The sequence below is a fragment of the Eucyclogobius newberryi genome, unplaced genomic scaffold, assembly GCF_026437365.1.
Source record: "Eucyclogobius newberryi isolate DKJ021-1_F unplaced genomic scaffold, fEucNew1.0.hap1 SCAF_1, whole genome shotgun sequence".
NCBI classification, from domain to species: domain Eukaryota; kingdom Metazoa; phylum Chordata; class Actinopteri; order Gobiiformes; family Gobiidae; genus Eucyclogobius; species Eucyclogobius newberryi.
In genome coordinates, this window is record NW_027315723.1 from 45,381,798 (window position 1) to 46,358,990 (window position 977,193).

Here is a 977,193-nt window from a genome sequence, read left to right on the forward strand (position 1 = left end):
TCCTGTGTCCTTCTTCCCCTCTGTGGTGGGGTCTGTGGACCGCCGCTTCATAGAGGGCGTTCTGAGGCACGACTTGTCCGAACACTTGACAGAATCATTCATTATTATCATTATGAGTACCACGCAATTCAGTAGTAGAAAAAGTATATGTTTTTTGTTGTTTTCTATTTCTACCATTTCAACTGCATTCCTCCACTGTCCAGAGCAGAAACAGAACTGTGAGCCTCTTCAGCCTCTCTGTATCCGAATGTATTCATCATGACTTTTGACCACTCGACAAAACAGCGGAATTATTTGAACTTTGGATATTATTGTTATAAGCAAATGGGCACATTGTTTTTGCTGGGTGTGACTCCATAACCGAAAGTTTTGTAAATCTCAAAATTAGGAAATTATAGCTCTAACTTTTTTCTTTAGTTCTAATTCATTTACATGTATATATTTAGATTTATTGCTTTTGATTGTGTAATGTGATGTTAGGCTTTAATTTTCCCATGATATTAAAGAATTTACTTAATGTTTTAGGTTAATAATATTCTGCGTGCCTGTCACGCCTGCACATGCTGCGGTCCGAGGAGGTAGGGCTGAGCGATATGGTAAAATATAAAATCTAGATTTACAATTACAAATATTGATTATTTTTTAATCCAAGTCACTGCCACTGCTGCTCTTTAGGGAAGCTCATGTTTTAATATGCCTGCTGTTTATAAAGTCTATAATGCCTATGGGCTTATAGCTTATTTTATTTTATTGTTAATTGGTTTAATACATCATAAGCTTTTTACATTGTCATCTTGGCTATTCAATTTAAAATTAGCTTGTTTAATTTTAGTTTTAAATCAGTAATCTTTCTGTAAATCTTTTAGCCTCACGCTTGTCTCAGACACACGGTGTCATAGATACTCAAACCCAGGGGAAAAGGGGTGGAGCTGGAGTGGGTTTACTGCTTTTAAACTCAGCTCATGCTTGATGTGTCCGCAAGGGTCCACGAGAAATTTCATAATTTTTACTGACATGATAGCTCAGATTTTTTAGCCGTAGTATGAATCGCGTGCAAGCTATAAATACTGCCATCGTATTCTCCGTACAATCTGACCTTTACTTTCCTCAAAGAAGACAAGACGCAAATAGTAACTTTAGCTGAGAAAATATAACTTCACAAAGCACATACTGGACTCTTCCCAAAAATATTCACAAGGCAGAGTAAAACAGAAAGCGGCTGCATTGTACTGCATACTGGATCCTCTGCGAAGGAACAATAAACTCGTATCTTGTACAGATTAAACTCAAAGCTGCAAGCCACGGCTCTAATTAAGCAATAAAGACACACTAAGTACAGTATGCCTTAGAAAAAGTCATGAGGTAGAAGTGTGAAAATCTTTGATGTCTGCTCCATGTGCAGGACTCGATTTAACGATTATGGCCATTATTCACACGCAGTCTAAGTGCCAAAGTCCATCCATTGGATCCGCAGCAGAATAAACACATATCTCTTACCTCTTTGGTCTTCTTCACGCGCCCCCCGATATTGGTGGAGGCACCGCTATCCTCCCTCATGCTGTCCACAGACTCGCCGTACACCAGCTTGATGGCCCGGACCAGGCGCGCACATGAGCGGCTGTGGTGCTGGTAGCAACGCGGGTGGCAGAAGTCTATGTGAGTACAGATGAAGCTCTGCTGGTTACACAGCAGGATCATAATCTGCAAAGAACGAGGGGAGAATAATGGAGAAGTCAGCTTGCACACAGGCAGAGGAGATAGAGAAGCCAGAAAATGTGCTCCAGTAAGAGTACCATTACTTCACAATAGTTTTACTCAAGTAGAAGTGCAAAGTAGAGGTCCAAAAATACTTACTAACAACTACTCAAGCAAGATTAATAGCAAGAGTTATATTGGCTTTACATTTGATTTATAATTAGAAGTTAATGTAAATGGCAGGACAAACATAAATAATAATTATACCAGTGGTTCTTAACCTGGGTTCGATCGAACCCCAGGGGTTCGGTGAGTCCACCTCAGAGGTTCGGCGGAGGTCAAAACACACATCAGACTCATGATTCGTGCTGCAGGGAATTTGGTGCGCCAAGTAGTCGACTTGTGACTTCTTAAAATTTTAGATTGAATCAAAGCCCACCTGTCTTGGTACCAGCTTGCACCTAAAAGGGCCAAAAGGACCAGGGAAATCCCCCAGAGTCTAACCTGTATCAAAACCCCTTTTGGGATAAGACCTGTCACCAGGCCAGAGTCTCAAGAGTCTAGCCTGTATGAAAGCCCTCCTTTCTGGGCTAAGTTTTGGCACAAGCCTGGCCCCACAAGGGCCAAAAGGAATAGGGAACAGGCCCCAGAGTTTACCCTAAATCAAAGCCCTCCTTTTAGGGTTAAGTCTTGGCATCAGCCTGGTCCCAAAAGGACCAAAAGGTCAGCCTCTGGGGCCATTTCCCTTGTCCTTTTCTATAACTACTATACTATCATATAGTATATTTGTGAGCAATCCTTTGAGGATGCTGGACATAAAAATTAAGAAAAGGAACACTTTTTGTGAAAATGACACGAGAGTGGCACATTTCTAAACTGGTTTGTGAAAGAGAACAGCAGAAGTCACACTCATGCAGTAAATATTCATTATGTTTTTGTGTGAAAATCATGTTTTGATGATTTTATTCTTTTATCCAACACAGTGATGTTGATGCACGGTTCATTTTGTGCACCAGTGAAATATATACTGATGTTTTGAATTCTGTGGCCCCGCGCCCATGCATGAACCCCACAACTGTGATATAACTATGATAACAGACCTTATCATATTATCTTTCTTTAAAATCAGTTTTTCTTGGATTAATTGTTTTGTGGGTTGTCAGGTTTGTGCATGGGGCCACAGAATTTGAAAAAAAATAATCTAACATTTTTCCAATTAAGAAGGGTTCGGTGATTGCGCATATGAAACTGGTGGGGTTCAGTACTTCCAAAAAGGTTAAGAACCACTGAATTATACGTAGGTGTCTTAGAAGTCTGTTTCTATCATACCTTGGCAGTTTGGGCTGCACTCTGCTGCCTTCCTCAGAAGTGTCACGTGATGTTACTGTGCAACTTACTATATTTTGTTCATGCATGACTTCATACGGTAAACCGTTGTCTACTTTTTTCGTACAGACTTACATGCAGCCAGGACATGTTCCGATGATAGTTATCCTCTGCTCCCCCAGAACTTTGACCTTCTGGCTCAATGCTGGGTTCACTGGCGCTAAAAGGACTCCCTGCAAAAACAACAGTAACGTTTAGAATACAATTTTTAAACAATCCTATTTGGTATTTCGCTTGTGGGTGGCTGCAGTGTACCTATGTCAGTGACCGTGTCCCTGCTCTGCGTTTGGGACAGTAGCCCCTCCTCATTCTCCGACTCCGAGTCCTGACGGGACATTTTGGTGCTCTTCAGACTCCCGGCTCTGCGGATGGAAGATAACGATCCTCCTTTCTTCACGCGGAAACTACGGGCTCCTTTGATCTGGAGCAAGCGAGAACCTCCGATGCGGATTTTACGAATGGGTGCTGGAAAACGGAAAAGGTACAAAATAAAATTGTATTGCAAATCTTTTAAAACAATATTCTAGTCATGCATTTATTTATCATATTCGTAATAGTGTAAAAAGTAAGTAGCGAAAGATTCCGAATTCTATGGTAGAATTTACAGATCGTGTTCAATACCCCTGTTATTCACTAACATTTTCATTGAGAAAATGGCCCTCCACATTCATCTGAGGGGCAGTGTCAGAACTTTGAGCAGCACAACTGACAAAATGTGCCTTTGACTGTGCAGAGATTAGTTACAGTAACTTGTTTGCCACTTGCACTTCAACTGAAGCACAACAATTCAATTCCTCAACACAAGGACAAAGAAACACACTACAACTGTGTGTGATCCCAGAGTCTGTGATAACTGTGAGCCGTGCTACAGTGTTCTGTTTATCTGCTTTTCTGAAACTGCTTACTTTTTTAGATGTCATGTACAAACTAAATACCAAGCATATTTAGTAGACTTTTACATTTAGTCTGAAGCAGCTCTTACACAGATAATTATGTAGGGTTAGCATTAGCCTTAGCATTGCCTCACCTTGGACTTCCTGGACCTTCTTGTCTTCACAGGCGGTTTCGGACTTGAGGGTGTGACTGCTGCTGTTGAGAGAATCGTGTCCGTCCTCATCATCCAGGATCCCTGCAAAGCTGATCTTCCTCTCGTAACGATGGCGCCCGAGTTCTGGGTCCAAGCGCAAACGACAGCTGTCCAAATCCTTCATAAAAATATAAACCAGTAAACATTTATTTTTGTTCAGTCTGAATTTTGTTGTTGTTTCAAAAGAACTGACCACAAGAGGTTCAGTGCGTGGACGTGGTAAACACGGAAAAGTCTCTCTCAAAAAGGTAGTGATTTCCAATAAGAGCTGACAGGCGGCCATTTTGAGTGCGAAGGGGCATCCGCATTTCGTCGGGTTCACTGTGTCTGTGAGAGAAACACATATTCTCAGTATTAGGCGTGGCTAAAGATGGGCAGTTATGACTGCATTTACTTGAGTAACATTTAGAAAAAAATAGGCCACATTTATGAATGTTTTCTAAAAAATAGGGCTGAATTAATTAATTTAGTACACAACAAGTCAGCAATCCATTTTAATTTTATTTTTTTCAGTGCAGCGTGACATGGAGATAAAATTTGGGAAAGACCTGCAGTAAATTGTCAACAACTGTTTTTGGAAGCCGGAATAGTAAGCCCTTTTCCCAAAACCAACGGGCTAGTTCTGGTTGCCTTAAAAATATGGAGCTCCACTTCCTGCTCCATTCACTCCTTATAGAGAAATAGCAGCGTCTCGCTCGAATAAATCAATAATGCATTAACACAAAGCTGAGAGTGAGTTACAGATACTCAAAAGTAGCATGTTAAGACCTTTGCGCACCATGTAAATACTTCACCTGGGAAAATGTGTATGTTAAGTAAGTGGTTTTGTCTCTAAGCTAATGCTAACATAGTAGTACTAGTAGTAGTAGTAGTAGTAGTAGTAGTAGTAGTAGTAGTAGTAGTAGTAGTAGTAGTAGAAGAAGAAGTAGTGGTAGTAGTTGAAGTTTATTCAGTCATTACACAGCTTAACGAGGGTGTAAACAACGATCATACCAGAGACATGACCGAAAGGGTAAAGGCTGTAAAAAAAAATACTTAAATTGAATCAATAAAATAACACCAAAATGAACTAACATGTTTACAAAACACTCAACTTTGCATTCTACGTAATTTTGTCCAGTTAATGTATGTTAGCATTTAGCTTTGGGACAAAACACTTTTATACAATTGTAGGTTTCCTCAGGTGATGTTTTTACATGGTACGTAAAAGTCTTAACAGTTATTATCATCTGTGACTCACTCTCTGCTGTGATATCTTTTCTAGTTTGATTTATTTGAGCAAGACTCAAATTGAATGGAACGAAAAGTGAAGATCTGAACTTTTACGGCCGCTACGGATAGCTGCGCTATCGAGAAAAAAGCGAAAAGTCAAACTATTATCTAATGGTTGCAATATGGTGACTTAATGCTTAGAGAAAGAAGATAATTACAAATTTGTGTTTTATTGATGACAATCAGAAATAGTTTATTCAGTTTTTGTTATGTATTTCAGAGTCTGTAAATTCAAGATAACAATTATGAATATCGAAATGTGACTTGATTAATCGTTGCAGTCCTACTCATAACCAGTTTACAAATGTTTTTCTTCAATATAATTTTTATCTTAGGGTTTGCTTTCACAGAAAAAAAAGAAAGAATAACAGATATGTATGAACAAAGGCCGGGGTTGTATCTGATTTCTCTCCATGCAGTTGAGCAAAACTGGAAGTAACAGTACTCACTGTCATCTAAATAATCCTCCTCTTCATCTTCCTTCCTCATCCTCCTCTTGGTCTCCTCGTCATAAATATATCCCAGAATATTAGCAGGACTCTCACTGTCCGAATGGCACAGCTCGCTAAGCCTGGTACCAATCGCCTGGATACACAAATGCAATGCAATATACATTTTCAATTTGGTTTTCATTTTTCATATGAGTGACTCACGTCTCCCCACTGGCAAAAGTGCTTAGCTGCGTTCCACTGGATTTTCTGGTTTCTCTTGTTGCCAACTATGGGAGAACGCCCCCTGGAGAGACCTTTTTTGGTGATGTTGACATGGTGCCCTTTCATCCACTCAGGCCAGTTGCCACGGTTACAACGGTGAACAAATCTGGCACATTCAAGAAAGAGAGACGCACGGGCCACGATCGGAGCTTCCTGTAGAACACAATTTCACAATATTTTTTTTTTTTTTCAAGGTTTTGGATGAAATGGGAAGGAAAAAATATTGTCACTAAATGTTTGAAAATATTTTTGATTCTACTCTCTTCTACTGTCATTTTATATGATAACTTAAGCTTTGACTATCCTGTCCCGCATGTAAATTATGCTGAAATGAGACGTGCTCAGGGCAGTAGAGAAGACAATGGCAGCATTTATAGTCACATGGGTTTCATGTGGTGTCGACAGTAGAAATCTGAGCTAGCTGCTGAAATATTTTCCCTGATGCCAACGTGGAAAATCAGGTCCGAAAAATGACTACATTTTGCTGCATCAAGCATACACCTACCTTTAGTCAATGAGAGTACCAACTAGTCATATTCTCACACCAAATTCTGTTTTATAATTATTGTTTCTTTTCTTTCATTCTTCATTTTTCGCTTTTTATTCCTTAATTGACACTGTACTTTTTTACAGTTTTTTTACAGAATTATGAGACCAATAAAACGTTTGGATTCCAATTATTACATCTTTGGAAAGTATTTTTTTTTCCTGCCGGAGACAGGACATGGTCTGATCCAAATGTTTTGTCCAATTGTTTTTGAATTAACAGCCACTGCACAAAAGGCTGTATCAACATGGAAGACACAGAAATTCAGGATTGCAGAGCTCTCTACAGGGACTTCAATGTGTTTCTATGGTCTAAGACTACCTGTAAGTCAGTAAGATTACTGATTTTTGTGTTTTTTGGCCGTAAAAGTCTTTACATCTCTACTTATGCTATGAGACAGAAAATATGTAAAATATTTTTGTGAATAATTGTAAAATCCATATGTTTCTTCTCACAATTATCGCAAGATTAAAATGTGATATTGCAACATCCTTACTAAAACCTGGCATTAATATAAGATAATAGTGTTGTACCAAGTCAAGAGCAGCAGCTAGTATAGAGGCATCAGGAATAGTCCCGGGTTCACAGCAGTTGAGGAGGAACTGGAACCGTTTCATGCCCTGTCGGATTGCACCCAGATTGACCACGTTTTTGTTCTTCATGGCCTCCTGACTGGCAGCGAGTCGCTCCTGGAATCCATGTGGTCCTGAAGAGCAAGAAGGCAGAAAACAGAAGAAAGGCCACAAGGAAACATATTCATGAATACATTATTAGAGATAATGGTCGTTTATAATCTGTCCAAAATGTTTAGATTAGAGATTACATATAGAGTTACAACAGTGTAAAGCCACTGACAAATGAGGCAAACATGAACACAACTCTACTAGCAATGAATACACTCACATTTCAAAAATCTAAAAGGATCATTTACAGAACTGGGCACTTCATTTATTACTATATTTCATTTTATATGCATATAAATACATATACATATACTATATACATATCTTCTCAAGATCCACAATCTCCATGAGGATGTTATTATTTTACAATTTATTATTCATAATTTAAAAATGTTAACAAAGGACCCAAGGACACCTACTGGCACACAGAGGCTGCTAGCACTGAAGTTGGTTAGCGCTATAATAAAATTATTAGAATGCACCTTGTGATGGTGTTAAGACTTTAAAAAACATGGAGGAACACTTCTGACTTTCAAAAGACTAAATAAGCACAATTAACATGTGAAAAGTTAGTTTCAGAAAATATTGATGCTTTTAGGTTGGAATAGTGCCTTGACAGAGATGACTCATTTTTGTACTGTAACTTTCCACCCAGTATTGCATATCCTTCTGTTAAGAGTAATCAGGACCACACAGAAGAAAGCTGAATTACAGTACGTCTGGTCCTTTGAACACCAGGGGATGGCTGGAGGTCACCTGTCAGCACAAAGACAATAACTGCGTTTCCACCCGTACAAAATTAAATTCACATAGGTGAAGCGCAAAGCACACCATCTGAATGCGTAACTGGCTGTTGGTTGACCTGGTTACGAGAGCTTCTCATCTGCTCTATGTCGTGACACTGCTAATCCTGTAGAGGGTGCACTGTGCACAGCCTGTTTGGTTTGGCTTTGCTAGATACATTCTGTTAAGCTGCATGCTTATTCCTCATGCCCAAACTTTAGAAGATTGTTTCAACTTTAATAATGCCATAGATATGTTTAACCAACAATAAAAGGCTGCTTCCTCTAGCTTTACCAAAACTATACTGATGTTGAGAAGAATGATTACTGAACACCAGTCACAACTCTGGCAAGCATAAACTGCCCCTTTTCTAATAAAGACTTGACAGCTCGTTAGTTATATGTACCTGGGCAAATAATAAGACTTTTAAGCATTGTGCAACCAACCTGATGGGATTCATGTGGCTTTGTTCATCAACTGTGTCCACCCTGATGCTGATAGGCTGTAGTCCAACAATCATGTGAGTTTTATATTTGTTTCATGAGTTTATGCGGCTAAATGCGTTTCCATCTTTCAAAATTAGCTTAAAAATGTCCACCTGAAGCACGTGTATACACTTTTCAGAGAATTAAAGATTCAAATTGAAATATTTGTTGTTTTCAGGATATAGGATTAGATACATTAATTTGGCAGGCCAACTTTTCCAATTTTACCCATATCATCTGTTTCGTGACCCACTGAGAACCACTGGCTTATGTAATACTTGCACATTCAAAATAAGGTGATGAAACGCAGTTAGCGAGGCATGCTGCACACACACAGTAGTACATTACAACCAGCACCAAAACGCTTCACAGCAGAAAGATGGTCTACAGATGGACTGGGAACGTGCACGATTCTAAAGAACAGTGAGAAAAGAGAGGATTTTCAACTCATCGCATTATCCCATTTGAGGAAAGTAGCAAGGCTATGTTGGCAAAATAAGACACTAAACTCTGAAATACTGGTACTATAAATAGGATCGTTGCTGAATAGTTGCAGAATGGTCTCATCAGAGAGTCAGAACTATTATTAATTCTGGGACCTTAGAATAGAAATAAGAAAAATGTCAACAGAAATATTGCTGCTTAAAATAACACAGATGGTTGAGAAACATTTAGGGAAGGGAATGTCTTAAGCATTTGAGAGGTGGCTATAAATAAATGTCTGTGATTCAACACCCAACTTCCAGGCAAAAATAATATGCAGCAGGGATTCAGAACCTCTAGCAGTGGTGAAATGAAGTACAAAAGCAAAACTACTGTACTACTATGTAATATTTTATACATCTGCTATTTTTATTTTTACTTCACTATATTTGAAAGAGGTCAATTCTGGGTCCTATTCCCTATTCATTGTATTTGCCGCCCTTGGATTCAATTCTGATACATGGCGTCTCATTTCAGGGGTCTCATTATGCTGATGATTGCAAGGTTTTTATCCTGCTTAATAAAAGACATGGCTCGGCCAAAAAATCACTACAATTGTGTCTGATCGACTTATGGTTGGGTCTAAACTTTCTACATTGTAACGAGTCAAAACAGAGATCATGGTGTTCGAACCCAGTTGTACTGTAGTCATGCCTGTGGATTTGGGAAACTTCAATAACTTTGGTTTTAAAATTTATCCAAAACTTAAAACTCAACAGTCAAATTTGTTCTGTTGTAAGGTCTTGCTTTTTCCACCATAGGCAGGTGGGGAAAATTAAATATTCATACATTTTGTCACAACAGCCATTTTGAATGGATTTATTTTGGGGTGAGTCAGTTCTCTATTGATTGACTGCAGCGCGTCAAAATGCTGCCTCATGTCTTTTGACTGGCCCTTGAAAATTTAAGCACATCACATTCCCTTGACCGCTTGAGATATGGCTAATTTAAGAAGATTTAATTTGATTTTGAATTTGTTTTTCTACATATGTTTTATGGTTTTGATGTTACTCTTTTCAAACTTTGGTCCACTTTGCTGTTTTAATAAAGTTGCAGTTATCAAAATATGTGTGAAATATTTTACTCTTGAAGTACATTTTTAAACATGTATGTCAAAGATTGTACATTGTAGATTTGTATGTGCTAATTTTACTTATTTGTTTTTTGCTCTTGTACTTTTACTTAAGTAACAAAATGGATTCGTTCCACCACTGCCCTTCTACATTTCAAAAGAGTGTAGGAATGTGGCTGGCTAAATATTGCATAAAATCAGTATAGTAATATGGAGATAATAAAAGAGACTAGTTTACAATGGGACTACATCAAAGTGCATTTTGACTGAAGTACTGTTTAAAAACATTGAGTATAATGTGTTTTCCTCGGTATTTAATAATTTGTTTAAGACATGGATGTGTTGAAAATGAGTAAGACTAGACAGAGAGGAGGAGCAAAGTGGAGCTGGGGCCACAGGAGCAGGGCGGAGCAGGGGCTACAGGAGCAGAGTGGAGCTGGGGCCACAGGAGCAGGGCGGAGCTGGGGCCACAGGAGCAGAGTGGAGCTGGTGCTACAGGAGCAGGACGGAGCTGGGGCCACAGGAGCAGAGTGGAGCTGGGGCCACAGGAGCAGGGCGGAGCTGGGGCTACAGGAGCAGAGTGGAGCTGGTGCTACAGGAGCAGAGTGGAGCTGGTGCTAAAGGAGCAGAGGGGAGCTGGTGCTACAGGAGCAGAGGGGAGCTGGTGCTACAGGAGCAAAGTGGAGCTGGGGCCACAGGAGCAGGGCGGAGCAGGGGCCACAGGAGCAGAGTGGAGCTGGGGCCACAGGAGCAGGGCGGAGCTGGGGCTACAGGAGCAGAGGGGAGCTGGTGCTACAGGAGCAGAGTGGAGCTGGTGCTACAGGAGCAGAGTGGAGCTGGTGCTACAGGAGCAGAGTGGAGCTGGTGCTAAAGGAGCAGAGGGGAGCTGGTGCTACAGGAGCAAAGTGGAGCTGGTGCTACAGGAGCAGAGGGGAGCTGGTGCTACAGGAGCAGAGTGGAGCTGGTGCTACAGGAGCAGGGCGGAGCTGGTGCTACAGGAGCAGAGTGGAGCTGGTGCTACAGGAGCAGAGTGGAGCTGGTGCTAAAGGAGCAGAGGGGAGCTGGTGCTACAGGAGCAGAGGGGAGCTGGTGCTACAGGAGCAAAGTGGAGCTGGGGCCACAGGAGCAGGGCGGAGCAGGGGCCACAGGAGCAGAGTGGAGCTGGGGCCACAGGAGCAGGGCGGAGCTGGGGCTACAGGAGCAGAGGGGAGCTGGTGCTACAGGAGCAGAGTGGAGCTGGTGCTACAGGAGCAGAGTGGAGCTGGTGCTACAGGAGCAGAGTGGAGCTGGTGCTAAAGGAGCAGAGGGGAGCTGGTGCTACAGGAGCAAAGTGGAGCTGGGGCCACAGGAGCAGGGCGGAGCAGGGGCCACAGGAGCAGAGTGGAGCTGGGGCCACAGGAGCAGGGCGGAGCTGGGGCTACAGGAGCAGAGGGGAGCTGGTGCTACAGGAGCAGAGGGGAGCTGGTGCTACAGGAGCAGAGGGGAGCTGGTGCTACAGGAGCAGAGTGGAGCTGGTGCTAAAGGAGCAGAGTGGAGCTGGTGCTACAGGAGCAGAGTGGAGCTGGTGCTAAAGGAGCAGAGGGGAGCTGGTGCTACAGGAGCAGAGGGGAGCTGGTGCTACAGGAGCAAAGTGGAGCTGGGGCCACAGGAGCAGAGGGGAGCTGGTGCTACAGGAGCAGAGTGGAGCTGGTGCTAAAGGAGCAGAGTGGAGCTGGTGCTACAGGAGCAGAGTGGAGCTGGTGCTAAAGGAGCAGAGTGGAGCTGGTGCTACAGGAGCAGAGTGGAGCTGGTGCTAAAGGAGCAGAGTGGAGCTGGTGCTACAGGAGCAGAGGGGAGCTGGTGCTACAGGAGCAGAGGGGAGCTGGTGCTACAGGAGCAGAGGGGAGCTGGTGCTACAGGAGCAAAGTGGAGCTGGGGCCACAGGAGCAGGGCGGAGCAGGGGCTACAGGAGCAGAGTGGAGCTGGTGCTACAGGAGCAGGACGGAGCTGGGGCTAAAGGAGCAGAGTGGAGCTGGTGCTACAGGGGCAGAGTGGAGCTGGTGCTACAGGAGCAGAGTGGAGCTGGTGCTACAGGAGCAGGGCGGAGCTGGTGCTACAGGAGCAGGACGGAGCTGGGGCTAAAGGAGCAGAGGGGAGCTGGTGCTACAGGAGCAGAGTGGAGCTGGTGCTACAGGAGCAGGGCGGAGCTGGGGCTACAGGAGCAGAGTGGAGCTGGTGCTACAGGAGCAGAGTGGAGCTGGTGCTAAAGGAGCAGAGTGGAGCTGGTGCTACAGGAGCAGAGGGGAGCTGGTGCTACAGGAGCAGAGGGGAGCTGGTGCTACAGGAGCAAAGTGGAGCTGGGGCCACAGGAGCAGGGCGGAGCAGGGGCTACAGGGGCAGAGTGGAGCTGGTGCTACAGGAGCAGAGTGGAGCTGGTGCTACAGGAGCAGAGTGGAGCTGGTGCTAAAGGAGCAGAGTGGAGCTGGTGCTACAGGAGCAGAGTGGAGCTGGTGCTACAGGAGCAGAGTGGAGCTGGTGCTACAGGAGCAGGGCGGAGCTGGTGCTACAGGAGCAGGACGGAGCTGGGGCTAAAGGAGCAGAGGGGAGCTGGTGCTACAGGAGCAGAGTGGAGCTGGTGCTACAGGAGCAGGGCGGAGCTGGGGCTACAGGAGCAGAGTGGAGCTGGTGCTACAGGAGCAGAGTGGAGCTGGTGCTACAGGAGCAGAGTGGAGCTGGTGCTACAGGAGCAGGGCGGAGCTGGGGCTACAGGAGCAGAGTGGAGCTGGTGCTACAGGAGCAGAGTGGAGCTGGTGCTACAGGAGCAGGACGGAGCTGGGGCTAAAGGAGCAGAGTGGAGCTGGTGCTACAGGGGCAGAGGGGAGCTGGTGCTACAGGAGCAGAGTGGAGCTGGTGCTACAGGAGCAGGGCGGAGCTGGTGCTACAGGAGCAGAGTGGAGCTGGTGCTACAGGAGCAGGGCGGAGCTGGTGCTAGAGGAGCAGAGGGGAGCTGGTGCTAGAGGAGCAGAGGGGAGCTGGGATCACAAGAGCCTTTGTAGGTACAATATCTACTTGGCCTGCAAAATCTGCTTGGGTTCGCCTTTGGATGTTCATGTTCTGGGATTTCATTGGACGGGAATAGGAGCGAATAAGACAATTGGTCGTTCCTCTTGCTAAAGCTGAAGTTTAAACCTGAGCTAATCTGACCTCCGATCATATATGTTGTTGTAGAAATGTAATAACTGACAGTTAAGGTTTTATCAATAATGGAGTGACAGGAGCAGAGAGAGAGACCATATTTTACTACTGGTATATTACTATATTTTATAAGTACCCTTTGTAACAATCATAGAAGTTTAGTTACCTCTTAACTTAGTAAGTATAATCAGCAAATGTGAATTTATCAGCCATATTCAGCACTGCCTCTCAATTTTAAAGGTCCCATATCATGCTATTTTTCCCGTTTCGTAGTCTAGCCTAAGGGTTTATCTGATAATAATAAGTGTTGTGCAACATCCATAACATAATAGTTATAAAATATCACTCTTATCTTGGACCCCGCTCACAAACCCGGAAATGCAGACAGCTTAGTCTGAGAATTGCCCCCACCCTCGCAAAGAGCGACCCGCCCAATCCGTGATGTAGACTCAGCATGAGCGTGCATCCCCAGCCCACCCCGTGACGTAGCCTAGCGTGGAGACGGTGGGGTGTAAACAGAGGCCGAAGCCGACACAGCTGATAGAGACTGTTCTCTAGCTAAAGACTGCAGGAATCAATAAAAAAAAACACTTTGGGCACATATATGAGGTACCATTAGCTCTGAAAAGTTGATTTTGCATGATATGGGCCCTTTAAAATGTTTAAAATACTGATCAATGATCACAAAAACACCGCAGCCTTATAATAAAAAATAAACACTGATCATATCTTTAGCTATGTCATCAAAATGCAACATTTTGCGCACCCAAGCCGATACTGTAGGCCGAGTAGATGTACCTACAATGTACCTACACCGTGCACAGACAGCTGGACACACGGGGAACACATGGGGAACACACTGGGGACACATGGGGGGAAGATGGGTGGGAGGGAGGTCCGGGTCTACCATCTTTCTCTTCTGTGTGGTGAAGCTTGGATGGATTCCTCCTGCCAGAGCGCCATTTACCCAGGCGCTTGAAGAAATTCTCCTCCTCCTCCCGGCCGTAGTCTGGGCCTACAGCGCCCCCTTCTGTCAGCTTCACCGCACTGGTGAACTTCACCTATGCCGGACAAAGGCACACACATGCAGATACAAATAATGTGTATGTATATATATATCCATATGTATATATATATGTGTGTATACACACACACAGACACAGACACAGACACAGACACAGACAGACAGACACAGACACAGACACAGACACAGACACAGACACAGACACAGACACAGACACAGACAGACAGACACAGACACAGACACAGACACAGACACAGACACAGACACAGACAGACACAGACACAGACAGACAGACACACACACACACACACACACACACACACACCAAAAAAAAAATCACTACTTGGATTCAACTAAGCAAATACAGTAGGTAAAAGCCTTCTACTGAATACTAACATAGGTGATTGTCTTACAGCTGCAACACAGTATTTAAACCCAACTATGTGGAAAGACAAATCCCGTGGTAATGAAAAAGATGTCAGTATGTTTGAGAAGTGCCAAAACATTGGCATCAAGCAATACAGGATCAATTGGTGAAATTGTTTTTTTCCCCGGACAGGCAGAGTATAAATAGGCTGGTTTCTTAGATTTAGTTAGATTTTCTGACTTTCTGCTGGTGAAATCAACAATTTTGGAAAGCCCTGCAAAGCAACTGTTTTTGTGATTTTGTAAATAGAACTGAAGCTATATTATATGATTGAAGGGTTAATTATACTTTTTATCCTGCATGTACTGTGTAATGTTTAGTTGTTATCTGACCTTGGAGCTCTGGCGTATGAAGGAGAGGCGATCCACAGAGCTGATGTCCAACAGGTCCTCCACCCCATCCGTCAACCCCGAGAGGGACGAGCGCTTCAACCAGTTACCTGAGGGAATATCAGCTGTTGAACATGTTCAAATACACTATAGCCATGTTTCCACTGGTTCACTTTAGAGCAGATCGGTTAATTTAAGACCGCGGAGACTGTCTCAAACCAGTCTATACAAGCAATACAAAGGGGGCCGTGAGAGGTCTATTTCCACTGTCTTTCAAACATGCAGGCAGTAAACCACTTTTGAAAATCTTGATCCTGACCTGTTGGCATAGACCTACTTAAAATCTTCCCCTTGTCTCCAAAATCCTTGAAAGGGTTCAAGTTAAGCCATCTACAGGACAAGTTTTCCAGTCAGGGTTCAGAGCCGACCACAGCACTGTAACGGCACTAGTTAAAGTCACAACAGTAATTATGTGTTGCTAGCTGCTGCTGGACTGTCTCAATCCTGGTTATGTTGGACCTCAGTGGAACATTTGACACCATTGACCACAACATTTTATTGCAGTGGTTAGAATGTAGGTGTCGGAGGGACCGCCCTCAACTGGTTTAAGTCCTATTTATCGGATAGGTGCCAGTTTGTAAACCAGAGCTCCTCATCTTGTTCTAAAGAAACCACCGGTGTGCCGCAGGTAACATTATCAAAGAGCATGGCATTAACTTCCACAGCTATGCAGATGACACACAGTTGCATTTATTTACTGATCAAGTAGACTGACTTGTGTGAAGGATATAAAAACCTGGATAACACTTATGATCTGCTTCTTACCCTGAAAAACATGAGGTTATTGTACTATGCCCTAAACACCTACGAGACTCTTTATCCAACCAGATAGTCACAGTGGACAATCTCAGTGTAGCCTCCAATTCTACTGTAAGAAACCTTATGAAACCTCTTATTTGACCAAGACCCTGTTCAAAACGCATACAAATAAAGCATGTAAAACATCAAACTTTCAACTGTGTAATATAGTTAAAATCAGCTAAATCTTGCCTAAAAGCTGAAAAACATATCCATGCATTGTAACGTCTAGATTAGACTACTGTAACTCCCTGCTCGCAGCGTGTCCTAAAAGCTCCATAAAAAGCTTTCAACTGGTTAAAAATGCAGCAGCAAGATTACTAACAAGAACTGGCTCCCTGTCGAGTTTATAATCAAATTTAAAATCTTCCTCCTGACTTACAAAGCCATAAATGACATGGCCCCATCCAACCGTAACCTCAAACATGCTCTAGTAACATATCATCCAAGCAGAGCACTTCAATCTAAAAATGCTGGAATTCTGGTGGTCCCACCAGAAAAAGCACAGTAGTAGGTAGAGTGTTTAGCTACCAAGCTCCTGTGTTATGGAATCAGCTCCCTGACCATGTTAAAGAGGCAGACACAGTCTCTTCATTTAAGACCAGGCTTAAAACATCTCGCTTTGAAATCGCTTATGGTCAGGCCAGTTAGGATAGAAATAAAAACGTACGTATGGCAACGTTTGTATGGCAGCTTGAGAACTATCTGCTGTTTCCTCCTACTCTTCCTATCAACAATAATATAGTGTGTGCATTGCTGTTCACATGTTTCTCCTTCGTCCACAGTGGTACTGTTTCAGACACTGCTGACACTGACCTGTAGCCCCGGATACTCCTCTACTGCCTGGAGGAATTCTCTCTACTCTAGATTAACGGATCTTGCTAGATGAGCCACCCTCTCTCCTTCTTATTGGTTCTGGCTTTACAGTCTATCTACATAAAAGTGCGTCAGCCTGCCATAGGCCGCACTGTGGTTCTCCCAAACTTTCTGACTTCTCCCAAAGAGTTTTGCAGTTTTTCCTCACCGGGAAGGAGGGTCAAAGGACAGGGGATGTTGGTACATTTTTTAATTTCCTATGAACAATGTTTAAACTGTTTTTCACTGTAGCTCTTCGAGGCAACTGCTGTTGGGATTTTTGGCATTACAAAAATAAATAGATTTGAATGATTAAAAAGAGTAATTCTGATAGATTCAGAGCCAGGACCTGAACATGAAGACTCCGCCATTAACAGAACTGTTCCAAAACACTCTAAAGCAAACCAGTCAGGCGGCCATGGCAAGTAGAAACGTGGCTTATATCCAGGGTACACATGCGAACTGAAAGCATCTCAGTGGGATATTAGTTCACACAGGACATACGATATGAACGAACAACAATTTTTATAAATGCAAATTATATGCAAGATGGTTAAAAAGCAGTAGAGGAAATGCCAAACAAAATAGTGGACAAACATGACACATAGAAGACACATATCTGATTATGGTCCATACGTATGACAGAGAATGTGAGTGGGAGTTGGGTGGTTCCACGGTACGCTGGAGGAGGGACAGAACACACCAAAATGTTTGAAACCAAAGTTGAATTTCATTTAAAAATGACAATGGTAATGTATGTTCTAAAAGTCTAAAAATTTTAGAACGTACATTACCATTGTCATTTGAAATTAGAAAATAAACTGATGAGGTGCACCCTGAAATCAGTGTATCAGTGTTATTTGCTTAAGGTATAGAGACATTTAAATTTGTATTTATTTATTTTCATTCAAAACAAAATAGCCCCAGACTTTAAATAACATTTGAACTTCTCATCACTTCTTCCACTAATCTCATTATCATTAATAACTTTTGTATATTGTCAGTAAAAAATATTAAAGCTAAATAATAAGTCTCAATTACTTTACAATATAACTTCCCAATGTACTACAATTTTCTACTGTTGTTATTTTAATCTCTCTGTTTTGCTGTGCAAATATTGTAAAATTGTGTGTGCAGCAAGTCAAATATGTAAGTACGCAGGTGAGAAAATAAGTAGGAAATACGGTAAGTAGGAACGTATGTGTGTGAGTATGTAATAAGTAAGAAATGAAATACAATGTTGTTGGAAATGTGAATGTTGAATGAGAATGTTAAAACTGTATATATTTTGTGCTAATAAGGAAGAAATTAAATAAATACATAAGTAAATAAGCAGTAAATAAAACCAAAAGGTAAATAAAATAAATGTTTGTTAGTGTGTTCTTACCGATGGGTAGTTTGAGTTTCTTGCGCAGAGAGATGCGTCTTGAGCGTGACCTGGACCTGCGCTCTGTCGTGTTCCCGGAGTGTGCGGTGGTGCACTCCGACGTGTCCTGCTCTGATTGGCTGCTTGTGTCGCTGGCTGCGCTCTGCGACTTGAACATCTTCCTCCAAAAATCCTTTCTACCCAGGAGAGCACCAGGTATCTGCTCCTCGCTACAGGAAAAGAAACACATTTTGCTAAATACAATTAGAGAGTTGTGTTTTGTTTCATTCACACATCGTACGAGTAATCCTGCAAATCTATTCAAGACTTCAGATGTTGGACTGAGATGCAGGGCAACTAAATTACAATTATATATATATATATATATATATATATGTATGTATGTATGTATGTATGTATGTATGTATGTATATATATCATGTATATGGTATATAGTATAAACACAAACAGGACAGGTAGAACAAAACCAGAAAACCAACAGCATATTCAAAGAGAAAAAAGAGCAGCTCATGAAATGTCCAGAATATAAGACAGCAGTCCGGCATAAGTCCCTCTATGTAAATTGACACTTTTAATATGCATATATTTTACTCAACCATCACATTTAGAATCTGAACAACTATTTGACCATTACAGCGTTAGTAGGCAGGCCCCATTACCTACATTAGCTCCAATGCATGCTCTGATCCAAGATGGCGCCTGTGTTCGGCCGCGCCACTGCTCGACTCCTGTTATGCCGCTTATTTGTGATGATCGTTACATCGTATGCAGTTTTATCAGCCCAGACATTAGTCTGTTGTGTGTCTGCTGTGCGGGTTTATGACCTTTTCCGCATCAAAGCGACGATGGAGTCGCTTTTCGACACATGGGACAGGTACAAACAAGCTTTTCCGCCACCCCTTGTTTGTCCACCCAACTCACCTGACGTTTTGCTGCTGTCCCGAGGCCCAGGGAAAAGGAGGAAGCAGAGGAGACGAGGCACAAGGTCTGGTGTGCAAGTCAAGCGCAGACGAGCCTTGTGTTCGGAGCACACGAGCCTGGACTTTGGGAGACGTGCTCGGTGCTTGCGCCTGGTCCCGCTCCTCGATGTTTGCGACTGTTTGCCGTCGCCGTCTTCGCCGCCTGCCCGTGTCATCGTGGCTGCTTTCCCGCTGCCTGCCCGTGTCATCGCGGCTGCTTTCCCGCTGCCTGCACGGGTCATCGCGGCTGTTTTCCCGGAGCCTGCCCGTGTCATCGCGGCTGCTTTCCCGCTGCCTGCACGGGCCATCGGGGCCGCACCGGTCCTGGTCCTGGCTTGTTGAATGCCCGTTCAATTGCCAACAAAGCGTTTTCCTTGAATGAACTTTTTACAAGACAAAACCTTGATTTCATGTGTCTTACGGAGACATGGCAGAGAGAGGGTGAGTTTATTCATCTAGATGAACTCTGCCCACCTGGCTGCTCCGTTTCTGCGATGCCTCGCCCTGGTCGACGTGGAGGAGGTCTGGCAGTTGTGTCCCAGGACCGTCACATGTGTAAAGTCATCGACTCACACACTTTCACTTTCTTTGAATCACAGATGATTAAGGTTGGTTCTTCAAGTCCTTTTTACTGTGTTTTAGTCTACCGGCCCCCTGGTACTGCTGCTGTCTTTTTAAAGGACTTTAGTGACTATTTATCTTCTATTATAAAGCTGGAAAATGTTTTAATTCTTGGGGATTTTAACATTTGGGTCGATGGCTCAACATGCCCTGCTATCTTTTAACCTTGACGGAAACATTTAACTTTGAGCAGCATGTCTCAGGTCCCATTCACCAAAAGGGACAAACTTTAGACCTGGTGTTTTCACTTGGCCTGAGTGTTGCTAACCTCTGTGTGGAGGATGTCCATATGAGCGATCATAGCTGTGTTTTATTTGAATTGAACTTTTCTCCTGAGCCTGTGCCCTCAAACATCAGGTCTCAGAGGCGCATTATCACTGCAAATACAGCCGTCCAATTTTCTGCTGTATTTGATCCTCATTTGTTTATGAATTGTCTTGATGTGGACAGCTTAGTTTATTCCTTTAACAGCCAATGTTTATCCATTTTAGATCAGGTGGCACCTGTAAAATCCACTGTGTCATCACAGAAAAAAGCTTGTCCTTGGATAAATGAAGATATCCTAAACCTAAAGAGACTATGTCGGAAAACTGAGCGTCTGTGGAAAACCTCTAGTCTTCAGGTCCATAGGTCACACCTCAGAGATCTTGTGTCATCTTACAATGAAATGATGGAAAGTTCCAGATCTGATTACTTCCGCCAGCTAATAACATCCAACAAGAAAAAACCCAAAGTGTTGTTTGACACTATAAATTATATTGTTTGTCCTTCAGCTGCAGTGACTCCTGTTACCTGCAAAGCCGACAGCAATGAATTCCTCAGGTTCTTTATCGATAAGATCAAGTTGATCAAAGACCAAATCCCACTCCCATTGTCTGATAAACCTGTTTCTGTGGAGCCTGTTTCCCAAATCTGGTCTTCTTTTAAGCCTGTCACTCTAGAAGACATCTCAGCTCTGGTGACCAAGATGAAACCCTCCTCTTGTACATCAGATGCCCTTCCCTGCAGGCTCTTCCTCAAAGTGTTTGATGTTATTGGCCCCTGGGTTACCAAAATGGTAAATCTCTCTCTTTCTACCGGTGTGTTTCCTGGTCCATTTAAACATGCCATGGTTGAGCCTTTACTGAAAAAAACAAACTTGGACCCGACAGACCCAAAAAGTTTCAGACCTATTTCAAAGCTCCCGTTCATGTCCAAGATCCTTGAGAAGGTGGTCTCTGAACAATTGTCAGATTTCCTTGATCAGTCAAACATTCACGACTCTTTTCAATCTGGTTTCCGCAAACATCATTCTACGGAAACCGCATTGTTGAAAGTGTCCAGTGACATTATGATGTCTGCTGATTCTGGGAAATGCACGGTTCTAGTTCTGTTGGATCTGTCTGCTGCCTTTGACACTGTCGACCATCATATCCTGTTGAACAGACTGAGGGACCTGATTGGACTATCGGGGTCAGTTCTTCATTGGTTTTCCTCATATTTATCCGGTCGGAGCTTTAGTGTTGCTGCAAACCAAATAATGTCTGATTCAGCTGATCTGTTGTGTGGAGTTCCACAGGGCTCCATCTTGGGTCCCGTCCTATTTCTGCTTTATATAATCCCCCTGGGAATGATCATTAAAGAGTTTAGTGATGTGTCCTATCACCTGTTCGCTGACGATATTCAGCTATATTGCTCTTTTAAACCTTCTGAGATCCAGAAGCTGAACTCCTTGGTCAGTTGTTTAGTGCAAATAAAACAATGGCTGAGTCAAAACTCCTTGCAGATAAATGCTGACAAAACAGAAAGTCTGATTATTGCCCCTGATGATGCCATTCCAGGGATAAACCAGTACTTGGGTGTTTTAGGCCAGACTGCTAAACCAAGTCTTAGAAACTTGGGTGTTGTCTCTGACAAAGACATGTCTTTAGAGCACCACTCCAAGCTGTTGATGAGAAACTGTTTCTTTCAGTTGAGGAAAATCTCTAAGCTCAGGAAAATGGTGTCTCAAACTGACCTGGAAGTTATAATTCATGCATTTGTGTCTTCACGTTTGGACTATTGTAACAGTTTGTTTTCCTGTCTTAACAAGAAGGAACTCTCTCGTCTGCAGCTGGTCCAGAACTCTGCAGCGAGTATCTTAACCCGCACAAATAGAAGGGCCCACATTTCACCCATTCTCAAAGCCCTTCACTGGCTGCCGGTCTCCTACCGGATACAGTTTAAAATTCTTGTTTTAACTTTTAGAGCTTTAAATGGTCAGGTCCCTCTGCGCATCAGCGATCTGATTAAACTGTACACTCAATTTTTATTTTTTGTAAGGCCCAAAATCACAACAACAGTTGCCTCTGAGGGCCACAGGGAGAAATGAATCAACAATGTCTGTGGTGGCGATGGAGTCAGACAATGTCTGTGGTGGCGAGGGACGATGTCCCAGGGTCCTCTGTCCTTAGACTCTCCTTCTCGGCCAGGAAAAACTACAAAAAAAAACTCTTTGGGAAAAAAGCGTAGAAACCTGGAGGAGTTCCAGTGAAGGAGAGATCCGACTCTCACAGACGGACAGACGGACACGAGGAGACTGGAGCTGGACCCACTCTTCAGGCAGAAGAGGGACCGACTGAGGCGAACTGGACCCACTCTTCAGGCAGAAGAGGGACCGACTGAGGCGAACTGGACCCACTCTTCAGGCAGATGAGGGACCGTCGGAGTCGAGCAGGACCCACTCTTCAGGCAAAAGAACTTCAGATCAACAAAGTGTCTAAAGCAGGCCTGGCCAACCCGCGCATGCGGCTCTTTTACGTTCAGATCAACATTTGTGTTGATATGACACAAGCGCGGAGGCGCTCACTAAGGTCCTTGGACCAGAAACTGTTGTTGGTTCCTCGCACCCGTTTTCGGACCAGAGGAGACAGATCCTTCCAGGCTGTTGCCCCCAAACTCTGGAACGATCTTCCGTTCTCCTTACGGTCACTGGACTCAGTTACTGCTTTAAAGGGTCAGCTTAAAACCTTTTTATTTAGTCAAGCCTTTTAAATGCACTTGTTTTACGGACTGATTTTACTGTATATTGTTGTATATGTATTGTTCACTGTAAGTTTTTTGTGTTTTTATTGTTTTATTCTGTGTTTTGTGAAGCACTTTGTGACCTCTGTCTGTGAAAGGTGCTATATAAATAAAATTTACTTACTTACTTACTTTTCAATGGGAGAGTTCAAACATCACATACTTTTACAAACAAGGGCTGATTAAACGACTGACAACCACTCTGCCACACGTGAGTAACAGCAGAGCAGAACTTTGAAAACATAACACTAGCACTGTAGACATTACCAATAATTACATTTTTATGCAAAATCAACTTCAACTGATGACATTTTAACTTTATTACAACGGGCAACAAGGTCAAACTTCTGACCTTTAGTGAATGGGCAAACACTAACCACTGAGCCACAGTCATTACACACATATGTCACACATATTGTGTCATTAGGCAAGCAACTCCAGCCACATTGCCAAATAGAGTGCTTTGAGTGCCTTGAAAGTGGAAAAGCGTTTTAAAAATATACTGTGATAATAATAAAAAATATCATATACAAAGGAGACATATTCTGAATTTTTTTTCCTCCTCATAGTTTACTCATAGTTGAATTGTGATCCTGCATATTTATGTAATCTTGGATTGTCCTGCAACTGAGGCTCGAGTGCACAGTACAGCCCTGTTTTCACCTACCCCTTATCCCCACAAATCTCCATCAACTTGTGATTAATTGAAAAATTAGGACTGCAAGTGATAGGTTGTTCTAAAATGGCACATAGCAACATTTCAAAAATAAACAGGTGTAGGATATGCAGATGTCCTCCCCCTGTTGCCATGGTGACAGGAATGCGGTAAAGTTGTTATCAGCTGTCCGTGTGGAGTTTTACGGCCCTCAGAAGAAAGAGGACGTGATAGCGACAACAGAGACGCTCTGAACTTTGAAAATAACTTTTCATCAAATGACTTCTTTTGGATTACAGAGAGTAACGATCTCTCCAAGACAAACGCTAAAACGCTGAAAGACTATGCGGTTTTAGTGGTTTTAATTGACAATCATCAAATTGCAAAAATTTGTCCACCAGATGACTTTACATGTACATATTGTGATATCGTGTTTAACATGTCATTTTAACTGTTTCATAACTTGTTTTGTGGACAATTTTACCTTTTTGTGTAACTCTTGTGGCCTAAAGCCAGATCTCATCTCCTTATCAGCTCTGACCCCAGCGTGCATGCTGATTGGCTGAAGCCACGGCGCCAAAACCCCCCGTGGGGAAAGACAAAAGGAAAGAGCAGGGAGTTACAGACCCAGTTCCATCTGAGCTCCAGAGAGAGTTCCATCCGAGTTTCCTTCGAAGCTCGACCCTCCAGGGTCCCACCAGCAAGGTCCATGAGGCCTTGGGAGCAGGCCTCGGGCCTAGATAGCGTGAGCGATGCTACGCTAAGGGACAAAGACTTTTCCAAGAGAAGCTAATGTTCCCTCCTGGAACTAAGAAACCTGTGCCCGTTTTAAAAACGTGATTGATGCTGCATCACGCAAAATCAAGCAAGGACCTTTTGCAACTTTTTCAAGTCCACAGCCTTTTAGACCAGCCACATCGGTGGAGCAGCACGACCTTTTCATTCGGGAACGCCTCAGAGCCAAGGAGAATGCCTCAGAGCCAAGGAGAACGCCTCAGAGCCAAGGAGAATGCCTCAGAGCCAAGGAGAACGCCTCAGAGCCAAGGAGAACGCAGATCGCAGAACCTGACCCAGTCTTTCTTTGGCCAGACAACGTCAGAGCCGAGCTCCAGAGCAGCCCTGCCAGCGTGTGGACTGAGCTGCAGCGTGACCCCTGAGTGAAGCCTGGAGGAGACACGAACCCCACGCAGGCCCGTCTCCTCAGGATCACAGCTTCTGGTTCCGTTCGTATGAATGCACTTCACAGGCTGGCTGAATTTCATCTTAGAATTAACTCTAACACACACCTAGATAGAACCATCATGTCTAGTGTATTCCATCTGTTATCGACTCATTTGCATATTCCTAATTCATATTTATCTGTTTAATTCTTTGGTGATTAAATCTTCATAACCCACATTTGGTTAATTGTTCCTTCATTTCCAGAAAAGGGGTCAATGTCACGGTTACGTTCTCAAACCTTTAGATCAACGAGCACATTAATTTCTAATTAATGAATTAATTTAGATATCTGATTATAGAGTTGTTAAAATTGCCGACTACCCGGCTGGTGCCCCATTCTTCTCTTAAAATATGATTCAAACTTACCCACACTTAGGCAGTGTGTCATGTTTGAATTCTTGAACAATTCTTTAATTAATATCAACCTTGAATGCCCCCCCCCCCCATCACAAGTAGGTGGACATTCATAACCTTACAGTACTTGTACTAGTATGTTACGCTACACATGTAAATGAAAATCTGCTGCTGAATTTGATGATAATTCTTTCAAATGGCGGGCAGGAGTTTAACTCTTCATACGATCTAAGAAGAGTCCATGCTCATGATCCACAAATGCACCTTATCCCCATTTGTTTGGGATTGTCTCCACATGCATGTCATATTAATCTCAAGTCCTTTCAACTGACAGCAATCATGTCTTTTGAGTTGAATAATAACTTTTGTTTAATCATGCTGTCAGCAAAGATGTTGAAATTGTTGCCAGAGTTTGTTTCTTGTGGTTAAACCCAGGTAAGAACCACTGCAATCTGACAGTTAAACAGCAGATTTTATCGCATAATTCAGACCTGTCCTAAACTCCAGGGATTCTAGAATGTTGTGACATTGTAGCAGAGCAGTACCTCTTGGGGCCTGAGCACTTGTTGTCGTCTTTCTCGTCCGACTTCTTGGTGGTGGTGACCTTCTCTGCGCTGTCCAGAAGCGCGCTGAGAGCCACTCTGCGAAACACGTTCCCATGAGCCTCCTTTATGAACTGCACTAGCTGACGAATGTCACAGTACAGGCCCTGGAAAGGGACGAGGATGGAGAGAGAGCGAATGGGATGCAGAGAAGAGAAGAGAAAAGGAAGGGAAGAGAAGAGCGTGAGTAATCCCCTGCTCCAGCTTGTGTGTGGGTGGCCTCGGATTTGGTGCCAAACTTAAGCCAGTCCTCGGCTGTGTCTCATCTTTGGCCAGTGTTTTGTTTATAAACCCCTCAGGGTGTCCACTGTATTTCATAACCAGGTTTCGATATGGAAGATAATGTGTTTCATCAGATTTTGAATTTCAAATGCAGGTGAATTCACAATACACATTTTCAATATGTTTTTTTCTTAGATCAAAACTTCAAAAGGAAAAAAAAAACTCTGAATAATAATTTGTGAAAAATTTGCAACAAAGATCCAAGATGCCAAGACTTTAGCAGATGAATTTGTGTAACTGAGGAGGAAAATGTCTGTTTCCTATTGGCATTTCTCTTATGTAGAAAGGGTTTACCAAGGGTGGACTGGCATATGGGGCTACAGGGGAATTCCCTGGCGGGCCGATGGGTAAGTGGGCCAGTGTGGGCCGAGCTGCTGTTTCGCTACAAGGAAGGCGTTGCAAGGCGCCATCTGCCTCGACCATCTCAACCTTGACTAGAGATATGTGGTTGCCGGGATTTCCCACAGGTCAAATACTCCGGGATCGGGATGAATTTGAGCGAGAGTGCCCCTGTCCCTTTGTAATTGTAACCGGACAAAGCTTTGACCGTGTGAGTAGAACAATGCAACGCTGGTGGAACTTTATGAATGAGGCTGAGTGCGATGTGAATGCAGAAGCCATAAACCTCAAATTCTAGACCTATTTGAAGCTGTACTCTGCTATAGTGTGTGTTAAAGTTTGTTTAAATCAGTGGTTCTCAGGGTGAGCGTCCATAAATGGGCCACAGAGACTTGGCTATTGTATTGACCTTATTCCACCCCACCCACTTTTCCCTCTTTTCCTACGTGATCAGCACTGCCATCGTAACCTCACTTCTGGTCCAACGAAAACGCCATTGGTTTAAATGGAAAAGTCTCGTAGCTAAATATGCTATAAAGTAGACTGATTTGTGTAAACTGTCCGATGTTCATATGCACCAACAAATCAACAATGCACCTATTCCCTGGGCGGCCCGAAAATGTAAAGTAATAATAATAATGATAATAATAATAATAATAATAATATGTAATTGCTTATGTATGTAGAGAAACAAAGACCTAGAGAGATTTAATGTGACACAGAGGCCAACATTTCCATCTGTTAAGCAAAGCAAATGCATTACCTACAATGAAAACAGAGGGAGGTTAAGAGGCTTTTTGAAAAATGCAAACATGTAATCAACTTAATAGGTTGTGTTCACATTCTACAATTTGATGATAAACTGAGGGCCAAACACTCTATGGGAGATTCGCCGTTTTTGAAAGAAATCTCCATAAACATTGAAACTTCTCATTATTTGTTTGGGATTGGTTCCACAAACTTGTCGTATTAATCTCATGACATAAGTCTCTTTCTGCTTTTTAATTTCATCATGAAATGGTGAGAAAAATCATCCGACCAGTTGATGATGGAAATATTTACAGGATATTTTGAGGTCCGTAATCTATTTTTTACTACCCCAAAAAAATACCCTATTGGTTAAAATATATTTGGTTTAAAAATGAAAACTTTTTTTACATGAGATGCTGTATTCAATCAGTGTTACATTAATTTAAAGGTGGAATGGACGATTTTTTTCAGCAATTTTTTTTATCATATTTCCTCGTGGCGTGGATAAATAATTTGTCCTGCCACGTATCGATCATAAAACGCACCTATCTCTCACCTGCAGCCGCGTCAGGCTCGTCCCCACGTTTCCGTGTGCCTAAGCGCATGGATCTATCATAATATAGTTCCCTCAGTGTACGGGGCAAAATGAAGACGGAGAAAGACAGTTCGAGCTGACTCAGAAGTGGACAGAAATCTACGGGAGACGAGAGATGCGATGCGCTCCGTTGCGCTAATAAACAAACGCACGTGTGTGTTGTATCAGTCCACACGGGGGAGTGCACATGCGCACTTCCGCCTGCGTTCTCAAATCGCCGAAAAATCGTCCATTGCGCCTTTAAGGAAAACACAAAGGTTAAGGTTTTGGGGTTGAATAATGGCACAATTTACTTCAACTATTCTGAAAAAAAAATAAATATTTAAACTTTAAATAATTAAAACTTTGGTTAATTTATGCTGGCTGAGAAGTGGCATCTTATGTTTCATGTGGATAGGCCCAGTAATTACAGATATATTAACCATAATGGGTGCACGGTGGCAAAGGCGGTTAGCGCTCTTGCCTCTCAAGAAGGAGATCATGGGTTCGCTTCCAAGACCAGACCAACATCACATGATCTCTCTGGGTGGAGTCTGCATGTCCCCCCACGTTACCATGGGTTCTCTCCGGGTTCTCCGCATTAAAATATGGGCTGATGGAATGTTGGAATGTCACGTGAATGCAACCTATTGTTTGTCGTTTCCAACTGTATCTATATCAGCAATAAGTGTGCGTGTAGCCTTCAGTGTTTCTGTTCTGTATCTGGTTTTCTACTATTTCTTTTTTCTCTTTTTATGTACAATCTAAATATTTGTAGACTTTTGTTATTAGACTGTAGCAGCTACATCACCGAGCTCTTACAGGAGAAAATCCTCATTGACATTTTGCCCCTCAATGCTAATATTCCGAATGTAATGTGATCTCCTCTGCATAACCTCTGCACCGCCCCCTCTTTGCTCACCAGGTTCTCCGGACTGTGCAGCTCGTGCGTGGTGGAGGCGCAGCGAGTGATCAGCGACTTGAACATGCAGCCCACCACCACTGCCTCCATGTTCTGGGCCACCGATTTGTTGTCCCCCGTGGCGAAGTTATTCCCGAAGCCCGCCTTGTCTGGGTGAGGGACAGGGAAGGAGGAGCGCCAATCAGGGAAGAGAATATCTCACGGTCGACAATGACAGACCAGCTTGAAAATAGTCAAATTAAACATATAACAGGGTAAGGGAATAGGCGGGGGAAACAGGAATAGGATTCAAAAAGCAAATGGGGTAGAGCGAACTGAAAGGGATTTTTGTCAGGAAATAAATATACATGCAAGTGGCTCAGGCCTGCTTCAACACATTTGTCGTATTTTGTAGTAATTATTTATGCACCAATTGTGGCTAAATTTGCAGGCTATTTTGGTCATGTTTCGGGCAAAGTGAGGGGCTGCAGAAATGAAAGCAGTGCCTAGGAAAGGGTCGGATAAGCTGTAAGGTAAGCGTATATTCGTTTAACTTGCTACAGCTGGTAGACATTGAGGGTTATTCAAGTGTATCTACCGATGTTTCTTTTTTTCGCCCTCCGGGACCTCTCACCTGCACTGCCGTAGTCTGCAAGAGAAAAGAGGCGGGGCACAAGTTGATTGACAGTCAGGCAGGCCAAGCACAGACATGTACGTGGCGTGTCGGAAAGGGCGTGGCACCCCACCTCAACCAGGAGGTGAATTTTAGAAGAAGAAAGAACAAAGATTGCGCGGGATGAGGAGTAAAAGGGCGTAAGGGGTACTTCAGTTTTTTTTTTTTATCATTATTTCTATTTCTTCTAAAAGGTCACAGACAATTATTGTACCTAATTGGTCTTTTTATTAGTTTATCAGTTGGACACATATTCTCCATTATTTGTATTGTCCTTTAAACATGCTCTGTTGGCGTTTCATTTAGAGCTTTAAAAAAATCTTCTCCAAAGCATTCATGACTTCATATCAGTCAGGCATTTCTCACTGCAGGCATGGAATTAAACCTCCATCTACTGACTGCAGAAGGTTCTCTTTCATAGCATTCGTTCGATGTCTCACTATGGGATACGCCCCCTCGCGCATATTCACAGAAGCACAATACCAATACGCCAGCCCTGAGAGGCTGGCATTTGCAGCGTCATGACGTCAGCACTCCCTATAAATGCCACGTACATGATGCCGTCATTCAAAAACCTCTTCTCGCTTCACTGGCCAAGTTACCGCACATCGTGTCTTAGACCCGCTAGCTGAACTGCTCACAGGTAAGAGCTAACACCTCTGCTGCCGAGCGTTAGGGGTTTTGACACGACCTCCTGTCTCCACACAGGACGGACATTTTGCACTGACTATTCAGTGATTCCTGTTCTTACCACTCCAGGTAACAACCATGACAGCTGCAAAGCTAACGGTCTCTCCCACCACGGAGATGGACCCAGACGGCGCAAGGCTCTGCACCTGCGGGAATAAAATCTCGAGCAAAGACACACACCAGGTCTGCTCGACGTGCCTTGGGCTGGAACATGCCCGCGTTGCACTTGACAATCCCGGCTCGTGCCCTCACTGCTCCCGGTACACGGTGAAAAGTCTCCGCCGCAGACTAGCACGCCAAGCTAGCCTGTCGGAGAAGGACCCGGTCATGACTGAACCCGCTACCGCAGCACACCAGCTCGGAGCCGCGGTTCAGTCTGATTTGGCACCGCTGGACCGGAGCCGGAGCTGGGGCTCTGCGTTGGAACTTTATACCCCGCTCGAAGATGAGCCACTTCTCCTCCACTACGAGGAGGATGACGGCTCCTTTGGGCAGTGTTGGGAAAGTTCACTTTCTACATGAACTAGTTCAGTTCATAGTTCATACATTTTAAAATGAACTAGTTCAGTTCATAGTTCATACTTAAAAATTTTGAACTAAGTTCACAGCTCCAAAAATGAACTAGTTCAGTTATTTTTTTCAATATTATGCAATAATTGTTCTAAATTATTCCACAGCCCATATGCAACCACAGGCAGCAATTATTGTATTAGTTTAATGCTGAAAATATGTGTCAGATTTCATCTTCATATCCAATTTTGAATCCTTACCAAGGATTTACATTCACATTGAAGGGACAGACTGTCCATTCAGTCCACACTAGCAGCAGTTGCAGCTTTCAGCCCCACAGTATATTCTCAAAAACATGAGGGAAAACTTGCTGGGCAAAGTTTGCACAGAAATGTTAGATTGTTCCCATCCTCACCGACCTTATCATAAAACTCACATAACTGGTTGTAGCAGGGCGACTCCTGCTGCTCTGTCGCTGTCGCGTCCATGCTGCTTTTTGTTTTGATGCGCATGCGCAGTGCGGTGCGACACGCGAAATCTCTGTCTCCGCGATCTATCGCCTCTACAACTTCGGAGCTCTCACACTTGCCAGACAGACGCTCTTTTTGGGCAACTTAACGGTGTGTTTTTTGCCTGGAAGTCTCTCGAAATCTGACATCTTATTGAACGAAAATAAAAAGAACGAACACTCCGTTCACAGACACCAGAAAGAACGCGTTCAACAGTTTCGTTCTTCAGCAGTAATACTGTTCGTTCAGTTCACGTTCACCAAAATTATGAACGTGTTCATGAACTTTCATTCAATGAACACATTCAGGGACAACACTGCCTTTGGGGACGGGTGTTTGGTCTCAGAGGATGATGAGGACTCTTCCTCCTTCGTTCCCTCTGCCCAAGGCTCTCCGCTCACAGCCCAGGTCAGAGAGGATAGAGGGGCTGCACTGCCGCCGCTAAGTTCAGACCTCCACGACGTGTGTAAACGCGCCGCGGAGAAACTGGAAATCCCCTGGCCGCCTGTCGCCGCGGAGGCGCCCCGCTCTCGTTACGAGGGGAAGAAATTACCCCAAGCAAAGCGAGCAGCGGCAACTTCTCCCGGTCTTCCCGGAGCTCCTCGAGGAGGTGTCAGTCTCCTGGAAGGACCAACCTTTCTCCAGCAAGAACCCCATATTGGGGGCTTCTTCCCTGGATTTTGCTAATATGGATAAGCTCGGCATGGCGCGCATGCCACGCACCGAGCCCATGGTGGCGGCCCATCTTCATCCGAAGCTCTCGGCCACGTCCACCAGACCACCTGCCCACCCCTCCAAGGCTGACCGCTTTCAGTCCGCCATGACTGAAAGAGCCTACAGAGCAGCCGCTTTGGCTGTGAGGGCTCCTAATGTCACCTCTATGTTGACCGTGTACCAAGCGGAGCTTTTCACGGACATGGCCCACGTCCCAGACCCACGCCTGTGGGAGGACGTTACCACAGTTACAGACATATGCCTGCGCGTCCAGCGCTGTGCTGTGCAAGCTTTGGGTAAAAATATGGCTATGTTGGTGATACAGGAGAGGGTGCGGTGGTTAAACTTGACCAATCTGTCAGACAAGGAAAAGGAGGACATTTTGGACATGCCGGTGGTTCCGGAGGGAATATTTGGCTCTGCACTTGCTTCTATGCAGCTAAGGTGCGAGGCCAAGAAGCGAGATGATGAAGCGCTCCAGCTCTGTCTTCCGCGCAAGACGGCCGTTGCTCAGACGGGCCTGAGGTTTAATACACCTTGTTCGAGTCCCAGGCCTGACTCTAATGTTCCCTTCCGCATCCCACAACGGCCAGCGCCACAGGCCCCTGCCACAGCACCGACTGGTCCCCAGGAGATCAGACGTACCCTCTAACCTAACCCTCTACTCTACTGCTTTTGGACAAGGACGGCACCGTTCTGAGTTCGCCTGTCCCTGTCGTTACCAGTGTGCCACAGGTGGTTCCCCCTGTTTTGTGTCCCCCTCGGCCCAGCCTGGAAATGAAAATAAAATGTTCACCGACGCATCCAGGCACAAGGCCGAGGGCGCAGTACATTTCAGTGAAAAAATATATCAATGGCCCCCATTTTGCGAGGCACACGGCGGTCCCATCCCTGGCCAGCAGGGGGAGCCGCCATTTTCCCCTGGGGCCCCGGCACACTGTCCCGGCGGCGAATATTTTTTTCGTACTTAGGTTGGGAACAGGGCAGATTTCTCAGCCAATCAGAAGGCGAGCAGCTTCTAGGTGGCCGTTGACCTAAAATCTGGTCTACTCCCATTGGCGGCCCAGATCACATGTGAGGTAATTTATCGTCTCGCGTTGTCAAATTTCAGCTTTGTTGGCCCAGTGGTTAAAGACGTGGTCTAGGACCTTGGAGATCCTGAGTTCGACTCCCGCTCCCATCTGCAATTTATAGTTTGATTTAGTTAAATTTTTTCCCCCCTTCATCTCCTAACTACTACAAAAAATTAGGGTTAGGGGATAGGTTTAGGGGTTAGGTTTAGGGTTAGGGGTTAGGGTTAGGGGTTAGGTTTAGGGGTTAGATTTAGGGGTTAGGTGGGTTAGGGTTAGAGGTTAGGTTTAGGGGTTAGGGTTATTTATTTTATGGTCAAACACTGGCTTGCATGTCCATTGTCATTCTCTATTTAGTTCATTCACGTGTTCAGGTTCTGTGGCGCTGCGATCTCCTGGGAGGAGACCAGATTTTAAGTCAACTCCCACCCAGAAGCTGCTCGCCTTCTGATTGGCTGAGTGCCCCAACCTAAATAAGAAAAAAATATTCGCGCCATCAAGTCGCGCATGCAGTCCTTCCTGGTCGTGCCAGCAATCCTCCGCCACTAGAGGGCGGCAGAGCATTACGAATGACGGCAACAACAGGAGCCACGCATTCTGTGCTCTCTGAGACAGAGCAGCTGGAGAAAATGCACAAAATCAAAGTGGATTCTAAGAACGTTAGACCAAGGCTACAGGCTTCAGTTCGCCACTGCGCCTTCCACGTTCAATGGCCTGATTCCTTGTCAAGCTCAAGGGAATTCTGCCGTGATTCTAGCAGAAGAGATTTCCTCTCTGCTGGACGAAAATGCGATACAGATGGTACCATCGGATCAGAAGCGAAGCGGCTTCTATTCCAGGTATTTTCTTGTTCCAAAAAAGGGGGGGAGAGGGCTCCGCCCTATTCTGGATCTGAGAGCATTCTGAACTTGTATCTTCTGAGATATGAATTCTCACGCACTCACCCCGAGCGGCTCGCGCTGAAGGCTTGGCCCCTGAGTGGTTAAATCTAACAGCGGCTGGCTTGCCTAAGAATGTGGTTAATACCATTCAGAGCGCCAGGGCTGCATCCACGAGGTCTCTCTATGACCATAAGTAAGATAAGATAAGATATTCCTTTATTGTCCCACATGGGGAAATTTCATTGATGCAACGCCGGTAGATACAGAGGTAGATACAGAAGAAAAGAACAGATAACTTATAGGAAGTTTGAAAAACACTCTCAGTAGAAGATCTCTTATAAATAAAAACTCCTATAGACGAAACCTCCCATTTCCCAAAAAGGGATGGAGGGGAAAAATAAAAAAAATAATAAAGATAAAAAGAAAGAAAGAAAGAAATAAATAAATACCATTGCATGTGATCGCGACAGTAATTGCACATGAATATGTGTCACGACAGTGATTGCACATGAATTGCACAGTGTTACGGTGGAGAGTTTTTGAGGAATGGTGCCTTAAGGCGGGAGTGATCCCTTTTGATTGTCCGCTGAATGTCATCCTGTCATTCTTGAAGGACCTTATTGATAAAAAGAAGGCGTTCTCCCCTATCAAGGTTTATCTGGCTGCGCTTTCCGCATGCCATGTTGGCTTTGAGGGAAAGACTGTGGGCAAGCATTCGCTGGTTTGTCGATTCATGAAGGATGCTAGGAGATTGTTGCCAGGAGATGGGTTTGTGTCCAAACCCATGTCACCATCATGGGATCTGGCGGTTGTGCGGCAAGCTCTCGCTGCTCATCCTTTTGAACCATTGGAGGACATTGACCTGAACTTGTTGTCACTCAAAACCGTTCTACTCGTGGCCTTGGCCACGGCAAAACGTGTCAGTGCATCCCGCTTGTATGCGGTTCAGTCCTGATAGTCTCAGGGTGACCTGGCGGCCTAATCCAGCCTTTGTCCAAAAGGTGGTTGGTGCATGTACCCAGGTGTATGTGGATGCTTTTCTGCCCCCACCCACACTACTGCTGAGCAGCAGCGATTGCATTAGTTATGTCCGGTCCGGGCTCTGAGCACCTATATTGAAAGGACTAGATCATTTCGACAGGTGGATCAGCTGTTTGTGTCATGGGCTAAACCCCACAAGGGTAAACCTGTTTCTAACAGAGGCTATCCCATTGGATTGTGGAGGCCATCTCATTGGCTTACTCCACTGCAGGCCTTCAGGTCCCGGCTGGTCTTAAGGCCCACTCTACCAGCGAGAAGAATAAGAGGTTTGCTTATTGAATGACGGGCAGCGTCATGTACGTGGCATTTATAGGGAGTGCTGACGTCATGACGCTGCAAATGCCAGCCTCCCAGGGCTGGCGTATTGGTATTGTGCTTCTGTGAATACGCGCGAGGGGGCGTATCCCATAGTGAGACATCTCACTCATGCTACTCAGAGAACCGGGGTTACGAAAGTAACCTAAATATTTACATTGGGGAGATAAACAAACCTAGCTTTCCCCGACATGCTAGTGTAAGCAAACAGTTGACACTCAGAATGAGTCTGGTGATGACTTTCGGACTTAAAAACAGCACAGAACGTGCCACTTGGGTGGATAGCACATATACCTCCCGTGAGAAGCGGGCCGCAGCGCCGTGAGTTTAAAGGTCCCATAACATGCAAAATCGACTTTTCAGAGCTTTTAACCTTCTTACATTGCTATTTGTGCTTCATATATGTATCCAGAGTGTTTTTTTGATTGATTCCCGCAGTGTTTAGCTATATTACAGACTATCTCCTTTCCTCGAATCTCCAAACTGACGGGGGGTGTCTACAAGACCGTGTCATACCCACAGGCACGCGTCATCACCCGGGTTGGTGAGGGGGTCCAAGGTCTGGGTGATATTTCTTAACTATTATGTTAAGGGTGTTGCACAACCCTTATTATTATCAATTATACACTTAGGATAGACTACACAACGTGAAAAAAGCATGTTATGGCACCTTTAAGTCCGGCTCTTGATAATTTGCTGCATGTCAGTCCCTTGTCTCATTTCCATTTCACGCAACACGCTCACGCTCAAGAAAGCCACCTCCACGGAGACAAGCAGGTGGTGGACACTCCACTCGAAAATTTACATAGAGCACCTTTAATATCATATATAATAATAATTTAGAAAGTCAATTGAGTCCTTAATGTATATAATTACATGGCATTTACCTATATGCCATTATTACAAATGTACACATAGTGATAGAAATATTGAAAATAATCAATAGTCATTCCAGTATTTTTTTGTTTTTTTAGATAAATAATTCCAAGGACTAAGAAAATCAAGAACATCCTAATACATAGGACTTTTAAATATTTGTGAATATTCGTGTAATATTTTGTAATATTAAATTTGACCCAAAATGTCACTTACACTCTTTCTGTTCTCATCCCATATAGCCACACACACATTTAAAAAACAGATCAATTTGACAAGGTGCTCTGTGCGCTTTCTGAAATTGAAATAAAAAACACACTCATCACTTCAGTAGCTTGCCAATTGATTAACATAATATATATTTTGGAGAGGCAAAACTGAATTGTCATGTACAATATGTCTCACTGCTCAGCAATAGAAGCCAGCAGGGCAAATGAGCAATGGCAAAAGCTCCAGATTGGCAAGTACAGAATGGATGAGCGAATCAGGAGGGCAGGGTTCAGCTGGAGGTTGGGTGAACGAAAAGAAAGAAGGAAGGATGGAAGCAGGAGGACAAGGAGCGGGGGACAGAGGACACAAGTGGACAAACAAGTGGACACATTGGACATATATATATAACAGACACAGTGGACATATATATATAACAGACACATAGATAGGCGCTGGGATGCCAAGTGTAAGGTGTGAGACAGCTGTATTGCAATTCAGCTTTGTCAACCACACATGGACTAGCATTGCTGCTCATATATTGGGAAAAATAATAGTAATGTGTACTACTCACATGTGGGTGCGGGTAAGGTACAAGTAAATAAAACTGCTGGTTACACGCTCACAGTGTGTATCTCCAGGACGACAGAGTTGTTCTCAAACAAAGGTGCACGTGCCTCTGAAACAAAGGTGCACGTACCTCTGGTGGTACCTGAGGGGGTCCTGGTTTAGATGTTTGGATTTGAGTTAATCCTTGTTCAGAAAGGGTTAGTTCATGTTTAGCCCTGGGTTGGACCCTGTTCAATGATTTTAGTACTGGTTAAGACATGGTTTAAAACTGTTTATCACTGGTTTAGTCCTGGTTTTATTCTTTTACACTCTTGTCATGGTTTGGACCAGATTTTGCGAATCCTGTTTACCTGCAGAAGTAGTGGTGTAGTTTATGTGATGCAGCTATACGTCATATCACCACTGCATTTCCATACAAAGTGATCAATGATGCATAACAAATAAATAAATATATTTTAATTTGTACTGCACAATTCATTCCTCTTTTTTCTTCTGCTTATCTTGAGCCAGATCGCAGAGGCCGCAGAGAAGGCCCGACTTTTCACTTACTCCAGCTCTTCCGGGGGATTCTGAGGTGTTGCAGTAGTCTAACCCAGTGGTTACCAACCTCTTTCTCCCAGTGACCCCTATTTTTCTTCTTCTTATAAGAAACAAATATATATTATTTTCATATTAAAAAGTGTATTGAACTGTAATAATAAGCAAATAACATGACTTCACTACATTCAAATTTACACAAAATAGGTTGGCCCTCTTTTCTAAGAAGCTCTGGGGAGTGGGGACTGCTTGAGAATATTGGGGATCCCAATTTGAGTGCCAACCCCCAGGTTGGGAATGACTGGTCTAACCTACTAGAGAAAAATATATGGATAAGACTTGTTTTCCTAAGCAGGCCACACGTGTTTTGTGGACTTGGAGAAGGTTTTCAACCATGTCCCTTGTGGTGTCTTGTGGGGGGTGCCCCAGGAGTATGAGGGGGCTTTTTCTCAGGGCTCCCCAGATTGGGGATCACAGGATCTATTCTCTGCTGTTTGCAGATGATGTTTTCTTGATGCTTAATCAAATCAGGACCTGCAACATGCACTTGGACAGTGTGCAGCTAAGTGTACATAGCGGCTGAGATGAAAATTAGCACCTCCAAATTCAACCAGAAAAGGTGGTCTTTCCCAGATGAAAAAGCTGGCTTGTCTCCAGGTGTAAAAGGTATCTTAGCCTCTCCTGAGGGTGGGGATTCCTTTCACCAAGTGCAATATCTCGGGGTCTTGATCAGGACTGAGGGGAAGATGGAGCATTGACAGACGGATCGGTGTAGTGTCTGGATGATGGACACGGCTCCGCATAAGTAGATGGATGGAGTCTCTCCAAGTCCGGTTTAGACACTATATCTCTATTTCAGTTTAAAGTTTCATTGATATAGGTAAAAAGCTGCAGATATTATTGACTTGATCTGTTTTGTTCAGCATTGTGATGCAACTGTTGTGATTTTACAAAATAAATTTAATTTCATCCGGAATTCAAAGACTAAGTCCATTATTACCCATAAATTTCCAAACTGATTTGTAGGTTGAAGAAAGAGAGCCTGAAGATGACTACTGACACTTTCTCTTTGTTTCTGTGGGCCAAAGACCAGTCTTGTCTGAGTTTAGCTGGGGAAGGTTGTTTTGCATCCACACACTGACACACTGATGCAGAGACAGAGCGAAGCTACTGGCTCGTAGTTATTGAGACATAGAACTGAGTGTCATCTGCATAGACGCATAATTATTGCGTATTAATTGACCTAACGGCAACATGTAGAGACTGAACAGAAGGAGTCTGATGATTGATCCTTGGGGCACCCCATAGATATCTGATGTTGTGGTTGTTTTCCTTTCACTGTGCTAAATATCTACTGTTGTTATACACCTATTGCAGACTCGGGTCCAAAGATTTTTTCTATAAAACATGGACAACAGCATACCCATGTTTTGTTCTGGTTTTTTTGGCGTCGTCACATTCACAATATATCAAAGATGTTACTCAAACTAAGTTTGAGAACCACTGCAACAAACCAAATAAACCAAAACAAATAAAAAATAATCCTATTAAACTGTGAATATTTCAAGTCGATCTTTATCAATACCAATATGAAATATGTAAGATTACCATTACCGTTGCCTTGCAGTACTGCATACTTACTGTCAGTGATGGGCTCCATACAGAAGCCCAACAGAGCATGCAGGAAGTCCACAATGTTGTTGAGGGAATCCTTGTTCACATATTCTCTCATTGTTTGACGGAACTGCAGTTTGTCCAGTTTGTACAGGCTGGTAAGGCAGTTCTGCGCCTATAAGGAAGAGAAAAATAAGTCTGCTTTTAGGTAGTAATTCCAGATGGAGGGCAAGGGCCTTCATAGCTTCATGTGAGTTTCACTGTCTTTGGAAATATCCTTGAACCCAACAAATGTGCAATTGTAATTGAAGATTAAAAAATCAATTAAGGCATAACTTTTGAATTCTTTTATTTATCTTATTCTGATCCAACGACTTTTACTTCTGACTGTTGCTGATTGGCACTACAGTGTTGGCATTTCTGGTTGAGCGGAAATTCTGATAATTTATAGGATGGCCTGGGCATCAAATCTGCAGCCTTCATGCTGTGAGGCAAGAGTGCCAACCACTCTTCCACCATGCCACCAAAGTAGGTTGATGTGTGTATGTATTCATGCGCACCAACCAGTCAACAATGCACCATTTCTTATTGCTGTCGAGATCGGTGGAAAGAGGGGCACGGTTAACGGCGCCGCATTTGGAAAATAAATACAGGATAAGGCGAATACAGTGGTGACAAAAATTTACTTGGATTTTTGCTAATATAGAAGACGTTGAACTTGTTAGCCAGATATTGTTTCATGTTGAAAGGCCTTGTTATTACATATACCAATATGTATTTTTAACAGTAAGACAGCATAAAACATCTGCATTTTGACAGACAAATTCTACCATACAATTCTGACTTGTCCTCTGAACTATGGGCACTTACTGACAAGAAATATTTTGTAACACAAGTTATTATATCTGAAAATAGACAAAGAAGAATGAATTGATGCATTTTGAGTGAGAATGCGTCATCGGGTCTACAGTTAAAAATAGCATTATTATTGATTAGCCATAAAAGTAATGTATTGCTGCCCAGTGTTACTGAGACTAGAGACTCATCCCAGGGGCTTTGTAAGTTTAATTTAGCTTCTATGAAATATTAAATACAAAGAATGAATTATAGTGCAAATATGGATTTTGTTTTAGAGATTATATTACTTTGAGGTGGCTACCCATGCTTTTACAGACCGGGTGGATCATTTATTTATGTAGTTATACAATTCAAAGGCCCCTATTAGGTGGATTGTGCAATGTGAGGACTGTGGAGTGAGTGGACTGTTGGCCCTTATGTGACCCTAGTTCTTGGGACAATGGACGGAAATAAGGCTTCAGCTACAATCCGGTGTGTTTACATTCATGTTGTATCATGTCAACATGCACAGTTCCAATGAAATGAATAAATAAATAAATGAGTTAAATAAATGAATAAAAGTGTCTGGAGACACAGATAGGTCATGTTTATGAAATTTGAAGTCCTATTTACCCTGCCTCTAAGTTTTGTGGTGTGTGTACCTGCATCCGGAGGCGATCCCCCGACAGCCCACGGTGGCCCTCCCCACAGCCGTACGCACAGCCCAGGGACTTGACAATCTTTATGAGCATGGTGAGGGCCAGGCGGTGTGTACTCAGGCCAGCAGTCTCGTCCTGTTCACAACATAAAACTATTTTCAACAAATCCTTGCCTGGTCCGTCAAGACTACACGGTTTTGCAAGATTATGGACTCTTGGAGCGGGAGCTCTCTCCCGGAGTTTAGATGGGTGTGACTGACAGGCGGATTATAGCCAATCAGAAAAAAAGTTTGTTCTATTTACACCAATGCAATCATGGCAATTTAGGAATAAAAAATAGCAAGCGCCATGATTCGTACTCCACACCTTAAGAATTAAGCCCTATGTCTGTATAATCTTGTGACTTTGGGATATACTTGATTCTCGTCACAAAACAATGACACATTGGAAGTGCTGGCACACTTCCTCGCCATGGCAACGTGACGTTGATCAAAACTGCATCAGCAAACTATCACACATGACTCCCATTGTCTTTTTTGAAATTCTCTATAAAATGTGCGGCTTTGAAGAATGTACACTGTAAGACTTATACAAATAATTGGGGTAACTTTAAATTTTGTTTTGGAGTCAAGTCAATCAATCAATCAATCAATCAAATCAAGTCATTATTTATACTGGTTTAATCCTGGTTTAATCCAGCTCCTCCTTTGCGCTCTGTAACAGCCTATACCTGACATTCACAGAGGTATTCAGCATTAATTGTCTCTTTTTGCTTGTTTGTAAATTAAAACATTGCTGTCGTGATATATCCACGGAGCCCTTTGCCGCTAGTCACGCTGGATCTGATCCAGCGGGGTCCATGTGCGTTACTTCATCAATCATTTTTGGTTTGGCGTTTTTAGCGGCTGAGTATTAAATAAAAATCTTTTTTGCAAAACACAAGCTTTGGATGAAGTGTTCTTAGAACAAGTCCACACTGGGACTGAGAAAAGTCGCCAGGTTTGTGACCCTACATTAGAACTTCAATAACAGGAGATCAAAATAAAGTAAATGAATGCTGGATTGTACCTTTTTATCATTGTCCTTGTTATTCTTGATGTCGTCCTTGCTGCCCTGCCCGCTGCCTCCCCCGCTGCCACCCCCTCCTCCCCCATCTCCACCACCTCCCCCCGGACATGCCCCGCTGCTGCCCTGCGAGGTGCCGCTCAGGCTCTGAGTCACTGAGTCTTTGGGCCGGGCCTCCTGGTTCTCCTTGTCCTGTTTGGAGAGCCTCTTCCCCATGTCGGGCACCAGTCCCAGCTGCAGCAGGCAGTCAATAATGTTCAGCGCCACGTCGCAGATTCTAGAGCTGATGTCATGGCTGAGGACGGCGTACAGCGCTCTCAAGACAGCCTGTGGAAGACAACATTTGAATTTCAAGTAGTAGAGTATTCTATATCAAGTATATTGTATGAAGAGAATTAGATACTATGATTGATTTAGTCTCATTCAGAGTGCAGAGACGGGTAGGACTACATTTACTCAAGAATACCGTATTTGCTTTTCATAATTGAGTTTTCTTTTTTAGTTTTCTTAATTGAGTAAACGTTTCGGTTCTTCTTCCCACTGTGAGAAAGTCTACAAGTGACAAAAGCTTTATGTTGACAATATGGAAGGATTTGAGCATTTGTGTTTCTTGCACTGCTCTTTCAGACAAGGCTGCAACAATGAATCAACTAACTGTGACTAGTCAACAATAAAACATAATTGTAGTCATATTTTAAAAAATGGTAAATGTTATTTATATAGACTCTGAAACATATCATACATATGATGCATTCTTTTTGTTTTATGTGGCTTTTGAACCTCACTTTGTCAGGAGGACTGCGCCATTAGCATGCCATTGTTTATTAGCTTAGTTAGTTTGTTAGCTAAGGCTCAGAAACTCATGAAAAGTGCTTTGCAGTAAATATTTAGGATGCTGGGCATGCATTAGGCAAGTGAGTAATATAATGAATTACTCACTTGCCTAATGCGTTCACTGTGGACAGCAGTAAAATGAACTAAATCTTTTTTTCCCGTTTCATAACAGTAAAAATCAGGTTTAGTACATTTAAAATAACATCCACATTTGGAATCTACACCTGGTGTCAGCAGTGGGAATGAACAATGAAAAAATAAATCCATGCGATGGTTTATGGACTTAAAAACTGCAGAGTGATTTGTGAACTTTTGATGAAAGGACAACAATATAATAAAAAGCTCAGGAGTATTATTTTTTTCCTAATGACTTCTTCTATGTTCTCCTCGCCACACTCACTGTGAGGTCCAGCATGCCGTTTTTGAGCACAAAGTGGCTGGTGCCCTCCATGCTGTCGCCCTCCTCCAGGCAGGTGTAGTTGATACAGGAGTCGGTGAAGCTGCGGGGCAGGTTGGCACAGGCCAGGGGCTCGCAGGGCATCTCGGGCACGGCGGGGGTGCACAGCTTCTTCATGTGCTCCGTGAAGAAGTCCGCATAGCCCACGTTAAAGGAGGCCACCGTGGTGTTAAACGCTGCCATGGTGATGGTGGAGATCTGAGAGCGAACTGGAAGGAAAGAGAGGATGTAATTTACATGTAAAATTGTTCTAAAAGAAGACATAGCACAGGCTTTTCCAGTCTCAAGTCATTGGAGTCCAGTAGTGAAGTCCCAATTGAAAGATAGGCAGGTCCAAGACAAGTTCTCTACTTTGAGTTTCACATCTTATATAAAATTTGAGAATTCACCTTGTATTTTTGTAATTTTTTTGATTTTTGTTGGTTCTTCTAAAAAAAAAAAGTCCAAAATAGTAGTAGTCCAATAGTAGGAAAAATGTTGTATACACAAATACGTTTACTGTAAATATAGTAATTAACCTCCTTGTACTCTTTAATTGTAGTAATAACACGTTTGCATCTAAATGATATCAAATTGCTTCTAATTCTTCGTAGGGGTGAATAATATGGAATACAGAAACATATGTTCTGTAAATTCTAAATTGTATTAAAAGAAAAGAAAATAATTTGATTTGTCAATTCATATGTGTTTATTTATCTTTTAGTCATTCATGTGCACTTTTGATTTAGCTGGTTAAATTGACCAATCACTCCCTCAGAACATGACAGAGGCTGACCAGTGAGAGAAGTGGGTGTGTGTTTGAGCATAGAAACAGAAGCATCGACTGACAGACGGTCACAGGGTCAGACCACCTATCTCCCACTTGCTGCTGCATGTGTGTATGCTCAGTACCTGCAGGGTTGCCTTCTCGGACCGTGTTGTCACTGTGGCTGTTGGGGTGGTCGGGCGTCTCTCTGAGGAGGGAGTGGTGGGAGTGGGAGTGTTTGGCGCTGAGGCTGTCTGCATCAGCTGCCGTGTCCGTGCTCCCCCGACGAGTGAACTTACCTACACACAACATACAGCAATATGGAATATATACCACTCTAGTAACATTGGCACCTTTATCAAAAAAATTATAAAGGAGTGAAGTTCAAAAAGCCTGAAAATAACTAAATACATAAATTAATGAAAGAAAGATTATTGAAGAATTATTTTAAAATGCATTGTAGTTTGTATTCTAAATGTAACAGTGCTTTTGGGACTGTGTGGCGATGGGTGGAGTTTGGTGCTTGTTACGTGCATACACTCTCTCAGCACGTGGCTCACAAGCTACCAGGAGACACCAACCCTTTGTTTTCTTTTCATTCTTTTTCATTCTTCCCTAAACTCCACTGTCAAACTCATGTCAAACTCATTTGGGCCGCGGGCCTAATTTCGACGCTCAGGCTGGGTCGTGGGCCGAACATAACGTAAAACATAAAACAATAAAAAATATAAGAAATAAATAGCTTTATATATCCTACGCTGTTTTTAAAGCAATTACTGGATCGATTAAAATAAATTACAAACACGTTTGTTCTCATAAACTGAAATGTATTAAGAAAAACAAGTGTCATTTCACCAACACTGTGCTTCAGTTTATGTGCATTACAACTTCAGAGTTGATCTACAGAGATAAAAATTTAATCTATTGTTGAATATTGTTAAATAGGTATTTGGAACTGAAAAATATTGTATTTGAATTTATGACAAAATAAACTTCTCAAGATCTAAAAAACCTTTTAAATGCATTAACTAACATTTCCACGTCTGTGTAGTTATAAGATAAGATAAGATATTCCTTTATTGTCCCACATGGGGAAATTTCATTGATGCAACGCAGGTAGATACAGAGGTAGATACAGAAGAAAAGAACAGATCACTTATAGGAAGTTTGAAAAACACTCTCAGTAGAAGATCTCCTATAAACAAAAACTCCCATAAACAAAACCTCCCATTACCCAACAAGGGATGGAGGGGAATGAAGATAAAAATAAATAATAAATAAATAAATACATAAATACCATTGCATGTGGTCATGACAGTTATTGCGACGCACATGGATTGCACATGAACACCTTATCTGTACACCTGTATACAAAATACAAAAGCACGTGGAGCGTTTAAGGAGGTTAAGTTACGCCTCTTGCCTTGAAAATATAGAATAAGTGCATGAACCACAGTGTTCCATCAAACCAAACTCTTTTGTCAAATCGTGGGCCAAATATTATATACAAAATAAAACAATAAAAAATATAATAAATAAATCGCTTTTTTACAGCCTAGTAATAGTTGTGAGACTTTTGCACAAATCTGCAGCAGGTGAAAGACTGAGTCCATATTCATGCAGCAGCAGGAACAGGAACATGGACTTTTCATGTGATTTCTAATATGAAATGTTCATATCACAGACATGTTTCTACTCAAACTCAATATGAGCTCGCTATTTTCATAGTTGGCTCTAACATTGATGAATGTCACACATGGGGGCATAGACGCGATCAGCTCGGCCCGAACTCCAATAAAATGGAGGTTGCGAGAACGCCCGTCGCAACAGTGCCGACTAGTTAAAAAAAAAAAAAACATGAAACGCTTAATCTTTGGCCTAGGCACATGAGACTTGGGACAGTGATAGAGCTACCTTTGAGGAGTAAAACACACCTGGCAGCATCGCTCTATGATAAACAGGAAGTCAGCCATGTCGAATCAAAGAGGCACCGCCACGCTTGACTTTTTTTTTTCAAAATCGTACTTGTCCTAGGTTTTTTGTCCGATCGAGCTCAAAACAACACCTTTTGCATCTAAAGACATTGGAATTTAATAAATATCCAAATGTGATATTCTTTATGGTCTCTGCGTAACACGCCCTCAAAAAAGGCTCAATTTTCAGTATTTTCAAGGACAAGTCACGCCTATTGGAATTGATCTGCAGAGCTTATATTTCACTCACTAATGCATTTTTATGATCTGATTGTACCCATGTAACAAATTTACTCTATAGCGCCCCCTACCCATTGTGTGAAAACCTCAACATTGTCTGATTTGTTTGAAACTCATACATGAGAAAAAAGTGCATTGCAGATATTGTGTATTTTCACAATTGGCCAGCAGAGGCGCAATGAATGCCTTCACTTCCTCTTCCGCTTTTATTTTGATGGGACATTTCCTCTCGTGCCGCATTAGAATTATTATTCTTTAGACTTTATTCTTTAGGCTTTATTCTTTAGACTTTATTCTTTCTGCCACAACTCGAGAGGGCGAGAGGGAGAGAGGGAGATAGAGAGAGAGATCGTAGGATTTTTGACACGTTTCCACTCTGTAGCCCGGGTCATTTTGTAGTTTCACTCCATTTTTGTAGTTCCTCCTCTTTATTTTCCTGCCGCTGGACAGGCGGGAAGGTGGTCGCGCGGGAAGGCGGTCGCGGGGGAAGGCGCGCACACATGGCAGTGAAGAGCCGCGCGGGAAGGGGCGGCCACCAGCGGCATTGTGGGACGTGTAGTTTTAGCGATAAAAACGGTTACGGATGTAACTAAGGTTCTATGAACGAAAAAAAACAACAACATATTTTTTTTTAAATAAAATATGAATTCGAAATGTTCGGTGGGCCGGATTAAAACGTTTGGCGGGCCGGATGTTTGACACCCCTGCCATAAACGATCTGCTTCATCGGATCCTGGATCCATCTGTGAAACTGGTTCGTTTTCTGTTCGTTCTGTCTTCTTATTGTCACAGCCCAGAGCCGAGTTTTGACAAATAGTTACTCTAAAGTTGTCTAAGGTCCCATAGAGGCTCTCCGTCCAAAGAGTAATAAGCAACCAAGAACAGCCACTGTTCTTCATGGAATACGGTAAAAAGGCAACATTTATCAGAGAAAAAAATCACGGACACATTGGGCATTTCATTCAAATGATGCTGGTTTTCAGTCGCGAATCAACTCTACATGAATATTTACACCACAATGTTGAATAAATGAGGGCCACTGTCACTAATTAAGTAGATGCAAAGAGGTTTTGATGCAATGTCTGGGCTGCTCTCTGAGCGGGAGCGGGATTACCCACACTTTGGAGCGAGGCGAGTGTGGTGTGAAAGCGGCTGACCTTGAGCAAAAGCACTTGGAATGGGCTCTATGCACGACAGCGGTCGGCAAGCTCAGTGTCATGGAAATACATTTTTAAATCAGCTGATGTGTGTCATTGTGCGGCATTTAGAGATAATTAGGAGTGATTGCAATAGAACAGGACTAACTCAAATGTGAAGTAAATAGAACTAAATATAGTGCACAAAACACCCCAAAAACTGACACATGTCACCACGTGTTTTTGAAGCGCAGATAAATCTGATCTGCTTATTCTAGTAACGTATTTACCAGGAAGTAAATGTATCCTGGGTCAATCAGGAGGATAGTTCCAGCAGCCCAAATCTCCAGAAAGCTTTAGTTGAAACCTGATGTTTTGGAGGAGGGCACAGTATCTATATGTCATCATATCTTTCATCTTTTACGCTTTATTCTTTCTGAAGACTCGAGCTCACCCATGATGGTAGCTTGCCACCCTCCACGTTCCAGCGTCCTTCTGTCATCACCCAGCCCAGAGAAGCTACCAAAGGAGAAGGTGCTGCGGGTGGGGGAGACGTCCAAGTGGTCATCGTGCATGAGAAAGGGGACGCCCATCCTCCTCTGACGCTTCTTCCCTGTGTGATGGAACGGGATGGAGCCTTTCCTCTCTCTGTCCTCCCTGCGGTTCTTAAGCTGTAAACCATAACATCGGTTTGAGATCCAAATTAAACATCATAACAAACTGAGCTGGCAAAATTCAATTGTAGAACTTATTGTACTATGGTAGAAGCTTCTGTTTACAGTTATTATTTAGATTTTTATGGTGCTTAACTCTCAGAATACAGATTTGTTGACCTGGATTATTATTCATATCTCTATATGTAGTAATTGCTGGGCCAATCCACATGAAAGAAAAACTGGCACAAAGTTCAACAGCTTCTCTATCAGCATTATACTCAAAGGTAGAATTATGTTTTCACAATAGATTCAGAAGGTGGGGCCATTATTCAAACACAAAGATGTGATTATTGTCATTTGAAACCCCTGCCCTCCATCTGAAATGATTAATCTAATCCTAGAACATGAAAAAAATAAAAATAAACAAAACATTCTAAAAAATCTAAAGGTCACTTATAAACAGGACATGATAACCAAGAAATGGCCTCTGACCTCCAACAAAAATGATGACAAAACATAAAAGATAGAGAATAAAAAACTGTGTTTTGACCTTTTTGAATATGCTCATGCCCAGGTCGGAGGAAAGGTCGGGTACAGCCTGGCGCCGCAGGTTGGTCAGAGACACTCTGGCAAAGGTTTCTGAGCTCAAAGATTTGCCTTCTTCATTGCATTTCAAACTCATGTCCTATAAAACACAAAACATGTAAAATGTGATGTTTGATAACCAAGGAGGATTCCTTTAAATTCACGTACATATTTCAATTATGTCTACAGTCAAAGTCAGAAACACGTTGGACGTGTAATACTACGTACCATCAGTTGGACTGATTTAAAAAAGGATTTAAAAAGGAGTTGGACTCCGAAAACACATTACCCTTTGTGGCTAGGTGTTTTTAATTCATGAATTAATTACATTATTTTATTATTTTATTTAGTTAATTTTATTGTATTTCTGTTTCTGTAATTTCTTTGTGATTTTAATGCATTTTTTCCTGCTGTGTGAAGCACTTTGTATGAAATGTGCTCTACAAACAAACTTGCCTTGCCTTGCCTTGTCTTACAGTCAAATTAAATTAAAGGACAGGACACATTTTTATTTATTTATTGGTTGTTTATTCAACCATGTTATTGGTTAAAAGATTGCTTCTTAATCCAAAATACCTGGAGTAGTATTTAGCTTAATTTTTCTCCTGTTTCATTAATCATGTTTACGAGGCCGCAGAAATCACAACATTTTCAAATTTTATGACATTTTTTCACTAGTTTATGATTAAAATCAAATCGTAGGTCCTGAATTGTGCATCGAACCAAGTCGTGAGATTTCTGACTCCTGGTTAAAGCCCTATATTTAAACATCTCCAAGGAGACAAGTAAAGCCTGCAAGTTACGGGTCTGTGGAGAGGAAAACTCACAATGTTCGTGTGTAGACTGAGCGTGGCGCAAGATTGCACATACCTGAGTCTTGTGCGTGTTGACCAGTGAGGGCGTGGCCGCCACCATGGAGCTGCTGCGTGGGCGGGGCAGGGGCGTGACCAGGGGCTCGGGGGGGCGCTCGGGCCGCTCCTCCAGGATGTGCCGGAGCCTCTGCAGGTAGTACATGAGGGCCCAGTGCACGCCCTCCTCCGTCCAGTGCGGCTGGAGCAGGCAGCGCAGCACAGCCACGTCAAAGTAGGTGGCATAGCGCGCCCGCTGGGACAAGGAGATGGGCAAGCCGCCGGGAGCTGACGTCCTGGAGGGAAAACAACAACAACTGTAGCTGCTTTACGGAATGAATTCTTATTTTGTTTTTAATTATCTGTTACAGTTCATGTAAAACAGTACACAGTGTTAGAGCCTTGTTTCTTCTCTGCACATGTGAGTTACAAGCAAAATGTCAAACTAATTTCAAAACTAATTAAAAGTAGAGTCAAGCTTTGTTTAATTGATTAATCAAAAGAATAATCACTAGATTGATTGAGTAGCAAAATTATTATTGTAGCCCTGTAAAATTATATACATTTTCAAAAGTGGTTTACATGTTTTTAGTAAACCACGTTTTTTATTGGTTGACTATTTTCTTAGGATTTATGTGGACCACAGCGGAAAGTAGAAAGCTTGACTTTTGGGAGTGACTTAATAGGAAGATGCTGTTTACTATAACTTTTCTGTTACATAGACACTAAACCGGCAGAGTGGCTAGCACTTGCCTCACAGCAAGACGGCAAATTTGCATGTTTTACCCCTTGTCTGGGTGGGTTTGTTTCGGACATTCCGGTTTCTCTCATCAACGCAAAACATAGGCAATAGGCAAAGGTAGGCCTGGCCAAGCCGAACTCAAGATCTTGAGATGCCCCAGCAGCATTGAAGGTTGGGGTCACATGCAGCGGACAATACAGGCTAATCTAATCTAATCCACCACAAGCATCAGACCACAGCACACCAGAGCACAACACCACAGCGCCACCACCAGCACCACAGCACCAAACCACAGTACCAAACCCTAGCACCACAAAGCAGTACCACTCCACAGCACCACAGCGCCACACCACTGTCCCAAAGCACCACGACCAGCACCACGACCAGCGCCACGACCAGCGCCACACCACTGTCTCACAGCGCCACGACCAGCGCCACGACCAGCGCCACACCACAGCGCCACACCACTGTCCCACAGCGCCACGACCAGCGCCACACCACAGCGCCACACCACTGTCCCACAGCGCCACGACCAGCGCCACACCACAGCGCCACACCACAGCGCCACACCACAGCGCCACACCACTGTCCCACAGCGCCACGACCAGCGCCACACCACAGCGCCACACCACAGCGCCACACCACAGCGCCACACCACTGTCCCACAGCGCCACGACCAGCGCCACACCACAGCGCCACACCACTGTCCCACAGCGCCACGACCAGCGCCACACCACAGCGCCACACCACAGCGCCACACCACTGTCCCACAGCGCCACGACCAGCGCCACACCACAGCGCCACACCACTGTCCCACAGCGCCACGACCAGCGCCACACCACAGCGCCACACCACTGTCCCACAGCGCCACGACCAGCGCCACACCACAGCGCCACCACCAGCACCACAGCACCAAACCACAGTACCAAACCCTAGCACCACAAAGCAGTACCACTCCACAGTGCCACACCACTGTCCCACAGCACCACGACCAGCGCCACACCACAGCGCCACACCACAGCGCCACACCACAGCGCCACACCACAGCGCCACACCACAGCGCCACACCACAGCACCAGCACCACCCCACAACCCTACAGAACACTACAGCACCACAACACAGTATCACAGCACAGTATCACAACACAGTACCACAGCACAGTATCACAACACAGTACCACAGCACAGTATCACAACACAGTACCACAGCACAGTATCACAACACAGTACCACACCAGAGCACCAAACCACAGCGCCACAGCAAACCAAAATACACCACAGCGCCACAGCAAACCAAAATACACCACAGCGCCACATCACAGTCCCAAAACACCACAACACAGTCCCAAAACACCACAGTCCCAAAACACCACAGTCCCAAAGCACCACACCACAGCGCCACGACCGGCGCCACACCACAGCACCATACCACAGCACCACACCACAGCGACACGACCAGCGCCACACCACAGCACCATACCACATGACAGCACTACACCACAGCGCCACAGAACACTACAGCACCACAACACAGTACCACAGCACAGTATCACAACACAGTACCACAGCACAGTATCACAACACAGTACCACAGCACAGTATCACAACACAGTACCACAGCACAGTATCACAACACAGTACCACAGCACAGTATCACAACACAGTACCACAGCACAGTATCACAACACAGTACCACACCACAGTATCACAACACAGTACCACAGCACAGTATCACAACACAGTACCACAGCACAGTATCACAACACAGTACCACACCACAGTATCACAAACCACAATACAACACAGCACCACAGCACAACGTCACACCACAACGCCACACACCACAGCACCACAGTAAACTATATATCACAATGATATGATATATTATACATTTAGAAAGGTTTATACTTTAAGGCTGAATCAGCTGAGTAGAACGTTGACTTATGCATAGCTCTTTAATTGTGTTCTGACATTAAGGCATTGTGAATGTGAAATCATTCAGGTAAAATTTTAACACGGGTTAAAAGGGACACAATCATGTATAAGGACATGATCTCAAGCTCTGATACTTATCGCACACTATATCGAGATATGTATTGTATTGTGGGGTACTGTATGGTAATAAGCAATACCCAGGCTGGCCCTATCGGCTTGTGCTGGAGCCAAATATCGGCAAAGCGATATATCTGCCAAGGAATATATGGGTCTCTCTCCCTCTCCCTGACCTTCATCCAGCCCATCAACAGTGCACTCACGTAGGCCAGGATGCTCTGTCTTCCTCCTGTGCTGCTCCTGGTGCTGCAGGGGGATGTGCCCTTACTTACCACACTTCTGTCATCCATTATTAATGAAGCAACATGCGAGGTGTCAGTGATGACTGTGTGGTGTTTGAATCTTCTCTGTCTGAGTGGGTTTCCATCAGGTAGTCATCTTTCACATCAACATGACTAACATGCAAATTAGGCTAATACCTCAGTGAGGCGGTCCTGACCAAGCTCCGAGCTCAACATCTGGAGCTGGCTCACTCCGCCTGACAGGTTTAACCCAGCGCACTGGAGGATGAGGCAAATGCAGAGGACACACTGTAGCTTAACCTTAATATTACCATGAAACATTTTAGTTAAATCATCCAGCTACAAGATGCATTTGAGATGGATCTCAAATGCATCTTGTAGCTGAGGGGCAATTTATTTAAACAGGGTTAGGTTAGACAAGTAGGGCTGAAACTAAAATATGCAGCAGTTATTTAACCTTTAAGTTCATTGAACAATTTTGTTTTGCTATTTGAAATTTTAAACAATTATGTGACACCAGGCCATAAAAGACCAAATGAAAATGTCATGTATTCCAATGGCCCTCATAAAAATCACCCAATTAATTAATTAATTTAAATAAAATAATAGTAATTCTCCATCATTTAGACTTCTGGAACTGTTTTAGTTCAGCAATAGGCTTGATTTGGACCTGGTTTGGACTTGTTTCAGTCAGGACACTATAAAGACAAGACTTGCAGCATCAACCTAAAATAGTTGAATAGGTTTCAATGTCATTTCACAGTTTGGGGTCTGATTGAAGTAAAACTCACTATTAAAATATTGGTATATTCATTGGAAAATAATGGTGTCAACAGGTCCCGTTGTAAGGTTGTTGCTAAAAATTACATATATTATGTAAAGAAATGTTCTTCTGTATGAATTGTAAAATGATTCCCCTTAAGCTTCCCTACATCGTCATCCTCTGGTGTTCCATATCACTGCACACTCAATTGCTGCTGTTGTGTCAGGTCACCATGGAGACGGGATGACGACAGCCGCCCCTTACAGCTACCATGTGGTAGGAGCCATGCAGCAGCCGGCGGGTTACCATGGTAACTGCTCCCAGCATTATAAGGAGCGGGGGAGTATGAGAGGAAGTGAGGCTGGAAATAAATCCTACAGGGTTTTGATTGTTTAGATTATTTAATATAAGGCTAATTGCAAATACATCAGAGCTGTAATGTGACTGTTCACATTAAGCAGACCTACGGTAAATGTCCCTGTCGTCTTCTTCTGTGTAAAAGCTTGAATCCTGTAGGAAGACCTTTACAAACATGTTCTGAAATACATGGGACTCTGCTATTAGTTCAGCTGTTCAGATTTCAGTCTTCTCTCAGATGTTAATGCACCTGGACAAGTTTCCAACGTGCACAGTGGAGTGAACTTGTTGCTGGGGGCATTATTATGTAACGTTAGCTCTATTTGCTTTTTTTGTTTTTCCCCTTTGTGTCCTCTAGCCATGTCAAGTTCAATGAAAGAAAATTATTTTGACAAAACAAATTGATATTGCCATGTTATCCTTTATGAAGAGATGAAGAGAAACTCATCTTGAGAAATTGAAGATTTGTTTTTCTTTATATGAAATCCAATCAAACTACGGTAATAAAGATATGTTATGGATTCCTACATTCTAAAGCAGGGGTCCCCAACCACCGGGCCGGGGACCGGTACCGGTCCGCAACGCGTTTGCTACCGGGCCGCACAAAACTGGAAATAATCTCTCAGTGACAGCATCTTCTCTGACGTAACTTTGGCCTGTCCCTCTTGACACTAATAAGCTCGTCTGTGGATATGCAATGAAAAGCCTTATAGGAAATTGCCAATGAAATCCATTAAATATAATGGCAAGTATATTATATCTCTGCTCTTGTCCTGCGTGAGAACAACTGATACATGCATTATACGAGGATACGAGACGAGGAGCCAGCGGGGATCTTGGAGGACACGTCTCCTAGGCCAGAATTCTGCAACTGCTACGCGATCACCTGTTTTTACTTTTCCAAGAGTTTGAGCGCTACTTCCCGCGCCGTGATGGCAACAAGACAAAACTACGGAGCAGACTGGACTTAAACACACTGCGGGTGTCATTGTCTCCCATCACTCATAGATGGGACCATCTCATTGCACAGAAACACACGCAGGGCCCCCACTGATTCAGCGTGTGGTGAGTTGTAATTTCTATGCAGTTATTTTTGCCATATTTATCTGATGAGCTTCCACCAGTCAGAAGAACAGTGAGAACACATGGAACTGTAGGTTATGTTACTCCAATTTGGATCTTTTGGTATGGCACACTTATTAATGTACAAACGCGTCTTTTCTGAGCTGAATCGAATGGAAGCCTAAGCCAATCCCACTTCCGAGCAAGTTGACCTGACCGTGACATAAACTGGCACACCGGTCCGTGAAAATAAAACCTACATTATTCCGGTCCGTGGTGCAAAAAGGTTGGGGACCCCTGTTCTAAAGGTTAGTATTGTTCCATAAGTTAGCACCAGTGCAGTTTCAATGGGAAAGTTAGCATTAGTCTCCAACCATCACAAACTATGAAAAAGTGCTTTTCAAAAACATTGTTTGCATAATTGACTGTTGAATAAAATCACAAACCAATAATTATCAGACAAAAGTAAATTAGCCATCATGACATGAGCAAAATGTTAGGCTTGTTTCCAGTCATTCTTCTGTTCCGTAAAGACGTTTTCTACAAATTTAGGTGCAGGAGCTCTATTGATACGTCCCATCATGCTTTGAATGAGTGACAACCTTTTTATTTCATTACATTTTCAAATGAATGCTATCTTTTAGTTATTATAACCAAATCTCGAGGAAAAATTGAGGATCTCGGAGTAATTGTGGAAGAAGGTTGAACACGCAAAACAAAAAATGCAAATGTAGGTTATTCAATTGTGGTCAGATTAGGCGGGGGCGATACTGATAAAAACTATCATAAAATCAAGTGAGATGTGTTTGGGCAACACAATTTTGGAAAAATAAATAAATTGTAAAACATTTTTTGCAAAATATTGCAAAAAATATATTAAACATTATGTTTAATATAGGAGGTATCATTCATTTTTCTCCCACCTCCAGGTCAAATGATTCTTTTCTTCTTCTCCAAGCCTCCGCGCTCACCCGGCTGTTGCTACACAAACATGCTGTCGAAATGTAATTACAATTTGCACCATCAATGTATAAAACTTCAGTAATCTGTCTGTGTTGAGACAATAGACACACTCTGACATGTGACTGCTCCAAAGCCTCTGGTGCTCTGTGGACGCAGCCGGCCGGGGGAGGGGTGTTTGGGGCGAGTTTCCCTGACAGTTGCTAGCTGTCAAATGGATCACGTGTGTTGACCTGATACGATGGCTTGTCAAAACTAGTGAGGGTGGAGATTGTATGGAGAAAAACAAACAAAGTTAAAGTCCAGGTCTGCTCCTCTGATTCGGCGCAATAACAGAGCAGAGCATCTTACAAACTGTACACTAATGTGGGAGATGTTAGTAGGACGTTACATTCATTGTATTTTGGATTGCAAAAAAAGAGGAACACTCCATGTCAGAGCAATGTTTTGAATTCAAAATCTTGATTTTGCAAGTCCAAAATGATATATCTCTGCAGGTAAAGTGGTGGGGCAAAATATATCATATTTTTTTATTTGAATTGTACTATTGCTATAATAATGGTGCCTGAAACCTGTGCCTGAAACCTGTGCCTGAAACCTGTGAATGGAAAATCCAAAACTAATCAACGATAAAACTAGTATCAAAGTAGACTGTAATTTCAAGTTTACATTTTAAGTATCCATACTAAAAAAAAAATACAAACAGTACAAAACTTGACCTTTCCTTAAAAGTTTTTAAGCTTTATTACGACTAGTACAAGACCATGCAGTACCATAAAGAAAGCACTTGAATGTTTGAAATTGAAAGTTTTAATTAAAGTGTCATGCACTCAGTGTCATGCGCAGCCCACATGTGCTTATATGACATTATATGCACTATTATTTTTGAAAACGAGTATCAAGCCTATTCTTTAAAGGTTGAATGGACGATTTTCTTGGCCCAAATCTGAGTCTTATTTCCTCGTGGCGTGGACTGCCGATTAGTCCTGCCACGTATTGTAATGGCAGAAAATGGGTCATGTCATGTCATTCTAATGTTGTTTTAGGCCATGACATGTCACGGAATTAATATCTTTGTTGTTCTCCTGTGTGCAGATGGGATAAGAATATGAGGTCCTGATTATACTGAATATCTACTGTCCGGCGCCTCTTAATCATCAATTAATGCGTCAGGACCGGATTCAGTGTGGAAATGGTCTTTGATTAAACCTCTGAAGAGATGGCTGGAACAGTCACAGACGTGATAGTCTGGTCTATCTCTTTTTGAGCTGATTTGGGTTGTGATTATGTTATGTTTGTTACCACCTATAAAAGGTGTACTTTGTAAATTGTAAAGTTAGGTAGGGACAGAACGAACTTGTCTTAGGGAGAGAGAGGGTGTTTATCCACTGTGCACGTGAATAAACTTACACCTTTTGAGAGAGACCGAGAGACTGTTTCTGCTTCAAGTTATTGCCTGGTTACTCTTTACTTGATCATTGTTTACAGGAAACTGCCGTAACAATTTGGCGTCACGAACAGGATTTTGTCCATCAATGTTTTATAGCGGCGGACTGGGATAGTGTTCCAAACTCTAATGTGACATTTTCACGGTCTTCGGGCGCATGGCGGGTGTGTTTACAGTCGTCTCTGCATTCCTTTCGCTGTGTTTCCACTGATAAGAGATACGCTGCTCCGGGAGCGGATTGTTTTTTATCTCAGGCTGGGGCAGAGGCGATACCGGAACTAAGAGAGGTGGGGGTTGACCTGTGGGCTAAGAGTCCAACCGATGTCGGCCTGATTCGAGGTTGTCAGCCCGTGGTGATCACCCCGAAATCTGACGCTCGCCCCTGTAGACCACAATATCCTCTGCGCCCAGAGGCGGTTGAAGGTATTACTCCGGTGTTTGAAGCCCTGAGGGAGGCGGGAGTAATAGTTCCTTGTAAATCTGGGGGGGTACGGAGCCCCATATTTCCGGTTAAAAAACAAAGCGAACCTGGGGTACCAGAGAAATGGAGGTTTACAAACGATTTGAAAGCAGTGAACGAAGCTGTTCAACCTGTCGTTGCTGTGGTGCCAAACCCATACACTATCTTATCTCAGATTCCTCCAGAGGCAAAATATTTCACAGTTGTGGATCTAGCTAATGCTTTTTTCTCTGTCCCCGTTCACCAGGATTCGCAGTTTTGGTTTGCTTTTGAGTTTCAGAATCGACTCTGGACTCTGACAAGGCTGTGTCAGGGGTTCGTGCATTCTCCAACATGGTACAATGCAGCGCTGCGAGATTCATTGGCTCCCTTGCGACTGGCACCAGGTAGCTGCCTGCTACAATATGTGGATGACATATTGTTGTGCTCGCAAACCGAGGACCAATGTAAACAAGATACGGTGACCTTACTCAAACATTTGCATGCAGAAGGCCACAAGGCCAGTCTCTCAAAATTGCAATATGTTAAAGAGGAAGTAATATTTCTGGGTCATGTGATATCTAAAAATGGCAAAAGCATTACGACGAAGCGCGTTTCAGCCATTCAGAATATTCCGAAACCAATAACTAAGAAACAATTGATGTCATTTCTAGGAATGTGTTCATATTGTCGACAGTTCATTCCAAATTATTCTGTAATGGAGTCTCCTTTAGGTGCACTAATCCATGGAAAAGGCCTTAGGACTAATGACAAACTGACATGGACAGAGGAAGCAGACAAAGCTTTCTGTGAGTTGAAAATGGCTTTACAGAAGCCTCCAACTCTGGGGTTACCTGACCCAACAAGACCTTTCACACAGACTGTTGACGAACGCAACGGCTGCATGACTTCTGTCCTCTTACAGGCGCACGGGGGCTCCCTGCGACCTGTGGCTTTTTTCTCTGCTAAGCTGGACCCCGTTGCAGCCGGCATGCCACGATGTCTACGAGCGGTGGCGGCTGCTGAAAAAGCAGTCTTGGCCTCGCGTGATCTGGTGGGCTATGCTGAGCTAACACTGCTTGTGCCACATGCTGTCTCTCTGATCCTGCTGGAACAGAAAACTTCGCATCTTTCTGCTTCTCGATGGCTCAGGTACAACACAGTTTTGCTTGAATTACCTAACGTCACAGTAAAACGATGCACACAGCTTAACCCTGCCACCCTCTTGCCCACCCCTGAAGAGGGCGAAGCTCACTGTTGCATTTCTACAATCGAACCGGTGTGCACCCCGAGACCGGATCTGAAAGAGGAGCCACTTGTTAACTCTGACTTGGTTTTTTATGTAGATGGATCAGCATCTCGAGACACCAACACGGGACAGAACCGTGTTGGCTTTGCAGTATGCTCTGAGTGGGATGTGGCGGCCTCAGGCCCACTGCCCTCTCATTTCTCTGCACAGACTGCAGAATTGGTGGCTCTGACAGTCGCATGCACATTGGCGAAGGGTCAGTCTGTCACAATTTTCACAGACTCTCGCTATGCGTTTGGTGTATGCCACGACTGGGCGGGGTTGTGGCGACACAGGAGCACGTTTTGAAATCGGATGGTAAGCCTATTCTGAACTGCACGCAAGTTGGGGAACTCCTGACGGCGATCTTGCTCCCATCTGATATTGCTATATGCAAATGTCAAGCTCATACTAACAGAACTGACCCAATTTCACAGGGAAACAGCAGAGCGGACAAGGCAGCCAAGGCCGCATCTTATCTCTGCAGACAAGAGCAAAATGAATGTTTTGTGTCTAATAACACTTCTCTTCCAGAGTCCTTATCAGCCATGCAGGAATTCTCCACGTCAGAGGAAATCTCTGTGTGGAAGAAGGCGGGGGCTGAGAAGTGTGATGGCATTTGGGTTGGGCCTAACAAAAAATCCGTTTACCTAAACATTTTTTCAGGCAGATGGCGCTGATCTCACATGGACGCGACGACTCAATGCTAGCTTACTGTATAGAATTGGAAGACCGGTTGTCCTCAATTTCTGCACAGGTGAAAGCCGCTCTCCCAAAGGCAGCAGAAGCTGTCCTCCACAACTTCAAACCAGGTGACTGGATCTTGATCCGAGAGCCGAGGAGGAAAAGGTGGTGTTCCAAAAGGTGGATTGGCCCGGTCCAGGTCCTCCTCATCACTCACACCGCAGTGAAAGTCGCAGAACGGGGCACCTGGGTTCACGCATCTCACTGCCGAGCCATCTTCAGCACACCTGCGGAGATCAACGACAACGCGGGTGTCGGTCCACTCGTGGGTCGGACACAAGGGGCAACCACTGAGGACGTCGTGGGACCTTTTTGCAACGATCTCAAGTTCGAGAAAGTCGGGGTCCGAGCAGGTCGTAAACCTCGAAAGGCACCAGAGCCCACTGATCGAGTGCTCCGAGCACGGGGCAAGTTGCCAAGACCCGGCGCGGTTTAAAGCTCCACGTTCTTCTGCATCGTCTGGTAATATCTACACAAATACTGTCTTCATCGTCTTCATGATTCCTGAGGCTCACCCGGCTCCTCCTGGGGGGAGGAGTCCCCCGGAGCGTCAGAGCTCTAAATGGTATCTGACCGACAGAAAGGTCGAGCTCAACATCAGGTTGCTGAACTATAGAATAATGATTTATGCACTGGGTCTGTCAATAGTTCTGGCGTTGGGAATAATATGGTTTATCACTCTGCCTAGCTGGATGTGGCACCACAGAGAAAACAGGGTAGACCGTAACACTCGTACACTGCACTATGACGACACATCCAAGATCGAGTCTCTCACAGACACTTATAACCATTCCACCGTCTATACACTAAACTATTGGTATCGATATGCTAAATATGTAGCCGACAGTCACAAGCGGAGAGATTGTTATGTATGTACACACATGCCCATGGCAACCAACTCTCCACACGTGCTCCCTCTCCCTGTGCCTAATTTATCCAACATGTTACCTGACACTCTAATTTCTAGAGATAATGTTAAACTTCTGAGTAGGATAGTTTGGTCTGCGTGGAGAGCGGTGATTCCTCTTCTCCCACGCAAGATTAAGTTCCGACCTCAGATTCACATCAGACCTCCTAAAAATGTAAAACTAGACGCGGGTGCACTTTACTAAAAGGGAGCTGCTGTACCTACATATCTGCTAATGATGAGGATGGGGGTGCGATCCAACAGGGACTCGCAAACTTGACCAAACTCCGTAATCTCATGGAATCTGAAACTGTCACTGCCACTCACCCTTTTTCTGTGTTAGGATGGGCTCTTACTTCCTGGCGTGACGTGCTCATAAATTTTGGCATTATTGTAGGGGTAATCTTGATTCTGTTTTCTTGTGTTCTCCCATGTTTGTTCAAAGCGATTGGTAAAATGGTTTCTGCTCAATATGTGTCTGTTCAGGTTCCAGGGCCAGATAGAGACGCGTCTAAGCAAGACACAGGCTACATTAGCGATTCAGATGATGATTCAATCATCAAGGGAATGAGACCTTAAGCCAGTAACGGTATAAACAAGAGCGGAGGCAAATAAAACTTTAACAGTTTTATTAATTTCTTTTAAACTGTTTTTAAAATCACTGAGTCAAAGGGAAATTGTAATGACTTAAATTAAGACAAGAGATAGACTGAAATCTTTATTTTGATGAAATTAATCGAGCATTTTTTTTTTTTTTTTTTTTTTTTTTTTCCTTCCAGAAGTCAGCATCAGACTGTCCGTCCTGAGCCCCATTCACAGGGGAATTCCTCCAGGTTTCTACTTTTATCCCAAAGTGGTTTTGTAGTTTTCTCCTACTCAGGTTTTCTACTTTTATCCCAAAGAGGTTTGGTAGTTTTTTCCTGGCCGGTGGAGGGGGTCTCGGGACGGGGGAGCTGGGGTTAACTTTATTAATATTTTTTATGAGTAATTTTATCTATTTTATTATTATTATTATGAATTATCTACTGTCCGGCGCCTCTTAATCATCAATTAATGCGTCAGGACCGGATTCAGAGTGGAAATGGTCTTTGATTAAACCTCTGAAGAGATGGCTGGAACAGTCACAGACGTGATAGTCTGGTCTATCTCTTTTTGAGCTGATTTGGGTTGTGATTATGTTATGTTTGTTACCACCTATAAAAGGTGTACTTTGTAAATTGTAAAGTTAGGTAGGGACAGAACGAACTTGTCTTAGGGAGAGAGAGGGTGTTTATCCACTGTGCACGTGAATAAACTTCCACCTTTTGAGAGAGACCGAGAGACTGTTTCTGCTTCAAGTTATTGCCTGGTTACTCTTTACTTGATCATTGTTTACAGGAAACTGCCGTAACAGTATCAATCATAAAACGCACCTACCGCTCACCTGCAGCCGCGTGTGGCTCGTCCCCACGTTTCTGCGTGTCTAAGCGCATTGATCTATCATAATATAGTTCCCTCAGTGTACGGGGCAAAATGAAGACGGAGAAAGACAGTTCGAGCTGGCTCAGAAGTAGGCGGAAATCTACTGGAGGCGAGAGATGCGATGCGATCCATCGCGCTAATAAACAAACTCACTTGTGTGTTGTATTAGTCCGCACGGGGGAGTGCACATGCGCAATTCCGCGATTCTCAAATCGCCGAAAAATCGTCCATTGCGCCTTTAATATTGAAATTGAATTAGAAGTTTTAGTATGTTGTACACTGATACAAGTCAATTCATTTATTTGGTACCACTTTATAATAACTAGCCTTTAATTAGCTATAATACAGCATGAAGAAAGGCTTGATTCATGATGAAAAATGAATCAACCTTAGTAACTACTTAATTAAGGGGTTTTGGTTTTAAAGAAGCAATTACTAAGCCTGAATAATTTATAAACCATTAATTATGACTTCTTTGTTCATACTTTATTCAGGTTATTATAATGTAAACATTATAAAGTGTTACCATTTATTTTCATTTGTTAGAAGTGCCATTAAACAAATTAAATAATGTAAGTCTATTACACCTAGTGCTATTTCTGTAGTCACATCATCACACAGATGGAAAAACAAAATGCGAGTCAGGCCCAATCTGAGAAATGTGATTCATATTCCCTGTGAAAAGATAAAGCCCAGTCCCACTGAAACAAGTCTGAAACTTGCTATGCTAAATGTCAGATCCTTATGTAACAAATCACTCTTAATTAATAATTTTATTTCTTCTTATAATCTTGATTTTATGTTTTTAACTGAAACTCATGGCTTGACAAAAACACAGGAAATGTAGTTCTGATAGAATCTGCTCCACCCAACTTTAAGTTTGAATCTGAAACACGAGAAAACAAAAAAGGGGGTGGAGTCTGTGCTGTCTTTAGAGATGAAATAATTACCCGCTGGTTGTCTTTTGGGGTGTTTTCATCATTTGAGTATGTATCCTTTAAAATGGAGCTAAAACGGTCTCCATCCATTCTCTTCATTGTTTTATACAAGCCTCCCCAGCACTGCCAAAGTTTTATTGATGATTTTACTGAGATGCTTTCAGTCGTGTGCACAGACTTTGATGGTTTGGTCATTACAGGTGATTTCAATGTGCATGTTGATAATATTTGTGACAGAAACGCTAAAGAGCTTGATGCTGTCCTTGAAACCTTCAGTCTTACTCAGTATGTGAGTGGCCCCACCCACAGCAGAGGGCACACTCTAGATCTCATAATTACAAAGGGGGTAAATATTTCAAATGTTAATGTGATCGATGTTGCTCTGTCTGATCATTTCTGTGTCTTCTTTGACCTGTCTGTTTCTCCCAAACCACCGGTTGGTCCTGCAGTTGTTCAGAGGAGACACATAAGTGATGGCACAGGTGCACTGTTTATGGAAATGATAAACTTTGAAAATGTCTCATGTTCTAATGTAAATGATTTGTTGAACTCTGTTACATCTAGTGTTTTGAATGTTCTGGACACCATCGCTATAAAGGCTAAAATGGTTAAAAATAAGCAGAAGGCGCCGTGGAGAAATGATGATTCGGTCAGGGCACAGAAAAGGGAGTGCCGCAGGGCCGAACGGAAATGGCGCAAGTCAAAGGTTCAAAAAGAGATTTACAAAGAGAAGCTGAACATGTACAACCTAATCTTCTGTAGAACTAGGGAAAGATATTTTTCTGAAATTATTGGAAGCTGCAGTAACAACTCACGTGTCCTGTTTGCCACAGTAAACAGATTAACAAACCCTCCAGCTCAGCTGCCATTAGAACTCATTTCCACATCCAAGTGTAATGAGTTTGCATTATTCTTTAATGACAAAGTTCAGGGCATTAAAAATGCTATAAATCCCACAATGCAAAAAATTACCCTAAAACCACCAAGACACTAAGAGCTAACTCACTTTGCACCAGTAACTGACAAAACTGTCCATGAGATCATCACAAGTCTGAGTTCATCTACATGCTGCCTCGATGTGTTACCCACCAGATTTCTAAAGTCTGTGCTGAACAATTTGTTAGCACCATTCACTCACATAGTTAACATGTCGCTTCAATCTGGAACATTCCCAATGTCTTTGAAAACTGCGGTCATAAAGCCTCTCCTCAAGAAGAGCAGTCTTGATGCCGCAGTACTGAGTAATTGCCGGCCCATCTCTAATCTGCCATTTTGGGGCAAAGTCCTTGAAAAGGTTGTTTACCAACAGCTCACAGATTTTCTTTTAATAAACAACTCATTTGATGTTTTTCAGTCAGGTTTTAGACCTCATCACAGCACTGAGACTGCTCTTGTCAAGGTGACAAATGACATCCGCCTGAACACTGACACGGGCAAAGCCTCAGTCTTAATTCTGTTAGATCTGAGTGCTGCTTTTGACACTGTCGATCATGGGATCCTCTTACAGAGACTAGAGGACTGGGTGGGCATCACTGGCACTGCCCTAAACTGGTTAAGGTCCTATCTGGAAGACAGGAAGTACTTTGTTGAAATTGGTAGCTGTGTCTCAGACCACATGACCCTGACCTGTGGAGTGCCCCAAGGGTCAGTCCTGGGTCCCCTTCTGTTCAACCTCTACATGCTGCCGTTAGGTCAGTTGATACGCAGTGAAAATGTGTCCTATCACAATTATGCAGACGACACTCAGATCTATGTTTCACTGTCGGCAGGTGACTATGGACCAGTAGATTCACTCTGTCACTGCATCCAACAGATCAGTTTGTGGATGCAAAACAACTTTCTCCAGCTGAACTCAGACAAGACTGAAATAATCGTTTTTGGCCCACAGAAACAAAGAGAAAGTGTTAGCGGTCACCTCCAGAGTCTCGCTCTAAAACCTACAAACCAAATTAGAAATCTGGGGGTAATAATGGACTCAGACTTGAACTTTAATAGCCACATCAAATCAATAACATCAGCAGCTTTTTACCATCTAAAAAACATTGCCAAAATCAAAAATATAGTGTCAAAACCAGATTTAGAGAGACTTATCCATGCGTTTGTCTCCAGTAGATTAGACTCCTGTAACGGCCTGTTCACTGGCCTCTCCAAACGAGCTGTAAAACAGCTGCAGTTCATCCAGAACGCTGCTGCTCGGGTCCTGACTAGAACCAGGAAGTACCATCACATTAGTCCTGTTTTCAGGTCTCTGCACTGGCCCCTGTGGCTCAGAGAATAGACTTTAAAGCAGCTCTGCTTGTGTACAAGTCTCTCCATGGCCTAGCACCAAAGTACATCTCGGATATGTTAGAGCCATATGAACCATCTCGGACTCTGAGGACCTCAGGGACCGGCCTCCTGCTGGTGCCCAGAGTCAGGACAAAACATGGGGAATCTGCGTTTCAGTTTTATGCAGCTAAAATTTGGAACAGTCTTCCTGAAGATGTGAGACAGGCCTCTACTCTGACAATAAGATATTCCTTTATTGTCCCACATGGGGAAATTTCATTGGTGCAACGCAGGTAGATACAGAGGTAGATAGAGAAGAACAGATCACTTATAGGAAATAAGTTCAAATCTAAGCTAAAAACAGTTTTGTTTAGCTGCGCATATGACTGAAAGGATTTTTTCTTTGCACTCTTCTCTTTTGTTTGTGATTTTATTAGTTTAGACAATCAGTTGGATTGATAATTTTTAATTTAGTTAATTTTATTGTATTTCTGTTTCTGTAATTTCTTTGTGATTTGAATGCATTTTTCCTGCTGTGTGAAGCACTTTGAATTGCCTTGTGTATGAAATGTGCTCTACAAATAAACTTGCCTTGCCTTGCCTTGCCTAAGTCATATAATGAATGAAACCCTTTTATTTGTACTAGTGGGGAACTGTACTAAAATAGGATTTGCAATGGTCAAATAATCAATTTCTATGACTCATTATAGATACTAACTAAACACTTTATCAGTGGCAAACATTTTTCAATATTATCCTTTATCACGATTCTTGCACTTAACATGTTTTAGCTCGACAGGCCTGGGTATAGGGCAATATATAAAACTTTAGTTAATTTTACATTCACTTGATACTTGACATAAAACAATACATTTACAGGCATGTTTTAGCACATTTCTGAAGGACTGCAAAATGGTCCAATAATCTATTTCCATGTTGCCATTTTATTCATTTAAATAGCTATTCACACTACGGGTGTGCCAAAATATTGAAATATAAATATATCGTGATACTAAATTTGGTGATACAGTCATTTTTAGTATAATTTCTGTAATTATTTTGTGATTGTACTACAATTTTGTTGCTTGTTTAAAGAAAGGAAAGTTGTTTTGACCTTTTGACATTTTGACTGTATTGATTAATAAAAAGGATGCATTTAATTTTGAGTTTGTGCAGGTTGTGGTTTAACAAAGACAAATGTATTGGGTTCTTTAAAAAATACTGATGGATATCGTAGAATATCATGAGCAATATATATATATATATATATATATATATATATATCGATTATCGCATATATCACAAAATCGTGATATTATCGTATCGTGAGCCGTGTATCATGTATTGCATCGAATCGTGAGGGACCCTGGGATTCCCAGCCCTAATTCACACTAGAGTATCATCCCGTTCCATCCACACAGGGACTTCTCCTCTGCCCTTCAATGCAACTCGACCACATAATACCGCAGTACAAATACTTAGCCTCCAAGCGCCGTGTGTCAAATCCATGCAGTTTAGCCCGTTAGCGCGTTAGCTTGAGTACACAAATAGCTCCGTACTCCCCTGTGTAATGTGTTGCTCTCAGCGTTACTGTCGCTCCCGTTCACACCAGCGCCTGTTGAAGCACGTCGTGCCCGGGCTTCCACTGTGCCGCCTGACATTTGCCCACATAAGCAGGCTAATTATGCAGAAGTAATGTGCTACATGTCTAAGGCTGGCACGGACGGAGCCTGGCGTGGTGTGGACTGGTTTGGTTGCGCCTACAGCCCAGAGCAAAAGTGGCACCGTGATGAGGTGTTGGCGTATTGAGAAGGGTGACTGGGTTGACTGATTAATTATTGAATCACAAATTCCGTTTGACAAAATACATGCAGCAGCATGTTAAAGAAGCGTATGTTCTGATATCAAAATTGAGCGTTCTGATCATTGTGAGAAGAAATATTACGATATATGACAATTATTTATGATTGACACAAAAATGAAATAACAAAATACAAGATTTTCTCTTATTCAGGATGAGCAAATAAATAATAATAATACAAGTTTAGATAAAAAGGCAGAAAAAAAGGTTAATTTAGAGGTGAATAAATTGAACAAAAACAATTTTGTTTATACAAATTATTATTATTATTATGATTATTATGAATTTTTTTGTATTTTTTTTAGGATTGCATTGTGATATGAATTATCTCAATTATTAAATAACCAAATGATCTTGACATCCTTAAGAACTACACTGCGCTTCTTCTGGGATTATTAAATGCATGTTCATAGCTGCTTTTAAACTCCTTGCAGTGGTTCATGTATTGTTCACTTAACTAATGCAATTATTTACCAAGATGAGTTAATAAGCACATTTCACAACTTACAGAGTGAGCGTACTGGTGCACAACATTTGTAACTTTATTACTGTATCAACCAGTGCCTAGTGGAAGCTTTAGGCAAACCAACTCCTGATCTTGAGACAGACTCTTGGTCAGGAGCACAAGTACAAAGCTGGAGGTTCAGCCTAATGTGCATGTTTAGGTTGGGGGGAACCAGAGGAAAATCATCCCATGAATTCACTTGTATGTTAAAGGCGGTATGGACGATTTTTCGGCGATTTGAGAACGCAGGTGGAAGTGCGCATGCGCACTCCCCCGTGTGGACTGATTATACACACACGTGCGTTTGTTTATTAGCGCAACGGAGCGCATCGCATCTCTCGTCTCCCGTAGATTTCTGTCCACTTCTGCGTCAGCTCGAACTGTCTTTCTCCGTCTTCATTTTGCCCCATACACTGAGGGAACTATATTATGATAGATCCATGCGCTTAGGCACGCGGAAACGTGGGGACGAACCTGACGCGGCTGCAGGTGAGCGGTAGGTGCGTTTTCTGATTGATACGTGGCAGGACAAATGATTTATCCACGCCACGAGGAAATATGATAACAAATTTGCTGAAAAAAATCGTCCATACCACCTTTAACAACATGGCTATTTGTAGGCAAAAAAAGGTTAAATTAATGTCTCAAACATGTTAAATAACAGAATATTGCAGAATATAACCTTTAATAAATGTTTGCATCATTTATGTGGTGGTTAAATACCAGATCCACTTTAAGTAGTCATTATCTTGGTTGGAATACATCACAGTTTATCTCGTATGAGAAGTGCGACTCCCTCGACCATCTCCCAATTCACGAGAAGCAATTATCAGTCTGAGTGGTGTTCCAGGGCATTCGGATGTGGGAAAAATCCCACTTTCCAGTTGCCTAGAAGGCACCATAAACCAGTCTAAACCTACACCACATAAAACCAGGACCCAGTTAGGAAAGTATGAAAGCAACCTTAGTGTCCAGAATGCACTGCTGCCATTTCCTTCCTCTGCATTAATCTATTTTATCCAAGCATCTTCAACAAAAGCCTCAATGACACAAATCTTCAGAATTATCAAAATCAATGCGTCTGGCTAAAAGTCAACAATAAATTATCTTGATGAAAGGAATCACTTAATGATACTCACTTCTTCTTGGAGGGTCCCTTGATGGGTGGGGGTGGCTGGGAGGGGCCACCCTTTTCAACAGAGTTACCGCGGCGACAGCTCTGCTCTCCGGAGGCAGGAGAGGACGAGTCAGATTGGACGGCCTCACAAACCACCTGAAAGCCCTGAGCAGGAGAGCGATCAATGGAAAAGATATAAGCAACGAAGAACGCAGCAGAACTGGGGCTGAACAAATGAGGAAACAACAAAACAAATGTTGAATTCTAATTTGTTTTTAAAGGGGACATATTTTATGCTTTTTGTCAGGTACTAACTATTGAAGTATAACATAAGTAGATCATAATTTAACATTTTGTTAATTTCAAACCACAATATTGATTTTAAACGGCTTTAGTAATACTGTTGAAACAGGTCTGAATAAAACTGTGGAACTAATAAGTGACTAAATACAGGGATGTGGGGGATAGGGGGTTGGTGGAAACAGGACTTTTCGTAGCATGCGTTTAGTCAGTATTTCAATGTTTAATGTTATCAAAGAAACTCATGCATTTACAGCAAAATGCAACTACAGTGTTAGCACATGTTATACAGAATATGACCTAATGAATATATTTGCTTTGTCTTTTGTGGAAGTCATTACGTGACTTAAATCATTGCGTTTTGCTCAATTTGACCATTAAAACTCCTTGCTGCCCTACACACTTACTGAACATCCTGATAATTAAAGACTGAGAGGCGAGAGGGAGCGCTTCTTTCGTGACCCTAGCTAACCACGCTAATGCTCCCGGATGGTTAGCGCTAATGAACATAACCAGCCAGGAGCTCGGGGGGATATCATCAAGGGGGAGGCGGAGACACATCTGACACAGTCCTGCCTGGGCGCGTTTAACCATCAAGGGAGAAGTCGCAGACGAGAAGAAGAGAGGGCTTAAAGGATGCGCCTACCAGGGGACCGGGGTTTGCAGATCCGTAAGGGCTGCACTGGTTGTTGGCCGGGGAGTTCCTCTTGGCTGCAATAGAAACAGAACAGATTATGACATGTTTCCATTTATTATGTAGGCGTTAGGGCGAGGTTATAGAGGTTATCCACTGACAAAATGATGATTCGCAAACTGCCCCTCAAAATTCTTCTGAGTGGCCGTGAGTCGCGGAGTTATGGGCAGCATTACTGACAAAATGTGTTTCTTTGCTTTTTTCTGCCTAATTTTCATCCATTCAGCTTTTGTTTTTCACAAACTGCCAGGAGCACAGGCCGAGGTGGTGGTGTGGCAGTGATCTCCCACTCAAGCCTACTCATGAGCCCTAAAACTAACAATGCATTTCACTCATTTGAAAGCCTTATGCTGTCAATCACATGTCCAAATATGAAAAACCAAAAAGGAGTTTTGTTCATAGTTATCTACCGACCTCCTGGTCCCTACTCAGAGTTTTTAACAGAGTTTTCTGACTTTATATCAAACTTAGTGTTAGCCTGGGATAAAATAGTTATAGTTGGAGACTTTAATATCCACGTGAACATGAGTGATGACTCTCTCAGTAATGCCTTCAGCGCCTTGTTAGACAGCATTGGTTTCACTCAGAATGTAAATAAACCGACTCACACTCACAAGAACACTCTGGATCTTGTCCTAACGTATGGAACAGAGATTAGTGACCTCAGTGTCCTCCCTCAAAACCCTATATTGTCAGATCATTTCCTAATTACCTTTCAGTTTATTCTTAAAGATCATCCAGCCCCACAGAATAAAGTTATAATGAAAAGGACAATATCTGAAAAATCTATCTCAAAATTCAAAGAAATAATAGAGCCAATATTCAGTGACATGTCATGTGATCCTGCTGAGAACAGCTTTAGTCCCAGTTTAAGTGATCAATGTGTCGACTTGACCATGAATTCTCTGAAGTCTGCTCTTGACGTTGTCGCGCCGTTAAAACAGAAGGTCATTAGGCCAAAGCGCGCCTCCCCATGGTACAACCAAGAACTGCGTTCACATAAACAAAGAGTTAGAAAGTTAGAGGGATTATTTCGTCGCTCTCACACCGAAGAATCTCTAAAAGCATGGAAAAGTTGCCTGCTGTCCTATAAGCAGGCTCTGCGTAAGGCCCAAACCAGATATTATTCAAATCTAATAGAAGTCAACAAAAGTAACACTAAATTCCTTTTCAGCACTGTAGCTAGGCTAACAAACTGTCACAGTGCAGTAGAGCCCTCAATCCCAGCTACACTTAGCTCTGATGATTTCCTCCTATTTTTTAATAATAAAATAAAAACAATCAGAGATAAATTAGATGAAATTACCCCCGCTATTAGCCCTGAACTAGCCCAAGCTGTAAATCTAACGTCCCATATAAATCCACCTGTAAACCTAGAAAGGTTCACAGCTGTTGATCAAGCAGAGATAACTTCAGCCATTATGTCCTCTAAAAGCTCAACTTGTGTCCTAGACCCCATTCCAAGCAGACTCCTCAAAGATATTCTTCCCCTAATTATAGACTCTATTCTTAATATAATAAATACTTCACTCGAAAGTAGCTATGTTCCACAGTCCTTCAAACATGCAGTCATTAAACCTCTTCTGAAAAAGCCTAATCTAGATCCCGACCTATTGGTAAACTACAGACCTATTTCAAATCTTCCCTTCGTCTCTAAAATCCTTGAAAAAGTTGTAGTAAAACAGCTTTGTCGCCACCTGCAGGACAATAACTTATTTGAAGTTTTCCAGTCAGGGTTCAGAGCCCACCACAGCACTGAAACTGCACTAGTTAAAGTCACAAATGATTTGTTATTAGCCGCTGACGATGGACTGGTCTCAATCCTGGTTCTGTTGGACCTCAGCGCAGCGTTTGACACCATCGACCACAACATTCTACTGCAGAGGTTAGAATGTGATGTAGGTGTTGGAGGAACAGCCCTCAGCTGGTTTAAATCCTATCTATCTGATAGGTTCCAATTTGTTAATGTAAACCAGAGCTCCTCACCAAGCTCTAAAGTAATTTACGGTGTGCCACAGGGTTCGGTACTCGGTCCAATTCTGTTTACTCTTTATATGCTGCCATTAGGCAACATTATCAGAAAGCATGGCATTAACTTCCACTGCTATGCAGACGACACTCAGCTGTATTTATCAATGAAACCTGATCAGAGCGATCAAGTAGACAGACTTAGTACTTGTGTGAAGGAGATAAAAACCTGGATGACACTAAACTACCTGCTTCTTAACCCTGAAAAAACCGAGGTCATTGTGCTTGGCCCTAAGCATCTACGAGACTCTCTATCTGAGCAGATAGTCACACTGGACAATGTCAGTGTAGCCTCCAGTTCTACTGTAAGAAACCTTGGAGTCTTATTTGACCAGGAGCTCTCATTTAAAGCTCATATAAATCAAGCTTGTAAAACAGCCTATTTCCATTTGCGCAACATAGCCAAAATCAGAAGAATCCTGCCTAAAAGTGATGCCGAAAAACTTATCCATGCATTTGTAACGACTAGATTAGACTACTGTAACTCCCTGCTTGCAGCGTGTCCTAAAAGCTCCATAAAAAGCTTTCAACTGGTTCAAAATGCAGCAGCAAGATTACTAACAGGAACAAAAAGAAGAGAGCACATTACGCCAGTGCTGAAGTCTCTTCACTGGCTCCCCGTCGAGTCCAGAATCAAATTCAAAATTCTACTCTTGACCTACAAAGCCATAAATGACATGGCCCCATCCTACCTCAAAGATGCTATAGAACCATATCATCCAAACAGAGCTCTTCGCTCTCAGAATGCCGGCCTTCTGGTGGTGCCAAGAGTCTCTAAAAGTACTGTAGGAGGTAGAGCGTTTAGCTACCAAGCTCCTGTGTTATGGAATCAGCTCCCGACCCATGTTAAATATGCTGACACAGTCTCTTCATTTAAGTCCAGGCTTAAAACGTTCCTCTTCGAAATCGCTTATGGTCAGAGTAGTTAGGAACAGAAAGATAAACCCACAGCTTCAGCTACGCTGCCCTAGGAGTAACTGTGCTGGGGGAAGTATGACAGCTTGAGCACTATCCTCTTCTTCTTCTGACTACTTATGCTATCAAACAATATTTATTTTTTGATTCCACTTGCAAACTGTTCACCGCCTTCTTTTCTTTCTCTCACTCCTGAGGACCTGTGGACCCAGATGCCCCTCCCCTGGTGAAGTGGTCCCTGCCCTGTGTGGACGGTCCCTCATCTGCCTGAAGAGTGGCTCCAGCTCGCCTCCGACGGTCCCTCATCTGCCTGAAGAGTGGGTCCAGCTCGACTCAGACGGTCCCTCTTCTGCCTGAAGAGTGGGTCCAGCTCGACTCAGACGATCCCTCTTCTGCCTGAAGAGTGGGTCCAGCTCGACTCAGACGGTCCCTCATCTGCCTGAAGAGTGGGTCCAGCTCGACTCAGACGGTCCCTCTTCTGCCTGAAGAGTGGGTCCAGCTCCAGTCTCCTCATGTCCGTCTGTCCGTCTGTGAGAGTCGGATCTCTCCTTCACTGGAACTCCTCCAGGTTTCTACGCTTTTTTCCCAAAGAGGTTTTTTTGTAGTTTTTCCTGGCCGAGAAGGAGAGTCTAAGGACAGAGGACCCTGGGACATCGTCCCTCGCCACCACAGACATTGTCTGACTCCATCGCCACCACAGACATTGTTGATTCATTTCTCCCTGTGGCCCTCAGAGGCAACTGTTGTTGTGATTTTGGGCCTTACAAAAATAAATTGATTTGATGATTTGATTTGATGATTTGACAAATTAACTTTATAAGGCAAATTGGAAACGGAAAGTAGTTTCTTCGTTGTTGCCCTGACCTTTGAACATTTAAAGGTCAGGGCTTGTTTGCTTGTTTGCTAATGGTAGGGGGAGATAAAGGATGCTTTAACTCACCTAACAACAATTTATTATTAGACTGTAGGAGCTCTTTCACACATTTAGAACATTAATTTACTCACTATTGATACTCAAACAGTTTTGCCACTCACTGCAACAATGGTATGATGTCATCTGCATAACCTATCTATGTCTATAACGTTCAAAGAAGAGCAAGGTAAGGTTCTATGATGATGATGTTCCAAAAGATTGCATAGACTCCATTTTCAATACCTGTAACTATATTTCGAAGCGGTTTGATGAGTGTAGTGAATGCGGGTATGTCCGGCTGTCTGTGCTCCCACATGGGCTGCCAAATCACCAAACCACTGGCCAATCTGAAGGTCAGGTCCGATTCCTGTAAAACAAACAAACAAACAAATGTCATTAACTATTCATCAAGTATCAGAATTCAGCATGCTCTAAAACAACAGTATGTTTAAAAAGAAAGTGCAACAGTGATGAAGTATCTGTTTATGATTGGCACGTAGTCCCTTGAGTTTTGTAACCGGACTACAGTCTTGTACACACAGATCAATATGCCCCAGAAAGCAGTGTTCAGGTCTGAAACTTGAGCGCTTGAGTGTCTGAGTCATTTGTAAAGTAGTCTGTTTGGGTTCATGTTGTGAGAGGAGTCAAATCATACTTAATAGTTTTAGTATAGATTTAGTTGACAGAATTTAATGTATCTGTTCAATTATAATTGATTGCATGAGACATACAAAGATGTTACTTGTGGGTGAGTATGTTTATGACCTACGACCTATTATAATGTACTTAATTTTTAAGAAAACAATGTTAATATTGTGACTGTAGTTGGGTCATATGACTGTTATAAAAGTTACAGGTAATGTAATTGTATTGTAAGTAATACAATACCATAGCTATAAAATACAAACATAACAGGTAAAGAAATATTGCACAATATTCAAGCATTCAGTGTTTTTTATTACTACCTTTTTTTTCTTCTTTTACAACAAATAAATACATATGGTATCGCACTGCCATTGCCCAAGCATGCGTTGGGCAATGGCAGTGCGTTAGATGCAAATACCTATGCAGAATGACCAGCTTTTTTTCTGGCGAGCTGAGAAAGGCTTCTAACCCAAAGAACTAAGGAGAACCTCAACTCAGGAGAACCTCAACTCAGGAGAACCTCAACTCAGGAGAACCTCAAGTCAGGAGAACCTCCTCAACTCAAGAGAACCTCAACTCAGGAGAACCTCAACTCAGGAGAACCTCAACTCAGGAGAACCTCAAGTCAGGAGAACCTCCTCAACTCAAGAGAACCTCAACTCAGGAGAACCTCAACTCAGGAGAACCTCAACTCAGGGGAACCTCAACTCAGGAGAACCTCAACTCAGGAGAACCTCAACTCAGGGGAACCTCAACTCAGGAGAACCTCAACTCAAGAGAACCTCAACTCGTGATTCCTACGAGGAACCTGATCCATTGATAAAACTACTCACTTTCACTCTCATTATCCCTCTGGTTGCTTTGAAATTTTAAATATATTTATTTTGGGATATTTTAACTTGATTTTTAGAACATTGTAGAACATCTACATGACTGAATGGGCATTCATCCACTTAAACATATTGTTTGTCTTGTCTATTTTTGGTACCAAATAAATGGCATGGTACCAAACAAAAGCCATTACCTCATCTCTGAAGCACTAGTCTATTAATTATTACTGCAGTTATTACATTGCTATTTCATAGTATACCGCTGGTTCCGTTGACCCTACCAAGTGACTCTTTACCATTTTGAAAGATATGAACTGTTATGCACTGTTATGTGTTGTGCGTTGCTGGTGACATGTCAGACTTTTACCAAATCCAACAAAGCCTTTGTTTTTGCTAGAGATGGTTATGTTGGAAAGCATGTCTTCTCTAGTTTACAGTAAAAAAACAGCACTTTATGTTGAGGTTCCAAAAATATGCACCGTTAAAGTGCACAAACAATTGTAAGCTCATGCAACAGGTGCGCCTCTAGAGGGTGACACAGAAAGTGCAGGAATAATCTTACACCCATGAAAGATAAACTTGCTGATTTTTGACATGACATTTGGATGTTTTTCCAAAACAGTGTCCAGATGACTACAACTACACCTGTTTCTACAATAGTAATAAATTGATATTAAATGTAAATCATATTTTCCCTTTTTTCTCTTTCCTAGGTGATAGATTTTCAGGTCCCATACCTTGATGCGGTGGATGAGAGGAGCGAACAGGAACACAAAAAGCTCCACAGTGGCCATGCTCTTCTGAAACAACTTGGTCCGTGTTTGCTCATCGTCCTCCAGGTGTGAGCTGCCATGCTGAGCACCCGACCCCCCCAAAGGGGACCCTGACCCTGACCCAGGGGGCACAGCCTGGTTCCCCATAGGTTGGAGGAACCCGCTGCTGCTGCCGCCCCCTACAGGCTGGAGGAAGGCACCACCGTGACCCAGACCGGGCTCCTGTGCACACTCCTGTGGCGCGTCCAGTAACATCCAGTGTAAGGTGTGCAGCAGCTTGGTCTCGGCCACACCCAGCTTGTCCTGGTGACCTGGGACAGTAAACTTGTGTTAGCATGAGACTGTAGAAGATTTTACTCCTAATTTCAGTCAACCAGATGAAATGTTGACTTTAAATAAATGTATTATGCCAAAAATATTCAAATGGAGGGGTGAAAAAATCACATGCTTGTCTCTGTAGAATCAGATGTTTGCATGGAATGTTCCACAGTGTGGCATTAAACTGGTCAATCTCCCATGAACGTTATTCCAACAGTTACAGATCAGATGATACTACGCACAGCAAGAATTTGAGCAACAATTGAATAAATGCAAGAAAGATCAATTTAATACTATAAAGTGGAACATTCCAAGGGAAAGTAACACCATCTCCAGGGTGGTGGCCACACCCCCAGAAAGGTTACATATGTAGTGCACCTTTAAAGACCATATTTTTTGTGCATAAACACTAATTTGGACAAGAATAATATAAAATATGTTATAATTATTAAATTGACTACTAAATTATGAATCTTTGCTCAAACGCAATTTAAATCTCAAGTAAAATGAGTAAAGACTAGCAAAAACATTGGCCAGATACAATACACGCCTTTTTTGGGAGGTACTTTAAGGACGTTGTTAAAAAGGGATTCCAGAAACCCATGGAATGACCCCAAAGTTGTCCCTGAGCGCCGGGACTGTGTCAAGACACATCTTACCTAGCTTGTTCCTGTTGGAGAGCAGGATGGAGGTGCAGTGGAGCACATGTGGCAGTGCCGCCTGCACTAGCTCCCAGCGCGAGATGCTCTGGATGGCCTCAGACAGCGCCGGGGACAGGCCGTGGAGCTTATGTTCCACCAGCACCCGCTCAAAGGACTGGAGAGGAAGGAGAGAGATGTCAGACACACAGCCAACAAGAACTAAAGCGCCTTTCTTTGAGTGTGTGTGTCCCACATGGCCCCAAGCGTGGCCAGGGGGAGACGCTGTGACAGCTGGGAAATTCCAGGAAGCATCTTCTTATGGAGATATTTTATGTTTTTTTATTGGTATTATATAGTATATACTATATCATATATAACATTGAACTATAATGAAAGTAAATCATTATTTTAAATTTCATTAATTGTACACCTAAATCTAAAATGGCTTTGAAATAGAAACAGGGTCATTGACTTCATTTTCATTTTTTGAAAACATTAGAACTGATAAGCCTCAAAGTAATATTTCAATGTAACAAGCAGCGTATTCCTGTATATTTTAGTTGCTTTTATATTCTAGTTGTTGTTTTGACTTGTGACTATAGCGACATTTTAGAACTCTACATGTATCACTCAGAATCTTAATTTTTTTAATAATTGCATATACATTTACAAATACAGGGATGTGGGCAGGGATAGGGGGTAGGTGAAAACAGGCATTGTCTGAGCAATCAAGCTTCAGGTGCAGGACAATATAGGATTACTCAAACATGCAGGAACCAATCAAAATACAACGTTGAGTAAACTGAAACACTGCTGTAACAAGGTTAAAAGCTCAATTTGATTTTATATAATATTTCCCCTTTAAAGAGTGTTTTTAAAGAAATTGTACTTCTGTGAGTTCTCTTTTCTAGTTCTCTTCTCTACCATATTACTTCTACTTATTTTTATACTTTTGAGTAAATGTTTTGGTTCCACTTTCAACTGACAAAAGCATTAGTTTTACAATATTAAATAAAAACTGGACTGCTCCTTCAGATATGTTTTTATCACATCAACTTTAAATTATAAGATGATGTTACGTCCAGACAGTTACTTGAGTAGTAGTTTTCCCAAATACTTTCTTAATCTTCAGAAAGTTCTTGGCCCACTCCATTATAGATATGAGCATGTAAAGGGTTTGGCACGCAGATAATACGCTCATTTATTCTAACTTTCCTGGTTAAATAGAGGTCAATCAATAAATAGATGCATTGATAATATGAAGAAGAGTAGTTTGGGTGCATTAAGGTAAACAGATTACAAAGAGGGAGTGCTTGGGGACAGTTTATTATAAAGATTATGAAAATGACTTACCACACAGGAAGCTTCATACTGTTTGCCCAACTTTGGCCGCAGAAACGCACTATGGAAACAGGACATAATATGCAAATGAGTGGCGAAGGAAGTGGAACGACCTCTGACAATGTTAAACCTCAAAAAGCAGCTTTCTTTAAACAAATAAACATTTAAATTTTCTATACTATACACAAATATAACTATAACTCTAAATGATTTTGTTAGTCGACAAGTCAAACGATATTGTCTATTGTACTATGAGACATAAATACATTATCAACCAAAAAACGTTTAAATATGTTGACCAAAGGCGTCTAGATAGAATTTAAGAATAGTGTTTTATGAAAAAAAATGTTTTTAACATTATTACTCAATAATGCTGCAGTTTTTGTGATAACACATCTGTTTGCATATGTTTTTGAGCCTGTAAAGTCCAGTCCAGATTATGATAAAACAGTTATAATTACGTTGTACAGTCAGCAATGATCATTTTGATTGGTTGATTTGTCAAACAATTATTTCTATGGTACCATGAGACTTTTAGATACATATGAAGGTTGAAATGTGGTGACTGAAGGCTTCAAGATAATTACATAAAGTGCATTATTGTTTTCTTGTTTTTTTTTTATATCTGAAACTGAAGACTTTATTGCCACAGTCGTTATAATAAACGTATTCTTGCATTAATGTCTACAAGGTTCAAATGATCAATACAATCAAATGATGACTATTTTAATAGTAGACATGTCACGATAATTCCGATAAATCATTACAGACTCGAAATATCACTGACAAAGATCATTTCATTTGTTGTCACTTGAATTGTGCGTGCCACATCAATCCAGAGGCGACGTCAACTGTCAACACCTCATTTATTCCCATCAGCAGCCGCAGTCAGACCAAACACCTGCTCACACGCACACGCACACGCACACGCACACGCACACGCACACGCACCGCTTCTACCTCCGTGCCCTCTGCACACCTGTTATCCACACACACGCACACGCACACGCACTAACCTGGTCTGCCTCCACAAGAACGTCTGGATGGGGAACGGGACTCCTTTACCGCATTCGGGCTCGTTTTCGTCCAAGCTTTTCCTCTTCACCATTTTGACCTCGCGGCGCGTCTCCGTCCTTCCGCCGTTCCGTCCGCCGCCGCCGCCGCCGCCGCCGCTGCCCAGGTGTAGGACCCGCCGCTCCGTCACCGCATCCTCCGCTTTCCCGACGCGTAAAATGGCTGCAAGTGTCAGTGGAAGGAGCGGAGCGAGCGCCGTGGCGGTGGGGGTGCCGCGTGCGTGTGTGTGTGTGTGTGTGTGTGTGTATGCGCGTGTGCGTGTGCGTGTGCGTGGAGGGGGGACGGTGGCTCTGATTTCCGCACCTCCCTCCCTCTGCTGCCCGGACACGCGACTGTGTTTGATCGGCGTTTATCGAGACGCAATGCGCAGCTGCACCAGATGTTGGCGCGCGCGGACTGACGGACAGACCCCCCCGAACTGTGTTCTAAAGCTGTTCGGTTTGAAATCAACATTTTGCCTTCCCCCTTGTGTTTGCCCCTTTATTACTTTTGTTGAGGTTCAATGTCATTCAAATGTGTCTCTTGTAAATATATAATGTCTATTCTTTCTTTTCTTATTTTGGTAAAACATGTTGATTCATTAATTGGGTTCAATATGCTGTTAACCTTAAAGGATGCCACTTGTAAAACTTCCAATGCCATTAAGAAAAGTGGAGGGAAGTCCATTCCTAATGAAGGGCCCCCAAAAGCTTGTGGCTCCAATCCTCACAAAGAACTGGATACACCACCTCCCCAAACCATCGCATCACTACCATCAGTCTCTTTACCATGTGACCAGGTGGCTCCAGCTCTCATCGCTGTTCATTTTTCTGTGTTTTGCATCTTCCTGAGAAGCACCTCTGCCTCTCCTGGTGTGAACACATGTTTTTTATCTTCTTAAATCACCAGAGAGTCACCGAGAAAGAAAACCCATATCTCAATGTTCTCCTCCTGAGCTCCTCACAGATGTGGTGGAACTTTGTTCGTTGTTGATGAACCTCGTATTGGAATATCTGGAGCAAAGGCGTGCTTGCCTTTGTACAGGAGGTCTGCTTTAACCTTTGCAGCCTTCAAGACACAGCCTCATTATCAGGCCTCATGGTTTATCAGTTGCTGGTCTTGGTTTGCCCAGGCAATGTGCTTTTTCTATTGTGATGGGGGGACATCAACTCCAGAGCCTACAAGGAGCCCTGGGATGATCTTCTCCAAGAAACTTTCAGTATCTTCTCCTTCCTCTCATTCTGGGAGCCCCACAAGTCTCTGGTTAGGTCTACGGGACCTGGACTCCAAATTTAGGATCTTACTTGTAACATACTTGTTTTCCGTCTGCAGCTCATCTGTATTGTCTGAAATACGCTGTTCAGCTTCATCGATGCTCGATCTTCCCCCCTCTTTCAGCTCCCTTATGTCGCTTTTGAACTGGTCAAGTCCGGTTACTCCAAACATTTCTCTCATTTCCGTTCTGAGCGACGCCATATCACGCTGTATTACACATTCACCCATCATGAGCGCTAATTGGTTCAGCGTCACCTCTTCTCCTTCCTACGGCACAGGCAGAACCTTGTCCCTCCGGGTGAAGAGTTGCGAGGCGGCCCGTTTTTAATGGGGCCGTGGGTTGACAGCTTTGTTTGTCTTGGTCCCGTAATTTTACCAGGCCAGCGTTTTCCTTGTCCACTCTTATCTTGGTCGTCTTTTCTGGGATTATGTGGGTCAAATGATATTTTGAAAGTTAGTTTCTTCTGCAGCGGAGCAAGCGCGTCCACACAGCCTGTCACCAAAACCGTAAATCCACATCAGAATGTTTCTATGCGTTCAAAGTGTAATGAAAATAGTAAAGGTTTTTCAGGTGCTGCCCGGTGGTCGAGTAGATATGACACAGAGTATGTGTGTCGGGCTGGCATGGTGGTGGAGCTGGCTGCAGTGTCGAGAGTTTGAATGCCGACACCGACAATGTACCGCATGGCATGTCCTCCCTTCTCCCATTTCACACTGTCGTTGCCTGTCTAATGAAGCCTTCGGGCCCAAAAAATATTTAAAAAAAAAAAAGGTTTTCAGACCCCACTTCACTAGCAGTATGAAAGAATATTTAATGGATAATAACGACGATGGAGCTCGACGATGGAGCTTGGCGGTGGAGCTCGACTGTGTAGCGACGGTGTAGTGACAATCGAGCTACGATGTAGCGACGATCGAGCAATGAGAGTTGGCTGGGTAGAGACTCAGGATGGGGGCTCTGTCTCGGGTAATCAGCCCAGCCGATTCAGAACCAACCTCCGTAGAGGGTGATGTGCTAAGGTGAAGATGATAGAGACATGGGGTGGGAGGGTGGGGTCGAGAGAGCAGAGATGACAAGATATGCCGTGAATAGGCCTTATAAATAGGGCTTCTGGGTAATTAGAGGTGTGGTTAGAGAGTGGAGTAGAGGTTGAGGTGTGGTCCCGCTGCTGAACACCAGTTGGCGATTAACATCTCCAACTTCCACTTATGAAAAACAACAGAAAAACTGCTGTAGAGTATGTTAAGGGGTCAACAGTTGATGTAAATTCATTTGTCTTTGGTGTAAGCATCAGTGCATTTTTATAGCTTTGTATTGGCCTGGTGGTGTTATCAGCTTATCTCCATTTGAATAAGTTTAACAATATAATGTGAAATATTCCAGGCGAGGCGATAGCATCTGCATCCATGTTGACGAGCAGATGGCGGATTCGCTACGGGAAAAGTTGTACAGTGCAGCTTTAAGACGTTTATCCAAACGTCTTCATTTTGTTCATATCCTTTCCATTACTTTGGATAGTATGGCTTTAGTTTTAAGTTAATAAAACAGTATAAGACACAGTAAGCGCAGATTTAAAGTTGCTCACTTTAATTTTTCTGGTTTGGCAACTTGTTTCCATGGAGATGTTATTGCTTTGCATAGAATGTTCTAGTATTTCCTCCCTGTTTTATGCAACATTGGACTTTTGCCCATAGACTTATAATTTCCCATTTTATTTTTGTCAAGTTTAGTTTAGTTTAAGCACATTTAAAACAACCACAATGGCTCAAAGTGCTGTACAAAGGCAAAATAAATTTAAATAAGATAAAACATACAAGCATGCAAGCAAGCTAAAATACAACACAATTGTTCGGCTCAGCTTGTGTTAAAAGCCTGTGCAAACAACAAATAACAGCAAAAGCCCGGCTCCCTCTAGTTTTTACCCATGACCTCGGAACATCTAAGAACATCAGATTAGCTAACATAGACTGTCACTGACAGCAGCTCTGAGAGATAGAGAGGAGCCTGCTCATTCAACATTAAAAAAACATCAACAAAATCTTAGTTAGCTAGCTGGCTGGAGAAGGCTAAATGTTCTTATATTTCCTGGTGCCTGTGAGCAAATGAGCAGGAGCATTCTATGACTGCAGGTGGTGGATGGAGGCCTGGATGGACACTGAGAACAAGGTGTGAAGTCTAAGCTGCAGGTAAAGGCACGAATGACGCGCTCCAGGTCAGTACAGCGCATGTATGATTTCACCTTATTGAGGTTGCCCTAGAGAAGGAGAGGGTCATTTTGTTCTGACTGATGAAGAATGGGAAAATATATGGGGAACTGCAAAATCACAAGTGTGGTGGGAATTCTTTTTTTTTTAAATATTTTTTGGCCCGTAGGCTTTATTAGTGTGTGAAAGTGTGAAATGGGGGATGAGAGAGAAGGGAGGACCTACAGTAAATTGTCTGAGACACAGTTCAAACTCACGACACTGCGGCCGACTGCACTAGGAGCCTTGCATATGTGTGCTGTACCTTAAAACCTCTCAACCACCGGACAGCACATGTGACAGCAATTCTATTGGAAAAGTGTGACACGATTTTACATAACACCATGTCAATACGCCCATTATTCATGAGGAAACGCAGACTGATGGAAACTGTAGCATCTAGCAGCCAGGAGGCAAACTATTTCCATTGTTATGGGACTGTCCTGTTGCTCAGAAATATTGGACTGAAATCAACAAAGATTTACAGACCATTTTTGCCATAGCCTTTAGTAAGTAAGTAAAGCCATTACAAAAAAAATGATGACTCAAACTGCACCGACAATTATCGCAAGGACTTGACCTACATCATAACTAACATATGGAATATGGAGGAAATTACATTTGGACTTAAATTGAAATTGGACAAAATGTGACATCCAATAAGTTCCCAAATACCACAATTTCAGTTTTTGATTCGTTTAACTTTAAAAAGAGTTAAACGAATCTTGAAGCTTAAGCAGTGTTCTGAAACCCATGGGTATCATTAGCAGACACCACCAGTTACAGATCAGAACTGTGGAGAGGCGAGTCCGCTCATAATAAGAATGCATGCTTTTCAACTTAACCTTTAGCGATGAAAAAATGCTCTTAAAAATAAATAAAGCAAATAAGATTAATGGAATGACTGCAGAAATATACTAATAATTACAATCATAGAAATACATATATTTAGACTAAACAATGAAAGAAGAGTCAGACAGAGGATCAATTTTTATTTTCTTTATTGATTTTGTTGTCATCCTGTAGGAGCATTTGTCGTCTGTTTGTCTCCAACGTGAGAAAGTGTGCACACATCTACATGGTCCTTTAAATACACATACACAGGCAGAAAATGAGAAAGAGGAGAGGGAGAGGAGGAAGAGAAAAAGGAAAAGAAGCAGAAGAAAGAAGTGAGGAAAGAGAAGGAAGAAGAGATGAGCAAAGAGACAGGAGAGAAAGCCATGAGAAAGCGTGAAGAGATATGAGAGAGGAAGAGAGGAGGTGGAAGACAGCCGAAAGAAAGTAAAAGAGACAGAAGAGTGAGAGAGAAAGAGGAAGAAGAGAGATGAGCGGCGGATTAACTGAGGAGATAAACGTGAGAAGAGAAAAAGAGAGTAACGTAACAAGGAGAGAAACGAGAGAAGACGAGGAAGACGAGAGGAAGAGGAAGTAGAGGACAAGATTAGAACGTATACATAAAAACACTTGGGTATCTTCTGAGAGCAGGTCAAAGGTGAAAAGGTTGACAGATGAGTACCACAATGGCAGAGCAGAGATTTTGTAGATTTTATCACCACGGGTTAGCTACAGTTGTAGTTTTTTATCCCCTTTTCTTCGCGCCCCATCCACACATAGAAATAAAGCTTCGTAATCTTCATTTTTACCAACATTTTACCAAACAGTACCAGCATTTGGAACCACAACCACAACTTGACACACACTAAAATGCACGGCGGTGGCCATTTTGTATGCCATGCCAGCGATGCGGCATAGTCCAAGCCTAGAGGAAAGCTATGTGAAAACGAGTAGCCATTTTGTATTTTTTTTTTGTATTTTTTGCCAGAAATTAAAGTTATACACTACCCAAAGCTAAAGCAACAAGTGAAGTCTGCGACGCTGTAGAGCTAAGAATCCAGTGCAGTAACAAACAAATCATTTTCTACGACAATATTGAAAAGAGAGAAAAAATGTATATTGTTCAAGAGTACATTATGAACAAATGGAAATGTTTTGACTTGAAAATTGTCAAACATGCGCAAGAAAATCAGCCATTCTTCTTTTATTCCATATAGTTAAAGATCCCATATTATGCCTTATTCAAGTTTTATTGAAAGTTTTATTATTAAAGTACTTTTGCACTGAGTGAAGCCGTTTAAAGCAAGCAAAATATTAACAGCTAGCAGTCAAAATTGGTTAGCTGAGTTGTGAACCCGGAAATAGGAAGTTGGGAGAAGGTGTAGGAAGAAAAAATCCTGGATTAACACTTTTTGATATTACAAGGTGGATTCAAGTATTTTGAGTTGGCAAAAGAAAACCATGTGCGGACGAAACAAGTCCAGGTATGGCATTAAAATATGGTTAAAAGCTAAAAAAGAACACGTTAGATAAGCAGAATATAGGACCTTTAAGATAAATTCTGTACCACAGCTTTTTTTCTTCTCAATTTAAAATAATAGTACAATCATAAAACCTTAACAAAGAACCTTCTAGAAAAACAATGTCCAACAAATTCCCTTTTAGTGCTTTTTTTCCAAGTCTAGGCGCGACAGCAGATCAGCTCAGGTAAAGTGTACACTGGAATTGCTATGAGGAAAAGACTGCACTGCACAAAGAAATATCTGCATGAACTAAATGAACTTGAATCCTAAATGTATATTCTCAGTAGTTTTGACTTGTTGAAATAAATTTATTAGGTAGATTATTTGACTCCAAGTCCAATTCAAAACAAATTCAAAATACTCCATCAAAATATTTTATGTTGAGCCAGGTGTCCACTGCACGATTTTGAATCAAAAGATTTCTGATTTTGGGCAAAATTGTGAGTTGTGGCTCAAAATCGTGGGTTGTAGGACTCACAGTCGTGCGATCAAAGACGAGCTACAATTTGTATCAAACCTGATTGATATTTAAGTATCTTGGTCTCAGAGTGAGCCTTCCTGTTGCTGTGTCTACAACCGTCTGTCAAAGTGCAGCAGAGAAACTCCACTGAGAAAGGGAATTTATCTTCTTATTTTGCTTTCATTTAGTTACTTTTATAAATGCAAAAACGTGGCTAGCATGTAACGCTAGCCTCAGCTAACCGATACAACTCTGGTGACACCAAACAGAGCCTAGCGCCTTCATTCTGACAAACTTTTGTCGTAGGCATGACACAATGTGACTGTTTTGTCTTACAACCTACTCTAAATTCCCTCGTTTTGTAGAGTGACATCCATAAATCTTATAAGATGAAAAAAAAATGGTGTAGTGGACTCCCAGCTTTAGTCGTATACACACAGTATACAAGTAGAACAATAACTCAAGTTCCAAATAATTAGTTTGGATCAACATAAAATGTTCAAATGGAACAAAAATAGGATATAATAATGTATTTCCAGTAAACATTTAATTTCCGGTAAAAGTAAATATGTTCTTTAGTGTTAAATCTAAATAATTTGCCAACAGACAAAGTTGAACTTTAAAGAAAGCACAATCTTTCATAAAAAAATGCTTTGAAATCAGAACAAAATATATATTAGCCAAATTAGCCAAAACTCAAATCTGAACTAATATTTTAAATCTATGGATAACTGATGCAGAATTGAATTGTTTTGCAGTGGAACATAATATTCCGTAGTGTGGCCTTCATAAGCCTTGTTTGGCCAGTGCTGCGGTCACGTCCTGGGCTAGTGTGGACAGTTGAGGAGACTCCAAAATGTTGCTCCCTTCGGTGGAGAGCCTTGGCGAGGTGCCACCCGTATCCAGGCTGATGATCTCTGCTCCATGGTCCACGCGCGCTTTGGCCGTTTCCCGGAACATCAGCTTGTGGTTCTCGATCTGCAGAACAACAGGGGAAAGGTCGACACGTTTAAAGGTTTTAGTTCTCACAATACCAAAAAAATGAATAGTAAAAGACCATATAAAGAATTAAAATAGGAGAAAACCATACATCATTATGTGTATAAACAGTATTACATTTATATCTTCACTGTACAAGTGTCTTGGAGAACTGTGCCTCTTCACCGTGTTTACAAAGTAGACATGTTTGCGAATTCAAAATATGTTGTAAACAACTCCAAAGAGTCTAACAGAGCACATTTGTGACAGAACATGCACTGCTGAGCGAAGCGCACACTGAAGCAGAGGAGGACATTTTAATATTATATAAAGAGTTAAATATCTATCACAGCTGAGGACTGCACTGTCTGGATATGTGGCTTTGCTGTTGCACTAACCAAACAGGGTAGATGAAATGTGATCGGACAAAGCTCGAGTCAAATTATTTTTGAAAATTGTCAAAATGAGCCGAATTGTCATTAAATGAGCAATATTTAACTTCAGGTACTTTGAATTGAACTATAGCATAAGTAGATCAGCATTCTACATTTTGTTCATTGTAAATCACAATAATGATCCAAGGTCACGGTGACATTTCACTCTAAAAAGGAAAAGATTGTCATTTACATGTTTTTATTTTTGAAAAGTGGGTACACAATATTTTAGAACCCCACGTGTCACTCTGAGTCTTAATGTTTCAAATAATCTAAACACGTACAGAGATGTGGGGGGAGATAGAGGGTAGGGGAAATTTAAAAAAAAAATCTGGATTCTTGGGTGATTTTTTACTTGTATTTTTTATAGAGTAGTATATATTTGTATAGTTATAGTATGTCCTCACTTAACAGTCAGCCCACTTGACAACGAGTCGAAGTATGCAGTGTCCCAATTCTTGTAATGTTTTGATCGACTTTCCGCACTTTCAGCAAGTGTGGAGCGACATTACCCACAATGCATTTCATTGTTATGTTTTCAACCTGTGCAGCGCTTCTGCCTCAGCAACTTAGCAGCGAGAGCTAACAGGAAACAATGGAAAGGTTAAACTGATGATATTTTAAATCAATCTGTGCCTGTCCAGCAACAACACTGTAAAAACATTAAACCTGTTCTTTGTTTGTGGCCAATTCAGCAAATGATCCAAACTAAACTGAGTTGTGGTTTTGTGATTCATTCATCTCTGGTTTAGCACCACTGACAGTTGTTTTATGCCTCTGTTTTTCTTTACAGCATTAACAACGCTCTGAAGTGCGGATTGTCTCACTTCTCATGTTTACCTCCCCTGCGCCCTTGTGCACTTACACACTTCAGAAAATGAAAACTTCAGTGTAATGCGAGTATTGGGACAGGGCTGTAGTAGTAGTCGTAGTAGGTTTGACGTCACCACTCATAATTCGTAGTAGCTAGTTACCATGACGTTGCCTCCTCCAGGGGTGTGGCTAGCGTTGTCCAGAGATCCCACTTTTGGCAGAGCCTTGTCTTTAAAGTCCAGCTTCACATTGTCGATCTTGACTTGTCCTCCGCCTGAGAACCAGCAGCACACGGCACAAAGAAGAGGCACAAAGAAGAGTCCAGAGGTTTAGAGCTGAGGGAGCAGTGGCCTACAGGGGGATGCTGGACATATCTCAATTGGGATAATGCTAAATCTAGACTTTTAATAATCAAAATTGGAATAAGTAAATGGTAATGTAATTGTTTATGTTTAATTTTAGCACATACATTGTAAACATTTTCAGATTTTCAAATTTCATAGGGATCGAGATTAAAGTGCGTATGATTTTCTCATTTTGACATTATTTGGTGGCATAACACCAATTTTAAACTTAAATTAAAGGGTTAGTTTGTGAAGAAAAGTGTAAAAAATCATATGGGTGACATCACACTGCGACTATGAATTTGTCCAAAGGTTTGGCACTATTTACAACACACACATTTTTCTGGCACTTTAAACATTAATTCAACAAAATAAAACTGAAAACCAAATGTATATGTTTGGAATAAGACACAAATCAAATCAAATGCCGTGAAAAAAGTGTGACATTTTTATTTCCAAGCCCTAATCATGGTGTTTATGTCATACTTTTTATGCCTTTCCTGAATCTCTAATAACTAAATGGTTGTTCAGACACTGGGAGGGCATCTGGCGTACATGAATACATCCAATGAAATGATCTCGATGGTTGGAGATGAATTCATATTGTGTATTTATAAGAATAAGTGAGCTGAATACCTGGTCTATGGTGAATATTCGACATGGATCCACATTTGGCAGTCACGTGACTAAGGTCAATCTTCTTAGTCTGGATTTGAATCTGAAGGAAAAAAAATAAAAATCAATACAAAAGAGAAAGAGAGAGAGGGAGAGAGCGAGAGAGGGACAAATGACTGATGTGTAATTTGAATTATGAAAATGAAAACATGACAGAGATACAGACTGTAAACAGACGCTTCAACATGCTGGAGGAGACAGCAGGACATTTAATTAAACTTTATTGTCCATGAGCGAAACGATGTGTACTCTGTGAGGAAATGAGCCAATGAGCTGTTTTATACTGCAGCCCGTAAAATCATATCACGGTGCAGTGCATACAACGTACAATTGCATCAGATTATTGTAGGCGTATTCAAATGATTCAAGTAGCCCTGGTTTTGAGTACGGTCACTATACACTCAAAAACAAATAATTTAAATCTGGCTCTATCCACTTTTGAGATTCAGATGTCTCAACTATGTGTAATTATGGTCATTTACACACAAAAATATTACATGATGATTTTTTTAATGTGCTTTCTAACATTATGTCAGTAAAATACAGAAGAAGTTTCAAATTGATACTTCTAAATATAAGGTTTTGTTCCTATTCACCTGCTTCAGATGGGTCAGTAATGTTTTGTTTGTTCAGGCCGACTGCCCGACTAAAGTACAGTAAATAAATAATGTTTGTTTTAGCACTTATAACAAGAGAGCGCTGCACTGAATGTTGTGTACTGCAAAAATCCCACATTGATCATATTCAACACTGCACTCAAAAAGAGTTCATGTAGTGTGCAGTTAATGTAATGTGAAAGATAAAGATAAAAACAGCTGATGCTAACATGCGCTAGCTTTGCATTGCAAGTCTCAGCAGATATAAATTAGCATAAGTGGAAATACGATGGTTTATCACAAGATGGAGTGAGCCTTTGAGCCGTCCTGTTTTCAGCGAGCCAGAACCCAGACCTAAGCTAGACCTCTCATGGCCCACTTTGGATCGCTTAAATGGGCCGGTCAAGTTCACTTAAGACAGTGGGGACACTTTTGGACCGTCCCAAACTGCTCCTGAGTGACCCAGTGGACATTCCACTTTACACAAGAAGTTAGAGAGTAAAAATAGTAAATTCAGTATAAAGTGCTTACGTTGCCTCCTCCTGCAAGGTGGTGCACTTTGTCCAGGGAGCCACACTTGGCCTGGATGTGGCTGAAGTCCAGTTTGACGCTGGGGATCATCACCTGGACAACAACATGTTACAAACTACTGTTATTACATCTAGCACATCTTTATGATACTGCTCCTTCCTTTGTGACCCAGATGATCCTGTCAAAGAAGTCAATGTTAAATACATCCTTATTTCAAATATGAATACACATAGAGCTCTGGAGTAGGTGGGCACAAACAACATTTATTTTAAATATTTATTTCTGAAACAGTTATAAACACATTTTGTGGTATTTGTTAAATAAAACAATCGTTTATTAAATAAAATGTTATAATCATGATTTTATGGCCATTACTTTTAACTAAAATGTCTACACTACAGGCTACTTATTTGAATGTATTTTTTGAGTAGTTCTGGCAATTAAAAAAATATTAAAATATTTAATATAACAGTTCAGGTTCATTATGGCATTAAACGTATCTTGCATTTATTTAATTACAAATACCTGGATGCATCGTGCAGGGTAGCCCCTTCACGGATCTGACCTGTAACTGTGTGGCGAAAAAAATAAGAAACAATATACTGAAAGGAGTTGACGTACCTCTGGCCACTAAATCTATATTTGTCCAAACTACTCCACTACGAAACCAACATTCTGAAGCCATTATTATCATTTTTTGCTGTGTAAGATAAAAATTGTAGTTGTTGTTGTATCACATGTTGTTGTAACACTTTTCTGCCCAAGACAACTTGAGACAAACAGACACACAAACATGTATAAGCAGCGTAGAATGACACACTTTGACTGGACATGACTGAAGCTTCTAACTTATAACGTGCACCTACAACAAAACCGCACACCAAAAGAACAAAGCAACAAAATCTATATGTGCTATGTGTCTCAAATGCATTTAACATTCACAATAATAATGCCATGAGGCTGTATGGCAGTGCCACGGTTCCTGAAACTGCTGGGCCATTTGACCGCGCCGCGGCTCTGCAGCCACGGCCATAAGTATTCTCCAATATTAATAAAACATTGTGTTAAAGAGCCCATAATATGCTAAACGTTTTATATTTGTATAGCTTTTAATATTATGATGTATTCTCATTAAAATGTTCCTGTTGTTTTGTTTTGTTTTATTCTTGTTTGAATCACCCTGTCTATACACCTTCACCTGACTGTGAAGTTTCATTTGTTCACACTTTCATGTTCCTTTCTTTTTCTTAAAAAATGAAATACAATCCTGGTCCTCAGGCAGTATTTGACCAGACGGCTGTAGTATGAAAGGGGGGGGAGAAAGGGTAGTGACATTTGTCAAAGGGTCAAGGCCACAAGACAAGTATACATAATAATATGACCGGTGATAGTGTGCAGAAGGATATTTTTGTAGGATGTCAATATAAAACTAAAATATGCTGTTTGTTGAGGAGTGAAATCTCGAGGGGAACCTGACAACAAGCGTGTAGCTTTTACAGTGACCTACATTCTGACAACGTCCTTCCACCTGCACATGCTCCCGCGCTATTTTCGTCTCATCCCTCCATTTCATCCCACTTTTTAGATTTATAGGATCATTAGGATTATTCATCCAGCAGCTTATTGTGGCAAATAATTTCAGGATACTTTTGTATAGTGCGTTAAATATACTTTTTGTAATCCAGTACTATGTTTTTCACCTCAGTAACAACCTTCAATGTGGTTTTGATTTTAGTTAGAAAAAAAAATAATAATAATAATATTAGGATTTTTGGAGTATAGCAAATACTAGACATGTAATAATAGACCTCCAAGTCTCTGCAAAAGTAGTGCACATCTTGGCCTATTTTATCAAAAGATATAATCTTCTATATTGACTCGGTTTCCATAGTAACGGTCTGCTAGCTTCTCCATGTTGTCTTCATCCCACATTTCTGCCTCGTTTTTCCCCACAGAGAAAAAGGAAGTCAGACTCATAAATCACAAAGGTTGTAATGTGGTCTTAATCATCTCCATTTTATTATCAGAACCACATATGGCAAGGTGGCAATAGTGTGTTTAAAGTGAGTGTTTAAAAATGTAATTCCTTTGGCTGGAAATTATTTATAAGGAGAATCCTACGCAGCCATGATGGAAGGAGGAGCCCCGGGCGCTTGTGGAGGACAAACACATTTAGAAGGGTTGAAGCAGGTGAAGGGAAAGTAAGGGCAAAGACGAGGTATAAATGGATAGGGAAAGCAGATGTAACGCATTAAAAAGCACATTGAAATATTACACAAATGGTAGATGTATATGCACACAAACAAGAATAAATATACATTTGCCTAATTGTAGTGCAGTTATAAGGAGAATATTTCACTAACCATAACGCTAGAGTAAAGCCAGTGATTAAACCTAAATACTTATTCCATCCATTTTCTACCGCTTGTTCCCTTTCGGGGTCGCGGGTGACTGGAGCCTATCCCAATGACTTTGGGCCTTATTAAATACTTATTCATTATGTCAAAATGTAGCTTTTATGGATCCAAATAACTAACATGACAAGGGTATGCTTGAAGGTTAAAGTGGAAGAGTTATTGTGATGCACTATGTAAGTGGATGGTGCCCTCTTGTGGCCATATATAGGCAGTACACTCGTAATAGTTCAACACAATGGTACAGCAGACTTGTCTGCATATGTTCAGTATTTTCAGAGTAGGACAGAAGAAATTAAAAAATAATTATATATACAGATATTATATTTTATGGGGTGCACCTCCCAAGAAGGAGATCATGGGTTCGATTCGATTCGTTTTAAATTTCTTGTTTGTAGGAGTCTTGTTTGAGGCCTTTTTTGACCTTTAACATATATTATATTTTATTTTGAATTGTTAAATGCTTTGGCAATGGTGCTAGATTTCCATCACTCTAAAACCCATGAATATTGAACACATGTTTTCAGTGCATTTTACAACATTAAATTTAAAATAACTGTATACTTAAAACGTGTAGTTAAAGCGATTTAGTTTTATTTATTTAAAAATAAATATACTGTTTGTATAAGAAAACAGCGGTATATTGTAGATTATCACTTGTGATATATTTATTGCCAAAATATTCCCAAATTGTGATCGTCATATGTTGTATATTGCATATAGTTTTACAATTAAAATAATAATAATATAGGCCAATACTATTTTCGTAATACAAAATTGTGAATATTATTAAAAAGCAGATTTGTGATACAATATTCCGTTTATAGGTTTGGAGTCAAGTCACTATTTGAAATAAATAAAGTCAAAATTTGTGAATTTATCTTTTGGATATATCTTATAATTGTCTGTAATGTCTATGTCTCTGTGTTGGCCCTGTGACGAGTTGGCCACTGTCCAGGATGTACCCCGCCTAAGGCCCGTAGTCACTGGGATAGGCTCCAGTCACCCGCGACCCCGAAAGGGAACAAGCGGTAGAAAATGGATGGATGGATATATCTTATGAAAGTGCAATGTTATTGATAGGATAAACTGGCTCTTTCCCCCCCATTGTGGGATTATGAACTCTTCCCATTCCAGAATCTGAAACAAAAAACTGTTCTCTCCCTTTCATATATATATATTTTTTTTTTTTTTTTTTTTTTTACAGTAGAGCGTAAAACACATACTTTGAAGATGTACAACTACAGTAGGTGGTGGTAAATGCACTTTTTCAGTTGGCTGCCAATGGCCACTACAGTTTTTCTTGATTGCTTTACTAGAACCCACTTGGTCTTCATGACTACTTTCTTTGCACAGCAGAAGTCATCTCTTGCGAATGTGTTCATACATTTTCATTGGGTTCACACATTTCTCACACCCTTTTGCAAAACAGTTAAGACAGATGTCATTCAAAAACCCCAAAACTCTGTTGGTTTTCCCGCGCTAAACAAAATGAAAACATCTTTTCACAGGTGGTATAGATTCTCAATCACCGATTCACCTGTGTGAAACTCCTTTGCACAATTCTTCAATTAGCAATCACTCACTCTCCACCTATAGGTGCCCAGGAAATAGGTGCTGAAAAATGTCAGGGCTGGATAGGCCATGCAAGGACATTTTTCCCTCGATGCATTGCCAGAGAAAATATAGAATGCGATGTGGATGAACCTGTGGCCCTTTCATTGTGAACAAATAGACAATGACTAATTTGAATACAGTTGTTAGTGTATATTCCAATATTTTTTCTATTTTTCTCTGTATTTCAGTTTTCAGCCAAAGTTTTGAGAATAATGCCATGGAATTGTTTCTGATTTGGAGTATTTCTGTGTCAAGTATAACTATGTAAAGCAAGACAATGCCACTAGCATGTCAACAGGACATGTAAGGCTGCACTGGTTCATATTGATGGCCATATTTTTTATTTTGTTGTTCAGTGTGAAATGATTGATTAAAGAGTGCTTTTGAATTGGCAACAAGTTGTAGTGTTTGAAGGCAAGATTTGATTTTGCTGCATGTTTGGAGAGAGTAACAGCCTTTTTCAAGCAAAATGTGTCATTTTGTCCAGAGTGCTTTTGTTCAGACACGAGTGTTAACTTTTTTGAGGATGTGATGTCAGAGGTGACACAGGTATCAAAACCATCGAGAAAAACTGTAAAAGTAAAACAACAACAACAACAACAACAACACCACGTTGCGTTCATATTCTAGAATTAAATGATGACATAACCTCAGATGTCTGAATAATGGCACCACTTTTGTGAAAACATAATTTCACTTTTGTCATTTATACTGACTGAGAAGATGTTGAACTTTGTCAGTTTTTGTTTCATGTGGATAGGCTCAGCTATTAGAGATGAACCATAAACCAGGTCAACAACAGTTAAGCAGCAAACTCTACCTGAGAATTCTGACCGGTCTCAGCTCAGTTTAAACTATAGATTCTTTAGAGAAGTTGTGCTGTCACATGAACCCGACTTATACCTTGTGACTGCCAGCTCCAGAGTAAAAAGATCTCATCTGTTCCTTGGGATTGGACCTGAAACCTTCATGCTGTGAGGCAGTAGTCCTAACCACTATCCCTGCTATGTCATCGGATGGTTCAAAATTCCGGAATAGAGGCAATTGAAGTAAAAATTGAAGTAGACCATGTCATATTTTCAATGATTAAAGGCGGTATGGACGATTTTTCGGCGATTTGAGAACGCAGGCGGAAGTGCGCATGCGCACTCCCCCGTGCGGACTGATTCAACACACACGTGCGTTTGTTTATTAGCGCAACGGAGCGCATCACATCGCTCGTCTCCCGTAGATTTCTGTCCACTTCTGCGTCAGCTCGAACTGTCTTTCTCCGTCTTCATTTTGGCCCGTACACTGAGGGAACTATATTATGATAGATCCATGCGCTTAGGCACGCGGAAACGTGGGGGCGAACCGCACGCGGCTGCAGGTGAGCGATAGGTGCGTTTTATGATTGATACGTGGCAGGACTAATGATTTATCCACGCCACGAGGAAATATGATGAAAAATTTGCTGAAAAAAATCGGCCATACCACCTTTAAGTGATTATATCATGGTTGGAATGGTTTTAAGTCCTTATAGTGTAGCAATTTAGTTTTAAAATATAGAAAATATTAAAAGTATAATTTGTCCGTAATATAAAATGAAAATGTATTGTGCATGTGCATTTTACAGTAAAACCTAAAAATCAGTATTTAAAAAACATGCATGTATCGGAGTGGTTTTACTTTTGTACTTTCATATTTTGTGATATTTCGATGTTTATCCCAGTTCCTCCATCGAAATCACATTATTTTCCACTTCACTTTTGCCTTCATTACTGAATTTAGAATGTTTTATTTCCAAACTTTTAAAGGGTCCATCGCCACCCAACACACCGAGCCTTTCGTCCGTGTCCGTCCGCTTACCTGTCCTCCTTTGGGCTGGTGCTTGAGATTGGCCGTGGAGCCAATCTTGGACTTGACGTTCTTGACATCGGGCAGGGGCTGGTTGATCACTTTGAGCTGTCTCTGGATCGAGGAAGGCGACTTGGGCGGGGTCCGGATCACGGCCACCTTCTTCTCCTGGAGCACGCTGAAAGACTTGGGAGTGTGGCTGCCCGGGGTGCGAGAGCCTGGTGTGCGGCAGGAGTAGTTGGGGGGAGTACCCGGAGTGACAGCTGTGGGCGTGGAGGTGCCGCTGCGGGCTGACCGGGACCTGCTGCTGGAGTCTGTGCCTAACACGGAGGTAAAGGAGAGGTGAGGATAACACAGAGATGTAATAACGTCACAAATACTTTGATAACGTAGCTAATTGGGTGAAAATCAAACCACGGTGTGCTGTATGCTTCTAACTGATACAGTCGACATCCAAGGGAACGCCCAATAACAGACCTCTGTGGGGGAAGCAATCTATTCATTTTATTGGAGAAGAGCTGCTCTGTCATCCACTGTTCAACAACTACAAGAGCAAACATAGACTTTAGGAGTTATAATGCACCAAATACAGACATGAAGACATGGAGGAAAACTGCCCAAATGTGTATAGTTATCCAAGAATGAGAACAGTAGCTACGGGCTAAATGCTACCGCAATTCTAGTAATTCCTGCTGTAATTTTACATCTACAGAACAATCTCTTTACGTTTCCTGGGGTAACACGATGTCAACAACTTTCAATAAGACTCAGTTGTGACTCGACTTTAATCAGTTGTGCTTAAAATACACATTGCCAGAATATGTATTAGAAGAGGGGAAAAGGTGCATTTCCTATTGAATGTAGAGTTTACCCCACGGCAGACCATGCCCCCTAAACATGATGCATTGTTAAATGGATTGATTAAAGAGCATTTTATTCTCTGTGAAGCAGAAAGTGCACTGTTAGCATGCTAGCACTCAGTTTTCCCCACTCTGAAAGTTGGGAAAACTGCAATTAAGTGAGCAATACATGTGGACCACTGCAAAGAGTAAAACATGAACTAGTTCTGTTCATCACGTTTAAAGTGGTGAACATCTGATACAGAAGCTTTTACATGTAAAATTGTAATAATTCTGAAAGTGTTCATTTGCTCGTGCCCTTTCAGCATTGACTTTTTGAGCCACATTTAAAGGTGCACTATGACACTTTGTGGCTGCTTGTCTCCATGGAAATGTTATTTCTTTGCCTGGAATATTCCATAGATTGGTATGGCATTAAACTTGTCCATCGTCATGAAGACAAGCTGGTGATGCCACTAGATTACAGCTCAGATCTGTGGAGAGGCCAGCCCGGACACAAGAATGATTCAATTATTTTCAGGGTATTTTTTTAGCTTTCAAAACATCTGTAATGATTGAATAAATGCATTATCGATACATTTAATGCTATACCGTGGAACAGTATTATTCCTGCAGCAAATTCATCTTTCTTAAATGATGATCAGAGAACGAAGATTCTCTATTTGTACGTGTTTTATTTGTAGTTTGTTGTTAACAAAAACAAAAGTTAAGATAATTGTATTTCAAATGTATATTGTATAACAATATCCTAGGTTGGCATTTTACTTTCTGATTATAAAGTATGACATCACTAGGAAATTCCATAACTGTTACCTAGCGACCATGTTGTGCTCTGGGCCAAAATCTCCTCTAATGTCACAGAAATTATGATTTGACAAATTAAAAATAAAACAGATTATTTTGTTGAATTAATGTTTGATGTGTGAGAAAGAATGTGTTTGTTGTAAATGATCTTTTTCTCCCTAATGTGATGTCATCAAAATGTTTTTGACCTCTTTTAGAACTCTACTTTAAAACTCTATTTTATGCTTATTTTTACAGTTTCACAAACTGCAACTTGATTGGTGTAAAACTATCATTTATATTTACAACAACTATCATCCCACCAAATCAAATAGTCAAAATTATAAAATCAGAAAAGCTTGAAGATGAAATACCAATAAGCAACATTTCTCAGAAATGTATTCCTAGTAAATGTATCCAATCCCCCTTACCATATTGAACTATTTTATAACCAGACTCATTAATTTTAATGTTTTTTAACTGAATCTAATGTAATTAATAACGCCTAACTTGCTCCTTTTGATCTAATGTTGTCATGGCAACGCAGCCCTAACTATGGGAAAAAGTAGTATACAGTAACAATAAAAAGGCCATATGTGCATGTTATATTTAGCATGATGTTGACAGCAGAGCAGACATAAAGGTCATAGGTCAAATGGAGAACAAACGAGCCCGTGGCTAATCTTATTGGCCATTAGCCGCTTGTTGCCTGGATACTGGGAGCAGAGCGGAAACCTGTGGAAGGAGATTTAATTTAGATCTATTGTGATGAAGTGAAGGGAGGAGTACATGAGACTACTGCTACTACTATGTGCACTACAGTAATCAGTGTTGGGCGATTTTTGTAGCAGACAAGTAGAATTTTTTGTGAAAGTGAAATGACTTTAACTACAGTTTTTGTGTACTTTTACATGGACATAATTATTTACAGTTTTTGAGTACTTTTACATAGACATAGTTACTTACAATTACAGGCGGGCAATATATATAAAAAAATGATAATATTGTGAATGTTGTTTTGAAGAAACAAAGCTACACAAAGAGCTTTTGTCATTCATTTTACAGACATTTCACAGTCAAATAATTAAAGCTGAACTAATAAATTAAAGACATGTTTTAACACGTTTCTGTTGAATAACGTTATCGGGATAATAACGTTATCGGGATAATAACGTTATCGGGATAATAACGTTATCGGGATAATAACGTTATCGGGATAATGTGAAAAAATTGCGATATTCATCTTTTTCAATACTGTCCACCTCTGTTTACAATGAATGATAATGCATTATCTTATCTTGAACAGCACTTTCCAGACACTCAAAAACTCGCCTTTTTTGTGTATTATTCATTCACTCTGGTGGTGGCATAAGGTACTACTATAGCCACTGCGGTCTTGGCATAGACTGATTGAAAGTTCTCCGATATCTAAACACAACTTTCATCATACTTGGCAAGGAGCTGATATCTTTAAGTTGACGTAAAGAATAGCATTTGAAATAGGCTAAAATAGTCATATAAGCTTAATAATTGAGTAAATTAATAAGTCAAAACTACTCAAATCAAGTTGGGAGATATTTAGAAAAAATAATAGTATCACAGTTCAGGAGGTATACAAAATAAAGTATATAATTTATAATTAAAAAAACTATTAAGTCTAGTGTAATCTCCAACACAAGGGTAATATTTAATATTTCTGCACTTTTGTTGGCCCATTCATGTTTGCGCCCACATATTAGCACATTCTGATGCTTTGATGATGCAAAACAATAATTACATATACATTTTTGTCGATATCGCCCACACCTAAATGAATATTTGAGTGTAAATCATTTTAACTAAAACAGATTATCCACACTTTTATGAAACAACCCAACACTGATTTTCATATGGAGTAAAAGGCAGGATGGTGAATGTGGCAGTGCAATGGTTCTACCAGGATCTACTGTAGGTCTACCTGGAGGTCTACTTGGAGGTCTACCTGTGACACTAGGCCCTCTGCCGGACCTGTTGCCCCCTCTGGAGTCTGTGCGGAGGGCTTCATACGGCAGAAAAGGGAAGGACAAGGGCAAGGAGTTGATTTGATTGAAACAAAATAAAAAAATGTTCATTGAATTAATTGCATACTACATACATACATACATACAAACATACAAAAACTTTAAAATATATCAAATTAATTGAATGTATACATTTTAAGTAGACTGAAATCCAAACAGGACTCACACAGGACTGAACCAGGTCAAAAAAGAGCCACAGGAGGAGAAACTGTTGGAAAGGTTAAATCTACACATTTAATTGAGGGCTATATTTGTCTCATATTTGCTTTGCACCTTTTCTTGTACTTTGACAATATACTCATGAGTGCAAGATTTAATACAAAATTATCTGATTTCCTGATATATATATTTTTTTAAATACATACACATATAAAATATTTCCTCATTCACACTTTCTATTTACGAGGCTGTCTTCTCTGAGCTGCACAAATCCTGTTTACCTTTGAAATGGATAGTTATTTAACAGAACAATTGCTATTTTCATCCCAATAAACTATCACTGGACTCAAATTGTGTTCACATCAAATGCATGGCTCGTCAAGCATAGCAGCTACACTGCCTATGGGCTTCATAAAAAAAAAAAAAAAAAAAAAAAAAAAAAATCAATTCAATGTTAGTTCCAACATGCTGACAGCAGAGGGCACTCCATTGCCTAAATACCCAGTGTGTCAACCTTTTTTGAGAGTATATATTTTACTATTATGAATAAAATAATCCTCCTTGTTACAGGATATTTCTTGCTGGTTTTAAGTTGAACTTGAAAAACCGTTCTTCTTACCTTATTGACAAATAACATCCAAATAGTCCAAAATATTAAAATACATAACGATCAAAATCAAGATTAATTTTCAGATTACAAATCATTTTAAGCTATGTAGATATGTGTAGATGTAATCTTACAGGTTGGCCTGGTGGGGGTGCTGTCATCCTGTTCTGCAGCCGGGATGTGGCGCGTCAGAGACTTGGCTGGCCTGGGGAGGGATGACTTCTTCTCTGGACTCCGATACGTTCTCTCCTGGAAACATTCATACATAAATGTGACAACACAATATAAAAGTAAACATGAAATATCCACATTCATATATCATGACTTTTGCATAATCTTTTGCAATTTAAATGTTAAAAGCCAATAATATGTACTTATTTAAGCTTTAAACCATGTTATTGGTTTATTGGTGTGCCTAACCGTTTATTAAGGAAGACCAAAATAAATGGTTAGTTGTGACGTCTGTAAGAGATAAAATACCAACCATTCATGCACCCACAGATGATCTTAAGCTTTTTTCTGGGCTCTTTCAACTTCGGACTCCTGTTTTTACTGTTAATAATCTGTTTTGTCTGTAATGCCTCAGATTTGTGGACATACTATGTGTCTGCTGTCTGTTAGGTTTGAGGTTAAATGTCATGTGATGCCAAAACGTCTGAAACGGGATGAAATTTAGCTTTTGTATAAACTCTGGCACATTTATGTTGAATGTTGCTGACACAGTGATTAATATGCACTGTCCAAATTCAAATAAATACAATGTGGTGAAAAATACCAGTACTTGTTATTTATTTGTAACTAACCCCCAATAGAGCAAATTAAGCCAGAACAAGATATTAATTGACCCATAGGCCTTTGTCCTCACCTCATAATCAACTTAAAAGCCATGCAGTCTGCTTTTAAAATACTATTATATAATTATTGAATATTATTTGTACAGTAGCAGGCCTATAAAGCATATTGGATAGTGAATAGTTTAGTTTAACAAGTTTAGTTTGCCCAAGGGTAAAGCTCAGTTTTGCGAAGTATTAGGTTTAATGTAGAAAAGTCGTAGACATCTGGAAACTGTTTTTAGAAAAACACGACGTTTTGACTCTCATCCAAGAGTCATTCTCAATCTGTGGATCAAGTTTGAGACAACTGAAACTTTTTTCAACAATGGAACACTCCTGAACAAATGAGGGCTTACACCGATTTATTAAGTTTAATGTCGATTTCATAATTTCTTATACGGTGCAAATCTTCTCATTCATATTGTGATAAAAAATGTAGTCCATATCGCCCTATCGCTATTCCTCATTCCAAACCAGGTGTTGTGTTTGTTTCATTCATGCATGCCAAAACTCCTGCCTCTGAATGCTTTTGTCACACGAGTTGTCCATTGTCTTTTCATAGTCTAGAGCTAGCCAGCTTTGTTTTCGGCTTGTCTTGATTGTTTCCTCGTAAAACATGGCATCACATGGTTCATAGTAAAGGCAATTTACAGTAGAAATTATAGTATGAGAGCAGTATGTTTGTGTAGTGAGACACATGACAATGTTGGGGCACAAAATAACAATATGGGTTAATATCTCACTATAGACAACTATATCTACTTTCCCTACAATTCTCTGTTCTGTTACCTTCTCTTCCCATTGGTTAGTATGAGTGAGGGGTGGGCGGGAACATGCAGAGGAGGGGCGGGCCTCATTTAGCCCAGCCGCCTTCGGGCTGCGTTTGTGGGCGCACGCGGAACCCGGTCTGAGGGCCTGCTCCTGCGCCCGCCTCTGCACTGCCATCTTCAGCAGGACAGCACGGGTGGGGCTCTGTATGGAGGTCCCCACCAGGCAGGGGTGCATGCAGGGGAGGGGCAGGGGCGGCGGTGGGTGCACAGGACATGGAAGAGTGAACAATGAGATGCAACAGAAGTGAGACGTGTGATGGGTGGCTAGTCTTGTCTATAAATTAAAAAAACAATCTATCTAATTCAGTAAAGGCACAGATGTGACTTTTTAGCAATCACATTGAATAAAACCAAAGGATGTTTTTATGCCATACTGTGGAATATTTTAGCTATAATATTCCACAGTATAGCCTAAAACATGATTTTATTTTCCGATGCAACATTAAATAATAGAAATGTACATAATGTAGCTTTTTGCTTTAAAGCTAATTTGAAGCACTAATTGCCACTAGGGGAGGGCAATATGGCAAAACTATTTATATTACATTGTTCTTATCACAATCCTTACACTTTTTTCTTTAAGAGGTAAATAAAGTAATCTACTCCTTCAGAAAGTTCACATTTCACAGTGATAGGTTAAATCCTGCTGTTAATCTCACTCAGATGCTGGCCAATAGGAGAAGTGCAACAATTGTGAATCACGGTATCACAATATGACCAAACTAGGCGATCACCACAGGGATTTTTATCACCATATAGCCCAGCCGTTGTAGACCCACTCTGTAATATAGTAATTAACGATGTTTACGTTATCGATTTCTCAAACACTGGAAGGGTCTATGACAGTGACAAAACAAAGTGCTAGGATTAGGGTGTTAGAATAGGAGATGAAACACAAAAGGTGTGGTAGAGGCAGTGTTCTCGCTGAGGGGTTTTGGCATGGCGGGCCGCCAAGCTTCGGCTGGTCTTTTCACTTTTGGCTGTAGTACTTTTCGCTCGCATAGTACTTTTTTAAGTACTTTTCGCGAGCGCCCACATGGTTTGTCCCACCGCCATCCTTCAACCTCAGCCAAACAAGAACACTGAGAGGCAAGTTACACATTTTAACAGGATTGGAATGATGGAGGTTCTTTTTTCTGCTTTTGTTTGCGGTATATTATAAATAAATGAATATGGACATAAAACATTGATCTTTTTGCAATGCGGTAAATTCCAAAAGACTATGACTCATATCTTAGGGATAGTCCAAGCGTGGCACGGAAAGAGGTTCATGCCATGAAAGTAGAATATATCCGTGTACAGTGCCACAGGTCTTTCTGCCACTGGACAGTGCACAAGAAGGAGAGGTGTCTGCTGCGCTGTGGCCCATCTGATATTTGAATCATAACCCCAGTCACTGGCCTACAGCCTATTTTGCTGTCTGTTAGCATGTATTGCTATTGGACAATCAACACAACAGTGAAGGCTGCAGCTCGTTGTGAGTACTTATGAATGTGCTGTTACGGCATGCTTTGCCTGTCACAAAGAAACTCTGTAAGTAGGGATTTGTTTTGTTTGCAGATCGTATGAACTAAACATCTTTCTGTGTCATGGTACAACTTCTACTATTTGTAGCATAGCGTCCTGTATGATTTTTGACAAAATATTGTGATTGATTGATTTTGACACATGTTTTTAATATACTTACTGGTTTTCTCTGAGACTGTAAAAATAAATGTAAGCATGCAAGAAAGACAGACATGCACAATGAAAAAAAAGAGAGAAAGATATAGTGACATGCAGAATTTAAAAGGAAAAAAATAATCAGTTCTATGAACACAACCCACGGGATTTTAACCAGGAGTTTCCATGTAGATACTTACCGTTGTCCTCTCCCTTGACTGATGTGCCACACTGAGAGGCTGATGGCTCTCCATACCTGAGAAGGTAAGACATTTATGGTCATGACCAGTAGAGGGAGACATGCCCATGGAATTCAGAATGAGCTTTGCAAAGATTGGAACACAAAGCAAGAGCAATCCTCAAAAGAATAAAGGTGACCAGAAATAAAGCGACAATTATGAAGCTCCAAGTTTGACGCAAAAGTATAGACAACATGACAAAGCAGCAAATGACGTTGCCAGCTACATTGCATCAAATACCCAGAGCCATCAATAGAGAAAGCCCATTCAAATGCAACATATTTTCATGGTACAAACTCTGAATTAAAATACAAGGACTCTCTCTATCCACAGCTTTGGTTCCTGCGGAAAATGATTCACCTGGGGCCTTGCGTCTAGCAGAGGGCCTCGGATGTCGGGTTCCCGCTTTGCCTACGTTCTTTCGAGATGGTGAGCAACAGCGGAGGACTGACAATTTATTCTGTTCAGCCTTCCTTAGTCCAACTATTAGAAAAAAGAAAATCAACAACCCAATGCATTCAACTCTTCATAACATTTCAGAATATATCATTCAAATATAACAAATTGAGAACCTTTTTTCTTCTTAATGTCTTCTTTGGTAATGTGACTGGCAGCTTTGCGATTGGCTCGGCTCTCAGAGTGGCAAGGTGGGCCCCGTACTTTGACAGAAGTTCGCTTGCCAGGTTTTTCCACCATGTGAGCACTGCTAGTACTTTCAACTTTTGAAAGTTCTTCAATTCGTTCCGAGATAATGCTTTTGTCTTCATCTGCAGTGGGAAAAGTGACACCAGAAACACTAAGCTCTCCATCGCAGGACTTTGGACAAGAAAAACCTATTTTTTTTTTTTTAATTATAAGGAATAGGTACCTTGAGTGTCCAACCATCCACTGTCCGTGTCCAGTATGGAGGCATCTACTGCAGTTTCATCTTGAGTTGGTTGTTCAAAGATGTCTTCCATGTTCTCAGCTACTTTGATGTCTTGGGGGACTGCAGATGTCTCTTCTTTAGCTACATGAACAAGATCTTTATCTTGGCCTTCATTTGTGAATTGTGGTTCCTCGAGAACTTCAGCTTTTTCTTCTTCTCCAACCTTGCTACCTTCTTCCAGTTGTTGCAGCACATCAGGATCAGAACAAGGAGATAGATGTGAGCTGTCTGTAGCTTGTTCCCCATCATCACTATTGATTCCACTGTGACTCCATTCTTCTGCTCCAGACCTGGGATCGTCTTCTATCTCCTGACCTCCAACTAGCAGCAAAACTGACTCCGTCTTTTGCCCTTCTGTACCTTCGTCTTTCTTCTCTTCAATATTTGGCTCTGAAGATGCTACATTTTCTGTATCCTCAATTATCTCTGGAGGTTCTTCAGCTATTTCAACGTCGTCTTCATCTGTCACCTTTACTTGAGATGCTTGAGGTATAATAATAACAGGGGATGGGCTTCGGACATAGGAAGTTTCATGAAGGACAATCACTGACTTCTTGTCTTGTGGACAATCTTCTATTTCTTTGCATTCTTGAGACGACGTGCATTGCATAACAGGAGTTTCAGTCTTGGTTGATTCTTCTGCCATCTTGCTATGTTCCTCATACTTTTGATCCTCTGTCTTAAGATGAGTCATTTCGGTTTTCTGGGGGGCTAAATTTGGTGACTTTGGTGTGGTTGGAGTATGAGGAGACATGCATCCCGTTTCGGCAGAACTAAAAGTAAACGAGTGGTCAGGTGGAATGGGCGATGCTTCTCTTGAAGGATCTTTCTCAATGTCTACCTCTGGGATTGGTTGAATTGTTATGTCTCCAGGAGGACCACCATCGAGACGGAAGTCCTTGGAAGAAGACGCGGGAATTTTGAGCCGATCTGGTTTTAATCCACTTGGAACTGCTTTCTCAAGGATTAGAGACATCTTCCCTGGCGAATCCTTCCTCTCCAATGTTGGTCGCTTTAGTATTTTAGATGACACCACTTTTGGATCTGGTTGGACGATCTTTTGAATTTCAGTAACTCCACGCTCCTCACCACCCTCGCTCTCAACTGATGGGAATCTTAGATATGACGATTCACCAGGACTTGGCAAATCTGCTGGAGAAGGCATTGGACCAGAGTATTCGCTGAATATACAATATCCCAAGGCTTCTAAAGGACTTTCTCCGCCAACAGTCTGCTGATCACCTGTTGCAAGCTCATCAAAAGATTTTCCTTCTAGTGATGGTATTGCAGCAACTGACTTCCTCCTCACATGCTCTTCTCTCTTCTCTAGAGACAATCTAGGCATTGCCCCAGCAAGATCCAACATCTCAGACAGGCTATCAGACTGTTGAAGCATTGAACTACGCTTCTCAGACAAGGACCTTTCAGCTACTTCTTCTGGAGTTTCAGGTAAAGTTGGGGTTACAGACACAGACGGAGGAAATGATGGTGGCAGACTTGTTACAAATGGTGTTGGTGGGTGAATGTTTTCCAGTTTGGAAAGACACAAACCTTTTGAGAACATCGTTGACATCTGTTCTGGTTCTGTGGCGGACCCAACGGCAATGCTGAGATGTGAAATCTTAGTGAGAGCTTCTGTAGTGAACTCGTAATAGCTTGAAGAATCTTCCTTGAAGGTTGTTTCAAAGTAGCTTTTTGGATGTGCGTCTTGCTCTTTAACTTCTGTTACTGGTTCCGGACTAGATGTTTCTGGTCTTTCATCATCACAATATTTGTTTTTCTGAGTAATTGCACTTTCTTCAACATTTGAGATCTCTTCAGCTCCTTCTGATGCTTCCTTGTTTGAAAATTCAACAGCCTTCATGGATATTTGTCCAACTTCCAATTCCAGGTTTTCATCCTTGGTTGTGGTCACCTCTTCTTGTCTTGAATGTCCAGCAATAGATGCATCTGCATCTTTTGGCACTTCCTTGTCCTTCCTTTGTGGTGGCTTCTTCTGGTCTTCATCTTCTTCTACGGGTTCATTGATTGTCTTTTGGAGAACCTCTTCAGATTGGGCTGTGGGGTGAAGAGTACTTGAAGAACTTGTGTTCACTTAAATTTGCTCAAAGCGGTGCAGCATCCACATAAGCCAGCCAATACATTCAAGCCATGGCCGTCCACACACAGATAATCCCCATAAGCACAACACAGGGAGGAGCCATAGCATCTGGAACCACGTGCAGAACTGCAATGAGGGAATGAAGAGCTTGATGTTGGATGATACACACAATGATTTCCTATTGTGGAAAAAGTGTTTTCAACCCTGATGGCATTTTATGTAGTATTTTTTTAATATATTTAGAAGAAAACAAAAATCCTATCAACCCAGTGATGACATTTTATTTTACATTATCTTGTGATGAATTTGAGTATTCAAAATTTAAAATAATTGAAGGTGAAGGTCAATATTCAATTTTGAAACAGCAGAAAGTTGTTGTTCAAAAAAAGGATAATTTGGTTTTCAATAAATTAACTTAAGCTCATTTAGTTTAATCTTTGCACCCAAGTATATTAATAACAATAGGAAAATATAGCCGCAAGCGGCAATGATCGGCCCTCGCCACGCCGCCGCCACGCCGCAAGAGGAGGGGGCGCTAACGCGCCCCAATTGTCCTTTTATTACGCCTACTGCTGAATCTGTGACGCTGTCACATCTTCTCCCCTTTGTTTTACCATCAAAAAGCTATTTTATTTTGAATTCTTGGCAAAATGTGCAGCTTTGCCGCACAGACACCGTGACTCTTTGAATGAAAATGTGGATAACTTTTGATGGTCCTGAAGATGAGTCTCACCAAATTTCAGGTTAATAGGGCTGACGCCCTGGGAGGAGTTTGTGAAAGTCTAAAGTGTAAACATGTTCTGGCGATTTCCCCATTGGAATAACATGAAAGGTTTCGGTCATCGTTACGGCAACGCCATAACAATTATGACATGGGTCTCATTGACTTTTTTGATGGGGATGCTAAAATTGAGTTGTGTGTCAAATTTCATATAATTTCGCAAAACTAAACATTTAACCTCCATATAAAATTTGTAGGGGGCGCTGTGGCGCCAAATGAATTTATTTCACTTCAAGTAGGTTTAGGGCAAAGAGTTTAACAACTGATTCTAATTTGACGCAATTCGGACTTTATCTGCGCAAACGGCAGAAATTTTAAATATGGGAGATTTCTGAAATTCTAGCTACAGTTTGCGGCTTCGCCGCACCGAGACCGTGAGAGGTATCAATGTAATTTGGATAACTTTTGATGTCCCACTCCTCAGTAGCATTTTCACCAAATTTCAGCTTTTTAGGGCCAACGCCCTGGGAGGAGTTCGTAAAAGTACGACGTTTGGAAAAACTCCGAAGTCATGTTTAGCCATTTTTGAAGCAATATGGCCGACATTTGGTTGGGCGGACGGCGTTGCCGTAATAATATTTTTTACTTCTCTTGTCACCATCTACCTCAGCGCCAAATTTCATGATTCTACGATCAGATTTTTTTTGGGTCATTTCCCATCTCTCAATGCATTTTTGGTACATTTGGGGGCGCTGACGCGCCAATTTTTTTTATTTTAGAAAAGGGAAATAGCCAGAATGTAGAGAGGCACGATTTTTAGAGGTGTGAACATTTTTGTGACTTTTCGTCAATGTTCACTGGGTGAAAAATAGGGGGGTTGGTCCCGAGAAGAAGAAGAAGAAGAAGAAGAAGAAGAAGAAGAAGAATATTCCGATGCGAAAACAATGTTTCCCATTTTTCAAATATCATAAACTATACATTTTCGGAAAGCGCTCGCGCTTTCCTACCTCATGGTGTGGGTCCCTGGTCACTGACGGGTACTTTCGTTAATTTTGAGTGGGCTCCGCCCACTTTGTGTTTTTGGCCCTCTATACAGTAATAATGTTAAATTTTTGCATTACATGCTTATATGCACGGAACATGCAAGAGATGGGGAACGTATTCGTGAGCTACTTAGGGCAAATGAGTGCTTTATATTGGGATGACGACCGCGAATGTAAAGTGCTCGTTTAGTGCGTACTTTTGCACGGGCTTCGCCCGTTTACAACGGTAATGTTCCATTTTCCTACTATTAATTAGTATGCACGGGGCGTGCGTGAGTGAAGGAGTGCGTTAGTGAGTGTTTGGAAGTGGGCGAGCGCTTCGCGCTCGATTTCGTGCGCACTACGTGCGCACTTTTGCAGCCGTGCGAGCCTTACGAGATTAATAGGCCTCTCGCCAGCTTGTGGCGCTCGGGCCTAATTAAAACAATAAGAATGAAACATGACAGACAATTCATAAAGCACCCATGCAGGTGGGTGTACTATAAAATAATATTTTCACATAATACTTCAACAGAAATATACATAGAAAAGTTTAACAAAATTACTTCTAGCAAGACACAAAGCTTGACAGTTCCAACACTTAAACTTGCAATGTAGCTGGCAAAACATCAACAGCAGCAGATCAACAGCAGTAAAGTTGATCTAGTATCCTGGCTGTGTGTTACAATGGAAAGCAAATGGGTATGTTTCAAATGACAAAGCCCAAAATTGGAGCGCTGCACACTTTCTCGCACAAAAGCAGAAGCTGGAGAAAAGCTGCAGGAGGATCAGAGCAGAGCCATCGAGCCATACAATTCAGATATCACAGGTGGTCCTCAGAGACCATGCAAAATTATAATGTTTGCACTGTGAAAAAGAATACATACAAAGAAGTAAAAATGCTTGCATTTTGGCTATTGGTATGATTTAATTTTGTTTACATTATTTTATTAGATAGTGCTTATAAATATGTTTCACTTATTTTAACATGTTTAAAATGATAAAAGACTGTAATTCAAGATAAATGAATAAGAAGATTTGAGTAAGAATACTGAATAATGATTTATAAGTTCAGTTGACTTGTTGAGCATTTAACACAAAGAGAAAATGTATGTTTGACTTTCTTCCCAGAATCCCAGATGTGTTGTTAACTGAATGTCTTTAAGTAAATCAACTTATAATGTACTATCAACATAATAAATTAGATGGGAAAGGTTGATACAACCCCACACACACACCTGTCTGTGATGGAGTATGGGGACCTTGATGGCTCCCTCCATTTAGCACCCGGGGGTACTCTGCCTGTGTGGGCCCCCCTGGCTCTGAATGATCACAGGGGCCTTCTTCATGGGCAGAGTGGGTGTCTACATGAGCTATGTCCTGAGAGAAACTAACCCCAGCTTTTTCTGCTATGGGACGGAAGGGGGGGGGGGTCACAGATGGAGATGAGAGACAACATGACAACATTATGACAATGCCATGGGATGCAATCTGTCTTAAAACCAAACTAGATAATCCAGTTGAAAAAGAGTTCTTAACTACCGTAAATAACATCTCCATAGAAACAAGCAGGTGGCATACGTAACAAAATGTTACATAGAGCACCTCCAAGTTAATTGAATTTTGGCATTAAATATTAAGATTAATACTAGTGCACTAGTCTACTAATCGCACATTTCTCAACCACAATACATTATTTATGCAAACATATTGCTATTACTTCATTGAATGTGCAATTTGATGAAAAAAATATCTTGTTTTCCTAGCGCAAGCAGATGAGAACTAGAGACTGTTTAGAGTGCTGAAAGCTATTGTGTTGTCCACTACAAATCATTGCGGAAATGATAAGCGGAAGGAGGAGGTGAAGTGATGGGAGAACAGAGGGGAAGAGGGGTGGACTAATGAGAGGAGCACTCCAGTGGCCCTTCTGTATTTTAGCCTCAAGCAGGAAGTAAATTTAAGCTAATGTAGCACGCTACACTATTTTCAAACTTTTAACCAAGTTAGAGATGTACTTTCTCATCAAACAGATGCTAGAGTTTGTGTTTTATTTTGTTCACGCCAAAAAAAATATTTAATTGAATCCAACACACATTAAACTTTATATTCTTGTACTGGACAAGATTTTGACCAATTGTAAAGACAGATTTGTTAATGTCAATGCTAATATAAAAAAAATAAAAGCAAGAATTTCAAACCTGGCTGTCAATTTTTCAGATTTATATGTACAAAATGTGTGCCATTTTGGTAATTTTTAAAAAAAAAAAAGTCTTATTTATACATGAAAACATTACATGAGGGGGGGGAAAAAGCAATAGCAGATGTTTCAAAATGATATCTCGAAATCTAATTAATTTCCAATATCTTGCTTTAATTAACATACAGGAATAAAAAAATTAAAAAAGCAAAAACATTCAAAAAAATTGCCCTGTGAAGTTTGAAATGACAACTCTTGGCACCATTCACTCGCCACGGCCCCATCCCAAGGCGGACAGGCGTGCAGGCCGAGGAGAGGTGATGGAGGTGGGCCGTACCTTGTGCAGCGGCCCCGCTCTGCTCGGCCGATGGGGAGGGGGGAGGGGAGGGAGGCAAATTGGCTGATTCGTCCACTGCGGAGCAAGAGAGAGAGGAAGGGAGGGGTTGAGGGAGGGAGAGGGGGTGGAAGGCGCAGCGGGGGGAGGGAGACAGGACATGGATGAAAGGGTGGAAGAACAGATCGTTTTCCAAGTTACTGACAACTCTGCAAAAAAAGAATGACTGAAAGTTAAAGTGGCTTGAATTCAGGCTTTGGATCTTGTTTTAGTAGCTTTTTTATTTGTTTGACATGTTTGTTTGTTTGTTTTGTTTGTTTATTTATCTTTTGTAAATGTAAAAAACTGAATTTTGGTAACATTTTATAATTACAACTTAATTAGCCTTAAAAAGTGAATGAAAAAAGAAGTTCATAATAAATGAATAGTTCATTAAGCATGATTTACGTTTAGTAACGACTTAACTAAGTAGTTCCAATTAAGGTATTACTTAAGTAGTTTTATTTTATATATACTTAAACCAGTAAACAATTTAAGTCTAAAATGATTCACACCTACAAACTAAAACTAAATCAAGATTCATTTAAGAAAAATATATTTTGAAGCCAAGAGATTTTAATTCCATAAATTCATTTTTTTGCAGAGTGATTTTGAGTTAGAAGTTTGAGTGGTGTTTGCATGGACACTTCTCAATCTCCTAACTGAATGGGATTTACTTTTTTGCATATTAATTATGCATAAAGATTCATAATGCAAAATGAACTGACGTACCAACATGTATGGGTGAAACAAAACACACATGGTTAACTATAATACAAATTTTACAAAACCTAGAATACAACAGGACTGCTACATCAAGAAGGGGGCCCCCCAAAATAGCTTTGAGTGAGCACTTTGTAATTAGAGATAGCTGAAAACGGCAATTTATACACTGTAACAACAGACAATGAATGCTTAGAAGTTAATAGACCACTAAAGGTCATCTTCAAATAGTCTTTAGTTGCCTTTGTTACAGCTCAATTTGAGTCATTTAATTATTTTACATTGCTCCAAAGCAAATAATATAGTTGTTAAACGACACGTGTGTAGTATAGTAGTTATTGTCCTTTCAACATACTAAACAGACCTCTGCTTTGGCATCTCAAGTGAACAAAAAGCACACATGAATTCATATCAGTCAGTCATTTCTGATGACAGGAATTGAATTTGAGTTACATCTACAGGCTGCTGTGGGGATTACATAGGGGAGATAAACAAACCTAGCTTACCCGGACATGCTAATGTAAGCAGTTGTAATGAAAATAATTTGATGACAACAAATGATCAGAACGAGTCTAGTGAAAATTAATAGACAGACGATGTCAGGGCTACCATTGACGTCATAAAACTAGAACATTTGGAACTTGGAATCTTGAGGCTCAGAGGGAGAGGACTTATAAAACAGGATTCATCAAACAAGCGTGAATGAAGCTAAATACAAGTCGAGGTATGTTTTTGATGATGGAACAATGTTAGACTTTGAGCCAGCTTGTTCTCCAGGATGTGGGGTGGTCCTACCTGTGGGTGCTCCCATGGCCCCCGCAGCATGGTACCCGTTCTCGGCACTGTAGGAGGAGTAACCATTCTCTCCATTCTCTTGGCCATTGGAGGCCCAGTGCTCCTGACCGTCTGCCATGCCTGGGGATGGGGAGGCTCACCTGGAAAAATACATGAAAAGATACACAGATACATAAAGCTATCATTAATGAGTCATATAAAGGCATACAGAAATTCCATGACACGACAGGTGCGTGTTTTGACAAAGTGAACAACCTGGAGAACCGCGAATTCAGATGTAATTTGCGGATTGTCTGTATTAAAGAGGACACTGAGGGCAAGGATGTGGTCAAGTATATGCAGACCTGGATCCCTGAACATCTCAAACTTCCAACAAAAGATGGGAAAATAAAGATAGATCATGCGCATCACTCTCTGGCCCCCAAGCCAACCCCTGAACCAGTGTCCAAGCCCTATTATACTGAAGTTCCACAACTTCAGTGACAAACACAGTGTCAAGGCTGCATCCAGACGTCTTGTTGCGGGCCAATCCGGTTCAACCAAGCCCCAAGTTTTTTTTCTTCTAGGACTACTCAGCACAAATGGTCAATAAACGCAAAGCTTTTGATCCGGTGAAATCTCGCCTGAGAGAGAAAAATGTGGAATACGCTCAACGGAAAAATGTAATTTTTACTTCAGCAGAAGAGACGTTAGCATTTGCCAGTTCAATGCAGAATTTGGTCAGACATTTTCTCCCTTTATATTCTTTATTTCAATGGGGGACCTGGACTGGAGACATGTGAGTATTTGCCAATTGTGGGCCAGTGTGTTCCAATTTTGGTTTGTAAATGCTCAGGTGAAAAAGTAACCTAGAAAATGGTTTTCCCTCCAGCCTCTTGACATCTTTTTGGATCAGTTTGTGAGCTCTTTGTACTTTTTTGGCATGAGCTTGGTTGTGTTCGTTGTTGTCGTTCCTGTGTTTGTGTGCATAAATGGTCTCTTTTTAGAAGTCCTGTATTTTTCTGTGATTTTAAACTTTTTATTTTCATTTTTTTTCACAAACTGCAACCTGACAAAACTATGACAAATTAATACAGATTTATGCCACCAAAAAAGTCATAATTCGACAAACATAAAATAAACATGCCATATGCCCTTTAACCAGCCATGCCTGGTTGAATTTTGTGGTCAGAGATGGTGTTCTCGTAGAACAAAAGCAGCATCTTTGTAAATAGCCATACTATACTTTTATAATTCTTTTTAGTCCTATATTTTTTGTCTTCCTCTAGACCTGATTCGTGGCAGCTTTAACCTCAACATCCTTCTAACAGTATATTTTCTCCTCTGCGCAATCCTCATCACTGCCATTGAAAAAAAGCCCGCCACCACTAGATGGTGCATGCAGTCAGTCTATCCACTTCCCAGTTCAGCCTTTGTCTTTGCATCCACGTGTCGTTGGGGAGACATCATTTTGACACCTTAAATCGAATTATTACTGAAAATGATCTATTATGATTTTGTTTACAATAAATGCTATTACATTTTTGAATGTAGCAAATATTATGTCCGTCAACTATTTTGTATTTGTCTGTATTTGTCTTGAGGGCCTGTTTTTCCCAAAAAGGCTGACTAAGCAGATTTCAGATTTATTTCATTCAATTGAAGCTGTTCTTGAACCCTTTCTAGTACAAAGAATTGGCTTGACCCTCTGAAGTTTTGGCCTCTGATGTCTGATTTATTCTAATAAGTGAATAAGCTCTGCACAGAGATTATTAAATTTTGTCTAGATTTTCTTTGGTAAATATAAAAAAGCAATATAGCTGGTGTCTGGAGGGATTTGTTGGGTTTTGACCATAGCTTTTTCAAATCTGAAGTTAATTAATAATCCCTAGTTTAAGGAATGAGTACTAGGGAAGTACTAGAAAATGTAAGGGTAATTTCAAGTTAAAATATTAGATATTTAGTACATAATTTTACATAAAAGGTGATGTTTCAACATGCTCTATTTTGTATGTGAGGCTTTTGGACACACCCTTTGTTTTCCAATTGAAGCTGATAAGGAGCCTGTTACCATAGCAACCAAAACAGGTTGTCTGACCAGTGTCCAGTGCAGATCTGGCAGGGCTCTTTTGAGACATCCAAACACAAAAGTGACAAAACGTGTGGGGCCTAAGCATTGAGTTACGAGTAACAGTTTACAATGCAATATAGTTTAATACTGTTATTCCTGGAAGCCACAATGCATAATTCGCACTGACTAATTTCATCATTAACATCATCATCTTGTTTATTGCTTCCTCCTCTCTACAATAATTTCCCTAATAGCCGAGCTCAAATCAGTTATGAAATGTTCTTTTTGCAATTCAAAATACTGTTCAACTAACCACAAAAAGACATGAGGGTCTAAGGATGCTCTGGGTTAGTTATCCATTAGCTTAATTCCTGTGTGCGAACGTGTGAACAAATGACTGTTTCATTGTTGGATTTTCTAACTTTCTGCTGGTAAAATTAACAATTTTGGAAAGCCCTGCTGTTGTGATTTTTGACTGAACAAAATTAAATGGAATTGAATTGAATTTTTTTATTTATTTAAATGACATATAGGGAAGTATCCATGTTGGGATTTTGTCCAAATGCGCAGTGACATTTGGGACATTGCTCTCCAGGCATGCCCTGTCATCCTAATGTGCTAAACCTGATCTGACACCTACGTCCTCCCTGTTTTTTGAACAAAAAATGCCAGCCCAGTGTCCAAATTAAAAATTCTAATAAATGAATAGCTATTGTATGTAAGTTGTATACCTCAAAGTAATTAATTTTCCAATGTTAGATGTGGAAATATAGTAATCAGAACAAATTATAAAAATTGAACAATTGCAAAATATGTAGCACTCACAAAGTACTGAATCTATTGTGTAGCCTTCAATAGGGTATGTTCACACAATCAAGATTTTACTAGTTACATGCTGTGTTCAAAAGGTCCCTTAAATTCAATTTATTTTTGTAATGCCCTAAATCAGAGCAGTGTCATTAGACCCTCCTTTTCAACAGGGAAAAACTACCAAACCTAGAAAAAACTACCAAACTTGTTTTAGCCAATCACAGCAAAGGCTCAATAAAACGTAGCCAAATGACAACACAGGTGAAAACACCTTATTTTCTGCTAAATAATTTCTGCAGCACCTTGCACTATGTGGTAAACAGTGATGAAAGTGTCAGCATTGCCTTTACTGTTTTTAAGGTCTATCTTTATTCATTGTAATACAGTGTCTACACAAAATTGGCTAAATGTAAGCTACACAAGTTTAATGACAAAGCCAAAACATCTCAATGAAGAAAAGCCCAAAGCGGACCCCAAATTCTAAGAACAGCCATAAAGTCTGCTTTTTAATTATTATCACTGCAATAATCAATTGTTATTGCTATTACTTTTACAGATTCACAGAGCTTGTTTCACCACCACCACCACCACCACACTGCCACTATCACCACACTGCCATCACACTGTCACACCCTCCTTGCCTTAATCCACCCCCAGCGGCACTGTCTGATCTGGGTCACTCGTCTGCAGCACTCTGCCAAAGCTCCACTGACACAGAGACGTCAGCATCACAGACCAACCTGCCCCTAATCCTGAAGAACACAACCTGCCGGAAATACGATAGAGGATTTGGAGTGTGAAGTTTTGTACAGACATTTTACATCTCAACTTCTACTTGAAACTGTTGTTACTGTTTGACTCTTTTACACTCAAACAGACTAAATAAATACATAAACATGACTTTCATGAACAAATAGTTCCATTAAGAATGAGAAGAATTTAGGCTTAGTAAGGTCCTTTAAAAAAATAAAAATAAAAATTACTACAAAAAAAAAAGGATTTACAAAATTTTTATTTAGATTTAAATTTGTGACCCTTTTTTCCACATTGGAAATTGTATTTTTGGAAATACAAAATACAATAGTTACAAGATTACACCCAAACTGTTTCTATGTGCTAGATATATTTTTGCCAAATACTTTAAAAAAAAAAAAAAACACATTTTAAGTAATAATTAATGTGAAGTAATAATTAATAACAAATAGAAGATTTTTCGCCGATTTGAGAACTCAAGCGACTGTTAGTCCCTATTTTAAGCTAGGTAGCTCTAAAGCTCAGCAGCCACGTGAGGAAGTTCACACCAGTGAATGAGAAGGTTGCGTCCCTAAAAGCGTCAGGTCTTTTTCTTTTGTGTCGGCCTACGGGCCGAACAGCAGTGCAGAGTACCCGGCCTGGGAGGGGTACTGGACATTGTACTAACCGGGCACTCCATTGTTCTACTAGTGGACTTCAACACTCACGTGGGCAACGCCAGTGACACGTGGAGAGGGGTGATATTCAAGAGTGGCCCACCCGATCTGAACCCGAGCAGTGTTCTGTTATTGACGTCTGTGCACGTGGCACCAGGATATCCTAGATGATCAACTTTGTCGTCATGTTATTTGACCTTTGACCGTGTGTCTTGGACACTTGGGTGAATAGAGGGGCTGTCAACTGATCACCAGCTGGTGGTGAGTTGGAACCGCTGTCAGAGAAGGAAGCCCAAGCCCAAGCTCATCGTGAGGGTCTGTAGGGAACATCTTGCGGAGCCCTCTTTCAGAAGGTTTAACTCACACCTCCGGGAGAGGTTCTCCCAGGTCCCGGAGGAGACTGCGGACGTTGAGTCCGAGTGGACCATGTTTTCATCCTCCATTGTCAATGCGGCTGCTCGTAGGTGTGGTCGCAAGGTCTCTTTTGCTTGTCGTGGCACCAATATCCAAACCTGGGGGCACGAGGCATTTGACAGGTATTGGCAGAACAAGCATACGTGCTGTAGCAAACACTTTGGGACTGGGAGGAGTTCGAGGAGGTGTACTATCGGGGAGGTGTACTATTGGTCGGCCTCAAAGAAATTCTGGCAAACCGTCTGATGCCTCAGGAGGGGGAGGCAGTTCTACACCAACACATTTTACAGTGCAGGTGGGGAGCTGTTGACCTTGAATGAGGATGTCGTTAGACGGTGGAAGGAATACTTTGAGGATCTCCTCAATCCACACCTTAAGGGGAGGATGCAGGCAGATATGTCCAAAGTGAGGTCACAGAGGTTGTTGGCAGGTTCCTTGGTGGCAATGCTCCATGGATTGTTGAGAGCCGTCCTGAGTATCGAAAATCTCTCGATGCTGTGGGACTGTCTTGGCTGATATGTCTCTGCAACATCGTGTGGTGGTGTTGGACCGTGCCTCTGGATTGGCAGACTGGGATGGTGGCCCCTCTGTTTTAAGAAGGGGGACCAGAGGGTGTTTTCCAATTAAAGAGGGATCACACTCCTTAGCCTCCCTTGTAAGGTCTACTCCAGGGTATTGGAGAGGTGAATCCGACCGATAGTCAAACCTCAGATTCAGGAGGAGCAGTGTGGTTTTCATCCTATTCGTGGAACACTGGCCCAGCTCTTTACTCTCCATCGGATGCTCGAGGGTTTATGGGAGTAAACACACAACTTGCCCATCGTGGAGGAGTTCAAGTATCTCTGGGACTTGCTCACGAGTAAATGGAAAGTAGGAGCGTGAGATTGACAAGCGGATCAGTGCAGCGTCTGCAGTGATGTGGTCACTGTATTGTTGTTTTGGTAAAGAAGAAGCTGAAACAAAAGGCAAAGCTCTCGATTTACCGGCCAATCTACGTTATTACCCTCATCTAAGCTCATGAGCTTTGGGTAATGACCAAAAGGACAAGATCATGGATACAAGCGGTCAAAATGAGTTTTCTCCGCTGGGTGGCTGGGCACCCCCTTAGCCATAGGTTGAGCGGCTCAGTCACATGGGAAGAGCTCTGAGTAGAGCCACTGCTCCTCCACAACGAGAGGAGCCAGATAAGGTGGCTCGGGCATCTTTTTAGATGCCATCTGGACGCTGGAAGACCCAGGACACGCTGAAGGGACTATGTATATGTGTCAGAGCAGCGTAATTTCCGGTACATGTCGGCCTCGGTGAAACTGAGATAAACAGTCTTTTACTTTTTTCCCCCCAAATTTGTGATTTGCGTTTTTTTGCATTATGTGAAAGTTGAAGTTATAAAGGAGCCCCTCCGTGCTTCAGATAACAGTATTCATTACCTTAAAAGTACACATTAAGCTGTTAAAAATGGGTAGTTTTCGTGTGCCGCGCGGGGGGCGTTACCCTTTTTTCAGCACGTACTGTTGACATTTTTCCACCAATCAGCTGCGAACCACATGGCTACAGCTGTCCTCCGTACTGCTCATGCTCCTCATGCAGTTGGGGGAGGGACCGTGCTTTCTCCTCTCAGAGACATTATTCATACTCCAGTCTTTCTCCAGAGATGATTCCCTGGACTACATTGCAACGGAACTGAGGTACTTTTACTCTAAAGTATTGCTTGCTGTGTTGTGTTGTGTTGCTTTAGCATCGAGACAGAGCAATGCTAAGCTAACATGCTGCTTCAGTGCACTCTACCTTATAAATACGGGCTTGAATTTAATGTGACCACTCTCTGAATAATTAACATCACGTAGTCTCTTGAAACTAGCTGTTTTGGGATGGTATAATGTCTGTATCTTCGTGTTTTTTACTGCAGCCCGCGTTAGCCGCTTTAGCTTGCTACATTCCAAGCTAGCACCGGGCCTGTTCTTTGTTCCTGGCTTCAGCATAACAAATACGGGCTTGAATTTAATGTGACCACTTTCTGAATAATTAACATCACGTAGTCTCTTGAAACTAGCTGTTTTGGGATGGTATAATGTCTGTATCTTCATGTTTTTTTACTGTTTTTTTTACTGTAGCCCGCATTAGCTTGTTTCAAACTTCTTTACAGCTTCGACTTTGCACAGCAGGTACTATTTATTACACATCATTTACTTAACTTCACTTTATTAAATGTACAATAAACTGCAAATGCAGAATAGCAATTATACAGTGTTTATTCAATTTGTGTGCAATTTAACAGAGTTCTTCTATTTTTTAAACTCTCCCTCTGTCTTCTACAGATACACTATACGCGCATGCTCTGAGCGAGGAGGCGAAGCGCGTGCTCTGGGCTCAGCTACTACGCAATTCAGTTGTTCTGCCTCCGGTTGTCTCCATGTCCTGGTCCCACCTGGACTGAACATTGACAGGCAGACCCATCCTATTGCACTACATAACTTTATACCTTTATATTTTATTATGTATATTACATGCCGTATAGTGCTCAGTGTTCAACGTTTTGTTGTTTGTGTTGCACTGAATCACCTGTGAATTCTGTTTATCGACAAATGGCAATAAACCCTATTCTGATTCTGATTCTTTGATGCTATTCAGGGCCTTTTGTAGTCCAAGTATTTCCATTTTAATATAGTAACTTCTAATTCTGATTAGAGTCCAGTTCACATCAATAACTCTCCTCTTGAGTCTTTAGTGACAGCTGTAGGGGGAGATGCTGTCAGTGTGACAGGGGGGAGGGCTTATCCCAATGAGATGCAAATGAGCCCCCCTGTGACTCTGGGCTCACTCAGGTGAGAATCTTTAGAGGCCGTTTTCTCAGTAAGAGGAATTCAGAGTTGTATACATTCAAATGACCACAACTTACTCAAATATTATCATAATCTGTGAATAACTCAAATTGTCTCCGGGGTGACTTGTAACTGCTTTTTCCACGGTCAGTCACATATGTCTATGGCCTTAGAACCCCTTGTGATCCACCAGAGGAGCTAGAAGCGGTGTGTGTGGAATGGGAAGTCTGGGCCTCCATGCTCAGACTGCTGCCTTCACAACTGATAAAGTGGAAGAAAATGGATGGATGAATAAATTACATTTCCCACAGTTTCCCACGGGGCTAACTGTGTTTTGGCTCCATCTTCTGGTTGCAGGCTCATATACAACAACTGGAAAGTTGTGTCGAAGATGTAAGGAATCTACATAGTTGTACTGAATGTGATTAGACGGGAGATATTGACAGAATGAGTCAGAGCTACATCACAGATAAAAAAGGGGAATCAAAACGGTGTGTTTTTGACAGTCGGAGGGAAGAGGACTTTCAAACCAGGATTCATTCATTCAGTATAACTGCTGAGTATAACTGCTGAGTATAACAGCTCAGCATAACTGCTAAGTATAACTGCTCAGATGGCTGCATAAAGCATGTTATAAGCAGAGAAATAGGTCACTGGCTGCTGAAGGCGAGGCCCTTCACTGCACTGGCCCTAGTGAGAGTTTGTGGGGCCATTTAGAGCCATTGATAGGATGCTCTACATCATTTTGTCCACTTAGAGCTCTGCTTTTCTCTGCATTCAGCTCATTTCATTACAACTGTATTGTGTTCTGTCATCTACTGTCAACTCGACTGTGATCCATTTCTGTCATGTGTCCTGATTCTGCTCGACTATGGTTTTAAAGTTCATACACCTTCAACAAACTTGTTCTGATCATGGTAACAATCAGATTTTGAAGTTGTAGAGTTTGTAGTGGCTCACAATGCAATTGTCGGACACTACACAGTGCAGTGCAATTATTGATTGTTTTGTTGCACTTTCCATTAGGTCTAAGGGCTGTGAATGGAAAACCATGCTTCCAAAACTAAAGTGCTGTAGGCTGAAAAACAAATGCAATTATGTAACACAATTAACACACATGGAGGGAAATCACTATACTACGATAGAGAAATATGTTTACATAAGTTTATATAATAAGTTTAAAATTTTAACTGTTGATATTCCAAGTAAAAATGTAATATCATGTACATAATGATGTATCGGTTTTATGAAATGTATTTATATTGATTTTGTTATTTTATAATGATGAAAAAACTAATCAAAGTAAGTACACTTTCTAAATTTGTATGCCAAAATAATAATGTGGATAATTTCAAGATAAGATAATAGAACCTTCATCTGTATCCGTAATTTGTATAAGTATAAGATATACACAAAAACTATAAAAAATATTCAAGCTGATTAAAGATTCATATAGACCAAAAATAATCCCTAAAATAATCGAATAAACTTTGAATTAAAAGTAATAAGAATAAAATGAAATTCTATATAAATAATATGCAGAATGAGAACAATACACACTGGTATACTGCATACTGTTTTTATCACTTTATACACTTAGATTCTAGTTTTTCAAGCCCAAACGCACTTACTCCTTCAGTATGTAACCACAAACCCGTAAACAAGCGCACCCTTTAACCTGGCTCAACACATTGTTAACACGTGCTCACTGTAGCCACATGCACGCCATGGAACCATGAAAATGACTATCTGAGACAATAACACATCTGCATTTAGCCTCTGCCCTGTCATTTGAATATAAAAGGAAAATCTGTGTAAACTGCTAGCACAAACAAGATAACCCAAGTATGTGACAGGAGCCAAAATTGTACTTGATTTTCACACCGCATAGAAGTATGTGTTTTTCAGACAGCGAAGTAAAACTGGGGTGGACTGAAAAGCACAGTTTTGGCTCTTATTCAGCACATGGCTTGGGTTGGTTTGTGCAGGTGTGAGTGAGGACCACAGTGAGGACCTCACAGCTCAAAAAGTCTAGTGCAGGGCTATCCAAACTTTTGTTTTGGCAATATCAGAGAAAAATATAATTTGCATAATAATTTGGAACACAGTATAATCCAACGAACCATTACCCAAATCGAAATATGATTAAAACTTTTTTAAAGTCACAATTAGTCAAATCTTTATTGCAGTTCTAGTGGAGAATTAAAAAGACGAAAAAAAAGTACTCCTAGTGGTAATCTGGTTGCCTGACCAGCCAAGACTAAATACTTTGAAAATACTTTATAAAGACATCTTGGTCTGGAATCTTATGCAGCCGCTATTTCCAAATAGCGTGATTGACACGTGGATTAACCAATCGGAGAAACGCATGGTCCGTTCGTGTATTCACAAACATGGCGGCTTACAAGGAAAAATAAAATTAAAATAACAGACTGAGAAATGGCGCTGACTTCTGCAGAGTCAACAAGCGACACCCTAAACTCTAGGTAAAATAAGTTATATATTTTATTCTGAATGTTTGGACAATAATTGAGAGGAGACATCTTCCACATTTGAGAGACAAGTGACACAAATTAGCGGCGGAGGTTGGACCCGTCCATGCTTGGCGAGTTTTTTGACACGCCCTTATGGTCCAATTCCAGGCCCTTCTGCATTTGAATGTAGGAGGGACTGGCTGGTCAGGCAAGAAATCTGGGCCATTTTATCTGGAAGTCGAAGGGCCAGCAAAAAATGGTCCAAGAGAATGCGTCCTTTGTTGGTAAGATTTACTGGCATGGACTTCAAACTAGATATTAATTTCAAACTGTGGTTGTGTACCTGAGCAAGACACTTCACCCAACTTGCCAATGTATGAATGTGGTGTTATTGAGTGTCCAAATGTGAGACTGCAGTTTTCTATTATTATTAATAGCTGTTATTATTAAAAGCTGTAAAAAAAAATTACCTGTCTTTAAGAGCGATCTTCACGGATGAACCAGACAGACTCAGATCAGCTCAAACCTGACACACAAAGTACAAAAGTCAAGTTAACACCAACATATTGTCAATAATTGAGACTGAGATTCAATGTAGGGTAGTGTAGTATTCAGTGTATATGTAAAGGTAATTTCCCCCAACTTTTATGTTGATCCAAAAGAAAACAAAAAAACGGGGGCATAGAGACATTGTGGGAAATGGGACATAAAAAAGATTTTTCCTCATATTGATTTTGTCTAATTAAAAACTATCTGCACCTAAATATGTTTTATTCTTCCTCTGAATCAACTTCATCCTTAGTGTTGTATGCGATTTTACAACTTCAAAGGCCATTTTCTCCAAATGCATAAAGAGACAAGATTGAGCCCTTAAAGTAGCACCCACACACACCAAACTGTACAGTCTTTTACTTAACAAGATTTTGATGGATCATACTCACTTTTTCCCCCATTCACCTGAAGTCTCTGGCCTTAACTGCATAAGCTTTATTATCTTTGTATTATTTATTTGTTTGGTCTCTAGAATACATATGTTGAATCCGGTTTTGCTAAATTCAAAATCCAAACAGACGTATGCTTCACACAGCTGTCCACACACAAGTCTGCCAATTTAAACTGAAGCCTTCTGTCTGTTTCCCAGCTACAGCACACAAAACTATCTGCAGGCTCATTATTATTCCTCTATATACACACAATCATCTTTCAAATCATATTTCACATGCATGTCTCTAATTATCTAATACCATTCTCAAAGTGTTTAGCGCAAAAAAATGATTAGGCACAGAACAAAGCAGATAAACAAGTGTTGCCAGGGTGGTTACCACGGCAACCAAGGATGATAATAATCCGCTATGAAAAGGATATTTGCGTGATGACATAAAAACACGCCAACTGAACAGATAGTTAGGGTTAAACGGTGAAGCTTGCAGTTCTGTTGGATATGTTAAATGTAGTTCATATTTTACAACTTAAAACGTTATAGAAATCGGGTAAAAGTCTGTGCTTGTGGCCAATAGACAATTGGCAAAGACAGAAAAGTTTAAATGAGGCTGAAAGTAACGGCTGTTGTCACACATGATCATAATTTTCACTTAGCCTGATGCTAGACCAATGGAGATTCTAAGATGCTAAATACTAAATGTAGAATTAATTTAAAAGTATTCTGTGACACATAGTGTGATAAATGTATTTATCAGCCATAATACTAACATTTCAAACCTGCTGATTTCAATAAGCAAGTGCATACTCTAAGAGGCCACTAGAGGCAAACTCCTGATTTATAAACTGTGCACTCACCACCACGCAAATTGCGCTTTTTAAATCAGTGGGATCTGCGCTCGCGACCCCACGTCATGTCATGTCCTCTTCACACCTCCAAAACGCAGAGGGCCATGCAAGCTGACTTATGCATGAACTTCAACTAAACATGAGCCGATAATCAGTTGGTTTGACTGAGCCACGCGGGACGGAAAGAGAGGAGCAGACGCTGCACGCAGCCGCAGTCACATCAAGGCTTTATGACTAATACAAATAAAAGTCATCCCTCATCCCTCTCAAATTAATATTTCAAATGACAGAATCATTTGTGTTTTAGTCGCACAAACGGTACTATTTAGGCAGTAGGCGATTTTGCAGATATTGTTTTCATTGTGCTTCAGACTTTTATGGCAATATTTTAAGATGCCATAAGATGCCATAAGTTTGCAAAAAAAAAAGGGGGCTGTGCCAACAGAGCAAAAGTAGCGGAAGAGATGGATTGATTAGCAGCAGAGGGACTTTTGCTGCAGGAGAGCAAGTGCAGGAAGAACAATAAAACAAAAACAAAGCATGTGACACATGAATCTCTATCAGACACTCTATTCTGTCTATAAAACTGCTTGTGGAACGTACAAATTTGATTACTTCTTTGAGTGCACACGCCGTGGTCTGGCACAGACATTATTTGATTTATTTTAACAGGGTGACCCTGAAGAGCAAGCTGTCTGTTACAAAATAATGAAGGGAATTCTGAGATCATTTGGGACAATTTAAGTCGATCCAAACTCAAATGAATCATCATGTATGGATTACACATAAGTTGAACTCGTTACCTTTCTCTCCTTAAATAAGATGTTTTGAGTCTGTTTGAGGAGGAAATGAATTGTTATGCAGCAGCTGAAGTGTCTGAAATCTCCAACTGTCATTAGCCAACAAGCTAGTAAAGTTCTTCACAGTTGCAGCAACAACGGAGAAACGCCTTTGCCTTTACATTTTGCCTTGCTAAGTTAATCTGAGAGAAACAAAAGCTCCACAGACAAAAATTAGGCTGGAAAAAAGCAAAGGAACACCTATAATTCTACCACTCGTGTAGGTCCATAACCTCTAGTGTGACTCGCCTTGGAATTAGTTACAATATAAATACAAATCGCCGGGAAACGTCTTAAAAGTGGCAAAAAGTTGTGCTTCCCATTGAATAAACAGATTTTTCACCACACATCCCACCATGACACATTACCAACTAACAGTTACATCTATGAAAAAAGCCTGTAGTTGTACCTGTAGTTCAACAAATGCAAGATACAAATGAACATTCTAGGCAAAGAAACAATATCGAGACGAACAGGTGACGGACCCCCCACCAGAAGTTACATAATGCACATTTAAAAACACATGGGAGTCCTTCGTGGAGAAGGAGGGCACCATCTCATTACATCATAATAAAAAGAAAACAGACTAAATATTACTCTGAAACAAAACACAACCCCAGGTATGATTTGGATGAGGAAACTAGAAGAGGGTTAAAAGCTCAGAAATTTGATTTAGCAGAAAATAGGCCCTTTAAAAGCTGTCAGGGGAAAAGCAGAGCTGATAAAAGGAAGCAAAGAGGTTGTCCAAACAGGAAATGGGGAGATTTATGGGACAGAGGAGGCGGTCGAAGGATCCCTGCTGAGGAGGGATAACTAGTTACATATTCATTTTTAAATTTTTTAATTTATTTGACAGGGACAATGCAATCATACATAGTTACAAAACAAAGCTTGCAGCCGATGTGATGCATACAACATTTATAGACAGAGCTAATTTTCAACTCCTGTCCCCTGTACATGTCACTCGTACACGCCACTCGTACAGGTCACTCGTACACGTCTACACGCCACTCGTACAGGTCACTCGTACACGCCACTCGTACAGGTCACTCGTACACGCCACTCGTACAGGTCACTCGTACAGGTCACTCCTACACGTCACTCGTACACGCCACTCGTACAGGTCACTCGTACAGGTCACTCCTACACGTCACTCCTACACGTCACTCGTACAGGTCACTCGTACATGTCACTCGTACACGCCACTCGTACAGGTCACTCGTACACGTCTACACGTCACTACTACACGTCACTCGTACACGCCACTCGTACAGGTCACTCGTACACGTCACTCGTACAGGTCACTCCTACACGTCACTCCTACACGTCACTCGTACAGGTCACTCGTACATGTCACTCGTACACGCCACTCGTACAGGTCACTCGTACACGTCTACACGTCACTACTACACGTCACTCGTACACGCCACTCGTACAGGTCACTCGTACACGTCACTCGTACAGGTCACTCCTACACGTCACTCCTACACGTCACTCGTACACGTCACTCGTATAGGTCACTCGTACACGTCACTCCTACACGTCACTCGTACACGTCACTCGTATAGGTCACTCGTACAGGTCACTCCTACACGTCACTCCTACACGTCACTCGTACACGTCACTCGTATAGGTCACTCGTACACGCCACTCATACACATCACTCATACACGTTCATAACACTTACAGGTGGGTACAGTTTTGATTTTCTTTCAGCCAGCCCTTCAGTCTGGAGGTGAACATATTTACTTCTGAGATGCACTTTATTTCAGGGGATAATGAATTCCAGAGTTTACTGCTCTTAAAGAAGGATGATTGTCCAAATGATGTCCTGCACTGTGGGATTTGACAGTTTTGGTTTGAGGAGCCTCTTGTAACTCTGCTGCTGTTTAAGTCATTAATACATTTGAAACATAATTTAAGAAAACACAGGTTACTGAAGCTTTCAAAACTTAGTAATTCTTGAGAATGTGGCAGCGATGAAATCGGACAGGTTTTCTATCCATAATTGTTATTGTCTTACAGACAAATTTTAGACTATTGAATTTCAAGAGCAGTTTAAATGAGGCTTTCCTGTCCAAACAAACAACTTGATAGACAAGTTTAAGACTAGGTAATTAATCAAATTTGAATCGTCAATGATAAGCATAGATTTAATCTACAGCCAAACCTCAGTCAGTAAAAGCATGTGGTTTGTTTTTTGTGTTAAATGAAATGAAAAAACTTTCTTTTTTTAGTAACTATGACTTGAGTGCTCAGAAAAGTCCAGTATTCACCTACCCCCTTTCCCTGCCTGCATCCAGTTTTTATTTGAAAAAAATAAGATATTGAGTCACACATGCAGAGTTCTAAAACTCACATCCAGGGCGTCCAACATTTTTCTCTTGTTTTGAAACTCAAAACACAGGCGCTGGGGTTGAACAACCAATCAGATATTCCGCAGTATTCAGCAAAGTTATCCGGAAGAAGGATCAAAAGAAACCCCACACCAGCAAAAACGAATGATCAATTAATTGAGGCCATGTGTAAAGCGTATACAATAAAGCCGCTCTCTCCACCTGGTCTGCCATCGCACCAAGAGACCAACCACAGCGGAAAACGCAACAAAAACCCGTTGGACGCGTGTCTGCTGGTCAGTATATTTTTCAGATCTATGCATCTTGAAGATAGATGCTTCAGACGAGTGTCCTGGATGCCCTGGACGTGCGTGTGAAACATCTGTCTTCAAGATGCATAGGTGTCCAACTGGAGACGTAAGACGAATCTGACGCAGTGGTGTGAATGCACCTATACAGTGAAAGTGAAATGTCACTTATAACTTCTGTATTAGCTTATCAGTTCTGCAGTGAACAGGAAGTCAATGAACCTGGTTCTACAACTCAGACATTTTAGATCTAACAATTACAATTTACAAAAAAATTAGCTTCTAATATTGCATTTTAACACTATGTACACTAAGTAAAAAGGCTGTGGCTGCAGAGATAACAACTGTAATATATTTGCCATATTTGGTTTTTATTATAACCTTGACTAGATCCTTCAAGTACATTCTCGGTTCAGCAAAACAGTAGAATGCTGGACAAATGGGAGAAGATGACTGCATTTGTAATAGGACTACTGTTGTAAGACAGCGATGAGGCCAAATAGGTCACATTCTAGGAAGTAGGAGACAAGTGAAGGAGGGAGGAGTAGAACAAAGGAGGTCACAAACGCTTTAATCCAAGGATCATCAGAAGACTGCAGTTCTAATCTGAGATGCAGCACTAGAGAAATTTGATAACAAAAATGAACAAAATGAAAAGATAACAAAATAAATAATAATTATCAGTTTGACTTCATGGAGCGTCCCACTAACAGTAACAATGCATTTAAAACGGATTTATTAGCAATACATTTTGATAAAAACAAAATTGTACTTTCATTCTCAAACTGTTGTGGCCTGGAATATTTTTGGTGCATTATTCTCAAGCATAATTTTAGTTTCATAGGACACATATTCTGCTATTTATGTACTGTTATTGTCCATTAAACATGCTCTTGTACCTCTGCGTCGGCATTTCAGGTTTTACAACTAAAAAAGTGACACATGACTTCACATCAGTCATGCGTTTCCTACGTCAGGAAATTGTTAAGAGCGCCAACAATACATGGTTATAGTATATATATATAGTATAACAAACCTAGCTTGAACTGACATGCCAATGCAGCCACAGTCATAATGGAAGCAATTTGAAGCACAAATTCCGAGAACGAGTCTGGGGAAGGATTTATACGTTCTACCTATGATAAAAAAAAAAAAAAACTGGAACTTTGAGAAAAAAAGAATGTAGTGTTTTCTGAGGCTCAGAGGGAGAGGACTTACTAAACAGACAGGATTGATCATAACAAGAGTGAATGAGGCTAAATACAACTCATGGCATATTTCTGACGAGGGAACAATGTTATAGTATGTTTAAAAGCTTAAGAAACTACATTTTGCATATGTCTCCTTTCAGAAATGCTTATTACATAGTTGTTGGCATGTATACTATTAATCGTTAACATGAATCTGCTCTGTGACTGATAGAAGGAACACTGTAAACCTGGAGGAGAGCCACGAGAACTGCAGCGGAGGCAAAGAAAGCACCTGCTTCTCTCCCGCTTTTCTCGAAAACTCATCTCTCGCTAAACTCACTATAACCTGCTCAATCGCACTCCGGTGTGCGTTGGACCAAACTCTCCCATTGAAATTGTATTAGAGCCGACGTGTTGAACTGTACCAGCCTTTAGAATGCAGGTGTTCTGGTTACAAACACCAAAAGGGTCTGTTCGACTTAGTGTTACATACATGAATTGTGCCTTTATTGGTCTATGTAAAGCTCAAACCAGGGATAAATTCTTCCTGCCCCTCCTCCATTTCCTCATCTATAATTCACACCGACAGACCCCCTCCCTTCCCCGCCGTGCTCGCGCTCTGTCCCTGAGGCCAGCACACGCCTCCCCATGTCCACCCTCAAACACACACGCATGTTTAATAGATCAAAGTCATGACGAGTGCCACTGCTCAAGGTGAAGAAGACAAGGAGGAATTCTGACAAAAGCACAATCTAAAATGTTTGTTATTCTTTAAGGTTATTCAGAAATCTACAAAGATGGTTGCATCTACATACCACCTTTATAGAGGGCAAAATGACATCATTACAAATAATTTTTGACTCAAGTGGAATTGGCCTTGACAAAACTTAAACGATCCCATCCATCCATCCATCCCATGTAATGCTATTTTCTTTTATTTGTTTTATGTTTAACTTTCAGATATGTGTTATTATACCTGGAACTGTGTTATGTTTTTTATTCGTTCTTATTTGAATAATCCTGCATATATTCCTTTCTATAACTACTTTAAGGTCAAAGGATGTTAAGTTAAATTTATTGTCCCACATAGGAACATCTTGGGCACATAACAACATCCTAAAAACAATACAATACAGAAGAAATTTAGTGCCAATACCAAGGCAAAGGTGTAAAAATATTATTTAAAGGTCCACTACTTTACTAGTTACTTTTATGGCATTACACTTATATATTGTGAATTATTAATTTACAGATTTTACTACTCATAAATAACATGAAAACAAAGTTCTTTGGGGTCGCACTCTTGTTTCCATGGAGGTAGATAAGGTAAAAGCTATACCTTGTAGGGCTGCAATGATTTATAGGAAAAATCATGACTGGTAGAATAATCAAAATTGTATTTTGATCATGGTTATCTGAACTATATAGACTCTAAAACACATGCATAAAGTGGAAGTACTTTATGCATGTACTGTATTTGTAAGTATTCTAGAAGCCTTTATTTGGATAAAATGTCCTTAATGTCAATAAATAATATTAATTCATTGATAAGATGATCACTGGCAACAATTAAAATAATTGTAAGTTGCAGTCCTTAAACATTCCAGAAAAAACAATCATATATTCATGAAAAAAGAACCCTCCACCAGGAAGGTCACATGATGCACCTTTAAATGCACCATCCATCCAACACATTACATAATCTCCATGCAGTTCTGCTCCACCTACACAAGCCCGTCCCAGAGTCCAGGTGCAGGCAGGTCCCCGGGGCGACAGGTGCATCTACAGTACGTGTGAATAATGGACTTAACACATCGAATGTCGCAGTTACACATCGACATGTCATGACACAACAGCCTGCTAGATCTACTGGAGAAATGTAGTATTAGTAGTAGCAGCAGTGACAGTAGTAGCAGGGTCATGTCATTCCACAAAATCAGTGCCTTTTCAATTTTGAAAAAAAAATAAATATACAAAATTACTTTTATATATATTTTTTTCATAATTTCAAATAAGCACATGTCAAAATAAACAAAAGCTGTTGATTCCCATATCAAATGCATTTCTTTATTTTGTTTTTTGTATGGGATTGTCAGCTTGGTAACTGGAATGACAATAACAGGGTGACATTTTTAAACTATTTTGACAATTGCTAGTACATAGTGCATTTAGTACGTCTGTTTGTTTTGATGTTCTAATGAAAAATAAAAAGTATTTTTTTAAAATCATTACTTGTAAGTAAATGAATATGGTACAAAACATTTTGACCTATGAATTAAAACTCTTAGGAATGACGCAGCAGCAGTAGCAGAAGCAGCAGCAGCAGCGGGAATGCAAATGTAAATGTTGCATTGTAAAACTGTTAACCACCTAACCACTGTTAATGTGCAGCAGACCAATAAACATGTGTCATCAGATTTAATATCACACTTAATCAGTTTTTATTGCAGTAGTTGTAGTCAAATATGCCTATGGGAGTACAGTATAAGTAAGAATTTTCAGTTGCATTAGACATTTCTTACCCATTTCTATAATGTGCTATATGGCAAGTATTTGCACTCTAGCCATCAAAAATACTACTAGTTTTATGCTCTTGAATGTACATCAGTTGTGCTACAATACATCTTGAACCTTCTTTATGTCTGTTTGGGTTATTTTATACTCAATACAAAGGGCATTGTACATCCTACTATATTTTGCCATTTGAAAATGAGTGTGATGAAATGATCAGAATGAGCATGGACTTTAAAAACATCGAGAAGCACATCTTCCCTCCCAAGTTACGTTTTGACTTCTTGAGAAAGAGACAGCCACAATAGTACTCATACAATGAAACAAAACATAACTCTTGGTATGTTTTTGGTGAGAAAATCTCAAATTAACATGGTTAAAAGTAAAAAAAATAATGGTTGTACCTCATGTAAAATAATAAATTAAATAAAATGAGAGAGACAGGCGTGACCCCATGAAAAGAGGACATCCAAAGTTAGAGGCCCCGGGATGTGACAGCTCTCTCCCCAGCCACAATGCTTACTGGAGGGGACAGAGAAGGCAGGGTGGGTGGGGGTCAGTCTGGAGGTGACAGGACACAAACACGAGAATAGAAGTAGCCTTAAGAAAAATGATTGCAGTATGGTGACGTTGTGGTATGAATTGTCCTCTTGATACATGGAGTTGATCTTAAATTTGGTCACATTTAAATAGAAAACAGATGCTTAGTGATATAGTAGATTTCTGAGCTAGATTTTCAGACTAAAGAAACTCTTGGTCAACTTAACACATGCCCTGTGCATCGATTTACTGACTAACACGCCGGACTGCAAGCAATTGGCAAAAACTCAAGGGTGACAAAATTGTGATTATCAAAAAGTAAGACAACTGATTTGTAGGGAAAAAATGGGTTTTATCTTGTGTTTATGATGTGAAGGACACTTGAGATGGAGGAGATAGAGAGACTGTTCCTGTGTTTCCGTCATCCTAATGCGTTGGGTTCACAACGCCAAAATATTCTTTATTTTATTTTCTTTAAGTTTATTTTATTGGAAAGCACTTTAAATAAATATGGATTGCAATGTGTAATCATGTTATATTTGAGCCAAATATGAGGTCTGTTCAGTTGACTTTTGTTTTTTAGAACATAAAACAACAAAAACAAAGAACAGGACTAGAGAGAACACAAGATAAGTAAAGAAGAAAATGTGAAAATAACAGGTTAGCGTCCAAAGAAAAGAAAAGGTAGAGCATATTAAATCCAAAATAAAACTCCCATTTTGACAATTTTTTTTATTTTATTTGTCCATATGTATATGTTGAGTCCAGATTTGTTTCAATTGTGAGATGTTGGATATGATGTCAGTCCAGTCCTCAATCATCAAAGCTTTGTCATATTTTTTTTTTTATAATGGCCTTCTTTCCAGCTGCCAGGAATATCTTCCAAAGATATACGTCTTGTATGTCCATGGCGGAGTTCTGAGGCCCAAATACATTGATCCAAAATTGAGGGGGAGGGGGGTATAAAAAATAATCTGCATTGCCTTGATAATTTCTGTCCACAGTCCCAAAACACATGGTAATGGTCCGTCTCCTGGCAACCACAGTTCCTCCAGAATTCAGGCCACCTTGTGAATAATTAGTACTTTGACATTGTGGGACTTTGTGGTCCTCCGTTGCAAAGCACTGGAAATGCACAACCAGCTTCAATCAATTTGTGGTAGTTTAACTTCCAGTGGTCATACTTTGTGGCTTTGTACCTTTGTTACCACCAGCTCACGCTTAGTCATCATCAAACAAAACAAACTTCTAAACACTCCCACACACCACATTGCTAACTGCTAAATGCTAACCGCCAACAACCACATGCCAAATCTTTGAGTGTATTAGCGCGATTACCCCCCGCACAATGAACATAACGTGTCATACTTTGTTGTTGTGACACTGTGGGTGAACTCGGCAGCCCATAGGCAGGATAATAATAAAGTCTAGACAGAACAAGTCGCAAAGAGCAAAGGGTCAGAGAGAGAACAGCCCAGGGCTCATCACAACATTAGCTAGTTCACAGAATGTCAGTAAACACGTATTACTGTGGGTGAGACGTTGTTGTGTGGGCTGAAGGAACATGTTGGATTTTGCATATTAAAGGGGAAACAAATTATTCACTAATTGTTGGCTTTTTATCTTGTTTTATCATGTAGGCCTACTCGTGCCTCTCCTCCTGAGAGCTAAAAACCCTCTGGTTCTATTTTCCCAAAAATATTTAATTAATAGGTGGAGTCCGAAAGTTTTGGAAATTCATCAGTAGCATGTCTGACATCAAAATATTTCCACTACAACTGCGTATGTATATTAGCACGGCGATCACTTGGCTACACGCTTGCTTTTGGTGTATTCATGGGTCCACAGTGATGTCAAACACTAATACTAACCTTGAGGACAAAAGCCACATTTGCACAGTGGACTGTTTCAACAAAAAGTCTCAAAACCATCTCTAAGAAATCACTCCAGACAGATCGATGAGCTGTTCGTTTCAGGTAGTTGGCAGCTGGCTTATGTTTACATATTATTCTGTGGCTACATTCTAATAAACGTTAGTCTACTTGCAGACAGTTTTAACAAACCTAATTTCCAACTGTTCAGGTGTTATATTTTAGGATCAGACAGTCACTCACCCGCACACAACGTTTTTTCTCTTGAAAGCTTTGAGAGCTTGACCGGTCGCAGAGGGTGAGTGGAAGTAGAAGCTTCAATGTAAATTGCCACAAACGTTTTGTTGTGGCAAGTTGTTGCTGCTTATAAATGTTGTCATTTTAAATTTGATGCACTGTTTTTCATGACTATCTAGCAGCGGTCATCTTGTAATCACAAGTACAGAGCAGTGGGTAGAGATAGGGGGTTGGCGAAAACACAAACGGTTTACTAAAACATGCACGACTCAATCAAAAAACAACTCTGGGCAAGTTAATGATGAGAGAACACCTTTACAACATATATGCTCCAATAAACAACCAACAAAAGAAACAAAACACAACACCAGGTATATTTTTGACAAGAAAATAACGTTCTTACAACACTATGACACAATACCTTTAAAGTTAAGGGTAGAGGTGGGCAATATATCGAAATATAGATAATATTGTGAATGTTGTTCTGAAGAATGTTGAAGATGTGTCGTTTATAATTTTAAAATTGCTACAAAAAATTATGAATTATATTTCAAATGAAAAAAGGTATGTGTGGGTATTTTTTCATTTTAATTTAAACCTCAACTAATTTGTTTAAAGACATGTTTTAACACATTTATTTTTGATCGACATAATATCGTCTGACTATCATTGCAGATATACCAGCATTTTATGTCAATATCACCCACCCCTAGTTAAAGGAAAGGAAACAAATTGTCTGCATCATTGCTTCATGTCTGCCTCTTCAAGGTACAATAAACCGCGCTTACCTGGACAAACACTGCTAATCCAGCTTCTCTTCTGCAAGACGATAAACTTTCTGTGGATGTCAACAGGAACAAGGCCTAGAGAAAGAATAAAAAAAGAAAGAGCTACATTAGCATCCTCGCTTCATCCACAACAAGAAGCGACGCCGGCATCTACCCGTGGCATTGCAGCACCCCAGCCCCTCCCCTCCCCAGCCTGCAAAGGGGGGGTTCTTCTTGCATCAAAATTGAAATGGATATGCGGCCTGTGTTCCATGGGGAATTGCGATAAAATTCTATCTTTTCAAGAAATGTCATTCGTCTGAACCTACTTATCTCATCCGTAAAAATCAGGATTATGCAAGCTTTGATGTTAACAGTGGTAAGCGACGGCGGGTGTGCGCTTGGATTGTCCCGAATGCTGAATAATTGCAGTGTGGTGGAGCTCATTTCCAGGCACAGGCGACTGCGGCGCAGACAAAAGAGGTGGGGGTGGGTGGGGGTTAGAAGGAGGAGTGTGTGTGTGAGCAGGGGGGGTCTAGGGGTTTCCAGACACACAGGCAAGAGAGCACTGCTGCAGTGTTGAGAGACAGAAGCTATGACGTTGCTAGTTCTAGCACAAGATTGTCATAGAATGTGATTTTAGGTTGGTCCCAGACTTTGATATTAGCGATAAACTGAGCAATAAATTGAGTGATAAGCCATTTAACAATATAATTCACTCCTCTTATTGGTCAGCCTCTGTCATGCTCCGAGTGAGTGACAGGTGGATTTCACCGATCACAGTGAATAGTGGACACTCAGAAGAAGCATAGCTGTAGTTGCAGCTGCTGTTACAAGCTTAAACAAAAAATTGTGATAAAATTGAAATAGGCTTTAAGAAAATTAGGAAAATGTGTTTTAGATTGTAATAACAGTCATAAGCAAAACTACAATGACAATCAATCCAAACTTGCTGGTATGACATTTTGGTTGCCAACTAACAATACCTATGTTACTTATTAGTTTATGTCAACGGACATCACAAAATATGAAATTATTATTGTGAGAAGAAACATCGCAATTTGACAATTACACGATTATTGGCACCATGACCAAAGAGTGAAATCCTTCATTCACATTCATCAGCTCTATGATATCAAACTTTCTAAATGAAAAAGTAATAAGATTGTCACACGAAGGAGATTTTTAAAAATGCACTTTAAGTACACTTTTACTATTTTGTTAAAAGTATATTTTAAAAATAAATGACTCATTGTAGCTTTTTCACAATTATATATATTTAGTTAAAACAATTATATTTTGTCCTGAATAATCATAATTATCAATAAACTGAATAATCTTGACATTCCTATTGTTTTTACAGGAAGTGGCAAGTTTACTCTTTCTACTTTGCCTTTTTATACACGACACATCAGATCAAATACAGTATGAGCTGTGATTGGCTATACCTTAGTTACTGTTGCCATAGGTTTGTAACACTGCAACGATTGGCTAGCTTTTTCACAAATAGCTTTCACCTTGCAGGATGTTGCAGCCTGTCTAAATAATAAACGTGGAAATGGAATCAATCAATAGCAATCAAAAGATGCAGGAATACTATGTTTGATAATCCTTTAAGATATTAAATAAAATTGAGTATTTCAAATTTGTAGTTCTTTAGGTCAGCCATCTTCCCTTGAGTTGCCAAAGGATTGGACAGCGGTCCGTAGCCAAGTGCTTAGTTCAGGGTCAGTTGGAACTACCTCTTTAATAAAAAATAAATGAAGTCACTCGGAAAACCCTGTACAGACCACTGTGGTGTACATGAAGCTATATCAAAAAGTACACGGGTAAAAGTTATACAAAATTAAAGGAACAAGCTATTCATCTTTTACTCTTTCCTACTTTGGCCTAGTCATTATTCCCCCAAAGAGGATCACAAAGAACTATCATTAACTTGTCAGCAGGCAAATAAATTAAACATACATCATTTCTTTTAGATTTAAAGTGTTGTGTTTTTAATGGGGCAAACGAGTCCTGGTTTGAGCCTGGTCTTTTCCTGGTCCTGGTTTGGATGTATTCTAGTTCAGGTTTAGTTCAACTGTAGTTATAGTTGATGTGGCAAATGTGCTGCCTGTTTTTCTCTTGCTTTTGCATTCAAAATTAGCAATTTCAAAATGTTGCTATTAATCTTCCATCCCTAATTTGAATGAAAACTTTGTGGACTTTACCGTTGTCATCAGCCCTGATTGGAAGTCCATGGAGTGCAGCCACTAATATGTAATCTCTATGCAGGTCTGGGTGCCAGAAGCAGATGTGGGCTGGAGCTAGCACCCATCTGCCAGACAGCACACAGGCACCGCTAAGTTTGTTTAGTAAAAATACAAAATAAGAAACTTACCTTTTAAATATTCAATACTGGGATTATCAAGCCTTCTAAATTGTATGTATTATATGTATGTGTGTATATGTGCAATTACTGTTGTGATTCATGTGCAATTACTGTGAAATTCATGTGCAATCTATGTGCCGTCGTGACACATATTCATGTGCAATTACTGTCGTGATCACATGCAATGGTATTTATGTATTTATTTATTTATTTGTCTATGGGAGTTTTTGTTTATAGGAGATCTTCTACTGAAAGTGTTTTTCAAACTTCCTATAAGTGGTCTGTTCTTTTCTTCTGTATCTACCTCTGTATCTACCTGCGTTGCACCAATGAAATTTCCCCATGTGGGACAATAAAGGAATATCTTATCTTATCTTATCTTATCTTATTGAGTGTAAAATTCACAGAGAAAAAGTTTACAGCAAAGATTCAAGATGCCAAGATTCTATCACTTGGTTAAGGTATACTTTGTTGTCCCCGTAGGTACATTTTTCCTCTGCATTTGACCCATGCTTGAGCGCAGTACCTGGGGACCCATCTCCACATTTTTGTGCTAACATTGGACAGGAGTAGCTTTAGCTGGAGGATTGGATGCATGTTGATAATGCATTGCTATGCTAAATTCACTGTGAATTTTACTGCCCAATTTAGCAAATTCAATTCAAACTTTTCAGGGTTAAAAAATTCTGAGAAATTTGCCAGCGTTTAAAATTCTAAATCTGATTAAACAAATTGTCTTCTTAACTAAAACATCAATGTCACAATCAATATGTTAAATATGTTTTGACAAGGGCTGGAAATCACTATTGAATCTGTGCAAAACCCAACTTACTGAAAAAGAAAAAAACAGATCCAAAAAGCAATATATTTATTTATGTCACAAATACCTCAACAAGCCTTTCCAAGCAACAGAAGAATATTGCTGTCAGCATTTAGTTTAGTTTAGTTAAGAAGATAATGTTCAAAACTTCATAATGTGTGGGTGTTATAAGTAAATAAGAATAAATATTTAATTTTCTTTGATGGCCAATATAATTCAAATATTTCACCATTTTAATTGACCAAATATTACAGAAGTATGACGTACAGGTGGCAGAATTTCACCTTATTTGAATTGAAAGGCACTTTCACCTCCCATCCAGAAAAGGGTATACTTATTACAGAAAGACATAACTTGCTTTATGACTATATAATTACGACTAAGCTTTATATATACTCTTTATAATAAAGACTAAGCAAATGTAACGTAACCTTCATTTTAAAATTATTCATTATAAAATTGATTTTAAAAATGCAAACGTTGATACTATGTGTATACTTTGTCACTTTAATTTATTAATGTTGATCTGAAGCAACTTATATTTAAGAGGGTAAATTTAAAAATGTATGTATTAATTTAACATACTTAAAAGGAAAAGGTTATACATGTTTTAAAAGTCACTCATATAGTGTTAAAGGACACAAATTAGTCTCACAACAAAAAATATTTAATTTGGATGAGCATTCTGATTCTGATTCTGAGAAAGTAATGTAATGGTAAAAAGTGATATCAAACGTAGTTACGGTCAACATTCTGTACAATGAGTGTTATGTTTGGTTACCTTCTCCTAGACGGAGACGATATAATAGGATTGGACATAGGATTAGCCCCATGCATCTACACATCCCTGTGCAACCTGCTTGGTCCATTCAGTCAGTACAGTCTTTACAACAACCAAGGAATATATAAAACCTCTGTGTTCCATCACTAAAATCTGACGAAAATCTCACCAGCTCTGCTACAAAAACTGCAGGCAAATACACCGCTGCTGCTGGACTATGCATAATATGAGTCATAAACATACAGGTACATAATATAGTCTTTTCATATAAATTATTTTTATGGGCATGAATGCAATCAATGTGTTTTGTCATTTAATTAAACGTTCTATGCATGAGCAATAAAAATGGACCATGTTTTTTTTGCTCAATGTTTCTTTTTGCAGCTGTTAACTTAAACATGCTTCCCAAGACTAGAAAGATTTACTAAAATATGGTTCAAATACTCAGTTCAAATATACCCTAACAGAGAAGATGGAGTAATTAGTAATAATCATCAAACATCTGGCAAATCTAGCAAGCTTATAACCAATGCTAACATACTATAATAACTTCTTCTTTTTTAAAAGGTGGAAACTCTATTACACTGTTTCACTACAAAGATCATAATTCCATGCTTGGGTAACCTTATTGTCTAAATCATGCTAATATTGTTGTTGTTGATTTTACATAAGATGCTCTTAAGGACCTGGAGGTCAGAGGTCAGCGGAGGCGAGCTAATCCTCTCAACTCAGAGACGTGGAGAGAAGTGCACTGTCAGGACAACATGTACGAGCGCTAGGCTAAATATGTCATAGCTAACAACCGCAGAGCGTGTTAGCTGTGGCTAGTCTGATGTTACACAACTAAGGTAAAAGGTGAGTACTGAATGATAAGTAAAATCTACCGGCCCATATTAAACTTTCAAACAAATATTTACAATATTACACTAACAGCAGGTGATACAACAGAATACTGTAATCTTACAAGGGAAACGCTATGACATTATTAAGAAGTACAGTCTGTTTTTTCTGTTGAAAAAATGAGTAGGCTACATTATTGTAGTTTAGTTTCCACTAATTAACGATAGTTTTGCAAATTTACACCTTTAAGATCATCTCAAATACTAATAATTGATGAGTATTTTTTGCATAGTTCACTGTAATGAAAAACAAGAAACACGGAAAGTTTGGTTAGTTGAGGAGCTCTTATTTCACTTGGAGTTTTCCATTTGTATGTATACATTAGGGCACAGATTCAAACAAGGTGGATGGTGGCATTTTGAAATAAATCATGGATAAGTGAGAATTTCATTTCATGAGCAAAATTTTATTTAAAAAAAAAAATCCTTGTGATTAGGAAATCTATCTTTGTAATTGTTAGGAAACAACTGACTTTGTGAGACTCTACTGATGGCACTTAGTAGAGTCTCAGTGACCGGAGAGACTTCAAAACAACTCTGAGGGCTATGAAAACGAACAAGTCACAGCTGCAAAGAGCAACCACACACTTAAGGTTTCCAGTAAAAAAGGTCAGATGGGAATGGGAAATCTGGTATGGCTCATTCCCATATCATGAGTAAGTGTCATCTGAAGCAAAGGATTAAATAGTCCATCATTTAGTATTTTGACCACTGTTATGCACAAAAAGAATCATAAAGTAAAGCAACATAGTACAAAAGTAGAATAACTGTATGTGTGTATCTTTTTTTTAGAGTGTTTTTACTTTCACTACACTATATTTGAGAACAGGAATCTGTACAGTTTTGATCAAAATTAAGACAGTACTCAAAATCTGTGTGAAATCATTCTATTTAAGTTGATTTTGATGTGCTCCTACTAACACTTTAACGTTTTTGTTTTGCTCTTGTATTGAGTACTTCTTCCGCCACTGACAAAATATTAATTTAGTAACAACTGTATAATATTGAAATAAACATGAATTATATAAGTAGGTAACCACAATTAGCTGACTGAACAATTATAATATACTTCGTTTTGCCAGTTAAGAAATTACCACCCAACATGCTGACCTCCAACTGACCCAGGTCCTCTCATAAAACACCCCCACATAAAGACCCTCTGTCTGTCATTCTACTTGTAAAATCTGAAAACAAGAAATCACGCTAATATAAAATACGCTTGTCTGCTGCTCCAACTTTAGACCAGGAGGAATGTGACTTTATAGTATAGTGGTATGGTCTGTTTTTATGGACTCCAATGAAAGTGCCAGCCTAACGTGCGCATATGAAGCTAATTTTAGCTAGCGTGTGCCAGGCTAACCACAGGGTGTAGCCGCTAGCTTTGAAGCGTAAACATAGACTACTGTATACACCGTATTACAACATGGAAAAGAAAAACTTACTCACTAATTCAGATGACAATGTTCTAGTGAGTAACTTTTTTCTGCTGTTCCGCTATTCAGACTGAATATAGCAGAAAAAAATAAGATCTAATTTGATGTCTGGAATGGAATGGAAAATCATAAATGTCATTCTAGGTTTGTAAGAAATATGACAAAACATCACTGCAAATGTAAAGGTTATACAAGATGGAAGTAGCAGAGAAATGCCACAATGTATTTAAAGTTTAAAGGTTGCACAAGGAGAAAGTTGGATAAACAAGCAGAAAGTAAGACATCAGTCAAGCAGTGTATTCAAATAGCTTTTCACAGTACATTAAATAATATGGATATATGACCATAGAATATGAGGAATACTTGGAATTCAATGGTGTTCTCTCATCATTAATTCACTCAAGAGTAGTATTTAGATTCATTTGCATACAGTTTGAGAAATCCTGTCAAGGTTCAAAGTTTCTTTGTTTGTCTCCCTTATAGTTTGGACCAGTTGAACCACTGCACACAGACCGCGCCAGATAGTCACAACACAAAAAAGGCACACAAAAAAGGTTATAATTCTAATACATTCGCTGAAATACGGTACTCTTTTATTTGATGCTGTTCAGAATACAGTCACTTTTTTTAAATTAAAGAAATACACTGTGCTACTTCATCATTCACACAGTGTGAAAAATAGAAAAAGCACACGCTCCTATGAAGAGTGTGTCTGCAGTTTTTCCTATTTCAGACAGTCAGTGAAAAATAAATGCATAACAAATGTTGAACAAACTAAACAAAGCTGTTTTAAATAATGCTGAATTAATCGATGTATGGTGATTTGGTAATCCTCCTATTGTAAATGGGTAAAACATGCATGTTTTTGATTTAAATCTCTATAGACTCTTCTCGCACTGCTGCAGATGTGGTTGGACCGTTAGCCTTTTAGCTGCTCTCCAGATGTTAGCTGTGTGAGAAGCGGACGTACGAACAGTTATGGTGAGAACACAAAGGCCACTGAGACACGGAGCAGCGGAAGTCTCTGGAAGTCATCACGACGGAGTGTCGCCATGTGCAGCGTAAATACAGTATACAAGAGTGAGTCCGGAATGGACGTTTCTGAAAGACTGAAATTTAGCCCAGAATTATATCTGGTTTAGTTAGTTTTGTCCAAGATTCACCTATTTTTTATAAATCCCAAACTTAAAGCGGAAAATCACGTATGTTACTTTTGGACCCAATTTTGTACATGCGCATCCTATATAAATGAGACCCCTGACCTGTAACTTGGTCTGGTGGTGTCACGTGCCTCTCTATATGGCAATAGATATGTTAAATGCCATATTGTCCAACATTAGACCTACTTTTGTCAAGATCTTGTTTGTTTGGTGGTCTTAATTAAGATCTGGTTTTAATCTTATTTTGGATCTACTTTAGAACAAGCATTTATTAATTCACTTTAGACCTTTAGTCCTTGATTAGTACTGATATAGGCCAGGTATTAGGGCTGTGTTCAAAAAATCGATACACCAATAATATTGTTGCAGATACTGAGTCATAGTATCAATATTTTTTTAAAGATTTCAAACTTTGCCCGTAGGCATTAAACGAGGTGGAATAGTACTTTTGATCTGCTGTTTGTGCTGCTCTCCTCTCGGCCGAGGTGATCAGAAGCTGATCTGTGCAGAAGATGCTGCTGCAGCATGTTCAGACCATCCCAATTGTTTGGCAAGAAACATGCAATACTTTACTAGAATGTGTTCCTTATATTTCTATTTGGATCAGTTGGTTGGATGTATGAAGTTATTAGAGCATAATGGATTTATAAATAAGTGCTTTGTGGACAAACAGGAAATTTTATACATTTTCTTATCCAGAGTAGAAAAATGATCTATTTGGTAAATTTTTAGGACCCTATTTTCAAAATTGTATCGGGATACGTATCGTAAAGAGGGAATTGTATCGGAATATACAAGTATCGGGATACGTATCGTATTGTGACCCCTGTATCGGGATACGTATTGTATCGCGAGGGTCTTGGCAATACCCAGCCCTAACAGGTAAAGACCATTTTTAATCCTAATTTAGTTTTTTTTTTTTAACTGTTTAAGACAGGATTTGTTGATTCACACCAAGGCTTCATCCTCCTTCAGACCCTGGCTTAGTCCTGGTTTGGATCTTACAATGACAGTAAACCTCTATGATGCATACGATCATGATCATTATACAGAATGCACGTGTACAACAGTAAACCAATATAGTCTCTAAAGTAAAAAATAGCCTCCTGTAAGCAAGGCAGACATGAGCAAACAAGCATGCAGAGTTCTCGTCTACATCTGTCAAGTGTCTGAGGCCGGGTTTATCACTGAGGCGAGTCAGAGAGAAACCGCCCTGTCAGTCAAGCATCCAGAACAGGCAACAAACCAGCGTTCCTCTCTTTCTATTCTCTTCCTCCTCCTACGACACAAATAAAATGAAATGAGTCATGGATAGAGATGAACTTTTGGCAGTGGAGAAACAACACCCTAAAAACGGTTAAGATGTAATGTTTTAGTTGTTTTTGAAGCAGCTTTAATGTGCATGTGCTCAAAATGTAGTTTAATTTTAGTAGAGAAATACTCTAAAAATACTTAGACCAGATGGTTAAAAGATATAAATTATATTCTAACCAACAGGAAATTACTGCAGAGATATAATTTAGACTAGAGTAGACCACCTTTCTCAAAGTCATGATAAAAGTTAATAATGGTTCATATTAACAGTGTTTGAATTGTTTTGACTCAATTATTGAATCAAATATTAATATTCCTTTCTCATATTGTATATGGTAAAGTAACAAAGTAATTACTGAAGTTGACAATGGGGATAATTTACCTGGTTCTCAGGCGAAGGGAAAAACACCACTGTTCAAGTGTTTTGAGGACTCAACAGATAATTAACTTCCTGTTGTCACTGGTCGTGGAACAGTAATTAGAACCTTCACTCCGACACAGGCTTTGGAAAACAACACCTCCTAGCATGTAAGGTTGAACAGTAGTTTATATGTCAGCAAATACCCACAATGTTAACAAGTGAACACAGATGCAATGTTTGTTACACTAAGTCAGTGGTTTTACAACTTATTTGGTAACCCTCTTTTTCTAGTTGGTCACCTCTCATGACCCAGTCTATTTTTTAAAGATATTTTTAAACCTGGACTATAAGCAGGTAAAATGATAAATTATACTATGATAATATATGAAAAAGAAATAGGCTTTTTATCTGTACATTTAAGCCACTGTTATGCTAGAGACAGGCCCTCGTGTCATCTTCCACTTACTTCTGCACAGCTCTCTCCTTTCGTATGGGCTTCATGTGAAAACCACCCACAGTTATAGTGGTAATTTATCCTTGGGACAAACTGACAAAACTCATAAACATCCTTCATTTTTAACCATTGCACAGACGCTGCACTGATGGGTGCAGAGGGAGGGAGGGAGGGAGGGAAAAAGAGCAGGTGTGCGTGGATGGAGCTGTGACTCGTCTCATCACTCAAAAAATACTTTCAGCATTAACAGTTTTGAGAATAAGTAGGTATATGAGTATGTGGCAGAACGGGACTGTTTTCGGCATCAGACAGTCACCACCTGTGATGCACTGGAGAGCAGCGTCCTAATGCTCATTCACATCTAAGAGACCCCAAGTTTAAGAACAAATGCAATAAGTTACAGTTAAACAAATGGGATAGATAGAATGTAACATATGTAGGCTGTGTGTACATGCTACACATCACTCCTGAGGGTGTCTATTACTATTCATTGTTTTAGGCTGCTCCCGTCGTCAAAACAAGTTACTAGTTTATTAGTTTTGTTAATAGACAATAATTCTGGTTATGTTACGCTATGTCATGCTACTTGATGTTTTGGTACGCTGTGTCTTGTTACAACAGTGTCATGTTATATGGTTATAATGTGCTAGGCTTTCTTATGCAATGTTTGTTATTGATTTTGTTTTGTGAATTGAGCAAAAAGAGCAGGTGGTCACTCATGTTAATCCTGAAACTGATTCCACTTGATTTTAAAGTTTGCTCTTATTCACTAAATGGCAGCTATATTTTTAAGTACTTGGTCATATAAAACATGCTGAAATGTGCATTTTTCAAAGTGGTATTCATACTGAGACAGCGCCATTAATGCTTTTAGTCATTGCCACTTACCTACCACAATTGTGCCCTTTTTAACAAAACAATATGTTATATAATATACCGTGGATGAAAAGATCAGCCCATTCAAGATGCCTAAGAGGTGTTTGAATCCTGGTGATGACTAATAATGTACTCGATCCACAACATTCACAATTACTTGACTAAAGCCATTCAAAGAGGCTAATATGAAAGGCGTTTAACAGGTGGGGCATTTTAGAGGCAGGAAGCAGCAGTTTGCCAACGCTTTCACCTTGAGTAGCTCTAATCAGCGGCCATTAGTGAAAGTGATCCAGCAATATTGTGGTTGGAAGCTGCATAGAAAGTGCCTCAGAGGAGAGCAGAGTATTGTACTAGAAATGTCACGTCACTTTCCATTAACAACTGAGAGGAGAGGCAAGATGGTGGCCGGAGTAGAGAAGGAAGAGGAAGAGGAATAAAGTACAATATAGTTCAGTGTAGTATGGACAAATGTAGGCTGCAGATATTATGTTGTATGTATCACCAATCATCAAAATGAATGACAAAATCATGTGGGTTGTAACCAATAACAAATGTTAATATTTGTATTTGGTGTTAAGTTAAAAGCCCAGTACCCAATTGATCCTGTTTTCAAACAGTCACAGAGGGGGGGAGTTATTTTAAATTGTTTTGCTGCTTCAAATCTTTCTCCACATTCAGATACTTGGACACGAACTACGAACCGAGCGTCGCAAAAACGCCAACAAATCCCAGCGCAACTTCAGCGTCACATTTTCCCATTTTACTATTTATTTCTTTTGAAACATCAATCAAGAACAAACAGAAAACAAAAAACATATACTAAGAAAAAACAACCATGGTTAATCATGGTATCATAGACAACACCAACAAATACCAGTGCTTTCTTCCAGGTTTGCTAGCAATGAAATTTCATGGGTTACTTTTACTTACTTATTTTTGCCAATTGCCATTGTTACAAATGCTCTTTATAGTTGTCTTATGGGCAAATTGCACCATTTTATAACTAGTTTACTAATTACGTTCTGTTTTTAAGTGAGGCAAGAAAGTTAGATAGCGATGTCTACTTTCACAGCCAACTCAGCAGGTACATGAAAAAATCAAAAACGACTCAAAGAACTAAAGATGCTGCTTTATTGCTAGCAAAACGAAAACAGTTTGTTGCCATGTCACCGATATAAAATGACTCATCAGGGTTGGCACTCCCAGACAAGAACAAGAGGACTAGTCTCAAAGGTTTTGAGAGGCTTACACAAGTACTTTTATTCTCAAATGTTCAAAAATTGGTCGGAACCATCAACTTTTCAATACATGGACGGAAAACAGCTTGTCTAAACAAAAGCTAATCCATAAATTCCTTATTCTGTTATACCATATTATGCTATTTAATGTTAAATTATGCCATTAAATTATGTTATATTATTCCATGTTAGGCTATACTAAGTTATGCCAAGCAAGGTATGCCATGTTATTCTTGGTCATCTTCCTCGTGGCGTGGACTGCCGATTAGTCCTGCCACGTATCTAAAACGCACCTACCGCTCACCTGCAGCCGCGTGTGGCTCGTCCCACATTTCCGCGTGTCTAAGCGCATTGATCTTGATCTCGTAATATAGCTCCCTCCGTGTACGGGGCAAAATGAAGACGGAGCATGCGCACTTCCTCCTGCGTTCTCAAATCGCCGAAAAATCGTCCATTGCGCCTTTAAAATAATCAAATTCTAAAGCAGGACTAGAGAAAGAGGTCTGGTTTGGATTAAAGTATATTTTTCTTTAATAAAAATGTAATTAAAAACATTCCAACACTAGTCTACAAGATACACATAACAGTAGAGTTTAGATTGTATAGGTGGCAGTAGATAAAACAGTTTTGCTGAGTCACAATACAGAAAGTGCAGACTCAGCCTTAAAGTGCGACAGAGGTTAGTCTGAGGTGTCAGAGGAGGAGCATCAGAACACAGGCCGACAGAACAGACAGATCCACAAACTATCCCAGACTGACCGCCACATGCACTTTGTGAAGGACACAAGCTGACAACAGTGAGGTGGGTTACCATTTTAGATAGCAAAAATGGCATGGATTTCAGTTATTATGTTGCAGGCACTATTTTTTAAGTCAATACACACACACACACACACACACACAAATTGTTGATGTCTTGTTTGGCGGTCATAGAATGTGTCAAAATATAAACAACAACTGCTGATACAAAAATACTAAACTGTGCAGAGGGGGCGCTTGATACAGTATGATACAAAAAGCAGTGTAACATCTTTGCTACAAAGGCTTGGATGGAAAACTCTTGAGGAACGTCCAAAACACCAACGACTGTTTGTTGCAGTGCCACCCACCCATCTCATTCCAGCGGACCATCGGACGAGATCTACACATTCATACAAGTATTGGAACTAAAAATAAAACTTGTGCTTTTTTGTACTCTGGGCAGCACTTTGGAGACGTTGTGTTGGTAAAATGTGCTATACAAATAAAGCTGGATTGGAACCAATTCAATGCAACTCATTATGGAAAGACCAACTACCACCCGAAGCAGATTTAAGCCAGACATTTGCCACTTTTAAAGTATGGATAGGACACAGAGGATGATAATTGCGCAAAAATGATAGTAATGTTACATGTCAAACACATGGAAATCCCACAAATAAGGGTTTTCCCAAAGTAAATAAAGTCATAGTTGTGTCTCAGCATGATTTTCTCTCATTCATAAAAACCCATCACGCTCTAATAAATGACAAAATGACTCTATTTGCTTCTAAATAAACGTGGAACTAAACTTGTGGTCGTGTGGTTCGTCGGGCTGCTTTCCAGTGTTACACCTTTTAAGTCAGCTCTGATGCTGATAAGACACTTCTCCTCACTGTTCACTCTGTTTCAGACAGCACTCAAAGTAGCAGCTCCTTCACGGTAACGCACAAAATGAGGATTAGGTAGGAAAAGAGAGGAGGAAGCGGCTTTGGAAAGGGCCTATGGACAACATTCACTACATGAGCGCAGGCAGCTCCAGAAAGAACTGAAGTTCCATGCCTTCCAACTTTACAGAAGAGCCTATATTGGAAGTATTGTCCAAGATCTCATTAAAAAATATCAAATCGCTACAGCCACAATCAACTCAGTTTGCAACCCCAGCGCAGATTGAGCAGGGGCAGATTGGAATTTACAGGGGCTGGGGCTTTATAGTGGCTTTAAACACTCACTGAAAAATTGTCAGATTTTCCATCAAATTAAATCGATTTGACAACAGTCATCCCCTAGGTTGTGTAGACATGTTTAAAAGGCTTTGCAATTGTTCTTGCTTGGAAAGGCCCCCCACGCTCCTCCTAATACACCGCCAGTCAAAAAGTGTGTGGCTTGTCATTTCTGAAGCAACCATGTGGAAAGACAAATCCCTTGGTCATGGAAAATAAATCAGTATGTTTAAGAAGGGTCAACTCAATGGCATCAAGCAGAACCTAATCTACTACAGATCTTACTTGTGACTTGCACATAGAGGACTTTCTACCACCTCTGCCAAGCAGGATATTTAATTTCCAGAGTTAGCAAGTAACACTTACAGATACAGAAAACTATCATGATGCAACATTCTTAAAACTCCAGTTCACTTCCGTTGATAGCTCACACAGGAAATAGCCTGATTCAGAACATGCTAGCTACCCAGGATAAACAGAACATGTCCAGATAATACTTCACGCCATTTACCCTTCTAATCTACTACATTTTCATCCCACTTCCTCTGGAAAAAAAACATGGGAGCCGAGTATGCTATAGGAACTGGACACATTAGCATTTAACCCTGTTTTTATGGCACATTACAAAGTGTTGTTTGAAAAATAATAATACAACTACTTTTGTAAGCCTTATTTTATGTGTACATTTTCCATGTGACATACATTAACAACTTACATTATGCAAAATCACATTTTAAGACCTTTTAAGCATGTTACAATATTTGTTAAACATGGTACTATCTCTTTTCTTTCATAATAAAGGATGTTTTTGATATTATGGTTTAAAATGAAAAATAATAATAATATGCATGTGTAACTGTCATGGCAGCGTTTACTTTTTTTTCTATCAAGTAGTAAAACGGTCTACATAAACCATTAAAAATAATACCATGCTTTTTACTCTCCATCTCCATAGCAGTGATTTACACAACCAAGTTATTTTACCCATGCCTTCCTGTAACAATTTCCATTTCACAGTCCAAAACATGTCATATTCTACAGTCGATTGTTTCTAAATACAGGCTACACACATAAGGAGGTATTTCAAACCTAATCTTCCAAAATATACCTTGTTATGTCACAAATCCCACATACTTTGAAGAGCGGCCGTCCTACTCAAACAAGTGGGCGCTATGCTAACAATTCCCAAGTTCCCGCTAAATCTCGTCTGCTCCATTTGCTCCGAGAGAAAAGTCTGGAGTCCTGGAACAAAGCGAGTCCGGGACAACGTTGTAATTAACTGAGTCTTTGACGTGGCTCGGCGGCAGAAAGAGGGCATTGTTCGAGGTCTACAAAAGGTTTGAATGAGGCTTTTGAGTGGGACAGATAGCGGATGAAAAGGTGGTGGGGGTCTAAAGTGGACCAGATCAGTGGTGCCCCGGAGAAATCCTGGTTTAGGCCTGGAATAGTTTGTACCTGCTTTAGTTCTGGTTTAGACCCATGTAGTCTGGGTGTAGTCCTGACGTGATGCCGGTTCATGAAGAGTGTAAAAGCACTGACATGTTCTCTACACGTTAAACTGCAAAATGAGTTTTATTACAATTTCACTCAGGTAAATTTTAAAACGCGGCCCTCAGTGAAAAAAGGTTTGGACACCCCTGGGTAAAACAAATACTTTATCTGTCAATATTAATGTTTTTAGCTGCACAACGCCTCCTCTATGAGCATTTCAGTTTGTGTTTCAACTGCATCCACAATAGCATTATCAGCGTCAGTTTGGATGAATCTAGACTGCCAACAAAACAAAAGAAAGTCCGATGCACCGCAATGTTGTTGCTTGAATTGCATCGATGTATCACTTTTCTACCAATGCACTTGCATCGCACATCCACACGCCGGTGTATCAATGCAAGTCGGTTCATTCCCATCACTACTGCCCAATGAGGAACTAAATTTAGACACGATTAAATGCAAAGGCAATACGGCAGATAGCATTTTATACCCTGCCCGCAATCAAATCATAATTTCTTAGCCCACCTGTGTCCTTTAGGTTTATGCAGTCTATGTTCAAGAACCAGGAAAACAAGCCAGTTACAGCAGCACCTTGACTATGTCTTGTTGTATTGTCAGTCCTTTTATGATTCACCGACAGAGAGATGCCAATCAGACCAAACCCTGCAGGGATATGATCAGGGACATACCAATTTGCTCTCCGTCATGTGTACATCGGTAAACACCCTCTTCTCGACAGCAACATTATTTTTCAAAGCACACCTCTGCTATTTAAAATGGACTTTATGGTCAAATCATAAAGTCCATGATAATTGTATCATGATTTCTTTACAATAATATGAGTATGCTTTTGATAAGGGCAGCAAAATAAAAGGTAAGCGACAGTGAACAAACAGTAAGAAAATGGGAATTACAAGTTATACAAAGTGTGTTTGTGTGTTGCTGTCATTGTTCTTTGCAAGTAAAAACAAATGAAAAACAGTTTATAAGGTAAAGATTTGTATCAAAGAAGCTTGTTGAAACAGCTGTCATAAAGAATTATTTTTATTATTCAAGTTAAATTGAATCATTTGTTTTGCACATACTTTTTACCTAGATTTTATATTTAAACAGATAATGGAGCAGGTAGTTGCCATTCTCTTAAAGGGCTAGTGCGCCGTTTATGTTTCTTATCTACTGCATCTTATCATGTAACAGCAAGCCAGACAAAATAACAGCAAAAAGAATTAAAGCCGCAGCAGCGGCGATGATGGCTCTCGCCTCCCGCGCGACCGCCTTCCCGCCTGTCCAGAGGCAGGAAAATAAAGAGGAGGAACTACAAAAATGGAGTGAGACTACAAAATGACCCGGGCTACAGAGTGGAAACGTGTCAAAAATCCTACAATCTCTCTCCATCTCCCTCTCTCCCTCTCCCTCTCGAGTTGTGGTAGAAAGAATAAAGTCTAAAGAATAAAGTCAAAAGAATTAAGTATAAAGAATAAAGCCTAAAGAATAAAGTCTAAAGAATACTAATTCTAATGCGGCACGGGAGGAAATGTCCCATCAAAATAAAAGCGGAAGAGGAAGTGAAGGCATTCATTGCGCCTCTGCTGGCCAATTGTGAAAATACACAATATCTGCAATGCACTTTTTTCTCATGTATGAGTTTCAAACAAATCAGACAATGTTGAGGTTTTCACACAATGGGTAGGGGGCGCTATAGAGTAAATTTGTTACATGGGTATTTATTTCCAATCAGATCATAAAAATGCATTAGTGAGTGAAATATAAGCTCTGCAGATCAATTCCAATAGGCGTGATTTGTCCTTGAAAACACTGAAAATTAAGCCTTTTTTGAGGGCGTGTTACGCAGAGACCATAAAGAATATCACATTTGGATATTTATTAAATTCCAATGTCTTTAGATGCAAAAGGTGTTGTTTTGAGCTCGATCGGACAAAAGACCTTGGACAAGTACGATTTTGAAAAAAATCATACTCAGCCAATGTCGAATCAAAGGGCTGACTTCCTGTTTATCATAGAGCAATGCTGCCAGGTGTGTTTTACTCCTCAAAGGTAGCTCTATCACTGTCCCAAGTCTCATGTGCCTAGGCCAAAGATTAAGCGTTCCATGTTTTTTTTTTTTTAACTAGTCGGCACTGTTGCGACGGGCGTTCTCGCAACCTCCATTTTATTGGAGTTCGGGCCGAGCCGATCGCGTCTATGCCCCCATGTGTGACATATTGGAGTTTTTTATTTATTTATAGGAGATCTTCTACTGAAAGTGTTTTTCAGACTTCCTATAAGTGATCTGTTCTTCTGTATCTACCTCTGTATCTACCTGCGTTGCACCAATGAAATTTCCCCATGTGGGACAATAAACGAATATCTTATCTTATCTTATCTTATTCATCAATGTTAGAGGGGCAAAAATGCCCGAGTTGTGGCAAAATTTTACCACGAAAACTATAATAAGAAACCATGGTAAGAACAATGTCTCGTCGCATTCCATGTTCCATGGAAGGCTCGAGCCAATAAGAAACCATGGCAAGAACAATGTCTCGTCGCATACCATGTTCCATGGAAGGCTCGAGCCAATAATAATAAGAAGAAACCATGGCAAGAACAACATCTCGGCCATTCAATTCTGGAAGGCTCGAGCCAATTACATACATACTCTTCAAAGTTCAAAATGCGCTGTTTCACTTTATTATGTTAAAGGGGGTTATTCAGGAAGTACTTTTTTTTTTTCATTACACACTTTGAACACGTACAACAACAGTAGGTGTCGGTAAATGCACCTTTCCAGTTGGCTGCCAACTGCCATTAAAAGCAACACCACAACAACAACAACAACAAAAAGTATATTACCTAATACTCAAACTAAGATGTATTTATAAATCCCATATTCTTGAAATAGCCAAGCTCTTTCAAGATAACAATACCACAAGATTGTGCACACATGATCTCATGAGATATATTTACACTTGGCTTGAACAAATAAAGGGTTAAGCACTGATGAATTAAACGTCTTGAGATGCTGTAGTTCCTAAATGCAGTACTATAATGACAGCAATATTATTACAGACAACAAATTAAATATGTGGTATTAAATCTGTCAACTGGATTTGAGTTTTTAATATACTGTATACCGCTATCAACTAACGTGTTTTCTTTAGTTTTAATGCTATATATATTATCTTTAAAATACTTAAGCAACCTAAGCATCAGTTAGAGGCAACAAATTTCCCTGTTACCACTCCATGCTGAAAATTGCTAACAACACATGGCAACCCAACTAGCCTTTGAGCTCACCGCCTCCAGTTTTATTACCAGCTTTGTTTCAAACCAGATAACATAAATCTTTGCGTTGAACCTGTTGGCAACTTTTAGAGCCCATTCGTGAACATCTGTTAAACTACGGCAACAATTTATTGCCAAATTTGAACCACTCATTTGTAAACAATAAAAAAGAAGGCGTGTCTCGAGCGTGGAAAACCAATCAAAGAAAAGCACTAGTTGGTGTACTATGGGTCATTCCTTTGAGGGGGCAGTTGCCATGGCGAGAGTTGCCGTGGTGAGGGGGTCCCATAAGGGGCAGTGGGCACCGAGAGGGCTCTTCAAAACAACACAATATGCATAAGAGATGGGGTTTTGAGGAAGCTATGTTTGGGGGGAAAAGCAGAATGTGAAAGTAAATAGTGTCGATAAAAATATGACTGGCAATACTAGCCGTAGGTAGTATTTCCAGTCTATTTTTACTTTTACTACACGTTTATGGGTGGAGGTGGAGGATTATGGCAGATTTGGATAGCATTTTTGTTTTGGCTGAACTTTACACGGAAATTGTTCATTCAGAAAGTCAATTTCATCAAGCAGGTCATATTGAGGAGCGGTAATGTGTTAAGAAAATTTTGGATTTTATTGTTGTTTTGGTCATGATGTTAGTAATCGTTAAATCGTGACGTTTATTCTCACAATAATTGTTACATTCAAATTTGAAATCGTAATATCCCAAATATTGAGATATTCATTTTTGTCAATATCGTCTACCCATTCTACTAGCTTAAAGTCAATGAAGAATCTGTAACTGAAAGAAAAAAATGCGACCAAACATAGCAAAATTAAATATGAACGAAATTAACATTTAGACTGTAGAAGGGAAAAAACATTAAAACATTATTTAACAGATACATTATTGAAGCCAGCTTAAGGACCACATGCTATTCCTTCCAAAGACCAGTCCAAAGTATTTTAACTTGAGGTCTACACAGAACTTCCATTGATCTTTATTTTGGCGAACAATACACAAACTAGGAATTTGCTTCGACGCCAAGGTGCAACATAACACAAAATAATCATAATAACAATAATAATAAAGCATATAAAACAATATGAATGTTGTTTTTTTGTCAACTGTTTTTATAACTTTGCGGCCTCATCAAATCTCTTTTTGGAGACAGTCCAATTGACGCACACATCAACATGTATCTTCCTATAAGAACTCCATGTACCATTTACACATTTATGCTGCCCATCTGTTCCTATGTTTCACACTAGTTTTACACAGCGTTCCAGAGAATTACGCCTTTCCATTGACCGAGAGCGGACGAGCAGCAGATGCGCACAAAAGCAAACAGAGGAGTAATTGACGAAAAAGTCTTAAAAGAGTGGTGAAATTTGATCCAAGATGGAGTCCCAACAATAAGGCTCATTCATTGTGAGTTTGAGAATTAGCAGTAGCAGGGGTGGCTAGTGATAAAAGTCTCACATAGCTCCAAACCCGCACAACAGTGTTTGAAAAAAAGTCTAAAAATCATGTAATATGTTTCACTCACTGCCTAATTCTACGGGAAAACAACAGACCTGGCAACACCGGGGCTAACAACAAGTCCAAGCAAAGGAAATTAGCTAAGGACAATTAATTAGTTCCCACCACTGGCAAAAGTGAAAGGGCAACATGCCGGAAGAACATGTGTTTGAAGGCAAGTGGCTGAATATTAGGAATACAAAGAAAATGGCGACTGTCATTGGCAAAAAGTAAAAGAAAATATGTTTTATATTTGAGTTTGTATAGACTTTATATTCTACAGAAGCTACTATAGGGGCCACCTGAACTTGAACAGCAAGATGTATAATATTATCGTACCACTGTGATGCCTTTGGGTGGGAAAAAAAGTTTGCTGAGACTAGCTAAAAAAAGGAAACATCTCACTAAGACCTGAGTCACACTGCAGTACTTATAGACTAATATTAATCATACATAGCTCATTTCACTTGGAACTTATGCTAGTGAAGAAAACAGACTGGATTATTCAGCTCTTTGTCTAAAATGGGAAACTATTGATCTTTTACCAAGTGACTTTATATCACAACAGTTTATTTAAGAAGGCTTTATTCATAATCAGGGTTAGGAACAGCACAAGCCTCTACCGTATTTTCCGAACTATAAGTCGCACCTTTTTTCATAGTTTTGGCCGGGGTGCGACTTATACTTATATTTATAATTATATACTTATACTCCAGTGCAACTTATATATGTTCTTTTTCTTCTCTATTATGCATTTTTTGACTGGTGCGACTTATACTTATAGTCAGGAAATTGCAGTAACTCATTAATGATAAAGCTTACAGACAATTAGTAAATAAAATTACACTTCAGATAGTGAGGGGCCTAGCTTCCGCTTCCAAGTGCCAGAAACTTCCACACGTTGAAGAGATTGGATCAGACAGGTTGAGAATGCGCGGGGGCTTTTCCTCGGGTTATCTCGCTCCTTTTAATTCAGTTGTGTTGTGCACAGTTCAAAGACCTGTCGTTTTCCCGCTGCTCTGCGTTTAATCTATAATGACCAATTCAGAAAGCAACGAAATCAACAAAAAAAGCTAAAATATAATGTTTCAAAGGTCACCAAAAAGAGGAAGGAAGGTTGTAGCTTAGACCACAACCCTTCTTTGAACTGGAAATTCCTATTTAAAAAGGGTTTCCTTTCTTAACAAAAATTGCCCCCTTCACTCCTCTTTCTAAACATCTATTCTCTCGCCATAATTTTTTTTATCTCACTGTTGTCAAATGTGTGATTTATGGCTTTTAGATGAAGATGGACGGCCGATTGTAAACCAGAATTTGATAGTCTTCTATGTTGAGACAGGCTTTGGTTTTGCCAATGTAATTTTCATTGGAACTTTTCTAGTAGAATAAATGACATTCTGTGGGAATCTTGTCCTGACTGCTAAATGCGAGCTGCTCAAACCATTTCCATCAGATTGGAAATGAGTTTGGAACATTTTCTACCCCTAAAGGACAAAGATTATAACAACTTTCAAATAAACAACAAAACAGGAGCAACATCACTTTCTACCAGGGGTCTCCAACATTTTCACCCCAGAGAGCTGCTCTAACAAAAGAGCTACATGGTCAGTTGATATAACATTGACAAATAATCGTGATGGGTATATTTAGATGCATATAAAACATAGCCTTTATCCATTTATTAGTGCACAAAGCTAATCTAAAGTGAACATTTAGTTCCATGATAATAGGTATGTGATGAACCAAATTATTGTGCATAATATGTATAATTAGTTCTACCATTGTTTTGTACTATTTTTACTTTTTGACAGTTTTTTTCTGTATTCACCACTCGATATTCAAACTTTATCTTGGAGACTATTTATTGCTCATATCTCACAGAAAAAATATATTTAAAAAAAACCTGTCAATGAACATGAAACCAGCTATGCACCACAGCTGGCAGCACATGGTCCCTTACATCCCTTACATCCCATAATATTCCCCGGCAGAATCTGTCACCAGTCCTTTTGCCTGCATTCTTCTGCTCATGTCGGAGGCTTGAACTGGACTATGTCATAACCCCGAGAGAGCGAGCAGACGTGGAAACTTCCTGTGCATTAGAAGGGCTTTTGGGTGGAATGTAGTGGTGGGAACGGCTCCAGAACAGCCACATAAAGAGCGCTTGTATTTTAGGAGGAGGTCTGAGGAGTAGGATGGACCATTCCACCTGCGCAGAACTAGCAGAGGTGGGCCCCAAGACTGGTTCAGTGACGCACAATAAGCAAAATATTGTAAGATTCAAACACAATTTACAATATTTTGGGATGGTCCGATATGGATTTTCTTCACCTGATACTTGTTCTGTTGCTGTGATAACAATAATAATATTGGTCAAAATATATAGTGAGGCCAACCAATTGTTGACACTAAGTTCACAAATTCATGATTTAAAGGTTGAATGGACGATTTTTTGGGCCCAAATCTGAGTCTTATTTCCTCGTGGCGTGGACTGCCGATTAGTCCTGCCGCGTATCAATCATAAAACGCACCTACTGCTCACCTGCAGCCTCGTGCGGCTCGTCCCCACGTTTCCACGTGTCTAAGCGCATTGATCTATCATAATACAGTTCCCTCAGTGTACGGGACAAAATGAAGACGGAGAAAGACAGTTCGAGCTGACTCAGAAGAAGACGGAAATCTACGGGAGACGAGAGATGCGATGCGATCTGTCGCGCTAATAAACGCACATGTGTTGTATCAGTCCGCACGGGGGAGTGCGCATGCGCACTTCTGCCCGAGTTCTCAAATCGACGAAAAATTGTCCATTACGCTTTTAAGTAAGTAATTGTCAAATGTATTTGTCATGTATATAAAAATCTTTAATTGCATGATTGTGTAAACATACAGCCACATTTTAAGGCAATTTCTTATGCTTCCATTTCTACTCGAACATATATTTGACGTGTAGAGAAAATATAGGTGCAGGCAAAATTTTCAGTTTTGGACCGGCTATCCTGATATATTCTTATTTGTATTATTATTATTATTGTTATAATGATTAATCATCATCATCATCATCATCATCATACTGAATTTGATTCATATATTTTTACTCTCTGCACTAAGCACTGACCAGCACAACCAAGCAAATGCCATGAGAGCACCAGATCCATGTCCATTCTGCATCGGCTGCTAAGCGTGTCGCCCTCGATGGGACAGGCCCTGGGACAGAATGCAGTGACACTGGATGTCATGCAACACTGATTTTATTCATATGACACAACATGTCACATCAAATCTAAACAACATCTCTCACAAGATATCCCAAACTATTCCAGAACCTGTGGTCTGATGCTGGTTTAGTCCTGGGTTTAGACCTACCAGTAGTTTTACACTAGAATTAAATCGCTTGAATAAAACTAAGCACACATGTAATCCAGTGCAGGTCAGTGGGACACTGGCTCCTCTGAGTCTTAACGGAGCTCCACACTCTTCTGCCAACTCCTATTAGACACCTGTGGAGTTCAAGAAGAACCAAGTCTGGAGCAGCAGGGGACCAGGAAGTCACTTCTGACCTTTCACCTCCAATGACCCCCTCCTCATACCATTACGGAAATATCCCAGCGTTTCTTTAAAAGGGGCCATATTATGCAAACAATCATCTTTTCTGAGCTTTTAACAGTTTTCCATCATCAACTGCTTACTCAGAGTTTGACTCCCTGGTTGAGTCTGGTTGGTGCTTCGCCAACTTAAAACATGCTCAATAAAAGCTAATCCTCCAGCTAGAAACTCCTGACACGCCGGCTCAAGAGGTACAGAACACATGTCTCATCTGGGACAATAATAGCAGAGGGTTAAAAGGAATAAAAGGTAACACTTTTAATAAACTTAATTAAGTATGAACAAAGACTTAATTCATAATTACCAAATAGTTCACCATTTAATATTAGTAAGTGATATTAAGAATGTTCCAGGTTTAGTAACTACTTAATTAATAACCTAACACCTAACTCTAACCTGTTAATTAAGTAGATACTACGTTCAATTGAATAATGAATTAAGCTTTTTGTTAGTTCATTCTTTGTTAAGCAGTTGCTCCTGTAAAGAATAAAACAATAGCCGCTATGTACAGGCTACATATTCCTAAATAAAACTGCTTTTACTACAGACCTTTAACACAAAAATGTTCAGAAAAAAGTAAACATTGTTAAGGACTTTGAGAGGTTGTAGCTACAGTAGTGGTATTAAGGTCAATGTAATCAGGAGATCTGGGCGAACTAGAGGAGCAGAAGTGTAACGACTAATTGAGAATGGCAATTTTGGCACAACACAATATGGCTGCTTTTTTTTTTACAGCAACAGTCTTGTGTTATTAAGGCTAATTAAGGTGTAGTGTATTATAAAGTGGAACCATAACGGTTTCTCCACACGTGGGTTATAAACGAGTCATAAAGACAAAATGATTTGTTGTCAGTGTTAAATAATTAACAAAATATAATATTGGCTAATGTGGCTACACAATGCAAAAGTATTGATACCGCAATAACACCAAGGTCCTGGTTAAGTTTTTATTTTAACACAGTCTGACTAGTAAATGAATAACATAGGCTAGTTAGGAAAGTCAAGATTATTTGGTTTATCAATAATCATGATAATTCATATTACAATATCTTGTAAGAACCAAAAATAATAATTATGACAACTTTCGAAGCAAAATTAAGTTGTTTGTTTAATATATAGCACATAAAATAGACTTAAATGTAAAAAACTGTATTTTATCTGGCTATTTTTGTCACATTTGTCTTTCAAGAGAGTTAAATTTCAACTATAATGATAAAAAAAAGAAAGGAAAATCCAATGAAAATTATATTTAAAAAAATGAATAGAAAGAAAGTTTGATTTCATAAAGCAGATCATACAATTGAGAAACAGTAAGATTTTAGCCCACGGGAATGAAAGAAAATTAAAGATTTCACTGTTTCACCGTTAAATTGTGAAGTTGTGAACACTAACATTTGACATTGTGACATCCCTAACTATGATATATTATAATATCACAATATTACCGTTATTGCCATAAAGATCAGCCAGCAGCCCTGATAGGCTTCTAGCTAATACAGACTTGTCGATCATCTAATTTGTCAAAGCCGGTCTCTTTTCTGCCACAAGTGCACCATTTTGGACGTGCACCAAATCCACAAAGATCTACTTTTAACCTGCAACATCATTTGAATAATGGAAGTCTGGACATTTTCTCGATGACTATCCACAGGTGAATGCTTAAAAATGACATCATGAGCAATTTGGGGCCCAACTATATAAAGCCACCAGACATCACCGGGTTATACAATTGAAACATAAAAAAAGAAATGTACGTTTTTACGCACAAATCGATGTCGTAAATGTGTTTAAAGCGCCTGCAAGTGCAAGTCATGTCACTGCAGGGGGGGCCAGGGCGTGAGGATGGTGGTGCCAGCTAGAAAAGGGACACTCCCATCTAAAAAATAATAATTAAATAATATCTTCTAAACAAATTACAAAAGAATAGCACGCGCCACGTATTTCCTTGATGGGGTCCGACTTGGCATCGCGCTCGTCACAGGTGAAGCCCATTGCGGCGGTGAAGCGTGGACGTGTCTGGAGCTCAGCAGCAGCAGCATCATCTCCCAGGCGTGGACCCAGAACAAAAGGCTGCGGCGGAGATGCGCGCACGCAACACCAGAGTCGCGTTAAAGACTGGTTTCCCGTGAATATCAACATACAAAAAACCAAGCAGAACGGCACCAATCTCATTCCAACACATGTAAAATAGCAGAACATCGCGTTACAAGGAAAGAGATTAGCGGGTTTTAACGCAACAGACTTCATTGATGAACTTTGAAACGCGGGAAAAGGTGATAGTGCGTAAGATGTTTGGAGTTGTTGTGGTTAGAAAGCGGTTAGAATGTGCGCAAAGTGATGGAGAGCGTGCTTTACCTGGCGCCGGGGGGAGCAGAGCGGTGTTGGATTCCAGGGGACGGTGTGTGTGGAGTGTGCTGCCGGAGCGGGAACGAGCGAGTGAGCGCGCGCGCGCGCGGCGGGAGACAGGGAGCCCGCCCAAATACCGTAAGTGCGGAAGTTGAAGAGACAAGGCGCAAGGGAGTTCCGCGGAAGATCCATCCATGGACGCATGCGACTGACAAGTCACGTGGTTTGGGGTAAAGTTAGTCTTGCGCACTTTGTTACTTGGATGTAATTTATATGTATTGAAAGATTTGAATAAAAGCCCTAGTTATGTTTAACCAAAACATTGTATAGAATTATTCTGAAAAGAAATAAAAATATATATTTTATTCTAGTAGAATAAACGATTTGTATTCATTTGTTTTCATTTGGGATATTTTGCTGCATTAAACTGGAGTGTGGGCTTAATCTTCACAAACCTGACTTGTACTTGGGCCTCCTGCTTGTTTACAAGGGAATGTTAAGATATAAATTCGAAACTGTCATTTACCTAAAAGTAAGAAAAACATTTGTTGCATATTTTTTATTATGTGATGTTTTCATATAAAAATGGGGAGTTTTATGTATTAATTTGCCCACATTTGGGACAAACAAATCTGAAAAATCAACAAAGATTTAAATGTATTGGTTCGGTTTGTTGACATAATTTTATATAAAACATTTTTACAGATGGTAATTTGGATATCTAATTTAGTGTGACTAAACTAGTTGCTAATTTTGCCTACTGGTTTAAGTTTGAACTTTAATAAATCAGGCTTGGTATTAGATGAACGCATCTCACATTAAATTATTAGGTGGAAGTAGCATCACTTTTATTTGTGTCTTCTTAATAACAAAAATAGAATTTAAGTATGACGTTAAGATTGCGATCACAAGATTACAATAAAATAAAACTGGTGATAATCAGTATTTTGCTGTAGGCTATGTGAAATTTGTATAGTATGTCTATAATGTTAGCAGTAATAAAATAATGATGCAGTTAGACCACTTCTATTTACTGAGTATATGAGCCTCAACAAAAATAAGTAGTTGAATGGTGGTCTTAAACATTCCATCAATACTTAGAAAAAAATGTTCAGGTTCATTATCAAAACACTAAATGCCAATATAAAATTACAATAATAATCAGTGGTCTTTTGTGATATTGAACCATCTCAAACGGTAACAGACTTGGACTGAGGATTGAGAAGAGAGGAAGTGTGCTCCACTCTGCAGTAACAGTGCAGAACTGTGGGGTGTGGCTGTTGCTGAGCAAAAGATGAAGGGCGAGAGAGAGAGAGGGGGGGAGGACAAGAGGGGATGAAGAGAGACGAGAGAGGGAGAGAGCAGAGAAAGAGAGAGAGTTCCCCTATGACAGTGACAATCAAGTCCTGGGGGAACAATTACAAATTATGAAATGTCTACAATAAATTATTAGAGGCATATTTAGGAAATAAATTTAAAAAATGTGGTGTTGGGATGCCACAAAATACTAGAACAAAAATATTCTTAATGTTTAAATTTAATCTCTCATTCTTATTTCTGTTTTGTCCAAGATATTAGGGCTGTAATTGTTAAGCCATTTTTCTCACCTGTTTAAGTCTTAAAATAACTGAATTGTGTATTATTTTCAAATCTATGGCTATAATTATATGTTCATTGTATTCATTAACACAGAGGAGGCTTTAATAAGCTACCAGTCAAAAAAAAAGTAATTCTAATATTTCATTGGACCTGCTTCTCGATGTTTTGTCCGCTTGATGCCAGTGTTTTACCCTTCTCAAGCATGACATTTGTTTTCCATAACCACAGATTCGTCTTTCCACATGGTGGTTCCAGAAATGAGAAGCCTCTCACTGCATCCTCTTTTTGTTGTTGCAAGATATATATAAATAAATTATCTGATCAGAAATGCATCCACAAGACTGTCTCATGTTCACTGTGTTAAACTGCCATGAAGCTACTGCCACCTACTGACCAAAACACCACAGTACAACCAATAATGCTGGTGATTTATTTCAATAAGGTTAAGTGAATACAAAAATAAAATTCATTCATCAACATATTGCAAACAATTCCGACTTTTTAAAAAATCGGACTTGTTAAAGTTACTATAATACATTACCTTACACGTTTATTATCACTTCATCACAAATGCTTAAAATGGGGAGGATCTTTTTAAGTTATAAAATCTACAGATGAAGCAGAATATTCTTATTTAGGATTGACAATGCTACGAGCGATGAGTTCTTTCATGATTTCGTTGGTTCCTCCGTAAATGGGTTGTACTCTCGCATCTACAAAAGCCCTAGAGAACAAACAAGCAATAAATAAATAAATATAAGAAAATCAAAAGTTAGGCACTTTGGAAAACATTTGGTGGTAGATTTTGTGAGGGATTCTGATTGTACGTACTTTGTACGTACTTTGCTATTGGGTATTCCCACATGTAGCCCCAGCCTCCGTGCAGCTGAACACACTGGGTAGCCACTTGGTTCTGCAGGTCAGAGGCCCTAAAAAAGAATTATTCAAATAATCAAATTTAAGTTTTGATTTGCCAAATGTGATATCAAAAAACAAGATACAAGACAGAACCAATATTATCTGAGTAAGGTGTAGTTCTAGAAGAAAGTATTCATATTCATGGGTCATGCCTTATTCTAAGGCAGATGTATTGTAAAAGCAGCTTAGGGGGTCCAAATTAGACCACTGTGTTCTGTCTGCATCTAATATAGAGCATTTTATAGCTGAGAAGCAGATGTGCACTGTTAGCATGCTAGTTGTTGTTAGCCTTTACCCTGGCTCATGCCAAATTGATCTGTGACTCTCTCTGAATTGAGTCCCTCACATCTGGGAAGGCCCTCACCAAAAGCCATAGGGACATTAAAAAAACACTTCATGCTAATTAGTAGAAACAGCGGAAGAAGCAGAAAAATCTTAACTGTGTTAAATCCAGTGTTCAGAAAAGCATAGTCCTCTTTTTCATCCACAAATGTACAGTTGTGCGTATGTTTTTGAAAAACAAAATGGTCCAAATTTCTCCTAAAATAGGCTGAAGTACAGCCGTCGGCACCAGGAGGACATTGAAAGCACTGATCATCTTTTTTTCTATTGTGCTACGGTCCATTCTTTCTGGATGGAAATGCAGAATTGGATCAATTATGTATTTCCATCATAATTTGAATTAACTAGGGATGAATATAATATTTTGTATGTTAATTAAATCCAAAAAAGAGGAACTCTGTATAAATTTAATTTTGTGTCTCGCTAAATTCTTAATCCATCCATTTTCTACCGCTTGTTCCCTTTCGGGGTCACTTAATCCACAAATGTAAAATCCTAAAGTGTGCCCCCAACTTTATTTTCTTTAAAAATGAGTTAAAATGATATGTTAAATCCTTGAAATGTATGAATGGACCTAAAGCCCAAACAATGTACTCCCATATGTGTGAAATCCCCTTGGACTCTCTGGACTCGAGCTGAATTTGAATTCCCTTAATCTCTTTGTACTTTACCTTTTATGCACTTTGCACTTTGTTTTATATGCACTTCTTTATGACGCCATGTTTGTTATATTGTTTCATATGATGTAAAATAAAACAACAACAACAACAAAATAAATGGGGAAAAAAAAAAAAAGCCGTCGGCACCGCCATGTTTGTTTTGGTTCGGTTTGTTTTGACTTCCGCCCAAACCATAATGCTGCTCTGTGATTGGTTCCAGTTCCGCCTGCTGCGTAATTGGCTCGTTAAACCACTGGTTCGGGCTGCTAACGAATCAATGGAAGCCTAACAAGACAAATTCTCGACTGTTTGTGAAAAATTGCGAGAATTCATCTTGATGGCAAGATTAGTTTTACTATGAATGCAAGACTCCGCTCTGACCTCTGACTGCTGTGAAAAGCGGTTAAAAACTCATACGTTATTAACTGTGCTGAATAATTTGGGTGCTCTAGGAAAGTGTGGAATGAGTTTGGACCACTGCCAAACATTTTAAAATGAACTTGATCCATTTTCACAGTGAACCTCAGGTACAGGTAAGCTCAATTAAGCTTTTATGACTGAGTAGATGTTGTTTTTCCTCTCTCCCATCCTATTGGCAGGCATGTCAAACACTCCCTACGCCCTGCCTGATAAAAGTGCCAGTTCCTCACCAGTATTTGGCCATAGAAGCCATGGCAGCGTCCAGGCGCCGCTCTGCGTGCAGCTGCAGACAGCTGTCTACGAAGGCTCGGCCCACACAGATGTCTGTCTTCAGCTCGGCCAGCTTGTGCTGCACCGTCTGAGGCCGACACAAGAAACATGTGAGAACACAGAGAATACAACAGCAAACGATTCATGAATACAGGAAAACAAAACGATAGTGAATTAACACAATTTCATTTAAGTGTTTACTTAAACAATGGATCTATCATTTTCAAGACTATAGTTTTACAGTAAATATTTTGTTAGGCCGACAATACAAATGTTAATGTAAAAATATTGCACCTGTAAATGAGCGATGGTTTTACCAAAAGCTTTCCTCTGCATCACATAGTTCCGGGTCTCCTCAAACATGAACTCGGCGCTGGCTAAAGCCATTCCTGCGATCACCAGACGCTCCTGCACCAGCCACAAAACACAGGCCTTAGGACACCTTATAATGGCTTTTCATTTCATGTTACTTTGAGCACTATGAAATTACTTGTTTCTTGTGAGCACTTTGACTAAGCCTTTGTGCGGCCTCTGCTGGTAACAGGGGTCATAAGCCATGTTTGACAAAAAAAACTACCCATTAATCTGAATTGGCATGTTGATAGGGCTGTCCCAAAAAAACAACAGGCACTCATAAATACCAAAACTAGAATCAATACTACAATGCTATAATCAAAGTTGATTTCTTAAATAGATTAAATAGTTTTGATCCACATCATAAAGTAGTAAAAAGACCACACAGTAGAAAATAGCAATCTAATAAGTATGACGTTTTAATATTATCTCTGCAGTACTGAGTATTTTCATTGATATATTGACATAATCAAATACAAATGTTAGCTTTGTGACCACTAGGGATGTACATCACCCGTATCCCCATTAGCTCCAATACTGATTTGATTCTCCAGTTAGCCATTATGAGACCCATTTTCAAACCAGTCAATGTTTAATTTGAAACCTACTTTATGTTTTGCCGTTGTAATGTTACTGTAATTTTTACATGTAATCATAATAGCATATCATTATGATATTAACAACTCTTTAAGAAAGTTTTGATAACATGTTGAAGTGGTTTTAAGGAAGTAGTCTGGTATCAGTTGATATCGGCACAAACCCAAGTATAAATATAATCATTGGAACTGAAAAGGCTGTGTATCCTTAACAACACTAGATGTTAATAGATATGCCATCATAGTGAACGCAAATTGAATACAGTATTGGTGTAAGTCAACTTTAAAATGTGGTGGAGACTTTCAGATGTAGAGTATTACATTATAAATGTCCTATAAGGGAACACAAGTATTTCCTCTTGACCTGTGGAAGCTCGTTCATCAGGTAGAAGAATCCTTTATTGACTTGTCCGAGGAGAGCGTCCGCCGGAAGACGCACATCCTCAAAAAACAATTCCGCTGTGTCCTAAAACAAGGATAGAGATTATGTTTCACATCCAACATTTTACCAGCATAAAGGGGACTGTGAGCTGCACCTGGGCCTTTAGACCGATCTTCTCCAGTTTGCGGCCCTTCTGGAAGCCCTTGGTGCCGTCCTCCACCAGGAAGAGGCTGATGCCGTGAGCTGGAGACTTTGCCTCAGGGTTGGTCACTGCCACCACCACCACCAGGTCTGCCATCCAGCCGTTTGTGATGAACACCTGAAAATGTAGTCAGTCACGAGGGACAATAATGCAGCTGAAGTTATTCACGGTTATTACTAGTTGGAAAATATAACAACCATACAACAATCACGTGTCTGTGCTGTCTACAAACGTCAATTTTCATCTTTTTATTTTGGTGCCTCGTTAAAATGAATGGGATGGAACAGTAACAGACACAACTGTTCTAAACACATAAATCCTAGAAGTCTAACCCTTGTTACAAATAAAGTCAATTATAACCAAGCATATTACATTTTTCACATTTCGTAGCAAAATTATTGAGGTCATTGACCACACAACTATTATAAAAGGCAAATGAGCATGTGTCTATGTGAGGAGGAATGGATATGATCATTGCAATTAAATACTTTCCGCAATTCATTTTTTCAATTGAAAACTATAATTTAGGGCTGCAACAAACGATGTTGTTGCTATAAATTGATTAAGTGTCACAAATATGCTTTCAATACGTTTTTTTTCCCCCCTCTCTCTTAGCATATGTTTTGAAGTCTTAGTATTCTAATTGTTATCTGATTAAACACAATTAGATGATGATTATTCCAATAATTGATTAGTTGCCATAGATGAATGAACTTGTTTCAACCCTTCAATAAGCTGATGTGGACGTTAACATGCCTTGTTGCCATTAAGGATCCAGTCAGTGCCATCTCGCCTCGCATTGGTCCGGACCCCCTGTAGATCACTAAAACCAAAGATATATATTGAAATGTGCCCGTCGTTTGCGTTCTTCAGCAGCATCCTCCTCATCACAGACCTGCCCGCGCCCGGCTCCGTCATGCCGATCGCGGAGATGCACCTCCCGGCCGTCATGTCGGGGATGAAGCGCTGGATCTGCTCCCTGGAGCCGTATTTGGAGATGTACGGCATGACGATGTCTGAGTGCAAACTGAAGCCTGGGCCTGAGCAGTTTGAGTACATCCTAGCAACCAAACGAGGGAAAGGAATATATGAAGTTGATATTATCATTATGATTGTTTTTTGTATGATTATTGATTTTTTAATGAGGAATGCTTCACAAATTTCTATGTCATTCTTGAACAAGTATCATGCTAGTCTTCTCTGTATTGTTTAAACGTATTTCAGTATATGTTGTAATACCAAGCATGTAATAGTTTGGAGTGGTGTATTTTAATGCATTCATATCAATGCAATTAGTGGATTAATATTAAAGGTTCTGTTATGAAAGCATGGTTGTAATGGTGAATTTATCATGTCAAGCTGCAGTACCTGGCCACTAGGAGCGCGGCCTAATGCGCAGACAGAACTTTCTTTGTGTTTTATTCTTGATCTGTGCCCATAGATCTATTATGTCTGTGCCTCAGAGATGGTGCTAGCTCGTCCCTTTAGCTTTAGCCCCCGTTTTTGTGTGTTATTAGTTAGTGTGCGTCCATGAGACAGTTGGGTGTTTTGCTGTGCTTTATTGTGGGGTTAGAGATGAAAATCAGAATGCTTGGTGTTGTTACTGATGTTTGACCTGCATATTACCTGTACTAGCTTCCAGCTAAGAGCTAAGCGCTAATACTAATGCTAAGCTAATCTCTGTCATTCCGTGTTCTTTAGCTATTATCTTACTGATATTATTTGGGTCTCTGTATTAATAAGTCAGCCTTATACGCATGTCCGTTAGAATATGTTTCCTTGGGTGCCATTAAGGTAGTTTGATTATTTTTTGTAAAGAGATAGATAAATAGCAGTAGAGGCTTTGAGGCCTACCTTTTTCATGAGGCTGCAGTGTTTGTTTATGTCCAGTTGGAAACTATATATGTATATGATTGTTTATATATAGTCATTTAAGTTATCACCGCTTATTAGTATTATTATTAATATCAGAGCACTGCTTGTATTATTGCTACTGGATTACTTTACATGGAAATTGTTCTATTATGTTACACACCCCACACCCCCACACACCCACACACACACACACACACACACACACACACACACACACACACACACACACACACACACACACACACACACACACACACACACACACACACACACACACACACACACACACACACACACACACACACACACACACACACACACACACACACACACACACACACACACACACACACACACACACACACACACACACACACACACACACACACACACACACACACACACACACACACACACACACACACACACACACACACACACACACACACACACACACACACACACACACACACACACACACACACACACACACACACACACACACACACACACACACACACACACACACACACACACACACACACAGCCTGATTTTCCCCATGCAGAGGTTATTGCTTTGCCTAAAATGTTACACAGTATGGCTTTAATCTACAGAAATGATTGTATTACTGTGAGTGTCGCCTGTCCACAGATCTGACCTGTAGCCTGGCCTGGTTACACCAGCTGTGTTTAATATTATAACTGTGGAACATTGAGGGCAAAGTAAGGCGGGACTTGCACAGACAAAAACATACATGTTCAACATTTAACTGAAACCATCCATTTTCTACCGCTTGTTCCCTTTCGGGGTCGCGGGTGACTGGAGCCTATCCCAGTGACCTCGGGCCTTACTCGTCGCAGGGCCAACACAGAGACATAGACATTACAGACAACCATTCATTCACTAGGGCCAATTTAGAGTAGCCAATTTTACCTAACACATGTCTTTGGACAGTGGGAGGAGCCGGAGAACCCGGAGAGAACCCACGGTAACACGGGGAGAACATGCATTTAACTGAAACCAAATAAAAATAACATATAATTGATAGAAAACAGAAAAATAATTTGGCCACAATTACGGTGCAAAAAATGTGTTTTAGAGAGTGGCTTTTATAAGGTGAAAAACAATGGAGCTCAACACTTCAAAGTTTGGTGTGATTCCAGAAGAAAAGTTTTAACATCAAGAGTTTGAAGACATGGCAAAGACCAAGCGGCCATGTGGTAACTAACATCCATAATGCAGTTGTTTTCAGTCCAAAATAACTTGTAATAGCTTTTATTAATAAAAAAAGATTTTGAATTAAAACAAATTAAATATATAGGTCTTTTGCTCATTACTTACAACATAGCTGAAAAGCCCAAAGAAAGCTTTGGAAACATATTCTGAATTTGTCAGGTGAAGACAATAACATATTCTCCCCTTTCACGAGTCTCTGCTTCTTGCTTCTAGGTGCCATTTTGAGCACTTTTCATAATTAAAAAGCTATTTTAGAATAACATTTAGAATTAGTTTAGCAGATCAGATTTCAGTCCTTCTCGGATGTTAGAGTTTAAAATGTGGTCTGTGAACAGTTTTGTTTGTATGACTTACTGCTCTTCCCACATGATATCGGCGTAATACACGTCCCCTCCGATGCCACCATGTTCCTCGGGTATCAGCAATCCCAGCAGGCCTTGCTCTCCAGCTTTCTGCCACACTTCTCTGCTCACTTGGCCGTCCTTCTCCCACCTCAAACAGAAAATAGAAAGATTCAATTATTACCTTTCAATCATGAAGAAGATGGAAAGGACAATGTATAGGTGCTAATCTCAACATTGTGTCACTTCCAGTTTGTCCTCTGAGCATCAGATGGCGCTCTCCAAAAGGTGCACTACGTATTGCCTGGGATGTTCCGCAGACACATTATATGTGCAAAGTCAACTTGTATGTGCCGTTTAGCCTTGCTACAACAGTTCCTCATCATTAGTTTAGATAAGAGTTGTATTGTGATTGACCCCTGCTTGTTTGAGTAATCCTGAATAGTTTCCAGTGCTCAGAAAGGTCTTGTGGGGAGTTCCGGCTGCTTTTAAAACTGTGAGCGACTGGACGGCAGTTGATAAGAATCAAAACCCAAAATGTCGGCCTTCCTGTATCACCACTTTTCATTTTCACTGAGATGTGCTATTTCATGCTATAAAATCATAACGAACAGTGAAGAGAGGCTTCAACATTCGGTGTCATCCTCAAAACGTGTCACATGACTGAAAGCCATGAATTGTCTGACTAGTCCACAGTAACAGACGAGTGAGCATGCGTACTTGCTGTGATGTGGGATCACCTCCTCTGTGAAAAAGCGTCGCGCACTTTGTCTGAAAAGGTCGTGGTCCTCGTTGAAGATCCGGCGCGTGCCGATGTCCAGGAGCGTCTTGGCAGAAGCGTTCTCTAAGCGCGAGGAGGGGGGCAACTCCTCAGGCTGACTGTGCTGAAACCTGCAGGGAAATACAAGACACAAGAAACATTCAGGTCATTTTACATTTATTTTCGACCAAAGCCGACCCAAACTCTGTGGAAAAAGGTGCATAAAATAATTATGTGCAATATGATACTATTTGACTTTTGTTTTCTCCTTGCTCTATTTTCATACCGACAAGGTTTGAGAACCCCTGTCTTAGCAGATACAAATTCATGTTTTATGTAAACACCATGTAAATGAGTGACAATGTGTTCATAGCTAGATGTTGGTGAATTTGGCTCTAATTTAAGAAGAACTTTGGCTGCTCTCAGCATGAACTTCTTAAAGTGAACATGGCAAACATCCCGAATTTTATCATAACTGAGCACCAAGAAAATACAAACAGCTTCGTTTAAGCCCTTTTGCTGCTTTTGGCAAGATACATTTACAATAATCTATATTTAGGTTTTTTCTTTTTTTCTTTAACACCTGACAGAGTATTAATTTAGCTTTAACATTGAAAATCTGAAGTACTTTAAATTCCAAAAGATTGCCATGATTAACACGCATGTGTAATGTATTTCTATGTTCATAATATCCAACTCCATTTATCAGGTGTATGGCTCGTTTCTGTAAGAAAACTAAAGCCCATCATTGAGGTCTTACAGACTGATTGGAAAGGAATTTCCCCCATAGAAATTACGTAGGGCCACATGATTTTGATAAATACTGAGGGCAAGTGTATTCATGGTTTACCTTGTGGAGGCTGCAGGGAATAATAACCTGCTTTGGACAGAAACATTCCTGAACCCGGAGAAACACGTTTTGCCAAATCTGTGAGCGAGCATCTTCTGAAAAGTCAGAAAAGATCAGTGACAGTGGCTGAAATACTAACATAACTCATGAATAACAATATCTCTGTAACATTTTGTTAAAATCTGCACGCAAAAATAGTTTTTAGAGCAAAGGTTATGGAGGCGTATTCTTGTGTAATTTCTGATCACTGATTGGCTGACAGCTGTGTTACTCGTTCTGCTGATTGGTCAGTTAGCTTCAACGCAACTATTTTCGCGTCACTTTAGCTTCCGCAGTAAAGTATGTGCAGTTAAATATACGCTTAAATGCAAAATTACCCGACTAAAATGAATCAGCCGAAAGCCAATGGCTAAAACTTACCTTCAGTGCAGTACAAAACTCGTTAAATAATTTCAAGTTAATGATAAAGACGTAAAAGAAGGAGAAAGTCAGGGGAGGAGAAACGGATCCGGTAGTTGTCAAAGTGCACTTTGTTTTGTAAAGGAAGGGACGGCTCAGTGTCGCCCTCTTACGACCAAGTGTTATGCTGTGTTTTATTCTTACTCAAATGCACGAATGTTTTATTTATCTATGAAGCCCAGATAGTTATCAGACACGAGCTTTGTAAGGATAATGGGAACAAATAGTGTGAATATAATGTGGGACACTGTTTCTAAATGCAATATATTTTAAATCAGAGAAAAAAGATCACAAATATTACACACAGAAGTTTGCTTTCCTTCTCAAACACATGTTGGTCTCAAGTCAGATTTTTGGACACTGCTCTTTATATTCATCTTTTTGTTGTGAAAAGGCTACAAAATATAAAAGCAGCAACTGTCTTTTCTATTTGGTTAAAGAGTCTACAGATTAAATGTATCATTGTAACCAAAAAGTGGTGCAGAGCCGTAGTTGGCCTGTGTGTATGTGATGGTGAAAAAGCTCTGTTACTGGGCTTGCTTGAACTGATAACTTTCACACAACAATGCCAGAAAATTATTTAATAGCCACAAACCCTTTTATTTCAATTCTGCACAGTTCAATGATTAGTATAAGAATTAATTGTAAGTTATATAAGTCCATGGGTCTTAAACAAACTTAACTCAAAGTTCCAAAGTTCCTAGGTTTGACTTTTTTCCCCAGTCCTCCCCATAACTGAAACCCTGGTCCTACATACAGATCATTATTTTGCCATGGGTTTCAAAGGGACATGCAGTACAGTATATATAAACATATAAATATACACATACTGTTAGAACAATTGTTATATTCATATAACAATATTCATATTTATGATAATCTTAAGAAAAACAACTGAAGACATTAGGCACATTCGGGATAAGGAAGATTTGCACAGATCCAATCAGTATCGATCGACGTTAGAGTTTCCAGTTTAACTCTGTTGGTCTGTTCAAGGCTGGTGGGCCTTTTTTCTGTGCCCTCATTTGACACTTTCATCGATCACCCAGACGAGGCACAGCTAAACACGAACATGCCAACTCATATCAACTCTAAACTTTCCCTCGCCTTTTGCAGTGTAAAAACCACAGAGGCCATTGGATCTCTGAATGTCATGCACAACTGTCTACTTTGATCATTTTTATTTAAAGCATAATTTCTTCAATCACAAATGGGTATATATACAAACATCTATATGCACTTTTACGCTACATGTACAAATATACATATACACACACCCATACTCATATAAACATATATACAAACATATTTACAAATAAATGTATATAAACATCTATACAGTAAATACATATACACATATATACATATACACGTGTGTATACAAACATACTGTATAAGCGTATAAAGTCTACACACAAAATATTAGGTTCAAGTGCATTTCTTTATATAGCATTTGTTCTGATAAAAGTGTGTGGTAATAAGTTGGTCTGAGAAAAGAGGCTAAACAGGACAAGTAAAGGAAAGACTGGTGCTTAGCCCAACAGATCTCCAAACATGCGTATGTAGGAGGGTTTAGGGTCCTTATTTGGGCCCACTGTGGGAGGTTCATTCTTCTGCTTGTTTCCATGGAAATGTTGTTCCAAGATGCTTGGCTTATGACCAAATTTTTTCCCCAACCCAAACAGCACAGATCTGAGATCTTGTTCCACAAGATTTCTATGTTGACCATTTTGTGTAGTAGCTCTTTTGTTGGATGTCTTTTGTTTTCCCCTGTGCCCTTTGCGCCCACTCTCTGTCGTGTTCTGTCTTATTTATTTTTTTGAGTATATACATTAAAAAAAAAAAAAAAAAAAAAATTAAAAAACGGAAAGGAAAAGGAAATTTCAGAACATCATGTGGAAAACACACATAACTTTGTGGACAAAATGAAACATCTCCAACTGGACCCAGATGACCTCATGGTTTCATATGATGTTGTGTCCCTTTTCACCTGCATTCTGACCTCTGATGCAGTAGCAGCAGTGAGGATCAGACTGCAGGAAGACACCACCCTACAGGAAAGGACCAAACTGACACCTGAACACATATGTAAACTGTTGTACATCTGTCTGAACACCACTTACTTTTAATTCCGGGGACAATTTTACAGACAGATTCATGGCTGTGTCATGGACTCTCCCGTCTCTCCCATAGTGGCCAACCTGTACATGGAGCACTTTGAGAAGAAGGCACTGGCCTCATTCTCAGGCATTGCCCCAAAGCTTTGGTTTCGCTACGTTGATGATACATTTGTAACAATCAAGAAACAAGAGCTGGAAACCTTCTCAGAGCACATCACTGCTGTGGACCCGCATATCAGGTTTACAAGAGAAGACGCTAAGGAGAATCGCTTGGCCTTTCTTGATTGTTCCATGATCAGAGGAGAGGACGGAAAGCTCCAAATAGAAGTATATAGGAAACCTACACACACGGATCAATACCTGCTCTTTGGTTCCAACCACCCACTACAGCATAAGCTGGGTGTGATCAGAACCTTACAACACAGAGCTCAAGCTGTGCCCACCAGCTCAGAGGGCAAGAGGAAAGAGGAAAAACATGTCCGAAATGCCCTCTCAGCCTGTGGTTACCCCGCTTGGGCTCTCAACAGAGTGAAGAGAACCAAGAAGCAGGACAAAAGGGAAACTGAACAGAGAAGGAAGGGTGTTTCTATCCCTTATGTCTCTGGCCTGTCGGAAAAACTGCAGAGAATCTTTAGACAACGTGAAGTACCTGTTTATTTTAAACCAGGAAACACTTTAAGACAAAAACTGGTTCATCCTAAGGACAAGATGCCGACTCAAAAACAGAGCAATGTAGTTTATTCTATCCAATGCAGTGAAGAAAGCTGTAAAGAACGCTACATAGAAGAGACTAAACAGCCTCTACACAAGAGGCTTTATCAGCACAGAAGAAATACAAGTTCAGGACCACAGAGCGCCGTGCATCTTCATCTTGAAGCCTCTAATCACTCGCTTGAAGATGGTGAGGTGAAGATTATAAGCAGGTTATATGTTGGGAGAATTGGTGACTCTAAATTGGCCCTAGTGAATGAATGTGAGAGTGAAGTGAACCTGAATGGTTATCTGTGTGTCTATGTCTATGTCTGTCAGCCCTGCGACGAGTTGGCCACTGTCCAGGGTGCACCCCGCCTAAGGCCCAAAGTCACTGGGATAGGCTCCAGTCACCCGTGACCCCGAAAGGGAACAAGCGGTAGAAAATGGATGGATGAGTCCAGATGACTACAACTGAATATGAACTGAGTATGGTTTTAACTTGAATTTCAATTTAATGATGCAGGTGACTCTCCTCCAGAGAGTTACATACTGTTGCTTTGAATAGAATTTTGTATGTGACTTTTTTTTTTTTTTTCTGTGTCTGTATCATAGACTGGATATATACAATAAGATCAAGCAATAGGTGCTATGGTCTGTACTTTTACTTAAAGCTGGGGTACCCAACTTGTCTGATAAATAATACATTCTGTTTCCACCCCAGAATTATTTATTATTATTTATGTATTACTTTATGGGGGGGAAATCACACCTACACGTGCTGTCTTATTCTAATAGTTAAACATTTTATCTTGAGTCATAGGCACGTTCGTATTTAACTGCGCCTCGTCTGGATGATTGATGAAAGTTGTGTCCAGACGTGTCCAATGAGAACATAGAAAAAAAGTCCCAGTAACCTCGTACTGAACGGAACAGAAACTACTTTCTTATTTCAATGTTGAGAGAATTAGGTACCCCAGCTTTAAGTAACAAAATTGAGTACTTCTTAAACTAGGCATGTCCAAACTACGGCCCAGGGGTCAAATGTGGCCCTCAGACGAATTTTTGTTGGCCCTCTGGCTTCCTGCTAAGTTGGTCCAAACAACAAAAAGTAGGACTAAACTTTTAACAATGTAAGCATTTTATGTTATACGAACCTAATATTAATTTTCCAAGTCTTATTTAAGGTGTGGAGGCATCGAAACAATGTCAAATGCAAAATGTTGAACCAATTCAACATTGTCGGGTTGTCTGTAGCCCTCTGCTCCATATAAGTTTCAAAATGCTAAAGTTTGGACACCCCTGTCTTAAACATTGCTTCCAATGTCACCCTTGAAAAACAGGTCTTGATCTAAATGAGTTCTTACCTGGTTAAATAAAGGTTAACAAACTAATAAATTGATTAATGGTGCTTGGGCAATCCATGAGGAGCAGCACCCGGGGACAGATCCAGATCTTGGTCTAGTCTTGGTCAGGACATCTGTATATCGTGCATGTTTTGGGTTGATGGGAGAAACCAGAGCCCGAAGGAAACTCACCCAGACATGGGGAGAAACATACAAATTCCACACAGAAAGACCCGGTCTGGCCCATGAGTTGAACCTGTGACCTTCTTGCTGTGAGGCGAGTGCTAGCCATGCTTCACCGCGTCATGGATGTGTATAGTTGCCAGTAGTAGTGCTAAGATCTTACTCCAGTCATGATGCGTGCTTGGAGCTAAAGGGCATTTCATTTATATTTGTATGTGCTTGTGTGTAGAAAACAAGTTAGAGAAGGGCAAAATAACTAAAAGCCTTGATTTAAACAACAAATAAAACATTTGTGGACCCTGGCGTTACTATGTGTTTTGGCCCTCAAGGGCATTTCCTTTGAAACCTCTGGGCTAGAGTTTGTAAGCACACAACCTAAATGTACAGCATACCAGAGACAAAAGAGTGTTGCATTTCTTCAGGAATGTATGTTATTTTATTCTGGTGCTGTTTCAGTTCAAATTTCAGTTCTTTGGGTTTGTCAGTCAACATGCTCTCCTGTTTTAGCTGTTCAATCAGAGAGCTATCACTCTCTACAAACCTATATGGACCTTAAAAACACCATCCCACTCAATTTCACAACTGTGTATTTTGGCCTCAAAAGCCCTTCCATGGAAAACATAAATGGATTAGTTTGGAACATACTACTGGCAGCCAGGAGAAAGGCAGGATGACACAAACTGCACTGACGACTGAGGGCTGGACCGACACCAAAACTGATGTGTAAAATGGAGAAAAAGGAGACTAATCAATATTTTAGACATTATGTGCCTTAACTTCTCTTTTCTTAGAATGCCTTATTTTTCTTAAAACTTATTACGGCCCTGTTTAAAAAACAGTTCTGTGTTTGATGGTTTTAAAACAAAAATGAAAACACCTTAGCTTGTTTTCCATTTTTAATTATATCTTTTTTTGTACATTTGGTAAAAAGGAAGAATACAAAAACAAAACCTTTCCTTAAACATTTTGGATCAAAGTGTAAATAGAATGAGAGATGAAGAACCAATCCAAGTGGGATGTGTTGGAAAAGTTTATTCTGAACTGAACAGAATGAATATAAATAAAACTTTGATGTTGGCGTTTGTGGTGGGCGCTCTTTTCCACGGCCATCCCCAGCACCTTGGGCTCTGCTGGGCCAGTGGTGAGCGACTGGATGGGGTGGTGGTGGGAGGGAGGGATCTACCCTCACTTGATGAGTGGTTCCCCCTTCTCCCCCTTTCCTCACCCCATGAGGAGTGGAGACGCGCCCCTGCCAGGGGGAGAGGCGGGGGGTACAGTCGAGAGAGAGAGAGCGGTGCGACCAGAGAGGGGAAACAATATACAAACAAAGGGTTTAGCTTCAGCATCTCGCGCACATAGTCCTTGTCTTTCCGTGTTGGTCTTTAGACAGTGTGGATGTCCTCACACCAGGGAGCGCCGCAGCACACCAGCTGTGGCCTCTTACACAGACAGGATGTGCTTGACGAAAGCTGTGGAAAAAAGAGAAGACAAAAGTTGATTTTTTAAACTAAATTGGAGTAACTGGCCTTGTATATTTAAGACACAGTGTGTAACTCTCTGGAGGTGGCACATCACCTGCATGATTCCATGGAAATAGAAAATTAAAAGCATATTACGGAAGATTCTCCATGGAGATAACTATGTTTAATGGTATACTGGCAAATATTGTAACTAAAGGAACAACATTTCCATGGAAACAAGCAGGAGGAGACTCCTCCAGGCCAAGTATGAGTCAAGTTTGTGGAGATGCTACAATGCTACAATGTTACATATTGGAGCTTTAATGGCTAAGGTTACATTTAAAAAGAAAACTTAATAACAGGGGACATATAACAATCCACTTTAATGAGCTTTTATCCCCGTTACTACAGTGTTAGTTTGCTCAGAGTTGTATTTAGATTGATTCCTGTATGTTTGAGTAATCTTATATTGTCCTGAGGCTTGAGTGCTCTCAAAACTCCTGTTTTCCCTGTGCTTAATTGTCAAACACATGGTATTAAAAATGTTCAGTGGTCATTCTTCAAAAATAAAAATATAAATGACGCTGCTTGTTACAGTGAAATGTCACTATGAATATGGCTTATCCGTTTTACAGATTTGAACAGGAAATGAATGGACCAACTTGTATCACTAAGCTATTTTAAATCAATATTGCATTTGACTGACTGATGATTATCTACTTGTTATAGTTTAATATACATTTGTCCCCTTTAAAAGAGTTACTCCTGAGAATGTGGTAAATTAAGAGTATATTAAGAAATAGTTGAAATAGTTTGTATTGGCAATCTGTATGTAACAGCATTGTATAAATTACTTAAGGAATTGTTTAAAAATATAATAATTTGGAAAATTATTTATAACTTAACTCAAATAATAATAATAATAATAATAATAACAATAAATGCATGAATCAAGGAATGAAAATAAAAAACAAACATAAATACATTTTAAAAGGGCCTCACCCTCATAGTGGATACTGCCGTTCTCGTCCTCCTGACCCGTCATGAGGGAATCGATCTCTGGCTCAGTCATCTTCTCTCCTGTAGGGGCAGAACAGCACGCTGTCAGCTCCTCTTTTCAATACTCACCCACACATGTCTGAAGCACCCTAACACTGACTTACCCAGGGTGGACAGCACGATACGCAGCTCAGCGCCCATGACGGTGCCATTGCCCTCCTTGTCAAAGACACGCAGACCCTCAACGTAGTCATCCACGGTTCCCTTGGGCATGGCTTCCACCTTCGCCAGCATGGGCAGGAAGCCCTCGAAGTTCAGCCTCTTGTTGGCCAAGTCTGACCAAAAAACAAAAAACTTAATTATGGTCATGGCGTTTTAATACATATCTATTTACATATGAAAGATTACAGATGCAACTAAAAGCAAAATGCCAAGATTGTACATTAAAAAAAAAACATATCTTTGCATAAAAAAGTTAATCAAACTGGTACCTGGTGGATTCTAAGATGGCACAATAGAAAGTTACTAGGAGTCAAATGTGGAATTTATGATGGTCATTTTTCAGTTTTATGAAATTTTTTTAAAGGGGCTGTACCAATTTTCTTTTTTGTCATGTAAAGAAATAAAATGTATTTTTCCTGCAGTACCGATATGTGTTTTATTCTCTTTGAATCAGGAAGTGTGTTGTTAGCATGCTAGTTGTTGTTAACTCTCTTTTGGCTCAGAAACTCATCGCTGGGATTAATTAGCATGCTCAGATAACATTAGGTAAGTGAGCAATACATGTGGAGTACTGCAAAAAAATCCGATCTATGAACATCTCCAAAGCCAGTTTTTACACCCATAAGTTGGCGCGGAACGTACCGTCGGCGGAGGGGTTGCCCAGGATCTCATTGACGGCTTTGTTGGTGGGGTTCTGTCCCAGAGCGCGCATGATGTCGGCCACCTGGTTGAAGCCTACTTGACTGTCACCGATTCTGTCGAAGAGACCAAAAGCCTCCTTGAAGTCTGCAGACAAAATGCACCACATTAGATTCACGTAGAATAATTGACTGTTTTTGTGGATTTTATCGATTGCCGTAACCATATGCCATCTAAAATATACTCAGGTGGAACTTGAAAGTACTAACAAAGTAAAATTGATGCAGTAAACTACTCAGATTTTCATGTACATTTTGAAAACAAAAATTAAGTCAATTCAATCCCAGTGTAGTATTTTACAGTTTTAAATCAAATGTGATACATTTTTGAAAATCTCTAGATGTCTATGTTACATCAGGAAAAACTGGAATATTATACACAAAAGTTGGTATTCCTTCTCAAACACATGTCGGTCTCAAGACACATTTTTTTGTTGTTTATTTTTTGTTGAGAAAATACAAAAAAATATTAAAGCAACAACTGTATTTACTTTTTTTTTTTTTTTAAGTTGAACAGTGTTTGTAATTTGGATTGCAGAATGAGCTTGTGCTTTGTGTTGCAGAAATTGTAGAAGTAGCTGCAGTAGTAACACTATTGTTAAAGATTTTGAGAACTGTCATATTATAGTGGTTTTAATAAGGAATTGTGCTGATTCTGGTTCAACAGGAGCAATTGAAAGTTATTTTTCTTTATCTTTTTTCAAGAGTTGAAACAAATATGTGAATGTCTCAATGTATTAGTCAAAGATTGTAAACACAAATTTCAGAGACAAAAACATGAAAGAAATTATTTAGCCAGAATAAGGAAAATCATGAACAAAATAAAAGCTTTTTTAGTTGCTGTCAGATCGAGAACATTGGTGTTATTGCAATATATTTAGTTTGTTGTGATTTTGATTATTGCCAATGTTGTGATATCAATACTGTTGCAATTTTTTTTTTTTTTTTTTTTAAATCTTTTGAGTATGTTTACTTGAGTACAATTTTACTTCCACACTATACTTCCAACATGTATGACGTTGAAGACTTGACAGATGAATGGTGTGGTGACCCCCCCTCTCCCTCCAGTACATTGGGGGCCACATGTTGAACCTGATCCACCCGTCACGCTGCCCTCATGCCATATACAGCAACAGTGCTTAAGTTAAACCAAGAATGCTGAGCGCGGAGTAACACAAACCTCCTTCAGCTCCTAACTTTTTTTTAGATCTGAAGTTAGAGGGGAATAGCAGAAAATATTGAAATTGTGAAAATGTATTGTTGTACACACGCATCAAATGCAAGTCTAAAATGTAAAAATACATTTCCAATCCATTTAGAGTTATTGATTTTTAAAAGAAAGTTCAGTAAACTTTTCTAATGAACTCTTTATAAGATATTAATAAGCTCTAGTTATTAGTTTATAAGCACTTATAAGGCCTTTACACATTTATTACTTAGTTATTGAAAATAATTTAATAGGCAGCTTATTAATGATCTTATTAAGATCAATCGACAAATGATGTATTTTAAGTGCTTACAAACAAACAACTTTATGTGTTTATTAATGCCTAAAACAGTTTATTTAAAGTGCTACCAAAGTCCCTTAACATAGAATGTATCTAATGAGTATCAAATTGTACTCCAAAATGGCTTGAATTTTTTGAAACGGGCACAACTGACTTTATTTACAAATGTATTTGTATGGGGAAAAAGTTCTGTATTTTAGCAATTAACTCAAATAATTAATAATATGTAAATTTGTATTTATAGCACACTATATGGAAACCGTTACTATTACAGGGTATTTTACCACGTTTACATATGTTCACAATTGAAAATGTCCAAGCTCTCTTCCCACAAACAATATTGGGGAGCTTTTTGTAACAGGATAGGGCTCCGTCTCAGACCTTGGGCTCCAGGATTAGCACCTGCTGCGTGTAAGGGTCACTGTGAGGCGGAGGAGGGCTGGGCCGAAGCGAGCTTAGAATAGACATTTCTCAAATCCTTCCTCGACAACTGGACATGGCGAAATGACATAACCAGTACACAACGTCCTCTATGTAGAAATATGGGATGTCATGTTGTTTAACGCAAAGATTGTTAAGGTTTCATTATGATGATGGAGGGAATATAAGGCATAAATGGGAAAAGCTCAGTGTTAGATTAGGTAATAGTTTGTTTCCATTGTTATTTTTGCTCACCCTCAAGCTGGTCTGCGGAGAATGCAGATTCGACAACGGGAGCGGGTGCAGCTTCTTCGGCCTAAAACAAGCATAAAGACTGAATTCAATTTTTCAAAATAAAAATAGAGCATCAATTTCACGAACGCTACACATGTCTTTAAATAAGTAAAAATTAATAAATACAAAATTATAGTAGTCATATTAATAGGAGACAGCTACATGCAAGTTTATATTTTTAGCAAAATAAAATAGGTATTACTTATACTGAAATACAATAAATAAATAAATTGGAATCAAATGTTTTTCAAGCCACTAACAGTGATCGTAATTTTTAACTACATTTAAATGTTTTTAAATGCTTTTTTTCCAAACACAATTTGATATTTAAACAACGATTTTTACACAAAAACATATCCACTGGCACAAGGCAAATTCTTCAGTTTGAGAAAAAAAAGTAATATTCCAAATGGACAGAATTCCGACATGGATTACACACCATTGTGGACGGTTGCTGGACGAGCGGAAAGAAGAAAGACCAAGAAGCCGGAGTCCCAAGACAGAATGGTCCTGATCCATGCTTTGGGGGCCCCTCTTATTTGACCAGCACCTGTGACGTGGCGCGCAGAGCGGGGCCAGATCTGGTGACACACTCCCACATCTTTAACTTTCTTAGGGCAAATGGAAAGAGGAGCCCGAACTGGAGGAGCTTCAAGCCTAAAATAGATTAAGTGTCAAGACGCCAGCTAGTTCATATGATAAAACCGTCATGTCAACATAATTTGCATCTTCGTTTTTTTCTGATGTAGAATTAGGCGTGGAAAAATGGAGAATACAAATGGTGTGAGCAGAAACGTGCCGCTCTGTAGAAAGACTCCTCTTTAACCATAGAGGTCATTTACAAGCTGGTATTTTTAACCACAGAGACGCTGTTCCTCTTATGGTGAAATGGCTGCACAAAAAGGCAATAAAGGACCAGTTTAATTCTTAAATCATATTTTAAGTCATATTAAAATGCCTGATCAAAAATACACCTGTAATGTTTAGTGTTATGCATGACATTTTTAAACAAAATGCATGCCAACACACAAAACACAGAACGTGATGCAGGAATGGAGCAAAAAAATAAGAACGATACAAGATGACATATTCACAACAAAAAAGTCTCAGTGTTAATTTTCAAATCAAGTCAAAATGTAATTTTGTCGGTTACAATTTGGGTCCATTTCATTGTTGGTTCGCTTTGTGTCATCCATTTTTCTGTTATGGCCTGCTTCTTCCCTGCTGCCAAAAGTATCCTCCAAAGGTGTCTATTTATTGTGTCCATGGCAGGAGTTTTGAGACCAAAATACATAGTTCTGAAGGTAAACGAGATGCCGTGCATGTTGAAGATGATATGATACATCTTCACATGATAATTTCAGCCCTCAAATTCCCTTTAAAGAGGCTACTGCTGATATTTTAGTGTGATGTGAGAGTGTCCTTGGCAGGAGACTTCACCCATATTGCCTAGTATGAATCTGGTGTGTGTGTGTGAGTAAGTGAGTGAGTGGGCGAGTGGTGGTTCAAGGGGCATATGGCGCAGATTGGCAGCTTCTCTTCCGTCCATCTGCCCCAGGGCACAGGTCTATGGGGATGCCTCCTCATTTGCATCTCTTTGGCCACGTTTCACCGTGCCAGGGGGAGGAGTAACTCGGGCACGTTGGTTGAGGCTGGATAGCAAGTGAGCCCTGGTGTAGCAATGGACGTAGGCTGAATTTACGCTAGCTTCATTAGAAGGACGAGCACTAAAATTGGTGGGGGCACAACCACGGGTATGATTTCCATAAGCATACACTATGAAAGCATGGTTAAAATATATATAGAAGTCATGTTTGCATATTAAAGATTAAAACGACTGTAGATTATATTTTTCCATACATCTTTTTGATCCCTGATAAAACCTCTAATACAAACAATAAAAAGCTTATGCCCCTCCAGAGATATTGAGGCAGTAAAGAGTCGTATGAGGTGAACTGAATCCTTTAGGACTCTATAAAGACTAAATGAGAGCTCTCCAATATGCTGAGAGCTGTGATCAATTGATGTTTTTTTTTATTGCTGAAATGAACTATAATGTGATTTATGATCATGGAGGAGTTTAATGTGACCATAACATTATAGCTTTAGGCAGATGCTGAATAATGGGCCCAGTAAGACGTTTTAATGGCACTCAAGTTAAAGTTTATGATGTAATAATTTGACTAGATTCTGCTTGAATGTAAATTTATAAAGAGACCCTTTAAAATGCTTAGTCAGAAAGGATTTTGACGTACCACATTTTCAAAGATGAACTGAGATCAGATCTACAGTAAATGCTAATGTTGTTAAGTCTTTAAAAAGCAACAATTTGCAGGGGTAAGAATATCAGCTTTTCTATTACAAAAGTAAAAAAATACGGAATACAATAAGTATAATTTGTGTTAAAGTATTTTAAAATAAAACATACATGAATGTCATGTTTTTGTCAAGTAAAAAATGTAATAGAAAATGTGTTTAAAGGGTTTTATGTTAGCTAAACCACCTGGATTTTAGGGTTAATCAGTTTCTCCATTGAAATCACGATATGTTACCATTCTGGAATATAGAATGTTTTTGTGTACAAACCTTTAAAGGATCTATAGTACTTGATCAAAGGGTTTCTTAGCTGACAGCGCATGCTCATACAAAAAGGGTGATTCAGGGAGAAGGAGATATACTTTTGTCCCATGCCTGTGAGAGTCAATTATTGTTGAGATTTTCAGGATTAAATTCACACACTCGTGTTGTGTTCATGTGAAATCACAGCAACAGAATTCTATGATGTAATTTGCTGTTTAACTGTCAGATTACAAATGTTTTGTCCTGGTTTATGGTTCATATCTCTGTAATTATTGGGCCTATCCACATGAACCAAACACAGGCACAAAGTTTAACATCTTCTTCTTCGTCAGTATAAATAAACATTAGTAAAATAATTAATTTACACTATAACTTTATTATTTATTCTGATTCTGACAATATCTTCAAAAGGTGGCGCCACCAAAAACATTACTTTAATCCATAAAATGAATATTTTAATAATATATTTTAAAAGTTTGAGGAGCCAATCTCTGAGAAATAATTATGTTCAACCTTTGTGGATTTAGAGTCAACTCTAAATATTGATATCAGCTCTGAATATGGATAAATATAAAATTGTTGGAAAAACAGTCTATAACAGCCCGAATTGATATACGGTATTGCATATCCTTAATATGAATCCAAGCCATTTTTCTGGTATTGTGGGAGCTCACTCAACAATGTGGTTGTAGATAAAGCAGTATGTAACTCTCGAGAGGTGGCATATCACATGCATAATTCCATGGAAACAGAAAGTTAAAATAATGCTTCTGATCCTCTCCATGGAGATACATTCATGCACAGACAAATAAGTAGATGTGGCATTCCTTGCTCATGCTATCAATCACTTAGCAACTCGGCTAGTCCGGTAAAATGAGAGGGATTTTCCCTACAGCTGTTCGCATTAGCCAGAAAATTAAGGTTAATGCAAAGCCTTGTTAAGAATCATTGTTGAGTCTGTAAACGATTTGGTGTTTTAATACAGATAATACTTAACATGAAAAACAGGCATCAAGCTAAAGGTTAACTAACTTGAGTTGAGATTTCTAAACTTGTGAGGATCTCGGTTAAGAATCTCGTAACCACAAAACATCCTCTTTTAAGAATACTGTTGAGGAGAGCAGAAAAATGACATAAATATAATGAACATTTTATATACTTTAATATTAGGATGAGTGTGTGTGTGTTTGATCAGACTGGGCACCTTTGCAGTGCATTGCTGCCTTTCTTGGTAAGGAGGAAGCATCACAGTTGTATATATTTCTTTACTAGAAATAAAAGTCCTCCAACAGAATCTCACTCACCCTTCCCTTATTACAAGAGCAAGGTCATACGTCGAATACTAACGACTTTCAGGACTCTTTTCAGCATCTCGGACCAATTCAACTCCCCGTATGTAGAGTTTACGCTGCAGATCAGTGACGTGCGGTGAGGTTCAAGGCTAGTGAGGCCAAATGAACCCAAAAGAGCACCTTAAACAAAATGATATTGACAACAGACAATGAGTTATACTATATATATCATTGCAGCATTCTTTACTCAAACACATGACACATATTTTATAGAAGGTCAAAATGTATTCCAATTGAGCCTATTTTAAGGCAAAATAAGTAAAAGTTTCTGGTCTCACGCTTACATTTTGATAAGCCGGATTGTAAATAAGAAATAAACGAGTTCAAGAACAAAGACAATTCAACCGTTCACGGGCTCAGGCGCGCCCTCTGCCATGAGGTAGCCCTGCGTTTGCCAAAAATACATTTCATACATTATCCAGAGTATGTAAGTAAAGAGCATATCGTGAGAAACATAGAATGTTTTGTTTGTTATATATGTATCTGACCAGGAGTTACGGGACATGCGAAAATTCGGATTAATTGAAAATCATTGTTCCATATTGGATTATAGAATGGTATAAAATACATACCAGATGACAAACATTAACACGTATTATATTTTGTTAGAATGTTTTTTTTCCTCCCAAGACTGGCAGGTGAGGCTCTTCCTCTCTTGCCTCCCCTGAATGCAAGTCACTGCAACTGATTATATTATCAATGAATGCAAGAACATTCTTAATTGTTCATAGAAATACATGTGCCCATCTTCTGGTGAAATTAATCATCCTTCTTCTCAGTTCTTCGAACAGCCTCAGCGTAGGCCATTTTCTCATTCATCCTCAGTTTACTGACACTTACGTTTCTTGGGCAATTTATTGCCCCAGGCCGTGGTCTTCTTCACAGTCTATCATACTAACGTGTTTCTGAACAAGTGAACATACTGAGGCTACATGGCCATATTCCTGGCAAGAATAACATCAGACCCATTTCATATGGTGGAACATGATAACACACATGGTCCAGGTAAATCCCGTCTGGCAAATTCCCTCGAAAGGTTGTGCTTTGCCTTCCCAAAATTTCCAAAAATGTAATTCTTCTGACACCAGAAACCCTGACGATACTCGCACTATTATTACAAGGTCACTCCTGATCACTTTGATTGATCTTACATTCCCGACTGTCAGGTGGATGAAACGTCCCAGCTCATGTCGATCTCTAAACAACCGCCAACATTCCCACGAGTAAGGCAAGGCAAGTTTATTAGTAGAGCACAATTTGTACGCAAGGCAATTAAAACTGCTGTGAAAAATCCTTCAGAATATCTTCAGAGTAGAAGCCTGTCTCACATTTTCAGGAAGACTGTTCCAGATTTTAGTGGCATAAAACTAAAACCATATTTGGTCCTGACTTTAGGCACAAGCAGGACCCTGAGGTCCTCAGAGTCCGAGATGGTTCAGACGGCACTAACATCCGAGATGTACTTTGGTCCAAGGCCATGGAGAGACTTGTACACAAGCAAAGCTGCTTTAAAGTCTATTCTCTGAGCCACAGGGGGCAGTGCAGAGACCTGAGAACAGGACTAATGTGATGGTACTTCCTGGTTCTAGTCAGGACCCGAGCAGCAGCGTTCTGGATGTACTGCAGCTGTTTTACAACTCGTTTGGAGAGGCCAGTGAGCAGGCCGTTACAGGAGTCTAAGGTTCTGGAGTCAAATGCATGGACGAGTCCCTCCAAGTCTGTTTTAGACAATATACTTTTGATTTTAGCAATGTTTTTAGATGGTAAAAAGCTGCTGATGTTATTGATTTGATGTGGCTGTTGAAATTCAAGTCTGAGTCCATTATTACCTCCAGATTTCTAACTTGGTTTGTAGGTTTTAGACCCAGGCTCTGGAGGTGACCGCTAACACTTTCTCTTTGTTTCTGTGGGCCAAAAACGATTATTTCAGTCTTGTCTGAGTTCAGCTGGAGAAAGTTGTTCTGCATCCACAAACTGATCTGTTGGATGCAGTGACAGAGTGAATCCACTGGTCCATATTCACCTGGGTGTCGTCTGCATAATTGTGATAGGACACATTTTCGCTGCTTATCAACTGACCAAACGGCAGCATGTAGAGGTTGAACAGAAGGGGTCCAAGGATTGACCCTTGGGTCATCCCACAAGTCAGGGGCATGTGGTCTGAGACAAAGTTACCAATTTCAACAAAGTACTTCCTGTCTCCAAGATAGGACATAATCCAATTCAAGGCAGTGCCAGTGATGCCTACCCAGTCCTCTAGTCTATGTAAGAGGATCCCATGATCTACAGTGTCAAAAGTTGTGCCTCACTTCTTAGAGGTTCACCCAACTCACTAGAAGTATTTTTTCCTTTTCTTTTTATGTTCATTAAGGAATATCAATTTTGCTTGCAGACTCAGATTCAAACTAAGATTTGTGCTCGGACAGCATCTCAGCTTCATCATTCTCTGCATCGCCCATCAAAAAGGCAGGCAGAAAAAAAACTTAATATAAAACTTATATGTGAATTTTCATTAATTTTGTTTGTTAAGGATATTCGATTTGACATAACTCTGTATACAGAGCCAAATTAGCAGAGTTTGAGTAACGGACAGAGATAGAGAATTACAAATAAACCGGCACCCAAATACAAAATGTTCAACTATGTGACTTTTATAGCAATAAGATAAAACGTTATAAAAACACAACTCTTGCTCATTATTATGCAGAGATTGCTTATTCTAGTGTATTTTATCCATAAAATGGCAACATTCGCCATTGTGTTCAATTAGTTTGTGTCATATATATCAGACTGATATGGCAGAGCCACTAATTTTGCATCAATGAATGTCCATGGTTTATGCCAAACTGTGGAATAACATAGCCAAAGGAACAACCTTTCCTTGGAAACAGGCATAAGGAGGCTCCTCCTCCAGCCTAAGTATGAGTCAGGTTTGTGGAGATGCAGCTTGCTCACAGGAAGGACACTGTTTTTTCAGTGCATAAAATGCAGTATGTCAGGGGGAATTGCTAGGTTACTAGTTCATGTGCCAAAAAAATTAAAAGGTAAAAATCTAATCTAATCTCATTCACTTTTAATGGGGTAATGTTTCTTGTGTGCGCTATTCTCTCGCCAAAACAGTAGCTTTGCTTAAAACCATAGATAATATATTTATAACTGAAGTTAACCAAATTAATTTGGTTGGAGTACATTTCCGAGTGTGAAACCTCCAACTCACCAGTGGTCTATGTAGAGTTTGCGTGTTTCTCCGTGTCTGGGTGGGGTTTCTCTGGGTATTCTGGTTTCCTCCATCAACCCAAAACATGATCTTCCAAACGAAGGCAGTCCTGACCAAGCCAAGCTCAAGCCCTGGAGATGGGTCCCCGGGCGCTGTTCCTGAGAAGATGCCCTAGCAGCATTGAAGAATGGGTCGAATGCAGAGGAAAAATTCCCCTATAGGGACAATAAATGCTAATTTAATCAAATCTAATGACAGTTCAATGAATCACTGACGGCTATTTTTATAAGATCAGCTACACATGTTATTAACGTGAAACAATAGACCAAACTCTAATAGAAATGTGAGTAAACCTGACTTTGAATAGCTGGAGATTAAAGGCTGTGGTCAAAGCTATGACAACTACTACATTTAGCCTCAAGCAAGTGGCTTATAAATATATTTGTCAAGCAGCTAGTGTGTTTATGATCTGGTCCAACCTCAGTGGCTTCAATTATCTTGAATTTTAAAACTGAACTGAGGTAAATTTCATGCTGAAACATGAAAATCCTAACGTTCCTGGATGTCTAATTTAGGGCTGTACCATCCAGACTAAGTGTAGTGAGCCCGTCTTGTCATCACGGCAGTAAAAGAACTGGCATAGGGTCTTAACATAACATAAATAATATGAAATTCAATAATAAAACATGCTAGTTTTAGTAGTGGTAAACAAACAGTATTAACACCTTGATCTTTTTCCTATTTTGTCCACCAAGCGACAAATAATATCTACCAAGCTTCTGGAAATGTAAAACATTAAAATAAAGCTGTAACTCACTTCTTTTCAGTCAAATCAAACATTATTCAAACACACAAATAAAAAATTGCCTTAAAATTAGGGATGGGTAGTTAATTGAAAGATCGACTGATCGAGAGTGAGTCAAGTGAAATTGTCAATTATTTGGGAGGTAGTCTTTGAATTGAGAGGTCTACAGTTGATCCTCTGTCAGTAAAACTTGTATTTCTTCTGGAAATACAAGTTCAGGACCAGAGAGCGCCGTGCATCTCCATCTTGAAGCCTCTAATCACTTGTTTGAAGATGAAGAAGGTGAAGATTTTAAGCAGGGAGAAAAGATGGTTTGAAAGAGGAGTTAAGGAAACTATTTTTGTTAAAAAAGAAAGACCTTCTTTAAACAGGAATGGAGGGCTAAGATTCAATCTTCCTGGTATCTATAATGGTATATTGAACCCCTGGAAAGGTAGAGGACCAGGACCAGGACATTTAGATGCTAATCAGGTACTCAGGGTGGTTGAGCCAGGGTCTCACAAAGACAAAGAGGATTCTAATAGCCCATTAAAATTCTGAATAGGCTAGCTCGGTAGATACAAGGGGGGAGTTTCTGTTGAAACAAACAACTCTTTCTACTTCAGGAAGGCTCCTCCCAATGGGCGGGTCTTACCACAGAACAGTATTAATATCGGAGTTCTTGATCTAAATTCTTTTATTGACAATGACTCTTGGATGAGAGTCGAAACGTCTAATTTTTTTTTCTAACTGAGTCCAGATGACTACAACTGAAGCTTTTTCTACTATGGAACACGCCTGGACGAATGAGGGATTACACCGACATTTCTAAAAGCCATTATTTTTTACTTCCGATCAAAAATGTTGAAAAAACTGATTAAAATGTTTTTCCATATCACCCAGCCCTGCCTAAAATAGGATAAAAACATGTAATTGGTTGTTGATTGATGTCATACAGCCCCATGGGGGGCAAGAGACAGATTTTCCTATTGGATACATTGTAATTTGTCATTAAATAACTAAAGATGATTTCACAAATGTTGAACCTGATCATTTCTATTAGTGGCTAGACCCTAGAACTCACTAAATTACAGCATAAGAAAAAAATGCATTTTAACTCAATACATTTTAATGTTGTGATGTCATCTGAAACCCAGCGATAGGACTTTTATGTGGATTCCTTCTAGTCCCTAAAATTCATTTTAGGATCAATTAGCTTCCGCTTTGAGATAGGAATGATCAAAACCCAACAAATGCTCGAACTGGCTGTCAGTCCATACCTCCAATAGCAGCTTTACTCCATATATTTACCCCAAAAAATATCTAGGTGTTATTTGAAATCAGATTTTCCTCTGGACAGAGCTTGTTCCCATAGACTAAATCAGACAACAAAGGCAAACACTACTCTCTTATGTCACAAGGAGTCAAGCCAATTATTTGTACTCTAAAGGGTTCAGGAAAAGCTTCAGTTTGAATGAGGGCTCATTTTAGTCAGGCGCTTTATGGAAAATAGGATGGAATGATAAATAAAGTAGAGTATTATAAAGGCAAATATGGCTGTGAATAGCCATATTTACCCACAGCAGGACTAAACCAAGACTAAACCTCGACCAAAGCAGGAAAAGGGACTAAAACAGGACATTATTAACCAGGTCTTCACCTGGATTAAGATAGGATAAGATCAAGAACACCTAAACCAGGACTTGAGTGCAGGAATAAGGCGGAACTAAACTAGGACAAAACTAAAACTGGGTGTGTTCACATTTGCACCGCATCAAAATTAGGCTTGAATCCAAAACTAAACCTGGACTTGACCGGGACTAAATAATAACTATAACAGGACTAAACCAAGTCAACGCACTAATCAGGACTAAACCAAGCCTAAATGAGGACTAGGTGTAAACTAGGGCTCAAATGAGAATGGCTTTCACACTTCTGTAACAGAGGTTCCTAACCCAAACCTGACATAACCAATCTAACATAAATGTATCATTTTACAAGAATTACACATCTGACAACATCCTCACCGCATTAAACCACCACTGCTCGGCTCATACACCTAGACATTTGCCCCTTGGACACTCAATGGTCTTTCAGTGCCGGATACCGTGCCCCTTTTGCACAGATGAGGACTATTTTTACCAGTCTCTCTGCTACTGGACGGTGTTGTGTTTCCCTGGCTGAGGTGGGGGTCCTGGTTGTGCTACTGTATCCATATTAGCCTAACCCCTCCCCACCCTTGGGACCCCCCCGAAAAGCTCCACGTTGTAAAGAAATATGGGCAGCAGGCTTAAAAAGGAGCTGTGGCATTGTGTCCTTTGAAGCTCTTTGGGGGAGTTGCGTAAGCCTTATTTGGGAGGAGCGAGATGTGTGTCTAAAGATGGAAAAATAAGTGCTTTTCTACATGTTTTATCTGAGATGAAAATACATTTATGGTGACAGACATTCTATATAAACACAGAGGTGTAAAAAAATAAAAAATAATAATAATACTAATACTAATAGCCCGAGTGGATTATGTTGACTTGAGAAGATTTGCAAATGTAAAATGATCAACCAACATTTTAAGATATTTTTTTCTTAATTTGCACAACATACAATTTGTTTTATTTTATTTGTTAGTATTTTTAAAGAAATTTTACTTAACAAGTCAAATTCATTATTTGAAATGTATATTTATATGTATAATGGTTGTACCCAAAGTCTCTGGGATAGGCTCCTGTCACGCGCAACCCCAAACGGGAACAAGTGGTAGAAAATGAATGAATGAATGAATATGTATATCACTGAGAACCTTTCAAACCTCTCCCAGCCTAGAAGCAGGTTTGAAAGAGGAGTTAAGGAGGCCATTTTTGTTCAAAAGAGCACCCCCTGTTTCATAGTCTACCCTAAGGGCATAGTTTGTTGTGCAACACCCATAACATAATAGTTATAAAATATCAACCATATCTTGGAGCCGTTTGAGATTTGCGCCCACCCTTGTGACGTAGCCTCAGCGTGAAAGCGTTCCCCTTCCACCCTGTGATGTAGCCTAGAGTGGAGATGGTGGGGGTGTAAACAGAGGAGTGCGCCGGTAGGGGGAAGGATGGAGACTGTTCTCTAGCTAAAGACTGCAGGAATCAATAAAATGAAAAGAAAACACTTACTTACGGCACATATACGAGGTACCAATAACACTGTAAGAAGGTTAAAAGCTGTGAAAAGTCTATTTTGCATAGTATAGGCCCTTTAAAGTATAATAGTGTTTTAAAGCCATGGGGTGGGAGAAACCGTGGCCATTCTGATGCTAATCAGGTTCTCAGTGATGAGTGAACAAAAGTTATTTTTTGGATTTTGATAAACCATTACAGGGCTGTTAGGATACAAAGAAGAGTATTCTCAAATGAAACTGTAAACACCCTTCATCAGGAGGTCCCACCTGATGGGCAGGGCCTACTCAGACTATATCTGAGTTCAATATCTGAGTTCCCAGAGTCAATCCGCAGATTGAGAATGACTCTTGGATGAGAATCGAAACGTGTCCAGATGACTACAACTGAATGAAGGATTACATCGACTTGATTCTACAGCAACAGTTTTAAACCTCTGAATTCAGTTTATCATTCAGCATTAAGGTTCATTACAGGAGTAATTAATCTAAAGTATGATGCAAAAAGAGAACAGCACTACTTTTTGTTTATTTGTAAGGCTCTTGTTGAAATTTTGCCTGATTATTTATCATATTTGCTGAAATTCACTGCTTGATATCTCAGGGCAATTTAATTTTACAATCGCACAATATTGAGTCAATACTGAGTCAGGAAACAGGGCCTTCAGGAACTTTGCTTCCAGTCGGTGGACCAAAACACAGACTATTCAAATTAAATAATTGTATGCCTTTTAATATATATATATATATATATTTTTATTATTATTGACTGTTTAATTGGATATTTAATTGTCTGCACTACATAAAGAGAGGTTAAAATGTGATGTAGCGGCAGAGAAGTGAAATAAATGCAGAAAAAACAGAGGATTAAGCAGAGGTACTGTTCCTCCGGACAAATCCATTTGAAATGCCTAAATGTATTTCTTTGAATCGCTCAGATCCTCATGATTAAAAAGTTGAATTCAAATACAATTTAGATTTTATTCATTAAGAAAAGATGTGTAATAAATAGTATGAAGCCAATATCTATTGAGAGCAGCTGTGTGTGTTGTTGTTCCAGGAGTCAGGAAACATAAGGTCCAGCCAAGTTCAAGATGGCCACAGAGAAGTAGACCTACGGCCCACTGTTTGTCAGCTAAGAAAAATCAAATATCACAGAGGAGCAATAAATCAATTTAAATCAATCAATTTAAAATATATTTCATGAGATCTAGTTCATCCATTTGTAATTTTGATAGGACTGATTACTATCGTCACTAGGAGGCTGATAGCCCATTAAAGGGCTGATAGTAAACAAAGAGATTAGTTTGATTAGTTTCTAGTGAAACCAAAAACACCCTTTATCGGGAGGTCCCGCCAGGTGGGCAGGTGGCTAGTGTCGCAGGTATCCGAGTTCCCGGTCTTGATTCGCAGATTGAGGATGACTCAGAGGAGTGTCGAAACGTTTTGTTTTTCCTAAAAACTGAGTCCAGATGACTACAACTGAATCTTTTTCTACATTGGAATAGTCCTGGACGAATGAGGGATTACACAGATACATGGTAACCTACTTGTACAAATGCTGTTTATTCTCTAAAAATCCCACTAACCACTAATATGCACTTATGTCCAATCCTATTGAATTAATAGATATATTTTTGATGTTACTGCTACTGTATGTAAATTAAAGAAAACAAGCTATATACCCCTTACTGTTGTAGTGCGTACGTATTTACCTTAAGTCAAAAATGTCATTAATGTTCAAAATGCACTCCAAATCAGAGCCGCTGCCTGACCCGGAGACCTACGCCCATTTGCTCCTCTGCTCCATTGAATTGCATTACATTGCGCTCACATTCACATTCCACATTTTGTTCAATTACTGGTCACTAATGGCACTCCTGATTGTAGACTGGCTGCTTGAAGGTAGCAGATGCGTAGTACGTCTTACTCAAGAGTATTAAAAGCACGCTGAATTGTGCACCTTAGTGTGAGAAGGCATAGTATGCGATTGACGTTTGTAACTAAAACGACTGCATTTCAGGCAGGGAGTGTACTGTAACTAGAATTCCTGTGCTTGATGGTTTCCGGTGGTTGTGTCCTTCTTCAGTGGAACCGTGGCAATGACAACTCTGCTGCTTTGCCTGGCTTTATTTAAAAAAAAATCTGTTTGTATGCGCACTTCGAAGTGCTTGTAGTTTATATAGAATTTCTTAACCAGACTAAAACAGCAGATTATCAGTTTTACAAATCAACTTTATTACTTAGACAGTGCAAAAAACACAATAACTTTGCTATACGTTTAACTTGGCAATGCATTTAAACATTATTTTTTTTCATCAACATAAAACATGCCGAAACTAGAATTTAATCTATTTACAAGATTTATCAAGTATACACACATACATACACTTCTGAAGTACATTTTAAAAAGTCCTTTTCTTTGTAGTAGTAGTAGTAATAGAAGTAGTAGAAGTAGAGTAGTAGTAGTAGTAGTAGTAGTAGTAGTAGTAGTAGTAGTAGTAGAAGTAGTAGTAGAAGTAGAAGTAGAAGTAGAAGTAGAAGTAGAAGTAGAAGTAGTAGTAGAAGTAGAAGTAGAAGTAGAAGTAGAAGTCGTAGTAGTAGTAGTAGTAGTAGTAGTAGTAGTAGTAGTAGTAGTAGTAGTAGTAGTAATACCGATTTGAGAAGTACGAGCAGGTACATGGCAGGTACATGGCACAGACTATGAAGCAGCAGCAAAAAACTAAAGTATTTCAGTTGAATATTTTTCCCAAAAACTCATAGTAATAATTAAGTGCAGGATTGTTTAGTCCATACGGTCAGTTGAGTGGGTCTACGGCTTACACCTCGAACGCAGGGAATTTCGCTCTCATTGGTTGCAGAAGATCGGCCAGGAAGTAGATGGTACCGGCCATACCTAGAAATAAAAGATAAGAAGATAGAGGAAGATGATTAGAAAGATGATGGAACATTGTAAGTATCAGAGATTTTTAGCATATTTAAAGAAATGCCACAACCTTTTATGAACAAATTACATTTACTGGTAGCTATGATGATAATATATATATAACAATAAATAATTAATTGGAAGCAAGAACCACTTATGTCTACCAAAGCCTTATGGCCCGTTCAGACCGCGGAGAAAATGGCTTTGGTGCATTAACTTTACAAAGTTCAAAAACGAAGGTGAATATACCGCATATACTTCAGAGGTGAGCAGAGTTTAGACAATATCATTATTTAATCCAAGAGCTGCGTCTTGAGGATTTTTTTTTATCATTGCGTGGTTTGTTTGGGGTTTTCTTCCGGGTCGTGCGTAGCACGTCACTGGAGCGTAATCTCTGATTGGCTGTCTGCCACAGAAAATTTTAGCTTTGTTCAACTTTTCTACGCTTTGGACGCTTTGGACACTCTGGACGCGTGTCCAAAGCGTCCGACACTCAAACGCCCCCCAACGCGCCGTGTCTGACGCTCAAAACACAGGCCGCAAAAACGCTGGACGCCCAAGACGAGCATCCATAATGTAAACTGGACTGGGGTGTGAACGCCCTATTATGGGGAATTCCTGTCTGAATTATAAACGGTCAGTGGTAAACTGCTCCACCTTGTGTTGGGCTGTAGCATGTGCAAAAAAAAAACCCACACAAAACCTGAACCTGAATATGACTGAACATATTGTACTAGTCTAATGCAGTTTGTGAATATGTTTCAATCTTGGGTTAGTCCTCTTCTAGTTCAGGTTTAGTTCTTGTGCAAGTCATTACTAAGAGAGATTATGCATGCACTATATAAAAAAACATTAGCGGTCCTAACCAAATAAAATCTGTACCCATGTGTTATGAGTGAGTGGTGACTGTCTATGAGTAAGAATGGCCTGAAATGAAGAGCCTGTGTCCAAACAAAATTGTCAAACTGGGAGAAAACTACTCATAGTTTTTGGTATTAAATAAAACCTGAAAGGATTGTGTGACAGGGGGACATGTTGGAAGTGTGTTACCTTCAAACAGAGAGAACGGACTGTCAGGAGTGCGACAGCCGTGCCGGCCGTAGTTCATGCACCAGTCTGCAAACTGTGGAGAAAGAGAGAGAGACAGATGGTAAGAGGTGAGAGGAAGGGAAAGAGACAAAATGTGGAGAAAAGAGACAGACAGGCGGGCATAGGTAGATTAAGTGACAGTGTGTGGAAGTTCAGAGGGAGAAAGAAAGAGAAAAAGAGACAAATTTAGAGAGGGGGTCAAGGGGAAATAGGGAAGAGAGTGAGAGAAAGGACAGTTGAGAGAGGATGGAAGCAGGTGAAAGAGAGGCCGACGGACACCCAGAAAGAGAAGATGGAAAGACACAGAGAGAGAGAGAGAAATTGTCATTCTGTGAACACTGTAGAATTTTTTTTTAATTACTAGTTGTTTTCTTAATTCAAGTGCCCATTTGATGCACATTCAGGTGGAATCCATATGAAAGTCCTTTTTTTTGGTGATATTTTATTGCTTTGTTGGTTTGGAAAACAAAGTCAGTGTTGTACCTATAGTTTTGATACCAAAGGGTTCTTGATTTGACAGGAAAGAACATGCTCTTGAGCATAAGCTCAAAAAGTCCCCAAACTGTTGCTCCAGCCCCTACACTGTGTCACTGTGTCCCTAAACATGAGTCAAAAGGGGACTAGAATTGAAATGTTCCCACAGTGTGAAAACCCCTTTACTTTCAAATATCAATAATAAAACATACTATTACTTTAGTTTTTACTAATTACTACATAAAGCAGAGGTGGGTCGTACTCAGTTAGATTTACTCAAGAGAACATGAGAATTCAATGCAATTCATTTTTGGAAAACTATTTAATCAAAAAAGATTAAACAATTTTAATACATTTTAGGCTCTTTTTTCATTTTAATACTCCTACTATTTATAAAACCTAATGCTTTGAGTGCTTTGAAGGTGGAGAAGCGCTATATAAATACACTGTAATAATAACAAATAAATCATAATAATAATAATGCCTATGGGCTTATAGTCTATTGTAGTTTGTTGTAAATTTGTTTAATAGGTTAAAAGCTTTTTACATTGTCATCGTGGCTATTCAATTTAACATTTACATTTTATATTCATCTTAATTCAATAATTTTTCTGTAAATCCTTGGGCCTCACACTTGTCTCAATCCAGTTCATGCTGAATTCACTGACCTGTTTACTGTACTCTGCAAGATATTACTGTCAGGAGTAAACTCGTCTCACACTGTTTTCAGTTAAAGTTGCTGCTCCAGACAGATTTTTCTTCTCGTTTCTCTCCAGCATGCTGACACACTGCTCCTACAGAGTGCACTGTATCTCAGTCAGTTCAGTTTGTTTGACAGAACTCTAATGTGAACATAATCAAAATTAATTATATAATGAGCTCTGGTGCAGATTTTCTCCTAAAGTCCTCAGACAAAAAGTATGAACATGCCCTATATCTACAAGTGACAAAAGCTTTATGTTGACAATATTAAATTATTTTAACATTTACAGTATGTTTCTTTTATCATTATTTCGTAAGTTTATATGACCAGGAATATAAATATTTAATTTTGAATTTGAATTCCTCAAAAGTAACATGCAACAAAAACTAGTAAAAACGCATTTGAAAATTTGGTTCAAGTATGTAAAGAGTTGCTGTTGTGTGGCTGAAATCCTTTAATTTTGCAGTTGAAATCTTGCCACCATGAGTGCGCTCTCACCATGCAGGCCCGGTACAGGTGCTTGGGGTCCCCTGTGTGCCGGTACAGAGCCAAGAAAGTGTAGGCGTTCCCTGCGCTTCCATGGCACAGGCCGTAACCCTTTTTCAGCAGGCCGTACCTCCACACCACCTCTCCACACTGAAGAGCATCCTCCAGGTAAACGGGACTCCCAAAAACCTGCAGGAAACGCAAATGTAAAAAAAAGTAAGAACAATTTCGGATCTGGGTTCATTTAGACTACCGGTTATAATGATCTATTAATTTTGAAAAAACGAAACGTTTCGACTCTCATCCAAGAGTCATTCTCCATCTGCAAAACAAGGCCGGGAACTCAGATATTTATCCTACTCTGGGTAGGCCCTGCCGACTGGGTGGGACCTCCTGATAAAAGGTGTAACTAAACCTCTTTGTTATCCATCAAACTAGCCTCTTTGTTTACCATCAGTCCTTTAATGGGTTATAAGCCTCCTATTGTACCTGGCTCACTCTCTCCCTCCCTGTGGAACTGATTAGCATCCGAATGCCCTGGGCGTCTACCTCTCCAGGGATTAAAAATTCCATTATAAACAACTGGAAGGTTGAATCTAAACCCCCCGTGTCTATTTAAAGATAGTTTTTCTTTTTTAACAAAGTTTGCCTCTTTAACTCCTTTTTCAAACCATCTTTTTTCCCCCTGCTTAGAATCTTCACCTCACTGTCCTCAATAGAGTGGTTAGAGCAGGAGTGTCAAACATCCGGCCCGCCAAACGTTTTAAACCTGGCCCGCCGAACTTTTCGAATTCATAGTTTATTAAAATATATACATATATATTTTTTCGCTAAAACTACACGTCCCACAATGCCGCTGGTGGCCGCCCCTCCCCCGCGCGGCTCTTCACTGCCATGTGTGCTGCCGAGGGAGAAGTGCTGAGGGAAGTAAGACGCGCGTTTGCGCACTTTACAGCACTTACGCACCTCAGAGCAGAGGTCTGAGAGAGGACAGAGACGTGTGGCTTTATGAAACACGTGGAAGAAAGAAAGGAGACGGTTTTGTGGATGTTAGAGTTGTGCTAAAAGTGGAGCTAATGTGGAGCTAACGACAAGAAAACTAACTTCTGTGATGATGCTCTGTGAGGAAAACATCCAAACCTCTAGAAACCTGGACAGATCAGGAGCCACAGGTAAAAACACAGGTCAGAGTGTAATAAAGTATGAACATGACTGTGTCCACACTAATGTGACTGTGAACACAAACACAATGCACTCATTTGAGTCACTACATTAATAATTTGTCACTAAGATCAACTTAAACTATGAAAATAGCGAGCTCATATTGAGTTTGAGCTGAAACATGTCTGTGATATGAACATTTCGCATCAGAAATCACATGAAAAGTCCATGTTCCTGTTCCTCCTGCTGCATGAATATGGACTCAGTCTTTCACCTGCTGCAGATTTCTGCAACAGTCTCCACCATTATTACTAGGCTGTAAAAAGCTATTTATTTCTTATATTTTTTATTGTTTTATTTTGTACATAATATTTGGCCCATGATTTGACAAAAGAGTTTGGTTTGATGGAACACTGGCTCATGCACTTATTCTATATTTTCAAGGCCAGAGGGGTAACTTAACCTCCTTAAACGCTCCACGTGTTTTTGTATTTAGTGGTGTCTCAGTTCAGGTGTACAGATAACTACACACGTGGAAATGTTAGTTAGTACATTTAAAAGGTTTTTTAGATCTTGAGAAGTTTATTTTGTTATAAAGTCAAATACAATATATTTCAGTTCCAAATACCTGACTAAATGTTTTGCTCTGTAGATCAACTGTGATCTGAAGTTGTAAAGCACATAAACTGAAGCACAGTATTGGGGAAATTACACTTGTTTTTCTTACATTTCAGTTTATGAGAACAAACGTGTTTGTAATTTCTTTTAATCGATCCAGTAATTGCATTAAAAACAACGTAGGCTATATAAAGCTATTTATTTCTTATATTTTACGTTATGTTCGGCCCACGACCTAGCCTGAGCCTCGAAATTCGGCCTGCGGCCCAAAATGAGTTTGACACCCCTGGGTTAGAGGCTTTAAGATGAAGATGCACGGCGCTCTGTGGTCCTGAACTCGAGTGTCTTCTGTGCTGATAAAGCCTCTTGTGCAAAGGCTGTGTAGTCTCTCTTATGTACAACTCTTTACAATTTTTTTCACTGCATTGGATAGAATACTCTAAATTGCTCACTTTTTGTGTCAGCAGCTTGTTCTTAGGGTGTATCAGTTTTTGTCTTAAAGTGTTGCCTGATTTCATGTTGTCTAAAGATTCTTTGCAGTTTTTCAGACAGTCCAGAGACATAAGGGAAAGAAACACCCTTCCTTCTCTGTTCCGTTTCCCTTTTGTCCCTTTTGTCCTGCTTTTTGGTTCCCTTCACTCTGTTGAGAGCCCAAGTTGGGTATCCACAGGCTGAGACAGCATTCCGGACATGTTTAGGCAGGGCCTACCCAGAGTAGGATAAATATCTGAGTTCCCGGCCTTGATTCGCAGATTGAGAATGACTTTTGGTCGATACGTTTCGTTTAAAAAAAAAAAAAACAGAGTCCAGATGACCACAACTGAACTCCTGGATGAATGAGGGATTACACCGACATTGATCTATTAAGCAACAATTTCAAATTGTCAGTCAGGAGTGTTTTGTTTTCCTGCTTTAGAAAAGTAAGCGGAACCACCATGCAGGCCATGTTACAGGTCAACTCTGTGGAGAGGCCAGCCTGCTCACAGTAAGACATGTTTTTCAAGTTATTTTTGAGCAGTAAAAAATACTTGTCATTTGATATTTAAGATAGATAGGCCTAATGCCATACTAAGGAACATTCCAGGCAGGGTAATAACATTGCCATGGAAACCGCACCAGACCCCTTCAGCAAAGGTTGACTTAACTACTGTAATTTTCAGGCTATTTAACTGTAAATGAGCCCACATTGTAAAATGAGATATTTACACATAAAGATGGTAGACGGTTGTGACGTGCCGGTTCATTTGAATCGCAGGTCTCGCCGGGTCTCACGGGCCTGCAGCGAGCCACGGTCGAATTAGACTAATTTCTCAGTGAATGTGAGTTGGATTGTAATGAAACACATCATATTGAAGCTTAACATACAGAGAACATGTCTAAAGACGTGTCCCCTGAACACTACGTCTACTGATGTCTTCTTCTACAGTGTGTTAAGCGCTTGTGCTTCATGCTAGAGTGCGTCGTTAGCCAGTAAAAATCTAGAAATTAGCCGCCCCGTTGTATGGGCCACAGGGTTCAAAGTGTGGGCAAAAAATAGCTGTGTTTTTAAGTGACACACTTGTTGATGATGACATATTGAAGACAGAAGTAGCTATGCCATCTTCTGTTGTGGGCTTTACCAAAAACAAGTCTCAGAAGAAAGGAGAATTCTTCTATGAACATCCCCAAAGACCCTGTTTGTGACTAGAAATGGATAGAACCAGTGGAGTCCAAGATATCGGAAACGGTTTACGCCATTTTATGCCTGGAGGAGGAGGCGAGTCAGGTTTGTAGAGACGCAAACCCGCTCACAGTTTTTCTACATTTTTAACTGCAATAAAAACTAAAAGAAAAAACAAACATGCTTTTGCAAACATGTTTTAACTGGGACTTTAACAAGATTGTGTATGTTTGTATATTGTATTTTGCATAGTATTACCTTATAAGCCTGCAGCAGCATGTAAACGACCCCTGGAGAGCCATGGCACCAGTGCACCAGCAGGTCCCGCTCATCACCCACACAGGGAGGGAAGTTTCCTGTTGGGAACTTCAGGCTGCACACATAGTCCACACTGGGCTTAACCAGTCTGTGCAACTGCTCCACTGAAGACACCAGCCCGGGCTGACACAAAGAATGCAGTGTCCAGTTACAAATGAATACTCGTAGGTACAGTGAGGAAAAATAAGTATTTGAATACCCTTCAAATTTGCAAGTTCTCCCACTTAGGAATTATGGAGGGGTCTGAATGTTTAATTGTAGGTACATTTCCACTGTGAGAGACAGAATATATATACACCGTATATATTTTTTCTAATCCGGAAATCACTTTAAATGATTTTTAAATAATTGATTTGTATTTTCTTTCAAATAAATATTTGAACACCTGCAAATCAGTAAGAATTCTGACCGCCTTTAAAAAGTCCACCTCAGATCCATTTATTAATCTAAATTAGTAGCACCTTTTGGAACGTTAGCAGAATAAAGAGACCGGTCCACCCCACAATGGACATCTCTACGATTTTCTCTGGTGTCTTTTGAGAGATATTTGGTCTGGGATATTGTCCGAATTATTTATTTTTTTAAATCCTGTCTCTCACCGTGGAAATACACCTACGATGAAATTTTCAAAAGTGGTAGAGCTTGAAAAATACTTATTTTCCCCATTGTAACTGCAAAAAGTCGTAGGGTCAGAAAGTGTATAAAATGACAAGGCAATATTAATAACATCATACAATTTAAAAAAACATAATTGTGTGAGTTGTTGAGTGAAATACATCAAATTGGTGATGTAGGTAACTTTGTGTAGTAAGCACCAAAAACTTAATGGAACCCAAAAAAAACAAAAACTTAATGGAATCATGGAAATGATAAATAAACATAAAGACAGTCATTTAAATGTATTACCAGTGAGCACTGTATCATAATACACAATTCTATTCACAATTTTGGTATGTAATGAAAATTGGTACAGTTTTAGCTAATGGGTGAAGGCAGTATTATACCGTAATGCTGAAATAATTCAATAATCAACTCTTCTTGGCCTTTTCATTAATTGGACACAGGCAGCCTCATAGTCAGGATCATAGAAGATTATAGTCAGATACTTTAGGGGTGAGCAGAGTTTAGTGAATATCTTTTCTTGAGGATTTTTTTCTTTGAGAATTTTTTTTATTGTTGCAGGGAGGGTCAAATCATTGGCATCAATGGCCAAAGGAGAAGTAGAAACTAATCTACTACAGTGGTCACTCTCCCCCATTATCGATTCAAGATCAATTGGTTAAAAATAATGCAACCGGATGGAAATAAATATTTTAATATTGTAGAAGCCTATTGAAACTATGCCAGAGTGAGTGTGTGCTGTAATTAAAGCTAAAGGTCGTCCAAGCAAATATAAGCGTGTGCCCCTTTTTTTTGGACAGGCAGTGTATTTTCATTTCTGTATTGAAATGCGTTTTCAATTGGGGAGTAAACTTGGGACAGTATAACATTTCCACAGTAGAACAGTGACCAAACATGCCATGGTTTTGTAGTTTTTCCTGGCCGAGAAGGAAGGTCTAAGGACACAGGATGCTGGGACATTGCCAAGTCCCTATGAACATTGTTTAAATGAAATTAAAATGTTGGAGGATATTTTGGCACCAAATCTGAGTCTCATTTCCTCGTGTTGTGGACAGTCGATTAGTCCTTCCACATATCAATCATCGTTTTCATCCTACTACACAGCTGCAGCCTCATTTTAGCTTGTTCCCAGCATAGCAGCACGTTTCCCTGGCTGTGCATGCCTGGTTGATATGCCGGTGTGTTTAGCGAGGTCCTTCAGTGTCCAGACTGAAGGACGGCAGAGGAAGACTGTGTTCGAGCTGGCTCAGAAGAGATGTAAATCTGCGGAGACGAGAGATGTGATGCGATTCGTCACGCTAATAAACAAAAGCAGCAGGGCTGTTGCGTGCTTACACACGGGGGTGAGTGCACACATGCGCACTTTTCAAAAAGGGATTAACAGTCGCTTGAGTTCTCAAATCGGCCAAAAATCATCTATTATTCCTTTAATCTGTTTTTCACTGTCGTCCCCCGAGACAACTACTGTTGTGATTTTGGGAGTTACAAAATTTGTTTTCATTTAATTGAATGGTATGATGTGTACAGTGAGGTGGTGTATTTTATAAAGCTCAATAAAAACAAAGGACTGTTATTTATCTCTAATATATTTGCTATTCGGTTATATTTTACTTTGCTGGGCAGATATTTTGTGAAACACAGAGCAATTATCAGGGCAAAACAAGTAGCCATGGTCTATGTACTGAGATAGGCTTACATGGTCTGCTATAGACTTACATACCTGATACCGACTTTAAACTATTCTAGTCTAATCTATTCATAAACTCAAGGAGTCATTAAGGGCGATCAGCCAATTATGTCAAATGGTATTCAACAAATGTTCTGTCAAAAAACAATATAATTTGTTTCGAATTATGTTATTAATTTAAATGTGTAAAATAATCAAATGTATCTGTATCTATATCTATTTTTTTATATATTGGATACTTTGTCTGCAAACTGCGTCTCTTTTTAACGTACGTCATGGGGCTGTGTGAAAATTGCCCATGAGCCTGGTAGATAAGCAATTGGAATCTTTAGCCAATCAAATTCTGAGAAAAATAACTGGGAAAAGCCATAGTAAAACTTTCTCAAATGGGCGATTTCTCTTGATGTAATAATTGCTACTATTCACTATAAGGTACAGTACCACTGAGATTTTTGTATTGCTCTTTGCAATCTCAAATTTGTTTACTTTATTAATTCAGTTGTAAATGTGTATTAATAGTCAATGAAAAATATTCACTTTGGACATATAAAAAAACAAAAACACGGTAATGACAAATAGCCCCCCCTATATTTTGCATCACCAGCCGCCACTGAACTCGAGAAGTGCTGCTTTTTCTGCACACCCAGTGAAATACATGAGCTCTTTCAATACCAATAGAGAGCCCATCTTCCCGATAATGAGACCATGACATTTTAACAGCATGGTTTTACAATTATTATCATTCTCATCCTTATTTTAAAGCAAATACATACTATAGAACCAAAAATGTCTTGATATTTGTGTGTGTACCTGCATGAGAAAGTAGTAGATTCCCGACAGCCCATGAGCCGCACCAATATACTGCTCCTGGTACCACTCGAACGTCAATGGAGTCTGGTTTTGAACCCGGAACCTTCTGCTCTGATGGTCTCCAGATACTATAACTGCCTCACTAATCTAACAACAGAGAAAACAACATATCAAACATGATATTATTCTGTGAATAATATAAAGCTGCTAACCCATTTAAGACAGGTTTGAAATTTGTTGTGAGTTCCAGGGATCGACTGCTGCTGAAGAGGGCGAACAGCAGAGCGTATATGGTAAAACAGACAGCTGCAGGCAGTTGTGAACGGACTTCTGAGGGGCTGGAGGGAAAACGGAGGTGAACTAGGACAAATGCCTCTGACACGTCTTCTGAGCAAAACACTGCACACACAAAACCCAGAAAAGTTTGTGATAAAGGCTCTGACTTTAAACAAAGCAGTGCTTACTGGTATGTTTTGGGAGTTTAAACATACTGTATGAGATATGATAATGCGATCACAAGCATGTCTTCATATCCCTTGTACACTGTGAGTTTGGGAATAGTTTGGAACATCTTAAAATCTCAGTGTAAGCCCAGTTCAATGTTAACCCTCCTGAATGGGTTTAAAACATGGCTGTTTCAAGCTAGTGGCTAAATGGTTAACCTAGCTGTGTTCAACCTGTTGGATGTAGTCCAAGGGGATCTTGTCCTGTCCAAACTGCTGGTTGATAAAGAGGAGGGAGTAGAGGAAGCCCATGCGTCCGTAGAGGAGCTCGTCTGGGAGACTTCCACAGCCCTTCACCACAATCTCATGGTACTGCATTAATCTATGCAAAGAACCAAAAAACAAAATATTACATGTCAAAACTAAAGTGTTTTCTTATTTTATCAACGGTAAATTAGATGCAAACCAAAACATTCTGCAGCTATCAGATAATCAGAAATGAGTAGTATGTTTTTTTCTGATTGTTCACACCTGAGCAGGAGCAAGGAAAAGTACAGTAGGCAAAAAATTATTAACTGACATGTGTCTCCAGGTGATCATTAGATTGCTCTTGTGCTGTGAACATACACCAAAAATCACCATTATTGGATTATCTCATTATTCTACTTTTTTCCTGGTCATGTAAATGTCGAATCAAGAGTGAAGCGTTTCCCTGGACACCTTGGAACTACATTATGTCCGCAAACTTACATTTTGCTGTGAAAGAGCAACACAAAGTGGCACACAATTGTCCAGTGGAAGGGAAATTATACATGATTTACAAAAGTGCAGCGTGCAAAAGTATTGAGCCTCTTTTCTAGTGCAACCAAATGTTGTCAGAAGTCAGCACGGACAGAGAAGATGCTCGGGCTCAGGCGACTTGAGGCCGGGGTGGAAGTTCACCATCAGCAGGACAACGATCCTAAACATAAAGCCAAAGCTACAATGGAATGAATTTAAAACAAAACATATTCATGTGTTAGAAGTCCAGACCTAAATTAAATCAATAATCTATATTCATTTGGGGAGGCTTAATACTTTTGCACACTGCACTTTAAAAAAATGTTTTATCTGTAAATCATGTACAGTATAATATTCCTTCTGCTTCACAATTGTGTGCCACTTTATGTTGCTCTTTCTCATAAAATGTTTTTGGTTGTGACAAAATTTCTTGGGATAAGCGTGGTTTTTCAAGCCACTGTATATACTGTGTTTGTGTAAGTGTAACTAAACTAAACTTAAGTCTATGCACATCTCTTTATTTCCCCCTCAAATATACATGATGATATTATGATAATTGTCAGGTATTTTCCCCATTGATGAATCCTATAATGGTTATTTATCCCAAAAAACATAACAATATTATGTTTATCAAGAAAGAGCCTGAACCTTCTCGTCCGAAATCTGTTACCACCAAGTATTGGCATCCGTCTCCCTACTACACACTGACCTGTTGATGCAGTCATCAGCTTCCTGGGGCCTTTGGAGCCTCTGGTAGACGACAGAGGCCACAGCCAGGGGTCCCGCGTCCCCGCACAGGAAGGTGACGTCATGGCGGCGAGTCAGACTCTTAAGGGCCTGGCTCACATATTCTAGAGCTTTGTGAAGGAAGGATGACTCGCAGAAGATTTTGTGCAGGTGTAGGTAGAGTAGGGCAATTCCTGACACACAGAAACAAAATAGTGTATTGTATTTGTAGGGTATATGACTTTAACTTCTTTTCTTTTTTTCTTTTTAACATTTGTGGTCCGTAGGCTTTATTAGACAGGAGAGAACAGGGTGAAATGGGGAATGAGAGAGAGGGGAGGACATGCAGTAAATCGTCGGAGTCAGGCATATGTGTGCAGTGCCTTAACCACTCGACCACCAGGCAGCACAGGACCAGGTTTTATACCCACTGGGGCAAATGGACAAATACCAAACTTCCAGTGTGGGTCCTTAGGCTTGAGTCTTCACTCTACTTCCTACCTCATACTTCCTCACTCTCATGAGTGAAGATGAAACATAAACTGCTCAGACGTGTGTCAGGTGCTGGGAAACCAGAGCATCTTGATGTGGCTACTGGAAGACGCAAGTGGGCGAGATGCAAGGCACCATTGGAATGCTACTACTCCAGTCAACTGTTGACAAACCAGAGTATGCTAATAGGAGTACAATCATTGGTTCGGTAAGTGGGGGCCGGGAAACTTGGGATGGTTGCAATGCAAGCTGTGGGTTGCGAGATGACTTGCAAGGTGTGGATTTTATAATTATGACAATGTATTTAAGCTATTTTTCATTGAAAACATGAAATGTATGGAGTTGAAAGGTTTTGGAAGTTGAAATTATCACAAACGATCACGGACGTCCTGGCCGGAAGATTTTTGGAATCCCTGAGTAAGATGACTATTAGGAACATGAACAACATCTGCTAATTATGACTCAGGTGACAGTTCACACCTTAGAGTAGTCAAATAGACTAACAACAGAGACTCATTGACTGTAAACAACTAGCTTACGTTAGTTTGAGTGTGGTTAGCTCCTCCCTTCAGTATAAGGCAATATATAAGGCAGTGACTCATCAGCTCTTTAGTCAAAAGAACTGAACAAACAACTTGGATAAGATAAGATAATCCTTTAATATCCACACAAGGGGAAATTTCGTTGTTACATGAGAGGTGAAACATCTTCAGTCTTAAAATCTTTGTCCAGTTTACACAATTAAATTTTCTTTTGCCATGTTTATGACCTGTACTACTGGTCCTCAAAGTAAGGGCCGTAGACAACAAAGAACACAATACAACATTTAAATAAACAGCATTCAACCTGATTTTACATGTTTTGCAGTGTATTACCAAAGTCAATTTAATTTCACTGTGGAGTTTCAGAGTTGATTGCATCGTTATTTTGAAAAAAAACATCTAAATAGTTGATGTTGTATATCTTGCATGCAGACGCACCTGTCCAGCCTGTGTAAGTGGTGCAGTCACGAGGATCCGCAGACCTGAGGCCGTTCTCCATCACAGACAACAGCTCGTTCACTTTACTGCTTAGCCTCTGGGAGAACTCCGGGGTGAGCTAAACACACACCGCAATCATTACAATTGCATATACTTTATTACATTTCCATCACATCTTACCCGGCCCTGGCAGTCAAAAAGGGCTTGTGTAAAGGCAGGATTCCCGTCATAGTCTGAATATGGGTTTCTCAAGGCTCGTGTATCCATTTTTTCTGTGGAAACATGAATTTGTTTTGAAGGGAACATATTAAGCATTTGAAAAGATAAGACTCACGTAATGACCAAGCAGGACATAAAAGAGTGTTATAGAGCTTATAGACTTGTAAAACCTTATGCCTACAAAAATGTCAAATTTCCAGAATGGAGGAAAAATGAAATGGACCACAAACAATGATAACGGAAATTAGATCTAAATGCTGAAGATTTTAAAGTATTTAAAACAAATGATATGCAACAATTTAGAATTTCCAGAAATGTCTGTTATTTTGCTTTTCTATTACAAAGGATGGAAAATATACTATTTTCTAACCTTAAAATTGTATTGAGCTTCACAAAAAGTAGTAGAGCAACTAACAATCATTACAGTAGTCGACTAGTGAGCGAGACAGATTGATTACATTGAACTTTGCCATAAAATATCCAAAAGGTAAATTCACAAATGTTGAAACTGATCATTTCTATCAGTGACAAGAGTCTGAAACTTAAATATTAATACACAACAAAATCATAATAATTTTAGTTGGCCCTCCAACTGTATTGTATGTTATTGATCGAGAATGTTGTGATGTCATCTGAAACCCAGCAATTGCAACAGAAATTACAACAGAAATTGTTAATAATCATTTTAATTTAGTAATGCAACTGTTATTTTATGTTTTAGAGTCTGTATAATCCAGATAATTATATTCAAATACAATTCATATATTATTTTTATAGTCGACTTGACTCAATTAGTTGATTCATTGTTGCAGCCCAACCAAAAAGTATAATTTGTGGTAACGTATGTCATCTGCAGATAAAATGAAAACGAATGCGGGTTCAACATTTCTGTATGAATCCAGTAAAACTCAAGATTTTTCCTAGCCTTTGTTACTCAAATCCCCGCTATTAAATACACAAATAATGTAGAATAAATTAGTAAATGTGATCTAAGCCAGGCTTATCGCTCTCATGAATCTGAATACATTTCATTTGACAAAAACCGCCTAGATCTTTCATAATTTGTTACATTCTGAGATGAATTAGAGTTCCTCCATTGAAATCACATAATGTTCCACTTCACGATTGCCTACATTCGAGGATTTAGACTACATTTGATTCCACATTAGTGCTATATAAAGCCGCATAACCACGAGCGGAATACTGCAGGGAGCGCAAGCGCACGCCCACCAAACCAAAACAAACCCGAGCTAGCTAGCTAGCACTCTGCAGCAGGTTAGCTTAGCCCAGCCACGCAGCTAAACGTCCGTACAAAAGGCTAACGTACTAATGAAACGTTTAATGCACTTGTTAAAATGTAGTTATGCTAAATGATAGGTTGAAATGTATTACAATGGGCTTCTGAGCCGTAAATGTACCTGAATGTGCAGAGACGTGGCGCACCCGTGAAGTAAAGCGTGAGGCGATGTTATGTTTGACGCGCTACTGCCATCTGCTGGCTGCCTGCACTGCCAGGACTGGACCTCTTCTCTCATGTCGCGAGAACATCGACAGATCACACTCACAGTAATGTTTTTTGATCCTAAAACGTTTGGTATAACTTATTATTACTACATTTTGAATTACAGGTATAGATATAAAATATATTTTCAGAGCATGACTTACAAAAGTCTGTGGATCGGTGTTCTGACAACATCTGACTGGAGCTCCTTTAATAAAAACAAAAGAAATGTCTTTCATGTAGACTAGAGCATATTGAATTTGAGTTAAGCAAGATTACACTACGGTTTAGTTCTCCATATCCGTCCTAAAAGTGCTCACACACAATTATTCCTCTAAAGTCAGAATACCTTGGCACTGTGTTAAGTCATACTCTAATGTCAGAATCAGGGCTCCCTCTGGTGATGGTTCACTGCAATGTGTGATGATACCATGGACAGCTCCCCAGAGACACGCCTCTGTGGAAATTATTCATATTTTTTTTTTTTTTTTAATTAAAAATAAAAGTTTTATGAATGTCCAAAGACATGCATGTGTTAGGTAAAATTGGTGACTCTAAATTGGCCCTAGTGAATGAATGTGAGCGTGAAATGTCTGTAATGTCTATGTCTCTGTGCTGGCCCTGCGACAAGTTGGCCACTGTCCAGGGTGTACCCCGCCTAAGGCCCGAAGTCACTGGGATAGGCTCCAGTCACCCGCGACCCCGAAAGGGACCAAGCGGTAGAAAATGGATGGATGGATGGAAGTTTTATGAATGAATTAAGAACTTCTTCAAAATGACTCACTAGGAGATTATAGATCCATGCCGACTCCAGCCTCAGGGACATTTCTGGACACTTATATGATGCGATGTATTTCATGATAAGACCGGTTCAATAATAACTGTGTTGTTGAAATGAAGTGTCCCTGGGCCTGTCTCTGTCCTCTGTCTTCAGCTCAAATGCAGGGATATGTCTTGCCTTTCACTGAGGAATCTAAGCTTCCACAGCTGCTTTCCATCCAATTGCCCTCCCTCCTATTAAAGCCCTTTTTATGGTACAGGGAGGATGGCATTACGTGCACATTCAACTTCCTTCTATGGGACAGAAGGGCAAAGAAGACATGTTTTGATTGGAGCGGATCGGGGCGGTCTGTGCTGTTTCCACTGTGTGAAAGTGAACCGTACTGCCCCGTTAGAGGGGTCCGAAGGGGTCCGTGAGAGGTACTAGCTCCCAGAGGTGCTGGCTCTCTTTGGACCAGTTGAATGTGAAATTATTGGACACGAGAGAACAGAAGAGAATTAAACTGATTCATCACTGGCAGCAGTCTTTGTGACATCATATTTAAGGGGCATTGAGCAAACAAAAATATATACATAAAAACTACATTTATTCATCATAATTTGTGTATGTATTGCTGTTCAATTTAACAAAATTGGCCACCACTGGTACATAAATAAATATAGTCTATGGTAAATACAAATTAATATTATTAGTCATATTGTCAAAAGATAGAGCATTTATTTGTCAAAAAACGTTCCCTTCACACCCTCGAGCTTCTGGTGAAATGTGCTTATCAGCCAGACAACATAATTATACCACCAATTTGACCTACTCATCACTGTCAATACTCTGCATTTTTAAACACCATACATTCCTTGCGTGTGCATTATTATTCTTCCTCATCTTTCCCATCATTTGCATCTGAAAGGTGGGGAGCAATCTGCCTTGAGTTGAGGGACATTGGTTTGCCGTGGTGAGAGAATTTGTCCTTCAGTTTGATTACTAGTTTTATTTTGAAATATGTTTTATTGAGCAAGAACCATTGGGGGAAAAAACTGCAAATATTGATTGGAATAAATATGGGTTTTCAATTGTTTGAAGCATGCAACATTCTTCAAGGTGAATCTTGCCCCAGCGTAGCAAGAAAAAGAGAGCTTCTCAGCACTTTCTCCAACTAAATGGCAACAAGACATACATTTTAGAGAGAATGCCATATTGGTAAGGGAGGGTTCTTTGTCTTTACAGCTTTGTTTCTGTCATTACATGAAGCCATAAAAACAATACATCTTAAAAACTAATGAGACTAAACATTAGTGACCCTTACCTAGCACGACTGTTCTAGGTAAAATATATTGTGTAGACTGCATTCAAAATCTGCAATATCTGGACATCTGCTTAATTTTCCGCCTTGTAATATAATCAGAAATGTCCCTGAAATATTCTTTATTATAAAGCCCTGTACTTATAATGTTTACTGATACTGACAGTTAAAATTATGAGAAACACTAAAAACATGCTGTGAAGCTGTTGTACATCAATGTAGGAAAACGCACAAAACTCACTGCTTAGTTTGTGATTTTATAAAGTGAAGCTAAACCTACAGCTTACTAGATTTTTATCACTATCAGAGACTGAAGCAAACAAACAAAGAGAAAACGGGAGCCATGCGTGGGCAAAAGGCAGCAGAGAGAGAATCTGTGTCATATGGGAAGATCCTACCAGATAAGAAGTGGTGGTGGTGTGAAGCATGCATACAAACATGTTGCTTTCCCAGCGCCACAGTCTCTGAGATTACGTTATTCCTTCCTTATATTTTGTCTACACATTGAGGAGTTAAACAGCTGATTACGCATGTAGGTGCAGTGGATATCCGAAAGGAACAGGTTTTGAAAATGGACTTCTTTAAAGATAAACAAGTTTAGTCAGCTGCCTCAATTGAACGTGTGGCTTTCCAAAGAATGTGTTCCTAAAGGATTGCACTACATTGAGAGATTCTATCTCTTTTGGAAACAAGAGCTTGTTTAAGAGAAATGGTCAACACCTATGCAGAGGTGGAGGGAGGGTGCAGACAAAGAACCTCCTTCAGGCTTTGAAGCATCAGAATGGTAACTACAGTAGGTTGCGGTAATGTAACACAAGAAGAAGAAGAAGAAGAAGAAAAAGAAGAAGAAGAAGAAGAAGAAGAAGAAGAAGAAGAAGAAGAAGAAGAAGAAGAAGAAGAAGAAGAAGAAGAAGAAGAAGAAGAGGTATGAGCCAGAGACCGTGCCAACACGCCAATGTTTCAGCATCAGAGTGCTCCCAGATGAAGAGTGGGAGCACTCTTCATCTGTCAAAACAAGAATACCTCCTCTTTCCCATTTGGTTTTTAATATATTTAGTTGAGTAGTTGTCCAGATTAGTAATGCATTGATATAAATTAGATGTTATTCCCCTTGAACGTTATTTATCTATTTCCGGGACAGAACATATTAATAAACATTTCTGTAAATATGCCAGAATTTTTCATGTGTAGTCCCATGACTGTTGTTACAGCCTAAAACTGAAAAAAAAAAAAAAAAAAAAAAAAACAAGCAAGCATTTTACATAGAAATTAGAAATATATACACTTTTTACATTATAACACACAGACACATCAATCATCCAGGTACAGAGCAACAGACACATAGACGAGCAGATACACACCCTATAGAAAACAAACAGACACACGTACCGGTACATGGCATGTGGCCTGCAGGAGGCAGCAAAAAGGGTAGGTTTAGTTAGTGTTGACAGATCTGATTTGCAATGAGTCATTGTTTTAACTAAAATTGAAGGTGTGATACGCGTTTGCATTTCTGATAGTTGTGAGTGTGAGGTTACAGTCAGAGGCAGCATGGACAGAAAAAGCTGTTTTACAGAAGGTACTTTTCCTGGAGGGGATAATGCAGTCCCCTCTCGCTGCTCCTCTGGTTCTGCTGTGGCTGGCTGACTGAGTTGTGGACATGACCGTCCATGAATGACTTTGTACAATTGACAGAGATTTGAGTATTCGACCATGCTGAGTAGATGGTTTTTGTGTAGTATTGGGCAATGGTGAGTGTCATTTGTTTTTTGTCCAGGATTTTGACAGTTCATTTGTGAAGTGATTGCAGAGGTGTTCAGTGTTGTCACATTAGCCAGTGACCAGGTGGGCAGACAGTATGTGATGTGGAATAGAATCATTGCGTGCATGAACATTTTTAGCGGCTTGTGTGGACATTTGGTGGCGGATGTGTTTGAAATTGCAGATGAACTTTTATTTTGTCACAGATTTTATTGACATGTGATTTGGATGACAATTTTGAATCTATTGTAATGCCAAGATATTTGTATTCTTGAACAATCTGCAGTCGTTCTCCTGATACAAATGTGCCTGGGTCAGTATGGGGAGTGTTGGATTTGGTGAAAACCATGGCAACTGTTTTTGCAGTATTTAATTTGAGGCAGGGGTATTCTAACAAGGATGAGACTTGAGTCATGGATTTTGTGAGTGTTTTTGAGACCTTAGATATGTTATTATATGCCTTGATAAAAGTTCAGTCAGAGAGTTATAAAGACCATTATTATAGCTTAGAATAGGACTTTTTAGAATAATTCCTAAAAAGTCCTGTTTCTACAAGCCAAATGATTCTTACAACATATCAAAGCTTCTCATGTGATTATCTTTTACAATCTGGTGAAAAACCTTTATAGCTTTTGTAATCCCGACCCTCTCAGGTCAGTTCTATTTGTTACAAAACCTTGGTCATAAGCCAACCCGTCAATCAATCAAACATCTTTGATTAGTTAGTATGTTTTGATTAGCTCCTTCCATGTTGTATGAACAGATTTTATCCAGGGATTCTTTTTTTTTATGTTTTTTTTTTTTTTCAGGATTCAACATAGCATTTCTAGCCTTGTCCTTGTTTTTTTTTCTTTTTTTGTATTTTGTAAAACAATTTTTAATGGCTCAACCGTTTGTCATCTCCCAGTAAGGCCTGTGCAGGAACCCCCGGCACAACATAACTCAATATTTTTCCATTGTGCTTCATAATCTGGATCACATCAGTACAACAACGCTCTGATTTGAGCTGAAGTAAAGCAATTTTTCAGACATGGTAAACCCCAACTTGTGTTTTATATCGGATTCGAGGTTTTTTGCCTTACCATACAAATCTTGATATTGTTTTAATCTGGAACAGATAGAGAAATCTTGGCAAAATATTCATTTTTATAGTTACAATCCTTTGTAGCCTGGTGCAACGCTCTGCTCTTTTCTCACACTTTTTTCACGCTTATTGTGCTTTATCTATTGTATTTTTGTAAATATTTTTTCTACTTTACTTGTACGATCGGGACACGCGCTGGAATCGCTTTAATTCAACTTGTTTCGACTTTGTTCGGCTGGATTATTGAGTGTTTTTGTCGTGTCGTCGTGATGTGCGCTGGCTCTTTCCAAACAACAAGCCGTGGATTAACCGCGACCTGAAGGCTCTGCTGAAGGAGAAGAAGAGGGCCTTCAGGTCAGGGAACAAGGAGGAGCTGAGGAGTGTGCAGAAGGAGCTGAGGAGGAAGATCAGGCAGGCGGAAGCCGGCTACAAGAGGAGGATGGAGGAGCAGCTGCAGCAGAAGAACATTCAGGGAGTGTGGAGGAGCCTGAAAACTATCTCGGGCTTCAAAAGTGGATTAAAGTGAGGAAGGCAGCAGGACCTGACGGCATCAGCCAAAGCAAAGGAGTAAGTGCGTCTTTTAGAGCTTTGTACCACTCTTCATTCCCTGTGGATATATTGTTTTGTAGTCTTTTGATTTCACTTTGAATTTCAGTAGTTAATATTTCGGCACCTATTTTTTGTTTTGCTCTTCGATCATGCCAGGTAAATTGAGTGTCCAAAAAAGATTGTATTTCTTCTTCCTTGGGACCTTATATATTTTGTAATAGAATTCAAAAGCTGATTGTATTTGGTCTTGTTTGATTTTGATTTCTGCCCATCTCGTATTTTAAAAAGAGTTATTTTTTCCGTGGTTTTCTTAGCTTCCAAGCTAATAATCTTATGAATTTTGAACCGCTTTCATAATATCTTTGTTTAGTGAAGAGCATTTTTAAAATTATTTCCTGTGAGGTCCATTTATCTCAGCATCCAACAGCTTTAATTTGGTCTGTAAATTGTTTCTTTTGGGCTGTGGAGATAGCAATTACCCTGCTCCTCTAAACTGTCTTTGCTGCATACCAGAGAATGGGTTGCCTGACCCACCAGCCCCGCCCAGATTCTGTTCGAATGCGTAAGGGTCTGGAATCAAAGTCAGAGCCAATGAAGTCGTCGGTCATCCATTTACCAATCCCAGTCAGAGGTTTTAATGTGTCACACTGAGATACGGAAGTAGCTTCCCACCCCCGTTGCAAAACATTCAAGATGGCGGACCCGGCTCGTGACCGAGTGTTTACTTCTGCTCTCGCTTCGGTTTGAACAATCAGGAAAGTCCGCTCTACTTGCCATGGTGAACGTGCGTTAGATGGAGTTATACGAAGGGTGTCACCGCGATTCAGGAGACATTTTCTGCGTTCGGGGACTGATAACGCGGAACACGCCTTGTTGACATGGGCTATGTAATATCCGGTTAAGCGTGTCACGTTTTTTGCGTCACTTCTGGGTTTATGTGATTGGTTCTGTCTCTGCTCTAAACTCCGCCCTAGAAATTGAAACGCAGCGGTCGAGCCCCAGACCCATACACAATTTTGATAAGTAGTTTGCCAAAACGTGTTGGGAATGGCTGGTCAGGCAAGAGAATGGGTGGAGAAACCAATTTTCATTTCCCTCTAAATACGTCTCTATGTCCTTGTCATAATTTTTACAAATTTTGGGTCATTGACTAGGCTAGCATTAAATCTCCAAAATGTGTTTTTTTGTTTCTGTTCTCGATCTACAGTGATGTAAATAAGAGCATGATCACTTAGAACTATTTTTACCTATGTCTGCCTTTGTAATATTGTACCTATCTTTGCTGAAAATAAAAAAAGTAGTATTCTAGTATAGATCTTATGTGGATTTGAAAAATATGTATATTGGCAGACACTAGGATTCATCTCTCCAGATATCGATCTACCCTACATTATGTATACATTTTATAAATGTATTATTTATAGATTTACCAGTACTTTGTGAGCTTGAGACATTCAATGTTGGCTGAACATGTAAGTTCCAGTCGCCGCCAGAGACAAGGGTTCCCTCAGAGTGGTTTGCAATCAGATCCACAACTTCAGTATAGAAAGTGAGGTCACTTCCTGAAGGAGCATACACAATTATCAAAGTAAATACTCTTCCATCAATAGTTCCTTTGACCAGTACAAATCTGCCATCTTTATCTTTGTGTTCAAAACTGTTCAACGGCTATTCAAGTTGAGATCAATATGGCCACACCCCTTTTATGTTTGCCCCTGTATGAAGAATAGTACAGCCTGGCATAACCAAATGTAGTACATTTTTGAAGTTACAAGTAATTTAAATTAGTTTCTTGTAAGTATATAATATGTATTTTTTCTTTTCTCATCTTTGTCAATATCTTTGACCGTTTAATTGGACTCAGCATGCCATCAACCGATGCCATGTTGGAATCATTTTTGTAATTCTACTTTTGCTACACGGTTCTCTGGTCGAACACAGCACACAAACACAGAACACAATAGAACAAACAAACTGCTCAAAATATGATCCAAAAAGAGATAAGAGGATGGCGGGAAAACCATTTCCTAGGTAAATAAAAGGCCCTGGGGTACGGTTTAATTTAAAATATAAAAAAACACTATATGAATTTGGTATGTTTCTGCGACAAGTTGGCCACTGTCCAGGGTGTACCCCGCCTAAGGCCCGAAGTCACTGGGATAGGCTCCAGTCACCCGCGACCCCGAAAGGGAACAAGCGGTAGAAAATGGATGGATGGATGGATGTTTCAAGAAGGAGCAGTTCTATTGAGGTAATTTTTGGAGTAGAAAAAAATATGAATCTATTGTGATTTTATGGCTTTTTTTTAAATGCAAAAAGTCTTCAAAGCAAAAAAGTGTGAGTTTGTATTCAAATTGCCTAGTACAGAAAAATACAAAATTGTAAAAGGTAATTTCACTGCCAGTCAGTGAGGGTAAAATTAAGCGTGAAGGTATTGGTGGTGCCCGTAGTGATGGGAGCACATGGGGCAGTGACCCCCAAACTGGAGGAGTGGCTTAAGCAGATCCCAGGAAAAACATCAGACATCTCGGTCCAGAATAGTACAGTGCAGGAACAGCAAAGATACTGCCCAGAACCCTCAAGCTGCCGGGCCTCTGGTAGAGGACCCGAGCTTGAAGGGGGATACATAAATAAATAAAGCAGCTATGGCCAAATACCTACAACGAGTGAGGCAAGTCCTTAGAAGCCAGCTCAATGGTAAGAACAAGACCCGGGCAATAAACAGCTACGCCCTGCCAGTGATAAGATACCCTGCAAGAATAATCAGTTGGCCAAAGGAGGAGATACAGACCACAGATGTTAAGACATGAAAGCTCCTGACCATTCATGGAGGGTTCCATCCCACTAGCCGTAAGGAAGGAGGCCGGGGACTAGTGAGTGTGAGAGCCACTATCCAGGACGAAACGTCCAAGATCCATAAGTACATCAAGGACAAGGCTCCTACAGATGACGTGATCAGTGAATGTCTCAGACAATGGGGAATAGAGGATGCTGAGGTGCTGGAGGGACCATCATGGGAGGACAAGCCCCTACATGGGATGTTCCACCGGAACATAACTGAAGTGGCTGGTATCACAAAATACTACCAATGGTTAGAAAGAGTCGGTCTGAAGGACAGCACAGAGGCCCTGATCATGGCAGCACAGGAGCAGGCCCTGAACACCAGATCAATAGAGGCCCAGATCTACCACCAGTGGAATGTAATGTGATTTGTGTGATTTGAATAGGGAATTGGAGATTAACCTCTAAAAGTTATTGCAATTTAAAGATGCCCTATATAACTTTTGTGAAGGGGATTCTACCACACGCTTGTGTCAGTTATTACAAATAACTAAATAAATAATATGTTATTGTCTAATGTTAAATGCTCCATAAGAGCATTAAACCTACCTTCAGTTACGTCAATTAAAAACAAACTTCTTACTTTGCATTCTTACTTTGTTTTCTTATGTTTAATGCTATACTTTGGAGCATACATGTATCAGGCAAAGCAATAAAGTCTCTGGAAATAAAAACAAGCAGGTGGCGAACCCTCCTCAAAAAGTTACATACTGCACCTTTCAGAGGATCAAAGACAGCTCTATAACAATATTATATTATGAAAATTCTACATTATACTTTTTCTCAGGAAAATCAAAGATATTTGTGTGTGGAGAATCGTTTACAATTACCGGTATAATTTTTTTGATATCTGCAGTACTAGTAAAATTCAGCAGGGGGAGCCCTTGTGATAGAGAATGCAACCGCTGCAGACATCACAAATACAAATACAAAAAATAATTCAAGATTCAGTGTGTTTCAAAGTCAACAAGACCTTATGGTACTGAGCTTAACGTTGGCTCTGCTGCTACTTTTCAGATCCGAAAACCAATTCAATTCAAGTGTTTCACAATGACAACACAAGCCAAGTAAAAATAAAATACAGTTTTAAAGTGAATGATGTATACAAATTATTTTCCCTTCTATGTCCGAACACTGGAGTGTTTTAAATCTCTTTTAATTTGAATGTGACCAGATGAGATGAAATAATAGCCTCAGACAAAAAACTCTGTCAAGCACAAGAGTTTCATTAAGCTATTTATTCTTGTTATGATTTTGTTGATTGAAACAAAAAAGTGCTGGAGTACTTTTGTCCTGGTCCAAATTATGCTCCTTCGTAAAGTGCCCATCTCGAAAATTGAGAAAGCAATTAACACCAAGAACCAATTTGGTTCTACATCAAATTGAGGCTAACCCTCATAACCTGAGAATGGAAATGTTTAAAGTTAGCGTGAGCAAAACGACATTTAATATATTGTTACATTTTTAATGTAACACCTAACAGACAATACACAGTTGTGTGTCCCAACACTGTCAGTTGCTCCAACCTCTTCTAGCTCACGTTGGTACCAGAAAGAAAATACATTAGAGCCAATCCAAATAATTAAATGGTAAAATGTACCAAATTTAGCTTGACACTTGAGCTTTTCTGGATAGAAGGATCATGTCCAAAATAAGTAAAACACTGCATTTTCTTTCCTGCCTTAGTCAATGCACTAACCCTGGTTCTTTGAGTGTCTTTCTCTCGCACATCCGTACTAGAGTCTGTTTAGCTTGTCTAATTAGAGCGCAGAATGCTAAACACTGTCTGGCCTCCCTGAGTGGACTTCTAAACAGTTTGCTCATTAAGAACAAGCTCCATGGGAGAACCCCACACCACCCCTAAACCACCTCACCAACCTAACAGCAGCACCCATTCCACCACATCCAGCCCATATCTGGCCCACATCCTGTTCTCAGCTGAGCCAGAGACCACATAGGAAAAGGATGCTGACAATTGTAATTACAGAGAAGAGAGTTTAGAGATGCTAATGGACACACAATGAATATAAAGCTAAAGTAAAGGTTCCTTTTAGTTTTAGTCAAATATTTTTAAATGGGAGACACTACAGAAAAACTTTTTGGTTAGCTACATAAGAGCTTTCACTTGGAAACAAAATTATGTCAACTGAACCTAATGAAACAAGTCGGTGTAATTCCTTTCAGGAGTGATCCATCATAGAAAAGGTTTCAAAGGTATCTGGAGATCTAAAGCTGTTTGATTATTACATGTATTCAATCCATTTGCCCGCAAAAGTATTCAAACCCTTGGAACGTTTATCACGTCACAACCACAAACTTAAAAAAACTGTATTGAAATTTTTGTGAAAGAGCAACAAAAAGCAGCACACAATTGTTCAGTGGAAAAAAAAATGATAGATGATTTCTAGATTATTATTATTATTTTAATTCCAGCATGCAGCATCACACAGAATATGGAGGGTCTGAAATTTTCATTGAACGTGCATTCAACTATGAGAGACAGAATCTTAAAACGGAAATCACATTATAAGATGTTTGAATACTTTATTTGTATGTTATTGCTGCAAATAAGTATTTGAACAAATTACATCCCTGAATCAATGATAATATTTGGTACAGAAGCCTTTTTTTTTACAATTACAGAGGTCAAACATTTCCTGTAGTTCTTGACCAGCTTTGCATACACTGCAACAGGGATTTTGGCCCAACATCGTCTCTAGACCTGTCAGATTTTTGGAAAACAAGGGTCCAAGGCTAATATGGCTAACGGGTCCAGAGTAGGAGCTAGCAGTCTGCTTTTGGTCGAAAAGCAAAGTTTGGACGCTGAGAAAGCTTTTTATTCTGTAAGCTGGCCATATTTATTTAAAGTGCTAAACACATTTCAAATCGATTATTTAATTATTATAAATATTGGGGCTCTTTACAATGGTCCAACATCAAGAATTAAAATCAATGGTCATCTGACAAATCCGCTGACTCTTGAAAGGGGGGTGAGGGCAGGGCTGTGTCTGGTCTCCCCTCCTGTATGCTTTGTATTTGGAACCATTGGCCCAATTTATTAGACAATCAAAAAAGAAATTACTTTGTTATAATTGATGGGAGGGAACATAAAATTGCCTGCTATGCCGATGATGTTCTATTGTATTTTACCAAACCAGAAATTTCCATATCCAATGTGATGAATTTTCTTCAAGAAGTTGGTCCAATGTCTGGATACAAATGAAATGTACAGAAAACTGAAATTCTTTCTTACTTGCAACACCCTCTGATCTTTAAAAAGATTTACCAATTTAAATGGCTAACAGAACCTATTCAACTAGTCTGGAGAAAAATTATACCCGATTATACTACTATAAAAATAGATCTTGAAAAATGGAACCTTATCTTCTACCTAAGTCTCTGACAAAAGATTGAAACTATAGTCTTGAACAGATTTCTCTATGTGTTCAAGACTCTTCTGATTTCTATCCCCAGCTAATTTTGTTGTTGATGTTTGATGAGTGGAATAAAACAAGATTTGCATGGCAAGGCAAGAAACCTTGAATCCGATTCAAACCTGTACAATTATCAAAAGAAACATGACTTTATTTCAGCTCAAATCAAAGCGTTGCTGTACTGGTGTGATACAGAAAATGAAACTCAATGGAAAAATATTGAGATTAATCTTATGCCGGGGGGTGCTGTACAGGCCTTACTGGCAGATGACATTTGGGGGGGATGGAGAACCCTTGGGTGAGGTCTGTTCATGCAACATGGATGGAGCTAATCAAAAAACACAAACTAAACAAAGATGGTAACATTTTAAACTGGTTGGCTTACGATCACAGACTCAAGATTTAAAGTCGGGACAAAAAGTCTTTTACCAGATTGTGAATAATAATTTGAAAAGCTTTGATGATTTGAAAGAATACTTTGACTTGGAGAAACAGGACTTTTATAGGTATTTGCAATTAAGGAGTTATTATAACCAATAAATAAAAAAAGATGACCATTATAGCCTTTTGACTGTAACATTCATTAAAGCTTATACATCTGAACGTTTGAGGGGACTAATATCTAAATTTTACAAAAGTATAAACAGTCTGGACAGCCACTCTACTGTTTACATTAAGGAAAATAGGGAAAGAGAGGGCAATTTTGTTCTTAATGATGAAGAGTGGGAAAGTATATGTACATCTCACTGGAGAACCACAGGATCACATATTTGGAGGGAATTCTGTTGGAAAAGTGTGTCTCGTTTCTTCATAACACCATGTCAAAGTTCCCGTTAATCACAGGGAAATAGTGACTGTTGGATGTTGCAGCCAGGAGGCAATTCACTATCATGGGTTTTGGGACTGTCCAGCTGTTCGGGGTTATTGGACTGAAATTAATAATGCACTGCAGACTGTCTTTGACATGGACTCACTTTGGACTAAATGGGACCTTTGTTTTAATTTAAACATGCCGTGATTCAGTTGGTATTTATGCTTAGATGATGTTTACTTATTTTCTTTTTTTTTTTTACTTTGTGTTCTGTTCTTTTTGAAAAATTGAAAAAAACAAAATAAATTAAAGCCGCAAGCGGCATCCAACGGCCCTCGCGGGCCGCCGGCCTTCCGACTCTGCGCTTTCGACTCTGCACTTTCGACTTGATAAAGATGGCGCCCTTATTGTTTGTTGAATTAAAAAAGAACTTGACAGACGGCGACACATTGGACATGGCCAATCCAGTGCAAATCAACACAAGTGTCAGTCAAATTTGCTGCTCCGCCGCACAGAGACCGTAGCACTTAGAATCAAAATATGGATAACTTTTGATGCCCCACTTGTGTAGATGATTTCCCCCAAATATGAGTTTGATCGGACAATCGCCCTGGGAGGAGTTCGTTAAAGTGTGAAGCGTAAAAATGTGGTGATTTGAGCGATTCTGCGATTTTCCCATAAGGATAACATGGGATGTTTCTGTCATTGCTACGGTTACGCCGTACAAAATATGACTTTGGCTCTCATACTTTTATGATCAGGATTGCAAATTAGAATTTTGTTCAAAATGTCATGTCATTTGGAAAAACTCTATTGTTTATAGGTCACTCTTAAGGCCAAATAGTCAGAATTCTGGGAAACATTTGCGGCTTCGTCGCACAGAGACCGTAAAAGCTATCCTTAAAATTTGGATAACTTTAGATGCACCACTTGTCTAGAGGACGTACACCGATTTTGAGGTTGGTGGGCAAAACGCACTAGGAGGAGTTTGTTAAGGCAAGGCAAGTTTATTTGTAGAGCACATTTCATACACAAGGCAATTCCGAGCAGCAGCGTTCTGGATGAACTGCAGCTGTTTTACAACTCGTTTGGAGAGGCCAGTGAGCAGGCCGTTACAGTAGTCTAATCTACTGGAGACAAACGCATGGATAAGTCTCTCTAAATCTGGTTTTGACACTATATTTTTGATTTGGGCAATATTTTTTAGATGGTAAAAAGCTGCTGATGTTATTGATTTGACGTGGCTATTAAAGTTCAAGTCTGAGTCCATTATTACCCCCAGATTTCTAATTTGGTTTGTAGGTTTTAGAGCGAGACTCTGGAGGTGACCGCTAACACTTTCTCTTTGTTTCTGTGGGCCAAAAACGATTATTTCAGTCTTGTCTGAGTTCAGCTGGAGAAAGTTGTTTTGCATCCACACACTGATCTGTTGGATGCAGTGACAGAGTGAATCTACTGTTAAAGTGTAAAACATAAAAATGTGGATATTTGAGAGATTTTGTGGTTTTCCCATTGGGATAACATGGGAGGTTTCTGTCAATGCTACGACTATGCCGTAAAAATTTAGGCATTTTTGTGATTGGCTTTTGTGATCGGGACGGCGATGGGACGGTGATTGGCGTTTTCCCATTTGTGACAGTATATTTGCAGCTCCACGGCACAGAGACCGTAGCACTTAAAATCAAAATATGGATAGCTTTTGATGCCCCGCTTGTGTAGATAATTTCCCCCAAATATGAGCTTGATCGGGCAATCGCCCTGGGAGGAGTTCGTTAAAGTGTGAAGCGTAAAAATGTGGTCATTTTAGAGACTTCGCTGTTTTCCCATTTCTGACATATATTTGCGGGTCCGCCACACAGAGACCGTAGCACTTAGAATCAAAATATGGACAAGTTTTGATGCCCCACTTGTGTAGATGATATTTCCCAAATATGAACTTGATCGGACAATCGCCCTAGGAGGAGTTTGTTAAAGTGTGAAGTGTAAAAATGTGGTGATTTGAGCGATTCTGCGATTTTCCCATAAGGATAACATGGGATGTTTCTGTCATCGCTACGGTTACGCCGTACAAAATATGACTTTGGCTCTCATACTTTTATGATCAGGATGGCAAATTAGAATTTTGTTCAAAATATCATGTCATTTGGAAAAACTCTATTGTTTCTAGGCCACTCTGAAGGCCAAATAGTCAGAATTCTGGGAAACGTTTGCGGCTCCGTCGCACAGAAACCGTAAATGTTATCCTTAAAATTTGGATAACTTTAGATACCCCACTTGTCTAGAGGACGTACACCGATTTTGAGGTTGGTGGGCAAAACGCACTAGGAGGAGTTTGTTAAAGTGTGAAGCGTAAAAATGTGGTCATTTTAGAGATTTCGCAATTTTTCCATTTCTGACATATATTTGCGGGTCCGCCACACAGAGACCGTAGCACATAAAATCAAAATATGGATAAGTTTTGATGCCCCGCTTGTGTAGATGATTTTCCCCAAATATGAGTTTGATCGGACAATCGCCCTAGGAGGAGTTCGTTAAAGTGTGAAGCGTAAAAATGTGGTGATTTGAGCGATTCTACGATTTTCTCATAAGGATAACGTGGGATGTTTCTGTCATCGCTACGGTTACGCCGTACAAAATATGACTTTGGCTCTCATACTTGTATGATCAGGATGGCAAATTAGAATTTTGTGCAAAATATCATGTCATTTGGAAAAACTCTATTGTTTATAGGCTACTCTGAAGGCCAAATAGTCAGAATTCTGGGAAACGTTTGCGGCTCCGTCGCACAGAGACCGTAAAAGTTATCCTTAAAATTTGGATAACTTTAGATGCCCCACTTGTCTAGAGGACGTACACCGATTTTGAGGTTGGTGGGCAAAACGCACTAGGAGGAGTTCGTTAAAGTGTGAAACATAAAAATGTGGTAATTTGAGAGATTTTGTGGTTTTCCCATAGGGATAACATGGGATGTTTCTGTCATCGCTACGACTACGCCGTAAAAAATAAGGCATTTGTCTGATTGGCTTTTTTGATCGGGACGCCAAAATAGAATTTTGGGTAAAGTTTAGAATATTTTGGTAAAACTAATTTTTGACCTTCAATGTTAATTTAAAGGTCACTCTGTAGGGGGCGCTATCGCGCCCATTTAAATTTTGTCATCATAAACTGGTCCAAACTAGAAAGTTGAACAACTGATTCAAATTTGGTCATAATCGGACTGGTTTTGATCAAATGGGAGCAATTTTTAGACCTGCAATATTCCAAAATAAGTTGTCCAACTTTGCGGCTGCGCCGCACACAGACCGTAAAAGGTATCTCCAAAAATTGGATAACTTTAGATGCCCCACTTGTCCAGAGGACGTACGCCAATTTTGAAGTTGGTGGGCAAAACGCCCTAGGAGGAGTTTGTCAAAGTTTGACGTGAACAAAATGGCTAACACAGCGTGTTTTCATTTTCAAAGGAAGATGGCGGCCATAGGGTAAGTCTGGGGGTGTGGTCACAATGATTATTTTTTTTTGTCCTCACGAGAGGAATGCGTGTCCCGAATTTCGTAGCTTTACGACAAAGTTGACCTCGGGGCGTCTCCCATAGGCGCAATGTATTTTGACTTTTGTCGGTGGCGCTGTCGCGCCATTTTTTGACGAAAAAAAAAATGGCCCAGAAAAAACAAAATTTTTCGCCGATTCTGAATTTTGGGCAAAGTTTGGTGAGTTTTTGAGCATGTTCAGGGGGTCAAATTAGAGATCAAAGCGCTGAAGAAGAACAAGAAAAATTAAAGCCGCAAGCGGCATCCAACGGCCCTCGCGGGCCGCCGGCCTTCTGACTCTGCGCTTTTGACTTGATAAAGATGGCGCCCTTATTGTGTCTTGAATAAAAAAAGAACTTGACAGACGGCGACACATTGGACATGGCCAATCCAGTGCAAATGAACACAAGTGTCAGTCAAATTTGCTGCGCCGCCGCACAGAGACCGTAGCACTTGGAATAAAAATATGGATACCTTTTGATGCCCCGCTTGTGTAGATGATTTTTCCCAAAGTAAAGCTTGATCGAGCTATTGCCCACGGAGGAGTTTGTTAAAGTGTGAAGCGTAAATGTGAACATTTCAAGGATTTGGCGTTTTTCCCATTTGTGACAGTATATTTGCAGCTCCACGGCACAGAGACCGTACCACTTAAAATCAAAATATGGATAACTTTTGATGCCCCGTTTGTGTAGATGATTTTCCCCAAATATGAGCTTGATCGGGCAATCGGCCTAGGAGGAGTTCGTTAAAGTGTGAAGCGTAAAAATGTGGTGATTTTAGAGATTTCGCTGTTTTCCCATTTCTGACATATATTTGCGGGTCCGCCACACAGAGACCGTAGCACTTAGAATCAAAATATGGGTAAGTTTTGATGCCCCGCTTGTGTAGATGATATTCTCCAAATATGAACTTGATCGGACAATCGCCCTAGGAGGAGTTCATTAAAGTGTGAAGCGTAAAAATGTGGTGATTTGAGCGATTCTACGATTTTCCCATAAGGATAACATGGGATGTTTCTGTCAACGCTACGGTTACGCCATACAAAATATGACTTTGGCTCTCATACTTTTATGATCAGGATGGCAAATTAGAATTTTGTTCAAAATATCATGTCATTTGGAAAAACTCTATTGTTTATAGGCCACTCTGAAGGCCAAATAGTCAGAATTCTGGGAAACGTTTGCGGCTCCGTCGCACAAAGACCGTAAAAGTTATCCTTAAAATTTGGATAACTTTAGATACACCACTTGTCTAGAGGACGTACACCGATTTTGAGGTTGGTGGGCAAAACGCACTAGGAGGACTTCGTTAAAGTGTAAAACATAAAAATGTGGTAATTTGAGAGATTTTGTGGTTTTCCCATAGGGATAACATGGGAGGTTTCTGTCATCGCTACGACTACGGCGTAAAAATTTAGGCATTTTTGTGATTGGCTTTTGTGATCGGGACGGCAAAATAGAATTTTGGGTAAAGTTTAGACAATTTTGGTAAAACTAATTTTTGACCTTCAATGTTAATTTAAAGGTCACTCTGTAGGGGGCGCTATCACTGCCATTTCAATTTTGTCAGCCTAAACTGGTCCAAACTAGAAAGTTTAACAACTGATTCAAATTTGGTCCTAATCGGACTGGTTTTGATCAAATGGGAGCAATTTTTAGACCTGCAATATTCCAAAATAAGTTGTCCAACTTTGCGGCTGCGCCGCACACAGACCGTAAAAGGTATCTCAAAAAATTGAATAACTTTAGATGCCCCACTTGTCCAGAGGACGTACGCCGATTGTGAAGTCGGTGGGCAAAACGCCCTAGGAGGAGTTCGTCAAAGTTTGACGTAAACAAAATGGCTAACTCAGCTTGTTTTCATTTTCAAAGGAAGATGGCGGCCATAGGGTAAGTTTGGGGGCGTGGCCACAATGTTTTTTTTTGTTTGTCCTCACGAGAGGAATGCGTGTCCCGAATTTCGTAGCTTTACGCCAAAGTTGACCTCGGGGCGTCTCCCATAGGCGCAATGTATTTTGACTTTTGTCGGTGGCGCTGTCGCGCCATTTTTTAACGAAAAAAAAAATGGCCCAGAAAAAATAAAATTTTTCACCGATTCTGAATTTTGGGCAAAGTTTGGTGAGTTTTTGAGCATGTTCAGGGGGTCAAATTAGAGATCAAAGCGCTGAAGAAGAACAAGAAAAATAATAATAATAATAATAATAATATTTTTAGCAAAAACAATATAGCCGTTTTTACTATAACAACAAATGATACATCGTTTGAAAGCTCTAAGCCTTCCCGATGCCGCCATGGGGTGGAATCATCATTACGAGCGCTTACGCGCTCGTCACTCCCTATTCCGTCGGGATGCCCCGCCCACTCCCCATAGACTTCCATTGATTTGAGCAGATACAAGCATGGCCCATGCCTGCGGCATGGATTCTCGCGTACGGGACGATGCCAGGAGGGTTTTTGGAGGAATGCAGCGCTTCGCGCTGCTGTTGTCAACAATTAGTGAATGGGCTACGCCCATTCACTAATTGTTGACTATTTCTGTCATAGCAGGAGTAAGTATGCATGATCCATGCCTTCGGCATGGGCTAGTTCACTGTACTTGCCAGGGGCGACGGGGTACCAAACATGCGGGCTGTGCCCGCATGTTTGGTCAGACAGTTGCAACGCTGCCTTCGGCAGCGTTGCGGGAGCAATAGGCCCTCCCCCTGCTGGGGCTCGGGCCTAAAAATAATAATATTTTTAGCAAAAACAATATAGCCGTTTCCACTATAACAACAGATTTTTTTTGGGTCATTTCCCATCTCTCAATGCATTTTTGGTACATTTGGGGGCGCTGACGCGCCAATTTTTTTTATTTTAGAAAAGGGAAATAGCCAGAATGTAGAGAGGCACGATTTTTAGAGGTGTGCAAATTTTTGTGACTTTTCGTCAATGTTCACTGGGTGAAAAATAGGGGGGTTGGTCCCGAGAAGAAGAAGAAGAAGAAAGAATAATATTCCGATGCGAAAACAATGTTTCCCATTTTTCAAATATCATAAACTATACATTTTCGGAAAGCGCTCGCGCTTTCCTACCTCATGGTGTGGGTCCCTGGTCACTGACGGGTACTTTTGTTAATTTTGAGTGGGCTCCGCCCACTTTGTGTTTTTGGCCCTCTATACAGTAATAATGTTCAATTTTTGCATTACATGCTTATATGCACGGAACATGCAAGAGATGGGGAACGTATTCGTGAGCTACTTAGCGCAAATGAGTGCTTTAAATGGGGTAAAGTGCTCGTTTAGTGCGCACTTTTGCACGGGCTTCGCCCGTTTACAACGGTAATGTTCCATTTTCCTACTACTAATTAGTATGCACGGGGCGTGCATGAGTGAAGGAGTGCGTTAGTGAGTGTTTGGAAGTGGGCGAGCGCTTCGCGCTCGATTTCGTGCGCACTACGTGCGCACTTTCGCAGCCGTGCTTCTTGCCTTACGAGATTAATAGGCCTCTCGCCAGCTTGTGGCGCTCGGGCCTAATAATATTTTTAGCAAAAACAATATAGCCGTTTCCACTATAACAACAAATGATACATCGTTTGAAAGCTCTAAGCCTTCCCGATGCCGCCATGGGGTGGAATCATCATTACGAGCGCTTACGCGCTCGTCACTCCCTATTCCGTCGGGATGCCCCGCCCACTCCCCATAGACTTCCATTGATTTGAGCAGATACAAGCATGGCCCATGCCTGCGGCATGGATTCTCGCGTACAGGACGATGCCAGGAGGGTTTTTGGAGGAATGCAGCGCTTCGCCCATTCACACATTGTTGACTTTTTCTGTCAGGCAGGAGTAAGTATGGCAGGAGTAAGTATGCATGATCTATGCCTTCGGCATGGGCTAGTTCACTGTACTTGCCAGGGGCGACGGGGTACCAAAGACAGTTGCAACGCTGCCTTCGGCAGCGTTGCGGGAGCAATAGGCCCTCCGCCCTGCTGGGGCTCGGGCCTAATTAAAAAAATAAATTTTATATATATAAGAAAAATAACAGACAGAAATTACATATATATATATATATATATATATATATATATATATATATATATATATATATATATATAATATGTGTTATATGTCATATGTTATATGTAATTTCTGTCTGTTATTTTTCTTTCTGGTTAGGTTCTGTTTTGTTATGTATATTTTAATAAAAAAATAAAAAAAAAAACATTATAAAAAGAAAATAAACAAAACAGAAAAGAAGATAGGTGGTCTAAAATATTCCCTTCTGGGGCATCGTGTCCAGTAACGTATAAGTTAAGTTAACGGGAAGTCGAGTGATACAGACTAGATATAGTGGGCCTCACCTCCAGACAGTTTGGGCTCTGGAACCTATCTCCTTGAGAGGGGCTGGATGCTGCCCGCGGGGAGAAGCGGTGGGCTATAGCCCAATAGCTCAGCTACTATGTGTTGGAGTCCACCCCAGTGAACGAGGGGGTTGCGTCTCTACGCCTTCGGGTTGGGGACATGTCTATCGCTGTTGTGTTTGCCTACAGGCCAAATAGTACCCGGGCTTGTTGGAGTCCGCCAACGAGAAGTTGAAATCCCCCAACGACAATGACACCAGGAGAGGGGTGATCGGGAAGAACGGCCCACCTGATCTTAACCTGAGGATAAAGACTGAGGACTCGGAGGCTGAAGCGTCCATCACATAAGCTGAAGTCACTGAGGTTGTTGGCAAACTCTTCTGTGGCAGGACTCCAGTACCTTAATTCTCTGGGCGTTGTAGGACCGTTTTAGTTGACACGTCTCTGCAACATTGCATTGCGGTCGAGGACAGTGCCTCTGGATTTGCAAACTGGAGGGGTGGTCCCTCTGTTCAAGAAGGGGGGCTGGAGGGTGTGTTCCAACTACAGAGGGATCACACTCCTCAGCCTCCCCGGTAAGGTCAAGGATCAAGGGAGAGGACAATCCAACCGATTGTCAAACCTCGGATTCAGGAGGAGCAGAGTGGTTTTCGTCCAGGTTGTGGAACACTGGACCAGCTCTATACTCTCCATTGGGTGCTCGAGGGTTCATGGGAGTTTGCTTTGTGGATCTGGAGAAGGCTTTCGACCGTGTCCCTCGAGGTGTCCTTTGGTGGGTGCTCCGGGAGTACGGGGTCCTGAGGCCCTTTGCTCAGGGCTGTCCGGTCCCTGTATGACCGGAGCTGTGTTGGCATTGCCGGCAGTAAGTCAGACCTGTTCCCAGTGCATGTTGGACTCCGCCAGGGCTGCCCTTTGTCACCGGTTCTGTTCAGTTTTTATGGACAGAATTGCTAGGCGCAGTCAGGGGTCGGAGGGTGTCCGGTTTGAGGACCACAGGATCTCATCTCTGCTGTTTGCAGACAATGTTGTCCTGATGGCTCCATCAAACCCGGACCTGCAATATGCACTAGGACGGTTTGCAGGCGAGTGTTAAGCGGCTGGGATGAGAATCAGCACCTCCAAATCCGAGGTCATGGTTCTCAACCGGAAAAAGGTGGCTTGCACTCTCCGGGTGGGTGGGGAGTCCTTGCCCCAAGTGGAGGAGTTCAAGTATCTCGGGGTCTTGTTCACGAGTGAGGGAAGGATGGAACGTGAGATTGACAGGCGGCTCGGTGCAGCGGCTGCAGTGAAGCAGTCGCTGCATCGGACTGTTGTGGTGAAGAAGGAGCTGAGTCAAAAGGCAAAGCTCTCAATTTACCGGTCAATCTACGTTCCTACCCTCACTTATGGTCATGAGCTAATTTCGGTATCCGCTATCTTGTGCTTTTGGTCATCAAAAGCACAAGATCGCGGATACAAGCGGCCGAAATTAGTTTCCTCCGCCGGTTGGCTTGCTCCCTTAGAGATAGGGTGAGGAGCTCGGTCACACGGGGGAGCTCGGAGTAGAGCCGCTGCTCCTCCACGTTGAGAGGAGCCAGCTGAGGTGGCTCGGGCATCTGTTCCGGATGCCTCCTGGGCGCCTCCCTGGGGAAGTGTTTCAGGCATGTCCCACCGGGAAGAGGCCCAGAGGAAGACACAGGACACGTTGGAGGGACTATGTCTCTCGGCTGACCTGGGAACGCCTCGGGATCCCCCCGGAGGAGTTGGAGGAATTGTCTGGGGAGAAAGATGTCTGAGAGTCCCTGCTTAGACTGCTGCCCCCGCAACCCAGCCCCGGATAAGCGGGAAGAAGATGGATGGATGGATGGAGATGTTTATACGAGCATGATTTATATGCTTTAATAAAGATTTCAGTCAAAGTGTTGGTTATAATTGTTGTTGCTTTGTTTTATTTCTTGATTATAATAACTACTTATTTGTAAGTACCCATAAAAGTCCTTTTTCTCCAAGCCAAATTATTCTTTCAACATATCAAATCTTTTCATTTGATTGTCTCTTAAAAAACTCTTATGCCTTTTATTATCCAAATCTTAAATTTAAGGTCTTAGATTTTGGTCATAAGCCAACCAGTTTAAGATTTCAATATTTCAATTAGCTTTTTCCATGTCATAAGCGCAGATTTTACCCATGGGTTCTCAACTTTCTTCAAGTTACTCAGCCAGCAACACAGGTATTCAGCAGGAGTGTCGCAGATGCTCTAGAATTTTGCAACAACTACCTGCACTTGCCACAGTTCTGAGGCTGTGAGGAGAATGTAGACTTCCTGAGAACTTTTGATGCTGCTTTTGTTGTATTTAATAGCAGAAATATAAATGGAAAAGGGTACAAGGCATCCATGAGAGCGTCAAACAAAGAACAAACTGCAGCAATCTTTCAAAAAGCAGAGTCAACTCTTCTTTCTCTCAGAGAAAACAATGAGAATCCTGTGCACTCTGGAAGAACATTTGTCAATTGTCAATTGTAAATGGTAGATATATTTACGTTTATATATGACGTAAGATCTTGCCCATTGCACCAGATTTTATTTTAATTATTGGTAATTAATAAAAACAAGTTTATTTTCACATTCATTCTCTTGTTTTCCTGGGTCGGCGTAAAATTGTAACCCCCCCCCAAAAAACCCAATCCATAAAAACAATTTGCGTATTGTAATATTTTTTACAAAGAAACAAATGGTTGATTTGTAGAAGGCATGCTATTCGCTGTAAAATCATGGACTAGCATTCAAAAGTAATATTTTTGTATGAAGGTTTGCTTGTGTTTACTGTGTTGTTGTTCCTTTTACACTTCATATTAAATCATTTGGGAAACCTCAGAAATGACATCAAATACAACATACTTGTATCACTATTCTAGTGGTGTCCACTTGCTTCTGCTTCTATTCATTTTGCTTTTGTCCGACATGCTAGTTCACGATGTGGGTAGTGCTTGTAAACCATTTATTTTTTAATACTTATAAGAATTTAGCACTATTTGCCATTTCACAGGCCAATCGTTTTGAACGAAAGTCCCCTTTTTAGGCCAAGAATCTGCTTTACCACAGAGCGGCCACTAACTGGCTCATGGAGTTGCGCCTTTTCATGGTAATTTAATAGATCCATGAGGCAAAGTTGTGGAATGTGCATTTAAAATCATTGCTGTGAATAATTATTATGCTAGGAAAGTGGTAGGAAAGTGAGGAAGCACTACAAACAATTTAATAATAATAAAAATAATCATTTTTTTGTGTGATATAGGCCTGTAAACATAACATACCCTTTCAATAACAACATGAGAAAATCTAAAATCCCTTTCATCATATTAATTGCATTGCTTGGTGAAATTATATTTACAATCTTCCCTTACATCTACCAAAAATACTGAAAGGGATACGAGCAGACAGGAGAAATATGTTGTGTTGAATGGAAGCTTTACACTGCTTCTTCGCAAAAATGACATTCATTTTTAAACGCATGGATTTTCTCAGTACAACTCTGACAAAAAGTAAAAATTGAAAATTATTTTTTGATTGACAGCCATTCAAAACAAGCCTGTGTCTTTTTTGGACAATCCTGACCCTTTCTCTTGACTAGGGACATATTTAGGACACAGACTTCAAATTCACTTTGTTCAAAATGTCTAGCAATGAGTCAATGTTTTGAAGCTGGAGTATGACGTTTTGTTGAAAAATTATTACATTATCGGTATAGATTTTATGAAGGCTTGTCTTGACACAGAAGTTTTTGCTTTGCCTGGAATGTTCCACTGTATAGCATTTAACTTCCATCTCACATGTGTTTAATTATGGATGTTTGATTGCCTGAAAATACCTTGATAAACATATATTCATACTGTGAGGGGACTCACCTCTCCAGAGATCTGACCTGTAGCTTGTAACCTGTAACCATCAACCCGATGCTTTGTGGCTCGATTCCAGCTCTGACTTCTGTAATTTTCAGGCTATACCGCGCACCTGAATAAAAGCCGCACCAATGAAATCTACAGAGAAAAAATAAATTGTACATATACAGGCCAATAAGCTACAGTTGCCCACGTTGTAACACGAGATATTTACACATAAAATTTATAGTACACAGTAGAGATGTGTCGGTTGTCTTTTGGTACCGTCTCGGAGCAGACCGCACTGTGCATATAAGTTGGGTTGTGATAAAACACACAGCATTTTGAAGCTTAACAAACAGACTACACATTTGAGCAGTCCCTACAGTGCCCTCTGTCCTTGATTACTCTATGTGAGCTGGTTTACCTGTGTCTTCACATCTGGTTCGGTCTGCTCCTGTGTTTGTACTTAGCGAGTGATGTTATGTTGTAACATGAGAAATGTACACAGAAATCTGTACCACGGTAGTGATGCACGGATTGTCTGCAGGTCAGGTCGGACCAAGAAAGTCTTAATTTCAATGCTCCAGGTTCTAAACTGCAGACCGCTGTATATTTTATGTTTGCACTCCTTGTGTATCTTTGCATTTCTCCTCATTTAGATTAACTTCCTTATTAGAGTATGAGTCTGATTGTAAAAAAACACAGCATTTTGAAGCTTAAAATTCAGCGAACACGTTGTTTCCTCTGTCCACTGACGTCTTCTTCTACAGTGTGTCAAACGCTTGAGCTTCCTGCTAAAGTGCCCCCTGGTGTCCGTTAGCTAGTAAAAATCTACAAATTAGTCGCACCATTGTATGGGCCGCAGGGTTCAAAGCGTGGGGAAAACGCAGCCGCTTAAAGTCAGAAAAATATGGTAAGTGCATACTTTAGTTGTGTTCTTAGAGACTTCTCAACCCTTCGCAAGACACTTCACAACACTTGTCTTTGTATCAATGTTGTGAGTGAGTGAGTGAGTGAGTGGTGGTCAGATATGAGAACGGTGCCGCATGCTTGCATCAAACATGTCTTCCCCAAGTGAACATGGAATCTGTGCTGCACACTATGGGTCTGAGTGGAACATCCTTTTTGTGTATTTCTCAGACCCATAGTGTGCAGCACAGATTCCATCACTTACAATGTGGCCAAGCATTTAACAACTATATTGGCTCCGCTTGTGGGGAATTCGGAACATCATGTGGAAAACACGCACAACTTTGTGGATAAAGTGAAACATCTCCAACTGGACCCAGATGACCTCATGGTTTCATATGATGTTGTGTCCCTGTTCACCTGCATCCCGACCTCTGATGCAGTAGCAGCAGTGAGGATCAGACTGCAGGAAGACACCACCCTACAGGAAAGGACCAAACTGACACCTGAACACATATGTAAACTGTTGGACATCTGTCTGAACACCACTTACTTTCAATTCCGGGGACAATTTTACAGACAGATTCATGGCTTTGCCATGGGCTCGCCCGTCTCTCCCATAGTGGCCAACCTGTACATGGAGCACTTTGAGAAGAAGGCACTGGCCTCATTCTCAGGCATAACCCCAAAACTGTGGCTTCGCTATGTTGATGATACTTTTGTAACAATCAAGAAACAAGAGCTGGAAACCTTCTCTGATCACATCAATGCTGTGGACCCACATATCAGGTTTACAAGAGAAGACGCTAAGGAGAATCGCTTGACCTTTCTTGATTGTTCCACGATCAGAGGAGAGGACGGGAAACTCCAAATAGAAGTATATAGGAAACCTACACACACGGACCAGTATCTGCTCTTTGGTTCCAACCACCCACTACAGCACAAGCTGGGTGTGATCAGAACCTTACAACACAGAGCTCAAGGTGTGCCCACCAGCTCAGAGGGCAAGAAGAAAGAGGAAAAACATGTCCGAAATGCCCTCTCAGCCTGTGGTTACCCCGCTTGGGCTCTCAACAGAGTGAAGAGAACCAAGAAGCAGGACAAAAGGGAAACTGAACAGAGAAGGAAGGGTGTTTCTATCCCTTATGTGTCTGGCCTGTCGGAAAAACTGCAGAGAATTTTTAGACAACATGAAGTCCCTGTTTATTTTAAACCAGGAAACACTTTAAGACAAAAACTGGTTCACCCTAAGGACAAGATGCCGACTCAAAAACAGAGCAATGTAGTTTATTCGATCCAATGCAGTGAAGAAAGCTGTAAAGAACGTTACATAGGTGAGACTAAACAGCCTCTACACAAGAGGCTTTATCAGCACAGAAGAAATACAAGTTCAGGACCTCAGAGTGCCATGCATCTCCATCTTGAAGCCTCTAATCACTCGTTTGAAGACGGTGAGGTGAAGGTTTTAAGCAGGGAGAAAAGATGGTTTGAAAGAGGAGTTAAGGAAGCTATTTTTGTTAAAAAAGAAAGACCTTCTTTAAACAGAAATGGAGGGTTAAGATTCAATCTCCCTGGTATCTATAATGGTATACTGAACCCCTGGAAAGGTAGAGGACCAGGACCAGGACATTTAAATGCTAATCAGGTACTCAGGGTGGTTGAGCCAGGGTCTCACAAAGACAAAGAGGATTCTAATAGCCCATTAAAATTCTGAATAGGCTAGCTCGGTAGATACAAGGGGGGAGTTTCTGTTGAAACAAACAACTCTTTCTACTTCAGGAAGGCTCCGCCCAATGGGCGGGTCTTACCACAGAACAGTATTAATATCGGAGTTCTCGATCTAAATTCTTTTATTGACAATGACTCTTGGATGAGAGTCGAAACGTCTATTTTTTTTTTTTCTAACTGAGTCCAGATGACTACAACTGAAGCTTTTTCTACTATGGAACACGCCTGGACGAATGAGGGATTACACCGACACTGGAAATACAGTTTATCACAAGATCAGCATTCCGGGAGCCAAAAGTGGGCCAGGTGGCTTTGGAAGCAAAACCATATTCTGATGCCCAAAGAAGGTATTACTCTGTTATTCTTCATGTGTGAATTTTAAACTGTTGGTATATTCCAATGAGTTGAGGTGTTCAGTGTGTTTTTGTGTGTGTCCTGTTTTTTAATTTCCAAGTCCATGTTGTATACACTTCACGAGGAGAGGCCGAAGTGCGTTGGTGCTGTGTTAAAGGTCCACTCTTCTAGATTTTCCATGAAGAAGCCACTCATTATCGCAGATAATAAGATCCGTAAACACACCACCAGACTGTAAATTGGGACAACGGGGTGTACCAGCTCTTGCATCCCTGGGATACAGTTCTAAAAAGATTTGACTGCAGAGGGTGCTGTTTTCCTACTGCTCTTTGGAAGACAGCGCTTTTTAAATCAGTTGAGCTGATACGTTACTGCAACATCATCCTTGACACTTGTTAGGAAGGCAGCAGGGTGCAGCACAAACCATCAAGGTACAGGACTGACTAAGAATCCTAAACTTCTTAAAATGTGAAGACCTAATGAACCAAACAATTACAATACAACAGGTGCAATAAGACCTAAATTTGCTCACATTTACTTTACTTTAGCCGTCCGATGTTTCCACAACTTTGAACATTTTCTTTTACATACCGACACTCTACTCTTCCAGGCCTGTCATTTGGAGCTGAATTCAGATGATTGGCCGTGACCCTTGCCCCCATGGAACAATCCCTCCATCTCCTCTCTCTAGCCACCCCCCAAGCTCGCTTTGTGCCGTGTGTGGGCAAATCCTGTCTGTAATTTACTCCTCGCTCTCATTGTGCTGAGAAGATGGCGCTCAAAGGGATCTAAATTGGACTTGTAATTGTAGGTTAGCTGCTATTGATAACAAAGCCAAGCATTGTGCAGGAGCAGGCAATGCAATCAGTTACATACACATTTGAAAAAAACAACAACCTCAAGATACTACTTCTTTCTTTTTAAGGTGTGTGTTTGGCTATGGTGATCATTTTGAGAGATAAGTAATTGGAGATTAAGAGCTAATTGCAAGTGGTTTAAGCATCATTATGTATTTGTGCTGTGCTTCCTCTCTGCTCCCTCCAGCTGATTTCTTTGAGGATTGTTCGCTCTATTTCAAACAACAAAGAGCGAGAATCCAATGAACATAGTCTATGCTTTTAAATGTTGTCCTGGGATTAAGGTATATTATGTCCAATATCAATGTCTCATTTGGTCCAGAGTCCCTCTCCAAATTAAGAATATGTTCCTTTCCATTTTTCAAATTTCAGTCACAATGTCAGTCCAGTCCTTGATTGTGAGTGCATTTTGTGTCATCCTTTTTCGTGATGGCCTATAAATGTATCCATTTAAAGTCTCCATTGCAGGGGTTTTAAGCCCAAACACATAGTTCTGAATGCAAGGGTAGTCTACAATGTAGTCTACAATGTAGTCTACAATGTGTGACAAGTCAAGGTGGTGGCACTTTTAAGTTGCTCTGGGGGCGGCGTGAACGTGCATACACACCCACCTCGGTCTCAAGTGGGCTTTGCATTCGCAGTGTGGTCTGCCACAGCCAGAGCAGATTTGGGCCAAGCTTCTCACAACTTGGGTGTACATCCATTGTTTTAAAAAGGGCTTTACCGCTTCGTCCCTCTTCTGCCGGTAGGCATGAAGCACTCGGCGTGCAGCCGCTCTTCAGGCTGCCACCTCCTGTGAGGGGAACCATTGTTTTGTCCCTTATTATTGTACATCCGCATCTTGCTGTTGACAAACCTTTATGTCACATGTGTCAAACTCAAGGCCCGTGGGCTGAATCTGGCCCCCAGACGTTTTAATCTGACCCGCCCAACATTTCTAATTTATATTTAATAATTTCCGATAGATATATAGAAGTCTTATTGCTAGAACTAAACGTCCCACAATCCTTTGCAGCGGCTGCCCCTCCCCCGCGCTGATCTGCGCTGCTTTGTGTGCTGCAAGTGCCGAAGTGCGTGACGCACTTTACAGACTTGAGCAGAGGGTTGAGCGAGGAAAGAGACTTGTGGTTTTGGGAAACATGAGGAAGAAAGAAAGGAGATGGTTTTGTGGACGTTAGAGATGTGCTAATAGTGGCGCTAATTTGGAGCAAAAAACAACAAAACAATCTTCTGTGACGATGCTCTGTGATATATACATCATATTTAATAAATCCACATCTTTTTATTGTCAAGACCTAGCGCAGCATTATTTTAGTTCAATTGTACCTGGCGTGGGTGGCGTTGTTAGTTCTATTTCAAGTCTTTGATCCATCGCTCATGTCACAATCGCATACTGAGCACTTGACATGGCGACATGAAATTTAGTGTGACATTTTTGTGTTTTTTTGTGACAAAATAATTCTTTCCAAATATGTACTTTTGTGTTACTCCATGTATATAAGTGTTCTTCCTCTGTCTGAATAAAATTACCTTCTCGTTCCCATTTACATCTAATACATCTAGTAGAATGGCTGTCCAAATTACAATGGATTTATTAGTTTAGATATTATTACCTTTGAAAGTTCTGATTTATATGCCTTGATAAAAAAATTCTGTCAGAGGGTTACCATGGGCATGGCTTTGTATAATTTCTTGGTTATAATAATCTCTTATTTGCAAAAACATATAAAAGTCCTGTTTCTGCCAGTAAGGCCTACATAGGAACCGCTGGCACTACATTACACCAGAGCTTTGTACTCTGGGCAAAACATAATTTTTTTATAGTTTCAATCTTTTGACTAAGGTAGACTTAAGTATGGAATAAGATTATTTTTTAAAGGTTTCATTATGGTGGAAAAAAGATGGATAAACGGTACTTTTCGGACTTTAAGCTGCTACTTTTTTCCCACGCTTTGAACCCTGCGGTCATTATAACAATGAGTCTAGTTTATAGATTTTTACTGGCAAACGGCCACCAGTGGGCAATCTAGCAGGAAGTGCAAGTGTTTGACATACTGTAGAAGACGTCAGTCAAGACGAGGACATGCAATATACGGGTATGCAGTTTGGAACCTCCCGCATTGAAATGAAAGTTTCTTGGCCAGACTTGACTCACGGGTCAAAAGACAACCTGTGGATCACTACCATTGACTATATTTCTGTGTAAATATCTTATGTTACAACGTAACACTCACTCGATAAGCACAAGCTCAGGAGCAGATGAACCAGATGTGAAGACACAGGCACAGGTAAATCAGCTCACACTGAGTAATCAAGGACAGAGGGGACAGTAGTGACAACTCAGATGTGTTTGTTAAGCTTCAAAATGATGTGTGCTTAATTATAATCCAACTCCTATTCACTTAGAAATTATTCTAACTAGTAACGCAGCGCAGTTGTGTGCCATGAGACCCCGGTTCAAAAGACGCATCACTACCGCTTTTATTTATGTGTAAATATCTCATGTTACAACCTGGGCACATGTGGTTTATTGTCAGGTGCGGCCTGTATATATACAAGTTCTATTTTCTTTGTAAATATGTGTGCATGGTTTTTAATCCAGGAGCGCTGTATAGCCCGAAAAGTACAGTGGTTTTGACTAGAATTGTTTACAAATGTTTATGAAGGACTACAGCCAAGTATTAAGGCCATGAAGAAAAAATTGTGTGTTTCCGGTAAGCCGACCGACCTGGATTTCAAAATAAAGAAAACCTGACCTTAAACATTTTATAGCATATTTACTGGCCTTACGTTTCGAGAATGTCAAATTGTGAGAGCGAATCCAAAAGCTGCGGGAAAAAAATCATCTGTGGGGATCGTAAAATATGAAAATCGCAGCACTTTTGATAGGTTTCATTTTATCTACGGGCGCATCCATGTTTGCGCGAGAAATCTGATGCTCTATTTGGGCAGCGTGAAGACTGGCTGCCATGGCGGGGGCGATATGCACGCGGTAATTACAAAAAAAGTTATTTTCCTGTGGACTAGTATAGATGTAGAGAACTATTTTAGTCAAATCTTCATACCAATAAGGCCACTTCAATGTGAAGCGCTCACTTCTGAGAAAAGAAAACTGTCTGCAAAACCTGTGCGAGGATTTTAAAATATATTTAAAAAAGAAAAAAAATCCGACCTACCTACCTGGATTTTTTTTTCAATGTTACCGGAAATATAAATAGTATTTTTTAAAAGACAAGGGGGTTGCCAGATAGAAAGAACTGTGTTCTGTATATTCAGTTTGTATCCACTGGACACTGGACCAATATTATTAAGGAAATGCACCGCATTAGGTATTTTTGACTTGGTCAAAAATAACGTTTCCGTGTAGCAGTAATATTTATGTTTCATCCCATCAATTGTTGCACCACGATTTGGCTGCCCGAATCATCATTACATTGATATAATTTTATATTCCCCTTGACCGCTCCAATTTATAAGATTTAACAAACAATTCAATGGTCGTTGCTTTGTTTTATTTCTTGGTTATAATAACTCCATATTTGTATATATTTGCAAAGAATTCAAACAACCTTCTTTCAAGTTGTCATTATTGTTTGTGAAATTTGGAGGCAAATTTGGAATAAGGCTGTAACATAATAAAATACATGATGTACAAAACACATGACTACATTCTAGATGCACTGTAAGTTTCAATGCCATTTGACATTTTTTCATTAACAAATCATCAAGCAGATTCACATTAAACCTCCACAGTGTGTTTTTCCCCCTCTCCAAATCGACAGGAATGTAAATAGGGGCCTGATCAGCTAGATCTATTGTGCATATATCCACCTCAGTCATTTTTGTCCTATCTTTCACTAGATACAAGATGTACAGTAGAAGTTGTCTATTCTAGTATAACTTACATGTGAACGAGAGAAATTGGGGTATTGGCGAGTATTTGGGTTTATTTTCCTCCAAATTGCTTTATTAAGATCCCCAAATATCTATTAGCCCTTTTTTAATGGAATTTATTATTTATTGCTTTTCCAGTGCTTTTTGTTATGTCCAATGCGGTGGTCTGAACATGAAGGTAATAATCCTGCCACAAATTAGGGTTCCCTCAGAGTGGTTTGCAATCAGGTCTATAAAATTAGTAGAGACAGTTATATCGCTCTCTGGTGGAGAATACGCATTTAGTAGAGACTTTTCCATTAATAGCTTCTTTAACCATTACAAACCTCCCATCTTTATCTTTATGTTCAAAAGCTATTCGATTTGAAACCAATATTGGCGACTCCCCTTTTATGTTTGCGTGTATATGATAAATAGTAGAATTAGTTTGTTTTTTATGTTCCAGGTCAGGGCTATTCAAGATGCCCCAGGGGCAAAATGAGGCCCTCAAATCGATTTAATTTGTCCCACAACCCATCTTCAAAAATGTATATATTTCCATTGTTTACTGGTTTAATTCTGGGTTAGCATTAGATAAGGCCTGGTTTGGTCTATGTTTAGTTCTTGTTTAATTCTGCTTCAGACCTGTTTTGATTCTGGTCAAGTTCAGGCTCAGACAAGTCTTCCTAGTTTAATTTTTGTTCAGTACTGGATGGACAATTTTGTCAAGAAATGTTGGTAAAGCATTTTGAATGTTGTTTCCCACAAAATTCAAATCTATCAGTCGTCATTGTATTATATGAACTCAATTTATTGAAACTGTGCTTCCCAGAGTCCTTGGCCCTCCGACAAATCTGACCCTAGGGAAAAGATAAACTGAAGAAAAAAATCTGAAAAATTGGAGGGGAGTCCATTCCTTAAGAAGGGCCCTCCGGGCCAAGAACTGGATACACAACCTTCACAACCCACTACGTTCTTCTGCCATAGATTGTTATTCATCCAATTTCCCACACACCCAATCTTCCACGATTAGCATGTCGCAGAGTGCATGCAACCAGACAAAGAGCAAATGTACATTACCATAATCACAATACCAAACCTGGGGTTCACAGCTATGCCCACATGTAAAATCAATAACTCAAATGTATAGATAGAGCATGTCTGTCCATGTAATTACCATCCTCTGTTCAGTAATGTAGCGACCTGCAGATGACCTCTGAGCTTTGCCATGGTGACAGGAAATGCCTTTCGTCGCTAAGCAGTTCACCACCCCCTTTTTGGAGGTCAGGGATTTATGACATCTCTGGCCCAAGGAGAGGCTTCATGCTTTGAAAGTTGTAAAAAACATTTTCCTAAAATCACTGCTTTCATTTTTTTGGGCCATTTCCCCTCTCACAATGCATTTTTTGTATCATATCTGACCTTTTGTTTATGTTCTGTGATAAAATGTGAATATATGAGTATATTTCTGTGATGTATTTTATCTGCACAATAGTGATATTTTATCTGCATCATTAGTCTAAGAGAAGAACGGGTGTGTGACAAACTGCAGTGAAGGTATCATAAAGATGGGCCAAAGAATGTTGCCCCGGGGGGGGGAGTTGCACCCCCCCTTGCTGGCTTTATCTCTACGGAAAAATACCAAGTGCCTTGATGTGAGGCTGACCAATGAGAAATGTGACCCGCCTATTCCAGAATATCTAATAAAACCAACCAGCATGGGAAAAAACGGGGTGAGACGCAAGAGGATCACGCAGGCTGCTTACCACAGCTTGTGTGATCAGTCCCCGCGTTTTCTCCCAAGCTTGCCATACAAATGTCTGATATTTCTGTGTCGTTTCATATTCTAAGTTGAATTGTGTTCTCAATGTGTTACGGAATTGCATCGGTGTATGTCTCCTCCCAAGGACATTTTCTGATTCCATGACATTTTCACTGGCCAAAAAATTGAAGGGTTGGTCCTGAGAAGAGCGAAAGAAGAAGAAAGAGGAAAGAATAATAACATTCTGATGCGAAAAAAACAATGTTTCCCATTTTAAAAATATCGTAATCTATACATTTCCTATGTCATTGTGTGGGTCCCTGGTCACTGACGGTTACGATGCCCACTGCGTGTTATTGGCCCTCAATACAGTAATAATGTTAAAATTATATAAATCTACATGCACGCAACATTCATGAGTTGGGGAACACTATAGTGGGGTAGACGAGTGCGTTACTCATTTGAGGGGATGGTCATCCCCATGTAAAGAGCTTGTTTAGTACGCACTGCAAGGGACTTGCATAAGTGGGCGAGTGCGTTAGTGAGTGTTTGGAAGCTTTCACAGCCACACTGCTTTGCCTCACAGAAATGATAGGCCTCTTGCCAGCTTGTGGTGCCTAATAATCATCACCATGATTACCAAACATTGTTCTGGCAATACAATAATGCTTCATAAGGTGTAATAAAAATCAGTTGCCCATAAGAAATAGGCAACCTGAGTTACTTCTAAAATATTACAAAAATAATGGAGGTGGATCTAACTCCTGATGCTGTTCAGTTCTCTGTGTTCTGCATTTTGCTAAGAAGCATTTCTGCCTCTGCTGGTGTTTTGACCATGTTTTTTACCTTTGTAACCAAACCATGTTGCAGCCATCTCTGCCCGAATTGCTCTCAAAACTGTGAAAATGTGCAAGTTGTTGACGAATTCTGACTGCTAGATCCTTAGTCAAGTACACGCTTTTGACATTGTATTGGTTATCTCCTTTGAACTTTGCAGTACAAAGAACTTTTTCCTTGTCATGGTGATTTAGGAATATCATTATCAGGCCACGTGAAGGGGGGATCAGCATCTCTACCTCAGCCACATGTCTGTACACTCCACTTAGGTCAAAATATTCAGTTTTTTGTATGATTTTTTCAGGATTACCCATCTTTAGAAGTTTTGGAATTTTTGCAGGTATAATGGAGATTTTATAGCAAAATCGGCAGTGATGAAACTTGATCACACCATACCGGAACCACAACTCCAGCTTGAATCTTTTTCAATGTTTTTATTTTAATGCAAATGTGTAGACGTTTGTATAATGTGTGCTACAGCTTCCCTTAACCAAGTTTGTCCTTGAAAAAGAGATTTTGAGCACAATATATATATTTTTTTTACCTGGCTAAACAAAGGATAATAAAGCATTGTTTTGTCATGCACATTTGCGGTAAGACTATTAAGGCTATTAAAAGCTTAATTATTATAAGGCATAAACAGACTTAATTCATAATCATCAAAGAGTGTATTATAAGAGTGATTCAGAATAACTACTTCATCAATTAACACCGTTTTAAGTAGTTAATAATTGTCGTTGCTATTTGTTCAGTTTGAATTAAGTCTTTTTTCATACTTTATCAAGGCTAATTAAAGGCGAAATGGACGATTTTTCGGCGATTTGAGAACGTAGGCGGAAGTACGCATGCGCACTCCCCCGTGTGGACTGATACAACACACACGTGTGTTTGTTTATTAGCGCAACGGAGCGCATCGCATCGCTCGTCTCCCGTAGATTTCTGTCCACTTTTGCGTCAGCTCGAACTGTCTTTCTCCGTCTTCATTTTGCCCCGTACACTGAGGGAACTATATTATGATAGATCCATGCGCTTAGGCACGCGGAAACGTGGGGACGAACCGCACGCGGCTGCAGGTGAGCGGTAGGTGCGTTTTATGATCGATACGTGGCAGGACAAATGATTTATCCACGCCACGAGGAAATATGATTAAAAAAAAATCTGAAAAAAATCGTCCATTCCACCTTTAAGGTGTAGTTGTTATAAAGTGGTACCAAAATGCACACTGTAGAAAATTTCTTGAGAAGAATAAACCACATGCATGTCTAATTTGAGCATTTAACCATGTCGTAACATTGTTCTCACACCTGGAGTTGTGTTTAGCCTCATTCACGCTTGTTTGATGAATCTTTCGTAGTCCTCTCTCTCTGAGCCTCACAAAATACTCCATATTCTTTCTGTCTAAGGGCATATTCATATTTTTTCCGATTCAGCTTTGTTGTTAATACAGTTTTTCACTCCCCACCCACAGCAAAGGACACACTCTAGATCTCATAATTACAAAGGGGGTAAATATTTCAAATGTTAATGTGATCGATGTTGCTCTGTCTGATCATTTCTGTGTCTTCTTTGACCTGTCTGTTTCTCCCAAACCACCGGTTGGTCCTGCAGTTGTTCAGAGGAGACACATAAGTGATGGCACAGGTGCACTGTTTATGGAAATGATAAACTTTGAAAATGTCTCATGTTCTAATGTAAATGATTTGTTGAACTCTGTTACATCTAGTGTTTTGAATGTTCTGGACACCATCGCTCCTATGAAGGCTAAAATGGTCAAAAATAAGCAGAAGGCGCTATGGAGAAATGATGATTTGGTCAGGGCACAGAAAAGGGAGTGCCGCAGGGCCGAAGGGAAATGGCGCAAGTGAAAGCTCCAGGTTCAAAGAGAAGCTGAACATGTACAACCTAATCTTATGTAGAACTAGGGAAAGATATTTCTCTGAAATTATTGCAAGCTGCAGTAACAACTCGCGTGTCCTGTTTGCCACAGTAAACAGATTAACAAACCCTCCAGCTCAGCTGTCGTTAGAACTCATTTCCTCATCCAAGTGTAATGAGTTTGCATTACTCTTTAATGACAAAGTTCAGGGCATTAAAAATGCTATAAATCCCACAATGCAAAAAAATACCCTAAAACCACCAAGACACTTAGAGCTAACTCACTTTGCACCAGTAACTGACAAAACTGTCCATGAGATCATAACCAGTCTGAGTTCATCTACATGCTGCCTCAATGTGTTACCCACCAGATTTCTAAAGTCTGTGCTGAACAGTTTAGCACCACTCACTCACATAGTTAACATGTCGCTTCAATCTGGAACATTCCCAATGTCTTTGAAAACTGCGGTCATAAAGCCTCTCCTAAAGAAGAGCAGTCTTTGATGCCGCAGTACTGAGTAATTACCGGCCCATCTCTAATCTGCCATTTTGGGGCAAAGTCCTTGAAAAGGTTCTTAACCAACAGCTCACAGATTTCCTCTTAATAAACAACTCATTTGATGTTTTTCAGTCAGGTTTTAGACCTCATCACAGCACTGAGACTGCTCTTGTCAAGGTGACAAATGACATCCGCCTGAACACTGACGCGGGCAAAGCCTCAGTCTTAATTCTGTTAGATCTGAGTGCTGCTTTTGACACTGTCGATCATGGGATCCTTTTACAGAGACTAGAGGACTGGGTGGGCATCACTGGCACTGCCCTAAACTGGTTAAGGTCCTTTCTGGAAGACAGAAAGTACTTTGTTGAAATTGGTAGCTGTGTCTCAGACCACATGACCCTGACCTGTGGAGTGCCCCAAGGGTCAGTCCTGGGTCCCCTTCTGTTCAACCTCTACATGCTGCCGTTAGGTCAGTTGATACGCAGTGAAAATGTGTCCTATCACAATTATGCAGACGACACTCAGATCTATGTTTCACTGTCGGCAGGTGACTATGGACCAGTGGATTCACTCTGTCACTGCATCCAACAGATCAGTTTGTGAATCCAGCTGAACTCAGACAAGACTGAAATATTTTTTTAGCCCACAGAAACAAAAAGAAAGTGTTAGCGGTCACCTCCAGAGTCTCGCTCTAAAACCTACAAACCAAGTTAGAAATCTGGGGGTAATAATGGACTCAGACTTGAACTTTAACAGCCACATCAAATCAATAACATCAGCAGCTTTTTACGGTCTAAAAAACATTGCCAAAATCAAAAATATAGTGTCAAAACCAGATTTAGAGAGACTTATCCATGCGTTTGTCTCCAGTAGATTAGACTACTGTAACGGCCTGCTCACGGGTCTCTCCAAACGAGCTGTAAAACAGCTGCAGTACATCCAGAACGCTGCTGCTCGGGTCCTGACTAGAACCAGGAAGTACGATCAAATTAGTCCTGTTCTCAGGTCTCTGCACTGGCTCCCTGTGGCTCAGAGAATAGACTTTAAAGCAGCTCTGCTTGTGTACAAGTCTCTCCATGGCCTAGCACCAAAGTACATCTTGGATATGTTAGTGGCATATGAACCATCTCGGACTCTGAGGACCTCAGGGACCGGCCTCCTGCTGGTGCCCAGAGTCAGGACTAAACATGGGGAATCTGCATTTCAGTTTTATGCAGCTAAAATCTGGAACAGTCTTCCTGAAGATGTGAGACAGACTTCTACTCTGACAATGTTCAAATCTAAGCTAAAAACAGTTTTGTTTAGCTGCGCATATGACTGAAAGGATTGTTTCTTTGCACTCTTCTCTTTTGTTTGTGATTTTATTAGTTTAGACAATCAGTTGGATTGATAATTTTTAATTCAGTTAATTTTATTGTATTTCTGTTTCTGTAATTTCTTTGTGATTTTAATGCATTTTTCCTGCTGTGTGAAGCACTTTGAATTGCCTTGTGTGTGAAATGTGCTCTACAAATAAACTTGCCTTGCCTTGGCTATGTGGTTAAAATTAGCCAGAATGCATGACATTTCTTGTGTTTGGTTCTGATTAGTTTTTCCTGTCGAACTGTATTCCGACTCAGAATAAAGTCTGGCGGTAATGCAACACTTGGATGCCAACCGCCATAAAACAATAACAACATTTTCCAGTTTTGTGACGTCAAAGATCTGTGCTGTTTTTAAGTCCATAAATCAACACCAGACTCATTCTGATCATTTCTGCCTAAAATCACGTCCATTACAACCTTGTGCTTAGATTAGCATGTTGGGGAAATCTAAGTTTGTATATCTCCCTTAAGGAATTCTTGTAAAGTCAATAGATGGAGCTCTATCTAAATTCCTGATGTTGAAAACACTTGATTTCTATATTACTTCTCTTTTAATTCTTAAACAGTTTTGCAATTTCTGTAATTTCTTTGTGATTTGAATGCATTTTTTCCCGTTGTGTCAAAGCACTTTGAATTGCCTTGTGTATGAAATGTGCTCTACAAATAAACTTGCCTTGCCTTGCCTTAAACATTTTAAGTTCTAAAACATGTGATGCCAAAGCATGCCAAAGTTAAAATAACATATTTAAATGACAATATCAATACAAATAATGCATAATATTTAATCCTTAACCTTTTTGATTGCCTTTTCTATGTTTAATTTTTCAACCCCCATTGCCAATTTATCCACCTCCTTCCTCTTTGACACACAAACTCCTCTCAAATGTCAAACTCTTGTCCTGAATAACATTTTTAGTCCACACAGCTACTTCCCTGTGATTTTCTTTCTCTCCAAAATCATGCCTGGCCCTGTACCTCTCCTCCTCTGTCCCCCTCGCACCGCTGCGTCCTCTGCTCGTCTCCCTCCCTGCTCTCCCGTTCTCCGTGATTGCACTCCATATCGTCTGGTTAGCGACGTTAGCGTACTAGCGGTGGCCCTCTGATTACCCCTCCCACATGCTGCGACGCTGGAGCTCCAAAGACCCTGCCCCTGGACCCGATCCCAGGCTTCTGATTGGCTCACGCTGTCCTGAAAGCGGAGTGCAGGGAGAGTTCCAGAAGAGGTTGTGCATTCTGAGCTTTCCAGGTGATTACGGCAGATGCGTCCTCCGCGTAGGGTGGCTGGTATTGCGGTAAGAAAAAAATGGAGGATGGAGAAAGAGAGGACAATCAGAAAAGGTGAAAGAACCCCTGAGTGGACACTGCAAGGGGCGTCTCTGTGGCGGCCAATCAAAGAGAGACACTCGAGGTTTGCAATTTGAACAGCCCAGAAGTTCTTTTTGTTATGCCACGAGTGCAAGCTTGGAACAACAAGTCAGTTCTACAAAATATTTCAACAAACTTAACTAGGAACAGGTATGGACACTTCAAGCGGTATGAACAGGTATGGACACTTCCAACCTTCAGAAACATGGTAGACAGGTTAGACCACACAGTGCAAAATCGCAGCTCAGGACCAACCATCTCATTTGAGCTATGTAAATTTGCTGTACAACTTGCATGTATAATGACAAATGTAAAATCCTGGTTTAGTTGTTTTAACTTTCTTAGGCCTGAGCTCCAATTTGTTTAATCAGCCCTGGTTTATTCCTAGTTTATTTTTTGTCTTGATTTGGTCCGGTGTTTTTCCCTTTCCTGATTTCAACATACTACATAACAACAATTACAATCCTCAATATTTCAGTAACAATGATTATCCAAACAGATTGTCCCTGTGTTGGTGATAGAATTCCAGGCAGCAGTTTTGTCAGAACCCTGGACAGCTCTGGCACCGCTCCATTGGTTCATAATGGGACTGTTACCTTCAGTGTGCCACAAGATAGAGGGAGATGAATGGGCAGAGAAAAAAGAAGCATACATAAGTGCAGCTTTCTGTGGAATTAAAGAGACTAGATCAGGGGTGTCAAACTCCTTTTGGGCCGTGGGCCGAATTTCGACGTTTGTTCTCATAAACTGAAATGTATTAAGAAAAACAAGTGTAATTTCACCAATACCGTGCTTCAGTTTATGTGCTTTACAACTTCAGATCACAGTTGATCTACAGAGCAAAACATTTAGTCATAGGTATTTGGAACTGAATTTGATAAACTTCTCAAGATCTAAAAAACCTTTTTCATTTCACGTCTGTGTAGTTATCTGTACACCTGAACTGACACACCACAAAATACAAACAAACGTGGGAGCGTTTAAGTAAGGAGGAGGTTAGGTTACCCCTCTTGCCTTGAAAATATAGAAGTGCATGAGCATGTTCCATCAAACCAAACTCTTTTGTCGAATCGTGGGCCGAACATTATGTACAAAATAAAACAATAAAAAATATAAGAAACAAATAGCTTTTTTACAGCCTAGTAATAGTTGTGGAGACTGTTGCACAAATCTGCAGCAGGGCAAAGACTGAGTCCATATTCATGCAGCAGCAGGAACAGGAACATGGACTTTTGATGTGATTTCTGATATGAAATGTTCATATCACATGTTTCTGCTCAAGCTCGCTATTTTCATAGTTTAAGCTGATCTTAGTGACAAATGATTCATGTAGTGACTCAAATGAGTACATTGTGTTTGTGTTCACAGTCACATTAGTGTGTACACAGTCATGTTCATACTTTATTACACTCTGACCTGTGTTTTTACCTGTGGCTTCTGATCTGTCCAGGTTTGTAGAGGTTTGGATCTTTTCCTCACAGAGCATCATCACAGAAGTTTGTTTTCTTGTTAGCTCCACTTTTAGCACAGCTCTAACGTCCACAAAACCATCTCCTTTCTTTCTTCCACATGTTTCCCAAAACCACACGTTTCTTTCCTCGCTCAGACCTCTGCTCTGAGGTGCGTAAGATAAGATAAGATAAAATATGCCTTTATTGTCCACACATGGGGAAATGTTGGTGTTACAACGCAAGTAGATACAGAGGGAAAGGACAGATAACTTATAGGAAGTTTAAAAACACTCTTAATAGAAGAACTCTTATGAACAAAAACAAAAACTCTTATTAACAAAACTCCTGTAAACAGGACCTCTCATATCTTAATCGGGAATGGAGGGAAGAAAATAAAAAAAATAATAAAAATAGCTGGCATAAGACAAATAATACTAATAATATTGGTAAAGTAAACACTCTTATTTACATCAGTTATATGCACATGAATATGACATTAATTGCGTGTGAGTACAACCGTAATTGCACATGAATATGACGGTATTGCACATGATTAAGTCAGTCAGTATTGCAAATGTTCAGGGCTAGCAGTGTTTGTTATAAAGTCTGACAGCAGCAGGAAGGAAAGACCTGCAAAACCTCTCCTTCACACAGCGAGGGTGGATCAGTCTCTCACTGAAGCTGCTCTCCAGTGTGGACACAGAGTGTCCTGCAGGGGGTGAGACTCATGGTCCAGCATAGATGTGAATTTAGCCAGGACCCTTCTCTCCGCCACCTCCTGCACCGAGTCCAGAGCGCAGCCCAGGACGGAGCTGGACTTCTTAATGACTTTGTCCAGCTTCTTCCTCTCCCTCTCTGTGATGCTGCTGCTCCAGCAGACCACACCGTACAGGAGGGCCGATGCCACCACAGAGTCGTAGAAGGTCTTCAGGAGTGGCCCTGTCACTCCAAAGGACCTAAGCCTCCTCAGGAGGTAGAGCCGACTCTGGCTCTTCCTGTACAGTGCTTCTGTGTTATGAGTCCAGTCCAGTTTGTGGTTCAGATGAACACCCAGGTACTTGTATGAGTCCACTCTCTCAATGTCCCGTCCCTGGATGTTCACTGGTGAGGGGGCAGCAGAGTGGCGTCTGCGGAAGTCCACCACCATCTCCTTGGTCTTCCCTGCGTTGATGAGGAGGTGGTTCCGCTGACACCAGTCCACAAAGTCCTGCGCCAGTCCTCTGTACTCCGCATCATCGTTGTCCGTGATGAGTCCGATGATGGCAGAGTCGTCAGAGAACTTCTGCAGGACACAGCTGTCCATGTCGTGTCTCAGGTCTGCAGTGTAGAGGGTGAAGAGAAAGGGCGCGAGGACGGTGCCCTGCGGCGCCCCCACACTGAAGGTCCGAGTGTCATACACACAGTCCTGGGCTCTCACAAACTGGGGTCGGTTTGTAAGGTAGTCCAGGATCCACTCTGCCAGGTCGTACTCCACACCAGCCGTCTCCAGCTTGTCCCTCAGGAGCAGCAGCTGGATGGTGTTGAAGGCGCTGGAGAGATCAAAGAACAGGATCCTCACAGAGCTGCTAGGTTTCTCCAGGTGAGAGAGAGAGCGGTGCAGCAGGGAGATGACGGCGTCCTCCACTCCAATGCCAGGCCGGTATGCAAACTGCAGCGGGTCCATGGCTGGGCTCACGGTGGAGCGGAGGTGGTCCAGGACCAGCTGATCCAGTGTCTTCATCAGATGGGAGGTGAGAGCCACCGGCCTGAAGCTGTTGAGGTCTTTGGCACGCGGTGTCTTGGGCACAGGTACCAGACAGGAGGTCTTTCAGACCTGTGGTACCACCCTCAGCTTCAGGCTCATGTTGAAGACATGCTCCATAACTCAACATAGTTTGTCTGCGCAGGACTTAAGGAGCCTGGGGCTGATGCCGTCAGGTCCTGCTGCCTTCCTCACATTAATCCTCTTCAGCTCTCTCCTCACTGGGGTGGGTGATCAAATCTCAGGAAGTGAGAATTCAGTTCATTCACCCACTGTAGGTCCCCCTCCGTCTGGACATGGGGGACTTTGAAGCCTGAGATGGTTTTCAGGCTCCTCCACACTCCCTGACTGTTCTTCTGCTGCAGCTGGTCCTCTATCCTCCTCCTGTAGCTGGCTTCTGCCCGCTGGATCTCCCTCCTCAGCTTCTTCTGCACCATCCTCAGCTCCTCCTCGTTCCCTGACCTGAAGGGTCTCTTCTTCTCCTTCAGCAGAGCCTTCAGTTCACTGTTAATCCACAGCTTGTAGTTTGGAAAACACTGCACCGTCCGGGTGGGTACAGTGTTCTTGAAGCAGAAGTTAATATAGTCCGTGATGCACTCTGTGATGGTGTTTATGTCCCCCCCATATTGGTCATAAAGCTCAGTCCAGACAGTGGTGCTGAAGCAGTCCCTCAGAGCCTCCTCGCTCTCAGCAGACCACCTCCTCACCACACGTCGCACCACAGGCTGCCTGCGCACGATAGGTTCATACACAGGCCGCAGGTGTACAAGGTTGTGGTCCGAGCCGCCCAGGGGAGGGAGGGGGAAGAAGAATAAATCCAGTGTTTTATTGTCTATGTCTTGTCTGTGTATGTTGGCAGAACAGAAGAGGGAGAAGCGTGGTTAAAGTCACCAGAGATGAGGAAGAGGGCCTGCGGTTCTTTGGTGGTGAAAATGGTCCAAAGTGACAATATGGTCCGGCATTTCTGGGGTTAGCCAGGTCCCTGTGAGCAAAATGATCTCTGAGTCTCTGTATTCCCGTTCGTACCTTGTAAGACTAGCCAGCTCCGCTGTCTTATTGTGGAACGACCTCACGTTTCCCATGACGATCTTTGGGAGCGCAGGTCTGAAACGGCGCTTCTTTTCCCGGAGCTTGGCACCAGCTCGCCGGCCCCTCCGTGTCTTTCTTAAGATCTCCCCCGTTATGGAGTGCTTTTCTCCGGGAGAAACCGCGCCAGCTTCGGCGACGCGCAGGTAAATCAGTTGTTCCTTTGCGTATACCCGCCGGGGGAGGGGCGCGAGTCCAGCGCACATCGCCGCGACAGAAAAAAAACACAATAACCCAGCCGAATAAAGTTCGAATCAATGCGTGTCCAGCGCGTGTCGGTATGTACACATCCGGCAAGTGGATGTATGTAAAAATATGTACAAAAATACAATAAATAGGGCATTCAAAGCTTTTGGGAAAAGTAAGAGCACGTTGTAACCAGCAGCCAGCCTCACCGGCGCCGGAAGTATAATGCTGTTAAGTGCGCAAACGCGCATCGTTACTTCTCAGCACTTCTCCCTCGGCAGTACACACAGCAGTGAAGAGCCGCGCGGGGGAGGGGTGGCCACCAGCGGCATTGTGGGATGTGTGGTTTTAGCGATAAAAACGAAAGTTACGGATGTAACTATGGTTCTATGAATCAATAAAAAAAAAATTCTAATATAAATTAGAAATGTTCAGCGGGCCGGATTAAAACTTTTGGCGGGCCGAATGCGGCCCACGGGCTGTATGTTTGACACCCCTGGACTAGATCAAAACATGGAAAGAAAGAAAAAAACTTTTGGGGCAAAGTTGTGGGTGTCAGATTGACAAAGGTGATTAATTGGTTTTAAAATAAGAAAATCATCTTTACATCGACAAGAATATAGTTGGTCCTGATTTTTAGCTATAGAAAAAAAGTGCAATTGTTAAAGCTAACAATAGCACAGCATTTGGGAAATATATAATTCCCTTTAACACACATGTATTTTGACTGGTGAATTAAATTCACTCTTTCAATCAACTCATAAATATGCCTTAAAATTCTCCAAGCATGAACCAGTCCAACCACAGCTGCTAATTTGTGTCACGTGTCTCTCAAATGCAGAAGACATCTCTCAAATATTTTCAGAACATTCAGAACCAAATATTAGGTTAATTTACCTCAGATTTACAGTTTGTTGACTCAGCAGATGTTGGCAACGTTTCTCAATATGTTTGTCTGATTGGTTAATCCGGCTGTCAATCACTCCCTTTGGACATTGGAGCAACTGGGTTTGATTCTTTGTAAATTATTTTCAAAGCGTGTGGTCTTGGCTGGTCAGGCAAGGTTCAGGAGGTAGTTGATACACTGGGGACTAATAATACAACTAGAAAAAAAAAAACTCAAGTTGGCTATTTCCATAATATAGGCAGTTTGAGCAGTGAAATGCTCAGCACAATTTGTGAGAAAGTCTATGGACTTTAAAAATGAAGAGGAGCATTTCCTGGAGATATGGATTACAAATGCATGAATGATACAAACAAAATACTTCAATATCTTATAACTATCAACCCCTGTTGATCTGCACATCATAGTCAAATTATGTAATTTTTTTTGATACTACTCAAAGGATTTTTTGGAAAAAATTTGTTGAAGCTGTGTTTAAAATGTAATTGAATCAGTCCAGGGAATCCTAACACTGTATTGAGTCGCTTCTGTCTATCTATCGGTGAGGGGCAGCGTATTCATCTCGACTGATTTCTGTTCAGCACACCAATAATGACTTTTACTTAACTGTGAACGCCGGGATAAGAGGGAAATGATCTAAAATCGATGTCCGGGATTAGACACCGACTGCACCCACCTGCATGTTCAGAGCTCACAGGAGAGAGCATGGTGCTCTCTCTCTCTCTCTCTATATATATATATATATATATATATATATATATATCCGAATGTTTGTGCCACTCGGTGGTCGAGTGGATAGCACATGTGTGTTTCATGTGAGTGGACTGGAGCTTTACAGCATTTTCTGAACATATTCATGATCAAGTTTTGGGTTTGGTGCATGTTTTCAGCATGAAACCTTTTGTTTTGTATTTTATTTTTTAATCTGTTTTCTTTTTCTGTAGTTCGTATTTTGTATTTTTAATTTGTATGTTTTTTCATCATACAGAGGCAAACACAATAGGCAGTTGCAATATTTATTTCAAACCGAATAGCTCTTGAACAAAGTTTTGAATGTAAAGACAAATAAGGTATCTACTGGTCAAAGGAATTATTAATGGACAGATTTTTACTCTATTGAATGTGTTCCATCAGGGAGTGATAGTAGACCTAATTGCAAACCACTCTGAGGGAACCCTAATCTGTGGCGGGGATTGGAATTTTCGCATTCAACCTACATTAGATATGTAAAACTCAAGAGGAACAATACATAAGAAGTTTTAGAAATTAAGAATGTAGGGCTGATTGATCCCTGGAGGGAGATGAACCCTAGTACACATTTTTTTCTAATCCACATACAATCTATTCCAGAATAGACTAATTCTTTATCTTCAGTAAAGACCGATTTAAAGTCACTGAGGCAGATATAGCCACAATAGACAAGTGACCATGCTCCTATCTACATTACCCTGGACTTGGAGAAAAAATGAAAAAACACACTTTGGAGGTTCAATGCAAGGCTACTTAATGACCCTTTGTTTACGTTGGTGCTGGGTGCATGGTGGCAGAGCAGTTAGTGCCTCACAAAAAGTAGACCATGGGTTTGATGTCCTTGCCGTGGGTTCTCTCTAGGTTCTCTGGCTTCCTCCCACCGGCCAAAGACATGCATGTGTTAGGTAGGGATGTCCCCGTCCAATCACGTGATCAGAAATCGGGCCCGATCACGTCGTTTCAGACTCGATCGAAATCGGATGTTGATTCCCGACCAGTGATCGGATATACATTCTACTCTTATTAGTTTGATCAGCGCTATACATTTCAAGCTTCTTATTAGACATGAATACCCCAGTAGAAGTCTCTCACCTCCGTATAATGCATGAATGGATCACGACATTTTATTTACATTTAAGCCCACACTTTATGGCAGTAAACTTTAGTTTTGTTTTACACCGTGCGATCCTGCATGCCCAGGGAATTTCGCGGATCCCACACAGCAGAAAAAAATGCGACAAGCAACGGGTCGATGTAATTTTGTGCGACAACGCTGCTAATATGAAGAAAGCCATGGGTGAGATGGGGGTAGATAGACACTGTGGCTACCGCGAGGAAGATTCTAGGTCACTTCAAACACTCGTCCCTGGCTTACTCATTCAGACAGTCAGACGGATTTCATCAAGAAAAACATACATTTTATTATCTAAGCCAGAAGACAATTAAGATTGCAGTTCTGAAAAGCACATTACTGGCCTTACTTTATGATACTTTTGCTCTTTCATTTAATACGCACTTTGCTTATTTGTTTACATGCCTGCTGGGTATTTTGAGTTGAGCTGCTATTTGTATTTAATTCTTATTCAAGCTACCCCAAGTGTTAAAAAATAAAATAAAAACTAGGGACAACCTGTTTATGTTGCATTTGTGCATTTTTTTAATGTGTTACGAAAGTATCGGTGTGGGACACGATATCAGCAGATACTCATAATCAGATGACTCGGAATCGGATCAGGGCTAAAAAAAAACCTGATCGGACATCCCTTGTGGTAGGTATGGCAACTGTAGATTGCCCCTAGTGAATGAATGTGAACGTGAATGGTTGTCAGTGTGTCTCTATCTCTGTGTCGAGCTGGCCCCTGTGCAGGATGTACCTCGCCTTAAGCCCAAAATCACTGGGCTAGGCCCCAGTCACCCGCGACTCCTAACAGGAACAAGCTGTAGAAAATGAATGAGTGACATCAACAAACTTATCTGGAGGAAATTATACTGTGGAAACTTACCTGCCTATCCTATGGCATGCTTCTTTTTATTAGGATTATAACCATAGCCTCTGCAAAAATAGAAACAAAGGGAAAAAAGCTAAATTATCTGCCAGAAAAACTAAAATTGCTTGAGGATATTAAAAAGATATGAGGAGAAATTAATTACCTGACCTCACAGGAAATAGTTATGAAAATGCTCTTTACCAAACAAAAAAATGCTCAGAATTATTATCCTGGAAACTTAGAAAACAACAAGCTGAAAGAACAATTTTTAAAATACGGGACAGGCAAAATTATGTAATTTTAACCAAACAATACCAAATTCAATCAGCATTTGAATCCTTCTATACAAAACCTCTCTCTAAAATTCAAGGAGATAAAGATGATGATTCCTATTCCTATCTGGCCATCCTAAATTTGCCTGTCATGTCCAATAAAAAATTGGGAGCTGAAATAACAGGGTTGGAAATACAAGGTGTAATTAAAAGATCTCTGGGGAGGGATGGGTTCACCACATAGTGGTATAAAGCTCTAAAAGAAACACTTATCCCTTTGCTTTCAACAATGTTTAACTGGGCAGTTAAAAAACTCAGAACCCTCCTAGCTGGAAAGAAGCCATCATAATGATAGAAAAAGATTCAGTTTGTCATCTGGACAGTGTTTTTAGAAAAACAAAACATTACAATTCTCTTGGCCCATGTGTTGAGAGGCTACTTTCCGACCTTCTCAACACATTCAGTGCATCCGTAAAGTATTCACACTTTCTCACTTTTTCCACATTTTGTTATGTTACAGCCTTATTCCAAAATGTATTAAATTCATTATTTGCCTCAAAATTATACAAACAATACCCCATAATGACAATTTGAAAGAAGGTTGTTTGAATTCTTTGAAATTGTATTAAACAATGCATTAGACATAAGTATTCACATACTAAATGCACTGTAAAACAAAATAACTAACTGATACAAACCAGTTAATGTCTAGAGATGAAAGAAAGCAGGTACACTACAACAGTAAGATGTGCGAGTAAAAGTGTGAGTGCCAGTGTTTTAAGGGCCCTATATACAACCATATGAGCAATGTCTATTACCACATGTTACTCTCAATCTAAGTGACTACCTGTAATAGCTGCTTGTCCTTGATAGACACTTGTTAGCTCCTCTCCATTAGAAGTGCTATCATTCCCACAACACTCCACACTCCTCAAAGCCTGCTCACAACCATTCATCTCAGACACGCTTTGTGAGTCCTTATCAGCACACCCCATTTGTTCTGGACACTTGTCTCTTAGCAGTGGCAGTAGAATATAGTGTGATGAGGGCAAAGTGGGGGAGGGTGGAGCCATAAGAAGAGCCTGCAGTACGGTGTGGTGTAGATTAGAAATGCAAGAGAGCAGGGTAAACGTGGAGAGTATACACAGTGATTCTGCAAAAGAAGGGAGAGTGTGAGGACAAGAGAAAAATTATATCTAACAAGATGCTTTGATTTGAATGGTTCTCTTTGGAGTGGATTGGTACGGTTTGAAAGTGTTTCCATTGTTTTAAATTTTTGGCGACCAATCAGTCTCATTTCCTCGTGGTCTGGACAGCTGATTAGCATACCTGTAGGCTCGTTCCCAGGATAGCAGCACGTTCCCCTGGCTGCGCATGCATGGTTGATATGCCGGTGTGTGTTTAGCAAAGCTAGCAGCGAGTTCCTTCAGTGTAGCTCCACGCTTCAGACTGTGAAGTACAAAAAAGGTTGAGGGACGACTGTTTTTGAGCTGGCTCAGAAGAGACGGAACTCTGCGGAGACAAGAGATGTGATGCAATCCGGTTGCGCTAATAAACAAACACAGGTGTAGCAGCCGAGCTGTAGTGTGCTCGTGCACAAGGTTTGATGGTAGGCGGCCTCTCGGAAAGAACAGGAGGGTGGGGGTGAGTGTGCGCATGCAATGTTTTTTTTTTTAAACAGTTGCTGATTTCTCAAAACGGCAAAAATTCCTCCATTCAACCTTTAAGTGAACCATACTTCAGTTTAAATAATTCAAAGTGGTGCCCTAAGACAGGGGTCCCCAACCACCGGGCCGGGGACCGGTACTGGTCCGCAACGCGTTTGCTACCAGGCCGCACACAATCTGGAGTGACAGTGACAACATCTTCTCCGACGTAACTTTCGCCTGTCCCTCATGACGCGCTAATAAGCTTGTCCGTAGATATATAATGAAAAGCCTTATAGGAAATTGCCAATGAAATCCATTAAATATAATGGCAAGTATATTATATCTCTGCTTTTGTCCTGCGTGATAACGGAACTGATACGTGCATTATATGTGATACGTTGCCCTAAAGTAGAACCACAAGCCAGCGAAAATGAGTGAAAAACAAAAGCCTTTGGAGAGCGTTTTTGCAAAGGAGAAAAGGCCAAGTGAGAAGCAGACGAGGAGCTCACGACCTCCAAGAAAAAGAAAGCTAAATTTAATAGACAATACCAGGAGTCCTACTTCAAATAAAGGTGACACTCACGCACTGAGTCAGCTCTGCATAATATGTGGGGTAAAGCTAGCTAACAAGATAATGAAGCCTTCAAAACTGCGGCGGCGAGTGGATTGATTGATATGACATGTTCCAAACATTAGCGGGGATTTTGGAGGACACGTCTTCTGGGCCAGCATTCTCCAGCTGCTACGCGATCACCTGCTTTTACTTTTGCAAGAGTTTGAGCGCTACTTCCCTGCGCGTGAATGGATCCGCGACCCATTAAACCAAGCGAATCGAGCATGTCTGTGCAACAAGAGGATCAGCTGTTGGAAATAGCAAATGACGGTGGGGTGGTCTAAACGTATATTTGAAGCAACAACTCTGCTGACATTCTGGATGAAAATCAAGCCAGAATATCCTGACATCGCCACAAGAGGACTAAAAACCTTACTACCATTTCCAACATGCTCTGTGTGAAGCGGGCTTTTCTGCGGAGCGAACTGGACTTAAACACACTGCGGGTGTCATTGTCTCCCATCACTCCTAGATGGGACCATCTCATTGCACAGAAACACGCGCAGGGCCCCCACTGATTCAGCGGTGTGGTCCATTTTTATGCACTTATTTTTGACTTATTTATCTGATGAGCTTCCACCAGTCAGAAGAACAATGAGGACACGTGTAACTGTACGTTATGTTACGCCAATTAGGATCTTTTGGTATCGTACACTTAATAATGTACAAATGCGTCTTTTGAGAACATTCCGTGGTCCGTGAAAATAAAACCTACATTATTCCAGTCCGTAGTGCAAAAAAGGTTGGGGACCCCTGCCCTAAGAGGTCTAGCGTTCAAAACGGTCTGGTTCACAGTTGGCTCCCAAAATGATTTTGAGCAAGAGGATTGCAAAAGAAAGATCACAGACTCAGGTGACAAATGAGGCAAAAAATTACAGTCAACCCGAAAAAAATAATTTCTCACCAAACACTGACCTGATCCTGTAATAAACTGCTGTATTTCAAGTGATGAAAACTTATACAAATGTTGAAATGCTGTGTAGAGGCTTTGCAGGGAAGTGAAATCAAGTTGTTTGCTGTGTTATGTGTTATGTTACGGTGAAGTCTAAATAAAAACCAGTCTGGGGTCAGGGCCATTTGAAACATGGCTTTAAATTTGACATGGCTCCTATTTTTGAAAAGTAGTCCAAATGTCCAAATTTACCTCGTCCATGCAACAGACATGAGTTCTCTGTTGGCTATTCTCGATGTGGAGAAGCAGCGGATCAACTTCTAGGATTTTAAGGATTTCTTTGGCCCTTAGGCTTTATTCGACAGGACAGTGTAGTGTGAAACGGGAATGACACTGAGATACACAGAATAAAGTGTATTATCGATGAAATAAGAAATAGCTTATTCCATTTTGACATTTTGACTAAACAAGGTCTTTGATGAGAGAAGAATCCGACCGATTGTCGAACCTTTCAGGAGGAGCAGCGTGGTTCTCGTCCTGGTCGTGGAACACTGGACCAGCTCCATACTCTCCATTGGGTGCTCGAGGGTTCATGGGAGTTTGCCCAACCAGTCCACATGTGCTTTGTGGATCTGGAGAAGGCTTTCAACTGTGTCCCTTGAGGTGTCCTTTGGGAGGTGCTCCGTGAATATGGGGTCCAGGACTCTTTGCTCAGGGCTGTCCGGTCCCTGTATAATCGGAGCAGAAGCTGTGTTAGTAGTAAGTCAGACCTGTACCCAGTGCATGTTGGACTCCCTTTGTCACCGGTTCTGTCAGGGGAAGGATGGAATGTGAGATTGACAGGCGGATCTGCAGTGATGCGGTCGCTGCATCGAACTGTTTTGGTGAAGAAGCAGCTGAGTCGAAAGACAAAGCTCTCGATTTACCGTTCAATCTATATTCCTACCCTGACCTATGGTCATGAGCTTTGGGTAATGACCGAAAGGACAAGATACAAGCGGTCGAAATGAGTTTCCTCCGCCGGGTGGCTGGGCACTAGTGCTGGATATTGCAAAGACCCTCGCGATACAATACGTATCCTGATACAGGGGTCACGATACGATACGTATCCCGATACCTGTATATTCTGACAATTCCCTCATTACGATACGTATCCCGAGACATTTTAGAAAAAAGGGTCTTAAAAATGTACCAAATGGGTAATGTTTTTACTCTGGATAAGAAAATGTATGAAATTCCATGTTTATCCACAAAACACTTATTTATAAATCCATTATGCTCTAATAAATTCATACATCTAACCAACTGATCCAAATTAAAATATATGGAACACATTCTAGTAAAGTATTGCATGTTTCTTGCCAAACAATTGGCCTCGTCTGAACATGCTGCAGCAGCAACTTCTGCACAGATCAGCTTCTGATCAGGTCCACAGCTCCTTCTCACCTCGGCCGAGAGGAGCGCGGCACAAACAGCATATTAAAAGTACTATTCCACCTCGTTTAAAGCCTACGGGCCTTTTTTAAATAAAAAATTGTATCGATAAACTATCGATATTTTGAACACTACTACTGGGCACTCCCTTAGAGACAGGCAAGAGGAGCTCGGAGTAGAGCATCTGTTCCGGATGCCTCCTGGGCGCCTCCCTGGGGAGGTGTTTCGGGAATGTCCCACCGGGAAGAGGCCCCCGGGGAAGGCCCAGGACACGCTGGAGGGACTATGTCTCTTGGCTACCCTGGGAATGCCTCGGGATCCCCCGGAGGAGTTGGAGGAAGTGTCTGGGGAGTGGGAAATCTAAGGACTGCTGCCCCCACGACCCGGCCCTGGATAAGCGGAAGAAGATGAATGGAAGAAACGTCTTTGTTATGTTGTTGAGTCTACTCCAGATAATGACTATGAATATCAAAATACGACTATGTTTATTTTTTGCAGTTCAACTATCTACATTTAGTCTAATTTTAGCAACTCTTCTTAAAATGTTTAATATTTAATTTCCAAATAATAGCATTTTTACTTCAGACATAAAAAACAATTAAATAAGAAATTCATAACTACACTATCTATATCCATTTCATGTTGACAAGTTGAAATACATAGATTTAAAAGTCTTTCATAATACAGAAAATTATTCCATCCTACACAAGAAACAGATGATCTTCTGGATGAGTATGTTCAATTTGGCCTGAAAGTTCGGAAAATCCACTGGGCGCTCTCGCCTTTGCCCATCCGCTTGATGCTAAGTTCCATTACTAATAAGACGTAGCCTAGTCTAGCTGCATGTCTGTTAGCATGCGGCTCGCGTCTGGGCTGTGATGGATGGGACGCTGCTGTCTCTAATGGTGATGTCGGCTTGTGTCTGCACACGCCTGCTGACGGGTTTGGCACAGAGTGGGGAGGGGTCTTCGTGGGTTGGGGGGGTTCTAGAGGGCGGAGACAATGTGAAGGTGGTGGTGGGTTTTTCTGCCTGGCAGTCCAGGCAGAAAAAGTCTGACTTCTTGTGGACAGTTGGACAAGCTCAAGAAAACGGGAAAGGAGTAAATTGATTAAACTAAAACTAACAAAATGCTAACCCTACATTTATAACAACTACACTATTAGAATTAATCAGGGGCTTCCAAGCCAGGCCATTTTTGACCCTCAAGCCTTCTGCTGAATTGGGACAAAATGATCATCAGCAGTAACCTGGCTCTGCCAGTTTGATATTTGTATCACTCTGAATTGAGTTTTACACAATTTCAATATTGTCAGGCTCTTGGCAAAAGCTGTCGAGAAAAGGCAGAACGTCATGGAAAATATTTGAATTTTATTGGTCAAAGCGTCACAACAGTTACAAGCCCTCTCAAGCGCTTCTCTTTGCAAGTAAAAAAACAAAAAAAGGCTGTAAATCTGCTCAAATAGTCAAAAGTATGTCTGTCAGCATTGCCATGTTTGTTTACGTTTGTCCTTTTGGCTTCGGCGTCCAAGGTCAAAACAAACAGTGAGCCAGCCCAGATATTCTTAAGAGTTTGGGAAACAGAAATTGCCAGAATAGACCCTGTGCACGACCGGAAGTAGAGGATGAAGGTGAAATAAACGTTTCCGGCTAAGACCGCGGACTGAGGAAGAAGAATAAAGTCTAAAGTCTAAGGTATATAACTACAGTTAGGGGCGGTAATATAACACTTCGATACCAACTGCCATAAAACACCAAAGAAGAAGAAGTCAATTGTGTTTATTTTGTTTTTTAGCTGTGTATCAACCTACTTTACACTTCCTTTGGAATTAAATGGGTCAAAAATTGACAAGGACAAAAGTTTGGAGGTGATTTGTGCTGTGATTGTATTAAATGGAAGGTGCTGTGTTATGATTTTATCCATGTGATTTTTGTACTCTGTTCATACGATGGTTTAGCAGTTAAAAGTGAATCAGATTAATGAATGAATTCATAGTTGTTGTTGTGTGTGAAGATATTGAAGGAGGCCACTTGCCACTCTGCAGATTATGCTGTGGCATGTATTATGCTTAAATAATCATGTTATACTATTGAATTTACTTAATAAACCTGCAAATTAATTTACTACTACAGTTGTAAATATTACAAAACAGACAAGATGAATGTCACTTTTTGAAAATGAATTTAACAGCCAGCATTGTCACTAGTTGTAAACAAGTAGATGTATAGAACACAGTATGCAAAGAAGATACATATTGGTTCTATGACTACGACTGAAGTCAAGTTGAAATAATCCAGAGAATTTTTTCAAGAGGAAGTTTTGTTACTTTAACAACATGTAAGTGCCAGGAGCGCAACAAGAACGTAAATAAAACAACTCTTTAGCTAAATAAATAAAAAACTTAAAAAAAAAAAAAAGTAACCTAACCATATATTATGCCATCATTATCACAATACACATTGTAGTTATAACAAAGACTTAAAACTCGTGATCGAAGAGTTCCTGTATCAGGGTGAGGACTCAAGGGTTTGCGTTGAGATGGTGCTTTGAGTTTTGTTTATCAAGAAAAAGGAACTGAATAGTAACATTTTACACCAGTAAAGAACACAAGAAAAACAAACAAACAGCAATTTTTTTATTTTTTATTTTTTTAATCTGTCTCTCCAGAGCTGAGCCTGTCTGATATTCAGTCTGACAAAGAACTGAACTATGACCAGACCCAAGGGCCCGAAAAGTTGGCTCTTTAGTCTGAGTCCAAGTTCCAGCCTTGGTCCCGGTCTGTTTCCAGGTTTGAGAGTCGTGTCTAGACTGAGACCAGAACTCAGGCCAGGAGACAGTGTCCAGCACTTGGTCTGGCATTCCGGCCTAACCTAGACCAGAATTGGGAGCCAGACTCAGGAGAAATTAGTGTGAGAAATTAGTGTGAGCCATGTTTACTACTCACCTTTGAAGAAACTCAAGAGTTGAAGCCAGCTTGGATAGTGGATGTTGAAGCAGTTGTAGCTTAATGAAGAAATGAAAGAGGAGATGTTTGTGTTGACAGGGTTCCAGTATAGCATGTACCTTGCTGAGGACTAGCAGGAGGGTGAACACATTATTAAACAGGTGTATTAACACTCACTCACAACTTTTGTAAACAGTGCAACTAAAAACTAGAAACCGGGCGATGGCAAGAAGTGTGTAATGCATAGTCATATCCTGTACAGTTGCCATTATCATCCATCCATCCATTTTCTACCGCTTGGTGCCTTTCGGGGTCGCGGGTGACTGGAGCCTATCCCAGTGACTTCGGGCCTTAGGCCGGGGTACATCCTGGACAGTGGCCAACTTGTCGCAGGGCTGACACAGAGACATAGACATTATAGACAGTTCACTCTCACATTCATTCACTAGGGCCAATTTAGAGTCACCAATTTTACCTAACACATACATGTCTTTGGACGGTGGGAGGAAGCCGGAGAACCCGGAGAGAACCCACGGTAACACGGGGAGGACATGCAGACTCCACCCAGAGAGATCATGTGATGTTGGTCTGGTCCGGAAATCGAACCCATGATCTCCTTCTTGGGAGGCAAGAGCGCTATCCGCCTTTGCCACCGTGCACCCATTATCCATTATCATTGAATGACATAAACACTGCATACACTACAAAAAATATAAAAAGCAACAGCTTTTGATTGTTCGTTTTGTAGATAAATATTTACAAAACAAACTTCATCATTGTGACCAGAGAGCAATATGGTTGTTCTATGTTTTCTGTTGTGTATTTCATAAATTATTTTTGAAAATGAATTTAAGCACACAGGTGACACACACAGGTAAATCAGCTCACACAGAGTAATCAAGGACAGAGGGGACAGTAGGGACAGCTGTGACGTGTTTGTTAAGCTTCAAACTGTGTTTCATTACAATTCAACTCCTATTCACCTCGGGTGCGCCGTGAGACCCCCGGTTCAAAAGAAGTATCACAACCTCATTTATTTATGTGTAAATATCTCATGACAACGTGGGCATCTGTGGTTTATTCAGGTGGAGCTCGTATATGGACAAGTTTTATCTTCTTCGTAAATATCGTGTGCGGGGCTTTTATTCAGGTGCGCTGTACAGCCTGAAAAGTATGGTAGATACCCACCTGGATCTACCTGAATATCTACAACATTAAAACCTTAAAAGACCTGAAAACACTCAATAAACTACTTGGAGATATTACCTTATTTAACAAATAAAGAATAATTACCATTACTTCTGAATTCTATTGTTGTTGTTGTTGTGGTGGTGGTGTTACTTTTAATGACAGTTGGCAGCCAACTGAAAAGGTGCATCTACCGTCACCTGCTGTAATTCTTCTTCTTCTTCTTCTTCTTCTTCTTCTTCTTCTTCTTCTTCTTCTTCTTCTTCTTCTTCTTCTTCTTCTTCTTCTTCTTCTTCTTCTTCTATGGTGTTTTATGGCGGTTGTTATCAATAGTGTTACATTACCGCCACCCACTGTGGTTGTGATTCTTGGAGTTACTTCCATTTTTGTCGCTGCTTTCAATGGCAGCCGGCAGCCATGCATCTACTGGACTGAAGACCAGCAACGCTCCTAACTCGATCTCTTTACTCTGATTTGATTCTCCAAATGGGGAATTTCTTTACTCTGAATCTCATTTAGCGCCTTTAGCGCGTTTTCTATTTCTGCCCATTCAAGCTCTTTTGCTCCAAGGACTCTTCCTACAGCTTTAGCAACGATCTTTCAGTTCTCTTTTGAGTTTGAGCAGCACAGTTAATAGCATTCACCATAAAGAGTGCAACATCCTTCCTGTCCACAACCAAGGTATTCTCAGTAATTCTGGAACCTCCACACTTGGAACCTTCACACATGGGAGCAACGCAATGCTGATCTCTCTTCTAATGGGGTCTCAACTGTGTGGGCAGAGTATCACTTTTTCTTTTTCTCGTTTTGGGTGTTGGTTCAATTCTGTTTTACAACTGATTGACAAGGGAATGGTAGTCCGTTTCAACAATACATCATGCAGAGTATTGGGATATTTTGACACAATTATCTTTGCAGCGTCAGTTTAATGCTTTTTCACCTACATGAGGTCTTTTTCACTTACGTGAGGGCTTCTTCACCTACAATCCAGACCATCTGTCCTTTTGATCTTCTCCAAACAATGTATCAAATCATCAGAAAATGTAGTCCATGGAATTTCAAAGTCCCATTGTCTGTCAAGTCCTGAGCTGCTGGACGAGACTGATGAACTTTGGTGTGAAACATAGAGTAATGAGCAGGTTAAGGCACATGAAGCTTCCACAGATGATAGAAAGCTTTTCTCTGGAGTCTGGTCTTTAAAAAATGAAACACTTTGATTCACACTATACAAGCAATTATGTGTCAAAAGGTGTTCACTGATTGGCTGTTGCCTTGATATCACTCTGAATTTACATAAAGTTGACTTCAGTTCAACTCTGCAATGCGCCGGTCGCCTGGATCGCAAGTCACTCACATCGCTGCTGGTGTAAGTTTGGTTTATGCTTCAAATCTACGCAGACTTCCTCAACACACACGCCGGTCAACCAAAAAGCTTGCGGCAGGGGGAGGTCTGTGTCAATTTGACAGAGAAGCAGGGGACTTACGGTATGTTGGAGGACTGAGCAGAAGCACTTGTACCGCTGCTGCAGAAACAAGCTTTAAAATCATCGTGTGACCCACCTAATCCTAAAAAGAGATTGAATAAACAAGGAAGACATAGGTCAGGTTATGCTACGGGCCCAAGACAAACAAACCTGCAGACCCACGGCTCCATTGGAAAATAGCCTGCTTCACATGCTAATTAGATTAATATGGCCATCCCATAAGAAGGTAGAGCAGAGATGACGATTCATCAGTTTGCTCTCATGAAGTGTGAAACAAAATGCAAAATGCAGCAAGACATGGTGTCTCCGAGAGCGCAAGTGATAGCATCGGCATGGAGCTGAAAGCGGGGGGAGGAAGCAGACCACGCATGGATGAAGCTGAGCAGTGTATTTCAGACAATATCTGACAAGATCTGCAGACAATGAGACAATGAGATGGAGGCTCTGCGGGCCAAGGTGATGACACTGCAGATGGAGAACAATAATGTGAAAAATAAGATGCTGGATTTGGAGTCCAGATCACGTAGGGCCAACTTCAAACTTGTGGGGCTACCAGAGGGAGAAGAAGGATATGATACTGAGTTGTCTGAAGAAAATAATCCCAGAGCTCCTTGTAGGCTCTGGAGACGAGTTTCTCTCTCTCTCCTTTTTTTTGTGCCATATAGCGTGACGTACTGTAGTTGTACGTACAACTACAGTAGTTGTAGTATGTACAACTACAGTAGGTGGCGGAAGCAACTGATAAACCACGAGCCCTGATAATGAGATTTCTTAACGTTCGTGTGAAGGAACGTGTCATGAAGGCTGCAAATGTTAAAGGAGACCTCCAGTACAAAAGCAAATATTTCCTTTCAGGTTAGTCAGCAACAACAAAAGTTCCAACACATCTGTGGAGCTCAGGAGAGAAAACTGAGACTAGGGTTCTTTTTCCCAGCGACTCTACTGGTGACTTTCAAAGGTAAAAAGCATGTACTCAGAAAATTGGGAGAGGCAGAAGTGCACCTCAGGAAGATGCAAAACACAGAGAACTGAATAGCAACGAGAGATGGAGCCACCAGAGTGGGTTGTGGTCACATGGTGATACATTTCTGTTGATTTGAAGAAACTGATGCTAGTGACGTGATTTGTTTGCTTTTGACATCAGACTTTATGCTCCGTGATGGCTGTCTGCTTTAGCACATAAACTCTGTACCTAATTGCATCCACTCATCCACATGGGAGATTGGATTTGTGGGAAAATGGAAAATGCATGTAGCAGCAGGGGGTCTCCTACAGTTGGTAATTTTTTTAATAAAATATCGTCGCCACATCTAAATAGGCTAATTAATAGAAGTTTAAGCTTATACACAACTCACCTGAAGCTCTTCAGCTTGAGACTCTGATGAAATCAACTTTCCTTTTTGCAATGAACTGCTTTGAGAAGGATAAAAACTGCATGAATACGCTACGGCACTACCTGTCTCCTTCTCTTCTTATCTCTCTTTCCTCCCTCCTTTGAATGCTTGAGTTCTGCAGCTCTGCTGTGGACTCGCGTTGTGGGCTTGTAGGCCTGTGCCGTGGGTTTACGTTGAATAGCCAGTGTGCGCTCTAGCACACAGCAGAATGGTCCTGTTTCCGTACATGCGCTGGTTGTTTCACTTGTGCTAGTGTGCACCTCTGTGTATAAAACACTGGTTGTTCAGTACATTTATCCATGATCGCCTGTACACCAGACAATAAACTTCATACAAACAAAATTAGGTTTAGGATCGACCCCCACTGCCTCTTAGATCGACCGGTCGATCGTGATTGACAGGCTAGTAACCCCTGTCTAGAAGGTTCAGATGACATCACAGCATTCTATAGGCCAATCATATTTGATACAGACGAGGGCACCTAAAATCAGTATTGTTAAAATGTAGTTTTTTGCTATAACACAAATATATATAATATATTCAATCAATCAATCAATCAATCAATTAATTAATCTTTATTTATAAAGCTCTTTACAACACTCAAAGTGACCAAAGTGCTTCACAATAAAAAGAAAGGCAATACAAAACATAAAAACTAAGTATAAACAAACTGTACAAATTAAAGTGTCACTACGTTACCAAAGTCTGTCTGAATAAATATATTTTAAGCCTAGATTTAAAAGGATTTAAGTCTGGAATGGTGCTCATGTGGAGGGGCAGTTTGTTCCAGAGTCTGGGACCAGTGACAGAGAAGGCTCGATCACCCTAGTGTTTGAGTCTGGTTCTGGGGACGTCCAGCAGAAGCAGATTTTTTTAGAATCTTAGAGCCCTGCTTTGGTTACGAGCAGACAGAAGCTCTGCCAGATGAGGAGGTGCCAGGCCATTTAGAGCTTTAAATACAAAAACTAAAAGTTTTAAATTAATTCTAAACGAAACGGGACGCCAATGGAGAGGAAAAAGAACTTGGGTGATGTGTTGACGTCTGGGTCAGACTGGGAGACACCAACATAAAGGGTATTGCAATAGTCTTTTCTGGAGCTGATGAAAGCATGCATAGTCCTTTCAAGGTTGGTGCGATTTAAAAAAGGCTTTACTTTATTTAAAATACATAATTGATAAAAACTTGCTCTAACCACACAGTCAATTTGTTTGTCAAATTTAAAATTGTTGTCAAAAACAACCCCAAGATTCTTTACGGTCGGTTTTATCATAGATGACAATTCATAAAAATTAGACTGCACAGAACCACCAAATAAAATGTACTCCGTCTTTTTATCATTCAAATAAAGACAATTTTGCCCTAACCACATCTTTATGTCTGCAATACAATCAGTCAGAGATTGTAGAGCATCACTTTTGTCTGGGAACACAGGTAAGTAAATCTGCCGATCGTCTGCATAGCAGTGAAAAGCTGTGGCAACATATACAGAGAAAACAACATGGGGCCCAAAATAGAGCCCTGGGGCACTCCACAGACCAGTGAGGCAGCAGAGGAGGACAGGTCCCCAATCATGACAGAAAAACCTCTGTTGGTCAAATAAGACTCAAACCATGCAAGTGCAGTGCCATGGATACCAACAAAGTTTTTAAGGCGAGACAATCAAATTCACCGCATAATATTAGTTGCCCGCTATCTATAGTGAATATCATTTCCCTGTAGAGTTTAGTGACGTCATCTGGAACCCAGAATACTTTATTAATCCCTCATGAGGGAAATTAATTCTATGCGTTTGACCCATCATTCAATGCTGTTGGGGCAACCTGTCAGGACAGGAGCTTTTGGTTAGTACTGCACACTTAGTTGGTTAGTACTGTTACTTTGAATCATCGTTTTGATGATCAACAAAAGTTGAAGTGACTAATGAGAGCGGTCGGATTAAAATATAACTGAGAAATCAAGATAGGATGTGGTTGTGTAGAAAATAATTTATTTTCCCTAACAATTACAAAACTAACAAATTAAAGCATGCATGTTCCCCTGTCCCTCACAAGTTGCACCAGACGGTCTGCCCAAGCGCTCTGGGGCTGTCTCACACACAAAGGACAAAGAATATGAATAAAAAGGTGGATCTTATGGGGCCAGCCTCCCCGTACCTTCCACGGAAATGCTCGTTCCTAATATGGTCATGAGATAAAACACTGGGCCTTGGGTCTTTGAGAAAAGCAGACAGAGAAGCAGACAGAGCAAGAATGTATTTGCAGTGTGTGTGTCCAGTATGCATAACAATGAAAGATTTATTAATGCATTACAATATTAAATGTTTATTAATTACAACAGAGCGTAAAAAAGCCAAGAGCAGCTTTGTGCAGACCGATAGGGTTAAACCGGAAATTGCAATGTTGATTGACACCGATCGGATATGCATAGATTTTGCGCCTTCTTTCTCCATCTTGAGTTTCACTAGCATTTGCTAATGTGCACATGGGTCTATTCATCTGACGTGAGTCAGGTTACATCACCAGTAGTTCTACAGATGGGTAGATGTGACCCGCAGTGGGAGGTTATGCAGCTTTTTCCTGCTGGGATGGCCTCAGGCTTGTCGGGGGAGTGGTTGGAGGAGCCATGTAAGGCGCAGGACAGGCTGGACAAGTGTCAGAGAGGATGAGGTCTCTGGGGACGAAATGGGGCCAAACGAGGTACTTCTTGCAGCGGAGAGTAAGAGTGGGCAAAGAATTGTCAATGCTTATACATTTATGGCCAGTAAAAACAGATGGCTAGAATGATCAGATAATCCAATAATATCTGTGTGACGTGGGAATCAAACTTCAAAAAAGGGAGATTTTGTTTTATTATTAGACATATTATACTTGTTTCCAAGTAGATAATTTTGTTTATTGTAAACCACAATAGTCATCTAAAATAGGTTAGTACTTCTAGTTACTTACATATCCATCTAAAATGTACCATCAAAATTCACCCTACCCTTTTGTTCCATTTAAATGTTATTACATTACATATAGTTATTTAATATCTTTATATATGTGGTAATAGATTATACTGTATTGTACTGTAATTGGAGTAAAAAGATTAGCCAAATTAGCCATTATTAGGTGTGATTTTTAATGAGTGTTTACTGCACAAGAGAAATGCGATAATCCAAATCACCTGATGTCAGTGATAAGATAAGATAAGATATGCCTTTATTTGTCCACACATGGGGAAGAGAGGAGAGTAATTGCATTTAAAAGACAACATACAATTATTTTTTTTTAAATTACTTTCAATCTCTATAATTAAATAAGTTGATTCAAATACAATTGGATTTACTTTGTTTTGAACCGCCAACAGTTTTGCTCCCAACCAGGAAACATCTTCAGTCTTCAATCTTTAACATTTTCTCTTTTGTTTTTTTCTTTGTCTCATTAGTTTGTGTTTGTTTGCGTCATTTTCCTTTTGTGAACAATCAGAAAGAAATCAGATTACTCACATCAGATTTAACGGTTCACGTGACATTTCTAATAATTTGAAAACTCCAGAAATCAGACAATGATCAGATTTGTGGTCTGCATGGAAACAGCGAAATACAATGGGATAAAATTCTAGAAGTGTTAAAAGTGCACTATGCAACTCATTTTGGTGGAGGGTCCTCCCACTGCTTGTCTCTATGGAGCTGTTCTAGCTTTGCCTGGAATGTTCCGTAAAGGGACATTAAATTATCATAAATGTAATGAATTACAGTTGTTGAGTGGACTCTACAGGTCTGACCTTAATCATATGGTGTCACCTGCTTGTCTCCATGGAGATAAAGAATTTAATGCCATACTGTGAAACAACAAAAGCAATAGCATCTTGAAATATCTAAACTATATACTAACTAAAATGATTATGAATATGTATGTATAATATGATTATGTTTAATGTACATAGAATATACTGCCACGCTGCAAGGTATGGCCATGGTATTGAATGTAAATGTACATTAAATGTTTTGTCAGAATATTGTATCCTATTATAGATTACAAACTTAAAAGGGTTTGGTCATTTTAGATCTTTCCACTGTGCTACCTGGATATTATTAATACTTTTTGAAAGGTATGATATAGACTGAACGTACTGAAATGCCAAATTAAATCCCGCAGTTCCTTTCATCTCCAGACAGTGGAGCTGTTGTACTTAATCTCAGCACGCACTGGTTTCAAACTTTCTATAATCCACATCTGTTTCAGCAGATGCATGAAAATCAATATTTACTTATGTTTCAGAGTGTGGAACAGAACCATCAAGTATCAGAACATTTTCTATGAAATATCCCTTCAATAACAACCCGTTAACACCCCTTTTTGAGTGTATAATTTAACAACACATTTTGGGAATGCTTTAAAATGAAATTCCTTAATAAACTGTTTATAAGGCCTTAATAAGTACTAGTTATTGGTTTATAAACACTTATAAGATATTTATACACGTTTGTAAATTACCATAAATGTTAATAAGCCAATAACAAATGTGTGTATTCATAAACATGTACAAAATGAGAACATAAGTGAGGTGCTTATCAACATTTTTAAATTGTCATAGTAAATGCTTAATAATTGTTAAAAAAAAATGAATTGTGTTTATTAATGTCTTATAAATACTTTATCATTTACCTCATTTCAAAGCCAACATTTTAACAGTCCAATTTAAAAAAAAAAAAAAAAAATGTATCTATTTATTTTAACTGATTTCAATTTTAGTCTGCAAAGTTATACAAATTGAGTTGACAAAATCTATAATGTATTCAGTAAATTCAGTCTTTCATAAAAATTATATTCAAAAGGTTTGGGGCATTGTGGCTGAAAATGAATACAAAAACATGTGTTAATTTGGAGAGTTAAAGGGAATCGTAGTAAAGTGTTTACATGATACTTATTTACTGCTCTTAATTGTTTGACAACATTTTTCCATGTCTTGCTTTTCCACCGTGGTTGAAGGAAGAAAAAAAAATAAAGTCCCAAAATAGTGGTGCAGCTTGCAGAGTTTGCGAAAACATACTTGACTTGTTCAGGGAGAATCTTTAATGAGGACCTCAACTCTGGACATCTCACTTTTTCCCAGGAACTAAGTCATTGGAGACACACTGATGTACACAGAGTAAGTGAAAGCGTTTCTGGTCTGGCACACATATGCCCAACGTGGCATTCATACGCCCTTACCTGGAATTTTCCTCTCTAACATGAACTTATTTTCCAACAAACTGGATGAACTGGCGCTGCTGATGAGATGAAATAGAGACTTTTCTTCATCTCCTGTTTTGTTCCCCATGGAGATGTGGCTCAGCGAGTCGGTCCCGGACTGTGCCGCACAGCAGGAGGGCTTCCAGCTGCTAACAGACAGAGGGATCTCTCTGGGGGGAAAACGAGAGGCGGAGGAGTCTGTTTTTACATTGACAACGCCTGGTCTTCACCTGTGACTGTGGTCTCCAAATACTGCTCTCCTTCTTTGGAATATATTTTCACTAACTGCAAACCGCAAACGCGTGTGCTTACGGACCAAGTTTTGAGTGAGGAGCGGACCTTCCCGGACTCCTTGTTTATTATTCTAGGTGATTTTGTGAGAACATGGTGGATCAACCCTCAGCAATACATTTCACGTCTTGGCTCGAGATCTTCAGATCACGCCATGGTTCACCTGATCCCCATATACAGACAGAGGCTGAAGCTCTCCATACTTGTAGGGAGGGCCTCCAAGAAGTGGACAAATGAGTCAGTGGAGAAGCAACGTGTGTGTTTGGACATTACAGACTGGGATGTTTTCAGAGCTGCCACAGATAGGTTGGATGAGTACACGGGCACTGTGACGTCATACATTCGATTCTGTGAGGACAGAAGTATACCAACACACTAACCAAAGTAACCAATAATGACACACCCTAGTTCAGACTAGCACTGAGGCAGTTAAGGCAGCAGAAGGAGGCAGCGCACAGGGCCGGTGACAGAGAATGCTACAAAGATGCCAAGTATGGATTTAGCAGGGAGGTGTCGAGAGCTAGATCACAGTACAATATGCGTCAGAAGCAGCAGTTCTCTGACAACACCCCGCCTCTGTGTGGAGAGAGCTCCAACTACTCACCAACTGCAAGCCTAAAGCCCCCAATGCTGCAGATGACCAAAACCTACCAGAGGAGCCTAATACCTTCTATTCTAGGTTTGAGAATATGCTATTATTATTATAATTTGTTTATGCATTGTTTTATGTTGCACCTAGGGATGCATACCTAAACCCGTGTTCAGGTTCAAGTCCGGATTCGAATCCAGAGGTTTAGGTTCAGGTCCGGACTCATTAGGTCCGGACCTAAACCATGCCATATTTGCATAATATTACAACAGCGTAACACAAGCTACTTCGCTAAATTAAGTTGAAAACACTTGAACAAGGATGACTATCAAACACAAGGCTTAACTGCAGATTTAAATAAACTCAACTTGTCTGCTTTATTCACTGTTTTTTAACAGAAGTTACAACTTACAAATCACAAGTTACTAGCTAAGACTCAACTCAACAACAAGAGCATGTTGAGTATTGTTGACAAGAGTCAGTCTGGGTCAAGGGTCAAAGCAGCTGTTTCATCTGATACAATATTTTGCCTTTAGACACATTTCCACTCTTTAATGTTACAGATCCATTGGCATCAAAAGTCAGGGGAAAACCTTCAAACAGACAATACAGCAGTGTAAATAATTAAGTCACAGTGTAAAATAACAGAATTACAAAGACTAGCATAAAAGTCAACTTGAATCACTATAAAGCTCAAACTCAAAACTAGATCATTTGCAACGGCTGAAGCCATTGGTTGTGTCTGCGTCTCTCCCTCCCTCTCCCTCCCTCTCTCCCTCCCTCCCTCCCTCTCTCCCTCCCTCTCTCTCTCTCTCTCTCTCTCTCGCTCGACTGGCTCCGTCACAAAATTCTAAAGAATAAAGCCTAAAGAATTACACAGACACTCAATGCCCAAATTCATTTAAATGGGGAAAAAGTACTAATACTTTTGAAAGTTCTGCAAAAAGTACAAGTTTTTCAAATGTCAAAAGTAATAGCACACGTACTACTGTGAAAGCGATCACAATGAGGTATAACATGTTGAAATCGGTTTGATGTGTTAAGGAGTTGAAACTGGCTAAATGGAAAATCATGGAAAATATAATAATTGAGTCACTCAATAATACATCATATTAGCAGCATTAAACACCAGACCATATTTAACAACTGTAGAATACAAATACAAAATACTATTACAAAATATAAACTCCAGTTAAGGAATGCAGCAATTAAGCAATATTACTTTGACTTTACTTTGTATTTACTTAATGCCAAATACATCACACCACAACATAACACTTAAGTTATTTCATTCATATTTACACCCAGATCAAAGACCCGGACAAGAAACCACGCTGACCCCGCCCCTTTAACACGCAGCACGTTAACCATCACAACATCGCACGCGGCGGCCACAGCTTAAAACAGTTCAAATAAAGCCAGCGATCTTACCGGCTGCCGCTTCAATGTTCACATGTGGATACACGGTTCACTTCAGTGTTCACATGTGGATACACGGTTCACTTCAGTGTTCACATGTAGATACACGGTTCACTTCAGTGTTCACATGTGGATACACGGTTCACTTCAATGTTCACGTGTGGATACACGGTTCACTTCAGTGTTCACGTGTGGATACACGGTTCACTTCAATGTTCACGTCTGGATACACGGTTCACTTCAGTGTTCACGTGTGGATACACGGTTCACTTCAATGTTCACGTGTGGATACAAGGTTCACTTCAGTGTTCACGTGTGGATACACGGTTCACTTCAGTGTTCACATGTGGATACACGGTTCACTTCAGTGTTCACATGTGGATACACGGTTCACTTCAGTGTTCACATGTAGATACACGGTTCACTTCAGTGTTCACGTGTGGATACACGGTTCACTTCAGTGTTCACGTGTGGATACACGGTTCACTTCAATGTTCACGTGTGGATACACGGTTCACTTCAATGTTCACGTGTGGATACACGGTTCACTTCAATGTTCACGTGTGGATACACGGTTCACTTCAATGTTCACATGTGGATACACGGTTCACTTCAGTGTTCACGTGTGGATACACGGTTCACTTCAGTGTTCACATGTGGATACACGGTTCACTTCAATGTTCACGTGTGGATACACGGTTCACTTCAGTGTTCACGTGTGGATACACGGTTCACTTCAGTGTTCACATGTGGACACACGGTTCACTTCAGTGTTCACGTGTGGATACACGGTTCACTTCAGTGTTCACGTGTGGATACACGGTTCACTTCAGTGTTCACGTGTGGATACACGGTTCACTTCAGTGTTCACGTGTGGATACACGGTTCACTTCAGTGTTCACGTGTGGATACACGGTTCACTTCAGTGTTCACGTGTGGATACACGGTTCACTTCAGTGTTCACGTGTGGATACACGGTTCACTTCAGTGTTCACGTGTGGACACACGGTTCACTTCAGTGTTCACATGTGGATACACGGTTCACTTCAGTGTTCACGTGTGGATACACGGTTCACTTCAGCGTTCACGTGTGGACACACGGTTCACTTCAGCGTTCACGTGTGGACACACGGTTCACTTCAGTGTTCACGTGTGGGCACACGGTTCACTTCAGTGTTCACGTGTGGATACACGGTTCACTTCAATGTTCCCGTGTGGATACACGGTTCACTTCAATGTTCACATGTGGATACAAGGTTCACTTCAGTGTTCACGTGTGGATACACGGTTCACTTCAGTGTTCACATGTGGACACACGGTTCACTTCAGTGTTCACATGTGGATACACGGTTCACTTCAGTGTTCACATGTGGATACACGGTTCACTTCAATGTTCACATGTGGATACACGGTTCTGCGCAGCTCGACACGTACGAGGCACTCCCGTCTCTCGCATCTTTAAACTTATTTCGCCGGCTTCAACTTATGCCCAGAAGACGCGTGCGTTGCTAATTAGGGTCCGTGTGCGCTATTGAGGCGGCGCATGGCAGTGTTTACGTCTTTTCCAGCGCGAATTTCGCGATCAATGGAAGGTTTAAGATGGTTTATATTCTAGAACAAAAAGGATATAGTATTTGAGTGCTATATTTTATATGAGTCCAGAACCGAATCACCGGGGTTTCGTTTTTTTTGGACCTGAACCGAAACGTTTTTACAAGTCCAGATCCGGTCCGTCGTAGCGGTACACATCCCTAGTTGCACCTAATGCTGAGAAAAGTTTATACGTTTGTGAACTATGTTCAATGACAATTGCAATAAACCGTTCCTGATTCTGGTTCTGGTCCAGCAAAGGTATTTACATAGCAAGAAATCTTAAACTTGATTTTAGAGTAGTTGTCTTATCTTAATTTACTGTAACAAATAAAAAAGTAAAGCAATCTTATGGGTTGATAACCCTAAAAGTAAATCTACATATTTACACCATTTCTTCATTCCGCTGGTGTAAATTCTAATGGATGCTGCAGCAGTAGCTATATACTAACTATATACTGTATATGCACACTGGAAAACTGTAGGTATTTAAAAATCAAAAATTAAAAGTCACTGCTCTGTAGAAACTAATATCCAAAATGTGTTTTTTTTGTCTAAAACTTATTTTTATATAACTTAATGGTTTGTAAAGTTTCAGAAACAGATAATGAATATTTATAGGTCTTGTGCTCATTATTACCTTATAGCTGATTAGCCCTCAGCAAGCTTTCAAACATTTATTAATTAAAATAAATAAATCCTGATGGGTGTCCCATCAGGATTTATTTATATATTTATATTATATATTTGTAAATTTGTATCACGATGGAACCTTTCATGTCCTTGTTTGAAAAAGCGTTGGACGTCCAAACTTTTTTTTTTGCTGTTGGATTTCAGTTTTGATTATATCTTACGGGGACAAATAGCATAACAGCGCCTGTTATGCTATTTGTCCCAGAGACACTGGCCTATATCTGTTATTAACAGGTATTGGCCAGATGCCAATTCTGACCACAACCGTTGATTAGTTAAAATATGCTTTTTCATCCAAGCGCTTGTCTAATTGTGATTTAAAAAAACATCTATGTGTCTGGTAATTAATATTTATATACATTGTAAATTGGAATGTGTGAAATGGTAAAACAGCAGTATGAGTTGGTGTAAATGAGGTATTAATCTAAGTTATTGAAACATTTTATCCCTTTCCATGGAAGATTTGTCTGTTCCACTGATCTATAATAGGGTTAGTACTCAGCAGAAGATTGTGTGAAGAGTCCAGTCGTGTGGTTCAAGGTTATTGCGCTGTGAACTGCTCCTCGGTCCATTTTTTCCCACTGCTCCGAGAGAGCTCCGAGGGCCCAATCCTTCCCAATGGATTTATTTGGAGCGCGGCGACAAAAGAAGGTTTACATGCACACGCTCTGGCTCAAGATACTTCCATTTCCTGAATCAATGAGTCGTCGGCCAGATTCTCCACCGCCGGGCAAGCCCAAGTGATGATCGCTCACAACACACCAGAGAGAGAGAGAGAATGGGGATGAGAGATTTCTTCTGAGGTGAAGATGTGAATTTAATAAAAGAGCACACAAACGGTCACAGTATATCAAGATAGACATGACATGTTAGCTGGCATAATGTGCAATATAATCGATTGATTCTTGTGTTTAAATGCTATTTCATTCTTTTTAACATTTGTATAGACAAACACAAAACAAAGAACAAGACCAAAGAGCAAGAGCAAATAATAATAACAATAATCATAATCCTTAATAAATAATTAACATTAACAAACAGCACAGTGATAAAACAGTTCATTTAGTCAAAATCCTTTATTAAAATTAAGTCTGAACGTATTTTTTTCCATTTGTCTGATATCCGTAACCTTGTCAGTCCAGTCTTGATTGTTGGTGAGGCTTGTGTCAGCCATTTCTTTGTGATGGTCCTTTTTACTGCTGCCAAAAGTACGCTCCAAAGGTACACATTGATTATGTCCATGGCAGGAGTTTTGATGCCGAAGTACATAGTTCGAAATTGTTAATTTCAGTCAAATTTTTTTTGTGCAACAGGACGAAGCCTGAAATACTTGATAGTGTTTTGCCTCCTGGCTCCCACAATTTCTGCAGCATTTCTTTGTAAATAATGGGCACTTTGACAAGTTGTTGTGAAAAAATGTAACGCACTTTGTGATGTGTGGTTACCTTTTTTTCAAATTTGTTTTTAGTAGATTAGCTGCTGTCCAGATTAGCAATGCATTGGTATAATTTAGATATATTTCACTCAGGGATTCTAAACTTCATCAATTCGTTTGTCATCTGCCAGTATGGCCTGCACAGGAACCGCCGGCACAATATTACACTCATCATAATTTTGTGTCTTGTACTCCGGGTCAAACTAGTACAGAAGTGCAATAATTTGAGCTTAAGTAATGTAATTTTTTTTAAATTAGGCCCCAACCACATTATTAATTTGGTAATTGTAGGGTTTTACAAATTGTCAGCTGTCTTTTCCGCATTAGTCATCTCTCAAAGCTTCTTGCTCCTTGTTTTTTTTGTTTTTTGAAGATGAAATAGAGATTTTTAAGGTAAAGTTGGCAGAGAGAGGAAGGGGTTGTTCCCAATCCATCAAAATCTTGAGTCCACGATTGTAAAGTTTGGTGTGTGTGTGTAGGGGTTACTTTAAGGCAGTGGTCCCCAAACTTTTTGACTCGAGGGCCACATTGGGTTCTAAAATTTGGCCGAGGGCCCGGGCCAGGAAAATATGGTGTGTTTGTGTGAACTAATGAATTACTATAAATTACACGCAAGATTTGACCTGTAACTTGTAACAAAGCAACAAATGCAAGGCGCAATGTACAAATTGTTTTCCAAATGCATTAAATAATGACTAATTATCTATTGTCTTCTACTGTCCACTAGAGTCTTCTTCAGTGTGTCAAACACTTGCGCTTCCTGCTTGATTGGCCGTTTGTGGTGAATTTTCTTTTCTGCGCGCCATAGATTTTTCTTGCACAAGCAGTGCGAGTAGTGCACTATGTGGGAGCAGTAAACTAAGTGCGAGGAGTGCGCAGCTGGGCAGGCGCAGCTTAGAGGGAACAGTGCCATCTCTTGGGGAAATGTGGGCATTACAGGCGAAAGGTAAAATGACAGTATCGCGAGTTTGACTCCCGACTCTGACATTGGCTGCATGTCCTCCTTTCTCATCATTCCCCTTCCTTTCTTTCTCATTCCATCTACTGTCTAATAAAGCCTACGGCAAAAAAAAAGGAAAAAAAATGGGCGGGCCGGATTGAAAGGCCCAGCGGGCTGGATGTGGCCCGCGGGCCGTAGTTTGGGGACCACTGCTTTAAGGGCATTTGGAGAAAAAAACATTTGAAGTAACAATGTCCCATATAAATCTATGGATGAAGTATATTTAATAAAATTGTACAAAAGAAGAAGAAGAAATTTTACACCATCCATCCATCCATCCATTTTCTACCACTTGTTCCCTTTCAGGGTCGCGGGTGACTGGAGCCTATCCCAGTGACTTCGGGCCTTAGGCAGGGTACACCCTGGACAGTGGCCAACTCGTCACAGGGCCAACACATAGACATAGACATTAGAGAGAGAACCCGGAAAGAACCCACAGTAACACGGGGAGGACATGCCGACTCCACCCAGAGAGATCATGTGATGTTGGTCTGGTCCGGAAATCGAACCCATGATCTCCTTCTTGTCTTCGCTTAGACACGCGGAAACGTGCTGTTTATGGGGACTAGCCGCACGCGGCTGCAGGTGAGCAGTTTTATGGTTGATACGGCAGGACTAATCGGCAGTCCTCGCCACGAGGAAATAAGACTCAGATTTGGGCCAAAAAAATCATCCATTCAACCTTTAATTTGAAAAACAATTCAGTTCCTTGTTCTGAGGTTCTGTATAGTCCCGCCCATAGCGTGACAGCGGGGCGCACTGTGCAGTCACAATGAAATCATCTGATACCTGACCATCAAGTTTGTTGAAAACATTGAAAAATGTCTCACAGACTTCTACGTTCACTCTTTTTCTTATTGTCACTGGATGATGTGAGCACTTTGACAGTCACGCCAAATATCTTCATCGCTGAAACACCGGGCGTGCATATCGCCCTCGCCATGGCAGCCAGTCTTCACGCTGCCCAAATAGAGCATCAGATTTCTCACGCAAACATGTATGGGCCCGTAGGTAAGACGAAACCTATCAAAAGTGAGGCGATTTTCATATCTTACAATTCCCATGGACGATTTTTTCCCACAGCTTTTGGATTTGCTCTCACAATTTGACATTCTCGAAACGTACGGCCAGTAAATATGCGATAAAATGTTTAAGGACGGGTTTTCTTTATTTTGAAAACCAGGTCGGTCGGGTTACCGGAAACATATTTTTTTTCTTCTTGGCCTCATTGTCTCCACCTATCTGAATATCCATCTGGGCCTTAAGTGGCGCTCTGGCCAGCTCTCCCGAGCAATGACAGCTACAAACCTCAACCAGCAACTTACAGTCCACACAGTCCTGCGTTTTCTCTCCAACCATTAATGGTCCTTTGAGCCAGATGTAAGCTGTTTCTGCCCTTAGAAGATGGATATTCAGAACATTCACCCTCGGAGCCATGTACTTCGACCTCATGGGTGTGATGTATCCTTGTGAACACTCTTCATAAAGGTTGGGACGATGAGGGTAATGGTCCGCTATGAAGATGCCCAGACGTGATGTGGACTACCATGTGTTAAGAGAGGCAATGGGTGCCTACCATTACCCTCATCGTCCCAACCTTTATGAAGAGTGTTCACAAGGATACATCACACCCATGAGGTCGGATCGAAAATAAATAGTTGCAGCAGTCCCCAGGATCATGTGAGAGCAAGATTGGCTGATTGTGATGCCATTCATTCAAGAATGCAGCAACTGCTGAAGCGCACGAAGAATCTGCAGCTCACCCCAACACGACAGGTCGATGCAGTTCCTCTCCTGCCAGATCCTGCTGAAGAGGAAGATAACTGGCCTTCACCCCCTCCTGGGCTAGCTGGGATCAAGGAGGAACCGGACTCCAACTAATGTTCAGTTCTAGACCATCTTGAGTCAATACAGAATATGTTGTAGAAGATGGAGAGGGAGATTGTGGCTGCACAGAGTCACACAAATCCCTAGTATGAATCCAAGCGTGTGTTTCCCAATCCTCCGCCAAAGACAACTTATCCTTCAGTGCCAGCTCCTAGAGCACATCCTCAGTCAGTGGACCAGTTCCAACCTTCTCCACCCCCTCCTGAGCCATCATGGAGGACACCACCGGCCTAGTATCAAATCTTGTTGGATCATTTACAGCTAGAGGCAAAGTTGATAGCTGATGCATCCCATCATTCTTCCACACCCTTCAGCGACACCATGAATGCTGGGCTGGGCAAGCTGGGCTAGCCCCACCAGCTTGCCCTGAGAATGATCGCAGCTGTGATGGATTCACCTGACATTCACCAAGGGGATGTAGCAGCATTTGTGCAATTTGCCCTACAAATCCAGTCAGTCGTAGGCACGTTAAAGACCCTAGGCCCGGACGGCATGGTTGAACTCAAGTCCGGCTTCCATTTGGCTCGACTCCTGAGCAAGCTTCCATCGGACCAGAGACCAGAGTTACACCGGTGCATGTACATCCGCACTGGTCAGACTTCCACACTTGAAGACCTGGCCGTATGGTTGGAGTAGGAGTCATGGTGTCAGGATTTTGATGAACTGCCCACTTCAAGGAGCACTAAAAAGAAGCCTGATGCCAGATCAAGCACGCAAACGTTCAATTACCATTCTTCATGGTGCAGAAGGTCCATCTAAGCCACCAGATAACAACCCCAATAAAGCTATGTTAGCTAAGCTACTGTGCCTATTGCGATAACCACATGACCGTCACCTGAGTCAGTGTCTATACATCTCCAAGCTTAGCCAAGAACAGCTGACTAACTAGATAAAGACCAACAGGTCCTTTACCAGGATATCTCCAAGACCGCAAAGGCACCTGCTCCAGCTACTGTCACTGCCCGCGAAGATGAGCTACCTACCAAAGTCCTGTCCTTGATCGTCCGACAAAGAGCTGCCGTGTCCTGTTGAAGGTTGTTCCAGTCATTCTCCATCACGATGGTTGAGACCTTGAGAACTCATGGGTCGGAAAGGACCATGCTGCTACCCAATAATGCAGAAAAGCTCAACCTCCGAGGAGTCCCAGAATCACTTTCCTTGCGCACTACAAGACAAAAATGTGCAGACTGTACATGACTACATGACCCTGGTGGTAAAACCTAAGCTGAAGAACAAGGTCAACAATGCCTTCACAGCCACCCGTATTGACCTAGTAGAGAATAATTACCCAGTAGAGTTTCTCCAGTGGAAGTATAAACATCTCAGAGGCCTGCCACTACAGTCCTTCAAGAAAGTAAAACCCCTACTTCTAATGGGCAGTGACCACCCACAGCTCACTACTCCAACAGGAGCTATAGGTAATGGTCCCCCAGGTGGCCCCGCTGCAATGCACACCAGGTTAGGGCCCTTCCAGCCTCATATGCTGATCCTCCGTGCCACAACAGTGTCTCTTCATCACTACCCTTGCCCCTCAGGTGTGTGAACTACTATGTGTAGAGAAGTTATGGCAGGCCTACATTATTCCAGTGAAGGAAGGTAAGGTAGTTAAGGTAGTACATACTCAAGCGAAGATAACTATAGCTATTAATCTACTTGGGTTAAAGACAGTTCATGTGTAAGTAGAAGGCATATATCGCTATGCCGCCCCTCTCTTCCATCGCAAAGGCATGCCACGCCTTAAGGCTACCCCTAACACTGTTTTGCCCAGGTTGAGAGGAATAGAGAAAAGGCTCCAGCAAGATCCAGACCTCAGATCTACCAGTGCAGAACTTTGGCTTGCTCAAGATGAAGCAGACTCCTCTGAACCAACTCTTGGCCTTAGGTGGCACTTCCCCACTGACACTTAAGGCTACAAACACAGCCCAATCAATGCGTAACAATTATAACTTTCTTGCGAGCTAGTTTGACCCTCTGGTGTTATCCTACCCTACACCATTTTGGCCAAAATACCGGTGAGGCACCTCTGGGCACCTCAGCAACCACCAGAACCACTGCAGCAGTAGAAAACCCTGGGAAGAAGAGTTGCAGTTACTCCCACTAATCCTGCTTTTTCGCCCTTACCTGCCGAAGCACATCTCGCCTGTTACGGATACAATATCGCCTGTTACACATATTTTGTGATGGCTTGCTCTCATGTTGCACCTAAACGTGTGCTCTTCATACCTAGACTTGATGTGTGTGGTGCCCACTCCGGAGCTTGTCTCTCCAGCCTCTCACCTGGCTGACGTCCGAGTCATGCCGCATATCTGAGATCCAAGAGCTGACCCTTCACACCTGGTGCTATGTCGACTCAGCTCAGAACCCTGCTGATGACATAACTCTGGGAAAGTCACTTCTGGAGCTGATAAGACCCAACAGATGGAGCCAAGGCCCTCCTTTCCTGCTCTTAAACCAGTGGCCCAAGTTGTACCCTGAATGCGCCTCCAGACCCTTCTGAGATTCATAAAGAGGCCTTCTGCGTAGTTTCTACCAGAGCGGACTCGGCTACCCTGTGCATAAGTGAGTATGACACCTGCAGATGCACGGGATGGCTACTGGAGGCAGAACCACATCCGCAAAGAAAGCAATCTATGTGTGTACTTGTTAGGTTCAATAAAGCTTCTGTACCTGTCACCGTGACTCCTCATTGTCTCCACCTATCTGAATATCCATCCAGGCCTTAAGTGGTGCTCTAGCCATCACTCCAGACCAGTGACAGCTACAAACCTGAACCAGCATCTTACAGTCCACACAGTCCAGAATTATCGCTCCAGCAAAAATAATAAAGCATTCAGATCTGACAATGGTATTGTTTCCAGGTGAAAGTTTATACATTGACAAACTGACAAATAAAACAAAAACAAACCTGTACTATCTGCTTCAACAGATTAATTTAGCACACAATACTATCTATAGTCATGTTAAGAGCCTCTCTTCATATAAATCCATGGATTTGATAAATTTATCTCCACATCCACAGCAGGCTGTTGTCTGTTGGTGGCCCCTGGGGAGAACCAGCCTAATTGTCCTCTCTTTACTCCAAACATGCTCCAGAAAATCAATTACAACAAAAATATATGCATTATTATATATATAAATATGACAGCACATTTCAACTGTCATTCCTGCCACATGCCATCAACCAATCAATACCTAAGACGTTTGGCCATTTGGGAATGATTTCACTGAAGTCAGCCTGTTTGGATTTTAGATTTGAACCCCTGTGTGTGCATGGTGGTGACTACAGAACAAACCTCCTATTTGTGTATGCTGTCTGAGAAAAGGTCCTCCTAGAAACAAGCAACATTCATCTGGAGCTGTCAGGGCACCGCCACGCACCCCGACATGTGAAATCTTTATTTGCCACTAAACAAATTCATTAGAGAGGAGAAACACTGGCCCTGTGTTTGTAAACTGCTCTGTGTTTATGCTATTATCACGAGTTAAAGGTTACCGTGTGAGAAGTCGTTCATTATCTGGTGTCAGGGCTAGAAAGTGTACGGCGACTCGCTTATTGTGTTCGTCTGCGAATGAAGGGATTGTTTGAATATTCTTCAGCACGCAAAAGTAAGAAAGTGCTCACAGTGCTCAATATTTACTTTAAGGGGACGTACTATACAAGTGTTACTTTTCCGAGCTTTTTTTAACGTTGTTCCCTGATCAAAAACATACCTGGAGTTGTATTTAGCTTCAGTCATGTTCAGTCATTGTGATTACAAAGGATGTATTTTTTGTTTGGAAACCATGATGTCTCTTGCTCAAGAAGCCCATTAAACCATCATCTGAGCATTTATGTAAAAGTTTATTTGTAGTGCATAATTTGTTCAGAAAGTAATCTCAAGGGTTTTACATTACATTTATGTTATGTATTAAAGACGTACTAATAGAGACATATTATGATATTTTATATTTTGTTCATTATACACCGCTATATCGGTCTACAACGACTTAGAAACAGGTCCATTGATTTTTCCTTGAAAAAGAATAACTGATACATTTTACATTTAATCTTCTACAATTCTACAATTTCATACATGTGTCACTCTGAGTCTTTTTTTCTTCTTCAAATAATCATAACTAAGTACAGGAATGTAGTACCGGTAGTTGAAAACTGAAATAAATTTTTCTGAGCACTCGAGCCTCAGTTGTAGAATGTTGCAGGAGGATTAACTAAACATGCAGGAATCAATCAAAATAAAACTAAACTAATAATGGGGAAACAATGTCAAAAGTTCATTCAAGTTGATTTTGCATAGTATGTCCTCTTTAAAGTCCATCCATCCATCCATCTTCTGCCGCTTTATCCGGGGCCGGGTCGCAGGGGCAGCAGTCTGAGCAGGGACTTCCAGACTTCCTTCTCCCCAGACACTTCCTCTAACTCCTCCGGGGGGATCCCGAGGCGTTCCCAGGCCAGCCTAGAGACATAGTCTCTCCAGCGTGTCCTGGGTCTTCCCCGGGGCCTCTTCCCGGTGGGACATGCCTGAAACACCTCCCGAGGGAGGCGCCCAGGAGGCATCCGGAACAGCCGGTCTGCCAGTCCAGAGGCACGGTCCCCGAACGTCACGCGATGTTGCAGAGACGTGTCAACCAAGACAGTCCTACAACATCCAGATACTTTAGGTACTCAGGGCGGATCTCATCCACCCCCGGAGCCTTGCCACCGAGGAGTTTGCGAACAACCTCAGTGACTTCAGCTTGGGTGATGGATGAGCCAGCCTCCGAGTCCCCGGTCTCTACTTCCTCTTCAGAAGACGTGACTGAGGGATTAAGGAGATCTTCAAAGTATTCCTTCCACCGTCCGACGACATCCCCAGTCGAGGTCAGCAGGCCTCCACCCGCACTGTAAACGGTGTTGGTGAGACACTGCTTCTCCCTCCTGAGGCGCCGGACGGTTTGCCAGAATTTCTTTGGTGCCGACCGATAGTCCTCCTCCATGGCCTCCCCGAACTCCTCCCAGGCCTCCCAGGAGGTTTTTGCCTCTGCGACAGCACGAGCCGCTTGGCCTGCCGATACCCGTCGATGACCTCCGGAGACCTACAAGCCAGAGTGGCCTGATAGGCCACCTTCTTCAGTCTGACGGCATCCCTTACTTTCGGTGTTGCCGCCACGACAGGCACCGGAGACCTTGCGACCATAACTCCGAGCAGCCGCATCAACAATGGAGGCGGAGAACATGGTCCACTCGGACTCAATGTCCCCAACCTCCCCCGGGACATGGGAGAAGCTCTCCCAGAGGTGCGAGTTGAATAACCTACTGACAGAGGGCTCCACTAGACGTTCCCAACAGACCCTCACAATGCGCTTGGGTCTGCCAAGTCTGTCCGGCTTCCTCCTCCGCCAGCGGATCCAACTCACCACCAGGTGATGATCGGTTGACACCTCTGCCCCTCTCTTCACCCGAGTGTCCAAGACACGCGGCCGGAGGTCAGATGACACGACAACAAAGTCGATCATTGACCTTCGGCCTAGGGTGTCCTGGTGCCATGTGCACTGATGGACACCCTTGTGCTTGAACATGGTGTTCGTTATGGACAATCCGTGGCTAGCACAGAAGTCCAATAACTGAAAAAAACGCTCGGGTTCAGATCGGGGAAGCCGTTCTTCCCGATCACCCCTCTCCAGGTGTCACTGTCATTGTCCACGTGGGCGCTGAAGTCCCCCAGTAGAACAATGGAGTCCCCGGTCGGTGCACTGTCCAGTACCCCTCCCAAGGACTCCAAGAAGGCCGGGTACTCTGCACTGCTGTTCGGCCCGTAGGCCACCACAACAGTGAGAGACCTGTCCCCCACCCGAAGGCAGAGGGACGCGACCCTCTCGTTCACTGGGGTAAACTCCAACACGTGGTGGCTGAGCTGAGGGGCTATAAGCAAGCCCACACCAGCCCGCCGCCTCTCCCCGCGGGCAACACCAGAGAAGTGGAGCGTCTAGCCCCTCTCGAGGAGATGGGTTCCAGAGCCCAAACTGTGCGTGGAGGTGAGGCCGACTATATCTAGTCGGTATCGCTCAACCTCCCGCACAAGCTCAGGCTCTTTCTCCCCCAGCGAGGTGACATTCCATGTCCCCAGAGTTAGTCTCTGTGTCTGGAGATCTGGTCGCCGAGGCCCCTGCCGTCGACTGCCGCCCAGATCTCTCTGCACCGGCCCCTTATGGATCCTCCTGCGGGTGGTGGGCCCATGGGAGGGCGGCCCCACGTCGCTCTTTCGGGCTGTGCCCGGCCGGGCCCCGTGGGGTAAGACCCGGCCACCAGGCGCTCGCCATGGAGCACCCATCCCAGGCCTGGCTCCAGGATGGGGCCCCGGTGACGCCGATCCGGGCGACGTAAACTGCCTTGTTTGTGTTGTCATCATAGGGGGCTTCTGAACCGATCTTTGTCTGACCCGTCACCTAGGACCTGTTTGCCTTGGGAGACCCTACCAGGGGCATGAAGCCCCCGACAACATAGCTCCCGGGATCATTCGGGCACTCAAACCCCTCCACCATGTTAAGGTGTCGGTTCAAGGAGTGGCTCTTTAAAGTCACAATACAAAAAAAGTGTTTTCTCCAACTCTTGATTTCGACACTATCTTTTATTTTGGCTGTTTTTTAGATTGTAAAATGCTGTTGATGTTAGTGATTTGATGTGGATGTAGATGTTAAAGTTCAAGTCTGAATTTATGTAGTAGCTCTTGTTCATGCATTTAGTATTTGTTAATAACAACACAAAACACCCAACGATACTTCTTTAATTTTGCCTTTATAGGATCCCAATGGAAGCGGAAGCATTTAGAATCTCCTCGCAGCGCAGAAAAAGCACAGCGCCTGAGGACACAGAGCACATAATTGGACTTATCCGTTATCATTACGACCTAATAGTGTTGTTATTAAGAGCTATCCTCCTCTAAGCGCTGAATTATGGTTTTGCACAAGTCTAAACAAACTCCACCAGAGCACTAACAAATTCATCCAGCTACAAACTACCGGTACTGCAACTACAGATCTTACCATTTCTATGAATACAATTAGGCCGTTAACCATAAAGCATCAATAAACACATATAAATCATGACCTTATTATGAAGAAATACTAAACAAACCATGAATAGATGTTAGCGATCACAGAGTTTATGATAGATATACTCAGGTTTTCAGGGTGTCAGGGTTCCAGATATGTTATATTTAATCCCAAGGTAAGGCAAGGCAGGTTTATTTGCACATCAAAACCTTGTGCGGAAGCACGCAACAGCCCCGCTGCTACAGTTGCAGTTGCATGCAGGGAATGATTGACATGTGGGAGAACTACTCGGCTGTCCACGCCACGAGGAAATGATACTCAGATTGCTCGCCATAAATCCTCTATTATTCCTTTAAATAGTTACTAAGCCTGAATTATTGTAAATAAACTATTTATTCATAAATAAATAATAAAATTAAGGATAAAAATGCAAGCTGCTCCTCCTTCAGGTCCGTGGAGATGTAAGCCCACTCACGATAAGGACACGTTTTTCTTTTTTTTCATCCACAATTAAAACGACCATAACAACAGCATCAACACTTTAACACCTTACATACTGGCAGTTGTAGAAAGTGACAAAAAAAAATGTTTTCACTATGCTATCTGTTCTTTATTTAAGTCCTTTATATAGTGTGTACATTTTGCTTTTACTTCAAAACATTTGGGAGTAGGTATCTGTCAAATTGCTTAACTGGATTGAAAAGTAAACCCCTAAAACCGGTTATTTTTAACACGTTCATGTTTACATCCTGCCGAAAGCTTTTGAGTTCAAGTCCCAGTTTTTAGCAAACAAAAATATATGCAAAAACAAAGCATTTAATTCTATATCACTTTCTAAAAACGTGTACAAAATACTTTTACTTTTTACTCTTAAAGTAAAATTTGAAATGAGTACTTCAAAACTTTTACTTAAGTTGTTTTTTGTATGTGCTTGTTACGCCCGGATAGCAACCTCAGCGGCAATGACGAGGACAGAGCAGAGACGATTTCAGATGATGCAGACCCACAGTTTATTTACAGTGATTTACAAAACAAAAGAGGTTTAAAATACATCAACATGTTCACACAGCACCAACACATGAGCAACTGCCACCAGGCACCTTTTATAGGCCACTGGGTTGAATGGACCCTCCTACTCAGAGGACCAGGTAAGTCACAATCTTTCTAAAACAGCACACATAAAAGCTAAGTGTAAAAAAACAGTGTCAATATACATACTTCAATTTAATACAAAAATATATTCTTTATTTAATTTACTGTGCACAAATTCAGCGCGCGGCCGAAACTGCCATGTTATTTTTGTGCCGGCCTCGCGTCGCGGCTCCTGAAACTGTGCCGCTATTTGACCGTGTTTTAGCGCCATTTTAGACCGTGCCGGGTTAAGGTTAGGGTTAGGGTTAAAGGTGGTATGGAAGATTTTTTTCAGCAAATGTTTTATCATATTTCCTCGTGGCGTGGATAAATCATTTGTCCTACCACGTATCAATCATAAAACGCACCTACCGCTCACCTGCAGCCGCGTCAGGCTCGTCCCCACGTTTCTGCGTGCCTAAGCGCATGGATCTATCATAATATAGTTCCCTCAGTGTACGGGGCAAAATGAAGACGGAGAAAGACAGTTCGAGCTGACGCAGAAGTGGACAGAGATCTACGGGAGACGAGCGATGCGATGCGCTCCGTTGCGCTAATAAACAAACGCACGTGTGTGTTGAATCAGTCCGCACGGGGGAGTGCGCATGCGCACTTCCGCCTGCGTTCTCAAATCGCCGAAAAATCATCCATACCTCCTTTAAGGTTAGGGTTAAGGTTAGGGTTAAGGTTAGGGTTAGGGTTAAGGTTAGGGTTAGAGTTAGCCATGACGCTATAAGAGAAGTCCCGCGGTTCCTGAAACTGCGCGGCCATTTGACCGCGGGCCGCGGCTCTGCAGCCACGGCCTTTTAAAATAGTCAATTCCCTAAAACACCCCTCCTATTTTCCCACAACGTTCTGCCCCGGAACTTTCTTAAGGTGCTCCGGCTCCCTGGTGACTCTTTTGGCCGGCGCACCTAAAATGGCTGACACAAGCATGGATTTATTATAAAATCTGGATAGGGTATGGCTAGCCGCAGCATGTTGCAGACTCCCCCAGTGGCCACTTCGTTGGTACTGCAGCCAAAGAAATCGTGCATCCAGAAAGCTTTTTTCCCCTAGAGCGCAATGTAACGAAAAACTGCTCGTGTTCGGCTGAAAGGGCGCCTAGAGCTTTCAGAAAAGTCGGATATAGCGGCAATTCTTACTTATTTATGAGTCATGGACTTTTTCTAATTTTAAGATTCTTCAGTTGTCTTTAAAACGCATTTTAAGCTGTTAGCTTTGGCTACACTCTGGCGCGCCGCTCTAGCCCAGCTTGTGACCGTCTAGACCAATCAGAGCGCGTGTAGGTGACGTGAACGAGCCGAGATGCCTTGAAATAGCCCAAATGCCACGACTGAGCTACAGGCGTAAAAATATGATCCATGAGTTTAATAACTGAACAAATCACAGATCTAATGACCACCACGGACCTGAGGGCTGTGGATCTACGACTCAGAAGCGATGTCTTGAAATGTTTCTGCCTGAAAAACTAAATCACGTAATAAATGCTATGGAAATGGAATGTTTTGCCAGGTATAAACTAATGGATGTTAGGTTTCATGTCCATCAGTGTGTTATCTGTATTACACTGACAAGAAACCTAAATACGGACTTAATCATGACTTTACAATGTTTTGCATGTTGATAAACATGTCATCTGAATACATTTGACATGTAGAATGATATGATTAAAAATCAGTGATTTAAGAAATCAATGTTAGATCAAACATTCCATGTACTTATTAAGAACCAGAATTATTTCCATTGTCAGTGAAAAAGTTTAAAACCAGTTGTTTAATATTTGGCTTTATCTCACACTGTGCTCTGCGCTGCTCTAGTAACTCTCTCTGATTGGTCAGTACGATCACATGGTACGCAAACCGGACACAGACCTACGTCACTTCTGGGCTGCAGTGTCCGAAGAGCTAAAGGCTAACTGGCGACATGCGCTACTGAGCAGCTCTCATTGACTTGAATGGGCGGCCATCTTGGCTGCTGGGGGCTTAGACACAAGAGGTAAGGTAACATATCATTTTGTTAAACTGAACAGTTACATATATTCCCTCTTCTGTTGCAGGTCAACTCACACAACAACCCTCTCAACAAATCCTTTAAAACACCCACTTGTTTCCTTTTATTCTCTTCCTAAGCCTATGTAATGGTTAGCTACATTAGTGCTACTTTTAATTATTGTACTTACTGTATTTTTTTGCTTCCTGTATGTATACTGGGGCATTAAATATGTCCTAATCTTGAAAAATAAAAGCTGTACAAACATGGTGGACGTTGTTTACTACAATGGCAAAGTAAATACCCTCAACTATCTAAATCTAGCTAGGGTTTAATAATGACTAGTTCTTTATTAGTTCATTGTTACCGTGTGTTTCTAAATGCTTGACAGGTATGGCTTATATAAGTGTTATCTGCTGTTCGTAGTGAAGCATAGGCCTTTGATTCCACCTGTCTGAGCAAAGGAGTAAAAGCTGAATGTGTCCAATGGGGCAGTTATGAGCGCTGTGTTACCAGGTTGCCATGAGAGAATCGATGAAAACAATGTACACGTTTAGACATGTGAGGATTTGTGTGGACAATTTCATCAGACGGCAGGGACACTCAAACATGAGGGAACAGTAAAAGTTTAACAAAAGACAAGTTGTAGTAATCAGAGCGTGTTGTACAGAAGTAGAAAAAAAAATCAGCAAAGTTGCAACTGTTATTCAATAAACTAAGATGATAAAATAAGACATGGATTTTGAGAGCACAGATACACAACTAGAAACTGTGTTGGAGCAGCGGCTGTGAGCCAAGCTCCCTTCTATAGCTTGGATTATTCTTTCCGTATGTACATTTCACATAGAAATGTACTGAAGCAGAGGAAGTCACACGATTTTACATGACACTGACACAGAAAACGGTAATTCTGGAGGTAACGAGTATCAAAGGAACATAGTATCAAAAACATACCAATAGTTGTAATTTGCTCCATTCACACTTGTTTTATCAATGAATTAGAAGCTTGTCTTCTCTGTTCCTTCAATGAGCTTTCATATTTCCCAAATTTGTGATGTAAAAAGTAGAGATCCGAAGGGCTTCTGTGTTGTTTTTAAGACCATAAATAATCCCCAGCATAATCATTAGCAAAAATATAGTGTTTATTTATTTCCATGGTAATTCTCTTTGCTACCAGGAGATGGAGTACTAACACAAACCTTGACTTAAAAAAAATAATGTGTGATTTTCAGTACATCATATTTATTATAAATAAGTTTTAAAAGATGAGAATGCCAAAGCAAAACAAAGCAGATACAAGAGTATATTTAATAACACTAACTGACTATAACACTACAAATAATGCAGAATAAATGTCCAAACTATTCATAATGTAGATGTCTATATTTGTTTTGAGACATAATCTTCTTTCCATTTTTATGTTGTTTGAATGTATATTTCCCTGCACAGTACATGTTAAGCGCCCACCACAGTGCAATTACGGCTGTCTCCTGATGAGTGTCTGGATGTGTCTCTGCTGCAGGTGGATTAAAGGTCAAGTCCTCAATCTGAAAAGTTTAGACGCTTTGACATTTGGTTTAGAAAATGTTCACATCAGTCATCTCTGCCTTAAAAAATATGTTTTAAAATCCATTTATTTTTACAGGACTTTTTTTTTTTAGGTATTTATAAATAAGGAGTTATTATATTCAAGAAATAAAAAAGAATGATGACCATCATAGCCCTTTGATTGAAATATTTATTACGGCTTATTAATCTGAACTTTCAAGGGTATTCATGTATTAATATCTACATTATACAATTATAAAACAATTTGAGCAGCCACTTGGCAGACTACTGATTAAGGTACATTAAGAGTAAGAGAGAGAAGAGAGAGGGTCGCTTTGTTCTGGCAGATGAAGAGTGGGAAAGTATATGTACATCTCAGTGGAAAACCACAAAAACACATGAATGGAGGGAATTCTTTTGGAAAAATGTGTCTCCCTTCTTTATAACCCCATGTTAAAGAGCCCATTACTCACATGTAAGACTGTTGGAGAGGATGTGGCAGCCAGGAGGCAAATCACTATCATGTGTTTTGGGATTGTCCTGTTGTTCACAAGCTTTGGACTGAGATCAACAATGCCTTACTGTTTCGTAAGTACTCTCCACCTGAGCCTCAAAAATTCTCCTTGCTGAATTTTAGTACAGATTTGTAGTATTCGTACATCTTGAACTTTTCAAAATGTTTTCACATCATGACCATAAACTTAAATAAATTGTATTGGCTTTTTTTTTTTTTTAAGAGCAACAAAAGCGGCACACAATTGTAAAGTGGAAGGAAAATTATACAATAGTGCAGCGTGCAAAAGTGTTCATCCTCCCTTCAGTCTTTTTGGGAATGTACCAGGTCTTACACACCTACAGATTTTTTGCCCATTCTTCTTTGCAAAACAGCTCAAGATCAGTCGGATATGAACAACATTTTTCAGATCTTGTCACAGATTCTCGATTGGATTGAAGACTTTGACTGGGCCATTCTAACATGTGAATCTACCAATATTTGTAGATCTGGCGTTATGTTTGTAGTGTAGGTTTGCAGTTGTAGTTGAGCCATACCCCTTGAACAGTGCTCTGTGAGATGTTGTTCAAAACTTGGGAAATCTTTTCTATAACTTGACCCTGTGTCAAACTTCTCCACAACTTTCTACCTGACCCTTTTTGGTGTGTTCCTTGGACTTCGTGATGCTGTTTGCTCCCCAACATTATCATAAACTTCTGCGGCCCTCACAGAACAGCTGCATTAATACTAAGATTATATTACACACAGGAGAACTATTTAATTATTAGGCCAGCACTCAATCTTTCAACAATAATCAGGCAACTTCTGGCAGCAACTGGTTACACTCAGGGAAAAGAGGCTGAATACTTTTGCACGCTGCACTTCAGTTTACTTTAATGCAACAACCATTGTAATTGTAATAAATCATGAGCAGCAATACAAAATTTAAACTTGATCTGTAATAGGTTACTAAAGTGGCTCAATCTCACCTCCATTGATTGTACATTTCCCAGCCAGGCTCTTCTACCTGTGCCTCCTATCTCCCACCACTGCGTTTACCCCTGCTAATTAGGTAATTCATCAAGCTAATGGAAGCTAACTGTAGTGCTATCCTAGGGCCGCCGCCTGGAGGTGCACACTTCCTTGTCCAGAGTCCAGGGAGAGGATGGAGAGCAAGGCACCCATCTGTCAGTGTGGTCCAATAACCTATCTACTTACATGAACAGACCAGGCATGTTATATAATTCTCTTTTTCACTTATATAGGTTGTTTTATCATTGTTCATTGTTTTATGTTGCACCGAATCACCAAGGCAAGTTCCTATGTTTGTGAATTCTGTTTTGACTAAACCTTTTCTGATTCTGTGAGGTTTTTGCAGTAATTGTATGAACTTTTATGAACTAGGGTTGCCAATTCCGTTCCCCACTGAGCACTTACTGTGTGTCCCTGAGCAAGCAAATCTGAACATATAGATCTGCAGAACATTTGGAATTATTCTATTCTACTATGTAGGAGGTGAAGTAAGTAATGTAGTAGTTGTAGTTGTTAAGTAAGTTTACGACAGGGTTGGACTGGGAGGAAAGAAATTGAACTTTTTTGACCCACACTCTCCATGAGCTGGCAATTTATCACCAAGAAAAGCAAAACATTTTTTTTTAAAGAAGGACTATTTAGCTTTTTTCATTTCAGACACATACAATTTATGTATACAATTTCAGCCAATTTTTATTGACCATTCTGATTACCAGCAGCAGCCTTGAGTCCACGCTGCCAAATAGGACTGGGGCTGGCACTCCTGCGCCAGGTCTGGGCCAGGAACCACATGTCTGCGGGGCTGCGTTTAAGTCAAAATAGGCCATGGGAAGAGAAAGCTCATTGAGAGTGGGCCGTTGAAGCGTGGCATCAGTGTCACAAATAGGTCTGGCAGTGATGGGCCCAAAAGTGCACCGGCCCACAGGGAAAACTCCTGGTTCTCCAGATGGCCAGTCCAGCCCTGGTTTACGAATGACAGTGGGGTATGGCCTCCTATCTTCCCAAGGTTGTATCCAAGAGGCATCTGAAAACAACCAGTAAACCCCTTTCTAAGGGGGCATTGGCTCTAAGGAAATCTAAAATTAGAAAGCCACATCCAAATACAAGAAAGATTTTTAAATATGTAAAAGAAAGAAAATCTGGTATTGACAGAAGATAAGCTCGTTTCACACTTCTGACCTTCACTAAAGGTCGGTAATGATTCTTGGTAAAATGACAAACCACTGTAGGTCAGGAGAAAATGTTACAAATGTCAACATTTTGACATATCTAAAAAAACTGAAAAACATTTTCAGGGCTGGTGTCCTGACACAGACCTGAAATGTTCGCCCTTCCGTGTTGTTTTTCATCAGTCAGATGATTGCACCTAACGTGTTTTCAAGCTAATGTCCTTCTGCAGTTCTCAAAGTAACTATGGAAAAACAAAGTACAGCGTTCATTTATAAATCACATGTTGCTGGAAATTAAACGGCTGAGATCCATACAAGGTAAACACTTTACAAGAAGGCTCACAAAAAGTGAGCATAGGTGCTAAGAAATCCCAAAATACAGCGCAACACAATGTATTTTTTTTGTCAGAAGTCCTTTTATGCATGTTTTGCTCATTCATTCTGACTCATGTCACTGCAACACCTGCTAATGAAGATGATCGGCATACTGACAGGAATCCTGTCTAAAACCCGTCCTGTCACAGTTAGACTGTCACTACTTTCACATGTGCAGAGAAGTCAACAAACAACCAAATCTAAATAGTGTTTGTCCCAAATCCTGTCGGACCACTCTTGTCCCTGTATACAGTATGTCAGAAAATATGTAAGGTGCGACTAGGGACTGAGGAACATTCAGTGGCGTCTTGTAATTTAGCATTAGCTCCAAAACTTTGCAGCTAATTGTTAGTAAAAAAAACATTTAACATATATACAACCAGACTTTTGGCAAACAGAAGCGACGCCTATTACTTGGAACATTTAATTTTCTGTAGTTATTTGCTCTCTGCAGCACAAGCTGTTTCTTACCAGGTGCAGTTGAATGCCTATCTTAGTCTGCTCCTAGGGTGATTAGACTGCACTGCAACTACACATGCTCTTTTCCAAAATAACATTTTGGGCTCGGGATCTTTGAGATTAGAATAAGAAAATTCCTAAATTGTAGTTCCGGGTTTACATGCATTTTGAAAAAATGGCTTTAGCTCATACTAGGCCAATTATCCGGTTTTCCTGGTGTTCATGTAAACGTAGTGAGTGCTGTGATACCTTACTCGCTTGTGGCACATCACACAGTGATTTGACTCCATTAGGTGTTCTAACCTCCTCTCTCTAGTTTCCTGCCCACAAACTCTCCTCCACACTCACTCACTCCCTTTCTTCCCTCCTATTCTCTCTTCCCTATTTTCTCCTCCTCCTTTACACACCACACTGTAATTGCTTGTCAGAGTTGTTTACATGCTTGTCTCTGTTTTTTCTTTCTCTCTATCTCTCTCTTCTCACTGTACCTGACAAGAAACACATATTTACGTGCAAAAATCAAATTACAAGCAAATATTTAAGCAGACTATGCAATTGAGCCACCATGAACATCCCCTGCCTCTGGCTGCACCTTGGAGATCGGATTCCCAACAATTCATTTCACAGCATTCTGTTATGTTAAAATGTTATGATATGGTGGTACAACAGCCTCAAGCAGAATAGCGGCAAAATTTAGTGCGTTCTAACCCACTGCCACAGCCGTCAGGCCCAAAGTGGACCCTTACAGTGGGTGCTTAGGAAGACAAGGCGATCTTAAGGGAGTCATTTAGTGGGAATAATGATCAGCCAATCTAAGACAAGACCGCGTTAGAATGAAGTTAAAAACAGATTCAACAAGCTGGAATAGAGAGATAAACTTGAAAATGTGCAAGGTTAAAAAAGTGAAAAAATATTTATGAATCGATTTGCATATTCTCTCTATTGTAAGGATTCTCAGCATCCAGATGATCTTTTTCTACAATCTAGTTTTCAAAGCAGTCTGGCTTGCTTTTGGCTTCTGGAATGCAGCAGCAGCTGGTCCATATATATACATAATATATATACATATTAGGGCTGGGCAACGATTCATTTTTTTTATTGCGATTAATCGCATTATTTCCCTGATTAATCACAATTAATCGCATTTTTACATGCAAAATTCAAAATTAATTCAAAAGAAGTGTAAAGTGCATCAGCATTTTTATTCAGTAGCAGTTAAATAAAGTATTCAGTTGCCACAAAATCCTGAGCCACAATCATTAAAGATGAACAGGCCACTTCGGAGGTAACGTCAGAAACATTGTTATCTCATTAAACATTAGACACATTTTAGGAGCAGCAGAACCAGTCTAGTACCAAATGTCCCTAAACCAGAAAACACTTCAGTACAGTTTGTACATTCTTAGAACTTGACACTAAAGCGCCATAACAACAAACACTTAAAACCAGTTAAATACAAATAAATACATTGTTTACATTTTAACTTAAACAATGTATACTGCCAGGGCATTGGAAAGAACTAGACAAGTTGTAGATTCCTAAAACTGGGTGTTTTTTTACTCCTCTGCACTGAGCCAGTTGCTAAGGCACCAGATTATTCACGGATCTCCCCAGCTACGGCCCCCGGCGGGACCTGCTCACGCGGGCCCCCGGCGGGTTGCCTCGGCTGGCGCCTATAGCCGCTGACTTTGTAAAGTTAATAAACCAAAGCCATGGTCCCACATTAAACTCCATTTACGACGAGAAAAGCGACACAGCACAACTCCTCCACTGCGCATGTGCGCAGGACGACTCGGACGCACGTCTGCTCTGAGTGTATTCTACGGACATGAGTCCGGCGCGTCGAGAACGCGCGTCTGGTGCGTTTGTCTTTCTAATGTACACGCACTCAAATTCTGCGTCGGGCGCAATTCGGCCGCAGCGGTTTGTACGAGGCTTTAGAACTGGTGCGGACCAGGGGAATCCAACCTGCGTTAATGCGCGTTAAAATAATTGAATAATTGAAACGAGATAATAACGCGTTAACTTGCCCAGCCCTAATACATATATATATATATATATATATATATATATATATATATATAATATATAAACTTCATCCAATGTGGTGCTTGCAACTGTGCATAGATCTACGGTGGCCTGTTGGAAGCGTTCAAATTTCCGGACGATAGTGACAGTGCTTGACGAAATCGGGAAGGGCATTTGATATGATTTTTTATTTATTCATTTTCTGCGTGAGAAAAGGTCTCCAGCGTGTGAGAACGTGAGGCAGGTCATAAATGCGTGAGACTCACGCCAAATGCATGAGACTTGACAGGACTGCATACGCGAAAGTGATACATGCCTTGTTTTCCGTGTTTACTTCTTAAAACTGCATCTACAGACATCTGTGTACATAAGATACGTCCAAAACTATTCAGAATGAGCTCCTCGACTGTTTGCTGGCTGTGAATAAAAACTATATATTCGTGTTGAAGTGAAAGCGGCTGATTTTGTATCAATCCGAGCCAATGAGACTTGAGTCTGATGTGTCAAACTCCGTGCTCCGTTACCATGACTGCAAACACACCAAAGGAGTTAAGTATCTCTTAACTTCTGTTCATAAAAATCTGTTTTGGTTATTAGTAAACCCATGAAAGAATGGTATGAATGACATGTCTTTAAGAACAACTTTCCATATACCGTAGCAATAATGTCTGTGATGATTAAATATAAAAATGTGAAATTTTACACATGTAGTTCAGGTTCACTAATGCTACTTAGAAGCTGTTTTATGAAAGAGGCACCAACATTTTTTTATGCTTTTATTTCCTCTTAATGTAGTAATTGCTACTATGCACTATAAGTTACAGTATCACTGAGATGTTTTGTTTTGCTCTTTACAATCTGATATTTTATAAAGTGTAAAATGTAATTTTATGTCAAATGTATTTTCTCACAAATGGTATCTGCCTCTAAGTCATTGTATTATCATTAAAAGTGCACTGCTGGAATGCAATATTGGATGGATTGGATATTGAGTATTATTAGTGTTGATGACGAGATGAGGACAAAGCTAGCATACGTTAGGATCAGCTGTCCTTTTAATTGACACACAGCACTGAGCACTCGCATCAAGATATATATATATATATATATATATATATATATATATATATATATATATATATATATATATACATATCCATCCATCCATCCTTCCTCCTCCCCAGACACTTCCTCCAACTCCTCTGGGGAGATCCCGAGGCGTTCCCAGGCCAGCCGGAGACATAGTCTCACTGGCGTGTCCTGGGTCTTCCCCGGGGCCTCTTCCCGGTGGGACATGCCTGAAACACCTCCCGAGGGAGGCGCCCAGGAGGCATCCGGAACAGATGCCCGAGCCACCTCAGCTGGCTCCTCTCGACGTGGAGGAGCAGCGGCTCTACTCCGAGCTCCCCCAGTGTGGCCGAGCTCCTCACCTTATCTCTAAGGGAGCGCCCAGCCACACGGCGGAGGAAACTCATTTCGACCGCTTGTATCCGCGATCTTGTTCTTTCGGTCACTACCCAAAGCTCATGACCATAGGTGAGGGTAGAACGTAGACCGACCGGTAAATCGAGAGCTTTGTCTTTTGACTCAGTTCCTTCTTCACCACAACAGTCCGATGCAGCGACTGCATCACTGCAGCCGCTGCACCGATCCACCTGTCGATCTCACGCTCCATCCTTCCCTCACTCGTGAACAAGACCCCAAGATACTTGAACTCCTCCACTTGGGGCAAGGACTCCCCACCCACCTGAAGAGGGCAAGCCACCTTTTTCCGGTCGAGAACCATGGCCTTGGAGGTGCTGATTATCATCCCAGCCGCTTCGGAACTCGGCTGCAAACCGTCCCAGTGCATGTTGCAGGTCCGGGTTTGATGGAGCCATCAGGACAACATTGTCTACAAATAGCAGAGATGAGATCCTGTGGTCCCCAAACCGGACACCCTCCGACCCCTGACTGCGCCTAGAAATTCTGTCCATTAAAACTGAACAGAACCGGTGACAAAGGGCAGCCCTGGCGGAGTCCAACATGCACTGGGAACAGGTCTGACTTACAGCCGGCAATGCGAACACAGCTCCTGCTCCGGTCATACAGGGACCGGACAGCCCTGAGCAAAGGGCCCCGGACCCCGTACTCCCGGAGCACCTCCCAAAGGATACCCCGAGGGACACGGTCGAAAGCCTTCTCCAGATCCAGAAAGCACATGTGGACTGGTTGGGTGAACCCACCCTCAAGAACCCTCGAGCACCCGATGGAGAGTACAGAGCTGGTCCAGTGTTCCACGACCGGGACGAAAACCACTCTGCTCCTCCTGAATCCGAGGTTCGACTATCGGTCGGATTCTCCTTTCCAGTACCTTGGAATAGACCTTACCGGAGAGGCTGAGGAGAGTGATCCCTCTGTAGTTGGAACAAACCCTCCGGTCCCCCTTCTTGAATAGAGGGACCACCACCCCGGTCTGCCAGTCCAGAGGCACGGTCCCCGAACGCCACGCGATGTTGCAGAGACGTGTCAACCAAGACAGTCCTACAACATCCAGAGACTTTAGGTACTCAGGGCGGATCTCATCCACCCCCGGAGCGCTGCCACCGAGGAGTTTGTGAACAACCTCAATGACTTCAGCTTGGGTGATGGATGAGCCAGAGGGAGGAGATCCTCAAAGTATTCCTTCCACCGTCCGACGACATCCCCAGTCGAGGTTAGTAGGCCTCCACCCGCACCGTAAACGGTGTTGGTGTACATACATGCATACATACATACATACATACATACAAACAATACGTTTTTTTAATGAACTCTTTGTCTTGTGAGTGCAGATACAAAGAGATACTTAATCGTTTTTGAGAACTTCTTAGTCCACTAACCGATTACTAGGGCATGTCTTTAGTTGACCTAATGTCTTCAGTTGACTACAGCCTTATAAATTGGTGCAATGCATAACTTTTCTGGTGAGTTCACGTTAAAATACATTATTAATCTCTCTTGAGGGAAATTTATTCTCTGCATTTGACCCATTCTACCATGCCGCTGGGCCACCTGTCAGGCAGACTACTATCATAGCTGCAACCAAAGTTATAAATGATATTGCTATTGCAATGGACAATCATGTAGAATGTGTGGCTGTTTTTGTTGATTTGTCAAAGGCCTTTGCTTCTTGTATGTAGAGAGCCATTAAACTCAAAAATCGAACTCATTCCCTGTCTTCTCCTTTTTGCTGTTGTCCCCCATAAATCCTTCTTATTTAAATAAATTAATAATTAATTAATTTATTGACCTATATCAATTTTGGTCTACTAAGATACCATTGATTAATTGACTAAACGATGCAAGCTACAAATTACATGTCACTTGAACCCATCCTACTGAAATAAATTTTAATTGCTATTGCTAACGGACTTGATATCTTATGTAAAACTGTTATAAAATGGCTAGAAAATACAGAAGAAGTCAAATACAGTCCTGCCTATTCTCCTCTAATTACCCATTTGAACAAACAGCTCATACGACTAAAATATTCCCCTTTAGATCATGGTAAAACATAGACTCTACCTCGCTTCCTAATCTGATCCTTTGATTGTTAAATGATTCCGTTCAAAGTGTATGTGGAGAATTAAAGAATCCTCGCTATTATCCTGAGGTCAGCCAGCCACAAATTGTTGAAGCTAATTACGGTATGGTCGGTAACATTTGACTTATTACAGAACAATATGAAGGAAATCTATTTCAATGGGCTATTACACCCCTTGGCTGTATTAGGAGGAATCAAAAGAAAGATTTAACTTGAGAAATATCATAAAAGTGTTTGTAAGAATGTATCAATTGATGAAAGTAGTTGAGTAATGAACTACAAACATGGCTTGCATTATCAGTAATAGTCTCTAGATGGAGCGGACTTTAAACTTCATCCAACCATCAGTTTAGAACAGAACTCTCCTTATCTTGACATTTGAAACTCAACAAAAAGAGCATCAGGCAAGGCAAGGGCAAGTAGTTTATTTATAGAGAACAATGCGTACACAGAGTAATTCAAAGTGCTTCACATAACAGAAAGAATGTATTAAAATTACAACAAAAATGTACATAATCATTATAAAATATACTTTAAAAGAGAAGAGTGTTGATAAAATCCTTTCAGTCATATGCACAGCTAAACAGAACTGTTTTTGTCTAGATTTGAACATTGTCAGAGTAGAGGCCTGCCTCACATCTTCGGGAAGACTGTTCGATACAAATACATCTAAATTGCTTTAAACTAATCAGATACTATATCCCAAACCAAGCAGTTCTATAGTCTCTATAAAAGGATTCCATGATCGACAGATCAAAAGCCGCACTCAGATCTAACAGAATTAAGACTGAGGCTTTGCCCACATCAGTGTTCAGTGTTGATGTCATTTGTTACTTTGTTAAGAGTCTCAGTGCTATGATGAGGTCTAAAACCTGACTGAAAAATACAAATGATTGATAACGACCACAGATTTGAAGGCCCTTGCGAATGTTCCAAAACAACATATTGACAATTTTAGTGAGTAGTGCTAACAGATTATCGAAATCTGGTGGGTAGCACATCAAGGCAGCATGTAGATGAACTGGTGATGATCTCTTTGACAACTTTGTCAGTTACACATGGTTAATATTTGCATTGTGGAACTCATGGCATTTTTAATCCCTTGATGCATTTAATTTAATAATACTGCAAACTCATTGCATTTAGCATCTGAGCAGGTTTTTTTTTTTTATCTGTTTATTCAAGTACTCATTGTTTATCTTTTAATTACAAGTCTCACGATGAACCTGGAGAACCATTTCTGCTGGGCCCAGCGGCACCCCTTTTTCTTTGCCCTGCCCGAGTCATAATTATACTGCTTATTTGAAATCATTTTAGCCATCATAGGGACAATGGTGTCCAGAAATTGTAGAAAACTGCAAAACTTATGCTCCATTCTAGAGGACAGAGGGAAAAATCATTGTTGTATTCAAAGGGATGCAGGACCCTGTCCAGGCCCATCCTGCTGCCTCAGAGCATGGAGGAAGTTTTCCATCAGCACTCCACCTCTGCGCAGGTGTGGGCATTTTCCCTTGAACAGATCCTCTTGTTTCCAGAACAGATAAAAGTTCTTTATAGAGTCCAATATAGAGTGCAATCCTCTGGGCGCATACTCTTTGGACAGCGGTGTATTCAGCTGAAGTTAGGAGAGGATTCATGTTACCAGCCATTATGGAAACATTTCACATCCAACAATACCAAATTTATACATACAAATTATTCATTATTCACCAATATTAATAAATTTATTCATGTATGAGTCACTTGTAATCCATAGCAGAAACTGTTGTGTAATGCCACTGTATGTACATTTGTGATCCCTGATGCTGCTAACACAATAACAGCATTAGAATTAGCATGTACACCAACTCGACTTGTTTGCACATTTCTTTCTGGATAATTAGCTTCCCTTCTCTTCCAGCTCGGAGATCCTACAATATTGTCGTTAGCTGCCAATGCACTTGTGTAATGATATTCCAGTGGTGTGTGAATTCAAGACCATACCGGTGTTCAGACCGCTGCTTTACAATTGGCTATGATTGACAGCTAACCCGATGCAGGCGGCTATACATACGAATAACAATAGAGCTCCAATTCTCATCATTATTATTTATACAGTGGAAGACCTCAATGAGAGAAGCTTTTTTTCCACAAAACACACAAGAAACAAGTAGCAGAATATCAAGATAAAATGTCAATAAAATCATCAATAAAACATTCAGTGTTTTCACATATTCAGATGCAATATGTAATAAAATCATGCAAAGCAAGAGCACTGTCTTTGCAGGTAATCTTTACCAAGTGCCTTAAATTCATAGAATGGGACAATATTACCCAATTTAAATAATGTTTATGTTTTGTTCCTTTTTTTTTTCCAATTCTGTGTCGATGCGGCGTGACTGTAAAATAAACATATCCTGAGATTTCAATCGCCGAATACCTGATCTGATATTTAGCATAGATGATATAAATAAATAAATAAATATATATATATATATATATATATATATATATATATATGTGTGTGTGTGTGTGTGTATATATTGTGTGTATATATTTTTATATATATATGATTTAAGCAGTCTTCAGGAACCCACTGCTGCACATTTAGCCTGTGACCTTTCATTGTCCCTACATCTGTCTAGACCTTGTCATTATGAGACCTATCTACGCCAATGTCGCGGATTCCCAGCCACCTCTACTTTCGTTCCGATCTTATCCATTTTTCATCCCACATCTGCGAACATTATTAACAAAGCTTTATTATCTGACAACCTCATCATTATATCCCCGCAAGTGAGGGAAGTGACTGTATGACAACTTTTTGTAAGCCTCATTAAATAAATGTAAAAAAAAATATTTTATGTATTTTTTTTAAGCATTCATATTGCATTGTTGTAAAAACATACCTGAAGTTGTGTTTTGTGTTGCTCACACTTTTTTGTTATTCTAGTACCGGCTATTTTGTTTGTATCCCCATTCAGAGCTCAGTGCCTCTATAATATCAGATCATTAGGTGGCAAACCAAGAAGATATCCTCCCTATTTTTTTTAAAAATGCTGCGTCCATGTGGTCCTGCAAAAATGCAAACTAACGCTCATTACTTCCAGACATCAACCAGTTTTCATTATGCCTGACACTTTTCCCAGAAACAAGAAGATTTTTTGTTTGTTCTTTAGACAAAATGTATCAATAAACCAGGGAAAATATGAAACAAAATTCAAATTAAATTAAAAACAACGACAAATTATGCACCCATAATTGGAGGTTGAAATGTGTTCCAGTCACATGTGCTTCTTGGGTTAGTATTTGAGAACCAGGAAAGCGTACGGCGTGTGGAGGTTGGCGATGAGCAGGACATGATTGATATTCTCTATTAATAACGCTTTGGCGAGGGGAGGACAGAGCGTTTGTAATGAATTGTGACACATTAATAGGCTTATACAGGCAGACAATACCCCAGCCGTTTAACCTTTGGTACCAGCAAAGAAAGATTAGATGCAAATAAGAAACCATGTGTCGTTTGGAAGGAAGATGAGTTGGAAGTTAGATGGTAACTACTTTGGAATATGGCATAAATGTATGCTACGAATGTATGCTAAAAAAACTAGCCTCTCCACAGATCTGACCTGTAACTTGGCCTTGTGGTATCACTTCATGCCCCTAGATGATACTACCAGAAATTCTAATTGTTCAGTGGCGTAAAAAAGGGGAATCTTATACAAACAACAAAAATTAATACATTAATAATTTAATTACGCGTGGGAGCATGAAAGCTCCTTCCTCTCTGTTCATTGTCTTTGTGCCTCATTCCCTGATATCTGTTGCTTCAGGAACTTATGTTCTTCTGTTTCAATTAATACATGACATGATTCTCTCATTTGCAGTGGTCTGATATTGCAGATTTTAGGTTTGAATGTTGTGCCCTGTCTTTTTCTGCCATTGTTAGTCTTGTCTAGTCAGTGCATCGATAACGAAAGCAAGTCACCTCCCTCTCAGAGGTCGTCGAACAACTGGAAAAAAATGCCTTATTTCCACTGAATGGGCTGAGATGATGGATAATTCCTTCAGTGGCATCACTAAGGAATCCTCACCAGAATGAAGAAAGGAAACAAGTCAAAGGCGTCAGAGGAATTGCAAACTCCACAGTTTTATTTTGCAAAAAGCCTTTTCCTGTGTCAATGTTTTGACTTGGCTTAACCACATCCAGCACCATTAGGAACTGGTACTGTGAAGTGTCATTTGATCAAGGCTTCATAAAGGCTTCTTTCATCGCTCTATAAGCCCATGTACAGAAAAGACAGAAGGTAGGTAAGGAGACCATTTGTGCCTTGAAGCTTGATGAAATGGATATTCGAAAGCATATAAAGAGGAAAGTGGTACAAGGCACTAATGAGAGCATCAAATAAAGAACTAACTGCAGTGATCCTTGAAAAAGCAAAAATGACTCTTCTTTCTCTCAGAGACAACATTGGGAATCTTGTGCACTCTGGAAGAAGAAGAACATGTATTATTGGCTTCATAGCCAGTGTCAGAAGTGTACAGAACATCTTTCATATAATGCTTTTCTAGATGCAGTGTTGTTGTGTCTTGCCTAAGGATACAACGGCATTTCCTCTAGTTGTCCCACTGTGGCACTTGGTGTTCTAGCGGTCTCCCATTCAAGTGCTAACTAGACCCTGCCCTGCTTAGCTGCCAAGATCTGATGATTGGACATTGGTAAGCAAGTATGATCATTTGACCTTGTTGAAAAGGATGATACCCAATTTCATTAACTACTAACCTATTAGCTCAGTCAAGATCACCTAGAGCTATGTGGTAGATTCAACAACAATCCCACAACCAAACAATTGTTTTCCACCTCTGTTCAAGACAACCATGTGCATCTTCTGGTAAAAACGGCAACTTCAATATATTTTACCATACGGCTCCATCATTTGGCGAAGAGAGAAACAGAGAAATTGACAAAACAAATGGTTAGATATAAATTCACGGTCAGATATAAATTCACAAAGTTGATCCACTTTCTCCACCAGAAATGGACATCTGTTAGACATGTGATTCATTATCTTTGTATTAGTACAAGTTATATAGAATACCTTTGTCACTGTAGCCACTAGAAAACCTGCTTTACAGAGCACATGTTACATGCAATGGTTTCTTTATACAACTATTATTATTTCAAGTTTGTTTTTTTAACTTCATACCAAGTCATAGGTGGAAAACAGCTAATACATCTCAACAACACACACTGGCATATTTAGTATTATGTGGCTAATTTACTTTGTAATTTGGAGCTTGCATCAACGGAGCACAAGTTTGGAGGTGACAGCATCAACACACACTCAGAACACAGCACTGAAACTGTAAATGTTATATATTGGCATGCCCAATATAGCAAGATGTATTATTTAAGAGTTGTATCAACACTTATCAACTCTTCCCCGCAGAAGCCGACTACACCAACAAAAGCCCAACCCCCCATCCCCCCTCGCCTTTCACCTGGTATCTCCCAGAACAACTGTTCCTGCAGTTGTTCGGAGGAGACACATAAATGGCAGCACAGGTTAGTTTATGGAAATGATAAACTTTGAAAATGTCTCTGGTTCTAATGTAAATGATTTGTTGAACTATGTTACGTCTAGTGTTTTGAATGTTCTGGACGCCATTGCCCCTTTGAAGGCTAAAATGGATAAAAATAAGCAGAAGGCGGTCAGGGCACAGAAAAGGGAGTGCCGCAGGGCCGAACGGAAATGGCAGAAGTCAAAGCTCCAGATTTAAAAAGAGATTTTACAGAGAGAAGTTGAACATGTACAACCTCATTTTATTTAACTAGGAAAAGATATTTTTTTCTGAAATAATTGGAAGCTGCAGTAACAACTCGCCTCCCCTGTTTGCTACAGTAAACAGATTAACAAACCCTCCAGCTCAGCTGCCGTTAGAACTAATTTCCACATCCAAGTGTAATGAGTTTGCATTATTATTTAATGACAAAGTTCAGGGCATTAAAAATGCTATAAATACTACAATAAAAAACTACCCTAAAACCACCTTGATACTTAAGAGCTAACTCATTTTGCACCTGTAACTGACGAAACTGTCCAGGAGATCATCACCAGTCTGAGTTCATGTACATGCTGCCTCGATGTGTTACCCACCAGATTTCTAAAGTCTGTGCTGAACAGTTTGTTAGCACCACTCACTCACATGTTGATTCAATCTGGAACATTCCCAATGTCTTTAAAGACAGCTGTCATAAAGCCTCTCCTAAAGAAGAGCAGTCTTGATGCCGTAGTACTGAGTAATTACCGGCCCATCTCTAATCTGCCATTTTGGGGCAAAGTCCTTGAAACCTCATCACAGCACTGAGACTGCTCTTGTCAAGTGACAAATGACATCCGCCTGAACACTGACACGGAAAAGCAAGGTGACTACACTCTAACTGTTTTGTTTTTTCTTGTATTCTTAATACATATGTTATGTATGTATGATGTAGATCCACACTTTTTTTTGTGTGTTAAAGGGTCCCATCAGATTTTGTCGCATCCTTGTCCTCATCCTGTGTTCTCACTTGTATCCTGAAAACAAGAGTCTGCTTTGCCAAAAAGGGGGTTTATTGCAGTTGTCAATAAACAGGATTAAAAAACTAGGAACTTTTTTTGACCTTCAGGCGCAACACACAACAATGAATAATAATAATAATAGCAAAATATATCAAACAAGCTATGCATTAAATTTAGAATTCACAAATAAAATAAAATAGACTAGGTCTGCATATATACACTATTTACAGTTGATTAGAATAGTGCAAAAAAAAAAGCAGTACAATGAATTGTAATTGGTTTGAATAATTGTTAAAGTGGCAGGTATTACGTGTTCATGAGTACAACAGCAGAGGGAAAGAAACTGTTCTTGTGGAAAGAGGTTATTGTACGGATGGACCGTAGCCTTCTGCTCGAGGGGAGTGGCTCTAATAGTCCATGTCCAGGGTGAGAGGGATTGGTTGAGATTCGACCTGCTCGGCCCAGAGTCCTGAAGACGTACAGAGATGGAAGTCTGCAGCCAATCACCTTCTCAGCAGAGCACACAATTCGCTGTAGTCTCTGTTTGTCCCTGGCTGTGGCTCCAGCATACCACACGGTCTGCGCGGGCAGCTTGGCTTTCCTCAGCTGCCGCAGGAAGTACATCCTCTGCTGGGTCTTCTTGATAAGGGAGCTGATGGTGGCACTGTTCCCTCTAAGCTGCGCCTGTGCAATTGCGCACTGCTTGCACATAGTGCGCGCGGGTGCGCCGCACGCCCCGGTTTAAAAGACGTATCACTACCGCGTTTATTTATGGGTAGATATCACGTTACATATCTCATGTGACAACATAGCATTGATAGTGCATAAGTGCCCTGCTCAGACGCACCTTGCAGGTTCGCTAGCTAACAATAATGCGGCAGAGTTAAAAGACGTTTGCAACCCCTTATGGCAAAATGAACGGGCAGCGCCTGGGACACATCCACTCACCAACCCAAAGTAAAAAAGAAATGCGGTTCTTTTAGAATGGAATGGCTTGTGCCACTGGACCACAGCCAGGCCAAAGCAGGACTCTCACATATAACTACTATACATCTCATGAACAACAGGATTTTTGTATTTTTAATTTTAAGTGGGCCTAATTCCTTGTAATTAAAGTAAACTAATAAATATTTCTGCTGTAATTTTATTATTTTAATGTGACTTGCTATGATGCAAGGTTTTGAACAGGCGTGCCGCGTGGCCACAGCGTGCACATCTGATGTTGCTCACTGTGGTCTTCAGTGTGCCCAGGGGGCTAGTGTGTTTGCCCAGACACATAAAAAAATAGAGGGAACATTGGATGGTGGGCTCCCACTTGAGGTCTTGATTGATGGTGGTGCAGAGAAAGTGGAAGAAGTCCATAGTGGTGATGGGGGAGTCTGTTAGGGCGAGGGGGGGCCGGGAGTCTGATTTTCCTGAAGTCCATAAGTCCACATCTCAGGCGTTGAGCTCCAGGTTGTTTCCACTGTACCAGGACACCAGCTGGTCCACCTTTGATCCAGCTCCTGTGGATAAATTCATCCTTGTCCTAGATGAGCCAATTGAGGATGGTGTCATCCGCAAACTTGATCAGTTTTACAGAATCTTGGCTGTAGGTGCAGTAGTTTGTGTACAGGGAGAAGAGCAGAGGAGAAAATACACAGCCCTGTGGAGTTCCTGAGCTGAGTCAGAGTTTCTGTGACATACTTCCCCTGCGTCTGGTCTGTCAGGAAGTAGGTGACCTGCAGGCTGAGTCAGGCACATTGAGACGGGAGAGCTTGCCCTGGAGTTTTTACAGTCGACTGCAGCATTTTTGCAGTCGACTGCAGCGTGGGGGGCTCTGGGCTTGTAGTTTGTGAGAACCCGGAACCCTCTCCACACAGAAGTGGCATTGTTGTTAGAGAATTGTGGCCCCAGACGCATACTGTACTTACATCTAGCTCTCTGACACCGATCCTGTGCGCTGCCTCCTTTTGTTGCTTTAACTATCTCAGTTTTGGTGTAATTCAGGGTTTGCCACTATTAAAGATTACTTTAATGTGTGCTGGTATAATGCTGTCCTCACAGAATCGAATGTATGACGTCACAGTGTCCGCATACTTATCCAAACTATCTGTGGCAGCTCTGAAAATCTCCCAGTAATTTCCAAACATGTGCATTGCTCCTCCACCACCTCACTGGTCCACTTCTTAGAAGTCCTAACTACAGATTTGGAAATCTTCTGCCTCTGTCTGTGTGTGAGGATCATGTGAACCATGGCATGGTCTGAATAGCCCAAAGTAGCACGGGCCATGGTGCGAAAGGCGCTTCTGGGAGTTGTGTAACAGTGATCCAGCATGTTCTGCTCTCTGGTCAGAACTTTGATAAACGGTTTGTACTTTGGTAGTTCTTGGTGGAATAGCGGCCAGAATGAATTAGGCAAACTCATGAAGAGTACAATTGATAGTTAATGAAGAGATATTCCAGAGCAGCAGAGCAGTGTTTGGAGATCACAGTCACAGGTTTTGACAGGAAAGAGTCTGAGGCTGGTCTGAGAGCAGAGGCGATGACAGGGGTGCTGCAGGGCCCGTCACAGATGGGTCCAAGACCTGGGATTAGAAACCTGTGGGACAAGGAACTGATGTTGGGCCTGAATCATCTGCCAGCAGCGGTGAAGGTGATTGTGTAACAGCTATAGCTGAATCCTTCCCTGGGGGTGGAGGAGCGACTGCTGATGAATCCTTTGCTAGTGACTGTGGTTGGGGTTCTGCTGATGCTATAACATCGGTTCTGCCTCTGGCTGATGGAATAGGAATTCTTCTCTCATTCCTCTCTTCTCTAGCTATCTGCTCAAGACATTGTTCAGGCCCATTCTGATGCCTCAGAGCATGAAACAATGTGTCTCTCAACACCCTCACTCCACCTCTGCATAAATGTAGACAATTTCTCTTAAACGGGTCCTCTCGTTTCCAGAAGAGATTGAAAGTTCTCAATGTAAAGCAATCTAGGTGCAAACTCTTGTGTTCAATTGAAGCAACCGGGTAAACTTGTTTATCTTCCAATATTTGTAAGAGGTCCACTTATGAATGCCTTGATTTCCACTTCATCAAGCACCTTGAATAACTTCAAGAAGTCTATTTTCAGCTGTTTTAATGCCTCAATGTGTGGCCAGAATATAAGGAAGGAGTGACGTGATCTCAGAGACTGTGGTGGGACCTTCACATTTGACACTCTCTCTTTCTGCTGCCTTTCTGCTGATGATTTACTTCAGTCTCTAAAAGTGGTAAAAATCTGGTTGTAAGATGTATTTTTTGGGGCTTTACTGAAAGTAGCAGTTATTTTTTGTAAAAACAGTGGATTTCTTACCACTGGATGACACTGGAAATGTATCATGGAGTTGGTTTTCAGATTCTAAAGTGAATATCCGTGCTTGTAACTCATGAATTTCTTGTTGATATTTCCAACTGGGTTACATGAGTTTGTTTCCCTTCTTCTCCCGGACATGTTGCTTGTTTGTCAGTTTTTTAAAACTCCCAAAATTACCCTCAAATCATTGGCTTACCTAAAAAAGTCATATTTTAAGATTTACTGAAGACAGAAACTGATTAAAAAGCAAAATAAATAAGGAAGTAGCTGTAGCAAGCTTGAGCAAGCAAAGAAAGTGCTGGAGGGCAGGAAAGGGCTGCACTCTTAATAACAGGAAGCAATAACTCATTACAGTCTTTTCAAATTCTTTCTCTTGATTTCCTTATTTTTAGAAGACAAGAGGCGAAAATCATTATTGTTATGAATGTATCTTTTTGAGTAAATGTTAGCTTTTGATTACCATGTAATCGTTCAGTCTTGGATTTTGAATCGAGCATTTCAGGCAAGGCCGCATCCATCTTTGCATCTACTGCCTTGTAATGTTGTCAGATATCTCCCGCAGAGCGTCAAAAATCCATTGGTCTATCCTGCTCCTGGTCTCCTCTGGAGCGCCGTCTAATTGCGGGCGGTTGTGTGGTCAGGGTAGCCGCGGCGGGGCTATTTAGCTTAGCTGTAGCATTGCTAGCCTGGCTCTTGGTAGTGGTGGTGGTGTTCTTGTTAGATTTCTTACGGTTTTCAAGAAATAAGTGTCAAAGCCGATCATATACGGCTTCTGCTCCCGTGAAGAATTGTCAAATCTCCCCAGGTGAACTCGTTATATATATCGATAAATCCAACAGATTCAACCGCAGCCCAACCAACTTGACTGAGCTAGGAAGGGGAGTCCCATTTCAATTTTCACATCCATAAATCAATCCTCTAAGTGCATTATATGATCAAAACTGTCCTAGTACTCTTGGACTTATAGTAAGGACATGTTTTTGTAGATGCCTTTCCCCCGTCTCCTCGCCCATCAGTGTGGGGCTCATAAGAATCCGCAGGGAGGTCAGGACTGTCCAGTCTTCTAAATAAAGATGGCCTCTCTCTCCTTCCTGTGTGTGTGCTGTGGAGAAGGGTTTACTCTGACACATGAGAGATTGGGTTTGTATGACATTTGACAAGTGTGGGGCCGTCAAATCAATAAATAAATACTCTAGACGCATGAGACAGGAGTGCTTACAGAGCTGACATATGAGAAGATGGCATTCCTACAACAGTGAATACTCTTTCTTTACAGAGAGATAGATAGATAGGTAGATAGATGAATAAATCTATTGATATATTGATAGATAGCACCGTTGTGAACTTGACAGTAATAACTTGGACTGAAGTCAGACTTGAGTCACTATTTTAATGACTTGATAATTTGATAAAATAAAAAAACACTGGGAGTGGATGGCTTGGACTTGAGACAACTTGAGGCTTTTCCTCAAAAACACTCTGCTCGCCACAGTTGCTTGTTAGGTGTACTTTCAGTGTTTTTAGGGACAAACTTGTGTTGGCTTTGTGGATATTGATCAAATTATGTAGAGATGTCATGTAGAGTCCTATTTATCATGAGTCAAGACGATCTTGCTGCATATGGGTCACAATGAACTATTCGGTGTATTTTAACTATTCTGTGTATTTTCTGATTATCTGTGGACTAGTCTAAACAATCTTAAAGCGGACGTCATAGCGAAGGTCAGGCCATTTTTATCAGACCCAAGCAACAGCAATATAAAACACAGCTAAATCTTGTGAAGAGTCGAATCTCGGCTGCAAGACGAACAACACGCTACTGTTTTTCCTGTTTTTCCATGTTTTCATCAAATAAAGAACTTGAGAACGATCTTCGCCTCTCGCAGTCTGTATTGACTAAACTTAGACAGCTTCTGCAAAATACTGCCTTCTTGACTCACACAAAATGAATCAATGTACTGTCTACAAAAATTCACAGTCCGTGGTGCATTTCCCTTATTTTACTTTGAACAATTGTGAGGTAGATCAGCTCTCAAAAAATTAGATCCATATACCTGTACCCATTTGAAGCGATTATTTGAGCTACATTTTCCCTCTTAAAGCCGCTCACTTTCAATACATACCAAAGCATGTGAGGACATAAATATTACATAAATAACTTAAAGCTTAGACTGAGAGATACGTAGATAGTAATCATGGAATTAGGAATTAATATTAATCGTTTTATAACTTCTTTTTAAGCATAAATAAATCATCAAATGACTGTAGATAGAAATATTACTTCAAAATCTATTCAAATTGTGGCTCCTGATTTTTTAAGGTAGGAAAATGTGCTAAATCTGATACATTGCAACTGACCTAAAGACTTGAAAGGACTTGAAACTCAAAGCAGAGGACTTGGGACTTCACTTGGACTTGAGGCCAAAGACTTGGTCTCACCTCTAATAATTCGATAGAGAATTGTGATAGTATTATATGCAATGCGTAATAATGACTTTCGGTTTGATGGTGCATGACTATAATCATATTTTGCTTTGTCCTCACATGTGTGTGTAAAATTGCCAATGGCATAATGTATCTAGACAGGGGTTTGGTGAGGGCCATTTTTGCTCCCATCTAAAGATTTGGGCAAAATGTTGAGTTGTAATACACTTTTTTATGTAGGTTGTGTTCATTTAATTTCTCAATATATTAGAGTGCCTATTGTTTGAACTAGTTTTACCCCCCCTTCCCTCCTTCTGAAATTATTACCAGTAATTTATTGAACCAATTCCAATGTCAGCATTCAAAAGCAGACAGTATACTTTATTTTCAGATATATTTTCCCCTGTGTCTGATTCGCCTGTCATAAACTTCTCATAGATTTATCACATCAGCCTGTGAACTCAAATGGGCCTGGGCAGTAGGCTAATGCATGTCACACCGGTCAATGAGACAAGTCAAGAGCGCCTAATAATGCCAGGACTCAACTATGGCTTGTTTTGTCAGTGAGTAAAATGCTTTCACAGTAACATGGTGAAAAGCTGGGCCTTTGTAGGTTTTCAGAGGGTTACTCCCAAACATGGAATATTTACTTATAACAGTTGTAATCCTTGCTGTCTACATTGTGAGGTTTTTTTTCTCATTGTATTTATTTATTTGACATAACACAGGGACTTTGTGTAAATGCGCAGGATTAGAATGAATCTAATCTATATCCCGATGGTCACTCTGACAGATACCTTCCAGAAGAGCACTCTACAATCAGGCCTGTGTGGTAGAGTGGCCAGACAAATGCCACTCCTCAATAAAATGCACATTTCAGTCTGCCTGGAGTTTGCAAAAAGGCACCTGAAGGACTCTCAGACCATGAGACCACCACTCATCACCTGGCCAGGACCATCCATGAAGCATGGTGGTGGCAGCATCATGCTGTGGGGATGTATTCCAGCAGCAGGAACTGGGAAACTTGTCAGGATAAACTAAAAGATGAATGCAGCAGTGTACAGAGACTTTCTTGGTAAAAACCTGCGACCTAAGCACACAGCCTAACTCTATGAATTTCCTTTAGTGGTCATGTCACTTGAACCCAATTGAACATCAGAGATCTTAAAATGTCTGTGAAGCAACTCTCACATTCCAACTTGATGGAGCTTGACAGGGAGAATCTGTCCAAAAATAGGTGTGCCAAGCTTGTAGCATTATACTCAAAAAGACTTAAGGGCTATGGTGCTTTAACCAAGTATTGAGCAAAGGCTGTGAATACTTATGTATGAATGCTTATTATTTTCAATTTTTAATACATTTGCAAAGAAGTCACACAATCTTCGTATACATTGTCATTCTGGGATAATGTTTGTTTTTGAGGCAAATATATTTATAAAAAAAACAATTAATAAATATATATATATATAAATAAATATATATAAATATACATGTGTGTGTGGTCATTACTGTTTAAATTCTTGATTATAATAATTGTGGAGGACCACACCTATCTAGGTGATTCCGTTTGCCGTCTTTTTAATGGTCGAAGATGTTTGTTCATTTCATTTTTATCCAGACATTGGATACATCTTTTGAAGAAAATGCATCACATCTGGTATGGAAATTTCTGCCCTGTCTCACACCTCTTTCCAGAATCAGCACTTTAAATAAATAAGGCCAGCTAAAAGATTTCTCAGCGTCCATGTATAAGGATCGTCTTATGTTACGTGTTTCTCGTCTATTTGGGAGTATTTGTTCAATTCTTTCGGACATAAGTGAGGTGCATATAAGATCCACATTCAGAATTCAATTAAATTTATTTTTGTAAGGCCCAAAATCACAACAACAGTCGCCTCTGAGGGCCGAATAAACAATGTCTGTGGTGGCGATGGAGTCAGACAATGACTGTGGGATGGAGTCAGACAATGTCTGTGGTGGCGAGGGACGATGTCCCAGGGTCCTCTGTCCTTAGACTCTCCTTCTCGGCCAGGAAAAACTACAAAAAAACCTCCTTGGGAAAAAGCGTAGAAACCTGGAGGAGTTCCAGTGAAGGAGAGATCCGACTCTCACAGACGGACAGACGGACACAAGGAGACTGGAGCTGGACCCACTCTTCAGGCAGATGAGGGACCATCAGAGTCGAGCTGGACCCACTCTTCAGGCAGATGAGGGACCGTCTGAGTCGAGCTGGACCCACTCTTCAGGCAGATGAGGGACCGTCGAAGTCGAGCTGGACCCACTCTTCAGGCAGATGAGGGACCGTCTGAGTCGAGCTGGACCCACTCTTCAGGCAGATGAGGGACCGTCTGAGTCGAGCTGGACCCACTCTTCAGGCAGATGAGGGACCGTCCACACGGGGCAGGGACCACTTCACCAGGAGAGGGGCATCTGGGTCCACAGGGCCTCAGGAGTGAGAGAAAGAAAAAGAAGGCGGTGAACAGTTTGCAAGTGGAATTAAAAAATAAATATTGTTTGATAGAATAAGTAGTCAGAAGAAGAGGATAGTGCTCAAGCTGTCATACTTCCCCCAGCATAGTTACTCCTAGGGCAGCATAGCTAAAGCTGTGGGTTTATGTTTCTGTTCCTAACTGGCCTGACCATAAGCAATTTCAAAGAGGAACGTTTTAAGCCTGGACTTAAATGAAGAGACTGTGCTCCCGACCCATGTTAAATTTTAACATGGGTCGGGAGCTGATTCCATAGCGCTTGGTAGCTAAACGCTCTACCTCCTACAGTACTTTTAGTCTGGTCTTGGGACCACCAGAAGCCCAGCATTCTGAGAGCGAAGAGCTCTGTTTGGATGATATGGTACTATAGCATCTTTGAGGTAGGATGGGGCCATGTCATTTATGGCTTTGTAGGTCAAGAGTAGAATTTTGAATTTGATTCTGGACTCGACGGGGAGCCAGTGAAGAGACTTCAGCACTGGCGTAATGTGCTCTCTTCTTTCTGTTCCTGTTAGTAATCTTGCTGCTGCATTTTGAACCAGTTGAAAGCTTTTTATGGAGCTTTTAGGACACGCTGCGAGCAGGGAGTTACAGTAGTCTAATCTAGTCGTTAGAAATGCATGGATACGTTTTTCGGCATCACTTTTAGGCAGGATTCTTCTGATTTTGGCTATATTGTGCAAATGGAAATAGGCTGTTTTACAAGCTTGATTTATATGAGCTTTAACTGAGAGCTCCTGGTCAAATAAAACTCCAAGGTTTCTTACAGTAGAACTGGAGGCTACACTGACATTGTCCAGTGTGACTATCTGCTCAGATAGAGCGTCTCGTAGATGCTTAGGGCCAAGCACAATGACCTGAGTTTTTTCAGGGTTAAGAAGCAGGTAGTTAAGTGTCATCCAGGTTTTTATCTCCTTCACACAAGCACTACTGTCTACTTGATCGCTCAGATCAGGTTTCATTGATAAATACAGCTGAGTGTCATCTGCATAGCAGTGGAAGTTAATGCCATGCTTTCTGATAATGTTGCCTAATGGCAGCATATAAAGAGTAAACAGAATTGGACCGAGTACCGAACCCCGTGGCACACCGTAAATTACCTTAGAGCATGGTGAGGAATTCTGGTTTACATTAACAAATTGGTACCTATCAGATAAATAGGATTTAAACCAGCTGAGGGCTGTTCCTCCGACACCTACATCACATTCTAACCTCTGCAGTAGAATGTTGTGGTCACTGGTGTCAAACGCTGCGCTGAGGTCCAACAGAACCAGGATTGAGACCAGTCCATCGTCAGCGGCTAATAACAAATCATTTGTGCTGTGGTGGGCTCTGAACCCTGACTGGAAAACTTCAAATAAGTTATTGTCCTGCAGGTGGCAACAAAGCTGTTTTACTACAATTTTTTCAAGGATTTTAGAGACGAAGGGAAGATTTGAAATAGTTCTGTAGTTTACCAATAGGTCGGGATCTAGATTAGGCTTTTTCAGAAGAGGTTTAATGACTGCATGTTTGAAGGACTGTGGAACATAGCCACTTTCGAGTGAAGTATTTATTATATTAAGAATAGGGTCTATAATTAGGGGGAGAATGTCTTTGAGGAGTCTGCTTGGAATGGGGTCTAGGACACAAGTTGAGCTTTTAGAGGACATAATGGCTGAAGTTATCTCTGCTTGATCAACAGCTGTGAACCTTTCTAAATTTACAGGAGGATTTATATGGGACGTTAAATTTACAGCTTGGGCAAGTTCAGGGCTAATAGCGGGGGTAATTTCATCTAATTTATCTCTGATTGTTTTTATTTTATTGTTAAAAAATAGAAGGAAATCATCAGAGCTAAGTGTAGCTGGGATTGAGGGCTCTACTGCACTGTGACAGTTTGTTAGCCTGGCTACAGTGCTGAAAAGGAATTTAGTGTTAGTTTTGTTGACTTCTATTAGATTTGAATAATATCTGGTTTGGGCCTTACGCAGAGCCTGCTTATAGGACAGCAGGCAACTTTTCCATGCTTATAGGGGTTCTTCTGTGTGAGAGCGACGAAATAATCCCTCTAACTTTCTAACTCTTTGTTTATGTGAACGCAGTTCTTCGTTGTACCATGGGGAGGCGCGCTTTGGCCTAATGACCTTCTGTTTTAACGGCGCTACAACGTCAAGAGAAGACTTCAAAGAATTCATGGTCAAGTCGACACATTGATCACTTAAACTGGGACTAAAACTGTTCTCAGCAGGATCACATGACATGTCACTGAGTATTGGCTCTATTATTTCTTTGAATTTTGAGATAGATTTTTCAGATATTGTCCTTTTCATTATAACTTTATTCTGTGGGACTGGGTGATCTTTAAGAATAAACTGAAAGGTAATTAGGAAATGATCTGACAATATAGGGTTTTGAGGGAAGACAATGTCACTAATCTCTATTCCATACGTTAGGACAAGATCCAGAGTGTGCTCATGAGTTTATTTACATTTTGAAACCAATGCTGTCTAACAAGGCACTGAAGGCATTACTGAGAGCGTCATCACTCACGTTCACGTGGAAATTAAAGTCTCCAGCTATAACTATTTTATCCCAGGCTAGCACTAAGTTTGATATAAAGTCAGAAAACTCTGTTAAACACTCTGAATAGGGACCAGGAGGTCGGTGAACTATGAACAAAACTCCTTTTTGGTTTTTCATATTTGGACATGTGATTGACAGCATCAGGCTTTCAAATGAGTGAAATGCATTGTTAGTTTTAGGGCTCATAAGTAGGCTTGAGTGTGAGATCACTGCCACACCACCACCTCGGCCTGTGCTCCTGGCGGTCTGAAAGTTAGCATGGGTGGGTGGGGTGGACTCATTTAGTCTGACGTAGTCGTCTTGTTGAAGCCACGTTTCAGTTAGAGCTAGAAGATCTATGTTATAGTCACTAATTAATTCATTAACTAAAAGCGATTTGGAGAAAATTGACCTAATGTTTAGTAGTCCACATTTTATAGGCTTACTTATTTGTTTATTTGTATAATTTGTGAGTGTTATTTTTCTTAAGTTATTTGGTCTGACACCTGAAATAGTTTTTCTCAGATTTGACTTTTTTGCATTATTTGCTCGAGGGACACACACAGTCTCTATCTGCCTTGAATCAGAACACTTCATTTGTGACCGAGCGGGCGAGAGTTCAGCGACAGAGGAGCGTCTTACACTGCTGCTCTGCGCTCATCCCTATAAATTGAATTGAATTGAATCCCTGGGTGGTCACTTTAGACGACTAGACAGAATATGTCCTCACAGTTCCACTGTCACAAGTTAAAGCCTGTTGTTGTTTTGCTTACAAGAATAATTTCCGTGGTTCTGGCAATAGATAAGCTTCATTTGGAGCTGTGTTTAACATTGCCGTCATAAGTGGCTTGTTTATCTGCTAATTTTAAGTTTTTAAAGTTTTTTTTGTCTTCCTAGCTTTGATGGCACAGTTCCAGAAATAAAGTGTATGTGACATGCTCTATCAAAACAAAATAAACAGAAATTTTGGCCATAATATGTAAGATGACATCAGAAAACAGACCTCGCTCTTGCCTGCTGCACTCGCTTGTATGACCTATATAGTTTGCCGACAATCCCTTTGTGTTGCTGACCACAGAAACATAAAATATCAAAAACAAGCAAAGTAAAACAAAATTAGCTTATTTTAGCACAAAATAGTGGTTATAATGAAGGCCAAGGAGTTTTTCAGAACAAGCATCTGAAGTGTATTTCTCTTCGACATGAGGAAAAGAATCCTAGTCACTGGTTGTGCAACCAGATTGCGGTGAAGAGATGAGACCTAACCATAACTAACGCGTTACTGATTTGAAAAAGTAGCTTGGGGAGTACTAGATTACATGGGTGCACAAAACTAGCGCATTACGTTCCACTTAACTGTAAAAAAGTAATTTGAGTACTCTAACGCATTACCAGCTAACACGTAACCCCCAACTCTTTCTCAGGGTGGTTAAAAAACTTTTTTTTCATGCCTCATGGTTTATCAGCCTCTGGTCTTCTCTGGCCCAGGTGATATGCTTTTCTATAGTAATAGTATAGTAGGACCGCAACTCCAGTCCCAGATATACTTACTGTGCCTTGCTACTCTCTTTGTGGGCAAAAAGGATATTTTAAAGGAAAATATTGGCAGCAGGGCAGAGCAGAGTGACTAGTTATTCTGTGCCATACCCGGAACTCCCAAATAACTAATTTAAATAATTTGGGAATAAGGCAGTAACATAACTGTGCAATTGGCTCTCTTGTCCCTCCCACCGTGGCCAACCTGTATATGGAGCAGTTTAAGAAGGAATTTACCTCCTTTTCAGGCACTCCTTCAGGTCTTTGGTACCGCTACTTGGATGACGCATTTTTGACGATCAAGAAACAAGAGCTGGAAGCATTCTCAGAGCATATTAATGCGGTGGACCCGAACATTCACGAGAGAAGGTGCTAAGGAAAACCACTTGCCCTGTTGTACTTGTTCTTTGACTTGAACCATCCACAAGCACAAGTTCCCTGTCTATTTTGGACTGGGCAACACTTTGAAACAGAAACGGGTTCATTCGAAGGACAAGATAAACACACAAAACAAAGCAATGGAGTGTATTTAATTCGATGCAGTGAGGAAAGTTGCAAAGAGCAGTACATAGGTGAGACTAAACAGCCACTGCAATAAAGGCTGTAGCAACACAGAAGGCGCGCGCATTTGGGATTACAGAGTGCAGTGCATCTTCATCTGAAAGCCAAAAACAGTAAGGTGAAAATTCTGAGCAGTGAGAAGGGTTGGTTTGAAAGATGAATAAAGGAGGCTATTTATTTTTAATCAAAAAAGAAAATCCCTCTTTGAACATAAATGAAAGATGGATGGATATTATGGATGGATGGATATAAAAATTTAAGGCCAAATTTTGTTCTCATCAGACCAGAGCACCTTCTTTCACATGTTTGTTGTGTCCCGCACACTCTTCCAGACAGGCCAGATTTGTGTAATGCACGAATAATAGTTGTAAGTAAGTAAGTAAATATATTTGTATAGCACCTTTCACAGACAGAAGTCACAAAGTGCTTCACAAAACACAGAATAAAACAGTTACCCCCCACGAGTCCGAAGGTTCGCTAGTCCGAAGGTTCACAAGTCAGAAGGTTTTAAAGGTTTACTAGTCCGAAGGTTTGCTAGTCCGAAGGCTCGCTAGTCCGAAGGCTCGCTAGTCCGAAAGTTCCTCATAGGGCTAAAGTGAAGGTGCAGACGGCATCAGGATGTAGTCCGTCTGTAAAATGCGCACAAAGCATGAAGACACGCACTGAGGCTCGTCACGTTTAATGTACCAGCTGCTCACAGGAGGCACCGCACGTTGTACTGTGAATGTGAAAATAACAAGGAAACATATCGAATCCTCCGCTTTATGCCCTCATTTGATCATAAGAAAAATGCGTGATCAGAATCCTCCACTCTATGCCTTCATTTGATTATAAGTATAGAAATACGCGTGATCCGATCACCGTAGGATTGGTAGTCAAAAAGGAAATTCAGCTCGCCAAGACGGGAGTGTCCACAGAGCCGCGGCGCGCGGCCGAAACTGCTGGGCTATTTAAGTTAATTCTTTCATTAATAATACGATAAGGAGCTCAGGCTATGTAAAGAAACAAGTCGGTTATGGAAAATATGTGAGTTTAATCATAAAAAGTGCATCAACACTAGAAAAGTCTTAAAAGCCAGTGTGTAGGGCAAAGGGATGCGAGGAGAGCCCGCTGCACGGACTCACACCTTCGGACCAGCGAACCTTCGGACCAGTGAACCTTCCGACTTGTGAACCTTAAAATTTCGGGGAAATTTCGGACCCGTGAACCTTCGGACTAGTGAACCTTCGGACTAGTGAACCTTTGGACCAGTGAACCTTCAGACTCGTGGCCAGCCACCGAATAAAAAAATAAAAACACAAAAAAAATTACAGTGAGCAATACATATACAACAATATACAGTAAAATCAGTCCGTAAAACAAAAGCAATTAAAAGGCTTGACTAAATAAAAAGGTTTTAAGCTAAGCTGACCCTTAAAAGCAATAACTGAGTCCAGTGACCGTAGGGAGAACGGAAGATCGTTCCAGAGTCTGGGGGCAACAGCCTGGAAGGATCTGTCTCCTGGTCTCCTGTCTCCTAACCCAAAAACGGGTGCGAGGAACCAACAACAGTTTCTGATCCAAGGACCTTAGTGAGCGAGAGGGAGTGTACGGTTTAATCAGATCGCTGATGTACAGAGGGACCTGACCATTTAAAGCTCTAAAAGTCAGAACAAGAATTTTAAACTGTATCCGGTAGGAGACCGGCATCCAGTGAAGGGCTTTTAGAATGGGTGAAATGTGGGCCCTTCTATTGGTGTGAGTTAAGATCCTCGCTGCAGAGTTCTGGACCAGCTGCAGACGAGAGAGTTCCTTCTTGTTAAAGGTTGAATGGACGATTTTTTGGGCCCAAATCTGAGTCTTATTTCCTCGTGGCGTGGACTGCCGATTAGTCCTGCAACGTATCAATCATACAACGCATCTACCGCTCACCTGCAGCCGCGTGTGGCTCGTCCCCCGAGAGCAGCACGGTTCTGCGTGTCTAAGCGCATTGATCTATCACAATATAGTTCCCTCAGTGTAGGGGACAAAATTAGGACGGAGAAAGACTGTTCGAGCTGACTCATAAGAGACGGACATCTACGGGAGATGAGAGATGCGATGCGATCCGTCGCGCTAAGAAACAAACGCACGTGTGTGTTGTATCAGTCCGCACGGGGGAGTGCCGCCTGCGTTCTCAAATCGCCGAAAAATTATCCATTGCGCCTTTAAGACAGGAAAACAAGCTATTACAGTAGTCTAAACGTGACACAAAAAGACACAAAAGCATGAATTATAAGTTACAGATCATTTTGAGACACCATTTTCCTGAGCTTAGAGATTTTCCTCAACTGAAAGAAACAGTTCCTCGTCAACAGCTTGGAGTGGTGCTCTAAAGACATGTCTTTGTCAAAGATAACACCCAAATTTCTAAGACTTGGCTTTGCAGTCTGGCCTAAAACACCCAAGTACTGGTTTATCCCTGGAATGGCATCATCAGGGGCAATAATCAATGTTTCTGTTTTGTCAGCATTTAGCTGCAAGGAGTTTTTACTCCATTGTTATGCCATTGTTTTATTTGCACTAAACAACTGACCAAGGAGTTCAGCTTCTGGATCTCAGAAGGTTTAAAAGAGCAATATAGCTGAATATCGTCAGCGAACAGGTGATAGGACACATCACTAAACTCTTTAATGATCATTCCCAGGGGCATTATATAAAGCAGAAATAGGACGGGACCCAAGATGGAGCCCTGTGGAACTCCACACAACAGATCAGCTGAATCAGACATTATTTGGTTTGCAGCAACACTAAAGCTCCGACCGGATAAATATGAGGAAAACCAATGAAGAACTGACCCCGATAGTCCAATCAGGTCCCTCAGTCTGTTCAACAGGATATGATGGTCGACAGTGTCAAAGGCAGCAGACAGATCCAACAGAACTAGAACCGTGCATTTTCCAGAATCAGCAGACATCATAATGTCACTGGACACTTTTAGCAATGCGATTTCTGTAGAATGATGTTTGCGGAAACCAGATTGAAAAGAGTCGAGAATGTTAGACTGATCAAGGAAAACTGACAATTGTTCAGAGCCCACCTTCTCTAGGATCTTGGACATGAACGGGAGCTTTGAAATAGGTCTGAAACTTTTTGGGTCTGTCGGGTCCAAGTTTGTCTTTTTCAGTAAAGGCTCAACTATGGCATGTTTAAATGGACCAGGAAACACACCAGTAGAAAGAGAGAGATTTACCATTTTGGTAACCCAGGGGCCAATAATATCAAACACTTTGAGGAAGAGCCTGCAGGGAAGGGCATCTGATGTACTGTACAAGAGGAGGATTTCATCTTGGTCACCAGAGCTGAGATGTCCTCTAGAGTGACAGGCTTAAAAGAAGACCAATTTTGGCAAACAGGCTCCACAGAAACAGAGTTATCACATAAAAGGAGTGGGATTTGGTCTTTGATCATCTTGATCTTATCGATAAAGAACCTGAGGAATTCATTAAGATAAGATAAGATAATCCTTTATTGTCCCACATGGGGAAATTTCATTGGTGCAACGCAGGAAGATACAGAGGTAGATACAGAAGAAAAGAACAGATCACTTATAAGAAGTTTGAAAAACACTTTCAGTAGAAGATCTCCTATAAACAAAAACTCCCATAGACAAATAAATAAATACATAAATACCATTGCATGTGATCACGAAAGTAATTGCACATGAATATGTGTCACGACGGCACATAGATTGCACATGAATTTCACAGTAATTGCACATGAATCACAACAGTAATTGCACATATGACGGAATTGCACATCAGTATTAGGTTAGGTCAGTATTGCGAGTGTTCAGGACTAACAGTGTTTGTTATAAAGTCTGACAGCAGCAGGAAGGAAAGACCTGCGAAACCTCTCCTTCACACAGCGAGGGGGTGGATCAGTCTCTCACTGAAGCTGCTCTCCAGAGCGGACAGAGTGTCCTGCAAGGGATGAGACTCATGGTCAAGCATAGATGTGAATCTAGCCAGGACCCTTCTGTCCCCCACCTCCTGCACCGAGTCCAGAGCGCAGCCCAGGACCGAGCTGGACTTCTTGATGACTTTGTCCAGCCTCTTCCTCTTCCTCTCTGTGATGCTGCTGCTCCAGCAGGCCACACCGTACAGGAGGGATGATGCCACCACAGAGTCGTGCTTGCTGTCGGCTTTGCAGGAAACAGGAGTAACTGCAGCTGTAGGACATACAATAGAATTTATAGTGTCAAACAACACTTTGGGTTTTTTCTTGTTAGATGTTATTAGCTGGCGGAAGAAATCAGATCTGGAACTTTCCATCATTTCATTGTAAGATGATACAAGATCTCTGGGGTGTAACTTATGGACCTCAAGACTGGAGGTTTTCCACAGACGCTCAGTTTTCCGACATTGTCTCTGTAGGTTTAGGATACCTTCATTAATCCAAGGACAAGCTTTTTTCTGTGATGACAAAGTGGATTTTACAGGTGCCACCTGATCTAAAATGGATAAACAGTGGCTGCTAAAGGAATTAATTAAACTGTCCACATCAAGACAATTCAGAAACAAATGAGGATCAAACATAGCAGAAAATTGGACGGCTGTATTTGCTGTGATAATGCGCCTCTGAGACCTTATGAACAGCCGCAAACATCGAGGAGCGGGATCAGGCGTAAGCACCGAGCACGTCTCCCAATGTCCAGGCTCGTGTACTCTGAACACCTGGCTCTGCACTTCACCTTCTACTCTGCTTCCTCCTTTTTCCCGGGCCTCAGGACAGCCGCAAAACCTCAGTTGGGCGGACAAACAAGAGGTGGCGGAAAGGCTTGTTTGTACCTGTCCCATGTGTCGAAAAGCGACTCCATCGACGCTTTGATGCGGAAAAGTACGCCACGGTCGTAAACCCTTGCAGCAGAAACACAACAGACTAATGTATGGACTGATAAAACTGCAAGTTGTAACGATCGTTACTAATGAGCGGCATAACAAGAGTCGAGCAGTGGCGTGGCCGAACACAGGCGCCATCTGTGGACAGATTCCCCAACCTGAGCTGTGAATCTCTGCAGCTCTTCCAGAGTTACCATGGGTCTCTTGGCTGCATCTCTGATCAGTGCTTTCCTTGTTTGTCCAGTAAGTTTTGGCGGACGGCCCTGTCTTGGTTTTTAGTTGGGCCATATGCTTTCTATTTCCGGATAATGGATTGAACAGTGCGCTGTGAGATTTTAAAAGTTTGAGAAATTTTTGTGTAAAATAATCCCGCTTTAAACTTCTCCACAACTTTATCCCTGACGTGTCTGGTGTTTTCCTTGGACTTGATGATGTTATTTACCTCACATGTTAGGTGATCTTCACAGAACAGCTGCATGTATACTGAGATTAGTGCTGTGGAAAACAGCAGAGAAACATATGTTAATTTTTTTTTTTATAAAAAAAATAAAACATTTCTAACATATGAGATGCCTCTAACTAAAGTTACTAAAAGGCAAGTTTAAAGGCAAATAACAATATAAATAATGCATAATATTCATCCTTCAAATGTTGTTGTTGGGCATGTTGTTCCTAGTTTTAGAAATTAAACAGTATTATTTTAAAGTAGATTGAAAGCTCAGCAAATTGTATTTCTTTACAAGAAGACACTGATGAAATATAGTTTATATATATCTTTATATATGTTTTTTTAGCCGTCATCTTAACAGACCTCTTATACAGTTGCTCCAGGGGCTTCAGAGTAGTGGCAAAAGACCACATTACTCAACAGTCCTCAATATGAAACATTATGTCTATGAAGTAGAAGTATTAATTGGAAATATAGGGTCTGATTAGCCAGAGTTTTGCGAATTTAATTTTATAGTAACAACTTTTGAGAAACTAGTTCCAGCTCTATTTAATGTTTTGAGAAGAACATGCAGACAGTTTTTTACGTGTTAGGTATCAGGCAGTTGTTTTGTAGCCAGTTATATATCTTATTTAGAACATTTGTGAGTTTAAAAGCATTATCTGTTGCGTTTAAACCATGAGTGAATACAACAACATAATTTGCATTTACGGGCTTCAGGGCAGAATTAAACCAATAGATATTTTTTACGTGAATAATAACTTATTACTGCATAAAAACATGGATGACAAACTTGCAATTTTCTTCCAATATTTCTATAAGTTATCAAAAAGCTTCAAAAGCCTAAATGGCCTTAATGTAATTGCATTCTTGCCCTCCCTTCCTCATGAGGGGGGCTGCTCTGTCCTATGCACCGTGATTGACTCTACACATCAAACGCAAGGCTTTGTGCGCACACAAGACATGGACCTAATTGGGAGAAAAAGGCAGGTAAGGAAGGAAGTGCGGCAGCAGGACATTGGTGATGCCTTTCCTGACCACCGGGGGGTTTTGTGAGGGTTTGTTGTTTAAGGAGCTACAGTTTGCATGGTGCAGGTGTAATTAGGGAGCGCAGAGGGAAAATGATCAGCTGTCAGAATCTGAGGTGGTCCAGTGGAGAATGTCAGCGCGGTTTGGGACATCCCGGCTCAGTTAGGGGGCCCGCAATTAGACATGCACAGGCACAGGAGGGAGTTGTAACACAATGGCAACCAAGGATGTGGCACAAAATGGTATGTCAAGAATAACCCTTCCCTAAAACTGTTGACTGAAATGAGCCGCAATGAAAACTGAAGCCGTTTCTGAGCCTTTGTTGTGTAAAATAATGACTGGACTCTATGTGAAGCTGACCTTGTATGTCTGATTTAATTACAAGCTATGAACAGAAGAACATCAGATAATTGATTTCAAAGCATTTGTGGGCTGTTGACACGTCCCTTTTAAAAGCTGAAGAATGTATGTCTTAAAATGAGATTATATGTGTGTGTATGTGTGTGTGTGTGTGTGTGTACGTGTGTGTGAGTGTCTGTGTGTATGTGTATAAGATAAGATAAGATATTCCTTTATTGTCCCACATGGGGAAATTTCATTGGTTCAACGCAGGAAGATACAGAGGTAGAACAGATCACTTATAGGACGTTTGAAAAACACTTTCAGTAGAAGATCTCCTATAAACAAAAACTCCCATAGACAAATAAATAAATACTTAAATACATAAATACCATTGCATGTGATCACGACAGTAATTGCACATGAATATGTGTCACGACGGCACATGGATTGCACATGAATTTCACAGTAATTGCACATGAATCACGACAGTAATTGCACATATAACGGAATTGCACATCAGTATTAGGTTAGGTCAGTATTGCGAGTGTTCAGGACTATCGGTGTTTGTTATATAGTCTGACAGCAGCAGGAAGGAAAGACCTGCAAAACCTTTCCTTTACACAGCGAGGGTGGATCAGTCTCTCACTGAAGCTGCTCTCCAGAGTGGATGTATGTATGTACGTGTGTGTACATGTGTGTATGTGTGTGAGTGTGTATGTATGTGTGTGTGTGTGTGAGAGTGTGTGTGTGTACGTGTGTGTGTGTATGTGTGTGAGTGTGTACGTGTGTGCGTGTGTGCATGTGTGTGTGTGTGTACGTATGTGTACCTGTGTGTGTGTATGTGTATGTGTGAGAGAGAGTGTGTGTGTGTGTGTGTGTATGTGTGTGTGTGTACGTGTGTGCATGTGTGTGTGTGTGTGTACGTGTGTGTGTGTGTACCTGTGTGTATGTATGTGTATGTGTGAGAGAGAGTGTGTGTGTGTATGTGTGAGTGTGTGTGTGTGTGTGTACGTGTAGTTTGCCGGTTGCTGACCGTTTATTTTCAAAACAAACTTTTAAAATGCTCATACACATTTCGCATTGGGGCCCCCTAGGGTTTTGTGGGCCCCTGTATATCTCCATAGTATTCCCTTGACTAGACACGTCTCTGGTTCTTACTGTTGAGTTACCGAAGGGCATGACCAGGGATGAACCCATTAAAATAGCCCAGACAGCATTGTGGAAAATTGTTTTTCTATAGGAGACAGTTTAGCCACGGGCAAAGCTAGCGCGCACCATTTCTACCAAGGCAGCACTTATCTCCTCTTCCACCACACTCAATATTAGAGCAGCCTTTTTGTCAGTCTGTGGGAAAAAAAGTTGTTTAACTAAATGTTTCCATGGTGACTGGGATCTGGCTAGCTGCAAGCCAAAAAGTAGAGATTTGCAATTACAAGAGAATAAAATAGAGCTTTTGTGAAAAGCTGTGTTATACTTTTTAGTCGTCCTATAAACTGACTTTTCAATGTTAAAAATAGATGTCATCAAAAATACACTTGGACTTGTGTTTTGTTTCATTTCCACATGCCTGAATAATCATGTTAGTCTTTCAAAAACACTCCATACGGAGTGCTTTACCTTACTCCACCGTGCCCCTTTTTGCCCCTGGAACGGCACTTCTGCTGTAATTGCACTCTCAGTCGAGCGAAAACTCAGTTCACTTAACTGGAGAATGAGGGAAAAGTCTTGTCGCTAAAAAATGCTATAAAGTTGATTGATTTGTGTAAAATGATGTTGTATGGTGGCACCCAGGTGGACTTCTGGAATAAGGTGAATACAGCAACTGCTATGCTTTCAGCTCCACTTTTTATCTTTTGTATTCAAAATCAAGAATGGCTTACACTACATATAGAAGTTTTAGTTGCAAATACAATTAGTAACATGTACATCCATGTTATCAATTGAAAAGGCAAAACCTCTTGACCAAATCAAAATTAATAAAGGAAGTGTAAGTCAATATTATTATATCGTTAGGTGGGAAGAGTAAAAATAAGTACTTCAAATTAATACTCATAAAGAAGTACACCGTTGTGGTTCAACAGATTAAAAATACTTCTAAAGTGAAGTTTAAAGTTACTGTGATAATGCTAATGAGTGTAACTGATTTATAATTAGAAATTAATTTAATTAGAAGGACAGAACATAAAATAATGCACAAAACCCGGTAATTTATATTTTAGCAAACACAAAAATTAGAAAAACTCATAAATTCTATCTCTGAAAACGGTGCAAGAAAGACTTGAAAAGAATGATTTAATTCCTAATTCAACCAAGGGGGTTCATGGTAGATAAGGTTTCAAAGTATGTCATCTGGACTTGCCAAATGGTCTGAGATACAGTTTACAACAGCCTCATAAGTCCAGAAATCAAATCAGTCAAATCCTAATAAGGTACTTGACAGCTCTGAGGACGAGATTATGAGGGGTCAAAGTAACAAAAATTCAATTGAACGTTGTGTGGTGTAAAACCTCAATCATTGAAAGTAAATGTGTTAATAATGTTGTTGTGAATCGTTTGACTTGGTTAATTCTATTACACAGTAATTTCTGTCGTGTTTACAGTCTTTGTAGACATTCATTATCATTAACTTTCACAATCACGTTATAGAAATACCATGATATGACCACACAGGCCTGTTAATCGATACATCAATGAGGAACTGTATTTCATACAAAAGATTCACGTTCACTTTTTCAACTGCTGTTAGCATTAGCCACTAGCTCAAAGCCTACACACAACATTTACTTAGAATTACTGGAATGCGAAGACAAATAATAAAATACTGAGAATAGTTCGGGCACTTACCAGAGCTGCTTCAAAGTGTTCCTTAAAGTTGCGTTGACAGAAGCGCATTGCACAGAAACGCTGCCGTGAAGACCATCGGTTTAAACTTTAAAGATCTTGTTTTGGACTACAGCGGTAATTGTCGTAAATCTGCCCCTGCCGTATTCCGAGCAACCGGAAGTAACAAAAATTCACAGATGTAGACGCGAATGGTCTGGACTGTTGAATGGTGCTGACGCGAATGGTCTGGACACATGAATGGTGCAGACGCGAATGGTCTGGACACATGAATGGTGCAGACGCGAATGCTCCTGACTGTTGAATGGTGTAGATGCGAATATTGAATGATAAAAACAATTACATTTGATTGCAATTACATGATGAGTACATCAAAATTAACCAAGTCAAACGATTCACAACATTATTAACACATTTACTTTCAATGATTGAGGTTTTACACCACACAACGTTCAATTGAATTTTTGTTACTTTGACCCCTCATACGAGATGGCCAGACCTCAACAGGCCTGAACATCCCAAGCTGTAACTCCTCCCCTACAGAGAGTAGTGTTACTGTAAACTATTACTCCTTATATTGTTTTCCTGTGCTTCATTGTTTTGACATGTACTGCCCTCAACAAGTTGCCTGAACCTGCACCTTGTCTATTCTGCTTTCCAGCCCGGTCCTGCCTGTTAGCCACCTGCTTGGCCACTGTTATGAGAAGATTGCACTATAATATCTCAATTTTGAACACGGCGTGACAAGTTTGACAGATATCTGCGCCGAACATAACTGATTTCGCAGCATGTCGCAGTAATGGCGGGCACAACAGGAGGTAGGGGCCCCGTAGTGGGCAATAAGTATGATTTATGAATATGATTTGTACCCAGCAGTATTGCCGTACACATTCAGAAAGTAATTGTACACGACAGGACCCGCGCGTTACACGGCACCAGGGGCGTGTGTGTTATTGCGAGGTAAATAAACGGGAAATAAAAAGTGAATTGTTGGGAGTAATATTGTCGGATTAGTGTTGGAGTGATGTACGGTGAGCTGAGAGGGACAATCTTCTAGAGGTAGTGACGAGTTTGGGTGAATGGAGGATTAAATATGTATGACGCAATCAAATGGCAATATAAAGTCATACAAAGCATACCTGGAATGGAGTTTTGTTTCATCCACACATGTTCGATAATCTGGATTTTGCTACCGTTTCTTAATACAATTTTTCACTGGTGTGAACCTCAGGCCATTAGGAGTTCAGGTCTTTTGTTTCAACTTGGCCCCATCTCACCCAAACCCCTTCCTGAGTGGTACTATAGTCACATACAGTGTCACACAGTATGACACTGCTTGAGATTTGGGACAAAGAATACTGACATGATGAGGAAAACAGCAATATAACATTACAGGGGTTTATGCATATCAGTTTCCAATTAAGAGACACAGTTCACCCGCTGCAGCAGAATTAATAATTATATAGAACTTATAGAAATTTTCATTTTAAATAGATAACATTATATAAAACAAGTGCATCGGCACTGTGGATAGTTCCTGACCAGTGCTTTAAAATCATTATAAGTCATGAAATGGTCCACAGGCAAAGTTAATGGAGGCCTTTTTTCCATGATGGGATTGTAAGAATATCCTGAGACCTGGTGCAACAAACTTGATAAATAATCAGGCAAAATGCCAACTAGAGCCTTATAAACAAACAAAATACAGGGCTGTTCTCTTCTTGCAGCCAATGAATGCCATCTTATTTTATATATTTTTTACACAAAATATAAAATAAAGATCCACGGGTGTGTAATATGTATGATATATGATCTATGTAATATCTATAAGCATGGCCCCTTATGATTGTTTTAGCTCTCAAATGTATTTAGTTAATGTAATACAATGTAAATGTGCAATATAATCATCAAAAGTAGCTTAGTTTTAAAGGTGGAATGGACGATTTTTTTCAGCAAATTTTTTATCATATTTCCTCGTGGCGTGAATAAATCATTTGTCCTGCCACGTATCAATCATAAAACGCACCTACCGCTCACCTGCAGCCGTGTCAGGCTCGTCCCCACGTTTCCGCGTGCCTAAGCGCATGGATCTATCATAATATAGTTCCCTCAGTGTACGGGGCAAAATGAAGACGGAGAAAGACAGTTCGAGCTGACGCAGAAGTGGACAGAAATCTACGGGAGACGAGAGATGCGATGCGATCCGTTGCGCTAATAAACAAACACACGTGTGTGTTGTATCAGTCCGCACGGGGGAGTGCGCATGCGCACTTCCGCCTGCGTTCTCAAATCGCCGAAAAATCGTCCATTGCGCCTTTATAGGTATATGAATAAGATGTTTGAAAAAGTAAACTGGATAAACTCATTCATTTGATATACAGTATTCAGATAGTTAGCCTTGGGTTACGTTACACGTTATGAATGAAATATTGTGAAAATCTACAAATATGGCTAAACTATGAAATTGACTACTAGTCCGACAGAGAAGGTTGAGTTTCTGCTCCATGTAAAATGACAACATAATTACAGAGGTGATAACCACAAACCAGCACAATCAATAGGTTGTTCAATTTATTATGTTGAAATTTCTTTCTTTTTTTTAACGATTTTGAAAGGCTTAGGCTTTAGTGCATAGGACAGCTCAGCGTGAAAGGAGGATGAAAGAGAAGGGAGGACATGCAGTAAATGATTAGAGCCGGGATTCAAACTCACAACACTGCGCCCGGCTGGACGTGGCACCTGGCATGTGTGCTGCCACCTTAACCACTCGACCACCGGGCAGCACAACCCATATGTTTACATTTCTAATGGAGGGATTTTGTAAAACGGAGTGTCTACAGAGCAGCGGCGCGCGGCCGAAACTGCCATGTTATTTTTGTGCTGGCCGCGCGCCGCGGCTCCTGAAACTGCTGTGCTATTTGACCGCGTTTTAGACCGCGCCGGGTTAAGGTTAGGGTTAAGGTTAGGGTTAGCCATGAGGCAATAAGGCAAGTGCCGCGGTTCCTGAAACTGCGCAGCCATTTGACCGCAGCCACGGCCTTTGTAAAAAGTACGTACCACAAACTTTGGCATGAGCATTATCATTATTTGTTTGTTTGGCTCCACAAGCTTGTCATAATAAGTGAGTAACAAGTGAGACTGACTAAGAGTCCCACTGATTATACCAAGTCCAACTGACTCTTCTTCAACTGAGGATGTTATAAAATGTACACCGTAAATCCTTTCGTCTGACAGTGTTGAATATTGAGAAGCTATTAATTAATTAATGCAGAACACACAAACAGAAATTACAAATGAGCATGGATTTAAAATAATAACCCGCCTGAAAAAATGTCCATAAACATATTCCCTATAGGATAAATGCTGTTTTTTAAAGACCTACATGCTATGGAAGCTAATTTTTACTCTTAGTCCCCCTTTCTGCAGTGGTGCAAGCCGGGATTCTGTGTAAACTGGTCACCTCAAGGTGACAAGGCCCAATTAAAGTGTGCTCTGTGGATGTAATCAGAGTCAAGGTAGCAGTCCAAGTGTAATGGCTAAAGGCCTCAGGGAGCACTCTAAAGCCCCTTCTCCGTGCTGCGCTAGCAGGCTAAACCCCAGCATGGATATATGAAGACTAATGAACACTGACCGCCACCACTGACCAGAAGGATGCGCCATCATCTTCAACACAGGTATGGAGAGACTGAAATAATATCAAAGTTTGTATACTACAATTATTTTCAAGTCTGTGTTTAAAGTGCCAGACCCTCTTCTTTCCAAGAGGTTTTCTCCAGTGTTTTCAAAGGCCATACACACTGTTTAACCTGGCTCTGCCAGATATGTGTAGCATGCTGAATTGAGTCAGGAACAGGCATAACATCATGACAAATATTTGAATCTGATAAGTCAAAAACAATAGTATGTTTTATTCTGCTAAAATAGACCAAAGTCTGTTGCATCGCCACGTGGGTTTAGGTTCTTTTGACTTTGGGCCAAACTAGAAAGCGCTGTGTTGGGTCCATCACACAGTGGCCAGACCAAATCTACCCAAATGTATTCTCAAAAGTTTGTGAAACAGATAGTATCACAAGGATTCATCTGCCGTGAGCCAGGTTGTCTTGACCTGATCATTTACACATTGAAATTGCATGTTGCTTTAAAGGACACATAGTATATATTGACTATTTGTATTGACTTTTAAACTTTGCTTTGGCACGTCATTTTCTTTTCAGATTTCCGGGATGATGGCGGCGTAGTGTAAACGTGCCTTGTCTGGTCGGCAGTCCTATCCGTGGATTATTACGGTTCACCTGGGGTGACCCGATATTTACACAGGAAGCGGACATATGAAGAGACTGGACACTTGTTTTGTGGACATGGACAAAATCAAAAAGAAAAATGCCACGAGAATCAGACTAGCAATTGCAAGAAAAGGCAGTTTTCATAGTGTTACCAGACTTGTGTCTTCCTTGTTTACGCATCCCTTGATCTTCCTTTTTGGGATTAGGTGGGTCAAACAATGGTTTTAAAGCCAAGTTTTGCAGCAGAGGTGTGGGTGCATCAGTTCAAAGCGCTGCCATAACCCGGAAGTCGGAGCTCCGGATTTCTACCATACGTATCTGAGAAATCCCTCTTTTTGTGTGGCTCAAAAGGAGAAGACCTTGTCAACCCCAGTAATGACATGAGCATGAATAACATTAAATACATCTCCAGGAATGCGTTTCTTTTATGAGACAACAGCAATATAACAAGTTTGAAGCTAGAAAATTTGTATGCTGACTGCAGAATTGAATATGAATTGAATATAGCTGACTGAATCAATTATACCATATTTTCCGGACTATAAGTCACACCTTTTTTCAATTTTGGCCGGGGTGTGACTTATACTCCAGAGCGACTTATATGTGATATTGTTTGTTATTTTCACACTGGTAGGCCATCGGCTAGCTTCTGTATCTTGTCGTTCCATCCCAGGGTCCTGGGAAATACTTTTTGTTATGGTTTCTATGAAGTAAAATAGTTAAACTTCTTCCACCAAAAGTTCCTCAAGCGGGAACTTTGCAGTTAGTGGGTAAATCGTCCGTTGAAGTTAGGAAATGTACGAAAATATGCAAATATTAGCCTCTCATAGCATTTTTCACTCAATTTATCTCAGAAAGTGAAAGGGTCATACTCTTCATTTTTGGCACATAGACAGACAATACAATGAATATTTGATATGTGAAATATCAGGTCGATGGGAGTGGTAGTCTTGAATTAGTCATATGTTAAAAAAGCCATAATTTCAAAATGATCTTATATTGAAACAAGCTCACCATTAGGGTTGTGTTCAAAATATCGATATGGCGATATGTCGTCACGGACTCCATATCAGTACTGAGTCACAGCATCGATATTTTTTATTTAAAAAAAAAAAAGAAAAATTATTAATTTTTAGTTTTTTGGAAGTTTTGTGGTCCGTAGGCTTCAAATGAGGTGGAATAGTTATTTTAATATGGTGTTTGCCTCCAGGCAAGGAGGTTAAAAAGTTCTTGAGGCACATATTGGTGACATTAAACTCCTCAGAAGTTGGAGGCCACGCCCACTGAACACCTGGATTTGTTTAACAGCAGAGTACAGTGTGTGGAGGAGGTCTCTCCTTGTCTTGTCCTAAAGTCACATGCTCTGGGCTTAAAGTGACGTCTGTTCCTGAAGATCCTAAGTCACTTTCTGATGCAGAGTCCTTGCCTGGATAGTGGGTGCATCAGAAGATCCTACTTTGGGGCGAATAACAAGAAGTGTCAGGCCAGAATGAACTCAAGCTTCTGTCCATATGCCAAGATATAGTCTATCTTGCTTCTGATGTTTAAAGGTGCCATAACATTTTTTTTTCACGTTTCGTAGTCTATCCTAAGTGTATAATTGATAATAATAAGGGTTGTGCAACACCCTTAACATAACAGTTAAGAAATATCACCCAGACCTTGGACCCCCTCACCAACCCGGAAATGCAGACGGCTTGGTTTGATATTCGCCCCCACCCTTGCAAAGAGCGATCTGGCTCCCCCGCCCAACCCGTGACGTAGTCTCAGAGTGCGTGTGTGCCCCGCCCACCCGTAGTGGGCGGGGCACACACGTAGACGTAGTGTGTGCCCCACAGCTATCTGCGCCGCTCCGCGCGAGTGTGTGAGAAACGATAGAACTTCAGATCAACACTACTTTGAGACTAAATAAATCTGGTGTTTATTCTACAGCGTGCGCAGAACAGATACATCTATAGATCTATATATATATATATATATATATATATATATATATATATATATATAATATATAAAAGTCTTATGTCCATCGCGCTCTTATTTCCTGTTTTTTCGGTATCGGATAGAACTTCTCTCTGTTTATTGTCCCGGTTGCTGCATCAACCTTCACCATTGTGATAATAGTAAAGAGTGCGATATCATTAATGAAGTTTTGGGCCTCTTTGAGCCGTGTGTCGTCGTAAATCGAAGCAGAAAAACTCTGGGGCTTGTAGGGAGACACAGACTGCAGCAGCGCGGAGCCGGGGGGAGGGGGGCGGGAGGCGGCAGGCGGGTGGAGAGGGTGAGGGGGATGATGACGCGTGCCTGTGATTATGACGCGGTCTTGTAGACACCCCCCGTCAGTTTGGAGATTCGAGGAAAGGAGATAGTCTGTAATATAGCTAAACACTGCGGGAATCAATCAAAAAAACACTCTGGGTACATATATGAAGCACAAATAGCAATGTAAGAAGGTTAAAAGCTCTGAAAAGTCGATTTTGCATGTTATGGGACCTTTAAAAACAAACACCAAAATCACTGGCCTTTGGACTAACAGTTGGACATCTCACAGGTTCATCTCATGTACTGAAGATACTGAATAATCTTGGTCACATTGCATCATTAGACAGTATCATGAACCTTGAAAGTGTCTGGCCCAACTGCAGGTACAACATGAAAATGTCATTCCTAAGGGCTTCAGTCCTGAAGTTCCCACTGTGTTCATCTCGATAACATCGATTTTGCCGAGGAAACCATCTCCTTGATCACAATTTGTCCAGATACAGTTTTTATTTGATAGTATGATGGTCATGCATAATTAAACTATTTTCTACTTGTAGCCTATTGTGGAGCTTGTGATATTAACTGTTTGATTATTGAATTTGTGTACATTGGGATATTTTTTATTATTAAAGAATTTGGAACTTATTATAAAGAATTTGGAACTTATTTTAACATTTTGTTATTAGTATCAGTTAAGGGGCCTAATGAAGTCGAATCTGAAATGTAGTATGTGAAAAATTGGTGAGTCAAAAAACCCATGGTGAGTAGGGCTGGGTATTGCCAAGACCCTTGCGATACGATACGTATCCCGATACAGATACAATATGTATCCCGATACTTGTATATTCTGATACAGTTCCCTCATTACAATATGTATCTTGATACATTTTAGAAAAAAGGGTCTTAAAAATGTACCAAATTTGTAATGGTTTTACTCTGGATTCAAAAATGTATGAAATTTCATGTTTATCCACAAAGCACTTATTTATAAATCCATTCTGCTCTAATAACTTCATACATCCAACCAACTGATCCAAATAGAAATATAAGGAACACATTCTAATAAAGTATTGCATGTTTCTTGCCAAACAATTATCATGGTCTGAACATGCTGCAGCAGCATCTTCTGCACAGATCAGCTTCTGATCAGGTCCACAGCTCCTTCTCACCTCGCCCGAGAGGAGCACAGCACAAACAGCATATTAAAAGAACTATTCCACCTCATTTGAAGCCTACGGGCCACAAAACTTAAAAAAAAAAAATATAGTAATAATTTGTATTTTTTTTTAATAAAAAAAAATATCTATACTGTGACTCAGTATTGATATGGAGTCCGTTACGACATATCGCCGTATCGATATTTTGAACACAACCCTAATGGTGAGCTTGTGAATATGAGACAATTTTGAAATTATGGCTTTTTTAACATATGACTAATTCAAGACTACCACTCCCATCGACCTGATATTTCACATATCAAATATTCATTGTATTGTCTGTCTATGTGCCAAAAATGAAGAGTGTGACCCTTTTACTTTCTGAGATAAATTGAGTGAAAAATGCTATGAGAGGCTAATATTTGCATATTTTCGTACATTTCCTAACTTCAACGGACGATTTACCCACTAACTGCAAAGTTCCCGCTTGAGGAACTTTTGGTGGAAGAAGTTTTACTTAATTAATTAATTAATTTTACTTCATAGAAACCATAACAAAAAGTATTTCCCAGGACCCTGGGACGGAAGTCATTTTCTAGGCCTTTTCTGAGAGCTAGCCTATGGCCTATGGCAACTGCATGTCCCAAGTTGATTATTTTCACACTGACCATCTGGGCCAGCGGTGCCCATTGCATTGATCACAATCTACCAGTCAATCTCGGAGGCAGTGGCAGTCGATCTCAAAGCAAAGTTTATTGTCTTGCTCTAAGAGACAGTAGATGCACACGCTGAGCGACCGCACATGAAGGTCCCCAACAGTCCGAGTGAACCATGAGTAACAATCAGCGCGAGGAGCCTACAGTTGTTGTTTTGTCTGCTTTCTGTGCTCTTGCCGAAACTCACTGGAGCGCGAGCCGACAACACAAGACAACATCGGAGCTGCAGAACGCTCACATGAGGGAGGAGAGAGAGGAGAGGGAGTCAGGCCGAGGAGCCGGAGGAGACGGGTAGGGTTTGAGCGTAATCCTACCTCATCACGCTGTTTCTGTCCTTCACAGAGCAGTTTGTAATTGACGCGACCCAAAGGAAGCTTACTTTTTCTACATCTCAAGCCCCATCTCCCAGCGTTACCATGGAGCTTGTCTTATTATAATAACTAATATTATACTTAAAAAAAGCTTCAAGTGAGGTTCAAGTTCAACCTTCTATTATTTAGTCTAGCTATTATTTTGTTTTCAAAATAGCCATCTGTATTAATGGGTCTCGTCAAGTCAAGCAACAGATTTTCTCTTCCCTGCTTTATATTGCACATCTAACATAAAAAAATATTATTAGGCACAATATAGGCCTATATTGTTTCTATAGCTGTTTATAAAAATAAAAAGTAATATAAATCCATAAGTAGATCCTCGGGCTTTGCCGTATCTAAAAGTAGCTTGCACGCTAAAAAAGAGAGGGCATCCCTGATCTAGGCTCTAAGCGACACAGAAGAAGAATCTGCACTTCCTCTTCCCCGAAGTTTGGGGAGTTGTTTAGAAGTGACTGTGTCAGAGCCAGTCCATCTTTAACTGGTGTCAGCGCTCATTCATTCCCCGCTCCCCGCGTCTCCCTCTGTTTCATTCATTCGCACCAGACGCTCCACACGCATCTTTTCCCCGCACTCCTCCGTCACTAATCCGCCAAGGGTGCACACTTGCGCGCGTTAGGTTAATTCTAATCATACACGCCAGTTTTTACCTGTTTTGTCGCAAAGCCTCGCTCCGCCGATGCGTCGCGTTGGGTCGAAACCGAGCCAGTGCTTCCTGGAAGCTTAAATGGGCGCTGTTCGCGCCGTGGTGCTGACCATGTGACACCGGGTATTTTATGTATTTCTATTGCTTTATTGTTTATTCTGAACATGTGCATGTAATTAATGATGTCTTACGTTGTAGGAAGAATATGTATTTTGGATTTTTGGACATTTTTCCTCACTGTAAATATTTTTGCACTGTTTCACTTTTTTTGCACTTCGGTTTTGGCACAATAAATCCATCTGACTTCGCCATTGTTATATATATATATATATATATATATATATATATATATATATATATATATATATATATATATATATATATATATATATATATATATATATATATATATACCTTAGCATGTAATATTTATTTTATTTATTTAGGTATACGATTACTCAATAAGGAATTAAACATCTATTTTGAATGTATTACATTTTTTTTCGTTGAAAAACAAGTATTTATACTGTGAGTGGTCACCTCTTCACAGATCTGACTTGTTATTAAGTTTGGTGGTGTAAGCATTGAGTGGGGGATTGTCTCCATGGTGAAAGATACTTAAATGTCACACTGTGGAACATTCCAGCCAAAGTAATAACATCACAGTGATTTTGCAGAAACAGTTGAAATGTTAGTCCTTTTTTCTGCTGTGCAATTAGCTATGGTGGAATACTATGGGATTACTTAATGTAGTCCTGCTGCAGTGTGGAGTTTATTTCGAGAGGATCAGTAGAAACTGGGGCTTTTCCCCAGAAATGTGTTTACTTAAAGCTCCCCATTGCCTTATTAGTATTAATCACAGCTACTTCAGAAAGCCCATATTCCGCCATTGGACAGTTCTTTATTATTTATGATGAGTTTGAAAAGCCTGGATTTGTGATGCGGTGGTGTGGAGAGGGAAAAACCATGCATAGCTAAAGATGTTGCCTTTCTCCACTTTACTTGAGCTATACTTGAGTAAACATTGGATTTGAAAACAGGAGCAAAATGCTGTATCCTGATGCTGGCCAATCAGAGAGAGATGTTGGCTGCACTGTGGAACATTTTGGATGTGGACCACGAATCATTTGCGAGTCCTTTTGAGGTTCAAAGTCTGAGTTGTTGAGCTGCAGATCCTTGCCTCCAGTCCGCAGTGTTCAAAGGCTGCAAGGGTTAGAAAGAGGAGAAAGCAACAGATGCAATTATAAAGCCACCAGTTACATTTGAATGTAGTACTTACAGGAGTAGTAATGTGCAGTAGTTTACTTCTAATGAGTGGAATAGTGAGCTCAAAACATGTGTAGGCCATTGTAGATGTTCAAACGAAATACCAGCTATTTGAGGTACAAATGGAATTTAAACTTATGTCCAGAGGTGGTCAGTAACTGATTAAATTTACCAGTGGTGTGCAGTCAGGGCAATCAAGGCAAGCCGTGATTGACCAATAAAATCTAAAACTACAGTGTGTCACAACTACATTTAAATTCTTCTGAAGTAGTAAGTCATAGTGTTTTTAGTGGCCTTTACAGGCCTCCACAGGCCTCTGCACAATACTGCATGGAAAGTTTGGTTCCTTTTCTCCCGCCCCTTTTCATTTTGTGACCGTGTTCAAAGGCCTGTTCAGGCTTCCCTCTCTAACCAGAGCGGACATCAGCTTCTTTTATAAGTCTGTGCATGTGAACTTCATAGATCTGTGAATGTGGCACAGCCTCAAACCACGCTAAATAAACCTGTGTGGGAATCTTGAGCGTTGCAGGTTTTACTTGCAACCATCCTGTGGAGAGAGGATGCGAAGCAACAGCAGCGCCAAGTTTCAACAGTTACCCCCCAAGAGTCCAAAGGTTCGCTAGTAAGAAGGTTCGCTAGTCCGAATTTTCGCTTGCATGGTGCGGGGAGCTGCGCGCTGAAGTGCCGCTTGGTGCGCCAGTTAGGGACCGTCTCTAAATTACGTTTGCACAAGTGTTTGTTTAGATTAGATTAGATTAGATTAGATTCAACTTTATTGTCATTGCACAGAGTACAGGTACTAAGACAACGAAATGCAGTTAGCATCAACCAGAAGTGCAAAACAGCAGTTAAAAGTGCAGAGTATGTAAAGTGAATCAGTGAATAAATACAGAATGTACAGTAGGGGGCAGTATGGGGTGTGAGCAGTTGTCCACAATCACTGTGTGTGTGTGTGGCAGTCTACAGTCTCTGTATGTGCATGTCTGTGTGTGTGTGTGTGTGGGGGGGGGGGACATTGAGGTAGAGAGTTCAGCAGGATGACCGCTGCAGGGAGGAAGCTTTTCCTGAACCTGCTGGTCCGGGAACGGAGCACCCTGTAGCGCATCCCGGAGGGGAGGAGGGCAAACAGTTGGTGGCTGGGGTGAGAGCTGTCTCTGACGATGCTGCGCGCCCTCCGCAGGCACCTCTTGCTCTGGACAGTCTCAATGGAGGGGAGTGAGGAACCTGTGATGCGTTGGGCAGTTTTCACCACCCTCTGGAGTGACTTCCGGTCCGCAGCAGAGCAGCTGCCATACCAAACTGAGACACAGTTGGTAAGGATGCTCTCGATGGTGCAGCGGTAAAAGTTCACCAAGATCAGAGGAGACAGGTGGGCCTTCTTCAACCTCCTCAGGAAGAAGAGACGCTGGTGTGCCTTCTTGACCAGGGTTGAGGTGTTGAGAGACCAAGAGAGATCCTCGGAGATGTGGACACCCAGGAACTTGAAGCTGGTGACACGCTCGACCTCCGTCCCGTCGATAAGGATGGGGGTGTGTGTGCCACTCTTCTTCCTGAAGTCCACGATGAGCTCTTTGGTCTTCTTGGTATTGAGAGCCAGGTTGTTGGCGGCGCACCACATTGCCAGATGCTGAACCTCTTCTCTATACGCCGTCTCATCGTTGTTGCTGATGAGGCCAACCACCGTTGTGTCGTCTGCAAACTTGACAATGGTGTTAGAACCATGTACAGGTGTGCAGTCGTGGGTGAAGAGGGAGTAGAGGAGAGGACTCAGCACACAGCCCTGTGGGACACCGGTGTTCAGGATGAGTGTAGAGGAGGTGTGGTTTTCCAGTTTAACAAACTGGGGTCTGTTGGTTAGGAAGTCCAGAACCCAGTTGCAGAGGGAAGCATCGATACCCAGGTCACTGAGTTTGGTCATCAGTTTGGAGGGGATGATGGTGTTGAATGCTGAGCTAAAGTCAATGAACAGCATTCTCACATGTGTTATCACAATGTGTTATCTTAAAAAATATCAAACATATTTATATTAAAAAAAAAAAAAAAACATGAATTGAGCATGAATCCAAGTAGCTAATTCTAGGTGCCATAGTCCTTTTGGGTTTAAAATGTTTACCCTTTTTAGATTTTCAAAGAATATTATTCTTAAAAAATCAAGGATTCTTATCAATAGCTCCCAAGCCAGCCAACCTAGATAGTCAACGCTAAGTTAGAATAGTAGTTTAAGTCTCTAGGTATCACCTTTTACTTTTTTTTTTTTTTTTTTTTAATATGTTTGATATTTTTCAAGATGACACATTTTTAAACAAAACACTTTGCGTACTTTAGAGACGATCCCTAACTGGCCCACGAGCCGTGAGGAGAGACTGGCGAACCTTCGGACTAGTGAACCTTCAGACTTCAACAAACTGACATTGTTTGTAGCTAAGGCCGCAGTTATTTTATTACTTGGTTTTTAAATGAAATATATTGAACAGGCAGACGAAATCTAAATATCATTTCCATTTCAAAAGATTTTTTCTTCCGGGTTTGCCCAAAACGTACCACGGGAGGAGAGGGGGGGAGGGAGAGACGCGGCGCGCAGGTGAGTGTAACAGTAGATTTAGCATGTTTTGCATTGGTAGAATTGACGCTTCTAAGTGACCCTTGGTCATGGCAAAATGTGCTGGAAAAAATGTGGTAAACGGGTTTAAAATGTGTATTTGCGATATAAAGGCGCGCAGCAGACAAGAAAGAGAGGGACGCGCTCTCACCGGGACCGCGCACAGGGACGGAGTGGCTCTGTCACAGACTCCCACAGGATTTTGAGAGCGTCTTTGACTTAATACCGCTTTTTATATTGCATTTAATGTTATTTTGAGTTGTCTGCAGTACTTTATATAAAAAAAAAATGATAATAAGTTTATTTTATTTATATTGTCGAAATCAATAATCTAAGTACGGCAGATCCGTAAACCAAGTAATAAAATAACCACGGCCTAAGGCTCTGTTCATGTTTCTTGTGATTCGATGTTGTTTAGAAGTACAGGCAGTCATTTAACAACATAGAACGCTACATTGTGTAATGGATTGAGTGAAGTGAGCACATTAAATCCAAACAGCATATTTTACAGGTATTGGAGTTCAGCTCAGTTGGATAGGCATTCGACCTTCATGTTGGACTGGGGAATGCCTTTTTTCACTTTTGTGTTGTCCACTTAATAATATAGATAGGGCCACGCTGTAGCACTGGGGTTAGAGCTCTCACTTCACAGCAAGGTGAAGGTGCAGGTGCAGGGTCTTTCTGTGTGGAGTTTGCATGTTCTCCCCATGTCTGTGAAGGTTTCCTCCGGTTGTTCCGGTTTCCCCTAACTCTAAAAACATATACAATAGTATGCTGGCGTATGAATGAGAGTGTTCTGAGAGTGAATTTTGAACAGCGGATGAAAATTAGCCCATGGCTACAATCCGGTAACCAAATAAATACATTTTAAATCAAACACCCCCCATCCATAAAAGTCACCATACGCTACTGAAATTTTCTTATGTACAGTACCTATTATTTTAACTCAACTACATTTGAAAGATAAATATGATACTTTGCAAACCACTGCATTTCTAAAAAAGGCTCCAAGTACAAAGCACTTTGGCATTCCCTTTAAAGTCTCATGATGCTCAGCGACTTGATGTGGACAGATGTGCTATTACAGATTCACAGCAGAGATTTTGGGTGCAATGTCACTGATTAGACATAAGGGGTAACAATATCAACAGTTGCCACTGTTTTTCCCCCCACATATTTCCCTGTTATGTAAAGCACTTTGAATTACTTTGTGTACAACTTGTGCTCTACAAATAAACTTGCTTTGCCTTTTGTTTTGGAAATATTAAAAATACAAAATGTAGGCTACCGGTAATTGACCGGTCATTTTTCCAATGTAGCCATTATAACCAAATATGTCTTTATAATCAAATTGTTTACATATTTTATACAACGTTTCCATGCTGGACTGAACAGGATCAGACTAACATACAAGTTGCTTTGCATCTTATAACCTAATTATTTGACTGAGCTACTGGAATTTGAGTAATATTTGACCATGTTTAGCTTTAATTTTACTCAAGTCATTAAAAGTAGACAACCTCTGCTTGAGTCACAAGTCTAACCTTTTTACCCTTTTATTGCATAATAAGTATATTCCCCTAAAATATTTATGGTGTTCAAATTCTATTAAGCATGAAATATCTATAGGCCAACGCACGTAGTTGAAGTAGTTATGCATTTTCTTTTTCTAAATTACAACCAATACATTTCAATACATTCACCTTTTTTCATTTTTTTTTTGCTCTTTACAAAAAATAAAATACAAATACAAACAATGTACTTCAAAAAATAAACTATAGCTTTCATTTTCCCTTTTTGTCAGACTTATAAAACTATTTCCATCTTAAACCATCCATTTGATCAACATAATTGAATTGTACTTGCACGTCTAATGACAAATAAAGTTAATTAATATTGGTCATTCAAAGCCATTCAAATTCCAACAAGAAAAAACAGACAGTATTTTGTTATTAAATTCATTAATGTATTATATTACCTTATAATATGATAATGGAATCTTAAACATGGATGTAGTGGGCTGCCATGGTTAGGGCATATATTTTGTATAGCAGGTGAAGGCAACTCTCAACACCTCATCGTGTAAATGCATAAGAATATTAGACTATTATTTTTACATTAGCAGTAAACAGTGTGTCATATGTACTCTCAAGGGAGTCATGGCGTCCCTGTGTGACCTTTTGAATATTTTATGCATGAAGCTCATTACCATAGACTTGGAGCAATGTTTTGACTAATAAAATCATTCTGTCTGATATTTGTGTACACTGCTGGATTCCTCTTGGTCCCATTTTGTTTACATATGTTTCCTTCCTTTAATCGCTGCAAGATGCTCACCCCACTCGCAGCAAATTCAGCAATAAAAAAAAACACAAAAACAATACACCGCCATATTTTATTGAATCTTTATTTATATTAAATTAAAAATATACTTTCGACAAATTCATGTAACAAACATGAGGAACAGTATTCTATGATATAAAGCTTTGGGTATGGTTTTCAAAGAGCAGTGATAACGGGGGTAAGCTAATGGCTATGCTAACAAGGCTACCATTTTTGTTTTGTTGAGGTCAAATGCATGCAAAATAAATATGAAAATGTGAGCTATTAGGAAGGCTGTGGTAAAACTTGGCTCAGTTATATTTTTCGGAGAAAATTCCACATTAATTGGCAGCACTTTGGGAAATTTACAGAGAGGCTAAGATTAGTTTGATAGGTCACAAATGTTTAGCAAAGTTGCTATATCTCAAAATACTGATTTTACACATTTGCGGAAAAGGTCCACTGAACAAGATTTCCACAAGTTAAAACAGAATCAACAAGCACTTGGGGGAAAATTAGTCAAAGATACAATTACATAAAGCAAATATGTACGGCTTGTTATTTTGGAGATAGAAATCCAAACCCTTCGTTATTTACAAATTCACCACATTTTGGCCAGTCTTTTATAAAAATACTATTCACATTTTTGTTGTTGTAGTGTGATAAGAACCCCAAAAAGATTCTGTACAGATTTATAATTTAAACATCATAAATGGCAGCCAAAAAGCGACAATTTGTGCAAGAAAGATTCAACCAAAACAAATGCAGCAATGTTGACAACACCATGTGAAATAAAAATAAAAACACCAACAAAACAATATAGAGTTTACACACAAATAAATGTAAAGAGTCCCATTTTGTGCTACTAATTTCAGTAAAAATAGCAGGGATTCTTGTTTCCACTCTGAATAGTGGTAGGATATATCTATATAAAGGTAGTAAAACACTCATTACCATGCAGGGTGATATTGTTCTGTACAGCCTATACGCATGTCGTCTCAGTACATGGTGGCTACATGCCTCTGCACCGTGGCTTGGAGAGAAACACAAAAAAAAGTGGTAGCAGCAGTAAAAAATGTCGATGTTTTTTATGTAGCCTATTGAGTGATGATAATGATGTTTGCACATTCAAACCCAGTTGTCTGTCTTGTATATTTCAATATACTGGTTTTGCTTGTAACTTAATCTTTATAAAGGCCAAAGTAGTTTTAAAAGGCAGACATTTTGATTTCTGAATACATGCATTAGCTATCTGAAAATGTAGAAAAAGATCGAGTTGTAGTCATCTGGACACTTTAAAAAAAAATAACTTTTAGACTCTCATCTGAGTCATTCTCAATCTGCGGATCTAGTTTGAGAACTCAGATATTTATCCTACTCTGAAAAAAAGCTTCCTTAACTCCTTTTTCAAACCAGTAGGGAAAAGAGATGGTTTGAAAGAGGCTTGATTTGATTAAAAAAAAAGATAATCCCTCTATAAACAGAATTGGAGGTTAAATTTACTGGTAATTTACATCTTTTTTAAATCCATGGAGTGGTATCAGCACTGGGCATTCAGATGCTGATCAGGTACTCATCAGTGATGAGGAGCTGCAGCCAGCTAACAATATGATATATATGAACCATTACTTACTAGGGCTGTTATAGGAACAAAGGAGATTGGTTTCAGGGGAAACTTGAAACTATGCAAATTAATAGATAAACAGGGCTATCATCAGTAGGTTCCGCCTGGTGGGCAGGGCTTGTGCAGCTCAGAGTAGTATAAATATCAGTTCTCAGACTATATCCGCAAATTTGGCGGTAATGCAACACTTGGATGCCAACCGCCATAAAACAACAACAACGACAACAACATATCCGCAAATTGAAAATGACTCTTGGATGAGAGATGAAACGTCTTGTTAAAAAATGGGATTACACCGACTTCTATCTGAAAGTATTACAGTGATATCATCAAATGTGCCAGGAATCTAAAACTATAACCTAGGCTCGTGACCAAAATGAAAATAAATCATGTCCACAAATATGAATTTCATGTTTGGATGAATGTACCAAAAAGAAAAAGAAGGGAAATTAACTTTAGGTACAACTTTGTCATAGCTTGTGATGCTAAACAAGTTAAATATTGTACTGTTTAACTCATGGAAAATAGCTGGAGGGATGTTTGACCGTCAAAGTAGTATTCAAGGAATGGCCAAATCCTATTCAATTATTTAACAAATCTCATTTGGTTTTAAAAACATTTTCCAGATGACTACCTCTGAAACACATTCTACTATGACGAATGAGGGATTAGCCTACGCCGAAACAAATCTCACTGTCCATTCTACTGATTAAAACAATAGATATCAGGACGGCGCTAAATGTACTAGAGAAAAATCCCGCACACTGTCTTACTTGCAAGTGAAATGTATTTACAGGGGGAGGCAACATTTGCCGAAACGTTGCAAGTAAAACAGTGTGCGGGATTTTTCTCTAGTACTGATTAAAACAATAAAGTACATTTTTTGACCACTCAAACACCAGTCTCTGTAAGAAAGGGTAAAACAAGCCTTAGAAAAGGATTTAGTACTTTCAAAATAAACCTGGTAAGATCTGTGTACCATTATGGAGAAAAGACTATTTTGTCACTGATCTGTGACAGAAGTGTGCCATCCTATTTATTGCTAAAATGTCCTGCTTTTTATGTCTTGTATCAATTTAACTTGTTCACATTCTATTGACCTGCAATTTAGCACTTCCCAAAGTTCCTCTGCAAGCCAAAGCTTGTGAAGGGCAGTCAGGAACAAGTCAGGTCTAGTGTCTCATCTGAATTCCAATCTCCAACACACACTTTCCCAGGGTTATTCGCATAATTCAGAGCAAACGAAAGCGCGATTTACTGAAACCCCTTTTTTTTTTGGGCTTTCCATCACTGCGTATAAACAAGCTCTCTATAAATATTTTATAACCATATTAAATGCTGTCTCCGTTTCATTACGGCTGCAAAAGGGACTACAAAATACCGCTCCATCCAATAATTATGAGATCATCAAAGCGGCGTTAGCAATACTGTCGGAAGCTAACAAAATTCATTGATTACAAGGTCAAACTCCAAGCCTGGTGGTTGACTAATACGTCAACATTTAGCCATGTACTTTCCATTGACTTTTAAAATAATTTAATAAAAAAGTGCTAGACAGGAAAGGCAAAAACACTCCACACAACAAAATACTTCAAACAAATACACGCAACCGCAAACAGACTACAAGATGACATAATTAATGCAAAAATAATGATGGTTTTGTAATGTATTTCTTGCAAGTGTTAAGTATGGCTTGGCAGGAGGAGTAATGGCTGTAACACCAGTGCTTTTAGCAGCAACGACTGGCACTTTGCCTACGTAGAACTTCCTCGGGACCCAAAGTGTTGCTCGAATACAAATACACTTTATTACAAGTGGGTAGAAGTCTGAATACATCAAAAACACACTAAATCACAGTCCATAAATATAGGCGTTTCCGTTGAAGATCAGAATGGAAAAACTGGTCAAATTAACTTTGATGGATTACTTGTGAGAAGAGGGATTTTGAGTTCAGAATATGAAGTTATTAAAATATCTACATGTACAGAAGTTGGCCTATAATGATACAAAATATACAGGCTCATTCAATTTGACTGTAACATTTATCCACAGCACAGTGGTTCTCAACTGACGAATGCTAGACCCAGTTTGATTCATTTTATTGCACATTTATTCACACTTAAAAACTATTATTCACTCTCTCTTTCACATTGTTTATTTAAAACCATATAATAATATTATTATTTAGGACTTAAATAGAAAAAGAAAATTCTACTTACATTTTACTTTTTGCAACCCATATTGGGTCTTGTTCAACAGTTGAAAATCGCTGGCTCATACCTGATTTTATTTTTGACAAACAATAATAATGCAAAAGCAGTTGTATATTTTCCAATATTTTAACAAAATTATGAATAAATATGAATATTAATTCATACATACGACACTTGGGAGAAATATTAACACAGGTTTTAAATAACAAAATGTATAATGGCTGAGAGCTATTGAAAATAAATACTTTCTGTCCTGTTAGGTCCAACTAATATTAGTTAGCAGCAATTGGATTGGTTTAAACCTGTCACAAACACCTCTAGCGATATAACAAATTTGAATGTATAATTTTTTTATAAGTTAAATAGCCATGTACATGAATATAAGTAACTGTGCTGTTGCTGTGTGACATGTTTCTTCAAATTTCAAACTTCCTTGTATTAGTAGCTTTTAACTATTTTTCCAAACATGGCAACCAGTGTTGATACAGAAGCTTACAGTGTGTGGAAAGGCTACTTTTACTTTAATCAGCCATTCCATCATCGACAATACAGCAGTTCACCCGGCATATTTCCAGGCCTTTCTCAAAATAAAAAAGAACAAAAAATGCACAAGTAACAAAGAAAAAGCTGTCATTTTGGCCATCACAGTATCACAGTTATAGTAGAAAGGTAATATCACATATTAGATGGGAAAATGAACAACATATATTTATATTAGTATATGCGAAAATATTGGATATGATTGCGTTGAGTGCTCTATTGAGTCATGTACAAACCGCGATATTCCCATCGAAGAACAGTCGATCTGCTTTATTACCAGCAGACATATTGTAAATAGATAAAACTCCTTCGCAATGGCTGGCAGTGAGTCCGAGTCCTTCAAGATATGTCCAAGTTATGTCCCATACCATTCTAGAAGCGCAAAGTCTATCTACAACCAAAATGGAATTGAGATGGTAAAGGTGCTTGCGTTTTTGTGACCTCTCCTTGGAACGTCGCTACACTCTACAGCGGATGGCACATTATTGGGAGATGCGGGTTAAGCTAGCAATGTTTGGCTAGCCCCATTTAGATGAGACAGTGGAGTGAAGAAGAGAGATGTTCGGTTAGGCAAAAGTCTCAAGGTGGCAGAGTCTAGACAACAGTGTTCCTTTGCCGGTAAGGTGGAGGCGGCAGAACTGTTCCCGGTTTGAGGGAGAATTCAGACATATATTCAGGATTCTCTGCCACCACAGGTCGTATGTGTCCGTTTTGCTTGTAGAATAGCTTAGGGTTGGTAGAACCGCCTTGCACGCCATCAGCTCCAAGCTGGACAGAGGATTTCTGAGGCAAACTGTGCTGCCAGTATTCCGGATTGTCAAATGTAACCTTGAGCTTTTTACCACTACCTTTCCCCGTTGTGTGGCCTCCATGTTTGAGCAGGCTAGCTGGGTGCATGGTAGCTCCTTGACTCTGGTAAGCCGGAAGGGTGCCAATGCCCATGGGTGCTGCGCTGGATGATTGACCTGTCTGGACTTGGGTAGAGGTTCCGCTGATCTGGCCGATGCTGGTTGGGTTGCCGAGTTGACCGGCTTTCAAAGTGTGGTGGAGGAGGTGCACAGGGGGCAGGTGATGGCAAGCCAAGCCAGCTGGAGAAGGCTGTGCAGAGGGTAAGGGGTAGTGAGGCAAGCTGGTCTGGATGGTCAACGGAAGATGGGATCCTGAGGTGGTGGTGGAGATGGAAGAAGGAGGCTGGGAGGGCAAAGGTAGACCGTTCCTCCTGAGAACTTCTAAGCCAAGGTCCGCTGGGTTGTGGAAGGTGTTGAGGTAGAGGGGCTCGTTGATATACTCATCTTCCCCTTTGCCTGGCTGGCTGTTGGGTGTGCTGTGGTAGCCCGGGTTGTCCAAGGCGTGGATTTCACCGTTTTTGCGACGGGAGACGAATGGGTTCTCCTCGATGGGATTCAGGTACTCTAAAGCGGAGAGTGGGGAAAAACAGTGGGGAGGGAAAGAGAAAAAAAGAGCAAGGTAAGAAAATCACAGAAGAAGTATTGGATATTACAAACCCAATTGAAAATCAAAACAAAAAATAGTTCTATTTGACATTTGTTAGTTCTATTTGACATTTGTTAGATATATTTGACATTTGTTATCAATTGAGCTAATATGCTACAATGCGTTCAGAGCCACAAGAATCAAGTGTTGTCTTTTTGGCTAATGCCAGCTCAGGAAAAAGGGAAGGACCTCAGAAATAAAATATACAGTGAATAGAAATGCATAATTACACAAGACTATAGGAGACAGTAGGTAAAGTAGAAGAAAAAAACTTGACGTTTGAGTGTTTTTGCTCAATTTTAAATTAGCTTTATGTTTCCATGAATTGGTTGCATATTGCTGTAAATATAATTGAATAAACAGATTAAGAATGTTTTATCTACATTTCACCAAATTTTAATTGAGTTTGTAAATTGAAAAAAAAAGAAAATAGACAATTGTGTAATGAGCAGAGAAGATAGCGGTGGAGATGATAGTGGGAATAATAGCATCCTCTCCAGACCAGACGGTCACCACGCCTGCACTTTCTTGGCACTGCACACTCCATCAGCCTGGGGGTGAAACTACCAGCAAATAACCCCTCTTCACCAGCTTCCAAGCGCTATAATAGTGGAGTGCCAAAAACTATTGATTTTGCCCACTCCTGTTGCTCCTTGACATTGCATCAGAGCCGAGTTATATTTGGAATTGCGCGAGGAATATCAAAGCGGCTGACGGACTGAATTATGATCAAAAATGAAACGTGACTCAGTAGAAAGGCTAACATAAACTAGACAAGTCAATTGGGGATTATAATCAATGGACCAAAGTGAAATGAACAGGTAAAACGTTGTACAAAAAGTGTGTTTATTGTGAATGTGAGTGGAGATGAGGTAGAGGGAGCCCTATATAAACATCTGAAGCAGGGTTAACTTTGATGGAGATGAAAGACAGGACAAAGTGGGATCCATTGGGTTTGGTTAAAAACATACAAACTCATGTTAAGGGCTATTACACTTGCTAGGTAATGATATGGCTGGGAACTCAAACTCAATCTGAAACTTGAAGGTGTATTCAATGGACCTGTTCCTCTTTAAAATATGAAAAAAATCTTTTCAGTAAAGCAGAGCCTGTGTACGTATCATTGACATTGGAGGTTTGTACAAAATACAATGTTATTATTTGTAACATTTCAACCAGGAACACACCAAATATGATTCTAATCCATTAACATAAAAAATATGTGAAAATTCCACCTCAAAAAGAGTACTAAAGATTTTCCTAAATGTATGTAATGTATGCTTTTATAATGAATATCACTATGGCAATTGTTTTGTTTATTTTTTGTTAATAAAATGATATGATCAAATATTATACATGTATCAAACTGTATTTGTTTTTGATAAAGTTTAATTCTATAATCCAAAATGTGTCCTGTGGTGTGACATAAAAGATCACACATTTAAAACCAGAAGGAGCTCATCTGTTATTTATGCTCCAAGACAAGCTCTGGGATTCAGCGTTCAAGCTAAAAGGCAAAAGAACATGGGCCAGTTTCATGCCCTGCTGTGTGACAGCTTTATTTCACAAAATAGCATAATTGTAATTGATCCTTTATTATGGGACACAAAACATGTTAAATTATAAAAAGTTAAAAGAGTTACTAACAAAATTATGTTTTTTCTACATTTTTGTATTTTGCTAGTCACTGGTCACACTACAAGACAAAAAAAGGTGCACTCAAACATCAAGAACTCATTTACATCTTTCTTTATCATGTGTATGATTTACCTGAGGAGCTCTTGTCCTTCATTGGTGTCATGTATCCATGCTCATCCGTGTCTCCCCTGGATGTCCTTTCACCCAGGAAGATAGTGGGGTCTGCGCTGTACCGATGTCCCCCGCTGTCCTCACCCGTCCCTTGGCTGTACCTGTGGCCTGCGCTGTCCTCTCCCGTCCCCTGGCTCTTCTGGTTCTTTTTGTGGAGGCCCCCGTTACAGCGTTGGTCATCCAGAGCTGAACCTCCAGAGGCCTCCTGGGTCGCACCGGCCTGGGCCCCAGACGAAGAGCCTTCTGGCGGGTTTGGGCCACCATCTCGATAGCCAAACTGGTTCTGTGGAAAGAACAGAGAGGACCCTTCAGGGACTTCTAGGAATAGAAAGGACGACAGAGCACAGAATGAACGAACTCTGTGAATAAACCTCTAATCTGGTGAAGAAGTAGCTTTGAGTGAGATTCAAATGTAATAACAGTGAAATGTGTGTTCATATTATAGATCCAATACTGTCTGTGTGCAGTAGCAACTAAGTTTAGCCTAATGAGAAATACTATAAGTGTAAGTGTATAAGTGTGTTTGCGGCACATTAGCGCTGGGTAGAATTTAGATTCTTGGCCCAAGCCTGGCATGGCTGTCATTCATTAATTGTGTCAATGCACAGCAACAGAGCCAGATGCGGAGGAAAGCAGGCACAGGTAAGATAATGGACAGAGGGGACACTCAAAAGTGTCTTCTTCTCGGGACCAACCACTCTACTTTTCACACGGTGAACATTGACAAAAAGTCAGGAAAATTTGCACACCTCTGAAACTTGTGCTTGTCTACATTCTGAATATCTTTTTCTAAAATTTCAAAATGTTATTGTAGAATCTTGAAATTTGGCACAGAGGTAGATAGGGACAAGAGAAGTAAAACATTAATACGGCAACACCGTCCGCCCAATCCAATTTGGCCAATCGGGCCGATTAAAAAAGTGAAGGACATCCATGTCATATTTCTTACGGCGTAGCCATGACAATGATAGAAACCTCCCATGTAAAATCGCCAAATCTCTGACATTTGAATACATCCAAAAGTATGGCCAAACGGTATACATTTACTACTGTGTCTATGGTAAGATTTTTGAGGCCCAAGTACATAATTCCAAAAATGAGTGGGGTGGCATTGTCAAAAACAGTCTGCTGTGAATTGTGAGTAACAGGACAGTCCAAAAATATGCAATCGTGGTTTGCCTGCCACAGTTTCTCCAGCAAGGAGCATTTCCCTGTGAATAAATGGGCACTTTGGTGATATGAAAAAACACGACACATTTTCCCAGCAAAATGCCTTCCAGACATGTGATTTTGTGGTCCTTCACTGGGATGTAAACACATTTCCCACTCTTGGACTGTCAAAACAAGGTTACCTTCTCTTTCCCATTTGTTTTTAATATATTAAGAAGAATAGCAGTCCAGATTAGCAATGCATTGATATAATTTCGATGTTTGCTTTTCATATTTCACATATCCACTCAGAGTTTAACCAGCCCCAAAACACGTTCACAATGTCTGAGATATGCTGCTCCGCCTCATTGACGTGTGCGCAGCCTCCTGCTCCTGCTTTCAGCTCCAGTATTTCTGCTCAGGCCAAGTTCTGACTTCAACTCTCAATGACGCCATGTCATGTTGCATTTCACGCAACATAGGGGCCATCTGTTGTAAAGTTATGTCCACTCTCCCGTCCGTCCCATGCAGGCTCAGGAGACGGAGCTCGGCTGTGTGGTGGCATGCGGCCCCTCGGGATCCTTAGCTTGGGGAAGTCGATTTTCTGCAGAGGTTGTAGTCCTTTAGTTTAGATTTTCTTTTAGGTGGAACAAAGCATTTTACCTCAGTAGAATTATACAAACAGTATTTTTAAAAAACTCAAAAACACAAAACCACAGAAATGCCTGACAATTGAATGAAATTACTGTGATGTTCATTTGTATAAAGTAACCAAAGACTGCACTTAATATTATCAAAGTAGAATTGATCTTACGTAACGCTTCGAGATCAAAAGTTCAGCAAACATTTCTGGTGCTGCTGCCAAAAACTCAACCTAGAAGCAATTTTTTGCACCAGTTGTTTTATCACCTGGAGCTAAGGCATTGCTACTCTTAACCCGCGCAGCTGTCTGTGAGAGGTAAATGTGTGGAAAATCTTCTGGGACCATTGGCAGATCAGACCCCTCAACCTCCACAAAGAACAGAAAGCCCCGCAAGAAAACACAAAACATGACACAGCGAGCTAAAGGCCGAACTTGCGGTCCTGTGCTAGTCTGCCGCAGGCGATCTCACCTTGGCTGTACTCAACTGCTCACTATAGCGGCAATTACAGGGAACACAGCAGAATGGAGAGAACGGAGGAAAATGTCTGGAGAGATGTCTATCCACCTACTCCTGATGCTTCTCTGATCCATCCTGCTCCCGAACTCTTCAAAGTGAGCCATTATCAGCGGTTCTTTTCAAGTGTGGGGAGCAAATCGGATTAGATGGCAGAATGCTGGTGGAATGACTGAATAACTTTGTAGAGCAAAGTCAAACACTTTATTTTGAACAATGGCTGGTTGATCACATAATGCTACACTTCAAAAAGACTATGGGGTTTTTAGTAAACAATCATCTGATTGTCCACAAGATGAATTACTGTACATACTGTTATTGTGTTCTGCATGTTCATTTTACTGTTTTATAACTCGTCTTGTGACTCATTTTACCTTTGTAACTATGAGTAAGTAAGACTGGGGAAAAAAAAAGTATTAATGCTCAGTGAATGTTGGTGGACAGCAAGTTTAAGGTCTCTCCAGAGATGCTCAATTGGGTTTAGCTCAGGGCTCTGTCCAGTCAAGAATGGTCACAGAGTTCTTTCGAAGCCACTCCTTTGTTATTTTAGCTGTGTGTTTAGGTCATTGTCTTGTTGGAAGGTGAAACTTCGGCCTGAGAGCCTGAGCACTCTGGAAGTGGTTTTCTTCCAGAATATCTCTGTACTTGGTCGCATTTATCTTTCCGTCTATTGCAACCAGTCGGCCTGTCCCTGCAGCTGAAAAACATCCCCATAACGTATTATGCTGCCACCACAATGTTTCACTGTTGGGATTGTATTAGGCAGGTGATGAGCAGTGCCTGGTTTTCTCCACACATACCGCTTAGAATTAACGCCAAAAAATTAAATCTTGGTCTCATTCATTTTCTATGAATGAGACCAAGATTGACATTTTTTGGCGACCAAATCTTATTTCTCATAGTCTGGGAATCCTTCATGTGTTTATTGGCAAATACTATGCAGGCTTTCATCTGTCTTGCACTGAGGAGAGGCTTCCGTCGGGCCACTCTGCCATAAAGCCCCGGCTGGTGGAGGGCTGCAGTGATTATTGACTTCCTCCCATCTCCCTACTGCATCTCTGGAGCTCAGCCAGAGTGATCTTTGGATTCTTCTTTACCTCTCTCACCAAGGCTCTTCTCCCATGATTGCTCAGTTTGGCTGGACATCCAAGTCTAGGAAGATTTCTGGTCGTCCCAAACCTCTTCCATTTAAGGATTATGGAGCCAGATCTGTGCCTTACCACAATTCTGTCTCTGAGCTTCTTGGGCAGTTCCTTCAACCTCATGATTCTCATTTGCTCAGACATGCACTGTGAGCTGTGAGGTCTTTATAGGTGTGTGCCTTTCCTAATCAAGCCCAATCAGTTTACTGCAATTGAGCACAGTTGGACTCCAATGATGTAGTAGAATCATCTCAAGAAGGATCAGAAGACATTTACAGCATGTGAGTTAAATGAGTGTCACAGCAGTGTCTGAATTCTTAAGACCATGTCATATTTCAGTTTTTATTTTTTAATAAATGCGCAAAAAAAAAATCTGTTTTGTTCTGTCAAGATGGGGTGCTGAGTGTGCGTTCATGAGAAATAAAATGTACTTTTTAGATTTTAGAAAATGGCTGCAATGATTTTTTTTTTTTAAAGGGGTCTGAATATTTTCCATACCCACTGTATATACAGTAGAATGGCTGTCCAGATTATTAATGAATCAATATAATTTAGATATGATTCTCCTTGAAAGTTCTCATTTGCATGTCTTTAGCTAGGAGTAAGAGATAATTAAACACATAAAACACAAGAAAGATACTACTCCGGGAACTGACAGACCAAGGCCTCACAAGCTAATAAGGCTAACATGGTCCAGCGCGGCTGCCAACAGCCCTCCTTCCGCAACTAAAGTAAGCTCTGTCCCCGCAACTTTGCAACAGGTGGCCCTTATGTTACCAATTTCAACAACGTACCATACTTCTCATGTTATACAGTCTCTCATGTTATACAGTCTTGTCAAGACTCCAAATCATTCAAATTGTGTTGCTATTATTTAAGTTAAATTATGTAAAAATCATAATTACAGTGTTTAGTAAAATAAATTAATACCCCAATTAATTTATTAACAAAATAATAATTTGTTGCCATCCTAGTTGAGTTTGGGGGAAAAGTTATGCTAACCACTTTTTTGTTGCGTAATGAAAGTTTTTGATTTGATGGAGTTGCTGTCCTTGAGTATGTAACAGGCATCCATTAGGGAATATGGAGCTAGCATTAAGAATAGGTCACTGCATTTAGAAGTGTGTGTTAGCACTGTATAGCTGCAATGCAAACACCCCATCCCATTGTCTATTAGCTAACTGGCAGCTATTAAACGAGAGACTGCGCTGTTTGCTTATGCAGTCCTGAGTAATGAAAGTTGGGGCCGGGGGAGTTGCAACTTGAAGATCCTAGTATTAGCCACACACGCGCGGAGGTGCATATGATGGAGGGGCCCATTAGAGGTAAATCAGCAGAGTATTGGAAGACCTTGGCCACCTTGAGCTCCTCCAAAGGACAATTGGAGAGGATGGTGTTTAACTGAAAATTATAGACAGTGAAGGAGAGGTGAGTAAAGACATAACAGTATATAGGAGGTGATTTTGAGATCGGCATATTTTCTCTTACACAACCAGGCCTGCTAGATTCATTAATTCATTCTCTTACGCTTTTTCCGGTCTCGGGTGACTGGCGCCTATACAAGTGACTTTGGGCCTTAGTTGGGAGCGTGCTAGATTTGTTTTTCTTTAGATACAATTCCAGGGTCATCCAGTGGTAAGAAGTCCACTTTTTTTTTTTTTTTTTTTTTTTTTTTACAAAAAAAACCTCCACTTTCAGCTTAAAGCGGAGTGACTCTGTGTCATTCCCAAAATTGTCTAAAGACCGGAAAGACCAGGCTGTATCTTGGAACAAACTCGGAGCAAAACCTAAACGATACAAATATAATGTAAAGTCACCTAAAATACAGTTTACAAATAGATTTTTACCACTTTCAGAGACTGAATTAAATGAAAAAAAACATGACGTCGCCAAAAGGCAGTAGACAAAGGGAGAATCTGTGTCAAAAGTCAAGGTCACTGACAGGGCTGTCCTGATTGGAGATGATACAATACATCATGTGACGCACCTAAATATCAACACACATTCTTTTCCCAGCGCCACTGTTTCTGAGATAACGTCACTCCTTCCTAATGTTTTTGCTGAACATCAAGGATGATAATATGTGACAGAAACGCTAAAGAGCTTGATGCTGTCCTTGAAACCTACAGTCTTACTCAGTATGTGAGTGGCCCCACCAACTGCAGAGGGCACACTCTAGATCTCCTAATTACAAAGAGGGTAATGTTAGGGTCAAATGTCAGTGTGGTCGAAGCTGTGCTGTCTGATCATTTCTGTGTCTTCTTTGACATGTCTGTTTTTACCAAACCACCGGCTAGTCCTGCAGTTGTTCAGAGGAGACACATAAATGATGGCATAGGTGCAGTTTATGTAAATGATAAACTTGTCTCATGCTCTAATGTAAATCTTGTGTTTTGAATATTCTGGACGTCATTGTCCATATGAAGGCTAACATTTTTAAAAATAAGCAGAAGGCGCCATGGAGAACTTATGATTCGGTCAGGACACAGAAAAGGGAGTGCCGCCGGGGCGAACAGAAATGGCGCAAGTCAAAGCTCCAGGTTCAAAAAGAGATTTACAGAGAGAAGTTGTACATTTTCAACCTGATTTTATGTAGAACTAGGGAATTATATTTTGCTGAAATAATTGGAAGCTGCAGTAACTACTCACTTGTCCTGTTTCCCACAGTAAACAGATTAACAAACCCTCCAGCTCAGCTGCCGTTAGAACTAATTTCCACATCCAAGTGTAATGAGTTTGCAGTATTCTTTAGTGACAAAGTTCAGGGCATTACAAATGCTATAAATCCCACAATGCAAAAAATAACCCTAAAACCACCTAGACACTAACTTTGCACCTGTAACTGACAAGTCCAGGAGATCTTCACCAGTCTGAGTTCATGTACATGCTGCCTTGAAGTGTTACCCTTCAGATTTCTAAACTCTGTGATGAACAGTTTGTTAGCACCACTCACTCATATGGTTAACATGTCGCTTCAATATGGAACGTTCTCAATGTCCCAATGTTCCCAATGCAAAATTGCGGTCATAAAGCCTCTCCTAAAGAAGAGCAGTCTTGATGCCGCAGTACTGAGTAATTATCGGCCCATCTCTAATCTGCCATTTTGGGGCAAAGTCCTTGAAAAAATCTTTTACCAACAGGTCACAGCTTTCCTCTTTATAAATAACTCATTTGATGTTTTTCAGTCAGGTTTTAGACCTCATCACAGCACTGAGACTGCTCTTGTCGAGGTGACAAATGACACAGGTTAGGCTTAATTCTGGCTTAATTCTGTTAGATCTGAGTGCTGCTTTTGACACTGTTTATCATGGGATCCTCTTACAGAGACTAGACCCCTTCCTTTCAACATGCTGTCGTTAGGTCAGCTGATACGTACCGAAAATGTGTCCTATCACAATTATGTACTCAGATCTATGTTTCACTGATGGCAGGTGAATATGGACCAATGGATTCACTCTGTCACTGCATCCAACAGATCAGTGTGTGGATGCAAAACAACTTTCTCCAGCTGAACTCAGACAAGACTGAAATAATTGTCTTTGGCCCACAGAAGCAAAGAGAAAGTGTTAGCAGTCACCTCCTAGAGTCTTGCTCTAAAATCTACAAATCAAGTTAGAAATATGGGGGTAATAATGAACTCAATCAAAAGTATAGTGTCTAAACCAGACTCGGAGAGACTTCCATGTGTTTGTCTCCAGTAGATTAGACAACTGTAACGGCCGCTCACTGGCCTCTCCAAACAAGCTGTAAAACAGCGGCAGTACATCCAGAATGCTGCTGCTCAGGTCCTGACTAGAACCAGGAAGTACGATCACATTAGTCCTGTTCTCGGGTCTCTGTACTGGCTCTCTGTGGTCAGAGAATAGACTTTAAAGCAGCTCTGCTTGTGTACAAGTCTCTCCATGTTAGTGCCATATTAAACACCTTGGACTCTGAGGACTTCAGGGGCCTCCTGATGGTGCCCAGAGTCAGGACTAAACATGGGGAATCTGCATTTCAGTTTGATGCAGCTAAAATCTGGAACAGTTGACTGAAATTATTTTCTTTGCACTCTTCTCTTTTATGTCTTAAACTGTTTTCTGATTTCTGTCAGATCTTTGTGATTTTAATGCATTCTTCCTGTTGTGAAAAGCACTTTGAATTGTCTTGTGTACGAATTGAAGTTGCCTTTTCTTGCCGCGAGTGCTTATTTGATGTAAAGCGCTCTGACTCCCTTGAAGGTAGAAAAGTACTATATAAATTTGACCATTTACAATTTACAATTTTTTGCTCTCATACGCACTTTAATTGCACCTCTTGACATCACTAAGAGATCCACACACCTTGACAACTTCTAACAATTTCAGCGCTCACATGTCCTTCACTGTGCCCCCACAGATGCAAGCAGATATTATTTTCAGCTTGATTTACTCTAGACCAATCCTCATTTACCCCCTTTTCAGTGTGTAAAATCAGAATAGAGTAGTCTTTAATTGTATTCCATTCCCAAGGTTTCAAACATTGTTTAATTGGCCTTGAAATGCATAATAATAGCATCCAACTTGAACGGAGTCATTGTATAAGTCGGTCTCACCCTGTTCGAGTCGACCCTGGGCCGTGTAGAGTAGGACCCCAGGGGAGGCATGTTGAAGCCCTTCGGCACCAGATATTCTTCTGCATCCATCAGTTCATCCAAGTCCTCTTCGTCTAACAAGCTCTGGAAAAACTTGCTGTCATTCGGGCTAGGCAGCTTCATGTGGTCATCCCCCTGCGACCAGAAAGAAAGAAAAAAATAGTCTACCTAAACTTATGGTATAAAAATTTTGATTGAAGAAATGCACCTACTTGAATGACCAGGTATCGCTGAGGGTCACGCGCCATTCGGCAAAACTCTGCCGCCAGCTCCTTAAATTTGGGCCTGCTATCTGCGTCAATCATCCAGCCTGGGGACAGAAGGGGGAGAGAGAGAGGGACAGAGTGACAGAGAGAGAGAGAGAGAAAGAGAGAGAGACAAAGAGATAAAGAGTGTAAGAAAAATAATTTATTGAAAATGTAATGTCTAAAGTTTTGTGTGAAAATGAGAAAATGTAACTATAACCTGTTATTTGTGTCCATTGTAAAAGAACACAATAGTGTTCTAATTATTATCATTATGACACCGAAGAATACATGTTACGCTTTAACAGATAAGTTATGAAGGAAAACTATTAAGCAACTTTGGAAAATGTTTTGCAAAATTATTCTGCAAGTATTGCTCTGAATCTTATTAAAAAAGACTTCAGACTTCAACTCATACATGTAATGTAATGAAACAGTTTGGTATGTAATAGGTCAGGTTCACAACGTTCTTGAATCCCTTTAGTTTAAACTGGGTTGAGACAGGTCAGAACTCTATGAAAGATTTGTTTACATAGTTTATGATACATATCTTTGTAATTACTGGGCCGATCCACATGACACAAATACTGGCGCACAGTTCAACATCTTCTCGGTCAATAATACAGAAAAACAAATAAATTAAAAGCCATGAGATGTTAGGTTTGTGGAGCCAATCCCAAACAGATAATGATACAATTCAACATTTGTGGATATTTATTTTGGATATCTCTTTAAAAAGCTGTACATTTTCCACAGAGTTATGTAAGCCCTTGTTGAGTTGAGGTTCTAGAATTCGATGATGTCATACCTCAGACAGTGAGCAGGGCTTGGGTAACTGTGGGAGATTCACTTTAAAGTGTTGAATCCAAAAATGTTGAAGCTTCATAATTTTTTGGGATTGTCTCCACAAAATTGTCATATTAATCTTATGGTTTAAAGTTATTATTTTAAAGAATAAACATAAAAAAGACCAGAGAGTGAAAGAAACACAATCATGGCACATTTAAATTAAAATAAAAGTCCAAACTTATCCAAAGTCCATCAAATTTGTCCAGATTAAGTCTGAATGTCATTTTGTCCATTTGTCTGATGTTTGTTTACTGTCAGTTTAGCCTTTGATCCTTGTTGAGGTTTGTGTCATCCAATTCTTTGTGATGGCCTTTTTTCCATCCCAAAAGTGAGCTCCAATGGTATCTATTTATTGTGTCCATGGCAGAAGTTTTTAGGACCAAATATATAGTTCTAAAGTTGGGTGGGATGGCAATGTCAAAAACAGTATGTAGTGCATTGTTAATTTCAGTCCCAATAGGTCCCAAAACATGAGATAGCTGTTTGCCTCCTGGCTGCCACAGTTTATGAAACAGTTAGCGTTTCCCTTTGAAAAATGGGCACTTAACACGGTGTTATGAAAAAACGTCACAGATTTTTCCATGTGGTCCTCCACTCTGAAGTACATATTTCCACTCTTTGTCTGCCACAACAAAGCTACCTTCTCTTTCCCATTAGTTTTTAATATATTTAGTAGAGTAGCAATACATTGATATAATTTAGATATTATTCCACTCAAACATTCTGATTCAAAACCCTTTCAGTCAGATGGTTGTAATGGTCATTACTTAGTTTAATTCCTTGGTTATAATAACTCCTTATTTGTAAGTACCTAAAATGTCCTGCTTCTCCAAGCCAAAGGAGTCTTTCGAGATATCAAAGCTTTACATGTCATTATCTTATACAACTTGAAATACTTTTATACTTTTTGTAATTCTTGAATCTCAGGCCAGTACTATTTGGTAAAAATAGGGTTCGCCATAACCCTCATAAGCCAACCAGTTTAAGATGTTAATGATTTTAATGATGTTTTGATGAGCTCCTTCCATGTTGTAAGCACAGATTTTACCCAGGGATTCTTGACTTCCTCTTCCCTGTACAGGAACCTCTGGCATCACATTACACTCAATATTTCCCATTGAGCTTTATATTCTGGTTCAGTACAGCCACGCTCTGGTTCTTTTGATAACTGGGCAGGGTCTGGGCAAAACATTATTCTTTATCGTTTCTTTCAATCCTTTGACTTAGCCTTAAGTATGGGATAAGAGTACATTTTTCAATATCTTTCTTTATAGTGGAGGAAAGAGAAGTATAGTTTTTCTCTAAGATTGTTGATAGTTCTTTATGGAGGACAACACCTAAATGTTTAAGAGATTCTGTTTGGATAAGTCTTCATAAAGGACAGAGGGGGGTTTCCTGTTGTGTTAGGCACTTTGAAACGCTCTACAAATAAACTTGCCTTGCCTTTCCTTAACTGACAAGAATCACACCTTTGGATTTCCTTAATGGCACCACTTTATGAAGCTAATGTTTATTTATGCTGACAGAGAAGAAGTTGAACTTTTTTTTACCTACTGTAGTTGTACGCCTATATTTTTTAATTTTTAATTTTAGACTTCCAGTCTAAGCTAAACTATAGAGATTTGAGAAAGTTGTGATGTCACGTGGACCCAACCTATTGTCCTATTTCTATTACTAAGCCATTTTAGATCAATATTGTGGATTATAATGAACAAAATATAAAATTACAATTTATGTACATGTATGTATTAGCAGCACTAAGCACCTCAAAAAAGAGAGTAAAAAGTCTTTCGATATTTTAAATCTGTTCATGCTAGCTCTTAGTGTGGACACTGCACAATTAGTACACTAATCACAACCCTCTTTCTCTTCAATGATGGCATTAGGACTTTACAGCGCAACCATTTTGCTGGTCCCTAACACCAGCGACAGTAGCAATTATTTCAAAATGATTCCAAATACACATTTTTGAGTTTGATAGTTTAGTAGTTCATATTAAACTGGCTAATGTGGTCTAGAGAGAACAAGGAATATGGTTACTAATAAATAGCCTTATGCATTTTCTGATTTTTAAATATTAGCCCCTGGACAGCGCCAAAAATGTACTTCTATGCTTGAGGCAAAGTAATTCATTTACAACAAAGATGGCTGCAGGGCTTTCACATATCCCTGTCAAGAGCAATTGGCATAACATTATATATATATATATATATATACATATATACATATGTATATATATATATATATATATATATATATATATATATACATATATACATATGTATATATATATATATATATATATATACATATATATATATATATATATATATATATATATATATATATATATATATATATATATATATATATATAGAGAGAGAGAGAGAGAGAGATAGATATAGATATAATATATATAGGGTTATTTTTTTTTACACAGTAACTATTACATTTCATGCGATTATTTTGGATTAATATGCATTTTTGAGCTGGAACACATCATTCTCTCTAATTTGTTAATGAAAAAGAGAACATTTTCAGGAAAAGATAATTAAAAAAGTGCACATTTGGCTAGGAAACTGGTGTGAGAGTTTGTAGCCGGTATAAAAGTCACTCTACGCTTCTTTATTTTGTATTGTGAGGCGGCCAATAGCTGGAAGTGTGATTGCTTGGAATTCCTCAAATGGCAGTTTTTTTTTCTTCTTTTTTCTTCTAAAAGTTAATAAATAAATCATTACAATAGCTATAAAAATATTCAACATATGGCATGAGAAATGACAAGCAGAGGCAGGAGCACATCACAACAGTTAGTAAGAGATTGTTGCCCTATTCTTGTTGTTTATGTGGGATTCTAGCTCCTGAACAATATATATATCCGGGTTTATCAAATTCTACAGTGCCTTTCTATTTTTTGTCATTGTAACTAGCTATGTATGTTTCTGGGAAATAAAACAGTTTCAATTTAGAAAATTTAAATTTAAGTAAAGGATAAATATGCATTATTTGTATGGTTATTGTTCTTTAAACATGCTCTTGTTTCTCTGCTTTAGCATATCATATTTTAGAAATTTAAAAAGCACAAATGACTTCTTATCAGTCAGGCATTTCCCATATCAGGAATCAAGTTAGAGCTCCATCTATTAGCTGCAGATATAATTACATGGGGGAGATAAACAAACCTTGCTTGCTCTAACATACTAATGTAACCATGCAGTTGTTATGAATGCGATTTGAGGTTTGGTGATGATTTATGCATTTGGAGTTCTACCTATGACATTACTACTAATGTTTTGTGAGGCTCAGAGGAAAGGATTCAAGTTCAGTCATCTGGACACAGTTTTGAAAATAAAAACATTTCGACTTTCGCTATTGGCTCAGAGGCTTGTCTGGGTCCACCAGATACTTCAGAGATGATCTGCGTTTGGCGAATATCATCATTTGCATAGGTGAAATGCATAGGTACGTAACTTGGAATGGTTGTCGCGCCACGTTGGCCGCCAAAGATTCAGCTTTGGTCAACTTCTGCATCGGCCTAGACGCGTGTCTTAAGCTATGTTCACACATCTGCGTCCATATTTGTGCCCGACGCCAGAGTTGGACGCCTGTACATTTGAAGGCAGACACCCTGGACGCGTGTCCTGGACGCCCCGGACAACTCACCAGCAGACACGCGTCCAAGGCGCAGTGGAGGACTTGTTGTGTTTCCCTGTGTAGCTGTGCAATGGCAGAACAGGTGGAGAAAGTGGCTTTGGTGTATTTAATTTACAAAGTCCAAAAACTGAGGCGATTGGCGCGGGGCTTGTCTGGGTCCTGCAGATTCTTCAGAGGTGAGCAGAGTTTAGTGAATATAGTTATTTGCTCCAAGAGCGACATCTTTTTAAAAAATCATTGCAGAGTTTGTTTTGGGTCTTCTTCCGGGTAGTGCGTAGGCATGTCACTGGAGCGTAATCTCTGATTGGTTAGTTGAGCTTTGTTCAACTTTTGTCTTTTCTCAAACGCCCCTGACGCCGCATCCGACGTTCAAAACGCAGGATTTGCGCCGCAAAAACGCTTGACGCCCAAGACGCACATCCACATAGACTTTAAATGTAAACTGGACGCTTTGACGCGGTGATATGAATGCCACTCCAGGCGTCAGAAACTTAAAGATGGGCTGCAACGTCGGTTAATAAATGGAATACAGCTTTCATTTTTTCACAACGAAGTCTGGACGGTTCATTCCGCCAAACCCAAGAATGTGCCATAGCAACCGCCTTGATAACCGAATGCTTCAACCGCGGTCGCAAATCAGTGACGACACACCGGGAGCTTGCTGTAGCCGGACCTTCATTGTTCTCGTCGTACATGTGCTAAACCGAGCAGAATTTTACGTTTTATACGACGAATCTTGCTGTTATCTGCAATGACACAGAGATGTGTAGCAATGCACTGCTCTCAAGAGGGAAGCGGGCTCTTTGAGTGGCCCAAACGGAAGAGTAGAGGACATCTTTTGACACGATTTGTCCGTACCAAGAGAATGTTTTGGAATCCCAAATCGGCAATGTGTGGCAAGTCTGGTCCAATGCTATGCAACCAACATTTTATGGAAGACAGTTTCCTAAACCTCGTGAAATATCGACTTGGATATTCGAAAAAGTATGCTGAAAGATATTTTCACATCAAGGCAGTTGCTCACTTTATGCTGGCTGTAATAATTATACCAGGAAGTTGAATGTATTTGACATTAAATTGAATCGAGCCACCGGCACGTTCTCGACTCCCGTTTTCAGGTCAGTTTGACTGGCGGCTGCCCACAAGTCCCAAAGTTCACAAGTCTGAAGGCTCTGGATCTCTCCTCCAGCGCAGCGGACTCACACCGGGCTCTCACGTCCTCTCCCCGCCTCCCGCCGAGCTTTCCCCGGGCTCACCCTGCCGCCTGGAATACTTTGCTTTTCGTCCACGACTTTGGGATTTACCTCGCGCCTCACCGACACTCCCGCGGTGTCTGTGGATTCCGTGATAGGAAACGCTGATTCCAGTGTTCGCTGCGCTGTGGATATTGTGGAGCAACACCACCGCGAGCGTGGACTCCATCATCCACATCGGTGAGCAGCAGCACGCACAGGCACTTTAGAGAATGCGACTATCGGACTAGTGAACCTTCGGACTTGTGAACCTTCGGACTAGTGAACCTTCGGACTTGTGAACCTTCGGACTAGTGAACCTTCGGACTAGTGAACCTTCGGACTTGTGGGGTGGAACCATTTGACTAGTAATTTGCAGTTTTGAACTAATACAGTAAAGAACCTCGTTATCATTGTATTTCACATAATTTCGTGGGATATATTCTAGTTTAACACGCACCATTCAGAAAGTATGTCCGTCTAGTCGCCATCTCATTCTCATTTCCTCATCATTCTCATCCGGTCCATTTTCATCGTCCGACGAGGCGTCAGGCTCAAATATATGAGGCAGCAGTTGCTGGACCTGTTCTTCAACAGGATGCTGTTCGAAATCCTCTCACTTGACGAGGATTCATTTAGTCGCTATCCCTGTCCTCCGTGTTGGCTAGACAATGTCCCGGAGTGACGTCACATTTCCGGGTTAGGTGAAGTCAAAAAGACGGCAGCAGCAAAAGAGCGAAATTATTTTCAAAAATAGTTTATTTTTTATATAAGACTTGGACTATATTAAGACTTGGATACTAACGGCCGACGACGACGACTTGAAAGCACGATTACTATTAACTTTGCAGCCCATCTATAAACGCCTAAAACATACAGCGTCAAACGATAAAAAAGCGGGATTTGCGCCGCTCAGACATTCTGGAGGAGCGTCCACTATAGATTTTACATGTAAACTGGACGCTTTGGACACCGTGGTGTGACTATAAGCCCAAAAAGTGACGACCAGCTCAGAGGGTAAGAAGACGAAGAACGTTGGGCCTTTAACAAAGTTAAAAGAGCCAAAAAACTGGACTAAAGGGAAACAAAACCAAGATAAATGGTGACTCTAACCCTTATATGTCTGGACTGTGTTGAAAAACTAACACTTTAAAACAAAAACTTGTACATCCTAAGGATAAGATGCCCACAAAAAACAGAGCAATATAATGTATTCAATCCAACACAGTCAGAAAAGTTGCAAAGGTACATAGGTGAGACAAAACAGCCGTTGCACAAAAGGCTGTATCAACACAGAAGGCATGTCAATTTGGGATTGCAGAGTGTCATGGATTTTCATCTGAAAGCCAGAAACCATCAATTTGAAGACAGTAAGGTTAAGATTCTGAGCAAGAAGAGGAATTGATTTTAAAGAGGAATCAACAGGGCAAGAGAATTCCTCTTCAAACAGAAATGGTGGCTCAATTTACCTGATGTTTACGACTGCGTTTTGAGGCCCTGGTCAGCAAAATGTACAGGTAAGTCGTATGCCATATCAGGTACGCATCAGTGACGTGGGAGCTGAAATCAGCAAACAACAGCTATTTCTATGGCCCATTACAGGGCTGTAAACGTAATAAATACGATTTTTTTTAGGTGAAACTTGTGTAAACAAATAGATTTACAAGACTATTATAAGGAAACTCCTCCCAGATGGCAGGGCTTACGCAGCCAGAGTAGTATAAATATCTGAGGTTTCAGACCAGGTCTACAGGATAAAAATGACTTTCGGATGAAAGTTGAAAGGTCAGATGACTACACTTGAATAATTGTCTATGATGGAACACTCCTGGATGAATGAGGCATTACACCGACCTCAGAGTAGAGGACTTACTAAATTTAAGACTTACTAAACAACAAAACTCCAAGTATTTTATTTTTTAAAGAGAGAACAATGTTATGATGCAGTTAAAAGATTAAAAAAGTCAATTGTGCATAACATGCTAAATCCTGAATTAAGAAGCTTTAATATTGAATTTATCAAGCATCTAAAAACATCCTCTTTCCACTTTGTGATTGGTCCAGTAAGATTGCACATGCGGAAACTAGCCGATGACGCGGATTGACTGAATCCGTCAGCCTGCCTCTAACTGAATGTAAACCACTTCAGGGCAATACTAGAGGGCAAGCTGCAGGTTATAACATCACAACATTTGCAACTTGGAGGTCCACGTAGTCAAGACAAGGAGTAAAATTAATAAAATGTTTTGGCCAAACGTAACATTGGAGATTTTTTTGAGACATTTTGCACTTTAACTTTCCCACTCCAACCTGAGCCTTGCAATCTCCAATAATGCTTTAGCAGATGAATATTAAATGAACAGTACTTGATTAAACTGCAGTGAATACGCATCATCTCAGGCTCACTTGCGGAGGTGTACAAACAAGGTTCAGACACAATAAAAGAGATTGTGCTTGGATCAAAAGCTGAGTGAACTGTGCCAGGGAATCTTCTCAGTGCTCCTTCATCACACACACACACACACGCGCGCGCGCACACACACACACACTGACGAATTTGAATAAAAATATGTTTGTGAATCCGATGGGGATTGTGGTTTTCTTGCAAATTATTTGAAAATAAATTAACTGTACTGGAAATTCCTCTGGCCAATTAGATAGCAGCCTATTTTGTATTAAATCTCAAGCTCCTTGTTCATAACTTTTCCTATTTTTTGTTTTTGTTGTTTTACATTTGAACATGCTGATTTGAAACTACCGGTATTACCAGTACTAATGCAAATGCAAATGCAAATCGTAAATGTACGATTTTTTAAAAATCGTACATTTAAAGGTGCTGTACCTGGTTTTCACATGTCTTAAAACATGAACAACAGAACTAGTTAATTTTAAACTCTTTGCAGAGGTCCACATTGCTTACTTACCCAATCCATTCAGAGCATCCTAATTATTTACCGCAATTACCTTTTAAGCACTTTTCACAACGTTCAGAGCGCAGAGCAAATAACAACAAGCATCTAACAGCGCACTTCCTGCTTGGTGGAAAATAAAACACATGCAGCACACATTTGTCTCATTTTCACCCTGACCCTAAACAGATTTTACTTTATAATATAAAGCAAATCAGGGACAGCCCCTAAATCCGCCCATCGCTCTGTAATTATAATGGGCTTTAAAAATTTCACTTTTTGACTTTTTGAGGAGTCAAACCAGAGAATTGAGCAGGCTTCAAAGGACACGTACTGTATAACGCTAAATGGACTAAATGTCATAACATTGTCCAATGTTCAAATGCAGAGGAAAAAAATCCCTACAGGGACAATAAAAATATACCGTATCATTCCACTTTCTAACATGAGCTTGTCTTCTTTGACCTTGACAAAAAAAACACTTTAAATTTCCCAGATCTACTAGCCCTGCTGCCATTAGATTGAGTGCTAATACAAAATCCTGACTGAAATAATGTGTACTTTTCAATGTATACATTATTTTAAGTTCTAAAACATGCAATGCCAAAGTAAAAGTACTCAAGAGCAGATAGACCACAATAACAAAACTGGGGTTTACAATGAAAAAAATCTAAAGAAATTATTTAGTAAAAAACAGATTTTAATAAATAACTGGTCTATTGTAATACTGTCTAGTGTATTACTTACATTTGACCATGACCATGTAGACGTCTATGGTGCAGATTGGCGGCTGAGGCAGTCTCTCTCCCTTCTCCAGAATGTCCGGGATCTCTCTGGTGGGGATGCCATCGTAAGGTTTACCCCCGAAAGTCATCAGCTCCCAGATGGTCACTCCTGTATTACAAAGCAAGCGGAAAAGTCAAGAAAAAACACAAACATTTATTAGGAATCTGTAAATATGATCAGTATATGGGCATAAACAATGAAAACAGGCCCTCACCGTAACTCCACACATCGCTCTGGTGGGTGAACTTCCGGTAGTGGATGCATTCAAGAGCCATCCATTTAACTGGCATCTGTTAATAAGAAGAGCGAGAGAGAGATTGGTAAATGAGTAGGCCAAGGCTATTCAACATAAGGCCCGGGGGCCAAATCAGATCCTCCAAGCGATTGAAACTGGTTTAATTCTGGGTTAGCACTAGTTTAGACCTGGTTTGGTCTCGTTTTAGTCCTTGTTTAATTCTGCTTTAGACCTTTTGATTCAGGGTCAGTCCTGGTTCAGACCTGGTTGGTCCTAGTCTAGTCCTAGTTAAATTCTGGTTCAGTACTGGATGGGCAATTTTGCAAAGGAACGTCGCTAAAGCACACAAATTGTATTAACTCAATTTATTGATACAGTGTGTTGAGGATGAGATATTTTGTGTGACCCAAAATGTTGTTACAGTAGTTTCGTGTGGTGCACCTCTGGCCCAGAGGCCTTGGCTCTCAGAAAAATCTGCCCCTCGGGAAAATATGTTGAATACCCCTGGAGACATAATACATAATACCATTTGGTCAAATACCATACCTTTGGCAAGAAATTAAACCTTTTTAGTGTTCCGTACTTTCCGCACTATAAGGCACACTTAAAAGCCTTTAATTTCCTCAAAATTCATCAGTGCGCTTTAAAATCCGGTGCGTTTAATAAATGGATTATTTAGATAGTTGTGCGTACTGATCTCAAAGTGATTTTGTGTGGTACACAGTGTATAAAAAAGACTAGGGACACGAGAGACTTGCGTCTAGAAGCACGTTACGGTACTCATTAACTACATTATTACTACAACATTACATCAGGAACAACGCAGACGGCTAAATAAGAGACCCCGAATTAAGGACCCCAAGATGGCTCCTGCCAAGAGACCATGGATCCATTATATTGTATTATATGGGCTAAAGTATCAGTCCCAACTGTGGTCAGAGCTTTCACGCTCATCACTGAACTGCCGCGACAGTGACTCGGAGATGGATCCGGGGATGCGGATTTATGGCATCCAGCCCAACTGTTAAACTCGGACATTGAAGATGGAGAATTTGAGGGATTTGTGGACGAGGAATGAACTGAAAGAGTGTATTGTGTTGTATTTTACGTGTTATAAGTGAGCAATTCCAACGTTTCTTTTAGCGATATCAAACTGTTTCTTTACGTGTTGCAGCTGAACAAGTCGGAGTTGTTGTGAATAGGCTAACGTGTCTTTAGCGGTAGCAGAGTGTGTTTTTTTACGTACTGCAGCTGAACAAGTCAGAGTTGTTGTTGTCAAAACCTCATTGATGTTCGAACAATGTTGATGTTGAACAATGTTGATCTAAATGAGTTGAAAGCGTTTAATAAAGCCCAACTGACATTATGCGCTTTATAGTCCGGTGCGCTTTATATATGAACAATTATCCAAAATAGACCATTTATCGGTTGCGCCTTTTCGTGCGGGAAATACGGTATTCCATTGTATGTAACCAAATGTTACACATTTGCCTACAGCTTTGCTCCAACCTGTTTCCACACTTCATATTACTGTCTTGTAGTTGTAAACCCATCATCAATATTTACAGCTCAGGCATCTTGATGATTACTAATAATAATAATAATAATAATAATAATAACTTTTATTTATATAGCGCTTTTCAGTGACCCAAAGACGCTGAACATAATAAAAAAGGGGGGGGTATTTACAGACAGGGGGGACAACACGTACAGAACACATTAATATACAGATAAAATGAACAAGACAGAAGAAGTAGAGAGAAAAAGATGGGGATGTAACAGGGGGTAGAAGTGTAGGCAATGGGGTAGAGGAGGCTAGGGGTAGGGGAGGTCATAGGCTTGGGTGAAGAGGTATGTTTTTAGGCGGGATTTGAATGTTGTGAGTGAGGGAGAGTGGCGGACAGGTTGGGGGAGGGAGTTCCAGAGTCGGGGTGCTGTTCGGGAGAATGCTCTGTCGCCAAAAGTTTTGAGTCGGGATGTTGGTGCAGTCAGGGTGAGAGAGGAGGAGGATCGGAGAGCTCGGGTGGGGCGGTGGGGGATGAGGAGGTCAGACAGGTAGGGGGGGGCAAGGTGGTGAAGAGCTTTGAAGGTGAGGAGGAGTATTTTAAAGTTTATGCGCTGCTTGATGGGGAGCCAGTGGAGAGAGCGGAGAACGGGAGTGATGTGATCACGGGACCGGGTGTGGGTGAGGAGGCGGGCAGCGGAGTTTTGGACCATTTGGAGTCTATGGAGGGAATGGGAGGAGATGCCAGTGAGGAGGGAGTTGCAGTAGTCAAGGCGGGAGGAGATGAAGGCATGGATGAGGGATTCAGCAGCGGGGAGGGTGAGGCAGTGTCGGATTTTGGCGATGCGGCGGAGGTGGAAGTATGAGGTCTTGACAATGTGGCTGACATGGGGAGTGAAGGAGAGGGTGGGGTCCATGATGACACCGAGATTGCGTACCAGGGTAGAGGGGGTGATGGTCGAGGTGTCGATGCTGAGTGAAAAGGGACCAGTTTTATTGAGAGTGGATTTGGTGCCAATGAGGAGGAGCACTGTTTTGTCACTGTTCAGTTTGAGGAAGTTGAGAGTGAGCCATGATTTTATTGTAGAGATGCAGGTTTCAATGTGGCTGAGGGGAGGGTTTTGGGTGGATTTGGTGGTGAGGTATATCTGGGTGTCGTCAGCGTAGCAGTGAAAGTCCAGGTTGAGTTGGCGGAGGATGTGACCAAGGGGGAAGATGTAGCAGATGAAGAGGAGGGGGCCGAGGACTGAGCCCTGGGGGACCCCCTGCGTTACTGGGGAGAGGGTGGATGAGTGACCGGAGAGGGAAATGAACTCTTGCCTGTTGGTGAGGTAGGATGTGAGCCAGTCAAGTGCAGAGCCCTCAACACCCAGTTGGCGCAGCCTTTGTAGGAGGATGGAATGGTTTATAGTGTCAAAGGCTGCGCTGAGGTCTAGTAGTAACAGGATGTTGAGGGCCCCGGAGTCTGCAGAGGTGAGGAGATCGTTGAGTACTTTGACCAGGGCTGTTTCAGTGCTGTGAAGTGGGCGGAAGCCAGATTGGAGGGGTTCATAGAGGTTGTTTGACTGGAGGTGGGTGTGAAGTTGGGCGGCGACGATGCGTTCCAGCGTTTTTGAGAGGAACGGCAGGTTGGAGATGGGGCGGTAGTTGGAGAGGTTGGCGGAGCCTAGGGTGGGTTTTTTGAGGATGGGGGTGATGGAGGCCAGTTTGTAGATGGAAGGAACATGGCCGAGGGATAAAGACTGGTTGAAGAGGGTGGTGAGATGGGGGATGAGAGCAGGGAGGCAGGCCTTGGTTAGAGTCGTTGGGAGGGGGTCGAGAGAGCAGGTGGTGGTTTTGGAAGCGGTGATGAGGTCTATGATATGAGAGGAGTTAACAGAGGAGAAGGTGGTGAGGGGAGGGAAGGGTGGGTGGTCAGGGAGAGGAGGGGGGGCAGGGGTGGGGGTGGTGATGGAGTTAATGGAGACGGCAGTCATGGAGCTGTTGATTTTGGAAATTTTGTCATTGAAGGCAAGGAGGAAAGAGTTGCAGAGGTCAGGGGAGGAGGGTGGAGTGATGTCCGGTGGCTGGAGCAGCTTGTTGACGGTGGAGAACAGGGTGCGAGGGCTCCGGTGGGAGCTGTTGATGAGGGTGGAGAGGTGGGCAGATTTGGCGGCTTGGAGAGCGTCACGGTAGGAGGAGATGTGTAATTTGAAAGCTTCGGCGTGGACGGTGAGGCGGGTTCTTTTGAGGAGTCGTTCGAGTTGGCGGCCAGTCTGCTTCATGGTGCGGAGTTCAGGGGTGTACCAGGGGGCGGGGTTGATGTATGAGACGGAGGAGGTTTTCCAGGGGGCTAGGGAGTCAAGGGAGTCGGAGAGGGTGGTGTTGAGCATGACAGCATAGTCGTCGGGGGAAGAGGGGGGGGAGTCAGGGGGGAAAGCAGAGGATATGAGCTGGGAGAGCGTGAGGGGGTTGACTGACTTGATATTGCGGTAGGTGATGGTGCGTTTTTTGGGGTTGTGGGGCGAGGGTAGGGGGGCGGAGAAAAGGATGCAGAGATGATCAGAGAGTGGGAAGGGGAGGGGGTGGGGGTTAGATATGGGTAGGAGAGAGGAACAGACTAAGTCCAGAGTGTGGCCTTTGGTATGGGTGGGGAAGTCAATATGTTGGGTGAGATGGAAGCAGTCCAGGAGAGAGAGGAAGTCGGATGTCAGTGGGGCGTTGGGGCAGTCAATGTGGATGTTGAAGTCACCAGTGAGTAGGAGGCGGGCAGAGAGAGAGGATGCGATGGTGAGGAGTTCAGACAATTCAGTGAGGAAAGAGGGGTGGGGCTTTGGGGGACGATAGATCAGGATAGCGGTGATAGAGTTGGGGAGGGAGAAGGCGAGGTATTCAAATGATGAGATGGATGGAAGGTTGAGGTTCAGTTCAGTGATGGATGTAGATTACTGCATTTATCTATGCTTCACTTGTTGACAATCGACAAGTTTTTAATCTGGCTATAGTGAAATATTGGAAAATTGACATTGCCCAATCCTCACACTTGGCCGATATGAATCAAGTAGCGCCATTGATTAGTTTAATTAGTTCAATAGAGAGCATGCTTTTAAGGAGGCTAAATGTGATTGTAATGGTACTATGTCTCAATAGATGTTAGTCTGTAGAACAGGGGTGGGCAAACTACGGCCCGCGGGCCACATCCGCCCCGTCGGGCCTTTCAATCCGGCCCGCCAAACTTGTCCAAGTAACATATATTTTTTTGACCTCAGGCATCTTTCTGCACTTGGATCCTTAATAAATATGAGGTGAAATGACTTAAAGAATAGATTCAATAGCCTATATTTGACAGAAAAGTTATATTTTATTTAATATTTAATTTTTGGTATTTTTTTCTTTCACACCAATGATCGCGGGCCGGCCCTCTGCTACTTGCCTGGATTCGAATATGGCCCTCGGAGGAAAATAATTGCCCACCCCTGCTGTAGAACATGGCAAGGGAATCGCTTCTTTTGACAAGGATAGATTGAGGACCCTAGACTACTTTGATGATGTTATGGATAATGTAATTGTTTAAAACAGAATTTATTAAGTTTAGTGATAGCGTTCTCCCTGCAGCTCCTGAATTTACACTTTCCGTTAACAGTAACAGATCCAAAAGCTTTTATATATATATATATATATATATATATATATATATATATATATATATATATATATATATTTTTTTTTTTTTTAAATTGTTTTAGTCAACTAAAACTAAATTTGTACTTTTGACAAGTTAACTGCACCCTAGATTAAGGGCCATATTATTTCCATATCACTGCAGTGGCCAGTTTAGGAGCCAGTGAACACAGACAATTACCTGGCTGTTTAAATGTAGCAGCGCGGTGGGTCCTTGACACACATGCATGCCTGCTTTTCTGGGAAATCCAAGACAGAGAGAAGTGTCGCTGCTTCAATTTCATTTGTATTGATTTATCTCCTGTGGCCCTGCTATTTTGTTTTATTTTTTTTATAGGCATAGGTTCTGATATGCTGGCGACACTGATGGAAACACAGTAAATCTGCAGTGCCAGGGTTGTTTGTACCGGAAAGAGAACAGACACACGGCTATAAATACCAGGCCATTAGCATTAACATAATCAAATAAGGTCGTTAGGAAGTCAGCAAAGGTCTATTATGAATATTATGACTTTTAAGATGGCATTTACTTGTAGAGGTAGGAGAAATATATTAAAAAAGGGAAATCTAGCAGTTGTTGTTTTGGAGACATACAGTACACTATTAGAATATTGAGTATATTAGCATGAAAAAAGGGTGAGAAAAACAGCTGGTAACAAATTTGTGGCGTAAGCAAAACCTCACTATGACAAAGGCCCGTTCCAATGATGTCGAACAACAGTTAAGTACTGCTTCATTATTTACATAAATGGAGCATACAACTGGACCAAAAATTAAACCCTGAGGAACCCCCTTACTTGCCTTTACCACAGCACAAATCTGCTTGTCAAATCTTGTCAAAGAGTTAAGGTTCCTCACGGTAGGAGCAAACTGAGTTGTTATGGGGCCCAAGCTCAACGTGCTGTGGGGCAATTCAGGGCTTTAAAAGGAGAACGTTTTGAGAAAAACACTTTTTGATCCTTGGTCCTTGAGGCAGCAGTAGAGACGATCCATTGCTCTAGATGGAGCAATGGGTCTGGGTACCTGGGCTCACCTCCTTTTGTCTGAGATCCAACCAGTCAAGATTGTAGTGATTGAAGCACAGTCTTGCACATCTGCACTGTGTGAGTACAGTGTCAAAGTTTCACCTTTGAGCGCAAGCGTACACGTAATCCTGATACATTTCCAAACTTTGCACATACAACCAGCGAGTTACCACTCTCTGGTTATAGTGACCAGGGTTTTGCTTGAAGTTTGATAAAAATTTAAAATGAGGATGTGGCGTTTTCATTTACACTCAGTCCTGGTGATTAAAGTCTGATACTTTCACTGTGTGTATCCACAATTTAACTTAGACTACAGTGAACCCTCGCTAAAACGCGGTTAAACACTTTTCACGGTCTCGCTGCTTCACGGATTTGCATCATGCGTTGTGTTCTGCATTCTGATTGGCTAAAAAGTGTCTCCGCGTCTTCTCTACCTGTGTGTCAATAACTTTATGGATTAATATGTACACGTACGTAAAACCGCTTGCCAAATTGAAGTTTGTGAGGCCGGTGAGAGCGGCGCGCGTGAGCTTCAATGTTTTATGGAGTATTTCATTGTATAATAACTGTAAAAAAATAAAGGTTTCTACTTCACGGATTTCGCCTATCGCGGGTTCTTTTTGGAACGTAACCCCCGCGATAAACGAGGGTTCACTGTATACTGCTTTCCCCTATCTGCACCTTTTTATAAAAAGCACCTGTTAAAAAGCACAGCCGTTCCTTATTGTGAACAGGAGACTGAGAGACCCACTGTTTGAGCAGCTAAGAGGGGAGAAAAGGGCAGATCATATTTTATAATTTTAACACATTTAAGTCCAAACATTTGAAATCATTAATATTTCCTCAATATATATTGACGTAGAGCTCGGGAATGGATAAGCACATGATTTGTGAGAGATAAAACGTTTGCTTACCCCAACATAAAAGTCAAACTCCACATTTACTGGAAGATATGGCACTTTTGGCAGCATGTGTCTGATTGATCTGGAGCATGTCTTTGGCAATCAAAGGACACAGCTATATATCGCTGGACCCATTCAGGAGAAGTTACAGCATGTGTAATTGACGGCAGACATCTTTGGAGCGCCCTGATTAATCATGAGTTTTCATTCAGAAACGTTTGAACTCACAAGCTGACGCGAAACTCGTAGGGTCGTGACAGTGCAGGTAGATGCATAAACAATTAATAATTAAAAGTTTCTCCAAAAAAAACTGTCTGGGAAAAAAAAAATCTGAAAATTCAAAAGTGAAATAGATCATTCAATTCACATCAATGGAAAAACTGAGCCAGTCTCTGTTGGGACATACTATCTTGGAGAGCCCACTTTGGATCACTAAACCCTTTCAGACCGTAGCAATCCGCTCAAAAGTGGGAAAAGTGGAAACATAACAAACCAGTTTAAACACATTTAAAAAAAACATTACTAATGTATTTAACAGAACTCAGTGTACAAGTCAATGTAAATAGCTGCTTCATTCAGTCGTTGCTTATGCTTTGTTTTGTAAACTCCTCCACAGCTTCGGGAGTGAGGCCTCGAGCTGAACATGGCGTTTTAATAAAAGGGCGATGAGGTCGATTTGCATGGAGAGTCTCAGGAAATGAACAACCCCAGCTGATGAATGTAGACCCGCTCCTCAAACACAACAGACTGATTGGAACTGTGGCTGCTCTATTTGTTTTGGATGAAGTCGTCAGGTAATTGTCTTCAAGCTAAATGAATGTTAAACTACAACCGTTATATATCCATGTCACAACGCATCACATTGACGGGTTAGAGAGTTGACCCAGCTTCAGAAATGATATCTTGTGTAACTTAAAAACATTTTTGGAACTATTTATGATGTCATGTTGAAAAATTAGCATGTGCTCGTAGTAGCATCACCAAGCTAATTGTAGGATATGCAGATGACCTCCCCTGTTGCCATGGTGACAGGAATGCGGGCTAAAGGTGTTATCAGCAAAAACCCCCGTGTGAAGTTTTATGGCAGGAGCCGAGAACGTGAGCGAACGAACAGAGACGCTTTGAACGTTGAAAACAACGTTTCCATCGAATGACTTCTTTTGGATTACAGAGAGAAATTTTCTCTCCAAGACAAAAGCTAAAACGCAAAAAGACGCGGTTTTAGTAGACAATCATCAGATTGCAGAATTTGTCCACCAGATGACTTTACATGTACATATTGTGTTATTGTGTTCTAAAATATATAATAAAATACATATACATATTTTTCACACCACTTATATAATAAATATGAATAACTACATGAAAAATGGCTTAATTCATAATACAAATAGTTTGTTAATGATTCAGAATTAGTGACTACTTAATTAAGGGGTTAGGAGAATTAATTAAAAGTTACTAAGCCTGAACCATTCTTAATAAACTATATGTGTGTGTGTGTGTGTGTGTGTGTGTGTGTGTGTGTGTGTGCGTATATACACAGAAGGTTTTCAGGGATCATATTATATGAGTAGCTCAGATAAAACCCCAAAATTCTAAGGGGATGAATCTAGAATGGACAGCACTTTAGATTCATGATATGGACACACAACACAAAACATGCATGTGGTCACTTACACCAACCTTTCCGCTGTCCGCATTGTACTCCTTCTCATCTCCGTCCAGTAAGCGCGCCAGGCCAAAATCCGTGATCTTGATGTGATTGGCCGATTTGACCAGAACGTTCCGGGCGGCGAGATCTCTGTGGACCAGCCTCCTCTCCTCTAGGTACATCATGCCCTGCAAGAACCCACATCATTTCATTAGATCCTAATTTATTCAACCAATTATAAATGCAGGAAAAGTGTCAGCGCCAGCATTAAATCGATGTCATAACTGTCACACTGGTCGACATTTAAATGTACAGTAATTTTTCAATGTTATCCCTTTAGACATTATGAGAGCGAGAGAGAGACAGAGTGAGAGAGAGACAGAGCGAGAGAGAGACAGAGCGAGAGAGAGACAGAGAGACAGAGAGTGAGAGAGAAAGAGCTTTTACAGTGTTAGGCATTTGGACTTTTGATGAGATGGAAAAACAGAAGAGGTCTTGATTCAGTGGCTCAGCTTTGAAAGCGCAGAGGGGAATGCGATGTACTGTAGATTTACATAGCTGCGAGGCAATATAGTTTGTGCAAACAGAGAAGCAGAATGCCATTGTAATGACTGCTGTGTAGGTCTCGCTAAACTAAAAACAACAACTTTTGGTAACATTTTACTATTAATTAGCCTTAAATGACAAATGTTATATCTTAGTATTGTTATGCTCTTAAGTAACTTTACTTTGGCAAGTCAGTTTTAGAACAATAGAAAAGGTTTACAAAACACCAAAATGACTTCATGTTACTCTGGCATTTCCCAAAATAATTGACTTTTAACTCCATCTTCTGGTTGCAGAGGTAATTACAAGGGGGAGATAAACAAATGCTAGCTTTCCTCAGACATGCTAATGTAGGCAGTAATTGTAATGAACATAATTTGTGGAAGACATGCTCAGAACTGAATAGAAAAAGCCAAGACCAGGTAGCAGATTACATCAAGGGAATTGAGATTTGAAATAGTATGATCCACCGATTGCAAAGACTTCAGCAAAGAAACCACACACTTTACAATGAAACATGCTAAAAGCAGTGAGCTAATAAATCTAGCGTAAGTATTCAAAAGAATAAAAACATTGCACATTTTTTTAACAGAAAGCTGCGATAGACTAGTGTGATGTTTACTGTAGTTAACATGCAGCAGCTTCACTGATACATGCAGGGTGAATATGGAAACATAGACACACACCTTTTTCTCACTTTTTCATTTGTTAAACAACGCTTCAAACTGGACTGATAGCAATGTATTGTGGACTGGGTGCAATTTGTGGAGTAAAACACAATTAGGCAAAAGGACATGGATGACAATGCAACAGTTTAACTCCACCCATCCATCTTCTTCCACTTATCCGGGCCGGGTCATGGGATCAGCAGCCTAAGCAGCCTAAGTCTTCTCAGACTTCCCTTCAACTCCTCTGGGGCCATCCTGAGGCGTTCCCAGGCCAGCCTAGTCATAGATCCTCCAGCATGTCCTGGGTCTTCCCCGGATCCTCTTCCCGGTTTGACATAACCGAAAAACCTCCCCAGCAGGTGCCGAAGAGGCATCCGGGACGGATGCCACCACAGCTGGCTCCTCTCGACGTGGAGGAGCAGCTGCTCTACTCCGAGCCCCTCCCATGTGACGGAGTTCCTCAGCCTATCTCTAAGGGAGTGTCCAGCCATCCTGCGGAGAAAACTTATTTCGAGTGCTTGTATCTGCGATTTTGTCCTTTCGGTCATTACCCAAAGCTCATGACTAAAGGTGAGGGCAGGAACATAGATTGAGTCGTCTTATGCAGCGACAGCATCACTGCAGATGCTGTACCAATCTGCCAGTCAATTTTGTGAACAAGACCCCAAGATACTTGGATTCCTCCACTTGGGCCACCCAACCAGCCACCTTTTTGCTGTTGAGAACCATGGCCTTGGCGGCTGCAAGCCATCCCAATGCATGATGCAGATCCGGGGTTGATGGAGCCATCAGGACAACATTGTGTACAAACAGCAGAGATGAGATCCTGTGGTCCCCAAACCAGACACCCTCCAACCCTTGACTGCGCCTAGAAATTATGTCCATAAACATAATGAACAGAACATGTTCTGTGCAGGTGTAGCCCTGGTGGAGTCCTACCTACACTGGGTATAGGTCTGACTTACTGCCGGCAATGTGAACACAGCTCCTGCTCCGGTCATACAAGGACTGGAAAGCCTCTAGAAAAAAGCCCCGGACCCCATACTCATGGAGCACCCCCCCAAAGGACACCCCGAGGGAAACAGTTGAAAGCCTTCTCCAGATCCACAAAGCACATGTGGACTGGTTGGGCAAACTCCCATGAATCCGCGAGCACCCAATGGAGAATATAGAGCCTGTCCAGTGTTCCACGACCAGGACAAAAAACACTCTGCTCCTCCTGAATCCGAGGTTCGACTATCGGTCGGATTCTTCTCTCCAGTACCTTGGAATAGACCTTACCGGGGAGGCTGAGGAGTGTGATCCCTCTGTAGCTGGAACACACCCTTCGGTCCCCCTTCTTGAACAGAGGGACCACCACCTCCGTCTGCCATTCCAGTGGCACTGGCCCCGGCCCCGACCGCCATGCAATGTTGCAGCGACTTGTCAGCCTTCACAGTTCTACAACATCCAGGCACTCAGGGCAGCTCTCATCCACCCCTGGAGCCCTGCCTCCAAGGAGTGTGCCAACAACCTCAGCGAGGATGATGGAAGAGTTAGCCCAAGAGTCCTTAGTCTCTGCCTCCGCTTCGGAAGACGTGACAGGGGGATTAAGTAGGTCTTCAAAGTATTCCTTCCACCGTCTGACGACATCCCCAGTCCAGGTCAGCAGATCTCCACCGGCATCATAAACGATGTTGGTGAAGCACTGCTTCCCCCTCTTGAGAGGCCGGATGGCTTGCCAGAATTTCTTTGGGGCCGACTGATAGTCCCCCTCCATGGCCTCCCCAAACTCTTCCCAGCCCCGTTTTTTTGCCTCTGCGACAGGACAAGCAAGTCTGCCTGGCCCGCCGATACTTGTCAACGGCCTCAGGAGTCCTACAAGCCAAAGAGGCCTGATGGGGTCCCTTACTTCCGGTGTCCACCAATGGGTTTGGGGTTTGCGGTTGCTGCGGCGACAGGCAGCTGAGACCTTGTTCTAGCTCCGAGCAGCCGCATTGACAATGGAGGTTGAGAACATGGTCCACTCGGACTCAATGTTCCCAGCCTTCTCTGGTCTGGAAAAAGCTCTCTCGGAGGTGTGTGTTGAGGACCCTGCTGAGAGAGGGCTCCGCAAGACGTACCCAACGGACCCTCACAATGCGTTTGGGCTTAGGTGGGTTTGGGTTGGGTTTGGGTGGTGATCAGTTGACAGCTCTGCCCTCTCTTCACCCAAAGAGAGGTGAAGAGAGATCAGATGACACAACGACAAAGTCCATCCATGATCTCCGGCCCACGGTGTCCTGGTGCCAAGTGCACTGATGGACACCCTTGTGCTTGAACATGGTGTTCGTTATGGACAATCCACGGCTTGCACAGAAGTCTGATAACTGAACTACAGTTTAATTTAATAACTTTAAGGAGAGGTGAGTAATTATTGTCTATTTCTTCTCTTTCCCATGCTTGCATCTTACATCTCTCACTCACTCGCTCGCTCTTCCTCTGATGCTCTGCTTTATCGGCTGTTGCAGTAGCGTTAATGTTTTATGATTACTATATATCAGATATCATGCTGACACCACACACATGAGGAGCGAAGCTTGTGGGGAACCAAAGTCGGCTCACGCCTTCCTGAATTTAAGGAGAAGAAAATCGGAAGAAAAAAACGATCCTGCAATGCGCACACGTACTAGATACATAAGAAAAGATAAGATATGCCTTTATTTGTCCACACAATAGGGAAATGTCGGTGTTGCAACGCAAGTAGATACAGAAGAAAAGAACAGATAACTTAATAGAAAAACTTAAACAAAACTCCTATAGACAGAACCTCTCTTATTGTTCAATAAGGAATAGAGAGAAAAAATAAATAAAAATAAGATAACAAAAGACAAAATAATAATAATAATAATAATAATAATAATAATAATAGTGGTAAAGTAAACACTCTTATTTCCAGCAGTTATATGCACATGAATATGACAGTATTACACATGATTAAGTCAGTGTTGCACGTGTCTGACAATATTTTCAATATTCCAAGACTGGTAATTGGGTTGAAGATGGAAAGTTAACAAAAACACACACAAAAAAGCAGTGATAACAAACGTGTATAAAACAAATTCAATGAAATGGTCAGAAATACACAGATTTGATCAATTAAAATAATTATATTTTCTCCATATGAGACACATCTGAAATCTATATACAAACTATGTGTTTTGACCATAGATATCAAAGTGATTGATGTGCAATATTTTATGGCATTATAGATACTCTTGTGAAGGCTTTCAAAGTAATGATTTATTTTGTATTTTTACCATAATTCTTCCAGTATATTTTTCTATACTATACTGAATAATGACATTGCCAAAACACAGCAAACACCAGCCAGTCAAAAATACGCCTTTCCAACTTCATGATCAATCTTATTCATAAAATAACAATGACAAAGACCTTGGACCTTGAGTACTGCATACACATTTCTGCTATTCTGCATTTTCTGAAGATGAAGCTAATTAGTGCACTAACATTAGCATGAATGCTTACTCAACGAAACATTGCACAGGTTACGTGGGCATGTGTCAAACTATAATTAAAACGTCAATCAACTCCTTCTCAGCATTAGGAAAACATACAAAAATAAAGTAAGGATATTTGAATTCCAAGGACATTTTAGTTCTCGGGGAAGCTACGTCTTGTGAGACTCCTGCAATCTCATTCTGTCATAAGTGATATCATGTCTGCCGTAATTGAAGTCATTTTGAAGACGGTCACGCGGCAATAACAATAGACGTCTGTCCAATTTGTTAGTGCTGATTATGTACACCTGATGAGTAAGGTAGGACAAGGCAAAATAACAAAGCGGCAAGCAAAGAGAGTGGCACCTCTGTAATTTGTTGCTCAATGGACTGGACAAAGATTTGACACTGCACACAAACACAAAAAGACAGGCCTGAGTTCGCAATTAGCATCATTGCACAGAATGTAACTGACGTGTGGCACAGTGTTGGCTTGAGTATGTGTTATATTATGTGTTATAATAGTGCTTACTATTATTTTCATTTGATAACTACTCCAATTTGCTAATTAAGGCACAGTTCTTATGAACACGAACACATCAGAAATGCTCCGAATGAGATTGGTGACAATTTATGAATTTAAAAACAGTGCAGAAAATCTTGGAGCTCAACCTATGATGTTACAAAACTGGAACATTTGGAACAAAGTGTTCTCTGAGGCTCAGAGGGAAAGGACTTACTAAACAGGATTTATCAAACAAGTGTGAATGAAGCTAAATACAACTCCAAGTACTATGTTTTGATGATGGAACAGTGATGTCAAATTTGGAAAATAAGTGTCACACATAGCTACGCAGGATGTAAATAGAAGCCTATAATTATAAACTACAAGCTGTTTCAACAAAGCAATTTAAATTACACAATTTAAATTAATCAATTTACTTCTTAAATTCAAGGCCATCTATCTCAATGAAGCTAAATATATTAATAGGAATTACATATGATCTCAACAGAATTTGCATTGTTACATACATAACAAAGTACATAACATTAGGTAACTTTTCTGGTGGAGACTGTCTGGCAAAATTCCAAGAAAGAAAATCCCCATGAAGGCAAGCAGCAAAGCACCTAGATAAAAAGTTACAAAGTTCCCCTTTAAACACATTCCAATAAATATAAATGATGGTTAATTTGTGTTTTGTGCTTGTAAGAGACTACGTTTGACCACACAATAGGTTCATCACAACATTCTACAATCTCTATAGTTTAAAATAGTTCACGTTATAGAATTTGATGTCATAACCACAGATGATGGGCAGGGCCACTTGTAAATATTTTCAGTTGTTTTATTTACATTTATACTAGATTTAAACATATTTATACAGATTAAAGTATATTTTTAAATATGTTTTTATGATTCCACTTTTTCTAATCTGTGTTGCAACACCAGAATTTCCCCATTATGAGACAAATAAAGGTTCTCTTATTTTAACTTATCTTATCACTTTTGCCAGTTGATTGCATTGGACTTTACCATGACATATCTCAAAGTAAATTCACAACCTGAACCTGATGAGTTCTCTTAGTGACTTGGATTGGATTACAAAATAAATCCGCATTTGAAAGATTTTAAAGATCAATTTAGCTGCCCACCAGCCGTATTAAATATTATTGGCTGATGGAATGTTGTGATGTCACATATATCTATTGAGCTGGTGGGCAAGTCAGAATTGTATGTTGGACTTGCTTTTTAACGGTCAGATTGCAGATTTGTTTACATACAACAACTTTAGCACAAAGTTCAACGTCTTCTATATTGGTAGGAGTAAACAAATGTGAAAAGTATTTTTCTCCCAATAGTAATATTAATGAGGAGGTTCAAGGCTTTCTAGTTTTTTCAAAAAAACTGTAAATCCCCCATTCACACACGCATCCTTGCCAGGGAATTTACCTGATGAATGAAGCCAGTACTGAATTGCCTGCATTTTTGAACTGGCAATTTCTTTGGTAAATTGCCAGGACTAATGCAGGGCCAGTACTACAGCGCGTTTAAGTTTGTAATCAATTTAAATGATGCAGAACATTGCTATAGTGATAGAATACAGAGAGACAGCAAACCTGGCAATGTTCCAGGACTGCTGCATGTGAGAGCTGAGTGTTCTGGCAATCTGGACATTGCAATTTACTAGGAATTACAGGGTGCAAATGTGTGAATGGGTCTTTATATAGGCTCGTGCCCACCATCTGAAGTTAAGACATCATCAAATTGTAGAACGTGATCGCAACCCATTGGAAAAGCCACTAAGATGTAAGAACTTTTGAACATAGTTTTCAACATGTAATTAGAATCATAACCTCCTGCTAGTTTTGACATGCAATTCTTCCACCACATTGACATTTCTTCATGGCCCCGTGCACACAATCACCTCAGCACCTTTCCGTCTTGTTGGGTGCTCATCACTACACAAAGAGCCTATGATGAGCAGACCAAGCTTGGCCAATTCAAGCGTATTAGAGTGACTGTTAAACAAGCCACTTTGCAGAGGGATCAATAAAAATAGCGAGGAGGCAGACGTTCAATGTGCTCGGTAGACAATGAAAAATACCTACCAAGGACTAATGTTTGCAGCAGTGCAAAAGGTAGGTAGTGTTCACATATATTTACAAATGTACATTTAGTCACATAAATAGAGTTTTCAGACACAACACTTTTAGTTCTACTACAGTAATAGTACGCCTGAAGTAATAGTACTTTTACTTGACTGAAAGTTTTGTTTTCTCCTCCCACTGTGAGTAAGAGTACAAGTGACAAAAGCTTTATGTTGACAACATTGATTTGAACCTTTGCGCTTCTTTCAGCCGATTCTACTACATGCAGCTCTACTTTGACCCTGCAGTAATTACACTGCCATTGTAGTAAATGAGAGCGGTTCCACAATCTGTGTGAGGGCATTGTTTGTGTGTGTGAGTCAAAGAGCAAACAAGCTTTTTATAAGGAATGTGAGGTTATCTCCTCAAAAGGTCTCTATGGACATCTAATCGACCATCTATGGAGCGCAACATTCCTGTCCATTTTGAAGTTTGCTGTGGTTCCAAAAGTAAATTATACATATTAGGCGAAGCAGCTCTGTCTATTGCCTATAATGTAGTTGTTTTCAAGCCAAAGAAACACAGGTGAAACTTAAAATTTAGCTAAATGTTTAATAACTTAACTTAGTTTATAAAGTTTCAGAAACAGATTTTAAATGCAATTACAGGTATTATGCTCATTACTTACCATTAACTGATTAGACCAGAGCAGTTTTCAAACGTTTTTATGGGAAAACATATGGAAAATGTACTTGTCTGTATCTGTATTAAACCTTCTTGACAAGAACGTGGCCCTCATTATCTCTTCAATACAGCAACTACAAATCCGTAATATCACCATGTATGCACTGAGCATTTCTGTGCTGCTCTTTGACTAAATTACAGGAAGGATTACAGGATGAATTTTGCATTATATCTATGTTGCACATTATGTACATTTTGCATCCCAATCAAAATTAAAGTCTGCCGAACTAATTTTGATCACTTTATATTTGGTTTTTGAGTAATGTGAAAGACATTCATTGCTCCCAGCAAACAATATATAGAACTTTAGCGAAGTTTAATGGCTGCAGCGATGCGAAACAGTCCATGAAACAGTTCAGGTGTGCGTGCACGCCAGGAGGTGGACTGAGTTAAGAGTGTGCGTGGAGGCTGACGTGAGCCCCGCGCCGCCTGCTCTCAGACAAAATGTGAGGGGAAATCGATAGCGCTAGAAGGACTCCTCATCCATCATCCCTCGGACATTTACAGATACACATGTGTGCACAAGGCTGACAGGGACCAACTGGAGACCACCCGTGTTGCACGCTGCATGCACTATTATATTTGTCAGCTTACATTGTGTCCATTCTTATTCTGCATTGTTTGAAGCTATAATACAATTCCATGTTGTATTTAGCTTTAACATGGCTACAGATCTTTTATGTCCTATTTTAGATATAGTTTATCCATGTTTGGCTTTGAATTAGTCCTGATTTATACCTATTTTAGTCCCGGTTCAGTTGTTGTCAAAGCTGCGTTGCACAGTGCTGTCCTGTTTCAGTCCTGTTTATGGTTTGGCCCCGATACAAATTTGATTCACTCCTGGTAAGGTTACTCTAGTTCCGTGTTTATTCTCAACATTGATGCACACTCAGTCCTGGATTACAGTCCTGATTTAAACTTGGTTTCAACAGTTCTGGTCTAGATCTGGTTCATAGAATAGAATATAACTTTATTTGTCTGATAAAACAGAAATCCCACTTGTGCGCACACTATTGCACATTCAAAATTCGGACTAAAGACACAAGGCACAAACTGTCCCATTAAGCGCAAGTGTATTTAAAATAGATGACTTCTGCAGGGTTCAGCCGGCCGATCGATAACACGGCTGATTACAATAAGCCCAAAGAGGAGCGTGCCACGAAATATTTATCCCCGGTGTCGAAGTCCTGAGGAATTAGTAATCAATGATCCACTGAGTCCATTAATACACTTCGGCTTAAGGTGACAGGGCCGTGGTAGGACTGTGACAGGGCAAAGGAGCTGACTCATTTTCAGCTGTTGGAGGAGGTACACACTTCACTTGACAAAATGTAAATGTTTTGACTTGTGTTAATTAAAAAATTAAAATTAAACTGAGGGGAATATTAGGGGATGCAATACTGTATCATACGCTGAGCTCCTGCAGTTCTTGTTCACAGAACACTTGTATCTATTGAACTACTCTAAAGACATGTATCTCCCCTTTTCCCAGTAGAGGAGCTGCATGTAAAATCAGACTAAGAAAACAGCAAGGAAGGGACTCCTCAATCTGATCTGTCACATGTAAACAAACATGGAGCCTCTTCCTGATCTGTCACATGTAAACAAACATGGAGCTTCTGCCTGATTTGCCACATGTAAACAAACATGGAGCCTTTTCCTGATCCGTCACATGTAAACAACATGGAGCTTCTGCCTGATTTGCCACAAGTAAACAAACATGGAGCCTCTTTCTGATCCGTCACATGTAAACAACATGGAGCTTCTGCCTGATTTGCCACATGTAAACAAACATGGAGCTTCTGCCTGATTTGCCACATGTAAAAAAAACACTGCCTAATCCGTCACATGCAAGAAAATATGGAGTGGGACTGCAACAGTGTTTGGCCTTATTTTTTGCTTTTTGGACCTGCCCTACAACCTGCCCCATGTGATCTGGCTAAGTGTGAGCAGCAGCCGAAGTATCAAAGCTTGGAAAATGTGCCTTCATGTCAGGAGTAGAGATGAGTTCGAGCCCAGAGTAAATAAGAAAGCTTGCTAAAAATCTCCTCTGTTTGAGCTCTGCAGGCTCTGAAAGGTGTGGCATTATCGCATATAGCTGTACCGCTTAATACCGGAAGAATACAGGCTACTTTTTTACATTAAAGGTTGAATGGACGATTTTTTTGGCCTAAATCTGAGTCTTATTTCCTTGTGGCGTGGACTGCCGATTAGTCCTGCCACGTATCAATCATAAAACGCACCTACCGCTCACCTGCAGCCGCGTGCGGCTCGTTCCCACGTTTCCGTGTGTCTAAGCGCATTGATCTATCATAATTTAGTTCCCTCAGTGTACGGGACAAAATGAAGAGGGAGAAAGACAGTTCGAGCTGTCTCATAAGAGATGGAAATCTACGGGAGACGAGAGATGCGATGCGATCCGTCGCGCTAATAAACAAACGCACATGTGTGTTGTGTCAGTCCGCACGGGGGAGTCCGCACGCGCACTTCCGCCTAAGTTCTCAAATTGCCAAAAAATCGTCCATTACGCCTTTAAAGTAAGCTAAAGCATAGCATTGATATTTTTGTAAGTAATCACTGGGAACTCTGATATCCTTTTGCAGGGTCATAATTAGTTATAATTCAATCAGACTTTGACCTGCTTCTGCTACTTTCACTTTATTTGTCCATTATCGATCTCTGCAAGAGTTTTTTGTGATTCTGAGCCTCAGGTGCGTCCCAGCGTGGCTTTGTTCCACTTCCCGGTCCATTTGAGTTTACAAATCAAACAAACCATGCCAGAGTCCTCTTCAATCAAACTGAGACATTTTCACAATCATCCAAACAAACCGGACTATCCAGGCAAATGGATCCTGATTAGAATCTATATTGTGAATGCACCCATATTTGTGTATTTTTGTACTCTCAAAAGGTAGCAGCGCAGTTGAAAGGACTTGAATATTCAGTTCAATTAAATTTATTTTTGTAATACCCAAACAACAGCAGTTGCCTTGAAGGGTGATAGTGAAAATCAAATAAAAAAATGTTCATAGGAAATTAGCGAATGGATAATGTTCCAGGATCCCCTGTCCTTAGACCCTCCTACTCGCCAAGGAAAACTACAATTCCCTTTGGGAAAGAGTTGATGTTAACCCTCCCGTCCCTTCAGAAACAGAAAGAAAACAGCAGCTGGACAGAGGCTTTCTGCAGTTATATTCTAATAGAACAGACCGTAAACTGAAAAGGTTACAGACTTTTAAAATCTCTAGAAAAGTTTCAGGCGAAACTTATCACTAAATATAAGCATGACCCACGGTTAATGCAATGTTTTTTTCAGACACAATTTTTTAGTTTTCCTCATAAACGATCAGTTTAGACATTTTTACTCCAAATAATAAGATGAGATAAGATAAGATAAGATATTCCTTTATTGTCCCACATGGGGAAATTTCATTGGTGCAACGCAGGTAGATACAAAGGTAGATACAGAAGAACAGATCACTTATAGGAAGTCTGAAAAACACTTTCAGTAGAAGATCTCCTATAAATAAATAAAAACTCCCATAGACAAATAAATAAATAAATACCATTGCATGTGATCCCGACAGTAATTGCACATGAATATGTGTCACGACAGCACATAGATTGCACATGAATTTCACAGTAATTGCACATGAATTCCAACAGCAATTGCACATATGACAGAATTGCACATCAGTATTAGGTTAGGTCAGTATTGCGAGTGTTCAGTACTAACAGTTGTTGTTATAAAGTCTGACAGCAGCAGGAAGGAAAGACCTACGGAACCTTTCCTTCACACATCGAGGGTGGATCAGTCTCTCACTGAAGCTGCTCTCCAGAGCGGAGAGAGTGTCCTGCAGGGGGTGACACTCATGGTCCAGCATAGATGTGAATCTAGCCAGGACCCTTCTGTCCCCCACCTCCTGCACCGAGTCCAGAGCACAGCCCAGGACGGAGCTGGACTTCTTGATGACTCTGTCTAGCCTCTTCCTCTCCCTCTCTGTGATGCTGCTGCTCCAGCAGGCCACACCATACAGGAGGGCCGATGCCACCACAGAGTCGTAGAAGGTCTTCAGGAGTGGCCCTGTCACTCCAAAAGACCTGAGTCTCCTCAGGAGGTAGAGCCGACTCTGGCTCTTCCTGTACAGTGCGTCTGTGTTATGAGTCCAGTCCAGTTTGTGGTTCAGATGAACACCCAGGTACTTGTATGAGTCCACTCTCTCAATGTCCCGTCCCTGGATGTTCACTGGTGAGGGGGCAGTGGGGTGGCGTCTGCGGAAATCCACCACCATCTCCTTGGTCTTCCCCGTGTTGATGAGGAGGTGGTTCCGCTGACACCAGTCCACAAAGTCCTGCGCCAGTCCTCTGTACTCCGCGTCATCGTCGTCCGTGATGAGTCCGATGATGGCAGAGTCGTCAGAGAACTTCTGCAGGACACAGCTGTCCGTGTCATGTCTGAAGTCTGCAGTGTAAAGGGTGAAGAGAAAGGGCGCGAGGACAGTGCCCTGGGGCGCCCCCACACTGCAGGTCCGAGTGTCAGACACACAGTTCCGGGCTCTCACAAACTGGGGTCGGTCTGTGAGGTAGTCCAGGATCCACTCTGCCAGGTCATACTCCACACCAGCCGTCTCCAGCTTGTCCCTCAGGAGCAGCGGCTGGATGGTGTTGAAGGCGCTGGAAAGATCGAAGAACAGAATCCTCACAGAGCTGCCAGGCTTTTCCAGGTGAGAGAGAGAGCGGTGCAGCAGGGAGATGACGGCGTCCTCCACTCCGATGCCAGACCGATATGCAAACTGCAGCGGGTCCATGGCTGAGCTCACGGTGGAGCGGAGGTGGTCCAGGACTAGCCGCTTCAGTGTCTTCATCAGGTGGGACGTGAGAGCCACTGGCCTGAAGCTGTTGAGGTCTTTGGGGCGCGGTGTCTTAGGCACAGGTACCAGACAGGAGGTCTTCCAGACCTGTGGTACCACCCTCAGCTTCAGGCTCATGTTGAAGACATGCTCCACAACTCCACACAGTTCATCTGCGCAGAACTTAAGGAGCCTGGGGCTGATGCCATCAGGTCCTGCTGCCTTCCTCACTTTAATCCTCTTCAGCTCACTCCTCACCTGTGCTGCTGTGACAGTCAGTGGTTGGCAGGGGGACCGTGTGCTGGGGGGATGGGTGAGTCCAGGCGAAGTGGGGAGCAGATGGTCCGGGGCAGATAAGCGAAGAGGAACAGACGCAGGGCATTGTCCAGCTGTGGAAGAGGGAGCATGCAGCTGTGCAGGGGGAGGGGCGGGTGACTGATCAAACCTCAAGAAGTGAGCATTAAAATCATTTACCCACTGTAGATCTCCCTCTGTCTGGGCAGGGGGGATTTTGAAGCCCGAGATGGTTTTCAGGCTCCTCCACACTCCCTGAATGTTCTTTTGCTGCAGCTGCTCCTCCATCCAATAGTTCAATATCCTTGTTACATAGCTGCTCCTTCACTGTGCAGTGTTCGGGTTTGGACCAGCTCGTGTTCACATACACCGCCAGACCTCCACCTCTTTTCTTCCCGGATTCTCTAGTTCTGTCCGCCCGCAGCAGATGAAAATTGTCCAAACCTACAATAGAGTCTGGCATTTCTGCTGTTAACCAGGTCTCTGTGAAAATCAAGACGCTGCTGTCCCTATACATCCTCTGGGACCGCATGAGGCTCGCTATTTCCGTCATTTTATTTTGAAGGGACCTCACGTTACCCATGACTACGGCGGGAACCAACTTCCTGTTTGTCCCTCTCTTCTCTCGGAGTTTACGTCCAGCCCGTCTGCCTCGTTGCGTTTTCCTTAGGATGTCCGCCGGGATAACGTGGCGATCTCCGGGTAAGATGACTGTTCTCCGCAGTTTCATTAGTTCTTCCTTTGTGTAAACGCAGAGCCGGGGGACTCAGAGCCAGGACACATCGCAACGACACGACGAAAACACTCAATCCAGCCGAATAAAGTCAAAACAAGTTAATTTAAAGCGATTCCAGTGCGTGTCCCGATCGTTCGTGAAGTTCCTCTTTCATATAAACGTGTACATAAACGTGTACCGACGACACGCCGTACTTTAGCGCGGCCGGAGGGCGCGGGGGGGGCTGGTGGGCAACACAAAAAAGGAGAAGACACAGAGTCTGAAGAGGAGAGACTGTCGCTGCTGCTGTTACAGCAGGAGGCGGAGCAACACAAGGATGTCACACGCACTTTTGTCTGATAAATAATTCAAATAACATAGGAAATTCATAGAATGGAAAAGTGTGTAGCTAACCTGTCTTAAAAAAAATATAATAATAATCATATGTTAGGCTACCTACAGTATATCTAAGCATAGTGCTACATATGCCATATCAAACATTTACCATTTTCCCCCACAAAGAAGGGTATTGAGTGTTCTAACTGGTTTTACACATTTTAAAATAGGTTATTTTAGAATACAAAATTGTTTATAACTAGTATAATTATTTGATAAAAATGTGTGTCTCTAAAATAACCATAACAACATTTAGAAAATATCGGCCTAATATCGTTCATTGACAAAGATTTTCCCATAACATCATCAGTTCCCATACTCACCAGTATGATGGTGAACCACTGTTTTACATCACTAAATATACCGGCAGTTATATAAGCTATCAGCACCTTCAACTTCCTTACATACATCAGCCTTGTATCCAAAACTTTATCAGTCAGGCCCTAATATATATTGCATGTATATTCTTACAGTGTACCCAACTCTCCACAGATCAGACTTGGAACCTCACCTGGTGGGGTTAATGCGTGTCTGCATAAGTTGTGATACATAAGTTTATTACCATACTGTGGAACATTCCAGGCAAAGCAAAAACATAAGACCTAAGCACCTTCAGATGATAAATTGATTATAGTAGACTAGGAGTCATGTATTTATGTAATAACCTTTATTTAACCAGGAAAGATCGAGAACTCTTTTTCAAGGGTGACCCGGGGCAAAGTAAATTTATAACAGCACACACATTTTAAAACATTACACATTAAAATACATTTAAGATATTTAAGCGACAGTGTTGTTTCCGAACAACATAAGGCCTTTACAGAGAAGTATAACTACCCTTTCGACTGGCCAAAAGGCAAAACATCTTAGTCTTTTAACCATCATTTTTCTGTGTTGAAAGCAGAAAGCACTCCTCAGAGGAAGAGCTCCACACTTCTTTAAACTTCTTCAGAGACAGTGCACTCCCAGTTCAAAGTCTATATTTACTGCTGACCTTTCAAAGCAACATGAAGAGCACGCTGATGCTGCTGCAAAAGTGGAGGGGAAATGCAATCCAACTTCGGCCCAGCAAGAAACTCAAAAGGCTCACAAATGATTGCACTTACATGTAATAGTAGAAAAAGCTTCAGTTGTAGTCATCTGGACTCAGTTAGAAAAAATAGACGTTTCGACTCTCATCCAAGAGTCATTGTCAATAAAAGAATTTAGGTCGAGAACTCCGATATTTATACTATTCTGTGGTAGATATAACTCCGACACTCCGATATAAATATCAGAGTTCTCGACCTAAATTCTTTTATTGACAATGACTCTTGGATGAGAGTCGAAACGTCTATTTTTTCTTACTGAGTCCAGATGACTACAACTGAAGCTTTTTCTACTATGGAACACGCCTGGACGAATGAGGGATTACACCGACATACTTACATGTAATCTAAGACATGAAAAAAAAAAGTAATTTTGTAAAATTACCCAAAAAAGACTGTTCTGTATGGAACATGTATGGCTGTTATGAAAAATATAGTTATTTTAATATCATATTATGTGTTATTCAAGATTATAGGATACATGTTAAATTGACTATATACTATATTAAGAGCTTTTAACCATGTTATAAGTGTTTAATTGTCCCACAATCAAGGACTGAGTGCTCGGGAAATGTGACAAGTGTAGACTGAGAGGTGAGGGGAGAGCCCAAGCTTGTGCGGGAGGTTGAGCATTACTGACTAGATATAGTCGGCCTCACCTCCGCACAGTTTCACCCATCCCCTCGAGAGGGGCTGGACGCTCCACTTCTCCAGTGTTGCCTGTGGGCAGAGGCGGCGGGCAGGTGTGGGCTTGGTTATAGCCCCACAGCTCAGCCGCCATGTGTTGGCATTCACCCCAGTGGAGGGTCGCGTCCTTACACCTTCGTCCTGGTTGTGGAACACTGGACAGACTCTATACTCCCCATCAGGTGCTCAAAGGTTCATGGGAGTTTGTCCAAGCAGTCAACATGTGCTTTGTGGATCTGGTAAAGGCTTTTGACCATGTCCCTTGGGGTGTCCTTTGGGGAGTGCTCCGGGAGTATTAGGTTCGGGGCCCTTTACTCAGGGCTGTCCGGTCCCTGTATGACCAGAGCAAGAGCAGGAGCAGGACTGTTCCCTATACCAGGGCTGCCCTTTGTTACTGGTTCTGTTTTTATGGACAGAATTTCTAGGCGCAGTCAGTGTGTCCGGTTTGGGGACCACAGGATCTCATCTCCTCTGTTTGCAGACAATGTTGTCCTGATGGCTCCATCAAACCTGGGCTTGCCTGTTCAATATATTTCATTTAAAAATCCATGAACCAAGTAATAAAATAACTGCGGCCTTAGCGGCGAGACTTTTCCCTCGTTCTACATTCAAACAAACGCGATTTAAATGCTATTACGTGGGAAAAAGATGAAAAAGTTGTCAGTAAGACCTTGTGTTTCCTAACATTAACAATAATTAAAAAAATAAGCCAAAAAGGGAAATGTAAAAAATACAAAAGAAACATTTGATACAATTGATGAGACACAGAGATTGAACAGCCTCATGCCTTTCATGTTCCCCTCATACATGGTGACATTTTCTCACTAATTGTGGAGCAGAATTTGAATGCCATCAAGTGACACAAGGTCACTAGTGGATGAGATGCCAGTGTCAACAATCCGTAAAGAGGTTTATGATGGCCCCCGACTACTGCACACATGCTCCAACCAAGTGTGCAAGTGCTATACACTGTCCCATACGCACGCATGCACACGCGCACACTGTGCGGAGGGCTTTGAAAGGCTACACAGACCAAAAACGGTTAAGTACGCTAAATGATTCCATGTTAACCTTTAAAACAAACTTAATTTTCACCTTGGACTTTATTGGTTATTTATGTAATAGTTACTTGTACATTTGTAAAAAAGAAAAAGAAAAACATGTTAATTGTTGTATATCTCTTTATTAATCAGGTTGTCATTTGGAAACCTAAGCATTTGTACAGTATTTTTTGTGCTACTACTTGGAAGTTATTCTGTGCAGTAAATTAATCATAATAATTGTCGCAAAGAGAGTGTGAACAAAGTTAAGAACAATAGTTTTCTGACATCTTATGAGGCAAGAATTGTAGTGGAAATTAACAGGTGAAGGTGTAGAACACCATATTAACTTTGAATATTACATTTATTTGGTCAATTTAAAAATGTTCTTTCTTTCAATTTTTTTTTTTTTTAATTCACTGCAATTTATTTCAGAATCTTACACCAGGGGTGTCAAACTCATTTGGGCCGCGGGCCAAATTTCGACGCTCAGGCTGGGTCGCGGGCCGAACATAAGGTAAAACATAAAACTATTGAAAATATAAGAAATAAATTGCTTTATATAGCCTACACTGTTTTGAAGCAATTACTGGATCGATAAAAAACACTTTACAAAACGTTTGTTCTCATAAACTGAAATGTATTTAGAAAAACAAGTTTCACCAATACTGTGCTTCAGTTTATGTGCATTACAACTTCAGAGTTGATCTACAGTTCAACACAGAGATAAACATTTGACTTTATAACAAAATAAACTTCTCAAGATCTAAAAAAACTTTTAAATGTACTAACTAACATTTCCACGTCTGTGTAGTTATCTGTACACCTGAACTGAGACACCACTAAACTTCTGCTCAAAACTGCTTAAAGTGCACTTCTCCCTCGGCAGCTCACAGAGCAGTGCAGCAGAGCCCTGTGGGGGAGGGACAGCATTGTGGGACGCGCAGTTTTAGCAATAAAAACGGTTACGGATGTAACTACGGTTCTATGAATCGATTTTTAAAAAAAATATATCCATCCATCCATCCATTTTCTGCCGCTTTATCCGGCGCCGGGTCGCGGGGGCAGCAGTCTGAGCAGGGACTCCCAGACTTCCCACACTTCCTCCAAGTCCTCCGGGGGGATCCCGAGGCGTTCCCAGGCCAGCCGAGAGACATAGTCTCTCCAGCGTGTCCTGGGTCTTCCCTGGGGCCTCTTCCCGGTGGGACATGCCTGAAACACCTCCCGAGGGAGGCGCCCAGGAGGCATCCGGAACAGATGTCCGAGCCACCTCAGCTGGCTCCTCTCGACGTGGAGGAGCAGTGGCTCTACTCCGAGCTCCCCCCGCCCCCCGGCGGAGGAAACTCATTTTGACCGCTTGTATCCGCAATCTTGTTCTTTCGGTCACTACCCAAAGCTCATGACCATAGGTGAGGGTAGAACGTAGACCGACCGGTAAATAGAGAGCTTTGCCTTTCGGCTCAGCTCCCTCTTTACCACAACGGTCCGATGCAGCGACTGCATCACTGCAGCCGCTGCACCGATCCGCCTGTCGATCTCACGCTCCATCCTTCCCTCACTCGTGAACAAGACCCCGAGATACTTGAACTCCTCCACTTGGGGCAAGGACTCCCCACCCACCTGAAGAGGGCAAGCCACCTTTTTCCGGTCGAGAACCATGGCCTCGGATTTGGAGGTGCTGATTCTCATCCCAGCCGCTTCACACTCGGCTGCGATGGAGGGTATAGAGCTGGTTCAGTGTTCCACGACCGGGACGAAAACCACTCTGCTCCTCCTGAATCCGAGGTTCGACTATCGGTCGGATTCTCCTCTCCAGTACCTTGGAATAGACCTTACCCGGGAGGCTGAGGGGTGTGATCCCTCTGTAGTTGGAACACACCCTCCGGTCCCCCTTCTTGAACAGAGGGACCACCACCCCGGTCTGCCAGTCCAGAGGCACGGTCCCCGACCGCCACGCGATGTTGCAGAGACGTGTCAACCAAGACAGTCCTACAACATCCAGATACTTTAGGTACTCAGGGCGGATCTCATCCACCCCCGGAGCGCTGCCACCGAGGAGTTTGCGAACAACCTCAGTGACTTCAGCTTGGGTGATGGATGAGCCAGCCTCTGAGTCCCCGGTCTCTACTTCCTCTTTGGAAGACGTGAGTGAGGGATTAAGGAGATCCTCAAAGTATTCCTTCCACCGTCCGACGACATCCCCAGTCGAGGTCAGCAGGCCTCCACCCGCACCGTAAACGGTGTTGGTGAGGCACTGCTTCCCCCTCCTGAGGCGTCGGACGGTTTGCCAGAATTTCTTTGGTGCCGACCGATAGTCCTCCTCCATGGCCTCCCCAAACTCCTCCCAGGCCCTGGTTTTTGCCTCTGCGACAGCACGAGCCGCGGCTCGCTTGGCCTGCCGATACCTGTCGATGACCTCCGGAGACCCACAAGCCAGAGTGGCCTGATAGGCCTCCTTCTTCAGTCTGACGGCATCCCTTACTTCCGGTGTCCACCACCGGGTTCGGGGGTTGCCGCCACGACAGGCACCGGAGACCTTGCGACCACAGCTCCGAGCAGCCGCATCAACAATGGAGGCGAAGAACATGGTCCACTCGGACTCAATGTCCCCAACCTCCCCCGGGACATGGGAGAAGCTCTCCCGGAGGTGCGAGTTGAATAACCTACTGACAGAGGGCTCCACAAGACGTTCCCAACAGACCCTAACAATGCGCTTGGGTCTGCCAAGTCTGTCCGGCTTCCTCCTCCGCCAGCGGATCCAACTCACCACCAGGTGGTGATCGGTTGACAACTCTGCCCCTCTCTTCACCAGAGTGTCCAAGACACGCGGCCGGAGGTCAGATGACACGACAACAAAGTCGATCATTGACCTCCGGCCTAGGGTGTCCTGGTGCCATGTGCACTGATGGACACCCTTGTGCTTGAACATGGTGTTCGTTATGGACAATCCGTGGCTAGCACAGAAGTCCAATAACTGAACACCGCTCAGGTTCAGATCGGGGAAGCCGTTCTTCCCGATCACCCCTCCCCAGGTGTCACTGTCATTGCCCACATGGGCGTTGAAGTCCCCCAGTAGAACAACAGAGTCCCCGGTCGGTGCACTGTCCAGTACTCCTCCCAAGGACTCCAAGAAGGCCGGGTACTCTGCACTGCTGTTTGGCCCGTAGGCCGCCACAACAGTGAGAGACCTGTCCCCTACCCGAAGGCGGAGGGACGCGACCCTCTCGTTCACTGGGGTGAACTCCAACACTGAGCTGAGCTGAGGGGCTATAAGCAAGCCCACACCAGCCCGCCGCCTCTCCCCGTGGGCAACACCAGAGAAGTGGAGCGTCCAGCCCCTCTCGAGGAGATGGGTTCCAGAGCCCAAACTGTGCGTGGAGGTGAGGCCGACTATATCTAGTCGGTATCGCTCAACCTCCCGCACAAGCTCAGGCTCTTTCCCCCCCAGCGAGGTGACATTCCATGTCCCCAGAGTTAGTCTCTGTGTCTGGAGATCTGGTCGCCGAGGCCCCTGCCGTTGACTGGCGCCCAGCTCTCTCTGCACCGGCCCCTTATGGATCCTCCTGCGGGTGGTGGGCCCATGTGAGGGCGGCCCCACGTCGCTCTTTCGGGCTGTGCCCGGCCGGGCCCCGTGGGGTAAGACCCGGCCACCAGGCGCTCGCCATTGAGCACCCATCCCAGGCCTCCAGGATGGGGCCCCGGTGACGCCGATCCGGGCGACGTAAACGGCCTTGTTTTTGTTGTCATCATAAGAGGCTTCTGAACCGATCTTTGTCTGACCCGTCACCTAGGACCAGTTTGCCTTGGCTACCAGGGGCTTGAAGCCCCCGAAAACATAGCTCCCGGGATCATTCGGGCGCTCAAACCCCTCCACCACGTTAAGGTGTCGGTGTATATATAAATTTGAAATGTTCGGCGGGCCAGATTAAAACGTCTGGCCAAATTTGGCCAGAATTTGACACCTATGTCTTACACTATGTAACTTTCTTTCATGGAGGAACGCTCAAGCTGCTATCTGCTCATTTTGCCTGGGGGGAACATTCCAGAGAAGATAAATTAAATCTGCACTAATTCAGGTTTGTTTTTCATATTCAAGATTACATTTATTGTTTCAGGTAAAATTGACATAAAACACATTATATAGTATATTGTTGGTCTAAGTCTACAAGATCTATCAATAAACACTACTTAAATCAAGATACATTTTTTCAAGTATTTTAGATATTATCTCTTTAACAAAGATTGCATTGGTACATTTCCACCCAAAGATAAACTGCCTTCCTACTTCAGTAAGTAGTTTATACAATGCACAACAATGCAGCACACGTTCAGAATAGCTTAATGATACATTTCTTGGCCCACGTGCTTTTGGTTCTCCTTTTACCCTCCCATAGTCTCTTGGTCAAATCACCAAGTGAGGACCTCTTTCCAAGTGGGCCGATAACTGCTCCACATGCGGCCCATCCCTCCTCCTACCACCCGATCCAACAACAAAAACAACCACAAATGACCTGCCCGCCGAGTTCTGGAGCGCAGGAGATAAGGTTGAGGACAATGGCTCTCTTCGGGTGAGGTGTGGAGGGAGAGGGAGGGTGGCGGCAGTGGAAAATGAAAGCAGGCGGTGTCAAGCTGGCACGGTTCTGCTAGAATGAGTGGAGCCGGGTTTTGAAAGGAACAGGTGTGTGGTATTGTAACCACGTGACAAATTTGATTTCAAGCAAAGGTGAAGCAATAAGACGGTTAGCACTGAGCAACAGCGATGCTTGGGGATTGAGAGGGAACGGCGGCGTCTATAGGGGATTAATAGAAGGAGTGAATGAGCGTCTGGGTAATTTATGAAGTCATTGTCCACTCATAACAGGTGGCTCGATTTGAATCAGTAAAAGAGTAAATCATTGTGATATGGTTATTTAGTAACGATTAAATGTGCACTCATTTATTATTTTTTTAATATATAATTATATCATAATTATAATAATATTATATTATTATAATAATAAACTATAATGCGTTCAAAAGCATTTATACCTTGGTAAGTGAGCAATTGTTTAACAAGCAGTTTATTTATGCCATTATTTTAAAAGGAATGTGTGTTTATTAACACACGCTCTTTTTACAATGGTTAATAAACATTTATAAGAAATTAAAAGCCAATCTACAAATGATTGCTTAAATGCCTTATAAGTGCTAATAAACAAATGACTAGTGCTTATTACGGTTTTATAAAGGAACTTAAATTTTAAAGCATTACTTATTTTTTTATTTATTTTTTTACATGAACAATACATCACATCTAGTGAGTGTGGATTTTTCTATTATTAGGCCCGAGAGCCACAAGTTGGAGAGAGGCCTATTAGTTCCATAAAGCCGGCTGCGAAAGTGTCCGTCAGTGACCAGGGACCCACACCATGACACAGGAAAGCGCTAGCAGTATGTTTAGTTCATAATATTTGAAAAATGGGAAACAGTGTTTTTGAATCGGAATATTCATCTTCTTCTTTCTTCTTCTTGGGACCAATCCCCCTTCTTTTCACCCAGAGAACATTGACGAAATGACACCTCCAAAACATCGTGCCTCTCTAAATTCTGGCAATCTCCTTTTTCTAAAATGAATTTATTTGCCAATGTACAAAAAATGCATTGCGAGATAGGAAATGGCAAACAAAACCAACGTGATTGTAGAATAAAATTTGGCACGGGTAGATAGTGACAAGACCAGTAAAACATATTATTACAGCAGCGCCGTCCGCCCAATAAAATGTCGGCCATATCAAAATTTGCTAAGAATGACCCAAAGAGTTTATAAAAATAAAAATAAAGAAATAAAAAACATGTATCAAACCCCTTGCCTTAAACCTGCTTGAAGTTAAACTATTTAATTTGGCGCGATAGCTCCTGCTACAGAGTGATGGGGAGCAAAAAATAAATATTTTTCGAAATGTTATGAAATTTGGCAAAAAATTCCATTTTGGCATCCCGATCAAAAAAGTAAATCAGACCCGTGTCATATTTGTTACGGTGTAAAAAAATACATTAATTAATACAGTATAAAATAAAGACATAAATTATATTCACAAATTCAAAACAGTGACATATTATTTCAAATCTATTTTACTGAGCTTTTAACCTTGTTACAACAGAAACAGAAACTTAATTCATATTGAACAAATATTTATTAAACAAGATTCAGGCTTAGTAACTAATTCATAGAGGGGTACTTTGTTCATAAAGCTATTAAAGGTGTTACTGAGTAAACCTGTGTTGTCCTGCATTTGAGGCTTGAGCACTCAGAAAATTCCTTTAGTCACCTACACCCAGTGTACTTAAAACACGTCAATGAAAATCCGCTGCTTATTACATGGATGGCCACAATGACAGTTTGAGGCTAATCAGCTCTGCAGTTTTGAACAGAAAGACAATGCATCTGTATACTAAGCCGTTTGGGATGAATTCCGTGGCTAACAATGAAGGAAATGTAAATAAAAATTAATAAACGCATCTAAAATTTTATCACCAGCATTGTAATATGAATTCCAAACACTTCTTTATGAACAGGCTGAGTGGATGTGACATATAAGGGCTCAGTGTATATAAATGTACATAATGGCAGCACATGGAAGAGGTTTTGGACAATTTAACCTGCTGTTAGTTTAAGCAGTAGTGTTGCAGAGGAAAACCCAGGCAATCCATCAATAACTGAGATTCTAGTGAGAGAGTGGGACATGGGTATTTGCAAGAAGAAGTGAAGAGAAGAGGACAGACAATCATAATCATATTTTCAAAACAATAACATATTTGTGGTAAAATATTGGCCTACATTAGGAAATATTTAAAGAGCAACCCTAATTTGAGTTTATCTATGCATCTATACAAATTCACATTGGAATGGTAAAAAATATAAAACACAAACAAATAATATTTGTTTGCAATAAAAGAAAGTAGCCTAAATAATCAGTTTTTGTTTAGTTTTGTGCACTTTGGGGGTACTTGGTTTGAGTGTACTTAGTACTTGGTTGCAGAAGTTTTTGGGCAGAAGAACATTCTTGAACTTTTAAAAAATAAATGACATTTCAAAAGATGTACTTTGCTGCTGGAAGCTGTGCTTAACTTACATGCCACGTTTTTTTAACACAATTTTGCCAGACAAAATACTTTTTGGAGAGACGAGCCACGAGTAGTGATGCGCGGGTCATCTTTTGCGGGTTTTAGCGGGTTCTTCAGACTGACTCAAACCGTAGTAGCTACAATTAATTTCAATATGCAACCATAGACCTACACGTGAGGTGAGCTGAAAAATAGATTTTGTCGTGCGGGGGCGTGTCATGCAAATAATAAAATTAACATGTGTTTTTAATGCTGAAAGGGAAAGTCCCTGCATCTTGGCCTAATAGACCGATGAAAATGTTGGTCGGCCAAGACAGTGCCAACTAATTAGTCGGCAAAGCTTTCAGCCCTAGTGGTGGCGCCATCTACTGGCTGCAGACGGATCACATTAAGTCCAGGAGACCAGCTTGAGGCAGACATAGTGCACCTTTAAAAGAAGCAAAATTTCACCGTTCCAAAAATCTTAGGTAGAGAGTTCATCATGTTCACAATCGTCACTCATCTTCAATGTAAAAGTGTCTGAACCTCCCCAAAAGCCACAGCGCACATTTTTTAAAATCACTGCTGATCAATTTATTTATTAATTCATACACAGTATATTTTAAAGCAGAATTAGATAAATAAATGTCTTCCATTGTTGAAAAACCTGTATTTTATGCAAAGGGAGCTATTATCAGACAATTAGATGTGTTTTTATGTGTTTTGTAAAGTTTAGCTAGCTTAGGGCCCTGCGGAGGCGAGCATGAGGAGAATAGAATGTACTTTTTACAGGACAAGCTTGTAGCACCACACCACAGTATTTAACCATCAAAGTAATAGCTGTAATTTTGCCATGACACTGAGAAGTAATAATTTCTAATAGTAAGGTGTAATTATCTTGGTTTGAAGCTGTCTTTTTCTTCCGCTCGACCTGCCCACCGGGCACCTCTGATATTCAAGAGGCCGCCATGTTACTTTGATGTTAGCTTTGTCTGCAGGAGTACACAATAATGCCTGTTGGTAAGGGCTGAGTAGTATCTCTTGCAGATTATCTGCAAGTGTTTAAACAATGGTTGATAGTAGAAAAAGCTTCAGTTGTAGTCATCTGGACTCAGTTTGAAAAAATAGACGTTTCGACTCTCATCCAAGAGTCATTGTCAATAAAAGAATTTAGATCGAGAACTCCGATATTAATACTGTTCTGTGGACTCCGATGGTTGATAATAAATGATTGGGAAGAGTAATGCAAGTGTTAAAGATATAGTTAATAATGAAGGTAAACATCTACAAATGTATATGTACATGTATATAGCGTACAGTAAGTACTATGGTGGCCCTGAAGTGCAAAACATTTAAATGAAAAATCTGAACATATTAACAAAAATGGTCAAAATATGTTTGTTATTTTATTTTTTGTTCATTAGTTTATTTATCCGGGACAATGCATGTGCAAGTCACTAAACAGATATTTAGGTATTTGGTCAGGACAGTGCATGTGAATGAACATACATGATTAGCCAGAGGCTAATTTTAATCTGTCCCGTATTCACGTGGTGAAGGTGTTTTACATGTCTGTGACCAGCTTGTTAGACCATATCAAGACAATCATGACATTTATTTATGTATTTGAGGTCAACATGTTCATCAAGTTGAACTTCATTGTGTTGCCTAGTTTTTAAATATGATTTTTAAAATATAATTTAGAGTCAATTATTAGACAGAATTGTTTCAATTAATTTACATTCCTGGGGCCTCATTTATAAAAGAGTGTGTCAAATTGTACTTGAAAGAGCGCGTACCGGAAATGAGTCTTTAAACAGAAACAGATCAGCTGCTCTAATGCTCATCCGAGGGTGCGCTGCAGCCTGTATCAGTGTATTAAAAAAAAAAAAAAAACTCGGGACCAAAACGTAATTTGATGGTCAATTGAAACAAGACTTGTCCATTCTATCAGTAATCTGTCATAATATGGGCCTGAATGTGCCGAATGTGCACGGATCAGATAGTAGTCTAAGCTGCCCTGCGTAATAATCCCCTGTGCACGAAGTGATCTATCTAAACTTAAAACAAATTTTAATAATTAAAATAATGTAGCAGTAAAACACAAGGACACTAAATGAAATTCTGCAGACATGAGACGTCAGATGAGGAGCACAGACCTCGAGAGCCCCGTGCGTCAGGTAATTGTGCAGGGAGGATCATCAGTGACACTGAGGGAGGGCATCGGAACAGAGGAGCAATGATGGAAAACTTTAAAATATGTGACTGGTCTGCATTCAGGAAGCGAGTGCCTGATAGAGCAAGTGCATGCTTCTGCATAAGAAGGCTCTGTCACCCATTTGATTGTACATACCCTGCACATTTTTGGCTTAGTCTTGTGCGTACCGGGTTGCTTGGAAGGGTTTACGTTTGTTTAAAAAGAACATCAGACTTTTATTGATGTTTAAATTAAGACAAGAATTCTGAAGCCAATTTGCAACGTTTTCCATTTCCCTTGTCAATTTTTCAATAACTTCCAATTCATTTTTTCCCTAAGGTGAATAGCACCGTGTCATCGTCATACATTATTACATCAACATCAGTGCATCAGTTTCAACAAAAGTGGAAAGAAAAAACCTTATATGCTTTTTGTTCAAATGTATTCAGCTTTTGTTCAAATGTTTCCTTCTTTTGTTCAAATGTTTCCTGCTTTTCTTAAAATAACTCAGCTTTTCTTAAAATGTTTTTTTACGTTCAATACATTGTTAACATGTTTTTTTACTTTCAGTAGTAGTAGTAGTAGTAGTAGTAGTAGTAGTAGTAGTAGCAGCAGTAGTAGTAGTGCATCTTCTGACCCAATAGACAGTCATTTGCTGTCATGGTATATCTTATCGTATACATTTCGCTCTCTACTCATTAGCATACAAAAGTCACATTGCTAACACCAGAGCTAAAGTTGAATGTTTGGCCGATTCACAGTGAAGCGCTGCATATGGCCCTGTATAATGAGGCCTAGCTCGCGGCGCTATAACTAACGTGTGTGTGCGCAGAGAGGTGACCGTTCCAATCAAGGCTCTGTGTCCCTCCTAAATCCCGCTCCCGTGCATCCCTGAGCACCGCTGATCCGCGCAGATAATTACCAAGACCCGCGGCTCTACGCCTCTGAGAGCGACGGGTGGCCATTTTGGTTCTGTAGCATCAGCAGGGACACAGGAAAGAGTTCTCTTGGGGTAGAAGTAGAAGAAGTATTGCCAATATTTGACTGATTGCACTACTAAATTCAAAAATAGGAAATACATTATTAAATACTATTGGCAAGTGCAAAGACTTAAATTAATAGAAGTATATCTAGTAGTAAAAGGTAGCCATTTTGGGTGAAAGCTCTTGGCTATATGTAAAAGAAGTAGTGTTGTCAATCAAAACGAACCAAACTCACACTGGCATGCTACTCCAAACCCTTGCAAGCCACCGTACACCACTCCATGCGAGCGTCACTGCTCAGACCCACACTAACACTGTTTTGATCCGTGCTAGCCATGATTGCTCCAATTCATGCCATCCACGATTGCTCCAGTTCAAGCTAGCCACGCTGCATCAAGTGTCATTTTCTGAGGCGCAGACATTAGCCACGCACTTAAGCTACACTCTTATTAGTCTTCTCTACTTTACCATTGTATCATCCTAAAGCTTTCTGATTTAGTTAGTTTATCCTGTTGTTGTTCCTGTCTTTTGGGGGGTTTGAGTAGTCTTAACAAATGCAAATGCTCTTTCTAGACGACAACTCAGCAGTCAAAATCATCAGAAAGTTCAGAAGCTTGGCTCCAAACTCCAATGTGCACTCCACCATTTTTGGCCAGTCTTCCACAGATCCAGGCTCTAGATAGATAATGTGGGTACTAATTTTAGCTTCGCAGCAGCTTCTTTGTTTTGCTCCTTGTTTGCTCCCACATAATCTCCAGCTCCCTATTACTTCATTCAGTTACCATTTTGCATTTTGCGTTTTGCTAACTTCACTCTCTCCTTCTGAAACATTCGCACTACCTTCATCCAAGCTTACTCGATGGAATCGACTTCTTCTTTAAACCAGCAACAGGTGCCACCAGCCTTCATCAATTCAAACACACACAATCGTTATTACAGAAAGGTCGCTCAGGCTATGTCTCTCCTATGCTCAACCCAACATGCATGTTCTTACTTGCCTTCTTCGGGTTTTTCCAGTATTTGAGCTAATTCGACCGATCCATTCATCCCACGTTATTGGCAAGGGCAAGGCAAGGCAAGTTTATTTGTAGAGCACATTTCATACACAAGGCAATTCAAAGTGCTTCACACAGCAGGAAAAATGCATTCAAATCACAAAGAAATTACAGAAATACAATAAAATTAACTAAATTAAAAATTATCAATCCAACTGATTTTCTAAACTAATAAAATCACAAACAAAAGAGAAGAGTGCAAAGATAAAAATTAACTACAATAAAATTAACTAAATTAAAAATTATCAATCCAACTGATTTTCTAAACTAATAAAATCACAAACAAAAGAAAATAAAAAATAAAAAATCCTTTCAGTCATATGCGCAGCTAAACAAAACTGTTTTTAGCTTAGATTTGAACATTGTCAGAGTAGAAGCCTGTCTCACATCTTCAGGAAGACTGTTCCAGATTTTAGCTGCATAAAACTGAAACGCAGATTCCCCATGTTTTGTCCTGACTCTGGGCACCAGCAGGAGGCCGGTCCCTGAGGTCCTCAGAGTCCGAGATGGTTCATATGGCACTAATATATCCAAGATGTACTTTGGTGCTAGGCCATGGAGAGACTTGTACACAAGCAGAGCTGCTTTAAAGTCTATTCTCTGAGCCACAGGGAGCCAGTGCAGAGACCTGAGAACAGGACTAATGTGCTCATACTTCCTGGTTCTGGTCAGGACCCGAGCAGCAGCGTTCTGGATGTACTGCAGCTGTTTTACAGCTCGTTTGGAGAGACCAGTGAGCAGGCCGTTACAGTAGTCTAATCTACTGGAGACAAACGCGTGGATAAGTCTCTCTAAATCTGGTTTTGACACTATATTTTTGATTTTGGCAATGTTTTTTAGATGGTAAAAAGCTGCTGATGTTATTGATTTGACGTGGCTATTAAAGTTCAAGTCTGAGTCCATTATTACCCCCAGATTTCTAATTTGGTTTGTAGGTTTTAGAGCGAGACTCTGGAGGTGACCGCTAACACTTTCTCTTTGTTTCTGTGGGCCAAAAACGATTATTTCAGTCTTGTCTGAGTTCAGCTGGAGAAAGTTGTTTTGCATCCACAAACTGATCTGTTGGATGCAGTGACAGAGTGAATCTACTGGTCCATAGTCACCTGCCGACAGTGAAACATAGATCTGAGTGTCGTCTGCATAATTGTGATAGGACACATTTTCACTGCGTATCAACTGACCCAACGGCAGCATGTAGAGGTTGAACAGAAGGGGACCCAGGACTGACCCTTGGGGCACTCCACAGGTCAGGGTCATGTGGTCTGAGACACAGCTACCAATTTCAACAAAGTACTTCCTGTCTTCCAGATAGGACCTTAACCAGTTCAGGGCAGTGCCAGTGATGCCCACCCAGTCCTCTAGTCTCTGTAAGAGGATCCCATGATCGACAGTGTCAAAAGCAGCACTCAGATCTAACAGAATTAAGACTGAGGCTTTGCCCGTGTCAGTGTTCAGGCGGATGTCATTTGTCACCTTGACAAGAGCAGTCTCAGTGCTGTGATGAGGTCTAAAACCTGACTGAAAAACATCAAATGAGTTGTTTATTAAGAGGAAATCTGTGAGCTGTTGGTAAACAACCTTTTCAAGGACTTTGCCCCAAAATGGTAGATTAGAGATGGGCCGGTAATGACTCAGTACTGCGGCATCAAGACTGCTCTTCTTTAGGAGAGGCTTTATGACCGCAGTTTTCAAAGACATTGGAAATGTTCCAGATTGAAGCGACATGTTAACTATGTGAGTGAGTGGTGCTAACAAACTGTTCAGCACAGACTTTAGAAATTTGGTGGGTAACACATCAAGGCAGCATGTAGATGAACTCAGACTGGTGATGATCTCATGGACAGTTTTGTCAGTTACTGGTGCAAAGTGAGTTAGCTCTAAGTGTCTTGGTGGTTTTAGGGTAATTTTTTGCATTGTGGGATTTATAGCATTTTTAATGCCCTGAACTTTGTCATTAAAGAATAATGCAAACTCATTACACTTGGATGTGGAAATGAGTTCTAACGGCAGCTGAGCTGGAGGGTTTGTTAATCTGTTTACTGTGGCAAACAGGACACGTGAGTTGTTACTGCAGCTTCCAATTATTTCAGAAAAATATCTTTCCCTAGTTCTACATAAGATTAGGTTGTACATGTTCAGCTTTTCTTTGTAAATCTCTTTTTGAACCTGGAGCTTTGACTTGCGCCATTTCCGTTCGGCCCTGCGGCACTCCCTTTTCTGTGCCCTGACCGAATCATCATTTCTCCACGGCGCCTTCTGCTTATTTTTAACCATTTTAGCCTTTATAGGGGCGATGGTGTCCAGAACATTCAAAACACTAGATGTAACAGAGTTCAACAAATCATTTACATTAGAACATGAGACATTTTCAAAGTTTATCATTTCCATAAACAGTGCACCTGTGCCATCACTTATGTGTCTCCTCTGAACAACTGCAGGACCAACCGGAGGTTTGGGAGAAACAGACAGGTCAAAGAAGACACAGAAATGATCAGACAGAGCAACATCGATCACATTAACATTTGAAATATTTACCCCCTTTGTAATTATGAGATCTAGAGTGTGTCCTTTGCTGTGGGTGGGGCCTCTCACATGCTGAGTAAGACTGAAGGTTTCAAGGACAGCATCAAGCTCTTTAGCGTTTCTGTCACAAATATTATCAACATGCACATTGAAATCACCTGTAATGACCAAACCATCAAAGTCTGTGCATATGACTGAAATCATCTCAGTAAAATCATCAATAAAACTTTGGCAGTGCTGGGGAGGCTTGTATAAAACAATGAAGAGAATGGATGGAGACCGTTTTAGCTCCATTTTAAAGGATACATACTCAAATGATGAAAACACCCCAAAAGACAACCTGCGGGTAATTATTTAATCTCTAAAGACAGCACAGACTCCACCCCCTTTTTTGTTTTCTCGTGTTTCAGATTCAAACTTAAAGTTGGGTGGAGCAGATTCTATCAGAACTACATTTCCTGTGTTTTTGTCAAGCCATGTTTCAGTTAAAAACATAAAATCAAGATTATAAGAAGAAATAAAATTATTAATTAAGAGAGATTTGTTACATAAGGATCTGACATTTAGCACAGCAAGTTTCAGACTAGTTTCAGTGAGACTGGGCTTTATCTTTTCACAGGGAATATGAATCACATTTCTCAGATTGGGCCTGACTCGCATTTTGTTTTTCCATCTCTGTGATGATGTGACTACAGAAATAGCACTAGGGGGGGCTCTTTTTACATAGGGCCCCGGGTTGGTTTGATTTTTAATGTGACAATAAGTCCCGGCAACGCTGAGACCCAGTGCATCCTAGCTATGGGAGATACCAGGTGAAAGGCGAGGTTGGATGGGTGGTGGGGCTTTTGTAGCCAAGGAGAGTTTGGGACCAGGTGAGAGGCGAGGGGGGATGGGTGGTGGGGCTTTTGTTGGTGTAGTCGGCTTGTGCAGGGAAGACATAGCCCTTGCTATATTGGGCGTGAGTGGAGCCATCTTAATGCCTGATTTGATCAGACTTTCAAAATGGCTGGGAAGGCCCATGGGTGAGAGTGGAGATGAGAAGGAGAATGATGAATCTTTAGTGGGAGTAGATGTTGCAGGGGGAACCCAGGGCTGGTGTGAAGGCAGGGGCGATGACAGGGATGTTGTTGGGCTTGTCACAGATGGGTCCAAGGCCTTTGAAGATTGTTCCTTTGCTGGAGGCGGTGGAGGTGAATGCGGAGCAGCTGGAGCTGAATCAAATCAAATCAAATCAATTTATTTTTGTGAATCCTTTGCTGGTGGTGGTGGATTGGACCTTGTTCCTCAGACTCACTAATACTCACACTGTGGAGAAGCAATTGATCCTTGCAGCCATTTTATATAGTCCACTATACTTTTTTCTCAGCCCTTTGAGCCTTACCAAATGTATCACCTTATGCCGGGCCTTCAGTTCAATGCCAACGATTCAATCTTCCTTACTGAAATGGCCAATAGCGTCCTGAGTTGTTTAAAGTATACTTTCAGGAGACCCTTCTCTGGCATATCATCAGGACCCTTGTCGATTCACTCTTTTGCATCAGTGCCGCTTCCCCCGAAGCCAAGAAGGGAATTCCCTACAGCCCTTTGTTGCTGTTCCTATTAGACTACTTACTACGTAACTCTTCCTTTCTTTACTCATTCCTTTGGAGGTCCCAAAGCAGCTGGGAATATTGCAGAGACGGAGCCCACACCCTGAGTCTCTCGTCCCAGCCATCAGTCTGGATCACCAGCGTCCATTTCACATCAATCAATCAATTAATTTATTTGCATATCTTTGTGGATGCATGGTCCTTGCTAATGAATATTATAACCACTACATACAACAACTAATTTAGTGGAGCTTTAGATTTGGAGGGGAATTTTGCTGAAAATACAAAAAAAAGAAAACAATTTCTTATTGGCCTTGACTCTTAGTCTAAAAACAGAATCACAACTATTTTAGAAAAAAACTACACCCTCTTTTATCCACTATGAAGAATGACCTTGGAAAAACGTGTCTTTTTCAGACATGGCAATATTTATTTGTTCAAAGTATTAAAAAGTATTTAAAATACAAGTGATAATGCAAAATACAAACAACATATAGAAAATAATAGAATAGAAATAATAGAAAATGGCCCTAGTGAATGAATGTGAGCGTGAACCGTCTGTAATGTCTATGTCTCTGTGTTAGCCCTGCGACAAGTTGGCCACTGTCCAGGGTGTACCCCGCCTAAGGCCCGAAGTCACTGGGATAGGCTCCAGTCACCCGCGACCCCGAAAGGGAACAAGCGGTAGAAAATGGATGGATGGATGGATGGAAAATGTCCATATAGGTGCACCACTAGGTCTGTCCTTTTCTGCAATACAGAGGAAAATTCCAGGCAAAGCAATCACATCTCCATGGAGACAAGCATCTGATCCACCCGAAAATGAACATAGTACATCATACTAACATTATAAATTATTTTGTACCTTTTAATTAAATCAAAGCACTTATAAAAGACTATCCACAGTTCCAGATTTTATGTTTGTAATGATTTTCTTTCAACATTGTGTGTTTTTTAAATTTGTTTTATCAGAATCAGAAAAGGTTTATTGCCATTGTCAATGAACAAAATTCAAAAACATAGGAACTTGTCTTGGTGATCAAAACAATAAAACAATGAACAATGAATAAGTCATAACAACAAACTATCAGATAGAAAAAATATAGAATAAAAATACAAATAAGAAATAGGCTTAATATGTACACACATTCACAGTTGTACAGATATACAGATGTAGTGCAGAAAGTGAACAGTGTAGTGAGTGATTACTGTAGGAGGTAGAGCGTTTAGCTACCAAGCTCCTGTGTTATGGAATCAGCTCCTGTCCATGTTGAAGAGGGCGACACAGTCCCATCATTTAAATACAGGCTTAAAACATTCCTCTTTGAAATCGCTTATGGTCAGGCCAGTTAGGAACAGAAATAAAAACCTAGTTTCTCAGCTAGAGCAACTATTCTGGGGGAAGTATGGCAGCTTGAGCACTATCCTCTACTTCTGACTACTTATTCTATCAAACAATATTTAATATTTAATTTCACTTGCAATTTGTTTTCTCGCTACTCGCGGGGGGAGTGGGGCAGGCCCATTGATGGCCTGTGGACCCAGATTCTCCCAGAGTCCCTGGAAAAGCGGTCTCTACTCCATATGAACGGTTCTTCATCTGCCTGGAAGAACTGGTTCTACATCTGCCTGGAAGAACTGGTTCTACTCCTGAAGAACTGGTTCTCCTCCTGAAGAAATGGTTCTCCTCCTGAAGAACTGGTTCTCCTCCTGAGTGGGTCCAGCTCCACTGTCTATCTCGCGTCCGCCTGTCTGTCTGAGGGAGTCGGGTCTCTCCTTCACTCAGTGCTATAACATTCGGTTTTGAGGTCTTGGACAAGCTCTGTCCTTGTCCAAGTATACATGCAGACGAGGCAGACGAGAAAGTCAAATTTCTGACAAGAACGTGTCGTCCTCCTAACACTAGGTGGCAATATGCGTCGTTTCAGCGGACTAATACAACCCCCCATTCCAGTTGACCTTTTGCGCAACTATCATGCGCATTTTCAAACAACAGCAAGATGGATAGTTTTGTTCATCTCGTATGTCCGCGTTAGTTATTGTGCAGATAAAGTGCACGCTAACCCTTGTGAGTGAATGCGGTTGTGTTCTTCCTTGTAAGCGACCGGCTTCCTTGTATGGTTTTGTTTCCGGGGTCATACATCAGCGTGGGTCGTGGAGCATGCGCACAAGCCTTGTCTAGTTTCAGTGCGATTACGCAACCTATAATATATATAATCTGGGTGTCTCAATCGGAGATTTGGAACGCCGATTTCTATCGGAGTAAGGTGTTTACATCCACATGAAGATGTCTGATTGTATCGGATTAAAGCAACTATTCGTTTTTTTCGTTTGCATGTAAACCCACTGACTGTGGAACTCCTCCAGGTTTCACTGCCCTCTAAGATAACTGCTGTTGTGATTTTGGGTGTTACACAAATACATTGAATTGAATTGAATTGAATTGATTGTTTTATTGCCATTTTATCTAGATATTCTGTTCTGTTTGTTTTGTGTGTTTTTATGTGTTAAACATGGCACACATGAATAAGAGAGATTTTCTCATTGAGTTCTACCCTGTATAATTAAAATTCATAAAATAATGAATTAATACTCTTTGTACTTTGTACTAGATTCTTCTTGATTCTCTCTTTATCATGTTTGACAGTAATGCTGCTTGTTGGTAATCACTGTGCTCACTGACAAGCCTGCCGCCTCGGATGCTGCAAAGGATTGTGAGATTGCATTATTAATAAGGCCCTGGGGGAATGGCAATGTGGATATGGCTCATAACCAGGCAACATATTTCAATTCAATAGAACTTTATGAATACAAACTTAAAAGTAACACAATTGTCATTTGCAGTGTCATTGGTGTCAGTAGCCAAAAAGTACGCCTTCTTTGAATGGGATTAGTATTTTGAAGTTGCAGTTGACTTTTGATAGCATTTATCACATTTTTAGATACATCTCTTCAAAAATATCTAAAAGAGGATGTGTAGTTTAACATAATCACATTTTCTTTAATGGTTGAAATGGTGGAGATATGGAGGAGATCTGTGGATGTGAATGCCAGCTGGAACCTTTCAGATGTGTTTTCATGTGTAATGCGATAGGAGAATAGAAGATAAGGAAAAAGGGGAGAGGTTTACTTTGGAAAACAAGCCTATAGATTTGGACTTAGTGAGTGACTGGTTGAAGACATGGAAGTGCTCATGGCAAAACATTTAAGACAGAGCTTCTTAAAGTGTGGAGCGAGCCTGTTTGGGGGGGAGCCGTGCCAAGGGGACGTGCACACGTTATGCGGGACAGACGTGTTTTGAGCAACAGAAAATAGCCCAAAGTCAACACAGGATTAACCTCTAAATTTGAGAGCAGAGGAGGAGTGGGTCAGCCTGCCTCTGTGTCCCTCACACCTTTGCAGCAGGATTAGAACAAGTCGTGGCTTTGGCCTCTTGCGCATCATGCGCTCTGTCACTCTTCGGTCCCGGCGCACCTCTGTCCCTCCTCTGTCCCGCCGCGTGCGCTTCTGTCCTGTCTTGATTTACTTATTTTTAAGGGAGTGTCTGCAGAGCCGCGGCGCACGGCCGAAACTGCCATGTTATTTTTGTGCCGGAAACTGCGCCGCTATTTGACAGCGTTTTAGCGCCGTTTTAGCGCCGTTTTAGACCGCGCCGGGTTAAGGTTAGGGTTAGGGTTAGGGTTAGGGTTAAGGTTAAGGTTAAGGTTAAGGTTACGGTTAAGGTTAGGGTTAGGGCTAAGGTTAAGGTTAAGGTTAGGGTTAGGGTTAAGGTTACGGTTAGGGTTAGGGCTAAGGTTAAGGTTAAGGTTAAGGTTAGGGTTAGGGTTAGCCATGAGGCTATAACGGGCTATAAGGGAAATGCCGCGGTCTCTGAAACTGCACAGCCATTTGACTGCGCCGCGGCTCTCCAGCCACGGCCTATTTTTAAAGTATGAATAACATATCTATTGTTGACCTAACAAGACACACACAACATTTGGTTTGATTGGCTGGCATTTTGTGCAAACAGCAACCATTTTTGACACCATACTGACATGGTAGGTGAAGTGTCTTGTCCATATGAACTTGGTAGAGATGGATCCAACTTTCTGTGTCTACGTAGGTTTCCTCCGGGTGTTCCAGTTTTTCCTACCACTAAAAACTTGTAAAAAAGGCCCCTTTCCTCTGGAGCAAGGACTCCCCTGAAAAATGGGTTTTCCTGGTTAAAGAACGTTCAATAAATAAATAAACCACTAACTTGCCAGCTATATTGGATGGCTGCTTTACCATCAACGACTGATTTCCTAATGTTTTACTTATTTACTATATTAGTTTTTTTTATAAAGAGGGCAATTAAAAGACCATGTTTTAGTTGAACTTTTAGCCCCTTCTGTCACACTTCTGGCTCCACTCTACTCTTCTCTGCTCTGTGCTCTTGGCTCCACTCAGTCCATTACAACTGGTGCTCAGTGGTGCTGTGGAAAATAAAAGGGTGTGGAAACAGTGCAAATTATTTGCGACTCAAAAGGATGTCTGCTTTATAGACAGATACCAAAACACATGACAACTGCTGCACAAACACATACAGGACAAATAAACAAGCTGAAGTTAAACTGCAGAGTTCTCATCCATGTTCTTATTGTATTTTCATCTGAAATTTAATGATTCCCAGTATACAAAACATCCTGCTTTAAGGGTCCTTTACAAATATGAAATATTAAGTTTATGTAAATGTTCAGTTTATGAATCCACTCTGGAAGAGTCAGTGTCAGTGAAGCTGCTGCAGATTATTGCAGTGAACTCTTTTGCAATTTATTGTCAACCGTCGGTGCATTAAAAGTTTATCAGCACTATTGCACCACATTTCAAAAATCTTAATATCAAAGTATAGACATGCATCTAAACTAGATGTGCTCTAATTGTTTTGTAGAGTTGAGCCAAGTAGGTGCTGGAAAACTTCTGTTCCATTTAACAAAACTGGACTTAATTTAAAGGTTCTAATCCTATAAAATAAAAGTGTTTTCTTTAGTTATGCTAGTGATTTTGGTATTTATCCAATAAGTAATAATATATAGCAGGTAACATCTTATCAGTTTGACATTGATGAAAATTAATTTTGTGTTAAAATATATCAAAATTCCTCTAATATAAATAATTTTAGCTTGGTTTATAGAATTATTATTTTCCATAGATTGAATTGATAAAAAAGAAAAAGAAAATATGAGCTGATAAACTGAAAACATAAAAAAATCAGCTCATTTTTAGACAAATATTATTATTTTTTAGCTTTAAACATCTGGCTCTTCATTGAATTTTTTTTTTCAATGTATGTATATTTATATTTAAAAACCCAGTATGATGACGCATTTTGTCCAATGAGTGAGAATGAGAGGACAGACTAAAGATACAGGATTAAATTAAAATCCAAGCTTAAGGTGGGATTGCAGTTTTCATCTAAATAACATTTTGTATTTGAACAAAAAACAGACCACTCCTTGATGAAAATATATATTTTTAATGTAAAAAATAAGCTTCTCTGTTTTCAAGCTGAATCTCAAGAGAATTTCTGTTAAAATAAAAAAATGAAACACATAATAAAAAGATCACCTGCTAAACCTAAATATTCAACTTATTTTATAATACATTTTGCAACTTCCGTTTTTCAGGAAACGTACTAAACTAAAACCTAAAACCTAAAAAAAAAAAAAAAAAACAGAACCAAAATATAGTTCAATATATAAGACTCAAATATAATCCTCCCTATACGAGTATTTATGAAAACAAAATGATGATGTTGCTGCGTGTTATAAACAATGTGTCAGGTCATGTCCATTGTATCGACGCTTCGCTCTATGAGCCTTAATTGCTTCTCATTTGCACATCAGCACACTTTCAATGCCATCAAGCCACGCTCCATCATCACACTCATCATATTCATACATAATATCCATATATAATAACAGGCCTGACTGCATGCTTTATAACCACACAGCTAATGAGTCCTACTGCACTAGGTATTCTTCACAGCCCTGGCCCTATGACACCTGGCAAAAAGATAAGCCATATTTGACTCTTTGAATATATCTTCAAGGGCAAAAGAGCATATTAGACTGATTATTGTGCACAAGTAGTGTGGGAGCTTTAATGGCTGATATGCGGGTAAGTGTTAAGTAAGTTGTTCCATTAGCTGAAATGCTATTGCCATGACAGCAGGGATGAGGTAAACCCAGGTGATGCGTTTTGTTCTAAATCTAGTTATGCCAATATACGTAGCTATGTTTTGGTTGGTTCACTTTGGAGTGGATTGGTATAGTCCAAAAGTGTCTCCACTGTCTTAAGTGGACCGTACTGGTCCATTTAAGCAATCAAAAGTTGGTGGGGAGAGATCTATCTTCCAAAGAGAAAATAATAATTCATCATCAAATGCTGGCTTGATCTTGTGATAAACCGCTGTATTTACAGTGATCCTAACGTATATGTTGATCCCACATGATTAGCAAAACAGAGCTAGCACACTTTGGTATCAGCTGTTGCCTGTTTATTGATGGTCCTCTCATCAAGACCCAAAATATTTCCATTTCACCCTGACATCCAAACCCAATGCATTGCATAAAGAGAGGTTAAAACGCAGCTTTGAGACTTTGCAGGGGACTGAAATAAATGCAAAAAAAAATAATTAGTTTCCCTTTTACTCTAGCTCAGAAACTCACTCAAAGTGGGTGGCACGCCGACATTTGGGAAAATGTGCACACATAATGCGTGACATGTGTTTTGAGCAACAGAAAAACGCCTAGTGCCAACGTAGGATTAATCTCTAAATATGAGAGAGCAGCTGAGGAATGGGTCAGCCTGCCATTGTGCACAATCTGCACTCTGTCCTTTCGCGCACTTCTGTCCCTTCACACTTGTCTCCTTCCTCCTCTTTTTGAGTCTAACTTTTAAACTTGTCCGCTATAGACCCCTAATTTGGCAATATAAAGCATCTATGTATGCAAAGACATGCGTGTGCATTGGCTTGCTTTTTCCTTTGATCCCAAGCACTTCTCATGTCAAATGTGAAACATAAGCACAGCAGTATGAGTCAGAACCACAAAGAAAATCTGTGGCCGGTTGATGACTGCATTGCGGTCATGGACCGGCGATGGTAAAAGTGATCGACAGTGATAAAGAAGTAACCAAATGCATGTTCTCCTTGAAATGCCTCATTCGCAGTGAAGTGCCAATTCTGCACTGTGCCACTGCAGACAGGTGACTGACCAGGTGCAGCCGAGGAAAAGAGCCAGAGGGAGGAGATGCTCATATGTGACTGACCGTGGCCAATCCAGTTACATGTCTACCCGGAGACATTTTGAGTTATTCACAGTGTGAATTCAAAGCTTTCCAATGATGTCTCACTCATGTAGATCTGATAATATTTGAGTAAGTTGTGGTCATTTGAATGTAAACAACTCTCAAACCCATTCACTGAGAAAACGGCTTCCAAAGTTTCTCACCGGAGTGAGCCCAGAGTCACAGGGGGGCTCATTTGCATCTCATTGAGATAAGCCCTCCCCCCTGTCACACTGACACCACCTTCCCCCTACAGCTGTCACTCAAGACTCAAGAGGAGTGTTGTTATTGATGTGAACTGGACTTGAATCAGAATTAGAAGTTACTATATTAAAATGGAAATACTTGGATTACAAAAGGCCCTGAATAGAATCAAAGAATCAGAATGAGAATAGGGTTCATTGCATTTGTCAATAAACATAATTCACAGGTGATTCAGTGCACCAACAATGGTGCACTGAATGATTCAACACAAACAACAAAAGATAAGATAAGATAAGATAGCCTTTAATGTTACAAAGCAGTAGATACAGGGGGAAAGGACAGTAACTTATAGGAAGTTTAAAAAACACTCTTAATAGAAGAACTCTTATAAACAGATGCCAGGGCCAGGTATACGAACTGCAACGGGTCCATGGCTTTGAATATATGAGATATGAGATAATAGATATGATATGTACACCACCAGAGTCCAATTACATCAGAGATCACATCCTCATCCTCTTCTTCGTCTGTGCACTCTTCAGTGCTGTGACTCTCGGCTCTTGGCATCAAAGCTGTAAACAAATAACAGGACATTTAAGAAATGGCTAACTATTTCACATAAAACACTCATTAACTATTTATTTTTTTTAACACAATGTGAGAGTTTCAATATAAATACCTGAAGTGCTGATAACTCTTGATCTTTGGAAGCCGTCTGAAGAAGGGACTCAGATGCTTCTGCCAGTCCAAGTTCTTGACAAACACTTTGCCATCCGCCGTTCCAACAAGCTGTGGGATATTGAGGTGAGACTCAGGAGAGCTGTTTTCCACTACCTGATGACAAGGGCGACAATGTAAAAAAATGAGAACAGAAGAAACATATCTTAAGCAGAGAGCAGCACTGAAGTTTTGCCAGGCTAATGTTTACACATTACAGTAGTCAAATAATATAAACTAACCTCAGCGATGTCTTCCAAAGTGTCAACCCTGGTCTTCATGTATGCTCGCTTGATAATCTGATGATCTGTGCGTGGCCTGCAGCTTCTGATGTGTGGGAGAAGCTGTTTCCACAGTGATCTGAAGCTTGATGTACAAACTGCAGGCTCACCTGAAAAACAGATGTTGCTTATGGTTAATTATACTCTAATCATTAAAACACGAAAATCACCAAAATAATGTTTTACACTTACCACGCTCCTTAGCAGACTTCACGTAGAGACAGGTCATGTCAGTCAGGGTGTCTTTGCCAATTCTGAAAAGGGGGATAAAAGGATTAGGGTTAACAGTAATATGGGAATAACACGCTTCACAGATAACAGTTCACATTGTGACGTTAACGGTGTATTTAAGATGCAAAACGCGGAGATATTGGGACATCTGCCATCGGCTAGCGATGCTAGCTAGCTCACTTGAGATAACACGGCTCGTAAAAGCAAAACAAGCCAGTTTAGCACCATAAAACACACACAAAGCACGACCCACACAACCCACGGGCCAACCCACGCCGAAAAATAACCCGATAACATAGCAAAGTTTAGCTTACAACTTAGCTCCGAATAGCTGCGTTTAGCTCCGGGCCTAACAGCCGGTTTAGCACCATAAAACAGACACAAAGCACGACCCACGGATCAAGAAATACTACATAAGTATATAATTTGTACAGACAAAACGCCGAAAAATAACCCGATAACATAGCAAAGTTTAGCTTACAACTTAGCTCCGAATAGCTGCGTTTAGCTCCGGGCTGTGGGGCCGGTTTAGCACCATAAAACAGACACAAAGCACGACCCACACAACCCACGGGCCAACCCACGGGCCAACCCACGCCGAAAAATAACCCGATAACATGGTGATAACAGCAAGTAGTCACATTAAGCCCGTATTGCAGAGTGCACTGAAGCAACATGTTAGCTTAGCATTAGCTCCACCGGAGCAGACAAGTAAGATTCTAAAGTGATCACGAGACCGCCTTAAAACACAGCGTTAAAGCAATAATTTAGTAGTAAAGTAAAAGTGTACCTGAGTAAACAGTTCCGTTGCAATGTAGTCCAGGAAATGTAAGCTCTGAAGACTGTGCTCTGCAGACGGTCTGGAGTAATGAGAGGAAAACACGGAGCACGCAGCTGTAGCCATGCGGATCACAGCTGATTGGTGGAAAATGTAAACAATACGTTAGCTAGAAAAAGGTGACGCCCCCCAGGAGAGCAGGAAAAAGACCCGAAAACTCCACATTTTTAACAGCTTAATGTATACGTTTAAGACAACCAATAGTGTTATCTGAAGCACACAGGGGCTTATTCATAACTTCAACTAGCACATTCTGCAAAAAAATGAAAATCACAAATTTGGGGAAAAAAAAGTAAAATGCTGTTTTTCTCAGTTTCACCGAGGCCGACATGGTCCGACAATTGCCGTGGCGAGTCACATATATTTGTAAAGCAATGAGATGTTGTGCCATTTCTTCATGGCCGTGGCAGCAGAGCCGCGGCCTGCGGTCAAATGGCCGCGCAGTTTCAGGAACCGCGGGACTTCTCTTATAGCGTCATGGCTAACCTTAACCTTAACCTTAACCTTAACCCTAACCCTAACCTTAACCCTAACCTTAACCCTAACCTTAACCTTAACCCTAACCCTAACCTTAACCCTAACCCTAACCCTAACCCTAACCCTAACCTTAACCTTAACCTTAACCTTAACCCTAACCCTAACCTTAACCCGGCGCGGTCTAAAACGGTGCTAAAACGCGGTCAAATAGCGGCGCATTTTCAGGAGCCGCGGCGCGCGGCCGGCACAAAAATAACGCCGCGGCTCTGCAGACACTCCCTTTCTTCATAGCTTCATGCACAAACCAAAGAAAGACAGTCACAGTCTTTGAATTACACAAAAAAATAAAAGTGATTTATCCTATTTAAACTGTAGTTAGTACGGTTATTTCAGGCTGATGTGAGTGTGTTTAGCTTACACTGTGCGATTTTGTAGTGTCCGAGTTCTGCTGAAGCCAAATGAAAGCAGCGTAGTAAATACAGTAAAATAGAGCTGCAGTGCTCTGAGGGGCTGGAGCGGAGCCAGAGACACGGAAGTGAAACCCGGGGCACAGCAAACGCCTCTGAACCACTTCTGAACAAATCCATGCACACGACAGCCAGAAAAGGTTCGTGGCAAAAGCTGTTGATTTGAGGTTTGGGGAGTTAAAACGAACTGTATGAGAAGATGATGGGACCACAAATGGGTCCTCAGCGCTGTACACACGCCTCCGCTCTCTCGAGTCCCTCATACAGTATGAGCAGGCAAGCATATGCGTTCACTGCTCTGTACAGTGCGCACATTCCTATTGTGAGGTTGTGACATCAGTTGCACACAAAGCAGAGCTCCGTCTCAGGATGCAGAGCTAGGACCAGAACATGGAGACACACTGGGTTACATGTTCCAAAGCACTCGAAAGCAAACGGAGCCAGTCAAAACGTGGCTCATGGTGGCCAGGTTCTTTTATTATTTGTTATAAGGAATCATTCTATGAAAGCTAATCTTTCATTGCTCACTTTGCGGGGCCAAATTTCCACCATTCCTCTTCTAAATGGTTCTACCCGTTTTTGGCGGTGCCAGGAACATTTTAGTATCAGTTCGATAGAGGTGCTAAACAGGCGAAGTAATGGAAACAGAATTAAAGCTTAAACTGAGGAGAGTAGGCCCGAGTACAGCTAGAGGAAATGGAAAGTGATTTTCTTTGTATTCAATAATGTGATACAATACGGAGCGTTTCATTTACAGTTTATTCAGAGTATTCACACCTTATTCAGAGTAGTTGGGAGTCCTCATCAAGTATGCACTGCCAGGAGTAGGGATCAAACGGTCATATTATATGTTATTGTTTTAAGGTACCAACAGAGCAAATGTTTTAGGAGATGTGCTTCCTTTTGTAGAATGGTTGGTTCACAAAATCTCATTAATGCAACTGTTCTTGATTTAAATTTGTTCTGCTTTATTATGCAGTGTTTTATAGATGCAGAAAATTGAGGGGGGGAGAGACTTATCCTAAGCATTTCTCTTATTATTTTGTTGGGAATACACTACTAGATAAGTTACTGAAGGACAGATGTTATCCAATCAGCCACATTCATGGGAAGATTCATGGGAAAACATCTGCACTGTTTCTTTTTAAAAAGTAAGACATTTATGTTCAAGCATGCGTTTTTTGTGTCATGGTGCAATACAGAGTGTACAGTTCGAACTAAAACATGTTCCAGGACCCTAGTCTGCGAGTAAAATGGTCATATATGTGATGATTTGATGTGAGCGTGCTACCAAAAATATCAATCGGTCGTGTCTGTGTTGCAGGAAGGATGGTTGACAAGGGGCACATGTGAAAAACCTACATGTCAGAGTTTGGGATGTCATGATATCAAATTTTATTGTGACGATTATTGTGAGGGGACATATTGTAATTTAACGATAATTACGATTATTGGCAAAAAGAAAGAAAAAGTTGAGTGAAATTGTCTTAATTATAACAATTAACTTGCTTATCATTTAATACAGCCGATTGTTTTGAAAATAAAATATAATGGCCACAAATAGATGAAATAATATAAATGCAAGCTTATTAGCACCTCATTGTAGCTCTTTTAAGTATCATATCAGTTATTAGTGAGATGAACTCCATGTACACTCTTGATTCTCCTCTTCTCCTCTCCTTTTTCTCTCCCTCGCATTGCCCTGCGTTAACTCTGCACAAGCTAAGCTTAGGCTGAGTGTAGCTTGTGCAGTTGACTCACACTAATGTGGACCTCCTTGTGTTATGGACCATTCGTTCAGCGCGTTTATTCACAGTCACGTGTGCCACAGACAATCATCATAAACAGATCAGGCTTATAGACACACTGGACTTCGATACATACGTGCGGCTCGTGACTCGCATTGTGCCTGGAGACATTTCTGTGGTATACCGTAGGCTCCCAAAACCCCATGAATAACCTATAGTAGCCTTAAATATTGCCATAAATTAAAAACCTGGTTCATTTTGACATCCATAGTCAAGAGTATTTCCTACCCCAACAGTACGTCCCTGTGCCACAACTGCAATGGTGAATCTCACAGAAAGCACAGCAGCACCAAAATGGAGACACAACTTGTACTTTATCCGGTTAGAGTGTTACTTACTATTTTCTTATTTTCTTTTTTACTTGTATTAAGAATATACAAGAGTTTTCTTTTTTCTTTTGTAGGAGCTCCTCTAAAAAAAAGTCTTCTATAAGTTATCTGTTCTCTCACTTTTGTACCTACTTGTGCGTTGTAACACTGACAATACTTTTCAGTTGCGCTTCCACCCAGTTTGCAGTGCTCTCAGAACATATCTGACCACTCGCAAGACTAGTGTTGTCCCACAAGGTCCTGAACCTCTGCCCTCCTTGCGCTTACAATGCAGCCCAAAGCTGCCGCATCAAACTGCAGGCTGTGTCCCCCATGTGGGAGTGGGTTTGCCTGCCCAAAATTTTTATTTTTTATTACAAAATAACAACACAGCGTTGGCGACAGAAAAGGCAGACTGACATAGTTACGTTAAATGTGTACGAGCAAGGAAGAGAGCGAGGGTTAGAGCATAGAAGAGCGAGCGAGGCCAGAAGCACTGAGATGGTGCGAAGACTGATCCACCGCTCAGACTTGTTGTGACTGGGCAGCTCTGCTACTTGGGTTTTAACTGGTTACTGGTTACATTATTTGTCTGTGCAAATAATATGTGTGAGTCAGTATGACAATATTTAAAAATAGGTCACACCAGTACCACTAGTGAAAAGGTTTAGTGCAGAGCCCAGTGTTCCCAGCTCACTGTTCAATCCCTCAAAAGTCACCAGAGGCAGTGAATACTGTTGTTGTGTCCTTTGGCAGGACACTCCACCATATGAATGAATTAAGTACTTTGCCACCAACAAGTGATGGGAATAAAAGTGGTAGCAATCAGTGTATAACACATATGCCAAGCTCTGTGCGGTCAGTCGCAACGTTGTGAGTTTAATTCCAACTGTGACAATTTGCTGATTGCCCTTCCCTCCCTTATCAATAGTGAAGGTAAATTCTTTGATAACACAGCCAATAGTAATTCAAATCTAACACTAACCTAACCATTTCAGTGTAATCCCTCATTCGTCCAGGAGCGTTCCATAGTAGAAAAAGTTCCCGGTCTGGATTCACAGGTTTCGTGTTTGCAACACACTACACACTAACCATTGTCACAAAAAGATTTCTTAAAATGATAAAAATCATATCCTGTCAATATCAACTGCATTAACCAACAGCATAAATATGTTCTGTGTCTTACAGAAATAGTAACTGGGCAAATAAAAAAAAATGCTAGCAAATTAGTCTGCAAGAGCCACAAAATGAATCGAATGAGCACGTGACTAAGCTCCAACAGCACACAACATAACTGGGTCTCTACTGGAAGACCATGGACTGGTTCTGTATGTGTGCTTAAAAAAACATTTTTTTATTCATTCATTTTTTTATTATTTTTTAACGTGTGTCTTTTATTGTTTTGTATGAACCTGGAGACTGAAATAAAGATTGATCGATTGATCAATTCAAAATGTTGTCTTCCGTGTAAAACCATGCTAATAATTAAGATAAGATAAGATAAGATAATCCTTTATTGTCCACACATGGGGAAATTTCATTGATACAACGCAGTAGATAGAGGAAAAGGACAGATCACAGAATATAATTGCATAAATAAATAAAAAATCACTGTCTATTTGTCATTCTTTTGAGATGTATAAGTACACACATAAGAGGTGGGTGGAGCATGATGCTGTCTCCAGTCACGCTTCCAATTGAGATGCAATGACATGACAGACCACGGGGGATTCAGATGTCTAAAGGATGAAGGGTATGTGAAGGAGTTCAGTGTGGGGAGGGGATATTGCAGGGGGGACGGGTCAGTTGTGAAGCCAAACTAATGAGTCCTGCAGAGATTGTTAGCTCAGCACCCAGAGGAATCAGTGACACTCGGGGCTAAGCAGAGATATCCAGATGAAATTTGGATTGTCGTCATTGGGTTCCAACCCAGGAGTTAGATGCAGATACCATAGGTTGGTAGGAAAGCGTGCATGCTTGGAAAACAGGGGTAGAGAAGTTGAAAGGTTATATTTGAGATGTGTGGTGGATTTTTCTGACAAAGCAGTGATGGAACGTTTGCCATGTTTGGAGGAGTCAGTAGTAAAATCTCCATTCGACACCAAATTAAAGGACATATATTTCGCATCATGTGTACTGTTATTGTCCTTTCATTTAGAACACATTATACAAATTGTTCTGCAAAAAGCACACATAACTTAATATCAATCAGGCATTTCCAAAGTCAATAATTTAGTTAAATTAGGTGTGTATGTGTATATGTGACGGAGCACCGTAAAAGCCGTTGTCGTCGGCCATAAGTCGGCCCGAACCAAACGGAGAAACACAGGGTTTTAGCTTTTTTCCCCCAAATTTGTGATTTTGTTTTTTTGCATTATGTGGAAGTTGAAGGAGCCCGTCCGTGCTTCAGATAACAGTAGTCATTACCTTAAAAGTACACATTAAGCCGTTAAAAATGGGTAGTTTTCGTTCTCCGCGCGGGGGGCGTTACCTTTTTTCTGCAGCGCATTGTTGATCTTTTTCCACCAATCAGCTGCGAACCACACGGCTACTTATTCAGCAGCAGCTACCGTTCTCCTCAGAGACATTATTTGTTTCTCCAGACTTTCTCCAGAGCTTATGATTCCCTGGACTGCGTTGTGTTGGTGGTTTCGTGATGTCACAGAGACGGAGCAATGCTAAGCTAACATGCTGCTTCAGTGCACTCTACATTATAAATACGGGCTTGAATTTAATGTGACCACTTTCAGAATAATTTACATCACGTAGTCTCTTGAAACTAGCTGTTTTGGGATGGTATAATGTCTGTATCTTCGTGTTTTTTACTGTTAGCCGCGTTAGCTCGCTACATTCCAAGCTAGCACCAGCCGTGTGGGACTAAGCCAGGACTAAACCAGGACTAAACCAGGACAAAACCCGGTCTACACCAGGACTAAACCAGGACATCAAGTCTACACCAGGACTAAGCCAGGACTAAACCCGGTCTACACCAGGACTAAACCAGGACTAAACCTGGTCTACACTAGGACTAAACCAGGACTAAACCCGGTCTACACCAGGACTAAACCAGGACTAAGCCAGGACTAAACCAGGACTAAACCCGGTCTACACCAGAACTAAACCAGGACTAAACCAGGACTAAACCCGGTCTACACCAGGACTAAACCAGGACACCAGGTCTACACCAGGACTAAGCCAGGACTAAACCAGGACTAAACCCGGTCTACACCAGGACTAAACCAGGACTAAACCTGGTCTACACTAGGACTAAACCAGGACTAAACCCGGTCTACACTAGGACTAAACCAGGACTAAACCCGGTCTACACCAGGACTAAACCAGGACTAAACCCGGTCTACACCAGGACTAAACCCGGTCTACACCAGGACTAAACCCGGTCTACACCAGAGCTAAACCAGGACTAAACCCGGTCTACACCAGGACTAAACCAGGACTAAACCAGGACTAAACCCGGTCTACACCAGAGCTAAACCAGGACTAAACCCGGTCTACACCAGGACTAAACCAGGACTAAACCAGGACTAAACCCGGTCTACACCAGGACTAAACCAGGACTAAACCCGGTCTACACCAGGACTAAACCAGGACTAAACCCGGTCTACACCAGAGCTAAACCAGGACTAAACCCGGTCTACACCAGAACTAAACCAGGACTAAACCAGGACACCAGGTCTACACCAGGACAAAACCAGGACTAAACCAGGACTAAACCCGGTCTACACCAGAACTAAACCAGGACTAAACCCGGTCTACACCAGAACTAAACCAGGACTAAACCCGGTCTACACCAGGACTAAACCAGGACACCAGGACAAAACCAGGACAAAACCAGGACATCAGGTCTACACCAGGACTAAGCCAGGACTAAACACGGTCTACACTAGGACTAAACCAGGACTAAACCAAGACACCAGGACAAACCAGGACCAAACCAGGACATCAGGTCTACACCAGGACTAAACCCAGTCTACACCAGGACTAAACCCGGTCTACACCAGGACTAAACCAGGACTAAACCAAGACACCAGGACTAAACCAGGACCAAACCAGGACATCAGGTCTACACCAGGACTAAACCCAGTCTACACCAGGACTAAACCCGGTCTACACCAGGACTAAACCAGGACTAAACCCGGTCTACACCAGGACTAAACCAGGACTAAACCCGGTCTACACCAGAACTAAACCAGGACTAAACCCGGGCTACACCAGGACTAAACCAGGACTAAACCAGGACACCAGGTCTACACCAGGACAAAACCAGGACTAAACCCGGTCTACACCAGGACTAAACCAGGACTAAACCCGGTCTACACCAGAACTAAACCAGGACTAAACCCGGTCTACACCAGGACTAAACCAGGACTAAACCAGGACACCAGGTCTACACCAGAACTAAACCAGGACTAAACCCGGTCTACACCAGGACTAAACCAGGACTAAACCAGGACATCAGGTCTACACCAGGACTAAACCCAGTCTACGCCAGGACTAAACCAGGACTAAACCCGGTCTACACTAGGACTAAACCAGGACTAAACCCGGTCTACACCAGGACTAAACCAGGACTAAACCCGGTCTACACCAGGACTAAACCAGGACTAAACCCGGTCTACACCAGAACTAAACCAGGACTAAACCCGGTCTACACCAGAACTAAACCAGGACTAAACCAGGACACCAGGTCTACACCAGGACAAAACCAGGACTAAACCAGGACTAAACCCGGTCTACACTAGAACTAAACCAGGACTAAACCCGGTCTACACCAGGACTAAACCAGGACTAAACCCGGTCTACACCAGAGCTAAACCAGGACTAAACCCGGTCTACACCAGAACTAAACCAGGACTAAACCAGGACACCAGGTCTACACCAGGACAAAACCAGGACTAAACCAGGACTAAACCCGGTCTACACCAGAACTAAACCAGGACTAAACCCGGTCTACACCAGAACTAAACCAGGACTAAACCCGGTCTACACCAGGACTAAACCAGGACACCAGGACAAAACCAGGACAAAACCAGGACATCAGGTCTACACCAGGACTAAGCCAGGACTAAACACGGTCTACACTAGGACTAAACCAGGACTAAACCAAGACACCAGGACAAACCAGGACCAAACCAGGACATCAGGTCTACACCAGGACTAAACCCAGTCTACACCAGGACTAAACCCGGTCTACACCAGGACTAAACCAGGACTAAACCAAGACACCAGGACTAAACCAGGACCAAACCAGGACATCAGGTCTACACCAGGACTAAACCCAGTCTACACCAGGACTAAACCCGGTCTACACCAGGACTAAACCAGGACTAAACCCGGTCTACACCAGGACTAAACCAGGACTAAACCCGGTCTACACCAGAACTAAACCAGGACTAAACCCGGGCTACACCAGGACTAAACCAGGACTAAACCAGGACACCAGGTCTACACCAGGACAAAACCAGGACTAAACCCGGTCTACACCAGGACTAAACCAGGACTAAACCCGGTCTACACCAGAACTAAACCAGGACTAAACCCGGTCTACACCAGGACTAAACCAGGACTAAACCAGGACACCAGGTCTACACCAGAACTAAACCAGGACTAAACCCGGTCTACACCAGGACTAAACCAGGACTAAACCAGGACATCAGGTCTACACCAGGACTAAACCCAGTCTACGCCAGGACTAAACCAGGACTAAACCCGGTCTACACTAGGACTAAACCAGGACTAAACCCGGTCTACACCAGGACTAAACCAGGACTAAACCCGGTCTACACCAGGACTAAACCAGGACTAAACCCGGTCTACACCAGAACTAAACCAGGACTAAACCCGGTCTACACCAGAACTAAACCAGGACTAAACCAGGACACCAGGTCTACACCAGGACAAAACCAGGACTAAACCAGGACTAAACCCGGTCTACACTAGAACTAAACCAGGACTAAACCCGGTCTACACCAGGACTAAACCAGGACTAAACCAGGACATCAGGTCTACACCAGGACTAAGCCAGGACTAAGCCTAAACCAGGACTAAACCCGGTCTACACCAGGACTAAACCGGGACTAAGTTAGTTAATTATGTTTTTTATAGTAGAGAACTTACTGTTTTATATATATATATATATATATATATATATATATATATATATATATATATATATATACTATATATACTATATATACTATATATATATATATATATATATATATATACTATATATACTATATATACTATATATACTATACTACTCTCACCCTCCGCGGGTGGTCCCCCTTCAAGCTCCTCAGAGGCCCCTGGGAGCTTGAAGGTTCTGTGCAGTATCTTTGCTGTTTCTATCACTGCACTTTTCTGGACCGAGATCTCCGACGTCTTTCCTGGGATCTGCTCAAGCCATTCCTCCAGTTTGGGGGTCACTGCCCCAAGTGCTCCGATCACTACAGGCACCACCGATACCTTCACACTACAGGCCTTCTCCAGCTCCTCTCTGAGGCCTTGGTATTTCTCTAGTTTCTCATGTTCCTTATTCAGGATGTTACCATCCCATGGCACTGCAATGTCCACCACCACGGCTTTCCTCTGCACCTTGTCAACCACCACTATGTCCGGTTGGTTCGCCATTACCATTCGGTCTGTTTGTATCTGGATGTCCCAGAAGACCTTGGCTCGGTTGTTCTCCACCACCTTTGGAGGTGTTTCCCACTTTGTCCTTGGGGTCTCCAGCCCGTACTCTGCCACTCTGGCGCTCCATGTATGCTGTCCCTGCCAGCATCTTGCACCCTGCAGTTATGAGCGGGATTGTCTCAGGAGCCTCTTTGCACAGCCTACACCTTGGGTCTTGTCTGGTGTGGTAGATCTGGGCCTCTATTGATCTAGTGTTCAGGGCCTGCTCCTATGCTGCCATGATCATGGCCTCTGTGCTGTCCTTCAGACTGGCTCTTTCTAACCATTGGTAGGATTTTGTGATACCAGCCACTTCAGTTATGTTCCGGTGGTAAATCCCATGTAGGGGCTTATCCTCCCATGATGGTCCCTCCAGCACGTCATCATCCTCTATTTCCCATTTTCTGAGACATTCACAGAGCACGTCATCTGTAGGAGCCTTGTCTTTGATGTACTTCATATTAATATAAATAATCCATGCCACCTGACAGGTGTGGAATATCAAGATGCTGATGAGACGGCATGAATATTGCAATGGTGTGCCACATTTTGGAATGTGTTTTAGCCTATTGCATGTGTACGTCATAACTATCAGCAGAAACACGAACTGGCTAGAGAGACAAGCATTCGCTCTGACAATGTTCTTACTCCAAAACAAGTCAGCGCTAACGCCTGTTACTGCCACAGGATAGGCTCGCAAGCCTGTCAAATAAAAATGTGTTAGCCTTATCATCTAGATCGAATAAAGTTGAGATTGCAATCTATCGATCTTTAGATTTTTGGTACAGCCCTACTTCAACTTAATCACATAGTTTTCTGTGTATAATTATTTTGTAGAAATCGTTCACCTCCTCCATATAATACTGTGCTTTTATGAAGGCATGCCAAGACTGAGCCAGTCTTTTCCGTATTCCGACTCCCTTGGCCTGAACAGCAGCTCTAACCCCATATTTAATTCAGTGATTGATTTGTTCATTAAAATACATCCCAAACCTAATTATTCCGTTAATAATCCAAAAGCAGATGAAAAAAGAAAAATCTAGTAAAGGACAAGGCAGGCCTGTGATAAAGCATGGATTTCAGAAATCGGGAAATAGAGTGAGTTGTACGTAAATTTGAGCTTTGAATACTCGCAGATGTAGGCCACGCTCTGCCCTGTGTTAACATGCTGGTTACGAAATACAGTGAAGAGACTCAAAAGAGAGCTGTTAGGTGGAGGAATCCAAAGCAGAATACTCCTGAAGAATTCAGCATTTACGATGAGAAATGTGTACATACAAGCCCCGTTAATTTATAGATTTATAGACAAAAATTAGTTTGATCCTATTTAAATATTTTGTCACTCTTTTCTATATAATTATTTTATGGCAAAGGCAAAGCATTTCACCATATTTGACAGAAACAAGTTTTATTACCGTTCATTTCGGACTACAAGCCGCTACTTTTTTCCCACTCTTTGAAACCTGCGTCATTACAATGGTGCATCTAATTTATAGATGTTTACTGGTAAACGGCCACCAGGGGGCCATGTAGCAGGAAGCACAAGTGTTTGACATACTGTAGAAGAAGACGTCAGTGGAAGTACTGTCCAAGGGACACATTGTGCTTTCTAAAAGTCTGTATGTTTTATTACAATCAGACCCATATTCCCGGAGACAATACTTTCATAGGAAATGAAACTAAACGCGGCAGAATACAAAGACACACACGGAGTGCGGACATGCGATATACAGGTCTGCAGTACAGAACCTGCCACATTGAAATTAAGACTTTCTTGGCCAGACCTGACTCATGGGTCAAAAGACAACCTGTGCATCACTACCATGGACCATATTTCTATGTAAATATCTCATGTTACAACGTAACACTCACTCGATAAGTACGAGCTCAGGAGCAGATGAACCAGATATGAAGACACAGACACAGTAGGGACAGCTGTGATGTGTTCTTTGTTTGTTAAAACACTGTGTGTTTAATTACAATCCAACTCATATTTACTGAGATATTATTATCATTATTAGTCTAATTAATCCTGTGGCGCAGTGGAAATTTGGTGCACCATGAGACCCCCAGATAAAAAGACGCATCACTATCGTGTTTATCTATGTGTAAATATTTAATGAAACAACCTGGGCACTTGCGGTTTATTGAGAGGTGCGGCCCATATATGGCCCATTTTTTCTTCGTAAATATTGTGTGCGCAGCTTTTATTCAGGAGCGCTGTATAGCCCGAAAAGTACAGTACATGGGTTATTTGATGCTCAGACCCCGGCAGAAGTCATTGTGATCATGGGCATGACAGATTAGATGTATATTAGGCAATGTCTTCCAACCGGGGCCTGGAGACTGGTGGTGGTAAGATATGGCGAAGAGGATAGAGGGGTGAATGTATGGGATGCTGCTGATTCGATGCAGAGGAGCTGGACAAGGCAGCAGGGAGGAGTAACTCGTGCGTTGATGGAAGCTGGAGAGCAGGTGAGCTCTGGTGAAGCAGTGGACATAGATGGACTGGATTTTAAAGGAAGGCTATGTAACCTGTACTCTTACGGGCTGATTCTACATCATACAGGTCCGTCTATGCCACTGAAGTGAATGAAGGCAGTTCTGCATCTCGTGAATTGTTGCTTTGATAGTTTGACTCTGTTAGCTTTTACTGTATGCCAAATAAACACTGACCTGAGAAAACTTTGAATGGACTCGTTCACATAACAGTAATAAGTAATTACCCGCATGGTGGAGAAAAAATATGTGTAAACTGTTGCGATCCCAGGAAACGTATGAGTTATCTGCACTTTAGAATAAATGGCCATTTTGATTTTAATAAATAACTTATTTTTTCACAAACTCAGCTCTCCGTTCATGCGCTTCTTGCTGGAGCCCTGTGGAGACAGTCCACGGCTCATATTCAGATCCTAATCCAGAATTCCAGGCTCACTGAGCTGCGAAGGTTGCACTAGCACTGATTCATGATTTGGGCAGGTGCTGGGCTTTAGTAGTGACTATTTAGATCAGACAGAAGACAAAACAAAGCTTTAAGCACACTGGATTTCAGAGAAAAACGGTGTAATTTGGATAATTTACAAGAGGTGTGAGCCACATAAGAGGAGAAAAGAGAAAGGGTGAACCACATGAGTGTTTGTTTATCACTTTAGCTCTGGTTTTAAGTAGTGTCCCCTCTCAGTATTATTAATCTGATGTTTAGGCAGGAATATTAAGCATATGTCTAGCTGTTGTCATTGTTCGTGCATTGTTCTTTTGGATATGACAAAAATAGAGCTTAGCTCAGATGCAGTTTCTAGGGCCTCCTCTGCTGCATTCCATTGGCTCCATATTTGCGGAAGTGTCAGTAACCATCCCACTGCACCGGAGCGCGGCCAAAATCTGGCTTGCAAATCAAACATGTTTAAATGACTGGAGTCTAGTCACGTCTTTTTGCGGTCCACACTTTGGGATTTCAAAGTGAATCCAGTGGTAACTGGTCCACACTACGAGACTAAAGCAACTAAGACTGACTTCAACTAGAGATGACTAAGACTAAGCACAACTGTAGAGTGTCCTCATCTTAACTCAAACTAGACTGAAAGGACAGAGTGACCACACAATTTTCTTTTTAAACACAAAACACAAATCAGGTGTGGTCGGCCTAACGTACCTGGCTACTGATGAAGAGCTAGCCGTTGACAAGGAGCCCATTGTCGGCGGGAGAGGATGGGTCGATGGTGGTTGGCCTGAGAGCTTGGGCACTTTGCAAACTAAAAACAAGGCCATGGACGACAAACTTATTGGCCTGGATTGCAGGTTCCGTTGGAACCACTTGAGACTTATGGATGTGATTTTTCCGGTCACTCTTTTGGTGACACACGGAGGTAAAACACCCAATATAGCCCAAATAACAAATACATTTTGAAAAATTATTGTTATCCTGCTGATACTTAAACAAAAGGGTAATGCTACGAAGCCAGGTTGTTTTGTATATTTTATTTTGCTTGTCACTACATGCACTAAATCCCTGGAGTTCAAATAATTAAAACTGGTAATAGACATCATGTACCTAGCTCATTTTCATCTGTAGTGAAGATTGCACGTGCCTCATTGCACGTGCCCCACGAAAGTGAACATTTGTTGAAGAATACCTTTACTCCACATTGTAAAACATTACATATTGGAGGACTCGGGAATGCCCAGCTCAGTAGGTAAGTAGGTCAGCTTTTCACCTGAGTGGAGCACATTGTCATTTCTAATTGCCTAATTTGAATAGGCAATTGGTGTGACCACTTTAAATGGGTTTTGTAGCAGTAACTCAGGACAGATTTTGGTGCATTTATTAACTCAAAGAAACTCAGTCAAAGCTAATTATGGATTATTTTAATTTTTAAAACATTTTTGTTGACATTTTTTTCAAGACACACAGATGAAGAAAAACATTTATTTACTATATTTGAAATTAATACATTAGCTATGTCACCTATAATTTAGTACGATGATCACACTTAAGTTTTCATGAACTATCTAGGGCAAGGGTGCCTAATACGTCGATCCCGCCAAAACGCAGAAAAGCGCCAAAGAGCTCCGAAAAGCGCCGAAGAGAGCTGAAGAGAGCCGAAGAGAGCCGAAGAGAGCCGAAGAGAGCCGAAGAGAGCCGAAGAGAGCCGAAGAGCGCCGAAAAGCACAGAAAAGCGCCGAAGCGCCAAGGAGTGAGAGCTGTGTAACGCAAAAGAAGGAGGAGAGAGAGTCAAGGCAAGAAGCAGGAGGAGGAGAGAGGAAGTTCTGGTTAAGTGCAACTTTCTATCATTTAGCATAGTTGTGGCCAGTATATTTTATTTTCAAAATACTCAGCTGTATTAAAATGTGGTCTAGTTAAATAGCAGATTATCTCTTTTTATCTAGCATATTTGTATATGATAAACAATATTAGGCTATAATAAAAGCCAATATTGTGTTTCTATAGCCTAATTATGGTTAAACAAAAATAAAAACCTGCTTAATACTGACAATAAAAATAATACAAAATTGTACAATAATTTATATCTATAGGTAGATTTTCGGGCTTTGTTGAATATAAAAGTAGCTTGTGAGCCGAAAATGTGTGGGCACCCCTGATCTAAGGTTTTCTCACCTTCTCCAAGGCATTCAAATAGTTCCTGCTTTTCGGCACTAGAGATCCTTTTTCTTTCCCATACTGCTTGGAAATTGTGGTCTGCTTAATAACGTGGAACATCCTTCTTAGTAGTTGTAGTTTTTTCCTTTAATTTGTCTTACCTGGCAAACTAATTGGCACAGGTGTCTGAGATTGATTTCACTGACCCAAAGAGCCCTGAGACACAATACACAATATACAATACTGAGTTTCACTGAATAAAACAAAAACCTTGTGACACAAACACAATTTGCATAATAATTTGGAACGTGGTGTATAGAATGGAACAGACTAGGAGAGGCATTCAACCTCACCTAGTAAGAGAGAAAATATTAGTTTGGATGTGGACTCACTCGTTTAAGGACAGTAAATATGACAAACTAAGCTCTGTCCACCGCGCACTAGCACCTGCGGTCGGCTGCATTAAAGTGAAAGTAAAAACTACCAGAGCTTCAATGTTTTTATTTGTGCTGAGGTGAGCGACGCGGTTCTTCATGTCTGAATGCTCAAAATACTAAATGAGATCTCGCTCATCTAAAGCCAAGTACATATGTATGATTGCCAATTATAGCTGCAAGTTTTAGGTCTGATGCTTAATTACTACACACACCTGAACATCCCTCAGCCCTGGCTCGCACCTAATGGGTTCTTTGACCTACCGTAGACAGAGACAAGAATGTTCTAACAAACACAAGGTTTTGGGTCAAGGATGAATTGAGTTTGGTCGTTTAGCGCACTCCAACTTCTCTGTGCATGTAAATGTAGGAGTGTTACACGCAGAAGATTCACGACTACACACACAGATTCAAACCAAGACATCTCAATCGTATTTTCTGGGTTTACATGCATTTTTAAAAAAAAATGTTTAAGCCACTTATCCAGTTTTCCTGGCTTGTTCCTAAACCTGGCCATGTAAAAACATTGTGTGACTTGCTTGGTTTTTGCAATAATCTGGAGAAGATATAGGTTTAGTAGGCATTGACAAAGGGCAATATGGCAAAACACTGACAAAAAGAACAAACTACTGACAGGTAAAAGAAAACATTATGTGTAAATATTGTGCACTGTGCCTATCCATGTGTAGAAATGTGTGTGCGTATGTAGGAGAGAGAGAGACAGTCTGGGGGCCACAGGACTCACTGGGGCTGCAGCAGATTAATGGCCCCTATTATCTCAATGCCCAAAACACTCAGTGATGAAGAGTCACTGCCGCCACTCGGCCTCGGACAATCTATTCACAGAACCATGGTTACCTGCCCTGGTCGCTGCCCATATAAGGTGGTTGTTTGTTTGGGGTGTTTGTTTGGGCTGTTGTCATGGCGATGGTGAGACATAAAATTGTAGCCCTTGGCTGCCTCTGAATGTCCACATTGTTACCTATATAAGTCATTTAACAGTCGTGCCATTTTTAGTGAGGTCAGAATGTAGTTTGGCTTAGCCTTTATTCTTCCCATGGGAAAATGCATCCTCTGCACCCAACCTTCAGTGCTGCTGTGGCAGCCTGTCAGGAGCAGTGGTCGCTGCAGCTCAACGCCCGAGAACCAAATTCAAACGTTGAGCTTGTCTTGGTAAGGACCATATCTGGAATACATCTGATCTATGGTGCATGTTTTGGGCCAATAGGGGAACCATGTAAACACCACACTAGGGGTCAGTATAGACCACAAAGCACTGCAAGAGTCAGAAACAACAGTGGATAGTGACAGGTCTATAACTCAACATAACTGAATGAAAGAAGACAGAATAGAACAAAAGCACTGTCATCCTACGATTATGAACGGACCACTCTTAGAGGCGTAATGGGCGATTTTTTGGCGCCAAATCTGAGTCTCATTTCCTCGTATAATATCCGCTTAAGAGTATATGGTTATGTAGCGATGACGGGTTGAGGACAAGGGAGAACATTCGGACGCAGTCTAGTAGACAGAGCAACAAAATCGGAAGGCAATAAACGGTAAAGTTAGCAATGTGAGATAAAAAAAAAAGGTTATTATTATATTTTGGTACATTTTAAAGATGACAAAAAAAAGAAGTCAGTACATTCATATCTCAATGTAGCGACGGCTGCCTTAGTGCTAACTGACATGACTTCCAATCAAACACTCTAATCCTCATATCGCACACTGCAATTGCAAATTGTTTAAAACCAAAACCTGTTTTGCCCCAGCTATATTTCATAAGCAGCTATTCGGGTGAAAATGAGCCCTGTGTGTGCTGTCTGCATCTACTTACAGTTTTATTCTGCCCAAAGCAAGAAGTGTACTGTTAACATGCTAGTTGTTGTACTGTGATGACAAAAATAGTTCTGTTTTTAAAAGTTGTGAAAAGTGGTGAATAAACAGGATGCTTAGAATGGATTAGGTAACTGTTGACAATTTTACTACACCCAACAATCCACACCCATCTGGGTCTGTAACAGTAAAGCTAAAAAATGATCAATAATAGTTTGTGGTGTAGTAAATATCCAGTGAGTGGTGCATGTCCACGCGAACATGCAGCCAATCAAGTCAATTTAAAGTTTGTCATGACCCTCCTCCTTCACCCAAGTAAACTGTAGTAACAGCTACGTATGCTGAGTATGAGACGATTGTCACAAAAGCACATGCTGTACTGCCTTTGATAAAAAACAAGAGTGAAACTTAATATCCCTAGAATTCTAGTTCTCTCCGTGCATCCCTTCCCAAGACTCTTGTAATAACGGCTTCTGCAATCCAATCCCACTCCTCGCTCCTCCACCACAACAAAAGCTTTTTCAGAGTCATGCAGCGGCAAAATTATTCCCCACCTTTGCAGGAAAATTGCACACTTTGGGAAGGATACTCTTTGCGTCGGAAGACAGGGTCCCCATTATTATCTGGAGAGTGGCAGAAAAGAGGCACGGGGACTTATTTATACAACGCACAAGTACAAATACATAGCAGCAAGGTGAGTGGGTGGGTGGACTATACGCAGATGCATGCGTAAAGTGGGAGAAACCTCAGGTGCAAGAAAGTGGTCATGAGGAATATCTTGGTTACGATTGCGTTTTGAGGAAATTGAGATATGGTTTTGAACAAAACAGAACAAAAACATGGTTTGGTTGCCTTTGAGTAAGTCAAAGCTGATTGGACTATTTGAATTTTGTTCCATGTTATAATGTATTCATGTATCAATTTATTATTTAAGAATTATTTACAAAGTCTGAGCAAGTTCTTGACTGCTCTAGGCTAGTGTTTCTCAAATTGTGGTACACGTGTTTCTTCCGGGGATACAGTTTATAAGAAATTCCAGAAAAAATGTCTCTCAGTATTTTTATACAGATCGATAACAGTCTGGTCACTGCGTTTATCTCCCAAAGTTAAGATCCTCATGATTGACAGGTAGATTAGCCAAGACTAGGTTTAGATCTGGTGGTACTCGGTCGGAAGGATACTTAGATTCCTTTGTGAATTCTGTTACTTGACAATGACAATAAACCTTTTCTGATTCTGATCTGAAAATGTTTGAGAACCAGTGCTCTATGCGAAAATGGGCTTTGGTTGTGTTTTTTTTTTCTTGATGGTTGATAAAAATCCATTACTAAAACCAATTCATTCTCTAATTTTCTTTCTCTGATTCATTCTCTTCCCACTCTGCACAAGACAAATCCATAGTCTTGTTCACTTCAAATGACATATGCAAAGCTACAGAATCTGCCGGGATCATTGTGGGATTCCCCTGTCACTGTCTTATTAAAGCAGTTGCAGGAGTAATAACGGGAATGGCACCTCTTCCTTTGAATAATTTGAACACACTAAGCCCTATTGACTCTTAGGCATTGATTTTCCAATTCACTCCATCATTCAGAATAGATGTCTCTTTCACTGTTGATGTCCAAAAAAAAAATAAAAAATTTAGACAAGGTTTGGGTTGAAGGTGAGAAGAATGCTGGTATGCAGGAAGAATATGGTTTAATTTCATTATCTGTGCTAAAACTGTCGACGTCATGGCGCACAAACTTTTTTCAGTTATACATAAAAGAACATGTCTGCATTTTTTTTACTATACCTATGTGTTGGGAGCTCTAATAGAATGCACAGTGAATGTAGGGGGGGGAAAAAAATTACAAAAAAAAAATAAAAAAAAAATATTTTTATTTTCCCGAAAGTCTTGAAAAATGACCAAGGCTATGACACTATGACTAACATGGGACACACAATAACTAAAGGACTGGAACTTCTGTTTGACACTTTTGAAGAGACTAGAGTCAGTTACTTCAAAATTGCATGTTTGTTGGTACGAGAAGCCTCATTGTTGTCTTGAATCCCAGCAGCAGTAGTGCAGTGAATACAAATAGTTGCAACGGTGCAAATCGATTACATAGTGCGGATGAAGCGGCATCTTGATAACTAAATCAGGCTTGTGTTGTCCCGTCTCTTAGCCCAGCGGGCCATTCCTGCAAACGTCTGGTGCTCCAAGGTAAGAGCAGGAAAGTTCATCACAGGTCCAACAACGGAGCTCAACCCTGTAGTTAGCTTTGACAGAACAAGATGTATTATGTAATTACAAAATTTTAAGGAGAACTGTTCGTTTATGTAACTCTAAACCAGGGGTCACCAACTTGGTGCCTGTGTGTACCTGTTCTAAATATAGAACATCTCATCCAAAGCTTTGAGTTTTGCCTTTTTATTTGAGAGCTGGGAATGTAGATATGGCAACAGATGACATAACCAGCTCCATGTGGCTGTTTTTTTCTAAACAGACCTATAAATCACGTAGTTATGAGTTGCCAAACTGAAAGTGACGCATCATTAAGTAACGAGCACGTGTCGTGCTAGGTCTGCGGCAAGGCCATGGCAAGGGGCACCATATTTAGATTGCGTCAGAATTGTTTAAATTTCAAGCCAGCAAAAAAAGAGACAAATACTGCTCATTACCTTTGTGAGTGTCAGGAATAGGGCTGGGTATCATTAAACTATTTCAAGGAGGGAACTGACCAAAAAGGTCCAGAAAAAAGGTTTTCGGTTTAAATATCTGCGTAAATGAGCGAACACAGTACAAAAAAACTAGGGATGTCCCGATCCGATCACGTGATCGGAAATCAGGCCAGATCACGTCGTTTCAGGCTCGATAGAAATCGGATGTTGCGTCCCGATCAGTGATCGGATATATATTTTACTCTTATTAGTTTGATCAGCGCTATACATTTCAAGCTTATTATTAGACATGAATACCCCAGTAGAAGTATTTCACCGCCGTATAACGCATGAATGGATTGCAACATTTTACTGCCGACTTTAGTTTGTTTTACGCCGTGCGACCCTGCATGTCCAGGGAATTTCGCGTATCCCACACAGTAAGGCGCGTCAAACAGATTAAGGAAAAAGGCACAATAACTGGGGCATCGACAAGCAACGGGTCGATGTAATTTTGCACGACAACGCTGCTGATATGAAGAAAGCCATGGGTGAGATGGGGGTGCAGAGTGTGGGCTGAGTCGCACATTCTTCCCAACTTTGCGTACATGAGGACTTGTTTTCCCAACATGGAATACTTTGGCTGCTGCAAGGAAGAACACTCGCCCCTGGCTTACTCTCGACTCGAAGACATTCAGACGGATTTCATGAAGAAAAACATACATTTTATTATTTAAGCCAGAAAAGTATTAAGAGTGCAGTTCTGAAAAGCACATTATTGGCCTTACTTTATGACACTGTTGCACGTTCATTTAATATGCACTTTGCTTATTTGTTCACATGCCTGCTGGGTATTTTAAGTCGAGCTGCTGTTTTTATTTAATTCAATTTTTGCACTATTATTTCTTATTCAAGCTACCCCAAAGAAAGGTGCACTGTTAAAGTGTTAAAAAATTAAATCTGGGGACAACCTGTTTATGTTGCATTTGTGCATTTTTTAATGTGTTACGAAAGTATTGGATTGGGACTCGGTATCGGCAGATACTCAAAATCAGATGTCTCGGAATCGGATCGGGGCCAAAAAAAAAAACTGATCGGGACATCCCTAAAACAAACCCCGCAGACCAGGACAATTCATATTTAAGGAAATTCAAGAGTTTTCCTACTATTCTTTTCAACTGCTTGCTCTTATAACTCACTGGTTTAAAATGGAAAAAAATATATTTTTGAATTTAAAAAACACATGATAAATAGGGGTAGTATTGGTATCGGCCGATATTCACGTCATTGAGTAATATCGGTTTCAGTCCAAAACCATCAATATCAGTCCTCTGCCGTCCCTTCAGAAACAGGAAGAAAACAACAAAGAAGCCTCAGAGCAGCATGTAAACTTGAATTCAGTCTTTATTCTGAGTCAAATTAACTAGAAATGACAAAATTAAAGACTTTTAAAAGGTTTAGACGAAACTTATCATTAAATTTAAGCCCAACAAATTCACTCGAGACCCGCGATAAACGCAATCATGTTTTTTTTAGAAATTATTTTACTAGTTTCCCCTTTGAAATCGCTGGTCAGACTAGTAAGGAACAGAAATAAAAAACTACAGTTTCCCAGCTACTCTGCCCAAGGAGCTATACTGGGGGCAAAGTATGGCAGCTTGAACACTATCCTCTGCTTCCTCCTACTCTTCCTATAAACAATATTTAATATTTATTAATTTCACTTGCAATCGTTTCATTGCTTTTCCTTCTACCTGACAGTTCTTCTTCTGCCTCGAAGAACTGGTTCTCCTCCTGAGTGGGTCCAGCTCCACTGTCTATCTGCGCGATTCTATGTACAACTATATTTTCATTCATTCTTTGTGTAACTTTAAGTCAATGATAATGTATTTTCTTTGTTATGAATGAAATAAATAAACCAAACTTTGCATGTTTATTATTGTATGCAGGGTGGATGGGCGCTTCCTTAGAGATGAGGAGCTCAGTCACATGGGAGAAGCTTGGAATAGAGCCGCTGCTCCTCTACATTGAGAGGAGCAAGCTGAGGTGGCTCGGGGATCTGTTCTGGATGCCTGGACTTCTCCCTGGGGAGGTGCTCCAGTCATGTCCCACCGTTAAAGCTGGAAGAACTGTGTGTGGAAAGTCCTGCTTCCTGCTAAAGTTTTTGCATCAGAGTTGTTGTGTTTATTGTAGCTAATCTGCAGCAGCTTCACTGATCGACACAGCCTTTCATTTGACCCAATACTAGGAGTGTTCATGATTAAATGTTTAACTGAGTGAAAAAATGTTGCCCGGTTAACTGGCATGTTTCATTTACCTTGTCTGAAAGGGAAACTTGTACGTGCAAGTGCCCTCACAATACTGTAAAAAGTTAGCTGTTCAATAATAATGGATCTCATTAAGACTGAGTCACACTGCTGTACTTAAAGGCTAATCGTAATCAACGGCTAACGGTAGTGACGTTACATTGTGGCTTTATTTGAGAAGGCTTTATTCATAACTAAATACTAAAAATGACTTAACAGACTGTCGAAAGAGTATATATATCTGCTTTCATTTAGTCGTGTTGTGCGTGTTGTCCCCCCCCCAATTTTTTTTTTTGCCAAGCAAAAACAAATATATGACAATTTTATTAATTTTTTTCCCGAGGGGGGCGCTGTTGGCATTCGATATTCTAGCCTGTTCTGTCTATCCAGAGGTGATACCCCTGACATGCTAGGATACGTAACACACAATTTTTTCCTTTCGTTAGATTTTTTATCAATTCCAAAATAGTGTATGGATACATTCAAAAAACTCCGCCAACCAAAAAAAAAAAAAGATTAAAAGGCATCCGCCTATCCGGCCTAGTGGAAGGGCCGGCCGTGGCTGTCCCGCTGCTCTATGTTTAATCTAAAAAAAACTAAAAAATAAAACACTGCTTTAACCAACTATTTACCACAAAGGGCCCAAACTAACAGTGACAATTTTTTCTTTTAAATGTGCATCCCTTCTTGGCTTAAAATCTGTCCATATTTACCACCAATCCACAGTCTTCTCATAGACTTCAACAGAATGGACCTAATTATTATTAGTTCATTTGTTTTTGTGCCAGTCTTTTGATGGCTGCACGCTGGGTCGGAATGTGCCAAATAAAGAGACTAGTGCAGAGAACTGAACAATGAGCTTTTAAAAGAGAAGCAGTAGTGGTAGAAGTAGTAGTAAACAATAGTGGACGTAATAGTAATAGTAATAGCAGTAGCAGTAAAGTTGGTTGCTTACCTTGGCGATCTGCACACACCAGTTGAGCAGGAGCTGTGAGCCGATGTGGTCCTTGTGCTCATGAACGTAGTCCAGCAGACAGCCGTGGGGCATGAGCTGTGTCACAAGCTGGATGGTAGGACTCAAACACACCCCCAGGAGGCGCACCAGGTGAGGGTGGTCCACGCTCGCCATGATCAGGGCCTCCTGGGCAAACGGGAAGGCAACTTAGAAACAGGGGGAGTCATAACAACTAATAACTTTATTCTTGTCATGTTGCATTATGAAGCATGAAACATTCTAAATGGACTGTAACTTAGAATGAAATGCACACACATGTAAAATAGGGCTGTGACAAATGATTATTTGACCAATCATTTCAATTTCAATTGGTTGTTTAGACTCTGAAAGTGAATATGAATTTTTGAATACATTTGACCCAGAATAAGCTAAATGGTGCTTGGACAAATTTGAAAGACTTTTAGACTAATATGGACCATTTTTAAATTGAAATACGCCATGATTTTGCTTCTTTGAATGTTATTTGATGTTTATTTGTATTCTATTTTTCCGCTCTCTGGTCAAGTTCTGTTGTGTTGTGTTCTATTGCGTCTGCATTGTGTGGTTTCTTTGTTTTTTAATTAAGGAAAGAAAATCATAAAAAGAAAATGTGCACTTTCCTGCTTGTCTGCATAGAGAAAACCAATCATACTCTGTCAGGTTTAGGGGACAGAACTTCATTAGAAATTGGAGGATTTTTTTGTTCAAAAGTTTGTTTTTGTATTTTTTGGGACTAATATAATCTCATTTTCTCATTGTCAAGATGGTCCTGAACTAGACTGATATTTGTTTCATCGCTGACCATAACAATCGTTCATGCTTGTTGTGTGTGTAAGTGTACGTAAAAGGCTGTTTGGCACAGTATATCATTATTAGTTTTGTTTTTTGTCCTTCAAACGTAATCATCCGCCACAACGTAATTTTCCACTTTTGTTGCAATGTTTATATTAATGTTTTTTCAGTGTAAAAATACAACAACAAAAATACAGTTTGAAAAAATAAAAATTAATAAACAATCACACTCTTCCTACTGGCCAAGTTGGATTTGCTAACTTGCGTTTCTGTGCGCCACATTTGCATTATCTGCGACAGTTGGCTGGACTTAATGTTGGCTGGTTGTTGATGAAGTGTGGCGGTGAGCGTGACTATGCATTCACACTGAAAACACACTTGAAAAACCTGTCCACTCCTCTGCCTCTTGTACACTCTCTCTATCTCTCTCTCTTCCATACAGACACTCAGAGACACTCAGAAACACAGCACCAAGGACAGCACCCAAAATCAAATAGCATGTGAAGGAGATGTACATTCATTCAAAAAGGTTGGATAAGAAAAGGTCTTAAACCAGGAGGCGGGCAGGCAAATGAGCAATAAGAATTATAATATTTTTTTTTGATAGAAGCAAGAAGTACTTGTGTGTGTGTATTTTAAATATAAATACATGTATAAATATTTATATTTATATTAAGAAAAAAATGTGTTTTTTTAGGCAGAAAATTTGTTATTTGTTTATCACAATAAACTATAACGTTTATTTAAAAAACTGTTTAATATGCTTTTAAATGGTTTACGGATTGTACAAACAAATAAACCGATTCATCGATTAATTGAAGAAAAAATCGATAGATTAATCGATTACTAAAATAATCGTTGTAGTCGTAGTCATAGTCGTAGTAGTAGTAGTCTAATAGCGATAATTTATATAGTATAGATAATTCAAACCTGAGGAGTTTCAGTACATTTTAGTAACTCGCCCTCCGTGACAACCGCTGTTGTGGTTTTGGGCCTTACAAAAATAAGTACATTTTAGTACAAAGGTCTTTGGTATCGGTATCAAAGCTAAATGCCAAAGTAAAGGTAGTCAAGATCATGTCAAGACCAATATCAATCAAAATAATGCAGAATAAGTCTCCTTTAAACTAATAAACTACACTGCACCAATTGCACATTCCCCATTTCTCTCTCATTCCGCCAAGCACGTACACTAAAACCCCATACTATTATCCCTTTTGACTGCTACGGTTCAAACAACAGTGTTAAACTCCTATTTACCGGCAGCAGTGGTAGCGCATGTCCCCTCCCTTGCCACTAGGGGGTCGGTAGCAGAAAAATAAGCATTTGGTGTGTTTGGTTATGTGATGGTGGGGTCCGCACTCCAGTGGCTAGTTTCCCAGCGGCGGAGCGTGAGGCTGCCTTTAGATTGCTGTTTAACAAGGCAGCAGACGGAGCAGATTGGCTCAGGCTGGACATGGAGCCCCGCTGAGAGAGGGAGTAGTGAGAAGAGAGGAGGGAGAGGGGAGAGAATGAAAGAGGGAAAGAGGAGGGTGAGAGGAAAGATAGGGAGAAAGAAGGGAAAGAGTGGAAAAAGGGGGAAGAGGAGAGAAAGAAGAGAGGGAGGGAAAGAGGGAACAGAGGATAAGAGGAAAGGGAGGGAGTGGAGAGAGGAGGAAGGAAAGGAAGAGAGAGAGAGGGAAGGGAGGGAAGGAAAGAAGAAAAGTGAGAGTAGAGGCAGAAGGGAAAGGAGGAAGCGAGTGAAGGGAGGGAACGAGGATGCAGAGAGAAGGATGGGGTCGGGTGGGACGGAATGAAGAGGAGAGGTAACACTTTATAAAAAGGCATATCTACAGCACATTTATAAATGTTTATTTTTCTATTTATTTATTTGACATGGACATAATTACATAGATGAACCAGAATAATTGCCTCAATGCCTTCAATACACTAAAATGCAATGAGCACATGTAAGTCACCAATATTAATACCAACAACCTGGATTTTACTCAAACTTATCACATTCAGCCACGGCTTCAGACGTCTCTCATAGATGTTCATCAACTAATTATCAACAAAAATAAACTAGTCATTAACAAATGGTTTATAATAATCTGCTAATCATGAACAAGCCAACCCATGAAAATGAACTAATCATTAAATGTAAGACATATCTACAAAGTATTTATAAATGTTAATTTATCGTTAACTAATCATCGGCAAAAAGTACATTAACTTACCAACTCTAACCTTAGTAAATGATAATTTGATCATGAATGATCATGAAACATTTATGAATGCTTTTTTAAATGGGGAGAAGAGAGAGAGAATGGGAGAGAAAATAGAGAAGGATAAAAGACAAAGGAAGATGAAGAAATAGGGAGGGGGGAGGGAGACGAGAGGAAGGAAGAAAGACAGAGAAATGAGAGATGGAGATATAAGAGAGAAGGAATAGAGGTAATAGGAGAGGGATCCTAGGCAGGCAGGGAGGGAGAGACGAATAGTGAAGAGAGAGGGGTAGGGTAAGAGTGAGAGGGGAAAAGGAGGGGAGGAAGGAGAGAAATGTGCGTCTCCATCTCTATCAGGGATAAACAGAGAGGGAATAGAGGGATCTAAGGGAAGGATGTCAAACAAGTCCAAAACAAGATGTTCTACTTTGAAAAACCAGCAGTCGACAAAATCAAATGTCTTTTCGTAACTTCTAAAATGTTGAGATTTTGAAGTAAAACACAGTGCCCGAGCAATTTCGGTCAAAAATGCTACCAGTTTAACAAAAAAAATAAAATCCCCTCTTACTAACTCTGCTAGGACTCAACTAAAATATCAGCTGATGATGTTTTAGTTGACTAAATGTTTATTAAGTGACTAACAATTTGGTCAAGAGTTTAAGAAAATAATGGTAATATCTGCTAACAGCAGATGTTTCTCCAATGGTTAATTATTCATTTATACAGGTTAGCCTCTTGAGCCTTAGGGCCATTTGTTGCCCTCGGACATAACGTTTTCCATGGGGCGATCCAGAGTGATTTTGCTACTTTCCCGACCTTTACGCTGGCGTAAAGAGGCTGTACTTGGCCAATGGAGGCTGGAGTAAGATGGTGCCAGTCCATTATGATAGCGTTTGATCCAATGACTGTTAACTGTGGCATTCAAAAGCACCACCTATGTGGATGATGTTTGCAGTCATGGCCTCATATCCAGGGAAAAGATAGAAATGAGCAATAAAATAGTTTGATTTTTCATTTTTTGTTGTTCCCAAAACTGAAAAAACTAACAAAAAACAATTACAAATAAAAATAGAAAATTGAAAAACAGCCTTGGGGCCTTTTTTCTTTATTTAATTCACCTTTATTTGTTTTGCAGCACATTTCTGGATATAAACTCGACTTGTGATCCATGAAAGAGGGCAGGCAGCAGCAGAGCCACAGGAGCAGATGATCCCAAAGCACTTACCCCCACAGTGCCTCCGCTCCCATTATGCACATAACGCCCAGTGCGTAGGGCTCTGAAGAGCACCAACCTGATCAATCAGTTTGGACTGAATGACATAGGCTATCTGTGCTGCAGCTGCACTATTCTTTTACAGTTAAACAGGGAGCCTTCTGTTGGCCAAGACTGTTTTTAGTTTTTATTCATTCAGACTAGGACTCAAGTGGCGCCTCGCTCTCTGTATAAAGTTTGAAATGTTTAGGAGCAGCTACACAAGATCAGAGGCACGGATTGGAACTTTGCATACATATTCTACGTAACACAAATATTCAATTAGAAACCGTGAAAAAGAGAGAATGAAACAAGACATGAGATGCATCAGCCAGTGCAGTGAACCGCGGAGCTGACATACACAAAGCAAACGTTCAACTTCTTACAAATGTCTAAATTATGTTTTCATAAATGCAACAGAAAGTGTTAATAGTGTGCAGCCTTGAGTGTTTTCTAGATCTGTTCTGCAGAAAAGCAGGAGAAGGGCTTCGGATGATGCTGCAGCAGGGGTGGAGCAAGGAAATGTAGGGACTGGGGGGGGCTCTCATAATAAACTTAATGAGTTGCTAATAATATTATATCTAAAATGCACAAGAATACAGAAGATTAAATTATTTTGTTTGAAAACTTCTTAGTTGAGGGACCCCAGATCGCAATTTATGCAATATTTACATAACAAAATATATACATATAATAATACCGCTGAGCATTTCTGCCAAATGGCTAGCCATGCACCCCCAGACTGCTGTGATGACTCGCATTAGTCCCGGTGCCAGACCTCTGAGCCCTCAGTGATGTTCTTACCCAGCGTTATGCACAGCTGAACACCTGAGTGCTCGGTGGGAGGCTGCGTGGTCCTGAGGGCGAGAGGGCGAGAGGGCGAGAGGACAGAGCCCACTGTGGTCAGCTCTGGAGCAGAGTTACCAAAGTCTGATCTTACGTGCAGATCTCGTGTTGTGCTGACAGTTTGACTGGGACGAGAATTCTGGGTGAATGTGATGGTCACCATAAATCCCCACCATGAATCCTCTCCCATGGTGATGAATCATTTATCTAGTTTCCCAAATAGACATTCCTCTCTAAGCTGAGCACATGCAAATCTGCACGGTCCAGTCGGACCAGAACACGCTCAGTACAGGTGTCCAACGCTGGAGGTGGAGGTGTCCAGCAAAGAGCTTTACGTGAGTGTAACGACGCTGCGCAGTTTACATGAGTGCTAGAAAAAGTCAAATTGGACTGTATTCCTTTATGCCCATGAATATTGTTTTTACAATGATTATAAGATAAGATAAGATAAGATATGCCTTTATTTGTCCACACAAAGGGGAAATTGTGTCGGTGTTGCAACGCAAGTAGATACAGAAGAATAGAACAGATAACTTAAAGGAAGTTTTAAAAAACATTCTTAATAGAAAAAACTCTTATAAAACAACACAACTCCTATAGACAGAACCTCTCATATTCTTAATACGGAGTAGAGGGAAAATGTTTTAAAAATAAATAGATGAAATAAAAATAAGATAACATGAGACAAAATAATAATACTATCTTGTCCATATGGAAACTTATGAAGTTTATTAGTTACGGTTCTGGCCTTTCACAGGTTGCACCACACCACGCCCTCAATTTGCTTCCCTCTACCTCATATTTTGGCATGATCACACCTCTTGTTTAGAATTCCACACCTTGCGCTGTCAACAATTGCCCCGACGCAAGATGTCAGCAAATTAACTCAACTCAACACCCAAGTTAACGTTAAGACCGGGGCAAAATATGTACATAAAAAGTCAGATTTTCGTCATAAATTAAGTTATTTGCTTACATGATAATATAACAATGATGGGCGTTTGCTGTTTAGTGGTAAATTCAGGGAGAGGCTATTTATGTTGGAAAATAGCATACCTAAGTTGCTAACGCTGTCAAAGGAAGACTGCATTAGGTCAATTGTTTTAGCATGACATTAGATCACAAAATCATTAGCATAGAAGAGTCTTGTGGAACCATTTAGTTTGAAAACTTCACATCTGTATCTCTTCCGTGTGCAGGAATTAAAGATTAGAAAGCAAGGAATGCAGGCTGTGAGTAGATAAGGCTAACCACTCTGCCACCTGTCCTTTTAATGCAAGGATAGCTTCAGCTTTTGTGCTTGGTTTGAAGAAGAAGTATTGCATTCAAATTAATTTTACAATGGTTACGATATGATTTGAATACTGCATCAAAAGTTCACTATGTTATACTATATTTCCAGAGCATAATGCATCAAACATCATCCAAACCCAATGCATTACATACAGACAGGTTAAAACGCAGTGAAGAGGTTTTTACAGAGAAGTGAACTTAATGCAGAAACTGTCCAATGGTAAGAAGGAAGCTAGTCATTAAAAACCAGCCTTTCTGAGAAGCATTTTCATCAAATAGCACAAAGACAATTTGACAGACATTCTCCTCTGAGTCTTTACAACATTCACTCCAGCATCGTAATTGCACACTAACTCATAAATGACCCTGGCCCTAAACCATGTCTGTCTCTGCTGGCGTTACTGCACACACAAACTCAAGCACACAAATGTATAACTTTAGACTGCAAAGGGTATCACAAAATGATGAAGTGAATTAAATGGTTTTGGGGAAAAAATATGCTTGAAATACTCACGTCCATAAACTCCACATTGGCTTTGGGACCAGTAGCTTCATTGAGAATTTTTATGGCAACTGGGATCTTAACGGTCTCGCCCTCCGGAACCCAAATGCCCTGTGAAAACAAGATGGATAAATACAAAAACGGAATGACATGATCCGTACTGCAGGGTTTGTGAGAAGAAAGATGCTTATACTTGTTACACTTGTTTTATTTTTGTCCTTGAGTGGCAAATTCAGGATTTCTGTGCAATCTTGGTTACCGTTAATAGTTTATTTTTTATTAAATACTATGTTGTATTTCAAAGGGAATTTCGCGGCCTTTTTTAACATGATTATTTGGCTGAAGAAAAAAAAAATGTATACATTTTATAAACACAGCTCAATATCAATATAATAGTTTTGAAAAATAATAATAATAATAATCTGGGCACAAGAAGAATATTTGTTAGAATAGAATTTGAGGGATATTTTTGTTCCTGTTTAGTTTTAAATATTGTTCAAGCCCTTTGTGTTCTTATTTATTTATTCATTTTCATTAAGATGTTGTATAGATGTGAACTAATAGGTTGTAAAGCTGGAATGGATGTGATGTGAGGATTTGAAAAAACAAAATAAAAACCTCCTTTGGTTTGTCTATACAAAAATAAAATATATAAAAACACGATTAAATAATGATTAAAATCAATCAGTACAAAATACATAAAGTTAAAGTGCATAAAAAAGCAGCTTTTACTGATTAATTAAAAGCAAATTAGTGGAAAAAAATGATTGAACGCTTTCAAAACACAAATTGGTCAACAACAACAAAACATGCATACATAAAGACAGACAGGCAGTGCTGGATACAATATTTTGAAAGTAGAGAAAGTATTTATTCAAAACTGGAATGTGGACTTAAGTGGTGTCCGCTGCAGTAAAAAGCTCTTTGTCCTTGGATTGCCCTTGGACTGTGTTTACAGACTGTTTTGAGTTCGACTGGGCAGTTTGGTCATAGGAGGAGAGTCTCTAGATCAGGCTGAGGTATACGTGGAGGAGTCGTACCCCTGGCCTGGATCTTTAGCTGTCATGATTACAAATTTCTGAATATTGTGTTGGCATTTTTGTGAAAGAGTGGCACACAATTGTGAAGTGAAAGGAAAATTATACATGACTTCCAGATTTAAAAAAAAATATTAAAGAAAACAAAAAGTGCAGCATGCAAAGGTATTCAGGCCCCTGACTCAATACTTTATTGAACTGTCTTTCTTTGCAATTGCATCTGAAAGTCGTTTGGGGGTATGTCTCTACCAGCTTTTCTCACATACATACTGAAATATTTAAGCATTCATATTTGCAAAACAGCTCAAGCCCTGTAAAATTTGATGGAGAGCGTTTGTGAACAGCAGTTTTCAGATCTTGCCACAGATTCTCAATTGGATTTATGTCTGGACTTTGAATGGGCCATTCTAACACATTGATGTGTTTCATTTCAAACCATTCCATTGTAGCTCTGGCTTTATGTTTAGGGTCATTATCCTGCTCTCATGTCTTTTGCAGCAACAAGATTGCCCTGTATTTGGCTCCATCTATCTTCCCATCAACTCTGAGCAGCTTCCCTGTCATTGCTGAAGAAAAGCAGCCCCACAGCCTGATGCTGCACCAACATGTTTGTCAGTGAGGATGGTGTGTTCAGAGTCATGAGCCTATGTCCAGAAAATATGAATTAGAAATATCATTTTGCGGGTAGTTTATGCCGTTTATGTGCCGTCCACATAGAAAGCAAGTGAGAGGCTAAAAAGGAAAAGCTTAAGGAATAATGAATTGTTTTATTAAATTGCAATTTAAAGATGAAAGATAAAGGCAATTTTTAAACGCGTATTTAGTAAACATATTAACAGTTGAATTAAGTAATCTATTTAAAAAAATGTTTTTTAATCCAACGGTTAAATTTATGTATTCAATACAATTCTAATAGCTGAATTAATTAATATATTTTTAAAATTTTGTTTTAAACGCACAAATTAATTATAGTTATGTTCACAATTTATAATTAAAATTTGAATGTAATAGACTAGTAAACCACACATTAATATTACATTTGAAACATCATTTAAATGTTTTTTTAATAAATTATTATTTACGTAGTGCAAAAAATCTTGCATACAGTCACCTATATTTTGTATACAGTACAGGACCTTTAATTTGATCATTATGATAATAATTTATTTTAGCACACGGCCTACCTTATAGACTGTCCCAAATGCTCCAGACCCCAGTATCTTGACTCTTTTCAGCTCGGTCTCCTTCAGAATCCTCAGCTGGGCCTGGTTAGGCGCAGTTCCACTGGGGGTGAGAGGTTCCACCAACTGAAAACACACACACAATAAAAACAACAAGACAAAAACATATTATTATCGCAACATTTTTTTTTTTCTTTTCATACTCCCCTTTGCAGTCCTGTCAATTTTTGTATTTTTTTTCATAAACCAACATACAACCTGGACAAAAACAATTAAATATATTTTCTTTTGCACTTGAAATCTACAACCATTTTTATTTCACCTTAATAGAAAAGATTACTTTCACACAGCAAATAAACACACCAATGTCTGTCCGTTCCTGATATGAACGCATTTTATGAACAAAAAACATAATACTGCCCAGCACAAATGGTGGGCTGACCGGCGTTCTGTCCTATCACGCTCCACAGAGTCCCCCAGCTGTTCACATACAAAAGCAGTCCAATATGAGGATAGGACAAAAACACCTCCGCTGTTTTGGAGAGGGTTGAGTTAGGAGCAGCTGTACAGACGGACATCACACAGACTGGAAATATCATCAACAAAGGAATCTGAAAATAAAGCGGTGGACTTGTAAACACGCCAAAATGAAAGCGTGTCAGAAGCTAAAGCTATTAGACTGATTTTGGAATAGATTTAACATCAGCCTTTGAAATGCTTGGTTTTATTTCTATTTTAACGTTGGCCCAATAACCCAATGGTTTGTGGTCAAATCTTCGCTTCGACTAGTTTCTATTGCTGTTGTGTCATTGGGCAAGACACATGGCTTTTGTGTGATTGGTCATTGATATGTGATTTGCGGATTCCTTTTTTAATTTTTTTCATATTGCTCATATTCTGTCCCACTTTATAATCACTACACTTAAAGGAATGATGGAGGTTTTTTTGGCGCCAAATCTGAGTCTCATTTCCTCGTGGCGTGGACTGCGGAGTAGTTCATTCACATGTCAATCATAGGACACACCTACTGCTCACCTGCAGCCTCGTTCTGGCTCGTCCCCAGCATAGCAGCATGTTTCTATGGCTGTGCATGCGTGGTTGATATGCTGGTGTGTGTTAAGCGAGATCCTTCAGTGTACAGTTCAAAAATGAGACAGAGAAAGACTGTGTTCAAGCTGGCTCAAAAGAGACGGAAAAAGGGACTAACAGTCGCTTGAGTTCTCAAAGCGGCAAAAAATCGTATTTCTTTAATAGAGCATGGAACAACGACTTAATGATGAACAAATAGTTTATTAAGAATGATTCAGGCTCGGTAACTACTTAATCACTAGCTTAATTTGAAAACTCGTAATTAAGTAATTGCTAAGCTTGAATCATTCTTAATTAACCATTCATTATGAATTAAGTCTTTGTTTTTGCTTAATAGGTTGTGTTCGTGTGCAAGTCTTTGGGCTCAATTCTGAGTCAAATTCCAAGTTTGAGTTTGAAGAAGCAAGAGATTTATACCTGGCTCAATACATTTTTCAGATTTATATTTAAAGATATGAGGCATTTGGTAATTTTTACACATAAAGTCCCTTATTTTTATATAAAAATATGACAAGATTAAAAACTTTTTTTACAAATTCATGTGTCCGAATTTGGTATTTTTCCCGTATTCACCTGCAGTGTCTCCCATTTAAATTTTGGAGATGAGCAATTTAACAGAAACTTAATGTAGCAAAGTCAGGAAAATTACTGAGAATTTTAACATTAGCATGAATTTCACAATATCAGAAGTTGCACATTGCTTCAGGCTCAAATCCAACATGAAAATTCCAAAGACACTGATAAATATGGCTCCTGACTATATTAACAAGAAAACAATTAAGCAAATGAATTGTTGCCAACACATGAGTTATGAATAAGTCATTTGGAATCATAGAGAGATTGTTTTATGAGAGTTGTGTTTGCAGGGCGGAGGCAGACTAAGAGCAACGCGTGGGATCCCTGCAATAACATTAACATTTTTTAATATCTACTTGGTATTTCAGTCTGCGATGAGAATCAAACCAGCAGAGTATGGCAAATAAAACTTCCAAAAATACACCTAGAAAAGAACTTCAAACTTCAGAAATAGATCGCTAATCATGGTGGAGGTAAAGGCAGGATATTTACCTTTTATCAAATAAAACAAAAACAAAAAAGGACTATTGTGGCATCAACATGTCTGTAAATTTGTCCAGTAAAACCTAAAAGCCAAGATTTTGTCTCCATCAAAAATGCTATGATTATCCCCTATTAATTAAACAACATATGACAGTAAATGTGTTTAAACCAGGCTCTGTTATAACTTACACTTATCTGCTGAGTGTTTTTACTTCGACAAAACTACCTGGATTGTTTAAATTATGTGATATTCTGAGGTTAATCCCAGTTTCTCAAATTGAAAACAAATGTTGAAAGGGTCTACACAGCATTGTTATCTAACAGACAACCATCTGGTTACAGGTCAACCACGCCACCATGTAAGCCTTTGTCACCTCTACTACTCTGTCTGTTTAAGCCCATATTATCATCCCTGGCACTACATACATACGTTCACCAATCAATATCCCGCGATCAATCTGTATCGTAATGAGCCTATCAGCCAGTAGGGGGCCAGAACCAATGCGCTTCATCAGCCGCAATCACCAGCTCTTTTCAGGCCATCAAACAATCTAACGAGCGCATACATCAGCAACGCACACTCACACAGCCTGATAGAAAACCTCTTCACTACGACGGGGCCTGTGCGAATACAAAGGATGACATTGCAGTCGGAGCTCAGTGATGACAAGTGCTGTAATGGGGGGTTGTTAGGCTGCGCAAAGGAGATGGAAGAAGGCCGACTAGAATATGGTGGAAGAATTGTGCATAAAGAAGAAGATGGAGGAAGGGTAAAGAGGTTGAAGAAGGGAGCGCTAAGAACAGTCGAGTTACTGGGCTCAAATTGGTTTTGAAAATTGTTTAACTGCATTTAAAGTACCACATTATAATAACTATACCTTAATAAGTATTAATAAAGTATGAACAAAGCTGTAACACATAATTAATTGATTGAGTTTATGAATGATTCAGGGTTGGTACCTACTTCATTTAAGCGTGAGGAGTTACGTTTAAGGTATCAATTAAGTAATTACTAAGCTTGAATCATTGAAAACAAACAATTTCTTAATTATTAATTATTTTTTTGTTTATGCTTGATTAAGATTATTAAGGTGTAATTATTATAATCTGTTGGGCAATCGGTTCCAGTATTAAATTGTTCCACTGATATTGGTATCAACTGTACCACTTTATAATAACTACACTTTTAATAATCTTTATAAAGCATGAACTAGAAGAAGACTTACTTCATAATGAACAATTTATTAATAAATATTCAGGAAATACTCGGTTCTTACTCGTGACATGATGAGGCCATTCACTTGGATGCATTTTTAACCTTGCAGCTAATATTTCAATTGAACTGAAATTGAAGTTTGCCACTGATTGCAGCAATTCAACATTATGTGCACAAAATTACTTAAATTTATTTTTGCTGGCCTAGCAAAAATAGATAATAAGATAAACATGGGCTGTAACCTAAGTTATAAAAATATAAAAAGATTCCCAACTACCCAATCTACCGAAATCACAAAGAAAAAAAGAGAGATCAAAGGCACATCAGGTCTTTGCTATATTGTGAGTTTATTACAAAAATGTATGCAATACAATTACAACATAGAAAAGACCAGGCATGCTTTGGATCGCTCTTTTTTCTTTGTGATTTGCTTGCCCACTATCATGAAGATCTGTAACCATAATCTTCAAGATCCAGTGGGTACTCCCAGCCTCCTTTTTCTCAAAAACTACTCAAATTGAAAGGCGCCTTTAGATGCTAATCCAGTCGTTTCTACCCCAAAACTCCTTATATACTATCTCTTTTCCACAAGTCTGTCATTTGTGCACGGACAGCTTAACGCATCCCATCTCCAAATTACCAGAAAATGATTGATTCGGGAGAACTAGAGAAACCCGACCACATAACAACACACAGAGGTGGTCAGTAATAGCAGCAGATGTTGACCGGCTTGTGTTCGTATTGTCTCATTAGCAGCATTGTGAAATGGGGACATAAAAACAGACAAAACAGGCTTAGGTCCACTTTTCCACTAAACTTGCCAATCCACTTTAGTTAGACGCTAATAGCATACCGCGCTGTGCCAAATGAGCTCCGGCAGTGGAGGGTTGGAGAGGACCGGGCCGCTTCACTGGGCAAATAAGTGGTGTGCCGGAGCCCGGAGCTAGCATACATTCACGGAATTACTGACTATTGAATAAGTAAACAGCGGCTAGCAGCGTCAACAGGAGCCCCGGACCTGCAGGTGGTCTATTTATCTGTTTACATTGATAGAATACAAGACATTTAGTCTATTAAAAGGTGAGAAAAATAAAGAATGAGATGGTGTATTAATGGCTGTTGTGTAATACTGATATCGCTGTTGCAAAAACTGTATAATTTAGAACTGTAGAAGTGAGTACAAGCATTGTGTAAAAACATCTTTGGACAGTGGGAGGCAGCCGGAGAACCCGGAGAGAACCCACAGTAACACAGGACGCACGTGCAGCCACCGTGCACCCAAATCTTATTTACATTGATCAATTTAATTTAAGATAAGAAATGGGAAAATTCCAAAGTCGTAACACAGGTTAGGCACAGAAGTATAATAATAAAAACAGATAACTAAATAACTCTTATAATTGTAATAATAATAATAACACTCTTATTTACAGCTGTTATATGGACAGAAAATATTGCACCAGGGATGACTGACATTATGTCACAGTATTGCACATGAGTATAACATTATTGCACATGATTATTTCAGTATTTTACATGATTTAGGAAGCTGAATGACACATGTTCAAGACTAACAGTGTTTGTCCAGAGCGGACAGAGTGTCCTGCAGGGGGCGACACTCATGGTCCAGCATAGACGAGAGTTTAGTCAGGACCCTTCTGTCCCTCCAGAGTCCAGAGCACAGCCCAGGACGGAGCTGGACTTCTTGATGACTCTGTCCAGCCTCTTCCTCTCCCTCTCTGTGATGCTGCTGCTCCAGCAGGCCACACCATACAGGAGGGCTGATGCCACCACAGAGTCGTAGAAGGTCTTCAGGAGTGGCCCTGTCACTCCAAAAGACCTGAGTCTCCTCAGGTACTTGTATGAGTCCACTCCTTCAATGTCCCTTCCCTAGATGTTCACTGGTGAGGGGGCAGAAGAGTGACCTCTGCGGAAGTCCACCACCATCTCCTATTACTACCATTGAGTATATCATACATTTCAAGATATCAAAAACATACTTTATGCAGTGGCAGTTTAATGTAAGCAGCACTTTCAAGTTCATTCCAGGTAACACTGATATTTAGGTCTACATAACTACTTCTATATCACATTTCCCCTGATCCTACCATAAAATCCTCAAATTCCTTTAAAACATTTTAGTTTTTATTTGCACACTGCAGCTCATCCGATTTCTTAGTTAAACCTTGAAACATTGGAACCTTGGCATTGGTACTAGGCCAAAGCATCGAGCACAAAGGGGAAATTATGCAAAGGCCGTTTCACACATCGATTTGGCCTTGAATGGAGAAGCTTCCGACAGCCGGCCCCTGGTTAGCATTGACAGCTGGACGTTGGCCTTAGCGTTTGCAGAGGCTGGATTTATGGACTTATGTGGTATGGTCGACACCTATGAAGACGGAAGGCCTCTTTGGCATTGTACATTATATTTGGGGAATGATTTAACTTTGTCTCGTACTGATTCAATAACTATATTGAGGTTGTATATTGCATTCTTGAATGCGGGCTAGCGCCTCCGATCGTGTGATGACAGAGACATGCACCATGTGATCAGCCCAGACAAATCAGCGCAATGCTGACTAGAGTAGGCTGTCACTTCATGCTATGCTAACTCTTAGGTAGAAGACAGTCAATGTTATGGACCGCTGTCACCTCTCCTAACCACCTGGGTCCATCTCAACCCGCCTACTGACTAACGTGTGGGGAAATTACTAAATACCTGTACTGAAATTACATGTTTTGAAGAATGGTAATTGTGAGTAACTATACATCCAAATGAAAGAGTAACTTTACTGGAATATTCAGAATACAGTTACTTTCCTCCAATCAAAGCAGTGCTAATTTTGCAATTCAGGCTGTAAAGGGCTCTAGAAAGTTAAATACAATAAATAAAATAAATAAAATACAATACATACAATAAAAGAAAGAAAAGAAAAGAAACAAAATAAAATAATTGAAATAAATAAAACATATTTTCTCAACTTTTGGTAGAAAAAGACAACATTTAAATAATGATTTTTCTATTTTTTAAAGTTAAAACTATTCACAAACAAGTCAAATAAACAAATAAAATAAACTTGCTTTAAATACAAGTCATGGTAAATTTAATGGATGGAGGATTTGTTTGTGTTTAAACATGTTTTCAATTATTTTAATAGCACATAGTCAGTCATCAGAAAATGTAAGTAAGCTATTATGAAAAGCAGTGAAGCAAAAGGTGAACTGTTAATATTTCAACAAAAACACCCTTTATCTAGTACATATATATATATATATATATATATATATATATATATATATGGCCCCTTCTAATATCAGTATGGAATCATATTTAGCTAAAATATACTAACAAAATATGTATTGAATTGGTAGGAGTTGAAGAATAGCCAGACTTGTTTGTATCTCTAAATCAGACTGTGCTACTGTGAGGAACGAAAGTGTCAAAACCCCACACTACTTTGGACCAAAATATTGACTTGACCCTCTGTTTCCTACTCAGAAAATGTGAAATTCCATTAACCTTTCTTTGAGTCACTTTGGGTTTTCTGCTAAGTTCTTACCCTTATCGAACTAAAAAAATATTACTTTATATCATTTATAGACAGAGGAAACACATTTACTAGCTCTTTTCACATGTTAGGTTAAAAGTTGATGCTCCTAACAACCCACACTTTAGAAATCCTCACATGTCTGGTGCTGGTTGCTTGGAAACTGGTCGAGACATAAACAACATTGTGAATAAATATTGAACCGCGGTGACCACAGCAATTTTGAACTAATGATAGGGTTATGGAGTTGTCTCATAAACTTGCATTTTTACTGTGAACGGTTTCGCCTCTCCATAGATCTGACCTGTAACTTGGCCTGGTGGTGTCACCTGCCTGTCTCAGTGCAGATGGAGACATTTTAATAGCATACCATGGAAAAATCCAAGAAAGGTATAGACAAGACAAGCAGGAAGTGCTCTCCGTGAGAAAAAGTTACATAAGGCACGTTTGGACCGGCTCTTGTCCCAGATCGGTTCATCTTGGAGCTCTTGGGTTTGATTAGATCAAGATGGAATGCGTCTTCCTGCTCAGGCGATGCATTCCCGAGTACCCGAATTATATTTCTAATCAGTTGGTCAATCTTAGCAGTTCACAAAAAATTTTTGGTAATTCAAAGTTTATGGTGCGGAAGCTAGAGTAAATAGAAAACTACTTATGGTTTATCCTCAACTTTTTCTGCTTTGATTTCACTCTGCAAAGCCTCTACACAGCGTTTTAACATCGCTTCATGTAATGCTTTCGGACCATCACTGATGCTGTGTAAACAAGACTTGATTGAACCTTTAAATAACTAAATTAATCAATAAATGTAACGTTTAAAGCTTTTGTGATTTGAGGAATCAAGCATTTACCCTTGAACTGTAAGGTTCTTGGTTCAAGACATTGTTCACTACATATAAATGGCAATTTTCGGTACCACAGATTCATAATGAACATATACTTTATTAACAGGCTTAGTAACTACTTAATTAAGGTATTAGTTCAGTAATTACTTGAATCATGAGTCTGAATCATTCTTAATGAACTATATGTTCACTATGAATTAAGTTTTTGATCATGCTTTACTAAGGCAGAAATAAGTGTAGTAATTATAAACTGTTACCCAACTTTCTTATACTTTATATAACTTTGACTCACATAATTCTATTTCCTTGTCCGCTATCATAAGTTAATAAAAATACAAGTAATTTACTCACATTCTACCGCGCATAGACACTTTCTTGTGTTGAGCACACTCATACATCCAAAAGTGCACTGTTTGCCATCTGGCTTCTCTCTCAATTTTCGGATAAAACGTTGCTATAGGTTGCATGTGTGGAGTTTGTATTCAAAAGCATTATAGCACTGGAAGATCAAGCTTGTCAGGTAGAAGGATTCAAGGGACCATTCTATACCCTCTTTAGAATTCCTCTTTCACAAATCGCTAACCTGGTGTGCAAAAAAGCCAGAAAATGCCACTTGTGTGCCGTCAAAATGTATCCCTGCTTCTATTTCCATATCAAGGACTGCTGGGATGTGTCTGCTAACTCACAAAAGCAGTTTTATTGATTCTTGGCTTCGTTTGACTAAAGGGCCGTTTAGCGTCTGTAAACAAATGACAAAAATGTTGGCATTGAGAGAGCTCAATATTATTTCTAGGAGGAGTTAGTGGAATTAGCAAATAATGAAAATCAAACTTAGTTTGGGTGACTGATAAGTAATAAGTTATATTCGTTAACCAGAGTCAAGATTTGGTACCACTTTACAATAACTACACCTTCATTTGCCTTAACAAAGCATGGACCAAATAATTTATTAAGAATGATTCAGACTTAGTAGCTTCTTCAATAAGGAGTTGGATGTTATTAGAATTAATTAAATAGTAACTGAGCCTCCTTAATGAACAATTTGTTCATTGTCAATGAATATATTAATTTGTTGTTAATGCTTTAATAAGGCTTGTAAAAGCAGTGATTTTAATGTTATCAATAAAGTCTTACCAAATGTGTCATGTTTGTGCAGAATGGGAAAAGAATGGGATGAGACCTTCAGCAAATGTTTGCCAAGAATATATGCTCCGACTTAACCCATATGCCATTTTGCATCATTTTAATAGTAATTGTTTGTTCTTACAGTCTTGACGTCACCATAAGTTGTTGGTAATAAAATATATATAATGTATAATTTATTATTTGGATAGTTTGCTCATGAAGTCTATTTCTCCACCTCTGTAATTTTCCGCTGCTTTTATCTCGAGCCTAAACTGATGAAAAAACGGTGTACCCACAGTCTCCCATTGCTTCCTTTTGACCCCGAAAACAAATTGCTTTTTCGCAGCGAGGGGCACCACAGCGGGGTCGGACTCAGTATCCTAACCCCCCTTGCCTTAAACTTTGACCCTGGCCAATGAAGCAGGACTAACACTCGTTGTGGCTGTGGTTACCGGGTTCTCTGTGACACGCTTTGACCTGATCTCTTTTCTCTCGGTAGGAGTGAGGAGAGCTGGGTCAGAGGGACGCACCACTATAGACCACACCAGTACAAGCCATATAGGATCCATGCACAAGTGTATTGTATGCATTCAAATGGCATTACATATAGTATATACACGCACAATTGTTTATGATTTCATAACGGCGAGACATCGAGTTTAGTTGTCACTGTAAAGCTAACAACAACTAGAATGCTAACAACGCTCTATATTTAGATGCAGACAAACAGTGGTCTCATTTTCACATAAAGAGCTGCTTTTACAATATATCTGAAGTGTGGAAATACTGATTATACTTTATTACATGAACAAAAATAAATTAGTCCGTTTTAAGAAGACCCCACGCCAATCTTTCCAATCCTTATTAATACGATTTGGATCATAATTGAGATCATGATTATAGAAACTATTTATTTAGCTAAAACGTTGCATTGTGCGGCATTGACAAAGTTAAAAAAGAAAAAAAGAAAGGTGACAGTATATTGTTTTTTTGTACTTTTTCCCCCACAAGTATGATGTCCAAAATAATCAGATATTATTTTTCATTTCATTAAAATCACCCACACCTAAAAATAACAACCACGACTTTAGCTTTACCAAAATGTACTTTGTTTTTTTAAAAATGTCATGACTCTCATTGCATAAACCTCCTTGTTATGCCATCTCTCTTTTTTTTTTTTTTAAACATTCACTCTAAACTTGACAGCTTTGCATTGGAAGTTGAGTCCTTAGCACTCGATCCATCCACACTTCAAAGAATTATCTTTCAATGCCACTTTCAAACCACGTCATGTTGCTACAAGCTAAAAGATGGTGACATAAGAAACACGCAGCCTTTGTATGCTGACAGCCTTGATCTCTCGAGAGACACTCGTCCATATCAAATCTACAAACGCCAGAAAATGAAATGATCATTTGGCAACGCTGGCAAAATGCAGCAGGCGGCTCTAAACTTCCATAAGGGAGCGATCGCAAACAAAATGTGAAATGGTCTCGTAAACCTGTCAATCTGAAGAAAGTTTCCATATTGTAAATGTGTGCGATGTTTGTAGGATGTGTTGATAATTGTTGGTAATGTGAATGACTCTTTACAGATTTATAACGACTTTATAATAACCTTAATTTTATTTTAGTCTATAAAAACAAAGCAACAATACTTTGTACTTTTTTTTCATGACCACAACCACTAATTTCCTTTTACCGAAATGTATGTTTGTTTTTATATAGACATAACTATATAACTATAAAAAGCTTGTCCCTGTGTGGTCCCATACCTCGGTCTCCAGGAAGCGTCGCAGCGCTCGCTTCTTCTTGATGCTCTTGCGGCGCACATACACGGCCACGCTGAGGGCTAGGATGACCAGTAGGAATAGGCCTCCGATGATACCCGCCGCGATGAGGGGCGTCCTGGGGAGAGACCAGACACCCAATACCAGTCACAAACTAAGAGATGCTTTACACACATGAATGCGTAGAATTTCACTATGAACTGATGAAAGTGTGAAAATACAGTATGACAATTTTTGGTGGTACGTGTTGTACATGATCTATAAACTTAGAACTGGGCATATCATATTGTTTATGATAAATCGTAGGAAATAATGAACGCTAATGCCTAATTAGGCCCGAGCGCCACAAGCTGGCGAGAGGCCTATTAATCTCGTAAGGCCGTGCGAAGCACGGCTGCGAAAGTGCGCACGTAGTGCGCACGAAATCGAGCGCGAAGCGCTCGCCCACTTCCAAACACTCACTAACGCACTCCTTCACTCATGCACGCCCCGTGCATACTAATTAGTAGTAGGAAAATGGAACATTACCGTTGTAAACGGGCGAAGCCCGTGCAAAAGTGCGCACTAAACGAGCACTTTACATTGAGATGACGACCGCGAAGCGGTCGTCATCCCCATATAAAGCACTCATTTGCGCTAAGTACCTCACGAATACGTTCCCCATCTCTTGCATGTTCCATATAAGCATGTAATGCAAAAAATGAACATTATTACTGTATAGAGGGCCAAAAACACAAAGTGGGCGGAGCCCACTCAAAATTAACGAAAGTACCCGTCAGTGACCAGGGACCCACACCATGAGGTAGGAAAGCGCGAGCGCTTTCCGAAAATGTATAGTTTATGATATTTGAAAAATGGGAAGCATTGTTTTCGCATCGGAATATTATTCTTTCTTCTTCTTCTTCTTCTTCTCGGGACCAACCCCCCTATTTTTCACCCAGTGAACATTGACGAAAAGTCACAAAAATTTGCACACCTCTAAAAATCGTGCCTCTCTACATTCTGGCTATTTCCCTTTTCTAAAATAAAAAAATTGGCGCGTCAGCGCCCCCAAATGTACCAAAAATGCATTGAGAGATGGGAAATGACCCAAAAAAAAACTGATCGTAGAATCATGAAATTTGGCGCAGAGGTAGATGGTGACAAGAGAAGTAAAAAATATTATTACGGCAACGCCGTCCGCCCAACCAAATGTCGGCCATATTGCTTCAAAAATGGCTAAACATGACTTCGGAGTTTTTCCAAACGTCGTACTTTTACGAACTCCTCCCAGGGCGTTGGCCCTAAAAAGCTGAAATTTGGTGAAAATGCTACTGAGGAGTGGGACATCAAAAGTTATCCAAATTACATTGATACCTGTCACGGTCTCTGTGCGGCAAAGCCGCAAACTGTAGCAAGAATTTCAGAAATCTCCCAAATTTAACATTTCTGCCGTTTGCGCAGATAAAATCCGAATTGCGTCAAATTAGAATCAGTTGTTAAACTCTTTGCCCTAAACCTACTTGAAGTGAAATAAATTAATTTGGAGCCACAGCGCCCCCTACAGATTTTATATGGAGGTTAAATATTTAGTTTTGCGAAATTATATGAAATTTGACACACAACTCAATTTTGGCATCCCCATCAGAAAAGTCAATGAGACCCATGTCATAATTGTTATGGCTTTGCCGTAACGATGACCGAAACCTTCCATGTTATTCCAATGGGGAAATCGCCAGAACATGTTTACACTTTAGACTTTCACAAACTCCTCTTAGGGCGTTAGACATATTAACCTGAAATTTGGTGAGACTCATCTTCAGGGGTGGACCATCAAAAGTTATCCACATTTTTATTCAAAGAGTCACGGTGTCTGTGCGGCAAAGCCGCACATTTTGCCAAGAATTCAAAATAAAATTGCTTTTTGATGGTAAAACAAAGGGGAGAAGATGTGACAGCGTCACAGATTCAGCAGTAGGCGTAATAAAAGGACAATTGCGGCGCGTTAGCGCCCCCTCCTCTTGCAGCGTGGCGGCGGCGTAGCGAGGGCCGATCATTGCCGCTTGCGGCTATATTTCACTTTATTATTGTAACAGATCCTGCTTAACTCATGAAACATCTGGTATCTGCTCCTTTTCATCTTTGTTGCTGATGTTCTTCAATACAACAGCAAAATGCCTTCAATCTTTAAAAGCGTAATGGACGATTTTTCGGCGATTTGAGAACGCAGGCGGAAGTGCGCATGCGCACTCCCCCGTGCGGACTGATACAACACACACGTGCGTTTATTTATTAGCGCAACGGAGCGCATCGCATCTCTCGTCTCCCGTAGAATTCTGTCCACTTCTGCATCAGCTCGAACTGTCTTTCTCCGTCTTCATTTTGCCCCGTACACTGAGGGAACTATATTATGATAGATCCATGCGCTTAGGCACGCGGAAACGTAGGGACGAGCCTGACGCAGCTGCAGGTGAGCGATAGGTGCGTTTTATGATTGATACGTGGCAGACAAATGATTTGTCCACGCCACGAGGAAATATGAGAAAAAATTTGCTGAAAAAAATCGTCCATACCACCTTTAAATACTGTTTATTACTGTACATTTAGTGGGTGGTGTACTTCTTCACAGTGAACTGTCCGAGGCCTGAAAGGCTCTCAGTTTGCAGGGTTGCTCATTGTCTCTTTCTGCTAGATGTTTGGCCAAACGGTGCCAAAAAAGATAGGAACAAAAACTTAAAGTGAGCAAATGCAGCTCCACTCCTGATCTATGCCAGAGCCATAGCAATACTTCTTTTTAAAAAGATGTTGTTGCCCGAAGGCTTTATTAGACAGGAGAGGACAGGGCTAAATGGGGAAAGAGAGGGAGGGGAAGACATGCAGCAAATCGTCATGGGTCAGGATTCGAACGCACAACACTGCTGGCTGCACTTGGAGCCTGGCATACGTGTGCTGTGACTTAACCACACAACCACTGGGCAGCCCCCGCAGCAATTATTATTGTAAGCAAACCTACAACAGGCTAAAACATGTGGACTGTGGAACTGTGCGGACAAGGCCTGTCTTAAAGCAGTCAGACTTGGACATAACCTCCTAGTTTTATGTGAAGTGGAGCAGAGCCTGCTGCCACCGCCATTAGACGAGAGACAGAGCTTCTTTAGTGAATTTCAGACTTGTATTATGGCTGATTTCCACTGTATAATGCTGTTGTTTGTAAATTTTAATGTTCAGTTTTGGGGCATTGTTGATTATTCAGTCCGAAGAGGCTAATGTGAGGCTGTGCTGTGGGGTCTCTTATTCCACTGACATTGAAGTGAATTTGAGTGTTAAAACCTCCATGAACCGTTCTAAATCTTGTACCCAAGCCCTTGATGTCTTTGCCCACATCTGCAATCGAGAAAGCTTCTGAAAGTGGGGGTGTACCGTTTAGGGGGGCGCAGAGATGTGCCAAGGCGGGGGCACGAGAAATGTGGCTAAATATGTGCACTTTACACGTAAAGGATGTGCTTTCAGAAACAAGAACAAATGCTCAGCGCCAACACAGGGTTTATCTCGACATACGAGAAAGCAGGAGCGGGACATCCTGTCTCTATGTGCCCTGAGCACACTCACATCTGCTTCGGGTTTAGCTCCAGCCTCTGCCTGTACCATGCACGCTTTCCCGCACCACAACCTTTTCACCCTCCCCGCATCTCTGCACTTCTGTCCTCCTCCACTCTCGTCTCCCTCCTCCCCTTTCAGAGTCTAAACTCTGCAAAATGGCCGCTCGTTGAGCTATTTAAAAGTGCAATAATATGTCTCGGGTTCGTATCCCTTTGATCCCAAACGCTCGGCAGGGGAAATGTCAATCATGCAGTGTTGTGCCTGAACGAGTTCATTGAACGAAAGTTCATGAACGCATTCATAATTTTGGTGAACGTGAACTGAACGCACTGTATTACTGCCGACGAGCGATAATATGAACGTGTTCTTTCTGGTGTCTGTGAACGGCACGTTCGTTCTTTTTAACTTCGTTCAATAAGGTGTCAGATTTCTAGAGACTTCCAGGGGAAAAACACACCGTTATGTTGCCCGACCAGAACCTATGTCTGGCAAGTGTGAGAGCTCTGAAGTTGTAGAGGCCAATAGCGCAGACAGAGATTTTGCGTGTCGCACCGCACTGCGCATGTGCATCAAAACAAAAAGCAGCGACAGCAACAGAGCAGCAGGAGTCGCCCTATGACCAGTTATGTGAGTTTTATGATAAGGTCGGTGAGAATGGGAACAATCTGCATTTCTATGCAAACTTTGCCTCTGGGGAAGACTGTCCCTTCAATGTGAATGTAAATCCTGGTTGGGTAAGGATTCAAAATTGGATATGAAGATTAAATTTGACACATAGTTTCAGCATTCCATCCATCCATTTTCTACCGCTTGTTCCCTTTCGGGGTCGCGGGTGACTGGAGCCTATCCCAGAGACTTTGGGCCTTAGGCGGGGTACACCTTGTCGCCGAGCCAACACAGAGACATAGACATTATAGACAGTTCACTCTCACATTCATTCACTAGGGCCAATATAGATTCACCAATTTTGCCTAACACATGCATGTTTTTGGACGGTGGGAGGAAGCCGGAGAACCCGGAGAGAACCCACAGTAACACGAGGAGGACATGCAGACTCCACCCAGAGAGATCATGTGATGTTGGTCTGGTCCGGGAATCGAACCCATGATCTCCTTCTTGGGAGGCAAGAGCGCTAACCGCCTTTGCCACCGTGCTAATAAAATAAAATAATTGCTGCCTGTGGTTGTATATGGGCTGTGGAAATAATTTAGAAACATTATAGCATAATATTGAAAAAAAGAACTGAACTAGTTCATTTTTTGGAGCTGTGAACTTTTGAATTATGAACTATGAACTGAACTAGTTCATTTTAAAATGTGTGAACTATGAACTGAAATAGTTCATGTAGAAAGTGAACTTTCCCAACACTGCATCCAACGATAGAGTCAATCTGTGACGCGGACCAACAGTGGTAGAAGTGATCCACAGAAATAAAGTGTCCTGTCCAGGAAATGCTTCATTCACCGCAGGGTTAAAGCACCAGTTCTCCGCTCTCCCACTGCAGAGAGGCAACACTGACCCTCCCACTGTCTATGCAGCAGAGAGGAGCAGAGGGGGCTGAGAGGAGAGCACTATACTTGCAGAGCCATAAGTTTGTGTAGTGTCAGTTCATGGCTTCATACATAAACCATGAAACCAATGAAAAACAGGCAGATTCTGAGAAAGCCTATTTTAATAATACTGGAACTAAAAAAACGTTGTGTGTATTTATCGGTTTGGGATAGTGGATGTTAATGAATATGATACACATGCTGTGAACATGCCAGATTGTAACCATGGGCTAATTTCCATCTGCAGTCCATTCTCATTCACTCTCATTCATAAACCAGTATATATGGACACTGGAGACAAGGTGAATGAAGTGTCTTGCCCAAGGACAAAACAGAAGTATGCACTACCGCATCACTGTTCCAAGTAGTCAGGCCCATTCCTTATTAGCTTCTGAGATCTGACGAGATCGGGCATTGACAAGTTGCTATGGCATTATAGTATAAAACTCATTGTGACTGTTATTTCAGGTTTATCCCAGAATCAGAATCAAAAGGGGTTTATTGCCATTGTCAATTAACATAATTCAAAAACATAGGAGCTTGTCTTGGCGATTTGGTGAAACATAAAACAATGAATAAGTCAAAAGACAAACAATTTAAATCTTCTATGGCATAAACATAACAATATGGTATAATAAGAATAAAAATAAAAAATAGGCTTACTATTTACACAAATTTACAGTTGCGTTTACATATATAGTGCAGAAAGTGAACAGAGCAGTGAGTGATTAAATTATGGTTAAAGTGACTATGTTTAGGAAGTGTTCATTAGTACAACGGCAGAGGGAAACAAACTGTTCTTATGGCGGGAGGTTCTGGTCCGGATGGACCGTAGCCTCCTGCCTGAGGGGAGTGGCTCAATTTGTCCATGTCTAGGGTGAGAAGGGTCGGCTGTGATCCGACCTGCACGTCCCAGAGCCCTGGAGTGGTACAGGTCCTGCAGAGATGGAAGTCTGCAGCCAATCACCTTCTCAGCAGAGCTCACAATGGACTGTAGATCAGTTTTACAGAGTCATGACTGGAGGAGAGCAGAGGAGAAAGTACACAGCCCTGTGGAAATCCTGTGCTGATAGTCCGTGTGTCTGAGACATTCTTCCCCAGCCGCACGCACTGCCTCCGATCCACCAGGAAGTCAGTGATCCACCTGCAGGTGGAGTCTGGCACATTGAGCTGGGAGAGCTTGTCCTGGAGCAGAGCAGGGAGGATGGTGTTGAATGCCGAGCTGAAGTCACAAACAGGATCCTGGCATTGGTTCCCGGGGAGTCCAGATGTTGCAAGATGAAGTGGAGTGCCAAGTTTACGGTGGCGTCCACAGACCTGTTGGCTCTTTAGGCGAACTGCAGGGGGTCCAGGAGGGGGAGGTGAAAGACTTGAGGTGGGGGAGGAACAGGCGCTCAAATTACTTCATTAGGTTTTTGTATTGTAAAAATGCAATCTGTATTCTTTTATTTTTTCAGTCATAATTTCTCAAGGGCAGGGGGGCATTGATAGCATTGTTTTTTATCCCATAAGGGCAGAAGCCCCAGAAAAAGTGTTTGAGAAGCACAGCGTTTGAAGGTAACCTCAACTCTGGTGGTTTATTAGCATTGTGCTGCTTGTGGTGTTGTGTTTAAAATGTGGCCCATGTTTCCATGGAAACCCGGTGTGAATGAAGGACAGATCTGAGCACACTTATATATCCTATATTGCACCGCACGCGCTAATCAGTTGTTTTGAAACAGACAGAGTAAAATAGCTAGTCCCGACAGTGGAGAAAAACATGTAAGTACAAGCTTTAAACCAAGAGTGTTTATTAAGAGTGTTGTCATAAAATAAGGGCATAAAGCTCCCAAAACTGTACAGTTTGGTGTTAGCTGCGTAAGCCGCGGTGATTTGAGCTTAAAGTTTGGCGAGTAAACTGCAGCTAATGCAATGAAATGTTCACGCAAACTTTCGTATTTGGACGGATTGTCAACAAACACTAATTATGTTTTTACTTTTAGGAGAAAAGAAGCCCCAGAATTGTTTTCACAGCCATGGAGACTAAACATTTGGCTAGTGTAGCTTGCAGATAAGCATAGTTTTGTATGGTGTAATTGTACTTGTGCATCACATAATTCAAGACTCCAAAGAATGCTTTTAATTATTCTGGGAATGATGGAAGGGAATCTTTTGGTCCTTTGTAATTCCCTCTATGTTTAAGATTGAGGAATAAATGATACTGATAAGACAAAATAGTTTTGGATGATTTAAGATGGACAGTTATTTAACTAATTTGTGCTGAAATGAATCTGCTATTGATACGCCTATTCCCCTTATTGCAGAAGTCGGCCTGATCGCCACCATACGATGTAATCCTTCTTCCGGTTGTATTAGTGAACACAAGGGTCAAGAGAAAATAAGTTCTACACAGACTAAAAATCTGTTTTCGGGCCGCCCAGGGAATCGGTGCATAGTTGACTTGTTGGTCACATGAACATTGGACATTTTACACAAATCAATCTATTTTATAACATGTTTTAGAAGCAAGAGTTTTTCTCTGTTCTCCATTTAAACCAACAGAGCTCCCGCTGGACCGGAATCGCAATTACAGTGGCAGCGCTGATCCGTGGTAAAAAGAGGATTAAGTGGGCGGTGTGGAATAAGGTCAATAGATAAGATAATAACAATACTTTTTCAAAATGTTTTATATTACTTTTGATTATTTTTTTTATCTGCAGCTTGAGGCATGAACTGGGTCAAATAAACAATAAACAGAACAATAAACAGAGTATTGTGACTAATAAGGTCTGGGACATGTCGCATTGCCTATTGAAACACCTCATTCCTCATCAAATTTAAGTCACATTTTAAATTGTACAAACATGTTGATCTCAAATGCATAGGATTCTTATATTAATTTAGCTGTTGATAATTTTCTTCTACGTGCCAATGCACCTGGATGTATTTAAGATGGAAGATTTGAGATGTGCTCTGTGGACGATAATTGGTTGGCCTGAAAATTGTATATTTCATTCCAGGTTTTGATTTTGCTGGCAGTTTTTTCAACCGACAAGACAAAAGGCCCATTATCCCATTGTTCAAGAGCGTCTTTTTTCAGTGTGAATCTTCTCAGTCTGGACTTGGTTATGGCTTGATCCTCGTCTTTTGGTTGACAAGCAACAAACCGAGTGGGCCAAGTGCGTTGGGTCATGTCTCCACTGTCCACCACATTGTCCCAAGTCCCTGAAGATGTGGTGATCGATCTCCTCCAGCTGACAGAAGCTCTGTGGGGCTATCTTGTCTGCATCGAGCACACACTTTGCAATCTTGGAGTAGATGAGGTGCAGCAGCAATATCTCTAAACTGGCTTAACTTCTAATTTACTACATAAATAAATTCAATGTCCTCTGCAGCTCTCTCAATGTTTTTTTTTTTATTTATTTTATTGTTATCTCAAGTGATGACCATCTAAACGACTTTATCAGAATCAGAAGAAAAAATAAAAGTCATTGTCATTGAATGAGTTCTAGGAATTTACTTTGATGAGGTTCCACATAAAACAATGAATAGTATTAGTAAAATATAAATTCTGATAAATCATTGAGTGGGTGCACCATAATCATTTTACAGTTAGATAATACATTTGAGCTTCTACCATTTCCAGGTGCGCGAGGGGAAACTATTTCTCAAGTAAGGTTCAATACACTCACTTTGCCATTCCAAAAGTGTTTGGCTAAGCTTTCAGCCAATAAATCAAAATGTAACAATTAGAATAGTAATGATAATGTATGTAAAATAACAACAAAAAACATACATGGCAGAAAAATATTGTTACTGTTGATTTTAGTCTTGAATTGGCATATATTAAAGAAGCAACTTTACATTTCTTTATAGTATTTTGAATTGAGTATTTGATTGTAATTTGCAATAAGCTATGGTTCATATCAGGCACAACTTGTGAAGGCTAATTATTTCAGTTCCACTTTTAGCTTTGAATGACAATACTTCACCATGGCAAATAGAAATAGCTGTTACTTTTACAGAATATATTAGATATGGACAAAATGTTCATTAAGCAAATATATCCCCGGGGTGCTGCCAGCCAACACGCACCACCTCGCTCATAACTATTTTATTTTTATTTTTCAGCGAACTTCTCTCTTAAATTATGAGCACTGCACTAGCTTCCAAATCTTCCATCACGACATACCCGAACATTCAAGCCCCAAATATGACAATTTCCCAGCTTTTCCAGATGATTCTACAGGAATTCAACCTTTTGTACTGTAGCCCTTCTATTGCATATAGTGGCAAAGTAGTTGGCTAAAACTTATTATAGCTAAAAGCATTCTTACTGGGCTTTATGAAAAGGTTAGGTGCATTCGCAAGCTCTAATAACACTGCTAATGCATTCGCCATTTACATACAGTACATTGCATTGAGTCCCTATATGACTTTTTTCAACAAGCCTGAAATAACCATCTCTTTCTAGCTTATGTTAAAACCCTATTAGTTGTGGCAGCTATTAGCCACTAATGGAAGAATAGTCATGCAGCTTGCGTAGCTTGGGCGACGTTTCACTTTGCTGCCCGGATCGATTGCGCCTAGCAACGCTTTGAGTTTGAAATTTACAAAAGAGGAATAATAAGATAAACAGACTAGCGTGGAATAGTAATAGCGCAGTTTGCTAGCCGGAAAAGGTCGACTAAGGTGAAAGGAGGGAGGACAACAAGTGAGGGGAAGTAAACAAGCGAACAAGGGACCTGGAATACAAAAGGGGATTGTAGCAACGGAGCCAGGAGAGACGAGGCAAGGATTTATTTAATTAGGAAGCAGGTTTTTGTCTGAAAGGGTCAAAATAGGAGGCAAAGGGGATAACAGCATTGTAACAGCGGATAGAAAGACTCCAGAAGCGCAGGAGAAAGGAAAAGGCTATGTTTGGGTGGTTAAAAAGCCCTTTTATAGACATAGCATTCGGTTAAAGCAGTAATGAGTTGGCTTAATTGTAAAGATCGCAGCGTTTATGGGTGTTGTAATGGTTCCGAGTCCGCAGGCTGTTTGAGAAGCGGAGCACATTGTGGAGTCGGCATAAAAGTCACCATTTGTGCTGAACGCCAGACTGAGAAGAATCGTGCTGACTAATAGCCTACAGTAGTATATAAAGAATTGTGGGAGATACAGGGTCGACTGGAATGTTGAACGTTGTCGCACCGTAGCTTTCAAACTATGGCTGGATGTGTGGTTTGTTTCTGATCAAGGTTATCTTAATTTAGTCCTTTTTAGTGCATATGAGTTAAGTTAAGAGCAAATGACAAAGTTGGCTATACATTTCATTAAACATAGTGAACATGATTATATTAACTAAAGTTACTTCAGTTAAAAAATAAAGAAATCCTATTTTACTCTAGTTTGAAAATTGTAATGAAGTTTATAAGGTTACTTCTAATTGGACATGAGCAGAAGTGACATAGGTAGAGGTAAATTAATAACTGTTACCTAGCAACCAAGTTGTAAACAGGTACAAATGGACAAGAAATTAGACAATAGTAATGATTTGACAAATAATATGTGATAAAAATCTCATTTATCCAAATTATTCTTTAAACTGTCAGAAATATGTGCCAATATGATGGAATGTTCCTTTTTTATATTCTGTTTAAGAACTCAGCAGTACTTTCTGTAATTTTAAACAAATGTTTCACTTTTTCTTCACAAATTGCTACATGACTGATGTAAAACTATGATAAACATTTGCCGCAGGGACAATCCCACCAAACTAGGTTTTTTAATAAAATGAATTTTTGTAACACCCAAAATCATAACTGTAGCTTCCTCGATGGGCATAATAATTAATAAGTAATATTTCACAAAAAAACACAAGAACCCACTTTAAAGGTTCCAATGCATTTCTGCTGCTTTGTATACTACTTTGCACACTGCTTGCCTTGGAATTATTTATAGACCTCCAGCCAGCAGAAAATACTAGACCTACATCTACTGCGACTAAATAAATTGTGACACGATAAAAACAAAAAACAAACAAAAAAGCAGTTCATTTTAAAGCTATATAACAATATTAAGGTATAGGTACAATATCTTCTCGGCCTGCAAAATCTACAAAATCTACTCGGGTGCCCAAAATAATACTTAAACATGGAGCACAATGTTATATTTAGGGATTGATAAACATGTCTAAACATCATTATATAATTTCACCAAATACATGATTGTTGTACTTGAGTAGCCATACAAATGATAAGTTTGTGAAGCCAAACTAATAATGAGAAGGTTCAACATTATGGATCATAAATTGGAGATTAATTTTTTCATTTCCTACTGCTTTTTCTTGTTAGGGCTCGTGGGTGACTGGAGCCTATCCCACTGATTTTGGGCCTCAAAAACATGAACACATATCATAAACTCCAAGGTTTTTTGTCTAAGTTGGTAATGGTTTCACTAAAGAACAAGAGGGAATTCATGCAATTTTGAGACTTGTCAAGTGGGTTCATTGCAAACAGGTGAAGGTCACAAGTCCTTTATACACTGTAAGCACGCTGACATTTTTGGAAATTACTGCACTTGTTTTGTTTGGTGTTAGACAGGCCATCAATACTGGCGGAGTAATATTGGTATGAAGCCAGGAGTCAGGAGACCGCTGCCTCAAATGGAAGAATTAGTTCAGGCCGTCTGTGAGTTTGTTACCTGCAAAACAATATCACTGTGTGGGCAATATCTGTGGTGAAAATTATAACTGTAAAGTGAAAAAGAAGGGCGGCATGTTACATTCAAATTATACTGTGATTAAGTTGATGCTTAGGTCTTTAGTCAGAAGTCGACATGTAATGTCCACATACATGTGAACTATGCACATTATATATATACATTTATAACATAGACAAGTGGCAATATCTGCGTACGTAAAGGTCCACATTATTTATGATGTTAGAAGAACAAAAAAGTCTTACCTGTCCATCATCCCCACACAGTCCTGCAGCCTTGGCCCCACACATCTGTGGACACAAAACACAGTCAATGAACTTTGAAGTCCTGTGCATCCTTCAGGTTTTTTAAAGGAGGCATATTAGGTTTTTTTGGGGGGTACTTGGTATTGAACTATAACATAAGTAGATCATCTTTTTACATTTTGTTGATCATAAACTGCAATATTGGTTTAAAATTACTCGAATCAGGTGCAAAACTGAAGAAATGAAATGCCCTTCAAGTAGCAGGTTGTCATTTAAATGTTTTGATTTTGAAAAGTGGCTACATGACATTTGAGAACTCTAAATGTTTCATTAGTCTTAATTTTTAAAACACTCACAATTAAGTAAAAGGATAGAAAACAGGAATTGACTGAACACTCAGGCCTCAGTTGCAGGACAATACAGGAATACTCAAATATGCAGGGATCAATCAAATTATAACTTTGAGTACACTAATGATGAGGAAACACTGTTGTAACAAGCTTTGTTACAGGGCTATGTGCAATTTAAATATAGGTTAAAACAACTTATGAAAGACAGAGGATCACCACGTCATGACATCAGCAGGTGAAACAGTGCATAATGAGCTCTTGAGAAGGGCTATACATATATACATTCAAGAGTATGCAACATGTGTGAATGAATTCAAGCAACACTCCAGATATGCAACAAATTATTCCATTTAAAAGTTTTGAAAAGTCAATTTGGGACAATACGGGCCTTTCAAATCATTACATTAGCCTGAGTTAGTTTTTCATTCTGTTCTGCGCTGACAGGAAATGATAAAAATGCAAGTACGGCACATTTATTATCTGGCATGTTTTATTGCTACATCCTCTGAATTTTAATGCCAATGTCTGCGTCAGTTTGAAATCACTTTTGACAAGTTTGCAGCCTGTTTTTTTTTTCTTTGTCAAGCTACAAATTGTGGCATTTTAAAACTTCTGGACCCAACTTATCTGCCATGTTTAGAGGCTATTGCTAGTTGTTACATCAGTGTATGCCTGGACCAGTTTTTTTTTTCTGCAGTTACTTCCACCACTGCTGGCCCCAAATACTGTGCAATGGACCAAAGTGCTATCCGAGGCCAAGCAGAGGTGATCTGTGCTTTGCTATGTCATGCTATGTTTTGTCTTTTACAGTGTAGCATACTGTGCTGGAGGCTATTTACGAGCACACAAGAATTGGGGGTTAAAGGACAGGACTATAACAAGCCTGGAGGTAGACGTCTTGACATGGAAAATCCAATTAAAGTAGATGCTTCTTAAATAAAACATTTTACAGTGGCTGATGCAAGAAGTTGAGGTTTCCAATACTGGAGTTGTACATACATTGACATCAATATTTTATATAGGGTACGTACTACTATATATATATATATATATATATATATATATATATATATATATATATATATATATATATATATATATATATATATATATATATAATATTTGTTTTATATTGCTTTAAGGAAGACTGAATAGTAATAGTGATAAATGTTTGATGGTCTTGCTTCCTTTCCATTGGCAGCAGCAGCAGCAGCAGCAGTAGTAGTAGTAGTAGTAATAGTAGTAGAAGTCAGGGGCTCTGCTTGGTTTTGAGGGCCCCCCAAAAACTAATTTCTCTGGACCTTCCCCCTCACACCACCATCACCTCCCTCGCACACCCAAAGCTGCAGAGGTGCGCTGGAGGCAGAGCACGGAGCAGAGGCATGTGTAACACACTCACAATGTTTTTAACGCATGTTTAACTAACTATACACGACTATCTGCTCTGATCATGTTTGTGCTGCTCTGACACCGGGAAGTGATGGACTTCACTGGCCAAGTGCCACAGGCTTTAGGCTTGTCTACGAACACTCGAACAACATCAGAGTAACAGCAGTGGCCCCGCTGTATGTTGTGAGTTTTATTACAATCCAACTCAAATTCACTGAGAAATTAATTAGTCTAATTAGTCCCGCGGTGCAGCAGACCGCAGGTGCACTGTGAGAACCCCAGTTCAAAAGACAACTGGCGCATCACTACTGTGTACTATATTCATGTGTAAATATATCATATTACAACATGGGCACCTGCGGTTTATTAACAGGTGCGTATATGTACAATTTCTATTTTCTTCATAATTTTCGTGTGTGCTGCTTTTATTCAGGAGCGCTGTACAGCCCAAAAAGTACGGTACATAGATGCACATAGATCGTAATAACGCAGTAAACGCACATCACAATTATTACACTGCAGTCTCACTCACTAGTCACAACTGACGCTCCTTCACAGTCAGGGAGGCAATCATGTATTGTGTGTAATCCAAATGTCCATCCATCCTGTTCTCCATGAGTTCCGACAAGTATCAGAAAGTCTTTGACATTAGAGTTAGCCCAATTCTTGAAAGGGCCAAAGCATAAATGGATCCATCTTGTCTTTGTTTTAGGGGCGCAGGTGGCAAAGGCGGGTACGATTCCCGGACTAGACCAACATCACATGATCTCTCTGGGTGGAGTCTGCTGTGTTAGGTAAAATTGGCAACTCTAAATTGGTTATAGCATATTCTGCTATAACACTTAAAACATTGCATCTGGTTCGTCCAATGCTATGTCCATAATAAAAAAATAAATAAAGGTTTGTTCTGCCAAAAATGTATCACAGATGAAGCTACCCCATCAAAACACATTTAATGCAAAGAAAATGAACCACCATCTGGTGGCGCCTCCAGTCATTACACTTGAGTAAACGCTTCTGAACATGTAACTCCCAAAACAACACAAAATCTGAATTCGACACTTTTTTTCCCCCCTGTACACTGAACAATACTCTTATTAGCCAATGAAATGTTTGCCAGAAATATAGCCTTACAAATACTGTAGTTTTTTTGTTTTTATTTTATTTAATTGAATAATATATAACATCTGAACCTCTGTTTTATGTTACTTTGATAGTTTGAGCTTTATTCTGGTGTCGACTTATGCTGGTGCCAGAGTCAGGACTAAACATGGTGAATCAGCATTTCAGTTTTTTTGCAGCTAAAATCTGGAAAAGTCTCCCTGAAGATGTGAGACATGCCTCTACTCTGACAGTGTTCAAATCCAAGCTAAAAACAATTTTGTTTAGCTGTGAATATGACTGATTTTACCTAGTTACATTACTTTTCTTGCATATAAACTCTGCCTTGAAGCCTTTTTCACAAATCTTTGGCTAATCATTGTGTGCTAGCAGAATGAGATCTGAATGTTTGCTAATTAGTTCCTTGCTGCATTGACAATGAAGCCTCAGATTTAATTCCAAAGCTACCTGTTGCCCCTCATTTGCCAGGTAATTTGTTGTGTCTTGTGCCGCGCGCTAACAAACGCGGCAAAGCAATCAAAAAGTGTCCTCTGGAGTCTGTCCCGCTGTCCCTCACTCAGGAGACTGAATTAATGAACAGCCCCGTGATAATCACTGCCGGTTAGGCAAGGTAGTAAAAAGAGCTAAAATCTCATCCGCCTATACTGTATGTCAAACTAGAAAGGATTTAAGTTATGAATAGAGGCAATACTGCTAGATGTTTTCAGCTTTCACTTTGTTTATTTTTTTCTCTTTTTAATTTGTCCTTGCAAATCATTTGCAGAGACTTGGCCAGTGATATAGGCACTTATTCACAGAACTACAATCACAATCAGATGATGAACTAAAATGTCCAACATATTTATCTCCATATATCTGTTGATTTTTTTTTTTAGAAACAACATAAAGCATGAGATAACAGTTTCAAGGTTTAGTACTTTTTTGACCACACAGTACAGACTTTACTACTCCTCATACAAGGGCCAACATAATAGGGATGTGGCCATATTGATCTAAAAAAGAATAGCCTTTGAACAGAGTTTTGAATGGAAATATTGATGGAAGTGTGTTTACTTTGATGGGTGTATAAGCTCCTCCAGGAAGCGACCTCTATACTGAAGTTGTGGATTGAATTGTAAACCACTCTGAGGGAACCCTTCTCTGTGGCGGGGACTGGAATTTGCATGTTCAGCCGAAATTGGATGTCTCAAGCTCCCAAAGTACTATACATAATACATTTCGTAGAATAATACATAATATAGGGTTGATCGATATCTGGAGGGAGATGAATCCTGAAGTCCGCCAATATAATTTTTTTCCCCCATACGATCTATACTATGTGGGAAAAAATAGTATAGATCTAGAATAGACTTTTTTTTTGTTGTTGACAGAAACGAAAAAACACTTTGGAGATGTAGAACTAGTTTACTCAACAACCCACAATTTGTTGTTTCTCCAGCCATTCTCTAGAATGCAGCAAATGCCGTTTTAAGGGGAAGGGTAATTGCTCAGCCAAAAAAACAAACAAATGCAGAAACAATTAAATGATTTGCAGAACAAACTAAAGCTGCTGGAGGCTACACATGCCAAAAACAAGGAGTGAACTTAATGACCTGACCTCACAAAGAAAAAAGCCAAACAAAGATATTATGAGAGTGGATCAACATTTTCTAAATTACTAGCCTGGAAAATTAGAAAACAACAAGCCCAAAGAGCAATTTTCAAAATACAAGACAAGCAGAATAATTTCATTTTAAGATACAGAAGATGAAATAAATTATTTTCTGGACACCCTCAATTTGTATTTCATGACAAAAAAGCAAAATAAAAACTCAGGAGCTAAAATGACTTCACTTTTTTTTTTTCAAACTAAATTGTCTAAATACAGGGTGCAATCAACTAAGGAACAATAAATATCTGGGGAGTGATGGGTTTACCTCAGAGTGGTATAACTTTCTGAAAGGAACACTTACACCTCTGCTATAAACAACTTTTATCATCATATCTATTAATATCTAAAGAAGGGAAGGGCTGATTTGACTGTGCCTCATATAGACCCATTTCTATTCTGAAAGTGGATCATTGTATTTACACCTAAATTAGAGAAAACTAAGAATGGAACAAATACTCCCAAATTTAATCCCATTATATTTCTGTATGCTCAAGCTACCTGCACCTCCTCTGTAGTCATTTGCCCTTTGCCTACATACCTCTGAATCATTGATCCAGAGCCCTCTCTAAAGCACTACTTGGGACTTTTATCTCCTCATAGTTCATCTATCTTGCTCCCTTCACTATTTTCAAGATCAACTGCTCCTGGACCTGACAAGCACATCCACCTCCCCAGATGCCTCCTACTTCATCTTCTTTACTTCAGTATAGGCGATTATTCATAGAGCATTAAAGACATTTGTAACATAGATGGGTGATAAGAAATTTCCCATGCATGACACTTTTTCTTTTTTTTTAGAACGAATAATCTTACAAAGAATTACATATTGGTGAATTCTAGTTATATGCTTTATGTTGACAATTGATGCCGCTCTACTGCGCTACTGCCGCACTACAGCCGCTCTACTGCCGCTCTACTGCCGCACTACAGCCGCTCTACTGCCGCTCTACTGCCGCTCTACTGCCGCTCTACTGCCGCTCTACTGCCGCTCTACTGCCGCACTACAGCCGCTCTACAGCCGCTCTACTGCCGCACTACTGCCGCACTACTGCCGCTCTACTACTGCTCACCACTGAATGTAAGTGAGAACTAGCCCCTTCTGTTGTGAACATTTATGTTAAAAAACAATGTTGGTACCGCAGTGTACCGACTCACCCTTGGGTGCAGTTGGCGTGGCATGGGTGACACTCGTTGTTGGCCTTAGCGTATTTGAAGATGATTCCGTGGGCGCCCTGTACCCCGTCGGGACACTTTTCCACACAGTTGGGTCCATCTTTGTAGTGCAGGCATTTGACACACTGGTCAGGGCCCTGAGGAGAAGAGAAGGACAAGTGTTGCCATCAATGTGCACTGATTCACATAGTGAACAAACACATAATAATATTAAAGTGCATAGGACAGGTTCTTAATATGTAGTAACGTGCATCTTTTAGACAAAATTAAATCATTGTGTTTAACAGAAGCATGAGACATAGTATAAGAAATAAAATTAAAAAGAAAATACATGTTGTATTAAACAATCCTACATTACGCATAATTTAGTCTAATGGTTCAAAAACCTTTCATTACAAGTATCATGAAAAGATTTGTCTTTGAAACTATTCTAGGTCTAACCTAGGGATAAACCAAGTCTAAAGTAGGAATACACAGTACCACAATGGTTCAAAGAAATCCCCAAACTGGGACATTGTAGATTAAAGTTTGTAGGTTAAATTAACTCTTAGTTCCTAGACAAGCATGAACAACATATTATTCAAAAACAACATTTTTGGTTTGCTCAAGTTTCTTTTAATGGCAAAATATAAAAATATAAACTGAAAGTATTTTCTCTGTTGTTGCTGTGACTGTGCAGAGCTTAACTAGCTTGTCAGCAGGTGGGAGATAAAGAACACTTCAACTAGCCCAACAACAATTCATTTTTTAACACACTGATTAAGAAACATCTTTCTTAAGAAGAGAAAGGCAATCAGTTCAACTGTGTGTGATCTCAAAACCTGTATCAACAATAAATTTGAGCATAGCTCCAGTAATCCTGTTGTTCGACTTGTTTTATACAAATTTTCTAATTATTTTCCAGAAACTAGTTAATCCCAAATACACGATGACCACACAAAATAGAGCAATTTAGTGTATTCAAAGAGAAGAGGGCTTCAATAAGTGGAACAGCCACAGCACATTAGACAATCGACACAGAAAACACACAATAAATCTTCACCTTAAAGCCACAAACGACTTGTTTGAAGACAATGAGGTGCAGATTTCAAGCAGAGAGAAGAGATGTGGTTTGAAGGAAGCCACTTTATTTTTTGCAAAAAAAGAGAATCCCTCTTCGAACGGAAATGGCAAATTAAGGTATAATTTGCCAGATGTTTACGGCAGAGCGCACCTTGGTTAAGTGAGAAAACAAGGTGTTTAACAGTGGTGAAGAAAAGGTAGTCAGATTACAACAGGATTGGAACATCTCCAAACAAGATTAACAGATTGACAAAGGCAGAGTAATATCAGGTTTAGTCTTTTGGATGGAATTCAAAACATCTTAGTCTTAAAATATTATCCAGATCTTGATTATAACTATAAATTAGAGTTGTTTATAATTTTTATATCTGAAGCCGCTCTTTCACATTTTAGATGTGAAAAATGCATTACTCATCACTGACACTCAAAACATTTTGCCACTCACTGCTAAAATTCCAAATGTTTATGATCATCTGCATAATCTCTATTAATAATGATTATAACGTGAACTAACATCAATACAGTTAAAAGAAAATTACCATGAAGTTGACCAAAAAAGGCAAAGGTGAAAAATACATCCTGTTTAAAGCACATTCAGTCTCAGTGGGAGAGTGGAGCGGTGAAAACTTGGTGGGGGTTTGAGAATTGTCCAGATTAGATTCAAACCTGGTGATTCTGTCAATTTGTCCACGTCCTACTGCGCCTAATGTGACCGACAGGACCCGCATGAATCCATTCAAACGTTTATTATGCGTCCGCACAAATTGCCCAGAGTGTATTCCACGGCGGCGTGTCGAAAATTGGCGAAATGCATATGGAATCAGGTTGTGTCAAAGAACGGCGTGGGGAATGTGATGAGATGACAAGCGGTTTGGTGATGTTGTGAGTAAAATGCAGAGGGGCAAACATGTATGTCTGTTGGAGAAGGGTTAGGAGTGGTCAAACAATGGGCATGAAGTGAATTTCATATAAAAAATAAGTACATGTTGTTTGGAACATGTAAAATGTGATATTAAATACAAAATTACTGAGGGTATTTTGGATATCTTATTCAACATTTGTGTAAACACATTCAATTTCAAAAGGCTAAATCAGGCTTTGAATTACAGTAGATATCAACAAATCCCATACTTGGCAAAATCTTGTTAGATCCAATTTTGTACAGTTTGGTTTGTGTGGGTGTTGAAATGGCTTCAATGAGCTAATAAAACCTATTTAGGTGCAGATTAGACAACACTGTTGTTGCCAGATGAAAGCTTTTATGTCAAGAGGGCAAACTGAAGAAACAAACAAAAGTTTTGCCTGTAGTGTGCACTGTGTAACTGTGTAACTGTGTAACCACTTTATTTATATAGCACGATTTATACAACAAGAGGGTTCCAAAGTGCTTCACAGCAAGATAAAAGACTACAGAGGCAAAAATAGGATAAAAGTAATAAAATAAGATATAAAAACAAAATCAAATAGAAAATTAAATCAAACAAAACACACTAAAATCAATGGAATAAAAATAAACAAAATAAAATAAATAAAAAGGTGCTGCCCTCCCAACACATATAAAACATACAATCAACACACTACATGGAGTTAAAAGCCAGAGAAAACAGATGGGTTTTAAGAAGTGATTTGAAAAGAGGCAGTGAGGAGGCTTTTCTTATGGGGAGTGGCAGTTTGTTCCACAGTTTTGGAGCTGCCACTGCAAAGGCTTGTTCACCTCTGACCTTTAGCCTAGCCTGTGGCACTGCCAGGAGTAGCTGGTCAGCTGACCTGAGGGAACGGCTGGGAGTGTAGGGGTGTAGCAGCTCGGAGAGGTAAGGAGGGGCAAGACCATTTAAGGCTTTAAAAGTAAATAAAAGAGTTTTAAAATGAATCCTAAAATGAACGGGCAGCCAGTGGAGTGAAGCTAAAATAGGCGAAATGTGCTCATATTTTCTTGTTCCAGTTAAAAGACGGGCAGCAGCATTTTGGACCAGTTGGAGACGAGCAATTGAGGACCCACTAACCCCCATATAGAGAGCATTGCAGTAATCCAGCCGAGTGGTGACAAAGACGTGGATTACGGTTTCAAAATGCTGTCTCTGAAGGACTGGTTTTATTTTTGCCAGCTGCCTCAACTGGAAGAAGCTTGACTTCACGACAGCTTTTATCTGGCTGTCCAGTTTAAGGTCTGGGTCCACTTTCACCCCCAGATTGCTCATGATGTTTTTTGATACTGGACTAGAGGACCCAGGACCCAGGTCAACCATGGGGGTAACAGAAGTCCCACCAAAGACCATGACTTCAGTCTTTTTTTCATTAAAATTTAAAAAGTTCAGAGACATCCAGGCTTTAATGTCTTTTAGGCACTCTAGCAATGGCATAACACTATAGGAGTCAGATTTGTTAAGGGGGACATAGATCTGACTGTCATCTGCATAGCAATGAAAAGAGATGCCATGTTTCCTGAGGATTGAGCCAAGTAGGAGTAGATAGAGAGAAAATAAAAGAGGGCCAAGCACAGAGCCCTGCGGGGCCCATAGGAGAGGGGAGCCGTGGAGGACACAGAGTCAGCCAGGCTGACACAGAATGTTCAATGTGACAGGTAGGACCTGAACCATTCTAATGCAGTGCCACTGATGCCCACCCACTGCTCCAAGCGAGCAATCAGGATTTCGTGGTCCACTGTATCAAATGCTGCAGTCAAATCTAAAAGTACAAGGACAACACAGTGACCAGAGTCAGTAGCTAAAAAGATGTCATTAAAAACTCTTAAAAGTGCAGATTCGGTACTGTGCAACGTTTTAAAACCAGATTGGAAAATCTCAAGAATATTTTGTTCATTTAAAAAATCCATGAGCTGGGAATAGACAATTTTTTCCAAGATTTTAGAAAGGAAGGGCAGTTTAGAAATAGGCCTGAAATTTTCCACCGTGTAACTGTATAACTGTGTAACCTTATGTGCACTGTGTAACTTTCTGGCTCTGTCGCCATTGATATGCCATTGCTTTGACATTGGCATTAAAACATCTCCATGGAAACAAGCAGACAACACTATTGTTGCAGGTCGGATCTGTGGAGAGACGAGCCCACTCACTTGCTTTATTTTTTTTTGTAAATAGTTGTTAATATACTTCAATATTTTTATAAACATATATATATATATATCCATCCATCCATCTTCTGCCGCTTTATCCGGGGCCGGGTCGCGGGGGCAGCAGTCTGAGCAGGGACTCCCAGACCTCCTTCTCCCCAGACACTTCCTCTAACTCCTCCGGGGGGATCCTGAGGCGTTCCCAGGCCAGCCGAGAGACATAGTCTCTCCAGCGTGTCCTGGGTCTTCCCCGGGGCCTCTTCCCGGTGGGACATGCCTGAAACACCTCCCGAGGGAGGCGCCCAGGAGGCATCCGGAACAGATGCCCGAGCCACCTCAGCTGTCTCCTCTCGACGTGGAGGAGCAGCGGCTCTACTCCGAGCTCCCCCCGTGTGGCCGAGCTCCTCACCTTATCTCTAAGGGAGCGCCCAGCCACACGGCGGAGGAAACTCATTTCGACCGCTTGTATCCGCGATCTTGCTCTTTCGGTCACTACCCAAAGCTCATGAACATAGGTGAGGGTAGGAACATAGACCGACCGGTAAATAGAGAGCTTTGCCTTTCGGCTCAGCTCCCTCTTCACCACAACGGTCCGATGCAGCGACTGCATCACTGCAGCCGCTGCACCGATCCGCCTGTCGATCTCACGCTCCATCCTTCCCTCACTCGTGAACAAGACCCCGAGATACTTGAACTCCTCCACTTGGGGCAAGGACACCCCACCCACCTGGAGAGGGCAAGCCACCTTTTTCCGGTCGAGAACCATGGCCTCGGATTTGGAGGTGCTGATTCTCATCCCAGCCACTTCACACTCGGCTGCAAACCGTCCCAGTGCATGTTGCAGGTCCGGGTTTGATGGAGCCATCAGGACAACATCGTCTGCAAACAGCAGAGATAAGATCCTGTGGTCCCCAAACCGGACACCCTCTGACCCCTGACTGCGCCTAGAAATTCTGTCCATAAAAATTATGAACAGAACCGGTGACAAAGGGCAGCCCTGGCGGAGTCCAACATGCACTGGGAACAGGTCTGACTTACTGCCAGCAATGCGAACACAGCTCCTGCTCCGGTCATACAGGGACCGGACAGCCCTGAGCAAAGGGCCCCGGACCCCGTACTCCCGGAGCACCCCCCAAAGGATACCCCGAGGGACACGGTCGAAAGCCTTCTCCAGATCCACAAAGCACATGTGGACTGGTTGGGCAAACTCCCATGAACCCTCGAGCACCCGATGGAGGGTATAGAGCTGGTCCAGTGTTCCACGACCGGGACGAAAACCACTCTGCTCCTCCTGAATCCGAGGTTCGACTATCGGTCGGATTCTCCTCTCCAGTACCTTGGAATAGACCTTACCGGGAGGCTGAGGAGTGTGATACCTCTGTAGTTGGAACACACCCTCCGGTCCCCCTTCTTGAACAGAGGGACCACCACCCCGGTCTGCCAGTCCAGAGGCACGGTCCCCGAACGCCACGCGATGTTGCAGAGACGTGTCAACCAAGACAGTCCTACAACATCCAGATACTTTAGGTACTCAGGGCGGATCTCATCCACCCCCGGAGCCCTGCCACCGAGGAGTTTGCGAACAACCTCAGTGACTTCAGCTTGGGTGATGGATGAGCCAGCCTCCGAGTCCCCGGTCTCTACTTCCTCTTCGGAAGACGTGACTGAGGGATTAAGGAGATCCTCGAAGTATTCCTTCCACCGTCCAACGACATCCCCAGTCGAGGTCAACAGGCCTCCACCCGCACCGTAAACGGTGTTGGTGAGACACTGCTTCCCCCTCCTGAGGCGCCGGACGGTTTGCCAGAATTTCTTTGGTGCCGACCGATAGTCCTCCTCCATGGCCTCTCCGAACTCCTCCCAGGCCCGGGTTTTTGCCTCTGCGACAGCACGAGCCGCGGCTCGCTTGGCTTGCCGATACCCGTCGATGACCTCCGGAGACCTACAAGCCAGAGTGGCCTGATAGGCCTCCTTCTTCAGTCTGACGGCATCCCTTACTTCCGGTGTCCACCACCGGGTTCGGGGGTTGCCGCCACAACAGGCACCGGAGACCTTGCGACCACAGCTCCGAGCAGCCGCATCAACAATGGAGGCGGAGAACATGGTCCACTCGGACTCAATGTCCCCAGCCTCCCCCGGGACATGGGAGAAGCTCTCCCGGAGGTGCGAGTTGAATACCCTACTGACAGAGGGCTCCACTAGACGTTCCCAACAGACCCTCACAATGCGCTTGGGTCTGCCAAGTCTGTCCGGCTTCCTCCTCCGCCAGCGGATCCAACTCACCACCAGGTGGTGATCGGTTGACAACTCTGCCCCTCTCTTCACCCGAGTGTCCAAGACACGCGGCCGGAGGTCTGATGACACGACAACAAAGTCGATCATTGACCTCCGGCCTAGGGTGTCCTGGTGCCATGTGCACTGATGGACACCCTTGTGCTTGAACATGGTGTTCGTTATGGACAATCCGTGGCTAGCACAGAAGTCCAATAACTGAACACCGCTCGGGTTCAGATCGGGGAAGCCGTTCTTCCCGATCACCCCTCTCCAGGTGTCACTGTCATTGCCCACGTGGGCGTTGAAGTCCATTAAGGTGTCTCCTTGAACCGACACCTTAACATGGTGGAGGGGTTTGAGTGCCCGAATGATCCCGGGAGCTATGTTGTCGGGGGCTTCATGCCCCTGGTAGGGTCTCCCAAGGCAAACAGGTCCTAGGTGACGGGTCAGACAAAGATCGGTTCAGAAGCCCCCTATGATGACAACACAAACAAGGCAGTTTACGTTGCCCGGATCGGCGTCACCGGGGCCCCATCCTGGAGCCAGGCCTGGGATGGGTGCTCCATGGCGAGCGCCTGGTGGCCGGGTCTTACCCCATGGGGCCCGGCCGGGCACAGCCCGAAAGAGCGACGTGGGGCCGCCCTCCCGTGGGCCCACCACCCGCAGGAGGATCCATAAGGGGCCGGTGCAGAGAGATCTGGGCGGCAGTCGACGGCAGGGGCCTCGGCGACCAGATCTCCAGACACAGAGACTAACTCTGGGGACATGGAATGTCACCTCGCTGGGGGGAAAGAGCCTGAGCTTGTGCGGGAGGTTGAGCGATACCGACTAGATATAGTTGGCCTCACCTCCACGCACAGTTTGGGCTCTGGAACCCATCTCCTCGAGAGGGGCTGGACGCTCCACTTCTCTGGTGTTGCCCGCAGGGAGAGGCGGCGGGCTGGTGTGGGCTTGCTGATAGGCCCTCAGCTCAGCCGCCACGTGTATATATATATATATATATATATATATATGTATATAAATAAATCTCACGAGAAGTGAGATTTAATGGTCAAAGATTCTCTCCCTCTCTCTCTCTTTTTCCCTCTCGATCACTCTCTTTCCCTCCATCCATAAACCTGCGGGATTGTGCATGTGTCATAATGGAGTATGTGTGAAGTTGCTCTCTGAATGTGTAAATGCAGGCTGATTGACTCCAATGTTATTTACTGTTAAGCTGTGACTGCTCACTCTTAGCATACTAACAGCCCTCACTCAAACCCCGGGGCAGCAAAACGGCACTCAATTCCAGTCAATGGTCTGAGCTCATTGGCGCCTGTCACCCGTTTAGCCTTTAGCGGCTAGCTATATCCGGTGAAGCCCACCAACCATGCACAGCAGTTTTCCTTCTCTATTTCATTGTCGCCCATCGAGGCAACTGCTGATGTGATTTTGGGGATTGCAAAAATAAATTGAATTGAATTAAAAGTAATGAAGAACCACAGGCTTGTATACCACGTGAAGCTCTGACCATTCAGCGCGAGAGTTGCAAGAGCGGAGCAGAGCGAGATTAAAAGCTGTTTTTTTAAGAAAACTGGATCATTTTGATTTCAAAAAGAGTTCATAATGTGAAAAAAGGCAAAAATCTTCACAATTTCTGACCTTGGTGAAAGTTGTAGGTGCCCTCGCAGCCAAACATTCGCAGTTTGTTTTTACATTATGCTCTACGGGGGAATTTTTGCAGTACCAATGGACTGGCCACTAGTGACAGATTGAAACTAGCGAGACCCGATTATCCAGTTATTTGAATAGATCCATGGCCTCCCTCTTAGCATGCTAACAGCCCTCATTCATGCTGGAACAAGGGAGTGATACAAAAATTGAGGCTATATGGCAGAATAAGTTAGTAATTAGAGTGTTGTTTTTTTTGTTCACACTATTCATCTGAAAATCTGTTTTCCTCTACCCTACAGACACAACCACAGTTCTGTACTTCATTCCAAAATCTAGCCCTTGCACTCTAACAAACTTACCCCAGGGTTCTTATCCGATGACTCTAACATCAACATCATGAGGACATATATGGAATCAAAAGTAGTTGAAATCAGGGTCAGGGTCAGCGTGTGTTCATGACAAGCTTTTGCAAACGTCATGGGATCTGGATGAACTTAATGGTCCTTTTTGTATCTTGATCACCTGGACATAATGATATGTGAATTAGACTTAAACTATCTTTCAAAATCACTCTCCATAGCCCCTTGCGTGGTATTAGTGGCAATTTTTATTTATATGTAGCACCAGGGTTGATATGCTAATTTCAATTTCAATTTCAATTTTAATTTTATTTTTAATTTAATTCAAATATATTTTACAACTCAATGCAACTGGGGGGGAGTATTGGTTTAATACTAAAAATTGAAGAAAAAAGCACATTATACCTTTTCTTTGTTTGCCTGTACATTTCACTCTGACTCGGACTTTCCTAGCACCAGTGACCACTGTTATGATGTAAATCCATATCTGATAACCTGCCTGATGGGGCTGTGCTTGGCTGGCATTGCAATATGTTTACCATGATGCCTCCTGTCTCTCTCTCCTCGCCGGAGTCATCATGCACATCCACATTTTTAAGGGAAATTCCAACATTTGTGATCACACCTGAATCTCCAAATGACTTGGATGACTTAATGGAAGGTCAAAAACTAATCTAGATGCGCCGTTTAGGGTGTGTGTGCCAAAAATTGCACCTCACGACCCAGCAACAGTAGTTTATCATTCCCCCATTAACCTAGCATTCACCTTTGCAAACATGGAGAATATGTCTTCAGGAGAAAAGGTAAGAAATCTTTTTACTTTTGGGTGTTCCATCTGACTCTCTCCCCTGCATCCGCTGCTTTATCTAACCCTTTTCTTTGTGCGTCCTCTTCACCTCTTTTCAGCACTGTTCATAAAACAGTTGGAGAAGCTCTTGAGCATGTAGACATAAAATGGCACAGTGGTTTTAATTTGAGACAAGAGTTGTTGAAGAAAAAGAAGAGGATAGGATGTTTGTGAGCAATAGCTATTTTCCATACACATTTAGCATTCATTTTGAGGTACCCTTTATTGTCTGACATTTTTCTCTGCATTTGCTGCTGCGGTAACGTGTCAGGAGCAGTCAGCTTTTTGATGTTGGACCATATCTGAAACCGGGTGACTGCATGATTTTCTATTGTCTTATAAGCTTTAGGATGTGACAGTAAGATATGATGAATTAAAAGTTGTCAGATAGAACACAGTCACATTGTGCGATGGTTCATACAAGCAACAAGAAGGCTACTCTGTGAGGAAACTCTATATATCAGGGTTCAGATTAAGGATTTTCACTTGTATAGCGGCGCTGCTAAACACTCAAATTTGTATAGCAATTTGATAATTGCATAGCAAAACACGAAAATGACTAACAATCAATATTTTCCATTGATGTAACAAGATTATTTATTTCAAATGTATTTGTAAACATTCTATTTAAAAAAATAAAACACTTTTTAAACATGTTTTTTTTTTTTAAAACCCAGAAAACTTGCAAATAAAATTAGTTGTTGAACAAATTAATTAACACCAAGTTAGATTAACTTATTTACAACTTTCTTCCATATTATCATCAATCAGATGACTATTTGCAGGAGTCTCATTTACATATTAATTGTCTTTACACTCACAAAAAATATGTGTTAAGCTTCTGATGGAAAAATAAATGTTGCTGTGGTGTTTTTCAAATTGTACCGCTCTATTTGACGTTCCATTCCGGCTATAAAACTTTTCCATTTTTCGTTTTGCTATTTGATGACGGTCCCTAAGCACTCGGCTCTGGCTGCACATTCGGATCAGTGTAATTCGCTGCGCCCAAAATGCGCATCTGATTCTTAAAACAAGGTTGCAGTCACTTGGCAGTGTAAATATGAGTATTTTGGCAGTGAATGATCTGTAAAGACTTTTGCCTTTAGGAGTTATTGACCTCGGAAGTCTGAATCTGTGACGCTAACTTTACCGCACGTGGCTCCTCCCACTTTCAGACTCGATCTGAGACAGCAGCGGGACTCGTCATGTCCACACAGCGTCCTACATGTGTCATGTCCACACAGCTTCCTACATGTGTCATGTCCACACAGCTTCCTACATGTGTCAGGCCGTTATTGACGATCGATTGAGGAGTGATCAGTATTTTTAGGCGCTTTGGTTATACAATTGAACACGCATTTTTGTATCGCAAAAGCTGCGATACAAAAGCGCTTTTTTCTGACGAACGCATCGCATTTGAGAGAAATTGCGTCGCATTTTGCAATGCGATACCGCTTATTCTGAACCCTGTATATATATATATATATATATATATATATATATATATATATATATATATATATATATATATATATATATATATATACACACATTACATTATATCACATTACATTTTGCTACCTGGGAGGGCATCTGATTGGGTGTAATAAACAAAAACATAAAAACTACTTCTTGCATTAAAAATGTTGTATATTCTCTCGTCTCTTGGCTGTACCTTTGAAATCCTCCACGGCCAAAGATAGAAGAGAATTACACATGGGTCTTACTGTGTTACGGTTACCTGTCCAAGGCACGTCATGGTGTTGCCGTCCATCTTGTCGCACTGGCTGTCACACTCCAGACACACCGAGCCATTGGCGAACTCCCGCACTTCCCTGATAGAAACAGATAGAAACATGTATTATAGATTGGAAACTGTGCTTGCGTTGAAATATTGATTCTCTTCCACACCTGCCCAGGAATTCTGTACACAAGCTTGGATCAAGGCTGTCCACCCAGCTACATTAACTCTATTTGAGATACAGCGCACGGAAGTGAAATTTTAAGGTTTATTTGGTGAGAGGTTGCAACGGGGTGAATAGGATTGTTTGATCAACTTAAGGGGTAGCGTGGTGCGTGAGCTAGCTAGCATGAATTATGGACGGGTTTTTAAATGATGGGTGAAGGTATAGCGATGGAGAAAGGAGTAAGGTAAAATTTCAGTTTGCAGAAAGAAAAGTCCACAAGGAGGATGTGTGAGAATGTGGAGAAGGGGGAAATGAACTGATCGGATTGCACACATAGACAGTATATCTCGAGATATAGTATATAGTATATAGTATAGTAGATCCCTAAATATATAATGTTTTTGTTTTTTAAGGTTGCATGTTGTCGACATAATTAAAGATAAAAGTAAAAAAAAAATATGGCAAATATTTATAACAAGGCGAAGCTAAAATACATATGTAAACAAGAAAAGACATAACAGATATCCATTTAAAGAATTGTGTTGTGATCCTGCATGTTTTAGTAATTCTGTATTGTCCTGCAACTGAGGTTTGAGTGCTCAGAAAAGTCCTGTTTTCACAGACCACAATCCCTGCCCACATCCCTGTATCCCTGTACTTGGTTGTAGTTATTTGAAAGATTCACAGTCAGAGTGACGCATTAGTTCTAAAATGTCACTTTTGAAAAATAAAAACATACAAATGACAATCTGCTGCTTGTCGGTGAAAGGTCACTATGAAGAGGCGAGGCTTATCAGTTCTGCAGTATTGAAGGGAGTCAATGATCCTGTCTCTATAACCTAGCTGTTTTAGATCAATATTGTGGTTTGGTAATTAAAAAATACAAAATAATTAACGTATGTTATAGTTAAGGACTATGTACGTGAAAAGAGCACAATATGTCTCCTTTAAATACATTGCAGTGTTCTTGCTGTTTTTTTTTTTGGCTGCCATGCTGCGGCGGGCCCCCGCCATGCTCAAAATATGCCGCCATGCTCTGGCAGGCCCCCGCCATGCTGAAAAGATACCGCCAGGTATTAGGATAACCGTGAAAGCACCACTGCACCGTCCATGCGAGCGCCGTAGTGATTTTTGCTCGCGCCGGTCACGCCGCTCGATATGGAAAGCCAATATGATCTCACTCGGCCACTTTGGAGCGGCGTATGGCGTAAATTAAGAGAACGCCGAGCACCGTCTGGTGTAAATTCCGGCACACGTTTACGGCGCACGGCGTAACATCAGACAGCGCACAGTGTTAAAAGTGTTGCTTTATTTTGTAAAAGCGTCGGAAAATACGCCGGGATACGCCACTCCTAAGCGGCAGAGTGTGATCATATTTTTTCGAGCGCCGCCTAGGGCCCGCCATCCTCCAACCTCAGCCCAGCGAGAACACTGCATTGGTACCCCTACTACTACTCAGAACATCAATTCAAGGTAACACTTTACTACTACATATTTAATAGCCTACTAAAGTATAGACAAAACATGGCTTGGTTCATAATGAATCAAAATTAGGCTGGGTAATTAAGTTACTAAGCCTGAATGGCTTGCAAATTAAGTCTTTCATGCTTTGTTCATGCTATTCGACTAATGAAATTACAGTTATTATAAAGTGCTACTATATATATATATATATATATATATATATATTTCCTCTAAGCTTTTATATATTCATCCCATTACTTATAGTTAAAAAAAAATGTATATTGGTATTTAGGTTCTAGTAAAACCAACAAACTTGCTTGGCTACTTGCATGCAACACTTTTTATTCTTAGATAGATGGATGGATAGATAGATGGATGGATGAAATAAGTGAACCAACGAGTATACTAATAATTACATTGGTACACCATTATTGCAGAAATTGACTTGCAGCCTCTCTTTAGCCTGTCTGAATAATTTGTTTCTTTTCCCCTCTGTGAAGAACTGAGGTAAACAACGCAAACTTCAATATTGGCTTTAAACTCTGCAATTACAGCTTTTGCGCCCTGGGCTCCTCTTGCTCTCTGTGGCTCCCTCCTACTCACAGATCCATACATTTTCTCCCTGTTTATGTCCAAATTCTGCATTATCGTTGGGGCTTTTGGAGCTGTAGCGTCTCTGGTGGTTGTCAATAGCGAGCGCTGTTCAATCAAAAATAGTTTTTCGCATCAGAGGGAGTGAAGGAGGAGAGAGAAGAGAGAGAGAAAAGAGGAGAAATGGTGGATGTGTACATGATTGTAATTATAAATAATACAGTAAATAATACATAGTAAATAATGATAAATAATGAGGAATGGCGTTTACAGCACAGTGTTTGAAATTCACTGCACTCACTCACATTATGTTAACAATATTGTGTATATTGTTTTAGAGCTGATTAAAAAGAAAAATGAAAAGTTATGTTGCAAACTTTCAAATAAGGGTATAAGATGATATTTCTTGACTTTTGAGAGAGAGAGAGAGAGAGAGAGAGAGAGTGAGAGGGAGAGAGAGAGAGAGAGAGAGAGAGACGCAGACACTTCAGCCATTGCAAATTATCTACTTTGTTTATTTATTCAAAGTAAAATGATCTAATCATCACCAGACATGAGGCTTCTTTTCAGGGTTTTTATGTTGGAGGTCACGAATGCCAGCATATGTTATTTTGGGGGTTGCGACTGATCTGGATACTATATCCCCGAGCCAACTCAATAACTAATATTTAGAGTTTAAAATTGGAACAAAACAGGGCCCACAAATCTATCTTAAGTTGAAGTAAAGATCACACATTTAAGTATTATGTATTTATCTGGGATATCAAATAAGTTGTGTTGTATGACAAAGACATATTTTTAGTCAAATTAGAGGCCATTTTGTCATTAAAAAGTAACTAAGCGCACGTTTAAACATCTGTTGGCCCAGTTTGTGTTGAGTGATGGCTTCCAGCAAGACAATAATATACCCAAAATAAATATAATTAAAGAAAAAAAGAAAAAAACAATAAATAAATAATCCTGCAAGAAATTGTTTAGCCCTACATTTGACGTCACACAACTGGGACATTAGGAACAGTGTTTTCTGAGGCTCAGAGGGAGAGGAATTGCAGGAAATAACAGGATTCTTGTTGTTGAACAAGTGTGACTGAAGCTAAATGCAACTCCAGCTATATTTTTGATGACAACAATGTTAGAACATGGTTACAAGCTCAAGAAAGTCGAATTTGCATATCATGGGTTCTTTAATGAAATGTCATTCTAATTTTGTTTCGCTTTGATCAAACAGCAACATTGTCATTTTTGAACTACTGTATGTATTAACAGAAAACTAACAAAAAAGGTGACACTCCAAGAATTACTATTGTTGCTTATTAGTGAATGCTCTGGTCAGGACTTAACAGCAGCAAAAACAAAATACTTGTTTACATTATGAGCATTCTCTCCATTCCTAAAAGAAGAGATAGTACTTCTAAAAAGGAAACTCCTTCATTTCCACCTTTTTACAAAATAAATTGTCTGTTAGAGGAATCCTTTTTAGAGCGGCTTGCAAGAGCTGCGGCATCTCCTTTTGTTGGCGGAGAAGGAAAATACAGGGAGGAGAATTGGTTCTGTGAGACAAAGACTTAAGCAGCAGTGGGTCTCTTGGGTCATTGCTATTCCGTTCCTCCTGGTTGGCCTCCTTCACGGCTGGGGTGTGCCCGTGGGGAGAGCCCTGATGGGGGATTAGCCCTGTTTTAGCCGGATTTTAAGCAGCACGGCGACCACCACTCACTCACACCCGGACCTCCAACTTTTTTAATTAACGTCCTCCTAATCCTGCAATCTCTGCGGACAGCGAGCAGTTGCTTTGCTCCCTGCTAGCTTTGGCTGCTCCCTCCTGCATGCACGCCTTTTGTTTTATTCAGGAGAAACTGAGGGGAATTAGCACCGTTGCTAATTAAGGACACAGACATATAATGAAGCTGAGTGGGAGAATGGAGAGGTTTGGAAACAACAACCTGGAAAAGTTTTGTACGGGTTGGTCGAACAAAAGATGGTTTATTTGCAAAAGAATAAACGTGGGGGAAAAAAAGTGCCATTTGAGAAAAACAAAAACAAGGCTTACAATTTACTCTTTGTCCAGCCATGTTTTCAAAAGCAGATTTTAGAGCAAACAAAAGATTATTCTATCCCTTCTTGAGAAAATCCCATCAACTCAGAATGTCATCAGAATGTTCCAAAGACAATTTTGATTATATAAAAATATAGCTATCATATTTTCCATTACATTACAACCCCAAAGGGCATAACCCATATGGTCATGTTAAACAAGGGGTCTTCAACCTTTGGAATTTTGATTAGCTTGAAAAGGGATTTCCAAAACTACTAGTAAATTTGCCACTTTCTAAATGCATTAGAAACATTCACCTTATCAAATCCATTGTTGACCCGCCCTTTTCTTGTAAAAAACATATTATTTGTCTATTAGCCATCAATCAGTGGCCTATAGCCTTTAGTTATGAGAATCTTAGAACTCTGTCAGATCAGATCAGATTAATTTAAGATGCATTTCTTACAACCAATGTGAGATTTGAACTAAACCCAAATCACGATGTATCACGGCTCTCACAACATTGTTTTTTTGGCTCTCGATAAAAAAAAATTAAATTGTTTTTTATCTCCGATGCAGATCAGAGACGTATTGTAATACATAAAATCTCTTATTTTTGATATTCTTTATTAACACAGTTTAGTCTGATGCTGAGCTTTTGTAAACAAATGGGCATTGCTCCTCAATTTGTAGTAGATTATTTCCAGTATCAAATAAGCCTACTTAAAATGGCACAATTATTTGTTATGTTTGTACAATATTACTCCTCCCCAGTACAGAGTATCACTCTCAATAACAGACACGTTAGGTGATGTTTTAACCCTGTGTTTATAAAGAGGGCTAATGTTTGAGGCTTGTAAAAAGGCGAGAAGCCTGAGAGCACATGGCTTAATATGCATGAGAAACAAAACCATCAGCCCTGCTCCGCTGCCGATTTGACCAAAATTTGGATTTCACTTTTAAGACTCAGTGAAGATATATATATATATATATATATATATATATATATATATATATATATATATATATATATATATATATATATATATTAAAAGTTAAAAGTTTGTTTCTCATGCATAGAGTTTTAGACTCTAGTAGAGATGCAAGAGTTATTGTCAAGGACAATGACTCTTGGATGAGAGTCGAAACGTCAAATTTTTCTAACCGAGTCCAGATGACTACAACTGAAGCTTTTTATACATACATATACATATATACATATATCAGCGTGTGTTTCAACTGCTTTGGGTGTTAGCAATAGCATTAGCAGCGTCAATTTTCGATTAATCTATATTAACCGAGACCACAATAGAAAATCTGATGCACGGTAATTTTGTTACTTGAATTGCATCAATACATCACTTTTCTCCCAACGCACTCGTATTGCACATGCCCAAGCCAGTGCATCAATACAAATCGGTTAATCTCCCTATCATTAGCAGCCACTCATGCATGCAGCAAGCACAGCAATACAGTGTTGCAGTCTATGATTTTTGTATTGATCATTGATGTTTAACTGTTATTACCCTTGCAGCACTTTAGTGCTTTCTCTCCGTGTAGCCCTGCACAAAGTTTACTCTCCTCTTTCCACGCAGTCAATTTGTCTGGGTGTCAACTCTCCTTTTTTCTGTTTTCTCTTTACTATGGGGGCACAGGCAGCGAACAGTGGGCTTGGTTAGGTTTAGAATCAGATTCGGGGGGAAAAAATATTTCGGGCAGATCAGGGCCACTGGGGAAACTGACAGCCACATAGCCTTGTTCTGCTGGTGTCAAGCTACAAAAAGTGTGAATGAATGGAAGTGCAAACTAAAGTGCATTCTTGCAAAAGACCTACAAAATAAAACATAAGTTTAGCAGTCCTGAGAAAAAATGTTTGCAGCCTTAATGTTACCTAGAGCCTCTTAGTCCACAGGGAAGGAGAGAAAAGAGGTGAAGATGTGAAGGGGCAGGGGCTGTGCAGCGTTACTAAGTGAATGGGCAGTGACCTGCTAAAATAGTACACCTACAATTCATCAGAATACAGAAAATCACTTGTGAACCCCCGGACCCCCCAAATCCACCTGTTGTGCCTCTGCCTTGAACTATATATGTTGAACTATATCCTATTGATCAGTTTGTATTATATATTGAGATAAATGTAAAAAAACAACATTTTGAAGACCTGTGTGTTAAACTAATCTTTACTCTACAACGTAACTAAAATGGTTTGGCTGTATGTTATTGCTGGTGCTGATGACCCGCTCTAGTTGCATCATGTGGCCTTTATAACATGCAACATCTGCACCACTGCAGTTTTATCCCATACACTTCTCATGAATTATTTGCCATTGCTTTTACTGAGTAGGGCTTCATTAAAATGGCAATACATTACAACACTTTTTTTGAACATTCAGTTTCTCCATTCCATTATGGACATAATCGAGCATAATTAGCTCATTTAAGATGTTAAGATTCATAAAGACATTATTTTAAGTTCAAAAACATGAGATGCCAAAGCAGCAGGACAATAACAATACAAATAATACATAACATTTTTTCTTTAAAATAATAGTAAAGTATGCAAAATAAATTAGGAAAAACATAATTATGTAAGTAACTCAGAAGACATTTCTTCATGTCTTTCTTCCCAGACATCGTATGGCTTTGATAGTCTGAATTCCTCTCTGTATGCCAGGTTATCCAAGGTTCCTATGTCAAAGGCCTTTCTTTATCCAGCCTTACATATCTTCACGGGCAGGTGGTTACACGCAAGTGCTGCTAACGCCCGGGGTTTATGGACATTTGGATTTCTCTGTGTGACAAAAGCCCTGCGTATTTACAGTAGATGCCTGGGGGGGGGAAAAGAGTGTGGAGAGAGAGTGGACACCCCTGCCACGCGCCTCTCCTCTCCCCCAGCCTTCAAAGCCCTACGCTGGGAGCTGCAACTTCAAAAGCATTCCCCCCTCCCACCAACTCCGGCAGGCAACAAGTCAACATGACCGCTGTGCACTCTCGCAACTTCTCCAGGGAGGCCAGGCAAAAATGCAAGCTGAAATGAAACACGCTATTTATCTATATGTAACTGCTTTAGTGTATCTTTCAAGCTTTTTATCTGTTCTCATAATGCTGTGATCTATAGGGTATACGCAGTCTACTTCACACAGTAATGAATGATCAAATACAAAGGATATTGATCTTTTTCACTTTTTCACAATTTTTTAAAAATGCCTTACCAGCAGTAAACCAGATGCCCTTAAAAAAGGTGTTGGTCAAATTAAACCAGATTAAAAGTACTTCACAAGATTCACAATGTTACATTTCTGCTGGAGGCTCTGTAATCTGCTTGTCTCCATGGAGATACTATTAACTTGGAATAGTGAACCTTAAGACCAGGCGCAATGCTTTTTTTTAGCATAGGTTTTAAATAATACATGTGTGTTTTTGTACGTTTTATTTGCATTAATTTGATGTACTTATTCTATTACTTAATTTTATTCAGATTGAAAATGAATTTATGGATGAAAGTCGAAACATCTTTTTTCACAACAGTGTCCAGATGACGACACTTGAATCCATTACTGTATGTTATATCTACTACATACAGTGTGTGTGTGTGTGTGTGTGTGTGCGTGCGTGCGTGCGTGCGTGCGTGCGTGCGCGCGTGCGCGTGGCATTAAACCATTTTGTCTTTATTGTGATGATGTTCAACAATCATTTACTATTCATGCACAAAAATCATTAACATTAATTTAGCCTACTCCTAGAAATGAACACGTGTTAATAAGTAGTTTATTTTTTGTAAAGAAACATATGCTTCGTAAATAAGACTTTTAAAAATGGTTACCAACATATATTGTTTGGTTAGTTCCTTTGCGGTTTAAGTTTGCATACCAGTTGTGGATAATGGCAAGGCAAGTTTATTTGTAGAGCACAATCCGTACACAAGGCAATTCAAAGTGCCTCACAAAACAGAAAAAAAATGCATTAAAATCACAAAGACATGACAGAAATCACAAAACCTTAATTTTCATTCATTCAATTTAACAGTTTAATGAATAGGAGGATTTTTTCTCACGCAATTTAATCTAAGTAATTGACATCCCACATTTTAATTGGGTTCTGACACTAATTTTCAAAATGAAAAAAGCTGCTGATGTTGTGAATTGTTGATGTAATTTGATATTTTATGTTGTTATATAATTGATTTAGGGCATTGTAGACACTCCAGCTGCTCATATTAAAATTTCCAGTGGACAACTTAATTCTATCGGTTAATGTCATTACATTTATGCCAATCAGAAATGAGAACCTTCTCTTGTCTCCTGTATGCGGACCACATTTATTTCAATTCCCAATCTTACCAGTTACGTGCAATTTACACACATTTGGAGAGCCATAATTGTGTGGCATGTGGGGAATTGTTCTTATAAAGCCTGGTTTTGGGGTATATTGGAGATGCTGAAGTGAAGTCAAATGACTGCGACTTAAAAAATGCACCAGAGTAATTCCCAGAGAAGGAGATTACCAAGAGAGCGTTTGGGGCAGTTGAGAAGGAGACAAAAATAATATGCAAAACAACTCCAGGAATTAGACAAACACAAAATCCAGAAATGTTTTTGATGATAAAAGAAACACAACAGTAAAAACGAAAAGGCAGTTTAGTAAAAACATGGGACTTTTAACTCCACCATCCCCTCAGAAAGACTGTAATTTAAATATGCAACAAGGCTTTTGATACCTCAAAGTCAGCTTCTTATTATGGCCACAATGACAAAAACAAGGCCAAATTTGTGTTTAATTATAGATATACATAAATGTATTGAAGATGTCAACAAAATAAACCAGCAAATTTACCTGGCTTCATATTTTTTTCAGATATGCAAATTTGTTTATTGTTTTTTTAAATCAACACTACAAGCAAAACCTACCCTATATTATCAATATAAAAGCTTACAACAACAACAAAAACACTGTTCAGCGTGGATGATAGAAGGTTTTTTATATTCATTCAATTTATATGGTCATTTTTTCCAAATGCATTTTTCTCCCATAAGATCAGCCCTTAAAGTATACACAGACCAAACGTTACAGTCTTGGACTGAACAGGATTTTGACAGATCATACTAAAGGATTTTTAATCTAATCTAATTCCAAGACGGATTTTTTAAAATTAAGACAAAAAAAAATATCAGTCAGAGCTAGTTTACGCAAATACTAGATACGTTTTCAAAAATCCTCCTGCTTATTAATGTAATATTTCAACAAAATAAAGTGCCGTATTTTCCGCACTATAAGGCGCACTGGATTATAAGGCGCACTGTCGTTGCAGGGACTATGTCTCTCTGCTGGCCTGGGTATCTCCCTGGAGGAGCTGGAGGACATGTCTGGGGTGAGGGAAGTCTTGGAGTCCCTGCTTAGACTGCTGCCCCCGCGACCAAGCCCCAGATAAGCGGAAGAAGATGGATGGATGGAAATATAAGTAGTAAAAAAAACTTGTAAGATTTGTTCTTACATTTATGGGAGTAAACAACAGAAGAAGTTTCAAATTGATATCTCTGAATGTATTTACTTTTCATATTCCCCTGAAGTGTCTTGCCTTATATGAAAACACAAACACCTGCTGTGTCTCACTTAAAATGAACACCATGATGTAAGTAGTTGGACCAGATGTTCTTACCCGTCGAACAGGTTGCAGGCCTCCACACAGGTGCGTCCTCGGCGGAAGAAGCGACAGGAGAGACACTGGTCCGGCCCCGGGCCCCAGCAGCCTTCATCCGAGCACATGCTATCACACACCATCCTTTGCTCCACTGTGAAGAAATAGCAAAAAACAACTCTATGTGTTGTGTGTATCAACCACATCAATATGACACGTGACCAACTTCATATAAACACATGAGATGATATTGAGTGATGATATTTTTTGAGTTGATTTTTGAGCATGTACTACTAATTAAGTACTACAAATTAAGTATACCTCTAGCCTTGTATTTGTAATCCTTACATTTACACTCTTTACACTGATAACACACTTTTGACAAGAGCTCAGAGAACTCAGTTAGTTCCAAACAGTTTAACTTTTGTATGGAAGATTGCTCTAAGATCATATATAATTTATTATTTTGATATACTGTATTGTGAAATGAATTCAACCACTGGATTTTGAATAGTCTACGCTTTCAGATGAGGTGTGATATTGACCAGATTTGCTGCATTTTATCAATAGGCAATATTTTTTGGCATATTGAGCTGACCAATCCTTAACCTGAACTCTATACAAGCCAGTCTGATCAGAAAATTTGTTAATCAGCAGTTGCGCCTGTGGTCCTGTTTGTAACAGCTCTCTTTGCTTTGAATAAGCATTGGTATTCCCCACACTCTTTCTATTAGCCTGCAGCACCTTCTTTCCTTCTCACAGACCCCACAAATCGATGAGCCTGAGGAGGCAGAGTGACATCTAGTCCTCAGGTGTGTGTGCAGTCCTCAGTCGGGGTCTAACCCACAGTCAATGCTAGACAAAGGGGCCAGGTCTAATGAAGAAGTGGGTGTAAGGGCCGATCAATGCGCCGGTAACACAGCACCGCTCATTACGGGGCTAATGGCATCAGCAGCAGTCCGGCAGCGAGAGGGAAACCACTGGAGCCGTCTCAATAAACGCCTGGAACCGATTACTTAAGCTTTGATATATAGAATGCAGTGATGGAAAGTAACAAAGTGCTAAAGTAAAAAGTAGATATCTGTACTTTACTTGACTTATACTTCATTTCATTTTAAAGCAGGTCTGTACTTTCTACTGCAGTACATGTTTTTGTTGGACTGTTAAGTCAAGTACTTTTCTGAAGATTTGAGACGTACTCAAATGGACTCGTTTTGTTTGTTTGTTTGTTTCAAAATAAACTACAAGACATTATCACTTCGGAAGCAATTCATTTAAACATGGGTGACCCATTTCAAAATAGATATTGGTATATTTTTACCTTTACTAAAGTCATTGTTTTGTTCCAGTATCCATACTTTTGCTTAAAGAACCAGTACATGGATTTCAAACATGAAATTGTTGAATTTTGAATGTTTGTCTTGCACTAAAGATGTATAAAACCTGTGTCCTTACTGTGAGCATTTCCACATAATATTCCACAGTATGGAATAAAATGTATCTACCTCCAGTAAAGTTACACACTGTTGGTTTAAGTCACACAATTGCGTACTTCTTCCACCACTGATAGAATGTCAAATGTTACAAATGTTAACCTCACGCAGTTTGGCTGAGTGAAGCTGTTTGATGCATGTGCAATGTTTATTTGGGATATTTTGATCGGTCTTGAATATAACACTGACCAAATGTTTAATTGTTCTGTATTAAGATGTGTAGAGCGGCCAAAAACTGTACTCAAGTAGTAGTAACTAGTAATTTTAGTTACTAATATATTTTAACTCATGTAGAAGTACAAAGTAAAAGTAAAATGTATTTGGGGAAACTACTATTGACATTAATACATACTGTAAGTAAGAGTACTTGAGTAGGTAATTAAGTAAGAGTACTTACAACTAAATATGACATAGGTAGGAGTAAAAGTGCAATTTATGTAAAAGTTACCAGCCCTCAAGTAAATGTTACAGATTACTTGTAACGGAGTTCTACCCACCTCTGGTATTGGCATATATTTGATTATTGTATAAATACAGTAAATGAAACCATGTAATTATTTGAATTGAATTTGAAAATAATACAATAATATTCAAACCGTAATGTTCTTAAAAATCTCAAACATGTACAATAAAATTCCCATAGTATTCATTTACTTGATTCTTTTGAAATGGTAATTTATTATTTCAAAAATTCATCTCTGTAAAGATAAAGCTACATTACCTAAAGTCTATATGCGACAGACATTTTTTGTATGATCAAATAAAAAAATAAAAAAATGTTTACCAAAGCTTTAAATTGGCCATTGCATCTGTTATTTGCCGTTATTAAATATCACAGTTTAAAAAAATCTTCAAACATAAATCAGTAACTTCAACACAAATGCATAAATGTATGTAAGTCATAAAGTGATTGATATTTTGCTTTTGGCTAAACTGAAAAGGTAAACAGCTGTTGAAATCCATCTGAAGACACAAAATGGAATCGTTTTCATTTTAGCATATGGCAGAGGTGTGGTGGGGATATAGACTTTTTTTTGTTTGTTAATTCTTTGGGACACTTTGGCATTTCATTTAAAATCAAACTTCATGTATGTGTTTAAATGAGTCCAAGAGAATTGCAACAATTTCTGTTAGCCAAAAATATCATTTATTAACATGAAATTATTTGGTGTGAAGCCATGAAATAAGCCCAGAGAAGGACTTCCTGGAAAAATAAAGCCCTGCCTGGTTTGCTTGTTAAGTCCAGAATGATTCTCTCTGTATTTTATATTCAGAAGGTCACCACCAATCAAACTCACACAGAAATGTGCAATCAGGGGCCAGTACTACCAAGCTGGTTGAACTAATCCTGTTTAGCTTTCTCTTAATTGGACACTCACTGCACTCCTTGGGCTCCCTGTTGTTGCGGATGAGGACCTTCTGGCTGGACGTCCGGAACAAGGAGGTCCAGTTGACTGTGTTGTAGAAACACAGGCGGCTGTTGTTGAAGATGTAGACGTTTCCGGCGCTGATCTCGGACAGTGACTGGAACTGCAGAGAGGAGATCCAGCGCTGCTTCAGGATCAGCAAGGAGATCCCACTGCCACTGGAACACAGCACAGGACAGGTCATTCCAATGCCTTGAACTAATCAAAGCATCAGAGACCAGGTTATGCAGATGCAGATTCTCTACAACTAAAATGTGAAAAGCTGCTACAGTCTAATAAAACCTAAAAGTCTTCAACGCTGCTTAATATTTAGTTTGGTAAAAGACATCTAAAAAAAAAAATCAAGTAAACAGTAAAAAACTGTTAAACAACAGGAAGACCGCAGCTACAGCTTACATTTTTCGCTGATACAGATTTTAGGATCACATACAGTTAAGCTGATTACCTTTCCCTTCTTAAATAACATGTTACCAAGTGTGTTTGTTTTTTAAAAACACTGTTGTTTTCGCCCCTAGCCGTTGCTAACAAGCTAGCTAAACTCGGCAAGGACGCTGCAACTATTGCCACTCAGTTTCTCCAGACACAGATCTAACCGACACCGAGGAGTGAGGTGACGTCATTTCCGGTGAGTGTGTCGCGTTTTCAGAGCTGTTCGTTCTTAGAGCCTTTTACCGATTAATCCACGAATTATACACACTATTTACGCATCATATACACGAAAGTGAACGTTTGATTTCTCCGCAAACAATCCGGAGCCTCAAGCCGCTCGCTTTTCAGTATTTCGTGGATTAAAAAGCCCTCCTCACTCTCTAGCTCCAGTCTGAACTAGCCTAGCGTAGCCTAGCCGCTAGCGTCATGGCTGGATCTACCTTTACCTGTTTGAGCTGTCATATGTCGAGTCAGAACCCTGGCTCCTTCTCTGATGATAGGTGCGTGAAGTGCAGTGTAGTGGTAGTTTTGGAGGCCAGGATTACGGAGTTAGAAGCGCGGATCCGCTGTTTAGAGGAGCTTAAGTCCAGTTATAGTTCGGTTTTAGCGCGAGGGCTACCGGACCGCGCTGCAGGGCGTAGCATTAGCATTAGCAGTAGCAGTAAGGCCGAGCTCAGCCCCTCAGCGTCTCCCGTGCAGCCGGGACTAGACCAGGAACAGAATAGGGACCAATTTGTGACAGTTCGGAGGGGACAAGGCGCTAAACGCCGAACCTCAGAGCGCCGTGAGCTTCACGTCTAAAATAGGTTTTCTCCCCTCAGCGATCACACGCCCGCTGAACACACGAGAGAAACTCTTGTAATCTGGAGTTCTATTGTTAGAGACGTGAAGCTGCCAGCTGCTAGCGTTAGGTGTTACCCGGGGGCCAGAATGGGTGACATCGAAGGAAACCTTAGGATCTTAAAGCGGAGCAGGACCCGTTTCCGGCGAGTCGTGATTCACGCAGGCGGTAACGACGCCCGGCGGAGTCAATCAGAGGTGCTCAAAGTTCAAGTAGCCGCGGTGTGTGACCTAGCGAAGTCGATGTCAGACACTGGAATATTTTCTGGTCCCCTGCCCAATCGGATAAATGCTGAATTGTACAGCCGTCTCTCAGCATTCAACAACTGGTTATCCAGATGGTGCCCTCAAAACAACGTTGTCTTTATTGATAACTGGAGTGCGTTTTGGGGAAAGCCCGGGCTCATACGCAGGGATGGCATCCATCCGACTTCGGAGGGTACATCCCTATTAGTTCGGAATTTGACCGATAGTCTTAGTCGTGTTAAGTGACCATCTAGGGATGAGCCCCAGGTGCAGAGCAGCAGTTCAAGACGCTCCTCTGTCGCTGAACTCTCGCCCGTTCTCTTACATGTGAAGTGTTCAGATTCAAGACAGATAGAGACTGTGTGTGTCCCTCGTGTCCCTCGTACAAATAATGCCAAAAAGTCACATCTCAGAAAAAATATTTCAGGCGTCAGACCAAATAACTTAAGGAAAATAACAATCACAAATGACACAAATACACAAATGAATAAACACGTAAAATGTGTACTGCTAAACATTAGAGCAATTTCTTCCAAATCGCTCTTAGTTAATGAATTAATTAGTGACTATAACATAGATCTTCTAGCTCTAACTGAAACGTGGCTTCAACAAGACGACTACGTCAGACTAAATGAGTCCACCCCACCCACCCATGTTAACTTTCAGACTGCCAGGAGCACAGGCCGAGGTGGTGGTGTGGCAGTGATCTCACACTCAAGCCTACTCATGAGCCCTAAAACTAACAATGCATTTCACTCATTTGAAAGCCTTATGCTGTCGATCACATGTCCAAATATGAAAAACCAAAAAGGAGTTTTGTTCATAGTTATCTACCGACCCCCTGGTCCCTACTCAGAGTTTTTAACAGAGTTTTCTGACTTTATATCAAACTTTGTGTTAGCCTGGGATAAAATAGTTATAGTTGGAGACTTTAATATCCACGTGAACATGAGTGATGACGCTCTCAGTAATGCCTTCAGCGCCTTGTTAGACAGCATTGGTTTCACTCAGAATGTAAATAAACCGACTCACACTCACAAGAACACTCTGGATCTTGTCCTAACGTATGGAACAGAGATTAGTGACCTCATTGTCCTCCCTCAAAACCCTATATTGTCAGATCATTTCCTAATTACCTTTCAGTTTATTCTTAAAGATCATCCAGTCCCACAAAATAAAGTTATAATGAAAAGGACAATATCTGAAAAATCTATCTCAAAATTCAAAGAAATAATAGAGCCAATATTCAGTGACATGTCATGTGATCCTGCTGAGAACAGCTTTAGTCCCAGTTTAAGTGATCAATGTGTCGACTTGACCATGAATTCTCTGAAGTCTGCTCTTGACGTTGTCGCGCCGTTAAAACAGAAGGTCATTAGGCCAAAGCGCGCCTCCCCATGGTACAACCAAGAACTGCGTTCACATAAACAAAGAGTTAGAAAGTTAGAGGGATTATTTCGTCGCTCTCACACCGAAGAATCCCTAAAAGCATGGAAAAGTTGTCTGCTGTCCTATAAGCAGGCTCTGCGTAAGGCCCAAACCAGATATTATTCAAATCTAATAGAAGTCAACAAAAGTAACACTAAATTCCTTTTCAGCACTGTAGCTAGGCTAACAAACTGTCACAGTGCAGTAGAGCCCTCAATCCCAGCTACACTTAGCTCTGATGATTTCCTCCTATTTTTTAACAATAAAATAAAAACAATCAGAGATAAATTAGATGAAATTACCCCCGCTATTAGCCCTGAACTAGCCCAAGCTGTAAATCTAACGTCTCATATAAATCCACCTGTAAACTTAGAAAGGTTCACAGCTGTTGATCAAGCAGAGATAACTTCAGCCATTATGTCCTCTAAAAGCTCAACTTGTGTCCTAGACCCCATTCCAAGCAGACTCCTCAAAGACATTCTCCCCCTAATTATAGACTCTATTCTTAATATAATAAATACTTCACTCCAAAGTGGCTATGTTCCACAGTCCTTCAAACATGCAGTCATTAAACCTCTTCTGAAAAAGCCTAATCTAGATCCCGACCTATTGGTAAACTACAGACCTATTTCAAATCTTCCCTTTGTCTCTAAAATCCTTGAAAAAGTTGTAGTAAAACAGCTTTGTCGCCACCTGCAGGACAATAACTTATTTGAAGTTTTCCAGTCAGGGTTCAGAGCCCACCACAGCACTGAAACTGCACTAGTTAAAGTCACAAATGATTTGTTATTAGCCGCTGACGATGGACTGGTCTCAATCCTGGTTCTGTTGGACCTGAGCGCAGCGTTTGACACCATTGACCACAACATTCTACTGCAGAGGTTAGAATGTGATGTAGGTGTTGGAGGAACAGCCCTCAGCTGGTTTAAATCCTATCTATCTGATAGGTTCCAATTTGTTAATGTAAACCAGAGCTCCTCACCATGCTCTAAAGTAATTTACGGTGTGCCACAGGGTTCGGTACTCGGTCCAATTCTGTTTACTCTTTATATGCTGCCATTAGGCAACATTATCAGAAAGCATGACATTAACTTCCACTGCTATGCAGACGACACTCAGCTGTATTTATCCATGAAACCTGATCAGAGCGATCAAGTAGACAGACTTAGTACTTGTGTGAAGGAGATAAAAACCTGGATGACACTAAACTACCTGCATCTTAACCCTGAAAAAACCGAGGTCATTGTGCTTGGCCCTAAGCATCTACGAGACTCTCTATCTGAGCAGATAGTCACACTGGACAATGTCAGTGTAGCCTCCAGTTCTACTGTAAGAAACCTTGGAGTCTTATTTGACCAGGAGCTCTCATTTAAAGCTCATATAAATCAAGCTTGTAAAACAGCCTATTTACATTTGCGCAACATAGCCAAAATCAGAAGAATCCTGCCTAAAAGTGATGCCGAAAAAATTATCCATGCATTTGTAACGACTAGATTAGACTACTGTAACTCCCTGCTTGCAGCGTGTCCTAAAAGCTCCATAAAAAGCTTTCAACTGGTTCAAAATGCAGCAGCAAGATTACTAACAGGAACAAAAAGAAGAGAGCACATTACGCCGGTGCTGAAGTCTCTTCACTGGCTCCCCGTCGAGTCTAGAATCAAATTTAAACTCCTCCTCCTGACCTACAAAGCCATAAATGACATGGCCCCATCCTACCTCAAAGATGCTATAGAACCATATCATCCAAACAGAGCTCTTCGCTCTCAGAATGCCGGCCTTCTGGTGGTCCCAAGAGTCTCTAAAAGTACAGTAGGAGGTAGAGCGTTTAGCTACCAAGCTCCTGTGTTATGGAATCAGCTCCCGACCCATGTTAAATATGCTGACACAGTCTCTTCATTTAAGTCCAGGCTTAAAACGTTCCTCTTCGAAATCGCTTATGGTCAGACTAGTTAGGAACAGAAACATAAACCCACAGCTTTAGCTATGCTGCCCTAGGAGTAACTATGCTGGGGGAAGTATGGCAGCTTGAGCACTATCCTCTTCTTCTTCTGACTACTTATGCTATCAAACAATATTTATTTTTTGATTCCACTTGCAAACTGTTCACCGCCTTCTTTTCTTTCTCTCACTCCTGAGGACCTGTGGACCCAGATGCCCCTCCCCTGGTGAAGTGGTCCCTGCCCTGTGTGGACGGTCCCTCATCTGCCTGAGGAGTGGGTCCAGCTCGCCCCCGACGGTCCCTCATCTGCCTGAAGAGTGGGTCCAGCTCGACTCCGACGGTCCCTCATCTGCCTGAAGAGTGGGCCCAGCTCGCCTCCAACGGTCCCTCATCTGCCTGAAGAGTGGGTCCAGTTCGCCTCAGACGGTCCCTCATCTGCCGGAAGAGTGGGTCCAGCTCGCCTCCGACGGTCCCTCATCTGCCTGAAGAGTGGGTCCAGCTCGACTCAGACGGTCCCTCATCTGCCTGAAGAGTGGGTCCAGCTCGCCTCAGACGGTCCCTCTTCTGCCTGAAGAGTGGGTCCAGTTCGCCTCAGTCGGTCCCTCATCTGAAGAGTGGGTCCAGTTCGCCTCAGTCGGTCCCTCATCTGCCTGAAGAGTGGGTCCAGTTCGCCTCAGTCGGTCCCTCATCTGCCTGAAGAGTGGGTCCAGCTCCAGTCTCCCTCGTGTCCGTCTGTCCGTCTGTGAGAGTCGGATCTCTCCTTCACTGGAACTCCTCCAGGTTTCTACGCTTTTTTCCCAAAGAGGTTTTTTTTGTAGTTTTTCCTGGCCGAGAAGGAGAGTCTAAGGACAGAGGACCCTGGGACATCGTCCCTCGCCACCACAGACATTGTCTGACTCCATCGCAACCACAGACATTGTTGATTCATTTCTCCCTGTGGCCCTCAGAGGCAACTGTTGTTGTGATTTTGGGCCTTACAAAAATAAATTGATTTGATTTGATTTAGTGATTTGGGGTAAAACTGATGCTTTGGTAAACTTGTTAGCATGTTCTTTACGCTATAGTTATCTGAATAACTGTTAATATGTTACGTTAACATACCAGACACTTATGACAGTTCGTTGTTTGTGCGTCATGTAGCTGAAGGTGTTACGTTAGCATACGCACACCTATTCACCATTTTCTCTAATCTGTTATTATTTTAAATTGTATTTCAAAATTAAATGTCTGTTCTTGGTCTTGGATTTTATCAAATCAATTTCCCTTAAAAATGTTGGGGGAGCCCTGGCGCGTATGTTCAGTAAAACGCCCTGTAGAGGCTGTAACATGGGCAACACAAAGACCCTGCCTCTGTTGTCATGTCGTTTACTCTGAGCATGCTGCGTTACACAATATAGTACACAGCTACAGCAGATCGGAGCTGTATTTCCAAATCAATCTCAGACCAAAGTAACATTTTACAGTTTAGAAAGCTATGGAACATATATTTGATATTTTAAATGATATTGGCTCAAAGTTTGGGAAAGATGAGCCAGTGTTTCCTGGATGTCGAGATGTCCCCATAGTTGCCAGGTCCGCAGTATCAACTCACAATTTTGTTTTTTTGAAAAATAAGTCACGAGGGGAAATCAGGCTCAGCGGGTTGCGGTTTTCTTGAGCTGGTTTTAATATGTCTGAGGTAAGTAGTAACAGATTGTATCACTAAAATTCTCCAGACAATAACGTGCCAAATTCTGTCCACTGCAGCCTTTCATAGTAGAACAAGGTGAGTGCCTGGAGTGAACGCAGAGGTGCCAAATAGACACTGACAGCGGAGCTTACGCCACTCACTCAACTCCACACTTGGGTGTGTAGATCAATCATCCTCAAACAAACTCCATTTTTGTTCGTGTTTCCAAACACTGCAACTGTGCATCTTTTTCTTCTCCTCTCACCTCGCATTGCCCTCATCTGTAATGTCTGAATGAAAGGGCAACCTTGTAAGTTAGTCCCAACAAAAACTAGTTCAAATGAACTCCACATTATATCCTGTGGAGGACAGACAGATCTGGACCAGTATTTGATCAGAAAAGCATTTAGCTGTAGTCTGAAAAGAGCTGATTGTGGCTGTAAATGAACTCAGTGCGCACTGGTCCTTGGTCTGGGAGTGTGTTGTATGTAGCCTCGGCATAATAATCATTCCTAATCAGAGTGAAGATGGTAAAAAGAAGGAAAAAAGTTTTTATTTCTGAATTCAGTTTCAGTGGTTCAGGGACACACAGCTAAATGAATGAAAAAGGAACTCCACAACATGCAGATAAACCAATGTGGGGATAAAAGGACTTTTATAGATATATTATATTATATACTAGGTTTACTAGTGGCATTGCGTTAATTATTATTTTTGTTTATGTCCAAGATATCCCAAAAAAGATGCAAAATTGACGAGAAAGATGATAATATATATATATATATATATTTATATAATATCATCTTTCTCGTCAATTTTGCGTCTTTTTTGGGATATCTTGGACATAAACAAGTAAACCTATTTATTTGCCTGAAACTTGCATTAAAGGTGGTATGGACAATTTTTTTCAGCAAATTTTTTATCATATTTCCTCGTGGCGTGGATAAATCATTTGTCCTGCCACGTATCAATCATAAAACGCACCTATCGCTCACCTGCAGCCGCGTCAGGCTCGTCCCCACGTTTCCGCGTGCCTAAGCGCATGGATCTATCATAATATAGTTCCCTCAGTGTACGGGGCAAAATGAAGACGGAGAAAGACAGTTTTGAGCTGACGCAGAAGTGGACAGAAATCTACGGGAGACGAGAGATGCGATGCACTCCGTTGCACTAATAAACAAACGCACGTGTGTGTTGTATCAGTCCGCACGGGAGAGTGCGCATGCGCACTTCCGCCTGCGTTCTCGAATCGCCGAAAAATCGTCCATACCGCCTAGTGTGATACAGCTTAGGGGTACTCGAGACAAAAAGGTTGTTACAAGATGTAGCAAAAACAAATTTAGACCTATAATAACCTATTAATTTTAAAGAATGAACTTGGTGAAATTATTGGACAAGTTTTCATATTTGTTGTGGTTTTTGAGAGCACATCGGGCCTGTTTTATTTCATGGACCTGGCAACCTGGCATTTTCATTCTTCATGCATATACCGCTGCATATAATCTGTAGACCATGTAGACCTCATATTATAATCCTAAAGACTTCATTTCATTGAAGTTGCACATACAGTATTTATTCATCAAAATTTTGTACAAAGCAAAACAAAACTGAACAAGGCAGTAATGTAATGAGGCAGTAAAGATCAATGAAATTTAGCAAAGCTCTATGTAGTAGAAAAAGCTTCAGTTGTAGTCATCTGGACTCAGTTTGAAAAAATAGACGTTTCGACTCTCATCCAAGAGTCATTGTCAATAAAAGAATTTAGATCGAGAACTCCGATATTAATACTGTTCTGTGGTAAGACCCACCCATTGGGAGGAGCCTTCCTGAAGTAGAAAGAGTTGTTTGTTTCAACAGAAACTCCCCCCTTGTATCTACCGAGCTAGCCTATTCAGAATCTTAATGGGCTATTAGAATCCTCTTTGTCTTTGTGAGACCCTGGCTCAACCACCCTGAGTACCTGATTAGCATCTAAATGTCCTTGTCCTGGTCCTCTACCTTTCCAGGGGTTCAGTAACCCATTATAAATAAAAGGAAGATTAAACCTTAGCCCTCCATTTCTGTTTAAAGAAGGTCTTTCTTTTTTAACAAAAATAGCTTCCTTGACTCCTCTTTCAAACCATCTTTTCTCCCTGCTTAAAACCTTCACCTCACCGTCTTCAAACGAGTGATTAGAGGCTTCAAGATGGAGATGCACGGCACTCTGTGGTCCTGAACTTGTATTTCTTCTGTGCTGATAAAGCCTCTTGTGTAGAGGCTGTTTTGTCTCACCTATGTACCGTTCTTTACAGCTTTCTTCACTGCATTGGATCGAATAAACTACATTGCTCTGTTTTTGAGTCGGCAACTTGTCCTTAGGGTGAACCAGTTTTTGTCTTAAAGTGTTTCCTGGTTTAAAATAAACAGGGACTTTGTGTTGTCTAAAAATTCTCTGCAGTTTTTTCCGACAGGCCAGACACATAAGGGATAGAAACACCCTTCCTTCTCTGTTCAGTTTCCCTTTTGTCCTGCTTCTTGGTTCTCTTCACTCTGTTGAGGGCCCAAGCGGGGTAACCACAGGCTGAGAGGGCATTTCGGACATGTTTTTCCTCTTTCTTCTTGCCCTCTGAGCTGGTGGGCACACCTTGAGCTCTGTGTTGTAAGGTTCTGATCACACCCAGCTTGTGCTGTAGTGGGTGGTTGGAACCAAAGAGCAGATACTGGTCCGTGTGTGTAGGTTTCCTAAATACTTCTATTTGGAGTTTCCCGTCCTCTCCTCTGATCGTGGAACAATCAAGAAAGGCCAAGCGATTCTCCTTAGCGTCTTCTCTTGTAAACATGATATGTGGGTCCACAGCATTGATGTGATCAGAGAAGGTTTCCAGCTCTTGTTTCTTAATTGTTACAAAAGTATCATCGACATAGCGGAGCCACAGTTTTGGGGCTATGCCTGAGAATGAGGACAGTGCCTTCTTCTCAAAGTGCTCCATGTACAGGTTGGCCACTATGGGCGAGCCCATGGCACAGCCATGAATCTGTCTGTAACATCGTCCCCGGAATTGAAAGTAAGTGGTGTTCAGACAGATGTCCAACAGTTTACATATGTGTTCAGGTGTCAGTTTGGTCCTTTCCTGTAGGGTGGTGTCTTCCTGCAGTCTGATCCTCACTGCTGCTACTGCATCAGAGGTCGGGATGCAGGTGAACAGGGACACAACATCATATGAAACCATGAGGTCATCTGGGTCCAGTTGGAGATGTTTCACTTTATCCACAAAGTTGTGCGTGTTTTCCACATGATGAATTCCCCACAAGCGGAGCCAATATAGTTGTTAAATGCTTGGCCACATTGTAAGTGATGGAATCTGTGCTGCACACTATGGGTTTGAGTGGAACCTCCTTTTTGTGTATTTTTGGAAGGCCATAAATGCAAGGCATGGCTTCACCAGGATACAGTCTGTAATACAGAGGCCGGTCTATCACTTCCTCTTTTTCCAGCCTTTGTAAACAGTCTATCACTTTCTTCTTGTAGCCACTGGTCGGATCTCTTTTCAAGCGCTCGTATGTGGTCGTGTCCTCGAGGAGGGTGTGGACTTTGGCTTCGTAATCAGCTGCGTTGAGAATCACAGTGCAACGTCCCTTGTCTGCTGGGAGGATGTTGATGCTATGATCTTTTTCCAGTGCTGAAAGTGCTTTTCTCTCTTCAGATGTGATATTTTTATCACATGGCACGCACCGCCACGAGCCGCACGCGGCGCCGCTTCTCCTCCGCTTCTCCTCCGCTGCACCGGCGTTTCCGTGTCCGATCACCGGCTTCACCACGAGCGGCACGCACCACCACGAGCCGCACGCACCACGAGCGAGCGGCGCCGCTTCTCCTCCGCTGCACCGGCGTTTCCACGTCCGATCACCGGCTCCACCACGAGCGGCACGCACCGCCACGAGCCGCACGCGGCTCCGCTTCTCCTCCACTGCACCGTCCATCACTCATCTCCTCCCTCACTCCTGGACTATCTACTGCCCTAGCCGCCAGCTAACAGCTGGCTTAACACCTGCTGAGGTCCGTCATGGTATCGCGGGGCCTCCCTGCCATGCAGACAAGGTCTGGGGCAACCAACGCCACTCACTCCACCAGCTTCAACACCCGGTCCACTGCTGCTTTTTCACAACTCTCTGCCCACCAGCTTCTAGTTAACCAGCCTCTAGCCACCGCCAACATACTAACTGGATTACTCTCATCTGCTGCTACGTTCCATCTCCTCCTCGGACTATCACTCCCGCGCCTCCAGGCCACCGCTCCACCAACTTCTCGCCTACTCACCTACACCGCTGCTGACCTTCACCTCCTCAACCATAACCACCGTCTCCCAGCTGCTGTTGCCTCTGCAGCTAGCTCAGCTGGGATCCTTCGCCGGCCCCGCTACATCCACAGGGGCTCTGGTCTCTCCCATAACCAACACTCCAACGACGGCTCACCTATCCCCTCACTCTGGACTAGTTTTCGCCCCCCGTCACCCCCACCTGCCGCACTGCCAACCTCAGCAACCTCCGCCCCCCCACCCCTGCGCCCCCATCCATCTCCGCGCCCCCATCCATCTCCCTTGCACTGCTGAACTGCCGCTCCCTCTCCAACAAATCACCTGTTATATCTGAACTGCTACTGGACAATAACATTGATCTGCTTCTCCTCTGTGAAACATGGCAACAGCCCCTTGACTTCTATGCTCTCAACCAAGCCACTCCCTCCAACTACACTTACACTGCCAAACCCCGCCTCTCCGGGCGTGGGGGAGGTCTTGCTGTTATTCATAAAAAATCTACATCCATCACTGAACTGAACCTCAACCTTCCATCCATCTCATCATTTGAATACCTCGCCTTCTCCCTCCCCAACTCTATCACCGCTATCCTGATCTATCGTCCCCCAAAGCCCCACCCCTCTTTCCTCACTGAATTGTCTGAACTCCTCACCATCGCATCCTCTCTCTCTGCCCGCCTCCTACTCACTGGTGACTTCAACATCCACATTGACTGCCCCAACGCCCCACTGACATCCGACTTCCTCTCTCTCCTGGACTGCTTCCGTCTCACCCAACATATTGACTTCCCCACCCATACCAAAGGCCACACTCTGGACTTAGTCTGTTCCTCTCTCCTACCCATATCTGAGCCCCACCCCCTCCCCTTCCCACTCTCTGATCATCTCTGCATCCTTTTCTCCGCCCCCCTACCCTCGCCCCACAACCCCAAAAAACGCACCATCACCTACCGCAATATCAAGTCAGTCAACCCCCTCACGCTCTCCCAGCTCATATCCTCTGCTTTCCCCCCTGACTCCCCCCCTCTTCCCCCGACGACTATGCTGTCATGCTCAACACCACCCTCTCCGACTCCCTTGACTCCCTAGCCCCCTGGAAAACCTCCTCCGTCTCATACATCAACCCCGCCCCCTGGTACACCCCTGAACTCCGCACCATGAAGCAGACGGCCGCCAACTCGAACGACTCCTCAAAAGAACCCGCCTCACCGTCCACGCCGAAGCTTTCAAATTACACATCTCCTCCTACCGTGACGCTCTCCAAGCCGCCAAATCTGCCCACCTCTCCACCCTCATCAACAGCTCCCACCGGAGCCCTCGCACCCTGTTCTCCACCGTCAACAAGCTGCTCCAGCCACCGGACATCACTCCACCCTCCTCCCCTGACCTCTGCAACTCTTTCCTCCTTGCCTTCAATGACAAAATTTCCAAAATCAACAGCTCCATGACTGCCGTCTCCATTAACTCCATCACCACCCCCACCCCTGCCCCCCCTCCTCTCCCTGACCACCCACCCTTCCCTCCCCTCACCACCTTCTCCTCTGTTAACTCCTCTCATATCATAGACCTCATCACCGCTTCCAAAACCACCACCTGCTCTCTCGACCCCCTCCCAACGACTCTAACCAAGGCCTGCCTCCCTGCTCTCATCCCCATCTCACCACCCTCTTCAACCAGTCTTTATCCCTCGGCCATGTTCCTTCCATCTACAAACTGGCCTCCATCACCCCCATCCTCAAAAAACCCACCCTAGACTCCGCCAACCTCTCCAACTACCGCCCCATCTCCAACCTGCCGTTCCTCTCAAAAACGCTGGAACGCATCGTCGCCGCCCAACTTCACACCCACCTCCAGTCAAACAACCTCTATGAACCCCTCCAATCTGGCTTCCGCCCACTTCACAGCACTGAAACAGCCCTGGTCAAAGTACTCAACGATCTCCTCACCTCTGCAGACTCCGGGGCCCTCAACATCCTGTTACTACTAGACCTCAGCGCAGCCTTTGACACTATAAACCATTCCATCCTCCTACAAAGGCTGCGCCAACTGGGTGTTGAGGGCTCTGCACTTGACTGGCTCACATCCTACCTCACCAACAGGCAAGAGTTCATTTCCCTCTCCGGTCACTCATCCACCCTCTCCCCAGTAACGCAGGGGGTCCCCCAGGGCTCAGTCCTCGGCCCCCTCCTCTTCATCTGCTACATCTTCCCCCTTGGTCACATCCTCCGCCAACTCAACCTGGACTTTCACTGCTACGCTGACGACACCCAGATATACCTCACCACCAAATCCATCCAAAACCCTCCCCTCAGCCACATCGAAACCTGCATCTCTCCAATAAAATCATGGCTCACTCTCAACTTCCTCAAACTGAACAGTGACAAAACAGAGCTCCTCCTCATTGGCACCAAATCCACTCTCAATAAAACTGGTCCCTTTTCACTCAGCATCGACACCTCGACCATCACCCCCTCTACCCTGGTACGCAATCTCGGTGTCATCATGGACCCCACCCTCTCCTTCACTCCCCATGTCAGCCACATCGTCAAGACCTCATACTTCCACCTCCGCCGCATCGCCAAAATCCGACACTGCCTCACCCTCCCCGCTGCTGAATCCCTCATCCATGCCTTCATCTCCTCCCGCCTCGACTACTGCAACTCCCTCCTCACTGGCATCTCCTCCCATTCCTTCCACAGACTCCAAATGGTCCAAAACTCCGCTGCCCGCCTCCTCACCCACACCCGGTTCCGTGATCACATCACTTCCGTTCTCCGCTCTCTCCACTGGCTCCCCATCAAGCAGCGCATAAACTTTAAAATACTCCTCCTCACCTTCAAAGCTCTTCACCACCTTGCCCCCCCCCTACCTGTCTGACCTCCTCATCCCCCACCGCCCCTCCCGAGCTCTCCGATCCTCCTCCTCTCTCACCCTGACTGCACCAACATCCCGACTCAAAACTTTTGGCGACAGAGCATTCTCCCGAACAGCACCCTGACTCTGGAACTCCCTCCCCCAACCTGTCCGCCACTCTCCCTCACTCACAACATTCAAATCCCGCCTAAAAACATACCTCTTCACCCAAGCCTATGACCTCCCCTACCCCTAGCCTCCTCTACCCCATTGCCTACTCTTCTACCCCCTGTTACATCCCCATCTTTTTCTCTCTACTTCTTCTGTCTTGTTCATTTTATCTGTATATTGTACGTGTTGTCCCCCCCTGTCTGTAAATACCCCCCCTTTTTTTTGTTTTATTATGTTCAGCGTCTTTGGGTCACTGAAAAGCGCTATATAAATAAAAGTTATTATTATTATTATTATTATTATTATTATTATTATTATTATTATTATATTTGAAGGCGGTGGTTTGGCACTCTTCAGGGTCGCTGTGACACGTAGCCTCAGGTCTGCAGCCTCCGATTCAGTCATTTTGTTGTTTTTACAGACAGATTCATGGCTGTGCCATGGGCTCGCCCGTCTCTCCCATAGTGGCCAACCTGTACATGGAGCACTTTGAGAAGAAGGCACTGTCCTCATTCTCAGGCATAGCCCCAAAACTGTGGCTCCGCTATGTCGATGATACTTTTGTAACAATTAAGAAACAAGAGCTGGAAACCTTCTCTGATCACATCAATGCTGTGGACCCACATATCATGTTTACAAGAGAAGACGCTAAGGAGAATCGCTTGGCCTTTCTTGATTGTTCCACGATCAGAGGAGAGGACGGGAAACTCCAAATAGAAGTATTTAGGAAACCTACACACACGGACCAGTATCTGCTCTTTGGTTCCAACCACCCACTACAGCACAAGCTGGGTGTGATCAGAACCTTACAACACAGAGCTCAATGTGTGCCCACCAGCTCAGAGGGCAAGAAGAAAGAGGAAAAACATGTCCGAAATGCCCTCTCAGCCTGTGGTTACCCCGCTTGGGCCCTCAACAGAGTGAAGAGAACCAAGAAGCAGGACAAAAGGGAAACTGAACAGAGAAGGAAGGGTGTTTCTATCCCTTATGTGTCTGGCCTGTCGGAAAAACTGCAGAGAATTTTTAGACAACACGAAGTCCCTGTTTATTTTAAACCAGGAAACACTTTAAGACAAAAACTGGTTCACCCTAAGGACAAGTTGCCGACTCAAAAACAGAGCAATGTAGTTTATTCGATCCAATGCAGTGAAGAAAGCTGTAAAGAACGGTACATAGGTGAGACAAAACAGCCTCTACACAAGAGGCTTTATCAGCACAGAAGAAATACAAGTTCAGGACCACAGAGTGCCGTGCATCTCCATCTTGAAGCCTCTAATCACTCGTTTGAAGACGGTGAGGTGAAGGTTTTAAGCAGGGAGAAAAGATGGTTTGAAAGAGGAGTCAAGGAAGCTATTTTTGTTAAAAAAGAAAGACCTTCTTTAAACAGAAATGGAGGGCTAAGGTTTAATCTTCCTTTTATTTATAATGGGTTACTGAACCCCTGGAAAGGTAGAGGACCAGGACAAGGACATTTAGATGCTAATCAGGTACTCAGGGTGGTTGAGCCAGGGTCTCACAAAGACAAAGAGGATTCTAATAGCCCATTAAGATTCTGAATAGGCTAGCTCGGTAGATACAAGGGGGGAGTTTCTGTTGAAACAAACAACTCTTTCTACTTCAGGAAGGCTCCTCCCAATGGGTGGGTCTTACCACAGAACAGTATTAATATCGGAGTTCTCGATCTAAATTCTTTTATTGACAATGACTCTTGGATGAGAGTCGAAACGTCTATTTTTTCAAACTGAGTCCAGATGACTACAACTGAAGCTTTTTCTACTATGGAACACGCCTGGACGAATGAGGGATTACACCGACAAAGCTCTATGTAGTTTGCCTAGGACATGACAGTTTCAGATTCATTGATTAATTGATGTGTCTTGGTGGCGGTACCTGGTGTTAAAAGTCTGTTAGGAAAAAGAACTCTTTCCTTTTTTATTGACTTTTCCTTAACCTGTATAGATTGACCTGCAATTTAATTCTGAGGAGAGTCCATTGTACATGTTTTAGTAATTGGCTAAAAAGACTAAATTAAAAGTACATTCCACATATAGGACTGCATATGGCTGAATCCGTTTATACGTACCAGCACTCAACAATGCTTCTCAAACGTGTCTCACTTTCTTTCTTTCTGACAGACCTTTGTTGATGGGATTATGAACTGCCCTAGATTATGATTTCCTATGGTGAATATTATTAGGGCAAACAAGTTGGTCAAATTAATGATGCTCTATGGCAGGAAATATAACAATTTCCTGCATGTCCAGTGTCCCGCATTCATGTACGTATCTCTTTATTTTACCAAAGAGATTCTTCACCCTTTATCCTTCCATGCATCCTTCAAAGCGTACCAAAATATCCACCAACACATAGGCAGGGGGCGTACTGCTACAAGATAAAAAACAAATTGCAGACATTACGTAAGTTCTAATGAGATCAGAGAATTGAAGCCAAGGACGCCGGGCTTTTGAATGGGAAGATTGCTGATCTCCAATGTCTCGCTACAAAAGGCTAGCTTACAAAAAAATGCTATCAAACCATGCAGGGCCTAATCAAAGCTCCAGCATATAGCATCAAAAGTTCATGGGAAATCCTGCAACAACACTGCACCGGCTCATTAGCCCACAACTGTGAGCGTCTGAAGCTAGCCGGAGAACTCTGCTAGCTAGCAAAGCGCCGCTCACACCGACGTCAATGCAAAATGTACCTTGCTTCGCATTTGAAAACAGGAAAACATGATTCAAGGAGTGATTCACGACTTTGTAGTGCGAGGAAGAAATGTGCTTGTAAAGGCTGAAAGGAGCTGAGACTGACTGGGTGATTTGAGGGAGAATTATTTTCCATAAAGAGTTTGAGCGATACATTTGGTCACTTTCAAGTTCTAATACTGTACAAGTTTTTTTTTGCAAATTTGACATAATTTGAAAATATAAAAGGTTTTAACTCTTTAGGTTTGTGGCTATGTCTTCTTTGTTGTTGTTGTTGTTGTTGTTGTTGTTGTTGTTGTTCTATGAACTCTATGAACAATATGAAATCTCATGAACAATAATAATAATACTATATATTAATTTATACAATAGCTGCAATTAAGCTGCACACACAATGGAACTATTTGTTTCAGCAAAAGTAGCAGTAGTAGTAGACTATTTAGACATAGACATATAATTCACATTTAGTTAGTATGTAACATTTGTCTCCAGCCTGGCCCATTCACCACTGCTGTTTTGTTCCCTTTGAAAATACCAGCATTGTTTGACCAAAAAAACAAACTACACCGAAGCCTGGTTGCCATACCTGTACAGCGACCTCCCCCCAATGGTTGCCAGGTTGGAAAACACTCCCAAATCCGTCATGTTTTCTGGCCATGACTGGATGTTGAGGTAACCTGTGAACAAATGATAGAACATGATCAAATCCAGGGACATAATTAAGTCTTTTTGTGCACAGAGCGATGTAAAAGTTAAGTATATTCCTTTTTTCAGTGATCTTCAAGACTTTTTTTTGCGTGATGACAATATAACGCTAATTAAAAGAATGGAGCTTAATCCGCGGCGTAATTTGTCCGCTCGCACTTGCCTTTAAAGACGGATTGTATCTTGTGAGCATCTGTGGAAAGCATTAAAGGGGACGGCGGCACGGATTTGGCGGGGGCTAGAACGGTCATTGCTCTTCCTTATTGCTTGGGTTTTCATTATGAGAATGCAGTTTCAGTCCATTAGCTTGTTTGGCTGTGCAGCGAGTTGCACTTTAAGATGACAAAAAGCTCAGAGCCTCGTCTGTCGGGGGCTTTAATAGATAATGAATAAATAGACACGTGGAGGTGAGAAGCGATAGCGGAATATGCAACAGAGCACATTTGCCAGATTATGATTTTTTATATATTTTATTTCCATTTTACACATTTACACTCCTACAGAAAATCATATCAAACAAAAAAAGTATCTCACGGTTCAGCATATTAGGACTAAGTTTTGTTTTCAGTGCAGAGATTAAGTCATTAGATAAGTTCTACATGGTATGGTTATAAGTAAATTGTATCTTAAGATATTTATGGTAGGGATCATAAGAATGTCATGGAAAGCTTGATATAATAAATTGTGTTCACATGACATCACAACCTTCTTAATTGACCATGGTTTGTTTTATAGTTTCAAATTTGTCTTCTTGTCAAAATGCAGATGTTTTGTCCTGCTTTGTGGATAATGTATCTGTAATTACTGACTCTAACCGCAATAAAGGAAAAACTGGCTCAAAGTTTAATGTCTTCTTTTGTCAAATGATATGAGGTGAAAGTACATACCGGTAAGCACATCATTCCTCTCAGTTGAAAGTATTTTGAGCCGTAAGTAAGTTTGTGGAAACTAATCTCAAACAAAGAAGCGTGTATTTTCAGTAAGGAGTTACATGGATTCAGTGGAAATCCAAGGAAACGGACAAATGGACCTCTGTAGGGGAAGCAATCAATTCATTTCAATGTAGAAGAGCTGCGCTGTCACCCACAATGCAGACTTTAGGAGTTATTTTGTACCAAATGCAGACACAAAGTCAGAAGTGGTCAAACTACACAAATTAGTATAAATATCCCTAAATGTTTACCATTTACTGCATTTTGACATCTATAGAACAATCTGTTTACTTTTCTGGGATAACGTCACATCAACACCCTGCAAGACTAAGAAGTTGTGACTCAGCTTGAATTAGTTGTGCTTGAAATATAAATCATTTGTCAGGAAATGTCCTAAATGTTTTGTTTCCCATTGATTCAAAAAGGGTTTTTACTCGACAACCCTCACTCTATCGTGTCGCCAACTATGGACTGAAAGCATTAGATCCTTAAATTTCAATAATGTGAACGCAACCATCTATAGCAATTCACAAGAAGACTGAAAGAATATCAAAATTGTAATATTTGCAAGACACTGATTATTAAACTGTCTATCTGGTTATATATTTAATTGGAATCTTGGTGGAATCCCAATGGTTTTCAGTCTGGGACCCCCAAAATAACCATGCAACCGATTCGAGACCCCACTGCAAAATGAAATTGTCGTCTGTGATAATTTCAAGGTGCACAACATTTAAAGTCAAATGTAATTGCGTATTTGAATGACTTATTAAATACTAAAATATATAGTTTTTAATTAAGAATACGTTAAATACAGTGTCTTTATTATAAAATCGACATCTTCCAAGTCATCTCGAGACCCCAAGCTCATACCTCACAACCCCCACTTTGGGAATCACTGATTTATTAGACAGTTTTACATACATACATAATTATAATGGGTGAAACTATGGAGAGATATGCATAAAGATAAACGTCAAAATATAAAATGTATTGATACATTTATTTAACTGATTATTCATTTATACAGTTAGTTATTTATATAGTGTATTCATTTATACAGTTATTTATTTATACAGTGTTTAAGTTTTTACATGTGTCACTATTTTCTATTATTTTGCATATCAATGAATCTGTTGTTTACAGAAAAGCAAGCTGTGTTAATATGAGAGTTTATATTTTTCAATTATTAAAATTACACAATTTGACCAAAGGTAGAGTTAAAGTATTATTCAAATTACACAATTTGACCAAAGGTAGAGTTAAAGTAATGACAAATTGTATTTTCAAACAAAGATTTTTCATAAAAAACACCAAATTCTTCTTACGGTATTATTCTTATTATTTTGTTTTACAGTTTTTACTTTCTGCTTTTTTTTTCAACAGAAAAAAAAGCTTTTATTTTGGCACAACATGTTAGTTGTATAACCAACTATCAACTATTTATTATGAATTATTAAAAATAGTCATGATGCTATTCATTGTTTCATCCCTTTGTGAAGTGTCAGTTCCTTGTTAAGTGCTCACTTGAATCCATATAGCCCATAATATTCAATGTATTCCTCCCCAAGGTGACTTCCACAAAGCCCCCTCCTCACCAGTGATCTCCTTGACAGTGCGAAACACGTTCAGTCGCTCGGGGTCCATGGGTCCGATGCCATGATACATGTCCCTGTCGACACACAAAAGTATATAAATAAAAAATATCCAGTCATGTTTTTTATACCTTGATCATATCTACAAACAACCCAACCACCCCTGCGTGATCTTCAACTAGTCATGAAAATGATACGCCCTTCATAGCAATCTGTGTGTCCTTTTATGGTATTTTTTTCATTAGTGTAACCTCTGAAACATGACAATTCTATTGTGTGTGTTTTTTATAGGAATAGTATTTTGCGCTGACCTTTTTGAATCACAATGAGGTTTTTATGGCCCTTGATGTCATTACAATGGAGCAAAAGTATGGTCAGTGCAATCTGCAAATGCTTGAGTTGAATTGCATGAATACATGTGGGAACTGATCAATGGCAGGTTCAAATTCAGTGTACAGTGTAGAGATTTCAGCTCAATATTAATTAGTCATAAGGTGTTGAATAAAATAATAGACGCTGAAGAAAGAAAGATGAGCCATGGTAACAGCTTGAATGGGAAATAACAATACATTCCGGTGGAGTGACAAAAAAATAATGTGACATTTATTCAACGAAACAGGCGGTAACTGGGTCTCAATTAGTTTAACAGATTAGAACATTACAAATTTTGTATTTTGAATATTAAAAAAAAAAAAAGTACAATGTCATGCCAATAGAGAACGCAAATGTTTTTTGGATGTTGAGTTATTTTATATACATATTTAAATGTTATGTTTCAATAAATGGTGATCCAACACAAATAAATGTTTGATCGTTTTGAACAATATATAGAAAATCTCATGAAAATAGCTTTACAACATTTGCTCTTGCCATATGAGGTGCAAAAATGTATGTTGATGATAGTGAGGTCTAATTCTGTGTAAAATGATGGACTAGTACTCTAGATTTGTTTTTTTAAATTAACATATGTAAATTTTTATATGTACATTCAAATGAATAACATATTTTGGTTAACAGTACAACTTAACAATAGCCCTTTAGGAAGTTTTGGAGGGAATACCATATCAAATAGATTTGTTACATGCATAATCCTACTACAGTGTCCAGGTAATTTGACTATTTTCTTCAACTATGCACTACATTGGGTTACAATCTGCCAGCAATGCCACATTGACACAACCAAGGATATGTTTTTTCTTGAATTCCTTTGTTGAGTTCCTTAAATCTTGGGACTTTTGTCTGTCACTTACCCTTTAATACCTGTGATGAGAAAAATGAGGTTCCCATTGATTTTAGTGCAGTTGACGAACTTGTCAATATTGCTGGCGTCTACGGTTTGAGCTGTCTGCAGGCTGCCTGTGCCTATACCATCACACACTGTAAAAAAACAAAACACAAATTAGTTCAACTTTTACTCTCTCTCCCTCCTTCTCTCAATTGTTTCATTGCGCTTAGTCATCCACACTTCACATTCAAGTCCACCACACGGGATCCTTTTGATGAAAGCCTAGACCAATTCTCAGCCAATTCCTCCACATAACAAATCTATTACATCTGCATTAATTACAGCGGCAGTCTAGTGTGTGCCAATTCGTTCAGACACAGGGCCCAGAAAATGATGAATAAGCTCGGCATTAAGTGGTGTAACCAGTTTCTGATAGTGATTTATACCGTCCAATTCCATAGCTGAAATGTTAATTTGTTATCATTTCCCACAGTTCCTTGGGCTATCCCTCATTAACCCCGCCCTCCCCCGCGGTGTGACGATGTAATCAGGGGGGATTAGCCAATCGATGAGAGACCTGCAGGAGAAAGGGAAAAGGGGGCATGCATGCTAACAATAAGATCTATATTGCCTGGAAGTAAAAGCATTTCATTTTATAGCCCCAGACAAATGGATTCTATTATAATCTTGCAGAATTTGCAGTTTTAATACATATAATTTATTATCATGTGAGATGTTAGATCATAATGATTCAGGATATATGAGATTAAACACATATTTCAGTGAAGAAGGGATTGCAAATGTGTTTTTCAAAGCTTCCACAGTGATATGCATATGCTAATGCCAATCTACTATCATGGCTGTTAGCATAATGCCATTAGATTAAAAGGGTTTAGCGACAAAGCCAGTGTACATACAGAAGATAGAGAGCCAAAGTGGTCCAAGAAGGAAGGCAGGAAGCCGTCACTACTGCTCATTTGCTTCCAGTTTATGAAATAGAATTGTGATGGAAATGCAAACAGCTGGATTGTCAAACTGCTGGATTTGGCTATGAAGCTACTGATGTTTCTAAAGAAATGTAACTTCACTTTACGAATCTCCAGACTGCTCATTTCTTATTGATCTTTCCCTATGATTATGTCTTGGAAGGCACCATAATGTTTGTGACTCATGTTTTCAATTATTTTAATTAACCTAGAGGGGGTGTATTATGCTCAATTTACTTTTATGATGTTATAATGGTGTTCCAAAATCATCCGGTTTATTCAGAGTTGTATTTTGATTGAGTCCTGCATGTTTGAATAATCCTGTATTCTCCTGCAACTGATGTTTGTGTGCTCAGAAAAAAAATCTTTTCACCTACCCCCTATCCCCACCCACACCGGTACTGTACTTGATTCCATATGATGTCACATTGATTTTTTAATCTATTTTTAAACACGTATAATAATTTGCTGTGCGCTACAATGACATGCCACTCTTTATTTATTACTTTATTTTGGATTGCCCCTTGAGATTTCTCATCTCTTTTTCAAATGGATCCTTAATCAAGTTTACAGTTGGACATGGACCCATTTCTATTTCTAAACCGTTTAGCTCATTTTAAAGTTTGCAATGAACACATTTTCAAATAATGATATACTGTATGTTATAGTATAATAGAAAATACTCTTTTGTAAATACAAAAAGCCATTGTCTTCTTTATAATATATTGTTGTCCAAATCATCTGCATTAAAAACTTGATTTTATTAATCATTTTCTTAATTGAAATGTTTAAACATATAAGTATAATTGGAAAATCGGTAAATGGTTAATGGATACTAGTTTTATACAATACTACAGCTACTAATAACAACACAAAATACACTGAATAAACAGCAACAAAGCAAACATCAAGTTTAGATGTTCAAAAAGTGTGCAACCTAACAACATTGAAATGGGAATTAAACTGAGACTAAACCCAGACCTAAACCTGGACTGGATCATTACTAAACCAGGACTAGAACAAGACCAAACCAAGTCTACATTGGAACTAAACTGGGCCCTTACCAGGACCAAACAAGCAACACCAGTGTCACAGTCAGCCTCAGTCTAAAATACGGGGGAAAAACCCAATACAATTTATTTTAATTGAAATCACTCAAAAATAAACAATATAGTTTTAGTTGCTTACCTTTGGGGCAGATATCTGTACATGGTATACACATCTTGATTCGGTTTTCCTCCACCTCCATCTTGTTGCTGGGGCATGCTCGCACACACGAACTATGGTCCACCACAAAGTTATCTGCATGACATAATCGGAATTTACCTTTTTTTAAAACAAGTTACATTTTTAAGTCTTCACTATCCCTACTCATTATCAGTATTTAAAGTTTTCAGTCAATCAGTCAAATATTCACACACAAAAACCCCTTACATATTTTAATCGGTCAATCTAATTTAAACTAAGCTAACTAAGCTAATTGCAGGTGCTCTCTGTTTGCATATAATAGTTATATAAAACTAGGGGTTTGGAGCTTCCTATTGGCAAAGTTTTGGTAGATACATTAATACATTTCAATCAAATAAACAATATTAACATTACAATGACAAAAAAATAATGATGTTATTTCTGTAGTTAAAAGTAAAAAGGGGTACTGACACTAATCTTCTTCTAAGTGGTTAATTTAATTGAGAGAAATTAATTGTTTTTTAACCATGATTGTATAATAATTCTAACTAATGGCATAGGCTATTATCACTCTGGAGTCGTAATGAGTCCAATTAGTATGTTGTGAGCAGCGACAATGTGTGACTCGTGTTTGCTCATTTGAGAATCAGTGGGACCTGGACGTGCAATCTGTTGATCTAACTTGGCTTTCAATATGTCTGTGCTAAATTAGCATTGTAAAGAAAACAGCATTAACAGAAGCTGAAACACATGGCTATAGAGGGAATTTTTGAGGGATTATGTATTTGTATAACGTTGTTGAGGTTTATTCAATTAGACTAAAAATTTCAATGCAGCTAGTGGAGCTAAGCCGTAAAAATGTATGAACTATCAAAGTCTTGCTAGAGCTGTAACAAAACACTCTTTAAAGATTTAAATCATGTTTGATTAACATAAGAGATCAAACCAAAACAAACTGATAGTATGAAGTAGTGAATTGCAGAAAGTACAAAATATCAAACTGCTACTTGAAGTATATTACAAAATATTACTGTATCTAAAAATAAGTAACATGAGAACTAAAAAGGGGTGATAAAATAAACGAAAAATAATTACTCTACTCAGATCTACAAGTGCAGTAAAAAAGTAGATGTACAACTTTATAATAACTACACCTTAATTACCCTTAATAAAGCATGAACAAATGCCAAATAATGTATTGAGGGATTAGACGATAGGGTATTAATTAAGTAAACCTGAATCTTTCTAAGTAAAAAATGTGTTGATAATAAATTAAGGCTTGATTAAAGCTAATAAGTGTAGTGATTAGAAACCAGGAAACCAGGAAAGTCCCAATAAGGTATAGCATTTTCTTTTAAGGGAGGCCTGGCCCCAGAGGGAAGGAGCCTATTGTACATGTTTTTAGTGATAGGGGAAACCGGAGCACCTGGAGGAAACCTCCAAGGCCCCACGCAACCCAGGAGTCTTATTTTTGAATTTTACATGAAATCATGGTACTATTTAAAGCCCCAGTATGTAACCAGACCAAAAACTAGACTAGATTAGACTAGATTTATTTATTGCACTGAAAAAAGCAGCTTGCAGCTCTACAAAAGCTGATTCAAGCCTGTATCTGGAGTATCTTTTTCCATGGAGAATGTTCAGAAAAATGGTTTTAATTTTCTATTTCCATGGGATCGTGCAGGTAATTTCCAGAAAATAGCAGATTATTCCTTTTTAAATTTGACATCAACTTTTTTTGAGTGAATGCATATTCAATGCTTTGATGTGTAATCTTCCAACAAAATCAAATAATATGAATTCCGTCTAATCCAAATCTTCAGAAGATACCAAAGTGCCAATGCATCTTAATCAACAATTCTAGTAGTTCTATTATGAATAGTGCTATAACAGACTCAACAACATCTTTAACTGTAATTCAGTATTCATAACTAATGTGTCCAAATATTTGTTTGAAAATGATGACAAGAACTTACGAGGACACTTCTTGACGCAGAAAGCCCCATAGGTGTACTTGGCTTTGGGGTTGTGCTCCAGCTGGAAGGACGTCGGGTTGTAGACAAACGGCTGAGGGCACTGGGTCACGCACGCACCGCTGTCGTTGAAGTTTGTGCACGCCTGAGGAAACAAGTGAGGAATGAATTAATGAATAAATAAATATATCCATCTATGCATCTATATATTTTATATTTGATTCCTTTTCCTATTTTTTATTTTTTTTTCATCGGCTGACCATGTAAATTCAAGCGAACTGGTGTTGGAAAACCGGTGTTGTTTTTGGGAATTTTGGAACCGGATATTCCATAAATAAATAACAGAAAACAAGAAAGATCAATGTCAAAGCAAGTGAGTGAGTGAGATTTACACCTTTTCACTTTTCCAGCATGCATCCCTTCAACAAAAGGAAGATCCAGGTAAACAGTTACATGTTTCCCCATAAACCTTCCGTGTTTAGTGACAGTCCTCATAAATGGCACTAATTGAATTGAATGAGGCTTTCAATGAGTTACAACTAAAATATCTGTTGTCAGGTGAGCGTGTGTGAAAAAAACTGTGGTGCCAGAGGTGATAAAGGGGGATTAATTGGAACAGTGAATCTCCAATGTGTTGGTTTGAAGAGCCAGGAGACGTTTACGAGCCTGTAAAAATGAGTATTCATCAGGTGGTAAATACGGTGGATCATATTAGTGTGGCAGTGTGACAAACTGAAGAAAGAAAAAACACCTCTCTACCTCCATGATTTTTTTTCTTTTTCCCAGTACCAGTTACAAAGGAAAATGCTTAATGCTCGTAGACTATGATACCAAAATGATGTAAATTGTAGTTGTTTGCATAAAATTACCACCTGGTTGTAGTTCTGTTATAGACACTTCTAAGAATATTCAGGAAAGGACAGCATTTTTCCATCGTATGTTTTTAGATTGGATTTATTTGTTTAATTTGATGAAATAGCAAATAGCAAATAGCAATGACAAATTAGCAAATTAATCTGACAGGATGGAAACTATTACTTACTATTACTCTACATAAATCCGCACCACCACCTCTAAACTGCATAACTTATCTGCACTTGAGACGCTTTACTAATACGAGCATGTGACTCACAAAGCAGTCGGTGTCCTTGGGCCCCGAGCATCCCCCAGCACACTCTCGGTGGCAGCAGTCACTGACGTATGGGCCGAAGCAGCGGCCATCACACTGCTCTGCACACACCGTTTTTGTCACTGCACAGAAACCAGAAAGACAAAGAACAGTTTAGCAGGTTTTCAACAGCCACTTTATCCTTCAGAAGATGTCAAGGCACAGACAAAGGTCCACAAATGTCAACCTGTATTCACCTTGTTTGTGGATAGAAATGCACGAGAAAAGTCTGCGTGGCCTTGGACTTTGGACAAGGTTTTGAAAAGTAACTAAATGGTTGGAAATGTGTGTGTGTGTGTGCGTGTGTGCGTGTGTGCGTGCGTGTGCGTGTGTGCGTGCGTGCGTGTGTGTGTGTGTGTGCGCGTGTGCGTGTGCGCAGTGCAAATCTATAATTGTGTGCTTGTAAGATTACAGATTGTTTGGAGTGTAACCACTATTCAAGTATTAAACCCGGATTTGAAAGGATAAAAAAAACATTTATTAAAGCCTTGCCATTTAATGTTTTTTGTATCTATCTCAATAGAGAATGTTCAGAAGTCTGGTTTTAACTTTCTATAAGAATCAACCTCCAGAAAGTGACATACTCTTGCTTTAACAAGAAAGGATGATACAAAACAATGATATATTAAAAGATCATGCAACGATATTAATACCTACAAAAGCAGCAAGAAATTGCTGTTTAAAAAAAAAAAAGGGGAGTTTCAACACATTTGAATATAAATGTAGTAGTATCAGTATTGCATCGCAATTCTTGCAATAATATTACTAGACCAGATCGAAACAAAAATCACAGGTATTCTATCATTTTAAATGTTAGATAATCAAAGAAGAGGACCATTTCATAATCTTTACAATGGACCACATTTTGACCGTTGACCCAATTGGAAAGACCATTTCATTGTAAATGAAATTCTTTGGCAACAAGGGATTGGACAACCATTTCCATGCAAAGTGAATAAGCATGTCATTGACCCTGGTGATGTTGGAATATATGGAGGGTATATGTCTGAGCATTGCATGACCTGTCAGGCCCTGCACACGAACACATGCACAATGAATACTCCACAATAATCTATCAATAACCAGGTCACCTTCAGGGTCAAAGGTTAAGTGTAGCAACATCGGGGCTTGAGAAAGCTCTGAAAGAGGCTGGTACATGTCATACTCACTACGTCTAGTCAAGTACAAAGCAGCAGTGTGACAAATGTGACTTTACATTATGTTCAAATATGAAAGGGAAACAAAATGTATGATTTTAAGTAATTTGAACATTACTAAATTAATCTTCACTACCATCTAAATATTCTAGGCATTCATAATTATCACACCTTGAAATGCATATCGTATAATAATATTGTAGATTTGGATAATTAAATAATTGAGATCTGAGTTAAAACTTAAATATGTCAAACTTTTAATCAGATATCAACAAATCAGCAATGTTTTCAAAGAAATTAAAACGTTTTAACTTTTTACTTCCCTTTTGAGAGCAGTCTCTGTACTTTTCATTGCACTACCATTTTTTTAACTGAAAAGTTAAACATACTTGTTGGAACAGTGAATGACATGGTTTGAGGAGTCATTTTTAGCTCTTTCATGATGACATCTTGCGTAAAGGTTTTGACAGTGTATTCAAAAGCTGTTACCATTAAAGTACAATTTTTAAACAGATATTTCAAAAGTTGTACTGTTATTTCCTCCTGTATCTGTACTTTGCCAAAAAAAGTAGTGCATCTTCTGCCACTTTTCACTTCTACCCGAGTGATAATATTAGAAACCGGTAAGACAACATAAACCTTTTTTTTAAATACTTACATGTCTGACACTGGTCCTCCTGATGTCCCCAGCACCTCCCGTTACAAGAGCGGTGACAGCGCCTGCCTGTGAAACAAAAACACAAACTTAGAACTTTTGACAAGCCCTAACTCTCCACTCAAACTTCTCATGCCAAACTTCTTCTCCACCGTCAACAAGGCCTGCCTCCGCCCGCCACGCTCGTCCCCACAATAGACGCGCAGACACAGGATTGACTCGTGGCCCCTTGGAAACGTAAGTGTGAACGACAATCTAAAATCGGAGCTGACAGTGCAGAGCCGTCATCAGCTGCTAATTGACTATGGGTTAATTATATAGGGAAGTTGAGTGGTGACGCCGGACACGCCTGCCTTGTGTACACTTGTTAAATGCTAAGTACAGCTTGGCACCAGGGACCTCAGATTTGGCAACCTCATCGCCAACGCACAGCTCATTTTGTTATGTACTTTTTATTTTTTGGATGGCCTTGCTTTGTTCCCATGTGCCTTCTTCCTCCGCCTTCGCTTATTAGTCAACAAAATGCTGTCAAAAAAAACTCTATTTGGGAAAGTAGTAAGAGATTGATAGAAAAAAAAAATGTTTTAGTTAAAAATAATGATAAACAAAAGTATTGTTATATATTAATTCATTGTATTTATTCATACTTGAAACACGGGTCCATTGTGTTGATTGTTATTTACCGGTAGTTAGTCTATTAGTAAAAGTTGTCTACATGTTTGCACCATTTCACAAGGGAATTTCACAGAAAAGACATACACACACATCAAACATCACTACATTAACATGACACACGGACATACAGATGGCATAGTTCAAGTGCATAATCAAACAGAAATCGGAGGTTTGCAGTTTGTTCAGAATGTAAATGGCTGTAGGGATGAGACCGTTTTAAAAATCTTGCTCTGTTGCATCTGAGAATCCTGTTCCGGCGTCCAAAGAGCAGCAGTGACATAACAGTGCAGTGAGTCCTGTGTTATTGTCCATGCATGTTATGGCATTAAAGTTTAGCTCCGAGAGATTGGAAGTAGGTAGGATATGTACAGAAGATGTGGTGAAATATGAAGACCTTTTAACTTAACGGGTACAGATAGTCTTTGATTGCATCTTTTTTGAATTTTCTGGGTGTATGTCAAAGTTGAGTTTATTGTCTATTGTAAGTCCAAGATATTTGAAGTGCCAAGTCAGCAATGTCAGTTTCAATATTGTGGATGATGGTGGGGTCAAATACTGTGATTCCGAAAGTAATTTCCAAGGTTTTCTTGGGATTGAGTTGAAGATGGTTCTCTTCACACCGACGGAAAGAAATTTGTCAATCCATAGTTAATAATAATATTGGCTTACAATTGTAATGCGCTTTACAGGATTTTGAGGCTTCTCAACGCGCTATAGACGTCTTAGTCATGAAGTGTTCAAACACACAAACACACATATTTGTAATTAAGGCCTTCTTACAAAGGTTTTTGCAATTTGCAATTTTTTTTCTTGACTGAAAATGTTCTTCTGGAAGAACAAATCCTACGAATAGTCAGAAACACTCTTACGCACATACATTCTACTGTTTTAGAAGATTGTCACTCCTATATTGCAACGTATGCTGATTGTTAGTTTTATATATTTACTGATTATTTTAATAGTGGAGACTAAAAGTATGATCAAGCCTGATACAGAGCATAAGCAAACATAGACTTATCAGCACTGTCAGCCTATCAGACTAAAATATGCTTCCACTGAGTGTGCTGATGTCTGTTTGGACATTTTGAATCGCTGCTGAAGTTGTAAAACAGTGATAGTCCGTAGAAGTGCGACTTCGTCCTCCTCGCTCCATCTCAGTGTCACATGTCCGGTTGAGTCCAGATTTTGAAGGTTCGGGGGCATTTCTTAGCACATACATATTCATTTATATGTAAATAAACATGTAAATGAATGACATGGCGTCCATTGCCGCAAGTTCTTGAATTTGGCACAACTCTCATTTAAACCATCAGGACAAAACAAGGAACAGGGCCAGATCAGGACTAAAATAATGACATTTATTAATGCAAATATTAATACTACTTAACTTCTGATGCTTTTCTGATCATTCCATGTTGGACTGTACTGTTACAGTGTAAAGAGCGGAGAGTTTGTTCACAAATAACATGAATTACATCCAAATACGACTTTACTTTGTGCCACTGCGTGTGTTCCACTCTGTGCGTCATCCAGCCCCATCTCCGCCTCAAACAAAAAGTCGACATTAGTTCCCGCCTCATCAGAAACATGTCCTGCCTGAGTCTCGCTGCAGCTGTCCCTATTGTTCTCAATTATAGTGGGGTCTTTTACAAACACAAACACCCGCAGAGATTGTGCTTCAAATGAGCAAAGAATTGGCGCAAGAAGATTTGAGTCTCTTTTTTTAAAATATTTTATTAATTACTTTAGAATTACGATTAACTTCAAGGTATTTATTTTTAACTTGATTATTTATAACAAAACGACAACAACCAAAAATATATATATTCTATCTTTCTTATATGATACCCCCATTTAAAAAAAATGTCATTTTTTTTTTCAATTTTCATTACTATCTTAGAAATATATTTAATGACAATAATGTCAAGTGGTAATAGAAAAAATAATGTTTTAAGTAATAATCATACCAGAAAGGGTCTGTAAATTCTAAAAGTAGTAGTTTAATTTCTCAATCAAAACTGTTCAGAGATACAATAGTTGCTGTGGTCATTTACACAGCAAAAGGGGAGGGAACGTTGATCTATTTAGGCCAAGTTGATGTTGATATGACTGAATGTCTTCAAGTCAGGACGAGTTTTTTTTTCAGAAATTATGCGCATGACATCTTCTAATATTATTTTTATTGTAGATGTATTTACATGAATATATAATATTTTATAAAGTGGGATTGAATTATATTTTCATTACAGTAAAATACATTTAGCCTTTGAAATCATCGCTGTAGTAAGAGTAATGCAAGGACATGATATTTATCTGTTTTTGCAAATTAACTCTTTATTGTTTATTTTTAAAATTTACTCAAAAACTATCAGTACATTTCAGAAAATAATCTACTAAAATTGTTTTAAATTTAAGAGATGATTGCACTCTGTGGAGAGTTGAAGTTTGGAAAAAATGACACAAATCAAGATTCATACAACTTGTACCCAAGTAGATGTAGAAAGTGAAAGCTTTATGTTTCAAACAGTAGAGAACTCAAGGGAAGGAGTGAAAAAGAGTGAAGGGATTGGGAGTATTGTCAAGTGCCCAAAACTGGCTGTCAGATTGGATTTGAGGCAGGAGAGCAGAGGCTCCACAGGCAGCGCTGGTGGACAGGCAGAGTGCTAGCGTTCCATAGCAAACAGACGCCCTGATCTAACACTATGTGATGGTGAACCAAATGACCACAAGGCAAGCACAAGGGATTAAGGGCCACAGGCTTAGACTGGTGAAAGGGACAAATGTGGAATGTCTAATAAATATATTACCAACAACTAGAACTGAAGTGTAAATGAAGAAACCATTGGTGGATCAGGCCCAATTGCAACAGCCAGAGCCTGAAAAGGATTCTCAAGAGTTTGTGAGAATCTATGTTTGGCACGGTTAGGTGGAACTATATAAGATAAGATAAGATAAGATAAGATATTCCTTTATTGTCCCACATGGGGAAATTTCATTGGTGCAACGCAGGTAGATACAAAGGTAGATACAGAACAGATCACTTATAGGAAGTCTGAAAAACACTTTCAGTAGAAGATCTCCTATAAATAAAAACTCCCATAGACAAATAAATAAATAAAGAAAACAAATACCATTGCATGTGATCACGACAGTAATTGCACATGAATATGTGTCACGACAGCACATATATTATATTAAAGCCAAATTTACTGAAGAGAAATACCGTTATGAGAAAATCAAGGCAAGGCACGTTAATTAGTAGAACACAATTTGTACACAAGGCAATTCAAAGTGCTTCACACAACAGGTAAAAAATGCATTAAATCACAAAACAGTTAAATATATAAAAGATATACAATAAAAAAATCCTTTCAGTCAAATGCACAACTAGGCCTGGGTAACAGGAAGAATTAACAGAAAAGCCAACACGAAAAACGAATCAATCAATCAATCAATCAATCAATAATAAATCATAATAATATATCTACTATTTACAAATAAAACTGAAAGATTATAAAAAAAATCTATAATGTCCTAACTGGTGTCTCTGATCATAACGCAATCTTTTGTACATAGCCAAAGCATCAAAGGTTCTGTACATCTGATCAGAGTCCATTATGTTTTTATGATGTAGGGCCAAAAGGTCAAATCCAAAAACAAAAGCCTTGAAGGAAATGGATTGGAATGAAATTGTCTTGTGATGACAAAAGGTTTTCTCTCCAAAGTCTATATGACAATAGCTTCACACACAAAGAGGATAAAGTAAAATAAATCAAGTCTAAGTGATCTACCTTCCCTTAAAGAAGAATGCAGAAATCGAATGAAGACTTAGCGAGTTAGCTTAAAAAGTCACTTAAACCTGAACTTAACTCTGATGCGCAGCTTTTCACTTCAGCATGAAACAAGGTACAGTAGTTCAAGTAATTCGCAAAGCTAAGGCCGGTCAGTCACAAATGTTTTTTCACAGTGTGATATTTTTGAACATTGAATATTGCCTTATACATTTGTCAATATTCATATCACCATTGCCTAATACTTCAGAAATATAAATGTTGACAATTTTGAACATTCTATTTAAATTAGCTTGTTCAATTTACAAAAGTTTACATTGTCTTTCCACGCCATCCCTGCAAGATTATTAAATTCATATCTCGATCAGGTGACAGAGTAACCAGAGCTTCTACTCGAGGTGACTGTGCAGTTCCTTTGAGATGCACAGCCTTCAGTCAACAAGTGCTGTTAGAGATTTGGAACAGGATTCCAGCTGCTCTCAGAGACAGCCTGACATTAAGCACATTTAGGACAAATCTCAAATGTTGGCTCAAGAGGAACCAGGACTGTAATCATTGATCCTGAAGTGTTGTTTAACTCTTATGATATAATTTGTAGATAGTCTGTAATATAGCTAAACACTGCGGGAATCAATCAAAAAAACACTCTGGGTACATATATGAAGCACAAATAGCAATGTAAGAAGTGGGACCTTTAAATAAATACATCCAAATATTAATTATTTTGGTACTAACCATTTTATACCATTATATAGCCATCTATCAAATGTACAATCCATCCTTGTATTTAGACCAAGCTAAAACAAAACTGTTTAGGTGCTACTTAATATCTTGTAAACCGTCCCGGCCTGTCTGTACTCACATCCCAGGTTGCTGTTGTTGGACGGCACAACCAGCAGCTCGGCCTGTGGGTTTTTGATGATGTCCCTCCAGTGGATGGTATCAGCATGGCACAGGAACTTATTCTGGTCCACGTAGACGCCGCCATTCAGGATCTCTGCAAAAATAAATAATAATAATGTATTCAAAATCTCCAATGAGCTCATAGGCTTGTGTATATATGGCCTACACTCTGACAGAAAATCAATATCTCAAGGTTGAAATGCTCGAGCGCATCTAGGCATGAAGAAAAACGCTATTGACAAATGCCCAGCGTAATTTAATGCCACGTCCAAAGACAATGATATTTCATATAAAGACCAGTCTATATTAGGATAATACAGGGACATTAGCTGCAGATGCAAAGATGAGGTTGAATGATAAGAGAGACAAGAAAATCCAAATCGTACATATGTTATACATAAGAGTGATTTTACATCATTCTTATAGTGAAATGATTACAAGGCTCTGTTCTTCAGACGTTGTGTACTTTTTCTTTTCTTTTTTTTTCTGGCCCAAAGGCTTTTTTGGACATGACTATTCTAGTGTGGATTGGGGAGAGATGGTAGAGACATTGAACAAATGGCTGGGAGACAAACAGATTTGAGTTAATGGATTAACACAGGGATTTATTGAATACCGTAATTTACAATTTTAGAACGTCTTGAACATACTTCTGTACCAAAAAAAGAAAGAAAAGTACCATGAGCAGGGGTCTCGCTACGTACATGGTGGCCCCACCATCCCTATCATGATAAATCAAAATGGCCATCTGTTTTGACATGCGGGGAAAATAACCATCCCTAAAACCCAGCGCACGAGCCATGATTCCATTCAGTTTTGGGTAGCCAATATTCAAATTTCTTGATGGTGGATAGGCTTATACATCATGGAATAGTATGTTTTGGGTGCATGTACCTTTGGAAAACTAGTGGCTACAAGAAGAAAGTGATAGACTGTTTACAAAAGCTTGAGAAAGAGGAAGTGAGAGACAGGCAGTCTATCTATTCTGTATTACAGACTGTATCCTGGGGAAGCGATTCCATGCATTTATGGCCTCCCTAAAATCCACAAAAGAGATGTTCCACTCAGACCCATTGTGTGCAGCACAGAGTCCATCACATACAACTATCTTGGCACCATTGGTGGGGAACTCAGAGCATCATGTAGAAAACACATCATTTTGTGGACAAAGTGAAGCATCTCCAATTGGACCCTGATGACCTCATGGTTTCATATGATGTCGTGTCCCTTTTCACCTGCATCCCGACCTCTGAGGCAGTAGCGGTGGTGAGGACCAGACTGCAGGAAGACACCACCTTACAGGAAAGGACCAGACTGACACCTGAACTGTTTGACATCTGTCTTAAGCCCACTTACTTTCAATTCCGGGGACAATTTAACCGACAAATTCATGCCTGTGTCATGGGCTCTCCCGTCTCTCCCATAGTGGCCAACCTGTACATGGAGCACTTTGAGAAGAAGGCACTGGCCTCCTTTTCAGGCATTGCTCCAAAGCTTTGGTTTCGCTACGTTGATGATACATTTGTTGCAATCAAGAAACAAGAGCTGGAAGCCTTCTCAGAGCACATCACTGCTGTGGACCCGCATGTCAGGTTTACAAGAGAAGACGCTAAGGAGAACCGCTTGGCCTTTCTTGATTGTACCACTATCAGAGGAGAGGACGGAAAGCTCCAAATAGAAGTATATAGGAAATCTACACACATCAGTATCTGCTCTTTGGCTCTAACCACCCACTACAGCATAAGCTGGGAGTGATCAACACTTTACAACACAGAGCCAAAGAGGTGCCCACCAGCTCAGAGGGCAAGAGGAAAGAGGAAAAACGTCCGTAATGCTCTCAGCCTGTGGAGACCCAGCTTGGGCTCTCAACAGAGTGAAGGGAACCAAAAAGCAGGACAAAAGGAACAAAAGGGAAACAGAACAGAGAAGGAAGGGTGTTTCTATCCCTTATGTCTCGGGACTGTTTGAAAAATTGCATGAAGTCCCTGTTTATTTTAAACAAGGTGACACTTTTAGACAAAAACTGGTTCACCCTAAGGACAAGATGCCGAGCAATGTAGTTTATTCTAGCCAATGCAGTGAAGAAAATTGTGAAGAGCGATACAGAGGAGAGACTAAAAAGCCTTTGCACATGAGGCTTTATCAGCACAGAAGAAATGCAAGTTCAGGACCACAGAGCGCCTTGCATTTTCATCTTAAAGCCTCTAATTGCTCTATTGAAGACAGTGAGGTGAAGATTCTAAGCAGGGAAAAAAGATGGTTTGAAAGAGGAGTTAAAGAGGCAATTTTTGTCAGAAAAGAAAGACCATGATTGAATAGGAATGGGGGTTTAAGATTCAACCTTCCTGTTGTTTATAATGTAATCTTGAATCTCTGGAGAGGTAGACGCTGTTGTGGAAAAATAAGAAGAAGAATCTTGCCCTTTGCCTGGTTTCAATTTCGATTCAATTCTAATTCAATTCAATTTATTTTTGTGAGGCCCAAAGTCACAGCCTGACATCTACATGTCTGGACACCCTCACACCAGAGCAAACAGCTGCTTTTGTTCTTCAGAGCCGGTAAACTTCCTGCCTTCCCATTCGAATAAAAGGAACCACGGGTGTCCAGGACGAGCCTGTTGTCTCTAAGGTGTTAAGGTTAAAATGTAAATGTAAACCCTGTATCTCTGGTTCCCCTTTTGCCTGTGCCATTTGCATCTCTGCCCTCTTGTAAATGTGGAATTGGTCATGTGACCATCTGTGATTTAGGGAAGGGGACAGACGTGGGACGGGAGGACTTGGGAGACACACATTCTGGGGAGCAGGCAAGAGACAGACGCGTGGAATTGGCCTTCTACGAGTTTCTTTCTGATTCAACCACAAGATTAAACAGTTTACTTTTGAAACGAGACAACTTGCTTCTTTGTCTTATCGAGAGATTTTTGCCACCACAACGCCCAGTTACACAGGGAGGAGAGAGAGTGAGCCAGGGACAATAGGGAGACTAATAGCCCATTAAAGGACTGATAGTAAACAAAGAGGCTAGTTTGATAGCAAACAAAGAGGTGTAGTTTCGGTTGAAACCAACAACCTTTTTCATCAGGAGGGCCCGCCCGGTGGGCAGGGCTTACCACAGACTAGGATAAATATCTGAGTTCCCGATCTAAATTTGCAGATTGTGAATGACTCTTGGATGAGTGTCGAAACGTTTAGTTTTTTCTAAAACAAAGTCCAGATGACTACAACTGAATATTTTTATACAATGGAACACTCCTGGACGAATGAGGGATTACACCGACACGTTTACCATCCTTTTAAAAAATTATTGTGAGAGTACTGATTAGTTGATCTAGTTTAGAAAATTTGCTGAATGTCCTTCCTCCTCATGCTACGCTGTCCTGTACAAAAAAAATCCTGTGATTGCCGCTATCCTGACCTCCCTCGGTCATGAATCCATGCTTTAGCTTAATCTCTGAAATATGTTCCTGTTCGAGGGCAGCTGGTCTTAACAGATGCCCAGGCACACATATTAATCCCTAATCCCCAATTCAGTCATATAGAAAGCTTTCAGAGACATGAGAATGTGATGACGCCACACTAATCCTGCTCGACAAACTCATCAGTAGCGTTGAGGCTGTGGATTTAGATACAATCACAACAAAACCACTTCCCCTTGATTCAGGGGCAAATTTTCCACAAATGCACTTGTTCTACTTAATGAAATTTGAATCCAAAAGCAGAAGTGACTTAGTACCGGCGATTAGGCTGGGGTTAGCCAATGGAAATGTACCTCGAGTAGGTTATTTGTATACAGGGTTTGCGATAGAGATGGATTTTTGTATGACTTTATACAAGAAAATAATGAATGCTTTTACATTTTTAGATATTTTTAGAGTAAGAGCAAGAGATGAATAAATAAGGAAGGCTAGTAACACTTCGGGACCTAAACAATCAAAGCTGATGGCCCACGGCCCCATTGGAAAACAGCCTCACAAACTAACTTGTAGCCCCAACATCAGACTTGGTGGTGCTCCCAGAAGGCGATGATGGAGAAGACACTGAAAGTTTTCAGGAGAAGATTATACCTGAGATCATCCCAGACTCTGGAGTTGAGATCCCCCCATCACAATAGAAAGAGTACATCTCCCGGGCAAGCCAAGCCCAGCAGCTGATAAACCACGAGCTCTGATAATGAGGTTTTTTAACGATCGATTAGAATTACTTTGGAAATACATGGTGAATTCAAAAGAGAAATAAATATCCGGGGAATGATGGGTTCACATAAGAGTGGTATAAAGCTTTAAAAGACACACCCTTTCCTTTTGGCAACTTTTAACAGGGCACAAAAGAAAACTCAGAAAACTCCTAGTTGGAAAGAAGCCATCATATCATTGATACCTAAAAAAGGAAGGATCGACTTGATTGTGCCCATTTCTATTCTGAATGTGGACTATCGTATCCATACCTCAATTATGTCCCAAAGAATAGAAGAACACATAATGAGTCAAATACAAAAACAACAAAACAAAGCCCTAATAATAAGTTTGGACGCTGAGAAGGCTTTTGATTCTGTTAGCTGGCCATATTTATTTAAAGCACTAACAAATTTAAAATCTTTACGATGGTCCAACATCAATAATTACATTTTAATGGTCATCTGACAGAGCCACTGGCTCTGGAAAAGGGGGTTAGGCTTGATTTCCCTTCCTATTGGCTTTGTATTTGTATTTGGAACCATTGGTGTTACAATTGCTAGGATGAAACATACAATTGCCTGCTATGCAGATGATGTTCTATTGTACCAAACTAGAAATTCCCATACCCAATATGATGCTTTTTTTTTTGAAAAATTGGTCCAATGTCTGGATACAAAATGAATATACAAAAAACTGAAATCATCTCCTTCTGGCATCCCCTTCTGACCTTTAGAATTACCTACCCATTTAAATAGCGAACGGAATCTCTTATGAACATTTCTGGAGAAAAATGATACCCCTCTTTTTACTACTATGAAACAAGATCTTGAAAAATTTAACCTTATGCCCTACTTAAGTTTAAATCAAAGGATTGAAACTATTAAAAAAATGTCTAGACTCTTCCCATTTCGATAACCGGCAGTTTGATGAGTGGAATAAAGCAATCTCAAGATTTATATGGCAAGGGAAAAAAAAAAACGGTTTCATCCGATTCAAAACTTTACAATCATCAAAATACAAAAGGAGGTTGGGGTTTACCTTGTTTGAAAAATGACTCTATTTCGGATCAGATCAGAGTCTTGCTGTACTGGTGTGATCCAGAATATGAAAATCAACGGAAAAATATTGAGATTAATGTTGTGCCTGGGGTTCCTATACAGGCCTTACTGGCAGATGATAAAATGCTAAATTGGTAAAATCAAGGACTGGACAAACATTATATTGGACATTCGTAAAATGGACTTAACTTGAAAATGTATACATTTGTATAAGACAAACTTGGGACTAAATGGGGGGAGTTTTCGAGGCCATGATTTTATTTTTCATTTCTTGGATGTCTGCTGTTTTTAATTTGTGTTTCTCTTACACTGCTTGATTTTATGTGTTCATAGATTTAAAAAAAATAAAATAAACATATTTGAATATAAAAAAATTATTAAAGATATTTTTAATGTCATATTGTGGAGCATTCCAAGGAAAACAAATGCCATCACCATAGAGTCAAGCAGCTGGCGTACCCTCCCTCAATTTGAAAAATTATAAAGAGCCCCTTATGTTTTTCAAGTGTTCCAATTGAGGTTTTTAGTTGACAGACACAGCAACATGGACAGTACCCAGTCGCTAATAAATGTGTGTAGAAGGCACATTGCACATCTGCAATCTGTAAGGTAAAAGGCCACATAGCGGTGAAGATTCTTTTTGTTAGCCCATGCTAAAACAGTGTATGATCTCTGTGGGCATTTTATCAGTGTAGTCTATTCTTTAGTGCATGAGTAAGCTAAGAGGAAGCTAATCATTCTGACCCGCCAGCGTGATTAAAGGAGTGGGCCTTGGTGGAGACGGGGACATTTATTCCAGACCCCCTTAAAGGTGACATAATACTGGTGGTGCCCGCGAAATGGCCTACAGCCGAGCCTTCATGTAATCATGTTCCAGTCGCAATGGGCAATTTATCAACGGTTGATACACTTTTGGAGGAGACGAAAGAGAGGAGAAGATGAAAGAGAGGAGGAGAGATACACTGCTCTTTAGTCAAATAACAGGCAGGCAAGAAACGAGTAACAGTAAGGATGTATTAAAGGTGCACTATATAACTTTTCTGGTTCTGCACCCAGTTGTCTCAATGGAGATGTTATGACTTTGGCTAGAATGTTTTACAGTATGGCATTAAACGTCATGTTTTACTACTGCTATTAGTCATCATGTGAAAACTGCATATTTTTTTTATTGGAAATTTGAGTAATCCATTGTTATTTTTCTAAATGCAATAAAATGATTTGATCAAGTCAGTTAAAGGAAACTTTAAAATTGTAATGAGCCTTTTAACCTTGGAACAGTGTTTCCTCATCATAAGTTTAATCGAAGATGTACTTTGATTGATTCTAGCACGTTTGAGTAATCCTGTATTCTCCTGCAACAGAGGCTTGAGTTCTCCGAAAATTTCAATATTCACCTATGTCCTATGCATGTAGAGTCCGAAAATGTCACATAGCCACAATATACTGCTTACAGTGAATAAAAAGGCTATGAAAAGGCTTATCAGTTCTGCAGTTTTTAACAAGAAATCAACGAACATGTTAATATTATCAATATTGTGGTTTATATTGAATAAAATGTATATAAATTATGATTTATTCATGCTATAGTTCAATATTAAGATACTTGCTCAATAGATGAAAAGCAAATGCAAAGATTGCTTGGATAGGCTCTGTAAGGCTGCGACTGAATCTATTACTGTAGATCACCTGGGGGGATTTGACATGGGAGCAGATACAAAAGGAGCTTTAAAATGTCAAACAAATAACTGAACAGGTACACTATCACCGAGAACCAGGCTAGCGATGCTATAGCTAAGCTAACAGGCACCGCCGCAGCTCCTGCCCCTGTTTCCTTGTCCTTCCTGCAAACGGGGCTTCAGGTCAAGCTCTGATCTGGGCGCCACTCCCAAAGAGACCAGGAATGGAATAGACCCAACAATTTTGACAGCCCTGCGGAAGATAACTGATAACATCACAAAAGCAGTTCACTATAAAATTGACGCTGCGCTCGTTGGTATGCGCAAACTAACTAGACTAATAAACTAGAAAAACAGAGTCAGAGCAGCCAAAAAGGAAACCTCCAACTTGAAAGACAGTGTAGTTAATGTAGTTAATGATTGTTAATCATTGTCTGAGATTCAAGAGGTGGACCACGCCTCAACCTCCTACTCCTCTTCCCGCAACCACTCCACCACTCTCTCACCACACCTCAAATTACCCAGCATCTCTTGCTCCTACCCCATGTCTCTCTCCTAGCCCATGTCTCTCTCCTAGCCCATGTCTCTCTCCTACCCCATGTCTCTCTCCTAGCCCATGTCTCTCTCCTACCCCATGTCTCTCTCCTACCCCATGTCTCTCTCCTACCCCATGTCTCTCCTACCCCATGTCTCTCCTACCCCATGTCTCTCTCCTACCCCATGTCTCTCCTACCCCATGTCTCTCCTACCCCATGTCTCTCCTACCCCATGTCTCTATCATCTTCACCTTAACACATCACCATCTAAAGAAGCCGGGGTTCTGAATCAGCTGGGCTGATTTCTTGAGACTGAGCCCCCATACTTCTCTACACAGCCAACTCTAAAACGATCTATGATTGATCCATCATCGATCCATGATTGATCCATCATCGAGCCATGATTGATCCATCATCAATCCATCATCGATCCATCATCACTATTATCAATAAACATTCTCTCATATTTCAACGAGAAATAAAAATTGCAAAGAAGGAAAAGATGCTATGAATCTGTGGAATGAAGCTGAAGATTTTCCAAACCTGACCACAGAGATGGCGAAAAAACGTGCCAGGTTTCGGGAGATCAGGGCCACATTGTATGACGCTGATGTGAGACATGAGATCATTCATCCAGTCACGCTGATTATAACATTAAAAGCTGAGACTAAATATTCACAGATCACAGTGAGGCTGACAAGTATGTCAAAACTGTAATCTAGCCAGAGAAAACTTAACTCTGGATAAGCGTGACATGAACTAAGTACAAGATAGAAGGACACATATTAAAATAAATGAGACAATTAGGCCTATAGGCCCATTGGTAATCCCCATTGGGAATAAACACAGAAGAAGGCACTTGGCCTGTTTGTTTTTGGTTACATGACAAGGTTACATGATGAGGTAATCAAACTTTTGTTTTTGGAAGAACTCAGAGTTTTTAGCAGACGTATCTCAGTTAATATTGTGTATTATTTCATTACATGGGGAAGATATTTGTGAGTGTGTGTGGGGTTGAATGTTGTTTTCAGTGTTTGTATGTTATGAAAGCCCAATGTACAATTAAAAGTAAAATGTTGGTAAAAACCTTTGATCAAATGCATGTTGGATAAAAGAGGGTTTAAAATAGCTCATTTAAATGCGTGCAGATTAAAGAATAAAGCTAATTATGTTCTGAATCTAATACAGGATTATAAATTACAGGTAGTAGAATTATCACAAACACATTTAGATTCAACAATAAATGCAACGTAGTAGGTATAGATGGATCTAATATTAACAAATAAGACAGAAATCTTTATTTATATTTAATTACAGCACCTGTAATTTGTTACAACTAGTCATTAAATACACCGGGGTAAACGTGTGTCTCTAATTCATTTAATTTTTACGAATGTGCCAAAGTTAAGCTTGGTGGCTATTTCTGTTCCAGTTGGTTGTAGTGACAACGACTTAATTGCAGTTAGTCCAATAATTGGAACAAAAATGTAAATGTTGAAGATGTACAGGACATAGACTGGTTGGAAGTAACACAAGAACAAGATCCTTGTAGTGCTGTGGTGGTTTTTAATACTTTGATGACACAGTTTATGGATAAACATGCCCCTAGAAGGAAGCAAGCTGTAAGAAAGATCTCTGCTTCATGGCTTGATCAAAAACTCAAAGAATATATGAAACAAAGGGACAAGGGCAAAATGGGAGCAATTAATACAAATAATGTGGATCTCTGAAACAATGATCGCAAATTAAAAAATCATGTGACCAAATTGAACAGAAGTTAAATATGTTCATATTATAAAAGCAGAACTAAATATGCAAAATTTGATAATGCAAAAGTAGAGTACAGAACATGCAGTAGGCACAATAGCTCTGAGTGCACCTATTTACATAACTTTAGATTTGGAACTTTAAGAAAAAAAAATCTACTAGCTAATCTACTCAATGACCCTCAAAAAACAATGAACAATTGAGACTTAAGTAGAGAAAAGCAATAATGGTGAAATGTCTCCACCCATCCTCTGGGATGCAGCTAAGGCAGTTTTGAGGGGGAAAGTAATTGCTGGTGCCTCAGCCAAAAAGAAACAAAGGTAGGAAAACTAAATCATTTACAGAATTAATTACAGCTTTTGGAAGCTAAACATCCCAAAATCAAGAATCCTCAAATTCTACAGGAAATTAAACATTTATGAGGTGAAATTAATTACCTGACCTAAGAAATATTTTTTAAAATGTTCTTTACCAAACAAAGAAGCAAATTTCAAATAGAGGATGAAATAATACAACATATTGGGGCCCTTCACAACAGTCCAACATCAAGAATTATAATAAATGGTCATGGGGCAGACTGAAAAGAGGGGTGATGCAGGACTGTGCTTGGTTCCCCCTCTTGTTTGCTTTATACTTGGAACCACTGGGCCCATTTATTAGACAGTCAGAAACAATCTGTGGTGTTACCATTCATGGAATGGAACATAAAAGTTGTATTGATCCATTGTTCCAGTCTAATGTCTGGATACAAACATAATATATATATACATATGTAAATATATATAAATATATATATATATATATATATATATATATTTAAAAAAATCTATCTTCCTGGTGATCCCCTTGGCGTTTAGTATGTCCTTCCCATTTAAATGGTTCTCCATAAGGATTTGTCAAGACTTTTAGAGAAAATGTATACCCGATATTTTCCTCTATAAAGAAAGACCTTGAATAATGGAATCTTTAATAAAAATATGTTTATATATAATGTGTTTTGCCAAGATTTCTCTATCGATTCCAGACTTTCCCAATTCCTATCCCCAACCGGCTATTCGACAAATTAAATAGAATAATCAAAATGTATATGACAAGAAAACCCCTGCAACTGATTAAACACTCTCAAAAGAAAAAGGTAGTTGGGGCTTACCTTAAAAAAATTACTTTATTTCAGCTCAAATCAGAGCATTGCTGTGAGTGACCCGGAGTATGAAGCACAATGGAAAAATATGTAATGATATGCCAGCGGTCCTGTACAGGCCTTACTGGCAAAATTATAATAGTTTGAGTCATATGGAGGAAGTACCTGGATAAAATGTGTGAAAATCTTAAACTGAGGGCTTATTCTCAAGGTTTTGTACCTAATAACACAGACCTGACATTTAAGGTCTGAAAAACAAAAGCTATACAGTATTTTGACCAGATTGTAAAAGAAAAGCAAATGAAAAGCTTTGATATGCTGAAACAATACTTTGTCTTTTTTACAAATAAGGATTTGTCATAACCAACAAATTAAACAAAGCAACAAACCCCCTGACTGAAATTTTTAATAAGGCATCCAAAAGCATCCCAGGTCTTTCCTTTCTGCTGCTGTCAGACTTTATAACAAACACTGCTAGCCCTGAACACGTGCAATACTGACTTAACCATGTGAAACACCGACCTAATGTGCAATACCGTCATATTCATGTCCAATTACTGTCGTACTCACACACAATAATGTCACATTCATGAGCATATAACTGATGTAAATAGAGTGCTTATTTTACCATTATAATTAGTATTATTTGGTCTTATGTTTTTATTTATTTTTATTTTATCTTTATTTTTTTTTCCCCTCCATTCCTTATTAAGAAATGAGAGGTTCTGTCTGTAGGAGTTTTTGTTTATAAGAGTTCTTCTATTAAGAGTGTTTTTTAAACTTCCTATAAGTTGTCTGTCCTTTTCCTCTGTAGCTACCTGCGTTGCAACAACGAAATTTTGGACAATAATGGAATATCTTATTTTATCTTATCTTATCTTAAATCAGAATTTCCAAGGGAATAAAATCTAAATTATATAAATACATTAATAATCTGGACTACGGTCATTTTATTTTGACTGATGAGGAATAGGAAATACGTACATACATAGAAATGGAGGACCACAAGGTCACATGTTAGGAAATAATTCTGTTGGAAGAATGTACCCCATTTTTTCATAATACCATGTCAAAATGCTCACTACTCACTGCTAAATGTTGGAGGAATAATAATTTTAATTGTTCGAAAATATTGGACTGAAATTAACAAGGCATTATGTTACGGAAAAACACATACGGATACATACGGAAAATGAAAAAAATAAAAATGAATCACAATTAGACTTAATCTGAAAATGGACATTTAATATGACACATTTTGGATTAAATGGGACGCTTATTTTGGACTTTGTGTGCCTTAGTTTTCTCTGGGTGTCTTTATTTCCTTTTGTATATAATTTATCTTTATCTCCTGTGTTAGCAAGGTAGTCAACGATCTTAGCACCTAGTTTACACTTCTTTTCAAACTTGAATATCAGTAAACTCTTAGTCTTTTCCAAACTCCACTTCCCCTCCTCGCATAGCATGCCGTCAGGAGCAGCTGGTTGGTGCGAGTTCCGCTCAGGGTGTCGTTGTTGGAAGTCTTGCCCCGTGCTGCTGCTCATGTGCTCATGGGCTACGCTAACATATGTCTGGGTCAGGAGCGGGTCAACGCTGGACATCTCCTCTGACAGAGAAACACAGCGCCCGACTGAGAGAGCTGGGTTAAAATGGCACTGGAATGTCAGGTTGAATCAGGACAGAGATTTGAGGTTCTACAGTGGGCAAGAAAGTGGGAGATGTAGCAGCAAAAGCGATTTGGATTAGGTTGAGTTCTCGTGACATCACAAACATTAAAAAATACTTTGCAATTGACAGCTGCTTTTAATCTGATGTGAGAAATGTTTATGTTTTATCCTAAATGATAGATAATGATCTTTTGTTTCACATGCGTCACTCAAATAAAAAAAAAAAATGGAATTGCACAGTTTGAGGCGATAAGAAACAATTGTGACCAGACTTACTCTTCGTACAGTATTGGAGAAGTGTATATTCTGGATCCCAGGCAATAAATCAGTAGGTCTCCTGCGCTGTTTTCTACAAATGATCTGCCATCATACCAGGATCATTACAACGGTGTGCCTACATTTAGCTTTTGTTTTGTTTGGTTTATTTTTCCCCAGTGTAATTCTCGCTGCTGCCAGTAGAGGGCATCAAATCAATAATAAATCAATAACAAAGCTTATTTAACATAGGACAAGTAAATCCGAAACAAAAAATTATGAAGGTTCAAAATTTTTGGATCAGAACTTTGTAGATTATGTGCAAATATCACATAAATGTAATGGAATCATTGGGAGCAAAATAATAATAGTAATAAATATAGCCGCAAGCGGCAATGATCGGCCCTCGCCACGCCGCAAGAGGAGGGGGCGCTAATGCGCCCCAATTGTCCTTTTATTACGCCTACTGCTGAATCTGTGACGCTGTCACATCTTCTCCCCTTTGTTTTACCATCAAAAAGCTATTTTATTTTGAATTCTTGGCAAAATGTGTGGATAACTTTTGATGGTCCACCCCTGAAGATGAGTCTCACCAAATTTCAGGTTAATAGGTCTAACGCCCTGGGAGGAGTTCGTGAAAGTCTAAAGTGTAAACATGTTCTGGCGATTTCCCCATTGGAATAACATGGGAGGTTTCGGTCATCGTTACGGCAAAGCCATAACAATTATGACATGGGTCTCATTGACTTTTTTGATGGGGATGCAAAAATTGAGTTTTGTGTCAAATTTCATATAATTTCGCAAAACTGAACATTTAACCTCCATATAAAATCTGTAGGGGGCGCTGTGGCTCCAAATTAATTTATTTCACTTCAAGTAGGTTTAGGGCAAAGAGTTTAACAACTGATTCTAATTTGACGCAATTCGGACTTTATCGGCGCAAACGGCAGAAATGTTAAATTTGGGAGATTTCTGAAATTCTAGCTACAGTTTGCGGCTTCGCGGCACAGAGACCGTGACAGGTATCAATGTAATTTGAATAACTTTTGATGTCCCACTCTTCAGTAGCATTTTCACCAAATATCAGCTTTTTAGGGCCATTGCCCTGGGAGGAGTTTGTAAAAGTACGACGTTTGGAAAAACTCCCGAGTCATGCTTGAAGCAATATGGCCGACATTTGGTTGGGCGGACAGCGTTGCCGTAGTAATATTTTTTACTTCTCTTGTCACCATCTACCACTGCGCCAAATTTCATGATTCTACGATCAGATTTTTTTTGGGTCATTTTCTATCTCTCAATGCATTTTTGGTACATTTGGGGGCGCTGATGCGCCAATTTTTATGTTTTTATTTTAGAAAAGGGAAATAGCCAGAATGTAGAGAGGCACGATTTTTAGAGGTGTGCAAATTTTTGTGACTTTTCGTCAATGTTCACTGGGTGAAAAATAGGGGGGTTGGTCCCAAGAAGAAGAAGAAGAAGAAAGAAGAATAATATTCCGATGCGAAAACAATGTTTCCCATTTTTCAAATATCATAAACTATACATTTCCGCGCTTTCCTACCTCATGGTGTGGGTCCCTGGTCACTGACGGGTACTTTCGTTAATTTTGAGTGGGCTCCGCCCACTTTGTGTTTTTGGCACTCTATACAGTAATAATGTTCAATTTTTGCATTACATGCTTATATGCACGGAACATGCAAGAGATGGGGAACGTATTCGTGAGCTACTTAGCGCAAATTAGTGTTTTATATGGGGATGACGACCGAAGTGCTCGTTTAGTGAGCACTTTTGCACGGGCTTCGCCCGTTTACAACGGTAATGTTCCATTTTCCTACTACTAATTAGTATGCACGGGGCATGCATGAGTGAAGGAGTGCGTTAGTGAGTGTTTGGAAGTGGGCGAGCGCTTCGCGCTCGATTTCGTGCGCACTATGTGCGCACTTTCGCAGCCGTGCTTTGCACGGCCTTACGGGACTAATAGGCCTCTCGCCAGCTTGTGGCGCTCGGGCCTAATAATAATAGTATAAATCTTTTAATTACATATTTTCATAAAACATCCTAAAACATTGCTTTGGGGGTTTTCACTTTACAAATTAAATTCGAACGTGATGGACATTACTCATTCAGAAAGTGATTGACATTGCTCTTCCTCGCCAAAGAATTATTGCACCTTCAGTTGATGCTTTTAATTCTTGCTTAAAGAGGCACATTTATTCACTGGCATTTATCCCGGAATGAGAATTATGTGGTTCTGTGTCTTATTATTTGATATAATATAAGATGCATATTATATATTTAATATAGTTTAGATTGTTTGAGACTTTATGTTGGGAAGATATGCTGTACAAATAAAGTTGGATTAGATATTACATAGTTTTAAACATAAAACATGTGTGAATGCCAACTTCATTAGCCCTCACTGATCCACATTGAGGTGAGAATGGCATATATTTGGCTGTATATTTGTCCATATTCAGAGGGAGCGTGGTATTTATAAAAGTGTGTGCACAGCTCTGATCCTGATGTACACACGAGCCAATGTCATTTGAATGACACACCCCAAAATAAATGTTCTTTTTTTAATTTTTAACTTTTCTTAATTAACACAAACACACACACGAGAGAAAACATGAAACACGACCAGCGAGTAAGACAATAAAATAAATAAATAAATGATAATACTAGAAAGTTTGAAAAATAATAACGGCACAATATGATAAAACATAAATATAATTACGGCACAACTTTATCTACATACATATAAGTATGAATGTAGAATGTAAGAATGTAATTTTTTCCATTTGTCTGATATAATGTCAGTCCAGTCCTTGACCATTGGTGAGGTCTGTGTCATCCATTTCCTAGTGATGGCCTTTTTTCCAGCTGCCAAAAGTACATTCCAAAGGTATCTGTTTATTGTGTCCATGGCAGTGGTTTTGAGGTCCAAATATGTAGTTCTAAATTTGAGTTGGATGGCAATGTCAAAAACAGTCTGCAGAGTATAATTAATTTCAGTCCAATATTTCTGAGCAACAGGACAGTCCCAAAACACATGAGAATGGTTTGCCTCCCGGCTGCCACATTTTATCCAACAGTTAGCATTTCCTTGTGAATAAGGGGCACTTTGACAATTTTTTCCAACAATCCTTGAACGTCAAAATAAGATTACCTTCTCTTTCTAATTTATTTTTTCATATATTTATGAGGATAGCTGTCCAGATTAGCAATGCATTGATATCATTTTGGTATTATTACCCTTGAAAGTTACGATTTATAAGCCTTGTATAATCTAGTGAAAAACTTTTGTAACTTTTGTAATCCAGACACTGAATTTCAGGACAGTACTATTTGGCAAAAAAAAAGTGGTCAACCAGTTTAAAGATTTTAACATCTTTGATTAGTTTGCATGTTTTGATTAGTTCCTTCCATGTTGTAAGCACATATTTTACCCCGGGATTCTTAATTTGCTCCAAATGACTCAACCGTTTGTCATCTGCCGGTAAAGCCTGTACAGGAATCCTCGGCACAACATTAATCTCAACCTTTTCCGATAAGCTCCATATTCTGGACCACATCAGTACAGCAACGCTCTGATGTGAGCTGAAATAAAGTAAATTTTTCAGAGAAGGTAAATCCCAGCCTCCTTTTTCTTTTGATAATTGTAGGGTTTTGAATTGGATCCAAGGTTTCTTGCCTTGCCATAAAAATCTTTAAGATTGTTTTATTCCACTCTGAAAATATATATTCATGTTTCAAGAGACCTCGTGAAGAATGAATATGTTTTGGATCATGGCAGGAAAATCATAACCCTAAATCAAATTGTTATTCAATAATGAAAAAGAAACAATATCATTATGTATTAGGACTAGCTTGGCAAAAGAACTGATAATGGAATGCTCGAGTTGAAATAGATCCAATCCCACACACGTGTGAACCAAGTTATTATTTTATGTATTTATGCATGTATTTATGCATTGCTTGTTGTACGCTACAACCGCAACAAAATTACAGTTTGTTTCAGTGAGAACGGTTGTTGTGCCAGGCTTCTTTTGTGTGCCAATTAGCTCTATTAGAGAGGCTGTAGCCGAGCATGGAAGGAAGGTCCCTATTTTCAAGTAGTTTGGAGGCTTGCGATGGCCCCAGCTCCAATCAGTGGTCATGGCTCCACGGGGAGTCTGCTGATTAGCTTCATCAGTGCTGCTAGCCACTCGTCCCGTTCTCTTTCCATGCCTAATTATACTGAAGAATATGGTCACAAAAGGGGATCCTCCTCAACTTACCAGGGATTGTGTTGACTACTTTTGGTGAAAAATTTTTGTGTAAATTTGATGCATTGATTAATTTAAGAAATACTATTTTCTCCCTTGTAAGTCAATCACTGCAAGACACCTGCAGTGTCTTGCTTTAATACAAAACCTTTCCTCTGAAACAATGACCAAAAGGATTTGCGCTGAATTGAAAGACTAATGTAATTAATGCCTAGCCCCATTAACGCTAAATGATAAACCGTAAACAAGCAGGATAAAAACAACAAAATCAATGTTAGGAGCTCAGTATAAACTGCTCTTTCGGGTTTACAGAAGTGAAGTGATTTTCCAATCAACGTTTCAAGACAATAAATGCCCATAACATAACATTTGTGCAGTTTTTTTGTTTTTAATACCTTTGTTGATGTAGTTAATTTGACTGTGTCATCTAGACTACTCCAGAGATCTGCTCCTGTAACTGAGATACAGCTGCCTTTCCTCTCATATACCGAGTCTCTCTGGGCTTGAGCCCATCCTGAACACACTAAGGGAACTTATGGCGATCACTGCAGCTGTGTGACGATCAAGTAAATCATGTCATTTTAATGGATGTAATTGAATGAACAATGGAGTTGTTGGTGCAGAGTAATCAATGATGACAGTTAACAATTTTAATGACTTTCTTCTGCTGTACGAAGATGGGGTGAATATTAGATTTGGAATTGTTCCCATATATTTCCTCACAACCATTTAGGCCATAAAATAAATAGTGTGTTTCTGGTAGCATTGACAAAAAATGGCAGAATTCAGGTAGGTAGGTCTGATTTTTCTTCTTATATTTTAAAATCCTCGCACACGTTTTGCAGACAGTTTTCTTTTCTCAGAAGTGAGCGCTTCGCATTGAAGTGGCCTTATTGGTATGAAGATATTGAATAAAATATTTCTCTACATCTATACTATTCCAACCACAGGAAAAGAGCCATTAGCAGACAACAACTCTGTTGTTGTCCGCGCTGTTGTCTTACGCGCGTGTTCGATGAGCTGTAGATCAACTCGTCCCAAAAAGTTTCCCAAAGCACCATTGCTTGTAAGTGCCCAGCCGTACTTTGGAGTCTTGTTGGCCAAATGGATCACTTGCTAATAGGCATTTCCAGCAGTAGTTGGAACTTTGAAAGTGGCTAACGAATCCGTGGGGGTTGGCAGCTAGTCTGCACGCTGACCAAATATGAGCATCTGCGCAGGTTTTTCGCGCAAACATGGATGCGAAACGAAACCTTGCAGCGATTTTCATATCTTACACAGATGTTGATCCACAGATAATTTTTTCCCGCAGCTTTTGTATTCTCTCTCACAATTTGACATTCTCGAAACGTACGGCCAGTAAATATGCAATAAAATGTTTAAGGTCTGTTTTTTTAATTTGAAATTCAGGTCGGTCGGGTTACCGGAAACACACAATTTTTGTTTTTTGGCCTTAGGTATGGAAGAATATATATATTCATAGATCATTTCTATGTAATTTCCATTTGACCTTTTCTGTGTGAATGACTTCCTTCAAAATGTATCCATTCAACAAATTCTCCATTGTTCTCTTCTCTCCTTGTTGAAATATTAGGATCATTCTACATGGCTGACCGGGACACCCACAAAACCAGGAGAAATATGCTGCCTCACTCGGAGACTTGCTGAGCACAGAAAAGCACAAAATGAAAATGATCAGTCTTCCTCGTCACAGCTGGGTGCAATCGGATTTTGATAGAAATTCATACAAAAGCTGAGGATTCACAAAAGGCTCACACAGACTGTCCCCGGTGGTAAATGCGAACAAATTATGATGAATGCATTGAGTTCAACAGCAAAATAGACAGATAATGTTTTTAGTGGCTAGGCAAAATGTTAAGCTAAGACTTTATCTAATTGTCTTCTTGAAATAAAGAAAAATTACAGTTTAGCATACAGATTTGACTAATAGAAACGCTACCATAGTTCCCCTCTTATTCAGAAATTGGTGGTCCAATTACGACGTCACACAATGTTATGTTCGTAGGCAGTCACATTAGTTAAGTGTTAGTATATTTGGCCTTGTAGAGATTTGGTAAAGGTTTTATGTTGGATGTCGTTCTAGATGGTCACCAACCCGTTTAATAGTCTACTGGTCGTCTCAGAGGCAGTGGGGGTCGATCGTGAAGCCCTGTTTGCTTATATGAAGTTTATTGTCTTTCAAGTGACTGTGGATAAATACACTGAACTGAGCTACAATCAGTGTGAGGATACATTTTTGACAGCTACATCATGAGTTAAGATGCAACAGAAGGCTCTCAGAACTCAAGCATCCGAAGGAGGGAAGAAAGAAAGAGAGAGGAGAAAGAGAGGTGGAAACAGGTAGAACCAAAGCGTAGTTTAATCCTACCTCTTCACACTGTGTTTGTCTTTCTCAAAGCAGTTTATTGTTTTTGTGAGATTAAAGGAACATTTTTGGATTGTCTCAAAGTCTCAAGCCCTTCTCCTGAGTGTTACCATGGTTATCATCAATAACTGATATAAAAGTAAGAAGAGCTAAGTGAGGTGATAATAAGATTAAACTTCTATAAGCCTATTTAGTTTTGGCCACTATATTTTATTTTCAAAATAACCAACATTAGGCTACCCCAAAATAAATTGTCTGTTTGCTGTAACCCGAGTCAACATTTTTCAAGTGGGTCGGACAATTCTTATTTTTTTTACTTTGAAGGCAAAAAAAAAGATCAAAATTTTGTAATTTTTTGAGTCGGAGTGACCACCAGGGGTCAGGCTTCAACAGTCAATGACGGAAAACGTCTCTATCAACCCGAGAGGGAGACTAAATCTCAAGATTTTAAGATATTTCAATCGACCTTTTTTACGCCGCTATCCTTTATTTTGGTAGCTAAGGCGAGCGGGGGGAACATGCGGGGGACACGGGCGCCGCCATGTTTGTTGTGATGACGCTGCTGGGGGTGTTTCAATCCCAGACTGCATTTGCGTAAGTCAAATTTCACACCCTGACAGAGGGTGACATTACTACGGACATGTCAGTGGCTGTGACAAATCCTATGCGCGCTCTGTTTTGTTACAGACGCATGTGGAGGACTGAATGCGAGGTCGCACATGTGCTGCGCAGTGCGTTATCAGTCCTATGGGATGAAAGATAGATTTACCAGCGTGATAAAAAATAAAAATATTCGACACGGTGGTTCAGGAAAGACCAGTCGGTGAGTCGGCGAAATAATTGAAAAATAAAAGATTTTGACGTTTTTTCAACAAAATGCAGATTTTTTTTTCAGTCGGCTAGTTTCATAGAGGGTCGGTCGGGTTACGGCAAACAGACATATTATTTTGCCTAGCCTCATGCTATAACACATTTTCCTATCCCAGTTTTATATTGGAGGTTTATTCATTTTAATGCAATTGTATTATTAGGCTATTACATTTTTATAGCCTAAAATTCCAGTTAAAAAGTCCCTCATGATAATGACTAATAATAAATTACAATATACATGTAAAGCTCAATCTTAAAAGCTGCTTGCGAGCCGAAAAAGATCGGAAACCACTGGTTTTGATTGTAAACTATTCACACAATCTCCTGAAAATAACATAGAATATGTATTGTAAAAATTGCAAAGTGCTTTGAGCATCTTAAAAGGTGGAAAATGTGGCTATTTACCATTTGGTGATTACCTGAATTCAAGCCAACAGAATTCACCTAAAGTCAGGTCTACAATTTTGTCCATCTTGGATTTTCTGATCATGCAGAAATTCTGGTGGTTCAAAAACATTATCCGAAGCGCTCAACGTGAGTCAAGAAAAAATACTAAATCAAACCTTATTTGCTTTAACACATGGCTAAAACAAGAGTTAACAAGACACAACTTCAGGTTTATTGCCATTGCCATGCATTTATTTCACTTCTCTGAAATCGCTCAGGCAAATTTTGAGAGTGGCCAAGATGTGCTCTTTTTAAATTACTCATGATTGTAGAGTGAGATCAATGAATAAAAAGAATCATGCAACTGCATTACGTTCTCAATTATCAAATCTAAACTAAAGATCGATACATACATTTATCAATCTTCATTATATCGTCAGATCTTCATATAACCAAAGCAAAGCAACATATAACAACAATTGTGGAAACTGCAACCTTCAAACTTTTTGTTAGGTTCTTTATCACAAGTGCCTGAAAGTTTAGTCTATTGTCCTTGTTAGACACAGAGGGAACATGCAAAATTTACATCAAAAGATCCCAAATCATCCAGGAATTGCATTTTTGTTAAATTACTTCCCTCAAACATTTTATGTTATAAGGCCTCAAGCATGTATGTGTACGTGTCTATCTAATTTGTGATATAATTCAATCTTCAAATACCTTGAATATCTTTCAGTGTTTAAAATAGAACCTTCCATTCCATTTTTTGCATTTGAAGCAACACTAATTCCTCACTCCACTCCAACAATCTTCTTCTCCAGCACATTACTTGCAGATTGCCGTTGTTGTTGCTGTGTGCTTTCCCTCTCCATGGATCTGAGGCTGAGGTGGAGCTCTTAACAGTTATTCCAAAGCATCAGTTCTCTCGGCTTGTGGCACCAAAGTAGACAGCTGGTGTGACAGAAGGTGCCCGACTGGAGAATCAAACAAATTAGCTTAATTTTCATAGAGTGGGGCCTCTTTGGTGAGGTGGAGGAGAGGAAGGAGAGGAGCAACAAATCTGAAGAGCTGGCAATAAGCACTCAGTTGGGAGCCAATGGAGCAAGGTGGGGAAAGAAATAGAGCATTGAGTAACTACAGGTCAAGAATGGTGTAGGGTGAGCAAGTTGGCAATACCTCAATAGCAAGGAATACTACGACAAATATCGCAATATCGATTCGATACCAATACCAATGAGTTTTGCACTAAAATGCAATAACACAATTTTACATTAGCCATCATTATTTTCTTTCAAACTCAGCTTGAACTAATATGAATAGTAAATATATGTGCAGAAAACCTCAAATATGAGCAATGAATTACAAAAATAATAAACAAAATTTATGATTTAAAAAAAGTAGAGAAATTTAAGGTGGGGTTTTCTCTCCTACAAACAGACACACACAAATACAACAAAACATACCTGGAGTTGTTCAATAATGCTTCTTTAATTAATCTTATTTACATGGTTGTCTTTTCTGTTCTTTCTTTGAGCCTCACAAAAACATGTTTCAAATTTCCCAGATTCATGACGCGTAATAGATTATTTTATGTTGTAAAACAAGAGATGCCAAAGCAAATGTACAAGAACATGTTTGAAGGACAGTAACAATACAATTATTCAGAATATGTGTAATTTAAGTTTGTACAACAGGTCAAATCCTCCTTATTAAGCCTATTTACCTAATTCCGGAAGTTGCCCTGAGCGCCACCGTCCGACAGAATAATCCTACCACTTATTATTTAACATAGGGCTGCCGACCTCGAAAATAAGTTCTACATAGACTATAAAGTAATTTAAAGGAATCAGTGAAGTGAATCAGTGAAGTGTTGATGGGTTGATGCAAATGAACTCTGGACATTTTACACAAATGTTTAGCATATTTTGGCAGCAAGACTTTTCCCTCTTAAATAAACTCGACCGGAAGTGCCAACACAATGGAAGTGCCATGGCAAAAAGAGGCAAAAGTGGGCGGAATAAGGCGATTAGCTTAATATCTGAAGATAAAGTCCATTGCTCTCACAGGTTTCAGAATGAAAGCAGAATGAGCTCCTTATTTTGGGTTGCCAGATCCTATATGACTAAAACCAGTTCGAAGTAAACTCTGATAAAATGGTGCTAAAATTGTCCAATTACCAATTTACAATAACTACATCTTAATTATCCCTATTAAAGCATAAACAAAGACCAAATTCAAATTAACAAATAGTTTGTTAAGAATGTTTCAGGTAACACATTTGTATTTACTCAGCCTGAATCATTCTTAATAAACTATTTGTTCATTATGAATTAAGTCCTTGTTCACGCTTAGGTGTTTTACAGTGTGTTGTGTTGGCAGTGGGAACGCATTTTACAGCCATTAAATTTTTTTGTCCACTCAAGCAAAGCTAATGGATCAGTTCTAAACCGCTTGATGCACTACAAATCTTTTAAAGTATGCTCTTAATTGAAAATACTACAAGCAAGTGTAGTTTCTTTGGCTAATACTAACACAGAAGTCGCACTTTTTTTATCACCCGACTGTTTTTAGGTTGCAATAGATTCAGATTTTTACACAGCAAAGAAAACAAAGACCTAACTAACTACTGTAGTTTCACTGTATTATGTCTTTGCAAGTTCTCAGCCAATTTATCTTAAAAAAGTGCAGGGACAAGCAGGCATCCCCAAGGAGAGTTTATGTGTACTTGTAAGTCACCCCACTGTACCTTGCCTCCCAGCATATTTACACAAGCAGAACTCGGCTGACAAAGGAGCTGCTTAAGTGGACTGGACTCACCAAATCCATTGAATAAGAACAGCAAACGAAGCTAGCATGGGAGGATAAATAGTAAGAAATAATGGAGATAATAAAGAACACTTGAAATGAAACTAGTGCAGATTCAGGGAGCTTAAAGTCGTGTTTGTGAAAAACAAAAACAAAAAAAATTGTAGTATACTGAACATGATCAAGCCCTTTCCTTCAGTGTTGTGTATTTTGCTCGAATCTGCTTATAATTTATTAACGGTAGCCCTTGCTCAAATAGGTTTTCCATCATAAAAAACTGACAAACTATGATTTTAGTTTTTCTTTATATTCTTTCATCTTAATATAAATATAATCGAGTGGATTCGATCAATGAAGGATGGATATATTTTACAAATTTGCATCGCCCTAAGATAAACGTGGCTTTTGAAAACACGGATTTGTAAATACTATCAATAAATGCAAAACTCCCAACATTTATTTTAGATGACTCTTATATTTTACTTGCAAATGAACACTTCAAACATATTTTGTTTTGAATCTTTGAACTAAAAGGGCACCTTATAGGAAATCGCTGCAAAATCTAATTTAGCACATGCTTACTGGATTAGCTGGATAGAATTGTCAGCATCACAGTCAGGTCCCAGGGTGGACTCCTGTGCACTTCAGGCCTTTCTGTGTGGAGTTAGTATGTTCTACACTGGGTGGGTTTTTCCACACATTTTGATTTCCACTATCAACCCAAAACATGCAAAACAGGTTAAATCCTCAAGCAGATCTGGAAATGTGTTCCCGGGTTCTGTAGGGTGGATGTATCAACATACAACCACAGAGACACTATCACACACTCTAAGTCTAAAGGCAGGGGAATCTCAGGGTAAAACTCCTTCTTGAGGGTGGGGCCAATTCAGCTCAGAGCAGTATAAAGTCGATGTTCTCAGAACAGGTCCTTCAGATTGAAAATGGCTTTTGGATGGAAAGTCTTTTAAAACACTTTCAAGATTACTACATTTTAAACATACTACCACACACTCTACAATTCAAAATCACTGACTACAAGTGTAGCCTTAAGCCAAGCCATCTAGTGTTCAGGCATGTGTTCACTGATGTTGTTAAGGCTACCAATACACGGGAATGCAGGGTCATTGTTTATATGAAAGTAGCCTCGATGGACATGGTCTTTATATTTGGACAGCACTGTGCAGTGGTAAACCCAGGTCAAGGGTCAAGTGTTTTGCCACAACCATCCATTTAATACATTTTCTTGTTCTTTTTTCATATTTACTCATTCAAATATGCATCGCATTTGAGTGGTATAGGAAAACAACAAATTAAATATTTTTTTACACAGAATGGGATAAAACAAAGCTGTAGAACAGAGCGCAAATCCCGGCAGCGATTCAGGCACACTCGGACCCAAACAGCCTCGTCTCCCAGTTTTCAGAGGGGCTTTGAACTTCACACGAGCGCAGGGAGAAGGGAAGGAACAGTGTACTGGGACCTACTGCAGCAGCTGAAGAAGCATGGGTGCAGAGAACATTCTCACAACAGTGTATAAACGCCTTTCATCTGTGCACTAGAATTGTCTCATTCAATGAAGATTGGAATCAGAATCACATTTATTGCCTATGTCAGTAAACATTTCACAAACTTGGAACTTGCTTTAGCATTGCATTAAATGTTTTCTATCATCAGGTCAACAGATCAGATCTGTGGAGAAGGGAGGTTAAGTGTGCATGTTTTTATGTGTATTTTTTGAGTAAGAACACCTGTAAGGTAAGGGCAAGCCAATTTAAAGAGCATAGGTTTTACACAAAGCAATTCAAAGTGCTTCACATAACCACAAAATTGCATTAAAATCACAATACAAACAGATTAAAAAAATTAAACTCAATTATTATTATAAAAATTAACTTTAAACATAAGAGTGCAGAAAAAAAATCTTTCAGTCATATGAACAGCTAAACAGAACTGTTTTAGTCTAAATGTGAACATTGAAGCCTGTCTCACATCGGTAAGACAGCATAAAACTGAAACGCTGATTCCCCATGTTTAGTACTGACTCTGGGCAGGAGCAGGTGTGGCACTAACTGGGCACTATCATGTCTGATAAGTACTTTGGTGCTAGGCCATGGAGAGACTTGTACACAAGCAAAGCTGCTTTAAAAGTCTATTCTCTGAGCCACAGGGGCCAGTGCAGAGACCTGAACACAGGACTAATGTAATTGTAGTTTCTGGTTCTAGTTAAGACCCGAGCAGCAGCGTTCTGGATGTACTGCAGCTGTTTTACAGCTCGTTTGCGGAGGACAGTGAGCAGACCGTTACAGTAGTCAATCTGTATTATTGAGTTGACTTTTTACAAATAACTTGATTTGTAGGTTTTAGAGAAATAAACTGACACTTTCTCTCTGTGGGCCACAGACAATGATTTCAGTCTTGTCTGAGTTTCATTCACACACTTTATTTATTTATTTAAGGACATAGCATTTACATTGGACAAACCAGATGCAATGTTTTAATGTTTTATATAGCAGAATATGCTAATTTTCAACACCTGTCCTTAGGGCCAATTTAGAGTTGCCAATTCTACCTAACACATGCATGTCTTTGGACGGTGGGAGGAAGCCGGAGAACCCGGAGAGAACCCACGGTAACACGGGGAGGACATGCAGACTCCACCCAGAGAGATTATGTGATGGTCATGAATGATCATTGGTCCATATTCATCTGCCATCATTAGATCTGAGTGTTTTTGCTGCAGATTAACTGACCTAACATTTAGATGTTGAACAGAAGAGATCCCAGGGTTGACCCTTGGGGCACACCACAGACCAAGTTCAACAAGGTACTTTCTGTCTTCTATCTAGGACTTAAACAAATTTAGGGTAGTGCCAGTGATTCCCACCTAAGCCTTTAGTCACTGTAAAAGGATCCCATGATCAACAGTGTCAAAAGAAGCACTGAAATATAACAGCGTAAAGTTATTGAATAAATGTTAAATAGATACATTTAATCTTTGAAACATTCCAGGCACCAAAATAAAATGTGGAGAAAAGTAATAGATACATACACTGAGCAAAGCCATTTGAATGGGGCTAATACAAATAACAGTTTAGGAAAACATGCTTTGCTGTGAAGGGTAATGAAGGCTCACGTAGAAAAGGAGAGCATAACCTCATAACCTCATCAGCAGGTGGGCCAAAGCATTCTGAGCTCTTGAGGAAAAAGACAAGCATGAATGGCAGAAAATGAATAAAGCATCATTATTTATTTATTTAATGATCAATTCAGGCAGCATTAATAAAGTAAAATAATTAATAAAGGCATGAATGAATACTTACCATACTTTTTCGCACTTTAAGACAACTTTTGTTCTCATGCTTTGAACCCTGCAGCCCATAAAACGGTGTGGTACATTTATTGTTTTTTTACTGTCTAACGGCACTCTAGCAGCAAGCGCAAGCATTTGACACACATTTGACGTCAGTGGACACTTTATTTTAAGATTCAAAATGCAAAAGTGTATTTTATTACAATCAGACTCATATTCACTGAGAAATTAGTCTAATGAGGAAGTGAATCTAGATGCAGATGTAAAAATGCACATGCACATGTGGAGCGAAGCCATGTGATATACGGTACAGTATAGAATCTGCCGCATCGAAATCGCACTTTATTGTCCAGACCTGACGTCTTTCTGTGTAAATATCTTATCACAAATGTTACAACGTAACACTCAGTCGTTAAGCACAAGCTCAGGGGAAGATTAACCAGATGTGAAGACACAGACACAGGTAAATCAGCTCACACAGAGTCATCAAGGACAGACGGGAAAATAGGGACAGCTGTGATATGTTGTGTGTTAAACTTCAAAATGCTGTGTTTATTACAATCCAACTCATATTCACTGAGAAATTAGTCTAAATAGACGCTGTATAGCTCGAAAAGTATGGTAACTAATAATTAACAAATTGTTTATTAAGAATGATTCCGGACTCATAACTATATATTAAGCCTGAACATGCACAATAGGCATGCTTTTCAGCTACAATGGTCTAGACTAAGCTAAGCTGAATATCTGGAGATGGTTAGTTCACCATGGCTCCTGACAGGCTGCCCCAGCGGCTTTGAAGGATGGGTCAAATAGGGAGGATGAATTTCATTCACATGGGATTAAAATCCCTTATTTTTTTAAGCAGAGTATTTTTTCATAAACTATTTGTTCATTATGAATTATGTCTATTATAATTCTGATTAACGAGATGCGCATGCTGTGCAGCAAAAAATGCACCTCCAATAATTTTCTTTGAGCGTGCACACACCGGGTGTATCTGAAAACACATGTTTTTTGCATTTTTTGGCAAAGTACAGACAGATCTCTGCTCTGTGACTGACTGAAGCACTGCTAAAAACTTTGAGGAGGATGTTTTTTCCACTAAAATACATTCAGTCAGTAAACAGTTTATAGTTAGACATACTTTCAGTGTTTCAGAAACAAACTGGAACAGGTCCCAAATCACTTGTCCATTTTGTTACAAGGACATTTTTAAGAAGGAATCAAAATCACGAGGTGTATTATTTGTTTATTTTACACGACTTGAAAGTAGATAACTAGTTTAACGGTCTGGACTTGCTTGTCTTTTACTTAGGACTTGACTTGAACTTGAGACCACAGACTTGAGACTTACTTGAAGCAAAACAATAACATGGCTCACTTCTGCTCCTTGTACACTCTCCATCCCACGTATGTTTTTGTTGGCAATTAAAAAACTGTTGAAGAATGGCAGGCACAACCAGGGAAGTTACAGCAATTTAGGATTTGAATCCACATATCTTGTGGATTCAAACTACATATTGTGACATTTTCACACCAGTTTTAATTTCTAGTTCCGTAGATCATTTTGTCATTCTTCACACGCCCCTAACCTGCACATATATTATGTTTAGTAGCCCTTAAACTCTACCAAACGCTTACTCCGTTTCAAAAACACTGCTAGTTTCCACCAGACGACTCCTCCTATCTGCTGCTCTGCTCCGACTCTTCACAACACCCAGGACTTATCTGATCTCGGTGGCAAAGGCGGAGGTGTCTCTCGTGGGTCCCTCCTTCCCCGTTATTAGCTCTGCCAGCCAAAGAGATATTGTGCGCAGTGACAAATGGTGCTCACAGTCGACATTTGCGTGGGTGTTCTGCTCCTTCTCGCTCCCCCTCTTCTTGCCGGTGCCGCCGATGTGTCTTCCCCGATAACCGTAATTGCGTTCTAAAAGCCCTGATTAAATTCCACAAGTCTCGAATGATATTGTTTTGTATTGAATCCTTATGAAAAATACGTTGGGTTAAAAGGCGTAGGCAGTTTTTTCTTTACTTTTTCTATGCATGAAAGAAAAATACACTGAAATAACAAATTCTGCCAATACTACAAATTTGATTTAAGGAAGGAGGTTTTCAGGTTTTAAGTCTCATATGTGGTCAATTTCATGTACTGAAATTTCATGGGAGATATAGCTATATATTTTTTGATCAGCTTATCAAATTGTACATTTCAGTTCACTTTCATTTATCTTTATAACGCCCAAAATCACAACAGCAATAGCCTCGCTGGGCATTCCAGAATTGTTGTTAGAGAATCAAACTATGAAACAATCAAAAAGATGTTAAACAATTTTCACAAGAATTTAGCAAATGGAAAACTGACCCAGAGCATCCCCTGTCTTTAGACTCTCCTTTTCGGCAAAGAAAAACTACACAACACCCTGTGAGAAAAAACAGAAACCTCGGGGAGAACCACAGTGAAGGAGAGACCCTACTCCCACCACAGCCACAGGTTACAGGTCCAGGAATGACGCACATCCATTTGCAGATGGACTGTGGAGTCAGAACTTAGGAGGAGAGAGGGTGGCTAGTCTAGTTTATTTAATAGTATACTCCAGTATAGTACAATAATATTTTTACATTTAATTGCTCATCTAGACGGTCTATTTTACCTCAAACAAAAAGGCTAAAGTTAGACCCATTTCAAACTGAAGCTGTTTCTAAATCTTTGAGTACAAACAACACTTTGAGAAGCTGAGACGAACTGAGAAAAATCAAATTTCAAATCCGCCTCGAGTAAAGTAGTATTAGTAGTAAAGTATATATATATATATATATATATATATATATATATATATATATATATATATATATTTTTTTTTAAGCCCAATTAAATCATCCATCCATCCATTTTCTACCGCTTGTTCCCTTTCGGGGTCGCGGGTGACTGGAGCCTATCCCAGTGACTTCGGGCCTTAGGCGGGGTACACCCTGGACAGTGGCCAACTCGTCGCAGTAATTAAATCAAATTAAATTTAAATTGTGTGAATTTTAGGCTTTTTATTTTTATTTGTGGGTTTGGGGTTTAAACTGATTCTGACTCATCCAGAATGGTCAGGCCCTCTGCATAGTCAAGATCAACAAAGGCACACAACACAAGAATTTTAACTTCTCAAAGGTGTCTTTGACTTTAAAGATACATATAATAAAAAATTTTTTTTGTTAAAAAATGGCTAGGAGTACTTATCTTGTGTACGTTTTAACTATTTTAACTATTGGACAAGTAACATAGCTTGCAAACAGCTAACCAGTACATATCATATGACTGCAATGGTGGGACATTTAAAATACTGTTGAGTACAGTGCTCTTCGATGAAACAGTATAGTTCTACACCTTAAGTAGCCTTTGATTTGACCTCAAGGTAAAAAAAAAACTACAATCTACGAGGTCCCTAATCCAATCTTATAACATGACATTTTTTATGACTAAATTGTAATTTGACTTCAAGATCCACTTTCTTAACTACAAGCGGAATATTTTGTGGCTGAGAAACTGCATTGTCATAAAAACAAATATAGTTGATGTGTAGACACTGACTGTTTGTGGTTGACAGTAATTAAATTCAAAGAGCTTGCTCGTTTGTCTGGCCCAGAGGCACAAGCTCCACTCTGACACCAAAATGTATTTGTATGTTTGGGCTCCTGGGCAAAATGAATGTGCATGTCTCTCCAAGCTTTGTGTAACCTGTTTGACTCTTTGAGAAAGTTTCTGCCATTGATATCCCAAAGAACTCGAGTACGCCATAGATAAAATGTCCAGCCATTAGCTAAAGAATGGACTAGACTATCTGCTTGTTTTGGAGTAAACTATATCATTTAGGATATAGTTTTAAGGGAGTGTCTGCAGTGCCGCGGCGCGCGGCTGAAAAAGCCATGTTATTTTTGTGCCGGGCACGCGCCGCGGCTCCTGAAACTGCGCCGCTATTTGACCGCGTTTTAGCGCCGTTTTAGACCGCGCCGCGCTAAGGTTAGGGGTAAGGTTAGGGTTAAGGTTAGGGTTAGGGTTAATGTTAGGGTTAAGGTTAGGGTTGAGGTTAGGGTTAGCCATGAGGCTATAACGGGCTATAAGGGAAATGCCGGGGTCCCTCAAACTGCGCGGCAATTTGACCGCGCCGCGGCTCTCCAGCCACGGCCTAGTTTTAAAGTGTTTTTTGGAGATTTGTCATATAACATGTGAACGGTTTGCATCAACTAAAGACCTTGAGAACGATCCTCGCCTCTTGCGGTCTTTCATTGACTAAACCTCGACACAAAACTGTTTTCATCACTGAGATAGTAATATTAGTATATTCTACGTTCTAATTTACATAGAATATTTACATTAAGGCAAGACACTATGAAGGAAAACATCTTAAATTTATAGATATCAATTTGAAACTTCTCCTGTAATTTACATAAATGCAAGATACAAATATATTTCTTATGATCAGATACAGAAAAAATAAATTTTGGACAATTAAATCTGAAAAATTGTTCATTTTGTACACTTATTAGTTACAAAACTAATAACTGGAATTATAAACCAACAAATCCTTCAATATGTTCCGTCAAAATCTAGATTGTCAGTCCAAGACTGTAATGTGCGCACGGGCGACTTTGATGGTAATCTTTATGATCCTAAGGGATAAAAAATTAAATAATAAAATATCTTTAGAAGCAGATTGGGCAATGTTGTTGTGTCCACATGAAAGCATATGTGATGAGAGAGCAAACTGACCACAGAACAAAAAATTAGTAATACTTTTGTTGATGTTGTTGTTGCTTGTGTCTCGCCTTAATATAGATTGGTACTTTATGCCAGATGTCCTTCCAAGACTTTTATTGTCATATGCAAAATCAGGTGGTGTGTATTACATTAAATGATTTATACATAGTCACTATACATTTTAAAAGGCACAGTAATGCACTTACTTGGAAATGTAAACAAATAAAAAGAGACTGTCCGTCCCTTGTGTTGCGAGCTTGTATGTTGACCACTCGGGGCTGTAATGAACACAGCACAACAGTGGAAGGTAGAACAAGCTACAAAATAAATAAATACTTCTCTCACCTTGTTTTCCTGATTATTTAACGACAAATGTGATCTAAAGACTGCCATAGGTGCCTCCATGTTTGTTTGTTTGTTTTTCTGTTTCACAGACTTTCCTTGGCAAAATTTTATTTTCACATTATCAAATCACATCTCTACTATCCAGAAGTCGGAGTTGAATTTAAAAATACAATTTTATTCTAAATAAATGTCTTAGATTCTTAGAATATAGGCCCTACTACCACCTCTCTACATGATCTACATAATTATAGTTATCAATGGAAGAAATTGAAAATAACCCTTATTATACTGAGCGGTGTACAATAATGCCTCCAAAAAAGATGGCTCCAGCAAAATTTCAATGATGTAAGATAATAGATGCACCACTGGTGTGCAGCCTGTTCACAATTTTTGGCCAACATTTTTGATTAAACAATAAAGTAGACTACAAAAAGTGATTGCCTTAACACTAAGCCTGGTGTATGAATTAACTTCACCTTTAATGTGGAGTACTATGATGGCCTGTATTCATGTTTAACACACTTACATCCATTGTAATTTTTTTTTAAAGTAAACATTCCTTCTATAGGTTTCAGAGATGAACCGCTGCCGTTGCAACGTCATAAACTAACTGTTTAATGGAAGGTGGAACTCACAGTGATCAGACAGAAAGTAGTCCCAGACGGACAGCTTCTCAGAAAATGAATCATCCCGTGACCTAACAAGTCTGTTTGATAAACTTTATTGAGTCTGGACAGGAACACAAAGTGCGCAATGAATAAAAATGTCTTGAGCTAGCTTAAATTTGGCCACAGTGATTTAGTCCAACTCTGTGGCGTAGGAATCTTTCACACGCTCGAGTCGTGGACACGCAGCTCGGATCAACTCAGGACAAGTATCGACCGTACAATGCCTTCAGATAAGATGAGAACGCGTGACTCCACAGACGAGCTGGACATGTTGACATGAGTAAGACTTGTGCTTCTTAAATGGGAACGACAAAATGATTCTGATATAATCGGTTAAGACGTGTACCCTTAATTTCCTCGTTCGAACACGACGAGTTCAATGAGTGGGAGCACGAGCCAAAGTCACGCCCACCCCGCATCCTTTAAGTTAATCTACCAGTCAATCTAGCGTTGCGAAAGTTTTAAAGCTCTCTGACGTTCTGACAGTGATCCAACTCTGTGTCAGAGTTGCTGGTGCAGAATACATTTTTATTTTTATTGAGGTTTTGGACAACACAACTGCGGAAAATCAGCGAAAACAGAAAAAAAAAATTAAAAAAATTTGGGGGATCTCCATTTTTTGACGTTGGCAAAATAAAATTATTAAAAAAGTCTTGCCTTATGTTCTTTTACCTCCGTTTTGGTCAATGGTCGAACTGACTTTAGGTAAACAAGCCTTGACATTAGAAATCATACAGACATTCATAGACAGAAAATGCTCCATCTCTGCCCATTGCTCAGACTCGATCAATAGGCTGTTTCACTTGGCGTTACGTCAAATCCCAGATCTTAGTTTTACACAGAAATTATTATCAAAAATGAAATATAGGGAAAATGTGAGGAACTAACTCCAGACTCTTCCCAGTCTAGCCGAATTGCTAAGGGATCGATAGCATGAGCAACAACCGACGCGTCTAATACTTATACTATCTCAGGCCTGGCCAACCTGCGGCTCTTTGTCTGGTTTCATGCGGCTCTTTTACGTTCATATCAACATTTGTGATACCCAACATAAACTCTTAATCTTGCATTTTTTTCCCTCGTCTCCTAACTTCATGGTAAAAGAGGACTAGAGAGGAATGCTGCCAAAACCCCTGAACTAATTTGTTATTGAAATAAATGGGGAAATTATTTGTTGTTTTTATTTGTGTTTCACTTTTCACATTTAATCTAGGTCTGTATTCAACAAAGCCTAAAGATCTACCAATAGATCTAAATAATAGTATAATTTAGTATTATTTTAATTGTCAGTATTAAACAGGTTTTTATTTTTGTTTAACCATAAATAGGCAATAGAAACACAATGTGTGACGTCCAATGTGTAGCTCAGGACCCGTATTCTTGTTCTGCTTGCCTTTGTGAATAATAAAAACTGGTCAATGTTGAGGAAATTATTCAATTTTGTCTGATAATTATCAATACATGCATATGCCATCAGTAGATGGCATCTCCTACTATATGTAGTAAAAGGGAGACGAGGTAAAAACAACAAATAAATGTAAACAAACTAGTTCAGGGGTTGTGGCAGCATTCCTCTCTAGTCCTCTTTTACTATGTAGTTAGGAGACGAAGGAAGATTTCGAGTTCATGTCGGGTGTCGATCGAGGGAACCTCTGCACGCAAAGCTGTGTCGCTAACCGCTGGGCCAACGGCCGGAAGTATAGTTGCTGAACCGGGGTGACGAGTCTCGCCACAACCGCACGGAAGTGGAGTTTTGGCATTCTCCGGACCACGGCTCGGCAGCCAATCAGAGCCAAGCACACAAACTTTGTCGATCAATCAGCGCGCAGCATGCACATTTTCACTTTTAAACAGTAAACTGTCATGGCGCGGGCCGAGGCGGACTTTAATCAAATGCTTCCCGGCCCGATTTAATGATATTCCCTTTTTTCTGAGATTTATTAATAAAAATGACCCCGTCCTTGCACTCGAAAATGCCCATCCACATTTCAAAATACCCGGTCCAAAATACGGGGAGACGGCCCTCATCTAAAAGAAAACCACCAATATTGAACTTCAATATGGTATGTAAATGATTTTTGATTTTGGACTTTGTTGAACTGAGAGTTGAGTGTGAAACAGTACACACAATATTCGTTGTTGAAAATGACTGGCTTGTGGTCTTAGTACTGTAGGAGTTCATTTCTGTCATTATCATGGTTGTGTGTGACATGATATTGTTAATAATAATAATAATTTGGCTGAGCAGAGGTGTGTGTGTAAGAGGAAGGGATGGGGTGATGTTCATGTGTGCCCATGTGTATGATGTGGCTCTTTGGAGATCTTCTACTGAGAGTGTTTTTCAGACTTCCTATAAGTGATCCGTTCTTCTGTATCTACCTCTGTATCTACCTGCGTTGCATCAATGAAATTTCCCCATGTGGGACAATAAAGGAATATCTTATCTTATCTCTTATCTTATCTTATCTTTGCGGTAACACAGTAAAAAATTGGGCTCTTAGTCTCTGACTGGTTGGCCACCCCTGTACTATGTCTATGTTAAAAATGGTTGGAAGTATAAATGCAGTGACAATGACTCTGTTAAAATATGAACAATGGAGCAAAACTGACCCTGGAATCTTCAAAAGATCTAAACTTAAAGCTATTAGTGATGGGGTAGAAGACATCGTTAGCTAATTGTCACATAGTCAGGAGTTCTTAGCTCAAGGATTAGTGAAAACTAGAGAACCGTGAGGAAAGCCACTCCAGACATTCTTTAACCATTTATTATACTTCTTTATTAGTTTATCGGTTCAAAAACAAGCTAAACAAAAACAACCTTTCTGTCAACATCTCAAATGTACTTTTCCTGCTGTGGCTGTCATTTGTTGGCCGATTTCACCACTGAGCTAATAGGTCTCGCTGACTCCAAGGTCAAGGAACTCACTCATCAAATAAATTGCCAGGTACAGTGGAGTGAATCTAAACTACACCGGTGCTCCTGTCCCAAGCTATTTTCCCACAGTGCGCCGTCTGTTTGTTATTGTGCTGGAAAATAGTGCTTCTGTACAATTGCCCCAGTTACCGTAAGAACATCAAGGTAGAATTTACTGAGTGCTCCGACTGGGCCTAAGGGAGCAATCCAGATATAATTTTAACTGGAATATAATACAAAAAAAAAAAAAGTTTAATACATATACCTGGAGTAATGTTTTGTTTCTTTCACATTTATAATTACTGCATCTGCTCCTACCTCTCTAAGCTCTCTTAGCTTTTAAGCTAATTTTGCTTGCCAATGCCTTATCTCGTCAGCTCTCGGAAGCTAAACAGGACAGCGCCTGATTAGTACTTGGATGGGAGACCGCTGGAACATCAGGTGCCACAAATGTCGTGTCCTTAGGCAAGACACTTCATCCACAGTGCCAAATAAAGTGCATTGAGTGCCTTGAAAGTGTGAAAGTGCCATGCAAACAACATCGCTCAAATCAGATTATTTTGTGGAGTATTATGACCCAGAGTTTAGACCTGGTTTAGACCTGGTTTAGCCCTGGTTTAGACCTGGTTTAGCCCTGGTTTAGTACTGGTTTAGACCTGGTTTGGACCTGCTTTAGACCTGGTCACATGGGACGAAGCCTGTGCAAAACCGGGACAAATTACTGGGAGAAATGCACTTCTTCCCGAATGTCAGACTATGGGCTGTGTTTTACCGGGACCAAGTCTTGGATCACTCAGCGGACGGAGTGGACAGGTAAGCGAACCCGGGCACGCAGGCTGTCACGCACCGCGGCCTGCGCTGGAGCTCCGAATAGATCACGTTTATCGTGTTACGCACACGCTGTATGCCATGTCATAATGTTAAAAAAATCTGAATTGTTGTAAACCAAGGAGAGAGAGAAGAGTCTAGATGAAGACGCTGAAAAGCCCGGACGTACCTTTCTACAAGTTAAGCCTTCTTTCCGCTAATACGATGTCCTCTGCACCGTAAACATCGTTTCAACTAATACAGAATGGTCCTCTACTTTATGCGGTTTCAGCTTCGCTCCTGGGATGTCATCTTCCGTCAATTTGATCAAGATTAGCTGTCGTAGTCGCTGTTGTTCTGCCATTTTCCCATGTAATATGCCTGACGGCCTGAGAGTGCTTGACTGACATACGGGACATTTGTAGTGCTCATTAATATTCTGACGTCACGCACAAAACTTAAAGGTTGAATGGACGATTTTTTTGGCCCAAATCTGAGTCTTATTTCCTCGTGGCGTGGACTGCCGATTAGTCCTGCCACGTATCAATCATAAAACGCACCTATCGCTCACCTACAGCTGCGTGTGGCTCGTCCCCACGTTTCCGCGTGTCTAAGCGCATTGATCTATCATAATATAGTTCCCTCAGTGTACGGGACAAAATGAAGACAGACTGTTCGAGCTGACTCAGAAGAAGACGGAAATCTACGAAAGACAAGAGATGCGATGCAATCCGTCGCGCTAATAAACAAACGCATGTGTGTGTTGTATCAGTCCGCACGGGGGAGTGCGCATGCGCACTTCCGCCTGCGTTCTCAAATCGCCGAAAAATTGTCCATTGCGCCTTTAACTTTATTAGTTAAAACATGTGAACTATTAAAAGGGCAGATACAATGCATTACCGTATTTGTATTGTTATTAGCCGTTAAACATGCTCTTGAGTGCATTTAGTTTGGCATCTCATGTTTTAGAACAAAAAAAAAATGCTTATAACAAACAAAATCTCTGTTATTACCCCACCATACTGGCTTTGCCACAATCTACTGGCTGTATTTTGAATAATGTGTAATTGAACAAACAAGAATGTGTATGCCCATTTTAACATGTTGAAGAATAGTACTAAAAGTACAATTTTAAGTAATATATTATTTCAAATGTTGTTAAATGTGCCATGTCATTCTATATAATTATTGTCAGCACCCCCTGTTTAAGAAAGCAATTTTATAATCCATTTTTTTTTTCAAATATCTGAGAGGGACAAAGGAAGCGCAGAAAATACAGCTAACCTAGAGGCATTAAAATTGACACCCACAAAAGAGCTAAATGGGCAATTTGTCATCTGTCGGCACACTCACGGCTTTCCCTGGCTTAATGTGAAAGGCGACATAGCAGAGCGCACACACTCGCCCAAGCAAATCAACTATGGCCGCTAAATTGTCGCCATCTGGTCCTAGAGTATATTTAAGCCTGGTACACTTTATTTTGCAGAATTCACCTTTTGCCCAACAGATGCCCGACCCAAATAGTCATGAGTGATAATGATAGCTCATGAAGTTTGACAGAGTAAACAGTAAATAGAGTGGAACGAGTTGGAGGGGAGTGAGGCAGAAAGTTGGGGGTCAAGCTAATGACTTCGGAAAATACTTTGCCAAATGGCATCTAAGAGCAACATTTATTTTTAATTATTTGTATCTTGATGGTGTTTCTTTATCAAAAAGTACCAGAAGTTGTCTTTTGTCTTTTCAAACTGAAACATGATATATCAAGACTAAGGTGTCCATGGTAATCAAAAACACCCAATTTATATTTAAAATCAAACTTTTAAGATGGAAGCAACTAACTGTGGCATTTCATTATAACAAGCAGTGTTGCAGACCAAAGTTGCCACATTGTTGCTTTCTCTGAGCTTGTATGGTTCACGATCACAATACACTTATATCAATCTTACCAATTGTCCAGAAAGACCCCTTTACCCCTCACCTGTGGAGGCGCTGTGTATCAGCCAAAGGAATTGGAAAAGGCGGAGCTCTACCTGATCTGTATCAAATAAACACACTTGGAGCGAGACTATAGCTCTGTTTGGATTCATTCTTTGGCTTTTATGAATTTACCATACAACCTGCCCCAAATGAGTACAACCTACCCCACGTGTGCACAACCAGCCCCACGTGTGCAAAACCTACTCCTCGTGAGCACAACCTACTCCACATGTGCACAACCTGCTCCACATGTGCACAACCTGCTCCACATGTGCACAACCTGCTCCACATGTGCACAACCTGCTCCACATGTGCAGCTCAGTGTGAGTTGGAGGAAATGTGATTATTTCAGAGCTTATTACTGGCCACTTTTCATAGCCAGCCTAAGCATTATTAAAACATTTGGGTCCCATTTAGCTTTCAAACATTGTTATAAGTATAAAAAGGTGATTTTTTTTTTTGTGTGATCATCAGTAATTCTAATTAAACCAGACTTTGACCTGTTCCTTTCACATCTTTCTGCGTGTCATTTCTCCCGTTATTGATCTCACACAGGAGTTTGCCTCTCGTGTGTCTCAGCGTGGCTCACTTCATGGTCACGTCCTGGTTTGTTTGAGTTCACAATTCAGACAAACTATGATTTTCTAATTTTGGACTTAATTTGGTGGGAGAACACATGTTGTAAATGTCGCAAGTTGTAAGAAAAGGTTAAAATGATGTTGAAAATTATAGGAAATAGAGCAGATACTATGTTGATGATCATATTCACAGTGTTCTTGCTGAGGGGTTTTAGCATGGCGGGCCGCCACTCGCCACCACCATGCCAAAAAAGACTTGTGTGGTTGACTCCCCACATCAAAACGCAGAGGATAGGCTCAATCTCACTGAATAGTTTGACTTTCTGTCCTATAAAATGCTTCTTTTTCGTCTTAGTTTTGCTGGCGCTGGTGCTGGTGCCGTTGTGGATTCAGCTCTGCGTCGCAATTGCAGTCGGTCAAAGCCTTTTACAAAACAAAGGCGCGTGAATCAAGAGTCCGTGCATAAAAGGTAAGGAGCGTTGTCTGTCAGCGGTGGAGCATTTTGCGCCGTCACCACCCTTCCTCCTCCGTGGAACAGAGCAATTCAATTGACCAAGCTCCTACAGGTAATGTTCAGGTATGAAAAAAGAGATCTCAATAGGATATATATATGGATTAAATCAGGATTTAATGAGGTAAATAACACTGGAAACTGCATTGCATGACACTGTTTAAAAAAGCACTTAAAACATTTTCGCTCGCGCCTACGCCGCTCGCACGGTTTGTCCCACCACCATCCTTCAACCTCAGCCCAGCGAGAACACTGCATTCATACAATTTACAGCAAACACTTTTTATTGACCCTTAAACAAACATTAATTAAGAAAAAAAAAAAAAGTGTTCTCGTAATTTTTTTTGTTAAGTAATAATGTCTGTTACTGAAGACTTTTGGCCCAGTGTACAACATAACATAACAGTTATGGAATTTCCAAGTGTGATGTCAATCAGGGGCCTGTCCCAATTGCTGCACAAATGTGCGTTGACGACGAGCAGAGTGTCTTCACCACAAGCTTCTCTCCGCACTTCCAGCAAGTGTGGAGCGACGCGGCCTTCAGACAAGTACATTACCCACAATGCAATTCATTGTAATTTTTTTAACAGCAGCACTTCTGCCTCAGCAACTTAGCAGAGAGAGAAACAATGGAAAGGAATGACTTAACAGTTAAATTAATGATATTTTAAATCAATCTGTGCCTGTCCTGCAACAACACTGTAAAAAAAATGTGAATGTTCTCATTTTTTTGTTGCCAATTCAGCAAATGATCCAAACTAAACTGAGTTGTGGCTTTGTTATTCATTGATCTCTGGTTTAACACCACTGACAGATGTTTTACGCCTCGTTTTTTTTTACCGCATTCACAACGCTATGAAGTGCGAATTGTCTCACTTCTCATATCTACCTCCCCTGCACCCTTGTGCACTTACACACTTAGTGTGCACTTTCAGAAAATGCACACTTCAGTCAAGTGTGTATTGCGAGTATTGGGACAGGGTCAGATTATCGAAATATAAACCTAAATTGAGATTTAGTACAATTGTGAGTCCAACCTGTCATAGGCACTTTAAATAACTTCACTCTGCTCTGTGGCTTTTCACATTAACAAGCATTATATTTTTTTGCGTCACTTTTGAACATTTTTATACGAATCAGTGTTCAAACAACATTTGAGGTAAATACAGAGTCTTGGGGTGACAAAAGTACTGACCTCTCAATTAAAATGTATTGAAAAAATAACAAAAAGATACTCGATTGCTTGAATAAAAGCGCAGACGTACACTGTTGTAAATGTACAGTATAAAGTAAAAATATACAATTGATGGGACGGTTGTTAAAAAAATAATCAATTGAATTATGGGCTTTATAATGATTTAATTGAATGATTCAGGCTAACGAACTATTTAAATACTCTAACCCTAATTCCCAACCTTAAACTTAATCAAGTAAGGCTGAGTCATGTTTAATTTTAATAAAGGGTGTTTTCATTAAGAATGAAGTCTTTGTTGAAATTTAATTAAGGCAAATTACGGTGTAGTTATTATCGAATGGTACCAGGACTTTTTTAATTTTAACTTGTGAACACGTTATGAAGATTAAATAAAAAGAAAGCCTATGTGACAACTGCACTAGAAGTCTGAAGATGATCAGGCCCCAAAGCTTTTATTCGGACGAGCCTAAAGCTGCTCTAGTCATTCTCATGTCCCCATCTTTTGGCACAGCGGTGATGTCACACATGAGCTCAGCAACACCGACAAAATATTATTCAGTGTTTATGCATCTATCTGCTGCATGGCCACGCGTCTCCTCTCTCACCTCCGTGCCTCATCCATCCAGCCTCTCTCTTTTCCTTCTCTCCTTTTTCTTCTTGTGTTCGCGCCAGTTTTTGGTTCTCTTTGCCTCTATTTCTTCCCCTGGGCCGAGAATGAGCCCGCTGTTATAATCTAAGGAGTAGAAAGTGGTCTTCTTTGACCAGTCCGATGGCGTTTGGATGGCTCTTTTGTTTGCCCGCGCTGATTGGAGGACTGCTGCTTCATTTAGATGCAGGGAAGCGGTGACAGAAGAGGCTTATTACGGCGGCGAGCCCATCCCGCCTTAAGTGCAGTCTCTAGCTCCATTTTCATTTGCCGCCATTATTAAATTTGCCAGCTTCTCATTCGGCCTGATTGCATTTTGTGTCACCTCTAAGGAAAATGGGGTTTGTAGAGGTACTGCGACACTCAAAACAGACGTGGAATATGATTGTAAAGTCAAGAGACAAGAAGAAGTTTGGAGACACTGGAGAGACTTGTTTGTCCTCTTATGCAATGTTGAGAAAAGTATGGAAAGTGATAGCATAGTTATGGTCAACTTGGTGTGGTTGTCTGCAAAGTAAGCAATAGTTTATTCATTATGGGGAAGTTTCCTCCCACTTTTTTAACTATTAAACATTAACAATATTTTTGTTTCAGAATACATTTCAGAAACAACTAAATTAGCACTAATCTTTATGTCCACCAAGTCTGAGTTAATTTCACAATCATTATCATATTATGTGTGAAATACATATGACTTTCGCTTAGGGCATCCCACAAGTGCAAACAAATAAAGCTGTAACCCTCTTATATCCAATCAAATCAATCATTCTGTTTGCATTCCAAACCCACAACTAAAAAGTTTTACACTAAAATACAATTTTAAATTAATAGGATTTTTAGGTGGATTCCACCTGGACATTTCTGCTTTATTAGAAGTCCCTAAAACCCATTTTTGGTTCATTTACCTTCAGCTTTTAAAAGAGAATTGTCAAAACGCAACAAATACTTATTTTACTGTCAATCAGCCGATCCCTCCAGAAACAAGCTTTACTCATATATATTTAACAAAGAAAATCAAGGCGGAATTTAAAATCTGAATTCCTTGGTGCAGAGCTTGTTTCTACTTATGATTAGAATAAAACAGACTTCAGAGTCCAAAACTACAGAGTCTCAGCTTCACAAAGGCTCCAGCTGATAGTTTGTACTCCTGTTTTTACTACTGTAAAGTTCAGGAACAGTGGGGGGTCATTTTCAGGTGTTTTTGAGATAAATAGGTCCTAAGCTTAAAGTACTTTTTGGAAAAGTGGGTTTGTTATATTAATTTAGTTGTATTTATTTATTTCATTTTCGACCTTTCTTCCAACTCATTCACCATGGTTCATTACATCAAGTATAAAAACTGAATGACCCTTGAACATTAAATATTTTTATAGTATATGATTATATTTTGCACTTATTTTGAGAACTGTTCAAGTCTTACATTAATTTTTCATAGAGAATTTGGTCAACAGAAACAACTTGAGTCAGGACTGGACATCTGGAGCACAGGGAGTTCTTCTGGCCGGTCACTATCAGGCAACACAACGCATAGTCCTGATGCCACACTTCAATGGCCCAGTCTCAATCCACTCTCTCTCCCTCTGTTCTCTCGGAGTTCACCGCGGCCCCACGGACATGCAGTCCCTTGCCCAGCCCAGACATTCTCATTGCCACCCGGGCATGGCCATGGAAAAGCCGACAGGTTAGTGCTGGAGGCAGGAGCGCCAGCTTCTGTGCACTCTCGTCTGCTGCTGCAGTAATGAGCCTGGTCAATAAAAGGCTGTAACACTAGGGATGGGACCATAAAGGCAATCTACAGTGTCCAATCTTCACACCAGTTTCGATAGAGCTCATATTTGTGTTGTTTGGTTATTTTTGGCTTATTGGATGAAAAAAAATGGTTAATTCTCATCAAGCGCAAATAAAGCGTTTACCATGAACACGCAACCCATATTTCTGACATTATCTCAGCAAATAAGAAAAGGCTACTATAATTTAAAGTTACGCAAACGGTTGATACAAATGTGAGAAGCCTGTGATGTTTAGGGCCCATGTTAGACCACACTGCTGTGACCCTCTATGGGCATTTTTAACAAGAAAACTCTGGGTGCACCAACAGGGGACCTGAACTTATTATATTTGATGTAGCCTAGAATTCCAACTGAAATCATTTTAATTTGCAGTCATCTTAATTAAAATCAATAGTAAAAATGTTCTAGCCTATTCTTGATTTAAAGCTGTAATAATATTGGCTCATAAGAATAATTAAAATGCATAACTCTTTTGACACATTGTGTAACAATAAACTGTGCAACATTTCACTGCAACAGGCCATAGATAATACCAAGTCCAATTTTGGTTACATTTGAATTAAATATACAAAAATAATATGTTTAGCTTAGCTCACTGATAATATGAAACATCTACATCTACGGAATTGCAAGATGGTTGCGATCGCCGTTGCATTGGGGGCTGGTCCAGATCAAAACGTCCAGGGCCTTTTTTCCTCTCAGTCCAGGTCTGAATGTGTGATGTATACACTTTTGTTTGCTCAAAAATGGGGCTTGAACTCAAAAGCTTTAGGCAGAATGCCACCATGAATGTGCAAAAGAAATACATTTTACTTTCCAGTCCAGTAAGTACAGATACCTGCTCTCAAATGTAAAGTAAAAGTAAAATGTATCCACTGTCACAAAATGTTGCATTAAGTACAATGACTTTACTATTGTACTTTTTTACTTTCCACCACTGGCCAGGAAGATGGAAGATTGTTGAATTACAATAATTGTTTTATTGAAATGTCACATGATTGCAATAATTGCTTTGAACACTCTTCTACAATGTCTCCAGTGAACCCGTATCACTTGATAGATCCCTCTATATACCATTCTGCTTCCTCAGAAAATGACATTTTGAGATTCGGGGAGAGTGCTGACACAGCCGGGGGGAGGTTTGTGTTTGGTTGGCCCCTGTGAGTGACCCCGGGTCTCTGGAGACTTACATCAAAGCTGGGGGAGCTGATAGTCTCCGTAGGGACTATTAGTTTTCCATTAGAGATCATTTGGCTCCTCGCTACAATGTGACCAAGCGTCTGACAGGGACAGACTGGACTCCTGTGGATCAGCTCATCAGTGTATTCAAACTGCAGAAAATATCCAAACAACTACCATATTCAAATGCATATATATATATATATATATATATATATATATATATATATATATATATATATATATATATATATATATATATATATATATATATATATATATATATATATATATATATATTAGAATTGATCAAAAGTATTCTTTAAAAATCCAGATACCAAGTTCCAATGCCAGTATACCACATGCTCTTCGTTTCACTTTAGACTTAGCTCTTTTACTATATTTTTTACTTTTCATTTAACTATCTGCCGAGACTGATGGAGATATTATTGCTTTACTTGAAATGTCACACAGAAGGGCAGTAAGTCTAGCATTTGTTATTGCTCAGAAATCCCTTGAAACTGGCATTCTTACTGTGTGCGTTCTTCGCTTTTCTAAGGATCGAAGCTGAAATTGGTCTAGCAGCATCACTTGCTCGTCTTCAGGGACAGAGATACGTTTAATGCTATAACATGAAACACTCCTGGCAAAGCAATGGCAACTCCATGGAGACAAGCATGTGGCTTAATTATGTAGTGCACCTTTATTACAAAATTTGCATTTCACCCTGGAGAGACTCAGACACAAAAGCAGAAAAGATGTTTTAGCGAACTTTATTGCAAAGTTTATTTGGCGCTCAGACCCCGGTGGAAGGCGTCGCAATCATGGGCACTCCATGATTTGATTGAATTAGATACCTTCCCCCCGGAGCCTGGAGACTGGTGGTGGTAGATGTGGAGAGAATAATAGATGCAGAGGAGGAGGAGGGGAGGTGGTGGGTCGCAGATACGGTTTGAAGCGACTGAGCCATCAGCCTGAGCGCTTAAATGCCGCCGCCTGTGCGTTGATTGGAGCGGGGAGGAGTGACTGAGAGCGTTGATTGGGGATGAGGAGCAGGTGTAGGGGCCATGACACAGACGTCCCCCGTCCTTTTACCAATCCTTCTTGGCCGGGAAAAACTGCATAACCTCTTTGGGATAAGCGCAGAAACCTGGAAGAGTCCATGGTGAAGTGAGGGATCTGACTCTCACAGACGGACAGGCGGACGCCCGCTTGAGTGCGATGATGGCGCTGGGGAGAGGGGTCCTTCCATGGAGGCCGACGCAGATTTAGGTTAGGTCTTCCAGGTGAACTTACGCAGGCTTCATTTCTCCTCACAACATTCAGAATTTGTGTCAATGGTGACTACTAACCAGAGGCGGAGCCAGACATTCTAAACATTCGGGGCTTAGCCCAAAAGGATGATGAGCATTGCTCATTCAAGCCGGTATGATGTGGTTTTAGTGCCCCCTAATACTGTATTTCCTGTACATACAGTAACCCACCAAAAATAGAGGCCTTTTTGCCTTGTGAAAACAGAACAGGAGAGGTGGTAGTATTTAGGTACATTTACTTGAGTAACTTTTTCATGAAATTTTACATCTTGGAGTAACTCTCTGTCACAACACTTTAGAAGTAACAGTCTCTTACTTTATGATTGATAAATGATTTGAACATTTGTGTTTCTTGCACTGCTCCTTCTGATATGATTTAGTTTGTATAATCTTTGTAGAAAGTAAAAGTCAGTCTTACCTTTAGCAGACACTTGCCTCAATGAGCCCGTTTGTTCTGTGGTTGCTCTGCTTTAGCTTTGTAGATGAATAAACCCTCTGAGCCAATGCTGCACTGACAACCACAATGAAATCATCGTTTGAACTATCATGTTGCTTTCATGTCTTTGTCTATTATAGTTAAGAGTAACTTTACTTACTTTGAATTCCAGCACATGTTCTAAATGCCTCTTTTTCCAGTCCATCTGCTTTTTATTTATGCCCTACACTTCTTCCCAAACGTTGGTTAAATGATGTAGAAAAGGCTTTTAGGTCAGATCGCATGGTGTGCTCTTTAGTGCATCGTCTGCTGTAAACTTGCGCACTTGCTACAATCCCGCCCACTTTGTATATGCAGCCAATCATACACCAGTTCAACAAAACTAACCAATGAAACAACGGGTAAATAGAGCCACGATGCATCGAACGTGACGGACAGCCAGAGCAGCCAATCAGTGCTCAGAGCAGGGAACGGCAAATTCCTCTTTTCCTAAGAGCTCAAAGCGCAACTAAAATGTTAAAGAAATTGTACAACAAATAAAAGTCTACAAATCTGCTAAATATTGAATTTGTACATTGGCATTGAAAGTAAACAATAGTGGAAAAGAAGATAAACAACAGGATCACATTTGCTTCCCTCACATTTGTCATTAATACATTGAATTGATACAGACACAGTTGAACAAATGCCTTTTTAAAAAAAAAAAAAAATAAAGGAACAAAGAACAAAGGGTTATTAGGTAGACTAGCAAAAGTGTTTTTTCCCCTTCCAAATCTACAGCAGTAAGGGAACTTTTAGGTTTTCTCAGACCTAAACATTTCAGCATTAAATATAATATTACAATAATGATACAATTATTTATATATATATATATATATATATATATATATATATATATATATATATATATATATAAAACACAGCATTAAAGGTGCTGTACCTGATTTTCACCGTTTTGAAGTGCAAAAAGCAGAAGTAGTTAATTTCCCCAAGAACTAGGGGAAGTGCCCTGTTTACAGTGTTAGGTCGCGTTATTTTTAAAAGTAACTCATTACATCACCTTGTTACTGCCCTGGAAAACTGACGCATTACGTTACTGCGCTACTGTGTAATAAAAGTAACGTGTTTGAGTACTCTTGCATTACCAATATATAACATTATTGTATAACCTGTATCGTTTGCCAACAATCTCTTTGCACAACACAGTAACATAATAATTAAAATATAAAATAAACAATCAAAGTAAACGCGTTTGACTGAGCTTTATTTATCTTTTATGCTGACAGATTACCATAATACAATGCCATACAATAAGAACGTGTAGGCCTGTCCTCAAGCAATGAAAAATATCACTAAAACAAATTAGTGAATTATCAAGGCACCGACGAACGTACCTGTTTTAGAAGACTGTAGTTTATTTAAATCAAACTCACCACATCCCTACCCTACAATAACTCCTCAGCTATAAAATAGTGATATACAAAAGGAGAAGGAGTTTTTCAAAGCGTGCATCTGAAAGTTTATTTCTCTTTAAGTGAGAGTTTTTTAATAAGTTGTTTCACGGACTTTCCTTGGCAGGAATAAAAGGACGGAATAAAACATTTTAAAAATATTTTTTTATCAAATCACATCTCTACCATCCAGAAGTCGGAGTTGAATTTAAAAATACTATTTTATTATAAATACATTTATTGGATTCTTAGAATATAGGCCCTACTACCATATATCTACATTATCTACATAATTATAGTTATCAATGCAAGAAATTGAAAATAATAAACAATATTCTGAAGTAATGATTATTCTTTATTTTTAGAACTTTTCATTTAACAGGTTTATTTCAACAAAAACTGGTCATATTAGACAGAGCAACATGCTCTCTTTGTTTTTATTTACTTTTGTTCACTTTTATTTTTTAATTTGCCCACCCTTTTCTTTTAAATTTACTTTGATTCAGAACTCAACCCCTGAAGCAAACTCAGCCTAGCTAGAGGCAATAGCTGACAAAAGTGACAGTAAAATCACGAAAACTAACACCAAACCACCATAAAACACACCCCACACGACCCACACAACCCACGGGTCAAGAAATACAGAACAACACGAAAAATAAGCCGCAGAGAGGCCGAGAACAACAAACAAGGCGCTAGCCTAGCCTAGCTCCCAACTTAGCTCGCTTTATTAAAACTTACTTTATTCATTTTTGACAACTTGCCTCATATTTCCGTTATAAGCTGCATAAACTGTTATGAATGAATGCCCCGCACGCAAACGCCCCTTCTAGTGTCCTGATTTCTGTCATGTTTTGATTTCTGACATGTCTTTGTGCATTAATGCATTTTCCTGTTGTGTGAAGCCCTTTGAATTGCCTTGCGTACAAATTGTGCTCTAAAAAAACTTGCCTTGCCTTCTTTGACAGAGCAAAGCAAAGCAGCAGAGGGTTGGAGCTCCAGATCACCAGTGGTCATCTGTATGTGTAAAATACAGATCAGTTTAAGTATTGAAAGTAGTGTTGTGCCGGGAGTTCCTGTACAGGCCTTACTGGCAGATGACAGGCGGCTTGAGCCATTTGGAGAAAGTTAAGAATCCCTGGGTAAAAATCTGTGCTTACAACATTGAAGGAACTCATTAAAACATATAAACTAAACAAAATCTGTTAAAATCTTAAACTGGTTGCCTATCTTATCTTATGACCAAGGTTTTACACCTAGCAGCACAAATCAGAGATTTTAAGTCTGAAAAACAAAAGGTACAGATCTTTTCACTCTAACCTGTCGCACAAGCTTGTTTTATGAATTTAATCACCAGAGATTTTCAGTATAGTTTGAATTCAGGGCAAAAGGTGTTGATGTGGACAACAGTGGGTGTGGATTGTTGAATGTGTATTGAAAACAGTGTGTCACATGTATCTGCAGCGCTTCAGTGTACCTCCGCTGGCGAGACCAGGGACAAGAGGCTGTTTAGGTTCGCTTTGGCATTTTGCTCATAAGAGTGTTTGCCACGGTTTGCCACTGGTCCACAGTAATGTAAATAGGGGCATGGTCACTAAATGTATTGTGCACATCATTGGTTTTTTGATCAGTGCAGACTTATAAACAAAAAAATGCAAAAGCTTTTCCTCAGATTTAGGAACATTTGCGTATGACTATTCCAAGTAGTTGTTTCTCATGGTTCAACATATGAATGAGAGAACAGAATAGGTGAATTGTGCTAACAGTTAATTCATGGTAGGTATAGACACTTCAACACAATTCTACAGTTTAGTTTGGTGTAATCCTGGAAGCTGCAAAAAGTAAAAGAATACTTATTTTCCTAATTCATCAAAGCTCAAAATCATATTGGCATATTGAAGCAATCAATATCAAATATTACATCTGAAATTGGAAAATGGGAGTTTTCTTATTCAACATTATTTCCGACATCCAAATCTTCGAAATAAGCCCTTCTATGTTGTTTGATTTTTCAACCAACATCTTGTCTTGGTTTTTCCTAGGCATTGTGTAACACAGATTTTCAAAAAGCAAAACAGCCCTTTGGCGTTTCGACATTTTCATAAAAAATATACAAAATCTAAAAGATGAAACGAAAAACAGCAAAACTTTATTTTACAGGCAAACTGACAGAGAAGGGCTTTTTTGGCTTGAGTGGATCCACAACTGCAGCATTTTTCTGGGCTAGCACTGCGCTGTTTGAAGCTTGCAGATATGTTTTAATCATTTGCCGCCTTAATGATGACACTCCATTTATTATTAATAGGCCCGATCCCTCTTCTTTCGCTCAGTCCGCTGTTCCAGTGCCTATATTAGCTGCTTTGCGCCCTATTTGATCTAGCCGTAATTACACCGCTTTTTGGTCGTTTTGATCACACTACAAGCTTTGTGTTAAGTAAAGGCTTGGTTGAAAGTTTTTTTTTCTTTGTTCCTTCTTCTCTTTTCTTTCCTATTCCACTGAGGTTAAACTGCCAGAGCCACGTAGAGCAAACTTTGTGTCGTGTTCAGGAGATAAAAAAGTGGGATATTAAATGTTTACCTTTGCGTTAGAATATACAGTGTTAAAGAAAAAAAATAGGAATATTTTATCTTTGTATTCCCAGGTTGAAGAGATTTATTGTAAAGAAGCGATTTATCCTGTATGGTGCGGCTGTTTAGCACTTCTGAGACTACATAAGAAACAACTAGCAAGATGAAGCAAATAGTTTGCTTAGATTTGGCTTTTAGTATAGTCATTTTGCAAAGGTCATCACATTGAAAAGGGAAGTACATTTGTCACAGTGCCACAGTAGTAGTTTGGTTTAACCCTAAAGTAAGGTTGTAAAAAAACACAAAAACAAGAACAACAATACCCACAATAATGACATTAGACGTTAATTAAAAATCGTAAAAAATTATAGGCTATTGTTATTTTTATTTTTTTTACAATAAAACACCTGCAATTGAAAACAAATCTGGTGCCATGCTTTGGAACAATCAAAGTTAAGCAGAGCAACTCTAGATCAGATTAAATAGTTGTATCCATAAAATCATAATTGTATGCATTAACTGGACTCTAACCTCAATATTCTCACCATTAGTTCAACATTCCATCTTGATTACTATTGAGCTAACACGTTACTTATTCAGACCGACAAGACTTCCTATTGATTACCCAGGTCTATAGATTCAAGATGACCTTTCTTCTTATCATAAACAACATGAATAAATTATGTTTTGTATCCAATGAAAACTAAACTTGGAAGAGGTGATTGAATCCTAGGCCGTTTGCTGATTTTGAGAAAGTGAAAAATGATAAACTGCTCAGGGAACCTTTGCGGGCCAACAGATCAATAGCCGTGCTCGGAAAATGAAGACGTTCTGCTGGGTTAATTAGAATAAAGTATGTTAATCAATTCAGGCGAAGTGGCAACAGCGGCTGGTAACGCGGCCTAAACGAGTCTGAAATAGTCCCATAAACGGAGCAATTAGAGCGAACGACAGCGAGAGAGGGTCGTTAGCTTTAAGTAAGAAGAGATTTGGGTTTGTGCCAGCGTGAGGATCTATGGTGGTGTCATGTCCGTCCCACTGTGCCCCTCTGGGGCACAGTGGGACGGCAGGTGAGGTAAGAGAGAGGGATGAAGGGGTGATTTTAAGACTTTTTTTAACCGTGAAATATCCAGATTCTCATATTAGCTTTTCTTTCATGTGGAAACAACAAAATGCTCCCATCTGCACCTAAATAATTATGTTTTAATGTTTCACAGAATCCTCTTAATTTATAGAATCACATGAGACATTGTAACTTCAAAGGTGGAGACATAAGTAGCACCAACACACACCAAACTTACAATCTTGGTCTTGATACGATTTTGACAGGTCGTACTAAAGGATTTGTTAATATCTTATTATAAGTCTGATTTATTAGTGTTGTAACTCCAAAAAATTAGGGACATTTAGAGTTATTACACTAACTTTCAATATTCATTGTATAAGTTCACACAGAATAATCAATCCAACTCAAACTCACTGACAAATTGTTTAATTGTTTTATGGACTGCCATAGTGAAGCATTTAACAATAAATTTAACAAATAAAATATATATATAAAATTATAAATAATAATAAAATGATAATGAAAATTAAATGCAAGTATTTTTCCATATTCCAACGGAAAATCAATTAAACGTTTTAAACCTGTCCTATTTCTTCCACAAACAAAACATTTTACATGTGAAATCCAATACAAAACATTTACATTTGTAATTTCTTAAATTCTTTCTACTTTTTTAAATGTGTAAATTAATCTTGGTATTTGTTTGGATACCTTGGATTTCTTACCAATGCAAATTATAAACCCGGCCCATTCATACCATAGATATTTAACAAAACATTTACTAAAGAATCCATCTTTGTTTTAGATGTCCTGTGTCACAGCTCGGGGAGCAGAGGGGCGCTGCTGCTGCCAGATGGGGAATTACAGCTCCGCACTCTCTTAGGGGCACAATTTGGCTTTCATCCAAATGGCTAATTTAGCTAAAAACGCAAATATATTTGGAGAAAACCTCACAAACAAAAGCAAACATTAACGAAACCATTTCACTCATCTGCATCTCATTGAGCTCATTATCACTACTTAGCTACATGGGGTCATTAGCCTAGCCAAGCGTGAGTTGGTGCCACGGAGGTTGGTGCACGTACCAAAGCCCTAGCATAGCAGGGTATATCAGAACAAGCATGTATCAGAGGGCTAAGATTATTTTATATCCCCCTACTAGAAAGAGCATCGCCGCTGTTAGCATACACACCAAGGAAGTCAAATGTAAATCTATGCCGGGCCCCCTTACTGTGCGCTGAATCCACAGGAGTAAGGAGCTGTCGTTTAATGTATTGTGTGAAGAAAGAAATGAGAATTACATCCTCAATCCATCCTGGTTTGTGTCTGAAAGGGTGGACGCCGCAGGATCTACTAATTAAATGTAATACATTATACATTAAAACAGAGTTTGTTTTAATAACACCACAAACACTAAATGTGGAAATGACCAGGGAAACAATAGAGCGGAAGTTCTCTTGTCTTGAGGCTGTTACTCTCCTGCTGAAACTACATGTAACAGGTCCTGTTAAGCTGCACTGAAACCTGTAAGGTACACTTTATTTTCTCCATAGGAAAATTCGTTCTCTGCATTTGATCTTCAAAGCTGGGGTCTTCCTGTCAAGAGCAGTGGTCACTACAGTGCAGTCCCAGCTCCAGCTCCAGCTCCAGCTCCAGCTCCAGCTCCAGCTCCAGCTCTTGCTCTAGTCTTGGTCAGGACAATCACTTGAGGATTTTACCTTAGGTGCTTGTTTTGGGTTGATCGGGTAAACCAGAGCAAACTCACCCAGACACAGAGAGAAACATGCAAACTCCCAGGAGTAACACCCACGACCTTCTTGCTGTGAAGTGGGGAGTGCTAGCCACTCTGTTGAGTTGTTTTGATTGATTGATTGATTGATTGATTGATTGATTGATTGATTGAAAGGAAGGAAGGAAGGAAGGAAGGAAGGAAGAAGGAAGGTGTGAATGTTTAATTGAAGAATTTGTTCTTATTCAATTTAAATTACATTTCTATATATTAGTCTGCTGAAAAAAAAAACGCGAGAGGTCCTAGTGTGCTACCCCGAGGTACTGTCTTTTAAAACACAAAGAATGACCAATAGTTAGATTTGGATAGATATATACTGTATTGCAGCTTACAAAAATATAATTATGTTTTATACCATCAAGGATCAATTAATGAATATTGATAAATGCTTCAAACTACAGCACATTACAAACTTCCCTAATCCCATGCTACACACTGTAGAATTAAAGATACATAACAACAACTTGATTATAATAGGTCAAGTTTTTTAACAAAAATTAACAAAAAAGCACATTAAAATGTATTGCTAAAAAGAGTTAAGTTTCCGCTCCCAGTGCACTAACTGGGTGTACCCGATTTTAAAAATATACAAATAATAGCAATAAATCAATTAATGCAATTTCCTAATAAATGCACATGTTCTAATACAACTAATTGTGCATGGCTGGAGATTAGGAGTTCTATTCCCACCTCTTATGAATTATGAATGAATGTCTTGTCATTGTTAAGGAAAACCGGTCTAATTGTGAGCTTATTCAAAAGATATGTATCCCACGGCAGAGGCGAGCAGGGATTCAACCGCAACATGGCTGATCTATATTCAAAGCTGAAACTGGCTAATTGAAGCTAAGGGGCTTGGCTGGATCAGAATGGACCAAGCAGTCAGCAATTTGAGGTGTCCATCTTGTGAAAATGAGCAAAAAGATTGAACATATCACTAGAAATTCACTATGAACCAGAAGCATTTTCAAGCTCAAAGGATCAACTATAATTTTGAGAAAATATAGTATTCCAAAATGGAGATTATGCATTTAGGATGAATAAATAATGCAAGTACTGTACTCTTCAGACTATACAGCACTCCTGAATAAGAGCCACTCACATGAAATCTACAAAGAAAATAGAAATTGTACATATATGGACCGCACCTGAGGCTGAGCAAAATAATATATATGTTTGCCGTAACCCGACCGACCCGGTATGAAACTAGCCGACTGAAGAAAAAAAAATTCAGCATTTTGTTGAAAATACGTCAAAATCATTTATTTTTCAATTTTTTCGCCGACTCACCGACCAGTCTTTACAAAACTACTGTGTCGAATATTTTTTTATCACGTTGTTAACCATGTCTTTCATCTCAAAGAACTGATGCCGCACTGCGCAACACATGTGTGTTTTCTTAGCAGTCCTTCACATGCGTCTGTGACGAAACAGAATGCGCACCATGTTAATATATTGCTTTATACTAGTTAATTTGCCTCTGACGGCACCACTGAAGTGTCCATAGGACATGTGTTTCTCTATCAGGGTGTGAAATTTGACTTACGCAATGCATTCTGGGATTGAAACACCCCCAGTAGCGTCATCACAACAAAGATGGCGGCGCCCGTGTCCCCCGCATGTTCCCCCCGCTCGCCTTCGCTAAATAAAAGATAGCGGCGTACAAAAGGTCGATTGAAATATCTTAAAATCATGTCTCCCGATCGGGTTGATAGAGACGTTTTCCGTCATGGACTGTTGAAGCCTGACCCCTGGTGGTCACTCCGAGTCAAAAAATGGCAAAATTTGGATCTTTTTTGTTGCCTTCAAAGTAAAAAAAATAAGAATTTGCCTACCGTCCGACCCACTTGAAAAATGTTGACTCGGATTACAGCAAACAGACAATTTATTTGGGGTAGCCTGACAATAAACCGCATGTGCCCACATTGTAACATGAGATATTTACACATATAATAGAGATGCTTCTTTTGAACCGGGGCAGCAGTCCACTGCGCCATGGGTCTAATTAGACTAATTTATCAGTGAATATGTGTTGGATTGTAATAAAACACACATCATTTTGAATTTTAATATACAGAGAACACATCACGGCAATCCCTACTGTCCCCTCTGTCCTTGATGACTCTGTGTGAGCTGATTTATGAGTCTGTGTCTTCACATCTGGTTTTAAATCTGCTCCAGAGCTTGTGCTTAGCTAGTGAGTGTTGCGGTGTAACATGATATTTACACAGAAATATTTTCAGCGTTAGTGAAGCACAGATGAGATATCTCATGTCCGGCTCCATGTGTCTTTGGGATCTGCCAGGCTAGATTCACTTCCTCATTAAATTTCTCCGTGAATATGAGTCTGATTATAATAAAAATACAGCATTTTGAAGCTTAAAATATAGGGAACACGATGTGTCCTCTGGACAGTGATGTCTTTTTCTGCAGTGTGTCAAACGCTTGCGCTTCCAGCTAGATTGCCCCCCGGTGGCCGCTAGCCAGGAAAATCTATAAATTAGACGCATCATTGTAATGACCGCAGGGTTCAAAGCATGGAAAAAAGTAGTGGCTTAAAGTATGGTACGGTAGCAAAGCTAGATATTTATCCAAAAATATTATTTTTACATAACATTTTTGGATTTAGTGACAATTTCATGAAATATTATCAATTTATGGTTGGCTCGGATGCATGTAAGAGTGCAGTTTATTTTTGAAGTTAATTTTAGGAAAGTGGAACAGAATGAAAGATTTGGGAGAATTTTGGGAGCGCCATTAAAAATAAATTGTTACAAATTGTCTCGTTTTAACAAGTGACCTGAATACATGCACCAGACGCCTTCTGAGGTCAGCCTGAGAAAACTACCTCCATGTTTAATTCTGTTTTCTGTGAGTGGATAGAATTGCAAAGTTGTACTCAATAAAAAGTTGAAATACAAAAAAACTGTTTTAGCTTCAGAATTGAGGCTAACTGGTGAAATGTAACAGTTATTTTTGAAATGATATATAACATGCGTTTTCAAACTTTCACAAATATGCAACAGTTGAATGGACAAGTGGTTCTTAATATCATGTTTTGGTACAACTTCATGTTAACTAAACCTTAATTAGCTATAATAAATCATGAACAAATACCTTATAATGAACAAATAGGTATTGATATGGAGAACCCCGAGTGCAGCATTAAATTGGATCCGGCTTTAACTCAAAGATTTTTTTAAATACTACTTAATGAATAGATAAACCAATCAAAGAGCTCTTTACTAGTTCACTTTTATTTGCTTTAAATTAGCCAGAAGGACCAGGATAGCGGAAAAACTAAACTGATATGCTAATTGGGGAAGCTAATAAGAGATGCTAATACAGGTTGCAAAAGGTTTTCCTAAAAGAAATTGTTTTACAAAATCTACTTTCAAAAAATGTTTTTCTAAAAGTATTTGTTAAATTATGTATTAAATGTTCTTTTAAAACGTTTTACCATTCTGATTTTAAGTCTCTACTCTTTTCCCACACTTGCGGCCAACAGTGTGGCTAATTTATAGATTCTTACTGGCTAAAGCCTTTGAGGCAACCACTGCTTTGATTTTGGGCTTTACAAACATGAATAATATGATGATAATTTAATTTAATTCAAAAGGCCACTGGGGGGCCCTCTAGCAGGAAGTGCAAGCATTTGACACACTGTAGAATGTATGCTAAGCTTCAAAACTCTGTGTGTCAGACTCATATTCACAGAGAAATTAGTCCACTGAGGAAGTGAATATAGACGCACCTAAACGCAAAGCTACATGTGGTGCCCGGACATGCGATATGCTGCGGTCAGTTTTATAACCTGCTGCATTGAAATGAGACCTGCTGACCTGACCTGACTCGCACAATAAACGCAAAGCTACAATGTGGAGCCCGGACGTGCGATACGCTGCGGTCAGTTTTATAACCTGCTGCATTGAAATGAGACCTGCTGACCTGACCTGACTCGCGGGTCAAACAACCATCTGTGCATCACTGCCGTTTACCATCTTCCTGTGTAAATATCGCATGTTACAACATAACTCACTCACTTGCTAAGACACAGACACAGGTATATCAGTTTACACAGAATAATCAATCCAACTCAAACTCACTGAGAAATTAGTCTAATAAGAAACTGAATTTAAATGCGTGGACACATCATACAGCTGTCTTAATTTTATAGCCTGCCACACAATGAATATCTTCAAACCCGAACCGCTGGTAACCTGCAGGACCCGGCTTATATTCAGGAGCACTTGATAGTCCGAAAATTACAGTAATAAAATATTTTGTTAAAAGATTTACCAAATCAAATTAGAAACGTTGCTTTAATAAGAAAACAAAAGGGTTTGTAAATAATTGTTTAAATAACCCTTTAATTAAATTAATTGTTTTATTTATAATTTATTTATACAGGGAAAACCCAATGAGAATTTGTATTTAATTTTTTTTGGCTAACCTATTAAAAACAAAATACAGGGTGGTGGTGGTTGAGGTGGTGTGATGATCTGGGGCTGTTTTGCTGCTTCAGGACCTGGAAAACTTGCTGTGATAAAGAGAACCATAAATTCTGCTGTCCACCAAAAAATCCTAAAGGAGAATGTCTGCCCATCAGTTTGTGACCTCAAGCTGAAGCAAACTTGGGTTCTGCAGCATTACAATGATCCAAAACCAGTAAATCTACCTCTGAATGACTGAAGAAAAATTCTAAATTAAATTGAATTTACTTATCTCTGGAGAATGAGCGCAGCACCCTGGCACCATTGCGTGACGTGTACGCCAACTGTGCGCTGGTGGTGGCAGCATGGGTCCCACCTCTGATAATATCCAGCTCACGGTCGTATATATTTCAGATATCATGCTCGGATACTTTTCGACTCTAGCTTGATGTTGTCGGTCCGTGTAATTTCTAATTTAAAATGTTAAAATCCAGACATCCTTAAAAGCATAAAAGCATACATTAAAAAAAGCATACATAAAAGCAGTTAATCCAGGTAAAATCCTAACAAAACTCCTTTATAGTTTGTATTTACTATAAAACGTATCCTTAAGAAGTATAAGAATTTAGCTCAGTCTCTTAAGAAACCGAGATTCCTGCGCATGAACTAAATTAAAGCTTTACAACCTTTAACATGACACACAGGGCACTCCATAGATTCAGTCTAGAACCCCTTAATTAAGTAGTCACTAATTCTGAATCATTCTTAATAAACATTTTGTTCTTATGAATTAAGACAAAATGCTCTATTAAGGCTAATTAAGGTGTAGTCTTTTTTTTTTTTTTACCGGTTTAAATTAATGCCACATATTTTATCCAAATAAATTGTATATGTTATTAATATTAGTAGTAGTGGTAGTATATTGTTGGAGTCCAAGATAGTAGTAGTTGTCTATTGTTGCAGTCCAAGTTATTAGAAGTAGTAGTGTATTGTTGGAGTCCAAGTTATTAGTAGTAGTAGTGTATTGTTGGAGTCCAAGTTATTAGTAGTAGTCCAAGTTATAAGTATTTGTATTAGTATATTGTTTGAGTCAAAGATGTAAGTTGTAGTAGTAGTATATTGCTGGACATTAATAATGTTTTAAAGTCTTGAAATATATTAAAGTATGCACCTATAGATAAATGCTGTCCTCTGTATTTGACCCATTGTTTACTACTTGGTCAATAGTACATTGCTAAAAAGGGCCAATGGTGCATGTTTTAGCTCTATAGATTCACCTGTGCTTCAAATACTCACTGTTTATTGGTACTTGTTCATACATACTAAATCCAATAACAGTTTACAAGTCAAACCCTGGATTGAATGGGCAAAGAAAGCGATGACTCATGATGAAAGTTAAGTGCACGGCGCGGGTACATAAGTCAGCCAGGGATAAGGCCTGGCTGCGTGATGGTGGTCAGACTGGATGGACCTCATACTTTATCGGCTAAGGATGTCAACATGCCCTTATAACTCCCCCACAGCACTTTATCACTGTGCTCAGACTCTATAAAACGCACCTTATTACACTAAATCTGTCCGTGGCTTTAATATGGATCACTATTTGATGTCTCGCCATCCATCAAACACCACACTACACCAAAGTCAATGGCGGCAGGATGGATCTCCGCTGTCCGACTTTTGCTATTCTCAACAGTGACGGCTAACATTTCACCATAGCGCAGCTTGACATTTGCAGTAAGCGATCCAGTCAGGTCAACATTCAGGCTTGTGCAGAGAATTTTCTTGCTTTTTGAGGTCAAAACAGATATTAAAGATAAAGTATAATTTTAAGGAAACCACTTTTAGACACATATGTTTTGGTTATATGACGTTTTAGACCTGAAAAATAAAACAAAATGAAAAATACTATTCAGAAGAAAAGCGGTTAAAATGAGGCCAAAATCAACAGCTGCTTGTTTTAACCTTGAGATACAAATTTATATATTCAAAATACAGGTGTCCAACTGTGGCCTAGGAGCCAAATGTGGACCTCAGACCAATTATCATTAATATTATTTCGGGCGTGTATTTTTTCTCAACCAAATTTGAAAGGTTTATTAGTCTACCAAGATGGATACCATCTATTAACCAGATATTACATTTTCCTTGATATCCTTGGGAAACAAAATTTCTTTCCCAATATTCTCATGCATGCCAATCGAAACTGCTATCCAACCCGTCCTAATGTCCTGTACAGTACAGCCAAAGCACAAATCAAAAATCCACCCAAAATCCACCCAGCCATTCTTGACAACATACCAAGCTATCAGAAGTAATTTTGGCCTGCAATTTTGTCAGCCCCAAATGTTAGGTTACGATAGAGAAAAGATGAAACACTGTTGAAAAATATAAGAGATATTGGTCGGATTCTATGGTGGGCTAATAATCAGGATCTGTGGCCAAAACCTCCAGCACTAGCACTGGTCTGTGTCCCTTTGTTGTATCCTGCCTTGGGCTCTTTCCTTGGCATCGATCCCCGCTTTGCACGTCTCTCCTGTGGGTATTGAAATTCCCCCCTCATCTCTCTCTGGCCCCCACTTTAGCGCCGTGCTTCTGTCAAACACCACACAGCGGAAACAAATTAGATTTAGTGTCCAACAGGAGATGGGGACCACCCTTTTGTTCACTTTGGTAAACATGAGCAGGCGTGCTTAATGGACTGTGTTAAGGGCCATTTGGAGTTAAATGACAAAATGCAGATGATTTGTGCAGTTCGAAATATACTGCTTGTGTAGATATGCAAAACATGGCCTTCATTTATTATTCATAAGAAACCTGCCTATGTCCTGATTTTTGTTCATTTTCAGCTTGCTTCGTGATTACTGGCATTGTGTGTTTATTGGCTTGAAAAAACATACTTACTACTGTGAGAAGGGTTCCCTTTCCACAGATCTGACCTGTAACTTGCACTAGTTGAACTTGTTTTCATAATTTTCATTATTCAGACCTAAAACCAGGGTGCCTGATTTTCTAACCACAACCAAATAACCACAAAAAGATAAACTAGACATACAAATCTGTCGAACTAGCTCTGCTTTAGGACAGCTTTTTCAGAGGGAAAAGTGAAGCAGGTTTGACAACCCTTGCACAGCCAATCAGCTGTCATTCTAAAGTGTCATATAGTGACTCACATGGCTCCTACTTGTACGTTAGCAATAGATAAAAATGCTCTATAATTAGATGAACTCACCGCTAGTGGTCTGATTTGTGTCACAAAGTCCTGCTTTTACAAAACACTTCATATATAATAATTATTTATTTATTTACCTTTTTTCAATGTAGTTTGTTTTACTGATTTTAGTTGTATTCTTAGTTAATTCTCATCAATTACTCAAGAAACTACCAAGTGCATATTAGGGCCTTACCAGCAGAGTGTTCGCCCCTTGGTGTGGAGGCTGGCGGTTCAATTCCAGCCAAAACATAATGATGAGAATGATTGCACCAGAGCATCTCATACCTATAATAACCATCAATACTTAGCTTTCACTTGTAAGTAAAAAAAAATGAAAACACGTTAGCATTGTAGGAATTATGAGCCCCGTAGACCCCTGAGATTAGCTGGTACTGATCTCTTGGTGGTGCCTATTGTGCCTCTTTTTCTTTTTATGCCTCCAAGATGTGGGAACTCTAAAATATTACTGCAAATGTGTACATTTTATGAATTTTAAATTCTATGTAAAGCACTTTGAGTTGTCCGTATGCAAGAAAAGTGCTATACAAATAAAATTGACTTGACTTGACTTGACTTGACCAGGAAGTCGCAGCAAAGGTGGTATGAGGACATCCTTCAGACACATACTGGAAATACAAGCCGGAACACATTTAGAAAAGTATCAAAGTTCTATTAGAGTTCTGATCATTGGAATATTTCAAAGTGTTGCCGCCGCTGGCCTGAGGCGCTCATTCTTAGTTTAACATTAACGCTTATGATTGAAACATGAGTGATGATGGTTGTAGAGAAAGGCCCCAGGGCGGAGGTGTCTTCCACATCTAATGAAAGAGAAATGCATAAAAGCCTAGACTGTGTGACACCTCTTCCATACCGCCCATCCCTCCCATTTCTGAGGAGATATAGACAATTATAAGTACTTGGAAACAATTTTAAAAAGAGTATTATAGTCGCACCATTGTAATTATCTTATATTATTATTATTATTATTATTATTATTATATTATTTGATAGCAGTGACGTACGGTGAGGTTCACTAGCCCTGAACCTTACTGCTATCACTACAAATCAGTCAGATTTACAAATGCGAATGAACCCAAAAGAGCACCTTAAACATAATTTAATTGACAGCAGACAATGAGTTATGCTATTTATCTCATTGCAGCATTCTTTACACAAACACGTGACACAATTTACAGAAGGTCAAAATTAATTCCATTTGAGCCTATTTCAAGCCAAAATAAGTAAAAGTATCTGTTGTGAATAGGAAATAAACGAGTTCAAGAACGAAGACGATTCAACAGTCCACGGGCTCAGGAGCGCCCTCTGCCATGAGGTAGGCGCACTGTTTGCCTCACCGTGTGAACATTTACTGCGGTTATATAATTCATCTGCGAGCCTAAAACACGTTTCTGAACTACATTTCATACATTATCCAGAATATGGAAGCACAGAGCATATTGTCAGATTGTTTTATTTTGTATATACAGAGGGACATTAGGACACATTATTTGCATCGCACCTGCTTAGTTTGTGAGGCATTATAGTGTGCTCCAAGAGGCAGGGCGAGGTGCTGCCTCGTCGCCCCGCCTCCCCCGTTCCTCCCTGTATCTGAACTGAATTTTATTGTTGCATATTGGATTGAAGGGAAAGGGGGTTTAAAACACATACCAGATGACAAATATTAACACTCATTGTTTTATAAGAACAGGTGAGGCACTGCCTCCCCTGAATGCATGTCACTGTTTGATAGCCATCAAAATTACCTTATTTTTTGTATAATGTGTAATGATGTCCCACAGGGGTCGGCACTGAGGCCATTTATTCTGATTTTCTTTTTTTCCCCAATTAATCTTTTTAAAAAACATAATGACATTAAAATAATTGTATTATTGACCTCATGTATGCAATTTAGTTTGTATGTATGCAAATTAGCTCACTTGGCGTTAAGAGGGATATAACCTGTTATCTATGGTCAAACATGTATTTTTGTACAGTTAAAGACATTTGGAAATATTACCAAATATTACCATTTGGTGAAAGAAACATCAACATTCAGTATGCAATGTTTCTCACCAGTTCTCAAGTCATCCTTTCTGACAGCTAACATTCAAGTGATTGGACTGTCTCTTCTCATTTTAAGAGTTAGAGATCCACTGCTGACCTTTATCTTATACCACAGCTTTCCATTATGAACTGTCGAGCAGCCTCTTCAAATCACAAGTTAGGAAACAGAGCAAATACCATAGACCATTTTCTACTTTTGACCACTAAAATTACACACACAATTATGAAGTGGAGCTGGTTGACCATAAAGGGAAACATTTATCTCTAATCTCTTACTTATCTCTAACTTTGATCTAACAACTGTCGAAAAAATGTCTCTTCACTTCTAATGAATTATGAACTCCTACTACTACTGGTAAATTGCAACCTGCCTTCATTCTAGCCAACTGAAGTATTATTAATGGTCATTCCTTAACAATCCAACTTGAAAGTGGTTATTTTTCAAAAAGCGTGTAAACAAAAACTCAATTACCAGAAAAATTTACGTTTTCACAGATATGATCTTTATGTACAGCCAGGCAGAAGATTGGTTTATAGACTTCAAAAGTTAAGTTTAAATTTGGAGCCCTAATTAAAAAGTCAATTAAACGTGCGAAAACAAGTGAAAAATGTACATTATGGGAATGGGCCAAAGCCAAAAAAGAACAGTTTTGAAGATATGGGCTGTGTTAATATTTTCCTGGTTTAGTACTGGTTTAGTCCTGATGTTGATTTAATTTGGTACTGTTCTAGTCCTGATTTAATTAGTGGGTTTTACATGTTCATGATTTTTTTTAAACTTTAACCTTAATTTATTAAATGATTTGAACATTTGTGTTTCTTGTACTCCTCGTTTGGATATGATTAATATATGTCCTTGCTTTTCAAATGATAAATCAGATGTTAGGTCTAGAAAGGTACTTTTTCAGTTGATCTGAGTACAGTAGTAATTATAATGTCTTTGACTACGACTTTGTACTTCATCTGGAGTAATATTATTTTGAAGTTACTTTTGAGTAAAATTGTTGTCTATTCTACCCAGTTCTGGTCTAGTCCAAGTTCATTTCCAGGTTTAGTTCCAACTCTAATGTGCTGTGTGCACATATGTTAACATCCATGAAGTTCACTTACCAGTGAGGTTGCGCAGTCCAAGTTGCCTCAATCCATAGTAGCCATCACGTCTGTAGTTGAGGAAAATGGCAAGAGAGTAACGACCTTCATAGAGTTTGGTGCCTCGGATGATTCTCAGATTCTCCAGGGGAAGGTAGTCGAACTGGTTTAGCGCCACCAAAACGTAGCCTGTCACTTCTCGAATGGACTGTGGGGACAAAAGTGAATAAGAATAAGTGTGTGTACAGTATTTTAACAGTTCAAGACTGACATTGTGACAATTTCATTATTTTACATTGATGCAGGATAACCATTTCTATCTGATGTGTTCTATTTGGCCAATTAACATGACATTTAAATATAATACATTAGATAATAATGTATGAAATTTGAACACTGTCAAAACAAAATAATAAAAAAAATGGCTGCATACTAAAAATATGTATATGTTACAGTGCTTACTGTTACATCTTACTGTTACTACTAAGATATGTATTTTATGCTTAGAGAAAAAAAAAGTTAAAACATTAGATCTAGCATAAACTATTAAAACTTAATCTTAAAACAAAAATTTTAAAAATCCCTAAAAAATTCTCCACCAACTATTTTTAAGTGTCATGACCAAAGAAGAATAATGTCGTCATTCAAAAACGAGCCTTGTCTTCTCCGCTTTCTATTTTGACACAAAGCTGAATTTTAAAACACCAGGACTGCCTCGCTGAATACACTTAAACCACTAATGGATTCCTCTCATTTTCTCTGTGCCGAGCGTGCTATTTGCATTTCCAAATGTCAAGCTCATGAAAAATTTGGACATACGGTCTGGAATGATTAAAATGTCAGCTCGATTGCAGAGTGATTACACTTGTCTGATTAGAAGCCCTCAGTCGGCATGTCTAAGGACTACCAACACACTTTTAAAAGCACTATATTGCATCAATTTCACGGATTGAACTTGATTCTTGGTGCAATAATGAGAGGAAACAGATATCCTTAAGTGGGCTGATTTGGTCCCAAGTGGTTTGCTGTAGAGCACCATTGTCGACCATAGCTTTTATGCAACAAATGACCTTCTTTCAAAGTCAGGAAAAGTTACATGATTAGATGAGGCAAATTATACAACTTCAGAGACAAGAAAACCAACATAGATATTGTCTAAGGGTAGAATATGCAGTTTGATGTACATCCTGCCAGTAAAAGTAGGAGCTTAAAGAGACTATTTGCTATTATTTTTCAATGCACTATGGAGTCAGGATTAAAAACAGCTATATTCATGATTATGTTAATAGCCATTAGATTGAAATTGGTTGTTAAATGGTGATTAAATAGGCAGTAACATTGACTTGGGATTGACCGGGAACGAAGATATAATGGGCTTACTAGTGAACAAAGAGGCTAGTTTGATAGTAAACAAAGAGGCTAGTTTGTGTTTTTGGTGAAACCAAAAACACTCTTTATCAGGAGGTCCTGCCCGGTGGGCAGGTTCTACTCAGACTAGGATAAATATTTGAGTTCCCGGTCTTGATTCGCAGATTGAGAATGACTCTCCGATGAGTGTTGAAACGTTTCCTGATGACTACAACTTTTATAGTCGAGGAGAGAGCGGTGCAGATGAGGGGAAACATCCCTCTGTCTTGCCTGATACAGGACACGCACACATCCCCCAGCGCTGTGGACAGTAGTGATGTGCGGTTGTGTTTTGATGCACAGGTTGGGTTGGACCGGGACAAGAAACTCTCATTTCATTGCGAGGCAGGTTTGGACAGGTTATAAAATACTGACCGCGTCTTGTACATCCGCGCTCCACTTGTATCATTGCGTTTTGCTTCGTCTAAATTCACTTCCTTGTTTGGCTCGTTTCTCCGTTAATATGTGACTTATTGTAATAAAACACTATAGCTTACTACACTACTCTCTCCAAAATCTCTCAACTGAGTGTTGAGAGATTATGATAATAATGTGATAAATATAGCCGCAAGCGGCAATGATCGGCCCTCGCCACGCCGCCGCCACGCCGCCGCCACGCCGCAAGAGGAGGGGGCGCTAACGCGCCCCAATTGTCCTTTTAGTACGCCTACTGCTGAATCTGTGACGCTGTCACATCTTCTCCCCTTTGTTTTACCATCAAAAAGCAATTATATTTTGAATTCTTGGCAAAATGTGCGGCTTTGCCGCACAGACACCGTGACTCTTTGAATAAAAATGTGGATAACTTTTGATGGTCCACTCCTGAAGATGAGTCTCACCAAATTTCAGGTTAATAGGGCTGACGCCCTAAGAGGAGTTTGTGAAAGTCTAAAGTGTAAACATGTTCTGGCGATTTCCCCATTGGAATAACATGGAAGGTTTCGGTCATCGTTACGGCAAAGCCATAACAATTATGACATGGGTCTCATTTACTTTTTTGATGGGTATGCCAAAATTGAGTTGTGTGTCAAATTTCATATAATTTCGCAAAACTAAATATTTAACCTCCATATAAAATCTGTAGGGGGCGCTGTGGCTCCAAATTAATTTATTTCACTTCAAGTAGGTTTAGGGCAAAGAGTTTAACAACTGATTCTAATTTGACGCAATTCGGACTTTATCTGCGCAAACGGCAGAAATGTTAAATTTGGGAGATTTCTGAAATTCTAGCTACAGTTTGCGGCTTCGCTGCACAGAGACCGTGACAGGTATCAATGTAATTTGGATAACTTTTGATGTCCCACTGCTCAGTAGCATTTTCACCAAATTTCAGCTTTTTAGGGCCAACGCCCTGGGAGGAGTTCGTAAAAGTACGACGTTTGGAAAAACTCCGAAGTCATGTTTAGCCATTTTTGAAGCAATATGGCCGACATTTGGTTGGGCGGACGGCGTTCCCGTAATAATATTTTTTACTTCTCTTGTCACCATCTACCTCTGCGGCAAATTTCATGATTCTACGATCAGATTTTTTTTGGGTCATTTCCCATCTCTCAATGCATTTTTGGTACATTTGGGGGCGCTGACGCGCCAATTTTTTATTTTAGAAAAGGGAAATAGCCAGAATGTAGAGAGGCACGATTTTTAGAGGTGTGCAAATTTTTGTGACTTTTCGTCAATGTTCACAGGGTGAAAAATAGGGGGGTTGGTCCCGAGAAGAAAGAAAGAAAGAAAGAAAGAAGAAGAAAGAATTAAAGCCGCAAGCGGCATCCAACGGCCCTCGCGGGCCGCCGGCCTTCCGACTCTGCGCTTTCGACTTGATAAAGATGGCGCCCTTATTGTGTTGAATTAAAAAAGAACTTGACAGACGGCGACACATTGGACATGGCCAATCCAGTGCAAATGAACACAAATGTCGGTCAAATGTGCGGGTCCGCCGCACAGAGACCGTGACACTTGGAATAAAAATATGGATAACTTTTGATGCCCCGCTTGTGTAGATGATTTTCCCCAAATATGAGCTTGATCAAGCTATTGCCCTTAGAGGAGTTTGTTAAAGTGTGAAGCGTAAATGTGAACATTTCAGAGATTTCGCTGTTTTCCCATTTCTGATATATATTTGCGGGTCCGCCACACAGAGACCGTAGCACTTAGAATCAAAATATGGATAAGTTTTGATGCCCCACTTGTGTAGATGATATTTTCCAAATATGAACTTGATCGGACAATCGCCCTAGGAGGAGTTTGTTAAAGTGTGAAGCGTAAAAATGTGGTGATTTGAGCGATTCTACGATTTTCCCATAAGGATAACATGGGATGTTTCTGTCATCGCTACGGTTACGCCGTACAAAATATGACTTTGGCTCTCATACTTTATGATCAGGATGGCAAATTAGAATTTTGTGCAAAATATAATGTCATTTGGAAAAACTCTACTGTTTATAGGCCACTCTGAAGGCCAAATAGTCAGAATTCTGGGAAACGTTTGCGGCTCCGTCGCACAGAGACCGTAAAAGCTATCCTTAAAATTTGGATAACTTTAGATGCCCCACTTGTCTAGAGGACGTACACCGATTTTGAGGTTGGTGGGCAAAACGCACTAGGAGGAGTTCGTTAAAGTGTAAAACATAAAAATGTGGTAATTTGAGAGATTTTGCGGTTTTCCCATAGGGATAACATGGGAGGTTTCTGTCATCGCTACGACTACGCCGTAAAAATTTAGGCATTTTTGTGTTTGGCTTTTGTGATTGGGACGGCAAAATAAAATTTTGGGTAAAGTTTAGACAATTTTGGTAAAACTAATTTTTGACCTTCAATGTTAATTTAAAGGTCACTCTGTAGGGGGCGCTATCGCGCCCATTTCAATTTTGTCAGCCTAAACTGGTCCAAACTAGAAAGTTTAACAACTGATTCAAATTTGGTCCTAATCGGACTGGTTTTGATCAAAAGGGAGCAATTTTTAGATCTGCAATATTCCAAAATAAGTTGTCCAACTTTGCGGCCGCGCCGCACACAGACCGTAAAAGGTAACTCAAAAAATTGAATAACTTTAGATGCCCCACTTGTCCAGAGGACGTCCGCCGATTTTGAAGTCGGTGGGCAAAACGCCCTAGGAGGAGTTCGTCAAAGTTTGACGTGAACAAAATGGCTAACACAGCTTGTTTTCATTTTCAAAGGAAGATGGCGGGCATAGGGTAAGTCTGGAGGCGTGGCCACAGTAATATTTTTTTTTTGTCCTCACGAGAGGAATGCGTGTCCCAAATTTCGTAGCTCTACGACAAAGTTGACCTCGGGGCGTCTCCCATAGGCGCAATGTATTTTGACTTTTGTCGGTGGCGCTGTCGCGCCATTTTTTAACGAAAAAAAAAATGGCCCAGAAAAAATCAAATTTTTCGCCGATTCTGAATTTTGGGCAAAGTTTGGTGAGTTTTTGAGCATGTTCAGGGGGTCAAATTAGAGCTCAAAAAGCAGAAGAACAAGAAAAATAAAAATAATAATATTTTTAGCAAAAACAATATAGCCGTTTCCACTATAACAACAAATTATACATCGTTTGAAAGCTCTAAGCCTTCCCCATGCCGCCATGGGGTGGAATCATCATTACGAGCGCTTACGCGCTCGTCACTCCCTATTCCGTCGGGATGCCCCGCCCACTCCCCATAGACTTCCATTGATTTGAGCAGATACAAGCATGGCCCATGCCTGCGGCATGGATTCTCGCGTACGGGACGATGCCAGGAGGGTTTTTGGAGGAATGCAGCGCTTCGCGCTGCTGTTGTCAACAATTAGTGAATGGGCTACGCCCATTCACTAATTGTTGACTATTTCTGTCATAGCAGGAGTAAGTATGCATGATCCATGCCTTCGGCATGGGCTAGTTCACTGTACTTCCCAGGGGCGACGGGGTACCAAACATGCGGGCTGCGCCCGCATGTTTGGTCAGACAGTTGCAACGCTGCCTTCGGCAGCGTTGCGGGAGCAATAGGCCCTCCGCCCTGCTGGGGCTCGGGCCTAATAATAATATTTTTAGCAAAAACAATATAGCCGTTTCCACTATAACAACAAATTATACATCGTTTGAAAGCTCTAAGCCTTCCCGATGCCGTCATGGGGTGGAATCATCATTACGAGCGCTTACGCGCTCGTCACTCCCTATTCTGTCGGGATGCCCCGCCCACTCCCCATAGACTTCCATTGATTTGAGCAGATACAAGCATGGCCCATGCCTGCGGCATGGACTCTCGCGTACGGGACGATGCCAGGAGGGTTTTTGGAGGAATGTAGCGCTTCGCGCTGCTGTTGTCAACAATTAGTGAATGGGCTACGCCCATTCACTAATTGTTGACTATTTCTGTCATAGCAGGAGTAAGTATGCATGATCCATGCCTTCGGCATGGGCTAGTTCACTGTACTTGCCAGGGGCGACGGGGCACCAAACATGCGGGCTGCGCCCGCATGTTTGGTCAGACAGTTGCAACGCTGCCTTCGGCAGCGTTGCGGGAGCAATAGGCCCTCCGCCCTGCTGGGGCTCGGGCCTAATAATATTCCGATGCGAAAACAATGTTTCCCATTTTTCAAATATCATAAACTATACATTTTCGGAAAGCGCTCGCGCTTTCCTACCTCATGGTGTGGGTCCCTGGTCACTGACGGGTACTTTCGTTAATTTTGAGTGGGCTCCGCCCACTTTGTGTTTTTGGCCCTCTAAACAGTAATAATGTTCAATTTTTGCATTACATGCTTATATGCACGGAACATGCAAGAGATGGGGAACGTATTCGTGAGGTACTTAGCGCAAATGAGTGCTTTATATGGGGATGACGACCGCTTCGCGGTCGTCATCTCAATGTAAAGTGCTCGTTTAGTGCGCACTTTTGCACGGGCTTCGCCCGTTTACAACGGTAATGTTCCATTTTCCTACTACTAATTAGTATGCACGGGGCGTGCATGAGTGGAGGAGTGCGTTAGTGAGTGTTTGGAAGTGGGCGAGCGCTTCGCGCTCGATTTCGTGCGCACTACGTGCGCACTTTCGCAGCCGTTCTTTGCACGGCCTTACGAGATTAATAGGCCTCTCGCCAGCTTGTGGCGCTCGGGCCTAATAACGTCCATAGCAACAGCATGGAATCAGTTGTTTGGGTTCATGGGGGGCGGGGCCTAGAGGAGTTTGGCTGCGGCGCTTCTTGTGAAGTATGAATGCCAGAGCCAAAACAAACTTTGTTCTTGTTCTGGCAGCCCTAGAGGTAAATGAACAAACGTCTTGCTTCTTATGAAGTATGAATTGGCTTTTAAAGCTCTTTGCGCTACATTGGACACCTGTTACTGCATGGTCTGGGCCAGACTGGACCATACAGACTCATGTGCTCAGCTCAGAGAGGAAGGTCTATTTGGAAAATCACTGTCACATCACATTCACCCCAAATCCTTTGAAAAAACTGGCAGCGACTGACAGCCCAACACGATATCCACACATACTGTCAGACTGAGCTGACCACATTGTGTGTTCCGTTCTCGCACCCTCGGAACCACACAGCATCCCATCGAGCACTCAGGTCCTGTTAAATTGGCACAAGCCCATCTTGAGGACATGCAAAACAAATAAAGATTAATTAAATAAAGAAACAATGCAACAAACACACAAGGACACGACTTAAAAGTAAAAGAAAAAGCTTCATTTAAGTATTTTTTTTTTTTGGTTATTTTATTTAAAACATATTGGGAACTCATTGAAAAAAAGGGAAATCAAACCGTTCTTTCATTGCCTGTGTGAGGCATGACCGCAAACATCACCCAATGCTTTTGAATGCCACAGTTATCGCTCATCTCTCTCTCTCTCTCTCCCTCTTTCTCTCTCTCTCTCTTTCTCTCTCTCTCTCCCCCCTCTCTCTCTCTCTCTCTCTCTCTCCCTCTCTCTCCCTCTCTCTCCCCCTCTCTCTCTCTCTCTCTCTCTCTCTCTCTCTCTCTCTCTCTCTCTATATATATATATATATATATATATATATATATATATATATAACTCAATCCAATATCTGATTTTAGTACAAGTAGAGAACCCTCAACATTAGCTATTATGATGGCCTAAATGACCTTCTTAAAACGTCAGGAAAATGACCACGATTTGACAAGGCAAATTATGCAACCACAAAGTCAAGAAGACCAACACAGATATTAACTATGATAGAAAAGGTATAGTGACAGCCTAATGTTCCAGAGTTGGTTTTCACGCAGATTGCACGTGTGCCGCAGTTCTCTCCCCTCACCAGCCCATGCAATATTCATCTAAAGTCTTCGCTACACACAGACCCACATACTACAGTGGTTTAATACCACAATAACAATACCCCTCCACCACTGACAAGCCTAATTAGAACACTGTGTTTAATATTGAATGGGAAAAAGATCTGTCTGCTCTGATCTGTCAGCCAGCCAGGCGCTTTAGCGGTTAAAAGCTGGAACAATTTGCAATAAAAAATATAATCACTTAAACAAGCTAGTAAACTAAACTGTGGTACCTACATTTCCTTGACAAACTCTAGGTAATAACAACTTCAACATGTAGATATCATTAAGCCAATTAATCTAGACTCCTGCTACAATGTACAACAATCTGTACAACAAGTACAGATAAAATAAATATGGTGAAGGGAAACGGGGTCTGTGCCAATATATAAACAGATAGGGATAGCACTATGGTAGTTCATAGTTACCATTGCCCTTTAGCAGGTAAGCATGTAAATAACATGCTTTGAAGTACAACTATTTACAATAGAGTTTGCTAGTCCTATTATTTATGCCGTAATCTACCGTCCACCTAAATACAACAAGGGCTTTATCCAGGAGTTTTCTGAGTTTTAAGCTGAGATGTTCCCAAGGTTTGAACAACTGCTGATTTGTGGGGACCTGAATGTGCCTGTCCGTTGCCCATCTTATCAGCTCGCTATTCACTTTAAATGTCTTTTGGCTTTCTTTGATCTAATTCAGTCAGTTGAATCACCAACAAACAATGCAGGGCAATTTTTAGACTTGATTATTTCACATGGGCTCACTGTGTCACATGTTGAAATATCTGCTACATCCACCTCAGATCATTTGCCCATTATTTTTAAGTAATGTCCCCATCACCAGTCAGCAAGCCACCTGTTCCAGCCTCTTGTCGCCGTATAATTCAAAACTTCAGCAACAGCTATGCACTTTGCTGTTGCTTTTATGGACACAGAGTTTTCTGTCCTTGATGGGAATTTTCTTCCCGAGTGCCCGGATACTTTTCTGTCTGCCTTTACCTGTTCTGGGATCCTTGACGCTATTGCTCCTTTTAGGCCCAGGTCCTACAAGCCTAGGCCCGATCCCTGGATAAATTACTCTACCCGGGCCCTCAGACAGCGCTTTAGGCAGGCGGAGCGGTGGTGGAAAAAGGACAAATTACACGTGTCTCTGGGCATACTGAGGGACAGCTTTGCTCTCTACCAAAGGGCTATGAACGAGGCAAAATGCAAATATCTCTCTGATATTATTTGTCGTAACGGACACTGCCCCGATGTGTTGTTCAATACCATAAATTCTGTTGTGAATCCACACATATTGATTGATGCTTCTGTTTCCACTTGTGAGGCCTTTTGCACTTTTTTGTTGACAAAGTGCTGTCTGTGAGATAACTGAGCAGTTTCAGCATTTGTCTAGTCTTGCTTGTTACTGTTGTTCATTATGCAATGTTTAACCAATTTGAACCTCTCACTCTCCTCCCTCACACAAATAGTTTCACAAATGAGAGCTACAAACGGTCCTTTAGACATTTTTCGCTTAAGGAATTGTTCACCACAGTAGGTCCCTCAATAATGGTTTTTATTAACACTTGTCTCAGCTCAGGATTCTCTTAAACATGCTGTAGTGAGACCACTTCTTAAGAAACCACTGTATACTAATATTATGTTCAATTTTAGACCTCTTTCTAACTTGTCTTTTAATTCTAAAGTTCTTGAGAAAGTGTTTTTTATGCAACTGCAACTGTTTTTAGAAAACAACATTATTGTCAAAAAATTCCAGTCTGGGTTCAGATCGCGACACAGCACAGAATCTGCATTGCTTAAAGTGCATAATGATATTGCCCGGTCTGTGCATGCCAAGCGCCCCGTTGTTAGATTTAACGCCCGCTTTTGATAGAGTCGATCATTCAATTCTATTAAAACTATGTTGGTATCTGTGGCACTGCACTGGTTTGAGTCTTATCTGACCAACAGAAGTTTTTCTGTCATGATTGGGGACCTGTCCTCCTCTGCTGCCTCACTGGTCTGTGGAGTGCCCCAGGGCTCTATTTTGGGCCCCATGTTGTTTTCTCTGTATATTTTGCCACTGGGGCCAAATATAGCCAGGCACAGTTTAGCTTTTCACTGCTATACAGACGATCTGCAGATTTACTTACCTGTGTTTCCAGACAAAAGTGATGCTCTTCAATCTCTGACTGATTGCATTACAGACATAAAGATGTGGTTAGGGCAAATGTATAACTATTGCAAATGTACCCCACTGAAGTAGACAAGGCAAGAGTCAGTGGAAACAGTTAAATTCATAACTGTTCATTAACATTTCCACAAAAGGTAATCATTTACAATATGCAATTATCAACATCCTATGCCATAATTTTGCCTAAGCATCTTTATTTGTATGTTTTGTTAATTTCTCGGTCATTACTTACTATTTAACCACCATCCCACAAACAACAATCACAATGGTGTAACAATGTCCAGTGGCTTTTGACATCCCATGCTGTTCCAAACTGAAGGTAAATTATAATAAACATATTATTATTTTTTTGGCCTACACTGCTGAATAATATAGCAATAAGTAAGGCAATTAACAATGTAATCTTTTGACTGACCATTGACCCCATAGTGGATAGACCATTTGTCTTGGAGCGTCTGTGCTTTCAAGACAGTAGCAGGTGTTCCAGAGTTATGCTTCTACTTTTGGTGTTGTCGGCAGGACACAGCATTGTGCAGCTAACACAATGGGAAGGAAATGGACATGAGAAGTGCTTATTACAGATTACAAGGTGCCAATCACATAGAGAGGCATAAACAGCAAATAAAAGAGTAGTAGAATTGGTTTCAGCACACACTTTGATTAGCATACTTACGACAGGGAGATTCTTTTGTCAAAGAATGGTTTTCTGGCACGTATGTTTTGAATATGCTTTGTGTTTTAAGAGTTGGTAGTAGTCCATTAGCGAGTTGGACACAAAAGAGAATGGTAATTTAGCTGCAGTGACAATTACAGTATTTTAACACAAAACCAAATGGCCAAACGGCTAACCACTATCACACCCAAGTGTTGTCTGAAAATTCAAATTATGTCTAAAACACCCCTATATTTTATTAAACCCAGCCACACCCCATGTAGCATTGTTTGACGAGCCACTCTAACCACAAAAAAGGCATAACCAGCTATTATCTAGAGTCACATAGCAACCTTAATTCCCTAATCCTGTTTTGAGCGGACAAAGTATCCAGCACCTCGCCCCCCCTGACCCATTGTAACCCCAGAGGCCCTGCAGCGGTGCTGGTTGGGGGCAGTAGGCTTGGCACCCTCCACACTGCATCCTCTGTGCCCCTTCTCCACGGCCAGCCTCCGGACCCTGCTGGCAAATGCAAACTGTTTCGCTGTTACCTAGCAACCATAGAAAATATTAAAAAAAAAGCACAAAATAAAAAAAAATAAATCCCAACAGCGAGAGAACAGGCCAAAAAAAAAGCAACTTAGAAAGGATTTTGTATTAAAATTTACCTAATTAAATTAAAGGATTACGCTGCCCTTTGCAGTAATTTCCTTTGCTTCCTTCGCTGAATTGTTGCTTTGCGAATCAATATTTATCCGCACGCTTGTAGAAGGGAGGGAGCAGGCAGGAGGAGGGAGGTCCGGGGGGAAGTAAACACAAGCACCTGTGTTTCCACTTCTGCCACATCAAGCAGGCTGAGGCAACAACAACCAGCTAAAAGAGTATTGCAGACTACTGGGTCACCTATTGTAATCAAAACTTTGTTGTACAGGGAATCACTGTATACATCTAATAGTATGGTGCAGTAGTTTGCACAGCAAGAAGGTCCCTGGTTTGACTTATAGATTATTACTGAGCAGAGTTTACATGTTGTCTCCGTGTCTGGGTAGGTTGACTTCACATACTACCCCATCAACCTAAAACACCTTTTCCCGACTGCTTTCAGTGAGAACCTGTCCTGATTGATTTTGTGTAGAACTCAATTCAAAGTGATGCACATATCAATCTGGCGTGAGCCTGGTTATGTCAACACCGTGGCATGAAAATGGTAAGAACCAGGAGAGAGGGACAAGAGAGATGCAGAGGCAAGCAAGTTATGGTGGTGAGAGAGGAGGAGCGCGCTCGTGGTGACAGTGCATGTAGATACAGAAACACTGACTGAATAACGATTTTGTGGTGTTTGACCGCAGTGTTGCTGACCACCACCTTTGTGAGATCACCACTGGGTCCATAAACAGGAGAATGGATAGCGCTTTAGGCTTCTCCTGAACTCTTTCAGGCAGGATCACATCAGTCAGAATACTAGTGCAGTTGTCACACAGGATTTACTTTTATTTAATCTTCATCACCAGGCATCACCAACAAGCTAAAATGAAAAAAAAATATAATTGAATAAGTTCCTCTTCTCCTACAAATATTTTTTGTATGTACTTGATTATAGTGAAATGAATAGTAGCCTAATTAATTAATCATAAGACGCAGAATTTAGGATCCAATCAACTACATTTTTACTTTTTACTCTTGTACGCTTGTACTCTTTACGCTTGTATTTACGATGGTGTATTTTTGTACTTTTATTCAAGTAAAGGAGCTGTAAACTGTCACTTACTAGAGTATTTTTTTAGACAACTAATTGTACTTTTCCTTGAGCACCTTTGTTAGTTTCAGCCATGTCATAGAAATTTTACCTAAACTTCCCTCAAATACATTTTTCCACCATTCAGATTTTTGGTCAGGCAAGTAATGTGGGATTCAAAAGAGATGGTGTAGTACAGTAAGTATTATACCATCTGCCGATGTAAGAAAAAAATACAATTTGTTCTTATTAATTTATATAAAATACATTATCAGTGAAATACCCATAATGCTTTGCAGGTTGTTTCATCTTCCAGTACTTTTTTTCCCAACCATCAATGGGAGGCAATTATTGGCGTAGCGTGTAGTGTTCTATCCAAACGGAAAACAGGAGTCCCAAAAGATTTGCTTGTATCGTATTAGCTTGAGGCAAAAAACGGATTGTGCGGGTAGCTAAATTGCGCTTTGTGTCTTCCGGATATGTTGCATCGGAAGCCAAGGGAGGTGAGAGTGCACTGTTTACTGTTCACAATATAATCAAGATGGAAGGTGTCTACATTTGTTGTTGGCTAAAAGGCAAAAGATTTAAGGCTTTTGCTTCCAGGTGTGAGGAAATTGTTTTATTTTCACACTCTATAGAAGGAGATATTAACGTTAATGCTCTTCGTTGACCTTATATTGGCTTTTCTCATTGCTTGTTGATTGAACAATTGGTAGGGCAAACACATTATTAATCTTTGCTAGGCGACATGGTTGAGGCTATAAGGCAGAGGGTGATGAAAAGTAGGATGGGACCAAATCAGTCAAATCTAGTTTGGTTAAATACTAAATAAGATACCTAAATTAATTATAATAAATCATATAAATCCTGTACTTTTATATGAAAACATGTTTGCCTGAACAATGTATCACAGTATTTTACAACACCATGTCAATTCTAGTTGCTGGAGAAACTGTCAAAACATCTGCCTTGGTCATAATAAATGGATGTATGGAGCTTCTGGCAGCAGGGAAGAGGGCCATCATCAAAAAATGGATTACACAAACTGAAACAATGATCAATGACTGGATTGATACATTAGAAAAAAATAAATAAAATACATTCAAATTGAATTTGAAAATTTACAAATTTGACAAATTAAAACTAAGTGGGACGTTTTTTTGACAATGTGTGCATTAACTTAATTGGATGCATTGTATTGCCTTTGTATCTTGCTGTCTCTGTGTATCATGTTCTATCATCTCTTTTATACATTTAAAAACTGAAAATGTAACATTTATAAAACATGAAATGTATTTTTTCTTACATGTATGCCAGTAAACTACTGAATAATTTTCACATAGATTTTTCATTTTTTTTTTTTTTTTAAGTTTCAAGAAACAGAATAGAGAAAAGAAAGAAAAGAAACATACTAATATTAAAATGCAGTTAGAGCAATGCAAAAACATCAACCAAGGATATGCACGCACGTTCATCCTCCAACTAGAACCCCCTGGCTGAGATCTGGAATAATGTGGGGAAAAACTCTACCGGTCCTTCACCTAAGATTCATTAATTTTCTACTGCTTGTTACTGTTAGGGGTCACGGGTGACTGGAGCCTATCCCAGTGACTTTGGGCCTTAGGGCCAATTTTACAGTTGCCGATTTTACCTATCCCATGCATGTCTTTGGACGGTGAGAGGAAGCCGGAGAGCCCGGAGAGAACCTACGGCAACACGGGAAGGACATGTAGACTCCATCCAGAGAGATTGTGTGATGTTGGTCTGGCCTGGGAATCAAACCAATGATCCAATATTATATGAATCAATGACGAAAAAAAAATATCTATTCAAAAAATCAAATGCAGAGTGGTACGTTTTTAACAATGCATTTCAGCAAATATTATCTTGCTTTTCTGAAATGTCTTTGCAATTGCACTACACCGCACTAAATATTTAAGTTATGTATATATACAGCCAAAGGGACTAGAGCGTAGAAGGTGCACTGCAGATGTAACGCTGCAAGTGGAAAAATGCCTGTTATTACTTACCCTGTACTCCATTTGTCTTTACAATCCTAAACAGCCATTAAACTAATGAAAAAAACACAACCCATATATGAATACGCCAGAAAAACTCCAAAGTCGGAAATGACTGTACCTCAAATATGCCGCTATTAACTTACAAGATAATTAAAAGAGCTAATCTAGCAAAAAGAGCATGATGTTTTAAGCTAATGGTCTATATAATTTATTCAACCGACTTTTGCAGATGCAAGCAACCCAGCCACTTCCCAGAACGCCTTTGGGCCTTCGCTAAAAACACAGCATTACAACATTTAAAGGGAGTTTGAAAAGTAAGCAGCCCCAAAGTTAGTAAGCTTAATATCGAGAGGAGGTGCAGTTTGTTCTTGTAATGGAAGAATAATTTGGCTTGTGTTTGATAAATGTTCACCTTCTCTATAGCACCACTGCATTGCTGAGTTTACACAGCTGTCTTCAGTTTCCAGGTAACGTTTTATAACCTTTTCTTTAAATTCACAGATTGATCAACTCAACTTCAACAAAGCTTTATTACCATTGTCTGTGAACAAACTCCTCAAACTATAAATATTTCTAACTAGCAAAACCCACTACAGTATTTTTTTCAAAACCATCCCATCTCCAAAGAAATGACATAAACTAGATTTTAGATTGTTCCATTTGTGAAGTATTAAATTAAACAAATGTGCTTATTTGCGATGGTGGCTGAGGGCTTTTTGAAAACTCTCTGAATATTGCTAGGTTTAAGCTTGCTTTGCGTTGTCCCCTCCCTCTGATAGAACCTCTTTCAAACTGCTGAGCGGATTTGTAAAGACAGCTGGATTCCCCCCGAAAAGCACAGATGTTTTATCTCAAAATAATGAGATATTTAAATCAGGTGATCCGGCCCGATACCTGGAGATATCAAAATTAATCCGGCATTATCTCTGCATAACAAACAGGTACATCCCCAATTTGATTATGAGAGTTAATACCATTCATATTCGAACTGTGGGGAGCCTTCAGATAACAAGGAAACTGCCTCGATGAAACAGGAACAAATGAGTTTTCTCAGCTTTTAACAAATGTGAAGAATAAAGACGGTTATAGGATTATACAATTGGGGCACATGGACCCCTCCAGGAGTGACGTGTTCACTTTAATAGGACAGAAAATTAAAAGCATAGTTTTTACGTTTGCATTGCAGCACTGGTTTTTCATAGTTTTTGAGGCTTGGCCTTTCTGTTTCTTCTTCTTCTTCTTTTGTGTTTTATGGCGGTTGGTATCCAAGTGTTACATCACAGCCAGACTTTATTCTTCAGACTATATTTGTTTCCATTCTTCATTCATTAGATTTCATTCTTTAGACACATGGAAGGGCCTATAATAGGTTGCATTTGCATTCTAGAATTTGATGATGTCATAATCAGATGATGGTGGGGCCAAAGTAAGATTTATTGTTGTTTTTGGAAGAAAAAGCAACAAATGTGACATAGTAATCTCACGGTTAAAGTCCTTTCAACTGACCACAGTCATGCCTTTGGAGTTTTCTGAGGCTTTTATGAACATTTAAAAAAAAAAAGTTGATTATTTATGCTCAGAGAGAAGAAATTGAACTTTGTCCCAGTTTTTATTTCATGTGAATAGATTATGACTGATGCTACGTGGACTTAGGTGGATTTATGTCAAATTGATGTTATGTTTTAAGCTATAGGCATCAATATTTTTAACTATAGGCTGTAAAGTCTAGAATGTTGTTATGATATGTGAACACATTTTTGTTTCTTTTATGTTATTGCGTCAGCAAGCAGGGAATTCATAACCTTGCTAGCGAGGTGAATTATTACTTGATAATCCATCTTTTTAAGATCCCGCTGATTCGTTTGCAATCACATGGCAGTTAGGGCCCGCAGGCAAGACTGGAACCCATCACAGAGCAGTAGTAAGGTTTGGGCGGAAGTTAAAACAACCCGAACCAAAACCAACATAAGATAAGATAAGATAAGATATTCCTTTATTGTCCCACATGGGGAAATTTCATTGGTGCAACGCAGGTAGATACAGAGGTAGATACAGAAGCACAGATCACTTATAGGAAGTCTGAAAAACACTTTCAGTAGAAGATCTCCTATAAATAAATAAAAACTCCCATAGACAAATAAATAAATAATACCATTGCATGTGATCCCGACAGTAATTGCACATGAATATGTGTCACGACAGCACATAGATTGCACATGAATTTCACAGTAATTGCACATGAATTGCACATGAATTCCAACAGCAATTGCACATACGACAGAATTGCACATCAGTATTAGGTTAGGTCAGTATTGCGCCGGGATAACGTGACGATCTCCGGGTGAGACGACAGTTCTCCGCAGTTTCATGAGTTCCTCCTTTGTGGAAACGCGGTACGGCGCCGGCCGGGGGGCGGGGCCGGAGCCGGGGGACTCAGAGCCAAGACACATCGCCACGACACGACGAAAACACTCAATCCAGCCGAACAAAGTCAAAACAAGTTAATTTAAAGCGATTCCAGTGCGTGTCCCGATCGTTCGTGAAGTTCCTCTTTCATATAAACGTGTATATAAACGTGTACCGACGACACGCCGTACTTTAGCGCGGCCGGAGGGCGCGGGGGGGGGGGGCTGGTGGGCTCGCTCGGAGCTAGCTCACGTCACAACAACACAACGAACGCAACGAAAAACGCTCAAATCCAGCCGAAAAAAGTCAAAAACAGTTGAATTAAAAAACTATTCCAGCGCGTGTCCCTATCAGCGGTGCCGTGGAGAAATGCGGACTATTTTGTTTTTCAATACATTTGTGGAAGAGCTTTTCTGAACACTGGATTTGGCGGAATTTAGACTGTTATGACGCTTCGACCAATCAACATGAAGTATTTTTTTCCTGACGACTTTCAGCGACAGCCTTCCCATCTTGATTCATGTCAAGAACTCAATTCAGAGTGAGACACAGATCAATCTAACGTGAGCCAGGTTAGGGAATTCATATGATTTTTTCTTTTTTTTTGTCCGTTAAAATTGTATTGACTTTCTATGGAATAATATCTTGTGTATGGCATATTTTCTACTCATTAACCATTTTTCCAAAACACATTAGTACAAAGGTTTAAAAAAAAATCCCTAGTGTGTATAGACAAGGGGGAGTTGATTTATTTGAGCAAACTTGTGTCTTTGTCTCACTGACCACCAAAACTTCCGCTTCACTTTCACCTGGCTCGTATAATTTCAGGATTGATAAATTATGTACAGTAATATGGTGCGACAGACATTACTTGCGCTCTGAATCCAGCAGAAGTGAACTGAGCAGGGCTGAAAAAACATTTTAAAGAATAATTAATAGGACACCTGTTTGTGGCATCTGCATGAAGGAGTGCAAATGAGGCAGTGCTGACAAGGATTAGTCTCTCACTCTATGATTTAGGGACAAGGGCGGAACTGCAAAGTGGAAGACTACGAGAAAAAAGGCATCAAGGGGCCAAAAAGCGCAGTACTGTTGTAAAATACAAGACGGGACACCGATATAACGGCTATTATAGCTCATTCCATAGAGTCAAGGAGAGTGCAGCCGCGCATGGCATAAGCAACTCCGCCGCTCCTCAACCAAGTGGGGAGCAACTCTTACTCCTCCACACATCAGGCAAAGTCAATGGCTGTGTGGGGACCTGTTTATCAATGCGCTCCAACAGATCCTCTCGATAAGTATGTCCTCTTTCATCTCATGTCGACAGCTTAACTATGCAAAGAGTACTTTGGTGAAACATTCGAGATTTTTCTAAATGTGGTTAAAAAGGCATTGGAAAAATGAGGCTTTGGCATAGATTTGCGACATATGGGTAAGTGTAGATACATCATAGGGGCCAACCAAGAACCCTGTGGTACTCAAAATGTCCACAGTCATTTCAAACACTCCTGTACCTGTAATGTTTGTGTTGGGTTTAGAAATATGTTTTTGGAGCTATGCATTTTCATTTGTCTCTGAACACATGAACAAGCTTAAAGTTTTTACTCATTAGCAATCGATTATTCTTTAGAGTCGGAAAACAGAAGGTTTTGAAAAGGGCTTCTACATTTCTAAGAGTTATGTTGAGCAAGGACTGAGCCGCAAAGAAGAGTGTTTCTAAAAAATGAATTAAAAATAACATTTATTGTCAGTGCTGTCGGACAAAAACAAACAATTTCATATATTTTAAAATGTTAGGTTGTAACTTATGCTATAATAAGGGTTAATTGTAATTTACACTTAAAATATCTAAATTTCAAAATCATTCATTCTTCTTCCGCTTATCCAGGGTCAGGTCGCGGGGGCAACAGCCTAAACCAGGACTCAGATACTTCTCTCACCCCAGACACTTCCCCCCAGCTCCTCCGGGGGGATCCCGAGGCGTTCCTAGGCCAGCTGAAAGACATAGTCCCTCCAGCATGTCCTGGTTCTTTCCCGGGTTCTCGTCCTGGTGTGACTTGTTGAACTGCTCCATACTGAACAAATATGTTTTAAATCAAATTATAATAGATGCTGCATGTTTTGATGTGAATCATTCCATAATAGATGCTGCATGTTCTGATGTGGATCATTCTAGGCAAAGCAACAACATCTCATGGAGAATAGAAAGTCCACAAGAACATTAACACACTTTTTACTGTCAGCAGAACCACGGAGATGGTGGTGGACTCCCGCAGACGCCACCCCACTGCCCCCTTACCAGTGAACATCCAGGGACGGGACATTGAAAGAGTGGACTCATACAAGTACCTGGGTGTTCATCTGAACCACAAACTGGACTGGACTCATAACCATGGGCGGAGCCAGGTCCTGGCTTTGGGGCTTGAGCCCCGGATCTTTGTCCAAAAGCCCTGGATGTTTTGTTGTTTTAAAAATGCATCATGTTGTCACTAAGTGGCTTTAGTGCAACAGGTAGAGCGTTGGGTTGGGACGCAGGGGACCAGGGTTCGAGGGTTCAACAATGACTTTACTTTAATCAGATCGTTCTTTTCAGATTTTAAATGTTTTAAAAGTGAAACGTGTCATTTGTGCAGAGCGGAGGGTCACTCTCCTCCATCTCTGAGTGGGTGATTGTTCTCTTTACCCGTTTCATTGGTTATTTTTGTTGAACTGATGCATGATTGGCTGCATGCAGAAAGTGGGCGGGAGGAAAATAAAGGATTATCTTATCAATGGCTTCAACGCTTTCTTGTGTAATATTTCATTATGTATTTATTGCATCTGTTTGGCACAAGTCAATTAATCACTCAGTCTTTTTAAAAAACAAGGCCGAATGCTTAGAATACTTAAAAGACATGTTATGCCAAATGTACTTTATTCTCTTTTTTCACCATGTTACAACATTAGTCCTTCAACACAAACTTACCCAGAGTTGTATCTAGCTTCATTCATGCTGGTTTGATGTAGCCTGTTTAGTAAGTCCTCTCCCTCTGAGACTCAAAAACCATCCATCCATCCATTTTCTACCGCTTGTTCCCTTTCGGGGTCACGGGTGACTGGAGCCTATCCCAGTGACTTCGGGCCTTAGGTGGGGTACACCCTGGACAGTGGCCAACTCGTCACAGGGCCAGACTCAAAAACACTCTTCAGAATTCCCCTTCCTCTTCCTCTTTTTAAATCCTTACGTTATCACCAGGCTCCAAATCATATTCAATTTGCTCATGTAATTTTCTCTGCAGTTAGTAGTAGTAGTAGCAGCAGCAACTAAATTCCTGACGTGGGAAACACCTGACTGATATGATACTGATATAGTCCTAAAACATGAGATGCCAAAGCAGAGATACTCTAGCAATGCAGACTATGTATATGTAATATAAACACCTATTCAGACGAAGACACTTGATTTTAGTCTGTGGTATAAACTGAATACATGCATGTAAATTAAAAAAAAATGTGCCCAGGTGGAGATGGTTGTATAATGCCTCCACATATTATGTCTCACAATGACTCTTAGTGGCTGCCCTTTAAGGCACTTCACTTCTCAACTGCCGCATTAAGGAGACTCCATTTAGCGCTGGAGTTTATCAAAAGACTCTAATTGGACAAGGTTTGGAGTAAAAGGAAAATGTGCGCTCAGGCAGGGTGAATATGATCTAAAAGCAACAAGCGTCAGATGGAATAAAGGGGCGACGTTTGGTGAAAAGAACTCATCAAAGCATGCGCAAATTACACTCAACATTCTTTTTTTTTTTTTTTAAATGTGCCGTTTGATAATTTGCCTGCAGAATAAAACCGTGAAGAGGTGCGCAATGAGGAGCTTTTATGGAATTTGGTCTAATTTGCGAGCCTTGTTTTGAAATAGGATCAAAGAATTTAGCTAATTATATTTATCCTTCTGTTAGGTTAGAAAAAAGGGAGACTGTTATTTTCAACCTGTGGTGGAACAGACTGGAAATGTGAAGTGGACCAATACTGGCATTCAGAAATAATACCTGTCCAAAAAAATACAAATATAGAATTACGAAGATAGAACTTTGTTGATGTGTTATGCTTAAAGTGTTTTTTTTTAATGATTTTTTTTTTATTTAGATTTTATTTGGTGTATTTAATCCTGTCGTAAATATTGGATAGTGAGTACATGAAGCCACAAATACTATAGTGCCAAATGCAGTAAAGTTACTTGTTTACATTTTCTGCTGATGTTATTTTATGATTTTTGCCTGAAAGAAGAAAAAAGCCTTTCTCAGTACTGTTCTAAAGTCTTAAACGATTTTGTACCTGCACAATAATGACAAATGGCCTTAATCTGTTTTTCCTATTATCTATAGGTTTTGCTATCATTGTTTGTGATCTATATTTCTTTTCACTTTGAATTTAAAGGGCACCGACCAAAATAGTTCGCCGAGTCAATTCAGTTCAAGATATGGTGTTGGGGGACAACCTGAGTGTGGTTTACGGTCACTTTATTTGACTGTACTTATTGTCTAATTACATATAATTACATGCTGATAGGTGTAGGTTTAGAGAGTCGCAAAGAAGAGAGGTTGGATTACATGTCATTACATTCATTACATTGTCCTGAAGTTTGTGCTTTGTATTAAGGTTAGACCTTAAAGTCATTTTTTAAGTATCTAGTCACTATTATGACTGTGGATATTTCCATAGAACAATCAAAATAATTATATACTTATAATGATAACAGCCAATAATCAGTCAATCCTGGGACTCCTTTAATCCTGCATGCATTTGCTCAGCCGCTCTAGTGTGCGTCTTAGCATAAGACTGCTCGTGTGTCAGAATATCCAGAGGTGAGCCTCGGGCAGCCGCTGTTCTCCTGGCTTTTGGCGCTGATCCTTATTGTTCTGGACAGCCCAACAATCTCATCTGAACCAGTCTCCAAACGGCATCTGCATTGTCAAGACCCATTTACACCAAATAAAAAAGCCTCACAATAATGTTAAGCAACACCAAAGAGGTGAGAAGTTGTCATTAGCAGAAAGAGGTGGTTACAGAACTTTAGCTGCAAAACTGAAAATCGACACGAGATCAATTCAGAATAATAATCCTGATTTGAGTAGTTTGCACACATTTAGATTTATTTAGTGTGTAGAACTAAATGACTTTTCTTAAAATAAAAATTGAAAAAGGTACCACTTTATACTAATTTGCCTTAATATACCATAAACATTTAATTCATAATGAACAAATAGTTTATTAAGCATGATTCAGGCTTAGTAACTACCTAATTAAGGTCAAGGTTAGAGCTAGGGTCAAGAGTATTAGTTGAATAGTTACTAAGCCCGTAGATCAATGTTTATATTTTAAATCATTTCACCAACTTGTTTTGAAGAATTTTGGGCAAAAAAACCTTGGATTTGATTCGGGATTGAAACGGAACACTCCTGGGCGAATGAGGGACACACCTATTTAAATAAAGCCTTTTAAAACCTGAATGATTTACTTTGCATCAACATAAAACTTAATGTAAAAAGGGTTGTTTGATATAAGATGGGTAAAAAAAAACTTTTTGTGCACAAACTTAACTAATGTAAAAATAGAAAAAACTACACAAATCAAGGATTCAACAGTGGATTTGTAGAGTGTCCATTTTTGCAGTGTCGTAAGCTAACTCAGTAACATCACATTATGCCATAGCCTTGGGGGAGTGTCCATAATGCAGAGAAGTGACACCGCCAATGCGCATCAGCCATAGGGCCATGCACCCAGCAGTCTGTGGAGCTGGTGACATGTACTGACTACAGCAGGACACATGTAAATGCAGAGGTGAACTGTTCTTATCACGGTCTACAGTCTATGTGCACCTTATTCATACTGTGCATTTTTATCAGTGTTTCTGCAGCTGTACAACAACCCATCTACTCATGAAATAAAACCATGGTGTATTAAACAATTTTGGGCCAACATATATACATACATTATAACGGTTTCATCGTCTGCCTATTTTGATTTCGAAATAAAAAATGAGACAGAACTTGACTTTTTTGTCAGGATGAAATATAAAGTTAATTTTTTTTACCAGAGATGCAACGAAAGTACATTCTGAGATGCCAAGGCAGAGTATGAACTTGAGACCCTCTGATTGCTAAACCAATATTTATGCCCCTGCACCACTGCTCCCTCCCAAATGACAACACTTTACTTTTTTTTTCTTTGAAACATTTTTCAGAAATGTTTACTGACAGAAACACTTGACTTTAATTGACTACAACTGAGAGCCAGTGTCTGTACTTTTGACTGAACTGAAACAATATAGGTACTTTTGATATGGTTTGAGGAGTTATTTTTAGCACGTTCATGGTGATATTCTGTCTAAAGGTTTTGAGAAAGAACAAATTGGTTGGATTTGTTGGAATCAGTAACAATTCTGTATCAAAATCACCACATTAAAGAATGAGATGCTGGGAGTGCTCACCCGGCTCACAGCTAAGTGACGTTGGAAAGAAAGCAAGGTAATCAGCAAATAACGTAGTAAAAAAAAAAGGTTTTAGGCACTCTGTCTTTTTAAATGCTTTAAGAGACGCAGCGTGAAGTCATTTTAAAGAAATGTCCATCTCAGGAGAAACAAGTAGCTCTTAATTTAAAGGTTTCACGGTGTAGAGTCTTCTTCCGTTTGGTCCGCTGATATGCGCTCAATAACCATAGCAGTTTATTTGGGCTGCCATGTCCGGCTTATTTGTAATGTTTGCCCATTGGACAGTCCAAAGTTTGTGTTTGAATTGCATACTAGTTGTTGTGCTGCCAGGCTTGTCTTTTACTCCACGCTTAGTTCTGCCCTCATAGAAGCAGCCACTGAACCGCCTGGAATGCGGTATAGTACGTACAGCATGTGATGTTGCAATTGGCGAAGGAGTAGGATTTATGAGTGAAGACATCAACAAAAGTGTCAGTGCATCGGACGTTGGTACAATGGTTACAAGTACCACATTTCTAAGTGCCCTTCTGTTGGGAGAGCCAGGTAATGTGTTTAGGAGCAGGTTAATATTGGGACCTTAATGTTAGGACTCTGTGGAAGGCAAAGAGTGGTGGGTCTTTAAAAAGTGTTCAGACTGGGGTAACTCAGAAGAATGCTCCAATTCCTTTGGATTATGTTTTTTATTTTGTAAGAGAGGCTCCTGTGTTGTGTGAAGAAAAACGGGTTTTGAGGTTTTTGTTTTTTCGAAAGGTCCTTTTCTGTTGTTTTAGCCCCTGTCTTTGAGCCTTGGATATATAACCTTTGCTTGAATCTGAAAATCATCGCCCCATCACAGATCCCCATATTAAAACGTTCACATTTATCAAAACCTGTGTGAAATACTTTTTATATGTTTTAACCTTGTACTTCAAAACTGTTATGTAACTCTTTGGCTGCCATCAATGTTTTACATTATGAATTCCAACCGTAGCCTGCCACAAAAGGAAATCTCCGTCTTAAGGACTTAATTATATCACGTGATGCGGGACACCTTGACGCATACCGTAACCATTTAACAAGCTTTGGAGAAGTTATTTGACATATATTTGAATGAAAAGGATGATATCGGATCTGAGTTTAGGGAAAAGGAGCGGGACATTGACACAAGGACAACATTAGCATAATGAGAGTGGACCGAGTTCTCCTGTGGTGGTGACAAAAGTGCGTTTTCAAATGTTTGCCTCAAAATGCTTGATTCTGAGGAAAAAGGGGGTTTCAAATGCTTATAAAAAAGGAACATATCAATGTATGGTAATTTTGATTTAGTTTTTTCAGTGGGGATTTAAAAACTTTCACAGAATAGTGGCAGAGGGGCCAGCACCTTCGCCTCACAGCAAGAAGGTTGCAGGTTTAGGGCCTTTCTGTGTAGAGTTTGCATGTGTCTACCTGTGTCTGGGTTAGGGGCAACGTTATTTAAGAGCCTTCGAAAAAAAGCACACGCAGTCTCCACCCCCAAGTCCAACTGTCAGTGCAGTCCTGAGGAGTGGAAGAGGTGCTTAGCGGCCCTTCGCAGTGATTGATGAGTGGGTCTGCAGCAGAGGGACCAGACTGGAGGGACAAAGCTGGCGAATCAATTCCCGTCAGCTTGAGAAGAAGAAACTCAGGTGTGTAGTTTGTGGACCCTTGAATGCAAAACCTGGGAGAATTCTCTCTATTTTAGGAGTGCTGATTGTGTAAAGAGTGTCTCCAGGGGGCATAAGTAATAATGTTCACTGATTATTTTCCAGGTAAGAAACATAATAAAGATGACATTGTGGTAGCAGGTTGATGCTTGATTTGCCGTTTGGAGGAAAGACTTGGAGGCAATTTGAAACATTGAAGTAACTATTTTGTGCTTTGTTCAAAATTCAACATTACATTACATTTGTATTTTAATTTTAACATCTAGAGGAAATTTGTGACATTGGCACTTTGACTTGGCTTTGATAACCTTTGTACTGATTTTCAAATTGCAGAATTGCCGACAAGGGTATGACCACCCTAAAACAACCAAATCCTCCCTCAAACCTTGAACACAAGCCCAGCCACAATACGTGAGCTGGCAACACTCATCTGAACAACTCAAGTCATGGCTATAAGACAACCAAAACTGTCCACACAACTTAACATAAACTGATTTTAGCACGGATAATGTGCCTGCGCTTCTGTACAAGTACTGTTGAGCCGGGGCAACAATAGTCAATGTATATAGATCTGTAAATAGATTTGTAAGGTTGTGAGTGTATGTGTTGTCTGTGCAGTATGAATTTGATCTGTACATTTGTAATCTTAACAAGGTAAATGAGTATGCTTGTGATTTACACCCTATGAGTTGGAGATGTCAGTATGTGCTGGTTGATTTTTGCACAGTAACTTGTCCGTTTGTCATGTTTTTATGAATGAACATGTGGCTTTTTGTGGCCTTGGTTCATTTTCTGGTTTTAATATGCATTTTTCCTTTATCAAATGCACATACAAAACAACACTGCATAGAATACAAATAAATAGTACCCTTTGAAACTTTTGTGTGTAACTATTCTTATACATAGCAGACTAAAGAAGTACAATTGGAAACTCTTTATTCATGAAAAAACGGTTTAGAACCAGAAGCGATAGAACAAGGTCGCCCCCCCCCCCCCCCCCCCCCCCTTCTCTCCTCTTTAGTCCGGCAGCTGTGACTCTGATTACAACCATGTCAGCTTTGATCTGTCTAGTCTCTTTATAAAGTGTACTTAGTTAGTTTGGAGGGCATTTGTCAGACTTTTGGGCTTCATGACAGGGCCGTTACTAACTGCAAGCAGAGTAATGGAATGCAAAGGGCCCCATATGACACTAAGGGACCCCCAAGTAAGTCTGTGAAAGTTTAGATAGAACAAGTGTTGATTTAATTGTAATTACCCTGGCCCTGAGTCCAGCGGTAGATCTCTGCTATGATTGCAAGTGACATCACCCAAATAGAACTAATGTTTTCTTAACTTTTTAATCACAAGGCCAATCTCAGAAATTCACAAAAAGACATTTAGTAAGTCAAAATTTGTGTTGCTGTAAGACGTGGCTAAAGCTGGGGTATTGAAGACACTACTTCTGGTTTATCCTACGCTTTTTCTGCATGTTATGTGTTGGCTTTGCATAATGTTAGATCAATTATGCACTGGAAATATAATATTTTGGGTCTTGACGCGAGTGCTGTTCATCAAAAAACAGGAAACAGCTGCTGCTAATGTGCTTTGCTAGCTTTGTTTTGCTAAGTCGGCTCATCATGTAAGTTAGCATCCGTGGAAAGACAACGGTTTATCACAAAAACAAGTCAGCGTTTGACTGAAATGATTATTTTCAGTTTATATCTGCTTTGACTCAGTCTGCGTTCTCTCTCTTGTCCAATTATCTTGCTCAAAAGTGTTCCAGGAGCCAAAAGCGAGACAAAGTAAAGTAAAAATAAATGAGTCAGCTTTTCTTCATAAACTGCCTCTTGACTGTTAAAACTAAGATAACTATTTACAAAAGGTACTATCCTGCCTAACAAAAAACATGGTAGAAACACCTGTCACTTATGGCTAGTAACGGCGCTGCTTCACGGACGAACATTATCATCCTCCTTCTTAGCCTCCTAACTAGGATTCCACATTTCAGTGCTAAACAACTTCATTAGTCTGAAATTAAATTGGCCTAATCGAAGATGGATGTGCTGATTTGCGGGGGTGCATTCCAGGCGATACACCTACTCGCCGTGTGCCCCAGCGCAGGGGAGATGGGCCAGCCGTATAAATCAAATTGTTCCCCTAATGAGATTTGAAGGAAAGCTTAAACGACAAATTGTGCTTCCAAGACAAAACATCTCAATTGGATCAAGTCGCCATCTGCAGCATTGAGATTATGTTACCTTAAAAAATAGTTGTTATTAATTAATCTGTTGCTTTGTTTATTTTATAGCTTGCTAAGTTGTGTATTTTTTGTGGTTGAAGGTTTTGAAGCAGATCAAAGTACCTGTGTTTAAAGAGGTCACAGTTTTCATATCATTTCAAGGGGTTCTAAAGAGATCAAATGAAAAAAAAGTTATACTATATAATGCATTTCAGTAAATGTTGTCTTTGACGTTGAAGACATGTTAAAGTGTAAATTGAGTGAGAGTTTAACACTGTTCATAATAGTCTTATTGTGATAAAATGTGAATATATGATTATATTTCTGTGATGTGTTTTATCTGCATAATAGTGATATTTTATCTGCATCATTAGTCTAAGAGAAGAACGGGTGTGTGACAAACTGCATTTGTTTGTGAAGGTATCATAAAGATGGGCCAAAGAATGTTGCCCCAGGGGGGGAGTTGCACCCCCCCTTGCAGGCTTTATCTCTACGGAAAAATACCAAGTGCCTTGATGTGAGGCTGACCAATGAGAAATGTGACCCGCCTATTCCAGAATATCTAATAAAATCAACCAGCATGGGAAAAGACGGGGTGAGACGCAGGAGGGTCAGCCAGGCTCCTTACAACGGCCTGGCTGATACAGCCCCGCGTTTTCTCCCAAGCTTGCCATACAAATGTCTGATATTTCTGTGTCGTTTCAGATTCTAAGTTGAATTGTGTTCTCGATGTGTTACGGAATAGCATTGGTGTATTGTCTGATTCCATGACACTTATGAATAAATTGAATTAGGCTGGATATACAATGTTATACAATAGCCTACTTGATTTATTCAGTAGGGTTTTTAATTTGGCCTGCACATATAATGTAGAAATAAACAAGTCATATTCAAACATAAACCTACAACACAAGCAGGTGCTGCAAGTGCTTGAGTTCAAGTCACAGATATAATAATGCTAAACTACTAAACTAAACTAAATGGGGATACATTTAATATGTTAACCATATCCCACAAAACCAAAAGAAACATTTTAATGGATTTGAACTTCACAGTTGACCCTATAGTTTTTGTCATAACCCTTGCAGCCTCTTTAATGAACACTTTCATTCTTTTTCTTTGATGAACTTTGCTAGATATTGCACAAAGCTTTACTCTTCTATCTCACATCTAGTTAAATATTCATGCAAACTTCAAACTTGTGTTTTCCTCTTTTTTCTTTGTCTTAAGAGCCATATCTCAAAGGTTAAAGTTGCTGGTGTCTCCCTCCTCTGGCGACTCTCACATCTTGCACTGTATGAGAACTATAAAGGCCTCAGGCTGATCCGAGCTCCCCACAGAGAAAATGAAATCATTTTGGAAGCTGCTGATTGGCTGAGCTAGAGTTCTATTCCAGCCCAGCTGGAGATCTGGGTTATGAGAAGGCAGCAAAGCAATCAAAGTTATAACATTACGTCCACTGTTTTACTAAGACGTTGTAAAGCACGTCTCAGCCATGAATTTGACACTCTAAAACGTTGTAATGAAAACAACATTAAAAGTATTGAGGGTACTACATATTTTAAACATTGCATAGTTATGGTTCAACAAGGGTGGTACAACGCTATCATAAATGCACCTTAATTAGCCGTAATAACGCTTGAATAGAGAGCAAATTGTTTATTAAGAATGATTCAGGCTTTGTAACAAACATGTGACCAGCATTGAATGTGAACATGTGACCAAACAATAAGCACTATCTTAGCAAGATAATAAGAATACATGTAAAAATCATGACAATTATCATAATTTGATTTACTTCTTATCTTGCTCTGTAATGTCTATATGTTTTTCTTATAAATGTATCATTAGTAAGTGTTAAAAAAGCCAAAGTAGCAATGGCCCATGAATGTTTAGTCTGAACGTATAGAAAATATCAGTAATAATACAGTGGTCTCATAAATGCATTTGATCAGCCCTGAAGCAGTTACCTTCAGTAGCAAAACTAATTATAACAAATTCACACAAATCCACACAGACTAATTAGACCAATCAACGGGTAGTATTGTGCTTTGGGCGGAAATTTATGCAGAAATATAGGCAATTTATTTTTGGAAAAAAGAAGGAAGTGTGGCACATTGGCTGGAAATATGTGCTTTTCTTTCAAATTCAGCCAAACATTTGATTTATGGGCTCTGCTTTTAGAACTCTTCAGATTAAAATAGTTGCACGTTCAGTCCATCAAATTTTTTTGGCCTGTAGGTTTATTGGACAGGACAGTGTAGTGTGAAATGGGGGATGAGAGATAAGGACATTCAGCAAATTATCGCAGCTTGCCTCAAACTCATAATGCTTGGCTGGACATGGAGTCTGGCAGTGGTGACTTGAATGAATGAACAATCAATGTAAAGCTACTTTGGATGCCTTGAAAGGCGCTGTAAAAATCCAATGCATCAGAAGCACTATTATAAAACCATCGTCACTCAGACCGCTCTACCAGCAAATCTACTGTAAACCTTTGTGTCGAATCAGACTTTGTACACTTGATTTTGTCTACCAGTGTCATTGTTTTCTTCACTGTGTCATCCGGAGTGAAAAACACACACAATTCTGATGCACTCTTTTGATCCTTAATATTCACTGGTGAAATTGCGCAAGGAAACTCTCAGCAGCTGCAGCGCACACACATGCTAACACCAGCTAAAATGTCACCACAGCACAATCTGCTGCCACTACCATCCATGTTTAGTTTCATTTAGTATTAAGTAGTATTAATTTAGAGCATGTCAGATCAGGTGAATAACTTCTCTTTGAAAAGAACTCAGCGTCAGAGTTAATACTAAGTACCGTATTTTCCGGACTATAAGTCGCACCTTTTTTCATAGTTTTGGCTGGGGTGCAACTTATACTTATATTTATACTTAAATACTTATACTTATACTCTGGAGCAACTTATATGTGATATTATTTGTTATTTTCACACTTGCAACCGCATTTCATACTCCAGTGCAACTTATATATGTTTTTTTCTTCTCTATTTTTTTCTCATTTTTTGACTAATACTCCAGTGCGATTTATAGTCCGGAAAATACAGTGTCGTAATTTTGTCGTTTGAGTCACACTGATGTGAAAGGAGAAAGTGCTGGGGCCAACATGAGAATATTTTAGCTTTTAGCCACCACGTGTATCAAATTTCCCTACTTTCAAAACTTTTTTAAAAATGTATTTTTGTAAAACCATAGCAGTTTTGTATAAAAGTTTCCATCACTGCTGTAATTACTAGGTCTATGTACATGAAAGAAAAACTGCCACAAAGTTCAAGATCTTCTCTGTTAGCACAAACAAACAAAAGTGATTTTTTTTGTTTTGTTTTGTGGTGACATCATTCAACTCCAAAGACATGATTGTTGTCATCTGAAAGGATTTTAAGCCAGGAAGTCAATGAGTGGAGCCAATCCCAAAGAAATAATGAGACGGTCGAACATTTGAGGATCATCATGTCTTGCAGTCTTTTCAAACCTCTGCTAAATGCATATATTTGAATGAGCTTCAGTGCTGAGCAACAGTCTCTCTCAGGCTCTCTGTATGTTTTAATCCGTGGCCCACGATGAAAAACGTTTATATACCTCTGGTCTCTATAATGTTTAAATTTGTTTCCATAAACTGCAGTGTAAAAGCAGAACATGACAAAAATGATATCGCTACACATGATTTTCATCTAATCGTGAAACATTTTATCTCTTGCAAACTTGTAAGAGCAATGAAAGTCACTGAATGACTTTTGGAATGAGAACTGGTTGGTTGCACTTTTGTGATTTGCCCTGCTCCAATTTACAGTCTAATAAAGCGTTTCTAAAGCTGTGCTTGTAGACAACTTCATTCATGTACGTGAATAGTTTACGTAATTTATTGAATGAGAGAGTGCACAATACATGAACATTAACAGGAGAGAAGTAGTATGCAGGGTTTACCACAATTTCCATTTGTTGTCCCAAGGCAGGCTGAGGTTGAATTTTATACATCAAATATTCAAAGAAAACTGGTTCCACAATGACCAGCCGATCATAAAAGTTCTGTAACATCATCCATATCCACTACTCTCTGCAACATAAAATCATCTTCAGATACACCACAACATTCAATCTTTTCTAGAAAATCACACAGTCCCTCTCCAGAGCTCATACACACTACACACAAAAAAACAACAACAATATTATAGATTATTTTAAACAGCATTGGTATACACGATCAGGTTTTCAAAACAAGAGGGGCAATAACGAAACAGATGGATTCACATATTTTGAGAGAACTTTTAAGAGACTTAAAAGAACTAATAAACTGATTCAATTTGCAATGTGCCAAAGGGTTTGTGAGAGCTGGGAAGAAGAACAGTAGATTTATACAAACCATTATGGTTTGAAAATCAGTTACCATCATTATAGAAAATGTGCATTACATTTTAGACGAATTCACTAACTAAAACAGCGGTTTTGAGGAGAGCCACAATGACCTACACACTCTTTCCGTAATAAAAACACACATGTTTACCTCCAGAGCAACCTTGTGAAGAAAAAATAAGAATTTGTCTGTCCTTTTTTCTTAGGCAGTTTTATGGTGCTCGTCTTGTAGTCCTTAATAGTACTTTCCCATTTTGGCTTAGAATCCCTGCCGCTTACATGCTCGTCCCATGGCTTATCGCTCACCTGCATATTCAGGTGGACATTCTTTAGGTGTTTCATTCTACACTTTTTCCCCGAATTGATGCCGCTATTTGGCTAGCACGCTATCTTAAGTTGAAGCGCTGGATGAGCCCCAGTCAACAAGTGTTCCACTGTTCGAAACAATGCCGTAATGTTTTGCATTAGTGCGTCTCCTCCTCTCAAAATAACGTTTCCATTCAAATACGGCACTTTAATCAATGTTGCACCCTTCGAGTCGATGAGAACAAAAATCACCCAATTCTATCAATTTCTGACATTATTAACTGTGCTATGTAAAGTTATTAAAATTCTAAACACATTCATAATAAATGCAGCGGCTACGATGTGTTGCCTTTAAAGACCCATGTGATCTTTAGACAAGCCCAAAACTACAGTCTTGTAAAGTTAAGAAATCTGTTCTGGTAATGCATTTATTTTTTAACAGAACAAGTTCAAAGGATTTTATTCCAATGATGCTGAATCGGATGAGACAAGACTAGGACAAGAGCAGTTGTAATATTTATTTGGGGTTTGCTGAGTAAAACATTGGCCTAGCAATACTGGGATGGTTAGACAGTTCATGGACAACTTTTTCAGTGTCAAAAATGGTTCCAATTTGGTTCCAAGACATTTCGACACAAGCAAAAGTTTCAAATCGAGAGTTGAAACTTGAAAATTGTTAAGGTGTGAACTGAAGCTAACCTTGCTCTGTCCGTCTGCAGCCAGTAGAGGGGAGCCTGTGGGGACGTCTGTGAGCCAGAAGAACCTCACCTATAGAAGCTGGAGATGATTGAGTGGCCATAGAAGTCCAAGGAGTTTGTTTGTGAATCAAAATTCCACAATGAGCGAGAAAAAGTCCAAAATGGTTTGCCTCAATGCATAACTGTTACTTTTCAAGGTTTTTGTAATGGTATTGTCCTGTTTCAGTTGGAAAAAGTATATACATATGTCTATATACATACAGACAAATTGTGTAAGATAAAACATGACGCAGGCAGTTTTAGACTTGAGTTGTATTGTTTCTCATCAAAGACAAAACTTCTGTAAAGCTCGTGCTCCTGACCCCGACAGTTTACTGCATGTCCTCCCTTCTCTCTCATCCCCGTTTCGCACTGTCCTTTCCTGTCTAATTAAGCCTACACACAAAAAAATCTTTAAGAAAAACAAATAAATACATGCATTTCTGTACAGCTCAGATAGTGAAATAAAACTATTTATTTATTTATAAATTACTAACATTTAATTTTTAGTCTCACTAGTGAAGAGTTGTTGCTGACTATAATATACCATATATAATCACTGAGCATGTAAACTAGTTATATCCCAAACTAAAATATATATATATATATATATATATATATATATATATATATATATATATATATATATATATATATATATATATATGTGTTTATTCATCCCGCCCTATTTATAAAACTGACTTTTGAGTTTGGGATATAACTAGTTTTTTTTTGGGTTGTCAAGTTGGAAACACTATCATCACGACTCAAAACCAGTAATAAAAGTAAAGAAAGTCCTCAACTCATTTAAGTTAATTTATTAACTTTATTAATAGCTGAATAGCTGATCTCTGAGGACAACTGGACCTGACTGATTTATAACTCATACTGTGTATCTTTTGTTGACACTGTCTAACAGGTTACTGAACCTGTGTTACGAGACAATTCATATTTTTTTTTGTTGCCTAAATCAAGAAAATGATTTAGGATTGTGTTTTTTGAGGCCAACAATATATTATTACAGACATCTTGAAAAGATTTTATGCCACTGACATAATAACTCGAAAGCAGGATAATCCTGGTAAAAAGTTCTCTAAATGATTAAAAAAAACATGACCTTTTTGATGAATAAATAGCAGAGTGAAAAATGTTACTTAGTGTCTATAATGAGTCATTGAAGTTAATAATTCAATTAAATAAAACAGCTGAAATTGCGCCACATACCTTGTAGTTAGTGGCTGGACACCATTATCCTTATGTTCAAATAGGAAATTGCACAGGTTTATGTTTAAAGTTACCAACATCGCTCAACATAACATTGTTGTTTATATTCAAATGTATCAAGGTATAATACAGGAAGAAGATAAATGTAGCTCTACGTACATGAATAAAGCATGCGTGGTAATGTAATTGTCAGAGTCATCTATCACACTTAGATCTCAAAGAGCAGCTATACGTTCTAATTTGTGTCACACGACCGCTAAAACTTGGAAGACATCTGCCACGTTAGATTAAAATCTACACATCATGTTAAGACAGAGGAGCGTTTAAAGAGCGCAGTGAGAATCACACTTTTTAATGGACATTTCATACCTCATGATGTTGTAAGAGAGACACAGTTTTGTGTGGAAGTGTAAATGCAAAAATGTAAATGTAAATTACAGAAACTACAGTTAGAATGCACAGATTACACTGTTTAAAAAGCAAAATTAAAAGACTGAGCTCACAGATTTTATAAGATCAGTCTGTTTTGGACTGTTTCTATTTCTTTTCAAAATTGTCTTGTTGCAATCTGATATTGAAAGTGATTCCCCTTATCTTAAATATACTGTGATACAGACAGATACAGACTTTTAAAACACTAGAACAGGTATTTGCTCACTCAGCCTCGTTCGCTCCACATGCAAGCGCCATAATTTTTGATAATGTGGACATTCCCAGCAGTGCCACTCTGTGCCGGGCCGCTCCAAATTGATTAAGTGCTTTAATTAGGGCCATGTTACGCCTGTGTCATGGATAATATTTTACAATTTGATAAGCAAAAGATGCGCAGAGGGACTGTCTTGACAAATGGTGACAAGTGGTACCTTTCAATTTATGGCAAATCGCCCCCCTCCTCTTCCTCCCCCCATCCTCCTCTTCCTCCTCTTCCTCCTCTTCCCCCTCCACTTCCTCCCCTCCCTCACCCATAGCTGGGCTGTGCGTCCAACCTCCGGGACCCTAGTTCTGCCATGTGTCCTCTTTGATCAGCGTGGCGGAGTAGAAGCTAACAGGCTAAAATGGGGAATACTCAGAGAAAAGTGTACTTTAAAGGAAACATTTTATTTTTATGTTCCCTCATCAAAAAACAGTCTTGATGTTGTATTTAGCGTGTTTGATGAATCATGTTTGGGAAATACTCTCCCTCTGAGCCTCAGAAAACACTTAAAATGTTGTTTTATTATTGTGACGTCATTTTGAGCTCTGAGATCTTCTATGCTGTTTTTAAGTCCATGAGTCAACACCAAATTTGTTCTTAGCATTTCTGCCTCAAATCAAAAATGATTACGACTGCATGCCTGCATTGGTTTGTTGGGAGAGAGATAGGTTTGTTTATCTCCCACTGTAATTCCTTCTGTATTCAGTAGATGGGAAGCTCTAACCCAGTTCTTGACATGGGAAACACCTAACTGATATGAAGTAAAGTGTGCTTTATATAAACTGAATGTTTTAAGTTCTTAAACCTGAAAGTACTCAAAAGCATGTTTAAAGGACAATAACTACCAGAAATGCAGAGTGTGTATCTTTTAAATTGACCCCATGTTGTGTAAAATGTGTGCTTTTAAATACATAATGTCCATTGTATATACTTAATTACACTATATATTAGACTCTTCTATACTTGCAACAAATGGATTAAGAGGGTGTACAGGGCTAAAGTTTTACTTACGAGGCAAACAGAACAGTGCCATGTGTGTCATTCCTTCCTTCATTCAGCAGCTATAAACTGCTCAGGTCTCGTGGCACTATGATGTAGCGGGGTGCTAATTTTCCTAGCGCTAACTGCTGTAATTATGGCCAAGCTGGAGTGCGCCCACTAACTGCTAATAGCCTTCCAGAGCAGACGACATACCCCAGTCTTTTATCAACTCTAGCGGTAATAATCAAGCTAATTCTGTTCATTAAAAAAAAAAAAAAAGGGTTTCAAAGTTTATTAAAAAAAAGTATCACAAAATGCCTCTCAAAGCAGGATTATTAGCTTGGAGAAGGTTAGTGACAGCTATTGTGCCAAACAACAATGGTTTTAAATGTCTATGGAGGATTGAAGGAGGTACTTGACCTCCACTGTGGCCTTGTCCTCCGTTTCTATGTAAATATCATATCGGAGTAGAAGTGCGTATTCAAAATGGCTTCAACAGGCTAATCCGCGACACACTGAAGTTATCAGCACTGGCTAATTAGAAAAAGGGATTGTTACAAAATGAGAGGCTGCCAGAGACGGTGACAGGCAACACGACAGAGGAGGAAGGGTGTGAGGCCGGAAGGCATGGAAGCAAACCGAGGAAAGAAAAGAAGAAAAAATAGACAAACAAAATGAACCAGCGGTGGGTACTACACAGATAAATGTACGTATATTTACTTGAATCACTTTTTAATTAAACGGAGGGTCCAACTGAACTGGTATTATACAAAGGGCACTATTTAGGGCTCATAACATTTCAAGTGCTATCCAAATGTCCACCAAGAGAAAAAGGAGTGCACTCAAAATTTCCCACAATGCATCTTGAAAAGTAGTGTGCAGCTCTGGTCACTCGACTGGTCAAAATAGACCACAATGCATTGCAAGAGTCGGAAAAACAACAGTGACAGGTTTTTACCTAGACACAACACAACTGAATAGAAGCAGAAATGCTGTTTTAACGCACTGTTGACCCTAGAATATGAATAAACTATTCCTAAATAAACCAATAGGCTGCAAATATTAGCTACTTACCTTAGCTTGAGATGTAAAAAGATTAATAATCCAGTCCCTTTGTTGTTTAATGTGAGCTCGATGTTAAATAAAACTTGTATGGTGTTTAATAGTCCATAAAAAGGTGTCTCAGGCATATGTGACCAATATTTATTAATGAGTGCACTATACAGTATGATATTGTGCTATAGTTGCCTTGTGTATGAAATGTGCTCTACAAATAAACTTGCCTTGCCTTGCCTAGTGCAGGACTATGTAGTGAATGAAGTATTAGGGACTGTGGAGCACATCCTTTTGCTTAAAATGCTAACTATGCTTGCACCATATTTAGCACAATGATAATTCGTCATTGTATGGATTACATTATAAACCGAGGAGCTTTAAATCAGAAGACGAGCACTCGGCCACTGAGTTACTGCCGCTAAAATATAAAGATAAACAAAACTAAATAGTCAATTTATGAATTTAGATTCAACAATTCTATTTAAACATAAATTATTAAAGAAAACGGTTCGTATTTCTACCAAAGAGGGACCCACACACGGATTCAGACTGTATAGTAGATCTTGAAATTAATCTTTTCTTTCACATATTGAACATTGCAAGTTTCCTCAAGTTCCTCCCAGCACGGCTAGGTTTGAACACACCTGTGTTTGAGAGAGTCAGAAGAATGAAAGCAGGCTTCTCCACACAATTGTATCAGAATGAATGGAACATGTGTTCTCTGTAGAGAGGCTATAGAGTCATATTATATTAGAGAAGAGGGTCAGATTGGGACGTGTAAAACTTTTCAGTGTTGGCATTATTTGTGGTACAATAAAATGGCTGCAAATGTACAACGCTCTTTCTAAGAATAAGGTTATTTGAACTGGCTTGGTGCACATCTCCAATACATTCTTTTCGTTTGTATTTATTCAATTACAAGTGTTTTTATTGCACGGTTGACTCTCCACAAGTCTGACTTGTAACTGGCATCACCTACTTGTCTCCATGCAGAAAGTTTAATGCCATACCTTCCAGGCAAAGCAATATTGAAACATGGAATATTCAACTGTATGGCATGAGACAAGTGTCAGGTTGCCATACACAGTAAGAATGCATGTTTTTAAAGCTATTTTAACATGGCAGAATCAGAATGCTTTGTATTTCCATTGCCAAGGAACAAACTAGGAACTTGCTTCAGCATCAAGGTGCAACATAAAGCAGTGTATCATAATAATAATAATACTAGTAAAAACATAAAGACTATGCTAAAATATGTTAAAATAAAATAATGGCATGCAAAATAAATTGTGTAGAATAAGAGTGATTTAAATATAATATAACCAGCCTAATATAATTGGGTGCACGGTGGCAAAGGCGGTTAGCGCTCTTGCCTTCCAAGAAAGGAGATCACGTTCGATTCCCGGACCAACATCACATGATCTCTCTGGGTGGAGTCTGCGTGTTCTCCCCGTGTTACTGTGGGTTCTCTCCGGGTTCTCCCGCTTCCTCCCACCGTCCAAACACATGCATGTGTCAGGCAAAATTGGCAACTCTAAATTGGCCCTAGTGAATGAATGTGAGAGTGAATGGTTGTCTGTAATGTCTATGTCTATGTGTTGGCCCTGTGACGAGTTGGCCACTGTCCAGGGTGTACCCCGCCTAAGGCCCAAAGTCACTGAATGAATGAATGAATAACCAGCCTCTCGTGGACCCACCACCTGCGGGAGGATACATAAGGGGCTGGGGCAGAGAGATCTGGGGCAGAGAGATCTGGGCAGCAATCGACGGCGGATCTCCTGACACAGAACCTGGTCCTGGGCACTTGGAACGTCACCTCGCAGAGAGGGAAGGAGCCTGAGCATGTTTAGGAGGTCAAGACTAGATGTAGTCGGCCTCACCTCCACGCACGGTTTGGGCTCTGTAACCCATCTCCTTGAGTGGGGCTGGACTTGCCACTTTTCTGGCGTTGCTCGCAGGGAGAAGCAGCGGGCTGTTGTGGGTTTGCTTATATCATTATATCACCACAAGCCTATGCTGTCCAGCCCCTGTATGACTGGAGCAGGAGCTGTGTTTGCATTGCCGGCAGTAAGTCAGACCTGTTCCCAGTGCCTGTTGGGCTCCACCAGGACTACCCTATGTCACCGGTTCTGTTTATTGTTTTATAGACAGAATTTCAAGGTGCAGTCAGGGGTTGGAGAGTGTCTGGTTTGGGGATCATCTCTGCTGTTTGCAGATGATAATGTCCTGATGTTTCTATCAAACCTGGACCTGCATCATGCACTGGGGCGCTATTCAACTGAGTGTGTAGCAGTTGGGAGGAAGATCAGCACTTCCAAATCCAAGGCCAAGGAAAAGGTTGCGTGGCCCCTCCAGGTGGGAGGGAGTCCTTGCCCCAAGTGGATGAGTTCAAGTATTTCAGGCTCTTGTTCACGAGTGAGGGAAGGATAGAGCGTGAGAGTGACAGGTGGATCGGTGCAGCGTCTGCAGTATTGTCGTGAAGAAGGAGCTGAGTCAAAAGGCGAAGCTCTCAATTTACGGAGATTTCCTAACCTTACCTCATGACCTTTGGGCAATGACCAAAAGGACAAGAGAGGATCTGGGCTCTCCCTTGGAGATAGGGTGAGGAACTCAGTCACACGGAAGGAGCGAGGAGTAGAGCTGCTGCTCCTTCACATCAAGAGGCGGCAGCTAAAGTGGCTTTGGCATCTGTTCCGGATGCCTCCTGGACACCTCCTTGGGGAGGTTTTCCAGGCATGTCCCAACCGGATAGAGGCCCAAGGGAAGACCCAGGACACACTGGAGGGAAGTGTCTGGGGTGAAGGACGTCTGGGAGTCCCTGCTTAGGCTGTTGTCCCTGCCAACCGGCCCCGGATAAGTGGAAGAAGATGGTTGAATGGATGGATGGATATGTACAACAACAGGATCAGAATGATGCAAATTGGCAGGGCAAAGGTCCAACAGCAGAAGGAAAGAAACTGTTCTTGTGGCGGGAGTTTCTGGTCCGGCTGGACCATAGCCTTCTGCCTAAGGGGTGTGGTACAAATAGTCCAGGGTGAAAAGGGTCAGCTCCGACCTGCTCACATCCCTGACTCCAGGCTTCAGCCTACCATACGGTGATGGAGGAGGTGAGTAGTGACTCAATGATAGCCGTGTAAAACTGCACCATCATGTGTGCTGGCAGCTTGGCTTTCCTCAGCTGCCAAAGGAAGTACATCCTCAGCTGGACCTTCTTAATGAGGGAGCAGATAGTGGACTCCCACTTGAGGTCCCAGTGATGGAGAGGCCGAGGAAGCGGAAAGATTCCACGGTGGTGATGGGTGATTCTGTCAGAGTGAGGGGGGGCTAGGAGCCTGTGACTTTTCTGAGGTCCACGATAATCTCCACTGTCTTCTGGACGTTGAGCTCCAGGTTGTTGCCACCGCACCAGAACACCACCTGGTCCACCTCTTCCAAGCTGAGCCCAATGAGGGTGGGTTTGTCCGCAAACTTGATCAGTTTTTGGAGTTGGGGCTGCAGGTGCAGCATTTTGTGTACAGGGAGAAGAGCAGCAGAGAAAGTACACAGCCCTTCGAAGTCCTGTGTCTGAGACTTTCGCACCCATCCTCTATCCATCAGGAAGTTAGTGATCAGGTGGAGTCAAGCACATTGAGCTGGGAGAGCTTGTCCTGGAGCAGAGCAGGGAGGATGGTGTTGAATGCAGAAGTCCACAAACTGTATCCTTACGTTGGTCCCCGGGGAGGCCAGATGCTGCACGATGAAGTGGAGTGCCAGGTTCATGGCGTCACCTACAGACCTGTTGGCTCTGTAAACTGGCAACTAGGCAAACTGGAGGGTATTTAGCAGAGAGGGGGTGAATTGAGTTATGACAAGATCCGCCTCTCGGATGACTTCATGACTACAGCGTCAGTGCCATAGGTCTGTAGTCATTATGACCAGTGATCTGGGGCTTCTTGGGGACAGGGGCGATGATGGACGACTTGAAGTAGGCTGGGACATGGTAGGACTCCAGGGAGGTGTTAAACATGTCTGTAAAGACAGGAGTCAGGATTTCTGAAATAGCCTGTTCACATCCTGTCTCTCAATTGAGAAGTTGGTGGGACCGTTAATGTTAGATTAGCAGAGGTGTCCATGCATATGATGTTACGGTGTCCTTGTATTCATCCAAACTGTCAGTGGCAGCTCTGAATACCTCCCTGTCTATAATGTTCAAACATGTGCGAAGCTCCTCCACTGCCACACTGGCCCACTTCTTAATACCGCGGCGTCCAATTCGCGCCCGACGCAGGAGTTGGACGCCTGTACATTTTAAGGCAGACGCTCTGCGTACAGCGCACATGGGCAGTGGAGGAGTTGTTGTGTTTCCCCGTGTAGCTGTGCGATGGTAGAACAGGTGAAGAAAGTGGCTTTGCAAAAATGCTCAAAATGCACCGCAGGACACCCAAGACACACATCCACATAGACTTTTAATGTAAACTGGATGCTTTGGGGTGTGAACGGCCCTTTAGAAGTCCTCACAACAGGTCTGGAGATCTTCAGCCTCTGTCTGGGGATCAAGTTTTCTATGGCGAGATCTGAAAAGCCCAGGGCAGCAAGATCCACAGCACAAAAGGCTTTACTGAGTTGTATAACGGTGATCTAGCGTGTTCTGCTCTGCTCTCTGGTCGGGACTTTAATAATCTCTTTGTACTTTGGTCATTTGTGGCACAGATCTCCCCAGAAATTCTCAAGGGTAATGAAACAAGGAGTAACAACCCAGGTCCACTCCACGCTCAGAATCTGATCCGCAAGCACATGCTGTGCATCCTCCACATTTGTGCTTGATGGAATGTAATTAGTTGCCAGAATGAAACTCACATGGAGAGAGAACTCTTTGGAGACAATAAACTGTAATCCAGCCCTGTCCCACTATCCACACTATGCACTACACACTTGTTCACAATACAACCATTTCAACTAGACGTCGATACTAAGAAACATTCCGATACCAAAATTATAAAAAAATACTTTTTAGACAAAACTTTTATATTATGTTTTTTCTTAATAATAAAATAATCGGCAAATATAAAAAAAATCCTTGGCTAGTATGCATTTTATAGCCAGTGGGACTTTCCTTAGCGTACAATAAATATATCCTCTAAATTTGATCCTCTACAATATATCTCTAATCCTCTTCTGATACAGTGACCTGTTTCCAAAGATTTATTCATGATTAAATATGTCCATGTCTGCTCACTCCATTACATCCCCAATTTTAAACCTCTGTCTCCAGTGGGAAAGAAGACAAAAAAAGTGATGAATGCTAACATAATAACTAGTGCTTGTTAACGCCTTATAAAGATTTAACAAGGGAAAGTTAATCAAAATCATCAATATTTTATAAATAAATAATATTTTCGACCTCCCATTCTGCTGAATAAAAATAATAAAACACCTGGTAGGACAATGTGGGTTGTGGGCTGTCCGGCGTGAACTGCAAACGCCATCTCATCCATCTCCCTGTCAGCTCCTCACCGGGGCAAAATCACCAAGTCCCTGCCCTCACTGAGCCCAGAGATACACATACATGCACAAGCGCACACCCACACACACCAACATACACCCACACACACGCATTCACACGCACACAAACACACACATACACGCACAAGCACACACCAATACACACGCTTGCACAGACACAAACACACACACACACACACACATGTTCACATATACATGCACAGACGAGCCCTGCCAGCCAAAGATGCAGAGTAAATTTAGCACTGCATCTGATCCCAAAGTTCCCCTTTTGTTTTGGCCATTCTTTATGCTGTCCTTTATATGTCCACTGGAAGGGCTAAGCTTTTGTACACTCTCCAACACCACTTTCAGTATAACTATATTTCACTTAATATTGATCGATGTACTATTTTAAACAGGACATATACAACTTTAACTTTCCTCATCCTTAGTATACGCAGAGTTGTATTTTGTTTGATTCTTGTATGTTTGAGTACTCTGTAGGACTCTATGGTCCTGCCACTATGGCTAAAGGTTCAGAAAATTCCTGTTTTCACCTACCCCCTAACCCACTCACATATGTACTTAGTTCTGATAATTTGAAGAATGCAAACTCAGAGAGACGCATGGAGAATTCTAAAATGTCAAGTCATGTAATGACAAGCTGCTGCTTGTTACAGAGAAACAACTCCTGGACAACTGAGGAGTACACAGATGTATGGTGAAACCACTGTGAAGAGGCAGAGTTTTTCACTATGACAGTTCTGCAGTTTTGATCAGGAGGTCAATGGACCTGTTTCTATTACTAAGCCGTTTTAGATTAATATTGTGGTTACTATAAACAAAATGTAACATAGTGATATATGTACTATATGTTTACTCATGAACCTGAAAAAAGTATAAAGATCAAATGAGAATTTTCTTAAATAATTCAGTCCAAAGATGTGGAAATAATAAAAAAAAAAACAGGAGACACAAAAAGACCAGATGCCAAATGGTTGAAAGTGGTACTTTCACCTTCACCTTCCACAGCTTCTCCAGCTCTTTTTTGAGCCCTTGATATCCCTCCAGTTTCCCGTGTTCCTTTCGCCTGATGTTGCCGTGACTTGGTGTTGCCACAATAACCACAGTGGCTTTCTTCTGCTGTTTATCCACCACCACAATGTCTGTTTATACACTATGCCAGCCACTTGGTTATGACGCTCCATGTGTGCTTTCCCTTCCAGCATCTTACACCTTGCAGTTATGTTTGTTTATGTATGTATTTATTTATTTGGCAAGGACAATACAGTCATACATAGTTACAAAACAAAGCTTGTAGCAGATGCAATGAGGAGGTTTATAGCAAGTGCTAATTTTCAACTCCCATCCCTGGTTGGGCTTTTCTACACATTCAAATGCATAGACATTAAAACATATTTCAAATTCATCAGTGCAAATTTACACATACGGTCATCCTTTTGCCCTCACTCATATACTTTCATATTACTCACACCTGGGAACAGTTTTGATTTTCAGCCAACACTTAAGTCTAAAGGTGATTTTTTTCAGAAATCAGAAATGCACTTGACTTCAGTGGGTGGTGAGTTCCACACTTTACAGCTCTTATAGGAAGGTTGATTTTGATGAAGACATTTTGCACCGTGGGATTTTACAGTTTTGGTTTGAGGAGCCTCTTTCACTCTGCTGCTGTTTAATCTGTAAAATCTCTAAAATGTAAGAGTGGTTCAGGGGCCAAGTTAGTTATTCATTTGAAACATGTGGTGGATTGTCTCTGGGGCCTCTTTGCACAGCCTACACGTTGGGTCTTGTCGGGTGGGGTGGACTTGGGCCTCTATTGCTCTGGTGCTCAGGGCCTGTTCCTGTGCGGCCATGATGTGTGCCTCTGTGCTGTCCTTCAGTTTGGCTCGCTCTCGCCATTGGTAGGCTTTCAGTTATGCATGACATATATATATATGTATGAACAGTTATGTTCCGGTGGTACCTTCCATGTAGGGGCTTGTCCCGCAATGATGTCCCTCCTCTAGCACCTGATCCTCTGTTCCCCATTGCCTGAGACATTCACTGGGCACATTACTTGTTGGGGTGTTAACCTTGATGTTGATGTTCCATCCTGGATAGCGGCTCTCATGCTCACTATTTCTAATCCTTCTTTCTTTTTAAATAATTTGCCTTACTATTTATCTGTTGTTTCTTTTGATTTCTTGGAAGAGTCAAAAGGAAGGTGATGCAGTAGCAGAAAAATGAAATCATAATTCATGATTAAAAACAACAACGAAAAAACAAAAACAAGTTTACAGACTTGACCTGAAGTAAGTCCAGAGAAGTCTAAACAAGTGTACATAAGTAACTACATTTTACTAAACAACTGTCAACTTTATGAAATAACATTAGACTTTTCTTTCATTCCACCTCACCCTAACCCATGAGTCAACCTTTGTGGCATTTCCTCTGCGACCCCCTCCGCGCCTTTCACTTAACGCTCCCCCAGATGCCTAATCGTCTCTCTAACGACGCCGGGGCTAATGGAACTGTTTATGACGTTCATTTTAAGAGAGCGGGGCCCAGTAATTAGCCTGCACCTCACTTCATTACCCAGCAGGCGGGGTAATGTCTGGCTGGGTAGGGCGGCAGAGGTGGCTATGAGCGTTAATATAGTTACAGTGAAATTCTTCAGATGTGAAAGCACTTTTTACTTTTGTCTCATTATCTCCTATTGTAATTTAATTCAGTGTCTCTAACCTCTACACGAGCAAAAAAATATTCTGCTAAGTTCTCGAAAATACTTAATTTAAACTTTGCACAATTCACATTGAAAGATAAACCGCTCACATTATCACTGCTGAAAAAAGATAAGCTCCAAAGTAGACTAGTGTGTGGTCTGCTACGCATTTAAATTACACATTGTGGGAATTCTTGGACAAAAGATAGCTACTAAACCAGTGATGTGATGAAGAAAAATGTGGCGTTTTGTGAAGAAAAAAAAAAGGGCAATTGTTCAAAGAGACACTTGCTGGCGCTGCAACTTAGAAGAAAAAGTCACAAAAACAATGGGAATTTGAACTTAGCTATTTTTCCCTGTTGTCTCTGTCCATGGTGCTGAATCAAGAGCGCTATCAGTAAACAAAGCAGGAATGAGCTTTGGTGCTGTCTGTGGTGCTGGAATTTGAACAGCCTTCCCAAGGCAAAGAAAGGCTGGGCTCTGTCTCTGTCCATGGTGCTGAAATATCAAATGCTGTACATCACATCAAACTACATTTACATTTCAAAGAGCTAATCCTGAAGCTGTACACACACACACACACACACACACACAATGCATTTATAATGCATATCATGAACTAAATATCTACATGAATTCAAAATATGAAAATCTGACTAAACAATTTTAAGAGTTATTTGGATAATGTATTTGAAAAGTATTTAAATAGAAAAAACAAACAAAAACATATATACAACATACATGCTAACTATTGTTGTATAAAGGCATCTCTAATAAGCATCTCATTTGTTTTTGAATTAACTATTATCATTGTCTATTCAATTTGCTATAAATTTTCTTTTGGGAATCGTATATACAGTGTTTGATTATTATTATTTTGGTTAATTTTTTGGTTAGTTTTCTCTTTCAAAATTAGCTTTCACGTGGAAACAACATTGTTGAACCTGCACCTTTGTTTTTTTCCAAACTTTTTTTTTAATGTATATTTTTAGAATCCTATATTATTTATCATATTATTATATATTATATTATATATTTATCTATATTATTATGTTTGATCATATACGTAATAAATGAGATATGCTCTAGCCTTTTCAGCTTTATAGTCTATTTTTTGTGTGCAATTTTTACACATTAAAAATCTAATTGATATCTCCCTAATTCAAGTTCCTTCCTGTTCAATTACAGTGTCTTCCCTTACATATCACATATTCGTAAATCTCAAGTCTAAGTTAAAATTTTAATATTGAAGTTTGTGTTTTCTCCTCTTTCTCTAATAAGCATGTGTGTCAAGTGACAAATTAAGCAACTAAACTTGAGAAAGGCGCCCGAAAGTTAAGACAAAAAATGCAGAGAACTGCGAAATCACAATTATTGGTCCTAATGCCCAAAAAACAGTGGAGATGATCATGGACTTCAGGTAAGTCACAGCCCCCCAACCCCCCCTCACCATCTCGGGCTCCCCCATCTGCACTGTGGACTCCCTCCGCTTTCTCGGTATCACCATCACCCGGGACCTCAGGTGGGGGCTCACCATCAACTCCCTCACCGGGAAGGCCCAGCAGAGGATGTACTTCCTGCGGCAGCTGAGGAAAGCCAAGCTGACAGTGGAGATGATGGTGCAGTTCTACACGGCCATCATTGAGTCCATCCTCACCTCCTCCATCACCGTGTGGTACGCTGGAGCCACAGCCAGAGACAAGCAGAGACTACAGCACATTGTGCGCTCTGCTGAGAAGGTGATCGGCCGCGAACTTCCATCTCTGCAAGATCTGTACATCGAATCACAGCCGACCCTTCTCACCCGGCACACGGACTATTTAAACCACTCCGCTCTGTCAGGAGGCTACGGTCTATCCGGACAAGAACCTCTAGGCATAAGAACAGTTTTTTTCCCTCTGCCGTTGTACTCGTGAACACTTCCTAAGCACTTTGAACTCACTGTTCACTTTATTTTATGTACATATCATGTCTATTTTTACCTCTACTTACCTATTTTTAATACCCGGTAGTATTTATTGTCCGTTGTTTTGTATTATTTGTTCAGTGTTTGATGTTTGTGTTGCACCGAACCGCCAGTAGGAGTTCCTATGTCCGTGAATCCTGTTCATTGACAAATGGCAATACACTTTCTGATTCTGATTCTATCCTACACTTTGTTTGACTCTAATTCACAACCAAAAATCCTTCTGTCTTTTATAATCTTTTCCCTTATTCCCCTTCTTTCCCATTCCATTTGGTGTGAGCCTCCTATCCTCTGTGCTGCTAAAACATTCAGTCCTGCCATCTTCAGTATTTTGATTTCTCATTACAGAACTAACAGCTTTGAAAGCGTCTTTGGGCTCTGGGATGTGGAAGTGCAGAGGGGGAAGGAGACATGTGAGAGGGGCAGTACCTTGAGGAAGGACAAGTTGCGGTTGCGATCGATACTGGTGATCTCCAGGTTGCCCATGACAACTTCACAGTTCTCGTAGACCTTTTTCAGTGTGCGGTACTGCTGCTCCAAGTCCGATAACGTGCTCAGCTTGTTCTCTGTGCCGGGACACACTGCAAACAGGAAACAAAGAAGGTATTATGGTCTACTCTTTTAAGCAATGTAATATTTAGCGATAATGGTCAGAGGCCCGTTTCTGTTTTTGTTTGGGGCCCATGTGTGCTGTTTTAAGGCCCTAATAATAACATTAAAATAAACTATTGCAATCATTGTGATACTGGTGGATGTTTGAACTAAACACATAAATTCCTCCCACAGCTGAATAGGAAGGTGATTTACTTGCATACATGTAAGAATAACTTTGTTTTATGATGAACAGTTTTTATATTTAACTGCGTAAAAATAGCTAAAATAGCACAAAATGGTTGGAGCCAAGTTGCATTTTAATAAAATGTCTCCTCTAAAAACACTACATTTATATGAAATTTCCTCTTGAGCATCTGCCAAGGCTGTTTGCTAGAGAAAAAAAGAAAAGAAAAAGAACATCCATATTTGCACAAATAGCAATGTTTAAATGTCTAAAAGTTTTTTTTTTCTATGTATTTATGAAATACATTATATTAGTTTATACACACACACACACACACACACACACACATTTTGCTCTTCTTTTGCTCCTCCGTGAAACCTTGGAAGTCTTGGCACTGGCCTCTTCTGTCAGAGAAAAGGTCAACTTCTGCTATTTGAATGTTTGATAAAACTGTGCACCATCCCACTGCTGCTGATAAAAATTAAACCTCTTCCTGTCCACTCCTCTGCCATGAATCCAGCTGGAATAGAATGTCCATTGTCTCGCCATGCAACGCAGAAGACCTTTCTCTATTTTACATTCATTATCAGGGTTTAAGAAATACAGGAGCAGCAGCTGTTCAAATGAGCAGGCAGGAGGTTCTGAAAGACCTCATCAGGGTAAAGTATTCAATTTCAGTTTACAAGGTCACTTTATTCAACTGGGGAAAAAACCAACAACAATGTGGTATAACTACAACTACTAGCACTAACTAACTACTTATAATAATAACTTTTAATATATAATAATAATAACACATTAATTGTCACTTTGTAAAAAAGGGAATATAGGATATTACATGCAATAATAAAGGATTCCTGACTAACATAGCTCAAAAATCTAATCTAAAAATGACACTATAACATTTTTGGGGAAAATAAACGATCTGAAGTTTGATAAGGGCAAGCAGTGGAACTAGGCCATATACATTATTTTGTTTAATGATGTCTTTTTATTCTGATTAATCATCCAAAAGTATAGATACTTCTGGTGCATCATTTGAAAATATGTATTTTTATTTCAATATACTCCATACCCCTAAGGTCACATGTAATATTTAGCATAGATATGAAATAAACATGCCATAGTCTCTAATGCCATCGCAGTGACACTTGTGGGTGTGCATTTAATATGACACATGATAGAAATGTATAATGTATATGTTTATCAAGTTAAGTAAACGCCGGTCATCGCTTCAAGGAGTTTAAATCAGACACAGCAGTTCAAGTGTTCAGACGAGTTCTACACTAACAGGAGAGAGAGTGCCTTGGCCAAAAAGGCTTGTCACGCGATGCACTGGTTTGCAGGCGAGAGTTGTATCTGTGCTCAGGTACGTTTGGTCTAAATTGAAATTGCTCAAATCCATGTCAAATTGCCCATTACTCACAGGGAAATGCAGACTGTTGGAGATGATGTGGCAGCCAGGAGGCAAACCACTATCAAGTGTTTTGGGATTTTCCTGTTGCTCGGAAGTATCGGACTGAGATCAATAAAACCTTACAGACAATTTATGACATCACTATCCCACTGGATTTCAGGACGATGTATTTGGGCCTCAGGACTGCTGCCATGGACACAATCACTATCTCTGGAGCATCCTCCTGGCAGCAACCAAAAAGGCCCTCACAAAAAATGGATGACACAAAATGCACTGACAATCAAGGACTGAACCAATGTAAAATTTTGACTAAATTTGAAAGTGGAACAGACTCTGGACTAAATGGGTAAATTTCTTTGGGATTTGTGTGCCATGCGACGGCAACCGATTTTGATGTATATCTTTTCTCTCTCTGGTCTTGTTTTCTTTCACTGTGTTAGTTTGTTGTGTTATAAATTTAAAAAAATATATAATAATTAATATATTACATTAATACATAAGTAAAATCATGGGGTTGGCTAGTGCTACATGCTTTCTGCACTAGAAATACATACTTTTACTCTAAATCATTTACAAATATTGATAAACAGTTCATACCTAATATTGAAAAAAAACATTGTTGCATTGTGGGTTAGTTAGTTAATAGAGTTACTATTGTGAAAATGATTTTACAAATATTCACACCGGCATTATGGTCAAACAACGATCTAATCTTTACATTTCTTCACCATCTATTCAAATTGTCTAAAAGATCACCATTTCTCCAATATCCAGTTTTCGGGAATATACATTTTTCGGAATGTTAAAGTAACGTTCATGAGATTTTACAAAAAAAAAGTACAGATTGAATAAGAAGACAAAACAAAAAAATAATAGATGGTTTTTCATTTTTGTGTGATTTATAGGGCATTTTGTTTCTTTAACATAAGCGGACTTTTCGCAGAAATAATCCAAAAGCGTGGAGCTGTAACAACCTCTGTTAAGCTCCGAAGCGATAGCAGAAGGATCCATTTTTCAACTGATTTTACACAGCGTGTGTTGCGTGTCCCTGTGTTGCTGCTTATCAAGTAGCCATGCGGCTGGCGGCTCAGCCCATTGGCTGACTACAATAGCGCAGCTGTTCATATGGAAATGCGGTCACACCCCTCTGCACGTCCAGAGAGCGCCCGAAAACACCACATTTTAAACGGCTTTATTTATGCTTTTAATGCTGCAAATACTGTTATCTGATACATCGAATGGCTGGTCCATATCTTCAACTAGCACATTCTGCAAAAAAACGAAAATCACAAATTTGGGGAAAAAAAAGTAAAATGCTGTTTTTCTCAGTTTCACCGAGGCCGACATGGTCCGACAATTCCGGTGGCGAGGCACATATTTTCCCACATCCTGTCTTTGCTCTGTTCTACAAAGACACTATTGTCGTACATAGTTGAACTTGGCCTGGTCCACCTCGGCGCCTCCTGTATTGCTTTATGGATTGTCGACGGAGCAAAGATCGTCCATTACATTCCTGGACGAGCGAAACACAAAAGTAGAACTGAGGCTAGACAAATGAGACCCGCCGACCCCACAGAAGAGTTAGAAGATAGAGTGGTTTAAAAAGGTTAAAAAGGAGAAAGGAGCTGAAAGAGGAGGGGAAAACAAGTGCTTCTCAGATTTGAATTTTTTTTATGAAAGTTAACTGGCGTCACTAATATTGTGTTATTGAAACACGCTTTTATGGGTCCGGAGGTGGGAGGTGAGGATGAAGGAGAGTGAAAGCCACTATCAGCTCAAGTGCACTCAAAAGAACAGACTAGCAAGAGTTATTGTGGATGAAAGAGATCGAGAAAGAAATGTAACAGACATGAAGAAAACAAAAAAAAAAAAAGGACCATCAACAATGTGTTAACATTTGTACATACTTGACTCCACACAGACTTCACATGATGGATTTAAAACCAAATGCAAATTGTATCTTATGTACTACAAATGTAATTAGCACATTTTACCGTTTGGTCTGGAAGGTTGTTTCCAACAGGGTAAATGTTCTCCTGAATATCAGTGTTCCACCAACATTGGTTATTGATTTTTTAAGTATCTCACATACCCGAAACTTTCCACAGCTTCCATTAATGATAAAAAAGAAAGATACATCACACGATGGGATCAAACAATATGTAAGATTAAGTATTTGATAATTTATTTTAACTCTCTGCTGTTACCTGAGGATTCTGTATTTAGCTAATGTTTTTTTTTTCTTACTTTGTTTGCAATAGTAATAGTGGTAATAGTAATGTTGTAGTAATGGTAGTAGTAACAGTAAGTAGTACTCGTATTAGTAGTAGTAATAGTAAGTAGTACTAGTAGTAGTAGTAGTAGGTAGGAGTAGTATTAACAATAGTAGTAGTAGTAGAAGTAGTTGTGGTAGTAGTAGTAGTAGTAATAGTTGTAGTAGTGTGATATAAATCATTGCAGTAGGAACAATTGTCGCTGTAGTAGTTGTTGTACTGGTAAAAGTTGTGATTAAAACAATAGTAGTAGTAGTAGTAGTAATAGTAGTAGTAGTAGTAGTAGTAGAGCATAAGAGCATATTACAGACTCGGTGTGAATAGAGAAAGGAAACGAAAGAATGAAAGTTGTAAATAGGCAGTGGTTTACAGAATGTGTGGAGAGAAAAGCACGTTTACAGTGAAGGGCCCGGTCGGTCTGCTCCACTCGCCTGAATAAAAGATGGCGTCTCTCTCACTGCCTCCAACTTCAATTCAATTCTTCTCACTTTAACAACTTTACCTGCTCCAGCTCTCCACGGCTGGACCACCGCACACACAAGGTGGAGAGCAGCTGAGAGAGCGGACCCCGTGGAAGGAAATGTATCGTTTTGCTCACTATCAAGTGATTTTTTTGAAGATGTGTGTATCTTTTGTATACAACAATGAGTCCAAAAATCAGCTTTATGTTAAAACAAAACTACAACTACGACAATGTATAATATTACTACAATTAGTGCAACAACATCTACAAATACAAAGAAGCCACTTTACTACAACTAACACTAAGTCACATAAAAGCCATGCACGTTTAGCTTGTCTGTTTAAAGCAAAAAATATATATACACAACTGTAACATTTAATAAAGCATGAACAAATGGTTTATTAAGACGATTCAGGCTTAAGCCCTGAGGAAAACTGTTCTGTTTAGGTGTGCATATGACTGAATAAATTTAACTTGCATGCTTCTCTTTTATGTCTTTATCTGTTTTGAGTTTTGAAGGCATTTTTCTCCATGTTGGGTAAAGTACTTTGAATTGCCTGGTGTACAAATTGAGCTCTACAAATTGACTTTGCCTTGCCTTAAGGTGACTTATTATAAAATGATACCAATATTCCAAGTTAAAAATTAAAGAAAATGTGCAGTGTAACATGTTGATGCAGAAGATACAGATTAGCATAGCATTAGCATTGAAATACAGAAGCTATGACCAAGAACACCATTCCAAAACCACATACATGCAACAATCTTCATCAGGTCGATTATAGCAACGTCAGTGTTTCGGAGTTTCACGGAGTGATCCGTTCTGCCCCGTTTGAGTGGTCCGTGAGTGGTACTACTTCCCAGAAGGTGCCGGCTCGATTTCAGCTCTCGGAAAATCTTTGTTGCAAGGGGTTTGGACATGAGTTAAGGTACAAACAAGGTCAATTTTATTTATTAAAGGTTGAATGGACGATTTTTTTGGCCCTAAATCTGTCTCATTTCCTCGTGGCGTGAACTGCCGATTAGTCCTGCCACGTATCAATCATAAAATGCACCTACCGCTCACCTGCAGCCGCGTGTGGCTTGTCCCCTTGAGAGCAGCAGTTTCCGCGTGTCTAAGTGCGATCTATCATAATATAGTTCCCTCAGTGTATGGGACAAAATGAAGATGGAGAAAGACAGTTCGAGCTGACTCAGAAGAAGACGGAAATCTACGGGAGACGAGAGATGCGATGCGATCTGTCGCGCTAATAAACAAACGCACGTGTGTGTTGTATCAGTCCGCACGGGGGAGTGGCATGCACACTTCCGCCTGAGTTCTCAAATCGCCGATTATCGTCCATTGCCGATTATCGTCCATTACGCCTTTAAGAAAACATTAGTTGTGTTGGGTGATCTCATTCGCTCCTGTAGCAGAGCCCTGTGAGCCAGGGCCTCTGCATGGAAATGCAGGGTTCAGATTAAGGATTTTCACTTGTATAGCGGCGCTGCTAAACAATCCGTTCATTTTTTCAAATTTGCATAGCAATTTGATAATTGCATAGCAAAACACGAAAGTGACTAACAATCAATATTTTCCATTGATGTAACAAGATTCTTTCTTTCAAATGTATTTGTAAACATTCTATTTAAAAAAAAAAAAAAAACTTCTAACAAATTAACTTTTAAACACTTTTTAAACTTTTTTTTTTTTAAACCTTTGTTGTTGAACAAATTAATTTATTAACACCAAGTTAGATTAACTTATTTCCAACTTTCTTCCATACCATCATCAATCAGATGACTATTTGCAGGAGTCTCATTTACATATTAATAGTCTTTACACTCACAAAAAATATGTGTTAAGCTTCTGATGGAAAAATAAATGTTGCTGTGGTGTTTTTCAAATTGTACCGCTCTATTTGACGTTCCATTCCGGCTATAAAACTTTTCCAGTTTTCGTTTTGCTATTTGATGACGGTCCCTAAGCACTCGTCTCGGCTCTGGCTGCACATTCGGATCAGTGTAATTCGCTGCGCCCAAAATACGCATCTGATTGTTAAAACGAGGTTGTGTCACTTGGCAGTGTAAATATGAGTATTTTGGCAGTGAATGATCTGCAAAGACTTTTGCCTTTAGGAGTTATTGACCTCGGAAGTCTGAATCTGTGACGCTAACTTTACCGCACGTGGCTCCTCCCACTTTCAGACTCGATCTGAGACAGCAGCGGGACTCGTCATGTCCACACAGCGTCCTACATGTGTCATGTCCACACATCGTCCTACATGTGTCAGGCCGTTCTTGACGAACGATTGACGAGTGATCAGTACTTTTAGGCGCTTTGGTTATACAATTGAACACGCATTTTTGTATCGCAAAAGCTGCGATACAAAAGCGCTTTTTTTCTGACCGCTGACGAGCGCATCGCATTTGAGAGAAATTGCGTCGCATTTTGCGATACCGCTTATTCTGAACCCTGAAATGCATAACGTCCTTGACGGGAGCGACACAAAGTGAACAGGTCTGGGGGACCAGGGCCAGTTACAAAACGCAGCTTTGAAAATTGACAACCCTCAATAATAGCCTACATGCACAGCAATATTTTATATTTAAATTTAGGCTCGATAATTAACTGTCTGCTCGACCCAACTCCTGTAATCATGAACTGCTGGTGTCCTCATAACTCTCTCTCTCTCCTTCTGACATCCTCCCTTTTATCGGTATTCCTCCTTTTCTTCGCGCCCTCCTTTTCTCCTCCTTGATCAACCATTCTTGTCTTTTTAATCTCCCCGTCCATGTTCTCCTCGCCATTACCATCTGGCCATCATTAAAACTGACAATGTAGACTGTTCAGCTTTAAATATGACCAAATAGCTCCACAACTTTTAATCTAAGGGACTGAAAGTTTCAAGATTTGCGATGACCCAAAGTGAACCAAAATAGTGTTAATGTTTCTTGAGTGTGTACATTTTGTAATTGGCTATCGATGACTAGCGCATTAGCTAAAATAGTCATTTCCGTAATAGCTGAAACCAAAATACAGTAAGTGCATAGCAAGCGTTCTCTTATAGGAATAAACAAGAGGTTGGTCAATGTTAATGTATCGTTTACATGCAGCGCAATGAGATGGAAAATTAGCCTATAACAGAAACGTTTATAGTTCAATATTGTTGCTAGAGGTTTTGTAATCCCTCAAACTAATACATGCATTTATACTTAATTATATAAACACACTTGACAAAAACCTGAAAATATTTGTAGAAAATGTAAGGTAACAATGGCATAATTGTAGAGAAACATTGAACACCATACAGATAAAAGGATTGACAACATGACACAAGAGAAACTAGCACAAGGTCAAAAAGTAGTGTCTATACTTCAGCATCGTGAGGTAAGCCAAGAATAAAACGCAATGTTCCCAAGTCGATATTTAATGGATGATTTCTGAAAAAAAGGAAAGTATTCAACAAAACAAGCTAGATGATTGGAATTTCGGAACTATCAATTTACCAGCACAAAACAAACATTCAAGCGAGGCTCATCTCCAAACTCATGTCCATGTCCTACTTCTTAAAATAATCAATAAATATCTTGCAGCATTTTCTTGTAGTTGTTTCATACATTTTAGTATACCTAATAGATGTGTTCATTTCTTACTGAACATTTGATTGTTATAGCTGTGTTACTAAATAGCCACGCTTTATTTTTTTACAAATTCTTATTTGCGTCACTGCCCACTGTCGCCAAGAGAGTCAGAAATCTTACATTTTCAGTAGATGACAGTTGCACCGACAATCATTTTTAACATCTTTTTTTTAAGTCTTTCTCAGTCTTACTTGAACTTAATTCTTTTGTGCTATTAATCAAATTCGAAGTGTTTAGAAAAGTCAAACCTACCCTACTCAGCAGCTGTTATATACATAAATTGGTCCTTTATGATTTGTATTTTACATAAATTTGGTTTTGGCAACACTTTTTTTACACTGGGTTAAAATACTATATTATACTGATTATAGTAAACAAATAGCATCAATTAAAACCAATAATCAGCTCTCTTAAGACTAGTTCAACAGCAGAATTACCAGTACGTATAATTTACTGTGACCAGTAAATTCTACACTCATCCATGTAGATTCATCCCTTCATAACCTCATCAAAGTCATTGCACAATATGGCCCTCTATCAGGGTATAAAGTTAATTGGGAAAATACTGCAAGAAAATACAGATTCAAAAAGCAAAACTACAGATTACACCAAATCTCCAAAGGCTATAAATCTTATAAATCAAAAGATCAAGATAGAAACCAAGTTGAAAGGTTGATCACATCTTCAAATATCCCTCTGATGTCGTGTGAACATTGTGAAAATGATGGTCAATTACATACTAAAATTACAATTAAAAAATCTTGATTTAATGAGGTGCACATAATAATTTTGCATTTCAAATAGAAAGGGGAAAAGTTCGATGTTCTTATACTCGGCTGTCCAATTCCCAGTTGCATTTGGCTGTGAACCAGCTAGACAGTTATTTCATCCATCAGAAGATAAAGTCTGGACAAAATATATAGAGTGTAAACAGTGTACCAATAAATAGTTTACAGTTTATATTACAGTAAAATTTACCACAAAGTAATTTCCTGAACGTCATAATTTTAGCATTCCATTTAAATGTTTTATGGACTTCTACATGATCAGAACACTAAGGATGAAAACAGTATGTGCACTTTGAAATGGTGTTGAGTATAAAATGTACCACAAAATAATATATCATCAAACTACATGCTAAGAAACCCTTTAGATATGTAGAAAGCAAGCTGTGCCAATTTAAAATATTAAATATACTATACTGCTGTACTATTTGCCCTCTGACTTGTTTAAAATGAGCGTTGAACTAAATTATGTTCAACGTGTCAGTTCAGTTCAGCTGAGGGAACTCGAATGCACATGTGGTAATGTCAGAACATTCAAGATTGATGGCTTATATACATTCCAATAACACCACTGACATACATTAACTCAGTAAATTACAGTAAATTTCAGTAAAGAATACAAACATATTGTATTACTCTGCATCATAACCAAAACTATAACACTAAAAAAAGTGGATCGACATGGACAATCCAACGCATTATAAGCACTAGAAATGATATTGTCAAAAAAAACAACAACTGCAGATTACCTGGACACACGAGAACCATAAAGTAAATTCCTACTTAATAAATGTATTAAATATGTGTTAAGTACTTGCAAATACACTTGTCTATAAACGTTTTAGTATCTGCATGCTTGGTTAAGTAAAAGAGTGGAGTAGAAAGGGAACTAATGGAAAAAGGTTTATATGTTACAGTACCTGTGATATAATTATATGAAATGATATGTAGTGAAGGGGTTCAAACTGTCGTGCACAATGTGAGCAGAAACAAGAATATATGAAAAACATCTACAAATTATCATGTTGTGTTGCCTTCTCTGACTTATAACACTTGTGTTATAAGTGAATGTACAAAATGAGCCACAGACTTTTGATGCCATTGAAGTAAAATCGATCATACTTTAGGCTTAAATCTGAGGTGGTGGTCCAGCATGGCTAACCCAGGGGCAGTACCAACGCCTCGCTCCCATTCTCCACAGACTCAGCCTCCACCGCCATCACTACCACCCTCTGATCAATAAGTTCAAAATAAAGAGCTTCTCTCAGGGTTGAAAACCAATAAATGCAATTCTAAAGCAGAATATAAAAAAATAAATAGTGTGACCTGAGAAAATGGCCCTGTTATGATTTCTAAGGTTGGGCTAAAACTGGACTGTATCGACCAGGCCGCGCTGCAAAGGAGACATAACAAAGTCTAAGAGAATGATTAGATCAAGCACACAGGCCAATAAAGAGGAGAGAAATAGAAGGAGATACGGACAAATGTGGAACAGTGTGCTTATCGCTTATCCAGCCCAAGATCTGGGGATGCTGATAGGTATGAGATGAAAGAACTTGGCATTTGGGATTTCAATAGAACTTAAGATAATTTTTTTTATTGAGATTCATCATTAATCATTCAATTCATGTGAAGGTTTTATTGGACAGAGCAGTTGTAGCGTGAAATGGAGGAAAAGAGGGTGGAGAAATTCAAGAATGTACTATTTTAAGAACCGGTAAGTATTGTGATTGTGATTAAATTTACGATTTTGTTTCAAAAGTATGCTCATGGACTAAAGACTTAAATGAACGGATAAAGAACCACAATAATCACATACATTTCAGTCTAAACTATAAGTACTCAGCACGACAAAATATTTTGTTTTTTGCAGATCGTCGTGCAATTTGATAATCGTGCCAACTCATATTGATATATGATGATAATTGATATATGGCACAGCCCTTCAGCGAGCGCTCATACAAAAGGTTCTGTACATAAAAAAATGCAATTGTTCCCTGAAATGTTTTTATCCCAGCTGAAAAAATTTACCTTTTGAATAAAATCCTCATTAAGTTTACGTATGCTCGCTCATTTGTCGTTGCTGAATATAACACAGTACAGTAAGCTTTAACATTTCAACTATACAAGCACCAAGTATGATTTTGTTCAGTTTTAAACATAATTTGGGTAAAAATTTGACTTTTTCTAACTTTTAAAACATAATAAGTAAATATATATATATAAATAAATACATCTAAATCTGTGGTGGTAAAATGTCTGGTTGACAGTATTACATTTTATTTTGATACGATAAAAAAGCTCAATGTTTAAATTTGTTTCGGTTTATCTCTCAGGTGGCATTCACTGTTTCAATGATGATGTCAGATCGTAGAGTTGTTGTCCTGGTTTCTGTAATCACTGGGCCTATCCTCATGAAACAAAATGATTATGATATGATTACAATATAATTTTATGTCATTTGACCATTTTATGACATGCCCATAATTAAAACATCAAGAAAATCTCAAACATCAGTTTCCTCTCATGTCAAAATCTCACTTACATTTTCAATTTGAGCAGAACCTTTATAGGCTTAAACTGCACGTTCACCGGAGCAAAAATACCCAGTTTTTCTAATCTATTAAATGCTTTAGAAAGGGAAGTAGCTACATAAACTCCTCCGCCACCCTATTACCCGAGGTCGTGTGTCTGACCTCTTAAAAGAAGTATTCAGAGGATTCCATTTGTGCTATCACGGCTCGCCTTCCTCTCCTCCTGATGCGTGTTGTGAGGTCGTTTGAGCTGCTAATCCGTGCTCCTGCTTTGTCAGCACTGTCTCCAAACATTTCCCTTCACTGAGCTCCCAGAACCGTGACGTGGAGCCGCAAAGGTTTTATTCTGGGTAATATTGTCTGACATCAGGGTGGGTTAAATGGTATTTTTGGAATTTCAGTGGTTCTCAACCTGGGTGTTGATTGGTTGTTCTCTTTAACGAGACAATGCCAGTGTTAAAAAGTTATTTCTATTGGAATATTGATTTATAGATTATTTGTGACATTTCTTTATGTATTGAACTAAGATGAATTGACCTGTTTGAAATTATGTTTTGGCAGTTTTATTTTATTTCTTCAGGCAAATTTATCTTTAAATCTAAGGATGAGCAATATTGACACAAATTAATATCTACAGCATGTATTTTATGGAGTGTCCCAATAACTCGACAGACAATATTATTGTATGACAAAAGTATGTTAAAACATGTCCTTAAATGTGCTTGTTGAGGTTTAATTATCAGACAAATGTGAAACGCCTTTAAACTAACACAGGAATGTGACATTATACCCTTATTTGGAAGTTTCCCAGATACATTTTTCATTTTTTTATGCAGCATTTACAATATACTCAATAATCTTCAAAACCACATCTACGATATGATCAATAATCCAATAATCTGCCAATCAGTACTTTAAAACAGTGACAAGTTAGATAATAGGACTTTTTTTTTAATATCAAGGCTTTTCAGCAAGAAAAATAAATACAAAAATATTAATTAACTAATATGACATGTTGTGTTATAGTCTTTTGTCTTGCTGTTACTTACTTAAGACCTTCTTGTAATAAATGTATATTCCATACAAACTTCCACAGCACGAAAATGAATATGGTGGGCCAACATGTGCCGATCTATGATTCACCTAGTTAAAAAGTGTCTGCAGATGCCTGGGATGTGCCGGACATTTGTGGCCTTTCTGCTCAGACCTCTGCCTGACTTTTCCACCCGCTTACATCACAAAGTGTCCCTGGCAGTGCCGGAGCGACTGATCCAGGACAGCGGGGGCTCACCTCCATCAATCACCTCCCAGCTGGGGTCTGCCTCTGCTCCCATACGTCCTAACCCCCCACCCCATCCCCCGCATTTACACTGCAACCCGGGCCTCTCCAATCACATGTCTGCGGTTTCACCTGTCACTCAAAGCTCACCACTGTTTTAATAATACATCTTATTTTTCTTTCAGTTTGTTTTATACTGGAATGGCTTTTATTTGTTTTTGTTTTGCTAGAATAAAAGCATAAACAATTCTAATTATAGATAAAGTAAAATGTGAGAAAAATAACTTTAATTTGAAAATATCAACCATAGTTCACTCACATAAATGTAAGAAAAACCTGTAAAAATGTTTCATAATTAATGCTTTCATATAAAAATCTGGTATTGTATGTGTAAAAATTGCAGATATTTGGGTGGAATTTGGTTATTTTAATCACTTTTTGAAGAAACTAGATCAGGGGTCGGCAACCTGCGGCTCCGGAGCCGCATGCGGCTCGTTAGCGCCCTCCTAGTGGCTCCCTGGAACATTTCAAAAATGTATGAACATGGAACTCGATGGGGGGATATAGTTGTTGTTTTAATATGGTTTCTGTAGGAGGACAAACGTGACGCAAACATTCTTAACATTTTCCAATGCTGTAAAGATGTTTATAATAAATATTACATTTCAACATTTCTATCAACAAAGATTTGCGTCATAGCCTGCGACACACGTGGCGCAGAGCACATGGGCGGAGCAGTGCCGGGCAGGTGGCTGTAGTAAATAAACCGTAACGGAAGAAATGATGAAAACAGAGGATTCAAGGAAGGACCAAATGATTTGCTTGCATTGCCAATATGGAAGGATTGTCTGCATGTTTGCTTTGTCATGTCACATAACACAAGTTGTCACATAACAAAAAGAGTCATTTGGAAAGACATTTCCAGGATGACATGAAGGATTCGCCGCAAAGACAGTGAAGGAAAGGGACATTAAAATGGCAGACAACATCACCAATCGGCAAATCAGCTCCAGCATACTCAAGTGCCTGTGATGAGTCGTGTGACCTGATCGATATCGACCAGGCAGCGCTGTTATGCAGGTATGTGAACTTTGACGGGCCGACTTTGAAGAAATGATCAAATATATAATTGCAGGCTGTGTTCAATTCCACTGTTGCCGAGATACGGGGGAGGATTGTATTGTTATTAAGGTTTGAAGAGGACTGCGTTTTTGTTTTTTTCTAATACTCAAAATAAAAATGACACCAAAAATCTGATTTCTTAATTGTATTTCTATATTTTCATCAATGCAACAAAAAATGATACATTAACATTGTAATGGAAGTTAAACTTAAAGCACCAATCGTATAGCAGAGTAGTCACGCACCGTCTCTCTCTCCAGGGGGCGCTGCAGGGAAAATAAACATTTAATCTGGAATGCTCATCATGTATTTGTAGTCCAGTCATTTTAATAGTAGGCTAATATAGCTAATATATACTTGCAGCCTTTGTGCGGCTCCAGACAGATTTGTGTTTTGTTTTTTTGGTCCGATTTGGCTCTTTGAACATCAAAGTTTACTGACCCCTGAACTAGATGGATGAAGTGGATTGATGAAATAAAATAAGATAATCCTTTATTGTCCACACATGGGGAAATTTCGGTGTTACAACGCAGTAGATACAGGGGTAAGGACAGATAATTTATAGGAAGTTTCAAAAAAACACTCTTAATAGAAGAACTCTTATAAACAAAACAGAACAACTCTTACTAAATAAACTCCTCTCATTCATATCTCAAAAATAATAAATAGAATAAAATAAAAAAAGATAAAGATAAAAATAAAAATTAAACAAAATAATAATAAAATAAAGTAAATTATAAGATAAGATTAGATAATCCTTTATTGTCCAACATGGGGAAATTTCATTGATGCAACGCAGGTAGATACAGAGGTAGATACAGAAGAAAAGAACAGACCACTTATAGGAAGTTTGAAAAACACTTTCAGTAGAAGATCTCCTATAAACAAAAACTCCCATTACCCAACAAGGGATGGAGGGGAAAAATAATAAAGATAAAAATAATAAATAAATAAATACATAAATACCATTGCATGTGATCATGACAGTAATTGCACATGAATATGTGTCACGACGGCACATGAATTGCACATGAATTTCACAGTAATTGCACATGAATCACGACAGTAATTGCACATATGACGGAATTGCACATGGTTAGGTCAGTGTTGCGAGTGTTCAGGACTAACAGTGTTTGTTATAAAGTCTGACAGCAGCAGGAAGGAAAGACCTACGAAACCTCTCCTTCACACAGCGAGGGTGGATCAGTCTCTCACTGAAGCTGCTCTCCAGAGCGGACAGAGTGTCCTGCAGGGGGTGACACTCATGGTCAAGCATAGATGTGAATCTAGCCAGGACCCTCCTGTCCCACCTCCTGCACCGAGTCCAGAGCACAGCCCAGGACGGAGCTGGACTTCTTGATGACTTTGTCCAGCTTCTTCCTCTCCCTCTCTGTGATGCTGCTGCTCCAGCAGCTCACACCGTACAGGAGGGCTGATGCCACCACAGAGTCGTAGAAGGTCTTCAGGAGTGGCCCTGTCACTCCAAAAGACCTGAGTCTCCTCAGGAGGTAGAGCCGACTCTGGCTCTTCCTGTACAGTGCTTCTGTGTTATGAGTCCAGTCCAGTTTGTGGTTCAGATGAACACCCAGGTACTTGTATGAGTCACTCTCTCAATGTCCCGTCCCTGGATGTTCACTGGTGAGGGGGCAGTGGGGTGGCGTCTGCGGTAATCCACCACCATCTCCTTGGTCTTCCCCGTGTTGATGAGGAGGTGGTTCCGCTGACACCAGTCCACAAAGTCCTGCTCCAGTCCTCTGTACTCCGCATCATCGTCGTCCGTGATGTGTCCGATGATGGCAGAGTCGTCGGAGAACTTCTGCAGGACACAGCTGTCCGTGTCGTGTCTGAAGTCTGCAGTGTAAAGGGTGAAGAGAAAGGGCGCAAGGACAGTGCCCTGGGGCGCCCCCACATTGCAGGTCCGAGTGTCAGACACACAGTCCTGGGCTCTCACAAACTGGGGTCGGTCTGTGAGGTAGTCCAGGATCCACTCTGCCAGGTCATACTCCACACCAGCAGTCTCCAGCTTGTCCCTCAGGAGCAGCGGCTGGATGGTGTTGAAGGCGCTGGAAAGATCGAAGAACAGGATCCTTACAGAGCTGCCAGGCTTTTCCAGTTGAGAGAGAGAGCGGTGCAGCAGGGAGATGACGGCGTCCTCCACTTCGATGCCAGACCGGTATGCAAACTGCAGCGGGTCCATAGCTGAGCTCACGGTGGAGCGGAGGTGGTCCAGGACCAGCCGCTCCAGTGTCTTCATCAGGTGGGACGTGAGAGCCACCGGCCTGAAGCTGTTGAGGTCTTTGGCGCGCGGTGTCTTGGGCACAGGTACCAGACAGGAGGTCTTCCAGACCTGTGGTACCATCCTCAGCATCAGGCTCATGTTGAAGACATGCTCCATAACTCCACACAGTTCATCTGCGCAGGACTTAAGGAGCCTGGGGCTGATGCCGTCAGGTCCTGCTGCCTTCCTCTTCAGCTCACTCCTCACCTGTGCTGCTGTGACAGTCAGTGGTTGGCAGGGGGACTGTGTGCTGGGGGGATGGATGAGTCCAGGCAAAGTGGGGAGCTGATGGTCCGGGGCGGAGAAATGAAGAGGAACGGATGCAGGGCATTGTCCGGCTGTGGAAGAGGGAGCATGCAGCTGTGCAGGGGGAGGGGCGGGTGACCGATCAAATCTCAAGAAGTGAGCATTAAAATCATTTACCCACTGTAGATCCCCCTCTGTCTGGGCAGGGGGGATTTTGAAGCTAAGCTAGCTTAAAATAAATTAATAATAAAACAAAGTAAAGTAAAAATAGCTAGCATACGACTAAATAATACTAATACTAATGGTAAGACTCTAACACTCTTATTTAAATCAGTTATATGCACATGGATATGGCCTTAATTGCTAGTGAGTATGACAGTAATTGCACATGAATATGACGGTATTGCTCATGGTTAAGTCAGTATTGCACATGAATATGATGGTATTGCACATGATTAAGCACAAATAATAAAACATCTTAAGGTTGAAGTTGAACAGTTTTGTTCTTTCCACGTGAAAGCTTTTCTGTTGAGAGCATACTGGCAAAAAATGTTAAATACTTCCTTTGTCATATAAGGATGTGCAACAACAGTTTTGGGGATTTATTTCTATATCTTTTGCAAACAAATCATTTGTTTGTTCCAGGTTTTGATATATTCCCCTACAATTTATTCCTTTGGATTTTCGATAGCTTTCAATATCTTATTTTTATTGCCTCTTTTTATTTCTGGTATATTCCATAGATAACTGCTGAAGAACAACACAATTATTTGGCTTTCAAAGACTATTCCACAAAGCTTCCTCCATCAGCACATATTCATCAATAATTTGATTCTATTACTTTCTAACAAACCAAATGGTAAAGACACAGAAGTGGTTGTAAAGGTGGAGTATCTGCAGTGTACAGGTTTAATGACGCAACCAGGCCAATGCCTTTCTTCTTTTTCAGGGAAATTAGCTTTTTTGCACAGTTAATGTTGCACAGACTGCCAGTGATCATGTGTGTTCCACTGGGTTGGCTCAGAGTGCAATATTGGCCCGTACCATATGGAAGGAGACGTTTTCAGCAAAAGTTGGTAAATATTTGGTCATGAAACGACATAATTGTTACAACCGAAAAGGGTAGAATATGTCTTTTTTATTAGGGTGCATTAAAGTGAGCCAAGCTGGATACTTAAATGTGAGCTTCCTTCATGTGTGCAATGTGCTTGAACAGTGGAAAGAAGAAAGAAAGATACAACCGACATTTACAAACAATGTGCCAGTTCCAAGCCCAGCAATCTAAAGCCTCCTGCTAGAAAAAATATATTAAAGAAGGCTTTAATTCATAATACAATGTTTGAGCCTCCACAATATGGATTAAATCAACAAGGGTGTCCAAACCTTGGCCCGGGGCCAAATGTGGCCCTCAGACCCATTTTTGTTGGTCTTCAGGCTTCCTGAAATAATCAAAAGTAGGAGTTTGCTTGTACACTTCAATCTGCTATCATGACCTAAATAACAAACCTTTTAATGTTCTACAGACCCAAAATGAATGCTGCAAGCCTTAATAAAAGTGCTGTGTCTCATCAAAACTATGTTAAACTCAAACGTTTGTATTATTGACTTCATTGTCATGCAGTCTGTGTATATGTTTCAAAATGCAGCCTATGGGCTTGTCTCTCCAACGATCTGATCCATAACAAGCACTATGAGACAAAGCTATGCTATCTCAAGAGAGAGACACTCCACCAGAAAAGCTACGTTAAATGTATTATTTGCAAGCGCCAATATTGGGTCCTACACATATGGCCGTTTATGGCATCCCGGAGTTAGCATTGTTTGAAATAGGATTGCACTTTTAAACCAGTAAGAGACAAACCTATAAGGGCCTTAGGCAGTATGCATTTTGGGCAGTAGCTCCACTGGGAAGTGTCGCTCATTTGAAACCCATTTGACAATAATGTACCACATAAAACTAAGAAAAAGAAATCCAAGTCCACGGTGAATCTCCCAACAAAGTAATTCCACCGGACACTTGGTCAATAGCTGGTTCAATGGAATGTTCTGTTACACCAAAGCATGTGACCCAAGTAGCAAAGCAGTATTGATTTGTATTTAGCAGAACATTATGGTGTGTATGGATGCAGTAAGAGTAGACATATCCAGAGGTCACCGAGCCATTATACGCATGTCTTCTCCAATAAGATAAACACTAAAAGTCATTGTTTGTTCCATTGACCTCTGGTGGATCTATTTTCTGTCTTAAAGGCAAGATGCTATCCACGGGCCACAGAATGATGAGAAATTGGGACCATTGTCGTATCTTCATTGAGACGAGCAAGTGATGATTTCAGTCCTGATTAAAATGGATTCAAAACGAATCATCGAATATGTGCAACACCAATCCAAGTGTCTATTCATTAAAAATCTTGAATTGTAACTCTAGTCTAAATAACAGCCCTTCCTTAAAACCCATATTCAAGTGGCTAAACATGTGCATGAGAGCCTGAACCACCGCGGGGGCCCCCGGGATCCCGCAGGAGGAAATAAGTTTGTGCTGGCCGTAATGAGCAAGTGAAAGGCAAATGAGGCCTTGGGTGTGCCGGGCTCTATCTGAAGCGCGACAGGCTGCGTCGGGGGACACGCTTTATTGCTGAGAGAATCCAAAATGTCACTCATCTTGCGCCGGCCTTGCTTCCTTGTCTCTTCTCCTCGTCTCCTTGTCTCCTCCTTCCCCCCGCTGTCATCCCTGCCTCCTTTTCCTTCGCTCTGATTTGCAGTTTTCTCAAGGATTCAGCTGACAATAACCTCATGTTACCTCCACGCTTTGACCTTCTGTTTTATTGACAGCACAAATGTCTATATATTACAAGTAGTGAGCGACTGGCAGATAGGAGAAATTCAAGCACATTCAAGGGCTGGTTTTTAAGGTTTTTAACACTTGACACTCAATCAGAAAGACAAAGGAAACATGTAAAACAGCTGTTTTTGAGTATAAATCTTTCTTGTCTGTAAATACACTGGAAAACTGCAAATTCCATCTCTTTAGCTTAACAACTAATAGATTAACCAAAAGCTACGTCTCTAGATAAATTGAGCAAAAATAATAATTTGTCGCAGCATTTAGGCTCCCGTAGATTTTAGGATGTGCTAAAAAATCCAAAATGGAACACCCCAGGGGTTATTTGGATTAGTGATGAATCAGGATAGAATAAAAACCCTAATGTAATGTTATGATTCAGGGGGAAAACCTCCCAGTGGGTGAGGGTATCTAACTCACAGCTGTATAGTCAAGTATCAGTCCAGCTACTTCCTTTTAAAAAGAAGTATAATGACACTGTTTGTGTCATTGAATGTTACACCTATGATTCTGTGCGTTCTTGACATAAGCAGCATTTGAATCATCTTATTTGGAAGTTGTTAGTTCTTAACATAAAACATTTTGAGTGGCATATTAACATAAAGTATAGCAGACAAAATGGGAACACTGCTTGGCTTGCACTCAAACACTGTTTGCGGGTGCCAAGATTTATCAAGAAATCTTCAAATATGAGAAGAGCCTCAAGAAAGCGAGGCATGAATTAAACTCAATGTAATCAAAGTACTACAAAGATTATTATAATATTAAATGCATGCATGAATACTGTACTGCCCTCGCCATACGTGCGATATATAACTAGACAGCCAGCTAAACTCCTTCTTGACATCAAGACTCTGAAGACAGTAGCTCTTTGTCCACAGATTTAATGGTTCAAGATATGGTGAAACTGGAACATATACAAATATCAATAAGACACATTCATTTCAAACACATGAAATAAAATAATCATATACACATAAAGATCTTTAACTAACACATCCATACGTACCCACGATGCTAACAAAGGCATAAGATGCATGCAGATGTTGGTGGATAACTTAGATGAACAACAATGTGCTTCATTGCCTCACTTCCTGACGAAACTTCCTGATAGTGTCACATGACCTAACTACCGCTCGCTTTCTTAAAAGGGACAGAACACAGTAAGCGCCCAAGACATTAACTTACACAACAACAGCACCCTCTAGTGTACTGAAACAAAACAAAAACAGAACACTCCCCGCCTGGCATGATTAAATGCCACCATAAACCAATAAGCATTAACAGTCCGGTGGGAGCAGGAGAACAACCTCTGTTATTGGTCTGAGGAAGAGTGTAGTCCCTCCTGGTTTGGCAATCTTCACCTCAACTTGACGCACTTTATCATCGTTACTGAGGAAGGTTTGAGTGATTAGTCCGAGAGGCCATTGATTTCTCTTTACTTGACAGTCCTTCATGCGAACAATAGATCCAACTTTGATGTTTGGACGAGTGGACTGCCACTTTCTTCTTGCCTGTAGTGTTGGAAGAAACTGTTTGCGCCATCTATCCTAAAAAATATTGGAAAGATGCTGGACTTGCCTCCATTGACATTTGAATAAGTCTGAAGCATCAAAGTTACCTTGGGGAGCAGGTACACATTTCACTTTTTGTGTGAGAAGAGCAGCTGGGGTGAGTATGAACGAATCCATCGGGTCCGTTGTGACAGGAACAAGCGGTCTGGCATTAATTATAGCTCCAACTTCTGCCATAAAGGTTACTAGAACTTCATGCGTGAGTTTGTCTTTCAGCTGAAGAAACATTGAGTCGAGAATCCTTCTTGCAATACCAATCATACGCTCCCATGATCCTCCAAAATGAGAGGCGTGTGGAGGGTTGAAGGTCCAACAGCATTCTTGGATTGTCAGGAAAGTCGTTAACGTTGTGCCATCAATGTTTGAGGGAATCTTCAACTCCTTACTTGCACCAACAAAATTAGTGCCGCGGTCTGAACGAATGTGTTTGACAGGGCCACAAACAGCGATAAACCGACGTAGTGCATTGATAAAGGATGAAGTATCCAGAGACTCAATAACTTCAATATGAACCGCTCGTACGCTCATGCACGTAAAGATTACAGCCCATCTTTTGCTCTGTGAAAAGCCTCCTCTAGTTCGCCGTGAGGACACGCTCCAGGGGCCGAAGACATCAAGTCCAACATTGGTAAAAGGTGGGTCCATAGAAAGACGATCTGCAGGAAGATTGGCCATTTTCTGGACACCGACAGGAGCTCTGAGATGCCTGCAGGTTATGCATTGGTGAATGATACTGCTCACCTTTTTCTTTCCACCTACTATCCAAAATCCAGCAGCGCGTATTGCTCCTTCGGTGATAAGACGGCCTTGATGGTGGACCTGTTCGTGGTACTCTCTGATAAGTAGAACGGCTATGTGATGTTTTCCAGGAATAATAAGTGGATGCTTTTCATTCTGCTCTAAGTGTGAATGGTGTAGACGACCTCCCACTCTTAGCATGCCTTGAGAGCCAATGAAAGGATCCAAACGTTTGAGAGGACTGTTTGCAGGAATTTCCTTGTCTTTGTGAATGCATTCTATTTCCTGAGCATAGACTTCTTTCTGCACTGTTTGTATGATGACTCTTGAAGCTGCTGCTTTTTCTTCAACAGTGATCATTGCTTTACAGTAATGCCAGCCTCGACAGATGCTTGTCCTTGGCACGGTTGAACTAAAGCAGTTGCAGATGTGAATAAGGCGACTGATTGCACGAATCACAGTCTTCCAAGTCAAAAACTTGGCAAATCTTTGGGAACCAAACAGATTGATAGACGTTGTAGTGCTTAATGTAGACACTGGAGGTCTGATGTCAGGGTCTGAATTGGGCTCAACCAGAGTGTAGGAGTCGTTTCTGTGTTGAGTTTCGGAAGACAACAAAAACCTTGGTCCCGTGAGCCAGTTTGTGTGTTCCAGATGGCTTGCAGAGACAGATCGTGTACCATGGTCTGCAGGATTCTGATCTGTGGGCACATAAAACCATTGGTTCGGATGGGACGACTTGCGAATACGCTGAACACGGTTGCTGACATATACGTAAAAACGTCTAGATTCGTTACAAATGTAACCCAGGACTACTTTGCTGTCTGAGTAGAAGCTCACTGCGTCAAATGTGAGGTTCAGTTCAGCTGAAACTAAGTCTGCCAACTCAACAGCAAGAACTGCTGCACACAGCTCCAGTCGTGGCACAGTATGCTCTGGACGAGGGGATAACTTGGCTTTACCCATTACAAATCCCACATGGTTGTTACCAGCAATATCTGTGACTTTTAGGTATGAAACAGCAGCAATGGCTTTCGTGGAAGCGTCACAGAAGACACAAAGTTCTCGTCTGGCTGCTGCGGATGGTGAAATTTCAGTGTAAGGTCTCGAGATTGACAGATTGGACAACTCTGTTAAAGATGCTCTCCACGATGCCCAGGCATCCTTCATCTCTTCAGGCAAAGGAGCGTCCCAGTCCCCGCTATTGATGGTAAGTTCTCTTAGGATGTGTTTGCCTTGGATGGAGACTGGAGATACAAACCCAAGAGGGGCGTAAAGGCTGTTGATGGTGGACAAGACACCTCGTCGAGTGTAAGGTTTTACTTCGTCCAAAACGCTGAAGGAGAATGAGTCTGTTTGGAGGTTCCAGTTAAGTCCAAGACTACGCTGCATTGGAACTATGTCTGCATCTAGATCAAGATCTTTGAGATCACTTGCATGGTCTTTCGATGGAAAGGCATCCAGAACTTGTTTGTTGTTCGATGCAATCTTGTGCAACCTCAAGTTTGACTTGGATAGAGTGCCTTGCGTCCTTTTTAGGAGGTCAACTGCAGCCTCAACTGTTGGCATGGACTTCAGTCCGTCATCGACATAGAAATCATGCATCACAAAGTCTTTGACATCGGGGTCGGCCTGGATCTCAATGCTCAGAACAGACTGGTGTAAGCCATAAATAGCTACAGCTGGTGATGGGCTGTTACCAAATACGTGGACACGCATCCGACATTCCACAACATCTTCTGAGGGGTTGTTGTCTTTAAACCACAAGAACCGTAGAAAGTTCCTATCTTCTTCTCTGACAAAGAAACAGTAGAACATTTGTTCTATATCTGCAGTGAAGGCGACTGCTTCTTTGCGAAAACGTATGAGCACACCGAGCAAGGTGTTGTTCATGTCCGGTCCAGACAACAGAACGTCATTGAGTGCAACACCTTCATATTGGGCGCTAGAATCAAACACCACCCTGATCTTTTTAGGTTTTTTTGGGTGGTACACACCAAATGTTGGTAAATACCATGCTTCTTCTTGCTCAGCCAGAGGTGGGGCTAACTCTGCATGACCATTTTTAAACATCTGATCCATGAACTTGAGAAAATGGTCTTTCATATCTGGGTTTCTTTCAAAATTGCGTTTGAGAGACATCAGGCGCTTTAACGCTTGAGGGCGGTTATTGGGGAGGCGTCGGCGTGGATATTTAAATGGCAGAGGTGCAACCCAACCGTTGTTGGAGTCCTTTTTTAACTCTTGTTCCATTACTTTCATGAATTGTGTATCCTGAATCGATTGAGCCACTTGATTATCATCTTTAGTACGATTGAATACTGTGCATGCGAGATGGTCTGGCTCACAGGTGTTTTCAATCCGAGACTGAGGAGATCCACTTATAATCTGGGCATCACTGTATCTTTCTTTTACTTGAAACACGTTAGGACAGGGTTGAAAGAGAGTGGGTCGACCTTGCACTGTAGTGTTTGTGTAAAAGGTGTTGACTGAGTGGTTTGTGAACGTCTCCAAGGCACACATTGCCAACGATGACCCATCCAAGGTCTAACTTCTGTGCATATGGTGCGTTATTTGGACCATTTACTCGTTTGCGGACTTTATGCACTCTGATTACATCTCGCCCTAGTAAGAGCATGATCTCAGCTTCAGGGTCGATGTCTGGTATTTGAGGAGCCAGTGACTTTAAGTGTGGATGGTTAAGAGCTGCGTCTGGAGTTGGAATCTCGTCTCTGTTGTTAGGAATCTCATTACACTCAATAAGACTTGGTAATGAAATGTTGAAAGTTCCGTCAAGAGATTCCACCTCGTATCCATTAGCTCTCCTTCCTTTTGATTCCTTAATTCCAGCACATGTTTTCAATGTATAAGGAGCACTTGAGCTTTGGTCACCGAAGAGATCAAAGAATCGTGAACGAACCAATGACCGGTTGCTCTGTTCATCTAGGATGACATACATTTTTACCGCTTTTTTTGAGCGGTCTGATTGGCCTCTACCACACACATCTGTGCAGTTGTTGGTGACATGTGGCTGAGATTCATTTGTGTCTTGCAGATGAGCTTCGGTTTCCTTCTCCTCCCCGCCATGCTCAGGAGGGGGCTCAGTCTTTCCAATGCTAGGTGCAGGTCCAGGATGCATTGCAGTAGTGTGTCTTTCACTGTTGCATTCACTGCATTGAACTTTGGCCTTACAACTTTTTGCTATGTGAAATGATGAAGAACAACATTGAAAGCACACATAATTTTCCTTTAGAAACTGTCTGCGATCTTCTATAGACTTTTCTCTGAATGCACGACACTTGCGCAATGGGTGTGGTTTTCTGTGAATAGGGCATATTTTGTCACAGTCATCAGCTTTTGTTGGAGGTTGGCCAGTGTTTGTGGCTCCCCCTAGAGACACCTCTGTTTTGTGCACGGCAACTTCCCGCCGTCTGTTTGTCCAGATTGTTTTCTCCAATCTGGGGACTGTGTCAGCGTGAGAGATGAAGTTAAAACTTGGATCACTGATAATACTGGCTCTTGTCTGACAAAGTCCACAAAACAGGAAAACGGAGGATAAGACACTTGATTTTTTCGCTTGTAGGCAGCGCCAACTACTGTCCACTTTTCCTGCAGACGAAAAGGGAGTTTTTGTACAATCGGATTAACTCCTCTTGACGTGTCGAGGAAAGAAAGGCCGGGCAAGTCCCCTTCATCCTTAGCAGACTGCAGCTCCATCAACATATCACTCAGTTTTGAATAATCTTTGTTTGTCATCTTTGGGAAGGTGTCAAGTCTTTTGAACAGAGCTTCTTCTATAACTTCAACTGAACCACAGATCTTCTCAAGTCTTTGCCAAGTCATTTCCAAGCCTGCTTCAGGGCGATTGATATGTATTGCTCTTATCCGTTCAACGTGTTCTGAAGACTCCTTGCCAAGCCACTTCAGCAAAAGATCCATCTCTTCACTTGCCGAGAGGTTCAAACCATCAGTTGCAGTTAGGAATGAACGTTTCCAAGCTCTGTAGTTCTCAGGCTTATCATTGAATTGGAGCAAGCCTGTAGCCACAAGCTCACGACGGGCCAGGAATCTAACAAAGTCATTCACATTTTGGCTATCACAGCTTAGCTTTGGTGAATTAGCATGCACATGTGTAGCATTGTCGTTTTGAAACCTGACTTCACGTGGCCTGGAGAAATACTCATCATTGTATGAGCGGGATGTATGCGGGGTAATATGGAGTGATGGCAAATCAGTGCTTGCTTGTAGTGGAATAAAAGGTTTGGCCTCAGGTTTTAAAGTTACATCCAATTTGCTGTGAGTGGGGTCTTGTTCCACTTTTACAGGTGTTTCATCATCCCACATTTGTGTTCTTGCCTCCACAGCTTTGGCTTGCTCAACAACATATTTTTCGGTGCGTTCTGCCGCTTCAAGAGAAGGCATTGAGTCCAACTTTAGCTCAAGACTGTGCTTTTCACTTTCCAAATCACATGCAGCTTCAAGCATTTCAGCTTCTGCTATAGCTGCAGCAGTCTCTTTTTCACAGTTGAGCATTTCCATGGATGCTTCCACTTTAGCCTTTTCTAACTTCAGTTTCATTTCTTTTTCAGCATATGCAAAGCGTGCTTTTGCTGCTTCTGCCTTTGCTCTGGCCTTTGCCGCAGCCGATCCATTTGACACACTTGATCTTATTGAAGCACATGATCGTGTTTTGTATGAGGCTGATTTCTCATCCATTGTGTGATGATAATGTTCCTCTTTACTCTGATGATGTTCCACTTACTGCGTGGGACAGTGTTGTCTTCGTTTTCCAGCCTGGACTGCGTTATCCTGCCCGCTTGAGAGACGTGGTTTCACTGTACTGCCCTCGCCATACGTGCGATATATAACTAGACAGCCAGCTAAACTCCTTCTTGACATCAAGACTCTGAAGACAGTAGCTCTTTGTCCACAGGTTTAATGGTTCAAGATATGGTGAAACTGGAACATATACAAATATCAATCAGACACATTCATTTCAAACACATGAAATAAAATAATCATATACATATAAAGATCTTTAACTAACACATCCATACGTACCCACGATGCTAACAAAGGCATAAGATGCATGCAGATGTTGGTGGATAACTTAGATGAACAACAATGTGCTTCATTGCCTCACTTCCTGACGAAACTTCCTGATAGTGTCACATGACCTAATTACCGCTCGCTTTCTTAAAGGGACAGAACACAGTAAGCGCCCAAGACATTAACTTACACAACAACAGCACCCTCTAGTGTACTGAAACAAAACAAAAACAGAACAAATACTAAGAAGATGTTTTATTAATGTATCATATTTATATTGACAAAGAATGATCAAAACCAATCAGCAAAAAACTTAAAATCAAATTTGATTTATTGGGTCAAATAATAATGCAGTGGTAGAAAACTGGCTTGGAATCATATATCTTAAACTTATAACCCTACGAACAAATCCAAAAACATGAAAATGTTGATTCATTTATGGTATTGTGTAAAAAGACAATTTAGAATCTAAACACAATTTCGAATCCTGTTAAATTCCTTTCTGATTCTGATTAGTCTCTTCTGATCATTCTCCATCTTCTGTCATTGCAGTTTTACAATTTCCGCTGCCTCCTGTTCCTTTTGTCTTTTGGATTTTAATTCCTCGTGGCCACTTCCATTCATCTCTGGTCAATCGATAACCATTTGGCAGTGCAAGGAGGCAGAGGGATGTAAATAGCAGAAAACTGACATTCACAGCGCATAAAACAACAGCCTTTCAATATAATCAACAACGACACCCGGACCATTCCTCACACAATCCATAGCCTTATTAAAAAGAGGACAATAATTTAGGCCCGTTGGACGCTATATGACAATAGTGTCTGATGATTCAGTGCTAAGGTCCGCCACATATGGAGGGAGGGTTTGGGGGTGCAAGGATTACGGGCTATTATGGTTAAAGGTGCTAATGCAAAGGTCATCAAGAGCGCACTGTTTTCGGAAAGGGTTTCGTCAAGCTTGTTCTTCTTCTCACTTGAATTTTACAAATACAAATCATTCTAGACCCAAGATCAGCAGTGAAGTTTCTCTTTGCTCCTGACAGGCTGCACCAGTGGTATTGAAGGATCGAATGTCGAGAAGGAATTATTACAAACTAAAATAGTAATCAAATAAATTATTGAAGGAAAGAAATCGAGGTCTTTGGCACTTGAAATTGAATTAATGTTTAGTGCAGCACTTGTATCATACTCAGGGAAAGTTTCAGGAACTTACAGGTCATGTTTTAGTTGTATTCTTAAGACGCCATTATGTTGTCTGCATTTGTGATTAGCCTGTCTGCTAATCACAAATGCGAGCAATTGATTGATTGATTTTTTTACATAATTTGCAGTTGCCAAATTGATGTTTTAAAAAGCAGCTTTACAGCAATGTACAGTACTTTTCGGACTTTAAGCGATTACTTTTTTCCCACGCTTTGAACCCTCATAACGATCCGTCTAATTTATAGATTTTTACTGGCAAGCGGCCACCAGGGGGCAATCTGTGATGTGACTAATTTCTCCGTGAATATGGGTCTGATTGTGATGAAGCTGTGATGTGTTTTCTCTTTGTTGAACTTCAAAATACTGTGTTTTATAATAATGCAACTCATATTCACTTAGAAATTAGTCCAATTAGTAATGCAGCGCAGTGGACCACGTGTGGGCGGCAAGACCCCCGCTTCAAAAGACGCATCACTACCACGTTTATTTATGTGTAAATATCTCATGTTACAACGTGGGCACCTGTGGTTCATTGTGCGGCGTGGCCCAAATATGGACAAGTTCTATTTTCTTTGTAAATATCGGGTGCGCGGCTTTAATCAGAAGCGCTGCATAGCCTGAAAAGTACAGTAAGTTGTCAGCACCACAACTCAGTAAAGATGTTGTTCTGATATCTGAGCAGTTTATGCAGTTTCCATTTGTTACCATTTACATTTAAATCTAAAATCATGTCACTGGCATGAATTGCTAGGAAAGGTCTCACACGTGCTGTAAAAACACTGAAGACAACCCAACTTTTATAAATGTAAAATTGTGAAAGCTGGAGCTGGAGTATTGCAAAGTCCATCTTCACGCATTCCAAAGACACTTTTTCCCCCTCCACAAGGCACTAAGCGTTATATTATTGTCATGGAAATACCAACAACTTCTAGCCTCTTAACTTCCTTTGTGATCGATGAAATTGCTTAAGAAAAAAAGAAAAGAAAATGCTGATGAAAGAAAAGCACGGATACACAGATAAACACAACATTTCATACAGTAAATCAGTCTAACAGGATATTTGAGCTATGTTTGAAAGCAAATTAAACCTCACTTTTATTGGTAAAGTATTTTCTCAATTTCCCTTTTCGTTTCCTGTTTCTTCTTTTGCTTTCAAATTCCTCTACTCCTGCATTTCCTGGGCTTCCTTCTCTGCTTGTTTTTTTCTTCCTCCCTGTAAAACATTTGTTGGCATCAAACCTACTTTTGTTGTTCCTGTGTGTTTGGCCGTAAGAACCCGTCTTTCACAGATACCGCAACCGACAAAATGATCATGTTCTGATTTGTCTTTGAAAGCAATCATTACGCCGTCTTCCTTTTTCGACAGCCTGGAGAAGCCAATCGGACAGGCGGAAGTGAAAGAGAGACAAGAAAGAATGCTGACAAAAGAAGAGGAGATGTGAAGCAGGCTGGATAGTACGACTTGTAAAGCGTGTCGTAGAAGATGCTCATGCACACTCAAGTCTGCAGTCGGGTTCTAGCTTAGCGAAAAAATGACAATATGAAAAAGAAACATGCATTTGTCTGTCTATATCTTAACTAGCCTACTTGTTAAGTCATATCTAATTTTTAGCATTTTTGCAGTGGTGAGAGTAGTTGACACTGGTAAAAGTAGTGATTCAAACAGTTAAGTCAATGTAATAAATACAAATAGTAGAATAGACCATGACAAAATAAAACAATTAATTATGTTTGATGCCTTTTTTACAAATGGAAATAGAACAAAAACAAAACTGTATTATCTACTATATTTGAAGAGAATAGCATTTGTGGGGAAAAACTAAATGAAAAACTAAATTCATGACCTTTTGGCATGCCCGTCAAAAGCAATTGATTTTTACACAATTAGCTGTTATTGCACAGATACTCATTGCTCGCTGAGCTAGTAATAAAGGTCTATTAAACCATAAGCCTCTAGGTCCAAAATCATTTATATACATTATACCCTGAACCTGTACTTCATGGTACAGGACGTCTCTCCATTCAGATGTGTTCAAATTCAACTTTAAAATCTCCTTAATCTTCACAGGATGGGCATATACAGCGACCTTATTTAGCCATTAATCAATCAAAATGTAATAAAATGTTCACAACATAATGTTATAAAAACACACTTCGTAATAATTTGCCACAGTATGTAATAATGCAGTTATTACATAATTTGATAAACATGATATACAATGATGATGGGATTGTAGTATTATATGACTTCACCAAAGTGAACAGTAACAGCATAATTTATAGCCTGAATTGTATTTATTTATCTTTATTTCAGACTCAAGGTGGTCCACAATTAAGTACAAAGAACACAGCAGAAGTGTATCTGCATTCGCTCATTTGAGGATTGGTCAACGCTGTGTACCGGTGCACGCCTCGGCCTCTGTTTACACCCACACTATCTCCATGTAAGGCTACATCACAGGGTGGGCGGGGGACACACACTGACGCTGAGACTACGTCACTAGTTGGGCGGGGGAGGTTCTTCTCAAGGGTGGGGGCGAAACTCAAACTAAGCCGTCTGCATTTCTGGGTTTGTGAGCGGGGTCCAAGATATGGGTGATATTTTAAAACTATTATGTTATGGGTGTTGCACATATTATTATGCCCTTAGGGTCTAGTCCACAGGCTTTGTTTTCCTAAAGGTTTAAAATTGCATCGAGGATCTCACAAACATGAACCACCATCCTGTCAGTCATATCAACATGATCAAAAACAACAATATCAATCTTTATTGAGTTAAACAAGTCAAAATAATATTTTAACCATAGGTTGGCAATGTTTCAGCGCAACTGACACCTTCAACGTTAGATGGCGATGGAGTTTTAGAATTATTTATAACCTTGTCTTCCTTCCAAAATGATTATCATTGGACTGGAGTCCCTTGGCAAGAGAGTCTGCTCTGATCACATTTTCTTTTCTTTTAATATAACACAGAGAATATATATATATTTTTTTTTTCATTGTGGTTTGGTCAAAAACAAAACAAAAGGTGCTCAACATTCAAGCACAAAACTAAATTCGAGATACATTAATGTTTTTTGACCAGGTGTAGGCAGAAGCCAAGGCTTATTGTGCCTACCCTTCTCTCAAACGCTCAACATTGGTGGACATTTTATAGTTCACAAGCAACAGTTCATCAACAAAAACAACACTACATAATACTGGACAGTCTGCTCACAGTATCCTCCACAAGCATTCAAGGTATTATAACAAAGCTGCATTTTCATTCTGCTAAATATTTTTCTATGATTGTTTCCTTAAAGATCCTTTTAAACAGAAATAAAGAAATGGCATTTTTTAATTCATCGCAACAATTGTTCCATAATTTAACTCCTTTACTTGACAAACAATGTTCCCTCAGCGTTGTTCTCACATAAGGTCTGTCAAATATACACGTTCCCCTTAAATTATATTTACTTTCCCTCTGGGTAAACTTTATCCTCAATGATGTAGGGACTTGATTACATTTAACTAAATACATAAATTTAGCAGTATACAGGTCTACCAAATCATAAAATTTTAAAAGCTTAGATTGAATGAACAAAGGGTGACTCGGCGAGTTATAAGATGCATGATTGATCAGTCTAATGGCCTTTTTTTGTAGAATGAAAATTGGTTTGGTTCTAGTTTTGTATGTGTTTCCCCAGATCTCAATACCATATGTTAAATATGGAGTAATGAGAGAACAGTAAAGTAAATATAAGGCATTTTTGTTCAAAATATACTGCAATTTGTATAAAATTGCAATACTTTTTGACACTTTTTTCAGTACATTTTGTATATGTGTTTTCCATGAATTTTTGCAATCTATGATCACTCCAAGAAACTTAATATAATTGACTCTTTCAATTTCATAACTATTTATTTTGATTTTGATATCATTATCTACATGTTTGTTACTGAATACCATAAATTTTGTTTTATTTAAGTTCAATGATAATTTATTATATTTAAATCCAGAAAAGTATCTATAATGTAGTCACTTTTTTGACTCAAACAATGGCCCCTGTTGAGGCTTCCCTGCTTCATGCCAGAGTCTAAATGCTTCCCTTGCAGCAACATGATGTTTAGTCACAAAATCATTCCACCCAGGCTTTTATGTTTATGTTCTCATATAGTTCACACCGCTCACTGCAATGCTCGACGTTCTCACAACTTGGATCAATACATGTCATTGCACCTTTAGGTTGTTTCACAGTCTGCAGCAGTATGTATATTTGCTTTACATAATTATTAATATCTTCTTTCATTACTTTAGACCAGTGAAGTCTGACGGCATAAACACCAGTTGCTTTTACTGCAAGCGCTGGTCCACATTTAAGGAGATGACAAGAGGTATATGATCTGAAGTAGCAAGACTAGTAATAGATAATGTCTATATTACTCAAAGATGCATGGGCATCTGCAGAACAGATACAATGATCGAGCCATGAGGTGGAGTGCCGGGCGTCACTGACATAAGTGAAGCTGGTATCTGGCAAAAGTATTTTGCTTGATAAAATTAAGTTATTGTAATTGCAAAAGTGCCATAGATGATTCCCAGATTAATTATCTGAAAAGTCAGCATTGAAATATCCAATAACAACTACACACATGTTGTACTGTTATCTTCAATAAATTATTCTATGAATGCCAATTTATTTAAAAACTCATCTTACAGTTGAAAATTTTACAAAATTGAAAGTTTACATGCCTTATATGTCACGTAAACATTCAATTTTGTAATTTTTTTTTTTTTTTTATCATTTAAATGAATTTCCAAGCCAATGAGCCAATCAACATTAAATCTTAAAAACTAGTGTTCCAGAGGATGGCAACACCACCAGGTATACGTCAATGGACAATCATACTGAGATCTGTGGTGGATTCACCAGATCCATGAAAATCCCTATGCCAGGAGTTCTTGAAGTTTCTTGAAGACACAATATGTCACAGTCTTTTAACAGTGCATCGACTACAAGAAGACTTGCTTTGTCCGAACTTCCATGATGTATCATGTAATTTGGATGTTTGCAATACAATGTTTATATTATTTATAATCATACTAGCCGGCTCTAAGTAATTACCATGTAATAACACGTTTTAGTAACCACGTTGTATCCATCCTATTCCCATGACATCACTGTGTAAAGCTAGTGTAAAGCCATTTGCACATTTGTACGTCAGTGGAACAAAATTTTTTACAAAAATGTCTTCATTGTTTGGGTTCAAACTCTGGGTTAGTAGGCACATGCTCTACCACCGAGTCACTGCTCATAAATAACATTTTGGTCAGTTTTTACAGATTATAAAACATTTTTAATAAACTGGCTCTCTTGGATTTTTATTACATAATGCCTCAGGGCAGCTGTGGCTCCAGACGGAGCCTTCATCGACTGGGACTGAAAAAGGAATTAATATTGCGTGAAATTGTCAGGCAGCTTTCAAGTACAAATCCATTATTAAATGACGAAGCAGGACAAAGGGTCATTGTCTGATGGGATCTGCTTCCTGCTTGTCTACATGGAAATGCTTTACTGGAATGTTCCACAGTAAGGCATTCAATTGATCTATATTACATTTGTCACAGTTTCACTGTCACTGTTTTTTTTGCTACATGCTAACATGAATTCTTACTGTGAATGAGTCACCTCTCCACAGATCTTTCCTGTATCTTGGCTTGGTGCCATCACCTGCTTGTTCCATGGTCTCAATGCCAGTTAGATGCAGCTTTAACATGGTGGTGCTGAGATGATTCTATCTACTCAACACGAGCCAAAACAGGTTTTGTACAGAAGGCAATTTAAATGCTGACAAAGAGAGTAAAACTAGTGAACGTGAATACATTTGGTCAACTTCTGCTTACAAAAGCTTGAGATACAACAGTCGATTTTAGAAGAAGATGACCTCTTTCAAGGGTATTACTTGCTTGAACCAAAGATCATCACTCGTAAGCGTAATCTGATAACAAGATCATTATCCCAATTATTCAAAGCACACATACAAATACTTTTCACTGACCGTATACTAACCCACACATTCCGCAAAAAGCAGAACCAGGACTATTCCCATTTGAGCACTACTTCCTAAACTGATAAAAGGCAGTGAGAATTGGTGCAAACACAATGATAAAACTGATTTGTAACCCCTTAATAACACACTGGCTTTGACCTTAACACTTCTCCTCCTCCTGCTCCTCCTTCGCTTCAAAAACCAGACCTTCCATGTAGCGTCTTGATTGTTTCTAACGCTCTACTTGGCAAGAAAGCGATCCTCTCTCCAGGCAAATGGCAGTGTAAAACCAACCAACGTGAAAGAAGAAGTAGAATAAACGAAAGCTAAGTCAGCACAATCTGACGAGAGATGTTCTGGAGTGTAGATTTGTAGATGGCCAAAGGGAGTTTAATTATTATATATTGTCTTTTGCAACATGGGATTAAAATATATATATATATATATATATATATATATATATATATATATATATATATTTTTTTTTTTTTTTTAATTGAACCTAATTTAACTGTGTTGCATATAGCTAAAGGTGGGGCTGGATGAAGCTTTTCAGATCAATGATTATTAGCCTAGGAGGTAGAGAATTAAAATAACTTAACATATTGAATTGCATTTTTAAGAAAGTGGTCATGAGCACCCTTATGTCGTCAGCATATGGCAAAAGTTGTAGGTGTACCAGAGTGCTCCCTAGGGGGTAGATAGTGACTAAAATATTTGCTACTTTCAATACCTTCAATTTTCAAATGTCAGTGTCCATTAGAGAGGCTTCGTTGAGCCTGTAAAGCGCATTACAACTGCGTTTGCTCTGTTTTTGTTTCTCCATACCTCAGTGACCTGGCTTCAATTGTTTTCTTCAAATGTTGGTAATATTGGCTTTTACAACAAGTGTATGTCTAAATAGCTAAGACTATTTCTTTACTCACCAATAGTCTGCCTAACCTTCTGTAACTTGCCAGCACCAGGCCGTCTAGCTCCGGGTCTACCTGCAGCTCCAGCACCATCAGGGCTGACAGCATTGACAGATGACAGGGACAAGTGTGTGCATTTAGGCTGGAGTGTCTATCCACTGTTCAGATCGGAAAAGATAGCACCGGTGAGAGCTTAAAGCGCCTGAAGGGACCAGTGGAATGGGAAGGAAAGATTGTAGGTGCAGGGAGGTTTGTGTGGTGGGGGAATAGTGATGGGAAAGCTAGGTTAATCTGAGTTAAAAAAAAAACAAAAAAAACGATTAACTGTATGTTACAAGGTGAAAAATCATCCCTTTAAATAATGAGTACTCAAGAAGTACAAAGTAGCAGTCCAAGAAATGACTTGAGTAAAAGTAAAAAAGTAAGTGGAGAAAGTAAAACTCAAGTAAAAGTGTCTGAGTTTGATGTTAGTGTAATTGTAAAATCACAACATAAAAAATCTGGTACTGTATTTCCAAAAATGAGAAAAACAAAATAGAATCTGACGGAAATACAATGCAGGAAATACAAATCTTCACAGAGTACTGTGAGGACTTTTATATATGCAAATACTAACTAAATGCATATACTTGCAGTATACTGAACTAACAAAGATTCAAATTCAAAGTTTACAATTTGATATTTCAAATGATGCCACTTCTAAAATGAGTTAGTTTAAATAGCTAAAGGAGCAATCTCCATAGTGGCCTGTCTCCTAAAGGACTATGAAATGTGACAACAAACTCAGGGAAACATGTTAGCAGGATAGAGGGTTTGGCTTGGAGAAGACACAAACTGAAGGCCTGCCAGAATTCTTTGAGGAAAAAATGTCTGCATGCAAAGTGTTCTGCATTTCAGAGCTGTATAACAGTATTGTGTGTTTTGTACTATAAGAATAATTTGTCAATTAGCTACCATAAAAGGCATTGCATCTTTCAGCCTATTTAAATCCATGAGTAAAATATAAATGGAAATTAAATACATCAAGTTTAATGAGATTTTAGTTTTTCTTTCAAAATTGACGATGGGGTGCCGCTGGAGTCATTAACAGAAGACAGCTGGGATACGGCACATTTCCCTGTAGTCTCAGAAAAAACAGTCCGAGCCTTGCTCCTCCAACTTAATTATATCTCTATATCATTACAACCACCTTGGACAAACCACAGCCAAATCCTGCCCACAGAAAAAGTATGTACAATATATACACCCACAGCACACACAAATACGTATTGATAACTATAGTTTTTCTTTCTTTTTAAATTTAACATGTATCCTTTGAGTAAAAAAAATTGAAAAATGCCCTAAAGCAAATCACATTCAAGGTGGGTGAAGTGCCCAAGTACACAGTAGATGCACTGCACAGACATGGCACTTCCCCCACTGTTAATTCAATCTTAAGTGACTCTTTTTACCATCTAAACTTGACTTCAGGCACATCATTTACGACCTCCTTTCTACCACTAAACTTACCTCCTTTCTACCACTAAACTTTTTTATTTCTCCTTCAACATCTTTACCTTAAGTGACAAAGCCCGAGTCTAGCCTTCGCCATTTTGTTGTTCAGGTGCAGTCAGCAGAAAGAGTAATTGTGCTGGGCGTTCTCTGCTCCCTGGGCCGACCTGTCATAGCGGGACAGCAGAGGCGTACGCAGTCCCGGAAGACTTTTGACTGTTTTCTTTAGCAACATGTCTCGCACCGTATAGCATATAGCAAAATCTCTATTTTATATGTCACGCAAAGCTTTTCCATTTCAGAAAATACACAGAAAATACATTCTCCGGAGGTGTTTTTTTGGTTTCGGTAGGGTTGACAGTGGACTCCTTGGGACCTGTCACTGCCGCACTGTCACACATGCCCTCCAGGCCGATGGAAGCTTGGATGGTTGAGTAATATTGTCGCAATAAGCTGCTAAGTTTACTTGAGCCCGCAAGGGACAAGTCAATATGCTCAAGGCGCCACACGGTCATCGAGAATGGGCCAAATAACAACTCATTTGAATATTCCCAAAGCAATATGGTAAAAGCTTTAATTAAACAGTCATTTGCAATTCAAAATATGTAGACATGTCAAAAATGGCGTTATGGTTTTTGCAGTAAGTTGCTGGATGTTTTTGTGCAAGAAAACATGACATTGATATGATGTTTTTGAATGTGATTTGGTCTGAAATTTAGATTTGATCACATATTTTGTTTACCGTCAGTCGTGTCCCTTGTTTCTCGATGAGTCATAACTTCCAAATACCACTGCCAGCAAAAGTTTCATGGACTGGGGTAGGACCACTGCCAAAAATGTGTGACTCTCGCACAATCATGAAAATGCACAAAAAGTCTGTTTTGATGGAGTATGAAAGGAGATTTTGAGTACTGTTCAAAATAATATTAATAAGTACAATTACAAAGTAGTGGTCTGTAATTTGGGAGAGTAACTGTCTGGACATAATTATGAAGTTATTAAGTTGAAGTTAGTATAATGTGAAGGACAAAACAACAATAATAGCACAAAAGCTCTTTGATTTCAAAACTGAGACAAACTAAATCAAAGCGGTGCAAGAAAAACAGATGTTCAAATAATTTCATATTGTCAAGATAAAGCTTTTGTCACTGTAGATTTACTCACAGTGGGAAGACGAACCAAAACTTTTTAGATTCAAGATTCAAGAAATGTAGTTTCCATTTGTGCGAACACAGTCCATACACAGGGGTTTGTGTGAAAACAGGGATAAATGTGCCTTTAGCAGTAGATATAACAAAATTGAACAAAAGTGCTTTACTTTGGCCATAAGTCTCACTGTGGCAGGGTAGAAACTGTGTTGTTGGTCCTGATGAAGTCTGCTCGTCTGTGTCACAGACTGTAAGTGATGTGTTTGTGTTTGTGAGCTGAAGGGCTCCAATCCTTCATGATGCTTCCTGCTCTTGTTCAGGTAAAAACACATTTACACCTGTCAAATGTCAAATATATTATTTTAGTAAGAGGAAAAGTGTACCCATTTCAAGTCATCTCTAAAACTGAAGGTGTATTCTTACAACCTCACACATTTGAAATTAGCAATCTTACCCAAAAACAAAGCAAAAAATTATTTTTCTGCAGCAGAATCTACAATCTGCTGTCAAAAATCATTCAATTCAACTGAGCATTTTTAGGAAATTAATTTAAACTTGTTCAGATCTTGAGAGGGACCTCTTTAGTTAAACTTCTACTTTACATTTGCATATCATTTTGTACCTCCACCTATCAGCCGTTCTTGGCACTAGGCCCATTTCTACATTTGGCAGGTGCAGCCCATCTGTTCATCATTTTAACTTATAATAACTTCCTCAAAGTTCACCTCAGCCAGAGTATGAGTTATTCTTATTGGGAGAAAGCATTATATTAATATTTCCGCATGGTGTCATTTTGAGGGTCAATTCTTTCACAGAAGAAACTCTTTACCTGTCCCAGCAGTATGATCACCATTTTAGAATGTGTCTATAAAGCCATTTTCAATCAGAGGCGTCCAACATTTTGTCAAGTTAAAGAGGAGAAAAGTGAAAAGAAGTGAAAAAGGCATTTTAAGATGTTTTAGCCCAAAGTGTATAGTCTGGGGAATGAACTGTGTATATTTTGTAATTTTTTATTCCAATCATTTTACGTACAATCATTGGATAGGACAGGTTAGACAATACATTTCACTTAAACGTAGTGAACATGATTATACTTAAGATAAAAAAGACCCCAAAAAATCCCCAGTTTATCAATAGTGGTGATGTTTATAATGTTACTTCCTGGTTGGATATAAGCAGCAGAGCTGCAAATGCCACAAAGTTGCGTAGCAATCATTACACAATATTTAAGATAATTCCTGATAACACATTAATTTTGTTGAACAAATGTTTAAATGTCTGAAAATCGTGTCAGCTGTGTGTACATTGTCTCTATTTTAGATGGACGGATGTTTACTGATGACATGGACAAAGGCATTCTGTTTTAGAACTCAGATCTCCTTCCTAGAATGTTTTATTTGTTTTAAAATGTTCAACTGCCACTTCACGGATTTAAAACTATGATACATATTTACCATGTTCTATTTACCACGCGTTATATCCCACCAAACTAAAATATAAACCAAAAGTACTATTTAGAAAAACAGGAAAACCAGTTGTTTGCACTTTAAGGCCTTTGGCTTCTTTTTCTTTGGTTTATGGCGGTTGGTATCTAAGTGTTACATTACCACCACCTACTGTAGTTGTACGTCTTAGGCTTTAAGGAACATTGTGAATCAGTGCAGAATGTTCTCAGTGTCTTTCTAAAGTGGAAATTCCAAAGATTTTGAAAACTTTCATGAATGAAGCCAACTGTCGCAATCGGCAATCTAGACCAGTAAATCTGAATATATTTGTATTACAGAATTATTCTAGTTTCTAATAGAGTTCAAGTAATTTAGCAAATTACATCATGCTCGAAGGCAATTAAAAAACAAAATAAATATAATTAACAAAGACAATTTACATAAAAATACCTATCGAAAAATACCTATCTATAGAGGTTTGTTTCTTGACTTAGTTACAGGGGTTCCTTTAACATTAGGGCCTTCACATGGTAAAAGTCTCCCTATAATAGCCATTATCATATTATGCAGTGAATAGTCATAGCAAACAGAGTAAGGAAGAGCAGTCAAGAATTCATCATGAAAGCACACTCTAACCCAATCTCATGTATTGTGTGACAAAAACAGAATGAGAACACTACAATACTAAAAGTGAATTTGAGAATGTCTGACACTATTTTATTTCACTTTTGAAAATGACATAGGGCAAAGTGACCTAGTCTGCCAACACTAAAATCTTTTGAAAGGAAATAGTGATTGAGAGCAGAATCTTACTTTAAAGCACAGGAATAGCCTGGTCACTAAACAAACAAAAAAACAGCAACAAATTTTCACTAATCAAGTCGAAAATCTGTGTAAAAAGACTGGAAGTAGAGCAGAGTTCGAGATAGTGATGACATCACACTGGAACTACTGAGAATTACGGTATATCCAAAAGTTATACTACTATTTTCGGACCCATTAAACATTAATTAAATTAAAACGTATTTTGTTTATTGTCAAACAATAATTTGTATGAGATCAGAAATATTTTTGGCCCAACAGTAATGTAATTTCAAAGTATGATATCACAAATATTTTTTTGCTAAACTACTAAACAAATTTTAGTTTAGTTTATTTTTTTCCAAAATCAAAAACATAACAATCTTAACTGTACTTTAACTGTCTTAACATACTTTAACGTTAAAAATGCAAAAAGACATTCCACAATGACACGGCTGCTGCCCTCGCTGTCCTCAATACAAACTCTCAACTCCAGAACAACATTGAATAACAAATAAGTTGCGGTGACGAGGAGGTGTTTGCCCCGGTTGTGCGTTCACATCTTTGTTTAGAAGAACAGTCAGGAACAATCAAGTCCCCCGCGGCTCCCCTTGCCACCTGTCCCAGATGTGAGCCTCAGCACAGATGTGGCGGCTTAATTAGCTTCGCCAAAGGTGCCGCCGAGCCATTACCCCCACTCCGCCTCCAGAGAACTGCTGTCACTGAGGGTAGCTATATGTTTGCGGACGTTGACAGTCGGTAGAAGAGGCTAGAATGAATACTAGTTTCCCCTTATGTCGTGTTCCCCTTGTGAGCAAAAAAAGACAACAATGCAAGATTACTTTCCAAGGAGGTGATAATGGCGTGAAGTGGAGTTTGATTAGGTATGTTTGCAAATGTTGTTGCGTATGTGCGCGAGACATCGAGAGCAATTCCGTCTGCCGGGCGAACCTCGATGACCTACTTGAGAGTGAAATGTCCCATAAAGAAGCGTTGATGGACCACGGGCAACAGCGCTAATGATGGTGGTGCGGCTAGCCAAACAGCGCACACGTCAGAGCAGTAGTTGGATGGGCCAATTTCACACCTGGAGTCTGAACTAATGTGCGCGCTGGATGGTGATGGTGCTGCATTTCTCTAGTCGCGATGCGTTTATGATGATGGGGAGATGAATACAATATTATCATATTGACAAATTATATGTTTTTTTCTCCCTTTCCATCTTTTCAAAAAGCACATAAAGCTGTAAAAGGTGATAAAGCAAAATACTGACCATATATATGTATATATATACATGTATATATATATATATATATATATATATATATATATATATATATATATATATATATATATATACATATATATATATATATATATATATATATATAATCTTTTCTTACTTCTAACGGGTATTTTGAGGGGATCATTCCAAAAACCTCATGTTGAAAATGTATTTATTGCACATAATGATTTGTATTTCACTGTAAATTCTTTATTTTTTTCATTTCAGTGTTTGTTATTTTAAACATATGATTAATTATGTTATAGTTGGGTTTTATCTGAAAAGCTAATGCAAATTTTAAAAAACGATTGAAGTAAATGGAATACCACAAGGGTCTGTACTGGGACCACTCCTAAACCATCTTTTCTATTTCTCCCATTTTCATAATTTGTTCCAACAAATCAGACAAATTACTGTAATTATGCCTGCCTCTCTATTTGGTCACTTTATAAGTAACTTTCACAAACTTGCTCCAGAAGTGAGTTCAGCGCAGGAGAAATACACAACTGAATAAACCCCTGCCTTTTGAGCCAAAGCACAGGATTTGCCAGTTTCCCCGCTGACATTTTGAATCTGATCCAACCGGAAAGCCCGGACCAATACACCTCTACAAGGAAAACATCTCAAAAAGTATTTCTTACAATCTTACACTTGTGCTGTCTATTGAAGTTCAATGACGTATACCACATATCAACCAGGGGCTAAAAAAGTTCACAAAAATGTCAGCTTTTGCAGATTTGGATTGCGAATGCCAAGTGGACTCAAATATCCAGGCCAATCAGAAGCTAGCGTCTAGACTTCAAGACATGTGGGTTAGGCTTGTTATCACCAAATCTCTTTGAGAGGCAGACCGAATCGCACAGAGTTAATCCCAAAAAGATGACACAAGCAAAACTGCATGCAAACTATGTCGAACAAACACTTCAACACAACAATTGTCAGGTTGTGTGATAGTAACCTGAAACTACCACTACCAATGGTGGAAAGTAACAAAGGCAAGGTAAAAGTACTGTGGTTAATTAAAATGTTTAGGTATATTTTCAAGTGTTTAGTATGTCATCATAATAAAAGGAGATCTAATAATCAGTTTACATTTTGTTCACTTTAAACCAAAATGTTCATCTAAAAATAATTGCACAACTGATAAGCTCTGCTTCTTCATGTGACTTCATTCAATTTTTCAAATAACCACAACTATGTAAGTACAAGGATGTGGATCAAAATACAACTTTGAGGAAGCTGTTGTGACTGGGTTAATCAATCCATCAAATGCATTTATAGAGCACAATTTGTACAAAGCGCAATTCAAAGTGCTTGGGGAGGGAAGGTTAAAAGCTCATTACAGTTGATTTAGCATAATATGTCCCTTTAAGTACATTTTACAATGGATACTTGTTACTTTTACTTCACTACATTTGAAAGCACACCAGTTAAAATATGCGATCCATCGTATATTTTAACTGGTGTGCCTTTGAGACCATCTGAAATGACCATGGTGGCATCCTTTGAGTTAAAGACCCAATTGACAAAAATACATCAATGAAAATAACTAGATGAATAAAGTTATGGGTTCAGTCACCTTCTTAATGCTTACTGTCTAAACTTGTAACTACCTCTGCCAGGATGCCCTGGGTCATGGACCCCGTGGGCCCCTCCCCCACAAAGGAGAGGGCTCCATTGTCTCCAAAACTCTGCTTTCAGCAATGGCTGAAGCAGAAATCTTCATCAAAGAATGCACAAGTCAACGGACTTTGGACTCATCAAACTTTTCGATCGCTAAACCTGTACAAGGATCAGCGCCACAGACAGTTCTACAGACCCAAAGAGCTCTACGGACCCAAAGAGCTCTGAGGGGGCCTTGATCCACATCTGAGCCTTCCTTGGACACGTAAGACCTGAGAGTGGCTGATATTTGCAGAGTGGCATTAAAGTCAGGTTCCTTTGAATTATTCTCCAAAATCAATCAAAACTTAATTCTTAATACCATTTTGTTTAACTAAGTTGAACCCAGGCACAGCCTGTGTAACCAAATGTGTAATTAATTGCTTTTGTATTTGTGTTTATTAAACCACACAAAATCCTTCTGGTTTATAGAGCCTTTGTATTGATATTTTTTCTAGAATTATAATTGTCAGTCAATGAATTGTGTACTCCCTTTCAGGGAATGAGACTGAGTAGGTATTAATATTTTGCTGAACAAGCTTCAGATGGTGCCCCTTTTAAATATAAATATGAACATTAATTACCTAAAACCCTACACATGTTGTCCACAATGTAATGGCAAGTCCCAGAGAATATACATTACATCTTGGTATAAATGTGTGAGCAAGAAACGAGTAAGAATACCCTACACTGTAGTTTTATTTAAGTAACTAAACTGGGTACACTGTCCACCACAACCAAGTACATTACAAAGTGCTGTCTCACAAAAATAGACACAAGTTCTACTAACAGCAATACTTATATTAGTACTTTTATAATGCTGTCAATTCTTCCCCCAATATTATTGTGCAACAAATAAAATATGACCAAATCCATTATTGCTACTTTATATACTATTTATTATTATGCGTATACCCAATGTTACAGCAACTACTACTGCAATGCCTAATACTAGTACTGCTACCACTATTCCTACTGATACTGAGTTACTACTAAGTTTCCATACCTGCTAGTTCTAACATCACTACTACTCTAAAATGATTCTTACTTAACTTTGGCGCCGATGACACAAACGGCCAGCAAGCTATGTCAAACGAGCACCGCAACACACCGTTTGTCCCATCTTGTGATCGTAATCTGAAATTAATACGGAATATGATTTAATTAGAATTTCCCTGGAGAGGCGAGTGAGCAACGAGTCTCTCATGCTAATGTGAAAATTAACCTGGGAATACAAGAAGGAATTATAGGCTCCGGCGCTAACCAGTGATAATTTACAATACAATAAAAAGAAGAGCTGCTAGTTTAAATGCAGGATGAGTGAACGGACCCAGGAGCCTTGTTCATAAAAGCACACTATAAAGAAATGGCTTGACAAAATGGCTGGCAATCAATCCTCACAGAAGGAAGGAAGTGTTAAAATATCATCTTCAGAGGAATGTGAGAAAGCAGGTATGAGCAGTTCAAAGAGTCTATAATAGTCTCAACAATGTTTCGAAAAGGACTAATGTTACTACTACTGGTGCTGCTGCTCCTACCACTACTACTGCAATCATTTCAATACATTTTAATTCCGTGTGATCTGTAAGACTTGTCAGAAATACAGCGTGTGAAAATGCTTGATGACTGTGATGGTATAATACTTAAGATGAATGATATCATGCAAGTTTGTTTTTCTCCAACCTCTTTGTGTTGTTGCATGTTGTACACTTCTTTGGTTAAAAGTGTGCTGCAGCGCACCATGCACTTAAACATCAATTGACCTCAATTACAGATAAAAATGTAAATAATAATGTTACTATTCCTACATATCCATTTATGGCCTATAAGTTTGCTCAGGACACAAAGAAAACAACACAGTACAGGAGCTCAATCTAACATAAACACAAGGCTGTGGAGGATGTTTGATAGCTCTGTACAATAAAAGGATTTCAACTCTGATGAAATGGACCCACAAAGAAATCAAAACAGCTTTACAAATGGCGTGAGTGCGCACAATTGCACCCTGAAGGTAAACTATCGTTCTTCTCAGTAGCTGGAGTTTCTAGAGTTAGTGGTATCATTAAGGTGAAATAATACATTTGATCGTTTTACTGTATGTGTTTTCTATTATGAATTCCCAAACATATACTAAAGCATGGCACCATAACTCTGCTCATAAATATACAATTTCAAAATTACAGCACTCACACTAAAATAATCATGTACCAGGAGATTATGAAAAGAGCTGCCGTTTACTATTGTATCCTACTACCTATATAAGTACTATAACTATTACTACTACCATCTATCACAAATACTACTGCAATGTAATCACAAAAAAGTCAATTAATTCATTAACTTAATAGAGCTATAATAGCAGACTCACCCAACAGAAGAGTTACGTAATGCATATTTAATCGTTATTTTGAATTTCTCATTCCATATGCTCTCAAGTTTTCTGCGAGCTAACGTTATGCTAGTTGTAGTTTATCTCCCAGTGGAGAATGTGGCTGTGTATAAATCACTCACACGTCAGAGTGAATCCTTTGGGCTTGTGCCACTGCCGTCTGTAGATTAAATTAAAAGTGATCTCATAATGGCGGGATTGGATTTGCACACCGCCCCCGCCGTGCGACACGCCGGCAGCTTGTATTGGGAACATTGTTTATCATAATCTGAAAATTACAATCGTCAATATGATTTTAATATGTTTTCAATTGAGGATGCAGTAATGAAAACATGAGCGGAATGAAATCGCGGCGTATCACTGACACATTAAAACATTTAGGAGGAATATCTGTGACAGGAGGCTATGCTAATGATGCCCTTGAAGTGAATTAATGTTTAATACAGACAGCAATTTGAACAGGCGTGTCATTCAATAATTTCATGTGGAATTATTGTGTTGTATTAAAGGCTGGAGGTAAGGAGGCAAGGAGATACTGTTGAATACTGACATGCAGATTTGAAATGGTGAACGCAGCTAGAATAAATCTGTTCTTGATCAAATGCACATACAAAATGGCAAAAAAATCCAGAAAGTGAAAAGGAACTAGTTGCTTTCTAACATGTATCTTTGTAATTTTGAGGAAAGTTCTGATTTCTATATAAAATAAAAATAAAAAATAAAACATGCCCAGAATTGTGTTGGATTTCTCAGGTGAGTATTTAGTTAAAAAGTAGTTCCAGTAGTAAATAAATCGAGTGTGAGTGTCCGAGTAAGTAGGAGGGGTCATAGACAGACCGGACACTTTTCCGTCAGTGTGCCCCGGGCAGTTGTGACTTCTCACCAATGTGCAATGAAGGTACATGAGCATCTGTCAGTATGTTACCACTAGACAAAATTGCAAGTGTCTTTTTTTTTTGCTTCATTCAACTCCAGACGTATTTATTAATTTATTTATTTATCCATCTACAAAAGTTAAATATTCAAAATGATGTGTTATCCACAGCTATCCACAGAGTCTAAACTTTGGTAACACTTAAATTTAGGAACCTCATGGTAATTACTAACTAAGTGGTAATGCAGAATAAAATGATAGTTAAAGGCGCAATGGACGATATTTCGGCGATTTGAGAACGCAGGCGGAAGTGCGCATGCCACTCCCCCGTGCGGACTGATACAACACACACGTGTGTTTGTTTATTAGTGCAACGGAGCGCATCGCATCTCTCGTCTCCCGTAGATTTCTGTCCACTTCTGCGTCAGCTCGAACTGTCTTTCTCCGTCTTCATTTTGCCCCGTACACTGAGGGAACTATATTATGATAGATCCATGCGCTTCCACGCGGAAACGTGGGGACGAGCCTGACGCGGCTGCAGGTGAGCGATAGGTGCATTTTATGATTGATACGTAGCAGGACTAATGGGCAGTCCACGCCACGAGGAAATAAGACTTAGATTTTGTGCCAAAAAAATCGTCCATTCAACCTTTAATATAACAACCATGCGAGGCAAAAAAGGAACAAAGAACATCGACCGGAAAAACGATAATGACAAAATATTTGTATTAACTACAAACTACGAACTTGTACCTTATTTTGAACCATGAGTCAGGAACATGTTTTAGTTTGAACTGTCCTTGTTGTGTTCCGATTATTTCCAAATAGTTGTCAAATTTCTGCCTTCCTGAGCAGCCAGTCCCTCTTACATCCTGTTTGAGTGCCGAAGGGTCTGGAAAAACTCTCCTAACTTGGGACTGTCCAACCATAACAGCTAATTTGTACCACGTTCTCAAATCTCATAATATTCTCATTCAGAACAAAATCTATAACTTCTTTTACATGGGATTATAGTGTAGTGCTTTGCTTGTTGATTTGAAAGTAATTCACTCTTTCTAAGTCTCAGTGTTATTTTTGACCCGTTTTTCCTTTTTAGCAGATTTGTACGGACCATGCATTTTTCTGATTGGTTAATCCTCCTGTCAATCACGCCCGTCTGAAATTGATAATAGAGGATATGATTCAAGTTGCTGGGATAATGTCGGACAAAGAGCTAATGGCGAACAATGTTTAGCTTCTGTTTTAGTTAATACCTAACAACATATTTGAGCATGGAATATTTAATAATAGACATCTTTGTTTGTTTTGTTTTTTGTTATTATATCTGCTTTTATTGTACGATGCATGATGTAAAGAGCATGTATTCTTGACTAGAATAAATTAAAACCAGGTACAGGCCCTTAAACAAAAGGGTTAACATTTTGCAAGTTAATGGTAAAAAGGGGAACTATGCTTTAGAATTCAGATTGCGAATAAATGCAATCCCCTTGAACATAGTGAAGATTCAGACCGAAAGACTGTCTGAAAACCAAACCCCCACATAACTCGAAGTATTACATCCGTATATCCACCACCATAAAGCTGACCAAATCCCTGCCCCTGCCCTCCCATCCCAGTTACTGCGAACCAGGGAATAAAAGAAAAGTTAACTCAAACTTTTCTCTCCACTTCAGTGTCACTCACCGGAGGGTCCAATTTTCACTTTTTGTCTTTGGTCAAGAGCCCGTCTCTGCTTCTCTCTCCTCTTTTTACCCCTGCTCCTTATATCCACCTCTCCACCTAGGCGATTTACTACTTTGAGGTCGACATTCATTTAGGGCCCTGATCTTCTTGTCATAAAGCATGTGTGAAAGCGGGGAGGGGACTTTTGGCAACCGAGATGCCAATTTATGATTCGCCACTGTGGACAAAGCACTTTTACTACTGCGATTTACGCCTCGGCCTAGCTCTCCGTTACTTCGAATTACAAAAAGTTGAGTTGATCGACCTTCGCTGTCCATTCTTCGAGGTAATTTGTTTTCGTCTGAGCCTTAGGGAGCAGAACCGGAGATCTTGTATCATTTTCGAAAACATGTTCAGCTTGTTGTATGCCATTTAAAAAGGTGAGCAAAATATGGCAAGCTCGGCTAAGGAGGAGGTCAACTTAATTTGAATTCAACAGAAGGAAAGATTAGGTTTTCAAGGAGAGGCTAAGAGTCGTTTTAATTTTATGTTTCACTGATCCAATGTGCAGGACATGACCTAAAGGAAAGGAATAGAGGGTTTCCGTGGCGAGGGAGCGCTTAAGAGGTGCGGGAAAATCTTTCTTCAACATTGTACAAAAAAACATATTAAAAGAGCAATGTGGAATGTAGTGCTTAATGGGTGCGGAGTTGAGAGGCTATTGTTAACCTTGAGAGCTCAGTAACAAAGAGCTGCACTGATGAGGCACAAGGTTGGAGTTAGAAAAAGGCTGAGAAAATCATTCTTATGTAATATTTTGAAGTTCTGATGGTTGAAAGAGGTTGCATGCAGTTTTACAAAGCGAACGATTTAAATTCTTTGAAATCCCTCCAATTTAACCAAAACTAGAACGAACGACAAAGTTGTTTCTACAACCACTTTGTCGTTCGTTCTAGTTTTGGTTCTAGATTGGTTAAAGGGAACCTTAAATTACACTTCTTTTTGGATCTTTTAACCATGTTCTAACATTGTTCTGCAATCAAAAACATTCCTCATTCTGAGCATTTCTGCCTCAATCCTCTTCATTACAACTGTGTGCCTGCATCACCAAGCTAGGGTTGGGCTTGTACATTTGAAATTATCAAAATGTACAGGTACATTTTCAGTTGGATCCTCCTTTAGCCACCTTTAGACTGGTTTACCTTGGAGTGGATTGGTATGGTACTGGTCTATTTAAGTGATCCAAGGTGGGCCATGAGATGTCTAGCTTCCATTGTGGTCTGGCTCTCTTTCTCCCGAAATGCAAAAGAGTCCAAACGTCAAAAAGCAGATACAGTATAAACAGAATAAACCGAATGCCGACTTCAGCTTGTGATAAACCGCTGTATTTGCAGTGATGAAAAGTAACACTAACACTTTTTTTGTAGTTTTTCCTGGCCGAGAAGGAGAGTCTAAGGACAGAGGACCCTGGGACATCGTCCCTCGCCACCACAGACATTGTCTGACTCCCTTGCCACCACAGACATTGTTGATTCATTTCTCCCTGTGGCCCTCAGAGGCAACTGTTGTTGTGATTTTGGGCCTTACAAAAATTGATTTGATTTGATTTGAACTTACAGTATGTGTTTAGCCTACAGATAAAGACACAAAGCACATCAAAAACTATTTCCAATGCATACGGTAATTCTTCTAAAGTTATCTAATCCAAATGCATTACATAAAGAGACGTTAGAATGCAGCATAAATACAAATAAAAATTGTTTCCTTCTTTAGACATGTCTCATAGCGACACAAACTTGAAATTTACTGAATGTCTTTCAGAGATCGGCATTATGATTCAAAAAGAAAACAGTTATGTTTGTACAGTATGTGATGTCATTTGCACACATAACAGAGCTCTGCCTCTGGACCCAGACCCAGGCCCTCCAGGCACTCTACCATGAAAACAAATGCTCAAAAGCGGACTGGGGGATCAGGGCCAGGCTTTTATTTAATTTTTTTCCCAAGATGGAGGTACGTATTGGACCACCCCCCATAAATATGACATAGTACACCTTTAAATATCTTGATAATCAGGCTGAATGTAGTTAAACAAACCACTCATACTCTCAACTTCCCTGCCTCTCCACCTGCAACTCATAGGGCATGTAATAATAACACAACTTCTCACTTCTTCTCGCTGACGGCACCTGTAGCCTGCCTTCTGCCGACCGCACTTCGCTCAGCACCTGCGACCTCAGCCACGCACTACTCTTTCCTTCCCACCTAATCTTAAAAAAAAAAAAAAAAAAAAAGAAAAAAAAAAACGCTTTTGTATCACACTCGCCGCAAAGGTAGCTAGCGAGACACAGGTCAGCGGAGGGCAAATCAATCCACGCTTTTTCAAAACATCGAAAGTGGCTTAGCGGTTCAACCCCCAGTGGGATACACAAATCTATTCCGTTGCATTCAGACCGGCTTTTATTCCGGAGTTTTTTTTCCCAACTCCTGTCCCTGTCTGTGAACCTGACGCCCTTTTCCGCCGACACATCTAAGAAAAACGATGCACTTGGGAGCGTTTGAAAGCGCTGTAGATAGAAGGTTGAGAGGAAGAGTGGTTTGTTTCCGATGCTTTGCCTTGCAGTCTATCTAGGGGTGTGTGTACTAGTGTCTTTGACTGCGGAAGGAGAGGAAACGATGGTCAGCAAAGAAAAAAATCCCCAAACATCAAATAAAAACAAGCAAAACATTTTTTTTTACGGCTAAAGGATATTTCAATTGATAAAAACAAAAAGGGTTTCAAAATGGGTTCAAGTTGTAGAATGGAAAAGTCAATAGTTTATATAGTTTAAGTACATTAATTAATACATTTTGTACAAACTCTGGATGTTAAGTATATTATATTTCAAAGCAGGGATGCCATAATGTATACAATACTTACTCTTAGTTGAGCTGAAGTGTTGGTTCCTATTCCCAATGTGAGTAAATCTACAAGTGACGAAAGCTTTATATTGATAAAATGAAATAATTTGAACCGCTCCTTGAGATATGAATTATTTATTTCTCACTCTTGTGTCTATCAGATTTTGTTTGTCCTTCAAATTACATTCCATTAGAATTGTGAATCAGATGTTACGTCCAGACAGTTCTTATTTGAATAGTAATAGTTTGGCTTCAATCCACTTATGCTAAGTACTCATGACCAGGTCTCAAGATAAGGAGGCAGTATTAAGATATTATCAAATGCAAAGAGATACTTTCCATACAGTTTTTTTATTTAAAATTTAAAAATGTAAAATTTTGTATCTCAAAATTCAGGAACAATTGCTTGCACTGTAACTTTTCCTGGTCAATAGAAACTCACAAGGTTAGCAGCAACATAATATTGTGTATTGATAAATTGCATTGGATTAAATTTACCAAATACGTTTTCACCAGAATTGTATTTTTCTGGCAAGCAAAGTGTATACGATTATTCATGGTAACATTCTGTATTCAGATTATTATATTTTCTTTACACCAGATGCAGGGGTTATACACTGGTCAAAATTGTAAAAACATTATCAACATACACTATTTATTTGATTTCTTTGCAATGTGTTTATGAATGCATAACTTTGCTTTCCTGTTCATGTGTTGCCGCACCCGTCCTCCAAGATGCAAGAGCTGGTGCCAGGTGATAATGGAGGCCACATAGTTAGGATGTGAGATTGACAGTTGTGTTAATTCAGATTGAAAAGCACTTAAAATGTGTATGACGCACCGAGATAGCAGCTAATTGCACAATGAGAAGGCTGGAGAGGGAATAAGGGGAATCTGAGTAGCAAAATGTTACTCCTGCGACAAGCTGGCCCTACCTAAGGCCTAAATGTACCCCGCCTAAGGTTGTGTGAGGTTATGAATCAAATCTTGAAAAAATCTTAAATTTAGAGATAGTAGTTTGAAACTTCTTCTGTAGTTTACCAACCTTTTTTGTTTCATCATCACATTTTTTTGTATGTAAATAAGGCCGTTTATACATAAAAATGCCCAAAACTTCTTATTACTGACATGAATAGAAAATTTGATGGAACAAGGTTCAAACATCTTGCTTCATTAGCAGACATACTACCGGTAGATTAAAATGATAAGATTTAAATAATATATTATTTAGTATTTGAGGAACATACATTTGACTGAAATTATGTATAAAAGAAAATCACGGTTTGCCAATATATATATTTTTTTTAATCAATAAGAATAAACCTTAAAAGGCTTACAATTAGATATCAATAAATCCTTGGTTACAATCTGTCAAAAATCTTGTTAAATCCAGAATAGTAATGTTATTGGTGCCACTTTAAGGGCTGATCATTATGTCTCTATGAGAGAAAATGCATTAGGGGGAAATGTCCCATATCAAAGTATGGATGAAGTGGATTCAATGAAACAGTAAAACATATTTAGGTGCATAGTGGACAATGTTGTTGTTTCCACATTTCTTTGTATAACTACCACTTTAAGATGACCTTTAAAAATATATTTGTATCAGATTCTACATTACAGTTACCTTCAAATCAAAGCCCCCAGTAACACACGGTAGTCCAAACCAAACCAAATTAAAACGTTAGACATTTTCCCCGTTGGCTTGGACCTCTATGACACTTGAATCTTTGCTTTTGTCTGTTTTCCCCCTAAAACTCCAGACAGAGTAGTCTTAAAGGGGCCTGGGGACTCTCTCAAAACACCAGAGGATAAAAAAAACCTTATTTTTGATGACTGCTTCAAAGACTACTACTGCCTCCTTTGAAAAGTTACCATGGCTGGAAGTTCTTTGGAGAGGTTGCGGAAGGCAAAATGTCGTCAGTTTAGCCCCTTATTTTTGCCTCAACTAGAAGTAGCAGTGGTGGTGAAAGTAGTAGTTACAGTAACAGTGCATTTTTAGGTTGCCCTACTAGAAAATATTTGGTTCCATTACTGTAAAGACTTACCGGTAAAGTACATACCAATATTTCAATTAAATCTGCATTGGAAATTGACAATAATATGAATTATAATTTTCAAATAAATACACTTAAATGACTAATAATTTGATCAGGTTGGTTCAACAAAACACTTAATTAATCAGTACAGTAGTAGTGGTAGGAGTAAAATAAGTAGTCTAGCTAGTAGTAGTGATGGCAATATAAAGTATGAAGTATTGCAAGTAGTAATATTAAGTAGTAGTAGTTGTTGTAAACTTTTGAGGTTGCATTACTGGGAAATATAAGGTTGCATTGGTGTAAAGAATTACTACTAATATTTCAATTAGATATTTATTGAAAATTGACAATACAATGAATTGTAATTTTGATTCGAATAAACATTTAATAAATTGTATGTTACAAGGGGAACATTTAGGTTGGTTCAGCAAAGCACTTTTACATCACATTAGTTGTCGTTGTGTAAGATAAGATATTCCTTTATTGTCCCACATGGGGAAATTTCATTGATGCAACGCAGGTAGATACAGAGGTAGATACAGAAGAAAAGAACAGATAACTTATAGGAAGTTTGAAAAACACTCTCAGTAGAAATAAAAACTAAAACCTCCCATTTCCCAACAAGGGATGGAGGGGAAAAATAATAAAGATATAAATAAATAAATACCATTGCATGTGATCACGACGAGTAATTGCACATGAATATGTGTCACTACAGTAATTGCACAGTAGGACTAAAAGTGTTTGTTATATAGTCTGACAGCAGCAGGAAGGAAAGACCTGCAAAACCTCTTCTTCACACAGCGAGGGTGGATCAGTCTCTCACTGAAGCTGAGTGTCCTGCAGGGGGTGACACTCATGGTCAAGCATAGATGTGAATCTAGCCAGGACCCTCCTGTCCCACCTCCTGCACCGAGTCCAGAGCACAGCCCAGGACGGAGCTGGACTTCTTGATGACTCTGTCCAGCCGCTTCCTCTCCCTCTCTGTGATGCTGCTGCTCCAGCAGGCCACACCATACAGGAGGGCCGATGCCACCACAGAGTCGTAGAAGGTCTTCAGGAGTGGCCCTGTCACTCCAAAAGACCTGAGTCTCCTCAGGAGGTAGAGCCGACTCTGGCTCTTCCTGTACAGTGTGTCTGTGTTATGAGTCCAGTCCAGTTTGTGGTTCAGATGAACACCCAGGTACTTGTATGAGTCCACTCTCTCAATGTCCCTTCCCTGGATGTTGACTGGTGAGGGGGCAGTGGGGTGGCGTCTGCGGTAATCCACCACCATCTCCTTGGTCTTCCCCGCGTTGATGAGGAGGTGGTTCCGCTGACACCAGTCCACAAAGTCCTGCGCCAGTCCTCTGTACTCCGCATCATCGTCGTTGTCCGTGATGAGTCCGATGATGGCAGAGTATCAGAGAACTTCTGCAGGACACAGCTGTCCGTGTCATGTCTGAAGTCTCTCACAAACTGGGGTCGGTCTGTGAGGTAGTCCAGGATCCACTCTGCCAGGTCATACTCCACACCAGTGTGTGTGAAGTACTGTAAATAGTAGTGATAGTAGTAGTAGTATAACAAGAACAAGTGGTAGAAAATGAATTAATGAATGTTAGGAATAGTAGTAGTATTGGTAGTAGTAGTAAAAATAGTATTGGCATTGTAATGGGTCTTTCAAATATAAGTTTATGGCATTTTAAAAGTGACCATGTTCTGGACAGAGCAGTGCTGAGGTTGTGGAGAGGCTGAGCATTCCTCTCCAAACTGAGTCCGATTTCCCTCTTTTATTTCCCTTCCCTTCCCATATTCCTTGTATAGAATGCTAAATAAATAAGATCAAGGCAGTGCAGCAGTAACAGTTAAGCTCTCCGACACAGAGGGTTTTTTGTACGAAGCGCTATCACAGTTTGGGTTTCTCAAAGCACAAAGCTGGCATATAGGGACAATTTTTTTTTGGATGAAAGAAGTGACAAGGTACATGGACTTCACAGCAGAGTAGACTATCTTTTTCAAACACAAATCCTGATTAAACAAAGGGTTAATTTAGTAACTGCTATAAAATGGGGACAGTTTGTTAGGAATTAATGGAAAGGTTTTTGACGAGCTAAATGTTCTAAGCATTATGTAATATTTCAGCAGCTTCAGGAGCAGCGGTTCTCAAACTTTTCAGCTCTGGGGCACCCTTAAAAGTACTTTTCCTAAGCCCCCTATGTTTTATGTTCAATTTATCTTCATAGTCTCCACTTTTGAGGTTTACCTTGTGAGATAAAATACATATTTTAAAGCAAGCATGAAGGTTTTTTCTAGTTTGGCCTACTAGATATAGTCATCAAATAATAATCTAATAAATAAATGGGCCCAGTTCATGTTGCATGTATTTAATTGGCAAATGGTAATACCAAACTAAATTGAAACTTTGATAACTTTAAAACATTATCTGTATTGAAAAATGTTGATAAAACTGTAAAGTAGAAAGACTAGTCTGCCCCCAACAGGAGTGTCTCTCCTGCTCCCTGCGCCTCTCTTCTTTTATCTTCTTCACTCTTCTCCTCTATTTTCGTCTACCGCTTGCGTTGCTGATGATCGATCGTGATTTTCCGCACAGTGCGCACGTATTAATTAAGACAATCTCTGGTATTAAGAATACAGTGGGTTGTATTTCCGTGGTTCCTGTGTTGTTTTACATGAAATAAAAAGTGTCAAAACCTGTATTTTAACTAACTATTTTGTACTCTCCAATGCCCCTTACAAAGTTAAAAGTTTGTCGTAAACAAATACAATTGATACACACACTTTTTATGCGATTCTGAACAAAAAAAAGCTAACGTAGACCATGCCTTATCGTCACTCAAATTTACATAGCCATCCCTCAAAAATGGGAAATAAAAAAAGGGTTTGTCATAATCCAGTGAAATTTGGTACATATTGTGTATGTGAACAGTCATGTGGGTCACAGGGACCACACCCTATCTTTAACATGAAGGCGGCCATTTTTAATCAAAATATGCAGATTTTGAAAATGAAGCCCTTGTACTTTGATAAACTTGTCATAGGGTTTTGACCAATGTCGCTAAACTGAGGCAGCATCATTGGAACTGTGACGTTACGTCCTAACCGCCTTGTAATTTCTCCACTCGGCGTGTCTTCCCAAATCTTTTGACTGAGCCATCATTTTTCACAAAAGCTAAAACGAACCTGTGACATGGATCAAAAGTTGTTCAAATAATTTGCATAAGTGTAGTCATAATGAACTTTTAACAAAGCAGCGCAGAAATCCTTGTAAATTTGGCAAACATTGTCATTGAAAGACATATTCTATTTTGATGACCTGGAAATAGCCATGTCGGAATTACAGTTCTATATCTCCAGTGCACCTTGCAAAGTTATAATGGAATGGAAACAATTACCTTCAATGTGACACCTGCCATTTAAAAAAAAAAAACATTTAAAGTCTGTGTTGGTCAGCCTCCCACACTGAAGTGCACCTTTTGCGGTTGCAAGGATTGCGAGGGTCCTTTATCATTCCTTGCAGTTTTAATTTATTTTAAATCATGATTTTTACCCAGTAAAATAAAGTATTTTAAACTTTAAATATACAAATAATATATTTCCTGTACAAACACAAGCAAGGAGTTAGTGCTGTTAGCCTCATTTGAACTGGTTGAACCCTAAACTCTGATAAATATTTTGTTGTTAACATGTTGTTCACTACTTTTCCTTTCACAATTTGCCTGGTGAGGCTTTTAACGCATCCAGGTAGGTGGGTATCACCACTAAACCATATATTTATTTATAATAAATGTAAGGCAAATATTACAATACAAACAATAACATATCCTTAAGACAAGCATTAGGCACTTCAAAAGTTGTGACATAGATAAAACCAAGTCATTTCCAATGTGATTTATATACCAGTGATTGCGTGCACTTCTAAACATGCTATTATGGTTATTGTCGGTGTAGTCCCTCATTCGTCAAGGAGAGTTCCATTGTAGAAAAGGTTCAGTTGTAGTCATCTGGATTAAGTTTTAGAAAAAGACCGGGAACTCAGATATTTATCCTTTTCCTTGTGGTAAGCCCTGCGGCGGGCCCTCCTGATGAAAAAGGTTGTTGGTTTCACCCGAAACTACACAGCTTTGTTTTCTTTCAGGCTAGCCTCTTGTTTACTATCAGTCCTTTAATGGGCTATTTGTCTCCCTTTTGTCCCTGGCTCACTCACCCTGAGTACCTGATTAGCATCCGAATGCCCTGGACGCAAACCACAGAAGAAATACAAGTTCAGGACCACAGAACGCCGTGTATCTTCATCTTGAAGCCTCTAATCACTCTATTGACAGTGAGGTGAAGATTCTAAGCAGGGAGAAAATTTGAAAGTTTGAAAGAGGAGTTAAAGAGGCAATTTTTGTTAAAAAAGAAAGGCCTTCTTTAAATAGGAAGGGAGGGTTAAGGTCTTCCTGTGGTTTCTAAGGGAATTTTGAATCCCTGGAGAGGTAGACGTCCAGGGCATTCAGATGCTAATCAGGTACTCGAGCCAGGGACACAAAAACAAAAGGGAGACTAATAGCCCATTAAAGGACTGATAAGAGGCTAACCTGATAGAAAACAAAGAGGGGTAAGAGGACTTACCACAGAATAGAATAAATATCTGAGTTCCCGGTCTAAATTCGCAAATTGACAATGACTCTTGGATGAGAATCGAAACGTCTTGTTTTTTCTAAAACTGAGTCAAGATGACTACAACTGAACCTTTTTCTATTATGGTTATCCTAAAATAGTCATGATTAGCATCAAGATTGATCATTTATAACATCCTAATTGCTCACAAACATTTTCTGTCCACAGCAAAGGTTAGCTCTAGTCCCCTTCTCGAGCAAGTCCTGCCGTGGTTCAAACCTATTATAGCCGTGAAAGTACTGGAGCTGGGGGGTCTTAGTCCTTACTTGACTGACCCACCTGTTAGCTCTGTCAGCTGGTACAGGATTATTGGACATAAATCCAATGACTGGGCTCAGCCCATTCTCCGAGCCCCATTCAAAAGTATGGGTCCAGGTTTTCACCCTTTGAACTTTTATATGTACCTGGGGTGAGAGGCCCATTGACTGTTGAAGGAGGCATGGGAGGATCATCAGTGGATCATGTTGTCTCATGTCAAACAGATGTGTGAAAAGCTACAACAAACAAGTGAGCTAGAAACAAGGTTTTAGTCATGGGACCGACCACTGATAGCAAACTCCCGGCCAAGTGGCAAGGGCCCTTGAAATCACAAGAAACCTACCACCTTCGAGATGAGATCTCCATGCCTGGCTACCAACATTCAAAGAGAATATTCCATGTTAACCCTCTCAAAGAATGGGTTCCTCAAGAGGAGAAAGTAGGAGGTGATACTCATCGAAAGAGTTGAGGAAGAGGAGGAGGTTGATGATCAATACTTACCTTTGACTGCAGCCCACAATCTGAATATAGGCACTCAATAATGTAACGCTATTTTCTGAATACCCTGGCCATACAAATATGGTGGAACATACCATACCACATACTGTGTTGATACCTGAAGTACCAATCAAGCTTACGAGTTACAGGATACCTGAGTGTCATTCATGGAAATCATTCAGTCGCCCAAGAATGTACAGTGTAACCCGTGGTGTTTGTTCCTAAAAAGGAAGGGACTACCAGGTTTTACATTAAATTCAGGTACCTGAACTCAATTTGAAAATCTGACTCTTATCCTTCACCACAAGTCAACGACCTGATCAAGCAGATAGGGAGGTACTTGACCAGCATTGACCTCTGCAAAGGCAATTGGCAGGTACCACTCTCTCAGCAGTCAGTTATTCATGTATTAATTGCCCATTGTTACTGTAAGCCTTGTCACCACCTTTTCATTTAAGCTGATCAGCTGATTATGGGCCCACATTATTGTCAATTTACAACTTTTTTGGGATAGATAAAAGCCTTTGAATGTGTCGTTTTTTTTTCCAATGGTAACAAATTTACTGTAATGAAAAGTACTAGAATAGCAGGACAATAAAAAAAAATATGAATCACATTTAAAGATAAATAACAAGACTTAAATTTAACTCTTGATATACTACAGTTGAGAAATAAAAAGGAGTAAAATATAATAAGATACAACACTGTGCAGGGTTCAGAATAAGCGGTATCGCATCGCAAAATGCGCCGCCATTTCTCTCAAATGCGATGCATTCGTCAGAAAAAAGCGCTTTTGTATCGCAGCTTTTGTGATACAAAAATGCGTGTTCAATTGTATAACCAAAGCACCTAAAAGTACTGATCACTCGTCAATCGATCGTCAATCGATCGTCAACAACGGCATGACACACGTAGGACGCTATGTGGACATGACGAGTCCCGCTGCTGCCTCAGAGCGTGAGTCTGAAAGTGGGAGGAGCCACGTGCGGTAAAGTTAGCGTCACAGATTCGGACTTCCGAGGTCAATAGCTCCTAAACGCAAAAGTCTTTGCAGATCATACACTGCCAAAATACTCATATTTACACTGCCAAGTGACACAACCTCGTTTTTAAAAATCAGATGCGTATTTTGGGCGCAACGAATTACACTAACCCGAATGTGCAGCCGGATCCGAGACGAGTGCTTAGGGACCGTCCTCAAATGTGCAGCCGGAGCCGAGACGAGACGTGTACTTAGGAACCGTCATCAAATAGCAAAACGAAAAATGGAATGTCAAATAGAGCGGTACAATTTGAATAACACAATAAATACACCATGATGGAAACACCACAGCAACCTTTATTTTCCATCAGAAGCTTAATACATATTTTTTGTGAGTGTAAAGAAAATTAATATGTAAATGAGACTCCTGCAAATAGTCATCTGATTGATGATGATATGGAAGAAAGTTGTAAATAAGGACTGACTTTGTGTTAATAAATTTTTTCAACAACTAATTTTATTAGCAAGTTTTGTTTTATTTTAAAAATTAAATGTTTGAATAGTGTTTCAAAGTTGATTTGTTAAGAGTTTTTTTTTTAATAGAATGTTTACAAATACATTTGAAATAAATAATCGTGTTATATCAATGGAAAATATTGATTGTTAGTCACTTTCGTGTTTTGCAATGTAATTATCAAATTGCAATACAAATTAAAAAAAAAAATGGATTGTTTAGCAGCACCGCTATACAAGTGAAAATCCTTAATCTGAGCACTGCTGTGCAAGTAGTGTAAAAACATTAGTCTACAACAGGGGTGGGCAATTATTTTCCTCCAAGGGCCATATTCGAATCCAGGCAAGTAGCGGAGGGCCGGCCCGCCATCATTGATGTGGAAAAAAAATATCCCAAAAATTGAATATCAAATAAAATATTTCTTTTCTATCAAATATAGGCTATTGAATCTATTATTTACTCTATTAATTTCACGTCATATGTATTAAGGATACAAGTGCAGACAGATTCCTGAGAGCAAAAAAGTACAAGCTTGGCGGGCCGGATTGAAAGGCCCTGTGGGCCGGATCCGGCCCGCGGGTCATAGTTTGCCCACCCCTGGTCTACAACATTACTATGTATAATAATATGTGGCTCCAAATGTGCTTTTGTAAAGCGCAACATAAGGACAGAACAAATAAGTATACAATACAGAGTAATAATGTTAAGTAATTATAACTACAACTTGCTAAAATTAATAGTGGTTACATCTACATTCTGGGTAGTTCTCTATATGCATGGAGAACTGAGATGACTGAGTGAGAGATTATGTGAGTGACTTCTAAAATTGTCAGTTATAACAACTTATATTGCAAAAGGAAATTAAAAAACAAATATAAATAAAAACAATCCAAAGTATAAAGGTTGTGCAGATGACCTCACAAAATTTTACTTTATCCGGGAATAAGGCTCTGCATAACAGATTGATACCCACACTAAACATACTAGCTGAAGAAAAAAAAAAACAGCAAACCAAATATTTTCCCTCTCACCTGAGCACACCCTTGGAACAACCACATTACTGCATCAGTGCCCAACTGTTTGTTCCATCCACTGCATAAAGCTGCCAATTCTTCTCTGCTCTGATCAAGACAAATTTTGGATGGTGGTTCTGAGTGGAAATATTAACTGGACGAAAAATCTACTCGTGTTCGTCCAATGTACCGAAGCACAAGCTGGAACACAACGCTGAACAAATTGCCTTCATAACAACAAGACAATGGAGGTTATTTGTAGGGACTAGAGGAAAGTAGTATTTTCACAGAAGGGTTGTGGACATTCATAAAATCGTCCAAATGTGAATTAATCATACCTTTATTAAATATGGAAACATATAAATAGATAGAAAATAGAACAGCTGAAATAAATGCTGCAATATTTATGGCTATCAACGCAATCTATATATGAATCTAAGCATATATGAGAACTGTGCGGTAATGATTTATTGGTATCATTTCAGATATTTTACAAAACAAAAATGTTAGCCAAACCATTGTTGTCTTCATTATTATAGTTTTGCACTGTAGTTCTGCTCATACTGTACATTGTCGTATATGCAGTCAAAGTCCGTTTTTAATTACAGTTTTTTCCCAATTATTCTGAAACTTGGTTTAGTTTGATCACTTGATTCATTATTTATCTAAACAGGGGCTTAAGTAGTCAAAATCATTTGGAACACTTCTCATTGGTTCACGTAGTTCTCGGGCACTTTCTCAGGACAGAACACATAGCACTCATTCAGAAACATTGTTGAAATGGCCTTGTTTTTTTAAATAATACAGTATTTATGTAAATATACACAATACAATACGTTTTGCAAAACCAGTGTTGATGTATTTGCATTTTGACATCTCAATATTTTTCAGCATAAATATCTTGGATCAATTGAAATAAAAATGCATACATTTATTTAAATTATATTTAGTACAAAAATGTTTAATCTATCAACTGATTTTAGACAAAATGCAGTCCAAACCAGTGGTCACCTGGTCAATGAGATTATGACTAAGACCCTGAATCAAAAATGTCATTTTTGTTAAGCAAACATTTTTTTTTAGAAAAACTGCAACTCGGTTTGGGATTTTGTGTGACCTATTTTGAAAAGTTTTATTTTTATATGAACATTTGCATGCTTTTTCTATTTCAATATTATTAATCATTGTTTTGTGTTGCACCATTTCGTCGAAGCACATCCCTAGTTTGAAATGATTACAGTTATTTAGAATTGACATGCCTCCAAATATTGCACGATAATAACTAAATTAAAGGATGTGTTGGGTTTTTATTTTTGTATAGGAAAACTCATACTATAAAGTTGATTGGTTGATTGATTGATTGATTGATTGATTGTGTGTCAGTGTGTGTTTTATTTTGTGTTTTGTGTGTGTGTTTGTGTTTTAATTGAAACTATTACATTACATTTTAAATTTGAAGCTATATTTAAATAGTTACCATTTATCTCATGTACAGTATACACATCGTACTATTTTTATAGTATTTTATTTTTTTTCATATGAAATTTAAAAAGCCATTGTTTATTCTACATTTTTCTTATACATAAACCTTCCTTCCATTGCTTGCTACTTGTGTAACAGAACTGCCTTCAGCACCATGGACAGCTCCAGTAGAAAGGACCGCTCATGCCGCACTCTCTCACAGCTTATTTATTGCTCTCTTTTATTGTGGGTCGATACCAAAGCACTTTATAATGTCTATACTTCAAAGGGTTGCCATGTTAGCATTATATAATTCAGTGTTGTGGTTGCACAGTCTTTGTAAGCAGACTTTGCTCTCGTCCTTGGACTTCTACAGCCTCCACGGAACTGGCAAAACATGCGATTAGTAACACAAGGTTTCTTAGAGTTAGAGGTTGGGGGTAGAAAAAGAGGGAAAGATTAGGATCCATATTAGGATAAAGTGGTAGGGGGGCGACGTTTCTCCAACATGGCACCCCACCCTCCACGACCTTGAGCGGATGAGTTGTAATTTGCCTGTGAGCACATAAAATACAGGGATATGGGGAAATTGAGGCTCGAAGCGTGACACAGAATAGTTCCAAATATGAGCCAGTGTCATGGGGCGTTGATGATATGCCTCACAATGTCATGATTTATATTATATTGAAAGGAATGAATCTTAGGGCAAATTTAAATAGTGGAAACGTGTATATAGGTCAAAAGTAAAAGCTTGACTGTATGTTGAGTTCGGTAAGTGTATACAATTATTATCATTACTAGATGATGACTTTTAATAATATTTAATGGATGTGTGATGTTGTGATGTAACTAAAAATAATAATAGATACAATCTAAATAAATTACTCTGAATGTCATTACTAAAAATAATAATAGATACAATCTAAATAAATTACTCTGAATGTCATTACTTTAATGTTACTGTATTCGTTTGTTTCTTTTTTCCCCCTTCAGTTTAAAAGAATAAAAATGACAATTCACCTTTCAAAGAGTCATTGCATATATCTTTATATTTTTCAGGCCACCAAGTTCAACAGTGAGTGAGTCCAACCTTCAAACATTCAGGAAATGTTGCACAGAAAAAATTTGATTTGTCTTAATTATCCTTCTCAAAACCTTATCCCCTTGATTCCTGAACTGTAATCCCCGCCAACATAAGGGAAAGGCCATTAGGAAACAGCCTCAATCATCCTTAGTCACACAGTCAATTGCTCAGGCCTTGGCATCTTTCATCTTTGCTGCACATTTCTAAAAGCAAATTTTACGTTATGTTATATATTTAGGTTTAAAAAAAAAAATCAACATTAGAAATTTTAAATATGATTAGTATAAGTAATAATCAGACTTTTTAAATGTTGAATTGCAATACTGTATTTTTGCTTGTTGATTCTAAGTACTATTCCAAAAAAGTATTGCTTCAAATATTTGACATATTAACAATTACATCCTTGTTGTCTTTGGTTATTTCCCCACTTTCAAAATTTCGAAATTTGCTACTTCTCATTTTAAAGCTTTTATGCCATGTCTACCACTTTTTGCTTTCTATGCTTTCTCTGTTATTCATGACTGTCTAAAGAGAACAATCATCACAAAAATCTAATTTGTCCTATAGTAGAAAAAGCTTCAGTTGTAGTCATCTGGACTCAGTTTGAAAAGAGTCATTGTCAATGACAAATGACAATGTCAATTGTCATTGACAATGACTCTTGGATGAGAGTTGAAACGTCTATTTTTCAAACTGAGTCCAGATGACTACAACTGAAGCTTTTTCTACTATGGAACACGCCTGGACGAATGAGGGATTACACCGACTAATTTGTCCTACTTTGTCCTTGCCTTGGTCTTAAAGCCCCTCATATGTTCACTTTTGCCTGGAAGTGTTTTCCTTCTTTATTGATAATGCCATGCTTTTTATTTGAATTCCTATCAATACTCTCCAAATGCAACGTCATAACTCCAAAACTGCGTCTTTTAAGACTTTATTCTTCTCCAGCTCTTATTTGCGATTTAATTAACTCGATGAGGGCTCCGTGTCCTTTGGATGGTATCACCTGGAGGAGAAATTTTACACTTCCAAGCTTCCGAATGTATCTTTTACTGCGAGGTATTAACACTCAATAGCTCTATACGCTTCTCCGATCATCTCTTTGCATATTAAGGTGCTGGGTATGGTAGGTGTAGAATTAGCTTTTCATTATTATAAGTAATGGGAGTGGTCCACATCCTTAAAATGCCATTAGCTGCAGTAGACTCTACCCCCATCCTCTTTGCCCTTCCCCAAGCGAAATTCAACCGTTTTGATTAGCTTTATGGACGCTAAAGGCAAGCGGAAACTACAAATGTCATTACTTAGAGCCTGAATAAGGATACGACACAAGTTATTATCGTCAACTTTGGAAAATTTCCCCCAGACAAGCCTCAGTGATTGCATTTATTCTTATGACGAGACACTGTTTTTGCACGCCTTCCTATAGCGCCTTTAAAAGATTGTAAACAAATACATTCGAAATGGAGTGAACCATTAACCACATAATATTCCAAATGATAAAAAAACAAGGTGGTTTTGTCAAAGTATAACCACGCATTTTTTATCAAGACAACATTCAGATGTTTAGTTTTTACTGGACAAATAGCTACTCATAGAAATGTTGTTACTAACTTCAGAACCACTTTAAAATAACTATAATAACTAGATTTAATTCATCATGAACATATAGTTTTATAAGCTGAATCAAGCTTAATAAACTATGTGTTCATTAAGAAAGTGGCATCCTTTGATTTAGTTATAAAGATTAAATCATTAGCATTTACACTACCAGTCAAAAGTTTGAACATAAATATATTTCAGTGTCTTTACTTAATGTATACTGCTTACATGATTTTAATTAGTTCCCACATTTTTGCTAATGCAGCAGTTTCTGGAGCAGGCACGTCCCCTGCACGATTCCATGGATTTACATTCTGTATGGAGATATGTAAGTCTTTTACCATACTGTGGAATATTATTAACAACATTTCCATTGACACAAGCAGGAGGCCTCCTCGAGGCCACTGTGGAACATTCTGATCACGTAGCATTTGAAAGTGTCTGTACGAGCACCTCATATATCCAATCGCTCTGAGACTTAATTTGATGTCAAATTTACGGATACAAGGAAGGGTAAAAATGTGTGGACTCAGCACGCTGGATCACAGAGAAGGCAGCTTCAAAACATGAGAATGATTCAATTACAAGGCCTGTTAGAACGGGGGCTAAGGGGAACGCCGGAGATCAGGGTGGTGTCAGGTGCACTTAGGAAAGCAGGCGAGACAGCCACCGGAGCAATTAATATACAATTATGGAGATGCCCAAAACGTTCTAGACCGCAGTGGATTTGGGCTTTTGTAGTGGTTTGACAGTGACTTTGATAACACTTGTCAGGAATTTGGATGATGAAATAGTGCGTATACTGTGAAACCGGGACCAGGGAAGGTAAAGGGATTCAAAGCATGAGAGCAAGCCAGAGGAGATCATTTCTACATGTAAAACAAGATACAAAATATAATATTAAAATCTCAACATACAGAACAGATTTTGTGAGATTTTAAAAGGAAAATGGCAATATCTGACTGTTCTGAGTTAATTGTGCTACATGGAAATGTATTCTATTATTCTATTATATTTATGAAGAAATTAAACTGTAATATTATTAGCCAATGTAATATCCAAAGCACAAACAATGTCATTATCTTTGGCTTGAATTTAGCTAATGCAATGTCCAAGATGCCAAGATGCAAATTCAAAAGCATGGTTTGTTAATTCAAGCCAATGGTTTTTGGTTGGAATTATTATTATTATGTTTTTTGTTTTTCTGGAAAAGTTTGACAAATTGTCACTAATCAATTGATAAAGTAAATTAGAGATTTCTTTAGAAATTATTTTGGGTCTGGTAGACTGATTCAGACATGCGTGATATGTTGCAGTATCAGGGAGTCCCTGCAGAGAGCTTTCAAGGAAGTTTAATAATCAAATTTGGGCCTGCAGTGATTATTTATAGTTGCATATCGTAAGTTTGTAAAACTAATTTCCATAATGGCTAGATCTATTTTGGTGCCGGGGCGTTGTGGTAAGAGCTCCACCACCAACCCAAAGTCCACCCACATTGCCTGTGGTGAGTGAGTGATTGGTGTTGGTCTGAGAAGATAACACAGACTTATTATCTAGTCTTGTTTTATGATGCTCCAAATCGTTCAAGCAAGTTCCTAGTTTGTGAATTTATTTTACTGACAATGGCAATAGATGTTTTTTCTTAAATCAAATGTTTTCAGATTTCTATTAAAGTAGATCATTTTCTACATTATTTGTTTTGTTATTGTCCTATAGTTGCTCTTTTATGTCTGCTTTGGCATCTCATGTTCTTCATATCAGTCCGGCATTTCAATCACAAATTGAGTTAGAACTCCATCTACAGACCACAGAGGGAATTATATGGGGACATACAGTACATGTAAGTATGCAGTTTTAATGACCTCTGGAGATTATTTATGGACTTAAAATCATCACAGAAGATCTTTGGGCTCAACCTATGATAGTGTTTTGGACAGGCTCAAACGCAGAAGACTTAGTAAACAGGATTCATCAAACGTTCCTGATGTTATAACATGGTTAAGAGCTCAAAAAAGTTCATTTGGCTAAATATATGTCCTGTAAAGTTAGAGATTGACAAATCCTCTGTGTATGAACACCACACAATGTTCAGACACTTTGTAATTTGCCAAGTGAATTACAGCCTCCACAAAAATCAAGCTGTGTAAAATATTACATTGAGTCCCCCTGTTGGTTATACATACCTATTTATGGAAACAGAGCAAAAGAAATATCATATTTATGGTTAACTGTATTGCTCGTTCGGATGCATGTTTTATCATAACAATGGTGTTAATACGTAGCATGGTGATTGAAGCAGCATGTGTGCAAAGTATGTCAGCATATGAAAGCCAGTACTCTAGTGATTGATGAGATTGCACAGGAAAAAAAATCACATGAGAATGAGCAGAAGTTTGATCCAATTGGGTCTTCAAAGTGCACGGAGCGGCACATCAGTGACCACAGGCCAAACCATTTATCTACATGCTGCTATTTAGCAGTTCAGGGATGCAAACAATTAAAACATCTGCTTCTGACACTGGTGCGTGTTGGACCTTTAGATAGAACGCTGTTTCTTCAACCCTCTCCAAGAGCGCACAAGACGCAGTGCCACGTGCACACCACTTCTCCCGTCACCCCAGGAGGACACCAGTTCTATGCCAATGCCACTATTATGACTTTATTAAACAAATGCATGCATTCAATAAACCGTAATGTGTCAAACTCGCTACTCTCTCTGCCTCTCTCTGCTCAGCGTTGAACTACAGCCGTCTCAGTCACCAATGCGGGAGTGTTTGGGGCAAATGTGTGCGTGGTAGGCAAACTGCAGAACTCTGAAAGGAAAATCAATAATTCTTTGTGAGCCTTTTTAAAAATTTAATTTGTTTTGTATAAATATCAAGGAATGAAAAAAGAAATGAATAAAAATCCCCCAACATATCCCCCGTTACTAATTGACCCCAATGTTGACACTAAGTTAAACAACACTGGAAATTTGAGTTTATTGAAGTATATGCCTTGAGCCGTGAGCCTTAGTTTTTATGTTAGTGTTTATTGTGTATTGTCAATTGGTCTTCAGCGTGGGAAACTTTGAAGTGCACTTTTTCATTCTGCTTTTAGTTCAGAAGCCCCAGTGTGAGGAGAGGTTTTTGACACAGACTGTGCACTGCAGTAGTCACTTTAAAGGTCTCTGTTGCAATTTTGTTATGTCCAACTACTTTGTTCCTGGAAAAGGCCAAGTTTAAAGCTGCAAATACATTAACGTGTGTCTATTAGAGCAGATAACATGCAGTATTTGATTATATTTCCATTAATATAATTCATATAAAGAGATTGATAATGTGTGATGTATTATATTGCAAAATAATTTGACAACTGGTTAAAACTGGTTTAGATCTTGTTCTGATCTCTGTTCTAGTTCTGGTTAAGGCCGAGTTTAGTCAAGCTAGGTTGCTCGCCCTACGAAATTTAGACCTGGTTTAGTTGCTGTGAAGGAAACTACTATTTCACTTCTCTGCTCCTCTTCTCCGCATTTTACCCTCTTTTTAAATAAAACATTGAGGTTGTATAATGTTGTATGCATGTCGTGCATCGATAAACAAGGAACACGTGCCACCTTTGTTTTGCTAATACTGTCAGCTCAACATAAAATTTAGCTTCAGTGGAAATTTGGCGGTTTATCACAAGATTAAGTCAGTCTTTGGTGAGAAATGATAATTGCTTATTTATATCTGCACATCCAATCATGTGTTCCTATGCTCAAAAGCCTATATAGGAGCCAAAAGTGAGACGGACCGCTTTGGAAGCTAGACCGCTCACAGCCCACTTTGGATCATTTAAAATCGATATGACGGGTTCTCCAGTTTTTCTAATTCAAACTTAACATATTTATCAGTTTTACATTTGTGAAGATGCAGTTTGTGAAGAAATTTTGACAAAAACAACAGTTACAGGAAGTAGAGCTGAGTTCTAAACCTCTAACTGTGTCATCAATATGTGACATGCCATTAAAAATACAGTTTACACACAACTGACATCATTCTCTGACAGTAAAAACAATCATTCATCAAAATAAAGTGTAATCATTTAACATTTATTGTCAAATCCTAACTGGTACCCGTAATTTATATGGATTTTGGCTATTGTTTACAATAAGTTGCTGAGTAACAGCTGTGAAATTACTGAAATCTATGTAATATTTGCTGTCCAACCAGGAAGTATAAACTTTACAACAATTGCCAAACTGGGGACAACCAGGCAAATTGTTTGGATCTATAAATTAAATCTATAATCATGTTCACGACAGTGAGTGAAATGTGTAGTCTCACCTGCCGTATACACTTTAAATGGTCTGCTCTACTTAAGACAGTGGAGACACTTCGAAACCGTCCCCCAAAGTAAACCAGTCAAAACGTGGCTCATCGGCGATGCTTTAGAGCTTAATTAGCCCTGGGATAGTCCATGATACTACATCAAAATTTACCCTGGATAATCAGTCGAATAAAACTAAGAGCATTTACGATATCATAAGCAGCCGCATTTTGAGTTTGAGAAGCAAATAGAAATTCACTTTATTAATCCGTAAGGGGACAGTCTAGAAGCAGGTGGTGACAGAAGTGATTGAATTCGAAAGCTTCTTCCGTCAGTGCAAGTATGGATGGACTCCTGCTCCAGTGTGTACCCAAAAGGTAAGAGAGAGTGAGAGAGAGAGGGACAGACAGAGAGAGAGCGAGAGAGAGAGAGCGAGATAGAGCAAGAGAGAGACAGAGTCCATGTAAGGAGCAGATGCCCACAGCTATCAGCCCCATCTGTGAGGAGAGCCCTGCCAGTGCACTAATCAGGCTCTCCATCACCTGTTTACCTGCCACCGGCCATTACCACGGACGCATTCACCCAGAAGTCACATCTGCCCCGCTTTACCAACATGCAGGTACCAGGGGAGCAGTACCAGGGGACAGTTTTAATGAAGGAATAGTAAGCTTACTTTTAATGGTGTTGTAACAAACTAGTTCAACTATGATGAGCCTCTATCACAATTATATTCCTCATATAGAGTGATCACACTTCTTCTTTTCTTCTGACAATTTTTGTTTCCACATTTCTTCCTCCAAATTCTGAACACAAAGAAAACACTACTGACAGGATTAGCTGTGAACCTCTGCATTAAAAAGACGCAAACTGATCATTTAATTAAAATTTGATGTATGGAAGCCCTACTGAATGCTTAGTTTTGTCTCCTTCCTCAGAACTCAAAAGACAAGGTTCCACATTCTGATGTCATTAGGTGGTGTTCCAAGATGGGCTTCACTGCTTTTTCAAAGTCAGTTTTAACAAAATCGTTTGGCTTCAAAAGTCAAGAATAATACAGAAATTGTGTGAAAACAAACATATAGTAATAATAGTAAGTAAAACATAAATAAATGGGGGTTTTACATTATAATGGGGTATTAAGTTATGTAGAGTGACAAAAATGGGAAGAAATGTATGGAAAAAGCTTATGTTTATAATAAATACGTTAATGAAATGCTATAAATAAATAACTAAACACAGACTTCTTTTAATAACGCTAATTTCTAGACTAACTCAAATCGGATTATCAAAATGATTCCAGAAGTGTTTTGATTGAAATAGTTCCTCAAGGAGCAGAGTAAATGTAACCCATGGGTATGACGTTCCGCCCACATACTATCAGACTGGCATTTGGCGTTTCCTGGATGAAAAGTTAGCGTGGAGCTGAATTGGTCGTTAGCGCTTGGCAGGGCAGCGTTAAGGTCACTCCACACATGGTCAGAGGCATTAGACATATGCTACAGGGAACGAGCAAATTTATCAACAAGATATAATCAGAGGAAAAGCAGAAGAGTTAAGAATAGTTTAGTATTATATTATATAATTGATTGATTAGATGACACCAAAAATGTATTTCCTAAAAGATTAATATCCTGCAGAAATGCTGTGTTGTTATTATGCTTTAAACATATTCTTGAGGACCTCAGCTTTGGCTTCTCATGTTGTATAGCTAACAAAAAAAAATTGCCTACAAAAAGCATACATTACTTCATTACATTTATTTAAAGTGGAGGTAAAGAAACCCAGCTTGCCCCAACACAGCTAATGTACGAATGCAGTTGTAATGAACATAATTTGACGGTCTGGTGATTAATTATCTAATAATAAGCGCTATCTACATCACAAAACTGGAAAATCTGACCATGTTTTCTAGGCTAAGAGTGAAACGACTTACTAAACAGGATTAATCAAATAAGCATGAATTAAGAAAAAATATATATATTTTAAATTAAAAACCCTCCAAGTATGTTTTTGATGAGGGAGCAATTTTGGTTAAAACATTTCGGTTAAAAAAAACTAAATTGTGTGCATAAGTAATATCGACAGAGCATTTGTAAATATTTAATAATTATGAACTAATCATTGGTAATCAATAACATTAACTTACCCTAACCCAAGTAACTTATTATTTAACTTTTGCAAATGATTAGTTTATTTTTGTCGATGATCATTTAATTTTTTGTCATGGTTAATAAACACTTATAAATGCTTTGATGCTTTATTATAAAATATTACCCAATGCTTGTTTTCATGCTGTTCTCATAATTCCCATAATTACAGTAGCAGTTGCCCTTCCCCACGAGCCTCAAAAGCAGACAGGGCAACGTAATGAGCTCCTGAGTTGTTTTTACACACCTGCAAGGCGGAAATGCATGCGTGTATGTGTGGTTGCCTGCGGCGACGGCTGCAAGCTCCAATGTCAGATCGCTGGCGTCGAGACGGGAGGGATTTTATCTGGCTGTGAATGAAATGCTTTGGAAACGAAAAGAGCGTCAATGGCTGCCAAAAATGGAAGAAAAATGATCAAATCAAATGGTGGAGGATGGAAGGATGGAGCTCTGCTGAAGTACAGCATAGTACTCATGAATTTGTTAAATGCTCAGTAAATATAAGCAACTTGACACTCCACTTCAAAGAATGTATAAAAAAAAATTGTCAAAAAATCCTGTTGGGGCTATAAACGCCACTGCCATTCAACAGCTCAAGCTACAGAACTGCAAAATACACAGCTATGTTGACCAAAAACATAACGTGAATTTGGCACTTTAGAAAACGAATCACTGAACAAAGAATAAGAATGTGAAGATAATATGGCAAGATAATAATATCATGCTTGTTTATTGTAAGCAAAACCACAATATTGTGGGCCCTTCGATAATACTATGACCCTTCCCGCAATAACGCAGTAAATGTCATACCGTGAGATTTGCATATTGTTACATCCCTACTTCTGTGGTGAGTACAGACAGGGCTCTGCTATGTGACTGACAGAAGCACTGCTCATGTATGAACTTCGAGGATAAGAACGGGAGCTGCAGGAGCGAGAAAGCGCCACCTCTCTTCCTCTGTGCTCTTACTTCACTCACTTTAACCTGCTCAAACCACAGCCGCTGGGGCTTATGCTTGTTGTGTGTGATATGCTCCTGTACTTGTTTGACTGTATAATACAGTCAAAAACTTTTTTTGAATTGTTCTTAAGGTTACGGTATATATCTAAATATGATATATTTCACTAAGCCCCAGTGAGGTCAATTCATTCTCTGCATTTACTATTGATGCAAATTAGCTCATATTAGCAATATCAGGCACATGTACATTGTTTGATGTTGATTAAAATGCTTAACAGCACTGTGTCTCTTTTGGTCAAGTGTAAGTAGTTGGAGTAGTTATCCGGCTGTGAGGAGAACCAGAGGAAACCCACCCAGACATATTAACACAGAAAGATGGGACACAGTAGTGATGCGCTGGTTGGGACAGGCCAAGAAATTCCAATTCATTGCAGAGCGGGTATAAAATGCACGGGGAAGTTTCTCGGTGAATATGAATCAGATTGTAAGAAAACATGTATACTTTTGAAGCTTAACATACAGAGAACACGGATGAGCCACTGTCCTCTCTGTCCTTGATGTCTCTGTGTGAGCTGATTTACCTGTGTCTGTCTTCCTCCAGGTTGGCTCTGCGCTTGTACTTAGCGAGTGAGCAAGCGAGAGGGAGGGCTTCCTGCTCGAACACCCCTAGAGGGCGTAAAAATCTATAAATTAACTGCATCATTGTATAGGCTACAGGGTTCAAAGCGTAGCAGCTTATAGTCAAAATGTTATGGTACATTGTATTTTACCTTGAAAGAGCCAAAAGAAAATTCACAAATGTTGAACCTGATAATTTGTATAAATGATTAAGCCAATAACGTATTGTATTACAACATAAATCTGCAGTTTAAAAATTATGTCTTGCAGCTGCCCCTCATATTCCTATAAGTGATCTGTTCTTCTGTATCTACCACTGTATCTACCTGCGTTGCACCAATGAAATTTCCCCATGTGGGACAATAAAGGAATATCTTATCTTATCTTATCTTATCTTATTTATAAAATAGCATTGGCCCATAAAATGTTAGGTAATATAAAACTGTTTGAAAGATGTACTAAAAAAAAAGTTTAAAAAAAATGCAAAACTGATGATTTTTGTTCTATTTTAAATCATTAAATAATCACAGAAATAGCTTGGCAAAACACAATCCCAGTCTGTTTTCTGGATGTGCTTCAGCATCACCAAAAGAAAAACAAGCGTGTATTGGACAGGCTGCAGCTGCTTGTCGAGAGAGGCCATGTGGGCAGTGTGGGAAAAAAACTGGCACCAGCGACCTCAACAAGAACCAGCATGGCAGCCACCTGATGTACTCTGATGTAGTGCAAAAACAATAGTATCACACTCCACACGACATGAACGCCAAGTCAACCCCCGGATCGTTAATGGGAGGGTTGTGGCAAGATTTTAGAGTGCATAAAATAAAGGCTGCAAAGTATTAATTACAATTATGAAATGATATCTTCTTCTTCTTCTTTGGTGTTTTAGCATTTATGGATGTCAGCAGAGAATGTGAGCTTTGTGGTGGTGTCATAAAGTCAAGTGGTTATCTAATTATCAACCAGTCACAAATAGGGGTAAGGAGGAAAAAAATAAAAAAGTCAGCACTAACTAACTTACTAACTCTAATTTGTATTTAAGGTATCACAATGTATTTTTAGAGATATACATTTGAAACATTTTCTGCAGTTTACTTTATATTATTTTTATTTTTTTAATCATACAATATTTCCTTATTACTAAGACCCTATATATATATATATATATATATATATATATATATATATATATATATATATATATATATATATATATATATATATATATATTTTTTTTTTTTAATAAATCAGAAAAATGTATAGAGCCAGGTTTAAATGTATTGCTTAATTTTGTTGACAACATAGAAACAAAATGTGTCTTTGTAATCAAGTTGCAGATTCGAGAGCAAAAATAATAATACTAAAACAGATTAAGTGCAGATTGGACAATGGTGTTTCCAGGTGAAAGTATATTTGTTGAAAGAGCAAACTGACAATTTTGTCGTCGCTTTGATATAGGAACATTTTAGAGCCAGTTACAGATAATTTGGTTAAAAGTTTTGGGGATTTTATGTTTGGATACTTTGTAAGTGGTGAACAGTAGCCCGGCATGAACAACCAGGTCTCTTATGCTCTTATGTACTCTGTCAGTGGAAGATGGGCAGATTTGTCCCGCTCTCGGCTGATCCGAGCGTGTATGTTGGGGAGACGATATGGCCAGACCGCAGTGCTAATCTGCCACCCCACGGAGGCGCCGCGCTGTGGAGGTGTAGCTACAGCTCCTCACACTGGGCCCGCATCACCACCCACGGGTGTCATGTCCCTCAATAGACCTTGAAAATAGAACACAAATATAAAAAACTTTGCATATTGTGTTCTTGTCTATATTGGCATTTGTAGTATTGGATAATAGATTATTGCGTCTTTTCCTGTTTTGTAAAAAACTTTGTATTGTGTATTCAGTGTAGTAATTGTGCACTACATTGCCTACTACAACTACAACTACTACTACTACTACTACTACTACTACTACTACTACTACTACTACTACTAGCACAACTGTTACTGCAAATACAACTTAACAATAACAATCATTTCTCATTATTACTCAGGAAGAAGAGATGATCTGAGGCGTGAAGGAGGTATTTTGGTCAAGAAAGAATGCCCTTCCTTAAATAGGAATATTATGACATACAACCTCCCCTCAGTCCACAACAACCTCACAAGACTTTAGCAGAAATAAAACCAGTCAAAATCGAGTGATGTACTTGACAGCTCCAAGTTTTGGGTGAGTTTCAGTTATAACTCCTCCCTTTAGGAAGGACCAATCAGAGCTCAGGAGAGTATAAATGGTGCTGCTCAAACCATTTTAAACCATATACATATACGCATAAACATATATTCATCTTTGTATTGATTCCTTCTGTTTGTCTGGTCAGAAAGACTTCAGAACTCTGAATGTTACCTCCAATAGTGCAGAGGGCACCAACTGTAGCTCCTGTTACCATCTGTTTTGCAGCCTGCGAATTAGGACAGAGCCAGAGTAGTGCGAGCCAAGTCCTGCCCTAATGTAATATTCTGTCTCACGCTCGGATCGATGGCATGCCTTGTCCGCTGGCCCTCTCTCCGTGCTGGAGCAGTGTTACTCTCACAGATACATCCAGGACTGTAAAGGACAGGAGCAGGGTCGCTTGTACAGAAGCAAAAATGTGCATGTAGAACAATGGTTCTCAAAGATGGGGTTTGGACCGCCTGGAGGGTCACAAGGCACGAACTCGGGATTGCGTGACATAGAAGATATAATTTTAGAATTATAACTATTTTCTTCTTCATCTTTTTTCTTTCTTTTTACTGTAATTAAAGAAAATAACTAAATAAGCCACTCAAATAACACGTCACGTATGAAACCTAATTTTAAATGCTAAGTTAAGGTAATCTCAATTAGCTGTGGCGAACCCAGATCGGTTGCACAGTTATTTTGGGACTAAAAATGTACTTGGAAGCCCCAAAACCTAAATGGTTACCGATTGACATGAGCAAAATATGAAATTCAAAGCACAGTAAGAGCCTCGTGTTATCAATTACTCCTGGTCCCTATTCCGAGTTTTTAACAGCGTTCTCTGACTTTATATCAGACTTGATGTTAGAATGGGATAAAATAGCGATAGTTCTGTCTGGGTAATGCCTTCAGCCCTCTCTTAGATAGCATTGGTTTCACTCAGAATGTAAATAAACCAACTCACAGTCACAAGCACACTCTGGATCTTGTCCTAATGTATGGAATAGAGATTAATTACCTAATTGTCTTCCCTCAAAACCTTATATTATCAGATCATTTCCAAATTACCTTTCAGTTTATTCTTAAAGATTATCAAGCCCCACAGAATACAGTTTTAATGAAAAGGACAATATCTGAAAAGTCTATTTCAAAGTTCAAAGAAATAAAGAAAGAGCCAATACTCAGTGACATGTCATGTGATCCTGCTGAGAACAGTATTAGTCCCAGTATAAGTGATCAATTTGTCGACTTGACCATGAATTCTCTGGAGTCTGCTCTTGATGTTTCAGCTCCGTTAAAATAGAAGGTCACTAGGCCAAAACGCGCCTCCCCATGGTACAACCAAGAACTGTATTCACATTTACAATGTGTTAGAAAACTAAAAAGTCAATTTTATCACTCCAACAAGGAAAACATCCTCAACTCCTAAATTGAAAATCTGCCTATTGATTTATAAGCCGGATCTGCTTAAGACCCAAACCAGATACTGTTCAAATTTGATAGAAGCGAACAACAATAACACTAGATTTTTTTTCAGCGCTGTAGCTAGGCTAACAAACTGTCACAGCGCAGTAGAGCCCTCAATTCCAGCTTCTCTCAGCTCTGATGATTTCCTTCTATTTTTTAACAATAACACAATCAGAGTTATAAATTAGATGAAATTACTCGAACAAGCCAAAGCTGTAAAACTAGTGTCTCATATAAATCCATCAGTAAATTTAGAAAGGTTCACAGCTTGATCTAGCAGCGATAACTTCAGCCATGATGTCTAACATGAACTTGTATCCTAGACCCGATTCCAAGCAGACTCCACAAAGACATTCTCCCCCTAATTATAGACTATATTCTTTACATAATAAATGATCCCATGATCTCTTTGGGTGGAGTCGTCACCGTGGGTTCTCTCCGGGTTCTCCGGCTTCCTCCCACCGTCCAAAGACATGTAAGTGTTAGGCAAAATTGACAACTCTGAAAATTGGCCCTAATGACTGAATGTGAGAGTGAATGGTTGCCTGTGCGTCTATATCTATGTGTTGGCCTTGAGATGGGTTGGCCACTGTCCAAGGTGTACCCCCCCTAAGGCCCAAAGTCACTGGGATAGGCTCCAGGCTCCGACCCCTAACGGGAAAAGCGGTAGAAAATAAATGAATGAATAAATGTCTCATTAGAAAGTGGTTATGTTCCACAGTCCTTCAAACATGCAATCATTAACCCACTATTGAAAAAGCCTAATCTTGAACCTGACAAGTTGGTAAACTAAAGACCTATTTCAAATCATCCCTTTGTCTCTAAAATCCTTGAAAGAGTTGTAGTTAAACAGTTAAACAGTTAAACTCTTCCGGTCAAGGTTCAAAGCTCACCACAGCACTGAAACTACACTAGTTAAAGTTAAAGTTCACACCACATTCTAACTTCGACTGCAGAAGTTAGAATGTGATGTAGGTGTCGGAGGGACAGCCCTCAGTTAGAGTTAAATCTTATGTATCGGATAGGTGTCAGTTGTTAATGTAAACCAGAGCTCCTCACCGTGATCTAAAGTATGGTGTGCCTCAGGGTTCGGTGCTTTGTCCAATTCTGTTTACTATTTATATGCTGCCTTTTGGAAACCTTATCAGAAAGCATGACATTAACTTCCACTGTTATGCAGATGACACACAGCTGTATTTATTAATGAAACCCGATCTGACCGATTAAGTGGACAGACTTAGTGCTTGTGTGAAGGATATAAAAACCTGGATGACACTTAATCCGAGGTCACTGCAGTAGGGCCATAAACGTCTGCGAGACCTTTTATCTGAGCACACTGATATTCACTCTGGACAATGTCAGTGTAGCCTCCAGTTCCACTGTAAGAAACCTTGGGGTCTTATTTGACCAGGAGCTCTCCTTCGAAATGCATATAAAACAAGCCTGTAAAATAGAATATTTCCATCTGCGTAATAAATAGCTACAATCTGAACAAAAGTGATGCTGAAAAAAGTATCTATGCATTTGTAACATCTAGATTAGACTACTATAACTCCCTGCTTGCAGCGTGTCCTAAAAGTTCCATAAAAAAAACTTTTAACTGGTTTCAAACGCAGCAGCAAGATTGATAACTAAAAGAAGAGAACACATTACGCCGGTGTTCAAGTCTCTTCGCTGGCTCTCTGTTGTGTTAAGAATCAATTTTGATATTCGGATAGTACCATATCATATAGTCCAAAAATGCTGGCCTTCTGGTGGTCAGAGAGTCTCTAAAAGCCCAGTAGGAGGTAGAGCGTTTACCTACCAGGCTCCTGTGTTTTGGAATCAGCTCCTGTTCATGTTGAAGAAGCCGACACAGTCTCTTCACTCAAGACCAGGCTTAAACCGTTCCTCTTTGAAATAGCTTATGGTCACACCAGTTAGGAACAGAAATAAAAATCTACAGTTTCAAACTGCTGATTTCGGGGGTTACAAAAAAAAATGTAATTGAATTGAGTAGGCAAGCACTTTTTACCTCACAGCAAGAAGGTTGCAGGTTTTTCTCCCGGCCGTGGCTGCAGAACCGCGGTGCGGTTAAATAACCCAGCAGTTTCAGGAGCCGCGGCCTCATGGCTAACCCTAACCTTAACCCTAACCCTAACCTTAACCCTAACCCTAACCCTAACCTTAACCTTAACCCTAACTTTAACCCTAACCTTAACCTCAACCCTAACCCTAACCCTAACCTTAACCCTAACCCTAACCTTAACCTTAACCCTAACTTTAACCCTAACCTTAACCTTAACCCTAACCCTAACCCTAACCCTAACCCTAACCTTAACCCTAACCCTAACCCTAACCTTACCCCTAACCCTATCCTTAACCCTAACCCTAACCTTAACCTTAACCCTAACTTTAACCCTAACCTTAACCTTAACCCTAACCCTAACCTTAACCCTAACTTTAACCCTAACCTTAACCTTAACCCTAACCTTAACCCTAACCCTAACCCTAACCTTAACCCTAACCTTAACCTTAACCCTAACCCTAACCCTAACCCTAACCCTGATCCTAACCCTAACCCGACGCGATCAAATAGCCCAGCAGTTTCAGGAGCCGCGGCACAAAAAACTCATTCAGTTTAGGCCGCGTGCCGCGGCTCTGTAGACACTCCCTTTTCTCCCGGGCCTAGGCCTCTCCCCCATAAACCGTAAAATAATGTATGCACCATAGACCAAATCCTTTAGCCGAGGTTCTGACCAAGACTAGACAGAGTTCTGGAGCTGTGTCCCCGTATGCTGCGCTCCTGAGGTCTGAGGTCTGATAGTTCCCTCGGTTGTCCACTGTATCTATTGGTTATCAAATGTGGTTTAAAAACAGTGAGACGGGACGCAGAGTGATGACATACTGTATGATTTCAAACAATAAATACTATTGTAATTTTTGCTTTTGATGTTTAATAGGTTGCAACATCAGTATTAATCTAAAACATGTTCATTTATTTTCAATTTTAAAAGGTAAATCGATCTTCCCAAAAAGCACTTAACCCGGCCCAAATTATATAAAAATAGAAGCAATAAAGCAATGGAAGGCTGAGTAATAGTTTTGAAATAACAGCAGATCATAGTATTAGCTTAAATCAGAATAATCCAATTTGAAAAGTCTTTCCTGACATTAAAATTATTATTAAGGTGCCACTTCATAGTAACTATAGCTTATTTAGATTCATAATTAATTAAGTCTATGTTCATGCTTTATTATAACTATTAAAATGTTATAACAAGTATTACCTGATTAATGTATATATTATCATACATTCTCAAGAAAGGCAAACTGTTTGATTGCTTTACATTATTACATAGCAAACCTGCACATTGCTGCCCTCTACTGGCCCATTGATCAGGACAAAATTGTAAAACGTACATCAGATATAATTTCAATGGAAGTACAAAATAAAAGCACATCAGTCCTGATTAAGTGCCGGAGCTGTGTTCTGTGGTGTGGATGTTACAGGCTGGCTGGTCAGTGCTGGGGGCCGGCGGTGACCAGGCCGGGCCGTGTATGCTGTGGCCAGAGTGGGCAGCTTGTGTGGCAGCGGGACGACTGTCACTGCTTCTGCCAACCATCACCACCATGCTGGCCCCACCATGCTCAGAGCTGCCACTCAAAGGCATGTGTGCAATTTGCCACCAGCTTATGCAAGAGCTCGTCTTACAATATTCTGTTAAGTGAAATGTCCACTTCCATTTGAAGCGACTAGAATAAACACTGTAAAATAATATTACCATATTTGTACGCATAACATTGGGGGGAGTATTGAAATATACATTATGTAATTCTCATGGAAGTAGGATGTTAAATTAAATTAAATTTAAATTAAATTAAATTAAATAAATGAGCAAGAAGAAGAATATTAAGATTGTGATTAAGATTTTCATTGAGGGTCCAATACAGTTTTATAGGTTATTTTTATGTCATTCAACATTGGTATAAAAAATATGTAAAATAAGATGATACAGTGACTTGAGTTCTGTGAAGAGATGACACAAGCAGAGGACTCCACCTCTTGCTGCTGTGATGATTGAAGCGGTGTAATTATGGATTTACTGTGGAGAGAACGTTTATGAACGACATCAAGAGCATTTGAAGCACTCAACAATGAGACATAATAACTATGAAAGCACATACAAGACAAACAACTGTTAGATAGTAGCTGGTAGACATGTTCTCGAAAGCGCTCAAAAATGCATACAACTGCGTTCTTACATTGTCGGGGCATGCTAGCTTTTGATTTTATCCCATGGTAATTCCTTCTACTGCCAGTAGATGGCATACTAACCTTTAGCTCGGACTCATTTGATGCAGCTCTGGTGCAGTGATGGCAGGGATTCCAAATAATTAAGCGCAATAAGAGTAGCTCAAATCACACGCCGTGCTGGTGGTGCCGACAGATGTGCTGCAGGGCAGTGGATTCTTTACGTTTGAGTTGTATTTTCGCCGGACACCAAGCCTTTCTCGTATATATTACGAGTACATACATTATTTCATGTTCTAAAATATATGATGTCAAATCAAATGCACAAGAGAACCTTTAAAAGGATAATAACAATACAAAAATAATGCATTATGTGTCCTTTAAACCAAGCTGTAGGAGCCAAAATCCCTGATAATGGTGCAGCGTTGGGTGAGGCCACAGGGTGTCGCTGTGGGTAGAAGCAAATGGGTATTTAAGTAGGAATTTTGGTGTTGGCTGGAGGTTGCTAGACGGGCAAGCACAGTTTGTTGACTTTTGTATAAGCAAATTCCAACTGATTTGCTTATGTTGCAGACGGAAAGTTTTGCTGACGTGCTAGCTCACTGTTATGTGATTCCAAAGAGTTCGTTGAGGCAATTCCAAAGTTCATGTCATCCTTTATTTGTTACAATATTCTTAAAATCAATCCAAACAGACCATCACTTCATATCAAAAATAAAATCCATATTCACCATAACGCATATCACATATCACAGTTCGCCGGAGGCGGTCAACAAACTGTGCTTGCCTGTCTAGCAACCTCCACCCAACACCAAAGTTCCTACTTAAATACCCATTTGTTTCTACCCACAGCGACACCCTGTGGCCTCACCCAACGCTGCACCATTATCAGGGATTTTGGCTCCTACACAAGCCATCCATCTTCTTCCCTTTATTGAGAGACCCCGAGACTGTCTCTCGGTTGGCTTGGGAAGGCCTCGGGTACCCCCGGAGGAGCTGGTTGAAGTATCTGGGGTGTGGAAGTCTGTGGGAGCTGTCCTCACAACTTCCATACCCCAGACACTTCGTCCAGCTCCTCCGAGGGATCCCGAGGCATTCCCAAGCCAGCCGAGAGACAGTCTCTGGGTCTTCCCCGGGGCCGCTTCCTGGTGGGACATGCCTGGGGAACCTTCCCAGGGATGCGTCCTGGAGGCATCTGGTGCAGATGCCCAAGCCACCTCAGCAGCGGCTCTACTCCAAGCTCCTCACATGTGACTCAGCTCCTTACTCTATCTCTAAAGGAGTGCCCAGCCACCTCGCGGAGGAAACTAATTTCGACCACTTGTATCCGCGATCTTATCCTTTCGGTCAGTACTCAAAGTTCATGACCAAAGGTGAGAGAAGGAACGTAGATTGATTGGTCAGTCGAGAGCTATTCCAGCCTTGGAACGGTCCTTGCCCTGGCCTTGGATTTGGAGGTGGTGATCTTCATCTCAGCCACTTGCAAACTGTCTGAGTGCATGATGCAGGTCCAGATTTTATGGAGCCATCAGGACAACATCACCTGCAAACAGCAGAGATGAGATCCCTTGGTCCTCAAACCAGACTCCTTCCGACATCTGACCTGCGCCTATAAAGTCTATCTCCGACAAACTACTGAAACATAGTATTATGCTTAGTGTGTGGGCTCACTCTCTGATAAACTCTGGATATGGTTCAGAATTGTTGGATTATCTGTTAGGTAATTTCTTTCAAAAACAGCAATTCTCCCATAGTTATACACGTAGACCCTTGCCCTCCATCAGAAGTGATCACATCTTATTTTGGGTGAACACATCCAGTTCTTTTGTACTTTTCTATGTTTAGAACACCATATACAGGGATATATATGCCCAGTTTTTGTACATAAAGCTCCAGCCTCTCTCTACGTAAACATTCTCATGTTTGTGTGCATGTTAGCAGCATGCGGTCGCCTCCTCCAGCCAGCTCCAGCCTGCTCCAGCCCGGCTCACCATCTGTGGGCATGCCGGGCGGCCGGGCCTAGCTATGCGGCGGCATGGTAACAGGTCTGGAGTGAAGCTGCTCCTGCCAAATGGCTTATCGGCGGATCGGGCCCAGGGGAGCAGTGTTGTAAAAAGGCACTAAATGTTCAGAGTGGGCCTGGAGGAGCGGCGGAGAGACATGGAGTTGACGTCGCAACCATCCTCATCAATGATTTTCAAAATGTGCGTTGTGTTCCAATATAATACAGGCTTCATCTGGAGGTATTTGAGGCGATCACGTAATAAAAAGTATATATCTATAAAATAAAAATTATATAAATTTAAATATAAAAAAAATGGGGTGCACGGTGGCAAAGGCGGTTAGCGGGTGGAGTCTGCATGTTCTCCCCGTGTTACCGTGGGTTCTCTCCGGGTTCTCCGGCTTGCTCCCACCGTCCAAAGACATGCATGTGTTAGGTAAAATTGGTGACTCTAAATTGGCCCTAGTGAATGAATGTGAGCGTGAACTGTCTGTAATGTCTGTGTCTCTGTGTTGGCCGTGCGACAAGTTGGCCACTGTCCAGGGTGTACCCCGCCTAAGGCCCGAAGTCACTGGGATAGGCTCCAGTCACCTGCGACCCCAAAAGGGAACAAGCGGTAGAAAATGGATGGATGGAAATATAAAAAAACACACACACACACACACACACATACAGAAACAATTTTGTGTGTGTGTGTATGTATATATATATATATATATATATATATATATATATATATATATATACATATACATATACATATACATGTATCTGTCCGCTCTGGAGAGCAGCTTCAGTGAGAGACTGATCCACCCTCGCTGTGTGAGGGAAAGGTTTCGTAGGTCTTTCCTTCCTGCTGCTGTCAGACTTTATAACAAACACTGTTAGTCCTGAACACTCGCAATACTGACCTAACCTAATACTGATGTGCAATTCCGTCATATATGCAATTACTGTGAAATTCATGTGCAATCTATGTGCCGTTGTGACACATATTCATGTGCAATTACTGTCGTGATCACATGCAATGGTATTTATGTATTTAAGTGTTTATTTATTTGTCTATGGGAGTTTTTGTTTATAGGAGATCTTCTACTGAAAGTGTTTTTCAGACTTCCTATAAGTGATCTGTTCTTTACTTCTGTATCTACCTCTGTATCTTCCTGCGTTGCACCAATGAAATTTCCCCATGTGGGACAATAAAGGATTATCTTATCTTATCTTATCTTATCTTTATCTATATATCTATATCTATAGATATATCTATCTATATATATATATATATATATATATATATATATATATATATATATATATATATATATATCTATATATATATCTATATATATATATATATATATATATATATATATATATATATATATATATATATATACAAAATTTGATATGTTTCTATAGAGTAATTCAATTCAAAGGTCACATATTAGATTTATTTTCTCATTTAATCTTGTTCTAACATTGTTCCCTCAAAAACATACCTGGACTTGTATTTAGCTTTCAGATTGTTGCATTACAGGTAAAAATCTTTACTTCTCCTGTTCTGTTTAAAAGTCCCACTGTGTGACTTTTTGAGAAAATTTGCACACCTCTAAAATTCGTGCCACATTCTATATTCTGGCTCTCCTTTCTCCAAAATTCAAACCTTTGGCGCATCAGCGTCCCTCAATGTACAAAGAATGCATTGCAAGGAAATCTGATCATGTAATCATGAAATTTGACGCAGAGGTAGATAGTGACAAGGGAAATGAAAAATATTATCACGGCAACGCTGTCCGACCAACCAAATGTCGGCCATATTGGATCAAAATTGACTAAGCACCATAACTTTTCCAAAAAGGAGTACTTTTACAAACTCCTTGTAGGGCGTTGGACCGAAAAAGCTAAAATTTGGAGAAAATGGTATTGAGAAATGGGGCATCAAAAGTAGAATCCTTGCACGGTCAATTTCAGAAATTTCCCAAATTTTAAATTTGCTGCCGTTTGCACATACAAAGTCTGAACTGCGTCAACTTTGAATCAGTTGTTAAACCCCTTGCCCTTAACCTACTTGAAGTTAAAAACATGTATTTGCCGTGATAGCGACCCCTACAGAGTGAGATTTTTTTTTTTTTTATATCGGGAGAGAAAAAAACTGTTGAACTGTATGAAATGTTTTGAAATTTGGCAGAACATTGCAGCGTGGCGGCGGCATGGTGAGGGCCGATCATTGCCGCTTGCAGCTATATTTTATAATTTGTTTTCTGATACCCAAGGTCTAGTTGGTAGACATTATTTTAAGTTGGAAAATGTGAAATAATAATCCCTGGGAGATGTTTAAAGGGCAATTAAATCAAACAAAAAGCCAATTAAATCCATCACTGTAAATCCTGTCTTAAATTGGGCTGCTGGTGTCAGAGTGGTCAACCACTGTCAAGACACCTGTGCATGTGAGTGGTCAGGGTGGGGGATGAATGCATAACTATTATCAATATAGCCACACTGTTGTTCAATTGCCATCAAAGATGACTCAAGAAGAAATGTTTTACTTTAAAATAACATTACTCAATAAAAGTACAGTAAAAGGAAGGGTCTGCACTACATTTTAGAAAGTTGCTGAAATAAACGTATTACTATTTCAACCCACCTTTATTTTAACAAGCAGCAAGTAACCAAGCACATTATTAGTTGACTCCATATCCTTAATCTTTTTTCACAAATACATGCATGTTTATTTTGCATAAGGTCAAATGGAAGCCCCCATTAGTGCAGCTTTAGACCGGTGTTTTGAATATCCCCCCGCGTCTCTCTGATGTTTACTGCACTGGCTGCTGAATGCTTAATGATGGATAGAGCAGTGCTTAGCAAACAGAATGGTGCTAGTCCAAAACCCTGGGGGGCCGCCCATCCTCCACAGATCGCATTGAACAATGCTAGAGTCTCTTTCTGCCCCAAAGAATAGTTCAGAGGAGCAGGAATTACCGTGTGTGTGTGTGTGTGTGTGTGTGTGAATATATACATCCATAAATAAAAGTGAATAGCAGCTACACTGTGGTCAATCACTGTCACTATGGGCTACATAAGCTAGAGTACTTATACTTTACTTTTTTAATTTTACAGTGGGAACTTCTTACTTTTACTTCATGTGAAAGCAGGTATGTACTTTCTCCTCCTCAATTTTTTTTTGTTTGATAATTAGTTTTAAGATATCAAAATACTTGCATAGACTTTTGACTAAGTTTGAAAATCAGACAGCCCAGTTTTAAACGGAAAATAATAGAAAATGTCTTTTTGTTTCTCCTCTTGTATCGCTATAGTCAAAAGTAATACACTTGTACACCACGGCAAATTGTCAATGAAATGTCACAATAAAAGTAACAACTTTTATTGTTACTGTAACTTTTCTGGAGGAGGGCCCACCACCTGCATGTATTGCTTTGCTTGAAACAGTATGCTATTTAACTTATCCATCTTCATGGAGCCCAGCAGGAGACACCGTCAGGGCACGTTACAGGGAAGATATGTGCAGAGGAGATTCAACTTATAATGAGAATGTATGTTTTTAAATGTAGAGTATTCCTGAACTTTTGTCATGAATGAAGCAGAAAAGAAACTACACCATCTATTTTCCCATTCACTAAAGAAAACCACTCTGCTACAACGCACTAACTCATCGGCCTAAAAATAAAATAGTGAAGCATTTGGTCCAATCATTCGTGACTCAATTTTGCACTGCGGCGCCACAGGAAAATTAATTGTGCTAATTGATTAACAGAGTTCATCAAAGTGGTTTTCTCATTTTGCACATTCATTAGGCACTCTCTTTGTGAGTGTATCCTCGAGGTGGAAGAGCGGAGAAGAAGCAGCCAAGCCAGAGAGAGCCAAAACATCGTTTTTCAGACAGTGTTTGAAAACTGTCCGAAAAATAGGATGCAGGATAGAAACATAGCATTTTAGTAGTTTTTGCAGTTATAATGATATTATATCGGATTATATTATATAATGGACTAAAAAGCCGAAGATCTAAGCTGAGCTAAGATGTCAAAAAACTTTGGGAAATGTGGTTTTCAAAGCTCATAGGCGGAGGAAATACTAGACAGGATTCGTCAAACATGACAGCGATTAAAAGAGAGAAATGTTCACTGTTGCGTGTTATTTGTGTCCGTTAAGATATATTACTGTATTGCATCCACTCAAAAATATATTGTAACAATATATGGTTATAAAACTGTACTAAATATTTGAAAGGGGGCTAGTTTAGAGCAAACATAAACCAGTCAATAATTAGTCAACTAAAGACTTGTTTGGTTGGATCCTTCAGTGTGAAGAAGTCGAAAAAACTTAAACTCTAATTGATCAAATGTTTATTGTGAAGTGGAAGAGAAAAAAAGTAATGCATTGTGAACAAAAAATGTCCCTTCACTGTTTTTTAGCTGAGACAGCTTTGCTTTTGACTGTTTCTTGTTAAAACATATTTTCTTACAACCCAAATGTGCTAATACTCCTCGTTTTCCGGCTTCATTCCACGTGCAGGTTAATTGATAACGTTAGCTAGCCTTGTGCAAAAAGAGTCGCAGTTGGGTAGCGCCTATATACACCTCCCTCACATCTCTCCCCAGCATTGCCTTCACAAATACCTCGTGCAAACTCCCAGAACCGTGCATGTGCCAAAGACGACTAGACTCAATTACGATGCTAACACTGACAAGGATAAGAATTGCACAAACAAGGGCTTCCCCAGTTTTGAATTTGCAGACTACGACAGGAAAGCTACATTTGTTATGTGCATATCTTGTAGTGGAAAAGTGTATTTCAAGGCTGGAAAACATGGCTCCATCTGCGCTGCAAAAAAAAAAGAAAAAAAGAAAAAGCTCCTAGCGTGAGAATGATGGATGGATCAGATGGATGGAGTGTTTTTACAATAACAAATATAGTTACAAGACTGGAACACTTTAGACTGTATGGAGATGTATGCAGGCTGTCTGCTGAAGAGTGGCACACGTCTGTGGTGAACATCCATAAACAGTGTTGAGAAAATAATGGGTCTGCTAGATCTTTCTAAATAGATAAAATTTCGTGTAAACTTAGATGTGATGATGGATACGTTTTGTTTGTTTGATATTGAGAAAGCTATTTGGAATATGATGAATAATAATAATGCATTAAGCGCTTTTCAGGACATTGTTCATTCATTGACTACTAAATCAATCAAACCAGGGGCATGTCCAGACTTTATTCACTGGGGTGAGACCATGTCCAACCCTTAGTGAAATATGAAATATATTTTAAGTAATAAAAAATATTACATAATAAGAATTATACATCAATGTTGTGCTGCCCGGTGGTCGGGTGGTTAAGGCAGCAGCACACATGCCAGGCTCCAAGTGCAGCCGGCCGCAGTGTTGTGAGTTTGAATTCTGACTCCGACAGTTTACTTCATGTCCTCCTGTCTCTCTGTGTGTAGGAGGTTGAAGTGTGAGTTCCTGCCATCGAATCACTGGTTTCCACTAACCCTAAATTCGGCAGATTGATTCCTGCTAAGACTGGGCAGACACTGCACCCACCTTTTCTCTACTGTCAATGTTCACTGGTGTATGAATGAGAGTGTTTGTGAAAGCGTGGGACAACTGATAGATGTTAGGTTGTCTACACTCTACCATGTTTACATGGTGGAGTGCATTTGCATGTGTATCATGTATGTTCATTTACATGCACGTCATGTCAGTCCTCTCCCACAGCAATTGCATTGTTAGACCCATACACAAGTTCAAATTGGGTGGGGTTTCTTGCTAAATGACACAATGGACCAACCAACCAAATACATACAATATATTTTCAGAAGCAGACATTTTAGTGCACTGCAAGTTTTATGCTAATGTGTTCTGTCCATAGCAGCTTACATTTCAGCACTGACAAGCACAACAACAGCACAGACCTTAGAGAACGCTCTTTCATTCACGTCACCTAACGCACTCAACCACACCGTGGTATTAGCCAAGCAACAAGAGGTAATACCCACGGACGACGACTTCACTGCCCTGAGGAAAAAACAGGGCCTTTTACTTGCAGGTGACAAGCCGCTGGATGTAAGAGTGCTTTTGACAACGGGAAAAAAACAAGGTAGAACAGTAAGAGCGTGAAAGAAGCAGCCCGTTGGGATGAGTCGGATGGTTGTTGGACTGAGAGCAGCAATCGGAGCAGCACCGGAGAATACTGTGAGAACATGGAGGCAACGGAAAGGCCTGACCCTGTCACTCAACCGGAAGAGTGTGCAAAGAGAGGGCATGAGGGACCGAGACAAGAACACTTCAGAAGCAAGGTAGCGTAGGAAGGGGGCGAGCCAAGACGCAATGGAGAGGAGAAACTAACGTGAAAGTAGAATATTAAGAAATTGTAACCAATTGTTATAAAACATTCTAATAAATTCATTTAGGAAATGTAGTTTTGTGAGAATGGAATCTTAATAGTATGTACTGATTTTAACAGAAGCCCTAAAGCACTGCACAAATTGAGTTTCTTATGTGGAATACGAATGACAAAAATGCATTTGTGTTCCACATTTTGTCATTGTTTTACTAACTAGAAGGGGGCATAAGCAAAATTGACTTTTTTGAAACATAATCTAGAAAAAGGTTTTTTTTAAGGTTTTTTTTATTATTTCAAAGCATATATATATATATATATATATATATATATATATATATATATATATATATATATATATATATATATATATATATCTCCCCCTATATCTCCCCCTCTCCCTCTCTCCCTCCCTCTCCCCCCCTCTCTCTCTCTCTCTCGCTCGACTGGCTCCGTCACAAAAGTCTAAAGAATAAAGCCTGAAGAATAAAGTCTAAAGAATTCCGCAGACACAATTCATTTAAACGGGGAAAAAGTATTAATACTTTTGAAAATTTTGTCAAAATTAATAGCACACGTACTACTGCGAAAGCGATTGTAATGAGGTATAACTTGTTGAAATCGGTTAAAGCGTTAAAGAGTTGAAACTGGCTAAATGGAGTACTAATACTTTTGCAGTTTTTCAAATGTCAAAAGTAATAGCACACGTACTACTGTGAAAGCGATCATAATGAGGTATAACATGTTGAAATCGGTTGAAGCGTTAAGGAGTTGAAACTGGCTAAATGGAAAATCATGGAAAATATAATAATAAAAAAATTGTGACATCACTCAAAATACTGTAGGTTGAATAACCTTCATACTGTTTGCGCTACCAACAAAACTCTTGACTACTTACCATGCCCGTTTCAGGCGAGGTCACTGGAGTAGACTTTCAGACGAGTATATTTTTGCCTAATTGCTCCGCTGCCTTGGTTTACAGAACTACAGTTAGCCCGCCCATGAAGCTAGGGTCGTGCTGAGCAGCCAGAGATTATGCTGAATCATGCTCATTCCCTAATTGTTATGTATGAGATCTTTAGATAACAATTGCTGCGCATTGACTAAACGTTTGCATTGTCTATCATATGGTTAATGGTGTGGTCCCGGTTGGCCAATTTTCTTCAAGATCATGAACTATTTTTCAGAAAGGCTGAGTAGGTCTTTATACTTTGCCGATTTGGGCTCTCAAGGAGGGATAATATGCTGTTATGTTCCCAGACAAAACAAGGTAGATGGAGTGTGGCGCCAACTTGAAGAGGGAAGCAGCGGTGTGTAAAATCTATCCATCTAGTGATCCCTGGCCCCGGCTGAGGAGGCACGGCATGAGACCAGGCGGCATGCTGGTAATGGGGGCGTGACACGTCAACAGGTTTGTACAATACTGGAAGAGGTTAGATTTATTGAGCTTAAGACTTAGAATTGGAGACATACTGAATGACCATATGATATACTGCTTGGGAACCATTGTAACATTATTCTACAATACTTGATACGTTGTGTCAACCTCATCAAGTACAAAATAACACTCTGTGCAATAACCTCTAACATGTAATTAGAATGAAATGACCTGAACTCAGTAAATACTCAATAAAAAACATGCAATGTAGCACACCTTTAGATAACATGTACTGGTAAACCATATAACATAACCATACAACATATTGTATGACACCCTGCAAAAACATAATATGTTGTAACGCACAGTGTAACAATCTGTAATAACATATATTGAAGTGCCTTGCGTAATTTTATCAAATTGTCAATACCTAATCTTGTCAGATCTCATCAGAATTAGCCCAATGCTACAAGTGCGTCCATTAACATGCACTGTCCTGACCAAATAAACAAAATAATAATAATCTGTAATAACATATACGTAACACACCGTGTAACAACCTGTTATGATAGTCTCAGCAGCGGCCCATCACCGCTCAGCCTACTTGTTTTAAACTCTGCTCTCCTCCACTCCATTCAGTAGTTTGGCCCATGCAACCCTTCTCCAGTGCCTCCTTTTACAGAGTTAAATTTTTTTTCAGATTTTATTTACAGCACCATCAGTGTCTAGGCTCCGGGTGAAGATTCCTATTGCATCCTCCTCCTGTACATCGCTCATCGTTCCCTGCAAGGGTCTAAGCATATATATATATATATATATATATATATATATATATATATATATATATATATATATATATATATATATATATATATTCAACGGGTTTCCTCTGCTGTTTATCCATCACCACAATGTCTGGTTGGTTTACCTAATTACCATTCTGTCAGTCTGTATCTGGAAGTCCCACAGGATTTTGGCTCAGTCATTCTTTACACATTTTGGGGTGTTTCCCACTTTGACCTTGGGGTTTCCAGTCCATACTCTGCACAGATGTTCCTGCACACTATGCCAGCCACATATGCGGCTCAGTGTGAGCTGTAGTCGAGGAGTCAGAGGACAGGCATATGTTGATGTCAGGAGGAGAGTACGAAGCGGTCTGAATGCCCCTGATTGCTCAGAATGCCTAGGGTAAAGAACATTTTATAAAAATCTCAGCTGGAGCGCTGAAATGTATGACATCATCATATTTACCTGTATAGCTTTATACTTGTTGAATAATTGGCAACTTTTTCCCCATTAAAGCCATCTTAATTGTCCTTATCTACGTTTTGTTCCATTTGTTCCATTATTGATCTCACACAGGAGTTTGTTTTTATCTTGAGCCTCACGTGTGTCTCAGCATGGCTCACTTCATGGTCATTTCCTGGTTTTGCTTCGCTCTCTGGTTCCTTTCAGTTCACAATTCAGACAAATTGCACCAGAGTTCGATTCAATCAGACCCAGAGTACCAGAACCAGCCAGGCAAACGAATCCTGATTTGAATCAAAAGTGCATTGTGAATGATAGATAGATAGATGTAATTAGATAGATACTATAGATATATTTACGGAATAAAAGTGTGACCTCATCCCAGTTTAAAATCATAGTAATTCTATGTAGTGTAACAATTCTTATTATTATCTAGCAGGCAATAGAAAATTAGACAGCCTCCAAGGCCTACTGTTCAGAATTTGAATAAAAAAACAAACATCTCCTCCCCCCAAAATAAGTGCAATTTCGTGCTATAGTCTCATCCAGGGGTGGAAAGTAACTAATTACAAATAATCATGTTACTGTAATTTCTTTTTGGAGTGGATCGTTTTAAAAAAGGTACTATATCATAAATCCGAATGTGGCAACAATCTGTAAACTCCTGTAAGTCTATTTTCTCCACCTGACTCATCCATCAGAGAAGCCTGTGTGTGTGTTTACTGTGACGCGGCGTGCTGGCATCAAGGACACATTCTGACACAGCGCTAATCCTCCCGTGACTTCATAGAAGCGACTGAAAATGATGCGTCGCGCACTAAATATTTACAAAAGCCCCATAACCCGCGTGAATGGAAGCCTTTCAGAGCCACTCCAGGGACAGGACAATGGGAGCCGGGGTGACCTTGGGTGGGCAGTGCCGAGGGGGGGAGAAGACGATGGTGATTAGAGAGAGCTGAATGCCTATGTTGTTGGGGGGTCCGGGTTTGAAAGGAGTGAGAGAGAGACAGGCTGCAGTTTGGATATGGAAGGAATAGAATTTGATATAGTTTGGATGAGATGACGATTGCTGATTGACCACACCATGACTGGAACAGGACCAAAGAAAATCTACATCTGCACTAAATGTGCTTATTTCACTGAAAAAAATTGTTGGAGGGGTTGCACAAATTTGACAATAATTGTAGTTTTAGTAGTTGCATAGTTATCTATTTATTTTTATATTGACATTTATCTATTTATTGTACTGTAGTTTGTAATATGACTGGAAAAAACTGCAAACCTTCCTATTGCTTACAATATAAATTTTCTGCAGATGAGAAAAAAACTTATATTGTACTACTTATTTTTTGTATTTTGCCTGTATGCACATTGGGACCAAGCCAAAAGCCTTTCTGCCATGTGACCTCCTTTCAGGATTGGTCCAAAGCCAAGATTCTTCTGCCCAGCCGCCCGTGGCCCTATCCAGCCCGGTTTGGGAGTTTATTTCTGGATCCCTCGAGTGGCTTCTGGTCTCTGGGGAGCACTCAGATGACACGCTGCCTGTTCCTGGAAGTTCGAGGTCAGATAAAGCGGTTTCCATCGGTACGAAGGAGCGAGGTATCATGGGAGTCTGTGCGGACAAGCTGCTATGACAAGCTGCGGAACATGTCAGCCAGAGCGGACGTCAAAACTGTGGACAAGCCGATAATATTTTGCTCAAGAGAAGGGCACACTGCTGTTTTTCCTGTTCTTTTTGCCCAATATTCTGCAAATTCTTTTTTTGGTTCACTTCTAACCATGTTTTAATATTCCGTTGTCAAAAAAAATACCCAGACACTTCATATTTAGTCTGTCTCTTTCCCCAAAGCTCTCTTCCGCATCTTCAGGAAGTTATCCAAAAGTGTTCCTCCATGTTTTTAAAATCAATTAAAAATCATTGAAACTTTCTCATCCGTATTTAAAAAAAACATTTGTATTGTATAGTTCTCGTATCGTATGAGTTTAGCCATGTTTACTGGTTTTCTGGACCTTTAACCTTTAAGTTTATTTAAAGTAGACCTCAAAACTGAATGCAAATAATAAAAGGGACCAATATCAGAAAGAAAGCAGATCATTTTCAATCCAATAACTCAAATGTAACCATAGCCAGTGTTTAACAGCTTTACTCTTCACAAAAACCAGCGGCTGGAGTCCTTGCGCCCTCTACTGACCTTTAACTCAATTTTTTCTTTGCATAAAGGCTTAGATATGTTTTTTTGCAATCCATAGTTGTCATAGTAGTTGAGGTATGTAGCAGTAATAGCAGCAGTAGTGTGTAGTAGTGGTTTGGTTCCTAAAAGTTTAAGGTCAGTGTTTTCCATCAGCACGGGGGAGCGAGGTATCATGGGAGTCAGAACAAGCCGCTATGACAAGCTACAGTACATGTCAGAGAAGTCGTCAAAACAGTGGACAAACATTTTCCTCCCCAGTAGCTGTAAGTAAAGAAAACAAATATATTACAGTGGTAAAGTTTAGTAAGTAAATATGGTTTCTTAGTAAACTTTAAGGCACTAGTTATTTTTTTATAATGCATTTACAAGCACTTATAACTTTTACTTGCATAAACATATTTAGTTGTTGCAATATGACTTAATCGGCATTGATAGCTGCTTCACAATGATCATATTCTATTGTTTAGAATTTTGAGAAGGAAAAATCATTTCCATTGTTGTAGTAATAATATGACTTGAGGGAGTTATTAAGACAAACGTATTTACAGCAACATGAATTTGAACAAAGAACTGAACAAAGCATGTCAAAAGTCAATAATGATTTGTGTTTTCGAGACAACCAAAAGCTCAAATTGATTCTTGTGAGAGTAGAAAAGATTTTAGCTGTAGGCTTGTTTTCTTTCAAAATCTAAAAATATGTTTGATGTTGCATGTTAGATTCTGTTGGGCAAAAACAAAATGCAGAAAATATCTACATACTAGGTTGGTATGCTTGTGTTTTTTTAAATTAAGTTGCAATGAGCTGTCAAGTCAATAAGAATCATTTTGACAGTTGTAACAAAAAGTATTTATGTTTATTTACATTGTTCAGCAAATGAATTGGACTCACATGATGGAATCTTTTTGAGGAAAATACACCTTTTATTGGACTATGAAGCCAATCTGTATACCAGAATAGCAAAACAGTTCTTAAAGCCTCATTGTGTAACATTAAGTTTTAATTTCAGCATTTATTACTAGTACTAGTGTTCTTTTCTTTCTTTTCTTCTACCGCTTTTAATACTGTTAGCATTGAGATTAGTGATAAATGTTTGCTTTGCTCACTTTATTGTGATTATTTGAAGAATTCAGACTTTGAGTGAGACTTGTAGGTTTTAAATGTAGCCATAGCCACAGAAATAAAACATAAATGTCAATCTGCTGCTTGTTACAGTGAAATGAAGAGGCAGAGCTCACTTCTTCAATTTCAAGTCACTGGAACTGTTTCTATTACTAATTATTATTAAGTAACTTTAGATCAATATATATATATATATATATATATATATATATATATATATATATATATATATATATATAAGTATAATATAATTGTGGTTAACAATTAAAAACATTTTAAATTATTATCTACCTATAATAAATTCTTTAAAATAAATAAAATAAAAAGCATAAGCCTCCTACAATAAATCAGAGCATGTCCTTTGCCCTGATTTTCATTGCGGCTTTCTGAAAAGCAAATTCTGCAATTCTACGAGTGCGGATAAATCACAAAGCCCACCACCCAGACTTCATCAGTGTCGATGACCCACAGTCATCCCGCTTTTGAGCCCTCTGCCATTTTGGTTGAACTTGGTCCAACATCTGTGTTAAGCTAAATTAATTAAGTTTAATTTACGGTAAATTAAATCCAAAGATTATGCACCCCAAAACTGAAAAATGTTTCAGGCCACTTCTGTTGCAGCTCTTTCTATTTTGTTGTGTTGTGAACTTTTGGTTGTGTTTGGTTGTGCCATTGTGTTGTTTGTTAATTGTAATTTGTTGTGGACAAACCTTTAATGAACTGCTGTATGTGAATGCTAAAGAGGTAAGTTTAATGCCACACTGTAGAACATTCCATGAAAAGCAATAAAATATCCATGAAGAAACCGAATATAATTTAGCCATTGTGCTAACTCTGACATATTTATGTGGAAACTGCTGCTGGCACGCCAGACAAAATGAACTGTCTTAATAAAAAAATAAAAATAAAACAAAACCTAAATTAAAGCCGCGGCAGCGGCGATGATGGCTCTCGCCCTCGCGCGCGACCGCCTTCGCGTGCGACCGCCTTCCCGCGTGTCCAGAGGCAGGAAAATAAAGAGGAGGAACTACAAAAATGGAGTGAGACTACAAAATGACCCGGGCTACAGAGTGGAAACGCGTAAAAAATCCTACAATCTCCCTCCCTCCCTCTTTGATGCCACTTTGATTCGACATGGCTGACTTCCTGTTTATCATAGAGCGATGCCAGGTGTGTTTTACTCCTCAAAGGTAGCTCTATCACTGTCCCAAGTTTCATGTGCCTAGGCCACAGATTAAGTTTCATCTTTTTTCTTTTTTGAACTAGTCCGCACTGTTGCGACGGGCGTTCTCACAACCTCCAATTTATTGGAGTTCGGGCCGAGCCAGCGCGACCGCCTCCCCGCGCGACCGCCTTCCCGCGCGACCGCCTTCCCGCGCAAAAATTAAGCCTTTTTTGAAGGCGTGTTACGCAAAGACCGTAAAGAATATCAACATTCTTTTGGATATTTATTAAATTTCAATGTCTTTAGATGCAAAAGGTGTTGTTTTGAGCTCGATCGGACAAAAAAACCTAGGACAAGTACGATTTTGAAAAAAAAAAAGTCAAGCGTGGCGGTGTCACTTTGATTCGACATGGCTGACTTCCTGTTTATCATAGAGCGATGCTGCCAGGTGCGTTTTACTCGTCAAAGGTCAGAGGTCAAAGGTAGCTCTATCACTGTCTCAAGTTTCATGTGTCTAGGCCAAAGATTAAGCGTTTCATTTTCTTTCCTTTTTTGAACTAGTCGGCACTGTTGCGACGGGCGTTCTCGCAGCCTCCATTTTATTGGAGTTCAGGCCGAGCCGATCGCGTCTATGCCCCCATGTGTGACATTCAGCAATGTTAGGGGGTCAAAAATGCCCAAGTTGTGGCAAAATTTGACCATGAAAAACTATAATAAGAAACCATGGCAAGAACAATGTCTCGTCGCATTCCATGTTCCATGGATGGCTCGAGCCAATAAGATAATGAAGTTGCAATTACACAGATCACCTTTGACCTTTTTGTCATAAAATCCGAACATCAGCTTCCAATACACTGACACAAGCGCAGCCCATTTTACAACGCGACCACATTGCCAGCTCATGAAGGCATCTGTCAGGAAATACCCATAAAAATTTCTTTCCAAACATTAAATTCTCTATGAAACCGAGGCTTTGGGTTATCACTAAACCCCACTCCGCCATTATGTCCCTTTTATAACCGCGGGTGCCGACATTTCAGCTCCTCTAAGTTGATTTAAGTACTCTTTCTCAGCACCGCTCTCAAACATTGGTCAAGCCAGGGCCAAAAGTTCAACGCTGTCAGCGACCAAGATACAGCCAGAGAGGGGACACACTTTTGAGACAATAAACAGTCAATGGCTGAATCTGAATGAGTGCCCTAAACGCAGCCTAACCACTCGCTCATTAGTATCAATTATCTCTGTGCATAACAGCACAACCTAACGGCTAATCCTCCGATCAGCAAAGTCATCCAGCACGCTGCTCATCTCATGTGGTCACCAGCGTGCTAGCTCTTGAGAAGTCACAGGCTTGCTAAGTAATAATTGGAGGAGAGAGTATGTCCACACTTCTTGGAGGCATCTTGAAAAGCCTGACATGGTTGACGCAACACAACAACTCTGCGGCAAACAAGACCGGAAATGACTTTGCTGGTAGGCTTTGAACATTATAGACTGTGCATTTAGGCCAGAAAACATATGAGTGGCCTAGTCCAATTCAAACAGATTTTTCAAAATGCATGTCATTCTGTTAACTACAATTGCGGCATCTTGATTTGAATTTCAAAGATCCCAATAGCACATGAGGAGATGTGTGTGTGTGTGGTGGTATTGCTGCCGTATATTACAGTGTAGTCCCATCAACAAGGAGCAGACTCGGAGAGAACTGCACCAAGTAAGAAACAGACAAAACAATATCAGACATGTGTTTGGAGGTGTACACACTCGTTTTAGATCAGCAGAGATGAAAAACTATGCTCCCTGTAGTTATGGACCGATACACACTTAATACAAGCTTTGTGCCTAAGAGGGGAAATTATTGCTCTTTTAACAGCTCAAACTAATGTAAGTGCCACGTAAGAGACTTTATACAATAACAGTTTATTCTTGATCATGACTGGGAGTGTGTTAAAAGAGCCCTTGAGAATTTGATGGATTGTTGCCGACTGAAATGACATGTAGAGAAAGTGAGATATTAGCAGGAGCTCACGCTTCACTGCAGTGGTCAAGAATGCATTGTCCAGGTCTCAGGAGGGTATGGAACAGTGAATGATCAAGCAACCTATATTTTCTTCTGGGAAAGTATAGAAATGTTTATACAGTACTTTGTTGACTTTGACATGAATGAATTTGCCTTTGGATGAACTTTTCTCTCAGGGAGAACAAAAAAGGAGATTTTGAGGAAATGCTTGAAGCTACGCAGCCATAAGAGACAGTATGTCTCAGAGACAGTACGTCTCTTATGGCTGCGTAGCTTCATAAGTACGTGCCTTAAACAAAATAGTGCAAATAACTAAGCAGCCGGGTATAGCAATGAAACAAAAAATACATATAGTTATGAGTGTGTACTGCCTGTGCGTAGATAGTGAATAGTAGCTAAAAACATAGGTAAAGAATGATTTTTTAAAAAATGAATCTTTAGTTGGAAATTGTGAGGATGGAATTACTCAAGCAGGAGCACTGATACCTTTAAGTACAAACGTTTTTACAGTTCAATACATTGCAATTGGTTAACCGCTCAGTTCTATTTTCCCATATAATATACCATATAAGCTGACTTTATGCCTTGTACAAAAACAGAATTCACACAAGATTCATCCCTTTCGAGCACAAAGATCTGCTCTTAAACCGCGCCAATAGCTCCAACTCATAAAAACCTTATCTGTCCATCCATTCAGTTACACCTGAAGGAAGGACTTAAAATCAATTTTCCCCTGGTGGCCCACTTTTTGATTCGCGCTTCTCTCAGTCTGCTCCTTTGAGGCCATGAAGTTCACACTAGGATTTGAAGTATGTGTGAAAAAGAGGCAATTGAGAAGATTTTGGGTAAGACACCAGTGGATTGAACTATTTGAAATGGCCAAACTTGGTGACCTTCAGAACAGTTTCCTCTTTGTAAATATCAGCCTTTTCAAAATATTGGCAATTTAAAAAAATAGCTTGAAGGTACACTATTGAACTTTTCTGGTGGAGGGTCAGCCACCTGCTCCTCTCCATGGAGGTGATTATTTCCATGAAGATATGTACATTAAATGCCATTTCTGTATAGAAACCGGACTACAACTTCCGGTTATGGCGGCGGTTTGAGTAGACACACCTCACACCGCTTCTGCAAAACTTAGCTTTAAAATCATCGTTTGACCCACCTAATCCCAACAAGATATGAGTAAACAAGGAATACACAAATCCGATAACACTACAGGACCAAAACAAACAGCTAACAAAGTTAAGTCCCTCCCCGCTGGACAAACCGGGGTCCCGTCGAACCAGATGGAGAGTCTTGCGACTTCTCTGCATCGGAAGGGGGAGAGAATAATCATTAGATATGGCTTAAGATGTCCGAAGTGCAGCGAGCCATGGAGTCTCTTAGAGCCGAGTTGTTAGCTGCCATGGGCCCGGCTGTATATGCTGCAGTAGCTGCTTAGCTGAAAGCAGTGGGAGAAACCGGAGCACGCATGGATGAAATCGAGCAGCGTATTTCAGACAATACGGATGATCTGCAGACAGTAAGGGCCGAGATGGAGCCGCTGCGGGCCGGAGTGACAATGCTAGAGTCGGAGAGCAAAAATATGAAAAATAAGCTCCTGGATTTGGAGTCCAGATCACGTTCTCCTAACCTTCGGCTTTTGGGGGGTCTCGGAGGGAGAAGAAGGTCAGGAAACAGAAAGTTAAGAGAAGAGTATTCCTTGATGGCTCAGGAGTCCCTCCCATCGAAAGAGCCCATCGCCTGGGCAAACCAAGTCCAGCTTCAGATAAACCACGAGGCCTGATAATGAGGTTTCTTAACCATCATGTGAAGGAACATGTCTTGAAGGCTGCAAGGGTTAAAGGAGACCTCCAGTACAAAGGCAAGCGTGTCTTCTTTGCTCCAGATGACCATACGTGGTTTGTCAACAACGGCAAAAGTTCCACCACATCTGTGAGGAGCTCAGGAATAGAAAACTGAGACATAGGTTATCTTTCCCCACAACTCTTCTGGTGACTTTGTAAGGTGAAAAAAAATATGTGTTCAGAACACAAGGAGAAGCAGAGGTACTCCTAAGGAAGATGCAAAACACAGAGAACTAAACAACATGAGAGATGGAGCCACCAGCCTGGGGTATGTGAGTTCGGGTTGTATCACATGGTGATACATTTCTGTTAATTTGAAGAGATGGATGATAGTGACATAATTCCATTTGTTTTTAACTGTATGCCCTATGTTGGCTGTCTGCTTAAGTAAATCAACTCTGTGTTTAAGTACATCCACTCATCAATGTGCCAAATGTTGGAAACTGGATTTGTGGGAAATTGGAAAATACTTGCAGAATGCAGCAAGGGCGTGGTGAGGCAAGGGTGCCACATTTTCTAAATTACTATCTCTAAAAATTAGAAAGCAACAAGCTGAAGGCAAAATTATGTAATTAACCAAACAAGACCTAATTCAATCAAAAGTTGAATCCTTTTATAAAAAATCCAGACAATAAAGAAGATGATATCAATTCCTTTCTGGACACCCTCAATTTGACATAAAACAAAATCAAAGATTAGGAGCTGAAATAACAGTATTTCCAAAACTGTTTTGGAAATACGAGATGCAATCAAAAGATTAAAACAATATATCTCCATGGAGCGATGGGTTCCCCTCAGAGTGGTATAACATTTAAAAGACGCACTTACTCCTTTCCTATTGACAACTTTTATCTGGGCACTTAAGAAAACTCAGATCCCTCCGAGTTGGAATGAAGCCATCATATCCCTGATACCAAAAGAAGGGAAGAACCGATTGGATTGTGCCTTACACAGACCCATTTCTATTCTGAATGTGGACTATTGTATATACACCTCAATTATATCCAAAAGAATGGAACAAATACACCCAAACTTAATCCACTATGATCAAACAGGATTCATTAACAAACAGCAAACACAAGATAACAGAAGACAATCCGTTCACATAATGAATCACATAAAAAAATATCAAAAGAAAGCTGCAATAATTGGCTTTTCTGAATTGAATTGGATTCTGTTAGTTGGCCATATTTTGTAAAGTGCTAAATACATTTCCATGACGATTTAATTATAACAAATATTGGGGCTCAACATCGAGAGTTAAAATCAATGGCCATCTGACAGGTCAGGTAGGGCTGTGCCTGGTCTCCGCTCCTGTTTGCTTTGTATTTGGAACCCTTGGCCCAATTTATGAGACAATCAAAAACAATTTGCGGTGCTACAATTGTTGGGACGGAACACAAAGATCCCTTATATGCAAATTATGTTCTATTTGACGAAACCAGAAATAACCATACCTAATGTGATGCATTTTCTCCAAAAGATTGATCCAATGTCTGGATACAAAATAACGTACAAAAAAATGAAAATCATCTCCTATTGGCAACCCCTTCTGACCTACCCATTTAAATGGCATATCATATATAGATATATCAACTATTCTGGAGAAATAGATCATGAACAACGGACCCTTACCCCTACTACCCCTAAGTCTAATTTAAAGGATTGAAACCATAAAAATGTATATTTTGCCCAGGTTTCGCCATCTGTTCCAGACTCTTCTGATTTCCGTCCCCAACCAGCTGTTTATGAGTGGAATAAAGCAATCTCAAGATTTATATGGCAAGGGAGAAAACCTGTATCCGATTTGAAACTATACAATTATCAAAGGAAAAAGGAGGCTGGGGTTTACCTTGTTTGAAAAATGTCTTTATTTCAGCTCAGATCAGACGCCTGCTATACTGGTGTGACCCAGAATATGAAGCTCAATAGATAAATATTGAGATTAATGTTGTGCCGGGGATTCCTGTAAAGGCCTTACTGGCAGATGACACACGGTTGAGTCATTTGGGTGAGGTGGAGAACCCTTGGGTCAAATCTGTTCTTTCAGCATGGGAAGGAGCTTATCAAAACACACACACTAAACAAAGATGTTAAAATGTAACACCTAATAGCACAGACAAGGAGAATCATTTGAAGAGCTTTGATGAATGGAAATAATCCTTTGATTTGGAGAAGCAGGACTTTTATAGATATTTACAAATATCTTACATGTTGACCATTGTAGCCTTTTGACTGAACCATGTATTAAAGGCTATAAACATGAACTTTCAAGGGGATTAATATCAAAATGATATAAATGTATAAACAACTTGGGCAGCCACTCTACTGATTACATTATGGGTAAATGGGAAAGAGAGGGTCACTTTGTACTGGCTGATGACAAATGGGGAAGTGTATGTATGTGTCTTTGGAGAACCATCACACGATTGGAAGAATTGTGTTGGAAAAGTGTGTCATGTTTCTTTATAATCTCATGTCAAAGTGTCTATTACTCAAAAGGGAAATGCAGAGTGTTGGAGAGGATGTGGCAGCCAGGAGGCAACCCACTATCATGTGTTTTGGGACTGTCCAGTCGTTTGGGGTTATTGGACTGAAGTTAATAATGTACTGCAGACATTGCAGACAGTTTTCGACATTGCCATCCCACTTGATTTTGGACACATTCAACGGATACCTTTGGCATATACGTCTGGTGGTCACAAAGAAATGGATGACATGGACCACCAATGATTAAATGCTGGACTGATATTGTGGCATACATGAGATAAATGGAGAAAAATGACATTCGAACTAAATTTGGAAATGTACAAATTCACTAGAATTTGGACTAAATGGGACATATGTTTAGTGAAAACACTGCGCAAAAAAGCCCTTGTCTGGTTTGGGAATCAAACCAGACCTTCTTGCAGTGAAGCTGGATTTCTAGTCATTCATGTACTGCTAAAATACAACGATATCACCTCTAGCAGTTTTGCTGTATACGTTTTCTTTCTGAAAGTGTAGCCTGCTGACAACTAGAATATTCTCCTTTGGTATTCTCTTTGCTTACATCACGTTAGTCTGTCCCAGCATGGCCTCCCTTCCTTCCAAATGTTAACAAGAAACATACCGCAATTTCATTCAAAAGTAAAACAATAGACATGAAACATATATTTAGAGACACCTTAAATGGCCCTACTTCAAGCGTTCTTTTAGCAATTCCACACACACATTGAAAAAGTTAAATCATAAGGACAAAGGGCAGCCAGCGAGCCTAACTATTTTAAGAAAGCTGGAGGTTGATAATGAGGCCATATTTAAACAAATCAAGCAGCAAATGGGTTGAAAAAGTCAATAATTGTTTCCAGGTTATGAAGTGATCACGCCATGAAGAAAGCTAGAAAATATTGCCTTGCTAATCACCTCAGCATAACCCACATTGAGGTCAGAGAATGGCAGAGGTGTAAGTCATGGTGTCTACGTAACTAGCACACTCTCCCCACGGCCGGAAGGTCCCCGGTTCGACATCAACTTGGAACTAACTTTTCTTAAATGAATTTAGTCATAAACATTCTGATTTTAATAAACACGGTAAAGCACTTTACACAGTGGGACTATACGCTAGACATTTATTTATTATGTGTGTATAAAACCCATCATTAAATAAAAGCAAGACCAAAATAATTAATTCATCAGTGGACCTTTAAGTGACTATTTGCAGTTTTGATTTCACATTCCTTAAAAGCTTATGTGCAGTTTTTATTGCAAATTCCGAAAACCTATCAGCAGTTTTTATTGCGCTTTTCCTAACCCTATGTATGTGCAGTTTTGGTTGCACATTTCCTAAGTCTATTTGCATTCCATTTTGTATTTTTCAAGCTTGTGTGGGTGTGTGCCAAAGCAAATATTCATCGTTCTGTAATCAGGCAAAAGTGAAAAGCGGTTGCAAGCTTCAAATGCATGGCAGGTAATAATTATTCCCTGATCAGAGCTAGCAGGTCACTCTGTTTTCCCATTCTTATCTTCCCCACACAGAGAGGTGCTCCAATTGTCATGTACAGCCCATGTTTTCCACTCTAGACTTATTGCATAGTGATATCTGCTTGAGAAATGAACCTTTTGTGGGACAATTATGAGCCTTGTCAGTAATCCATCAGGAGTTAGACAGAACCCGACTTTCTTTTGGTGTACTGAATTGAAATAACGAGTGGAGAGGACCTGCAGGGCAAATGTAGAGCATGGAAAAATCTAGTTTAGAAAGACACCAGAGAATTGTAATCCCCTAATGTGATGGCAGAATAATGGATTTGCTAAAATATTGGGGTCAGGAGTTAACATTTTAGTGTTTTGTTAAACTCTGTGAAAGGTTGGAATGTGTGAAAGAAACAAAGCTGCTCAAGCATGAGTTGAACTTATCCATAATATATTTTAGAGACAGATTATTATAATCATCTGTAACACTTATAATAACTACAATTTAATCAGCCAAAATTGCACATATTTGGAACATTTAAATGTGAAAAATGGACAGAGCCAGGTTTAATTTCTTGGTTCATTTAAAACTTTACAGAGGGGATTTGGGATATTTTATTTCGTTTTTAAATAAATCAGATCTGACTCATGATGAAACTCATAAAATGTATGAATCATCGTGAATCCGTGTGAATTCCTGATGAATTCATAATGTGTTAAGTCGAAGTCATGTTCAGGTCATGATATAAACATAATGATGGAATGATTTATGGTGTACTAGTACATTAACTCATGTAACATTCATATTATACAGTAAATTATTGATATTGAGCTAGGCATATACTAATTTTATTAAAAGCTATACTAAGCTACTATGCTCTCCTAGTTTTGGCGTTTCAGACTTTTTCTGTAGTGCTTTAATGGAGAGAGAGGGAGCGTTGTCTTGTCATGTTTTTCCGGCAAGGGATCTGTGCTGATGAGCTGGTTTGGCTCCTGTCAGGAACCTGTCTGTCATGTGCTTGTACCTGTCAGGACAGTTTTCTGAGTAACACAGCTCATTTGACTCATGACTCCACTCACGGCTAATGCCAAAGTATATTGTTTACATAGAGCAAATCAGAATCAGAATCAGAATAAAATAACTTATTTGTATGTGGCATCATTTATAGTGACGTGCATATAGTGCATTAAATTTTTCTTCGCCTCAAAATGCTTGTATGCCTTGAGGACAGGTGTGCCTTGAAGAAATGTCCAATTTGACAGAACATGGATATAATTGAATGAGTTATAATTATGGAGTGTCTCTAGCAAACGTTTGAACAAAGAATGTAAAGCAATAATTACCTAAATTAAAGAACCTAGACAGTGGCATGGACAATATTTGCATCTTTATACAACTTTCTTATTCTAAAAGGGATTTGGTCATATTTTAGGTGTAACGCAGAATGTTTTCACAAAGTGTGGGGTGACTTAAAAAGACATTGCTCCAACTACTGATCCACTGTCTAGAGGTTATCGACCTCTAAGCAAAGTGAAAGAAATCCATACGAGACAAGCCCTAGACTTTAATAAGATAAGATAAGATATTCCTTTATTGTCCCACATGGGGAAATTTCATTGGTGCAACGCAGGTAGATACAAAGGTAGATACAGAAGAACAGATCACTTATAGGAAGTATGAAAAACACTTTCAGTAGAAGATCTCCTATAAATAAATAAAAACTCCCATAGACAAATAAATAAATAAATAAATACCATTGCATGTGATCCCGACTGTAATTGCACATGAATATGTGTCACGACAGCACATAGATTGCACATGAATTTCACAGTAATTGCACATGAATTCCAACAGCAATTGCGCATATGACAGAATTGCACATCAGTATTAGGTTAGGTCAGTATTGCGAGTGTTCAGTACTAACAGTTTTTGTTATAAAGTCTGACAGCAGCAGGAAGGAAAGACCTACGGAACCTTTCCTTCACACATCGAGGGTGGATCAGTCTCTCACTGAAGCTGCTCTCCAGAGCGGAGAGAGTGTCCTGCAGGGGGTGACACTCATGGTCCAGCATAGATGTGAATCTAGCCAGGACCCTTCTGTCCCCCACCTCCTGCACCGAGTCCAGAGCACAGCCCAGGACGGAGCTGGACTTCTTGATGACTCTGTCCAGCCTCTTCCTCTCCCTCTCTGTGATGCTGCTGCTCCAGCAGGCCACACCATACAGGAGGGCCGATGCCACCACAGAGTCGTAGAAGGTCTTCAGGAGTGGCCCTGTCACTCCAAAAGACCTGAGTCTCCTCAGGAGGTAGAGCCGACTCTGGCTCTTCCTGTACAGTGCGTCTGTGTTATGAGTCCAGTCCAGTTTGTGGTTCAGATGAACACCCAGGTACTTGTATGAGTCCACTCTCTCAATGTCCCGTCCCTGGATGTTCACTGGTGAGGGGGCAGTGGGGTGGCGTCTGCGGAAATCCACCACCATCTCCGTGGTCTTCCCCGCGTTGATGAGGAGGTGGTTCCGCTGACACCAGTCCACAAAGTCCTGCGCCAGTCCTCTGTACTCAGCGTCATCGTCGTCCGTGATGAGTTCGATGATGGCAGAGTCGTCAGAGAACTTCTGCAGGACACAGCTGTCCGTGTCATGTCTGAAGTCTGCAGTGTAAAGGGTGAAGAGAAAGGGCGCGAGGACAGTGCCCTGGGGCGCCCCCACACTGCAGGTCCGAGTGTCAGACACACAGTTCCGGGCTCTCACAAACTGGGGTCGGTCTGTGAGGTAGTCCAGGATCCACTCTGCCAGGTCATACTCCACACCAGCCGTCTCCAGCTTGTCCCTCAGGAGCAGCGGCTGGATGGTGTTGAAGGCGCTGGAAAGATCGAAGAACAGAATCCTCACAGAGCTGCCAGGCTTTTCCAGGTGAGAGAGAGAGCGGTGCAGCAGGGAGATGACGGCGTCCTCCACTCCGATGCCAGACCGATATGCAAACTGCAGCGGGTCCATGGCTGAGCTCCAGTGTCTTCATCAGGTGGGACGTGTCTTAGGCACAAGTACCAGACAGGAGGTCTTCCAGACCTGTGGTACCACCCTCAGCTTCAGGCTCATGTTGAAGACATGCTCCATAACTCCACACAGTTCATCTGCGCAGGACTTAAGGAGCCTGGGGCTGATGCCATCAGGTCCTGCTGCCTTCCTCACTTTAATCCTCTTCAGCTCACTCCTCACCTGTGCTGCTGTGACAGTCAGTGGTTGGCAGGGGGACCGTGTGCTGGGGGGATGGGTGAGTCTAGGCGAAGTGGGGAGCTGATGGTCCGGGGCGGAGAAATGAAGAGGAACGGATGCAGGGCATTGTCCTGCTGTGGAAGAGGGAGCATGCAGCTGTGCAGGGGGAGGGGCGGGTGACTGATCAAACCTCAAGAAGTGAGCATTTAAATCATTCACCCACTGTAGATCCCCCTCTGTCTGGGCAGGGGGGATTTTGAAGCCCGAGATGGTTTTCAGGCTCCTCCACACTCCCTGAATTTTCTTTTGCTGCAGCTGCTCCTCCATCCTCCTCTTGTAGCCGGCCTCAGCCTGCCTGATCTTCCTCCTCAGCTCCTTCTGCACAGTCCTCAGCTCCTCCTTTTTCCCTGACCTGAAGGCTCTCTTCTTCTCCTTCAGCAGAGCCTTCAGTTCACGGTTAATCCATGGCTTGTTGTTTGGAAAACACCGCACCGTCCGGGAGGGAACAATGTTCTCAAAACAGAAGTTGATGTAGTCCGTGATGCACTCTGTGATGGTGTTGATGTCCTCCCCATGTGGGTCATAAAGCTCAGTCCAGACAGTGGTGCTGAAGCAGTCCCTCAGAGCCTCCTCGCTCTCAGCAGACCACATCCTCACCTCACGGGACACCACAGGCTGCCTGCGCACGATGGGTTCATACACAGGCCTCAGATGTACAAGGTTGTGGTCCGAGCTGCCCAGGGGAGGGAGGGGGGAAGAGGAATAAGCCTCCTTGGTGTTGGCAAAAAACAAGTCCAATGTTCTATTCTCTCTGGTGGGGCAGGTAACATACTGGGTGTATGTTGGTAGAACAGAAGAGGGAGAAGCGTGGTTAAAGTCACCAGAGATGAGGAAGAGAGCCTGTGGATGCTGTGTTTGCAGCCTACAAGTGCAGGAGAGCAGTGCTTCACAAGCATCTTCAGCATTGGCAGACGGGGCCACATAGACTGCGATCAAAATCACATGTGAGAACTCCCGGGGAAGATAATATGGCCTCATGCCAATAGCCAATAGTTCAATATCCCTGTTACATAGCTGCTCCTTCACTGTGCAGTGTTCGAGTTTGGACCAGCTCGTGTTCACATACACCGCCAGACCTCCACCTCTTTTCTTCCCGTATTCTCTCGTTCTGTCCGCCCGCAGCAGATGAAAATTGTCCAAACCTACAATAGAGTCTGGCATTTCTGCTGTTAACCAGGTCTCTGTGAAAATCAAGACGCTGCTGTCCCTATAAATCCTCTGGGACCGCATGAGGCTCGCTATTTCCGTCATTTTATTTTGAAGGGACCTCACGTTACCCATGACTACGGCGGGAACCGACTTCCTGTTTGTCCCTCTCTTCTCTCGGAGTTTACGTCCAGCCCGTCTGCTTCGTTGCGTTTTCCTTAGGATGTCCGCCGGGATAACGTGACGATCTCCGGGTAAGACGACAGTTCTCCGCAGTTTCATGAGTTCCTCCTTTGTGTAAACGCGGTACGGCGCCGGGCGGGGGGCGCGGCCGGAGCCGGGGGACTCAGAGCCAAGACACATCGCAACGACACGACGAAAACACTCAATCCAGCCGAATAAAGTCAAAACAAGTTAATTTAAAGCGATTCCAGTGCGTGTCCCGATCGTTCGTGAAGTTCCTCTTTCATATAAACGTGTACATAAACGTGTACCGACGACACGCCGTACTTTAGCGCGGCCGGAGGGCGCGGGGGGGCTGGTGGGCTCGCTCGGAGCTAGCTCACATCACAACAACACAACGAACGCAACGAAAAACGCGCAAATCCAGCCGAAAAAAGTCAAAAACAGTTGAATTAAAAAACTATTCCAGCGCGTGTCCCTATCGTACAGTAAAATAGAAAAAATATACTAACTATATTTACAAAATATAGGAGATAAAGCACAATAAGTGTGATAAAGAAGAGAGAGCGTTTACACCGGGCTGCCAGCTGTACCAGCGCCTTATGACGTAATAAAGGAGGACATTTCTACATGCTCTAGTCTGCACTCATAAATTAACATGAGGATTATTTAAACTACAACAGCAAACCTCCAGTTACAAGATGGTTGGGAACCACTTATTAATAACTACACCTTTATTACCAGTAGTAGTAAAACATAACTATATAAACTCAAAACCAATGAAGAAAAAAGTATAATCCGGTTCAGGTGTTCTGCCCTTAGACAAATGGGATTTAAAGAAAACCAAACAAAATTATACTTATGGTAAATAGATACATGTTCAAAAAGGAGTGGGTGAAGTATAAACTTAATGAAGCATTAATAACAACTTAATTCATAATGAACAAATGGTTTATTCAAAATTACTCAGGATTAGTAACTACTGAATTGAGGGGTTGGAGTTAGGAGTTAGGGTTTGGGTATTTGGCAAAACACTACAGGCAAAGCTCATTTTTTATATATTTTCTTCTTTTTTAGTCAGTTCAGTTTGTCAATAGTTTGGCTATTTAAAGTATCTACACCCACCAAACTTTCTAATCTTGTTCTGAAGGTTTTGACAGAATGTACAGAAGGATTTGCTCATTCTAAGCTTGATTAATAAAGTTTGAATTAGATTTTTCTGTAGGTGGAAAGTCGCCAGCATGATTCCATGAAAATAGAAACACAATACTTCGGTACATCAGTGTAATCCCTTTGTCCAGGAGTTATAAATTGCCAAAAAAGGTAGTCAAAAATATTGTCCTGAAACCTTTTGTACCATACCTCTGAACATAACGGATGCTCCATGTTGAACAAATACTCATTAATAACGTTACCAAACAGGAAACATCCCAACAAACTTACAGCATATTTACTATCACATTCTATATCCCAGTAAAACTCATCTGGACACACATTAATAATCACAAAATGGCAAGAAAAATCCAACCAATCATATGATCCTTTAATCTCTCCACAATCATACTATGTTTTACCAATAGTTTGAAGAACAACTCAGCAAATACAACACCGTTTACTCATCTCATACACCCATTTCTTTCTCAACACACAATGATCTGGAAATCCATCACAGAGCCCATAAACACTATGAATAACACATGCTGTTTCATGAATTATGGCACTAAACCAGATTGGCCATATGACGCTTATGTATAATTATTATGAATAAATCAATATAGTACTTGATTGTGCCGCCACCACTTGGGAACGGAAAGGAGGAGGCATTGCTTACCTAGAAGAGGAAAAAAGAGAGAGAAAAAAAGCATTAGTGTCATTCTATTCATAAATAATATCCCTAGAGGATTTAAAAAAGTAATTATGCATCAACAGTATAAAAGCAATTTGACTTGTTTTGCCGCAAAAAGACACTGACGTCAAGAGCATAGCAATGAGCAGTAATATGGAAATGATAATGTAGATAGAGATGTCAAAATTCATAAAGCGTATGGGAATTTTCCATCGGGACCGGCAGCAATTGGTTGAGCAGTCAAGCTTGACGGGAAAGGGAAGAGTGGTGTGTTTAGTTTTGTTTGATTGACTACGAGACAGTTAGGAAAGTTAGGAAATTAGAATATAGAGGAGATTCAGAATTGTGGACAGCCTTTTCATAGTTGTAACTTTTTTTCAAGCATAATTGTTACAAAGTTAAAAAGACAGTGTAAATATGCTCATAAAACCACAACAAACGAACATATCCTATCAAATTTCCCTTTTGGTTTGATCCCTGAAATCAGAAGCAAGCATATTTCTAACTAGACTTTTATTTATATTCCATTCTGTCCACCATCTGATAAAAGAGAACTATAAAGCTCCTGGCAAATAACGTCATAGAGTAAGTTATAGTCCTCTTATTTCCAGTTGAATTAACCATTCTAAGAAGAAAGTTAGTTTTCCAAACCCACAAGAAAAAATAAGCCTAATATTAGTCACGCTTTTACAGGATTGTACCTTGACTATTTATTTAAAAAACTTTATTACAAGTAAATACATCTCCTAAATCTCATGTTTAGTGATATGACTTCAGCTTTAAAATAGGAATAGCCAAACACCCAACAAATGTGTTTGAATTGGGGCTCATTTTAGGGGGAATAGCTATTCTTGATTAGGGGCTCATTTCAATTTTTCAAACTTCCAGTCACGTGTCTGCCACTGTCAGCCAATCCCATGGCCCAATCCTAGACTCCTTCTACCTTTGCCTCACAACCAACCAGCTTGAAAGTCATTTATATAAATCCACTATTTTCACCTCATGTCTTTTTCAGCTTCGACCTTTTCCTCTTCACGGTCATTCTCAATAGTTTATTAAAAATGATTGAGTAACTACTGGAAGGGATGAGGAGAAAGGGTCAGGGGATTAGTTACTAAGCCTGAATCATTCTTAATAAACTACTATTACTCTTTGTTCATGCATTTTTTAAGGTTAGAAATTAAACGTGCACTTATTATAAAGTGTTGACTGTTGATTCATTATTTATACTATATTTTGAACCTCTTTTATCTTTGGTATAAGTGGCACTGCTACACCAAAAATAAAAAATCATGACTCCATAGTTTTAACAGCAAATGGCAAATAAACTAAATTAAACTGATCTGGATTTCTGGAGTTATCAGATTATTAAAATATCATAAACACCTCCAGCTGATGTCAGTAATTGAATGCAAACTAATGTTGACAGAAAGACAAAAATGAAAGAGAAAATATTTAAGATCAAAGGGGTTATACTTTCATTGTATTTTGTCTTCCAAATACATCAGTTACTCTAAAATACTCCATATTTGTATCAAGCCTATGAATATTCTCCTAAATAATTTGGTACTTGCATGTTACTATGGTAGGGTATGTTAAGACCACATATTTTCCAAGGACACTCTTTTTTTGTCAACTAATTGATTTGTTTTGGTAAAAGCACTATTTCTTTCCACATAAAAGAACATCACAGCTTCAATTTCATTGACAGTGTGCAGATGCAGATAGCGCCACACCTTTACCGCTATCAGAAAACACTTAGCCATTTCACGCTTGTGTCGCGTTGACACACACACACACACACACACACACATACACACACACACACACACATACACACGACGGTTGACGTTTCAAGAGCTGCAGAGAAAATTGGGCTTTGTGTAAATAAACCACTCTGATCTTCAGTCACAAAGAAAGACATATGATGTTTATCGGCGCAAAGTCAAGAGTATCTGGGAGGGAAGTTAAAGTGAGGGGAGACAAACCACAAAGAGAAGAAGGAAAAAATACAAAAAAGTACTATTTAGAAAAAGATGGACGCAAAAGAAAAAAGTAAAATACCCGGCCCCGGATAAGCGGAAGAAGATGGATGGATGGATGTTGTTGATACATAATGTTAAAAAGATAATAGTAACTTTAACTACAACAACTACAACTACTACTTTCACCTCTACTACTACTACTACTACTACTACTTCAACTACTTCCACTACAACTACAACTTCTACCACTACTACAGCTACAGCTACCACTACCAGTACTACTCCTCCTACTGCTACTATTACTACTACTTGTGCTTTAAGTAGGACGGACACTTCTAAAAATGGCCTTTTTGCGCAGCAGCACTTCTCTGAGTGGTCAGCGCCTTTTCCCTGTGACTTTAACAGTACTATTACTCTGCACAGAGCTGAGAATTGTGCAGAGCGTCTCTGTATCTCCACACTTTCTTCACACAGAGCACTCTTTCTGTGATCTGAGTGCCTTCCCCTGTTCTCTTCATTGATTGGCTGCTCTTATTGTCTGTCAGGGACATAATCCTCTGTCTCTGATTGGATCCTGTTTCACAAGGCCCACATTTTAGCAACAAGTTGTTGTCTATATCTAAGGCTATTCAATACATCAAAATGATAATAATAATTAAGAACACATAGCAGTTCATCGATTGAGATAAATAAGATAATTAAGTTCAGCTATGTTTATGTTTCAAATGATTTGACGTTAGTAAAAAATGCAGGCGGTCATTGAATCAGAAAATGAGCTAGTTTGTGTGCAATGGATCAGACAAAGCAGTGAAGACCAGCGACATTAGCAGAGGAGCGTCCATCTGTGGCCAGAGGTTTTGTGAAGCTACAACAGCGATAGAGGAATTAGAGGACTTTTACAGAAGAATGAGCAAATCTGTGGCTGTTTAAGACCAACTCCACTTCAGGGAAATATAGGACGTTTCATCAGGAAAGACACTTTGATTTGGATCACCAGAGTGACACGTGGGTTTTATTGTGCTGGTTTAACCCAGGGCTGTTATTAAATGTGATGTTTTTGACACATGAAGCTTTATAAGTGCATCTGTCTGACCAGCACGCTGCTATTGAGAGTATCTCTGCATATGTGTTTTGTGTAGTAAGGGTATTATACACCTGTAAAAGAGCTGGTGCATACATACATAATAAAATAAAGGACAATAGCCTATGGCAGGCTCAGCCACATTAACAAGAGGAATAGAAAACAATTGTAAAGAAACAAACAGTGTGTCAAATATATGCCTTAATATGAAATATAAATCAATTATGTAGGTCTAGGCTTGTTTCATTTCTAAAACAGTTAGTTGGTAGTTAGTAATTGCATATGTTTGCCAGTAAAAAAAATTGTATTGTATTGGCTTTATTAATAGTTATCGATAAAACATCGATGCGATGATCACCCCAAGTTTGCTTTCCTACTCATAAAAGTGCTTTCATTTAACCATATAATTTTACACAGGCTCAGCAGTGCCATTTGTAATGACCAGTATTATTCTAATATCAGACCAAAGCTGTAACTGCGCAGGTCGTTTCCTCACTGTGTCCTACCACAGAAGTGCAGTTCAGACAGTAAATGTGTCTGCGTTTGCCCTGAGGTACGAGCCGAGTGCACCAGCTGGACGTTCGACTTACAGTTAGAACCAGTGCGCTAGCAGGACTTAAGCCCTCTGCACGCTACACCCAGGTGTAACTCTTACGCCCAGTGTGGAGCAGGTGTAAGTGCAGGGACAACATGAGAGACGAGCGGGCAGCGGTGGATAGACAGCGCAGTGGCATATGACAGAAGTCGGTCAGAAGTGCAACAGGGCTGTTGCTGTGGCTCTGATTCAGCGGGGCCGTGGTGACTCTCCCGTGCGTCCTAAGCTTTCTCTTATGTGCTCTCAGCGCTGACAGAGGAATTCTTGCGATATTTTTTTCACAAACTCTTGACAAATGATCTGGTCAGGTTTGTGCTTTTCGGTTTGAGCAGCTGCCGAGTGGCTGACCAATAACAGCGCAGCTTAGTAGTTTGGGCGGGAGTCAAAAGGACAAACCTAAACAAATATGGCCTATTTATTCATTTTTTTCTAAACGTGCCCATAGAAGCGCTTTGTGTCTTTGAGGACAGGGATGAAGTCTGTGCTTTTCTTTCGATTTAACAGATTTCTCCGGTTGTTCCTCTGTAAAGCTTTGACCAATGACCAATCAAATATTCGTCACCTATTCCCGACTGCTTTCGGCGAGAGCATGTCCAGATTGATATTGTGCAGAACTCAATTCAGATTGCTACACACATCAATCTGGTGTGAGCCAGATTAACTACTACTGCTACTAATACTACTACCAACATCACTAACACTACTGCTACTTCTACTACTACAACTACTAATTCTAATACAACAACTACAACTACTACCACCAGAAGTACTACTACTACTTCATACACAATTTAGAATATCGTTCCAAACATCCACCTAGTGGCCAGTTGCTTGAATATAAGAGCAATATAATTCCACACGCAGTTTTATGAACGGTCTAACTCTGGAACGTCCTTTCTTCTTTCCATCCTTCCCTCCTCCTGCCGAGCCCATCGCCTTTCCCCACAGTCTCCTCACAGCAGCAGAGGATCAGGTAAGCGCGTGTGATTCCCCCTTGGCTAACTTCTCTCTGCACTCATGTCCAGGAAACAGAGCTTGATGCCTTTAGATAATGAAGCATCACTCTTGGTTGGAGAAGCGATTGTTTTTGTTGCGAGCAGTCTAATTGGGCAGAGACTGAACAATTCCAGGGGACACAATTCCGGTATCCTCTTCTCTTTCCTAATCACCAGCTAAAGCCGAGAGGAGGTTTTGCCCTATGGCGGTAGAATCCAGAGGTGTACACTCCAAAAAACCCAATGCTGTTTGTTAGTGGACGGATCTTCGTTGTAGAATTGACTACTGGAAAGTATTGAGGATTAGAAAATATGTAGATAGAAAATATTTTTTGTAGTATTTTTTTCCGGAGGATGATCTGTCCGTGGAGATGTTGCTTTGCCTGGAATATTCCACAGTATAATAAACTTCTCACGCCACATTTCCACTGGTTCACTCTGGAGCGGATTGTTACAGGCTCCACTGTGAACACTTTAGCACCGGTTGACTGGATAAAACACTGACATAATCTTGTGATAAACTGTAGTCTTTCCACTGATGCTTACTTATATGTTGAGCCCACATACTTAGCAAAACAAAGCTAACACACTTTAGCATCAGCTGTATTATTTTTATCTGTGCAAAAATTGTATATTTCCAGTGCATATCAGTGCATCTTTAAATTAAAAGAAAGCATAGATAGAAATGTGGTAGACATTTACATTTTGAAGTTGGTTTGAGTCAATTGTAGTTATGACTTGCAATAGTTTGTTCTTTTTCATTAACTAAAAGGATTTGAAGAGAAGAAAACATCCACAGAGATTCAAAAATAACCTTCATTAAATGGCACTATCGACTTCATCGTCTTTTTTAGGTCTCACGTTATGAGAATCGTTGAGAAAGAGAAAGATTGTTTTTTTCTTTTAAAGATTTTTGGCCCGTAGGCTTTATTTGACAGGAAAGAAAGCGTGAAATGGGGGATGAGAGAGATGGAAGGACATGCAGTAAATTGTCGGGTGCTGTTCCTTAACCACCCCACCACCGGGCAGCACCAAACAAGATTGTTTTTATCTACTAAAACAATCTGGTATTTGAAGAGAGGGATCCGTCTGTGGGTGTGTTAAAAATGAATATTGTCTTTTATTACAACTGCAATCTGACAAGAGGCAAGAGCTGTATCGCCCCAAACATCAGGAGGAGTGCGGCTTGGTAGCTCTTGAGCTCATATCGCTAACATCAATGCACTGGACACATCAATGAGAAGGACAGAGAGAGGGAGAGCGAGTGTCAGGAGCTCTGCGGTTTGATCCCCACTACCACCACTGTTGTAACTAAGAATATACCAGCATTATAATTGTTATCAGTAAAACTTACAGAACAAGACACAGAAACCAAGGATACAAAACAAAAATAATTATGTTTTTAATAACATGCTAAATGTTTATTTCAGTCCAGTCCTAGACAGTTGGTTATCATCCATTTTCTTGTTATTGCTTTTTTTTTTTTGCTGCAGCCAAAAGTACATTCCCTTGTTAGTGTTGCATGTCCCAGATACATAGATCAAATCAAATCAAGTTAGATTAATATCAGTCCAATGTATTTTAGTCACATTTTATTTGTATTTATTATAACTAGACAGAGCATCACTACAACAAAACTTTGAATTCACAATATGACCCCAAAAGCTATTGTCTTTTTGTGTCCACTGCTCTAAAGCCATTCACGAATCTCCCTCTAACTCTCCTACTTCTCCTGCATTACAACTCATTCCAGTGCAATCTCATTTGTTGTCCTTCACACCACATCTGCCCTGCCTGTTGATCGCACACCGTAAGCATCCAGTGATCAAAACACTATCTTATCTCCCTCTGGTCAGACACTCGCGAAGGAAGCGTGACCGTGCACCGAGCCGACGGATGAAGAGGCAATCGGATGTGTGCGTGGGCTAAAGGATATCAGTCAATCTTAATCAAACAAGAACCATTAGGGACAGTGGATTAGGGAACTAAAGCACCCGGCTCTAACGGTGCCCGACGGAGTGCCTTTAATAACTGTGTGGAATGCGCTGAGTGTTTCTCAAGCGCAAATTGAGTCATGCGGTGATGTGGTGTGCATTTAGATCAGGATGAAATATTGTGCACATAATAGAGAAATCTTACTTCAGTAGTTTCCCCAAATAGTTAAAGGTTGAATAGAGGATTTTTGGCAACCAATCAGAGTCTCATTTCCTCATGGCGTGTACAGCTAAGTAGTTCTCCCACATGTCAATCATTCTCAAGAAATCAGCATGTTCCCCTGGCTGCGCATGCGTGTTTGATATATACCGGTATGTGTTTAGCGAAGCTAGCAGCTAGTTCCTTCAGTGTAGCTCCACGCTTCAGACCGCGAAGTACAAAAATGGCTGAGGGACAACAGAGAAAGACTGTTCGTGCTGGTTCAGAAGAGGTGGAAATCTGCGGAGACAAGAGATGCGATGCAATCCGGTCGCGTTAATAAACTAACGCACGTGTAGCAGCGGGGATGCAGCATGTTCATGCACAAGGTTTGATGGTAGGCAGCCTCTCTGAAAGAACAGGAGGGTGGGGTTTAAAAAGGGACTAACAGACGCTGATTTCTCAAATGGCAAATAAACTTTGATTGTTACACTTATTTAGTGCAAGTTGGTGTAATCCCGCATTCATCCAGGAGTGTTCCATTGTAGAAAAAATCAGTTGTATCGTTAGAACTAAATGTTTCAATAATCTGAAGATCAAGTCTCAATTGAAACCAAAAACTCCCTTGATCAGGAAGTCCCGCCCGATGGGCAGGGCTTACACAGAGTAGGATATAAAACCTGACTTCCCAGACTTGATTTAAGAATGACTCTTAGATGAGAGTTGAGAGTCCAGATGATACAACTTAATTTTTTCTATAATTATTTAGGGCAAGTTTTACCATTCTTTATCAAAGTGAGATTGTATTTTTGGGATAATGAATAAGCATTTGAATAGAAACAATAATCTATGTTTAATGTGGTTAATAGTTTTCGCACTTCTTAATTTTGGACAATCCAAGTTGCTTTAAATAGCTTTATTCGTTCAATTTGCAAGCTACAACTGCAGCCATGGCTGCCCTGGGGAAGACAGAGCATGTGTCTGTCAGTCTGCATCCTCTGCGACCACTAAACAATTTCTCTTAAACACTTTCATACTCGAGGCCAGGTCACTGAAGTGTCTGGCCCAAGGACACAACAACTGTATAAACTAGTTGGAGCTGTATCCTCATATCCTGTGTGGTCTTGGTTATGTATGTGTGTTCTACTCCTGGATTAGTAAATTAATCCCAAATGTTTTATGGTGAGTGAGTCAGTGTGAACGCGGCATAAATGTCCAATGTCCCACATCAACCCAAAAGATGCATCACAGGTAAAACCCTCCAGAGAGGTCCTGACCAAGTCTAGACCAAGATCTGGAGATGGGTCCTCTGCACTGCACTGTGAAGCACTGTGAAGCAACTGCTTTATTTGTTTCATTTAAAACAAATGAATAATAGAAACAAGTCCTACCTTTTGATTGTGTCATTTCACCAAAGCAAACAACAGATTTTCATTTACATGTTTATTTATTATGGAAAATTGGCTATGGGATAGTTTTGATATATATACAGTATATTAGGGGGGGGGAAATACAGTCCAAAATATAATCTTACCCTCGACGAGCCCCAAGTTTAAATATTTCATGCTCGCTGGGGGAATCCGAGGGCACATTTGACTGGTAACGCCTTATGAACCTTATGCATTATAAATAAGCCTCAGTAGTTCTTTGTAAACAACTTTTCTCACCTGGAAAAAGGGAAATAAAAACCATATAGAGGTACTTTGACACACAAGACACATACTATGCGCCATTCCCTGATTTTTCTGTTACCATACCTGCGCGCTTTACCCCAAAACTCTACCACAGCCAAGAAAATCGCAAACTAGGTGCAGTCATGAATTAAAAAATGATATTGTCTTCTGGTTGTTCAAATTGTGAAGCAGTTCTAGTTTCAAGAAAGAAAAAATTTAGTGCAATATTCGGGAAATGATCTTAAAGGAGTTTATAGACAAGCTGAATGATCATCAGTGTGAATGGGCCTTGAAGCGATTCTAACCTAAAACTAAACTAACAACACCATAAGCTGGAGGAGAAACACTATTTTTTATCCTGGGCTGCACAGGTAGATGAGAATAAAACAGACAAGATTGGATGAGATGACAATGTCTTAACTGACTACAAAATAGTACAAAAGAATGAAGGTAGTTTTGCTTGCATAGATTCTCAGTCCCCGCTAAAGATCAAATTCTTATCAATGTGTCGTGAGCTAATACAATGGAGTTTTTGGGTTCAGTCTTTGGGTTAACTAATTTCTCTCTTCTTAAAGAAAATGTGAATCCATATTTAGACTGGTTCACTTTGGAGCAGATCAAGATGGTCCAAAAGTGTCTCCACTGTCTAAAGTGAACCGCACCAATTCATTCAAGCAATCTAAAGTGGTCTGGCTTGCTTTTGGCTCCTGGAACACTTGATGATCATGAACAAGAAAGAACGCAGACAGGTGAAAATGAAACCAGCAAAAAGCAGATAGAAACAGAAAAGCATTCCTCAACAAACGCGGATTAAATCTTGTGATAAACCACTGCAGCCACTGATGCAAACCTATAAAGTATGTTGAGCACATAAACTTAGCAAAACCAAGCTAGTGCAAGTTATCATCAGCTTTTTCCTGTTCATTGATGCAAGGCACTTGTGTCACAACCCAAAATATATATTTCCAGTGCATAATGCATCTAACATTATCCAAATCAAATAAATGCAGAAATAGCTAAAACAAAATTAATTAAAATGTGTTTTGTTTTTTATACATTTTAAGTTTTGATATTTACGCATGAGAAGCAATTATAATACCTTCTAATTCCCCAAACATTTCCTAAAAACAATCACATCCTTTTGTTTAAATTTTCAACGACCTTTTCAAAAATACTTGTCCACCAAATCCTGGCTTATCCTGACTTTTACAAAAACTGCAGCTTGTTAGTCCTACATTATATTTAAACTTCTATTATGCTAAAACTCTGCTAATAACTTGAGGCTTTTGTCAAACCGACTTTCAAACGATCTTAATTACAGCGTTAACAGCTTGTTTGGCTTGGATTCCCCTGAGTCGCTTCACAATCGCTGCACCACGCTCACCAGGGAGGCTGAAGAAAAATGCGATTACCCCAAAAAAGCTCCAGGGAGTACCTCGAAATTCCTCACCCAATATGTCTGTTCGTTTGGGTAGACAGCTTGGGTAAATGTAACGGTGGAGAAATGTACTGCAAGTGTGGTTTTAATGGATGTTCCCGCTGCATATAAATGGTGTTATCACAGATTTGTCTAATTGTGCAAGCTGTGATCTGTAGAGACATGGCGGAGAAGACTTGGTTGGCTTCATCAGTGTCGTGGTAGTGGTGCTTTAGTAATTAGCATAAACCGATAGCATTTGAATAAACAATCAGAGCAAGCTAGGGAAGAATAGGGATATGTCTGCGCGGTTCAAATGTGGTTCTTTTTTTTAAAGAGCTGGTTTCCTAAATTGATGTTTGCTTGTTCCCATTCTAACATTGTTGCACACTTTTGTTGTGTCCTTGAGCATGGCACTCCACCCACCTTGCCTGTGGATATAATGTGAGTGAATGATTTGAGAAACTACCGTGTTATTAATCCAAGTCTTTACCATTATTATTCATTGTATAAACACATATGTCAATGTTACACTGTTGTTAATTTGTCATTCACAAAAGTACTTATAATCAACTTTTTACAGCACTTTTTTGAAATTGCCATATAGAAAAACCACAGCTGTGCACAGTGCAAATGAACATAGTCTGTATATTTAAAATTATTGGAATCAAAACAAAACAAAATGAGATAGTTTTGAATATAAGTATCCATATATAAAAATCAGCCAATATGAACTTATTTACCACCTCTCTGTGACAAATGGATAGCACGGGGCGGTTGAAAAGACGGCTTTAAAAATGTATGCGGCCCGTCGTCATGGCTTAACTCCCAGTCACCGAGCTCATGTCTCCTGCTTCAACCTCCAAAGGCGAGTTGTCACTTTGGACAAGACACATCACCTTTAAAACTGTCAGGGATGATGGGACAGCCAAACTCTCACCTAGAACTCACCTATCCATCCATTTTACACAGCTCTATTCATAGAGTCAGCAAAGTTGGGCTACCAATATTATAGCTGTCCTTTTAATGTCCTTTAATACAAAAGGATAGGTCTAAATAATTCTGAAAGTATAAGTTCACATGACATTATTCATTGTCACATACAATGTCCTGTAAAACGTGACTGTAAGGATTGTAATTTGCTAACAATTATTAGGTTATATTGGAAATATAAAAGAGTAGCTGAGGCCGTACGCTGCTGATGCTAATAGTGAACTAATGAACAATAACTTTCTCGATGTCCATAGAACGTGAGTGGCTTGCACCCTCACTTCACCACAAGAAGGTCCCATGTTCGACTCCTAGACCGGACTGGGTCTTTCTGTGTGGAGTTTGCATATTTCCCCTGTGTCTGAGTCCACTGAGTTCTGGTTTCCCTTCTATGCACCATAAGTAAAACTATAGGTCCTAACCAAGAATAAAGCTTCTACAGGAACAATAAAGTGTACCTGAACCTCATCTTAAACTTAAGGATACACTGCAGCTCCTTTTCCATAGGCGCACTGATTAAAACTACAAAAAAAGTTGTATAATCAGAAGTATTACACAGACATCACCAACACATTACTCCAGTCCTGGCATCACTGTACTGGCTGTCAATTATCCAGGGAATCCAATTTTAAATGCTCACGGTTTTTAAGTGTCTAAACGGTCTTTCTCCTTGTTATTTGCGGAAGTTATTGTCCCACCATGTTCCTTTCAGTACCATGCGGTTCTCCTCTGAGCTTCTCCTGGATGTTCCCAGGTCAAACTAAAAAACAGAAGGGACTGAGCTTTCTCTGTGTTGGGCCCCAGGCTCTGGAACAACCTGCCTCTGCATGTTAGATCTGCTGAGACACGAGAGCAATTTAAACCATTTGTTAAAAACGAGTCATTATTTTTATTAACTTTATATGTATTTTGTATTAATTGTATCTATGCATTATTGCATCATCTAAAATGACATCTAATGATTTAAATTGTAGCTATTAAGGAAAAATAAGTCATACGTTATGTTTGGATGTTTGGTTAGTTGCCTCTGGACCCAGAGCCAGGACCTGATGTTGAATGTTTCGTAGAACTTCATTAAACTTATCTACTTTCATGGTAAACCTCCCCGGAGCATCTACAGATTTGAGCCAAAATCTTGAATTGAATCTTTGTCAAGTCCAAGTACCTGAGAGGAGCACCCAACTGGTGAATTGACCTACATGTAGGTTTGTTGTCATGGTAGTCAATTGTAACTTAAAGCAACTTGAGGCCTAATTAGGCATGGCCTAGTCAACACAGGCGAAGAACAGTTTGAGAAGTTGTTAAGTTGTCAGTGTTGAATGAAGTGATTTATATGCTCAATAGCGTCGGAGGATGGAGGATGGCCCTGTGGCTGGCCTTTTAAATGAATAGGGGTGCTCCACTGAAGGTGCCCTTGTGAAGATTTGTGTGCCGGCGTCTTAACCTCAGCGGTATGAAGCAGGTTTGATGTCTCCCACATAAAACCCTGATTAACTTCAAAGATCTAAGGCAGTGGGATGTGGGTGCAGACGCATTTACAATAGGCTGTACTTACTGGCACCTGTGGAGACCGGGCTGAGCTAAAACGAATATGGCACTTTGGCATAACAGGTGAGTTTCAACATGAAATACCTTTTTGAAGCAACACATTTTATATATCTGAGAATGGAACTGGCACAAAAGCAACTGAATGGACTATATTTTTGTATCTATGTATATTATGAATGCACAATACATTGCAAATGGCAATACTGGCTAATTTAGTAATCGATATCGACACAAATTAGATATATCGCTATAACACCAAAGTCCTTCATCTGACAAAAATAGACTGTATTTACAGTAAAAAAAAAAAAAAAAAAGCTAATTTTATTCATAATTTTCCTTATTAAAGCAGACATATTAAGCAATTTTAGGTACTTAATATTGAACATTCATTCAAGAATAATATTTTTTTCCAGAGACGTAAAGATCAGCCTTTAAAGTAGCACCTACACACACCAAAATTACGGTGTACTTAGTGAGATTTTGAAGGACGTGGATCTCTTTTGCTAAGCCAGATATTTTCAAGTTTAAAGAATTTGTAATTTTACGCCAAAGATCTCTAGTTTACACAAATACTAAAAAAACATATCCAAATCCTGTATACATTTACATTTAAATTACACAATGAAATTTTTTTTTTACGTTATTTATGTCTGTAAACTACAAAAGAAGTTCCAAACTGATAGCTCTAACTTTAACATTTCTTCCTTTCACTTGCAATGTCTGTCTCACTAAAAATTAGTACCGGTAATTACAAAAACTTACCACAGTAGCATATTGTCACTGGGATCAGATACTAATTAGATTTTATAATCATATTCTTTTCACAAATTTTTGGGAACTTTTTTGAGCTTCCAAATTTTCATGCACTCAGATCTGTTTTTATTCTGAAACCAGTCAATAGAATTGCAAAAACAGACAATAATGTAGTGTATTTTTACCAACCACACTCACTTTATCATTTGACTTCAACAATTCAAAGTTACAACACACAACTACAGGTTGGTTTTCTCATACTCTAGCATTCTTGATTACATATTTTTACTTAAACTCTCTCAAAAACATATATAATAATGGCGCGCTTGATGAGAACCGCTCCCACCCACATTCCGAACACGAACAAAGCTAATCATTGCCATACAGAAAGAAAGAAAAAAAGTACCTCAAAATTATACACGTAACACATCTTCAAATGCGTCACATTACCAATCATTACGAGCTTTTCATTCCCTCTCGACAGATAATAGTTCTCACTTCAAAACAATTAGTCTGCCATGACACGAGCGCTTGATGAAAATGCCGGCGTTATTTCGAAATGAGCGAAAATGATAATAATGATTTATGCTTTAGACCCTTCAAACAAAAGACAATTGACCCCCTTCGCTTGATGCAGTCGTTGTCGCCACCCAAACCGGCGAGCTAGCCAGGCTGCCCACCCACGGCCGTGTAATTGAACTGTGCCGTAATCTGTCATTCAATGTCGGGCCGCTGCCGAGATTTCATTATAATAGAACGTAATGCGAGGAAAGCAATTATTCCGTTCCAGTAATGCACTACTTGAGCACATTGGTGACCTTTTACAACGCAATTGTTCATTTTCGGGGGAAAAAAGAATTTGCCACATTGAATACACATGCATGTCAACACAACGAGAACGGGATGTTAATTTAGTTTCTTTACAGGAGGAGGGAAGGAAGTAAACAGAGGTTTTTAAAGTTAAAATGAAAAACATGGATCATGTAAGTGGATGGGATATTCATGGGTTTAAGCTTCCTGTTATATGCAACATTTTGATGACTTTTTCCTATTCAAAATATATAATATTATATTTATAAGTGTGAAACGCTATGCAATGGTCCTAATTTCTCATCATCAGTATTAAATCAGAATCAGAAACTTTTTCTGGCTAACCACCTGCTTGTCTCCATGGAGATGTTATTAATTCGCCTGGAATATCCCACAGTGTGACACTAAACCATGCATCTAGCGTTTAAGTGTATAGGACAAGTTAGACTGCACATTTCACTAAAACGTAGTAAACATAATGCAATTTTAAGATTTTACTAAAAACATTGCCTATTTCAGTTTGGCAATTTCTGTGACGTTTATAATGTTATCTCCTCGTTGAACATGGACAGCAGATTTGACATAAAGGTAATGCCACCACTAAATTTGTCTTCACCTGCCAGTATACTGATATAAAACTATGATACATTTGCCACAGGTTCTATCCCACCATTCTTAACTAGAAAAACATGAAAACCTGGCATATGTTTTTTATTGCTATGACCTTACCCTACCTTGAAAAATCATAGCAATACCTTTAATATCATACTGTGGAACATTCCAGGCCAAACCGATAACATCTCTTTGGAGACAATGGGAATAGGGGGGTTCTCCACTACAAAGCACAGATTTTTTTACTGAAGCGCTAAAATCTATAGGACTTACAACAAAGGGGCGAACACCTTGAAGAGACGGTGAAAATAGCCCCATTAATTCCGACGGATCCCAGCAGAGAGCAGAAAGTTACTCACACTTTGAATTTGTCTATCGCAGCTCTCCAGGTGCGCGTGCTTGCCTCCTCTTTTGATAAATTCTGCCGTAAACCTTAATAAGGACGTTAAAAACACTGCCATGGATGAGACAAAAAATCCATCACGTTATCGCAAAACACTTGACGTAAAATTTTAGAAACCATGGAAATGAAAGCACAGATATGGGTTCAGGTGAAGTAGTCAGACATACATTGGCCTTCCATGCAAAACAAATCCGTAATGATTTATGACAAATTAAACTTTAATAGCATGAATTTAATAAAGCATGAACAAAGTCTTAATTCATGCCTAGACAAGCAAGCCTTAGCATTAGCGCTTTTACATAGTTTCACTTGATTCTGCTTTTGTGAAGGCCCCCAAATTCTCAACTTGGGGCCCCTAGTTTTCTAAAATGTAGAGGGATCATATTCTGTAAATCATTTGTGTCCATGTACAAAATCTATTTCATGAGCAACAACAAGATCATACAGGTAAAAGTAATAAAGCCACTTTGGCATTATATATTTTTTAATTGACATGTTTGGAATAAAGTATTTTTTTTTACTTTAAGTTTAGCCCCAATAAATTTAAATATCACTGAGTTAAATGCATATTGACAGCTCAATGTAAACGTACATAAACTTAGTATTTTTAATAGAAACTATCCACTGTAGAGTAGGGAACACTCAATAAGAACTGCTCGAAAACTAGGTGTAAACCAGGAAAACCAAAGCAGCTCCACTAAACCAAGACTAAACCAAGTCCAAACCAGGCCTAAAGCTCCAAATATAAATGCTGACCACTGTGAACCAAGTCTAAACCAGGACTAAACGAGATCCAGAACTCCAACGAATGCTTCCACTGCGAACCAAGACGACCAAAGGCGCTGAACTACACCAGGACTAAACCAAGTCTAAACCAGGGGTAAACAAGATCTAAACAAGGTCTAAAGCTCCAATGATAGATACTGACCACTGTAAACCAAGAACACCAAAGGAGCCGCACTAAACCGGTATAAAACCAGGATGAAACCAAGACTAGACCAGGTCTGTGTCAGTTTGACACATTTTTGTCAAACTGATTCATATCCTTAGCCATTGTTTATTTGTAAAATCCCAAAACTATCTCTTGTTTATGTACCTGCTAGCGGCCATGACATTTTGGCTTTGTGTTTTGGTTTCACTGAAGAAAAAAGTCAACAAATCCCAGACATTCTATTGCAAAAAAAAATTGAACATTGTGACAATTCACTTTGAAGCATAGAATTTCCCAATAATGAAACCTGTAATTAGCAGATGTCATCACGCTATAATCCCTAAGTCTATTTCCTGGAGAAAGTCATTTTTAGATGTTTTAAAAAGACTATTTTCTGGAGGCTGGAGACCCACTAACACAATGTAAAGTTGATTCCTTTTTTGCCCCATCCTCGATAACAGAATTCAGGAGAAATTGGGGTCATGTTGCTGTGGGACACCAGATGTGGGTTAGTTGGTGATAAAGGAAACTCTGTAATATTCTGCCTCTCATGGGAAATTAGAACTAGACTGTACATAATATTTGGAAGAAAGAGTTGTAGTTTTGAAGAGTCAAACCATTTTTGGAGTCAATACAATCACATTACTATTTGATTTGAAATGTATGCCATCGCCACGATTTTCAATGAGGTTGAAATAAGAGACAAATGGCACAAAGCTTTAAACTTTAAAAGTGCACAATGTAACTTTTGCAATATAAACATCTATAACTGAATGAAGACTTCATGAGTAAGATAGACACCATCAGATGGGACATTTCATCGATCTAAACTTCTGAGTGTTTGTCTTAACGTGAGGAAACACAATGGACAGTTTTGTCCTGGTTAATGCTGTATGCGTGAGAGCGTTTTCTCCTCAGTGAAGCCCACCACATGCCCTTTAGATCCAATTCCAACAGAATTTTAAAAATAATTTTATGGCTCTTTTAGAGACAAGCTTTTAAACATGATAGATTGCTCTCTTGCCTTTAAAGCAGCAGTGGTGAGCCTCCTGCTGAAGAAGAGCAATTTAGATTTTAACAATTACAGACCAGTTTATAACCATTTAAACAAAATTATAGAAAAACAAGTTTTTAAACAAACACAACATTCTTCAGGAATGTCAGTCCGGTTTTAGAGTAAACCACAATACAAAGTCAAAGGTTTTTAAATTGTATTATATAAAATCGTATTTCAAAAAAGGTGAGTGTTTGTTCTACTGAATCAAAGCACTGATCTACCTTTGATAGTAGACCACACTATTCTTTTCAATGGTCAGACTCTCTGGTACTGTACTGTTCTGGTTTACTTCCTACCTCACAGACGGAAAAGTCATGGTAGGTTTTGATACCTACTACTCTTGGCGTCATCAAGAGACACAGAATCAACTTCCAAACTTATTGTGATGATACATAGCTTTACATCTCCACATCTCCCGATGACGCCAGGCCAATAAATGCTTGTAAAAAAAATGCATTTTAAGCATAAAATCCGAGATGACACAAACACCTCTCCAGGTTAACCAGGACAAAACTTAGGTTTTAGTCATCAGTTCCCAAAGAGTATTTCAGGCTTACAATTACTGCAAAATTCAGCAGCATATGTTGATTGCTTCATCTTTCATCCAGGCCCTGTGTCGGGAGACTGTGAGACTCTCTGCTCCTGGTGCAGACGACTCCTTTGATGGTGCCTCAACTGGTTTATCTGTGTTTAACCTGTGCATACATGTGCGTTTGTGTCTATGTGTGAGTGTGTGAGTGTGTGAGCGTGTGTGTCTTTGTGCGTCTGTGGATGGGATGTTTTGCTGTGTGGGTCAGGCAGTTTTGCGGAGATTCATGTGGACATGTGAAAATGTTTTTAATGCACTGTAAAGCCCTTTGTATTGTCTTGTTTTGTATGAAAAGTGAAATAAATAAAGTTGAATTGATTGATTGATTGATTTATTGATTAAGATACAGTTAATGACATATTGTGCAATATTGCCGGGGACCTGGGGCATTAGAGAACACACTGAAAAACAGCTATGCATGGAATTCATTACATTTAAATGAGCAAGCATAAAATAAGGTGTGAGAGTCAGAGGAATGTCAGAGGAATTAATATCCACACCATTAACATAACAGTATATGTGAGTCAACAAGGTACAAAATACAAATATAATTAACACGTACCACAGAGTCTCACCAAAGAGATTATGTTCCAGCACATACTATATGTCACCATATAAAGGACACATACTATGCCAAATGTACTTTTCTTTACATGTTTGTTCTTTTAACCATGTTATAACATTGTTCCCTCATCAAACATACCCGGAGTTGTGTTTAGCTTTAGTCACACTTGTTTCAATAATCCATAAGTTCGTCTTCTCTATGTCTCACAAAGAACTCTCTTTGAAATGTCCCAGTTTTATGATGTCAAAGGTAGAGATCCGGAGGTCTTCTGTGCTTTTCGGTCCATAAACCCTCACCAGACTTGTTCTCAGCATTTCTGCCTCAAATTACATTCATTACAGCTGTTTGCTAGCTTTTGTTTATTTAGATGGGGTGCTAACACCAATCCTGATGAGGGAACACCTCCTGACTGAGAGAAAGTAATGTCTGAGATTAAGTATTGTAAGACAAATGTAATGTAACTATAGCTCTAATAACTAGAATCATCACATACATCCTTAGAATAAAAGTGAATCTTCAAGACCTTGACCTACTTGAACTTGCTCAGGTTTTTACTGAGTATCTGGCATTATTACACGGGAGTGTCTGCAGTGCCGCGGCGCGCGGCCGAAAAAGCCATGTTATTTTTGTGCCGGCCATGCGCCGCGGCTCCTGAAACTGCGCCGCTATTTGACCGCGTTTTAGCGCAGTTTTAGACCGCGCCGCGCTAAGGTTAGGGTTAAGGTTAAGGTTAAGGTTAAGGTTAAGGTTAGGGTTAAGGTTAAGGTTAGGGTTAGGGTTAGGATTAGGGTTAAGGTTAGGGTTAAGGTTAAGATTAGGGTTAAGGTTAAGGTTAGGCTTAAGGTTAGGGTTAGGATTAGGGTTAAGGTTAGGGTTAAGGTTAAGATTAGGGTTAAGGTTAAGATTAGGGTTAAGGTTAGGGTTAGGGTTAGGATTAGGGTTAAGGTTAAGGTTAGGGTTAAGGTTAAGATTAGGGTTAAGGTTAGGGTTAAGGTTAGGGTTAGGGTTAGCCATGAGGCTATAACGGGCTATAAGGGAAATGCCGCTGTCCCTGAAACTGCGTGGCAATTTGACCGCGCCGCGGCTCTCCAGCCACGGCCTTATTACACAGCTATGGTGTAATTATGTGTGTTTCCTGTATTGTCTACACTTGTCTACAGAGAGACAACATTGTGAGGCGTTTTACCTGTGCTCTCTTGTAAAAAATAAAAAATCCACCATTTGATAGGAATGTATATGAATAGAGGGTATATGATCCCCAGCATAAATTAATTAATACATGAATAAACTGAAAGAGGGAAATTGTAAATGTCAAATTTTTGGCTCAAAACATTGGCATAAAATTATGTGTGAATTGCATAAACACAACTTTTATGCTGGTACAACTATTCCGTTTGAAAGGTAATTCCAAGCTGGGATAAAACACTCCTGAAAATACTGTAATATTCAGTGCCTATGTCCCCCACACCCTCTAGCTCCAGTCCACATATCCACACATATTTACCAAGTGTTTGAAAACCCAATGCAAACATCCCACTCCAAGATGGCCGACTTCTTTAGCCACTTCATCAGCCTCCCTCGCCTGCTTTGTACATCTGAACCATCCTGCTGCAGCACTATCTCTCCCTCTCTCTTTTTTAATTTTATTTCTATCATTCTTCTGCTCTTCCGTTTGATTTTTCAACACTTGTCATCCCGCAGCCCTAGCTTGTCCAAGGCGACCATTAAATATTCATGTTTTCTCATCAATTGCACCCCCAGTCCTTTTGGGAGGACGGGAAAACGGCTAGAGTTGACATTGAATTATTCAGAAGGCCAATCAGAGGGGCTATTTTTGGAGTTTTGGATGTGTCGGCCAATCATAATCGACTATTTGTACTGTACGCAATTTCCTTCCAGTTCAAAATGTCTATGGATTATGTAAGTTATACAGTACATGTTGACTTTCTACTGGTACTACTACAACTACTACTGCCACTATGGCTAATATTGCACCATTCGCTTTATTGCCGCTGCTGCTGCTGCTACTGCTACTGCTAATACTTTTACTGCTAGTGCAATAATGTAATACTATGATACTACCGTTTGTTCAACTATTACTATTACTATTACAATTGCAAATTACAAATACTTATTTTTTCTCAAAAAACTACTACTCCCACTACTCTGACTATGAGTGCACCTACCATGAAAACTAGATACATATGAACCATATTGTTTTAAAGGCTAAATATATAGCAATTGAAGAGAATCATTAACAAATCGAAACAATTGTCAATTCCCATCGCTAGATACAACCATTACAATACTACAACGACTACTACTACTACTTCTACTGCAATTACTACTTCTACAGTCACTACAGTCAGTACAGTATACCAAGTATACGTAAACTACTTCAGGTCTATTTTATTGAACAACCAGTACTACTTCTGTTACTACTAATACAACTACTACTACTAGGCAAGTTTATTTGTAGAGCACAATTCGTACACAAGGCAATTTAAAGGAAACCATACAACTTCAAGTACTTCTCTCATGACTACTGTGTGTAAGGCTACTACAGGTTTGAATAATATTGCAAGAATTGACACTACTGCAATGTCTACTATTGCTATTTGGCCTTACACCACCGTATGTGCAAATACTAAGGCTATCTGCACTGTCCATGGCTATAAAATAATCGGTTTGATCTGAGTTCAAGACGGGTGCAGACCACAAACGAACCAACAGAGACTTGTGCATTTGTGAGGCGCTCATTTAAAATGGACAGTTTACAGATGATTCCAGGCCAAAAAGCAGCTTGGAGAGGAGCAAACGTTTTTATCAGAGGAAGAGAAAGACAAATTTGCAGAATGTCCAGGGAAGTTGAATTAGCCGGGTGCAGAAGTAGAAAAGGCTTATTTTGGTTAAAGAAAAGTTAGGAGCTGTGTAACCATTACTCTGTACAGAAAATAATGAGTTTTAGGTTGCTATATGAGAACCATGTGGAAGCAGCTGTCTGGGACTATCAAACAGTTGCTATTATGGTTTAACATCAGCGTGAGGTGGGTCTTGGTGGGCAGAGCTACAGTTCTGTAAGTGTATCTGGCTAAATGGCTGAACTTCATTTTACAGGACACGCTTGTTCCCAGAGCGAATGTGCAGTGTCCACATAAGAAAAGTCTGAAATGCTCAGGAAGATTTGTTTAAAGGTGTACAATGTCAGTTTTCTGGTGGGAACGCCACGTGCTTGTTTCCATTGAGAAGTTTTTGCTTTGCAGGGAATATTCCACAGTATGGTATTAAAACTTTCTAACTACATGGACAAAAACAGGTGATGTCACCAAGTTACAGGTTAGATCTGTTGAGAGACAAGGGTCCCACAGAAGGAATGCTTGTTTATCAGTATGTATTTGTATGTGTAAAAAAGTCATCGCAATTTGTGGAACATTCCAGGCAAAGCAATAACATCTCCATGGAGACAAGTAGACAACTGTTATTTCATGTTGAACACAGGTGTAAAAAAAAATAATTTAAAAAGTAAGAATGTCATTTTTGTTTTAAAGGACAAATGAGCAAAAATGTATTTTTTAGAGCTTTTAACCCTGTTTGTTAATTAATTTGTTTGGGACAGTTCATGTTAACTGAACATACATGAAATAAATGCTATAAACACGTCAGATTGTAGCCACAAGTTTGTCTAACCTGCCGTGTCACCAGCCCTAGCCCGACTTTGTGTATTTGTACCGGTGTCTTGTTATACATTAACCTCTCGCTAACATTCCGAAAATGCCTGCCATTTTATTAACATTTTATTGTGCACAAATCAATGCGTATTCATTCCTCTGCTTTTTATGCGTGATTCAAATATATATTGTACCGCGGCGATGCGTGGCAACACAATGGTCTCCATTCCACACCATTAGCCCAGATTCGGCTAGTAAATGCTGCTTTATATGGGCCTTGGCGTCGTAAATTGTGCGGAATGGGAGATGCCGTCAGGCTATCACGTTCACTATAGCAGCAAATCATGTTCAAAGCTAATTATTTAAGCGCATCCCACACATCAACATGTGACCTTGTCGTCGTAGTGATGCACAGAGGCCATTTACAGGTCAGAGTGGCTTGATAGATAGGAGGTCTTGAAGAATTGCAACTGAAAGAGTGACCAAGTACTACTTTAAATTTTCAGCCAAAATAATACAAAAAATAATGCAATGGACAACTAATATGGTAATGCTCAATGGAAATGGTGACATATTTACTTAAATTATTGCTTCCTCATGGTTCATGATACGATTTGCACAACTATTTTTTGGGGACAAACCAGCATGCTTGCTAATATGTCAAGAATCGCACCAGCTGAGTTGAACTGAATATGTTCCTAGCCAGAGTTTAGTTTCATACATTTTTGACTGAAATAGAAGCCCGAATTTTCCATAAGTAATATTTATATATTAATTGCAGAATTATATCACCCATGGTTTTAACCTGGAGGCTTTTGGTGAATGAGTTTAAAATTTTGTTTGTATTAATTTTGATTGGGAAATATAATGGATCATGTAGAAACTGTATAAAAGCTTTCACAAAATAATGTGATTAATAATTTTATCGACAATTCACCATACATAATTTACCAGAGAAAAACATCTTAGCAAAAATGTCAAAAATCTGTAACCCTCTATATTAACTACCCTACCTAATTAGCCTTAATAAAGCATTAACAAAGCCTTAATTCAAAATGCTGTTTATAAAGAATCATTTAAGATTTGTTTAAGCTCATTTACTACTAGTTTCTAAGCCTAAATAATTCTACTATGTCATTATGAATTAAGTCACTATTCAGGGGGGCATGGTGGCACACTGGTTAGCGCTCTCGTCTCACAGCTCTTAGGTTCTAGGTTCAAGTGTAAAATCCTAACATTTGTCCAAATATGGGGCGGCCATTTTGTTTCGCCCATCTCTCCCTGTCCACCCTGACTGATGAAAACAATTAACATCTCTAATTACCGTCTTAAATCTCGCTCCAACACGGGTCAGCCATTGATTTGATAGACTTGAGTTACGGCTCGCACATCCCCGCAACACACTTTTACCCCATAAAGAAGGCTTTACAACGGGCCGATTGAGTCTGCCAGTGCCTATAAATCTCCAGGCTCGGGTAGAAAGGAGAGCATGGAACTGGCATCTGGCTAAAGTCCATAATGTCGCCAGTGTTAACGGTGTAATGGCGTGATCAGTCAATGAGATGAATAATACGGAATGAGCTTCGTAAATACCGCGCTTGTTGATGGATCTAGGTCGTAATTGGGCAACCAAGCTGATGAGGAAAGGTAGTAAAATTGGTGCAGTTGTAATGGATGGTGAAACAGAGTGAAAATATGGTAAATATATCATGTATATAGTTCTTAACAATATAAAGATAAACAGGTATATACTGTATCTATCTACTATATCTAAGTGACAAAATTATGGCTCCTTCTGAAATCTACAACCAATCACGCAAGCATTGCATACACCAGGACAGAACACTTTTACATTTGAAAATATATATCTATAGAAGAATATTTTGGAAGAATTAGTTTTGCTTCCCACGAGTGGGACGTTTGACTTTTTAAAAATTTACTTAATTTTGTCCGCCAACTTACAAAAAGGAACTATCAAGCTGCTTGATATGCTGTACAATAAAAAAAATAGAGAGAGAGGGAGAGAAAGAGAGAGAGAGAGAGGGGGAGAGGGAGGGAGAGGGAGAGAGAGGGAGGGAGAAGGAGAGAGGGAGGAATGGAAAATATAATAATAATAATAAAACATTTGTGACTCACTCACAATACAAGAACATATAGTGTCTGCGTGACGTCATCACGCGCAGACACTATATGTTCTTGTATTGAAGAGAGGGAGAGAGTGGTAGACTTTATTCTTTAGGCTTTATTCTTAAGAATTTTGGGACGGAGCCAGTCGAGCGAGAGAGAGAGAGAGAGAGAGAGAGGGGGGGGGGGGGGGGGGGGAGAGGGAGGGAGAGACGCAGACACTCCAGCAATGGCTTCAGCAATTGCAGATTTTCTAGTTCTATTTGCTATTTGCCAATTGCGATCATTCAAACTGCGATTTGGATTCGACTGAGATTAACCTTGCAGCCCTAGCTTACACACAATGGCAAGGTAGGGAAAGTGACTTGCCAAAGGATACAACAGCTGTATGGCTAAAGCAGGACTGGAAACCCAACATTTCGGTTAGAAGAGGAGCCAGCATCACCCAATCCATATGGTATCTAATGCTGATCGGTTTTGAATCGAATCGCCAGGACAAGTTCCTATGTTTGTGAATTTTGTTCATTGACAATGGCAATAAACCTGATTCTGATTCTGATTCTGATCATGGATTGAGTCAACTTGTATCTGTCAACAATTTATTTTTCACTTTTTGTAAGCATTATTAGAAGAGAATCACAATTTTCCTGTGTTTAGGACAAAGTAACCAACTCGATCCTGGTCAGGAGGATCTAGCAAGAAGATTAAATTAAGGCAAAAGGCTAGCTTGTTGCCCAGCGACAGGGGGGAAATATTGGACGCTTCCATCGGCCCCAAAAATGAAATAATTTCACAAATGGACACAGAAATATCTTATTTTAGGAGAGCAAGTAAACACTCTCTCTTTTTTCTCACACTTATTGTGCTTTATCTCCTATATTTTGTAAATATAGTTAGTATATTTTTTCTATTTTACTGTACGATAGGGACACGCGCTGGAATCGTTTTTAATTCAACTGTTTTTGACTTTTTTCGGCTTTTTCCGGCCCCGCCCCCCGGCCGGCGCCGTACCGCGTTTACACAAAGGAGGAACTCATGAAACTGCGGAGAACAGTCGTCTTACCCGGAGATCGTCACGTTATCCCGGTGGACATCCTAAGGAAAACGCAACGAGGCAGACGGGCTGGACGTAAACTCCGAGAGAAGAGAGGAGGAAACAGTCGGTTCCCGCCGTAGTCATGGGTAACGTGAGGTCCCTTCAAAATAAAATGACGGAAATAGCGAGCCTCATGCGGTCCCAGAGGATTTATAGGGACAGCAGCGTCTTGATTTTCACAGAGACCTGGTTAACAGCAGAAATGCCAGACTCTATTGTAGGTTTGGACAATTTTCATCTGCTGCGGGCGGACAGAACGAGAGAATACGGGAAGAAAAGAGGTGGAGGTCTGGCGGTGTATGTGAACACGAGCTGGTCCAAACTCGAACACTGCACAGTGAAGGAGCAGCTATGTAACAGGGATATTGAACTATTGGCTATTGGCATGAGGCCATATTATCTTCCCCGGGAGTTCTCACATGTGATTTTGATCGCAGTCTATGTGGCCCCGTCTGCCAATGCTGAAAATGCTTGTGAAGCACTGCTCTCCTGCACTTGTAGGCTGCAAACACAGCACCCACAGGCTCTCTTCCTCGTCTCTGGTGACTTTAACCACGCTTCTCCCTCTTCTGTTCTACCAACATACACCCAGTATGTTACCTGCCCCACCAGGAACAATAGAACATTGGACTTGTTTTTGGCCAACACCAAGGAGGCTTATTCCTCTTCCCCCCTCCCTCCCCTGGGCAGCTCGGACCACAACCTTGTACATCTGAGGCCTGTGCATGAACCCATTGTGCGCAGGCCGCCTGTGGTGTCCCGTGAGGTGAGGATGTGGTCTGCTGAGAGCGAGGAGGCTCTGAGGGACTGCTTCAGCACCACTGTCTGGACTGAGCTTTATGACCCACATGGGGAGGACATCAACACCATCACAGAGTGCATCACGGACTACATCAACTTCTGTTTTGAGAACATTGTTCCCTCCCGGAAGGTGCATTGTTTTCCAAACAACAAGCCATGGATTAACCGTGAACTGAAGGCTCTGCTGAAGGAGAAGAAGAGAGCCTTCAGGTCAGGGAACAAGGAGGAGCTGAGGACTGTGCAGAAGGAGCTGAGGAGGAAGATCAGGCAGGCTGAGGCCGGCTACAAGAGGAGGATGGAGGAGCAGCTGCAGCAAAAGAACATTCAGGGAGTGTGGAGGAGCCTGAAAACCATCTCGGGCTTCAAAATCCCCCCTGCCCAGACAGAGGGGGATCTACAGTGGGTGAATGATTTAAATGCTCACTTCTTGAGGTTTGATCGGTCACCCGCCCCTCCCCCTGCACAGCTGCATGCTCCCTCTTCCACAGCTGGACAATGCCCTGCATCTGTTCCTCTTCGCTTATCTGCCCCGGACCATCAGCTCCCCACTTCGCCTGGACTCACCCATCCCCCCAGCACACAGTCCCCCTGCCAACCACTGACTGTCACAGCAGCACAGGTGAGGAGTGAGCTGAAGAGGATTAAAGTGAGGAAGGCAGCAGGACCTGATGGCATCAGCCCCAGGCTCCTTAAGTCCTGCGCAGATGAGCTGTGTGGAGTTGTGGAGCATGTCTTCAACATGAGCCTGAAGCTGAGGGTGGTACCACAGGTCTGGAAGACCTCCTGTCTGGTACCTGTGCCTAAGACACCGCGCCCCAAAGACCTCAACAGCTTCAGGCCAGTGGCTCTCACGTCCCACCTGATGAAGACACTGGAGCGGCTAGTCCTGGACCACCTCCGCTCCACCGTGAGCTCAGCCTTGGACCCGCTGCAGTTTGCATATCGGCCTGGCATCGGAGTGGAGGACGCCGTCATCTCCCTGCTGCACCGCTCTCTCTCTCACCTGGAAAAGCCTGGCAGCTCTGTGAGGATTCTGTTCTTCGATCTTTCCAGCGCCTTCGACACCATCCAGCCGCTGCTCCTGAGGGACAAGCTGGAGACGGCTGGTGTGGAGTATGACCTGGCAGAGTGGATCCTGGACTACCTCACAGACCGACCCCAGTTTGTGAGAGCCCGGAACTGTGTGTCTGACACTTGGACCTGCAGTGTGGGGGCGCCCCAGGGCACTGTCCTCGCGCCCTTTCTCTTCACCCTTTACACTGCAGACTTCAGACATGACACGGACAGCTGTGTCCTGCAGAAGTTCTCTGATGACTCTGCCATCATCGGACTCATCACGGACGACGATGACGCGGAGTACAGAGGACTGGCGCAGGACTTTGTGGACTGGTGTCAGCGGAACCACCTCCTCATCAACGCGGGGAAGACCAAGGAGATGGTGGTGGATTTCCGCAGACGCCACCCCACTGCCCCCTCACCAGTGAACATCCAGGGACGGGACATTGAGAGAGTGGACTCATACAAGTACCCGGGTGTTCATCTGAGCCACAAACTTGACTGGACTCATAACACAGACGCACTGTACAGGAAGAGCCAGAGTCGGCTCTACCTCCTGAGGAGACTCAGGTCTTTTGGAGTGACAGGGCCACTACGTGCGCACTTTCGCAGCCGTGCTTCGCACGGCCATACGAGATTAATAGGCCTCTCGCCAGCTTGTGGCGCTCGGGCCTAATAAAGTAAAAATAGCTAGCACAAGACTAGGTAATACTATTAGCAGGTAAGTAAACAGAATAAAAACAAAATAGAACATAGAATATAAACTCTATATATCTAATATGGACTAACTCTGATATTACTGAGCTTTCTTCAAAGGTACAGTGGCTGAGGAAAAGTTTTGAATACACTCTTAGCATTCAATTGGAAGTTTCATCTGCATCTAAGGTATTTTAAACTATCTCAACACTCTCACAGTCACAGTACCAAGGTGGGTCTTGCACAAGGACGCCAAGACTGTTCCTTTTCATTAAGAACGGCGAAAACTAAATATTGATTTTGTTTCACATAGGTACAGCTGAGTAGTATTGATTACTAAAATTAACAAAGTCAATTCTTTAGTAAAGGGGATGAGCGAAAACCAAAATGCAGCCTTGGTTTCACTCCTTTTTCTGTTGCATCCACTGGCAGGAGGTGTAGCAGTGACAAGAGAAATGTTAAGAGTAGGGGATTTGAAAATAACAATAGTGATGGCTGACAGGCAGATAGCGAGTGACAAAGCCTCCCTCAGAAACAGCGAGAGGGGGAAAACAAGGAGCTGTGTCCTCTGTGAGAACTGTGGACATGTGGATAAAAAAATTCAGTCAGTTTCCAGGTGGATCATGTTTTATTGGTGATTCTTAAGTTGTAAAGAGTTTTAATTCCAAATGCGTGGGAAATCATGTTCAGGAAAGGGTGCAAGGAGTAAAAAATATTTGTGATGGATTTGGTTTAGGATCGGTGAAACATTATTTTGGTGTCTATAAAAATTGATGATGCAAAATGACTTGCTAAGTCTTCTTGAGTGTTATTGGCATTCACCATCCCAGGGCCAATCAAAATGTGGCTTCTTACTTTAGTTGAATTAACATAAAGGCATGGATCACATCGGTAACCATTTTTTTTAAACCTAGAATTAGAAAATCCGTTTTTTGATGTCTGGGTACAACTCTAACATTGCACATTAGGGAACTTAGTGTGGTTATAAGCTCAATGTTTTAATACTAGATAGAAAAGCGACAGTTGTATGATTTAATTTACTCAACAATGTGTAATAGTAATACTAAAACCACATTTTTCTGGTCTCACTTTAGCCATTCTTTAGCATTCTTGGTTGATTGAATTAGAACCACTTAGACCAATAACTCTAACAACCTCACATCCTCTTCTGTCTTTATTATCTCATTTTATCAGCGGTGATCAGATGCAAAACACAGTGCCAGAATTAAGCTGTTTACCACCGCACTCTCCTGCCCTGTACACCGCCTGATAGCACGCCTATCTCCCCCCTCATCTGCAACGATACCCCCTTATAAAGAAGTGAACACACAGGCTTCCCCTGACCAATCGACCTGTGTCCTTACCAACACGAAGAAGTCAGCAAAAACACATCTCTCAATGCACAATTTCACAATACACACACACACACACTCACACACACACACACGCACACACACACACCAGCCGACAAAAGACAATGGCAATTTGGAGATAGCATCTAAGCTAGCAACCCCCGAAACGGAACGCAATCTCCCGAGGACGTGAGTGATGTCCGGCCATTTCATTCCTTTTCTCTCCCAAGTCGCCGCAACTTCAAGAAGAGGAAAGATCGTTGAGTAAGTTTATCGAACTAACGGACCGGTTGTGTTTCCTAAGGGGAGTGTTGAAGGTGTAAAAGGGGGAGAGAGAGGGGCGTATTGAGTGTGGAGGGGACATTAACATAAGGACTTGTTCAGGAAGAAGGCGGCTGGTTTTAAAAAAAAAAGGGGGATCGATTGAGGATGTCGGTGGCGAGCAGAGGTCATAGAGGAGTGGACCTATGGGATATTCAAGGTAATAATGTTAGGAGGGGGAGGGGGGAGAGCCAGGACAGAGCAGGAAGAGTCCTAAAGAATAATTAAAGAATAACATGCATTGCACTATTTGCAAATGCATGTTATTGTATGTATGTTCATCCACTTGCAAGGGCTCCTGCTTGTCTCCTTGTAGAGGCCATAGGTTGCATTCACGTTCTACAATTTGAAGATGTCGTAATCTCCACTGGTGAGCAAGGGCCTGTGTAACTCTATGGGAGTCAAGTTGTGTTTTTCTTCAATAAGACGGAGGACGCAGATGATGCAAATTATGTTGGTAGTAAAAGATATAAACAAAATTTTTAAAAAACACAAATGTAATTCCTTGAAATTTGCCTTGTTTGAAATAATCCATACCACAAATGTTTCTCCACAGACTTCTTCTTTACTTTTGATGTCACAAATCTGGGAAATTTGAAACTGTGTTTTTTATGAGGCTCAGAGAAAGAGAAACAAGCTCGTAAACAGAATGTGAATGAAGCTAAATACAACTCCAGCTTTGTTTTTGAAGAGAGAACAATATTATAACATGGTTAAAAGCTCAAAAAAGGCAATTTTACATAATAGAGGCATGGTAGAGGCATTGTTTATTAAATCAAAATTGGTATATTTATGTATTGTATATTTTCAATAACATCTTCAAACTCCCAGCATTGACCCATTCCGCAAATAATCCAGCCATCACAAAACAACTTTCAATTTCCACACCGTTTGTACATGTAATCAGTTTTGGACCCAACATAGTAGACTTTATCACCCATTGTAGCCTGCCTGTTATCTTTCCTGCTGTGAAATTCCTTTTTAATATATTGTTTGTAGAAGGTCCGTTTTCTGTTGGCTTGGCGCTTTCTTCTCACCGCTACAGGCTTTTATGGAACTGTTTGGAACGCCCGGGGTTGTTTACTTGGCACTTTTTTAATATATCAAAGCTCTTCCATTTTCCTCATCCAAAGCATTCTTGTAAGATTTCCAAAAACGTACACCCACAACGATTACAAAAAATGTGGAATCAGATGGCTTTCCACTGTGCTGTTGACAGTTAATAATGTGATGAAATGGAATTACTTGGAAAGTCATTGGGAGATTTGTGCTTGTTTGAATGTTTTATTTTCCAAGCGTTTAATAGTTTAACAGAGGAGTTTTATGCCCTTTGATGCACGGCCATATATCTCATGTACAAGTCAGCGTGGAGCATCTGGAGAAGGCAAATTGATATTTTCTCAAATTACTGTGCATAAATTACAGCCACATATTTATAACACGTGACAGTTGGTTAATGACACTAATCTTTGACTCGTGTAATACATCTTTTGGGTTTGACACTTGAAATTATACATTTTGCTTAATTATAGCTGGTTTTATGCAACACATACAGGGATTATTGCCAAATTGGGAATACAAGCACAGTACAATACAACAATACAATTTAAAGGCTACTGCTATCTACTAGAGACAAATCACTCTCCTTTTCAACCCCACTGTCACCCATGGGCCGTACCAATCAATTCGGAATACTATAGGCTAGAGAGATCGTGGATTCTGTTGACATAGCGTAACTAAAATTCTTCTCAATGGCGACCCCCTTTGTCCTTTAGAAAGACTTACCTACTTAAATGGAAAACATAATCTCTTAAAAATGTAGGTGTAGCCCTCCATAAAAAAAACTGTCAAAAAATCTTAAAGAAAAACTATAATTCTTTTCTCCACTATAAAGAAACATCTCAAAAAATGGACTCCGACCCTTTACCTAAGTCAAAGGACTGAAGCTATAAAAAATGTCCATCCCCAACCAGCTGTTTGTTGAATGGAATAAAACAATCTCACGATGTGTATGGCAGGGCAAAAAAAATTGTATCTGGTTCAAAACCCTACAACTATCAAAAAAAGAGGAGGTTGAGGCTTGCCATGCCTGAAAAACTACTTTATTACAGCTCAAATCAGAGCATTGCTGTACTGGTGTAACCTAAAATATGGAGCTCAATAGAACAATATTGAGAGTAATGTTATGCTGGGTGTCCCTGTACAGGCTTTACTGACAGATGACAAACAGGTGAGTAATTTGGTGGAAATTAAGAATCCCTGGGTAAAATCTGTGCTTACAACATGGAAGGAGCTGATCAAAACAGACAAACTAAACAAAGATGATAAAATATTAAACTGGTTGGCTTATGACCAAGGTTTTGTACCAGATAGAACTGACCTGAGATTCAGGGTCTGGATTATAAAAGGTATACATGTTTTTCACCAGATTGTAAAAGATAATCACATGAAATTCTTTGATATGTTGAAAGAATCCTTTGATTTGGAGAAACAGCACTTTTATAGGTATTTACAAATGAGGAGTTATTATAACCAAGAAATTAAACAAAACCACTTGACTGAATATTCTATCAGATCTTTCAAGGGGAATAAAATCAAAATGGTACCAATGCATTGCTAATCTGGACAGCTACTTCACTAAATATATTAAAAACAAATTGGAAAGAGAAGGTAATCTTGTTCTGATGGGCAAAGAGTGGGAAAGTTATGTACATTCCAGTGGAGGACTACAAAGTTTCATGTTTGGAGGGCATTTTGCTGGAAAATTTTAATTTTCTTTGTAACACCATATCAAAGTGCCCATTATTCACAAGGAAACTGTGGTAGCCAGGAATCAAAGAACATGTTCTGGGATCGTCCTGTCGCTCAAAAAATATTGCACTGAAATTAACAATGCACTGCAGACTGTTTTTGCACAATTTATAGATACTGTTGAAATGTACTCTTAGCGGCAGGAAAAAAGGCCAGAACAAAGAAATGGATGTCTGAAACCTCACTAATAAAAAAAAGAAGAAAAAAAAAAGACATTTGGACTTCGGATTTGGAAATCGGCCGACTTTGGACCAAATGGCATTATCATTTTAATTCAAATGTGACGTGATTATGTTTGTATTTAGGTTTAGTTGATGTCTATTTGGGTTATTATTTTTATTTACTCTCTGGTCCTTTTGTGTTTTCTTTATTTGTTTATAAATATATATATATATTATCAAAAAACAAAATAATGTAAAACTGAAAATGTACAGATTTGAAGGTTTACATTAACAATGGTATATTTGTGGTCCTACTACTGCGTATCTCTGCCCTGTTTGATAGTTTAGGCAAAATTATGTTGTTTGATGATGTTTGAGTTTTAATACACTACATGGATTTATAATCATGTAGTTTACTTCACAGTTGAAACTACAAAATAAATAATATGAATGACTTGTATGAATAAAGAATATGAAAAAGTCTAATGAGTCTAAAGTATTTAAGAGATATTTGTAATTAAAAAGTAATTTGCATGAGTTCTTGAGTAGAATTTTACACCACAACATGGCTTTTAAACGTATGTTCAAAACCCTGGAGCAGGTTAAAATCTCCAAACTGTCATTAATCATGAATAGGGCTAGACCTTAGTAATGACATCATCACTTAACATTCCCATATTATATCTCTTTGTTCCATACCATCTTGAAAAGTTGATTAAGATGAGTCATCAACATGAATTTTCCCATACTGAAATTCATCACCCAAATCCCCCCTTGTCCACCGCATGCCCATTGCAATTAATTTTTAAAAAATCTGTCAACATTTTGCCTCTACACTGATATTGTTACTTTGAAATGTTTGTGACAACACTACACAGATGCAGTCCACTTTGTCCAGACATCACCCACAAATAGAGCAGCTCTCCTCCAACATATGCTATCTCTACTTGTCATCAGAGAGCTAAAATGGCCGAAGCGGTGCCGGGACAGACAGCCTCGAGAGTGCCAGCTGGGTTGGGGGGAGATTTCATCACAACGAGAGGTACGTTTGTTTTGTTGAAGGGGAGCAGGTGGAGGAGAACACAATCCGATCCATTTCTGTTTTGAGATGGATAATACGATGGCCGTAGTACACTTAGGCTTGTCTCTATCAAGCGAGTCACAATGAATGTTTAGAGTGGTGGGCATTTGGAATTGTGATAGAGTTTTAAACCGTGTAATTATGTTGTTTCCTCATAAACCATACTTGAGTTGTTTTGTTTCTTTAAAGGAGAGAAACTTCAGGCAATTCTTTTTAGGTCAATTTCCTCTCTCAACATAAGCGCTTTCACGTGGGAACAACATTGTCCATTCTGAACCTAATGGTGTTTTATTATTTCATGAATCCACTTGCAAAGGCAGTTTTCCATAGAAATCTCTCCCACAGAGACGTAAAATTCAGGCCTTAAAGTAGCACACACACACACACACACACACACACACACACCAAACTTTACATTGTAGATCTGTAGTTGGCGGTCCTTCCACCTGCTTGTCTGCAAGGAGGTGTAGCGATTAACCTATGTATTTGATATTTTCCCTTACAATCGGACTTTCAGCAGAGACAGCATCGGAGAAAGCCAGATGGACACACAAGGCGTTGCTATCATGGGTTTTGGGCAAATCTAATCTCAAATCACGTTGTGTCCAAAGCATTAAAGTTAAAAGTATATTTGCAAAGCAGAGGAACGCCACACAGGGCAAAGCACAGATACTCTTCAAGTTTTAATCACTGTCTCCACAAGTAAATTGGATGATTTAAACTATAACGTTGTCCTCATACTTTGTCTTGGCTGTATTCATGCCAGAGGTCTCTCTGTTATGAATTTACTTTGTGACATAAAATATAAATCTCATTTTTGTATTTCCAAAATGTTTACAGTAGAATTATTATTATTATTTTTTATTCAAGACTTGCAAAGTCATAAAACCATCTTAATAAATTAGACCTTAGTTAATTTAATGTCTCTCTCCCTTGCACTAGCAGCTCACAATAGAGTTCACGTAAAAGTCGGTGAGCTGATTTACCTGTGTTGATCTAGCTTTGTTCCTGTGCTTCCGAAGTCTTATTCTACAGTGTGTCAAAGTCATCCGTTTCCTGCTAGAGCGCCCCTAGAGCCCCGTTAGCCCAAAAAAATCTATAAATTAGCCGCACCGTTGTATAGGCCGCAGGGTTCAAAGTGTGTGAAAAAAGTACCAGCTTATAGCCCAAATGTTACTGGACTGCTGTTTTATATATTCAGGTCCAATATGGTTTCCATTGTGACATTGAATCAATACTGATGGCCTATTGTTTCAAAACTACAAAACACATTTTGAGTATAATGGACTGCTTCTTTATCATGTGTTGTTGCCTTCACTTCTCACACACTGTCGGTTTGATCTCCACATCCACTGCTATGATGACGGACAATATTGGGCCAGTCCAGAGCAACAATTTCATTTTAAAAACTGCCTCTTTTGATGAACATAAAATCATAAAATAATAATCCATTCTAGGTCACATCTGTTATGGAGGACCCAATCCCATGGATGTGTCGCACTTCTAAATAACACTGATATTATCAATGCTGTCACAGGAACATGTTGAAAAGACTGCTGAGGAGACTTCGCTGCTCTGTCTGTGAAAAAGAAGGATCTGTTCAAGTGAAGAGTCTCTGCTGCTATGACCTTAATAATGTGCAGCATTCAGTATGACCCACGTGTTTCTACTGACACTAAGAAAACAATGCAAAACACCTTTTTGAGTAAAAATGTCACTTATCACAGAAGGACTGAGCATGAAAGTTACATGTATTGAGACAGAAATTGTGTTATAGAGCTATTTTTGCTCAGCTTGTTTGTGCCATTAAACATACCCCAATGTTAGAAAAAGTGCTATTATTTTACTGGTCATGATTATAGCAGTTTCTTACTACACAATACATTTGAAACAGGTGTTGATGCACTGTCCATGTATAATCTACTTTTATTCCAGATTGTGCAGATATGTGTAAAACTTTTCATTACAAAATGGATACATGTCTTCATTTCATTATTGAAATAAAGTTTTGTTTGTGATCACATTTAATTCTACATTCTTCGTACTTAGTGGTTCATAGACATTGCACTGATACTAAATAGTGAAAAATATGCTGCTATTTCTATCCATTTGAGCAAAGTTTTCAAAAAAAAATCTTCATACGTTTGTGTGACTTCCTCATTATTATACAGTGCCCGAAATCACAGAGTGTGATTATGAAGATGGAAAAAATAATATATCATGTACAAAAGTCTGAATTGAAGACAGGGCAATGTTTGACTGATCCAGGCCCCATAGAAAGGCTGTCTTAGGTATAATGTATTGACTTTTCATTATGTGGCAGTAGGCCCTCATAACCCCTGACAGCCTATGGCCTGTGACCTGGGCCTTTAAAAGGAGGCTTCCTCACCTGCGCTGGCCCTTCTCGCCTCTGACGTCACCCGCCACCTGGGAGCAATGCAAGCGGCACGAGGACCGGAGCATTCGTTCTGATCGCCCCAAAAACACCCCAAAGTTTAGGCTTAAAGCCAGCGATCACACCAGCGTGTTAACCAGGTTGGTTTGCGCATCGTGCGCTCACCAAACCCTGCTTAAACCTTGTTGTATGACTCGTGCCGCACGCTCCCCAGGTTTAACGCCCCGTGCGTGACGTTACGTGCAGGCTTTGTGCGCCGGGATTCCTCCCAGCCACGGCGCGCATAGTGCACAGATTCGAGCACCGGATTGGTAACCCCGCGGGTCTCTCCTCCGACCCCAAACCCAGAACTTCCCTCCAAGTGCCCTTGGTGGGTTTGGGGACGTTCGCACCGGCTCCATTCTACATTGAGACTGTAACATATCAACGTTTGGAGTTTTTGAGTGTCGGCTCTGGCCCCCAGCTGGACTGTGGGACTGTACCGGGTCCCAGGCCTGCTGCTAAGGACCAGCGCCACCTCCTGGTAGGGTAATTGGGCTAAGTGCCTTAAGGGACAATCTGAGCTGCTGTTTTATTTTACTTTTGTTATTTCTGTGAATTGTTTAAATGTGTCTACTGTTTTAGAGGTGTGAATGTGTGAATGAGAGCAGTAGTAGTTTTATTATTAAAAATACAAATGTTTTATTTATTCTGTCTTTAGATTTAATAAATTGTGAACTGTTTTCCTATATCTGAGTCTCCTGGTCCAATCAAAGAATTTGCGCTTGCCTTACTTGTGTATGTGTCCCTGGCACCAATCCAGGGTGGTGTTGTTGGAAACTAATACAGTCAATAATTATTCATTTAACCCATAAATTGGAATTCATGTGGAAGACATCCACCTAAACGTCATATCCCTATCGTAGCCACGACAATTACAAGAATGCTTCATACGTTTTGTGTGACTTCTGTGGTCTGTTAAATTTTCTCAAGATCACGAGCCTGACCTTTTTTAAAACATAAAGGAAAAGATGATTAAGAAAACCTGGAGGTACACTTGATGGCTTGGCTTTCCTGAAAAACAACATTTTAATATGTTTAATATGGATGTGATTGAGATTTTCACACACAATTAACTATTAATTCAGCTTTAGATTTTAAATACATCAGCAAATAAATAGAGTATAAATTCACCCGGATAAACTCATAACACTGCACATTACATTCAAACCATCCATAGCAAAAAAAAAAAAAAAAAATAAGCTAAAGAAGGTTGATACTCCACAAAAAATGTAAATAATCAACGCGCAATTTGAAGAAAATGTTTGACTAAAAGCAAAATTGAGGCTATTCTTCAATGCAAGCTTATAAATTCTGAAACTCAGTGATTGCCAATGCTTGCACAATTACCTGCCATGTGATTTTAGCAAAAAGCCCTTTCAGAAATTGGTCAAAAAATGTTATTTCTCCTCACAAACCAAAGCGCAGCAGCGTCACCTGATTAGCAGCTATAGGTACCCTTCTACTGGACTGTAAGGGAAAAGCTCCAGGCATCTCAAAAACACCACTTGTTTCCTGGCAACTCAAATGCACGTTGAGTAGGCGGTGTAATGCATTAACGGGATGCCTGCTGTCCCAATCTATGTGTCTGACCAGCCAAGACCACACGCTTTGAAAATACTTTACAAAGATGCTTTGGTCTGGAATCATATCCAGACACTCCAATTTTCAAAGGGCGTGATTGACAGGTGGATTAACCAAACAGAGAAACGCATGGTCTATTTTGTCCAAACAAATGGGGATTACAAGGAGAAATGCCGCTGACTTCAGCAGAGTCAACACACTAAACTCTGTAAATCTGACGTAAATTAAGTTGTATGCTTAGTTCTTAGTGTTCCGAAAATATTTAAGAGAGGTTTTCTGCATTTGAGAGACACGTGACACAAATAAGCGGCGGCGGTTGGACCGGTTCATTCTTGAAGTTATTTTGACGCCCCCTTATGGTCCAATTCCAGACCCTTCTGCATTTGAGCATAATGTAGGAGGGACTGGCTGGTCAAGCAACCAATCGATACTTCTAATTCTAAAATGTAGAAGAAAAAAAAAGAAAACATTATTTTCATCTTAAATAAGCAATACAAATGGTCAAGACTGCACATAGTTGGGACATATAATTCAAAACATTTGACATGACAAAAAAAAGAATGAAAGCACAGATGCACCTGGACAAATAATATGCGCTGTTCTTTAAGTCTCCATAGAAGTAATTAGGAGAAAGCGGCCTTTGAAATTACAATGTCCCATATAGAGCTATGGATTCAAGTAAATAAGTACGTTTTAAGTTTTTTATGTGCATATTGGACACTGTTTCCAAATTAAAGTTTTTGAGCTGAGAGAGCAAAAGAAAAGTTTTTGCACATAGTGTCTCGACTTAAGGTTTGAAAATTAAGAGGAAAACAAGATACATACAAAATAAAAACACACAATATAATATATTTTTCCTTTTCTTTTCTTTTTTTTTTACAATTAGAGTGCTGGAAGGTCAGAGCAGCTGCTGCTGTGGCCCTTAGTTTATGAGAGCAGCTGTGTCTGGAGCTGTTTATGGTGTGTGTGTGGGGGGGTCTCAACACCCCTCCCCCCACATACACACACCATGTCCCTCCTCCTCTTCTATTGCCTATCAGAACGTCTGCAGCCGAGGGGGGCCAGAACAAATAACACCATCGCACCATCAATATCTGCCCAGTATTGATCCAGGCGCGCTGCACACCTTTGGGCTTTGGGGCGGGATAAACAAGAGGCGCTGGTCTGGCCTTTCTCTGAGTTTTATGTGCACCAAAACATAGAACCAATGTTTTTGAATGACAGGGATGGACAGACAAAAAGTAATAATAAAAATAACAAAAATAAAGCAAGGTTTAAAGGTTTCTTACAATATAAATTCATTCAGTGCTCATCGATGGTGTTTGCACGTATTTGCCGAATTTCTCCAAGTCCAATAAAGCCTTTGGGCGAGAAAGCATTATTTTGGATATTGATCATTCAAAGCTTGTAATCCCTCGGCTTTCATTCATTCAACATAGCAAGGACCTCAGCAAAGCAATTATAAATATAATATATAAGTTCCTGTAGCCCTTTTGTGCCCTTTAGCATGTTTTATGGCATTTTTTCTGTCTAATGGATGTTGCACAAACATTCCTCAGCATAATCATTTTTGAAGACACATTTTCATACTTCACTTTTAAAATACCCTTCAGAGCTATTAAAAGATAAGATAAGATATTCCTTTATTGTCCCACATGGGGAAATTTCATAGATGTAACGCAGGAAGATACAGAGGTAGATACAGAAGAACAGAACAGATCACTTATAGGAAGTTTGAAAAACACTTTCAGTAGAAGATCTCTTATAAACAAAAACTCCCATTGACAAAACCTCATTACCCAACAAGGGATGGAGGGGAAAAATAATAAAGATAAAAATAAAAAAAATACATAAATACCATTGCATGTGATCACGACAGTAATTGCACATGAATGAATATGTGTCACGACGGCATAAAAGGCCATAAAATCACTATAAATGCATAACCTTTTTTGTATTTACCTAAATTAACTACGTCTGCTTGACATATGTAGCATATACTTTGCCAATACTTACTCAATGATTCAAAAAGTCTAATAAGTTATATTTAACTATTGGGAGTGTCTGCAGTGCCGCGGCCGAAAAAGCCATGTTATTTTTGTGTTTGGGTTAAAGGTGGAATGGACGATTTTTTTCAGCAAATTTTTTAGCATATTTCCTCGTGGCGTGGATAAATCATTTGTCCTGCCACGTATCAATCATAAAACGCACCTATCGCTCACCTGCAGCTGCGTCAGGCTCGTCCCCACGTTTCCGCGTGCCTAAGCGCATGGATCTATCATAATATAGTTCCCTCAGTGTACGGGGCAAAATGAAGACGGAGAAAGACAGTTCAAGCTGACGTAGAAGTGGACAGAAATCTATGGGAGACGAGCGATGCGATGCGCTCCGTTGCGCTAATAAACAAACGCACGTGTGTGTTGTATCAGTCCACACGGGGGAGGGCGCATGCGCACTTCCACCTGCGTTCTCAAATCGCTGAAAAATCGTCTATACCGCCTTTAAGGTTAGGGTTAAGGTCAGGGTTAAGGTTAGGGTTAGGGTTAGTAAACTAAACCTGGTCCAAAATGAGACTAAACCTGGTCCAAAATGAGACTAAACATAAGGGAAATGCCGCGGTCCCTGAAACTGCGCGGCAATTTGACCGCGCCGCGGCTCTCCAGCCACAGCCTTGACTATTACATAATGTCCTATATATGTATCTACTTTTTCGGTTGAACAAAATACTATTATTTTTTATCATATGAGCAATTATTTCATTCAAAGTATAAGTCAAGGGTAAAGGTCATGTCTCCAAGGCAATATAGTCTTCATATTACTACACGGCTGGGGCAGATTTAAAGTAAATCTGCTGAAAATATTCACAACTGCATTTGAAAAGAAAATATTTGAAAGATTTGACATGAGTATTGTTTAGTTTGAAAGTGCATGAGGATGGCAGGCGGTTGTGGTGGCAGCTGACGTCTGTTGGCAGATGGTTTGCCCGTGTGCATCCCTGTTTTAAAAATACCTCGCCTTGACGAGCCTAGTGAAGCCGAGTCTCAGAGTAAAGAGAGTCACATGAATGCCCTCGCAAAACAAATGCTGAACCAATACCAGCTCAATGTTTCCATTCAAAATTCCTACCTAATTATCAACTCTACACGCAAATGAAAAAAAGTATCTATTTTATCTACATAAAGACTGTTTAGAATCTCTGTTTGAACACATGTTTTTGCCCCACCCGCAGGAGTTAGTGGTTCAGTCCATTATGTATATTAATCGGTGTATACGATACAACTATGTAGGCAAAAAAAACAAACATGACATTTACACAGTTGGCCTAGATGTTCAACATCATTTTCTATAACCATAGACACAAGAAGGTGATGACACCAGACCAAGTTACAGGTCGGATCTGTGGAGAGGAGGGTAAGAATGCAAATTTTCCAATGTATTTTATGTGTGTTTTTTTAACATACCAGTACTTGTCATCACTTATTGCGTATCATCAATGCCATACTTCACACCTCCAGCGTCCTCCTACAAGTTATTTTGGCGACCATTTTATTTTTACACTTGGTCTTTGCATTGCTGAGATAGTTCTCTGACTGCCCTCGCCAACAAATAATTGGGTTGGAAGTCAAATTCAAGTATGTTTTGACTATTTCTGAAAAATCTTACCAAGCTTCAACAATTTCGATTGGAATCATGCAACACATTGTGTGTGTTTTTTTGGTATTTTTAGGTATTTGTTAATTTTATCGGATGTTGTATTTGCATTTTATCAGGCAATCTTGTGTTCTTTCTTTGTTTTATTTATTTTTATTTTATTTATTTATTTTATTTGACAGAGTACTATGAAAAGGAAAGTTTTTCTCATTTGTTTTTTCCCTGTATAAAAAAAATATATAAAAATAAATATAAATAGCATTTGCAGTTTGAAGCACTGGCTATTCCGGCTGATCCTAACCCTTATGTACAGTACATTCACTTCCAACTTCTTTTCATCAAAGGCCGCCGCTCTCTGTGGACCTACAAGAAAAGGATGGTGTCTGTGGTTGAACAAGTGGAAATCATCTTTGCCCTAAGCTTTTCTTACGTTATTGAGTGGAACTGTGAAAATAGGTTTGACCACCCAATTGAAATGTTGAAGCAACAGGTGGAGATGAAAGCTGGTGGAGTTTGTGTATGTGTGTGAAACTTGAACTGAAGATTGATTTTACTGTTTGTTTTTAAAGCTTTGAATGGACTGGCTCCACAATATTGCTGACCTGAACCATACAGCCATCCCACGCTCTGGATCCGGGGGCTAGCTCCAGCTCATGATGCCTGAGACATGCTCTGGGCTCTACAATGGACAGTCTGGCCTTCAGACCTACGTTTACCAGTGTAAGTTGAATATTTAAGGTTATGGTTAAGGTACACTTTATTGTCCCCGTAGAGAAATGTGTCCATTTGATCCATCATTCAATGTCACTGGGCGATCTCCTCAAGGGCAGTGCTCCCGGGGACCCATCTCCAGATCTTTGTGCTAGGCTTGGTCAAGATTACCTTTGCTGGAGGATTTTACTAAGAAAATGTTTGGACTCAATAGCAATGTCCAAAGCAAAAATGAAAATATTTGATCTTGTTAGAAGTTGCAAAATTATTCCAAAGTTATTTTCAGGGTAACATGTTGTTGGCTTCTTAATTCTTGGGTGATTATTGCAAACTGATGTGCTGATTGTTTGTGGAGTTATTTTAACCCCTTATCAAGAGGAAATACTTTTCCCAAAAGTCCAAACACATGTTTGGAGCATTGTGAAGCTGAGACTCTGAAGGTTTGGCCTCAGATGTATGATTTACTATGAGGAAAATAAGGTTTCCCGGCTAGATTATCTTTGGTAAATATAAGGAGAAGTGAAGCTGCAGTTGGAGGAATGGACTGACAGACTATACATTGGCATTTGTTGGGTCTTGACCATTCCTCTTTCAAAGCTGGAGCCAGTTTTCCCAAAGAAATTGATATAGGGAGTTGTAACAAGGCATCTATTGGCATTCTATCTTTGAAATCAATAGAATGCAGTATTTTGACTATAAAACTAGCCATGAACAATACAGTTTGATAACATGTATTAATTTACATTAAAACAATGATGGCTCTATACCAAGTGATAGCCCAAGATGGTCCAAGTGTCATTTTTTGACAGGAGCGCAAACTTTTACATCCATCCTCTTGTTATCCCGACAGAAACACCAAAGCTGCAGTCTACAAACTGCCTTCTCCGACTCCACTGCCGCTTCATGAAATAACTATATCACTGTAGAGATGTATCTTCTGACAGTTGAATAGCGCGTTTTCTGAACTAGGCGAGAGATGCCCCAGACACATACACTCCCCGTACAATGTCCTCCCTCGCCACTATCACGCCTGTCACCGCCGCACACAAAGCCACTCGCGCCAGCCTTCAGCCCCAATGCGGTGCACTTTAAGTCGGCTGTCAGGGAGGCAGAGGGAGGTTGTGGTGGATGTTAGCTTACGTGACATACTAGATTACTTTTTCTAGTCAGGGCTATAGAGCGGCGAACGCAAGGGAGTGGGAAGAGACAATGACATACAAACAATGGGTTTTCAGAAGGAATGATAGACTTTGGATTTAAAAAATAAATAAATATATATTTCATTTGACAAAACAATACAAAAGAAATAGGGGAAGTGATAATGAGATCTTCTGCAGTTTAGTAGATACACAGACTTTGTTGATCCCAAAGGAAATTCAAGTTGATGGCAGTTTAAGAGGGGGATTTGTGAGGTAGGGTCAGCAGTTTGAGGGGAGTAATAACTCTCAGGACAATGTTTTGGTTCAAAGTCATATTTTAGTTCAAAGTCACATCATTAGAATATGAGAACATTTCATGGATTTGCAGAACATTGGTCACTAATAGAAAATAAATACATTAGCTAACTCTTTCACACCATTCCAAGTTTAAAATTTGACATAATCATTCAAAATGTATTGGATTTGGAGATTAGCGGATATGGCCCATGCCAATACAAATGTATTTTAATCTAAAGCAGCCGATGGTGTATAAGGTCTTCCATTAGATTAAGAGGCCGATATTTATAGGGCGGATTTTTACAATTTCCCCCAAATCATACCAAATGATATGGTAGACAATAACTATAAACTCACTTATCTCATTACAGGGCACTGATAACAAAGACAGCTGTGATTTTAAAAATCCTGACTCATTGACTCATCAAGACCTATAAGAAAGCAGGAGTCACATTTAGTGCTCTCTTTTTATGTTCTGAAGTTAAAGCTCCACTTAAGACTTCAAACAAAGCACCAGGTGTTTCCTTTGGTCAGGTTTTTAATCTCAAACTAAATATCGGCTCATACTGGAGCTTTAAGGCCGACGATTGTTGAGTAGCAAAATAGTGGAAAAATCACTGGTCTACCGATATATCGTTTTATCTCTAATTAGATTGGATAAATGTGATGGTAAAAAAGTCCAGAAATCCCATCCATTCATAGACATTTCAGATTATTCACATCCTCACAAAATGTTACCTTTTTTATTTTTATGTGGACATTAATGACATTTTAAATAGCTATAACATATATTTTTGGTTACTGTGGTTACTTTAAATCAAATGTTGTGCATAACAAAGTCCATAGTGCATTATAAAAGATGTATCCCATTCTGTAATGTTTTCTACAATCAGTTTGTGATGTTTTCACAAACATGTTTTCAAATAAAAAAATATATCTAATAATTTATTTAATAATAATTATTGGACTATTAAACAGTTTTTAAAACTATTTTTAAAACTAAAATATATTTCTTATAGTTCAGATTCATAAAATCATGCACAAAATATGAGTAATTCTTGACATTTCTTGAGCACGTCTGGCACATCATCAATGTTAAACTTCACACCTTCAGCTTCCGTCTCCCTGTGCTTTTGGAGGCCGTGTGATTTGTATATGTATGTTCTGTCAAATGTGCGAGTAGGAGGAAGTGTGCCCTCCTACTCCTGCTTCTACTCCTACTCTTCCTCCTACTTCTCATCGTGTTCTTCCTCCTGCTCTTCCTGTTGCTTATCCTCCTGCTTCTTGTTCTCCTCTTGCTCTTCCTTCTTCTTCTCTTCCTGCTTTTCCTCCTGCTTCTTGTTCTGCTTCTCCTCCTGCTCTTCCTCTTGCTTTTTCTCCTGCTTCTCCCTCTTGTTCTGCTTCTCCTCCTGCTTTTCCTCCTGCTTCTCCTCCTGCTTTTCCTCCTGCTTCTCCACCTGCTCTTCCTCCTGCTCCTCCTCTTGCTTCTCCCCCTGCTTCTTGTTCTGCTTCTCGTCCTACTCTTTCTCCTGCTTCTTGTTCTGCTTCTCCTCCTACTCTCCCTCCTGCTCTTCCTCCTGCTTCTCCTCCTGTTTCTTGTTTTGCTTTTCCTCTCGCTCTTCCTCCTGTTTCTCCTCCTGCTTCTTGTTCTGCTTCTCCTCCTGCTCTTCTTCTTGCTTCTCCTCCTGCTTCTTGTTCTGCTTCTCCTCCTACTCTTCTTCCTGCCTCTCCTCCTGCTATTCCTCCTGCTTCTCCTCCTGCTTCTTGTTCTGCTTCTCCTCCTACTCTCCCTCCTGCTCTTCCTCCTGCTTCTCCTCCTGCTTCTTGTTTTGCTTTTCCTCTCGCTCTTCCTCCTGTTTCTCCTCCTGCTTCTTGTTCTGCTTCTCCTCCTGCTCTTCTTCTTGCTTCTCCTCCTGCTTCTTGTTCTGCTTCTCCTCCTGCTCTTCCTCCTGCTCTTCCTCCTGCTTCTCCTCCTACTTCTTGTTCTGCTTCTCCTCCTACTCTTCCTCTTGCTTCTCCTCCTGCTTCTTGTTCTGTTTCTCCTCCTACTCTTCTTTCTACTTCTCCTCCTACTCTTCTTCCTGCCTCTCCTCCTGCTATTCCTCCTGCTTCTCCTCCTGCTTCTTGTTCTGCTTCTCCTCCTACTCTTCTTTCTACTTCTCCTCCTACTCTTCCTCCTGCTTCTCCTCCTGCTTCTTGTACTGCTTCTCCTCCTGCTCTTCCTCCTACACTTGTCTTGCCTCTCCTCCTGCTCTTCCTCCTGTAGTAGTAGGTTAGGTTAAGTGTCTTTATTCGTACCCTTGGTTAAATTGGTTTGCAGTGATTAAGAGACATCAAACATACATGAGCACAATATAAAAAAACAGACACAATGGATTCATAAATTGATCAATTACGAGTTTTTACTTTATTTTTTATTTTTTTTCCTGTATTTGTCTTTTTTCTTAAGTAACAAAATTGAGTAGCAGCCGCAGTACAGTGGTTGTTTGTCTTTATTATTTTCATGCTTTGGTTGAATCTTACACATGAACCCGTGTCCCTTAGGAATACTCAAAATGCTTGGTGTTAACTGCATGATGTCATATGGTGTTACTAAAGTCTGCTGTGTTTTCACAGTCCATTTACCTTAATCAGACTGATTCGAATCATATTAGCACTCCGCGTGTACTTATGTAAGCAACTTGTATTATTTCAGCTATTGTTTTAAAGCTAATTTAAATCTTTTCACTCCTCAGTGCACCAGGCGTCCTAGCACCCTCTGCTGGTATTTTATGTATGTAAGTGTCTATTTATGTATGTATTTATTTAATTATTGTACATCTCTTAGATTATTGTTGTCAATCTACGTGTGGATATTGGTTAATAAGACTTATTAAGTACAAGCATCTCTGCTTTTATGCATAAAATGTTTACAATTCAACGCATTGTCCTGATGAACAGGGAATTAAATACAATATAAAATCACATCCCTTTGGATTTATTTTAAAGAACTTTAAACTATTAAAAAAAGACGTAATAGGGCTGAAAAATGTTCAATGTTCATGTGCACCAACAAGTCAACACTGCACTGTTTCTATGATCGGCTTGAAAACAGTTGTAGTTTGTGTATAAAACATATCTTCTGTCGAGAACAGTTGCCTTATACAAAATCATACACAGAATTGAGTAATGCAAACATTACTGGACAGTCAAACTAGAAAATCAAAGTTGAACCTTGGCAGGAGCATCGCTGGCCCGAACGCTCGGAGTTAGCAGGCTCTCGTGTTATTGGATATGAGTTTTGTGTGTCCAGCTTTATGCCTCTTCTCTTCCAAAAGCCTGTCTCTGCTCCGGTTTCTAAAGCCACTGTAAACACAGGTGTTGCTACCCATTCTCCAGGGACCCCCTTGGCTCCTGTGCAGGGATTCTGGACCGTCTCCTAGCAAAAGTTCCCCTTTTCCTTTTTTGTGTGTTTTGTTTTAGCTTGTCTATGCTAAGCACCTGTCTGAGTGTGTGGTGTTATGTGTCTGCCTGTACAAGCGGCTATTTTAAGTTTTGAGTGACGGGATAAATGTGCTTCTGGACTACAGCTGTTCTAATCTGGAGGAGAGGGGGGTCCGGGGGGTCGAAGAGGGGGGGTCGGCTGGTTGGGCTTCAGCTGTTTTACCATAGACACTACAAAGAGCAAATGAAACTTGTGCTACAGGAGGTTGGTAAGCTTGTAAAATGGACTACAACTGTCATGTGGGCTACTGGCTCAAACATCTCCTTCTACTGTTTCATGAAGGCCTCTAAGTAAGTTACAGGAGACATATTAAACAATTTTTCTAGAACTTAATTTTAAAGAAGAAAATCACCACTTTACGTATTTTTCATAATAAAAAAGCGATACTACGGCTTAGTCAGCCCCACCTTTTGGTAGTGACATTTCACCGTGGTTTTTATATCATATAAATTAATAATCATAAAGTTGATTTTGTCATATGTCCTTTTTTATGTAATACTTGGGAATATTTAAATCGTTTAAATGAACAAATAAATACATACATTATATGCTCCCATTAAGATATTTTGGTTATTTTGTATGCTTGGCCTGAAATTACACACCATGTAGCAATACCCCTTTATAATAACTACACCTTACTTTTCCTTAACAAAGACTTATAATGAACATATAATTAATTGAGCATGATTCAGGCCCCATAACTACTTAATTAGTGTATCTGTAGTTATTACAAAGTAGCCATGTAGCTGTGAAAAAAATGATCTTGTATTTCTATATTAATTGTAATCCTTTTCTTTTAAAGGTTTTAACTCATAAACTGAATACTCACTAATATATTTCAAGCCTTAATATTGCAGCTATTTCCCAACAACTCATCAGCCATATTTACTGATTATTCCACTGTTTATCCACCCTGACCTGGATTGGCCTGGAGCAGCACGTTCAGCCGCAGAGACACACACCAGGACGCATGCACCACGAGGTCAGCTCCATCTGCTCAGGGTGGGAAATAGTCCGCTTTTCACATGCCAAAAAGTCACTAGAAGATGAGGTAATTAAGACTCTAAAGCAAAGACTCATGGTGTAAACTGCAAAACAAATTTACAATGAAGATCTATTAATGTGCGGTATTATGACATGGGACAATAAAAGGTTTTGAGGTTTTGAGGTCAGCAGCTTGAATGAGGAAAATACTGGAAATGGGATGGAAATGTGTTTTGCTCATACAAAACCTTGAAATACACCAAGCCCAAAAACAATCTTGATAAAAGTGTACAGAAAGAATTCAAGAATATATGAATAACTCAGTTTGGACAAAAACATCAGATCGAACCTTTAATTGACTACAATTTCTTGTTCTCTGCAGCAAGGAAATTGCCCAATTCTCAATTTCACTTTTGATATCACATGATACATTAGAATGTACTTTTCAATACAAAATATTTTCTTTACACACCTTCTCCAGCTTTTCGTTGAGCCAGTATTCCTTTGCCCCCCCCCCCCCTTTTTTTCTTTTACTATATAAATCATATGAGATAATCACACTTTTTTATTTATATCTGTAATGACAATGTTATGTGGAAATCAAAATACACAAAACATGGAAATGGAAACTTCTTTAGATTAAATTCGGAAAAAACAAAAACCATACAAGGATTGGCTAACAAGCTTGTAGAACTAACTATCAATTCCAAATGTAATTACATTTGCTTGTAGCTGCTGCATCTCATCTCTTTCTGTAAATCTATGAGCAGTTCTAGACATAATGCCAGTGTTTACTATTCAATCCCTCTCGCCCTGGCATCCGAGTAAATATACCCAGCTGGTGTGATCATGTCGGGGAATTCAAGCGTACAGATGTGGGGCATGCATAATTCAACATATTATATTGTCATATTCAGTAAGCTAGGCTTTGTTATCATTTAGCCAAAGTAAAAATCAACAAAATGACCACAGCCTAAATCTTGTACACCTCTATGCTTCCTGGGCCCAGAACGTAAGTATGCCCAAGCTAGTGCGCATCTGTTTGGGGATGAATTTCAACACAAAAAATAACATGGAAATATGAAGTTGGATCAAAACTATTGTATAGGTGCACCATAAGCACATTTTGACTGGGCTCGGCCCACAGACTCGGCCCTCCAGTTTAGAGGGCTTTGGAACACTTATGTTAATGGAAGTATGTGTCTTAGTGCCTGGCTCTGAGTCCAAAGGCAGAGCTTTGCTACGTGAGCAACTGAGGCCACCCAAACATAGCTAATGCTTTCATGATTAATAATACCTAAATAGTACCAAAATTATACTTTTTTGATTATTCACAATATAGCTAAAGTTTGAGTAATCAGGATAATACTTCCGGTTTATCGTCAGCTTTTTTCTGAATTTATTTCACAGCACTTTAACGGATTCCATGTGTTATGTAATGCGTTGGGTTTAGCTGATGTTAGATACATTATGCATGCCAGTGGCAGAGTTGCCTCACAGTAAAAAGGTTAAGGGTTTTAGTCCCAGGCCAGGGGCCACCGTTCTGTGTGGCATTCGGTGGTTTCTCCCCGTGCCATTCTCTGGGCACTCCGGTTTCCACCTAAGTCTGCATTCTCTCTTATTTAATCATCTCGCTCAAAACCAAGCCAGACTACTTTGGAAGCTAGACCTTGCATGACCCAATTTGAACTAAATGGACCGGTATGGTTCACTCAAGACAGTTTCGGACCGTCCTGATCCACTACAAAGTGAACTAGTCGAAACATTGCTATGGTGCATCTTTAAGTTCTGGACAACTTTATAGTTACAAACCATGAACCCCAAATCCCCTTTTTCCAGTCCATTAAATATCGGGCAGAGCACATTGTATTTACTCTATGCACTGCTGACACCAGCCTGTTGGCAGCTTGTGTTTCCGGGACATTTCCAGGAGCACTTTCAAACTCCGCTCCAGTCATTGAGAATAGCGACGCATGATTAGATCCAGCTGCCAGACAATTTGCCAGAAATGTAGCTAAATAAATAAATAAATCAAAGTGTTGTCCCAGTCTTCAATAGCAGCAGTCGGCAGTATCACTCAATCTTTCTTTCCATCGGGGAAGTGGACCAGGCACAGCTATCAGTGCGCATCATTGGCAACATTTATCATCCATCAAAGCGCTAGTGTTTGCTAACTGCCCTGGAGAGAAGGTGGCACTTAAACTTGTGAGCAGGCGGGAGTGAAGGTGCATGGTGGCGGTGGTGGTAAGAGCGGGTGGGGGAGGTTGTGGAGTGCCGGTATACCACGGCAAATTGCGAATGATTGTTTCCCATTTTCCCAGGGCGAGTTATGGGGCCGGGTGGAAGAGAGACCAGAGAGAGGGAGCAGAATGTGTGAATGTGAAATGTAAGTGTGTATGAATTTCTGGAAAAAAGAAAGAAAAATAGAACTTATTTAAATTGTTTTAAGATATTTCAGGTTGTGTTCAATTCATACATTCCTTTTCCACTGTCGGATCATTTCACTCAAAACTATATCAACCAACTGAAATATGGAAAAACAAACTAAATAAACTAAGAAAACTTGAGTGAAATGTGATATGACTTGTCTGTATCAGCTGGTGATTCAGAACTACATTATAGACATTATTTACATAGACGTATATATATGGCGCCTTCTCGCAGGATTCCGTTGTAGTAGATATAAACATGGTCGGTTCATTGGTCTAGAAGCACGGGGGTAGCACCGGGAAAGGGCTGCAGCAGATTTTGACCTGTTTAAAACGAGTCGTTTGAAGCAAGTGACATGCTCAGATTAGTCACTTTGTGTTGGCCGGGTTTTCTTTTTCGTTCCTGATTGTAACCCGATGAGCTCTCGATGGCGAGCTTACTCAACCAGGAATATGAACTGCTCATATTCAAATCAACTGCTCCACCGGTGTGGTAGGAGATTCACCCTCGAAGCCCATTGCCCCAGTTTGCTCTTGGTCCATATAATACTCCATCTGCTGGACTGCACGCTTGCACTTTTTAAGGACCATTCATCGTTTGAAAAGACTACTCTAGTTTCAAGCAGCATCTCTCTTTGTGGACGGATTTTGGGTATCCAGTCGTTTTGATGCTATTATTATTGAAAATTATTTGTTTGTTTGATTGTTGCTCATTTATATTTGAAAGCACCATATGAAACATTGCCATTGATATCTAAGGTGACCTATCCCAACCTGTAAATATATCAAATACTCACTTTGGTAACATATTGACCATACATTTTTGTTGGATGAGATGACATCAGAGTCAGAGAGGGGACATAGAACATGTCAGAGATAGTCACACTAAATCCAGGACTGTCAGGAAGTATGAATGTGTCAGAACAATCCAAATACAACTATAATATCTCCTACTATACTATGTCTACTGCCACTACTACCACTACTACTACTACTACTACTACTACTGGTACTACTACGACTGCTGCTGCTGCTACTACGGCTACTACTACGACTGCAACTAGTGCTACTGCTGCTACTGCTCTTACTACTATTACAACTTTATAGCGCTGTCCACAGACATAATAGTCATAAAGTGCTTCAAAACCGTGATAAAATAAACTTCAATATACAGTAAAATATACAACAAAATACAGTTGTTTTTGTAGCTGAGTCAGCTAAAACGATTGTTTGGAACTTTAGATTTACGGAATCCTAAGTACGCAGGGAGAGACAGAGTTTATTCCAAAGTCGGGGCATGACAGCTTTGAAAGATTGGTCTTCTTGACTTTAAACATGTTTGAGGGACCATCAGCAGATTCTACCCTAATGACCTGAGAATCCGGGTTGTGCAATATGGTTTCATCTGGTCAGCCATGTACACAGGGTCCATGTAGAGCTCAAAAGGTAAAAAACAAGATGTATTATTTAAAGCAAACAAAATACAAAAAATAATAATACAATATTTTATTTTACAATGTGGGCGCTCCTGTTTGTACAGCTTTGGAACATTGCGGTCAAACTTTGAACACACTGTAGACATGCTGACTGCAGACTTGCTGACTCTCTCTTGTTGAGGCAGGTGAAGAGGCTGTTACTGTAGTCTAAACATGAGGAGATGAACGCATGGATAATCATCTCAAGTTATTTTTTAGATTACATAGATCTATGCTTTGAGATGTTGGGCCGCTAAAAGAAACAGTTATCTGTTTATAATTATATTTAAGGGACATAGCCCCATCAAAACGCACTCCAATATTACTGATTAGCTTTTACAGAAGAGCTCAGATCACTTATGGAGAGGATGGCGCCAGCACCAATAATGACGGTCTCTGTTTTTTCTGATTTTGGCTGGAGGTTATTTTCACTCAACCACAGCTTTAGTTGAGACAAACAACTCAGAGGTCTTAAAATGAGCAGTACAACTGTAAATCATCAGCAAACAGATGATAGGAGACATCACTAAACTGCTGGATTATCTTTCCGAGGGGGAGTACGTACAAAAGAAATAGGAGCGGGTTGAGGACAGAGCCCTGTGGCTCCCCACACAGTAAATCAGCAGGGTCTGACAGTTTGTGGTTGATGGACACACTGAAGCCTCTGGCCAGGCCAGATATGAAGAGAACCACTGCTGCTGCTGCTGCTGCTGCAGCTGCTGCTGCTGCTGCTGCTGCTGCTGCTGCTGCTGCTGCTGCTGCTGCTGAAATGTTTACTATTACTGTCATGGAAGTTTTCTGGACTTTCTGTTGAAAATGACATTTTGAGAATACCTTTTGAAAATGACTGTTTGCAATGTTAGAATGCATTTTTGAAATGTATTTTTCCATTTGAGATTGTGATTTGCAAAGTTGCAATTGAGAATGAATGAATTGCATGACACATTGAACACATCCTGCGCTCTGCCATTCATATGATAAGAGCTGGCTGCATACGGCTGTACATGTTCTTCCACACACGCAACACGTCCTATTTACAGCCCTTTACTGTACATGCTTAAGTGCCTATTAAAGATAACAGAAGCACTCCAGTTATCAGCGGTTTCCACCCATGGGGATCAAAATAGAAAGCATAATTTGGTCTATATCAAAGCTTTGACCAGTTGAGTGAGCACAATGAGACTACAGGTCAGTCTTAGCACTAGAAAACATGTAAGCCTGTCCATATTTCATTTTGTTGTAACTGGCCTTTTATTTTACAAGCAGAACATTAACAAAATTGAGTAACATTAAAGTAAACTCTTCAGTATTTTGCATTGTAGATTAGTGTTGAATATGTAAAAACGGTTGAAAATTAGAAAATCATCTATGATAATAAAGCACTAATAAAGCACATGTGATGTGCTGACAGAAGTGAGGCTGCCAATCTGCTCTATCGGCTTCTCAAACCAACACCAATCATTACCGCACTCACCATTTTCATACTATGGGGGTGAAGTGTCTTGCCTGATGATACAGCAGAACTTGGTAAGAGTGGGAATCAATCAAATAATATATGGGAGTCGACCCCAGGATCCTCTTGGCGAGGACGGTAACCACTGCGCCATCGTGCCACCTCCTTTTCTGAGCTGTGTTGTTTCAATATCATTAGCTCACTCAGTGCTGTAGTTTGAGTCTTGTCTGTATTGTTTAGTATTCAAGGCTTGAGTTCAGAAAATGCCTGTTTCACCTATCCCCTATCCCCCCGCTACATACCTGTACTTGGTTGTGATTGTTGAAAAATGAAGACTGAGGAGTTCTAAAATGTCACGTAGCCACTTTTCAAAAGTAAAAAACATGTAAATGACTACGTGTTGCTTGTTACAGTGAAATGTCACTATGAAGAGGCGGGGCTTGTTAGTTCTGCAATTTTGAACAGGAAGTCAATGAACCTGTTTCTATTACTAAGCAATTTATATAACAAAATGTAAAATTGTTATTTACTTTTGTTAATCTGACAAAAACATCTTCTTCTGCAAAAATGTACAGCTCATTGAAAATCTAATGACAGTTGCAATATTTTATCATTATTTGGATTATTTTGATCATTAAAACTAGAATTAGCGTAAGCATTTTAGCATGCTACATGATTAACCTCGATGCTGTTTTCCAATTGCAAGGCTGGACTTTGTTGTCTGGTTGACAAATAAATGTGATGCCAAGAAGTGTGTAAGTGTGTGTGTGTGTGTTTTTAACTCCTCTTTTCACTGGTGCCATATGGGGAGATTGCTGTCCAGAGAGGCAGCCAGGCCCTTACAAGTCAACAGCCAAATAAAGTTAAAGGGAGTCAGATACCATTTTTGGAACATAATCCATCTCCCTCTAGTCCACATTTCGGCACAATACCACCTTAAATGGAGGCAGCACATGTACGTGTGGGTTATTTATATTGCAACTGTCCGCGGAGAGGGTGGAGAAAAAATATGTTCTGATGAGATTTATTATCTGTGGATGCAAGATAAAACTTCCAGTAGCATTTTAAAAGGCCAAGTTTGAGTTGAACTGAATAAAAGGAGTTCAGCCGAGTTTGGAGCACATTCATTGGTCAATTTTTTCAAAATAAATGTGAGTTTGTTGTTGAATATCTGAATTGATTTATATTTAGAGGATACTACCACCGGAGATTTGTGTAGGGCAAGTTTTCTTTTTAAAAACAGTATTGATAATCCAAAGTAAAAAATAATAAAATATTTTTTTCTGAAATAATTACCAGAAAGCTCTTTTCAGTTCAAAGAAAAGTCCGCTCTCCTACCATGCATAATCCACATTTAGCACGTCCTTTTTTAGGAGAGTTTAGTTTAGAGTCTATTTGTATCTGGCCTTGACATTGAAAGTTCGCCCTAGTAGAACCTTAACTTGCAGTATTTGTTCATAGAGGCGCGCTAAAGAATAATCACGTAACAATACTTCAGGCTATTTTATTGTGTAATATTGGCTGTGTGTCAGTATTTTCTGCTTAGTCGCACTAGTTCTCGCTCAGGTACAAAAAATGCAAACCAGCCCTGCAGAGAACATGGCACCTCACCAAGGGTCAAATGATGCTAATGGGGTCAGCGTTCGAGCACCGATAATTTACTTACTGAGATCTTCACTGCGGGCCAAGAGCCGACAATGGGAGAAAAAAGAAACATTATTGCTGTGAAGGCCTTTTGCAGACACAGGTTATAAATTACTTCTGGTGATCCCAAGAGTCGCTAAAAGCACAGTAGGAGGTAGAGCGTATAGCTTCCAATCTCCTGTGTTATGGAATCAGCTCCTTGTCCATGTTAAAGAAGCCGACACGGTCTCTTAATTTAAGACCAGGCTTAAAAAAATCCTCTTTGAAATGTTTTATGGTCAGGCCTGTTAGGAAGAGACATTTAAAAAAAAAAACTACACCTGCCCTAAGAGTATCTAGGCTGGGGAAGTATGGCAGCTTGAGCACTATCCACTGCTTCTGACTACTTTTACTATCAAACAATATTTGATATTTAATTTCACTTGCAATCTCTCCATTGCTTTTTCTTCTTCTTCTCCCACATGAACGTCGATGACCTGTGGACCCAGATGCTCCTACACGGCCTGGAGAAACAGTCTCTACTGGACGATTCTTCATCTGCCTCGAAGAGCTGGTTCTCCTCCTGAGTGGGTCCAGCTCCACTGTCTGTCTGTCTGAGGGAGTCAGATCTCTTCTTCAGTGTGGAACTTCTTGAGGTTTCTACTTTTTCCCAAAGAGGCTTGGTAGTTTTTCCTGGAGGGTCTAAGGACAGGGGACCTTGGGACATTTGTCAAGTCCCTATGAACATTGTTTAATCTGTTTTTCACTGTCGCCCCTCGAGGCAACTGCTGTTTTGATTTTGGCTGAATTGTCCTGCAAATTTAAAACAAATAAAGTTGGGACAAAATTATAAGGTTATAAGGAGTTATTAGGTAACAAATTTCACAAAGTTGCAGGTAGAATTCAATTGTTCTTGGTTCCATCTTGCTTTTTAGAATTATTGTTTGTTTGGTCAAGTGAAGAGTGAATTACACAAGTTATCCAGTAGATTATTTTGACATTTATTCATTAATATAAAGTCATTTAAAGTGCAGTTAAACACCTTTGCTCCATCCACAGCCACAGTCCACATGAGCTATTAAATGGGGCAGTGCCTGGAGGACTTAAGCCAGCTGCACACTAGAATTGTTTAAATCTTCCGAGATCTTAAGATGTAACAAAGCGTGACCATGAGGACAGTTTTCATTTGTCTCTCATTAAGGACAGAGACACAACACAAGCTGAGGACTACGAGAGTCACGTGAATAAACAGGTTCAAATGAGGACACAAGTCATAGTGCACTCTTATTTACAGCAAAAATGAAACAAAAAGAAGAAACACACATGGATTATACCCTACTTGTTGCGGCCCCAGGGGGGGTGTTTACTTTGCAGTATGATCTAAAGGTAAGGAGCCTGTTACAGTCATTGTGGCGCTGATTAATTCATTCCTACAGTTTAAGAGCCGTCACAAAGCAACGTGTGCCTGCCGCTGTCTCGCTGCTCTGATTGGCTCTGGTAAAGTTAATCACAAATGATTGTAAACCTTACGTTTTGAGATTTTGGAAATGCGACCTGACAAATCGAGTTTTTATTCAATCAGTGTTTTTCTTTTTTATGTCAGGATTAATTAAACATGTAAAGGAGAAAATATTAAATACAAACCTTACCCTTTTTCAAGGGTATTTATTGTTTGTACAGCTTCTTTAGAATATATATATATATATATATATATATATATATATATATATATATATATATATATTTATTTATTTATTTATTTATTTATTTATTTATTTTTTTTAAATATGAACTATTGGAACACACTAAAGTTTGGCTTCAGTTTGTAATGTTGATTCACCATGTACAAAGTTTGGTGGCAAAAAGGTTCATGTAATGTTTAGTCCCACTTTACGTACCACCCCTAACCCTCCACTTAAGTGTGTGTGTGGGCGCAGTTTGGCAGGCAAGTATATTTCTTTGAGTCCCATAGCAGCTGGGACTACAGTAATCAATAATGCAATAAAATGTGTATTATTAAGTACTTCAAGCTTCATTTTTTATTTATTTTAACAACTAGGTTGGCAACTTCGCTCCCACAGTGTCTCAAAAAAGGTAATTCCCAATAAATAAAGTCCCCAAAGTTCCCCTTGATTCAGTCCAGCCCCAGTAGTGACTTGGAGTTCATAAAAACGCTGTAATTGAAAAGCCAAAGCCACACTCTCCCTCTTAACTCTCTCTCAAGCCTTGCCAAGTCGAACTGCAAGCCAGCAAATAACACCCTCCGACAGCTATTAATAATTTACTTGCCCGATATTGACTCTTATTCCATTGTGTTGTTTTTTTTTTCTCCTTCTAGGCTCATTAAAAGCTAGCTTCCTTGGCACAGTAATTGGTCAATGCAGGTGATGGATGACTGTCGGCCCTCAAAAGCACTGTCCATTGCAGGGTTCTTGTAATGTTTTTAGCATGTTCCTTTGGGGATTTTGGTGAGTCCACACCTGCAACAGACAAGATCTTGCGCGACCATTCTACACAATACGAGATGGAAAGGTGTATGTTGCAATGGAAATCAATGCGGAAAACCTTGAAATGTTTCTCAAGTCCAGACAAGAATAACAAGCAGATACAATTGGAAAGAGCATGCTAGGAAAGTGTATTTGTAGTCATGATGGATAGGTGATATTGGTTATGTTCACGTGACATCACAACACTGTAAAATCCCAGTAGTTTAAACTGAGCTGAAATAAATAAGTTTAACTGTCGGATTGTCGATTTGTTGACCTTGTTTATTGTTCATATCTCTGTATATGTACATGAAACAAGTAGGTCTCACCATAAGGCCAGGTATTTTCTCAAGCAATAAAAATGCTTGTAAATGGGGAAAAAAGCAAGTTTAATAACATACTAGGTTTAGGGTTTGGAAAAAATTGGGAAAATTGCATTCAAATTCCGTTATTTTGGACACCTTAGCTCAGGGGTGTCAAACATCCGGCCCGCGGCCCGGATACGGCCCGCCGAACGTTTTAATCCGGCCCGCCGAACATTTTGAAATAATATTTAAAAAATAAATAAATAAATAAACAAATTTCGTTCATAGAACCGTAGTTACATCCGTAACTATTGTTAGCGCTAAAACTACACGTCCCACAATGCCGCTGGTGGCCGCCCCTCCCCCGCGCGGCTCTTCACTGCCTGTGTGCTGCAAAGGGAGAAGTGCTGAGAGAAGTAAGACACGCGCTTGCGCACTTTACAGCATTTACGCACCTCAGAGCAGAGGTCTGAGCAAGGACAGAGACGTGTGGCTTTATGAAACACGTGGAAGAAAGAAAGAATACTGTTTTGTGGATTTTAGAGTTGTGCTTAAAGTGGAGCTAACAGCAAGTAAACTAACTTCTGTGATGATGCTCTGTGAGGAAAACATCCTCTACAAACCTGGACAGATCTGGAGCCACAGCTAAAAACACAGGTCAGAGTGTAATAAAGTATGAACATGACTGTGTCCACACTAATGTGACTGTGAACACAAACACAATGACCTCATTTGAGTCACTACATGAATCATTTGTCACTAAGATCAACTTAAGCTATGAAAATAGTGAGCTTGTATTGAGTTTAAGCAGAAACATGTCTGTGATATGAACATTTCACATCAGAAATGAGCAGTCTTTCACCTGCTGCACATTTGCGCAACAGTCTCCACAACTATTACTAGGCTGTAAGAAAGCTATTCATTTCTTATATTTTTTATTGTTTTATTTTGTACATAATATTTGGCCCACGATTTGAGAAAAGAGTTTGGTTTGATGGAACACTGTGGCTCATAACTTAACCTCCTTAAACGCTCCACGTGTGTTTGTATTTAGTGGTGAGTCAGTTCAGGTGTACAGATAACTACACAGACGTGGAAATGTTAGTTAGTACATTGAAAAGGTTTTTTAAATCTTGAGAAGTTTATTTTGTTATAAAGTCAAATACAATATTTTTCAGTTCCAAATACCCACGACTAAATGTTTATCTCTGTAGATCAACTCTGAAGTTGTAATGCACATAAACTGAAGCACAGTGTTGGTGAAATTACACTTGTTTTTCTTAATACATTTCAGTTTATGAGAACAAACGTGTTTGTAATTTTTTTTAATTGATCCAGTAATTGCTTCAAAAACAGCGTTGGCTATATAAAGTTATTTATTTCTTATATTTTTTTTATTGTTTTACGTTGTGTTTGGCCCGCGACCCAGCCTGAGCGTCGAAATTCGGCCCGCAGCCCAAAATGAGTTTGACACCCTTGCCTTAGCTCTTATCTTTGTATAAGGACGCATATTATACATGTATTGTATTGTTATGCAATAACAATACAAAATTTGTATTGCGGTGCACGGTGGCAAAGGCGGTTAGCGCTCTTGCCTCCCAAGAAGGAGATCATGGGTTCGATTCCCGGACCAGACCAACATCACATGATCTCTCTGGGTGGAGTCTGCATGTCCTCCCCGTGTTACTGTGGGTTCTCTCCGGGTTCTCCGGCTTCCTCCCACCGTCCAAAGACATGCATGTGTTAGGTAAAATTGGTGACTCTAAATTGGCCCTAGTGAATGAATGTGAGCGTGAACTGTCTGCAATGTCTGTGTCTCTGTGTTGGCCCTGCGACAAGTTGGCCACTGTCCAGGGTGTACCCCGCCTAAGGCCCGAAGTCACTGGGATAGGCTCCAGTCACCCGCGACCCCGAAAGGGAACAAGCGGTAGAAAATGGATGGATGTATTGTTATTGTCTTTTCAAAATGCTCTTGTACCTCTGCTTTGGGATCTCATGTTTACCCCCAGGAATTCAAGCAGAAACGCTCAGAAAGAGTCTGGTGATAATGTATGGACTTAAAACATCAAGAAAATTGGAAACAGTGTTTTTTTTTTAGGCTCAGAGGGAGAGGACTTTCTGCATCAAACAAGCGTGAATGAAGCTAAGTACAAGTTTTAATGAGGGAACAATGTTATATCATGGTTAGAAAAGTGAAAAAGTCAATTTTGCAGAACATATGTCCTCAGAATATTGAAAAGCAATTTCATAGTATGCAGTCTTTGGAGAAATGCATGTCAAACTTCATAACCTTGCATAATGACTGAGGAAAAAAACATTTGCAGATATCCATGGCGACCGTATGAAAAATAAAGAGTCATTTTCAGACAGGCGCCCCAGGAGATGCCTCTGCACAGTCCTGGCACTCGGTCTGGCCTCTACATTCTGCCTCCTGAGCTGTGAGTGCTAGTACGCCTCTCCATCCATCAAATATCCATCCGCCCACCCGCTCGTCCTCCAACGTGAACCCAGGAGAGGAGCGATGCGACCGGGCGGCCTCTTCAGGTGCAGCGGCCTGTGACGCTTTGGAAAGAGCCTGTGTTGTCACCAGCCAGTTGGCAGGAAGGGGCTAATTGCTATTTTGCATTGGAGTCATAGTTTTTATGACATGTTTAAGAGGTACAGGTGGGAGAGACAAGGTATGGTATTGAGGATCCAATAGGCGTGCAGACCATTTTGTGTCCCAAGGCTGTAATTTCAGTTTTACTTTTTTCTTTACAAATTACTAACACATCTCACGATAAATACTTGCAGTCACAATGAAAATCACTCACTAGATTTATACAGCTAATACAGTAAGTACAAGGTTTTCAAAAGGAGTTGGTTTAAAACAGAAGATGTTTGCACTTTTCATCCAAGCTTTTTAATTCTTATCCATAAAGTAACCACTTCTTTTGTATAAGCCATGGGACACAATTATTCGCTCTTTTAAGTTATCCATGGGTTTCAGAATGGTAAAAAACAAAAACTGTTGCCATTGTAGTCTGTTTTATTGAAAATATATTATAAAAAAACAAACTGAACAAGACCGGAGAGAGAAAATACTATTTATATTTCTATTATTTCAGATAATTATTTTACATCAGATGCCCTCCCTTTTGTTACCAGATACATAGAGTATACAGTATCTGATTGGCATGTACACAAACCATATGGCAGTGGCAATATGCATTTTCACTCTTATTAAACAAATCAGACTAATGTATTTAGCAGCCTATTTATTTTATGGCAGATGCTGTTTATACATGTGCAATATACATTTCTCATTGTTTTTTCAAAGTAAAACTATTGACTAAGTTACATGTAATAGATGTACACATTGAAAATAAGATTACTAATAATTTTGAGAACACTTTATAATAAATACACTTTTTATAACCTTAGTAAAACATGATCAAAGACTTGATGAACACATATGTTATCATGATTCGAGCTTATTAACTAATTAGCTAATAGCCTGACCCAATCCCTTTAATTAGGTAGTTCCTGGATCATTCTTAACACTTTAGAATTATGAAAAAGCTCAAGGTATTGGCCATACAGAAACAAATAAATACAGGATAAAACATTTCACAGATTTACAGGCAATTTAATCTTACAATAATAGTGCCAAAGGAGAAAATCACAGCGACGTGTAATTTTTAACGACAGATTTGCATCCATCATATGTCACCTTCCTTTGCCCTCTACCACAAACCAGCAGAGGTTCCATTACACCTGCTTTAATGGTGCGTGACGGTGCGATTCCCAACCTGGACACAACCCGACAAAACACATAAACCTGTACCTCAACCGCACCGAATTAACACTCAATTAACTTGAACCCTTATCTACATGCACGACCAATCGGGGCCCCATGCAGGCACGGATCAACGCCCCGGATCAGTGAAGCGTCCCCACCAGGGCATGCCCGGAGGCTGGCTTTGGTTGTCCACATTTGCCCCCGAGGTGGACAAAAAGCCAGGTCCAACCCACAAAGGGCCGTGACCATCCGTCTTCTTAATGGTACTGTCACATTTCATAATAGATTTTAATTGGGCGACGTGCCCCGCAAAGGGGCAAACGGGGGCTTGGTGATGCGATGTCAGGGCAGGGGGAGGTGCAACGCGGCAAATGTCCAAGAGCAGTGTTGAGGAAGAGTTGATTTAGTGCCTGTAGGTTTTGCCCTAATGATGGTTTAGAAGGGTGAAAGATGGTGGCTTTATGGTACCCAGTGTGCATAACGATGTGGGATTTGACTTACACAGGCTAATCCTCCAGCAAGGTACTCCTGATTGTAGTATGAAAAGATCTGGAATGAGGGTTTGCTGATTGATGGGTTTGGAGCTGTAGTAGATGTTTGGTTCCTGTGTGTGTCATGCCCTCAGTGCAGCCGGTATGAGATACTGCATCAGATGACATCAGCTTGCATGAGAAAATGCACCACTAGGGCACAGGCTGTATCACTGTCCCTCCTAAAGGTTGGAGTTGAACAGTTTGATTGTCACAGGAAGGAAAGACCTCCAATGAAGCTCTGTATTCTGGGTCATCTGCTGACTGGTGTCATAAAGGGGGAGGGGACACGTTGTTATTTTCCCATCTGTATTTTTAGGTGAAAGTTGATATCATCCCGTTTTTTTAAATTTAGTTATTCATATAGTCTTTTTTGCCTGACCTGCCAGCCCCGCCCACATTCTGTTTGAATGCGTAAGTAGTCTGTTAAAACGTGTTGGGAATGGCTGGTCAGGCAAATAGTCTTTATGGGTCACTTAATATTCAAATTTGAAAGTCTTTAGTGCAAATTCTAGGCTTTTATGAGCAAAATGTATTTAAATTTCAATGATTCACAAAGAGGACTATTTGAAGTCTGGGAATCAAATGGCTGATTCTGAGAGTTTTTTCTGGATTAAATCTGTAATTTTAACATTTGATAATATAGTCCAGCATTAAGAGTATATTTGCAAAATAATATTTTTTCTTTTATTTTTTTTGTCATATACAGTTAATAGTAGAAAAAGCTTCAGTTGTAGTCATCTGGACTCAGTTTGAAAAAATAGACGTTTCGACTCTCATCCAAGAGTCATTGTCAATAAAAGAATTTAGATCGAGAACTCCGATATTAATACTGTTCTGTGGTAAGACCCACCCATTGGGAGGAGCCTTCCTGAAGTAGAAAGAGTTGTTTGTTTCAACAGAAACTCCCCCTTATATCTACCGAGCTAGCCTATTCAGAATCTTAATGGGCTATTAGAATCCTCTTTGTCTTTGTGAGACCCTGGCTCAACCACCCTGAGTACCCTGGCTCAACCACCCTGAGTACCTGATTAGCATCTAAATGTCCTGGTCCTCTACCTTTCCAGGGGTTCAGTAACCCATTATAAATAACAGGAAGATTAAACCTTAGCCCTCCATTTCTGTTTAAAGAAGGTCTTTCTTTTTTAACAAAAACAGAAACGTCTATTTTTTCAAACTGAGTCCAGATGACTACAACTGAAGCTTTTTCTACTATGGAACACGCCTGGACGAATGAGGGATTACACCGACATATACAGTTAATGTTTAATCAATTTAAATATAGAAGTGATTTTACTGTCAAAATGTTTCAAATAAAGAACCTTATTATAATGGGGAAAATATGTTGAGAATGAGCATAAAAACAAATGTAAAAAAGCATCAGAAAAGCTTATATTTATCATTTTGGGTGATACAATACAATAAACAATACTTGCATGCTTACATGCACATACACAAACCAGAGCTACTCATCCCACTCTGGAATTCTCCAGATCAATGCGCTCTGCAAAGTGGGTGAGACATCGCAAAATCGCAGTGAAATGCCTCTCTTTGCAGGAAGTTTTCTTATCTGTGAGGAACTTTACCCGCGGGGCCCACAAGCATCATACAATACGCCCCCATAGTACTGTCAGACAAAACCAACATGAAAATTGCATTTGGAGGAATAGGGAAAGTATTAAGTCACGGTAAAAACACTCTAAGGGATTATTTCAGAAACTGGTGGCCACCTAATATTTTTTCATTTTTATTGCAATTATTTATTGGATGCAGGTATAATAACCAACAGAATTCAGATGGAACTCAAGCGAGACTTGCCACTGTACAAATGTAGTCTGTTAATGAGGGTCTCTCTGACCCGAGATGTGGATTACACATCCAAAAGTGTCCAAATATTTTCAAAAAATAGCATTACCAGATACATGAAACAATTGTTGCTTGTGACAACTAAGTAGGCCTTGTTTATTGTATTTATTGTACTCATTAACTGTTATTATATAATTAAACATTTTGAAGTAAATAAGTAAAAGATTTTGAGTGCTTATTTTGGGTCAGTTAGTGACTGATTTTATGTATTTATTTTTGCTCAAAACTGGGACTTGAACTCAACACCCTTAAGCAGGATGTCACCATGAACAAGAATCCTCTGCTCATATGGAAACTTTTTACTTTTCAGTCCAGTCAAAAATATAGTGCTGTAGAAAATAATACAGATACCTGTTCTCAAATGTGAAGTAAAAGGTTAAGGTAGACTTTATTGTCCCTGTAGGGAAATCTGTCTGCAGCATTGTACCCATCCTTCAACGCCGCTCGGGCATATCCTGAGGAGCAGTGAAGCACCCGGGGACCCATCACCAGATCTTCATGTTGGCTCGGTAAAGATAGGTGGAGGATTTTTTACCAATTGTGCAGGTTTTGGGTTGATGGGGGGAAACCGGAAGGAACCCACCCAGAGACGGGGAGATACAAGCAAACTCACTCAGATACACGGATGACAATCTATTACTAGCTTGTCAAAACATAAAAAAAATCTTGCATACTAATTGACACTTGATGTAGAATAAAAAATACAACTGATCAAGGATCTATAATACTTTTAGAACTATTACGACCACATGGTAAAAACTAAAAAACAAAAACAATTCTGTGTTGAAAACTGTATTATATTATACACAGTATCAATTTCATTACAGCATGTTTTGCATTATTATAATTGTTTGGTGTTTTTGTGGTATCAAATTGGTATAAAGTATCAAGCATGTTCATAAGTATCACAATTAAGTATCACAACACTACTATCTATGCATCATATAGTATATGTCATCAGATTGGATAGGCTACTAATGAGACATAGTAGACATTTCCACAACTTGCCAGACTTGGGTCCTAAAGTCAGAAGGACAGTTCCAGCTGGTTCTCCTCCTCTCTCCTGGCTGTTCATACTGCTGACTCACCTCTGCCTCTGGGCTCTGCATATCCACCACCAGCCTACTATACCAGCCAAACACCCGCCCTTGACAAATTGATATCTGATCCACTCTACAATTGGCATACGGCACGGGCCATTCCAAGCGTGTCCAAGTCCCAACAGCTGAGGATTAGCTTCCCAAAAAAAGTTGGACTCGTATTGTTCGATGAAAGGGGGAGGTCATAAATTAGGATTGGGCAAGTAGCGCATTTTGGCGTTGCTGGAAGGATTTCAATGCTGGAATTGTATGCGTGATGGGAGTAATTTAGTGTTTGTGTGGCCGCAGTGAAGCTGGCTGTGAAGTGGTATGTAAAGGATGTGGCAACTGAGCTATTCTTAGAGCTAAGTGTGTGTCACCTACATAACAAAGCTATTTCAAGGGGAGATAGAGATTCCAGAACTAAGCATGCTGAATATGTGTGGGAGTATTAGACTTGTTTACGATTGACTGCTAAGGTCATACCGTCTCGTAAAATCTAAAAAGAAGGCACATGGCAACAATTGATAGTAGAAGTTACCGTAATACTAGGACATGTTAAGGTGCAGAATGTTACAATCTATTCCACTTTCAAAAGGAGTTTGAATGTATAACTCTCAGTAGATGTGTGAATATTGAGTCTTAGTTTGAGGCAACATTGTACTTTTCATCAGTTACTGTACAGTTTCCAATGTCTTTTTTAAAGATAATGAAGCGTTTCACAGTTGCATTATGACTGCAAGGTATAACAAGTTGGCCAAATACACTTCTGCCTACTCCTTTTCGGACATTCTGTATGGCTACTGCTAGAACAGTAAAAAATCCATAGACAGGAAAACTTACAAAGTGCATCTTTAAGCTACTATAAAATGTCTAGGCAAGGACTCATTTCTGGTATGAAATTGTAAATCAAATATCTGCATTTGCATGTTTCCCTCTTTAAAAGGGACTTAATTGCATTGTCCCTTATGAAATCACAGACAAGTAACACATCAACGTCCTTAATCTTTCTACAAAACTGTCAGTACAATTTATTCCATGCAAAGTTCATGCATATCTTTCAATGCATCGTTTGCTCTCCAAAATATCTCCATAATCTCTTGTCATCAGCCAAACAAGCCAAGCAAGCATTCTATTTTAGCATTGCATGATAGGGGATGATAGCACTCCCCGTCTAACACCTTACAGTAAAGTCTGCCAGACTATTTTCTGTCACTATCTTTTCTCATCAGCTCCTTGCACTGTTCTGTGTGTTTCAATGAAATCTTATAGTCTGGTGTGACGGCTGAGCTCTTTTCACTCCACTATCAAAATGTTCCCCTTCTGCAGCTACATTAAAGGTGCACTATGTAACACTTGCTTATCTCCATGGAGATGTTTTGCCTTGCCTGGAATGCTCCACACATATGGCATTTGCTGTTTTGAAATGTGAAAAACAGAGCCAGTTTATTTCAAACTCCTTAAAGCGGTCCACATGTATCGCTCAATTATCTAATGCATTACCAGTATTTCCCGCTAACTTTTCATGAGTCTCTGGGCCCATAACCAGTTTTGCTGTACCGGGTAAAGCTAACAAACATTAGCATGCTAACAGTGCACTTCCCCCTCCGAGAATAAAACAATTTCTAAATAGATTCAGAGAAAGCATTTTCACCCGAATAGATGTTTTTATAATATGTTTGTACTGGTAAAAAACTGATTTTACTTCTGCGCAGTATCTTTGCTGTTCCTAGCACTGCACTTTTCTGGACCGAGATGTCTGATATTTTTCCTGGGATCTGCTCAATCCATTCCTCCAGTTTGGGGGTCACTGCCCCAAGTGCTCTGATCACTATGGGCACCACCGATACCTTCACACTCCAGGCCTTCTCCAGCTCCTCTCTGAGGCCTTGGTATTTCTCTAGTTTCTCATGTTCCTGTCGAAGTTTAGTCTATACAGACTGCGAGAGGCGAAGATCGTTCTCAAGTTCTTTATTTGATGAAAACAGGGAAAAACAGGCAAAACAGCAGCATGTTGTTCGTCTTGCAGCTGAGATTTGACCCGTCACAAGAATTAGCTGTGTTTTATAAAGCTGTTGCTTGGGTCTGATAAAATGGCCTGACGTTGATATGAATTGAATTGCTTTAAGATTGTTTAGAGTAGTCCACAGATAATCAGAAAATACACAGAAAGTTCATCGTGACCCATATGCCGTAAGATCGTCGTGACTCATGATAAATAGGACACAGACATGACAATAATTTGATCAATATCCACATTCCTTATTCAGGATGTTACCATCCCATGGCACTGCAATGTCCACCACCACGGCTTTCCTCTGCACCTTGTCAACCACCACTATGTCCGGTTGGTTCGCCATTACCATTCGGTCTGTTTGTATCTGGATGTCCCAGAAGACCTTGGCTCGGTTGTTCTCCACCACCTTTGGAGGTGTTTCCCACTTTGTCCTTGGGGTCTCCAGCCCGTACTCTGCCACTCTGGCGCTCCATGTATGCTGTCCCTGCCAGCATCTTGCACCCTGCAGTTATGAGCGGGATTGTCTCAGGAGCCTCTTTGCACAGCCTACACCTTGGGTCTTGTCTGGTGTGGTAGATCTGGGCCTCTATTGCTCTGGTGTTCAGGGCCTGCTCCTGTGCTGCCATGATCATGGCCTCTGTGCTGTCCTTCAGACTGGCTCTTTCTAACCATTGGTAGGATTTTGCGATATCAGCCACTTCAGTTATGTTCCAGTGGTACATCCCATGTAGTAGAGGCTTATCCTCTAATATATATATCCTCTAATATATATATATATATATATATATTTTTTTTTTTTATTTTCTTTAATAAATTGTCTAATAATTGGATATTGTTATGCATAAATTCCTGTTTCATTGCTGTATTCCTCATTATGTCAGTGTTCTTTGTTCCACATTTCATTACTGTGTGACACTCTGTGACTGTCGACACTTTTTACTCACTCATCGTCTAAAGATTGGTTCAAAAGACCATGAACCCGTAATGACCGAGGTTTCGCTAATGAAAAATAGAAGGAAAAAGGCACGTATGGGGGGGGGGGGTTAGCTCCTGGACTAAAACTGTTCATCATCATGTTGAATATTCCAAGCAAAGTAATGAAATACTGCAAAGAAAATCTGCATAGAAATCAAAAGACTAGAAAAGAAAAGAAAAAAAGCATCAGGTAATATTTAGTTGTAATTTACATTCTAAAATGTTAACACACTTAAGACAATTACAGCCTGCTACAATTCAGAGTTTTTATTTGATTCTATTTATTCTTAAAATGAAAACACTTAAATATGTTTATCTACACAACTTGAAAATACTTACTTTGATACAAATCAAATATGGATTGACAAAATAATAGCTTATTGACTTAATAATAACAATATCTTATCTTCAAGTTAAATGCTTCAATAGATTCAACAGAGATGTAAATACTGTTTCCAATGTCTCTCTGCTGCTTACTTTTACCAAGAGGTCATCCCATCTTGGAATACTGTATGTAACGCCATCAACCAAAACATGCACGAAATACGAATCAAACGTCCTCAAACTAGGTACTCCTAAAGGTTTTGTTAGATGAAATGAAGAAGCCACTTAGATGAGTGGTGAAACATCTTCACTCTTTAGACCAGTTGACAGAAATAAATGTTCTTTTGTTCTTTTTCAGACATCGTTCTAATGTTACCATTCTTAATGTTATTGGTGACAACAAAATCCAGACTTTCACTGATAAAAGTGAATGCAAAAGTATGCACTGATCAATTCGTTGCTCAGCCTTTGATATTAATGTGAAAAAAAAATAATAGTAATTACGTTTCATTTATATAGCACCTTTTTGTACACTCAAAGTCTTTCTGTTGGTGGCCAAATCCTCTAACCACTCAGCCACTTCCAATAGTCTTTTGTGTTCTTATTCCACTTACGGTTGTCTCTCTTTTGTTTGTATCTGAACAACTTTGACCATACGGCGATAAGCCTGTGTCAAAAATAGCACAGCCCTGTTCCTCTTTTGGTTCCAGCAGGAGTCGATCGATCCAGACAAACCCGTGTTGTACGTTTTGACGAGACCTTGACCAGCGACACACAATTCCATTACTCACACCAGCGGTCAAAGGTCAGCCAGCGGTCGATACTCGGAGGAGGGATACGGCAAGTGAGAAGGAGTGACCTTCAAACAAAACAAAAAATTCAAGAACAGAATACAAACCTTGAACCTTGAGAGACTGACAGTAGAAAAGATGATAATTCTGAGGTCTGCTGAATGATTGAGAAAAAGGGATGGAATTACAGATATACTGAAGTTAGAATGCTACATAAAAGTAGGGTTTGTTTAGTTGGATTTGAAAACTGAAACTAGTTGTTACTAGCTGATAATCACAACCTACTTAGCTACCTAGTAAAAAGAAAAGAAAATATTATTCAAGTGTAATTTAAAGCCTACTACTATGTATTACTACCATTACCATCACTACTACTACTACTGCTACTATCCTAACTACTGCTACAAAGGACTTTGCTGCCAAGGTCAAAAAGGCTGTCTTTGACTTTAATGTGACCGTTCTAAAACTGACTTGTTTAGAACCGCTGCAGACACACGTTATCATTTTATGCAAATTTTAGCACTAATCGCTAATGAAAACTAAACATGCTGTCTCATTTTCTACTGAGGCTCTGGAGTTACTCATATGTGGTTAGAGTAGTTGTCAGTTGCCAACACAGCCCTATTTTTTTGATGGATAAGATATTTGGGCGCTAACGCTAACTCTTCAATTGAAAATGCATTAGCGCTAATGTGTTCCGCTTACGAACACCGGAAGGTTAATTTTTTCCTTGAACAATCAATAATTAGATTTTTTTTGTTTTTGTTTTTTAACCAGGTACATTGTTTATTCAGTGTTTGAAAGGGAAACAGTCCAAATGTACTTCTATATAACCTAAGGGGTCCAGTTGAGTCCAAGTATTTTCAATTGTTATAGAAGCTTTAAAACCTATTACCACCCACCTGTCCGCCGGCGAGCATTTTCTATATCTCAAATATTCTCTTACATCATCACTTTTATTTCCGTGGTCAATACCAGCAAGCCATACATCATTTTAAAGCTTATTTTCTCAACAAAACGAATATGGCATTGATTTACATTGAATAATATGCCCCAAGAAGCAATTGCCAATAGTTTGTGAGAAAGTCTCAACTTTTACAAACGCATGTCCTACCTGTTTGCTGTTTATGACGGACGAAACGACTTTAATTCTGTACATCCTTGTGCGCAGTCTGTCCGTAAGGAATCATTGAAAAACAATATCCACTTGTATTTTTCCTGAAGTTTTCCGATTTCGAGATATTGTCAAGTAAACAAACTTTTCTTCGTTTCTCACCGGACGAGAATGCGCTTGTCCGGCGCATTTCTCCGTCCATAACAAATGACCTGTTTGACCTATAAATAATGTTGGGTATCCTTCTTTTCCTCAGACTGTTACCTACAGAATGAGACCATCCACGAATTTTTCTGTTCACGGGTTTGTTTGCTACAGCCTCCGCAAAAAAAAATGCGCCGCTTGCGCGCACATGGATTAGTCTGTTTACATCTAAATAGCGCCGCGTGCGAGTGACGTAGCAGAGTTTGATTGACATATTATTCTAGCCAATAAGAATAGCTTTAGAAAGAGGAGCGGGACAAAGGGCTTATTGACACAGAATCTTCTGTATTCTCGTGCTTAAGGCTCAGGGAAGGCTGTAAAGAGCCAGATTTCTCGGCAGGATTTTGCGCATAACGTTTTCTGATTTTATAAGCCTTTTGGACGTGCATTTTGTTAGATATATGTATTATTATACCAATACAAAAATAAAATAAAAATATTATTATTATTTTTTTTTTAACCTCTATATGGGAAATTCATGGGTAAACTCATATTTACACATTTTCACATATATTGTTTTTAGCAGTTATAATTGGTATTAGTGGCCTACAAAACATCAAAATGTATGTTTTATGATCATAGAGGAGCTAAAATTGTAATAAAACAGTTTGGCACAGTTGGCACATATTTGGATCTCTTGTTCCGAATATACTTTTTGATACAAAAAGGTCAACAGCACCAAAATGCCTGTTCCTAGAGATCTGAAACTTTACACAGTTGTTGTCAACAAGATAAACATCATGTACAGTGAACAGCATATGCACACAATGAAGTATGTCATGCTCAGAACCATTACAAATTGACAATATTCAGGCGAGACTAAAAAAGGATGTTTTGTTTATGTTTGGGCTTCTGTAGAGTAAGTTCTGGAGCCCTGACAGTGTTCATGTGCACATCTGCAGAATCTAGAAGGCCTAAGCTTTCTAATGATGCATCACACTTGCATGTGGGCTGTAAGATCCTCTTTTAATAAGCAATGCCATTTGGGTATGTCCAACCATTGTGCACAAGGCGAAATAGGTGGATGGTAACAGGTGTCATAATGTCATGTAATGACATTGAACATGGAATACTACTACTACTAATACTACTACTACTACTACTACTTCTACAACTTCAACAACTACTACTACTACTACTACTACTACTACTACTACTACTACTACTACTACTACTACTACTACTACTACTACTACTACTACTACTACTACTACTACCCAATACATGTAATTCAACCAAAGTATTTTTTTTATTGTGGCCCTGTTTTGCAAATTATTTTTATCAGGGCCAAAGCACAACGCTCTGCAATTTCCCTGTGTGCACTCAGCGGCCATCAATTCGGATGATTGCTAGTTTCTATCTGCGCTTTCCTTGAAGTTCAAGTATCCATTTTACTGGGTTTGAAAGAATTACCTTCCTGGGCCATTATTTGCATATAGAGAAGCGGGCAGCCTTGAAGCGCTAACTACATAATGATATAGTAGGATCACCTTGGAGGCCTGTTTTCATTTCATTCTATGACTAATAATATTCCCACAACGCTTTCAGACAATTGATGCCTGTACATTTGTCGGTTTGTAAAATTTGGAAGCGACCTGGTGAAATGTACAAACACTCATTGCATTGTGTATCACCATTCCCTCCACAGTTTTTCCTCAAACGCAATAACCAGCTTCCCCACTATTAAACAATCATCCATTATATATATATATATATATATATATATATATATATATATATATATATATATATATATATATATATATATATATATGGATGAAAACTATCATAAATTACGAATTCGCGGGCCGCCTCCTCCGACAGACTCGCTTAGTTGCGTCTGCTTGTGATAAAACAAATACACCATCTCGCCTCCATGATAGAGTATGAACAACAAGCAGACGTTTAATTTGATATTGCCGGTTTTTAATGAAGTGCCAACCGGCGCGCACCAGAGCTCAATGGGGTGTAGAATGGTGTCCTTCTACCGGAACTATTTTTTGTCTCCACCGCTTGCTCTTATCTTTCAAAGGATTACCATTGGGTCCATTACCCACAGCGAGGAACGGGCGGCAGCAGGAACAATAGATGTTCAAGGTAGGTCACTTTGTTTCGAGTGGGGATGCATTTACTGTAGATGCACACTAATGCATTTTAGTGTTGCACGTTCATCTGTTTCGCCTTCTTTCCAAGACAGCAGCACTACACAACACCTCTTCTAGTGTGGTGTACATAAACAAGTTTGAATGCATAACGATGGCCACAATACATCTGATTTGTATCTGTTTTAAATAAGCAAAAATATAAAATTACATTAAAGGACAACTTTTATGGATTATTTGTACTGCTCTTGTGTATGTCATGTTTTAGAACTTTTTACAAAAAGCACACTTTACATCATATCAGTCAAGCGTTTCCCTAGTCAGGAATTCGTGCTAGAGCTCCATCTGTTGGCTGCAGAAGGAATTATATATGGGAGATAAACCAACATAGCTTGCCCCAACATGCTAATGCAGGCACCCAGTTATAATTGATGTGATTTGAGACAAAAATGCTCAGAACTATGATGGGGATGATGTCACAAAACTTGGAAATTTGAGTGTTTTCTTACTGAACAAGATTCATCAAACAAGTGGGAAGAAAGGTAAATACAACTCCAGGTATGTTTTTGATGAGGGAACAATGTTAGAAGATGGTTAATAGCCTAAGAAAGTACATTTTAAATATGTATCCTTTAAATTTCAGATTGACTGACAAAAGAAAAGCCACTTTACATTAGGGCTGGGCGATATGGCAACAAAAAACATATTATTCTCTCATGGATCACCAATTTCAATGTTATTTAGTCTTATAAAAAACAATCTATATAGACTTTAAAATAAGTTGACCCAAGAAATAGTTCCAATTTATTCCTCCAAAGATTTTAACTCCAAACTCCGACGCTTTCACTAAAGGCCGTGGCTGCAGAGCCGCTGCGCGGCCAAATATCCCAGCAGTTTCAGGAGCTGCGGCACGGCCATATAGCCTCATGGCTAACACTAACCTTAACCCTAACCCTAACCCTGACCCTAACCTTAACCCTAACCCTGACCATGACCCTAACCCGGCGCGGTCAAATAGCCCAGCAGTTTCAGGAGCCGCGGCACAAAAAACCCATGCAATTTCGGCCGCACGCTGCGGCTCTGTAGACACTCCCTTCACTAAAAGAGTTTAAACTTGCTTGACCGCTTAATGGTGTATTCACACTTTAAAAATAAACGCGAAGCTCTGTCCGCGGTACAAAGTAATGATATATGTCATTACAACAGAAGAAACACAACAGTTACATTACATTACATTACAGTAAGTATATTTGCCTCTTCTCTTACATTTATGACAGTAAACTACAGAAGAAGTTTAAAATTAGTATATCTAATAGGATGTTACGTTTCCTTTTCATCGGTAGTGTCTTGCCTTAAAGGTTGAATGGACGATTTTTTTGGCCCAAATCTAAGTCTTATTTCCTCGTGGCGTGGACTGCCGATTAGTCCTGCCACGTATCAATCATAAAACTTGTCTTTCCTCGTGCCTAAGCGCATGGATCTATCATAATATAGTTCCCTCAGTGTACGGGACAAAATTAGGACGGAGAAAGACAGTTCGAGCTGACTCAGAAGAAGACAGAAATCTACGGGAGATGAGACGCGATGCGCTCCGTCGCGCTAATAAGCAAATGCACGTGTGTGTGTTGTATCAGTCCGCACGGGGGAGTGCGCATGCGCACTTCCGCCTGAGTTCTCATATCCCCGAAAAATTGTCCATTGCGCCTTTAATAAAGAGACAAAAATGCTAGACTTATTATTATTTTATTTTATTGTTATTGAGCAGATTTGGCCTTTCTACACACAGATGGTCTGAATTACACAAATAAGCTGTACATTTATAGGTCTGACTATACACTGCTGTCAATATGTACTGGAAATGCTATGACTGGGTTGTTTACCTCATATAACACTATTCTTAGTCTACAATGCGGGGGGCCCCGAACTAAATGGGCTTTAGCAGGATCCCCAGGACTGACTGGTGTGGGGATACAGTAACAGGACTGGAGCCTTAGAGTGACATGCAGGAACCTGTGTGTCATCACCATTAAATCTAGCAGCGCCTCTCCTGCTGTTTCTACGGGGCCCATTCTATTGTATTTCCATTTCCACACAACAACATTTTCTGAACCTGGCAACATTGTGAAGTGTCAGAAAGGAAATATGTTATCTGATGTTAAGGGTTTTTAAGGACATGTATAGTGAAATCTGGAAAAAAAAGTTGATGGCTAAAAAAAGGATGTAACAACATTTAAATCTTGGTACAATATGTATTTATTATATGTATTGAAATATTTTGAAGAGGCTTTTAACAGAATTGTAGAAATACAAACGCAAACATTGTATGACTAGACTAATGCCCTAACCTCAAACTGAAGTAGTTACTAAGACTAAATCATTCTTAATAAACAATTTGCTCATTATTAAGAATTCCAAAAGGTGTAGTTATCATAAAGTGTTACCAAGATTAATAAAATTGAGATAATACTGGGGTAACATCAGGGGTTTTCCGACCTATAGCTCATGGGCTATCAGTAGCTGGTGGCCCCGTTTTGAGTAGCTTGCAATACATTAGAAGCATTTGCCTTATCAAATTTATATTTGGCCCATCCTGGTGTACAAAACATACAATTTATCAATTAGCCGTCAATCAAACAATGATTTAAGGTGTAGGTGTCACCCCTCCTTTTACTGTTTTCTCTCTACCAGGCAGGCAGCGAGCAGTGGGCTGGGTGAGGTTTAGGATCACACTTGGAAAAAACATGGCTGAACGGGTAGCTCACTGGGAAAGATGACCACACAGCCTTGTTCTGCTGGTGTCACGCTACTAAATGTTGTTTATTTGACGTTTATCTGCCTCATATTCACGTAGAAAAATGCCAACCAACGTCAATGTCAACACATGAAGCGCGCGCTGCAAAGTCAAAGTCATTCTTGCAAAAGACCAACGTTATGAATTTACCTACAAGACAAAACATAAGTTTTGCAGCCTGAATGTTACCTGGAGCCTCTCCACATCGCAGAGGCAGATGGAAAGAGGAAGAAAGAGGGGAAAATGTGAAGGAGTGATGGGAGATGCCACAATTTTTTTTATAATTTTGAGACCCCTGTTTTATGGTGAAACATTATAATACAAACACCTTAATTTGCCGTAATAAAGCATGAAAAACTAGACTATTCATAATCAACAACCAGTTTATCAAACTTGGTAACTACTTTATTAATACCCTAACGTCACCCCATTAATAAAGTAGTTACGCCTGAAATTTAATAAACTCTTTTCCCATTATGAAATACGTCTTTGTTCATGCTTTATTAAGGCTAATTAAGATGTTGTTATTATAAGGGTTCCATTTGAATTTGTATTTGGTTTGCTGTCATTTTCATAATCTCTGCACACAACAGTATACACATCAGATTATCTCTAAAATGATCAAGTGTTTTCCTGTTTGATGCAAAGTGCTTGAGAAATGGTGCAGAGCCTGTTTGATTAAGCCTCTGCACAACTGTTTCCACTTGGACTCACATCTCTGCTCTGAAGTCACGCACATCGCTCCCGAAACATGGCATTAAACTTAATTGTCATTCGGTAAATAGATTTGTTTGTAATTGAATTATGAAAATGAGAGGCCTCTTTATTGAAAATAGTAAATGAATTGGAAACGATGTGCAATTTTTGTAATTTGATTATGACTTACAGTACAGGATAAGCGAGAACATAACATAACCAACTTTAGCTATTAATCAGAGCCTATGGTTTGTTTGTTTGTTTGTTTGTTTGTTTGTTTGTTTGTTTGCTTATAGCAGCGATAATATGGTTCCTGTCACATGTCATCAGCGGCTTGGTGTTTCTTGTGGCTGTGCAGCCTCTGACCATGTGCAATAGTGTTCTTCTGCCGAACACAAGCAGCTTGTTTTTGACATGCTGCATTCGCATCAAATTTGATGATGTCATAATCTCAGATGGTGGGCGGGGCCTATGTAACTCTATGGGAGATTAACCGTTTTTGAAAGAAATCATTATTACTTTTGTAATAATGATTTCTTACTAACAGTTGTGGTTGTGGCAGTTTTTGTTTCATGTGATATAACCATTGATTAAAGAGCTATGAACCATAAACCAGGTCAACAAATCTGTAATCTGATAAACAGCTAATTTGTTTTGCAAATTATGACCTGTCTCAGATGAGATTCACCTCGGAATTTTAACATGTGGTGAAGTTCCGTGAGTGCACTAGGTTGCTGTTGCAGTCTGGGAAAAATGCTGTCTTGGCTGCAGGACTTTCCCCCGCAGTACCATAGACAGCCCACTAGTCTAACTCATGAATTTTTCGCCAATTTGAGAACTGAAGCGGAAGTGCACATGCGCACTCACCCCCGTGCGGAGGCACACAAAAGCCTCGTTGCTACTTGTGGGTTTGTTTATTAGCGCGACGGATCGCATCGCATCTCTCGTCTCCCGTAGATTTCCGTCTCCTCTGAGCCAGCTCGAACTGTCTTTCTCTGTCTTAATTGTGTCCTGTACACTGAGGGAACTATATTATATTAGATTCATGCGCTTAGACACACGCAAACACGCTGCTCTCCTGGGGACGAGCCGACGAGGCTGCGGCTGTGCAGTAGGTGCATTCTATGATTGACATGTGACTGAACTTCTCGGCAGTCCACGCCACGAGGAAATGAGACTCAGATTTGGCGCCAAAAAATCGTCCATTATTCCTTTAAGTTAAAAATACACTATTCAGATATTTAAATGGGGCCATGAGTACATCTTTAAACATTCAAATCAAGGATAAATATTCTGAATTACAATATTTTTGCTTACGTTTAAGTTTACTCAATGTAATAAAATGTTGATCTAAAATAAAATAAATGTATTCGTTTGGTTAACACTATGTTTCTGCAGCTGGAGGGCAAGTTACCACTTATGAAGGACATAAATATATCTGCCATTATCTATATATATTAACATGTTTAAAATGTCACTAAAGCCATGAACAAGGTGCAATCCTGAGATCCCAATTAAATTAAGCCTTTTTTACTAACAAGCGCTTCATATTAGAAGCTGAATGACAGAGAGAGATGAGACGGCCGCGTATCTTTGGTCTGTGGGCCGGACGGAGCTTTAAAGACCAACGTGACGCAGTGAGAAACGGCTTTATCACACATTCACAGAGACTATCCTCCAGCCCGTCTCTCCTGAGTATCCCGTGGGTCCTTCTCGCTTGTCTAATCTGGATTCCCACTGTCTCCTCTATTACCGATCGGGGCTTTGGACATCATGGCCCCGCGACTCCATGGGGTACCCTTCTGGACCAGATCCTACCCTGGGTGTAATCCCCTGGCTAACGTGTTTCTGGCGGCCCAACTATTATTCTGTTTAGCGCAGTAGGACAGCGCAGGAATTGAGCGAAGGATTTGCATATATTTCAAACAGGTTGAACGAAAGGTCAAAGGAGCAACATTGTTAAGGTTGATAAAAATGTTCCGTTCCTGATTTCAACGGAACTCTGGATGTGGCATAAAATTGTGTGCAAAATGTGAAATGGTAAAAAATAGGAAGTAGCCACGTTCAAGGATTTTCGAAAAGTGCGGCTACTTCATTTAAATAGATATAATGCATTTGTCAGAGCAGTCTTGGCCCTGGCTCACTGACAAAATGTATGATTGTGCCCCCCGCCCACATTGGCGGTAATACATTTGTCCGTTGATCAAAGGTCCCTGAAAAGAATTCTGAATTGATTTTGTTGCAAAGACTTTTGAAAGCAGTGGTCTGGGTATGATACTACACTTCTTCTGAAAGTCTAAGAGAAGGCTTCGCTGTGGGTCACCACCATAGCTCATAGTGATCATAGCACCATTATATTGAATCTACAGACAAATTCTTCAGCTCTTTTGTCCGTAATGCTATAAAGAGGTGGCCTGACGAAAAATAAACTAAACGATTCCAAATATTTTTCTGAGTCTGAGATTCAGCGCTACTGATTATGCTGTAATTTATTAAGTGCATGCATTATTAATTCCTAATTCCTGTACAAAACAATGAACAGATGCAACCAATATTTGCACATATATTGTAGAAAAAAAATTCAGTTGTATCGTCTGGACTCTGGACTCGAGTCTGGGAACTCAGGCTTTATATCCTACTCTGTGTAAGCCCTGCCCATCGGGCGGGACCTCCTGATAAAGGGAGTTTCTGTTTTCACTTGAGACTACTCCTCTTTGTTTTCTAACAGCCCTGTCATGGCCTATCAACATCCTATTGTAACCTGACTTCGCTCCCTCCTCATTGAGTACCTAATTAGCATCAGAATGCCCCAGGCGTCTCCCGCTCCAGGGTTTCCAGGGTTGCACATATATGTTTTATTTTCTTTGCATATTTCTCCTTTCGCTAATGGTGCTCTGGTCTTGGCACATGGCGCTGCATAACTGACTCAGGAGGTCAGTGATAAGCGAGAGAGGAGGTGGTTGAATTAATTTAGCTTCCTCGCTTCTTCTCTTCGAGTTCAAGATATCTGTGAAAAAGCCTGTAACAGCCCTCTTTGTAGTGCCTTTGAATACTGAGGAACACATGTTAAACTATTACTGATGCGCTCGCAGAGTTAACCCTTCGCTGGCCTCGCTAAAAAATGGATTTCAATAGAGGATATAAGTGCTTAGGAACTGGAGAAGAGCACGTAAACACTCCCTGTATGGGCTTTAAGGTATGTTTTGTCTCTAGTAGTAAAGGTAGCTAGTAAAGGTAGCTGGAGTGGATGAATTAGTAGCAGTAATAATAAGTAATATAAATAATAGTATGGTAGTTGCTTTAGGTAATAGTGCATTACAGGGCTATGTACATTTAGCATTTTTTTTTGCCTTTTGCAAGTGAAAAATTTGGTGTTTCATGCACAAAATCTGCACAAAATCTCCCCAACACTAGATCTGTTTAAATAATAAGAATATAACAGCAACTGCTATATTAGATTTTTGCAGACAGAGCAAATACAAAAGGCTTTATGAACATTGCTCTGTAAAACGGTGTGGATAACTGGTGTTTCCATAAAGGTCTCATATAATATCTGAAGAATTAAGAAAATTATGCCCTCAAGTTCTGAGCACTATCGCAAAAAGAAGAATGAAGTTACATGGAAGATTTTAAGGATTCAAAATGTCGTACTTGAGTGGAAACCAAAAGGGAAGAAACAGGACGGTGGGCGATCAAAGCAATGGATAAAACAACTAAAGGAAGATGGCAAAGCCTAAAATATGTCTCTAAACAATGTGAACAATTTTACTAAAGATTAAATGTTGCAGGCATATCCCTGAGCCCATCGTATTGAGCCCCAATGAGCCATTTTAAGATCTCCAGGCCAAGTCCTGCAGGCCAAGTCCTGCAGTTCCCGTCATGCTCCTAGACTGGGCCGCTTCCTTCCTTCTGGGCTGCCTGCCTGGAGCCTCGCACCTGTGCACGATCCCCCTGGCCCAGTCAACCGTGAAGCACAGCTCCCCCCCTGGTTACTCTAGGCTAACATCTAAAAGAAATATGAAAAAGTAGTTGTAGTGGTAGTAGTAGTAGTAGTAGTAGTAGAGGGAGGTTTGGAGTACAGTTAAGTATACGACTAAAGTTTTAGTAGCAATAATTACAATCAGGCTTTGTTGAATCACATAACAGTCGTTATTTAATTGTTTTGTGGCAGGTGGAGTTTGGTGCCCGGCCCCTTTAAAGCTCGTCCCTGTGGTGCGGGGCGCGCTCTCAGCATCAGCAGTGTTTTATTGTAGAAAAAGAATCAGTTGTAGTCGTTTTGACTTTTATCCAAAAGTCACTCTCAATTCACAATTGTTTTTTGCTTAATTAATGTTGTTTGGTTAAAATAATGCAATAGTAGCAGTATTTGTACTTGCAGAAGTACAGTAGTGCTAAGGTTAAAGTTGTCCTGTACAAAGATCTTTTTTTTAATGACTTAAAACTGTTACAAAAATTGCTTCCACCTTTTGTTGAGTCCTTTGGAACATTCCAAGCAGAGAAATAACATCTCCATGTTGACAAGCTGGTGGTGGACACTGCACCGGGAAAGTTACATAGAGCCTCTTTAGTAGTGGACGCATCCTCTGGCATCTCAGTTGACTTTTAATTAAATGCCAGCGCAGATTGGCCTATCATTAGCTTGGCAAAAGCCCAAGCTGGAAACACGCTACGACAACATGGCACTTCTAAAACACTATTGAGAAGAATGAACGCTCATGCTTAGCAATTTATCCTCTTACGTTTTGTCTGAGCGCGATAATCATAGCAGACAAAAGCAGGTGTCCGTTATCAGCAGGCAGGTGTTAATTAGCGTATGGCAGGTATTGTGTCGCGCCAGAACAGACAATGAGCTGCACCGCTGGCAGTCGGCCATATTGGAGTGGGGGGGTAATGAAGATGTTGGTTATCAGAGCAAGAGAGGGGGGGGGGGAACGGGACGGCAGGGCAGGCCAGGAGAGCGCGGTGAACCAGATAACCCTGTTGGAATGATGGGGAACAATTAAAGAGTAAGTGAGATGAAGTATACGTCTATAAGAGGAGGGAGGAATGGGCCAAAAAAAAGTCAAAATTCAAATTTGAAAATCGAGTATATCATTTATGCAACAAAACTGTGAGAACAAAAGGTTTTAAGGATATATTTCTGCAGTGATAATAAACCTTTAGAGACAAGTTTGAATTTGACTTTGACTTTGAATTGACATAATGTCGTCTAATACTACAAAAAATATAAAGATATTCATTCTTGTCCATAATGCCCACTACTAGATGGATTATGTGCACTTTAAGATGTTAAAATATTTATACTACAATACAGAGCAAGTATTAATTAAATTAAACAAAACATGACCAGGTATGTCTTTTCGTGTTTTTTTGTTTTGTTTAGATTATTATTTATTATTTATTATTATTCGTAGTAGTAGTAGTATTAGTCGTAGTAGTAGTAGTAGTAGTAGTAGTAGTAGTAGTAGTAGTAGTAGTAGTATATTGTTTGACCATAAAGGCTACCCCAAATAAATTGTCTGTTTGCTGTAACCCGAGTCAACATTTTTCAAGTGGGTCGGACGGTAGGCAAATTGTTATTTTTTTTACTTTGAAGGCAAAAAAAAAAAAATCCAAATTTTGCCATTTTTTGAGTCGGAGTGACCACCAGGGGTCAGGCTTCAACAGTCAATGACGGAAAACGTCTCTATCGGGAGATCTAAATCTCGGGAGACTAAATCTCACGATTTTAAGACATTTCAATCGACCTTTTGTACTATCCTTTATTTTGGTAGCGAAGGTGAGCGGGGGGAACATGCGGGGGACACGGGCGCCGCCATGTTTGTTGTGATGATGCTACTGGGCGTGTGTCAATCCCAGAATGCATTGCGTAAAACACCCTGACAGAGCCTGTGGCACGTCTTATGGACACGTCAGTGGCACCGACAGAGGCGCAGCAACTTGTTTAAGGAAATTTGTCATTGTTAACTTGCGGTCTGTTTCGTTACAGACGCACTGGGTCGGTCGGGTTGCGCCAAACAGACATATTATTTTGCTCAGCCTAAACAAAAAACATATTTTTGTATTACTTTGTATTACTGTATCACTTTGTATTACTTACTGTAAAAGTTTTGGATTAGTTTATCTTTTGCATTCCTGCACAATGTGTCATCTTTAAAAACGAAATTCTATGAACTTTAAATGTAGGACGTCCCTCCTCACCAGCCATGCATGGAGATGCGTATGAAATCTGACCCCTGGTTCTACCCCCAGACTTTTAAAATGTCCGCCATGATAATAAGTCACATTTATTTCCCACTATAATTGTTTACGCTGATTAGTCTATATGCAGTTTGGCTCATAGCTGAATTGACCTCAAAGCAATGCAATAAAACAAATCCTATTACTCTCTGCATCATCATAATGTCAAAAGTAGAAATAAAAATACTACTACTACTACTACTACAATCTGCCAAATAGTAGGTAGTGAACCTGACTGCAAAGATGAAGAGTGTCATAAGGTGTGTTTGTGGAAATAGTGAATTATACTTTTTTTTTTTTTTTTTTTTTTAACCTTGTAGCGACAACAAAACTATAAACTCTCCATTCGCTCTTATATTATTATAATTTAAGAGCAAATGGAGAGTTTGAAAAAGATTTGGCAAATTATGGGAGTATGGCTCAAGAACATACTATTACTTTGTGTTGTTAATTTCATTCTAATGTCTTTTTTTGGTATTGAAATCGCGCCTCACATTAAGCATTTTCCTTAGTATCGAAATCAATCTTACCTGAGCTGCATGCTTTTGTTGTTAGGGGTAGTCTAATATGTATAATTATAATATATATATATATATATATATATATATATATATATATATATATATATATATATATATATATATATATATTCTAGGCTTGCTGCTGTGGCCTATAACCTATATTTACCAGTAACAATATTTAGATTAAATCATTATTTCCACAAATCAACCTTAAGTGGAAGAAAAGATTGCTATTTTACTTTTCACTTTAGTAAAAAATAATAAAATAATACATTTATTAAATATGGACATACATAAAATGGGGCACTGCTGGAAAAGCATCAGCATCAAATATTCAGTGCAAAAAAAAAACTATATTGGTTAAAATCGGTCTACTGATACTGGAATCGATATATATCACCAATCCCTTTGTCCCAAGACAATTTACTTACTTTATTTATTTAAGACCATTGTCCAGTTAGCTCAAATTAAAAAAAAAATGAAAACAGTTAAAGTATATTTAAATATCATTCCTGATATGGTGACTGGTGAATGCACATAATATGCCCTGGGGTTCATCTTTGTCAAAGCGTTATCTTGATTTGCCTGGCATGTGTTGTTCTGGTCTGCCACATATTTTTATTAGCAATTATAGCTGTAACATTTTTGCACTAGTTACTAAATAACCAAATTACTAGATGCACCCAACCGTCACTGGAAAATAACATACTATCTTAGACAAAATTACAAGTGAATAAATATTTGAAGTAAGCAATATCTTGATTTGAGGATATTTTGACTGTCTTAGATAAGATTTGCCAATGGAAGAAGCATAAAATGTCTTACTTTAGTTAAAAGAAGAAAAAGAAAACAAAATTCACATGAAATTAGCGAAAGAAAATAGGCTATAGCACTTAAAATAAGAAAATAACAATGGCTTGTTTGTTCTATTGGCAAATCTTGTTTTAAAATACCAAAAATATACACAAATTAAGAAAAATATTAGGATACTTGAGCCAAGCACTTATCTTTTTTTTATATTTTTTCCAGAAAGTTTCCTTAACTATTTATCTCTCGGGTCCAATTTTGATTTTATTTATCAAGAAAACATTAGTTCTGATTGGCATACAACAGTAAAAGAGCTCTGCCTCTGGACCCAGAGCCAGGACCTGAACATGGAGAAGCACTCAGTCATTGTAAACGAAAGCGCTCTGACGTGAACTAGTCTGTGGGATCTGGGCCGGTCGGAACTAAATTGTTTAGACCAAGTTAATTTCTTATTCTGTATAATGTTAACTGCTAATTCTTAGTCCTGCCATTGGTTCAAACCTAATTTAAACAGAGGCAGACCTAGTCCTCATTGAGCCCTATGTTAAATCTTCCTTTTTGCATTGCATTTGGTGGTTAGTTATTATTAAGGCAAGGCAGAGCAAGTTTATTTGTAGAGCACAATTCATAGCACAAATCAAAGTGCTTCATAAAACAGGAAAACGATGCATTAAAATCACACAGACATGACAGAAATCACAAAACAGTTTAAGGCCTAAAAGAGAAGAGCGCAAAGCAACTCATTTCAGTCATATGCACAGCTAAACAAAACAGTTTTTAGCTTAGATTTGAACGTTGTCAGAGTTGAGGTCTGTCTCACATCTTCAGGAAGAATGTTCCAGATTTTAGCTGCATAAAACTGAAACGCAGATTCCCCATGTTTAGTCCTGACTCTGGCACCAGCAGGAGGCCGGTCCATGTTTAGTCCTGACTCTGGCACCAACAGGAGGCCGGTCCATGTTTAGTCCTGACTCTGGCACCAGCAGGAGGCCGGTCCATGTTTAGTCCTGACTCTGGCACCAGCAGGAGGCCGGCCCATGTTTAGTCCTGACTCTGGCACCAGCAGGAGGCCGGTCCATGTTTAGTCCTGACTCTGGCACCAGCAGGAGGCCGGCCCATGTTTAGTCCTGACTCTGGCACCAGCAGGAGGCCGGTCCATGTTTAGTCCTGACTCTGGGCACCAGCAGGAGGCCGGTCCATGTTTAGTCCTGACTCTGGCACCAGAAGGAGGCCGGCCCATGTTTAGTACTGACTCTGGCACCAGCAGGAGGCCGGCCCATGTTTAGTCCTGACTCTGGGCACCAGCAGGAGACCGGCCCATGTTTAGTCCTGACTCTGGGTATCAGCAGGAGGCCGGTCCATGTTTAGTCCTTACTCTGGGTATCAGGAGGAGGCCGGTCCCTGAGGTCCTCAGAGTCCGAGATGATTCATATGGCACTAACATGTCCGAAATGTACTTTGATCCTAGGCCATGGAGAGACTTCCACCTTATATTGAGTAAAAGCAAAGCTGCTTTAAAGTCTATTCTCTGAGCCACAGGAGCCAGTGCAGAGACCTGAGAACAGGACTAATGTGATGGCACTTCCTGGTTCTAGTTCTAGAGCAGCAGCGTTCTGGATGTACTGCAGCTGTTTTACAGCTCGTTTGGAGAGGCCAGTGAGCAGGCCGTTACAGTAGTCTAATCTATTGGAGACAAACGCATGATAAGTCTCTCCAAGTCTGGTTTGGACACTATACTTTTGATTTTGGTTTTAGATGGTAAAACGCTGCTGATGTTATCAATTTGACGTGGCAGTTAAAATTCCTTATACTTTGTGCTGAACAGACCTAATTGCTTTAAGTCACCTTCAATAACAATCGCCTACTCTGATCTGACGTGACTTGATTTTTTCCCCCAAAGAAACGTATTCCTGTGTGTGTTAATTCTTAACCAGGCAAGTGAGGAAAAACAGTTGAACATAAATCTGATTTGCGCACAGAGAGGCACATATAAAGATTACGTTGTCAAGTCAAATTGATTCAATCCCCATCATTCTTTCGAACTTGATGTATGGCTGTTGGAATGGCATGAGGGCGTAGGGATATTTGATTTGCGCTCCGACACAGGGGGGTAGCCATATGTCGTCAGCGCGCTCTATCGCTCCGTGTCTCGTAACGATGGGCTGATGAGAGAGAATGGTGCTGTCTGGATGGCCGGGCCGCGGAGGTTCTATTATTGCAGCTATAAATCCTTCTGATATCGGCCCGCCCTCGCCTCGCTTCGCCTGGTCGCCCTGCCACAGCACTGCGTCACACCTCCAGAGGTTTAAGCCAAAGTGTGACGTGCATTAAAAGTTCCAAATATCCAAAGAATTCCGATTTTGTGGGGGAATTTGAATCTTTAAATTAGCGAAAGGGTTTTAAGTTGTGTGTTGAGATGCAATTTCATAGCTGAACACTGTAACTGCTAAGTGTTTGTTGACCGATGGTGGACGAAATACTCAATTTCGTTACTTAAAGCGTTTTTCATGTTTTTCTGATCATTAATTTGTTTGGCGAGATAATCCCTGTAAACAATTATCATGGTTTTACATCAGTCAAGTTGCAGCTTGTGAAGAAATTTGACAAAGAAAAGTAAAATAAATAAATAAATACAGGAAGTAAAGCTGAGTTCTAAAACAGAATACCTCTACATGTCATGAACATGTTTTATTTTTCTGACAGTTTAAATAATTATTTAACAAAATAAGTGTGTTTTCAGGTATTATTATTTGCCAAATCCTAACTATCGTGTAATGTATATGTTTTTTCGGCCACTGTTTACAGTATGGTTGCTAAGTAACAGTAACAGAAATACTTCTACCTACGTCATATTTGCTCCACTGGCCTGTGTGAATGTGTGTATGAAGGGGCGAGTGGGTGAGGGTCCTTCATGCCTTGACGTTGGAAAAGCGCAACATGAATGGGACCATTTACCATTTGATTGAAGTATTTGTAAGTACTTTTTCATTCTTCAGTTTATTTGTTCTACTTTACCTGCCTATTTCAACACATATTTATGGATTAATTTATAGTCCAAATGTAAAAGAAAAAAAAACAAATGATAAAGGAAGACAGACGAGACAATTAGTTAAAATGTCCCTTTAAACGCCAGCTCTTATCTCCTCTACTTAAAACCAAAGTGTGCTCCATTCTTTTTGCTTTCCCAAAGTTCACCAGTCCATTTATCAGCGAGCAGAGGACTTCCACTCTTCAGTAGCTACAGATTTACAACAAGCTAGCCTTGGCGCTAATGGGACCTCCGCTAATGTCTGGCACGATGGCACGAAGTCAGCCGGGGTGGAGATAAAGCCGAGCCCCTCTGTGCACCGGATAAAACAATGGGTACGGCGAAATTTCTGAACCGTGAAGCGCCTGAAGGGAGGGGGCGGACAAGTCAAGCGCACCTCAGTCACTGCCGGTGCCAACTGCTATTTGTCGAATGGCATTAAGTCCAATAGAGGGATTAATGGGGTGAGAAGGGAGAGAGAGATGTGTGCTTGGTGATAGGTCATGGGGAAAGATGGACATTGTAAAAGAGCTAGTGTTGTGTCTAATGGGAAGGACGGGTTGAATGTTGAGATTTCTACACCAGGATCAAGTGGATTTAGTGCCCAAGTTAGATGGTTAGAAAGGTGATTGATAAAGTTGATTGGGTAAAAATGCTTACGTTTCTTGAAAAAATTCTACAGAATGGACCTAATCTGGTTCGCGGCCATTGAAATTCCAGTTTGTATAGTCATAATTACCATAGTAACAATAGGTGTTATAATGCTTCATCTAGAAAACAAAGAGTGCAATTACACTTGCATAAACACCACATTGATATTCGAACTACACTAGGACTAAACTAGGACTAAACCCAGGTTTAAAAACAGTCAAGGCCAGGGCTAAACCAGAACTAAAACAGGACCAGGGCAAGTGTAGATCAGAATTGAACTGGGCTGAAACCAGCACCAAACCAACACACCCTAAATGTTCCTGTGTCTCTATATAAACCTGCATAACCTGTATTCAATCCTTTATTGAGAGAATAAAATGAAAATATAGCCGCAAGCGGCAATGATCGGCCCTCGCCACGCCGCCGCCATGCCGCAAGAGGAGGGGGCGCTAACGCGCCCCAATTGTCCTTTTAGTACGCCTACTGCTGAATCTGTGACACTGTCACATCTTCTCCCCTTTGTTTTACCATCAAAAAGCAATTTTATTTTGAATTCTTGGCAAAATGTGCGGCTTTGCCGCACAGACACCGTGACTCTTAGAATAAAAATGTGGATAACTTTTGATGGTCCACTCCTGAAGATGAGTCTCACCAAATTTCAGGTTAATAGGGCTAACGCCCTAAGAGGAGTTCGTGAAAGTCTAAAGTGTAAACATGTTCTAGCGATTTCCCCATTGGAATAACGTGGAATGTTTCGGTCATCGTTACGGCAAAGCCATAACAATTATGACATGGGTCTCATTGACTTTTTTGATGGGGATGCCAAAATTGAGTTGTGTGTCAAATTTCATATAATTTCGCAAAACTAAACATTTAACCTCCATATAAAATCTGTAGGGGGCGCTGTGGCTCCAAATTAATTAATTTCATTTCAAGTAGGTTTAGCGCAAAGAGTTTAACAACTGATTCTAATTTGACGCAATTCTGACTTTATCTGCGCAAACGGCAGAAATGTTAAATTTGGGAGATTTCTGAAATTCTTGCTACAGTTTGCGGCTTTGCCGCACAGAGACCGTGAGAGGTATCAATGTAATTTGAATAACTTTTGATGTCCCACTCCTCAGTAGCATTTTCACCAAATTTCAGCTTTTTAGGGCCAACGCCCTGGGAGGAGTTCGTAAAAGTACGACGTTTGGAAAAACTCCGAAGTCATGTTTAGCCATTTTTGAAGCAATATGGCCGACATTTGGTTGGGCGGACGGCGTTGCCGTAATAATATTTTTTACTTCTCTTGTCACCATCTACCTCTGCGCCAAATTTCATGATTCTACGATCAGATTTTTTTTGGGTCATTTCCCATCTCTCAATGCATTTTTGGTACATTTGGGGGCGCTGACGCGCCAATTTTTTTTATTTTAGAAAAAGGAAATAGCCAGAATGTAGAGAGGCACGATTTTTAGAGGTGTGCAAATTTTTGTGACTTTTCGTCAATGTTCACAGGGTGAAAAATAGGGGGGTTGGTCCCGAGAAGAAAGAAAGAAAGAAAGAAAGAATAATATTCCGATGCGAAAACAATGTTTCCCATTTTTCAAATATCATAAACTATACATTTTCGGAAAGCGCTCGCGCTTTCCTACCTCATGGTGTGGGTCCCTGGTCACTGACGGGTACTTTCGTTAATTTTGAGTGGGCTCCGCCCACTTTGTGTTTTTGGCCCTCTATACAGTAATAATGTTCAATTTTTGCATTACATGCTTATATGCACGGAACATGCAAGAGATGGGGAACGTATTCGTGAGCTACTTAGCGCAAATGAGTGCTTTATATGGGGATGACGACCGCGGTCGTCATCCCAATGTAAAGTGCTCGTTTAGTGCGCACATTTGCACGGGCTTCGCCCGTTTACAACGGTAAAGTTCCATTTTCCTACTACTAATTAGTATGCACGGGGCGTGCGTGAGTGAAGGAGTGCGTTAGTAAGTGTTTGGAAGTGGGCGAGCGCTTCGCGCTTGATTTCGTGCACACTACGTGCGCACTTTCGCAGCCGTGCTTCGCACGGCCTTACGAGATTAATAAGCCTCTCGCCAGCTTGTGGCGCTCGGGCCTAATAAATGAATAAATTAAAATCTCAAAATAAATGATCATGTTAGTGTAACCTTGCATTCATCCCGGAGTGTTCCATTGTAGGAAAATTATGTTGTATTGTGTGGACTCTGTTTTTAGAAAAACAAAAGCCCATGTTGATAGTCCATTACAGGAGTCTCAAGAGTAAGATATAAAACCAGACTCGATTCGCAGATTGAGAATGACTCTTGGATGAGAGTTCCAGACGACACAAAGATTTTTTTCTACAATAAATGATCATGTTTATAAAGTGGGCTGTGAACAGAATACTGAACTTAAAAGAAAATGACTCAAGTTACAAATCATACTGCAATTGCATTACTGGTATTCAAAATAATATTTTCCAATTGGGTTTAGGGTTACTGTAAATAACTTTACTCACCATGAAATTAAATTATTGTGGTTAATATGTTGTTTTTAAATGACAAACCAAAATCTACACTGATTATGCCGCAATAATATTAAAAATGTATAATATTATAATAATATCCAACAAATTTGACTGCAGAACTGCTTACTTAGTCACTTTTGTAACTTCATCCACCATACTCTATATGCAAACATACATTGCTCTGTCGTTGTAGGAAAAAAGGAAAAATACATTGTGTTACTTCTGCTTTAGGTTCCTGCTTAGGTTCCTGTAGTGCTCTAGTTGCCCAGTAACCAAAACAAAAGCCTTTGTTTTGTTCTTGGAGGAGCTTTCAGGTACATGGGTGGATATCTGAAAATTTAGACAGCACATGGAATCAGCACGTGAATCAAGTCGACAAGCAAGGACAAACCAAAAGATTAGTAACAATGCTAGGCAAAACATAAAGTAATGATTTCATTGTTTTCAATTATACAACAACAAATCATTTTTGGCAATTTAACAGAATTAAATTGCTATCTTGTTCTTGAGATGCATGATATGATGGTTTTGTTCTGGGTTCATACGTCGTGGGTCGTGGAGCATGCGCACAAGCCTTGTGTTACTTTCTTCCCCTGCCCAGTAGACTCCTAACTGTGGTACAGAGGCTGAGCAGGAATAATACTCGTTGCAACACAATTTTATTTGGGATTCAGGAAACAGAATTCTGGACGTACGGAGCAGCGGCGGCAGAGCCACGCGCGCGCCGAAAACACACAGAGAAAGCGCAACACAATTCCGGTTACCCACAATGCCACCCTCACTCTCTTAAAGGCCAGCCAGGCTGGTAATACTTGTCTAGTCTCAATCCGATTACGCAATCGCAATGATTTGTTTTTTTAGTTTGCATGTAAACCCACTGACTGACGTTTTCTCAATCTGTGACGTGGCCCTGTGAATCTTCTCTGCTGTTTTTCCCGCCCATAAATCATTGCTAGACTCGTTCTGTGAATTCCTCCCATCTAACAGTCACTACAACTGTGTGCTGGGATCCGGAACTGAGAGGACAGCTTGAAATAAGTTTTAAAAAAAAATGTAACCTTAAACTGTAGATGGTGCCAAAACACTGTTAGTCCCAGGGAAACAGATATCCGAATGTTATTTTGTTTGTTATAAAATAAATTCAAATAAATCTAGTTCCGAGTCTAACTGAGGGCACTCAAGAGCATATTTTAAAGGCTAAAAACAATACAAATAATGCATAATATGTGTCCTTTAATGGTGTTTATGTTTTTCTAATCTATAAAAAAAATATTCTATTGTAACATGCATGTATTATCTGTATGTGCTTTCAAAAGGGTACAAATGCATCAAGTATACTACACTGGCCTTAGTAAAAATTAAAGCGTAACTGGGATGTGTTTACTTCAATTGTTTCCACTGCAATGTTTTTGGTAGATATTTTCAACAAAACTTAAAAAATGAAAAACATATTTATACCAGAGCTGTATCAGATTAATAACAATTGCATTACACCTTCTTTGAAAATATAGGGTTTGTTTACAGATGCGGCAAGTTAATTGCATTTGCTCAGCCATGTACATTATGTTTGGTAAATGTTTTTGCTTGATTCATTTGTTGCCATTCTACCCACATCTTAACGGTAAGGGTCCCAATATTGCTGAGGACACATTAGAACACCAAATGGCTAAGCTAACTTGACGCTAACATCCCCAAAATGCGCCTGAACTGACTCTCACTTCCACTCGCTCAGCTCCTTCAGGCCCCTCCTCTTCCTGGATGCTCCCTAATTAATCGGTAGCCGTCAGTGGGGAGTGCTTTGCTTGTTTACTCTTATTGAAATTAGCCAGGCTTGCCGTCTCCTGAGAGTCAGCGTCAGAAGCACAATTAGCTGGCACCGGACTAATTAGCAATGTGGCGCTAACGACACCTCCATGACTGCGTGGGAATGCGCCGAACGAGCGAGGGAGGCAACAGATATGACAGAAGACACCAAGAAGAAGAAAGAGAGGAGAATAGTTCTAGTTGTCAGCAGTTTTAGTTACAGTTTAAATGCGGAGTAAAAGTATTCAAGCACTACTAGGCAAGTCAGTTTAGCGTGGTTGGTAAAGGAATGATTTCACAGGAGAGAGCCTAAACATGTAACACCAACACTGAGTGGTAATAACCTAAGAGCTAATCTTAAGACATTAAATATGTCATCTCAATTTCAGTAACTATAATTTTAATTCAAGCAAGATGTATATATATATATATATATATATATATATATATATAAAAAATAAAAATAAATAAATTGCAAATCATTTTACAATTTTATCAAACAGTATTTCCTTGTTGTTTTCCAAACAGCTATACACAGGTATTATTCAGTCAAAATTCTCATTTACCCTTTTCCTTGTTTGTTGTCATGTTTCTTGTTTCCAGCATCAATTAGTTCTTCAGTTTGTTAGAGAAGAAGTGTACTACTAAACAACAAAAAGAAAAAAATACTCTCTCTCTCTCTCTCTCTCTGAATTGATTAGAATTAAGTGTAATCAGAAAAAGTATTTGACAAGATTCCTGTTCTACCAAATTCAGTCTGAATTATAATGTGATCCGTCCAAAAATAGCAGTTAACAAACCTCTAGAACAAAACTTTTCCAAAATAAGGACTAGAAGGCTGCTCCAAGAACATCTTAATTATAAAAGAATCACAAGTAGCGGGTTAGTTAACGGTGCACACGCTGGAACTGGCCTCTAATGACAGTCAGTTGAAATACTTCCTTGCATCATTTGCAAAGAATGGTGAAAACATGAGGTGGGAAAGTGGTAATGAGAAAATTAAAGAGAATTATGGCGTTGCTGGCAGGAACTCATTGGGGGGAAAAACTGAGTTAGTACAGTTACTTTTACCTCTGTTAACCTGAAGGCTTTCACTGCACCTTTGCTGTAGCATCTGCTTTCAACACCACCATTACACTGATTATCACCGCTGTCAATCAGAAGCTCCACCCTCTAGGGTAAAACCGGCCAATTTACAAACCCACACATTGTAGCCAAGAAGGTGAGATTCCAAAGATATTTTTTTCTGGGTAATTCACACACCACGAACAAAGTGAAAATGAACGTGGAAGCCGGTAGGCGAGGATAGCAACCAGGGACGGCAAAAGGTCACCGCGGCGACAGTAAACAAGCTTTACACAGGCAGAATAGGCTTTGATGTGGGAGAGAGCATAGCGGAGCCTAGCCAGGAGATTGGGGTTAAACCCGTTAGAAGATCTGTGAAAAGGAGAGATGTATTTTTTCTGCAACTGAAGAACATGTGAGTGAAGGGATGCTACGGAGAACAAAGCAAGAACAAAGTCTGTTTAGAGTAAATTGGTGTGTTATATATCGGCAATAAAACTTTTCCAAGACTTAAAGAACATACAGGACTTTTCGGGCTATACAGCGCTCCTGAAGTTTACAAATTAAATAAAAATTATACATTTACGGGCCGCACCTGTCAATAAACCGCAAGGGCCCACGTTGTAACAGAAGTGATGTGTCTTTTGAACCGGGGGTCTCGTAGTGACTAATATCTCACTGAATATGAGTTGGATTGTAATAAAACACACAATGTTTTGAAGTTTAACAAACATAAAACACATCACAGCTGTCCCTACTGTCCCCTCTATCCTTGATGACTGTGTGAGCTGATTTACCTGTGTCTGTGTCTTCACATCTGGTTTATCTGCTCCTGAGCTTGTGCTTAACGAGTGAGTGTTGCATTTTTTGCATAATTGAGATATTTACGCAGAAATATGTTCTATGGTAGTGATGCACAGGTTATCTTTTGACTCGTGGGGCAGGTCAGGCCAAGAAAGTCTCATTTCAATGCGGCAGGTTCTAAACTTCAGACCACCCTATATTGCATGTATCACTCCACATGTGTCTTTGCGTTTTGCCGCGTCTAGATTCACTTCCTTATTAGATTATGTGAATATGTTTTCTTTCTTCTCCTTGGTGTATAATATGTAATAAAACACACCGCATTTTGAAGCTTAAAATATAGAATAATATGACGTGTCCCCTGGACATTTATTATAGTTTTACTTCTGTTAAGTTGCAGTTAGTAAAAAAACATTTTGGAAAAAAGTTTTAAATTACAGGAAGTATAGCTAAGTTTTAAAACAGAATCCCTCTGTGATGTCACCAATATTCAATGTGCCATTGAAAATACAGGGATAATTTGCACTTAACAAAGTTTAAACCAGGGATTTCCAACTTATAGCCCCGAGCTACTGGTAGATCAGTGCATGTGTCTGATCTGTGGATCCAACCTACTGTCATACAGTGTAGTCTATGATTATTGATCACTGATGCTTAACTGTTATTACTCTCGCGGCACTTTCTTGCGGTGCTTTCTTTCCATGTAGCCCTGCACAAACTTTATTCTCCTCTTTCCCCCAAATCACTTCTCCGAGCGAGTCTGTGAGATGTCGTCTCTTCTTTTTCTGTTTTTGCTTTACTATGAGGCGCAGGCAGCGATTAGTGGGATTGGTTAGGTTTATAATCAGGCTGGGAAAAAACAGACTTTGTCTACTGGTTAAAATGACAGCCACATAGCCTTGTTCTGCTGGTGTCCAGCTACACAATGTGTATTATTTGATGTTAATTTCCTCATAGTCACATAGAAAGATGCAAAAGCGTAAATGAATGGAAAGGCAAACTGACGCCACCGCAGCGACACACGGAGTAGCGTGCTACGAAGTCTGACTCTACTACATGTACCTACAACATAAAAGATCATTTTAGCAGTCTGAGGGTTGTGGGGTGAAAGGGGGGTGGGGGGATTTGTTTTACTAAAAATAAGATCAAATCATATCTTGCTGCCAAATGAATGGGCCTGCTAAAATAGTATATCCAAAATTCACCAGAATACAGGAAGTCGCTTCTGATTTCTTCAAAGATTTCTGAGGGTCAACGCCCAAACCCCCCAAGAACCACCTGTTGTGCTTCTGCCTATAAACAAATAAATTGAATGTTGAACCATGTCCTTTGATTGCCTTGAAGGTGGAAAAGTGCTATATAAATACAATGTAATAATAATAAATGTGTTTGTATTATCTATAGAGATAAATATTCAGACAATAGAGATTACAGTTTGCTCTGCCCAAAATACGCTATACAATATTGATGAATAGCTCACAGTTGTTGTTTGTCAAATCATAACTATGGTGTAATTTATATGGATTTGGGCCCTTGTTTGTAATATGGTTGCTAGATAACAGTTAACCCAAAATGTTTAATAAAATCTGAAATATAATTGTATTCACTACATTTTGAAATGTATATTCTAACCTGTCTTCTATAACTATTTTCACTAACCAAGTGATAAATGCTTGTAAATGCCTTATAAATGCTTATAAAACAAAAACTAGAGCTAATTGACAACTTATAGTTAATTAAGGAACATTATTTTAAGGGTTAACTTTTTTATTTTTCTATGTATTGATTCTGAAAAATCACACAATTTTCAGAAAAACTCAAGTTTAGTCAAGCTTTACTTCAACAATATCACTAGGTAATTACACTTTAAAAAACGGCTTTTGAAACCGTGAACTTATCCTGCATTTTCTAACCACCTCCACATCCAACATTGAGATCAAATTAGTGTGCACATTATCCACACACATTTAAAAGATATCATAGCAATTACAGTCAATTCTGCAACATCAATGTAGCTCATATCAAGATGTCCACCGCGTGTTATCAATTCTGCATTCCAACTCACCAAATGATAACTTAAATGCCCCCCCTCCTCCAGCTGGGAACATATATCATCTTTATCCTATGCATTCTCGGCTTACTTTTTTCTACACTTTTTCTCAACTTTACCGTTATCTACAGAGGGAATAGAGATTTCCGAGAACAAAGCCGCCAGGTCTATAGAGACAAAAGGAAAAACGTGTGTGTAAAATAACAAAAAGAGGATAAAACGGGAATTCAAGGTTAAGGAGAGCGTTGGTAAAGCTCCTGTTGGGTTGGAGTGAGGCAGATGAGAGTGGTTGTGTCCGTAATGGTGATGATTGGTAGGCAGAGCTAGCAACGGATCAAAAGGCTAACTGTAAATAAAAGTACAATGAAGTAACTGAGAGATAATGTCACTTCTCTCGGTGTTTAACTGGAGTTGGATGAAGGCTACATTGGAAACTGGTGATTGAATGAAATTTCCGAATCTTAATACATCTTTATGCTTGATAAGAGGGACAACCAAATTACCTGTTCCGAAACCTAATCCTGTCTCTAAACCTATTGTGAAATAATATATTGTCTTTTTTAAATAATGACAATAGTAAAAAGTATTAATCATAAATTGAACGCTAAACCAATTAGACATTTAAAGGTGTTGTAGTTTTTTCCAAAAAGTCTATCAGAAGAACTGCCAATTAAAACTACTTTGTGAATTATTTTAGATTTTAACAAACGTTTTTGGAAAAGCATATCAGTTGTGGAAATTTAAAAAAGTACACTCCTAAGGACAAGATAACTGGAACATAAATCTGCATATAAAACCAAGCAGTTGCTTAGTTCCAACTGAAAAAGCATATGGACAAGTCATTGTCCAAAATGAAATAATCTATCTATTTTTATAAATATGCAGTCACAGCCACATTTTCTGTTTAAATCTTATGGCTGAATGGGAACAAATTAGCAAATGTTTTATTGACAAAAAGAGAGATATCTAAGGCTTGCATTCGTCATTGATCACAGCCAACCAAGGCGAACACTGGCAGATTCAGGTCACCAGCTCATCGACTGCAAAATCTTTTCAAACAATGCCCCATGGCTTCTCCTGCAGTTTTGTTTTCTTTATTAATTTCAGCTTAATTAACTTGGAAACACTGGAACTTGCTAAGTAGTTCAACAAACAGAAATGTGCAGTTTTGTTCAAGGGAGACGAGGCTGCTCAAAATTCACAGTTTCCCCCAATGTGCTAGATTTATGTAAATAGTGTGATAAACAAAAGAAATATCCAGCAAGGCCAGCGAGGACTGAACTCTGAAGCAGATGGAAGAGAGAAAGTTCAACAAACGATGTGTTGGGTTTATTTAAGCTAATGGGAGCTTTCAAAGCAGGTCATGAGGTGAGCCAAAATCTCATGACTTACTCTTGAAACACTATGTACTGGACATTTTCATGTGAGCACCACATGCACTGCACAGGATGTTGTCTCTGTCATGCTCCATGGACAGGCTGTGGAAGTCCTTTGTCCCACAGGCCATACGTCTGTACAATGCACCCTGTGAGCTGACGAGTGCAAGAGGATGAACCGTCAACTTTAAATACTCCAGCTTTTTTTATTTTCCTGCCAAACTGAGAATTTCCTTTGGGATCAATAAAGTATGTATCTCTCTATAAAAGTGTAATACTTCAACATGATTGGTTTAAAAATCACTACAGCAGACCAAGTTGATAGCTGAGCGAAAACAAAAAGAAATCTATCCCATCCGTAGAACACAACAGCATGTATTTATGCTGCAATGGTCACTTTTCTCCTTTACCTTCACAGTTTTACCTTGCTTGTTTAGTCCACTGCTTCAAACAGATTTTGGAATCACATCACTGCAACGGCATGTGATGCTTCTGAGGAAAGCAGTAGAGTGCTTATGAAACTGTCATGCTACAACAAAAATCCAACGTTGTCTGTTCAAGAAACAAATGTGTAATTATACCAGAAGAAGACCTTTGGCATCCCCCAAAACCATGATGGGGTCTTGTTATTTCCCTATCGGTCTTGTGAACACACAAATATTGCGCAAATTCATTTGGTGTGGTAACCATTGTATTGCGTTAGTTACAACAGATATCTTGAATACATCATGATTCAATGTGGATGGTGTGCCCACTTCTTTTAGAAAAAGGATTTAACCCATGGTCAGCAAAGGGGAAATTCTTAGGTTGGACTTTCAATAACTTCTTTATTAAAGCGGAAGGACTTTGGGGGCACAAAATTAAACAAAAGTCTACTCTAGCGGTTTTTTTAATCACGTTTTGCATCCCGCCCGTACTGCACACAGTCAAATCCACTACTGTAAAACATCCACTGTGTTGACAACCACCCGCTGAGACATCTAGAGGTTGCAGTGAAACCTCCAATGTCCAATGCCCCTATGTTAACCACGCTAGCATGTTCTCTTATCAACACCACTTTGCTTCGTGGCTGTTACTTATTGAGCGGCCGTGCATTGGTATGTACAAAGTGCCTTTCCATGTGCTCACTCTCCCCCATGGACCGCTCCTTTTCCCGGGAGCGAGGCTGACGAATGTAGCCATGTAGCTGTCTGGACACTCCCATTTAGCACCGTGCCACTCTGCAAAGTGCCAGTGCGGTGGACAGCTGCGGCTAGGGAATATCTAGAGATAAATAACAACTTTAGCTGGATTGTTCAATGCTCAAATGGCTGGCGTTTACATTTTCTCTGACAGCCGGCCCATTGTCGCATTATGAATAATAGCCGGTGAAATACTCAAGCGCGACTCTACAGTAGATCAGTATTGGTGGCAGTGACAAAAGTGGATTTATAGGGCCATCCTTTAGCCGCTTTTTTTCACCCCTCTTTATTTCTAACATGCTAAACACGTGAGAGCCAGTTTAATGGATGGCAGGACACTACTCTTCACTTTAGCGACATGACGCTTTTATGGTATTTAATGAGGCATTTTGCGGATTCATAATTATTTGCTCAGTGGCATATGCAATGTAAATGATGGGGATCCCAGAGGAAAGACGTCAGACAAGTGTATAACTTTTTATCACCCGTTGAGACACTGAATAAAAACTCCTAAAAACATTGGAGGGAAGATGAGGAGGATTGGTCAGAATGTGTCAGCAGCTCGTGTGTCAGGGCCGTTTGAGGTGATTAACAGCCCTCAGGACAAAACACTCCCCTACGTTCAGAATGTGTGAATAGAGGACTGCTTATTTTTACAAAGTATAGAATTTGAATATATTAATTTATTTCTTTTTTATGAAAAAGAAAAAAAAGTGTAACTGATCACCTGTGTCACCAGTTTAAATCCAAACGGAGAACATACCATGATGCTGTTGTGTGTCACTGGCATTGTCACGATACTAAAATTTTGACTTGATTTTGATAATAAGAAAAACTTTTAACACACAATGATAATAATAACACACTGTTTTACCTCTTGTGTGAGGGGAAGGGGGCGGGGCCATGTTCTAATCTGTGTCATCTCCTGTACTCTTTGCTCTCTCCATTTTAAGATGAAACCTTGGACTTTTGACCAATAAAACTGAATTAACTCGAGTACAATTACTGGTAGTTTTTGGGGAAAGACTTAAGTTCTTGTCGCAAGCTGTACGGTCCTTTACATTAAATGTGAATAGAGTTCTAAGAATTTAACCTCAAGTTCATCCGCTGTTTGCAGGGTTAGAGACACAAAATCAAGATTGACAAAGAGCTCACACCCTACTGTTTAAGTGTACAAATGGACAAGTCAAGGTGAAATCATCTTTCTGTTCCATTGTAAAGAGTGTCTGGTGGCACAGTGAAAGACTTGTGCACTGGAGTTTAAAGGGTCCAGTATCGATACTTTTAGTAGATTTACTATCAATCAGTGTCTGAGTATTGTTTGACAACCCTAATCCTTGGGCAAGACACTCAACACATTTTGCCCACTCCAATAACAGAAATGTGGCTGGATGTTGCAGAAAGAGCATCCGGAGTAAAAATCTAGTCAATTCACCACTGCTTTGGCTACCGCTGACAAACTTCCTTTGCTTTCTAAACTCATGGCTATTTCACTCCATGACAAAGTTTTTATTTTATTAGCAAACTGAATGCAAGGCACACAACAACTCCCAAGATAGCCGCCGAAATTTGGAAGCTAGAAGGTCATAAATAAAAACATAACAAACAAATAGATAAAATTGTGTTGCAGATGGCCTGACATTTCCATTGCTCTCCAAACAATCACCACATGTGCTGGGTTAGTATTTAATTAGAAGTCAAACGTGTGGCATCCAAATGGTGAATTAGCAAGACCACGAATTAGCCATGTGGGTCCAGGCTGTGTCGGGGAGCACGCTTGGCTACTCTGGGGAAGTCCACACACACATGCCAATGAGCAAAGCAATGACTGAATGCATACTCAATTATAATCTTATCTGGCACGCAAAAGGCTAACAGAATGTAGCATGGATAAAATGGATAACACGCAACTGATTAACAACTGATTAGCGAATGTAAGTGTCCTTTAATAAGCTAAGTGCAGTGTAAAAACCCAAACTAATTGCAATCATTGGTAATATTCATTTAAAAATCAAAATATCATTTTCATCTCGAAGAATTCAAGTTCAAAGCTTCTTCTGGTCGAGCAGGAACTCCATTCACTTAAGTAGACAATGAGGGAAAAGCATTGCAGCTAAAAAAAATCTATATAGTAGATGATGTTCACGTAACCAAAAAGTCAACAATGCACAGATTCCCATGGCGGCCTGAAAACAGCTTTTTAGTCTGTGTAGAACTTATTTCCCCTCGTTTTTGTCCGCAGCGCTATGTTCACAATGTTAGCAGATTCAACATTGAAATCCACAAACCTGCAGTATTAATCTTAAATCTTAGTCTTTAAACTGAAAACAATCACATCTTTAGAGTCGACTAATGGCACCACTTTCTGAGACTATCGTGAAAAATAATTTCACGTTTGTTTATTTGTGCTGACAGAGAAGCTTTTGAACTTTGTGCTGGTTTTTGTTTCATGTGCAAAAGTCTAGTAATTAGAGGTTTGAAACATAATCCAGATCAAAAAATCTGCAATCTCACAGTTAAACAGTGAATTCTACCTGAGAATTCTGACCTGGACAATAGGACTAGATCAAATCAAAAAGTGTGGGCTGCGGAAAGACGTGACTAGACTCCAGTCGCATGTTTGAATTATAAGCCCGATTTTGGCCGAGCGGCATGTTTACTGACACTTCCGCACACACGGAGCCCAGCGGCCAATGACAAGTAGCGAAGAAGACACTGGAAACAGCAGCGAGATAAAACTTTCTATTTTTGTCTTTACAGAAAGAACAATGCACAAACAATGCCAACAGCTAGACATATGTTTAATATTCCTGCCTAAACATCTGATTACAGAAAGGGCACACACACTGCTTTTACACTTAAAACCAGCGCTGAAGAGATAAACTCTCACTGCCCTTCTCCTCCTCTCTCCTCCTTTTGTGCGGCTCACATCTGCCTCATAAATGATCCAAATGACACAGGTTTTTCTGTGATAAAATGTCCAACTTCTTTAATGTCGATTTTAGATCATCCAGAGTAAGTTAGCGTCACTGAAAGTGCCAGCTCGACAATCGTTTTGGTTGGCCAACTCACATTTAGTTTGAACTAAATGTGAGTTTGTATGGATTTATTTTCTGAATGAAATGGGTCAGAAAAAGTACATCCGTTTTTGCTACTGGCACCTGCACTCGTGACTGCTACATTCATATCTCATGTTTACAGTAATACTTTTTTGTTGACTTCTTGCCATACTTCAGCTTCCCACTGCCTTTGGACATCACTGAACATGTGTTGTTATGCAAACGAGGGTTCCACTTCCCTTTCCACACTACACGCGCAACAGTTTTTAATTGAACCTTTTGATCTGTGGCTTATTCTGCTAATTAGCTCCACTGTTTTCCCAGCAGAATGCTCTTTTTCTAAATCCGCGTTTGTGTGCTAAGCTTTTGCTAAACACCGGCTGGCATTCAAACGCTTCCCCCAAACCGAAATAAATAAACTCAAATTATTATTTATTCAGACAGGTGCACTGTTAAAGGTAATCACGTTACATAAAATAGCACAGATGCTCTTACTGACCGGCAATGGATTGCTTAGGGTTTTGTCTGCCAGTATATACTTTTACATCCAACTCAAAATCGTGGATAGGCATTGGAGATTTGGCTCACACAAATGCGAATGCAACGCTGTTCATATACCCAGCCATGATTACTTTTAATTTCTACCTCTGCAAAATCAATTACACGTCTGTGTGTGGGCAAACAGGCTACAAATGAAAGATGAAAGTGTGTTATTTGAATTTGGATCAGAAGGAATCCTATACATTACCTCTGGGTTTGGAGGTGGCTCTTGAATGCTGCGTGAGTGCTAATACTCGGCAGATGGTGGATATAGCACTTGCAGATGCTATAGGGGCCGATAAGGGGGGGGGGGGGGAAGTGTGGATGGAATTTTTTAAAACATGGCAATTTCTGAACTACAGCTACTTCTAACCTCAAATAACTTTGTAGAGTGTATGGGATTGTATAGGTCTGTAACAAATATTCATATGGAAGTTCAATATCATTTACAAAAACTACAGATTAATTAGCCTTAATAAAGCACAAAGTATTATTAAATACTTGATTAAGGAGTGAGGTTATTGATTAAGTGGTCACTAAAACTGTTACTAAAGCCTGGCCAGAGGGAGCACTGGGAGTTTTCCCAGTGGGCCGGTGAACTTTTAGGTCGGTCACTGTCAGACTTGGATGACACAACGCAGAGTCCTGATTTCACACGTCACCCGCCCACTCACATCAGTAATCTCGTCCTATGCTCTGGTCTAGTTCATCGCAGGCCCACAGACATGGCCCAGCCTGTTGTCACCTGGCCCGGCCCATGTATGCCCACAGAGCAATGCCTCACACAAGATTGCCAGCCCCTGATTCCCATGCCTGCCCCAATGGGCGTTGATAGTCCTCATATTCACGGGATAATTCTGATCATGTTTAGCCTATTGAAATGTTAATTTTGCAGAGCAGTCAAGGTGATTACCATAAGCGCACGTGTCGTGCTGACATGATCTAGTAAAGGAGCAAAGACCTACCCCTCACACGTCCTGATGCAGTGTTTAGGGGCCACTTTAGACCCGCTGTTGCTGGTGCACCACATTCTGTGATGTTTCTAACAAGCACACTCTGGGGGCATGAACAGGGGGACCTGATGGAAACTTATTTTTATTTTATGTAATTAAATATGAATTTGTATACCATTTGAAAATAAACAGTAAAACAGTTCTAGCCTTGTTTTGTTTTAAAGTTGTAACAGCATTGGTTTATAGCGGGATAATCCCAGTAGTGTCAGGAAAAAGAACAACAGTAGTAGCTATGAATAAATAGTGCAATAAATAAATAAATAGCAATGAAACATTCAAGCATTTAGTATTATTCGTATAATTTTTAGTATCTATATCAGAGTCATATGCAAATTATTCAACCCGTCACAGTGAGCACATGTTTTTGTTACCATAAATAAAACAAGTTGAACATTTTGAAGTCTGTATCCTCCAAACTCTTCAACTACTAACATTAGAAAATATTGGGAGTGTTTCACCCAAAGTCTTTTCAGGTTGAGGAATCCAATTGTCGACCTTACAATTAATAGGGGTTAATGCCAAAAAAGGTTGGTGGATTATTTTGATTATGCTAAAAGTCTTCTGAAATACAATTCTTCAACAACAAAACCCCTTTGCCATTTCTCAAATGCCTGAAAAAAACGCATGATTTCATTTTCAAATCTTAAAAAAAAGATGCCCAACCAAAACATGAAAACGTCACTGCAGACACGTCCTGTCAGCTCGCTGAGCGCACTGTGTTCCTTTTCTTTGTGTGTGAACCTTGTCACAGGTTTTGATAAACTAGGCCCCCATATTATCCTTCCCAACCATGATATGTATGATATATGATTTATACTATGATAAAACGGTTCACTTTTACAACATTTTTCTTCAAAATTCCACTGACTTTCAGGACAGTGATGCAAGCAACTCTAACTTTGTCAAATACGATATATTTTTTCCCTACAAATACCCAAGATGGACTAACTGGTTGTTAGAATAGTAATAGAACGTGTTTATGGAGTTCACAATCCGAGGAGTTAGCATCTTTATAAAGCAGTTACAGGCTTGTTTTGTTTCTCCATTTGCAATGAATGGACTTTATGGGTCTCCATAGTTCACTCCAGGGACAGTGAATGCAGTTTGCAGTGTTTTAGTGTAAAAGAAACAGATGGAACTGCATGGAAATAGGCATTACTTTGAATTAAATGCAAGTTTTTCAAGTGGATATGAGGAAAAAAACACGATAGAATATGCTTGTGCTCTTATCCTATTTTTTCTTAATTTTTTTCCTTGTAAAAAGCCATATTTGTTTTGATACAGACTGACCCTTGCTGTCCCTGATTGGCTAATCCACCTATCAATAACACCCTTCTGAACTCGCAGCGATGAAAACGGTGCCCACACTGACTTTTCAGGCAAGGGGACGGCTGCTAACTTAAAAAAAAAGGTTCCACATTTTTTTCTTCAGCTCTTGCTCTATATGATTATCATTATCTCCCACCATCTAGGAATATTGAATAAATGTGGAAGCTTGCAAAAAGTGCAATGTAACAGAGGAAAACGATGACCAATCAGTTCAAAAATTCCAACCAAGCGACGTGATTTGTCAGTCTTTGGTCTCTCCTCTACTTTAATTACCATTGTTCCGTTACCATTATCATATCTCTATGCAACGCAGTAACCTTTTTCCCCTGCACTATACCATGTAAGTTAGATATATTGGTTTGCCATTTTTTCTCACAGACACTGGCCTTTTATTAAATATCAGATATCATCCAGTCATAGTCGCATGTCACCAGAATGATCAATGCTCCTCTGCGGTCATATTACTACAGTCTGTTAAATCTGCAATGCTGCTCTTCTGCGTGGCACTTTATTAGTCAAACTGTCCACAGGTTTGGTCATTAAGAGTCCATCTAAAAGGGAGGGGCTGGGTCACCTTGACTAGCCACAGACACTCAAATAATAATGTGGAAATTGTTTAAATGGCTTCTAGAGATTCTGGTGATGTCATTTCTGCAGCAATTATGATGTATAATGAGTATTAACATAACTCCGGAATTTCAGATGCAGTGTTCTCAGAAGGGTTATCTACAAATGTGGGAACTCAATTGGATTCTTAGATATATGTAATAAAAATCATGAAGGTTTGCATTTTTCTGCTTTGGATAAATTATGAAGGTACAAAATTATGCCATGTTTTTGAACCGGAATATGTATTTGGAAAACTGGTACAAAACTGGTAAAAAAAAAATAGAAAAACAACAACAGGCCATATTACGCTTATTTTTTGAAGCGTGTATAGGGCTGGGTACCTTTAAAAAAAAAAAAATGTATTTGCGGTACCTGAAGTGTACTTTTTTGGTATCTATTCTCTGAGTAATCATGATATAGAACCATAATACAGAATAATAATGTGTAAAGACCATTTCACAGTTTAAACTGAGCTGAGACAGAATTTTACCTGTGAGATAGCAGATTTGTTGACAAGGCTTATAGTTTATATTTCTATATTTACTGGGCCTACCCGTATGAAACAAAAACTGACACAAGGTTACACTTTTGTTGGCCGATATAAACAAACGTAAAATAATTCATTCTCTCCAGGTTCTGGCATTTTGAAAACTCATATTCCAAATTATGATTGGCCTTATTGAAAACAAGCTTTGAAAACCCCAAACAATGTGGCTAAATGACTACCTTGTTGAGCAAATTGTTACTGCCTTGTTCTTTACAATAATATCCAAAAAAATGCTATAAATCCCACAATGCAAAAAATTACCCTAAAACCACCAAGACACTTAGAGCTAACTCACTTTGCACCAGTAACTGACAAAACTGTCCATGAGATCATCACCAGTCTGAGTTCATCTACATGCTGCCTTGATGTGTTACCCACCAGATTTCTAAAGTCTGTGCTGAACAGTTTGTTAGCACCATTCACTCACATAGTTAACATGTCGCTTCAATCTGGAACATTCCCAATGTCTTTGAAAACTGCGGTCATAAAGCCTCTCCTAAAGAAGAGCAGTCTTGATGCCGCAGTACTGAGTCATTACCGGCCCATCTCTAATCTGCCATTTTTGGGCAAAGTCCTTGAAAAGGTTGTTTACCAACAGCTCACAGATTTCCTCTTAATAAACAACTCATTTGATGTTTTTCAGTCAGGTTTTAGACCTCATCACAGCACTGAGACTGCTCTTGTCAAGGTGACAAATGACATCCGCCTGAACACTGACACGGGCAAAGCCTCAGTCTTAATTCTGTTAGATCTGAGTGCTGCTTTTGACACTGTCGATCATGGGATCCTCTTACAGAGACTAGAGGACTGGGTGGGCATCACTGGCACTGCCCTAAACTGGTTAAGGTCCTATCTGGAAGACAGGAAGTACTTTGTTGAAATTGGTAGCTGTGTCTCAGACCACATGACCCTGACCTGTGGAGTGCCCCAAGGGTCAGTCCTGGGTCCCCTTCTGTTCAACCTCTACATGCTGCCGTTAGGTCAGTTGATACGCAGTGAAAATGTGTCCTATCACAATTATGCAGACGACACTCAGATCTATGTTTCACTATCGGCAGGTGACTATGGACCAGTAGATTCACTCTGTCACTGCATCCAACAGATCAGTGTGTGGATGCAAAACAACTTTCTCCAGCTGAACTCAGACAAGACTGAAATAATCGTTTTTGGCCCACAGAAACAAAGAGAAAGTGTTAGCGGTCACCTCCAGAGTCTCGCTCTAAAACCTACAAACCAAATTAGAAATCTGGGGGTAATAAAGGACTCAGACTTGAACTTTAATAGCCACGTCAAATCAATAACATCAGCAGCTTTTTACCATCTAAAAAACATTGCCAAAATCAAAAATATAGTGTCAAAACCAGATTTAGAGAGACTTATCCATGCGTTTGTCTCCAGTAGATTAGACTCCAGTAGATTAGATTAGACAGTTTTGTTTAGCTGCGCATATGACTGAAAGGATTTTTTCTTTGCACTCTTCTCTTTTGTTTGTGATTTTATTAGTTTAGAAAATCAGTTGGAATTTACTTAATTTTATTGTATTTCTGTTTCTGTAATTTCTTTGTGATTTGAATGCATTTTTCCTGCTGTGAAGCACTTTGAATTGCCTTGTGTATGAAATGTGCTCTACAAATAAACTTGCCTTGCCTTGCCTTGCCTTGCCAATACAACCCTTTCCTTGGACTTGAATGGTAAAACAGCCCCAGAAACACTCTCTACTGCGAAGCATCAGCAGCAGAGTGGAGCTCAGAGCTGCGGGGATTATTCAAAAACGGCACCTTACGGCCTATTACCACAGTCACAAGTACAATCCGAGACCAGGCAGAAAGCTGTTTTAAGAGGAAAACAAGAACTAAAAAAAGGATGACTAAATTTGCGCCCGACGCAGAAGTTGGACGCCTCTACATTTGAAGACAGACGCCTCGTAAAAAACACTCGTGCGTCCGAGGCGCACATGTGCAGTGGAGGAGTTGTGGTGTGCTTGTCTCGTGGGGTAAATGGAGTTAGTGGCGGACCATGGCTTTGGTTTATTAACTTTACAAAGTCCAAAAGCGGAGGCGATGGGCACCGGGGCTTGTCTGGGACCCGCATATACTTCAGAGCTGAGCAGAGTTTAGTCAATATCATTATTTGCTCCAAGAGCTGCGTCTTAAGGATTTTTTTTTTCATCTTACGGGGTTTGTTTTGGGTCTTCTTCCGGGTCGTGCGTCACTGGAGCCTCATCTCTGATTCGTTGCTGCGGCGCATCTGCCGCAGAAAGCTGAACAAAGCTGAACATCTCGGCGTCGGACGCTTTGGACGTTCTCGAGAAGCGCCGAAAATGCAGGAATCGCGCTGCAGAAAACGTAGGACGCGTTCGACGTGCGTTTACGTAGACTTTGAATGTAAACTGGACGCTTCGGACGCCGCGGTCTGTAACAGGCTTCAGTACAAAGAGATTTGTGTCAACTAAATAAGTAAATAACATGAAATGGATTGGATTTCAATTATTCCTTTGAGACTGTTGAAACAATTCCAAGGAAACAAGGCTCATGCTCTGTACAGTTTGGAGATCCATGAAGCCAATAGGATTAAAGACATTATAATTAAAATATAATAACCTTACATTACTTACATTTTTTTAAATATAATTAGACCTGCCACAATAAAACATTTTGAATCATATATAATGTTGGACATTTCATAAACAAGTAAGTTGATATAGTAATTATTGAAATAAGCTCACATATAGAAAATAAATTATGCATTATATTGCTTTTTCCTTTTCTTCCAGACACTCAAAGTGGCTTGTGTCTTGCTTAAGGACAAAATGATAGTTGTGGGGTTTGGACGAGCGCTTTATTCATTTAGCCACTGCTGGTAAATTTGCATGACAGTTCTTAAAAAATAGAACGAATCAATTATTTGACAGTAGTTAAAAATGAATACTTGTGCCAACAATGAGATACTTTCACCTGATTTTCATGTTTCTCACATTGTGGATACGGCCTGCCTAGGGAAATCCTGAGAACACCATATGCTGGTTGGTAACGTTGAAACGCAGTGCTAATTAAGTAAATGAGAGAGTCGTGCGAGCAGATGGGAAAGATAGCCTACAACTGTTTTGCAAAGTATCACCTCTGCCATTATGTGCACCTGTCCTGCCACTTTGAAATGTAAAGCCATCACAAGCAAGTCTCAAGTTTTTTGAAAACATTTTAATATGTAATTTGTGGCCTTTAAGATAGGTCAGATTCTGTCTTGATCAATTTTAATACAAAACAATTTAATTTAGCATACTGTATCAAAACAATGAGTTTAAGTACATGTATTATGCTAAATAGACTAGCTTTAAACCTTTAACATTGCTTCCTCCTCAAAAACATGCGTGGAATTGAATGTCAGCTTCATTCACACTTGTTTCAGTAATCGTGAGTCTCAAAGACTCAGTACAGAATTGCATGAACAGCATGTCGAGGGTAAGCTAGGTTTGTTTATCTCCCCTACACAATTCCCTCTGCAGCCTGTAGATGGAGCTCTAACTCAATTCCTGTTGTGTGAAACGCCTGACTGACATGAAGGCATGGCAAGTTTATTTGTAGAGCACAATTCATGCACAGAACAATTAAAAATGCTTCACACAACAGGAAAGAATCAGGAAAACCACAAACTTTTACACAAGCAGAGCTGCTTTAAAATCTATTATCTTAGTTTAGTTTAGTCTTTATTTGTCAGGTGCCATGTACAAAATCATTCATCTTCAAAAGAAAAGATGATCTGCACCAGATTTAGCTGCTGCTACTTTCCATCTGCAGTCCCTGGGCAGGTGAATACATCACAATAATAAAAGTACACATTTCATTACAATTACAACACGTTACATTTCATTATTAACATTAGCTCAGTAAAAAACACTATAAAACAAATTGATTTCTAAGAGTTACAGATTTAATACAGACTAAAAAATACAGTTAAAAACTAGGTTGGCTGATGTTGGCACCGTTGATTATCCAGGATGTGCTTTTTCAAGTTTCGAGTGAAGTTATTAATATCTATAGACAATTTCAGACTATCTGGGAGTTGATTCCACTGTCTGATAATTAAAAAAGAAAAGGCCGATTGTGCAAAGGCCGAGGATCATTTCGGGATGGTGCAATTTCTACTAGCTGTGGAGCGGGTCAATCGAGTCGTTTGTTCAGAGCAAAGTTGGACATATTTTTTCAAGGGAGGTGAAGCAGCATTATTAAGGATTTTGAAAAGAGTTCTTAGATTTGAAAATAAGATAAATTGTCAAAACTAAGCATTTTGTATTTGCTAAGGATGTTGCAATGGTGATAACGAAATGTTTTTTTGTCAATTGCTTTAATGCTTGGTTATAGAGAGATTTGAGAGATTTGAGGGTGGTCTCATTGGCCTGAGACCAACAGGATAAACAATTCATGTGTGGTATAATCATAGCATTGAAATAAGTGAAAGCAAACTGTTCCTCATGTGTCTTAAGGATGCGATATTAAATTTGATTTAGTTGCATACTTTAATATGTTTTTTAAAAGACTCTGATCCAAATAAACTCCCAGGTATTTTGTCTCAGTGACAATGTTAATCTTTGTTCCCTTGACATAGATGTTGGGTATATCTTTATTTTTGCTTGATTTGGTAAAAAACATACCAACTGTCTTTTTAGTATTGAGTGTTAGACATGAGGATTGAAGCCAATTACTTATTTATCCATAGCAGCAGTCAACTTGAGGGCCACTTGCTGCATATCCCCTCCATGCGCATAGATGACAGGATATCTACATCTCTGCACAAATCCGGGAGGTCATTGATGTAAATACTGAACAGCAAGGGTCCCAAAATTGACCCCTGTGGGACACCTGTTGTGCAGGGCTTCAGAGAGGACGTTGCATTGTTGGTTCTCACACACTGCTTCCGATCTGAGATATATGATTTTAGCCACTGCAGTACTTGAGTAGAAAGATTGTAATGAGAGAGCTTGGACAGGAGGACACAGTGGTTTACTGTGTCAAAGGCCTGAGCCACAGGGAGCCAGTACAGAGACCTGAGCATAGGACTAATGTGATTGTACTTCCTGGTTTTAATCAGGATCCGAGCAGCAGCGTTCTGGATGTACTGCAGCTGTTTTACAGCTCGTTTTGAGAGGCCAGTGAGCAGGCCGTTACAGTAGTCTGATCTACTGGAGACAAACACATAGAAGTCTCTCAAAGTCTGGTTTAGACAGTATACTTTTTAAAGTTTGATTTGTAGGTTTTAGGGCAAGACTCTGGAGGTGACAGCTCACTCTTTCGACTATTTCAGTACTGTCTGAGTTCAGGTGGAGAAAGCATCCACACACTGATCTGTTGGATGCAGTGACAGAATGAATCCACTGGTCCATATTCATCTGCAGTCAGTGACTGAATGCCGTCTGCATAATTGTGATAGGACACATTTTCACTGCATATTAACTGACCTAACGGCAGCATGTAGAGGTTGAACAAAAGGGGACCCAGGATTGACCCTTGGGGCACCCCACAGGTCAGGGGCATTTGGTCTGAGACACTGAGGTACTAATTTCAAAGTACTTCTTGTCTTCCCGATAGGACCTTAACCAATTTAGGGCAGTGCCAGTGATTTCCACCCAATCCTTTAGTCTCTGTAAGAGGATCCCACGATGGACAGTGTCAAAAGTAGCTCTCAGATCTAACAATCAAGACTGAGGCTTTGCCAGCATTAGTGTTCAGGTGGATGTCATTCATCACCTTTACAAGAGCAGCCTCAGTGCTGTGATGAGGTCTAAAACCTGACTGAAAAACATGAAATGAGTTGTTTATTAAGAGGACGTCAGTGAGCTGTTGGTAAACAACTTTTGAAGTCATGTACTGTACTTTTTGTGAACCAAATGATCTACGTTTGTCAGGTGTCACAAAACGAAGAGACTCACTAACCGGTCTTTCTTTAAGCGCCGCGTAGAACAATTTTAAAGCGCTGGTAAATCTGTCTTTCTTTCCAAGAGTCAAATAACACATTGCGCAATACACAAGCGTCTCCGTTTTCAGTCCTCAATATGCGTCTGTATCAAAACAGTCTAGGCAGAAGTGAACTTATATTGCCTTTTAAAAGTTGATTAGGTTGTTGTTGTTATTGTTGTTGTTGTTGTTTCATGGCGGTTGGCATCCGAGTGTTGCATTACCGCCAGACTTTATTCCTTAGACTGTTGTTGCTGTTATTGTTTTATGGCAGTCGACAGCCGAGTGTCGCATTACCGCCAGACTTTATTCCCCAGACTTTGTCGTAGTCCTAAAAGTTGTTCTTCCAATGCTTTGACCTCCAGTGCTTTGACAAAGCCCAAGAGGTAATGAGATGCCTTTGTCATTGTATCCTATAGTTCTTCCTCCCCTCAGACTTTGTCGTAGTCCTGTTGTTGTTGTTGTTGTTGTTGTTGTTGTTGTTTTATGGCGGTTGGCATCCAAGTGTTGCATTACCGCCAGACTTTATTCCTCAGACTTTGTCGTAGTCCTCAGACTCTGTCGTAGTCCGTAAAAGTACTCCTTCCATTGCTTTGGTGTTACAAAGCCCATGAGGTCATGATATGTCTTTGTGACTAGAATAGTTGTTGTTGTTTCAGAGACCAACCTTGCCAGCGCCACTGAGCTGGCTACCGCTCATACCGTCCTGCATCATGGTGTGGCTTGATTTAAATTTGACTTGCGCAATGCATTCTGGGTTTGAAACACGCCCAGCAGGGTCATCACAAAACAAACATGGCGGCGCCTGTGTCCCCCGCATGTTCCCCCCGCTCGCCTTCGCTACCAAAATAAAGGATAACGACGTACAAAAGGTCGAGACGTTTTCCGTCAATGACTGTTGAAGCCTGACCCCTGCCGGTCACTCCGAGTCAAAAAATTGCAAAATTTGGATATTTTTTTTGCCTTCAAATAAAAAAAAGGGAGTGTCTGCAGAGCCGCGGCGTTATTTTTGTGCCGGCTGCGCGCCGCGGCTCCTGAAACTGCGCCACTATTTGACCGCGTTTTAACGCCGTTTTAGACCGTGCCGGTATATATATATATATATATATAATTTTATTTTCAGCAGTGGATATCTTTTACCGTAGTTTGCAATGGCGTGAAAACGAAAAGCTCAAGGAAAATTTTATTCAGTGAAAAAACTGAAGGTTTTAGTTTGGCAAATGCACGTTACTAGTGGTGTATAGAGGATGAATAATGAATACAATTGAAAAGCTTATAATATAATAATAATAAACATTTGCAAAAGATTGTATAATGAACACACAGAAATGTGTTGATGCACTAAACCAGTTACAAAAACGCTGAAGGAGTATTTGGAATGTTCTGGTCAGTGGTGGAGGCCTTCCTTTGCCATGTGATCATGTTATCTCTCTTGTTCTACCTTCCACGCCTTTGCAGGAGAGCACTGGACCACCGTGCTATAGTAAACGGATATGAAATGTGACAAGTGCCGGTGTATCCAATATTCTTCAATACACGGCCATCAGTGAATCTCTACAATACCTCTCAGCCTGGTAAAAGATATTTGGAACCAATGCTGAGGCTGTTTTCTTTTTTTAAAAGAAGAAATTACTAGGAAAAATGTAAATGTAAAAAAGAAAAATAGATACTACAGTAGAAAATTCCCTGAAGCTCCTAATTAGTCATGAAAAGATTTGTAGCAGCACTTTTAATAGTCCTAATAAAGCATGAACAAAAGGTCTCTGAAGGATGATTTGGGTCAAATAATGACTTAATAAATACTCAAGCCTGGATTATTCTTAATAAACAAAGTATTCCTTATAAATTAATTTGGTCTTGTTTTATTAAAGTTCAATAATGTGCAGTTATCACAATTTGGTAGATAAATACAAAAATACATGAATAAATGCCAAGGCTTAGTACAGTGTTCTCATTTTTTTAATGTCAAAATGGTGAAATAGTACGAATAAAATTTAAACAAATCAAGACCATTATCAGGGAACCTCAATGTGCCCCTCTTCTTTGAATTTGAAGAGTAAACTATTTCTGTTTTTGCAGAGAATGTCATTTTCCAGGCTTGTGCAGTGGGCAACAGCATTACGTGTGTGTTTTTTTGTTTTGTTTATCTGTTCTATGTAAAAAAGAAAAAGAATAAATACAATAAGTTTAGTTGAATCGCTTTTTGTTGTTTTCAAAATGTTCTCACAGCCCTTATCAGTAAACACAGGAGTGCATTCAGTCAGCTATTGGACTCCAAATGAACTTGAACATTTCGAGTAGATGTCTAAATGTTCTACTTCACATGAATCCAGTCTATCTGTATCAACTTGTATTGTTTAGAGAGATCACAGTATAACATATTTATACCAGTTCAACTACTGTATGAAAATATGATTTTGGTGACAAAGAACATAAGTAATTTTCTAAATAATATGGCTGGGACCTTGTTTGGCTCAATTGATTCCACTCAGTGTTTATTTTTCTGTTTAGTGATTTCACATGTTACCTGTAGTATTGGTCTTTTTTAAACCTTTGTAAAGTAAATGTTAGAGTACCAGATTCAATAAAAGACAAGAAAACAGCTATATTTAAGGTTGGTTTGGCAATTGAATGACTGAAATCAACAGAATGAGTCCAGACAAGGCCCAAAGCTCGCTGGGATAGGCTCCAGACAACACTTAACACTTAACAGGAACCCATTGTTTTCTTTTTTCAAAATAAAGAAATAAAATCTAAATTGTACCTGCTGGTATCATAAGGCTAATCTCATTCATTCAGTGGCACCGCAAGTCTCTTTATGTAATGTATATTATTAGGATAATAAGGAAATATAATATTTTAGGTCTTGACACAGGTAAACAGGAAACAGCTCTTCCTAACGTGCGCTAGCTTTGTTTTGCTAAGCATATCAGCTCAATATACAGTAGAAGAGAGCAGCACTTTAAATATGGCGTTTTTTGATGGCGGTTGTTTTTCCTGGAATGTCCCACATAATAACTCAACAAACCAAACAAGTTTTCTGAACAATAAAACGCCTATAAATCATTTCACGCTTAGCCAAGTATGCACTATACCATTACATTTGCTGTGCCTTTATGTGGATGCTAACTGTAATAAAATTACTCTTCATGGGCATAAGTAATACCCATTTAAATCTTTCATAATAGACTTACAATACGCAAGCCTTTATATTAACCTAATCAGTTTAGGATGCTTATGAATAATATATGGTGTTTATTATTTGGGCTATAGTTAAACTAGTGACTCCGATGGCCTAGGGAAAATGTGCCCATTCTAATGTCCTCAATACAGCTCTTGTCAAACACTGGTCCTAACAAATGTACACGCATACATTAGGTACATGACTTTCATGGGGAAAAGTCAAAACCTGCTGCTATAAGGGTGGACAATTATATAGGCAAAATGGTTTTGGTAGTTTTATGATGATTCAGTGCTTTAAAAAATGTTTTTATAAAAGTTTTAAAAAATCTTATATATATATATATATATATATATATATATATATATATATATATATATATATATATATAGATAAGATAAGATAAGATATTCCTTTATTGTCCCACATGGGGAAATTTCATTGGTGCAACGCAGGTAGATACAGAGGTAGATACAGAAGAACAGATCACTTATAGGAAGTCTGAAAAACACTTTCAGTAGAAGATCTCCTATAAATAAATAAAAACTCCCATAGACAAATAAATAAATAAATACATAAATACCATTGCATGTGATCACGACAGTAATTGCACATGAATATGTGTCACGACAGCACATAGATTGCACATGAATTTCACAGTAATTGCACATATGACGGAATTGCACATCAGTATTAGGTTAGGTCAGTATTGCGAGTGTTCAGGACTAACAGTTTTTGTTATAAAGTCTGACAGCAGCAGGAAGGAAAGACCTACGGAACCTTTCCCTCACACACCGAGGGTGGATCAGTCTCTCACTGAAGCTGCTCTCCGGAGTGGACAGAGTGTCCTGCAGGGGGTGACACTCATGGTCCAGCATAGATGTGAATCTAGCCAGGACCCTCCTGTCCCCCACCTCCTGCACCGAGTCCAGAGCACAGCCCAGGACGGAGCTGGACTTCTTGATGACTCTGTCCAGCTTCCTCCTCTCCCTCTCTGTGATGCTGCTGCTCCAGTAGGCCACACCATACAGGAGGGCCGCTGCCACCACAGAGTCGTAGAAGGTCTTCAGGAGTGGCCCTGTCACTCCAAAAGACCTGAGTCTCCTCAGGAGGTAGAGCCAACTCTGGGTTTTCCTGTACAGTGCGTCTGTGTTATGAGTCCAGTCCAGTTTGTGGTTCAGATGAACACCCAGGTACTTGTATGAGTCCACTCTCTCAATGTCCCTTCCCTGGATGTTCACTGGTGAGGGGGCAATGGGGTGGCGTCTGCGGAAATCCACCACCATCTCCTTGGTCTTCCCCGCGTTGATGAGGAGGTGGTTCCGCTGACACCAGTCCACAAAGTCCTGCGCCAGTCCTCTGTACTCAGCGTCATCGTCGTCCGTGATGAGTCCGATGATGGCAGAGTCATCAGAGAACTTCTGCAGGACACAGCTGTCCGTGTCGTGTCTGAAGTCTGCAGTGTAAAGGGTGAAGAGAAAGGGCGCGAGGACAGTGCCCTGGGGCGCCCCCACACTGCAGGTCCGAGTGTCAGACACACAGTTCCGGGCTCTCACAAACTGGGGTCGGTCTGTGAGGTAGTCCAGGATCCACTCTGCCAGGTCATACTCCACACCAGCCGTCTCCAGCTTGTCCCTCAGGAGCAGCGGCTGGATGGTGTTGAAGGCGCTGGAAAGATCGAAGAACAGAATCCTCACAGAGCTGCCAGGCTTTTCCAGGTGAGAGAGAGAGCGGTGCAGCAGGGAGATGACGGCGTCCTCCACTCCGATGCCAGGCCGATATGCAAACTGCAGCGGGTCCATGGCTGAGCTCACGGTGGAGCGGAGGTGGTCCAGGACTAGCCGCTCCAGTGTCTTCATCAGGTGGGACGTGAGAGCCACTGGCCTGAAGCTGTTGAGGTCTTTGGGGCGCGGTGTCTTAGGCACAGGTACCAGACAGGAGGTCTTCCAGACCTGTGGTACCACCCTCAGCTTCAGGCTCATGTTGAAGACATGCTCCATAACTCCACACAGTTCATCTGCGCAGGACTTAAGGAGCCTGGGGCTGATGCCATCAGGTCCTGCTGCCTTCCTCACTTTAATCCTTTTCAGCTCACTCCTCACCTGTGCTGCTGTGACAGTCAGTGGTTGGCAGGGGGACCGTGTGCTGGGGGGATGGGTGAGTCCAGGTGAAGTGGGGAGCTGATGGTCCGGGGCAGATAAGCGAAGAGGAACAGATGCAGGGCATTGTCCAGCTGTGGAAGAGGGAGCATGCAGCTGTGCAGGGGGAGGGGCGATATAAGATAAGATAATATATATATATATATATATATATATATATATATATATATATATATATATATATAGGTAGGAAGCGGTGACGTCATTTCCGGTGAGTGTGTCGCGTTTTCAGAGCTGTTCGTTCTTAGAGCCTTTTACCGATTAATCCACGAATTATACACACTATTTACGCATCATATACACGAAAGTGAACGTTTGATTTCTCCGCAAACAATCCGGAGCCTCAAGCCGCTCGCTTTTCAGTATTTCGTGGATTAAAAAGCCCTCCTCACTCTCTAGCTCCAGCCTGAACAAGGCGCTAAACGCCGAACCTCAGAGCGCCGTGTGCTTCACGTCTATAATAGGTTTTCTCCCCTCAGCGATCACACGCCCGCTGAACACACGAGAGAAACTCTTGTAATCGGGAGTTCTATTGTTACAGACGTGAAGCTGCCAGCTGCTAGCGTTAGGTGTTACCCGGGGGCCAGAATGGGTGACATCGAAGGAAACCTTAGGATCTTAAAGCGGAGCAGGACCCGTTTCCGGCGAGTCGTGATTCACGCAGGCGGTAACGACGCCCGGCGGAGACAATCAGAGGTGCTCAAAGTTCAAGTACCCGCGGTGTGTGACCTAGCGAAGTCGATGTCAGACACTGTAATATTTTCTGGTCCCCTGCCCAATCGGATAAATGCTGAATTGTACAGCCGTCTCTCAGCATTCAACAACTGGTTATCCAGATGGTGCCCTCAAAACAACGTTGTCTTTATTGATAACTGGAGTGCGTTTTGGGGAAAGCCCGGGCTCATGGCATCCATCCGACTTCGGAGGGTACATCCCTATTAGTTCGGAATTTGACCGATAGTCTTAGTCGTGTTAAGTGACCATCTAGGGATGAGCCCCAGGTGCAGAGCAGCAGTTCAAGACGCTCCTCTGTCGCTGAACTCTCGCCCGTTCTGTTACATGTGAAGTGTTCAGATTCAAGACAGATAGATACTGTGTGTGTCCCTCGTGTCCCTCGTACAAATAATGCCAAAAAGTCACATCTCAGAAAAAATATTTCAGGCGTCAGACCAAATAACTTAAGGAAAATAACAATCACAAATGACACAAATACACAAATGAATAAACACGTAAAATGTGGACCGCTAAATATTAGAGCAATTTCCTCCAAATCGCTCTTAGTTAATGAATTAATTAGTGACTATAACATAGATCTTCTAGCTCTAACTGAAACGTGGCTTCAACAAGACGACTACGTCAGACTAAATGAGTCCACCCCACCCACCCATGTTAACTTTCAGACTGCCAGGAGCACAGGCCGAGGTGGTGGTGTGGCAGTGATCTCACACTCAAGCCTACTCATGAGCCCTAAAACTAACAATGCATTTCACTCATTTGAAAGCCTTATGCTGTCGATCACATGTCCAAATATGAAAAACCAAAAAGGAGTTTTGTTCATAGTTATCTACCGACCCCCTGGTCCCTACTTTTTAACAGAGTTTTCTGACTTTATATCAAACTTAGTGTTAGCCTGGGATAAAATAGTTATAGTTGGAGACTTTAATATCCACGTGAACATGAGTGATGACGCTCTCAGTAATGCCTTCAGCGCCTTGTTAGACAGCATTGGTTTCACTCAGAATGTAAATAAACCGACTCACACTCACAAGAACACTCTGGATCTTGTCCTAACGTATGGAACAGAGATTAGTGACCTCATTGTCCTCCCTCAAAACCCTATATTGTCAGATCATTTCCTAATTACCTTTCAGTTTATTCTTAAAGATCATCCAGTCCCACAAAATAAAGTTATAATGAAAAGGACAATATCTGAAAAATCTATCTCAAAATTCAAAGAAATAATAGAGCCAATACTCAGTGACATGTCATGTGATCCTGCTGAGAACAGTTTTAGTCCCAGTTTAAGTGATCAATGTGTCGACTTGACCATGAATTCTCTGAAGTCTGCTCTTGACGTTGTCGCGCCGTTAAAACAGAAGGTCATTAGGCCAAAGCGCGCCTCCCCATGGTACAACCAAGAACTGCGTTTACATAAACAAAGAGTTAGAAAGTTAGAGGGATTATTTCGTCGCTCTCACACCGAAGAATCCCTAAAAGCATGGAAAAGTTGCCTGCTGTCCTATAAGCAGGCTCTGCGTAAGGCCCAAACCAGATATTATTCAAATCTAATAGAAGTCAACAAAAGTAACACTAAATTCCTTTTCAGCACTGTAGCTAGGCTAACAAACTGTCACAGTGCAGTAGAGCCCTCAATCCCAGCTACACTTAGCTCTGATGATTTCCTCCTATTTTTTAACAATAAAATAAAAACAATCAGAGATAAATTAGATGAAATTACCCCCGCTATTAGCCCTGAACTAGCCCAAGCTGTAAATCTAACGTCCCATATAAATCCACCTGTAAACTTAGAAAGGTTCACAGCTGTTGATCAAGCAGAGATAACTTCAGCCATTATGTCCTCTAAAAGCTCAACTTGTGTCCTAGACCCCATTCCAAGCAGACTCCTCAAAGACATTCTCCCCCTAATTATAGACTCTATTCTTAATATAATAAATACTTCACTCCAAAGTGGCTATGTTCCACAGTCCTTCAAACATGCAGTCATTAAACCTCTTCTGAAAAAGCCTAATCTAGATCCCGACCTATTGGTAAAATACAGACCTATTTCAAATCTTCCCTTCGTCTCTAAAATCCTTGAAAAAGTTGTAGTAAAACAGCTTTGTCGCCACCTGCAGGACAATAACTTATTTGAAGTTTTCCAGTCAGGGTTCAGAGCCCACCACAGCACTGAAACTGCACTAGTTAAAGTCACAAATGATTTGTTATTAGCCGCTGACGATGGACTGGTCTCAATCCTGGTTCTGTTGGACCTCAGCGCAGCGTTTGACACCATTGACCACAACATTCTACTGCAGAGGTTAGAATGCGATGTAGGTGTTGGAGGAACAGCCCTCAGCTGGTTTAAATCCTATCTATCTGATAGGTACCAATTTGTTAATGTAAACCAGAGCTCCTCACCAAGCTCTAAAGTAATTTACGGTGTGCCACAGGGTTCGGTACTCGGTCCAATTCTGTTTACTCTTTATATGCTGCCATTAGGCAACATTATCAGAAAGCATGACATTAACTTCCACTGCTATGCAGACGACACTCAGCTGTATTTATCAATGAAACCTGATCAGAGCGATCAAGTAGACAGACTTAGTACTTGTGTGAAGGAGATAAAAACCTGGATGACACTAAACTACCTGCTTCTTAACCCTGAAAAAACCGAGGTCATTGTGCTTGGCCCTAAGCATCTACGAGACTCTCTATCTGAGCAGATAGTCACACTGGACAATGTCAGTGTAGTCTCCAGTTCTACTGTAAGAAACCTTGGAGTCTTATTTGACCAGGAGCTCTCAGTTAAAGCTCATATAAATCAAGCTTGTAAAACAGCCTATTTCCATTTGCGCAACATAGCCAAAATCAGAAAAATCCTGCCTAAAAGTGATGCCGAAAAACTTATCCATGCATTTGTAACGACTAGATTAGACTACTGTAACTCCCTGCTTGCAGCGTGTCCTAAAAGCTCCATAAAAAGCTTTCAACTGGTTCAAAATGCAGCAGCAAGATTACTAACAGGAACAAAAAGAAGAGAGCACATTACGCCGGTGCTGAAGTCTCTTCTCTGGCTCCCCGTCGAGTCTAGAATCAAATTCAAAATTCTACTCTTGACCTACAAAGCCATAAATGACATGGCCCCATCCTACCTCAAAGATGCTATAGAACCATATCATCCAAACAGAGCTCTTCGCTCTCAGAATGCCGGCCTTCTGGTGGTGCCAAGAGTCTCTAAAAGTACTGTAGGAGGTAGAGCGTTTAGCTACCAAGCTCCTGTGTTATGGAATCAGCTCCCGACCCATGTTAAATATGCTGACACAGTCTCTTCATTTAAGTCCAGGCTTAAAACGTTCCTCTTCGAAATCGCTTATGGTCAGAGTAGTTAGGAACAGAAACATAAACCCACAGCTTTAGCTACGCTGCCCTAGGAGTAACTATGCTGGGGGAAGTATGACAGCTTGAGCACTATCCTCTTCTTCTTCTGACTACTTATGCTATCAAACAATATTTTTTTTTTGATTCCACTTGCAAACTGTTCACCGCCTTCTTTTCTTTCTCTCACTCCTGAGGACCTGTGGACCCAGATGCCCCTCCCCTGGTGAAGTGGTCCCTGCCCTGTGTGGACGGTCCCTCATCTGCCTGAGGAGTGGGTCCAGCTCGCCCCCGACTGTCCCTCATCTGCCTGAAGAGTGGGTCCAGCTCGACTCAGACGGTCCCTCTTCTGCCTGAAGAGTGGGTCCAGCTCGCCTCAGACGGTCCCTCTTCTGCCTGAAGAGTGGGTCCAGCTCCAGTCTCCCTCGTGTCCGTCTGTCCGTCTGTGAGAGTCGGATCTCTCCTTCACTGGAACTCCTTCAGGTTTCTACGCTTTTTTCCCAAAGAGGTTTTTTTTGTAGTTTTTCCTGGCCGAGAAGGAGAGTCCAAGGACAGAGGACCCTGGGACATCGTCCCTCGCCACCACAGACATTGTCTGACTCCATCGCCACCACAGACATTGTTGATTCATTTCTCCCTGTGGCCCTCAGAGGCAACTGTTGTTGTGATTTTGGGCCTTACAAAAATAAATTGATTTGATTTGATTTGATATATATATATATATATATATATATATATATATATATATATATATATATATATAACCATGTGCACATGTTTGTGTTTACTTTGGTCAACTGATTTCAGACACAGTGAGAGGAAGACTATGACCAAGATTACAAAATATCTGACACAGATCAAAATCGCAGCTCATCTTTGGTCGTACAATGGTTCTAAATGTTATCTTCGTCCCTGTCTCACTGTGAGACCTGCAACTCCTGATTTTGACCAATGACTCAAGGTTTTCGGATTCAAAAATCAGAGAGACAGGACAGTGGGTGCCAGACCTTCTTGCTAAGAGGCTGAACCGCTGACCACTCTGCCACCACCACGCTGTTTGAATCTCCATACGACTTGATATACAAGTACATACACCCACACTCGCTCGCCTCTCTCCCCACAAAGCCAGCCAGTGTCGGGGTGGCCTGGCTTGATTAATTGCCGCATTCAGCAGTGGTGATAGCTGAGGTCCTAGGAGACAACACGCTGTCTCTCTCACTCCACCTTAACCCCAGCCACACACCTTCTCTCCGGCTGGAAATTAGACCAACCCCCCAGCCCCACTCCTCTCTCTCCTCTTCTGTCTCTTCCATCTTGCAAATGACCCCCCCCATCAGCTCGCGTTCACCTTGCCAAGAGCGATAGCCGGCAAGAAAATGCGATGCAACTCGGGGGAAAACATGGACTGTTACTGTGGCGCTTTGTTGGTCTCGGATGTTTTGATAAATGGAGATACTGGGAGAGATACGACGGCTTTGTTTGAAAATGTAAAGATGTGGTGTTGAGAAAGAGCAAAGGTGGAGGACACAAGCAGAGTGTGGTGTTGTACCTCGAAGCTAGTGGTGGGTGGTTCAATAAAGGAATATTATGGAACGTATCACATTATCGATCAGATATCATTGAGTTTTGTATTAAAACTAGGGATAGGACGATTTTTGCCACCATTGATTTCATCATGATACACGAGTTACAGTTTTTATAGGATTTCAAATAGGGTGGGCCGTAGGAGAAAAAAACATTTTTAAAATTGAATGTCGCCTCAATTGGATAAGTTGTGTATTTTTGTATATTTTGTTTTAAAACAGACTTTCTGACAATTAAAGAAATGAAACCTCAGAAATGTAAAATCAAATATGTTGCGTTTTACAAAGGGTTGAGTATGAATTACAACCAATAACGAGCATTGAAACTCCTCTGCTCTAGAGAATTTTACCATAACATAAAGAGGCTATAATTATTTTAGTATTTTGTATTCTAACTATGATTATTGCGCCTTATTTTTCTAATGTATGTAATCAAGAATATCAACATTATGAACTCTCTTCCTTGAGTGGAAAGTTGCTCACAGATTGTGGCTTTACTTATCCATGAGTTTCAGAATAATTAGAAATTGGGGATGTCACCATAGCAATTTGCAATTTAAAATATAATATTTTTGGAATTGTGAAAAGTCCTGAAAATGTTGAAAATAACATGAAGCTTGAACACATGAATAGAGCCTGTTTTCTTTTCGTTGCATTGTAGATGCGCAAATGCCCCACCTTCTCTAAAATAAAGATTTCGATTAAATTAAGATTGAAATAATTGTAAATCTTGTTTTTTTTTCTATAAGCGATCTCTTAATTAGGAGAACAACTGTATGGATTTCACATAAATGTATGCTTCTTTTCGCGCCTCAGAATGATCGCAGGCTGCCTCCAGGAGTCACCTTCACGCACTCTCCCCGGCTCTCTCCGGCTGCTGCACTTTTATGTCACTCTAAAGCCGCCCGAGGAGTGGCTATATTTCATGGCGAAGGTGACTGGGACACAAAAGCCAGCAAGGGGAGGGGGCAGAAGGTATGTTCGAGCCCGGCCGGAGAACAAGAACTACTCAGGAATTGTTCCAAGAGGGCTGACCCCGAATTCTCCATGGTGGTCATCTCTCTTATCTATCCGATGGGGCCCACATCTTTGCGAGCTGTTACCGTATATTTTTTGCAGTACTCCCTCGCTCTCCGCTCGGCTGTCGTGGCTGCCACCTCCCAGCGCCCACTCATTTATTACAGGTCAGCGTCGCGGGAGTGGGCCGTTTAAAAAAAGGACAACGCGCTCCACCTGTGCACACACACGCTCAAGCACTCAACAGACAAATGGAGTCTGACAGTTTCTCAAGTGGTAAAGGGAAAGGATTCTACAGGTGCGTGGCAGGAAAATAAATTAAAAATGAACTTTGATTTTATACTTTTGAGAAACAGAAACATCATCTTCACTTGCTGGTCAAATTGACATTCAAATCCCTTCCATATATGTCATCGGAACAGATCGAAAGAAAGCATGCTACAAAGAGAATATAGAAGGAGATCGATCACAGGTAAATGCACAAAGTCAACTATTTCCATCTATTATTTTCCATTGAATCAGATTATTCAAGGGAGAATTACAATTTAAAGCAACAGTAACTTTCTGGAGGTGTAAAATCACTTGTATGATTCCATGAAATAGAAAGCTAAAACCATATTCTGAACATTATCAATGGAGATGGATGTTTTTATGCCATACTGTAAAATATTATAGCCAAAGGAATAACATTTCCATGGAAACAAGTATGGGTCAGGTTTATGGAGAGGCAGGTCTACTCACAGTAGGGAAATTTTAAGGTCAATAAAAAAATCTAAATTTCAAAAAGAAAAGAAAGTGAAGCCCCAACTTTTAATTTTAAGGAAAAAGTTACTGCTTTGAAAGGAATCTTCCACTGTATCGCATAAAACATATAACCATGCAGAACGTTCTGAAGTATGATTTTACAAGAGTAACATGCCCCCTCCAGAGTTAATGTCGCTTTAAGTACTACATTTGAGTCGTTTATGCTTTAATCATATGAAATAAACTTGAAGAAAATGTTACCAATTTGCCAGAGAAAACTGCGTTGGTTTCCCTGGTGTGGAGCAGGTGTCACTCAACACTTTCCTCACAGACAAACGAGATGATTGACAGCTCTTCTCACAGCCCCCACACAAACTGCACTATCACACGTGTATATGGACCAGAACAACTCCATCACAGCAGGTCAACTGTACCGGACATGTGCAGCAACCACACATCTTCATATATGTCCAATTTTAATCATCTTCTTTAGGCTTATTAAAAGGACATATATTTTGCATTATTTGTCTGTTAAAATGTCTGTTTTTACCTATCCCCGCCCACATCCTTGTACTTAGTAAAAAAAACATGTAAATGATTATCTGCTGCTTGTTACAGTGAAATGTCACTATGAAGAGGCGGAGCTTAGTTCAATTAAACTGTTTCTATCAATCTGTTTTAGATAAACAAGTTTAGTTTGCCAAGGAGAAACTAAACTAAAGCTAGGTTGCTCTGTCATGCTAATTTAGGAATGCAGTTTAGGGACGTTGTTGATGTATTTTTATTTTTGCACTGATACCAATATTCGATACTTGCCAATACTAATATTTAGAATTGATAAACCATAGCAAGGACAACAAATCCATCTTAGGTTGAAGTAAAGTCACAAATTAACTTTTAACTAAAGTAAAACATATATTCTTATTGCTTCTATTCCTATTTCTACTGATGAGCTTGTTCAAAAAGGCAACTCCCGTGATGCCCTGATGATGGGAATAACACTGACTGTACATTGGTCGTAACAATACTGGAACCGATATACTGTCTAGTTGTAATGAACATGATTGAGGGAGAAATGCTCAGAACAAATCTGGTGATGATTCATGAACAGCACAGGAGACCTCTTTGATGTCACAAATCTGGGAAAAATGAAATTGAAGACGAGCTCGTAAACAGTTTTGACATGTGACTGAAGCTCACTATAACTCCAGGGATATTTTTGATGAGGGAACAATGTTATAATCACAAGGTTAAAAGAATGTAAATGTTGGATAATATGTGTCCTTTAAAATGTAAAACCAGGGTATGACTATGGTGGATCTACAATTAATATGAAAAAAGTGTGTAATAATCTTCTTCAAACAATATTGATAAGAATAACCAAATAATTTTTGGTCTGTTTCTTCTTTTTTCCTTTGGTTCCGTGTTCAGAAGGAGCTTTCTAGTTGCAGGAACAGAGTATCAATCACAGAGTGGTGCAGTGCCAGAGGACGCGCTAAATCTCCCTCATTTGTGGTGTAATTAGACAGATTAGCGCAGTGGATGTGTTGGTGCGGATTAGCTCACACTGAACACAGAGGCGGACACACAGACATAATACAGAGGCGTGAAATGGATGACAGGTTGGAAAGAAATTAAAGGATTTTATTTTTATTTATTACCTTTTGTAGATAAATAGTACATCGGTGGTGCAGTAGTTGGGTGGGTTAGAAATATTGTCACATTGCAAGAACTTCTGGTGTTCGAAATGCATATCATATTATTATTTTCAAAACTGATTATTATTTATAGCCTGCATTGAGTGCACTTATAGCCACATTTGGCCTTGCCCTGACCCCCTGACCGGTTCTCTTTAGGGCGCTTTCTTTTAATGGCAGAGTGTGTCATGTTCAGGGCCTGGCTCTGAGTCCAGAGCTCTGCTACATGAGCAACTGACGCCACCAAAACATACAATAACTAAGGTTTTCTTTACCTGAATTATGCTTTTTAGTCATGTTTAATAATTACAAGTTTGTTTTGCTGTGAGAAATGGCTTAAGCTAGATTAAACTACTTCCGGTTTCTCCTCATATTTTTCTGTTCAACATAAAAAAGGAGACACAACAGCAATTTACTGCAAGATCAAGACAGTGTTAGGTGAGAAATAAATACATTTGCTTTTTTTGCATCGTTTTCACCTGGGTCTGCCTTCTCTATTATCCAATCATCCTCTACAAAAGCCATTTATGAGCTCATAGTTCAAAAGTACCTGAAAAAAAAATGCAATATGTCTCTTTTAAAGATGTACCAAAAAACCTCTACATGCTGTCTTCATTAAATTAGAAACCCTTTTATCTATTGCAAACTTATAAGAAAGAGCCATGTGTGTCAGTCCATGATGCTTGGGATGAGAGCTGCTGGTGGACAAAAAAAAAACAGATTTAAATACATTTACAAAAGTTGTAAATTCAAATATCCATGCTTTAATAAAGGCATTCATGCATCTAGACATTCTAATGATATAATCTGGATAGGCAACAATAACCATTTGTTATTTGTTGTCTAGAGGAAGAATGGTGTAGCTAAATTCTCACTTCTTCAGAAATCAATCAGAAAAACAAGCGTCATATCAAACCTCATGTGAAATACCGGATTTGGACAAGTGCAGAGGGAAAACTCCGCTTGGCTCATTTTCTCCATTCACCCTCTTTCATTAAAACTCTGTTCTTTGTCAAGTTTACCCAGCAGAACAAATCCATTGTCATTCTAATGTTCCCTGCATTGTGTAGCACAGAAAAGACGGAGAGATAAGAGCGAAAGAATTAAAGAGGGACAAAAAAGCCAAAAACAAGCCATTGGAGTGGTACTTGAGCGAGTTTTGCCTAAACCATCACCAGGAACGCTTTTCCGGCTGGACGGCTGCCTAAGTCCACAAGCGCATAGCAAACATATACTTAAAGCTAACAAACAAGTCACTCAGAGCTTATGCAGAGCTGGTATTGAGAGCGATGGGGCCCCAGGAGCTTGCATCGACATGGGGAAAGAGGAGGTACATTTTGAAGGAAAATTTGGGGTTGGATATTCAAAACAATATGCTGCCCGACAAATTTAAAATGTAGTATCTGCACTGCCAAGAAAATAACATAATTTGATATATGTGGTTTTCAAATTTCACACATTTCAATACCACAATGATGATGGTTGAATGCTCTTTTTTAGGTCAAGGTTGACTGACAATTTCAACACAAAATGGTACCTTCTTTATTAAACATGGTGTTGTACAAGTTCAGTTACTTTCCATACGTCTCTGAGCCCTGAGCGAGTTTTGCCATCCCGGGTAAAGCTAACCAAACATTAGCATGCTAACAGCACACTTCCTGCTTCTCGAAGAATAAAGCGCTCTATAAATAGATGCCGTGGGTACATTTTTACCCAAATAGATGCTTTTACAATATATCTGTACTGGCAAAACAGATTTTACTCTCCTACATGCAAAAAATTGGGCACAAGAAATAGTTCTGTTAACTTCTTTGACATACTGTAGTAACACTCGCACTGTCACCCAGAAACGAAGCGTGACTTTTGTGTTTTTAATTTTCTGCATTCTTTCATTGTTTACATGACTTGCACTTTTCACTCCCAAAAACATAATTCCGCTTGCACTCACCCATGGCTAGTTCCAATTTAGAGCCCATAAATCCTAATTAAACTTCCGCTGCGGCTAAGGAAATAAACACTATTTATTTTTCATTTAGTCTCTGAACGTTGCATCACATCCTCCGCCTGATGCGTTTCATATTTAGGCTGGCTGTAATGAGATCTAATTGAAAAGGTCGGCGTACACGAGGCCAATTTAAAACACTATTTCCGATTCGGTGAAGCTCGATTGAAAAATGCTCAATTTGAAAGTAGAAATGGGCGAACGAGTACGGAACATTTATATGATGAGAGACAAAAAAAAGTTATCCGTAAAACATTTTTATGGACATCATTTGTTTATGTTATGCAGAAAAGATTACACTTATCATCCTGTAGGTGAAACCAATCCTTAAACTAAGATTTCCTTGTCAGACTTAGCCAGGGGCAATGAGAGTCAGTAGAAGGAAATTGAACTTGTGACTCTCTGGTTGGAGCAAAAAATGTTTGCTTTATGTTGTTAAGTATTTAATACTTAACAACATAAAGCACCCAATTTACTGTGTGAAAGTCATTTTAAGACTTTTTAATTTAAAACAGAAAAAATTATGGATAGAAACAAAATCTGTATTTAGTATTATGTATGAGTAAACTAGATTTTCCTTAAAATTGTTGTAAACATTATTTTTTTAGAATAGACATTTTATAAAACAGACTTGGAATTAGATATCCACAAATCCTTTAGTTTGATCCGTCTTGTTTCCATGTGAAAGCTTCTATGTTGAGAGAGCAAACTGACCCATAAACTGAAGCAAAATGAATGTTTTCCTTATAGTCCAGGCAAGTCTGCCTGATGTAACTGAACACTATATTCTCTCTAGAGAAGAAGACGGGGAATTTCCATATGAAAAGCTTTTACAAATGTTATAAAACTAGTCACATAATACAGTATTGATAGAATAGATAGATAGATAGAAAACAGCTTGAAAATCACATGGTATTTTTCATATTCCTGTATTTATTTTGTTTTGCCTTACAATAAAATGAACTCCATTTGAGATTGTGATATAAACTTAGGACGGCATCTTGTCAATAAAAAAATGCAATCAAATGTGGTGAAAGTTATATTTTACGAATCTCTTTACGTCGTGCTAGTGATACATTATTAAAAAAAAGGAGCAGAGAGATAACAATAGGAGATATATGACGATATAACCAAGCAGCGGTAACAGGAGATAAAAACAGTGAGAGGCAGAGAAGGGGGAAAAACACAGAGAAATGGACACAGGAATTCAGCATTGAGTGGAACTGCAAGAGACTGAACCTGAAGTGGTCCAGGAGCGAGAAGAGGAGTCCTTGAAAATGTTTCAGGCTTCTGTCAAAGAACTCCACGGCAACGCAGCGGAAAAGACTGGAGCAAACTCACTGGCTCTGATGTCGGGCAAAACGTGCAGTGACAAAGCAGCATCAGCACTGAAGACTCGAAGCAGAATCAGTTTCCAAGACTATGACACATTTATCTGTTAGCGTCATGTTGCTAATTGGCCGAAGCGAGTTGTTGTAATTTATTCAAATATACGTTTTTATCCAAATTGTGTTTCTTGGAATATTTCGTCGTTACTTGAGTCATATATTGTCCAGTGTAACAGTCTCTTCCTTAGAGATGTAACAGTAACCGAAATATTGTCACAATAAATTCAATTATTAGCTTGTTTCTTTACGTTAATTGTTTTAAAACTTAAGCAACTACATAGACCAAGATAGACAACATAAAGAAATAACTATTTTGAAGCTTTTTTACGGTAATGATTCGCACAACACTCGTCAAATAAATGCCTCTCTACAGTATCCCAATAAATATCGTATCGTGAAATGATTATTGTGATGCTATCGTACAGTTTTTTGACCAAGAATATTAAACGATTGAGTTCTTCAGGAAGTTTTTTTCACAGACGGATACATTCCTTAACGTAAGGAAGTTTTCAAGAGCAGAACATCTTGTTTTAATAACTAGACTGGTGCAAATCCTGGCACTTTTAACATTAAATTATTGACCACACATTTCCAGAAGAGATCGATATTTTCTTTTGGCTAACCAGCTGCCTAAAGAATTAGCATAAAGCTTTTTCATTTTCACACTTTACTGCGAAGGCCCTGCATAAAATATGATTGCACTGCTCTCTTATCAATTTGTAATAAAACAGGTTTGTGGATGAGTTTGTAGTCGATTCTAATTACACAATTTGTCGAAAATGACAAAATGCCTAAAAGCTGTTTAGGCATTGTTCTGTGACCTTCTTGTGGGCGGCACAGTGGCACAGTAGTTAGCGCTCATGCTTCACAACAAGAAGGTCCTTTGTGGCGCAGGGCATTTCTGTGTGGAGTTTGCATGTTCTCCCTGTGTCTTCGTAGGTTTTCTCTGGATGCTCCGGTTTCCCCTTCCAATAAAAACAATAGGCTCCTCCCCTCTGAGGCCAGGACTCCTCTGAAAAAAGAGATGCTACATCTCAGTGGGACTTTCTCAGATAAATAAAGGTAAATACATAAATAAATAAAGTTCTCCTGCCCGTTTGTGATGGCGTCTTGTTCTAAAGACACTCCACTGACTTTTCTTCCAGTGTCTGCGTGTAAGGTGTAAAACATTTCTACAAGGCAATTTTTAAATATGTAGATTTGTTTTATATGTCACACTTGTCCACATTAGCAATCTGCCTCACATTTTAAAGAAATAATTCATCCTTTTCCAATGTTACCCGTGAGCAGATGGCATCTTTCAACAGTTCCCATCACCTGTGAGGCATTCCAAGCACTTTGGACTCTTCTCAATATTCTTATTGTTCTCTTGTTAGCACCTATTTGATTCTGCCGTTTTAATGCTGCAATGTGTTATTAAGAGAAGTGCGATCTCACTCCTCCTGAAACCCAGAGTGGTGTGCCAGGCTCAGGCATCCAATTCGGCCAGTCGCAGTAGGAGTTGGCAGCTCCCACCTCCGCGCCAACAGAGCCAAGCCAGTCCACAAATTAGGCAGCAAAGGCACACAAGGAAGTTCAGAAGTTCTAGCGCTAACAAATGCATACAAACAAGCAGCCTAATGTGATTTATGTTATGGTCATTTCTGTTATTTTTCAAGGTGAGACACTGCAGGTGAATAGAAAAAAAGTTTAAATTTAGATATATGTTTGGAACCAATGGCCTAATATATAAGACAGTCAGAAACGATTCACTGTGTTACAATTTACAGGGTGGAACATAAAATTGCTTGCTATGCAGACGATATCTTACTATATTACGATATTAGCCCAATGTCTGGATAGAAACTGAACGTAGAAAAAATGTAAATTTTATCCTACTGGCAAACCCCATTAACAGTTGAAGTGACTTACCCAATGAATCGCAAACTCTAATACCTCAAATATTTAGGTGTGGTCCTCCATAAATACTCATTAAAAATGTTATCCTGTATCCGATTTAAGACCCTATGACTACCAAAAGAAAAAGGTGGTTGGGTCTACTTTGCCTGAAAAAATTCAGCTCAGATCAAAGCCCTGCAGTACTGGTGTGACCCAGAATACGAGGCAAAGTGGAAAAATATTGAGTGCAGCGTTGTGCCAGTGGTTCCTGTACAGGCCTTATTGGCAGATGACAAACGGCTGAATAACTTGAAGGAAGTTGAGAACCCATGCGTAAAATCTGCGCTTATGACATGGAAGAATCTAATCAAAACATATAAAATGAACAAAGATATTCAAATATTAAACTGGTTGGCTTGTGACCAAAGCTTTAAGCTTTCATTATCCGCCGTTCAGCTGCTGTTTGTTTTTGGATACAGGCATCATGACATTCTTTGTGCATCAAGATGTCCCTGCGTCGCGGGTTGGGTACGGATATGCCACTTGATAACAATAACCATGTATGTAGGAGTCACTCTGTTTGCCCAATATTATTCCAAATGTTTCAGAAACCAGAATATTGACCTTAACATGCATGTAAACTTAGTCCCTGTTTAAATGTTTCTAGTCACAAGAAATAAGAAATGCAAATAACGTCTGTGTCTTTTCTGGTTCAAATAGTTTGATCTGTGCTCCACAGTGGCTGTTTATCACATTAAAATAAACGTGAACTAGTTAACTCAAATTGGAATTCTTTTCAAGGCACACTAGTGTTCCACGAAAGGTTAAAAATCAAAGGATTCACTGATGCACAGGGCATGTATTTATTCAACCAAGAATTTCTTTTGTCGACTACAGTCCTACATTATTTATAGATAATATCTTATACAAGTCCATTTTGTCTAGCTTTCACTCCCTCTGAGAGTCTTGGATGCTCGTCTTCCCATGCGCCGCGGTTGTGATTCCGCATTTAAATATTTGGACCGTTTGGAGCTCGCCTGGATAGAGGAGTCTTTGTGGCGGTGGCGTGCTAGCAAAATGTCACGCCACGGCTGCTTACAGTGCATGGGAAGATGTAGGAAGAGACAAACGCGTGGCAGACAGGACGCTATTGTTGAGGGTTTGAACCAAGAGTACCAAAGGGAAGCCAGTGTACTGCTGTTGAAAGCCTGGGAAACAGAGCTCCACGGGGCTGTAGAAAAACACAAGTGGAAAATAAAAGTCAATGTCATCCCCGTTTAGTGATTCTATAGAGGGTTTATAATGGGAACGGCTGCATAGGCAATTTCAATGGGCAAAAGGACATTGGAGATTTGGAAATGGGTAACATTGCCGTGACTGTCTACTTATTTCAACAGCGTCCTCAATGGTGAATGTCCGTCTTTGAACATTTACATAAAGTCCTGTTTAATCATGTTTTAGCAGAGATGGCAAGTAACAAACTATTTCTATGTCGATTCTGTGCTTTTTTCTGAAAACTTTTTACCTCTACTCTTGACCTTTTTAACATACACTGTACTTTCTCAGTTTGGGGAGGTAACTGCACTGAACTGAACCTATGTATTCAGCTACTCAAAGTATTCTTGTACAGTTACTCTTTCTTTGGGTGGTATTCAGAATAATCAGACGAATACATCACAGTATTTGATCATGAGATTGAGGCTTCAAACTTACAGAATTAGTGACAATATTTTTTAAATGATTTTTTTCCTTCTCTAATTTGTGATAAAGGTTCTCTTTTCTTATTAATACATGTAAAACGACGAATGAGGGATTACACCGAAATGTAAAACAAAGGTTCAACAAAGACAAAATGCTCTTTTAATCCTATGTTGTGTTTGCACACTATAATATAATGCAACTCAATGTGAAAGTAAGTAAGTAATAAAATACATTTTCAATACTGCTTATCATTCTGGTATTTTAACGGTTCACTTATTGGTACTTTTAACTGAAAAATGTACATAGATTGTTTTTTAGATAACAATTCAAGACAGGTGCAGTAGCAAGTTTATGACATAGACTAAATAAAAGGCCAATAATGTTGCTGACTTGTCGCTTATGCCTCTTGTGACAGTCTGTGTTCTGTAGTTTGGTGATTGTATGTACCAGATTACATGTTACAGCGTGTACACGCAGTCAGGAAGGTCACAGTTCCCGCTTTGATTTCTCGGTGTGTTGGTGTTTCAGTGCTTTGCCGCTGCACAAACGAAGAGATGCAAAAACAGAAATGATTCGTTTAGTGCTCGTATATCTAATTTGTTTAATACAGAGCGTGTCCTGGTCTAATCCTGGTCCAGTCCTGATTTAGGATGTATTCATACTCAAACCCACACCACATCCGAATTAGGATAAAAACCCCAAACTCAAACTGAACAAGACAAAGACTAACCTTTCTCACAGATTGATATTTGCCTCGCTCTCAGAACTCACATAAATCGCGTGAACTAATCTGGTTGGCAAAGTTAGACTAGAATAGGACCAAGTCAAAATCCAGACTAAACTGAGCTTGAACCAGGGCACAATCAGGTGTGAAGTGTGAGCGCAGCCTTAGTCTCAGTTTAGTGAAATGATAAGAACAACTTAACAACATAAAGGAGCATGAATAAAGCTGAATGCTACTCCAGGTACGTTTTTGAGGAGGAAAAGATTTTAGAACAATGTTAAAAGATCAACAAAGTCAATCTTGCATAATATGTGTCCTTTAATAGAACAAAAAAGTCCTTTTCCTGAATGTGTTTTTGTTTTGTGGCAACACTAACCACAACACAAAGACTTTTTTGAATCATTTCTTGTCTCTTTATCTAATTTGTCTTTGATTTGACCTCTTCGATTGTAAGCTCTACCCTCTAACAAAACCGGCACAGAGGCGCTGCCATTTCCTTGAACATCTGAATGCGCTCTCAGTGGGGAGAAGTTGATATTTACCTTCACGCAATGCCCTTCTCCGCAGTTCAAAAGGTTGGGCCAGGTTGCCGCTAAACGCACAGACTTTGAAACACATCCCCGGACAAACCATCCCTGCCATCTTTTTTTGTATTTAATCATTTATTACAGTTATTATCTTCCCAAAAACGGTTCAAGCAGTCTAAATCAGAGCTAACAAATGCTGCCTTGCACGTGTATGTCTGTGCTTATGCGCGAGGTGACATTTAGAGACTGGGCCAGCCGCGAGACGATTCGAGCGGGGGGGAGATTCGAGAGAGGAATGCCAGAATCAAATTACCGTCAGCTGGCAGAGGGAACAGCCACTGCAAAAAAAAAGAAAAAAACAGCTTTGTACAGAAGACGGTGAGGAAATTAGAATTTATTAGAAGCCAATTAAAGCTTTTTTGATAGCATCAGTCTAGACCACGGTGCCGTATTTGACAGAATGAGAGATGAGCGGGCGAAGGAATTCAATCTTGCTCTAAATTAGTCAACATTGCTATCATAACACCGTATCTGCCAAGCTCGGCCTGTGCCAGGTCGGAGCTGGACCGAAGTCAAATTGGGACCAAAAGAGACTTGGGTGAAAACAGAAAGGCTTTTTCCACACTAAAGAGTTCAACACTTCATCTAAATGTCATGGTATTTTCTGTGGTGAAAGGTGCACTTTCCAGGCAAAGGCAAAAGCAGCTCAATGGAGACAAGCAGGTGGGGAAAGTTACACAGTGCACCTTTAAAGAAGGTCCTATATCATTTTTGGAAACTTTAACATTGGATTTTCACATTTGACTGAACTTTAAGGCGAGTCACTGCGGGTGAATCGTAAAAAACAAATTTAGAGGTATCATTTTGAAACTTCTTCTGTAGTTTATAGATGAACATTTACAAGGAGTTAAGTCTCTCTACAAAAGTGGGAAGCACCTGATGACATCACAAGCTGGAAAAGAGGATTTTGGGCTCTGGGAAGGAGAATTCAGCACAATTTTGTCCCTTTAAATTGTTTTAGCTTTTATCTTTGAATGTCTCTAGCTTTAGCATGTATCTAACTGTAATGAGTGCTAAGTGAGTGTCTTCCTGGTCAGCAGGTTTGTGCTATATTTAGACAGGATCACTCATATCATTTCATTTAAAACATGAAGATAGATTACAAGAACACGTGCAGACTAATGACTCAATCTTTCAACAGAACAGCCCTCTGATTTTAAACTAAATAACTTTGGAGTTCAACTTGACACATCCTGATCACTCCAACTTCTTGTTAAGAAAGTTTGCATTACACTCATAATCGGTGAGTAATAAATCGGCACAAATCACTATTTACGTGGACAAGATAGACCAAAATTACCAGCTGAGCATAAATTGTTTTCCAAAACACAAACTTTGGCCATTACCAAATTCTTAGCTTTGGTGTACAATTCAGTTTTCCAAGAAAGGGGATTTCGTTGCGTTCCAAGTCCGCCGGGCATGTCGCGTCCATCTCCTCGCCAATGTCCCAACCGTCAGTGGGCAGCTTTACTGTGATCGCATTCATTTAGTTGTTGCAGTGCTGGTTCGTCATCAAACATACGTGGAGTTATATTTTAGTCAAGTTCTTGTATCGTCTCACTCCGCAAAGCACCAACCAATCACAAAACCATCTAAATCCTGTCCATCAAACATTTTACTTTCTATATGTAATGACGTTCATGGCATAAATACACTCCACTGCACTCTGCCCTGAGAAAATACTTTTTTACTGCATTTGCAAAGCTCCAGTGGATTTCTGTTACTAAACGATCTTGTGAATCAAGCATTTGATTATCCTAATATTAATTAAGCCACAAATGTATTTTTCCATTGATTTTGGAGGCTTTTCTTTGGAAAAAAGATTCCACCATTGTTTCATAACGATTCAAAATCTTTATTAAGGTTGTGTTTTGGCAATCTTTTTTTTTTTAATTGGCAAGACAAATTAGTTTGATGAGAAACGTTCCAAAATACTTCACAAAAATAAAACACTGTTGATTGCTTATGCTGTAAATATTGATCATAGGAACAAATGCTTTTTAAGTGTTTATTACATTGAAACAAGCGCTTTAGCCTCTGACATGTTCAAAAGCTCACATTAGTCAGAGCGCGTTCATCTTAAAGGCGCAATGGACGATTTTTCAGCGATTTGAGAACTCAGGCAGAAGTGCGCATGCCACTCCCCCGTGCGGACTGATACAACACACACGTGCGTTTGTTTATTAGCGCGAAGGATCACATCGCATCTCTCGTCTTCCGTAGATTTCCGTCTTCTTCTGCGTCAGCTCGAACTGTCTTTCTCCGTCTTCATTTTGTCTCGTACACTGAGGGAACTATATTATGATAGATCCATGCGCTTAGACACGCGGAAACGTGGGGACGAACCGCACGCGGCTGCAGGTGAGCGGTAGGTGCGTTTTATGATTAATACGTGGCAGGACAAATGATTTATCCACGCCACGAGGAAATGAGACTCAGATTTGGGCCAACAATATTGTCCATTCAACCTTTAACTGTCATTAAACGGTGCAGGAAGAGGGCTTTATAATGAAGTGTGTTTCTCACAAATATCTCCAGGGACATTTTTGATGAAATAAGAATACAGTAGAATGGCTGGATATCGCAGATTTAGGGCACAATCTAAACCCTAATGTTTCATCTCATTGGTATTTTCGCTGTATTTACCTTCTCTCACCTGCAGGGCGTCTCCAGCAAGTTGAGTCACGTGGGAGCGCTACGAAACAACTGTATGTTTTACTGTACGTTACAAATGTGGCTAGTATTGATTTAGACAGTCAGGCAACCTCCGCTTTGATGGACTTGGAAAATACACCAAATACCGGGAAGGGGTTAAGCCGGCTGAACCTCCACCGTGAACAACTGCAAAGTAAGTGAGAAGTGACTCAAGGCAGCTCGCCATGTGACATACCAGCACTCGTCAATCACACCATCCGTGCTCGAGAAGCAACAAAACACGGCGAATAAAAGACAGAACATGCTCCTAAAAATGACAAAATCGGCCTCCCAAACTCCATGCTAAAAGTAACGGCTGTGGTTCAGCGCTAGCGTGGATTCCCAAAGGACTAAACCTGCTGCTGACAAAGCGTTCTGAAATCACATTAAGCATAAAGACCTGCCCACATATATTGATCACTGAACAATTCCTCTCTAACAGGCTAAAGTGGTTATTGCTAGTTAGGTTGCAATGTTAGAAGATTATGAGTGGAATTGAAAAGTCATTATGTAGCAATTATATTGGATTTGCTCAATCCCCTACAGGAAAATCATGTATAAACAGTATCATTAAATTATATTGGTCACAGAAGCAAAGTACAAAATCAAATATATGAACGTACACAGACAAAAACACTTATCACAAGTGTAAATATACAATGGAATGCTTTACATTAAAGTGTAAGACCCGTGGAAAAATAGCCACTGTAATATTATACTTTTCACAGCGAAATGCTGTTATAATAATGAAGTACTTGGTTTTGACTGTGACTGCAAAAGTATTAAAAAATATATATTTAAAAACTGGTTTATAAAGAAAAGGTGTAAAAACAAAACATTTGGGGGGGGGGGGGGGGAATATAATAATAAAATAAAAGTAAAAACAATAAATGTTGTTTTAATTGCAGTCTACAGTAAAACTTCAATGTTTACAATTTCATTCTAAAAGCATATAAAGCATATATATGTATATATATATATATGCACTCGGGGCAGTGACCCCCAAACTGGAGGAATGGCTTGAGTAGATCCCAGGAAAGACATCAGACATATCGGTCCAGAGATCCAAAGATACTGAAGAACCCTCAAGCTCCCAGGGGCCTCTGGTAAAGGACCCAAGCTTAAAGGGGGATAAATAGAGACCACTCGCGGAGGGTGAGAAAGAGTTTTTTTTTTTTTTCATGGAATATTACTGTATTTTGTAGAAATAATTCACGTAGCCCAAGACTTAAAGATTAAAGATATGTTTGTTTACAGACCTGGAGACATGAACACGTTGGTATTGTGTTGTCCATAGTCCAGTTTCCATTGTAGGAAGTATATTAACCTTTGAACCTTCCACAAAGAAACGACCTCTTTTAATAAGGCCTGAACTCAGTGAAAGGATTCATCTATATTGTACATTAAGGGTTTTTTTTAATACATTTTTAACCAATAAAGGTTGAAATGTGGTGAATGGCTTTAAACAAAATGTAACTCTTGAAAATGATGCTTTGATTATGTTGTATTTATTTTGTATTAGGTTTATTTGTTTATTTCTTTCTTTTTTTTTTTAAATATGGTGACTAAAAGCTTCCAGAAAGAGAATATTTTTTATTTATTTATATATAAACTTTTTGTATTTGTTTTAGAATTTATATAGTCCAGATAATGATTTTGACTAAATATGATTACAACTATCCTTTATAGTTGACTAGTCACAATTATTAAATTTATTGTTGAAGCCCAAATTGATAGTATTACAACTTAAAGAAAAATGTAAAAGAGAGATTCTTATTATAATATCTACATGTTTGTATGTTGTTTGTAGTGTAAAATTCCTATTTGCTCCACATGGCGATGCTAAAATCACTCAAAACGAATCAAGTATGACTATATTTCAGTATCGAGGCAGTAGAGCTCATCCCATCTCCATGTTAAACACTGTTCTCCCGTAGTACTCTACATACTCCGCATTCTCCTCACCTCCACATGATTGATCTGGTACCTCCGGCGCTAATGTCACGAGAAAACAATCAAAAAGAACTCAGAATCAAGTTCAGCCGATACATGTCAGTTTGGAAGACTACTTTATTTTTTAGAACACAATTTTATACTGGTCATTTTGAAGTACATATATTATTCTTACATGGGTAAAAAGTATTGAATGGAGTGTTGGGTACTAATCAATGATAATAAGTACATTTTCATAGCCTTTATAAAGACTTAATTCATAATGAAGTTTATTTAGAAGGATTCAGGCTTAGTACTTAAGTAGTTGTTTAATTACTTAAACAATAAACCTAAATCAAAGTTGTTAATTAAGTACTCTAGTTACCAAGTTATAAACATCCTTAATCAATTATTTTTTAATTGTGAATTGTGAAGTCTTTGTTCATAATTAATTTATGCTAATTAAGGTAGAGTCATTAGATGTGGTTTGATCTTATTCTAATCCTAGTTTAGTTCTTGGTTTAGTCCAAGTTATGTCCCAATTAGGGATGTCACAAAATTAAATTTCAGTGTAACGATTTTTTGTGGGAAAAAACATTACGATTTAACGATTATTCTCGATTGTTTAGACCAAACAAAAGTGAAATCTTGAATTACGTGAATAACGTGTTACTGTTCCTCAAGTTTGTTACCAACTTTCAAAAATGCACTTTCTGAAAGACAAAATAAAGTTAAATTAGATTTTTTTAAAAACAGCTTTAGAAAATAAAGTTCTTTACATTTAGGTCTATTTTGGACAGTATGTTGAACAAAAAATACTTAATTTTACTTCTAAAATTGTAGAAGTAAAATCTTGTAGTTGTAGTTTTGTAGTAATTGTGTTTTTGGTTCTTAAGATTATATTGTGACCTGAATAATCACGATTATCGATTAACCTAATAACCGTGACATTCCTAGTCTCAGTTTTGATGTTATATCAAAACTGAGACTAGTTTAGTAGTTTAGTAAAAATATATAAACCACAATAATATATATATATATATATATATATATATATATGTATATATATATATTTATATATTTATATTATGTATGTTAAATTATTATATTATATTCATTTATTTTCCCTGTTACATTTTGGATGTTTGACACTGAATCATGAATCACTTGGTACAACTCAAAAACCATTCCTCTCAGCCAGTGGTGAATATGTTTTACTTTTACATTCTAGAGCAGATATACATACTTTCCACTGCACTACATTTCAACTGGTCTCAAAACAAGACTGTACTTTTCAAATGGATTGAGGCATTGTTTTTCAGCATGTTCACGGTGATATTTTGTGTTCAAGTGCAAACAACAATAAATACATTATGTTCACTAGAAAAACTAAGAAATGTATTGGTATTCTTTCTGTTGACAGCACAATTCTTTATCAAAATCACCACATTTACAATTCGCATTCACATTGACAATTCTCAAAACCTGTGTGCAGTAGACTTTTGTACTGTACTTTTATTGGAGTATAGTTTTGCTCCTGTAGCTGTACTTTTACTTAAAATGTAGCGCATCTTCCATCACAAACTCAGTTGTTCTATACTTTTTGCTCAATCCTTTTGAACACCATTTTTTGGTTATACTTTTAATAATACTATTTTGAAGTAATGCTCCTAGGATTCCTGGCCATAGCTCCTGAGCTCACACGCACGTATGGAAAGTTCCTCCCCCATGAGACGACACGAGCTTCGGATTGCGGCGCTCCATGCTGCCGCTGCCATTTGCATCACAAATATCCCGAGATGCCAGGGGATGCGTGGAGAATAAATAAAATCAGTATGGGGCGCCACTTTGCTTTCAGTTCAGGCTGCCTCGTCGGTCCGACCGAGCATAGAAGTCTATCTGTCATCCGAGCGTGCAACTTTGGACTCTTTTCAACAAACATTCAAATGAATAAAGTCGTTGGCAAGTTCTGGAATTTGGTCACGCTTGGCTTGGTTAGAAATTGCAATCCGTTATGCATTTGTGGAGTGAGGAAAGTCATCTTGGGAGGGAAATAATGCTGATTTTACCAACGGTTTGAATCAGAATTTGTGATTTTCAGCGTCGCTTCGTTACTTGATGATCTACTTTATTCTTTATCATTAAAAAAAAGAATCCACAAATTTGATTTTGTAGTACAAATTTTACCCAAGCTGTCGTCCTTTCAAACATATATCCATTTGACCTTTTTTTGAACCTGAAATGTTTGAAATCCACCTCAATTTCCACTCTGAAAATTTCCAAAATGCAAACGTTTGCGCAGTTTCCAAACGCTCGCCATCGATTCACTCCCTCCATTTCTTTCTGAATCATCACCCATTAGCAGCGCGGCTAAATTAAAACCATGCATGCCCTACTTCTACACTGTCAATCATTAAATTTTCTACCCTTTTCCTGTTGAAACAAAGAGAAATTTCACACATATTTAACCCTGCGACACAACAAGACATTCAGATGACGTGGGAGAAATCCTGGACAGCTTGTTCAAAATGGTCATCAAATCCTTCACACATCCTCGCTTTGCTCCTCAGTTCTTTCTTCACGGCAGATTTCAACAACTACAATTACTTTTTAATGCGCTTAAAAGCATTTTTGAACACTTACAACTGTGACAAACTGAATTCTGTTCTTTTTAAACCCACAATCTGCATATTTTTTGAGCTTTGCCGTGCTGTAACGTGTGTTTGTCGGTGTAGAAAAGCAGACAAAGTGGACGAGTGGGACTATTTCAAATGTAATACAGTACATTACATGGCCAGAAATGTACACAATTACTATTAAGTGTGGCTTTGAAAATCTAAAAAGTGTGTGACACATCCTGTCAAGATTTACAATACGTTTGCTTTTTTCTTTTTTTTGACTACTTTGTATTAAACGTTAAGGTAAAAGTGACAATAATATTAGTCTGCAAAAAATACATTTACTGCACTACGGTGGGCAAAACTGAAAAATATAATCTCAATATTTTATGCTCTATGTTGATTTTAACAATGCATCAGGAATTTGTCTGTAAAGGTCGCAGTTGTGATTAAAGTCGCACAAAAACAAGAGACATAAAATGAACGATGAATTGAATAAAGTGCTGAAATATCATTTTTTTAATAGTTTTTAATTTTAGACTTGATATTCTAATTTTTGTAGGAATAATTCAAGTGGCCTGAGAGTTATAAAGAGAAGCAGGAGACTCTTTTTAGAGTTTATTTACAGACCTGGAGACATGAGCACATTGTGTTTTTCATGTTTCCATTGTACGGAGCATTCAAACCTTTCAGTCCTCCACAAAGATTTTTTTAAAGAAGAAAGAGAGAAATTTGCATTCAACAAATTCAAAAGTGTGAAAAATTGCCAATTGGCTTGTTCAAAAATGTCCATGTTTTAATCGCTTCTTCTAATCATCTTTTAACAGTCTTCTCCTCTTCTCAATTACGCATCACAGCAAACTTCTCACACTCGCTCGTTTATTTTATTTATTTATACAGTATTCACAAATCAAGCCATTAATAAAATACTCTTCACCCTCAGTATGAACTATTATACAAGTCCACTTTGAATATTAACAACTTAGGAGACCCACATCAGGTCCGAACGTTCAACGCAGCGTCTTCTCCTCAGGCAACGCTCCTTTCTCTAAGCTTAAATTATTCACACAGAATCGAATGAGAGCCGTGCTAATAGCTTACATGTGCAGCCAAAGATGTTAATCATCAGATTTGGGAGTTGCAAAGATTAAGAGGTATAATTCTGATACAATATTGATACGCGGTGGTGGTCACGGACTCGAACCGGCGCTGGACGCAGGTGCCGCGAGCGAGCGCAGCATCCCCAAAACTTCTGCGAACTTTCAACCAACCAGCGGTGCATAACGGTCCATCCAAACGCCACATTTACGCGCGGAGGGCATGGGAAATAGACCAGCGTGGTGTGGGGGGGGAGAAACCGTTACGAGAATTGGCAGAAACAAAATGAAAGAGATGTTTTGTGTGTGTGTGTGTGGTGCTTTTTTTTTTTTTATTACCTGACTGCGGCGCGCTCGTCCCGATAAGAACCACCAAAGTGACGAAGATCCAAGCGGTGAACTTCATCTTGGCTGAGACGTGTCGTGAGGAGTAAACAAACAGAAGATGCTGTCCGTCTCGTCGTAAACTCCAGTTCGAACTCACATGTCCAAACGCGAGGGTATCCACTCGGAAAACACGCGATGGACACAACGGCACTGCAGAAATTGGTGGAAATTGAGATGGGGGGGGGGGGGGGGGGGGGGAAGCGTTGAGTTATTTTGTCTTTTCTTTTTTTCTTTTTTTCCCAGCCTGCTCCGTCCTCTGTTGTGTTGTTTTTGGTTTTTTTTTGTTGCTTTCCCCGCGCACTGTAACGTTCAGATCGCTTTTACGCGCGGTGCCGCTTGTGCCATTGAGAGTCTCCGCGCAACACACACTGCGCTCTCTGTCTAACTGCCGCGATCGTGGAGAGCCGGGGAGGAGAGGGGGGGAGAGAGCGGGGGGAGGTATGAACACGCCTCTGCGCAGTGAGGGACGTCGATTTCAGCCAATTACGAACTCGATTAATGAATTCGTGGAGGCGCGTGGCAGGTAAGAGTGTCCGTAGCAGGGAATTAACGGTCTTCGGACATTTATTATCGAGCCATCGCGTGCGTGGGACATTATATTAAGTTGTTCTCATTGGAAAACGTGATATTGATCTAAAGCGACTTAATGATGGACAGCTCGTGCACCGCTTGGTTTCATTCGTTATCTTTTGCAAAGTGGATTATCAAACACATTCGTATGTTATTTATAAATGTTCAAAACAACTTTCTCTCATCCGCTCCGTGGTGAGTCTCAGTTATTAAAACGTTTTGCCGAATTGAAAGTTTCACATGTATTTTTTGATTGAAAACAACATTAGTTAGCACAGAGCTGCTTAGCCTATGCCGTGACTTTGAACTTGTAATATTTTAATTTTTCTAAATCCCTACGGCAAAAATGAAGGATAAATACTTATGGAACCACAGTGAACTTTGAAGTGGGTGGGACGGTTCTTACCCATTTATACACTTTGGATACACATATTGTGCCATGATCTATACAATAGTAGTAGTAATGCTGACCCTAAACATTCTGAACCATGCAGCGTGACCCGAGTCTGAATTTGTAAGTACATAGGAGTAGGCAGGGATAGGGGGTAGGTGAAAACAGGCATTTTCGGAGCAATTGAGCCTGGGTTACAGGACAGGATTACTCAAACACGCAGCAATTAATCAAAATACAACTAAACTAATAATGAGGAAACAATGTGATCACAAAGATGAAAGCTCATGAAAGACAGTTTTGCAACGTTCCCTTTAAGTTTAAAGATATGGATGTTTTGATGTGGTTTGTACTTAAAGGAGACGTAGTGTCCGAAATCAACCATGTTGTTTTAACTTCTCATGTCTACAAAGTGAGGCCTATGTAGAGTTTAAGTCATCTTTATTCTTCTGAAATCCACTCCGCAGACACGCCCCTACCACACAGACACGCCCCTACCACACAGAAACTCCCCCTACCACACAGAAACTCCCCCTACCACACAGACACGCCCCTACCACACAGAAACTCCCCTACCACACAGAAACTCCCCCTACCACACAGACACGCCCCTACCACACAGACATGCCCCCTACCACACAGACACGCCCTTACCACACAGACATGCCCCCTACCACACAGAAACTCCCCCTACCACACAGAAACTCCCCCTACCACACAGACACCCCCCTACCACACAGACATGCCCCCTACCACACAGACACGCCCTTACCACACAGACATGCCCCCTACCACACAGAAACTCCCCCTACCACACAGAAACTCCCCCTACCACACAGACACGCCCCTACCACACAGACATGCCCCCTACCACACAGACACGCCCCTACCACACAGAAACAGCCACTACATCACAGACACGCCCCTACCACACAGAAACACCCACTACCACACACACACGCCCCCTACCACACAGAAACACCCCCTACCACACAGACACGCCCTTACCACACAGACATGCCCCCTACCACACAGAAACTCCCCCTACCACACAGAAACTCCCCCTACCACACAGACACGCCCCTACCACACAGACACGCCCCTACCACACAGAAACAGCCACTACATCACAGACACGCCCCTACCACACAGAAACACCCACTACCACACACACACGCCCCCTACCACACAGAAACACCCACTACCACACACACACGCCCCCTACCACACACACACACCCCTACCACACAGACACGCCCACTACCATACACACACGCCCCTACCACACAGACACGCCCCCTACCACACAGACACGCCCACTACCACACACACACGCCCCCTACCACACAGACACGCCCACTACCACACACACACGCCCCCTACCACACAGACACGCCCACTACCACACAGACATACCCCCCTCGCTTCATGTAGGATTTTACAGTGTCACCTAACACAAATAAAACACACTTTGTTGTTCATTGTTGTTGTTGTTATTGACGTTGGCTTTATGTACCGTAAATCAGCAGACTTCTATTCGTCCAAAACACAAATTACTGATTCACGAGTGTAAGAAAACAGAATAACTATAGAGCAGACAAAAGCACAATTCTTTCATGTTTGGTACAAAGTTCATCTTCCTCTCCGTCAGCACAAATGATTAAAGTTTCTTCTTTATCAAAAGTGGCAATCATATTCTCTCACACATTCGTACGCAGCCATAATTGTTACTACATTTTATAGTTAAGTATTATTGGCCGCCGCTCTCCTCTGCAAACTGACAAATCATCTCATTCTACAACATGAATTCATCCTATTGAAGTGACAAGGGCAGACCCGCCCACCTGACTCATTATGGCAGCTGATTGGATACTGGGGTCATTTGTTGATCCATAGTCTGGGGAAAGTTACAGGTTTATTACGTCTGACACTGTGAAGAAAAGATTTGGAGAAAAATACTGAATAATTAAGGTCTGAAATGTTGAATAGCAACGTGCAAGGACAATAGAGAGAAATGTAACTCTAAATTTCAAATTTCATACAATTTCTGTGCTACAAACCTGAAACTTCTCTGCTACGACTCTCACAAAGTAAACCATAAGATCATTACATTGTGACCAGGGAAAAACATAAGTGATCCATTCCATATTCATGTTTTTTTTAGTTTAGCACAGTTTTTTTTACTTCTAATTACAAACATACATATTTTACATTGAGCACCATCTATAATAAAAAAAATAAAAAAACATATCTACGCAGAACTATTTCAAATCAGTTTAAACTTTCATAGGAATGATTAAAAAAAAAAAAAAAAAAAACATAATCATGTTCCATATTTTATTATTTTCATTCTCTTTTCTCATTATACAAATATTTGTTTTGTATTATTTTACTTTACAATTTATTTCATAATTTGGCATTGCAATTATGTATTTTGGCCATTTATGTATTTATTTATCCAGGTCATTTATTTATTCATGGCAACTAATTTATTTCCTTGCCTTGGCTATTAATTTTTTAAAAAATTGTCGGCGTTTTAAAAGATATTTATTTATTAGGTAATTTCTTTATTTAGGTCCTTTATTACTATTTTTAATTAATTTAGGCTTCTTCCTCCAGTGTTACTGCCACGTATTGGACCTTTTATTGACAATAAAACACTTTCATTTCAGAATCCTTCAATAAAAACAAACAAAACTCCTCTCCTCGCACGCGCCATGGCAGATAAAGTTAGAGAGAACGGCTCCTCTGCGGATTTCTACTGTCGCGTTTTACAATCCACTGTCTCCGGCGTCGCTATGAAAAAACGCCATGACAACGCTGTGTGTGGCGCGTCGGATGAAGAGGAGGATTTGTGACTTTCAGGACTTTCATCTGGAAACTCAAAGACGAAAAAGAAATAAAGAAAAGCGTTTTATGGAGAGATGAGAGAAGAGGCGAGATTCTATGTACTATGGCGCCCTCAAGCGGTGATGGAGAAGAATGCTAGAGATCCGAGTGCGGTTCAAAGTTATTTACTGTCATTACAAATTCATTAAATCCCAATACAATATAAATCCACAAATAAAAGCATGAAGATTAATTTTTAAATATATTTAAAACAGAAAGTGCAGAGAAATTTAGCAAATAAGCGCAACCAAACATATTTGTTAATTTAAACATGCAAAAAGTCTTATAGAATAGTTTATTTACAGTTTGGAAGTTAATAAAGTTATGTGTTATATTTAGTAGGTTTAGTAATTCTTTTTTCAGGTACGATAACATGTGTGATGTAGTATCATTTACTTTCTGTTTATTGTAAACCTCATATTGATATCCAATCCAATCCAACTTTATTTGTATAGCACATTTTACCAACACAAAGTCTCCAAAGTACTGCACAGAGTACAAAACAAACACAAGCAAAATATGTTTTAGAAATAAATACATGCAAACCAAATTAAAAATAATTAAAAATAATTTAAAATATATGAAATAATACAAGACAGTCAGAGGACCACACAATTCTCATGCCCGGTTAAATGAATGTAAATAAAAGTGCTTTTTTAAATGAGACTTAAAAGCATCAACTGAAGGTGCAGTCTTTATGTGGGAGGAAGAGTGTTCCAAAGTTTGGGGCCGACTACAACAAATGCGCGGTCGCCCAGGTTTTTGGGACAAGAAGTTGGAACTGGCCCTCAACAATGAGGTCTGAAATAATACGTGGGGGCCAGCCCAATGAAGAGCTTTAGAAACAAACAATAACATTTTCAAATCAACTCGAAAATGAATGAGGAGCCAGTGCAGTGAGCATAAAATAGATGTAATATATTCTCAACGACGTGGGCCGGTTAAAACACATACTGCGAAATTTTGAACTAACTGTAGATGTGGAAGGTTAGCTTGGCTGATACCAGTGTACAGTCCTTTACAGAAGTCCAGACGTGTAGAGATAAAAGTATGCACCTGCTCCAGGTCACTGAAAGATAAAACCGATTTGAGTCTAGATAAAAGCCTGAGGTGATAAAAACTAGATTTAATCACGGCATTTATCTGCTTATCAAGCTTAAAATCTCCATCAATGAGGATGCCAAGGTTGGTAACTGTAGACCTGATGTAGGGTTGGAGAGACCCCAATTCTAAATTAAAATCAAACAGATTAGTAATTAAAAGGCAAGGCAAGTTTATTTGTAGAGTGCAATTAGTCTGAGTTCAGCTGGAGAAAGTTGTTTTACATCCACACACTGATCTGTTGAACTGTCCATATTCACCTGCCGTCATTCCTGTCATTTTCTGTGTTTTGTCAAGCCATGTTTCAATTAAAAACCTTAAATCAAGATGTTTTCTTTTCACAGGGAATATGAATCAAATGTCTCAGAGTGGGCAGCCTAATTGTCTTTCTTTTTTCCAGCCTGTGTGATGTGATTACAGAGATTGGATGAGGGAGGCTGTTGGGTTTGACTTTTATTAAGACTATAATTCCCGGCAATGCTGAGTCTCAGTGCATCCAAGCTATGGGAGTTAACAGCTCTGAGGACGAACGGCTGAGTGCGAGCAGGAGAGAGTTTGGGTCAATACTGAGGGGTGAGAGAGGGAGTTTTGTCACACGAGGGGAGTTTGTGTGATGCACCGGGGAAAGGCAAGGGGGGGATAGGTGGGGGGGACTATAATTGGTGTAGCAGGAGAGTTAAAACTCCTACGTGGAAAAGTTTTGTGCAGGGAAGAGTTCATCATTGTTGACATCAAAACTCTTGATCTTAATATATTAGATGTGAGCGGAACCATCATAATGCCAGTTTTGACTGGACTTTCAAGATGGTTGAGAAGGCCCCTGAGTGAAAGTGGAGATGAAAAGGAGAGTGAGATGCTGCAGGGGGGACCCAGGGCTGGTCTGAGGGCAGGGGTAATGACAGAGGTGCCGCCGGGCCTGTCACAGACAGGTCCAAGGCCAGTGATGAGAACCCTGCGGGAGAAGGAACTGATGTTGGGCCTGAATCCTTTGCCGATGGCAGTGGAGATTGTTGTGGTGCTACTACTGATGAGTCCTTCACTGGAGGCGGTGGAGGTGGCTGGAGGCGGTGGAGGTGGTTGGAGGCGGTGGAGGTGGTTGGAGGCGGTGGAGGTGGTTGGAGGCGGTGGAGGTGGTTGTGGAGCAGCTGGAGCTGAGTCCTTCATTGGGAGTGGAGCTGCTGCTAATGAATCTTTTGGCAGTGGCAGCTGTGGTGGTGCTCCTGATGCTGACAAAAACAGGACCACTGTCTGTAAAACTGTTCATTTTCATTTATATGTTTTATTTTTGAAGTGTTTGACCAGGGGTCTGATTTTTTTTTAACCATTGTGGCCCCAGTTTTGGAGATGTTTTTCCCCACCCACCATTAGCGCCATTTCCCCCACTATTGACTTCCATTATGAGTACATTTTTGTATTGCTCGTCAAAAATGCCATATCTTTGTATTTATTTTTTGCAGCCATTTGTGGTGTTCCCCTTTTAACAGAAGCAAAATGTGATTGTTAATTTTTATAACAATATTGTTACATACATAATAATATTAATCACCTGTGGAGGATGAAACATGCGCTGACACACAAGCACACCAGGGGGCAGCACTTTACCACACAACGCTCACGATACCGATGAACCTTGTGTTGGATAATCATAATTTCTAAAAAACAAAACTTTCTTTGAAAATGGGAATTTGCCCAACAAGTAATGTGTAGCCAAGGTACGTATTCCAACAGAAGGATTTGTTGATATCTAATTCTACGTCTGATTTATTCATATTTGAAACCGAAAAAAATAGGTGCATTTCTAAGCCCATATTTTCAGTAAGATCTACTTCATGCAAATACTTAACACCAATAGATCAAAATCACCTCTGTAATTTTTTTTGTAATCGAATGTATGTCCCAAATATAATTTGGACCATTTTTACACATGCCTGATTTGTATATGAAAACAATACATGATTAAACTTCTTAAAAAAAACAACAACAACAACATTTATTTGAGTCAACTACATCATTGTGTAGTTTAAGTTCTGTTTTGTTTACCTCTGTTTACCACCTGCAGAGTCTCGCCTTTGAAATAATGAACATTAGATTTTAGCAGTGCGGCCGATTCACATGTATAATTCTTTTCCTGTTTGACTAACCATAACCATACACAATATTGCAGACGGGATTGGAATCATGTAACACTCATGTATTGTGTTCATATCCTGCCTATAACATTTTGACACTCCCAAGAACCGCTGCGTAAACCCCAAACCCTGACCAAGCTCCGCGCGTAATTGGCCTAATAAATCCACTTCATTCCGTCCCGCGCAGTGGCATTTAAGTCCCCCTCTCCCCTCTCCTCTCCTCTCCCCTCTCCTCTCCCTCTCCCCTCTCCTCTCTCTCCTCTCCTCTCCCCTCTCCTCTCCCCTCTCCCTCTCCACTCTCTCCCCTCTCCTCTCCCCTCTCCCTCTCCCCTCTCCCTCTCCCCTCTCCTCTCTCCTCTCTCCTCTCCCTCTCCCCTCTCCTCTCTCCTCTCCCTCTCCCCTCTCCTCTCTCTCCTCTCTCCTCTCCTCTCTCCTCTCTCCTCTCCTCTCCCCTCTCCTCTCCCCTCTCCCTCTCCACTCTCTCCCCTCTCCTCTCCCCTCTCCCTCTCCCCTCTCCTCTCTCCTCTCCCTCTCCCCTCTCCTCTCTCTCCTCTCTCTCCTCTCTCCTCTCCTCTCCCCTCTCTCCTCTCTCCTCTCCCCTCTCCTCTCCCCTCTCCTCTCCCCTCTTTCCTCTCCTCTCTCCCCTCTCCTCTCTCCCCTCCCCTTTCTCCTCTCCCCTCTCCTCTCCCTCTCCCCTTTCCTCTCTCCTCTCTCCCCTCTCCTCTCCCTCTCCTCTCTCCCTCTCCTCTCTCCTCTCTCCTCTCTCCTCTCTCCTCTCTCCTCTCTCCTCTCCCCTCTCCTCTCCCTCTCCCCTCCCCTCTCTCCCCTCTCCTCTCCTCTCTCCCCTCTCCTCTCCCTCTCCTCTCTCCCTCTCCCTCTCCTCTCTCCTCTCTCCTCTCTCCTCTCTCCTCTCCCCTCTCCTCTCTCCTCTCCCCTCCCCTCTCTCCTCTCCCCTCTCCTCTCCCCTCTCCCCTCTCCTCTCTCCTCTCTCCTCTCCCCTCCCCTCTCTCCTCTCCCCTCTCCCCTCTCCCGTCCGTAACCCCCCAGGGGAAGCAGCTCCTCCTCGGCTCAAATCACTGCTGCTATCAATAGACCGAAACTAGCCTGGAGGAAACAGTCTGTCTGCGCAAAAGACGGAGGCACAGCGACCTTGTATTTTAGTGTTTTTTAGTTTCTGTGTTTTTTTTTCTTCTGTGTGTGTGTTTTTTTCTCAGGCTGTTTATAGGTTTTCCAGATGTCATGTGTGTTTTTTGCGGGGGGAAGATGAGTTGGAGCTCGGAGAGTGACTTGGAGTAACAGTGGTGCGTCCCGCGGAGCCGGAATGGAGCCAAGCCGCGCGTCATGGCTCAAAGCTGGACTTGTGCTGTTCGTAGCAGGTCAGAAGTTTACCATAATATTCAAATAGGTAGACTATAGTGTTTTTCTCAAGTTTATGTACAGGTGTCGTGTCCAAAAGAATGTTAGATGTGTGCAGTAATTGTACGTAATTGATGCGTAAAATAAAGGCAGGAATCAATTCGAAAATTTGTCGTATAGTTTTTTTATTTAGTTTTTATTCACCCTGTGATTTTTTTTTTTTGTTTGAAACTTGTGCATCAGATAAAGCTTTTGTCCGAGTTATTATTATTGCTGTTTTAGTATTACGTCAAAATAAAAATGAATGAATTAAGAAATTAAAACTGAAAAAATGCAACCAAAATATGGTCAAATTTTGCCCCTTATAGTAAAACTGCCAAATAATAACGTGTACTAGTAGTAGTAGTTGTATTAGTACTGTAGTAGAAGTAGTAGTAATACTAGTATTAGTATTAGTAGTAGTAGTAGTAGTAGTAGTAGTAGTAGTAGTAGTAGTAGTAGTAGTAGTAGTAGTAGTAGTAGTAATTCCAAAGTACACTGTAAATTACACTATTGAAATTTGTATTTATAATCATGTGCAATACTGTGACATACTGTAAATAAAAGTAAATAAGAGAGTATAATAATAAGATTCATTTTTATTAAGGGTATAAGAGGGTTGTTTTTTTTTACAAGAGTGTTTTATAAGAGTTTTATAAATTAGGGTTGACCTGTTTTTTTTTTTTAATGATTATTATACTTCTGTGTGTGTGTTGCCACACATTGACATTTCCCCTTTGTGGAACAAATAAAGGTTATCTTATCTGATCTATTATGTATTGGCCGTTTTCTTTGAGGTGGCACAGTGGTGGATGTTTATGTTGAAATTTAGAGACAAAGTTCTGGAACAAATACAAATATACATGCAGAGCTCATCGTGATGGTGGCTGGAATAGATTCATTTCAAACATTTGGATCCAAATTGTCATGTTGAAAACCACTTCTCCAATGGTCTAATCGCACTGTGTTGTGTCTGTGTTAACTGACACCGGCTATGTTCACATGCACACCAAAAATCTGATCATTATCTGATTTCTGGAGTTATCAGATTATTGAAATGTCATAAACTGTTCCATCTGATGTGAGGAATCCGATGCATCTGTGAATGTTTACACCTGCAGGTTCGGTCAAGGAAAATGATGCAAACAAAGATGAGAGAGAAAATGTTGAAGATTATTATTTTAAAGGGGACATTATGAGATTTAGTAACAGTGTTTCTTCATTATTAGTTTAGTCAGAGTTATATTTATAAGAGTCCTGCATGTTTGAGTAATCCTGTATTTATTGTATTGTACCCCCAACCCCGCCCAATCACACAAATAGTTTTATTTTATTTTTTTAAACAAAAAAAAAAACATGTAGGGTTCAAAAATCTCATGCAGCCATTTTCCAACATGAAAAAATTACATCCTGCTGCTTGAATGATACACTTATGTGTCACTGAAGCATTTTCTAAAAGGAACACAATTTACCCATGTCTATTTTAAGCTATTTTAGATCATTATTGCAATTTACAATGAACAAAATATTTATATACATATGTTGTAGTCTCATACTATGTCCCCTTTAAAATGTCCTCTAAATACAACAGTTACTCTGCAAATCCACTGACATGTGTAACAATGTGATTTTGATCAGCTCTCACTTCTGCTGTAAACACACCAAAATACACCAATATTTAATAAATCTAGTTATCTTATTGTTAATGGGCATGTCAGTGTCCAGCTGCTTTACCAAAGTCTTTGTAGTTGAGCAGGTGGAGCAGCAACGTTCAGTATCAGTAACACATGAATGAACTGTACTGGTTTTAAATTTAGTTACACTGAGACTGTTGATTCGAGTCGGTGACCTTGGCAGCAAAACAGCCAAAGATTTCCCAAGAGACTTTGGTTGGGTTGTTTGATAAGATGTAGTGTTGTATTTGTGATTGAATTCCTTACAAGCTGAAACTAAAAGTGGACAATGTAACTTTTCTTGTGCTACTATGCGTGCCAGTGGGGGAAAGTAACACCATAATATGTCTGACAAAATCATTCATGAAGATCAATCCATGTGGCTCCAAAATGTCCAACTTGCTTCCTTTATCTGTATTTTTACTGAAATAACAGAGTACTTCATCCACCACTGTCACCATAATGTTCCACTGTATGGCATGATGCAGATGAGGCGCTTTTAGCAATGAAACTCAATTTGAAAATGTATGTTCCCTCTCTGTGTCATGTTTTTATTGTTCTGTCTATATGTTAAAACTAATAGTAATAAAAATAAAGTGTGAAATATTCCAAAGAAATAACATCAAGTATGTTTTGAACCTTTTCACCAGAAACATTACAGTTCAACTTGAACTTCTCACTAGCTCGATCTGGTTTGCCAGTCCAGTTTACTGTGTGTTACAAGTGTTTGCAGATGGACTCTTCAAAGACTCGATTCTTTTTATTCAGTTTATAGAGGTAAAATATAAACTTAGCCTTATTTGGAGGCATGGGTTTTGTTTGTGATGAATCAGCTTAGATTTAGTGAAGGATTTAAAGAAACAGTTAAGACGCAGATATTTTGTATAAATATTGAATTGCATGACTTAGTTAAACATTTATACAATGTAACTTCACAATAAATCATTGACAATCATTATAGAAATCAGGAGGAAATATCTTTTTTTTTTCAACAAATCTATGAGAAGGTAGCCCCCTATATAAGAGGTGCACTATAGCCTTGTTTCGACTGGTCCTGTTCCCCCAGACTGGTTCACTTTAGAGCACTTTGGAACCTTTCTGTTAATGTTGGCCTGTGTCTCCATGCTCAGTGCCAGCCTCTGGGCCCAGAGGCGTGAAACAAATGTAAGCAACTGACGTCACCAAACGTTAACTATAGAAAATAAAACCTATATCATACAATTCACAAAAATAAGTTTATTGAATCCATGTTTGTGTCGCTGTGAGACGTGGCTTAAGCTAGAGTAAACATGACACTACTTCTAGTGTATCCTCAACCTGTATTTTTTTCACTTCTCTGCTTCTCTATGTGGTTCTCAACCTGAGAGTTGGGACCCCCATGGGGGGTTGCTAAATTATTTCAGGGGGTCTCCAGATGATATGGGGGAAATTTTAATTGTATGCAGTAGTGTTAAACAAAGCTTGACACCCTTCAAATATAATGGTCAATGTAGATTATTATCTGTTGGGCCAAGGCTACTTAAACATTTTACGGTTAGCCTGTTTTGTGTGTTTGGGGGTTGTTAACAAGGGTCTAGTGTTTGTATGTAAATGTAGTGTTTGGTTTGTTCATAATTTAGTTAATCACTTCAGTTTGGTTATTAGTTTATTCTTAGTGCTAGTCTTTATATTTCTATTTACTATTTAGTAACCTGACCTCCAGCGATAGTTCAGCCAATCACGTCTTCTCACTTTCAACCAATCACAGTTTAGGGATTTCTGTGTGTTTTAGCAAAGTTAGTGTTGTTTTCCCTTCGTCTGGCACGGTCGCCTCCCGTCTGCTCCCCGTTCCTCGTGTGCTCTTCTTGTGGGTTTTTGGTCCTTGAGAATAAACCAAAACCATCAACAACAACAACTCCTTTATACACCCACAAGTATTTAATAAAGAGTGAAAAGTAAAGCCGACGTCCTTCTTTGTTCTGGCCGGACAACCTGGGAAGATTAAGGAATATATATTCAGGAATTATACAGTCCTTTCAGAGGTCGCAAGATTGGGTCTCCTTCCCAACGCCTCATTTACAGGGGTTGTGAATGCCAACAATGGTTATTATTGGGGTCACGACTGAAAAAGGTTGAGAACCACTGCTCTACACCACGTTTAACCTCTCTTTACATAAGGCGTTGGAGGTTTGGATGTTAGATGCATTATGCACCAGTAATATCATATTTTGGGTCTTGATACGAGTTTGTGTGTCAATAAACAGGACATTGCTGATGCTAACATACACTAGCTTTGTTTAGCTTAGTCTGTCAACTCAATCAAACCCCAGTCATCAAATATGGCCACTGTGGCGATTCTCATTGGCGCCAATTTAGCCTTTAGAAGCTAGCTACATCCGGTAGTTCTCAGTCCACCAACCATGTACAGTAGTGCCCTCCCACATGAGTGTGTACAAACAGTCTGTGCTCATATACCATGTGACCATTCTGACCAATGAGAGCGAGAGCTGCTAGAGCGGACCACAGCGAGCTGAAGCTAAAAAGCAGTTTTTTAAATATTAAAAAACAGCTTCAAAAGCCGTTTGAAAGCTAAACAAATGATTTTCAACAGAGAAAATACTGTTTGTTTTTACATTGTGTTCTATGAAAAAAATGCTTTCTGGGTTTTTCCACTGCAGTTCCGATGGACTGGCCACTAGTCTAACTCACGACAGGTTTAAGCTAGCAATGCCTTATTCAGATTTTTTTTATGGGAGTGTCTACAGAGCCGCGGCGCGTGGCCGAAACTGCCATGTTATTTTGTGCCGCGGCTCCTGAAACTGCTGCTCTATTTGACCACGCCGTTTTAGACCGCGCCGGGTTAAGGTTAGGGTTAGGGTCAGGGTTAGGATTAGGGTTAGGGTTAAGGTTAGGGTTAGAGTAAGGGTTAGGGTTAGGGTTAAGGTTAAGGTTAGTGTTAGCCATGAGGCTATATGGCACTGCCGCGGCTCCTGAAACTGGTGGGCCATTTGACCCCACCGCGGCTCTGCAACCACGGCCTTTTTTTATAGATCCATGGGCTCAACATATACGTTAGCATCAGTGTAATTACAGCGGTTTGTCACAAGATCAAGTCAGTCTGTGTTTATATCTGCTTTTTGCTCTTATGTGGTGAAAGGCCTGGAGATGTGTAAAAGCTTGCCTCTAAAGTTCCACAGTATGACGTTAAATTGAATTTATTCAATTTCATATTCTTGTTTTTAAAATGTTTGCATACTTACTGTGAGTGTTGACACCTCTCCTTTAACTTGGTCTGGTGATGTCACGCACTTGTCTCCATAGAAATTTAGCATTTAATGTAATACTTCCAGACAAATTCCAGACATAGCAGTAGCAATTTCAAAGAGACAAGCAGATGGAAGATCCTCCAACTGAAAAGTTACATTGTGCACCTTTAGTTTAATTTCAACTTTTAAGGAATATCTAAAATACAAGGATAATGTAAAACCAATCAAATCATCATTTATTTGCACATTCGTGTACCAAAAAACAAGCCAAACATTAAGCAAAAATCATAAAACTATCTTAAAATCCACCAAAAAACACTGTATTACACATTATTAGCCATTAGTACAAACTATCTCAATTAATTACATTCCAGCTTCCAATATGAGCTGTTAGCTTGGCTTCCAGACATGTGAAAATGCATTTTCAGTCAAGCAGAAGAGCAGTTTTCATGGCCTGTTCTCCATTGAAGTGACAAATATTTCCAATAGTTGTGTGTGGAATGTCACGTTATTGTAAACCTTTAGCTTGTTAGCATCAGCACCTTATCTGGTTCATGTTTGCACACTCACAAATGGAGGTTTGTTTCTTCTGACGACAAACTGACGACATGAGTAAACCTTCGAGGGCTTCGTTCAAACAAAGCAGGATAGACATGATAGAAGGTCTTATCTGTCCACTACAGGCCAAGCAGATCATACGCCTGCTTGGGATTTACAGTACATGTACACAACTTGATAAGCTTCTATAAATTTAGTTATTTTAGTTCATCGTTCATCCCAGAAAATAATTATTATTATTTTATTTTCTATGTGTTGATGTTGAATGAGATGTTAGAGCTTGGTGGTGTCCCCCCCATAGACAAGAAGACACAAAATTCTCATTTTCTGCCTTTTGTTCTTACACTCTTACACTTGTACAATGCTTATTAAACTAAAGTGAATAATATGATGGCATGGTAAAGCCAATCCCAACATTAAAGTATATAACATTTATTTCATCCTCACAAATAACATGTGAAAGATGATGTTTGGTGTCTCTAGTTTCTTACCAGACTCACAACATCAGAAGTCTCAGCTTAAACTCAATTAGCCTTTATCTCAGATGCCAGTTTTACATGCTATCCATCCATCCATCTTCTGCCGCTTTATCCGGGTCCGGGTCGCGGGGTCAGCAGTTTGAGCAAGGACTTCCATACTTCCTTCTCCCCAGACACTTCCTCTAACTCCTCCGGGGGGATCCCGAGGCGTTCCCAGGCCAGCCGAGAGACATAGTCTGTCTAGCGTGTCCTGGGTCTTCCCCGGGGCCTCTTCCCGGTGGGACATGCCTGAAACACCTCCCGAGGGAGGCGCCCAGGAGGCATCCGGAACAGATGCCCGAGCCACCTCAGCTGGCTCCTCTTGACGTGGAGGAGCAGTGGCTCTACTCCGAGCTCCCCCCGTGTGACCGAGCTCCTCACCTTATCTCTAAGGGAGCGCCTAGCCACACGGCGGAGGAAACTCATTTTGACCGCTTGTATCCGCGATCTTGTTCTTTCGGTCACTACCCAAAGCTCATGACCATATGTGAGGGTAAGAACGTAGACCGACCGGTAAATAGAGAGATTTGCCTTTCGGCTCAGCTCCCTCTTCACCACAACGGTCCGATGCAGGGACTGCATCACTGCAGCCGCTGCACCGATCCGCCTGTCGATCTCACGCTCCATCCTTCCCTCACTCGTGAACAAGACCCCGAGATACTTGAACTCCTCCACTTGGGGCAAGGACTCCCCACCCACTTGAAGAGGGCAAGCCACCTTTTTCCGGTCGAGAACCATGGCCTCGGATTTGGAGGTGCTGATTCTCATCCCAGCCGCTTCACACTCGGCTGCAAACCGTCCCAGTGCATGTTGCAGGTCCGGGTTTGATGGAGCCATCAGGACAACATCGTCTGCAAACAGCAGAGATGAGATCCTGTGGTCCCCAAACTGGACACCCTCCGACCCCTGACTGCGCCTTGAAATTCTGTCCATAAAAATTATGAACAGAACCGGTGACAAAGGGCAGCCCTGGCAGAGTCCAACATGCACTGGGAACAGGTCTGACTTACTGCCGGCAATGCGAACACCGGACAGCCCTGAGCAAAGGGCCCCGGACCCCGTACTCCCGGAGCACCCCCCAAAGGACCCCCCAGTGACACGGTCGAAAGCCTTCTCCAGATCCACAAAGCACATGTGGACTGGTTGGGCAAACTCCCATGAGCCCTCGAGCACCCGATGGAGGGTATAGAGCTGGTCCAGTGTTCCACGACCGGGACCAAAACCACTCTGCTCCTCCTGAATCCCAGGTTCGACTATCGGTCGGATTCTCCTCTCCAGTACCTTGGAATAGACCTTACCCGGGAGGCTGAGGAGTGTGATCCCTCTGTAGTTGGAACACACCCTCCGGTCCTTCTTCTTGAACAGAGGGACCACCACCCCGGTCTGCCAGTCCAGAGGCACGGTCCCCGAACGCCACGCGATGTTCTAGAGACGTGTCAACCAAGACAGTCCTACAACATCCAGATACTTTAGGTACTCAGAGCGGATCTCTCCCTGGAGCCCTGCCACCGAGGAGTTTGCGACAGTGACTTCAGCTTGGGTGATGGAAGAGCCAGCCTCCGAGTCCCCGGACTCTACTTCCTCTTCGGAAGACGTGACTGAGGGATTAAGGAGATCCTCAAAGTATTCCTTCCACCGTTCGACGACATCCCCAGTCGAGGTCCGCAGGCCTCCACCCGCACCGTAAACGGTATTGGTGAGACACTGCTTCCCCCTCCTGAGGCGCTGGACGGTTTGCCAGAATTTCTTTGGTGCCAACCGATAGTCCTCCTCCATGGCCTCCCCGAACTCCTCCCAGGCCCGGGTTTTTGCCTCTGCGACAGCACGAGCCGCGGCTCGCTTGGCCTGCCGATACCCGTCGATGACCTCCGGAGACCTACAAAGCCAGAATGGCCTGATAGGCCTCCTTCTTCAGTCTGACGGCATCCCTTACTTCCGGTGTCCACCACCGGGTTCGGAGGTTGCCGCCACGACAGGCACCGGAGACCTTGCGACCACAGCTCCGAGCAGCCGCATCAACAATGGAGGCGGAGAACATGGTCCACTCGGACTCAATGTCCCCAACCTCCCCCGGGACATGGGAGAAGCTCTCCCGGAGGTGCGAGTTGAATAACCTACTGACAGAGGGCTCCACTAGACGTTCCCAACAGACCCTCACAATGCGCTTGGGTCTGTCAAGTCTGTCCGGCTTCCTCCTCCGCCAGCGGATCCAACTCACCACCAGGTGGTGATCGGTTGACAACTCTGCCCCTCTCTTCACCCGAGTGTCCAAGACACGCGGCCGGAGGTCAGATGACACGACAACAAAGTCGATCATTGACCTCCGGCCTAGGGTGTCCTGGTGCCACGTGCACTGATGGACACCCTTGTGCTTGAACATGGTGTTCGTTATGGACAATCCGTGGCTAGCACAGAAATCCAATAACTGAACACCGCTCGGGTTCAGATGGGGGAAGCCGCTCTTCCCGATCACCCCTCTCCAGGTGTCACTGTCATTGCCCACGTGGGCGTTGAAGTCCCCCAGTAGAACAACGGAGTCCCCGGTCGGTGCACTGTCCAGTACCCCTCCCAAGGACTCCAAGAAGGCCGGGTACTCTGCACTGCTGTTCGGCCCGTAGGCTGCCACAACAGTGAGAGACCTGTCCCCCACCCGAAGGCGGAGGGACGCGACCCTCTCGTTCATTGGGGTAAACTCCAACACGTGGCGGCTGAGCTGAGGGGCTATAAGCAAGCCCACACCAGCCCGCCGCCTCTCCCTGCGGGCAACACCAGAGAAGTGGAGCGTCCAGCCCCTCTCGAGGATATGGGTTCCAGAGCCCAAACTGTGCCGTGGAGGTGAGGCCGACTATATCTAGTCGGTATCGCTCAACCTCCCGCACAAGCTCAGGCTCTTTCCCCCCCAGCGAGGTGACGTTCCATGTCCCAGTGTTAGTCTCTGTGTCTGAAGATCTGGTCGCCGAGGCCCTTGCCGTCGACTGCCGTCCAGATCTCCCTGCACCGGCCCCTTATGGATCCTCCTGCGGGTGGTGGGCCCACGGGAGGGCGACCCCACATCGCTCTTTCGGGCTGTGCCCGGCCGGGCCCCGTGGGGTAAGACCCGGCCACCAGGCGCTCGCCATGGAGCACCCATCCCAGGCCTGGCTCCAGGATGGGGCCCCGGTGACGCCGATCCGGGCGACGTAAACGGCCTTGTTCTTGAACTCATCATAGGGGGCTTCTGAACCGATCTTTGTCCAACCCGTCATCTAGGACCTGTTTGCCTTGGGAGACCCTACCAGGGGCTTGAAGCCCCCGACAACATAGCTCCCGGGATCATTCGGGCGCTCAAACCCCTCCACCACGTTAAGGTGTCGGTTCAAGGAGAGAGTTTTACATGCTAATTAAATAAAAAAGGTTTAAAAATTAGGCTTTGCCCTAAATGTGGTCGATGGGTTTATATCAACCCAAACCCTCTTTATCATTCATTTCAACCAAAAGAGAGTCAAAGGAACAAAGGAAGATGATATGCATTGGAAGATAATTAATAAAATAATTCTAAGAATGGTATGATAAAGTATATATTATAAAATTATGATAGGTTTGGTGCTTAGACCCGGCAGGGAATGATGACAGATGCGCAGGAGGTGCAGAGCAGGATATGAGAGGAATCTTTCCCCCGGAGCCTCGACACTTGTGCTGGTGAAAATAAAAGCCTGAAAGAAAATTTGACTGTAAATGTGGTGCTGAGGTGCAAAGGTGGTGCTGGGGTGGAGCAGGGCTGCATGAGCTGAACTGCTGAATGGAGTGGAGAACAAGCATCCATCCATTTTCTACCGCTTGTTCCCTTTCGGGGTCGCGGGGGACTGGAGCCTATCCCAGTGACTTCGGGCCTTAGGCGGGGTACACCCTGGACAGTGGCCAACTTGTCGCAGGGCCAACACAGAGACATAGACATGACAGACAGACAGTTCACGCTCACATTCACAATTTAGAGTTACCAATCTTTACCTAACACATGCATGTCTTTGGACGGTGGGAGGAAGCCGGAGAACCCGGAGAGAACCCACGGTAACACGGGGAGAACATGCAGACTCCACCCAGAGAGATCATGTGATGTTGGTCTGGTCCGGGAATCGAACCCATGATCTCCTTCCTTCATAACCGCCTTTGCCACCGTGCACCCCTGGAGAACAAGCAGGCTGAGCTAATAGGCTCCGTTCGGCCAATTAGAGCAGAAGGTGCAGACGCAGGTGAAGTCTTCTAGGCTGAAACTTCACTATGGCTTCACTACTTGCTATTTTTGAGGGCTAATGCTAACAGCTATAGGAGAAAATACAGGGAATTGGCTCCAGAGTACTACATATGTTAGTTTGAGTAATCAAAAATGTGAACATACAATGTCACTTCTGATGACTGAAAATCAGCAAAATTCCTTATCAATATACATTTGACTCTTTCATAGTTCCCAAAAAATGTTTTAATGTTTATTTTTTTAATCCATACAAGTGCTTCCTTCCTTTTACTTAGTAAGATTTTGTTTTAATGTGATACCTTTACTTTTCTGCCTCCTGTATATGTACTTATACTTATAGTAACAAAAATGAGTGTTTGTTTGTTTGTTTGTTTGTTTTTCAGCCCAAATCTTGCCGACCATCTCCGCTTGCGAGCGTGGCTACTATAGGGAGATGATTGACGATTTCTGCCTCACCAAATTCCGCCTGGACATGGCTGCTCTGGACCGCCGGCTCTGGTGCAGCTGGCCCCAAACAATGGAGTGAGTTCATGCATGAAATACAATATTTACTTCATGGAACAGTGTTGCCCCCCTCCCTTGTCTGATTTAAGGCGCCAGACAAGGGTCATACATTTACACAGCAGACGAGCCAATGGAGCTAGTGCCAATTAGTGTAGCATAGTTTCTTGTAATGAATTAGTGGAATCTAGTGCTTTGTGTGCTAGGATTTGTACACAATATGTTCATTTGGATTGGAATCTCACACCTCGGGATTGTTTGTTTTATTATTTATTTTGTAATTAACTGCAAAAAGAAAACTGAGGCTGGATTATTGCATAGTTTTGTACAAATACTACTAATATTGCTACAATTACTACACTGTTACTACTGTATTATTGCATTTTTTTATGTATTGAAATTTAGAGTGGACAAACCTCTAGACAGATTGTGATTAGTTTAGTCAGTCCGTCCGTCCGTCCGCTTGTTCCCTTTCGGGGTCGCGGGTGACTGGAGCCTATCCCAGTGACTTAGGGCCTTAGGCGGGGTACATCCTGGACAGTGGCCAACTTGTCGCAGGGCTGACACAGAGACATAACAAACAGTTCACGCTCACATTCATTCACTAGGGCCAATTTAGAGTCTTTGGACGGCGGGAGGAGCCGGAGAACCCGGAGAGAACCCACGGTAACACGGGGAGGACATGCTCAGATTCCACCCAGAGAGATCATGTGATGTTGGTCTGGGAATCGAACCCATGATCTCCTTCTTGGGAGGCAAGAGCACTTTGCCACCGTGCACCCCAAAATGGGAAAAAGCTGCTACACTAATGACATTTAAAAGTCTACAGCTAAATAATAGAAGACTGCAGCTACACTCTGATATAGATTTAGGGATCACACACACTTAAATGCACTCAAATCACAGCCATTACCAATTTAAAACTAAACATACCTGTAGATGGGAAAAATTCTCCAAATGTTGCATATACCAGGAAGCTGAAACCCCTGATTAGTCATACAACTTGCTCTTACCCAGAATCTTTTGAATCATATTAATTGCCAATTGTAGGATCAATCAATCAAAATGTATTTGTGAGTACAGTTCATACAAAAGTAACTCAAAGTACTTTACAATAATAAAAGCACATTAAAATAACAATACAATATAAATCACAAGACCAAAAAAGCATTAATAATGACAGCACCGGTAAATGTTTCAAAAATAGTAAAATGCTAAAAATTCCGTCAGTCATGTGCAGAGCGGAACAGAACCGTTTTTAGCCTAGATTTAAAAACTGCCAGCCTTGGGCCTGTCTCACGACCTCAGGGAGATTTTAATCCATAAAACTGGAATGTTGATTCCCCATGTTTGGTCGTGACTCTGGGCACCAGCAGGAGACCGGTCCCTGAGCCCAAGGTGGTTTATTCATGTGGCACTAACATATTGGACATAGACTTGTACACAAGCAGAGCCTCTTTATAGTCTTTTCTCTAAGTAATAAAAGTGACAGAACTGAAACACAAACATCACATTAAATATCACTCTATACTTATTTATTCAATGATGTATGTTTCTAAAAGGCTTTTGACAGTGTACTGAAAACTGTAGTCAGTGTTCCTTCACTCCACAATAACATTTGTGAGCTGCTTCTGCTGGACCACAGGCATACACTGGGCAAGGGGCATTGATCCAAACTGGGATGGAATCATGGAATATCCCATGAAGACTTGGGGCTGTTTGCATGTTCAGAGATTCTATCCAAAAATCAAAGGACTTATGGCTGATTTATGTTTCAGTTTGACTTGTTAGTCCTTTCTGTCACTGTGTAATGCATCGAGGCACGGAAACAACTCTTTAGAATAGTCGTATGCAGTTGCTTCCACGTGGTTTCTAAACCCACTTTGTGCTTTTTCACACTCTTGTCAAAGAACCATGAGAAAGAATCAACTATCTGGGTAGTGTCAGCCTGGCGTTTTCCCATGATTCTTTGTGATGTAGCTTACCTGATTGGTTGAAAACTGGTGTCCCTGTCAAAAGCTTCTCTATTCATTATTACCCTACAAAATGCTTTAAATGCAGGGCAAGTGCCTTTATCTTAACCAGATTAAATTAAATCAAGTACAGGCTCTTTGAAGGCAGCGTTTGTAATTTTGAAAATGTGTGTCTTTAAATTCTAATCTTGATTGGATTATGATTGATCTTGCTGCCCTTGTTTGCATTACAAACACAAGCTTTCTTGGACATTGAGATGCATTGATCCAGGCTTTTCAGTTCAGTTCATGCACTTTGGCTTAAAGGAACTGCCGATCCCCAATATCAACCGATTCTAGACAAAATATAATTTATTTAATAATAAAATGTATCCAATGGTGTGACTGTTATTCATCCCTCAAGCGCAGACCAGCTTTGCACAATAAACAGTGTAAATAGGCATGGGACATGAAATTGGCGCTTATGTAGAACAATCCGGCAATGTTTATTTCCCCTTGTTTACATTTGGCACAGGCGTGAAAGGGGAGCAGCTCAGTTTTAGTCAAATGTAACTTTAAATGGATTGTGTTCTGTTCTACAATGTGATGATGTCATAATCTCAGATGGTGGGCAGAAACCTGCAATATTAATCTAATGGTTTAATTATTTTTCAACTAATAACAATTGTATTTTTGGAGTTGAATAATGGCACCCTTGCTTTGAGGCTATTTTTTTTAAATGTGCCGACAAAGAAGACGAACGTTGCTTGTTTTTGTTTCATGTGCAAATCTGAATTCTGGCAGTTAAACAATGAATTCTACCTGAGAATTCTGACCAGCTCAGTTTTAAACTATAGGTTGATTTTATATTCAAGCATGTGATGATTTAAATTCTGATGATTTCAAATTGTGATTAGACTTACTAACTTCTCGTATGATACCAAAACACAGCATAGTAGACAGCCCCATTGTAGACAGCCCCATCTGTATTAAATATTATTGGCCTATTTCTGGGTTTCAAAGGACATCACAACATTAATAGGTCTATAATATCTAATACAGTTGGGGGGCAGCTAAAAATGAATGTTTTTGTTGTTTTTGTTGAAATATAGTGAGTTCTTAGTTCTAGTCACTGTGAATTTTCTATTCAGATATTTCATGGCAAAGTACAATTGGAAGATCTGTCTTTCTAGAATGGTGTGACGTCGCGTGAACTGAACCAATGGGATTATTAAGTGTGACATCACCAGATATTCCTCACTTCTGGGTGTTTTGTTTTTGCCAGTATGCCACAGTCATGCGCTCCGGTTTGTTCAAATACATCAGCGGTCAATATGAACAAGACAGAGAAGCCTTTTATTGATTTCTGTTGAATAACAATAAAGAAAGAAGTGCTTTGAGATGATAGGTGTGGTATTTATAGGTTAGCTGTTTTGGCTATTGGAATGTAACAAGAACATATTTCACTAAAGTCCTGGATACGGAAGTGTTGTATAAATGATACTGTTATATGAAAGAAAGAATTAGGCAGATGAGCTGTCCTTAAATGAACAGTACCTGATGTTTACTGGATTAAAACATGGAAAACAGAGCTGCTTCTTTATAAACAGTTTGCAGCAGGTCAACGTTATTGCTCACTTATCTACTTTATTAACATCCTAATTATTCACTGTAATGACGCATTTAAGCGCTTTTCACAACTTTCAGAGCACAATTTACCATGATAGTAAAGCTAACAACAACTAGCATGCTAACAGCGCACCTCCAGTTTCGCGGAGTATAACACCCTCTTTAATTAGACACTGACAGATTCGCCTTAGATTTGGAAGCGAAAAATATGCAATCCCATAATCTGTATTGACTCAAATCAGGCAATTCAATGCATTAAGGCTTATTTATTTTTGCCATTTCTATCCTTTTATATCAACAATACAAATTAAACAAATCAAAATGAGCATATTGAGAATTGTGAATTGAACCAATTACAGTAAACAATTTCAAGTTCTTTGGTGGACTGGACTCTATCTCGTGTCTTGTCTCGTGAGAATTGTGTCTCTTCCCAAAATGCTAAATATTCTTATTGCACAAACAGGATCATCAGCTTAACCAATACCTGATACGGATCCAGGATTTTTGGTGGAATTGGAGCCGATTTCCTTTTCCAGTATCGGGATCGTTGCATGTCTACTCGCAAATGAATGGTGTCTAATCCAAGTACTTTTTATTAACACTTTAGGACAAAAGAAACAAGACTGGTTGTCTTTGCAGAGTTAATGTTGGTCTGCGTTCCCATGCTCAGGTCCAGAGGCAGAGCTCTACAACTGATGTCACCGAAGCATAACTTGAGTTTTTTAATAGATCAAATATAAATTGTACCTACATTATATTTTATAACCACGAAGCCGATCTCAGCAATCTTCCAAATTTAAGGCTAGAGTTCCAGTTTTTCCCATCTCTTTATGTAATGCATAAAGAGATGGGTTTGGATCATGCTGGATGCAATATGCATTTAGGCTCATGACTTGAGTCAATAAGCAGGAAACAGTTGATAACAACATGTGCTAGCTTTTTTTGCTAAGTTTAGATAAAGTTATCATCGGTGGTTTATTACAAGCTCAAGTCAGCTAGTGTTCCCGGGAGCATTTAATGAGGTGGACCGCTTTGGTGGCTAGACCTCTCACAGCCTCTGTGGGACCCCTTAAACAGACCAGTACAGTTCACTTAAGCCAGTGGAGACACTTTTGGACCATCAGCCAGCGCACTGCAGCCGACGCACGCAACTCATTCTTACAATAGACAAATGTATTCAAATGACGCAACCTACAATATGCAACATAAGTTTAGCACCAAAATGCCTTCACAGTGACGGCAGACTTTTTGCTTGTTGAGTGTGAGGAGCTTATGCCATTGTTTCGCACTTTGGTATGAGAAGGCAGATTGGGCAGGGTTTGTTTAACACTGAGGAACAGGCCTTGACTGGCCCTTGGGAGCACCGGGAGTTTTCCCGGCTGTCAGAGACATTCATTTTCGTACAAAGCAATCAAAGTGATTATCATAGCTGCGCACATTATGCTGACATGATCTCAGCTAAGGAGCAAAAACCTGTCCTCAAAAGTTACACAAAACATGAATTCAGGCACAAGTCTGTGAAGCCTGGAGTGTTTAGGGGGAACTTCAGACCACTGCTGTTCACTGCTGCATACTAGTCCTGCCATTTTAGGGTTCTCTGACCCGCCCCAGCCCGCCTATTAAAAAGGTTGCGTATGTTGAAGTGCAATGTAGCTTAATTTTGGATATGATTTTGAGTCAGTCTGAAGAAGCACTTGAAAGCTCTTAACTGGTTACAACATGAAGAATTTGCATCTAGGGATTGAGAAATAAGAAAAAAAATGAATCAATCTAATGCAACTAATAACCATTTAAAATTAACTGGGAGTTTGCGTCTTTCCTTCACTTCCTCTCGCTCTCTCTCTCCCACACGCTTGAGGTCAATAAGCTCACACAGAGAGGTCATGGACAGTGGGGACAGTGATGAATGCACATTTAAAGCGAGATGGTGTCTACTGCTCAATTTTGGCCGTCTGCAAAGAAAATCTTTTGATCGTCTGGAAAATATTGACTCATAGTAATGGAACCATCATAAAAGCTGGTATTTGCATCAAGCTTTTCTGATATGTCACCATCTTGAGTGAGCCCAGGGGGGTCAAATTAATTGGTCACATATGTGTCCAGCAGCTCACAGAGGAATGGCTCATCTGAACACGACCCTTTCCCCATTTCCCATGTAGTGATCTGGTGACTTAGCCTTTAGCCTGACATTCACTCAGACACAAAGTGACTGTGTGCTGTCTTACCACTATAAAGAGGCTGTATGTGGCTCTACAAAATATAATTATTCAGTCAGAAATAATCAAAATGTGTAATAAATGTATTTTAACCAGTAAAACCAGTACTGGAAAAAGCAATTTTACTATGTCGTAATTTAAATTGTTAATACTTTTGCTATCATTTTACTCAAGTACAAAAAGGAAAAAAAAAGAAGATATACATATTTCTTTTCTTTCAAGAGTCAATAGAAATAAAAACATTGTTGTGTATATTGTATAAAAACATGCATTTATTTTACAAACCTGAATGTCCCTCGCTCCGAGTATGGTGTATTGTTACATGAGAGTGCTTTGCATTTACATGTGGCTGGTATATTTAGCAGCGTTAAGCTCGTGGTAATTCTAGACGCTGCTTTGACTATTTTCCGAGTGGCAAGAATTTTCAGTGTGCGAGGACATTTCAAAGACAAACAGGTCTCAAGTTCAGACGGGGATTATTAGCTTGGCAGACCGAAAGCTTGTGGAGACACATAGTATCAATGCTGTTATTTCTAGTGGAACCAAACTCTAAACGTTGCTTCTAAAATGTGTCATGTGTAAATGTTGTTTTATTAGTACTGTCTGAGTGTATGCTGCTTCAAGTGGCAATTGAAATTTTAAGTTTTCTGTGACATTACACTGTACTGCCCTGATTAAAGTGAGATGTTTCTGATCACAACCTGAGTTCAGAGTTTGGAGTGTGCATACCTGTTAAGCCTGGTGTCTATTGCTCAATGTTGGCCGTCTGCAAAGAAAGATTTTTGATCGTCTGGAAAATATTGACTCGTGGAACTACCATAAACCAAAAGACAAGCTGGTATTTGTATCAAGCGTTTCTGATATTTCACCATCTTGGGCCCAGAGTGAGCCCATCTCTATTGATTAATCGGTCACATATGTGGCCAGCAGCTCACATAAGAACAGCTCATCTGAACAGGAAACTTTCCCAATTTCCCTTTCATTTACCAACTTTCACAAATGCAAAATCACTGCTAACATGTAGTGATCTGGTGGCTTCAGCCCACGGAAAATCTGTATCTGTATCTAATTTTGACTGAAAAACAGATCAAGCTCATTTTAAACTCTTTTCAGCTGTCCACGTGTATTGCTCACTCACTGTACCTAATGCATTCCCTGCATCTGAAATATTCACCACAATGAGTTTATAAGCACTTTTCATGAGTTTCTGAGCCCAGAGCACGTTTTGCCATCCCCTGTAAAGCTAACACGGGTCAGCTATATATTCCCCAGTTCCTACATTCCCCAGTTCCTTTATTCCCCAGTTCCTTTATTTTCCAGTTCCTATATTCCCCAGATACTATATTCCCCAGTCCCTTTATTCCCCAGTTCCTATATTCCCCAGTTTGTATATTCCCCAGTCCCTATATTCCCCACTTCCTTTATTCCCAAGTTCCTATATTCCCCAGTTTATCATATTTCCCAATCCCTATATTCCCCAGTCCATTTATTCCCCAGATCCTATATTCCCCACTTCCTTTATTCCCCAGTTCCTATATTCCCCAGTTTATTATATTCCCCAGTTCCTATATTCCCCAGTTTTTATATTCCCCAGTCCCTTTATTCCCCAGTTCCTATATTCCCCAGTCCCTATATTCCCCACTTCCTTTATTCCCAAGTTCCTATATTCCCCAGTTTATCATATTTCCCAATCCCTATATTCCCCAGTCCATTTATTCCCCAGATCCTATATTCCCCACTTCCTTTATTCCCCAGTTCCTATATTCCCCAGTTTATTATATTCCCCAGTTCCTATATTCCCCAGTTTTTATATTCCCCAGTCCCTTTATTCCCCAGTTCCTATATTCCCAGTCCCTATATTCCCCAGTTACTTTATTCCCCAGTTCCTATATATTCCCCAGTTCCTATAACCCCCTGTTCCTTTATTCCCAGTTCCTATATTTCCCAGTTCCTTTATTCCCCAGTTCCTATATTACCCAGTTCCTTCATTCCCAAGTTCCTATAACCCACAGTTCCTTTATTCCCCAGTTCATTTGTTCCCCAGTTCCTTTATTCCCCAGTTCCTATATTCCTCAGTTACTTTATTTCCCAGTTCCTATATTCACCAGTTCCTTTTTTCCCCAGTTCCTATAACCCCCAGTTCCTTTATTCCCCAGTTTTGTTTTATTCCTCAGTCCCTTTATTCCACAGTTCCTATATTCCCAGTCCCTATATTTCCCAGTTCCTATATTCCCCAGTTCCTATATTTCCCAGTTCCTTTGTTCCCCAGTTCCTTTATTCCCCAGTTCCTATATCCCTCTTACTTTATTTCCCAGTTCCTATATTCCCCAGTTCCTATATCCCCCAGTTCATATATTCCCCAGTTCCTTTATTCCCCAATTCCTATAACCCCCAGTTCTTTTATTCCTCAGTTTTGTTTTATTCCTCAGTCCCTTTATTCCCCAGTTCCTATATCCCCCAGTCCCTATATTCCCCAGTTACTTTATTCCCCAGTTCCTATAACTCCCAACTCCTATGTTCCCCAGTTCCTATATCCCCCAGTTATTTTATTCCTAAGTTCCTATAACCCCCAGTTATTTTATTCCTAAGTTCCTATAACCCCCAGTTCCTTTATTCCCATTTCCTTTATTCCCCAGTTTTTTTTTAATTCCCCAGTTCCTATATCCCCCAGTTCCTTTATTCCCAAGTTCCTATAACCCCCAGTTCCTTTATTCCCCATTTCCTTTATTCCCCAGTTTTTTTTAATTCCCCAGTTCCTATCAGTTCCTATCTCCCCCAGTTCCGCTAAAACCCGCTCACCGTTGCAGGTCAGGTGCGATCTGCCGTCCCCCTGAGCTCCGCCTCTGACTGCTCGGCCCTCAGTGTTGAATTGGCTGCTAGAGATGAGACTTGGCTAATAATAACATTGATATAACTGTGAACATATTGTTTAGGCTTATAGCACTTCTAACATTGGACGAGATAAAGTCAGTCTTTTGTACCTATTGGACATAAAGCAATATAAATAGGTAAACTAATAGGCCTGGTTGTAATATTTCATTGGCTTATTTGTAGACATAAATCATCAGCACATACGCAGTCTTCGGGTTAACACGGACCTAATTCTGACGGCATGTGGGCCAAAGGGTGACGACTCTCACCTGTCTCCTTTTGTCCTCTGTCCACTCTCACGCAGCCAAGACGAGCGCATGGAATTATTTATGCAACGCGCTGGACATGTCACATCTCAGAAACGTAGTGACCTTATTCCACGCAGCCTAGTTTTGTTTTGTTTGTTTTGCCACGGACCAGCACTTCCGTTGTGATGTGTCGAATCACCAAAGGGACGTGGACATGCAGCTGTTCACTGGACTGGAATAAAATGATCCATAAATGGATACAGAGAAAATACTGTGCAATTGTTTCTATATATATCTATAGTGGGGATAATCAGATTTAATTCAGTTTTTGTATTACATGTGTTTATCATCAAAATCAAGTAGAAATTAAATTAAATGCCTTTTGTTTTGTTGTGTGACGTTGATCAATCTTACAAAACTTAAAGATAAAGTGCAGTGGACACCATACTTTTGACCAATCACACTGTTCTTCACACAGACTCCGCCCCTTACTCTTCCCATTAACCCCTCAAGCACTGCACTTACTCTATTTCAGGGCTATTCATTTGGCGGCCGCCGTTGCAATGAAGCCTGGCAAATGCGTCATCTCTGGCCTACAGTGAACAGCAGAAGAGATGCCATAATTAGCACCAAGCAAAATGCTCCGGCTCCTCATTGTAAATCGGGCCATGGGGCGGATTGCTTGGTTAGCTGCATTTGTTCATATTGGAGTATATTAGTGCTTTAAACATCAATTGAATCAGATATGTAATGCCATTTATATTCAAGACCTTCTAGTCCCGGTTCAGATTCTGTGTTCTCGTCCTGTTCAAGATGTTGTTTAAGCTTGATGTGACCTACAGTATGTGTACAGTATGTTTAGTCTTAGGCTCTAGTTCAAGTCTGTTTTTTGAATATCACTGGTTTTTGCTTAGTTCTGCTCTTTTCCTGTTTTTATGCGACAGAGCAATATTGTTTTATTTATCATTAACTTTGGTGAATCAGGCTTATTATGTTGAATAGCACCATTGCAAGTTGTTTGTGGATTTTGGATATAGATAATGGCGCTGAATAGCCCTGCTCTATTTAAAATGTGGCTGTGGCCAGAGCTTAGAAGCTTAAATGAATGGGAACATCATTTACTGTTAATAAGATCAAGATTGGTTGCAAAATTGATCTATGGCCTTCTAGTACATTAACATTAGAAAATGTATGTTGTTTGCTTTGAAATCGCAAATTTGAGTTACATATGTTTGTCCTATATCTGAATTGTCAATAAATTGAAACCTAAAACATATATATATATATATATATATATATATATATATATATATATATATATATATATATATATATATATATAAATATATAAAAAAAATATATATATATATATAAACTTAATACTAAAACAGACAATATGTTGTATGTACATAAGTATGTACATAGTATGCATAAGATACTGTTTTATGACAAGAAAATTAAAATGAATAAAATAGAAAAATAAATAAGAGCACAGAAGAATAAACTAAAAATGGCCAGCTGCTAATTGATGAACTAATTAATGTGTATAACTTTTTAAGATGTATTTATATATTACATCATCACATTATCATCTATTGCTACATGGAACGTTGTTCTTATAAGACACGCCATTTTCAGCTTTCATGTTATATTATGTTCAATACAAGGTCATTTCTAACTGCTTCATCTTCAGTGCATTGTCCACAAACAACAGAACTGTTTTTAGCCTGGATTGGTCCTGACTCTGCCCCTGAGATCTGGACAACTATTATTTTTGTATTTATTTTTTTTAGCAATAAATACATATGTAAATGAAAGATAGATATGCATAATGTCATACTAGTCAGTGTAATCCCTCATTTGTCCAGGAGTGATCCATTGTAGAAAAAGATGGAGTCATCGGGACACAGTTTTTAGAAAAACAAGATGTTTTGACTCTCTTCCAAGAGTCATTCTCAAACTGTGATACTAGTCTGAAAACTCTGGGCTATGTAAGCCTTGCCCACTGGGCGGAGCCTCTTGATGATAGTCCTTTCATCCATTTTTTTTCTCCCGTCGCAGGATTTACGAAGACGTCACAAACTGCACCTTCCAGATCGCCATCCGTATGGATTGCTTTTGGCCCAATCAGGTTGTGGACAGCTTTTTCACAGATATTCACCGCATTTACTTCCACGATTGTGCGCCAACGGGACGGCTGCTGCACGATCCGCCTGTTAGCATACTCGCCCCCTTTATCGGCGGGCCTGTCCTGGTCACCCTGCTCATGACTGCATTGGTGGTGTGGAGGAGTAAGCGCACAGAAGGAGTGCTGTAAACTCTAAAGGACTTGTCTGTTTTAGTATTGCGTTTATACTATGGTGCATGTCAGAATTAATGAATAATAATGCATAATTTGAAGAAATGAAATGTTACATTTTATACTAATATACTACATTTAACCCCCATTCATTGTTAATGAAAATATGTATCAAATAAATATATTTATGTGATATATATGTAAATTGATGTTGGTGTAGTTCTTCAGTCGACCAGGTATCCCTTTTCTTTTGCTATACATACTGATAATTATCATATTTTCTTCTTCTCAAATATTTTTTCTGGGGGATGAGAGAGAAGTGAGGACATGCAGTACATTGTCGGGATTCAAACCTACGACACTGCGGCCGGCTGTACTTACGTACATACGTGTGCTGATACCTTAACCACTTGACCACTGGGCAGCACTGTCCTATATATATATATATATTTTTTTTTCAAATATTAATATTTAAATATTTTAAATATTAATATTTAAATATTTTCTTAATATACTACAATGCAAAATGTTACTGCTTATAATCTTTCCTACGGTATATTATACAAATTAAAAATAAGTATTCCTTTCCTATCAGAGAGAAATGATTTGATCTATTGATGTCAATGTAAATGTTGAAAGGGAAAGCTTCATCCTTGTGATGCTTGCAGGCCAACAAGTAGAAATATTTCATTATGATTGTGGTGGAGTTTCCACCTGGAAGGCCCTGCATGCCTCGCCCGCACAACATTCTGAACCTCCTTCGCCCTGCTCAGCTCCGATAGGCTCGCCTTGACCTCTCACCTTTTACCTGCTGCTGCATCAGATTGTTCTTTTTAGGGATGGCCCGATATGGATTTTTTTTAGAACATATTTGTATGTTAAATTAATGATAAAGTGCATATGACAAGTTAGACAACACATTTCATTAAAACATAGTAAATGTGATTATATTTCAAATTTTCTTTTCAAATTTGGTGACAATTATAATTATACATCCTGGTTGGACATGAGCAGCAAATGTCCATAACTGTTACCTAGCAATCATACTGTGAACAAGGATATTAGTCTCATTTGCTGTGCAGTAGTTCAGTTATTTCTCTGGATGCTTTACTCCATTGTGCACCAGGCTACTACATTCAGTCGAACCACAGACATGTAGCAGGCAATTCAGATGGCTGGTCACAGTAATGGAATAGTAAGAGGAAAAACTTCAGAGGGACATCCGGCCTCAAGTACCGGTACTGTAGATTATTTTTTTTTTTTTTTTTTTTTTATTGACCATTACGTTAAAAAGAAAAACAGATACATTTACACTAACAAGAAAAACCCAATTGTTTGGTTTTTCCTATTTGTATGTGTGCATTTTTTAATTTTTTCTTTTCTTTTCTAAAAGATGCCTCTACACCTGCTGTTACTGTATTTTATGCTGGAATAGTTCCATCTAGTGTCCCTTCTGTGAATTGCACATTGACTAAACTTGGGGTGGAGCTGCTTGATCATTTTCAAATTGCTACTATGTACTCTGTGCAATTAAGAAAAGTAATTAACTAAGAGTCCACTGTAGCATTGTAGCCTAATGATTGTTTTTTTAGGTTTGCAGGCAAACCAGGAAAAAAAAGAAAAAAAAGAAAATGGAATGGGATTTTGTTTCCACAGTAACCTGCAAAACATAGAAAGAGATTTGTTAACATATTTAATCCTTTAATGTATTGATTAAAAACATATAAAAAAAATTACATTTGTAATTTGTGTCCAAAAAAAGCCAAACATTTTCATACCGTATTAAAACATTTTCCAAATTACTTCGTCTTCACGATAGAACAGATCGACACAGCTTGTTCTGGATCCATTAGTGTCGTTTGTGAGTCATCCTGTTGTATTGTTCTTTACACATGCTCTTGATAAGAATGTTAAGTGTTTAAAATAATGTATCTACTGAAAGCACACATTACTTTTTTTTCTGTGATGCGCCGCGATCCTCGTCAGGATTTGTTGCATCTACTGGAGTAGAATTACCATGGGGAAATAAGAATACTACTACTAATAGTGTATATACTTTGTATATTTCATTCAGAGCATTCCTGCCTCAAATCACGTTAATTATAATTCAGTGCCTGCATTAGCACGTCGGAGGAAAGCTAGAATTTATTTCACCATGTAATTCCCTCTGCAGCTATGGAGGACCAAAAATGACATACTTGGAAATAAATCAATTAAGAAAATAAAGGCGAATAAAAATATTAATGGGTAAATAAATGCATGCATTTATCGATACACTAATGCGTACATAATGGAAAAGAAAAAATAAGCTTGCTTTTATATTTCTGTATTGATTAAAGCATTATAGTTTCAGAAAAAAACATTGCCTAGTAAATAAACAAATACGCTTTTAATGTATATGCATAAATAAATGTAGACATGCTATTATCAATACATAAATGTAAATTATGATTTTTTTTATTCACCTCTTTTATTGATTGATTTATTTCCAATCAAGTCATATTTGGTCCTCCATAATGCAGCCAGTAGATGTAGCCCAAAGTCAGTTGTCTTATGTTCTAAAACATAAGATGACAAAGCAAAGCTACAAAAGTATGTTTAAAGGCCTGTGTTCAAAAATGTGTCTATAAAAAGCACACATTCCTTCATGTCACTTAAGTGTTTCCCACATCAAGACTTGAGTTTGAGCTCCATCTACAGGCTGCAGAGGGACTTACATGTGTGAGATAAACAGACCAGGCTGACCCCAAACATGCAAATGTAGGAATGCAGATGTAATGAGCAGAAATCATGCTCATTACAACTGCATGGGGATGATTCATGGACTTTGCAGAAACATTGAAACATTGCAGAAGAATAATGCTCTACCTATGACTTCACAAATCTGGAAAATTCTGAACAGAGTGCTCAGAGGGAGTAAACAGAAGTCATCAAACAAACATTTTGCCAGTTTCATGGCTATGATTATTATCAATATTGCCCAGTAATAGTTATTTGTGAACACTGTTGCACAAATCTGCAGCAGGTGACAGACTGAGTCCATATCATTAATTATCGTGAATCCACAAATTATATACACTATTTTAGCCTCATATACACAACAGTGAAAGCTTGATTGCTCCGCAAACAACCCAGAGCCTCATACTGCTCACTTTGTTCAGTATTTTGTGGATTAAAACCCCCCTCGTTCTCTAGCCTCAATCAGAGCTAGCCTAGCTTAGCGCTATGCTAGTGTCATGGCTGAATCTTCCTCTGCCTTTACCTGCTCAAGTTGTCATATGTTGAGTCAGAACCCTGGCTCTTTCTCTGATGACAGGTGCTTTAAGTGCAGTGTAGCTTTGGAGGCCAGGGTTACGGAGTTAACCCTGAAAAAAACGAGGTCATCATCACTTAAACATCTACAAGACGCTTTATCAGAGCAGATAGTCACACTGGACAATGTCAGTGTAGCCTCCAGTTCTACTGTAAGAAACCTTGGAGCCTTATTTGACCAGGAACTCTCATGTAAAGCGCATATAAATCAAGCCATTGTTTAATCCGTTTTTCACTGTCGCCCTCCGAGACAACAGCTGTTGTGATTTTGAGCGTTACAAAAATGAATTGAATTGAATATTCATACGTCAGCAGCAGGAACAGGAACATGGACATGGAATATAATTTGATATGCAATGTTGATATCACAGACCTGTTGCTGCTCAATCTCAATATGAGTTTACTATTTTTATAGTTTAAGCTATGTGACAATAAATTGTTCATGTAGTAAATAAAACGACTGCATTGTGTTTGTATTCACAGTGACAACAGTGTGAACACTGTTAGACCTCACAGCAGCTTCACGTGTTCATACTTTATTACACTCTGACCTGTGTTTTTACCTGTGGCTCCTGATCTATCCAGGTTTGCACATTTTTGGATGTTTTCCTCACAAAGCATCATCTCAGAAGTTTGTTTTCTTGTTGTTAGCTCCACACTAGCGCTGTTTTACCATAAGCTCTAACGTCCGAGAAAGAAGACAACAGTCTTCTTTCTTCCACGTGTTTCCCGAAGCCACATGTCACTTTCCCCGCTCAGACCTCTCTGCTCAAGTCAAATCTGTAAAGTTTTGTGTGCGCATCGGCACTCAGCCCTCGGCACTCGCTCCAGCAGCACGGCAGCACTGAGCAGCGTGGGGGAGGGTGGGCTGCTGCAAAGGACTGTGGGACTTGTAGTTCTAGCGCTAAAGGTGCTATACATCTATCAGAAATTAGTTAATTAATGAGACAAAACACTGTGATTACATGATTTAATTATGATTGATTACACATTGAGCTAGTGTTTTTTTGTACGTTGCTTTTTGTGGTTATTTGCAGGTTATTACATATATGTATTAGTTATATTTTACTGTAATGTTTACATTTTGTACGCATTATTATTTTTGTGTTAACTTGACCACTGAAATGCCTGATTCCAGAACACCAGGCTTCGTCCACTTCAAAACTGGAGGATCAAGGTTTACACGCAAACCAGTAGAAGTACTTTGTAACCAAAGTAACTTGGGTTTCAGGAGAGGACACTTGCATGGTGTCCAGCAACCTACAAAAAGAGAAAAATGTATCATATTACCATGTTAGACGATGCTTCAGTTAAAAAAAGTACTGAATATATTATTTGTCTTGCCAACTTATTTTTCATATAAACTTATATAGATTTTTAAAAATTCGCTTCTCGTTTTACTCTGCATTATTTGTATGGCTCTTGTACATTAAAAAAGCTTGTGCTTCTGCATGAGATGTTTTAGAACTTTAAATAATGTACGTAAAATAATATAAAATATATCACTCAGGCCTTCCCTCATCAGGATTGGTGTTAAATCTCCATCTACTGGCAGCAGATGGAATTGCAAAGGGGAGATAAACAAATCTAGCTTGCCATGCTAATGTTGTAATGAATGTGATTTGAGGCAGAAATGTTTCAAACAAGTCTGGCAAAGATTTGTGGACAGGAGACCTCCGGATCTTTACCTTTGATGTCACAAATAGGGGAAATGTGGTGCTGAGTATTTTTGTGAGGCTACGAGAAGGAGCAGGGAAGACAAGCTTGAAAACAGGATTAATGAAGCTAAATACAACTCCATGTATGTTGTTCAGGAGGGAACAATATTATAGCATTGTTAAAAGCTCAAAACAGTAAATTTGGCGTAATATGATGTATTATTTATTAGTATGTAGTATAATAAATATAAGATAACATAAGATAAGAGAACCTTTATTTGTGCCACAATGGGGAAATTCCAGAAAGGTGCACTTTTCTGGTGGAGGCTCTGCCACTGTCTGGCTTTGCCTGGGATGTTCCACAGTATAGAATCATTTTTTTATTTATTTAAGATTTTTGGCTGTAAGCTTTATTAGACAGGAAAGATAGCGTGAAATAGGGGATGAGATAGAAGGGAGGACATGCAGGAAATTGTCGGAGTCAGGACCCGATCTCACAACACTGGCTGGCTGCATACGGGTGCTGTGCAGCACACAGTATGGCATTAAATTTAACCTTCATAGTAGGTGACACCACCAGAAAAAGTTACAGCTAACACCAGCGGAACAGGGGCACAGTAAGAATGCATGTTTTTGTGTTATTTTTTAGCAATTAAAACACCTTAAATTCCATGAATGTAAATAGACGTGTTTAAAGCAATTTTTAAATCTAAAACAATTACACAACTGAAAATATTTTGGTCAATGTTCTTCAGATTTATGCCCTGTCTAAAGATGACACATTAACTTGGCCTTCTAAATGAATATCTTACTTGCTCCGTATTCGATTGGAAAGTTCCTCAGCCTCTTGAGAGTTCTTTTCTTTGCATTTCTGATACGCCGTAAATGTTTGCACCAAGCTGATGTATCCATTGACAGTGATGGGTCTCCTCACCTCCAGTCCTTCATGCCTGGAGATGGAAAATACTAGCACATTTACCAACCAACGTTTTATGATTGGTTGTTGACAAATGTATAATATAAGAAAGATACTCACCATTCTTTATCTGGATAGGAGCAGAGCCTGAACATGTATTTGTAGATCTGCATTGAACTGGATGAACCAAGATGAGGGTTTCGGAACGGGACCAAGGCGGCATAGAACTGAAAATGGAAAAATAAATAAATTATTACATTTTGACAGATGCGTAGATGGGTTGCATAAGTACAGCAATTTTTGAGTGTGACAAAATAAAAAAGCACTTGAAACCTGTTAACTGCATCTTTAGGACTGCAAATAGAATTGTATGTGATTTTGCATGTTTACATTAAAATAAGATTACATATGTGATTGACCAAGGCTAAACCAGTTACATGTCTACCCGGAGACATTTTGAGTTATTCACAGATTCCGAAAGTGTGAATTCAAAGCTTTCCAATGATGTCTCACTCATGTAGATCTGATCATATTTGAGTAAGTTGTGGTCATTTGAATGTAAACAACTCTCAAAACCTTTCACTGAGAAAACTGCCTCTAAAGATTCTCACCTGAGTGAGCCCAGAGTCACAGGGGGGCTCATTTGCATCTCATTGAGATAAGCCCTCCCCCCTGTCACACTGACACCACCTTCCCCCTACAGCTGTCACTGAAGACTCAAGAGGAGTGTTGTTGATGTGAACTGGACTTGAATCAGAATTAGAAGTTACTATATTAAAATGGAAATACTTGGATTACAAAAGGCCCTGAATGGAATCAAAGAATCAGAATGAGAATAGGGTTCATTGCATTTGTCGATAAACATAATTCACAGGTGATTCAGTGCAACACAAACAACAAAAGATAAGATAAGATAGCCTTTAATGTTACAACGCAGTAGATACAGGGGGAAAGGACAGTAACTTATAGGAAGTTTAAAAAACACTCTTAATAGAAGAACACTTATAAACAGATGCCAGGGCCAGGTATACGAACTGCAACGGGTCCATGGCTTTGAATATATGAGATATGAGATATTAGATATGATATGTACACCACCAGAGTCCAATTACATCAGAGATCACATCCTCATCCTCTTCTTCGTCTGTGCTGTGACTCTCGGCTCTTGGCATCAAAGCTGTAAACAAATAACAGGACATTTAAGAAATGGCTAACTATTTCACATAACACTCATTAACTATTTTTTTTTTTTTTTTTAACACAATGTGAGAGTTTCAATATAAATACCTGAAGTGCTGATAACTCTTGATCTTTGGAAGCCGTCTGAAGAAGGGACTCAGATGCTTCTGCCAGTCCAAGTTCTTGACAAACACTTTGCCATCCGCCGTTCCAACAAGCTGTGGGATATTGAGGTGAGACTCAGGAGAGCTGTTTTCCACTACCTGATGACAAGGGCGACAATGTAAAAAAATGAGAACAGAAGAAACATATCTTAAGCAGAGAGCAGCACTGAAGTTTTGCCAGGCTAATGATTACACATTACAGTAGTCAAATAATATAAACTAACCTCAGCGATGTCTTCCAAAGTGTCAACCCTGGTCTTCATGTATGCTCGCTTGATAAGTCCAAAGCCGCAATCAGGGGAGAATTTGGTGTGGCCAGCAATGAGGAAGTGGATGTCCATTGTGTAGTGAAGGATTTCACGTAGAGACAGGTCATGTCAGTCAGGGTGTCTTTGCCAATTCTGAAAAGGGGAAAAAAATGATTAGGGTTAACAGTAATATGGGAATAACACGCGTCACAGATAACAGTTCACATTGTGACGTTAACGGTGTATTTAAGATGCAAAAGGCGGAGATATTGGGACATCTGCCCTCGGCTAGCGGGGCTAGCTAGCTCACTTGAGATAACACTGCTCGTAAAAGCAAAACACTTGCAGAACAGCACACCAAAACATAAACATACACTCGAGTTTAAAACCGGCGCACATTAAAGTGATTAAAAGCGGTTTTAGTCGCAAAGCTTACCTGGTTCAGCCGTCCTGTTGTCTCTCCCAACACCGTGCACAGAGAGACACACAGGAAGCTGATAATGGCCAGGCAAGCGTGTGATTGGTTCGAGTGACGCAGTGCGTGCGTGACGTGCAACGTACGTAAGCCACGTGACCAGAAGTGGTATCGGGAGTTGTAGTTTTTTTCTCTTCCCACGCCGAAAAATAACCCGATAACATAGCAAAGTTTGGATTACAACTTAGCTCCGAATAGCTGCGTTTAGCTCCGGGCTGTGGGGCTAACAGCCGGTTTAGCACCATAAAACAGACACAAAGCACGACCCACACAACCCACGGGCCAACCCACGCCGAAAAATAACCCGATAACATGGTGATAACAGCAAGTAGTCACATTAAGCCCGTATTGCAGAGTGCACTGAAGCAACATGTTAGCTTAGCATTAGCTTCACCGGAGCAGACAAGTAAGATTCTAAAGTGATCACGAGACCGCCTTAAAACACAGCGTTAAAGCAATAATTTAGTAGTAAAGTAAAAGTGTACCTGAGTAAACAGTTCCGTTGCAATGTAGTCCAGGAAATGTAAGCTCTGAAGACTGTGCTCTGCAGACGGTCTGGAGTAATGAGAGGAAAACACGGAGCACGCAGCTGTAGCCATGCGGATCACAGCTGATTGGTGGAAAATGTAAACAATACGTTGGCTAGAAAAAGGTGACGCCCCCCAGGAGAGCAGGAAAAAGACCCGAAAACTCCACATTTTTAACAGCTCAATGTATACGTTTAAGACAACCAATAGTGTTATCTGACGCACACAGGGGCTTATTCATAACTTCAACTAGCACATTCTGCAAAAAAACGAAAATCACAAATTTGGGGGAAAAAAAGTAAAATGCTGTTTTTCTCAGTTTCACCGAGGCCGACATGGTCCGACAATTGTCGTGGCAAGTCATATATGGTCTCGCTGCAGAGCCATAATCAGGTGAAAAATGAGCAAAAAAACAATGACAAGCTTCATAGGTATATCAACTTTAGTTATAATGGCTGTTAGAAAAGATGCGTTTCATTGGATCTATGCAGTAAACTGGACATTGGGTCTGGAATCTCCACAACTTGTAAGTCCTGTTTTTTTTACATCTCTATTGACTGTCGAGTGAGGCATTTAGACAAGACCTGAAGGGGTGTTGTTTCGGCAACACGTTATGTATTTTAGCATATGGTATTCCGTTTGTATGTGGTGGAGTTGTTGCTTATACAATGTTCTAACCTCTTTGCAGACTTCCTTCAGTTTCTCTGAGACATCTCCATACTCCAGCTCCATGTCCATGGCGTAGGTGAGCAGAGCCAAGCATCCTCCAGGCCTCAGCACGCGGTTCACCTCCTCCAGGAAACGTGTCCGATCGAACCAGTGAGCCGCCGTCATGGCGGTCACAAAATCCACCGTCCCACTCTCAAACGGAAGATCTTCAGCTGGACACTGCCTTGAAAAGACCACACAAAAACACCATGAAATACAGTTTGGACTTATTATATCCATGTTTGCTTTTGGGAGGATTGTTTGATCCAAAGCTAAGCATGAGAGGTTTTACCTCCCAAAGCGCTCATGTTGCTCTCTTCAGATCCACCCAGACGATTGAATAAGAGAGAACAGATCAGAATCAGAATCTTTCCTCTGCTGTAGGAGTCATAAGTACTTTATTTTTTAATACATGTCACTTATGTCAACTACAGTTTGTCTATTTGCACTTAGTTTCGCACTGTTCAGCCCATACTCTACATCATGTATTTTTTGTGCATGTCTTAATTCAACATAGTTTATACGTTACTATTACTATGTATTGTTTTATATTGCACCTTAGTTCTCACCTTAGCAGTTCTCAAACAACAACCCCGCCTCTGTGTGGAGTGGGCTCCGGCTTTTCACAAACTATAAGCCCAGAGCCCCCCCTTCTATAGATGACAGAAAACTGGCCCAACAACTCAATTCTTTCTACTGCAGATTTGACAGTACCACCCCCCACCCCACTATGGCCACCTCTGCCATCCCAACCGCGCCCCCCTCCCCCACACATCTCACAGTTCAAGAACAGGACGTGTGCAGAATATTTCGCAAGTCCAACCCGCGAAAAGCTGCTGGACCAGACGGTGTCAACCCGGCCACCTTAAGACACTGCGCAGGCGAGCTGGCCCCTGTCTTGGCATTCTTAACACCTCCCTGGAGTAATGCCATGTCCCAGTCTGCTTCAAGTCGTCCATCATCTTCCCTGTCCCCAAGAAGCCCCGGATCACTGGACTTAATGACTACAGACCTGTGGCGCTGACGTCTGTAGTCATGAAGTCATTTGAGCGCCTGGTCCTCCCCCATATCAAGTCCCTCACCTCCCCCCTGCTGGACCCCCTGCAGTTCACCTATAGAGCCAACAGGTCTGTAGACGACGCTATCAACCTGGCACTCCACTTCACCCTGCAGCACCTGGACTCCCCGGGAACCTATGCCAGGATCCTGTTTGTGGACTTCAGCTCTACATTCTACACCATCCTCCCTGCTCTGCTCCAGGACAAGCTCTCCCAGCTCAATGTGCCAGACTCCACCTGTAGGTGGATCACTGACTTCCTGATGGATCGGAGGCAGTGCGTGCGGCTAAGGAAGAATGTCTCAGAGACACGGACTATCAGCACAGGAGCTCCACATGGCTGTGTACTTTCTCCCGTGCTCTTCTCCCTCAAACTCCTGCACCTCCAGCCACGACTCCGTAAAACTAATTAAGTTTGTGGATGACACCACCCTCATCGGGCTCATCTCGGACAGGGATGAGTCTGTCTACTGGAGGGAGGTGGACCGGCTGGTGTTCTGTTGCAGCAGTAACAACCCAGAAGACAGTTGAGATGATCATGGACTTCAGGAAAGTCAAAGCCCCCCAACCCCCCCTCACCATCTCAGGCTCCCCCATCTGCACTGTGGACTCCCTCCGCTTTCTCGGCACCAACATCACCCGGGACCTCAGGTGGGGGCTCACCATCAACTCCCTCACCGGGAAGGCCCAGCAGAGGATGTACTTCCTGCGGCAGCTGAGGAAAGCCAAGCTGACAGTGGAGATGATGGTGCAGTTCTACACGGCCATCATTGAGTCCATCCTCACCTCCTCCATCACCGTGTGGCACGCTGGAGCCACAGCCAGAGACAAGCAGAGACTACAGCACATTGTGCGCTCTGCTGAGAAGGTGATCGGCCGCAAACTTCCATCGCTGCAGGACCTGTACGTTTCCAGGGCTCTGGGACGTGCAGGTCGAATCACAGCCGACCCTTCTCACCCTGGACACGGACTATTTGAGCCAATCCCCTCAGGCACGAGGCTACGGTCCATCCGGACCAGAACCTCCCGTCACGAGAACAGTTTCTTTCCCTCTGCCGTTGAACTCATGAACATTACCTAAGCACCTTGCACTCACTGCACTGTTCACTTCCTATTGCACTACAAAACTTTATATTTTATTATGTACATATCATCACTTCCTAGTGCACTACATAACTTTATATTTTATTATGTACATATCATGCCGTTTAGTATTCAGTGTTCAATGTTTTTGTTGTTGTGTTGTTTTGAATTCAGTGTTCAATGTTTTGTTGTTGGTGCTGTGTTGCACCAAATCACGTTCCTATGTCTGTGAATTTTGTTCATGACAAATGGCAATAAACCCTATTCTGATTCTGAGTTACTCATTTGTGAATTTATTCAGTGACAATAGAAATAAAACATCATATTATAAATATATATATATTATTATTTTTTAAAGATTTTGTTGCCCGAAGGCTTAATTAGACAAGAGAGGAGAGTGTGAAATGGGGATTAGAGAGAAGGGAGGACATGGAGTCAATTGTCAGAGTCAGGATTCAAACTCACGTGATGATAACTAACATGCTTAGCAAAACAAAAAAAAGGTGCACCTGTTTCCTGTTTATCGAGGCAAAGCACTTGTGTAAAGACTTAGAATATTACATTTCCTGTGCATAATGCATTATCCAGACCCAATGCATTACATAATGTGATGTAATGTGTAACACGACATAGAGGAGCAGAGGGGAAATAAATGCAAAAAAATCTGAGGATGAACGGGGAGTATTTTCCCGCTTACTCTAGCTTTAGCCATGTCTGACATGAAACAAACTTAAACAAACGTGAAGCTATTGTGGCATTCACGCTAGGAAGACTTGAATTTACCTTCATCGCCCTGCTCTGCTAGTATAGCCCCAGAAGCTGCCGTTTTTTGCGTCACTTCTGGGTTTATGTGATTGGTTCTGTCTCTGCTCTCTAAACTCCGCCCTAGAAATTGAACCTCAGCGGTCGAGCCCCAGACCCACACACAGTTTTGATAAGTAGTTTGCCAAAACATGTTGGGAATGGCTGGTCAGGCAAGGTGTACGCTGCTCTCTGCGTTAAAGGTGATATTTATAAAAATAAACATGAACCATTGCGCACACCCATGCAAGGTCTGGAGCTGACATACATGTTATGCATTTTTCTTAGACATGGCTCAGAGGCGAGGGGAGCAGTGAGAGCAAGGACCCCCCACCCACCTGGAGAGGGTGAATCTTTGAAATTGGACTTGTTTGACTTTATTTCTTTAGAAAAGCCAAAGAATTGAATTAAACTCTGAGAATTTAGTCACAAGTGAGTGTGAGACATAGCCTACACAAATGATTTGTGTATCATATTTTACAAAGTGTTGCAATGTGAAAGGATGTGCACTCTTGTGCACGCTCATCCACGGGCACCGGAGCGCATCAACTCTGAAGCTGAAGTCCACTCATCCTCCACACCAGGGGTGTCAAACCGGATCCGGTCTGCCAAACGTTTTAATTCGGCCCGCCGAACATTTTGAATTAATATTTAATTATTTTTTTTTTCCAATTTTTTTTTCGTTCATAGATCGAAAATCCGTAACTATTGTTAGCGCTAAAACTACACGTCCCACAATGCCGCTGGTGGCCGCCCCTCCCCCGCGCGGCTCTTCACTGCCTGTGTGCTGCAAAGGGAAAAGTGCTGAGAGAAGTAAGACACGCGCTTGCGCACTTTACAGCACTTACGCACCTCAGAGCAGAGGTCTGAGAGAGGACAGAGACGTGTGGCTTTATGAAACACGTGGAAGAAAGAAAGAATACGGTTTTGTGGATTTTAGAGTTGTGCTAAAAGTGGAGCTAACAACAAGAAAACTAACTTCTGTGATGATGCTCTGTGAGGAAAACATCCTCTACAAACCTGGACAGATCTGGAGCCACAGCTAAAAACACAGGTCAGAGTGTAATAAAGTCTGAACATGACTGTGTCCACACTAATGTGACTGTGAACACAAACACAATGACCTCATTTGAGTCACTACATGAATCATTTGTCACTAAGATCAACTTAAACTATGAAAAAATTGAGCTCATATTGAGTTTGAGCAGAAACATGTCTGTGATATGAACATTTCACATCAGAAATCACATGAAAAGTCCATGTTCCTGTTCCTGCTGCTGCATGAATATGGACTCAGTCTTTCACCTGCTGCCCGCAGCCCAAAATGAGTTTGACACCCCTGCTCCACACACTCATGACCTGTGGCGATGACACATTCAACATGCACCCAAACCTTCACGTGCACAAAGCCATATGAGACATGTTTAACCCTCTTTGGTAATGTGTGGATATGCGCTCCAAATCTTCAGTCATTTTAAGAAAACACTCAATTACGGGAAGATGCAGTGTGTCAATGGTTTGTGTCAGAGAAGCAGAGTTCACTTTTCCCTAAAGTTCTCTTCAGGGGGCGTGGCAGGAGGTATTCTGCTGCTCATAGCGACTTTCAAGAGGAAAATGCGTTAAATGTGTATGGAAGGGTTTTATCAATCTGAACTTTTTTGACGTGCATGAAATTTGGGTTTCGTTCGTATGTACTTTTTCAAGTAGAATTTGTCGCCGACATGAACCTAACCAAGCACTAGAGCCAACAAGACCAGGCAGTCCAAACATGCCTATTGTAAAACAAGTCACGGAACAAGTTTGACAGTGCATTTTTAATAGCTACGACAATATAAAATGTTCTTCTTCTTACTTGTATGAAACATTGCTACACTTCAGAACGGCCTGTGCGTTCTCCAGCTGGGCGGGGCTTATGTCGGTGCCGATGACTTGACTGAAAAAGGGCGCCAGGAGAACGGTTCCTTGGCCGGAACCACACCCCACGTCTACGGCTAGTTTAGCAGGCAGCGCCACCTGGGGAACGGGAGAAGGAACCTTGAGTAAAAGTTAATCAGGAACTGTAAATAAAACAACTGGTAGTTTTGTGGTAACATACTGCCATTTCCAAACCGTTGCTGAGTGCACTACACCGGCTGGACATTTGTGTGACCACAATAGTGTGGACATTCAGATTCAGCTCACGTGAAGTATCAACAATCATGACTACAATCCAAGAATAATTGTTTTTCCTACACAAAATCCCCCTATTTTTTACAGAACATTTCATGTAAAGAACATCTTCATGGAGACAAGCAGGTATCTTTCCTCCACCAGAAAAGTAACACATTGCATCTTTTTGATTTCTGTAGTCAAACAATTAATTCAACCAAGATCGCTCGAGCATTTGAAACAATCTGCCACAAACCGGTTGCAGCAGGTTACAAGTCATTCAACAGCATTTCTAAATCTTCTCCCACCTCACCCTTTTGTCCAGCAGCTTGGTGATCTGGCTGACCACCTCATCGGGCGTCACTCGGTGTCTGAGGTACTCCGCCGCATGGTCCTTATCCTCGTAGAGTCGCACTGCCATGATCAATGTCCACAAAATGAAGGAAAGTGCACATAAAATCCCCGACCAAACTCCTCTCCCGGGTTACGAATTGCCAAATGAGGCGTGAAGTTGAAAGTTTGCCAGGCTTGATCAGCAGGAGGGCCCCATGGAATTAGAGGGACAGGGCAAGAGTGCATGCGACCAAGAGCAAAGGGCCCCATTTCTGAAGAGTATTGTGGGTAATGTGATTATGTAAATAACACCTCATGGTTATTAAGTCTTTAAAATGGTAAATAAGAGTTGGAGCAAAAATTGAGAAATTGCAGGAGAGTTTAAAATTTGAGAGAAAAGTTTGAGAGAAGTTACTCAAGGAACTTCTTCTTAAAAGTTTCAATCATTGATACAGTTTTTTTCCCCAAAACATTCTTGATATCCAGTGTTGGAAAGCAACAAAGTAAAAATGCTGATCTTTGGTCAACAGTAGCATTTCCAATCAAGCTCACAGCCAGCACAGAATGTCAAAAAGATAAAACAATCTGAAAAGTACTTTTACTTCAGTCCAGTTCAAACATTTTGTACTGTAGAAAGAACAGATTACTCCTCCTAAATGTAGTGAAGTAAAAATCAAAAGAACAAAAGTAAAAGTACTGGACTTGCTACTTATGACCAGAAATCACCACATTTATCACTTAAACATTTCTCAAAATCTGTGTGGAATAATTTGACTTACATTTTACTCTTTAAGTGCATTTGCTGGTGCTTCAAAACGTTCTCTAAAGTAGAGTTTTCTATGTGCTACTTGATAAATGTAGTCCACCACTCTTGATGTACAATATAGACACTTGGAGGTTGTAATATACTACACATCAGAGGTAAAGTGAAACCAGCAGGTGAACAGAGATGAAAACACGCACTGCCAAAAAGTTGGTTGTGGAAAACCTATGGCTTTAGTCAACTAAAGAACTTGTTGGTCGACTTAAGACTTGCCTTGTGCATCAATTAAATGGGGTGAGGAATTAACAAAAGCTTTCAAACCTAGCTTTGGTATAAGAAAATTACCAAAACATTCAATTGCATAAAAAAAGGAAAAATAAATATACAATTCATTCTTAAATCTCTAGCGAACTCAATCCATACGTTCTCTTTTCTGCTGTGGTTCATCTGTGAATGTTTAATGATCTAATGATTTCTTCTTGTATTACAAGAAAAATCTGCACTTTCACAATATTAAAGGCGGTATGGACGATTTTTCGGCGATTTGAGAACGCAGGCGGAAGTACGCATGCGCACTCCCCCGTGCGGACTGATACAACACTGTCCACTTCTGCGTCAGCTCGAACTGTCTTTCTCCGTCTTCATTTTGCCCCGTACACTGAGGGAACTATATTATGATAGATCCATGCGCTTAGGCACGCGGAAACGTGGGCACTAACCGCACGCGGCTGCAGGTGAGCGATAGGTGCGTTTTATGATTGATACGTGGCAGGACAAATGATTTATCCACGCCACGAGGAAATATGATGAAAAAATTTGCTGAAAAAAATCGTCCATACCACCTTTAATTTGAGCTGTATCTGCATTAAATATCACTGATCTATAGAATGTTGTGATGTCATCAAAAACCAGGCAATTGCCAGGTTTCAGATGATGTGACAATGATATTTAATACAGATGGGGCACAAATAATATGATATTATTAAATGCAGATTTTTGTTGTAATCTAGTCATAGAAATCATCAGATTAAACCTTTTTACCTTTAGATATTTCACGGTAAAGTACAATGTAATCAATATGGAAAAATGGCTCTGGGAGTATGACATCATCACATTCTTGAGTCTCATCATAAACATAAATCATCAAGTTTAACTTTTGTGAATTTACCTGTATATTATCAATAGAGGTTATGCACCTACATTATTTTATTTGAAAAATACTTTTTTTATTTCATTCAAATTAGTTTTACAGGGTCCGTTGTTGCTGCGACTGTGCAGCTTGTTTGCTAATGACAGTTGGAGATTTAGGACACTTCAACTGCTGCATAACAATTTCCTCCACAGACAGACACACTGCCTTCTGTTCTGTCAGTTTAGCTTTGACTATGCAGAGTTTTGGAAGACAGGGGGGCTACTTGGATGTGCTGAGATTGTGCAAAATGTCCTTCAGTGCTATTCAGTGCAGGGACCGGTCTCAAATACATACAAAAAGTGGTAAAACAGAGGCACTAAAACAGACAAAAACTATTTGAATGTCATTATTATCTTTTAGCACATAAATATTAGGATCAAATAAAGCCAACGCGTTTCGTCCCCTCCGCCATTAGGACAAACTGGAAAAACTCATAGCATGTCTACAGTGGGCACCTGCACATGAGCATTAAAGGAGAGTTTGGTGTCCATACCATGGTCGAAACAAATACCCAAATACTTATTCATGGGTCCAAAGTGATGACACACACTGGTTGCTACTGCCATCTTGAGGACAAAAGCTGATGTTGACCTGTGGGCTGTTTCAAAACACAATATTTGACAGGAGCTTCACAATTCTTTCGTCCATTGAACTTGTGAGTTTGTGGAGAGTTTCTGCTTGAATCTCTTTGCAGAATGTCAGAATAACCTCCCAGAGCTGCTGTTTGGATGTGAGCTGCCTCCAGCCCTCATAGATCTTTCTCATGAGGATTCTCCAAAGGTTCTCAATAGGGTTGAGGTCAGGGGAGGATGGTTCTTCTTTTTGTACCATGGAAGAAAGTGGTCAGTCAGAAACTTCACATACTTCACAGAGTCATTTTCACACCTTCAGGGACTCTAAAGGGGCCGACCAGCTCTCTCCCCATCCACTACTCCATCCATCCGGACCATCCATTCTGCTTGTGAACATTGGTTAAAAGATTAAGCATAACCGCCAACCTCTGGAGGATCTGACACCTTCTAAATATATGGTCCAAGGAATTCAACTATTTCACGCTTTTCAGCACTAGAGACATCCTTTTTCTTTCCCATACTGCTTGAAAATTGTGGTCTTCTGAATGATCATTTTTTTTAGTGTAACTTACCGAATTCTGTGGTTATAATCAATACTGAGTTTACCATAAGTTCAACACGTACTGGACGAGCTGACCTCATGAACAAAGAAGCCAGCGGGGCAGGTGAGTCCAACAATTGATGCTTCGAGCTTGGCTTCAGTGTCCAAAGTCCAGTATGGCGTAAATATGTTAAAGACTAAACTTAGTCTTGACTTGGCTTCAACAATGAATGGCAAACTTTAAAAGAAAGTTTGATGTTGAAGTTTGATATCCAGTGTTAAACTTATTTCTCTGGATCTTAGGAAAAACTGATGAGATGAGCTGCTCATGAAAATTCAGAATACGTTGCCAGAAGTAAAACTGAGATTTACTTTGTGTAATTATGTTGCTGGTACGACAGAAACCGAGATGATATTTAAGAGTTTCCAGATTGACAGATCAGCAGCAGGTCACAAGTCATTCAACAACATTTCCAAATCCACCTCACCCTTTTGTCCAGCAGCTTGGTGATCTGGCTGACCACCTCATCGGGCGTTAGTCGGTGTCTGAGGTACTCCGCCGCATGGTCCTTGTCCTCGAAGAGTCGCACTGCCATGATCAATGTCCACAGACTGGAAGAAAGTGCACATAAAATCCCCGGGCAAACTCCTCCCCCATGGCTAGGAATTTCCAAATGAGGCGCAAAGTTGAAAGTTTGCCAGGCTTGATCAGCAGGAGGGCCCCGTGGAATTTAAGGGACAAGGCAAGAGTGCATGCGACCAAGAGCAAAGGGCCCCATTTCCGAAGAGTATTGAGACATGTGATTTTTTAAATAACACCTCAAAATTTTTTAAATTGCAGGAGAGTTTTAAAGCACATGACAAAGTTTGAGAGAGAATACTTTTTATTTTTACTTCACTACATTTTTGAATTGTAATGAAAAGTAAAAGTACTTTTCGTGTTGTTTTGTCATTTTGACATTCTGTGCTGGCTTTGAGCAAACTAAAATATGTACATAAAAGTCGCTCGAAAGTTTGATTGGAACAGTTACTGTAAAGTTTATGGCTGAAAATACACTTTTGAAACATATTAAAAGCTGCCTGTAGATGTGCCTTTTGTGATGTTCTTGAAGGTCAGCTCAGAGTCAAAAATAACACCCAGAGTTTTGTTTCTTGTGACGAGACTGTGCTTGTAGTTTAGGTAAAGTTTTTCTCTCAGAGCTTCAGGACCTAAGACTAAACTTCAGTTTTGTCCTGTTTTAGGTGGAGACATGGAGATGTGGAGCTGTGTATCATCAGCATAACTGTGGACGTTGAGTTTGTGTCTCCTGATGACACCACCAAGAGAGAGCGTGTACAGGTTAAAAGCACAGGACCTAAAATTGAACCCTGAGGAACTCCACACGTGTTATAGATCGTGGAGGAGCAGGTATTTAATCTTACCATGAACGTTCTGTCTGTTAGGTAGGATATATCTTTGGCCTCCAGTCTGTGAATTTGAATGACAGAGCCTTTAAAGGTTCTGTATTTAGTATGAATAATGGAATATGTATTTTTCTATAACTATAAATGTATTCAGTTGTTTAAAATTTGTATTTTAACTCAACAGAGAGATGTCATGAGTGATTTGAAACAACATACTCTTTACACAATGGATGTACTGACCCCAAATAGACAGCAGAGGGCAGTGTTTACCAGCTTGTGGACAACATTAGCCACAAGACAAATGTGTAAGGATTTTGTGTCACAAATGTATATGTTTTGCTATTATAATGCCATGTCTTTCATTAAAAAAATGACGCGATTGACCGCCATGCTCCCAGTCAAAAGTTGAATGTTTGAATATATGTTATCTAACATCTGCACTTAAAACTAATTTAAATCAACAACTAATCATTGCACTTCTCACTTTCTGCACTATTTATGTAAAGTTAAACTGTACATTGTAGTTTCATTTTATTTGATGCATGTCTTATTTGACAGATGTTGCTATTCTTCTTCATTGTTGTATGTTGCACCTTAATTCTGAAGCAAGTTCTTAGTTTCTGACTTTTTGTTCATTGACAATTGCAATAAAATGTTTTGTGATTCTGACTCATATAAGGATTGTGATCAAGATTTCCATAAAATAAAGATGGTGGTGGAACATTTGTCAGAAAACAAGACTAAAACAGGTCTAAAACATGCAGGTCTGGCTTAAAACATGTCTACTCCCAGAACTATTTATTTACTTACTTATTTATTCAGAGCACCATTAGCTTCCAGTACTCTTCCTGAGGTCCATTTGGCATAAAATCAGATCACATACACAATCACTTATTATTTATTTACAGACCTATTTACAAACCTTAAATGCAATTAGTCGGTGTAATCCCTCATTCGTCCAGGAGTGTTCCATTGAAGGAAATCTGGACTCTGTTTTTAGAAAAACGAAACGTGTCGATTCTCATCCAAGAGGCAGAGTGAGAATAACTACTGGATGAGAGTTGAAACATTTTGTCTTTCTAAAAACAGAGTCCAGATGACTTCGACTGAATATTTTTCTACAATTTAAATGCAAATCAATTTTAATCATTAACACTTAATATTCAATACATTTCAATCAAATACATGTCTGTTTTAGAGTCTTTTTGAAATAATATCTGTCACTAATTGCCTTATACTCACAATACTGAGGATCTACAGTCCTCTTCACACAATCTGACTTTGCAAAAGGAACAATTAAATCACCAGAGCTGACCTCTGGGTCAAATGCAGAGGACACATTTCCCTATGGGCACAATAAGATGTACATCAACCTAAACTTTAGTGACATACTTTATTACACTCTGACCTGTTGTTTACCTGTGGCCCCTGATCTGTCCAGGTTTGCACTTCTTTGGATGTTTTCCTCACAAAGCATCATCTCAGAAGTTTGTTTTCTTGTTGTTAGCTCCACATTAGCTTTGTTTTAGCATAAGCGCTAAGGCCGTAGTTATTTTATTACTTGGTTTACAGATTTTTTAATGAAATATATTGGAAATATAAATATAATTTCAATTTCAAAAGATGTTTTCTTCCGGGTTTGCCCAAAACTCACCACAGGAGGAGAGGGGGGGACGCGGCGCGCAGGAGCATGTAACAGTAGATTCAGCGTGTTTTAGACAGACAGAACTGAGGCTTAAGTGTGCACCCTCCCCCACCCACCCAGTCACGGCAAAACGCGCTGAAGAAAAAGTGGTAAACGGGTTTATGTGTATTTGCGATATAAAGGCGCACAGCAGACAGAGAGACGGGCGCGCGCTCTCGGCGGGGCCGCGCGCGCTCTCGGCGGGGCCGCGCGCGCTCTCGGCGGGGCCGCGCGCGCTCTCGGCGGGGCCGCGCGCGCTCTCGGCGGGACTGAGCGTCTCACTCCTGGAAGAGTATGGCGAAAAATTACTTAACGCGCTCTTAACTTTTGACTTAATACCGCTTTTTACATTTAATCTAATGCTATTTTGCGTTGTCGGTGGTACTTTATTGTGGCCCTCAGAGGCAACTGTTGTTGTGATTTTGGGCCTTACAAAAATAAATTGATTTGATTTGATTTGACTTTATGAAAAAAAATTGATAAATGTTTTTTTTATTTATAGAAATCAATGTGCGGCGGATCCGTAAACCAAGTAATAAAATAACTAAGGCCTAATGTCCACAAAACCATCTTCTTTCTTCCACGTGTTTCCCGAAGCCACATGTCACTTTCCCCGCTCAGACCTCTCTGCTCAAGTCAAATCTGTAAAGTTTTGTGTGCGCATCGGCACTCAGCCCTCGGCACTCGCTCCAGCAGCACGGCAGCACTGAGCAGAGTGGGGGAGGGTGGGCTGTAGACTTGTAGTTCTAGCACTAAAGGTGCTATACATCTATCAGAAATAAATTAAATAATGAGACAAAACACTATGATTACATGATTTAATTATGATTTATTACACCTTGAGCTTGTGTTTTTTTGTACGTTGCTTTTTGTGGTTATTTGCAGGTTTATACATGCATGTATTATTTATATTTTATATATATACTGTAATGTTTACATTTTGTACGCATTATTATTTTTGTGTTAACTTGACCACTGAAATGCCTGATTCCAGAACACCAGGCTTCGTCCACTTCAAAACTGGAGGATCAAGGTTTACACGCAAACCAGTAGAAGTACTTTGTAACCAAAGTAACTTCGGTTTCAGGAGAGGACACTTGCATGGTGTCCAGCAACCTACAAAAAGAGAAAAATATATCATATCACCATGTTAGACGATGCTACAGTTAAAAAAAGTACTGAATATATTATTTGTCTTGCCAACTTATTTTTCATATACTATATATTTTAAACAATTATAAACAATGCAATTGAACCAGCAATACTAAATTAAGGTATCCAATAAGTGCCTATTTGGACATTAAATGTAGGCTATTAAAAAACATATAGCCCATTTCTTCTTCTTTTCAACATTCACTTGAACCATCAATAATGGAACAAAATATGAAATAATTACAAAAAGATTACAAATTATACAAAACATTTCAACATGGCGGATTGGCCTGTCTGCGTTTCTGTAGCGCGTTCCAGTCCGGGTGCAGGAGGAGAGCGCAACACGCATATCAGGCGCAACATTCAGCCTGTTTCTTTGCTTTGTCTTGAGCACGGAAAATCCCAATTCACACATATATGTTGTAGTGAAAGGAATAAACATAGAAATACTGGCCCTACTGAGGACAGGATATTCTGACAAAATGCTTATCCAGAACGATGATCCAACACAGATCCAAAGCGTCTTTGAAGAGTGTAATCGCAGCTGAGCTGCAACAACTCGGTTTCTTCTGCAGGACTAAGATGAGATCCGCCCTGAGTACCTAAAGTATCTGGATGTTGTAGGACTGTCTTGGCTGACACGTCTCTGCAACATCGCGTGGCGGTCGGGGACCGTGCCTCTGGACTGGCAGACCGAGGTGGCGGTCCCTCTGTTCAAGAAGGGAGACCGGAGGGTGTGTTCCAACTACAGAGGGATCACATTCCTCAGCCTCCCGGGTAAGGTCTATTCCAAGGTACTGGAGAGGAGAATCCGACCGATAGTCAAACCTCAGATTCAGGAGGAGCAGAGTGGTTTTAGTCCCGGTCGTGGAACACTGAACCAGCTCTATACCCTCCATCGGGTGCTCGAGGGTTCATGGGAGTTTGCCCAACCAGTCCACATGTGCTTTGTGGATCTGGAGAAGGCTTTCGACCGTGTCCCTCGGGGTGTCCTTTGGGGGGTGCTCTGGGAGTACGGGGTTGGGGGCCCTTTGCTCAGGGCTGTCCGGTCCCTGTATGACCGGAGCAGGAGCTGTGTTCGCATTGCCGGCAGTAAGTCAGACCTGTTCCCAGTGCATGTTGGACTTGGCTGCCCTTTGTCACCGGTTCTGTTCATAGTTTTTATGGACAGAATTTCTAGGCGCAGTCACGGGTCGGAGGGTGTCCGGTTTGGGGACCACAGGATCTCATCTCTGCTGTTTGCTGACGATGTTGTCCTGATGGCTCCATCAAACCCGGACTTGCAACATGGACTGGGACGGTTTGCAGCAGAGTGTGAAGCGGCTGGGATGAGAATCAGCACCTCCAAATCCGAGGCCATGGTTCTCAACCGGAAAAAGGTGGCTTGCCCTCTCCAGGTGGGTGGGGAGTCCTTGCCCCAAGTGGAGGAGTTCAAGTATCTCGGGGTCTTGTTCACGAGTGAGGGAAGAATGGAGCGTGAGATCGACAGGCGGATCGGTGCAGCGGCTGCAGTGATGCAGTCGCTGCATCGGACTGTTGTGGTGAAGAAGGAACTGAGTCAAAAGACAAAGCTCTCGATTTACCGGTCGGTCTACGTTCTTACCCTCACATATGGTCATGAGCTTTGGGTAATGACCGAAAGAACAAGATCGCGGATACAAGCGGTTGAAATGAGTTTCCTCCGCCGGGTGGCTGGGCGCTCCCTTAGAGATAGGGTGAGGAGCTCGGCCACATGGGGGGAGCTCGGAGTAGAGCCGCTGCTCTTACACGTCGAGAGAAGCCAGCTGAGGTGGCTCGGGTCTGTTACGGAGGCCTCCTGGGCGCCTCCCTAGGGAGGTGTTCCGGGCATGTCCCACCGGGAAGACGCCCCCGGAGAAGACCCAGAACAGGCTGGAGGGACTATGTCTCTCGGCTGGCCTGGGAACGCCTCGGGATCCCCCCGGAGGAGTTGGAGGAAGTGTCTGGGGTAAAAAGGAAGTCTGGGAGTCCCTGCTTAGACTGCTGCCCCCGCGACCCGGCCCCGGATAAGTGAAAGAAAATGGATGGATGGATGGATGGATAGTATATTAAATATAAGATAACATAAGATAAGAGAACCTTCATTTATGCCACAATGGGGAAATTCCAGAATGGTGCACTTTTCTGCCACTGTCTTGCTTTGCCTGGGATGTTCCTCATTATATTTATTTATACTTTATAGTAGGTGACACCACCAGACAAAGTTACAGCTAACATCTGCGGAACAGGGGCCCCCCTCACAGTAAGAATGCATGAAATGTAAATAGACATGTTTAAAGCCATATTAAAATTTTAAAACAATTACACAACTGAAAATATTTTGGTCAATCTTCTTCAGATTTATGCCCTGTCTAAAGATGACACATTAACTTGGCCTTCTAAATGAATATCTTACTTGCTCCGTATTCGATTGGAAAGTTCCTCAGCCTCTTGAGAGTTCTTTTCTTTGCATTTCTGATACGCTGAATACGTCTGCATCAAGCTGATGTATCCATTGACAGTGATGGGTCTCCTCACCTCCAGTCCTTCATGCCTGGAGATGGAAAATACTAGCACATTTACCAACCAACGTTGTATGGTTGGTTGTTGGCAAATAAATATAAGAAAGATACTCACCATTCTTTATCTGGATAGGAGCAGAGGTTGAACATGTCTTTGTAGATCTGTATGGTACTGAATGAACCAAGACGAGGGTTTCGGAACGGGAGCAAGGCGGCATAGAACTGAAAATGGAAACATACCGGTAAATAAATTATTTTGAGAGATGTGTAGATAGGTTGCTTAAGTACAGCAATTTTTGAGTGTGATAAAATAAAAAGAAATTAAACGTGAAACCTGTTAATTGCATCTTTAGGACTGCAAATAGAATGGTGTTTATGTTGTGATTTTGCATTACATTATATTTATTTTACATTAAAAATAAAATTACACATGGTCTCACTGCAGAGCCAAATTCCGGCATGGTGGCTGCCCACATGTCCGAAGGTTCACAAGTCCGAAGTTTTCCTCTGCTTGGGCTACGCGCACAATACCCAAGCGGTGGAAAACTAAACGACAGGAGCCCAGTCTAGTCATTCTTCTGACAATAAGGCGGATATTTCATCGTCTCCGGGATTAAACTGTTTTCCAGTAGGCATTCTTCAAAAGCTGAATTTCCTTTCTGACTACCAATCTTACGGTGATCGGATCACGCATATTTCTATACTTATGATCAAATAAATGAGTGGAGGATTCGAGTTGTTCCCTTGTTATTTTTATATACATAGTACAACTTGTGAACCTTCGGACTTGTGAACCTTCGGACTTTTGAACTTTCGGACTTTTGAACCTTCGGACTTGTGAACCTTTGGGCTTGTGGGGTGGAACCTTCAGGCATGATCAGATGAAAAATGAGCAAACAAACAATAACAGGTTTCATAGGTATATCGACTTTAGTAATAATGACAGGCTGTGACATGAGTGGCTGTTAGAAAAGATGCGTTTCATTGGATCTATGCAGTAAACTGGACATTGGGTCTGGAATCTCCACAACTTGTAAGTCCTGTTTTTTTTACATCTCTATTGACTGTCGAGTGAGGCATTTAGACAAGACCTGAAAGGGTGTTGTTTCGGCAACACGTTATGTATTTTAGCATATGGTATTCCGTTTGTATGTGGTGGAGTTGTTGCTTATACAATATTTCTAACCTCTTTGCAGACTTCCTTCAGTTTCTCTGAGACATCTCCATACTCCAGCTTCATGTCCATGTCGTAGGTGAGCAGAGCCAAGCATCCTCCAGGCCTCAGCACGCGGTTCACCTCCTCCAGGAAACATGTCTGATCGAACCAGTGAGCCGCCGCCATGGCGGTCACAAAATCCACCGTCCCACTCTCAAACGGAAGATCTTCAGCTGGACACTGCCTTGAAAAGACCAAACAAAAACACCATGAAATACAGTTTGGACTTATTATATCCATGTTTGTTTTTGGGAGGATTGTCTGGTCCAAAGCTAAGCATGAGAGGTTTTACCTCCCAAAGCGCTCATGTTGCTCTCTTCAGCTCCACCCAGACGATTGAATAAGAGAGAACAGATCAGAATCTTTCCTCTGCTGTAGGAGTCATGAGTACTTTTTGATACTTGTCACTTATGTCGACTACAGTTTGTCCATTTGCGCTTAGTTTTGCACTGTTGTTCAGCCCATACTCTACATTTTGTATTATATTTAGTTTATTTGAATTTCATATAACACTTTTTTGTGTGTGTGCATGCCTTAATTTTTGATATGTTATATTACTATATATAGTTAGTCGTTTGTGAATTTATTCACTGACAAAATAGAAATAAAACATTCTGATAATAATTTTTCATCAAATGCTCACTTGTGATAAAGTGATGATGACTAACATGTTAAGCACAAAAAAAAAGGTGCACCTGTTTCCTGTTTATCGAGGCAAAGCACTTGTGTAAAGACTTAAAATATTACATTTCCTGTGCATAATGCAATGTCCATTATCCAGACCCAATGCATTACATAATGTGTTAAAACACAACATAGAGGAGCAGAGAAGTGAAATAAATGAGGAAAAAGCTGCTGAGGATGAACGGTGAGTATTTCCCCTTTTACTCTAGCTTTAGCCGTGTCTGACATGAAACAAACTTAAATAAACATGAAACTATTGTGGCATTCAGCTAGGAAGACTTTAATTTACCTTCGGCCCCTGCTCTGCTAGTATAGCCCCAGAAGCTGCCAATCACTGATCAGTTCGACTCGTGCACCCCTCCTCCACCCCAGCACCACCTTTACAGGTTTTATTTTCACCACCACCAAAATCTATATAAATCGTTGCTAATATCACATATTAATTTGAGTCTCTGAATTGATTTCTTTTTGTGAATTGCTGAGATTGGCTTACATTCAGGTAGAATTTAGATGTTATTCACTAAGAAAACCTTATATGACGTCCATTGTTCATGGAGAAGAGCTCTGGGGCCTCAATTATAAAGCCTCGGTACAAACAAAACGAGGTGTGAAAGTGGTGTACGCTGCTCTCTGCGTTAAAGGTGATATTTATGAAAAGAAACATGAACCATTGCACACACACATGCAAGGTCTAGTAGAGGTCTAGCATTTTTCTTAGACATGGCCCAGAGGCGAGGGGAGCAGTGAGATTGAGGAAATGTGTGATGAAACTTTGAAATTGGACTTGTTTTATTTCTTTAGAAAAGCCAAAGATTTGAATTATTTGATTTGCACGCTCATCCACGCTGAAGCTGTAGTCCACACATCCTCCACACACTCATGAACTGTGGTGATGACACATTCAACATGCACTCAAACCCTCATGTGCACGTCTACAAGCACAAAGCCATATGAGACATGTTTAACTCTCTTTGGTAATGTGTGGATATGCGCTCCAAATCTTCAGTCATTTTAAGAAAACACTCAATTACGGGAAGATGCAGTGTGTCAATGGTTTGTGTCAGAGAAGCAGAGTTCACTTTTCCCTAAAGTTCTCTTCAGGGGGCGTGGCAGGAGGTATTCTGCTGCTCATAGCGACTTTCAAGAGAAAAATGCGTTAAATGTGTATGGAAGGGTTTTATCAATCAGAATTTTTTTGACGTGCATGAAATTTGGGTTTCGTTCGTATGTATTTTTCAAGTAGAATTTGTCGCACTCTTTAATAAATGACACAAGCCGACATGAACCTAACCAAGCACTAGAGCCAACAAGACCAGGCAGTCCAAACATGCCTATTGTAAAACAAGTCACGGAACAAGTTTGACAGTGCATTTTTAATAGCTACGACGATATAAAATGTTCTTCTTCTTACTTGTATGAAACATTGCCACACTTCTGAACGGCCTGTGCGTTCTCCAACTGGGCGGGGCTTATGTCGGTGCCGATGACTTGACTGAAAAAGGGCGCCAGGAGAACGGTTCCTTGGCCGGAACCACACCCCACGTCTACGGCTAGTTTAGCAGGCAGCGCCACCTGGGGAACGGGAGAAGGAACCTTGAGTAAAAGTTAATCAGGAACTGTAAATAAAACAACTGGTAGTTTTGTGGTAACATACTGCCATTTCCAAACCGTTGCTGAGTGCACTACACCGGCTGGACATTTGTGTGACCACAATAGGGAATAGTGTGGACATTCAGATTCAGCTCACTTGAAGTATCAACAATCATGACTACAATCCAAGAATAATTGTTTTTCCTACACAAAATCCCCCTATTTTTTACCAAACATTTCATGTAAAGAACATCTTCATGGAGACAAGCAGGTATCTTTCCTTCACCAGAAAAGTAACACATTGCATCTTTTTGATTTCTGAAGTCAAACAATTAATTCAACCAAGATCGCTCGAGCATTTGAAACAATCTGCTTCAAATCTTCCACCTCACCCTTTTGTCCAGCAGCTTGGTGATCTGGCTGACCACCTCATCCATCATCACTTTGTGTCTGAGGTACTCCGCCGCATGGTCCTTGTCCTCGTAGAGTCGCACTGCCATGATCAATGTCCACAAAATGGAGGAAAGTGCACATAAAATCCCCGACCAAACTTCCCAACTCCCGAACGCCGATCCCGAGGCGTTCCCAGGCCAGCCGGGAGACATAGTCCCTCCAGCCTGTCCTCGGCCTCTTCCCGGTGGGACATGCCCAAAACACCTCCCAGGGAGGCGCCCAGGGGCAGATGCCCGAGCCACGTAAGCTGGCTCTTCTCGACGTGGAGGAGCAGTGGCTCTACTCTAAGCTCCTCCCATGTGACTGATCTCCTCACCCTGTCTCTAAGGGAGCGCCCAGCCACCCGGCGGAGGAAACTCATTTTGCTTGTAGCCATGATCTTGTCCTTTTGGTCATCACCCAAAGCTCATGACCATAGGAGAGAGTAGATTGACCTGTAAATCGAGAGCTCAGCTCCTTCTTTACCACAACAGTCCGGTGCAGCGACTGCATCACTGCAGCCGCTGCACCGATCCGCCTGTCAATCTCACGCTCCATCTTTCCCTCACTCGTGAACAAGACCCCGAGATATTTGAACTCCTCCACTTGGGGCAATGACTTCCCACCCACCTGGAGAGGGCAAGCAACCTTTTTCCGGTTGAGAACCATGGCCTCGGATTTGGAGGTGCTGATTCTCATCCCAGCTGCTTCACACTCGGCTGCAAACCGTCCCAGTGCATGCTGCAGGTCCGGGTTTGATGGAGCCATCAGGACAACATCGTCTGCAAACAGCAGAGATGAGCTCCTGTGGTCCCCAAACCGGCAATTACTTACTTACTGCCGGCAATGCGAACACAGCTCCTGCTCCGGTCATACAGGGACAGGACAGCCCTGAGCAAATGGCCCCGAACCCCATACTACTGGAGTACCCCCCAAAGGACACCCCGAGGGACAAGGTCGAAAGCCTTCCCCAGATCCACAAAGCACATGTGGACTGGTTGAGCAAACTCAAGCACCCGATGGAGAGTATGGAGCTGGTCCAGTGTTCCACGACCAGGACGAAAACCATTCTGCTCCACCTTATTCCAAGGTTCGGCTATCGGTCGGATTCTCCTCTCCAGTACCCTGGAATAGACCTTACCGGGGAGGCTGAGGAGTGTGATCCCTCTGTAGTTGGAACACACCCTCCGGTCCCCCTTCTTGAACAGAGGGACCACCACCCCGGTCTGCCATTCCAGAGGCACTGTCTCCGACCGCCACGCGATGTTGCAGAGACATATCAGTCCTACAACATCCAGAGACTTTATCTCATCCACCCCTGGAGCCCTGCCACTGAGGAGTTTGCCAACAACCAAGGTAACTTCAACTTGGGGGTGATGGACGAGTCAACCACCGAGTCCCCAGTCTCTGCTTCCTCTTCGGAAGACGTGACAGTAGGATTAAGGAGATCCTCAAAGTACTCCTTCCACCGTCCGACGACATCCCCAGTCAAGGTCAGCAGGTCTCCAGCTGCACCGTAAACGGTGTTGGTGAAGCACTGCTTCCTCTTCCTTAGGTGCCGGATGGTTTGCCAGAATTTATTTGGGGCCGACCGATAGACCTCATCCATGGCCTCCCCAAACTCCTCCCAGCCCTGGGTTTTTGCCTCTGCAAAAGCACAAGCTGCGGCTCGCTGCCGATACCTGTCAACGGCCTCAGAAGTCCTACTTCAGCCTGACGACATCCCCTAACACCATTGGTTTCTTGGGTTGCCGCCGCGACAGGCACCGGAGACCTTGCGACCACAGCTCCGAGCAGCCGCTTTGACAACGAGAACATGGTCCACTCATGGTCAATGTCCCCAGCCTTCCTCGGGATCTGGGAGAAGCTCTCCTGGAGGTGTGAGTTGAAGACCCTACTGACAGAGGGCTCCGCAAGACGTTCCCACAATGTGCTATGTCTATCCCGCTTCCTCCTCTGCCAGCAGATCAAACTCACCACCAGGTGGTAATCGGTAGACAGCTCTGCCCCTCTCTTCACCCAAGTGTCCAAGACACACAGCCGGAGGTCAGATGACATGACAAAAAAGTTGATCATTGATCTCCGGCCTAGGGTGTCCATCAGTGCGCGTGGCACCGTGTGCATGAACATGGTGTTTGTTATGGACAATCCGGGGTTAGGACATAAGTCCAATAACTGAACACCGCTCGTGTTCAGATCGGGAAAACTGTTCTTCCCGATCACCCCTCTCCAGGTGTCATTGTCATTGCCCACGTGGGCGTTGAAGTCCCCCTGTAGAACAACGGAGTCCCTGGTCATTGCACTGTCCAGTACCCCTACCAAGGACTCCAAGAAGGCTGGGTACTCTGCACTGCTGTTCGGCCCGTAGGCCGCCACAACAGTGAGAGACCTGTCCCCCACCCGAAGGCGAAGGGACGCGACCCTCTCGTTTACTGCGGTGAACTCCAACACATGGTGGCTAAGCTGTGGGACTATAAGCAAGCCCAAACAAGCCCGCCGCCTCTCCCCATGGGAAACACCAGAGGAGTGGAGCATCCAGCCCCTCTCGAGGAGATGGATTCCAGAGCCCAAACCGTGCGTAGAGGTGAGGCCGACTATAGTCGATACTGCTCAACCTCCTGCACAAGCTCAGGCTCTTTCCCCCCCAGGGAGGTGACATTCCATGTCCCCAAAGATAGTTTCTGTGTCTGGAGATCTGGCGCCCAAATCACTCTGCACCCGCCCCTTACGAATCCTCCAGCAGATGGTGGGTCCACAGGAGGACAGCCACGTTACTCGTCGGGCTGGGCCCGGACGGGCCACGTGGGGAAAGACCCGGCCACCAGACGTTCGCTGTCGAGCACCCACCCCAGGCCTGGCTCCAGGATGGGGCCCCGGTAACGCCAATCTGGGCGACGTAACTGGCCTTGGTGTCTCTCTATTCATAAGGGGCTTCTAAACCGCTCTTGGTCTGACCCTAGGACACCTAGGACTTGTTTGCCTTGGGAGACCCTACCAGGGTCTTAAAGCCCCCCGACAACACACCACCTGGGATCATTCGGGCGCTCAAACCCCTCCACTACGTTAAGGTGTCGGTTCAAGGAGGGGAAATTGAAGAAGAGGATGTTTTTGCAAAACATTCTTGATATCCAGTGTTGGAAAGCAACAAAGAAAAATGCTGATCTTTGGTCAACAGTAGCATTTCCAATCAAGCTCAAAGCCAGCACAGATAAAATGATAAAACAATATGAGTACTTTTACTTTTCAGTCCAGTTAAAAAAGTAAAAAGTACTGCACTAAAATGAGAAGTTATATGTATTGTACTTCAAATTTAACTTTTTACTTTGAATGAAATTGCTACTGATGACCAAGAATCAGCAGAAAACTTTATCAAAATCACCACATTTATCACAAAAAAAAATTTAAATCTGTGTGAAATGTTTTTACTTAATTACTGTAAATACATTTTACTCTTAATGTGCATTTGTGCTTCTTGATATACAGCATATCAGATGACAATCGTGAGCTCACACAAGGTCACGTGATTACAACTCCACTTGGAGGTTGTAATATACTACACATCAGAGGTAAAGTGAAACCAGCAGGTGAACAGAGATGAAAACATGCACTGCCAAAAAGTTGGTTGTGGAAAACCTATGGCTTTAGTCAACTAAAGAACTTGTTGGTCGACTTAAGACTTGCCTTGTCCATCAATTGTCAACTAAATGGGGTGTGGAATTAACAAAAGCTTTCAAACCTAGCTTTGGTATAAGAAAAGTACCAATACATACAATTACATATAAAAAGGAAAAATAAATGTACAATTCATTCTTAAATCTCAAATTATCTCACTCTGTACTTTCTCTTTTCTGCTGTGGTTCGTCTGTGATTTTCAGATTCTAGAATGTGATGATGTCATACTTTCAGATGAGGGGCAAGAACTACATTTGATTACTTTGCCTTTGCTATGAAATATCTATAATAATATTAATTTGAGCTGTATCTGCATTAAATAATTTGAGCTGTATCTGCATTAAATATCACTGATCTATAGAATGTTGTGATGTCACATGAAACCAGGCAGTTGTTGGGTTTCAGATGATAATGATATGTAATACAGGGGCACAAATAAAATTAATATTATTAAAATGAAGATTTTTGTTAATAAATCAGGTTATTGAATCTAGTCATAGGAATCCTCAGATTAAACCTTTTTACCTTTAGATATTTCACTCTTTTCAGCTCTAGAGAGATCATTTTTCTTTCCCATACTGCTTGAAAATGGTGGTTTGCTTGATAATCAAAATTTTTAGCATAACTTACTAAATTCTGTGGTTATTAATCAATACTGAGTTTACCATAAGTTCAACACGTACTGGACGAGCTGACCTCATGAACAAAGAAGCCAGCGGGGCAGGTGAGTCCAACAATTGATGCTTCGAGCTTGGCTTCAGTGTCCAAATTCCAGTATGGCATAAATATGTTAAAGATTAAACTTAGTCTTGACTTGACTTCAACAATGACTAGCCAACATAAACAGGTAAGCCGAAAGCCTCTTTTAAAAGAAAGTTTCTGCCTGTTGTATGACAGAAACCGAGATTTAATGATATTTAATAGAGTTACTGTGTGTAACTGTGTTCCCAGATTGACAGATCAGCAGCAGGTCACAAGTCATTCAACAACATTTCCAAATCCACCTCACCCTTTTGTCCAGCAGCTTGGTGATCTGGCTGACCACCTCATCGGGCGTTAGTCGGTGTCTGAGGTACTCCGCCGCATGGTCCTTGTCCTCGAAGAGTCGCACTGCCATGATCAATGTCCACAGACTGGAAGAAAGTGCACATAAAATCCAAACTCCTCCCCCATGGCTAGGAATTTCCAAATGAGGTGCAAAGTTGAAGGTCTGCCAGGCTTGATCTGCAGGAGGGCCCCGTGGAACATAAGGGACAACTCTACATATCAGGTAAGGTTTGGTTTAGTGATCCAGAGGTTCAATAATTCTTCACAAATCTGTTTGTTGTTGGCGTGAGCCAAAGGAAATTGACTTTCTCAAAGTTTCAAGCCCCTCCCCCGTGCGTTACCATGGAGCTCATCTCACTAATAAATGATATAATGCTTCAAAGAGCTACAATGAGGGGCCAATAACATACATTTATATGATTTAATCAATTTGTGGCCATCAGATGAATGTGCTGTATTAAAGAGTAGGGAAGGTCATTGTTATAAAACCAAATTTTCCTCTCAAAGGAATATTTGCAAGTTTAAATATAAAAGAAATACTACATAAATGTGTCCTTTCTTTTTACTGATAATTGTGAATAATCGCAAAATCGTGATATTTCTCCTCATGATAAACATGGCTCTAAAATGTATATTATGTCGATCCTAGCGCTGACTTATGTAACTATTAAACATTAATGCTAATAATGATTGAAACGGCCAATATCCTGCCTACGTGATTTTATACATTACAAACTTGTCTATGCCCTTTTATTATTTTCCGCAAAATATCGACACAAATTCCACAACACAACTCTCTTTATCCAATTGGAGCCATTGTTTAAAACACATTATGTGATAAAAGGAATAGATGCACGTGTGTCAGTATTTAACCTCAATAATGTACACTAGTTCTAAATCACAGAATGAAATTCTCAGCATTATGGCAGACTCTATTATTCGTGACATTTCAAGTGAAATTAGGTCCCTCCCAACTGTACATTTTTCTGTTATTGTTGATGGAACTCAGGATATTTCAGGTGCAGAGCAAGAAAGTGTATGTTAATAAGAACTTGGTTCCACACGAAGAGTTTGTTGGACTGTATAAAGTCAGAGACACCACAGGTCTGGCTATTGCAAAGTTGGTAAGTGATGTGCTCCTGCGACTCAATCTGCCTATGTCTGGATTGCGGGGGCAGACGTGATGGTGCAGCCAATATGTCAGGGCAGTACAATGGTGCACAGTCTATCGTGAGGGAGGAGCAACCATCAGCCTTATATGTCCACTGTGGTGCACACTGCGTAGAGTCTATGAGATGGGGAAAGGCTCATCTGGTAGTGCTATTACCGCTAGTGGTTTGTATGAGCACTTTTGCACAGGTAAGACTGTACTAGGCCTCATGCTTGGATCGTCTGTCATCTGAGAACTTAAATGTCTCAACACTTCGCTGCAAAGAAGAACACTGACCGTCTCTGGCATGCTGTCTACTGTTGATTGTGTCCGTACTTCACTACAGGCAAAGAAGTGCTGCTACCTTTCAGGTCAAGGATGTGCTATTCAATGGAAGCGGTTGCTGTGTTGCTTCAAGTTCTAGATGCAGTTGAGGTCCAGTTTTGCTCCCGTTTTGACCAGGGAAGTCTAAAAACCCTGAAGAAATTGGAGGATGTGCTAATGACTGGTGAAGATAGTGACTGTGTTGATGACTACCCAGAGTTCTCTGTGTGTACAGTTGCCCCTCTTTTGCAAAAACGACTCTGCAGCTCAAGTGTGGAAGCAGCAGCAGATCTGAGAGAGCTACCAGCGGAGGTGCGCGGCCTCTTCAGTCAAGTAGAGATGCTTGTCAGGATTTTGATGGTTGTGCCTGTAACTTCATGTGAAGCTGAAAGGAGTTTCAGTCACTGAGAAGGTTAAAAACATGGCTACGTGCTACCATGGCCCAGGACTGACTGAACAACATTACAGTTTGTAATGTGCACACAGAAAGGTTTGATAAGTTGGATATTAATTGCGTATGCCAAGATTTTGTTGTGTCCAGCGACTCAGGCTGATCAGTTGTTTTAAGTTATATAATTGTTTTGTGCTCTGTTATGATAGAACCCTTCGATTAAAAATAAAAATAGAGTTACAAATATTTAGCAAGACAAGGACAGCCTCTTTGACAATTGTATGTAATAATTGGAGTTTGTTACACCAATTCATTTTTGAATATTTCCATATCGTTTACTGTTTATTTTGTTCAAAAGTTATTGCACTTTATGTATATTTAAACAGATTTCTGATTACATTTTGACTGTTTAAAGTGCAAATACTTACATTAGTATTCTAATATTAATCATATTAACAATTTTGTTGTATTTTTACAACACCATTTAAAGCGTTAAAGGCGTTATACTTTCCATATATTTTTGGACCCTCCCTTGACCAAACAGAGTTTCGCCCCTGGGGACAGGACAAGAGCGAAGGGCCCCATTTCTGAAGAGTATTGTGATTATGTGATTATGTAAATAACACCTCATGGTTAATAAGTCTTTAAAAGGGTAAATAAGAGTTTTAGAGCACAGTGACATTTTTTGCCAAAGTTTGAGAGAGAATAGTATTATTTTTTACTGCACAACATTTTTGAATTATAATGAAAGGTAAAAGTACTTTTGGCCTCCAGTCTGTGAATTTGAATGACAGAGCCTTTAAAGGTTCTGTATTTAGTATGAATAATGGAATATGTATTTTTCTACAGAACTATAAATGTATTCAGTTGTTTAAAATTAGTATTTCAACTCAACAGAGAGATGTCATGAGTGATTTGAAACAACATACTCTTTACACAATGGATGTACTGACCCCAAATAGACAGCAGAGGGCAGCGTTTACCAGCTTGTGGATAACATTAGCCACAAGACAAATGTGTAAGGATTTTGTGTCACAAATGTATATGTTTTGCTATTATAATGCCATGTCTTTCATTAAAAAAATGACGCGATTGACCGCCATGCTCCCAGTCAAAAGTTGAATGTTTGAATATATGTTATCTAACATCTGCACTTAAAACTAATTTAAATCAACAACTAATCATTGCACTTCTCACTTTCTGCACTATTTATGTAAAGTTAAACTGTACATTGTAGTTTCATTTTATTTGATGCATGTCTTATTTGACAGATGTTGCTATTCTTCTTCATTGTTGTATGTTGCACCTTAATTCTGAAGCAAGTTCCCAATTTCTGACTTTTTGTTCATTGACAATTGCAATAAAATGTTTTGTGATTCTGACTCATATAAGGATTGTGATCAAGATTTCCATAAAATAAAGATGGTGGTGGAACATTTGTCAGAAAACAAGACTAAAACAGGTCTAAAACATGCAGGTCTGGCTTAAAACATGTCTACTCCCAGAACTATTTATTTACTTACTTATTTATTCAGAGCACCATTAGCTTCCAGTACTCTTCCTGAGGTCCATTTGGCATAAAATCAGATCACATACACAATCACTTATTATTTATTTACAGACCTATTTACAAACCTTAAATGCAATTAGTCGGTGTAATCCCTCATTCGTCCAGGAGTGTTCCATTGAAGGAAATCTGGACTCTGTTTTTAGAAAAACGAAACGTGTCGATTCTCATCCAAGAGGCAGAGTGAGAATAACTACTGGATGAGAGTTGAAACATTTTGTCTTTCTAAAAACAGAGTCCAGATGACTTCGACTGAATATTTTTCTACAATTTAAATGCAAATCAATTTTAATCATTAACACTTAATATTCAATACATTTCAATCAAATACATGTCTGTTTTAGAGTCTTTTTGAAATAATATCTGTCACTAATTGCCTTATACTCACAATACTGAGGATCTACAGTCCTCTTCACACAATCTGACTTTGTAAAAGGAACAATTAAATCACCAGAGCTGACCTCTGGGTCAAATGCAGAGGACACATTCAACAAAACAATCAACCTAAACATTAGTGACGATACCCACTGTACACTAGTTTATCCACAAATCATTTTAAATATAGATTAATATATATAGCACAGAAGGCTTGTTCTAAAGAACTGTGGATGTGATGAAACCAGGTCTTACCTTGAGTTATGGATTGAATTATATGCCCCTATCCTCAGGACAAGTCTAAATCAAACCAGGTCTAAACCAGGTCTAAACCAGGTCTAAACCAGGTCTAAACCAGGTCTAAACCAGGACTAAACCAGGTCTAAACCAGGTCTAAACCAGGACTAAACCAGGACTAAACCAGGTCTAAACCAGGACTAAACCAGGACTAAACCAGGTCTTAACCAGGACAAGAGCAGGTCTAAACCAGGTCTAAACCAAGACTAGAGCAGGTCTAAACCAGGACTAAAACAGGTGTAAATTATGTCTAAACCAGGTCTAAAACAGGTGTAAATTATGTCTAAACCAGGTCTAAATTATGTCTAAAAAGTCTAAATGATGTCTAAACCAGGTCTAAAACAGGTCTAAAACAGGTCTGCCGCTCTGTACTTTTCCACTGGCTGTAGAGCAGACTTATATCTGGTATCGACCTTGGTCCCATTTATCTTGTGGTGGCAGAACCAGGATAGACGGCTTCAATTAGAGCAGCCTTTAATGTAATCTGTTTAATCCATTTCTATCATCCACACCAATACCTCGCTCTCCACCACGAGTACCCGGATTTGTGCTGTGACCACAGAGTACCCGCAGCAGTAAGTGCATCTGAGGAAGAGAGGAGGATCTGCTGGAGTGCCTCATATATTGATTTAGTCCCGGTTTAGTCCGGCTTTAGACTTTCGACGTGATGTGAATGAGTTCTGTTCCTGGTTTGGTCTTGGTTTAGACCTCGGAAGATCTGTATCCAGGAGAGAGACATCAAGATCTGGAAATAAGTTAAGTTAACCGCCCACATTTGATCCATGTTGTTAAAGGACATATGCATTGTTAGTTTTCCTTCAACATTATACCTTTATTTTGGTGTCTCATATTTTATAACTTAAAATGTACTGAAAATCTCACAATGCTCACTCAAAGTTCTCAGGAACTGGTGTTATAAGGCCATCTGGAAACAGAATTACTGTGGGGGTGGGAAACAAAAGCTTGGAATGCGATGTAATGGCAGAAATGCTCAGAACGAGTCTGGTGATGATTTATGGACTTAAAAACAGCACAGAAGATCTCAGAGCTTTACCTATGATGAGTGTTTTCTGTGGCTCAGAGGGAGAGGGATTACTAAACAGGATTCATCAAACAAGTGTGAATGAAACTATATTCTACTCCAGATCTATGTTTTTGAGTTAACAATGTTAGAACATGGTTAAAAATGTCAATTTTGCATAATATGTGTCCTTTATAGCTTAGAGTTTAGCGCTGGTTTACTCCTGGTCCAATCTAGTTTAGTCCTACTTCAATCTGGATTTAGCCTTGGTTTAGTCCTTATTAAATCCTGTTCAAACCCTGGTTCTGTCCCGATTTAGCCCCGATTTAGTCTTGTTTTATCCTGGTTGAAACAGGATTGAACATGTGTTGTGTTTATGGTTCAGCTCTTGCTTAGTACTTGTTTAGTCCTGGTTCAGTCCTTGCTTTATCCTGGTTCAGAGTTGGATTTATTTTGTCCTGGTTCAGCCCTGGTTTAGTCCTGGTTTATCCAGGTTCAGTCCTAATTTAGTCCTGGTTCAAACCTAGTTCAGTCCTGATTCAGTACTGTTTTTTCCTACTCAATATTGGACTAATTTAGACCTAGTTCAAACCTGGTCTATTGGTTTATTTTCTTGTTGTGTTCTGCTTCAGCACTGGTTTGACCTTTGTTCAGTCCTGGTTCAGTTCTAGTCTTGCTTTATATCTGGTTCAGTCTTGGTTTAGCCCTGGTTTTAATGTTCTTCCGTGGTTTGGTCCTGATTGTGTTCTACTTCAGACCCTTTTTTTCTAATCCTGGTTAGTCCTACTCCATTCCTGGTCCTTGTATAGTTCTTGCTCAGTCCTGGTGCAGTCCTGGTTCAGCCCGGCCCCTCCGCCCTCATACATCCTTGTTGTCTGAGGACGTTTACAACCGCTAGAGGAGGAAGGGACGTGAAATTTTAACGTGTGAGATTTAAGAGGTTCATATCAGGCCCAGAACCAGACTATGGGGCTCGGCAGAGTGATAAACGTTAAAGAGGAGGCCCAGGATTGCAAGCAATATTGGGTTTATTGCCATGACAACAAGTTATTTTCACAAACAACCTCAATATAGGCATAATAAAACCTGATCGATTGTAAGTGAAGATATAGCAAATTGTGTTTTTATGGTTGGATTTGCATTGTGTTAAAGCTCAATAGCCCTAATTCTTATTTAAACCCTGTGAAGTTGGGGTTTAGTCAAGGTTGAGCCTGATTTGGTCTAGTTCCATCTTCTTATTATGTTTATTTATGTTTATTTATGTTTATTTATGTTTATTCATGTTTATTCATGTTTATTTATTTTATTTATTTTATTTATTTTATTTATTTTATTTATTTTATTTATTTTATTTATTCTATTTATTTATTTTATTTCATTTATTTCATTTATTTCATTTATTTCATTTATTTCATATCAATTTAGTCAAACCTTTGTCCTTTTTCGTTTCTTTTTTTACTTAAAGGTGCATTATGTAACTTTTTCTGGTGGAGTACACGGTTATTGCTTTTTCTGTAAAATTCCACTGTATGGCATTACAGCATATGAGATTCATTTTGTTTTACTTGGAAAAATAAATGACTGTAACTGAATAACTGCAGAATAAGTTTAATGAACATTGCCAGCAGAACAATGACATCTCCATGGAGACAAGCAGGTGGTGGACCCTCTTACATTGTGCACTCTTACATTTTTATATAAAATATCATTTGTAGCTTAAACATTTACTTTATTACACTACATTTAATTATCCATAGTAAAGCATGAACAAAGTCTTAATTCACAATGAACAATGTATTTATTATGAGTCCGGCTCAGTAACTATAATATTTAAAAGGTTGGGGCATTAAGTAGTTATTAAGTCTGAACCATTCTTTATAAACTATTTGTTCATTTTGTTTCACTTGATTTAAGTCTTTGCTTATGCTTTATCAAGGCTAATTAAGGTGTAGTCATTATAAAGTCTAACACGCTTTTCTAATGGCAGATAATAAATATAGAAATGTACATTTTTAGCACCAGATGTTGCCAATTTCCTTCAAAACATTTGGCCTCTTCAAATAATATTCACAACTTTAACTATTGTAGATGTTTTGGAAAGGTACAACAAAGACATTGAGGATATGTCAAGGAAGACCGACCAAGACGCGAATGAATTAGCTTTCAATTTCAACATAACTGCGGAAAATGAATTAAATGCAGCCCTGAAAATATAAATTGACTTGCAGGACTTATGAGCTGAGTACCTGTTATGATTCAAATGTCCTATTGCCAAATCCCATTGTCTGAACAGCAACATTGTGAATGTAAATTTGGGCCTAATGGCATGGAACAAGCAATAACCATTAGCGCCTTTAAGTGCACTCTGCTGTATGCACTTATGTCAGGGGGAAAGAACGGTATGAGACACATAGGGCGAAT

At 40.3% G+C, this 977,193-nt stretch overlaps 9 protein-coding genes, 1 long non-coding RNA gene and 1 other non-coding gene across 32 annotated transcripts in view; 2 read left to right on the top strand and 9 right to left on the bottom strand.

Moving 5' to 3' along the window:
• Positions 1–78,624, bottom strand: part of unc80 (unc-80 homolog (C. elegans)) — a 126,438-nt gene extending 47,814 nt beyond the window's left edge. For 9 of the 20 annotated variants that reach the window (XM_072447007.1, XM_072447080.1, XM_072447040.1 and 6 more), the window contains exons 1-30: positions 78,370–78,624; positions 77,366–77,414; positions 76,031–76,187; positions 75,018–75,364; positions 73,049–73,172; positions 68,902–68,966; positions 67,978–68,120; positions 48,825–49,098; positions 47,920–48,054; positions 47,168–47,384; positions 43,511–43,663; positions 42,563–42,828; positions 41,332–41,655; positions 40,267–40,398; positions 38,795–38,942; positions 29,159–29,209; positions 28,582–28,730; positions 25,658–25,821; positions 18,261–18,469; positions 15,164–15,270; positions 14,288–14,441; positions 7,234–7,406; positions 6,094–6,306; positions 5,890–6,025; positions 4,362–4,495; positions 4,109–4,286; positions 3,337–3,546; positions 3,157–3,254; positions 1,498–1,701; positions 1–84 (exon numbers count right to left, since the gene is read on the bottom strand). The exon at positions 1–84 is cut by the window's left edge and continues 163 nt beyond it. In XM_072447007.1, the coding sequence (XP_072303108.1) occupies positions 1–84; positions 1,498–1,701; positions 3,157–3,254; positions 3,337–3,546; positions 4,109–4,286; positions 4,362–4,495; positions 5,890–6,025; positions 6,094–6,306; positions 7,234–7,406; positions 14,288–14,441; positions 15,164–15,270; positions 18,261–18,469; positions 25,658–25,821; positions 28,582–28,730; positions 29,159–29,209; positions 38,795–38,942; positions 40,267–40,398; positions 41,332–41,655; positions 42,563–42,828; positions 43,511–43,663; positions 47,168–47,384; positions 47,920–48,054; positions 48,825–49,098; positions 67,978–68,120; positions 68,902–68,966; positions 73,049–73,172; positions 75,018–75,364; positions 76,031–76,187; positions 77,366–77,414; positions 78,370–78,461 (4,890 nt within the window). In that variant the 5' untranslated portion in view covers positions 78,462–78,624. The remainder of the gene's footprint in view (positions 85–1,497; positions 1,702–3,156; positions 3,255–3,336; positions 3,547–4,108; positions 4,287–4,361; positions 4,496–5,889; positions 6,026–6,093; positions 6,307–7,233; positions 7,407–14,287; positions 14,442–15,163; positions 15,271–18,260; positions 18,470–25,657; positions 25,822–28,581; positions 28,731–29,158; positions 29,210–38,794; positions 38,943–40,266; positions 40,399–41,331; positions 41,656–42,562; positions 42,829–43,510; positions 43,664–47,167; positions 47,385–47,919; positions 48,055–48,824; positions 49,099–67,977; positions 68,121–68,901; positions 68,967–73,048; positions 73,173–75,017; positions 75,365–76,030; positions 76,188–77,365; positions 77,415–78,369) is intronic. The other 11 variants (XM_072447044.1, XM_072447047.1, XM_072447043.1 and 8 more) reach the window with 6 other exon arrangements.
• Positions 78,625–82,909: 4,285 nt separating this feature from the next.
• Positions 82,910–122,411, bottom strand: LOC140361230 (uncharacterized). Of its 2 annotated transcripts, XM_072446969.1 has the most exons (17): positions 122,320–122,411; positions 111,874–112,013; positions 110,320–110,394; positions 109,024–109,194; positions 103,882–105,999; positions 103,586–103,780; positions 103,374–103,496; positions 102,975–103,030; positions 102,800–102,814; positions 101,072–101,254; positions 99,584–99,698; positions 98,605–98,661; positions 94,993–95,300; positions 89,114–89,206; positions 87,948–88,029; positions 87,129–87,241; positions 82,910–85,720 (listed from the first exon to the last, which is right to left on the bottom strand). In XM_072446969.1, exons 2-17 carry the CDS (start codon positions 111,989–111,991, stop codon positions 85,529–85,531), a joined length of 4,014 nt encoding a protein of 1,337 aa, XP_072303070.1. In that variant the 5' UTR covers positions 111,992–112,013; positions 122,320–122,411; the 3' UTR covers positions 82,910–85,528. The 2 variants fall into 2 exon arrangements, with proteins under 2 accessions (XP_072303070.1, XP_072303077.1); XM_072446976.1 differs by lacking the exon at positions 109,024–109,194 and having other exon boundaries at positions 98,593–98,661.
• A 39,737-nt stretch (positions 122,412–162,148) lies between these two features.
• acadl (acyl-CoA dehydrogenase long chain) lies at positions 162,149–171,481 on the bottom strand. The gene is made up of 12 exons (XM_072447141.1): positions 171,359–171,481; positions 170,939–171,033; positions 170,049–170,219; positions 169,342–169,479; positions 166,771–166,935; positions 166,632–166,698; positions 165,828–165,992; positions 165,656–165,757; positions 164,636–164,749; positions 164,302–164,429; positions 162,575–162,661; positions 162,149–162,456 (listed from the first exon to the last, which is right to left on the bottom strand). The coding sequence occupies exons 2-12, from the start codon at positions 171,028–171,030 to the stop codon at positions 162,363–162,365; spliced, it is 1,323 nt and encodes a 440-aa protein (XP_072303242.1). The 5' UTR covers positions 171,031–171,033; positions 171,359–171,481; the 3' UTR covers positions 162,149–162,362.
• Positions 167,013–167,123, bottom strand: LOC140365612 (U6 spliceosomal RNA). The gene has a single exon (XR_011927838.1). It is a non-coding gene; the product is annotated as a U6 spliceosomal RNA (small nuclear RNA).
• A 5,272-nt stretch (positions 171,482–176,753) lies between the features above and the next one.
• mylz3 (myosin, light polypeptide 3, skeletal muscle) lies at positions 176,754–181,932 on the bottom strand. The gene is made up of 6 exons (XM_072447152.1): positions 181,777–181,932; positions 181,299–181,359; positions 179,060–179,203; positions 178,360–178,530; positions 178,199–178,276; positions 176,754–177,205 (listed from the first exon to the last, which is right to left on the bottom strand). The coding sequence occupies exons 1-6, from the start codon at positions 181,777–181,779 to the stop codon at positions 177,177–177,179; spliced, it is 486 nt and encodes a 161-aa protein (XP_072303253.1). The 5' UTR covers positions 181,780–181,932; the 3' UTR covers positions 176,754–177,176.
• A 13,075-nt stretch (positions 181,933–195,007) lies between these two features.
• lancl1 (LanC antibiotic synthetase component C-like 1 (bacterial)) lies at positions 195,008–208,659 on the bottom strand. The gene is made up of 9 exons (XM_072446988.1): positions 208,573–208,659; positions 208,393–208,510; positions 206,904–207,114; positions 205,649–205,796; positions 204,972–205,118; positions 201,794–201,976; positions 198,109–198,285; positions 196,395–196,467; positions 195,008–195,314 (listed from the first exon to the last, which is right to left on the bottom strand). The coding sequence occupies exons 1-9, from the start codon at positions 208,657–208,659 to the stop codon at positions 195,238–195,240; spliced, it is 1,221 nt and encodes a 406-aa protein (XP_072303089.1). The 3' UTR covers positions 195,008–195,237.
• Positions 208,660–295,945: 87,286 nt separating this feature from the next.
• Positions 295,946–296,199, top strand: LOC140365441 (uncharacterized). The gene is made up of 2 exons (XR_011927829.1): positions 295,946–296,092; positions 296,124–296,199. It is a non-coding gene; the product is annotated as an uncharacterized lncRNA (long non-coding RNA).
• A 56,904-nt stretch (positions 296,200–353,103) lies between these two features.
• Positions 353,104–906,511, bottom strand: LOC140361448 (receptor tyrosine-protein kinase erbB-4-like). The gene is made up of 27 exons (XM_072447161.1): positions 906,107–906,511; positions 653,795–653,946; positions 606,821–607,007; positions 543,679–543,813; positions 538,354–538,419; positions 536,503–536,621; positions 535,374–535,515; positions 533,398–533,511; positions 531,249–531,375; positions 530,002–530,075; positions 527,353–527,443; positions 510,145–510,350; positions 507,294–507,426; positions 497,385–497,478; positions 486,361–486,515; positions 480,694–480,738; positions 468,624–468,756; positions 457,971–458,093; positions 455,762–455,860; positions 448,819–449,004; positions 383,721–383,876; positions 374,926–375,001; positions 374,673–374,819; positions 365,252–365,349; positions 365,001–365,174; positions 356,941–357,262; positions 353,104–355,088 (listed from the first exon to the last, which is right to left on the bottom strand). Exons 1-27 carry the CDS (start codon positions 906,171–906,173, stop codon positions 354,271–354,273), a joined length of 4,239 nt encoding a protein of 1,412 aa, XP_072303262.1. The 5' UTR covers positions 906,174–906,511; the 3' UTR covers positions 353,104–354,270.
• Positions 906,512–914,537: 8,026 nt separating this feature from the next.
• Positions 914,538–936,654, top strand: ramp1 (receptor activity modifying protein 1). The gene is made up of 3 exons (XM_072447172.1): positions 914,538–914,610; positions 925,238–925,376; positions 936,333–936,654. Exons 1-3 carry the CDS (start codon positions 914,556–914,558, stop codon positions 936,586–936,588), a joined length of 450 nt encoding a protein of 149 aa, XP_072303273.1. The 5' UTR covers positions 914,538–914,555; the 3' UTR covers positions 936,589–936,654.
• A 4,391-nt stretch (positions 936,655–941,045) lies between these two features.
• LOC140361479 (uncharacterized) lies at positions 941,046–951,312 on the bottom strand. The gene is made up of 6 exons (XM_072447195.1): positions 951,160–951,312; positions 950,551–950,711; positions 945,728–945,941; positions 942,577–942,683; positions 942,353–942,490; positions 941,046–941,142 (listed from the first exon to the last, which is right to left on the bottom strand). Exons 1-6 carry the CDS (start codon positions 951,265–951,267, stop codon positions 941,055–941,057), a joined length of 816 nt encoding a protein of 271 aa, XP_072303296.1. The 5' UTR covers positions 951,268–951,312; the 3' UTR covers positions 941,046–941,054.
• A 6,967-nt stretch (positions 951,313–958,279) lies between these two features.
• On the bottom strand, positions 958,280–969,743 carry LOC140361488 (uncharacterized). Of its 2 annotated transcripts, none has more exons than XM_072447210.1 (6): positions 969,610–969,743; positions 964,318–964,478; positions 962,193–962,406; positions 961,122–961,228; positions 960,901–961,038; positions 958,280–958,451 (listed from the first exon to the last, which is right to left on the bottom strand). In XM_072447210.1, exons 1-6 carry the CDS (start codon positions 969,715–969,717, stop codon positions 958,364–958,366), a joined length of 816 nt encoding a protein of 271 aa, XP_072303311.1. In that variant the 5' UTR covers positions 969,718–969,743; the 3' UTR covers positions 958,280–958,363. The 2 variants fall into 2 exon arrangements, with proteins under 2 accessions (XP_072303311.1, XP_072303305.1); XM_072447204.1 differs by lacking the exon at positions 969,610–969,743 and adding an exon at positions 964,889–965,045.
• Between the last annotated feature and the right edge of the window lie 7,450 nt (positions 969,744–977,193).

Coding starts and splice junctions, on each gene's coding strand:
- LOC140361230 (XM_072446969.1), bottom strand. CDS start 111,991: ATGGCAGACGGTCAGGAGCACTGGGCCTCCAATGGCCAAGAGAATGGA. Junction 103,497..103,585: donor AGACATTAAGAAGAAAAAAG/GTTCTCAATTTG, acceptor TTTTTCTAATAG/TTGGACTAAGGAAGGCTGAA. Junction 99,699..101,071: donor CTAACCAATGGGAAGAGAAG/GTAACAGAACAG, acceptor GAATGTTTCCAG/GAGAGAACGTATCGGAGTCC.
- acadl (XM_072447141.1), bottom strand. CDS start 171,030: ATGCTCGCTCACAGATTTGGCAAAACGTGTTTCTCCGGGTTCAGGAAT. Junction 169,480..170,048: donor GTGATCCCACATCACAGCAA/GTACGCATGCTC, acceptor TTTCTGTTTGAG/GTGGGAGAAGGACGGCCAAG. Junction 164,430..164,635: donor AAACCATCGCTCATTTACAG/GTGCAATATTTT, acceptor TGTCGGCCTCAG/ACGGTGCAGCACAAGCTGGC.
- mylz3 (XM_072447152.1), bottom strand. Junction 178,277..178,359: donor TATCGTGCTGTCCACCCTGG/GTAAGTCAGTGT, acceptor CTGCCCCTACAG/GAGAGAAGATGACTGAGCCA. Junction 177,206..178,198: donor CGGCAGTATCCACTATGAGG/GTGAGGCCCTTT, acceptor TTTTTTCCACAG/CTTTCGTCAAGCACATCCTG.
- lancl1 (XM_072446988.1), bottom strand. CDS start 208,659: ATGGATACACGAGCCTTGAGAAACCCATATTCAGACTATGACGGGAAT. Junction 208,511..208,572: donor TTTTTGACTGCCAGGGCCGG/GTAAGATGTGAT, acceptor GTGTGTGTTTAG/CTCACCCCGGAGTTCTCCCA. Junction 207,115..208,392: donor CACTTACACAGGCTGGACAG/GTGCGTCTGCAT, acceptor TCTGTGTGTCAG/GAATTGCCCTACTCTACCTA.
- LOC140361448 (XM_072447161.1), bottom strand. CDS start 906,173: ATGAAGTTCACCGCTTGGATCTTCGTCACTTTGGTGGTTCTTATCGGG. Junction 530,076..531,248: donor CTCATCACAGGTATTAAAGG/GTAAGTGACAGA, acceptor GTGTGTCGACAG/GGACATGTATCATGGCATCG. Junction 458,094..468,623: donor GACGCTTCCTGGAGACCGAG/GTATGGGACCAC, acceptor GTGTGTTTTCAG/TTGGTGGAACCTCTCACCCC.
- ramp1 (XM_072447172.1), top strand. CDS start 914,556: ATGGAGCCAAGCCGCGCGTCATGGCTCAAAGCTGGACTTGTGCTGTTC. Junction 914,611..925,237: donor ACTTGTGCTGTTCGTAGCAG/GTCAGAAGTTTA, acceptor TTTGTTTTTCAG/CCCAAATCTTGCCGACCATC. Junction 925,377..936,332: donor AGCTGGCCCCAAACAATGGA/GTGAGTTCATGC, acceptor CTCCCGTCGCAG/GATTTACGAAGACGTCACAA.
- LOC140361479 (XM_072447195.1), bottom strand. CDS start 951,267: ATGGCAGTGCGACTCTACGAGGATAAGGACCATGCGGCGGAGTACCTC. Junction 950,712..951,159: donor CCAAGCTGCTGGACAAAAGG/GTGAGGTGGGAG, acceptor CCCGTTCCCCAG/GTGGCGCTGCCTGCTAAACT. Junction 942,684..945,727: donor TGAAGGAAGTCTGCAAAGAG/GTTAGAACATTG, acceptor TTCCATTTTCAG/TTCTATGCCGCCTTGGTCCC.
- LOC140361488 (XM_072447210.1), bottom strand. CDS start 969,717: ATGGCAGTGCGACTCTTCGAGGACAAGGACCATGCGGCGGAGTACCTC. Junction 964,479..969,609: donor CCAAGCTGCTGGACAAAAGG/GTGAGGTGGATT, acceptor CCCGTTCCCCAG/GTGGCGCTGCCTGCTAAACT. Junction 961,039..961,121: donor TCCTATCCAGATAAAGAATG/GTGAGTATCTTT, acceptor TTCCATCTCCAG/GCATGAAGGACTGGAGGTGA.